Genomic DNA, 1,153,433 nt, shown 5'->3' with positions numbered 1-1,153,433 from the left:
CCACCCAGAAATAGACCCACATAAATATAGTCAAGTGATCTTTGACAAAGGAGCAAAAGAAATGCAATGGAGCAAAGACAGTCTTTTCAACAAATGCTACTGGGACAACTGACATTCACATGCAAAAGAATGACTCTACACACAGACTTACACTGTTCACAAAACTAACTCAAAGCAAAAATATGAAACTCCTAGAAGATAACAAAGGAGAAAACCTAGATGACCTTGGGTATGGCAATGACATTTTTAAGATACAACACCAAAGACATGATCCATGGAAGAAACAATTGATAAGCTGGACTTTATTAAAACTAAAAACTTCTGCTCTGCAAAAGACAATGTCAAGAGAATGTGAAGACAAGCCACAGATTGGGATAATATTTGCCAAGACACATCTGAGAAAGGACTGTTATCCAAAATATACAAAGAACTCTTAAAACTCAATAATAAGAAAACATTAAAATTGGGCCAAAGACCTTAACAGACCAAAGAAGACAGACAGATGGCAAATAAGCATATGGAAAGATGTTCCACATCATATGTCATCAGGGAAAGGCAAATTAAAATGAGATACCACTACACACCTATTAGAATGGCCAAAGTCCAAAGTACTGACAACACCAAATACGGGCAAGGATGTGGAGCAGCCAGAAAGCCCATTCATTCACTGCTGGTGGGAATGCAAAAATAGTACAGCCGCTCTTGAGGACAATGTGGCAGTTTTTTATAAAACTAAACATTATGTTGCATAAAATCCTTGGTATTTACTCAAAGGAGCTGAAAGCTTATGTCCACACAAAAACCTGCACGTGGACATTTATAGCAGCTTTATTCACAATTGCCAAAACTTGGAAGCAACCAGGATATCCTTCAGTAGGTGAATGGATAAATAAACAGTGGTCCATCTAGACAATGGACCATTATTCAGTGCTAAAAAGAAATAAGCTATCAAGCCATGAAGAGACGTGGAGGAAACTTAAATGCATATCAAATTTAAAAAGCCATCTAAAAAGGCTGCATACTGTATGGTTCCATCTATATGACATTCTGGAAAAGGCAAAACTATGGACACAATAAGGAGAGGAGTGGTTTTAGGCATTGGTTCGGGGAGGAATGAATAGGAGAAGCACAGAGGATTTTCAGGGCAGTGAAAATACTCTAGATGATACCATAATGGTGGGTACATGTCATTACACATTGGTCCAAACCCACAGAATGTACAACACCCAGAGCAAAGCCTGATGTTAACTGTGGACTTTAATAATGTGTCTATGTAGGTTCATCAATTGTAACAAACATACCCTCTGTGGGGGATGTTGATAGTGGGAGGCTGTGCACCTGCAGAGTTAGGAGGTGTATGGGAAATCTGTACCTTCCTCTCAATTTTGCTGTGAACCTAAAACTGCTCTGAAAAAGTCTTTGCAAAAAAGAAGAAAAGAAAAAGGAAAAGTCCAGGTCCAGATGATTTCACGGGGGAATTTAGCCATATACCTAAAGAAGAGGTAATATAGATTCTTCAAAAACTTTTACAAAGAAAAGAATAGGAAGAAACATTTCCCAATGTTTTTGTATGAGGCCAGTATTACTCTGATAACAAAACCAGTTAAAGACATCACAAGAAAAGAAAGCTACAGACCAATATTCTTTATGAATATGGGTGCAAAAATCCTCAACAAATACTGGCCAACTGAATCCAGGGCATATAAAGAAGATTATACACCATGACCAAGTGGGATTTATCCTAGGAATGCAGGGTAGATTTAACATCCACAAAGCAATTAATGTAATACACCATATCCATAGATTAATGGACCCAAACCACATGGCCATCTTAATAGATGCAGAAAAAGCGCTTGACAAAATTCAGCATCCTTTCATGATAGGACACTCAACAAACTAGCAATGGAAGGGAACTTCTTCAATCTGATAAAGGCAATCTACGAAAAACCCACAGCTAAGATTATACTTAATGGTGAACACCGAGAGCTTTCCTCTTCAGATCAGGAACGAGAAGGGATGTCTGCTCTCTCTACTTATGCACTGGAGGTTCTAGTCAGGGTAATTAGGTAAGAAAGTGAAACAAAAAACGCCCAGATTGGAAAGAAAATAGTAAAACCATTTCTATTTGCAGGTGACATGATCATATTTCTGATAAGGGAGTGGTATCTAGAATACATAAAGAACTTCTACGACTCAATAATAAAAAGACAAATCGCCTAATTAGAAATGGGCGAAGAATCTGAATAGAGAAAGAAGAAATAGAAAAGGCTAGTAAGTATATGAAAAGATGCCAGTCACCAAGGAAATTCAAATCAAAACCATAACGAGATAGCACTTCACGTCACCAGGATGATTACAATAGAAAAGACAAGAGTTAACGAGGATGTGGAGAAATTGGGCTTCTTGCACACTGCTGACGGGAACGTAAACAGTGCAGCTGCTTTGGAAAATAGTCTGAATGTTCCTCAATAGGTTAAACATAGAGGTACCATATGACCCAGGAATTCTGCTCCTAGGTTTTGATACTCAAGAGAAATAAAAACATATATCTACACAAAATTGTACACATGAATATCCATAACAACATTATTCACAATACTCAAAAAGTAGAAACAACACAAATATCCATCAACTTATGTGTAGATGAACAAAATGTGGCCCTCCATGCAATTTGGAATATTGTTTGGCAATACAAGGAGTACTGATACATGCTACGTTATGGATGAACCTTGAAAACATTATGCTGAGTGAAAGGAGCCAGTCATACAGGACCACGTGGTCTATGACTCCACTTACAGGAAATGTCCAGAAGATGCAAATCAACAACAGCAGGAATTAGATTCCGATTGCCTGAGGCTGGGCAGGTAGAGGCGGAGTGGGGAGCGACTGTTAACATGTACGGGTTCCTTTTGGGGGCGATGGAAATGTCCTAAAATTGTGGCGATGATTGGACAGCTCTGAGTAGACTAAACTATTCATGGGTGAATTGTGTGCCACCTCAGTAAAGGTGTCAGGAGATAGAGTGAGATAACATAGAGAGGTGCTCAGCACAGTATCTAGTACGTCCTAAATTCTCATGAAAGGACAGTCATTACTATTAACGATGCTACTGCCACCACAATCAAGAACCAGGAAAAGTCCTCCTGTGACTGATGACACAAGAAAACTACATGCCAATTTAGGGGAAACTGACATCTTTATAAAGTTTCATTTTTCCATCCGAAAGGATGGTCTGTCACTCCAATGTGTGTTTTACTTTGGTTCACTTAGGTCATATATGTTTGATCATGTCACTGCTCCCCTGAACATCCTCCCACTTGGTCCACTCTCCACCGCATTTCCAAGTGCAGCGCTTAGTATCATCAGCTTCGTCTTCAAAGATGCCTTCCTTGTCCTCACCACCACCGTTGTCATCACACAGTCTTTGTTGACTGTTGCTCTGCGTTAGGCACTGTGCGTGTGTTTTAACAACTTCATTCATTCTGTCCTCCTGGGAGGTAAGCGCTGCTGTTACTCCTACTCTACAGGTGGAGAAAGTGAGGATTGCAGAGGCCAAGGAATTTGTCCAAGGACACATTTTAGCAACTGGCAGATTTTAAGTCCAGGTCTCTCTGAGCCTAAAGCATGCTCTTAATGGCTAAGTGACTCCCCCTTCTAAGCAGAGTCTGCACATGTGTTTGTATTTATCTGCTTAAATCAACACACACATATTTCAGTGCACAGGAAAGCAAGACGTTACAACCACTTTGACACGATTCTCAGTGTAATAGTTGGTAGGTGTTATGTTCTGTATGAGTCTATTAATACAAAGAAATGATATTTGTAGATGCACCTAGAGTAATTAATGTTGCCTGCCAACTCCTTGCCTCCCAAGACAAATGGCTGGATTTTTGGTTTGTTACAGTTAAAAAAAACCAAAAAAATATTTTTGATGTGTATGATACCATAATGAAGAAGGTATAGTCACTGCTTGTAAATTGAACTTACTAACATAGGCGAAAACATTAATTTTGTAGACATATACTTGATTTTCAACATACTTTATACACAATTCCTGTTGGGATCTTAGAATGTTTCCCAATTCTGGGCTCATTCATTCTCATAATTCTTCATCTCTTTTGGGTCAGGGTCATTTCCTTTCTATGCCAATCCTTTTTGTTCCTCAAGATTTGACATATTGAATGAAGGAAACGAATTCCTAAACACTAAGCTGATAACAGTTGAGGATTAGACACTCGTTATTCTGTTCAAATTTGACTTTTGTTAATTCACTCTAAGGATAACTGGGTCTGGGTCAACCTCTGACTAAAAATTATAAAAAGCAAACGTCATTAAAAGAGAGACTGTGGAAACAACAGAAAAGCGCACTTGCAGGAGAATGTTTGAATAAATTATGGTATGCGTGGTGGTGATCTAGACAGTCGTTAAAAATTATGCACAGGTCTGTGTTTACCGGCATCGAAGAAAGTACACCAGTCATTGTTGTGGGTAAAGCTAGTAGCAAACTAGCCCCTGTAATGGGACCGCTCCGCCTCTCCCCTTCTCTCTCCTGCCCTCTGCTCTCTCCCTTTTCTGTCCTGTATCTCTTTCTCTCCGCATATTTAGAACTATATCTTGTGTGAACGTGTGTGTGGGTGTGGACTGCACATAAACCTGTAGATCTGGAAGGAGAGAGAATCTGGACAGTGGCAGTATTCATCATTTTTATTTTCTCCCTTATGCATTTCTGTATCAGTTGAGTTTTCACGGACATACATTCCTTTCAAAATGGTAAAAACAACAGCTTATTTCCCTTAAAAACAATCAGAAAATATATGCGGCTGACATTGGCCCCAGTGGATCAAAGATTTCAACTGTGTTTTAGTTTTCATCGTAAAGGGCAGGAACCGATCCCAACAAATCAAAATCTCGGTGACACTTTGAAAAGATGACATTTAACATGTCGGGACTGAGCTCTTCTTCCACACGCAGAGGTTATGGAACTTTTTAACCATAATTTTTTATTGCTTCAATATCAATATGGATGAATATTTCATCAAAACAGAGTGTAGTTATGCAAGGCGTGCTCCCGCCTGATTAGCTCTGAACCTGCCCCGGGCGCTTTCCCCACTGTGGGGAATTTTGTTATATGGTGGCCCGCCACACTCTCCCGCGGGTCAGGGGGTTAAAGCCACAGAAATATGATTTGGGAATCATCTGAGCTCAGCTTTGTCGGAAAGATAAACAGAAGGATTATCAAAGCCTTTTGACGATATTATTTAAATGCCCAGCCGTGGGAGTGAGGACGGAGAGCAGGGCCAGGAAGTCTAATCGAAACCAAACCTGTAAACACCAGCATGGCATTCATGAAGTAGTGAGGGTTGTAAGTGGCTCCCCCACTCCCCAGAGTTGCATTTACAGATAGGGATCATTTTCAGTTTGGAATTGCTCAAGGCTGCTTCTCCTGGCCCCTCCCTGATCCATTAAACGCTACAAATTAAAATAAATGGCTGCGAATGTTGTTCTTCCTGCGTATTTCATTTGTCACAGCGCCGGAGTGAACGATGACAGCTCCACCGTTTCCTTGAGGGGATTGGGGGCGGCCCTGTGTTTGGGGGGAGTGGGGCCGCCTCCATGCATAGCAAGCACGTCCTCTTCTCTTCAATTTTATGCTCATTTGGGGTGACTCTGAGGAGGACTGACCCCTACCTCCATTGCCAAGCCATTCATCTCTCGGGACCACTGCTGTGTGCAGGATAGGAACACACGCCTCCTTAGGGGACGTGGCTGGTTCCAAAGAGCCTGTGGTCAGTATGTTGCATTCAGGTACAGCTGGTGATAATCAGAAACAAAGTAGTTTCGAAGCTGAAAGTTCCAGCAAAGCTTGTGATATGTCATTTTGTATAAAATTTCCCCCAAAGTCCACACTTCACCGTCCCCGATCCTCCACAGGGAGCCCATGGTTGTGTGGAGAGGCCTGGCTCCGAGCTCTGCTTTCTCACAGCCTGTGTGTGTGTGTGTGTGTGTGTGTGTGTTTTCTTTCTCAGGGTTCGCTTCCTTTTCCCACCATCTCAGTTGCTGCAATAAGCCATTTCCCTTCCATGTCATCTCTAAATGGAAACAGAACAAAGAGAATAGGACAAAAGAAATCAGGGAATTTTCCACAGGCACTTTTGATGTACAAGTATAAACAGGAAAGCGATGCCTGGGGAGACCGGAACTGCTTGGTAGACAGCTGTTAAGGCGAGTCGTCCGGAGCTCTGGGGAGAGAGAGTCGTGGTGAATGTGTAGAGGGAGGATGTGCGGGGGAGGAGAGGGTGAGGGAAGAGCCACCTCTTCTCTTGCTATTTTAAGCAACATTCGTACCAGCAGAATGGAGCGTGCATCTATGTATTCAGCTTTTCCAGTGGGAGTTAGCTCCCATACACAGGAACGGACTTTTGGAGGAGTCTGAACACTTCCTCCTGTTCGGTCTTCCTGGTGTGAAGCCCTGGCACTAACTCTAGCTGAAGGCATCGGAGCAGAGCGCTTCCAAGCTGCTCGGGGCAGGGCTGACGGTGATTCGGGGTTGCCAGTGTCTTCACCTGCTGCCGAGTCCAGCCGGGTTTTGACACAGCCTGGTCCTATTTAAGAAGAGCTGGAACGTATATCAGGGCCAGCCCCGCATTAGGGCGTCAGTAGTCGTGTATAAGAACCATAATCCTGTTACTCACTTGATTTTTACTGGGAGACGGCAGGGTCTCAGATGTGGTGTTAAATACATTCTAGGAGATCTTGAGCAAGAAACAAACATTTCTGGTCAAAGCAAAGGGTATAAAAATGCAAGAGGAAGAAGGAAAAGGAAGAGAGACTTCTGATGATGCTCTTGGACCTGGGCTTCCTGCTGCCTTCCGCCGACACACTCGAAACCCGGGTCTCCCTACTGCAGGCACAGAGTCTGCCGCACAGATGTAGAACCAGGGCATGTGCTCTTCTCTAAGAGGGCGCGACTGCAGAAGTATCTCCTCCGTGGGACTTCTAAGGTGACTCTTTACCTTAGTGACAGTAAGTTAGCAGCAGCAGGTTGAAGGATGGAGCAATGGTCTATACACTCTGACGTCATAAGCCGGGTGCGGCTGCAGGGCACCTGACCTGTCTCATCTCACTTTGTTCTCACAATAATCCTGCAAGGTAGACATTCCTGCACCTGGTTTACAAATGGAAATGTGAAGAGCCCAAGGAGATGAGGCAGCTTGCCCAAGGCGGCATGTTAGTCAGTTATGAGCCATCCTTCAAACCCATGAATCCACGTTTTATGAAGAGTCTGCGTTGAATCATGAGGTGTGATTTCAGTGTCAGCGAAGTCTGTTGGACTTCCTCCCGTGGCAGCATCCTCTTAATGGACAGTACAGTAAAACTAAGCTGACTTAGAAGAAGACCAATGGATGAAAAAAAAGGTTGGTCAAATCTGGAACATGGCATACCAAACTAAGAGACCAAAGTGGATTCCATTTCGAAAAACAAAGCTGGGTGCTCGCGGCAAGGAACACATTTTCAAGTTAAATACTCGACGAGGAGATTAAATCCACTTCGCTCCTCGGTTGTTTTATTTGACCTAACGCTCTCTGAAGAGCACGAAGGTTGAGTTGTGTCATGAAGTTATGTATTCTTCAAGTGTCAGATTTTTAAATGCCACGGCCTAACCTTTTTAATGCTGTAGAACTTTGTTCCCAGTCAGCTAAGTTCTTCTTTTTCTTCTCCTCTTTTTTTTTCTGTTCACAGGCAGCTGCTGGCCTGGAGCCCCTCTCATAAAGAGCAGGAAGGACCCGAAGCCACAGGCAGGATTAAAGGGCTGATCTAACCCTTAGATCTCAGCTTTAAAGTTGTAATGTACAGTGAATTTGGTTACATGGAAAAGGAAACAGTAATTGTTGAAGTATGTTTTCTTAAGCTACAGAATAATTTTTGAAATGCTTGCCTTTAATCCGTAGACAGGCTCGTGTTTGAGAAAATATTATCTTGCTGCTCAGGGTGAATCTGAGCGTCTGAAACACTGGATCTTGGAGCCACATTTTGTCATTTTTTCAAAAAATGAAAAGATGACTGGCCTCCTAGGATAGGGTTTGAAAGGTTGCTTTTTCTGGCTACTGTAATTCCGCTGCTTCGGTTATGGGCTGTCGGAATGGTTCAATTCCTCGTGCTTCTTACTAAATATTTGAGACAGTGCCCTGGCTGTTTTTTTAAAGGCACCTGTGAGCTCACTGTGATGACTAGCACTCTGTCTAATTGTGGTTGGGCAAGAAGGTGAGGATGGAGAGAGCACGAGCTACTCATCAGTAATTAAGGCCTATCTCCCCCCTCCACCCCAGTTCATGCCCCACCCCCCGTTCACCGGTCACCTGGGAAGAACAGGGGTTCCAGGACCCTGGGGGCTCCGCACCTGAATTCTGTCTTTGCTGCTTCCCAGATCTGAGCCCTCATGCAGTTTATTCAACCTTCCAAGCCTCAGTTGTTGTTGGGAGTATTGGATGCTTACAATGATCCTTTATTGGTGAAGTGCTTGACACCCGACACGACGTGCACCTGGTCTAGCACAGCCTGCTGGTCCTGTTGTGACCTGCAGGGCTCTGAGCTTCCGGACAGAGGGAGTGCAAGGGCTCTTTAGAGCAGTCTGCACACTATCGGGAGGGGAGGACCATGCGGTGTTATTACTGTCTGCTTCCAACATACGACAGACTGCCACTTTTGTAAAAGACAATAAAAATAAATTCCCAGAAAAGTGAAATGAGAAAAAACACAGATATACAAAATACGAACTCATTTTTAAAAAGTGACAAACAACACTGTTAAATGCAATGGTGCTTACTCCCAGTTTCTGTTCTCATCTCTTGCCAACAAACATCTGGGTGGTGCTTTGTTATGGCAGACCCAGGAACTAACACAAGGGGGTTATTATTATTCTCTATTGCAAATCAGGAAACAGGCGCAGAGAGGTTAAGTAATTTGCTTTTGGTCACACAGCAAGTGGAAGGGTCAGGATTGGTGCTCAGGCAGTTGGAATTCACTGTTGAAGACCAAGGACACTTGTGTAGGAGAGTGACAAAGAGCATGGAGTCTGGGGCCAGGTTTTGAATCATGACACCTACCGCAAATTTTCCATGGGCAGAGACTGGAGACTGAGACACTGCTTAGGATTCTGCTATGACAAGGGGGATTGAGAAGGATAGACAGGAAAGACTGTGTGGAGTTCAAATTTCCAAAACTTGAAAACTCATTCATTTATACACATAGAAAAAGATGGAATCCTTCCCAGTTGGTTTTACAAACCAGCCTAATCTTGACTCCAAAACCCAATAGTTCAAGAAAGAAAATAGAGAGCACTCTTTCCCCTTTACAATTAAAGATCTCTAAATCCTAAAGAAAATACTAGAAAATCAAATTCAGCACTATGCTGAAAGATAATGCACCATGGCCAATTAAGGCTTATTTTGATAATGCAAGGATAGCTCATTATTTAGAAACTTATTAATATAATTCATCACATGAAATGGCTAAAAAGGGAAAACCATTTGATTAGCTTGGTAAATGCCAGGGAGGTATTTGATAGAACACAAAGAAAACTAGGAATGGAAAGATCCAGTCTTGGCATGATAAGGAAGATTCACCTTAAACTAATAGTCATCTTCATCCCCAACTGTGACAAGCAGAGGCATTCACACAGGACCAGAATCAAAGATTTAAAATATCACTACTTATATTTGATAATGTTTTAGCTAATCCAAGAAGACAAGAAATAGAAATAAGAAATAGAAATAGCAAAAAGGAGCAGACAGAAATAGATAAATACGTAAGAAGAACCTAAAACTTTGCTGAAGCCTATGCAAATAAATGGAGAGAAATCCATATTCCTGGACAAGAATAGTGAGTATTGCATCATTTTCTCTAAAATAATGAAAATATTTAACTCAGGTCCAGTGCTATGAGCTTGGGGACTAAGTGATTCTAACCTGCAGAGAGAAGAGTAGACCAGCCAGCACAGGTGTGCTGGTGGCAGCTGATGCTCTCCCTCAGCAGGACACCCAGAACACACAGCGCCTCTGGGACCTCGAACCACGTCCAGCCTGGCAGTCACCTCCCGCAGGCTCTCGGCACAGACACTGTGGGCTCCAGGCCCCTGCACATGCTGGCACCCCCCTTTCTGCATGCCATTCACCCTGCCACCACTTGGGCTCATCTGTGCCTAAGTGGGGGGCTTCCTGCTGGCCCAGTAACTGGGGAGGGGCCCTCCCCTGTGTCCTTCCCTGTCCTTTCTCTTGCAGTCCTGGGTTCCCTATATTTTATAATTACCATAATTAAGATTTTATTTTTTTCCTTTTTCTCCCCAAAGCCCCCCAGTACATAGTTGTATATTCTTGGTTGTGGGTCCTTCTAGTTGTGGCATGTGGGATGCCACCTCACCGTGGTTTGACGAGCAGTGCCATGTCCGTGCCCAGGATTTGAACCAATGAAACACTGGGCCGCCTGCAGCAAAGCGTGCAAACTCAACCACTGGGCCATGGGGTCAGCCCCTAATTACCATAATTAGATGATTCTTCATATTAAACTTTCCTTGTTTAAATCACCATACAGTTTCTGTCTCCTGATTGTGCCCAGACTAACACAAAGATAAGTGTGTTTTGAAAAAGAAAATAAGGAAGGACTTATGCCACTGATTATTTGTATACTCATAGTCATTAAGATAGAGGGGGAGTGGCAAGAGCATATACTGACAGATCATTGAACAGGATACAAAGTCAAGGACAAGAGCAAATAAGAATAAAGACAGCATTTCAAGGGAGGTAAAGGGTGAATTGGGTAATAACTTGTTTCGGGACAATCATATAATCATTTACAGCAAAATTAATTAATTTAAGTCTCTAATTTATAACTTTCTCTAAATACATTTTAGGTGGATTAAATATTTAAATGTTAAAAATTAAACCAAGGAAACACTAGAACACAATTTTTTTTTACCTTATTTATTTTTAACTTTACAGACATCTTTTTTTTTTTTCTTGAGGAAGATTAGCCCTTAGCTAACTGCTGCCAATCCTCTTTTTGCTGAGGAAGACTGGCCCTGAGCTAACATCCATGCCCATCTTCCTCTACTTTCTATGTGGGACACCTGCCACAGCATGGTGTGCCAAGTGGTGCCATGTCCTCACCAGGGATCCAAATTGGTGAACCCCGGGCCGCCAAAGCAGAACGTTCAAACTTTACCACTGTGCCACAGGGCCAGCCCCTAGAACACAATTTTATATGCGTATATATGTATTTCCATGGTAAAGAATACTTTTCCAAGAATAAAAAAGGCAAACCCCTTAAAAGATATTAAGGAAAAAATTGATAGACACCACCATATAAAGATTTAAACTTTTCCACAAAATTAAAGAATTTCAAAAGCAAATTTAAAATACAAATGACAAACAAGGAAAAATATTTTTGACCAAGGTTTAAAATTTTGAATATATAAAGATTTCTTATTAATCTATAAAGTATAGCTGATGTGCCCAATGGAAAAATGGAAAAAAGAATACAGATTCATACAAATACTTAATATTAAAAAAAGACAGTAAATCTCACTAGTAATTAAAGAAATGCAAAAACAAGGGAATTTCATTTTATGTTCATCACATTGTAAAGTCTAAAAATACAATAGCCTATTAATGAGAGCCTACATTAGCACAATCTTTCTGGAAGATAGTTTGGCAATATGTATCAAAATTAAAAATATGCAAACCTTTGACATATGAATTCTACTATGAGGAACTCAGCTTAAGGAAAAAGTCAAAGATAAGTTCAAAAACTCTTAGACAAGGATATTCATTACAGCACTCCTTATAATATTGAAAAACTACAAACAAATTAGACACCCAATGATAAGCGTTGGCTAAATAATGCGCAAAGGCATTGAAGGGAAATCTGTGCAGTAATTATCAATAAAGTCACAGAAGAATCCTTGATGGCAAGTGAAAATGTTCACAGGATATTTTAAATGACAAAAAAGCATATAAGAGCAAATTGCATGTGTATAAATCGTTTGTCCAATTAGGTTAAGGTAACTGTATGGCCAAGATCCAACTGTCAGCACGGAAAGAGTGGGGCTCCCTTCTACAGGTCCTTGTGTTGGTCTGTCTTTTTCAACTGACTTTCCTGGAAGAGGCGGAATCCCGCTGTCTGTCGATGCAGACCAGGGCGTCCTCTGCCTCCTTTCCACAGGGCGTTACGAACACAAGACCCCGTCCTTCAGAAACGAATCCGTGTCTCCCAGGTGGGCGTGCTCCTATCTCTGGCAGCCAAGCCTCACAACCAGGATCACAGACTCCTTCCCTTTTCTGTCCCGACAAGCGTGGCAGAAAGTAGCAGCACATGGAACAATTTGTGGGACCGGTCTCTCAGAGGAACATTATCAAACGGGACGCCAGCAGCGCTTGGTAACAAAACCAAAAGGAGTGGGAGGGAAAAGAGTGTACAGGGTAGCAGAGCCCCTGGAGAACTGTGACCTTGGGAACAGAGTGAAAATGCCAGCTGATAATGAAAACATCTGTCCTTTATGATCCTGTGTTTTTAGAGCTAATTTTTTTTTGGGGGGGGGGGCGGTGAGGAAGATTGGCCCTGAGCTAACATCTGTGCCAGTCTTCCTCTTTTTGCTTGAGGAAGATTGGCCCTGAGCTAACATCCATGCCAATCCCCCTCTATTTTGTATGTGGGATGCCACCGCAGCAGAGCTTGATGAGCGGTGTGTCGGTCCGCTCCTGGGATCTGAACCTGCAAATGCTGGGCTGCCAAATCCAACTCAGCAAACTTACCCACCATGCCACCAGCCAGCCCCTAGACCTAACTTTAATTGAGAAGTAGTACTAGAGAGCTGAACTGAGCCTGGCACATTCACATTTTGCTATTTTGTAGACAGCATGAAAAAAGTCACTCATCCCAGTAAGGATCGTCTTTACTCCTCATTCTGAGAAAAATAAGTAAATGATAATCTTGGTATCAATCAGGGTCCAAGCAGGAAAAATTTCCTCCCAATGGTTCACTGGAAAATATCAAGAGAGGACTCTCTACAAAGGTGGGCAGGGTTAAGGGAAACAGCACGAGAGATGAGAGACGGGGGCACCCAGGGCCGAGCAGAAGAAAGGAGCATTACCGCCCTAGGCCTGAAGGGTGAGACGAGGAAGGGGAGGCGGAACCCACTGCCGCCCGCCGCCCGCCACCCTGGGGGGGGGGGTGAGGTCAGCAGGACAGATGGGATGCAGCCACTGCCCCACCCAAGTGTGCCAAGCTGGGGGAGAGCAGGAAGAAATACCCCAACCCTTCTCTCCTCCTGTCCCTGACTCCTGGCTGGTGCCCCAGTGACTGAACCCAACTCAAAACCAGCCAGCAAGGGAGCCTGGGTGGATGCTGCCTCGTGGATCGAGTAATGTCTCCCCAAATTCATGTCCACACACAATCTCAGAACACGACCTTATTCGGAAATAAGAGTCTGTAGATGTACTTAGTTAAGGATCTTGAGAGGTTATCATCCTAGATTTAGGAGGAGCCCTAAATCCAATGACCGTCATCTTTATAAGAAGAAGGGGGATGCCCAGAGATGCACAGAGAAAAAGACCTTGTAAAGACAGCCGCAGAGATTTCAGCAATGCGGCCACAAGCCAAGGAGCACCACAGACTACAGAGAACCACCAGGAGCCGGAAGAGGCAAGGAGGACCCTCCCCGACAGCCTTCAGAGGGAGCACAGCCCTGCCCACACCTTGATTTCAGACGTCTGGCCTCCAGAACCAGGACAGAATAAATTCGGAAAGAGAATTGAAAATATACATCCAGTTAAAAACTTGTGCCAAATAGCCAAAAATTAGAAACCACCCAAGTGTTCATCAATGGACAAATGTATAAACACATGTGGTACATCTACAAAGTGGATTATTATTCAGCCACAAAAAGGGAGGAAATACTGATTCATGCTACATATGGGTGAAAGTTGAAAACATGGCACTAAGCGAAAGAAGCCAGGCACAAAAGGCCACATGCTGTTGTAGGATTCCATTTCTATGAAAAGCCTTGAATAGGCAAATCCATAAAGACAGAGTAGGTTAATGGATGCCGAGGCCTGGGGAGAGATGAAAGGGAGATGATTACTCGTGGATATAAGGATTCTTTCTGTGCTGATGAAAATGTTCCAAAATTAGATATGGGTGATGGCTGCACAACTATGAGAATTTACTAAACCCCACTGAATTATACACTTTAAAAGGTGAATTTTATTGCATATGAGTGATAGCTCAATAAATTCATTTAAACAATTCCAGAACCTTGAAAGTAATTTATTTTCTTGTAATCTTGCCAAGATCTTTGTAAAAAAATCTATATTTTAACAAAATCATTTGGAGGTCTTGGAATTTCCCATGAGAAACAACCCATATTATGTCACTTTACCATATAATTTATATTCTTCTAAGTTGTGTGCTTGTGTTTATTTTCCTGCGGGGTGTCCTCAGTGAGAGGGGTCTCTGTCTTTTTGCACTATGGTCAAATTTCTTCACGTTACATTTATAGAAACATACATTCTTTTTAAATGAACGATGCTCCCCCTCTGGTCTTCGTCTTTTATCTTCTTTTAAATATGTCCTAGCATCTCAATTTTTTTTTTCAAATCACCTCTCAGCAGTGAAATAAAGTATTTTGTTTGTAAACATCAAAGGCTCTTTTTTAAAAATTTCATGCTGCTCACATACCGTAAATCTTTTTTAATACCTCCGGTTTAGAATTAATCAATCAGTGTAATATGATCTATAACATTGCATTATATAAAAGGATTTGATCTCTGGGGCTCTGTAGAAAGGCATAGAATGTTTGTCACCATAAATAGCTATTTATCAAAGGAACATAAATTAAAAATAAAAACTCTGCATGGTCCATAAATGCATGACTCATTTATGAGTGGAAAGAAATCTCCATGATAAGATTTTTTTCTTCAAGGCTAGAATATTTAAAGCTGCATTTCACAATGGAGTTTCATTTACAAGGGTATTTAAAATGTGAAACTATCTGTGGGTGGTTTTAGGCTAAAAAATGTCATATTTTTCTAAAACCTTGACATTGGATTTTATTCAGCCGTCAAATTTACTGGTTGCATGAATAACCGGAGATGTCTCACTTTGGGAGTCCTGATGGATATTTTTGAATCCCTTGCTCCCGAAGCAGGCTCTGTGTGGGACCCTCTCATTTGGGTTCATACCTCTGATCTTTCTGCAGTTCCTCTTAAAGACGGGACTAATTTCAGTAAAAGGATGTGTGCTTTCCATTCTCCCTTCACTAAGTTTTGCTGTCCCTGGGCTAATGGTCCATGTCATTGGAGGAAGGGGGTGATCGTATTGTTTACAGTTCAAATTGGGACCTTCCGAGGAATGAAAGGGATGCTATTCACAACGACACCAGGATGGCAGGAGTGAGCCAGGACTGTTCTGGGAAAACTGGGATGTATAGCCACGCTAGTCCTGGGGAAACCTCCCTGTCAGAACGGTCTCCATGGAAGGTCATGTGACATGTGCCAAGGATTATGCTAACACTTTGCATATGTTGTGTTTCATCCACTTCCCATGACGACCTTATGAAGTGAGCACTATTCACCTTTGCCTGAAGTGAGAAGCCTTATGTAAGTTGTCTGCAGGATCCCACCCCACTGGTCATGCCCTCCTTTAGACACCCCTCACTCTGATTTCCCTCCTGCTTGGCCTCTCTCTCCGTCTCCTTCGCAAGCTCATCCTTCTCTTCATGGCCATTCTTCGATGTTGGGACGGTCTTGCTCTAGACCAGCTCCCGCCACTCTCTCCCGGTTTCTCCAGCCTCGTGGCTTCATGTAACAGCCGTGTGTAGATAACTCACAGTTTTCTATCTCCGGTCTAGATGTCTCTTCTGACTGCCACATCATTAAATATCTGTCTGCTCCTGTGATGCCTCCTTTTGGATGACTTCAAGGGATCTCGAATTCAGCATATTCAGAACTGAATTCATGGTCTTGGCCACCATCTCAGAGAATGGCGCCACCAGCCCCCACCCCTTGTATGAGGAGGAAGTTGGGAAGCATGGGTGACACCTTTTCATTCACACCCCAGAGCCTAGTGCCACCTACAGAACCTCCTAGACAGCCTTCAAATCCAACCACTTTCTCCATTTCCAATGCCATCCCGGATCAGGCTCCTAGCATCCCCCACCGGGACTACTGCAATAACATCCACATCCTCTCAGCTACCCTACGCCTCCAATATACACTCTGCATAACTCCCTCCTGCAGGAAACCCTCCAGAGGACTTCCCTTCTTTTTAAGACAAAGACAGAACTTTATCAATATTGCCTACCAAACTTTGCAAGATCAGGCCTACTCATCCTGGCTATTGTGGATCAGTTTATCCCATCTTCATTCTATCCCAGTTTTCTGGTTGTGTAGATTAGAGAGCTTAAAAACTACATTTCCCAGACTCCTTTGCCCCTGGGGTTCTGGTTAAGCGAGGTGGAGGCCAGCTCCGTGCCTCTTCGCTTGTTTCAGCTGTGCATCCTCTGCTGCGGCGTGCCAGGACCCGTTCTCTGGCTTCCTGGAGGTGTGAGGCCGTTGTTGAGCTTCACACTGGCTGCAGGATCTTGAGGCCAGCTTATTCCCACAGCGGCCTCAGAGGTGAAATCTCCCCAGGGGGATGTTCTGAATTGTCCCAGGGTAAGTGGGAGGGCCAGCACCTGATTCTCTCGTTCGGTCGTTCCAGTGATTTTGGAAGCATCTAAGCTGCTGTATTCAACCCCCTCCTGCATGAGGTACCTGAAGAAGTCTGTCTTCCTCGAGATGGACCCTGGCTGACGCACGCCTCTCCAGGGTCATCTGGCTCCTTGTGCCCCCTCTCCATTTCAGCCTCACCTGTCTTCTTCCAGCTCATCTCGTGCACTGTGTCTCTCCCTGCCTCTGCCTTTTGCATAGGCAGTTCCTTCTGCCTACAATGCTCTTTCCTCCCCTCCTGAACTCCTGCTTATGCTCCATATCTCAGTTCAGTCAGCATTGCCTTCTCGGGGGACCTTTCTTGATGACCTGCTGAGATCACATCAGTCAACCCCCCATCACTGGCCTTCATGGCACCATGTCCCACTCCCGTAGCACTCGTCAGAGTTGCAGCATCTGATCTGTTTGAATGATTGATGGTCTTGCGTCTTCCTCATTCGATTAGCCACCCCTTGAGGACAGGGACAGGGCTTGCTTGCTTTTGTTCACAAGGATAGCCCAGCCCAGGAGGCACTGAGTGAGTTGTTTAGTCAAGCAATAATTCATCAATCAACAAATTTATCTATTTTAATCACTTATTTTGATAATATAATATGTTTAATATTAATTATTTTATTAATATATTAGGTAATGTATTTTATTATGATAATGACTGTTAATTAATGCTTTTAATTAATAAATTTTGAAAATAATTAATTGATTTAATTGATTGATTCTGCCCCAGCCACGGGGCCTCTTCCTGGAACTTGGCAGGCACGCCCTTACCTCGGGGCTTCTTTTTTTTTTTTTAAAGATTAACACCTGGGCTAACAACTGTTGCCTATCTTTTTTTTTTCCGCTTTATCTCCCCAAACCCACTCTGTACACAGCTGTATATCTTAGTTGCATGTCCTTCTCGTTGTGGGATGTGGGACGCTGCCTCAACGTGGCCTGACGAGGGGTGCCACGTCCGCGCCCAGGATCCGAACCCTGGACCGCCGCAGCTGAGCGTGCGAACTTAACCACTCGGCCATGGAGCCGGCCCCTCGGGGCTTCTGCTCCTGTTCTCTCCCCAGAAGGTTCACGCCCTCTCTTCCTTCAGTCTATGGTCAGATGTCACTGCCTGCGAGAATGTCCCTGACTCTAAAATAGCACCCTCTTAGTGCACAGGACTTGTTCCACCTGACACAACACAGCCTCACTAACAGGAACGTGAGCTCCGGGGTAGCAAGCACCTGTTCACTCTGGCTCTACTGTACGTGGCATCACTGGTGCCTGACACCCTCACTCTGACTCGTATGATCCAGTGATCACATTCAGAAACCTGCGCACTGTTACTGCTGGAGGGGTGCTGTCGGCCAGCGGTCAGCCAGGGCCTAATTAGTTAGTAGATGTAAAAAGAAGAAAGAAAGAAAGCATTAGCCAAATCTCTCCCCTTTCCTTTTTACTTAGCAGGAGCAAGAATCAGATATGGCCCCCGCTGGTTTCTCAGCCCTCCGCCAATGGGGTGAGCTCCCTTAACTATCTCCAGGGTCTGAGCAGACCTGCAGACCCACCACCTGCCCTGGGGAGGGGTGGCCAAGGCAAGTTCACCTGGAGGCCAGCTCCACCCATACAATGTGGTCACTGCTTCTTCACTTGAGATGACCTGCATCCCACTGAAAGACAGTGATGACAGCCAATAAAATTCTTCCTTTTGTCTTCAGGGCACAAAGAGTCTGTCTTTGTCAATTCTCTAGCAGAGTCACCAACAGTGGGTGAAAATTCTCATGGCACAGGGAAAACACAAAGCCAGCAGTATCACTTTTGTCCTCTTCCCCGTGGTACCTTAAATCCATTACCTGTGGGACTAGAGCAGCCCGGGCTGCTGTTTCATGGGCTCCTGGTGGCAGTTTTCCAGTTCCCTGTGTGCACGGGTGGAGGAAGCATTGCCACGTTGCAAATGGTCAGAGAGCCCAGTGGGCTGCTGGGGTCCCCTGATGTCCCAGCTAGGGAAACGCCGGGCTGGGATTTCGATCCCGGGCATTTAACAAGACGTTTACACTGATGGTGTGTCTTTGCTGTCGGCCCCACTAAGCACAAATTTGGTTTTCTCCACTTCTCTTACCAAGTACAAATCTGAAGCCCTGCAGTTTTCACTTCCTGGGGCTGTCTTAAGAAAGCACACAGCCTGGGCGCTTGAAACAACAGAAATTTATTATCTCGCAGATCTGGAGGCCGAAGCCCGAAAGCCAGGAGTCAGCAGGGTTGGTTCCCTCTGCAGGTTGTGAAGGAGAATCTGTTCCAGGCCTCTCGTCTACCTCCTCAGGCTTTCTCCCACGTCTTCCCATCGTCTTCCCTCTGTATGTGTCTGCTTCTGGGTCCAAGATCCTCCTGTTATATGGACACCAGTCAAACTAGCTGAGGGCCCACCCTAATGACCTCACCTTAACTCGATTCTCTGCAAAGACCCTATTGCCCAACAGGTCACAGTCACGGGTACAGGGGTTAGGACTTCAACATCTTTTGGGGGACACAGTTCAATTCATAACACTTGCATTATTGTTCAATGCCTGTCTCGAGTCATTCATTCATTCATTCTATAAGTACTTCCTGGGTGTTTTGCATTGTTCTAGGTGATTGCGTACGTCAGTGAACACAAGGACAAAATTCTTTGCTGTCATGGAGGTTACATTGTGGTGCATGAGGCAGACATAAGACAACGCAAATAAGGAAGCACAGGGCGATGAGCTTTACAGAGAAGAGTAGAGGAAGCGGGCAGGGACAGCTTCGCTGAGAAATGACATCTGAGTAATGATCTGAGGGACAGAGAGGAAGCCAGCCACGGGGTTTCCAGAGGGAAAAGCAAGTGCGAAGACCTCCAGGCTGAAGTGAGTTTGGAACCAGCAAGGAGGCCTCGGGGTTGAGTGGGGAGAGCAGGGGCCTGTAGTGCTCCCATCTGAGGGGAGACCCGGCAGGGCCTTGTGGCTGGGTAGGGATTTTGGCATTGACTGAGTGAGAGCGAGAACATCGAAGGCTGCTGCACTGAGAAGATAGTGAGTGTGGGGGCAAAGCTGGAGGCCGGGAGCCCAGGCAGGAGGGGAGGCCACGGCTGTGGTCCAGGAAGGAATCAAAGGTGGCTTGGGAGCCTCTCCTGTCTAACTCCACAGACGGTCAGTTTCCCCGAGGTCGTCCGTTGCTGCTTTCTGTTCGTTCGGAGCTGCCGTTGTTCCTAATGCAGCGTGTAACACCCAGCAGGTATGCGACTCTTGGATGACGGTATTTCTTGGATGTTTTCTCTGTGCCGGACCCTGTGGTAACGGCTGGACTGAATGAGGTCTCAGGGTCTGTCGGCATTAGGGAGGGAGGGAGGTAGTGAGCTCAGCCTGGGTGCTCATCCTCTCTGGCGCAGTGACCTGGAATTGCAGGGTGCCCAGAGCCGAGGCCTGCAGGAAGGGGCCATGTTACGGTTACTCCCTGTGAGCTGCCACGGGGTTCTGCCGTGGCCTAGCAGTCCCTGGCCCTGGAGAGGCAGGGCTCACTGGTGCACGGATGGCCTGCAGGGGCCAGGCCCGGGCGCTCTGCTGAGCGCTGTGTGCAGGCTGGCGGTGAGGTGGGTCCTGCCTGCTCACGGGTCTGCTGGAGGAAGAACGCTGGCATCTGGTTTCACCGACCTGTCTTTGATGTAAGTCACTCAACGCTCCCTCGTCCTATAGAAATGCAGAAAGTGAACAAGCATGATTTCTAACTAAGGGTAGACTCTTCACGGGACTGTCACATGTCCCACGCCCTCCTCCTTCATCTAGACATGCAGCTTACCTCCGGAAAGGGAGACCCAGACCTTGTTCTAAGTTACTAAGGAAAAAGGGACCAAAATCTCAGTCTATCGATGCCCCCTGCTCCCCAGGAGAGGAAAACCCGCAAACGAAGGCAGCAGAGGGTGGAACTCCCCATGACGTCCCCGAATAAATGGTGGAAAAGTAGACACATCTCTGCCCTGACAGAGCCACCATCTACTGGGGACATCCATGAAACATTCACATACATTCACGGAGACAGACAACACATGCATGTGCACACACACACATGCACACACACATGCACACACACACATGCACATGTGCACATACACGCACACACAGGTGCACACACACACATGCACACACAGGTGCACACACACAGGTGCACGCACTTAACCACAACGGTGACAGGTGATATAGGGGCACTCTAGAGAGGCAGGGGAACGCTGCACGTGGCAGAAGCCAAACCGAGCCTGCGGAACAGGGTGAGGCGTCACGGGGAGCGCGGCCTGGACTGTGAGCCTCCGCACGTCGGCTGCACCTGTGACGCACAGCGAGGCAGGAAGTTCATTTCGTGGGTTGCAACCAGCACTTTTCACAAAACTAAAGCAAAACAGAAGAGAAAATACGAGAATATCAGAGTGCATATCAGTGTGTGAAACTTTTGTTTTAATTATATCTGTATCCATAAAATTGTGATATAGGGGGCCGGCCCGGTGGCGCAGCGGTTAAGTTCGCACGTTCCGCTTCTCGGCAGCCCGGGGTTCGCAGGTTCGGATCCCCAGTGTGGACATGGCACCGCTTGGCAAATGCCATGGTGTAGTAGGCATCCCACGTATAAAGTGGAGGAGGATGGGCACGGATGTTAGCTCAGGGCCAGTCTTCCTCAGCAAAAAGAGGAGGATTGGCAGTGGTTAGCTCAGGGCTGATCTTCCTCAAACAAAACAAACAAACAAACAAAAAAATTGTGATATAAAATGCTTTTCTGACCATAGGCTGTGGTCAGAAATGTTTGGAAAATGTTGATTTAAGGCATGAATAAGAGAGGCCACAGGGGAAGGGGCAGAAGCAGGACAGGGTGCAGTGGCTGAGGGCCCCGCATGTGTGGGAGCGGACATGCCTCAGTGCATTGAGGGGCCAGAGGGAGGCCAGCATTGCGGGAGCGCACAGAACACGGGGAGGACAGGCCGTGGTGGGAGGTCAGGACAGGGACCTCACGGTGCAGCCCAGCTCCCACGGAGGGACAGTCAGGGTCTCAGGTCTGGTGACCTAAGAGTTGGTCATTGAATGAATGAACACACACGAGACAGAAGAAAAGAGGGAGAGACGAGTGACACAACACACGGGGTTGAGACGCTGACTACCCTTTCCCTGGAGCTGTGGACTTGGTCCTCGGAACCAAATTCCACTCCCACAGCATCCACGTCGGCAGCCAAAACGTCTGCTTTTCCTGGCTGGTGATTTCAGTGCGTAGTTTACCCTCCGTGAGATTATTTTACCCACACAAATCCTCCCCGGCCCAATTTTTTGGGTGTAGATGCTAATTAAAAACTAATTAATGTAATGGCTAGAATAAAAAAACCCTCAGTCTTGACTTTTCCTTTTTAAGAATGTCTCAAATTCAATCATGAAACAGCCACACAACCACCCTTAGTGGTGGCGAAATGACAACTGCGAGGGCAACAAGGACCCTTGTCAAGTGCTTGGTCCCTGTTCCACTGATTCTAAGGCACATTTTCCGTCTCTGAAATCCACACTAGTTTTGCTCTCGATGGCGTCTTAGGATCACCGTGGGCCAGGCAGCAGTTGTGACATAGCTGTCATCACTGACCTCCCAGGATGAAGCCTGGTCACAGCTGCTCGTCTTTTCGCTACTTCATTGACTTACGGACATTGCTAGCGCATTGGGTTTAGTGGTCAAGAAATGTTACCAAAAAGCTACACCCTGATTTGCTTTTGGAAAGTGGGCTTAGATGTGACATCAAAAGGCAAATATTTGCATTCAGAGGAATGACTCCAATTCCACGTTTTCCTTCCAAAGCAACATCCAAGTGCTTTAGGGGATCCAAGAAAAGCGAGGCCCACAAGTAGACGAAGCTGAGCTATGAGCAAAAGGATTAGCTACCACATGTCCCGCAGTGCGACTCACGGCAGAAGCCGTGCCAAATCTCTCTGAGGAGATGAAAGAAACTTCACAGCCAAGAGGGGATGACACAACCGTTTCATGTGTCACATGAGATCACCATTAAGACATGGTGTCATACTTTATCAGGCACGAACTTCTCTTTCTTAGTTGCTATCTCCAAACCAACTTCAAACTTCACAGGGTTAGACATCAGCAATCGTTTATTTCGTCATACAACAAGACGTCGAGACAGGAGAGCCAGGCTGACGCAGCAACTCTGTGATGTTACCAGCACCTGAACCTCCTTCCACCTCCCTGCTCCATTATCCTCAGTCAGTGACTTTCATCTCTATGCTCACCTTGTGGTTGCAAGATGGCTGCCACTGCTCTAGATTTGCATCTATTTCAGGCAAGAAGAAGAAAGAAGATACCAGACAAGACTCAAAGTTAGAAGTTGAGCATTTATGGCAGTATCAGTCTCTGTGACCTTTTGAAATTAAAAAAACAACAGTGGTGGTTAGCATCCTCAGGAGGGGCATAAAGGGCAAGTGACTAGGAGCTGCTTAATGACAGGTTGTAAGAAACTGTTTAGAGTATGAGACTGTAGCAGGACTCAGTTTATTTCCTTGGAGAATAAGGAAGGAAGTCTGGCCCTTTGTATGTATAGCAGGCAAGCATGAGTCCTCGTGCACGAGAAGCAGAGAAGCAGGCCCGGTCACTCCCCAGCAGCCGTGTGCCTTCAGGTACGGAGCAGACTCTCCTCTCAGGGCCTTGCGCCCTCTGACGCTCTACCCCAGGGTCAGTGCGACCCGTTCTCCCACTTCATCTAGAGCTCCGCCCGTGCTTGTCATCGAGCTCGCCTCAATCAGCTGCAGACCTGTCCTTCCACGCTCTGCTGGGCGATGCCAGACGGGGGCTCTGCCGAGTGGTTCCTCCTTTGCCAGCCGGTCCAGCCAATGAAGCGATGGAGTCAGTGCTGGAGACAGGCTGCTGGGAGGAAGAGGAGCCAGCTCCTCCCGCTTGCTAGCTGTCGCTGTCTGAATCACCAGCAACGGTGCTTCGTCCAGCCGGGGACCCTTCTCCTCACAGGAGCCGTTGGTTCCAGCCCCCGGCTTTTTTTTCACACTCCCAGAGGCAGCCCCAGGCGTGCCAGCAGCAGGGTCTTTTCTGGGGGCTCCTGAGGTGCCAGCACCCACCTTTGGAGCTTCTGGGTGCTGATAACTGCAGCCTCATCCCCTCAATCCCCCAGTCCTAGGACAGCAGTGGCTTCTGCCGCTGTGGTTGCTGGGTTTCGCCATGTCCCCTTTGGCCTCTGTCAGCCTCCAGCACCAGCACCGGTGTTACCACTTCCTGCGCTGAGTCCTGCCGGTTGCAATGCCTGCTGCGGTCTCTGTGGCTGTGACCGGACCTAGATGGATAAACCGCTCTCGTGATCCCCCCAGAGAGAGGCCTCCCTTACTGCCCACCTAGAATAATAGCCCATCACCCTCCGTCCTCTCTCAGCTTTGCTTTTTTCACAGCACTTGTCTCAACGTTCCTTATACATACGTGCCTGCTCCCTGAGAGGAAACTTCTCCGGTGTGTTGGCAGCGATGTCCCCAGCCCTTAGTGCAATAGTCAGCATATTGTAGGAGAAAATCACCGTACAGTGAAGGATGAACGATTTTGACCTATGAGAGAGATGCCGCCTGCTCAGGTGGTCGACAAGGAAAGAAGTCCTCCGTCAGTGCCCACGGCCACCAGCAGTCCTGCCCAAGGATCACCAGACCCAGACGTAGAATTCCCTCAGTAACATGTGCGGCTCCATTCGTTTCACTTCTTATTCATTATCAGAAGAAATAATAGTAGTCAATGTTCTGAGTCTGCTTAGGCTCCCATAACAAAATACCATAGATGGGGTGGTGTAAGCAACAGAGACTTATTTCTCACAGTTCTGGAGGCTGGAAGTCTGAGACCAGGGTGCCAGCATGGTCAGTTTCCGGCGAGAACCCTCTTACGGTCTTGCAGACAGCTGGCTTCTCACTGTGTCTTCACTTGGTGGACAGAGACAGGGAGAGCGAGAAAGAGAGACAGACAGGGAGGGAGCATGCTCTCTGGTGTCTGCTCTTCTTCTTATAAGGGCGCTAATCCCATCGTGAGGGCCCCACTCTCACGCCCTCATCTAAACCTCATTACCTTCCAGAGGCCCCTCGTCCAAACACCATCACGCTGACATGGGGGTCAGGGCCTCCATGTATGAAAGGGGGGCGGGGCATGTTTCAATCCAGAGCAGGTTCTCTCTCTCTTTTTCGATGATTTTTGTTGAATGGCACATTCTGTTTTCCTTCCCATTTTTTTCCTTGGTTGTTGCATTGAGTCTATCGGATGCTGTGACCTCTTTATAAAAGGACGTGTCTTAGATCAGATGGCATTTCCCTGCAGATTCAATTAGTTATCTGACAGCAATAGCTGCAAAGAGGCGATACACCAGCCGTTCCCCCCACATTCCTGACTATTCCGCAGAATGGAGTGATTCTGGAGTCCCTTAAAAGCATCAGTACATCACGAGGGTGTAGATGCCCTATTTCCCATGTATCATCTCTTCAGAAAACAGAATCCTTATTAATTGCTCACTTTGCTCTTCTCGATAAAAAAGGATTTTTCTTTTTAATCCTATAGACAGAACATAAAGATATGTGTTCAGTATTGAAGTGGATTATTCAGTATCGTCTTTGAGCAGCCTCATTTGAAATGATGGGCTTTTAATCATTTTGACCGTTCAGTCCCACAATTGTCTGCGAGGCGGTGAGGATACAAACAGGACAGGGATGTAACCACTGTCCTTTAGGCACTTCCAGTCAATGGCAGTCAAGGTTTGTCACTGTAAGTAACGGAAAGCCACTCTGGCTAATTTAAGCAGAAAAAGGATTTACTAAAAGGATCTTGGCAAACCCGCACAGACAGAAAGTCGAATGGTGGTTGCCAGGGCCTGGAGGAATGGGGAGTGGGGAGTCAGCATTTAACAGGCGTAGAGTTTTGCCTGATGAAAAGAGCTCTGGAGATGGATGGTGGTGACGGCTGTCCAACAATGTGAATGTGCTTGATGTCACAGGATGGTTAAGGTGGTAAATCACACGTGACGTGCGTTTTACCACAAATTGATAAAAAGGACGTTGGACAGCAAGTAGGATTTCTAGGACAGCCCGGGCACGAGGCTTGGAGGCACATGCCCAGGGGCACAGCACAGGTTCTGCCACCATCCGTCGGCGGTGCAGCTCACCTGATGACATCATGACTAGTTTTACGTCTGGGGACCGGATGCCTCTGCCGCCCCGTCCCCCTCTGTCCAGGGGCATTCCACAAATTCCCTCCTTCTCTGCATCACTGGCAACAGATTCTGCATCTCCCCTGGACACCTCTGGCTGTCGGAGCCTGGGTCACCGGCCTGCAGCCAGCTGCAGGAGCATCCGGGGACGTGTGCCTCCACCACTGTCGGCATCCAGAGTGGAGAAGGGCTCTGCTGCAGAAAGTGGGAGACTCCTCAGCCCTCAGAAGCAGGCTTGGATGATGCGGGGTGACAAGGGCTGTCATCAGCGCTGGTCACCCAATAGTCTCAGTCCCCTTCTTGCACGTGGTGCGATGTACCTCCTCACCCTCTGCAGACCCAGAGCAGCCATGTGACATGCTTTGGTTGGCGAAGTGTGTGTGGAAGAGGCATGTGAAACTTCCAGCAGGAAGTTTTAAAACCAGTGCTTGGTCCCCTGCCTTCTCTCTCTTCCTCTCTGCCTGAGGGACCCCTCCCCAGTCCAGGAGAGGGCTGCTCCACGAGCTCCTGGAATGGCTGCTGCCCCGTCCCAATGGACTCTGAACAGAATAAGACATAAACTTTTACTCTTTTAAGCCACTGAGATTTGGGGCTTACTTGTTACTGCAGCATACCCTATACCATCCCAACTGATACAAGAGCCCACAGGAATCACAAGTGAATAGCCTAAGTTTCCAGTTATACAGAAAACTGCTAAAAGTAAGCTTTCCCTTTAAAGAAATGTTAGCTGAGCAATATGTTATTTCTACTTACTCCAAATGATTAATTTGGTATTCAGCATGAGTGTTGGTGGCAGCAGTAATAACAGTAGCATTTTCATGGCCTTCCTCCCAAATTTAGAATGCAGCAGAGTTTGCAACTGTCAAACTGTTTTCAGTAAGGACTGGCTCCACGTTTATGCGACACAACACATCTGTGTGAAGCGGGGATGGTGCTGTCTGCCCATGTGGGGGAACGGCCTGGCCTTCAGGGGTCAGGCATTGTTTACTCCTGGGAGAAGACTCTTCAAAGCAGATTTTCGGTTTAGGATTCCTCATTAGGGTCCTGGGAAGATTTACAGCATTTCCTCATTTACCCTCGAGTGTGGTGTGTTTCCTATGCCCCCAGGTCCTTCTCTCAAGAGAGAATGGCATGAAGAAACAATGAAAGGCCTGCAGGAGGAGTCCTCGATGCCCGCCCGCTGCCTGCCTGGTGTGTCAGCACAGAGGTGAAAGGGCAGCCTGCACCTGGACAGGAAATCTCTTTCCCTTCCCATCATCCTGCTTCCAGGGCTGAATAAACTGGATGAAGGCAGATTCCCACGAAGCCGGGTACGTCGCTGTGGTTGATCCTCCAAAAGTGGTTGAGGAGCAGAGCTCAGGCCACGGAGAAAGTGCTGCGTGATTATTATAACTGTACTGCTCCCACTTCACAGATGAGTAACGAGGCACTGAAATACTGTACAGATAGCTCGAGAACATGTGGGTTCGTGTTAGAGCAGAATTTTGACCCAGGCTGTCTCTTTTTGGAACCTGCAAAATACAGGGTGTGTGTGTGTGTGTGTGTGTGTGTGTGTCTGTGTGTGTGTGTCTCTCTGTGTGTGTGTCCTGAAAAATATTTTTGGTTACACCAACATGGTGGTGTCTCCAGGTATGTCTGTACTCAACTGCAACAACACTCATGAATGTACTTTTGAATTCAAAGGGCAGATTGACTGATGTTAATACATTAATACACACTTGAGGGAGAGATTCTAAACCTTTACTATGTCATTTCATCATCAGATTTTTCTTTATACTATCTTTACATTTCATTATATTTGCATTTATATATGCTTGGGCAAATGTAATGGCTTGACAAAAATAACACATAAAAATAATGACCAAAAGAGGCAGGATAGCCTAGTGGTTAAGACCCTGTACCTGGAACCAGCCACCCGGGTTCAAATCCCAGCTCTATCATGCGTCAGCCACGTGACCCTGGGCAAGTAACTCCCCCTCTCAGCGCCTCACTTTCCCCATCCGTAGAGTGGAAAGCAGAACAGTATCGATCTCATAGGGTTGTTCTAAGAGCTAAATGAGGTCATTAGGTCCACAATCCTTTCTCCACCAGAACCCAGATGGCTCTGGAAACCCTATGTGTGTGTCTTATGGTTATTATGCAGTGTGAACACGTGATTTCACTGTAGAGGTAGTCCTGTTATTCCAGAATGCTGGCCCCATTTCACACACATTAAGGAGTTTGAGTAAGAGGTCGAGGAGCTATCCCTGCGAACGCTACCACATAGTGAATGCTCTGTAAGTGTCAGCTACAACTGACTAGTGGGAAAATAGAGAGACAGAAAGCATGTAGAGCTGGATCAGCTCAGCTCATCCTGGCTCATCCTCCCCGGCCTCGCGCTCCCTGCATCCAGACAGTGGCCAAGAATCAAAACCACTGTTTCAGTTTTCTCCTGGACAACAGAGGTGATGATGGGTGACAATGGCTTTGAGCACAAATGGGCAGCCATGTGGGGCCATGGAGCTCTGGAAACTCTAATCACCAATGAGTTCCATCAGCCCTGCATGATGACATCTTGTTTATGCAAAAAGTTGATCACTGGAGAAGTATTATTTTGGTTTTTTCAAAATAAAAATTCGAGACTGTCTCATTGCAAAAAAATTGCCTTACCTTAAGCAGCTACAAACACCAGTAATCAGAAATTCTGTCTGAATATTTTGGGTTATTTTTTGGCTTGATAATATTAGTGATATCAGAAATAATCTTTAATGTTACCTTGGAAGTCTTAAAGAATATAGTCAAATTTTAGCCAAAGCATGTGTGTGCATATATATATAATAAATATGTTATAGGTTATTATATATAACATAATTATATAATTAAATATAATAATTATATATCACATATAATATATAAAAGAGGTTAACCTATTATTAAATTATATTATATATTATATAATTATATATAATGTTATATACATTATTATATTTAATTATATATAATTAATCTATGATATAACCAAATATAATATATTATGTAATATCCATTATTACATACATAATCTATATATTTTGTATAACCTATTATGTATTATGCATATATATGTATTAGATTACATAATATAATCTATTATTATGTATATGTATTACATAGATGTGTATTATAACCAATGTAATGTATAATCTCTATTGTGTAGACTATATAAATTGCAGATATAATTTTAAAATAATTATAAATGCAAAAGTAAATTGAAGTATATTTAACTTTTATGAAAAAATTAACTGATTAACAAAAGTATAAGCAAATAAAGAGCCATTCAACTGAAAATACATCAAGCTTCATCCTTCCTTCTCTGCAAGGCTCGAGATGCTGAGGATCGTTGTGAACAAGAGGTATTTTCACGCCAAAACCTAACTGTGATGCTGTCCATTACACTGGCCCTATAAACATTCATCTTAAAATAGTCATATTCATATGTACAAAATCCAGTTTAACTAATTTCTCTTTCTTCTCCTCCTAAAAGATTCACACCAAACTGTTATCTCCAGGGAGAGAGACAGAAGTGAGAAAAAATCAGGGGGAAATTTCGCTTTTTACCTTCAACATGTTTGATTTGATTTCTTTTAATAGAGATATGTGTACAGCTTTATAAATTCCACACACACTCACCCAGTGAAAAAGAAACAAACCTGCCTTATATCGCTGTATAATTATACCTTTGCCGTAAACTTCCAGAATGTGTGAGTTTAAGTGGATGCAACATCCTTTTGTAATAAAGATGCTGCACACCGGTCTGGGATAAGACTGAAATAAGACATGTCACATTGTAGGAGAGAATGTATGCAAGTAGGGCATTAGTCCAAGTCTTCTGTACTGAGCATTTCAAAGTTAAGACCCAGTGGGTGGGGCAAAAAGAAAGCAAGGCCTCCTACGGTGAGAGCGTACTTGGGATCCAAGCCTCTCAAGTCTGACCCAATCTTCTACTCTCCGGATTGTCAGCTGCTTCGGGGGTTGTCTGATATCTGCCTCCCTTTCTTACTTCTAAGAATTTTTAGCTGGGAATGTGTTTGAAAACACTTCAGAAAAAGGATGGAAAACACGGTGTCTCCTTTGAAATGTATTCCTTTGCTAAACCCCCTCCCAAGAGGACAGAGTGCCCCCACCCCTGAGGGCAGCCAGACTGTTCATTCTCACTGTGACCTCACGAGAGCCCAGCGGCTGCAGTGTGCAGGAGTCTCGGCCCAGCTCAGCTGTTTGTAACAAAGTTGTAGGACGGAAGAAAACAGGAATTCATTCACCTTAATTGGGGCTTCTTTAGGAAGGAGATACTGGGCTTTTTTCTAGACAGCTGAATTTAAAAGAACTCTGTGTATTGCCCCAAAGTGGATATAAACAGTCCTTTCTTGAGAAGTCATCTCAACATTAAAAAAAAAGACTACTTCCAGAAATGTATTTGAATATTTGGTTTTCGGTTACATCTCTAAATGATGAGGTTACAACCAGTGACAATGGCTAAAACAATAAGGGAGCTTAAGAATGAAATTTGCTCCATTATATGAGGTGTCGTGGTGTTTTAGCTTGGCAGAAACAGAAAGGCAAGGGCCTGATTTTTTCCCCGAGATTTTATTATGAAATGTTTCAAACATAAAGAAAAATGGGAAGAACCGTAGAGAGAATACCCACTGTCCTCACCCTAGATGCTACAATGAACATTTGCTCCATCTGCTTTATCCTCCATTTCTCTGTCTGTCCACTCCTCTATTCATCCATCAATCCATCTTGATTTTTTGGTGCCAGGAGCCTAATTTGAACCCTCAGCTGCTCTCTCTCAGGGAGGGAATTTGATGACACCTCTCTTTAGGGCCTATTTAAATAGCATAAAGGGGCAAGACATCCCAGCAGCTGGAAGATGCATTTGACCTCCCCCACAGTAGAAGTCCAGAGAGCAAGTATTTCCAGCACCCAGAGGCTCCCTGGGGCCCCATCCTAGTCAGCACACCCCACCCCACAAGGGGAATCACAAATCTGACTTCTAGAACTCTAGATTTGCTTTGCCTGGTCTCGGACTTCACATAAATGGATTCGAACATGATACACTTTTTTTGTCTGGCTTCAATCTTGTTGAATTTATCCATGATGTTGCATGTAAAAGCAGCTCCTTCTTTTAAATAAAGAAATGCTAAAGCATAAAGTAAGTACAAGGAAGACTAACTAACAGAATTCTGATTCCTTCCGTGATGTCTACTTGAGTGCCATTTTTCTTTTCTCAATGTCAATTTTTTTCCTTTCCAAAAACTTATGCTTTTGCTGAGCCCTAAGCACGTGCTTCTTCTGCCTTCGGAGAGGGGGACCTATTCCCAAAGCTCACTGGCTTCCAGAATAGTTACCACGAATATTTATTGAACCTTAGTTGGATAATGAGTGTATCTTTGTCTCTCCTGGCTCTTCATCTTTCTTTACGCCAGTGGTTCTCAATTGGGGTCGATTTTCCCCCTAGGGGACACTGGGCAATGTCTGGAGACTTTCCTGATTGTCCCTGGACTACAGCGAATGTTCTACTGGCATTTAGTGCGTAGAGGCCAGGGATGCTGAGAACATCCTACAATACACAGACAGCCCCACAGCAAAGCATCATGTGGTCCAAATGTTAATAATGCTGAGGTTAATGTTCATACACCTTTCATCCATTTCACATGGACCTCTTTGACACTCTGTCTCTTTGAACTTGATACCCGTCAAGATCTAGGTCAAGCTCACTTCTGGTCTACCATCGAAAGCCTTCTCTGAAGGCCAGATGGTAGCTCTTACCCCTTCCAATGACACAGACAGTACAACCCTAACCTTACCCTAGCCAAGACGCTCCGTCAGGAGTTCTCAGCCCTGGATGCATGTTACAGTCACCTGGCATGGGGCCCCAGCATCTGTGAGGCGTACGAGCTCTCCAGGTGATTCTGGTAAGGTCAGGTGGAACACCAAGGCTCTGTTCCTTGCTACTCTGAGTGTGGTTGGAGGAGAAGCATCACATCACTGTGTTAGAAACGCAGAATCTCAGCCTCCCCCCAAACACACGTCTACTGAATCAGGATCCGCATTGTGTCAAGATCTCCAAGTGATTCATGTGCACATCAAAGCCGGCAGAACTCCACACAGCTGACCCGGCCTCCAACCTCATCTCCTCCATTCTTCCTCCAGCTCGTCCCCGCCTTAGCCGTCCTCACCTGGCTGGCCCCATTTCCTCACCTGGGTGGCCCCATTTCCTCACCTGGCTGGCCCCATTTCCTCACCTGGGTGGCTCCTGCATCAACGTTACCTTCCCAGAGATGGTGGCAGTATCATTCTCACCCCGACTCAGCTCACCACCCTGCTTTCTCCATCACTTGCATCCTTACCTGAAATTAAATTTCTTATCTGTTTGCAGATTTATTTTCTGTGCTCACTGTCCTCCCACGTTAGGATGCCTCCACGGCGGCAGAAGCTTTGCAGTCTTCTTCATCATGATAGTCCCAGAACCAAGAATAACGGCGCTCCTTAATTTCTGAATAAACGCTCCTGCAACTCTCTTCTCTTTGACATTTATCAAACAACATCCTGAATTAGACTCGCGCTTTTTCTTTTCATGGGCCTCCTCTCTCCAACCAGAGTTAGAGTCTTACTTACAGAAACCCTCCTCTGTTGACTTGTATCTCCTGGGCGCCTAGCCTGGAGGCTTCCTGTATGCAGTAGGTGCACAATAAATATCTGTGGATGGTGAGGAGGGTTTTTGATTCAGCTCATTTTTTGAATAGTATATAAATTCAATGTCCGATACCCTGTGATAAGGCAGAGCGAGTGCTGTGACTGAAAGCCACAAGTCACCTCTGGTCCCGTTCAAATAGTGATGCTCAGAGCTGCTCACCTAGCAGAACTAATAATTTTAGATTTCACGTCTATTTCTGACCCTCTCTACCAAGACAAAGAGAGAAAGACCCTGACATTGTGCAGCGGAAGGGAAACATCAAATGCCATCGAATTTCTTTCAACTGGACCATCACCTCCTGCCTTACGTGGTTATTTATTCAGGAAATTTCCAAGCCAACCTTGTAGACGTGAATGTTGCAATGGGATCGAGTGCTTCCCGGATGGAAGATTTGGACTTCCCGAGTGGGTGGGCAAGAAGGTGCCAATTACCCGTGTTTCCTCTTGGTTTGTCTTGAGCCTCTCCAGGTAGCACACGGGGAAATACCTTGACATTCAGGGATCCCTGTCTCCAGATGATTACAAAGACCACAGGAAATGTCCTTGGCCTGGTTTGACCGGGAGGAAAATGGAGACTTTAACTGAACCCTTGCTGAAATTCATCAAACCGAAGCGAGAGAACGCCCCATCTCTTCTTCAATCCCCCCTCAAATGAAACCGCCTCTGGGCGCCCCGGTTGTGCCCTATTTCCCACCTTACATGCACATCTCTCATTTAACCAACGCTTAGAGAAAGCAAGCAAGGGAACTGGTGCAAGCCATGCAGAGGAGGAATCTCGAGTTTTTTGACTCAACTCTGCTCAATCCCTGATTATGTCTCTGAAGGGTCTGAGCTTAAACCACAGTTTAAAAGCAGGAAGACATACGGTAAATAAAACCCTGCCTATTACGTGCTATTCAAAACAAAATGCCGGGGCAGGGAGATTTGGGTATTCAAAAGTGATCTAGTGTCCCGCACGTTCAAGCCACCCCTCCAGAGGGAGGGAGAGGGTGAGAAACTTTGTACAAAGGGTTTGAGGGGGAATAAAGAGGCTTATAAAGGGAAGCTGAACACTTTGCGGCTGAGCAGTGGAAGTGAGAGCGGCTCCCCCCTGCCGGGGAGTTGATGAATAATCCTGGAGCCTCAAGCTGGGCCCAGCTCGCCCAGCTGGGAGGCAGCGCCTGCAATCAAGGCAGGACGCAGCCATTCTAAACGCAAATGAGGGGGCCCTTTCCACCCAGGCCCAAAGGGGGAGGATTAGAAAAGAGAGTTCAAAGCTGGAAAATGGCTCATTCGTGCTTTCTTTCTTCCTCCCTCCCTTTATTTTTAAAGGGACCAGAAATATGGTTGGTTATTATCTCAAGTTATTGCTACAAAGAATTTCGAAATTAAAAGATAAGCGCACTGAGGAAGCTCAGTAATTTTCATAAAAGAGGACTTAAAACAGATGTGCCCTCTTTAATCGAAGCATGCTTGAAAAAATAGCCATGCATTTTTAACATAGCAGGGGGAAAACCACACGGCTGCTCGTCTGTCTCCCGAGTGTCCCCGTGTGCGCATCAGCGGGTCTGCAGAGATAGGGCGAACGGGCGAACCCCTCCGCCAGCGGCGCGAAGGGCGCTTTCATCTTCCTGGCCCCCGGCTGGAGGACCCGCGTCTGGACACCAGACCTTTGCTAACTAGATAATTTAATTTTTTTGAAACTGTTAAATAATCTACCATTCCAAATGCGTTGATGTCATACAAACCCCAGACGGTATCTGGAAGGAAAAACAAGATTTTTGTCAACAATTTAACCCTTTTCCTTCTTTTATCAAGGGATGGATTTTTCCGTGTTTGCTTTGCGACAGTTGGAACAGAACACGTTCACTGGTGAAGAATGTTTGATTTTAGCTTCAGATGGGTGAAATACTAATCGTGCAGGCTTAGCTGCCTTCATTCCTCCACCGGAAGGACTGTAGTTTTGGGTCCATTCTTACCAAACCATAGTTTTATTTTCACTCATTCCCTAAGCGCTACTCTTAGTGATCCTAAAAAGAAGTGGAAGTGATTAATCTGTGACTTTGTAGGAAGAGAAACCAAAGGCAATTAGACCAACAATAACGCTTGTAGCTAGGAAAAGAGGCAAACATTTGAACATCTTTAGAAATTACAAGCCCACCAAGCGCTAACCATCGCTGGATGCTCTGTTGTCCTTTTGTAGGCAACAAGTTGTGTCGGGAAAAACTCTCAGATGGTTTCCCAAGTTATGGAGACCCTGATGTCTTTGTTGTCCTTTTTAGTTTTTCTTTCTATTTTCCACAAAAATAACTTGTGTGTCACATCTTTCCCCTTAGAAAGCATCGACCCCGCACCCCCTCAGTGCCCCGGCTGTAGTCGCTACACAGTGAGTGTTTACTGACTTGGGGTGAGCGATACCTTTAGAAGGATTCCATTTCCCGTTTTAGTTTAGAAATCGAGCTTTCCAAATCCATTGCTATAATGCCTTATAATGAGAAATTATTGAATCGCTTAGGCTTGTGGAAAATTTCTCTAAACCCCCTGTTCTGCTCACCTTTTCACCCAGACTTCACCTAAAACCAGTCTAAAGAAATGGCGATGGCCACGGGAACTCGAACCTTCCTTGGGTTCGGTTTTACTTTTGTTTTAGGTGTATTAATCTATTACTTGGGCATCTCATTTTTTTCTTGCTAGCCTTTATTTTAAGTAATTAACTTTAAGTAGGTAAGACGTGCATAAGATAGTAAATTCAAAAGATACCAAGTGGGAAGGAAGTGGCAATTTACCCCCCAATGGTGGGTTTCCGATTCCTCTGTCTAGAGACTGCCACCCTTACCAGATCTCATTGTCCTTCTGGAGATGATCTTTGTCCATATAAGAAGATCTGTCTGTCTGTCTGTCTGCATAGGTATCCTTTAAAAAATCACTCCAATAATGTCACATTATAAAGCACATCCTCATCCTAGGATTGCCCTGTAATTTATTATTTACTACTCTGAAATTTTAATTTTTGGAAATTGTTTCAAACATTTAGGTAGTAGAGGAAATTATGCTCATTGTAAAAAAAGTGAACGAAACCTATGGCCTAGAAACTGTAAGTCCGTCTTCATCTCCCCCGCATCCCCCTGCCATGCCCACAGCTGACATTTCTTCCCAAGGGCGATGGCTGTCAGTGTTCTGTTATCTGTCTCGACGCCTTTTTCTATCTCGTTACCTAGTGTGTGTAAACACATCTATGTAGCGACGTTGTCTGACTTTGTTTTGTCCTGCAACAATCTGTCCTGTGGATCTTTCCTTGAGGATACGGGTGCACCTAGTTCCATCGTGGAATCGTACTCAACACCTCTCCTGCACAGCCTACATCCAGCCATCAGAAAATTCTCTCAGCTTCGTCTTCAAAATATTTCTAGAATCTGACCACTTCTTCACTGCTCTCACTCTGGCCTGAGCACCATGATCTTTCGCTAAATTGTTACCATAGTCTGCTGGCCACGACAACCAGACTGCCTGCTTCCTCCTTCGTTGCTCTCGCTTGGGAACTCTGGCAGCCGTCTGGGGCCCCAGTGGGAGTCAGTTTAAAAGGATAAACTGCCAGATAAAGGACGACAGAGGGAGAGGTGGAAAAAATTGGGATCCCAACTGACAGCTGATACAACTTTCCTACAAACTTCTTGTGAAGTCGTCTTGAAGAGTCTTCTGTTATTTGTAGCTGGAGGCATCCTAACTGATAGAACTAGATTTCAAAAGTCATCATAAATTGTTATATGCTCCATATGCTACAAAACTTAATTTAATCAATATGCACATAAAGAAATATGTAGGAACAGCTATAAAATTATCCATACCTTTGACCTAAAAATCCCACTCTGTGGAATATAACCCAGGGAACCACTCATCTAAAAACACTTTATCCGGAGTATTTATAGCGTGAGTATTTATAATGGTGAGAAATTGGCAAGAATTCTATGCCTTGGACCTGAGGACTGCTCAGGGAAACCTGGCTTATCAGTATGATTGAATATCATGTAACTGTTCAGATTATCAAGGATAGCAGTTACGTTAATGGATGCGAACACTGCACAAAGATAACATTAAAGAGAAAAAAGCACAAAAAATTATGTCTATGTTGCTATAACTGTAACAAGATAGGTACATAAGGAGAACTTACATAAACTTGGCATTTATTTTAAAAATATTTTCTACAAATTATTCTGCATATAATTATATTTTAAAATTCTCATTAAAGTGAAAAAAATCCTTAATCATTATCAAGAAATAAAGTATTCTCCTTGTTTATTTCCTACATTGAATGTTTTCTGTTAAATATTTACGTTTAACAGTCTTACAGTGGGAAGACATCAATAATAAGTCTACTTTGGCCGTCTCAATTAAGTACTGAACCTGCAAGAGGTGGAGTGGTGTGGAGATTCAGAGTGTAAACTCTGCAGTCATAAACCCCCAACCCCGCCACTTATTGGTGTGTGACCCTGAACAAGTCACTCACCCTCCCTGTAAAATGGAGATGATGATGATGACAGAAATGAAGATGATGGTGATGATGATGATTCAGGCAGTGATGATGGGGATGATACTGATGATGGAAACGAAGACAATGGTGATGATGATGATGATGGTGATGGAGATAATGGAAATGAAAATGATGGTAATGATGATGAGGATGATGGTGATGAGGATGATGATGGTGGTGGAGATAATGGAAATGAAAATCATGGTAATGATGATGAGGATGATGGTGATGATGGTGATGAGGATGATGATGGTGGTGGAGATAATGGAAATGAACATGATGGTAATGATGATGAGGATGATGGTGATGAGGATGATGATGGTGGTGGTATGATGATGATGATGATGGTAACCACCTAATAAAGTGGCTCTGAGCACTGGAAGAGTTTGCAGATATGAAAGCACTGGAGTAATGCCTGGCACCCAGTAGGCTCTAGATAAGCACTTATTTTAGTCCATGTGGGTCATGAATAGCTTAGGTCTTCAATGGTTAAACATCCTATTCTTGAGGGCTATCACTTTCCAAGTCAATTTTTGTTATATAATATTTAAGGACCAGACACAGTGGACTTGGCCATTATGCACAGAGGTGCAGGACCCCTAATACTTTTAGAAGCCCACAGAAATGTTCTAATTTCTTTTAAAATCAGTAGGAAAAAATTAGTGTAAGCTGGCCTGGATTACATTAGTTTTTATACCAATGCAATCATAAAATATAAATGTTAGTTTTTTGTTTGTTTTTATAGAGGTAAGGGCCCACAAAAGCAATAGTACCTAGCATTCCTGAAAGTCATAGTGCAGCCATGACCAAATATAAAGCATTGGCCTGGATATTTCATAAACTGTATGTATTAGTCGGGGTTCTCCAGAGAAACAGAACCAATAGAATCTATGTATGTAGACACATGTAAGAACAGATTCGTTATAGGAATTGGCTCACGTAATTATGGAGGACAATAAGCCACACAGTCTGCTGTCGGCAAGCTGGAGGCCCTGGAGAGCTGGTAGCGCAATTCAGTCTGAGTTCTAAGGCCTGAGGACCAGGGGGGCCGATGGTGTAACTCCCAGCTCAAGGCCAAAGGCCTGAGATGCGGGGGCTGCTGAGGGGAGTTCTAGACTCCAAATGCCTGAGAACCAGGAGCTCTGATGTCCAATGTCCGAGGGCAGGAGAAGATGGACGTCCAAGCTTAAGAAGAGAGTAAGAATTCACCCTTCCTTCACATGTTATTGGCTCTCTTTGAAGCCCCAAAGGATTAGATGGTGCCCCCCCCGCACGGACCAGGGCAGAGCTCTTCTCTCAGTCTACCAATTCAAATGCTAATCTCCTCCAGAAACACCCTCACAGACACACCCAGAAATAATGTGTCACCAGCCATCTGGCATCCCTTAGCCCACTCAAGCTTGACCACCACACCATAGATGATATTTCAGAAGATGTAAACAGTTTTTTCTTGAATGTATAGAGCTAAGGACAAATTTGATTGTTGGGAATTCCTATTAAATCTTTGTGTTATAAAGAACTCAAATAAATAAGATGTTTTCCTGTCATCCATACCACCTTAGAGATTGTAGAAGGAATTTATAAAGTAACCAGGTATAGCAATTTTTATGTACTAAGAGGTTCATTGATATATTCAATTTCATAGCTTATATTTCATGAAAATCTATACTTTCTAATATATGTTAAATGGCATCCTGGCTTGGAGACAACTTCGTGAACAAGTCCCATGTTATAGCCTCACCCATCTCCCACTGGGAGGATGGAGATGTGTCACGGGGGACATGACCTAGCATGGCTGGGGCCAGTCAACAGCCTTTATATGATCAGAGATGGAGAGAGGGATGGAAGAAACAAAAACACCAAGGACATGATTCTTTCCTGTGCCTCAAATTTGGCAAGTTCTGAAATAGTGCCCCGAATTCGCTGCTGTCCGAGCTAAGCCCTGCGTGGATTAACCACACAACGGGGTGGAAGGGACCATTCTTGGGGTCTCAGCCTAACTATGCCTGAGATGAGCCTCCTCCCAAATCCATGTCTGTGAGGCAGACGTTAGCTTCTTGACTTCCCTTTAGGAAATGTGTGTTCCTAGGGATTTTCAATTCTCTTCCTTTCTTTCTGATGTCCTGGGTTGACGTTGGTAATTGCTGAAATCTCAGAAAGAATGGGATACTTATGAACAACGGTGCTGATTCATATTTAGAGGAAGTATGAGGGCACTCCCTGCTGCTGAAATGTGAGTCAGTAAAGGATGTCTATGAGGCAGGTTTCCTCAGATTTCCGAGGACCGATGTGCTGGCTGGCGTTGGTGCTTTGAACACGCCCCTGGGGTGACTCACGATCTACTGATGAAGTTCAGCAAACCGAAAGGAATAGCAGCAACGGCCAGCGTGGTTACTATGTGCTGGATGTGTATTGTCCCCGTTTAATCCACACAATGGCGGGTGCCGTTGTCACCCCTCTTTATAAACAGGCACACTGCCATGCCGAGAGGTGAAGTAGCATGGCCAAGAGGAAAGGGAGGTCTTGAACCCGGAGGTCTGGCCCGCCGCCCACACTCCTAACCACCGGGTCTACGGCCACGCGGTAGCACAGACGTGGCAGCAGTTGTCTCTCCTGATGACAGTTGGACTGTACATTGCAATCATCCCAACACAGGCTTTAGAATTATCCGGATCTGACTTATTAAATGAGGCTCTGCCTGCCATTTTTCCTCCGTGTGTCTTTGATTAAAAGAAGACGACGAAGAATACTATTATCTTGCATTTTTGTTGTATGGGTTCCAGATAATGACATACGATTCTGAGCACGGTGCTGGCATTCTACAGGACTCAGTCGATGTCTACGATTATTAGTGTGACTAGGCAGGAAGGTTATACTCTGGTCCATTCGTGGTTTCAACCCTGGTTTTGAACTGACCCAGCGATGCTCTGCTCTTCCCTATCTACCTGACCCGAATCTAAACTGTTTGGACAATTGTTTTGCTAAAAATAGTCTCACAGTTGAGCAGTTTGACCAATTATAGGGCTCTGGTCTATGTGTTTCTGAAGGAAAAATTTTTTTAAAAATCTTATTCAAGTTTTTACTACTTTATTCATCTGTGTGAATATATCTTGATGATTATGTTAGACCATTATTTTACTTTAAGCATTTATCCCTTTTTCTCTGGTCTGCCTCACATCACAAAAGTAATACAAGGCTTAACTACATCACAGTCCTAGAGTTATGAAAATATTAGCCATGCTCTAAGGAAAGTTGATATGGTCCTTGATAGAATAAGATGTAAACAAATTCAAGATCTATCTTTGATAGCTGGATTACTTATTTCCTCTATGTATACATTTTACCAGAGTTTGTAGACTTCCAATTATGTGAGTGAGCAGATCATTAAAAATGAGAATGAGTTCTGTAGCTTAGATCACTAGTATTTTACAGTCAATTCAATATCACATTATGTTATACAGAAGATTAAGTGTCTTTTGATGCTGTTTCTCTACAGCATAGATGGCCTTATCATGACTATTTCTGAAGGACAGTAGACCACAAATCAAGGCAAGCATGTGGCATAACAGATATCAAAGGAGAAGAGAGGAAAACCAGCACCCGGTTCTAGCTCTAGCACTGTCTGATCACTAGCAAGGCAATGAAGAATTTTGAACCTCATTTTTCTGATCTGTAAATAATAATCATCTCTGTCTAATTTCCAAGACTCCAAGGATGAAGTGAGATAATATCAATAAAACTCGACAACTATAAAGCATCCTATAGGAGTAAAGAATTATTATAATTAATGCAGAAAAGTCACTTACATTGTTTACCAAACCAATTCATTTTCTTCCTGGGCTCGTTTGCGTCTGTGTGACGCCTTGGACCCCTTCTGGCCAATGGAAGGTGGGCACTCTAGAGCAGCTCTTCTGGCCACGGACCCTGAAGCCCCAGGAGGTCTTCAAACTGGCTTTTCCCCTTTTGCTGGCCAGACGTGGAGAGCCCAGTGGCACGCTCTGTGGTCGGAAAAGATAGGAGCACTACTGGATGCGAGGAGCTGACCCCACGGACAGCCGCCTGGGAGCACTGCCCGACCAGGCCCGTCCACAGGGACTCCCATGAACAAGAAATAAACATCTACTGTGTTTGGCCGCTGAGGTTGTGCACTGTTTGTTACAGCAATTGGTCTATCCTGATTAATACAAGCAATGTGGTTTCTGAATTATATATAAATTACACAGTTGAAACATTTTTTGCTCCCCTTTGCCAAGAAGAAACTAAGCTACAAATATCGGTCTTCACATTTCACATGTGTGATATTTTTAAAGGCCATAAAAGTCATATTGATAAATTAGAAATCCCTAAAGGGTATTGTAAATTCAGATTCTGAGGGATGGGTGGACAAGAAAGGTCCATTTACCTTTTGATCAGCGAATCTCTTTTCATCCATGGGCTTTCCCCAATGTAGTAGCTGAGGATGCATTTTTATGTTTATGATCGAAAATCTTAGAAATTTAAACCACTTGGTAGACTCAGCCAATGCTTGTGATTCTGACACTCAATTCTTACTTCATAACTTAGAAGTTACTTGACTGATCAAAAATTAGTTGTTTAACGAGTTGGGTAATTGGTTGATAAGCTGGCTAGTTATTTGATGAGTTGGGTAGTTGATTGATAACTGGTTAGTTGGATTCAGATTGGGTTGGTGATCATCCACAAGTCAGGTTAATTCTGTGCTCTAGTTTCTATGGCTAAACACAGGTTTTTGAGCAAGCCTTATTTGTTGAGTGCTCTGGCCATCCAGTGTGTGTGTGTGTGTGTGTGTGTGTGGGTGTGTGTCTTGCGAACATGAGAATTAATGGAATCCGCTCCCAGCTTCCATTTCAATAAGGGTAAGAATGTCTGACCTTTACATTTCACACACTTGACCCGAAATGGCACCTTTAAAAATTTCAATTATCAACTGTCTGCAGTAACAAAGAGAATATTGTTAGAAATATGTTTAAACAGCTGAGAGTGAGAAGTATAATGCACATCTACAAAAGTGTATAAAAATAAGGTTTTTGAAAAAATTTCAAGCACGACTTTGAAAAGAAATGAAAAAGTATATACTAGAAATCTCCCAATTCAATTAAGCATTTTCTTATTAATGGAAGGCGCATGCTGGGAGACTGAGAATGGGTATCATTTGAGTAGGAAAGTTCACAGATATTTTGAATGTCCAATTTCCCTTTCGGGATAATGGCAGGCATTAAGAAGCTGGATCCTCACTGAGCGTGATGGTTGGAGAGGGGTACCTGCACCAGGTTACGCCAATAATTGCCAGCCCCCCAGGATTCTAGCTCAGAAATTTTTGTATGTTCTCAGGAGACAAAAATGAGTGATCATCAAAGGCAGTGGAGCTCAGCAGGACTGTCATAAGCCTGAAGTTACAACTTAGACATGCAATAGAAAATATCATCGGTACCTCTCCAGTGCATCGCCTGCAGTAATTAAAAACTTGATCCCTGCTGTTTTATCATCTCATTAGCAATGGGGGCACAAGACTTTTATCCTTGTTTGTCAGGAATCAAACATACCAGAGGAACTCTGATTATAAATTGATGAAAGTAAAGTTAAACTTTTAAATAAGAGAAGTGACTGTTCACAATTTTTTTTTTAAAGCTGATTAAAGAGATCCATTTTTTCTATAAAAATAATATCTCGGTCCAGTGTGGAATCATAGAGCCCATCTCTAGGGTTGCTGTCTGCACTGCGTTTCCTAAAGGGGGCTTGCTTTGTAGGGGGTGCTGATTTAAAATAAATAGCAGTCCAGAAAAACTTCCTGAAAGCCAATACAAAGGACGTCCTCCTTTTCAAGGCTTTTGATGGAGTTGAAACACCTTCTATCCCGCTCAGTGATGTGGGTTCTAACGCCAGTTATGGAGGCTGGCTGGCCTCATCGTTTAAAAAGCCAGGCAAGCTTTCTGTTTATTTTAATAACTTATAACTTATCTTTGTAGATGAGGACAGGTGAAGGACCTGGGGCTTCTTTTAGGCAGTTAATTTCTCCAACATTGGTTTCCAAAGGAGGAAATTTCCTTCAGAACCCACGTTGTTTTCCTTGGGTCCAAAGAATTTCCAAGCTGCGCCTCCTTTGTGGCACTTCAGTTAAAATCTAATCAACGCTGAGGATGATTGGAAATTTCAGGTTTGAAGGAAGAATAGCTTACGGTACATTTTATTACTTTATTTTAAACGTCTCCGACTCATCGTTAATTAATCATCTATGCATTCAAAGCATACTCACTGACAACCACGCTCTCTGCCAGGAGCTGGGGGTCCAAAACCAAAATCGACCTCCTGTTCTTCAGCAACTTTGAAACCTTCTTCTCTCTACATTCTAAGGAAATCTGTGGCTACATTGCTTGAGGAACAATAGTCAAAGTAGCTTAAAAGTAAAAATTATAATAATAAGATCAAGATATTCTTAATCTCAGCATTATGGACTCGTAGGGGCGGATCATTCTTTGTTGTGGGGCCATCCTGTGCCTCCTAGGGTGGTGAGGAGCATCCCTGGTCTCTTCCCGTCAGATGCCAACAGTAGGTCCAGTTGGGACAACCGGAAATGTCTGCAGACACTGTCCGATGTCACTTGGAGACAAGGTGACCCCCGCTGAGAAGCAGTGGGGCAACGTATGTATAGTCTATTGCCATTTGTGTCGCACACACAAGATCATGAACATATGGGTCATCCTGGAAAGGGACACAGATTCTCATCTGGTAAAAAGCAGTTTCCTCTCCTAGGTGAGGGGGAGAGGGAGGAGAGAAGCTGGCCTGTTTCCCCTGTACAGCCTTCCACAGCTTTTAGATCACGTGCCTTGTGTGTGCATTACCAGTTCTAAGCAAACACACTAACTCATGAAGGAACAAGTCAAGCCAGGAGCTTTCACGGAGAAAAATAAGGAGAGAATTACGTTAATGAATAAATAAACAAGTACACCAATTGATAAGTAAAGATACTATGCTGAGGCTCCTGACAAGTTCTAGATTTATCAACAAGTTAATTAATTAGCTCTGATGGTATAAAAATAGAATTCATTGGAATTATTCTAGTAAAAACAAAAGAGCACGCTCACAGAGAGGGACTGAGGTGGGTGGTTCTGATTTTCTGTTATTACGAGCAATACCAATAGGGTGTGTGTATTTTTTTTCCACCTAAAAAATGAAGAGTCTTTTGGACTTCAAAACCCCTACGAAGTCATTTTCTCCATTTTACAGGGGAGGAAATTGGGAAGAAAGAAACTCGCTTGAAGGAGCCAGGTTTGTCCTCATTTCATGGGTTTGCTCTGCTGGCAGAAAGCCCCTCTCCGGGCAGCTGGCTTGGGGGATGGTGTGGGCGGGGGCCTGGCTGCCCACATAGCTGCATCGTGGTGCCTGGCAGCTTTCGAAGGCTCTCACCACTCCTGCTCCCTTACCAGTCTCAAAAGCTGCCTACAAAACCATCCTGTGGTAACGGGCAGGTCTGGTTTTGGATAAACTGTAGTGTTATTACAAGGATATAAAGTTGTACAACATGTAAGCGGGAGGCAGCCTGGGGTTGTAAGCACAGGCGTGAACTGGGAGCCGGGAAACTTGGCTCGGTCACTAACAGTGAGTGGGGCGACCTTGGCAAGACATTCATTTCCCAGAGCCATGCTGACTCACCTCGAAAGCAAAGAGATTGGACAACACGATTCTTATGTGCCATCCAAAGTCCCCCGCCCTGCAGCTCTTAAGGATTTCAGTAAGCAGGAAAAAAGGTTTTCTTCCTGAAGCTAAATTGGAAAATAGCTTATTAAACTGATAACGTTATTAAAGCTTCATTATTATCCTGAGTTCACTTTATCCTGCAGGAAATGCCTTTTTCATCTTTGTAAGGCTATCCTCCAGAACATAGCCTCTCCCCTTGCTGATATTCAGATATTTAGTGTAAAATTCTCACCAAATTCATGCATAACATGATGATGAGATGCATCAAATATTTAGGGATAACAGAATCAAAATATTTTGAGAGTCTACAAAACTTAGTGGCGATCAAATGGTCAGTTCTGCTGTAATTGACATATGCCTGAAGATCGCTGCGCTGTGCAAAATCACGTAAGGAAAATCACAGGGCTTCCCAGGCAGATGGGGTTGGGACACTCACTCAAAACCTGCCTCAGTGACACATGAAAAAAAGACAGGAACCTAGGAAAAATGCCAGCATGGTTTTTCCCAGGTTAAGTGGTTAAGAAATACATCAAAACTACTTTGAACATGGCACTTTACCTGGAAAAAGACCTGAGGTTTGCTTGTGGCAGCGTGCTCCGAAGGACTGTAGCTGGTGAGTCATTCTGAAGAGGTGGAAACAGTGTCATCTGGCGTCGGAAGGAAAGCGTGTCAGCAGATGTGTATGGGATGGCTCCTACACTTCGTGAGTGGAGGTGGCCGGCGGGTGGTGGAGGCGTGTGGGTGTGTGCGTTGTGTATATTCCTTTGTGCTTACTTCCACTGGGTGCAGCTTTCTGTATTCACCTAGCATTTCTCACAGACAAAATCACCAGTGAGTAAATACGAATTTTGCATTACATTCAAATTGTCCCCTAATACATCAATTGCGTCAGAACAAACTCATATTTCTGAAACATGCATTATAACAGAATTGGGCAACATCCTACACATGGAATAAAAAATATAATAAAGGCAACAGCCATAGCTAACATTTGTGTTGGGCTCACTGTGTGCTGGGCACACAGCCGACAATTGACACGGACTAGCTCTTTTCAGTCTTAACAATCTCCATGAGGTAGTGATTATTATGCCATTTTATAGATGATGAGATTAAGGTGTAGAGACAGTGCTCAATAGCACAAAGCTAGTAGGGAGTTTGCCTCCAAAATCTGCCTCCCCCCTGGGACAGAAGGAGCCTGTGCACAAAGGCTCAGGGGTTTTAGTGCACTCACCGCTGAGTCCTGCACACAGCGTGGAGAGCCGTGACCTCCACCACAACAGAAGCTAACGCATCTCAGACGGCCTTGACAGAACTCCAACAGAAAGCAAAAAGGAAGCCATGGGCCCTCTTCACTCTGTGCAGGACGTGCAGCATTCCATCCTGCTCCGGGCTCCACCCTCTGAGGGGAGGGGTATAAATAAACTGGGTTTAGGGGGATATAAATAAATGCTGTCCAGAGGAAAGCAAGCAGGACGCGGGAGGAATGTAAAGCTGCGTCGGGGAGAAGCTGTGAGGGAACTTGGGACATTTAGAGGGGAAACATGCAGAGTCTATGTGATGGTCTCCTTGAAATATTTCAAAGGTTAGGACACGTTAGGATGATTAGATTTTCCTTCCTTTTTCCTGTGTGAGTCTGTGGAGGTAGGGGTTAATACTTACCCAGCTCAGTTCTAGACTTTCGCTTGTATTATCTGGATTACTCCTGGCGGCGGCCCCGTGGGCTGGTTCTGACGTTCATCCCGTTATACAGACGAAGAAACTGAGGAAACAGATAAGTGGTTTGCCAAGTCGTGTGACTTGCTAGTGGTAGGTTAGTGGCAGGGATTTGAAACCGTGATGTTTGACCTCAAATTTTCTACTCATAATTCCCAGCAGAAAAAAGTTACAGGGAGACCAATTTGGACTCTGTATAATGGAGAACTTTCTGGAAGTCGGAAGTGCTCTGAGATAGACCAGGGGGCTGCTTCCGGAAATTGAGGGTACCTGGTCACCAGAGTTTTTCAGGCAGAGGTTTAGTAACTCCTTGATGGGGATACATAAAGGATTGATGAGAACAGGTTGGGGAAGATTAGCTGTAAAGATTTCTTACAAAACCTGTTTTCTGTGTTTCTAATAGGGAGTAGACAAAGCATATGTCTAACAAAACACAATTAAAAAACCAAAACAAAACAGTAGCAACAGTGCACAGGACCAGGGTGAATGTGTTCATGTCTTTGCTGCCCAGATATCCCTGGGAGGGTTTTATAGTAACTTAACCTGCATGAATAAAGATGAGTTTCCATTTTGAGAAGTGTACATTCATCAAGTGGAGCTCCGAAGTGTCAACTTATAATCTAAAATGCAGTGGATAACATAAGTGTGTGTAAAATATCTTTGCCCCGTGGAATCTTACAGATGTAAATTGAAACACTTATAATCCCTCCCATCTTAAAACAAAACAATAAAAACCAAAACACTCCTGCAGCCTGGTTACCCTTCAGCTATTGCATAATCTCTTCTCCCCTTCGCAGTTGACTCCTTGGAGAAGCTGCGTAGATTCCTGCCATCTCCACTCCCTTCCTTGCACTCATTACTCATCCCACTGTGTTCTGGGTCCTCTCCAGGCATCCTCTCCCTTTATTACCTGATGACAATCCTCAGTCCCGATTCTTCCTGATTGTTCTCAAGTCTCAGAACCACCCTTCTGGTTAAGTGCTCTGTTTCCTGGATTTTGGTTACCGTCACTCGCTCTTGGTTTCCTGCTAATCTCTCTGGCCACTCCTTCCTAGTTTCTTGTGCTGACTCATCTTTCTTCTCCCATCTGCTAACGTTGACTTTCTTCCTGGTTCCGTCACTTTTGTCTTGTCTCATGCTGCACTCTCTCCATCTCAGAATCTTTTGAACCTTCTTGTTCTGTCAGCCTTTAAAAGATGGGGTTCTCATGCTAGCAAATGGAGCAATCTTGTGTCCCCCACATCATACACCATTTGGTGATGACTGAACTCACTGGCTTATGTCTCTGAGCTCCAGCTGAGAATTGTGTATCTTCTCCTAGATATCTCCAGATATCTTAACTCAACAAATCCAAACGGGACTCCTTGCCTGCCTGCCAGCCCTCCCTCCCCGTGTTTCCTATCTTGGTCTATCAAGAAATCTGTGAGCCCTTCGCCATTCGCCATTCTTCCTCTTCACCCTGCCTCTAACCAAGCATCCATTTCTCTCTCTTCCACAGCCTCATTCCTCACACACCGTCCACTTTCCTCCGTCCTCACTGCCAGCGGTCTGGTCAGGACCTCTCAGTCCTTTCTCCTCCCACTTGTTTCTCTGATGTCATCTCTTGCTGCCACATACTCACGCCCTACACTCCAGCCACACGGAAGTCTTTTCAGTCCCTGAACTTGCTCTTTTCTCCTGCCTCCCAGATTGTGCACATGCCGTCTCCTCTACCCAGAGCAGTGAAAACAACTTTTACCTTTTGTTTGGATAATTCATATTTATTTTCAGGTATCAGTTCAACTGTCACTTCTGTGGTAAATCTCCCCAATGTCCCAATCAAGGTGTTGTTTTATACACCCCATGATACCCCATTCTTTCCCCAATAAACAGAATTTAAAGCAGGACCTCCCATCGCTTATGCCTGTTTGTGTCCCATCTGATTGTTGATTTCACGAGCACAGAGACAGCTTTATTGCTGGCACGCAGGAGCTTCTCAATAAGCGTTTGCTGAATGAATATGAAAAGATGGAGATGGCACAGCATGATTTTACAGCCGGCCGTGAGGTGGTGCACGTTACTTCATGTGCTCATTCATGCAAGAACCACAGAGGCTATCATCTTCGGAGTTTGGGCATAAGACTAGTCATTATAAGGATGCATTTGCCATGGTCTTGTCAACTTGGTCTTAGATTTGCAAGATGTTTTGGTTCATTAACTTTGCATTTTAGGTTTGTTTTTGTGAAGCAGATAATGAGACTTCATGATGGTGTGTTCACTGATAAATTGTTAAAAAGTAATTACAGCCCAGAAACTTTACTTTACTTTCTAAAACCATTCATCAATCGAATTTTATTTATTTATTTATTTACTTTGCAGCTTTAAGTTTTGACGAAAGCGTATTTTGCAGGTGTTAAAAATCATAAAAATGTGGTACTAACATAAGACAGGCGGACAATTTTGGTAGATTGGTCAATGGACAGTTTCCTCGTTAAAGAGGCTGCCGTATTTCGCCGTTCACCTGTGGAACACCGGCGAGAGGCAGTCTTCAGTAGCGGGACTTTCCAGTCCAGAATGGTTTTAGTCGACAAAGAAAACTGAGATATGACTTACGTGTCGCAGACAGTAGCCGTGTTAAAGAGCTCCTTTGTATATGTAATAAAATAGAAGACATTTCAAGCACTCCGAGAGCTCCACATCTAAGACAGCAGCCGCGTAAGACCAGCTTCAACTTCCCCTATTGTAATGGAGCAGAAATGTACGGGACATGATTTTCTTTGAAATATTGGATCATTTTCCTTTGATTCCATGATTTTCCAGCCACCCCCACTCTCCTGTGCCACTTTGATGCAATGTCACTTCTGTGTCCTAGTGCTTCCCAGCCGGCTTGGAGTGAGGGCTGCGCTTCATGTGCAAGTGAGCTCTCCAAGGAGACGGTTTCAAAGCCATGCTTTCTCCGTAACGGGGAAGATAAGATTCTGGAATCCGCTGACCAGACCGGGAAATAAGGATAAACAGGGTTTCCAATCAGTTTTCAGACCTAAACATTTTTGAAAAGGACAAACATCTGAAGTTAATAATGTGGGCTATGGAGCGATGGGGGAAATTTATAAATATATAAACCCATAGGATAAAGGCGTACATTTCCTTTGTTCTGCATTCCAAAGGGCTTTCTCATGCAAAACCTGAGGCCAGTCAAGAAAACTAGGCCAAGAAAAGCTTGTGCTAAAACTCTTATTAGGCTATCTTCCAAAAAACTTCAATTTATTGCCTCTTCTTATCTTTTGCTGACATAAAGACTGTAGTCTCTCAATCGCTCCGAAAAAATGTGTGCTTGAAAAAATATCTCTCGGCACACTTTAGGTGGCAAAGTTCACTTCCCCCTTGGTGACTGCCATTCTTGATCAGTCACCATCATCAAAGGCTAACGCTGTCTCTTCCCCAGCTCTGTGTTCGTACGCCTAGGGCATAGGTTTAACTGCAGTATCGAAGGGACCACAGGTTACACTGGCTCAAATAAGAGAGAGAAGAGAGCTTTCTCTCTCTCCGTACTGTCCAGAGAGGCGGTCCAGGGGTACGGGAGCTCTGCCATCTTGGACACACACCGTCCACGCCTGGGCCACGCTGGCTTCACTAGCTCTCCCTTTACTAGCTTTCTCTGGCAGGCCGTAACCCGGAAGTTGCCTGAAACACTTCTGCTCACATCGGCTGACCTGAGTTCAGCCTTTGGCCACGGAGCTGCAGGGAAAGCCAGAAACAGAGTCTCTGGATGGCTGGCCACGTTCCCAAGTAAAACTTGGGGACAGAATCAATTAGCAGTCCATGCACAGTCCCCTCGGCTGCCCTGCGTCCACGCGGTGTGTCAGCTCACTCGTCTCCTCTATTAAATTTTGCTCTCACGTGGTATCTCTAGTCCGCCTTCTAGGGGTTGTGGCAAATATGTACTGCTTCTCGAAAGATTTAGTAAGTGTAACCCTTACTCCTAAAATTATAACTTCCATGGCCCAGATCTCGACTACCGGTGAGCACAAATATTCACTCATTCACTCATTCATTCCTCAGCTGCTTACTGACCACCTGAACTAGGGGAGGACAGAGCCCACAGAGAGCTGAAGGAGGAGGACACCAGGCGGCGGGAGCAGGACGCGAGAGTGCCTGGAGGGGTTCAGGACTGGTGTGGCTGCTGAGGAGCGAGTGATGGGCTGGAGATGACTTTGGAAAGGTGCTGGGAGACCAGAGCATGGAGGGCCTCGAAGGCCATTGTCAACTCAAAACCCTTCACTCTGGTTTTCCTGGGAAGCCTTTGGAGGGTTTGAGCAGAGCAGTGACTTGATTGATTTATCTTCTCAGAGGACCATCTGGTTGCCATGTCGAGGACTGACTGCAGGTTGCAAGGATGCAAATACAGAGACCAGCCAGGAGGCTACTGCACTGATCTGGGCAGGAGGTATGGTAGCCTGGACCAGGGCCGTAGCAGAGGAAGGTCAGAATCTGGCTATGTTGAAGAGAGAGCTTATAGGGATTGCTGATTGTTTAGATATCGGGTTTGAGAGAAAGAGATGAGTCAAGGATGACTCCTAGAGTTTTAGTCTGAGCACCGAACTACAAGGATAGAAGTACTATCGGTTGAAGTGGGGAACATTGTGGGAGGAGCATACTGGGGGAGAAAGACCAGAGATTGCGGTTTGGGCACACTATATATGAGATGTTTATTAAATATCCAAATGGAGGCATTAAGAAGGCCATTGAATATGTGAGTCTGGAGTTCAGGGGAGAGGTTCAGGCTGGAGAAGTAAATCCAGATAAATTGGGGAAGGGTTAGCATCTTGGTGGCATTCTGAGTCTGGAGCTGGACATGCCACAAGCTAGACATGTGGTGCAATTGTACTTCGTGGTCCCCTGCAACGGGGTGGGACCAGGTCTGCTTCTGACCTTTGACCGCTGAGTAGAAACAGTGTGGACCATTCCCAGGCCCACGTTCTGTGCTACCGAGCCCGGCAACCCCTCAGCTGCTCTGTCACCCGGCACCCAAGACTGGGGACAAGACAGAGCGCAAGCCCCGAGGTCCGTGGTGGACTCGGGGCCTGAGTGAGAGAGAAACCTCGTTGTTTTAAGTCACTTTGTTTTTGGAGTTATTACTCCAACTCATCCAGCCTGTCCTGATGGACAGAGACATCCACATGGGTTTAGATGCTCTGGAGAATGGTCAGATGATGGCGTCTGCAATCAGGAGTAGGGAGTTAGGTATTTTAGAGATTTATTTTACAGTTTGGTCTGGGAAATACTTCCATTTTCCAAACTGAAATGAAGAGAAGCTAACTGGAAGTTGAGAAAATTGTTCTTTAAATAACGTATATCGGGCCGGCCCCATGGCCCAGTGGGTAAGTTCACGCGCTCCACTTTGGCGGCCTGGAGTTTCACTGGTTCAGATCCTGGGTGCAGACATGGCACCACTCATCAGGCCACGCTGAGGTGGCATCCCACACAGCACAACCAGAGGGACCTACAACCAGAATCTACAACTACATACTGGGGAAGGCTTCAGGGAGAAGAAGAAGAAGAAGAAGAAGAAAAAAGACTGGCAATAGATGTTAGTTCAGGTGCCAATCTTTAAAATAAATAAATAAATAACATCTATTTCACTAGCTGCATGGGAATGGCTTGTTCATAAAATCCTCGAATGCTCAGTGCCTTCTGAATGCCTTTCTCATCAGCAGCCCCCCAGCTTTAGAATGCTATTGACCTCTCTATCAGTGGCCTGCTTTGAAAAAAATTCTATATCAAAATCTATCTATATATCTGCATCTGTATCTACACATACGCCTCTCTCTGTCTCTCTCTAACTGTATCTGCATCTATATATCTGTATTTGCAGCCATACCCGTACCCACCCATCTACAAACTGCGTCTGTGGGTGTTGGTTATTTCCATTTATCCTTAGACAAGTCGTCCATACTAAACTCTGGTGCTGCCTGAGGCCATTGGGATGCCTGGAAAGTCTAACCGTGGCTCAGCCCTATGTAGAAAGTTCGCAGCAGGTCAGAATTCACAGCCAGCCCCGGTTAAGCTTCTGATTCGGCCTTGAACATCCCAACAGCAAAGTCTTACGGCGTGTGGCAAACTCGAGTCGGGGATTCGGGAGGAAACATTGCACAGGTGGTCCCGCCCGATTAGGACTTCTGGTGCCGCGGTTATGATCTGGACCTTGGGGCAATTCCAGGTGAAGAGCTCTGCACCCCCAAGGGCCTGAGCTGGGCCTGTGCTCACAGTAGACGCGGCAGCCACGTTAACGGGGACTTAACCCAGGGTGCACGTGTGCTGGCCTGGGCTCCACTCGCACCTCCACAAGGGCCCCTCGAGGAGCCTGCCCACGTCACTGGCTCTCAAGTGGCCGAGCCTCCAGAGCTGCGTGCGTCCCAGCCCCTCAGTGCCACCTCCCTGGGCGCCCAGCTCCTTCCTCCTGCTCATTTCTGCTTCTCCGAGGAGCCTTGTTTGGTTCTCCACGCAGAGGTAAGCTGTTACGAAATTTATTTAAGCTTATGTACATGCTATTTCTAAAAAGAAACCATAGCATCCCTCCCACTTTCTACAGGAAACGTTTTTTGGGAAAGCTAACATTGCCTCTGCCCCTTTCCACTGTGCGCAGCAGATGCTCTGACGGTGACCGTGACCAGCTGGCCCTGCTGAGCCTCGCCTGGGGGCTGGGGGCTCTCGTGCGTTCTTTCTCAGTGAGTCTCACGGTAACCCTCAGAGATGGTCCTCGTCCCATTTGCCAAGCGGGAAAACAGAAGTGCAGAGTGTGAACAGCCTGCTCAGCATCTCACGAGGCGTAAGGACCGAGCTAGGAGGCAGCCTAGTTTATCTGACTCCAAACTGTCCATAGCATGGCTGATGGTGCTTGAAGCAGAAGTCGAGGGTGGCAGAGCAGAGGCTCTTCGCACCATGCGTCCCAGCACAGTCCCTGGAAGACCGGGGCCACTGGGCACCTAACTGCATCTGAAAGACTTAGCTGAATCCTCACCTGTTATGATTCACAGTGAGCAACGCCAAACAACCTCACTGCATGTGGGAAGTCGAATTTGTAGGGTGTTTGTTAAAAGGCGACAGCTGGTCTCCAGCCCCTGCTCCCTGTCTTTCTCATGAAAACAAAACCAAAAGGGGCATCCAAACACCCTTTCAATATGGTGGGGGCCTATGCTGGGCTTCTAGCCATGGCTTCTCCAAGCATCTTATCACACCCTCCTGAACGCCTCTCTAGCCTCTCCCTCTGCCCCAGGGCATTTGCACTTGCCAGGTGGGACAGCCTGCCTTAACCACGCAGCAGCTGCCAACGCAGAGCCAGGACCTAACCACAAAACCCTGCCACTCACCACCAATTAGCTCTGTTTTCTGTATAAACACTGCTACTTGAAGAAAAATATAGCCTCCCAAAGTGCAAAACTCTTTTCCTCTCCCCCCTTGCCCCCAACAGGTGAGAGATGCTGGGTGTCCTTGCTCTGCCTGAAAAACGGTGGGACTTGCTACTTTCTTTCTCGCAATTGCCTCTTCACCAAGGCCACCAGGAGCCCAGCTGCTGAGTCAGGGCCTAGGCTTGATTCTCCAGAGGCAGAAGGCAGGGAATGAATGAGGACAATGATCCTATTCTCTACGCTCTTTCTGGCTGACTTTTTTTGTGGTGGTGGCTGGAGTCTGTGACAACAGTCTGCAAACAGCACATGTTGGCAGCGCCCAACTCTGAAGGCCCCTGCACAACACAAAGGCATGTTTCACGTTGGCTGCCTCCTCCCATCGTGAGTGCCCAGCCCTTGCGCTTTCTTTGTTGAAAAGGAAAAAAAGATCATACTTAAGCAAAAGTAAACCACAGCCTGATCCTGTGCCAACAACATTAACCAACTTCTCGTCAGCGCCTTTGAAGTCAGCGGGGGGCGACATGCTTGTGGTGCAAGGAAAGAATGATACTTTAAGCGATTCCTTTTCATCCCTTTAACTTAATGAAAGATTAATGGCCTTGTTATTTTTGTTTCTGCTCCATTTTTCCCCCCTTTTTTTCTTCCCCCCCCTTGTTGAAATTGAAAATCCTGCCCTACAATGGTTTTCTGGATCATTGGGTTTTGTGAATACAACTCCTACCCCTTCACCACCATCTGCGAGCTGGACCACCTACTCAAGTCCAAAACATCCAGGTGTCCGCGGAGGAGGAGCTCGTGGTGAACAGGCGGATGGTGGCGGCACAGAACTGGATCTTATTCAAACAAACCTCCTTGGAAACAGGCTGGAATACCTTGGCAGCGAATTCTTTTCTTTCCCTGGAAGACTCGGTGTTGTGTTTGCTGGCACCCTCTTGGGAGGCCTGCCGTGGATGATCAGGAGGTGATGGCACATCACGGGCCCAGTGAAGTGTGCTGGTTGGAGGCAGAAAAGCATAAACAGAAAATCATTCCTAAGGCAATAGGATTCTTCCCATCCCTTGTCCACCCCCTCCCAACCTTACGCTTCTCCCCGTCTTCCTCTTGCTACCTAATGGCAAATCTATCCACCAGTCGTATGTGCCAGAAACATAGGTGTCATTCTTCATACTGGCTCATCCCTGCCCGCTCACCCACATCCAGTCGATCAGCAAGACTGTCATTTCAATGAAAGTCCAAAGTACGTGCCAAGGACCTGTTCCTGTCCACTTCCACCCGAGTTCACGCCGGCTCATCTCCTGCCTGCAGACAATCAGGGTCCAGGCTCTCCCTCTTCCCTTCCTGTCCTCTTGCCTTTCTTACTCTGCAGCTGGGGTATCTTTCTAAAATTAGGATCATTCCACTGCCTTGCTTAAAAACATTAGGGGATGCTTAATTCTCTTAGAAGAAAATCCAGACTCCTTACCGAGTGGTTGCAAAGCCCTGGATGACCCAGCCTTGTCTGACTCCTGTGCTCTCTGCTCAGGCCTTCCTTCTCCCCTGGGCGCCATGTTGGCTGTGCTTCACCCTCTGCTCAACATCCCTGCAGGACTGGCTCCTCTGGTCAGTCAGCCCTCAGCCAGGCGCAGCTCTCAGGAACCCCAGGTCCACACGCTGTCCGAAGCATCCTACCCTCTCTGCCTCCTGGTGCTGATGGTCTACCTCTTTATGCCATTTTATTTTCTTCAAAGCATTTCTCCTTACTGGAATTTATTTACCTGTGGATGATCCAGCTCCTGTAGGACAGCGGGCACCTGGTTGGTCTTGTTAGCTCATGTTTACTTGTTGAGCGCGCACTGTGCCATGCACACTTCTAGATGGTGAGGGATCAGTGGTGAGCAGGAGGGCGTCCCTCCATTCATGGAGAATGAGTGGTATTGTCTTTGTGGTGGCCCTCACGATAAAAACACCATGTATAAAGCACACTTCTGCAGCAGAGTCCCATAGAGGATGCCGGAAATGGTCTCAACTACTTGGCCGACTAAATCAAGGACAGGTGATTTCTGTGTGAATACCCAAAAGAGCTATTTAGAACACAGTTGAAAGTCCCAGGTTTATCCAGTTGGAGATAACTATACGTTCAGTTTAGGCGTGACCAGTTTCTGCAAGTTTAGAGATTGATTACAAAACGAGCCCCGTAGACTAATCTAGAAATTATATTACCTAGCATGGGGTAGCACCTCTTTACTCAATGGTACTGCTAGTTCGGTAAAATACAGTTATAGCTCGTTATTAAAGGCAGTAAGCCACCATTTTTATGGGTAATTTCCATTTTAGGTTAAATCCATAAGGCCTGTGAAGGCTCAGCGGCAACGCACGTCGTCTGCGAGGCCCACCCAGCTCTCCCAGGTGGGACGGGCGCCTGGGGCCGCTCTGCACTTCCGCGCCCCTGATTGCACAGCTCACATTTCATTTGGACCTTCTACAGATCGCTGTCTTCCCCAGAATATTTCCAAACCTCCTCGAGAGCTGAATCATCCCGCAGTAGAAGCTTGGGAAGTGCTTACTTGATGTAAGATGTGTGAATGGCAGGAAGAAAACCCATGGCACAGTTTAGGACGGTCCCATCAGCAGAGGCTATGTGCAGAAGGGAACAGAAGTACCAGTGTCTCTCCATGGGTAGCAATACTGCTCACATCATTCTAACTTAATGTATATAATTTAACGTTTTCTGAAACATCCTACTTTTACTCAAATTCTAGCTACATCAATAATTCTAACATTTTGGTCAACTGTTTGCCGTTAAAAAAATTCTAATTCCAGTGAAAATGAGAGAATTCTTTGAATCCTCGGATTCTTCGGCCAGGGATTTCTGGGCCCGCTTTGGTATTTGATAGCTGATTTGCTGGCCACTCTACAACCAAAGAGTCTTGGGGTGTGCACGCCGATACTGGCTGTCCCAAGAACTCGGCCGGCGTCTTGTTTCCAACCCAACAATGGCCACGTGACATAAATGCTTAAACCTTGTGCTTGGCAGACTTTAGTAAATTCAGCACCTGACACATGACGTTAAATACATGCCCTTCTTTTAATAACTGAACTTGATTTCAGACCAGGAATCATAGTCGTCTAATACCATGAAAATTAAACAGAAATTTTCTGCCATTACGCAGAGCAGCCTGTTTAATAAATCAGTCATGAAAAAGAATAATTTATTATGGCTTGTGAATTCTGACAGCTCTAAAAAGATGTCCTTTCTCTTCCCCCCAAAGGGAGAATGGAATTCTCTTTTACCTTGAAGACACTGGCATTAAGCATAATTTCTCTGTCTGTAGAGCTTTGCTATTGAAGAGGAGAAGGGACTAGATTTTTACATCACAACTATTTTAAGCAATTATAATCCACAAGGAGTCTTTCTCATTCATCCCCCCTGGGGCGAAGAAGACGGAAGAGTCTGTTCTGGGTCCTCCACTTAGGCCAATGTTTGCATTCCTATCAGCTGAATTAGCTGGGATTCTGGAGCGCTGAGCCCATTCATCTCAGATACTGGGAGACTGTGGCTCACAAAAGGGAGTTTTGCCACTTGGGTACCATCAGCACAATCAGACAGCGTGTTTCACCCCTCCTTTGTACTCGAGCACATCTGGACGTCTTTGCCCTTCGTGTGCCAGTGAGTGAAAAAGCATCGTGTGGTTTTATATTAAGCCATAATGGGGGTTAACTACCTGGCTTTTTTTTAACTCCCTTAAATTCCTGGTAATTTTCCACATTAGGCAGCAGTGCACCAGAGTCAGTTCATACTGGCTTGTAAGAGCCGATAGGTGCATTTCAGGAATTTTGTTAAACGTAGCCATTACTAAAAATTAAATTATATATATTTACTATTAGATGAAGTATTTTAGAAACAAAGGTGATAGATAAATCCTCAGAGTTCATCACGTCCTAATTATTTTGCTACATTGTCCTATGATCCGTGCTCTTGAGGTCAGTTGCATCTGGTCCATCTGCATGTTTTCGGAAAGGCTGTGTCACCAGGGCTACGGTGTGTCTCTTCCCAACTTCATCCGCCATGTCCTGTTGGGAACTTGAAATTGACCTCGATGGGAGTGCTTACACCATGGAAAGTGGCAAATGATACAAATCAAGTTTATTTTTTACTTGTTTATGTTTGTTGCTGTTTTGTTTTGTTTTGTTCTCCTGAAGGTTGGTTGTTAACCATTTACCAGCACACTACTGGCAATGAGAGGTGGGTGGATGAGTTAAGACATGCCTGGGCTTACAATTAGCCGTGTGAGGCCAGCACATGCGTCTGAGAGCCACTAAAGTCAGTTACTCATTTGAAAATTCCTTTGTTGGACCGATACATATTGCATTCTCAACACTGGAGATACAGCCCTGAACACAGAAGGTGAGGTCCCTGCCCCCAGGGAGCTGTCAATATCAGGTGTTGAGTTCAATAGGTATAATAAAAAATAGGTGTACTATATTGGCTAGTGTGTTAGAGAGTAGGGGGCTTCTTTAGATCAGATGGCAAGGAAGACCTTCCTGAAAAGGTCATGTTTTATTTGCTTCATAACAGTCACCAAAAATTAAACTTTACCTCTTAATTTATGTCCCATGTATTATCTGCTCTCCACTCCACTCCTGAACGTGAGCTCCATGAGAACAGGGACTTTGTCTGAATCTGTACGCACAGCACCTGGACCGAAGTTGGCACACAACAGGCATGTGTTGAATGAATTAGGTGGTGTTTGAGCTGATGCCTGTAAAATGAAAATGATTCCAGAGAAGAGGCAGGAGAAGAGAGATCCAGGCAGAGGGAACAGCACTAGAAAGCCTTGAGGTGCAAAGAGGTTGGGATAAGAAACAGGGCAGACAGGAGTTGGGAGTGACTGCAGCACAAGAAAAGAAGGGAAAGTCACCTCAGACTAAGCACCAATCCCTCCACCAGTGTCAGCAGGTCCCGCAACTCCACTTGTCCCTCACACTCCCCATTCCTGGATCTCTGGGTGCACGTGGGTGTGCCCTCAGCTTTATCTTCCAATTCAGTAATTCCTTCTTCAGCTGAGTCTGATCTGCTCTACAATCTGGCCACAAAACGTTTTAGTTCAGTAGCTGTATTTTTTCACCTTAGAATTTCTATAAGCTTCTTTGGCAAATCTATACTTTTTTAAAGCTATCCCATTCTTTTATATTTTTATTCTGCTTCCTTTATTTCTTTGATCATTTTAAAGACTTCTGGGATAAATTCAATGTGGACATGATGCATTATGCTTTTAATGTGCTGCTGACTCAGCATGCTAACATTTTATCTAGGAGATTTTTATTTATATTCCTACGCAAGATTGGCCCATAACTTCTGGGGCATAAGACTTTGTGGTTGCCATATTTTCTTAATAATTATCCCTTTGATAATCTGACAGATTTTTCTCTGGACTTTCACTTTGAACTTATTTGTCTAATATTAATATTGCATTCTTTTTATATTTTTCATTTTCAAACTTTTTATTTCAGTCATGCATCTCTGGTAAACAGTGTATAGTTGAGTTTTTTTCCTCACCCAAGTTGATACAGCTTTCCTTTTTTAGGAGGAATTGACTGACTAGTACTTACATTATGATTTCATTGCATGCATAGGCTTATTTCTGTCTATTTCTGTTGTTTCTTTTCCATGCTTTCTTTTTCTTTTTTTTAAAATTGAGCCAAGCAAGTTTTATTTATTCCATTTACTTTTTTCTTTTTTACCAACTTCTGTGGCAGCTATACATACTGTTTATTTTTTTCTGGAGGTAATTTAAAGTTTTAATCATCACATTTAATTTTATATTTTCATTAATGCCTAATCTTAGTCAATAGCTTCACCCACCAAACAAAACAGGGAGCCCAGCACACATTCAGTTCCTCCCACGGCCTCAGCTTGCAGCGCACCCCCCACCCCCTGGCCCTGAGCTTCTCTGCATGGTCATCTGACTGCCCATCCTCCACAGCCAGGATCTCCTGGTGGCATATAGGACCCTGACAATCCCTGAGCTGATTCACCCAATCCATCTACTTTTTTCATTTTCAGATATTTCTGGAATTTTCTCTTCTACTGATGGCACTATTCTTGTTTTCCACAGATCTGAAGATTTTTTTAAAAATGTAATTATACTTTTTCTATAATTTCTGAGAATTTGGAGTGACAAGGGGAGGCAGGCGTTAACGCTTATTTCAATCTAACATCCTTTTTTCTAGTTTTTAAAGGTTTAAATAATTAATTCTTCTGCTTATTTCTTATCAAAAACTTTGAAAAATAGGTATTATAATCCTTATTTGGGATACGAAAAACTTAAGGCCCAGAGATATCAATTCATTTGTGTAAATGTGCCCCTCTTTCCAGTTAAGGAGAAAAGCCAGGATTGCAAACCAGGTTTGTCTGAAACCGAAGCTCGTGCTCTTTCTGTTCTGACAAATGGCAGCAGCTCCTTTTTCTCCTCCGCCACCTCCTTCTACCATCATGACTATTAAATGTCTCTTTACCCTAAGGAATGTCTGAGTCCCTTGGAGAGCAGTGACTGGTTCTCTCCCCTTGATGTCTCCTAGGCCTGGTGCCCACAGTGTAAATCCTTATTCGCTGTCTGTTTCTGCCTCTGGGCTTTCAGCCTCCCGTGGGCAGGTCTGTCTTGCTCACTAATGTTTCCTGTGGTGTCTGATACGTGCCTGGGACAGAGGGGGCATGCAGTATATATCTATTAAATACATAGATGAGTCAGCATGTGATAGATGTTTACAAATGAATGCTGTAGGGCTGGCCCCATGGCATAGTGGTTGAGTCCAACTCGCTCCACTTCAGCCCCCCAGGTTTGCAGGTTCGGATCCTGGGTGTGGACCTACACCGCTCGTCAGCCATGCTGTGGGGGCAACTCACATACCAAATAGAGGAAGATTGGCACAGATGTTAGCTCAGAGCGAATCTTCCTCACCAAAAAAAAAAAAAAAAAGAAGAAGAAGAAGAATGCTGCCGAATACTACAATAGAGAAATGAGAATATAACTTGAAGATAGAAGGCAGAAAAAAAAAAAAAAAAAAGGATTAGAAACTGGACTTTCAAAGACACTTAAAATGTGAAAACTGAATTCTTCTAGTGAAATACCCTGGCAGGATGATTTAATGCTCTCCAAAAGCACCCTTTGGTTTCACAGAACACAGTTACAAAACATTTTGTTTTGTTTTAACTACCCAACATAGTGTAGCCTCTTTCTGTGAATTTTTTAAATAAAAATTCTATTGCCTGGATTCAATTTTTATACATTATTTTCTTGTTCTACATAATGGCTGATAGCTGCTTAGATTCAAATTAAGGCAGCTCTAATGACTTTATGAATTAGCTCATTCAAAAATATTCATCGAGTGGATAGTATACCAAATATGGTGTGCAGTGTTTTCAAGACACAGAGAGAAATAAAACATAGTCCCTGTTCTTAATCTTTACATTTTATGAGTGGGAAAGTGCGGAATCCTTTGTGAATGTGTAAGTCCTCCCGTGGAGAAACAGCTCTCGGCTTGACAGAGAAGGTGTGTTTGCTCAGCTCTTCATCGGAAAAGGGCTCGGCGGCAACATGACTTTCTCTCCAGGCAGTGACTTGCGCCACACGCACCAGCCCCCGCCCTTCATAGCTACTCTTAATCTTTTCAACAAGTAATCCAAGTTGGCTTCATCTCAAACATCCTTTCCACCAGAAGAAATGTAGTGATGGTTGATTGTTACTCTCGGTTATTTTGAGTGGAGGATAGTGCTTGACGCAGCTTCGCGTTTTCTGAGGCAGGTGGTACATGCTGGTGAGATGAATAGTGCAGCTCTAAGGGGCTTCACCAGCTCTCTGCTGTAAAGTTACTCTTTTTTCCTTTGTAAGTGGTCAGTATCTTATGTAGAGATATATTGAGATTATGTAAACATGCAGTTTCTCGTCAAACTTTCGCTCAGTGATTTTAACATCCACTGATGATTCTTGTCTGAAGCATTATTACCGTCATGTTTGTCAAATATTGATTTTGCCCGTTTCTTTTAAATATGACTGTGCATTAAAAGAAAAAAATCCCACCGCAAAACTTCAGCACTTTTTGGTGTATGGCCTTCTGCATGTTACTTAGACTTCCTGAACTCTATTTCCCTTATCTATAGGTTGGGAATAATAATAATAATTGACCAACAAGTGTTGTTTGAAAATTCAATTAAATGATGTGTGTAAAGCTCTTAGGCCAGTGTGCAATGACCAGCAAATATTCCATCAAGGTTAGCTGTTATGACTATGCTGTGTTGATTAATATCGCTCATCCGCCATGGGTTCGTACAAAAGAGTTCAATTTTGGAAGATTCTGTGCAATAAGAAAGAAGATTTTGCGATACTCTCTTGAAAGGAGCAGTAAAATTGTTCACAAAGTCAGGAAGTGCAAATCCGTGCCTGGGCGAGGGGCGACATTCCGGAAAGAATTTAGGTACTATCGGGAGAGCCAAGGGGCTCCAGCTTATGTTGTCCCCAGCTCCTTGAAGCAAACATCTGTGGGTCCTCACAGAGGGACTCTGCTTGTTTTTTCGGTAAGATAAGAGATGTGCTAGGAACCACCTCTATGGAATTAGTCTGTGGAATTGGGGATTGGACCATGGGACAGACTTTCTCGTGAAATAAGACTCTCCCGAGGAATTCTGTAACTTGGGGACACATTGTCTGTGTCTGAACTGGAGTGCGTTACCGGACAGGGTGTTTATGAGCACGATGGTACACGGAGTAGCAGAAGTTAGAATGACAATGCTTAATTATGTATGAGAAAGAGGTACAAGATCCCCAGTGGCTCAGCAGAAGGGCTTCCCTCCTAACTCACTGCTGCAAAAATACTGTAGTTCATTGTAAGTAAAACCCATGTTTGCCCGGGGTGCACCTGCAGACGCCCAGGCTCTCAGAGTGTTGCTGTCTTTAAGAGAAGCAACAAGGAAGAAGACGGGACCATGAGTTGTAATATCTGGATTTCGATTGTGTCCGTCGGTTGGGCAATGTGGTCTTTGAAAGACCAGGCTTCTTCAGCTCCCCGGATAAGGATAATAATTGTACTGGGCTGAATAGTGTCTCCCCCAAAATTCGTGTCTACCTGGAACCTTCTTTGGAAAGAGGGTATTAGCATGTAATCAAGTTAAGGGGAGGTTATGCTGGATTAAGGTGGGCCTGATCCAATGACCAGTGTCCTAAGACGAAGACAGAACGTTGGACATAGAGATACACACAAGGAAGAAGTCCATGTGAAGACGGAGGCAGAGTTCAGAGTGATGCATCTACAAGCCAAGCGACCACAAGGGTTGCTGGCAACCACCAGAAGCTAGGAGAGAGGCAAGGAACAGATCGTCCCTCAGGGCCTCCACAAGAAAAGCCCTGCAGACACCTTGACTTTGATCTTCTGGCCCCAGAACTGTGAGGCAATGAATTCTGCTATTTTAAGCCCCCTAATTTCTGGTGCTTTGTTACAGAATCCCAGGGCAGTAATACAATAACAAATACCCTCCGCAGGGGATCTTCGTGAGGATCTCGGAGTAAGTGGTGCAGAGGGAGGGAAGAGGGAACTGGAGGTGTTGCTCCATGACCGTCAGTCGGACTGCATCGTGAAGAATGTCGGACCCTGTCCAGATGGGCAATCTTGTTCTCCTGCCAAGAATAGATCTAAGATGGAAGAAAACATTTTAGACCCTTAAGACTGGGCGGGGCAGATTCTCAAGTTAATTTAGCCACAAGTGGGAGTAGGAGCTGAGAACAGCATGACTTATGTCCCCCTTGGAGACATAAAGGAGAGAGTGTGTGAGTGGGTGTGTACATTTGCGCATATTTTAACCCAGTGTTGTTGAGCTTATGTGCTCTCAAAATCCTGCAAATGCTATTTCCTTCCAAATCAACACAACCTGCTCCTTGGATGAACCATTGAAGTCTGCAGGATACACCTCTGTGAGCATCCACATAGATATCTGGGCTTTTAAAACAGAAATTTCGGTGGGGGAGGGTTTGCCTTCTAATCAGGTACATCAAACACAGTCAAAATCCCACCTAAAGTTCTTGAAAAATCAGTGAACAGATCATGATCAAAGTATTTGAATTTTCCAGCTTCCCCAAATAATACTATTTTTGACGATACATTGAAAGAGGACCATGCGTAAAGGAATAGACGCCCCTTTATTTGGTTTTCAACACATTGTGGTGCTAAGCCCACAAAAGTCTGTTGACTACATCATCACTTTCTTCTTTGATCCCAAAAAAGAAACCTCAAATCTATCCCCATGACTAAACTGTTTATAAACCCAACTTACATCTATCGATTCAATAAATATTTACTGTACACCTACTGTGCGCCACTCACTGCTGCAAACACTGAGGACACAGCCGTGAACGAGACACACCAAAAAGTGCTGCCTTCCTGAGCTAACCTTCTGCTGGGCGGACACAGGCGTTAAATGAGATCATAGTTAACACCCAGGGTGTGTTAGATGGCGCTAGGGCTACAGGAAGAGTCAGGCAGAGAAGGGTGGGGGCCTGCTGAGGTTGCAGGCTGTGCTGTTGGACAGCGGTTCCAGAAAAGGCCTCACTGGGAAGGTGACATTTGAGCAGAGAGTTTAAGGAGGAAAGGGAACAAGACAAGTGCCCATCAGAGAGAAGGAAGAGCATTTCAGGCTAAGGAAACAGCAAGCACAGAGGCCCCGAGGTAGGGCCAACGTGGCCTGCTGAGGAGGTAGGAAGCTTGGAGCAGGATGAGCCAAGAGGAAGGTAGAAGGAGATGAGCCAGAGAGGTAACAGGGACAGGGCCACCGGGGCCTCGGAGATGCTAAGGACATTGGCTTTTCCTCTGAGTGAGGTGGGAGATTACCAGAAGGGTTGGAGGAGAGGAGAGACAGGCAGAGACTTCTGTGTTTATGGGATGACAGGCTGCTGTGGGGGCAGTAAATGAGGGAGTCAGTAAGAGCTGAAGCCAGAAAACCAGTTAGGCAGCTGCTGTAATAATTCAAGGGGGAGATAAGGGGAGTCTGGACCAGTGGGTGGCAGTGGAAGAGAGCAGTGTCAGAGTCCATATCATTTCAATTAAATGGATGATAGATGGACAGATGATAGATAGGTAGATAGATAAATAAAGATATACTTAGAGTGTGGCTGAGTCCTCTACAGCTGGTAAAAAAAAATTATATATTTATAGCTATAGCAGTGTCTATATCTACCTATATTTTTTACCAGCTGCAGAGGACTCAGCGAGCCATGTTTTCATTCATGGCACATTGACGTCATTGGTATTAGTTTTCTGTTGCTGCTAAAACAAATTCTCGCAAGCTTAGTGGTAACTAAAACAACACAAATTTGCTCTCTTATAGTTCTGGAGGCCCAAAGTGTGAAGTAGGGCTCGCTGGGCAACGTGCAGCCTTCCACCCCCACCACCCCCACCAAGACCGCTCCTATCAAGGTCCCTAATGACCCCCACATGCTAAATCCGTGGCCAGTTCATCCATGGCCACTTCTCAGTCTTCATGCTTCTTGATCTCTTGACAGGATGTGACACAGTTCAGAACGTACTTCTCCTTAAGCAATATTTTTGCTCAGGTTCCAGAAGCCCACTCTCTGCTTTCCCTCCAACCTCACAGAGAGCTGCTCTCAGCGTGCTTGGCTGAGCCTCCTTCTCCCCTGGAGCAGTGAACATGGGAGCACCCGGAGCCTGGACCCTGGCTTCTCATTTCCATCTCCACTGACGCTCTGGGTGGTCACATCTAGTCCATCTCTCTGACAATGACTCCCAAGTTGATATCATCCGCCTCTGGCTTCAACCCCAGACTTGCATGTCCAACTGGTTCTTTGACGTCTCCACATGGATGTCCACTAGGCACGAAGAGTGAAGGGTTCAAGAGTGAATAAATCAGGAAATTGGAGACAGGCAGTATGGACAGTAATTTCTAGGTGCTCTACTGAGAGGGGAAGAAAGAAATGGGGTAGTAGCTGAGGGGAGAATGGGATCCAAGGAGGTTTATGCGGTTTTGTAAGATTGGGTAAGAGCACATCTGTAGGCTGATGGGAAAGATAGGAAAGAGAAGGAAGGATGGACAAGTCAGGAGAGAGGGGAAAATGGCGGGAGGACAGTCCTTGAGCGGGGCGGGTGGAGGCACTGCTGTGGACCAGCAGGCTTAGTAATAGGCGAGAAGGTGGAGTATGAGGCACACATGCAGGTGAACCTTTATCATTGAAAATACTTTATTTTCTTTTTCTTCTGGACTCTATATCTAGTCAAAAATCAGCTCTTCTGCAAAGAGTTTGACATGAGTTCTTCCTAAACCATGTGGTTAAAATGGGAACATTTGAAATGATTGAACGTTTTTAAAATATAAGAAGTTCAAAACAACGTGATGCCATTTTCCTAACTTCTGAGTCTTGCAAAAATTGAGAAGATTGATAATACTCCGGTACAATTGATGGTGTGGGAAATTGGCTCTGTCATGCAAGGTTGATGGGACAGTGACTCAATGTAATTTTTTTGCAGAGTAATTTAATGTTACCTACCAAAATTTTAAATCATGTATCTTTTGACCTAATCCTAGCATTTCCACAGTTAGGATGTATCCTTTAGACAAAGTTGCATAAGTTTACAAAGATATAAGTGCGAAAATGTTTATTTGTAAGTGCAAGTATCTGGAAATATCCTAAACGTCCTCTAGTTTAGGTCAGGGTAGATTGTGACGGTGCTGAGTTCCTTGCAGTCTGAATATCTGAATCCCCAGAGTTGGGTGACCAGTTCAGGAAGCAAATACCTTCATAAGAGGAAAATATTCACCAATGAACTCGCCACATACAAAATGAATTCCTCCTCAAACAGCCTGCCCTGCCTGACGCTGGAATCCCCACTCCTTCTGTCTCCATCTTTGTTTAAAGTATCTGCAATGCAAATGCCGTGCAAGTTAATTGAAAGTGAGCTGAAAAATCATGGGAAAGGCACGCAGTCAGCGCAGTATGGTTCAGTTCCCACAGAGCACTGTGCAACGAGCAGGCACCCACTGAACAGGAGGGAAGGGACCAGTGATGGCGTGATGATGATGACTGTCAAAGGATCCTGAAAAACCCTTGGGAAGAGAGATGAGACTATAAATATTTTTGTAAAAATGACCCTTTTACAGATCCTGTCGTAAAAGTCAAACATCCAGTGCAGCACGTTGTGTCGTGCTAATGAGTAATCTGTGGGAAAACCTCTGCTCCAAACAGTTGACTCTTGACTCATTTTTGTTTCCTCTAAGTATGCATCCATAATTGTAATTATAATGGATGTTTTGTTAGAGGAGGAGGTGAACTTATTTTAATAGATTTTTGTTTCATTTTTCAATTTTTTTCCTCTGTTAACTAAAATCTTGGGCTGAGTTTCAAGTGGGTTCACTTTAAATGGCTTTCTGTTCCTATCCTAATTGATGTCTGACAGCAAGCAGCCCCTCTACATCCGCCCAGTGGAAGAGTGTTGAAGAAAATGAGGAGGATCTGTAAGGGCCGGCACGAAAGACGGCTGAGATAGATTGTTAAACCAAACGCAGGTGGCAATGAGATGGATGTAAAATATGACTCTATTGTGTGTTTTTAGAGAAAGGAGATATATATATATAGTACATATGTGCACGCCTGTACATGCATAGATATATATATAATACATATGTGCACACCTGTGCATGCATACATATATAGAGAGAACATATGTGCACGCCTGTACACACATAGATATATAGAGTACATATGTGCACGCCTGTGCTGCATAGATGTATAGAGTACATATGTGCACACCTGTGCTGCATAGATATATATAGTACATATGTGCACGCCTGTACACGCATAGATATATATATAGTACATATGTGCACGCCTGTACACGCATAGATATATAGAGTACATATGTGCACGCCTGTACATGCATAGATATATAGAGTACATATGTGCACACCTGTGCTGCATAGATATATAGAGTACATATGTGCACACCTGTGCTGCATAGATATATATAGTACATATGTGCACGCCTGTACACGCATAGATATATATATAGTACATATGTGCACGCCTGTGCACGCATAGATATATATAGTACATATGTGCACGCCTGTCACGCATAGATATATAGAGTACATATGTGCACGCCTGTGCATGCATAGATATATATATAGTACATATGTGCACACCTGTGCATGCATACATATATAGAGAGAGTACATATGTGCACGCCTGTACACGCATAGATATATATATAGTACATATGTGCACGCCTGTACACGCGTAGGAAATTTGGGAAGATGTGAAGCATTCTGTCTAGAGATGCTCCCTGTGGGGAGGAGAAATCGAGGCACAGAGGTGAGCTCTGGCCAGGCAGAGCATGTTCTGCACCTTCCTCCCCTCTCCTACGGAGATTCCCCACAATGCGGTAGATGTTTGTCTCCTGCCCTTGGACCTGCCTGATTTTCAGTGGGAAAGAATCAGAACTGGGGACTTCCTCTGTGAAAGTACTGAGCGGTCCTCCTCGGTCCTCCTTCTCCTCTCCGTGGCTCGGTGGGACCTTTCTCCTTCTCGTCTCCCTCATTTCCCCCCTCACCCTTCTCTTTGCATGGATGCTGAGTCTTCTCATGCTTTCCCAGAAGCTGTTACACACTAATACCTGTCGGCTGAGTTGAATTCGCTTTGGAATCCTTTACCTTTTTCTAGCCACTATAGCTGCAAAGATGTGCAGTGTTAGGGGCTGGCCCCGTGGCCGAGTGGTTAAGTTCACGCGCTCCACTGCAGGCGGCCCAGTGTTTCGTTGGTTCGAATCCTGGGCGTGGACATGGCACTGCTCATCAGACCACGCTGAGGCAGCGTCCCACATGCCACAACTAGAAGGACCCACAACGAAGAATATACAACTATGTACGGGGGGCTTTGGGGAGAAAAAGGAAAAAACAAAATCTTTAAAAAAAAAAAAGATGTGCAGTGTTAGAAGGAAGGAGACACAAACAGGACTGAACTAAAAGGAGGCTGTGAATCCTGAACTCAAAAAGGGGGTGTGCGGGTGTGGAGTGTGCACACGTCCCCCTCATTTTAGGAGCAAAGGTCATGGATGAAGCAAAATGTTTGATGAATAATAAAGTTGGGCCACATACCTTTTCTAGAGAGAGAGAAGAGAGACAGGAAACACACACACACACACACACACACACACACACACGCAGAACTGAAATGCATTAGCTGTTAACCCGACCACAATCCAATTAATGATGAAAGCGTTTCAGCCTTGTTCCAGAACCCGGGGAAAAATGTTTCAGATCTGTCTCTATTACCTCTTAGGGGACCCGAAAGGAAATCCCTGCTCCAAAATATTTTCCAAATTAAAGTGTCTAACAATCAGTTCTGTCAACAAACGCCTTTTCTTTTTGCTGGGTTTAGTGTTGGCATGTTTTCAGAAGTGGAATTTTTAGTTACGTCTATAATGCACCGAGCACCCCAGGGCAATAGGCCCGCACAGCGCCGGCCCATTTTCTTTCATTCTGTCTCTCTGAGTTCTTAAAAGGCATTCCCCCAAATCTCGAGGTAAAAATGGACCTCAGGGGCCGTACCACACTTCCCCATCTTCTAAGCAGCTCATCCAGGAGACAGATTCGTAAGGCATGATTTCTCTGTGTGTTTCTCAGTGGCTACTCCCAATTTGTACAAATTTCCCGTCGACAAAATCCATTCTTTCTGCTTTCTCCTTCACGAGGAAAACAGAGACCAACAAGCCAAAATACCCCTGACTTCCTTGTCCTCTGATTATGAACGAATCTACAACAGGAGCCATCTCTTCTTTGGAGAAAAAGCAAACTCTTCTCCGCCCGCCGGCCCCATCTTATCCCCCAACTGATACTCTTGAGCTTTACCCCCTTCCTCCTCATTCGTGCGGCCATGCTTCCCTTCAGGCTCCGAACGTGCCTCCCCTGCCCCTAAGGGAAACAAACTCTGCCTTCCACGCTGCTTCTCCTTCGAGCTGCTCCTGCCCTCCTCCCAGGGCAGCCACATGTGCTTTCTCCTGCTCACTCCTCACCCCATGACAAGCCTGGTTCCATCCCCAACCTTCTCTAAAGAAACTGATGATTGAAGGCCCCCATTGACCTTTCAGGGACCACACGCCATGTTTGACTACAGTTCTCTAGCAGCTTTTGACACTGTTGACCATTCACCTCTTAAAATTCTTCCTTTCTTTGATTTCTAGAATTTCTTTCTGTTCATCTGGCTACTCCTTTGCCATTCTTCCTGTCCTCAGATGCTGTTGCCCTGGGTCCCATCCTTGGCCACCCCACTGCCTCCCCTGCAGAGCGTTCCTGGGGATCACGTCCCCTCCCATAGTTTCTACCACATGCTGAACTCTTTTACTCTACCTCCACCTTTCTCCCGAGCTGATGGCTCATTTCCCAAGTGCTCCTTGAACATCACCTTCTAGATGGTCTTTAGGTCCCTCACATGTAACAAGTATACAATTAAATTCGCTATCATCCCATGACCCAAGCCTGACTCTGCCTGGGATCACTCTCAACATCAATGGCTTCCCAGTTCTGTCTAGCTGGATGCCACGTCTTGTCTCTTTCCTCTTGGATCTGGATCATTCTCTTGCCTGCACTGTTAGAACAACCTTTAATCTACCTCCTGGGTAGTCACTTATTTTCCCTCCAGCTCATCTTTTGTTCCAGGAACGTGCATCAGAATCCCTGGGGAGAATTTTCAAAGAATATTTACTCAGCATTGCAAATGCATCATCTCATTTAATGCTCAAAATAAACTTTCAAGGTAGGTACTCTTGCGTATTCCCATTGTACTGCTAGGAAGAGGGAAATAACTTGCTGGAGGTCCAATAGCCAGTCATGGAAACGCCCCGACTGACATCCACAGCACGTCTTCACTCATTTATTTACATTCACAAATTGTGTTTCTATTTATACGTCTATTCCCAAAGCTGTTTATATATTGATTTAAATAAAGAGTTCTTCCTTTAGTAAATGAAGACACTTAAATTTTACATTTGTACTTGACATTAACAGCTCTTGCCCTGTACATCAGGAGAGCAGACTCATCAAACACGTTCATGTGATAATACTTCTGATCAAGACAAAACATCTTAAATAAATAAATTGTCTGGAGACTAGAAACACAGGCAGCACACTAGTTAAGAGTTCTCTCCTACTGGGGGCTTTCGGCAGAATGATTACACACACGCACTCGCTCCTCACCACTCACCACTTCAAAACCTACAGCTCTATTCATTCCACATAACTTAGGTGTCCTTTTGTCATCATCTTCACTCACAAAATTGTCTATTTTTAAACACATTCCAAGGGCGGCATCTAATGATACACAACAGAGACTCCTAGGATTTTGTGTTTTAAGTGCAGCTTTTAAGTTTGTGGAATAAATTTGAATGTGTTTGCTTGTTATGTGAAATATTTTTCTTTTTGGTGTAAACTTTTAACTTTTTATTGTACATAATATAATACACAGTATAGAACAGAGACAGAAAATTCCGTAAAGAAAATGTGTAGTCTAATAAAACATTATAACGAAACACTTGTAGCTTCCATCCGGGGCAAGAAGTAAAAGTGGGTGCTCCATCAGTAGCGGGTAGATCCACGCTCACTCTGAGAGACTATCCACAAGCACCGGCCCGCTCACAGCCCTCCCCTCCGCTCTGGAAATCACCACCCCGTCATCGACAACAGGCACTTGCTGACTTCCCTTACAGCCTTATCACTCAAGCGTGCATCTCTAAACACTGTCGTCCAGTTCTGTCCATTTTAATATGTCGTTAAGCCTTTTTTAAATCTACGGGTTCCTTCTTTATCCCTTTTATTCTTTTCTATGCAATTTGTTTGTTGAAGAAGCCAGGTTGTTTGACATGGTGTGTTCCCATGGTTGGAGTTTTCGGGAAAGCATCCTTATAGTGTGGTCTGACACGTTCGTCTGTTCCTTGTATTTCCTGTAATACAGTGGGCCATATGGGCTTAATCAGGTGCAGGTTTGCTATTTTTTTTTCAGTAAGGCTTCTTCACAGGTGATGGGGTGGTTATCCATCAGAAACATATGATAATTGATTGTCTCCCTTTTTTGTGAAGTTAGCAGACGCGAATCCTCAATGCCTGGAATCATTAATTGATGAGAAGTAGTAAAATGATGATATTGTCATTCTATAATATTGTCTTTGTTTATTAGCAGGAATAATTTAGTAAAGAGGCAGTTTCCTTCATCTCTTATTTGATTCCCCAGAGATACAGTCCTGTAGGACAGTTCATATAGTGCAGTTCTTTCTCTTTTGCAGCCACGTCTGTGTTTTAGCATCATGATGAACTCCTGGGTTTAACGTGCTTGTTGTATTGTAATTCATTGAAATTGTTCTTATTGACACTCAGATTCTCTCATCTTTGGTTGGCGGGGTCCTCTGCAAGCTGACTTTTGAGACTTTTTACTTGATTCTGGAAGCCTTTGATAACTTCATTGCTGTCTAGGATGACAGAAGATTCCAGGCTCATCCTGTACTTCTCTTGCCCAGACTGGAGACAGCCACCAGCTGTTTCTCAAAAAAAAGGACTCTTGTTTTGTTTATTAGTTTTCATTTGCTCATTTTGGTTGGAAATGGTATTTCAAGCCCACAATCTGGATGCTAGGGGTGCTCGTCTCTATTAGTTTGTTCATTAATTCTCGGCCTTTCCACTGGTAGAGGTAGGAAATCTGTTCCTGTGTGTAGGTCTGTAAAGGAGAATAGGTCATGGGCTCATACTGATCCTGCCAGTTCAAATTCAGGACGACAGGGTTTTAACTTAGCATTTTCTATTTTACGTTGTTTCGCTTACCTTCTGCACCAATGATCCTGGCTCTGGGGGGTATAGCTTGTGATGGAGTCATAGATAAAATAGGGTCACGTAATTATTCATTTGCTTTACCCCACATTACACACTTAACAGTCTCAGAAGAATAACACCAATACTATCTCCACTGAAATAGTAAAAACTTTTGGATTCGCTCTCTCACCCTCTTCCTAGTTTTTGATGGGCGTCTTCGATTTACTTCATCAGAGGATACAGCGGTTACGTGCTATACTTTCTTTCTTTTAACGCTTCATTCGTCTTATCTACAAATAAATACGTGTTTACAGCTCACATCAGTCATGTTGACATCTCTCTAGTCCTTTTGGTCGTCTAACACTCATAATCTTAAAGATACTCAAGAAGGACTTATGGGAGTAATGTTCACTGAGTTTGCACGGGTTGATAAGAGTTTGATGACAACATTTACTCTTGAAAGCCAGTCAGACAGGATATAAAATCCTTGAATTACATTTTCTGTTCTTGAATAAGAAATATTGGCATATAAAACTTTGATGACTATTTGACTTTCTTTTATAAGTGACTTCATATTTTTGCTTGTACTCCCAAAATAGTTTATCTTTTTAACAAAATTCAGTCGCTTTCTAGAATATTTCTTATTGTCAGTTGCTCTGGGCCAAATTTCTCAGATACGTCATATGTCCTTTCAATATATAACTTCAATTATTATTATCTTTTTTGAGGAAGATTAGCCCTGAGCTAACATCTACTGCCAATGCTCCTCTTTTTGCTGAGGAAGACTGGCCCTGAGCTAACATCCGTGCCCATCTTCCTTTACTTTATATGTGGGACGCCTGCCACAGCATGGCATGCCAAGCGGTGCCGTGTCCACACCCGAGATCCAAACCGGCGAATCCTGGGCTGCCGAAGTGGAACGTGCGAACATAACAGCTGTGCCACCAGAACAACCCCAAACCTCGATTATTTTTAATCTCAGGAAAGTTTTGCTGGGTTATAATTTTAGTGTTTATTCTCTGTCCTTGCTTGGATTTTCCTCTTTGGGGACTTAAATTTTATGTTTATTGCATCTGCTTTATCTATCTTCTGAATTTCTCACTTTCTCTAAAATCGGTTTTTTAAATTTATTCTTTCACTTCTTTTTAATTTTCAGAAATGTCCTCCTTTTCTATTTCCACATCTATTAAGGCATTCTGATGTATGTGTTCACTCCTCTGTTCCTTCTGGTACAGTTTTCCTTATCAAAATAACACTGTCTTTTATCTACAATTCTTTCCTAAGTTCTACCATCTCATTTCTGAGTTTTTCTGAGTGATAGTATTCTCTGTTTTTTATCTTGTGTCATTTTATTCAAGAGAGCAACGTTTTCTTCTGACTTACGGGCACGTCCTGCTGTGCCATCACCATCTGCCGCGAGGCTTCTCTGCCCCTTCCGTTTGACTTGATGCAAACTGTGTGTGGGACTCGGTCTCCACCCCTTCTCTTGTTTACTTTCGCCCTGACATGGTTTTCTGAAAATCTGGTGAGGGGGTGTTTTTCTGGGCTGCTCCTCTCAGCTCCCCGGTGAGGGCTCTTTCTTCTGTTTCTCATGTTGTGCTTAAAAATACGGCAGCCTGTGTCCTGAGAGCTCCTGTCTCTTGTCCCCCAGTGCGATTTTTTCTGGACTCCTCTTCATTTTCTCCCTATTGTCCCTGTGCCCCCAATTTAGAGTTCATTTCCAGAAGTTTCTTCTCAGTGGAAAGTGTTGTCCTGGAGGGAAGTTCCGGCTGGTTGGTTCCCAGAGTCGGTGGGCCCAGGGTGCTTCAGCACCTTCGGATCTTTCTTGGACCCCTTGAATTTGGAGCAAAATCCCTCCCAGTTTCAGCTCCTTTCTCAGCTGGTCCTCCACGCTCCCCAGGGCGCGTTGCTGGTTCCTTGGAGACCTCCGCTGGTCATCAGACGCCCGGAGTTTCTCCGCCTCCTCCTTCACGGCCCCTGAATCCACACACCTGTGGCGGTTCTTGGGGGCCTGTCCCCTCCCTTGCACGTCTACCAGGTGTATTTTGATGTTCCCTGGGATTCCGTGTCCTAAGTTTTGGGGTAGATTTTGCCATGAGCCTTTGGTTTTCTTATTTTCTCTGTATATTTTTACAGGGAACTTTTGAGAGTTATAAACCGTGTCATTGCCGCTGCCAGTTTTCCAGAATTTTGATGAAAAATTTTAAGAGAAAAACAAGTATTCGTTTCAACTTTTATAGATAATATTTAAAAATAGAACTGAGATGGCAAAATCCTTCAAAAGGTTTGACCTGAATGTGCTTCTTTCTGGTTCTGAGGGAGAATATCTGACACTCCCTTGTGTTGTCTATGCATTCCTTCATTCTTTTCCTGATTAATCCTTCAAAACGTCTCTTCGATGTTTTCTTGTAGGTGATTATCGAGTTCTTTGAGCTGTGGGATCCCATTTTGTACGGTGTGCTACTGCATTTCTGGTGTAACCTGCCTGCTGTACTAACATTTTCCCAAACAATGTGTCTGAGCCTAAAGTAATGCCAGCCCTGAGCTCACCGTCCCCTGCACGCTGCTCACTTCCTGTGCTCTGGCTCTGTCTTCTGTGTCCCTCCTTGAAGGCTGACGTGCAGCATCTTCACACAGTGCTGCTCCGAGGAAAGGTGTGATGTGGGATTCAGGAGAGAAACCCCAGCACAGAGAGGTCAGCAGACTTCTCCCCTGGCACAGCTGACATTTCAAAGTCGCTGTTGTTTGAAGGCTCAAAGAGCTATAAGATAATCATCAGTGTAATCCAACTTTCAAAAAAAAAAGAATGGCTTCATTAGCCCTGGGATTTTGTTACCTTTATTTGAAAACGGTGAGCTGAGTTGTCAAACCGCAACTCGCTCTTTAATTTAACACGTTTCAAGAAGCAAAGAACAGGCTCCGATGTTGGGACGATTGTACTTCTGACGTTCGTATTTCTAAACCTCGGGATTTAGATCTTAATCTTGAAAGCCCTCCAGACTTTAGCCAGGCCGTCTGCCCTCAGTTAAAATACAATGCAGAGTTTCTAAAATAATTGTGTAGCTATGGCCATTTTTTCTCCATAAAGCATTTTCCATGGGAAGAGCATCCTTTGAAGTGAGGAGCCATGAAGATGGCAGGGGGCAAAGGTGAAAGTGTGTTACAGAAGTTTACATTCCTGGCAGAGAGCGGGCTGCAGAGGCAGGAGTGGGTCTATTGATACTCAGCGCTTTGCCCTGCTGACAATGACGGCTGGCCCGGTCACGGCCGCGCACGTCCCGGCCTCACGTGGCAGTGCGGAGAAACAGACCTTATCGGTTTTCATTCGCGCTGGTGGGAGAGGCAGCAGGCCTCCGACTGCGTGGTCACCAGTTGCTCCCGGGGTGGGAATGGGGTGCGGAGCACATGGGACCGGGTCAGTTGGGGAAGGCATTCCTACCCACTCCATATCCCGCATGGCAGGCGATCTTAAGATAATTTACCTGAATATTTGCAGCATGATGGGTGTTTTTCAAAACCTCATGCCAGAAGAGGAAGGAGAAATTAATAGCATCTCCCGAAGCTGGAATTTTAAAGGGCACAGACAGAGTAAGGCAACACCCTGCTGATGCTATTTCTTTCTTTGTGTTAAAAAAAATTGCCTCTCCTGACTTTGAAAGTAGCTACTGCTTTTTTTGAAGGAAATGAAAGCCCTACCAACCATTTCTTTTTGACAATGGAGAGCTCTTTTCCCCTGGTATTCAACTCATTCTGAATACGGTTCTCCCAATCTCATAGAACACGTCCCACGCACAGGCTGTTTTATTATAGAAAATGTGAGCAGACTCACAGTGGAGAGCAGTGGGTGCGTCTGTGATGGAGGAGGAAGGCGGAAATGGAACTGTCGCCTTGTTTACTCCAGGAAGGAAGTCTTCATGCCGCGTGGGCCCTAAGCTCTCAGTTCCACGTGCTGGTTCCTTATCAGGACCTCGGTGGGAACCCCACTTCGAGACGCGCCTATGGGTGGGGAGCCTTGCTGTTAGATCACTTTGACTGGCAGAAAGCAAAGCCTAGGATGGACCACAGGGGCTTGTTCAGTGCCTTCCACAAAATAGGCAAATGCTAGAAGCTTTTGTTGAACGAATGCTCATTGGTTTTCTCCTGCCCATTGATCCACCACTTCTCTAGTCTGCTTGGGGCTTGTCTCCATCATATACAAAGTGTGAAGGTTTAAAGGAAACTAGATCCTTTGTTCCACTGATTACCTCACTGCCCCTTACCTGTCTGTCTTTAGTGGAACAAGGACCATATTTTTGTTATTTTTTTATGTGTTATTAAGCACCTAAATTTATCTTTTTTTCTGTAATTATGGCGGTTCAGAGAGCTGTGCGACTGAGGGCATTGCTCGGCTTTGAGTGGAGAAGCTGGACGTGGTGGCCACTGTGTGCAGCCCCGTAGGCTGGGCATGCACACCCCAGGGCACCATTCCTACAGCGGGCGCCCCATGGGGATGGCGTGGGCCTTGCCCTCTTTCTGGGTCCGGGGACCGCGCATGGTTTGAGCTGGCCAGCCTTCTCCTGTCGTACACAGTCTGTTGTTTGGCTTTCTCTGAAGGACAGTGATGAGACACCTCGAGAAGCACGCGTGATGGCAAACATTCTCCTGAAGCTGGTCTGGAGCCGCTTGAACTGCCTCTGGACACACACATGGATGGGGATACATGTCCGGCGTTCTCTCAGTTCTTCCTTGGGACTTTCATCCCAGTTCCTTTGACATTTTGTCCAGCCCACTAAGCATATTTTTTGATCTCCAAAAGAGTGGGAATCCTGTAGCCGGGAGACTCATTTCTAGGAGCTGTGCAAAGGCCTTATCTGGATGGCTAAAGCGAAAGGGAGCGAGGGCGTGCCGGCCCTGCAACTCCCGATCAGAGGCCCGAGGGGGACCAGACGAGGCCTCCAGCAGTCCAGGCCTCCACGTCCAGCCACCCGGGACCGTCGGTGCACAGAGGACAGTTCACCGAGGTGACCCTAGTGATTGTGGAGGTGGGGAGAGGCACTCTTCTCCTCCTACACACACACATGCACACACACATACATACGTGCACACCACTGTCTCATACATGCATGATGCACACATACCTTCGCACATATGCATGCACAGTCATACGCATGTGCGTGCACACACACTCTCATACACACATAGATATATATGCATGCACACATGCTCGTTCACTTGCTTAACTACATTCTCATTCATTCACACATTCGCACACATACACACTCACTCTTTCACAAACATACCTGCACATGCAACACTCACTCCTATATGCATGCACAAATACACGTGTGCACACACTCTCTTTCTCATACACACTCACTCTGTCATACACACATAATGCACACTCACAGAAGTGTCTGCACACACTCACTCACACACTCATATGTGCACACATTCACTTGCTCATATAAACCCTCTCTCACTCACACACACACCCCTGCCTTTGGCCCGCTTCCTTCCGCAGGCCACACCTCAGTCTCTATCGAAGAGACTCATATCTCCTCCTCACTTGGGGAGACACTTAAAGGGACAGACAGATCGACAGGCACACTATGTGTCTCGTTCGCAACTGGATCTGGAGGCTACGTCGCTGATTCTCGGTGGACCTGCAGGAAAGTCAGCGTGGCTCCGCCTGGAGACTGGAGGCCGGACAGCAGGACGTCCACAGGGAGCCTCCAGCGGTCCTCTTAGACAGGTTTACAGATTTTTTGAAATAAAAAGTGAAATCAGAGCTGACTTCTCTGAAGAGCAGCCTAATCAATTATTAAATAAAGGAAAGTCCTTCAACTAACCCACAATTTCCTTATCAGCCACCTTTTTTATGTTTTGATTTCAGGACGGAAGATAAAGGAAGGTTTTGTTCTTCTCCTTCCTCCCGTGAGGATTTTTAAATCACCGTTTAGAACCTTTGCGGCTGTGCCCCTGGAGAAGCAGCAGTGGCCGCTTGGGGAAGGTCCTGGCCGCTGACCTCCGTCTCCGTCGTCTCCGAGTCGCTGGCCTCTCCCCAGAATTTCTCCTGCGTTTTCTCTCTAATTTTCCTTGTTGAAAGGAACGAGTGATCCTGGAGCTCAGATGGTGTCACTGGCACCCCCAGCTGAGAATGAGTAATTATTCCCACTCGCCGTGGCTTTGATACGGTTCTGAGGGCTGCCTTTGGCACAGACACACAGCCTTTGTTCCGCTCAACTTATTTTCCTCCTTAGGAAATGAACAAAGATGGAAGATGACAACACCATCAAGGGGACGGGGAAACACCTACAAGTTATTAACCTTTAAAAACCCAGTAATCCTCTTGCCAAAGGAAGGAGACGTCAGGATGACGAGGGGTGGCTGCAGCCTTTGCCATGGGTCCTCAGGAGCAAAGGGAAAACGAGGATGTAAACACACAGGATTAATTTGCACGATACGGCCTGCAGGCAGGGTGCAGTTATCTGAGTGGGCAGAGTGTGGTGAGGACACTGGGTGTCCTTACTTTGGTGGCTTCTGGCTTTTCTGGAGGCTGCCAAGACTCTGTATTTTCCCCTAGAGTGCATGCCGTCGGGTTTACGAGCAGGACTTGTGAATTAGAGGTGGACCGAGGTTCTCTGACTGGTGAGACAAGAAGTTGGGTCTCGTTGGATGCTTTGCTGAGCAGGTGTGATGGGTTGAATTGTGCCTCCCCCCCACCCAATTCATCGCTGGAGTCCAATGCCTGGGACCTCAGAATGCAGCCATATTTGGGGACAGAATCTTTAAAGAGGTGATTAAGTTAAAAGGAGGTCATTAGGGTGGGGCCTAATCCAATAGGATGGTGTCCTTATGAGACGAGGGAGAGCCTTGGAGGGCGTGGGATCACAGAGGGACTACCACTTGAAGAAGCAGAAAGAGGGCTGCTATCTACAAGCCTAGGAGCAAGGCCCCAGAGGAAATCAGCCCAGCCAACACCTTGATCTTGGACTTCCAGCCTCCAGAACTGTGAGAAAGTAAATTTCTGTTCTTTGAGCGGCCCAGTTGGTGGTGTTTTGTGATGGCAGCCCAAGCTGGCTAATACAGTCGGTGAGCAGAAGAATTTAACTTTATGTTCACATGTCTCTTCTACTTTAGATGATATGAAGCATCTTTTGTCCCCCAAACCCTCATTGGAACTTTACAACTTTGGCTGTACAATAGTTGCCTGTAAACGCTACTTGACAAATCAAAGCAACTCCTAAAATTCCAGCGAAAGAAACCTCTGACCAAATGGTAGAGGCCAAGGACAATTAGCCTCCTGCTTTCTCTGCTCTAGAGGGTTTGCTGAGTATGAGCAAGAAAACGTGCGGATGAACCACAGACAGCTAAGATGCTCAGAACTCATATCTTGGTAGCGAGTTTGGGTTTATGATATGAAAACAAACTCACTTTCCTGGGTCACCCCATCTGTCTTGATTTTGAAAGCATTTCCAACATAATTTTTATTTGCGTTCTTGCTGCGTGAAGGCCCACTTGTTCCTTCCCTCTGATTTCTGATTCTGCCACAGGCGCTGTTAGAATTAGAGCGCTGATAAGGGGGAAAAAAAACTGGGCCAGGAATTAAATTAATGCTTTTAGACAAATATCCGTTCCATCTCCAATTCTAATGCTAATTACATTTGCGGATCAAAGACCTTTGTTAAAGCTTTGCTTTTGAAAAACAGGAAGAGATTTTACTTCCTCGTTTGATTTTTTTGGGGGGACTTGATGGGCACGGTGGGGGGTGATCACCGGGGACAAGAATCCGGGAAGGAGGCCCATCCAGAGGAGCAGTGAGAGGGTGGAGATTCCAGAAACATCCCTGTGGGTCAGACTCAGGAGCCCTGAGGTTCTTCCTTCACCTCTCTACTCTGCTCACAGGACTGGGCAGCATGTTCACCCCCATCATGGCTCCATGAGAGGACAGACCATATGGGGGAAATTGAAAAGGACTGATGCGTGAGAGGCCGAGGAGGGACCTTAAGTGCTTATGACTGAGTGAGATAAGCCGTTTGAGGAGGCCACATACTATGTGATTCCAACTCTGACATTCTGGAAAAGACACCACCTTGGAGACAGTACAAAGATGAGTGACAGCCAGGGTTTGGGGAAGAGGCGGGATGAATGGGTGGAGCATGGGGGATTTTTAGGGCAGTGAAACTACTCTGTGTTACACTGTAATCGTGGATATGCATTATTGTGCGTTTGTCCAAACCCGCAGAATGCACAGCACCCAGAGTGAACCCTATGTCAGCTGTGGACTCTGGGTGATGACGACGTGTCCGTGTAGGTTCATCAGTTGTAAGACACATCCCACTGTGGAGGGGATGGTGGTGATGAGGAGGCTGTGCATGCAAGGGGCGTGGGGTAGACGGGAAATCTCTGTACTTGCTGTTCGATTTTGCTGTGAACCTACAACTGCTCTAAAAAAAATAAAGTTTCTTTAAAAGGAGAAAAAAAGGACAGACAGAATTCTTTTAAACCTAAGCAAAGCTGCTTCTAGTCTGAGACCCATGTCGTAGCAACATAGGGCCCAAGTTGTTTGGGGAGAAAAGGAGGAAATAAAAGCGGATGAGACCCTGAGGTAGTAGGGAGGGCATATAGAGCTCAGAGAGGAGGCAGGCAGAGAGGGATTTGCCAGCAGGAGGGAGCGAAACAAAAAGGGAGGGAGATGGTGGTGGAAACGCAGTCAGTGGACATAAAACTCAGAAAGCCAATTTCTGAAATAGAGATGTGATAGCATAAAAACCTAGGAAGGAGGAGGAACCCGAAACTGGTAGCCTGCAGTGAGGAGCGTGTCAAGGAACCAACAGGGAAGTCACTCACTTAATGCTCTCCCCCAACAGGCACCTCCCCACTCACCTTGGTGTAGCCGCACCTGTGGGTGTGCCTGTCTGTGCACCATCACGGGGGCACACGGAACTGGTGTTCGTGTGCTCAGGGTTATTTAATGTTTCCTCCCTCTCTTCCCTTCTCCTCACTTCAATACCAGCCAAAAAATACTACTTCCGATTCATCTTTTCATTCATTCATTCATTCATTGAATGAATATTCAAAAAGCTGACCTCCTAGGGACATGCATGCCGCTAAACAAGTAAACGAGCACACACCCAGATAAGTCATCTTGGTAGAGATAATGGCTTTGATGAAAGTAAACCAGGGGGAGGGAGCAGGGCTGGGCAGGGCACTGTCTGACGGGGGCAGCTGGGAGGTCTTCACAGAGGAGGTGACTTTGGAACTGAGGCCTGGATGACAAGAATCAGGCTGCCACCCGAAGATCTGGGGCAGGAGTGTTCTAGACAAAGGGAAGAGCGATGGCCAAAACCTGAGGCCGGAATGTTCTGGAAACATGCTTCAAGCCCCGGTGAATGAATGAGCATGAGGAGAGGTGGTCATGGGGAGGTGACTCTGCAGGTTTGGGTACTGAAGATTCCACATTCCAGAAACCCCTCCGTCTTGGGCAAACCAGGATGGTTGGTCATCCTAACCACACGGGCCAGCTCAGGCAGGAATGTGAAGGCCCTGGTAGGCAGCTGTGTTTTATTTTAAATGGGAAGCCACTGGAGCACAGGCATTAATTATGGTGCCCACCTGTGGTTCTGGCCATGAGGGCGTCCTTCCCAGAGAAGGATTCAGCCAGCTGAACGCTTGGAGTCTGGAAGGGGCATCAGTTAGGTACCAGTTCTGCCCATAGAATCCTCTTCCTGTGTCCGTCCCCGCAGGCCTGGCTCACTGGGCCAGCTCCAGGTGGATCTCCATTGGGATGCTCTACTTACTGGCCGTGAGGTGTTCGACTCAGCTCCATTCTCTGCAATTCCAGCGAAAGGCTCATCCCTCGATGCCTGCCCATCCCTGGGGGCGTCCAGAAAGCAGAGACAGATTTCTCACCCAGGAGACCTCCCTCTTTGTGTCTTAGAATGGCTTGCAGACGGATGAGGGGAAAACACAGACCGTATTCTCCTTTGGTGCCATCTCTGCTAGATACAATGCACCATCCTTAAATCCTGATAAAGCGGGATCTCCCACCTGTGTCCCAGTGCCGAAGGAGGGTTCCATCCACAGTAACAAGCTCCAAATACAACTTTCATCTTTTCTTCTATCTCTTTCAAATATTTATGGAGGTCTAAATGCTTAGAGCATGATATCACATATTACGGAGTTCTACCATCTATTTTCAGGCAGCTGGATTCTTATGGGGCCTTTCCCCTTCCTATCACACAATAACTCCCTCTGTCATCCAGGCCGTGCTGCACAGGCCATCTTGGCCCTTCCTCCCCTCTCTCCTTAACGATGCTCACATGTCTGTACCGTGTTTCTCTAACGTGTCTCATTCTGCCACCACAAAGAAACCCAGCAACGTGGTTTCTCCTCTACCATGACCACTCTTCTCTGGGGATTTAGGTAGAATTCATGGATTTCCATAAAGAAGCTAAGTGGTTAAAAAGGGAGGGCTGTTGAAGTTCCCATATGTTAAACATATTTATTCTATTAGGTTCCATGTTTTTGAACTATGAGAATAGAGAATATGCCTCCACTTTTCTTGCTTCCTGAGAATTTTATCTTAAGAATTCCTAAGTATCCAGAAACTGCAATATGGACATAAATGCCACCCACATAATCAGGGACTTTAGAGTCCACAAGCAAGGTGTCACTCTCTGAGGGAGATCTGCTTATTTTTCTGATGACCACAGGACCGAGGGCGTCTCTGTTGACGTTTCATTCGCGAGCTGGTGCTGGGATGTCAGAAAATACCCCTGGGCATGGACTCTTGTTTCCTGCTGGGCGCTGTGCTCCTATTCCCTCTTCTGGTAAAGAAAAGAAGTGTAAAGTGGTGAGGGCAGTCCGTATGGAAGCAGGGGAAGAAGCGGGTGAGTTGGGGCTGGGCACAGTCTAATCTAGTCTGACCATCATCGTGAGACCATGAAGCTGCTGTGACTATTTCCATTTTGCAAATGTGGAAGCTGAGCTAGAAAGCGGTGGAATTGGGATGATAATTCAGCCCTGTCTGCTTCCAAAGCCCCGTGTTCTTTCTCCCTCTCCTGCTCGCCTGCTTCTGGTTTTGGCGTGGTGGTGGCCCACGGCTGCTGCCGAATTTATATATAGGAGTTCCCTATGGCGGACCGCCTGAGGCCACCGTGGACAGGATGTGTTTGCATAGAAGGCCCTTGCTTGTGTGGGGTGGGAATGCTGGAGATTATAAGGGGCTGAGGCTCAGGAATATAGGACTCCCACCGGGGACCAGAAAGGATTACGAGAGGAGCAAAGAGCAGAAGCAGGCAATTCAGGCAGGAGAGGAAAGACTGCGGGCTCCTCTTGCAATTTCAGGAGCTGAGACGACCTGGTTGTTTTAATTTTCTCTTCCTTAACCGGTTACATGTTGATACACGAAACTACAGGGAAGTCTTTGAACCATCTGAACAATATTTTCCCCCCAATTTAATGTATTCTGGAGTTAAAAGAATGCTCTTGAGAGGTTTGTCCCCGGGCTTCCATCCTTGGCTCGCGGGTCTCATTCCAGAGCTCCACCCGAGACCGTCCCCTGGAGCTGCGGATTCATCCATCGGGCGTCGGCTGGGGCTCTCCACCGGGATGTCCTGCAGGCGCAGCAGCTCAGCAAGTCTGGATCTGAACCCCTCTGCTCCCGGGCTTTCATCGTGGGGGCTGGCACCTCCGTCTGCCCGAGCTCCTGGGCTGGAGACCCTCGGGTCTTGCCCTGACCGTCTTCTTCATCCTCTCCCACTCAAATCACCAAACCCTCCGTCCCAGCCTGGGCTCACGGCCCCTTCGTGGGGTGCACATGGCTATTCATCCATCGTGAGTAGCCATGTGATGTATTTATCTATGTGTGTCTGTTTTCCCAATCAGACTGTGAGCAACATGGGGCAGAGGACATGATTTATTTCATCTTTCAATCCATTATCCCTATGAGCACCTGACGTAAGATCTTGATAAATATTTGTTGGATTAATATAGTCAAATGACCTGTAGATGAAAAATGCTATCCAAGCATGAGATGCAACAGGGCGTGTGAAGAGAAGTGGTCAGAGGGGGAATTTATTTATAGCTGACATTTGTTCATAAACCCAGCCAGGGGTTTATGTGCTAGGGGTTGGGCCCTTCTGAGGGAAAATCTGTTCCCGGCCTCTCTCACAGCTTCTGGTGCTTTGCTGGCAATCTTTGTCATTCCTTGGCTTGAAGACGCATCAGCCTGATCTCTGCCTTCATGTTCACGTGGCCTTTTCCACGTGTGTGTCTGTGTCCAGATGCCCCTTTCTGGTAAGGACAGCAGGCGTGTGGGATTGGGGCCCACTCCACTCCAATGTGGCCTCATCTGGACTAATTACAGCTACAACATCCCTTATTTCCAAAGAGGGTCGTATTCTGAGGTGTTGGGCAGAAGGATCCAATTTGGGGGTAAGGGGACACACTTTGACTCGATCCAACATGGCAGAGCTGAGGAGTCTCGATCAGCAGAACTCTGGAAGCAGAGGACGCTTCAAAAGGACAGTGACCATTCGCTTAGGCCCGAGAGGGACTGTCTCCAAGCCTTCGGCCACGACGATGGCTGATCCATCCAGGAAAGGCGTGAGGGAGCTCCACGACTTCAACAACGTGCGGCCCTCGGTCCCCATTTTTATAGCAGGTCTCGTGTTTGCTGGCGATGCTCGTTAACTAAAAAACAATTCTAAAAGCTTGGCAATTAATAACCAAATAGCAGCTGATGGCAAACTTCTCTGTGTGGAGTTATTCCACTGAACAGATGAAGAAGAAAGAACAGATTATTGATGGTTTGCAGCCCCTGTTGAAATAGTGGCCCCAGGCGTTGACCCCAGTGTCCCCCAGCTTCACCTGAGCAATGACAGCAGGTTTCAGGTGCCTCCTGGTGGCGTGACACCCCACCTGTCTAGTTTTCTTGCCAGAAATTCAAGTCAAAACTGATCAAGCCTGTCGATCCAACTTTCAATTTACAGAAAACACAAAAGACAGAGAAAATATTAAACGACACCGTGAGGACATAATAGGCAAAATCTCAACTAGGCACCATTGCAGGACAAAGAAACTGGTTCCTTGCACCCATACTGAAGAGACAATGACAGGGGGAAACTCCGGAGATGAAGAGACTTTAAAGATATCACACCCAATCGCAATGTGTGGAGCTATTTTGGCTGCCAATTCAAACCAACACGTATGAAATTAAAAAATAAAACCATGCAGATCTGGTTTGACTCCACATAACATATACGAGGCAACTGGAAATGTGAACACTGAATTTCTGATGATATCGAGGACCTACTGTCCTATTAAGATAACAGTATCCTGGTTACGTTACAGAAAGAGTCCTGATCTTTTAGAGATACACTCTGAAATATTTATGAATAAAACAATATGATGTCTAGGATTAGCTTCAAAATAGCACAGGGATGGGGAAAGTGGATGGAGGGGTAGATGAAGTCAGACTGGCCCCGAGTGACCCCACTGCCACCCGGCTGATCCAGGACACCCGCTCTCTATTTTGGGTCAGACGATTTCCACTGAAATTCCATCTGCCCCATAATCCCCCTTTGCCACACAACCGGACGTATCCACATGCTCTGTGGATTAAGACACGGACATCTTTGGGAAGGGTTATTATTTCATTATTCTGCCCACCACAAGTATATTTTGAACACTCGCTAGTGATGTTAGTGCGCAAACAAGATGGAAACTGAGTTACTTAGTTAAAAATGTCTGTGATAGACCAGCTGCTTTCTCTTTCTGGTAGAATTCATCAGACTGGGTTACTGTTTGCAGATTGCTTATAGATTGAAAAGTACTTCAACAGAGAAGGTGAGTAATAAAAGCCAGAGTGGACAAGAGCTCTCTTTGTAAAAAGAGGCAAGGAATCAAAAATGGCTGTCTGATGCCTCCCTTGCCCACTTCTGTTTATAAACTTGTAGAAATTTGGCTAAGAAGATACTCGTAACAGGCGATCTCCTCGACCAGCCCCTGGGTGCACAGATGAGGGAACTGTGTCCTCAGCAGATGAGGTCATTTCTCCTGGCTTGGGGGTCCAGCCAGAGCAGAGGATTAGCTTTTCCCTGTGTCTCCATCGCCAATGCGCGGACCATTGCTCTTCCGCTCTCGTGTGAAACCTCATACTCCTTTGATATGTAACGTTGTCTCCTGAGCAGTAAGTGTGCCTGGGGTGCTGGCTGGAGCCCGTATCTGGGCAAGGATGGTCCAGGAATCAAGGGAAGTTGAGAAGCACCAGTCCTAACGAGTGAGCAGAGAGCAAGGGCTGGAGCGGACAGGAGGGGCGGCAGCAGAGGACCAGCGAGCCCCAAGGAGCTCCTTGAGTTTACTAAGGTGGCTGGATGGAGACAACAGGAGCATTTTAATTGGATGTTCAGGCCGAGTCAGTGAATGGGGAGGATGCGTGACGTCACCAAGCCCAGTGCCCACATGGTCTGACTGTACTAATCTTCCTCTCACGTCTCCGTCATCCACAGCCTCTTGTTCAATCCCTCCGGCTCGCGGACGGTTTGGAGAACTGACTTGGTCTCCCTCTCTGCACTGGGTTGAATAATGCCCCCCTCAAAATTCATGTCTACCTAGGACCTTGGAATGCAATCTGGTTTGGAAATAGGGTTTTTGCAGATGTAATTAGTTAAGGTGAGTTCACATTGCATTAGGGTGGGCCCTAAATCTGACATGACTGGTGTCCTTGTAAGAAGAGGAAAGAGACACAGAGACACAGAGAGAAGAACACCGTGTGGAGATGGAGGCAGAGACCGGACGTGCTGTGTCTGAGGGCCAACCAACACCGCGGATTGCCAGCACCCGCCAGAAGCTGGGAGAAAGGCATGAGCAGAGCCCATTTTTGTCTTCAGAGGAAGCTCAGCACTGCCGACACTTTGAGTTCGGACTTCTGGCCTCCAGAACGGTGGGAAATAAATTTCTCGTTCTAAGCCACCCAGTGTGTGTACTTTGTTACAGCAGCTGCAGGAGACAGGTGTGCTCTCCATCCTGTCCCTCCCACAACCCTGGGAGACCCCACCCATGGAGACTGCCCAGTCACAACTGGAGAGTTTTGACTCTCCTTTAATGCCTCTTCGCTTAAAGTCACCCACACCTAGGGACACACCCTGCATCTCAGCACCATCTGGAACAAGCTCACCTCAGAAACATGTACGTCTGGCTGCATCCTTCTATCCTTGCAGCTCGCTCACAGCATCATTCCAGGTGTAAATTCTCTACAGCCCTGGAGGGGTCTCCTGGGAGCCAGCCGCTCCCTTTGTCTTATGGATGTGTGGTTCCTCTCACTAAACAGCCCAGTCTGTTTCTCTAACTCCTGAACCTAGATTGGCCTCATGACTTGCTGTGGACAACAGAATGTGGTGCAGGCAACTGTGCTAGTTCCAGCCTCCAGAGACCTGTGTTTCTCCACCAGCTCTCCCTTGCACCTCTGCCGACACCGTGAGAACCATGCCTGGGCCAGCCTGCTGGAGAATGAGAGACGTGGAGCCCCAGACTCCTGGCCAACACCAGCCCACATCAGCCAACAGCCAGCCAACCCCCTGCCTGTGAGCAGGCCCAGCCAACTCCCCCAGAGCCACTTAGCCACAGACCACCCCTGATATGTGTGCCACGAGCGCTTGCTGTGTGTCACTGTCGTTTGTGGGGGTTCATTGCTCAGCATTGTCGTGGCAACAGACCACTGCGACTCCTGTCCAGACCACAGCTTCTTGACTCACCTGTCTTATCACATGCATTTCTTCCAAATTCTCTTTTTCCCCTTCTTAGCCTGGACACTATCATGGGGCACTGGGTCCACCTTTATGCCATTGGTTCTAAAAGGTGAATTTTTTTTGCATTTTAACACTTCTGATATCAGGATGTGTCTTACAATTGACGGTGTCCAACAGCAGTAATGACGTATTTGCCATTCCTGACACCTCCTAGCAGACGAAGCACTTACGAGCTTCCACACTTGCAGGAGGGCCCTCGTGGTTTGGAAAGAAGTAGAGACGATGGTGGGGAAAGCTTTCAGGAAAGGAGCCTCCCCACTGCCCGTGATCACCTGTTGTCCCCGGGCGTGTGGGGACCCCAGCATTGATGACTCCAGTCCCAAAGTGTTTTGAGCAGTTGGACTCTGAATGGGAAGAAGTTTGCAAACACCTTAACCGATTTATTTTGTTTCTGTTTTCCTTTCCTGTATGCACAGAGAGGGGTATGAGGTGACTCTGTCTAAATAAGTCTGAAAGAGTCCTTTAATATGCATGTAATGTGCATAAGATGCAAATTCTAAGTCATGAAATGGTATCGTACCATAATTTAGGTGTCAGTGAAAGAATTTCTCAAAGGAACAGAAAATAATGACAGGTCTCACAACTGAGGCCATCTCAGACGGAACGGAATAGAGTAACCCTCAGGAGCACCCCTGAGGCCTTGCAGACCTGTTGTCTCCCAGCGAAACCCAAAGCGAGGACCAACCGAAGCCGCAGCTGGCATCCCTCTCTGGTCCCCAGGGAGCTGGCGGTCCCATGACACAGAGTGCCCAACTCCGGGCCGCTCTCCTTCCTTCTGGTCTGCTGGTCTGCATGGAACGGACTCTCATTTGCTCAGCTCCTGCTCTGACCCTCCGACCTTTCCCTCCTTCACTCTCCCCATCGCAGCGAATGGCAATTCCAGCCTTCTGTTGGTTCACCCAAAACACCGGGCTCATTCCTGACATCCCTCTTTCTCTCCAGTCCCACATCCAAGTGGCCAGCCAATCCTGTCAGTGATACCTGCAAAAGACAGTCACCATCCTACCCCCTTGCTGGCATCCTGGTCTAAGCCTCCCTGGTTTCTTGCCTGGTTGACTGCAACAGCGTCCTCACTGGTCTCTGCTGTCACATCGCTCCCTTCAAGTCTCTTGCCCCTGAGGCAGCCAGGGAGATGCTGGTAAAAACGTCAGTCAAGTCACAGCCATCATCTGCTCCTAAATGCTCGATGACTCCCATCTCACTCAAAACAAACCCGAAGAACTTTCAGTGGTCACTAGGGCTCCGTACGGTGGGTCCCCCGTCCCCACTATGACTTTATCTTCCACTCTTTCCCTCACATTCATTCTGCTCCAGCCATACTTCCTGCTTTCGTTGGACTTGCCAGGCAGTCCCTGCTTCAGGACCTTTGCACTGTGTGGTCTGTCTGTATAGAGCACTCTTCTTCCCAACAGGCCCATGAGTCCCGTCATCACTTCCTTTGAGGTTTTACTCCAATCCTGCCTGCTCAGTGACAATTTTCCTTGCAGCCCTGCTTAAAAAAAATGACAGTGCAGCCTCGTTTTTTCTGCTCCCTTTCTTGTAGTTTTAGCACACATCAATAACGTATCATACATTTTACACACCATCTTATACTTGCTGCCGCCCTTTCACGATAGCAGATTTCATTGCTAATTTATCCCCAGGGTCTAGAACCGAGCCTGGCACATGGTGATGCTCCTTAGCTTTTTGGGTGAACGTTTGTGAATGAATTTCCTCTTGGCGTCACTTACTCCCTTCTATCCTTTGCCTCTTCACTGGAGCATCGTGTCTTCTAAGCAGACCTCCCTGCCTCCAGCCCTCCCCACCCTCACCCCCCCGGATGAGGACTTCCTCTTGATGTCCTCATAACACCTTGCTCATGTTCCTACCGTTCACACACCTTGTTCTTTTGTAATGATCTGTTTATGTGATGTAACATGAGTAGACCCCTCCCACGGAGCCTGGCGCCTGGCAGCCCTCTCCACAAGGGAGCGATTACCGTTCCTCCCGGACACCGCCTCTCTGCTCCCCGGGGGAGGCTCGCGGGCACCAGTGCTTGGCAGAGGGCCCTGCACAAAGAAGGGGCCACTTAAGGCACCGAGTGAATGGGAGGATGGTGCGATGCTCCTTCCAATTCAGACCGTGACCGAGGGGTGACTCGCACGCACCTGGCAGCGTTTCCTGCCCTCTCTAGGTCTGTGCCTCTTAGACAGCACACAATAAGTATTTGCTGAACTGCATTAAGCGCCAGAGAGTTTTCAGCCTACGCAGCTCTTAGTGTCCTTTTCCAAATTAACACCCTTGTGCTGACAGCCCCATAGACAGCGTCCCCAACACCTAAGCCAACAAAAGTCATCCATGCTCTTCGTGGCTCTGCGAGTCCCTTCAGGACTGAATGAACACTTCAAGCGTGCATTATAAATTCAGACGTGTCTGTGGGGCTTTCAAGTGTCGCAGCGGGAGCCTCTTACTCAGGCAACCTGGGGGGAAAAGGCTTCCCACCTTCCCGATGTGGCTCCTCCCACAGCATTTTCCTAGCCTGAAGTTGAAGAAGAAGGAAAGCCAGGTGGGTGAGCCTTTTAAAGCCCCTTCATTTTTCATGAGGCAGGTCTTTTATTGCTCCGGTGTTACATAATTTAACACAGTCACCTGCTCATCTTCTGCGGGCATCGGTCCAAAGTTACAGTGCTCTCACAACTTTGCCCCAAACACAGTCAGCTGCTTAAGCCTTAATCTTTTGAGTGCAAAAGAAAAACACTGAGGCAGGTTAGCTGAAGAATGTAAGGAGGAGAAAAATGAGAGTGGGAATAAATAGCGAGTGAGCACGGGGCGGGGGGGTGGGGTGGGGTGGAGTGTGAACTAGATTTTTAAGGATCCTCATGCCTCGTGTGCTCAGAACCCTGTCCTGTCGGTTACACACGTGGCAGTGGGAGGGACTTGTGCGAGCAGGGACCGAGCCTGCAGTTACCTAGAGGGCCTGGCACTGACGTGGGTCTGCGCACCTGATCCCTGGTGGACTCTGAGCCCAGGCCTTTCCACCTGAAGCTGCCTTTCCAGCCTCATCAGCCCTCCCCGCCCCCCTTCGGCAGGGTCTTCAGAACGTTCTCTCCCTTTCTGCCGCCCCATGCGATTATCATCTCCAGGATCAAAAGGACCGCCTTTGTCTTGTTCACAGCAGCGTCTTCGGGGCCTGGAAAGGTACCTGCCACATGCGCTCAGGAAACCACATGGATGAATGGTGTCAAACTAGCCACTTTGCCAGAATCTGACATGATTTTCTTGTTCTGTGATCTCAGTTCGTCTTCATCCCGGCCCCGAACCCCCCCGCACCTGTGGTCGTCGTGCGCTAGAATTTCCCACGTGTCTGCTCAAACATCACCTCTCCTTCAGAGGTGAAGGTGCCTTTCTGCTTTGAGGGCTTCCTGCATCTGAGGCTCATCACGACAAGGCGCAGATGGTCCAGGTCTGAGAGTCTATAAGAGGTGGCAGAAAGTGTTTCAAATGTTGGGACCATGATCCCTGTTTATATATATATATATATATATATATATTTTTTTTTTTTTTTTTAGGAATATTAGCCCTGAGCTAACATCTGTCGCCAATCCTCCTCTTTTTGCTGAGGCGTATTGTCCCTGAGATAATGCCTGTGCCCATCTTCCTCTACTTTGTATGTGGGATGCCTGCCACAGCATGGCTAGATAATCAGTGCATAGGTCCGTGCCTGGGATCCGAACCGGCGAACCCCAGGACACCGAAGCAGAGCATGTGAACCCAACCACTGCACCACCGGGCCAGCCCCACCCTGTTTATATATTTTTTTAAAATATGTTTTTTTTTGCTGAGGAAGATTCGCCCTGAGGTGACATCTGTGCCAGTCATCCTCTATTTTGTCTGTGGGCTGTTGCCACAGTGTGGCTGACGAGTGGTGTAGGTCCACACCCAGGATCCAAACCCATGAACCACAGCTGCCAAAGCAGAGTGCAAGGAACTTCACCATACCACAGGGCTGGCCCCTAAAAAAAATTTTTTTAAGGCACTTGAACCCAATGAGGGGTTCAGACAAGAGTGACCTGGATGGGAGAGGGTCTCCGTGGAGTAAGGATCAGTTCCTGTTGAATAGAATATTTACAGACAAAGGGCGTAGTTAGGAAGACTTGAGACGTGTGCAGACCACCTTGAAGCGGTCTTCAGTGACTCCCTCTGGCCATAGGAGCCTCGGGTTCTGCTTTAACCACCCGTGTGGGCCTGAGGGCTCTGCTGCTGGTGTCGGGATCTCACTCCCGTGGGGGAAGAAGGGCCCCTTCACAGGGACTCTTTTAGCTTAGAAATCACTGCTTGTCCACGGGCCCGACCGCCCTCTGATGTGTTCTTCATCACACGCACACAGACTCACACACGTGCGTTAGTTAACATTTAAGTATTAGGAGGTAAATACCCTCCCTGGACAGGGCCTGGTTAAGGGGATGAAGAAGAAGCTGGGGCACCTCATCGAAGGAGGGGCTCCGTCTGAACGTCTACAGGGCCCGGGCTGGTCCCCGAGAGTGAGCCCTCCCTCCATTTGGCAGCCCAGGCCCCTCGCTTGCCTGTGCGGAGGCGGACCCCTGTATCTGGAGGCCAGTTTCCTTTGAGAACGCAGAAGCTTTGACCTCTCAGGGCCAGCACTCCCAGATGAACCCAGAAGGCTGGTTCTGAGACAGAAAAGCCCCTTGAAATGAAGCGTGCACCCCAGATTCTTGATCTCACACCAAATGTGTCCTCATTTTTATCATCTGTTTGGCTCCTGTGGGCTGTTGAATTTCTATCTCCTCTCATGATGAAACTGTATAGAATTTTGCTTATTTGGTCAACTGAAAAAGCACTTATTTAATAATTGCAAATTTTATATATTACACATATGTGTGTATGTATATGTGAGCCTATATATAGTTTTTAAAGCTACATGTCGTATCATTTTACCTGAACACACTTAAGTATGTATTCCTAAAAGATGAGAACTGTCTTTGAAATACAGCACAATTTCACAATACCGCTACCACCATCCCATTGTCATATCCAGCAAAGTTATCAATAATTCATTCATATAATATCATACCCAGTCTGTGTTCAATTTCCTCATTTGTCTCTGATGTATTTTTTCTTTTGTTAAATACTGTGGGTTTTCCCACCATTTATAAATTGTATTTTTGTATTAATAAAATGATACGTAAAAGAAAACACAGAGTAAGACAAAAGCCCCTCTTTACCCCTCACCCCCCCGCAGATTTGCTCCACTCCCTGTCACACACAGTCGCCATTCTGAAGATTTCTCTGTGTGGTTCCGTTTCTTCAACTCTGCATATTCACACAAGTAAAGGAATGTACACTTTTTTTTGTACAAATGTGATCAGGCTTTATTTACCCTTCTGCTCCTTGTGTTTTCCCACTAAATAGGTGTCCTGGAGACTTTTCCGTGAGAGTATGTGTAGACATCAGCTGTTCTTAATGGCTCCGCACTACTCTGTAATATGAAATGGGTCAGTTAACCCCGTGTGAGCACCCAGCTTTCTAATTTTTTCTATCGCAAACAACACTGCAGTTAACAGCTTTGTCCTTACGTCTTTGTTGCATAAGCAAGTGCTTCTGGAGGACAGGCTCCTGGGAGGTGCTGCTGGGTGTGGTGTGGTTCTGAATTAAAAGCTCCAACGTGGTAACTGAAGGCGTGGGCCACACAACAGGGTGACAGTCCTTCGGATGGGCGGACTGTGCATCAACCCTACTAATCCTCTTACTGGATGTGATAATGTTTAGAATAACTTCTACACCTCCAGGACTGCCATGAAATGATGGTTTGCTTATGATATTTAATAAAGTACTCATTTTATCGAGAACATCCGTCTTCCCACTGATGATTCTTATTTTGTAGCAGCCTGAGGCGGGAGGTGTGTTTGCTGTGCGAAGTTAGTGCATTGATTGGAAGCGTTTGAGAAGCGCCTAACGTGGAGGGTCTGGAGGCCTAATAACCGTCTTGAGCTGGTAAGATAACGGGTTAGGAGAGGTGTTTTGCTATCATTGGGAGCTGCAATTGGAACAAGGGAAATGCACATTCGGAAGACCTTATTGACACTGGTGGTCTCAAGAAATGAGAACATTCCCAAGGTAAGTTATGGAGTCCTCCTTTTGAGTATTTCGTGAAAGTAGCTGTATTTTGAGGACGGATTTTGTGATGGTTTTGTTCAAAGACAGCAGCATGGGCTGGAGAGCATCTTAAGGCTCCGCTGGTTTTCTGAGGCTCTATATCTGACGTCCTAAACAAAGAAGTTTCCATCAGAGTAATAGTACTCGTGCCACATGCATGAGTTTCACCTATAAATCCTCTATGACTGCCTCCGTTTCTAGAAGACAGCAGCACACTATTTCTTGAGCTACCCTCTTTCTTTTAATCCTTTCTTTCCTCTCATCTCTTTCTTAATACCTTAACTCATTGTTTAAAATTATTCTGCATCTTGCTTACTAAAATTAACCATTCGCTGAAGGTGTCGAGCTGAAGATATGTTTCCCAAGACCAGGAAACAAGAGCCGGACATAAATGGAGAAGCCAGCAGTCTTAGCACAGCTATAAAGCACCCAGGGACCGTCCACCGACGCTGCGGCTCCCGCGGCTTACCTGTGGGAGAATAAGAACCTGAGAGTCAAACGCAAGCCAGGCGCCTCCCTCTCCTGGACAGTCGGGGCGAGAGGGGAAAGCAAGTTAGAAGCTGACAGAAGATCCTTTCCTGTGATTTCTTCTGGCAGCGAGCACAGCTGTGGGGGGACAGAGGGAAGTGGGTCAGGAGGAAGACGCTGCTGCCCCCCGTGGAGCCATTGTGACGGAAATAGCTCTGAGGAGCCGGCTCTCTTTGTGCGCACCTGCCTCTTCCTTCAGACGCCCAAGAAGCTCCTGGAAATGAAATGCCACTTAGTCCACACGATAAATCAAAATGTGAGTCGACCGAGACCACTCCTGAGGTTTTCAGATGAGAGCGCGCGGGGTTCCTGCTGGATTGTCTCGGTTTCACGCTGCCTTGCTTTGAGATGGCCCGTTGGTTGGTCTGTAAGAAGGTGAGCGTGCCAGCACTGACTTTCAGTTACGTCAGGTCAAAGGTGTCAGAGACCAAATAAAGAAACCAAAAAGACAAACCAAACCAGACCAAACGGGAAAAAACTTCTAGAGCTCTCTTGTTCTACCAGGACAGCCACCTTCCTTTCGGCTTCTCTCCGTAAAGAAAGTCATCTTAAGAGGAGCATTGCTAAGCACAGCAGATTGAATGTGTGTCACCTCCCCAAGACCCACACACTGAAACCTAACCCCCACTGTGACGGTCTTAGGAGGTGGGCCTTCGGGGAGATTAGGTCGAGAGGGTGGAGCCCCCACGATGGGATTAGTGCCCTTATAAGAGGAGCTTGCTGGTTGTTTTTCCACCACGCGAGGACCCAGCAAGAAGGGGGCCGTCTGTAAACCAGGAACCGGCTCTCACTGAGAACCCGACCGTGTCAGCACCCTGACCCCGGGCTCCAGCGCCCAGAACTGTGAGAAATCCAGGTGTGTGGTTATCCAGCCCAGTCTACGGGAGTTTGTTGCAGCAGCTTGCACTGGCCGAGGCACTGAATAAAAGAGTTGTCTCAAAGACAAAAGCCCGTAGCGACTAAACCTCGCCTACCACCAGGGCTAGTTCCTGGGGGACCCGGGGTAAAAGGCCAAGGGCAGAATGACTGAAAATGCAAAGGGTCCCGGGATGTGGCCCAGGCTCCCAGAATCGATCCTTCCTCTTCTTTTAGAAACTGACTCTCCTGGATTTGAGGTGACTACTCAGCCACAGCTGCAGCTGGAGCCTGCCTGCAGCCAGCCGTGAGCATGCACCAGAAGTGGGGCACACAGCTCTTGGGCACCCCTGCAATGTGACACTGGCTGCTCCACCTCCTTTTTTCCTCTTCCTCCTCCATGAGGCCTGAAAGCCCACGGGGTGCTGGTGAGATGGCTGCTGCCCTGTAGATGAGGGCAAGTCTCCAGGGATGGGGAGCAACAGCAGGAGGAACCGGGGTCCCTGGGTGACCTCGTGGAGCAGAGGCCCTGCCAGCCCTGGCCCACTCACCTCTGTGCTCTTACAAGGAGGAGAAATGAAGGTGGATGCTCATCAGTCAGTGCATTTTGTCTCTCGGGGCATCTTTGCCTGCATCCTAACTCAAAGAGAGGAAGAAGTCAGGACAGCCCTAGAGAACTCTGCCCACACCCAGGAGAGGAGAAATAGTGAGCAGCCACGGGCTGGTTGGCTCATAGGATCCAGGGTCTCCGACCACATCCTGCTCCACTTCTAAAACTGTGTGCTGTGCAGACGATACGTGATGGCAGAGCAGGGCTGCCGATGCGCCCACACCTGGCTGCATGAGGTGCAACTGCTGCGTTCTCCTCTGCAAGAATTCCCTGCACTCCTGGGGGCCCTAAACGGCGCCACCTTCCCTAGGACATCATATCAGAAGTCTGCCTTTTTATAAATGCCCACAGCCTTCAACCCAGGAATTCCACTTCCGGGAGCTCCTCCCAAGGAGATCATCAAAGACGAGAACAGACCTTTTACTCGAAAGGATAAAAAATATGATGTCATTTGTAAGAATTATGTATGATGTAGACAGAAACACAGAAATGTTGATGGGATTTGGCGTGATTTTTATTTTCTTCTTTGGTCTTATCTCCACTTTTTAGTTTCTTAATTTTATAAAGTAGTAACTTTCTACAGAAAAAAAATCTCTAATGTAAGTGATTTACAATCTTTCATCCGAGAACTCCATCTTTTAATTTTGTTTTTGTTTTTCTTCTTCCTTATCTTTGTTTCTCTTCCATTCTTGCTTTCTTCCGCTCCAGGGAGAAGAGGCGCCAGGCGTTGGGATTTACCCAATGACGATCTTCAAAGACTGAAGACGCAGTTTCACGGGTCGTCTTCCACCCAGCCCTCCTGAGGGGCTTGTGTGGGGCCTCCCAGGATAAGTGGACGGTGTGCCGGCAGAGGAAGGATGTCCCCCTCGGGGGGCACGTGTGTCTGATTTCTCACTTTGTTCTACTCTATGCCAGTAATTCCCAACCTTGAACGTGCACAGCATCACTGGGGGCTTGGTTAAAGCAGATTGCTGGGCCCGCCCCTGGACCCTGAGTCCGGGGGTCCTCGGTGAGGCTCAGCTCAATTCCCCGGTGATGCTGATGTTGCCCACCCGGACCACACTTTGAGAACCAGAGGAACACATCAGGGCACGTATGGGCTGCAGGAACACAAAACATCGTCGGAAGCTCATCCAAATGAATTTTCATCAGTGGAAGGAAAAAAAAAAAAAGTAATTTTGAATTTTGCCCCAACAAGGAGGGGACAGAAAAAGTTTCCTGTCTGCATCGAGTGTCAGACTCTCTCTTGGTGAGACAGGCTGGATGGAGACTTCCAGAGAAGTTTGATGCTGAAAAACATTACACCAGTCTCCTGTGCTGCAAACACCTCCAAACAAAAAGGATTCTGGAGTGTGAGACCAGCCAAGTGTGTGTCCTGCGCTCCCCACGCTGGCTTCTCTTTCATGCTCCCTGTGAAACAGGAAACTCTTAAAGAGAAGCGTTTGGCTCCCTACTTTTCCGGCATCCTAGGCATGGTATTAGTCTGCCTGTTGGGTAACACAGCACTGGTCGGAGAGCAAATCTCTGCGGTGACTTAGGCAGCCCTGGACAGAAACACGTGCAAAGCACGTATCGGTGTTTGCCCAGCCTGAAGCAGGATCGGGTTTCTGGTGTCCGGCTTCCTGCACTTGGGAAGGCTGCGTCAAGGTCACAGCCCTCAGCTTGATCTTTCACTGAGTGGCAGTCTGAGCTGGCCCAGGGAGAGACCTCCCATCCCTTTCCTGGGGGTCTGGCTTGCCTATCTTCCTGGGGTGTAAGATTAGCATGTGTTGATGTCCCACCGAGAGTCTCTTACCAGATTTGGACAACAAAGTCAGCTCCTGACCCTGAGCTCCAGCCTATTCCAGTCGCTGGCACTTGGGCTGCCTGTGTGGAGACCCCTGGATGCAGGCCAGGCAGGGGAGGTGCAGAGCGGGAGGGGAGACACTCACAAGATGCATGCAGCATACAAAGCCTTCACGGAGGGAAGGTGGACCTACAGAGGGGGAACATGGCAGCCCTGGCCCATGCTGGGGCCGGTCTACACTGACTTACTACCCTCCTGGGTGTCTCCCAGGACCTGCAGTTCCTGTTGCCTTGCTGATGCTTGCCCTCTGGTGGGAGGGGGCTCTCCACCATCCAGCCCTCTCTACCTAAGGAAGTATGGGTCAGCCTTCTGGAGAACTTGTCTTAGGAAGGAGACCCACTTCCCACTGCAGAAGCCCAAAGAGCTTCCTCTCTTTCTGACCTGGCTCAGCCTAGGATGGCATCCCACGGAGGCTTGGCCACTGGGATGGTCTCAACTGGGATCCTTGAGCAAGCAGTGCGAGGAACCAGGACAGCTGGAGATGGTTGTGTCACTGTGGCCACACAGAGCATGGTGACAAGAGCATATCTCAACAAGCCCATGATCTCTTTTTCCCAACTCTGGACTTCCATCCTCCTCTTGATTTGCCTTACCCCCAAGTGCCGCTTTTGTTGAAGACACCTGCAGAGTTAGTTTCTGTTGCTTGCCACCAAGAAACCTGTCTGATACAACTGAGTAAGCAAGTGGATTCAGAGGGAAAACTTGAGAAGAGAACACTGAGAAACCCATGCACCAATTGTCACGCGTGAAAGGATTTAGAAAAGAAATCATGACAAATGACCTAAGGTCAGCATCCCTGGCTTCCTGGACTCAGGATGGTCAAATGTCCACCAGACGTTGCTCTGTGGCCAGCATGTCAGGCATTGGCAATCACGATGCTGGACAGAGAGCTGAGGGGTTTGGAGTTGGGCAGCCAAGTTCCAGAAAGCAGCTGTTGAGCCTTTTGAAGTCGGTGTCTCATTACAGACCCAGGTGCAGTTGCTTCTGTCTGTTGCCCCCAAACCTTTGAGTCAGCAGGAGGATGGAGCTGGGTGGGGAGGGTGGGCGGATGGGGCTTTGTCTGCTGCGTGGCTTCTGGGATCCAAGATGCAGTCCACTTCAGAGACGACTCTCCTGGAGAAGTGGCTGTGTTCTCAACTCTAGAGCAGTTGACACTGGCCGTTGTTACGTTGCTTCAGTCCCTCGAGGCTGATGGCCTACGCTCAGAGGAAGGCGAGACGACCCAGTGCGTGGACCTCGCTCATCAACTGACCCTCCACACATGGCAGTCCCTCCTCATACCCACCTCCCACACAGAACGCAGACTGAGGTGGGAGCAGGTGGGCAGGGCCCCGTGTCGCATCTCTAGAAGATGCGGGCATGCGGTCGACCCGAGACAAATACAGGCGGCACGTGTGATTCACGCCCTGCCTGATTCCTGAAGCCGTCAGGGCTCTGCTGACCGTGGTTTTGAGATCACATGACAGACTCCATCCTCTGCTCCCAGAGGCCCTGCAGGGGGGGAGGAGAGAGGGGTCAGGGTGGCAGGCATGGAGCAGGCACTCTACCCCGTCACCTCGGGGTGGTCCTCCTTCTGCATCTCTCAAGGCGCTACAACGGGTGGACACAGCGAAAGCCCCTCAGCCCCAGAGTGACTTGGCATTGGGGTACCAGGGAGAAGACAGGAGAGGTGTCCCCTCTCCCTCCCCAGGTGCACTGGGCACTACGCGGAGGATGGCAAAGCTGTGTGGCCAGCCCGGCTGCATCTCCGAGCCTGGGACCCTGCCCGCCTGTTTCTGAGGCTGGAGGGCGCAGCGTTCCTTCTTTTCTTCTCTGCCTGACTCTACCCCATTCAGATAGTTGCACCCACAGATTTCACATCTCTTAAGCCAATAAAAATGTGGCGTCCCTCCCAGGGGAGCAGGATTCTGGAGAAGGCCACACCCATTGACTTTATGGCAATCCCTGAACACGTGTGAACTCTGCCGCGTGCCGAGGGGTGGAAGAGACTGCGGGCAGGCAGACCAATCTCGAGACAACCCCATGGGTCCAGACGAGAGGTTGCAAAATTGGCCCGTGGCCTGGGCGGTTGGAATGGAAAAGAGAGCAGCAGGAGAACGCTATTATGGACCAGTATTGCACCAATATTCCTTGGATACGAGGAACACAGGGAAGGAGGGACTGTCGGGTTTGGATAACAGATGGACGGATCACGGACCGAGAAGGCAGAGGCGGAGCCACAGCAGCAGGCAGTTCCCAGCAGTAAGTCACAGGTGGAGTTCTGCACAGGTATACGGATGGACTCGGTGTCCTCACTGCCCTGGGAAGCCGCTTCTCCGTCTTCATGTTACCAGTGAGCCAGGCGAATGGTAAATACCCTGCCCAAGGTCACGAGCTAGCAGGTGCCAGGAGGCAGGATTTGGGCTCAGCCTGTCTGACTCAAGCGTCTGTGTTCTTAACAACCACTTTATAAACACACTTTATTTTGGGGGACGTATTAGTTTCCTGGGGCTACTGTAAAAAATCAGCACAAAGTTGGTGGGTCAAAACAACAGAAATTTGTTCTCTTACAGATCTGGAGGCCAGACGTTTGACACCAAGGTGGGCTGTGCTCCCCTCAAGGGCTCTAGGAGGGTCCATCCTGCCTCTTCCAGCCCTTGGTGGTCCCCAGAGCTCCTTGCCTTGTGTCCACATCATTCCAGTCTTGGCTTCCATCTTCACATGGTCCTCTTCCGTGTGTCTGGATCTCAAATCTCCCACTCCTTTCTCCTATAAAGACACCAGTCATTGGATTTAGTGTCCACCCTAAAGCCAGAATGATCATGTTCCAAGGTCCTTAACTTGATTACATCTGAGGAGACCCTGTTTCCAAATGAGGTCACATTCAGTGTCAGAGGTCAGGACTTGGACATAGCTTTTGAAGGACACAATTCAGTCCCCTAAAGGGGGGTTATTCATTAAGTTTTAGGGGCAATGAAAGATATAAACCATGGGAAACACAAGAGGGCCTGGGATGGAGAGAATTAATTGAGGAGTTGGCCTCAGACAAGAGCACAGAGTTGGGTTTAGGGCAGGAGTGAACGAGGATGCTGAGAACACTCGTGTGCAAAGGAGGAAGGACCTGTCAGGTGGCCTCAAGCTTTTCAGGGAAGTGTGTGACTGGTCCTCCAAAGAGTGTGGGAATGGGCTGGGGACAGGAAAGGCGTGGGAGGGGATACTCTAGGAAATGAGGTCGCCAATCAGATGGGGATAGAATGACCCCCATAGGAGCAGAAGAGGCCCAACTGAGGTGGGAAAGCATGAATTTCTATTATCGCCAATCTGTCCCAGAGGAAGAGAGTGTGCCGTCAGCATGTAACATTTTGGAAACTCTGCACCCGGAGCTATCTGTTTTTGACACTAAACAAACTTACCATGCAACTGGATTCAAATATCAACCTACAGAGAAGCGAAAACACGCGTCCACATAAAAACTTGCACACCCACATTCATAGCACTATTCACAATGGCCAAAAAGTGGAAACAACTCATGTGTCCACCAGAGAATGAATGGATAAACAAAATGTGGTCCATCCACACAATTATTATTCAGTCATAAAAAGGAGTGAAGCACTGACACTTGCTGTGATGTGGATGAACCTTGAAAACACGATGCTCAGTGAAAGAAGCCGGACACAAAAGGTCACATATTGTCTGATTGCATCTCTGAAATAGCCGGGATAGATTAAACCATAGAGACAGAAAGTAGAGGGGCGGCTGCAGGGGGAGGGAATGGAGAGAGACTGCCCACAGGCACCAGGGCTCCTCTGGGGAGACTGAAGTGTTTCGGAACTTAGCAGAGGTGATGGTTGCACAACACTGTGAAGATACAAAATGCCCGCAAATCGTTCACTTTGAGTTCTGAATTTTATGTTTTATATTACAAATTTCACCTCCGTAAATTATTTAAAGAAAAATCAACCTAAAGGTGGAGCAGGGAAGGAAGCCAGTGTGAGTGGGACGAGTCAGATAATCTCGGAAATTCCATAGATGGATAAACTCAACCAACAGGCTGTGACGTGGGGAACGGCTCTCAGGGTGAGCAGCATGGACGTTGCTCTAGAACCACCGGGTGTCCTCTGAGCTGCAGAGCTGGGGAGAGCTGGGACCTCGTGCCCACCTGTGCCCCCATTTCACCCTCACCAGACATCCCCGGGATTAGGAACTAGAAGGTATTTCTAGGAATTGTGAGCATCTGCTGGCCTGCGGCCTGGCCCGGGCTGGTGCAGAAGGGCAGGTTCATGCTGTTTTTCAGGACTGGTGACCAGTCTTTCCAGTCTCTGCTGAGCTGAGGTGGAGCTGCGACATAATTAGCAGGTGGAGCTGCTTAGGAAAACATTCCTGTTGCCAATTTCATTTTTTAAAGATGGGAAATAAACATCTCTAGTGTGGGCCCCTTGGCATTCAGGCTCTGTCCTCCTCTGCTCAGAGCTCACCGTCCTTTTTAAAAGACTCAAGAAATTATGTAAGCAAGCAAGAAATTATACATTTACAGACTCCATTTTTGACAGCATTAGAGGATCCATTTTTAATAACTGTGAGATTTTTAACTTGTTTTAAAATAAAAATCTTAAAAGCAAAAGATAGTGTGTTTATGTCTTTGAAACCCTAGATCGTTAAACATTTCCCCAGGAAAAAAAAATGCTCAAAAAGTTTTAAAATCTTTCACACTCACACCAACATGCTACTTTAATTCATAACATTTCCATAGGCAGACAGCTTGTCTTAAGCAGAAATCTCCACATCTCTATTTGTAGGGTAGGATACCTCCTAAATAATGTGGTTTCTACTTCTCCATCCGTATGCCAAGCGAGAGAGAATCTGCTCTACCCAGGATCAAATGCAGAGGCTGTTGACACATAAATCTCCTGAAAACAGGTGAAAGAGAGGCCACACGCTCATCCGCTGCTAGAGCGCAGGATTTAATGAGCTCTGTACTTCCTGGCGTCTTCATCCAAATAAGAAACATACTCAAAGCTATAGAAGCTATGGTCCTTTCTTTGAAATCTCAATTAAAACCAACACGAAACAAACATGCTTTGCATCTCCATCCAGGACCATCTTTCAGGAAGAAGGTAAAAAAAACTTGGTAACTGAAATGAGAACCACCCCCTCCCAAGTCTGCAATTCCTCTGCCGTTTATTTAAAAGTAAATCAATCTTACCAACCAGGAAGGATGTACGGAGATAGGACACGGGTACATCCACCGTCTCAAAATCAATTTTCAAATGTTTTCAGCTCTGGCTAAATGCCAGAACGTGTTTTGACGTGATTCTTCCCCTTAATTTATAACCTATGTGTATCTGCAAGGAAATCCAATCCTTATGTTTCTGATTCCTTTACACTTAACTCATCAAATGCTGCCCCGTAAGAGCCATTTGATGTTAAGGGGCTTTGAGCCCCCTTTTATGAGGCCTTTTAAACCTGTTCCCCCTTAGAAACAGGAAGCCAGGTTTTTCCAGAAGTAAACAAACTCAGCCCACAAGGCGTCCGTCGTCGGCCTGCGGACCAGACCCGGAGTCCTCCAGCGGCTCCAAACCTGTCAGCATGTTTAACAAAATTGCTGCGACGCGGCCTCTTCCAAGGATAAGGTCCTCTGGTTAAAAACCAGCATGCCACAAAAGACAGGGACAGTGCAATTCTGACGGGAAGCAGAAAATGAGTCCACGCAGACACAGCTTATGCTTCAATCTGTGATGAGAAAACAAAAGACGGGGCATCTATGGCAGGCGATGGAAGGAAGCAGTTCCCACTCTGTTCTCTTTGTGAATTTAGCTGGTGCCCTGCCCCCCAGTGTGGTAGAGATGGCCACGGGTTCATTGTCACTTCTCTGACGGAGAGGTGGAAAGAGATTTCCCTCCCCTTGAATCTGGGTGGACTGTGTGACTGCCTGTCAGACTGAACATGGCGGAAGGAATGCTTTGGGCAGCCCCCATGTCAGCCTCTTAGAGCGCTCACTCTCGGCACGCTTGCTCCTGGAATGCTTGCCCGGCGGGAAGACAGCTGCCGCGGAAGAAGTCTCACCACTCTGAGACTGCCATGCTGTGAGGAAGCCCAAGCTACACGAGGAGGCCCCTTGGGATGGGACACCATGCGGGGAGAGAGAGATGTCAGATATGTAACTGAAGTGAAAAGTGGAAGTGGACCACCAGCCCAGATGCCCAGGCCATCATCAAGCCCATGTGAGATGAACAACCCAGCCAATTCCTTACAGAATTCCTGGCTCACCAAATCATGAGCCAGAGGGAGGGGTCATTTAAGAATATAAGTTTCGAGGTGCCCACTGTGGAGTAGAGATAACTGGAGCACCTAGGTGAATCCGCCTGCTTCCTTTGGCTGTCCTACGGTGCAGTGCTGAAAGCTGCTTTTGTGGCAATTTGTATTCCGACATCATCTGGTCGTGAGTAAGAGAAAACTCTGCTGTACTGTCTAAAAAGTACTTCATGGACCGAAAGGCTCAAGCTAGATCTCGTTCCGGCACTGTTTGATTCAGGGCTTCATGATGTCACCACAGCTTTGGGTCAGATTCTCTGAAAACTGCTCCCCCTCCAAGTGTTGGCCTTGTCCTCAGGCTGGGTGCCCTCATATCGCCTGGCGGCAGTACTTTCAATCCTTATATCGCTGCCACGCTGCACGACTCAGAGGAAGAAAGAGTGTCTGTGCTCACCCAGTGATGACACTCACCCGATTGGGCACGTCCACCTCCGAGGAGAGTGTGATGGAGGGAGCCAGTGGAGATGGCGGTGGGGTCAGCATGCCCCTAACCAGACAGATCTCCAAATTAAACAAGGGTGAAATGAATAAGAGGCTGGCAGCCCACACTCATGAAACAGATGCACCATAGTTACACTTTCCCCGAAATAAGTAAACACCGCAGCTTCTGCTCTTTGTTATTTTAATTTTTTCAAGAATTGGAGATAAATGAAGCAATGATGAGAATCTGTGTAATTTTTAAAGTAGAAAGAGAAAAGGAGGCTTGAGAAATTTATCTAATACCTACACTTCTGTTCATGCATTTTTTTCCCTTTTTTTTCTGCTTTATCTTCCCAAACGCCCCGTACATAGTTGTATATCTTAGTTGCAGGTCCTTCTAGTTGTGGGATGTGGGATGCCGCCTCAACGTGGCCTGAAGAGTGGTGCCATGTCCGCGCCCAGGATCCGAGCCCTGTGCCGCTGCAACGGAGCTCACGAACCCAACCACGCAGCTACGGAGCCAGCCCCCTGTTCATGCATTTTAAGAGCATGCCACTTGGATTTCTGTCTGAGAAGAAAAATAAAGACAGCTTCAGTGGTGTGTCGGAAAATATTTAGCAACCAGCTCTCCAGAAGAAAAGAAAATTCCTAACTTGTGGCCCCTGGCCAGTTTCTGTGTGTAAATACCCCCACCATGCTGATTTCAAGCTATGACCTAAACGCCGGGCAGGGAAGAAATGCTCAGGATTGGCTCTTATGGGCCAGCTCCTGTGCCTTCTGTATAATTTCTTAAATTACTTCAAAGCTGAGGGACGTGCCACTGTAGGAAATCTTCCAGGCTCATTTTGACGGAAGCCATACTCATGCCATCAGAACTCCAAGACTGTGAATAAAACCGAGTTATGAAGAACAGGCTGCCCTTTGCTATCTATTCCCTGAGCGTTTCCAACAACAAACTCAAAGAATTAAAAAACCTGATCACCCTCCACAATGAGAGGACAGATTAATTTGTGAAGCCAAGAGGCCCCAAATAAACTGATCAAATTTTGGATGACATAGACTTGGGAAGAATAGCACATGTTGAAAAACAGAAGCAGGGATCAAAAAGGGCTCAGATGCAGGTACTAATGTACAGAAGAGGGAACCGAAAGGATGAAGATGAAATTAACGACAGGAAATTTAATGGGGATCAATGCAGTCCTTGAGTTTGGGTAGTGGAAAGGAGATCATAGAAGAATGAGGTGGATGAGGATGGATGGAACATGGTTTAGACACAGCAAGTGAAAAAGAAGAGAGAGAGAGCACGCAGTTTTAATCAATAGTACCAGGGATTCACTGGAAGTCTGATGAAATGCCCATTTACATAACAAAAGTTTGGGGTCTGATACTGGAGTTGCAAATGGTAGGCCAGCAGACGTAGTTTGTTTGTCTTGCGCAGTGTTTTTTTGCAACTTTTAATTAGTTGTTTACATTTAAAAGCAGGAGACTTGACCCCTCAAAAATAAAATTTCTGGTTTATCTTGAAAAATAAGAATTTCTGTAAACTCCAAGCTCCCAAATCTTGGCAACAATGGTTTGGAACTTCCCAGTAGGTGCCTCTTTAAAAATGTTCCCATAGCACTGCTTGTTTATTTTCTCACACTGTCTGCTTCACTCATTGTCTTCCCAGCCCCTGCAGACACTTGAATTTGTAGTCCCTAATCTAGAATGAAGTAGGTGATTATCCTGTTTATTTATTTTTTTTTTTATTTTTTTTTTTAAAGATTTTATTTTTTCCTTTTTCTCCCCAAAGCCCCCCGGTACATAGTTGTGTATTCTTCGTTGTGGGTTCCTCTAGTTGTGGCATGTGGGACGCTGCCTCAGCGTGGTCTGACGAGCAGTGCCATGTCCGCGCCCAGGATTCGAACCGACGAAACACTGGGCCACCTGCAGCGGAGCGCGCGAACTTAACCACTCGGCCACGGGGCCAGCCCCTATCCTGTTTATTTTTAATAGCTTTGCAATCTCTCTTTCATCTATCTATCCATTCATCCATCCATCCATCTTTCATCTATCACCCGATCTTTCTATCATCTATCTTCTATGTACATAACACATTTATTGCAAAACACTGAAATTGAGAAAGTATAAAGAAGGTGGTAAAGATTATCTATAATCCCACCAAATATAGATAACCACTGTAAACATTTTAGATCTTTTCAGGCGTATACACATATTTTACAAAAAATAAGATGGTGCTACACAGAATGTACTATACAACATACCTTGTTCAATCAACAGCAGGGGTAATATTCAAAATGTTTAACCAGTGTGGCATAGATATGGACCCAGAAAACATGCCAATCATAAACACCCAGGGGTTGTACTGGTCCATCCTGGCTGATGGCAGCCTACTGAGTAATATGCTTGGCCATTTTCCCATGTCAATAATATGTTTCTACATAACTACCTTGATGACTACTTAATAGTCTAAGGATTTACCATACCTGAATTGACTAGTCAGCCTATTGGTGTACATGCAGGTTTTCCCAATTTTCAATACATTTCACTGGAAGTGAATTGCTGGGTCAGAGGATGTACAGACCTTAAAAGGTGTCGGATACACATTGCATTTGGTCTCCAGAAAGGAGGATCCACTTTATATTGCCGCTGGTGTGATACAGGGAGCCCATTTCCTTACACCCAAGCCAAATCTAGGTATCCTCAGCCTAAAAAAACTTACAACCTGTTAGGCAAAAATGGTCATGTTTTACACGTATATCTTTTGATCACTGTGAATGAGGTTAAATATCTTTCCACAGGTTTGCTGGCGATTGGGGTTTCTTCTCATTTGAATTGCCCAGCCACAGACCCAGGCAGGAACCTACAGTTTCTGCCTTCTAATTTCGTTTATGGATATTTTACATTTTTTATTAGTTAATTGTTTTGCTATACAGAATTTTAACTTTTTATGTAGTCAAATCATGATTTTTAAAAATGATTTTGGCTTTGACGTCATACTCAGAAGACTCTTTCCTGGTAAGTTTATTAAAAGTATTCACCAGCATTTTCTTTCTAGTGAATGAAAATTTTAGATAGCAATTTTTTCCTTACTGATAGTATTATGTTTACATTTAAATCTTTTAACAAGCCAAAATGTATTTTGATAAAAGGTGTGAGGAAGGGATTGAGTTAAAAAATTTCCCCAAGTCTACAATGAGCCTCCGCACCATTGATTAAATAATCCATTCTTTCTTATTTATTTGCAACAAAGTTCCAAATGCATTTGGGACTCTCTCTGGAAATTAGTTTCGTTCCATTAATTTGTCTATTTTAATACCTGTCCCATGCTGTTTTAGTCACCGTAAACTTACAGTGCACTTTACTGTCTGACAGATTATGCCCTTTCTCCTCACACTTACAGCTTTTTTTCCCCCTCGGATATTTGCTCAAATTTGACAGATTTAATATCATTTTACAGAACTCAAAAAAATACAGATTTTTAAATTGGAATTGCATTATATTTACAAATTGATTTGGGGATACTTGATGTATTTACCAGGTCCATGGTATAATTTTCCAACTGTTTGAGCCAATTACTTGTGCTCTTCAGTAACATAGTGTTTTCATCAAAAGGTCTTTCACATTCTTAAGTTTATTTCTAGCTAGTTTACCTACGCTTTTTGTAGGTATTGCAAGGGTGGTCTCTTATTTCCTTTATATTTTCAACTGGTTACTGCTGGTATATAAGGAAGCTACTGATTTTTGTAGATTTGTTTTGTTCTAGTCTCCTTAGCAATTCTACTCTAGTCTCACTAATTCTATTTTTAGCCAATTCTCTTTTCAATAACATCAGCTGAAAATAATGACAGTTTCCAGTGGTTTAACGTTCTCTCTCCTGTCCTTGTGTCTGCCTGGTCTAGCATGTCCAGGGTCACGGTGAATAACTGTAGCCTGCCTTGTTCTGCTCCTTGCATTAATAGAAAGGCCTCTAGTGTCCCTTTATTATGTATAATGTTTGCTGTAGCTGTCCAATGACCTACTCGATCATGCCCTAGTTAGACTACTCCCAGGGGCTTGCAGCCTCTTGTGGGCACCCGTCCTGAACAGGAGTTTAGACCAAGGTAAGCATACTCTGAGGACGGCCAGCAAGGTGAAACCAGGTGATCCGGGCAACAGTTTCAAGAATCAAAACAGAAGCAAGGAGCACATAATACTCAACTTCAAAGATATAAGGGACTTCCATATGGAAAATGAATTACACATGTTATAGGAGACCACGTGGTAAAAGTGGAGCTCCTGGGAAGAGTTATAAGGAAGCAGATTTTAACTTAATATAAGACATTTTAAAAAACTGAGAGCTAATCCAAGATAGGACATCCGAGTGGTGGTGTCCAAGAGAAGTCCATATAATTTCTCCAGGAATATCGTAGAGAATTGTCAGGTTCAGATGGTGGGCATGTGATCCTTGCTACTCAAAGTAGAGTCAGGAGAACTAGCAGCATTCGCATCACCTAGGAGCTTATTACAAATGCAGAATATCGGGTCCCATCCAAGGATCTGCATTTTAGCAAGAGCCCCAGGCGATTTGTATGCACATACAAATTTGGTTTGGGAAGCACTGGACTAGTTGACGAAATTAGATTTTTTTTCCTACAAGTCACAGAACACTCAACTCACTGATGCTTAGAGAATACAGACAGTTAATTACTTGAGTAACAAGAAGCCCAGGGGTGTAGCAGCTTAATGAAGTCATCACGAAGTTGTTTCTTTCTCGTTTTGTGTGTACCGTCCTCAGTGTTGTTGGCTTTGATAGTGAGTATATTGCCTCATAGTCACAAAATGGTTGCAACAGCTCCACATACGACTTCCACAAACTACATTCTGTGCAAGAAAAGGACAGGCTTCCTTATCATCTGTTTTTTTTATCATGAAGAAAAGTCTTTCCTCAAACCTTGATGGACTCCCACCTGCACACTCCCATTCTTCTATCCCACCCAAAGAACTCACCTTACATCTCATTGACCAGACTGACATGCACACCCCTAACCTAGTAGGATTATTTTACTTGACTTAATAACTTTGGTTCATCCCCTGGGACATGTGCAAAGATTTTGCCCCACTAAGAATCAAACCTTTAGGGGTAGAGGTGGGTTGAAAATTAAAATAATACATTTCCGATTTTGTTTGATGTCCCTTCCTCTCTTACACTTATTCTCTCTAATGCCCTCTGTTTACCCAAGAGCTGTGACTCAATACTCTGAACAGGAGCGTTTTATTGATTAGAAAAATGGTTGCCATCATGACACCCATTGAAGTATGGCAAATTTTATAATTAACCTTTTCCTATCATTCTTATTGTTTTTGTTTGGTCTTCATAGACCTGTGTCATCATTACAGCAAATTCGAATCACAAATTCCTCACGGATCTTTCATGCTGCCTTACTCTAGGCCATGTGTGCAAGCGTAAGTTGGTATTCATTTTCCCAACACTTAGAGGACGTCCCTTTAAGAAAAAAAAATCAGAAAGCTTCCGCTGGCCTAAACTGTTCTGAATTTAGTTCAGAGTTAAGCCTTCTGCTCTGAGCCTGGAATCCAGGGAAATCTGGATGACACTGACACAGCTGCGGTGACATGGCTTCAGATGGGCTGCGGGAAGACAAGCAGTGTGCAAATGAAGAATTTTACTCAAAGCCAACAAAATCCGAGTGTTTTATGAGGGGGGCGGCCCTGGGAGGTGCACAGGTGCTGCTCTGCCCCTGGGGTGCGCAGGGGAGAACGGCCCCCACCCCGCGAGCGTGTCACTGCTGATCAAAGTCGGCACCTGCACCTCAGAATCGCCATCCCCACCTCTTACAGCAGACGCTGACTGATCATCTGTCAGGGCTGATAACTTTGTAGTTCTGCCTAAAATACTGAAAGTATTGTTAGGAGAGGTTTTTACAGTTTTCTCTTTTAGTGCAAATATTCTCCAAAATGCCACAAAGTGCTCCCTTTGAGGACATCAGTTGTGAGCAACCACCTGTCGTCAGAGACCACCCGAGAGACCCTGTGCCTGGTTAAAGGACCTCTGAAGCTGTGGATTGCAAAAGTTTCTTCTGTTGGGATGGAAGTGGGCGTGTTTCAAGGAGGGTTGTTAGGAACCCTTTCCTATAAACCCAAGCCCCCTGGATGCAAGCCTGGTACCAAAAGAAAAAAAGAGTTATAATAACAAAGCGAAAATCGGCTACTTTTGAAAAGTCCGACTGGGCTGTGGAATTGTGCAGGATCTGACGGTGTCGTCTTCCTGGGGGTGTGACTGTTTAAGGCCCCAATTACGACAGCTCACCTCGGCAACTAAAACTTATTCTTTGCAGATTTCAAACACGTTGCCTTCCCTCCTCCCTCCAGCTTGGCCTTCACACTCTTAATAAAACATTAAAAACACTCCGCACTATGTTGCCGGAGCGCGTTCAGCCGGCTTCCCTGAAGTCTGGCCGTCTTTCTCCATCTCCATATTACAGCCTTCTCTATCCATTTGCGTACAGAGGTGTCCACGCATGAGGCCTGATGTCCTGGGAAGTCGGCTATGATGTCGTCGTATTCAAAGAGAAAGACGAGAATATTTTTTGCCGCTGCAGAGACACTGTGCCTGCCTTTTAAACTTGAAAGATCAGTGGGTATTCTGTGGAACCTGAACACGGTCTGGGAAAAAGTGTTTCTATAAGAAAAACAACTCATTCTCTGTAAAGATCAGTCCTCATTAGCATGCTGGGTTGGCTTCCTGGGGGAGGGGCGGGGGGGCACAAGACCAGCTGGCATTTCCTGCGCCTTCGCTCTCTGCCAAGCCGCCCGCTAAGTGCTGTCCACATGTGATTCCATTTACTCTAGTGACATGTCTCCTGTCGGTTGTGAGGAGTAGATGGGTTGATAAGTTTAGAGCACTTAAAACAACCGGGCTCCTCGTGAGTGACGGCCCAGGGAGGGAGGGACCATTATCACCCCCATTTTATAGCTGGAGAAACTGAGGCAGGGAGGTCCCAGCAGCTTGCCCAAGGGAAAGCAACTCACAAGGCGTTGCGTCAGCTGGAAACCAGCACACAGGAGGAGCAAGACGATGCTCCTACGAAAACTATACTGTGTCCCCACGTCCTTCAAGCGTAATGCCAGCTCCTACTCCACCTGTCATTCTGTTCTGTTTCTCTCTCTTCCTTCTGAGAAATAGTATGAAAATAGGATAATGTCTATTGCCTCGAGAATACTTCTTGACTTTTGATTTCTGTTTCTGGGTCTTGGAGCAGCATCTCCGAAGGTGCTAGCAGGGAATTAAAGAGTATCAGTCCGTGGAGCTAATTCTAATCTTGCTCCAGCGGCCCGAGGGTGGCTGCAGACAGAGGCGGACGCCCTGGGTTGGGTAGAGAGGCATGCTTAGGGTTCACCCTCCGAACTCCCCTTGTTTGTCGTGGATCTCATATTTTGACTCTGGATGAGACAATTTACATAATCTCCTTCAATCCTTTTCCTATAAAATGAGAAACCTGAGCCGGTGGTTAAGCAACGGCTCTGAGTCAAGGCTGCCTCTTCCTCCTCCGCCCCCCTCCCTCCCCTCTCCCTGGACAGGCCCACTCACCCACCTGACTAACCTGTCCTCCAACTCTGACCATTCGTGGACGCCCACCTCTGCCCCAGCCTCGTCCCCGGGTCCCACACCCCGAGCACAGCCTGCAGACTGATGTCCTCCACCTGGCGGCTTCGGACACCCCTCAAACACAGATTGTCTGCACCGCATTCACCTTTCCTTCTTCACCAACACGCTTTGCCCTGTCCTCCTCCGCTTGTTTCCTCCTGTCTTGAAGGTCACCTGACCTCCCGAGTCAGAAACGTGGTCCTCCCTGACCATCCATCCCCTCCTGCTCCTCACTGCACACAGTCCAGTCCTGCAGCTTCTGCCCTCGAAGGACCTCTCCATCCGCCCGCTTTTCTCATGCCCAGTGCTCCGCCCTCGGTTCACTCGACTGCAGAAAGGCCGCAGGTCATTCCCTCCTCTCTTCTCACCTCCCACACTGGCAGAGTGAGCTCCGTACTTCGCCAGGGTGATCTCGCGCCTCTTCTGCTGGGGCCAAAGGCATGGTGGTGCTGCTGTGAAGGTGAAGTGATTTAATCCACGTCAAGTCCTTAGACCTCCAAGAGAGGTAGGAAGGCCTAGTGGTCAGAAGTGTGGGTTTGGAGCCACACAGCCAAGGGTCCCATTCTAGGCTACGTGCTTACTGCCTTGGGCAAGTGACTTGACTTCTCTGTGCTCCATCTTCCTCATCTATAATATGAAGGATGGGAATAGTGCTACCGAAGTTTGATGGAGGATTGAATGAATATATGTGAAGTGCTTAGCATAGTAACTGGCATAAAGTGATTAGCTGTCATTCATTCACTCAACAATTACTTATTGAATCAGTGGTCCAGGATCTATTATCAGACTGCCTGGTTTTAACTTTTACTTGCTGTGTGACCCTGGGAATTTACTTAACCTCTCTGTGACTCAGGGTCTTCATATATAAAGTGAAGTGCTCTGAAGGGTCAGCTGCAGCTATCACTGTCACTGTTACTGTTGTTGTAGATACTGTTACTACTCCAAGGCACTCTGCTCGCTGCTGGGCACGGTCTGGGTCCTCGCAGAGTTTTCTCTTCCCTGCTCTGGCCATCCACGTGTCCCTGTGCCTCCACTGGCCCATGACAGTACGCGGCTGAATCTTCTGCCGTCTCTGCATTTTGAGCCCCTTGGGGAAGCCTCCCCCTCATATCAGAAGCACCTGCACATGCCCCTGTCACGGCCCTGCGGGTCTCCTATGCAGGGCTGTGACCTTCTCCCGGAAGCCCAGGGCCAGGTGCCCTTTGTCTGGCTCCTAGGCCCTGGCAAGTAGTAGATGGTGAGTCTGTCCAATGAAGGCATGAATGAAGGAATGAATGAATGTGTGTGGACTGCAGTGTGACCTTGGACAATCACCTTCTCTGGGCTCCTAACTATGGCCTCACTGCTCGGACCTGTACCCCAAACAGGTTTCCATCTTCCTGGAGCTCGGGCCGTGATTCGAGAAATCTCCAAGTTCGGGCCATCAGCAATGCCTCTGGAAACCCTGCCTCAGCCAGAGAGAAGCCACGGGCAGCAGGCGTTCTTGCAGCTCTCCAACTTTTAAGCCTTGATGCTTCTCCTGAAATTCACTTACCTGTTTGTGACCCTGGGTCAGACCACCTGCTCTCCTAGCGAGAGCTCAGTTCGCTCAGAGATCTCTGCTGCTGCCCCGTGCACCTGTCACAGATAGACCTACACACAGCCAGAAACCTCTCCATGTCATCTTCCCAGGGCCTGGGTGGGACCAACCAGCAAACAGGTTTTTACTTGTGGGCATTTTTTTTTTAAACCTTTTTTCCTTCTTTTGTAATGCACTGAAGGCTATTCTGGATTTTTCCTTAAATTATTTTGCCTCCCTAGTTGGTGTTTCTCAAACTCAATCCCAAACCACCCCAGCTCCCTGCTTCTGCATGCTACAGATGTTCATATCCACGTGAAGCAGCCCCCCAAACCAACTCGTACCTTTGCCCAAATCAAGGGGTGTCGATGTGAGGCTGGTCTTGCTCATCAGGCTTAACTTGTAAGCCTCTTCAGACAAGAGGCTGCCCTGACTTCGGGCTCCCGTCCACCTTAGTCAGTGCTTACTAAAAGCTCCTTGTCCAGCCTGCAGCCTGACTTTCACAAGACCCACGGATAGCTCGGTTTATCCTATCAGTTTCCCAGGGCAGCAGGACTGGACTGTGCCCTTGGGTCCTTCTGGTTCGACCCTGAGGTTAGCTGTGCCCCTCACTGCTGCACCTGGGCCTTCCTCAGGTCCTATACCTACACAACTCTCATGGCAAATGCAAGGAAGAAGGGAGCACACAGAAGCGCAAAGCTGATTAACTCCTCCTTAATGACTTGCCACCCTGAGCAGGTACTTAATCCTGTCCAGGTCTATAATCTGTTTTGTAAACATGTCCTGGAGTTGCCACCAACCAGCACACCGTGCACGGAGGTCCAGAGCTCCATCTGGGTACAAATCAACCCCAGCAGGTCAACTGAACACCGCTCTTGTTTAATTCCCTTACGTGGCTGGCTCCATTCTCCAGAGGGATCCCCGGAGGCTGGTCCAGGCTCACCACTGTCTCCATGCTTAGTGGCCAAGGTGCTCCCTGATGACAGGTGTCTACAACCAGGCTCTCGCATCCCGCTACCAAGAGTCAGAGGGGACTTCCAACCTCACATGCTTCCTGCATGGAATTCCTCTGAAACTCGAAATTAAGTTATCCTGCCAACCTTAGAATCCGCCCGTCTGCCATTTCCTATGGGTAACCAGTGACCTCTAGACAGACATGCACACTCAGGATTCGCTTGGAAAACAGAGGGAGAAAGTTTCCTCCATTCTCCCCGCACACAGAGAAGGGAAACCTCACAAGGCGCAAGGGACCAGCACCAAACTAAAGAACATATTTTATTTTTAATAAAATAGTGGCGCATGAAAAATATCATATATTACAAATATGCATAAGCAGGCCCCCCCTTTCCGGGCGCGGTGAGGAGCATACACTGGACCGTCTCTTGCTTCTGGATCTATTCATGGAAACCATTTGTTTCACAATAGAAAGAGTCAATAAGCTCTTTCGGGACTTCTGAATGATCTTTCTCCCTCTTTTCCCCTCTTTTCCACCAATCAGTCCAAACGTGTATAACATTGGCTTGGTTTCCATTAAAAAGCCACAAAATGTAACACTAAAGGGTTTCTGAGGGCTGGGCCTCTGGGTTCTTTTGTTAGAGACTTCTTTTGTTGTCTTTATGTACAGCAAAATACTTGTTTCTCTTTTTATTTTCACAGAAAGAGAAAAAAATGTATTGCACATCGTTTGCATTTACAAATGTTAGGTTTGGTGGGAGTTTCTGTCCTGGAGAAAGCCCATTTGCGAAGGCTAGGGGCTAGGAGTCTATTTTAAGTGACCGCAAATTCACTGGAGTGTGCAGACTCCTCAGGCCTTCCCTGCCTTCCTGTTTGCACAGAAGTTGCTGTCTTAGAGGCAGCCTTCCTGAGGGTGGGCCCCGGACGGCTCACTCGCCAGAGAGCGACCGGCTCTTCTGCCTCTCTCCCTCCCTCTCTCTCTCTCTCTCCCCCTCTCTGCAGCCCAGCAGAGGCTCTTTAATTTGCAAAGAAGTTATCTCTTCTCTGATTTGTAAATGGATAGCAAAGCCAACTCAAACACACAGATGTATATTTACAGAAGGTTCTAAACAAAAGCTTTCTTCTGGGGGCAGAATCAACCACTTTACCACAAATTAGTAACACCAGAGACTCCTTCTCGGAGCAGCTGTCCTTCACTGAAAACAAAACACGACAAAACCCTTTAAGGACATTTTTACTTTCAGTGTATCACAGCATCCTGAATTTCACGGTAAAAACTTTTTATTTTTTTTTCTTTTACTTTTATTTAAAAAAACCAACCAACCAACCAACCAACCAAGAAAAGCACCATATTTTGGCTCTGCCTGCCACTGCAGCTCGCTGGGAAAGTTTTCCTGCCCGCCTTCTCTCCCGGAGCCCTTCACACACAGGTGGGAGGCTGGGCGGGGATTTCGTATTTCCCGAGATGGGGTTTTTGGGGATGCTGGGCTTTTTTGTAAATTCCACTGTTGGTGATGACGCTGGCCGGTTTCCTTCGGCTCCTTTTCTTGAACCTGCGGCTGCAGACGTTCTGCCAGGACTGCAGCGTCTTGGACGTCCAGATCCACATACCGCTGGTGATGCCCACCACCAGCAGCATGAAAACCTTCACCATGAAGATCTCTACCGCGGGGATGGAGGCGGCCAGGAGACAGTCCAGGGTTTTAGTCTGGTTGTTCATTCTGCACTTATGCTGCGCGGCCAGGACTTTCCAGTACTCCATGTTGAGGCGCTCGTAGAAGTAACAGGCGATCACACAGGTGGCCGGCACGGTGTACAGCACGGAGAAGACCCCGATCCTCACCATGAGCTTCTCCAACTTGTCCGTGTTCTCTCCGCCCGTCTTCATCACCCTCCGGATGTGGAAAAGGGCCACGAAGCCCGAGAGAAGAAAGGAGGTGCCGATGACGAGGTAACAGGCCAGCGGGATGAGGACGAAGCCGGTGAGCGCGTGCACGTCCATGCTGCCCACGTAGCAGACGCCGGTGAGCTCGTCCCCCGCGACCCTGCGCATCACCAGGATCAGGATGGTCTTCACGGCCGGGATGGCCCAGGCTGCCAGGTGGAAGTAGCTGCTGTTGGCCTCAATGGCCTCGTGGCCCCACTTCTTGCCCGCAGCCAGGAACCAGGTGAGCGTCAGGATCACCCACCACAGCGAGCTGGCCATTCCGAAGTAGTAAAGGACCAGGAAGACCAGGGTGCAGCCCGTGCTCTCCAGGCCCTCCTGAATGACGTAGAGCTGCCCGCTGTCGCGGTCGCAGGCGATGCTCTCGGCGCCGGCAAAGAGGCGGATGATGTAGCCCACGGAGTAGACGCAGTAGCACATGGAGAGGAAGATGATGGGGCGCTCGGGGTACCTGAAGCGGGCCGGGTCGATGAGGAAGGTGAGCACGGTGAAGGCGCTGGAGAAGCAGCACAGCACGGACCACACGGCCAGCCAGACCACGGCGAAGTGCTTGTCGTCGCGGCTCCAGTACACGTCCACGCCGGGCGTGCAGAGCGGCGCGCACGACGCGCTCTTCTCCACGCGGTGGAACTTGCCCGGGTTGTCGCAGCCGGCGCGCCCCGGGCCCCCGTCCTTCAGCGGGTGCTCCTGCGCGCTGTGGGGCCGCTGCGGCCTGAAGAGCGGCGGGAACATGCCCGAGCCCCGGGGGGGCTCGTCCGAGCCGTTGTTGGGTGCCTCCATGCACAGGTAATTGGGGTCGTTCTTGTTGGGGAGTTTGCTGCAGTCCAGGGAGTCGGGCCACTTGAAGTTGAACTGCTCCATGATCGGGGAGCACTTGAGCCGGGCCTGCTCGCACATGACCCGGCAGGCGGGGATGGGGGTGGAGACTTGCTCGGTGCACATGGGCGCGTACAGCGAGCACAGGAAGAAGCGGAGGTGGCCGTGGCAGCCGTACTCCACCAGCGGCGCGAACTCGTGCAGCTGGATGGCGGCCTCGCGCTGGTTCTCGTGGCCCATCAGGTTGGGCATGCGGGTCATGTTGTAGCCAATGTCCTTGCACATCGGGATCTCGATGGGCTGGCACTTGCCGTCGCCCGGACGCTCCATGTCCATGGAGCTGATGGCGGCGCACGAACCCATCATCTGCAGGACCAGCCACAGGCGGGGGCCCGGGCGCAGCATGGTGGCGTCGGAGGTGCCCTCGCGGGGAGGTCCGCTCCCCTCAGAGCCGCCGCTCCCGGGCTCGGGCTCCGGCTGCTGGCCCCGGCTCCTCGTCCCCGCTCGGGCCCCCGCCCATGCCCGCCCCGCCTGGCCCGAGCGCTGCGCACGGCGCCCCCGGGCCCTGCTCTCCGCGCCCGGCCTCCGCCGAGGTGGGGCCGCGGAGGAGAGGAGCAAAGTTTGCGAACAATACCGGGAAGCGAGAGAAGCCCCCGGAGCTCTCGGCGCGGGCTGCAACTCTGCCGCGGCAAACTTTGGCCTCTTCTGGGAGCGCCCAGGCGGCGGGGGCGCACGGTGGCCGGGCCCGCGCGCGGCGGCTCCTCCCTCCCCGCGCCGGCCTCGGCCCGGCCCGCCCGCAGCTGTTTCGAGGATTGCGTCCCGGGATGAGAAGACTCGCAAAAAGGCGAAGGGAAAAAAGCCGAGCGGGGAGAGGCCCCGCCCCCGGGCCGCGCGCCCCGCCCCCGCCGCTGCTTTGCATGAGAAAGCCGAGCGCCGGGCCGCCCGCTCCCGCCGCCCCGCCGCGCGCTCCCGGCCCCGCGGGGTCGCCGCCCGGCCCGGCCCGGCCCTCCCGCCGCCCCCCGCCCTCCTGCGCCGCCCTCTAACTTTGCCCTCGCCGCCTCCCCGCCTGCGCCCCTGTGCCGGGCACCCCAAGGGCGCCGAGGTTACTGGAAGTTCGGAGACTGGCCCGCGAGGGGCGGGGTGGTCCGCGGCGGGGGCTGGGGCGCGTCTTCCCTGGTTTTTATGGTGGGTCCCGGGCGGAGGGCGCTTTCAAAGCGAGGTGGGATTTGCGTTTTATAGCCTCGGCCATAAAGTGGCCCCTCAGCTTGTAAACCTGCCCGCGTCTTCCCGAGGCCGGGAGTTAGTTACCAGGCCTGCGCTCGGGGCTCGGGCTCCGGCTCCGGGGAGGGGTTTTCTTTGAAATTTCAAAGGGAAAAGCTAAGGGCAGGGGGGAGGGGCTCTGGGAAACCAGATTTTAGGGCCGCTCATCCGAGGTCTCGGCAAAGAAGGCGAGGGGGAGGGGCGGGGAGCTTCCTGGGACTTACGACCCCCCTCCCCGGGGAGCGGGGGCTCGGCTTGTACAATGGTGACCCCCGCCTCCAGGAAAACCGCGGAGCGGAGGGGCCTCGCGCCAGGCAGGGTTGGTGATTTCTTCTGGGCGGCTGAGTTTATTTATTATAGGAAGTCATTCGCTCGTCGGGTATTTATATTATTTGGCGAGTGATTTGCCCAGCCTGCGCCCTCCTTGGCTACAGACCCGCAAAATGAGGCGGAGTTGGGAGCAGGAGGTGGGAGGGCGGTGCGTCAGCTCGCGCCGAGGGTCCCCAACTCCCGGGGGAGGCGGAGGCGCGCACGCCACTCAGTTTTCATAGAAAGTGGAGAAGGAGCGACCTGGCCTAACGCCCTCGGCTCACCCGCCTCGGATTGGGTCCAGTTTGTGATCAAGTCTCTTAGGACACGGCGCTCCCCGCCCCTTCCCCGGCACTGCGAGTGCGCGCTGGGCGCACACACCCACGCCTCGCCTGCAAAGAGCAGGCAGAGCGCTTCACCTTGCATCCCGCGTTAACCCTTAAATAAACAGTACCCCTAGGAGGTTGCCGGGTCTCTCTCCTCCTAGACGCCCTTGAAGTCAGGGTCTTTTTAAGTTCTTCTGAAACTCCAGGATCAGGTACAGAGGGGGCAGTTGGAGGACTTTCCCCGGTGGGAGGAGAGGTCAGAGGAGGCCGCGTGCACACGGGCCTCTTGATCCTCCTGCCTGTCTGAGGGGAACGCTGGAGAGGTGTGCAGCGTGTGCAGACATCCTGGGGGTCCGTGCTGGGGCCCCTCAGCCCTGCAGCCTTCCACCGGGCTCTGCAGGAGCTCGTGCTCCCTGCAGTGGAAGAGGCTCCGGGGGCTGCCAGCTTTCTCTAGGCAGCGCCCGGGAAGGAGCAGCCACTGACAGGCCCTCCTAGTCCCTTGGGAAGCTTTTTGTAAGCGGTGGCAGAAGTGGGGCAGTTCCTCTGAGAGGCTTTGGAGAATATTGGCTTTTATTTAAAACAAGTCGTAGGATTTTACATCTGTAAGAAACCTGGGAGAAATTGCTTCTCCACTTATCCATCCATCCATCCACCCATCCATGGAACACTTCCTGAGGAGAGTGAGGCTGGGACTTGCCCAGGATGCCACAGCTAACAGGCGGGTCCCTGCGCCTGGCACTGCCTCACTGTCTGTCCCTGGATCTCAGTGGGAGACGGTGGAGGATGTTAAGATGAGGCAGAAGGTGGGAAAGAAAGCAAGATGCTCGGGCAGTCGGGACAGCCAGCTTCAACTGGATTTCCCGAGTGAAAACATCGCATGCTTTTTAAAAGGCTGACATTTTTCTTATGATGGTTTTATTTTTTTTTTTAGTCTAGTGAGTTATTTTCAGAAGCCTTAAGTTTAAAAAGATTCAGCGGACATCACTTGGCTTTTCTAGAACTTTCCTTGCCAAGGTCCTTCCTCGGCACCATTTCCATTCTCTTTCTTTTTGTTTCTCCCCCTCAGAAACTACTGGAAATATAAATGTGAAGGAGTAAGAGAGAACACCAAACCCCAGGAGCAGGGCGTGCGTTCCTAATTGATCTTTTATGTGCTGTATTAATTCCGCCTTCTGCAGACCCATTATTTTAGCGATAACCACTTCAGATGGCTTTCTTCTCTCGTTTTTATAAAAATGTCTGCAGAAGCGCTTCACTCTGCCCAGCTGAGACGGAAACCAACAAATAGACATTATAGAAAAATGAGCGCTCAGAGAAATCAGCAACTGCAAGATACTCTGTAACTAATAAATGAAAAGGGCCTTTTGATGGCTCCAGCTGAAAAGATATTTTATTTTATTTTTTTCCTGTGTGTGGGATTTGAGATGTGTGATTCTAAGGAGCAGCGGGGTCTCCCGCTGCTCAGCCCTGGCTAGGAACCGGCCCCCCTCTGGCAAATGTTATGGAGAATTGGGAGGAATTTTATGGCTGTCTTTCCCTCAGCTCTTTTTTCTTTTGTCTTCTTTGAAGAATGACTTTAGACATTTTATTTACATATTTAACCATGGATGAAAGAGGAAAAAGAAAGCATTTGGGGCTGTCGTGGGAATAGTGATATGTTTAAATTAATGGAAATCTTATTAGGTCTCTAAAATTTTGAGTAAAGGTTTTTAATGAAACTTTATGATTAAACATGATTTCAAATAATATGCAGGGACAAGGAATATATATATATTTTACCCTAACCTCCTAAAGAACTGCATTGGAGAGCTACTCTTAAACTTTAACTGCGTTCAAGTTCTTGCAAATGTTCGCCCAGAAAAGTAAAAGGCTTTTGAAAGGAAATGTTTCAGGAATCAGGCAATATATTGGTGGAGAACTGAAGAGAGGCAGAGTTTCATTGCGTTCTAGCAAAGTCCAATGTGTAAAATACTTTGACATGGATATTGCTAAAAATCAAAGTCGTATCTCTTCTTATTATGTTATAGTCAGTGGAAATTTTAAGCACTGTGCGAGGGTTTCTGAAATGGGATTAGAGAAGACTCACATAATCTCTTTAAGATAAAAAGTACTGACACTTTCAGCAATAGAAAGAAATTAAACCCTGGACTTAGCATGTTACAAGCTAATTTTAAGAGCAAACTTGTGGAACAGCAGCAAAGCTGATGAAAAGAAAGAAACCAGGTTGGTAACGTTAAAGATAAAAAGTGGTTCTGATGATCTTAGTGCTCTTTCTGGAGCTCCCACGTGGATGGTCTCTGCTGGCACATTCAGGTTTGGTGATCCAGTGACATGAGTGTTGCGATTCTTCTTTTATCTCCTAATGTCATCAATATTTGTATTTCATCAGGGACTTCTCCAACTCTACTTTCAAGTAAGAATGAAATGTGATCTGCTGATAATTGATTCCAATACGTACTATTTTTCCTGACCTCATCTTGTGTCACGTTTCTGCAGAAACTTATCATCAGATTAAAAAAAAAAAAAATCAGGCCTGGAAAATTCTATTTTCTAACCAAGTAGGCATGCTTTTTCTCTCTGCCCCACATTTTTCTCCAAGGAAAATACCTTTAGTCATCAGCAGGGATACTTACTAAAGAAAACACTCTGTTTGTGTCACCAGAGAACCAATGCAAGTTGCAGCAAATTCGACAGGCACAAAAGTTTTAATTACACCTAAAAACACCAGTTGTAAGATGTTGGTTGGTTGGGGGCTGGGGGGGATGAGAAATAAATGGAAAAGCATCCACGTCATAAAAGGGATGGCTGGAGTGCACTGTGTGTTGCTCCACGACAATTTGGCAGCCATTTTAAGGCCACTTCCCTTGAAATGTGGTTTGAAATATTACCAAAGGTTCCACGGGGTGCATTGGTGTGAATTGCAAATCAGAGCATGTCTATAATCCCCCTTTCAAGGCCCGGCTTTGCATCACTGGCGTCTACGGGCTCCCCACTGCTTCTGGCCAGGAGGAACCATTCAAGGGGGCAGCTTCTCTCCTCTATTCCCACACTCCAAAAAACAACACCGCAGACAGACACCCTCCAACTAAATTAGATTAAACTCCTTCTCTTCCACAGCGAATTAGCCTTTTCACTGCCCAAGGTTCATTATTCAGCTCCTCCTAATTTAAAGATACAGAATTTCTTTTTCATCTTGGCGACGACAGCAAAAACAACAAACATACTGAGAAAAGGACAAAGCCGGCCTTTGGTGGAAGTGCTTCCAAATTACAAGGACATTATCTGTTTAAAATATAGGAAGGCTTAGCCCATGCCTGCGCAAGAACACGAACAGATCGACCCTGCCCCTGCGACAGAACCGGCCCCCAGAAAAAGTAGTTCAACCTGCAATTCTGTATCGGGATGCTTTTTTGGAAAAGTCTATGAAAAAAAAAATCACAGAATTCCGGGAAAATGAAACAAGAGACTGTCTTCCTGTGTGTGTGTGTGTTTGTTTTATTTTGTTTTGTATTTATATGCCAACCAGCTTTGAGGGACGTGAACGCACATGAGATGAGTTCAGACTTCATTTTTTGACATCACTGCTATGCTTTCCCCGGCCCTTGGCTGTTTGGAATATATTGATTTAATTACTCACCTTCCCATCTGTTTCCTCTCTGCTCCCCTTACCCCGGAACCCTTTCATTGCTGTCCCAAGGAGCCGGCTACCACACGGACCTAAGAAGGAGGTCAGCCCTCCACAGGCTGCTGCCCCTGCACAGGTGAGGGAGGGCCTTAAACAGGGAGACCCTCCCTCCAGGGAGAGAGCTGGAATGCCCACAAGTCTGCTCCCGCCTTAAAAAGAAGCGAGAAAGAGCCACACTCCTGCCTTTGACCTTATGTTGGCTGAGTCTGAACCCACTTGGCTAAAACCATGGGCAGCCCTCCTCTGTGGTGTGAACTGTGTGGGATCTGGGTCTGAATCCCCTGCACCATGTTCCAGCCACGTAACCCAAGGAGGGTTCCTCCTGGCCTCTGTGCCTTGGTTTTCTCATCTGAAAAATGGGCACCAGTGGGGTTCCAACCTCACAGGCCCCGAGGAGGATTATGCCCTAACCCGTGTGAAGTGTCTGTGACAACACCAACACGTATGGAGGGGTGAGTTCACAGCAGCCCTAATTATCGTGGAAATACAGTATCGGTGAAGACAAGTATGACCCGGGCCCGGGTGTGACATGGGTGGGCAGGGGTTTGGGGAAATAGCCTTAGGACCGAAATAACACAAGCTAACCATTGTAAAAGTAGATATTAAAATGCTAACAAGAGAGAAGCCGATGGACCGTTTGACAGGTGCCGGTGCTGTCGTCAGCCTTTTATGTGAAATGACCAGTTTAATCCCCACGGGGACCCCAGGAAGCAGGTCGAGGGGAGACCCCCATTTTAGAGACAAAGAACTGGAGGTTTTGGAGTCTCAGTAACTTGGCAAAGGGCACACGGCTGACCAGGGGCAGAGGCAGGATTAAGCCTGGGCGGTGGGCTCCGAGCTCTCTTCACGGCTCTGCCCACCCATGGAGGGTGGATGCACAGTAAGTAAATGTGGTCGAGCCAGGACTTTCAGAAAGGGACCCTGTTTTCATGTCATGTCAGCAGCCAGGAGAAGGATAAAGGCCTGGTTTGTGGCCTTTTTTCTTTCCTCCATGCAAGGGAAGCATTTGGCGCTTTCTTATCATCTTGATGTTCTGCTTTCTTGTGTTTGAGGGGATTCTTGAGGTCACAGATGGTGAAGGAAGGTGGAGGAAGGTGTGTTGGTTTACCTCTGTCCTCAGCTGTGTGACCTCAGACAAGTTACTTAAGCCCTCTGAGCTTTGTTGTAAAATGAGGCTAATACCACACCTCCTTTATAAAGTCTGGGGTAGGATTAAGTGGAACAACTCATCCAGCGCTTAGATCTGGGTCTGGCACGTAAATGTCAGCTGTGCAGGATTAGCCGTCTATAAACTTTCACCTCAGTCCACTTCTCTTTGTTAAATTCTTCATTTGTCTTCACCAGCTAGAAGGCCAGGTGGTTTCTAATAGCATCACTTACACGTCATTTTCTTTCCGGTAGAGCTGCTGGACCCCTGGCTTCCCTCTTCTTCCCCGAGCTTCCCTGGGATGTGCAGCGGGCAGGTTGGAGGCCCCCTGCCGAATGGGGGCCTGAGGGGGTCGGCCTGCCCCAGAGCCTGTCCTCAGCTCTTCAGCCCGTTTGTTTCCAGGGCGGCTGCTGGTGCTGCATTCGCACATTTGTGGCAGATGCTGTCCCCAGCCCCCCACGCCGCCTTGTTCCCTGCCCTCCAGCGTGGATCTGAAACACGACGATGACCGCGTGCTGTCTTTGAGAAGCGGTTCAAGTTTCAGCCTCATATTTCATTGCAAGTAAAACAGCTCGCCTGATAGTTGTCTGTCCTGCTCTCCTCATTGTAAATGACAAATCAGATGCAAAATTACATTTTTCTCCGAGGTCCAGAGTAGGGTAGGGAAGAGAGCTGTGCCATGCCTGCGTGCATTTCACTTTTATTTCCTGACCTCAGGCCTGGGAAGGCCTCCGTTACCACTCTGGCAGCTGAGCGGCTCCTTCAGGGTTAAAGGTGCTCTCCCGCCTTGACAGGGTCTGTCTGCCGGTTGGTCAGCGCCTCTCTCCTTCTCCCCCTTTCCCCCCTCCCTCCTCGCTAACGTCTATATGCTATATATGTAATCTAATTTTATATATGCATAATCTAATATATATATTCAAAATCTAATTTGGAAGCTGAGTTTCCAAACTTGACCGTCTCTGCATTCCAGGATCAAGAACTGTGCCCGGTGCGTGCTTTCTCACAGCTCACCAGTGACTCTCTGCGCCGACGCCATCCACAGACGTTTGCGCCTTTCCCGAGTCTGGGAGATGCCCAGTGTGCTGCTGGCCTGTCTACACATGGAGAAGGGACACCTAAAGCTGAATTGGCCCCAAGCCTCCGGCCAAAAGAGGAGCTGCGTCCTTTTTTTAACTTGAATATTAGAAAATACTTATTTTCCCTACATTCTTGAAAGGTGAGTCCTGATTATAAGTCCAAAGTAACTTCAAGCTACTGAGAAGCCCCCTCCGATCGCCTCAGGTGTGGGCGTCAGGAGGGAGGGCGCGGGAAGTGGGGCGTCCTCTGGGATCCAAGGCCCCAGCGGCTCCTGAGAGGTGCCATTGGGCCAGGAGGAATGAGCACGCGGGAGAAGCCGGGTCGGCATCCTGAGCACGTGTCCCTCCAATGTACTGAATCTGTGCCCAGGCCACGCACTGCTCTCAGACGTTGAAGAACCTTCTCCTTATGGTTTCCTCCTGGTTACAACCCCATACGGTTGGAACGATGGTTCTCTCCATTCTACGGAGAAGGAACAAAGAGGTGGGGTAATTCCAGCATGCTCGCATAGCCCACGGACGTCAGACAGGCCCTGGGCCCAGACTTCCCCACTCCCTGTCCCATCCCTCTGTGTCCACAGGAGAAGCAGAAGACGCTGGAGCTCAGGAGATGGAGCAGAAGGAAAGGGCCAATTTTGTAGGTTCCGCAGGAGGAAAAGGCCCAGGGCTCTGTTTATATGTAATTGACATACCATATAACTTAGTATCTGAACAAGACGTTCCGGAGAGCGGAACGGGGCGCTGCCTATCACACTGGGACCAGCAGTGGCCCAGGCAGATCTGAAAGGTGATGACCAGAGCCTCTCCCAGCCCTGACCCCTGAGACCCGGTGAGAAGACCTCTTGGACGGAAGTCACAGGTGGTTGTGACCGTCAGCACCAGGTGTCCGCTTGGCCAGGCGATCGCCCCCAGAGATCCAACCACACACACCCAGGTGTGGCTGGGCAGGTGTCTCGCGGAGCTGAGGAACTCCCACAGCCAGTGGCTTTAAGTGCAGATCAGCCTCAGTATGCAGGTGGCCTCCTCCAACCAGCGGGAAGATCTTCAGAGAAGAGCAGGCTTCTCGGAGGAAGAAGAAATTCTGCTTCAGCTCCTGCCCGAGATGGCCCTGCGGATTTCAGCCTCGCCCAGCCAGCCCGCACCATCATGTAAGCCAGTCTTCTGTACGAAATCTGTCTCTCTCTGTATATCTCCTGCTCTAGATTCTGTTTCTCTGGTTGGCCCCTAACTGAAGCAGACGTCCTGAGGATCCCGGGTCAGAAGGATGGGGATTCTAGGCTTGGTCGCAGGACATATGAGTGGGGTAACCAAGGCCCCCCTTTCAGGTGTGTAAACGTGCCTGCACAAGCACTTAGCTATGGGGACAGGAGGCCTGCAATCCAGTCCACGCCTCACCCCTAAGCCATGAATCCCGGCACAGGCTGGTGTCTCTGGAGGGCAGGGACGCCCCCTTCCAGGTGCACACGGACCCTGCCATCGCATTCCACTGAGCCGTGTGCCTGGGAGGGCTCTGCTGAGCGTGGCCACCCTTCCCAGCTCGCACAAGCCCTAGGCTGGCGGCTGCCTTGCGGACAGCCTTGGCTGTGTTACTAAATCTTCTGAGCATCTGCTCCTTGTCCGTAAGATGGGAGTCGGGTCCTCAAAAGGTTATTGAGAGGGTTTAGTGAGATAATTCATGAAAAAAGCTCATCACAGTATTTAGCAAGGGACCCCCACAGATACTGGTAACTGTTAGTATCATTGCGTTTGTGCCTCATTGCATTAGTTAAGGGTCTCCCTGGTAAGTGACAAAACCCAACTCAAACTGGCTTAAACCGAAAAAGGCTCCTCCAAGTGGGAGGACAAAGGGTGCAGCTTCAGGCAGAGGCTGGCGGAGTGAGACCTGGGATGTGCTGGAGCCCTGTGGAGAGGGAGAGGCGGCAGAGCTGGGTTTCTCGCAGGGGAGGAGGGCCGGGGGGTGGGTGGGCATCAGTAGGGTCTGCATCGGTTCCTCAAAGGGCTTCAGTTCCCCAGGGGCTGGCCAAGGCAGGAAGACAGGAAGCCCCCTTTTTGGTTCCTGCTACTTGGTGAGCTGCTCGTTGGGGTCAGCTGGCTGCCAAAAGGGTGTGGTTGACACCAGAGGAGTTCAGTTCCCAAGTTGCACCCGCTGGAATCCCAATGACTGCACACAGGGAGCCCTGATCCAGCTGAACCACAGATCTGCTGGAATGGGAACACGGTATCGGGGAAAGACAGGAGTCAGGCCACTAGGATCCCACTGAGGAAAGCACGCGTTTCATCATATTTTGGCAGCTTGAATGCATATCCACTGGGGCCGGGGAGTGGCTTAATTACCGGCATAATAGCAGGTCCACTTATGGCTTCAGGTTTCAGAGAGGAAAAAGCATCATTGCAAAACGCATTTGATGTGGTTTATTAAGCTATGAGGCCACGGTGACATGGGAATTTCAAGTGTTTGGTGCAGTGCGTGGAAAAAAAATTCTAGCCATGATTTGTAGAGAAGGAGATTTCAGAATCTAGATCCTCGGTCTGGAAGGAGGTCAGGAATATTTTCTGCTCCTTCCTCCTGCTTCCTGTAGGACCCGGTCCGTACTGTCAGACGTGAAGAGCTATAGTAAAACAGAGACACACACAAACAGCCGCCAGAGCAGAAGACTGCGGACCCACCGGAGGCTGCAGAGTTCTGCTCTCACCGAAACCACCATGGCTGTGGTTTAAGCTTATTCCCTCCCTGACCTGCTCTTAGGGGTGAACCGGCTCCTCATTTCAGATCAGCTTGGTGCATGCGTGTTGAGTGCCTCCTGTGCACCAAGCACAGGGCCACACTCGGGGGTCGGGGTGGGGGACATTGTGTTCTTGGGGAGCTTGTGGCCAGAGGGGGAGACAGAAAGATCAACAGATGTCATGTAGCTGCTTTTTATGTAAATTCACATTAGGCGGATTCGAACTAGGGTGATACGGCAAATATTAACAGTCTCATAATAAGATTGGAAACAAAGTCATTCACACCCCAATTTTAAAATTTAGTAAAAAAAATCAGATAGTTTTAAACCGAGCAAACTCAGCTAATAGTAAACTGTGTTTACTTTATTGCTGCAGGTCAGTGCCACCTGAGCTAGAAAAACTGAGAAATTCACTCTTTACGTGTACTTCTTTGCAAAAATTAGCCTTGAATTATGCAGCAGATTTGAAATAGGCAAGATCTTTGTCAGCAAATCCTTTGCATGACGTGCCTCTGCCCTATATTTCAGGATAACGTTTGAACACTGTGTTAGCTGTCTGCTTGGTTGTTTTATTTACGTGAGAGCTGTTTCATTAACTGAGGCTGGAGTCTGCAGCTGTGTCCTGTGATCGGCCCCTTGCTTGCTTTTGTAAATAAAGTTTTATTGGAACACAGCCACACTTATTCTTTTACGCTGTGCAGATGGCTGCTTTCGCACGGCAATGGCAGAGCGGAGTAGCTGCAGTGGACTCTCCGTCCTGAAGGGTGTACCTACCGTATTTGTTATCTGGACCTCATGGAAAGCCTTCGCTGACTCCCGGAGAGGGGTTTCAGCCCTGGGCTACGTGATTCATTTGCCTGGATCTCTGGGGCGGATTTTCCAGTCTTGCCTCACTTTCATCTTGCATCACTTTTATTGTCGTCATGCTGTGACCTGTTGGCGCCCCCTTCCTCCCCCGCTCATCCTGGCTGACCTGACTTCTGGCGGGGCTGCTTGGCAGAGCCCAAGCGGTGGTGCAGGAGGCATCGTCTGGGCAGGCGCCGTGGACTCCGTCACGCCTTCACTCAGTGATGCAGCACGTGTACTCTGAGTGTCTTCTCGGAGCCAGGCGCTGTGTCAGGAACTGCGATGCAGCCCAGACGAGGGAGACCGGGCCGCTGCTCTCGGTGCGACAGGGACTGTAGGCAGAGATATATGATCAACAAATGAACAGAGACGCCCGAAGAGAAGTTCAGAGACCGCTGTGTGCTGTGAAGATAATAAGGAGGGAGATGGGACAGAGAGACGGGAGGGGGTGACTGCTTCCCTGGGGTGGTCAGGAGTGGCCTCCTCAGAGCTGGCATGTGCCCTGAGAGCAGGACGAGAGCGAGCCAGCCAGGCAATGGTCTGGACCCCGAGGCCAGAGGGTGCCTTCCTGTAGTTCTTTCTTGATGCGCTTGCTTACCAAGCACGTGACGCATTCTGCTGCCAGTCCGGGGGCTAGAATATTACAAAGTCATGGTCCCTGTCATCATTCAGGAATTCACAAGTGGCCTAACATAATGGCTGGACCAGATTTCCAGGGCTGGATCTTGGCGCCACCACTTAGGAGCTGTGTGACGTCGGGCAAGTTGCTTAACCTCTCTGAGTCTCAGTTTTCCTAACAGCAAAATGGGGATAATAATAGTAGGATTTGCTGCGTAATGGTAATGTGTAAGGGTGAATGGCAGTGCCTGATACAAAGAACACCCCAGCAGTTAGCCAGCTTGTGCCCCACCCAGCCCTAGGGGTGAATTCATGGACACCTCACACCAGGCTATGGCAGCACTACGTAGCGTGTGCTCAGATAACCCTGACTACAGTAGTAGTAGAGGGAATACTCATAGAAGTCCAGGACCACATGACAAGCGTTCTCCTGGAGGGCTGGTGGTATGCGTGCAGGGAAAACCTGTTTTGTTTTGTGGGGCAGAAGAGGCGTTCCCAGAGCAGTCTTAGAAAGGTGGGTGGGAATTCCTCAGAAGGAGCAAGGAGGAAGGGCATGTGAGGCAGAGGGAACAGCATGCACAAAGGCACAGTGTCTTGAGACTTCGAAGCTCGTTGGGGGAGTGGAGAAGCGTGCACAGGCGCGTGTGTCGTGTGAGTGATGGGGGCACGTGCCAGCTTTCAGAGCATCCTCCTGGCAGTGGTGTGATGGGAGAGGGAGGGTACAGAGGCAGAAGCAGGAGGGGGCTAGTAGGTGTCTTCTCAGACAGTTGGGGTCAAAGAAGGCAAAGAAATGACCCTGGAAACCAAGAAGAAGGATGCATTCGAGGGACATTTGCAAATGCTCTCCAGCCGGTGGAAGGGTGGGGCCGAGTGAGCGGGGCTTCTGGCTTGAGTGCTGGGGCAGAGCGTGCTGGGGATGGAGTTAGAGAATTCCAGTCATATAGCACCTGGTTGCATCTCAAGCTGTGCTGTCCCTGGGGCAGACCCCCCCACCCCCCCACCCAGCTGCGGGCTCGTCCAGGCTGTCCTGTCCTCACTTGAAACGATGCTGGTCCAGATGGAGATGGGCTCCAAGTGAGACATCCCCCGGGATGCAAAGACTTACCAGGCCCTTAACAGTCTTCACACCCACTATGCATCGAAAGGATATTGTTTTGGATTATTGGGTTAAATAAAATGTTATCACAATTAATTGTACCCATTTCCCTCTACTTTTTAAAAAGTGGCTACTGGAAAATTTAAAATCACATACGCGGCTCACATGACATTTCTTTCAGACTGTGCTGATCTGGATAAATGGTCCAAATTTGTTTCTCAAGAGCTGAATCCGTTCCACACACATGTTGTGTTTGGCCTGTGCGGTGTTTTAAAGAAATCTGATTAGTGAACTTAAAACACGGCCATATTTTCACAGAAAAATGGAGCTTTCAGCTTCTGGAGAGAGGTCCAGGTCTGGGCACAGATCTGGCTGGAGGCGAGCAGCCCCATCCCGGTGGTCGGGACGCCTGCGGCTGGTCCACGTCTCCGCAGGCCCCACGCTGTGCTGTCACCTTCGTTGAGGCCGTGCCTCTGGGCTGAGGGCGGGCAGCATGGGACCCGGATCCCGGGCTGAGGAGAAGACATCCAGATCCTCTAGAATAACCCCTGCTTCTGCCATAGACAGAGAGACGAGACGGCTCAGGTGAGGGCCCAGTCACACAGCTGAGATGTGAAGGGCTCTCTGCCTCAGTTTCCCTGCGTGTGAAGGGAGCATAATTACATGGACAGAGCAGGAGCTGGAAGCTTAATAACTGTTTGTGAAGCTCCACAGGGGGCTCGCCTTATACCCATGGAAAGGGCTCTCAACAGCATTTGGCCTTTGGCTCTGGCTCCGAGCTAAACCCAGGTGAGTCACCGGCTAATGGACGCAGGCACATCGGCAGAGCTGTCTGCAGTGAGTGCCGTGGGCCCAGGACTGCTGAGGGGCTGGTGAAAAGAAGGACGCCCCTTTTATCTTCTGACCGCCCACACACTTGCACCGTGGGAGCGTCCTCCAGCTTTGCTCAGAGTCTGGGACGGGCGACGCACGTCTCCACTCCTGCACGTCTTGGTGCCGCGGCCGCAGGGCCCTTCACCCCAAGAGGTGTGATGAGTGCTCCTGACTTCCACGGCCCTTCTCCTTCGAGGCCCCCGCTAATCAGCCAGGTCTCCCAGCCCTGCCACAGGGCCAGACGGGGGTCGCCGTCATGCCCCAGAATCATCTAGCACCTTCCAGAAGGGAATGGCATTTGAACATGATGGTAACTCCTGGTGAAAGGAGAGGAGACTCATGCCCAGGTGGGCAGGTGGGATTTGTGTCCTCCCTCGGCCCCTGCGGTGCTTGAACGATGCTACAGGAAGGCAGGCGGCCACTCCCTCCTGTGAGCACCGCTGGGACCGCGTGGCCTCTGCTGCTCTGGGCTCTGCCTTTCGTCTGCCCCGGGGGCGGGGGTTTTGGACTTGCGGAGCTGGCGTGGGCTGCACGAGGCCGAGGGGTGGAGGAGGAAGGGGTGCCACGGATGGAGGCAGGGAGGCTGGTGGAGCCGTGGAGGTCTTCCTGCCTCACTGGGGCCCTAAGGACCCACGGGCAGCGCCCTGCTTTTCCTTGCACGGAGATTAAAGCCAGAAAGGAGAAGGAGGACCACAGGCCTCAGGTTAGCGCTGTCAGGGCGGCTTGTCAGATAGGTCACTGCAGGGTCCCTGTTAAGCCACCTGCAGGGGAGAGGGGGCCAGTGATGGGGCAGAAGGCCCCTGCACTTCACTGAGCAGCGTGTCCCGGGCCCAGCGTGGAGGAGATGCTGCTGTGACTGAGTGAAACTCACCGCTGAGTGCCCAGTGCTGCCCGCCCTCAGGAGCCAGCGGTGGCCGAGCGCCCTGCCCCCACCTTCCCTCTGGACTTCCCTTGTCCGTGTCATCAGGGCCACGCCGTGGAGCGTGGCCTGAGCTGGCCTGTCGGGTGTGACTTGGACCTCTGAAGATGTTGCCTCTTTGGAGACAAGACCACACTCTCTCTCAATTTGGGTTTTTTTTGGCATCTCTCCGTACTGCCTCTGTCAGTGCTGGACGGATGGACAGATGGACACAGTGTGCAGAGCACTCAGCTCACTGTGTGCGTAATCATCCTCAGTTTTAATAATACCAACACTTACCCAGTGCTTACCTTGTGTTTTACATCATGCAACCCTCCCAGACTCCCAGAGGCAGACCAGTCATTGCCGTCCCCATTTTACAGTTGGGAAAACCGAGGCCGGAGAGGTCGAGCAGCTGATCAAGGTCACGGAGAGCCACAGGGGCGGAGCCTTGTTCCTCCTCCCTCGTTTGGCTTTCAGTGAGAGGAGAAAGCTCGGGGGAGACCTGTTGGAGTTTGGCTTCTGAGCTGTTGGGGGCTGTAAAAGAACAGGGACGATTTGCAGTGATGTTGCTATGGACGCTGATGACCTCCTGAGCGGCCAGAACCCAGGGGGTCCTGACCCTGGCGGGCGCCCTGGCTTTGCTGACCTCGGGACTCGGGGCTTTGGGCTCGCATTGGCCACTGGTGCCACAGAGACACAGACGCGCCCCTCCCTCTGTCACTCCCAACCAGCTGTGTCCTCGGCCACATCAGCCTGGTGGGGGCTGATGTCACAGGGAGGGCGCCAGTGAGCACCGAGCCGCGGGACGGTGAGGTTCTGGTGATGTCAGTGATGATCCAGACCAAGGGTGCTGGGGGCTGTGCTCCTGGGAGGGGCCGGACCTTGTTAGAGGAGCTGTCAGAGGCCGGCTCCCGTGCAGCCCTCTGACGTTCTGCAGCGTCTGGTGGAGCTGATCTTGCCCAGCCGTCCCTTCTACGATGTCACCTTCGGAGTAGAAAGAAACCTTCCTGGGCCAGCCTTGGTGCTTACAGTTCCGCCCGCTCGCTTTGGTGGCCCGGGCCCAGTTCCCGGGTGTGGAACCACATCACCCGTCTGTGAGATGCCACACTGGGGTGGCGGCTCACACAGAAGAACTAGGAGGACCTACGGCTAGAATCTAGAACCCTGTCCAGGGGCTTTGGGGAGGGAAAAAAAGAGGAAGATGGGCGACAGATGTTGGCTCAGAGAATCTTTCCCAGCAGAAAAAAAGAAAGCTTGCTTTTTTTCTGATCACAGAATTAATACATGTTCACATGTAAACTGTGTAAAATGTGAAATATAAGCAAAGAGATTAAAGTGGAAATCACCTGGAACCCACCCCAGAGATCCCCGGGCTCTTGCTGTTCAGTGAATATCCTTCCGGTCCTTTTTTTTTTTTCTGAAAGGCTATAAATCACAATCACATATGATTCTGTAAGTGGGATCTCACCATACGTACCTCTTCATAACCTGCTTTATTTTTCACTTAATGACGTATCATGAGAATCTCCCCTATCATGGAATATTCTGTAAAAAGATCACTGTGATGGCTAGTCCACGTTCCATGGCACCATAATTTTTTAAAGAATCTCCCCATTAATGGACATTTAGATAATTTCCAACTTTTTACTTCTCAAGGTAACTTTTTACCTTCAGTGTTGTGTTTATAACATTTTAGAAAATCCCTCTGGCTTTGGTCCATTCTCCCTGACAGGTTTAGTGAGGGCCTTCCTGGCCCTGCGGTGGGAGACGGACTTTGGGCTTCTGGTTTGTGGAGAACATGAAACAGACTGAGCCGTGTTCTCAGTCCCCGGTGCAGAGGGCAAGCGGCTGCTCATCCAGTTTTTGGGTTGGGCTGAGAATGTGGGAGGGGGTGAGCCAGACGCACCCCAGTCCCCCATCTGGATGGACAGGTTTGCAGAGGTGAAACGAGGTGGAACGAGAAGGGTGGAGATACTGACTGGAGGGCACACAGGGAAGTGATGCCCAGAAAGCACCCAGAAGCCCAGGCCCGCTGCCCGAAGGCTGGGGTGCTGGCCCTCAGGCTCCCCCTGTGACCAGCACCTCCGCCTCCCGGGGACAGCTCTAAGGCAGGTCTGTGCCAGAGTCTGCAACCCCCGGCCTGCACATCGGCCTTTCTGAGGACAGCGCGCTGCATCCCACTGGGCGTGTCTGGAGAATTTTCAACATTCCGTGGGCTAAACCACCAGCCGTTCCTCAGGGGCTGTGCACACTGAGTTTGCAAGACCCCTCTGTTGCTTTCCATCTTAACCTAATGTTTTTCGCGTTTTAATCCTTGCCTCACAGGGAAACAGTTCTGTCCTCAGCCACTTTATCTTCCTCCTTTAAATCTACCCCCTGGAAAACGTGCCTGAAAGATCTGGGATGAGAATTGGTGTCCTCAGTCTCTTTCCATCCCTTACAGGGACGGAGGCATTTTATGGTCCTGAGTTGACCATAAACACGACTGGAAACAACGGGGGAGCCCGTTGGGACCCAGCGGGAGGGTCTTTGGAAAAAGCAGGGCTAAAGCCGCTCTTCTGGCCTTGATTGCGAGGACGAAGTGTTGCTGCTGTCTACTTCTTCAGGGGCCCTCTTAAAAGGATCACGAGACACTACTTTGCTGGGAACCTCTTCCTGTAGATATCCACGGCCTGGGCTGGGTTAGGTGTGGCGGGAGGGCTCAGGAGAGGTGGCGGGAAGAACTTTCTGGGGGGTCTGCAAAGCTGGGATACGGCAGGGGTCCCATCCCACCCACCCACTTCCATGGAGAAACTTCCCAGGAAGGAAGCTGAGCTCCTGACAACAGGCATGCCTGGTGGTGGAGGTCCTGCCTGCCTGTGCCCCATCGGGGTTGGGGTCACCCTATCGCCCAGTGCCCGGGGCAATGGAAGCTGAGGTTTAAAAGCACAGGTGACCAAGACCCAAAGACCTGGCTGCACAGTCTCCTCCACCAATAAGCAGCTCTGTGACCTTGGGCAAGGTGGGTGACCTCTCTGAGCCTCTAATTTCTCACCTGAGAAACAAAGACTGTGATGGTCAGTTTTATCTGTCAGCTTGGCGAGGCCACCCCTTCATCTCATCAAACCCTAATCTGGGGGTTGCTGTGCAGGTATTTTGTGGATCTTACTGGCATCTACATCAGTTGCCTTTAAGTTAAGGAAATTATCCTTGATAATGTGGGTGGTCCTTGTCTGATTAGTGGAAGTCCTTAGAAGCAAACACAGGTTTCCTGAAGAAGAAGAAATGTTGTAACATAGAAACCCTGCTTGAGTGGGGTTTCGGCCTCGCTGGCCCCTGACTGTGTGAACCACTTCCTTAAATCTCTTTACCTATCAACTTATGTATCTGTCTAATCCATCACCTGTCTGTATCAATGGATCTGTATATCTGTATCCACATCCGCATCTCTCTCCTGTTGGTTCCCTTTCTCTGAAGAACGCTGACCGACACGCACAGCTTGTCGTTAGAATTCAGTGGGTCACTCCACATGGCCGCCTCACCCTGGGGCCGGCATACAGTCGGTCTTTGGTAAATGACAGTGATGAGGGGGACAGTGCTAAGCCAAGTTCAGACCCCACGCTTGGGTGACTCGGGCACCCCTGGGACTCGACACGAGACCCCCTAGAAGCTGATGGAAGACTTCGACCTCCGTCAGCCCCTCTGCCGGGGCCACATCTGCTGAAGCTCTGCGCTGGCTCCACACACCAGCAGGATCCGTGCCGCCCGCTGAGCCATCCAGGGGAAGTCCTTCTGTGAGGCACAGTCGACACTTCTGGCAACTGGAGGCAGAGAGAGAGAGACTGGGCGAGCTTGACGCGGCCTTCAGATAACCGTAGACAAAATCAGTTTCCAGGAGCATACGGACCTCGAAAAACTCGGGAGCTTAGATAAGGAACCCATCTCACCAGGTCCTTGTCTGTTTGGATGAAAACTGTTGAGTTGACAACTCTAGATGGAATGGAAAGTGTGGTTTTTTTTCTTTAACGATCACATTGGATCCTGAAATTATGCCCAGGAGCCAGAAGATTGCAGAAGGCTCATGTGCGTGCGTGCTCGGGGCATTTTCCTTGTTGCTCAGTTCTGTCCCACCAGGCTGGGGGAAGACCAGCCCCTGCAGCCTCCCTGTCGACTTCTCCTTTCTGCTTTCACTTCCTGCCTCACTCCCAAGACGGGCTTGTTCACAGAGAGGTCAACTCCCCGTGGCCTGGGCTTCAGACAAACCCTCTGTGTACTCTCGCCTGCTGAAGCCAGGTCCACCCTGCCCTTGGTCCCTCCCACCCCCTTGGTGCACGCCCGGCCCTGCCCGCCCCCATCACCCCCCCATCCCGCCCAGCACCTCTGTGCAGGGAGCTGCCAGTGGCTAATCCTGAGTGCGAACTCACTTATCCTACACTTCACACCACTAATTGCCCGAGCACCTGGAGCGTCTGAATCAGCCCCAGAAAACACCCTTCAAACTCGGTTTTTCTGAAATGCCGCGGGACTGGCAACCGGGCCAGTTTAAGCTGTTTTTTTGTAGCAGGTGTGCCAATAAGCTTTGAGAAATGGCTCAGTGTGTACCCAGGGCAGGCCAGGCTGAGAAGGTAAACACGCCGCATTTCTTTTAGGCTTAAACGCCCATTTGGAAATACTGGGACTGCCCTGTTCAGTTTATTTTCATTATCCAGCAGGTCAAACACAGTTCTTATGACCCGGGAGGCTGTCTCCAGGCGCGGCTGCCCCGGTCCGTGAGCTGTCCAGCCTCGCGCTGTCGCCTGCGCACCGTCGGGTCTCCGGGCCGGCCGGCCGGGGCCTTTTGCTGCAGGTGAGCTGCTTGTAGATTTCTGCAGCAGGAAATTTAGCGCGTCCCACTGAGGCAAACTGGCCCAGGGGCTTCACCTGGAGTAAAAGATAGCCGTTTACAGCAGGCTGGGCAGTACACGTTAGACGTCCGTGAGCTTCGCTTCAGAGCTAGTCATCAACCAGTTCCAGTGGAGATGCCGCCCCAATTGTATTTACCAAAAGTGCTGGTTTCTCCGGGCGGCCACAACAGTGTGCCACGGGCTGGGTGGCTTCAAACAACACACAGTTATTCTTGCACAATTCTGGAGGCCGAAATCCAGGTGTTGGCAGGGCCCCACTCCCTCTGAGGGCTCCAGAGAGAGTCCTTCGGCCTCCTCCTGGCCTCTGGTGGTGGCTGGCATCCTTGGCGTTCCTTGCCTTAAAGCCGCATCTCTCCAGCTGCCACCTCCGCCCCAGCCTCGCCTGGCGTCTCCCCGTGTGTCTCGTCTCCTTAGGAGGACACGAGTCTCGTTGGGTTAGGCGCCCTGTCAACTCCAGTATGACCGCCTCTGAACGAATTATATCTGCGATGACCTATTTCCAAATCAGGTCACGTTCTGAGATTCTGAGGCCCAGGACTTCAACCTAATTTTTTGAAGGGACACAGTTCAACCCACACCACTAACCCACGTTTAATGCCATTACAAATAGGAGGTTCCTCAGTCAAACTGGAGAGCTTGGCAAAGGACATGGATGCAGATGGCAGGAAGAAGAGCCCCTGCTGGGAGAGCCACAGCACAAAGGCCCACAGGGCCCAGCCGGGAGCATCGGCGAGGGAAGTCAGCCACAAGTCCGAAGCACAGGTCCCTGCACCTGCAGCGGGGTTTCTGCTCTGTGATAGAGATGTGTGTGCAAGAAATATTCCACTTTCATTTTATTTCCACCGTAAAAAGAAATTTGAAAAGGAGGCACAAGTTTGGTGTCAATGTCCGCTGGCGGCTGGTCTCAGGGATGGAGCATGAGAGGGAGTGGTGAGGTCTGTGGCAAACGACAGGGTACATGCTGCATCTAAAGGAGCAGCCCCTGTGGGATTCCAGCCAGTCATCGCCGTGGAGGAAGGTGGCCCAGACCTTTTGATTTTTCAACAGAAGCTGGACATGAGAGTTTGGACGGAGAAGCCTGCATTGTGTACCTTGGTTACAGAATGAAACTCGTTAAGCACTTTGTGCAGGCGGAGGCATCTGTGGGCAGAGTTGAACCTGTGAGAGCCCTTTGTTTTTTTCCGACTTGTGTAGAGGAGGAAGGTGAGGATGACCTGGTGGAGGTCAGAGACCACCGTCCGCGGCTGGCTGAATAGTGGCTCCCAAAAAGGTCCACATCCTGACCCCCGGAACCCGGGGCCGTGCTGCCCCTACCTCACGCCTGGGCTGATGTGATCCCATTCGGGAGCTTGAGGTGGGAGATTGTCCTGGATGACCCGGGGCCAGTGTCATCACAGGTCCTTACAGGGAGGCAGGCGGGTCTGAGTCAGAGAAGGAGGCGTCGTGATGGGAGCAGAGGTCTGAGCGACCTGCTTTGGAGATGGAGGAAGGGGCCGTGATCCCTGAACAAGGCGCCTCTAGAAGCTGGAACCAAGGATGGACTCTCCCTGGGAGCCTCCAGAGGAGCCAGCCCTGCTGACGCTTGATTTCAGCCCTGGTGGACTCACTGTGACTTCCGGCCTCCAGAGGCGGGGAGTAGACGTGTGTCATTTGAAGCCACTACGTGTGTGGTCATTTGCTGCAGCAGCAGTGGGAGCCTGAGGCTTCCTCCTGCCCAGCCCTCCGTGAGAGGTCGCTCTGGCCAGCTGTGCCGGGACCTCCGTCCCTGCCTCAGACCCAAATTCTTTTGGGTTGGTGTCGGTGTCACTCCTTAAAACCCCACTCAATGTTTAACAGTGTCTTCTCTTCCTTCAGAAAAATTGGCTGAACAGATTTTTGAACCTGGTTAGATTTTTCAACAGGTCCCTACCTCTGAATGGAGGGCAAGGCGGGGAGCAAGATGAGGCAATAGACACTTTATCAAGTGTCCCAGGGAGGAAAAGTCCACACAGAGCCACATCTCACACCACCCCATGAGAACTCTTTTGGTTGCAATTGACAAACAACCCCCCAAATTCTAACTTTGGCCACAAAAATGTCAGGGAGGGGAATTTAGTCTCTGGATAGAGCTTCAGGTATGGGTGGATCCAGGGTCTTAAGGGTTAACATTGAGAATCAATCTTTTTTATCTCTTGGCTCTGTTCCCCTGTCTGTTGGCAGCAATCTTGCTCCTTGCAGCTATGCATTGCATTTCGTTAGCTTCACAACACAGCTGACAAAGAGGGCACCTCTTTCCCAATAGTTCCAGCAAGAATCCTGGGGCCCAGTGCTTCCTGGCTCTGATTGAGCAATTCAAGTTCCACACTCATCCCTCAACCCCACTGGTTCCAAGGGGTCAAGGGCTCTGACTACCCTCCTGGGTCCTATGACCCCTACAGCTGGCAGGAAGCTGGCCCCATGTAGAAGACACACTGAGAATGGGGACATCAGAGCCATGCGGTGGAGGCAATGCCCTGGGATCCCCACACTTCGTCCCTTTTCCTCCTGGGCATACAGAAAGACTCATTTCTTAGTTCCCTTCTAGTTACAAGTGGCCACGTGACCCAGTGTTGGCTGATGGCATTGGGTGGAAGCGACGTCACATTTCCAGAGTGCAAACTCTCCAGTCCTGCTCCATGTTCCTGGTCTTTCTATGTCTGGGAGCGAGACACGGAGGACCTATTGAAGGTCTCAGAGCCCCTAGGGGGAGGCAGAGTCACTGAGTGGAAGAAACAGACCCTCCTCCCCCACGCACATACATACACACATATGTACATGTGGACACACACATACGTGTGTATACACACATTACACATGCACATCACGTATACACATGCACACACAATACACATATCTGCATATATCTGCATCATGCACAAAATGTGCATATACATACATGTACACGTGTGCACGTGCATACACATATTTACACACATCACACATATATGCATACATACTCACACATACATACCCATGCACACCTACACACATGTGCACATATACACATACACACACACATACACTCACACCCATCTCCACCCCCAGCCCCACCCACATCAGACGCTACGTGAGTGGGGCGTAATCTCTGTGTTCGGCCCCTGGTTTGGGGGGTGTGGTGGCAGCCCTCTGCCTGCCCTGACCAGCGTCTGCTGCTCCCAGAGGGCCGGCCCTGCAGGAGCCGCTCTGCCTCGCTGAGCCGACTCTAGACCTTTTCCTGGGGAGCAGGATTGCCGGTGGTTTATCACCTGAGGCAGAAGGAGCAGAGCTGGAGAATTTGCAGGCCTGGCATCAGCTTCTTCCTCCCCATCTTTCAAGACCAAGTTGAACTCTTATCTTGTTCATCGGCTTTATTTTTTTGACTCTTCACAGGGTCCCTTTAATGTATTTTAAAGGGCGATTGTGCATTTTCCACCTGGGCCTAGTCAAGACCCTCTTGCAATGGGCGCCACATTGGTCCTGAGGATGGTGGAGTCAAATCCCAGAGGAGGAGTGTGTGAGTCTCTGGGGCTGCTGTCATGCATGACCAAAAACCAGGGGGCTGAATGCAACAAAAATGTATTCTCTCCTGGGTCTGGAGGCCAGAAATCTGAAATCAAGGTTCCCTGGGGAGGCCCCGAGAGGGAATCTGTTCCTTGGGTCTCCCGGCTCCTGTGTGGCTGGCCACCCTTGGTTTGTAAGCACATCACTCCAGTCTCTGCCTCTGTCTTCACATCAGCCCCTCTGTGTGTGTCTCTGTTCTCTCCTCTTCTTATAAGGACATCAGTCATTGAGCTAGGGTCCACCCTAATCCAGTGTGATCTCATTCAATCCTTACCTCAATTAGACCTGCAATGACCCTTATCCAAGTGGGGTCACCTGCAGGGGTGAACACGCATTTTGGGGGCTAGTATGGAACCCACTACAAAGAGGATCTGGGATTTGTGAGGGAGGGGCTCGATGAGTCAGGGATGCTGTGGTCCCAGACCTACAGGTCTTGGCTTCACATGAATGCCTGGCTTCAAATTCCGCCCCTGCCCCATGGGATCCAGCAGATCCAAACGAGGCATGGTGCAGTGCCCAGAGATTAGCACGAGCAGGGGCCACCCTTGGGCTGGAGGGACGACAGGAGGCAATGCTGTCATCTGACCTGGGAAATCAGCAAGAGCTAGCCCCGAGGCTGGAGCTTCCAGAACGGGAGCAGGACCCAGGAGGAGGGACTGTCCAGAGGGAGCTGGAGCCATGGAGGAAAACGGCCTCTCCCAGAGCAGAGGGAGAGGGCGAAGGATGCTGACCCCCTGCTCCGCCCTCCAGGTTCCTGCCTGCCGGGGTCTCCCTGTCTTTGAACCTACCCAAAGCCAGATGGCAGTGAGCCCTGGAAGCGGAGCTCCTTTTGATGCCCAGCAGGGTGGAGAGCGTGCAGACTGGATCTGAGAGTAAACGCATTGCTCCACTTTCGTTTGGGAAGGTCCTGCAAAGGCTTTCGGATGCCCGCCCCCAAGAAGATGGACAGCACTGTCCGTGTGGGCACACACGGCACTCATAAATGGACAGGGGGCCTCCCCGAGGGAGGTGGGACCGCCTAAGGTGAAGGAAGTGCTGTTGACTTTTATGATCTTTGGTCCCCAGGTATCATGTCCCTTCCTTTTGCTAACCTTATCTAGATTCCTCTCTGGGGAACCCAAAGCTCTTTCAGGCATCACCTCATTTAATCCTCAGAAGAGCCCCCTGATGTTGGCGTTCTTATGATGCCCATTTTACAGATGAGGAAACTGAGGCCTGGGTCATCCCACCGTGACTCAGATACACTGGTCTACCTGCAGAGCCCCTCTTTCAACCTTTCCGGGGTTGCCCTCATCAGCATGTCCGTGACAGCAGCCTAACAACTGACCCCAGCGGAGCTCCGATGGGCAGGGCATGGGGGGCCTCTGCTGCTGTCAGTCACAACATTGGTTACACCAAAGGGCCAGCTGCACCTGCTTTAGCTGTCGGTGCTCCTGCAGGGCGAGCAGCTCCCACATGAGCACGTCTACAGGTAAAAATGCAAGTGCAAGAGTTAGCCCTGAGGCTCCTCAGAAGCACCTGAAGTCAGAGCGTGGTGTGCGGAGCACCCAGGGGGCCGTTTCTCATCCTGGCAGCCGGGAGGAGCAGGCAAAGGAGACAGAGCAGGAGAAGAAAAGACTTCCGAGCCAGCCAGCTGGCTTCAAACCATGTTTTGCTATACTTCTGAGCTGTGTTGCCTTAGGCAAATGCAGCCTCTCTGAGCCTCTGTGAGCTAATCTATCAAGTGGGGAAAATCATAGTAGTGTCTTATAAGTTGCTGTAAGTATTAAATAGGAGAACAGAGCCAAAGACCTTGGCACCTAGTGCGGTCATCCAAATCGTGAATGCGTATCTTCTGTTTTCCGTGCGCAGACCTGTCAGCAACTGGAAGAGAAGCTAGCATGTTCGCTGTCAGGAAGCGGACGTGTAGGGCCCCACGTGTCCTCACTCCCAGGCCACAGACCAGATATTTGAAGAACTTGCTGTCTTTTCCGCCATGGCTCTTTGTATTGATGCCACAGGCAACTTCTGCAGCCAGTGGCGTGCTCTGGCTAACAGACCACCTCCCAGCAGATCTCTGGGCAACCAGGTCTGCAGGGTGGTGATCCTTGCCGGAGAGTCAGTGGTTTTCTCTTTCTGATTGCTCAGAATCTGCGCGTCGCCTTGAATGCCTGTGGACCCCATGGAAGGGCACTGAGTTGTCTTAGAAGGAGGGTGTGAGGTTCCGTGATATCATTACTGGAACATACAGTGCTCCCTGTTCTTCCTGGTCCTCTACACGCACCAGGGTTTAGATCTTCTCAACCACTTGATGAGTCTCTGTTGGTACTAGCCCCATTGTATAGGTGAGAAACCGCGCACAGAGAGATTAAGTTGTGAGTCTGTTTTACCCAGCTGGTTAGTGACAGGAGCAAGATTTGAATCCCAGGAGCCTGGCTTCACCTTCTTCTAAGTGAAGTTTTTGTTGAAATAATCGGAGATCCATTAAAAAAAAAAACGGAGAGATCCCCTGCAGCTTTACCCAGCTTCCCTAATGTTGACATCTCGCAAAACTATAGCACAGTTTCGTGGCCAAGATGTTGACATTGATCTGGCTTTGCTTTTAATCAAAACACTATATGACCCCCCAGGTGGATATGTTGTTTTCTCCAGGAAGATGCTTTTGATCGACACTGACTCTGAGGTCAATCTGTCCACTTTTAGTGATGTTAAGGCTTCTCTATTCTGCTTGGGGCTACTTGAGAAAAGCTTGAATGGGGTTGAGCAAGTCACTGTAAAGACGGCCTGGTTTACTGTCCTATCTGGATCGCATCCATCCACCATTGGAGGCAGATCATTTGTCACAAAGTGGCTGCAACAACACCTCCCATCCCATGTGCCCTTCTCGCAGTGTGACTTTGACCCTAACCCTTCCTTCAAGATGAGGGGCCTATGTTCCTTCCCCTTGAATCTGAGTGGGCAAGGAACTGCAGAAGCGATGATATGTGACTTCTGAGAATAAGCCATAAATGGTGATGCAGCTTCCTCCTGGCTCCTTTGGAGACACTTGTCTTGGAATCCTGCCGCCATCCTGTGAGGAAGCCCAAGCTACCGCATGTGGGGAGACCACATGGAGAAGCCACCTGTAAGTGTCGTGGCCGGCAACCCAGCTGAGGTCTCAACCGGCAGAAAGCCAGCATCCACCACCAGATATGTGAGTGAGGGCACCTCCAGGAGGTTCCAGCTTCCAGCCGTCAAGTCACCCCAGCCTTGGGTCTTAGAGCTGAGATCTCGGATGCTGGAGAGCAGACACAAGCCATGCGTGTGTGCCCTGTCCAAACTCGTAACCCACAGAACCCGCGGCTGTAAGAAGATGGCTGTCTCATCCATCACGTTTTGGGTGGTTCTTATCTAGCTGTAGTAGCTGGAACACCGTCCAGCAAACATTTCTTGGGGACCTACTATGTGCCAGGAATTAGGTTAGGTGCAGGGGATGTGAGGGTAACCAAACCAGACACGAGTCATGCCCTCGTGGCCCTTCTATTCTAGTCAACACGGGAGACGAAAGGGGGTCCGAGCTTTGCTCTTCCTCATGCCAGGATTTGTTTTCATTTCTGTTTTATTTTATTTTTAAAAGAGGAGAAAACTTGGACCCAGTCCTCTCTGGGCTTTGATGCTCTTGCCAAATGAATTAGCCCGAGTATTTTCGTCTGGCTCTGCCAATTTAGTGTAGCCTAAGCAGTCTTCGCTGTGACTCACCCTCCGCTGCTGCACTGGGGGCCGACAGTCCTGCAATTCTGCCCTTGGAGGGGGGGTGGCATCACAAGACCTACGGGAAAGATGAGGGGGCTTGCTCCCTGGGATCTGAGGCCCGGGGGGGGGTGTCCTCCACTTTGGAGTCATTGCTGAGCATCTGAACAAGGGACCAGGGTGCTGGGAGAGGATAAGTGCTCACTCACGGGAAGGAGGGATCCAGCTTGGGCAACAGTCAGGGAGCCCAGCTGTGGTGGGCGGGTGCTAAGGGTGGTGACCAAGCCTAGCCCGGCCGGGAGCTCCCACGGGGATGCCCGTCTCTCCAGCGCATCAGGAGGCCTGCCCACAGGGTTCCCAGGGTTCTTCTGCAGGCCACTTGGGGATGGCAGTGGGCGGATGGAAAAGGCTGATTATTTCCCTGGTTTAAGGCCAAGACTCAAGTTTGCAAACTCTGTGGAAACAAACACAAGAGTGACTGCTTCCAGTCCCAGCATGACAGAAAACAGGCAGGAGGGAGTCCAAGAGGGCAGCTGCAGGACGGGAGGCCGTCTGTAGAGAAACCAAGAACGGAAAGGCCCGGGGCCAGCGCCATGCCCGGAGCCAGAGGGAGACTGTCACATGGGAATGAAGGGTCTGTGACGACGTCCGCTTCTCATGCCGCAGTGACCGTGAGGGGTGGGTCTGACGGTTCACTGGGAGTATCATTTCTGCAAATGATGCCCCGACATCCCCCCAAGCACAGTCTCATCAAGGGGTCCACAAGGGTGGACCAGTTGGCCTTCTGGTAAACTAATGAATGCCCGATACTCCTGTGGTAGACATTTATTTTGACACTCAGCATCCATTTCTCCATCTTCGGGTAACAGTATCCCAAGTTTTTTTGAGGAATCCTTGTCTCCTTACTGGCACGCTCCACCACTCCCTGTCTGAGGGTGTCCGTCTGAATCAGACCTGGCCAATCAGAGCCCTGTATCTCTTTGACCACATGATTGGTTCAGGGATGGTCCTGTGACCCAATCCAGCCAATAACCATCCGTCTGAGAACTTCCGTTCACCAGGTGAGGGATGGAATGTTTTGTTTGCACTGGACTTGAAGCAGAGGTTGTCAACTGGGGACCCTGAGTTAGGGACCCATGGGGAGACTGCACACTGAGAATGAGGACCCTTGGACGGGGGCAGGGCTGGGAGATGGCGTGGATGGCAGCGTTTGAATCCAGCCATGCCCGGACACTTCTCCTTCCCTTTAAGTGATTCAGCACATTCCTTTGTTCCTTTGTTTCTTAAACCATTTTGAGTTGTGACTTAGAGACTTGCGAATGAAAGAGTCCTGGCTACAACGTGTGCCATCTCAAAAATAATAGAGTGTGTCTTCCCAGAGAGTGTGCGTCTCGCCGCAGAACAGAAGGAAGAGGTGTGAGTTGGAATTATCAGATGAGGTTCTGTAGCTGCCTGAAGGAATCGTCACACATCGAGTGGCTTAGAACAGCACACATTGATTCTCTTACAGTTCTGAAGCTCAGAAGTCCACGGTGGGTCTCACCAGACCCAAATCACGGTGTCGGCAGAGCTATGTTCCTTCTGGAAGTTCCAGGGGAGAATACACTCTCTGGCCTCTTCCAGCTCCTAGAGGCGCCCGCGTTCCCTGGCTCATGGCCCCTTCCTCCATCTTCAAAGCCACCAATGTCTCATCTCTCTGACCCTTCCGTCCACACGTCTCTTTGTGACCACAGCTGGGAAAGTCCTCCAATTTTAAGTATTTATGTGATTAGATTGGGCTCGCCTGGTAAACGCAGGGCAGCCTCCCAGACCAAGCTCCTTAACTCCCATCACATCTGCAGAGTCCCTTTTGTAAGGTACAGTAGTCGCACATTAGGACATGGACATCTTGGAGCAGAAGGGGAATTTCATTATTCTGTCAACTACAGTCATGCAACTTGCAAGCATTTATTATGCACCTTGTGTATACTGTACTCTTTTTGAGGGACTAAGGGGGTTATTAAAAAGTTAAGAAAATAAAATCAAATCAAGAAAGCCTGGTAAAATAACAGGTTCAGAGGGTTCCATCATTGAAGGTTTGAGTTTGTTTGTTTGCTGAGGAAGATTCGCCTGAGCTGACATCCATGGACAATCTTCCTCTTTTTTTTTCTTTTTTTTTGGTGAGGAAGATTCTCACTGAGCTAACATCTGTGCCAGTCTTCCTCTATTTTATATGTGGGATGCTGCCACAGCATGGCTTGATGAGCAGTGTGTATGTCCGTGCTGGAATCTGAAACCATGAACCCCTGGCTGTTGAAGCAGAGTGCATGAACTTAACCACTATGCCAGGGGGCCAGCCCCCCTCTTTTTTTTTTCTTTTGTATGTGAGCCACCACCACAGCATAGCCACTGACAGACGAGCGGTGTAGGTCCACACCCAGGAACCAAACTGGGGCTGCCGAAGTGGAGTGTGATGACCCTAACCACTAGGCCACTGGGGCTGGCCCAAGGGTTTGCTGTTTTGAGAACTCTAAGGGAAACTGAACTGTTTCTCCTGTACAGATAGGCAACCCCGGGCTCCTTGTTGACAGCCGAAACAAGAGTCATTGTTTTCCTTTTCTGATTTTTCGAAAGACACGTCCAAACCACACAGAGAGACTGGTGGGACCCTTTCTAGGTTGAGCTTGAGAGCCTTCTCTCGGGGGAGCTTTCTCATGACCGACTTCACGCCGCACCCCAGCCCTTCTCCTCCCTGACGGGCTGGCCGAGCCCCCAGGTCGCCCTTCTAAACTGCATGTGGTTTCCTGGTGTGGGTGTGAGATGCAGGACCCGAGTGTGGGCAGGAGTGACAAGCCCGGGGGGGGAGTCCCCCACGGCCCCTGGGAGTGCCTGGGAGACGAGTGGGTGCCACAGATGGGTGTCACCTATGTGGCAGTTGTGCTAAGGGCAGGCTGGTCTTGCTGAACTGCCTCTCCCCTAGACGTAACACAAGTCAGCTACCCAGTGACTGCCACCCTGTGGCAAGCCCTTGGATGGGTCCCAATGCACTTGGGATAAAACCTACACCCTTTACCAGAGAATCACTTCCTGTTCATCATTCAGGTCCATTGTCACAGACCACCTCAGAGACGCCTCCTGTGATCACTCTTTCTAGCGTTTCCATCTTTCACCTATGTCTGTCTTTAAGACAACAACCATGAGGGCCAGCCCCGTGGTGCAGTGGTTAAGTTGGCACATTCTGCTTCGGCAACCCAGGGTTCGCCGGTTCGGATCCTGGGTGCGGACGGGGCACGACTTGGCATGCCATGCTGTGGCAGGCGTCCTACATATAAAGTAGAGGAAGAAGGGCATAGACGTTAGCTCAGGGCCAGTCTTCCTCAGCAAAAAGAGGAGGATTGGCAGCAGTTGGCTCAGGGCTAATCTTCAAAAAAAAACCAACCATGACTTGCAACTATGCTGTTGATTTTTTACTTGCTATTTGCCTCCTCTCCACCCACCTCCGCGGCAGTGTAACTGCCATGGACGGGACTTTGTGTGTCTTATTTACTGGTGAGAACAATGCTTGACACATAATAGCCATTGTGTGAATCCAGAATGGATTGTGAAGGAGGCCGTGTTCATCCTGGTGCGGGAGCCGGCCTCCGAGATGATGCGCAGTCCTGGCCTCTGACACTCATGCCCTCGTGAGGTCTTCTCCCACAGGCGATCAGGAAGTTGTCACGTGCCTTCCAAGGCTGGCCTATCAGAGGCCTTACAGCTCTGGCCTTGATCTCTTAGAACACACACTTTCAGAGCCTTTAGCCCCCATGGAACAAGTCCTTCTACCTTGAGGTCAACATGCTGGAGGGGCCACATGGGAGGCTCTGGTCCATGCTCTAGCTGAGCCCCGCCTTCCAGCCATCCCTGCCAAGGTGTGAGTGAAGGTATTTCCCCTCGGGAATAGCCAGCCCTTCCTGTGGCTGAATCTCTCCAAGGAAACTGTGCACACCAAGTGGGAGATAGCGTCACCCTGCTGAGCTCTGCTGAATGCTGGGCCCCCAAAATTGTGAGATGAAACAAAATGGCTGTTGTAAGTGGCTAAGTTTTGTGGTTATTTGTTACACAACAACAGATAATTTGAACACCAGGCTTTTTGTATATATTTAATCTAGGGGTTGCTTTCTCTTTTTTTTTTTTTTTGAGGAAGATTAGCCCTGAGCTAACTACTGCCAGTCCTCCTCTTTTTGCTGAGGAAGACTGGCCCTGAGCTAACATCCGTGCCCATCTTCCTCTACTTTATATGTGGGACGCCTACCACAGCATGGCTTGCCAAGCGGTGCCATGTCCGCACCCGGGATCCGAACCAGCGAACCCTGGGGCCACTGAGAAGCGGAACGTGCGAACTTAACCACTGCGCCACCCGGCCGGCCCTTCTTTTTAATTTTTAACTCCAATGGCAACAACAATAAAATCAATATCTGCGATAAAAAGGAAACATACTAGTTCTAGGGACTGAAAGCTCTCACTTTTCGTGAGTCAAAGACACCATTGATTCCATTATTTTGTGTCATCTAAGACTAAACTAGGACACATCATCCCAGTTTCAAAGACGGTAACATATGGAAAACATGTGTCTTAGAATTAGTGAAATGCAGTGAGTTCGCACACTAGAGTCCAAAGAGTCACAAACAGTAATTATCCCCAGAGGAAACCGAACCCTGCCAGGAGCCGTGGAGAGAACCCCAGCGTCCCTCGCCCAGGGGTTCCTAGTTCAACACATAGGATGGCCACATGTGGTTACAAGACCCGCTTCCCCCAAATCCTGATCCCACCACCCACCAGCTGACTGATCTTGGGCACGCTGTCAACCTCTCTGAGCCTTGGTTTTCTCGTCCACCAAACGGGGCAATTGCAGAACCTACATCATAAGACTGTTGGGAAGATTAAATGAAATAATGCACATGGAGCGCTTTGCGCTGTGTCTGGAGCCTAGCAAGTGCTCAGGAAATGGCAGCTGTGAGGATGATGATGGTGATGACGGTGATGAGGAGGAGGAGGTGATGATGATGATGATGATGGCGCTGATGACCGTGATGTCTTTATCTATCTATTTATTTATTTTCCCAATGTGTCTTTCTTGCCTGAGCTGCACTCACTATTCCATCCTGGTTGAGGCCGGCGAGTTCTCTGCCTAGAGTCCTTTCTGCCCAGGGTGCACTTCACGACCTCAGCCAGGTCCGCGGGGGCGGTTGTATGCTCTTCCCCAGAGCCTTTGAATTTTCCCCTTTGGTCCTCCTTTCAGAGGCCTCCTGTCCATACTTGCATCCTCCACCCTCCTTTCTCCGTTTTCGGTGGACTTTTTAATTCCGCTCGGGACAGTAATCTAGAAATGGCCTTCCCAAGGCCACCTTGGAAACAGACAACATATTTTCTGTTAGGGCACTTTATGATTTTTGTTTTGTATTATCTTATTTTTCATGCACAAAAGTCTGACCTCCTCAACATCTCTGCAGACTTCTTGAGACCAGTGACTACATCTTCACTTTGCCAAATGCAGGTGAAACTATTTAGAAATAGAGCATATCATAGGACCCTAAGGTATGTTTCTTCGACTGGCCACGTGGACCTGGACCCAGATGTCATTAATGCTTGCTAATAAATGTGAGTTGAACCTTTTGTTAAAAATGGAATGTTTCTAGTTGAGTCTTAGTTTAATATTTATGACATCGTCATGAGGTGGGGACTATTACTTGTCCTGTTGTGCAGATGTGGACCCTGAGACTCAGAAGGATTAATCAGGTTGCCCAATGTCATACCAGCTGCTCCGTAAGACATGTGACTGTGCCTGGTAGAGGGTATTATTATTATTAATGTTATTATTACTGCTGTGGTCATTGTGACTATTACACTCGATTTTTCTCCCAGCACCCAAAAAGTTTCTGCTGCCTGGAGACATTCAGTAAATACACAACAGGAAAACCTTGCACGCAGTCTGGCTGCAGTTGAAAAGGCAGACCACCCCATTTTCAATCTTCTCCTCAATTGCTCCCAGCCCATGGACCCCCCCACACACACCAGCGTTTGGGCAGCCGCATTGTCCTCTTTTATGACAGGCAGACTCAATGCCCCTGATCGAGGTCCCATGAGAAAAGCATGTCCAGGGGGTTCTGCCTTAACATATCAGTTTAAGAATTGGGGGCTTTATTTTCCCCATTTGAATGAAATTGTGAGTTAGAGGTTTCTGCCCCTTTGAGTGGAACACATAGCGAAGCTGATAGCCAGGAAGTCTGGTCCAATTTTCCAGGGAAAACCAGTGCCCAGCTATTTATGAAGTTTCCATTACAGGCAGAGCTCCTCACTCCTGAGCATTTGGCCCATAAATCAAATGGCCTTTCCTGTCGTCAAATGAGTCCCTTGGAACATTGACTGGTCTTTTTGAAATCAGAGATGACTTTCTTTTTAATTGAGGTAAAATGCACGTAACAAAATGAGTCATTTTAAAGTGTACAATTCCGAGGCATTTGGTGCATTCACAAGTTGTGCAAACACTCCCTCTATCTAGTTCCAAACATCATCACCCCAAGGGGAGACCCTGCCCCCATCAGCAGGGCTCCCCTCCCTCCCTGCCTCCCTCAGCCCCTGACCACCTTCAATCTACTTTCCGCCTCTGTGGATTTACCTCTTCTGGTAGATTTCCCGTAAATGGAATCACACAACACATGGCCTTTGTGTCTGACATTTTTCACTTAGCACAAGGTTTTCAAGGTCCATCCACACTGCGGCGTGCAGGACTTCATTCTTTTTATGGCTGGATGATATTCCATTGTGTGGATAGACCACAAGTGTGTCTCCGTGCATCCACGGGTGGACATTTGGGCTGTTTGAGATCACTTTTAAGGAGGGAGCTGAGAAATAACTCTGGACTCGGGGAACACTTTGTGGACACTTTATTGTCCCCCTTCAAAGCCCCCCGGTCCCAAGGGGAATCTGGTTCACGTAGGGGGTGTTGACAGAACCGGTGGCCACCCTCCCTGCAGACCGCGGATCTGCCTGCGGACTCGAGGTTGTGGAGAAGGCATCTGCTGCCTGGAGCCTGGCAGGGCACCCTCCTCTTGGAATAGCTTCTGGCCTCAGGAGCAGCTGCAGAATTCAGGCCCCCCGCCCTCCAGTGACCAGCTCGTCACGAGGCTCCAGGGTTCACTCCGGTTCAGCCTCCAGCAGCTGCTGGCCCTGGGTGCCAGGCGCAGTAGCACCGGGAGAGGGCAGAGTCTGAGTATGCTCCCCCCACACCCCTCACGACCCTGGAGATGCCCGCGGTGGGTGCGGAGAGAGGGGCGAGGGGAAGCGGCTTCCAGGGCATAGCAAGGAAGTCAGGGCAGTGTTAAGTGGCATCCATTAAAAGCAGCTGTCAGTCAGTCTGGGCTCTGTGTTGGGACTCCACCTCCTGCCCACCCCGTGGTACTTGGATCGGCGGCAGAGGACTCTCTAGCGGCCCAGTGTACTGGGCATGGAAGCCACGTGGAGCTTCTCCTGGCTTTCCAGACCCAGGGGTCGGGTCTCCCAGGGCCACCTCTGCAAAGCTTTGCACACCCAGGTGAAGGCTCGCAGAAGGAATGGTGTCCTCGAGCCCGGCCTGTGCGCAGCGTCAAAGGCACGAGGTCAGGCAGCCGGAAAAAGGGCCTCAAAGTGAGCTGGCCCTGGGACCGCGCAGTGCAACTTCCCTGGGCCTGGCCTCCTGCCTTGAGGAATGTTCCGTAGCCACCTGGGGATGGCCTGCCCCCCTCTCCCAGGCTGGGGGTTGAGGTTGCAGCTGCAGAGGGTCCTGGCAGCTTTTCCTGTGAAGTTTAGTGTGAGTGTGCTGTGGGTGTGAATGTGTGAGCAAGTGTGTATATTGTGTATGAGTGTTAATGTGTGAGTGAGTGAATGAGGATGTGTGTGAGTGGGAGAGTGTAGGGGCATGGGTGGTTCTGTGTGTGTGTGAGCGTGTATACATGTGTGAACAAGTGTTAGAGTGCATGAGTATGTGTGTGATCAGATTGTGTGTATGTGTGAGTATTTGTGTGTGTGAATTGTGGTTGTATGAATGTGTGTGTGAGCGCACAAGCATGTGTAAGTGTGGAGTGTGTGCATGAGGGTGTATGTATGTGTGTGTGTAAGGGGCACAGTCTCAGATACACAGCTCATTACAGCACGTAGAATACAACAACCGCAACCACCCCTGCCCACCACACTTGCACCTGGGGGCCCGCAGTGTGGACCAGGCACTGGCTGCAAGATGCAATTTGACCCGCATTCCCCCTTTGAGGGACGTGTTATTGTGACCCCATAAGAGGCCGTGGAAACAGTCACCACAACCAGACAATGCGGCGACCCTGTAGACAGGCAGTGCCAAAGAACCGAGCCACTCCTAAGCGCTGCCTGTGTGCCCCTCCTTGGGCCTCTACAAGAGCAAGTGGGCGAGCTCGCCTTCCTCATGAGGGGTCGTGGGGGGAGGAAGGACCCACAGCCCAGACAGCGCTGCTGTTTGGAGAGCTTCCCCAGCCAGGCTCAGTGTGCCCGGGGGCTCCTCTCTGAGCTCCCAGCCCTGCGGGCGGGCGGGCGGGCATCAGCCACATCTTACACAGGACGGGACGTGACTGAGGCCTGGGAAGGTCCGGGAGCTGCCGCAGCACCCTCCCCGCAGCTCCTTGCCCCCTGGGGTGGACGGGAGGCTCTGTGGGTCCGGGGCCCCTGCGGGCCCAGCAGCGCCATGAAGGTGGGCGCCCCGGGCCCCTATCCAGGGAAGCGGCAGCCTCCAGCCTCCCCTGCGAGCCTCCCACCCCCATTCTAAACCCCAACCCTGATCCCCCCAAGCCAAATGGACGGCAAGTTCCGTCTTGTGACTTTTACATGAAAACGAGAACACGGTTTGTCAACAGGCTGGAATTCTTTTCATCCCGTCACCTTCTCCTTAATTGCGCTGGGGGAGTTTATTCCTTTGTGCATCTGGGGGGGATCACTTTAACCTCCTCCAGTCGAAGGAGAAATAAGACTTTGGTTTTTGCCAAAACTTGTTGTATGTGCCGCTGGGGACGACGCATCCGGAAATCCACGATGAAGAAACGTTTGGGAAAAAAACCCTTAAAAATCAAAGGCAAGTTTGGGGAAATGGACCACGGGATTTTCCTCCGGTCTCCCCCGGCAGTCGAGGCCTTCTCTCACATGCGGGCCCTGTAATCTTCTTGATTAGTTCTGCTGGAGGGCAGCGTGTCTACACCACCGCCCACTGCAGCCAGGGAACAGTGGGTGGAGGGAGAGCCAGGATCAGGTTGGTGAGGGGTCGAGGGTGGCAGAGGGGACCGTGGATGCCCTGTTGAAGGCACCTCGTCCCTGCGTCAGCTTTCCTTGGGATCCCAACCTTCGCCGGGGGGTGGCATTGGGAGGGACAAAGCAGTCCTGCTTGTAGAGAGTGGAGGCAGCATCTGCTAATGGCTTTCCAGCTGGACCCTCATCAAAGGAGGGCAGGGCCCCCCAGGCCCAACCAGGCCCTGAGCAGAGCCATGGTCAGGGTGAGAGTGGCTCCTTCTGCATCAGTCGGCCATGGTGACTTGATGAACTTGGTGCCTTAAAATAACACGACTCTCTTCTCGTCCAGCTCTGGAGGCCAGGAGCCTGCGCGAGTCCTGAAGGTGAATTCAGGATGTCAGCAGCCCCGTGTTCCCTCGAGGGGCTGTTATGGGGGGAGAATCCCTTTCCTCGTCCAGTTCTGGAGGCCGCCCCCATTCCTTGGCTCTCGACCCCTTCCTTGAACCACCCTGACCTCTTGCCCTCTCACACAGCCCCAGTGGTTACAGGCAGTCCCCCCACCCCTAGCCTGGCCTCACCAGCAGCGTCTCCTTCCCATACGCACAGGCTCTGGGATTAGGACGTGGCCATCTTTTAGGGGGACCACAGACTCAAGACCGAAACAGCCCATCAGAAAGGGGGGCTTCCTCCTCACCGTTCCTCCCTGAGGGAGGACCTGCTCCCTCGGTGCCCATGGTGAGGCCTCCTGGACTCCGGGCCGGCCGGGGGCACCCAGGCCGAGGGCAGCAGAGGCGAGCGGGCCAGGCCACCCGCCCTGCAGAGGCCCCGGGCGCTGGAGCCACGCGGCTGTCCCGCAGAGCCTAACTGTCTTGGGGGGATGGCATTTGCTGGTTAGGAGTAATCCCGGACAAACGCTTTTCATTAAGAGCCCGCAAGAAACAATATGGGCCCAACAAGAGGATTAGGTCTTTGAAATGTAAACAATGTAACCAGCGAGGTAAGGGGGCCCGCTTTAATTGAAGCTGCCTGGAAAACAGCAGTTTTCTTGAGAATAAAAAAAAATACAAGCACACAAACCCTAGTCTGCGAGGGGGCGGGCGGGGCCCCTGCCTCCCTCAGCGTTGGGGGTCTCAGGCCCCAGAGGGGTTCCTGGGAATTTCCCCTCTTACTCAAGTTGAACCAAAACATGAGAGGCTTGATGTGCGGCCCTCCCACCAGGCCTTCTGCCCTGAGGTGAACGGTGCCCTCACCCTTCTAGAACATTCTCTGTTGTCATGGAGACCAGGGCTGGGATCACAGAGTCTCCCACCCCCTTGTCCTCCTCTTCAGCCTGAGCCTCACGTCGGGAAAAGACCCAATGAGAGCCGTCGCCAGCGTCTCCACGTGGGGCCGTACCACAGCCTCAAACATGCATCCGGGACAGGAGGAGGGGCGCACCCAAACTGCCAGACAGAACTGCCGCAGCTTCTGGGAATCAGCACTTTCAAAAACAAAAATTGCGTGGTTATTTTACGAGTAGCCCCGTCATCTCTAGGACGTTACAGGTGGTTGGGGTAGGTAGGTTAAAACAGAGTCAGTCTCTGCATTGTGTATAGGGAGAAAAGAGCTCTCGCTCGGGCCCACATTGGTGTCATATTTCTGGAGAAAAATGGCATCATATATATATTTTAAGAAATCCTGATGTTCTGGATTGGCCAAAATTATTTCAATCCTTACGCCCTTTGAGTTCAGAGAAATGAAAGATGCCACGGTGTAGAGGCCTTGTTCCTCCCGTGGGTCATTTCTTAATGGACTACGATGAACTTCAGATGATGAAAGGCCCAGCGCTCTGCTGACCCCTGAGGGGGAGGCAGACCCCGGCTGCACCTACTCCTCCTCCCCTGACCCCCAGATCTTAGAGCCAGTTACCAGCGAGAGAAAAGAGCAGTGGTCGGCCGGGCACCCCAGCGCCGAGGCGGGGCCTCCCGGCCTTTGCTCTGGGGCTGCAGGCCCTCCTGGGGGGCTGGGAGGGCCAGCCCCGCAGTGTGGACCAGCCCGGCAGGGAGCTGGGGCTCGGGGGCTGGGGGGCTGGGAGGGAGCTTCTGCGAGGACAGCCCTGTAGCCCTGCCTGGTCTTTGAAGCCCAGGCTTCTCGTCACTGGCACACCCCTGCTGCTCACAAGAAAGGCGCCAGCGGGTCAGCGAGGGTGGAGGAGTGAGCCGCTCACACTCTGCATGGTGTGACCGAGTCCACAGCCCACTGGGCTGCCCAGCCGCCTCCCCTGTGGGAGGCCACAGCCCAGGCTCTGCCTGCCTGGCCTGGTCAGCAGAAGGAGCTGGGTGCCCTCTGGGAGGGGGGATGCTGATAAGGAGGCTGTGCCGGGGCTGTGGCGGGTGGGTGGTGGTGATTTATTTGACTCAGAGCGCAGTCAGCTGCCCCCGTGGGCTGAGCTGGCTGGCCACACGAGGGCCTGAGCCAAGCCCTGCGAAGCTTTGGCATCATCCTCCTTCCTTTTTTCGGTTTCCCATTTAATGATGGCTTGTCTCCAGGAAGCCCTGCGTCAGGAGGTGTGCTGGAGTCATTGACGCCTTCACCCAGAGCTCGCTGAGCCGCTGCTGTGGGCCAGGCAGGGGCAGCGCGGGCCCTGGCGTAGAGCAGCGGGCTGCACACAGCCCTGGACACGGCGACCTCCGGCAGTCGAGTTGGCACCCTGAGTCGGCCTGCGACGGGGCGTGTGAGCCGGAAAGGTGACATGCTCCGAGCCCTGAATGGGGCTCTTCCTCCTTTCTGCCTTCTAAGGCTGGGGTGGGAACTCAAGAGGAATGCTGAGAAATGCTCGCCTCGTGCCTGGCACAGAGTTCAATACATATCAGCTATTCTTCTCATTGTTAGTAATTGCTGGTTTAGTGTTGCGGCAATGTTTAAAAGTTCATTTAGGGAGCAGGAAGGATTCCGTAGAGATTGACGCAGGAAGGTAGAAAACCTTTTACAGAAACTCCCCCACCCCACCCCGTCCCCCTCAAAAAGAGGCCTTTAGGTAAAATGTGACTACTCTTTACCCAGGGCCAGAGGGCAGGCATCAAGACACTGAACCTCGGGTCCCGCAGGACCACAGGATGGGCTCCCGGGGGTCCTGGAGACACATTGCCCTCCACACTCTGGGCTCCCAGCCATGATGACTGGGTGTGTCTGGAAGGCTGGGAGGGGAGGGTTGGCCAGGCTGGGAAAACGAGGTCCGCCAGGTGAAGAAGGGGTGAGGGAGGCCCAGAGGACAGAGGCGGGGAGAACTCCCCAGCATCCCGCAGCTCTGCAGAAGGGGGAACTGAGCGAGCCTTCGCTTCTGATGCCCGCTGCACCCTGCTCGTCCAGACAGAGTACGGAAGGCGGAATCTCCTCAAACGGCTTCTGCGTCTGAGTTTTTAAAATATCAGCTGAGGCGCCTAGGTGCGTCACACTTGCCTGGGTTCAAGTTTGGGAGGGAAATGCCCGTCGTCGCCTTTTTTCCCCTGGATGTATTTCCTTCTGCTCGTTTGTGTGACTGTTAGAGGTTTCAGCACAGAAAGTCATGTGCCCTGTGCCTGCGGACTGCTATGAGCTGCAGATCCTTCCAGGCGGAAACTTCAGACCCAGATTCGATTTCAATTTATGGGAAAAGGGACAAAAATGACTTCACAATTTTTTTTGGCACTTACTACCTACAATATAATTTACTTCATATTAATACTTAAAAAATGAGACTGGCTTCCATCTTGGCCTCTCTGTAAGCAAAAATATCTGTGAAATAACCACTTGGAGGTAAATGTAAAAATTTTTCCTATTAACATTAAAAGTAAAGGCAGTGGTCTTTATGCAATAATGTCTACCTGCATTCCACTTAAAAATGCTTTGTGTGCCAACAGTAGTATGCATCTGGCACTTAGAAAACACTGGTGCAGTGGAAATGGCACAGGCTCGGACCTGTATGGATCTGGTATGGCCTCTGCTAGCTGTGTGATCCCCAGGCAGTGACTGGACCTCTCTTGGCCTCAGGTTCCTCATCTATGAAAGGAATTACAGTGAGGGAGAAACGGGAAGCTGTGGTCCCTGGCACCTGGAAGCCCTGCATAAAGGCCTCTTGAACTCTGAGTGGACAGCAAGCTGGTCCAGCAGGAGGCGAAGTCAACAACAACAGCCACGGCGAATGCTGCTCAGAGCTTGCTCCACGTCGCGCTCCTTGAAGTACAGGCTTTGTGCGTATTCACTTATTATATCGATAACCCCAGCTGGCATTCATTTTTATTATTCCTGTTTACACCTGAGCACATTTAGGTTCAGGGAAGAAGGTGACTTGTCCAGGGTCGCATAGCTGGTAGGTGACGGAGCAGGGACTGGGGCGTGGCCCCCATCCCATCCACAGCTCACGGTGCCTCCCCACCCCGAACCCCGACGATCTGTGCTGCTGGGGACCAGACGATGCGCTACAGGTGGGTGTGCAGCGGTCCAGGTACAAAGGACTGGGTCCCAGTGGAGGCCAGAGGGGTGACAGACAACACGTGGGTCACAGACGGCAGGCCTGTCATTGCCCGAGCACTGTCCGCACCTGACTACTCCATTTCCAGGCCCCCAGTGATGGGCCCCATTGTTGCTCCCACTTTGCAGATGAAGAAACAGAGGCCCAGAGAGGGCAAGAAACTTCCCTACAGTCACACAGTCCATGAGTGGCAGAGTCAGGTTTGCAGGGCCTGTATTCGGCCCGTAGAGACCTCCATTCATACGCCTTATCGTATATATATTCTCTGTATGAACACATGCAATATATCAATATGAAACATAAATAATATAAATGCATAAAAATACGAAATAAATATACATATCTGTTCATATTTATACAAAGAGAATCCATATACCATGACCACTTTGGTGTGTAGAATTTAGTGGTTTTTACTATACTCACAGAATTGTCCAACTGTCACCGCTACCTCTTGTTAGAGCATTTCCATCACCCCAAAAAGAAGCCCCCTACCCGCTAGCAGGGGCTCCCCATCGCCCTCAGCCCAGCCCCCAGCAACCACTAACTTGTCTCCGTGGGTTTGCCCGTCCTGGCCGTTTCGTACCAACGGGCTCATACAGCGATGCCCTCTATGCCTGGCCGCACCTCTCCACATCATGTTTTCACGCTCATGCGCGTCGCAGTGCGTGTGTCAGGGCTTCGTCCCTTTTTATGGCTGAATCGCGTTCCCCTGGGTGGAGGGGCCGCAGCTGGCGTCTCTGTCGTCAGTGGAGGGACGTTTGGGTTGTCTCCACATTTTGGCCGTTGGAACAGTGCTGCGAGTGCTTGTGTGCACACTTCTGTGGGTGCGTGTTCTCGTTTCTCCTGGCACACGCCCAGGAGTGGACGTGCTGGGTCACTGGCACCTCTGTGTTCAACCTTTTGAGGACCCCTCAGACTGTTCCCCACAGCGAGTCCCTTCGTCTGTAGCCGCCCCTCCGTGTGGATCCCACAGATGCTGCAGCGAGGGGCTCGGTGGTGTCCGGAGCCGGACGAGGACGCTGTGCAGCAGACTCCACCCTCTCTGGACTAAAGGCCCCTCCTCCAGCCGATGACTGACAGCTCTCCGTCAGTCCCCTCCCAGCCAGTGCCCGGCATCTCCAGGCTTCTCAGGCCCCCTGGCTCAGGTCATGGCTGCTCCGCAGGGACAGTCAGCAACTGGTGACTGGTAAATGCCAGCGGCAAGAGGGCGCATCCCCGTGCCCCACGTTGGGACGGCCGTGCAGGATCATGGGAGCTCCACAGCGCCCGTGAGGTGGTGCGGGCCTCCGTGTGACCGGCCGCAGCTCAGCTCCTCCCTCTGCCCAGCCTGCTCCATTCCTCCCCCATAGCTGCTGTCCACTGCTGTGTCGGGAATCACCCCAAAATTTAGTGGCTTAAAGCAACAGTAGTCATTTTATTGTGTATCCCATGGTTCTGGACTAGTCTGGCGAGTTCTCCTTCTAAAGGCTACTCATGCAGCGATGGGGCGGAATATTCACGGATCAACCAGCTGTGCTAAAGCCAACGCGAGCACATGAGGCTGTATGTTATTAAGCTTCCCAAACCCGGCACCAGCGCACTGCCTGGTGCATAGTGGGCCCTTGTCAAGCGTGTGTCAACTGACTGATTGAGGCAGTCCCTGGCCTCTTCAAACTCAGGAACGGAATCAACTTGACCTGTTTCTAAAACATTTACTCTCCAGAAATACTTAGGTATCATTTAGCCTCTTTGTAATTCGCTTTCCCTATGTGTAGAATGGGGAAAATGACAAGGACTTGTCTCAGAACATCACAAAGGTGAGCGGAGACAGCACAACGCCCTGCGGTCAGCCCGGGGCCTGGGGAGCAGCAGGCGTGACTGAATATTCTTTCCACAGCTAGGCCTATCGCTAAGAGTTCACCTTTATTAAAAGTCTTAAACTTGACTGTATGCACCCTGCAGAAAAGTTTTCTGTGTTCAAGTTGATTTCAGCTTACTTGGTCGTCCTTGTCCCCTAAGAGAACACACTGCTCCAGGTGTCCACTCCTGGAACAGTTGGCAGGATGAATAAGACGCGTGCAGAGTGCCAGGGTGGTGCCCGATGGTCAGTGCTGAGCGGATCTTGATGCTGCCGTCGGTACTGACCGCTCTCCACCTCCCGCCCTCCCTCCCTTCTCCTGGCTCAGCGCTGCTGGGATCCTCCTGCTGTATCCGATCGCCGAACGTTTACAACTGCCTGGAAAAACAAAACTTGCGGGGCATGACGCAGAGACGAAGCACACATGGTTAACTGCCTGTTAATCTCTGCCAGGCTGTAGATGCAGACGTCAGACCTCCGGAGGCGGGGGAGGCACCGCGGGACTCTTTTCTCTGAGGCGCATGTTTCATATTAGAGATCTGCTAACTAATAAAAGTGCTCCGTAGAGGGAAAAATGGGTCCGAGTTTCTAGAGTTGGTGGGTCTCCTGAATAATATGGAACTTCTAAAATACAGGTAAACTTAAAAAAACCAAATCGGCCACTTAATTCCACCCCCTGGAGGAGAGCCACCGCAGCTGGTGCTCCGGGTCATCTCGTGGTGCCCGTGCAGGAAGAAGGAGCATGGAGGAGCTCTAAGGGAGAAGCAGACCCCGTCAAGATCGTACCTGCCGTGATTATAAACATCACAGTTTACTCTAAACCGCTGCCCCAAAGTTGTTTTTCCCATTTGCCTTTTAATTTCTGGTGCGGTGGGGATGGTGGAGACGCCCATGGAGGGCCGAGGCCACAGAACACAATCAGAGAGATGTCCGTGCTGGTGCGTGGGGCCTGGAGACACTGATGGCCACAGCTGACTGGAAAACGTACCTGAATGGAAACTGTGCTGAGGGTGCGACAGATGGAGAGGCATGTGATAAATCAAATTGAAATGTTAATGGTGGAAACTAGCTAGTTGGCACGAGGGTATTTGCTGTGCAATTCTTTCCACTTTTCTGTATGTTTAAAAATTTTTATAATAAAACTGTACAAGAAGGGTCTGGCGTGGTACCCACATCCCCTCTCTATTCCGTGTGGGTTACAAATTCCTACCACTCCCAGGCTTGGATGAATCAGGCAGCATTGTGGACTCCAAGTGATGGGGATGCGCTTTGCGAGCTTTTGTGCTAGAAGATTAGAGATGGTCTGCAAACTGCAGTGTTAAGGGGTGGAGGCCCTGATGTCTGCAACTTACTCTAAAACGTATCCAAAAATTAGCTGGCTGGATGGAGAGAGGGCTGCCACTTCTGGTGCCGAAGGAGAGGCTGAGAGTTGTTGTGGGCACTTTAATTTTGCTGATATTTCATGAAATTGTGGAGAGAGCAGAAAAAGGTCTGCCAGCCTGCCATAGCGATGAAGGCGCCAGGGGCACCGACCGGGCTTTCCACCTTGAGCCAACCCTTGCTGCCTGTGGGACCTTAGGAAAAGGGGCCCCTGTGATCCTCAGCAAGCTCACGTTCATCAGAACCAGCGGAAACCAGCTAGAGCTGGCGTAAGCAAGGAATGGAAACCTTTACTTCGGAAACCCCAGAGGAAGGGTGTGGCTGTGCCTCAGGGCTAGGTGGACCGCGGGCTGAGTCACCATGGGGACGTTGGTGCCTTGTCCTGCCCCAGCGGTATTCCGGCATGTTCTCTGCAAACCTGACCCTCTTCACTTCTCAGTCTGTGTGGTGGCAGTGCCACTCACATCTCTCCTGTTTTCTTCTATTCGGGTCAGATCAAGCCGGCAATCTCTTAGTTCCACTTCCCGAGTGCCAGGGAAGGGACCCACTGGTCCAGCTTAGCAAAAACTCCCTTCCTGGTTCCATCAGCTGTTGTCTAGACAGCAATCCACATCATCCCAACCGTTACTGGTCACACGCTGCTGCAACCACATGGTTGAGGAGCCTCTTTCGAGAAAAGGGAAGAGCTGGAAAGATCCCTGGTGGTGGTGTTCGTTGCGTTTATTTTCTCTATCTGCAGAGTAGGAAAATTATAGGTTTTAATGGGAGTCCTTGGCACAGAGGCTGCCGTGGTAAACGTTCAAAAATGGAAGCAGTTATTCATCAGTTAGAACTAAGAGACGCTTTTGATCCAAACAGTGTAACGGAGCACTCGGTACAACTGCCTCGTGCGCGTGGAGTGTTCCTGTTATCTGTCACTGAGTGACAAACTACCCGCAAAGCCCAGCGCTTCAAGCCACAATCATTTGCTCTGCTCCTGAATCTGCAGCTTGGGTGGAACTTGGTGGGGGCCCACCCATCTCGGCTCCACGTGGTGACAGTGGCAACATCTCCATCAGGCCTGGAGGATTCACATCTGAGAGGCCCCCTGACCCCCACACGATGGCAACTTGGCATGGGCTAGTGACTGGGAGCTCGGTAGGGCCTGCTGGCTGGAGGTCTCTGCTCCTTCCACGTAGGCCTCTCCACAGGTTTCTTGGGCCTCCTCAGAGCCTGGTGGCCTCACGGTAGGGTCCCATGGTGGCCAGCTTCTCCCAGAGAGAGTGCTCCTGGCAGCCCAAGCAGAGCTGCTAGATTTGTTATCACATAGTCTCAGAGGATGACTCCTACCTCATTCTATTGATCGAGCAAATCCTCCAGGCCAGCCTCTATTCAAGGGGCAGGGAATTTCTTTCCCACTTTGAGTGGGAGGAGCAGCAAGGAATCTGCGGTCACCCCTTACCTATCACAGGGGGTCCATAAGAGATTTGAGTGCCCGGCTGTGGCATTGCTGTCTTTGGGGCGCTCACTGAAGTCAGTGCGTTTCACACCTTCCTGCCTTCCATGCCCGGATGTAACAATCAGTCCCGTTCTCAGGGGCTCAGGTGCTTGCGGGGACAAAGCACCCACTTGAAAAGAGCTTCTGTTGCACGTGCAATAAGAGCAGATTAATCTGGATCAGAAGTGGGAGCCTAAGGACAGATTCTCCGCGCTGGAGTGTGTGCGTCAGAATAACCAGGGCAGGTTTTTTAAAAATTGGATTCTTGGGCCCCACTGCTGAAGATTCTGCTTTGGTTGATCTGAAGGGGGGTCCAGGCAGCGGAACTGAACAAATTACTTAACTTATTTATCTTTTTGAAAAGGTCATTCACGTATAGGGTTCAAAATTCATCAGGACCAAAGAATATAGAGTGAAAAGTCAGGCTTCCTCTTACCCACTCCTGACCCTTGTCCCTGAGTCCCCTACTTTGAAGGAACTGGACATGGTTTCTAGTTCTTGAGTATTTTTGTCAAGATTTTAGGCAACTACATGCATATGCTTAAATATAAGTAGATATGAGCACATGTCTATAAAATATATGTATGTGCATATATAGTGTGTGTATATCCTATGTGTATATGTGTATTAGTATCCTTTATGAAAGAAGATATATAACTATGTCTATTTATATATCTGCATGGGCACATAAACACATACACAAACTCTACCTTCCCCTCAAATGGTAACGTTCGATTTCCACAGTCCTGCATCTTGCTCTTTCACTTAACCACATATTTTGGCGAATGGTCCTCATTCTCTGGAATGCCTGCACTGTATGGCAGTGTGTGGATGGGCCCTCATTTATGTTACTTTGTTGCTCACTGTGTAGGTTGCTTCCAGTCTTCGGCTGTGATAGATAGTGTCACCTGGATGTCACTCACACATGGGCAAGTCTGTGTAAGACACGGTCCTATTTCAGGGTTGAATGGTGTGTGCATTTTAAAGTTGTGATGGTCTCTGCCTAATTGCCCTCCTACAGTTTGCACCAGCAGTGTACACTTCCAGCAGCCACGTAGGAGAGCAGGTGAGGTTTTTTGCCAGCTGCCCAGGAGACTCTGGTCCACAGGAAAGTCCGAGAGGCCTGGGCCTGGGGCACGGTGCCGCTGTCGGCTGTGGGGAGCCACAGTGAGGAAGGGTTGGAGGAGGCAGCTTTGCAGGTAGAGGTTGGAAGAGGCGGGGATCATGGAATAGCACAGCCGAGCAGGGAGGGCTGGCTCTGTGATTTCACACATGATGCAAGAAAAATAGTTCTGCTCTCTTTCCCAGGGCCAGGCCTGAGACACTGAGCGAGGTGAGGATGCCCAGGGATGTCCCTCCCTTTAAGGCGAGTGTCCAGGACTAGGGTGTCCTGGGAGGGCTGACTTTCAATACTGGGCTGACCACCTTCAGCATCACCAGAACAGTAACAGCCATTCAGAGCAGCTCTGACTGCCTGACAGGCACAGACGGCGCTTTTCATTGTCACAGTTGACACGTCCCAGGAGGAAGTGGCTATAACTCTTTTATCTTACTAAAAAATATGTTTCTTATTTACAGATGAAATGCTCTGATATCTGGAATTGGCTGCGAAATCGCCCCTGGGGTGGATGAGTGAGGAGGCAGGTGGATGACATGAGGGTGGCTGATGATCATGGAAGCGGTGTGATATGTTCATGAGGCTTCATAATATTCTCCTTCCTATTTTTAGATATATTTCAAATTTCCCATAATACAGAGTTTTCAATAACTGTTTCTGATGAAGATACAGAGACGATTAAATCTACTCCAATTCCTTTGTCTGTTTTATAAAAACATTTCAGCGGCAGCCCATGTTGAACAGAGTTGAAAGCTCCCTTTACATGCCATGGGTCCCCCCCAATTTGCAGAATCCACCCCCTCTTTCATCTCCTAAAGACAAAAATCCATCAAAAACTCTCCTGGCAGCATCCAGATCCCTTGAATTGGCTATAAAATATTTCAAGGTCTCAGAGTAATTTAATGCCCTATGAAAGTAAAATAAATTGTGTACAAATAATTCAATAAGCTCAGGGAAGTGGGGAAAGAAAAACATTAAGCATGTCACAGATGACACCTCCAGGCAGTTTATCAAAGCGAGTTTCATAATTTAACAAAATCATCTTGGCATCACACACAAAAGCCCTCCTGTTTGATCCCTTAATAACGCAGCTTAGCACTTTCTGGGGAACTGGCTCCGAGCACCGGAGCTGTTTCCAAGCATTAGTTAATCAATCATCCAAAGATATTTTCCACACAGGCAGGCAGGACTCGGAATGCTCACTGGACCCCCGCGGAAGCGGCAATGGAAGTTAAGAGGATTTTTCAAGGTCACGCGGGGGGCAAAGGTCACAGCTGGGGTTGCAACTAATGAGTTTCTGGTTTCTTCCCTGCTCCTGTTGAAGCTTCTGCTCCCCTCGTCCAGTCTCCTCCCCGTTCAACACGTGGCCCCACCCATCAGCTCCCCTCCCAGCTCAGGGCTTGGGTCCTGGCTAAAGGGCCCTTCCTCTGGGCCCCCGATGCTCTCGTGGACGCAGGCTGGTGGAGCCATCACTGTCTTCCCGGCCCTGGAGCCGGAAGTGGCTGCGTGAGTTTTCTCTTCTGGGGACCAGAAAGCTTTGCTTTTGGCAAAATATGGAGTTGTCCTACCCCTGATTTTAGTTCAGCAGCTCACACTTGTTTCAGGAACTGTATTTTTAAATAATGGAAGAAATATGTGCCCAGGCTGAAGAGGCAAATGCTATAGAAGGGCTCAGAGGAAAAAGAAAACTGCCAAATACAGAAGGTCTTCCCCTCCTGCGGGTGCTCACCCAAGCCCTCTGCCAGCCCCTCTCTCCTCACTGGGGCTGGGCTGCACTTAGAGACTTGCTTCTGGGGCTGGCCCAGTGGCGTAGCGGTTAAGTGCACACGTTCTGCTTTGGTGGCCTGGGGTTCGCCGGCTCGGACGCCGGGTGTGGACATGGCACCGCTTGGCACACCATGCTGTGGCAGGCATCCCACATATAAAGTAGAGAAAGATGGGCACGGATGTTAGCTCAGGGCCAGTCTTTCTCAGCAAAAAGAGGAGGATTGGCAGCAGTTAGCTCAGTTAGCCGCCCCCCCCCCCAAAAAAAAGAGACTCTTCTAAGGAGACAGTACGGAAAGGGACAGGAGGTACCTTGATTGTGGAGGCACCGGCAGGCACCACGGAGCCAGGTGGTCAGGGTTGACATCCCCAGGGTACCAAGTGGATATTCTGTGCCCCTGATGCGATGTGAAGGGACGGGTACCTCACCTCTGTGTCTTCTCCCCCACGCCCAGCCTAATCGAGGGGGAAACCAGCAGACAAACCCAGACTGAGGGGCATTTTATATTTGAGGACTAAGGAGATATGAGGGCTGCGTGCATTGTGGGGCCCCGATGCGATGCTGGGACAAAAATGGGGTGTTAGTGGGAAAACTGGTGAAATCTGACGAGAGGTTGGAGTTTGGATAATAGTCGTGGTCCTGTGTTGACAGACGTGCCAGAGTGACGTCAGGTGACAACATTTGGGGAAACTGAAACTGGGTGAGCGATCTGCAGGGACTTCCTGTGCTATCTTTTTACAAAAATGAAGACACTTTAGTTTTAGAGCAGTTTGAGGCTCATAGCCTCTCTGCGCTATCATTATAAATTTTCTGTAAACCAAAAAGTTTCCAAATAAAAACTTTATTTAAGAAGAAATTAAAGGTAACATCTTACCCCATCCTCTCTCCTGTCTCAACTGACAGAGATAACCAGTCAGCAATTTCTGGAATATTCTTCCAGAATTCTGTGATCCATATACAGGTCTTTTTTTTTTTTTTCAAATCAAGATTGGATCCTACAGTACATCCTTTTGGTTTCTCGCCTTTTTCACTTAATCTACTCTGGGCAATAATTTCATAGAGCAGCATGGCGGTATCTCATTCTTTTTACATGACTGCAGTTTCACCTACTGTCAGTATGTTCCTGTGATGTATTTAGCCAGATCCCGATGGGTACACCAGCTGGGATTGTCTGGTTTTTTTGGTGAGGGAGATTGGCCCTGAGCTATCATCTGTTGCCAGTCTTCCTCTTTTTGCTTGAGGAAGATTGTCTGTGAGTTAACATCTGTGCCAATCTCCTCTGTTTTATATGTAGGATGCCGCCTGCATGCCCTGACGAGTGGTGTGTAGGTCTGTGCCCGGGATCCAAACCCACGAACCCTGGGTCTCAGAATCAGAGCATCAGAACTTAACCACTACACCCGTGGGCTGGTCCCTGATTTTGTTTTTTTGACTATGGTAACAAGACAACAATATAGGTGTGTCACAGAAAAAAAATCAATAAACACCGGGGGAAAAAAGGCTTGGCTTTACTCATAATTAAAAGGTCCAAATTAAGATGATGCTGACATATCGTTCTTGATCTACGGGATTGGCAAATGTTGAAAAGTTTGGCTGTGGCCGGCGCAGGGCAGGTGCGAGGAAACAAGCTCTCTTGCTCCCTCTGGGGAGTGTGAACTGGTGAGGGCTCTCTGGAAGGGAAGGGTAACATCCCTCGCACGCTGCCGTTCCCCCTGGGAGCTGGGATCTGGAAGGGCGCATAGGGGAGCTTCTGGGAAGCCCGTAAAACTCTCTTTTTGAGTGTGGCGTTGCTTTCACCGGTGAGTTCTTTGTGAAAATTCTTTGAGTGACACATTCATGATTTCTACCCTTGTCTGTATGTTACACTTTAATAAAGAGCTGAGATTGGACAGGCTCCCCAGGCTTCCTTCACAAGACATGCATGGGATGGGAAGACTGCGGACGCTCTGGTCATTGTCCTCTCCCAACTGTACCCGTAGAAATTATACACAGCCACTCATCGCTTAACAACAGGGCTACGTTCTGAGAAATGGGTCATTAGACAATTTCATTGTTGTGTGAACATCAAAGAGATGATACAAAATTATCACCCAATTATAGGTTAAATGAAGATATGGACTTCCACACGCCTAGATGGTGCAGGCTACTACACACCTAGGCTGAATGGTACTAATCTTATGGGACCCCTGTCGCATATGGGGTCTACCACTGCCTGAAACATGGTTACACGGCACATGACTGTAGGTACATGTAATCTTAAAAAAAACCTGTTACTAAAATCAGGAATTTCTTATTAATCTACTATACTTGTTCAATTTAAAAAATCAAGCAAAATCATACCTTTACCTAAATTTCTGCAAGTGGACTAACCAGATAAAGTAGCCAACCTAGTAACTGAGGTTTGTTTTTTTCCTATTTGCAAAGACTTAAGAAAACAATCCTTAGAATTTAAATAATTGGAGGTTAGGTTGAGGAAGAGAGGAAAACGATGTAAGTTAATATAATTATTGCATTAACCTCAATAGCTGAACAACCTTAATAACCTTAATCAAGGTCAGTTAACTGACCTTTTATTTGGGAAAATACAAGGTGAAATCAAACATGCCATATTTTCAAAACCAAACTCAGCATCTGGAGGACGCAGACGCAGGTGTCTGAAGACGCTTTCAGTGAGCACCTGGGGTCAAGGTGGGCAACGTGCTGCTTTAAGAATAAGAAGCCGGTGATGGCTCTTCCCTGATAGTACAAGCCAAGGGTCGTCTTGGGCACTGAAGGAAAACATTTAGACAGTCTCTCTGCCCCCAGAGGGGATATCAGCAGAGCTGGATTGTAAACTGATACCCACAAGTGTTTTCATAAACTCCCAGGCATTCTGCAGAACCGCACCGCAGATCCCGGGTCTCAAAGTCGTGCAAGAACTAGCATTCGAGGGGAGAGCGTCATTGACCTCCTCCTCCACGCAGACATCCCCTCCACATCTTCCCCACCTCCCCCGCAATCAAGACCAACCTTTATTTTGGGTGCTCTTTGATAAAGCAAAGTCCCCTCTGATTTCCCCGTATTTTTCTAGCTTCTGTGTGTCACACAAGCCTTTTACATTATTAATAAAAGTTTGAATTCAGTTACTTTGCTCTTGAATATGAAAGCCGCTCTTTGGGGGGCTTTGAAATACGCTAGATGCAAACTTTCCATTAAGGCACTTAGAGATAAGGCGTGATGATCGTCTTCCTTTGAACATCTGGGATTTTCAAAAATCAAGACTGCCCATGGAACCCGGAGTCATATTTGCACTAAAAGGAAGTGCCAGAGATGACTCAAAGAGCTCTCCATTTGAATGTGGCATAATTAAAAGTTTACTTTCTTCAGACTGTTGCTATGGGAACGTTTGCACATCTAAAAATCATAAGGACCAGCGGAGATATATCATGGCGGGCAAAATGATGTGGGAGGTGTTTCTAAGGATGTGTGCATTTGAGAGGGGCAGGTTGGGGGTGGGGAAGGGGAGAGGGACGAATTCATGCAAATTTGAATTATTTGCCCAGAGGCGCATTTGGAAAGATCTTCACCTTAGATGAGTAGAGGGTTGGTGAGTTGGGTGATGGTGCTGATTGCTCCCGAATGGAATTAGTCTCGGATTAAACATTTCCTTAAGACAATGACTTTTCTTCCTTGTCTGTTGCAACAGCACTTATGGGACCAAATAGGTTTGGGGTGAATGACCATTTGTTTTCAGGCTGGGGAGAGAGTTTCGCGGGGAGCAGGGCAAAATGAATCATCTAAACCAACGTAATCTGGGCCTTGCTCAGTTCCTGTCATCTCTGCACGATCTTTCCTGGATGATCCGGCTCACGTTGATGTCTCCTGCCACTGAAGGCCACATGGTAGCTTGTCCTGGAGTCAACACCCCTGGTTTGAATTCTGGTTTATCGCTAAGGAGCTGGAAGCATTATGGAGGTCACTTGGCCTCTCTGTGGCTCAGCTTCCTCGCCAGGTGTGAGATCACCTGCATTTAGAGGTTTGTGATGATGACTGCATGGGCCAGGCATGCAGCAGGTGCTCAGGAGTCAGGACTTGTCCAACATAGCTGCCACAGTTCCTGCAGCCTTCTGCCACCAAGGCAGCAGCACTTGTGGACTGGCTGTCGGGATGTTCAGACTCCTGTCACTGGGGAGGAAATGATCTTAGCCAGCCTCCTTACTTATTCCCCCCCACCCCTTGGGAAGGTTCTACTCTTAAACCCACTTCATAGACTGGAAGACAAAGGCACCCAGCTCACCAATGTCCCAGGTGGGACCTGAACCTCTGCCTTTTGAGAGTGGACCCTCTCCTCTCCCCCTGCCTGACAGATATTCCGCCAGCAATAACCCGGACCAGTCGCTGCCGGGCACCTTCCTGCTTGTTATTTCATTTGATCCTCATAATACCCTCGTGAAGTGTAATTAGCCCCATTTAACAAGTGGGGAGACGTGCTCGGGGAAGCCTCTGGACTTGTCTGAGGATTTCGAGCCAGGAGGAGGCAAGTTTCAACTCAGGGTGCACACGAGATGGCTTTCCCTTGAACCTGGAAAATCCAGCCCTTCTCGGATCAAATGTCGCCAGGAGAGGCGTGGCCAAATCCAGAGGCAAAAAGCGTTTGGACGTTTTATGGGATGCAGATGAAGGGCGGGGCTATCAGAGGCCAAAGACAGTGCCAACTGGGCTCTGCCAGAGTTCTGGGCCACTTAGAGCAAATTATAGACTTCTGCTCAGTCTGACAACCAGACTCTCGCAGGGGTCTTTAATCACTTTGTAAATCACTAAATACCCAGGCCGTTAAGAGTCTGATGGCACAGGGTCTGTCTCTTCGCTGCTATTTTGGTGGCTTTTATTTGCTATTACACAGAGATGTGTACGATTTTGCTTAGGTCAGCCCTTGTTCCAGAAGCTACTGCCCCTTGAATCTATGCTTTCTCAAGCCTTATCCCCCTTAATCCCACAGCGCCCCATGAGGCAAGACAGGCACCCAGAGGCCCCAGCTCTCGGCATTAAGTCATTTTCTACATCAGTGGCCAGATCACAGACTCGGATTTCATTGCTCTCTCCTCTGCCTTGGCTTGGCTGTGGTTCCAGGGCTGCTGGTGGAGTCATCCCACGGAGGGTGTTTGTTCTGTGAAAAATCATTAGCCCACAATAAAACCAAGTCATGCCCCGATGTGAAACTGGATCTTAACGAAAATGAGGTAGTCTTCTTTGGGGCATTCTTGTCAATTTTATAGGACTTCTAACTCGTGGGATTGCAAACTTAAATGCTCCCAGGTCTAGCCACGTGACGTAGAGGGTGCAGCCCGGCCTGGGTGGACTGCCGGTGGGAGCAGTGAGGCCCGGTGTAAAGGGAGGGCATGCGCTCTGCCCATAAGCGCAGCCACTGTCTGTCTGCACCAAACTGCCCTCCTATGGGAAGCTTGGTCCAGTACAGCAAAACGTGCCAGCTTTTCATGAGAACCATACATATGAACATTTGTGTCAACTCTGCAGACCACAGAAGTATTCCAAGTGCGTGCGCATGGTGTAACTTGTAACGATTTAAGGAATAACAAACAGTCTTCTGCCTGTCCCCCAAACCATGCCCACACCCTGACCACTTCTCTGGCATTTCTTGTTCATTTTTGAGTACTGCTGTGCTCCAGGACTGCATTAGGCACTGGGGGAAGGATGGCGGACCAGACACTTCAGAGGGACGATCCATTCTGGGAGCTTCTACCTCCCCACATGCACGGTATTTGTCCTTTTATGACGGGCTTATTTCACTCGGCATCATGTCCTCAAGGTTCATCCATGCTATAGCCTGTATCAGAATTTCCTTCCTTTTTAAGGCTGAATAATCCTCCACCATATGGATGGACCACATTTTCTTTGTCCATTCATCTGCAGATGCACACTTGAGTTGCTTCCACCTCCTGCCCATTGTGAATAATACTGCTATGATATGAGTGTGCAAATCTCTCTCTCTTCTACATGATGATGTATCTCTTTCTTTTGGGTGCATCCCTAGAAGTGGAATTGCTGGATCTTGTGGTAATTCTGTTTAATGTGTTTAGGAACTCCACACTGTCTTCCACAGTGGCTGCACTGTTTTACTACTGTTCGACCTTTTTTGTGTGTGTGAGGAAGACTGTCACTGAGCTAAAATCTGTGCCATCTTCCTCTGTTTTGTATGTGGGAAGCTGCCACAGTGTGGCTTGAGGAGCCGCATGTAGGTCCACGCCGGGGATCTGAACCTGTGAACCTCAGGCCACAGAAGCAGAGCTCAAACTTAACCGCTACGCCACCAGGCCAGCCCCGGTCTCACTTTGGACGGAGAAATGAGAACAGAGAATATTGGCTCCAGGGTATGCAGCCTTGGTGGAGGCAGCTTAGTGTTGCGGCTGAGTTAAGAGCGTGGACCCTGGAGAGCACCACTGGGTTCAGATCCTCATGTGCTGCTCCCGCCAGTGAGGACGCGAATGAGTCATTTAACCTCTCTCCGACTTTGTGTCCTCAGCCATGCGACAGGGTTTAACGGTCTCTGGTTACCCGGCTGTTAGGAGAGTTATAAACTGAAGCACTGAAAACAGCGCCTGGTACGTGAGAAACTCTTCGCAAGACTTTGTTCAATAAAATGTGACCCGCTCTTGCCAAATCTTCCGCATTTTTTAAGAGAAGCTGGAAATCTGGGGTTTTTTATGTGAATTTTCCTACTTTTAAAATGTTAACAAGTAATTCAGATTCAAAATAAAATAATGTGTGAGCCAAAGAGATGTGTCTGTGAGCCAAAAATGGCAGTGGGCTGCCTGTGTGGCCTTCCAATAACCAGAGAGATGCTCCAGCTGCTACGTCAGGAGTCAGGAAGGCTGCGTGGAGGAGGAGGCATTTAAACTGAGCGGCATACGGATGGCATCGTGACAGGAAAAGATGGGAGAGATGGGGCTGGCGTACACGAGGGCCAGGATCGCTAAGGCGGACACACAGGCCAACTTCAGGTCAGGCTTGAACCACGAGAGCATTCAGCGAAGGTGGTGTTCGTTCTCAGCACAACCCCAAATGTTGTAACAACCCAACCTTTGATAGCCAATAAAATGACTACGTTTCTTCCATCTCTTGTCACCAGTGCCGAATTTTCTTATGATAAAAGTAAATGAAGTGGGGGGGGCCGGCCCGGTGGTGCAGCAGTTTGGATCCCAGGTGCGGACATCGCACCGCTTGGCACGGCATGCTGTGGCGGGCGTCCCACATAGAAAGTAGAGGAAGATGGGCATGGATGTTAGCTCAGGGCCAGTCTTCCTCAGCAAAAAGAGGAGGACTGGCAGTAGTTAGCTCAGGGCTAATCTTCCTCAAAAATAAATAAATAAATTACAAAATTATCTTGACACCTGTCTCCCACTCCAGACGCATTCTCCAGCCATTCCACTGTGCGTGTCAGTGGCCCTTTACCTCATGTGTCTCTTCCACGTTTCTTCTGACAGTTGCCGTTCCTCCCTCCGTCAGCTGGATCCCCATCCCCTGGCTGTTACTACCCCCACCGGCCCCGGGGCCCTGGGAGAGGCACAGGCCCCCATCCTGCTCTCTCTCTTCAGCAGGAGAAGGCGTTTGTGTTCTGAGTACAGAGGATGGCTTGAGACTCGGAATCGGCAATCCACAGAGAACAGAGAGAACCCGGGTTCTCTGAGCAGACTCTGATATTCCAGTAGATAAACGTTGAGCTAAGTCCAGTCTTTCAGTTTTTCCCCAAAAGGATATTTTGTAAATGCCTGGAAATGTGGTGGAAGCAGGGCTCTTCTGGAAGTTCACCTGTGTGGCTGAGGCTCCTTCCTTCTTCCTTCTGTTCCATTTATGAACGTACCATGAATGAGGTCCATTCATCGCGGTGACTTCCAGTTTGGGGCCATCGTGAATAAAACTGCTTTGACATTCACATATACATCTTGATGTGGACATATGTTTTCATTTCTTTTGGGGTAAATACCCAGCAGTGGAACTGGCAGTTGTATGGCAAATACATGTTTAACTTTTCAGCACTCGGAAGTTGTTGCCATGGTTTGAACTGCTTCCCCTCAAGAATTCATTTGTTGAAATCCCAACCCCCAGTACCTCAGAATGTGACAGTTTTAGGGGTAGGGTCTTTACAAAGGGAATTAAGGTAAAAGGAGGTCACGAGGATGGGCCCTCATCCCATAGGACATGTGTCCTCAGGGGGAGAGGGACTCTGGACACGGGCATGCACAGAGACGTGAAGATGATGTGCAGACACAGGGAGAAGTCGGCTGTTAGCCCAGGAGACCGGCCTGGGACCGAGCCTCCCTCGTGGCCCTCGTGGCCTCAGGAGGCACCAACTCTGCTGACACCGTGACCTCGGACTTCTCGCCTCCGGAGCTGTCAGACGATACATTTCTGTCACTGAAGCCACCTGGTCTGTCACGGCTGCTTAATACCGCGGCCGCCCCATCTCACCCTCCCTCCCAGGGCGTGTGAGCGTGCCAGTCGCTCCACATCTCACCCACGCTGGGTGCCGTCAGTCTTTTGCATTTTAGCTTTCCGGTGTGTGTGTGGGGGCGTCTCAGTATGGTATTTTTATTGTTTATAATTTTTTTGGTTGGGGTAAAATCCACATAACATAGAATTAAACATTTAAATGTGTGCAGTTCCGTGGTGTTTAGTCCATTCACAATGCTGTGCACCAGCACCTCTGTCTAGTTCCAAAGCATTTTCCTCCCCGCAAAGGGAAACCGTCCCCGTCAGCAGTCACTCCCCACCCTCCCCCCGCCGCCCCCGCCCCTGGCAGCCGCCAGTCTGCTTTCTGCCTCTACAGATTTACCTATTCTGGACATTTGATACATATGAGATCATACAGTTTATGGCCTTTTGTGTCTGGCTTCTTTCACTGAACATCATGTTTTTGAGGTTCGTCTGTTGTAGAGTGTGTCAGCGCTTCGTTCCTTTTTATGGCTGAATAATGTTCCATTGTGTGGATGGACCACATCTGGTTCATCCATCGTCAGCTGATGGGCATTCGGTTGTTCTCACTTTGGGCTGTTGTGAAGAGTTCTGCCTCAGTGTGGTTTCAATTTGCACTTCTCTGATGACTCACTTTGCTGAGCAGCTTTCCGTGGGCTTCCAGCCTGTTGTCAGCTGAGCACCTTGACCAGATGCCTTCATGGCTCTGAGCCTCGAGTGTCTTGTCGTCTGTACAACAGGATCATGGTGACTTCCTTAGGGGTTATGGTGAAGGTACATGAGGTAATGTCGCAAAACTCACACTCCGTGGCGGCCAGCTGCCTGTGCCGATTCTCAGCCAAATTCTGAATTCTCAGCCAAATTCTGAATTCTCTTTTTATCATTATGGAGCCTTCTGGGAAAATCTGCCAAATCTTTGAACGGTTTTCACCTGTGTAGACACGTGCTCGGTATAGTGGTTTTGGAAGCTGGAATCTGGGTCAATGGGCCCAGTGTCAATCAGGGCTGCGCCTGCAGGAGGTCCCACTCCCGGGGAACGGGGCCCTTAACAGCTCCACTCAGGGGCACCGTTATTTTCCTGGCTGTGGTCAGAAGCCACCACCCAGATCAAAGCTGTTCCAGATGGATGTGCGCAAGCGAATGGGGCAGTCAAGGTCGGGAAAGAAAAGGTGCTATATAAATAAAGCATCGGGAGACTGGGTCTTCCTTCTCCTTCCTGCGCTGGGTGATTGGCCTGTTGGGTGGAGAAAGTCAAAAGAAGAGCCAGAGCATTTTCTGCTGGTTTGGATGCCCCCGTTTAGTCTGTGATTGAAAAAGCAAGTACTTTCCACAGTGGCTGAGTGCGCCTGACTCTAAAACAGAATGGGGGACTCCTCCTTTATCTTAAACAGGCGTGTGCACACACACACACATATATATGCACGAACACATGCACAAACACATAAGCATGCACACATATGCACACACACACAGACACACTCCTTCCCAAGGCCGCTAATGAACGCAACACCCTGAAATGACAAGGTGCAGTGGGTTATTATTGTCCACAACCCTAAAGTCGTAAGCCTGTGAATATTTTGTAGGGAGCCCAAAAGCAGCTTCCAAGAGGCTGGAGATGCTCTGAATGGGGGCCAGCGCCGAGGACACGGCTGGGTTCCCCTGTGAGAACTCTCCCAGAGCGGGTAGGGTTCGCACACATTGCCGGAATACAAAGTTAATAAGTTTCAATGAAATGGAAGCCTCCACCGTTGGTACGGTACCTGGTGAGACTCGCAGCTCTTTCCTTCTGTAAACGCAGTGAACTCAAGGTGGCCGTGGTGTCGTTGGCCAAGTGTGAAGACATGCAAGGCCCTGCCTCTTCTGTCACCTTATCTGCGGCATCCAGACCTCCGGGCCACCAGGTCTCTTTCGCTCAACTGTGACATCTAGGCAGGACCTGAGAATCGCCCCCGGTAGGAAGTCCTGGCCGCCTCTGCGGCCCCGATAGCCTTCTGCTGGCCCGGCCAGACAGATGTGGGAAGTTTGCTTTGTCAGAAGCCGCCTCACAGGCCTCTCCCAGACCCTTTGATCTCACCTCGGAAGAAAGTGAGAATCTGTCCCCACAGATCTCTGAATCTGCAACATTGGGACTTGAAAGACAAAGGGAGGAAGATGAGGAGCTCAGGAAACGCTGGAATCAGGCCTCGCTCTTTGAACTGCTGGCTCCTGGAAGGGCCTGCATTGTGTGGCCGGTTATCTTCCTCCAAGATTTCCCTTTTTATCTTTGTTCAGATGGAGATGTGCAAACGCAGGCTTCGGACTGGGTGGCTGCAAAGGCCAGCCCCTTCAGGGAAGGAAGGAAGGGGCGTCATTCTCAACCCCTAGCAGTGCAGAGGCCAAGGGATAATAATGACGGTGATGGACAGTCCAGAGCATGGGGTGGGTGGGGTGAGGGAACGGCCTCCACAGAACAGAGAGAAGGGAAAGATGCCTGAAGCTTGGCAGCTACAAGATCCTCCCAGATCTGGCCTTTGGTCTGATGTGCTCCAGAGCTCGCTGGCCTTTCCTTCTGCTTCTGGCTGTAGAGAGGAGGTCACGCTCTTTGGGGCATTCTAGTGCAACCCCCTGCAGCCTCTGGGTGGTGGCAAAGAATCCCTGGGCCAGGAAAGCTGCCTCCTCGAATGTCCCCTCTCCATCCCCCTCCCTAAGCAGATGACTAACCACTAACGTTGATAGTGTTACGTGTTGGGCTCTGTTCTAGACTGGCTAACTCACACGCTCCTCCCAGCAACCACAGGATCCAGGTGTCATCATTGTCCCGTTGTACAGCTGAGAACACCAAGGTACATTAAGAAATCTTGGGGTCACACAGCAGGAAGGTGAAGGACCAATATCTGAACCCACTATGTTGGGCTCCAGAGCCCGCAGAAGGAGGAGATATCCTTGCTGCCAGGAAGCATGATTAACAGGCCCTTGCGGGTGGAATCTTGGGCTGGGCGTGGCCCGTGTGTCCTGAGTCAGGATGGCAGCTAAGGGAAGCAGGCCCAGTGGCCTCGAGTCACCCATGACATTGTGTGGAGCGGGCATTCTAGAATGTCGATGCTGGGATATCAGCACTGCTGACTTCAGAGTTCCTGTGGAAGGGAGACCCAAAGACAAGATGACAGCTCTCAGGCAGTGGTGACTCCCATCAACCAGGGAGCCTTTCTAGGTGATGCTGGCTCCACTATCCATCCGACAGTCCCATGGGCATCTTGCTGTGGTGTATGGTTGGCTTTTGTAAAATATGAGGAATCGGTAATGATAGTAGGAACCCTTCCATCGCAAGCTGGCATGGGCAGGTCTGTGTATGGAACACCACTGGCACCTGTCTCATCTTAGCCAAATCTGTATAACCCACTTCCCTGGGTTTAGAAAGTGCTACAGGATTGGCAGGGATTTACCAAACTCGGCTGGCACCAGAGGAGACCACACACATACAAACAGCAGTCAGATCGTCCATTAGTCTCTATTTCTGAAACAGCTGGAACAAAAATAATTGAATACAAGGCCCAAAAAGTCAAGAGAGAACGTTGGCTTTCCATGTGTATTTTAGGGAGCATTCTCCAATAGGGATCATGAACAAGGCGAGTCTAACCTTTAAACGCACCTTTCATCTCACAATGTTTGTATGTGTTCAAATGTTTTATCATGAAAAAACAGTGGAACAAGGATATTATCGACACAGTATTTGTATTATGACCAACTGGAATAGACTCAAGTGACCAGAGATGACTAAACTCAGGTCGAGTCGCATGGTGGATTATTGTGATGGAAGAAAACACTTGGAGCCACATTGGTACATGGAAAGCTCTCTAAGACATGTGGCTGAGTCAAAAAAGCAGTCATATTGATTTATAGGATATGATGCCATTAATTTAAGAAGGGAAACCTGCCAAGTAATATTATTATTCTGTCCATATATTCATGGAAAACACTTGAAAAGGGTCTGGAAGTACACCCTCTAAATGGGGGACACGGTTGCCATGGGAAAGGGTGGGTCGCCATATTGGGTGATGGTCAAAGGAGACATTTGAGGCGCTCATGGGGTTAAAATGTCCTGAGTGGTGAACATTTATGACGAGGCCCTGTTTTAAGTGCTTCATATGCGGTAATTTGCTTAATCTTCATGAGAACTCTGTGAGGTAAATGCGTTCTAATGATGGGAAATTGAAGCAGAGGGAAGGGTATTCTTCACCCAAAGACGCCCAGGGCTGCAAGTGGCTGCGCCGGGTTTTGAATCCTGATGTCTGGCCCTGAGCTGGCGCTTAACCACACCACTGTGCTGTTTTTCTTTAGCTGCAGTATTGCTTGGATTTTTAAAATTACGTCTATTTAGTGTTAAGGTACACTATAATTAGTTTGAACAGAATGGGTATGTGCAAACTGTGTAATGCTGGGGTCCCTCAGTCTCCATTTCTCGTGGGACCCTTGGCCCCTGTAGTGAGACTTGGGCCTCAGCGCCTGTCGAGCCTCAGGATGTACATCTGCTCAAACTCCCTGTGTAGGACTCTCAGAGTTTTCCCATCCCTTAGGCGAGCATCTCTTTCTAGCCTCCAGTCTCACCAGTGGGGAGTATGGCTCTGTCAACACAGGCTGTTGGGGTAGCACGTGGCTCACCAGAGATGCATGCTGTCCCTACATTCTTCCTCCTTGGTTCCAGTTCCTTCTCCCAGGATGAGTAGTCGGCTCCTTGGGCTATCCTGAGGCCCACTGTCCCAAAGTTGCTTTGCTTTTGTGAAACGACTTTCTCCTGGGGGCAAGATCTTTTAGTGGAAAGAGCGCGGTTTGCGCTGATGATCAAGGTTCCCATGACCTTCTCCTCGCTCCATATCCTCGGAGAATAGGAAAAGGTTCAAGCCTCTTCATTCGCTGAACACAAAACAAAACTCACTCCCAGCCACAAAGAAACCTTCCAAACACCGCTGCCCACATCTCCCGTGCCCTCCACCACCGTCTTGGAAGGCAGCTTCCCTGCCACCAGCCTCGCTGCCCTCATGCCCTCCAGGGGTCCCTTCGTGGAGCCCGGTTTCTGCCATTTCCCCATCTACCCACCCTGCCACCTCACTCCCTCAGACCTTCTCCAGGTGCTCCCCTCCTTCCGGGCCGAGTCCTCCAGGCAGCGCCCCACCCTGCTCTCCTCTCTCCACGCACTCCTGCTGCTCTATCTCCTCCACGCTCGTGACTTCAGCCACCACCCAGCTCTTCGCCCTCCCGGGGCCCTGTCTCCCGGTGTCTCCTGCTGCGCGTCTCCCTTGGATGCACCACCGCCTCCTCGGCCTACAGGTCTTTGTGATATACACGGCAAGTCCTTTCTTCCTGGTCTAACTTTCGCTTTGTTTGTGGCACTAGAGTTGTACGGAATATTACATCTGGTCGTATCAATTTTTATGTCTCTGTGTTTTGTTCCTCTTTAAACACACTCTCTCATACCGATTCAGATCATTCTTCAAATTTCAGCTCAAGCACTATTTGTTCAACGAATAAGTGGTGATCACTAAGTACTGTTGTCTACTTGACGTTGGGGTGTGTGTGCACATGCACATGTATACATGTACACACATACATGTGTTTATACATACACAGATATGTATACACATATATTACATATATAATATATAAACATATATTTGACAGAGGAGAAAACTGATTATATGTTAAATGCAATATACAATCATGTATACATAATATATAATACATAGTCAGTTTTCCCCTCTGTAAAATAAAGAGAAAATAGGGAAGATACCTGGTCTACCAGCCTCACGGAGTTGTGATGAGAAACAAAACAACATTTATGAAAATTCTTACGCATGTATAAATAGCAATATTATACAAATGCTGGTTAATATTTATTTCTTTTCTACCAGACTTTACCAGGCCACCCATAAAAATTTCCTTAAAGGCCAAGAAGTTAATTGAGTCCCTGTAAGAAATGCAGCTTAAGCTCTGTTTAAACATCCTTGCTCATAACGATACGGGCTGACATTTAATAAGCTCCTACTATGTGCCAGAAACTGTGCAGTATGTTTAAATGATTGTCCTTATTTTGTAGCCTGGAAACTCCAGGTCCGAGGCAGGCAGAGCTCTGCTCAGGATCAAAGCAAAGTGCAGGTCGGTGCTGAACTCGACCCTGGGAGGCTCTGTTCCCAAAGCAGGGGCTTCTGCGTGCCACCCGGTCGCCTCCAGCTATCAATAGCTAAACTTGGGGCCAGGGTTTTTTTAAGCTGAGTTTTAAAGAAGACTATTTTAAATATAATTTTGACTTTGTAATCTCTTGGCTGCTCTTATTTGAAAAAAGAAAAGATGAAGGAGAGAAAAGTCAATCACTTTTCGTTCTAATTGACGTTATGGGCAATATTTCATACCCCAACTGAAGTAACTCCCAAATCCTCCTCTTCATTTCAGAAGCTCCCTTTGAATTCATACGGCATACAAACAGCTACCTTCGGGTAGCCAGGCTACTCATCTCAGGCATTTTAAATACACGGACTCTTACTTTTGACAGCAAACGTCAGCCCCTCAATTTAGCTGGTCATTCCTCACTGATGGGCAGAGTCGGCAATGAATAGGCTGAAAAAGAATTATGAAAACTTCAGAGAAGTTGAGTAGGATTTGGGTCGTCTTCGTAATGCAGTTTCCACTCCCCCAACCCTGTGGTATTTGGGGGGATTGTGTCTTTGGCAGCGAAGATTAAGTGGACGGCATGTCCCCCACGGAGGGTTTAATTGGCAACAGAGTCAGAACCCACTGATGTGTGCAAAATTCATTCCTATCCATGGGCTTGGAATGCTTGCAGGGCCAGCCGTTTCTCTTTCTGGTTTTCCCACAAGTCTTCAAAAATGATCTGGTGTCTCTGTGTCAGACTGTCAGCTCCCCAGGGGGGCCAGTTTTCTGCGTTATGTTTTCTTAGTAACCTCAAGGGCAGGGAAAAGGTGTGTAAATCCTCTGGCTTCTGTTATCGCTGATTAGGAAAAAGAACGTGCTGGAGGAGGAAAGGAAAATCAGAATGCTTAGCAGTGATAACAGCCCTGTTAATCGGGATTGTTAGAATTCACAGACTAGTTGGGGAGGAAGGAAGACCCCGTGATATCTGTATTTGACCCCTTTTGGGTCTGGGAGGAGTGTCCGAGGTACACAGGACCTGGTACAGATGGCGCTTGAGAAGCTGGATGTTCTAATTCCCCAAATTGGCCAAATTCTTCCTAACAGATTGAATAACAAGAGGGATGGTATTTTCATGCACGTGAGTTTAAAGGTTCACTTTCGTTCCTTGCCTGTGAATATAGTGGACGCTGTTGTTTTCTGGCCACCAAGCGTGCACTCTCCCTTATTTTGGTGATAGTGTTTATAGGTTAAGGTAGACCAAGGTGCTGGAACAAGTAGACCTCAGAGTCCATAGCTCAACATGATAAAGTTTGTGTCCTCTTCGTGTGATAGTACAAGGCAGTACAGAGTGGGGCACCCGGCTCCATGTGGTCATTCGGGGACCCAGGCAAAGTGAGACTCCTCCATGTTTATCATGCAGCCTTCATGGTCACCGTCAGCATCCACCATTCCAGTCAGCTGAAGGGTGGAGAGAGCATGGGCTGGAGCAGGTGAGAGGTCTTCCAGGCCAGGTGGGGATCACTTTTGCTCACATTCTACTGGCCAAGACTAAGGAGCCCTGCTGTATCTGACTGCAAAGGAGCTGGGAAATGCAGAATAGCTATCTGCCAGGAAGGAGCACCGGAGAATGGATCTTGGAAGGCAGTTCCTTAAGGAATTCTCTCCATGGTGTGCAGTCTTGGTGGGTCTAGAAATCAAGTTGCCCTGCTTCCTCTAACCAGGGCGAGGGCATATGATCCAAACTTGGCCAACTGGACTTTTTCTCCCATGGCTTTTAAACTTGAGTGACATTTGCTAGGACAGATCTTTTAAATGAATTTAAGCAGATAAATCTCAGCGGCAGCTGGTGAGACCTTTAAGCTCTTCCTGCTACAGAGTTGCCTGGAGCTGCCTTCCCTTCCAAGCCCAGCCCTCCAGGCTTCCTACTGGTTCTGAGAGCTCCTCGGACAGTCCCCCTAAATGATCCTTTGCATTATGTAGACAAAGGTGTTGCTACAGGCAACAAGCAAGGAATGCTCACAGATGGGGGGCTGAACTCTAAGGAATCTGGGTTGACCCAACTTGAGAATATGTCACGCCAGCAGAAAATGCATTGGGGAATTCTAGCCATATCTGTGCACGTAACTCTCAATATGCTTTGGTCTTCTTTTGTCTATTTCATGAGAATAAATAACAGCCAAAGAGGCTTGGTGTGGTTGAGTAGAAAGGACCTGACATTAGGAATCTTAGAATGACTTGGAAAGGAGTTTGTAGGTCATTGAATTCTATCCTCAAGAACAGACAGAATCCTTGGTTTTAGACAAGGATCTTGCAATTATCAGGCATCATACAAGTCTCTAAAGTTGCTTATGTTTTATTTGGTAGTAAGATGACCCACTCTACTTCTAATTTTGTGAAGACTGAGTGCAATGAAAGATATTAAAGCATTTTAAAAAGCTCAAATGTTGCACACATGTAATATATTTTTGCTTTGAAGTAAAACCAGTAGGGAACAAATATAAGGGTGAATCAGGACTTAAAATAGTAAAACAAAACAAAAACAACAAAACCAAGAAAATTTCAGTCCTGAAGTAGAAAGGCATTCCAGGCCGTCTCCTAAATCAAGATGGATATCTGATGGAGGTTGTCTGCTGGTGGCATGTGGACCAAATTTGTCCTCAGATACTTGTTTGACTTGCATAGTGTTTGAATTTTATAAATTGCCAACATTTTACAAAATAGGAAATTTCAAGTAAACATTTTGACTTCCTGCTTTCCTTGAAAAAAGCCAAGATTCTGCTACTTTGCACCTTCCTTGCCGCCTGGTGACTCTTGGCAGAGGCTGGGTAACAGCGCCCTCTGTGGACAGGGCAATCCTTCACACCCAGCCCAGCCAGTCACTCTTTAACTTTACCAGGTCGGCCAGGGAGGCATTTATCCTTGCAACCCCTAGTGGGGTTTTGTGGGGTACAGTCTTGAAAATGGTGGCTGAGTCCAGGCATAATAGGGACCCATTGTGGTCCTTGGAGATGCCAACTGAACTTCTCAGCTGTCTCTCTCTTCCCACCTTCGCTTGATCTCCTTGTGTGTGCCAAGACAATTATAAACTTCATGCTCCGAATTCCATCACCATTCTAGCCTTCCACCATCATTCTCCATCCAGCCAGGCCCTTCCTCTGGACGTCCTAGAGCCCGCTCCTAGAGCGGCAGGAGGAAGCCCCAGGCTGTCTGGGTGGGCGAGAAGAAAGCCACACAGCGGGGCATAATTGTTACCTAGGACTAAATTATTTTTAATGGCTTTTGGTAGCTTCCCAGCCTCTTCCCAATTCCCACCCACCAACGAAGGTTCGCAGCCTCTGGAGCAGGTCGGTGTCCTACACCGAAGCTTTAAGCCGCTTGGCAGGGATGACAAAGACTGATACGATCAGCGTCGGCCAGGATAAACATCAAGAAGGGAGGCCAATTTTCCATGCCGATCCAAGGAGGCATTATTAGAAGCAAGGAGATGAAAGGAAAGGAAACCTTAGGCTGATTGTCAGGATAATTTTCCCAGGAGTGAAATCAACCAGCCTCTGCAGACTTGCTTCTTGGCAGCAATCTACTTCCAACCCGACTGGAAGGACATGGGAAAGAAGGAAGCAGCGCATGCCCAAGCCTAGGGGGTGGGGGTGGGGGCTCCAGGGGTCTTTTCACCCTGCTTCTTTAATTTCTTTCGATGAATTTTGTAAGCAAAATGTGTTTCCTTCTCTAGACCTGTTGCAACAAATTTGACCTGAGTTTGCTCCTGACTCATAAGTCAAAAGAGAATTTACCGTTTCTGCCCTTGCACTTTCTTGGCTTTTCAGAGCTGGGAGCTTTAACCAGCAGGTCCTGGCAGGGCTCCTGGGCCTGGGGCGTCTGCCCTCCCCCACAGCCTTGTTCCACTCTTCCTCATCTCCTGGCCATCGGGTCTGACCACTGAGAACCTTAGTGTGGATTCATTTGACAAAATGAAGCAAATACTTGTTGAACACCTACTGTGTTCCAGGCACTGACTACTCGCTGGGGAGTAGAGCAGTGAGCATGAGGCCCCTGCTCTCATCACGGAGAATAATTCTCCTGGGATCCTTTAATGGAATAATTTCAGAAGACAGACCAACAACAGTCAGTCTCCTCTTCTTCCTCACTAGCAGAAACATAATTTGTTTGGGATACAATGTGCCTAAAGACCCAGTTTCCCAGACTCCCTTGCAGCTAGGGGTGGTCATGTGACCAGTCCTGACCAATGAGATAGAAACAGATATTAGTGGGTGGGGCTTCCAGGAAAATTCTTAGAAGGGGTGCAGGCTGACCTGGCTGTGCCTGTTGACCCTCAACTTCTGCAACATGGGTGCAATGCTCCGTCATCTTGCAGCCATGAGGACAAAAGTCACATGTAAATACAGTGGAACAAGGAGAGAGGAGGAACTTGGTTCCTTGAGCAGCTAAAGTAGTCTTGCCTCCAGAACCCTCGTAACACTAGGAAAGTGAACTCTGTAGTAAGTCAAGTCACAGTAATTAATTCTAATACTTAAATCTCGTCTATTTGAACCCAACTCTGATGGTGAGAACAGATAATCAGAAATAATATTTTTAAATAGCAGTCTTGCCTTTTGCACTGTATTTTGCTAAGGTGGTTATTAATACGCTGTTGAATTGCAAAACATTGTCTGTCTGAAACCTTCAGCAGAGCTGGGCTGGGCTTAGCTGGGACTTCCATCAAAGTATCTACACGTGACGTCTCTAGGATGGGGACTCTCAGGGTAGTTGAGTTTCTGACCTGGCAGCTAAGGGCCCCAACAGTGAACGTTCCAGCGAGTGAGGTGAGAGCTGCGCGGCCTTTTAAGAGCCAGTCTCAGACCTTGCATGGCAGCACTTCTGTTCTCCTCTATGGAGGGAAGCATCTCAGGTCAGCCCAGATGCGAGGGGAGGGGACAAAGACCCATTTCCCAGTGTGAGAGATGTCAAGGAATTGTAGTCTTCTAAGACCACTAGATGCCCCAAAGCTTGCTCCATGGCCACCTCCTCTGAGAAGCCCTCCTCTGCACTCCACACTCTTCCCAAGCTCTCCTCCAGGTAACTTTAGGGACATGTTCCCTGGGCAGTTGCTCCCTCTCTGTCCACTTTTCCTGGAAACTGCCTGGCCTGTGTGGGCGGCTTCCTCAACTGTGCAATCAGCTTTTGAGCAAGGACAATATCTCCCTGTTTTGTGGTTGTCTTATCCAGGAGATGCCTTCCACCTGTGTGTCTCTGTCTTCATCTTTTTTCTTTACATTTCTCTAACTCTATCTTTTTTTCTTTATCCATCTCTTTATCCTTAAGGAGGCAATACTTATAAGTGATTAGAAACACGGGTTTTAGAGTCAAAGAAACTAGTGCTTGATTCTTACCAACTGTGTGACCTCAGGCAAACGGCTTGTCTCGGTTTCTTCACTTGAGAAATGAAAATTGTGATGAGCATTGCATGACTGAATGCATGTAAACCTCTAAACACGGCACCTGGCATAGAACTGAGTGTGAAATGGTGTCTGCTGCCATCGGTGTCATCACGATCGTCTGTAACTCTTCATTTGGCTCCACATAGATCCAGCTCCTCAGTGCGGAAAACCTGGAGGCAAGAGGTCCGCTGAGGGAGCATCTCCGGGTCCATTTAATCCAATGAAAGAACAAACGGTCCAGAAGAGTTTAGAAAGCAAACAGGTCTACAGGACCATGGAGACTTCCAGAAACAGTCTATAACAAAACAAAGCAGCAACAGCAAGCGGGTGGTGATGCAGTCTCTCTGTTCCCAGAGGAGAGGACGTTGTCACCGTCCTCCGGGGCAGGACTTCCGTTCCCAGGCGGCTCTGGGACTGCCCTCATCTAGCACCGGCCGGGCCCCTCAGAGCTCGTCACGTTTACCAAGGCAGCGTCTAACTTCTCCCTGAGCACGAATGACAGTAAGTTTGCAGTTACACACACACAAAGGAGCACGCACACGTGCCCGGGGAAGAGGAGGGGAAGGAATGGACCAAACCGTTATGGGACTGTTTCTGGGGTGAATGCATGTTGCTTTCATCGTCAGGAACAGAACACAACAGAGCACCTTGATGGCAGGTCTGCTGTACCAGGGGTGTGAAATATCATGAGAGGAAAAACAGGGCATTCTCGGAAAAGTTGAGGGGAGCCGTTGAAGGGACTCTCGTCCTTTCCTTTGCTGACCGTAGATGCCGTTTCAAAATGAGAAAAATGTGACTTTGTGCTGCATTTACTCCACAGCATGTGGAGAAGGAATATTGCTTTATCTCTGTTGATTTTGGGCAAATCTTCTTACTAAGTAGAGTGGTGGCATGTCCTTTAAATTTTTCAAAAATCTTGGGGGTTGTTCGCTCAGACATGCATGTAGGACCTCCTGCCCTGTGACCTTGAGCTAGTCACTTAACCTCTCTAAGGTTCAGCATCCTCCTCTGGGAAACGGGCACAATGACAGGGTGGAGCTCATACGTCATGGGAAGGAGTAAATGAGACGCTGCACACTAAGCTCTGGTCCTATGCCCTGTCACATAACTTAAAATGATTGACAGCTCAGTTTTGCCTTCCAGAAGTTTCCCTTCGTATTCACCGCCCTGAGTCATCTCGGAAGAATCTGCCTCCTGCTTTGAATCTATCAGCCCCTCCCATCAACTCTCCCTCTAAATCGGTCCCCAACCATCCGTCCTCCGTCACCTGCGTCCTCTGTCTCAACCCCTCCTCCCTGGACCGTGCCTGCTTGCTCATCTCCCTGCTCCTGTCCTTGCCCCACAGGTGACTTTCCACCCAGGGCCAGAGCGATTGTTCCAAAACTCTCGGCAGGTCTTGCTCTGTCTGCTCCTCCAGTGTTTCCCACCACGTTTATAATACCCCCCAAGGCCCGACTTGGCCCACGAGCTCCTCGCTGCTCCCGCTGTGCCCTCTCCACCCGGTTTCTTTAGCCTGGAATTCTGTGCCAACTGCGGCCTCCAGGCCTCCAGGCTGCTGCTCACGGGGCCCTTCTCTTAGGTCTTTGCCGGCCTCTGTCCCTGTCCCTCATTTGGGCCTTTGCATAAATGTCATCTCCAGGGCGAGGCCCTCCCTGACCATCCCTCCAGGGCAGTGCTCCAAGTCACTCTCGGTCCCTTTTACTCAACTCGCGTCACTTACTGCTCCCTGACATGAAATCATTGATCCACACGCTGTTCACTGTTCGCTTCTCATTGCTTGTGTGCCCTGCTTATTTCTTCTCACTTATTCTTATTTCTTATCACTCGTAACAGGTGCACAGTAGGTTTTAGAGGGTGAATGAATGACGTATATTGACTTAGAAGCTCCATTTACAGAAGACTCTGGAAGTCTCCTTCAACTGGACCCATTCTCCTTGGCTTGCCAACGCCTGGGACCAGGCTGCACATGTCCTGCATGCACCTTCAGAGCAGGGAGCAGGAAAAGGGAAAATTAACAGCCCTGAGCAACGTCTCTGACAGCGCCATTGTCAGCTCACACACTAAATAGGGACACGTCACCTCCTCCAGCTTAGTGGGTGTCTGCGGGCCTGCTTTCTGTCCTAGGATTCTCCAAGGCAAGAAATATTTCTGCCACTGCGATTGGATTGCTTCCCCGTTTCAAGCATCGTCTGCGTGTTTGAATTCATCCTCAGGTTTGTGTTCACATTGCCAAGTGTTAATGGCTGTGCTAGCGTGTTGAGTAAAAGAATTAGAAGCCACTCAAAAAATAAAAATAAAAAATAAGAGGGTGGCCCTGGAGCCAGGCCACCCAGGTTCAAACTGTGGTTCTGCTAGGGACCAGCCAGACCACGCTGCCCAATTCCTATGCCCACCATGCCTCAGTTTCCACATCTGTAAAATTCTCGTAACAGTAGCACCTGCATAGGGGTTTCGCTGTGAGGACTCAATGAGTTAATTTATGTCAATTGCTTACAGTGCCCGGGACAGGATAGCACTTAATTCAAAGTAACCTTTGTTATTTTATATTCACATTTTTGAAAGCAGGAAGACAGTTGGCTGCATTTTGCACTAAATATCTGGTGTATGTAGACACCAGTGATGGTCTGTCATTTAAAACCTGGACGTACCATTGCTTGGATTACAAGATACAGCTTAGGGGGCTGGCCCCATGGCCGAGTGGTTAAGTTCTCACGCTCCACTCCGGTGGCCCAGGGTTTTGCCGGTTCGGATCCTGGGCACAGACATGGTACTGCTCATCAAGCCATGCTGAGGCAGCGTCCCACACAGCACAACCAGAGGCACTCACAACTAGAATAGACAACTATGTACTGGGGGGCTTTGGGGAGAAGAAGGAAAAAAAAGGAGAAGAAGAAGATTGGCAACAGATTTTAGCTCAGGTCCAATCTTTAAAAAAATTCTTTAAAAAAAAACCCAAAATGCAGCTTGAGGAAGTCAACTTGTTGTAGGCAGGTCAAAAACCATATTATTTTCTTTATATTTGAACTTATCTTTAAAAATAGTTAAGCTATGTGATAAAAAAGTAATTAAAATGGAAGAAATAATCATGGTCCTCTTCCCCATCAGACACCAACCCTCCAGGCGCCTTTTGACACCTCAGTATTAGGCTATTGCTAGAGTCTTGACCAGTCAGCCGTGCTGGACCTTTTTGAAAATCTTCTCTCCCACACTTGCTTTAATGTCTGTGCCTAGCACACACTCTCCACGACCATAACTGAGTGGTCCTCAAACTCTGCTGTGTGATTGGGAACCGGGTTTTCATGTCGCTTGTTCTTGGCTTATCTGCCAACAAACCTGGACCAATGAGGACATCCTGCAATGGGCTTGTTGCTCAGCAGTGACAGTCCATAAACCATCCCCCTTCCAGCTCTTCTTCCGTTTACTTCCCGCAGTGGGGATCCAACAGGTTAAAGAGGACAAATCAGGGTCCCTCGTTTATTGGCGCCCTATTTCCTGCGACAGACTGAATGTCTTTCTGGCTTGAGTGAAAACCTATATTCAAGCACAAAAGAGAAAAATTGAAGAAAGGGAAGTTGAGATCCGCTCCCTGAGCTTGCGTGCTGGAACTTGAATTTTGCCAGTTTGCAGACGTGTCGGGAAGCCACGTGACCAGGTTGCCACAGCACATCCAACCCCTGATGACCACGTTCACAGTGATTTTGCTGTCACTAGAAACCCGAGACCGGAGAGTGCAGCCGGCCTGGGGGAGCTGCTGGCCTGTGTTTGGAACGAAGGGAGCCATCTCTGAGGATGAGTCTCACTTTTTCTTCTTGCCGTCCCGTCGACGGCAGCCCTGAGGAGGAGGAGCGACCTCCCCAGGTCTGACTGTGTTCCAGATTAGCTCAAATTCATGAGTCTACTTGCAGTGAGCAAGAAGACGCTGTGGGCTGGATCTCAGCATTTCCTTCCTCCTTGCCACCACAACCCGAATCAAGTTCTAACATGGGTGAGCCCGTGTTTGCGGGACACCCTCCCAAACCCCTTGCCACCCCCAGCAGCAAACAAACTGAGTTAGTCCAGTGAATCATGATAATTCGATTCCCTTTGCCAATGACTGATCTAGGGATGGGCACGTGACATAATTCTGACCAACCAGGGGATGTCTGCTGGGTCAGGACCGCTCCGGGGAGAGGTTTCCTCGCTCTTCAAGGAACCACAGATGGACCACTCTGCTTCAGACCTTGGGATGTTGTTGGTTGAAGCGATGAGGCTTGGAGCTGCCACAGCCATCTGGCAGCTTCGAGGGGACAAATCTGAGGACAGAAGTCAACATGCTGGGGATGTCAGAGCTGAAAGATGGTGCAAAGAATTGATTTCCCAGGTGGTCACTGCTCCACTGAGGTTATCAATCCTGAGTCTACCTCCTTCTGGACTTTTGTGATGCAGAATAATAAATATCGGACTGCTTATGTCTTTCTGAGTTGGGTGTTCTTTCTCTTTCAGTCAGTCCCCCGTTACTTGTGGAAACAAGGATATCATAGCCATGGGTAAGAACACAGGCTCAGGGTCCAGACTGGTGGCTAGGCGGTTAACTTTGTGCCCTCCACTTTGGCGGCCTGGGGTTCGGTGGGTCGGATCCCGGGTGTGGACCGCTCATCAAGCCATGCTGTGGCAGGCGTCCCACATATAAAGTGGAGGGAGATGGGCACAGATGTTAGCTCACGGCCAGTCTTCCTCAGCAGAAAGAGGAGGATTGGCAGCAGATGTTAGCTCAGGGCTAATCTTCCTCGAAAAGGACAAACAAGAAATTTAAAAAGCCCCCACAGGCTTGAAATTAGACAGACGCAAATCCAGGTCTTCGTGCAGCTGCTTGCTTGCTGTGTGACCTTGGGCATGATACTTAGCCTGTCCGACCTTCGATGCCTTCTTCTGTCCCCAGAGGGGCAGAATGCTGGTAGGATTCTAAGAGGTGCTGTGCGTAAAGCACTTAGCATAGAGGCCGGCCCTGGCGAGAACTCAATAAATTTTAGCTATATTTAAAAGTTGGTCATTGGTCAGAAGGATTTCACACCAAATCAGACACAAAGTGTGGCCCAGAGTTTTCTGAGCATCTGTGTGCCCATAGGTCAGGGCTTTGAGCCCTCACTGGCACCCTTGGTTATATAGCCTTGCATACCAGGTTGATTTGAAATCTTTTAAACCTCCATTTAAAATGGAAACAATACATTATTTTTAATTCCAAAACAGACTCATCACTCAAGAAAAATGCATCTTTTTGTTCACCAAAGAAAATAAACAAGGGCCCACAGCCATCTGATTTGTAAGTGCCCCGTTGTAGGGTGAACGGTGTTTTCCCCAAATTCATACGTTGAAATCACAGCCCCCAGGACCTCAGAAGGTGGCCTTGCCTGGAGACGGGGTCTTTAAGAGGCAATCGAGTTAAGGTGAGGCCGCTAGGGTGGGCCCTAACCCAGTACAGCTGGTGTCCTTATAAAGAGGGCAAATTCAGACAGAGAGAAGATGATGCAAAGACAAGGGAGGAAGACGCCCATCCACAGCCGGGGGGGAGGCCAGGACAGCTTGTCCCCCACGGCCCTTGGGAGGAGTCGCCTGCCCACACCTCGATCTGGGACGTCAGCCTCCAGCGCTGTGAGGCAATGCACTGCGTGATTGTAATTTTGTTGTTGTAAGCCACCCGCCTGCGGTTCTTTGTTTTGGCAGCTGAGCAAAGGGACACAAGCCCCACACTGGACATGACAGGGATGCCCGGCGGGAATCAGAACAGGTGGATGAGTTGTGGTGTGTGCACACGAGAGAGCCATGAGGCCGAGCTCTCTTCACCCACCCCCACACACACACGCACGCACATGCAGACACACGCACGCACACACATGCACGTGTGCACACACATGCACATGCACACACGTGTGCACATGGATACACACATGCACATAGATAATTCTCACACATCAAGTCCAGGAAATGAAACCAGAAGGAAGACCGCATCCCGTGTGGTTCCATAAAGTTAACAGGTGACAAAACTAACTGTTGGTGACAGAAATAACAACAATGGTCGTCTTGGGGGTGATTGACAGTAGGGGACACAAGGGGGCCTTGTGGGAGGCTTGGACTCTGTTTGTTTATGCACAGGCTGGCCCTCCAGACACACTCACTCTGACTTCATTGTCCCGATATCCTGAGAGGCAGGAGCCCGTCAGAATCCCGTAAGCTGGTCTCCCCACTGTGGGGCTGGGGCCCCGCCCAGGAGGCAGGTGGTCTGTGACACCCTCCCGTCCCACCGACACCCCTCAGTGCCTCAGTGTCCCCGCAGGCTCTGGTGCGTGAGCAACCACCGGGATGATAGCAGTGACTTTAGTCAGCCTCCTTTGCAACCTCAGGACTGCCGCCTTCTCGTAATTTAAACCAAAAGGAGACGGAATGCCAAAGCTCTCCGAGGAAATGCAGGAACAGGACGGAGCAGGCTCTCCTCCAAGTGACACCGTGTCCTCAAGCCGGCGGAACACAGCCCCTTCGCGTGACACACGCACGCCTTCCCGTTGATCCTTGGTGACAAGCTTGCTGGGTGTCTGCCATCCTCCCCACGTCGAAGATAAAGAAGCAGGTTGGGGAGGCCGAGCCGAGCCCAGGATCCGTGTGGGAGCCACCTGGACCCACACGCTGGCTCTGCGCCCGCCCCTGCAGACACCTCCACTGTACCCTCCCTGCTCCCCTCCTGGGGACCCCGCAGGGACAGGGGGACAGGGCCGAGGGGGCAAGATGCGCCTGCCCAGACACTCCAGTGCAGTGGAGCCGAGCTATGTCCAGGCCACGGAAATCGGATCCGTCCCGAAGCGTGCTGTTCCGAGGCGGGGGGCGCCCTCTCTGAACTTCTGGGGGCTCCTCTTTCAAAACGCGTCCTCTATCCTCCTTTCTATACTCCTTTTAGGCCAAAAAAAAGAGAAGGAAAGGACACCTCTTTTGAATTGCTTCTGACAGCAATGCTGTGTCGCAGGAGGAGTCAATTATTCCTGTTTCTATTTTAAAGATGACAAAGAGGGCTGCCCCCATCACTAGTTAATGGTACAACCGAAACAGGACCCCGGTGTTCTGACCCCCGATCTCTGTTCTGAGCCTGAGTCAGAGGTGTGCTGCTCTTGTCCGTTGCTGCTGTGTAAATTCTCCCACGTGGCTGATTTCAAGGTCCTGACTTGATGCCAACTCAGCTCACAAAATTCCCCAAAATTGGACATCAGCCCTTGTGAGCCCCCATGAGCCATTTCCAGCCCACCACTGCCCCTGGTCTTCTGTGTCGGTTTATTTTATCTCCATTCCGTCTGTCACAAACACAGCACTAGCGAAACTATTTTATTTTGTGCAAAACTTTATTTTTACGTTTTGATCAATAATTTGGTAATTGAAATGAAATTGTGAATTGAACCTATATTTAATTCCTCCTTCACGTTTTAACCAGGGAGACTGAAAACAAGAGACAAGAGATGTCAGAGCAAAGCAGAGTTTATGTTGTTGTCTCATCTTGGCTTCGCTGTGAAACCTGGGCAGGTCAGGCAGGGCTGGGCCTCCCATCCCGACATTTTGAATCCAGCAACTCTAAGGGGCCTCTGAGGGTGTGCAGCCACCAGGGAAGAAGTGACTTTCAGCTGACTCTGGTGTCACAAAGCCCCATAAACTGGGAGAGGGAGCTGAGAATCCTGTGACTTAGGGCTGCCATGTACTGTTGGGGGGGTTGTACACTGCATACGGGTACTAGCCAAGAAGACTGGAGGAAGGAGTACTTATTCCTAATCTACACAAATCCACTGTTTGCTAGCTAACCCTCACATCAGAGCGGTTGAGTTAGCCCAAAGAGGGCGTGTTTTCCCCATTTGTACAAAGGCACTGAAGAAATGACCAGTAGCCCTGTTGTCACCTTCTCCTCCATTCTGAGGTATAACCTGGCTGCTGAATCAAGCTGGACGTATGGGGGATGCGTTCTTGCCTGAGCTCAGCTAAAACCTCCCGGGAAGGCTGAGCCCACTGCCATGGCATCATCTGATGAGGCTGGGAGAGAGGCACGGATCTGGCGTAACTGATTTTGCTCTCATCTTAAGAATCAGAATCCTGCCTGCATGTCAGAGGCCTCCTAGGTACCAGGGCTTCCCCTCCATCTTTGGAGTCCCTCTCAATTGGTCAGGGGCCCCCATGCTCATGGATGAGGCCAGGTGGTCATGTGCCCAGGTATCTCAGGAGATGGCCCCCAATTCCTCACATTTATCACCGAAATAACACGGCATGTGAGGCAAGGGCAGGGTGCCCCAGGTGAGGCAGGACGTCCCCTTTGTTGAGAACCCCGGTTCCAAAGGTGGACTCCCATCCCCCACTCTCCAGTCGTGGCCTTTCTGTCAATTTCTCATCCACAATAATGGGGGTGTGGCAGACTCTGTTTTCCAGAGATGAAGACACAGTGTCTCCCATCCCCTTAGCTTTTCTGTAATTTGATGTTTCTACTTCCCCATTCAGATGTGGGGCCCAGTTCCTCCTCCCTTGACTCTGGGCTGGCCAGGATGACTCGCTTGTAACCAACGGAATATGGTGGAAGGGACACTGCCCGAGTCAGGCCAGGCCGGAGGCTATGCAGATCCACCTGGCTCTCATGGGACACCAGCTCTCTGGACACTCTATCCCAGGAACCCCCCTCTCCAGATGCTGCCGCTGTGCCGTGGGAAGCCCGAGCCGTGTGAGAGGCCACGTGGAGGTTCTGGTGACAGGCACAGCGGAGCCGGCCCGCTGAGTCCCTCAGCCCAGGACTCGACATACAGGTGAGAAGCCCCCAGCAGCATCCTGCTCCTGGATGTTCAGGTCTCCCCCATCTTTAAGCCTTCCTGTCTGATTCCCCAGGTGTCATGGGGCACAGAAAAGCCATCCTGTTGTGTGTTGTCTGACTTCCTGACCACAGAACCCCTGAGCCTGTAAAATGGTTGCTGTCTCACTACTCAGCTGAGGTGGTTTATCACGCGGCAGTAGGTCACCAGAACAGTGACTAATACCAGGACTGACGTCATGGGGATTGTAGTGGAAAGAATAGTGTCCCCTAAAAGATAGCCCGCATTCTAACCCCCAGGACCCGAGAATGTGACCTTATTTAGAAAGAAAGTTTCAGCAGCTCTAATTAGGTTAAGGACCATCCTGGATTTAGGTGCATCTGCCAACGTTGCCTCCTGTCCAGCCTGGCGTTTCCTGCCTGGATGCCCGGCCATCTCTGCTGTCTGCCCTCCTCCAGAGCTGGACACCAGGGTGGCCTGGGGCAGACAGCGAGCTGTGCCTGCTGCTGCAGGGGCCCAGAGCCCTTGCCCCTGGGTTTCCGGGAGACCTTGGCAGCACTTCTGAGCACCTCCGGGGGCCGTGATAACACCAGGGAGGCAGCTAGCCCCAGCTAACCTCCCGGCATGTTCGTTTGCAAACACAGATGCTTATCTGTGCCCAGCGCACGCTCTGGCTCTGCCTGGCCTTGCTGGAAAATCTGGGCAGGTCCCGACGACCAGTTGGAACCACCACACCCAACTGGCAGTGGCCCTGGAGCTCTAGGGGAAAGACAGCGTCAGCTGGGCCTGCTGAGTCGGGGGATCTAGAGCAAGCAGGACTCCCCGGGGTAGGGGAGCTGTGCAGGGGGAGCCTCCCCACTGGGGAGACCAGGTGGGCTGAGTCCAGGGGTGCTCTGAGCCCAGGAGCCCCCTCCCGCTCTGCTCAAAGCCTCCCTGATTGGGACAGGCCTGTTTTCTCCTCCTTCACAGGAGCAGGAGGAAGAGACCAGGAATGGGGTCATCTCACCCGGCGCTGTGGGCCCAGATAGGAGGGGACCGGGCAGCGGGGCAGTCCATCAACACCACCGTCCTCACCGTCAGAACTTGTCACCACACCTGCTGAGAGCCAGGCACCCCATCCGCTCAGCCACGTTGTCTCCTGTGAGCCTCACACAACCCCAGGAGTTAGGGGACCATTTTGTCAATGAGAAACCGGAACTCAGAGCGATGAATCAGGTGCCCAAGATCAGACAGCTCCTAAGAGGTGAAATCAGGATTCAACCCCGTCTGACCCCAGGGCTCCTGCCCACGGAACAGAGTGTTTCCAGATTTTATTGGGAAGAACAAGCAGGCAAAATATAAAGAGAAATAGGAGAAAAAGAGAAACAGGAGGTGGCCAGCGCTGGCAGAGAGCAGACACACTTTATTGGTGGAGATGCTTGAATGCTAGACCGAGAGGCTGTAACAAATTACTACAAACCAGAGGCTTAAAAAACAGAAATTTATTCTCGCACCCTTCTGGAGGCAGGAGTCTGAAATCGAGGGACGAGCAGAGCCACGCTCCCTCTGAAGGCTCCAGGGATGGGTCCTTCCTGCCTCTCTCGGCTTCTGGGGACCCAGGCGCCCCCAGCCTGTGGCTGCGTGCCCCCATTCTCTGCCCCCCTTTTCAGATGACCTTCTCTGTGTGTCTGTGTCCAAACCTCCCTCTCCTTCCTCTTACAGAGACACTCACCACCGGATCCAGGGCTCCCCTAAGTCCAAGTGGCCTCATCTAGAGATCCTTTACTAGTGACACCTGTGAAGACTCTATTTCCAAACAAGGTCACACGGGCAGTTCTGGGCGGACACGAATTTGGGGGACACTATTCTCCCCAGGACAAGAGTGCTGACTTTCCATAGTTCTGTGGCATTGAGGAAAGGCAGGCCTTTCTGTGATCATCCAACCATATAACGGGCTTTTCTCTCTCCGCTGCGTTTTCAACACCCTGAACGCGTGCTCTGGACGTCCTCGAACGTCATTCCTGTAAAGACCAGGGTGGAGGGTAACGAACATTCCATCTATTAATTTCTGTACAAATAGTCTTTAGCTGATTCTGGCCTGAGCATCTGAGCTCTGTTCATTTGCAACTTGTTCAGCCGAGCGTCGGGTCACCAAAACCTTTATCAGCTGGACAGACAGAAAGGAGAGGAAACAAAGGCGGGGCCTCTCCCAGCTTTTCCTAGAAAATATTATTGTTTTCTTTGTGCAGCTGAGTCACCAGTGACCACGGGGCCATCTGAGTCCACAGCAAGAGGCACAGGAGGATCTTTGGAGTTTGGGGAAGGACATTGGCATTTTGCCCGAGAACACCTGCACAGGATGCATTCCCAGGCCCACACTCAGAGAAAACTGTGGGTGCCTTCCTAGCCTTGAGGCAGCTCACCCCAAAGGCCGTCTGAGAAGGATGTTAGCCCACTGGCCCCCTTTCTGCGTGTTTAAGGAGAGTCAGCTGGGGCCTGCGTTTCTCCCGGCTGGCTGAGTGCTGCGAGTCGGTGCGCCCTTACTGAACGTGCTGTGTCCTGACCGCCCGCCTGGCTGCCCCAATGGCCTCAGAGGTCATGCAGGTGCCGAGGGTAGGGCACGCAGGGCGAGCTCTTGTGCAACCGGGTGCAAAGCCATGGGTAGGATGGAGAAAGGACGCTGGCAGTGCGCGCGGAGCAAAGGGGATCAGATGATCTGACAGGGAAACCCGTTTATGCAGGAAATTCTCTCACCAAGCACTGAGGACAGAAACTCAAGGAGCCTCCTTCATGCTAATATGCAGGCTTTGTGGATTTCAGAAATAATTTATGCTACATTATCTCGGCCACGGATTCTAGAAAACAACTGATGACATTAGAAAAGTGGAAGCCTGTCTAATGTGATGAGGTGTTAATGCAAAGACCGAAACCTTTCATTCCAAGTTAAAAGCACAGAAGTGTGCCCTCATTCGCCCATAGTCCGAGGCAGGGAGCAGTCCTTTTCTTTGAGCGTGTGCCCTCTCGTAGGTGTTTCACTTCTCTTTGTCGCATAACCACGTCCAAAAGTCACCTGTGAGATTTCACGCGTCTGTGTATTCAAAGGGCAGCGAGAAGGCGGAGGCATCTCTGAAACGACCTGAGCACAGGAAACTTTTCTGCATCTTGAGATTCATCGCTTAAATATTTCAGCTGCCTGGTCCACATTTACTCGGAAGGCAATGTGGGGGGACCCGCTTTTATCAAATCTTCCCCAAGCATTCCAAGTATTTTCCACAGGAACCGTCTTCCACTCATGTCTCTCTGGCTGAGAGTATGTTTCGTTGAATCACACACTGACGGTCACAGACACGCACGAAGAGGATTGGGAACTGACACTCGCTGCTTTGGGAGGCGCGTGTGGGTGGGTCAGCCCCTTTCATGGAGGGAGGGCAGCGTCCTCCGAACCTTCCAGTCAGAACAGCCGCCGACTGAGTTTCCCAGCAACTCCTCCCTCCTGCCCTTCCAGGAGAAGAATGGAGATGCCCAACCATAGAAAATCCAAATCCGTTTCCCCGTCTGCAAGAGGTGGCTGAGGACACGGTGCTCACCTCTCAGGATTGTCCTGATCACGAGGCAGCCGACACATATCAAGTCTCCAGGGTCCAGCCCGGCACACCACAGAACGTGCTCCTTATAAGCTAGCGGGGGTCACAGTCAAACGCATACTCTGAAACTAAATACCTGCCTTCCAGATTTTCCAATTGCTCAGTTTGTTCCACTGAACTTTCTCCTTGCGTGCACTTGTGTGTGCATGTGTGTGTGCACACTTGGCTGTCCACTGCACCTCCCATCTCTCTACATGCCCTCGAATTGCAGTCATGGGTCTTGCTACACACACAGACTGCAGGATAAGCTAAGCAGAAATCCCAAACCAGCAGCCCTGAGGACAAGTCTGGCCCACAGATGTGTTCTGTTTGCTCAGATGGTATTACGTTTCCTTCTTTTTTTAATTTAGTCGACAATATTTAGAATTTAGGAAAATTTACATTTAAAAAAAAATCTAGATTTCCAACTTCAGTTGAAAAATTGGAAGATCTGGCATACTTTCACCAATGGCAATGGTCAACTGGAGCTGAGTGGCAGCTTCCCCTCTTAGATGGAGCACGCAATCTCCAATTTGCCCCAGTCCCCACTACTCCCTCTTGTAACACACCGGCTCCACTTGAATCGTGTACCTGCCTGGTTTCCAGCTTTTTCTAGGTTTGAGCCACTTTGCTTTCCATAAAGACGGCTTCCCAGCAGCTCTCACAAAGCCCAGAGGCCAAACTTATCACTTGGGACCCCTCGATTGAAAAATACCACCAGAGTTGGTAGCTCACCACGTCCCCAAGCCACACCTGACAGCTTTCCCCCAAAACCATTCAGCAGTTATCAGTTTGGGCAAAAATTGTTCTTATTATCAAGCCGAATAGGAGGATTCAAGGAGAGTGCTGATAAATCCATCAGCAAGCACTCTGCCTGGAGAAGAGGTGGCCCCGGAGGGGAAGGTTGCCTCTGTCCTGTCCTTTCAGCCCCGAAGCCGGTGAGCTGGGGAGCCCTGCCAGTGGTCTGGTTGCCATTGTAGCCTACCCGCGGCTCTCCAGCCCTCTTCTGTGGCAGTAGAGAAAGCAGCAGGCCCAGGAAACACTTTTCTGTCTCCTAATGCAGACCCAGGCTGGCCCAGGACGAGCTTTCCTCGGAATCAGAGGCCAGTGTCCCCGCAGACCTCGGGAGGCCAGGGCTTGGGAGGTGCTGTGCTCCTCGATTCCATCACCTGCTTCTGTGCAGCCCCCCGAGCAGGCTCCAACTCTCATCCGCAGCCGAGGAGGGACGCATCCGCGGCCGGCGGTAACGAGGGAGGGATGCAGAGGAAGCAGGGTGCCCACACTCAGCAGGGTGCCGTCAAGTGGCCTCTGGGCTGGGGCCTCTCCGCGTGGTCCCCCTTCTTCCCGAGCATCTCTCAGGTCCTGGAACACAGTCCCGCAGCCCCCTCGCTGGCGGTCTGTGTCTTTCCTCTGCCGGCGTTCCTGGTGGTACAGCGTCCGGGTAAGCAAGACAGTTCCCCCACAGGCCACTCAGCCTCTACTGAGCTCCCTTCTGTCAAGGGCTGTGCTCTGCCCAAGAGTTCCAGGTAAAATATGGGACATCTGGTTAAATTTGAATTTCAGATAAACAACGGAAAAAAATTTAGCATAACTATGTCCCAAATATTGTATAGGACATACCTATACTAACTTATTATTCCTCGTTTACCCGAAATTCATATTTAACTGGCCTCCTGTGTTTTATTTGCTACCTACAGCAACCCTACCCAGCCCAGTGCCTGGGAGAATGGCACTGGAGGCCAACTGACTGTTTGAGTCCCAGCTCGGCCACTTATAGGCTGTGTGACCTTGCGCAAGTTACCTGACCTCCCTGTGCCTCAGTTTCTACATCTGTCTATTGAGGATAAGAATGGCGCCTGTCTGGCTAGGGTGTGGGGGGATGGAGGCAGGCTTAAGGACGCCCGCACAGGCCAGCTCTGGATCAACATTAGTCATCATCACCCAGACACGCGCTGACAATGGCTAGGAACAAAGGGACGCCAAGGCCTTGCTAATCCTCCACGCTCACCCTCGGCACTCGGCTTTCCCCAGGCCCTGGGATGAGCTGCCTTCCTTTCTCCATCAGCACCTTCCCATCCTCTTCCCTCCGTCCCAGTGGCTCTCTCCCCCTCGCCTGGTCAACCCCTCTTCCCCTCACGTCTGCGACCAGCATCCCTCCAGCTTCTCCTTCACTCATTCAGCAATCATCATCCAGCACCTACTATGTGGCGGTCTCTGCTTTAGATCAAGGGTCAGCGAACTGTGGCCCTCGGGCCAAATCCAGCTGGCCAGCTGCTTCCATGCAGCCCTCCAGCTAAGAATTAATTTTACACTTTTAAATAGTCGGGGAAAAATCAAAAGAAGAAGAATATTTCGTGACACATGAAAATTACATGAAATTCAAATTTCAGCATCCACAAATAAAGTTTGATTGGCCCAGTACCACCCTCCTTCATCGACACACCTTCCGTGGGGGCGTCCGAGCCACAGCCGCAGGATGGAACAGCTGCAGCAGAGGCCACGTGGCCTGCAGAGGCTAAAATATGTATTATCTTACCCAGAATGCCTGCCAAGCCCTGATCGAAATGCTGGGGATACAGCCATTAAGACAAAAACAAAGAAACCCGGACAAAAATCTCTGGTCTTGCAGAAGCCCTTTGGGGGGCGGGGGACAGACGGTCAACAAGAGCCATCACTAAGGGGCGTGTGTGCAGCAGTGAACAGGGTCACCGGGAAGATAAGGCGGGTGGAGGGGACATGCTCACGGGAAGGTGCCGTTGTCAGTACCGTGGTCGGGGGCACGAGGTCGGTGCAGACCCACTGGGGGCGAGGGGCAGCCGTAAGGGGGTGTGCAGGGAAGAGACACAGCAAAACGGAAGAGAAGTTCGGAGCCCTGAGGAGGGAGCACACCCCCGCCTTGTGAGGAACGTGGAGGCCCCAGGAGATGGAACACAGAGAGAGGCGAGGAGAGGGGCTGAGGACAGGCCTGTGACCATCATCAGGACTGGAACTTTTCTCTGAGATCAAGGGGGAGCCACTAAGGGTTTTAAAAATAAAAATTTAGGGGCCGGCCCCGTGGCCGAGTGGTTGAGTTCGCGTGCTCCGCTTCAGCTGTTCAGGGTTTGTGGGTCCGGATCCTGGGCACAGCTGTGGCACCGCCCATCAGGCCTCGCTGAGATGGCATCGCACAAAGAAGAAGTAGAGTGACTTACAACTAGGATACACAACTACGTACTGGGGTTTTGGGGGTGGGAACAGAAAAAGAGGAAGACTGGCAACAGATGTTAGCTCAGGGCCAATCTTCCTCACTGAAAAAAAAGAAAGCATACTTTAAAAAAATAAAAATGTACTGATGTGAAATTCACGTAAATAAAATTAGCCATTTTAAAGCAAACTCACCAGTATTTAGCGTATGCAGAACGTTGTCAGCCACCACTTTATCTGGTTCAGAAACATTTCCATCTCCCCAAAGGAAACCCCTGCATGCCACGGACAGTCTCTCCCCATTCGCCCCACCCCAAACTCTGGCCACCAAACTGCCACCTGTCTGTACGGAGACCCCTCTCCCCGACGTTTCATGCGAGTGGATCATGTGATGCTGTTACGCATGCTCATTGTGACTGGCTGCTTTCCCTGGCTCGAGGCTCTTCCACGTGGTTGCAGGGCTCAATCCCTCCTTCCTTTTCAAGGCTGAATAGTATTCCATCATATGGACGGACCACACCTTGTTTCTCCTTCGTCTGTTGGCCGCTTGGGCTGCTTCCGCCTTGGGCCATCGTGGACACGCGTGTGCATGTCCGTTGAGCACGGAGGGGTGTGAGCAGAGGACGACGTTTTCTGACTTGCATTCTGGTGGAGCCCTGTGGCTGCCGTGCGGGAAACAAACCGAGAGCGGAAGAGGGCAACCCCGTTAGGACCGGGCGGAGTCCGGGAGAGATCCCCCCGATGGAGCAGGGGCAGCAGGAGGGTGTGAGGTGGCGGGATGCTGGGGCCGATCGGGGAGTCTGCTGGCGGATTCGATGTAGTGAGAGAGGGGGTGAGGGCGATGATGCCGAGGGTGGGGGCTCAGAATCCTTCCACGGGGGGATCCGGGTGTGCGTTCTCAGAGGGGCGAGGGTAGAGAGGGACAGCGTGCGGGGAAGACGATGGGTCTGTCTGGGGACGTGTGGAGAGTGCGGCCCATCAGGCATCTCAGAGGCAGCTGTGCACCCGAGTCGGAGAAATAAACTGGGAGTTGCCAGTGTAGAAATGGCGTTGACCTGGGGCCTGAGTGCAGACAGGAAGTCCATCCCTGACCACGCGGGCCAGGTCAACCCCACAAGAACACAACCAGAGCGCTCTCGGTGCTTCTCCTTTGGGGCGGACTCCAGGTTTCAAGAGAGGGTTTCAGAGCACGGGCTGTGTGCTCGGCTGCCGGAGTTCAATCCCAGCTTGACCACTCAGAAGCTGTGTGGCCTTGGGCAAATGTGTCCCCCTCTCTGTGCCTCCACGTCCTCAGCTGAAAAGTGAGACTGATAGTGGTACTCGCCTCCCGGGATGGTTCTGAGGATTCCGTGATTGTGTACCTGTAAAGTGCTGTGAGCGACCTGTGACACTGGTGACTAATGTACAAAGATGCTCTCACTCGTGGAGACTCTCTAATGAGACTGAGCTCCACGAGCATGGAGGCCACATCTCACTTTTTCATCCCTGCACCCCCAGTGCCCACACAGCATCTGGCACACACGGCCCCCTACTGATTGCTTCAATGGCTTCAGAGGGACAGGAGGACAGCTGCCCCTTCTACCTGGGGAGAGACCTGGGGCGTGAAAGGGGTGTGGAGAGAGGAGCCGCCAGGCCCGAGTGTGGGAGGCTGGGGACAGGCCGCCCAGAGGAGCCTGCATGGAGGGAGCAGCGTGGTTGGGGGTCAGTGGGGAGGGCGGGCTCGGCGGGGAGGCACCCGGGCTGGGGGCAGCTCGAAGCTGAGTCACGGAGCATCCCACGCAGTGGAATACGAACCTGTACTTCACTCTGCGAGAAGCGGGGAGCTATGGAAAGTGTGTAGGGAGGGGGGCATCTCGGAGGTTGAGAGAGGCTGGGGCCAGTTCACTCTGGGAGCTCCTGAGATGTTAAAAAATAAAACCAAACAAGCGCCAAAAGAGGGTTGGGAAGCCCCGAGGCGTCCTGAGGCGTCAGCCCTGCCGTGACGTGACTCCGGTACACGTCTGAGAGGCAGGAGGCCGAGAGGGACACTAGTGGTCGTGAAATCTCTTAGGCCCAAACCAGGGTTTCTTATCTAAACCACAGAACGTGGGAAATGATGTGAGGGAATGTTTTCTCAGCTCTCTCAGGGGTGGAACGCAATTAGCACCCTTCCAGATGCCCAGGAGAAGCCTCAGTGGATGGCTGAGGACATTAGGGCTTAGTTCCCCAGCTGAGAAGGAAGGAAAGGAAGAGAAAAGATGGGAATCAGGGGGAATGAAGTTGGAGCAGAATAGAAAGCATCGGAGTGCATGGCTCCTAGAATAGAATGGAGTGTGTTAACAGGACAGAACAGACTAGAATGAGAGGGATCGGGTAGAACGGGACAGGACGGCAGAAGGTAGAAGAGTGTAGGATGGGGAGGAGTGAGATGGACTGGAGTAGAGGCGACCAGACAGACGACGTCACCGTGCAGAGCGTGGTGGGCGAGTCAGCCGGTGAGACTTCTGTTTCATTCGAAGCGTGCAGGCTGTGATAGGAAAAGAGTTTCCCTTCTCAGCTGTGGCAGCGGTGGTCTCGACTCCCAGGCCCACCTCTCTCTAAATATACCAGAGGCCCCATCCCTCCTTTCTCCTCTGACCCTCGTACCAGCCTCAGGAGCTTCCTGGGACCATGCAATGAATTAACGTGTGTGAAGCTCTAAAGACAAAGCCCAAGAAGTGACCGCAGACAGAGCCCCAGGTTTGGGAGACACCAACTCTCTGAATGTCTTAGCCTTTGCAAGGGTGGGGCTCTCCCCTCCGCAGCTCTGACCCCAACCAGGGCAGGGATGCGATGGGGTCTGGAGGCCTTGTGGGGCTGCACTGGAAATGCGGAGGGCGGGAGGCGGGGCGGCTCAGAGAGCTGCTGGTGTGGGCTCCCAGGGGGTAGTGGCACAGGCCTGCGCTGGGCGGTCGCCATGTCGACAGAGGAGGGCGGCGTGGACACTGCGCCAGTAGGGCCGAGATCTGCAGGTGGGATGGGAAGCTCATTAGTCCAGATTCAGGTGTGGGAAGCAGAAACGGCTGCGGGGATCTCCAGCAGGAAGGGGTTGCACACAGCGGGTTGGGCAAACTCCTTGGAGGGTCCTGTGGGGGGCCCCCGGGACGTGCAGCCCTGCCATCAGGACGGCCTTCTCTCCCAGTCAGGAGGCGGCTGTCGGGAAGATGCCCCTGGGTCTGCTCACATAAAGAAGGTACCGCTTTGGCTACCACCCAGGGGTCAGCAGGGTCCAGCACCAGCTCACAAACACTGGCTCTGACTTCTCAGTGTGCCTGCAAACAACCGTGTCCCGGATCTTCTCAGGACTCCCCCCACTTACTAGCTGTGTGGTCTTAGGCAACTTTCTTAACCTCTCTGAACCTGCTTTCTCAATTTAAAAATGGAGATGAAAATAACAGAATTAAACTAATAGGTTTAAGGATTTCTGTGATGTAGCAAGTATATCCTTATCCCATAAATGTTACTTATTATTATTATTATTAAACATCTTGCATTTTGTTGAAGACTGTAGACTTCTCGGCAGAATAGGGCTCTTTATATGAGATTTTGTTATTCATTCAGTGAAGAGGTATCAGGGCCTATGCTATTGGGGGCCCCAAATACGAGAGGAGTGCTGAAGACAAGGATGCCCGACACAGATGTGGCTACTCCAGTCTGCGGGGCACCTTTGTGTGAATAGTCATCAGGTGTCTTCCCTATAGTCAGACTCAGTGCTTCAGCCCTGGCTTTTCATTCAGCCAGGTGCCTTGTGCAGTGTACAACCTGCTCAACTGTACTCTAGGCCTTGAACGCAGGAGCTTTCATTTTAATAGGAAATCCACAACACATGCAAAGATTTGGAGATATATCAAGGTGACAAGGCTTGGTCTTTGCCCTCCAGGCCCTCAAGAGTGAGGTTAAAGAACAAGTAACACATCTTGGAGCCCAAGGGCAGGTACTCGGGAAACCACTTGGGCAAGATGGCCTCAAAGGGTGAGTATAGAGGGATGACTTGCTGTTTCAGGAGGAGGGAGAAAAGGCAGAGCCTAGCGAGAAATGTCCAAGGCCCAGTTTGGCTGAATTTCACCTGTGGGATGCTGGGCCGTCACTCTGTGGGGGCGTGAATGCCAGGAATGGAGCTGGGGCTTAATTTTTGTGGCAGTAGGGAGCCACAGAAGGTATTTCAGCAGGGGCGACGCCGGCACTGGAGTGCAGAGTAATGGTGGGATCTAAGACAGACCTTCCTCAGCTTCCTCAGCTCAGCAGGACCTTGGTGTCTTAGTAATATTTTCATGGCCCCCCGGCCCAGAAGAAACAGCTACCACTGTCACTTATGAAACGGTTCCAAACGCCTTAATACAAGTAGTGTGTGTGGTGCCGACAGAGGTAGCTGTTCTCCTCGAAAATTTAAAACATTTGCATGGTGGTGTTAAGGGGTTCACTGGGGGGCGCCCTGGTACCTTGCCGACACCCTTTAGAACCAGAAATCTAAGAGACTATTCAGCTTCACGTTTTGGCTCTGCCCTCACTGGCTGTGTGTTCCGGAGGAAGTCAGGCTAAGCGCTCAATCTTTTCCTCGTTTCTGCAGGGAGGTGGCCAGGAGTCCCCATGTCACAGAGTCCTCGCGTGGGATCAGTGAAATCCCACATTTAAAGATGTTGGCAGAGTCCCGCCCATGCGATGTGCTCAGCCATCACCATCGCCAGGTGCCTCTGTGCAGTGCACAACCTGCTCAAGGGGATGGAGCTGGAGACCCACCAGGAGGTTCGGCGTTGGTCTGTGGTCAGTGGGGATTTGGACTGAGTCAAGGAGCCCCGCAAAGGTCCCTGAAGCTGACCAGCGCCCGGCGGAGCAGCAGCGCCAGGGGAGCCAAACCGCTGACCCGGGCTTTTCCCTTTCCACCCAAATCTTGCTCCCCTGCGCCCTCTGCAGGCCGACGGGGAAGCCACACGTTGAGGTCGATTTAGACGCGTTTCTGGGTCGAGGATCCCACTGGTTCTCAACCGTCCGGGCGGAACGGCAGCATCTCCTGGGGAGTGAGTCCTGAATCCCACCGAAAACCGGGTGCCACGGAGTCCCCGGGGGCTGTTTGTAAAAGCAGCCCGGGGTCCTCGGGGCAGCCGGGGCCGAGACCCCACCGTGCGGTGGTCTCCCTCGATCCCACGGAAGCGCGCTCGGCCCCGGCGGAGAGTTCCCGTCCGGGTCCGGAGAACTGCCGCCGGGGTCGCACGGGGTACACGCTGCGAATGTTCGCACGGAGCCAAATTGCCCCAAAGCTCTGCGAAGTGACACCGCCGCCAAGGAGGACGCTTCCCCGGCACCTTCCCTCGTGCTCGATAATATCAGACTTTAATTTTCTGGCCAATCTGATGAGAAGAAAAATGGCACCAGTTAAAAAAGAATCGAGTAGACTTTACGCACCAGCTTGGCGAGATCTCCGCGATAAGCTGTTGAGCAAGAAACAGGTTGCAGGATACAGAAAAACACGTTGGCAGATTGATGGAAAACAAGTCGCACGGGCACCGCGGGGCAGTGGAGGCAGGGCCCCCACGGGGAGCGGTCGAGTGGAACGTCATCCGTTCCTGGACCGTGTTCACCCTTCACAGGGAGAACGAGTTCAGTTATATGAGATTAATTTTTAAAAAGCTTACGGGAAAATTATACATATCCGTATGTGTATGTGTGTGTGTAAAGAGAGAGAGAGACAGAGAGAGAAAGAGAAGAGGGAAGGAGGGAGAGAGAGAGAAGGCACACACGGTAAGCTGTTGCGATGTTACCATGTAGGGGATCTGAATAAAGGGTATCCAGGCATTCTCTGTACTCTTCCTGCAAATTCGCTCAAAGTCTGAAACTAGGTCAAAATGACACAATACAAAAGACCTTCCAGGGAGAAGCCCGGCTGGCTATCGTCATCCCTCGAGCGGTCAGGTGGGCTCCCGCCTGGGGTCTGCCAGCCCCCGAGGGGAGCCTTTGACGCCCCGCGGACACCGGGCGGACAGAGGGCCGCTGGGCCAATCTGACCCTCAGTGTCGCCCCCTCTGTGCCCTGTCCCACCGACAAGGACAGAGCAGCTTCTTCTTCAAAGCCCATCTGCGTGAGCCACAGCGCCTCCCGGGAACGCCGTTCAAAGTGATGCTGGGGAAGGGATGCTCGGCCCGTGTTTGGCCTGGGGATTTGAGCGGATTACCAGGGCCCAGTGCTGCAGGCGGCGGGGAACCGGGGCCTCAGGTGCGAGAGGCCTTTGATGACCGCCAGCTCTTTAGAGGCCCAAACAAATTGAGGACAAACCAGCTGGGCTGCCCGGGAGGGGGCTGGCTGTTGACTCTTTCTTTCCAGCCTTAGGAAAACAAATACTTGATATTCCAAAGGCTGAGTAAACTCATTAAAAGGATCTTGAACTTCCTGCCTTTTCGGGAAGCCCGCTTCCAGGGAGCGGAGGAGCCGTGAGGCGGGCGTCTTCTGTCCTGAGCGGTGGCTGCTGCCTCTCGCTTGCCCCTCAGAGCCCAGACCTCAGCCACGAATCATTCCCCACGCATGGCTGGGGGGGGGGGTGCTTCTCGCCTGCCCCCTCATTGGTCTTGTTTCTGGTCCAGGTCATTCTGACACTAACTCAGGGGGTCCAGGCCTTAGAAACCTCAGCCTTCTTGCATTGCCTGCTTTGGGTCACCGCAGGGGCAAGACAGATGGCTGCGTGCGCCTGGCTGCCATCATGCTGCTCAGAGACGCTGTTGTGAATGTCTGGGTAATTACTTCAGGGGACACCACTAAGCCTTCTCTTCTTTGCAGTGATTCCGGCTGCTTCTTCCTCTTTGGCCCTCATCCCTTCTCTGCCTCTGCACTCGACCACTGCGATGACAGAGGCCTCATGAGTAGACCACCCCTCACAGATGTTGGCCGGGATCACCTCTCCGCCCACCTTTCCGTGAAGAGCCGACTAACCATGCGCTCGGGGGCAGTTCCAGAGCAGGCAAGATGGGGTGGCGTGAGCGCTGAGGGATTTGGGATACAGAGGTGCAGAGAACAGGGCGATCGTGCTGAGGAGCAGAGGGAGAGGGAGGCAGGGACCATTTCCCCGGGGAAAGTGGAAGCCTGAGCTCTGGTCTGGCTCTCTGAACTTGTATGTTCCCAGCTGGGCAAATCAGCATGCTGTGTGTGTGTGCCTGTGTATGCCTGTACGAGCGTGTGTGTGTGTGTGTGTGCATGTGTATGCCTGTGCGAGCGTGTGTGTGTGCGCGGGCACATGTGTATGCCTGTGCAAGCGTGTGTGTGTGTGTGTATGCCTGTGCGAGCGTGTGTGTGTGTGTGTGCATGTGTATGCCTGTGCGAGCGTGTGTGTGTGTGTGTGTGTGTGTGTGTGTGTGCGCATGTGTTTGCCTGTGCGAGCGTGTGTGTGCGTGCGTGCAGGTGTTTTCAGCCCAGAACTCTGGCAGAGAAAGCAGATAATAGTGCAATTGCACTGGCTGTGGTGGGGGTCCCCCGGGCCTCTCTCCTCTTCTCGGCACCTCCAGGAGCACCCTGGGCTTTGGGGGATCAATTTCTTTTTAACTTACAGGATGAGACCGTCTCGTAGGTCCCTTCCTGCTGTAACATTCTCAGAGCTTCTGAGCAAAGGACAAATGTCGAGGCGCGTGAGCTCACGTCGGATGCGCCTATCCCAGGAGACCCTGAGCGGCCCTGCATTTACTGAGTGTAGACCACGTGCAAGACACGGGTTGGGTGCTGGGGATGCAGCAGCGAACACCACCGGCCAGACCAGCGGTGCACCGGAGCCAGCTCACAGCAGCTCACAAGAACCACTCATTAAATTTTCAGGAATTTTGCCTGCCAGTTGTTAAACATAATCCTTAATAAAAAAAATAAATGAGGGGCCAGCCCGGTTGCCGAGTGGTTAAGTTTGCCTGCGCAGCTTCAGCTTCAAGTTTACCGGTTCAAATCCTGGGCGTGGACATGGCACAGCTCATCAGGCCATGCCGAGGTGGCGTCCCACATGCCACAACTAGAGGCACTCACAGCTAAAAATACACAACTATGTGCTGGGGGGCTTTGGGGAGAAGAAGGAAAAAAAAAAAAACAAAGAAAAAGAAGATTGGCAACAGATGTTAGCTGAGGCGCCAATCTTTAAAAATAAATAAATAAAAAATAAATAAATGATGCAAACTTACAATTAAATAAATTATATTTCGATCAAAGTTAATAAATACTCCAAATGCATTATTTCCTAATTATTTATTACGATTTCCTATTATCTGTGCTCTTGAGGTCATTTCCAGCCGCTGAATCTGGGTGGGGAAATACTGTATAACGTTGTGCTACCAAGCAGCTCTTCCTAACTCCTCATTCAGTGAAGCCACAAAGATTGGCTTGAAATTGGCATATTGGCGGTGGTGGGAGTACTCACTCCATAGCCCTTGGCGGGTGGGAGTACTCACACCATAGTCAGGAGGCAAGTACCATGAATCAGGGGTTGTTTGTGTGTTGTTGATTGTCTTGACTTAAGAACTAATAGAAAAAAGTATTAATAATGCAAATTAAATTTACAAATATGTCATATCTATAGCCATGGATTGTGAATAGTACACAAAAAGTCGAGGAAATATGCTTCTAGTATTTGAAAACATTATCTGATTCAGCAAATTGGCTCACGTCACTGTCAAACTAGTGAAGTTCTGACACGTGTGCTTGTTGCTCTGTACCTTTCTTCCTCATTGCTGCAAATGAGAACATCAACCAATGTTCACGTCGGAATCAGACTCATTCATCAATTGCAGCCGCAGGTTGGCTAAGGATTCAAGAGTTCAGCAAAAATGAACTAAATTATTCTGTGAAAATTAACTTGTTCTATGGAATTTACAATCAAGAGTATTGTGTACTTTATTACTCTTTCTAAATCGTGTGCTACGCAACATTTACAGCAGCAAAATTTATGATAAACTTACAGGTCTGCATACATTTCGCCCAGAGAGCTGGTTATTAAACATTTGCCATCAAAGTAGCGGACGAGATCCCCCGCCCTCGCGGAGTTCCTTCTGGTGTTGACTGCAGAGGGAACGGCATAGAGCAGGTGGAAGAAAGGCGGTCCAAAGGACGAAACACCTGGGGCGGCTCCCCAGTCATGAAGGGGGGTCAGCCCGAGGCCTCGTCAAGCAGCAATGATGCCCTTGGAGAGGCCAGTGAGCAAGGCTTCCTGTGTCGCCCCGGCAGGGTCCTTGGGAAGAGAAACGTGGGGTGCCGCGTTCAGGCCTGGTCTTTGGCCTCCCGGTGGGTGTCCCACTGTGCTGGCGGGGTAAACATGAGGGCTCAGCCTTCATCAGACAGTGTGGCCTGGAGGGATGTATGGCCCAAGGTGGGCTCGGAGGCCCCTGGAGGAGACTCAGGATGCAAGTGTTACCCATCCCAGGAAGCCCTCAGGACAGGAAGTGCTGGAGAAATGGGAGGGGGACTAAGTGGGTCTGGGCCATGCACGAAGGTCACCTCACCCTCCCTGCCTGTGGCCCCAGTTCCACCTGAGGTCGGCAGAGAGCAGGATGAGGCCGGGGCTCAGAGCCCTGATGGCCTGTGTTTGAACCCTGGCTCGACCACTCTGTCTGTGCCCTGAACAATGGGCACGATGGAAGGCCCTACAACAGGGCCTGGCAGGAGGTGGGTGCTCAGGGAGTGTCCTCTGCTACGAATAGACCTTCCCTCTGCTGGGCATGTCTTAGAAGGAAAACAGAAGACAGGCGGGCAGGAGACTGACACCACTGCAGAGCCCACTGCGTTAGCCCCTTGTAATGTAAAATGAAAGAAAATAGGAATGTCTTCTCTCTAATGAAAAGAAAATAACAAAGATCATTGTAGTAGTGGTTCCTGGTGGGCTTCCTGGAAGAGGAAGTAAGGTGAAAGTCAGGGCCTGCAAATTCAGATGCCTGCCGGCGGCAAGCAGACCTTGCGGAATGATCGATGAAGTCCAAGAGGCTGAAGGGCATGTGGACTCCAGGAAAGGGAGATTCACCCGTCTGGAGCAAGACTGCCGCTGCTCAGCTTTCGTCCAGCGTCACATCACAGAACACGAGTTCCTCTTGCCAGATAGCTGATTTTCTGAGATCACAGGAATTCTGTGAGTGCGTGAGAAGTCTCCCACCTTTGCTTTTTTTTTTTTCTGATGAGGAAGATTCGTCCTGAGCTAACATCTGTTGCCAATCTTCCTCTACTTTGTATGTGAGCCACTGCCACAGCATGGCTGATGAGTGGTGTAGGTCAGGAATGCGCCGAATTTAACCACCAGGCCACTGGGGCTGCTCCTCTCCCAGCTTTTAAATGTCAGCAACTTGCACAATTTTTCAGACACTCAGTGGACCAAACAAAACACAGCTGTGGGCCAGATGTGTCCTGCAGGGCCATGTTGCAACAGCTGGTCTAAGCAGAATTTAGCCAGGGGAGAAAGTGGTAAACGGGCAGAGGGAACAGCAGGTTCAAAGGCCCTGGGCGTCGAAGGAGCATCCACCGTGACCCCCATGAGTATTTTCACTCGCTCAACACATGTTTATTCAACCCTAGTGGGTGGCAGTCCTGGTTTAGGAGGCTCTGTGTGCATGTGCATGTGCATGTGTGTATTGTATGCACGTGTATATATGTGTGCACACACCTGCGTGTGCATTGCATGCATGTGTAAATATGCGTGCATGCATGTATTTGCAGTGCACACGTGTGCATATGCATGTACATGCGTGTGTGCATGTGTCTGTGTGCGCGTGTGTTCGTGCGTACACACGATCGCCTTCGCGCCAGACAACAGCCCCCACAGGCCTTATTTTGGCCCCCTGGGCCTCCGCAGGTGCGTCTTTGCAGCGTTCCTCTCCCCGGACGTGGGCCGAGCCTTCCTTTCGGAGGAGGCTGCTCCGTGGAGGGCATTCGCGGACTGGAGCGAGCTCAGCAGAGGTGACAAAGGGACCCTGAAAGGGACTCGAGGGGCTCGTAGGGGGTCACGGAGTGGGACGCAGAGCTGGGGTCCGGTGCTGGCTGAATTGCGGGGAATAGTGGGAGCGGAGTGGGAAGAGGCAGGCCTTCCAGCCTCAGGACTCCAGTTTCTGCTGCGGCTCCGAGTCCCAACCCTCGTGTAACGCGTGCAAATGCCGCCACCTCGTGGCAGGATGGGGACACCGCCGGAGGCCGAGGGGGCGACGCTCTCGCTCCCGGAACTTCTCCCTGCCGCAGGCTTTCCCACGTGGCTGGGCAGGGCCCCCAGGAAAGCTCAGGGGCCACGTTTATCTGCACGGGTGTTTCGGTCTAGGAGGCGGGTGACAGAGTCCCGAGAGCGAGCACGCCCGCTCCTGCATCGCAGCATCCACCGGGCGTGGAATCGGGCGGGTGCACGGCCCGGCGGGGCGCGTTTGCGGCAGCCGAGCAGAGATGGCAACGTGGGCGCTGACTCCGGGGCTCAGAGCAGCTCGGTGCCCTGCACACAAACCCTCCCGCCCTCTCTCTGCCTCAGTTTCCCATTCACAATAGATGGGAAGCTTAGGGGTACTGTGAGGGTTCCGTGAGGTGGTGCACCCCCTATGCTGAGCTCAGGGTCAGGCTCTCAGTAATGACACATTTTAGCAGCTATTAGTCCCGATGAGGACTCTGATTAATTACCCTTACGCTCCCAGTGTGCGGATGAGGAACCGAGTCTCAGGGAGGTCAGTGAATCGCCCAAGCTCACACTGTCGGGTCCACTGCAGGCTCCGGACCACGCTTCAGTCTCAGCAAAACCCTTTTTCTCCCCACTTTGTCAGTCAGGCTCACATCCAGCTCTCTCTCTCTAGACTGAATTTCTGCCGTCATCCCTGAGCTGTCACCCTGGTGTTTGACACCAGAAAGAACATTCCATGAAGGTAGGGGGTCTTATCTAGTATTCTCGCTTGAAAACATTTAATTATAGGCTCTCTGGGGGAGAAATGCATTTATGTATATATACACACACATACAAGTATACACACGTACACATACATATATACACACATATGTATAGACACACGTACATATACATATATATCACCACGTACACATATACATGTGTAACAAATTTTACCGATATAAAGGTTGTATAGCGCACAATTTTTAAAGAATAACAAAATGCACAATCCTATTTATTAATAAAGTCCCCTAGAGACAGTTAATTCTCATAGAATTCTTCTGTCCACTTTTGCCAAGCTCCTGGATTTTTACCAGCCTCCGGCTGCAGCTGATGAAGAACACGTTTCCAACAAGAAGCTTGGCTGGTGTTTTCGTTTACGTTCAGGAGTAAGGTGAGTGTAACACAGGAGAGGTACCCAGGGTTGCTCGTGGAGATGGAGCCATGGGATGCAGGACCTGGCAGGATGATGTTCAGGCAGGGAGGGGAGCCTGCATGTTGGACGGGCTCGCCCAGGGTCTGCGGCGGACGGATGGACGGATGTCTGACCAGGCCATGTTGGTCCACAGACTGGCCTGTTGCCTCCAGCTACCCACTGAAGCTGCCCACTCTGCTGGCTCCTTCCGCCCTCTCTGCTCCCTTGGATTTCTTCCGGGAAGACCCTGCCCATTCTTCCCAGGCTGTTAATGAGTCAACACTGGGGACTATTTTGGGAGGGGCCCCTTTGGCTCAAAGTCTGGAGGTATGCGTGCCATTAACTCCCCAAAGAAGGCATGGGTGCTCTGGAGGGACAGTCAGAGGCCCTCTGTGCCCGAGAACAGGCCCAGCCTCCAGACAGGAAGACACCTGAAGAAAAGCTGCTTTCCATTCTCTGCAGGGAGCTGCCCCTCCCTCCAAACAAGATCTCAGGGCTGCTCCACTTAGTTTTCCTTTTTTTCTTGATTTTAGTAATCCTAGTGTGTGTGATGTGGTTTTGATTTACATTTCCCTAATGACTTAATGGTGTTGGGCATCTTTTCTTGCGCCTATTGGCCATTTGTTTATCTTCTTTGGAGAAATGTCTGTTGAAGTCATTTGCCCATTTTTGGTTGGGCTGCTCGTCGTTCTGTTCCGTGCGTCCTTGTGGAGTGAACGAACCTCCTTGGTTATGTTCTTCTGCATCGGTCACCATGTTGGATGTCTCCACGGAATGTCAGCACGTGAACTCCAAACCCCACATCTCCTCATTTAGTCAAGACCCAGGCCTCCTGAGCGCCCCTGCCAGGGGCACCCACGATGTCACTGGCCTGTCCAGCACTCCTGGGGACAGAGAGGAGCCGGCGGTGTTATTAACCTCACCTGCATCTCCCTCCCCTGAATCGGTGAACCGTCTGAGGACACCTCCGGCAGGGCTGGCACCGTGATGGAGCCCATCATGCCCACCTCCCAGACGGGGAATCCCAGATACAGGCTGCTTTAGATGCCTTCACGTCCCAGCGGCGCTAGTCATTAAGTCATTACTATTTCCAAGTGCTCCGAGCTGCTCAGATGAAAGGAGCAGTTCCAGGCAAGCCTGTTATTACCTGAATTACGAATTCCCACAGGACTCCTTCTCCCCTCTTCCACACGGGACGGCGAGGTGCCCGGTCTGAAGGCTCCAGCTTGCCCACCCGTTTGCGTGAAAACACGCCTGGAGGCTCCACCTGCCAGAAGTCAACTCCTATCCCGCCCTCGGGGTCGCCCACCCTACACCACAAGGGGCTCTTCCAGAGATTTCATCGCGCTTCTCACCAGGGGTCTCCTTGTTTCTTATAGTCTTCTTTCTTTGGTCTTTGTTGACCTGGTGGGTGTGTTCAGGGGTGTAATAACCATTGCCTCTCCTGATACATTTGAGATAGAATTTGGTTAAGGTCCAGTGCAACAAAAATCCTGAGCACCTGGTAGGAGCCAGGCCCAGGAGAGAGCAGCAGTGGTAAGAGGGGTCTGTGTGGTGCTCTTACAACGCTTCTAATCTGCTGAGAGGAGCCGGATGATGAAGAATAAACAAATTGGTAGGATGAGTGCCATGATGGACATGAAATGGGGCAGCGTGAGAGAGGGGCTGCCCCATGGGACAGAGAAGTCATGGGAGAGTTGTCAGAGGAGGAGGGACTTGAGCTGGGCCTTAAAGGATCATAAGAGGTGGGTCACAGCAAGACATGGGGAAAAGCTCTCCCGGGAAGGGGGAACAGCAAGTGCACAGGTCCTGAACCAGGGAGGAGTTTGATGGGTTGAAGTGACAGGCAGAAGCCAGAGCAGTCACAGAATAGTGAGCGAGCTGGAGAGGCAGACAGACGGGGCCACATCGTGCTGGGCCTTGCGAGTGCTGTCCTCTTGCTCCCTCTGCTATGGGAGGTGTATCGGTCAGCTTTTGCTGCATCACAACCAAGCACCCAATCTCTGTGGTTTCCAACTACGTACATTACTTTTCTTGCTCATGAGTCTGCGGGTTATTGAGCAGTTGGCTGATCTCAGGGGAGCTGGGCTCGGCTCAGCCCCAGGCCTCAGGCTGTGTGTTCAGGTCTTCCCCCGTGCTTCATTCTAGGATGAGCCGGGGTGTTTTGTTCTCATGGTGGATGGTGGGATGCAGGGGCGCAAGCCGACTGTGTGAGCACACTGAAACCCTGCTCACATCACATCTGCCCACGTTCCAGCGACTAAACCAAGTCGTGTGACCAAGGCTGAAAGAATGGGGCAAGGAGTATGAAAAGAGAGGGGAGTGAAGATTTGTGGGACAATCCAGTCTATCAAAGGAGGTCGTCACAGGCATTTTAAACCTCACACTCTAATCCTTTGCTCCCGGGAGGCGATGCTGTGGGCTCTGTGGCTTTAGACTCACCTGCTAAGGGGACCGCTCATCCCTCAGCACTGTGCTCTGTGTCTGTACCCTCCCTCCTTTGCTGTCGGCCTTAAATAGAGGAAAAACGCATTAGGCTGCTGTGCTGCTCTGTGTGTGTGTGTGTGTGTGTGTGTGCGTGTGTGTAAGATTCTCGCCTTACACACCTGAGACAGAATGAGAAGATCCAGTTGATGGTAAATTCTCCAAAATTAGCATTGGCTTATGATATATTTATGTGTTTTTTTGCAAATGGGATTTTTTATTGTGATAAAATATACATAACGTAAATTTTACCATTTTAACCATTTTTAAGTGTGCAGTTCAGTACCCTTCTCATTGCTGTGCAACCATCGCCACCGTCCACCTCCAGAACTTTTCATCATCTCAGACTGACTCTCTGTCCCCACTAAACAGCAGCTCCCCCCGCCCCCCCCCCGGCCCTGGGCCACCACTCCACCTTCTGTCTCTGTGAACCTGACTCCTCTAGGGACCTCAGATGAGTGGAATCATGTTGTCCTCTTCTTTTACGACTGGCTTCTTTCACTGAACGTAATGTCCTCAAGGTTCACCATGTTGTGCACGTGTCAGAATTTCCTTCCTTGTGAAGGCTGGGTAATATTCCGTCGTATGGATGGGCCACATTTTGTTCACCCATCATCCATCACTGGATGCTTGAGTGGCTTCCACCTCTTGGCTATTGTGAATAACGCTGCTCTAAACATGAGTGTGCAAATATCTCTTTGCGTCTCTGCTTTCATTTTTTTTTTTAAGATTCGCACCTGAGCCAATCTTTTTTCCTCTTCTTCTCCCCAAAGCCCCCCGCTACATAGTTGTATATTCTAGTTGTGAGTGCCTCTGGTTGTGGCATGTGGGACGCCGCCTCAACGTGGCCTGATGAGCGGTGCTGTGTCTGCGCCCAGGATCCCAACAAGTGAAACCCTGGGCTGCTGAAGCGGAGCGCTCGAACTTAACAACTCGGCCACAGGGCCGGCCCCTGCTTTCAATTTTTGTGAGTCAGAGGTGGAATTGCCGGATCATATGGTAGGCCTGTTTAATTTTGGGAGCCACCATTCTGTCTTTCGCAGCAGCTGCACCGTTTGCCATCCCACCACAGTGCACCAGGGCTCCCGTTTCTCCACATCTTGTCAACACTTGTCATTTTCTAGTTTTTTGATCATAGGCCCTTTCATAGGTCATCATTCTGTGTTTCCTCCTCCTTTGTTTAGAGAAAACTGGACCTAAGATTCCAATAAATTTCTGTGAAGCATTTTTATTAAAAATTCCATGTAACATTACAGCAGAATGTGAGAACTTGACAGGCCCTCGTGTTCCCACCTGTAGGACACGACTGCACTTTTGTGATTCTTGCCGCTCTCTGCCCCCATGCGTTCACACCCAATGCATCTCTTTCTCCCAAGAGATTTCCCCCCAGGTTTGTTACTGAAGTGCAGAGGGAAGAAAGAAGCTTTGTTTTCTTTTCCAGAAGAAGACACTGCTGTTTTGCTTACTGCATAAGGTACTTATTTCACTGATATGAGGAATGAGAAATAGTGCCTGGGGAAATGTGTCACATCTGAAAAGTAAAAATACAAAATAAAACAAACAAAAAAACCTCCCGAGGGCCTGTTTCACCCAAACCAGGCCCCTTTCTGTGGGTTTCTTTAAGGCGGAGTCGGAGCTGCTCTCGTGGCCCCCGAAGGTGGCCCCCTCTGCTCGGGGGTATCCTGCTGGCCTGTCCCGGGATCACTGCCTCTGAGGGGATGGCTCAGAGGAGTCCTGCACCCGGCGGCCCTCCACAGCTGGCAGTTCCCCCGGGAACCAAAGCTGAAGCTGAGCGGCAGGCGAGGCTGCTGCCCCTACAGGAACCAGGCCAGTGCTGTCCACTTGGGAGGAAACGAGCCACTTCTTGGCCTGCTTGGCAGGGGAGTGGGGTCTCCTGAAGGCGGGTCTGTGTGCCGCTCACGACACACGGACACACGCCGTTCTCCTGTCTCTCATGAGCAGCTCTAATAAGCAGAGGATGCCTGCTGGACGCAGTGGCCCCTTTCTCCTCCTGTGACGCATTCACTTCCCTCTGTGCCCAGCGGGCGCTTCTGCTCAGAGTGGGAGCAACTTCAAACGAGAACGAGCCACACCTGCAGGCCGCGTGGCCCACCCCGCCTTCAGCAGAGGGGCTTGGGGGCAGAATTTCAATTTCTTTGCTGGCAAAGAATTTCTTACAATTAATATCTACACGGGGCCGCACATCCTCTGAGCGATAGGTTGGGATTGTCACCTAAACTGTTTAAAAGAGTATTGAGAGAATACGGGATCATTTTATAAACAAGGATGGATTTAGGGAGGTTCAAGGACTGGGGATCAGTAGAGGTTAATATACAGTCAGAGAAGCAGCCTCATGCCCCACAGGGCCAGAGGCTCGCAAACAGCGAAGCCGCCCTGAGATATTTTTGCGATGTGTTCTTTGTGCCCACGTACCTTTTGCATTAGCATTTAGGATTATTATCCAGTTCTTCCAAGAAATATCTTTATGTACTTATTCCCCTTATTTTCGTAAAATGGTTTATCTTTTGTTATTTTGATGAATAATTGAGTCAAGAGAAAAGAAGAGAAACAAAAAGACAAAAATAAAGTAATAAAAATTAAACAGTACATGATAATAAACGTCAATTGACACTTTTTTCAGCATCAGAGAGATACCTGGGAGTGCTGGGGATTGTGGCCAACCAGACAGCAGATTTCCTACCCAAAGGTGCATTCCTACCAGCTCGAGGCCAGGGGTCCACAAACGTTTTCTGTAAAGGGCCAGATAGCAAGTGTTTTAAGCTTTGTGGGCGTGTGGTCTGTGTCACAACAGGAAAAGAGCCACAGACAACAGATAAACGAATGAGTAGCTAAAATCAGATAAAGCTTGATTTAGCAAACCAGGCCATGCTCTGAATTTGGCCCATGGATGTGGTTTGTCCACCACTGCTCTCGGCAATCGTGCCAGGATCTCAACATATGAGCCCTGTGTTGGTAGAAATCCTGACTTTTAAAGAGAAACCATAAATCCTTCTTTTCATAAGAAGTCTCTCAACTTAAAAATAGTGGGTCAAAAAAAAAAAGTCCTGGGCAAAAAGAAGTTGTGTACAAGCGGGTTCTAGCCAGCAGACCGCTGAGGTGAGATTTCCACAAACCAAACACAACAACAAGCCCCAGGTTTACAACAACATGGAACCTATTACCACCGGCTCATTGAGGCCGGAGAAGTGACCATTCATCTTTTCCTGGTCAGCGGGTTAAGTAGCAGCCCTGCACTTCCAGCCGCGGAATTCTGGCTCCTTCTCTTCATTTCCCTCTTGACCTTGGAAGGTCAGCTCTGAGTGACCTCCAGACACAAGATCCGCATTTCCACACTTCTTAAGTACCCCTACAACCGTTCATGTCTTTTCAATCTAAAAAATGAATTGTCCGGGAATTCTGAAGTGGTCCTTGGTTTGCAGCTCGGTTCTGGTTGAACTGAGGAATGTCAGCACAACCGCCTTGGAGCTCGACACGACGTTCCACCAGTTCACCCGGCAGTGGCGCGTGCTGGGTCTGCACTGGGCGAGGCAGCTGGGTCAGGGGCCCACAAGGATTTAAACAGGAGCAACGAAGGATGCGCCCTCCCTGGGGCCCACATGGGGCAAGTGGAGCCCGACTGACATACAGTAATTCTGACAGGAGGCACATTGTGATAAATGCTGCATGAGATTATGGACCAAGGGTCTTGCAATTATTTCCACTGGAAGGATTCAGAAATAAGTGGATTCTCACAGATTTTCTTTCAAAATGCAGTTGAGACGGATGAAAGTAGGAAAAAAGTTACTTTAAATGAGTTCTTTTGCTAAGCATTTTCTATGTTTTTTAAAAGGAACTTTTTCGTGAAGGAGCATTATATGGCTATGAACTATAATATAGAGATGCATATACAGTAATACAGAAACTCTGTTGCAGAGGATCCTCAAAGTGGAAAATATGGAGGGAATGTGACAGTGGAAATCAAAGACCAGGAGAGGAGCCAGCAGTGCCACAGACTGTGGCCGCAGAGAAGCTGGAGCATCTATGTCGGAGGGATGGCCAAAAAATATGGGTCCCGTGGGGCCGGCCCAGAGGCGTGGTGGTGAAGTTCTCACATTCTGCTTCAGTGGCCCGGGGTTCGCGGGTTCAGATCCTGGGCACTGACCTACACTCTGCTCATCAAGCCGTGCTGTAGAGGTGACCCACGTACAAAATAGAGGAAGATTGGCACAGATGTTAGCCCAGGGCCTATCTTCCTCACCAAAAAATAAAAAATAAATATATATAGATCCCAGAAGAGAGTGCGCAAGCAAACATTTCCCCAGCTTTCATGAAGCTCAGAAACCTGTAAACGTGAGCACTTGCCCTCATGTCACAGCATAGTCTGAATGGATTATGGAGGGAACATCCGTATTTTTGTCTTCCAGGAATCTAATCTCTCTTTTCTGGGATCAGAAAACTTGACTCTGAGTCCATTTGACCTGTGCAGGTTTGATCCCACCTCTCAGCTGTAACAGTGGCATATGACCCAGGCCTGGATAATCAGAGCATTGCAGTGGGTAGCAACAGCAATTGGTCCAGGAGTGGATCGTTGATACAAGCTGGGTGGTCAGGCCAAGGGGTCTCTACTCCTGGTCTTTTTTTAGAATTCCTTTCTCACTGGAATTACAGCGAATATAATGAAGCCTGGGGATGCCAGGTGCCGTCTTGCTTCCAGTAATGAAGTCAACATGTGAGAAAGCAGAAATGAAAGCTCCAGAAAGACTGGGTCCTGGTGATGATCTCTGAGCCCCTTGATCCCTCCATGCCTGCAGCTAGCACTACCCCTGGTCTTTTCACTTATCTGAACCCATAAGTTCTCTTTTTTCTTAGGTACACTTTGTATGGTTCTTGTCATTCATAACTTTCCTTGACTAATAGGGAAAAGTAATTACCTGGTTTGTGGGCCCTCAAAAGGAAAATGATGAAAATTTTTATATTTACTGAGAACAACCTGAAAATTGAAGCCCATTTTATTTCCTTTTGTGATGAATTTCTTGATCAGAGAATATCTCAGCTCTGTGTGTCTGAATTTTAGCAGGTGAGAGAATGCCCTTAGGACAAGTATGGGAAATGAGTTGAGTCAGTCTAGGCAGGTGAATTCTTACCCGCTCTATTTTAGATTAACATCCACCTGGAGGGCAGTCTGTACAGCAGGATTTAGCCCTTAGTCTCATTCGTTCAACCGTTTTATCAAAGACTTGGAGCATGCTAATCAGATTTAGGATGACCCAGAAAAGGCAGGTATTTGGGTAGTAAATTAAAATTCAGATGCTCCTGAGGGCCTGGAGCGTCAGTTCAGACCTAGAGAGATGAAAATACAGTAAAAAGAATAGAAAACCTTGACACACACACACCAGTTCAGAAAATCGACTGTGAGTGAGACCCGCGGAGAGCGGCTCAAGGCACAAGGTGGCGAGTTGGTGAGGCTGCGCGCTCCTCGTGGGAGCCACCCGGCCGCACAATCATCCAAGACACTCTCTGGCGGCATCGGGCCGTCTGCTCTATCTGCCAAGAAGCCTGGCCGTTTCTGATGGATCTCAGGTTGACGAGAAACCTTTTTGGGGAAAAACATTAAGCCATCTTTACGTAATTGAAGGTTCATTTGAAGTCGATCAATAGGGAAACAGTTTTGTAAATTGGATGTATTATATACTGTCACTTAGTAGGAACTCTTGCATACTACGGTCTGCTATTTAACCTGCTGACCAGGAAAAGATGAATGAAACCACCGAGCTGAAAAGAAACATGTCAGTTCCAGTGAATTCTGTCAGAGTCGGATCATGGTAAGTCTAAATCGGAGACGTTAATAAAATAATCCAGAATCTATCTTTGACCAACTGTGTGTGTCTTGTTCATTTGTGTATTGTTGTATTGTTAACAAAGCTACAATCATAGAAAATCTACGTTGTTTATTGTGTTTCAAAGCATTCTGTTCGAGTCCTCTATGAATTTTCCTTGAAAATAACTCTATCTTCAAGGAGGAGAACCTTGGTTATGTTCCCGTTTCTCACCATGTTAGCATAGTTTTGATGTTGGTTGATCTTAATAGTGTTAGATCAGTGAGGTCAGAACTCTCAGGTTCATGATCACAAGGTTGGGGGAAAATCACTCTCTTACGAGAAATGTGTCCTAACTTTATGACATTGAAAGCTCACGTGCAGTTGTCTGCAGCGATCCTCCTAGCAGAGTAACCTTTTGTTGTGGACTTCCCCAGCTCAGGGCCTGGAGTAAACTGAGGGAGGCACTTGCCTCAGGGACAAAATGTAAAATTAAGGCAAAAAAATCCATGACGAACAAAACACCAAAACTGTGAGTAAGGACTGCTGCGTGCTGAGCTTATCGGAGCCTGAGGCGGAAGGAAGGACGTGGGAGCAGGCTCAATAATACTTTCAAAGGCTTCTTTGCCTGTCTCTTTTCAACCGAGACAGTGACCGTGCTTGACAACTTCTCTTGATCAAGTGATGGTCTTAAATAGTTTTAATTCACCTGAGCTGGGGTAAAATGATAATGAATTTTGTTTGGGTGTAAATAAAAATATTTATTCTTAAAATAATGTTGTAAGTTTTAATATACCTGCTTTTTAATTTTTCAGCATTTTTAAGCTGCTTTAATGTTCTGGGGAAAATAACCATTAAAAAACACAGAAAATCATGTGCATAGGGCACATCTTTTTCCTTTTGCTTCACACAACATCATGACCTTGAGACTCAAGGACACAAGTCAGTGCTTCATGGAACAGTTAAAATAAATCTTTCTGTAGGAGAGAGTTCTTTGTCTCTTAAGTAACTCAATTTGACGACAAGATCCAGAAAAAGTATGTATTTACCTTAAATTTTATGTTAACCGACATGCAGATATTTACTAAGCTTCCTACTTTAGTTTTTAAAAAGGGCTTTGCATTTTCAAAGTGTTCGTGTTGACTGCTTTTTATGCTCCCAAGTGATTAAAACTTGTGGCCAATAGCTTTGCTCTTAATTTTGGTCACGCCTAAACCAAAGATATTTGCGGCATGTGATAATCTATTTTCATGTTACCAGTAAGACAGAAGCTCTGCTCGGCTCTCAGATTTCACGTTCTGAGGAGCCCCAAGGGGACAGCAGCAGGACTTGTCTTCCCAGGTTGGTACTTGACCATCCATCTGTGATAAGATGCTTTGGACTCAGGGGCACTGATGGAGAAAGCCCTTCACTCTTCAGATTGGCGGTGGACTGAAATAGAGTTCTATCACCCTGTTCTTTCAAAGCCTGCAACATTGAGCTGCAATCTGTTATCACACCTATTATGATGGCACTTATCCTGTTGCATGTGAACCATGCATTATGGTAGTCGTAAATTTAAACCCAAAATGTTAGGTTGTACCCTGATCTTCACCTCTGATTGGCTGTGTGGTCTACAGCGTGTCGTTTTGTTAAGAAAAATGTGCAAAGGTGTGAAACCAGCACCTTTGCTGGAGTATTTTGTGTTGCTGACAACGCTCTTGGCAGACACTTACGATCCATTATTTTTCGGGTTTCAGCTCTGAGCCTCCTATTGCAACGTGGGCACAGAGCAAGTTTTGGAAACTTTCTTGGAGGAGACTGAGGGGAGGGAACATGCTTCGTGTCAATGTCTATGTTAATTTGGGCGTCTTCCCAAGAGAACTGGCATGGTTTACACATTGTTTCACGGGCATCGTGGGAGATATTTTAGGTGGACACTCAGCACTCACTACAACCCATCTCCACTGGACCTTCCTGCACGACAGCTAAAACAGCCTTTCAGGCTCCCTGCTGCCAGGAGCCTGGATGTGCCTGCGACTCTGCATTTGGGAGAAAATGTTCTCGTGATGCTCCTCCTGTTTCTACTGGTGAGCGTGGTGGGAGAGGATGGGATTATTTTCCATCTGTGGTCAGTGCACGTTCACCAACTTCATGGGCATCCCGAGGCAGTGATGGGTCAACAAGAGTGGCTTCCGGACCCTTGGCTGGAGTATGTCCTGGCTCCCCGCTCCAGTGAACTGACAGAGGTAGGGGCTCCTCTGTGAGCCAGGTCTGTGGTTTTGTTCTGAGAGCTCCTCCTGGAAGTCTTGGTTCCTGCCTGCTGCTCCAGCCCTTGCAATGCTTTCATAAGCCTCGAGTTCCCGGTGTTACATCCTTTTCTGCCTGGAATAGCTACTCCACCCTGCCATTGTATCACAAAAGCAGCCACAGACAACAGGTTAAATGAATGGGTGTGGTTGTGCTCCAAAGAAACTTTATTTGCAGAAACAAGCAGCAGGCCGGTGGGCTGCAGTTTGCTGATCTGTTGCATAGAATCCGGAGTGCTTTACGTCTTAAGGTAAAAGTGGTGATGATTCCCTCTTCAAGCAGGAGGAGAGAGCAGACACTTCCAGTTCTACTTAAAGGATTCTACACCAGGACATTGAGAATCCACAAACAAATATCTTCCCATGGGTTCTATCTTTTATTTGTTCATTTGCGTATTATTCGTGTGATCCAAGGCAGGCTTTCTAAACTGGCTTATGAGCCATACAGTTGTACCGCCCCAGATTAATCAGTCTGGATGGTCTCTTTGGGTGGTGACACATCTCCAAATTCTGTGGTCAATGAGCAGAAGGCAAAGAGTGGTTGTTTAATGGTTTATTTATAAATCCCAAGCGTTCAAACAGGTGCATGGCACGGAGGAGGCTCCTAACAGACAGTGTTGAATATATGACTCATTTTGCAGCCTAAGCCCTTGAATAGACGTTTTCAGACCACCAGACCTGCGTAGGTCAAAGCACTTCCTGGTACAACAAACTTATTCTCTCCAACTTCCCTCCTGGCAGTCTTTGTTGGAGTGGTGGGAAGGCGTGGGGAGAGGTGGGGGCTTGGCTGTGGGTCAACACTTTCCCCTTTGTGACCAGGCAGCCAAATGGACAGCCAGGGTCGCCTTGTCTGCAGCCACAGAGACACCAGCAGGTGAGTAGGCGGCTGGGGTGGGCTCCCTTGGCATTTTCTGAAATCTCTGGATTGGGGGACAAGGCCCTCCTTTGGGATTATTAGCCCCTCTATGCTTGGAACGAGAGCTGGCCTCACGTAAGTTCTCTTTCTGAACTAGGTTTAGGAGCCGCGGGGCCCCGGAGCGTGCTGCCTTTGCAGGCCTGTAGATGGTGCCCCAAACACAATGCGGACTTGCTGCAGCTCCCAAATGCACATCCGAGCCCACCCAGGGACTCTGTGCCTTTCCATCCTCAGCGTTTGATGAGATACTAAACTTGAGGAGGTGAAGGGGGAGTTGAGCCAGTGCCTGCTCTGGGTCCTTCCCCTCAGGTCCCCCGGATGTGATTCCAAATGCACAGCCCCGACGTATGTGAGATGTGTGCCCTCCCTCAGAGAGGTGTGTCCTCCAGTCACCAACGCTGGTTCCCCCAGTGAGCTTCTCCCCTCGCCCAGAGTCTCAGTTCCAGGCATTCAGTCCTTATGGCATCATGGGCACTCTCTGGATTTTGCACAGCAGAGAGTCCAGGGGCACCGGGCTCCAGGAACAATCAGGCCCGGGCTGGTCACCTGCTCACTTTGTAAGATGTCTCATAGGTGGTTGTTGGCTTATCATCTTTGGGAGCCCATTCAGCCCCCTCACTGTCGGGGCACCTCAAAGACCCCCAGGGGGCACAGCTGACTCGTGCCGGCTCTGACCAGGGTGCCTGGCTGGCACGGGCCTGATGGGCTGGCAGAAGGGAGGGCAGACAGAGGGTGGGTGGAACTTGGCACTGCAACAGCCTCAGACGGGAGCATACGGGAGTGTGCAACCTTTCTCCCTGCGTGGGGCGAGAAGGAGGAGGGCACAGGACCCTTCCCTGGGCTCAGAAATGGGAGAAAGAACTTCATATTAAACTCTTGAGTGACCTCAGAGCAGCACTGCATCATTTCTTCATCATGCATTCACTCTTTCACTCACCCACAAATATTTATCGAGAGCCCTCCCCATGCCAGGCACGTCCTCGACACCAGAGACAGAGAAGCAACCCAAACTGACAAGATCTCTGCTTCATGGGGCTCGTGTTCTTGGAGGGAAGACAGACTGTAAGCCAGAAAACAAATAAATACATTATTTCGAGTAGCAATACGGGCTGCGAAGAAAACAAGGTGTGCTGAGATGACGGAGTTGTTTTGAGGGGGTCAGTGAAGGCTTCTCTGAGGAGGTGGCACCTAAGAAGACTCCAGAACAAATGGAGGGGAATTCTTGCAAAGAACTGGAGGAAGAATGGTCTAGGCAATCAGAACAGCAAGTTCAAAGGCCCTGAGGTACAATAGGCCCAGCTTATTCAAGGCAGAATTATGGGCCCTGGGTAGCCGGAGAGAAGCAGGCATAGCAGATGAGGATGAGGAGATCGGAGGGAGGCAGGGAGCAGACCTTAGGTCTGTGGAGCAATGGGGAGCCATTACAGAAGTTTGAACAGGAAAGTGATGAAATATCACAGGAATTTCAGAAAGGTCGCTCCGCTGTTGTATGGAAAGATATAAGATGGCAGAAGTGAAAATCAGGAGAACAGGCCCCAGAGTGTCCCCAGGTCTCTCAAAAAGCACACAAAGCTTGACTTTCCCCGTTTTCTCTGGGGCTGGAGAACAGATGCCATCCTGGTCTCCACTCTTCTGAGCACCTCTTCTCTCTACTCTCTTTCCTCCTTTAGCCAAGAGCCAAGAGTAGCTTCCCTACCAGTCCAGCACACAGGTGCCGGGGTACATTTCCTGCTCAAGGATCCAGTTTGGACCAGCAGTCTTCCGGGACCCCCATCAACACGGCTGTATTTGTGACTTGGGGGTGCAGTAGCTTTGTGCCTGGTCCTCAGCGTTAGAGTGGACACTTCGGTAAGGGGCAGAATGACAGTTTGGCAGACCTAACGTGGAGTTTGCTCCTACATTCTCTCCAGTTCTTCCCGTATTCTGCCAGTTAGGCATTCCACAGTCCTCGCAGCTGGGAGAGGAGGACGCAGCAAAATGCAGAGAGGAAAAGCCGACTGTTGGCTTTTGACCTTCAAGACCTCAGGTTACAGGGATGTTAAGAAAAGAGTAAGAGAAGCGGCTCTCGAACCACCGCTCATTGCTCCTACCAGGTTGAACCGTGAACATGCAGGACTGGGGAGGAGCACAGTGGGGCTGGGGCAGAGACCTGTGTGGACCAGCTCCTCTGGAGAGAGCCTTTTTAGTCTCTACCACCCAGGAGCACGGGGGACCTGAGACTCCATGCAGCCTGCCCATTCCCCTATGGGTACCACAGAGTGCCAACATGGAGATGCCACATGAGCCGTCTTCACCCAGTGTCTCCTGAGGATCTCTTGTTGACAGTAGCCAGAGTTTTCCCAGTTGATCAGTCAATAGGAGTGGTCCCCATGAGCGTCCAGAAACTTTGCCCGGTGCTGACTACCTTACCTTGTGTGTATCAATGTCACAAGAGAAACATGAGTTCCCAGAGAGCTGGACATTAGGACAAGCAGAGGTGTGGGGGATAGGGAGAGAAAGGCCCGGTGCCAGAAATTGGGGTGGCACCTAATGGAGCCAGTGTTTCATCTTCCTATGATTTGGGATGTCAGTAGCCTCTCCTACCCCACTAATTACTACTGTTCCCTGTATATTATGCATTAAAAGATAATTCTCAAAAAGGTAAAATCAATAATTTCATGCAGATATAAAAATGAATGCACATTAAAGATTGTATTCTAGGGGCCGGCCCACTGGCGCAGCAGTTAAATGTGCACATTCTGCTTCGGTGGCCTGGGGCTCACTGGGTCCGATCCCGGGTGCAGACATGGCACCACTTGGCACTCCATGTCATGGCAGGCGTCCCACATATAAAGTAGAGGAGGATGGGCATGGATGTTAGCTTAGGGCCAGTCTTCCTCAGCAAAGAGGAAGACTGGCAGTAGATGTTAGCTCATGGCTAATCTTCCTCAAAAAATAAAATAAAATAAAATAAGATTGTATTCTGCTCTACTCAGTAATCAATGAGGGAACCAGACAAATATTGTAACCAGTTCAAAAGAGAATCTAAAGAACAGACACATGTATAGATCAGGATGGTTGAAATGAATGCTCAAATGTTGGCAAACTGGTTTTCTCAGAGCCTTGGGGGTCATTTGGACCTCTACCAGACAGTTTTCTCAGTAGAATTTCTATCCATTATAGAATTCTCTGTAAGAATTATTTTTGCAATGTTTCCAGTTACTTACGACTTAGCTATAAAATAGTTCAAAGACAGTGAGAGACTACAACCAGAAAACTGGGAGAGGCGACCTCCTAGACAAATAATAGCTTTCCATTGGAGTACACATGGCAATCAGACAGCTACTACTGACTAATCCATAAGTTAATCCATGTGAAGTGCTAAGAATAGATCTGAATTCACTTTTCCGTATTAAGATTGCTGAATGCCATGCTGGCCTCATGGCAGACACTCAAGAAATGATCAACAACAAACGAGCGATGAATGAATGAATGAATGAATGGTCAGCATCCTTGACTTCCTGCCTGGAAGTTCGTATCAAATTCTGGGTGACCAGCTAGTTGTTCCCAAAACTAATGAAATCGTCTCCCAGAGGTCAGGAGATCTTCACCTGCCCAAGCAGAGCCTAGGAACTCAGAGGAGGGCTGAGCGACAAGCCTGTTAGAAGTCTTCTGGAGACGGCGCTGCGTGCTGTGTGAAGCCCTCTGCCTGTGCTGTCAGCACGCGCTGATCCATAGCCCTCAACCAGGGGTAAGAACCTTCTAACAACGTTTCAGACCGTATCCACCATCAGTTACTGCTCAGATGGTGACTTGACTCTTGAGGTTGTGAGCCGAATCAGACTTACTGATTTTTTCAAATGGACTTTATCGATGTGTAATTTATCTACAATAAATTGCACCTATTTTAGGTATACTTCCAAGAGTTTTGATTAATGTACATCTTACCACGCCAAGGGCACGATCTGCTCACCACAAGACAAAAGCCAATCGTCAAGAGGCAAGATGGCGCCAGAGAAAGGGCGTTTTATGACAGCTTGCTAGCAAGAGGGAAGATGGCCGACTAATGTCCTAAAGAACCATCTTAAGGGGGCACAGAATCTTCAAGGAGTTATACAGGCCCAGGGATTACAGGGGAGGGGTAGGAATGTTGACCCTTTGGTGCTACAGACTGGCAGTTGCCACACTAGATCTTTCAGTTTTCATTGATGACAGCTATCAGCATAGACTCTCTGTTTGGAGGTCATCACATTCCTAAGGAACTCAAAAGAATGAAGTTATCGTCTTATCGCAGCTGGGAGGTATATGCACTAGCAGGGGTCATAAATTCTACGAGCAGGTGGATCTCCTGGAGGGTGCAAATCCAGCTGGGTTAGTCAGTCAGAGGTCATTCAAAGCTACGACATGGTGTCTTTTCTGCAATATGGCTTCTCTTATGCCAACCTTGAGTTGAGCCGGTTTCAGACACACTCAAGTAACTATCACCACAATAAAGATACAGAAGAATGTCGCCAGCATCCCAAAGAGTTCTCTTGTGTCTCTTCTCCACCGTCCCCACCCCAAGTGTAGATAACCCCCAATCTCTTTTCTGTCACTGGAGATTAGATTTGCCCTTCCTAGAATTTTACACACATGGAATTATATAAAATGTACTCTTTTGTGGCCTGGCGTCTTTTGTGCAGAATAATTTTTTGAACTTAAATCAATGTTGGTGTGTGTAACTTCTCTCTTTTTTTAAGCCAGCCTGAAGCAGACAACTTTGTCATAACCTGTCTCTTATTTATGAGGTCGCTGGAAGGTATTGCCTAATCGGCTGCATGTTAATTTTCGTTGCAGCCCCGCTGCTGGCAGCCTCCCTTGGCCAAGCTCCTGGACTGGAAAGCCATTGGAGTGAGCGATCTGCATAAAAAAGTTCTTGACGGGGCCTGAATGTCCGTATCCCACGGCTCTATTATTTTGGAAAGTGTATTCAAGGAGCAGTGAATCCAGCAGTTATTCTAATTCCGTCACATTTTATAGCTGGGCTGAACCAACCATAAAATAGATCGGCAGATATAGAGAAAGCAGAATCCTATATTTTACAAGCTAATGACGTTATTTCCCTTCCCGTCAATTTCGAGGGCTGCTGAACTGTCCTGGCATCTCTGAATTTAGAGGCTCCCCCCCACCGTTCCAGAGAGGAAGCATTTTGGAAGCCATGATAAGTGTCCACAGCCCTGCCCATTGAATCTCCTTAAATTATTCCCTATTCATTTTTCTCTCCGATGGCTTATTTAACGAGGGCTATATTTTCAGGTCTCAGGCTGCACAATGACACCTAGAGGCCAAGCTGCTTGAAAGAAGTTGTGAAAGGTCTGGAGGAGTTCATCTGCAACCTCGCGCTCTTGTAGGACAAGATGAGGCTCTGGGCCACAGCCCACGAAATTAATTTATACCACAAATATTTATCCAGCACCAATTATACGCGAGGCCCTGGGCTAAACGCTGAGATCCTGAAGACGTGCTGCCTCTGAAGAACTGAAAGCGTAGCAGGAGACCTTTCTTGTTTTTGCAGAAGAAATGTGTCTTGTGAGGCCACTATGGTTTGCGTGTATAAAAGATACAAGGCATCTTCTCAAATTAATCTGTAAATCCAGTGGAATCCCATGAAAATCCCAGTTTGAGGAAACGCATAGACTGACGTTAAAACATGTGGAAGTCCACACAAAACTGATGTCCACGGATAACTGAGAAAACACAGAGTGAAGAGAGGGAGGTGGGAAGAGGGGGAAACACTGAGGGGGAAGAGATGCGAGGAAGGGATTATATCAAATGCTGCTCTGCAGCGCGTGCACACCCCTTTCTTGTTCCTTCCTCCATTCCTCCCGAAGACGTGCTCCCGGTACTGACGCTCCTGGTTCTGACTTTTCAGAAGGTGAAGTGGGCGATGGAGAGAAGCTATGACCGTGCCCTAAGCCTGGCCTCGTGGTGGTGTTTTGAGGCAGCTTTTGATATTTTAAAGTTCTAAATTAAAAACAAGAAACTGATCTCTTCCTTAACGTTAGAGGTTCATCTGTCTTCTTAGTTTATATGTGAATCTAGCAAGTTTTAACCTTATGTTTTAAGTAAACATGGGCAACTTTATCAAGTAAAATTCATTAAACATGTTCAGGAGAACATGTGAAGGGGATAATCTCACCTTTAAAAAATACTTTAGTTTTCTGATCGTTTAACCTACTTTCCCAAGTATTTCAGTGACTCTTACAAGTGGAAGGATTCTTAAATTCTCCAAAACATCCCAAATCATATAACTAGCTTTAAACTTAAATTTTCTTAAACTTTTCAACTTAAAATCGCAAGCCCCAAATCAATGCTCACTCACAGATATTCTATTGGACTCATAAGCCTCATCATCAGACAATCTATACCAAATATAGAGTTGTGTTTATATTTACAGACATAATATGCTGGTTTCGTTGTGACACCAGCTCCATATTTAATTCTAAATCTTCTTAAGATAAAAAAAAGTACTTCCATGACAAGGAAACAATTATAACGTCCCAAGTGAATTTGGAGTTATCTTTTCATCTGGCTGAGTCATGAAATTTAGAGCTGCAGACCTGTTGAGGGCTTTTCCATGATGAGAAGAGACAATTTATCAACCACCACACCCACGGGGGCCCAAGGCCATGCCCTCGAGTGCTGTGCTGTACCCCTTCCCTTGACGTGAGTCGCCGCATCACCCAGCTCTAGCCTGATCTGAGTGCGCACTGCCCACCGTCTCCATCCAGGTTGCTTCATCAATGGATGGGATGGCTTCTCTCCCTCTGTCTCTCTCTCAACACACTTTGCCAAGCTTCTCCTGTGCTGCTGGCATCTGGGTGATACGATGGATGCATGTGGTGTATCAGCCCCACTGCCTTTTCATTGGGTCAAGATCCTTGTACCCACCCCTCTCTTCAGCTCCTGTCCGTCAGAGCAGGGACAACACACCGCTGTTCCTCTTTACAAATTCTGTTACGTCGGAAGTAGGCGGCTAATTTCTCATTGGCTTATTTTCTCCTAAGACCCAGCTACGTCTGTGTGTGTTTGTGTGCGTTTGTTCAGCTGCCCAACCACATTTGGCTTGTGCACTTTATCTGACACAGAGACACGGTGTAGGCCAACCAGATAGATCAGGAGTGATAATATCCTCCCCAGGGCACATGTGGCAACATCTGGAGACCTTATTCGTTGTCACAACTAGGGCAGCGGGTTGCTGGTGTTGTCTGGTGGGTGAAGGCAGGAATGCTGTTAAACATCCTACCATGCACGGAACTCCCCCTTTCCCCAAAGAACCATCTGACCCCCGATGTCCACAGGGCCGAGATGGAGAGACCCTGGGGAATATGTGATGTCAGGCATTCTGGTCCAAACTGAGATGCGCGGTAAGCAAAGACTAAGCTCAGATTTTGACGACTTAGTACAAGGCAAAGGTTGCAAAATATCTCTAATAATGCTTTATATCGATTATGTGTTGAAAGGATAACAATTTGGGATATACTGGCGTAAATAAAATATATAATTAAGATTAATTTCGCCTGTTTCTCTTGACTTTTATAAAGGTGGCCGCTGGAAAACTTTACTTGCATATATGTCTCACATTGTGTTTCTAGGGCAAGGCTGACCCAGAGCAGAGCCAGCACGGGGGTGAGGGTTTGTGGCGACGCACGGCTGGAGTTCAGATTCTACGTTCACTGGAGCCTGAGTGTGTGGTCTGGGGCATGCTATGCAGTGTCTCTGAGCTTTGCCATCTGCAAAAGGTGTTGTTACTACCCGCCTCACAGGATTGCTGTATTGATATAATGATACAGTTTCTAACAGCCAGGTACTCCGTAACCATGCGCTCAGGAGAAGGTACTCTGTAACCATGTGCTCAGGAGAAGACGGCTGACGCTGTGGTTCAGAAGGATGCAACACCACCACTGTGTGCCGTCTCTTTATATTTGCCTTAGGTTATTATTTACCGCTTGCGTTTTTGGTTTGCGATGTGTTTTTGTACTACCAGAGAGCTATTCACGTTGAAGGTCTGAATCGGGGCCGACCCAGTGGTGCAGCAGTTAAGTGCACACATTCCGCTTTGGTGGCCGAGGGTTTGCCGGTTCGGATCCCAGGTGTGGACATGGCACCGCTTGGCAAGCCATGCTGTGACAGGCGTCCGACATATAAAGTAGAGTAAGATGGGCACACATGTTAGCTCAGGGCCAGTGTTCCTCAGAAAATAAAATTAAAAATAAAGTTAAAAAAAAAAAAGAAGGTAAGAATGGCTGGAGGAACGAACAAGCTTGATGAAGTCAAGGAAGCTTCCAGCAGCAATACTCTTGAGGGACACGGGGTGGCAGCATTGCATCACGGCTCCAGCCTCTGTGCTCCCTTCAGAGGCAACCTCATCCACACCTGACGCCCTCTGCCTTCTTTCCCAACTTCCTTCGCTTTGGCTGGTCTTCGAGATACCATCCTCTCACTCGGTTCTGCCGCTCTCGGCCCCAGCCCTCAGCAGTTTATTTCAGGGTCCGAAGAACCAAAGACTACAGGACACTTTGTCAGACTCTAGAACACTCAGACCATACATTTTTACGGACCAATATCCATCCAGTTCCTGATGCCATGCAGAAGAAACCTGGTATTTCCGCAGAGGACTTCTTAGGCTGTAAATCACGGCCCAGAGGTCTCGTGTTCCTCACTCCGGATCCAGACTGCAGAAAACGTCAAATTGCTCTGGTAGTCAGTTTTCACGTATTTTGTGCCATGCCCATTCTAAGAGCCAACAGTGCTATGAGGACGATTGTGATGGTTACTTTGATGTGTCAACTTGGCTGGCTATGGTGCCCAGTTGTTTGGCCAAACGCTAGTCTGGATGTGAAGGTATTTTATAGGTGTGGTTCACATTTGCAATCAGCTGACTTGAAGGAAAGCAGACTGCCCTCCATCATGTGGGTGGGCCTCACCCAGTCAGTTGAAGGCCTTAAAAGCAAAAGCTGAGTTTTCCCAGAGAAGAAGGAATTCTGCCTCAAGACTGCAACATAGAGATCCTGCCTGGGTTTCCTGCCTGCTGACCTGCCCTACAGAATTTGGACTTGTCAGCCTCTACAATTATATGAGCCAATTCCTTAAAAATCTCTCTCTCTCTATCTCCCTCCTCCCACCATATATACAGACAAAATATATGTATTATTTCTTATCTATCCCATGTACAATACATATTATATATATGTGTATATATATATATATCTTATACATATCACATATACGTGTATATTTATTATATATTTGATTCCTAGTGAATCCGTTTCTCTGGAGACCCCGAGAGTTGTCATATTGTCATTTCCCAAGAGGAACCCTGAGGCGTGAGGACACTGAGGTTTGAGCCGTTTGCTGCCTCACTTACAGCAGAGCTGCCCTCACAGTTTTGAAACAGCATATATCATTTTAAGCACACCTGGATGTAGGAAATTTTTGCAGACGTTTCAGACTTTTTAATATAAATTGTGCATGCACTGTTAGAGACGGATGGAAAAGTCACCTGCATGTGGACCACTTGTGTGTGTGGTGGGCACAGAGGCAGCACCTGGGGGGGTTATGGATGTACTAGCTGCTGTAACAAGCAGCCTCTGTGTGTCAGTAGCTTCCTGGAGTAGAAGCTTGCCTTCTAACTCACCTCAAGGACCAGCAGGTGCCCTTGGAGGGTGGGTCCATGACAGACGGTAGAGGAGTAACAGACGTCCCCAGACCTGGCCTGTTTCACTGTGAGCCAACGGGGCTGGCTCAGAACGGAAGGGGAAGGAGAGACTTTGGCCATCCAGCCATTTCTGCCTCGCCATCTACCCCAGTGCTTCTCCGTTCCTCTTCTTTAATTGATTCCTGTTACGCCTCCGCCTCAAAGGTCCTGCAGTGGGACTTTCATCACTGCGAGCACTGCGCTGGGAGCCGGCTTCCCCAGTAGAACAGTCCTTAAAAACCTGGAGTGGCCCCCTGGAGTGTGTGTGTGGGGGGGAGATGGGGAGGGAGGGTGGTGTCCAAAGCGAGGAGGGGAGTTTTACATTTTTCTTTCTACGCTTCTGTATTGTGTAAAATTTTTCCCAGCATTTCTTCAATAATTAAATAGTGCCAATTTTGAATAGTTGGGGGGAAACATCTTCCACATCTTGCATCAATGCTTTGTTGATGTGTTTTAAATCCTATAAAATGAATTATCGTACAGAATAAGCAAAAAATATATAATCAAGTATGTTATCTATTTAAGGAAATGATGCTGAAGGGGCTTTATATAGCTTTGAGAGCTGACTGAGTCATTGTATAAAGCTTATAAAGATGTCCCACTTCTTGTAAACGGCATTCAGGGACAAGGAGTCTGCGTTTCCCTTGCCTCGCCTCTCGATAGTTCGTTTTCAGAGCATTCCTGTGACTCGGCGTGGTCCAGATCAACCACGAGTGTTCTTGGGGCTTGTTCGCCTCATCTCTCCTTCTTTCCCTTAGAAAGAAAACTGTTGGCTTGTGTCCTCAGGTTTTTGGGGGGAGGGAAATGAATACTGGTTTGCAGCCCATTTCTGCAAAGCCCTATTTATCTCACACAGATGCAGGAAGTTAAATTTTGATGATGTGCTTAGCTGTGAAGGAGAGTGTGGGAGATGATCTCCATCCCACAAAAAGGGAGAAAATGAAGCATTATTACCTCAAGAAAGGGATCTGATTGGGCTGTCTTTGGAAGTCAGATGCTGCTGCCAAGTTATCTAAAACCCGGTGTGCAGGGGAGCGGGGGAACCAAGGATGAGCTGCTCGGACGGCAGCTTCCTGCCAAAGGATGTCTGCAGGCTTCATCCTGCCTTTGAAACAAATGCCACAGTCAGCAGCCCACCTGAGTGGGTGTGGGGTGGGGGCTGAACAGACTCCAGAGGGGAACCTGGGGCTTTCCAGGGTGGGCACCCAGCTTCCTGGCAAGTGCTCCCCAGCCTAGAGGCTGAATGGTGCTGATGCTTGGGGCTGCTCACACATGCCTGGGGAGCAGGGTATGTGTCCCCAGGATCACCTCTGTATCCATCATTGTGTTATTCACGACTCCTCCAGTTTCAGATGCAGAAACCCAATCAAACCAGTGGAGTGGGTTAGACGGCAAACATAATTGAAAAGGGCAGGGGTTAATGACTTGAAGCAAGGCTGCAGAGAGGTGGCAAAAGTCCCTGATTCTCTTGGCTCCATCTCCTCTGTTGGCTTCAGTCCAGGGCGCGTCCTCTTTGCATGCCACCCCTGAGGCCAACAGGATGGAAATGCTGAGTGGACAAGCCTGGGTCATGCACTCATTTCTGGAGCCAAGGACTTCTCCACGTAATCACACAGCTCGGTTGGGGCATTGATTCCTAGAAGGAACCCAGGATGCCTTATACTCAGGGAAAACGGGATAATAATTAGGATGACATACAATTTGTCATCCAAACAGAACACTCCTCAGAGGCAAAGGGAGCACTCTTAACCATTACACTGAGATGACGGGTGTAAACCGGGGCCACCCTGGGCAAGTAGGCAGGTGTGGACATCCTGGTAATGACGGTAGCGAATTTGCAAGATTGCCGCGAAGAGTGAGATAACGGTCCATAGAGAGGGTTTAACGAACTGCGCAGAATGAAGAAAGTGCTCAAAAATGCTTTCAAAGCAGTGTAATCTGGAACTCTGTGGTTCTGAGCCTGGTAGGGTGGGCTGTGGGCACCAGTGACGCTCGGTGGCTTGTAAAGGCACCCCTGGTACAGGTCAGGTTGGGGACAGCACGCTACCTTGGATACTTATGTGCCCGAGAGCGTTTTCAGGCCCAAGGCAGCTTGAGAATGATGCCCCAGCGTAGTTACTTAGTTTTCAGTTCCTAATTGTCTCTAAAAGTGGTCCCCCGGTCGGGCTATGCAGTAGTCAACCTGCGATTTTCCCAGAGAGGGTTCTTCTGAATGTTCGTTTCTCTCCACGTGCTTGGATGTGAGGGGGACCAGCAGCCCCAGAGTCATTGCACGGATTTGAATGTTGCAGCTGGTGGACTCCCTACAACTCAGGGCTCCTTGGAGAGCTGGTCTGTGGACAGCTCGGGCCTCTCTCCAGCTGTGACCCAAGGCAGTTTCACACCTGCCATTTAGGCAGTGACACCATCACCCCTCCCAGCCCCTCCTGGGGTGGGAACTAGACAAAGGGAGTCGCCACCTTTTGTCTTGTTGCATGGAACGTGCTAGAGCTTCTGGTGGAGTTTCCATAACGACCTGAGCTTAGCTCCTTTATGATGTTTTTAAGAAAAAGAAATCTTTACGTAGTTGTTGTCAGATCACTCAAGTGGAAATAAAATGTGCTTCCTCAGCTCTTCAAAAGAGCAGAGCAAATGGGGCTGCCAGCTTCCTGAGACACTGCCCTGGAAAGCGTATCTGAGCCTCTGCTGAAACAGAGTGTGTTTGAGGCAGTGGGCCCAGCCCCCAGGACCCATCGCCCTTCCCCTGGGTAGCTCTGCTTTCATTCTGTCATCCACTCTCCCGGGTGCCCGTGTCGCTGACCAGGACGCGGTCCTGCGAAGCCCTGTACTCCGCCATAGCAGCAGGGAGAACCCTCCCCTGTGATCCTGCGTGTTCGATTCTCTCCTGCTCCAGACCCTGTCCCTCTTGGTCACTGTGTGTCCCCAGTGTCTCCAGCAATGCTTTATACATATTACAGCTTAAAAAATAGTTGTGGAACCAATAAGTGGGCAGCTTGGGTCAAATCAAGCTGCATGAGCAAGTGCGACACCAGGGGATGGATGGGAGAAGCGACCCTCCCAGTAGCGAGGCAGAAACTTTTGTGCATAAATAAGCAGATCTTCTCACTGAGTGGCAGGCAGACTCTGACGGGGGGAAGACAGCGCAGAGGGATGGCTGAGGGGGTAACCAACACTGTCCACCCTAGAGAGATGAGGGAATTGTGGGGTTGATGGACTTGTCAACTCTTACAGAAATATGATTTCTACTGTCCGTAAATTTTAAAACGAATAAAATGCAAAAATATGTTAAAAATTTCCATTTTCTGAATTGAGAAAACTTTTACAAAAAGGAACTTAGAGAACATATCTGACCCTGCTCCATAGCATGCTAAATATACTTTCCCACAGACTAGGTTAAATACGTGGAAGTTTGAGCCCTGGGCTCGAACTAGGTCAAGACAGAAATCAAACCACCACCGAATGATCAGTGGGGACCTGCATTTCCCAACCATTTTGTGGACGTTGACAGGAAGGCAGGGACCAGTAATAAACATGATGGGGACATGCGCAGTCTATAAAATCTTAGTTCTCTTTTTCCTCCCCATCTCTTATTTCTACATACAGAATCTTTTGGTTGAAGAACGTGGATAGCCAGCAGATAGAAGAGTTTATTGTTTAAGGGAACTAGATTTCTCTAGAACAAAGAAGTGTTGAGAGCAATGTGGATGCAGCTGGGGCTCAGAGGACCTCGAATCAAGAACTTGAATCCTGTGGGACAGATTCGTTGTTGTTATTGCTTTTTCTTGTCTCTGCTTTGTGAGCTACGTGTCAGCTTTATGTGTCATTCTTTCTGCATACCCAATTTCTCTACATGGATGTCAACTGTTTCTGTGACTAGCATCTTAACATTTTAGTCATTCCAAGACAAATCAACTTTTCTTCCTCCTAAGCAGAAAAGTTGTGGGAGGAGATTTATTGGCATAGCTATGCCCCGGTGACCGTGTAAGGACGTGTCAGCTCCCATGTAAGCCAAATTCAAGGGCGGGGGGGGGGGGAGAGGAAGTTTCCAGAAGAAAGAGTTACTGTTCTTGGACAGAAGAGAGTGTTAAGTGGGCAAAAATATGTATCATTACAACTGCTTCTGCAGGTGGAGAGTTTTGTGAAGGGCTGATTGTAGTGGTATATAGCTGTTGGGTTTTCTGACACCCGTTTCCTCTTCTCCAGGCAAGAGGGGTTTGATTTATCTCTGTGGAACTCGCTCCTTCCTCTCTCTCAGTCAGTTCCCGTGCATTGAGTAGAGTCACCCATACCTCTGGTCCAGGAGTGGTCACGTGACTCAGATCTGATCACTCAGGACATCACATTCCCCCAAGGATAGCCATTGGTCCAGGGATAAGCATGTAATAAATTAGAACCAGTGGCATTGAATGAAATTATTTTGTTATGGTTTTGGGGATTTTTTGGTACTATTGAAAAAGAATCACACTCTTATACTCTTTACCACCCAACACACATCCCTCCAGACTTAGCCTGAATGGCTTTTGGTTTTGAGCTGCTGGCCACCATCTTGCTACCATGTGGAATCTTAAGATGAAGCCCAGATCAGGACAAGAGAGCTGTGAGATATAGAAAGACAGTCCTAGTGATATTGTTGGTGCCCCTGGATCAGGTGGCCCCTGACACCAATATATCCATTGAGTTTTCAATTAATTAACCGCTAAAGAAGTTTGAACTGTTTTCAGTCATTGTAACTAAAATAATTCTAAAAATAAATCAATTTTTTAAGGAGATTTATAATTCAACTTACATTTATTGAGCATCTGCTGTGTGCCTGGCTCTGTGCATGTTATCACATTGAATCCACACACGAATCATGTGTGTTGTTCTATTTTACTTTTTATTTTACATGAGGTAATGGGGCTCAGAGAAGGTATATTTGATACTGGTAAACACAAGGTCAACATAAGGGAAGCCATATTGTAGAAAAGAAACCATATTGTAACTTTGAATGACCTCTGATTAACGAACCCAAACATGCTCTGTAGATGTTATGGACCCTCCCAGCTGCTGTAAGTTGATAACTTTGTTCTTCTGAGTTCCTCAGGAATCTGATGACCCCCAGGCAGAGAGTCTGTGCTGACAACCATCATCCACGACAACTGAAAGATCAGGATCTAAGCCATTGCTCCAGTCTCTGCATATCCAGTAAAACAAAAGACTATCAGGACCTGAGACCAGATGTCTGCCCCACCTGGAGAGCAGATGGAGGCCCCCATGGGATTAGGTCTATTTTTTCAGGGACTGTTAAAGTTTGGGTTGTCCATACTTCTTAACCTTCTCATCAGACACTTGATTATAAAATGTGCTTTTAGAGGTTCCAAAACTGTTGAGCAAGATACAAAATTCTAACAATACAAAAATGTCAACATGAAGCAGGGAACAAGAGAATATTTCCAAATGAGTGCTAAACAGTTTCATTCCTCTAACCCAGATCTACACCCCAATTCAGCAGAAGGTAGCTAGATGGGTCATTGCCCTGAATCCCTCAAGAATGAGGAATGACCACAGAATAGGAGAGATTGAAACCAGCAAAGAGTTAGACATTGATGATTAAGTATCTAGGTACTAAAGTTTTTTCCTTTTTGCAATTACTGATTATAGCTTTTAGCTGTTTAACCCTCCATTGTTAACTGTACTGCTTAGGCAATATGCTCTCTGACTTCCACTGGCTCCTACAGATAACATCTCCCTGGAGCCTGGGTCACCATGGTAATGGGTGTGTGAGCTGTTTTTCAGGAATTAGAACTCCTTGTCCAGTTCAGGCCAGTTGAGACCACCAACTCAACAACTGGGCCTGTGCAGATGTCTGATAGGTGGCCTTTTGACATCAAGAGGCTAAAAACTCCACCCTCAGATCACGCTAATGCTGCCATTTTGTGAACATGCATCCTGTGAAGAGGCATGGAGTCTGACTATGCTTGTGCAGATCAGCAATTACCTCACCTCTCCTCACCTCCAATCATCTCTCTCCACCTTCAGACCACCTTGCCCCCCATGCCATGAATATCCCTGAGTCCCTATTTTCAGAGAAGTAGATTTGAGACTCACGGTCTTGCTTCCTCGTGTGGCTGCCTTGTGATTAAGCCCTCTCTCTGCCTAACCTTGTCGTCTTGGTGTTTGGCTTTCTGGGAGGGCTGGGTGGGTGGCAGAAACAAATCTGGTGTGGTAACAGATTCTCCTTTGTCCTCAGTCTACAATTTTTTCTCCATCCAAACAGTTCTACCATGCATATCTGCCATTTCCAGTCCATATAAGTCATAATTAATTCTTTTCTCTATTTTGAAACATCTTTCAGGAAATGTCTCCTGTCCACTATTCAGAATGAACAGGCAGAGGAGAATAAAATGGGTGTGGGCAGGTTGGTGGCGGGAATTGAGCTCTCTCCCATCATTGATTTGAATATATCCATACATGTCTTGAGCATTGTTTCAGCTATTTATTAAAACAGTATTCAAATGGGGCGTGTTGGCCAATGCTCATCATCCTTCTCAAAGTCCTATCTGAAGAGATGCTCTCTGAGCAGGCTTCACCATGCCACCAACACTATCACCACTATTGTACTGTCTTTAGATGCAGCCGGAGAACAAGTGGGAAGAGAATCATTTTTCTCTTTTTCCTACCACGTAGTCTCCCACCTCTCCCTTCCACTGGCAGAGCCTAACAGGAAGCAGTTGGTATGGAAGCCCAGAAAGGTAGTTTTCAGACTCTTGGCCCCTACAAAGTGTAGCAGAGCACGAAAGGTAGGAATGGGGCTGAGATCAAAAGACAAGCAACCTACATCCCATCACATTCATGTCTCGCCTTCTCCTTGCTAACTTCTCGTCGTCGGTTCTCAGATTAGGATTTTCTGAGAGGACTTCCTAGAACCTGGAGACCAGACAAGGCCTCTTCTTCAATATTCTAAATTAGCCTGTGCTTCCCCCTCCTAACTCCGATCATGCCTTGTGTTTTTCATTTTGGTTATTTATGTGTTCCCTGTAGTTTAATTTGATGAAAGACAATGTTGAAGAGAACAGGCCAACCTCTTTAACAAAAAGGAGAAAGTTTCAGGTCAATAAAGCAATCACAATTTTCTTCCGACTCAGCACAGCCTCCTTTATCATTTTATGCCAGTTATCTATCAATTCAAGTAAAGTTTTACGAACCTTGATATAATATGAAAGTCCTCCATGTGTTTTATTGAACTAAGAATTATTGACATTCCAGTATTTTAGATCTAGAGGGATAAATGCATATTGATAACTGTGGAGCTGTTCAAAGGGATAGAGGGACACAGATTAATTTAGGGTCCTTTGAAAGTCTGTGGGTGTTGGGGGTTGGTTTTCTAGCTAGAGTTCCGGAGCCAGGAAACTGGATAGAACTTTGGTGAATCAAGCAAAACACAAAAATGGAGTGAGGTCAGGAGAACGGCCCTTAGAGACTCGGATGTGGAAATCTCAGTGAGATTCTGCCGGGCAGAGACCCAGAATCCTAAGACCTCCATCTTCTAGGACTCTGATGGCAAAGAAGTGGTCGCACGAGTCCTGTACGTGTGTCTTTCTACCTGTAGATCAGAAAGGAAAACCACAGAATTAAAGAACATAAAAGATGAGAGAATTCAGTCCAGTTGTTCTCAACCCTAATTTTGGCCGAGAATCACTGAGGAGGAGTTTTGAAATCAGAGTCTCGAGGACCCCATCCTTGGTGATGGTAAGTCAGGACTTTTAGATGACGTCCTGCGATCTGGGTTTTTTTTTTTTTTTTTAAGATTTTATTTTTTCCTTTTTCTCCCCAAAGCCCCCCGGTACATGGTTGTATATTCTTCGTTGTGGGTCCTTCTAGTTGTGGCATGTGGGACGCTGCCTCAGCGTGGCCTGCTGAGCAGTGCCATGTCCGTGCCCAGGATTCGAACTAAAGAAACACTGGGCCGCCTGCAGTGGAGCGCGCAAACTTAACCACTCGGCCACGGCGCCAGCCCCTGGGATCTGGGTTTTGAAAATGCTCTTTGGGTCATTTTGATAAACATTCTCAGATAAGAAATTTTGAGCGTGATGTAGTCTATACAGAAACTGATAAATAATCATGTACACCTGAAATTACACCATGTTATAAACCATTATGACCTCAATAAAATAATTGACCAAAAACAAAAAGAATCTTTGATGAGGACAACTTGGCAAGTAAGCAGAGACCAAGGGGTTTGGCCCATATTTCCCTGTGACTTTTGTCGTGGAGACAACAAATGTCCATTCTCTCCTTTACTTTTCCTGGCCCTCATCAGAGTGATGTCACATGACTAATACTATCTAAAGTGGGCAGAAACGATGTCATCCGGTCTAGGTCTGGCCCTTAAAGACATTTTGCAAGTTCCTCCAACCCCTTTTCCATGGCAACTGCAAACTTGGAAATGCTGTATTTTCCCTGAAGAAGCAACTTGAATCCCTGAGTCATCACTCAGAGGACAGCTGCCCTTGTGAACTTGCCACATGCATTTGGCTGCGATCTGAGCAAAAAATAAACATTGTTTGTATTCAACCACTGGAATTTCAGGCTTGTCTATTGTGGTGACTAGCATTGGTTATATTCAAATTAACTTTAAGATGAGATTAGTATTAAAGAGATCAGTGTCTATGTGGGTCGGATGGTGGGCAGCTACTGAAAGACCATGGTTTGTGAAATTCTGCCTTCAATTCTGTGTGTAGGGGCAGATCTGGGCTGGTGTGACTAGAGAGGTGCTCTCTGTTTAAACATTGATTGGTCCTCATGTCTGAAATGTCACCATGGGAGCTTGATTCTGTGGGTATCCCTGTTGTTCCCTGGGCAGAATCACAGACAGCATGATGACAGGAGCATGAAGGAGTTTGTCGGATCTTAGGAGACAACACTACAGGTTGGGGCTTTACAATTAGGCAGACCTGAGTTCAAATCCCGCCTCTTGCTAGTTCATTTTACTTACCTTCTCTCTAAGCCTGTGTCCTCGCCTGTAAATGGGGTAGTAAGCGCTCCTGCCTCAGATTTGTTATGAGATGGAAGTAAGATGAGTTCAGATAAAGTGGTCTTAGCAAATGCTTGGCTGTTGATACTTACTGATTTTTCTTCCCTGTGACCGGGAATCAAAGGAGACTGATCAGTGTACATCTCTGCTTAGGTCCAGCACGTTTGGATGGGGTTCTTAGGAAACAGAGGACCCTGGATTAGAAAAAGTCATTCAGTCAACATTTATGGAGCATTAATTATGGACTAATAGGAGCTAGGGTTATAGAAGTTGAACAAAACATGAGTCTGGCCAAATGAGCTGACAGTTTACTTATGAAAACAAACCAGAGACCATGCTGACTACACAGAATGGTGATGAGGGTTCCCCATCACTCCCATGATGACTCCTTAGTTTGTATGTGCATGTGGGGGTGGGCGTGGGCGTGAGGTTACCCTTGAGGTCAATTTCATCAATAAGAGTTCACCCTAGGCTGTCATAATGAGGGAGCCGAAAACACAGGAACTAAACCAAAATAAAAGTGTGTTTCTCTCCTTCTGAGCACCTGGTCCAGGGCTGGTGGGGGGCGCTGGGGTTCCTGCTGTTAGAGATACAAGCTGCTTCTATCGTCTGCTGTCTCTACACAGTCAAAGATGACTCACCTTGACTCACCTTGCTTCTTACAGCTCGAAGATGGACAACATAGCACACAGTTCGTGTGATGCGTTTGTGGGGTTGGGGTGCCTGTATTTTAGCAATGAAGAGCACGAAGTACTGAAGAGTGCCAAGTGGGTGTGCGTGTCCTGAAGCCGCTTCAACTTTCCGACACTTTTCTCCAGAATCCGCCTTGGCTTTGATGCCAGCCCTGCGATCTGCCCAGCAGTAACTGCCTGGTTAGTTTTTGCCCCTGGGTGCAGACTCAGGCTGTATTTCACAGCCTCTAACCACACAATACTTTCAGCCAAGAGACAAGTTAAGTCAGCTGGTGTGCATTATGGATAATCAGCAGTTTGGCTAAAGCTTTCAATTCTCGACTCTAGCTCCGGCATCTGGATTCCTCAGTGTCCCCGGGATGAGATTTTGCCATCTGCGAAACCAGTGGTCACATGGAGCAGCCGAAAGTTCAGAGGCACAAACATCCTCACAGAAGGAATAGCTGATTTTCTCCACTCCGTATCAGCCTTGCACAAAGACCTATGGGTCCAAAGGAAAGCCATAACGATGCCCATTGTGTGCACACGGATGCAGACACCTGCCTGAAATGCACAGGGGTGGTCCTGAAGAGCATGTCCGTTCTCCGCTGGAATCGCCCCTGCGGAGTAGCCTTATTAGGTTTTTGGCCTTTTTTAATTATTGATTTGTAGAACATATTTATGTATGAGAAACTTAGCTTTATTTCTGTATTTATGAAATGTAACTTTTTCCCATTTTATCTTTGCCTTTTGATGTTGTTTATATAATGAGTTAAATTCATCTGTCAAAACCAGAAAGGCCATTTCTACTTTGAGAATATAGAACAACTCTTCGATGCAGTCTTGTTTATTTGCCATATGGATACACAATTGTTCCAACACCATTATTGAATAATATATCTCTTAAATATTATTGCTGATTTGATTTATAGGGAAAATATTTCTGCCTCTATGAGACAGAGAAGGGAACAGAAACTTCAATCTGGAGTGGTGTTCAATTAAACTATATTCTTTAAGTATTTGGGCTGATTGAGTGGGAAACTCATAGTCTTAAGTACTATTTGTATTTATATACTAAACCCATTCAAAGGAGAAATTGGCAAATCAGAAAAAATCTAAATCAAGCAATTTTGAAACATAGGGGTACAAACCCACATGCCTACAAGAACAGATCAGGGAATATAAACTATTTAAGCTGACAGTCCTTAAGCAATAGGGAGTGGTGAGGACTATGGTGAATTAGAAAGAGCCTATCTTCTAAAAGAGGCAATGGTTTCTCAGTTGTAGCCAATTGCTGCCAAATGGAAGAGCCCGGGGTGGATCAATCTTCCAATTTTCAAGAGATGCTAGGACTTTTATGTGAATTCTCCCAGCTTTAAAATATTGTGGTTACTTTAAGAAATACAGGGTGCCTGCATTATGTGGAGCAAATAAAATATATTTACGACCTGGAACTGGTGTTTGGGTACCTGTTTGTGCATGATGAGGACTTAAAAATTAACTGCTTATGGGGCAAATGGTATTTATGGGGAAATTGGGTTTCCATATTTTCTCCCTTCTCTGCCTTGATGTTGATGATGACGGTGATGATGATGATGATGATGATGGAGATGATGATGATAACGACAATGAGGCAGATGATCACAAACCTCACCTCCCACACTTTTCTCTGGTACTGCACGGACCATCACTAAGTGCTCCAGTCACCCACCCTCCGCCCACCTTCACTCCCCTTAGGTCCTACAGGACAATGAGGGTAATTCTGATCCTATAGATTCATTTACCCCATTGCCAATTCTCAAACACTTTCACATCCTCTGCCTCCAAGATGAGGAAATGGAGATGTGATGAAGTTCTCAGGGTCACAGAGACAGAAAATGGGAACAACGCTTCTGGAGCCCATTCTCCAAAATCTCAGCCCAAGTCTCTTTTTGTGACACCATGCTACCTTCTCCTTCTTGCACCTATCCTCTAAAGCCATTTTCTGAGTGTGTGTGTTGGTATACTAGGGGTCTTTCTAGTCCTGGATCCCAGGAGCAGCCTCCTGCCCTTAAACGGGTCTTTTCTGGGCTCATTGGTGGCCATAGCATAAAGTTTGCTTGCCCCGGTCCCAAAAGGAGCCAGGAGCTCACCGAGACCAGTGCTCGCAATGGCTCCAGGACGCCAACTCCAGCTGGGACCACCCCACATTCAGGAAGAGCCTCCCTGACAGGCACAGGTGGCTTTTCCTTGTAGTGTTTTGAAAAAATAGGAACCTTACAAATTTCTATATGTGCCTGTACTTCTTTTAACACACTTTTCATTTTATTGTTTCTAATCAGGAGCTAAATGTTCAGATCCGACAGAACTCCCAGCCTCTGACAGTGTGGATGCCAGCAGTGACAAACGGCTCTTTGGTTCTGTGGTGTTTCCAGCGCATCTGTCGAATGCCATCATGCTTTGATAATGATTGGAATATTCATCTTTCAGAGGAACCACGCAATCATTCTAGCCTCTGAATTATGAAAACTGACAATTTTTCATTCAATTCTCCCCTGAATTGTCATCTTATGGCATGACACACTCAGGCACATGGCTGACTCATTTTATAAAATAAGAAGAAACACCAAAAAAGCTGCACTGACCCTCCTCTGAAGATTTCCTGTCCCTCACAGCGAGACGAGCTCGAGAGGCTGGGTAGGGTGCAATCCTGGTGGGAGGATGGAGGTGTTCACGCTTGGGGGACATCTTGGACCTGGACAACACCTGGGAAGTCTGAGATTCCCACCTGCTAACCAGGATGTAAACCCAAGTCTTTTGAGTCTCTCTCTGTTCTCCTCTGTGATTCTGATGACCTCAGCTGGCTTTGCATTACTAATAAAAATCAATGATTTACAATTTTTTTCCTGGAGAGCACGAGTGCATTCAAAATGGGAATTTGTGGCCGGTAATTGGTATAAAAAAGACAATGATACAGCTGTTTTTTTCTCTAAATATTCTCTCTCCCTCCCTGTGGAAAGATCGTCCATCTCTACCGCATCGATGGCGGGAATGATCACGTAGCTTTCTTTGGCCAATGAAATCTGAGCAGAAGTGATGTGTGCCACATCCAAGGAGAAATCTATGGCCCATGTTGTGGCTCTGCCATGCTGTCTCTGCCCTCAGAGGCTGCTCCTTCAGTCTGAATCCTAGAATGAAAATATTGGAGAAGAGCGGAAGCTGACTCATGAGGGATGTGTAACGTGAAGGAGGAATTAATATTTGTTAAGCAAGTTTTGGTGTTATTTGTTAATGCAGCATAACTTAGCTTAAGCTGATTGAAACAGACTCCCACAGCTGTCACTCTGCTTTCCAACAACATGTCATGCTTTCCAACAACAAAAATAACCAGACATACTGTAGAAGTGATGGCCTCTCTTCCTGATCATTGCCTATGACTCAAATTGGAGGGACTGACTTACCTCCTTCTCTAATTGGGCCCTTAGCTCATGGCACCTACAGGTAGTCTGGGAAGAGGCAAAAGGTGAGGTGAGCTCTCCAGTATCACCTATAATTCTTTTTTCCAGAAACTAGACTTCAGTTTGGAACAAAAACTAAAATTAGTGTGTCATTTTTGCAATTATTTTCTAGATCAAATTTTATTTTTGTGTTATAAGACAAAAACAAATTCTAGAAGATATCTAAGTAAACATATTGTTTAAATGGCCCATCTTGGGTTCTTTGCCTTATTATTAATAAATAGCTTGAACACGTATCATTTCAGTTCTGCTGGAGCTATGAGGTCTCTATCTTGTAATGTGTTTCTTAATTCAGCTCCAACTGATGGAAACAGATGTACTTTATGTTGTCATCACTCTCATTAGCCTCCCAGACATGGACATCTTCATCCTCATCCTCACCTGCCCACGCCTCCAGAGGGGACTCCTGGAACTCATCTTCCTCCAGGAAACACAAGTCTACTGGGGGATTTTTCTCTGACGTCTTGGCCCTGCACCCAAAACCCACCCTGGCTAGATGAGGAAGAGGAATCCTCATTCTTCTTCCTGGTAGCTACCACCACTGATGCTGTATCTGAGAACATCACTTTTGTTATTAAAAAAAAAAAAAAGTTCAAACAATTAAAGTTTAAAAGAAGAAAAAGAAACCTAAGAATGTGTCCCTATTATTTATTTCTGTTGTAACAACCTCACCCCATGCATGGTGATGGGTGACCTATTTCTATTCTTTGAAAAGGTGAAGGTTACAGGATAAACAAGAAAAGAAGTAAAAATATTCTCTTGCAACACAAACATGTAGCAGCTACGCTATTTATCCTTTATACGGTACAGCCTAGCTTGTGAGACCTGGAAATATACATATTACTTCTCTAAAATATCTTGAAATGACCTATGAACAGACCACAGCTGGCCCCCTTTATTGGAACATAAAGTTTTATTGGAACCCAACCTTGTGCATTTGTTTACCGAATGCCTATGTCTGCTGAGTTGCTACCACAGCTAAACTGGGGAGTTGTGGCTGAGACCTCATGGCCTGTAAAGCCTGGACATTGACTTTCCAGCCCTTTACAGAGTTTGCAGACTCCTGCCTCAGAAAGAAACTTGGTTTGCTGGTGTTCTCCACCTGAGGCAGAGTAGAGCCACTCAGTGTCACAGACCACGACACCCTGCACAGCCTCTGCCCTGAAAATCAGAAAATCAGCCAGGCCCATTAGGTTGTGGTTTGCCACCCGTCAGAGCAAATATCACACCTTCTCCATCATGTGTGCAACAAATAGGCTGGAGAGATGAGGTCGGGGGCAGCCATTCATCGGTTTATTAGGCCCTTCAGGGAGAAAGTGCTGGTACTTTCTGTCCTCTCAGGAGCTTTATGATTTCTGTAGAGCTGTTTATCATCATTTGGGTGACCTTCACTCGAGTACCACGAGGCCCCTGCTAATACTCTTTTCTCAAAAGGATGATTAAAGCAAAGATATTGTGGTTGCAAGAAGACTGCTACGTCAGCAACTCGCTCTGAAAAGGAGGGAACCAGGGCAGGCGAGGCCGTGTGGCGTGAGGCCCGTGTGGCTAGGACGTGTAAATGTTCACCAAATCATCCTCTCACCCAACGCGGCTGTCTATACCCTACCCTTCACCCAACACGGCCTCCCGTACCCTCGCCCTCCCCAATATGACTGTTTACACTCCTCCCCTGCACCTGGGGCCAAGTGGCGCCTCAGCGCCTTGGCTTTCTGCATGTTAAACTGAGGCTTTATCATCTCTACCTGCCAGTGAAATCCTAGGACCTGAGGAAAGAAAATTAGGGATAAAAAAGTATGTGTGTGTGTGTGTGTGTGTGTGCGTGCTTAGCATGCCAGGGGGTAAAATCCATTCTTTGCATCTTATTCCTGTTCTGTCATTTTTATCCAGATAAATGCATATGTTCTGCTGGAGCACGCGTGGTACTCAAGGGCACCTCAATGATGGCCCAGGGCACCTTGTGTTAGTGTCCTTGGTGACAGGCTTTGGAGAAGTGCAGGTGCAGGCACTTGTGGTTGGAGGCAGAACCTGCAAAGATGGGTCCACATGGGTGCTCCCAACAAAAACCCGAGTCAGGGGCTGCGACCCCGGGCGTGGAGCCACAGGCTCAGAAAGGAAGGAGCAGCAGGGAAGGATGAGGACCTGGGAGACTTCCAGAGACGGAGGGCTTGTTTATGGTCTCAGGAGTGCTGCCTGTAAGAGCCTCTGAAAAGACCTGTTACTGACAAGTGTCTAAGGCCCGGGTGAGTGTTTAAATAACAGCCTCAGCAAACAGAATCAGACGTGGAGGAGAAGCAGCGTCTGTGTTTTATCTTAATGGAAGCTTGTGTCTCTTTTTAAAAGTAGTAATTCTTAAGGGGCCTTTATAGATACTCAATGAGCAATGTAGCCATAAGCTCAGCATCAGAGAGGCACGGAGACAGGGCTCTCCCGACCCCATACCCGCAGGCTCCCAGAGGGAAGCAAATCTGGTCACTGTCAGACCAGGGCCAGAACTTAAAGTGAATGTGGAAACCAGCTGTGTGGCTCCCGAATGTAAGTCCAGGTGCTGTTGGTTCTGGCACCATGAGCAAAGGACTAACCTCACAGAGACCTGGCCACGTGCTCGTCTAAACAAACAGTGCCATGCCTATATTCAGATCAGATCTGCCAGTGTCCCATGAGTCACATTCGCTGCTCGGCGTGTCCTCACTGTGGGCAAAGCCACCAAGCACTAGTCCCAAAGGTGATTGATAAGTCCGGGTTTGAACTGGTTTGGTCACCAAACCCGGACATCCCACTGAGGCCATATCCGTGAAGGCTTCATACCCTGACGAGGAGCCTTTCCCTCCCCACTCCCAACCCCTCTGCACCAGAGGGTGCCAGAGACCAAGCCATCTCTTGTCTCTGGACTTCTGGTCATGGCCATTGTAGCGACCGTCCCTTCTTCTTCCAAGCAGACAAGAGCAGCACAACAGCAAGGTCAGCACTTGGCAGCGTGGACCCACGATCTGTGCTATAGCCCTGAAGTTTTGCTCAGCACCCTGCTTGGAATGTGACTCTTACTTGGAAAAGATAGTGGCGTTTGACATGACGTCTGACCTCATGGTCAACGCAGATTCCAGGAAGCCTGGAGGTGACTTGGCAGCCCATCCCAAGGCAGTCAAAGTGAGCCTTTTTGTGGACTAAGGGCTCTGAGGGAATCAGCATACAAAATAAATACAATGCTTGCCATCCAGAGTGCCTTCTAGATAGAAAATGCTTCCCCTGGGACAGAGGGGAGGGAAGCAGAAGGGAGCAAGGAGATGTGACAAGAGAGACAGAGCTATGAGACCTCAGGCCAAACCACCTTGCAGCAGAGCTAGAGACAGCATCCTCAGCAACCTTCTGTCTCTTAGGCGTCCACAGCCATGTTCATCCTTGCTGTCCTTCGTCCAATCTTCCAATGGATTCGTCATTCATCGGCCATCTGCCCTCAAGACTTTGCTCGATTTGCACTGTGTGGGCAATGTCGCCTTCACAGTCCCAGGATGCAGATATGCCCTCAGAGGAGAGAAGGGTCCTGGACATTTAGTGGGGAGGTGTCGTGGAGGGAAGGAGAGACCCTGGCCCTGGATTTGGGGCATGCTGACTCTGGAAAGTGCAGCCATGCTCCTTCAGACCCTCAGAGAGGGAGCTATCATGACGAGAGCAGAGCAGATGTCACATCAATGCAATCATCCCATCAGCTTAGAAGTGTTTCATTTTAGCCGTGTCCACAACTGCAGAGGAGGGCATATGGGATCAAGCAATCAGCCAGGACCTCATTCAGCACAGGTCCCGGACGAGTAGCTCCTGGGCTGAATAAGATGCAGAGACACATTTTATTTGGTCTGTACTATATTTTCACGTTTTTAAATTCATTTTCAGCATTTAAAACTTTAAGGTCTCACACAACAATCCTGATTTCTGGCTTCTAAAAACGTCGTAAGATCTGACACTTGGCTCGTGTTCCCGAGCGGCAGCAGTGGGCTGGAGCTGGGCGCAGCTTGCCCCTCTGGACAGAGTAGTAGCGTTCGTTTGTTATTATTTTAACCCCCCGGGTTCCCTCATGTATGGTATTCTCTCAGCCCCTGTAGACATTTAAGTTTGCAGTGTGTAATCATCAGAGGAGAGAGGAAGTCCTGCCCTGGTTTCTATCACTGTTGTTGAACGAGTTGGCTACTTTGCTAAATTCCTGTGGCTATCAATACAGCTAACTGCCTGTCGGCGTGGTTCCAGATAAACTGAGCAGCACGCTGGACCAGGACGAACAGGAATTCCACGAGTCTGCAGGCTTCCTGTAGCCCACAGCCTTTTACGTTCATTTACTTTCCACAATTCTGAAAGGTCAATTAAAAGTTCTCCTTTGCTTTTTATTTTCATCCCAAATACCCTCCATCTAGATTCAGCGATCGTCAAACTTTTACCATATTTACTTTCTCTCTCTCTCTGATGTGTTGCTGATGTTGAAACACTTGAAAATAAACTGCAGCCTCAGGACCCAGGCTGCTTCACCTCTTGATCCTTAAGCAGGCGCCTCCTAAAAATAACGATGGATGTCTTTCCTGCATAACTATAATACATGATATTATTATCCCTCCTTATCAAAATAATTGTAATTTCATAATATCTCCTAATATCCAGTCCGTAGTCACATTCCTCCAAATGCACTCAAGAGTCTTCTAGAGTGTTAAAAAAAATTGAACCTGCTTTCTGCCCTCTTCCTCTTCAATGCTGTCATTTTGAATTTATAATCTACTGACCTGAGAACTGAACTCATGTTGCAGAGTTCTTCAGAACAACCTCAGGCCCTTCTCTCCTGGAAAGACTTGATATCCTTGCGTTCCAGTTACCACTTCTGGGTAGTAAATTACTGCAAAACTTACCAGCTTAAACCAACACCGTTTTATTATGCTCGTGGGTTGTGTGGGTCAGAAACCGTGGGCACCACTTTTATCTGCTCCGTGGTGTCTGGGGCCTCACCTGGGAAGGCTTAGGTTGGTGCTGGAATCCTCCAAAGGCTCGATCACTCTCATGTGTGGTGCCTGGGCTGGAAGCACTTGCGGATGTGGACCGCGGGCTGCATCGCCCAACATGGCTTCCCCACAACATGGTGGCGGGTGGTCAGTCAGTCAACTTCTTCCATGGTGGCTCAGGGCTCCAAACATGAGTATTTCAACAAAACGCCTGTTGCGAAACCCAGAATGCAGAGTCACACAGCTTCATTTCCACTGTACCGTCAGAAGCCCGTCTGAACCCAAAGGATAGATTCCACCTCGTGTGGCGGTGGCAAGGACACTTCGTAGACGTGTGTGTGGGAGGGACACATAGTCACGGCTGTCTTTGGAAAATACCATCTGCCACGTCTGGCGCATGGAACCCAACAATGCCTTGGGGCTTTGCTTATCACATTGTTACGTTTCGTGTTTTGTATTCTCTTGCCTTTTCAAGGGAGACCATTTTCCTTATTCCTCTGAAGAAATAGTCATCTTTCCACAAGCTCCCCCTGCCTCCCATTTCCTCTCCCCCGTCTCTCTTGCACACCACCCTCTGTAGGGCTCTTTCAAGTTCCCAATCAGTCAGTCTTCATTGATTTTATCACCTCCATCTGCTTCCATTAACTGTCGAGGAAAGAGTCTTAGCTGTGAATCAAGTCTGTGGCTTCCCGGTGCGACCCGTCCTCACTGAGCAACTGTTAGTCCCCCAACTCTGACACAGTGAAATGTGTTAACATAGTCGCCCAATAGACAGTGCCCCCCCACCCCCGGTGGATTCCTGGGCTCAGCGTTCCCTGATCTCTCCGCAACCTTTTCTTGCAGGACTCCGCCCGGGGTAACTGGTAACCACAAACTTTTCCATCACCACTAAAGTCGACTCTGTGTTGGCAGTCAGCGAGTTTTCCTGTCGGCAGATTTCTTAATAGGTTTCAAGACTTTAGAAGTAAACACCTTAACAAACTACAACCGATGTTTGGGCAAGCGTATCTCCCAACGGTGATTAATAACGAATTTCGACGCATTCCTTTTCTAAGGAATCAGTGTTCCAGAATAGACGGCAGAGGCATAGTTAAAGGCAGCAGCCCCACAGTCACTAATCACTGCGCGAGGGGGCTGCTTGGTGAATCATCCATAATGGAGGATGTGGCTCATGCTGGTGCACCGTTTGTCTGACAGTATTTCAGCTCATGGACTCTCCTGCGTCCGCCATTAACTTGCATATGGTGTAGACGTAAAAAAAAAAGCCACTAAGATCACGTGCATGGGGAGGAAAGTTTGTGGAGTACTTGGTTTTGCTTTGTCCAAACAAGTGAAATTTCAAAGCCACTCTACTGAAAACAGCCAAGAAAACGATAAGGCAATCGTTTCATTAACATGATTTTGAAATTGCTCTACAGTAATGAGGAATGCTCAGAAAGGGGGGGCTGGGCGGGAGAAGTGAAATAATTATTTCAGGAGTTCTCTCAAAATAATGGAATATTTGGCAAAATGTACTGGGAAAATATCTGTCTTCTGTGTCCCGAATATGACAAAGCATCAGAACAGCTGGAGAGATGATAGTGCTAATGAAATAAAAATGAAATTAACCTGAACTGAAATGAGATTCATCAAAGATGACAGTAAGATTTTTGTTTTAACTTAAGTGTATTTTCATTTATTTACTCATTAATTAATTCAGTTTTCAATTTATTGCATGGGAGGGGCATCTTTAGCCAGAGTTGAAATCTTCCAGTTCTAGAAGCTGTTTGGCCATTAAACTCTGACATTCATGTTTCTGTCACGTGCAGGTCAGCTCCACATCTACTATTTTCATTAGAACATTTACAGGCAAGCTTCCTCTCACAGTTTCCAGTTGGGTTTGGAGCGCCATGCTCCTCTCCCCAAAGGAAATAAAGAAAAATTGAGTTTCTGTCTCTGAAGTTGCCTTTCTCTTCAGAGTGTAGTTTCTTTTAAAACACAAAGGAAAAAGAAACAGGGAGAAGAATGAGATGAGATTTTCTTTCGGTCTGTTCCTCACACCCCCACCCCCCCCACACCCCCACGCCCACACCCCCTGCTCATTCTCCAGCCAGGACCACCATTTGGAACTTCTTCCCATCATCCCCAAACTCTTAAGTGCAATTTCTGGGAAATCCTTAAAGATTTAAGTTCTTCATTCTGCCTTTTGGGGCTTCCGTTTAAAAATGTCCCAGGCTTCCTTTCTTAATGGTAGAGGGTCCAATTCTGACGCCAGTTACAGCGTGTGGGTTTTCCTCCACCACCAAGCAATTCTCAGACACCAGCAATTCCTAAAATTCAACTCATTTCTGACACTATCTACCAAGAGAGCCAGTCAGACCCCACTGATGGGGGACTCAGTCCCGCAGGACCGCCCCCAGCGCTTCAGGCACCAGTTGCCAGTCCAAGTTGTCCCCTGTGCTTCTGACCGACCGCCTGTAGATCAGAGATTCTGACGACCCTCTCTGTGAGTTTGACCAGTTTGTCAGAGTGGTTCAGAGAAATATTTTACCTACCAGATTAAAAAGTCGCAACTCAGGAACAGCCAGATGGAAGAGATGCATCGGGCAAGGTATGGGGAAAGGGCACGGGGCCTCCATGCCCTCTCCGAGGGCACCACTCTCCCCACACCTCCATATATTCACCACCCCGGCAGCTTTCTGATCCCTGTCTGTTGGGTTTTATGGAGGCTCCAGTTCTTCGGCATGGTTGATTTAACCGTTGGCCATTGGTGTTGAACTCCATCTCCAGCCCCTCTCCCTTCCGGGAGGTCAGGGGGCGGAACTGAAATTCTAACCCTCAAATCACACGGTTGGTTCTCCTGGCAACCAGCACCCATCCTCAGGTGCTTTCCAAAAGTCACCTCATTAACATAACAAAGAACTCTTTATTGCAAAGAGCCCAGGAAATGCCAGGGTTTTAGGAGTTCTGTGCCAGCAACGGGACAAAGACCAAATATATATTTCTTATTACAAATCACAGTATCACAGAGGATCTTACAGAACTTCCAGGCAAATTAGCTCCCTCTGGCTGATGGTTGATATTGAATTTAGAGCCAATTGTTTCTCTTCCTTTGACAATCTTGGACCATCTCATACAGAGCTGGTGGGTCTGGTGGGAAGAGATTTCTGTTCAGTCTGCTCCTGCCAAGGAGACTTCACCGGAGGAAGCCCTTCTTTGGTTTCTAGAGTGGTTTGGCTCCATGTACATTTGTAACCGTGGGCCCTCCAGGACGAGTTCAACTGACTCATCTTATCCACAGAGTAATTAAGAGTGGCTTTTCAGGAACGGAGACCCTTGTCCAGCTCAGGCCAGTTGAGACCACCAACCCATCAACAGGGCCTGTGCATATGCTTGACAAGTGACCTTTGTGATGTCAAGGAAGAAGAAACTGCACCCTCAGATCGCGGTAACACTGCCGTTTTGTGAACATCCATCCTGTGAAGAGGCATGGAGTCTGACTACACTTGTGCAGATCAGCAATTACCTACCTTTTCTCACCTCCGCTCATTTGTCTCCACACTTCAGACAGCCCGGCCCTGCCCTTCCTCCCATGAATTGTGCCCCACGCCCTGGATCGGGGAGACAGATCTGAGGGCACACGCCCGCTGTGTCCCTGCAGATCGATCTCGCAGAATAAAGCTGATGCTGGAATAATTGGTGTGTTTTTTTCTTTCTTTTGAGGAAGACTAGCCCTGAGCTAACATCTGCTGCCAATCCTCCTCTTTTTGCTGAGGAAGACTGGCCCTGAGCTAACATCCGTGCCCATCTTCCTCTACTTTCTATGTGGCACGCCTGCCACAGCATGGCTTGCCAAGCGGTGCCATGTCTGCACCCAGGATCCGAACTGGTGAACCCGGGCTGACAAAGTGGAACGGCAAACTTAACCGCTGAGCCATCGGGCTGGCCCCTAATTGTTTTTTTTAAATATGCATCAGGCAAGAGAACCCATTTGTGCAGGAACACACTTGCTGCCCCGACCTCTTCTGCAGGCGGTTCTTGTTGCTTCTAAGTCCCCTCTGAAAGGCTTCTTGATTATTTCAGGTACCATAAGAGATGCGAAGACATTTTCACTCCCAAGCACCCACAGCCTTTGTTTCACAGACGCCTCTGAGTGGCTCCTCTGATTCCCGTTATTATGGGCTGGGAAACAAGGGGCTGTTTGGATTCGAATTACTATGAGAGGGAAGTCTCACCCCCTTCACACACACCCGCGAAAACACGTTTCTGCAAATTTCAGGATATGCAGAGAGGAAAAAAGAAGTGATGCTTGCGTTTTGTTCTTTTCTCCCAGCAACACGTTTCTGCCTCCTCCTGTTTTGATTCCCGTCATTTCGTTCCTTAAATTGTCTGAGCTGGAGGGGGTTTACAGCGACTGGATTCGGCTGCAGAGAACTGTTTTGCATTATAAAAGCAGAACCGCTCCACTGAGCAAAATGACCACAGCAAGAAAGAAAAGTCTCCCTCCGCGAAGGAGAATTGCTGGGAGGGTCGAGGCTGTCGGCTGGCACAGAACTGGGCTGTTTCTGGCCAGCAAGACTCCAGGGACCCACTCAGAGCAGCCATATTCCTCAGTATCTGGGAATCTTTCTCATTAGCCACACCATGTCCAGGCCCGACCTCAGTTTCAGTTCACCTGAGAAGATGAATGGGTGCCCTCACTCTCAGCTGAAGGCTCGACCCACCTTTGAGGCAATGATGGAACACACTAGATGCAGAGGCCAAGGAACAGAAGCTCTGTTGGGCACAGGAGGCCAGATCCGCAGCTCTGTTCCATCCCTGGGCTGGGACAAAACCAGTTTGGCTTTGCCCGTCTTCTCTAAGCCTCGTGAAATAAATGTAAATCTAGCGACAAAGGGTGCATTTGCTAATTGAGGGATTAACTCAAGAGGGGAAAGAAGCAATGTGGTGTCGTAGCCCCCTCGGACCATGAAGCCAGCCAAATTGACTTCTTTGGATTTGGGTGGAGTGGGGGGGGGGAACCAGTGTGTAATTATTTTCTGAACCAAGCCCTGATAGAGCTGTCAGTAGATTTGCCAAAAGGGCTCCGGAAGCAAGCATTTTTGTTCTATGGGCTCTAAGGTGGGAGCCTTATAATGGAGTTCAACATTCATGGAAACAGCAAAAGAGGAATGATTTAAAAATGGGTGATCCGTGTGGGTCTACAGCTTGTCAGTCTGGGTATTCATTCAGGAAACTCATTTCAAAAACAGTTTTTGAGCCCCAGGTACTATTCTAGGTGTTGGGGGTCAAGCAGTGATCAAGAGCATGCCTTCTCACATAGGTTATCCCAACCAGAACCACACGGACCCCGTTTCCAGAGGAAGGGGAAATAGGAGCTGGGCAGAGAGAAACCAATAGATGTGTAGCATCGTGACCATTTTTTTTCTGCATCTGTAGCTCCTCATCTGTCTGTATCTCCAACTACAGTCTATCCCCAACCCCATCCCTGTCTCCACCTTAGACTTTGAACCCTGTTTTGAACCATGGAAGAGATTAAGGATTTCTTCTGGAGTTTTGGTAGGAAGAGCAAACTGGATTCTTAACAAATGCCACCAGAAAACTCTCTTCCCTAAGAAAAAGACGATCCTGTTTTTATGATGTTCCTTCTCACGTCTCGCCTTTTATTACAGCTACACAAAGCTATGAAAGTCATTGATTCTTATTAAATTTCTGTCCTTCCAACTAGTGAAGCTATTAAACACATTCATGCCTCACCTACGATGGACCCACTGTGGGACACTCACGTAACGATAAACTGGTCACACTGACGTATTTCCTGGGTTGCACGGACATCCCATTTTTGCCCTCCAGCATCCATTCCAGCTCTTTGGGTAGCATTGCTCTGTTATGGGCTGAATGTGTGTGTCCCCCCCAAATTCATATGTTGAAATCTTAACCCTTGAAGGTGGGGGACTTGGGAGGTGATTAGGTCATGAGGGTGGAGCCCTTGTGAATGGGATCAGTGCCCTTATAAAAGAGACCCCCGGGAGCTCCCTCACCCCTTCTGCCACGTAAGGATGCAGTGAGAAGATGTCCATTTATGAACCAGAAAGTGGGCTCTCACCAGACACAGAATCTGCTGGTGAGTTGATCTTGGACTTCCAGCCTCCAGAACTCTGAAAACTAAACGTCTGCGGTTTAAGCCACTCAGTCTGTGATGTTTTTGTTATAGCAGCCTGGACAGACTGAGATACACTCCAATTTCTTTTTTGAAGAATGAGCTCTTTCTTTTTGGGACAGTTGGTCAGAGATCCCAGCACTCTCTCACCAGCAGCAAGCATGTAATCCATTCTGGTCCCACCACGCTCTCTTTCAGCACTTTGAGTCTTTAGCAGAGTGATGCAAGAATGGAACACAGTTGAACCAACTCCTTCTAATGGTGATATCCTAAAGAGACTGGCCATTAATTGATGTTACACAGCTCTTTAGGGCTTCCTTCTTTGTTGTTTTCTACAAAACCATGTTCTTAAGCTTTTTCACTACTCAGCTACTTTATAACATTAGAATATGTTATTTTCTTGCTTAAGTTAACCCAAATCAGTTTCTTTGGTTTCCAACTGAAGGATAGACACAAATAGACTTTTTAGAGGAATTTCCTGTCTTTCAGTCCTTGGTATGGATCACAAGCAGAAAGTTGCTTTAAAGTTTGGGAACAAACAGACCCCTGTATCTGGTTTACCAGTCACAGTACTAGGAATGAGTAAATGAATGTTGGGGATGATTATGCTTGTCACTCACATTGGCTAGACTCCTAGTAGACGCTTGGATGCTGACACAGTGCTGATGATCCAGGACATTCTCTGGTTTCTACTTTCAAATCTGGCTTTTACTTGGGTCCTTTGGTTTTATCATGTTTTATGTTTACCTAGTCTTGAATCTGTAGGTATATGTTTCTTTTTTCTCCCTTTTCCAAATTTGGGGAAATTTTCAGCCATTATTTCTTGGAATAATTTTTCAGCCTCATCCCTTTTCTCTTCTCCTCCGGGACTCCAGTGACATAAATGTTAAATGTGTTACTATGGTCCCAACACATCTCTATTTTTCAATTCTATTTTGCTCCCTGTTTAGGTTAGGAAATTTCTACTGTCCTGTTTTGCAGCTAACTGACTCCTTCCCCACGTCCCCTCTTTTCTGTTGTTGAGCCCATTTATTGAGCTTTTTATTAGTTATTATATTTTTCAGTTCTAAAATTTCTCTCTGGTTCTTCTCTGTATCTTCTACTTCTTTGCTGAGGCCTCCATTCGTCATTTGTTTCAAGTGTGTTAGTAATTGTTTGTTGAAGCATTTTTATGACAGCTGCTTTAAAATCATTGTCCGATAATGTGTCATCTCGGTGTTGGCATCTATTGGTTGCTTTTTCTCATTCAGGTTGAGCTTTTCCTGGTTCTTTGTATGATGAGGATTTTTCATTGACACCTGGTCACTTAGGTGTTATGCTATGAGACTGTGGATCTTAATTAAGTTTTCTGTTTTAGCAGGGCTCCTGTGACAAAATTCCAGTGGCGGGGGGGAATGCTGCCCCATTACTGTCCAGATTCCTCCCTCAGCCTCTCCTGACACCTGGGGACAGGGGCTCCTCAATACTTCTGGGTGGGGTGGGAAATTGGGTTCTCTATCAGGCCTCCCCAATACCGCTTTGGCTAGGAAGCAAGAGCTGCCTCATCCCAGCCCCTCAGTTGGCCTCCGTTGACCGTGTGAGGAGGTTGGCCTTGCTACTCCCAGGAAGCCGTGAATGTCCAGGCTCCCTGCTTGGCCTTCTCTGACACTCCTCCAACAGAGGCATGGAGACACCTCGTTTCATCCAGGTGAGGCTGAAGTCTAGGCTCCTCACTCCACCTTTGCCAGCAGGGGTGGGAGTGAGGCCACAGCCCTTCCTGTGATATGTGGCTGGAGTAGCACAGTAACTGTCTGGAGGTTTTCTGTCTTGGGAGGCCCCACCCCCTTCCAAGTTCCTTTGGTAAAGAGAGAGGACTTTCTGGGGGTCTTTTTGTCTGTAGCCATTCTGGCTACCAGCTTCTTTAGTATGCAATCTGGGGTATATCAGGCAAAAAGAAAGAAAATCCAGGAAACTGACCATTCTGTTGATCTTTGGGTCTCGAGGTTCCTGTGAGGTCTGCCTTCTTCTCCTGACCATTCAGTCTTGGTTTTGTTTTATATGTAATTTCCACAGATTTTAGCTGTAGTTGGCAGGAGGAATAGGAAAAAGCACATCTAATTCATCTTCCCAGAAGTGGAAGTCTACGATTCTAGCCTTCAGAAAGTACCAGGAGGTACAGCAACACTCTCTCACGCTCCACCATGCCTGCATCGCCCCAGCCTCAGTGCTGCTCACGTCATTACTATATCGCCCATTTTTCCCTCCTGTGTGATGGCTCAGTTTGTGCAACTTAGAAAAAGAACAAAGGCCTGGTCTATACTTGACCTAGTGGACTTTAAACCATTAGATTACTTTCGTAAACCTTCAGTCTAAATCTCTCATCCCAGATCACCTGCCTATATGAGGCCACTCTAATTCCTGCTTTTGTTTTTTTAAGTCTGTGGGTGGTGGTGTTTGGAACTAGAGATCCACAGACACCAACTGGAAACAGCCGGCCCTCCCACAGACCTCAGACGAGCTGCCAGTCTTGCACCAGCCACTGCTGGAGTTTGAAAGGCGGCAAACTTTAGAAACAGCTGCCCTGGTGTTTCTGGTGCCTGTAAATACGGTGGAAGGCCTCCAGCTACAGAATATATTTGAAGTCTTTTAATTTCACAAGTTTTATTTTAAAAGCCAAATGTGTTCCTTCGTTGTGTGTTTCCGTTTGCTTTTTAAAGAAAACTCTGGAACTAGAGGCATCAGGCAGGAAGGAAACGTGAACCATGTCCCCATAGCTGGACTAAACCCTGGGAAACCTGTGGAGTAAGCTGTACTTTGCATTCTCTTCTAGGTTTGCTCATGAGGGTTGCATCAATCAGGTCCTAGAAGGAAACAGAAGGCACCTGAAATGGATATTGAGAAGACCTGGGTGGACAGGATCAAGAGAAACCAAGCAGAGTATGGGATGGTGCAGCGCTTTGGGACTGTTGACACTGGGGACCGTTACTATCTGTAGACCTGAAGGAGCAAGGAAGCAAGGTGCCTGAACCTGGACAGTGTGGGTCTAGAGAGGGCGGCTGACAGGGGCTGTGGTCTTTGGGAGAAGAAGCAAATGACCCATGATGACCAGCGGGAAGGGAGCTGTGGGTGTAGATACCCTGGATTCATTCTCCTTCGCCTTCTGACTACCATTGGCCAAACCTAACAGGAAGCCAGAGGCCAAGGGAGCTGCTTGAGGCAATTCATAAGGATACGAAGTAGGGCAGAGAAGAGTGAAAAGTGGACTTGGAGGGACGAAGAGGAGGTGTCCAGCACAGCGTCATAAGGGAAGAAGCACAGTGAGTGCCCCAAGTCTCTGGAAATCACCTATTTTCTGCTACGGTGGCATCTAGCTCAAGTCTCTGGGCAAGAGGCCCAGTACCATCTGTGCTCCAATATAGACAGATGGGTCACTTATTCTATAGTGTTGATTTTTTTCTCATCATAAAAGTAACCTATGTCCATTGCTTTGGGAGGTGCACAATATAAAGCAGAAAATGATAATCACTCTAATTCCACTACCTGGGATAAAGGAGCCCTTATTTTTGTAGAGTTTCTGGAAATGAGGTGTTTGGTGCTTACTTGTATCTCTATTGGATAATTGTCACATTCAAGATTTAAAATCCATCGTTCTGTGATTTTCATAATTTTCTCTGTTTTAGTATCTGCAGAGTTTGGGCATGGAGGGAGGAGAGCCCTCCCTGCCCTTGTCTGCAGCTCTGCTTCATCCATCCTCAGATAAGAGCTTCCTCCACTTTAAACTTGTCCTGTTCTAGCTACACAATCCAATCATCTTTACCTCCCTCACATTTCCCAGTCTTAATATCTTCAGGGTGTGTGCGTGTGTGTTTTACATTTCCATCACTTGAAGCATTTGTCTATTTATTCTGGAATCGTCCATATACTCTATCGAGAACGAATCCTTCCCACATCCCTGCCTGCAAGAACAAGAGCAGAGTTCAGACAGCGTGTCTTCCCCTGGAAGGTGGTCTGGACTTACCTGGAGGCCAATCCATGTTTCCTTCAATAACTTGTCGAACCAGACTTCCCTGGGTAAGGAGATGTGCTGGTTTCCTGGCTACCATAACGAATCACCACAAACTGGATGGCCTGAAACAACTGATATTTATTCCAGCAGAGTTCTGGAGGCTAGATGTCCAATATCAAGGTGTCAGCAAGCCCACGTTCCCTCCGAAGGCTCTAGAAGACCATGCTTCGTTGCCTCTTCTCACTCCTAGTGGTTGCCAGTAGCCCTTGACATGCCTCGGCTTGTAGAGGATTAATTCCTCTGTCTTCACGTGACCATTTTCCCTCTCTGTGTCTGAGTCTCTGCATCCAAATGTCCTTTTCTTATAAGGACAATAGTCATTGGACGAGAGCCCACCCTAGTCTAGTATCACCTTGTCTTAGCTTAATTACATCTGCTAAGACCCTATTTCTAAAGATGGTCACATTTATAGATACCAGGCTTTAGGATTTCAATATATATTTCAGGGGGACACAATTCATCCCATAACAGGGGAGATGACTATGTGATTCTCTCTTCCTTGGGACTGGCAACATGTTTCTAATTGTTGAAGGGTGAGCACCTCAGAGCTGTGACAGTATGGAGCTTGCCCTTCTCGGAAATGGCAGGCCATGTCTGGTTCTGCCTCAGAGGCAGTGAAGAATGGGGTTCTGAAATGACACCAGCTCTCACTGCATATAAGAAACCTCCTCCCACCGTGGGCCCTCTACCCTTGTTGGCCTCCAGTCAGCTGCCACATCTTTCTTTTTTTCCTCTGACTCTGTCTTTGATCCATGCATCCAAAAGATCAATTTCTCCTGACCCAGAATGATCTTTCAAAGAAACTGAGGCTCCACAAGGAAGAGCCTTTGTGCTCAGCGGAAACTCCCATCAGCTCTTTCTCCAGCACGGGCCTGGGAACTGCCCACTTCCCACCACCTCCATGGTGCCCACCGTGCTCCAAGCCGCCTTCATCCCCTCTCTTGAACTTTGTCATAGCCTCTGCGTCTCTTGAATTTTTTCATAGTCTTTCTGCGTTCACTCTTGTTCCTGCACCATTTATTTTCCACAGCAGCCACGGGGATGCAGTTAGAATGTAATTCAGATCAGGGCATCCTTATTAAAACCCTCCCGATGGCTCCTCATCTCATGCAGATCCAAGGGCGCTTTTGCCTCCCAAAGGACATTTTGCAACGTCTGGAGATATTTTTGTCACAAATGGAGAGAGACGTTACTGGAATCTAGGGGATAGAAGAAGAAGGCAGGGGTGCCACTAAATATCTTACAAGGCCTGCACGGTGCCCCACAATAGTGCCCGGTTTGGGAAACCTTGCATCTATCTGAAAACCTATTCTCTCCAATTTCAGTTCAGTGTCTCCTGCACCAACTTGCAGCTTTTGCTTGAATGTCGTCTCCTCCTTGAGACCTTCCCTGACCATCTTATCTAAGGTTGCCCCTGCCCACCCTCTCCCAACACTGCCTGTCCCCCTTTCCAATATATTTTTCTACATAACACATATCACCTTCTAACATACTGTGACATCTTTTCGTTAACGTCATTTCCATCCCATAGAAGATAAGCTCCGTGGGGTGTTGCTATTTGTTCATTGTGAGCTCTGCCGTTTCCCTAATGGGGAGACCAGTGCTGGGCACAGAGTAGGCACTCAGTAAATGATTCTTGGATGGATAACATAAATTTTTAAACAGAATACCTTTATCTCCACTTCCTATTTTTAGAATAAAATCTAAGCTTCACCTTTGTCCAAAAAGGCTGATCCAATGTTACCCCCAAACCAAATAAAGAGCAATGTATCCCATAGATGAATTCTGCCCAGATACACGGAGCAAACAGGACAAACTAGAAGAACTCTTTTCAAAGAACATCTTCTTGTTATATCCTCCTTGTACCTTTTCGGAAAACAAAATGAAATGGCAGACCCTGAGCGCTTGTTGTGTGGAAGCTACTGGTCTTACCCTTTATTTCGTCCAAGGACCACATCCAGCTCTGCAATATCTTCTTAAAGGGCTCAGCCCTGAACCACCTTTAATAGTCTAGGTGGCGGTGCTCAGTCATTTTATAAAGAAGGAGAGGTCAATTTTTTTCTTTTAAAGTTTGAGGAGTCATCTTCATGAGGCTGCTCTGCTTCTGCGTGTCTGTTTGATCCCCACAGCCCAGTGGCCGCACGTCTTTAGAGAGTGTATAATAATACGTCAGTGATATTGTTTTATTTCACCACCATAGCCCTCTCTTTTTTTTTTTTTTTGCAATTTCTAGAAAAATGCACACAAGAATACATTCCAAAGATGTTGGAATTCCATTTATAGCTAGCTCATCCATTATTGGCATAATCTATATTTTAAAAAGCAATTTATTGTTCCTCTGAAGGAAATTCAATATTTGAAATCAGTTATCGCACAATGAATAAAATAAAACTTTGAAGCCAATTTAACCCTTCCATTACCTGCAGACCAGCCAAGGCAATTAAGAAGCTTCTTTCAGATTAAAGTTGAACTTGCAGTAACTGAATGGATTTCATTCCAAGCGTCCCTTACCGTGACATTACCTTCATGTTCAGTTTCCTGTGGTGTGGATGTGGGTCCCAGTTCATTTTCCTGCAAGTCGGTGCAGTGCAGGCTCATTTCCAAGAGAAGCTCTGAACTCAAGCATCTCATTCAGACAAGGAAATAATATGGGGAGCTCTGTCCCCGCCATATTTGGTGAAAATCACAGTGAGAATAAAAACTGATTAATGCTGGCTTGTTACCAACGGTGTCCCCGAACCTGCTGTGGGGGACCGTCTCCTCCGTGATGGGCTTGTCCTCTACGTGGGCCATGGAGCTCATCTGCTCAGTCTGTGCTGGGCTTACAGGCCTGCCTGAGAGGCATTATCCTTGGGATAAAGACATTTAAATAACTGGATAAAATCATTTCATCCATGCATTCATTCATTCACTCATTCACCAAATACCCACAAGCCACTGGGCCAGGCTCTGAGAAATACAACACAGAACAAAGCCAGATGTGACCTTTGCCCATGTCTCTGCTCAGAGGCAGAGATTAAACAATCCATCACAAGAACAAGTATATATTTGCAAGTGTGTTTTTCAAATCCGTTGTGAGTCATGAAATCAATGGGATTGCACCCAGCATTTTAAAAGTAAACGAAATAGAGTAACTAGACTAAAACAGAAAATATCAGTGTACCGTTTGTAATGAAGGCAACAGGCATATTCCAGTATCAGCCAGGATAGACTAGGTTATGCTGTGATAACAAAACCCCCCTGAATCTCAGTAACTTAAAAAAAACCTTCCATGTCTTGTTCATGCTGTATGTCCACAGCTGATCAGGGGGGTTGCCATCTTCATCAAAGTCACTGAGGACCCAGGTTGACAGAGCAAATACCATCATGAAAGTTGCCAGTCACCATGCCCAAGGGAAAATGGGACTGGAGGGTCCCCACTGGCACTTGTGCTGGGTCAGAACTGAGCTCACCTGGATCCACCTGAGCACAAGGAGGCCGGGAGGAGCCATGCTGCCATGTGCCTGAGGCTGGGTGATTATTGTAAAATGCATTTCTTCCATAGTATTTAAAAAAGGTAGTGATTACTACTGTAGATGATTTGAATTTGAATGCTTAATTCCAGCTAAGCAATGTGGAGGCATCTTTGATAATAATCCCTGCACCTCCCTTCCTGCCCATTGCGTTGATCCTGCTCACAGGACCCACACTCTCAGCATCAAATTATCCCTCACTGTCAGCTCACTTACTCCCTGTGGACACCACTCAAAACCGTTATCTCCACAATGCCGTTGCTAAGACGAAATGGCCGGCGGGCTGCTCTCTGTGCCCGATGATGTGCAAGTGGCTCCCTCTCAGTGGGGAACCCAGTGCTGAGCTGTTCTATTCTTGTTGGCTGAGTTGTATTAGGTCACTCATGGGCTTGCCCTCTTGTCACATGTGACATAGGTGTATGCGCCTTCTGACCTCTGAAGAAGCTCCTGTGGTAAAAGAAATGGGTTTGTATGAGGTTGACCCTGTAATCACTAATATCCTCTCACAATAACCCAACTCAGCTGTCCCCAGTATCACTTAGAGCAAGTCCGTGGATCTTTGTACCTGCTCTGAAATGCCTGCCGAGGGCATGCGTGGCCCACAATAGTGAATTTCTTGCATAATTTTGAGTAGCCCGAATATCAAAAGATGAAAGATATTTTGTCTTTTAAAAAGGTTTGAAGAGTTGGTGAAAAAAAGGGGGGTGTTTATCTGTGCTAGCAACGTGAATGATTTCTGGGTTGAGACACAGAGATCAGACTTGGAGGACCATGTGTTCAGTGTAGCCTCAATATGCCAACCTCCCCATTCAGCCATTTAATTAATTAGAGGATTTACAAAGGAGCGCTACTTTTACTATGTGATATAATTATTTCCTATAGAATCAGAGGTGCATGTCCCGTGATTTGGGGTAGCAATGTCCTAATTTCCCTTCTAGGCTTCAGTGAGAAAGAAAGCTAATTGAAAGGCATCTCCCCAAAGTATAGTCCTTTTGAGTGACCACCAAAGGCCATGAAGGGAAAAGGGTCACAAAACTGTTGAGCATCCCCGTGTTGGGTGAGTGACATGCGGGGGGAGGTACTCCTGCTGTTTCAGCAGAGCTGGGAGGTCAGCCTGGGACTCCTTGGAGCCGTCGCTGGATCGATCACGCAGGCTGGGACGGGCAGTCGCTGGCTCTCACTGACGGTACTTTCTATCTGACGGTGCTTCCATATCCTCCTCTCCCAGCCTGCTTTCCTTCCCGGCTCCCTGTGCCCCGCCGGCTCTTTGCCCTCTCTGGGCTTTCAGTGGACATTTTTACGGTATCATTTTATTTCCTCACCTGCTCGTCCTCTGTCCGCAGCCAGGCTGACCACTGTGCGTCTCCTGGGGCATGCTAAGTTGCTGAAAGAAGGCTTCCCTTTAACAACTCCATGAAAACCTTGGCAAACAGAGGGGATGCTCTCCATCAGCAGCCTGATCCCGCTGCCTCCCAGCGCCGCCCCAGAGAGGAGCACTCAGCTGTGACACAGGATTAGCAGGGACAGTCTGTCCGGGCGGAGCTGGTGGGCCTCGCTGAGAGCGGAGACGTGAAGGGGAACCTGTGAGACAAACCAGTCACATTTGACTGGCTTTCTCAGGGGAAAGAGATGCAAGTCCTTTCATTTAAAGTCAGTGGGAACTTCTTTGGTTCACCACTTGGTGTCAATCTTTTTGAAGCACTAAATAATATAAAGACTGAGCGTTTCTTCTGGGCTTTTGTTAGGAGTGATGTTCCATTTCTTTACTTTGTACCAGAGGCTGATATCTAGAAATCATAGTCTCTTTGAGCCATTTTCTTGCAACTTGTATGTTTCTTCTGTCTTTGTGTCTGTCTCTATCACTCTCACTCTCTTTCTCTCCTCTCAGCTTCCTTTTCTTTCCCCAAGATTGGTTTGGGTTTTTTGGGTTTGTTTTTCGCCTTTCTTTCTATGGCAGACAGGTTCTTCGGGTGACCCCATCACCACACCTCTTGATCTTTGCACTCTTGTGTGATCTTCTTCCCAAGCGTGGGTGAGACCTGCACCACGCCTCAAACCAACAGAAGATGGCGAGTGATGGATTGTACATGTTAGTGTTACACAATGTTGTAACGCCCGTCTTGCCAGGATTCTGTGGTGGGCTTGATGGAACAAGTGCCATGTTGGGGGCCCACAAGGCAGGGAACTGAGGGCAGCTTAAGGAACTTCTGCCGACAACCAGAGCCAGCTTGGAAACAGATCCTTCCCCGGCCGAGCTCTCAAATGAGACGTGATCCCTGCATGACCCCTGATTACATTCTCAGGACTCAGCACAGCCATGCCCAAACCCCTCACGCACAGAGACTGTGAAAGAATACAAGTGTGTTCTTTTGAGGGGCTAAGTTCATGGTAATTTGTTACAAAGCAATTGATATACCCACTTTGCCTCTTTTAAAAGAAGAAAATCGGTAGTCCCTAAAATATTTTTCATGACTCTATATCAAGCATAAGTTTTCTTTCCTACAGTGGGTCTGTCACTTCCCTTGGTACCCACCTCTCCCCATCGAATTGGTGCATTCCCATCTTGAAGCACTGAAATAATTATCAGACGCTGATGTGGCCTCATCCTGTCAGGGATTAATATGTAGCCTCCTTCCTGCTGACACTGCATTCCTCATGAATAATTTGTTTCAAACGAAACCGCTGGATAATTTGTAGGCCACCTTCACTTTAAAGAGGGTTTCAAGCAGCTGCTGTCATCTGTGAAATAAGTTTGGTTTTTATAAATGAACTGTATTATAAATCAATGAACCCAACTCTTAAGTACACTGGGATAATTTATGGACGTTAGGTAAGGGAGCAAAATCTTCCCTCAAGCTTATGATTAAACATGATTCTACTTGTGAGCAGAAAGCCCCTCCCTCAGGTGACATCTGATGGCATTTGGTGGCTGCCGCTTTTCCATCATGGAGGGCAGCAATAACTGTCACCAAATTGATGTTTTTCCTACACATATATTGTTCATTGGTCAACCTTTAGCTGGCAGGAGTCAGGGGATGTGCAGAGGTTGGATTCCTCAGTCTGGTCCCTTGAACGTACAAATTACATGAAGGGTGACAAGAACTCTTTTCTGCAGAGAAGACCCCAGCACTCGTCATTTCAGAGCAGAGCAGAAGCTTGTTGAACCAGACATTTCCCTTTTGCCCCTCCAGATGCTTCTCCACTGCTCTATGCCTCAGAAGACTAAGTTTTGTGAATGGCATCACTAGTTTAATTGTCTTACGACTGGAATTGGCCAATGAGACACTCTAGCAGAAGAAAAATGGTAGAGGGAGAGGATACTGGCTCTTTCTCCACGGGGTTGGCCGCATCCCTCTACTGATGCCCCCGGCTCCTGCAGGGAAAGGAGCTCAGGTCTTGGGGGGCATCAGACTTTCCCGTTGCCAGTCTCCTATTTTGTTTGGTTCCTATGACCTTTCATCCACCTTTGTCAAGGATCCCTTTCCTGGAATCTCCTCAACTGCCCCTTTGGAGTGGGCCATCTGCACACCACTGCCCTGGCTGACACATTGTCAGCCCTGAGAGCTGCCTAGATGCACGCATGTAGGCTGGGATGATCTTTCTGGCATTTCACACACGTCTTTTCCTTCCTCTGGCCCCCCACGCCGAAAGCCAGCTCCACAGTCAGTGTCTCGGGACATGATGGAGAAGAGAGAAGAAATAGCCTGGGAAACCTCTTGGATTTTCTCCAAAATCAATACCCCCAGGTGGAGAGGGGATTTGGGGGCCAATATTATCTAATTCAGGAGCAGGAGGGATCATAGAGGGGCTTCCCCACAGGCCAAGGGCTATCTGGGCATCCTAGTGTTGGCATGAAGGTGTTGAGATCCCAGAGAAAGAAGGAGCAAGGTACACCTAGGAAGATGGTGCCATGGCAGACTCCTGGAAAGACAGTCATGTGCCAAGGATGGAGCTGGAGGGAAATGCTCACCAACCCAGCACTCATGTCAGAGGCGGACTCTGTGGGCACAAGAACAAAGGACAACCCTCCTGGGCCACATATCCCACTCTGTAGCTCCCCCGCAGAGCCTTGACACCATGTTGGACATGGGGGAGGGTTCCCCAAGGTAAGAATGACTGGCATATATTGAGTGCTTACCATGTGCCAGACATCAAGTGCCTTACACGTGTTCAGTAGCTTGCTCTTCCCAAATCTATGAGGTGGGCAAACTGAGGCAAGAAGCGTCAGGGAACTTCTCCAAGGTCACGTAGATAGTAAATGATAGAGCCAGGGTGCAAACCCAGGCAGCCAAGCTCGCAGGTCCTGCTATACTCTACTGTCACTCGTAAAGACTGAAAGCGTCTAAGGTGGACAAATCGAAGATTCTTGCCAAACTTGATAAAGTTTGGTAAGACATAAAGAAAGCTATTTCTTTTGCACAGGAGATCCCAGTGATGGCTGCAGTCAGGGACAAGCTGGCGATGCCCAGGGACGCTTCCTCCAAACCCCCCGAGAGCTGTGGATGTCACTCATATCATGGACTCCTGGGTCTGCAGACAGAAAGGTTAAGATGTAAGATTTGCTGATACTTCAAAAAACAGTAAAATCCACATCTGGAAGGGATGCTAAGTCATTCCGTCCAGTCCCTTGCCTTTCCATAAGGGTTGACGATCCTCTCCTTCCTTACTGATGGCCGGGTGACAGGCTAGAGCCTCCCTCAGAACCTCACCTTAGAATTCAGTTCCTTTAGATCTCTGTAAATGAGTCTCTCATCGCTAGCTGAGCTTGAGGGCCCTTTCCTGACCACGCAGCCTGAACTCCCCTCCTCTCCATCACGACAACCTGCATATGCTCCACCCTCCCCACTCTGAAATCATCTGGTATGTGCCTCTTCTTGATGACTGCCTGTTCCTCTCTCTAGGATGGAAGTTACGTGAGAGAAGGTGCCACGTCTGTCTTGTTCTCTGCTCCATTCCCGACATTCAGAGCAGTGCTGGGCAGATGGCAGGAAACAGATAAAAATTTGTGGAATGAGTGAGTCATCCTTATGATTGAGAGTCATCAAATGAATCACAGACACACGGCCTCCCAAAGTTGGAAAGGATTTTAAACTTCTTCCAGTCCAATTTTCTACCCAACTCATGAATCTGAAGCTCCATCTATTACAGAATCATGTCCACAAATGTTTTTCTGACTTTAACTTGAGGCCCTTCAAAAAAATACTGCTCTCTTTTAGGCAGAGAAGCAGCTGCCGTTCCATTATGTACATAAAGTGAAGCTTCTTAATGACATCTCGTTTGGAATCTAGTGTTCACGGTTTGGAAACTTCTTACAAAGACTGTCAATTTTACGAATAACCGTTGGGATGAGCGAATGGCTAAAATCCTGCAAATAGTAGGTCATTTGATTTTAAAAGTCGGCTTTTGTTAATGAAATGCTGTACTTTGCTCAAACCATCTTCGTGTCTTACAAGTGCCCATCGGCTGTCTGTAACGTACAAACCAATGTTCACGGGTCACATTTCAGCTTCTAAAACTACCACTTGAGAAAATGATGACAAAAAGTTGAAAGGACTGCTAGTGCCAAGTGTTGATGAGTGTATTGGAAAGAGGTATCTACCCACACTGCTGGTAGGAGCGTGGATTGGAATGTTAAAAGCGTACATCAATTCCACGTCTCAGAAATTTCCACCAGAAAAATTGTCCCATCCACACAGGAACATTTATTTCAGTATAGGTTAATAGAGGAAGATGGGAAACAACCTAAAGTGTCCATCAGTAGGGAAATATAGTTTAAAGGAATGAGGTAAACGTACAGGTAATGACGTATAAATATCTCTCTGATATATTGTTGAATAAAAAAGTTGCGTGTTTATCTACAGTTTTGTTGACTTCATGAAAAACCTGCACTCATACCCACAACAAACAGCTCTCAGGTTCTCTGCTCCAATATGTGCAAGTGAATTCACCGAAAATGGTCCAAGAAGATACGAAACAAACATAAATTGATGGTTATTTCTGGGCAAGAGAGAAAGGGACCTGGGTTTGAGGGGATCGTTGACGAGAACTTCAGAGTCATCCTAGAATTTCAACGTCTCAGAAGGAGAATATACACATGTATTCCTGGTGGGATTAAAATTTAATTAAAAATACTACTGCTTTAATCAGAAAAACAAATGTAAGTGTGTGTGGGGGAGAGAAAACGGCAATGCCAGGGTAGGATGTAATAATCCCATTCTGAATTTCTATGTGAGACTAAGATTTTTTTTTTCCATAACACAAGAGATGGCAGGGCTTTTCTGGAAATTGTTTACGCAACACAAGCGGCTACTGCTTCCCACTGTAGGCTGTGCCCTTAGTGCCCCAGGGGTTGGTCACCCTCAGCATCCCTGTGAGACGAGCCTGGAGACAAATAGGAGCTGAAGCGTTTAAGGTGGAGCTACGAGGAAAAGCTTCTCGCTGGCTTGTCCCCCGCCTAAGGGGATGAAGGAGACACTTACATTTGCCTGTCAGCATCTCCCTTGACTCTGGAAACAAGCTCCTTCTGGGCGCTGCTAAACCATATGGTCCCCTGAAAAGCGGTCATGTTTTCGCACGGCCTTCCCTTCGTGCCGCCACAACTGATTAGTCCATGGAGGCCAGTAAGCCAATCGAAGCTCACGGAGAAATTTCCCGGGCTGTTTAGAACCAGAACTGGGACAGAGAGCTGGATCCCTGCAGGCAGCAGAACCATGAGGCATAAAACTTGGGGGCCGTCGGCAGCCACACGTCCCACCTGACAAAGAGGTCAGGTCCACGGTGCTAGAGGATGAAACGGACGGCAGAGACGGGGCGGGGAGATGCCAAGGGCCCAGCTGGCCCTCAAACGCTGCTCCTCCTGACTTCAGGCCCTTCCTGCTGCTTAACTGTCCACTCCTTTCGACCCCGTGAACCAGCACACTGCTCATCTTCGGAAAGGAGTCCTGGCTCACTTAAGGACAGTGACTCCAGCAAGCCGCACCTCAGGGGCGTGGGCCAGAGATTACGAGGAACTGGCCTCCTGTAATGAAATCACCGCACGCTACAACAGCTTCTGTTCTTGTCTCTGGAATCCGTCTGAGCCGAGGCAAAGCAGTCCACGGCGCCTTTGCGAGTTCCAGCATTTTTGACAAGAAAAGATGTGCGAGAAGCCAACCAACTACTTCAACATATTCAAGGTCACTGTGGCCCGACTGAGCACGGACAGCATTTCCTATGCGTGAAATGTATAGTGGGTTGTGCGTTAGACTCAACGAGCGTGTGGCTTTGTGTCTACAGTCTGGTAACTTAGTGACAGAATGTTCTAGAAGGGCCCCGCCCTAGTAGAGGCTGGTGCTGGCACTTAGTTCAACTGTGGTGAGTGACACCAGGGACTCAGCATTGCTTCCTGGAGGGATTTTCAGCTTTGATAAAAGTCAGCTCATCCAGGGACGACCTGGCTGGGAGGACACGATTCCTCACAGCCAGGCTCCGAAGACGTCAGAAAGCTCACTTGTGACTTTCTAGAACTTTCTAGAGGTCTGCACACTCCTGCCTGCCACTTCCCAGGGTAATTCATCAACAGAGAAGCTGTTGCACGTGGACACAGAGACAGGTGGGAGGGTGGATTATCTTGAAGGATATTTCTTGCAAGCTATGGAAAAATGCCTGATGAATCTCTCCTGTTTCACCATAAAGAAGTATTTCTAATGATGGAATATTTTTTTCACCTAAGATAACATAATTCTCCCCTAAATAGGACTGAACAAAGGCTCATTCTTGACTTCCTATTCATCTCTTTCTGTAGAGTAGGGTCATAATTAATTGTCCAGACTCTGGATTCAGGCAGACCTGGATCTGATGCTGGCTTAGCTGCCTCCTAACTTGGGAAAGTCACTTAATCTCCCTTTGTCTTAATTTTCTCAACCATAATATGAGGCTAAAACTCACATTAATTAGAAACACACTAATTGCTAGTAACTTACACATGTAGGGAGTTGTTTTTCTCATAAGGAAGAAGCCTTGAGGCAGTGGCTTGGTCAGGGCCAAGGGCTGTTGGCCACAAGATGGCGGCTGCAGCTTTTGCCACCATATCAGCACTCAAGGCAGGAATAATTGGGGGTGGTGGTAACCATGTTGTTCCTCTCCTTTCTCTTACTACCCATTTCTTACTTTTTCAGAAGAAAACACAAGCTTTACTAGACTTCCTTCTGCCCTACCTCACTCCCTGAACGTCTAGTTACATGTTATTGGGAGTCCTATGTCATAGGTAACCCGCTCCAAAGGGATGTTTGGTTTTCTGTTCTTGGTTGAAAGCAGCAGCAGAAGGGGAATTGGAAATGGATTTAGGGTTAACTAAGTGACACAGTGAAGATTAAGTTAAATGGCATTGTGAAGCACCAGGTGCTCAATAATTACTGACGATGGTTTTCGTATCACTTTAGCAAAGCCATCAGTTCACCTTGGATATTACAGAACGCCTCTAGTTGGTTTAATAGATATTCATATTTTTATGTACGTATTTTATAGAATCATAGCATTTTTGATCTGGTCTGTGTCTCAATATCATATTAGGTTAATGCTTTCTTTATGAAGTCTTGAGGGATTCCTGTGTGCAAATATCATTACTGTTGGTAGGAGGGAGGGGGCTCTCTTTTTATCCCCTTTTGCAGTTTTAATAAAGTTTATTATTATTTTTCCATTCTTGAGTAACATGGCGCCCAGAATGTAGTAATTGCTTAGTGAACTTCAGCAGGTGGTAGTGTTGGGAGTGGTAGTGAGGCATCTATGTTGTAATTTTGGTGTGTGTTCCTCTAGGCCAGACAGCTGGTAGGCATATCATTTTTACCGTCATATCCCTCTCTTCTCTGGGATTTCCCCCACCCACAGCCCTTTTGAAGGGTATGCGTTGGTGGCCAAAGGTAAAGTTACACTTATATGGAGCATGGTTAGACACCAAGCCCAGAAGGAGCCAAACTTGAGGTAAGGCAGAGCTAATAAGGACCCTCTCTGGAGAACTCAGCCAACACGAAGGTTGAATCACCCAGCAGTTCTGCTAGTGTAGGGTTATGTAGACTTGGGGTTGATGGTCTTTTGGGCCATGAAAGGAGAATGGATCAAACACAAGGAGTAGAGACACAAGACAGCATGGGGTCCTCAAAAGAAGAAGTGACTGAGCATCGGTGTCCAAGTCTCATTAGTGGCGGAACGCAGAGAGAAAGTCCCAGGGCTCTTCCTGTAGAGCTCCGTGGGGCTCCCAACCCTCTTCTTCGTAGAAGCCGCTTCATTTAGTTTAACTGTGAGTTCCATGAGATGGCTACACTTTCAGTTAAATCCTTTTTATTGTACTAGTTTGAGCAGAATTCTGCTCCTCGCAATCAAAAGTGCACAAATATATGTAATCGTCTCAGATGCTTCATATGATGCGGGCGTATAATTTATGTCACACCTTTAAAAAGCCGTGCATTGTCAAGGAAACTTCTTCCATGTTATTAAAAATCCCTCATAACCAACTTCTTAAGAATACATTTTTTCCCATATTTGAAAACATTTTCTTTATAAAGAATCTTGGAAACAGAAAAACTTGGAGAAAAATATATATGTCATTGCAATACTGTATCTGGAAAAGTAAAAAAACAAAAACCTGCAAACTCTTGGTATATAGAATGGGTTATTTCAGATGCGATTTCTGTACCAATTAAGATAAATAACACTGGCTGGTATAACAGATAAACCGTAGTATCTCAGTGTCTTAACACAATAAGTCCATTTCTCTTTCATGTCATGATACAATGTGACTTGGCAGTCTTTTCTCTGGAAGATACTCGATGACCCGAGTCCTTTCCATCTTTTGGCTCTGTGTTCCTCCGAATCCTCTCCATAAGCCCCTGTGTGGAGAAAGAGAGAGGATCAGGCATGAGCAGGGTACGTGGGCCATGCCCAGAGCTGGTGCGCACCAAATCCCCATGTTGTTTATGGCCAGTACTCAGTCACGTGGCCATATCTAGCCATAGAGGAGGTTGGGAAATACTGTAGTCTAGCATGTGCCCATAGAGGAGGTTGGGAAATACTGTAGTCTAGCATGTGCCCATTATTCTAGAAAAGACAGGTGAGCCAAGAATTGTCTGGGCCCACTCTGAAGCTAAGGCTTGCCTGAGAGTGGAGTTAGCACTCTCAAAAGCAGATTATGCTGCTCCAGCCAGAGAGGTTTAAATGGGGACAGATCTCCATTCCACTGTGGGTCAGAGCCTGCGCACCGGTAACCCACAGGGAGAACAGCGTCTGCACGGCAGCTGGGACACAGTGTCTTTCTCACATCACGTCATCAATGTCGCTTTTGGTACTGTTGCTGCTCATGTGATCTTTAAATGTAGAGATCCTGTGAGCTGCCCAAGGTCCTCTTAATAACCCTCTTTCGTGCTTAAATTAGCCAGACATCGTTTCCATTGGTTGCAACACCAAAGTCTAATGGATCCAGCTAAGAGAGTAAATCTCAAGTGTCCTCACCACAAAAACAGGGTTGCTATGTGAAATAATGGATACATTAAGTGGCTTGATTGTGGTACTCATTTCCCAATGCATATGAAAACATTACCCTGGTACAACCTAAATATAGACAATATTCGTCATTTGCATTTCAATAAAGCTGAAAAAAATACAATTGTCCACTAAAAACACTTAGCAAGCTGCCTTACTCATAGCTGACAATTAATATTTGTTGCATTGGATTAAGAATGAATTAATAAATGCCTCGTGAGTACTAGCAATTTAGCTGAGCATTCACTCATCAAACACAGAGCTCTAACGACCAAACAAGAGTAAGGACCACGCCGTCCAGGAGGACATCATGTCTGACACTAAACGTCCCTTCATTTAGGAAGCAAGAGCCGGTCACTGGGCTCGTTGAAAACAAAGTTTGGCAGAACACGGAAGCTGCATTTTCCAGTGATGGCAACCCCAACTCTGGTGTTCGCTCTCACCTCTCGTTGTCTTATTTTTATGGGCTGCTCTCCAGATGCCCTATAAACAGGGCCCTGCCCACAGGCTAGTTTGAGTGTTGTTTTTCCAAGTTGGTAAATAATGAAAGTGAGACATGGAATGTCAACAGGCTGTTGGTACGTCCTTCCACAGACGTGTGCTGCTCAGTGCGGGTGCATCAGCTCCCATCTGGCCTAAATATAGAGGCATCGATTTTCCTCCAGATGCTCCCACGGCTTTCGGCTGATTGCTCTCTTTTATACTAATAAACGTGGAACTCATCCCGCCTAACGATGGAACCCTGCAATGTGAACATCTGGGGGAAGCTCAAGGTGTCTTGTTAGTTGACTTGCAAGCTCCTCATGGAAGGGTCAATGAATCTTTGGTGACAGATGCTCTGGCCACTGAATTAATGATCAGGCCAAGCTCCGAGCACAGGGCAGTGAGATGGTGATTCAGGGAGAAGCCTTCGGCCACGGGCCTCCCTTTCTTGTTCACAGCACGGAAGCAGTGAGCCTCAGGAACCAGAAGGTAGTGACTGGGTGGACGTGATGATGTCACCTGCTCAGCTCTCGGGAACCCTGAGACTTCTCCAGCAGTGCTTGGGGACATCGGACTGATGCCTTCTAGAAAAGAGAAAGAATGGGAAGGAAACCAGCTGTCAGCTAAGGAAGCTACACCAGGCTGCCCAGAAGCAGGGCAGGGCACTGGGGGACCTGAGAGGTGGGACTTAACTCATTTTCATATGGCCGACTTAGGCAAAAGACATGCAAATCCACCCACCTCTCTCATTCCTCCTTTCCAGTTGAAAGGGAACCTGTGACAAAAAAGAACTGAAGAGGAGCACTCCTGAGCCATGTGCATTTGGTTTAGGAGAAGCTCAGGGTCTCACGCACCTGGTCATATATTCTGAAACTCTGGGAGGGGCAGAATGGCGGAGCCGTCAAGTCCGGGCTCTGGAGCTGCAGAGCCAGGTTCAGGCTCCTCTCTGACGCTTTCTGGTTATGTGACCCTGGGCAAGTCATTTAACGTTTCTGTGCTTCGGTTTCCTTACCCTCACGGGGAAAAAACGAGCATTCTCCTCCTCATGGAGTTGTAAGAATCAAATAAAGTTCGTCAAATGATCAGAACAGTGCTTGACACTTAATATAAGTTTGCCATTATGACTACAAACTGAAAAAACAACTCTGTGCTTTTATCTAATTACACTTAGCATACAATAATATATCAAAGGTTATTTACATAACACATAAATTTATTACCAGTAAAATATCGCTATACAAGTGTGTTTTGGGATAGGATGAGGGTATGAATGGTTTATGCATTAGCTTGATCAACGAGGGCATGTAAGTGAGTCACAACTGGATGTATGAATAGCTCCAACATTAGCTATTAGAAATTATAGGTCAAAATATGCAAGTATGCTGTAATATATATGGTAAAATCAACCAAAATCCAACAGGAAGCTAAAGGACAATAATGAAGCCAAAGTAGCATTAATCTGAGATTACCAAACGAAACTTTAGCAATTGGAAACCACGACCAACTTAAGGTAGCACCGAACATCTACTGATAACAATCCCCCTCCCAGAAAATTGTCGAAATTCTAACTATTTGCATCTCTTTTACTTGTTGATCTGCAAACACTCTTTATACGCTGAAAACATTAATCCCGTGTCGCATGTAAATATTCTCCCCAGTTTCCTTTGCCTTACAGGTGTGTGTGTACTCCTGCGTGTGTATGTGTGTTTGAGTGTCTGGGCATTCAGAAAAGTGAGTTTTTATTCAATCTAGCCTATCAATATTTTTTCTTTTGTGGATCTTCTCTTTGAGGTCTTGTTCAAAATGCTCATTTCTACCAAATTTCTCTGTATTAAATGTAATGACATTTTGTTGCAACCTCTTATTTCACTCATTTCTATTCCTGAAATATAAACAGCAGCCAGACGAAGAATTCCAGAGATGTTCTGGGTGAAGTCAAGCCACATTGAAAGCCCGGTGGCTTTCTTATTGATAGAAGGTGTGATTCCAGGCAGTGGGCTGATTGCTAAATGAATGTGTCAGAGAGAAACCATCTCGCCAAGTGACGGCTGGCATTTCAGGACAGTCATCTTGGGTCCCTACTCAACAATTCCAGTGATGCCTCCAATGCTGAAAATAAAATAGAAATGGGGTAGCTCCTTTTTCTTTTTGAGTGATGCTCAAGAGAACCCACTTCATGAACCCTTACTTGGAAGTTAGCCTTAATTCTCTCTCTTTGAAAGTTGCCCCTTTAGCTCTGCCTGCCTTGCCTGAATCAGGTTGGGTTTAATTAATATCCACAACGTCTCCTGTCAGTATTTGGGTTCAGCTAGTGCCTTTTACATGCGTCAGAAATGCCATCAGTGAAAATCAACCCCATCACACAGGGAGCGTCCCACTGCGTGCTGAGGCTGCAGAGAAAGATGACATTTTACAAATTAGCAATATCTGCCTCAGATTCTCCCCGCCCCCCCAGACGCCTGCATGGCTTACTCCCTCACTTCCTCCTCCTCTCTGTTCAAGTGTCATCTTTTCCAGAGTGTCACCTCAACACCAGCTGACACAGTGTGGATACATATATATTCATACTTGCATTTGCTTCCTCCTTGTATTTCCCACTGGAAGGTAAGCTTCACCGAGGCGGTTTCCTGTTGGATCTGGTTTTGAATTGTACCTGGAACGTGGGAGCCTCTCAATAAGCATTTGTTGAATGAATGAAGCAGTGAGTGAATGGATGAATGGGTGAGCCCTTCCATTTCTGCATCATCTCTATCTAGATCTTGATGACAAGGTGAAAGTAAAGTGTAAGAGAAAGGGTGACCTGGAGACACGACTCATCTTCGTCACCCTTCGGATTTATGCATGGAGCTGACGTGACAGTGTGTCGTCAATATCCACTTCTCCTCGATTTTGTACTAACTTGCCTCCCCCTGAAGTTAGGCGTGCTGTCACTTCATTTCTCTGCCCGTGCTGGGCTCTCTATCCTCTTTCCCCTACTCCGGAGGCAGCCGTGATGTGCAGGGTGGACATGACGCACCTGGCAGGCAGGCTGCAGCCCTGCTCTGACCTGCAGAGAGGGACGAGAAGGAAACCTTTGTTGCTTTAAGCTGCTGGTATTTGGGGCTGTCAACCACTGAAGCACAGCCCGGCCTGCCCTGACGAATGCAACGGGACACTGCGTGGAAATGGTGCACTACTGCAGACTTGGGCGTGGGAGCACCCTAGGAGGTAAAGATGAATAAAACAGAAGTTCACTGGGGAAAATCCCTCCGGGAAGACTCGGAGCAACTTGCTTGGCTGCCCAGCATGGCTGGTCTGAGAACTCAAAGCTGTGTTTGGCCCGTGCTCAGGATGGACATCCCAGGGCAAACTAAGTCCCTCCCTGGCATCGCGGACCCCCACGCAAATGGAAGCAAACACTGCGTGGGGCACAGTATTCCAACTCCGGGATTTCTTGTCTTTGAGGTTCCAGCTCACTCTATATCACATTCTCCAAACGTTCTTATAAAGAAATCTATTCTTCTACGGAGGCTTTAACCACTCCGTTTAGTCGTTAGAAAGATAAATATAAACTGTTAATATTACGCTACCTACCTAACCTAGGAGATGCTAATGCATACTTAGATGCTTATTACATACTTAATACTGTTGAATTGATTTAGAGAAGCAAATAAATATCCCTATTTCTTACTAAGCAATACTTTTTCCATAGTTAGACTCGGTAAAACGAAGATCACCAACTGTCTTTGATTTGCTATTTATTATTGAATTATTAAAGGCCAGAACTGCAAGGAATTTTAAAGATAACTTTGTATCACTGTCAGTAATAGTTGAGGGAATTCTTCTTTTCTTTGTCACCCAGAACTTTATAGTAATCCATTCGTTTCTTCTTTCCTTCTTAAAAAATAAAAAAGACATTTCAGATGCTGACTATGATTATCCAGTACCAGAATCTCCTGGATGAAAAGTAAAATCTTTGCTTATGTAAGTGTGTCACACATCTTGATATTTTTTTGGAAGCCTTCACACTTTCCTTTGTGTAGACTTGAGGTTCACATAGTTTCATCTACTTTTCCAAAGAAGGTTGACAGGCAGGGGGCTATGTTCAGAGGGATTCTGAGGTCTATTCTGGATTCAGAGGGCAAGTGCAGTGTGATCTATTGATAATTGTGGTGGATAGAGGAGTGAGAAATAGCGTCACACTTCTCCCAAATTCGGCACCTCTGGAACAGGCTTAGGCAGCTTCAGGTGGGCAGCTCAGTATGTTTACTTTACATACAGACATTTAAACTATAGTTGACAGGAACACTTCTCATTATCAGCTTAAAACGCACCCTCCTTTAAGGATTAAAGCTTGGATTACTCCCCAATCCATAGGCGAGTTCTTATATTTATGCTACAGTTCTACTTTAAGAAGCTCTTTCCTTAATTATTTTTCTATAACCTTCCTTGAACCATCATCTTATTTCTCTAAGCCGAAACCTTAGTTTTCCCATAAGAATTAGTTCAATAATTCACAGATAATGGGTCCAAAGAACTTTCTTCTTTTTTTTTTCTTAAAGATTGGCACCTGGGCTAACAACTGTTGCCAATCTTTATTTTTTCTGCTTTATCTCCCCAAACCCCCCCTGTACATAGTTGTATATCTTAGTTGCACGTCCTTCTAGTTGTGGGATGTGGGACGCCGCCTCAACATGGCCTGACAAGCGGTACCATGTCTGTGCCCAGGATCCGAACCCTGGGCCCCCGAAGCAGAACACGCGAACTTAACCACTCGGCCATGGAGCCGGCCCCTTGTTATTTTTTTTCAAAGCAGAGAAAAAGGGAGTTGAGTGGAAAGCAGAAACAAGCTTGCAACATTTGGAATATGGTTTATTCTTCCATTCTTATCATATAAATCCTAAGGCTTTGTTCTGTCCTTTGGAATCTCAATCAGTGTTGTTTTAGTCCACTCGTGAGGGCTGAAATCTATTTAGTGGGATGTGGTGGCCATTTAAAAAGAAACGAAATAGCATAACATCATGTAACAACTTCATATAGGACAGGATAGAATAGAAAATAACAAGATGCATTATATATAATAAAGGTTGTAGAATGAGCATTGTTTTCTGAAATTCTGTCTCAATTTTGATGTGTGTTTGTGTTTGTGCATGTATCTGTGTATGTTTTAGGTAATGTCAAATCTATTTCTTACTGCGGATTGCAGTCAAAAAAGTGTAGAAGATACTGATGTGAAGGGCATATATTATATGGAAAAGCCTCTTCTCTTTCCCCTCCTCCTCCCGCCCTGCCCCGGCCATAGCTGGGTAGCCAGCGAGCATCACTGTCAGCAACATTCACCCTGCGAAGGAAAGACAGTGACGCAGATCGTGTGCGGTCGTCAGCCTTGTGCTGTAGGCATGTGGACATCAGACAAACGCTGTTTTGATTTTGATTGCACCAGAGACCCTCCCTTTGAAAGAGAAATTAGATGAAGGCTCTGTCCACCCACCCTCAGAGGCAGAAGGAAGCAAAGAAGGACACACGACGTATTTTAGACAGCCACATGGAAGACTTGTGAGGCACAATGAGGCCCAAAGAGGCGCAGGCTGCAGTTCTCCGTTCTGCTGAGCCAGATGGAAGATAGTTTCCAATCCCATTTGCTCCTGAGACACGGAACCCAACAACACTCAGCTAGACTTTTGGTTCTGCCTGTGCTGCACGCTTGGAGGTCGTACACCTTGAAGATGTCTTTCTTTTTATTTTCTTTTCCTTTTTCTTTCTTTTTTCAATTTTTTCTTTTTTTGATGATGTCTATCCAGCTTCAGGCTATATCTTCTGTTCTTGACTTGTCCCTGAGTTAGGGTAGAAGCATTGTGTCCGTGAACCTAATGCTTATTGTGGATAACTTTGCATGTATGTGTCTGAAAAGATCCGTTCCGGGCAGAGAGACTCCCACCTCCAGACAGCGGTCTTTGCTTTCTCATACGGACTGCAAAGAAACACAAACGCCACTCACTCACTCACTTTACTCAAGTGTAGTTTAAAACCGACTCTCAAGCATAATGGGATGTTACAGCCAATATTTATTTTTTTCCTTTCATTAGATAAATAGTATTAAATTGGGATCCTTGAGAAAATTGTACCGATGGTATCATATTTGAATGTATTTGGAGCTCAAGATTCACTCAGGCAAATTTTTATCTTATGCAAATCACCATCATTATGCAAATAAGAACATCCTCATTGCAGCGCACGTGTGAAACGGATGTTTGTTTTTATGATGAGGAATTACCCTCCCCAGTTGCAGTCTGCTGCATGGAGTCCAGAAACCCACAAGGGGCTCCTGTTTGTTTTCCAGACACTTTTGTTGGTTCCAGCATAAATCTATTTCCAACTTGGGCAATGTGGGTTCTCTCTTTATTCCCGGGTCTAGAATGCAAGTTTCTTTGTTGAAGTGTTCCTGGGGCTCTTCACTGTGGTTAGGAGTTAATACACAATAGCAGGTCTACAGCCAACTTCAAAAGCTGCCGCTCTTTGTGGTTAAGTGGGGAAGGTCTCTGCTTACCTTCAAAGTTTTCCATGTCCTTACTGAGAACCAAATGGCTTTTTAGAATCCCTCCAGCCAAGAAAGCAGTACAGAGCGGCGGATTACTTTACTGTACTGCTGAATGGTGTAGGCAAACTGGATAACATTAATAACAATAAATTATTAGCAACTCGTGCTCGCTGAGTGGACACTGTGTGCAAAGTGCTTAAAGTGTGGTTTCCCAGTCAGTCCTCACACAGTCCTTCGAGGAAGCTACTGTTATCATCTCCATTTTGTACATGAGGAAACTGAGCTCAGAGATTTTAAATAACTTGCTCAAGGTCACACAGCCAAAAAGTGGAAGAATCAGAACTGAGACCCAGTTTCCTGCTTCTACGAAGCCTACATCCCTTAACGGTGACTTGAACTCCAAAAGTTGCAGCCACTCATGCTGGATAAAGTAGGGGACCAACCTGTCCAGGAGAAGGCAGCTAAGGGAGGCACTGTGGTTGTGGTAGACGTGTGTGTAGTGCAGTGTCCACACAGAATGCTTGGCAGCCCATCTTGGCCGTGAGGAGAGGAGAGTCTGCCGTGATGTGCGTGGGTTGTGGTGATTGGTGAGACTGGAGAATGGAAGGGGTCAGCCAAGGGGAGCTCTGTCCTCGGCGAGAGTGAACAGGTGTCTCTGAGGAGACAGAGGGAAGACTGAGACAAGAGGACACTTCCTCTTAGGGTTCCCAGGAAGACGGGAGACAAGTAGAGGGGTGCATTGACCCCCATGGCCTGACATTTTCTCAGTCCTAATATGCCCTTCCCCCCTTCCCAACCACCTCAGTCTCCCCCTCCACCTGCAGGTCTAGATCCCCAGGAATTTATTCCAGGCTGAAGAGGGACAAGCCTGTGGGTGGGAATCCCGACGGTCACAGAATGTTCGTTCCCCGGCTCTGGGATTTTCCCCACTTAGCTATCTTACCGGAGTGAACATTTCATTCTCAGCTGTCCAGCATCTTTGCACCTTCTTGGGAATGGCACCCACATTTCCCTCTTGGGGAATAACTGATGTCCCACTGGCCACAGTCCAGTGGACTGTAATCCAGACAACTTGCCCTTTCCAAGCCCTTTGGGGGATGACCCCGGCTCCTTCCCTGGAATTCGAACCCCGACAGCTGTGCCAAGAAGACTGAGAGGGGATAACTTCACATGTATGTGCATTCATTCATTCATTCATTCCAGAAAGACCCTGGAAAGATAATCAAATATTTCCTGCTACCGGGACCCACATAGGTCACCTTCTACAAGACGTGTCCTCCAGTCTTCCTGCTGGTTCTGTGAGCATCACATCGCTCCTGATGCCTGAGCTCCGAGCACCGTGGTCAACACAAGCCTTCTTCACGACCATCAGGGGGAGGTGGGCAAACTGAGCGGGAATCGGAGAAAACCACCGTGGGACAGGGTCATGTTATGTAACACCTGAACTTCAGGTGTTGAGGTCATCAATTAGGACAATGAGCCAAACCAAAGACAACAAACAAGATTTTATTTGCATGCAGTGATAGTACAGACAAGAGGCAAAAAAAAAAAAAAAAATCAGACTCTTAATGTTCCATTTTTCCCACAGAAATGCATGGGGCAAGGGTCAGGCAGATCACCTGCTGCTGAGGACCCCCACAGGAAAGGCTCCGGACTTTTGCTTTTGGAGTGAGAGGATGAGGGCAGGGGGAAGGAAGGGCTGAGGATGGAGGAAAGCGCCCCAAAAGGAGGCCTGAGAATGCAGACACCTCCCTAGGAACGCAGATGTGCGCATGAGCTCAGCTGGCCCGGAGGCCGAGTCCTTGATGCAGCTCCTTCCAGAAAACTGCCGAGCACGGACTGAGCACCAAGTCAGGTGCGGGGAGGGCAGCGATCCCCACGCGGCCTGTCAGTCACAGCCTCCGAATGGCCTATGATGGGGCCAGAAGGAGCACATGGATGGTTTGGGTCAGGAGCCAGGCTGCTCACATTTCACACTAGGAAGGCCCCCGTGGACCTTTAAATGCTATTTCTTAGAAGTAAAAGCCAGAGATGCTTTCCTACAAAAGTACAGGTCCTTCCTGACCTTTCTCCAGCGGGCTCCTTCCCTGCCCTTTGAGTGTCCTGCCCTAAGACGCACAGATGTGGTCTCTGTGAACGGGTTCGCCACCTCAGTGTGAAGGGTTTGAGAGACACGCGTGTACAAAGAGCTGTGAAGGAAGTCAGAGAAGGTGGGTTTACAAGGACCGTGAGGACCCATGCGGTCCTTGGGTCATGGATCCACCCCAGCCATCTCCCATCTGTGTCACTGAACTCAAAATCCTGATTCCTGGGGGAGGCCACTGGGTGCCTTCAGCCTGGGTCGCTGACTGCCGAGTCCAGGTGTGCTGGGGAGGGAGGGTCCTCCGAGGAAAACAGGCGCTGCTCTTGGAGGAGAGGCGGCCGTGCTGGTCAGGCACACAAGGCAGCTACCCTCTCAGGTCCTCTCTACGGGTGCCCTCACCCCGCTCAAGGTTCTCTATCTCTGAATCTGAATCTCCTCATGCCCCTTGCGACATCCCCTGGGGAGATGGTGGTTAAACATGTTCACACTTTAGAGGCAAAGGCGATAATATGCGACTACAGGATTTTTAAATACTCACGAAGTCTCATTTTCATTTATGCAGAAAGAGTGCTGTTCTTAACAGCAACAGTGCTCGGCTCCTGTTACGGGCTGAACTGTGCCCCTCCAATTCGCCGGTTGAAGTCCTAACCCCCAGGACCTCAGAGTGGGGCTGTATTCAAAGACAGAGCCTTTAAAAAGCCACTTAAGGTAAAATGAGGTCTCTAGGGCGGCCCGAATCCAGTAGGACTGGTGTCCCTATAAGAAGAGAAAATTTGGACGCAAACACATGGAGGGACGACCACGTGGGGACACAGGGAGGAGATGGCCACGTGCACACCACAGAGAGAGGCCTCAGGAGCAATTAACTCTGCCGACAGCTTGGCCTCAGACTTCCAGCCTCCAGAAATGTGAGAAAATAAATCTCTGTTCTTTAAGCCACCCCGTCTGTATTACTCTGCTACGGCAGCCCCAGCAAACTAATAAGGTCCCCTAAATTCCTTATCCTTTAGGGAAGTGTGACATGTCCTAGCACAGAAATTTGGGGGAATATCTTGAAGGCTATTTTTGTTTGTTTTTTCAAAAGTTCTCTGTTTTTCCTCCAAGAAGCAGACAGACTTTGCACTTGTCTGTAAGATTAATTGTCCAGAAAATGGTGTGAATTAATTGATTCCATCATTAAAAGGTCAGTAGGAAGCAAGCGTTGCTTTTTCAAAATGCAGTTTGCCACATGGGTTTTGCCGGCTGCTCTGGTGTTCACTGAGCTCGGAGCTACAGAGGTGCTGACCGCCGTTCCTCCAACCAGAAACTCGGAGACAGCGACAACCTCCTGGAGAGGAGGAGTCGTGGATATGTGTAAGACCTCCCACCAACTTGTGACTTTTTATTTTCTAGAGGTTAAGAACTTCATAGAAGCAATGATGAAAATGTCCTCTTTCATGGTTTTTTTGAGGTCAACGAGGTAGTTTCATTTTGGCTCTCTGGTACCTGGACCCCTGAATGTCAGCAACAGCCCCCAAATGTCCCTCTGTCAGTTTCAGTTCCAGTGGTCCAGGGGACCAATACCTGCCTGAACCAAGAACAGCATCCTCCAGCCGCGCTGACAGGCTCAGGCACAGGCACATGACCCAAGCAGGTCCAATCAGAATGAGGTTCAGGGCTTTGTAAGAGCTGCCAGAAAAGAAGATTCTTGATCATTCTAGACCTGAATCTGGCGGGTTGTGAGGCTGCGGCTTCTCCAACCACTGTGCCCCTAAGAGAAGAGAGCCTGGCTGAAAATGGACTCTGCTCCAACATACAGAGAGAGGGAGAGAGAGAAATCAGATTTCCGTGTCACCGTTTGAGCTCAGATTAAGCCACAGGTCAAGCCAGATCTGAGCCTTTTCAGTTGCACAGTCTAATAAATGATCTCTTTCCTTAGCCAGTTTGGGTTGGGTTGTAAAAGTTTCATCTCTAAGTGAAACAACAAATGGAAAAAGTTAATCGTTGGCTTGAATTATTTGCTTGATACAAAGGAGGAAAGGTGGCCATCTATTCGTTAAGTGGCCTTTGTGTTAATGATTATGAAAGGGCATTTGCCACCTGCTATTTGCGATCTTGCCCCTGAGGTCACTGAGAGAGCTCGGCATGGATGTCAGTGTGCTAAGGGCAGGCACTAGTCTGTTTAGATAGCACCAAGATAGAGCCCTAAGGCAACAATACACAGAAGTAAGTTTGTTTGCACCCTAACTAATAATAGGCTTCAGTTTTTCAAAACACAAAGGAGAAGACGGTGGCTTCAAAGGAAAACAAATTATCTTTTTTTTTTCTTTTAAAGATTGGCACCTGGGCTAATAACTGCTGCCAATCTTTTTTTTTTTTTCCTGCTTTATCTGCCTAAACGTCCCCTGTACACAGTTGTATATCTTAGTTGCACGTCCTTCTAGTTGTGGGATGTGGGACACCGCCTCAACGTGGCCTGACAAGCGGTACCATGTCTGTGCCCAGGATCCGAACCCTGGGCCCCCGCAGCAGAACATGCGAACTTAACCACTCGGCCATGGAGCCGGCCCCCACAAATTATCTTACTCCCTCTGACATATGCTCTGGTATTTTACCCTTGTGTTACTTATCACAATAATAGTTAAATAGTTAAGTAAATAATCAATAATTAAATCATTAATAGCATCATAAATATCATTAATCTTTACTACTTCCCTCCTCTGCTAGAATGTTAACTACATAAAGATACAGTTTTCTAATAATTCTTTCTTAATTTCTTTCTGTAATCTTGTTTGCTACTGTTTCCCTTGTCTGTTGTAGGCTCTCAGGAACAACCCGGTGCAGGGATGAGGAAAGCAGGCTGGGAGATATTAAGTAACTGGCTCCAGATCACACTCAGTAAATAGTAGGGTGGGAAGAAAGTTTCCTCTTTGTAACCTCCAGGGTGTGAGGATGGAAAGGACAGAGCATTACACGAGTCACCCAGATGGAAGTGGAAATTATGGTAGAGACATGCATTGAACCAGTTCTCAATAAAACTGATGGATTCCCTTAAAGGTCAAAATTTAAGAGACACCAGGATGGGTAGAGAATATGCTGGTGGGCGCTTCAGCAGCAGCAGTTTTCTGTCTGAGCACAGAAGAGTAATGATCCAGAGGAGACCACCATGAACCAGGAGATGGGAGACTACCTTTGAGGGTCATCAGATGGTGGGAGAGAGATCAGTGTCGAGTCTGGAGGGCGCTCAGGCAGTGATGTTCCCAGCGGAGGCGAGGTCTCAGGTAGGGCAGGAGGAAGCAGCAGCATTCAGGAAGCATTAGCAAGTAGCAAGGGGAAGAGCCTGGTCAGGAAAACGGTCCACACCAGGTACGTGAAGGGAGGACATAATTTGGGGCAAAAGGTAAAATTGTTGGAAGAGCTGAAAAGCCAAATAGAGGAAGGTGAGAAAACCCAGAGGGGCTGCTACCATCCTGGGGCTGGAGGGATGTGGAGGGGGGTGACAGTCCTGAGGCTGCCTGGTGAGAACTGGGGCCATGGGGACCACCGTTTCTGCCACCTGAGCCCCCGCTGGCTACCTACTCAGAAACCACGTGAGCAGAGGTACTGGGAAAAGCAAACTTCCAGGGTCACACTCCACTGATGCAGACGAGGGCGGAGGAGGAGCCAGGACTGGATGTGAAAGCCGTCAGTGATGCAGGATTGAGCAGAGCCGCCGGAGAGGGACCACACCCCGTGCCCCCAAAGGCTTGAATTCAATTCTCTGCTTGGAAATCAGAGACATGGATGAAATGGATGCAATTAAAGAAAAATTACTTTGAAAATCCCATTAGTGCCTGAATATTTTGTTATTAGGTAATAATTAAATAGAAAAAGAAAATGTAGTGTTTATGGTCATACATTATTAAAATATAAACAATGCCCCATGGAATCTGAGTTTCCTTCTTTTCTCGCTGAGCTGAGGGCCCCTAAGCTTTTAGGATGCAAATGCTGTTTATTCAACACATTAGGCAAAGCAATTCAAATCATTTATTAATGGTGCTTATTTAATTTGCTATCTTGGGTGTTTTCCGTGCACGTCTGATGTCATTTGGGAAACAGACCTTTGTTTTCCATTTCTATTCTTGTAAAACAGATTTGAGAGTGAATTATTCATGGAATTGTTTAATTTTGTGGGAGTTTGATTATGTTGAGGCTGCATCATTTTCTCCTCCTTTATTGAGACTGCCCGGAGTCAATCAGCCGTCCCTAAATGAAATACAACAGATATCTCATTACCAGTTGCCTTAATATTTATTTATTTTTCCTAGATTCCCTTTCATTTATGGTAACAGCTTTTATTAAGATAAATGATTTTACAGATGCTTTGAAATCCACATGACTTTTTTCTAGTCAATGAAAGATGACCACGCTATTGTTTCATACAAAAAAGTTTCTTAGACTCCAACTGCCTGAGAGCAGGGACCACATTTTAACCTTCTTTTTAAGAATACACATGTAAATTTTGTGTATTATACTGTGTTTTGTGGATTACAGATATGAGCTGATTAAATTCTCACAACAGCTTTATGATTTAGGGATGAAGACAGAGGTCCGAGCTCACAATCGGCTCTGGCCATTCCAGGTCTTGTTGTTTTAGCCATCGGAAATCTCCCCTGAATTTAGCACAGTGACTAAGAAATTGTAAGTCCCAGGTAAAATATTTTGTGAAAGAATGAAAAAATACAGCAGTACAGAGATGTTTCAGAGCTACTCCTGAAAAGGGTACAATGTCACCTGGCGATCACACAATCAGTTTTGTTTTTAACATCCATGGGCAACTTGGTGGTTTATTAGTTAGGACTCTTGCTTGCAAAAGACAGAAACTTAACTCAAATTGACTTAACCAAAAAAGGGAATTTGGTTCGTACAATCATGGAGTTGACAGGAAGTATCAGCTTCAGGCATGGCTGGATTCAGGTGCTCAAACGATGGACTGATCTCTCTCCATCACTAAACTCTCCAATCTTCTGATTCTTCTCATTCTCAGGCAGCATATCCCCTCATGGTGCTGAGATGGCAAATGGAGCAACTGAAATCTGCCTCCCGATCTCTGAGCTGCAGGACCTCTTCTGGTGACTGCAGCAAAAGACGTAGGAGGAACTTTCATTGCCTCTGCTTAGGTCACATGCCCATCCTTCAACCAATCACTGTGGCAGAGGAGTGTGATGCTTTGCCTGGCCGTCCCGGAGCCATTAGCCCACCCCAGGACTGGGGCTGAGGTCAGCACCATCCAGACTGCTTGACTTGACTCGGGGAGGGGTGTGGTCCTGGAAGAATGTCAAGGTCCTTGCTCCTGAAAAAGGGAGAAAGGATCCAGAACAGGCAACACGTGTAAATGTGCACTTGCGGAATCTGAAAAACGTGTTTAAGATGCTTGTCACTTCTGATTATATCCTCTGCTCTCAATGTTTGAGTCACTTTTCCAGAAGATTCTAGCAGTCTCCATTGTCTTTGTGTCAAGCTCCACGTAGGAGGCCTGGGGTGTGGGGGGAGAATTGTCTTCCTTCTCTTTGGTCTAGTATGTTCTGTACGTGATTCGTTGCTGCTGCTGCTCTTAAAGTAATGGAATGGGAAATTTGAAGAAATCGAAGCCTTGAGATATTCTTTGTTTTTTTCTTGTCATTTCTGCAACGCTCACTTAAAGACTTGAGGGGCATCTTTGGGGAAAGAAAGAGTTGGAGTTTACAGAGCCGAGATCTGTCTGCTTCCCCACTCACTTCTTCTCAGGGCTAAGACAGCATTATCAGCCATTTCCTGGCCAGCTGATGGTGTATACAGAAACATCTTTCCTGCAGGTGCTCAGGGTGACAGAGACGGAGCAGACGCAGGGAAGCATCTCAAGATACTGGCAGTTCTTAATGGAGATTCCTTCAGCATGGGTGCTCTGTCCTTGTCCCTGGACCAGTTTCTCTCTTTCCTAGCTCAGTGTCTGTCTGGGTCTGGGAGAATTTCATCTCTTTTTTGATGTCTCCTGTTCCTTCCATTACCAGCCCAGAGAACCTGTCTTTTCCTTTGGATTCATCTCTGATTACCAAGGATACATATTCCTTCCATTTGAATCTGCCATCTTTTCCCCAGTTTTGCCTGAACAATGTTCCTATCCTCCTCAGAGTCGCAGGGCCTTTATGACTCACAGAATTGGCTGACCAACAATCAGTCGATCAACAAACAGACGCCAATTGCCCAACTTCAGCATGGTGCTGGCAGGTACTGAAACCCAAGACGTGGTTTTTGACCTCAAGGGGCTCCAGCTATGGTGGACGGCACCCTCTCGTGGGCGGAGGGGCGGTAGAGCAGGCCATCCATGGAGAGCTGCAGGCAGAAGGTCCAGAGCAGGGAGAGAGCTCGGGGCTCAGTCCAAAGCGCAAGCAGTGTCTGCTCTTCCTTCCTGGCTGCTTCCTTTTTCTTTTTTCTATTTTTGGAATTGAGATATAATTTACAGAAAATAAAATTCACCATTTTAAAGTACACAAGTCAGTGGTTTTTAGTACATTTAAAGGGCTACACAACCATTGCCACTATGTAATTCTAGAACATTCACTCACCCCAAAGAGAAACCCCATATCCATCACAGTCTCCTCCACTTTCCCACCCCCAGCCCCTGGCAACCGTTGATCTACCTTCTGTCTGTGGATTTTTCTCTTCGGGACATTTTGTATCAATGGAACCATGTAGGATGTGGCCTTTTGTGTCTCTCTCCTTTCACTCAGTGTCGTGTTTCCGAGGTTCATCCATGTTGTAGCAGGTGTCAGCGCTTCACTCCTTTCTGTGGTTGAAGCAGCTGCACCATTTTAAAACGTACCGTGGAAATACAAGGGTTCCAATGGCACAGCATCCTCATCTGGCTCCTTTTTTTTCTTTGCTAACAGGTTATTTCTTGCTATTTTTAAATTTTATTTTTATCTATTAGACTTTAGACTTTACTTATTTATTTTTTGGGGAAAATTAGCCCTGAGCTAACATCTGCCACCAATCCTCCTCTTTTTGCTGAGGAAGACTGGCCCTGAGCTAACATCCATGCCCATCTTCCTCTACTTTATACGTGGGACGCCTACCACAGCATGGCTTACCAAGCGGTGCCTTGTTTGCACCCGGGATCCGAACCGGTGAACCCCGACCGCCAAAGTGGAGCGTGCAAATTTAACCGCTGAGCCACCGGGCCGCCCTAGACTTTATTGCTTATCCATTCTTTAGCTCCATGTCTCCACGTCTCCTCACAGTTTATCCAATTCAAATAAACATCCGTGTGGGCCTTCATCTAGACGATGGAATATTCTCTTCACACAGTGATAAAACGTACATAAAATACAGACTTGATGACATTCTCAATCACACTTTCTCTCTCCTAATCCTAACATCAGCCCTACCAATAAGCAAACCAGATTGGTCATTTTATTATGGAAGGTTGTTGTAGGGGGATTTGGTGTGTTTGGTTGGAAGTAACAGAAACCTCAAGAGAACTTAATAAAAGATACATACCCGGGAGCTGTTCATGGATGCGACTACAGGGCACCCTACCTTACAGCGTCTGGGAGCTGGAAGCCACGGTGTCCGCTGCCCTCCACGCGTGAGTTCCGGTCCCCTCTCTCTGCAGTGTGCTTTCCTGTGCTGCTCAGTTCACACAGCAGGTGGACAATACCTGTCCGTCTGCAGCCCCAGGGATGAACAGACTGCCTCACGATTCACTTTCCAGTCCCAGGGAAAGCTCTCTGATGGACCCTGCCTCTGCTGGTCACCCACCGAAGGTCCTGTCAACAGCGGCCAAGGAGAAGCATGGCTGGGACCGAGGGGCTTCAGGGGGCAGCTGTGTTCTTAGCTGACGGGAGGGTCCCCGAGGAGCTGCTGGGTCCCTCAGCATCCTGACACAGTGGGAGTGAGAGTTGGAAAGTGGCCTGAATTATTCATGAGGCTCCCAGGGCCAGCCTGTAAAGGCTCGAGGTCTCATAAACCACCATTTCCATGAGGCCATTCTCCACTTGGATGAAGAGCTCCCAGAGCAAAAGGCTACTTTCTCTGAAGCACACATCACCTCAATCCTATTTGCCAGGGAACAAGGGATAAATAAATGCACTTGGAAACATAAATGCATAATAAATAAAGTGCAAATGGCAATAGGACACAGTTTACTTTTCGAGTTACCTCCTTATTTCAATGAAAGCTCTTTTATTACACTGTTTACCAGCTGCGTGTCTGATCAATATAAAACCCTAATCATGTATCAAGATCCCGCAGCGCTTTCTGACACTTGTAAATTTTGGGGGTATTACTGCTTGTTGAACTAAGATTAAATATGACTATTAAAATTCTGTAATGGGGCTCTAGAAGAAAAAGCTTTATTTCTGCCATTGCCCATGAAATGGCTTTGATTAAAGCTCCGTGAAATACAGAAAGATTCTGTTAGGTGCTTGAGCTGCGTGGTAACAAAGAATGCGTTACTTGGAACCAAGCAATTCCTTTCAATGATCCACCTTACACATCTAGGCGTAGTGTCTCGAAAAGCAAAATGGGATGGTTTTGGATTGGCTGCCAGATAGTAAACTCCTGGTCATTCATGTGGCATACAATTTCAGATGAAATACACTCAGCATATGTCTATAATTATGATTTCTCATGATTGAGACGAGGTTAATGCATAACGAAAATTGTGACATTACCTTCTAACGTCCGCTGTCTCCTACGTGCTGCTTTATATCTCTTAAGAAGTTTAAACATACTCTTTGTACTTCCATCCAGAGGGGAAAAATAGACTACTTGATCACAGGCACGGGGACAATTGCTTATCGACACAAGAGAAGAGAATTACATCCTCTCCTCACACCACACACCACAATGATTTCCAGACAGGCTAAAGAGCTAAATCTAAGAAAATGAAGCCAAGAAAATGTATTATTAAAAAACTTAGGAATGGGGGCTGGCTGGTGGCGTAACGGTTAAATTCACGTGCTCCGATTCGCAGCCCAGGGATGGTGGTTCGGATCCTGGGCGTGGACCTACACACCGCTCATCAGCCATGCTGTGGCGGCATCTCACATACAAAACAGAAGACTGGCACACATGTCAGCTCAGGGCCAATCTTCCTCACCAAAACAAAGAAACAAACAAACAAACAAACTTAGGAATGTATACTCTTTTCCTTCTAAGCAATTATACTCATAGTATTTATCCCAAGGAAAATATCTGTTTGTACACCAAAAATTATCTACTATAATATTTATAGCCTCTTATATCAGTCAGGAGAGTCCTTTCTTAGGAAGAGATGCTTTGTTGAGACTTGAAGAGCAAGAAGGAGCCAACCATACCATGAGCTTGGGAAAGGCATCGAGGCAGGGCGACTGCGGTGCAAAAGCCCTGAGGTAGGAATGAGCTGGATGCATCTAAGAAAAGGGAAAGTAGGCTGATGTGGCCTAAGGAAAGTGCGAGGAAGGGGGTGTGAGTCAAGACTAGGTTCAAGAGGTACGGAGGAATTTGGATATTTTCTAAATGCACTGGGCGGCCATTGGGAGGTTTTAAGCAGAAAGTGGTCCCTTGTGCTTTAAGGTGTCAAGGTCATCCCGGCCCATGTGAGGACGCATGTAGATGGGCGGGAGTGGGAGGAGGACACCCATCCAGGAGGCTGGCGTGACTGTCCCAGCAGGAGGAAACCCCGGCTTAGGTTGGGGGTGACGATGGGCAGGTGTGGAGTGGAGCGGATCATGGCATATTTTGGAGGTGTAATCAACAAGAATGCTGAGGACTAGAGTGGAGGAAGAGTTTACTGTTCACCCATGAAATAGTGAGATCATTTCTGCTCTCAAAAATGTCTGTCTAATTAGAAAGCAAGTGCATGCCCGTCAGTGAAAAGGCCAGAGACATCACTGCTCAGATAACATGGACCCCCACCACGTGAGGGGGAGCCCTGTCAGCTCTGCCAGCCCAGGCATTTTCTTCTCTAAGCTGCCTTGGCCTTGAAATTGAACTTAGTATTCAGTTAGTAATAATAATGTTAGCCGTTATTTGTGGGCCACCTACAATATTAGCTTTCAACTGTAATGAACAGAATACCAAGTTACCAAATAGCTTTTTTTTCCCCCTTTTACATAGGAAGGACCCTGCCTTAGTTCAGCAGTCCAAACATGCTGGAGCTAACGTTCCCGTGATTCTCTTGGCTTCTCCCTAGTTGTCAAAAGTGGTTGTGGGACTCTAAGCGTCGTGTGCTCGAATGTGTTTCAAAGCTAAGTGAAAGAAGCCAGATGCAAAAGACTGGAGACTCCTTGATCCCATCTAAATGAAATGTCCAGACAACGCACACTTAGAGAGACAGAAAGCACAGCAGTAGCAGTCAATATTCTCAAAGCTGGAAAATATCAAGATTAGTTAGTTAATTTAGTTATGCATTAATTCATTCAACACACATTCGTTAGGCAGCTATTACACGACGGCGTGGAAGGTGCTGGGCGTGCGAGGATGAGGAAGACACACACCCTGCGTATCACACTCTTGAAGAAATTCTATGAGTGCCAACATGATAGGAGCAGAGGAGAGGCATGTTCAGAGTGTTTGGAAAGAGGTGGCATGCGTGGATCTTCCTGGGGTGTCAGAGAAAACTTGCTGGGGTAGATGACATCTTACCTAAGTCTTTACGGGAGATTTTGCCAGGGAGACAAAGGAAGTGCGATTTTCTTCCAAGAAAATGAAATAGAATATGCAAAGCCCTGGAATTGAAAAGGAGCTGGATAAGCCCATAGGACTCTTTCTGGAGAGTCTGAAACCTTGAATAGAGGTGGCAGATGAGGTTTGACAGAAGCCAGGGTTCATAGGAGGGGTTGGGCATTATCCAGAAGGTATTGGAAAATCATAAAAGAATTTAGGCAGGAAAAGAACATGATCAGGTCTGTCTTTTAATAGCATCACTGGTGATCATGTGTGTGGGGCAGGTGGTAAAAGAAGGTAAGCATGGAAGATAATCAAGGGATTCCTGCAATATCCTAGGCAAGAAACAGAAGAGATCTGAACCACGGTTGTGGCAGAGCAGAAGGGGAGGAAGAGAAATCCTGTGTATTTAGGATAAAGGATCAATAGAGTTTGATGGTTAACTCTATGTAAGGGGGAAGGGGAAATCAACACTTTGAGAAGATCTTCAAATGCAATGAGCACTGGGGAATATTTAAGGCTATTTACAGATATGAGGGATAGATAAAAAGGATAGAAGGTACATATTTTAGAAAAAATAAATTCTAGTTGTTTAAAGAAGATGTCCAATAAACAGCTGGGAATCTAGTCTGGATTTCAGGAGTGATCTCTTGGATAGACATGGGGGCCATCTCTACGTGGTTCATGCTGTGGTGTCCAGAAGATGCCAAGGAGAATATATAGAATTGAAGAAAGAATAAATTCCTGGAAGATACTCAGGATACAGGTAGAGAATAAAAACCCCACAGATTAATACTAAGGAGAAATCATAAAGGGAAAGGAAACAAAAAATATCTTTATAAAATCATGGGATCACAGCCTCAGGAGGAAAGAAGTGGATGGTGTCAGATGTTATGGAGAAATGAGACAGATGAGAAATTAAACATGTCCTTGAGATTTGCAATTAGCTGGTCACTTGTGACACTACTGGAAATCGTTTCCACACGCTGATGGGGAAAAGATAAATTGTAGTGGGCTAAAGAATGAAAAATCTATTTAGTATTGGCATACAAAAGACTTTTTCAACAGAAACCCTAGATTCTAACAGTTAAGGATAAATGATTATTTGTACCTTATGACAAATTAATGAATGAGTCTTTCACTCTTCAAAAGAGTTAACATTAGACACACCTACAGATTAATGATAAAACAATCAAAATTTAATATTTGTTGTAGTTGGAACTGTAGCTTTCCTAGCCAATGGAATTTCCATATTCTTTGGGAGAATTCTTTCAATAAGGCAAATTGATGCTACTTATACGTGTGCTAAGTATAATGGAGAGTTAATATTTATTGAATAACTCTTATGAGCCAGAAACTTTACACATCTTCTTTCCTTTCCTCCATCCTTATAACTCCAGGTTCCATGTGTCCCTGAGAACAAATGAGGCCATGGACACTGATGCTCAAATTTCACTCGCTTTTAGCTTTTCTCTTATGTGTCACCACCTCTTCCCTGGGAGTCGTGTCTCGGGGAGAGTTGGAGAAGACTACGTATTAGTTGTGACTTAGTGGAAATCCATCTCTAAACAGCTCAAGCAAAACGGTAACTCATTGATTCACGTTGTAACACTATTTAAGAAGCAGACACAGATCTGGTGTCAAGACCAGCCAGAACCGGCTCTCAGACTCCCTCCGGATGCTCTCTCTTTCACTTTCTAAGTATCGGCTTAATTCTCGCAGATCTGCTTCCTGCCACTCGAGGGATCTAGTTACTGGTGGCTCTGGACCTCACACCTTTCAGCAAGGAGAAATAAGAGCTTCTGTCTTCAAGTTCCAGTTTGAAAATTCTCAAGAAATGACTCTAATTGGCCCCCTGAGTTACACACCCACTGCCTGGACCACTCATTGTTGCCAGGGAGGAGCTAGCACGGTGGGTCCAGTACAGACATAGGCCCAATCCCGTGTCTGGGGGCAAGCAGTCATGAGAGGGTTTACAGAGGCTGCTGGGGAGACACACCTGTTACAGCCCACTGCAGCCAGCTTCCCCTCCACCAGGTGGAACTCCATCCAGTGTTTGCGCAGAAAACTTTCCTCGTCAGCTCCACCTCATGATGCGAATCGATCTGTGCAAAGAAATGCTTGTATCTCATGCGTCCCATGAACTCGGAAAATGTGTCTCAGTTTTAAGCCTCATTTTCATCCCCAATCCCTGTTTTCAGATAAAGAACCTGAGGCTTAGTTGGGCCAACATCTCAGTCATGTCTACTCTGAGAGAGAGAGATGTGAGCCATCTGGCTGAATCAGACAACTCTGCCCGTTATATACGACACCTTGCACGATTTGGGGGCTTTAAGCACTTGAGTTTGGTGAGGTAGAGGTCAGGAGGAATGAACAGAACTCGTTTCTGGTTTATCATCTCATTTATCTGAAGTTGGAATCAATAATCATGAGCATAAATCCCTTCCATTGAGATCACAAACCGAGGGTATGTCTCATGTCTGCGGAACGGATAGTCTGCAGCAGAGCTGTCGGACGAGCCGGGCACCGGGCGTCAGACCAGCGTCTAGTCCTGGCTCCGCCAGTGATTCCATGTCAATCTCGACCTGTCACCGAAGTGTTTGTGTCTTGATTTCTCCATTCGCAAAATGAGGAAAGGTTCCCAGCAGTTTGCACTGTTTATATTCTTGGACATTCTGGCTGTCCTTGGGCACACCAATCCTCCTTCCCTCTGATAGAGCCGGATGTACAGGACTTTGCTGTTATTGGATGCCAATATTGTTATTGTTGGACGTCCATACTGTAATTATTGGACGTCCATACTGTTATTATTGGACGTCCATATTGTTATTGTTGGACGTCCACACTGTTATTGTTGGACGTCCATACTGTTATTATTGGATGCCCATACTGTTATTATTGGACGTCCATACTGTTATTGTTGGACGCCCATATTGTTATTGTTGGACGCCCATATTGTTATTATTGAACGCCCATATTGTTGCTATTGGACGCCCGTAAATCACTCTGTTTCGATAACCACACTCTGATTTTCCTCGGTGGGACAGCCCTCCCTACCTTGGCATTATCTGAAGGCTCACATAATCAACATGTTTGCCGTCTCAGCTGGAGGACCGGAGACTAGGACTGCTCCCTGGAATGCTGGCACACGCCCTCTCCACGAGGCTCAGCTGCCCCTCCCCCGGGGTAGTCACACTTCTTCCTTGGTGCCTCACGACTCCGTGAATGAATGCTCCAGAGGCAAGGTGGTCTACCTTCTCTGACCGACCTCAGAAGTCACATGGTGCCACTTCTGCCACTTTCTATTGGTTACCCTGCAGAAACCCAACAAATTATGGGGATAGTCAAACAGGGAACCAGAGAAGGAAAACCAACATTTTGAAAAATGCCTTCCTATTCCTGTTGGAAACAGCAACTTAACCACAGCGCTCTTTCTTTTTTCTTTTTTTAAAGATTTTCTTTTTTTCCTTTTTCTCCCCAAAGCCCCCCAATACATAGTTGTATGTTCTTCGTTGTGGGTCCTTCTAGTTGTGGCATGTGGGATGCTGTCTCAGCGTGGTTTGATGAGCAGTGCCGTGTCCACGCCCAGGATTCGAACCAACGAAACACTGGGCCGCCTGCAGCGGAGCGCGAACTTAACCACTCGGCCACGGCGCCAGCCCCACAGCACTCTTTCTTAATGCTGACTATGTGCTGGGTCCCATGTAGGCACAAAGGGAAGGGGACAGAGACCCCCCTCCTGATGGAAGGAGTGTCGAGGTCACACTGAGAAGAGCATGTGGTTGGGAGGCACTGTTGTGGCTGTCTTTGGAGAAGGTGATTTGTGAAAGGACGTTTATTTGGAGGGTGGTGGGGAGAGACGGGCATTATTGGATGACGTAAATTATTGGAAGGAGCAATGAATTATTTATTATTTATTAGCATTAGTTCACGTAGTCTTGTTTCCTTCCCAGCCTGAAGGCAGAGCGACACGGCCCGGGAACTCTGTGGGAGGGAGGGCGAGCCGGCATCCTTAGCGCTCCTGGAGCAGGAAGAGCGCCTGCGGGTCTCACCACGGCGGTGCCACCTGAGCGGGGGCACCGGATGGGCCTGACCTTGGGGCCCCATCTCCCGAGCCCAGGTGAGCTGCTCCGGCTTCCTGCCGCACCGCAAACGTTACATAAATACCCCAGCAACACCGTTTCAAAATGGTACGTCTGACACTCACCTTGAGCTCAGAGGTGCAACAGCTCAAGAACAAAACCTGAGGATGCGGCACGACAGAACGGCTCACGCCTCCGTCAGCATCTTCTCCGAACAGTGTGCAGCAGCAGCAACAACCAACCAGCAGAGCTTACACCTGCACACTCTTCACCAGGGGAAATTTGCAATTACACAAGGCGTCTCGGGCTTTTTTTTTCTTTTTCCCCAAGCCTTGGAATTTTTTGTGCAGAAAAGAAAAACTTGAACAAAAAAAAGAGCAAGATTCTTATTTTAAACTGCAGGATGAGTGAAGTTGATCCGTAGGCATTGTATCTCTGACTTCTTGTTTACTGACAGTTTCAGAGGCCTAATGTGAGCATAATAGATACCAACAAGACTTTCGATTATGAGTTTGTGAAACTCTCCCCATGAAGACCATGTAACATCACACTAAGAAAATCTGCTCCTGGCCTTGACCCTGCAGAAACCCAATAAATTATGTGGATCGTCAAGCAGGGAACTGGACAAGGAAAAACAACATTTTGAAAAATGCATTTCTATTTCTGTAGGAAACAGTAACTTAACCACACTGCTCTTTTTTTAATGCTAACTACATGCTAGGCCCCAGGTAGATGCTTCATGCTGGTGTCCTCAGTCAATTCTGTAATAGCACAGCGAGTTAGGTGATAGCAAGGTCTACGTTTTTTAAGATAAGGAGACTGAGGCTCAGAGTGGTTAGGTAACTTGGCCAAGGTCACACAGCTGTTAATTCAGATCCAAGCAGAGACTTCCCTCTATACACCTTACCACACTGCCCCCCAAACGGCACTGGGTGGACCGGAGAACCGGGGAAGAATTGGTGGGGTGAGTTTCACATTAACCGTCCCCAACGGAAAAACAAAAAGTACAATCAAAAGCAAGTCACGTTGCTTCTCTCAGTTTCCCCACAGTGCAATGAGTGGTCTAATTAACTGAGCTCCAGGCTTGAGTTCAACGTTAAATTCATTAAGTCGACCAGTTGTCCTGCCGAAGACAGTAGGTGACTAGCATCTGAGCAGCAGCCTCTTCAAAGACGGTGGAGAACACACCTTCTCTCAGGCTGGGGGCGCTGGGAGGGTGGGGGTAGAAGTCGTTAATTCATTAACTTATTTAAAAAGTAAATTATTCACAAATTTATTCAGAGCATTATTCTGCAGCGTTCCAGGCAGTGAGAACAGGGCAGCGAACAAAACAGACAGAGTGATTGCTCTCCAGGAGTTTGTATTCCAGGTGGGGGAGAGAGACATCATCATACTGAGGAGGTGATGAACGACACGAAACAAAAGACAGGATAAGAGGAGAGAAGACGGTGGGGCTGCTATTTAGACATTACGTTCAGCGAAGGCGTCTGTAGCAAGTGATGTTTATCAGAGACCAGGATGAAAGAGGGGGTGGACCATGCAGGCATCTGAGGGAAGGTATTCCAGGCAGATAGAACAGTCTGTGCAAAGGCCCTGCGTCAGGAGCAATGCTTGTGTGTTAGAGGAGGGAGTGTGGCTGGCTGAACCAGAGAAGAGGTGGAGAGCCCACAGCGCGTGGTGGGGCAGCCCATGTTCGCCCTTGTGGGGACTTGAGCTTTTCCCTGAGTGAGACGGGACCACAGGAGGGCTTTGAGCTAAAGGGAGACAAGAGCCAGGTTAGTTTTCCTAGTATTTCTTCGATCAGGATGGAAGCAGGTGCGCAACTGTCAGAGCTAGTTAGAGGAGAGACGAAAGATGAAGGATAATCTTTCGGTGGTGAGGGACCAACTCAACCTGGCCTAGCTTAAAAAAGCGGAGTTTATGTGGAAACTAAGGTGTTTCATGGAATGTGAGAAATGACCAGACTTAGGGACTAGAAGGGCAGCCTGACTTTGTCTCTTAAATCTGTTCTCCTTGTGTTGCTTCCTCCAATTCTCCAGATCAAGTGGTGGGCAAGATTGACAGAAACGTCTAAGTTTTGCATCATATATTCCAGATAGCCAAAGAGAAATGGCCTTTCCCTCTCGCTTCAGGTGCAAGGGTCCTGGGGCAGGGCTGTGGTTGGTCTGGCTTATGGGCCACCTCTAGACCAGTCATCAGTGACCAGGAGCACATCTTGTAGTTGAGACACAGTGGTGCCAGATACGGCAGCAAGATAGACAGTTTGAGAATCTGCCAGCTCTTAACAAGCATCCACTCAACGTGGGTGCATGTGCAGCTAACTGGTTTTGCTAGCATGGAAATTTCAGCCAAACTATAATTTTTTTTGCTAAAGAAGATTCTCCCTGAGCTAACATCTGTTGCCAATCTTCCTCTTTTTTTTCCCTTGGGGAAGATTCGCGCTGAGCTAACATCTGTGCCAATCTTCCTCTATTTTATATATGGGTTGCTGCCACAGTATGCCTGACGAGTGGTGTAGGTCTGCACCCAGGATCCAAACCCACAAACCAAGGTGGCCAAAGCGGAGCACCCCAAACTTAACCACTGTGCCCTGGGGCTGGCCCCCAAACTATAATGTTCTGAAGGGTAATTTTGGAATGAACTTTGAAATCTTTGAAAAGTATGAATGTTCTAAGCACAGGCTTCTCATAACGGATTTTCTAGAAGTTATTTCCAAAGCTGTCTCAGCACGAAAAATGCTAGAATAAAGGAAAGAGAAACCCCAACTACTTGGATTTCAGTTTATTTGAGATTATAACTGACCAACAGCTGCAGATGGGCGCTCCCCAGTGGTCGCTATCAGATCAAACCAGAAATAATGAAGAGAAGGGGCCAGTTTTGACTGTAAGAAGCAATTTATGCTCAGATTTCTACTTTCTAGATTATTTTATCCTGTGGCAGTGTTTTTAAAAGGCAGCAATATCTAAGTTACTGAATTCCCTCTTTCTGGTTTTCATCCTCTCAGATCAACGTGAGAGGATTGACCTCTGGCATGGCCTGATGCCCCTATTGTAAGATTCTCTATTTCAACTGGTCATTGCCATCGTCAAGGACACTGGTGTGATCCCGTCCTCTTTACAGACCTGCTCGTCTCTCAGTCACATGTAAATTCCATTCTCCTAGAGCAGGATGCAGGGAGCTCCGTAGGTCAGAGCTCTCTTTCTTTTTTTTATTTTTTGTATTTAAATATTGGCACGTGAGCTAACAACTGTTGCCAATCTTTTTTTTTCTTTTGCCCTGCTTTTTCTCCCCCAACCCGCCCCCCCCCAAGTACATAGTTGCATATTTTTAGTTGTGGGTCCTCCTGGTTGTGGCATGTGGGATGCCGCCTCAACGTGGCTAGATGAGCAGTGCCAGGTCCACGCCCAGGATCCGAACTGGTGAAACCCTGGGCGGCTGAAGGCGGCTGCGCGAACTTAACCACTTGGCCAAGGGCCAGCCCCCAGAGCTCTCTTTCTGATGCCGACCTTTAAGCTCCACCCCAGGAAACCAGGTGTCCCCTTTACTCAAAGACCATCGAGTCCTCGAGAGCAGGACGAGAAAGCGGAGGATGCCACCAGTACCTTCCTGTTTGGAAACATGTACATTTAAGTTATCAACGTGGGTGCGCACAACCATTTAAAAACGATCGGTTGCTTGGCAGACTTTAAAGAGCGAGTAAAGTTGAACCCAAGTCTTACTGGGGATGCACACAGTTTAGACGCTTATAGTCTAATTTTTAAAGCCAATTCCATGATGTTTTTAAATATATATATATATTTATATAGGGCACAAGGTGCTGGCTGTGGATGCCCACCACTCACTTCACAGGACCAGCCACGGGACATCCTTGATGACAGCGCTTGGCTTGCTTACTTTCCTAGTTTGTTAAAACTATGTGATAAGAAACATTCAAAGTTTTTAAAAATATCCTTTGACTAATTAAAACGTGTCCGTTGGCTACAGTGGGAGATTTCTTCAATCAGGGTGAAGCAGGACAGCAACCGGCTGCTTTTTTCTTGCATGGAAAAACAGGTGTCTTGAGCTGCCCCCTCTCCAGCACTAGGGGTCGCTGCAGGTCCACACATGCCACGAGTCCAGGCGGCAGGACCCCCAGCCACCCGGGTGCTGGGGACCACAGCTCTGCTCTGCTGTTCTGTGCAAAACGCAATGTCGAGAAAGTCTCATCTCCCAGGGCTGCTTTTCAACATTTTTGATTCTTAAAATAACGAAAACAATATGGATCTGGTGTCACAAATTTTGCTATTTTGGGGTAACGATTGAAGGTTGTCTTTTAAACCCGCCCTCCAATGACACCACACTCTGCCGCTGCTCTTACTGTGAGACCCAGAGAGCTCACTGGGGTCATCGGTCACTTTTTTCTAGACGGACCTCTCTCATGGGATGAGTCCAAAGTCAATTTACAAATAACTGATCATATTTAATCACACTGGATTACTCCCATGTTGACTGATTTAAACACCAAGCAAACAAAGACCTTTTGAGAAAATTAAAAACTGGTATTTAAGAATTGTTAGAAATAATCTTTTTAAAGATTTTTGTGACTATGGGCGGGGGCCCTACATTCTGACTTGGACCAACGTATCTGTGGGGATAGGACGACAGCAGGCCTAACTCCTCCCTCGCTGAGGTCGCAAGCAGAGAGATCTATACTGTTGAGGGCCGTCAGCTTTCAGAAAGTGATTGGCGTGTACACATGATTTACTCGGTGGACTTAGAGGACGTTTATTAAGAGGAAAAAGAGTTCTTTTGGGGCAGAAGCAGCCTCAGTCCTATTATTTCCACTTGTTTAATCCCCAAAGCACCTTTAAATCACTTCTAAATTAGGCCTTGGCCACGTCCTCAGCCTTCAGCGCTGGGGCTCTTACACGCTCGCACGGAGCACCTGACAGTGCTGACTTTCTCTTTGATGTTGGCAAACTGCACAAATTGCCAGATAAAGCCTTTCCCTCTGCGGCCGCGATGAGCTCCTCCTCCAGGGCAGGATTCCCTCCCGGGGTGTCACTTTCATAAACGTTTTTCTTTTGGGCAGGCTGGGCAGCCGTCTTCTTCAATAATAGTATACCGAGCTGTGTACAGCCGATCCACAGATCCCCGCTGACTCAGCCCCTGACAAAGGGGCCTGTGATCCAAGAACACAGACCTTCAAGTCTACTGGAAACACTGATTTTAAGGGGCTGCAAGATCAAGCCATTTGGGTGCTTAGTTCAAAAGTCAGTAGGTCCTTCCGACGTGTCAGACTCGCGGTGGGATGGTGGTTCAGGCCCCATGGACGCCAGTTTCCTCTTTTGTTTGCGGTCACGAGCTCTTGAATTAGGCAGGGGGTGAAACTTTCCGTGGGAAGGTCGATCTCTGGATTAGACCTCCGACTGACCCCTGTTTTCCTCCTGATTGCGTGTTGACAGTGCATCCTCCACAAGGAAGGCCCGCCTCCGCAGCGGGACTGGAAAGTACCGGCTCTCAGTGACCACAGAGGCTGCCGCCAGCATGTGAAACGCCGTCACACGGACTGACGGTTCCGGCCTGGACTTCGATGCTGATCGACCTCACCTCTGTTTTCTCTGCCCCCTGAGAGTCATCCAGGCGGGTGCAGGGCATGGATGGAAGCCTGACAGTCGATACTTGTTAGACGAGGAATAGATAGAGGTGTTCTTAAGAGAGGAGAGCAGAAACGACTCAGGGTGCTGGCGGCCAGCGGAAACCAGCTCCCCTGGGCCCAGCAGGGCCTCTCTGTTTGAGCCGAGTGGCTCACCGGAGGCTGTTTCTACTCTGGGTGGGTCGTTGTTAGCTCCCCAGCCTCCCTGGCACACGTGGCCATGCGGAGGCCCCATGTGGTGAGCCCAGGGAGGGCAGGAAGGAGGGGCTCCAGGAGAGGAGGCCTCATACTTTGCTCCGGCCTCTTAGGTGCTATTGGCACTTCAAGAGATCTTCTAGAAACGGGAAGCGGCTCATACCACTTGATGTCCTACTCTGGCTTCCCGATCCCGTTATACCAACCCAAACCTCAATGAGGCCCTGCATCTGTGTTCCACCCACACCCTGACTTCTCCTCCTTCCACTCTCTCCCTGGCTCACTCAGCTTCAGCCACACGGTCCTCTTTCTGATCCTCCCAGCTCTTTCATACCTCATGGCCTTTGCACATGCTGTTCCCTCCACCAGTCATGTTCACGACCCAGATTTGCACACAGACGGTCCTTCCCATCAGTGAGGTCTCTCTTCTAAAGCTACAGTCCCAGAGAAGCCTTGCCTGACCTCTGTAAAGGTCAAGTAAACATTGTCCTGTTTGAGTTCCCCCTAGGATCTTTCTGAAAGTCTCGTAGTCTCTCTTTGCTGGCTTCCTGTCCGTCTGTCCTCAGGAGAACATAAGCTCCACAGCGGCCTGTACACTTGCCAAACCTCCAGTGCCTGCCAATAACAGGCGTGTAATACGTATGCACGGAGCGGGGTCAGGGACCCACATCAGTCCCTCTCCTCTGAGTACACAGCCCATGAGGCCCCTCCCTGGGAATTCTCGGCACTTACTCTCTGCAGTGCTCTTTCAAGACCACAGAGATCAAGTGGAAGTTCTTTAAGGGCAGGGCAGCGGTCCACATTTTTGCATTTGCCCCGTGCCTGGTACCCACAGCACGTTGCACAACCATTCACCAGCGTGCTTGGCAGAGCCACCCCTTACCTCCCCGCTTGAATCGAGATGGATCATAACTGACCCAAAGCTTAGAGACAGTCCCAGGTGCCCATGTCTCTCCCGGCCCTGGACCTTGAGCTGTTTCTTGGTGTGAAGAGCTGGGGGGGGGATTCTGTTGTACGGTTTACTTGTATTCTACTCCTGCTTATGTGGAGCACTGCGGAGAGCAACAGACACAGTACTGGTTAGAGTAATAGCATCAGCTGCCATAACCAACAAACTCTCAAACTTGAGTACTTAACATAATACCAGCCATTTCTGGCTCATCCCAAATTCAGTGACAAAACGTGTTCTTCCACATTGAGGGAGGCAGTCTCCTTCCAGCTAGGCACTCTGCCGTCACGAGGGATCTGGGCTCCCTGTGGGACTTGTGCATCCAGCTTGAAGGCGGGGGAGTTTGGAGGAGCAGGCCAGAGGAGGTGTCATGGGCTCCACGTGGAAGGGACGGGTGTCACTTCCACCCACATCCTTTTGGTCATGACTCAACCCATAGCTACCCTTAACCTTGGGAAGGCCTGGCGTGCGGTGTGGCTGTGTGTCTAGCAGGTGCAGGAGGTGGGTTTTAGCGAGTGTCTAGCAGCATCTCCCACAGGCTGCAATGAATGACAAGAGAATGAAAAGTCCAGAAGGTCTTTCAACAGTGGGTCTGGGGAAGAGGTGGCCTCGCAGGTTCTCCTTGTCCTCTGGGGGAATGCTCATCCCTGACTGAGGAACCCTCTGGGGTCGATGGGGCTAAATGTAGAAATGTATGATTTATTCCAGGCTTATAACTTCAAAGAAGACTCTTTAAGGCTGGTTGAACTTTCCGTATTGATCCGTAAATCAGCACACGGAGGCAAACGGAGCATCACACTATTGACCATTGCAGGAGGGGCTATTGCTCTAGGCTCCCCTAGGAGCCCCTGGAGATGCCGTGGGTTGTGTGGGAGAGCTCTAACAGGCTTGGGTTTTAACTTGTGCTTGTGGAGGCCTGGGAGGAGGTGAGGGAGTAAGAAAGGACCGACGGAGGAGAGTAGAACAGTCAGATTTTAGCATGGTAACCAGAAGAACCGGAAACTGCAGTGACAACACGAGAATAATTCATTTCTCCTGCTGGATGTCTCAAGTGGATTGGAGGGGCCTTGGCCCTGCACACGCCTGCGGGGCTGGCAGACGGGGGCGCCACCTCCTTGTAGCAGCTGCATCATCTCAAACCCGTGAGCTCCTCAAGGCCCCCGGCAGAGGGAGGCGCAGAGCGGAGAATTGCAGGTGGGCTTTTCCGGCCTCACCTAGGAAGTGACCCTCAACACTTCTGCTCACATTTAGCATTGAGAGGTATAGTTGTCCATGTGCCAGGAAGGAGGGAACATTGGTGAACAGTCGTGCTGCCATCCTCAAAGGAACCTCACGGAGTCTGAGGAGTTCTCTCTCGAGGGATGATCGCCCGGCCTCACCAGGAAGGGCGTGAACTGTCCCTGATGGCGAAGTGTACTGCATGTCAGAATACTGTCCAGACTCTTGCAGGAGACAAGTCGTGGGGTCTGGCCTTTCTATTTCCTGCCCATTCCACAAATTTTGGGAAATTGAGAAGAAAAGGAGTTTCGAAAAGAGTCCTCTGCACCCGCGGGACGGATGGATCCGGGAGCTCACATTTCAGTGTTCCCCAAACTCCAGGCACTTCTCACATCTTCACGAGATTTGTCACGGAGGGAAGATGATGCGTGTGGCTCTATCAGGAGCGATGTAATGTTCTCCTTCAAATCAACCCATTCTTCAGAAACTTCCATAACTTAATCTCAAAGGAAACATCACTAAAGTGAAGGGATGTTGAGAAAGCAAAAATACTAATGATCGAAGAAAAATCAGCCAACGTTAATACATTCTAGCTAGACATGGTCACTCTGGGCAAAGATGTTCCCTCTGTTTTAAAAGCAAGGGCATTTGCAATTGTGAAAAGCTTGTTCCAGAACAGCTCAGGCTGAACCTTTCTCCTTGACATAATCAGAAGGGCTGGAGGAGAGGTTTCCGTTGTAAATAGTGCCCGTCTTTGTGGTCCCTACAAGCATCTTCCAGACCACCAGCGGGATAATTCCCTGCTGCACCTGCATTCCAGCAGGCTCCCTTCCACAGGACGAAGTTGGTGTCTCTGGAAACTGCTGTGTGGAACGTTCTGTTTGATTGAAAGACAGGAACCCAAACTGCCTGTGGAAAGGCCTAATCCACACAGTACAAACAATTAGTACTATTTAATTACCGACAAAATCAGGCTTACAGATTGATTTATGGCCCTGCAGATGAAACACAGATTCTTGGAGGAAAGCAGATTTCTTACAATTAACTGGAGAGAGACAAGGCAGGTGCTTCGGATGGGACGTGGTCCCAGAGGCACGGGACGCAGCGAGGGAGCTGGCCGGCCCAGCACGCTTCTCCATGCATTTCTGCCATTCTGCTTCCCTCATGATTACCTGTGCTAATTACCCAAAGAAGATTAGATGTATTAGCAAGAACAGCATACTGGAGGACAGAGTGAGACGCCATTCTTACATCTTATTTTAGCCACTGATCACCTTCCCAAAAACGCTTCCACACCAAAGACTAGAAAAAACTTTGTCTGGGCAACTGTGCGCAATCAGGAAAGAGTTCAACAGTCTGGGCAGCAGCTGGGACCTGCCAGCCACTCTTTATCCTAAGGAGGTAGATAGAGAAATCTTTTTCCATGATCTGCTCCCCTCTACACACAACCCAAAAGATATCTGATGACTGTAATTCTGGAAAAAAAAAATCTTAATTTGATTCAGAAAATACAAAATGATTGTTTTTAATAAAGAACAGGGACCATTAATTCCTAGTCAATAAATTGGAGAGATGTTTTAAAAGTAGACTCGGTTTCACACTAAAACTGACTCTGGCAACGTGCAGTTGGCATTCAGCGCAGACACTGGCTCTGCTACCAGGAGGCCAGGCAAAGGTGTGCGAGGGGCCAAACCTCAGTTTCCTCACCACTGAGATGAAGTGATGGCGAAATGGACCAGCGGTCCTAGGACAAGCAGCATCAGCATCCCCTGGAACTTGTTAGGAATGCAGACTCCTGAGTCCCACCCGGGCCTGATGACTCAGGGACTCTGGGGCAGGCTCAGCCCTCTGGGTTTTAACAAGCTTCCTGAGCCATGTGGATGCTTCTCAAGTCTCAGAAGCACTGAAATGCGCAACCTCTTAGGTTCTTTGCTGCATTAGCTTCTTAGAATTTTAGAGGAGAGCCAAAGAGAAAAGGCAGAAGTTTAAGAAATAAAAGAAAAACAGAAAGACAGGCAGACATTCATACAAGTAAATATAGAATAAAGGAGGAGCACACATCTCAAAGAGCGTGAAACCCAGAAAGACGATCTTTTGGAAGACAGCACTCGCTTTTCCGACCTTCCTTGAAACTTTGAAATGTAAAAACTCTTAAAGCCGTGGTCCATTTTTTGCAACCAGGAGCATATAGGATAAAACAGCTGTTGCTCCCTTGGCCAGATGATAATCACCCATTTTACTCACTGAGGTAAATTCACATTTGATTTGGTTGTTGTTCATTCACAATATTCTTTAAATATTCAGAAGGCTCTCCCTCCTCTGAGTTTTGATCTGGTTAGTTCAAAGGCTCACATGGAGCAGAGGAGTCCTCGAGCTAAAATCACAGGGCGATCTTGGTTTCGCGATGTCTTCATTAGAGATTCAGAAAGGTATAAATGAAAAACCGTGTATTTTGTCTTCTGGAGGCAACATTGGCCCTTAAGGGATCCATTCCCAGTTCCAGGGGGGCCAGGTGGGAATCGAGATGGAATTCTTTTAGGATCTCTGACTTGGTAGTCATTGCAGGGTCGGGGCTGGGGGAGGCAGCATGGGTCTCAGACGGCGCGTCAGAGGCCCTACTGCCCAGAGATTGCGGGCGGATGCCCATCGCGGGCTGAGGGACCCCTCTGCAGCCATCTCAGTGTTCACCGGCAGCCGGAGAGCTTTGCAAACCCTCCAGGCTGGAAGACTTTGTCCTTCGCTTGAGGTCTGCAGAGAAAGGGAGGCCAACGGCCGTGTGGACACCTGTTGGGCGAGCGGGCAGCCGGCTCAGGCTCCTCGGAGCTGGCCGGGTGTTTACCGGCCTCCCAGCGGCCCCCTCCATTCGCACAGGCAGGGAGGGGTGACCGGGAGGGTGGGTGCGGGGCCGACCAGGGGGAGGTGGGGTTTACTTTGCGGATTGGGGCTCACAGCTGTCACTCCGAAAGGGTGGGGCTTTTTAAAAAAAGACAAAATTTTACGGCAAAACCCCAAACCCGCGCCGGGCACTGTGGCGCTCGCCTCCGTGCCGGATGCTGCCTCGGCGGAGCCGGGCCACCGCGCGCACGGGCAGGCGGCAGCTGCGGCGGGCGGCCGGGTCCCCGAGCCCGCGGGTCCTCCTCCGCGCGCAGCTGGCCCGCCTCCCCCCGGCGCCGGGGGCAGCCCCGCGGCTCCGCAGCCGCCCGTGCGCTCGGCGCGCCTAGGGCCCCGCGAGCCGAGCCTGGCCAGGCGGCGGCGCGGGGAGCGGCTGCACCAGCCAAACTTCGGGCGCCGGCGCGCGCCAGCCCCGGGGCGCGGCCGGGATGGGGGCGGTGCGCCCGGGCGCCCCGCGCCGCTCCGTGCGCCGGGCCACCCGGCCCGGGGCCTCCGCGCCGCCTCCGCCCGCGCCCCGGGCGCCGCAGCCCAGCCGCCCCGCCGCCCGCGCCCGCTAGCCCACCCGGCGCCCACCGCGCCCGCGCGCTCCCGGACGCGCCCTTTTTGGGCCACCTGGGGGCCAGTCCTCCCTCGGGTCAACAGGAAAGGAACAAATCCGCGTGGATTAAAATAAAAATATTCTGGTGGGGGTGACAGAGAGGTGGGGTTTGCCTGCGCGCGCGTTGGACTCCGGAGGGCAACTCCAGAGCGGCGCGTGGCCGTCGCCTCTCGGCCGGGCCATGGACTGGCGGGAGGAGGGCGCAGGGCCCAGCGGCTGCTCGCGCCCCTAGCCGCGCGCTCCGTCGCCATCCAGCCGCGCTCCGGCCAGCCAGGGGCCTGGCGGCCGTGTCTTCTTCGCCCAGACGGCGCCGGGGAGCAGAGGATCTGCGCTCCGGTCTCCAGGATGTGCTCGTCTGAGATGGGGACGCTGTGGCACCACTGGTCCCCTGTGCTCATCAGCCTGGCCGCCCTGTTCTCCAAAGGTGAGGGGACGCCGCCGCCACCTCCGGCCCCGGGACTAACTTTGCTGGCAGTGAGTGTGTGGGAGTGTGTGCGTGGCTGGGGGTGGCTGGGAGGGAGGGCGTGGGTGTGTGGAGTGCGTGTGTGTGTGCGCGTGTGCACGCGCGCGCGTCCGGCAGCCAAGGTCCTCAGCTGCCTCTTTGCAGCAGGGGCCTCCCAGGAGGACCGGGGTGGGAGGCGCTAGGTGAGACTGCAAAGGGACAGGAGGGAAAATAGCCCGACAGCGTTTCCAGTTAGGGGCTGTGGAGACCCCCGAAAGGAGAGCTGGGCACTGGGAGCGCTGAGCTAGATGTCAGCGGAGGGGGACTGAAATGACCTGAAAGGGTCCTGGAATTTCGTCTGGACTTTTCCTGCTGGCACTGACCTGTTGGGAGATAATTCCGGAGCACTCCTCTGTATGGGAGGATTGTAGGCTGCCCACCATATGGCATGGGGGTCGCTGGGAAGAAGCGGCCCCGAGTTTCTCTAACACAGCCCATTTAGAGATTTCCTGCCGGGGTCTCCCCTCTTGCGCTCTGTGGCTCTTGCCTGCAACAGCATCCACGCAGGTTGAACCTGGAGTTTAAACCCTGACTTGCCACCTGAGTTATGGCAGCAGGCCCCTGACTTGAAGCTGTAAGGCCAGGAAGTCCCCATTGCCTCCTTTCCTTTGTCACCATTGCTGTCTGTCACTGGAACAGCAGGTTTGGAAGCTCAGGACACTAATTACTGGAAGAGAAATTGTTACATTCACACAGCAGATGGTAGAAAGTACCAGCAATTCTTTTTCGTTATTGATCGGGACTCTTTATTTGTGTGTGGTTCTCCCCTTGCGCCTTTTTCCTGCATAGAAATATATCAGGAGGAAAGTGGAGATTCTTAGCGGTCTCCAATGTGTCTAAAAGTCTTTGTAAATGGATTTTTTTTTGAGAGGATTTTTCAAGATGAGATCTCTTTCAGAAACTTCAAAGCCAATTGTCATGCACAGAGCCTTTTAATTATAGGAATTTTCTGTTCTCTGAGCTCTTCACTGAGGTTACGTGGCTTGGGATCTGGTAATAGAATAAGACAGTTCACTTGCTGGGGTTTTGTGCTGGATGATTGAGGAAGAGGATCCTGTCACCCCTCCCACCGCCATCTTTTCAAGTGGGGTCCTAATGGGCTCACGTCCCCTAATTATGAATTAGAACAATTCTGACGACCAGAGGCTCTGGGATTTACAATGTGCACAAGAAACCCAAGAAGAGGTTGATGAATTCAATGAATCCAACCCAGGCAGACGTGAGGTTAAAAAAACCCAAATCCACAGCAACAGCAGCCAGGCAGACTTGCAGATCGCTACAAGGCATGCTTTTTATTGGTTGTCACTCGGTTTTATGATAGGAATAGGCTTCTCTGTTTTTATGCTGCAATAACAAGGTTTTATTAAGAAAGGAACAGAATAGCTTTATAAATATGACCTAACTGTTGTCTTTCTTCTGTTATGTACATAGTTCTGTTGCTGATTTCTTTAGACTGAGCAGCGTTGAAGAGAACTGTGTTTCACCTGATACTTTTGAATTTTTTCAAGTGGAAAGACTGAAAACGTCCTTAAAATGAGGAACTCTCTGATGTGGCGGTCTCTTTTCTAGATGGCCAAACATCAGCTTGTGAAATGATGCTATAAGCCAGCATGTGACATATTTTGCTTGTTGAATTTAGAGACGTAACTCAGCCAAACTGTTCAAAAGTGAATCAATTGTGTGTCAAGATTTCGTAGAGCAGTCAGCACAATGTGGGGCCCAGGCAGGCGATTCACGGATTATTTACGATGCACCAAGAACAAGAAACAGTTTAACACCCCTAATTCCATCAAGTTGTGGAAAATTTCACGCTGCAGACCTGATTTCTAAATGCAGGGATGGTTCAGTTCTCTTTCCAATGTGTTCAAATCACTTTCCCCTCTAAGATTCTCTGACTGCCTGGAAGTTCTAAACCAGCTTAAAGTCCAATATGGACCATATTTAAAAGGATTTTAATTGGAAGCAAACATGTGCACACACACACACACACACACACAATCCAAAGTGCCTAATTTGTCTGGGGCTGATGGAAAAGTGGACATTATTACCAACTAGGAAATATCTGCTTCAGGATATTATTGTTTCTACTGTTTTGCCTTAGTTCTTTCCAAATGTGAATCCTTGAGTGAACAAAATTGCACATTTGAATGCCAGGCTCATGTCCTTGAACCTTATGTATGTTTAAGTTTCATGAGCAGGAAGCGATTGGTCACAGAGCAAACCCACCCTCGTATAGATCTTTCGAAAAACAAATAAAAATAAAACTTCATTGCTTGTACTTCTGCTCCTTGTGATCTGGGAATGATACTGTGAAACAAATAGTTTTACCAGCAACGTTGTCAACCTTTCCTGGAGAATGGCCTTATAGCAAGTGGCCAGAGAGCTTGTGTTCAGGGTCTGGTCTTCGCTGGAAACTTGATGTAGATCATAGTTGCAGGTGTGTTTTAATACATTGCTATTCACTTCGTGGGAGGGGTGGAGTATGGAAGGAGTATGGAAGGGGCTGAGGAGACAAATTAACAAGGAGACTGGAGATGGGCAGAGAGCCAGGCAGTTTTTAAATACAAAATCAAGAAGGTTGCCACGTGGAGGCTGCTGGTCAGGACCTCACTGTCTCCTCCAGAGTTGTGTTCTCTTGCAAATGACGGTGAAAAGCAAAGACTGAGAGACCTGGGATCCTGGGAGAGGAGCTGCTGTAGCGATGTGGTCGCTGTCTCAGGGCTGTGCTGGCCAGGCACTCGGCCTGCGTCCAGCTGAGAGCAGCGAGCCAGGGCTGTCTCAGGACATCCTCCTGCAGAGTGCTTCCCTCCTGGGTCAGGAATGAGGCGTCCTGCGGGCAGAGCATTACCTCTTATTTAGGAAGTGTCATCCCCCAGCCCTGGTCTGCGAGGAGCTTTGGTTGACAGTGACACCTTGTCCAGGCTTTCAGGGGAGGAAGAAATATCCAAGAGGGAGTGTGTGTGTGGGTGAAAGAGAGACAGAGACAGACAGACAGACAGAAAGAGAGACAGAGACAGAGAGGCTTTATTCCTTACATTTAAATGCTGTCAAATTAAAAGCCTAGGGAATGGGGAGACTGTTAAGTTTCATTTTCTTCTGAATTAAAGAGTTAAATAATAAGTATTATTTTATTAAAAAATATTTGAATGCATAGAAAAGTAGAATTCCAAGTATGAAGATCTGTTTAACTTAGTTCCGTTCTGAAGGCCAAGAAAAAATGGAAAATGAAACAAGAACTCCAAATATACCTTGTTGCAGAAACTTATATTACCCTATATTTCTAATTTATTTATCCATCCATCCATTCACCCATTTATCCACCCATCCATCCATCCATGCATCCGTCCATCTGTTCATCCATCCATCCACCCACATATTCGTCCATCCATGTATCCATCCATCCATGTATTCATCCGTCCATGTATCCATCTACCCATGTATTCATCCATCCATGTATCCATCCATCCATCCCTCCATCCATGTATCCATCCATCTGTTCATCCATCCATCCATCCGTGTATTTACCCATCCATGTATTCCTCTCCCCATGTATCCATCCATCCATCCATCCATCTATTAATTTAGTATGGAAGGCTTTCAGTGAACATGGGACTCTGCAGGAACTATTTGCGAGTGTTCTGAGGACACAGGGTTAGGAAGGTAGTGAAGTGTCCTCAGACCAGGGAAGAGTCCTGCCAGTCATTCTTCTAGATTGTAAAGTGCCACAAACCATAGCTCCATGGTTTCAAGCTGTCAGCTCAAACCTCCACGGTTCCATGTTCAGCGATCCCGTCTTCTTTTCCTCTTCTAGTTTCCTTCACTCCCTTCCCTTTGCTACTTTATAACAATAACCACCTTGTGGGCACCAACTGTGTACCCCATACCATGCTGGCCACAAGGAATACAGTAGTGAGAAAAACCCAAACAGATATGGTTACTGCCTTCACAGAACTGGCGCTTTATAGAGCAGATAGAGAAAAATGTTAATTATACAAAGGAATGTCAACTTTCAACTGTGAGTGCTGGCAGGACAGAGCAGGCGGGTATATCGGCATGCGGGTACATCGGCATGTGGCTTAGAGCACTGGGCAGGCCTTTATTCATCTGACGGATGGGTTGGCGTTAACAGGGAGGGGAAGTACACAAGCCAGAGGGCGCAGACAAATACTGAGGACCACAGGAGGCCAGTGTGGCTGCAGTGGGGAGAGCAGTGAGACTGTGGCCCTGTGTGAGGGCAGAGGACGGAAGTGCGCACAGGCAGTGGTCGGGCAGGGTGTGGAGGTAACCCTGGCACGTCCTGCTTCACCTGGATCAGCCTCGGTTTACCCAAGTTGTCCTCGAGTGGTTAGAAGTAGCACTCTCCTTCAGTCTCAGAATCGTCCCGGTGGATGCCGAATCCCGTGGTCACCCTTTCACAGGCCATGTGGAGGAGCAGAGGGATGACATGCATGGATTTTACTCAGAGGGTGTATGCGTTTCTTAGGGCTGCGCTAACAGATTACCACAAACTTGGTGCCTAAAACAACCGAGGTTTGTTCTTGCACAGTTCTGGAGGCCAGAAGTCCAAAATCAGGGTCGCTGGGCTGAAATCAAGCTGTCAGCAGGGGGCCGTGAGGAGAATCAATCGTGTCCTGCCTCTTCCAGCTTTGCAGGCCGCCGATGGTCCTTGTCTTGCGGCAGCATCACTGCCATCTTCTAGCCTCGTGTCTTCCTGTCTCTCTGCTCCGCCCTCTCATCACCTTCTCTCCTGTGTGTCTGTGTGTACAGTGTCCTGCCACCTCTCTCTTAGAAGCATCCACGCGGTTGCATTTAGGGCCCACAAGAACAACGCAGACCACCACCCGCTTACTTTAATCACATCTGCGAAGACCTCCTCCCTTTTGTTCCCAAATAAAGTGGTGTTTAAAGGTTTCAGTGATTTGGACATGGCTTTTTTTTTTTTTTTTTGGAAGATTAGCCCTGAGCTAACATCTGCTGCTGATCCTTCTTTTTTTGCAGAGGAAGACTGGCCCTGAGCTAACATCCATGCCCATCTTCCTCCACTCTATACATGGGATGCCTCCCACAGCATGGCTTGATAAGTGGTGCGTAGGTCCAGGCCTGGGATCCGAACCAGTGAACCCAGTGCCCCCAAAGTGGAGTGCGTGAACCCAACCACTACAACACCCGGCCGACCCTGACATGGACATATTTTGGGGTGTCATTTGTCAACCTCTGCGGGGGCAACATTCTAAAACTTTTTCCTGTCTTCTCTCCTAAATCTGAAGTTCTTTAGGGGCAAAAGCTGTGCCTTTTTCTGTCTATCTGTGACTTCTGTGTGGTACTTAGTATAGTACTTTGGACATTGCAAGAGCTCAACAAATTTTTAAGTATGCTTAAGACTGTAGGATATTGCCAAAAGAACCTTTGCCCAACAGGAAAATGGTTTGATGCTGGGTTTTTTCTTCCCAGTGATTCAAAGTGCTGCAGGAAATACTTGTGTCAATAGTAACAACAGCTAAGTTTTTGAGTAATTATTGCATGTCAGGTGCTGCCCTGAGTGATGTATGAAAATGATTTTGTGAATTTGCAGATAAACCCACTGGGGTAGATTTTGTTATTAACCCCACTGTATGGGTGCAGAAATGGAGGCTCAGAGAGGTTAGGTAGCTTGTCCTGGATCTTCCAGCTAACAAGTGGCAGAGTCTGAGTTCTGGTGCTTAGCCCACACCGTTAGCCGCTGTCCATTCTGCTTGTGATTATATGTGATAACTAAAAACAAAAACGTTTGTCAGGCAAAAATTATACATGGGGCCAGACTTGCTGAAGGTTGAGTCCGTTTGAGTTTAGCTCAGAGCCTAGTGTATGGTTGGCACTCAGCATTTATCATATGAGTGAGTAAATGAATGTTCTTTAATTTTCTCAGCATTAATTTTTCCAGCAGCCATCAGGAATGATAATTGAAAGGGACTAAAATATAGATTTTAATTCCGGGACTGTCAAAGAAGTCGAGGCGTTGAACTGAGGTTGTGAGCTGTGTGTGGTTGTGTCGTGGGCCCAGGAGCTGAAGACTTTGCAGTTGTCTTCACTGACCTGCGACTCAGGGATCCCATGATCTGTCTGCTTCACTCACACTGAGGGTCTGGGGAGTGGCCGACTCACGTGGCCTCGATTCCATCTAGAACTGAAGGCGTGGGTGGCTCCTTAGTGAAACGGTGAAGAATGAGGAAGGAGCATGTAAAATGAAGGCAGATAAATATTATTCCTATTTTCAAAAGGAGAGTGGTGGCTTCTGTGAACATTTGGATTGGTGAGTATAATGTTTGATGCCAGACAACAAGCCTGAATGAAGTATGGCAAAAATATCGTGGAGGTGCCACAGAAGGAAGTGATGATCCCACAAAGCCAGCGTGGATTTGTCATGAAATGAGACCAGAGACTCAAAATATTTTTACATCACTTTTGTCATTTATTTCAAAAAATCTGCTTGTAGGAAGAAATAAAGGCAGCACCAAGACACCCAAAGCCAGGGTCATCTTCACTTCTGTTCTTGAATGTTGGTTTCAAGAGTTCCTTTTAAACGAAGGTATCACCCGAGACATCCCGTCACCTCCAGAAATTGTGTAAGAATCTATAGGGGAGGAAGCCCACGAAGTGGTGACACACGTTCAAAAAGAGATTCAGGTGCATATTGTCATAACAGACAGGACGTTGGTAGCCAAGGTAAAGAACATATTTGAAAGAGTAGAAAGAAGATTCAAACATCCATCTGTCTCTCAAGTAAAGTGTATAAGTGACAGGAGATTCAGACATGCATTTGGAAAGACAGGCAGTCAAAAGAGTTTTAGCTTTTAGTGGCATTAAGTTATTTTGCTCAGGTGAAAAACAATAAGTTATGGGAGACTCACTGGGCAGCTTCGCTAAGTAAAGAAGATGGCAGTCAGAGTTCACTATTTTTGTTGTTTCTGTTTTTGGACGGGAAAGCTACATGGTAGTTGGGGGCTGCTCAAGTTACAAAATAGCTCGCTGATGTTCAATAGTATTTGACCATCTCTTAGGATATTGTGGCAGTAACATATTTTGATATCAAAACTTACATTGGCGGCGTCCTCATCCCGGTTCCTCCCACCTGCTGTGTTCCTGGTCACCCAGTCGGTCTCTGTTCTCTGGGCGGGTAAAACAGGACAGCCACTGCCTCTGGCTCCAGCAGCAAGCACAGGACAGAACGGCCAGATTCCCGACTTTTGATTTCAAGAGCGAAGGTCTGGCAAAAGAGAAAATATTTGGAGAACATATGTCCACAGGCATATGTTTTCTTGGCCTCTCTCTCCTTTCTCCACTAGGTAAATATTTTTCACTGGGGGCGAGGGGAGGAGCGTTTCGCTGCAGGTGCCAGAGTGCCTTTGAGACTCTCTGTGTCATCTCACTGCACATGGTGAATTAGGGGGATAGAAGATAGATCCCCTACATACATTTGGAGACTCAGAGATGAAGAGAACCTGCTCCAGATCACCAGGGGAAGATGCAGAAGCAGTGCTTGTGTGCCATGAGCAGGCAGGGGCTCCAGAGAGGTGCTGGGCGTGGCAGGATGTTTTCCTGGTCATCCAGGGGTGATGCAGACCTGGCTGAGGGAGCACGTGGACCTCAGGAGGCCTTGAGGGCAAGGCCGTGGAGGCGGAGCTGCGATCTGCGTGGACTAACCACAGCAGACCAGATGCTGTTTGGAAAAGTAGCAAAGTCTGTAGTTGAAAAGAACCCTTCCGGTCCTTGTGACCACTTTGAATCTTTCAGAACTTAGATGTGATCCCTGGAATTATTGCCTAGGGGGAGGCAGTGTTTGTCAACAGAGCCGTTGTTTGGCTACTGGATGAAATGGGGAAACCAAATAGAAATGAAGTTCCATTACAGGAAATGAAGGAAGGTGCATTTCTCGCTCACTGAAGTTAGGGACTGAGATTTGCATTCACTGCAGCAGTCTCGTCAACATGATGGAGAGACGCATTGTGCTCGGCGGATCACCGTGCTCGACGGCGGCAGATGGCACGATGTCAACCTCCAGCACAGTCTGCAGGATCTTGTCCAGGACTCCGTCCCAGCCCTTCCCAGGGGCACATTCGTCTCAGAGGCTGGCTGCAAAAGCAGATGGGTGCTCCTGTGCACTTGAGAGGAGCAGATGCACAGAAGGTTAGAGAGGACGTCACGTGGCACAATGCGACCCAGAGACCTCCTGGGGTTAGATCCATCTCACGTGTGAGATGAGTGGAAGACCCACCCCACACTGCCCTTAGGGCGGCAGGCAGCTGGGGAGGTCCGGCAGAGACCAGCTGGAGAGCCACCTGTATGGAAAGACTAGGGTTCCTACAAAGATAAACTTAACACGGGGGACGGGGTGGAGGGGTGTTTTAAGAGCTTTATCTATTAAAACACAGTCCCTGTCCTAAGTTCCTTTTCTAAGAACTATTTCTTGGGCCTTAGTACCAGGGGAAAAAAAAGCTGTGTTTATCCTGAGAAGTCGTTTACACTTTGTCCTATGAGCACATGAATTTCCTAAATGAATGTCTACGTGTCTGTCTTTGCTCTAAGTCCCAGGACTCTCAACACCAAGTGTGCTATTTATAAGTGCAGGAAGTTAAGATAGGCATCTTGTGAATCAGCTTCATCCTCGGCTTTATTTAATTTTTTCGTACGCTTGTTCTTTCTTCTTGTCTGCTTCCTGTCTGCTTCCTCCCTCCAATTGCATTTATTTTTTGTAAGTGACTTCAAGTTAATTTAGAAATGAGGGAGAGATAAAAAAATAATCTCAGTGCCCGAAGGTGACAGCTTCACATTTGGGTGTATTTCATTCTAGTTGCTTTTCTACGAATTATTAAATCAGTTGGGTTCACTCTGTATATGGTATACATAATTTGTTTTTGACTTTGTTGAGTTCATATGTTTATGTAAGCATTTCCTCATGTTTCAAAAATGTATCACGAATATATTTTTGATGTCTGTATCATTGCTTAACCATTTCAGCTTTTTCTGGACAATGACCAATGACACAATTTATAGTTTTCCACTATTATAAGGAAACAGTTATCTTTGTGCATACTTTTTGCTTTGAGTTACTTTCTCAGATAGAGTCACAGTTGTTTAATTACTGGCCCCGAGGGCATGGGTGGACTTTTGCCGTCAAGTTCTTTTCCAGAAGGGGTGCACGTTTTTTTTTTGCAAAAACGTGCACAGGGAATAGCAATGCATGAACGCCTCCACTTTGTTGAACTCTGATGCGCTCAGTGGCGGCAGGTGTCTGTGTCTGCTGACCCCACAGCATTTGCTGTGCTTTGCTGTCCCCGAACTGTTCAGGATGTGTCTTGGAGACAGTCACTGCTCCTTTGGGCTCCAGATGCCCTGGGGCTCCGCCTTCCTCGGAGTGTGGTCTGTGCCTGCAATGCTTTGCCTCCTGCAGGCCAAGGGTGGAGTGGGTGAGGTGATGAAGTCTGTAGCCAGCAAGGATGGTCCAGGATTGCTTCAGCAGGGACTCCGAGGACCTGCTTTGTGAAGAGGGCCACAGCCAGAGGACCTCTGTCAACAGAGGTGGAGATGAAGAGACTGTGGCTTCAAGGTGGTGAGGGAGAAAGAAACCGCAGTGAAAATGGAGCGGGCAGGATGCGAGGTAGTGAGCTGGGAAGATGAAGTAGTCTCCAGGACGTGCCGTTTGCGAATCACCGTGATGGAACGAAATCGAAACAACAGGTGGATATTTCCATTTGGAGTTCCTTGATTCTGTGACTGCAGGAATTGAGAGGCCCTGCTGTCTAAATACAGCATAAAATATTCCAGTTCAGCCCCGTGAGCCACCTAGTTCTAATACTTAATCTGCAACAGGGAATATCGTGGGCACTGGGCACCAAGGGCTGTCATCTGTTTATCTAACAATTATGTTTTGAGGACGAGTGTAAAGGAAGCAATTCAGTCTTGCCCCTTCTGTGGGGGAAGAACCCAGCTCTTCCCATCTGTGAGTTTCTTCCCTGTGAGTCTTCTTTACTCTCACACAACACACTTCTGGCTCTACTGGTCACCGAACATGTGGATTTTCCCCCACAAACAAGGAGTTCGTCTCTGGCACCAGCTGGGTGTCTGCAGTTGAACTCAGTTCTGACATTCTCTACCGGAGATGGCGTCAGATCCCGCAGGGTAAGAGCTCAGTCCACAGACTGCCCCTCCCACCCCCACTTCAGACGCCAGTTGCAAGTCCTGGTTGTCACCTGTGCTTCTGGCCAACCAGCTATAGATGGGAGATTCCAATGACCCCCTCCTTGGGTTCGATTAATTTGCTAGAGTGGCTCACAGAACTCAGGGAAACACTTACTTACATTTACGTTTATTAAAGGATATGCTAAAAAAAATCAGGTGAACGTTAGATGGAAGAGATGTGCAGGGCAGGGTCTGTGGGAAGGGACACAAACTTCCGTGCCCTGTCTCGGGTGTGCCACCCTCCCAGCACCTCCACTCGTTCACCAACATGGTATCTCTCTAAACTCTGTACTATTGAGAGCTTATGGAAGCTTTATCACGTAGGTGCGATCAATCATCAGCTCCATTTCCCGCCTCTCTCCCCTCCTTGGAGAAGGAGGGGCTGAAGATTCCAAGCTTCCGATCACGGTGACCAGCCCCATCCTGGAGCCCACCCAGAGTCGCCTCATTAGAACAAAAGACACTCTAGTGTTCTTATCACTTAGGGATTTACAAGGGTTTGAGGAGCTCTGTGCCAGGAACCCGGGACAGAAACCAATATGTCTACTTTCTGTTATCTGACAGTAAGTTATAAACACGATGAGGCAGGCTCAGGATACAGAATGAGTATGAAATCAACTCTGCCCTCGCGAGACTACAGCTCGGCCGGGGAGGCTGAGCCGTGAGCAGTTCTTCTGACTCTGGTGAGCAGCTTGATGCAGGTGTGAAGAAATTCTTTGCTTACGTGGAGGAGGGAAGGACACCGGCATCCTTGATTTCCCCGTGAGAACTCCGTAGAATCTCTTTGCTGTGGATTCTGCTTGTTCTGTGCTGGCCGACGTTCTTAGTTGCTGACATCAGAATCCGCTCTGGCAGAAGGGGAGTTACGGGGTCCTGTGGGGTGGTGTGCAGGTCCACCGTGTGCACCAGGGACACAGGCTCGTGGGGGGAATGACAGCAGCCCGCCACAGTGTGCTCCTGTTCTGGTCCAGATCCGCCATCACCATTGCCATCCTGTCAGTGCCTATGGGACGAGGGTCTGGATGCGCAGACCTGCTGGGCTGCCCCAACCGACCGACCGCTCGTCTGCGTCTCTGCAGGAAGCACTCATCTCATGCCTAGTGCTGCCTCGCGTTGCTCGTAGCCTTGCTCCAAGTTTCAGATGGATGCCTCTGTTCAACAGCAGCTAAGGCGGACCTGCAACCCTGGCGTCAAGAGATTCCTGCCAGTCTGGTTAATAGGACTCTAGCCTCTCCCATGCAGGAAGGCACACCAGAAAGGAACTGGAATTGGTGTTAAATGTGCGAGTCTTCAGTATCTACAGAAATTCTCATCTTGTTAAATTGATTTTTGACCCTATTGACATTGCAAAAAGCCGTGTTAGAATATCTCATCCATATTATTGTTCTCTTACTGGGGGCCTGTAGGAAGGAAGCAGGGACCCCTCCTGTGTGTTTACCACCTCCCCTGTCACCATGTTGGTCAATAAGAGCGCCATCGATGGCTGATTGGACTTTGATTTTTCTAGGCGGTCCCTCCCTCTTCTAGGATTTGGAAGTATTCCTTGAGTTTCTTTGAACTGGAGGCCCTCAGGAGGAGGAACGCTTCCGTTTTGTCATCCCAAAGCCTCTGGATTACTGTCATCCGTCAGCGTTTAACAGATGCTGTAAAGGAAGAGATGAAAGCCGGCCTTCAGCTGTGCGCATCCCTCTTTGGAATATGAAGCAAAGTGTGAGAGAATCGCCGAGAAGCCATAGCCAAATGGAAGAGTTCCACTTGAGTTTTATTTAAGGAAACACTTTCTAGTAACGAGTATTTAGGCAAATTTTGGTTGCAGGTACAAAACAAAACTCTAAAATTGCCAAAGGGATGCTTTGGTGAGGACAGGCCAGCTAGGCTGTGGTCATAAGGAAACGCCTGCGTCTCAGTGGCTTCATCTGAGAAAGGCGTGTTTCTTGTCACTTAGAATCCACTCGGACCCCATTCCACCTTGTAGTTATGCCGTTTGGAACATGTGGCCTCCGAGGTCATCACAGTGCGGGAGAGAAGGCTAGGGGATTGTGTGGCATGCATCTAAGGTCTAGATTTGGAAAAGGCTTAATTTCTAGTGCGCACATCCCATTGACCAGCACTTAGAAACATGGTCTCCATCTAACCTTTGGGAGGACCGGGAAATGTAGAGGACCAGTCATGAATTTGGTAAACATTAATAGTCTCTGCCAACAAGGAAAAGGAAACATATTGATTCACATAACTGAAATTCTGGGGGCAACACTGGTATCAGGCAAGGCTTGATGGAGGTGCTCACATGACGCCAAAAGGACCTAGAGTCTCTTTGCTCATCTTTAACTGTATTGGTTCTGTTCTTACACACACTGTCCCATGTGTAGGCGAGACGCTTCCCCAGCTCAGAGTTACATCTTCTTACCCTAAATTCAGTAGAAAGACAAAGTGTTTCTCTTAACAGGGCCATCAAAGTTTCGGCCCTGCCTTGTTTAGGCTGCCTTGTCCATGAGTCTCCCTGCGTCAGTCGCTGTGCCCAGGAGGGTGGATAGGCGCAGGCCGCTTGACTCAGGCTCATGCAAGAAACTCGTCCTTTGGAGCCTGGAGTGGGAACCCACCCAACGCACCTGATATGAAAGCGAGGAGAGGGCGATGTGTGGAATCCTCTTACCCAGAAGAGGGTGATGGACGCTGGGCAGGCGACAAAAAGGCAGTTCCGCTCTCAGTGTCGGTGTAATTTTAAGCCTAACGTGAAAATATTCACATTTCTCTAATGTTTAACCTTAAAGGGGATTTTGTATGCCTGCCCAGACGACAGCTCTCAGGACAGACTTGTACCCTCTTGGAGAAGTTACTCTTTCCTTTGAATGTTTGTTTAAATGTAATGTACGCTTTTGTTTTCAATGATTGTAATTTTTACAGAGTCCTTAATTAGATGTAAAAACTATACACAGTGGAAATTACTGTTGTGAATAAATATTTGCATTATGTGCTGTTAAAAGCAGCATCGAAACACACAATTGCCTGTTTTACACGCATTCAGTATTTTGAAATGTGAGATCAGTGGAACCACTGAGAATTCCATTGAAAGGGAGAGAAACAGCTCAAACAATATCATTTGCATTTTCAGGGGCACAGTGTTGGCAGTAGGAGGGGAGACAGTGATTTTGAGGCAGCACCGTGCAGAGCGGCATCCAGCGCGCCTGCCTTGTCCCTCTGAGTTCTGTGTATCTGGTTCCAGGAAAGTGAGTGTTCCGCTCGATTTCCCTAGTTAGGGAGTACACGTTTGGGAGTTGGATTTTGCCTGTGCTTCAGAGAAATGTAACCTTAAAACAGTGTGGAAAAGCCATTTCCAGGATATTCTGGTCTTATAGATAGCCTATTAGTTGAACTTTGGAAAGGACAAAAGCTTGCAGTGTGCATTTGGGCCAAATGTCACATTTTTACTACCCTAAAGTACTTTTCCCGGAATCGTTTTGGATGTGGTGAAGAGATTTTTGGTAAGAAAGGGGCGTTATTGCTATTCTTTTCCAATTTAAATGTAAAAGCAGGCCTCGTGAACCCAGAGGATATGAGACAGATAAAGCAATATGGTGCAACACACCTTCAACAGGGAGAGAGGAAAGATGCATGTGGACGCCTGGTTTTCTTCTGTACTTAGATGTGAGAGGTGTGGTTTTTGATTGACAGGTCATGGGGTAGACTGCGGCCTGCAAATATGTTCTGTGTGGTTTCCACAATGCACGTCTTGTCCATAGTTTGCGTCCAGGGGATTTTCACGATTTTCTCTTGAATGGTGAGCTGTGCTGATAACGTCTGCGTGTCGTCCGTGGCTCCAGCCGAGCAGCTGCTGCCACCACCGGCTAGGGCGGGGCGTGCTGTCCGCACGGGGCCCACTGTCAGTCCAACACGTTTTTTTTCCTAGTTACCCTTATCAGTGGGGTGAACTGCCATGTCTCTCGCAGGAGAAACTACTTCACTGTACTCGGGTCTCTCTCAAAAGTAGGGAAATAAAATGTAGACAAGAGGGCCCTTGTTTCCTGAATCCGAAGCACTTTACTCGTTATGTGATCTTCCTGCGCCCCGGATGAATTTGCAATTCCTTTTGTGTAATATTTACGCTTAATTTCAATGGTCTGCTGAATTTTGTTTAATGCTTTGTGTTTATGTTATTTTTTTATTTGGAGCAGTGCCCTTGAAGCCAGGATGTCTGAAGGGAGGAGTAATTCAGAGACCTTCAGAGGGTGTGTGAATAGAGATGCTTTAAAGGGAGTGTTTACAAATCCCCAACTTCTGTATGTATGCGCTCTGAAACTCGATCTCTCTAAATTAACTGACAACTACTTTGTTCGTCTTCTTTCTCTCTTTCTCTCTCTGTATCTCACACACACACACACACACACACACACACAACTTCTTTGATTTTAGGATAGAGGTCCCTCTCATCTGTCTAGGGTCTTATTAGGATTCATTTCCCCAGGTGTGAAAACCTCCTCAGTCCCCAAAAGTACAATCTGACAGCTCCTTTAGTCCAGGCATCGTTAACTCTGCCACCCATAGCTCATGAAGAGGTCATTTACAAGAAGATATCTAGTTTTTGTTTAAAAGAATATTTAAGATGTGTAATATCTTTATGTTGTTTTAATTGTGCAGCAGTCTTAATTGTAATAATGCCAACTCAAAGACTTTTTTGTTTTTTGAGGAAGATTAGCCCTGAGCTAACTACTGCCAGTCCTCCTCTTTTTGCTGAGGAAGACTGGCCCTGAGCTAACGTCTGTGCCCATCTTCCTCTACTTTATATGTGGGACGCCTGCCACAGCATGGCTTGACAAGCAGTACCATGTCCATGCCCGGGATCCGAACCGGTGAACCCTGGGCCACCGAGAAGCGGAACATGCACACTTAACCGCTGTGCCACCGGGCCGGCCCCCTCAAAGACATTTTTAATATTGAGAATCTCACAGTGAGGAGAAACGAAAAAATGTAAGTTCAATATACACGCATATATTTTTGCTGTAGAAGGTATAATAAGGTGATGGATACGTTATTTTCAAGTGTATTGCATTAGGATAAAATTCTGTGAGCGAACTGGAATGGAAGTGTGAGTTTAGGAGGAAAAGGAACAATGTAACATTTCTGATTATTAATGAAGAGTTTTTTTGTGGATTTTATAAGTGGATGGTGGTGGGTGTCAACTCATTCTGTTATTTATATGCCAATGGATACATTTAAAAGAATGATGTAACAGTTTAATTTTAAATGTCAAGATTTACAATACACTAGAAACTTTATCCTTAGCAACTCTTGAAACTCTGATGAAAAATATTAGCTATCATTGTTTAAATGTGCAAGTGGGTACACAGTTTTACAAGTTTTCTGTTTGGAGTTGCAGGAACAATATTCTTGGAAGACCATTGTCTTTGGGGTAGGAGTTCTCAGCCTAGATTACACATCAGAATCACCCGTGAAGCTCTGCAACCTTTCATTGCCCAAGCGACACTGTAGACCAAGAAAATCAGAATATCCTGGGGTCAGACCCAGGCGCTGCTTTGAAAGCTCGCCCAAGTGATTCTGATGTGAAATCAAGGCTGATAACCACGAAACAAAGGAGGGCAGCTGTGTGGAGAAGAGTTAAGGCAGAGATTCCGAACCCCGGCTGCACAGCAGAATCGTTTGAGAAGGTATTACTTTGGTCCTGGGTGTCAGGTTACTTGGGATAAAATTGCATGGAGTCCAAGGCACCTTTTTATTGTATAGTTCTATGAATTTTGGCAATGCATGTAGTCTTGTAACCACTGACACAATCAAGATATGGAACATTTCCATCACTCCCAAAAGTTTTCTCTTATTCCTTCATAGCTGGTCCCTCCCTCTACCCTCCTGCCCTGGCAGACGCTGATGGGTTTCCTGTTCCTGTGGTTCTGCCTTTTCCCGAATGTTCTCGCACACTCTGTCGCGTTTTGAGTTAGGCTTCTTTCACTTAGCATAGAGCGTCTAACATTCTCCCAGGATGTTGGATATGGCAGGAGCTCTTTTCTTTTTATTGTGGAGTAGTGTGCCGTGGTGTGGCTGTACTAGGGTTTGTTTATCCACTCGCTAGATGAAAGACACTGGAGTTGCTGACGGTTTTTGCTATTATGAATAGAGCCACTGTAAGCTTATGTGTACAAGTTTTGGTGTGAATGTGCATTTTCATTTTTTTGTGGGTACATACCTGGGGACAGGATTGCTGGGTCATGTGGTAAGTGCATGTTTAACATGATAAGAAACCGCCAAACTGTTTTGCAAAATGATTGGACCATTTGGCATTTGAACCAGCAATGTGTAACGTTCCAGCCCTTCTACATCCTTGCCAACACTTGATGTCGTCACGTTGTAATTTTATTTTAGCCATTCTAATATATGTGTAATGGTATCTCGGGGTAGTTTCAATTTGCATTTCTTTAATTACTGATGATGTTGAGCAGTTATTGCTTGTTTGCCATCTGTATATCTTCTTTGGTAAAGTGTCTGTTCAGACACTTTGCTGTTTAAAAATAGGCAATTAATTTGGGTTGTCTTATTCAGTTTTGAGAATCATTTTTATACCTTGTATACAAGACTTTTATCATAGATCTGATTTGGAAATATTTTTCTCCATCTTTAGTGTGTCGTTTCTTTCCTATAACAGGTCTTTAGCAGAACACACTGCTCTATTTTGGTAAAGTCCAGTTTACCTTTTTTTTCTCTTATGGAATTGCGTTTATTGCCATATCTTAGAAATCTTTGCCAAATGAAAGGTCACAAAGCTTTTCTCTTATGTGTTCTTCTAGATGTTTAATAGTCTTAGGTTTTACATTGAGGTCTATGATCCATTTTGGGTTAATTTTTGTGTATAGTGCAATAAATGGTTCAAGTCTCAGTGTTTTGCATATGAATGCCCAATTGTTCCAGCATAATTTATTTTTAAAAGCTGTTATTTCTTTCTTAAATTGGCTTTATATTTTTCACTGTAGAGGGTGGATAGCCTTTCTATTCTGTCCCCTTGATTTATGTATCTGTCCTTTCACCAGTACCACTCTGTCCTGATTACTGTTCTTTATAAGTCTTGAAATCAGGTAATGCAAATCCTCCCACCTTCTTCTTTTTCAGAAATGTTTTGGCTGTTCTAGTTTATTGATTTGCAATATAAATTTTGGAACTCACTTGTCAATTTCTAAAGAAAGGATCCTGCTGGGATTTTGATTGACATTACACTGAATTTGTAGAAAATACACCTTTGTAGTAATGGGAACTGCCATCCTAATCATGACGAGCGCTCTTATCAATGAACATGGTACATCCGACAGTTTGTTGAGGCTTTCTTTGATTTTTGTCATCGCTGTTTTATCATTTTCAGCATACAGATGCTACACATAAGTTTTAGATTTATAACCAAAAGTCCTAGGTTTTTGGGTGCTATTGTGGATAATATTCTTTTAAAAATTTGTATTTATGACCTTTATTGCAATTATATAGAAATGCAATTGATTTTTCTATATCAACTTTGTATCCTAAACTCACTTACTTGTTTTAGTAGCTATTTTTTGGGGGGTAGACTCTTGGGAATATTTTACGTGGATGTTCATGTCATTCGTAAATATAGTTTTACTGCCTGCTTCTCAATCTCTATGCCTTTTTCCTCCGCTCCCTCTGCACTGGCTAGAACCCGCAGGATGATGTTGAGGAAGCGTGGTGAGAGCTCCCGTCTTTGCCTGTTCCCAGTCTTAGCAGAAAGACATTGGGTCTTACACCATTAACTATGATTTGTAGGTTTCTGGTAGGTGCTTTTTATGAAGATGAGGAAGTTCTGCTGTATTCGTAATTTGTTGAGAGGTTTTATCATAAATGGATGGTGAACTATGTTCAATCCTTTAGTTGCATCAATTGCCATGATCACGTGATTTTTCTTAGGTAGTCTGTTGATATCGTGGATTACATTGATTCTCAAATATTGAATCGCTTTGTATTCCTTGTACAAGCCCAACTTAGTCATGATGTAATTTTTTTATATGTTGCTGTATTTCATTTGCTAATATTTTGTTGAGGGTTTTTATGTCTAAACAATTTTCTGTAGTTTTCTTTTTTTTCTTTTAAAGATTGGCACCTGAGCTAACATCTATTGCCAATCTTTTTTTTTTCTTCTTCTCCCCAGTGCCCTGCAGTACATAGTTGTATATTCTAGTTGTGGGTCCTTCTAGTTGTGGCGTGTGGGATGCCTCCTCAGCGTGGCTTGGTGAGCGGTGCCATGTCCGCACCCAGGATCTGAACCAGTGAAACCCTGGGCCGCTGAAGTGGAGTGCACAGACTTAACCACTCGGCCACGGGGCTGGCCCCTAGTTTTCTTTTATATCCTGTCTTTGTCTAGTTTTGGTGTTGGGTAACACTAGCTTCATAAAGTGAAGTATGGAGTGTTCCCTCCTGTTCTGTTTCCTGGAATAAATTGTATGAGTTCACTGCTAGCGCTTCTTTAATCGTTTGGTTTAAATCACCTGATGAAACCATCTGGGTCTGGAGATCTTTTTCAGAAGCTTTTAAATTACAAATTAAATTTAATAGTTTTAGGATTATTCAAATTATCTGTTTTATATCGAGTGAGTTTTGGTAGTTTGTGTTTTTTGATGAATTGGTCCATTTTATCTACATTGTCAAATTTATGGAAGTATTGTTCCCAATATTGCTTTGCCAGCCTTGCCATGCCTGTGAGGTCTGTAGTGATGGCACCTATTTCACTCCTGCAGTTAGTAGCATGATTCTTTTCTCTCCTTTTTTCTTGGTCAGTCTGTCTAGAGGTTTATGAATGTTATCTGTCTTTTCAAAGAACCAGCTTTCAGTTTTCATTGGCTTTTTTCTCTATTTTTCTTTTTTATTGACTTCCAGTTTAATCTTTATTACTTCCTTCTGTGGTTTTGGGTTTAGTTTTCTTCTCTTTGTCTAGCCTTCGCACATGGACGCTTAGACCATTTATTGAGACATTTCTTCTTTTCTATTATAAGCTCCTAATGCTATAAATTTTCCTCTAGACACTGTTTTAGCTCCATCTCTCAAACTTTTATGTTATACTTTTAATTTCATGCAATTTATAATTACTTTCCCTGATTTCCCTTGAGACTTCCTTTTGACCCATATGATATTTAGATGTTTGTTGTTTACTTTGAAATATGTGAAGATTTTCCAGATACTTTTCGGTTATTGATTTCTATTTTAATTCCATTTCAGTCAGAGAACATATTTTGTAGGATGTTAATTCCTCTATATTTTTGAGTATTTTTTATGTTCCAGAATATGGTCTGTCTTGCTGAATGCTTCGTGTGTTCTTGGAAAGAATGTTCCATCGCTCGTGTTGGGCAAAGTCACTATAGATGTCAGCTAGGTTATTTGGTTATAATACTGTCCCCAGATATTCCATTTTCTTGGATTTAATTTTGGGTTTAATTTTGATTAAAATTAAAATTGAGTTTAATTTGTTTACATCTTATTTCCATTACTGAGAGACGAATGTTGACCTCTCCAACTGTAATTATGGATTTTTCTGCTCCTGCTGTGGGTTCTGTGAGTTTTTGCTTCATGTACTTTGAAGTTCTTTTGTTAGGTGAATACACGTTTAGGATCTTTACATATTCTAGGTGAATTGACTGCTTTATAAACACATAATATCTTTTCTGCCTCATATTATTGCTTGTTTGGAAGTCTGTTTGTTTTCTCATATTACTAAAGCCACTACGGGTTTTTTTTGATGTTTGCATGGTACGTTTTCCCCGTCTTTTCATTTTAAACCAGTTATGTGTTTACATTTACAGTGTGTTTCTTGTACATGGTGTGTGACTGGGTCTTGCTTTTTATCCACTCCAACAATTTACGTTTTTTAATTGGTGTGTTTAGACAATTAACATGTCATAAAATTATATAATTTGGCAAATGATTGGGTTAAAATCTACCATCTTCCGTTGTTGTCAGGGCTGTGAATCCTAGTGACCCTGTGGACAGCTGAGAGGAACCCTGCCTGGTCTTTTTGCACCATCCTGTCACCTTCTGGCACTATATTAGACAATGCTCCTCCACTGTTTGTAGGATTTTCATGGCCAATGTTTTCAGAAGTGGCAGACCAGGTCCTTCTTCCTAGTCTGTCTTAGTCTGAAAGCTCTGCTGACACCTGTCCACCTGGGTGACCTGCTGGTGTTTGAAACTCTGGTGGCAGAGCTCTCAGCATCACAGCAACACACAACCACCACAGTATGACAACCGACAGACAGATGGTGTGGTTCCCTGACTGGGAAATGAGCCCGGGGCTAGCGCTGAATCTTAACCACTAGACCACCAGGGCTGGCTACCATCTTCCTAGTCGTATGTTGTTTGTTCTGTCTATTCTTTGTGCCTCTCTTTCTTTGCCTGCTTTTTAACTAATGGAGTATTGTTTATAACTCTATTCTATCTCTACTGTGGGGTTATTATTTATACTTTAAAAAAAAATCACTACAGTGGTTACCCTAGGGTTTGCAGTACAGAACTTTATTTTATCACAATGTATTCTCCAAATACTATTACACCATTTCACATACAGCGTAAGAACCTTCAAACAGTGTATATCTGCTTCCTCCCTCCCAGTTTTAGTTTTATTAATGTCATTTATTTTGTTTTTACACACACTATAAACCCACACTATATTGTTATTGTTTTTGCTTTATGCGGTCAATTATCCTTTAGAGCCATTGAAAACAAGGAGAGAAATGGCTTTTAGATCTACCTGCATTCTAGCCATTTCCCGAGTCTTCATTTCTTTGTGTAGACCCAGGTTTCTGCCTGGTGATAGATTCTTTTGCCTGAGGAGCCTCCTTTCACGTGTCTTGTATCAGAGATGGGATGTAATGCATTCCCAGCTTTGACTTTTCTGAAAATATTTTTATTTCTGGAGATCCTTTATTTATTTGAAGATGTTACTTCACTGTCTCCTGGCTTACATAGTTTCTGACAAAAAGAAAGAGAGAAATCCTTATCTTTGTTCTTCTGCATGGAATGTGTCTCTTTTCTTTGGCTGCCCTCGAAATTGTCTCTGTCTCTTTCTTTCTCAGCAGGTTGGGTAGGACCTGTTGAGATGTGCTCTTCATAATTTGTTTGTCCTGCTTGGGATTCTCTGAGCTTCTTGGTCTGTGGTTCGATGTCTTTCATTGTCTTTGGAAAGTTGGCCCTCGTTCTCTTTTCAGACATTACATTTTCTCTCTCCCCTCTCTCTTCCTCTGGGGTCTCCAGTTACCTGTGTGCTGGACTATTTCGTACTGTCCCACAGGTCCTGGAGGCTCTGCTTGTTTTCTCATTCTTCTTTTTTTTTTCTCTTGGTGTTTCAGCTTCAATACCTTCTATTGACCATTCTTTTTATCACTGGTTTTTTCCTTGGCCATTTTTAATCTACAGGTAAGCCCAATAAAGATCCTCTTCCTCTGTGACCATGTGAGGTTTTCATTATCATGTGATTTCTAGCATTTCCATCGGACGTTGTCTTAGTTTCCATCTCTTTGCCCAAACCCCCATGTGGCCCTGGAGGCACCCGCCTTTTCCACTCGAATCTGCTGGCCGTCTGCCTGGAGCCTCTTCTGCCCGCTCTGGCCGGGGAGCCCACGCTCAGGTCTCTTGTCCTCCTGAAGGAACTTTCTTTTCTTGGATTTCAGGCTACTTGGTTTCTCTACAACCTCAGCTCTTTGACGTGTTAAGAAACTGTATTAGTTTGTAGTTTAGCCAGCTTCATTGTTGGTGGTGTTATTGTCAGGACGAGAGCATTCCTTTTTCCAGTTCTCGACATCTTAGGCAAAAACTTTTAAAGAACAGAGTTTTCAGTCAGCAGAGCCAGAGATTCTGTTTGCTTTGCGGTGGGACCCAGATATGGATCTAGTTCTAAAAGGTGACGCTGGGGTGTGGGAGTGACACACAGACTCTGTGGGGCAGTGATGTTGGGATGGGGCACAAAGTCTGGTGTTTGGGGTTTATTTCATGACATTTATTTTCCCAGTGGAGTTATTTTATGTGTCACTTGGGGTCTAACCAGGAAAACAGGAAGGATGTTAAGTATTTTCCCCAGAGGGAATTTAGTAAAATGAATGAATTACACAGTCGGGGGGAGCCGAGTGGGACAGGGGACGGTATGGGAGATGCCCTGCAGCGGAGAGCCCTGCCACCTCCATGCTGAAGGGACAGGTGAGGAGGGGTGTTCTCACAGTCTGGGTTCCAGGATGAGCATTTGCTGGGGGAGCTGCGCTGATCAAAAGATGCAGCTGCCACCTGAGAAACCACCCCAGCCACAGTGCAGGGGGCAGAAGCCCTGGCCTCTCTCTCTTCCACCCTCCAGTCTCCTGCCAGTGGCTTTCCTTGGTCCAGCCCAGCCTGAAACCAGCTGACCTGGGAGCCTGGGAATGTTACCGGAGGGCAGCCCACCTGCAGTACAGAACAGAACAGAGACAGGCAAGGAAATGCTCGCAGGTGGCAACCATCCGTCATCTCCCAGAGACATAGGTGCAATCACCTAATTAAGCTGAGCCCACTTTTTTTCTTTTTTAAAGATTCTATTTTTTCCTTTTTCTCCCCAAAGCCCCCCAGTACATAGTTGTATATTTTTAGTTGTGGATCATTCTAGCTGTGGCATGTGGGATGCCGCCTCAGCATGGCCTGATGAGTGGTGCCACGTCTGCACCCAGGATCCGAACGGGCAAAACCCTGGACCGCTGAAGCAGAGCGCGCGAACTTAACCACTCGGCCACGGGGCCGGCCCCCATGCCAAGCGCATTTTATTAGCTGCTGCAGTAAGGAAAAGCGCTCTCTGAGATTCTCAGAGTCTCCCAGAAAGAGGGGTCAGGGGTCAATATTTAGAGTTTGGGGTCCGGTTGGCTTAAGGTGGGTCCTTCAATATAGCGGATCCAGTGGACTGCAAAATGAGGGGCTTAAAGAGAATCTGACTACACCGTGATTTTGTAAGTGAGCTTTGAGTCCAGGTGAGCCATCTGTTGTTCTGGAAATGGGGCTGTTTGCCCAGATGAGCAATATATTGTTTACATAAATCAGTTTTCTGGAGTTTCCTGAAGCAAACAGTGAGATTTATGATTTTGGTCTGATCTCCCTGGGCAGGAATTTCCTGGAACAGATTGGAAAGTCGTTTTGATATAGATGGTATTCGTTTTCAGTCTTGTTGGCTAAGCTTTGTGGATACAGATGGTCTCGGTTCTTAGGGCAGAATTGGCAGACACTGACCCCGGTGTGTGACGTGGATTCTAGCCTTTGGTCACCCCTCCAGGGTTGATGATGAATCCGGGCAGCCTCGCACGTGTACGTTGCAGTGAGTGGCTAATATAAAGACATTAGGATAATGGCCTGGCGTGCTGGGAGCAGAAACAGCAACCTCTGTGCCAACTCACAGACACCCAGGAGTCGGCTTTCTGAAATGGGTTGTCATCACTGCCTAACAGCTCTGCAGGGAGGCTGCAAGATGAGGCTGTAGCTTACCCCTTATAGCTCTGCGCGTGTGTGTCTGCGTGCGTGCCTGTGTGCATGAGAGTTTGGTTAACAGGTAGCATTAGGCTGCTGTCCTGGAATGGCCGTGCCTGCTGTTTGACCCACGTCTATTTGCAGGCTGGCTGTGGGGGCAGATGAATGAGACTCTCTGTGACCTTATTTGTCCTAAGCCTTGCAGGATCTTTCCTGGCTGAACACGCAGGGCAGGCGCCTCCCTTTGCTAGCAAGCGCCACGTGGAGTCAGCTGTCGATCAGCTGGATTCATGGGTCTGACATGTGTATGTGAAATGGTGGCATTCGGGCAAGGTCACAGAAATCTCAGTGTAGTTCATCCACCCGCAGTGTGGTTCTCCAGATGTGTTTGCGCCTTAGCGGTGGAAAACATTCTTCTTCATTTCGTCTTGGCTCTGGAGTAAAATTAATAGTTTCCTGTTGTTCTTTTCTTCCCCAGGTCGAAAGGCAGTTGTTTCTTCCTAAAGATACACCTCATTCTCGGGTTGGGGAGGGATTCACTCATCTTAGTGGACATGGATCGTGTTCGCACACTCAGGCTCCAGTCTCATTTCTCATAACAGCATCTTGTGTCCTTGTGGGACCATCCCCCCTTCCCCTGTGTCAGTCCCCACAGTGAGGCTAGGCTGACCTGGCCTCGGAGGTGAGTACCTGGACCAGGAGTGAGACGATCACCACATTCCATCCACCTGGTCACAGTGGTCGGGTTGAGGATTCGTACCTGATCCAATTCCAGCAAAGGAGAGGCAGGCTCATGACTTTGGGTGGAAACCTTAGGGAATAGAAGGTCACATTTTGTGGGGATTAATAGCAGTAAGGATGATGCAAGCTGGAGCTGCTGGGATCCACCTCATAGAACATGAGCATGATGCCAACACAGAGACATAGTGAGAAGGCAAGCATGATGGCATTACTTGAGACTTGATCCAGCCGTGCCTGAAGCCACAAGCTTTACCCCAGAGTTGTTCACTTACATGAGCCGATAAAGTCTCTTTTTCTCTTTGAGCTGATTTTATTTAGATTTGTATCATTTGCTGCTGAAAGAGTCTTGACAAATATACTCATGAGAGGAGTAGAGTGATAGCCATGGAGATAGCCATGAGAAGTGACAGTCAACCACATAATCCCCAGCCAACATTTCTGCTGCACCTCACAACAAGCTTCTAAGCAGAGAACTGTTACTGAATTGGAAATAATGATTTGTTTGTTCTTCCTTTGGACTTTGCTAGGATCACTAAAACATTGGAAGCCCTTGCTCTAAATGGTAAGATTTAGTGATGAGGATGCTAAGGGCTGAGTTTAAATCACCAAATAATTGTATTTGGAATGGAATGAACACTTTTTGGCTCATTTCTTGCTTCTTTAGTAGTGAGAATTCACACAACATAAGGGACCCCACTTATGTTGACTGGCTCATGTTTTTACTTATTTGTTTTATTTCTGGATCTAGATGGTGAGCAGTTTGAGCCCAGGGACTGTGTTTTGGGTAGTCTCAGCATTTTAACAATGCCGAGAACATAGCCCGAGAATACTTTCAAGGCTCTTGTACATAATGAGTGAATGAATGAATGAATGAACACAGCAGTGTTGATTACTGTGGAAATCTCCAGGCCAGAGTTGACAAAACGGCAACTGGCGGGTCAGACATTGACTGTGCACACGTTGTGTTTGAGCCACAGAATGCTGTTGTTTTCTTAACTGAATTGCCAACATTTTCAAATCAGAAGAATTTGGATTTCTGGTGTCTCTTGAAAGTTGGGAGCCCTCAGGGCGGGTGTCCCCACGGGCCCTCCTCAGTCCTCCATGAAAGAATGGCTGCTGCCCCTTTACATGGGGCACGCGCCCTTCTGTTTGCCTCACGCACCCCCACCAAGGCAGCCTTGCTCGTTCTGTCATCTGTCCTACCCCTGAATTGCAGCTCCCGGCCGTCGAGCAGACGAGATGGCAGTGCCCCTCCTCTGAGCTACGCCCGCTGGCTGTCCATGTGTCTTTCTTTTGACATTGTCTTAATCTGAACCTGCAAGGCCTTTCTAAGCATGAGTCAGGACAGCATCTGTTTTATTATTTTTTGAGTCTACTGTTACCTTTAAAAAGAAGAAGATGGAAGATGAGGAGAAGCAGAAGAAGAAATGCCCAAATGGAGCTACCCAGATTCGGATGTGCATTTGACATTTACATTTATGAGTTAATGCTTCGGCACAGGTGCACACACACAAACATGATGACCCACTAACCTCCCATTTGTAAACAATATTAAATGTTTGTTTTCCGGGGAGGTTCTTTGGGAATGGGAAGTTCAGGCCAAATAATCCTCCTGCTGCCCTCTCTGCCCTAAAGCCATTCATTCATTCGTTTGTTCGTCATTCATTCAGTGTTTGTGAGCAGCTGCAGTGTCCTGGTGAACAGGACAGGAGTGTCCGCCTACCTGGAGCTTACGTTCCAGTGCGGAGGAAGATAATAAAATAGTGATTGTAGAATAATTTCAGAAATGCAAAGTGCTGGGGAGGGCATAACACTGAGTGGGTAAAGAGTGAGGGTAGACGCTCCTGGGCTGGGGTGGTCGGGGAAGCCGTCCCAGTCCAGCTGGTGTTTAAGTACAGACCTGTTAACGTTTGCTTCTCCGCCAGATTCGTATGTTGAAACCCTGTCCCCAGTGTGATGGTGTTAGGAGGTGCGCCTTCTGGGAGGTGATTAGGATTGGATGAGGCCGTGAGGGTGGAGCCCTCCTGCATGGAGTTAGTGCCCGAGGAGTCACAGGAGGGCCAGCTTCTTGCCTCTGCCCTCCACTGTGGGAGGACACAGTGAGGAAGTGGCTGTATGCACCCAGAAGAGGGTCCTCGCCAGAACCTGACCGTGCTGGTGCCCTCGTCTTGGACTGCCAGCCTCCAGAACTGTGAGAAATAAATGTATGTTGCTTATAAGCCCCCAGTCGATGGCGCTTTGTTATAGCAGCTGGAACAGATTAAGACAAGGCCTGAGGCACTTGTGGTGATGGATATCTGGGACCAGAACTTTCTAGGGGCCGAGCGAAGACCCTAAAGTGTGAATAACTTGGTGTTCTAAGCCACGGTTCTGCAAACTCTTCCTGCGATGGGCCAGCTGGTGCATACTTTAGATTTTGCGGGCCGTACAGCCTCCGTCACAGCTAATGCACTCTGTCGTTGTGCAGAGCAGCCAGACAATATGTAAACAAAACGTCCGCGCCTCGGTTCCAATAAAACTTTATTGATGGACACTAACATTGGAGTTTCATATCCTTTTCACCTGCCATGAAATCTTCTTCTCTTGATTTCTTTAGAGCCATTTAAAGCTGTAAAAACCTATTAGTTTGACGGCTTTACCAAATCCGATGGTGGTCTGGACTTGGTCCAGGTTGCCCAGTTTTCTGATGCCTGTTGTGAGCAGGTTGCTGGGGTGGGAAGTCGCACACAGGGAGGAAGGTGGGCAGTGGAGCAGGTGGAGGACAGACCCCATGGGGTAAAGCTGGGGGAAGTCAATGGAAGGTTCTGAAAACCAGAGTGACGTGATCCAACTTACATTTAAAAATTTCACCATCTCATTAACTCTCAGTTTGGCCTGGAATACTTTTCTCTTGCACGTTATATGAAATTTATCCTCAAAAAGAGGCACCCCTTTTTCTTTAAACCCACAAAAATGGGAACCAAGAGTCCATTTCTGCTGCTGAGAAGCCGGGTCTCTGTGGATTTTGCTCCTGGTGGATTTGACTCCATGCCATTGATCTGCTCATTCAGTCTCTGCAGAAGCGGTGACTTGAAGCAAGGTGGTCAAGGATCTCAGGGAGACGGATCCGTTCTCTGCAGGGGTTCACTCAGGTTCAGGGTCCAGCCCGTGAGGAGGTTCAGCAAAGAGCTGCGAGTTTAAAAATTCTGTTGCTGAAACTTCCTGCTGCTTTTGACAAATCAGCTTAAATTCCTATTGTTTGTTTTTATAATAATGTGGGTGACAGCAGGCTGGCTCTCTTCTAATTGTCTTCCTTTCTGCCCTCATTTGAGTTGCCGTAAATCAGGGAAATGGTGCGATAATGACAAACACAACAGCTTTTTTCCCTCTTGGCATGCAGTCTTTCCATTTTGTTAATCACAATCAGAATAATGCATCTGCTCTGAGGCCCTCTCTTCTATCAGATCTTAGCACGAGCGACAATGAGATTTGAAGGTAAATAGTCCTGGCTGCATATGTCTGATGCAATGAATTAGGGGAAAAATAACCGTCTCAACTATTCAATCCAAATAGTGACTCCTTTACAACAATTGCGGCACAAGAATTTCTGAGTGTCTCCCCCGCTCTCTTTTTGTAACAGAGCAGTCACAGGCCAGAAAGGTGACTTGCTTAGGGTCTTTCAGCAAGACAAGAATAAGATTTAGATTTTCATGGGAGAGCTGCCTACTCCATTCTGAGTGAGGCACGTTTGCCACGATGGAATTATGCTTCCTGGTTTTTCCTGAGGGGCTCCTGGGTCTCTCTTTGTCTGTGTTGTGTGAAGTATGAGCTGCATGATTTCCAAGTTCAAGTGTTCTAACTTATTAGAATCTTGCACAAAATACATCTTTCATTAATGGATTTATTGACCTGGTGGACATGGCCTTACCCATCCAAGCATGGACAGTCAAGATCATGCTCCCATTTAACGCAGAACTTGTTAGAGGTCACACCTCACAGATGAAAAGGTGTTTGAAAATGGTGTGCTGGGAGCTGAGAGCCAGCTTTTGTTCTGAAAATTTAACAGGTTTGGCTTTCAGAGGGACACAGCACCAACAGCATGCTTCTAAACAACATCCTCATGTTTGTTTTCTTTGAGAGGAGCAAATTTGACCTTTAAAGCTCTTATTTATTTATTTATTTATTTTGAGGAAGATTAGCCCTGAGCTAACATCTGCCACCAAGCCTCCTTTTTTTGCTGAGGAAGACTGGCCCTGAGCTAGCATCTGTGCCCATCTTCCTCTACTTTATATGTGGGATGCCTATCACAGCATGGCTTGATGAGTGGTGCATAGGTCTGCACCCGGGATCCGGGCCGGCGAGCTCTGGGCCGCAAAAGCTGAATGTGAGCACTTAACCACTGTGCCACCGGGCTGGCCCCAAAAGCTTTTAGACCAGGAGACAGATCAGCTCTTCATTATTCTGCAGTCAGATAAAAAGTCTTTCTGCACAGCTAATGCTGAGGAGACGACACCGCAGTAGGGGGCCCCTGAGCGGTGGATGTCTCCCAGCGGATTGTGACGTTCAGTCTGGAGATCAAGAAGCCTGTTTGATCAGAAAGTTCACGTCTCGATGTGGTAAATGTCTCCTATTTTCCCTCTTCCTGTACAAACTGGACTAGGAATTCTGTGCCTCTGATCACCTGCTTTTCTGGGGGAGATTTCCTCATATCAGGAAAAAGAGGCTGGGTGTTAAAACAGGCTCAGCAGAGAGATTTGATCCTATCTGTGCAGCCTGCTGTCCACCCTGGGAAGTCTCTAAATTAGAAAATGACCTTGTGTTGGTCTTTGATGGAAGTTGCTGGAAGGAGCTTGGCAGGGGGTGTCCAGGAAGCATTGAAGGATGTGCTAACCTTCAGGGGCCCATATCTTTGTCTGACTCAAGACTGTAAATAAGAGGAGGCAGCTCATTGGTGAATGTGGACCCGCAAAAATGTGGACCCATACAGATGTGACCCACACAAAAGTAGACCCACACAAACGTGGACGGAGAAGCTGCATCTTCTACAAATGCCTTTCCCCTCCAAATCCTGGAGGCCTGGCCTGTTGAGGCTGGAAATGGGAAGGCCACACCAAAGATAGAGGGACTAAGGGGGAGTTCTGGGGGGGTTCAGAGACTGGCCTTGAACCACTCTATGGCCTCTGAAGATCCGTTTTTGTCCCCAAAACTAAAACCAGTGGTTTGCTGGTAAATGATTAACAGTTGGTTCTCACACCTGTGTGGCTAATTTGAAGCTGCTACGAGTTCAACAACTGACTTACAAAATTCCTAAAGATTTAACAGTCGGCTCCTGAAAGCTGGCATGAGCTGGTTCCAGCACACACTGAACAGAACCAGTATTCAGAGGCTTCCTAAGTTTCTTCTGTTTGTTGAGAGAATTTAAGTGGATTCAACCTGGTGCAATTTTAGGGACTCACTTGGATGCAAGTGATGGAAAATCCAACTCAAACTGGCCGAGACAAGGGGCCTTCCTGACTTTCAGAACTGAGAGGTCGGGATGCTCTGCCTTCGGGGATGGCACAGGACAGCGAGGGTGCAGAAGGTGCCTCAGGGCTCCATCTTGTGCCACCTTGTGGCTCTGTTTTAGTTGACGCCAGCTTCATTCTCTGGCAGACCGGCCCTCATGGTAGCGGAATGGCTGAACAGCTCCAGTCTTGCATCCTTTCTGCTCAGCAACTTTAGCAGAAAAGAAAAAGGAGGTCCGGCCGGGTGGCGCAGCAGTTAAGTGCACACGTTCCTCTTCGGCGGCCCGGGGTTCGCCGGTTCGGATCCCGGGTGCGGACGTGGCACCGCTCGGCAATCCATGCTGTGGTAGGCGTCCCACATATAAAGTAGAGGAAGATGGGCACGGATGTTAGCTCAGGGCCAGTCTTCCTCAGGAAAAAGGAGAGGAGGATTGGCAGCCGATGTTAGCTCAGGGCTGATCATCTTGGGGAAAAAAAAAGAAAGAAAGAAAAAGGGCACTTCTTTGCCCTGAGGGTTTCCAACTTCACTCTCACTGGATTTGCCATGGATTGTGGGCTCACCTGAAACTATGCATTGATTAGTTCCATGATTAATTGTCTTTGGCCTTAGGCCCAGGTTGCACCTCTGTAGAGGTGAACAGTAGTAGGTTTGCACTACTCCTGGGTCACGGGCTAATTCAGAAAGGAAGTGGGTGTGTCTCCTAGGGCCAGGATTTTGGGGATGGCAGCCTCGGTGGCAACTTAAACCACTTGTCTGCTGTTGTGTCTCTTTATATAGATGTCGATGTCGATATTGTCTCTGACACCAGCATCAATCCCGACATTACTACCCAGAGTTAGCATCAAATCCCACAGGTGAAGGGCCAAGTCCTTTCGTTCTGACACCAGCTCCGCAGAGTTGGCCCCGACCCCACAGGTTATGGACTCAGTTTCAACAAGACAGATCTCATTTCAGACGCCGACTGCAAGTGGGGGTCCTCAGGGTACTCGCCCTTCTGTTCAACTTGGCTACAAATTCAGGGGTTCCCATGACCCCGCTTCTGGTTTCATGACTTCCTGGAAGAACTTACAGAACACAGGGAAACACTGTGCTTACTGTGACAGTTTTATGATAAAGGCTACAACTCAGGACAGACAGACGGAAGAGCTGCATTCAGGGCAAGGCCTAGGGGAGGACACAGAGCTCTTATGAACTCTCTTGGTGGGGTCCGGGCGCATCACCGTCTCAGCTCACGGGTCTGTTCACCAACCAGGAAGCTCCACTGAGCATCGGGGTCCAGGGATTTTATATGGGGTTTCCGTACCTGAGGAGTGATTGATGAAACCCTTGGCCTACTCGCCTCGCAGAGGTTGGGGTGTGGCACTGGGAGTTCCAGCCATCTTATCGCCCACTTAGTCTTTCTGGTGTGGTCAACCCCTCCCTTGAAATTACCTAGGGGCCCACCCACCAGTCACCTCATTCATGTAGACTCAGGTGTGGTAGAAAGGGGTTCATTATGAGTAACAAAGACTCTTCTATCACTCAGGAAATTCCAAGGGTTTTGGAAGCTGTTTTGAAGGACAGAGGCCAGGTGTGCTCTTCATCCTATCAGACATGGATCTAGACGTGGGTCTGAGGAGGAGGACACACAGAGATGGATACAGATGTGTATGTGTGTTCATATCGTGCGACAAACCTGTCAGTGGAACACTTACTCCTTAAACATCTAACCCTTTCTTACGTAAAACTCCACTTGATATCATAGAGCTCAAGAAGCATATCAAGGTAATTGCTCCTAATTCAGATAATAAGGGATTTTCATGCCTACTTTGAAAAATAATTACTTTTTCATGTTTACTATATTTGATTTGTTGCATAAAATTAAGCTGGAAAACAGGCCATTCCACAGCTTGGGGTTCGTTTTGACCAGGTGTTTGAGTGGCATGGCTCCCTGGGCCCAGTAAGAGCACGCTCTGTCTAAAGCAGAATTGACAGACTCACGTGTCTTAATATGGGAATTGGCTGGCGCAAGACACAGTATAATGGGGGACAACGGGGACCAGAAGTTCGTGTCCTACCTAAAGATATTTACATTCAGAAACAAGCAAAAAGCAAAACCAATATAACAGAAACACTGTGCTTCCTGAGAAGGTAGTTCTGAGGGCTGGGTGTGGTGAGGACATGGCTAATTTGCGACCCACAGAGATGAAGCTGAGTCCGGGCCCTTGGAAGTCCGGATCTCGGATGTAAAGCTGGTGTTGTGCTGTCGCTGGACAGCTCCCGCCCTGCTCCCTGCCTCCCCATGGCCCCAGGAGGCCATGCTGGGGACAGCTGGAGGACGGCAAAATGCAGGGGCAGGATGGGGGGTGTTGTATCCGGACCTGCTGGAGAAATGAATTTTTTGAAGACCAGCTTATTCCAGCCTTCAAAGGCCAGGCCTGCAGTCCTGTGCTTTTGAAACCTCTGCCCAAGTTCTGCTTGAATCACCTGCGTATACAGCTGGCACCTGCCTACAGCATGCAGGCCATAGAGGTGGGGTGGGTTGGATCAACCCAGATGCTGTTGCTACAGGAAATCCTGCAGCGATGGGGTTTGCCTTGAGCTCAGAGGCTGGCTGAAGAAGCCTGTACTCGGGCAGATAAGCTGTTGGAGCTTCTGCTGGAGGTGGGAAGATGGCCTTTCATTGTGGACATAGGTCATACTTAACCTAAATCCAAACAAGGAGCTATTTACTAGAAGTGAATATAGACTTTCAGAAACATTCTAAATCAATTTTCTTGAGGTGTAATTTACATACAATAAAACGCACTCTTTTTAAGTGTAGAGTTAGTAATTTTTTGACAGGTGTATCCACTATGTCAGCATTGTCACAATCAAGATAGAGAACTTTTCCATCACCCTACAAAGTATCTTCTGCCCACTTGAAGGCAACCCCACCCCATCTCTGCCCCCTGTTACCACTATTTATCACTATAACTTAGTTTTTCCTTGAACATACATTTTTTTTTAAAGAATGGCCCTGAGCTAACATCTGTTGCCAGTCTTCTTTTTTTCTTCTTCTCCCCAAAGCCCCCCAGTACATAGTTGTGTATTGTAGTTGTGGGTCCCTCTGGTTGTACTGTGTGGGATGCCGCCTCAGCATGGCCTGATGAGCAGTGCCGTGTCTGCCCCCGGGATCTGAACCGGTGAAACCCTGGGCACCGAAGCAGAGCGCACGAACTTAACTACTCGGCCATGGGGCCGGTCCCAGAACATACATTTTTAACCCCAGATGTGTTGAATGGAACCGCAGCTATGGGAGAGGAAAAACCCAACCCAACCCTAACAATGGCATCTTGGTTGTTGAGGGCCATGGTCTGAAACAGCCAGATAACCCCTGTCTGGTAACCCAACAAAGAAAGAGTGAACTGTGATGGAGCTCTGAAGCCATGCTGCCCGGGTTCAAATCCACGCTCCTCAACCTGCCAGCCATGTGACCACCAGCAATGCTGTGCCTCTGTTCCTTTGTCTGCCAATGCGAATTTTAAAATACCTCCTTCTCAGGATTGTGAGAATGAAGTGCGATGATACCTGCAGAGAGCTTAGAGCTGTGCCAGGCACAGGGGAAGCCCCAATCACCCAATCAGTTGTGACGAGGTCAACACATCCCATGTATTAGACTGATGGCTCTCGCCCCTGACAATCCATTCTTCCCACCGCAGCCAGGATGCTGAAAGAAACTGCAGGCCAGACCATTGCCCTCACAGGAAACCCAGATTCCTTCCCTGCCTGTTCGTTGCCAGACGTGGTCATTCCTGCCCCTCGGATGCATCTCCTAGTAGCTCTGCCCTCTGTGCTCCAGCCACCCGGGACGTCTTTCTGTTCACGGAAGCCCCACCTCCAACTTCATTCGATTCTCAGGGCTTTTGAACCTGCTGTCCTCTCTGCCTGGAACTCGCACCTTTGCAGAGCTGCCTGCTCAGCGGTGGGTGCCAGCCTGATTGTCACCCCGGGAGAGAGGTCTTCCTGCCCGGTGTACTTAGTAGCTCCCCATTGACTCGCTCGCTCTTGGTTCTCCCAAGGCCCTTATCTGTACCTGACATTATCTTGTGTATTTATTTGTGTGTCTGTTTGTTTTCTGGATTTCCAGCTCCTCCCACCAGGAAATAGGTTCTGTGGTAGGAAACCCTGTAATGAGCAGAAGTTCTATGACAGCAGGCTCCATAATGAACTCAAAAGGAGTTTGGACGTGCCTCACCTCTTTTGGACCTGTCTTGTACTAATTGGCAAGTGGTCTAGGTAGCAGGATTACTGGATAATTGCCTATGGCCAATATGTCAGGATTGTTTTTGCTCCAAACATTTGGACCTACCCATTTCCCTCAGAAAGCCATAGCCTATCTAGTATACTGCGCAGCGTACTATGCTGGAGACAGCTCTGGGAATCCTGTGTGTGTCAAGGTGTGTGTGTGTCAAGGTCTTTGAACACATAATGAGAGAAATCCAACCCAGACTGACGTAAGGTAAAAACACAGGTGGTGGGAGGATTTATAGGCTCAAACAACTAAAAATTCCAGAGTGGCCTTTAGGCAAAGCTTGATCCAGAGACTCAAATCACATCATTAGCACTCAGTCTCTCTCCATCTCTTGTCTCTGCTGTCTTCTGGATTGGCTCCTTCTCAATCTGCTCACATGGTGTTCTCCACGGCTCCTGACTGATAGCCTCCAAACTTTGTGTACAGCAGGAAAAACGCGTCCTCTTTTCCAGTGGTTACAACAGAAGCTCTCTGCTTGACTCTTATTGGTCTTCTATGGGCATGGACTCAGCCCTTGTGTTAGTTATCAGTTGCTCTGTAACAAAAAACACCCGGAATGTGACAGTGACTTAGAGCAAGATAACCACTTATTATGTCACAGTTTCTATGGGATGGGAACTCAGACAGGGCCCCATGGGCATGGCGTGTCTTCGCTTCGTGATGTCTTGGGCCTCAGCTGGGAGACTCAAAGGTTGGAGTCTGGACTCAGTTGAAGGCTTGCCTGGGGCTGGGGAATCATTCTAAGGGGCTCACGCCCATGGTTGGCAGGTCAGCTTTGGTTCCTCTCCAACTGGGCCACTCCTCAGGGCTGTTAAAGGCTCCTTGCAGGATGATGCTGGCTTCCCCCAGAGAGAGCAATCCCGAGAGGGCATGTGGGAGCAGCGATGTCCCTTATGGCCTCGTCTGGAGTCACACTCATCATTTTCATTGTCGCTGCCTGTTCAAAGCAAACGGTAGTCGCAGCCGGCCTTGGGGGTGGCCGTTGTGTGGTTAGACCCACACTTTAAAGGGATGAGTGGAAAAAGAATTTGCAGATGTGTTTTAAAACCACCACAGCCCTAACCTAGTCGCTGTTCCTGGAGGGCTGGACTCGGCTGACTGACGAGGAGAGTCGGCTTGAGTTTTGGGGGCACTGTCTCCAGGAAAGGACAGGAAAGAGTCTCGTTACGCTCTCCTCCACCACCTTCCCCAAAACAAAAATCAGCTGTCACCACACTGGTATTTGATGTATTGAAGTATGCTGGGGGCGTAGGAGGTCTTCCTTCTTCCCTGGGGAGGGCTGCCGAGTTTACACTAACCCCCGTATTTTGAATTCTCATTTTCTGTTAGCCCTTAGGATGCGAGCATTATGCTGAAGGCAGTGCCCGCTAGGCTTGCTAACATCTCGCTTGAATGAGGACGTGTAAGGGTTGCTTGAGTGAACTTGATATATTAAAAAAAGGAAAAAAAAAACCTGTCATTGTAAAGTGGGAAAATTAAGACGTGTACAATAAAGATTCTTCATTTTACAAAAAAACTGACCATCAGGTTACTTAAAATATCAGACTCCTCATTTTAATGTGAAATGCCTCACGCTCTGCACCCCGATCTCTGCACGCTGAACCGCGCAGGAAGGGACGGGGCTCCTCTGAGTCCCGGGGAAGGACGCAGCTTTGCATCTGGGCACCTGCTGCTTTCCGTTCCTGTGGGCTAGCCCTTTCGCGATGGTCCCAAATCAGTCCCTCTGTGTTTTGTAGGGGTTCACAGTGTGCGCTGCCAGCATTGCCATGGAGGAACCGTCTCCTTTTTAACCCAGCTTCTAAGACAGACACAAAAGCTCTGTAATCATACTCTCGCCCAAGCTAAAAATTATAGTGACTTTCGTGTGACACAGCCCCTATCTGTCTGACAACCAGCCTGTTTCCAATTTCAAGTCCAGGCTCCTCCACAATTTTCGATGCCTCAGTTCTCTGAATGAATTGATGAATGACCCTGCCATTTGAGTCCGTCCTGGAGTTCCTCTGTTGCTGCAGGGGGCGGATCCATCTCAGCCAGCGCCAGCTCCTTCCATCAAGATGCAAGGCGTGTTGCGATGAGGTTGTATTCTGTAGCTCGGCTGCTGTGGCTTTTTTTTTTAAACTAAGCTCATCTTACTGCTTCTTAAAGCATCAAGCATTTAACCTGGGCTGTGTCAACTTTCAGTAGTGTTCTTATTTTATTATTATGGAATGGTTATATTCAGCGTGGGGGTAAATGGCTTGGCGAAGTGCTTTTGAATCTCAGACCCATTCTCTGATTATCCTCGTGTCCCCTCTTGATGGAATTCAAATAAACAATTCTCTGGCGTGAACGATCCTCTATTAGATTTATTTCTAAATTCTTTTAAGGATGTCAGCATGTTGCCCCCCGGGGTGTGACAAGACAGGCATAGGCAATCAACCTCTGTGGCTGCTGTGAATTGTTCTGAACCTATTGGAAATGGAGAGTTCAGAGGGTGCAGATGGAATAGTTGGACCCGTGGCTCAGGCTGAATAGGAAGGTCAGGTCTGCTCTCTGCTTTATGGGCAGAGAGATACTTGTGCGTCGAAAGCATCATAAATGGCAGCCCTCTAAGGGATTGCCTGTGGCTCCTTGCTCCTTGGGGCTGAGTCTGTTTCCTTTGGTGTCATCAGGCACGGGGATCACCAGCAAGTTCCCAGCAAGGATGAATTTCCCCAACTTGGCTCCAGAACTTGAAACCCTACCTGGTTTGGGGCTTGAGATGTAGGGAAGGGAGCATCTGCTTTGTGGCTTCCTAAGTCAGTCTCTTAAAAGCAGCTCCACAAGGCAGGGCATTCCTAGGTTCATCCCACTGAAAAGTCAAAGGTCTGTCAAAGAATAATTTTCTAAAAGTTAAGATTTTTCAGAAAGTTAAAAATTTTCAAAAGTTAAAGTTTCTCAAAATGTGAAAACATAATGTAACAAAGTAAGCGAGGGTCAAATAGTTGTTTAACTTGTTAAATGAGGGGATCAGTGATGTGGGAAAGCTAGACAAGAGGTGATTATGAGAAAATGACACACACACACCCGTATTCAATGGAAAAATGAGAAGAAGGCTAGAATCCGATGGCCGAGTTCTATGCCCTGTGAGCGGTGAAGCAGTCACCTCTGAGGGTTTCATTTCCACATGCAGAACTGTCTGCATCTCTCCCGGACAGAGTTATTTGCAACTTATCAATCATCTACAAGTTAACGCCTACATTTACAGAGTCTGGGCCCTAATTGATGGTAAATAGTAACTCAGACGAAGTCCCCTTTCCCTGGAGGATCCGGTGACATTTCACTGGGCTTGTTGAATGTTGTAGCGTGACTTTCAAAGGGCATGCAGTGAACTTTTTGCCTCGTTTCCAAATTGTGCATAGGTTAATAGGTTGCCTTCTTCAGTGTCCACAGAGGCAGGTGGGGTGATGGGACCAGGGGAGACAGGCAAAGTGGGGCCAGAGGGTGACCTGGGTCATGAAGGCCCTGCCCACTCAGAGCCAGGGGCTTGTCCTCAGTGCAGTGTGAGTGCCCCGTGGCCGGAACGTCAGAACTTTCCACGAGAAACTATAGATCAAAACCTTTATGGGGAATGTTCCAATTTTAAAAGGTGGGTAACTAGTTCAATGGAAAGAAAAGGTAACCCCATGCGGGCCAAACAGAACAGGTCGGAGGGGCTGGACAGCATCTCTGAAAAGTGGTTGGATGGACCAGACTCAGGCTGAGGAGTGACGGCGTCTGGGGCAGAATGGGTTCATGCGCATCCCAGCTCTGGGGTCGCCGGTTGTGTGAAGATGAGCGATTACTTCACCTGACCCTGCCTCGTTTACCTCTCTCAAGTGGGTGGAGTCAGGATGCTACGTCATCCAGGTGCGAGGCGTTGGTTGGAATCAGTGATGGGAGACAGCCTGGTGTCCAGAATGTTCCCTGGTATCCAGCAGGGAAGAGGATGATTTCAAGACTCTCTCCTGGTGGACACTTCTCGCTGATTTTGTTTTTGTTCCAGGAGGTTGGTTTTTCCTACACTTCGTTCAGCCGGCTTTGGTGCTTTTCCTGAGGGCCGTAGGAGTGGTGTGGAGGGATCTCCACACCTGCGTATTGCTGCCTAGCACACCGCCCACGTGCCTGGGTTGAGTCCTGCTTCTGTCCATCCCCAGTGCTGTCATCTGGGACTCTGTCTCGTGTCTTCCTCTGCAGAATGAGGTGACAGGGGAGCTCGCCTCATAGGATGGAGTGGGAAGTAAGTGAGTCAGTGCATGGAAGAGCTTAGAAAAGCCTGGATCATGGTGAAAACTCAATGAATGTTGACTGTTTTGTGTTACCAATGACTGCCCTTTAAGCCTCATCAACTCCCATTTTGCTCGACGCCTTGGCCAATGTATACACAGACAAAGTGTGTGCTGTGACACGGTCGTGAAAGTGAAGTGAGAAGGACTTTCACGAGCATGAGTCATATGCGCTTTGTTTTACAGATGGGGAAACTGAGGCCAGGCTCCCTGTGGTGACTTTTCTCTTACTCTGTGTTATTGCATCACTTTTCTGTTCATTCACGATATCACCTGCTGTCCTGCCTGTTCAACCTAATGGAATGCTCTGATATCTGGACACTGTTCTGTGTGCTTCCTGATTCCTCCTGGAGTCATCCATGTTCTCTCGGAGCTACGGAATGGAGCTGTGTGATAAGTGCACTGGACCTAAACTTATGTGCCAAATCCAAACCATCCCCTCCCCAGAACACAGCCCCCATCCCCACCCCCATAAGATGTCACTCTTGAGGACACAGAGACCAGACACCAAGTGTGGAAGCAGTCAGCAGGGACCCGTGGATAAAGGCAACAGCAAGGGCGTTCTCTTCCATAACTGGGACAGAAGAACAGCTTGCGTGTGAAATTTGACATGAACCCAATACCTGCTGTGTGCTACTCGTGATGTGATGGGGGCTTTTGGACGTCTGGTCCCTGTGAAGACTCCCATTAAGAAACCCACCTGCCAAGAGAGTGCAGATTATATAGAAGCTTTAGATTAAAACAGAGTGAGGTGGAACTCACGGCCAGCAGGGTGACTTAACAGTTGGTCACTCTCCTCCCGTCTCTCCCAGGCCATGCTGGCTGTATCAGGGCAGAATGGGTGGTGGCCAGGGTCTCTGTGTGCAGACCGTCCTTGTCATCCAGCTCCGTGGTTCTTAAACTTCAGGAGGCATAAGAATTACTGTGCTGGAATATACACACAAAACCTCATGCATTGTACATTATTGGAATCTGGAGAGAGTATCAAAGACGATTTTGATGATACCTACTTTTTACCGTAGACCCTCACCTTGAAACCTCTTCTGTCCTCCAGCTCACATGTTAAGCTTTAAGTGCACTGGACACACAGATGCCCTATTAAGTAAATGAAATTTTTTCTCTTTTATCCAGGGGGAAAACTTTTTAGGAATACTGGAAGTCTAGGACCTCTCCATATAAGAAAATAAGAAAATCTCCTAAAAAGACATACTAAGGCTGCAAAGCAGAGGGCAGTCCAGGTGTTTTCTGGATCCTGTATCTGTGTCCTGCTTTGGGGCTATGCACAATTTTCCTCTACTTCTTCCAAACTCTCTTACTTGTATTCCATGCACTACTTATGTGGTAAACTTAAAACATTACACTCATTCTGAAAACCTGTGACAGAATACCCACCCTGAAAAATTTGGCTGGTTCTTCTAAGTGTTTACAAGCTTGAGTGGGACATGGGAGACTCAGGAAGAGAAAGAACAGGAGGGGCAGGAAATGGAGAGAGATTGGTTCACCAAGAAAGTCCCCTCAACACAGACGTGGAGAAATAGATGTGCATACGGACATGCACAGAGAGAGGCCACCAGAACTGGAAATGGACAGGAGCGAGAGAGGGAGACACTAGTCAAAGATCCGGAGAAGTAGACACACACACAGAGAAAGAACAGTAGAATTGGAAGCAGAGTGAGTTGCTTTGGGGTCATATTGATCCTGAACTGACCTCTGACATGCCCAGCACGTCATAACCAAGCACAGGACACTTTGCATCATTTTCAGAAAGAGGTAAGGTAAATCACACGAGTAATTGTAATAAAAAGCAAAAGTACCCATGAGTGTGGAGTTACTTAAACGCTAGCGCAGAGAACGAGGTCCGTGCCTGTGTCCTAAAGGGCAGTGAGGCCAACACAGGGGACCAGAGGAGGAGGGCAGCCCTTTGGGGCAGACAGTTGGTCATCTGCCCTCCTTAAGAGATGCTGCAGGTCCTTATCAAGGGATCAAGTCAGGGAAACCCCTAAGGCTCTTGCATTTGCAGATTCCAGTCAGCCCCAGAGCAGGCTCCTCAAAAATGAGGCGCAGTCTTCCCTGAACTGGGGAGTGTCGCCCGCTCCCCGACGTCAGCCCAGTGAAGCTTGGAGAAGTCATTGCTTTGGTTTTCCATGAGGCTTCCCCTCTTCTGGCTCTTGGCTGGGTGACACGTGGACATGGGGAAGGAGCCTTTGCACGCTGTACATGGTGCTGTCCTTCCAGCCAGCTCAGTCTCCACTGTATCCCTGGTCTGTATCCTGTGCTTCTCTGGGGATGGAGGACACCAAGGCGTCCATCTGATTGTCCTGGGAAGCCCTTATCTCTCATTTGACAACAGTGTTGATTTCCACAGTGAAATGTAAGTCAGAGTGGATTACGCATGTCAGTATTCCCCTTGCCTTTTGTAATTGCAGACTCCGACGGGCTTGGCTGGAGGTGGTACAAATGACTAAGAAATGCTCTGTGGAATGACTTTTCAACAGGCATTTCTTAAGCTGTATTTGGATCTCAGATCTTTCTACACAGTTTAGACTAGAGAATGTTTCCATCAATCTGTCTTCCATCATCCTAAATTAAGGCTTTCTGGCAGTGAGGTGGACTAAAAGTAGCATTTTAGATGTAATATTTTATTACCGCACCATTTATTTTAATTTGTAATAGTCAAACTCAGCCTCCTGATTCAGGGAAGTTTGGGGAGCATTCGAAGAATGAAGATTAGTCTATTGTGGGATCTTTTTTGGAACTTGTCCCATGGTCAAACATGATGCACGCACTGAAGAGTCCATAGAACATACACGACAGTTTAGTGATTTCTTATAGAGCACTGCCTTGTGTAACCATCGTTCAGGACAGCATGTGGGCTGTTGTCATCACCCTCAGTGGGCTGCTTTCTAAACAGCTCCCCTCTCCGTCTCCAGAAAGACCACTACCCTGACTCCCAGGAGAGTCACGTCTGCCTAAGTCTGCACCCCGGACAGTAGGCTCTAGAGCTGTCTCCCTTTTATAGCCTTTAAAAACAACTGATTGTGCCTTTCTGTTGAGAAAAATGGATACAGTCATCCAAGGAGGTATGGCTCGCCAGCTCTTCCTCAGCACCCCGCTGCCCCAGGGCCTGGAGGTAACAGCTGTTAGCAGTTTCCTGCGATAATTTTCAGGCCTTGTTGACGCATCTGCACACCGTTTTCGTGTAAAGCCGTGCGGGTGGCATGTGGAACAACCTCAGTTGGTGACATTCACCTAGATCAGGGTCAGCAGTCCTGCTCAGGGGTCAGTGGTCCCTTCTGGCCTGTCACCTGTTTTTGTGTGGCCTGTAAGCTGAAAAAGCAGTTTTAACAGTTTTCCATCATTGAAAAAAAATCAAAAGAACAATAGTATTTCATGACACGTGAAAATTATGAGATTCCAGTTTCAATGTCCAAATATAGAGTTATATCGGAAGACAGCCACACTTATTCAGTTATGTTTTTGGCTACAGTGTCAGAGTTGAGAAGTTGTGGCAGAGACCCTATGGCTTAAAAATTTAATATTTCAGTATTTACTCTGTGGCCCTTTACAGAAATAGTTGCTGACCCCTGACATAGACTATGATGTGGGTAGTCTGGAGTTGTGCACTGTACAACATGCACAGCTGTGGTGAAGCAGCACTGTGTACACAGGCACACCCATATTTTACAAAATAAAACAATGCTATCATACTGTAATTTATTTTATCACTGCTGATGTTTTGGTTGCCTCTAATTTTTCACTGTTGCAAATATTGCTCTGGTGAACATCCCATACTTTCATGCAGGCTTTTGCCTGATACTAAAGTTACAATTATCCCCAACAGAGAGCATCCCAAATGCTGGCATGTGTACAATTTAATCAACAATGTGGCGACTTGTAGCAAATGAACAATTTTTCAATTTAATATTTATGATGGCAGCCTAAGAGAAGAAAATCTGTTCTGACTGGTTCAAGAAAAAAAAAAAGTCTATAATGAGTCGGGAGGTTTTAAAATCCTAAATGTGAAAAACAAGTCAACTAATTTCCAAATAATTGGGAAACTATTCAGCATGGAGAAAATATAGCTTTTCACGTGCTCAAATTAGCTATACATGCAGATTAGATCCTGACTCATTTTCCAGAAGTCAGCTGTCCCTATGGGGAGCAACATCTGCCTTTCACTGCATCTGTGCTCGAGATTTGGACAAAAGCATGCAGAGTCCAGGCTGTATTCTCCAGACTGAGCTAATAGTGGCGTTCCCTCTGAAGTAAATATTGACCTCAGTTTCCCCCTCCTGTCAGCACTCAGATCGGCACGCACCAGTGACTGCTTGTGAAGTTGGGTTTTCATGATGGTGGAATCTGCTAGAACTAATGAACATGTCTGGCTGATGCTATTTCTTGACGAGCTTTTTCTTCTAAAAGAATCTAATTAAGAAAAGTATTTATTTTGTTTCTTCATGTGGAAAAGTCGTATGTGTGGCAGAGCATAATTTTAATAACTCGTGGTGGATGGCAGTGGAAAGCCTGTGTCCTGAGTAGGTGGCCCAGCCTCTTGGTTTAGTTCCTTTCATCGAAGGTCCAGTTCCAGCCACAGAAAGTTCCCCCTGATTGAAGGACACCAATTTATGATCTGTCGGCTCCTTCTTTGGTTCTGGGAAGTACTTTAGAAAACATTGCAGTTCCTACAGAGAACGTGTTTGTAAGATGTCCTGTTTGCACCTGGATCCCTACAAACAAGCAGAAATCTTATCAACATTTGTGGCTCAACCAAACCACACCCCAAGCCCCAGGCAGTGGACACCTCATATTTACACAAAACAATGTCACCTTTGACTGATATTTTTGCCCCACTCATGTCCCCTAACATGTTTCATATTTGCGTGGCGAATTTTCCCATAAGTTTAAAATGAGCAACTGGTACATGTCCTTGGAGGGGCAGGCCTGGCCAGTTTAGAAGGCAAATTTAGGGGCTGGCCCAGTGGCATAGTCCTTAAGTTCACGTACTCTGGGTAGGCAGCCTGGGTTTGCAGGTTCAGATCCTGGGGGCTGACCTAGCACCTCTCATCAGGCCATACTGTGACAGCGTCCCACATAAAATAGAGGAAGACTGGCACAGATGTTAGCTCAGGGACAATCTTCCTCACACACACACATACAAAAGGGCAAATTTACTAATGGGTTCAGAGTTGAGTTATTACTTAGGGGCCCTGTGGGTGTTCTCTGCCTGGGATCAGTGTGAGCCCTAGAGACACCCACCGCTGCTTTCAGACCTGGCCTATAAATTCCGCAGCGCTCATGTTAATAACTCCAGACATTCAGCCAGGGATCATAGTTTACTAAACTCAAATCTACTGACATATGGGAATTCCTCGTTTCAGTGGAAGCTCTTACCAAATAGAAGGCCATTGCTGTATGTGTGAGCGTTTTTCTCTTGAAGTTATTAACGTTTGCAAATATCCCTGTTATCTGACAAGACAGGCAGTGGGGTGTGGGGTGGCATGGTGGATAGCCCATGGGTTTGTTCGGGTGGTCATTCAGCAACAAGGTAAAATTTCAGCTCTGCTTATTTATTAACCATTAAATCTGAGCATTCTCTGATTTAATTCCCTTATCTGAATATGGATGTATTCATATCATAGTCATAGGAATGTTGCGAGAATCAAATGAGATAATGTGCATGAAATACCAAATATGGTGCCTGGTAAGGAGTTGACCTCAATAAAGATCGGTTCCTTCCTGCTATTTTTGTTTGTTTGTTTTGATGAGGAAGATTGGCCCTGAGCTAACATCAGTTGCCAATCTTTCTCTTTTTGCTTGAGGAAGATTGTCGCCTAGCTAACATCTGTGCCTATCTTCCTGTATTTTATGTGGAACACCGCCACAGTTTGGCTTGATGAGCAGTGCCAGGTCCGCGCCCGGGATCTGAACATGTGAACCCTGGGCCACCAAAGCAGAGCTCGCAAACTTAACCCCATGCCACCAGCCAGTCCCCTTCCTGCTGTTTTTTGCCCTGGCTTCCTTGATCAGCAACATTCACAAAGTGACCAACTAGTTTTTAAGAGTGATAGATCTTTACTTTTTGTCAGTGATGTGTAATTTAATAATTGTATTGCACATATGTTCATCATTTGTATCTGAATTTACGTAACTCTAGGAGATTCAAATCTAATTATTATATAAATAAAACAATCAGCTTTCTGTGAAGTCAAAGCAAATTGCAGCCTAACGTTTTTGGTTTTGATTTTGAATTGATGACTGATGCTAAGGGAAGGATTTGGTTTTTATCCCTGGAAAGTCAGAAGTATGGTTTTATAGTCATATTTGTTTGGAATTTCATTCTCCATTTCAGGAGAGCTCATTTGTATCCTAAAAATAATGTATTTTTTAAAAAAAATATGTATTTTTATATAGATAAATATTAAAATGGGATAGCTTTGGGTTTAGAACTTGAAAATTGGTCAAACGTGGCTATCCCCTCGTTGAAGCTTTGAGATGTCCGCTTATAAAAGTGGAAGCTGGAAGACAAGAGATGCTTAGCATCTGATTCGTTGCATGATAAACTCCTGTCGGTGATTGAACACGTTTTTCTCTGGGGCGTTTCCCTTTTAGTTATTGAGCCCATACTCAAGTCTGAGGAGGGAGAGATTCGCAACCTTAAAGTGATACTTTACGATTCTGCAGGAGATAGGAATGGGAAGAGCGTTGGCTGGGATGCAACTAGAGGGTACTAACGGGAACAATGGGACTGAATTGAGCAAAGCAAAAAGGGAGCATATGAGAATCCATTTCTTCTTCACTGTGGACCTCTTCCTTCAGGGGCGTGCTGACCCACCCGGGGTGAAGGGACCTTGAAACTGGTTGATTTGAGCCCCAAATACCCAAGGAGTCAATTGAATCTTTGGGAGTAATGATTGAAATGGTCCCTCAAAATTATTTTTAATCCTCATGATTCAAAGTGAAAATTGGGAGGAACTGAAGTAACTAATCAAAGAGATAAACCTGAGAAGAGACCAATGAGCTCAAATTTTCCTAAAAATAAAACCGTTAATTTTCAGAAGACTATCTGTGCCTCTGCCCAATCCATGGTAGTCTTTGCTAAGAGTCAGGAGAATATTTTAGTTTCTTAAGATATTTTTCTACAGTTTTCCTCTTTGGAAAAAGGGTCTTTTTTGATTTTCAAATCTTCTTACTGCTAGGACCAACTTATCAAAACAAGCCATCTTTATCTCAAGTCTGAGCTAAAGTATTGATATACTGGGTGACAGTTCTCTTTATATATCAAGGAGCAAAAATAGCCGCTTCTGTCCCCCGATTTCTCCACGTTTCATTTAAGGTCAGATCCTTAAGAGACCATTTGCACCTGAAGTCTTTACAAAATTGCTGTGATAATTTTCAAAGGAACCCTTACGAAATTGTCTTTGAGTATTTCAGATGTTAGATCCAAAGAAGGTACCCACAGCTCAGAGGGGAAGTCCTACAGAGTGAGTAGTGATGCCCACAGTCCAGAGTCCAGAGGGCAGTCGGTCTCACTGATTTGGGTTAATTGAGCTGATTAATAATCTGCTGATGATGCTGAGTCATTGCTAAGCCACAGATTCCATATAATGCACGCACACCTCTATTTCAAATAGAATTCATTCTCCCTTCTTTAAAAACCTGATGATTTGCGTGAGTGAAAGTGAGTGGCTTGCCTTGGAGAGAATGTCAAGTTTGGATTATTATTTAGCTATCAATAAAATCTAAACAACTGAAAACAAACATGGGGATAAATGATTTTTTATGCATTTCTGTCTTGGGCTTGAAGTGTATCATGAGAGAATCATTTGTCATCTCTGTAACTTAGTTACATCTTAAATACTTTGGGATGAGAATTCTTTAAGTTTATTCACCACTGTCAATGCGTATTGAGTGCCAGCTCCATGCCCTGAGGCACTGGTCTGTGGCAGTGACCATGATACACCCAGTTCTGCTTGATACAGTCAGGATGGGCTGTAGTATGCTACAGTAACAAATATCTCCTTGAATTTCTGGTATTTAGAACAACAAAGATTTGTGTCTCTTCACTCAGCAGATCCATTGAGTTGCAGCTGTGGATCCTGCCTGGAGCTCTTCTCACTCTGGGACCCAGGATGACAGAGGGAGCACCCACCACCTGGAACATGGCCTATCAAGTGGGAGAGGAAAGGACAGCTGGCACAGTGTGCTCTGGCCCTTACAGCTTTGGTCCTCAAGGGACATCTGTCACTTTCTCACATTTCATTGGTCACAGCCAACCATGTGGCCATGCATGAAGGCATTCTCTGGGTAGGGAAGTGAATTCCTAGCATGTGTCCAGGAGAAAGGGAACCAGATTATTGTGAAGAGCCTTAAAGACTGTCATGCAGCATTTAAGGGAATTACTTTGTAGAGGGGAGAAATGCAGATGTGCGAAGTGATGTGATAAATGCTGTGAAGACAGTTAGAGATGGTAAGAGGATGGGGAATGACAGGGGGTATTGTTCCACAGAGGGCAGCTGGAAAGTGAATCTCTGATGACTTAACCCTCGACAGAGACCTGAAGGAAGTGAGGAGACCAGCCAGAGGACCTGTCCGTGTTACTCTGACACAGCAGAAGTTGCCGATTGCTTTTAAGGGTTAATGAGTGATTCTCTGCTTATAATAGGCATGACTTCTATTTCCAGCTGTGATGGGCTATCTTGAATTAGACCAAACCTTTTAATGAGATCGAGCAGTGGCATGGGTTAAAATTTTACACACACACACTGGAGAGACTATCAAGCAGCCAAAACTTGAAGAAGGAAGATGTGGTGGTTCTCTATCATCAAGAAGCAAACCGCCCCACAGTTAGTGTATGAAAGCAATGATTTATCATCGTCCTTCATGGATCTTGGAGTTGATGGCTTCAGCTGGGTGATTCTTGCTTGGGCTCCCCAGTACTATCGTAGGCAGATGGTGGCGGAGGCTGGAGTTGTCCGAAGCCTTCTCTACTCTCATGTCTGGCTTCTGGGCCGGGTGGCACCATGCGGCCTCTCGGCATGGCCGGTGTGAGCTTACTCACAGTGCGGTGGCTTCAGAGCAGTAAGACTTCTTACATGACACCTCTTTTCTTCCAAGAGACAGGAGGGAGAAGCTGCCAGTCTCTTAAGGCCTGGGCTTGGAGCTTGGCAGAGCGTCATTTCAGCCAAATTCTGTAGGTCAGTAGGGTCACAGAACCTGCCCAGATTCAAGGACAGACCTCACCTCTCCTTGGATGCAATGTCAGAGGATGTGAGATCTCTTTGTATCCGTGTATTCCACCACAGATGAGACGTGCCTTGAGCGTTCTTCATCGTCTGAACCACCTTTTGACCCAGTGCAGTTGCTGATTTTAAGCCATGACTAAGAGAGAACAAAGTAGATCAGAGCTGTTGGAAGTCCCTCAGGCCCGGGAGACCAAAATTGCAGTTCAAGGTAACGAAGGCAGCAGAGACCGAGAGGAAGAACTCAGAGAGGAACAAAACGCATAAAAGTGAGCTTAACCTTCTGCATCACTGTTTCTCTTAAAGTGTTTGCCAACTGATAGCAGCAATTGAAAGCTGAGGAACTGAACAGAAAGTGGCGACTGGGAGCTGGTGGGCTGGGCAAGCGCGCTCAGCAGTCTCGCTGTGCAGTTGCTTAGGAAAGACAAAAGTGGGGCTCAGGACTTGCCAGGGAGCCAGGGCCCGCAAAACTCAGGCTTTTAGTTGGGCTTCCCAAAGGGCCAGAGGCTAAGAATAAGGGTGAACCAGAAATAGATTAACCCTCACCAAAACTCAGAATCAGCCTTGAAATAGTTCAACGGTAGGCTGCGTTAAGATCATCTCCCTTTACTCTAATTGCCTGTTTGAAGCAAAAATAAATCCTCTCTGGGGGAGGTTAACATAATCCAGAGTCATTACAGCTTTTCATATACATTGTCTGGCATTCAGTGAAAAATTGCTAGGCACACCAGAGCCAGGACCAATGGTAGAGAGAGCAGAGATAGACAGACCCAGGGGTAATCCAGATACTGGAATTTCCATAATGAATTTTAAAATAGCTATAAGTATATTCAAGAAAAGAGATGGCATGATGGAGAAATTCAGCAGGAAATTATAATATATACAAAAGAATCAAATGAAAGGTCTAGAGCTGAATAATAGAGTAACAAATTAAGAATGTAATAAATTGGTTTAAGAGCAAGTTAGGATTAGTGAACTGAAATATAGACCAGTAGAAAATATTCTGAAGAGCAAAGAGAGGAGAGAGAATTTTCTAAAACTGGTGAAAAACATTAAGCCACAGATTTAAGAAGTACCATGACAACCAACAGGATAAATGCAAAGGAAATCACATCGTAAAACTACTGAAAAGAGAAAAATGACATTTAACTTCAGGGAAGTAACAATAAGACATACAGTTGACTTTTCAACAGAAATAAAATTCAGAAGACAATGGAATGACGTTTAAAATGCAGGAGGCAAAATATCTATCAAAACCTAGAATTCTATATCTGGAAAATAAATTATTCAAAAACAAAGACTAAATAATGGTATTTTCTGACAAACAAAACCAGAGAGAATTTGTCACAGCCGACCTTCAGTGAAAGGTATACTTCAAGGTCTTTTGCAGTGGGAGGAAAATCACCCCATGGGAAGCATGGAATGCAGGGAGGAACACAGAACAATAGAAATATGTGGGTGATCTACATGGAAATTGATCATGCAAAGCAATAATTAGATACACTTTTTAGGATCCTTTTATTTGAATTTTACTAAAACCTGTTTATGACATGCTGACTTTGCTGTTGGGAGGCATTTTAACTTGGGGCGAACTTAATATGAACTTGTCACTAAAATTTGAGACTCCCCTTACCAGTGGGGCAGCTGTCAGGAGTGTCCGCGGGATAATGTTTGAATGCAGTGGGTGTATCCAGAATGTACATCTAGTGAGATAGAGGGCAGTTATGGTGATTATGGGCGTGATCATTCTAGTCTCAAATTAAAAGTTTTGCTTTCCCTAAAAATGTTATAAATGGTTTTGCTATTACTGATTTCTGACTAATGTAGGACATATGGCTCTTGATACCTCTGTAACAGTGACATAAGGGAAAAGCATTTGTATTTTCTCTGGTTTTCAGAAGCTACTCTTAGACTCATCCGTTTCTCAGCAATTTATTCTGTGTCTAAAAACTCTTATAAGGAAGCCCTGTTTTGATTATTAGCCATCCCTGGAACATTAGCCACTAAACAGATTTACTTCGGATGCATGTCTGTGTATATATATTTCAGTTTCATGTTTATTTCCCTTGGGTAGTTTGAATGCGTTTTCCTTCTAGATATTGAAAAGTAATGAATAAGGAAAGTAGCTGATTTCACCAGTTCTGTGTCACGAACAGGTAATTAACTTCTTGTTTTGAGAACACAGGGAAAGGTGACGCTTTACTTCACCAGTTGTTTCCATGGAAGTTTTTGACAGCACATCCCAACCCTTCACTCTGAACTTACGACAGTGTTAGAGGAAGTGTCAGCCTACCGTGCAACTTAACCATGACCCAGAGTCCTGATGGCCCTCCTGTCTGTGAATTAGGTGACTCATCGTTTTTCAAATGGATGGTGCTTAGTGTGACTTCTACTACTCAAAGCTAGAATGGAAAGTGCCTTCCAACTCAACGTCCCATTGGTGTTAGTCCTTGAAGGACTGAGATTCAATGCCTTGGCAATGAAAGATGAATTCTGGAGCTACAGAAGGGAGAGGGTGTGGCTCTGTTGGAACTGCAAGCATGATTTCAATACTGTGGCCTTCAGACAGCTGCTTATGCTGTAGACGTTTCTAAAAGGGCAGTGGTGTTCCGTCTTAGTTAGAGGAATGTTAAGGGCTCACATGCCTTCCTCAGGGAGTCCAGCACACAGAAAGGCTTTCTTTCAGAGCTGGGGAAGCTCCCTCTATCTTCAGATGAGCATCAGGAGAAATGGTGAGATCTTCAGTAGTGGTAAATAATAGTCCTAAACATTGGGATTACACTGGTCTCAGCAAGATACTTGCATAGTGAGAGATGTGGGAGGACCCAGTAGTCTGGAGAAAGGGCAGCTGTGCGCCCTGCCTCTCACACTCCTTCCAGGAGAGATGCTCCTGTGGTGGAATAATTTGCAGGCTTCCCTGAACTGTTTGTTATTTTGCCTTTCTCTCTCCCTCCCTCCCTCCTTCTCGGTTTCTACAAGCACTTAAAGTTAGATGAAGTTACTGTATTTCATTGAAAATAAGATGTCATCTTGTAAGATTTATCCCATTTTCAGACCTGTTAAAATGTGCATCTTAATAATGACAAGATGCAAAGGGTGCCTGTTCCATGGAAATTGATAAGTCCCGACAGATTCCAGGAACACTCGTTAGATGGTCAGGTCAGGAAAGCATCTTTCAGCATCTTCTTTATTAGTTTATTAGTAGTAATTATTGGTGTAATTGGTATTGTGTTTTTTATTACAAAAGCCATATATTTGTATTATATGAGTTCAGGTAGCATGGAAGCAGGGAGATTGTCCCGTGGGCTCCTCCTGCCTGCGGTCTCCATTCCTGCTCACACCAGGGTCGCGCCTCTTCACACCCTCGAGAACACATCCCCTCACAACAGAAACACGATGCGGATTTGACTAGACATTTCATCAGAATGGAAGTCTGAGGGGTCTAAAGACCAGGAGCTGCAGCAGACTCCTCAAATACAGCTCCCCTCTGCTCCTCCAGACGCCCCGGGGATCATTCTCCTACTTTCTGTTTCTGCGGGTAACTTTGATCCTTTTCCTTTTTGGCTGTGTAAATAGTGTGTCCGTATCGCGCCTTTTAGCACTTTCCGTGAATCGTTTGTGTGGTGTTCTACATTCCGTGCGTTTGATTTAGATCTTGTATTTCCAGTGAAATTACAATTACTTATGAGCTAGAATCGTGTCACGATGTTTGAATATTCCATGATGGGAGGAATATGGTAAATTTTGAAAAATTCCGTATTTGTAGAATTTAATATTTTCAATAGAAGTCTTCTCAAAAATCTCAATCTATTATTCAGTCATATTCCTTTTTTATTTAAAACGTGTTTTTTTTTTTCCTGAAGAAAAAGTCTTATGTGGATTGATTAGGGACACTGTTTAGACCAGTCTTTGGAGATTCTCCCTCAAAAACTAGGTTCTGTGGTCAAATCCATTGAAGAAACACTGTGAAAGCACGTCAGAGCCCGCACCACGCCGGGGAGCGTTGCCAGAGGTTTCCAGACATAAGTCATTTATGTACCTTTACAATTTTTTACCATGTCTGGAACCCACAGTACAATTATTTGGTTAATGTTCTTTTTTTTTAAAGGGACACTTAAGTAAAAAAAATATTTTATAGTAAAATTTTATGTTATAAATATAAATGGGAAAAAGAATTATTTATGAAAAATAGAAATAAAAATTAAACACAATGAAAACAAAGAGGATGAATATTCTCTCACTGGACACCCTGACCTGGCTCCTGTCAAAGGGGAGATGAGCAAGACTAGAGGGAGTTAGAGGCCACATAGCAGAGGCCAGATTGTCCTGGTGTGATCAGCAGGTGGGAAAAGACTCAGACATGGAGAAGAGAGTGACTTCCTCATGGGATGACCTTGTCCCACTTGATTCCAGTTTGTGACCCACCTGGAGTCTCTGTGGACCATGAGGAGCGTCCGTTGGACTCTGGGGAAACTGGATGCTGTGACGTTGAGTCAAACGTGTCCAGTTAAAGCAACTACGGCACCATGGTGCTCAGAGCAGCGCCTGGTTCTCGGCAAGCACTTAATGATTATTAGTCGTTGTTATTATTTACTTCCCTTATGTCTTATTTTAATTTTATTAAAGGGACTAGAGACCCATTTATACAGTAGAGTATTCCTGAGGTCATTGCTTTGGTACTTTTGGGGAATTCTCATTTAATACAATTAACATTTTGATATTGACGGATTCACCTTTTAGCTTCTCATTCTTCCCACTTTATTCTTTCTTTCTTTGCCTCTTTCTCTGTGGATTATAACTTTATCTATTAAAAGGAAAGAACTTAGGGCAAAAGTTGAAGAAGCAGTTTAAATGAAAATTCCAGAGAGCATTATATTTCGGTGTACCGCATTCTTGTGACAAGGAGGGCAGGAAATGCAAAAGGTAAAATCCACACTCCGGGCTGAAGTTCCTGCTGTGAAGGAGAAGTTCCCCCGAGGAGAAATGGGACCTCGGGCTGATTAAACTGGGATTTCAGCATCTCTCAGCTCTGAGCGAGTGAAATAAAGACTCACTCAGTCTAATTAGACAATCTGATGGGGGCTTTGAAACACCCACCTACGGTGATTTTTTTTTTCTTTTTTTAATCTTAGAAATGAATTTTCAGAAGTGTGTGAAACTTTTTTTCTTCCAACTGAGATTTGATGCTCTCCAAGGAGTAAATACATGATAGCACGCACCTTGAAAAGTCCTGGCAACAACATCACTGAGACTTTAAAAATTGTAATTATATATCTATATCTACACACACACACACGTAAATCCGTGTGTGTGCGTGTGCATATAGCATACACACTGTGTCATATATAATGTATTGTATATACGTGTTTATATATATATGTGTGTGCATGCATGTGTATATGTGTGTATGTATGTGTACCTATTTACTGTTCCCAAGTTTAAATCTCTGCACTGTGATAAAGCTGAGTAGCCGTAACCTACATGATTCTGTAGCCCCCACAGTTCTCTAGTCAGACAGCGCACTCAGCTAACGACTGTTCCTAAGTTTAGTAATGTTAACAGAAACACCTCTAGGTGATGCTCAGTAAGCATTTAGCGCGTGTGGGCCCTTGTCCTCGGGTACTGTCTTATTTAATTGTCACAGCAGTCCCATCAGGGCGGGGCACACTGCTGTCCGTGTTTACGGATGGGGCCGAGGCACAGCTTGCCCTGGTCCCCCGGTGGTCAGGGTAAGGGGCAGGCTGCATTCACCCTGGTGTCGGCTGGAGGAGGGCGTTCTTCAGAGGCCGCTCAGGGGCTGCAGGAACGCCTGAGGGCCCCTTGTACAGCCCACTGAACTGGACCTTTTCCTTTCAGTTGGTGCATTTTAGAAGGTGTAGGTTATCCTTCTGTTTTTACTCTCCTCTAAGTATAATTTGCTTTGTGGGTTGAACTTGGAAAGTCTTTGTTTATTTTTTTTATTTCCATTTATTATTTACTGGGAACTTACAGTGAAGAGCCCCTGGATGGACATTCGAATAAAGGAATTCCACACAAGGCTCCGGAAGCTTGACATGCGCCACGTCCTTATTCCTCACTCCAGGCCTGTGAGGTGGGGCTGTCAGGTCCATGAGAAGGAGGGGACGGTCGGGCGGGGGTGTCACTGCCCAAGGTTGCCCGAAAGTCAGGTCTTTTTCATTCCCAACCCCACCCCTTTCCACGACATCAGCTACGTTCTAAAGAAGGAGGAAATGAGCCCCTCTGAGCAGTGTCTCCGACGTGCACCTGCGGATGTGGAAAGATATATTGGAGCTTTGATTTATGGCTCATTTACATTTTATCCTAAACAATGTTTAAAAATGTTTTTGACATTACATTTTATAATGTACATAGTATATTAGCACAGTAGTATGTGTATATAATATTGTATGTACAAATATATGTACTTAAATGTATTGACTTATGTGTGAATTGCATTGACTTGTAACTGTATCATTGAATATACATACATATACATACTGCTGTTCTAATATACTAGTGTTCCATATATGTATACTATCTATAACATATACTGTATTCACTTACGTATATTTATTCGTGTGTGACTGTAAGTTCATGTATATATATATGTAGTGGATGCTCACAATATTGTTGACTGTCCAGGTGCATTTGAGTTGGGTAATGAGAAGTGCGGGAGCCAGTGGGTTTGCCTACTTGCTGGCATACCCTTGCTGTTCATACCCTTGCTGGTGTATGAGTCTGACACCTGGGGAAATTCAGGGTGGCATTCGTTTTGGTTTGCTGTCACCTCCAGACACCGGCGGCTTTGCGTGGCCTCAGATGGAACCTGACGCCCCAGTGTGGCTCTTGTGGGTCCCGGTCTCCCCTTTCTGGGCTCGCAGGCTCTCTCCCTTGAGGCTCCCATATGCCCTTCTGTGGTTTGCTTCATTGTTTCTCCTGTTTCTGATGTTGTGTTGGGACAACTCTCCTTATATCCATATTTAAAAAAATTTGTCCCATCTTTCTTAAAGTTGTTTTCCTAAAAGTGGAATTTCTGGGGCCAAGACTATAGGTATTTTAAAAAGGCTTTAGGTTTTAAACTTAGAAAATCATGTTCTACGTTTAAGAAGTTGTCCTTGTTTACACTTCTTGTAAGGGCAGTTGTCTGGAGTAGTCTACACTGCGTGCACATAGCTGTGTATGGGATATCAGCTACCGCCTCCCTTGGCTGCAGAAAATATTGTGATTAAGGGAAAAAGGGTATCTCTTTATTCTTTTAATTTGCGTATCTTTGGTTACTGTTAGGTTAAATCATTTTCTTGTCGGTTTGCCCTCATATTCCTTTTCTTTTGAGAATCGTCTTTGTTTATTCGTATCATATGTCTATTTCTTAACGTTGTAGTGTTCATTCATTTTTTTAGTTAAATTCTAAGAGCTTGTTTTATATTGAGGACAGCCTTTATTATATGTCGCAAATATTTTTTACACAGCCTGGTAACAACGACAGCACATCTGTGTTAAGCCTGTCCTTTTTTAGGTCCCTTCCTTGGAATTCAGTGTGGAGGGGGACCGATTGCAAATTTGAGTAAAGAAGGAATCAGACCTGGAAAGATGGCGAAGCCTGCGTTCGTCCTGCCCCGGGGGAGCTCTGTAAGGTGCTGGTAGGGGCTCTGCAGGTGGCGAGAGTGTTGAGGCCCCTCAGCCTGGGTCTGGACGATAGAGGACGTCTTTCACTTCAGATTTTTAGGAAGAAGGTTACAAAGGGGTTTCCTATCCTAGAGGATGCCTCACAGCAATTTTATTTTTATCTTACTAGCTTTCATCTGGGCTGATGAATGATGTAGACAAGACATTATTGATATGTCTGAGTTAATAGCAGCTCACCCATGGCTTTTAATCCTGATTTATGGCCCCGGTTTAGGACTCGGGATCCAGTGTAGCCATTTCTGTAATGGAGAGAGAGCTTTTGCTCCTGGAAGGCACGCTGGATGATCAAATATCACTGGTTCATAAAAACATCAGAGGTTAATATCTGTGTTTGGTGGGACAGCTGTTTAATTCCAAGTCTGGGCAGTGGCTTTATTTTTGTCTGAAGAGCGGAAAAGAATAGATGTTTTGGATTACATTTTGTGTGTAATTGTAGATGACAGATGTATTAAATTAGCCTTACCAGAGCTTTTGGAGACCTGCCTCCAAACTGTAAATTTTACTTGGCTTTTTCATTTGCAGGTGGCACGAAACCATTTCATGTATATTTCATGGTCTCCGAAGAGCCGGAGAGGTCCAGGAACTAGTGTGAGGCTGCAGCCCATTCATTCTGTAGCAGACACAGGCACGTGGTGGGGGCATAAGTTCTCTGCATTGATGATTTGGGTTAAAAATATTAACAAATGAAAAACACTAAACACTCATTGCTTGGCAGAAAAATCACTATTAGTAAGATGTGAGCAAGTTTGGAGTAGGAATACATTTCTTTCCTCTTCCATAAAAGCATAGGTGCTTTTGTTCAGTGAACTTGCCTCGTTGAGGAAGTGGGTTTTTTTTTTACCTGATTCTAGTATAGCAAGCTTTAGAAGGTGTTTTGTTTGTAGATCTAGTAATTTAAATAAATTTATTTGCATGTGTGAAGTTTGTACTAAAATCTTCACTGCAAAGCTCCCCACCTTGTAAATAACACTGAATTTAATTTGAGTATTTCCAGGTTTATTTCCCATTAAAAAAATAATATCCTTGAGAATAAATTCTGTTTGGCAAGATGTCAAATGAGAAAATTATCAGCAAGTACTTGTCACAAATGTACATATTCCAAATAAAGCAAGCATTGCCTGTAAAAAAATAAAAATGAATATTAGATTTAGGCAGTACATCTGTTGCTGTGTAACTGATACAATTCTCCCTCGGAGGCATTGCTGTAAGCTGCAGTGGTCACACACATAGCTGTTTATTGACAATTAACAAACACCAAAGTCATGTTTTCTGTTTTGTAGTGAGTGTCTTTGAACCAAATTCCTTTCCTCTCCAGGTTAAGAATAGACTTTTCCCCCTTTCATCTGCTTTTTCTTCCTCGCTTTGCAAAATTTGGAATCAATTAGGGAGATAGATTTGTTAACAGCTGCCTTAATTAGTCTGTTAATAGCTGTAGCTACAAAGTAATTTTTTACAAGCTGCCCAAATCTTTAAGTTCGAGATAGAAGTGAAATACTCGTTGCCTCCGACTGCTATATTTTTCTAACAGTGTGTGCAAACATCAATAGACAGCTACCGAGGCATTTTACTGTGGTAATTCATCTCTTTTTATGGTGTTGGGGAGGGGACCCTTTTTCTGATTTCAGTGATTCACGGGAAGTGTTTATTTTATGCACGTAGAAGGAGAGCAGTGTCATTATGTTGTTATGTAAGCTCTACTTTGGCTTGATAAAGAGCTAATGTATATGTCTTCACATTTAGGAAATGCAGAATGTACTTGTGTAATGCTGCAAGCTCTCAGTCAGTATTCACACACACACACACGTCTCCATCCCTGTAGATGCAAGCAATCCACTCAATTTATTATGGGAACAATTTAGTTCACAAACAACAAGCCTGCTTCATACTGTGAAACAACGTGCGGCTGTCGGACTGGGTGGATGGAAACCTCTCTCTCTCCTGTCCCCAGAGGACCCCACGATCCTGAGATCTAGCCCCCAAATGCCTGCAGAGATTAGGAAGGTGATGGAGACCGGTGAGCTATGCCTGAGGTGAAAGGAGAGTGGTGCAGACAGGCCTCTTTTCAGGAATTCACAACACCCTTCCTTTCAGAGGCTCCACCCCTGTCACGTCAAATTCATGGAAGGCACTCACTCCGTGTCAAATATGATTAGTAGGTGAAAACATGGCAGTGGCATTGCCGTTGATGTGATGGCATGGTTCCATAAGCTGGGGGTGTCAGGACACGTGAGGACAGTGAAGTCTCAGCACTTCGTGCACAGTTTTGTCCCGCCTGCCCTGTGCAGGGACCCAGGCTGACGGCACCTTGAACGTCTGGTCCTGTGTCCTCTGGCTCGGGTGGGCTCCACTGCTCCCTGTGGCGGGGAAGAGCGCCTGGACGCCACACGCCGGCTCCGAGATGCTCCAGCAGCGGGGGAGCCAGGCCGCGTCTGTGCAGAGCCGCTCCTTTGGCCACCCCTGATCACAGGGCCTCACATCTCACTGCAAAATTTATGTAGCATGTCGCCGTGAAAAGCACTTCTCAGCTTAAATCCAGTTGACTTTTCTGTCCCTAATTACTGAAAGTTCTGATGAAAACACTCAGGTTTGAGTTTTTGTAATAATCATTGTCGTAATAATAACTAACTGTTGTAGAATACTTCCTGTACTCCACATGCTGTTCTAGATGGTATCCGTGTGTGTGTGTATCATCTATCAATCTGTCTATGTATGTCTCTCCATATCTCTTTCTATGTCTTCAGTGACTGAGTGGGGTGGGTGCTGGTAATATGTTGAGTTGACGATTGGAAAGTGGAGGTGCAGGCATGTCATGTAGGTCAAGTCTGAGCTCTGGACGACTCTGCCCCGAGAGGCACGGCTTCCTGAGCTCAGACTGTAGATGCGTTTTCACTAAGTAATGAAATGTAACCCGAAAGGAGACAAACGAATAGAGAGCCTGGGGTTTTAGCTGGAGATTTGAGTGGGGTTTGACGTAGTCGTCCGAGCGCTGACCTTGGTGATTGCTGCCCTCATTCATGGTGAAACCCTGGACTTCTCAGAAGGGACACGCCTGCTTCTCTGCTCTCGGAGCCTTTGATGGTTTCAGGCTGAGTGTCGAGAGTCGCCCGTCCTCATTTCAGATGACGAGGTCCATGCTTCAGAGTTCTCCGTCTTTCCCGCCCTCGGTGAGGAAAGCTCGTGCCTTATCTCAGCTCTCCCCTGGGGCCTGGACTTGGTCCTTTTCTTCTTGGGAGAAGGAGTCATTGGAAATGAGCAGCTGAAAGAGCTCGGCTGTCACCATGGTTGCGAACCATCCCAGGAATGCCTGGGACAGGTGTGTAACGTTGTGGGGACAGGGAGGCCCTGAGATAGGGTGAGTTGCTATGTTGGGTGAGCTTCAGTCTCATTTCTTAGGGGACGTTTTGTACCAAGTTCCCCTGCCTTGCCAACCCCGTGGAACCTCTCCTTCATCATGGCAAAAAGTACGCAGTCACCAGTAGTGCAATCAGATTTCCACAGCTTTATCACCGCCATCCCTGGCTCCCCGGGGAGAGAGGAAGGTGGGTAACACATCCGTTCTTTGGGTGATTTGTCCCTGTGACTATAAAGTTTCAGAAGAGCCACTGGACCCTCGAGAATCCCAAGTTGGTTCCCTTACCTGTAACCCCAGTCCTGGCTTCTTCAATGTCCAATTCCATTGTGATTTGATGCCGTTTCTGTACTCTAAGGAGGACTCACGTAGGCATGCTTTCGGCTGCAAGAACAGGAAATGCAGTCAGCAGAGCCTGAGACGTCTCTGGGCTGGTGTGTCTCATGTAAAAAGGAGCTGCTTCAGGAGCACAATGGTGTCAAAGATTCAGATTGCCTTCTGTGAATTCCCTCGGCCTCCCACAGTGTGGCAGATGGCTTCATGGCCTCAACATGCTGCCAAAGGCAACAGGGAGAGCGTCGCGTGGAGGAGAAATTTTTGTTTCCCTCTTATCAGGGAAGATTTTTTTCTAGAAGGCCTCTGGTAGATTTCCCTTTAAAAGCTCAGGGGCCAGAACTGAGTCAAATATCCCCTTTTCAACCAGAAGATGGAGGGACCATATTTCCTGGTTAAAGTCTCTCTCCTCATATCTGAACTGAAGTGGGATCTTTCTTCTTTCTTCTCTCTCTCTGTCCCTCCATCCATCTGTCCCTCTCCGGCCTTCCTTCCTTCCTTCCTTCCTCCCTTCCTTCCTCTTAGCAAAGGAGGATAGAGGTCTTTGGATGACCAACCACCCATGTCTGCCACAAATAAGAACATGGATTTAATTTGAGTGTTCACATTGTACCAACATAATAGGTGATGGTTGTTATGTTGGGAGGGGAAGAAAGACTGCTGTGAATGCTTAATAGATATTTTGACATTTATCTGCATGGATAAATTAGAACTGTTAACATTATTTATGAAGATAATTATGTAATTTCTAAATTCACAGAAATAGTTTGGCTTAATGATTTCTAAATACACACAATATAACATTAGGCAGTTTGTAGTTATTCCATTTATGCGCACAAAGCAAAGACTGAGAATCCTGAAACTTGAATTTGCCCAGAAAACAGGTGTAGACAATTCTCTTGCCCCGTCTGGTGAATTTCGGAGCACCACCAAAAAGGGCAAGGTCATTTCTCGGGACCTTTGCCAATAATTTCTACTTCAAGGGCCCCACTTTGCCTTTATTTGGCTACTGTGGGTGCCTTTGCATATAATTTGCATACAGTCATTTTCGCTGCAGTAAAAGAATATAGTTATTAATGTGCCCGCGCTAAACTCAGCGAGCATAAGCTTTCATTTACAGAGTCTGTCTTCAGGGCACACTTCACTTCACTTAGAATAAATTATCATACATTTATCATTAGTTAGAAAGTTATTAACATTAATATAAACAAATATGTGGCACATTTCTTCAGGAAGATTACGTTTTTAATCACTTAGTGAATGTAGCAGGCAGCTTATACATATTTTATTTTTTAATGGATGTGCTTTCTCAGTTTCTATACTCACATTAAAAACATAATTCCAAGCACTTTGCATCTGTTAGCTCAGAAGGCACTTAATTGAGGTGAGGGGGGTTGAAAATGGATTTTTCTCTTCCAGTGAACTTCCTCAGACACCGTCCTTGGACCCCTTTTTACACTTGAGACTTGATGTATGATTTGTTTGTTAAGGATGTCTCAGTCTACGGCGAGAAATGTTTTAAAATTTAATTTAGCGAAATGTCACAGTGGGAAACAAAGCATGCTAAGTGTCCTTGGAGGCACCTCGTTCAGAACATGGTTCTAACAACTAATAATTAGGAAGGACAGAAATTACTGTGGACTCCCTCCAATAAACTACAAAGCTAAAATCACATAAAATGGTATTTTGCAAATTCTACTCTTTGCTTACATGAGAACAGGTAAAGAAGTTCACCAGTATTGGCACAGCTGTTTATATTTTTTGCCCAGTGTTCCAGAGTTCTCAGTGATCACTGACTATCTAAGGCTGAAAACATGAATTTTGGGCCAAGAGAGACTGGACTTCACTATTTGTTAACTGGGTGCCATTGGGGGAGTTACTTAATTTCTTCAAACCTCCATTTCGTCATCTGAAAAATGGGAATAATAACAGGATTTATTTCATAGGAGAGCAGTAAGAGTTTAAGGAGGTCAGGCATGCAAAGAACGTAGCATGAGACCAAACAGAGAGAAGCACGCAATGATTACTTGTCAGTATTAATATGTATTGCTATGAGATATTAAATTGCCTTATGAACCACCAAATAATGATCATGTTATATTCATCAAAATGTTTTCTTATTTCATCACGTCCTCATTTGTAGAATAAAGCTATTAGCATAACCTCTTTTTAGTTTTGCATTTCAGTCCAGCCATAATTCATTTACTCAGCTTCTGAGAAAAGATATCGTCCAACTGCTTTTGACTCTTCTCTTTCTTTCAGAGGGAGTTAGTTCATAAAAAGGTTTCTTTCTGTCCTTTTTCACCTTTTCTGTTCTCCTTGCTGGCTCTGCAGTGAAAGGGTCTCCCCGCCGTGGGGGGGATGAGAGATATTTGTCAGCAGGTAGAGTTGCAGCTGTGCAGAGTGAGTCCTGGAGAGCTGACGTGCAGCACAGGGGCCATAGTTAACAGCACTGCCCTGAGCACTGGAAATCTGCTGGGGGAGTAGATTTCATGTGCTCTCAGCACACACAAAGTCGGAAACTATGTGAGGATTAGATGGGTTAATTAGCTCGACGGTAGTAATCATTCCACTGTGTATGTGTATACCAAATCATTGTGTTACACACCTTAAATTTATATAATTTTTATTTTAAAAAGTTAAAGAAAGGATCCCCAACACTCTTCTGTTTCACAGCAGTATTCAGATGGGGCTCCCCACCTCAGCCCTGTCTAGTCCACTCCACACCTCGTTCCCAGGCTAAGTTTTCTTCACTCCTATAAGGGCAAGTCCAACCCCTATATTTTGGCTTTTGAAGTTCATTGTGTAATGTGGGACACCCAGGTGACTTCTCCTGACCTGAGTGGGCATCACCTTGTGTCTGGATTCTAGCACTTGGTTGAGCACAGAGTTGCTCGGTTCTCCAGGGTTGAGGTCAAAGAAGATCTCTTTCCTCTTGATGAAAGACTCTTGCGTTTTCAGGGGTGAGAGAGCTGAACCCCGTGTGCCCTTCGCCATCTGGAAATAGAAGAGGAGATGCCGGAGGGCTGGAAGGTCGACTTTGAGGGGAGCGGTGGTGGTGGAGTATCAGACTCCCCCCCATGACCTTCCCGTGAGGAAACTGGCGAGTTATGCTGTGTCAGCAAACACCCACTAAACCTCGATGGTTTACCCCAAAGAGAGTTTATTTCTCACTCGTGCTATGAGTCCAGCCCTGGTCAGCAGGAGGGAACTAGGGAAGTAGGTGGATGAGGCTCCTGTCAGCTCCTGCGCCCATGTTCACTGTGGACTCACGTGCTGGCCTTTGAGGTTCTTACTCGGAAATGACATGCGATGCTTCTGCTCCTTTCATGCTCAGATTGGTCACATGGCCACGCCTGACCTGAAGGAGTCGGCCTGGAAGGAGACATATTTGTGGACAATCCTGATGATTGTACAGGGAACAGTCAGTTTGCCTTCTCAGCTCTCAAACCATCCCACCCCTCCTGGGCACTTGTCTCTGGTCTGAAAGTGGGGAATCCACCAACCCAGCAGTGTGCATGATGCTCCTGGGGTGTAGAGAAGAAAGGACTCTGGGCCTGAGAGAGGGCTTGCCAGAGGGCCCTGCACCCCCTGGCGTGGCAGAGATGCTCCAGTCTCCCGTGGGGTGAGAGGACATTGTGGAAAGTGGCTGGAGTTTAATCCTCTTGCCAGTAATCCGTCGACAGAGCAGTCGGGGAGTAGACGAGAGACACGAGCCTGAGAGAATGTGGAGTGGACTGCCTCAGATGGATGAAGGGGGAGGGAGAGCTGGAGCCTGAACTGGGCAGCCCACGCCAGGAGACTGTGTGGGGTGGGGACCTTGGGGTATCCCACAGAACTCAAAAGGGAAAGCCATCTTTGGACCCAGGAGAAAATGACTCCAGTCTGCGTTAAAGGAACAGGTGAACAAGACAGGAGCAGTCGTTAAAGATCAGCCAGGGAACAGCTGATTTGCCAGCGACAACCCCTTAAGGAAGAAGGTTCTTCTCTCTCTGCTCTCTGCCCCAGCAATAGAAGAAGTACTTGCTGGGTAGAGGGAGCGTTAGGAGAGAGCAGAGCCCCCGACCCCGCTGCGGGCCACCAAGCAACTGATCTGTTTTGGTCGGCTGGGGCTGCCGTGACAGAGTACCACAGAGTTGGGGGCAGAAACAACAGGCATTTATTTCTCTGAGTTCTGGAGACCGGAGATCCGAGATCAACGTCCTGTGAGCCCTCTTCCTGGCTTGCACTTGACCGCCTTTGTGCTGTGTCCTCACATGGCAGAGAGAGGGAGCGCTGGCGTGTCCTCCTCCTTTTGTAAGGGCGCTGACCCCATCATGGGGCCCCGCCCTCGTGACCCCACCTAAAGCTAATCACCCACAGCCCCCGTCTCCTCACACCATCGCATTGGGCCTAGGGCTTCGTGAACTTTGGGGGGACGCAAACATTCAGTCCGTAACGTAATCTGACCTTTGCTGGGGGCTGATGGGCTGAATATGGTTGAAGCCTAAAAGCGGGCAGAACTGAGTATTCACAGTAAACTGAGTACCGTAATAAACATCTTTAAAAATCAAAAAGTAGCTGCAAAATTTGGAATTGGCCTGAGGTGTTGATGAGGGAGCCTGCTCGCTCCACAGTAGAGAGAGGCATGACAGAACGTAGTCCATGGCAGTTACTGGAAAAAAATAAAACGGCTTCATTCCTTACCCTCGCGAACTGAAACTCTTTCATCAAAATGGCTTCCTTTATGCTTTGGCTGGCTCTTGGGTTTGAATTCCTTCCAAGCCCTTAACAGCTCTGTGACGAATCGCTTGAGCCCCTGTGCTGAGTTTTCTCTTCTGTAGGATGGGAGCGTGATAGCGCGTACCCCACGGGGTGTGGCATGGATCGAGTGAGTAACAGGTGGAAAGCACTTTCTTACATTACTGCCTGGGTCATTGTAAGGCCTCAACTAATGTCAGTTATTTTTATGAGGATGAGGTTAAATTAGCCCCCAATAATCATCATAATAGTTACCATTAATTATATATATGTATTTATATATAGGCATTAATACTTTGAGCCCTGTAAAACAGGTGTTGCAAGCTTTTATAGATTAACAAACTGAGTTTTGGGAGGTGAAATGTGTCATACACAGTAAGCGATGGGGCCTAGAATTTGACCTCTTGTCCACCTGTGGACCTGACCCTGCCTCCTTCTCCAGGATTCTTCCTTTAGCTGACCAAGCTCGAGGGACACTGGCCTGCTGTCCTTCTCATGACCCAGGCTGCTTTCCCTTCCCCAGGGCCCTTGCACAGAGCGCCAGGGACTGAAGGGCGCATGTGCAGAAAAGAACTCCCACAGCAGGCCTGCGACTGCGCTCCCTGGAAAGGCCGGCTGTGAAGTTGGCATTGGCTGGGGTCTTGGAACTTGGGTTTTAGGAGAGTTCCCACCATTCCCTGACTGATAAGAGGGGCTCGCTGTCCCCAGACTGTACAAACCACATGGTCCATGCTGACCACCTGCTTTCCTGCTGGGACTCTGGGGTTTGGGTCTGTGCCTGGCAGAGGGCGCCTATGTGACCAGCCCCCAGTAAACACCCTGGGTGCTGGGTCTCTCAGGGGCTTCCCTGGGAGACGACACTCCACAGGTGTTGGCACAACTCATTGCTGAGGAATTAAGTGCATCCTGCGTGACTCCCTGGGAGGGGCTCTGGACGCCTGGGCCTGGTTCCTCCCGACCTCCGCCTGCACCTCCCCTTCGCTGATTGTGCTTCGTGTCCCTTTGCTGTAATAAGGCACGCTCCTGAGCAGCACCATATGCTGAGTCCCAGTGCATCTCTGAATCGGGGTGGTCTTGAGGACCTCTGACTCATCTCTCAGCTTCTCCTTGACCGGCTCCTTCCCCCATCCAGCCGCAGCTCAGCGTCCTGTCCTCAGACACCTTCCCCGGCCTCTTCTTTAGGCTGATCCCCCACTGCTGCCTCTGACTGTCTCGCTCATTTTGTTTTTGTTCTGACCTCCGGCCTGTCTCTCACGTTGTCTCTCTGATGATTTACCTTCTGTCTCCTCCACCGAATTTGCTCCCTGAGGCCAAAGAGCACATCTGCCTTTTCCACGGTTACACCCTCAGCACCTAGCATGGTGCCTGATGGATGGTAGACGGTGAGCAAAGCGTTCTTACACCCGTAAAGCCCGTGGTCGGATTGTTTCCTGCTGCACCCTCTTCTAAAGATCAGCGTGTCTCATTATTTCCTAAATCCTCAAATTGTGGCCCAGTGACCAACATCAGCGTCACTGGGGAGTTTGTTAGAAGTTCAAAGGTCTATCCTCCTCCCCACCTCCCAGAGGCTGAGCCCAAATCTGCATTTTGATGAGACCCCAGGCAGGGCACCTGTGTGTTAAAGTTTGAGCAGCATTGCCCAAGATGGCCCATGTGTACTTTCCTTCACATTTTCGCTCATGATTCGTCCCTGACTCCAATACTGTTCCGATGTCTTTACGCTTCTTCAGAACTGCCTGTGGTCCAGCCCCCCCTCTGAAAAGTCCTTCACCAGCTGCCTTTTGAGGCAGGCTTATTTTTGGCAGAGAGGGTAGATACCCACATCCTGAAACTGTGGGATGGCAGACTGACTTCCGGTGCCATCAGAGTAGCTCCACTGGCCTACTCTTGATGATGGAGAGTCCAGTTAGCTTTGTCTCTGTCACCTGTTAAAATCAAATCCCCTAGAAGGCCAACTCTTTGAAATCCTTCATTCAGCCTCTGTCTTAGTGTTGCGCTTTGCACGTGTGCTCCAGAGAAAACCAGCCCTGTGAACTTGTCCATGAAGTAGAGTTCTCTGTGGTCACGTGCACTTGAGAAGTGCAGACTTACAACACACGTCGTTCTGTTAAAGAATCGAAGAAGTCGCACAGTGAGAAAGTCTGTCTCCACTCTTTGAATCCAGTATTTCCCAAATGTTTTTGGCTATAGACTGTTTTTACCATAGAATGCATAAAATCGGAATCAGAGTCAAAAAATGCCACCTTTGGGTCGTTAATTTCCATACATTTCTTAAAACGGGTTTAGCTGGGGTTTAGCCAGGGGTGAGGGGGTGAGGCAGGAAGGGAGGAGAGGAAGAAGGTGAAGAGAGGAGTCCTGGAGGGGCAGACGAGCAATTGAGACTGTCTATGCTCGTGTCACATTAGTCAGAGCTTTCCTTGAGCCTTCTTGAGTCCTTTCAGACTTATTAATTAAAATTTGGGGGGCGCTTAAATGAATTTTGCCTTTTCTTTGGTGCCGTAGTTTTTGCATACACATACATTGTGTCTTCACACCCAAAATCCATGGTGAGCTCCTTACACATATTTTATAATAGGTGCCCCCAAAGAGCAACTCAAGGTAGTGGGTATGAGACATAAGCAGGTTTATTTTGAATTAAGTGGGTTTCTGGTCTACCTCCAGTTAAATATGGACACACCACTTAAAGAACCTTGAGGCTAAATGTAAATTTGAGATATTATTAATGTATGGCTAAGTGTCCCAGGGTGGAAACCGATAGTAGGTTGGCATCGAAAGCTCTGGGTTTGTGCTCCTCCTCTGCCACCAGAAGAAGCCCCTCAGACTCTCCTTGGCTCCCTTGCCTGCAAAAGGGCATCGATGATCCCACGTACCTCACAGGGAGGTTGGCAGGTGCAAATGAAACAACGGATGGAAAAGGTTTTGTAAATACTTATGATGAGGTGGAAAATGCACTGTTTCCAACAACTGGCTTCTCACTTCCTGGTAGAGGGAGGATGATCTTTGAAAAAAATTCCTGAAAGAATTTGGGGTACTTGAGGGGCTGGTTTCTGCTGTGGCCAAGATCTCAGAGATCCGGGCAGAACTCCTCCATGAGAGGGAGGGAGTTTGCTTTGGCTTCAGAGAGAAAGCAGTGAGAGGAGCCAGGAGAGGAGGGACCTCAGGTGGCATCAAAAAGATTCCGAGACCAGGAGTGTCGGGTACTGCTGGCATCTTTGGCTCTGCAGAAAGCTTTGGGATTCCCTGCACCACCCTCCCACCCCCCAAGGACTGCGTGTCACTCTCGTGAAGACTTGGCTTGAGCAGCACTTCCTTTTGGGTGAATGTGATGAAAGACATGCCCGGGGTCAGAGGAAGATATGTAATTAAATAGTACTGATGATGACGCCAGTCGTCATTGTACTGGGACTGGTAGTAACACCACCAATGGAAACACTGATGGCTGACTAACACTGAGCACTTGTGAGGTGCCAGACGCTGTTCAAACCATGTTACACTCGTTATTAATGATAAGGACTTTTCTTATTCCCACTTCATGGGTGAAAGAAATGATATACAGGGAGGAGAAACCGTGCGGGAGATGAGATTCCACAGCTCCGGGGTCCACACGGTTAAGCAACGTGCTAAATTTCACAAACAACTTAGGGTGGATTTGTACGTTCATACGTGGTAGAACTGGGGTCTTGAGCTCCTTTATCCAGATCTTAAGGGATTCCCCACCCAGCCTCTAAGTTAATGGGTACATGGTGTTATTATTTTTTAGGATATTTCCTTATCCAATTATTTTGTAATGGTGCGGAAGGATGGACCTAGAGGCCAAATCTCCTCTCTAGCTCTGTTCTTGATCCTCTTTCATCAGTCCCCTAGTCAGCCTCCGTGAGCAATGTGCAGTGTTTGGCCCCATGGAGTGGAGATGGGTGTGAAGAAGGACAATACAGATTTCCTTGCTTTAAGCAATCTATAATCCAAGAAAGTGTTCTTGGACTTAATAGCATGAGTCTGCGTTTTCATTTTGTTTCAAGGCTTTCTCCAAAAAGGCAGGGACTGTGAGCACTTGGCGTCGGGGGAGAGGGGAGAGACTGTTCTGAAAATTTCAGTGCTCCTAGAGAATGAAAATACCACTGTGTTCTGCTTTGGGCGCCATGAATACAACTGCAGTGTGTGCGCATGAGGACACGCCTTGGTCAACACAGTGTTCATGTGGGAGGCAACCTGCCATCTTGGAAAAAATATACAAAACATAACTTCTTGTCTTCTCTTTTTGACTTGATTCCTTCCATTCTTCCTGTTTGCTGGAATTTGACCTCCTTCACTTCTCAAACTGAAGATGGAGTGAGAACATTCTGAGGCTTCACAGAGAGAGCCTGCAGAAGTAAAGGCAAATCATGCTTCTTCTTGTGAGCCAGACTTTATCTTTCCAGGCTCTCAAACGCACAGGCTAAATTTGTGAACTTGTCCCTCTTGTTACATCTTCTGATTCTGTGGGTTCGTAGTGAAGGCTGATTACCAAGAAGCCTGCTGTCGTCTGCTGCTCTGTGTGCTGGTAAAGTACTCAGTTCCTTATCGCTTGCAGAAGGAAAACATCTGTGCAGCTGCAGAAAAACCTCAGTGTCTGACACTTAGTAGGTCTTTAATAAATACACAAAGTGAATGGATGCGTGAATATATTATGGTGCGGTGAAGATTTTACTGCCAGGAATTTTAATTGCAACTGTTGCATATTTATTAGAAATGAATTTATGATCACTTCAATTTCATACAATATTGTACCAGCTTTTACGGTTCTTTTACAGCTGTAAACAATTTTTCATACAATCCATTTCTATTCTTATTAATGTCAGCTAGTTATTAAACTGACTCCTGTCTAATTGGCCCAGTACTATTCTCGGATAAAATTGGATGACAGTAATAAGAACTGACTCATTATTTGCATAGGAAAATATGGTATCTATTTATGTTCCTGTTTGTGATTATATTCCAGAATTTTTGTCTTCGATAAAACTATCCCAGTATTTTAGAAAGATTCATTCACGCATGAGAACATCGTCTGCATTTGCTTTAGCAAATGTTGTAATGAGAGGCTTCATATAGAAGATGAGGAAACATAAGCTATGGAATAGTCTTGGGATGCGCTCACAGGAAGCCTCTGACGTGTATCTTAGAAATAAACCTTTTCCCCAAGACTTGGGAAGATTGGTGATTACAAAATAGATCTTGCTCCCATTTCATCTTGGTTGTGGTGTTCATCATTTTCATCTTCCTTTTATGGGCTCAGAGAATTTGCTCCTCTTTTATTTTGACTTTTTCTCTTTGTATTTGTTTTATTTTACTCCTGTTTTCTTGTAATTAACATTTAGTTTTTCTTTGGTGCAAGCAGGATGGAGAGGTGAGCATGCTTTTTGCAATAAATTAGCCCTGTGATGTCTAAGAAGGGAGTGTTGGCAAGCTCACCTAGGTGGAAAGTAACTCAGTTTTTCTGTCTGGAAAATGGAGCTCATACCTCCCCGTGTTCCACCTCAACACAGTTTGGTACATACACATGACAGATATTTCAATGCACTGTAAGAAATGCAAATTATAATTCTAAAATGTAGAAGACGTTATTTGTAGCCACATGTGTGCAAATATTTATATTTGGCAGATTGATATCCTTTTCCGCATTCTCACAAAAGAGGGAAACAGCTCTAGAAAGCATATTTGGAGGCGTTGACTAGAACTAGTAGCTTTTTAAAAAGTCTGACCCTGGTTGCCTGGGTGGCAGGTTTTGTCATTTGAGGAAAATGTTAGGCCAGAGCCAGTCAGGAGCAGAACGGAGATCCTGCACACGCTGCCGTCCACATGGTGTTCCAACATTGTGGGGAAGGGGAGGGAAGCAAACCACACGCCCTCAGTGATCTGGTGGGCAGTGTCCATCTCATGTGTCTTGGTGCTCAGCAGCCTTCCTTCACTTTCAGTGAATTCATACAGCTATTCCACCTTTCTGTTTGTCTCTGTTTTCCAAAGGAAAAGAACTTTAATTTCTAATTGCAAGGGAAATACAAAGTAATTGGAGAAAATTCAAACAATGCAGACGAACATAAACCAGAAAAAACGGTACCTGAAATCCTACCATCCAGAGAAATCACCACCAATGTCTGGGGGACTTTCCTTTCCAATAGTCACACAGATAGACACACTCCCGCACACACGTGTGCACACACACTCACACCTCTTTATCAACACAAATTAAGTTTTTGACAACTTTTGCGTATGCACCTAATTTAAAAGAAATGCTTGTCGTGATCTCACTCAAAGTTTCGGCCAGATGGTGTTCTAGAAATGCCACCTGGGGCCCAGGAGGGTGGGGGTAGCCCCTGAGCAGAGAGACCTGCACCCACCAGAAGAGCTGCGGGCTCGGCTCGGCTGTGATTGCTGTGATCATGCGCAGTTCTAGGTAGATACACCGCCGTGAGAGGCGGCGGGGACTGACTTATTTATTAGGTTGCTTAACGATTCTCCCAAGCAGTGCCTGGGAGAATCATATTATATACGCTATTTTGAGACCTGTGATTTTCACTCAACAGTATATTCTGGATTCTGACATGTTCTTATAGAACTAAGAACTAAATAACTCTCGTAATGGCTGCATATTAATCTACTACATGTATATAGTACTTTTATTTAACGAATGCCCTGAGGTTAGTTTTATACCCCAATTCACACCTTGTATACGTCTTGAAATATTTTTGCAATAAATATCCATTAATCACCTAGTATGTTCCAGGAAAAGTCTCCCATTTCACGGAGTCCATAGACTGGTGGGAGAGACTGAGGACAAATGGACAGATTTGTAATTACAAATGGGAGGAAATGAAAAGGATAATTTGCTTGAGAATAATGGATGATGGAGGAGCTTGAGATAGGCTTGTCTGGAACAGCCTCTGTGACGGTTGTGTTTAAGCTGAATCCTGAAGGATGCAAAGGTGTCAATTAAATAAATGGCAGGAGAAAGGCATTCTAGACTGGAGGATCAGGGCCGTGGTCCTGAGTCAAGTTAGAGGAACTGAAGGGTGGCCAGCGTGTCTTCAGTTTAGCTAGTAAAGAGGACAGTGGTTTAGTCTGGGAAGCTAAGCCAGAATCCAGTACACACAGGACCCCCAGACCAAGACGTTAGCTTTTATTCACAGGACTCTATTAGATTTTATCTACAGTAAAATAGGAAGCTGATGAAGGGTTTTAAAGCAGTAAGTGAGATGATCTTATTTAGTTTTTTTTCACTTCATGCTGACAACTGATGAAGCATGAATTGGAGAGAGAGATGGAAGGAAGGGAGGAAACCGGTGGCACATTTTTACCATGAGCCACAAGAGATGGTATGGCTTGGACTAGGGTGGTGACTGCATCTGAAGAGAAGTAGACAAATTCAAGAGATATTTAGCAGGCGAAATTGACAAAATTTACTGAAGGACTGAGTGGGAGGGTGAGGGAAAGGGAAGGAATCCAGAATGACTCAACTATTTCTGGATTGATCAACTATCGCTAAGATGGTGCCGTTTATTGAGATAGGAAGAAGTGGAAAGAACAGAATTAGGAAGAAATGCATAAGCTTGTTTTGGGTATTTGAGAAACTGTGTGACATCTAAGTGGATATGTCAAGTAGGCATTGGATATACAAATCTGGGGTTTAGTGGAATTGTCAGGCATGGACATATGTTTAGGAAGTGACAACTTATGGATGGTGTTTACATTCAAAAGAATGGATGAGCTTTCCTAGGGAGAGAGTATAGAGAGAAAATAGAAGGGACCAAATCTTGAGAAATTCCAACATTTAATAGTTGTCTGGCAAATGATAATCCAGGAAAAGAGATTAAGTGATGAGAGATGCCAAAAAAAACCCCACAAGTTGGTGATACCCAAGAGAGAAGCATGTTTCAATACTGAAAGGAGAGCCAGTACTATCGAATGCCATTGAGAGGTCAAGATGGGTAGATACTGTCCACTGGATTCAGAGACAGAGGACTGAAGATCTTGGCAATAGCAGGTTTGGTGGTGTGGTGGGCATGGAAGCCAGACTGGAGAGTTTAAAGACTGAACTGGAGGAAATGGAGACAGCTTCCGGAGATGAATCTTAAGAGGTTTGACAAAGAAGGTTGAACAACAAGAACGTATAAAAGGGAAGAGGGATTTTTTAAAGATGCAAAATAGTAGAATGTAATTGTTCTTTGATACTGACAAGAAGATCCATTCTGGAAACTTTAAGCAGAAGAATGGTTTTTAGAAAGAACCTTATGTGGCTCGCAGAAACTCTGGCAGGGCTGCGGGGCACTTGCTGAAACTACAGAGCCAGGAATTAGGCTCAGTGACTTATTTTGTGAAAAGGAGACTCCTTTTGTGAAGACACCACTGAGACAGAGTGTCGGGGACGGGGGAGAGAGTGAGCTCCATAAAGGCAGGGAGAGAGGGGACAGGACTTTATGATGAGAACGTGGGCATCTGGGGTTAAGGGTTTTGCAGATGGTGCAGTTGCTGCTGATGACGAAGTCCTATATGTAACTGTGGGAGTGAGTGGCGGAGTGACTAACCTTTCGTAAATGGATTGGTTTTCTATTGCTATAGTAAACTGCTATAGTAAACTAGCAGTTTAAGAGCACACGTGTGTTAGCTCCCAGTGCGGCATATCAGAAGTCCAGGTGGGCTCAGCCATCTCACAGACTGGAATCCAGGTGTGAGGGGGCCGGGCTCTTAGCTGAAGGCCTTGGGGGAGAGTCTGCTTCCAGACTCCTTCAGGCTGTTGGAAGAATACAGTTCCTTGGAGTTGTAGGACTGAGGTCCCTGTTTCCTTGCTGGCGGTCAGCTGGGGTCACCCACATTCCTTCTCATATGGCATCCTCCATCTTCAGAGCTAGCAATGGCACACTGAGGGCTTCTCGCGTCTCAGTCTGTCTGTCTTCTTCTCCTGTATCTGCTTTGAAGGGCTCCTGTGACTGCATTGAGCCCGCCCCGATATCCAGGATGACCACCCTACTTTAAGGGCACTTCAGTAACCTTAATCACATCTGCAAAGTCCGTTTGGCCACATAGGGTGACATATTCACAGAGAGTATTTCGTCATTCTTGTGATGTCTGGGATTAGGGCAGGAATCTTCTTGGGGCCCATAATTCTGCCCATTGCAGAAGGTCAAGGTGGGGTGAAGGAACTGAGAGGCCAGAGGTTGGATGGTCCCCTCTGTGGATGTCGAGGTCACTGAGATCTGGGGTTGACTGGAAGCCAGGACTTGAAGTGTTCAGCTGAAGAAGGGATGGAGGGATGGACGTGGAGGGGGAGGTGTGAACCTCAAAGAAAAGGGCATTGGGAAGCTGACCCCCACCCTGGCCCTGAGGGGCACTCAGTGTGGGAGCAAACAGATTACGTAGGAAAAAATTGATATCTTTGATTTTTTCCAAACATTTTATGTGCCGCAGTATAGTGTAAACATTTTCTTAAAGAGATCTGACAAATTTCTTGTTAAATCTACTCATTGATATTGTGTTTTTCATTGAAAATTATAAATGGAGCTTTCTGCGTTGCCTTTATCGCTGGTTATGGATTCTTGTGAAGTCCTTGATTTGTGTTTCAAGTGTGTTGGCAGTCTCCTCATTGAACGTTCTTATCGTCGCCATCGTTTTTCTGTAGTTTTCATTGGATTTTCTAGGTGTGCAGTGTCATCACTGATAAATATCAATATTTCTTTTTTCTTTTAGAATATCCATTTCTTTTATTTTGCTTGGGGCTTAATGTTTAGCTTGGAGTCTTTTTGATTTTCCATACATGGCTCTTTTGGGCATCTCTCAAGATTGTTATATGTTTTTTCTTCTTCATTCTATTAATATGTTGAATAATAAATTAATAAATGTGTCAGTGTTTCTCTCTTTATTCCTAGAATGATTCCACTTAGTCGTAATACTGCTGAAATTTATTTGATTTAGATTTTTAAAAAATTTATATAAGTTCTACCTTTGATATATTTCTATATTGGTATTTTTCTGGAATGCCCTTTCTTATGTTAGGGAACAGCTTAAAGAATATGTGTGTGTATACAATTTTTTGAATATGTGAAACAGCTCATATATGAAGCCACCAGAGCAGCCTGATTTCCACTCCCCACCGACCTTTTCTGGTAAATGTTAAATATACGGACACACACACACACACACACACACACACACTATCAGAAAATGTAACAATCGCTTACTTACTGACCAGCCCAAATGAAAAAATGCTACATTTTGTGATTTTGTTGTTTTTTGCTTTAGAGTTTTTTTAAATAAGGAAAAATAGACTATTTCAGATTTGTCAGTAGAGGACCTTGGATTTTTTATTTATATAGACAGTTTGTCTATAAATATAATATTTTCTCTTTCTATCCCATTGTGTATGCCTCATTTGCCTTTTCCTGGTTTCTTCCCTTCGCTAGACCTCTGCCTGGTGATGGTGCTGGGCATGGCGGTATTCTGCTCTGCTTCTTAAGAAAAGCACTAGTAACGCTTCACCATTGAGTTAATTTTTGAGTTTTGTTGTAGGTTTCAGTAGACTCCTGGCTGAGAAAGTTTCCTTCTGTTACTCGTGAGCTGTGTGTTCCTCTTCCTCCTCCTGCTTCTTCTGCTTAAAACTGCTTTTTCTTAGGGATGCTGCCCGGATAACTTTTTTATAATTTATTGGACGCTTATTTTTCCATTTTAGTCTTCAATCTTTTCCAGAGTCCATTTTTGTGTTTTACAATTTCCTAGAAACATCCCTCTTTTCCAGATCTTCAAATTTATTAACATAGGGTTTTATACAGTATGGTAAGTCTTTACATTTCCCTAGCATCCGTTTTTATTTACCCTCTGTCATTTCTAATTTTCATCATTTATATATTCTGCTCATATTTCCTAGATTAGGTTAACTGGAGGCTTATCATTTTTTTTATTATTGGTCTTTCTAAAGGATTCATTTTTTTTAAACATGCACATCAGCTGCCATTTTCCCTAGAGCTTCAAATCCGCTTTAGAGGTGAGCTCCATGGAGGTCAGTAGATTTTCAAAAACAAAGGACTGGATAGCGTTGGTTATGCGTTCCCGTAGACACGAAGTGGTGAGCAAAGCTCTACTGACTTCATCATGCAGGGGCTGCCAGGAAGTTATCTTCCTGCCAAGATGTTAGGGGCGTGGGGGTGAGACAGGACGCGACACAGGCTATGGGGACCTCAGTCCCCACTCACAAAGCCAGCTCCCCCGGATGTCCGCCACAGGCTGCTACACATTCTGTCCTCATCTGGATGCTTTATCAGCCAGTCTGCATTATGACCGTGATTTCCACCTTGACCAGCTTAAGCAGACAAGATTTGTTTGACGAGCTGATAAATTTCTAAGTAGTTGGCTTGTTGCTGTTATTTTCTTCCTACTTTAAAATAACTTATAATAGTACTAGATTATAATCCAGAAATTCACTCTATGCTATTTCTTCTTCAGGGTTTTAGTATTGATGTTTCCTGTGACAATTTTTCTATATGTTTCTGGACTTTTTTTTCTTTCTTTAAGATTTCATTTTTCCTTTTTCTCCCAAAGCCCCCCTGGTACAAAGTTGTATATTTTTATTTTATTTTATTTTATTTTTTAAATTTTTTTTATAAGGATTGTCACCTGGGCTAACAACTGTTACCGATCTTTTTTTTTTTTTTTTTTTCTGCTTTATCTCCCAAACCTCCCTGTACACAATTGTATATCTTAGTTGCATGTCCAAAGTTGTATATTTTTAGTTGTAGGTCCTTCTAGTTGTGGCATGTGGGATGCTGCCTCACCGTGGCCTGGTGAGCGGTGCCATGTCCGCGCCCAGGATTCGAACTGGTGAAACCCTGGGCCGCCAAAGCAGAGTATGCAAACTTAACCACTCAGCCACGGGGCCGGCCCTGTTTCTGGACATTTGAAAAAGTATAGCCTTTGTAATATTTTAGTTTCATGTGTAGAGAAAGCTATTAACTAACCTTTATTACTTATATTTCCAGGTTCTCTCTAGTTACTTTCTTTCCTTCCTTCCATTCTTCATGCACGTGATCTGTCAGAAGTAAAAGTTGTATAAGTATCTCATTTCTATTGTGTTCTGTCCAGTTTCTCCTTATTTCTATTTATCAACTTTTGCTTTATATATTTCACTATATGTAATTCTATTTTTGATATTTCAGTGCTATTCAAGTAAGCCCTGAAGAGTTAATAATCATTGTGTTTGCATTGTACATTTTACTCTTCATATTCATAAATTGACTTTTTTGTCCTGTTTAGTTTTTTTGATCTTTGAATTTGACTTTTTTTTCATATTACTGTTGCAGCCACTGCTTTCTTGATAGACTTGTGCCCAATCTTTATTTTTACCCTTTGCAAGTTTCACATAGAGGTAAATTTTGTTTTCTGACCCAATTTCCCTAGCATCTGTGTTTATTTACTCTCTCCTTTCTAATTTTCATCATTTATATTTTCTATCATATTTCCTAGATTAGGTTAACTGGAGGCTTATCATTTTTTATTATTGAGAGTGTTTTTCTTTTCGTGGGTGAGTTATGGCAATTTGGGGTCCCTGTTTTTATTCTACATCTGTATTCTGGATCTAATAGTGTTGAATTCTGCTATTCCCATGACTTGAATAGAGAATAGAGTTGGTTAGGCAGAAATGGTTGGAGAGTATGGTGTCGCTGTGTGATTAAGCTGTGCTTTAAATATTTGTGTGATTTACATATCTTTTATCATTAACAATAATATTCAGCATGTACTGAGCTCCTTGTAGCTGAGATCTAAATCATCGTTTCCTAAATAGAGTGCTATATTTTGTAATGACATGGTATTAAGTAAGAAGCCAAGACTGACAGTATGGATTTTGTTAGCAAAAATAATTACATTTTTAAGGTTTTTCTCATGCTAATTCCCAAGACTTCCCGCTGCTTTGGAATTCATTGTTCAGCCTAAATCAGTATCCTTAAGTAAACCTCCAGGTATGATGCTGAATATTAAGCCAGAGTTCTATCTAAGATAGCATAGGTGGCTTTAACTGGAGTGATAATGGAACAACGTAGGGTGGACGTAAGAGAAGGGCTGTTGGGTTGTTTATCAGCTACAGTTGGACCTCAATCAAATGGAGCTATTTTCATCTCCATTGGTCGAGCCTGATCAGAATTGGCCTGGCCTGCCTGCCTTTCACAGGCAGGAACTGCTTTCAGGGAGAAGACAAGGAAAAACCGAAGACAGATTTGAACAACCAGTAGTATATCCTCTTAACTTTACAAAAATAAACATAAAAGCCAACAGCCTCAGTGCCAAAGATGAGCAGTTTATGCACGAGAGTTGTGAGAGAGAAGGCCTGCAGAGTGTGGCCAGTGGAGAAAGAGCAGCCTATTTTTAATTTTCCGTTAAGTAGGGTGGAGACTCTGGGTGTGGTGGGTGGAGGATGGAGGCAGATGTCTGTCCATCTGTGAACTTTATGGGATGATTAGGGAGTAATGTGGTTTCTTTGGTGGATACTCCCTTGGAGAGCATTTATGGTCGGTCTCCCAAACTCACAACCCTTCCTGGCCAGGCAGGTAACAGAAACGCAGACCAGGGCCAAGAGTGAGGCATTGGGAGCGGGAGGGCCTCTGTTCCTCGGAGCAGGAGGCAGCTGCTCCGGGGCTCCAGGCGACTATGGTCACCAAGGAATGGACAGCCAGTTGTGGTTGGGTGTTTCAGTTGTGGATGCTCAAGAGAACCAGAAAATCGGCATTTTCATGTAAAATCTCTCGATTTCTCATTTGGCAATTATTTTAAATAAAAAGAAAAATGCCCTGTTAGCCAGTGTCCTCTGTTCTCTTCACATCTCTAGGCTTCCTGGCCTCTAACTACGGACGTCAGGCCACAGTGGGTTCCGGCTTTTGTAAAGTTGCTCAGAGGAGGGCATGCACTGGCTATCCTTCCTTGAACCTCGATACACGATTAGCCCCCATTGGGGCTTCAACACACCACTGCTCCCCTTTTTGTACCATTAACAAAGATGGAATTGCTTGTTTCATATCTGGATTCGTAACCAGACAACTCCATGAAGTGAGAGATCAGGGACCCAGAGTTCAGCCCAGGGCCTGGCACATAGTAGGCTCCATATAGACTTGTTGGGAGACAGATGTTTCTTTGCCACTTTAACCCTCCGTTTTCTTCATCTTCAGCCTGTTAACGTTGTCTGAACAACCCTCCTTAGTTTAGGAGCTCACATTCCCCAACTTGAGGTTTTGGTTCTAAACACATCCAGTATCTTTACAGACTTACCACTCCCCCCGCCTTTGAAATCTCGGGCAGATCACCAGGAGATGTGTCCTCTGGCGAAGTCGGTGTGTTATTGTTTCTGGAGGGGCTCCTCTCCAGCCACACATGCGATCGCATGTGGCGGGCTTCTTGTTAGGAGAGGGTCAGGCTCCTAGGGAGAGGCCTGGGCGTGGGACATCACATCCTGTAGAAAGCCTTTTCAGAGTTTGGTGATTATCAAGGATGTTTTCAGTTCTGAAGCTAGTATAATGAATAAACATATGCCGGAGGCTATGTGTCCTGAGATCAGAGTATTTTTGTGCCTCCATCTCAGGATGGAATGAACTTGGGCAGAAACATGATGGAGGCTCATAAGAAAAGCTGTGCCCCGGGGCTGCAGGACTGTCTCAGCTCAGAGAACCTTCATAGGGCACATGCCACTCCCCTCTGGGTCCATCCCACATATCTAGGTGGAGAGGTCTCACTCCTTCCCTGGCCACCCTGGCCAGGCCGCACCCCGATGCTCCTCAATATCAAGGCCTCACGATTCCTCTGCAGCAGAGTGGAAAACGCACCTCGTAGTGTGGGACCAGTTCATGAAATGAGGGCAGCGTGCAGGGTCAGACCCAGTGAATCAACCAGCTGAGCCATGGCCCCCCTGGGCTGATCAAATAACCAGCATTGGGAGGAATCAGGTGGCCGAGGGCACTGTGCCCCACCAGGCTGCCTGCTCCGTGGAAACCGGCGACATATGTCAGCCCCAGGTGATAGCTGTTCCATGGAAGGCGGGCCTGATGTTGCCAGAACTTCCTACCTCCATAGGAGGCCTGAGATCTATAGTTTTATGTGCAATCTTCCAACACTTACGAGCTCATGACTAATTAAAAAGCAAAACAGAAGCATCTAAATGTTGTGCTGGCTGAACAAAACCAATTGGTACACTGGATTTGCCTGCAGGTCACCAGTTTGCAACTTCCGCTGAAGCCAGAAGCCAGGAATTCTGGAACAGGCCGTCCTTGGACAGCCAGGACCTGCCTTCCTTCTCAGTCTGTGTCATCTCCCCCCACCCCACCTGTCTCTTCTGCTGCTCATTCCCTTTCAAAGATGCTTACCAGGCGGAGGACCGTGGGCCGTGAGGGCCCTGAGTTCATGTGGAGCCTTGTCTTTCGTCTCCTGCTTACGCCAGGACATGTGCTCCTTAGATGGGGTTGTGGTTGAGAATCGTCCTGTACAGTTTAAATTGTTAGGGTTTTTTTTGTTGTTGTTTTAATTTGGCTGATTCCATGCAGTAAAATTAATAAAAATTAAATGAGTTTAGATATGTTTCTACTAATTATCTTAGCTCTTCTAATTCTTTTACAGAACTTAAAAACAGTTGACCTGTTTGGCTTTTCCAAAATGTTTATATTAATAAACACACATCTGTTTAACCATTTCCATGCCTTTTGCCAAACTGCAAAGATTTTTGAAAGATGTTTCTCTGTTTTTCTTATAGAAAATAAGTTAATCCACTGGTATCTCTGAAATCTGACATCCCTGGCCTCTTGTGCATCCTAGCTGCTCACTGCGTATTCTTCCCAAGACAGGCATGTGACCCAGACTTCAGAGCATGCAGTCCTCAGGGCCGTCAGGGGAAGTGTCCGTGGGCAGGGCTTTGAGGAAGGCACGGTGGCTGCCACTGGGTGGGGACGGCCCGGGAGGAAGGCTGTTGATTTCCATAGCTCATCAATAATGCACAAGAACTGTCCTAGAGGTAAATGGGTCTTTGGTGGTATGTGCACAGCGGCTACTTGTAGAAACTTCTAAGGCATTTCTCTTAACCCGCCTCCCCACCCCAGGGCTCCTCCACTGACAGTAAGCTGGGATCATGATCAGTAACGTGATGGAACATCCCTGCACGGGAGGAGGATAAGGGAGCCGTGGGACAGGGGGAACCCAGAAGGCCCATGTGAACAGGTTGCTCTGAGTGCTCCTGAGTAGGAAAGATGCTAGTCATGTGTCACATGTCGTCTTGTTGAGAAATTAACATTTCTCGAAGAACTCCCATGCTATGGGATTAGGGTGTTACTCCCAAGGGCAGCAGATCCCCACAAAACATGTAACTGGAAACACTCAAAGTGGGTTAGCCCTTTGGCTGACAATGTAAATGGAGGATCCTGAGAACAAGGAGGAGAACAGTGAAGATAGCTTCAGAAGCGATGTCGGGTCCTCACAGGATACCTGGGCTGGATAGGTAGAAAAGAAACAGTAACAGAATGAAGTGATTTGGTTACATAAAAGATGAAGAGTACGTGTTAAAGATGCAGAGGATGTGTGTAGTTTTAAAAGAAATGTTGCCGTACAAAATAAGTAAATGTTAGAAGACGTCTCAATAACATTTGAGAAAGAAATTGAAGTTGAGATAAGGTAGCAGAATAAGATGAAATTGAGGAAAGCAAGAATGAAAAGAGCTAGACTTACTCAGAAAGGTGTTTATGGAAATAGAAACTACAGAAACAGGAAATGTTATTGTAGATAAACTTTTTTTCTAAACGAAAACAAATTGTAACAAATACTCATGTAGAGAAAAACCTTAAAGTATTATTAAACCCTCCTCTCCTGAAAAAAAGAGATTGGGCCCCGATGGTTTTATATGGCATTTTCCTCTAATTTTTAAAGGAATATTCATTTCCATTGACTATAAACAGAAATAAACAGAAAGGAAATAGAAATAAGACATAGACAAAAATAAAGCTCTTTCAATGGATTTTATGAAGCCAATCATTATCCTCAAATGAAAATCAAAAAAATAGTAAAAGAAATTTTAAAGAGGGGCCGGCCCGGTGGTGCAGTGGTTAAGTTTGCACGTTCCGCTTCTTGGCGGCCCGGGGTTTGCTGGTTCAGATCCCAGGTGCGGACGTGGCACCGCTTGGCAAAAGCCATGCTGTGGCAGGCGTCCCACGTATAAAGTAGAGGAAGATGGGCATGGATGTTAGCTCAGGGCCAGTCTTCCTCAGCAAAAAGAGGAGGATTGGCAGTAGTTAGCTGAGGGCTAATGTTCCTCAAAAAAAAAAATTTGAAGAAAAATTTCATCCATAAAAATAAAATACCAAAAAGTCAAGTGGTGTAATATAATACATTAATAAAAGGAACATTTTTTGAAAACCTGCAAGCGCGGTATAGTATTAAGAAATGTGTTATTGACGGTGACTTCTTGATACATGTCGATGACAATTTTGATGAAATCCAACATGCATTGCCGATTTAAGGAAATAAATCCAGAAAGATAGGAAGAGAACAACACTTTCCCAGCATTATGCACAGTGTCTGTCTCAGACCAGTAGCCACATTACATGTAATGGTGAAACATAAGTTACAACAAAATAAAAGACGCCCAGTAATGGCACCATGATTTAGCCATACTTCTGTAAGTGAGGCCAGTAGCTTTGGGGCCATGAAATACTATTATGTCAGAATCACCCCATGTGAGGTTGGTCAAAACTAAATGTTTGTATCACGGTGTATATTCATCAGTGTCTATGAGTGACTGAGTTTAGCAGATACACTGGGATCTGCTGACCCTGTTGCCCTGCCTGGCTTTGTGGTCTTGCACACACCTCACAGGTGTGGAGCTGTGGCTCCCACCCGGGGAACTCTGCATCCACCAGGCGCACAGTGCATGCCTGGGCATTCTCTGGACACATGAGCATCCTCTGTCATTTGTGCAGATTGTCCAGAATCTTCATTATAGCCAGTGCAATGAGGCGAGAAAAGGGATCATGTCTAGCTACTGGAAAGGATGAGAATGCATCAGAAGTGGGTATTCTTGTTTCTAATATAAAGAAGTATAAAGAACACTACAGAATAGTCACTAATTCACCTCTTTATGTTAAAAAGCAGTGAAGGTATTACACATCCAAGGTGGATTACTCAAATAAATGTGTATAGACTGGGGCCAAATCAGAAACCAAACCACTCTCCTTCAGCCTGCCTACTCACGTGGGACACATTTCAATGCTATTTTCTAAATTTCTTCCAGAAATGCCTATACATGTGAGTACTCTTTTTTATTTACACAAGAAGAAAATCATTATTGAGAGATGATACAACACTCTTTCTAAAGAATTAAAGAAAATCAGGCATCTGTAGTAAAGTCACAACAATCATTTTGTCCAATAATAGCAGCAATTACTTTGCAGATAACATGGAAAAAAGATCCCACTCACATATAACTCAAATATAAATGATCTAGGAAGAACTTGATAAAACTGCACAAAATTGAGGGAACTGGTTAACAAAACTAAAACCAATTATACATAAATGAAGGCAAAAAGATCACTTGTATGGAATTATGGAAGGCTCACTGTCTGGAATTAACCTATAATATTACCTTTTCAATCAAAATAGCAGTGTTTTCTTTAAGGCCAACTTGACAAAATGATTCTGAAGTTCTTCTATAAAAATAAGTGTCTAAGTGTAATAAGGCGAATATTTAAAGGGAGAATAACTTTGAAGATGTGCACTGTAAGATGTTACAACATGCTAGGAGAAAATAAACAAACACTGCAGTATGGGTCCAAGAATTGGGAGTTCAATGGAATCAAACAGAAAGCCTAGCAATACCGTGTATATATGTGTATATTAAAAAAACCTTTAGGGGCTGGCCCCGTGGCCGAGTGGTTAAGTTCGCACGCTCTGCTTCGGTGGCCCAGAGTTTCACTGGGCACAGTGAATTTGGATCCTGGGCACAGACATGGCACCGCTCATCAGGCCATAGTGAGGCGGCATCCCACATAACACAACTAGAAGGACCTACAACTAAAAAAAAATATGCAACTGTATACTGAGGGGATTTGGGGAGAAAAAGCAGAAAAAAAAAAAGATTGGCAACAGTTGTTATCTCAGGTGCCAATCTTTAGGGAAAAAAAAGCCCTTTAAATCAATAGCTCTGATTACTTACAGACAAAAATTGTTTCTATATATTTAAAACACCATATTCAAAATAAAAAAGTGGTTTGCTGACTTGTGACATTTTCAAAACACCTAACGGTATACAATGTGTTTTTTTTAAGTATGCATTTTCTTTTGTTTTGGTGAGGAAGATTGGCCCTAAGCTAATATCTGTTGCCAATCTTCCTCTTTTTTTTTTTTCCTTTCTTTTTCATCCCACAGCCCCAGTACATAGTTGTATATCCTATTTGTAGGTCAATCTAGTTCTTCCATGTGGGATGCCACCACAGCGTGGCTTGACGAACAGCGTGTGGGTTTGCAGCTGGGATCCGAACCGGTGAATCCCAGGCCGCCGAAGCAGAGCCCACGAACTTAACCACTCGGCCACGGGGCCGGCCCCTACAGTGTGGTTTTAACAAGCAATCATAGACTAACACTAACGTAGAAAAGTGAGACAGGACTTTAACAGGTAATTCACAAAACAATTTAAGATAAAGTCTGAAAAATATTGTCTTCATTTAAAGCCAAAGACATAGGAACAGTGAGGGGTCGTTTTCCCCTCACACATTGACAGGTTGAGGGACCCATCATGGAATAGGATGAAAAGGTGCTCCCATACTCCTGATGAGAGTGAAGCCTGGAAAATGATTCAAAAGATTGAAAAGGCAGTTTAGCAACGCTTACTAGAGACATTAAAATATTCCTGCCCTTTCATCCAACAACCCAGCTGGAAACTGTATCCTATGGAAAAAAACTGGATGATGTGCAAAGGTCTGTGTTCAAATATGATCTCTACATTTTTATGAGAATTCTTGAGAGCGTAAGTACTCAGGATATAACAGGAAGTTAAAGTGATGTTTTCAGTGCACACATACGTGTACACAATCATGCACCACATGATGACGTTTCAGTCAAGGATGGACCACATGTATGACCATATGGGTGGTCCCAGGCGATTAGTACATACAGCCTAGGTGTGTGGTAGGCTGTACCTTTTAGATGTGGGTAAGTGCACTCTATGAAGTTCGCACAATGACAACGTTGCCTAACAATGCAGCTCTCAGACCGTATCCCCATCATTAAGGGTGCATGACTGTATAGGCATAAGTATTTGTGTGTGTGCATATAATGTCATCTAATATGTGTTTTCCTAGAAAGAGACATTTGGCAGAATGTACACCAGGGGTCCAGCCCTGTGGCCGAGTGGTTAAATTCTCCTGCTCCGCTTTGGTGGCCCAGGGTTTTCCCGGTTTAGATCCTGGGCACAGACCTAGCAGTGCTCATCAGGCCACGCTGAGGCAGTGTCCCACATAGCACAACCACAAGGACCTACAACTACAATATACAACTATGTACTGGGGGGCTGTGGGGAGAAGAAGAGACAAAAAAAAAAAGATTGGCAACAGATGTTAGCTCAGGGCCAATCTTTAAAATAGTAATAATAATAAAAAGAATGTACACCAGTTTGCCTCTTGGTGGTAGATGATGAGTGACACTGATTTTATTGTTTGAATTTTTCTATATTTTCCATACTACCTGAAGGAAAACATAATAAATTATAGTCAGAAAAAAAATGCCAAACGTGAGGCTCCCTGACCCTTCCCTTTGATAGTATCCGTTTGTTCTTTAGTCTTCACCTTAAACTCCCTTTCTTAAAGAGCTCTTTTCAGAAACCCCCATCCAAATTAGATCCATTCTGTAAATCTCTTAAGGAATCATTTTTTCTTCTAAAGCAGTCATCACAGATGTTATTTATTGGTGTATTGATTTGTTGACTGCCTGCCCCTCTCCACTAGACCCTAATTCCCGTGTCGTTGGGGGTTATGTCTGGCTTGTTTCCCGTACTTTGTTCTTAGCACAATACCGGACGCACAGTAGGTTCTTAGCAAATATTTACTGGATGAAAAATGAATGAACGAATGAACCCTCAATGATTATTGAAACGGCTAACATTCATTGAGTGCTTCTTGTGTGCTGTTCATTCAACACATCCGGTCTCATTCATCCCCACAACAACCCTCTACACGTTTATCCCATTACAGGTGAGGGAATTGAGGCTCATGGAGATTAAGTACTCTATTCAAGATTCCGTAGATGCTGAGAGGGATAGTTGGTGTTCGAATGAACTCCCATGCTTGGGCTTTTAACTAGTCTGCCCTCCAGTGTCCCACAGAGTACAAAGGAAACCCACAGTGGCTCCCAGGCCTCAGCTAGGCTGCAGGGCCGGAACATCCTTCACGTGAGATAAACTACATCTTGGAACCAGTCACGTAGCACTTTTGTTTTCCACCCAGAGAACGCAAGCATTTGCTTTGGGGTCTGAATGACACCCTCAGACGTCAGCTCACTTGTCCGTGTAACTTAGCTCTGTAACAAAACCACCCCGGAAAAATAAAAATATATTTCCTCTGCCAGGGAGAGCATCCGAAAAGGAGGTCCCGTCTGTGTGGCAAATGCAAGCAGGTGTGTTGAGCATGCTTTCTAAAGAGTGGGTCTGTGGACTGTCTGCCTCTGCTGATGGCTGTTAGAATATTTGCTTTTCAAATTGATTTTTTTCAGCCAAGATGCCAGGCATCGGTGGCTAAGAAATTCAAAGCTGGGCTGAAATTGAGAGATTCATTTGTTGATTAGATTGTGAAAATCGTAATCTTCCATCTTAGAAATGTGCAGGGAAGCGCAGAATGTTACTGTGGAGGTTAATTGGTCTATTGCTTCCAAGGAGGAGGATATTTGTGATTAGAGGGAAAAAACAAAACATCTAAATTAAAATATTTTTCTTTTGTATTCTGAGGTGGTCAGAGTTCAAGGCAATGACAGTTTTTAAGCCATTTGAAACACTTTTCACCCCCTCTGTTGCTTAACAGTGAGTCAGAATGAATAGCATTATTTTTCTCCCCTACTTTGCTCTAGAAGCAATATTTTCTTTTAAAAAAAGAGGATACAGATGATGTAATCTTATATACTATCCTTAATGTGCCACATAATTAATTGTTAAAGGTCAATTTCTCTTTTGTTGTCAGTCTGCAGGAATCTTTCCATGAGTTTTATTCCCGTTTTATTTTTGATCAATATATTTTCAGACCTTGCTTCGTGCAGCAGCTCTTACACAAATGTAGGCTTTTGTGATTCTGATGAGATGGGACCACCGATTTCACCTGCTTGTCTGTCCTGTGGCCTTTGACTAGACGCTGCTAATTTGATTGTGTCTTGCTGGGCAGTATTAGGCAAGCTATTGAAATTAAAGAAACGTACACGATTTGCATTAAACTAACACCTCCAGTGGAGAGTGAAGTAGGAATATGTCACCAGAATATGGATATCAGAAATGAAATAGTAAAGGTCTCAGTCCTTTTGACTCTTTGACGATTGCCACTTAAAAAATTTTTTCCGTTGAAAACAAATTCAGAATTTCATAACTCGAGATAATCTGAATATTTGGAAAGTTGTTAAGATGCAATTCAAGCAGTATTCATTAAGCATCTTTCTGTTTCACACACTGTGCTTGCTGTGGGGGATACAGATGTTGATTTGTAGAGAAACAGAATTATGGCGATGATACTGTAGCCAGTGCAAAAGGTAGTCTGTGGGCTAATTTGTGGAGTTTAAACACGAGTGTCATCCTGATAGACTGTCCCATGGTAGAAAGACTAATTCTGCTTCTTAGTGGATTTCAATTGGTTATCGAGAAATGTGCATGTTTACAAAATTTTGTGGCTCTTTATTTTTTAGTTATAGGGTGAAAATGTAGAAGACATCCATGGTCCTTCTCAGTACATCCCTGACCCATTGACCTCTCCCCGCCTCCATGACCCCATCCGTACCCAGGCCATTGTGTTCTTGCCTGGCCAATGCCAGAGCCCACCAGCAGGTCTTTTTCTGCAGTCTTGTTCTCTGTGCTCTTCCCTAATCAGTAACTGAAGAGATCTGTCAAAGCATAAACGTCAGAGCATTGCAGATGCTCGACTAAGATCCTCCCTTGCTTTGTAATCACATTTAGGACAAAACCCAAACTCCTTACTGTGGCTCACTAGAGTTACTGGTCTCCTTCTGTCTCTCCAGCTTCTATCATTCTCTCACCACGCGTGACGTTCCAGTCTCACTGGTCTTCTCTCTGTTCCCCACAGATGCCAAGCTCCTGTCTGCCTCTTTGCTCTTCCATCGAACCAGACGCTCTTTCCTCAGGTCCTTCCATAGCTTGGCTCCTTGTCATTTACATGAAATCCCAGCTCTGCAAAGAGAATGTTGGCTCTCTGAGAGCAGAGACCTGTGAGTCTCGTTTATTGATGCATCTTTAAAACCGAGCACAGTGTTTGGCGTGAAATACATGCTCAGTAACTGTTTGTTCCATGGACGAATGAACCAGTCCAGGCCCTAGTTCATATTTCTCCCTCCTAAATGTAATCATGTTGGTTGAATTTCACCTGATTTGGGGTAGGCCAAGCTTTTCGAAGCCGTGTAGTTTGGTGTTCACCCATCTGCTGTGGTGTCCCGCCTGTTCCTTCTGTTCATCGTTGGCCTCTCCAGCATCTTATCGCTCTGTGATTTGCCCATCCCACTCAAATGCACTTTGACCTCATGCCATCACTATTTTTCTCCACTCTCTTTTATTTCATGTGACGATATGAAACCATCCAGTTGGATGTGGAACATTTCACAGTCCTGTAGTGGAGGAAGAAATGTCGTCCTGGGCCACGGTCCCCATGAACCTTTGTCTTTGCTCCTGTGTGGGAACTGATTAATTGCAAGGACCTTCCGTGTGGCTTCCTTTCCCGGTGACAAAACAGGGCACATTCATGCAGGATGTAGGGTCTTGAATAAAATGAGACCTGTTTCCCCAATTGCATTTGTCTTCAACGCTTTCCCTGCACATCCGGGCCCACAATGAAAATAAGCGTATTCTATAAGCAGAATATAATTCTGGTTTGGCCACAGATGAGGCCTGTGACCTTGTGTAGGAAAGAGGCAATTCCAAGCGATTCCAGCTAGGCCTGGGGTGTTCGAGAGTAACGTAGGATGATGTGGAGGAAAGCAATTTCTTACCAGCAGAATTCTTTGCAGAATGAGATCATATGTGACCTTATTGTTACCATTTGCATCGGTGAACGTGGGACTTTTTCCGTGTTTGACTGACTCTGTGAGGCAGGATGGAAGCTGCACCGTTTTCACGTAGCTGTGAACTCTGATGAGTCGAAGCCCCTCCAGGGCTCTCGGGTGGTAGGTCTGGAGAGTTTGGAAAGCCACCTGTGCATCTGACATGGCGGTTCGTCCCAGAAAGCGCTGACGTCATCTTCAGATCCCAGAGCTTCAGGAAACCAGTTACTGCTTCAGAGAAGCAGAGCGATGCTCGCCTCTTTGTCAGAATTTTGAGAGGAAAAAATGCGTCAGGACTCCAACTCCCAGCCTTCCTTGCAGCCGAGTGAGGCTGTGTGACTACTTTCTGGCCACCAAGATGTGAGTGGGAGTAATGTGTGGGTAAGATGTGCCACTCCACGGACGTCGCTTTGTAGGGAGTTGGTGTGAGCTCCCCTTGACCTTCCTTCTTTCCCACCGTCGGGGGCACAAGCAGGATCCGGGGTCCTGAGGCCGGGCACGATTTTATCCCATGGCAAGCCTTGTGCCATTTAATTCTCACAGTATCCCACAAGGTAGGTGCTGTTTTTACCCAATTTTTGTCAATAAAAGCGAAGGCACAGAGAGGTTGGATAATTTGCCCCAAATCAAACAGCAGGAAGGGCACAGAGCAGAACTGAGACATTGTCCAGCTGCAGAGTGCAGGGTCTGAAGGGCTGGCTACACAGTCCCACGTGTTCTTGCCTGGGGGTCACATGATGCGTTAACCTCCTCACAACGCCCTTCTGTCCTTTCTCCAAGAGGTATTCTTGCGTTACTTCTGAGGTTGTGAGCAGAAAGGATATGATCATCTTGAACTTTTTCTGTTTTAAATTCAGGAAGAGCTCCCTTCTCCAGTGTGGGTGTGACTGTTAATTGCCCACCAGCATCGTTTCTCGCCTTCTTCCTTTAATACTGTCACTCGGCAGTTTTAGCTGCACACATGGTTGCCCAGCTAACATCTACATGTCCTGACCTTCATCGTAGCTTGGTGAGCCCCTTAGACTAAGATCTTGCCAGTGAGATGTGAGAAGTGATTTATGTAACACTCAAACCTTTCCTTTAAAAAGTGCTCCCTCGATCTTTGCTTCCCACTGGCTGGGATGTAGATGTGATAGTGGGAACTGAAGCAGCCACTTTGGACCCAGAGATGGAAGCCACATATTGAGAGTTTCAGAACTGCCCTACTAGCTCAGGAATAAAAGTAAACTTGTGTCTTGTATTAGCTGGTGTATTTTGGGGTCACTTTTTTATGGTACCCAAACTAATACACTCAGAAATATGCCTCGTATCTGGCCATCCTCAATTTTCAGGCTGCTCTGCAAAGTCTCTCTCATTTCATGTTTGGATCTATTTCTACGACACACAAGTCAGAAATACTGTGAAGTTTCCATGGATTAAGACAGATGAACCACTTCAAAATTTATAGATAAAGGGCCGAGAAAGACAACTGTGGCAGTTTCTGTATTCTTAGTATCTGCTGGGACCCTTAAGAAACTTAAAACTGGACCCTGCTCTTAGTATGTTATAGATTAAAAAATGTATTTTGCAACAAAGCTTTTGACTAAATAACCCATTGTCATTCACTTTGTACCCCAAAAATATGCCTTTGAGCCCACAAAGCTCAAGCTGCCTTCACCTGCCAGGAATGAACGGCCGTGACAACCCAAATGGTTCTCTCATTTATACATTCACCGGCTGGTCAGAAATTCACCATCTGGGAGCATCCCTGACAATGGCTGTTGCAGGAATACCACTAAGTTCCCTGTTAATCAGCTCGCTCCCCAGAAATGTGGTTATTAACATCCCTTTGCTGTAGATCAAAGAGATTCCAGCCACTGTTTCAATTTTCTCTCCAATTTAATGATGATAAAAGGTCCTGGATTAATAGCCCTGAGGTCCTTCTTAGTTTTTTATCTGTGAAGCAGGCATGGGGGCTTGTGGAAGCTTGAAATTCAGTTATTACAGTCTTTGCCTGGGGCTTAGCTCGCTGTAATTTCCTCCTTCCTACGGGTCATAAACCCAAATGCCCACAGCGCCAGGCAGGTAGAGTAAATTTAAGCGAAGCAGGCCGGGTGGAGCAGGGTCTCCATGGAGACGCATCCTGGCTGAAGGAGGCAGCCACATGGGAATACGGGCCCAGGTTACTGGATCTGAGCAGATGCTCTGATTTTTATGAGAAACCTCTGAGTTTTAAAGGTTAATAACTAATATTCACAAAAGAATTCAAAACATTTTGGGCAAAAAAAAAAAAAAAAAATCTGTGAGCTAAATTAAGGCCCTGGACTGCCTCTTTAAGACCCCTCTGCTAGCCTGTAAATGCCCCACAGGCAGAACTGTCGTTGCTCCTCCCAGTGTCTTGCACACAGTAGGAATGAGCAATTGCGTGTTGAATTGAACCACATCTTCCAAGTGAGACTGGGTCAGTGATACCTAAAGGTCAGAAAAGTCGTGAGTCCCCAGGCCTAGGCGGGCTGCGTGAGATGCTTCTCGGAGAATTTGGAGCTGGGTGTGTGAGCTCGTCGCCCGGCATCTCTGAGGCTAGTGGCCAATCAGCTCTTCCCACAACTCGCCGTGTCACCTTGGGCAGCTCAAGCTTCTGATGCCTCCTTGATGGAAGGGGGCTGAGAAGGCTGCCCTGGAGTCAGGTTGTAAGGATTACACGTAAAAGCATTCAATATTTAATCAATGAATAATAATAAAAACCCATAAATGTATGAGACTTGCCAGCACAGGGGCTGTGCTTGAAAATGGGTGGGATCCTTATTATCCTTACTATGGTGGACACTTCTGATTGTCTCGCCCAATATCTGTTCTCCTTCCTTAAAAATATGATCCCTATTTAAAACGAGCACATGGCCACCTGAAATAAAGACTGCATTTCCTTGTAACTAGATGTAGCCATTTGCATCTGCAAGTGGAAGTGTCCATGGAACCTTCCAGGAGTGTCCTTAAAAAGCAAGTACCTTTCTTTAGTCTTTTATCCTTCCTGCTGATTGGGTTTGGGATGTGATGTCCGGAGCTGATGCAGCCATCATGTTTCAGGAGAATGTTAAGGACATCACTGGAAAAAGATGGAAGGGGCCCAGCTCCCTCCTGGTCATGGAGGCACAGTTCCAGCCCTAGAATGCTTAGCACTAGATGGCGTTTCCATGAGAGAGAAATAAACTTATCTTGTGGAAGCTAGTGTTCTTTTTTGTCCATATAGCCTGTCATTGTCCTTTTATTCACAAACTCGGAGTCCCTTGTCACGTGAAGCAGTAAGGAGCTGTCTAATGATGATGGTCAAGCCCAGGTGTGGTTGAAAGAGACATACATAGTACTAGATCTCCCCAGATAGAAAAACAAAAAAAATGTACCCAAGCTTAAGGTCCTCAATGTTAGGATTATAGCAACTCCCTCCATACTGCATCGTTTCCCCAAATATGTAAAGATAAAACCATACTGGGTCAGCATTCAAGCTACAATTTTTTACAGTCGCCCCTTCCAAACATTTATTTAGTGCAAAAGTCTCAGATTGTCTAAAATCATCCCAGTGCAACAGCAACTTGCAAACAATTTTCTAAAGCATCTTCACTGCATAGGATTACTGTACCCAGTGGAGTGACTGAGTCGTATTAACGCGAACTTGATAGTGCCAAGCGCTCAGACGAGTCTTCCAGGAATAAGAAACAGCTGGAAATAACAACCGACAAATTCTCCAGATGCTTTTTACCCCTGTGTTGGCAACTGTGTTCATTCTAGATGAATGCAGATTACCACGACTTTTATAGGGTTGAGCCAAGAGTCTACCCGGGGTGTTTGAACAGCTGGCTTGGGAACAATGTAATCAGGGAGGTTTGGTCATTGGGCTTGTACAGTCGGTTAGGAAAACTGCATGAAATTTAAAGAAGTCAATTTCTGATAATAGTTTTTTCATACTGGGGGAGGGACAAAAGTTTTTGTTGTTTTTTTTGCAGATTTCTTTTTGTCTTATGTTGTTAAAAATTATGCATGCCTAGTGGGGCTGGCCCCGTGGCCGAGTGGTCAAGTTCGTACACTCCGCTGCAGGCGGCCCAGTGTTTCGTTGGTTCGTAATCCTGGGCGTGGACAGGGCACTGCTCATCAAACCATGCTGAGGCGGCGTCCCACATGCCACAACTAGAAGGACCCACAAGGAAGAATATACAACTATGTACCAGGGAGCTTTGGGGAGAAAAAGGAAAAAAATAAAATCTTTAATAAAAAAAAAATTACACATGCCTAGTAGAGTGACTTTAACCTGTGATTGTTAATTTTGTTTTTCTAATTAATTCAACTTTAAATTTCTTTGTGTTTGAGCTTTTTTGTTTGCTATTTGGGGTGCTTTTGGTGGTAGTTGGCGATGCTCTTGTGTTTTATGAACGAGTGAGGAGAAATTGGTATATTACAAGAAAAAAGGTAAGTCCTCTAGAGTCGCTTCATAGAGCCCCCGTGGTGCCATGCTCACAGGGTGTAAGATGGTTGTTGTTTGGTGGCTCTGAGGACGAGGCAGGCTAGGTGGCTCTTCGGGTCCAGCAGAGACACTGTTTGGCAGAGGTTGCCAAGTGGGACCTTGCAGGCTGAATCTAGTTCACAGGTGTATTTTGTTTGTCCCACACAGAGTTTTTTTGAAAAGTTGGGATTAATTGCCGATTTTTAAAACCTAAGCAGTATCATGTAGATAAAAGAAGGGCGTCCGTCTCCTCTGTGATGATCAGCACTGAGTCCTGACTTCCCCCCGAGACGGGGCATCAGCTCCAGCTCCCTGCAGCTCCCACAGGAATAAATCTTCTCATTCACAGTATCGGTCTTGCCCAGAAGCGTCACTCTAGGAGCTGGGTTTCCATTCCTGCTCAAATAGATGCCCCGTGATATAAGAGTAGCCAGCATCACAAATGACACTTGGCCCTGTGGAAAGTCTACAGTGTATAGACCCATCCGATAACAACTCAGCTTCTCTCCAGGATTTTCTAAAATGACTGAATGGCGCATAGGTGTGGTAGATATTTAAAAACACCTTTGTTAATAAAGAAGAAGACGTCCCAGTCTGATTTGGTTGTTGGAAATGCCACTATTTAAGGATTGAGATTTATTTCCCTCCTCAAGGATGCAGACATCGAGTTTAAAGCAGCTAAAGAAGGAATGGACTCCGTGATTGAAGACGCTGTCTCTTTTCCCTCCCTGGAAAGAAGGAATGTTTTTGAAGCCTATTATCTAAAATTGTAGCTGCAGACCTGACAAGTTGTTCCTGTTACTTTTTTCCTAGTTAAGAAGCAAGAACTTGCATTAATGATTAAGGAACACAGTCTTTGGCTTCTCAAGTATCCAATTTAAATATGTTTATCACCAAGTATGTGGCTGCTTGAAAAAATGAATTAAGCAATTTTTACAAAACGGCTAACAATATAAGCAGCAAGGTGGGGCTGCCGTTTCTCTGTGATGTCTAAGGAATGAGAGAGAAAGCCTCTGCTTCCTTAACTCGTCGCTAATAACCTGGGACGATCCATCCGTCACAGGCAGGGCTGGAGCCACTCCACTGTCCACCACTGGTCCCCTGAGAAGGAACCGAAAGAGAGAGACTTTGGGAAATTGGGGCGTGGGACCAAGAGTATTTGACAAGGAATGAAAGAGCAAAATTGTTGAAAGGGGCTGATCTTTTCCGTTTCAGCTTCTGAAAGGACTTCCCGAATAGCAGTCTTACAACCTCTTCAGCAGCACCTCTTAGAACTCACATGTCAGAGGTGCTGAAACAGCTGCCCCTGGGCAGAGTTTGTTCCCTCCCTGGAGCAGCCTCGCGGGGGTCCTGGAATTGAAGTCAACAGGAGCCTTGGATAATTGGCGGCATGAACAGGACTGGAGCCACCCCCACACAGGACCGTGGCTTGTCCTTCTTCCCTGTGATTTTGCTTTTATGGAACAAAGGGGTTAAAGATATCCCCGTTTCCCATCCTTCCTGGAATGATTCTATTCAAATCACCAGCACAACACAAAATTCATTACAGCTCAATTTTAAGGCTCATTAGTTGCTGGATCTTGGTTTCTTACGGAGATGGAGGGGAAGTTTTTTTCTTATTGTTGAAGCTGGGGAGCATAGAGTACTCAGTATCAAAAATATTACATATATCTATATACACACGTAATATACATGTGTATATATGTGCATGTTTATGTGTATATCCTATGTATCCATATGTGTATACAGATACGTGCATATGTGTGTATACGTGTGTGTCTGTGTATATTTGTGTGTGTGTGTATTTTACCTTGGTTGTGACCGGTGTGCATTTTTATGCACCAGATTCGGTGCCTCTAGTAGCTGGTGCTGGCAAGGGAGCAGAGGGGCGTCCCTGTGCGAGGATGAAGTCGGACCGCTTGGAACCGGCCCCCACATGATGTCATCCAAGAGAGTTTTATCCTTTTCACCTCCTTGATTTTTCCCTCCGTTTCACTTTTTGCCTTAATCTGCCCACGTCTCTTCTACAGACACAGGGTGCTCTCCATCCCTTTGTTAATCAGCCTCAGGTTCTGTCGCAGAAATGCTAGCGGTGGCAGAAACGTGACAGCCCCCGCCGAGCCCCTGGTGACGCGGAGCCTTGTGCAGGGGCGTCTGCACCTCGCCCCGGTGGCCTGTGAGCCATCCTCCGCGCGCACAGCTGGCTTCCTGCGGCCCAACGTTTGCTGGATCAGGACTTTCGCTTCAGCAGGAGACCTTGCAGGGTCAGCGCCTGCCCTTCGCAGCTGCGGTGCTTTCAGACAGGTGGAGCCCTCGAGTTCGGTTCTTGGTGTGGGGGCTGTCCTCCGGAGCCCTGGTTGCAACAAGCATGGCTCTAGGGTAGGGACGAGTGTGTGGGAAGAGGGGGTGTGCCTCGGATAGGACAGGGTGAAGATCAGAGTTAATGGCCATACCCCCAACTGTTTGACAGCTAAAGAATACAAGTCTTCTCCTGTTTGGATTATTTAACTTTTGTATGAATTAAGGTTAAGCATCTATTGAGATTGTTCTTTCTATTTTTAAAACAAAAAAGAAAAACCTGAGAGAAGACGGGAAGCTACATCCAAACCCACTGGCTCTAACAACAATGGCTGAAGGTACCCAGCACTTCCCAGATGAGTGCCTCCCGCTGCACAGTTCTGTGACGCAGGGACTGTCCTTACCCACTTTTGCAGATGGGGAAACTAAAGCACAGAGATCACTCAGCTTGCCCAAGTCCGTCCTGTGGAAAGTGGCAGAGACTGTTGGAATCCAGATGGGCAGATTCCCGAGGCTGAGCCAGTAACAAAATTGGTGCAACACCGTCTCCCATTTTTGACTGTTCCTCTCCTGTCTTTGTCCACATCTGTGCGTGTTTTACTGTAGCCGTAACCAGTGTCCATATGAGTGTGCTTTCTGCCCTTGTTCATATCACATTTTATCAGACACTTGTCTAGTTTCCGTTCTTATCACAATCGCTGCGTAACTACGGTAGTCATGCATTTGGATGGTCTGCCCAAGGGTACAGTTAACTCCCTAGTTTTTACTACCTATCCTTGCGTATTGATCCCTGGTTATTCCCCACCTTGTCCAACAGTGATTTCAACAACAATGCAGCAAATGCAGAGACACCCACCTGCTTGACTAAGATGGACCTCACCTTAGGTAACACTGACATTGGTAACATCCATGAAAATCTCTTCCTGACAAACATAGGGTTGGAACCAGGACACATAGGTGGTCATCATTCATGAGTTTGGACTGAGGCAGGTCATCTCAAGAGCTGTAGGGTGGGCCCATGATGTAGAGGGAGACGGGCCTGTAGAAAGAAAGAAGAGAGAAACCTAAATTCCCAAAGAAGCAGATGAGAGACAGGAATTGTACCCCCGGGACACATGTCACGTGTCCCCATGTGGCCATGGATGAATGGTCCCTTCCTCACGGAACGTTTTCACACCTCATCAGATCAGTGCTCGTCCGGATGCTGTCTCAGTGCCCCGAATTGCTCAACCACAGAACCTAGGGCGGATACAACCCTGCATATATTGCTGTGGTTATTTGATTGATATTCTTCTCCTGCGTTTTGTTCACTATGGGTCACCAACCTCCCCCTCAATGACAGCAAACATTTATTGTGTGTGCACTGTATTCCCAGCTCCTTGCACAATTTTTACAAGCGTTATTCCATTTACCACTCACAGTAACCCACAGAGCCACATCTCTTATCATCCCCACTTAACTGCTGAGGGAATGGAGGCATTAGGAAATTTGCCCAAATTTTACAATCCCCATGGCTCGTAAGTGGTGGAGGTGGAATTTCTACCCCGTCCTTCTGACTCTAGGGTCCTAGCTGATACAGAAATATTCTCTCCAGGCGTGTGATATTGTTTATTTAGCCATTCTTGCATTTGTAGACATTTAGGTTGTTTCCATGCTTCCTTTGTCTGGATAATCCTGCTCTGAACATCTTTGGGGTGTATAAGGATACTCTGAGTCTGCCCACTGCAGCCGCTCAGGCCTTCTTTCTGTTCTTGGGCGAAGTCAGACTTGTCTCATCTCAAGGCCTTTGCACCAGCTGCCCCCTTGCCTGGAACTTTCTGCTCCATATCTTCACTCCCCCTACTCTTTCTTGATAGCCAGCCCTCCACTCAAATTTCACCTCTTCGGAAAAGCATTCCTGAGTCAATCGAAATGAGCACCACTATTGTTACCTACTGCCCCTGTATCATCTTGTATTGTCTTCATAGCACTACCATCCTCTACGGTTATTTGTTTGCTGCTTTCCTGCTCATTTTCTGTCTCCCTCCGTGACAGCCCATCCGCCTGTTCACTGTTGCAGCCCGGCACTGGGAACGGGCCACTGCCTACGTAGGCTCTCCACATTAAACACGTGATGAAGTGAATGCCTATACCTTTTTATTTTATTCACTTGTTCCATCGGATTGAGTCCCCGAGGAATGGGATTATTTTGCCTAGAGGACATTTGCATCCAAGACACCTGGGCACCCAGGAGTGGCCGATGCATGGAAGAGCAGCCTGTGTCCGCTCCTGGTCTGCTCGAACAAACCCCTGACTCTTCCCCAGGGTTTTCAGCCCCACGGAGATGAAAAGAGTTCTGTTTTCTCTTGCTTCCTTTTCTCAGTGGTACAGCAATGAATCTTGTGCACGCTGTCAGCATCTGTGTCTTCTCCATTCCTCAAAGATGCTAAGAAAGATAAATGTTGCAGGGAGGGGTCCCAGCTACCACTGGCTTCAGTGCACGGCGGCTTCTGTCCTCGCAGGTCTGCTGGGCCTGGGCTCAGTCAGTCTTTGGAGTGTCAGCAACGCGGGGCGCAGCCTGGGCCTCCCCGGGCTTAGATCATCTCCTTTCAGGCTCTGGTATGACTTCTTATTCCACTTTTAGAAACGTCTAGATTCGGTTATTACAGGACATGAAAAATAAAGGTGGGACAAGATGATAACTCACGGTTTATTGACATGTGTGCTTCAGGAGAGCTGTGTTTTCTGGGGTCCATTGCAGACACCGCCCTGGGTTTGTTTATTTCCCACAGGAAATTGAATGCAACCGTTATGTTGATGTGAAGCCCTTTGTGCAAGTTGTGGGCAGGATCTAGATATTTGAGCTGTAGACTGATGCACACATTTACCTTCTCTAAATACTCCACTTGTCCCCTCTCTGACCCTGTGACTCATTTTCCAAATTAAATGGCCCAAGTGACTCCCAGTATATGGAAACCAAATCATTAAATTAAAAAAAATCGCAGTATTTCTTTTTACAAAAATTATGCTTTCTTACTGTAAAAATCTCAAATTACATAAATTAGATTTTTATGCATAGCCTAATAAATTTAAACTATATGTGTATGAAATTACTCCAAGGAAATTTCTGTTACAGCTGTTCTGTGGAATACTGTGCACCTATTAAAAAGAATGAGATGGGTCAATCATTTTTCACACAGAAATAGCCTTATGATTCGCTGACTGAATGAAAGGCACGTTTCATGTCACTGTGTGACCACGTTTGTGAATTATACACCTCAGGTCGTGCTCTCCCTCATGTTGCTCCTGGTGGAAATCCAGCCCTACACCCTCTTGTGTGGTGTCATTGCTGTCCATTTTGTATATAATTCAGGCAGTTCCAGCTTTACATGCCTCAGTTTCCCCATCTGTTAAATAGGGATAGTAGTACTGACCTCATGGAAGTATTATGCAAATTGATGAGCCAATATTTGTAAAGTACTAAGCATGTTGTTAAACTTTTATGTGTGTGTGTGTGTGTGTGTGTGTGTGTGCATAGATATGATCGGTAGATGTACCCCAATCCTAATCATCACAAAATCCCACACACTGCTCATTGGAACTAGTAGAAGTGTCTTGTTGTTAAGAGAATTACCTAATAGAGGTGGCTTAGTGTCTGGAACTGGATTCCAGGGACATGGGGTGAATTTGATGCCCTTCTTGCTCTTGAGACCTTTAGTGTTAAGGAACTTAGTGGCTTTGACAAGAACACTTAAGATTATTCTGAAGTGCATATATGGCCTCATTTTGCATGTTGGTAAGCCCAGTTGTGGCAAAATGAATAGCTACATCAGTTCAAATAGTGATTAAGAAATGTTGCCATATTTTACCATGCTGATAATAATGGCAAACACTTATACAACAATTACCAGGCACCAAGGCCTGGGTGAAGAAGTATATATGTTTTACCTCCCTCGATCATCGCAGAAACCCATTGAGGCAGGTACTGTTATTGTCCACACTATACAGATGGGGAAACTGAGGCACGGAGCAGTTAAACTTACTCAAAACCACACAGCAGGGAAATTACAGCCAGGATTTGAACCACTATCCTATGCTGCCCCTCAGGCATGGGCATCTACAAAAGCAAGAAGCACATCATCTGCCTTGGGACCTGGAATGCCAAGCAGAGTGGAGTCCATCGCTAGGACTCCATTAGCATGCTTACCGCAGATAAATTCAGTGACGTGTGCTCTGTTCTGCTCACGGAGCCCTGGAAAGAGTGTGAGCCATGAGGCAGGAATGGGCTGTGTCCTGAGGGGCCCCCCGGTGCCCCGTGCCTCTCAGATCTCAGGGAGATGCAAGTATTTAATTAAACATAAGACAACTGCTTCATCTGGCTCTCAGTGACATGTTCTAATGTCATATTAGACAGAGAATTTCTTTCTCCAACGTGGCGCATAGATGTGACTGAAATAAGGAGATGAGCCAGTCCATCCCCAATAGCATTCCATTCTAGGTATTCTGAAAGGCAATGTCCTCCTCGTAAGGAGATCCTGAATGGCTGGCTTCCTTGGACGACTAACTCTGTGGGTCCCTTAGAACCTTCAGTATTTCACTCCCCTGGGCAAATACCCCTTTACAGATTCTAAAACACTTTCTGGATGAGTACTCTGTCCTCTTCCAACTGTATGGTCAGCACCCTGTTCTGATAGCTTTCCTAGCATTTGTTGACTTACACCAGGTCCTTCCCAAGACCTCTTCTCTCCCTGAGTGTCAGGAGGATGTGCCTTCCTGTCTGATCAAGGCAGCTCTTGGAGGGGAGCTTTGTGTTCTCAGATGTTAGAAAGAGCCGGGAATCCTGGTGTGTTAGAGGCTTATGGGCGGGAGCACCAGCTTCCAGTTGAGGAGCATCTCCCGCCTCCCAACAGCGAAGTTCTTATAAAATGGGAGCGTTGACATTTCAAACCCCGAGTCTGTGATCTCTTCCTCCACAACAGCCCACGGCTGTACAGTCTTGCGTATACTCACCACGTTTGCTATACTTTATGTGCATTGGAGGAGAATTTCAAGGATAACTGGAAAGAAATGTGATTTTGTCCTTGCCTGGGAACGTGAGAACCAAATTGCCAACATGAGATGCAATCCCACCACATCCTAAAACTTTCCTGAAAATCTGCAATAGATCTACATCACCTGATCGGTATAAGGATGCTTTTGGCTAAAAATAACAGAAAGCCCAATTTATTGGTGGCTTAGGTAAATGGAAGTGCATTCTTCTGACTTCACAAGAAGTCCGGAGGGAGGTGGTTGCTCCCATTGGAGTAGCTGCTGACGGGGCCGTGGCTCCCCAGCTCTGCCCTGTTCCTCTCACAGTCTTCAGAGTGCTGGCTTCTTCCTCATCCTCAGCACTTTGAGGGCTCAGAGTGACTGATGCACTTCCAGGCGGAAAAAGGAGGAACCTGGGCACAATGGGAGACGACCTCGCACCCGTCAGGATGGCCACTATTGGAAAACAGAAGACAGGAAGTGTTGGCAAAGGCGGGAAGAAATTAGAACCCTTGTTGGTGAGGATGTGAAATGGTGCAGCTGCTGCGGAAAACAGGAGGGTAGTTTCTCAAAAAACTAAAACTGGAAGGACCACATGGTCTAGCAATCCCACTTGTGGGTATATATCCAAAATAATTGAAAGCAAGACATGAAGAGATAGTGGTACACCCGTGCTCATAGCAGCGCTATTCACAATTGCTAAAATGTGGAAGCAACCCAAGTGTCCACTGATGGAGGAATGGAGAAGCAGAATATAGTCCGTCCATGCAATGGAATACAATTCAGCCTTAGAAAGGAGGGAAATTCTGATACATGCCAGAACACAGATGGACCCTGAGGTTATTATGCTGAGTGAACTAAGCCAGTCACAAAATGTCAAATACTGTATGATTCCACTCACATAAGGTCCTTGGAGGAGTCAATTCATAGAGACAAAAAGTAGAAGGTGGGTGCCCGGGGCTGGGGGATGAGCATTGGGAGTTAGTGTCTAATGGGGGCAGAGTGTCAGTTTGGGATAGTGAGAAGAATTCTGGAGATGGATGGTGGTGATGGCTGCACAACAATGTGAATGTGCTTAATGCCACTGAATTGTACACTTCAAAATGGTTAAGATGGTAAATTTTATGTTATGTGTGTTTTACCATACTTACAAGTAAAAATCAAAACACAAGAATAAAGGGAATGGATGCTGGTCAGTATAAGTTATTTAAAACCTACAGAGTGTAAAATAGCTTCGCTGGAATCAGATAACCCCAGGCGTGCCCTCTGGAATCCAGACAATACACACTTCTCCACTGAAGCCCGGCTATTTTCCTACAGCCAGAACCAGGTCACATGCCTGCCTTTAGACCAACCACGGGCCACAAGACTGGTTCTGCCTGGTTGGATTAGAGCAGTGGGGCTGTGCCGCTGCCCGAGGAGACGGACGCTTCCTCACTCCCTGAGTGAACAGGGTGTTTATTTCCAGGGAAGTGATGGAGGGTGGTTATCAGGAGGCAGTGACTAGGTGTGCCACATTGCCCCGTCACATATGCATGTGCACACACTATATGTGTGATTATATGTGCGTGAATGTGTGTGTTTGTGTGGTCAGCCTTTTTTTCCCATAAGGAATGTGACATTGATTTCTCAGAATCTGCTCATTGCTGGGAGATTTGTAACCTGTTTATATACAGTGAAAAGACCTCTGATGAGAAAAGCCTGTAATTTGGGCAGCTCTCTTTCAAATTATTTTCCTGTCGTGTTGAAGTAATTTTGCTTTTCCTCCTTTATTGACCTACTATTTCATTATAGTTTGAATTTGAGGCGGAAGTGCAGGAGAGAAAAGACCTTATGGGTCCATCTTTTTCTCTCCTGCTTTCTTATGCTGGTGGGATGTCAATGTGCCTTCTATTGATATATGTGACATACTTCTGCTTCTTGTGAAGCAAAGGAAAGAAAAAGTCAACATGAAGACATTATCAGAGTTTACAGTGTAAACACGGAGGGTTTCTATTGTTCAAAGCATTTCTGAACACTGCAATGTCTTCTTGAGAAAGCTCTTCCGGGGAATCTAATGTCTCAAAATCTACAAACAATAGCAAAACAAGACATGCTTTAGAAAACGGTTTTATAAACTCAGATAACAGCAGGGCCAGTTAGTTGACCTGGTGTGTAAACAGAGCTGGTCAGAGACAGTCGAGAGCGGCCCGCTCGCAGCGCGAGGCCAGTCAATCATTGGCGTTCCAGATGCTACACTCAGTGCTGCTGAAGTTTTGATATTTCAGAAAAAATCTGGTAATTTAGATTCTTACTGGGAATTTCTCATTTTAGAAGTTGAGTTCTAATGCAATTAACAAAATATATTGGATAGATGAGATTTATCCCTGCAAGGCCAGTTTACAACCTTTGGTTCAATAACTATGAGTAATGCTTCTCCTTTTAAATGTAAATGTTAAAAAACGTGCCTTGGAGTTGGGAGTTAGTGGGCTGTTAATTCCATCTGCAGAGAATGTATCCTTTTGTACACTTCAAGCAAGGTGTAGGAAAAACAACGACTGCAGACTTCAGTAGATGTGTTTCCACCCACAGTGTATTTGCATGGGTGGCACAGAACATATTGGATAGCTTTCTCAGAGGCTGGATGCATGGAACTGTTACAGTGGCAACAGTAGCTTTCAATCCATCTCCCCAAACAGGGATAAACGAGTTGATTTGCACAATAAGTGGCTACAGACTCCAGAAACAGCCTGTCTGGCTGGTGAATCGGGCCAGGCTCTGTGTCAGGGAAGTTGTGCGTGGCAGGAATCCCCCAGAGTCTGCGGCTTTGATGAGCCATCTTCAGCCATTAGCACTGGGTTTCACCTACTTGCTTATGAAGGCAGAATGCTAATGCTGCACTTAACATGAGTATAACTGCCTGAGACTTCAGGAGGGTGGAAAGAAGACAGAGTCAAAATACCTGCATAGGACAGGGACTTGGCGCATCGTTGGAATCATCTTCTCCACTCTGAAGCAGTAGTCGCTGTTATATAGTCTGATTCTGGGATTTTAAAAAGAAAACAACCTTTTTGGAGAAGCATTGGTGGAGTTTTTTAAAACTCTGTCTGCTCATCTTAAACAGGCAGAGGTTGTCAGCTCATGTTATCGGTAAGAATAGGAAATTAGTTTTGATCTGTTTTAGGCATTCACATATCCATCCCTACCCTTGGTTAGGATGTTTTGTTTGCAAGTAAGAGAACACAAATCAATCTGGCTTAAACAATAAAAATAATTTATTGGCACATATAATTGAAACCTTTAGGGGTAAATCAGCATCAGGTACAGATTGATCCAGGGGTTTAACCATATAGTAGGAGCTCTGGCTTCGCTTCTCTCTGATTGCCCCAGTTCTTTTCCAGGTATCAGCTTCATCCTCAGGCTGGAATTTCTCATGGCAGAAACATTGCTGTATTGATTCTAGTCCTGAGGTGAAGGGAGCACATTAGTCCAGCATTTGAAGACTCTCTCTTGATGTTCACTTCATATTGGCCATGTGCTCGATTGTGCACCAATCACTGTTGGCCAGGAAAATGCAACAGTCTGATGACTTATCCTAGCTCTGCAGCTTTGTTTCTGGGGTAGGGATGTGGACTTAGCTTCCAGGAGCCTGTTGCAGCCTCAGACAGAAGTTGTTGCAAGTTGAAAGAGGATCTGGAGAGAAATGGATGCTGAGGACTTGTCTTAGCCCCACTTCCCTAAAAAGCAGACCCTGAGGAGAAGCTTGAATGCTATCACTTTGTTGTGTGCATGTGTCAGGGGGCATACAAGCCCAGAGGATCAAGAGGGAGCAAAAAAGTGACGGGAGACAGGGAAGGAGAGAAAGCAAATCGGAAGAGCAGTGGGGCTGGCCACAACTCCACAAGAAACACGGCTGGGGGCTGTTCATGTGGTTGTGTCTGGAGAGGCCCTGGGAAGCCTGGCGTGTTGGGACAGTCCGACTGGGAGGATGGAAATGGATTCAGCTGCCAATTCCTGCTGACTCGAGCATCATCAGACAGAATGTCCCTGCCATTCCAGGCTGTTAATGGCCCTTCTGGACGCCCACCTGGGCAGCCAGATCCATCACCTGAATTCAGAGGTGGGGAGGAAGCCACATCATCCAGGTTCAGGCAGGTCAGTCCAGGCCATGGGCTCATCCTGGGGTCTGAAATGGGGTGGAGGGTGGCTGAGGCATTTAACCAAGAGTTTAGGCTGTGGATCCACCCTGAGGATGAGGAAGAGGGTGTATGAACCAGGCCTCCTATGGGAGGGAGCCAACCCAGTGCTCCTGAACGAAGCTCTTTCTTTCTGCTAACATTACAGCAGGATGCATGTAACATATCAAGAAATATTTAGAGATTACCGTTGGACCCTCCAACCCATGTTTACTGAGTTATGCTTTCACCGTTTCTAAGCATTTGTCTCCTAATGGACTAAAAGAATGAAGATGCGTGAGTCAAACAGTGCTTAGCACTTCCTGTGCCTGCACTGTGCTGTGTACCATGGCAGACGCTATTAAATACCTTGACACAAGTGGCTCAGGGTGGGTGTGCTTGTTTTGTTACTTATATTCCCATGTTTAGAGCACATATTCTTCCCCACCGCATAATCATAGCCACATGCATAATTTCTCTTGATGTGTAATGTCATAATGCGGGATGAATTCAATGCCAAAAGTTTACCACCTGGAGTGATTTTGGCTGATTGTGATCATATGTGTTTTTATTACTTTAAAATTTATTTTGAAATTAAATATGATTTGTTTACGAAAGTATGTATAGCATAGTAGACAATGATTATAACATAGAAAAAAACTCAGCGTTTCAATATTCAAATATAGCAACTGTTAACATTTTGGTAAATATCCTTGTCTTTTTTTCTGTGCATATTATGGATTTTTATTTATGTGGGATCACAAAAACTTTTTTTACTAGTGATTTTATGTATACATTTTGACATAACTATTAGTCAAGATAGGATAGGCTTGGTTGTAGTGACAAATAAATCCTTAATATCAGCAGTTTCGTACAGCAAATATTTCTTTCTTTATCATGCAGGGCCTCCTTCATAGGCAGTTCGTGGTTGAGGGCTCTCTTCTGAGGAGTCCCCCACACTCTGAGCCAGGCTGCTTGCATTACATCGTGATCCGTCTAGAACATATGGCTTCCAAGATCAGTGTGAAAAGGGAAGAGAGACCGGGAGATTCAAAAGGGGGCAGTTTTTAGGGCCAGGTTGGGAACTGGCTTAATCGCTTCTGTCCACTCCATTGGCTATATCTTGGTCACATGACCCCATCCAAATCTCAGAGTAGACTTCCTCTGTGTCCGTAGAGAGGAAATGGCATGTCAACAGCCATCTTTCAGTTAACATCAAATCTTTAAATGTCTTTTGAGAATCTGATTTTAATGGCTTATTTTGTATTCTCTCATTGTTTTATTTATCTGAAAGTGACATTGCATCGCTTGTTTCCCTATGGTCAACAAGGCATCCATAACCGTAGTGGCACATGTCAACTTTTGCCTATCTCTGATTTTTCCTTTGGGGTAAATCCCTAGACGTAGCATTAATAAAAATAATCGCAAAAATATATTGAATTCTTAGGTGTGTATGGCACTGTAATTTTTAGATACTCTTTCATTTAATGAGCAAGACATTGTAATAATCTCCTTTTTACAGATGAGCAAACCAAAGCTTGAGCCGTGAACTTAACCTTTGCATGGTTACTAACTGCTGGATCCAGTGTTTGAGTTCTGTCTCCTGAGGGCAATGCGTCCGCTCTCAGCTGCTGGTTCAAAGACTATTTCAACCTCACATCCAATTTCTCCTTCTAAAAGACTGTACTAATTTATATTTCTTCAAGAGCTTGTAAGAATGACTGAAAGCTCATTCCAAAATTTTTTTCTAAATTTTGTCCAAATTAATAGTCACGATGTGGTAACATAGCTCAGTGGCTGAGAAACTGAACGAGGACTACAAGGCAGAGTCACTGAGGACTCATTGCCTTCTCCGTCTTCAGTCTGTACATCTCTAAAACTGGTAGACCTCCTCAGTAGTTTGACGCTGGAAAGTTTTGCTCAGAAGTTCCAAAAATGTCTTCCAAAATCAATAATTAAGAGCAGGAAGTTCCAAGGCATAGAAACTTCAATACTTCTAATTCTGGACCCCTTTAGAAAATATTTAAGTTGGAAGATTTTAAACATGTACAAAAGCTGCCAAACGAATTAAATTTCATATCTATTATTAGAGGAATTGGCATCACCTCTAATATATATTATAGTCATCCATTCGTTCACACTCATAGGACAAATATATATATATATATATTAGGGCCATCTATTGCCAGGCACTTTGGGATGTTCTGGGAATACAGAGGTGAGTTAAACAAGAGGGATCCCTCGCAGAGTGTTTATTCTAGGGCAGCAAACATACAAAGTAAAACAAATCCCATTCATACTGAATTTCGCTTGTGTTAAGGAGCAGTCAGAAGTGCCGTAAGAGCTTCCAATGGTGGCATCTGCTCTAGTCCTGAGCTTAAGGAAGCATTTCCCTGAGTACCTGCCATTTAGACTGAATCCTTAGGAATGAGTAGGGATTCTGCAATTGAAGAGGAAGAAGGAAAATTATGTAAGGCAGAGGGAATAACACAAGCAAAGACTTGGAGGCAGGAAGGAGGCTGGGGTCCTTGACAAAAGCATAAGAAATAAAGAAGGCCCGTGGGGTGGAAGCGGAGAGGGCAGGAGAGAGGGTGGTGAGAATGAAGAGAGAGGGAGGCACGTGACAGATCAGGAAGGTCCTGGGTGCACACATCTTGGAGTTTTCCTAAGCAATGGAATACTGTTAGAAGCTTTTCAGCAAAGTGGAGGCATCATCATATTTACATTAACAGAAACAAACAAAAATCTACTCTTGCTGCCTTGAGTAGTTTCAAGGACAATGGAGTTGATTTCGGAGGTGACGTGGTTTAGGGTGCTAGCGGTGGGGAGGAGTTGACAGATTTAAGAAGACTTGGGAAATGAATGATTGTGAGGTTGAAAGAAAAGGAAGACAAAGATGTACCCAAGATTTCCATCCTCTGGTAAGACAACAAACTCAGGAGAAGAAGCCAGTTGGGGGTCGGGGAGGGGGGGGGGAAGATCCCAAAGCTGACTTTGGACATGTTGTGTTTGGGATGCCAGCAAGACATCCAAATGGAGCTGTTGAGCGGGCGGGTAGACACAAGGGTCTGGAGCTCATGGCAGGATTTTGGCTGAGGATGTGAGCTTTTGAGTCATTGGCATATAGATGGTATTTGAAACCACAAATACCCAGTCAGAACAAACTAAATTGGCAACCTTTAAGCAATGACCCCTCTGCAAAAGCATGAGATTAAAAGAAAAAAAAGAGACAAGTCATAATGGCTTATTCTTTAATACCAAATCCCATCATCCCACAGGCGCTGTGAATTTTTGAAATAATGACAGAGGCTGCATGCTGGTAAACTGGAGCTGTGTTTAAAGCTCCTTTTTGATGTTAAAACTTGAAGGCGTGTCTTATAAATGACGGATTAGAGAACGCGGTTGGATAGTGGTCGAGACCTTTGCCCGTGCCCCAGACTTCAGCTTGTATTCATTTTCATAATTATTGCAACAGAATTTCTTTTCTGTTTGTTTTGAATGCACATATCTGCAATTATTGGATGTAGTGTCAATTAGGGAACAGCCATCAGCTGGAAAATTGGTAGAGGAAGGCTGAGGGAGAGAGTGAGGGAGAGAAGCCTGAGCAGGATGGGAGACAGTGGTTTCCACTTGGGAAAGAGTCATTGGAAGCTGACCTTCGGCCCCGACGGGAGGCGGGGGGTGCAGACTGCCGGATGATGGAGCTCTGTGAACACTGTACTGGGGAGTGAGGCGGGCGATACATGAGCTCGATTTTCATTATTCTGGCACTGAATAAAACTATTCCTTATAGCACTTGTTCTTTTTTGTTTTCTTTTGAAAATTTTATTTTTAATTGTGGTAAAATATGCATAACATGAAATTTACCATCTTAAGCGTTTTTAAGCGAACAATTCAGTGGTGTCAAATATATTCGCATTGTTGTGCAGCCGTCCCGCCAGCCACCTCCAGAGCTCTTTTCCTCTTGCAGGAATCTCCACCCCCATTAAGCAGCAGCTCCCCGTTGCTCCCTTCCCCACACCCTGACAGCCATCACTCTACCTTCTGTTTCCATGACCTCCACGACTCTGAGCACCTCTTCTGTAAGTGGACGCGTGCGGTATTCGTCATTTTGTGACTGGCTTATTTCACTTAGCATGATGTCCTCCGGCTTCGTCCGTGTTGTATCATGTGTCAGAATTTCCTTTTTTGTTAAGGCAGGATAATATTCCATTGTCTGTGCACACCACGTCTTGTTTTTCTTTTTATTGCGGTAAGGACACTTCACACGAGATCTACCTGCTTAACAAATTTTTAAGTGTGAAAGACGGTATTGTATTCCTCTTGCATAGTGGAAACTCGTTAGCAACTCTCCATTGCCCCTCCCCCCCGGCTCCTGGAAACCACCATTCTACGCTCTGCTTCTACGAGTTTGAGTATTTTCCATCCCTCATATAGGTGGAGTCACGCAGTGTTTGTCCTTCTCATTGTGCTAAGTGAAATAACCCTGTCACAGAGGACAGATAGAGCATTTGTTCTTGACTTGATCACATTTGTATGTGTATCATTTGGCCCAGGCAAAAACAAAATCATGGATATTTTGGGTAGCATCCCAGCCTGACTCCACTGGGGAATTTCCCCATGGTTGTCAGGGGTGGGGTGGACAGGATGGGGAGTTGAGAAAACCAGGCTGTGGGAGGATGGATGGGCACTGATGAAAGGTAGGCTTGACTGGTGCTTGAGCAGGAATGGGTGGTTGTGGAGAAGGGTTTTGTCATCTTTCTACCTTTGCTGAGAAAAAGCACGCTGCTCTCAAGTCTACTCATTACTTCTCTTCCCTTTCTTTCCAAATTCAGATTAATAAGCTGACGACAGGGTGGTAGAGAAACGGTCTGCTTCCCCTTTTTCATCTGATAAAAAGCGGATGAGGCAGAAAAAGATAACTAGGACCTGATGCGAATGTGAAGTTGGGTGGCACCCGCCAGCTTTGTTTACCTCCCACACCTGGGAACTGGAATGAGTCTGACGGGAAAGTTGGATCATAGGGGCTCGTGTTCTGGGACTTACTCTAACCCTGTAAGGACAAGAATAGCCACCCTAGAGGCTATCCAGATCGTGGAATAGTGTGGAAATTTACCCCCCATTTGAAGTGTCAAAGTATAATTTTCAAAACTATAATAACTAACTTCTCATAAAAATATGACTTGAACATGTGTCAAAGATTTTCTGCACCTCCTTCATGAATGATGGAACCAGATAGGTGCTGAGGCTGGCTCACAGAGTCTCTGAGCAGCTGGGTGGTTTTAGGCAATTTGATAAAGGAGTGTTCCATTGAGGTTGACAAGTTAGCTGCAAAACTGGTTAATGTCCCACAGGGCAATAAGCCGTAACACCAAGTTAACGTGTAGCTTCACTGCGTCTGGACTCCAGTCCAGGAGTAAATAGCCAAGTCAAACATAGACACCTTCTCCAAGAGAACTGAGCAATCCTTGGGTGAGCCTGTTAACCAATGATTGTGGAAGGACATGTCGGACTCACCCTCTTGCCTGGTTTCCAAGTTTTGGGTAAGATTGCTTAACAGAAACATTGTTGCTATAGGAAAATGCTTGGATGCCTGTGTGTTGTGTAGTGAAAAGTGTGGCGGCATTTCCAATACCATTTTTGCTCGATTTGCGAAAGATGTCGCACGATGCCTCCAGTTCCCGTGAAAGTGTGAGATGGAATGTTTCTCTGTTCTGAGTGCTATGTCTTCTTCCAGATGATATGCTCCGCAAGGCAGAATTGCTGTCTCTTTAGTCTTTCTTTCAACCCTCCCTTAATGGATGTGATTTTTCAGGCTACTTCATCAAGCCTAACAGCCCTGCAATTTAAACTTAATCTTTGAGAATTTTCTGGATGTCCCTTTTTTTCTTTGAGAGGAATTTAATTCCCAGGTCGTGGGGAACAGGTCTCTTCCTCCTTCCGCTAAATGCACATTATCCAATCCAGATTTCAGTGTTCCCACCTCTCTTCACTGGCTTCTTCTGGGAGCCCCGTATTCTCATCTGTTCCCTGGCTGTGCGGTCCAGATGTCATTCTACCCCAGGCTCCCTTCATCCAGACCCCGGAGTGCTGCAGAGCATGAACTCTGGGAGAATGGCACTCCTGCCCTCTTTGGATCACCAGACCCTCATGGTGTTGCCTCAGTTTCTTCACGTTCCTGACTTAACAGAAGATACATCAGCTCTCTGGTTTTCTTGCCGTGATGGAGTCAGGAATTCTGATAGATCTTGACATCTGAGATTCTACGTACAAATTTAGGGCACAGATCCCTTCTGCTTTAGGATCTCCCAATATATCTGGAGGGGAGGGGTTCTACCTCCCTCCTCCTCCCAAAAATTCCCTTGGGGGTTGTTCTGAGAAACAGGCAGAGTAAAGTACCGTTTCTCAGAGGCTCTTTCCAGCATCTGCTTTTCTTGTTCTTTTCTTCATATCTTTTCCCCTTCATCAGACCAGAAAATTATTCTCTAAGAGTTTGAATAGTGCACTTATTCTTCAAAATCTATTGTATAGCACTGATAGACCTTGGCTTTTCAAACTCAAAGCCAATGGTTTGGTTTTATTCTTCACATTTATGCTATAACATAAATGTTATGCTATATCATAAATGTTGTGCCATAACATAAATGCATCAGGAGAAGGAAAGAAGTAAAAGGTTATATAACAAAGATGAAGAAAGGATTTCTGGGGAAAAAAATCAAGTCATCGTTAAAAATATTTTCCCATCACAGTTAGCACAGCGCCTTACACGCACGGAGATTCGTGTATCATCGCTGAGTGGACAAATGTGCGTTATATAATGGAAAACACACAGGAAATGTGCCGTTTAATTTCCTTTTGTTGAAAGTGATGCATTTTAAGTGTGTCATTTCCAGTACTTGCTGGATATCATGTGATTGTGTATGAGTGTGTATGTCTCTTTTCAATTAACTTGTCAGTCTACCCTTATTTCTCAGGAAAGAAAAAGCATTTCACATTATTCTAAATTATTTAAATAAGTGTGCTTACTGATTTGTGAAAGTCCAGGATTTGGTCTGAAGTGTTTTTACCGGAATTTCTTTGTAATTTGGAGAGCATTTGGAAGGCCTATAAAAAACAATTCTTACTTTAATCAATTGGATTAAGTTTAGGGAAAAAGATTTTTTTCTGATTTCTTTCAGATCTGAATAATGCAAGAGCTATGGGCTTTAAAGGACTTTGTACATTACATTGCGTTTTGTGAGTTTTTCGATATTGCATTCCTTTGACATCTTCTGGACAAGGACTATGAAAAATGATGCCCATGGGATGTTCAGTCTGTGAGGTTCTGATGTTAATGCTGGGCGCAGATCAAAGGGAATTTGGAGGAATTTCATCCTCACGTTCTGAGGATGGCTGCACTGACAGGAATGGTTCACGTAAATCTGGGTTTACTGAGAAGCCTGTGTTTAAACAACCATCTCCAGCTTTTTGAGAGATAAATTTGACTTTACTTGCCCTAAGCAAATTCTGATCAAGAATAGGCAACCATGCCCTTTGGCCCTGAAGGTTATACGTAACATGCTTATCTACAGACAGGTCCGCATCCCTGGCTTCTGCCTGTCCAGCATCCATGCTCCTTTCCTCCAATGGCCCCCCACGAATGTTGCTTTGGGGTACCACTCTTTCTCCTTTGGGTGCAGGCTTGGTGAGAATATCAATTAAGATACCTCACCTTTCCTGGCCAAGGAGCAGGTGGTCCTGTGAGCCAGACTGGACCAATGGGATGCTGTTTTCCAGTGGAATGGCATGTATATAGAGTATGTCAGACGGTGCCCAGTGCCAGGTAGAAAAATAAAGCAGGGAGGTGAGTTCAAGTGTGTGAGTGAGACTGTAAAGTGTGTAGAAGTGAGGAAGTGCCAGTTGAGTAACTTTCTAGAGGAGGCGAGGGAATGAGTTACGTGGATATCTGAGAAAAGGTCAGTCCAGGCAGAGCGAATGGCCGATGCAAAGGTCCAGGTGGGACGGCAGCTAGCCAGTTAGAGTTACAGCAAAGAGGGCAGTGTGGCTGGATGGAGAGCGCGAGAAGAGAGCTGTCGGGGAAGTGCCGGAAGCCAGATGGGCTGGGGACCTGGAAGGCTGCTGTGGGGACTTTGGTTGGTACTTGGAAGGAACTGGAGAGTCTCTGGGGTGCCGTAAACTGACTTACCTCTCCACAGGCTCACTCTGGCTGCTGTGTAGACGACTGATTACAGGGAGGAAGAGGCGGGAGCCGGGGAGCAGTTGGCAGGCCAGACCAGAGACGTTGTAGCCCTGGAGGGGGGAAGAGGTCGTGGCATTTGTGCATCCTTTAAAGGCGGAGCCCACAGAACCCGATGATAAACTGGACAAGGAGCCAGAGACAGAGAAGAGTCAGTGAGGGTCCTGAACAAGTCGGAAGCGTAGAGTTCTGTCTGTTGAGATGGGAAGACACAGGAGAAGCAGATTCAGAAGCGGGAAAGACCAGGAGTTTACTGTAAAGCTCCCTTAAATATGGGTCTCCCCCACTCCTCTGTGGCTTCTTTAGGGTATAAAGCATTTCACCCTCATTACCAAATAGCTAAGCCTTGGGAGGTCCTCACTAAAGGGTTAAATAAATGATGGAATCTCTTTCCTCTCAGCAAGAATGGCTATGTGGCTATATTTAAAAAATAGTGTTCCTTTCTTGAGAGAGAAAAAAATAGAGCATTCTTTGTTCAGTACTACAAAGCGTTCCAACCCACTGCCCACCCACACGCCTTACAGTTCTTCTCAAGTCCTGAGTTCTCCTTCATGTATTTTGAATCTGATGACATCTCACCATCGCGGGTCCAGGATGATGTCATAGTTTTTCCTCGTCAGTCTCCTCACTGGTACCCCAATTCTCCTCCTGGTGCCTTACAAACCCTTCCCCTCACGGCAGCAAGTGTGATCTTAAATGCAGGTGAAACCAGATCACTCTCCAGTTTAAAATCCTTTAATGACTTTCCACTGCAGTAAAGATGAGCCAGGGTGGGGCCTGACCTGCAGCCAGACCCGCCCCGGCTCTCCGTGCTCCATTTACACTGCCTTCCCTTGACTGGAGAGTTCAAACCTCTTATTTCACCAATGCCTTTCTAAGTGTTGCTTCTCTACCTGGAAAGTTGATTCCTTGGCTTTTTTTCATTCATCCGTAAATGATGTTCCCCATCCTGGAAAGCTCGTTCGTTGTTCTGGCCCTTTCTTGTGATGTAGGTCCCTGACTAATGTCACCTCCTCTGAGCAACCTTCCCACACCTGCACCGGAGTCACCCAAGAGCTTCTCCAGGATTCTCATTCAGAGGATCTGGGTGGGTCTGTCTGTGTGGGGGAAAGAAGGATTTACGGGATAATGGGAGCATCAGAGAATTTAACTCTACACTGACGAACGACTTATGTCATTCTTACCTTTGGAAGTTGGTTCCTCAAGCTCATCAATTCGACTCTTGTTTTATTCATTTGACAAATGTCGTGTTGCGTGTGTACCATGTTTTGTATCCTGTGGGACCTGCCAGCAGGAGCAGCACAGCTCATGTTTTTAGTGGTGACACTAGCAGCTGACACTTCATGTGCCTCGTTCATGCACCAGACCTGACCTTAAGCACTGGGCACTGACACGAGCTCATTTCATCTTAGCGGCCCAGCGAGCTGGGGCACTATTATGATTTCCATTTTGAAATGAAGAAAATGAGGGATGGACAGGTCAGTGAGGGAGGGAGAGGGTTTGGACCCATACATTCTGGGCACTTCACTTCCTCAGCTCAGAGCAGCAGGACAGGAAGATGCTGGGGAAATAGCCCGAGTGAGAGGACCATCCAGCTTGGCCGTTTGGGAGAAGATGGCAACTACCGAACTGCCTAGAAGATTCTCCCAGATCTGTGAGCAGTTCTGCTCAGGGTCCCAGAACAATGACCAAATCTGTGTTTGCAGGTATTGATTTTGGAAGATTCACTGTTGCAAGGAAATAGACTAAAAATGAGCAAATACCATGAAGTAGGGCTTTGCCCACCCAACACTTCCATCCACATCCTGTGCCTGGTTTTGAAGGTGATGTACAGATTCATATAATTCCCCTGCCTTCATGTCATTCATGTTTTCTCCTAGGTCTTTACAAGTGTATGGTTTCAGGACTTTTCTCTTCATCTGTGTCTTCTCAGGGTGGGACTAGGGTGAATCGGAGGGGGTGCCTCGGGCACACAGTTTAAGGACGTGCTGTCTCAGGGTCGACTGTCCGGGCTTGGTGCATGAGAAGGAGTCCCTCCCTAAGTTTTGAGCCTTGGGCACCTCCCTTGCCTCATCCTCGTCCAGCCCTGCGTGTGCTGGGAGCCTGGGGGGCTGTAAGACGCTGGGGTATTTGCAGGGGTTCCAAAATGTCTCATCTTACACTTAGCCCTGCTCTTTCCAGTGACCTACAGACATCTGTTTGTCACAGGCTCCGTTTCACACCGTCTCCTCTTGCTGCGGGCGATGTTACATCTTCCTCCCCACCCACTTCTAATAATTAAATAGGAATCTTTCACCCACATGAGATTCCAGAGTAGACACTTTAAATGTAACGATAATGCTTTCCACAGGGAGGGAGTTAAGGAAAGTCCATCCCAGGAGCTCTCTTAACTTTGTAACATTTGCAATATTAAGCAGCTGAAACTTGACATTCAGTATGATAGTAATAACTAACGTTTATTCACGCTTGGTGTGTGCTGGGCACTGTTTTAAGGGTAGTAATATTTAAAATAATACATGAGCTAGCAATTGCTGTTGTCTCCATCGTACAGATGAGGAAGCCGAAGTCATTTACCCTCATGGCTAGTGTCAGCCCGAATCTGCACCGGGTCTGGCTCCAGAGCCCGCTGGCGATCTACAACACCGTAGATACATGGATTAGTTACCTATTGTGGTTGTAACAAATTTCCACAAATTTAGCGACTTACACTTTTTCACTAATTTCTTTTTCTCTTACAGTTCTGGAGGTCAGAAGTCAGAATTAGGTCTTAGTGAGCTCAACTCAAGGTGTCAGCAGGGTTATATTCCTTCTGAGGCTCCAAGGGGGTCTGGTTCTTTGCCTTTTCCAGCTGTAGAGGCTGCCCTTTGGCTCCCGGCCCCATCCTCCATGTTCCTGGTGCGTCATTTCAGCTCTAGTTTTCATCATTGTCTCCTTTTGCCCCCCACTTATAAGGATCCTTGTGATCATACCGCACCCACCCTGATAATCCAGGACCATCTTCCTTCTCAACATCCTTAACTCTGTCACATCTGCAAAGCCCCTTTTGCCCTGTAAGGTAGCATATTCATAGGTTCCCAGGATTAGAATGTGGACATCCTTGGGGGAGGGGAGGCATTGCCCTGTCTACCATAATCCCTGAGAACAAATTAGGAATTCCCCACGCAGGAGAGAGTCTGTGTGGTGGGGGGAAGGTTTTCTTACCACGAGCAGAGACGTGTGAAATGATTGTGATCAAAGGCTCCCGCCAAGAGGTCAGCTTTTTACCCTTGGGTTGGAGGGAGCTTCCAGAAAACTTTCTCGGGGCTGCATTCACAGCGTGATTCCCACAGCGGATTCTCGATAACTTTAAACAAAGGCAGTGTGTTCATTTTCTCAATTTTGCTGGGTCAGTGTCCTTAGTCTAACTTCCCGGTGGGTTCCTATTCTGGAAGCCAGAAGGCAATTGAAATTGATGAAATTCTTGCATTCCAGTGCTTCAGAGAACAGGGCTTTCATCAATTTCAGTCTCAGGGATGGGGCCAATCAGCAGAGTCACGGAGCTGGAAGACCGGGTCCGCATCAGATGCATGCGGCTGACAATTTGTTTTAAAGGCTTCTGAGGGAGTAAAGACCACAGGAACCCCAAGAAAATTGACTCCTCGTGGAACATGCTGTTTGTAGTGTTTGAATAGAATATATTTTCTGCAACTGTACAGGGAGCAAAATCTTAATTGTTTAAGGGCTCAGAAGGAATGTGTTATTTTTTTGTTTTTGAGGAAGATTAGCCCTGAGCTAACTGCTGCCAATCCTCCCCTTTTTGCTGAGGAAGACTGGCCCTGAGCTAACATCCGTGCCCATCTTCCTCTACTTTATATGTGGGACGCCTGCCACAGCATGGCTTGCTGAACTGTGCCGTGTCTGCACCCGGGATCCAAACTGGTGAACCCCGGGCCACCAAAGCGGAATGTGCACACTTAACCGCTGCGCCGTGGCGCCCCAGGAATGTGTTTTCTGAGAGCCTCCTTTTCTCGATGGCTGTTGTTGAAACTTCTTGGTATTTGAACCTTAAAACTTTTGTTGGAGGTCATTCTAACGTACCTGACACAATTCACTTGCCTTTGTAAGGAGAGCACAGCAAAAAATCATTTAACTTTCTCTTAATCAGTGTGATGGGTGCTTTTATGTGTCGACTCACCTGGGCTAAGGGATGCCCAGAGAGCTGGGAAAACATGGTTTCTGGGTGTTTCCGGAAGAGGGCAGCGTTTTAATGGGTAAAGTGAGTAAAGAAGATTGCCCTCACCTGTGTGGGTGGGTGTCATCCTTTGAGGGTCTGAGTAGAACAAAAAGGCAGATTTTTCAGTGGGTACAAAAAGAATTTGTAGCACAAACCAAAAAATAAGGTATTTTTCTATCCATGCTTTAATCTCCCTTCTGTCATCTCAGCTATGTCATATCTTCAGAAGCCCTAGAATATTTTTTCCAGTCGTCAGTGACTAGGTGTCAATCAGTAGAATTAGCATGTGCAAGAGCAATAAAGGTGCTTCCCACCTGGAGTGATTACCCAGGAAATGGACATAGATCATCAGAAGAGAATGACATCTCCAGCATGGGAAATGAGCCCCTTTGGGCAGATACCCTGCCTTATTCATTTGAATTTCCAGAGCCCAGCAAAGGTGCCTGGTATGTAATAACTACTAAAGGTGGGAATGTTTGTTGAATGAATTGTAGAAGTGTTTGTAAGACCTGAATATCTTAAAGACTTAAACTATGAAAGTCACAGAATCCTGCATTATTGCATGGGTCAAAATTCCAGAAGGAGGGGCCAGCCTGGTGACTTAGTGGTTGAGTTCACATGCTCCGCTTCAGTGGCCCAGGGTTCACAGATTCGGATCCTGGGGGCAGACCTATGCACTGCTCATGAAGTCGTGCTGTGGCAGCGTCCCACGTACAAAATAGAGGAAGATTGGCACAGGTGTTACCTCAGGGACAATCTTCCTCCAGCAAAAAGAGGAGGATTGGAAACAGATATTAGCATAGGGCCAGTCTTCCTCATCAAACAAAAACAAAAACAAAAAACCAGAAGGAAACAGACAACATACTCCATATGGGTGACTGCAGGGAGTTTGATGATGGGACAAGTTACAGAGGTGTGATCAGGTTAAGGGACCCAACCCCAGGGCAGCGTGAGTAGGGAGGAGTCCCTGCCCCCTGGCCTGAAGGGGCAGGAGAGGACATGTGATACTGGGACCAGGAGGGGGACCACTCACTGAAGCTGGGGGTATAGTCTGAGGAAGACAGTCTTTGCCACGACTAGAGTGAACATGGGGGAAGCAGCCCACTCTCTCGCACCTCTCTCTGATCTCCTGCTGTGCCTGGAGTCAGCTGAAGCAGAGGACACGAAGCCCAGCTGACGTGGTCCTCGCAGACCAGACTCCTGAGGAGCAAATATGCATGCACAGCAGAACCTTCATCTCATCGCTGGGATGCATTAACCCTGGGGGGCTTCTTAATGCTCCATCTCAAGTCTCATTGGCCGTATGTGAATTTCAATGGACTATATAGATATGACCCTGATAGTCCAGGAAATCCTGTTTCTGTCCCCAGTAGAGCATTATTCCTCCTCTATTCTGTTAGCGAGAACTCAGGGAGACTGACTTGGGTCAGCATTTCTTCTCCTCTTTCCCGGTGGTCCACAGGGAGGGGCCATGCCTCCTGTGTCTTCCTGTCCGTCCGCTCCTCCCACACACACCTCATGGCTGGGGGCTCATCAGCCCTTCTCGAGGAGGAGATTCTTCCCTCCTGGGGCCCACCCTCACCTGTCCCCCTTACAGTGAACTCAGATGTGGGTCCAGCAGTTATTTTTCTGAAAGGCTGGGCAAACATCCAAAGCAGGACAGGGTAGGGTGCAGGGCTGGGCCTGTGTGCGAATGTGGATAGCTCGCCCCGCCTCACCACCTGGGGCTTGGCAGGGGTGAGGTGGAGGCCGTCCTTCTGTTCCTTCTATCCTGAAACCCTGCCCTCTGGCTGGAGCTGTGTGGCCCCTCCTGCAGAGGAGGGGAGTGTCTCTGCCCTATGACCTGGGGGAAGACTGGGAGACCTTCAGTTCTAAACAAGCCTCCAACCAACGATGGCCTCTATCCTTCCTCCTGCGTCACCTGCGGTGGACAGAGCCTGTAAGATGAGGATGACCTGTCTGCACAGATGAGGCTGTCCTGCAGAAAGGGGCAGGCTCCACTCTTCTGATGGCGTTGACCTGATTCCTTTGGGATTTAAAATCTTGGTACTACTGTACTCGGGGAAAATTTGCTTTTGACCTGGATCTGCTTTTCTGATAAAAGATAAAAAATCAGCGAGATTGGGTCTGACGGAGTCCTCGAAGACAGGAGTACTGTCTCCAAGTAGGGCTCTGCTGATTTCCCATTCCCGCCCCAATGGAAGGTGAAGATTTACGGCTTATCCTGCCACATGGGTGTTGTCATGTCTCCTGCGAGGTGTTAGGATTTTCTTCCTTTCTCTTGCATCTCTGGAATCTTTAGCATAAGACTGCATTTCAAATACTTGATGCACGTGGTTGCCTTCACACAGCAACCTGTTTCTCTCTCTCCCTCCGTCTCCTCCGCTCCTCCCTTCCCCTCTCCTCTCCTCTCCTTTGCCCTCTTCCTGCTTTTCTGCTGCGATGGAGTCCACTCTGTGTCTGTGTGGGTGGGAGCCGTGCACTATGGAGGCAGACAGTGGTTATTTTAATTCCATTCATTACGCAGCAAGGACAAACATAGCCACTTAGGTTTAGTGGCAAGATCTCTAATCTCATTGATTTTTCCTGATATTTGGTAGAGTATTCTAGTGGAGACAGTTTAAATAAGATTTTGAAAAATGAATAGAGGAGTCATCTAATCTGCTTAGCTTGTGCAGTAATAGCCGATCGATACGGTGCATTATTGGCTATAAAAGGCCATAGACTGTGTTGCATGATGGATGACCTTTATAGATTATTGACCAAAGTGTGGGGCTAGTTCTCACCCTCCAACCAGATAGTGGGCGCCTGTCCTGGGCTCCAGTGAGACCATGATGACTCTTTCTAATGTTGAGCTTTAGGTCATTCTCTTTACTGCTATTTGTATTTCCTTTGCCAAAAATTAGCTATTTTGCTTATAGTGGAAATTTCTAGGGCCTTTGCATTTGGGGAAGATGCTGCAAATTCACATTCCCCAGGGGCCAGAGACGAAATATATGTAAGTGAAGCAGGCGGGTGCAAGATGAGAACAATAGTGTAAACCAGGTGAGAAGTGGCCATGGGCACAGTTGTTGAGAGACGGTAGGGAGTGGTGTGGAGCTTGCACAGCCTTTCTAAAGGGGGCTGCTGTATGTGTCCAGCCAGTTAGTGCCACAGTGGAGGTCAGAGAGTCTTTATCTGCTGATGACTCAAGAGATGTAAGAAATTAAGATTTCTGTGTTGACTGTCCCAAGTGTTCAGTGTTGTCAACCAATTAGACAATATTGAAAGGATATTTGGCAATGTGTAGTGACAGTTTGGGTTGTCACGCCTGGAGGAGGTCTCCTGGCACCTGGGCTGAGGCCAGAGATGCTGCTAAACATCCTGCATCACTCAGGATGGCCCCCGCAGCAGGCTGATCCAGCCCCAATGTCAGGAGTGCTGGGTTGAGAAACCACATCTTAGGTTGATTTAGATCAAGGGCCATCAAATGCAGTAATGTCTCTTTAAATATTTATGCCTAAGATTTTCTGTTTCTTTTACAAAGTACAAATTCATTTTAATGTAAAGCAAGGGCAGTTTTGTCTCTCTTAGAGCATTTTTATCTTAAGATTTATAGGTAACAAACAAAAGTTTTTCCTGTTGGAGCGGTGATTCCCCACGAAGCCTTGTAGCTCCACCATCGGCTGCCAGTTGCTTTCTCACTGACCAGCGGCTCTTGGATTGCACAGTCGCTTTCCGTGCTACTCTCTTTGCCATCCCTGGGACGTAGTATATCTATTTCAGGATTATCCGATATTTTGTATCATGTGTAAAGTGCTTATGAAAATACTTGGGGAGAGCAATATTTCAGATACAAAATAACATTTTTCTCCCTGTGAGTTGTATTGCTACAGCTAGTAAAATAATATTTCTTCCTGCTTCTGTGAAACCAACACCAGGGGAAACGGTTCCCACATGCTATAAAGGAGAAGTATCACCCGCTATAAATGAGATGTCTGTAAAGGGGTAGGGTGCACGCCTCTTTAGAGAAACAGCAATAAATCCCGTTTGTTTTTAAGGTTGTCTCAAAGAACAGAAATAGTGGAAGCAGAAGAAAAGCACTCTGGCACACTGTAGAGCAGAAATCCGAGAAGGGCAAGGTACACAGAGAGTGCGAAGTGGCGTGTGTGGAACCAGGGCGCAGACTTTCCTGAGTTTAGGGGGACACGCAGAGCATGAGATTTAGAGCAGGACACACATTCCGCACAGTGGGAAAGGGTCACCTGCCATTTGCACCTCTGCATTCATTCTCCAGCCTCTCCTTTCTGCTCCGTGTCCCAGGAGAAACATCCTTACAGGCTGCAAGAGGGAGGAGAACAGAGTTGGGTTGTTGATTCCTCTGGGCATCACAGGGAGCTGTCTCCCGGGCAATGATGGCTCCCTCTAGTGCAGCCCTGGGGTCCTGCACCTCCCCGGTGGCTTTGTGATTTGCGTGTGCTGTATCTTCCCTGATACACCCATGGGTGGGATTTTAATGGTGATCCAAAATGCTCTAATTAAAATAAAAATACTTTTTAATATTATGGAAGTAGTATTATAAAAGTAATACTTGATCACTGTAGAAAATAGAAAACAAAAAAGGTGAGCAAAAATAAGAAAATCGGTAAATCTATCATAAATTCTATACCTGTGAGGACCCATATCAATATTTTTAAATAAATGTTATTTGCTGAAACGGGAACAAATGAGTAATTAAGATAATTAACATATCCATGATCAAGAGAGAGAATTTCCTTAATGTATCTGTGATCAAGCAATAGGGTTGTTGTTACCAGGTCCTGGGGCTGGGGGAATGGGGAGAGGTTGGTAAAGGGGAACAGAGTTTCAGTTATAAGGCGAATAGGTCTGAGGATCTAATGAGAAACCTGGGGACTATGGTTGATAATACCGTATTGTGCAATGTCCTATATTGTGATATATAGTGATGGATGCGTTAATTAAGCAGATGGGAGGAATCCTTTCACAGTATGTACGTAAATCAAGTCACCACAATGTACACTTTCAATATCTTAGAATTTTATTTATCAGACACCCTAGAACCTCCTGTCACCATCTTCCAGTCACTACCCCTTATTCCCAAAGGGAACCACATCTGGAACATACATGGGTTTCGCCCGTTTTTGAGTTTTATGTAAATGGCGTGGTATGCTGTGTAGCTGTTTGTGCACGGCTTCCTGCACCCTGCACTACGTTCCAGAGTTCCATGGAGGTGGTTGTGTCCGTTTATGTCTTTTGCCTCACTTCTTGCTGGGCATTCTATTTGTTACTGTTTTGTTCTTTTTGCCTTGTTTATATGCGTAAGTATGCAGGGTTCTGTGTTTTTGTTTATAAAAATGTAATATTGTATATTTGCACATATATGTAGGGTGAAAACATTCCTATGCCATTACATCTTTTTATTCTACTGTATCATTTTCACAGCTGCCTAATTCATGTAACCATTGTGCTTTACTCCACAGTTAGGTATCAGATAAAGGCCTTCTAAATGCCAGACGTGGTGCTAGATTCTGGGAATAAATGGGGAGCAGGACAGATGAAGTTCCTACCCTTTTAGTGTTCCATTCACTGACAATTAAAGAAGCAATAATGCGAAATGTGATAAAGACTAAAGTCTGGAATGTTCACAGTTTCGTTAACCAGGTCCTGGTTGCTATGTAATTAGGTGGTGGCCAAATAATTGCTGTGGATTTTGAGTAATTTTTCTGAATTATAATATTTTGAATGTTTAACTTTGAAATCTTTCTAGCCTTTAACTTTTAATTTTTTTGTTGCCATACTGTGAAACGAGCGACTCAGATTTGTTCTCACATCTGATCTCTTAGCAACTATGGAAATGACATTGATTCTCGATACTTTTTATCCATGAGTATTAGAGTACCTGCCTTTTGTATGTGTACTTCTTTGTGTTTAATTGTCTCCTGGTCTTTGGACAATATCTCCTCTGAGAAATAGGATATTTGTTTAGATTCAGAAATTTAAGTTATGATGTCTTCAGTAAGAGGCTACCTTTCTGTGAGTAAAGAAACAAAATTCTCCAACATTTTAGAGTTTAATCCTTTTTTTTTTAAGCCTTAAGAAAACTGGGGGTGGATGGGAGTGGAGAATCTGCTGTGAATTAAATTCTAAGTTAAACAAAACCATTTGCATTTTTTGTTAACATACAGAAGTGTTTTCTTTTGTCCTAATCAGTGTGTCCAATGAATATGAGATCTCAGTTTGGGCTGACTTGGTTTTGATTGAGTTTATAGGGCAACGGGTTGGATGATGTATTCTGTTGTTCATAACAGTAATCTAAATAGCAGTCCTACAATAATAGGAGGAATGTCACGTGGAACTCTGAGGCTAATTGCACAATGAACTGAACAAATAATAATTGGGTGTAGAAGTCTAGAGACAAATGGGATCAAAGATGGGGGTGGTTGGAACAAAGCTTCACTGAGGAGGTGGAATTTGACCAGATTCTTGAAAGATGAATAGGATTTTAGCTAAAGGGGCAGAAGCTCATTTCAAGTGGCTGGAACACTGAAAACAATAGGTAAAGGGTTTCCTGAAGATTATCTGTGGCTTTTGTAAGTGTGTTCTCTTTATCCATGACCTCTTACATTTTCATTACATTTACAAGTGCAGTGTGAATGGAACAGGCGTGGTAGCTAATTAAGGGTAATTAACGTCGTGATTTTTTTATTCTTCAGGGGAGCTGGCATGAGTCTCACCTTGCTGGCCAGTTTGTCCTTTTTCAGTCATGAATGAGTGACGGTCTTAGTGCCAAACTGTTTAAAAGTTACTGCCTCTGACTTCGGATTGCCAGCTGCATCTGAGAACAAGCAGGAAAGTGCTCCACTTTATCTTCTAACTCTGCCCTTGCACTTCTCCATGGAAGGAAGATAAAGGAGGAGAATGGGATGTGAGGTGGAACGGGCAAGATTGGCTTGGCTAAGTAAGCACAGAGTACGTCTTACACGCCATGTCTAATCCGTCAGAAAATCCTGTTGCTTCTGCCTTGAACGAAATCCATATCATGGCCCCTTCTCATCACTTACACTGCCACCACCTTGGCCCAAATTACCATCATCTCTGACCTGGAATATTGCAATACCCACTCTCCCCGTCTGCCCCTTCTTCATCTCCCTGCCCACACCTGTCTCCACATAGTAGCCAGAGTGATCATTTTAGACATCTGGGGTTTGTGAATCATCCTACAGTCTAGAGATTTAAAAAAACAAACATCTGTAGGGATCAGCATGCAATGTAACTGAGGCATAAGGGCTGGGTGGGGACTATGGCAAACTAGTGCATTCATGCCCCACCTAAAGGGCACATCTCTGTTGCTTGTTGCAGTATGGTGATAGATTCATAGATTTCTCACATCTTGCAATGTTTTAAGGAAAAATCTAAAATCAAGATTTTTATGTGAAATCTTCTGTTTTATAAATATTGGCATTAAAAACTAATTATAGATTTAAAGAACACCAGGCAGAATCAAATAAAACAGTCTTTGGAGCCAGATTCAGCTGACAGGCCTTCAGTTTGTAACATCTGCTGTGGGCACTGGGGAAGGTTTTAAAAAAAGAAGTGACAGAAAGACCTGTGGGGGCAACATTCTGCCGCCATCTCCCTGGGCTTCCTCCTGAGCACGGAGATGGGGAATGGCAGTTTCCCCTTGGAACCTGAAGACCCAGTGCTCTCTCCTCCCCTCTTAACAACTACAGGTGCTGCTTTGCCAGGTGAAGGCAACCCTCCAATTTAATAAGAATTTTTTGAAAAAGGATTTGAAACTGGTTTTTCCCTTTTCCATGTGACCAGAACCTGAACACAAGGAAACAGAATTTACTCCAAAAATTAAGAGGGCTATTGCTTCTCAGGGTCCTCACATTGTAAAGGAAGACCGAGTCCTGGAGTCCGGGATGGCTCTGCTCAGATCCCCAGGTCATTACCGCCCCGCGCTGTGTGGGGTCTGGTTTCCAGAGTTCTCACAAGAGAAAGTGGCTGATTGCTCTAGGAGAAAGAATTTCCAGGCAAAAATGAATGGACTGCACATTAATTGTAATTACTCCTATTAAAGAGGAAAAATATGCTGTGCTCACTCAGAAACGAAAGTGTTGGCAAATGAATTGAGAATCAAGAAAAAATATTATTAGATGTGAATTTCTGTCCTTGATAATGCTTTCAAGAAGACACAGTTTATTCTGTTCCTGTCTTGGTCTTAGAGAACCTTCTGTACTGACGGGTTTTCCCCTGGCTTCTTGTCATATTGCACTCTTTACATCCTGTGTCTATATTCTTCTTTTATGACGGAATGAAGTGGGGAATTCTTGGGGGACCCCTCTTATCCCCCACCCTCAATGGGCCTCCATCCTTCTGGTTTCTCACTCGGCCTATTTTTTTTTTCACATGCTACACAAAAGAGATGCAGAAATAGACGTGGCATAATGGACCTGGTAGAGAAATGCTGACAAGCCGGGTAGAGCCTGGGATCAGAAAAGAATGTAATTTCCTGACTGGAAAGGATGCTTGTGGGAGGGTCACGAGAGCGCATGAATTTGAGCAGGGCCATGGGTCTGCGATGCCAAGGGGGTCTCCCTGCTCTTGCTATGGAAGCTTGGCTTTTTAAATTATAGTTATCAGTTCAAAAAATATGTAAGGCTTTTAAGGTTGCGGTTTCAAATTTTCTTCTGGTGCTACCTATGAATCCACCCACACTTGACATTCCACATTTGAAGTGTTGATTTAATTGGAGCGTAAGTCACTTCAGAGAAAAGTCTCATGCTGCGTAACCAGATCTTAGTAATACAAGTAACGGGGAAGCTAGTGCGGGGTGGGGAGACCCGGTCATTCCAGCCGGCCCTCTCATGCTCTCTGGGACCTGGACACGTCCCGTTTCTCACCAAAATGGGGACAGTCATATTGTCCTCATAAGAGATCTAGAAAGGCCCCTCAGAGGTCATGTAGCCAGGGGTTCTGGTCCTGGCTGTGCTTTCGACTCACCCGGGAACTTTGTAAAGTTCTGAGGTTTGGACCACATCCATACAAATCATTGAGCCCGGGGTTGGGGGTGGGCATTAGGGTTTCTCTAAACCTGCCTGCTGTGTAGCCGGGCTGGGACTCCAGTTGCAGCCCAGTCCCCTCCTTGGACAGAGTCAGGGGTGCTGCTCAGAGCTGGGAAAAGAACTAGTCTTTGGCACGTGGGCTCAGCCAAGGAGGGACTTCCCGGACCTCCTCCCCGAATTTGCCATGTTCAGTGGCTTCTCATCACCCTGCCGTGCACACTGAGCCGCTGGCATTCATCATTGCAGTTGCCTCCTGACCAGGCTGCCTGCTCAGCCAGATGGCCGTTCGGCCGTAAAGTCAATCATCTCCTTCTCTGCCTCCAAACACCTCAAGGGCTTCTGATCAAGTGTAGAACCGAGTCCATCATGGCCCACAAGACCTTACCTTGGCCGGCGCCTGGCTGTGTCTGACTTTACCTTCCCCTGTCTGCCCTCTGCATTCCCCTCCAGCCACACTTAACTTTTTTACTGTGCTCTGATGAGCCTAGGCTGCCCCTGCCTCAGGGCCTTTGCTCTTGCTGTCCCCCCAACTTGAAAAGCATCTTCAGCAGCATTTGGGGGACCACTACCTCCTAGCTTCATTTGGGTCTCTGTTTAAACGTTACCGACTCCGAGAGGCTGTGTCACGGGTTCAGTGCATCCAGATCCAGAAATGGAGGACCAAGCATTTCTTAAGTTGCTAATAAAGTACTCAAGATTCTTTACCTTCTCACAGCCTGGTAATTCAGCGGTGGAAGGAGATGTGGAAGAGCCTTTTGTAGAAAACAAACTAACATTTGGGATTTGTCATTGATGTGACAGGTGCTTGTAGGAGCTCTCAGGTGGGTGTGGCAGCAGCGGGGGAAGAGTGACAAGCAGTTGGCATCTTTCACTGAACGCTACAACCACGAGCCCATGGCGCTCTCTGCCTGGCCTGGATGGATGCCGACAGCCAATTGTGTGTTTTCAGCTGCAGCCCGCTCTCAGGGGTCCCACAGTTTCTCACTGCAAAGGAGGAATTAGGAAACGAATGGTTTATTGAAATGGGAGAGGGAGCAATCCATCAGATCAGTCAACGTACGAAAAGCAGCTTAGGATCTGAAGAGATTGTTGGTCATCTTGGGGATTCTGTTACCTGCACACACAGGATGGGATTTGGACACAACACTGGGAAAAGTTGAGGTGGAGAATTGTAAATGGACTGAAATTCAGTTTACTACACACAGCAGAATGAGGACTTAGAGAAACAATTAAGTTGCGTTATAGACAAATTAAGGAAATAGATTTCCTGGGTCCCAACTTTGTGAAGTGAGTTTTATGCCTTCTGCCTAAGAAGCATGGTGGACTGGTGGGCAACAGGCAGGAGAGCCCGGTGGGAAGACTCTCTGCTGGGGTGTTCACAGTAATGCACCCTCCGATGGGATGCACGGACTGGTGGTTCACACCTGTGGTCCCATCAGGACTATGTGCTAAGGGTCCTTTCGTGCAGGATGCACAATGGCTCAGAAGTTCCTGACATCTCACTCCCATCCCCCATAGTCGTCTGTCCTTGAAGCTTCCCAGCTGGCAAACCCGGGACTCTGTTCTGGGAGGAGATCAACTGGGAGAGCCGGACGGGAGAGGAGGCTTCACAGAGCTGTTCCTCTATCCGTGTCGGCCGGAACCCGCCTGCGGAAACCCCCAGTGAGGCTTGTCAACCCGCCACCCCCCTGTCTCGCTTAGTTAGGTGGGATCCTAATTAAGTTCTTATTTTTATAAACACCCTGCCGTGGATTATTTCTTGGCAGTGAGAAAGAGGCAGTATCAGGGCATCCCACCCTCGTTTCGTTTCCTCTCAAATTCAGCACAACGTGCTGTCAGGACATAACCCTCTCGTGGCTGGATTCTTTGCTGGATGGCACCGTCCTGCGGTGGGCGTGTAGTTCATGCATGTGGGTTACCAGGGCGAATGCTGAGTCCTCGCAATTTTTAGTTTTAATTGAAATGTTGTAATTAGCCTGTAATTGACGATGGGGCGAGACACCATTCACTCATGCACTGTTTTTACTAAAACTGTGTCTTCAAATAACCGTGTATTGCACATCTAATGTGGATCCATTCCACATGGAGGATGACTCCAAAATTTAGTCCTATTACAGCAGTTGCTGTATTCTTGATTATAAATTCGTAATGGCCCCCTTGAAACTTCTTTTTTTGGTGGGATAAGGCACCCAGAGCACCGGTTATAAAATTTGAATGGTAAATTCCAGCCGTTAAATAGCTTTGAAGAAGGCAGTCCACAAACAAACAGACAAACAAACAAGTCAGTCACAAAAGCCCTATTTTAAAAAGATTCACATACGTTTAGAACCAGATATTTCCTTTGTCAGGGTGAAATAAATTTGTCACTGAGAGGCATAACATTTCATCAAAAGTTTAATGTGATGGTGGGTACTGTTTTAGGCAAATGGTGTACTGAAGAGCCCAGGATACGAGTGATTAAGTGATTTCCCAAAGATACACAGGCAGCAAGAGGGAAAGCTTGCAAATGGCTGTGCTGGGTTATAAACCCAGGCAGCCTGACCAGGAAACTATTGTCTTAACTGCCCGCTTTACTGCTTGATTATAATTTCCTATTTTATCCTTAAAATGGTGGTAGAAATTGAGTTAATTACTGGCCCTTTATTCCTTGTTTTATTAAAAGAACATAAAGCAAGAGGAAAGTAAATTAAGAGTTTGTGTGTTGGGGGTGTTTCGTTTCCTCTATCTCATATTATCCTCAGAGGTGTGGAGAAAGGAAATTACTTCTTCTCTCTAATATCCTAGTTAGTAGTGTTATGATAAATCAGTTTCCATTTTATTGTGAAGCCAGCATTCTGGAGGTTCAGAGTGCACATTCCGGAATCAGACAGGTCCGCTTCAAATCCAGGCTTGGCCACTTGCTATCTCAGCGGGCCAAGCATCTCAAACCCTGTCACCCTCATTCTCTCACCTGCTAAGTGGGGATCATCAAATACTTACCCCAGGACGATGGGGCATCGAGTAACGTCATAAATAAGAAGTGCCCGACGCCTGGCAAAAACACAGTAGATATGACTCACCCCCTTCTTCTCTTCCTCACTTTTCCTGTAAAACACCTTTATAAGTAAACTGATTTGCAAAGATACCAAGATGGAAAAGTGTGAATATCAGAAAGAAGAAAATAAGGATAACGGGCACGTCATGGTTTTACTTACTGTAACCAGGAATGAAAGATTCACAGCAATATGGTGCATCAGACATTCCGGATTGTGTTAGCTCCATCACTTCCCCCAGGGGCACGGGCGGAGATGGATCCACCCTTAGCACCAGGGTGGGCGTGGGGCCCAGGCCTGGCCAATCAGCATATTCCATTGCCCCGGCCACTGTGATTGGCTTAGTGATGAGCACATGACCCAGTTGGGACCAATGATCATCGAGCCTCTGACATCAAATTATTAAGGAAGAGAAGCTACAGTTTTTACTGGGTTTGACCCTGGAGGAAGATAAGCCAGGAGCTGCTGGGGACCACTAGCCTGAGGGAGCCACCCTGACAATAAATCCATAGGTTTAGAGGAAACAGAGGCAAGGGATGGTCCTGCTGGTGTATTGGTATCCTAGCTTTGGATAGCTCTGAATCCTTTAGATTTTGGAGTGAGAGAAATTCTTTAGTTTGCTTAAGTTGCTTAGATTTGGATTTTCTGACAGCTTTTCACAAAAACAGACAAACAAGCAACACTTACGAACACCTGGAATGTGGCTCCTGTCCCACTTCTGTGCAGACTTTTAAACTGAAACATAAAGTATATGTGTGTAAAATATGATGAGGGCTACAAAGCAATCTATCAAGAAGTGCCAAATGCCAGGCCTCATGCCACGTAAGAAACCAAGTGCACCCTCTTCTCTAGAATGCAGACGAAGTTTCTTCATCTGTACAGAGGGAAAAGGCCTTCCACAATAAAGGTGGGCATGATCCCCTCTCAGGGCCGTTGTGTATGGTTGTTCAGGTTGTGTACTGCACAAGTGCTCCTATGGTAGAGGACTAGTGGGGCTGAAGGCCAGTCTGTGTTCCACTCAGCAAGCTATGCTGGCTACCATGAGACGGTGTTGGCTTGGAAGGGAAGACACTTCTAATTAACACAAAGATGTCTTGTATGTTAGTTGCAGGCCTGGCAGAACTCCACGTAAGTAGAGTTGCCTGCCCTATTCCTACCTCCAGATGCTGAACGTCCCTAAAATGTAAATGCTATGATCCTGCAGATTGCTGCCACGGTTGGTTTACAGTGCCAGCTGTATTAGTTTTCTGTTGCTTCTGTAACAAATCACCACAAACACGGTGCTTGAAATAACACAGATTTCTGATCTTTCAGTTCTGTAGGTCAGGCGTCTGACACAGGTCTCACTCAGCTAAGTTCAAAGTGTCGTCAGGGCTGCATCCCTTTCTGGACGTTTGAGGGGAGAATCTGTTTCCTTGCCTTTTGCACCTTCTAACAGCCATCTGCATCCCTTGGCTCCTGGCCCTGCATCTGTCTTCAATGCCAGCGACTATGGGTCGGGTCTTCTCATCTCCCCTGGCTCCGACCTCCACCCCTGCCTCCCTCTTCCACTTGTAAGCGCCCTTGTGATGGCGCTGAGATGACCACCCCTCTCATGGTCCTTGATCGCATCTGCAGAGGGCCCTCTGCCATGGCAGGTCTCAGAGTCTCAGCTGCTGGAGTCGGGACGTGGGCGTCTTTCCGGGGGTGCATTTTTCTACCTACCAACTACTTTTAAAAGTTGAGTCAATTATTCCAGGACTCATTTAGACTGTCTAACTCCTGGGCTGTGTTAGACGTGCCTTGTGGCTCAGCACTGGTTTCCAAACAGGTGCGTGCTTCACCATTCAGGGAGGGTTGCCTGCTCCCCTGATTCTGAAGGCCTTTCCCCACGAGCTGGGCAATCAGAACCCAACTAACTTGCCAGGTAACTGAGGCAGGAGGTCTGCTGTGAGCATCTCGTTTACCTCCGGTGTCCCTGTGACACGGACACGGGCCTTTTCCAGCGGCTTTGTTTTCAGTCCATCCAAGTCTCGTGCTTTTAAAATTGCGTTCAGATCACACTCGCGACTGCAAAGCTGACGCTGCCTGGAGCAGAGAAGGGATTCCTGCAGTCTTTCCGGAGCCGGCGCCCATCTGGGTCTCGTCTGTCTGGGTAGCTTGCGTGTTTCCCATTCTGGAAAGTCTTAAGGATGCGATGGGGACGTGAGAAGGTGAGAAATAATGATCCTGTTCCTCCTGGAAATGCTTTAGTCCGGGTCTGCCGAGGAGGTTTGCCCTTCTGTTTGGGCTGGTGGTGGGTGGCTTCTCAGTTACCTTGATTCACGATTCTGCCTCTGCCTGATGGTGCACTGGGCCTTCCCTGCGTGTCCCTGAGTGTGGCTGGGCCTCAGTGAGGGTGCACTTGGGGCTGGTGGGGGTGCTCTGTGACACTGGCAATTCCACATCCTCTCGGGCCGGGCCCCGAAGATGCCACCCAGTACCTTTGCATCTTCCCCATTAAAAGACAGTTTTCACAAACAGGTAAAATCGCGACTGTCATATGGGCATAAAATGCACACGTGTTAAAAAGTTTACGTCACTCATTAACTGAATGAGGACAGCGGGAAGATGTCAGAGCCGATCTGGAGAAGGCACAGAAGCACAGGTCTCAGTGGGGTAAAGGCTTGTCTGCAGGTCACCACAAGACGCACTTTTCCGGGAGTGGGGGAGGGTGTCCCTCACCAGAGAGAATTGATTTGCATGTCTATGGACAGAAGTGTTTTGAGTTGCTCTCAGTTACCTGCAACACTGTGAAATAGCTCCCGTAGAATTAGAATCTGAAAACCTGGCAAGTGTGCCCAGTTTTCCACGGAAAGTGTTCCCCTGCCTCCTCTCTACTAGACAACGTCTCCTCTGAACTGCTGTGAAAATGCTGGCGCTTTGTCTCATTGTAGAGCGGCCTTCGGCCTCCCAGGGACCTCAGCAAGGGGAGGATGGCAGGTGGTTGACATTTCTGTGGGTGTTGTTTTTCTGGCCCCATCTCCTCTTTCCTCTCCCCCCTCCCCTCCCCTCCAGCCCTGCTCATCTTCTCCTCCCTTTTCCTCCCCTCCCCCTCCCCTGTCTTTGTTCCTCTCTCTCCTTCTTCTTTTGTTTCTATCTTTTTTCCTCTTTCAGGAAATTCACTGTGTTGATTAAATCACCCCAAACAACTTTGCCCTCAGAAAAATGGAGAAGGAGAAAAAAATTATTTGTGGGGTTTTAAAAAAGCTGTTTAATCCCTGGACTAATTAAACATTAATATAAACAATTTAAAAAATTATGAGATGTGACACTCTGCTAGTTTTAATATAAAGCAACTTAATGAAGCGCTTTCTCTGCATACTGAGTGGGGGCACAGGGCTGCTGGGGGGAGGGGCGCTCAGGCATCGTTAGGTTGGAGATTAGAAATGAAATGTTGATCTATATCCAAATTGATCTTCCTCACTAGACCTTATCTCAGTCAGCTTTCAGGGGGCTTCAACAGCCGTGACCTTCTCCAGTGCAGGTTTGGGGTTAAGGAGCTGCCGACCCTGAGATGCAGATTGGCTTCCAGCTCTTTGCCTGCTCTCCTTTCGTTTATCCATTTATTGATTCTTCCATTCATACATTTACTTAATATCCCGCAGTGCTCTAGTGTTGTTCTGGGCCCTGAACCTGTGGCCATAAGCTAGTCACTTCAGATCTCCGCCTCCAAGGACCCATCAAAGGAGGGATCTGCAGATTTAATCAGGAAAACAAGCAGAGAAGAATTTACCAAAGGAAGAAACTAAACAAGGCATGAGGGAGTGACCAGGTAGGGCTCTGTCAGACCCCTTCAAGGTGGCTTTTATGCTGAGACCTGCCTGAGGAGAGAGCTGTAGCCATACAAAAGGCCTGGGGAAGAGCTTTTTAGGCAGAAGAAAGGGCCAGTGTAAAGGCCCTGAGGCAGGAGTCAGTTTAGTGCCTTTGAGAAAGAGCATGAAGGGCAGCGTGCATGAGCAAAGTGGGCCAGGGGAGAGTGTGACAGTCAGAGATAAGGCCACAGCCTTGTCTTACAGAGCTTTGTACATCACCTTCCGTGGCTTCTCAAAGGATCTCCTTTATCCATCCACGATCTCTCTCTTAACAGTTTTGAGGTGAATTTCCAGGCATAGGGATGCACTAAGTAAATGATTCTTAAAGCGTGGTCCCTGGACCAGCTGCATCAGCATCACTTGCTAGAATACAAATTTTTGAGTCTCACCCCAGACGCACTGAATCAGATGCTCTGTGGGTCAGGCGGCCTCCTCCAAGTCATTCTGAGGCAGAGCAAAGTGTGAGAAGTGTTGCCCTCAATGAAAGGAAGAGAGCTTTGTTTCTTTGTGTTTGATTCTTTGCAATCTCAAAACTGTTGCCGGAAGGCACACACCTCCCTCAGCCATAGTTACCAGCTGAGACCTTCGGAGTTGTAGCTGTGGAATTTGTATGCAGAAGCTCAGGTGAAACAGGCTGGGTGAGACAGGCGCCAGCCCTGCTTATCAGATTGTCTGGCCTGCCTGGCTGGTCACATTTTTAAAAGATTGCATTGGATTTATCCTCCCTCCTTCTTCCTAAAAGCATGAGCTCTTGCACACACATTATTTGAAGTAAATCTTGCAACTTTTTAGTAAGGAAAAACAATTCTGGGATAAGGGGTATCTACATTTAAACAAATACGAAAGAATACTTCTGCAAATAGATTTTCATGTGCGCATGAAGTCATGAATGCATGTGTACACGTCACTCGACTTAGGAGAACCATTTTGGTGGAAATTTGCTCGAATAGTGGTTCTCAATCTTTAGCACATATTGGAATCCTTCGGGAGATTGTGAAAGCAAACACCGCTGAGCCCCAACCCCAGTGGCTGAATCAGTGGGTCTGCGGTGGGACCTGAGAATTTGCATGTCTGTCATGTTCCCAGGCGATGTTGATGCTGCAGTGTGAGGACCACACCTGGAGGTCTCTTGCTAGAAGATGGAGTTCAGGAAAATATGACTCTCTCTGGAAGTTAGGATCAGCTTCAGCTGTGAATAACAGCAACTGCAAAACAACAGTGGCTGAAACAAAATGGCAGTTCATTCTGTGTCCCATAAACCTTCAAGCTAATGGCACTAAGGTCTCTGGAACCCAGACCCCTTCCCTCTTCTCTCTGCGTCATGCGCCTCCCCCTCAAGGTCCAGATGTCTGCTGCGTTTTCAGCCCTGGTGCCTGCTCTCCACCCAGCAGGAAGGAAGGGAGGGGAGGGGTCGTTGCTCCTTGCAAATTACATAAACCATTTTGCTTACATCTCATTGACTAGAGCTGTCCTGTGTGCAAGCCGCTCACCCCGTGAGGCTAGTTAAATTTCAGCTTCAGTTAATTGAAATTAAATGTAATTTAACAAGTCAGTTTCTCAGTAGCACTAGCTGTATTTCAACTGCTCAAGTGGCTCCTGGCCATTGCACTGAACAGCACAGATAAAGAAATTTTCATGATCATTGAAAGTTCTACTGGGCAGTAATGGGCTTAACATTAGGCGTATGTCTACTCCCACCTGCAGAGGGTCTTGAAAATATAGTTTTATCCAAGGCAGCTGGTCCTAATTAAAATTGAGGTCCTATCGTTATAAATAAAGATGAAGATAGATTTTGCAGAGTAACTTTTTGTTCCTGCCACTGGGCCCTGCTAAGTGTACTCATGAAATAAAGGGCCTCTCAGGATGAGCGGAAGGCTGTCTTAGATGCTCTGCAAGGTGGTCTGAAATTCTGAAGCTCAAAAGTGAACGAAGTCCTGGACTTGTGTCATTCTGAACACAGTCCTGTGACTTTGATTGAAAGGATCATATCAACACTTACCTATTATCTTCATATTTTCATTCACTTTATAAATATAAAGTCATGATATATATGAATATATTAATTCATATACATAGAGCCATGCGTCGCTTAACAACAGAGAAACGTTCTGAGAACTGCATCGTTAGGCGATTTCGTTGTTGTGCAAACATCACAGGGTCCACTTACACAGACCCAGATGGGGTGGCTACTGCACAGCTGGGCTGACTGGTACTGATCTTACGGGACCACCGGCACGTATGTAGTTTGTCGTTGACCAGAACATCGTTATGTAGCACACACACACACTCACTCTCACACTCACACACACGCATTCATATTATAATGGAGACACAACAGTGAACAGGGCAAATTGTCAAAGTCCCTGCCTTCAAGTAACTGTCATGGTTTCGGCCATGAACATATAAACAGTTATATATATATATGAATATATATGTCAAACTTGTTATATATTATATAATTTATATAATATATAACAAATATATATATATAACAAATAAATATATATATATTTATATATAACAAATGATATAAAGCCAATATATAGAGAAAGATTTCTTTATTCAATTAATGCTTACTGAATATCTCCTGTGTGAAAGGGGAGGAGATAGATATATATATATATATATGTATATGTATATCTTGCACATAAAATAAGACAGTTGTGTACTATGTTAGAGGGTGACATGAGACAAGGAGATGGCAAAAGTGAAGCCATGAAGGAGAGGAGGAGAGTCAAGGAGGGGAGTGTGCTATTTTATATACAGGGGACAGTGAAGGCGGCCTATGGAGGTGACACTTGAGATGAGATAAACAAGAAGGAAGGGAGCAAGACTTCCCGAAGGACCATCCCAGGACCATCCCACAAGTTCCAGGACCCTGGGGCAGAAGGTGGTCAGCACGTTGGAGGAGGAGGGGGAGGGTGGCCGTGGGTGAGGGCAGAGAGGTGTTGGGCGAGATCCTGTGGAGTCTTTTGGATTTCATAAGGACTTCAGAACTTTCCCTGAGTAAACCTTCGGGAGACTTTCTGCAGAGGAAAGGTTGACTGCATTGTATTTTAACAGAGTTCTTCTGGCTGCTATATTTCTCCACATATACCATATACTGTATACTATATAATATACAATATACTAGGCAATATATAATGCACGAATGCTATATGATATATCATAATATGAAGTATGCTATGTGGTATATATACTATACTATAAGGGGCAAAGGTGGAAGCAGGTTGACAGAAGGCTGTCGCGGTAATCCAAGTGACAGGTGGTGGTGGTTTGGTTCAAAGTCGTGTCCTGCATATTCACTTTCTGTCCTTCAGGTTCAGTCTTTGCCCCTCTTCCTCCCTATTCTGCACCCTGAAATGCTGACATTTATGAACTGCGTTGGCCGGCTCTCTTGCTCTCTGGCTTCTGCTTGGATTTGGCTATTAGAAGGCAATGGCAGGAGGTCAAAGTTCAGGGGAGAGGGCGTGGGTTGGCAGAGGCCGTATTTCTCTACTGAGGACCACAGCTCCGCTGAGAAGCCCTCTCCTTCTGCTCCTGTCACAGCCATCCAGTACCTGCTCCCTCCATGTGTCCTTTCAAACCCAGGAATGCATTGCTTTAACTCTGTTGCTAGCTCAGCGTGCATCTTTAGCTCTGCCCCCATCTTTATGTAACCCCATTTAAAAATCTCTCCAACTACCATTTTTGGAAGGTTGAGTGTTTTCTTTGGGACCCTGACTGATAGAGAGTGGTCGTGGAGATGGAGAGAAGAGTTCAGATTCTAGATATATTTTTATGGTAGAGCCAAGGGCTTATGCTTATGGTTGGATATGGGCTATGAAAGGAAGAGAGGAGTGACATGTCTAGGTTTTTTGTCAATGATCCTGGATGGATGAAGTTGCATTTTCTGAGATGGGGACGACTGCAGGAGGAGAGGATTTTTGGGGGACCAATAAGGAGTTATATTTTGGGCATGTGAAGTGTGGATGCCTATGAGATCTCCAAGAGAAGGAGTTGAGAAGGAGGATGGATGTGTGGGTGTTGTTCGAAGAAGAGATCCAGTCCGGAGATGCGAATTTAAAGCCTAGAAGGTAAATGACATCACCAAGGGCATCAGTGAGGAAGTCTGAGGACCAGGCTCGGGGCGTCCCGACATTTTGAGGTTGAGACAATGAGGAGGAGCCAGCGAAGAAAAATGTGAAGAAGGAACGTAGGCTGCAAGAGCACTGTCAAGCCCTCTCTCTCTCCTTGCCTAGTCTGCCTCAAACGCAAGTTTTAAAAGTGATCACCAAAAAGACATTGCAAAATCCAGCTAGATAGGTAGAATGAGCAAGAGATTTTTGCACATAATACATACTTCTAATTAAAAATAATCAATGATCTTTAGAGATAATAGGATAATTTAGGGAAAAAAGCTTAAGGAGAAAATCAACACCCCAGATCCCACTAGTAGATACGACTCTTATTTACATTTAGCGTACTTTCTTTCAGTCTGCCCACCCTGTGGATATACTGCATTTCATTGATACCGAGACTTTCTTTTTATATACAATATCTCTGAAATCAGAATGCATCTTACGATCCTTGGCATCTTAAAATTCTTAGAGTCCTGAAATCAGTTATGATTTAGTTCACATTGCTATCTCTGGTCATACTTGTTCATATTTCCATCACTTCTACGTGTAAATACTTTTAAATAAAATTTTAATAAGTATAAAATAAAAGTTATAAGTGATAAAAAGTTTTGTGTCTTAGTTTCATCTTTTCGTGGTACATAAAATAATGGTTTATTTTAAAATTAATGGGATCTTAGATTTGAGGAAGTGTGATATGCATTTTTGTAGTATAAACTAAACATCCTCATTTTTATCCTATCAATAATAAATTATGTGATATTTGCTTGAGGCTACGAGACCAAACTTCCTACCGAGTAGTAAAGCTGAATAATACAACAAAATATATGCTTTAAGGCATCAGAGAGCTATCGAGGCAGACAAGATATTAAGGAGCCAAGATGCCAGGGAGAAGGGATACACATTATAATAGGTGTGGGGTAGTTATATATATTTTTTGTTTGATACTCAGTTTGTGGTTCTTTTTTAAACTTTAAGCCTGATGCTGCATTGAGCATTCGTATAATAGAAACTTTCGTGAGCGTGTCTTTGTCTTTTCATGTCTAGGAATAGATTCCAAGGCACGCAGTGAAAGGGGCAGAGAGCAAGGGAATCCCAGACTTCTCTTAGATATTGTCAGGTCATCTCCTGGAAATATGACGCTCGTTATGCTTCCACACGAGCCCTGGATGACAGTGTAGCTGTGACTGAACTGTGGATAGCGCTGTTCATTGTGATTTTAAAAACTCTTTGTCAGTTCTGTAAGGAAAAGTATATCATGTCGAACGTGGCATGACTTTTGTGTCTTTTTTCAGAATCTGATAATATCAGACCCTGATATTGTGGGTCTTCCACACTCACTTCGTCTGGAAGGTCAGTTGCAATCGTGCCTTTGCCAGTCTGGATGGTCAGAGCACTTGATGTGGCCTTTTACCATGCTACCCATGATGGCAGGCATGCCTACATACATACATACATACATATGTGGCACACATGCATGCAGTCTCCTGAATTGTAAAACTGCAGCGGTGGTTGTCGAACAGGAGCGACTTTGCATCCTGATTAGGGTAGCCAGACATAGTAAATACAAATACAGAATGTCTGGTGAGATTTGATTTTCAGATAAACAATGAATGTCCCATGCCGTATTTGAGACATACTTAACACTGAAAAAAATATTCCTAGTTATTCCGGAATCCACATTTAAATGGGTGCCCTGTGTTTATCTGTCAGCTCTACCCTGGGGACATCTGTCAATGTCTGGAGATGTTTATGATTGTCACAAGTGGGCAGGGGCATGCTACTGGCATCTAGTGGGCTGAGGTCAAGGATGCTGATAAATATTCAACAATGCACAGGACAACCTCTGGCAACAAAGAATTATCCTCATAGTGCTGGGGTGGAGAATCCCTGTTTGAGACTGCATTTTCATCTAATTTCCAGGATTTTGCATTTAGCTAGTGAGATGTAAAGACTGACGGGACTGAATATGATTCATACATGTGGGAACATATAGCTCTCCACACAGCCTCTCGCTGTCTCCATTGAAGACTTGACTGGCCAGGCTACTTTCAATCTCCTAACCCTGCTTTAGTTTCCTTCATGGCACTTAGTCCTGTGTGAAATTACATTACATGGGTGTATTTCTTTACTTGTGTTTTAATCTGTCCCCTCACTAGGGTGTCAGCCTCCTGAGGATAGGGAACATGCTCGTCCTGTTTGATCCTGTCTCTCCAGCACCTAGGACAGTTTCTGCACAAATATTCATGCCACGAATGACATGATGGATGAATAAAGACAGAAAGGTATCTGGCTTTTAAGATAACTTCATGGCCTCCAAACACATTTCTCATAACACATTCCTCCTTAAGCTGGAGTGCTTCTCACGCCGACATCTCTGCGGAGGGCTGCTACATCTGCCACTGGCTCTGTTCTGTAGTCGTCATGCTCCTTTGCGAGGCTGCTGGTAAAGTACCAGTTTCCTGAATCATTCGAGGTATGAAAATGTGCTGGAGAAATGAGGGCTCATTCCCCTCTGAAATATCTGACATGTCACATTCAATGTTTTAGAAGCAAAGTACGAACAACGTGTGTAAGGGCAACATGTTCATCTCCATCTCAGGACCTGCCTCCTACTCCAAGTGCTGTGCTATGGATGGGGCGGGGGTGCTGTTCTTTTCAGGGTCCTCTAAAAGCATCCTTTTATTGACAGAGATCCCAAAGAACAACCTGCATGCTTCCCGGGAGCTAACATTTTTTCACTTAAAGAGTATGTCATAAGCCCCCAAATGTGTCCAGCTCTGCGCTTGGTCCTGGGACATCCCACATGTCGTCTCCCAGCTTTGCGGCAGCCGCCTGTCCTTCCAGCCCTGCACCTGTAATTCATGCAGCCAATGGAGACAGTCACCACAAAGTACCTACGTCAGCGTCAGCCTGAGCGATGATAATCATGAATCTGAGCCTTGATGTGGGAATTATACTGCTTCCCATATTCGTCAAGAGAGATGCATAGCTAATTACGGTTTAAAACATACATGCTTCTGCGTACCACTGGAATTATCAAGCACGATCCCACTGGATACTCATCCCACATTCTGGGGAAAACATGATTAACATGGAAAGATGAACAAAATAGGGCTTCGAATCACTCCTTGAGGGTCACATTGCTCAGTGGTAAAGGACCCACCCTGTTAGGTTTGAATCCTGCCTCTGCCAGCTACTACCTGTGTGACTTTAGACAAGTCGCTTAACCACTCTGAATCTCAGTGTCTTCATTGCGATGTAAGGATGACAAAAAGCACCTAACTCATGGGATTGCTAGAAATATTAAGTACAGTCATCATTCTCGAGCATATAAAACAGTGTCTAGAAGAAAGCAAATGTAATTATTAAATAAATAATTGGGCGGGGGAAACAAACTCACTTAGCTGCAGTACAAAGCAGAATTTGCTACCTACCCGAGGAGAAAACAGAGTCAAAAAATATCGCGCAGACATGGGAGCATAGGTTAAGGGCAGTGCGATAGCGAGATCCTGAGGCTGGAAAGGGTGGATAGCTGTAAATATGGCAAGGTTTTGAATGCTTAGCTATAGAATATGAATTTTCCATTGAGCCATTGGAGAGCCAAAGAAATCTTTTCAATAATAACAAAAAAAGTGATAGGATCAGAGTGGAGTGCGGAGAATAAAAACCCAGGGAGCAGGCCAACAGGGCCAGCGTTTAACAACTGGCTCTGATTTGTAGGTTTGCCAGTTTCTGTAGTGTAAATTCTCCCACCGTGGGTGACTGGAATCTACGCCCCCGAAGTCACGGCACGTGGAGCTGGAAGACGTGGAGAATCAGCTTTTGAGTCTGCCCCTGCCAGCTGCAGCACGCCATCGAGCTAGCCCCCCACCAAGTCCCAGCGTGGGCACTGGCTAGTTGTGTGACCTTGGTCAAGTTCTTGATCCCTTTGACTCTCACTTTCCTTATCTACAAAAGGAAGAAAATAATACTGTACAAAACAACAGAAATGACACTTCCAGTTATTAAAAGAGAAATGCGATGAGGTCAGAAGTATGAAATTGGTTCCCAGGACAACGTTCCTTCTGGGGCTTCCCAGGACAGTCAGTTTCCCTGCCTCTGCAGCTTCTGGATGCTGCCTACATTCCTTTGGCTCATGGCCCCTTCCTTCATCTTGAAAGCCAGCAAGAATCATTTTCTCTCCTCTCTGACCTCCTGCCACCCTCTTATAAAGACCCTTGTGATTACAGTGGGGCTACCTGGTTAATCCAGAATACTGTCCACATCTCATAAAGTTTAGCAGAATCACAGCTGCAAAGCCCCTTTGCCATGTAGGGTAACATGTTCACAGGTTCCTGGGGTAATGTTGTGAGTATCTTTGGAGGGAGGTATTATTTAGACTACTGCAGTGACCATAGACAACGGTGGGGAGGGGGTGCATGTGCAAAGAGCTGTCTACCATCATTGGCATAAATATAAACATGTCTATGTGTACATTTATAATAGTGTATATATACATTTACATGTATATAAAGGGGAGCAGAGGCATGAAATGCTAGATAGAAGAGGATTTGGAATCAAGCATGAGTTTTCTTTGTTTTTGTTGTTTGAGTATACCATATTTTTAAACTGAGGGGAGTTACCCAGTTAAGAGAGAGAAACAGATGAGGCAGAAGTTTGAGGGGGAAAAGCTGCAGGACGTTAAGGATTGGTTTTTGAAGGGAATGGCGACCCTTTATTATAATTAGCAAAGAAGGGTAGCAAGAGTTCAGTCGTCGGCAGATTTGCTGGAAAGAAGGTGGGAGAGCTCCTCTCAGGGGCGTCTGTTTTCTGGATGAAGTGCAGCTCAGCAGCTGAGAATGTGTTAGGTGTTGGGTGGAAGGTGGGAGGTTTGACTTTTGATTATTAATCTCTGCATGGGGGCAGCCATCCATACCCAGTAGCTGGAAAGAACAAGGAGAGTGAGCTGAAGACGTTAGGAACTTTGGGTCCTTGGTGTCAAGTTCAAAAGCAAATTTGCATGTTATTTTATCTCAAAATGAGTTTATTTCCGAATAGCCAAAAGAATTACAACTCTGGCTGTGCACGCTATGGCAAACCATAGGCAAATCCAGAGAACAAAGGAGAGCTGCTTTTATAGAGGAAAGGAGGAGAGGGCGGGGCTGTTCTAAAGGAAGGCCCATTGGGGGAAAGTAATAGTTCAGAGAGGCAATGGCTTCTCATTGGCTGAGCTACGGTGTTTCTCATTGGCTGAGCTGTGGGGTTTCTCATTGGCTGAGCTGTGGTGTTTCTCATTGGCTGAGCTGTGGCATTTCTCATTGGCTGAGCTGTGGGGTTTCTCATTGGCTGAGCTGTGGGGTTTCTCATTGGCGGAGCTGTGGGGTTTCTCATTGGCTGAGCTGTGGCATTTCTCATTGGCTGAGCTGTGGGGTTTCTCATTGGCGGAGCTGCGGGGTTTCTCATTGGCTGAGCTGTGGGGTTTCTCATTGGCTGAGCTGTAGGGTTTCTCATTGGCGGAGCTGTGGGGTTTCTCATTGGCTGAGCTGTGGCATTTCTCATTGGCTGAGCTGTGGGGTTTCTCATTGGCTGAGCTGTGGCATTTCTCATTGGCTGAGCTGTGGGGTTTCTCATTGGCTGAGCTGTGGGGTTTCTCATTGGCTGAGCTGTGGGGTTTCTCATTGGCTGAGCTGCGGTGTTTCTCATTGGCTGAGCTGTGGCATTTCTCATTGGCTGAGCTGTGGTGTTTCTCATTGGCGGAGCTGTGGGGTTTCTCATTGGCGGAGCTGTGGGGTTTCTCATTAATGGGCTGAGCTGTGGGGTTTCTCATTGGCTGAGCTGTGGGGTTTCTCATTGGCTGAGCTGCGGTGTTTCTCATTGGCTGAGCTGTGGCATTTCTCATTGGCTGAGCTGTGGTGTTTCTCATTGGCGGAGCTGTGGGGTTTCTCATTGGCGGAGCTGTGGGGTTTCTCATTGGCGGAGCTGTGGGGTTTCTCATTAATGGGCTGAGCTGTGGGGTTTCTCATTGGCTGAGCTGTGGCATTTCTCATTGGCTGAGCTGTGGGGTTTCTCATTGGCTGGGCTGTAGCCAGGTGTGGAGAGAAGTCTCCTTTCAGTAGGGAAGTAGTTTTACCTCCTGTAGAAGATGGTTCCTGTTTGGTGTACTTGATGATGGTGATGGGGTGTGAGAGCTCCCTCTACAGACCTTCTCAACTCCTGGTTAGTTACGTTTCTTTTATTAGTTTCCACAATGGTCTTGAACACCCTCTAGTCCAAGTTCCTAAGGCACGTCTCTCAGTCTGGATCTGTCATGAACTGAGCGTAGCTGAGAAGATGTCCTGTGTGTCCCAGCTCTCTGCAAAGCCATTTGCTGATGACTGCTTTCCCTCTCCTCATCTCGGACACTCTCGCTGACCAGAGGCACGGTCACAGGAACAGGAATTGTCAGCAGGGTTTCCCTATCAAACCCAGCTGTAGTGGGGTGTCTGCGACATCCTTGGGTTTGTGGCCCTCAGCAAATTAGACCCGTCTGTGCAGCGAAGAGACCTTCACTCGCTCTTGAGGAAAGCCGTCCCATTCCTGTTAAGCTGGAGATTCTTTGTGATTTTGAGGTTTGGACTGCATTCTTATTTTATTGGAGATGAAAATTTATCTCTCCTTTATGTAATGTTTTATTGTTGTTTTCAGTGAAGTTTAAGGGGGAGGAATGGAGTGGAGTTAAAATTCCTTCTTTTGGACTTATTAAATAGAAATTCCAGATTATTTTTCCGTGATAATAAGGTTACAGCTTTGTTTAAATTTATATATTTTTCTGCTTATTCATTAGTCAAATCGATTGCACATTTTTTCTTGACAATAAAGACCTTCTGTAATATTTTCCAACCACTAGAAAGAAAAAAACCACACATCAAAGAGAAGAAATGAAAAAAAAAAACCCAACACCACACAATTGTGGGAAATTTAAAGCATAAAATAAGATAGCAGGAATAAATCCAAACACAGCCATAAAGCAAAGCTCACAATCGAAATCTATTGAGATTTGACACTGAAGGAAAGTGACACAGAATCACCGAGAATAAAAGCAGGCAAAAAGTCGTGCTAAGAAAATGCTTACAAAGTCAGTATTAATTTCAGAAAAAGATACAATTCAAAGCAAAGCATTAGAAAGGACAAAAGGAGAGTTTTTTTTATTGACAACAGGAGACATAACACACAAGAAAATATAATGGTCGTGATGCTTTCTGTGCCACCCAACATGTGGAAGACAGATATGAGTCAGCTCCTTGGAATGAAGATGCTAACCATTCCAGAACCATCTGGAGAAACACTAACACTCTTCTCGGAAACTGACAAATAAAGCAGACAAAAATAAGAGATTCTATAGAAAAACTGAGTATACAATTACCAAATGACCACTATGTGAGGCAAATTCATCCCGTCTGCTGTCCTTTAGAAGTTCATCAAGACTGATCATTTCATTCTACTTGCTTTCCAAAATTACACCACTTTTTTCTTTTTTTTGTTGTATGCCATTTCATGAGGATTTTTGTGTGGAGGAGTATGTAAATACGTGGTCTTAATTTGCCGTCTTTAACAATCAATTTTTTAAGTGTTTTTTTTAAATGTAGTACTTCTTTGGCTTAATTCTCAATTTTGTTGTCTTTTATATTATTATTTGTGGGACCACTCGGGAAAACTTAAAGGTCTGTGCTCAAATTGCCATCTTCCTCATATTTCTTAAAAGTATTATTTAGGCAAAATTATCTTTTCAAAAATACTGAAATTGATATGAAATCTTTCTGAGGCCACTGAGTGGCCTAAGGATGTAAACATGTCACTTTCCCTCAAATGAATGTTGAAAGCCTGACAGCAAAATCAAATGTAACTTTTTTTCTTAATGGATTATTAACTGAGAGTCACCACGCCCAGCTTTTCTGTTGCTTAACACCATGCTCATTTTTATGTGGAATTGGTGTTCTTACGTTGCGGTAGCCACCCCTGTGGGGGTTCGAGGGTAATGAGTTGTTCTTCTCAGTCCGTTCTGTGCATTGTGGAACAGAATTGGCATTATTTTTGTAGTTTTGTAGAAAATAAAAGAAATAAAAAGGAAGTAACAGTAGCTTTAGGTCAGCTTGGGGCATTTTTAAGCAATAAACATTTAGGTCAGATACCAGGCAAAAAGACAAATAAGCTATTTGTGGAATAAAGCTTAGAAATTACTTCCCTTCGAATGACGTTCACAGTGACCCCTTATTGCTTTCCAGAATAGAGTCAGAGGACCCAAAGCCATTGCCCTTGGAATACATAATTAGTTGCATAATGAAGTTTGGTGTCCTCGTGTAGTAGGGGTCATGCTCTACAGGAAAGTTCACAGAGCCTGGTGTCTAGTATTAATGTTTAACTATCTAGAACTTGATTATTTGGCTTTGGTGGTTTCTAGAATGAATGACAAGCTGGTGTGATGGCAGCTCAGGGTAATATTCTGAACAGCGCCAAGGTTTACTTAAGAATTGGGGAACACTGGGTCATCGATGGGGTCTTTCAGGGAGCTCCTTGCGTAGAGAGGCTCCTGTCTTCCTTAGTCCCTTCTTTCTAAGATAACATGGGGCTCTCTTTAATGGGACAAAAGGCTCAAGGATTCTAACTATAGAGTGATGGCAGCAAAGAAGACAGCATATGAAATCCTGATGTAAGAAGATAATCTTCTCTTTGTAATATTAAAAGCATAATTCATTTGTTGATTCATTCATGCATTTATCAGGTATTTATTGAGAACCTAATATTGGCCAGGTGCTCTCCTAAGGACTCTGAAAAAATGGAGAAAAGGCCCATATGTCATCTCTGCTCACTTGCATATTAACCCACTGGAGCATCAGGGGGATTACAGCTGAGCATAAAATCCTGTGATAGGGGAGTATGGCCAACACAGAAGGACATCGATGGGGATTACAACCCAGAATCACGCTGTCGAGGGCAGCATTCCAGAGAACGGACTTCTGTGATGCAGCCTGAGGGGTGACGGGAGCAGGCACCCAGAGAAAGGGATGACGCAGAAACCTTCAACCCACCACGTTAGCAGAAAGCTCAGTGCTCGTTCTTTGTTCTCACTAAAACACACACGTGGAAATACAAGCTTATTGAAAATATAAATCCTGAGTGACTTCCAGAAAGTTTTAAAAATATAATCCTGTTAAGGAATAAGTCTCTTGTTACATCTATGTTATTTTGATTTTAGAAAAAGAAATATTCCTATTTATTAGGTTGAACCGTGTGAAATCGCTGCCCGGGTCAGTCAAAACTGCTCACGTATCAGCAGTTTCAAATGGTTCAGCACAATACAAGCGCTAATCCTTAGCTGGGGCTTGGCCTGGCCTGAGTTTGATCATGCCATTGAATTGAGGAGTTTTCCCTCAGGGCTGTCTATAAATTCAGGACGGATACATGTGTCAAATGGGCTTCTTGTCCAGAAGTGAAATGGGATGCAGCATAGCTCACTGCACTGTTGGAACTAGACGAGGCCTTGATGCTCTGGTCAGCGCCCTCATTCTATGGACCAGCCATGAGAGGCAAAGGGTCTGTTACTTGCTTATTATCCTGCAAAGCCATCGTCAGGACCCCCTTCTCTGAGTTTGTTCCTTTCTCCTTTGCTCACAGACAACTGTCCAGACTCAGGGGGGCGTTATGCATGGGAAAATGTGTTCATGTGGGCCTTTGAAACAGGTCAGCACAATGAATGTCAGGGCGGGAGTTGCTTTTATTGCAGAATAACCAGAGATAGTTATGTGACTCCTAATGAGAAGGGCTTCCGTATGACTTGTGGAGCTTTGCCTGGAAAGTCCGTGTTCCCAAAGCCAATAATTTCCATTTCTAAAACTAGTTAAATTGGTTCCTGCGTCATGTAATTTCCTTGTTTGTGTTTTTCTTACAGAATACAAGGCACACTGTAAAAGTAACATATTGGACTTTTTTCCCCCTGAGGAAGGGGTGTGTACAGTAAGGAACAAAGGAGGAAGCTTTCTGGGCATTGGTGTCAAGAGAGTGTTCACAAAGTGACGTTCTGGCCTCGATTCGTAGGTTCTAGGGACGGGGTGTGTGCCTTGCACACTTGCACTTGACATGATGTGGTCAGGTCATCTCTGTTTCTGGAGGCCTTCTCCCAACATACCCTTCCAAGGTGTTCTCTCTCCATCTCTCAGCTTACCCCCGAGGAGGCTGTGCGATGTCCAAGTGATTTATGATTGCCCGTCTTTATTTATTTTTGCCCCTGAGTCTTATCATTTCTCACGGGTCAGTGTGTCCTTTAGTGTGGCGTGTGTATATGGCTGGAATATGTAATCGTGTTAGGCAGAATATGGACACAGCCTCGAGCCCCACGCTCAGAGAGTTATTCCTGTTTCCCATCTCCGGCCGTCTGGTTGAGTTGACGTCCTTCTCTGTTTGATTCTAGCATGTTCTTAAGACCTTTCTAATGACGATTTCTCCTTTGAACAAAAAGAGAGCAAGTCTTAGGCATAAATCCATCACGCCCTATAGGCACCATGACCACTAGTTGAATGAAAAATGTTACTTTGTTAAAATATCATTTATTTGCATTCTCAACTCCTACACATGGCAGATGATACTGGTTTTCTCCTTATTTCAGTGGCATTGTTGTTTTTAAAACAAATATATTTAATATAAAGTGAGTTGATTTAAGTAAGAAATTTTGGTAAAGGATTGCATAATTGGTACAAAGACAAGGCAGTCAATTATGAGGGGGACAAAGCTGTGCAAAATATTGATAATGTTGCCCTGGAGTTTCTAACGTCTCACCTCTGCTTCCCTCCCGGCAGTGACGGAAAGCCGAGGGATCCTGGAGAGCATCCAGAGGTTTTCTCTGCTGCCCACCTACCTCCCGGTGACGTACCACATCAACAATGCGGACGTGTCCTTCTTCCTGAAAGAAGCCAACCAGGATATCATGAGAAACTCCAGCCTGCAGTCCCGTGTGGAGTCCTTTCTGATTTACAAATCCAAGCGGCTCCCGGTCCTGAATGCCAGCTACGGGCCTTTCTCCATCGAGCAGGTGGTGCCCCAGGACTTAATGCTGCCCTCCAACCCGCTGGGATTCACCAACAAGTTTTCTCTTAACTGGAAGCTGAAGGCCTCCATCCTGCGGGACAAGATCTACCTGAGCCGGCCCAAGGTGCAGGTGCTGTTCCACGTCGTGGGCAGAGACTGGGATGACCACAGCCCCGCGGAGAGGCTGCCCTGCCTGCGCGTGTTCGCTTTCCGGGAGACCCGGGAGGTGAGGGGCAGCTGCCGGCTGCAGGGGGACCTGGGGCTGTGTGTGGCCGAGCTGGAGCTGCTGGCTGGCTGGTTCAGCCCCCCCACGGTGGTGGCTGGGAGGAAGAAGTCGGGGGACCGGCCCGAGGGGAGCCCCGTGGAGCTCTACTACACCGTGCAGCCGGGCGACGAGCGAGGAGACTGTGTCAAGGAGGATTCCAGGACAGGCGCTGGGGTTCGGACAGGCCACAACGACCTTGATGAGTCGGGGCCTCCCTTGCAGAGGATTGGGAGCGTTTTTCTGTACGAGACCCACAGCCGGCCTCCCCTGAGAGAGCTGCGTCTGGATAACAACGTGGCCATCCGTTACGTGCCAAAGGCTGTGCGACAAGGAGAGGTGCTGACTTTTCCTGTTGCTGTCTCCAAAAACTGCACTGAGGACCGCTTCACACTGAGGTGAGTTGGTTCAGAGTATCTCCCTGTCCTAGCTCGAAGGTCAGGATGCTTCTGAGGCAACCAGTGTTTGATCTGAAGAGCTGTGATAGCGCTGGCCAGAGTAGAACTGGTCTCCCGATTTTTACAGACTCCATTTTCACTGTAAAATAGAGACCTGTTTGATGTTCTGGGCTGGCAGTTTGGTGGTGAAGATATTCTTATTAATTGATTTTCCAGGCGGTCGCAGAACTGCCAGGGGGACGCTGATGTTACATCTTTTGCCTTTGCTTGGGGTGTTATCAACAAGTTTTAGGAATGCTAATGGCTCCCAACAGGAACCATTTCAGAATCAGATAGTTAAATGGCTCACAGCTGAAATGAGACTGCAAATGAGGTTGCAACAGTTCTCAGGAAGGCTGGAGGATACCGTTTGCCAACTCACAGTCTATTCCAAACCTGTGAGTTCCAAGATATGGTATCAACCTGAAACTTATCATGTTGTTTCTCTCTGGAAACAGAACTTAGTGTTCAAAATATAAAAGCGTGTAACATGTGAAGAACAGTTGAATTTGTTGAGTGTCTTGTATAAGAATTTAGCAAAGACAAGGCGTTTAAAAGGACTAGTGTGTCCTTTGGAAGAATTATGGGTTCGTTTTCTCTTTGAAATGCAGTATGTAAGAGAAGCTGCTTGCTTGGATTTTCAGGGAATAGTTGCTTTGTCTACTTCTTTTAAACAGAGACGAGGTTGATTCTAACAGCTGTTTGGTGTAAGTGTTGCTGGGTCCCTAAGCGTGTCCTAACGTTGTTACCTAATGCAGCAACTTGATCTGAAGTGCAGTGTAATAGGATTTGTGTTATGACCCCTGGAAACGGGAGTGTTGCTGTGAGACACATTTTATAGGTGGGGTTTAAAAGTTCCTCCAGTAATGATCTGATCTCTCATCCCTCTCCATCTGGGTGTAATATCTGCTTTGTCTTCCTTTCTTCCTTTTTGTTTGTGTTAAGGGATGGGTGACCTTAGGAAAAGAGTCATTTTTTTTTTCTTATATCTTGCACATTTAAGTTGACTATGCCCCAGCGCCAGGAATTCCCTTTTAATCTTAACTAAAGAAACAGAAACTAATGCCCAGCGTTAATCTACTGATTGAATTGGCTGCTGGTTGGCTTTGGCTTGGGCTGATCCTGTGTCTGGGGATTAGCGGCAGGGATTTGGGGCACAGAAACACGTCTGTGGACTGAGGCCTCGTTGCCTCTCCCTTTGGAGATCAGACCTGGATTCAGCTGGTCCCAGGCCCTCTGCATGGTTGGCTCATTTCATGCTTTGTTTTCCAGGTTCAACAGTCTTACGTAATGTTCTTTGTGGAGATGGCTGCTTCTATAGAGAAATATTTTGCTGCTAGAAACTAAAGGTTTTGAACAAGGGGAGCTTTATTCTCGCACGATTTCATACTCTCTGCCATCCTTTACATTTGCCAACTACGGATTGTTGATTTCCTGGACCCAGGGTGAAAATCAAAATCTCCTGCAGCTGTAACTCTCCAGGAGATGATACTACATCCAGCTTTTTTGGGAAGCAGTTGTATGTGTGATATTAAACCTCACAAAAAGCTTTGCATCCGATGACCATCTATTACACACTACACCCATTTGTCAGAGACCTGAGGGCAGCTCTATCACTGGCCAGCTGTGACAAAGCCAAGAGAAATTTGCTTTCTGGGCTACATAATCTAAGGGATCCAAATCTTTGCAGAGTCGGAAACAAGCACGCTTGAAGCATCTAGATGTGGTGATTCCACTTATAAGTCAAAGATCTGAAAATTTTGGCTATATAGTAAAAGTGTATTTGTTCAGAGTCCATCAATTAGACATTTATGAAAAGAAAAAAGATCAGTTTTCCAATTAAGACAACAATAAGGTAACTATTTCATGAATGTGTAAGTTGGTAAGGTGGCACACTGTCTCTTTAAAAGCTTGCATTAATAATGTGCTTGCTGCATACGTAAAATGCTCTGATTACAAATGAGTCTTACCTGTTTATGAAAACAGCTGGAGGTAAACCTGGATCTGGCAATGTTATTAGCCCTTAGTTTGAATTCTCATAATTAGAAAATAATAAAACTGTCTATTTTTTCTAATGAAGTCAATTTGACACTAATTTAGCATGGCTTCCAAATATTCAGAATTAGTACGGGTCTTCTCTATCTGGCCGTCTGCTATAAATAACCCTGAAGGATCCAGCCACGTAGGCTTGGGTGCTTTTCTCTGAAATTGCAACTTTTGTTTCTAGACTCTCTGTGTTGACAGTGTTGACACCCTCAGAAGTAGGCTCGTGTTTTATAGGTCAGGTGCCAGCAGGACATCCATCGCTACTTAAGGATGGCCAGGGGGAAAGGGGACCAAATTAACTGCCACCAACAGGAGGGAGCCCATCCAAATCGAGGATGCTGCTGCGGCTGCAGTTTGAGCTCCTCGCCCACTGTGATTGGCCACCTCCTGCCTCCTCCCTGGCAATTGCAGAGCCTGTCATCTCAGGGTGATGCTGTGGTTAATGCACAGGGGGTTGGCTTCTGTTCTGGGAACCAATTTTTCCATGCAAATGATCAGTCAGAGCAGTTTAGAAGAAATAGCTGTGTGTGTGTCTGAGCATATGCATGTGTGCCTGTGTGTGTGTGTGCGTTAACCTTTGAGAAGAAGAAAGCCCGGATGGGGCTGTTTGTCGTCTTATAAATTCTGTCCTCTCCTGTAGCTCGTGTCTTCCAAAGCAGACCTCCACAAAAGAAGAGAGGCAAAATGCTTTCATTCCCTGAGCATCGGAGGATCCCTTTGAATTCCAGAAAATGTTTTCCTTCGAGTGAACAACTGAAGCATCCCACAGCACTTGAGCCTGTTCTCGTGTCCTCTCTGCTCCTCCAACAGAGAGCCAATTTCAGAAACATCCTAGGTCTCTAACCACCTGATTATGTGTCTGGCAGGAGAAGAGAACTCGGCTCTCTCTTTTGCATCCTCCCCAGCTAGTCCTCCCTTCCTTGTCCCCACAGGACAGCAATTTCAAAGAAGTTCTGGTCGTCAGAGCTGATTGTGAGGGAATCCCAGAGCTCTCCGGGAAATGCAGGTGGGGAGGCTCAGAACAGTGCAACAAAACTCAGGCGAATAGGGGCTTTGCTCAAAGTCACAGATAGTCTTAAATTGGTTGAATGAATGAATGAATGAACACGTTGTTGATTATTAACAAATACCTATACTTTGCTGAGGTCTCTATAGTTTTAAATGCTAAATGCTCAGGAATTTAAGACCCCTTGTGCCTAGCACTGTGGGCAGCTGTGAGGCCATCTCTGAATAAGACATTACTACCAAGCAAGTATTCTTGCGAAGATGAGAGTCATGAAGGAGAGAGCAGGAGGGTGAAATGAGAATATTTGACAAGGAGGAAAAGCGGGCCTGGGATTGATGAGGCACAAAAGATGTTCTTTGGTGGTTTGGGGAGCCTGCTTTGCAGGAGATTTTGCACTTCTGAGGAAATAATGTGATCGTTTGAGATTGGCCCTGAGCTTAACTCACTTGAATGATATAGCCTTTGAACTTGCCTTGGACCAGAATAGATTCTCTTCTTATTCTGTTCCAGGTAAAATATGTCCTGGTGTATCCAATAATGTTCTTACTTGCAGGCCATACATCCCAGTCTGGATAATTTAAGAAAGAAATTAATAAAAGGGCTTGTTGGATGTATGTCGTGGATCTCTAGAATTAGTGAGACAGGGGGCCCGGGCTTGGCATGGATGTGGTCTGAGAGAGGATGGATGCCTGTGCGAAGATGCAACAGCCTGCTCCCTGAGCACCCCTCACCCACCCCCACAATGAGTCCCTTCAATAGTACCGTCTGTTCTTGCTATACTTGCAAAAGGTGCAGACTCCCGAGGAGCTCCCACCAGCTCACATGTCTACGTGCTGTCTGTGTTGAGGTAGGAGAGGGGCCCCATATCATTCCCATAATGAGAATGGGTTCCTGGAATTACCTTTCACTAAAGCACATCCCACAGGAGGAGACACTTCCCTCCTGAGAAAACCGGGTGCTATTAGGAAGAGGATGGATGCTGGGTATCTGTAAACCCACAAATGTCCATGACATCGGCGCCTGGGACCGTGCCTCTCTTTGTTGTCTAGTGGGGATTAATAGAGTTGCCTGGAGTGGAGAGTGGAAGGAGAGGCAGACAGAGAAAGTAGGGGGTTCCATCTTTTGTCAATAAACCTTTTATTTTAGAATAGATATAGATTTACAAAAAAGTTATGACATCAGTGCGGGGCATTCCCATGTGCCCCATGGCTAGCTTCCCCTCTTATTAACTTCTTACATCAGTATGGTACATGTATCACAATTAATGTGCCAATATTATTATTAACTAAAGTCCATACTTCATTCACATTTCCTTAGTTTTTACCCAGTGCCCCCTTTTCTGTCCCAGGATCCCATTTAGGTTCTCGCATGCATTTAGTCGTCATGTCTCCTGAATTCCTGTTGGCTATGACAGCTTCTCAGACTTTCTCTGTTTTGATGACCTTGAGAGTTCTGAGACTTACTGTTCAGACACTTTGAAGACATCCCTTAGCTGGGGTTTGTCTGATGTTTTTCTCATGATTACAGTGAAATAATGGGTCCGCAGAGGTAAAGTGCCATTTTTATCACATCGTGTCGAGGATGCACGCTACCACCTGATGTATCACTGTTGATGTTGACTTTGATCACCGGGCTTGAGTAGTACTTCCCACGTTCTCCACTGCCAAGTAGCCTTTTTCCTGCTCCCGATACTGTGTTCTTTGGGAGGGAGTGATTATCCACAGCTCCCAGTTGTGGAGCGGGGCATTACCCTCCACCTCCTTGAGAGTGATAAGTCGACGTAAACAATTTGGAATTCTGCAGGTGAGATTTGTTTATTCTTCCTCACTTTTGTATTTATTTATTCAATCATTTATTTACTTCCATAAGGGCATCTGGACATTTATTTTTACAGTTTGAGTTATAATCCAGTAGATTAGCTTGGGTTTCTCAACCTCGCAATGTTGACATTTGGATCAAATAATATTTTGTCGTGAAGGGCGGTCTGTGCATTGTAGGATGTTTAGCAGCATCTCTGGCCTCTACCTACTAGATGCTTGCAGAACACAGCCCCCAGTTGTGACAAACCCAAATGTGCCCAGATATTGCCAGATATCCCCTAGGGACAAAATCAACCCCTGCAAGGTCAAAACCATTGAACTAGATTGTGGTTATTGGAAAAAACTGCTCATAGAGGGAACTCACTAGTTACACATAGGGAGGCTCAGAGTGTTGAAGCGATGTAACATTGTGTATAGTCAAGTTCTTCTCGGAAATCCTTTCAATTGCACCTAACACACATTTTACATCCACTAGAATGTGTGCTCCATGAGACAGAAACTTTGTTCACTGCTGTTTCCTCAGTATTAAGTATGGTATCTGGCCCACGATGGCCATTCACTAAATCTTGGAGGCATGAGTGAATGTCACAGTCTCCACAGGTCCACCCCACCTATTTTCCATTTAGTAATGAGTCCGATAGCAAGTCCTTTGGTTGGACTCTAGATGAAGTAATTGGCCTGTGTTTCAAGGCCACGTATGGAAAATAACAGAAGCAAGTGCACCCATGTTAAGGTGCGTGCACTGTAAGAGGAACTCAGGAACTGAGATGAGTCGAGGTGGTTGTTTCCGACAGCAACTGCCCATCCAGGTCATCTGGTCCCAACATGGGTCTGGAGTGAAGCCCTGGTGTCACTACTGTTCAAAAGCTCTCCAAGAGATTCTAACGTGCAGCTGGAGTTGAGAACCATTAGCTTCATGTCACCCATCTCATTATTCTGGGGCTATGATAATTGAGTAGAATATTAAATGAGAAATTTAAGCTACTGAAACTGCGTGCACTCTCTCTCTAAGCCTGAATAATTGATTCATATTGTTTAATGCGTGAATGTGGAAACTCCACTGTATGACAATACACACAACCATTTTGCACACAATTTTATGGACCTTGCACATTTCAAGATGTCAATCCATAATGGGCTCCAACTCAAGAATCCCTTTATCAGCTGATAGTTATGGTTCCTTTGGATCTGTCCATTTTTTTACTGTCTTATGGCTATGCCCACACTTATACTGGCAGGCTGTAGGGGGTTCTAGAAATTAATGGAAAGATCTCCTTTCCTATGGCTGCGTAATATTCCATATATATATATATATATATACACGCACACTGCATTTTCTTTATCCATTCATCCATCGACAAACACTTAGATTGTTTCCATGTCTTGGTGATTGTGAATAATGCTGCAATGAATATGTAGATGCAGGTATCTCTTCATGATAGTGATTCATATCCTTCTCCCACAATATGCATGAACCTTGAGGGCATCATGCGAAGTGAAATAAGTCAGACACAGAAAGATAAATACTGTATGATCTCACTTAATATGTGGAATCTAAAAGAGCTAAACTCATAGAAACAGCCTGGGGACCAAAATATGACAAATGGCTATTGCAAACTCCTTGAGGGAGAGGTGATCACCTCCATTGTACAGATGGGGAAATTGATGTTAATTTGCCCCAAAAAAAGTAGATCCGGAATTTGAACCTGGGTAGGTTTTGCTCCACATTCCTCCTCTCTGTGTTTCGTGCAGTGTTGCCTGACTGTCCCCGAGAGCCTGCAGCTCCTGCGCCATATAAACTTCTGCCTCAGGTTCGGGAGGTGCGGGCATCTTAAGTTAAGTTAGGCTGTCAGTGAGTCTGCTGGGGCTCCATGGATGACACCCATGGTGGAGGATACTCCCGGCACGGAATTTGAGAAAAGCATGTTTGAAAGGAGCAATTTTCTCCTCCTGCCTCAAAGCGTGTACCCTTAAGGAAACCTAAAGACGGCTATCGATGCGGGATTCCAGTACCCATTCGACCTGGAAAACAGTCAGAAGAACACCGAAAGCTCAGGGAAGCATTGCATCCACAGTCCTGTCATCCTTTGGGAGTTGGAATAGGGAAGATCATGGGGGCCCATAGGATGGAGGGCCTCACCACGCGTCTTCGAGTATCTGTCTCTTGATGCAGCGTCCAAGAAATGTGGAAGAGGAAAAAAATGTGAGTGGCGTGAGCAGAGATGGCCATTTCTCTCTTCATCATGGTTGTAGGAGGTTCTCTCAGGGGGTAGTTGTGTGTTGGTGTGACTCTATCTGCTGTTCTCTCCTTTGACTACAGGACCTGGTCCATCAATTTTTCTGAAAGAAATTTCACAGTATGTTTAGCCTCTTTGGTTAAATTCTGTAATAATAATTATTATGTTAGGGTGTACACACACACGGGTTGTTTTGCAGCTACAGATCTTTGTGATCTTCTTTGGCTATGCGAGCTTCCAATCGTGGATGTTTACACTCTGTAACTGTGGGCTGACCTTCATCTCTGTCTGAGCACCTCATCCGCTTATCACCCTCCATTGTGGGGCCACCTGGCAGCCTCCTTTCTGCCTAGACTAAGGCACCTGCAGGGAAAAGGCCTTTTTGTATCACACTGTGTCTGACTAGATGCTGTCGCAGCTGGCAGGAAGTTTGGTCTGCAAGTCGGGGTGAACAGAATAGATAGGTGTTGGGAGGGGAAACCCGGTCCCAGTCATTTCAGAGTTTTAGTCCTCCCTCCAGGTACGTTTCTACGTTTTGAGGGGCTGAAGGGCGGGCAGAGGGTGGAGGATTATGCTACCCCAAGGTGAAGAGCATTGGGGCTGGGTTTGGGTCCTAAATGTCTGCTCGTGTACGTGGCCACAGAGACTTCCATTTCCTGGCTAGCCTTTGGTCAGCAGTGCCCTGAGGCTGTTGGGGGAATGTCTTCGTATCCTTCTTCCAGCACATTTGAACTTAATTTCTTTGTGTACCACTTCCAGGTTACTCTTGGGAACACGGGAATGATGTGTTGTTTTGTAAGATTGCCAAGTGCAACAACAGCAATAATAATAGTAACAATGATAACAGCCAAGACTCACTGAGTATCCGTCTGTTCTAGACACTAAGTGCTTAAATTACTTTTTACACATTTAACCCTCAGAACAATTCTGTGAATTAGGCACAGTTACTACCTATATTTTCCAGAAGAGGAAATTGAAACTCAAGAGGTTAAAAACTTCCCAGAATACCCTGTAACACATCTGTTTATGTAAGGTCCTGGGAACCTACCTTCGCCGACACACACCCCAGAGCACATGTTCAAGAAAATTCGTCTCCATAAATGCAAGGGAGGGAGGCAGGCACAGATACTCCTAAATCCCATTTTTTCTAAAATCACTTAAGAGAATGAGTTACCTGAAATATTTCCCTCATCGAACAGCTATTTGTTGAGTGTTATGCTTTGTGCCGGGATGTAACAGCAAATAAGACACAGAGACACGGCCCTTTTCCGAGGGATGGATGCTGTGAGAGTGAGCCTGTGGTGTGTGTACTGGGGTGTGAGGGGCCAATTTAAGCCAGAGCTTTTCAGAACAGACCAGGTGAAACTGTGTCCACCATCACCTGAATCTGCGCGTCTTAGCAGTCGCTGCCGGTTACAGAGCTCGAAAGGAAGTTAGGTGGCTTGTGGGGACCTTCCAGGCAATAACACTGATCATTTTCATGCGGAACAGCACTTTCAAATGCAGGGACCTAGAGTCTACCTGCCGGAGACCACATGGGGTCCAGAGCAAGAGCACAGGGCGTGGAGGCAGGAGCCGTGCGCACCTCTCTTGGCGTTGCCCCTAAGATGACCTTTGAGAAGGTCATCAAAGGTCACTGAGCCTCAGTTTCTGGGCTCTTACCTTATCCAGGTCTTATCGGGTGTAAATAAAAGCCTACAGGGAACTTTGAGCAGGTTGTGTGGCCCCACGTTAGGCATTCAGTGTATAACCAATCAAGCAAGAAATGTATCGGGGTCAGTCGTAATACAGATGACTCAAGGTCATTTCAGAGTAAGCAGCGTCAATTCATTTTGAAAAGGGCCGATGTTAACACAAGTAGCAGGGCACCTCTGACTTAAACTATAATGAATAAATGAAAGAAGGAGCATGTTCAAAGTTGCTTATGAGGCATTTTCTTTGATAACTTAGGAAAGCAACTGACTCAGCATATTCTGGTATGAGATGGTCGAGCGAAGCTAGATGTCAAAATCTTTTCTCCAAAATCTGAAGGTATGAAAAGTAAATTGATTAAAAGAAAACAACAAAAAATAATACCAGCATACAACAAACAAAGGACTGGGGGAGAAGGTCAGCTAAAGAGAGAGGCAGAAGTTTCCAGAAATCAGCTCAATGCGTTTCCCCCTCCCTCAAAGCCTCTGTGAGGAGACATGACAGTGTGGTGGACTGAACGTGGCTGAGTCTTCTTTGATGCTCATCCCACTGAGATAGAGGTTGTCTTCCCCACTCTTGAATTTACACTGGTCTCAGTGCATTGCTCTGCAGTGGAATACAGCAGAAGGAGGATCTGGAACTTCTGAGGCTAGACCATAAGGAGCCCTGACCTTCCACTTGGGTCTCCAAGAACAATTGTTCTTGGAGCCCTGAGCTGCTGTGTCAAAAGTTCAACTCATCTTCTGGAAGGTCACAGGAGAGGCTCTGAGGGTTCCATGGAGAGGGAGGGGACAAGGTGAGCCCAGACTTCTAGCCATTCCTGTCAAGGCCCCAGACACGTGAGTGAAGCTGTCTTGGATGCACTAGACCAGCCAGCCAAGAGCTCAGTACCTCCACGTGAACTCAGTGAACTCCACATGGAGCAGACGAATCTCACCACCAAGCCCTGCTCATATTCCTGATGCATAAAATTGCAATATATAATAAAACTGTGGTGTCTTAAGACACTAAGTTTTGGGGTAGTTTGTTAAGCAGCAATAGGTAACTGGAGTAGTAAGCACTTAGTAGTCATGAAAAATGTTGCTAATGAGCCCCACTTGCAGAAGGATGGGAGAGAGCCCCACTGGCAGGAATCTTGTGGATGGGAAGTCGGGAGCAGTCAGGACACTTCCCTTCTCTCTTGCTCCACGGTCCCTGCTCAGGCCAGAAAGCTCCTCCATCTGTGGTTCCAAGTCCCTCCAGGCAGCTGGTGCCACAGCTCCAGTTCCTACATGGAGACCTTGCTGCTGGCCTCGCATAACACCACATCCTTTCTTTGTCCTTCTGACCCTAGGAGCAGAGGCTCCTGCAGTCACTGGTGTCTGGGTGGCATGCGCATCGTCTAGTTATCTTTCAGCTCTCCTGTAACTAGCCCTCTGTTTTAGAGTCTTCTGCTCAGTTAGCTGGTAGGAGTTCTGTTCCCAGACTTGACCCTCCAGGTGTAGCAGTTTGAGGAGAATTTTTTACGAAAGCAGAATATCTTTTCTGATCAACTCGACATTGTACCAGAAGCAGAGACAATCGTTGGGGTTTGTCATTTCTGTCACTTCCAGCTGGGAGCAGAGGCAGGAGGGTCATAAGCAATGCAGAAATGAATTTAGCCAAACAGAAAACATAATAAATAAGATGAAAGCGTTAGAAAGACCCGGAGGCAGCAGAAAGAGAACAGAGGGGCAAGATGATATTTTTCTCTTGACTCGGTGAACGCCACCTGCAAAGGTGACAAGTCAGTGTTTGGGTTTCTTTTCCCTTTCTCGTGTTGGGCAGCGGAAGGGTTGATGATGATAAAAGAGACCATCCAGGGATGGCTCTCTGTCTAAAGCTAGGATCCAAGACCCAGAGATGAATGGACAGGTAATCTGCAGCCCAAGCTTATCCCAGTGGATGGAAGACATATAATACTGACCTCGCTCCTCACTTCCATTCCCCATCTCAGCACACACAAAGCTCAGTGAACTCAGGCACAGAACATTTGACAAAACTGCAGAAAGGGAGGACGGGGCCTGGTTCCATTCATTAATGCTCTGAGCTCTCTTCCTCTCTCCATGACCCCAGGCTGTTGAAAACTCAGGTGTTGTATGCATTTGGTAAGATAAAGCATGCCAAGTACAATTCATCCTTATTATCTAGGCACAAATAGAAAACCTGGGTCTGGGTCAGAGTTGTCCAAGTTGGGCATGAATCAGGTCGAACAAAAATGGCGGCACATCCATGTGCACATACTGCAGGAAGGAAGGGGGAGAGCCGGGGAGAAAGGAAAGGCAGGGAGGGAGGGAGGGAGGGAGAGAGGAAGAAAATACAAAGATGCAAGAGAGAGGGAGAATTTATTTTGGAAGGAAACATAAACCAAGAAAAAAATAAACTTCTCTGTGAGTGCTTAAATGGGTAAGATCTTTTTTAAAAGAACGTGAATTTAATAAATCAAGAGGTAAAATATAAAAAGAGAACAAAGGTGGAGATGGCAAGGTAGACCAGAGAGCTGGTACATGAATTGAGGACCAAACACTGCAAAATAGAAATTGAAAACAAGGAAGAGAATAGACACAAATGAAAAAGGGAATTATTGGCCTGTAGGGAAAAGATTGAGATAATCTTGGTGAATGCAGGGGAAATGCAAAGATTAAAAGAATTAGAAAGCAGATAATCAACACGAAGAAGAAAGTTGATCCAATGTGAGGATAATTACTGTCCCTACAGCTGAGAATCCAACAAGATGAACAAAAAGTATATTCGCAAATATATTTTTTCCTAAAATTAAAGAATAGCCAACTCTGTAGATCAAAGGGCATTCTGTGTTTCAGAAAAACATAATTAATGACAAAAAAATCAATACTAGGACAAAAGCTAATTATGAAATTTCAATCATAATGAAATAATTAGCCAATCATTTGGGTAGAACAAACATTCACAGAAAACCAAAGAAGCAGATATGCTGGGGTTAGGGATAGAGAGGCACAGTGGCATGAAAGTGTCAATTCTCCCCAAGTTAATCTGTAGAGTCAATGCAATCCCAATAAAAACATCAACTAGGATGTCCTTCAAGGAACTTGACAAGTTGATTCTTAAATTTATATGAAGATCAAAAGGCCAAGAATAGGTAAGACACTAAGGAAAAGAAAAATATAGATGAGCTGTTAAAAATTCATGGATGTTCTAGCAGTGTGATAGAGGAACACAATAGGTAAATAGAATGAGGAGCAGAAAGAGCCCCATAATAATCCCATGCAAATATGACACTTTTGTATAAAGGAGCTCCAATTGCAGATCAGCGAGAAGGGGTCTCTCTTTCAAACAAGGCACTGGGACATTGATTATCCTAATGAGAAAAAAGGAATCAGATCTCTACTCCATGCCATTTATAGACATCAATTTCAGATCAGTTAGATACTCAAAGGAAAACAGAGAAATCAGTGTGGAAGAAAATACTAAAGGATATCTTTATAAGCTCTGGGAGGAAAGGATTTCTTAACCAAGAACTGACCACAAAGGGAAAATGGATACATTTGACTACATTTTTAAAACCAGTGCCTCTTTAAAATCAAAAAGCAAACCATAAACTTAGGCAATGTATTTGTAACACATAAGACCAACAAAAAACGAAGATGCAGAATATATAAAGAATGCCCATAATTCAGTAAGTGAAAGGAAATAACCAAATACAAAAATAGGCAAAACATAAGAATAGACCTTTCCCAGAAGAGAAAACACAAAGTAGCCAATAAATATAAGAAAAGATGCCCCATCTCATTAGAAATCAGAGAAAAACAAATTAAAACCCTAATATATTGCAATTTTATACCCACCAGATTGCCAGAAGTCAGAAAGTCTGTTAATATCAAGAGTTGTTGAGAATCTGGAACAAAGGCAACCCTCATTTCCTGTAGAAAATAATTTGGAATTACCCAGGAATATCAAAGATCTGCATACACTACAACCCAGCATTTCCACATCTAAGGTCTATGACCTAGAGAAAGCCTTGCACTTGCTCACCGGAAGGCACACATAAATATTCATAGCAGTGCTGTCTGTAATAGCAAAAATGGAAACAACCCCAGTGACCGTTGAGAGGATAATGGATAAAACCATTCTGACATATTCCTACAATGGAATCCTATACATTCATGAAAATGATTCAATTACAGCTAGACACATCAATATGGGTAATTTCTGATACATAATATTAAATGTAATTGAAAGTTGCAGTCAAATACTTTCATGTAAAGATAAAAAATATGCAAACTGTTTATGGATAATGGATGTATATATTCATTAGGTGAAACGGTAAAAAATAACAAGGAAATTAATACAAAATTTAGAACAGGAGGTCTCAGTGAAGAGGCTGAGGATATCACTGGAGAGGAACACGCAGGGCCTTCAAAGATACTGAACGTATTCCAGTTCTTCTTCTGGGTGCAAGTGCGTGGGGTGTTTGTTATTGTCTTTTAAAATGTTCAGTATGATATATACTCTTTTCTTTAAACTATATATCTAATTTCCATTAATGCTTTATATATACTTATGTGCATGTGTGTGTGTATGTGTGAGATATGTGCCAGATTTTAGAATGTTTTGTAAGGAAAAAGCAAGTCACTTGTCAGTTACCAGGGGAAGAAATTCAGGCTGTCTTTAGACTTCTCCACAGTAACATTCAGTGCCATCTGATACCAGAAGATAATAGAGCAATATCTGCAAATCATTGCAGTGCTCATTAAAGGGATATTGGCTAGTTTAAATTCACAGAATACTATTCACAGAATACTATATAGCTATTCTGATGTGAAAGTTTTCCAAAACATTAGGTGAAAAAAGTGAAGGAAAAAGATGAGATAGGATAGATGGATGAAAAGGCAGATAGATAGATAGATAGATAGATAGATATGTGGATATATGAATACGTGGTTACATGGATATGTGGCTATGTGGTTACATGGATGTGTGGATACCTGGGTGGGCGGGTGAATGGACAGGTGGATGGATGGATGGATAGAGAGGTAGATTGGTAGATGGATAGGTGGATATGTGGATGGGTGGGTGAATGGATGGATGGTTGGATGGATAGATGGATGGTTGGATGGGTGGCTGGCTGGCTGGCTGGATATTGGTAGGTCTTCTTTAACTGCTGCATCTCAAGTAGGATCCCTCCCTTCCCCCCATGATCTTGCTTTAATTTGTTGTTTAATAGACCTTACCGCTGTCTGAAATTCAGCTGTGTATGTAGTTGTGCTTTGACCATTTCAGTCTCCTCCCTCTGTAAACTCCATGTGATCGGGCATCTTTTCTTTCTTGTGCATCCTCAAAACCACAGTGAACAGTGTCTGACACATAGTCGATCTCAATGTACCTCTGTTGATGGAGTGCTTTGATTAATTTAAAGCCAAAGCTCATGACAAATTTAAAGGCCCTGAAAGATGCTCTGCATACTCATACAGCCCAGGTTTGCTGACGTGGGGATGGGACCACCTTTGACCTGTGACCACACATCTCAGTCTCTGTGGTTTAGTTTTTCCCAGCTCTGATCCTGAGGCAGGTTTCTCAACCTCAGCACCACTGACACCTTGGACTAGATAACTCTTTGTTGTGTGTGTGTGTGTGTGTGTGTGTGTGTGTGTGTGTGGTGGGGTGTTCTAAGAGCTCTAGGGCCTTGGGCAGCATCCCTGTCCTCTACCCATTAGTTACTGGTAGCTCCCCGCCCCCTTCACTGTGACAACCAGAAATCTCTCCAGACGTTGCCAAATGTCTTTGGGGGTCCGAATCACCCTCAGCTGAGACTATTACCTGAAGGAAACATCTCCTTCTTATCATGGAGTGAAATATTAGTTGAATTTTAGGTTCCCTTTCCAACCTGCACAATAATTTCCAATGAGGTTTGCATCCATTTCTCCCTGCTTCTTTGACTCAAATTGTGATTTGATTCAAATTCTTCCACCCTGAACTCGCTGTGTTTTCTGGACATTTCTCATTGTTTATTGGTAGGAAATCTCATTTGGCTCTGAAGACAAGTATATCACCCACTTTCTAGACACTGTTCAGAGAAAATAAAAGAAGCAGAGCAAACTATTTCTTAAGGGACCAAAACTTAGATGCTGAAAGCAACAGAGCAATGTCAGTTCTGGTGTTAGAAGATGCAGCCCCACACTCTGTATGGGAAAGACCCCAAAGGCATGTGGCTTAGGATTAAAACATAAAATAGAGGAAAAAGTAGACCTCTGTCTTGCAGTATCTTTTAAACTAGAAATTATACAAATAAGAGACTCATTTTCCTACTACGGACATGATTTATTGGGAAAAGATGTCTGAAAATGGGGTTACTTTGGTGAAACTTAATATACATTGTCAGAAGAAAATGAACTTTTTGACATTCTCTATTGGAGTAAAATCTAAGTACATGAAAAACCACCTTTTTTAAGGTGAACTTATCCATTCTCTTTGCCAGAAGGGACATCTATGCAGGTCTGCTGGATTCCCAACATGCTGCTCAGAACATGTGCCCTTTCCAGAGCCTGTTTCAATTCCTTGATGCCTGCAAAATTAGCACCTGATGCCCTTTTCCATTGGTTGGAGGGAGATTTATTTTAATTCTGCTGTTCAAACTCTTGACTGTATCACATCAGAGAAGACACAGCGGGGCCTGCGTTTCAGACAAGTCCAAATGGAGAAGCGCTGGGAGGCACCAGATTGGGTCTTCATGCGTCACCTGCAGTCTGTCCGCTGGGGTTGTCTCTGTGCTGGGCTGACGGGGTGACTGTGCTCGTGCCTAGAATGAGGTCTTTTCTCTTTATAGACCTGTGTCACCTTGCAAAAGGGGCAAAATCCATTTTTTACAGTATGGTCCCCTCATTTTAGGCAAGATCCATTTTATAGAATGAACTGGCCTATTTCTGTTCTATTGAGCTGTTGAACCCGAAACTTAAGGGATTCTCAGATTGGTAAATAGCAAAGGTTTGATATTGGTTTTTGCTGGAGAAATAGGACATTGCCTCTGACTTCATTAGATGCTAGGAACAGTCAGATCCTAAAAATGCTGACTCAGGAACTATCAGTATGGTATTTTGACGGTTTTCTCCTTTCCTCTTACAAGAATGGGAGCTTAGTTCCCATAGCAATCAGCCTGGACTGAGTGAGCACCGGCTTTTTCTCAGTCCAGGGTCCTTGGTTTCTGTAGAGTCCTTTGAAGCAGCAATGATTATATACACACCAGAGAGAACATGAGGCATTATTTTTTTCAAAATTTAAAAAAACTTTTTATTGTTGAAATTTCCAAACACATATGAAAGTACAGAGAATGGAATAATGCACCCCAAGGACCAGTTACCCAGTTATCAACTTTCAACAATTTTGTGTCATTTTCCCCTTTTACTAGCATTTTTAGAAAATCAACTGTAAAGGCAATATGCGGAGTGAAAGAAGCCAGCCACAAAAGGCTACATATTGTGTGATGCATTTATGTGACATTCTGGAAAAGGCAAAATATAAGGATGCAGAACTGATCAGTGGTTGCTAGGATTTGAGAGGAGACGTGTCCTGATGACAAAGGGAAAGCACAAAGAGTTTTTGGGATGATGGAACTGTCCTGTACCTTGATTGTGGGGGTTGTTACCTGGATCTATACACGTCTGAAAACTCATAGAACCATACATCAAAATATTTATATACATATACACATGCATATAGATTTCATGATTACATGGGCTATAAAATTGGTTAAACTCAACAAACATTCAGAATGGATAAATTTAATTGTATGAAACAACACAGATTTTTCACCCGTGATTTTATCTGAGACTGACCTTACTACTGTCAGTGGGAGAAGCAGCACGTCATCCTCACCCAGATGGTCTCTTCTTGCATGTGTAGGCTCTGGCTAACATTGGGTACCTAAATCATGGCCTTCCTCTTTGTATTAGTTAGGGTGGGTAATACCAGATGTTGTAACAGACCAACTGCCTTGTCTCAGATGCTGGCACAATGAATGTGTGCTTCTGCTCATGCAAACTCCAGTGTTCGTTCGGAAGCTTCCATGGGTGATGTGGGGACCTAGGCTCCCCCTGAGGCTCTGCCATCCTATAGAACTTAGAGTCCTTCACTTCCCGCCAGTAGATGTGGAGTGAGCGTGTGGGGATCATGTAGGGAGTTTGTACGGTCCTGGAAATGGACAGCACTTTTGCCTTGTGCCATTGGCCAGATACCATTGGTCACATGGCTGGATGTAACTGATGGGCAGTGGAGGCAAGAGGCCTGGCCATGGGCTCAGAGGAAGCTGGTTTGGTGTGTAGTGGTCTCTCCCAAAACCCTCAGGATTTTGTTCTTGGTCTTCAGAGGTAGAGGAAATGAGACTTTATCCTTAACCGCCGTCTACGTCTTTTGCATGTTTTTTTTTTTCCATTATCATGTCGTTGCCATGAGGTGGGAATCCTATTGCTGGAGCAGCCTGGAGTAGCGTGGTGGGCGGTGCATCCTGAACCTTAACATTTCCTTTTATTTTAACCCTTAATCCTGTGTGTCCAATTCCCACAGTTCCGCTGTCTGTACTCAGGCTTGTGATTTTAAACAATATACACCACGCAGCTGCTCTTTGCTGCTCGTTCTTCCATCTCTCCTCTTCTCCAGGGCTGGTGAACTACATCTTCTCTTAAATCTACACAGTAACTGCTATTTGTTTCAGTGACTGATGTTGGTTCCTGTCCGTTCTCTTATACCGTGGACCACCCTTTCGAGCAGTAGTCACACTCAGCATCTTATCTTTTTTTCTTTGGGATTTCCTCTTTCCTGGGCCGTAACCCAGCCCCTCCTGAGATCGTGCTCCATCCTCGCCATTGCTCCACGTTGTTTAAATAGTTCGGCCGCCCTGTCTTACCTTTTCCATGTGGCTTCGCTTATTGCTTCTCATTTTCTTACCTTCCCTTTGGTACTTCAGCAATATTCAGCGTTCTTCAGTTGACTCAAACAGTTGGCACTGCGATTCCTGAGGGTGCTGGTGAGCCTTCCCTGGCCAGAGTCCTAGCCGTATTTACTTCTCCCATCTAAAACTGAACCCACTTTAATTTATTGGAGTGCACTTTTTTCCTGGAAACTCGTTTTAAATGTAACATTGGAAACAACCATTCCACGAGTGATGGAGCACACTGGTTCCACAGAGGAAGAGCCACCTGTGGTCTTTTAAGCAGCTTCTCTTCCCCCCAGAGTATTACAAGTTCCTGAGTATAAGTGCTTCACATGGGGCTTCTTTCCCCTGCCTGTAAATGTTCCCTCTGTTCTCTTTGCTAGGAATAGTAGGAAACAATAGTTTTACAGATTATGGAAATGTTTACCTTTTCTTTGTTTCCTCTCTCTCTTGCCAAGAGAAATTTTTAGTGTCTCCTCGGTCCAACAAGAAGGAAACATCAGAAATAGTTCCAAGATTTTTTAACAAAGGCTTCCAAATTCAATTTTTTTTTCTTTTTCTTTTGCAAACAGAAGAAATGTTGTGCAAATTCCTGCCAAATGTAAACACGTGTGTCCCCCCAATATTCCTTGAGCTCTCAGCTCCCTCCAGCTCACACCTTGGTGTCGAGTCCAGCGGTACCACGAGGCGGCTTGAACCGTTGTTTCAGAAGTGAGTCTGCAATAGAAATGTTGTATTTCATTGTAAAGTTGGTTCAAGAGAATTAGAGAATTAAAATATAATGTACTTCATGTAAGAAGAGAGAGTGACTGAAGGTCTCTTAAGACTTTCCAGATTCAACCTAGGTGGTTCTCAAATTCACACAAAAGTCATAGAATATTAGTTTTTCAGGCTTTTTCAAATGTGCTAAAATGGATTAGTGCCTTGAAGTTCTTGACTATTAGGAAATAAATCAAAACGTGTTTGAGTATCTGCTATGTGCCTATCATTGTGTACAAAATATATATGTGTTATACATATTATAAAAATTGGCCTATATATATATATATATATATATATATATGAATGATATGTAAAAATGGTAATGTAACTAGTCCCTACCCATCGAGATGCTCATATCTCAGTTAGAAAGTCTAAAAACCCTCATGAAACTATTTGCAAATGACTCAGCAAATAATGAAGTGTTCAGTCATTCTGTGTATAAAAGGGATCAATATTTTAAGTAGAATATTCAAATACAACACACTTCCCTTTTTGACAGAAAGAGCCTAGAAACCCTCTTTCTACTTTTAATTTCCCATGAGTACCACATTTGATCGCCTTTTGTTCTATTGCAAGTGCAGTGGGTTCCTGCCCTTGTCCCATACGTATCAAGCAGCCGCCGAGCCCTGCTGGCTTGGCTCTGAGAGCTGCAAATTCCCCTGGTGGCGTGGGCAGCTTCCAGTGCTGACGGAGCTCAGCCTCTCTCTGATCCTTAGTATTCTACCTGGGTTAGATACGGGTCAGCTCTTTCTGGAGGATCTCTGCTGTTGTGTGAGTTGTAGCAAGTTGCCACACCTCAGCTGGCCCCATCAACCAAGCTGAGAGCGCCACTGTAAGTCTGAAATGGGTAGAGTTTGGGACCCACACCATGCCTGTCTTTGTATGCGGAGGCTGGCAGAGTCTTTGCAGGTGGCAAGTGCCAACTGCATGACTATGTGTAGAGAAGGTAGAGAAGGTGATGGTGCAGGAGTTCAGAGTCCAGGCTGCCTGGGTCCTCTGCATGTCGGATTCTTCAACCACAGCATAGGGACAATCACGGCATCTACCTCTTATGGTGATAAGTACATGCGAATCACTTAGAGTGGTGCCTACACATGGCGAGTGAGCAGTGTTAGTTGTTGTTGTCATTGCTGTTATTGTTGCGTTCAGGGGTGGAGTGATTTCGTGTTTATAGTTCTATTCCGAAGTGTTTCAGGACTGACCAAAATTGAGTATCCCTACCTTCTCTGAACAAGCCTCCTTGTTGAGATTTTTTTCTATCTTCTGATGAAAATTGCAGAACGCCAAGAAACAAAAAGCAGTTCAAAGGGTTTTGGTCTCACTTTATTAGCACGTTTCCATATTACCTACCAAATCTGGTTCCAGGCCAGAGCTAGCTGCTAGTCACACAGCCCCTGAAGGTGGAATTCTTTAGTTGTCCAGAAAGTCCAGGGACTGTAGGCCTGAGCCCTGAGTGTGGAGAGGCCAGGAGAGGCGCAGCCTTCCAAGGAGGGCTGCGCTCTGAGCTCTCGTATGGATTTCCTCAGGATTGCTATAGTGATCCTGATGACGTCTCGTGCAGTCTCTTTACCTCCACTTAGAGTCTGATGGCAAACTTCTCCCTGTTTTTTTTCTTTAATAGAAACCAAAAAACTCAAGCAATGATTGCCAATCACAAAAAACTCTATGCAGGAGATGTGTAAACATTACATTTCCCCTCTCTTCTTTTGAACTTATAGGCTGCCTTTTGAAAAGGGCCCCCACATCATAATTTTTCCTAATTTAAGAATAATTGTCAAAGTCTCTTAATTTGTGCCTATTAGAAGGGAAAGATAAAAAGTACTACATGCTTAAACGGAGAAGGGTTCCTCCTAGGATATCCCATAATAGAAAGGAGAATATTTTGGCGAGGCTGGACACCGTCATTGCCTCGGACTAACAGTCTCTGTTCTCCTTTTGTTCCTTTACGTGGATGGTCACCGACGGACTACGTGTTGCTTTGCTGTCAATCATTCAGAATTAATTCTTGGTCATTCTGCCGGAAGCTGCTAGTTGCCTAGCCAATATCCATTTCCTCCTTGTTCTTTGCTAATAGAATTCTGACGTTATTCAGGGGGCAGCGTATCCATCTGAATCTTGACTTCCAGACTCTTCTGTGGTTGAGATGGCCGTACGTCCGCTGTGTTCTGGTGAGGGCTAAGGAAGTTGTGGGAAGAGACTTGTTGGGGCACTTCTCTTCTATTGCTCAAGAACAGCAGATACAGCCAAACATGCCTTCTGCCTTCTGGAACAGTGTCATATGACTGGGTGTAGAGAACAAAACTTGAGACCAGGAGACTCAAAGTCACAGTCTAAATATGGTAGAACAGGAAGCTAGAAGGAGCCTGGGTCCTTGCTTATTTCTTCAGTCCACAGCACCAGCCCTACACAGCTCGTCTATATCTAGATTTCTTTCACATAGCAACAAATCATTTTCTTATTGTTAATCCACTGTGATCAAATCTATTACCTGCAGCCTAATGCAGTCCTAACTCTTAATGACTCATATTTCTAACTGGCTTATTAGGTCAGCTGACCTGAACCTTAGGCCACAAAAAGTCAAGATTATGTATTCTATTCATATAGGTCATTAGCTTTACTGCATCACAAAATTGACATCCTTGAACCTGGGCACTCCTTGTAAATAATTTAGGGAGTGGAGGTAGACCGGCAAAGAGAGGGTGCCACGAATGGACGAGCTGGCAAAGCCCATTGCCTGTACTGGGAACGCCTCCGAACACAAGGTAATGTTCGGTCTTCATTATGAAGAGACCTCTGAATTTAAAGCAACAGTTAGACATATCCTTGTCTTCTTTGTGAGATGCATCACTTGGGTAGCACAAGGCTCAAGCTTATGTCCAGCTTGTCCAGATTGTGTTTGTTCTCAAGACCCATACCATGTGTCCTGATGGAATAGGTAATTCCGCCTGCTCTTATCCGAGCAGAATATTCTCTCGCCTGAACTTTTATTACACTTCTGATCTGTACCCTCTGTTTCTCAAATATTAATTGTATTTACCCTCCTAGCTTATAGAGTCTGTGAAGATACTGCCAATTACATTTTATGCCATTGAATATCCCACACAACACATCTAGCACAGTACTGATTTGTGGGCTCAACAAAATCTGGTTACCTGGGCAATTACATGGGGGCATTCCTGTGGAGCAGAAAGAAAATGCCACCTCCAGCTTTACTGCATTGCCATTGTTGGGTTCCTCTTTTCCCTGCCCGTGATGACAAGGAGCATGTCATCACAGGTCTGTATTTGGTCATTTGTGAGCTCACCATGTGTGTATACACACCTGGGTGTGCAGGTAAGCACTTTTCTCTGATTCTTTATTCACTTAGCAGGACTGCAGCATTCAAAGGTAAAACACTAGGAACAGAGAGCCACGTTGGAGAGAATGGTTCAAAGCCGAGTGTAACTGCTCTGTCACCTGGCCATCTGAGATGAGTATCCAATTCATCAAATTGCCCTTCCGTTGTTTACATGCGACAACAGTTCGGCCTTTATGGGAATAGGAAGTACAGGTCCGTTTTCCTAGTGGGCCTGCAGGGACGAATAGGTTGGCAGAGCACCAGAGCACTGTGTTTTCAGAATACCAAATAACCTTTCTGCCTTTTCCTTTTCCATTTGTGAAATGTTTTGCAATCTGTGAAAATTAAGTTTTTCATAAGTTCTTTTTTTTTAGTTTAACTCCAGAATTTGCTGAAGAACAGAAGTGAACCTTTTGCGGTTTAATTTCCATTAAAATGTAATGGCCCTGGGATGGCCATTCAAATGTGCATATGTCCAAGGCTTTCAAAACACCAGCTCTGAGTTAGGAGACCTGTATGCAAGCAGCCGCTGGTGGGAGACCCCTTTGCCCCGACGCCATGCAGACCACGCTTCCAAGTGACTTTTTTCTCTTATAGATACGGTGTCCCCACGGTGCCATACTCTGGCTTCTATTTTAGCAGTGGTGTTTGTGAGTGGCCCAGTAGGACTGGGGAAATCAACTGGGCTGTGGACAAATACACTGTGTAGGACACACGTGGGTGTAACGCCTTTTAGTCACCATGAACCTCCCGCCTCAGTCCTGGGATGGCAATAGTAGCGTTCTCAGCAGTGTGTGTCTAGAGGATGTCACCCTGAGAAAATAAGATAGAAACTGTCTGTCACGGAGAGTCATTTGCCGAATCCCGTAGGTATATCAGCTCCCAGTACATGGCCTATGCCTAGCACCACAAACAAGGGCTATCAACATGGCACGTGTGGGTACGGAGTGTACAAACTAGCTCTTGAGCTACTCCTCATACTCTACTGGACAGCCCTTTTTGTTTTTTTTGTGGTAGATCAGCCCTGAGCTAATATCTGCTGCAAATCTTCCTCTTTTTGCTGAGGAAGACTGGCCCTGAGCTAACATCCATGCCCATCTTCCTCTACTTTATATGTGGGACTCCTGCCACAGCATGGCTTGCCAAGCAGTGCCATGTCCGCACCCGGGATTCGAACTGGTGAACCCCAGGCCGCCAAAGCGGAACGTGTGAACTTAACCGCTGTGCCACCGGGCTGGCCCCTGGACAGCCCTTTTATAGGAAAGCAACAGCATGCAAGCTTTATACCATGTGAGCCTGTTATCCTGGACACAGTTGATTGGACCAGAGTTTGGGATCAACACAGAAGCCAATAAAATGCAGAAACCAATAAAATATAACTCACATCAGTGAGTTATGTTTGATACAGCACTTGACACAATGGTCCACCCAACATGGTCCTCCACATTGGATGGCCAGCAGCCAATTCAACCAGACCTGTTTCTCCAGTATTAGGACATGAGATGCAAGCAAAAGAGGCAGAAGAGAGGAAGGACTATTTCAGAGGTGACAATAAGAAAGCTCCCACTTCCCCTGGAGCTGCTTTTGCATCCTAGACAGAAAGAACCACAGTCGGCTTCTCTAGGAGGTCTCCAAGCACTTGGGTGCAGGATGAATTGCCTTTCCTATTTATTTATTTATATTTATTACTTCCCCATATATCTTTATAAAGTTATTACGTCACCTCCAGTAATTTCAGCATCTCTCTTCTTTTACAATACATGCTTCATCCCACCCCCTTGCCCCCATTTCCACCACCCATTACTCTCACTCCTTCCTATAAGGCATAACTCTTCTCCTTTTCTGGGAATGGAGACAGCAACTCTGAACCATGACCCCGCAATAATTCCTCTGATCAACTCAGATAACACTCTTCCCAGGCCCATTTACTTGATGCCTCCTAGTAATTCCCTCTTCTTTATCCTTACCTTATTGATATGCCTAAATAAAATTCCTTGGTTTTGACCTAAAGATAGGAACATTTTTGTTCATTAGTTGAAAATTATACCTACTTTGAAGATTTAGAGAATACCATTAAATAAATCCAGCTGAATCATTCTCTGAAATAGCTATTATTATTTTAGAGCTGAATTGCATTTCATAAGAAAATGGTTGTAATCAAAATCTACTCCACTATGCCATATACCATAATATTGCAAAAGCCATTTACAATTATCTACAAAAAAAGATATTCTGTATTCTTTTTTTCTTTTTAAAGATTGGCCCTCCTGAGCTAACATCTGTTGCCAATCTTTTTTTTTCTTCTTCTCTCCAAAGGCCCCCAGTACATAGTTGTATATTCTAATTGTAGGTCCTTCTAGTTGTGGCACGTGGGATGCCACCCCAGCATGGCTTGATGAGCAGTGCCATGTCCACGCCCAGGATCCGAACTGGCGAAACCCTGGGCCACCAAAGCAGAGCGTGTGAACTTAACCACTCGGCCACGGAGGCCCGCCCCCTATTCTGTATTCTTCAGACTAAAGACAATTTCACAAAACAGAGAAGAGTAACAGCCACTTTTCCCCTCACCTATTATCTTACCCATTATTAGAAGAAAATCAAGCTGTTCACAATTCGCAAAATAACTTTGAAAGCTGACTACTCCTTTATGCTCCCTAGGTGTAGAGGACATGAGGAAACACTTTTTTTTTTTTTTTGAAAATTTCTAAGTAGCTGGAATTTAAGAAAATGCCTTTTTTTTTTCCCACATGCCAAACATTTTAGGAAGTTTCTTTATGAGTTGCAGCACAATAAGCAATCAATTTTATAATGCTGAGATTCCTGATAAAAAGATGCATTCTGGTTATCTATCACTTTATAAGTAACCACCCTAAACTTAGTGGCTTAAGACAGCTACTTAATTTGTGACAATTATTTGTGTCAGAACTTGGGAAGGGCACAGTTGGGTGGTTCATCTTGGCTCCAGGTGGCATCAGCAGGGGCAGCTGGTGGTGGAGGCCCCACTGCCAACATGGCTCCTAAACTCACATATCTGGCACCATATTGGCCTCTCTCTTTATACATGGCCTCACACCCTCCATTCCCTGTCAGCATGGCTGAGCTGCTCACAGCTTGGTGGGCTCAAAGTAGTCATACGTCTTACATAGTGGCTCGCTTCCAAAAATGCATGTTTTCAAAGAACCAAGCTGGAGCTGCCAGACTTCTTAGGACCTCGCTTCAGAAGTCAGAACGTTTCTTTCATCATGTTCTGTCCAGCAAGCAATTCACTGAGGCCAGCCCAGGTTTCAGGGCAGGGAAATCAGACTTCACCTTTCAATGGAAGGAGTAGCAAAGAATTCACAGCCATGTTTAATCTAGCATTTGATGTTTGCTAATATAGTTTCTCTGATGGTCTGACATGCTGATTTGTAGAGCTGGCATTTATAGGATGCAAAAGCTTGAAACTAAGGAATGAATTATGGGGAATAGAGTAGGCCATGAATTGTTTAGTAATGACAAGGAATAAATCCCCCATTATGCTACAGAGGTTTGTTGACGTTTTGTGGGTGAAATGAGGAAAGAAATTCTACCACACTTCTGAGTTACTTTATCTAAGTTATTTTCAATTGTTTATCTAAATTACTAAAACCAATAGTTTTAGTCATCAACAAGGAGTTATTGGATTCCTGGTGCCGTTTCCTGTTCCTCGAAAGCTTATTCATCATTCCCTGTTGTCTTTGCAGAGTTTGTGCTTTTGTCAGGAGCAGGTCTCATTCCAAATGTCACTTAATCAGAGACACTTTCCCTGGCAATTCACCAACACATATCACTATCTGAAATTGCATTATTTTTGTATGTTGTTTGATTTCAATGATCGTCTCTCTCAAGCTGCTGGAAGGAAGTTCCGCTAGTGGGGTGGTTGATTCGTTCAGTTCTGCCACTCAGAGCGGCGATGTCCTGACTGCATCCGGATTAATAGTTGAAGGTGTTGGAGAGAAAAAATCTTTTACTCTACGCTTCTAGGTTCTTTGACTGACCTAATAGTTAAGTTGACGTAAGACACATTAACAGGAGAAAAACAGGTTTAATTATGTATGCACGGGAGCACCATAAGAATATGAGACCCAGAGAAGTTACCAAAGCAGCCAGCTCTTATACCCTTTACACAAAGAGACAATAAATTTGTGAAGAGTTGACCAGACAAAAGAACTTAGGCTTGGGCGCCAATTAGTGAGGAATCTAAGCAGAGTCTGTTCACACAGCCTTCTTGGCCCTGGATTCCCCGTCTCTGGCAGTGAGGGTGTCTCTCTACCTCCTGTTGCAGAGAGGGGACCTCTCCCATGGGAGATTTATTTCCTGCTTTCAGGGCAACAGAGAGGAGGGTCAGAGTGTCCTTGCACCAGCTGTTTTTCAAGTAACTTTAATTCGAAGTAATCAGTATGCTACTTTGGCATATTTTGGGGCGACTTGCCTTGAACCCCATCCAATGCACAAAGGAAAATGCCAGCTACAGAGCCTCCTTTTAAGAAGCCAGTGTGGTTTGTCTAGAAGCTCAGGGAATTATCTGTGATCAGCGACCTGTGTTACCCATTCAAGGCTGAGTTTCAGGTTTCCCTTCTATGACCACAGCTGCTTTTCTGCAGACCATCGCTATCCATGACTGATTGTCAAGTGCTTTGAAAATGAGAGGAAGGCAAATGGCCCATCGCATTTGCTGTTAACTTCCCCGTGCAGTTTTATAGTCCGAAGGGCACGGTGGCTTTGAAGGGGAGGCTGCCCTCTGAAATGATGACCTTCAGCGTTTATTTTAACTGCAAAAATATGTTTGACTGGTGGTTAAGGGGCTGCTTAGAGGCCTTGTTTATTTCCCATTGGTGGTGGAAAGCGGGGGATCAGCTCTATCTCATTGTTGCCTAGCATACCAGACCCAGCCCTTGCTGTTCGGCTGTGGGGCTGGCTTGGTGCTGGGGCAGGCGAGGAACCTGGGTTCACGGGAGCCTGTCTGGAGGCTGGGGCTGTGGTGTGTGGCCTGCCTGCCAGCAGGCTTGAGAGAAACAGAAAGAGAAGTTTGGTCACTTCAAATTGTATCTCTATGTCTGCTTTTTCGTCTGTAACCAGACGGTTCAGAATGCAGACGGTCACATCTCCTTCTGTGTGTTTGCATTCCCGTCGTAATATTGCATTGTCCAGAGAGAGACCAAACGCAGCTCCATCCCAGAAATGGCTCTTGGAAGATGACACCGTTTCCTGCATCAGCGCCAGCAGCTCGTTTGCAGCCCCTAGCAGGTGACAGAACAAGTGGAGGGCTTTGCCGTGACGCTGGGCTGAGACCACGGCTGCTCGTGATGCGTAAAGTCAGCTATCAGTGTCCTTCTGGGAAGAATGAAAACTCAAGTAGTCCAACACTGACGTATTAGGGAAGGAGTTCAAGGAAACATGATGAGAAAAAAATCAAAGGAAAGGGTTTTAGGACAGAAGGGTTTTGGTTTGTTGGTTTTTTAGAAGCTCTCTCTCCATTTCAGTGGTACTCCTTTCATTTCTCTCGGATATACACATTTTCCTCCGCTATCAGATGTCGAACACCCTAAGTTGTTGTTAGTGCTGTGGAGTTGATTCCAACAACCCTGTGGACAGCAGAGTGGAACCCTGCCTCGTCTTTCTGAAACATCCTCTCCCATTCTGTCGCTATATCAGACAATGCTCTGCTGCTACTCATAGGGTTTTCACGGCCAATGGTTTCGGAAGTGGGTGGTCAGGTCCTGATTCCTAGTCTGTCTGGTCTGGAAGCTCCGCTGAAACCTGTCCACCATGGGTGACCCTGCTGGTATTTGAAATACTGGTGGCAGAGCTTTCAGCTCACAGCAACACGCAGCCACCACAGTCTGACAACTGATGGACCAGTCGTGTGTTTCCCTGACCAGGACACGAACTGGAGCCAAGGCACTGAGAGCGCTGGGCCTTAACCACTTACCCAGGGCTGGCCTGAGTCATTGCGCAACTCCTAAGAAGAAACAGCCACTCTCGACTGGACAGGAGTCAGGCATCCATCCAGTTTCCTTCTTTAGTGAGAAGCAGGTTGGAAACCAAATGTGGTGACCTGGAACTACCGTTTTGATATCTTTTTAAAAAGTGTAAATGTAGATATAGATCATGCATTCTCAGTGCAGTTGAAATAGCATAATAATTACTTTGGGGGGACGAAAACAACTTTCCCTTATTATGAAGAAAATACAGATATATTCATGGTACTTACCAGATACACAGCATATCTGTGGTCTTACAATTCTGTGAGTGAAGGGTTTGGGAAAGACGTGTGTAACAAAGCTTCTTAGACCTGGAACATCTTGTATTGGCAGTAAGTAAGGAAGTGCTCACACGCACACCCATGCAGGCACACACACACACACACACAATGCTGGAAATGTGTCAGAGACACAGGGGCCAAATGAAAGAGCTCCCAATGCCCACAGCTGGGCACGTCCCTTTGATATGCTGTAAGAGAAAGGCCACTTTACATGAATGGCTTCCTCCCAAAGATGCTTAACCCCAGTCTAATCAGGAAGAAACACATCAAATTCCAATGAAGGGACTTCCCACAAAATAGCTGATCAGAACTCCTCAAAATTGTCCAGGTCATCAAAAACAAGGGAAGTCTGAGAGACAGTCACAGCCAAGAGGAGCCCAGGGAGACTTGACGAGTGAATGTAACTGATGCCCTGGCTGGGCTCCTGGAACAGCGAAAGAACGTCAGGTGAAAACTAAGGCGAGTTGAATAACCTATGGACTTTAGTTAATAATCATGTGCTAATATTGGTTCATTAATTGTAGCAAATGCACCTGCTAATGTAAGATGCTAAAATAGGGGACACTGGATGTGGGGTATTTGGGTATTTGGGAACATTCATTACTGTCTTAGCAATTTTTCTGTAAATCTAAAATGGTTCTAAAATAAAAAATTTCTTTAAAAAAGTCTCCATAGGATGCGATAATGAAAATACGAGGGTTGAGAGACACTGACACAGAGACAGACATGGAGAACACAGCTGGTCACAGTTGCTGCATCGTCCAGATTGACAGTTTATGCTGGTGGACGGCTCAGTTCCAGTCCTGAAGTTACTGCTGGCTTTTCTGATATGAATTAATCTTATCCAAGATTACCTATTCTCTGTTTTCTTCCTTTGTCAGTTAGTTTTAAAGTAAAAATAGCAAAACAGAATGAACGGCAAGATAATTGGAGGCTTCCTCGAGGGAGAAATGTCTTTTGGGAGGTTGAGTACCTGTTCTGCACTGCGAGCCGACTCTTGTGCTCAGTTGTTCCGATGGCTTCACTGCCCTGAGGCTGATCTGGCCCTGCCTACCCCTCCAGCTCCATCGGGGCCCCTCTTCCCCTTGTATGGCCAAGCCACACCGTCCCTCATCCTGGTCAGTACACAGCTGGACGCCCTCAGGCCTCCGGACTTCTTCACGTTGTGACCCCAGCTTGGCACTCACCCCTCTTCTCTTCCCGGGCTGGCTTCAACGCACCATGTCCGAGAGCGCTTCCTGGACTCTCTGACTTAAAATGTGTGCACTTGTTTTATCCCTTAAAAACATCAGGTTCACTTCCTTCAAAGACTTAAGGCATTTTTAAATATCTATTATGGTTTGTTTTCTTTATTACTGTCTGAGACCGTGGGCACACTGTGGGGTCCAGGCAGAGACCATGTGAACAGCCCCCTTGGGCTCATCACCGTACACCCAGCTCCTAGCACATGCCTGGCACACTGTGGTGCTCCTGTTGGGTTTATTTAGCTGCTGTAACAACTTGCCACAAATGGATCTCATTGGGCTGAAGTCAGGGTGTTGGCAAGGCTGCGTTTTTTGTTTTGTTTTTTTCTTTTCTCCTGGAGGCTCTGGGGAAGAATTTATCTCCGTGCCTTTTCCAGTTTCTAGAGGCTGCCTGTCTTCTTTGGCCTGTGGCTCCTTCCTCCATCTTGAAACCCAGCAGCGTAGCATCTTCCAATCTCTCTCCGACTCTGACCTTCTGTCTCCCTCTTCTACATTTAAAGGACCTTTGTGATTCTATTGGGCCGCCCAGATAATCCAGGATCATCTCCTTAAGTTAAGGCCAGCTGGTTAGCAACCTTAATTCCATTTGCAACCTTAATCCCCCCCTCGCCTAGTAACATAACATAGTCACAGGTCCCTGGGAATGGGGCATGGACACCTTTGAAGGCCATTTTTCTGCCTTCCACCAGTGCTCAAAATGTAATGGGTGAATAAATGAGTGAGTGAATGAATGAATGCTCTCCATCAAAAGTTCTCGGGTAGAGGTGGGCCCTGCAGTCGCCTGCTGACCGGATCTCGTTCCACTCTTCTCTGTGAAAAGAACATAGAAGGGATTCCAACGCACCGCCTTGATTAAAAGAAGATGTGTTACCCCAGTGACTCATAAACGAGGCTTCAAAGCACTGGTAGAGATGGGGAGAGGCTCTTTACAGGCTGACTGATCTGAAGCTGCCCATTCTTGGTTTGTTTCTGACAGATGAATGATTTGTAATCCCATAGATGTCATTTTTACATGGGACTAAAGGTTACTACTGGGAATCTACTAAGTGAGTTATCAAAGTCGTAGGAACTTGGAATTCAAAGACTAAAATCAATATTTTACTGCAATTTGCTGCTGAAGACTGAGTTATTCTACCAGAAAGGCTGCAGCCCCCAGCGTTATTGCGCAGCTCCTGCCGTGTGCCTGCGTGTCCCGGAAAGGTCAGGAAAGTGAGGTCTGGAGTTGTTTGCAGTTTTCAGCCGTTGCTTTCTTGCTTCTCATTTGAGAATTACTCTGCTCGTTTTACCATCAACATCATCAGCTTAATCTGTTGGGGGTTGTTTGTTTAACTTCACAGTGATTGTGATGCTAGAGAAACTATTTCTTTAATAGCCTGTGACTTTCCCTTACCTGCACTTTAGACATGCTGTGGTTTCAATATAACTATTTTTGTACCTCTTTTGCTTGAGGTATATATTTCCCCCAGAGTTTGCTTACACGATGGTTATTGCTAGTTCAATCCACCTCCTTCCCCATCGGAGAGCAGGAAATGAGGGGCAAGCAGACTAGGAAAGGGATCTTTTGTCTTGCCGAAGTGAGCCAAGATTAAAAATAAATTGGGAACCACGATGTACGCTGTTTCATGTAACCCCCACGTCTTACAGCATTAATAAGGCTCAGTCACAAAGGAGCATAATAGATCCAGCTAACACAGGGATAATATATCTGTGAATCAATGTGGTGAAGGCTGTGTTTTTGGCATCACAGTTGCTCTCTCCTGGATGGGAGGGACAGAAAATGATCACACACATGCTGGCACAGTCAGAAAGGAATGTGATGACAAGGCAAAATTTCACTCATTGCCTGGGATTGAGGGTAGATGAGGAACACCCCGGCCAGGTGCTTAGACATCTGTGGGGCTGCTGGGTTGGCTTCCACAGCTTGTGAAGTAGAAGATAATGTGGTTTTTTAGAGTCCTGGGGGTTTGTATATGTGAACTTCTAATGTCCCTGTTCACCCAGGAGTCAGTCAGTGGTCAAGGGTGATAAGGCAGTGGTCACCTGTATATAAAGTGTTAAAGGTGTGGAAGTCATTAGCGGTTGGCCTAAATAAAATGCACAAAACTTGTGGACAGGCAATTCTTAAAAGAGGAAAATTACATTGTCGATGACCACAGAAAAGAAGCTCCGTTTCACAAAGAAATGAACTGAAGGCATGGAAATGGGAAATTAAAACCACGTCAAGGTGCTGTTTTATATCCGTTATAATGGCAAAAATGGAAAAGTGTGGCACACCAACTGTTGGCGATGAAATGAAACAATAGGGACTGTCATGTTGTGCCCGTGAGAGGATCAGTTGTTCCAACTATTGTGAAAAGTGACTTGGCAATGCGTAGTAGACTTGAAGATGCAAGGTCTGCCGAATGACCAGTAAGTCTTTTAGTTTTTTATTCTAGAAGAAACTCTTGCTCATATGAACTAGGATAAATACAAGACTCTTCAAAACATAATTGCTTTAAATAGTGAAACATTGGAAACAACTTATATGTTTATCAAAAAAAGAATGCATATATAAATTATGAAATAGTCATTCAGCCTGTATTCTACATCAGAGAAAAGGAATGTGCTATGACTGGGTCAACATCACAAACACAATATTGTGAAAAAAGATCAAATTCTGGGGTGGCACATACAGTATGATATACTTTATATAAATTTGCAAAATAATTATATAGTACAAACGTAGATGTGGATACATCTATGTGTGTATTGAAAGTGTCATTGTATCCATATAAATGACAATGCCATGTGTAGGATAGGAAGTCCCTCAGAGTGGGAGGCAGGTACATCTGGCGGAACAAACGCGAGGAGGAAGCGTTACATGGAGACTTCAGTTGGACTTGCATATTTTATTTCATTTGCTGAGTGTTAGGGTCGTGCATGTTATTGTATGTCTGAAATGATTTGCAAATTTAATAAAGAATGTAAATGAAACTAATAAATTTTTAGAGTTAAAGATTCTTAAGAGGTTAGAGAAAAATATCCATCATAATTCTTTTGCTAAGATGGTAGAAGGATGGGTGAGAACAGGTTCACCAATTAATAATGTTTCCCTCTCATTTTATGCCCTGTGTTACTTTTTTGGACACTCTCTTATGCTTATATTGGCATTTAACTAATTGATGGCTTTTGGAGGGTGGTGGGGTACCGGGGGCCAGGGGACATTTTATATCTGAGGATGCAATTGCAATTTGTTCTCTACCATCCTCAATATCTGCGATGGGTGCATAAGAGAAAGCACTTGGAAGCCAGTTCAATGATGATACCTCATTTATCTCTGTTATCGGAGATCTGGCACACTGGAAGAATTCTTGTTGAATAAGAATAAGACATCTAGGTCTGAGTCCTGACTCCATCACTTATGGTGTGACTTTAGGGAAGTTTCTTATCCTCCCTAAGTATTTAGTTTCTTCATTTGAAAACATGGGAAAATAGTATCTACCTTCAGGATTCTTGTGAGGGTTAAATGAAAGAGCTAACAGAAGGCACACAGAGTTGTGCCCACCCATGGTAGGTGTTTGTCTCTTCCCTTCCAGCATCTTCAGTGAGGCCACGTGAAGTGTGTTTACCATTAGGTGTGGGAGACTCATCCACTTTGCTTTGTATCTGTAGTTAATTCATTTTGAGATTTTAATTTACCAGTTGTACACACTAATTTATAAAGATAAAACCCTATTATAATAAATTTTATTTGAGTGAAAATGTGTATCATATGAAAATTTTAGAGCTGATTTTCCCATTTATTTGATGTATTAATTCATTTAAGTCAAATTCGATATTAATAAAATACAGTTGTTTAGACAGGACATTGGTGATTTGTTGCAAATAAAATTGACTTGTATTGCAATTGAATATAAATAGATACATCCTTAAGGGTGAAACCAATTAATCATTAATAAATATTTTTTTAAGCACAAGCTGTGTGCTTGGCACAGCAATGTGTGCAAAGTATGTGACAAGAGACTCGTAAAACAGGCTGTGTCTAAAACAATGAAGAATAATTAAAGATCAGAGTAATTAAAGATCTCATACAAATCAGTAAGAAAAAGCTGAACAACACAGCAGAAAATTTAGCAAAGGGCACGAACAAGCAATTCTCAGAGGAAGGGATGCCACCAGCCAATAAACATATGAGAAGATGCTCGGTGTCTCCAGGAATCAGGAAAACACCTAGTATGCGATGCCATTCCACATTTATCCTTTTGGCAAAAAAGTGAGTCCTGACAAGAAGTAGAATAATGGGAGCATTTGTACGCCGTGGGTGGGCATGTAAATTGGCTTGTCCACTTTGGAGAGCGATCTCACAATGTCTAGAAAAGCAGAAGGTGCTCTTCCTCCGTGACCTAGCAATTCCTCTGCTAAACAGACACCCGAAGCCCCCTGCATCTGAGACCAGAGGTAGCTGCAGAGATGGTCTCTGAGTACAATAGGGAAAAATTAGAAACAACCTACGCTTCCGTCAAGGAGAGAATGGATACAAATCTTGTGCCCTACGCATACAAGAGAGCAATATACGTGAGTTAAAGTAAATTAACTAGAGCTCATGCATCAAAATGGGCAAATTGCAAAAAAACTAAACAAAAAAAAGATTCAGCAGATATAGCAAGTTGCAGAAAAATCATAATGTGACACTATAGCAATTTTAAAAACATGCAAAAAATTACTGTTTGGTTTGTTTGTATATATTAAAATATACATATATTACTTATATGTGTATATATATCTGTGTGCATATGTGCACATATGTATATACACATGGTCCTATAAGGATAAATATATATATATTTACATCCATACATATATTTGTATAAAAACATAATAGGAATGATAAACTCAAGTTTATGATGATAAATGCAAGTTATGACAGTAATTAATTTCCTTGAGGGAAGGAGAGAGTACAGTGGGATCAGGGAAGAGAATTTATATCTTAAACTGGGTGGTGGGGATGTCGGTGTTCACTATAATACATCTACACCTTTTGTATTCTTGAAATATTCCTTGATAGAAAAGCCTTTGCCTGTCCCTTACTCAGATAACCCAAATGAGGAGACACTCAAAGAAGCCCTAAGAAATGTTGGCCATTGTGACCAGGAGAGGCCCTGTTATGTAGTGGAAAGGTCTGGAGTGGGACTCAAGGCCCTGGCAATGACTAGCAATGCTCCCTCTACAGAATGCTTTCCCTCTTAAGAGGACGCTCAGCATCTTCTGCCAAATGGGTGAAATAATTCCCACTCAACGGTAGTTGTGAAGAATAAATGAGACAGTGAGACATGTACTTTGTAAAGTCTGGAGCATGGCTGCCTGAGAGAAATATAGTGTGAGCCACAAATGTGTGCCCACATGTGTAACTTTAAATTTCTAATAGCCACACTAAGAAACAAATCAAAACAAACAGGATAAATTAATTGTAATATTGTAGGTTATTTAATCCAATAAACCCAAATTATTGTCACTTCAACCTAGAATCAATATAAAAATATTAAGGATATCTTATTCTTTTTCGTGCTAGGTCTTTGAAATCCAGTGTGTGTTTTACACTCACAGTACATCTCAAGAATAGTCATGCATCTCCCTGACTAGTGTCTGCCTTATAGACAGGGTAGCTCTGGAGAACAATGGTAACGTTGGTTGGTTATAATCGCCAGTAGGTCTAAGGGCTTTAAGTGTGGAAGGAAGGGAGATATCAGTGAGTATTACAAATATGTTGATTGATGGATTTGTTCATTCCCTTATTCACAGCATACTCATTGAGCGTGATATGATGTGCTTGCTCGTTGACATATTGTTCTGCAATTGTCATGATGGCATGGCAAATTAGGTATTAGAATTCCTCTTTCAGAATGAGGGTTGGTATCTTGTCTGTGTACACACTGTTCAGCCTCCCTAATTCCCATGGAAACGCCCTTTCTGTGAGTCCCTGTTGCCCTCCTGGGTCAATAGTCTGTTAAACCCATGAGATGCATGGACAAACAGTCACGACAGTGATGAGGCCATGATGGAAATGTGTGCAAGGAGCAAAGGCAGCACAGATGGGGAAGGAGCTTAGGAGGTGCAACGATTCTCCAAGAACGGTGTCCATCCTCTAGAGCAGGGCGGACAGATATTTTCTGTAAAGAGCCGGATAGTAAATACGTTGGGCTTTGTGGGCCACAGTTTCTGTTGTGACTACTCAGTGCTGCCGTTGTGTAGAGAAGGCAGTTGTAGAAAATACATGAATGAATGTGACCGTATTCCAATACAACTCTTTCCGAAAGCAGGAGGAGAGCTGGCTTCCTATAGTTTGCCAATCCATCTGCTAATGGTGTTCAGATGATTTTAGGCCATATAGAGGCACAGCATAAATAATATTTAAGCCCATGGTGAGAAAGTAATTCCTTTTAAAATTATTTTTAAGTCCTTTTGGTTATGTCAAAGAGAAATTCTCAAATGTCAGAACGTGTTCAACATTTCTCCAACTCTTGAAAATTTCTGATTTCAGCAAATAGAGCTGTTGAAGACATACCAGCACAAAACTAAGACATTTCCTAGTGTGCTATTGAGGCTCAATTTACAGTAATAATGTGAGATTTCTTTTCAAAATAAATTGATTTTTAAAAAAAGTGAGTTGAGGGGCCGGCCCAGTGGCACAGCAGTTAAGTTCACACGTTCCACTTCGGCGGCCCGGGGTTCGCTGGTTTGGATCCTGGGTGCGGACATGGCACCGCTTGGCAAACCATGCTGTGGTAGGTGTCCCACATATAAAGTAGAGGAAGATGGGCACAGATGTTAGCTCAGGGCCAGTCTTCCTCAGCAAAAAGAGGAGGATTGGCAGCAGATGTTAGCTCAGGCCTAATCTTTCTCAAAAAAAAAAAAAAAAGGGTTGATTTAAAGGATGAGAGTGTATAACAATACTGATGCTAATAGATACTGAAAAAATCATGAAGCGTCTACCTGAATATCTGAGGTTTGAAAAATACTATTCTCGTCCAAATTCCACATTTTATGGTAGATGAAGAAAATGGAGCTCAGAGTCAGGTGGCCCATCCCAAACCACTGGGCCAATTAGGGACAGATCAATCTGCGAGAAAGCGTCGGTTGTCGAACTGGCAGCTGGAAGCGTGGCCTGAGTTTGGATGGTTAGAGGACACAGGAAGAGCTGGGCCCAGAGGTCAGAAGTGAGAACAGGTACGGGAGAAGCTGGAACGAGGGAGGGTCGATCTGGGCCTCTGTAAAGCAAAGCCTCTTGGCTACACTCATGGTTGACTGTGCTCCCCAGAGCTACTGTTTCACAATGGATGCGAACCAGCTTTTAAGCTGTACCCGGGGCTTACATCTACAAGAACATTTGCTGTATATGAGGGTGCTTTGCCCTCTCTTGCTTGGGGTTTGATGAGATTGTTTTCAGCAACCACAGAAATTGGAACTCGGGATTATTTTCTTTGGTTAGAGAAGGTGAACTAACATGGGTGCTGCTATAACTGTTCAAAGACTGTGATGACATCTCTCCTTTCTCTGTTTCTCTCTCTCTCTCTCACCGTCTCTCTCTGTCTCCAAAGACAGAGACCCCTTCCATGCAGAGCTGCCCAATTAGTCTCTCATAACGTCAAGCTCGCCCTCCTGGCCAGCATCCCCTCTGTCTACTGGCAATCCTGTGCTGTCCTGCACTTCTGAACCCTGGATTTTCCACTTGGTTGAAGGTGGGGTGGAGCTGTAATAGTATTCTCTGAGACGCGTTCCGTTTGTACTTGGAGAATTGTCATGATATAACGCAGCTCAGTAAGCTGCAAAATGAGCTGCAGCGAGACATGTGCACTGTTAAAATCTGAAAATAGAATAATGGGCTCATAAAACACGCTGCCGCAGGACTTGTTATTGTAAAAGGAAAAGCATATTCCAAGATCCGCGAACTCACCTGGAAGATAAGTGCAGTGGAATGGATCCCAGCCTGTCCGGCCCCCTCGGCTCCGGAAGTCATGACAATAGCTCACTGGGCTCCATGTCACTCCGGCACTGCCAAAGCAGATGCAGGGGACAGAGGAGCGTGAGAACCTAGGGCCACAGCAGGATAGTCCGGGTGAACTAACTTGAGCCGAAACATGACTGGGGACAGAGTCTCTTTTTTTTATTGTATTTTATTTATTTTTTTTGGAGGAAGATTAGCCCTGAACTAACTACTGCCAGTCCTCCTCTTTTTGCTGAAGAAGTCTGGCCCTGAGCTAACATCCATGCCCACCTTCCTCCCCTTTATATGTGGGACGGCTGCCACAGCATGGCTTTTGCCAAGCGGTGCCGTGTCCTCACTCGGGATCTGAACTGGCGAACCCTGGGCCGCCGAAAAGCGGAACCTGTGAACTTAACCACTGTGCCACCGGGCCGGCCCCAGGACAGAGTTTCTTGATGGGTCTCCTGGAGCCTTCATTGGAAATCACAGGAAATGCAGGAGACGATCGAGATTCTTTTTAAAAGTTGTATAGATGTGCCTTAGTACCATTTTGTGGTCTCTTTTTGAGCCAGCCTTCTGCTGCTTGCAGGATCCGTTCGTTCATTCATTCTTTCAGTATTTACTGAGAACCTTTTGTGGCCCAGGCGCTGTTCTGGGCTCTAGAGATGAAACAGACAAGTGGTACTGTGCGTACTTAGTAGCTGAGTTGAGATTGAATGAACGAGTGGAAGCAGGATGAATGCAGAAGTCATGAGTGCTAAAATTAAAAACGAGAGAATGTTGGGATGGAGCAGGATTCTCTCACCATCTTCTTGTCATACCTAACATAGGACATTACAACATCTGTAAGCCATGGTGGGGTAAAGAGACGCAGCGGGCCATGACTGGCGGTGACAGCCTGGGGTGTCTGGGCTCTCCAGGCCCCTCCTAGATTCCGCAGGGCTGGAGGTCATCAGCACCTCCCGTTTTCCATCACTCCTTCTCCAGTAGCTCACTGTGAGGCTCTGGAATGGGGTGTTGGGAGGGACTTTGGGTAATGTGGTCAGGAGGAGGTGGCATGCAAGCTGACATCTGAATAATGATTAGGAGTCCCCCATGGGAACGAGGCGGGGGTGGAGGGGGAGAGCTGTTGTCACAGGGTGAGGTCAGCAGGACAGCAACTGAGCTGATGTGAGATGCTGTGTAGGTGCTTGCTGTCTGGCCTGCAAACTGAGTGTGGTTTTTACAGAAATAAAGTTTTATCGGAACACGACTGCACTGTGTTCTGTGCTGTGCACGCCTGCTTTCATGCTCAACGGCACAGCTGAATGCTTACAGTGGAAATTGCATGGCCTGCAGAGCCTAAACATTTACTATCTGGCCCTTTACAGAAAAGGCTGACCACCCCTGAAGTCAGTGAGGGAGAAAATGAAGAAGGAAACAGGAGAGGAATTGGACAGGCTGTGCCACGCAGCCCAGTCGCTGTGCTTTGGAAATTTGATGTGTGTGTGTGATGTTTCTGTTTCCTGCTGAGAAATAGGTGCAGCAACATCCTGTGTTATGTCACTATTGGGGCATTTGATATGTAGCAGTCTTCTTTGTTATGGGTACTTTATAAATGCAAATCACTGTTACAACTGTCTGATTCACAGTTATCCAAAATCTTCACATGGTCTTCAGTTGTCAAAAAAAGTGGAGAAAAAACTCACTCTGAGTAAGGGAGGCTCAAATAGGACTTCTGAGCCCCCGTGTTCTCCTCATGCTCATCAGAGAGCCACGGCAATGACCTCAGGGGCTTGGCTATTACCTTAGGGAGGAAGAGAGGCCTCTGGCGGTCATGAGCAGGGTAGAAATGTGCCTCGGTTTACATTTTTTAAGCTGTTGCTTGCTGCCAGTGTAGAAAACAGTCCTTTGGGGGCTGATGTGCCAATGCAGACCCCAGGTGAGAAGTTCTGCCAGCACCTGGGCCACCAGGGATGGGGAGCTGGGCGGGAGGGGTATGAGGAAGGAAAAGTGGGCAGGCAGGACCTCATAGGTGATCATGTAAAGCCCCTCGGCGGAGGGGGGCTTTCTGTTCGTGTCCATGTTGAAACAATATGAATAAATGATTCCTGATGTTTAATCTCTCTCACAATTACTACCGTTCACGCAGAGTTAGAAACTGCCGGCCCAAATTGAAGTCATTTGTGGTGGACTTTTTGCCACGCTGATTCTGTGATTAGAAATACGTCCTCTCTTTGACACATCACCTCTGGGTCTTGTTTTTGCCACCTGGAGCTCCTGGCTTTCCAGGTGCTCCATGGCTCTGCACTGAATCTAAAATGCCTTCACGCTCGCCAGTCTAGGTGAGGCAGCCGTGTGGACACCTTCAGCGTTAATTACCTTTCAGTTGCATAATTACAGGGACTGCTTATCACCTTTCGTGGGAATCATGTTCACACCCACAACACCTGTGTGGTTGATAAATCCTCCTGCCAACGCTGGGAAGACATTACGTAAACAGACACCAACAGTAGCCACTATTGCTGATAAAGTCTGATAGTTCCATTTTCCACAAGCCTTCAGAGGTTCAGGAAAAATATTTTTTGTTAGATTTTTGGCAGTGAAAAAGAAAATGTCATTTTAAAATTCCGTTTGTGGGCTTTGCTTCACCTTTATTAACAGAATCATTCAAGAAGTTGAACTGAACCTGGAATAATGCCTGTCTTACCTCGGACGTTTCCCAGTGTTTGTGGGTGAAGGTTGGGGTAATTTTATCAGCCATTAGGCAGCAGATCTGGACTTCTTTGCAGTGTGGGGTTTATTCTTATGCCCCTGCTATCGTGGGAGAAATAATCCTCAAAGTCAAATGATTCATTTTCCTCTGGAACAATTGGCAACTTCCTAGAATTTACAAACAGGGAGACAGGAGGACTGAGAATGAGAGAGAAGTTTGCAGTCTGATTGAATCAGATTTATAGGAGCTGTTTCATGCAGGTTCTGCACTATTCTGAAATCAAGGTGATGGTATAAGACCAAATGAATAAATCAAGTAAATAAGGACACAGCTCTAGCTATTCTGCCGTATTCTTTTGCTGTTATTGTGTTGCTTTGAAATTTCTATGGTTGGATAGAAAATCTCTTCTAGTACCTGGCGGGAGGGCATTTCCATTACAGAGAAGTTCTGTTAGACATTTTGAGTGGCAAAACACCTGCCCTTTTTTCAAAGTCTACAAAAAGCAGTAGAGTTGTCTTAGGGCCTTTTAGATAGCAGCATCAAAGATTCATAGCTCACGTTGGTTTTTTCACCTCAAATTTTGCAAATGAAGAGAAGTGGCCATCGGCATCTACAGTGAAGGGTTTTGCTAGAGTGAGAGAGTTAAGAAATGTAACCTGTAAAGTGTTTACAGGGAAACACATCACCTCACTCTGTTTGGGGAGAGCCAAGAAGCACCCTCTGGACCTTGACTCTCATCCTGGTTTGCATCCTGGCAGGTGCTCTCTGTGTGACCTTGGCATGTCATAACACCTTACCTCTACAACAGAAGAATCTTCGTATGTGGTTTACAATTTTGTTGTAGGAAGTAATGAACTAATACAGGCGTCAGGGCACAAACATTGCACTGAAGGAAGTTAAACAAGCGAGGGAGACTTCATCCAAGCCTGTTGCGCCAGGAGGGGTCGGCCAGAACCCAGGCTGAGCTCAGTTCCACTGGAGGAAAGAGGAGGAGGTTCTAAGAGCTGGGATGTGGGGATCTTAGTCCGTCTGTGTCGGCGAAGAGGCTTTACCCAAAGGGAAAGTGAACTTCTCATGTCTTCATGACAGGAGGGATTGACAGCGTAGGGTAAGACTCCCACCCAAGAGAGGTCCTGCCTTCCCACAGAGACTGGGAGGGACGGGCGCTATCTTCCTTGATGTTAGGTTTAAAAGGGCTGGCTCCCGGGTCCTGAGAAAGGCTGTCCAGGGTTGTAATTCTGACAAGAGGCTTTTAGAAAGGTGTACCTCTCAGAGGGGAGGGGAAAGAATGTACACTGACAAGTTTTCTAGAGTAAATGCTCTGTGGAAAGGGAAGGGAGGGGCTCTGTGGTTGGGCCTTCTGGATTCCTTAGGGCTGGTGACAGGGAGGCCGGGCTGGAGCAGGGGGGCCCGGCTGAGGTCGAGCCCAGCTGAGGGGGCATTAAGGTCATCTTGGTCCCGGGTAAAGTAATCAGCCACGAAATATGCAAACCACATTGATACTAGAATTTGTAGATCTATGACAAAAGTAAATTAGAGAGCGTTTATTAGTTTAGCCAATGGATTCTTTATAGAAAAGAAAACCCTAGAAAATCTCTTAACAATGATCTTCCCAGTGTATTCAAATAATTCCGTTTATGAAAATCCAAGAGGAAGGCATGTTTGCAAATTTATTTTTCAGTGTAAATTTTAGAGAAAAAGTGTAGATTTGAATACAATGTAAATAACTGAAAAAATTGCTGAGGCTCTTGCATGGAGAGAGGAAATAAAGTTCACCCAAAAAAGGCTGTTTCAGTAAAATAGGGTAGGGTGATGTGGGGGTTTTATCCAAAGCAGTCAGGGTAAATTATCTACGCCTGAGTCACCTGACCTTTGGGAATCTGACCTGCGTGTGTGTGTGTGTGTGTCCATCTCGTGCTGAGAAATACCTGTGGAACACTCTGTGTGTGGCAGTGTCGGGGGACTTGAGACATAGCAGTTTCACATCTATGATGTCTTTGAAGTCACTCTTTATTGTGAGTACTCTGTAAACACAGGTGGCTATTTTAACTGTCTGATCCACATTTGTCCTGAATCTTGACATGGTCTTCAGTTGTCAAAAATGGACACAGAAATTCACTGTCAACAAAAGGAGGTTCAGACCTGCCTTTTGACTTTGGATCCCAATCCGTCTCCCCCCTCCTCCTCCTCTCTCTCTCTCACACACACTCTCTCTCACACACACACACACACACTCACACACACACCCTGCATCTGTATACAGGTCCTTGCTCATCACCTGGAAAAGTGCCAGGGAAGAACCAGATCACAGGCGTTTGGACAGCAGTGGCTTTGACAAACTACCTCTCCAAATATTTAATCGTCCTCTCTGCCTGACTCAATAAATTAAAACCTGCTCTGACTCTGCGTGATGAGAGCGCTCCACCATCAAATGGAGACAGCGCTGGCCGCTGACGGATGGTTTCAATTTTAGCAGCTGCTTGGAGTGCGGATGTCAGAGGAGGGCAGGCGTTTGCGAGGGCGCGTGCTCGCCCTGGGCCGTCGTGGAGACCTAACAAGGGCGCCTCACGCAGGGGTCATTTTTCCTCCCTCTTGTTTTAGGCTGCGCTCCCAGCTCTTGAGTCTCCCTCCATCTCTCTGTGGACGACTGTCTCTGTCACTGGTTTTTGTTTGTGTAATTGGAGGACTTAGCATTATAGCGATATCAGCAGAGATGAAATGACAGCCATCAAATCTCGAAAGAGAGAGAGAAAAGTTTGCAAGCATGCAGCGTGTGTGGTTACTCAACACCTTGGGCTGCAAACGTTTTCAAAGACAAATAGCTTAGAGATGCCGCCTCAAAGTATGTGGTGGCTGGGATGGTGAGGGAAGGTATTGCAATTAGACATAACATTTAGAAGTGTTCTCCTTTGCAGTTAATATGCACTCTGTCTACGTAAATGCTAACAACATAGATACTTTCTGGGAAAGTGTTTTATTGCAGTTGTGCACTAAACTTGGAAACTCAAACACTTCAATACAGAAGTGATCTAAGGAGCCCAGAAGGTAAAAATTCTTACCCAAACTAGGTTTCTGCTACCCCAAGCAACATGATGTTTTTAAATAAGTGAATTTGCAAACCAGAGATTAGCGACTTAAAATGATTTATTTTCATAATCTCTTAGGTGTTAACGAAACTATAAGGCAAATTTTTTTAAAAGGCAAAACTTTTTTTTAACTTCAATGTGTTATCCTGGAAAATACTACAACGGCAAATGTGATACAGATTTTTCTAGAAAACAAAATACCTTAACATAATATTTTGAGGAAAGTATTCAAACTCTGACATGTCAAGATTTCGTTTTCCTTGTCTCTGACATTTTCATTTAGACCCAAAATGACTGACCACATGAATAATTTAGTATAGTCCAAGAAAGAGACATAAAAAGCACCAGGTTTGTTCCCAAGATTTCGATAGAATTAAATTTCCACAGGTGATTGAATAAATTCAGAACTTTTAAAATGCTATGCCATCTGGACGGTTTCTTAAGCAGCTACTGTGTACCAGGTACTGAAGTGAGCACAAGGGTCGATAACCATGGAGACTCTCATGTGACAACAGCAGGGGAGGGACAGGTGAGTAGTTGGAGTGAGGACAGGGTGACTGTACAGTCTTGGGCTGCGTAACAAGGTTTCCCTCAATGACCGGTGGTCCCAGAAGATTGGCACCATTGGTACCATGGGGGGACCATTGGTACCATAGGTGTGTGGTGGGCTGTGCCATCTAGGTTTGTGTAAGCACCCTCTATGATGTTCGCACAATGACGAGCTCGTCTAATGGTGCATTTCTCAGAATGTGTCCCCGTCACTAAGAGGCACGTGACTCTACTATGTTCTGAGAATCGTAATAGGTTCACCAAAGGTCCATTGCTTCCTCTGCAACACAGAGAGAGATCTTGGGGAAGAAGGGTTTTCTTAATATTGTTCTATTAACTTAGATGGGAACCTGAATCTCAGAAATTATTGACTTACTGCTTATGGGTGAGTATTTGTAAATTTCAGGGGCAGAAGTCTCCAGAGCCCCTGTGTTTCCGTTTCTCTTGCTCCTGAGTTTCCTGTGAAGAGCGCGTTTGTGGTTCTTGGGCAATGAGAAAATGAAACAATATGAAAGAAGGCTGTCAGCCCCGGCCGGGTAACTGGGAGACGGATGGCGGCCGTGATGGACCCCGACAGCGCGTGAGCAGGCTTGTTTGTGGGTGCTTCCCCTCTCATCCATCTTACTTCCACCAAGATTGGGAGATGTCATTCGGATGTACTTAAATTCCCGCAGAGCTGATAAAATGAATCCAGTTGGGGAAGGCTCAGGCTGTTAATCCTGGTCCCCCGGACTTCAAAGGGGATTAATGCAGATGAAGAAATACAAGCCACACAGTCTGTGTTCACTGAACCCTTAGTAGGAACCGTGTGCTGTGGATTCAGGTCTCTTCCTGCTTCTGTTTGTTCTCAGGTGACAGACATAAAAGAGGTAATGAGTTCTCTTGCTGCCCAGGGAGTGGCCAGGAGCTTCTCGCAGGTTGAGTTTCACAGATCAGACATCCTCTACCCGTCTCCAACATTTACGTAATCTGGACAAAAGTCAGATCATTGGCTTTGTATTGTTCCTTGAATTTAAATAGATAAAAGCTCTTTGTAAGAATTGGAAACTGCTTGACTTTTGAGAACTTTGCATTTGCCTGGTTTCAAAGTACCCATAAATGATTGACCCGTAATTCATAAATGTTGTGAAACAGGAAAAATACAGGGGACCAGTTGGCTGAAAGCTGTGGGGAGGTGCTCATCTCTTGGTACACAGTTTTGCCTTATCTGTAACGTGGTGGCAATGTGGAGCTTGTTCCGGTTTGGAGGATGGATGGTGGCTCTGTTGAAATTTCAGCAGTGTTCGATACAGAAAATTTTTATCCTAAGCCAAGCTCCAGATTTGCCCCTATGTGGGATGCACAGTGAGTCAGATGTGACCATGGAGTTTGCAGTCTATGTAGAGGTGTTGGCAGGGGGACAGTGACAGTACAGAGAACCCGACAGCATGTGAATGAATGAACCTGAGTGGCTGAGACTAAGGACATGACAGTGACATTCACTGTTGACAAGGCAGCTTGAGGAGACCATGCTGCAGGAGACAGAGGCTGTTGGCCAGGATTGACAGGAGAGGGAGATCATATCAGAGAGAGTCTTAAGATTCTCTTTGATGGTTTCATAAGATGTCCATAGCTGAGAATAGAGGAAAAAAGCAAATATGGTGACCAGGGAGGGGCCAGCAAAGTGTCCAGAGTGGAAAGTCTTGTCCAGCAGCCTGGAGGTTCATCCAGGGGTTCAGCCAGGATGGAAACAGGAGATACAAATGAGAGCTTGGTTCCTTATTATAATGAGTCTTGAAGGTGAGCTTGGAAGATGGGATCCAACTCTAGGAAGCGGGAACAACAGAGGGTCATAAACGAGCTTTGAGTTGAGGCTTAATCTTATCAGAGCTAAGCATAATCTTTCTTCTTTTTTTCCTTTTTTTCTTTTTGCCTAAAAAGCATTAAGGGAAAACAAACAACACCTCCCATCCTACTCTTCCGATGGAGCAAACTGTTTGCGTTTGCTCCCTGCTCTCTTTCTCTTTCACTCCTTGACCAACACAGGAAGGATTGTGACCTCGTCCTCATTTTATCCAGATACAGCTCAGTTCTGGCCTTTTCCATTTTTATAGAACCATTTCCCAATGCGCTAAATTAAATTCCTACTGATAATTTTCGACACCCTTTAGTAGTCGTTCTTGAGTAGACACCAGAATCCTTGCAGTCACCTCCCTATCATGTACATTTATGGTGTTTGTCAGGCTCTCCTGTTGTAAATAATGCTGTGGCGAGCATCTTCCTGCATTTTTCCTTTTGCTTTTATTCCCTGGAATAATTTCTGTTTTCTTGTGTGTGAATTATTGGTATTAAATTCTAACGTTCCGAGGTGATAAGTTTGAGAATCCGTTGACTTGTTTGGGTTTAGGAGTTACAGTTGCATTCACAACCTATCAATGAGGAATTCTTTACGATGCCAATGGCTCCCCAAATTTACATCCCTCTGCTTGTCAGTCAAAAAGAGATGAGCAATCCAGCAGGTCTTCAATGAAGATTTCGTTTGTCTGGGAGGCGAGACTTTGCAGAATCCTGACATCACTTTTGTCTCCAACGATCTTTTCTGAGCTAAGAGTTTGTCAGATACCTCACCAGAGATCGTCACGCATGCGGTTGCTCCCCACCCCCTGTGCTCTGCTCCTTTGACAACTTCGCCTTTCCGAGTGTGCGACATTGCTTTTTCATTAATTAACAATGTTTAGCAGAAGACTTCTAAAGCCAGGTCTGAACCCATCTCTTCCGTTGTTCTGGAGCTTTGTGATGTGAGTCTGTTGGAATCCTTTCTGCTCCTTTTTTTGATGACCAAATGAAGCCTTTATTCTTTTGGTTCATTTTGCTGCTTTCTGCTCTTTTTCGTGAGATAGGCCCGACCGATCATTTTGGGCTGGTGCACAGCTTTTGCACAGGGCTCTTTGGTGGCCTTCCAGGAGCCCCTGAGCCTTTATGAAGGAGGACGCTTGCGGCAGCACGGGGAAGCCAGTTCTGATGTCACACAGCTCTGGGTCGAATCCTGGCTTTTCCGCCTCCTACTCAGGTGGCTTTGGGCAGGTTGATTAACATCTCTGAGCCCCAGACTTCTCATCTATAAAATGGGAATAATACTACTAATTATATTGTTCTTGCCCATGTGGTCGTTGTGAGGATGGAAGGAATAATTCATGTGGTGGACTCACTGTGTTTCTTAGCACGTCATGAGCATTCGGTAAACACCAGCGATTACTGAGTCTACAGTGGCCGCTGGAATAGCAGGGTCATGGCAGCTGCTGTCTCTGTTGTCTATTTTCTTTCTCCCAAAGTTTCAAATTCTTCCTTCTTAGAAACGTTCCAGGAGACCTTATTTCTGTGTGATCCAGGACATGCTCTAACCCCTTTTGTTTACTCTAAGACAAGCCCTGCTGAAGAACGTGCGGCCTCTGCTGTCCCCGTCTTGCTGGTTCCCCTGTCTCATTTTCATATGTCTTCAGACTCTTTACAGTGTAGGTTTTCTCTTTTCTTTTTTTCCTCCATGTCTGGCCGCCCTGAACTCCAGACTTAAATCATTTAGTCCCACTGTTTCCATCTGTCTGTTTTACTCAAACACACACATGCCACATATAATTTATGTTCCAAACTGGGACACTTTTGAATTGAAAATGGACAGCACCCGTCATTACATCAAGACAACAGGAGTCACCTGGAGCTCCCAGGCCACCGGGGACATCTGGAAAATCTATATGCAGAGCTCACAGGCAGCCACTTTTTGTGTATTTGGTGTGTATCCAAAGGCACCACTTTTTAAAAACTATTTAACCAGCCACCCAGCAAATGTGCGTTAACTGCCTGCTATGTGCAAAGCTGCTTTTCCGCTGCTGTGTGAATCCAAAGATAAATTAGAAACAAATCTTGTTCTTCGAGAATATATTGCACTTTTACCAAATGAACATTTAACTTCAAAAATTCAACTCCCTGTGCTCATGTTTTTTATACAAAGTGGGTCCTAAACACGAGCCATCTGGTGTTCCACCAAAACACAGCCGCCTGCCCCCGCAAGGTGGTCACATGACAGACAGGCTCCGTCCTGGGTTTGTGAACAGAGGCATAGATGCTGACCTCATAGGCCGTCTGGGGGATTTTCAAGGATAGTTTGGATTGTACAATTTTTCTTTCTCATTCATTAACTGTAAGACCTAACTCCTAAGTAAAATACAAGCCCATGAAAAAAGCATAGGAAGAGTAACAATGCGCATCGCTGACTCTGTGGAAGAGCGTGGCAGACATATCGTGGAAGAGGTGTAGACAGACTGAGAGGGGATTCGGGGCCATGTCTTCTAGATAAGAGGGGAGGGCTGGAGAAAACTTTCCCGAGAAGACGCTTGAACTGAGCTTTGAAGGATCCGTTCATCAACAATGTCTTGGGTGTAATTTATGTCCTGCACTTGGCTAGGTGCTAGGGCTAAAATGGTGAGCAAAAATGGACGTGTGGAATGGAAATCACAGTTATAATTTGGAGGGTGCCACCGAGGAGCATGACCTGGTACTCTGAGAAGGTACAACGGGATGTGAAGGTGGGCCCAGACAGAGAAGCTTCCTAGTGGCAGAGAGGCTCTAGACCAAATCTGAAAGATAAGTAGATGACTAATTAGGTAGAGGGCAGGGAAGAATATGCCAGATGGAGGGGGTGTCTCATGGTCAGAGGACATGTGGTAAGAGCAAAGGATCGTGGGAAGGTAGCTTTGCCTGCAGCAGAAGGAAGGATGGATGGTGTGAGAGAGAAACAGACAGAGACAGAGACAGAGAGAGAATTGATAAGAATGGAAACACAGTAGGAACAAGACTGCATGGCAACTTGTCCATGGTCAGGAATTTTTGCTTTAATTCCAAAAACGGTAGGAAGTGAGCGAAGAAGTTCACTAGAAGATGACAGAGGGGAGACAAGAACGTGGCAATCACCCTGAGTATCCTCATCCTGGGTTTTTCCTTAGGGACATTGATCACTTTCTGCAATTACCTTGTTCATTTATTGATCTCCTTGTCCACTGTATGTTTCTCCAGTTAGACAATGATTTCCACGACTGTGGGGCCAGGTCCCTCTTGTCTGCTGCTGAGTCCCCGAAGCCTAGCAGAACTCCTGGCAGGTCGGAGATAGGTATTTGTTGAATGAAGGAAAAGTGTCTGAATGACTGGACAGGCCTCTCCGCCTAAGGATCACTATGCCTGCGATACAGTCACCTCGACCCCCTGGTAGGACAGCCAGTGACATCCAGGAGTCACGGTCGATCAGGCTGTCTCTGTCCATTAGTCTTTCCTGCCTGCTACAGTATTGCTCTGCCTTCTCTTGTACCTGTCCTTCAAAAACTCAGCACAATTTTTATGCACAATGTAAATAGCAACAGCTGATTGCTTCTTGATCAAAGTTTCCTGAGGCTGCTGAAAGTTGATATTCTAAAGCCGTTTTGGGGGATCACGTGCAGTCTGTAACAACATGCAGCCCCTATAACACAGGCTATCATTAAATGCGCCTGGAGAACTCTGCGTCCTGTGTCTTCCTCCTGGAGATTCACAAAGCCCTGGACCAGTGGAGCCTCTGAGAATCACGCAGAGAAGAAGCCTGCTTCGCTTTGTCTAACCTGGTGTTTCTCAAAATTAATAGACCGTGGAGCGTTTTTGTTTTCAGCTTCATACTGATTAAAATTCCATTAGAAACTAGTGTTCCAAGAAACACAATTGGAAAACAACTGTAAGTTGATAACTTTATAATAGCCACGGGCCACTTAGTGCCACTGTGAATTATATACTTCTCAACCTTTATGTGAAGAGGAGTGCTCCAAGTTAAATTGGATAAAGTTAGACAGAGTTATTTATGTAATTTGCAACAATAGCAATCATCTTTAAACATCCCAAATCGAGACTTCAAATACCCCCTCTGAGTGGGTGTTATTTAAGTGCAACCTCACGGGTTGAGGGGATAAAACATTCCTGTGGGTTTAAAGTAACTAATTGCGCTGCAGGTAATAAACCCCATCTTTAAGTAATGCGACTGCTTTGCAGGGCTTTCTTTGAAATATCTCCTGGTTGGCTAGTATTTCTAAAGTGTTGCAGATCTCGACTATACTCTGTCGGAGACGCGGTAATTGCTCTGCTGGACTGTACTGGAGCATTCTGCACAAACTGTAAGGATAAGTCAGTCTGAAACAAGGAAAGCGCCCCTTACTGGGAAGACCAGATCCATGTGAGCGCGTTGACCCAAGAGACAGAAATTCGGTTTCTCAACTTTCATTTTACCCTGCACCGGCTCCTCTGGGTATTAAAATGACAAAAACAAACCTTTGGAGCGTAGGTTCCAAGGATGGAAAAGAACAATCATTTTAAAAAATTGAAAACAGGTTAAAAGAATAATGTCACTTGATTGAGGAAAATTATATTTTTGTATCTTTTTCTTAACTTTAAAAAATGTTGGGTACCAGTTCCATGACTTGATGATCTTGAAAAGAATAACTAAGTAGTATCTAGAAAATAGAAAGGTCTTCTAAGAGACAGTGAAAAATATATAAATACCAAAAAGAAGAATGAGCAGAAGGTATGAATGAAGAATCCAAAAGAGGACATTAGAATAGTGAACGAGACGATGAAAAGATGGTCCACCTTAGGAATAATTGGGGACACATGGAAGTTAATGAGACAGTATCATTACCTCTCGAGTTGGCAATTGTGCCAATATCTGTCAATACGAGCAGTGGTTCTGAGTCCCGGGAGGCGGGGAGCGGTGGGTGCTCCCACACGTTGCTAGGGAGTAGCCAGTTTCCCGGTAGCAGTGCGTGAGCATCCCCCTTTGCCCCTCCACATCCCTTCTCCTCCTTTCTCCACTCTGCTCTGTGCCTGGAGAGAAGAGGCCCTGAGCTGGCTGGCTCTTTGGTTTCTGGGGAGCTCAGCCAGTGGGCGCATTAGCAGCAGATCGGGGGCAGGAAGGAGGTGAGCCCACCTTGACGGGCCTGTGGGTTGACAGTGGTTTCATTCCTTACTGGAAGCCTCTGTGTTTGTCCGCAGTGGCTGTTTCCTAAAGGTCTTGATGAGTTCTGGCAACAGCCCCCTCCCCATGTCCCTTTGGGCTGTACGCAGCTCCTCACGCGGGATGACTCACTGTCTCTCATTGGTTTTTCTTAGTCTCAACTGCATCGCTATGAACAGGCTCTTCGTAAAACTCTTCTCAGTTGTTCCATTTGGGTGTTCCAGCCTTTTCCTGCCAGGACCCTGAAGGAAATTGAAGGCCTGGAGCTCCTATGGCCCTTGAATTCATTCTTAGTTATAGAGAAATCTTTGCATCAGCCCCTAAAAGTCCTTGAGAATAATATTCGTAATAGCATTGTAAAGTTGAAAAAGTGTACACAACCTACATGTCTATCAGGAGGGAATTACTTAGATAAATTATGATATAGTCATATAATTGAAAATTGTGTATTCTCTGCTGTAAGGTTTTCCAAGACAGCAAGGCAGGATAAACAAAGGCAAGGGGATGTGATTAACTCATTCATTGGATTATTTAACCAAATATTGTGTTCAGCGCTGCCCCGTCGGCAGGAAATTGTGCTGGGTGCTGGGGTCGGGCTGGAGAGATACGCAAGACTGTATTTTGAGTCTCTTGCCTTTTAAGAAGCCAAGAATCCAGCTACAGAACAACCAAATATCATAAAAATGTTAAATAAAATTTGTAGGATTTTTTAGTTGTTATATGAGAGAAAACCCAAATCTAACCACTTTAAGCAAAAAGCATGCTTCTGGCTTCAGGGACAGCTAGATCCAGGTAATCAGATGCTATCAGTAGAGGCTCTCTCTCTCTGTCTCCTTCCTACCTTCCTCTCAGCTCTGGTTTCCTCTGTGTGCTGTTTTTATTTTCTTCTGTTGCAGATGAACTTACATTGCACCATAGGGCCAGGGAGGATGCGTACTCCAGCCTTAACTTTTGTTCCCTCACTGGCCAAAGCCAGGTTTGCCCCCCTAGCTTTAAAAAAGTCCAAAGGAGGGCAGTTCCAGTCTTGGACTGGGTCATTTGTCCATACCCTAACCAAACAATAGGGCAATTATAATTGGCCCCCCTGTGTCACATGGTCACTCTTATAACCAGTGGGTAGGGCACCATGATTGACAGCCCCACTAGTACCATATGGATAAGAGGGGTGCTGGGAGATAAAGCAGGCAGGTTTCCACTGTAGAAACAGACAATGGTTCATGATGGTTATAATAATACTTAGTAGAGGAGTGCAGAGAAGAGAGAAAGCCCTGTTAGCTGATACGGTTATGGATCCTCTCCCACCTGAGCAAGGTGCGAGATTAGCTGTTTTCTTCTATATTTTAGAAAGTTGGATCTGGCCTAGGATGTAGGATGTGGGCCACCAGAGTGCCATTTCAGTTTATGACTTTGAACCTTTTCCTGGGTATACTTTCCACCAAATTTATCCACGTTCAATTTCCTACATGATGGGTTGGATTTTCAAGGATGCCCTTACGTCTTCACAGGGAGCGTCTCCCGGATGCTGGCAGCTCTGCAGACTCCAGTCATAGCCATTTATAAGGCGTTTGCAGATGCCTGTCTGTCGTCTCCCACGTGGGCCTGGAAGCTCAGTGAAGGCAGAGCCTTCTCCCTCTTGATTCCACCTGGACCCCCAGGGGCTCGTAGACTCCTATGGACGGTGGCTCCTCACGGCTCCCTTCCTGTTCTGAGCATTTCCACCTTCACTGGATTCAGTGTGTGTCTCTCAAAGAGAGAGTTCTCCCATGGACCTCAGGAGTCTCTTTCTGAGAAAAGGAGAATTTACCTCGCTGAGGATGGGCAGCATTTGAGGTCTTTAAGTCCGAGAGGAGCACAACCTTCTTTACTTTGCAAAAAGTCAAGTGATGCTGGGTGGAGAATGGACCGTAGCATAGACAATGTAAACAGATAGATAAATAAAATAACAGCACTAAGTAGGAGCGGCCATAGGTGTGGTGCCGATGCACAGGGGCCCTGAACCCAGACTGCCTGGGTTCAAAACGTGCCTCTGCCAAGCAGCTGTGTGTCTTTGGGCAAGTTATTTGGCCTTTCTGTGCCCCAGACTCTTTGTTGGTAAAATGGCATAATGATAGAACCTGCCTCATGTAATTGAAAGATTTGATGTGTTAACCTTTTGAACACTTGGAGCAGTGCCTGGCAGCTGCTAGCCCTCAGCATTGGCTTGCTTTATTAGGATGCTAAAGCAGACGAACAGGAGCAAACGTTAATATGTATCAGACATTGGTTGAGCAGAGACATCGTGCCAAGCGTGAGGTTGTGGCCAGTGGGGCTACCGTAGTGAACAAATAGACCAAGTCCTTTCCTCATGAGATGTGCATTCTAGTGGAGAGAGAGAGAAGATGAAGGCGTTACCTGTCCAGGCGGTGCCAAGCACTCTGAAGAGATCGTAAGCACTCGAGCGTAAGAGGGTGGGGGTCTACAAGAGGTGGCTGCTCCCTGTTTGCAGGGAAGTCCTCTTTGATGAGCGGAGCTGGAAGGGAGAGAAGGTTGGGTGGGGTCAGAGTGCTCTGCGCAGAGGAAACAGCTGTGGCAATGGACTGAAGACTGGACCATGCTTGGTGCCTTCGAGAAAGCAAGGAGGCGCGTGTGGCTGGCATGAGGAGAGCAAGAGGGAGGAAGGGCGTTCTGAGAAATAGGGAGGGGCAGGAACACTGAGGCCAGTGAAGCCACAGCAGGGACTTTGACCTTGACTTCGCCCTTCACCCTGAGCATTATGGGAAGCCTGTTTGCTTGGATCTGGGCAATGACATGGCCTAACGTATTTCCGGAGGATGTCTCTGGCTTCTGTGAGGAGAATAGACTGGGAGGGGCAGAAGTAGAAGACCAGAGGAGAGCATGGCTTGTCCCCGCAGTAGCAGGGGAGGAGGTGAGCGCGGCCAGAGGCTGGGTAAGCCTCAACGGTTGACTTGCCAGCACCTGGCAACGGGTTGGTTTTGATTTTGAAAGAATGAGCAGAGTCCAGATGACCCCAGAAATTTGGCAGACAGTGCTTGTAGGAACAGCGGGTTTGGGGACAAAAGCAGACATCGATTTGCACAGGCTAGAGATACTGGCGACATGGAATGGGTGGCTTTGGGCTATTTTAGGATCCTGTAATCGAACACAACTAACTCTGGATGCCTTTCTAGAGAGGAGTTCTGGTCTTTGTGTCCTCAGTGTTCCTCTCCTGTTAGGGCAGTGCTCTCACTTGTAAAATGAAATATCCTTTAAAAAAATGCCTATGGTGTTTAAATTAAGAAGGAGATGATGACTGAACCTCAGTATGAGTCAAAGAAGGTTGTTTAAGGAGTTTCATTAACACCACTGATTGAGACCTTTAAACCAAATGTCAGATGATCCTCATATTTAAAACACTGAAAACAGGAATTTGTAATGAGAACATTAAGAGAATTTAGTTCAACAAATGGGATTATGGTGATACCTTTCCTTTCAGAAGTTAATTGAGTTTAAATGAAGGCAATTTGGCTGAAGTTAAAAAATCAGATGGGTGATGGGGGAGGGAATGGATAACCCAAGACAAATGAATGCCTTAGGAACAGGAACACTTTGGGAAATTAGGTCGACTTCGGGAAATTGGCTAAGTGTTTCCACATTTAATTAGGTGATAAGTCCTTCCTTAGCAGGGACATCACTGTAGATGCGTTCATTCTCCATGGAGTCCTGTGTGAGGTGGGATGTGGGTATCAGCATGCGATGACACTTGTCCTGTATCCGGTGCCATGCGCATAAGTGAATTTCCATGGGGAAGTGGGTACATTCTGTTCCACTGGGAACATGTGTATGTATATATCTGTATGTACATTTTAAATATTTAAATCCATCTTGATTTTAATTATCATTGAAGCTACAAAAACTTTAAAGAATTTGATTTTCACTCTTAAGGTATTTTTCTCTCCCAGTTATTGAGTTTAGCTTGAGTAGAATTGAATAGTTGGGGCAGAGACTGCCTGGCCCGCAAAGCCGAAAATATTGACCATCAGGTCCTTTACAGAAAAAGTTGCTGAAACATGAGCTAGAACACTGACCAGTACAAAATGGGTGCTAAACAGTTATCTGTCAAGTGAACAAACACAAGGGGTACATTTCATTGGGGAATAGAGTTCAGATTGCTGTCAATGTTGTTATGATGTCTAAAGCCTTAATTCTCTAGCTTAATTATTATATTGTTTTTGCCTTATTTATTTAAAAATATTTCTAGATATTTTTATTAAAAAATAACCTCACAATTACGGGTCCAGAGACTAAAAAGTGAGCATAGTCTTTCGAAAACGTAGTGGAAAAAGACTTTGTGTCTGTATGATGTTTCATACTCATGTCATTTCAAATTGCTTTATCTAATTTAAATTTTGCCACCGGCAGATACTGTGTTGGGCAGGTTTCCTACGTCATCTGTGGTCCTCATAACAACACTACACAGTAGAAGGAGTCTCCTTCTTTTTGAGGTTTGGGAAGTTAATGCACGGGGAAGTCGAGTGACGTGCTCAAGGGCACGTACCTGGGCGGTGTCAGGAAGTATCAGATTTGAGATCTGGAATAAAGCCAGTCTTCTTCCGCAGCCACATGTGCGTCTCACAGCTGGAGAACTCGGGCGGGGGGAGGGGGTGGAGTGGAAATCTGAGGCCTGCGTCAGTGACTGGTTGGAATGGGTGGATGAAGGCCTTCCTGTAAATGAACCTTGGTTGCCTGAGGGCCTAGCCCTGCATGCAGGGAGCCGAGGGCTCCATTCCTCCTTAGGCATGGCGATACTTGTGGGTCCTTTGCAAGGAGCCCTGGGACTCAGCATCACAGTCTTGCTGAAGGTCCTTCCAGCTTTTTGTCCTAGTTCCAGCCCTGAGTTCTTACCTTGTTCCCTGTGATCAAGCATGACCTGGCCTCTGTGGTCCCTTAACCGATCTCTGTCTTGGGACCCAGGTTGGGGATTCAGTTCCATCGGGACTTTTATCCTTTTCTGAATTCCAGGGACCACTGCTTATTCTGTTAGCATCTCCACTGCTGGATTAGTTATGATTCAGGGATGCAGAACCACTCTAGGTTTTTGAGGAGAAAGGCAAATTAAAAATTAATTAGAAAGTCCTAACCTTTAAAGTCAGGATATGTCACATAAAGTCCATGTTTCTAGTATCATTCGCAGTTCCAGGAGATCTGGGGTTACATGGTTTGCATGGCCACTGCTTGCTCACACTGAGAGCGGCCGCCATGTTTCATGTGTAAGTGCATTCCGGTTTTCCATGTCCCCACTCAGTCTGTTTTACTCCTTTCTTCTGTCTACCTGGGCCCTATAGGCACTTGAGTTTGTAACTCCTAGGTTCGATTCTGCTCCTTTCTGGCAGAATTCTCTATGTAGGCAAGATATTTTAGGTAGATGGGATTGGAATTTAACCTCCAGGAATGGCCGTGTTCCAGTCAAGAGGGAGGATAGCAGAGCGATTCTATCTGACCCTATTGGTTGTCAGCCATTCCCTTATCTTCTTCTTCCGCAGAACTCTGGTCATTTCAGGCCATTCATGACAAAGCTTTCACCCACCTTTACAGCCTCTTTACAGCTGGGATAACTCAGTCTGACCTGACATCACTGAGCTATTGAAGTGATCTTAGAAAGAGCTTGCTTCTGGACATTCTGTTATGTGAGAAAAATAAATGCCTCTTTGATTAAGCCTCTGGTTACATTTCTGTTATTTGTACCTAAGTGCACTGTTAACTGATATAATGTTCAAGAGGCACATTGCGTGGGTATCAATGCGGCTTGTTTACTTCCTAGATGTTTCTGAGACAGCTGTGCACACTCATTATCCACATGCTCCCGTACGTTTCCCATCCCACTTTGTAGTCTGAGTTGGGGTCATAGGACTGAGTTCTGGTAAATAAGGATGTGAACAGAAAGAAGACGTGACTTCTGATCCCAGGCACATATGTTCAGGGAACTTCAGTATCCCTGTGCCTCCTCCATCCCTCTCTTCCCAAGATGGGAAGAACTTGGAAGCCGTGTATTGATATGGTGGCATCACAGGCTGGAGGGAGCTTGGATCCTTGAATCACTGGATGGAGGCAAGCTCCAGTCAATACACACTGGACCTGGTATAAGTGAGAATGAAAGTTTTGTTGTGTTATACTTAAATTAAACCTTGGGTCCCCATGCTTCCAGGAATGAGGAACAGGCTTATGAAAGTTGTGGGACTCTCCAACTTCTCCACATCCATTTCAGATGTAGACGTGGAGGATAATGGAAGAGGAGAGCCTGCCAAAACGCACATCCAGGAGCTAAGGTCTACTCTAGACAAGGGAGTTCCTCCCAGACAACACTCTCAGGCATAAACTGTGAGCACAGCTAATGGTAAGACCCTGAAAGATACACTAGCTGTATAATCATGCTTGACCAGTTAATCTGCCTCTCCATGCCTCAGTTTCTAAAAAATGAAATCTAGATAGAAATAGGATCTACCTCATGAGATGTTGTAAGGATTATATAAAGCTCATATAAAAAGCTTTGGACAGTGTCTGACACATGCCGTTCTAGAAGGAGAGATCCTCTGATATTCAAGCAAGCCTGGTTTGAATTCTGCCACAGCTGTCTTGACTCCTGGGGTGCAGCTGAGATCAGGAGATTGGGGATTAAGGAACATTGCTGTTCTTCCTGGATGTAGGTGACTGCAGACTTCTCCCTGGGGAGCAATTTGGCCCGGTACCTCGATCGTTCTGTTATCGGAACGTTAGTGCAGTGTCAGACTAATGCACTTTTGTCAGTACTTAACCTAATTGCCCTGTAAATCCCTCCAATTATGTGTTGTTTACTTCCTAATGCGTCCTAGGAACACTTTTGTAATTCCCTTATGGGTGAACAGAGCAGCCTTCTGATAGTTTTTTCTGTTAACATCATCTATTACCTACCTGCTTGTAACTTGAGGAACAGAGCCCACATATTCATAAATTTGAAATTTTAAGCGATGCTGGATGCGCTCCGGTGGACTGAAATGATCAGGAAACAGCCAGACTTCTAGAAAAAGAAACTCAGATGTTTTGAGTTGTTTTAATATTTTATCGAACTGGGTGACAAAGGAGAAAGTAGAAGAGAAGCCTTTGTATTGGAACAGGAAATGGATCTATTAATATATTAGGGAATACTGTTGCTGAAGCTGTTAGAGAGATACAGTTACAGAGTTTAAGATAGAAATGAGTACAGCTCATTTGTCAATTCAAGGTGGTGATGCGCTGCTTCCCCTTCTTGCTCTCACTATGTCTTGTTCCTAAAAGAGAGGATATTCTGTTGTCATCATGGGCTGGAGCTGAAGCTCCTGTCTTGGGCAAGAATTGAGGGATTTATCCCCACTTGAGAATGTGTTCCTTGGGATCACAGACTGTGTCTTATTCATCTTTATATCTTTACTATCAGAGTCACTGTCTGGCATGGTGCAGATATAGAAAAAATGGCTGAATTAATGCTGATCAGTTCATAGGATACACTGACTTTGCAAAACCCTCATTCTATAAGTAAGCAAAAGTAAAGTGATACCGGTTACATTTTGAGTGCTTTCATACCGTATGCACTTTCTCGCTTAATTCATCAAGCTTTTTTTATTGTGATAAAATATATATAACATAAAATTCACCATTTTAACCATTTAAGTGCACAGTTCAGTGGCATTATGTACTTTCACATTGTGTAGCCATCACCACTATCCATTTCCAGAACATTTTCATCATCACAGAATTGACACTCTGTCCCCAGAAACACTAATTGTCCATTTCCCTCTGCCAGCTCCTGGCGGCCACCATTTTACTTTCTGTCTCTATGAATTTGACTCCCCACGTCCTTCAGATAAGTGGAATCACACAGTAGTTGTCATTTTGTGTCTGCCTTATTTCACTAGAATACTGTTTTCAAGATTTATCTATGTTGTAGCCTTGTCAGAATTCCTTCCTTTTTAAGGCTGAATAATATTCCATTGTGTGTGTGCACTATGTTCATCTGTTTATCCATTCATCTGTTAGTGGGCACTTGGTTAACAAATGTTAAAGCCTGTATTATTATCCTCATTTATTCAGGCTCAGAGTGCTTAAATAACCTGCCCAAGGTCAGAAACCTATTGATTTCTAACCTCTAAGGTAAAGGGTCTGATTTGCATGTTTCTGTGAAACTCCTTGTGACAAACTCTTTTCGTGATGATACAGTTTTGAGGCTGGTCAGCGCAGACTCATTTAAAAGCAATGACTCAGGGCATGTGCTACTAATCTTCAGGTCACTCCCCTTAACGTCTCTTGAATTAAGAGGATGGGTGCCCTTGTGGGATACCATCATGTATTTCCCTTCCCTAAGAGCAGCCCCAACTCCGTCACTGGAATTACTTTTATTGATTGGGTACAGTCTAAGGAGATGTGATGAGGGCTCCTTGTCTTCCTGTGTGGGTGGGCACATGACTGAAACCAATCCAACCGTGTACCTTCCATGGGATATGAATATGAAGCAGGCACAGAGACAGTCCCCGCCCTCTGAGTGACAAGCTTCTAACCAGAGTTCCTGCTCAATGACCCATCATTATAAGCCTTGCTTTTAACCTCCCACCCATCCCCAAGCCCTACACTGTAACCTTTCATCAATCCTGTGGACCCCCAGTGTCTTTGAAATTGGTTCTCTCTTGTTGAAATTAGCCAGAATTGCTTTCTGCTGCTTGCAGCTGAGAATGTTGACTGATTCACAAGTATAGTGCTTATGTATTCCCATTGAACAAGTGTTTATTAAATTTGGGGCCCATTAGGTGCCAATTATTCTTTTATGCTCGTGGGATTAAAAAAGAAAAATATGAGCTAAGACCACACCTACAGTTTGGACCACATCACCTGGGAGCTCATTAAAAATGTAAAACTTCAGGCCCCATCCCAGACCTGCCGAATCAGAATCACCACTTTAACTACAACACTGAGAAATGATGAGCTGGGACACAACCCCTCCTCTCAAAAGCATCAGGGACTGTTTGGAGAGAGAGACGTCTAATTACAATAATAAGCATTTGAACAAAATGGCAAGGGAAGAGAACCTGTTAACTTTTTCTGCTGCCTCTCACAGATGCCTTTGGCCCCTACGCTGTGTTGCCAATGAAAGGACACTGTTTTCTTTCTAGTTGTCTTTAAAACAATATCAAATGAGCAAATGGACCTACACGACCTGTTGAACACTGCTGGTTGGGGAAAAGTCGCAGAGACGAGAGCTGCAGCAGGTGTGCAGGTCCCTGTTAGCCATGCTCTCTAGAGCAGCGTGTAGAGATCTAGCTGGGTGGGATGTCAGGTTAGAGGAGAGGGTCCCCAACCCTTGAGCTTGGTGTGGAAAGCACTGGCTCCCCCTCCAGTGTGATTGGGGGTCAGAACATAAATGACAACCTGGTCCAGAGAATCTCGGCTTGAGCCCCACCTGGCAGTCCAGCGTTTGGGTTGGGGGAACACCAGCCCCTCCCTGGTGTGATCAGTGGGTTGAGCCCAAGCCTTGTCAATGACCGTGATTGATTGCCTTAAGCGCTGCACCACTGTCAGTTTTCCTGTAACTTTGTAAGAGGCCATCATCTCTTCTGGGAGGCCACCTATACCAAGGGAAGGGGAGGGGAATGAATCTTTGACAAGACTCTTAGGAGTAGGACCAGTCTACCTTTCCACCATGCTCTTGTCTCGTACCGCCATGTCCTAACCTAAGAAGCCTATAATTTTCTTTCTAGTGATATACTGATCAATCTCTAATATGGTGGTCCTCAAAGGATGGTCTCCAAGCAAGCACCATCAGCATCACCTGGGAACTTATTAGAAATGAAAAATTGGAGGTTCTAACTCAGACCTACTCAGTTGGAAACTTTGGGATTGGGGTCCAGCAATCTATGTTTTAGGTCAGTTGGGTATACCTGAACTTTGCAAACCACTTCTCTAATAGGTTTCTTTGTAGCCAAAATAGGAGGAGAGTTGTTTGGGAATTGTGAAGTGTGAAGGAATGAGGATGTTATAAATGAGAGGGAGAAAAACAGGAGCTGATGCTTAATAAATTGACTGTGATATTTTGTGTTTATCCATTAACAGAGGTCACCTGGTTTTCTACAGGGCACATAGTTTGGTTCTTACCTGTAAACCCAGCATGTTTTTTCAGAAACAAAGCAAATAAAGAGGAGACGCTTTACAGGTTTGCAAAAGAAAATCAATTGCATTTCCATCCAGTGAAGAAACTGGTCTCTTATTACCAGTATCAGCAATTTGTCAAATGTGAGCTCTGGTTATCGGAGAGCTGTCCTGCCCCACAGCTTTCTCACCTTTTCTGGTGACCTCTGAACATCCATCCATTTATGCTCCATCTTTGCAGATGAAAAACAACTCTGAATCTGGATAGAATGAAAATGAGTTTCTAAAGAGAGCTTTTAGCCGCCCTGGCTGGGCATCACAGCCCACTCCCTGCAGAAAAGTTGGTATTTTGTTAGCCTTTGCAAATTCTCTGGTCTACTAAGTGAAAGCCAATGTGTTTCAACAGAATAAACATCAGAGTTCTTATTTCTGCTGCTTCAGGGTCAAGAGGGCTGAATTAAAACTCCTTAAAACTCACTTTACTGTTCCTTTGCAGTGATTTTAGCTTAAAAGCCAGGGATTTGTGGGTGATTATTCTGTTCTTCCAATGTGTTAATGGTTTTCCCCATAGCAATCAATATTTCACAGAATCTTGCAGAAACAACTACTCATCTGTCAGACTCCCCCACCACAGTCAGCACATCCACGGGGCTGTGTATCATTATCTGGTACCATACACTTAGGCGGTAGTGATTCCAGCCTTGAAAGGACGTACTAAGTTGATTGGTGGAATTAAAAGCTGGACTCATGCCATGAACAACTCAGCAAGCAACCTCTACATCTTTGAGAGTTGTGGGGGAAAACCTGTATGATGTCTACAAGTGCTCACAAATACGGGAAAAGCTATTGAAAATACATATTTACTTTATTTTGTAATTAGTCTTCATGCATGCATTCATTCATTCAGTAGTCAGCCATTCTATTTATTCAATGAACAACGAATGTGTACAATAAAGGATTAGCCCTGCCAGAAGACAGTTTTGGTCCTTTGTCCCCAGCTCCTGGCGGGTAACCTTTAAGCCCTTGGAATGTGCTGCCTGATAAGAATGTATTTGTTTACCTGGGGACCATGCTGGATCGTCTATGCTAACAACGTGATTTATGGTGGAGGCCTTGATCCACAAGATATCATCTCCATCTTTGGAGGAGCTAGAGACTAAGGTCCGCCATGCAGATGGTCAACCATAACTAAGGGATCAACCTCCCAAAAAACTCAGACATCAAGCTTCGGCTGAGCTTCCCTGGTGGGCAATGCTCTGTGCACGTTGTCATCCGTCATTGATGGGAGAAATAAGCACTGTCTGCAGGGCTCTACTGCGCAAGGACAATGGGGAGTTCTATACCTGGTCTCTCCTGGAGCCTGCCCTCTGCACCTGTTCCCACTGCTGAGGTTAGTCTGTGTCCTTTCATTGTGATAAACCACAACTCTGAGTATAACAGCTTTGCTGAGCTCTGTGAGTTCTTCTCATAAATTATCATACGAGATGATCTTGGGGACCTCTTGAATTGCAGAGTGCCTACTCAAAAAGCCAGGATCTGTGTTAACACCGGCGACACAGGCATGAGAACACAGTCTCTTTCTTCATTTCCAAGATAGACATGGAAATCAACAACTGCAGAAGAGCATCATAAACTCTCGTTGGACATACAAGGGAACAGTTGCGCCTACTGCCTCTTGCTGCTACCCTTCTGTGGACAAATGCATCCTGTGGAGTAAGGTTGCATTCTGAGGGTTACTCTATACAGCAAGCGTTTTTGCAGAGGGTGCTTAAATCAGATGATATACTCAGGTGTGAATGAAATTTTGATTCCTCCAAATTTAATGTAATTTCTCTTTCTTGCCCCCCACTTTCTACCCAAGTGGCAGAAAATTCATCTCAGTCAGTCACAGGTAATTCAATATTTTTTTTGCTAGTAAATTCTGAGTTTTCCTCACCCTTTCCCAAAAGTTGTTTCTAAGTTTCGAGCATTTTGGGAGTGATGAAGAGTGACGTTGGCGTGGTCCTTGGTTCGCCTTGTTCAGCCTGGTCCTCAGCTGTCCATCCACTCTCATCAAAGCTACGTCCTTTCTCAGTTTCTCCCACGGTTTCTCTCTAACTGAGCTAGTCCACACCGTCTCACAGACACATGGGAATTTTAGCTGCTTTCTCATGTGGCTATGGGTCTGTGTCACACTCTGAGGCTAGCTTGGGGTCTTTATCCCCAGATATGACAGACTTCTCTCTACCCTCCTACATTTTCTGTGCCAATTTCCCCAGGCCTTACTCAAGAAAGTCTGTGGAGGAATCTACAGGTTGGCTCCATTAATCCCTACTCGAACTCCCTTCTCGCTTTCTTTCTGTGCTCTGGAGAGTGAAAGCGAAAATGACATTTCCCAAAGACCTTCATAGCTAGGGGTCCATCTAGAGCCTATGTTCTGCCAAAAGGACACTGCTCACAAGACTGAGGGGGAAAAGTGAGTACTGTACAAATGCAGGCTATCTTGTGCAGAGAAAGTGGCAAGCAGGGTGGCTGAGGTGTCTGGTTCTTCCCAGCCAGCTTTGGTAATGTGTCTGTCGTCCCGTCCCTAGCATGTACACCTGAGCAGAAATAGTAGCAGCTGCTGTGATTTTGTTGCTTGAGCAGTTTGTGGTATAGTTGAGCCATTTTCCTGGCTGCATTGTTTCTGGCTTCGGGGTGTCTAAGCTTGTTTACCTGGCCCTCACAGATCCAATATGGCTGCTGTTGACTGCAACCAATACCTCTAACCCTTAAAACTAGTGATATATTCAGAACCCATTCCCTGCTTATTAATTTACTTTGGGAAATGTGGTCGTCAAGGCTTCCAAATGAGTATTTGCTAATCAGCACATTTTCTCCCTAAACACAAATATATGTGGAACCCTAATTGCCCATAATAATTTAATGGCTGCTGAGGAGGCGTGAAGTTATTACAAGAGGAACTAGTTGATTTCCTAGGGCTGAGATCCAAGTGTCAATCAAGGACTATTCGGAAGAATGTAAGATCAGACAGGGTTGTTTATTCCTGGATGTGAGAGAGATGGTAGAACCTGCATATGACCTTGGGAACTTCAAGTTGGGCGCATCTGTATTCTCTTCCAGTTGCCTCTTACTTTGTATTTTGTACATACACTTTCAGGGATGAATTAGTAAAATAGGAAATCCACAATGCCATGATAAAAAGTAATGTCCCCGCAAGTGCGCATCATTTTTAAAATCACACCCATCCTGTTTAAAAGTCTTCAGTGACACATTGATGTGTTTTGGTGTGCTACAAAGCAGAACACAAACTACAAAATATGTGAGAAAAAAAATCTGAAAGTGGACCAATGATTAGAACATTTAAGAGTGAGCCCATCATGTGTATCTTAGATTAATATTTCTAGTATATTTTTAAGGATAAATGACTTATTTTTATAAATGTCTACACTCTGAAGAGAAAATTCTAAAATTGACATGTGGATAGGTTACTAAAGTGGGAAAAATCTTTGTTCTAAATTTACTGTCTCATGTCTCCTCTTGTTTACCGTCCCTTCTCCCCAAAGCAAAGGCTGTTTTAATTAGAAGCATCTTCTTAGGAAGGTATGCATTTGTATTGTTTAATATTGTCTGCTAACAGCATCTTAATTTTGTGCTTTGGCTGCGTATCTGGAACTTGGACTTCATTTGCAGCTAGTCAGGCTTAGATAATCGTAATGATGATTAAATCTCGTCTTCAGTGTCTCAGTATGATAGTGCTTCAGCATGAGGGAAGGAGCTTTCTTCTGTCTGTGTCATTTTCCGATTGGTTAAGTGCATTATAGTGATTCGAATGCATACTTTTTTTCCTAATTCAGCTGAAAACACTTAGTAGAGACTGGACAGTTGAGTCAAGTCTGGAAATGATGACGTCTGTGACATTCTGAATCAAAAATGGCGTATACTCACATGACTAAAATCCAAAGCAGACCCAAAGAATTTCAGTGAGTGGGCCACAAAATTTATGTCATGGGAGTTGGAGGTGGCCACTACAAACCTGTGATTTTGCCTCTACTTCTCTGTTCCCCACCAGATTCTTTCTTTCTACTCTTCAAGTATTTTTTTCTCTTACTTCATTTTATCATTGTTCCTTCCCCACAGTTTAAATAAGCTGATAGAATCCCAGGTGTTACAGCTGTCTACTTTTAGAAGCAAAATTTAAAGAGATAGCCGATAACTAAATTAATATGTTCTAGGATCAACATTAGTTTGGGTACACAATTTTTGGGAAGATGGCATATTGGGATTTGGGTAGATGATTTCACATTGTTAACCTACAGTATGGTAGTAATAATTGGAGATAGGCTGCCAGCTTTTCCGTTTAACCTTCTTTTCTGATGGTTTTTAATGGGATCAGTTCACCCTCACAGCTGTTCTGCCAATGGATCACCCAGGCGCTGTCCTATGTCCTGAAGTTAGAAGTGTGAATAGGCCCAACTGGGGAGACAGAAATAAATAATTATAATTCCATTTAATGCAAGTGTTAATAAAAACATGAGCAAGATATAGATGGAACATTTAAAATGCATGAATTGTAAAACGTATGAATTGTACTGATTCAAGACAGCAAAGTTTTTTATGGTTTTAAGGTTATGCTTAAAATATGATGGCTTCAGAGAGATTATACATTCTAACTGGCAAAACAAATTATGTGATATAGTAGTCATGTTTTGAGTTTAAATTCTTTTTTATTTGACTGAAAGGGAATTTTTTGTTTATATAGACTATATATGACTTATATGACTATAAGACTATATAGTCACTGGTATTTAAAGATTCTATAATTGCAAGTCACGTATTTATTATTATTTCTGCCTTACATTGTAAACAAAAAATTACAAATACATTCACCAAAATGTATTAGTTGTGAATATGTTAATTGCAAGGGACAGAAACTCTACTGGAACCAGATTAAGCAAGACGGGGAATTTATTGGTTCATAAAATTGGGAATTCCAAGGGTGGCAGTGCTTTCATGCATGACTGGTTCTAAGATTTAGACAGAGCCAATGGCAGTAAATCCTTTTTCGCTTCTCTGCTCTGCTTTCCTCTCTCCATTCTCAGGTTGGTTCCCTCTTTGATGAAAGATGGCTGCCGGAAACCCCAAGCCTGCATTCTCTTCCCCAGCAATCCTAGGGGAAAGAGCAGACTCCCAAGTTTCCCTCACAATTTAGGGACTTTCTGTGGTTGGTTTGATTGCATCAAGTGTCCATCTGTGAGCCAATTATGATGCAATGTCATGAAGTGGTAGGACTGGCCAGGCTTCAATCAAATGCCCATTTTGGCTTGGGATAAAATCAATAGTGCCAATAGGAACTTAGAACCATAGTAACAACAATAGGAAGTACAAACACAGGAAATCTATTTCTAATTTTGCAGTAGAGATAGGACCCTGCTGCTGAGACAGAGAGGGTGATGGTTCTGTGGAGGATGAGGAGACATCACAGAGGATGCAAGACCTGGATGCTTTGCTCGGATGCCAGTCACATCTCCCACATGTGGGCTGATGTGGTTCGATGGCCAGGGGATTTGACCTGTAGCCTGTCTGTCTTTACAGCCCTCTTGAAGAAACTCCTCAGTCATTTCTGGGTACATTGCGCTCCTCAATAGCCCAAAAAGGAATAAAGAGCATTTCGTAGGATGCATTTTCCTCATGGAAAATGAAATGTGTGAAAACACTCCTGCGTTTCACAAGCATCTGTCCTAGGAATCTGGTTTACAATGTGCTAGAATTCTACACCTCCTAAATGTATACAGTTTATATTTTGGTTGAATTTTATTGTAGAATTTTCTTTTTTTTTTGCAAAGACGCTCATGGCTGGGTTTCTACTTTTGAAATTATTTTTATATTCCTTACTACTTACGGTTGAATTCCATACACCTCTGACCTCATTCAAATGGCGTTTTCAAAAAACTCATGTTTGGATGTACCCATCACCCCCCAATAAAGCACATCTACTGTAGGACCAGTTTGAACTCTGTGGGGAATTCTGTGACTGTCTGAGCTCCACGGGTGGTCCAAGCCACATGGGAAGTGGTCAGTCTGTGGATAATGGCAGACCCACCTTTGGGGCATTTTGTGATCTGCAGAGAATGGCTCAGCCAATGTAACCACAAGTTCTAAATGCTGTGTCATGGTTGAGACGCAGGTGAGAATGTGAACATAATATTTGCATTTTTTGGCTATTCATTTGTATTTTTAAAAGAATTTTTCTGTGTTCCACTTAGGGGAATGACATTTTCATCCCTGGATTGCCTGAGGGAACATGCTGATATGATGGCTTGAGAGATGGTCCTGCTTCCTCAGGGGAGCCTCCCACTGTACTTCATGGACGTGTTATTTGCTTCTGGGGAATTCTGATGGAACATTTTTCTTTATAATCATTTTACTTATCACTCTGGGAAGTGCTACAGCTCAGTTTTATGTAAATACTAGATGTGCGTTACAGAGGATTGGGCTATATTTTATTTGTAAGAGCACCTTTTTAACTCGTCAGGACCGGAAAAATGTTTTATGCCATTCTGGTCACCAATTCATGCAAATAAGTTGGGCAGGATTATATCACTATTCCTTTAAATGTCCTCTCCACAATGATACCAGCACAGCTATTGTTCACTATCTTGATAATATTGTCCACTATCATATATGTTTGATTTATCTGATTATATATGCATACATTTACTTCATATATATATACACATATATATCATGTGCTTCTTCAAGGACATGAAGAATTATACTGTTTCACTACAGCTATCAAAATAGCCTCCTTTCATCTACTCCTGCTTCTCTTCTCACTTGCCTGTGTTCAGTGTTCTGCAGAGTATCAGGTCATCTATTAACAAGATAAACAGATCACGTCAGCCCCTCGTTTTGTAGCTTTCTGGTGTCTTTCCATGGTAGTCATGATAACATCTCCACCCTGGCCCACACAGCCATACTCAGTCTAGCTCCTTTCTGCTTGCTTGAAGCCGTGTTCTACCATGCTGTCGCACACTTAACGAGCTGCTCAGTCACACTGGGCTCCTTTCTGTTCCTCAGAGTCTCACTTGTACTCTCCTTGGGGCCATCGAAGTTATTGTTCCACTTTTGGGGAACATCTGTTTCCAAATTCTTTGCAAGTACATCGGTGAACTATGGCTACAAATTGCTGCAGGACAGACGCGCACAAAAGATGCGCAGTGTAAACCAGTCAGCCTTTCTGTAGCTCCTACGTCACTAGGTAGCGGAGGGTCAGTTGGAGTTTGGCTGATGTAGACGGGGATCAGCTGGTGACTCTGCTGATCTCTACTGGGCTCACTCGCACATCTGCAACCAGTTGGCTCCTCTGGGAGTGGCTCTGTTCCACATGCCTCTCATCCCGCTCGCAGGATCTGCAGGCCAGCCCATGGAGACTCTCGTGGCAGTGGCCGAGGTGCAGGAGCACAGTGGGAATGCACAAGACTTCTTGAGAACTTGCTCAAAGGCATGGCTTTTGACCACATTCTCTTGACCAAAGCTTGTCCAGTGGGCTGAATTCAGAGTCAAGGGATGAAGAAATAGCCCTGCCCTTACGTAGGAGGAGCTACGAAGTCACATCACAAAGGTTGTGAGTACTGGGAGGGGTGAAGAATTGTGTCCAGTAATTCAAACTGCCTCTTGGCTGGCTCCTTCTTGTCGTTCAGTCCTTAGCTCATTACAGATGCCTCACAGAGGTTATCCCTGTCCGAAAGTAGCACTCCACAGGGACATCTGTGTTACATCACTGCGTTTGATTATCTTGTTTACATATGTACTGTCTGTGTCCCTCCTACCTCGATACCATACAAGATCCACAAATCTACCTTCAGGATCTGAGACGGCATAGGGACAAAACAGACTTTCAGTGTCGTGTTGCTGAATTAACGACAGGTGTGAATGTCAGTTTCTATTCACATTCATGTTTGCATATTATCTGATTTCACTTAGAATTAATTAGGAGATCAGGTTTCCAGTCCAGGATCTGCTTTTAACATGATCTGTGTCTAAGAGCAAGTTATTTCGTGCCTGTCCTCGTTTCTTCATCTGTAAAAAGAAGCTATTAACTTGTGTAGATTTGTGCTCTGCTCTCAGCTCTAGCTGTCTGTGATTAATAGACCCTGAGTCTATTGAACAAGGCAAATTTACACTGCTTTCATTCCTGAGTGCCGTGGGAAGTGGTGTGTCCACAAGCTGAGCAGCAGTCCCAGATATTGAAAGTCTTTTCAGCAAGTGTCAGTTACGTCCCTCCTATGTACATACGCCATCTTTAAGGTAGAAGACAGGATGTAAGGACTCTGCTACAAGGAACTTACAAGAATGGCAAATGTGAAACATTGGCATGAAAAGGCAAAGTGTACAGTGCTGAGAAATAATTTCCACAGGATTTAGGAAAGCTCTGAAGACGTTGGCGCAGGGCTGACTGTGATTGCTGAAATTGGTTTGGGCTATACACATTCTGTAATCCCAGGGGAAGATTATTTTAGCCACTTTCTGAGTGGATGTCTTACTTTCAAATATTCTGTATATTTTGGCTTAATGTACAATATGTGATATATCCTTTTGTACATTTGTTCCAGTGAAAACTGAAGGCAACTTGCTGTGTGTTGCTGAGCATCTCTCTTGAGCATCGCTCCTGACAGTTAGGAAAACAACAGATTAATTTCTGCTGGACTTGAATGCAACGTTAATGTCCATTTAGCTGGCAATCTATCTGCTAGCTGTCAAGGAAATCTCTTGACCAACCTTAACTGTACATGTCGCATAGAAGCAAATCATTGTCTTAAATGAGGCCACGGGGCTTATGGGGTCACTAAGCCAAATCAGCTTTTAAAGCTTTAAAACTCTTTCTGAATGGCGAGAGTAAGCCCAAGGAAATGCCCTGAGTTTGTGGCATGAAGCCATTCATCTTTCCTTAGTGGACCCTGCAGATCAGAGTAACATGATCTCATATATTTGTGGCTTAAACATGAACCATGAAAGCCCCAAAACAAGCCCCTTGCTTTTGGTAGAATGCCTTGGAAATCTGTCAAAATGGGACCACTTACAACTTATCTTAGTCTGACATTAAACACTGCATAACAGGAGGTCGCTTACTATCGGAACGATATGTACAAAGGTGTGGGGAAGGAAAAGCATTAGTGAACAGTAATTGAGACCATGCCTGCTTTAAAAACCCTGGAAGCTATCTTAGAAAAATATGTCTCAAGTGGAGGATGTCCTGTGACATTTGACCACGGCTGCATTTCCCTCTGGTGCCCGGTGCTTTAATCTGTGAAGCATGGTCTTTACATTTCAGCACTATGCTAATTTATTTTAGTCTAAAATTTTGAATATTGAGTAAGTGAAGGAAAAAATTCTCCCACTGAGAAGTTAGCCTTAATGCCTTGGCAACAGTTGTCGGTCTTCCCAAAAAGTCTAAACCACACAGTTTTGGTGTTTGGCATCAATATTTTTTCTCTTAACTCGCCCTTTGCACCGTTGCTGCTCCTTGCTGCCCATCCGCTTTAAGATCAGTCAAAACCCTTCCCAGCTCTCAAGTGCCTGAGATCTGATTGATTTCATTGATATATTAAAACACACTTGAATTCAGCCAGCTAATGTGACTGGTTTTACTTGCCTGTCGCCCATGCTGGTAATGGAATTTTTATGATATAATAAAATACCTGGGGTCACAGAGCGTTTTCATCTTCTAGTTCCTTGAGTTGGTGTAGTTTTACTAGCCTGGTGTTATAGAAAGCTGCTTCACCGTGACTGCTGTCCAGGGTCCCTGCCCACCTCTACGCTGGGAGTCAGAACGAGAGGACCCGCAAACCGTCTAATTCCCCTGACTTTATATACACCCTTGTTGCTACATGGTTAGCCTTTTTTCATCATGTTTGGTCTTAGGAAATGTGTATTTTGACTTTTGGAAGAAAGCTCGGAAGACCTAAAACTCAAAGGGCTCCATACTTCTTGACAACTGATATAACATCAATTTGAGAGTGTATTCATTTTTTCATCTTCCTGCTTCTCCTCCCCTCTCTCCTCATCCTCATTATCATCATCATTATCGAATAGGCAATATATTACATGAAAAAAATTAGAAAGCACAGTGTTATACTGTTAAAATAATCCTCTTTCCATTGTCTCCAGACAACCCTATTTCTGAGCTGTGTCCATTTTCCCACGTCCTTGCAGAGATCTGCTTTAGTGTACATATAATCCTTGTTATATATAAGGATTATGTAAGATTATATGGTTATATATATAAGACCTATATAATCCTTGTTCTATCATAATCTTATATAGTCACACATAGTAACAAGGCACACACAGTTTTGTGTCTGGCTTTGTATCCATTAAGAATATACCTTACATGGTATTTCCACATCAAAACATATAGAAATGGCTCATTCTTTTTAATAGGCACATAGCATTTTATTGGGCAAATGTACCATGGTTTATGTAATCAGTCTCCTACTGTTGGTATTTAGCTTGTCCCCAATCTTCATTTCATGTAAGGCTGAGAAGAATATTCTTGTGCATATATTCCTCACACATGGAAATGTGTCTGCCAGATAAATACTTACAAGTTGGGTCAAAGGAAAGATATTCCCAAATTCCATGGGACTATTGGATTATCCCATGAAATGGAGGATTTTAAAAGCAAAAGTAATTTCATAGAACTTAGAATAGGCAAGAACAGCATTTCAACCGTCCATAATTGGGGATGCCTTTTAGTTTTCTCACTACATCTTATTCTGTCTAGAAAGCTGATCAGTAGAACCTGATGGTGATGGAGAGCCATCTATAAAAGGAAAGCGGGATATTTCACCAGTTTTTACCAATTCCAAGTCACACTCTTTTCTCACCCCTTGAGATGAGATGAGAAGGGGATGGGTTATACTCAGTGCTGTCTTACAACATTCGGCTGTGTTTTGCCTTCAATGGCCGATGAACTACGGCATGTCTTGCCGTCAGAGGAGTCTTAGATTCAATAAAAGATGGTACTTTTTACAGTGAAAAATAGAACAAATAATGTGATTTATAAGCAATAAAAACCCTTTGTTTGTCTCTTTTCAATATGTTATCTAGATAAATATTGAACTTGGTCAGTGCAAGCTCTCTAGGTTAATAACAGAGCACTGCTTCCGTTGTTGGTGCTCAGTTTCGCTCTCGGTGTGGACCCATCTTGAATTTCTTAAGGAAAGCAATGATTTTTTTATTTATCCTTCCAGCTCAATATTAAGCAGTCGGAATTATCCATTCAGAATGTGCATCAGATCACGTGCTTTCAAGTTCAAACCCTCCCTGTGTCATGTTTTCTCATCCTCTTCGAATGAATTCCTAACTAATTTACTTGGCAAACAGCACCCTCCCCCAATGAAGAAAGCTTCCTGAGGGCAGGATTTTTTTTTTTTTTTTTTGGTGAGGAAAATTGGCCCTGAGCTAACGTCTATTGCCAATCTTCCTCTTTTTGCTTGAGGAAGATTGTCCCTGTGCTAACATCCGTGCCAGTCTTCCTCTATTTTATATGTGGGATGCCACTACAGCATGGCTTGATGAGTGATGTGTATATTTGCGTCCAGATCGACCCCCACAAACCCCACGCTGCCTAAGTGAAGCATGTGAACTTAACCACCAGGCCAGCCTCAGGAATTTTTTTTTCATCTAGCACTGTACCCACAGTGACCATCTCATAATAGACACTTGATAAATATATGTTGAGTGAGTGTATTTTTGTAGCCCCACCACATTTCCTAAAACAAAAACCAGTCTCATTTCAAATGCTGATGGAATTGTGGAATTAATTCTACTTAATTTGAATGCTATTTTCAATGAGTGAATGGAATATGCCTTACCCCTGCAAAGCACAGTATGTATTGTTCATTTTTCTTTAAGCCTTTTCCCGAAGCTTGCTGTCTGGTTGCTGCTGAGGCAAAGTGATGTTTTACGATACAGGTGACAGGTGCTTTAGGCCTTTGAGCACCATCGCCATCCTCAGAAAGCAAGGATGTGTAGTAGATGCGTGATGTTGTCACTTCAAGGGTAATCAGAAGTTTCAGAAAGCCCTGGTGAGACTCTGATTCACCCCCCTTTTGATTTCATCTGCCGGCCCCCTCACAATGCCTCTTCCCCCAGCCTCCAGGGTGGAGCTTCTCCTGCATTCTGAGTTTGTGCTGCTTCCTCCCTTCCCTGTGACTTGAGGGTATTCTACCTCCATCCCACTTTGGATGCTTGGGATTCCTAGTTGTCTTTGTTCTTTTTTTTTCTTTCCTTCTCTATCATCATAACACAGTCACAACTTCCTCTGGCCACCTGACCACCATGAAGAAAAGCTTCCCTTTTAGCCGGGTGTTCCCACACGCCCTGAGACTGAAGATGACGTGTGCAGTCTTCAAATTGTGCCATGAAAAGGAGGCGAACCGTCAAGACCCCTCCCGCCTTCATGCTGGTTAGGATGTGGGTGTGGACATGAGCCTCCTGGACTAAACAGTAAGCTGAGTGAAGCTCCAGAAGCACAGTCACCATTGAGCCACCGTACACGTGCTGGGCTGCCTACATGCCGACAGCCTTGTGGAAAATCAGCTGTGGTGTTTCTACTGCAGCCACTGAAACTTTGTCCTACATGATACGCTCTCCTCTGTCATTCATGCAGCCAGCTAAGAAGAATGAGAGTAAAATTCTTTGTCTTCTTCAGACATGTTGGCAGACTCTCGCATCCTTTGTGAGAAAGAGAGGCAAAAAGTGAAATGGCATTTGGAAGAATTTGCAACTTAACGGGGCACTTGTTCAGTGATAGGAAAAATGGGTTATTTGTGGGAAGAGGGACTCTGCATGGTGATTGTTGTAAAAGAGACTAGGAGTGGAGTGTGCTGAACAGATCTGTTTCAATCACGGCCGTATCAGGAAAACGGCCAGCCTAATTTGGCACTTCCGCGTGTCTCTGGAGCTGTGGGAAAGTGGTATGGATAAGCGTTTGCTCAGCTAAGGCTCGCAAATGAGATGGAACCTGGAGAAATGCACTTCATTCCAGACACCTCATTATCAGAGAGACACAGACAAATGGGAAGGGGTTTGGAGAGGAAGAAAAAATAATTAAAAGAACAACACATTAACCAAGGTACTGAAAGAATTGATTTATGAAGAAAGATTTAATGAACTAAATATGTATCTATTGGCTAAGTGGTAACTAAAAGGGGACATAATGTAACATATTTGAAAGGGTAGAAGTGAGAAGGACAAAAGGGAATTATTTAATGTACTCTCAGGAGGAAATGACTAAAAACAGTGAAATTCAGAAAAGAGAAATGTCCTCCAAATGTCCGAGGAGCAGGCCAGGCGGTGGAATCCGTTTGGTCACACTCGTCCTGCAGCAGAAGAGTCACTGCTTAATGGACTCAATCCTGTTGGTGAGAGCGGAATAAATGTTTTGATGTTGAAGTGCGGAGCTCTCTGCAGTAGATTTACTGAACCAGCAGTGGCGATAAGCTTGGTCCACCTGCCCAGGAAATCAGGCAGCGAACCACATGGAAACCAGGCGGCTGTCCTGAAGAATGTATATTATCTGTCTCCATAGTCTTCCCCTGTGGTGTTAGTTGATTGTTGAAATCTGTGTGGGGATCTAGACTCGAGGTAGGAGATCCAAAAAGGACAGCTGGAAGTAGATACTTACTTATATACTTGGAGCATTTCTTCCTGCATTGGTAGCCAGGCACCCATTTCTGCCCCGCGCTTCCCAAAGATAAAGAACTTCTGGCAGGGAGTTCCCTTTAAAAAAAAAAGCTGAGTTCTTGTAAACCGTATGAAACTCTGCAGGGAAGTTCCTGTGTGTTAAACCACTGATCTTATATTATAGGGCACAGTTGGCTGAGGTCGTTCTGATAATGTTTGCGTGAATGGTAACGACAAATGATTTCACAGCTATTTTCCATTTTTGGCTGTGATTCTAGAGACATAATAATTAAAATATTTAGAGTTAAATATCATTTGGCTTTATATATGAGTGTGACCTAACATTAAAAAATGAAAATAGGATAAAGACCCAATTCATCTTTCACTCAACTACTCTGGCACCTCCGTTAACATTGCTTTGGGCGTATTTTCTTCCCTTCCTTTTATTTGTTTTAAGGCATTTATGTTCACACCAGAGTAGGGACCCCAGAACTGCGAACTTAACATGCACAGTTGTGAATATTTATTGAAGAGTGATTCGCGTCTAGAAAGCATAAACATTTTGACTTTTTCTGGAGCACAAATGAATCCTGTTGGTCAGCTAGTGAGAGAACCTAGCCCACCGTGGGTGGCTGAGCTGTGGCCTCCCACAGACCGCCAGGTCCCAGTTCCTGCAGACTGGGAATGTGTGACCTTACGTGGGGAGAGAGACTCTGCACTTGCGATGACGATCTTGAGATGGAAAATTATCCTGGATTGTTGAAGTGGAAACTTATAAGGACACGGGTCTTTATAACAGGGAGGTGGGAGAGTCAGAGTCAGAGATGGAGCTGTGCTGACCCAGTCAGAGGTCAGAGTGATGCGGCCATGAGCCAAGGAATGCAGGCAGCCTCTAGAAGCTGAAAAAAGCAAAGAAACCGATTCTTCCCCAGGGCCTCCAACAGGAATGCAGCCTCCTGACACCTCAATTAAATTAAATTAATTAATTAATTAATTTTTTGGTCAGAAATATTGGCACTGAGCTAACATCTGTTGCCAATCTTCCTCTTTTTGTTTTTTCTCCCCAAAGCCTCAGTACATAGTTGTATATTCTAGTTGTAATCCTTCTATTTTCTCTATGTGGGCTGCCACTACAGCATGGCCTGATGAGCAGTGTGTAGGTCCGCACCCCGGATCTGAATGGGTGAACCCCGGGCCGCTGAAGCAGAGCATGCCAACTTAACCAGTATGCCACAGGGCCGGCCCCTTGATTTTAGCTTACTGAGCCTGATTTGGACTTCTGACCTCAGTAACTGTGAGATGACTCTTATGTGTTATTTTAAGCCACTAAGTTTGTGATAATTGGTTACAGCAGCAATAGGCGACTAATGCATCGCTGACCGGCATCCCTATCTGCTTGCAGGAAGGGCTTTGTCCTTCAAATTGTTTTTTGTCTGTAATCCTTTGCAGTGATAAAAATGGTGCCTCTTTGTGGAAACCGTCGACTGAATAGAGGCAAACCTGGTAGGGAGCTGAAAAGACAGGTGGTGTGTGGCCAGGAGGCATACTCTGGCCTCAGTGGAAGTGCGATCCTGTGGGAAACCAGGCATCCGTACAAATACAAAGCCCTCTCTGTTTGAAGGTTTGAAAATGTAATTCTGAGCTCTCTGGACTCGTTCTGTTTTTCAAGGATAGATTTTGTTCTAGTTAAAATTACTACATACAAGTTATTTTCGAATCTGTATTTTTCATTTGATATTTTATTAGCATTTTCTGATGTATTTCATGATCTTTAGACCTATATCCAACTGCGCTATGAGGGGTTAGTACTTTTTTTTTTTTTCTTAAAGATTGGCCCCTGAGCTAGCAACTGTTGCCAGTCTTTCTGTTTTTTCTCTCCAAATCCCCCCAGTACATAGTTGTCTATTTTAGTTGTGTGTCCGTCTAGTTGTGGGATTAGTACATTTTTATTGAATGAAGCCAATGGAATTGCTTTTTGAGTGTGGTCTGTGGTATCTGTCTCATTTTCAAAATGAATTGCTAATTATTTGAACACTATTGAGTCATATCTTCTTTCCTGAATAACCTAAATGTTATCATGACCTTTATGACCGATTATATACTTGTTTGAGTCGACGTAGGCTAGGCTATGGTGTTGTGACACGTAAGCCTTCAAAATCATGGGTGTAGCTTAATCAACTTGTGTTTGGCGTGCTCGGCACAGCTGGGGTTGGTCGTGGGGCCCTTGTCCATCTTGCAGTTATGCCGTCTGTTCCAGGTGGCCTTGATGGTGGACTCTACAGGACAGATGTGGGCTGGAAGATGGAAGACATGATTTTGAGTACTGTCTAGATGTGCCTACATGACTCCACGACATTCCGTAGGCAAAACTCAGTTGTATGCCCCTAATCTAATTGCAAGGGAGGTTGAGAAATTTAGTTAACCTGTGTGTACAGGGAGAAGAAAAGGTCCAGGGAACATTTTGCAGTATCTCTACCCTAGTACCAGCATGTGCACGGTTCTCCTTCTAGACTCTCTATTTTGTTCCAAAGAACTATTTATCTATTCTTATTTCAACATAATTCTCTCTTAATTACTATTATTATAATTTTATAGTACATTTTGACATATAGTATGGCAAATCTTTTTCTATTGTCATTTTTTCTTAAATATTCTTGGCTTTTCTTATGCAAATACGTTTATTTAATGAAATTATCAAGAGATTCTCTATCCCTTCACACACACACACACGCATGCACATGCACGCACACAAAAATCTCATTTGCATTTTGATTGGAAATGCATTGTATTTATACTTTCATTTGGGGGAAAACATCAATATCTGTATATTATTCATCCTTTCCTCTAGATGCCTCTACTTTGAAAACAAAACAAATTATCCAAAATCTTAATTTGAAGTCCATTGAAAGAATTCTGGGACATTTAGCATGTGATAGAAATTACTTAACGAGATACAAAAAACTTGAAAATCCGCATCAGCAAATCACGCCCTCACCAGTCACTGTGCCTGTGAAGGACCCTTTGAGACAGCTTATACCATGTCGCAATCCCAGCAAGTGCCTCGATCATGAGGAATAATGCACAGGGACACACGGGCCGGTGTGTGTCCAACAAATGACAGAGCTTGCTGCCTGCCATGTGGTTTTCTCCACATTTGAATGTTTTGAAAAATTGCTGATCCTATTTGCAGATTCCTGAATTGTGGCCAAAACAAACTGATAGATTTGGGAGCATGAGGATGTGCTTTCTTCTTCTCACAAAACCGCATCCCAGTTGTGCACAACACATGGGCATGGCAGTGTGTAGATATCCCTGTTGACTGTTTTTCGAGTAGACTGCAATTGTTGCTAAAATGTTCCACTTGTGCTCGTAGCCTATACGACTTTTCATGCATTTTATCGAAATCACTTTTTAAATTTTCTGCCCCCCAAATGATCACATATGCTTCCTTAGTATAGGTGAAGCCCTCTTTAATTGTTGCTTAAGCCTCAATTTAATTAATATTGATAATAACAAAGCTACTATTTATTGAGCATGTGTTGTTTATTCCAGCACTGTTCTAATTGTTTTATTTCCACCAGTGTATTTAATCCTCAGGTTCATTTATTAAGCAAGTACTATTATTTCCTCCATTTTACAGGTGAGGAAGCTGAGGCAAGTAAAAGTATAAGTAATTTCCCAAGGTCTCTCAGACTGCAGGCAAGGAGCCAAGACTCAATTGCGCATCCTCCAGCTCTGTTCACACCCTCCTTCTCCTATGTGATGAGTGTCTCTTGCCATTCATTTTTGGTGACTTACACACAAATTTAGAGCTATTCTTCCTTTTCACCACTAGTTATTATAATTATTGAATAACTGGAGAAAGCCTTGATTTTTTTCACAGTGTTCTGGAACATTCCAATCTTTGGTAGACTCAGAATGTCATTTAAATTGATGCCACATTCCCAACTTGTAGCTTGGGGCCAAGCCCTGCGGAACCCCGCCTAGGACTGCTCCTTGGACTGGTGGGGTGGCCAAAGAATGTTCTCCACTGTGATGGTGGAAGTGCAATAGAGAAAGTCTGGTCATACCAACCTACTTTAGGGCTGCTTGGTTACACCTGCTCATATCCCATTGGCCAACGCAAGTCCCATGGAGGGCCCAAAGGCAAGGGATGGGGTAGTGTCCTCCATCTACCATGAGGCCGAAGGAATTCACACAGCAAGCTCAAAGACCAATCAGATGGTGGGGTATGCTTCTACTATGGAGAGAGGACAAGATTATTTGCAAACAATAATCTAATCTGCCACACACCCATTTCAGGAACAATGTCAAAACTATCCTTGGAATTTATAAAATATAGACAAATTCCCCTAAACTTTAAAAATTTCAGAGTACTTGTAAAACAAAATCACTATTAACACAATACAGAACCTAAGGTGGGGTCTGGATCACCAATAATAAAATCAGATGGCACGCCAGTGTTCATAGTTCACATACTGGGTTCACACGGGGGGAAGAAGATAAAACTAAGTAACAAGGATTAAAAATATTTTGGTTGTTTCTAACATGGAGCCTCTCTGCCAACCCTTTTTACAAATCATTTTTATGAAATTTTACTTGATGGGAGCCCAGGAAAGCATACCTGCAGAAGTTTCTTCACTCTTCTTGAAGATACATAATTCTGAAACTTTATTAATAATGAAAACAATCTCAAAATTAATATATTAAATTGTTCATGAGTCTCTTACAAATTGGGATTAAAAAATCCATAAGTCTTCCATTATGCTGTTGTTAAGATATTATTTCCATGTAACTTGGTGGCAGCGAGCAAGCTTTTTCCAAATAAGCTGAAAATATTTTTCTCAGAGAGGAAGGGAAAACGCTAATGGAATTTTAAAAAGCAACATGAAACTGTTTCTTGAGGAGACTGTCCCTGTTGTTTGTAAGGTGACAGCTGTGAGAAGGCACAGCAATGATGCATTTTCCCCTTCACACAGAGTTCATGGGTCTGAATCAGTGTCTGGAGGACAATGTCAGGGTAACCAGATAAAAATTCAACTCTGAACATACCAACTGGAGTCTACTAAAAGTTTATTAAGTTCATACAAAGGCCTATAATCCTCCTGTATCTCAACAATGAGAAAACCTCAGAAAATACCATATAGTATGTGTGTGGCATTTTATCACCTTTTTTCCAAACGTTCGTTTAAAATATTGATTCCACTGTGCATATTTCAATGGCAGAAATACAAGATGGTAGATGTTACTTTTTAGACAGTTAATTTTCTAATATCAAAGTAAAAATATTATTTTTGAAAATAGTGCTTTGAAAAAGACTCTTAGTTGTACGTTAGGGGAGTGAGATTTTTTTTTTAAGCTGGGTATCTGAAAATATCTTCAGATTTTGGTGAATAAAATATATTTCCTTTCCACAAATATTTTCCTTAATCAATGAAAATATCCTTCTTGGTAAGTTAGCAGTTGCTGGGATGGAAAATTCTAACTGAGGAAGAAAGAAATGTGAAGGTGGCAAACCAGTGGGAAAGTTCATTGGAGGACTTTCCACTTAAACAGATGAGAGAGTGCTAGCCAGCTTACCGTAACGTTGTCTATGTGCATTTAGGCTTATCATACAACAGACTATTTGTTAACTTCCCATGTGTGAAAATTTCTGAAAGAAACGATGAAAGGAAAGAGCAGAGAGAGTTGAACCTAGACCTGGGATGGTGTAGGACTTTTGTCACTTGTGCCAAACCTGGCCAGTTGGTAATGTCTGCCTGGTAACATTTTGAAATTGAACCTATATAGAGTTCTTACTCAACTGGAAAAAGCACCGAGATCAGCTATAAATTCTCCTCTTGAGTAACTTATCCTGTGAAGGGCTGGGTAGTAACATTTAGGCTTTGCCGGCCATATGGCCTCCACCACAGCTGTTCAACGCGGCACCTGTAGCATGAACGCAGCTGAAGACGGTACACAGACAAATGGCCATGGCTGTCTTTCCAATAAATCTATATTTACAGACGTTGAAATTTGAATTACATGTGTCTCACATGTTACTCTTGTTTTTTTCAACAATTAAAAATTTAAAAATAAAAACCATTTTTAGCATGTACACTACAAAAAAACAGGTGTTAGGGTGGATTTGACCCATTGACCCTTAATTGTCTGACCCCTGATATAAAGGTTATAGGTACAGTCATGCATCGCTTAACGACAGGGATGCCTTCTGAGAAGTGGGTCATTAAGCGATTTCATCGTTGTGTGAACATCACAGAGTGTGCTTACACACACCTAGATGGCACGGCCTACTGCACACCTAGGCTGTGTGGTACTAATCTTATGCGATCTTCATACGGGCCATCTGTTGTTGACCAAAGTGTCCTCATTTGAGGCGTGACTGTGAACTGGAAGGGGGACCATGAGCTTGAGTCAACTGATAACATCCTTTAACTGCTTGAGAGCATACAAAATAACTAGCGCAGGTAAATTTGGGTTGAAAGTGCTAATTTCTTTAACATATTAAGAGCTCTGAAAAAAGTCAATAAAAAAAGCCTCTAACGATTGACTATAAAAATAGTCAAATGACAAGAACAGAAAACTTACCAAAAGGACCTACCAATGGCTCTGAAGCGTTGAACAGACACTCAGCCTCACTCAGAAGGAAAGCAATGTACATTTTCATCTGACAAATTGGTAGGGATCAGAATTCTTGATAAAGAAAAATGTTGGCAAAGGTGTGTGAAAAGAGACCCCCCTGTGTTGTTCTTGGGAGTTTAAACTGGCACAATTATGTGAAAGGCAATTTAACACCACCACTATCTTTTAAATGAACATCATTGTCCATCCAGAAATTCCCTTTTTAGGAACATAGCCCATAGCCCTTGTGTGCAAAGATTCTATGTGAGGGCACTTGCTGTAGCATCCTTTATACTTTCAAAGGCTGGGAGCAACTAAATGCTTCTCAAAAGAGAACTGGTTAAATAAACGATGATCTACCTTAAAATGGGATAGTGTGCAGAGTATAAATCGATGGATCTGAATCAATCTCCAAGGTATATTATTAAATGAGAAAAAAATAGTAGAGAGAATGAGAGAACACTATCATTTATGCTACTCATAGACTAGAAATGGAAGTTGCATCTGAGGATGAGAACTGGGCGACCAGCAGGAAAGAAAGAATTTTATTTTTTTTCTTTGAAACTTTTTGACAATTTTCATTTTTTTGCCACATGCTCCTTCAGTCAAAACTTTAAAAAATTAGGGTAAATTGTTAGCAACTAATTATTTATTACTTCTCTTCCAGTTATTGCAGAGTGTGGTTTAAAATTTCTAAAATTTCTTTTGAACCATGTTGAACTGAAGCTATGTAAGAAAATTAAGTTCTCCAGATTGAAAAAACGCTATTGAGTTTCAGAAAGTGACATGTTTATTTATAAAAGAGAAAATACATAAGAATACTATACTGTCTAATAATAAAAACCGTTCACTTAAAACAAAAACAAACTCCCTTTTTTCCTTTGGTTTGTGGAATTAGGAAACAAATTATACAATGAAAACACCCAATGTGTTGACAGAAGTGTGGTGGGGCTGCCACATTCTTCTTCTTCTTCTTTTTATTTTTGGTGGGGAAAATTCCTGAGCTAACATCATGGCTAATCCTCATCTTTTTTTCCTTAAGGAAGACTAGCCATGAGCTAACATCTGTGCCAATCTTCCTCGGCTTTCTATGTGGGACGCCTCTGCAGTATGGCTGATGAGTAGATTAAGTCCACGCCTGGGATCTGAACCTGCAAATCCGGGCAGCCAAAGTGGAGTGTGTAGAACTTTAACCACTTCGCCACAGGGCCAACCCCAAGGCCTGCCATATTCTTTTCCCAATTCTGCACATGGCTGTTTCTTTCTAGTCATTCAGGTCTCCCCTCGATTCCCTGCCTCACTATTCTCCCTAAAGTCGACTTTACTCCCTTTGCTATCCTATTATCTTGGTTTATTTGTATCACCCTGAAGAGTTACTTTCTTATTTGTTTACTGGTCTGTTTCCCACTGGCAGGCAAACTCTTGGAGAGCAAGTATGTATTCATAGTGCCTAGAATGGTGACAGCTGACAACAAAAATAACATTTTTAAATTTAACTTTTAATTTGCAAACAGTAAGAGTAACTCTGTTTTGCATACAGCTCTAAGAGTTTTAACAAATTCATAGAGGTCGGTGAGGCCCACTACGATCAAGGTACAGAACATTCTATCACCCTGAAAACTTCCTTCATGCTGTCATTCGTTGGTGACCCTCCCTCTCTCCGAACTCCTGGCAACCACTGATTTGCTTACCATCCTAGGGTTCTGTCTTTCCCAAACTGTAAAATCATGTAATCATACAACAGGTAGCCACAACGAACATCATTTCTGGGGGATCTAACCATGTACCAAATATTATTTTAAATACTTTACATGCATAATCTCAAAAATGTCTTCTTTATTATTCCTATTATATAGATAATGAAAGTGAAGTTCAAGTCCCACAGTTAATAAGAATACTATTTGCTTAACTTCTCAACATTAGTAAGTGGCAGAGTGGATGTACAAACTGGGTATCTAGCCATCAAGCCGGAGCTCCTAAGCAGACTGCTTAGTGGGTGCTCAGCGACGTCTGTGCAGTGGATGAGTAGGCACACACTTTGGTACCTGGCCTTCTGTATCCAGAGCCATGAACCCTCCTCTGGCCATCAGCCCTGAACCCACACTCCTAAAAACACTAAACTTCTGATGAGTTTCTCCACATGGCTTATGAAAATGGAAACAAACCAAATGTCCAACAGTCTTGATGGGGGTACAAGGGCCACCTGCTCCCCAAATGTTCTGGAAGGAAGAAAGAATTTTGCTGCTGTCAAAATTGTGATGGAAATGTCAATAGGATGTGAGACTGGCACGTAAGCTGTGAAGTGTAAGCCGGAGACTTTTGTTATGCCACAACGTAAAATCTCGACGTTTTTCATCGAGATTGGAAATAAAACCAGGGAGAACCTATGAGCATTTTGGCATATCTCAGCCCGTACTGACAGTTCGCTCTCTGCAGCTCTTCCTGTCAGCACAAACATGTTTGTCCATGTCAGCAATACCGCTGAGGCCAGTGATGGTGTTCTGGGCGATGGGGATTCCTGGAAAATGATGTCAAAACAAAGTTTGTGTTTTTAACCACAAACACGGTCAGACGGCGTTGAGGAATGACCCAAATCGAGAAGTCTGGAACCACCCACTGTTATCACTGTCCATCATGAGCCGTTGTCTATCTGGGGCCAATTTAGAGCTGGAGATTCTCACATTGGGATTCTGCCCATGATTTGAAATTTCTAAAGATCAGTGCTGGACTATGTCAACCTAATTTCCATAAAGAGGAAACAGGTTGAGACCACTTGTGAGTTTTTCAAGAATCTTAGTATTCATATTTTGAGATTTTAAAGGTGATTCTCAAAAGGACGTTGTTTCCATTACTAAATAAAGATTATCCTAGCCTCCAGCAAACCTCCCCAAACATTTTATGTGGGGCATTCTTTTAGAACACACGACATTTCTGTATCAGACACCCTTTGGGTACTACTTCAAATGCTGTCGAGTTCACCTCTGATTCCAGGCAAGGATGCAGTGACCAGTTCTGTCTGGGCTAGAACCTGGTCCAGGTGTAACATGACAGCTTCCCATCTCTGGCAGGTACTGTGTGTGCATCTTGCTTTCCACCCCAGAGTTTCTCTCACCTTGAAGGGACCACTTGGCATTCAGGTGTGTGCATCCCAGAAATGTGGGAGAGTAATGCCTCCTGGGGCATTTGAATGACGGGGGGCTGGAGCCAACAGATAAATTCTTCCCGCAACAGCCCTGCACTGACTCCATAAGGCCTTTGAAAAAGCCCCGTGGGTCAAGCAACCAGTTGCCTCTTTTGATGGTCTATTTGGTAACACACCTTGTGTTTACTCTCCCTCTCTCTCTGCTCGTGCCTTGTGTCCCTCATTCCTGCATCCTGAGATCACATATCCGAATATACCACTCTTATCAGACTTTATCTTAGATTCTCTTTTTGGAGGAATCCAGTCTAAGATATGTCTAATGGGGAAAATTCTCTGTAAATGTTTGGAACATGTGAAAGAAGGTAAATTTAGTTGAACTCATTCCAGTTTCCTCTTGTGGTAATACTGTCAATGAATTTGACACTTCTCTCTTTAAAAGGGACAAGAAATGGGATGGGATCAGCATTCATGGTTAAAATGCATTTTTTTCTTGGGAAATTATATTTAATATTAGAGAAACATTCATTCTTTTTTTTCAACAAATATTCAACAATTACTGCTAAGTATAGTTCTGAATAATAGGCCTACAGAGGTAATAAGACGGGAATTTCCTTTTTCATGGAGCTCATTCTCTGAGTCTATTTCAATAACAAATTCAGAAAATTATTAATTGTTAAAAATCATAGTGAAAGACCCCCCAGGAAACATTCAAGAAAAATTATTTTGAGCCACTAAATTTGGGGTTGGTTTGTGAAAGTAGCGTTATTGTGAGTATATTCACGATATAGCTAACTGGTTGGTGTAGGGCATGGCACATCCTTCTAGAGAAAAGATGGCAGAGTTTGAACACAAAGATCCTTAGGTTGAAATTGGCTCACGAATGTGAGAGTTGGCCTGAAAAATATTAAAATGTGTCTATACGTATGAGTAATTAATATCAAACATTTATCTAGATTTCACATAAAACTGGATTTTTTTCTTTTATTGAAAAATCAGATCTGACAATATTAGGTCCATATTTCCACTTGGCAACAATTGGTTGGAGCTTTCTAGCATGTACTGACCTTATCAATCCATACATTTTTGGTTTGCCGCATAGTCCCTTTACATGTGATTTTCTGTTTGGCATGCACACATTTATACTGCCAACCAGCTCCTGTAATCATTTCAGTTTTGACCATTGCAGTAAAGGATGATCTCTGCACTCATTTAGGGAACGGTCTCTAACACTTGCATACAAGCGAATAGCACTGAGTAATTTCAGCAACAGCAGCTGGGGGGGCATGGTCTGCACGTACTGTCAGCCGTCCAATGGAAGAACACGGTCTGGTGAATGAGGGTCTCCACTCAATGACCATTCCTTCTGGGAAACTTCCTGCCGTGTTCCAGGTGGCAGAAGGCTCTCCTGAGACTGAATATGTATCACCCAGCAGACGTGATGAAGACCTCAGCGGCCCTCCTGTAGAGTTTTGGCTCGGTTGTTTGGCTCCCTCTCTGCACGCTGGCAGCAGCACTTGCTGGAACACTTGGCTTCTGTGTCTAGTTGTCTCTGGCGATGCGCTTCTTCTCAGCTTGTATCGTTTTGACCTTGCTGCTCCCTTAGTTAGAGGTCTTTCTCATTTACTTCGTTTTGCATTCCATCATCTGTCGTTTGATATCTGAGAACACTGATGGATACGATGAACCTCAGATTCCCGAGTTGTTCCTGTTGGGACCTACTGTGATGCTGTGCAAAGAGCCCTGGGCCGAATTCCTGGACTTTCACCCTGACTCTGGTGCTCAGTGCTGTGTGATCTTGGACACATCACTTTCCTTCTCTGAGCTTCAGCTTCCTCCCCGCTAAAAAGGCACTGATTATATCTGACCCCTGTGCTCCGAATCGCTGTCAAACAAGTTACGTATGTGAATACATTTTGAAATGCATTTTGCTCTGCACACAATTGTAGGTCTTGCTAATGCAGCATCATTCTCTCCCTCAAAAAAACAGAAATCCAAATCCTAGTGTGTATAATGTCATCACCTTTTGTTAGATTTTTTTTAAAGTTTTTGGGTTTTAATATTCCCAAAGATTCTGATTCAGAATGGATGGAGCTCAGACATGTATATTTTCCCCAATATTTTATTAGAAAAAAATTTTAGACATGCAATCATGTTGATCGGATTTTACAGTTAGCACCCATATGCCCATCATCTAGATGCAGCAATTAACATTTTAATCATATCTGCTTTATCATAAATCTATCAATCTATTTACCCTTCTTTGCATCTATAATCCAGCCCACTTTTGATTTATTTCCAAGTAAGTTACAAACATCAGTACACTTCACCAAAATATTTCACTATGCATATCATTAGCTAGAATTGAACATATGTTTATAGTTCTTCTTAACATAAAATTTGCATACAATGAAATGTACCAGTTGATGAGTTCCAACAAACAGAAACACCTCTCAAGACAGAGATTGTTACAGTCGCCTAATGAAGTTCCTCGTTCCCCTTCCTAGTCAGTTCCCATCCCTCCCCAGCCAGAGGCGGTCATCTTCTGATGTTTTTCCATCACAGATTGGATTTGCCTCTCCTAGAAGTTCTTCTAAATGGAATCCTATGACATACGCTCTTTTGTGTAATGCTTCTTTCGCTCAGAATAATGTTTTGGGATTCGTCCTTGTAGTTGCATGTATCAATAGTCCATTCCTTTTTATTGCTAAATATTTTTTCATTGTATGAATATACCATCAGTCATTTATCCCTTTTTCTCCTGGTGGACACCTGGGCTGTTTCCAGTGAAGGCTATTACTAATAAAGCTACTTTGAATATTTGAAGAAACAAAATCTATACCCAACCCTCCAAATTGTCTTGATCCACAATTTTACTTTAAAAAGCACTGGTGGAGAATTTGTACTTCAGACTTTGGTGTCAGAGAGACCTACAGGCAAATTCCACCTCTTCCACAGCTTGAGCTCTCTGTGTCACGACTTCCTGAGATGCAAATGGAGGTAATAATTAGTAGGCTGAGTTGTTATGAATGTTGAAGATGATGTTCCTTAATCTGACATCTTCCGAACTGCACATGGCCTATACTCAACAAGTTGAAGCCACCAAGTGCTTGATCCATGTTATTGGGGGAATGAAACTATCAAGCCTCTCTCTTTTTCTCGGGTCAGGCTCCTCTGGTCCATGTGGGAAAGCAGAAGCTTCAGGCTTAGTTCTTTCTGGAACTGTCCACTATGGACTTCCTCTTCAGTGCCCTCTGCCCTCTCCTTTTATCATCCCCAGCCAGGCTGTGTACCATTCCTTGTGGTAATGAATTGGACCCACTGGCTGGAGCCTGACCCCCTTATAAGAACTGCCTTTGCATAGGTCTGGCGTCTGCCTGGCTGCCACCTGGGTATTCAGTCATCCCAAGACCACCCGCCCCCACAAAGCTGTGTTGCTTTCTTGAGCCCATAGGACTAATTTAAAAGAAACAAGAACACAGCACTAAATTGACTTTCCCCAGAATCCAAGTAAAAGTATCTAAGGAGTAATTATTTCAAAATGGAGGTCTCGCTGTGGTGTACCACCAGTTCGTAAACAGACCCCTCTGCCCTCAATTCACGCCTGTCTCCCCAAATTCCACCTTCCAGTTCCAATCGTCTGACACTGTCCAGAACACTCCATACATTTCTTCTGGGCAGTCCTTCTTGTACTCGGCAGCTTCACATAACTTAACATGTAAAGTCAAGTCAGTTCCATGTTACTTTAAATAGTGTGCATTGAGCAAAGCTTTATTTACATGTTTTTTATTGCACTGTTTTGGATTCGCATAATGCAAGTTCATGTAAGATTTAACTGTGTCCCCATCTGAGCCAGTTAGTGTGGCTCATACTGCAGGGAGTCAGCAGGAGGGACGGGGAGGCTGGTGTGCGTCCACAGCCCCAGCATGTCCAGTAGAGAGGAGCCTCGTGTTCTCGGTCCTGTGTGGGTGTGCTCATCTCTCCAGGTCCTGTTCCCTTCCTCTTACATCCATCCGCATCAGTCACAGGGACACCTTGACCTTTTACTTCTTCACTCCTCAAGTGATTGTCATTTTCATCTCCCAATAGCACGCATTCATTCTCTGGAATTGTACTAAGAGGCATAATGAGGGATGACATGTTTTCCTGCATTTCTCCTTATTGGCAGTGCTTTTCTCCCCAAATCTCTAAATAGCACCCTTCTATCAGTAGTGTGTAATGCCTTCCCTTTCCATCAGGAGTACCAGATTAAGAATAGAATCAGTTTACTTCCAATTGGCTATGCCCTAGGTTTAGAAAGAATAAGCTTTGTCAATGACCATTGTTCAAAATGACCACTAAGTTCCCATGCAAGCCACTCCAAGGTTATATGTGCCCCCGCCCTCCATTCTCCACACAGATTTTAAATTAATGTTTGAATAGAGAATGAAGCATAACCTGCAAACAACATCTAGCATTCACAGAGATTTTTGGCTACCCTGAAGTGAGAATGGGATTAAGTTCCTATTCAACAATGTCCATCTGTGGACAGGGGAAGGGACATCGACATCCATTGAGAATGGAATCATCTTGAATTCGGTCTGGTTCCAGAAACACGATTGATTTCCTGTGTCAGCACCCCCCCACCCCCGCCTTTTTTCTTGACGACTGCAGAACCCTAATTGTTCCCATGTCTATCCTCTCCATTGCTGTGTGCTGGGGGAATATGACCCCCTCCAGCCCCGGAGGATGAGTCGCGGGTCACTAAGCTGTTCTCAGTTACCTCGCTGTCCATGTCAGTGATTGCTTCAGCTGTGGGCACGTGACCTGAGGGACCTTTGAAAGAGGTTTTTTCCTTTCCTAATCTGACTACTGTAACCACCAGTGACAGCAGTCGTGAAGCAGGTGAGCAGGAACATCCTCCTTCTTTGAGGGATGTTTTAGCAGGTGTTGGTGCCCCGACCATAGCTCCTTGCCCTCGTCACTTCAGTACATTCCAGCCCAACTTTCAACTGCCAGCGCCTCCACTGCTTTATGTTTTTGGCCTTTGGTGCTCATTTTGCCTACACCTCTGGAGGCCAGAGCTGCCATGGGCTTAGCATCCCCAGGAGCAGCTGTCATCCGGAATCTCAGGCAGGTACGTGTATCTCGTTTCCTCAGCCCTTGAGTGGGGTGGCTCCAGGCTGTGTGTTTCAGGCTGCCTCTCAGAGTCTCCAGCGGGATTAACCTGGGGTTACGCACAGTGGCGACTGGCTTGATAATGACTCTGTAACCAGCTCCCTTTCCTTCCAGGTCTTCCTCTAGTCTTTACTGGTGATTCTTGGAATCGCTTCTCAAACAAACTTTTTGCACTTGAATCCTTGTCTCAGAGTATATTTCTAGGTGAAATGAAATTAAGGCAGATGCTGTGTCACCGCTTGGAACCACCGTCGCCATCTTGGAACCATGAGGTCACTAAGCCCAGAGGCTTAGACGGCAGAAAGGCAGTCTTTACGGAGCTTCAAAATTAACCAACCCTGACACTGCTGTTCCTCTAGACTGAGCAGTTTGTGAGATGATAAACCCTTTATTTATCTGAGCGACGTCTAGATGGTCTTTTGTTACTTCCAGCCCAAAACGTCCTCACTGTTGTATCAATGTCTCTTTGGTCTTTTGATCCCCCTGTTGTATCCACTAAGTCATTTCTGGGTGACCTTATTCAGTCAACAGAAAAATACTAAAAATTTATTCTGACGCCCCACTCCTTTCCTGAGAGCCCCCTCCTTTAGAGCTGAAGAAACAGCTGGCGTTATTTGCCATCCAGTGAAAATCACACACTGACTGCTTTACGGGGATTTAGAGCTGAGGCGGGCAGGATATACCCAGTGTAATTAAAAATACTCAGTGTAACTTTCCATCCACCTGCCCCCAAAAATCCCAAATATGAAAATTAAAGGCTTCTTCCTCCTTATAAGGTAGCAACAACGGGTTGATAATTGACCTTGACTTTACTTTCCAGATCCCAGTTCTCAGCAGTCAGTCATCTCACACAGAGCTTGGTAAGATGAAGCTGTTGCCTCAGAAAGCCTGCAGGTTCCGCTTTGATGGGTGTTACATAAAGGGTCGTGTTGTACCACCTTGAGCAAGACTTTTATTTTGTGCTTGTACCCTTTGCAAATGTAGTTTTGAAAAGTCAAATAAACTTGTATTTACAATTTTGAATACTAAAATGTTTTACTTCTGCAGTGGAAGACAGAGAAAAGGTTTTATGCTCCTTCATCTCTGTCATAGCACACAGTGGGATATCAGTGAGCGTTGAAATCGCTGATCAAATCCAGAAGATGGTGACATTTGCATAATTGCTAAGGCTGGTGGCACTGTAATGCCAATCTGAAAACCATTAGCCATTTTTTGTATCTGTGTAACCAAAAAGACCCCAGATGTACAAGTGTATCTTCAGTTTGGATCCAACCTCTGGTTTCCCTGGGCATTTTTGCGCTTTCAATGCTGCCAGCATGAGAGGTAGGTTGATCAAAGTCAGAAGATCTCTATTGTTTTATAATCAGAAGAGCATATACTTGAAATCTGACTGGTCAGGTTATTTAAATAGAGTGTTCTTCTCCCCATCCCCTACCTCAAATCTTCTTACTCCTCTAGTCTTTCCACATCTGGCTTGTAGAAGCTTAAGTATCTGACAACTATCCATGTCAGCTGGCTCTTAGCTCCTCTAGGACAGTGGTTCCCAAAGTGGACTATGGGCCAGCCACATCAGCATCACCCAGGAACTGAGACATGCAGAGCCAGACACGCTGGGGGTGGGCTGCAGCATTCTCCGATTTAGTGATATAATGCTTCCGGTTGATTGTGATGCGGGTTAGGGTTTAAGAACCACACTTCCTGAGCTGTGGAACCAGTCCCTGCGGAAGTCCACCGTTAAATGTATACCCATGTTGTTTCCATTTCTTTTGAACCAACCAAACAATAAAATGACAAACATTCAGACTCTCTTCAAACATCCTATAAAGAATTGGAGATGCAAACAAAATAACATAATATAAAGTAAAATAAAATAAGGACTGAAACATGAGAAGTTTCTATTGCTTAATGCATTGCTTACAATGTTTGAAGGATTTCTTTTTCTTTTTCTTAGAAATAGACTTCTTAGAAAGTGTCTTGCTTTTCCACAGATTTGCAAGTGGGACTTCTTAGGGAAGAGAACAGTTTGATTTGAGGTTTTTTAAAACTACAGATGCATTCGAAGATAATGATGTCAATATGGTCCAAGTCAATGTCTAAGAAACAATCATAGGAAAAATTATGTCATAAAATAATGATTTATGAGTACTCTGGTGTATGTCTGCTTCCCAAGAAATAAAACTCCCCTCAAATTCCAGCAGGAGAGAATTCGATTTGTCAGTGCAGTGAATTACTGACGATAGGGTGATTGGGTCTCATCCGGGGCTATTGTATAAGCTAGGTTTCTGGTGACAAGCGACTGAAAACATACTCAAACTGACTTAACCGCAAAGGGAATTGGTGCCTCATGACAGTGAAAGTCCCAGATGCAAGGTGGCTTCGGGGAGGCTTGAGTCAGATTTCACACTGTGCCCAAGAACTCTGCCTTGGGAGTCTCTGCTGCATCCTCAGATTCTGCACGTGGCGCCCAAGCAGGGGCAGGCTCTCTCCTTAGAGTTCTCATGATAGGCTCTCCTGGAAGCCCTAAAGGATGATAGAATAAGCTCTTTTCTTTTAAAAGTATCCTAGAACGTCTCCTTAACTATTGTTCTATTCAGGCCCCAGGTCCATCCGGAGACCACTTATAATGGCCAGACGTGGGGAAGCGCTGGCGGCCTTAAACCAGCAGTTCTCAAACTTCATGGTCTCTGGCTCCTTTTAAACTCTTCCAAGTTATTGAGGACACCAAAAAAATGTTTGTTTATTTAGGTCATACCTATCAATGTTTACCATATTAGAAATGAAAACTGAGACATTTTAAAAAAAATGTGTATTTATGAATTTGTTTTATAAAACAATTCTTTTAAGTGAAAATGGTCTTCCATGAAAAGAGTAGCTCGCTCAGCTTGCAGCTCAAAGAATAAACACGTGCGTTCCTCCAGACAACCCTGAGGATGTAGTCACCCAGAGGATTGAATAGACATTCAGGCATTGACAAAGACAAAAATAGTCAAGGTACAATATTCGAAAGCATTGACAGAGACCAAGGTTTTACAGTGTGAATGATATGATTACTAGAGTACAGCTGGTCTTACTGCTTTTGTCAGTGCTAAGGTGACAGAATCCACCATTATCCACCACTGCTTTTGCACCATTAGTGCAAATGGCAACATAGTGAAAAGTGTGAATAGCATCTTGGTTTTATTATGAAAATAGTTTTGACTTTGCAGAATCCCCGAATGTGCCCCGGTGAGCCTCTAGGGCTTCTCAAGTGGCACTTTGAGCATCACTGACGTCAGCCATCCAGAACTTCTTCTGACTCAGAGGAGGTCATTTCCACCCCATCTGCAGGGCTTGAGAGTGGTCGATGGAGATGTTCTCTGGAGAAACGGAAGTGCACTATTTTAACAAAAGAATGCTAAGTGACAGAAATAGCAGATGCTCAAGACAGGCGTCCAAGGAGGTTGTGGGGTCCTTTATCCCCAAGTTCGTGGAGAGGAGGAACGACACTCTGTCCCAGATGATTCAGTGACCATTTTGCCAGAAGGCAGCAGGCTGTTGACTCCTGTTCCTTTTAGTCTGTTAGCTCTGTCAGATCCTATGAACACAATGCTGCATTCTCCCGAAAGTTTGGTAGGAACGAGGTCACATGACCTATCAGAAAAGTGCCTGCTTTCGTTTTAATAAATTCAACAAGTCAAGGAGACTTAGATCCGAGGGCCAGAGCTGCCACAAATTAGCATTTTTCCTTTCGGCGTGTCATTCCACTTGTTTTAGCTTTAGTTTTCTCATCTGTAAAATGAGACAGGTTGACTAGATAATCACTAAAATTGCTCCACACCACATTCTCTGGAAGAAATAAGTGAAAATCCCATGAAACGCCTTAGTTATACCTAAATACAGCCAATGTGTAAAAGTAGCTATGGTCCATCTTCAGAAAAGAGAGGCTTGCTTCCTGCCGGCCAAGAGTTAGATTCTTTCTTTGGTGTCGTTTCTTTTACCCCTGCCTATCCCAGGTCAGGGACTGCTGTAACAGTATTCATGGCTGTCCCGATAGGTTTCCATATTGTACCGATTGTTAAATAGTTCTATTATTAACCCTCGGTACAAGACTCCATCTCAGATGGGCGTTCAGGCAAATGTTTGATGTCTCTTTGTGAATCCTCTCTCTTTCCCCCACCACAATCCCAGATCTTCTCCCAGTCAGGCTGTCCTTCTTCCAGGGCCCGAATTCATCCTGAAAGGACCGCTTCATTTGACCTTTGATGTGTTCAGCGCAGGAGGAGGTTTTAGGTCCTTCGGATTTTATGAAATGAAATATCTACCAGAAAAATAAACATCTCTCCTGTAACCTTTTTCGTAGGTTAACCGCAGCTGTATCATGCTGACCAACTCCATGTCTCTGTGGTATGTCTTCCTTCTTCCTCTCGCAAGAAGTGTTAAGAGGGGGGATAAAAGAGAGAACAATGGGAAAAGATATCCATGTATTTCTTCAACTAAGCACAGGTGCACACATACACAGAACCAAAAGCACTAAGGATCAAAGATACATGAAAGAACAAATAAAAGTTGGATTCATTCTGCAAAGGTGGAAATTTGTCACTGTGGTCCTTGAACAAGGTCTTAGAAGTTTCATAGAAATGGACAGAGTAATAGGACAGAGAAATATCATATGTTTAGATGTTATTTTGGGGTGTTATATCTTGCAGTTATTCTCTATTGCATAATTTTAGCATCTCAGATTCATATTGGGAATAAACCAAAGCACCCCCTAAAAATAATTAATACATGTGACCAATTCAACATATTAATTGAGCACCTACTATGCACAATGCTCTGCTGGAGGCTAGAGGGATCTTGAGGAAAAGTACCCAGATAAGGGAGCTTACTGTTTAGTATGATAAATTACACATTGATTACAGGTCAGTTACAGTACGAGGTGGAAGGTGCCACAATAGAATATCCACAGAGGACTGCTGGGGTGCAGGGGAGGTTTACCTGACTTGGGCAAAGAAGAGTGCATCTGGAATGACCTCGCAAGAGGACTTTCTATAAACTGAGTCACAGGGAGGCATGGGATTTATCGAGCCGGGCAGGAGGTTGCAGAACATTCTAGACCAAGGAACAGCATGGAAAAGGGCACTTTGACATGCATACAGGAGCATGGAGTAATTTGGGGAGTGGCCAGGAGTGCATGGTCAGGGTCGTGTACGCACTTAGGCTTAGCTGATCCTCAAGATAACCCTGTAGTTGGACAGAGCATGTTATAACTATTTCCCATATGAGGAAGTTGAGGTTCAGAGAGGTTGTGGTCCAAGGAAAAGAGATGCCAGATCTTGAGCCGGAATCCAGGTCTTCCTTCTGGAAGGGTTGGGATATTTCTACTGTTCCATGAGATTCCAGGAGCTGTGGAGGGACTCAGGACCTGCTCACAGCCTCTCTATTTCAATCTACTCTCTGTTGTCTGTTTACCTACCTATGAACAATTTGTTTAATGACTTGATGGCAAGTAGGCTACTTGCTAGTAGGGGGTGCTCTGCAAATGGGATGACGTGGTTTGCAGCAGCATTGTCTTCCTCTTTGACTAGGTTATGCACCAAATTCATTACATTCTACTATGGAAGAATTAGTGAAATCAGTGCCACCTTTCAAACTCATCATTTGAGAACCCAAGTATTATCTGGATCTGGACCTCCAGTTGGTAATCAATCTAGAACAGATTTTTTTCCACACTCAGAAGCATGCACCTTTTAGCCAGATACATGGGATTTTGGAAGAATTTTTGGTTAGTGGAAGCCAAAGTCCTCCATGAATCTTTTGAATTAATAAATATATAGTGTATTCTATGCAAAGCTTCAGTGTTTCGCTGTAAAATATATATATATATGTAAAATGTATGCATACTTCTTGGGAAATATTTTGTATAGTATAAGGTATACATATATATATACATTGTATAGACATTATATATTATGCACACATGCGCACACACAAAAGCCATCAAAATAAAGCAGTGTTTGGAGAGAAATCCACTTATGCTTTGAATTAATTTACGTGGACACTTTTCACCTTCCTTCAATTCAAGTGGGCGGTGTCTAGAAAGTCCGACTCTAACTCATAGCGCAAACCGTTCATAAGCTGAATCACAACTCGTTTTCTGCCCTTTTGATAATTAAATTTAGCACTGAAACCTCCTGAGATTTATATTTTTAATATCTCGATTTGAACGAGGGTTGTCCTAGTATCTGGACAGAATGCTTTTCTTTCTGAACTGTTAATTGGGCAGAGAACCCAGAGATAAACAAATTGATTTAATTTTAATCTGCTTTCCTGGTGATGCATAGCGATAACTGGTTTCTGTCTCAGAGGGTTGAAAACCACAGCCCTTAATAAGAGTTTGTGGGTATATTATGCAGCTTTAAATAGCTTATGTTGTGCTAGACCGCTCTCCATAAATTATTCTAACTCCAGCAGTATCTCAGGGACTCCCAAATCTTGTCTGCTGCGGATTTTCAATCAGTGAAACCATTAGTGTGACGTGAAGAAACTCTGGGCCTTCTCCTATGAAGAACAGCACTGATTCCACGCCTAGTGTTCCATAAATGAGGTTAGTTCTGGAGAAACTAGCATCGCTCTCTGTTGCTGAGTGAAAAGCAACACTTTTCAAAAAGTGAAAAGGGAAGATTCAAAAACTAGGCTTCCATGCACGGATGTTGGGAATGACCCTCACATAGTAGGTGTGCAGAAATTGGTTGGATGGGTGGTTCAAAGAGTGTTTATCCTGAATTAGGGCTAGTTATGGTCTAGGTACAGTCAGAATGGTAGAGTCATTGACTGAAAGTGGGACATTATTTTTAGGTTCTCATCCTACTGGATCTTTTACATCCTGAATTAAATGTCACCTCCTCAGAGTGGCATTCTCTGAATTGCTCAACCTCAATAGGTCCTCCATTTCCCTTCTCAGGGTATCTTAGACTTTTCCTTCATTACACGCACACTCTGTCATCATATAATCGTTTTTTATTGCCTGTCTCCCTTTATTGGCTACTGCTACCGTTCACTAATATGTACTCTGGGAAGAGAAGTAGGATAAATTTCCCCATTGCCGTGAAGTTAGGCATGTTCATATGATTTGCTCAGACTAAGGACAAGTAAGTGAAAGAGACGTGTCACTCCTAGGTGGATGCAAGTAAAAGTTGGCTTCAGATTTTCCATCTGTTCTCCTATGGAGGTCTCTGGCAACATTCCAGATGGCACAGCCTCTCTTGGCTCTCCCTAAGGGAGGAAATCACTGACCCTGAGCATGTGCATGAATGAGAAATGAACTTTGGTTGTTTGTTTTGTAGGTGTTATTTGTTACTGCAGCATAACACATCCTAACCTGACTGATTCGTTCCCACCTGGGTGAAAAGCTCCATGAGAGTATGAACTAGGGCTATTTTGTCTTCTATTTATCCTTAGCAATTAGGGCACACAGACGATGTTTATTAAATGACTTTTTATTTGTCAAGTAAAACCCTTGGATCTCTTCCATGGTGCTCACCAGTGGACAGTGGGGCCCATTCTTGGAAATCTACATGATGCCACACTTCACTAGCCTGCCCACTCAAACTTCAGTTAGCTTTGAGTGTTAAGATACTCTTCATACTGAACCTACATATACCTTCTTTCATTGCCCATACCTTGTTCTGGCTTCTACAGCTGTTGATTTCCCATCCTAACTCCACTCCACTCAACGGCTTTCATTTTACTTAAAGCTGGCACCTATGTTCTACCCATGTCTTTTCTTATTTCCTGTCTTTGGATTTAGACACATGACAGAAGGCAAGGGTATGCTTGTTCTTTTGACATCAAAAAACGTTATAAAGAAGTTGAAGTCTTTTAAGTTGGGCTCAATATCAAAGATTCTGTCCAGTTGACTTTTGGGAGTGTATCCCAGCACTGAACCCATGGGAGAAGGACTGTTAATAAACACTTCTGATTTAGGGAGGAAGAAAAGTTCTAGGTTAAATCATGACCTCTACCTGTTAGGTGAAGAGGAATGAAATTAAAATAGATTTCTCAACTATTTTCTCAGGCATTACCTCATGTAACTTCTCAATGTATAAAATATTACATGTTAGGAAGCTCGTGGTCTTTGTACTTGCTGGGAGAAAATAGCTGGTGTGTTCACTTGTGTGTTGGCGGGTCATGCTGTAGTTATTGATCTCCCACAGCTCTAGTCTCCTTTTGGACTCTCAAGGGAATTTTTAAATTGTAAAGGTCTTCAAACTGGGGCATGTGTATGCCTGGTGTTACACAAAAACATTCAAGGAGTACATAGACATAAATGGTTTAAGATAATCTGTTTCTGAGTTCTCCACTTCGATATGCTATCTTTTCTAAAGTTAATCTTCCTGAGAATGCACCTAAGGTCAAGGTGCTCAGCTTCACCTCTGCCCTCTTCACCTGTTTAGGATCTCACAATGATGGATTGCCGTGAGTGTGAAACTGTATGAGGTAACAATCCTGTAGACAATTTAGTAACATTGGTGTCTTTGAGGAAGCAGATTACTCTAATGATTAGATAACAAATCCTTTGGCAAGCCACATAATTTCTAATTCTTTGCTTTCCACAAAGTAGAAGGCAGAGAACTTGATCAAATCCTCAGATCTTTAAACATCACTTTTGACGATGGATCACAATATGATTTTTGTCATATAAGGAGTTCAGAGCATTGAGTTATGTTGCTATAACGAAGTGCACTCAGTCCAGCTTTTCTCAGGACCACATCTATAAAAGTGAAATGTAGAAATTGAATTGATGCTGACCCTGCCTCATTCTTGCGATGAATGAAATGCCTCCAGTGATCCACTGACACACGCTCTAACTGGGGAAGAATGGCCCTGCGCTAGAACATCTGTTATCAGTTCACCACGATTCACACCCTCTTCTACACTGTCTTCCGCATTTCAGGGCAGGAACGTGCACCGACGTGTCCGAGACCCCCTTTTCCCATGTGGTTCTGGGTTAGAGGCTGCCAAGGAGAGGCATGAGGATTTGGAAGGTAGAAAGGAAGGCACTGTTCTCCTGTGACTTCACAGAGATCGTCGAGCATCCCAGCAGCTGGGAGCTGGGTTGGAAGTCATCCACTTCAGTGGGCAGGCGGTGGAGACAGCTGGAAGAGCCTTCCCCACCCTTACTTCCAGCCTGCCAGTGGCGTCTAATCCTGAGCTGAATACTTTACACTTGAAATCTTCTAGAGTTGCTTCAGTTTTTCTGTCCAGATGGGACCCTCCAGGAGGACTCCATTTCCCTGGTCCCATGGAGTAGGCTGTGGCCGTGTGACGTGCTTTGGCCAGCACTTCCGTGGAGAAGCCTGTAGGAAATACAAGGTCTATTTCATGTGCCCTCTTCCTTGGGTTGGGAGATCCTGAAGCCCTATGTAGTGAGGGCACCATCATAGTGTGGGCTCCAGCAGCCTGAATTCCTGCCTATCTACCTAGACTCTGAAGTGTGGGCAAAAAATAAATCTGTTCTTTCAAGCCAGTAAGAGTCAGGCTTGTTTCTTACTTTAGCTAAAATAGACTATGCTGACTCTATTACTCTATTCCTGTTATGCGTCAATGGATTTCTAACGATCTTTCACTGTTTTATGTTTAATAATTATTTTTTAAAATTATATATATATATATTTACTTAAGTGTGTACTGAATATGATTGTAATGAATCTCAATCTAGAATTTTAAAAACTGCATTTAGAGACATATGGACACATGGAAAAATAAATTTGAATTTATATACATATTTTTGTTGCAGAGAAGTATGACAGAGTGATTAAAAGACTTTCAGACCTGAAAAAATAGAATACATTAGGGCAAAATTCTGTGAAAGAAATAAAATGGATATGCAAGCTAAAAGAGAAAAAATAAATATAAAATTCAAGTCTGGTAAAGAAGAGGTTGTCTGTATATTTTTTTTAAAACAAATAATGGTGGGTATCAAGTCGCCATGGTATTTAGATTCCAGTGAATACTTTTAAAAGAATGATATAACAGTTTAATTTTAAAATGTCAATAGTTACAATATACTGAAAATTTCAACCTTTGCAGCTTAGGAGAGAAAATTTTTAAATGTCAACTTTAAAATGTGCCTGGGGATGCATAGTTTTGTAAAAATTATTCTAGAGCATTGCTCTCTGATAAATTTTTCTATGATGATGGAAATGTTCTATACCTGTGCTGTATAACACGGTAGCCCCTATCTGCACGTGGCTATGAAGTTCTTGAAATGTAACTATGCCACTGAGAAAGTGAATTTATTGTATTTTAACTATTTTAAATTTAAACAGATTCCCATGACCAAGGGCTACCTTTTTGGACAGCGCATTTTCAGAGTTTGTGCAAGCAAGACAACTGGTTATGGGGCCATCAGATGTAAAAACATGTCCAAGTAAAATTGGAAAATTATTTCTATTCATTGCTTTAAAAGAAGGGCAATGTTTATAGTAGCATTTGAGGTCTTTTCTGCAATTTTTCATCACCACTAAGACAACCCTCTACTGCTCACTAGTGTACCTTTGAAGATAAAGCTCCACTCCACTCCATTACCAGGAGAAGACATGAGAACAACCTCTATTGTAATGAGGGACATGTTGGGATTCAGGCTGAGCTTAGAGTGATGGCGAAGAATCTTAGAGACCTCTCTCAACCCAGTGCTGATGCAGATACAAAGTAGCCAATTTTTGGCAGGAGTGATGGTTGAGAGAGACATAGTCCCTTTTCCTCCCACTTTGGTATGTGGACAAGTGATGGATGGGATGGTTGGCTGTAGATGTTTACATCTGAGGATGAACATATCAGAAAAGGGAGTGAATATTCTGCCCATGGCCCTGCATATTCCCCCAGGCTGAATTAAGGCAACTTGGATATGTAGGCAATGGAGGCAGAAAGGAAGTGTAAAGTCCACGAGGCATCTTCTAAACTTTGCCGTTGTACGTAATCATGCATATTTATGACAGAAAACTGGTGTTTTGATGGAGAAAATACAAAGCTGAATATGCAAATTACCTGTAACCCAACCACGCAAGATTTAACTATCAAATTTTGACATATATGTCCAGTTTTCTTATACATATTTATATTTTTACCTATATTATCTACAGAGATAAGCGTAGACAAAAGTATAACGTCAGAAATTTGGTTCACTTAAATATGTATCATAAACAAGTTTATCTTCTTTATTTTTACTTTGTGTTTTTCACTTTAAGTTCTAGATGGGGTAGGAAGTGGACTAACAGAGTCACATTAAGAACCTTAAAAGTCCCAGGTACTGACAGATGATTGTAGCCCCCCTTTACTGCTAATTAATTTGAAATATAAACAAAGTATGAACTACAAAATATGTTTTAAAAAGTACAACAACAATCTTTTTTCTTCTCATGACTATTGAATGTCTTTCTATACATCAGAATCTTTGAAGTAAATGTCTTGTTTTCCTAGCTTTTTGCGAACATGTGTGTACTTAACAGGGCTTGACACTTATTTGGCTTAGCAGACAAGCCAGCTCTTCTCAAGCCGCCATCTTGCCAGGAGGTCGTCCCAGGGCCGTTCTGTGGCTGCAGACCCCAGCTGCATGCCACCTGGAAGCTTGTTCTTTGAAAGGTACTACCTTTTCATTAGGACATTCCCAAATTCAAATATGTTCTATTGTAGGTTAAATATATGCTCATGCATTCCATATGGCTGATATGCAGCCAGCTCTATGTCAGTGCCACTGGCCTGTTGAGCACCAGTAGACAATAAGACCGCCTAAGCTCTGCATAATCAACTTCTCTTTACAAGTTGGAAAAGAAGGCGTTGTGACGGCTTTAGTGATGTGGTGCAACTCCTATTATTGTCGTTGTTTTTACCGGGCAGAATAGGCCCAGATTGGTGTCTTGGAAGGACAGAGAGAGACAGTAAAATAGCTGGGGAGAAGATACTGTTTGGAAGGCTGGAAGCTTTAAGCCACAGTGGGGCTAGAGGAGAGAATTATTCAAGTGACCAGAACTCCATCAGGAATAGGAGAAAGCACCAAAGGAGACCAGGCCTTCAATATATCAGAAACATGGGCTTGGGACTTGCGGGTCTGATCTAGCTGAGTCCACGTCATTGAGACATTTCAGGAAGGTAGACTCAGGTCTCACCCACCTTCTGCACCATGAGCCTTATTACCACATCCTACAGAGGAGCTGATTGGCTTCTCCCTGGAAGCAGGTCTCCAGATTTCTCTTCTCAATAAAGGACAGGTCCTTGCTGGGAAATACCAAATTCAATAAATGGCCACATTTTTTTTAGGCCTTTTGTGAGGGATGATGGTAAAGAGAAGGTGGTAATAGATGGGCAAGGTAGCAGGATTTTTGATTCAGAAAAGAGAGGGTGACTTACAGAGCATGCTTGAAGCTAAAAGGGAAGCAGTTAATCACTAGAGATGATAGATAGATGTAGATGATAGGTAGATAGACAGATGATTGATGATAGGTAGATAGATAGATGGTTGATAGGTAGGTAGATGAATAGATAGATAGCTAGACAACAGACAGAAAGATAGACAGATGGGTAGATAGAATTGAATATGGGAGAAAGCACAGTTACAGTGTTACTTTCTTGTTGCAAACTCAGCCTTTCACTTGCCCATCTACATAAATTTAAACAGTTCTATTGGAGGTTGTCCACATAGCACATGGCTTCACCTTCCTCATTTCTATATGATGTTTCTTTCTGAACACAGTTTGTTAATTTACTGTCAGATCTCAATAGACATACTGTTTTACAATCTTTTGTGAAGGAATTTAGAGCAAGAGAGAAGCCTCACTATGTGTAAGGACTTTGCAGTTAGAAGAGGACTTACCTTGATTTCTTCCATCTTAGCAGTATATATTCCTCACCCCAACCAAAACGTCAAAGGATGTTGCGTTCTCTTTGTTCTGTAGTCTTGGGACTGTAATTAAACTATTAGAATCTGGAGTTACTAATACAATAGCAACTGCAGACCCTTAGTTAATTCTAAGAGCAAAAAAAGCGGAGGTCTCAAACTCATCTGCCTTCAGGGGACCGGCAGGTAATAAAATTGAGTGAAAAGTCCAGGTTGGGTCTAATAAAGATGTTTGTACTTGGAGAAGCACTAGCGGGTGGTGGGGACCAGGGCAAACTGAAGACCATGTGCCCTGCTGAAAGGTCGCAGCCTCAGCTGATTGGTGCAGTTAAAGCCAGCAGATCAGGTAATACTGTGCTGCATTTCAAGACAAGCCCAAAGTCTAGATTTTTAAAGGAAATGTCTTAACTTTAAAATATTGCTTCAAATTGTCAAAATGGAATAACGTATGTCAGACAGGAGATTTGTAGGTTAAGTTCAGCCCAGAAGCTGCTATCTGTGACTTCTGAGGGAGTTACCTGCCGGTGGAGAACCTGGCCTCTGATAAGAACCAAGGACAGGTGGGCAGTGATTTTCCAGTCTGGGGTCAGAACATTGTTGTTCCACTTTCTCTTGCTGCATAACAAACCACCCCAAGCTTACTGCTCTAGGAAACAGCCATTTTCTTATGTTTATGGATTCTGGGGGTCAGGAATTGGGATGGGGCGTATCTAAGGTAGATGTCTCTGCTCCAGGAAGGCTGGACAGAGGTGACAAGACCACTGATGGCTGGAATCCTCTGAAGGCTCACTCCGAACATGACCCGTGGTGGAGGCTGGCTCTCGCCTGGAGCCTCAGCAGGGGCTGTCACCCAGATCACTTGCTCATGGCCCCACTTAGTGGTGGGGCTTCCTCACAGCGTGGTGGACTCCTGCTTCTGCATGGTGGCTCAGAGCTCTAAATGCAGGCGTCAGATGAAGATGCTGGAAAGTGACTCACCTTTTATGACCTATCTCGTAAGTGTCCTAGCATCACCTCCATTGTAGAGGCAAGCCTTCCTCCTTGATGGGCGGAAAGACAAAGTCATGGGATAGGAGGAGCATGTGGGACACGAGAGAGATGCAGCGGTGGTCATCTTTGGGAAATAAGACCCGCCATATCTGCTACACACCAAGTGGACTGAAGTGAAGAAAAGGAAGCTGAGTGGGGATTTAAATCAATCAATTAAAATGTGCAGCCGTCCCTTCTGATTTATCAGTGTCTGTCTTCACCTCCCCTGGCTTTCTTTGTGGTTTATAATCAGTGTAGCACTCAGCTTTCAGTCAGTGTCATTATGGCAGTCTGGTAATGGCTGTGAAATTGTTACTTAAGTGTTGTAGAAAGTGGAACAGCTGGCTGCTGACAAATAGCAGCATTACCGCATATGGGCTGTTAAGCGCTGCGGTGTGATGTCAACGAGGAGCTGGTTCAGAAGCGTGCTGCCAAGTAGGAGGCCTTGGTCAAAGTCAAGAGTGTGAGGACTTATCGCAAGAGAGAACACTTTCCAGGTGTAGTCGGAGAGGAGGAACACTGACCCATCCCTCAGGAAATAAACCCCATTTTACACACGAAGGCAGAGGGCTGAAGCCCCCTCCTTCAGCTCCCAAGGCTACAGAGTCCACAAGATTCTCTAGCAGGATTTTTTTTTAATATAAAAATATAGGAAAACACATCCTTGTGGAATAATAGTTGGTTGCCTCAAAAAAAAAAAAAAAAATGGAGCATGTCTTCTGTTTTTTTACCCAGGGCCATAAAATCTGGAAAATTATCTCTGTTCTACACAAAGAGTAAATCTTTCCAATAGCCACCAGGTCAGTCTGTTGCTTATGTAATCAGGGCTCAGTAAACATCCACAAATTCTCACTCAAACTTTTAGTTTAGATGCTACTAGGAAAAGAGTCAGAGGATTTCACTGAGAGATGGTATAAGTCTAGGTTATGCTGCAGTAACAAATAACCCCAAGACCTCAGGATTTTGAAGCTGCAAGTTTTATTTGTCTTTCATTATATATCTCCCGGGTTCCTTGCTTTGGTTTGCACTCAGCTGAGGCCCAGAGGATGGAGCAGCCACCACCTGGAACATTTACAATCCCTGGGGTGGAGGGGAAAGACAATGTAACAGAGCTTTACCTCTGCAAGCTTCAGCCGAATGTGACACATGTCCCTGCAGCTCACATTTCATTGAACAAAGCCACGTGACCTCACCTAACTCCAGAGGGATGGAGATGTGAATCCTGCCATGTGCCTGGAAGAGAAGTCCGACCAGCTGCCACACCCAGCAGGTGACAGCACAGTGTCATACGTGCTTCTATTCCTTCACACGCCCAACAGGCCACTCAGGCGGCCTAAGGAAATATCTGGTCTTTCTAACGTCTTTTAAATCTTGGTTTTCTCATTTGTAAAATAAGAGAGGTGATAATTTTTTGAAATGCATTACTGTGTTTCCCCTTGTGCATTTCTGGGTAAATGACTTTCTTCTTAGTCAGTCAAGGTGTCCCTTTGCCTAGGGACACAAGATGGTGGGATTAACTTTCCTACCGTCCTTCTAACCAATCCTCTGCATCTGGAAACCCCCATTTTTAGGAGGATGACCCACCTATTTGTCCATCAGATGGGCACCAGTCAATTAGATTTTGTTTAAATACATACCTACACAATGGCGTACGTTCAACGATGGACCACATATATGATGGTGTTCCCATAAGATTAGTACCATAGGGCCTAGGTGTGTGGTAGGCCGTACCATCTAGGTTTGTGTAAGCACACTCCATGATGGACTCCATGACGAAATCTCCTAAAGATGTATTTCTTAGCATGTGTCCCCATCATTAAGCAACGCCTGACTGTAGTCTGCAATTGTGAATCAAGAATTCAGCGGATCTATAAACACTGCTATGGATGTACCTACAAGACATGTTTTTAAGTGTAAGTGTGTGCAGCGTGTTGCCACTGGTATTTTAAAAAATCTACATGTCTAAATAAGTTGATCTCCCAGAAAATGTGTGCTAAACTGGGGAGAAGTTGGGGAAGAGAAGTCTGCAGTGGGAGAATTCTTTAGGTATCCCCGTTTGTAACATTTGAACATTTACAACGTGCCTGTCTTATTTTCTCGATGACAAAAAGGTTAATTAAAAATTAACAACCTCCCAAAAGATGCCCCTGAAATGTGAGTTTGTTAACCGTGGTTCTGGTTTTGATTTAGAATGTTTTCCTTAATTGAAGAAATATATTTAAACGATCCCTCTAAAACACTGGTAACCTTGAATCCTGGAGAAAACAGCAGTCTGGTTCTATTATGAGCTGTAGGTGAAATTAGAGGTTGGGGCTTGTAACAGACAATAAAATTAGGTCTTGTCCCACCCCCTGGGAAGCCCACGCCGCGCAGCCCGCAGCACACTGCCGTGCCCTGGGAACAGGGAAGGGAGCCGAGTGTTCTGAGAGCGAGTCACTGGGAAAGCCACTCCGGATCTGGTTTTCTTATAAATATTCATCTTGTTTGCTTGGCTGGGATTATTGTCCTGGTGAAATATGGAACTTCTAGAGCCAACGTGAGCTCTGAGTCTGCATCTTCTGTCTCCCACCGGAATGCGAAGATTGTGTTTGTTTTGTTCTATTTATTTTAGAAGAATTGGGGCTTTGGCTGGTGATTGGCTGGTGATTTGGCTATAGATGGATGGAAATTGTATGGGTGAGGGTGAAAGTTGATTTAAAATAGTCAGGCATCAAGGTTTCCATGTAACACAGGAAATAATAATAATAACAATGGCTAAAATTTATTTTCTATCAGACACCATGTTAAGGACTTGGCATAGTGTATCTTACAGAATTCATTGTGTTTAACAAAGGATAGGACTTTTTCTTGCATGTCTGTTGATTTATTGGATGACCCCATGATGGGAGATTCAATAGCGTTTAGAGAATGAGGTGGTTCCATCTAATCCCGGACGCATGGGCAGGGCAGAGAGTGGCGTCATTTTTGCCTTAGTATCAATGAGGCTAATAACTTGACCTGTCTTTCTAGAAACGATGATGAGCCAGGGAGCGTCTTCTGCCCTCTCTTGCTGCCCCCTCCAACTCAGCCGTCGTTTACTGGGAGGTTGTGCTCAGGGATGCTGTCTATATCAAGACTTTGTTTTTCCAAGTGAGAATTACTGGTTTGCATGGGGTCATGATGATCCCCATGAATCCATAAACACTGGTCTCGCATAATAAGCTGTGGAATATTTAAACAGCGTCCTTGACTGTTGGGTGGTGGGCTGACCATTTTCAGCAGGAACACGAGAGGCTCCTCCCTACTCACGTGCTAGGCAAGAGCAAGTCAAATTTAGAAGACATCCCTGTGTGTGTGCACATTTACCTTCTGCCTGCACATGTGGTTTCATTGCTGGCTTTACCATTTGGCAGGCATGTGAGTAAGAAAATAAGTTAAGTCTTTCTAAGATAGCCACCCTACGCTGGGCACTCTATCCCTTTGAATTTCTTTCTTTTTCTTCATAGAACATATCAACATGATAACTGTGTGTGTGTGTGTGTGTGTGTGTGTGTGTTGGCCTGTGTTCTGTCTCTCTCGCTAAGATGTTAGTTCTGTGTCTGTAGGAAACACGCATGTTTTGTTCTTATTTGCATTTCCAGTATTGTGAATAGTGCCTGGAAAACAGGTGGAACTCAGAAAGTATTTGTTGAGTGAATAAATGATCGAATAACAAACAAAGTAACAAAGTAACAAAGACAAAGTAAGGTTTGTCTTACCAAAGATTATGCATTATTTTTATTTCCTGGTTCAGTTATTTATAGCCAAAGATTTTGGGGGGGGAGGTGGGGAAGGCAGGATCACTCCCTCCAGGGCTTCTGACAGTTGGCGTCCATATTCATCATGCTGGCACGTTCCCATCTGGTGTGCAGTCCCTTCTGTCCTGTTTCTACTAATTACATGTCGGTTCTGCCCTTGCGCTCCTAGGAAAGACTGGCCTGTGGGATTTTCCCATGAACTGAGTCAGAAGGAGAACCAGGTGCTGGGAAAGACTAAAGATTATGTGCAGGAAGCAATTAGCTCTAAGATCACTGTTTAAAAGCCATTGAGCATCTGTCTGAGCTGGCGCAGAAAGCCCACAGGCCGGGCGTAATGGAATGAAAAGTGCTGCCTCATCCAGGCCCAGGAGTCGCAGGAGGTCCTCAGAGCAAGCAGCCGGCCCGGCAGGACACTTGCCATCACATGTTGCTCTCTCTTTGGGTCAGGATGTTGCTTTGTCTTTTCTCCTCCTTGGGCTCTCCGGAGTGGGAGGTGGCCAGCCCAGCTCCTGCTGTATGCCATTGTATTTGTCCCTGGGGCTGGTCGAGAAGAGACCAGGATGATCTGTGAATAAAGCAGCGTGTTTAATATAATCAAGGCTGCTGCATACTGTTGTGCAGGTTGTGCATTGCTCAACTCGAGGAGGCCCTCTTCACATTATAATCTATATGAATGGTGCTTCCTGGGGTGGGTCAGGACATTTTTGTATGGCCCTATGGGAGTCCTGGGCATGACCTTATTTATATAAAATTACAGATGAGGCGTGAATAAAGAAGGACATAGAAAGATGGTGACTAAAGTATTGATCGTTAAGGTTCAGCGTGATGAGAGTTCAGGTCAATTTTACTTTCTTCCTTACACCTTTGCGGATTACTCATTGTTTTTCTACAATGAGCATATTCCATCCACTTAATCAAGACAAAAGTAAGACAGCTATTATTATTCAAGTGTGTATGTGGAGGGGGCCCGCAGGTGTAAGTTCATCCGATGCTCGCATGCCTCAATTATGCCCCAGAGGTGACGGGACGTTTCACATCGCTCATTGATGCGTCCGCTCATTCGGAATAGATTTAACTTAGTACGTTCCAGTCAACAGAAGTCACAACCTGATGCCATGGGGCTGCTTCCAATCCTCGAATGGTTTGTTTGGCCAGGACAGTGTTGTAAAATTTTGGAATTTCTTGTAATAGTGAGGATTTCTGGCCTCTCTTCGATATCGTAAAGATTTGGCAGCACCAGGACTGCGTGGCAGCTGGCAGCTGCCCCGTGCACGAGGCCCGCGCTCACAGTTCGAGTGGCCATCCCCAGTTCAGCTTGTGCTTTCCAGTTAACGATTAATCCACCCCTTGCTGAGAACTGTTCTCGGCTCTGGAGGCCAGGCGCCGCTGTCCCTCCACTCTTGGCTCCTCCCACTGGGGTCCTGGAGACTCCCCTCCCGCTGTGAACGAGCTGCCCTCCACGCTTGATCTTCGCTCCTTTATCTCCCACGTGCGGTGGTCCTTTGACAGCCGGACTGTGCAACACAGCTCCGCGTGTCCCTCTGGGACGGGCAGTGCCTCCCTGATGGCAAGACACCAAGAATGGTTTGCCCGGGAGTGACTGGCCTTCAGTCTGTATTTAACTTTACCAGAAAAATGGAGCGTGAAAACAGATTCCTTCATCCTCATGAAGACTGAGCACAAAGAGGCGGCAGGAGCATTTAAGCTCCTTGGAAACATTCATTTACCTGCCTCATGAGAACACGACTTCTGCTCATCGTGTGCATTCAGCCCCTGCTCAGGGATTAAAGGTTCCGGTGCACTAGAGCAACTCCTTCAAGCTGGGGGCGTGCACCCCAAGGGTGTGCAAGATGGTTCATTGGGATGAGGAAAAACTAAGACTCTACGTGTTTATCTGTAATCTCATCATTTTTTATGTATATTTGTGTGTTTTATAGCACACGTATTATTTCAATACTCAAAGTATAAAGTTGATAAATAGATATGCCTATATTAAGGTTGAATACTAAAAAAATAATTTACTGGTATAACTGCATGATAAAAAAGTATTTGGAACTTGCTAATTTAGATTGTTATCTTCACTAGGATCAGCTCTTCTGTGGCACTGTTGGTCTCTGCCTGTGTCTGTTGGGACAGTCCCAGAGCCATGCAAAGAGACTTAGCAGGTATATTCCAGGCACTGAAAGAGGGCCCAGGGCCACATGGAGGGAAAAGCGGGACTCGATTCACAAAGAACTGCTAACAGCATCATAAACAAGCACATTAACATAATTGTTGGCCAGGGCAGGGCCGAGGCACAGGGATGGGGCTGAAATTCCTTCTTAAAATAAAAAAATGTTTTGTGCTGTGTAATGTGTGGTCTTGGTGGGAATTGGTACTGTCATAAATTGTTCCTGGTCAATTAGAAATTAGAAGCAATGAGTGATTGCAAAATATAATAGTATAGCTACTGCATATGAGAAAACAGAGCTTATTTTATTCTTTCCCACAATTAATGAGAGTAAATAAGTAAGGAGACAGGGAGAAACTCAAAAAAGCTTTGCTTTGACCCAAAGGAGTTTTGTTGGATTTTGAACCGATGGGGAAATACAAGTTTCCACCAGTTAATTGGAAAGATTGCCCTTAACCAAACATACACCACTTGTAAGTGTGCTGCATCCTTCTGTTACCCAGAATATGAGAGATTGGATGTGGGGGAGCAAAAACAACAAACATGCACCACAGTTCTGAGCCCAGATTACTAGCTGTTTCAATGATGTTACTGGATACTGTACTTGGAACACACACACAAGTGCACACGTGTGTGTGTATACGTCTGAGTGTGTGTATATATGTATGTGTGTATATAGATATATGTGTGTGTTTATATGAGTGTATATATATGTTTGTGTGTGTGTGTGTGTATACCATAGCTCTATTATGTTTTAAAAACACAATATACCCTTAATGCAAGCAGGCTTTATTTATACTGCTCCACGGGACATGTGCATAGTATGGGGGGAAATTATGGCTTTTCCTCCATCACTATGGTAGACATATGATCAAGTATAAATATACAGCAAAGTGTCTTTGGAAATCAAGTGCTGTGTTTATCTCTGTGTGATGAAGCTGTCAGTGTAACCTGTATTTATTGAACCACAAGTAGGTTATAAAACTTCCATTAATGAATGTAAGTAACTCAGTTGTCATAAACAAAGAAAGGAATTAGCATTTGCTTCAGACCCAGTGAAGCCGCACTGCACATGTTCTAAGAATTATCTTAATGGCTCCAAAACACTGCCACTTACATCTCTGAGATTAGCGTTTCAGAATTATTAACTCAGTGCAAACTCAGTAAATACCATAGATATGTCTCTGAGGAATAGCCACCCAGTTTCTTGCATACATTCATCCTTAATAAACACACACTATTCAGTGACATTTCTTGAGCAAGGAGACCTTCCCCAATTCAGAACGTCTGAATTATGGTATAGAAATGTGTCTTCCCTTATGGAAATATTCTGAATCTATGAAAGACAACTTCCTAGTGTCCTGCACTAAATTTCATAAAGAATTTTCCCTTTGAAATAATACTATAAGTCATAGCTTCATGTAGCCGCAACAGAATTATTAGCATCAGATATTGGGTACTTCATGGGTTAAAGAAGCAATCGTCTTCTTTCCTAAGAACTTAAAAATGATTCATTGGAGAAGCGTTATCTGAATTCCAAATGACCTACTTATGAATAAAATATAAGAAAAATATGAGCCCATTCTATATCAGAAAAGGCTTATATACTGATATCTCCTCTATAGTAAAAAAGATTGCCAAATCCAGGTTGATGACCTATTTATTTAAAGCAAATTTGATTCAATAAAATTCCCATGCACAGTAATTGGGACAGCCCTTAGAATTCATCTTAGTAGAATCGTAGCTGTCCACAGCGAATTGAACTTTTTCTCATCACCTCATCTTGGTTGCCTACAATTTAACTGAGTTCCTGCAAGGCAGGAATCGTAGCTTATTCCCCCGCAGGTTTCACCTGAGGATCTAGAAGGTCAGACAGCTTTCTGGCCTGTGCATGCAGTTCCCAATTTATAAATGACTTCATTCAAAATGTTGGCCTGCACGATGATTGTCTGCAACACAAAACATTTTATTTATTTATTTTCCTCTAGAAACAATGCTATGCGTGGTGCTCACCTTCTATAAATGCTAGCTTGCACACCAAGGGCCACACATGAGAGTGATTCCTCTTCTCTTTGTAGAACAGTCAAATCAGTGTGTGTGTCGGGGTCCCCAGGACCACCCCCGGGTATGAGGACTTGCTAAGAAGACTCATAGGACCCAGCGTACAGTCCTAATCATGACTCAGAGTTATTACAGCGAAAGGGCACAAAGTGAATTCGCCAAAGGGAAAGGCCCAGGGGGGGACATCTGGAGGACACCAGTGTGGGCTTGCCAAGTCCCTTCCTGCTGGAGCCATACAGGGCGTGCTTCATTCCTCCAGCAATGAGCAGTGAAGTGTCGTCTAGCTAGGCAGCTCCTCTGAGCCTAGGAACCCAGGGTTTTTACTGCGGGCTGGTCACCTTGGCACCGTCTGCCAGGTGTGCACCCTAATTCTGGGGTGCCAGAAAGAAAGCGGGGGTCCAGCATAAACTACATTGTTTGTACAAACAATCAGGCACAGTGAGCCCCTCTCATCACGGAATGGAGGGAGCCCTCCCGAAATCCAAGTTCCCAGACGCCAGACCAGGGGTCAGCCTTGCACGCAGGGCTTTCTAGGACCGGCCTTCTCAGACCTGCTGTGTGAGCTGCTTCTGCACAATGTGTTTGAAAGTTGTCTTTACGGGAAATAGTGTTCTTAATGTTCGGGGAAGGCAAGTCCTCCTTTACTCTCCAAGCCCCAGTCCCAGTTATTGTCCCCTCCCTGCTTGCTCGTCTCCTGGGAGTAAGAGTGAGGATTTTCCCCGGGGCTCGGGATCCGCGGCATCGCCTCTGTGTTCGTACAGGCGCAGCCATCACGGATCTGGAGAAGGGAACCCAGAGGCTGCCTCTGGCATCTTCTTCTACCCCGTCACCCAGCAAACTCCCTGTTTGTCCCCCAGTCTTCTTGCTTCAGAGCTCTTCATATTTTGCTCAGGAGGAAACATGACTTTTTCAAACACATAGGCAGTTCATACATCGAAAGGTTTTCAGTTATTGCATTGTCCTTTTACTGTACACCTTCCATCCCATAGTTGTTTTTCACTTGGAATTTCTTAGAGAAACTTAAGGACATACAAGGAAACCAGTTCTGCTGTGGGTCCTCCTTTCTCACTCATGCAGCTTCTCAGTAGGGAAGGAAGTCACTGGTATCTTGGAGAAAAACCTGTACACATATCATCTAATCCCTTCCGGGAATGAATGAAGGAAGGAATAAATGAATGGAGGACAGAAATCATAAGCAAAGTCTGTGGTGGAGAGCGCACCTGCTGTGGTAAATATGTCTTCATCTAAAGTCTCAGTACATGTTAGATCTCATGACACGTGCTGACCACTGTTGAGTGTGACAGAGGGTGTGAGTGGGATCAAAAGAAGTGGCTTGAGCATTAGAAAGTTTAATGTGAAGCCAAGGAAAGCACTGAGCATGGTTCGACCCGCATTGGGGGTAGGAGCCATTTCAAATCCTGGGTCACCTGCTCATGGGCTGCACGATCCCCAGGTTTCTCAGCTGCTCAGTGAGAATTAAATTGGTACTGACCTCATAGGGCATTGGGGAGAATTAAAGAGGATAAAACTATAATGAACTTAGAAGCATGTTTGCCTTATGGTTAATTAATCAATACGTATTAGTAATGATGATGCTGTGTGATGGTGATGACATTGATGATGACTACGTAGTGGGAAGAGCAAAACAGAAGCAGACGGATGTGTTCACGTCTCGGCACCTCCCTTTTCCTATGGGCCATCATTATTCCCTAACCTGTCTGGATGGGAGCCTCTTCATTTTGGACTGGAACTTTGCTTGGGAAATGAAGTAATACAGATGAAATGTCCATCAGTGCCTGGCATAGAGGACGCATTCAACAAATGTGCCTTGTTATTATCAATTTTAATTTTGAAGTTATAATTCATTTCCTTTTTCTACTTGGTTTTAACTTTAGGGGTTTTCTTTTTAGGAAGATTAGCCCTGAGCTAACATCCACTGCCAATCCTCCTCTTTTTGCTGAGGAAGACTGGCCCTGAGCAAACATCCGTGCCCATCTTCCTCTACTTTGTATGTAGGATGCCTGCCACAGCATGGCTTGATGAGCAGTGCACAGGTCTGCACCCAGGATCTGAACTGGTGAACCCCGGGCTACAGAAGTAGAGCACACGAAGTTAACTGCTACACCATTGGGCTGGCCCCTAGTTCTTTTTTAAAAATTAAACCTATCCGCTAACACAGTGTCACTCTTTGTACACAGTATTGTGTATCTGATGCTTGCCTACTGTCAGGGTACTGTTACTAGCTCCTCTGTTAAAGGTAAGAATAACTGGGGAAAAATTAGGACAGATGGATTGGAAGGTGATTGCAAATATGTGATTAAATCCTATTAAGCATAAGCTTACACCTGCCAGGCAACGAGGGGCAGTTAAGTTCACGGTGTTCGCAGAACCAGCAGTAACCCCAGAACCCAGCACTGTCTCAGCTATGCACTCGCTCTCTCCCACAGGGCCAAGGTGAAGAAAGGCGTGAGCATCGTTGGCGTGAGAGCCAGCAGCCCTTCCATTTGGGACGTCAAGGAGAGCGTGGATTATACTGGGAAGTATGCACCAGCTGTCATCATTTGTCAGAAGAAATCAACTGGCCCAGAAAACAGGTGAGTCCCAGTGGCCTGCAGTAGATTCACATTAGCCGCAACAGCAGCTTCGTTTTCCCAGATTTGCTAACAACCATTTTCACTGTGGTTTGTATTTGGCATGCCTCATCTATATTATTAGTGCTTTGAGGTAAGACGGATGGAATCCTTCATTTGGGAAAGGTGAGCTATTATTCACAGTGAACTCACTTAAAATCCTAACACAGCTCTGGGTCACCTGCAAGGACCACTCCGTGCAGATGGAATTTATCTACAAGTGATGTTACACTTCAACATGGCCTCTTTCTAATTCATATTATTAGGTGAACTGAAAGTCTGGGCTTCTCTGATAAAATGACTCATTTTGCAAGTGTTAAAAATGAGAGTGCGTTAATCTCTTGCCACACGGGTGCATTCCACGGTCGCCGTGTGGCTTTAAATGTGGCGTGTTGCTGGTATTTGTCTGCAGGCATTTTCCAATGGTACGGCCAACTATCTGCTGTTTCATCCTGTTTCCTGAAACTTCATTTGTGGCTCTGCAGAATTCCTAGTCTGGTCGCATATTTTTACCACTTTTACGTTGGTTGCTTTTTGCTCTTTGTAGCACTGGAAATTGAAACAAGAACGAATGGACGAACGCCAGGTATGTAGCACATTATCTCTGGAGTCAGAGTTTTAAACTTCATAGCTAGATGTTTGGAGAGAATGTTTATTTTCCATTATTTATTCTAATATGGAGGTCATGAATCTCAGCCGACAGCTATTACACTTTTTTGAGTTCATTTTCAAGGAGCATTTGATGCCACTTTGGGGATGATTCTCGGAATCCCTTCTGTGCTCCTTGGCTCCACACTGGTGCTCTTGGATTTGGCTTATCAATTCTCCAGCTCTGATTTGTGTCTTTCCTTTTTTGACTGATGATTCAAAAATTCTTTTTGAAGATTTCCTTGTAGAGCAAACAGGAGGGAAAAGAAGGCATCTGTATGTGAGTTCTTCCCTAGATGTTTATGTCGCGATCGTCCACCACGCTGGTTAACTTAGTGAACCTGCAAGTTCGCACACGCTCAAATGTCTGGGTCATGATTTGGCAATAAGGTATCGCCTCCGTAAAAGGTTTCTTTTGTGTTGTGAATTCAGCAAAAATTAGGAAGGATGGATAGATAGGTAGATGTTTTATTCCTTACACAAGAGGAGGAGGAATTTCGGGGAAAGGATCCCGACCGCCGTGCTTTTGTTTGGGCTTGTTCTCTTTCTCGCCGTCTACTCTGTGGATTATTCTTAGTAGCGGTGGCTGTTATGCTGTTGTGTTATCTATGAAATGTAAAGGGATTTGGACTTCTTTTTTCTTTTGAAATTCTGGCTAAGAGTTAGTTCAGTTCACCTTGGGCGTGGAGAAGAATTAAGGAGAATTTCCAAGGGGAGTTCCTCCCCATTCAGGTGTAAGCTTCCTTTTTATGGATCAAATAATACATGTCCTTCCAAGGAGTGTTAACAGTTCTTTAGATGGGACGGAAGGAATGGAAAGTCAGCATCTCCAGAACATATCAAAACGTGCAACAGAATAACACTTGCCCTTTTGTTCTTTCATCTGAAGATTCTTTCAGTATCTTCTTTAAGAAACAAGTACCCTGAGCGGAATATCAGGCTATCCCATCAAAGTCCTGATAGCATCATGCATTCTCTATGGAGCATGTGCCTTATCCCTTTGTAGATTCTGATGTCAGTGTTCTGTTTCCTACAGTGGGTCCAGAAGATGGAAAACAGCATACACACGCACACTTACATGTGTCTGTGTACATAATATGTTATATATGCATATATAGCGTATTATCTATGTTTATATTTAGATAATATATATGTATGTATATAGTATGTTAAATACATATAGTATGTGTCTGTGTATGTAATATGCTATATATGTATATATAGTAGATATAGTATAAATATAGAAAGTATCAGTGTATAGCACATATATTTGTATATGATGTAGGTGTTTCATTATGTGCATGTATATACATGTACGTTTTAATGTGTTTTATATATACACACATGTTGATGCAGAGGTTTATTTTATTCTTTTGGAATCCAGTTCTCAGACTGACGCTGGGATGGCTTTGCTTAGTGAGGAGCTGCAGAACGGCACTTTTTTGGTTTGGGAACCTTGTCTGTCTTGTTCGCAGCTGTGTTTCCAGTGCCTGCAGCAGTGTCCAGTACACACGTCTGGGGCTCTCCATAAATACTTGTTTAATAAAGTTCTGGAATTAGACAATATCTCTGTTACTATATATATATATACGATGATGCAAATCTGTAAGGACACATACTGAATGGTCTCCAATATCCTGTTCAAAAAGGTGAGGTGTGTAACTGTGTGCATATGTGTGTATTGAAGCCCCGTTTGAGGAAAACACAGAGAAGCTACTTTCTAAGCAGAGGGACTGTCAACAATGATTTCTCCTGGGGGAAACTGGAAAGTTGGGGGAGAAGCCGGAATGTGAATTGCTTTTTACTGTGAACCATTTGGACTCTGATGTTTTTAACTGTGTGCCTGCATTACCATTTAATAAAATGTATAACATTAAAATAGACATTTTCGAATATGATATATTCATTACTATATTCAACTTTCATCCTCACTTCAAAATTTTTCGTGTTACTTCTGTCCTTATGGAATCAAATAAAGAACAGGCACGTCCCACTATTTGTGCGAGTGAGTGAACTGGTGGGAGATCTGTTTCTCTTTATCCTAAGGATAATTGGAGAATGGACTATGGAGTGGATGTTTTAGTATTAGCAGGTTTTGCTTCGGAAGTTCTTTTGCTTTATAAATTCTTCCTACTCTCTTTGAATGTTTTCAGTTATTCTTAAGAGTCAGAATCTGATCATTGGAATGCAAACGAGGCGGTCTTCATTAGCTTGAGAGTCATGGATTTTGTGTTGCTAATAATTCACCATGAGTCACGAAGTTGCGTTAATGAAGTTAAGCCACTGTGACAGGTGTAATTTTACGGATTAAAGAGACACTTTTGTGTGAGTGATGAACTCAACGGGAAAGAGTGAAGATCTCTTATCTAAGTTGAAATACATCCTTCCTTTTTTGAAGAAGTTGGGTTGCTGCAAACCTTATCATTTCAGTATTAACATAGGAATGTTATCACAGCTCTCAGATCTGTTTTGACTAAGCATTGCCAGGAAATATTGTGGAACAGAAGCAGAATAATTAGTTTTGCTCCGTCCATCAAATTCCATTTTGCATTTTCAGAATCTTGCTCACTATAGCACTATGAAAACTTAGATAAATGTATAACAAAAGCCATATTTTTAAAAATTTCTTTGCTCTTCTCTGCATAAATGAGTGTTTTCCAAAGTTTACTACAGTTGCTACTTAAATGATTTTAGGTGGCACATAGAAATGGGACTAAATAAACTTGAATGATGGGAACTACATGCTTTTTAGTTCTCCAGCAAGACGGCTGATTGAAGAGAAGTTCATCTCCTTTAGGGGCTAATTTGTCTTTAAAGCTTCTGTCCTTTGTTAATAGATTGTAGACAGGCAAGAATACATAGCTAGAATTTAATCCTTTCCCATAATATCATCTATTTATTTCATACGATACTGATTTTCCATTTATTCTAGGTAATATGTTTTATTTTAAAACAAATATAATTTAAGTAATGATATGAGCTGCCATAAATAAAAAGTGAAGTTTCAAATATAGACAGATATGATTAAATCATGAATGTATGTTCAAAGTTAGAAAATGCTGGCATCAATAAATATATCCCATACTGTGTTTGTTAGGATTCTGTTTGATTATTTAATTTTTAATGCAAATAAGAGTGACTTAAGCAAGAGAGAAGTTTATTTCTCTCGCACATAAAGAAGCCCTGATGGAGGAAGGGCTGACATAGCAACTCCTCAGTGCCATCATGGTCTCAGGCACCTGTCTCTCTTCAACATCATGCTAATGCATGGCTTTTATCCTCATCGATTAATATGGCTGCGGGAGTGCCAGCTATCACATCTATGTTGCAGGCCAAAAAAAGTGACAGGAAAGATCTTCTCAGCTGGATCAATCTCTTTGAGTAAATTTCCTGGAAACTCCTGCCAACCCCCAATCCTCTCTTGCCTCTCGTTGGTCAGGACTTAATCACATGGCCACACCAGACTTCAAAGGAAAGTGGGAAACATCATTTATTACAGGCAGCAGTGTGCCCAGGTCAGAATCAGTTTTCTGTTCCACAGAGAGAAGAGCAGACTGGATTGCCTGGGCAGCCAGAAACCTCTGTCTCAGCAATTTATAAAGAATAAGTATTGTGGGATTTCCAGTAGGATGATGGAAATAGTATATAGTACTTAACCATCTTCTTCATGCTACCAGGTTCCCATGGAAATTTCCAGTGAAATAAACAGGGGTGGGAGGACCCCAGCATTAGCAATGCACTAGAAAAGTTAGCATGCATATATTAGAAAGTTAGGGAAATATTTGTTAAAGTGCGGATGGGACTGGGTTGAAGGAACATGCAAAGATGGCCAATCTCAAATATGCATAAGAAGAGAAGGATCTGCAATGTGAGTGGGGAAGACCCAGGCTAAAAGTCAGGGCTAAGTCCTCATTGAGGCTGTAGGTTGTGGCAGGGTGGGCTTGAGCGTGTCAAAGCCAGCGAGAGCTCCTCTGTGCACAGGTCACTGTCACAGGCAGAGTCACCAGGCGAGGAGCACAGCTTTGGGAGCAGCCTCCCCCAACAGGCAGAAAACCCCTAGACGTATGAAAATATCACTGTAAGACAGTGTTTGGGGCAAACCTTGAAAAATCAGCGATAAGGACAGAATTTCCTACATGAAGCAGAGATTCTGATTTTAAGTACTGATCAACATTCTCAGATTCAAAAGAAGCATTGGATTATAAAAGATGGATCAAGCCAGCAGGAGAAGACGCCATCTGGGACAAGAAGGATCATCAGAAGGTGAAAAACACAATGGCCACTGGATCTGCTGCCATGGAAATAAAATCAGTGGAGGGGAGAGAGAACTTTTGGAGACGGGGAAGAAACTTCGGAAGCGAGAACGAGGAAGTGAAAATAAGACAGAGAAATCCCTGAAAGCCAGTCAAACAGAGTATAAAAAAGAAGAATGACCACAGGAACAGGTGGAGAGTGGAGATAACAGAGTTCTCATGAGGTCCAGCGCTACTGCTTATTACCCCAGAGAACGGAAAGCAAATATCCACACAGAAACCACGCACACGGATGTTCCTGCAGCGTGAGTCACGACAGCCAGAGGATGAATGGACAAACACGTGTGGTCTGTCCACACAATGGAATAGTATTTGGCAGTTAGAAGGAGAGAGTGCTGATATCGTGCTGCAACATGGATGACCCTGAAAACATTATACCACGTAAAATAAACCACACATAAAAGACCACGTGTTGTATGATTCCATTTATATAATATGTTCAGAATAGGCAAATTCTTAGATACAGAAAGTATATTAGTGGCTGCCTGGGGAGGGCAGAATGGAGAGTGAGAGCTAATGGATATGGGGCTTCTTTTGGAAGCAATAAAAATGTTCTAAAATTAGACAGTGATGATGGTTGTTTCAACTCTGTGAATAAAGGAAAAACCACTGAATTGTACCTGTTAAAATGGTGATTTTTATAGCATATGAATTATATCTTAATAAGCCTGTTATAAAAATCAGTAGATGACAAAAGAGCTTACAAGATCGTATCAATTTTGTTTCTAAATAAATATAAGGCAGGAAAAATTGAAAAGATATCAGACAGGAAATTGCCATTGCCCATCCCCAAATGGCGAGAGTACTTGTGATCCGTATTTTCCCCTTTATTTGTTCAGTGTGTATTTCTGAAAATTCCCATAGTGAACATGGGTTGTTTTTGAATTTAGGAAAAGATAGCATATGGAAAAGGGAAAAGATAAAGCTGTAATGCACTGTGACTGTGGAAATTGTTGTTTCATAGGGTCCTGGATGTTTGTCCTTGTAAGCGCTGAGTGGAATACTGGTTATTTTTAGATGCTTTGTCCATCTGCTGGCTTGCCAAAATTTGAAGCCAGAAAGTCTGGCCTCTCTTTGTTTCAAGCAAAAATTGCTTGTAATGGAGATATTATAGATTGTTTAAAAATGCTCAGTTTTACTGTAGAAAGCAAAGTCTTAATGATTGCACTTTCCTGCTGCTTGACTGTGTCAAGATGACACAGCAAGTGATGGAAAACAAAGGTCTTGAAGTTTTTTTCTTTTCTTTTTAAGTGATGTAATAATTTGATTAGAAATATTTTCCCGCAGTCTGTCTTCAGCAAGACAATTAAACTCTCCTGACATTCAGAACCTGAGTTTAACAACAACACCCGAGACTGTGGTATAACGTTCTAAATGTTATGTCTTGCCTGTGGCAAGTGTGATTTTTTGATGCCTTAAATGCTTTCAATATCCTCCTCATTGACTCTTGCGGATTATGATAGTCATACATATTACCCTCTGAATGATAATTCCTTCATAAAGAGTAGAAAAAGCATGAGTGTAAGATTCAGGAAACCTAATCTTTATTTCTCATTTTTATGCTGGCCGTCTTGTATTTCACCAGAGAGGTAATACAACGTTAAAAAATCCTCTTCTCTAATATTGGCATAATAATGTCAGCCTTCGCTGGCTATTGTGAGAATCAAATATAATCTTACATGTGAACAGACACACTTTGAAATAATCAAAAATACCATTCAAAGAAAACCACCTATTAATTTTTTTAGATTGTTCAAATGACTATACAGTATGTGCAGCACACACACCCAAGCCCTCCTAGGTCACAGAAGATTATGTTTTATTTCCAGAGTCTAAATGAAAATTTCCCAGAGTGTGAGATGAATCACATTAGTCGTATGTGGAGTCTCTATCAAGGATGAGCAAGGTTTTCCCATTGTGTTTAAACTTAGACTCTATCAGAAACATTTCCATTCAAGTTTGTTTTAGTAACTTCTGTGTTACAGACACAACGGACCGAAGTATTGTTTCCAGTACTACTAAATAGCATTTCTCCTGATCATGTTGGCCAAAAAAAATACATGCAAATCATTTCTTCTGAGGGTGAGGGAGAACACAGACCTGCTCTACATGCTGGAGGAATTGTCAAATGGTTTGTCCACCTAGGAGAGAGATTGTCGGTATCTGGCTAAAACACGCGTCCATACGACCCTGAAATTACAGTTGTAGATACATCTACTCTAGATAAAAACTAAGCCGTGGACATGGAGAGATGTGTACAAGAGTGTTCTTTGTGCATTATTTTAAATAGCTAAAAGTTAAAAATAGCCTAAATGTCCAACAGGAGGTGAATGGATTTAAAAGTGGTGCATTCATATAATAGAATCTTATTCAGCAGTTACGAGGAATGACATTGATCTTGTTATTTATGTATATCAACATTAGATGGACGTGAAAATGTAGTCTTGAGAGAGGTGGGAAACTTGAATAACGTCATGTACGATATGTTCCCACCCAAGTAATTTTTAAGACAGACCCACAGAAATGTGTTGTTTTGGAGAAAAATACTGAGTTAATCCAGATGTAGATGGGATGAAACATAGCCACTCCTTAAAAGACTAGTGTTTGCAACACAAACTCAGGGGGAGGCGTGCAAGGATGCCATGCAGGTGTCCTGGAGGAGAGGGCATTAGGATCTTCTAAGATAGCACTGAGTTTTGTCCCAGGAAATGTAAGTTTATTTGTATTGCTTCCGTTAGAAACATATAGCCTAAGAAAGGAGGCGGCAGTAATTCAAGCGCATGGCATGCCACTTAAGAGGAATTATGAGCCCAATTCTCTATGAAATTATACCTTGGGCTGACTCATTTACCACTTCCTGACACTCACCCCATCCCATTATGCAGTAGCACCAGGAAGTGTGAGGTTTGCCTTAATTTACCCTCGTGTTGCCTTCCTTTTATTACATCCATATATTTGGTATTTAATATCTCCCATTTCCAAGTAGAGCACCAAATTTAGAGTGAAATTATTTAACGCCCACTTTCAGCGGGGAACAGCAGTGAGTTACTGCCGCACGTCCTCCCTTGCGGGAGCCGCCTTTGCTTTGGGTAGGATTTCCAGAGCACTGTGATAGGAAAACCCCCACTGCTGCTTCTGCTAGAGCTACAGGACTGGCAAATGTGACATAAATAATAACCTAATAGTAACAATAACTAGATTATGCCACTTGCCGGTGTTCATCAAAATGCTTCATAAACACACTCCAGTGTTATAGATCATGGCTAATGTTTGGTTTCTGTGGGTTTGTGATTTCACAGAGTCCGACCAAGCCAGTATATATTGCTTCAAGGAAAGATAAAACTCTTTATTCACTGGAATGACCAAAAATGTCTGCAGTAGCAAAAATAACTGATGTGACACATAACATCCCAGCTAGAAAACCCTGGGCTGCTATTTGCCTTCATGCACATTTATGAACTTGAAATTTCAATGAATGTGTGTGTGTGCACATGTGTGTGTGTGTGTCTGTGTGTATATTCACATGCATTGTCTTTAGCATCCTCCTCTCTAAACATGGAAAACGTTATCAGTAAAAGTCCTACATGTCTATATCTATAACTGTGTCTGTATATCTTTATCTCTGTCTCTATATCTATATCCATATCTATATCTTAACTGTATCATGTCTATATTTATATGTATATATGTATGCATAATATATATGCACAATGCAAAATATAAAAATGTTTTCATATTTGCTAAGGGTCGTGAACATTTATAGTCATATTTGTTTTGATAAGTGTCCATTATAAAAAGGTGCATAGATTTCTGCGTAGCTCCTAAATAGCCTTAGCCGTTTTTCACGGTAAGGGAAAAGTTCTTTGGGAGAGTCAGCCTTTGTGATCCTGCAGCCGTCCGGGCCTCCGCGGTCTTCTGATCTGCGCCTTCCTTCTCTGTGACAAGTCTTTACTCTGAGCATCCTACCAAATATCCTCAACTCTCCAGATTTCCCTGCCGTGCTCAGCTGGATGGAACAAGTGATGTGTTTGGATTATCTGTTTGTTGAAGGCCTGGCGAACGGTTTAGAAAGATGATAGTATTTCACGGAACGTTAAAAAAAGACACAAAAGAAAAATTATGGGATCCATCCAAAGAAGCTTTATTTACAGTCCAACTGTGAAAAGTATCATCTTGTTTCTTATGTTCTAAAAATTTTATTGTGATTATTGTTCTCTTGGACAGGGTGTCTTATTTTATTTTTCAAATGTATACATTTTGTATTTTCTATCATTTCTAAAAGTGCCTTTCTCCAACAGCTCTCAACTTGCATGCTGTGTGCCGATGAGTTCAAGAAGTTTCCTTGCTGACTTCTTAGTCTTTAACCCTGGTGATTAATTTTGTCACCAGCTAGCCTCGTATACCTTCTCTTCTTAGGAGTGCTGTTTGAACTTAGGCATAGTTGGAGAAAGTAGCCATAAGGGCACGGGACTTTATATTCCTACTTAGAGCTCTGTTTTTTACAGCTTTTGAGTTATACATTATATACCATAAAATTCATCCGTTTTAAGTGTACAGTTACGTGAATTTTAGAAAACTTATTTTGTTGTTCACATCACCACAATGTAGTTTTAGAATACTTCCATCACCGGAAAAGTCCCTTTTTACCCATTTGCAGTGAATCCCCACTTCTGCCCCAATTCCAGGAAACCACTTGTCTCTTTTCTGAATCCATAATTTTGCCTTTTCCATAATAGCTCAAGCTGGAAATAACCCAAATGTCTATCAACTGGTGAGTAGATAAAAAAAACTATGTTACATCTAAGGAATGGAATACTACACAGCAATGAAAAAGTACTACCTACTTATGCAGGAAAAGACATGGATAAAGAAGCCAGGCACATGAGATGACATATTTTGTAATTCTATTCATATACAATTTCTAGATCTCATTTTAAATTAATTGATTTTCAACTTCTCACTGGGATCCACTAAGTTATTCGGCACCAGGTTACTTTAATTCTTTCTGAATTACTCTTTCGTTTTCCTTTTATTTTGTGTGTAAACATACGCTTTTATAAGTTTTTAGAACTTCTTCTCAAAGGAACCCTTAATTTCAATGTAAATGCTTTGTGATCAGCAGTAGAAGATACAATCCACTGACCAGCCTTTCTAATTATGAGCAGCATTAAAGGCTTTTTCATCTCACTATTTTGAAGAGGTTTATTTCTTTAAACAGAAGACCCCAGACATTAAATGCGGAGGGCTCTAGATCCTTCATCTCTGTCTTAAGGTAGATTCAGTTTTTATACCACAGAAATAAGATGCTATTGATGACCTCACCTCACATTACAAGATCACTTACCTCTTTACTGTAATCCAAACTCTAAAATATTTCAGAGAAAGACAGGTTTTTCAATAGTGGGCAGATACCAGTATAGGATGTAATTGTGTCAGGCTCAATTTCAAAACGTGCAGAAATCAGCTGGGACTCTCTCAGCATAAGAAGGTATTCTTTCAATTCAGTCAACATCGGTTTTAGTCGCTGGTGTTGTCTTTGTCTGGAACTGCTTAGCATCGTCCTTGTGGAACTCGGGCAGCCCGAGACGCTTGTGGAGCGCGGTTTTGATTGCCCACTCCTGATGCCGACGGGGACGTGGCAAGAACAGCATTTGTGTGGTTTGTAGGTGCTCATGCCAACAGATCCTCATGGAGAACCCTTATGTGGAGCCCTTGAAAAGAAATGACACAACACGGGTTTCTGAAGGGGCCGTGTGAAGAAACGGAGATGTTTTCATCTTCTGCAGCTAAACGGTTGTGTGCATAGATTGTTGTTTCATCTGCAACCATTAAACAGAAGGGATTTGATGGAAGAGAAATGTTGAAGCTGGTGCAGGTTTCCCAAACCTCTGGCAATAACATACTATTTTCACAGTTTTTACCATGTCTATGTCTAACCTGCGGGATTGCTCACTTCCTCCTTGAACTCCTTTCACTCGTGAATATAAGGAAATGTACTCAAAGGGGAGTTTATCTTGCCCTAAACAGAAAACTAGGATCACTTGGAATCAGAAGCGACCTGTCAAAATCAAACAATGAAGAGAGTCAATATTATTGAATTCCAGGGTGGTTCCGAAGCCGGCTTCCTCGGGTTACAGAGGACGGTCAGCAGGTCTTCCAGGAGCAGGCAGCACAGCTGGGCGCCGAACTGAGCCTTCTCCTTAAGGGAATCCAAAGGGCTGAGAGGAAGACGGAATGGCGTTAAGTGTCTCACCGTGTATCATTTAGTGTTTAGTGTGCTGAAGCTCTCAAAGTCGTGCAGGGATCTCCTCGCCCTGTCCCGTGACCCACACGGTCCTCCAGCCCTGCCTGTGTGTGCTGGGTGTTACTGGGAAGCGTGCCGGATCCCATGGCTCCATTGCTGCCTTTCCAGCAGGTGCCGTGGATTGTCTTGGCAGCTCGGTGACGCCTGTGCATCTTCTCAGAATAATGTTTTTAATTTCATAAAATAAAATTCATAGGAATGCGATTATACTGAAACTCACTTTTCAAAATATTTTGAATTGCCATGATGTGCTTCCTTAATAAAGCCCTGAAAACGCAACCCGGCAGTGCGCCTAACGACCGGCGTGATTTCAGTTAAGTGCTCAGGGTGGAATCTGTTTTGAAATATCGGTTACAAATGCAATTTGACATGAAGATCATCACGACTTCTCTGGGTGAAAAGTCCCGTCACCACTACTCTGTGGCGACCTGCGTTCATTATTGAAGGATTGCTAAATTTCAGTAAGGCTAAAATAAAATAAAAATAGAAAGATGCATTTTCCCCATGCGAGTTCATAGACCTCTGAATTCCATCAAATCAGTGACCCCTTCCTTAAAAGAAGTTCGGGTTTCTTAAAGTAGGCTGAGACCGGTAAAGGACAAAATATTTTTAACATGTAAGAGGTTAAACCTCTCTATGCTGCCAATGAGGACAGTCTGTGGTATTACGACTTCACGTGAATATAAGTGTGAACAACAGAAAGCCTTCATTTAACTTCCCATATCAAAAAGTAGTGTGCCTATATGTGCCAAGATTTGTTAAAATGTTGAATAACCCTTTGGTCCTATGTTCTAGGAACTTATCCTAAATAATCAGAAATATTATACACAAGCATGGTCTTCACATTTTAATTAATAATAAAAAATTTGGAATCTGCCAAATAGGTAAGGATAGAAGGGTGGACTTTAACATGTTCACGTAGCAGAATGTAACAGGGCCAATAAGATGGCGTTTTCAAGGGTTTATTGGCACAAGAAAATGCTCTCAATTTACTGGTATATATATACACACACACACAACATAATCAAAAGGCTAAGGGTGAAATATGACAAAATTTTAGTAACAGTGAAATTATGTGTGATAATCTGTTTTCTCCTGAATCCAAACCATAAGCCTTTTTGGGAACCTACCCTGTGCTGGCTACTGTGTTGTACCTGAGTTCAGTGTTAAACAAAACAGAGAAATAGAATGTCTGTACTCACAGATCCTAGAGTCTTTCATTTGTTGACCCTTGCCAATGTTTACAATAAGCATATATTAGTTTTATTAATTACAAAAAATATGCGGGGGTTTTAATTATTTTATTGCTGCTACAAACTTGCCGTAGAGAAATGTACACATTTTCTTCAAGAGTGAAACCAGGGTTGGCGCAAGGGGAGCTGTTGAGGAATTCATGAGATTGTTTACTCTCTTTGGGGAAAGGACTCTCTTTGAAAAATGATTGCATTCTGATTATCTTAGCAATTACATACTTTGAGCATTTCCTTGTGTGTTTACATTTGAGAATGCAATGCTAAATTGGATTGGAGCGACAAAAATATCTGAAATGCTTATGAGATATGGTGTGCATTGACTGTCTTTTAGTAAGATAAGTTAGAATGGATTTATTCTGTTACGTAATAATCTTAGGATATATATTAAAATCATATAAAAATGAAGAAAATTAACAAATTCTTATTCAGTTGATAATATCAGAAGTTGGATTTTCTTTTTAAAGCATAAATATCGTCCAAAAAATCCAAGCGTGATTTCCCCCTATTCCTTATTCAACCGTGCCGTGCCTGCCACAGAGAAAACCGCCTCCAAACTAATTTCAGAGTGACCTTGTGATGGGGTTAGGAGCCCAGGAAATTGTAGCAGGAGCCTCAGGCAGGATTTATGAGAAGATGTGAATTGAATTTTGCATGGGGAAGGGAAATTTCATTTAGTATCTATTGTTGAGTGCCATTTTGACATAGGGCAATGAAATGGCTTGACACCCTTGAAGATGGTCCTTGGCTCTACCCCAGCCCTGGCTAGGCAATTGCTGTTCCAGGGCTGTAAGATACAGCAACTGGCTCATGTTTCCCCTCACCTGATGGCTACGTCATCTTTATCTCACACATCTCTTTTATCTTTAGACATTCCCGGAACCTCAGACCAGCCCCTTTTCATTAAAGTATAATGTCTACTTTTAGAAACCTCCAAAGAGTAATCTGAATACTAATATCTCACATTTGTTAAGAGATAAATATGTGCCAGCCTCTTGTAAGTGTTTTGCCTATAGCTACTCTAAATTTAGCTCATTGGATTCCTTCTCCTAACACTAAAGACAAAAATATCATCCCCATTTTATGGATCATGAAATAGGGACCCAGCAAAATTTAGATAACCTAAATTACTCCCTGTGGTAGACTGAATAATGCCTCTCTCCTCCCCCTGAAATGTGTCTATGTCCTAACTCCTGGAATGTGTGAACGTGTTGCCTTACAGGGTAAAAGGGACTTCGCAGATGTGATTACATTAAGATCATGAGTTGGGGAGATTGTGCTGGATTATCCTGATGGAGAAAATGCATTTACAGTGGTCCTTATATAAGGAAGGGTGACAGAGAGTTGACTACAGAAGGAGAGATGTGACAATGGAATCAGAGGTTTGATGGATTCAAAGAAGGGACAAGGAGCTTCTCAGAGTTGAAAAAGGCAAGACAGTGAATTCTCCCCTGAAGTCATCAGAAAGAACCGGTCCTGCCGATGCCTTGATTTCAGACTTGTGATATCCAGAACTAGGAAAGTAAATTTGTCTTGTTGAAGCCAGTAAGTTTGTGGTAATTTGTTACGGCAGCCATAGGAATCTGGTGCACTTCCCTGGTTCACTCCAGCAAGGATGGCAGAGCGAGGTCTCAAACCCAAGGCAGGCAGGTGCTGAGGTTGAGTTTCAGCCAACGATGCTGCGCTTAAAGGGCTTTGCCTCAGGGAAGATCTGCTGCAGGAAGGAAAGCGTCGTGTCGAAGTGAACGGCCATGTGGAGTCCAAAACCCTGCCCTGCCACCTGTCAGCTGTGTGGCATTGGCCAAGATATGTGGTTTCCTAATTAGTCTTCGCTATCCACATGTGTAAAATGGACATAATGGTGACACATACCTTAAGGATGCCTTGAGGATGGAGGAGCTTAATGCAGGAAAAGAGCTTTGCATGGTTCTTGTCTCATTGTCAATGTCATGATCACATTTAACAATAGAAGGCTCTCCAAGAACTTATAAGGCCACAAGGGTTTCAGATGTCAAATTTCAATCACGTTGCTTGCACTGCACATTCACTCATTCAATCAGTCATTCATATTCATTTTATTTGTAACTAGTATGTGGAGAGAGGTGTGTGTACAAAAAGTCTTCTGAAGTGAGTTCAAAGGATTGTGCAGAGCTGAAAACCAACCTACTGATAGTGATGAGACATGGAGTTCTGGCTTCCAGGGGGTGCAATGTATGTGGGTGCCTGGTTTCCTACTGGGGACATCCATAGGCATCTGCAGGAAGAGAGAAGTGCAATAAAGGTGGGTGGTACTCTATCCATGGTGCTTGTGGAGAAATGTTGATTTAAAACATGCTGACATGGGGTTCTGGGGAGATGTAAGAGTTAATGTTCTTCTGAAAGAGCCTCTCATGGTATAAAGTAGTGGTTTATGGTAGAAGGCTTTGATTAAATGAGTCTCTCTAAATGACGAAAGGGCAATTCTATTATAGGCAGTCCTTGTTTCCATCACTGGGCATTCTGGAACATTGCTAATCACAGAGCATATTGTCTCACACTGGGCCATATTTTCCCAAAAGAACAGTGCTGCAATTGGAGCGTTGCTCTCCTGATGAAGGGCTGCAGCTTCAAACAAATCATAGCTCTCAAAAGAATGCACCGTAAAAGCAAAATTCTGACCATCTTCGACACTGACAATCATTTCAAGCAGTGAAACTGCATCAGAGCTGTCCTGTTCAGCAAATGTATATTAGGCATCTAATTTACACCAGGCACTTGGCTAGGCACTGGGGGTGCAAAGATGAATGAAACACAGTCCTACACATTCATGTAGCTCACATGCATGAACAGAACAGATAAACCATTTCATTTCATCAAGGTAAGTGCAGTGAGAGATGTGTGCACTTACTATTGATTTTCTAAGAAGCCCCAATGTTCTGCACACAATATAAAAAATCTAGCCCTTCAGTGTCAAAAATTAGATCATATTTTGACAGCTGGCGGTTATTGGACGGAACACTACATTTAGAGTGAGAAGACATATTTTTGATTTCTGTATCAGTTAGGATTCTCTGTGTCTGTTGAAAGTGACAGAAAACCCAGCTCCAACTAGTTCACTCAAGGGAAAAAAGAAGAATAAATAGACAAGGAGATTTGGTGCAGGTGGTGGTGGTGGTGGTGGTGGTGGAGGTGGAGGTGGAATTATTGACTCATGGAACAAAAACAGCCTTGAAGTAGACTTTCACGTATGGCTGGAATGGTGGTTTTAAAATGTCTAGAAATTCTTTGGCACTCCTCCCTTCAAAAGGTGGAGCCTAGAAACTCTCCCCTTAAGTGAGGGGACTTAGTCACTTGCCTCTAATGACTAAAGCATGGCAGAGCAGTGATGTGTGACTTCTAAAGCTAGATTATAAATGACATCACCGCTTCTGCCTTCCTCTTTCTTGAAACATTCACTCTGGGACATGCCAGCCAGCCGCTATGACTTGTGGACGTTCAAGTAGCCTGTGGAGAGGCTCACGGAGGGATGAACTGAAGACTCCTGCCACAACCAGCACCAACTTACCAGCCATGTGAGTGAGCCTCCTCGGAGGCACGTCTTCCAGCCCCAGTCAAGCCTTCAGATGACTGCAGCCCTGGCTACGTCTTGACTGCAACCTCATGAGAGAGCCTGAGCCAAAACATCTCAACTGAGCTGCTCTGAAATTCCTGACCCTCAAAGAACGTGACCATAGTAAATACTTGTTGTTTTGTTATGCCATACACAGCTGGATTTGTAGCTTTGAAGATAGATGGCATCAGTATTCAGTTTCTCTCTACTGCTTGGCTCTTCTCTGTGCTGGCTACATTCTCAGAAAGGCTTACCTCTTTTCATGGAAAATTGGTTACAACTGTTCCAATACCAGATCATCCTGTTTTCCAGTCCAGTAGGAAAGACACGTTTAAGTGTATTTCCAGAAATCCTGGGACTGACTCTGTTTGGACCAGCCATGGTCATGTGCCTTTCCCTGAACCAATCGCTGTGGCCAGCACTCAGGTCACATGCTGGGGAGGCAGGAATAGTCAGTCAGCGGAACACAGAAAGAGGTTGGGTGAGAGGCAATTTTTTATCAGTCAGAACACAGTCTTATTGGGAAATAAAATGGAGGAATTTAGCCAACAATTAGTTGAGTGACTGCCATGTGCCAGGCGCATTCTAAGCCCTGAAGATACATCAGGGGACAAAATAAGCATAAAAATTTCTTTTTCATATTGCTTACCTCTCAGTGAATAAATTCTGAGTGGTTGAAAACTCTGCAAATCTAATGGATGGACCGATTATTTATTGGTTAACAGCACTGTGGCATTGAATAAGTGTCTTTCTTCTGTCTTATTTTCCTCATCTGCAAAATTAAGATGTAATATGTCTTCTACCTCCTTGCAAGTTTTTTCTAAGGATACAATGAGGTGATGGATGTGGAAACAATATATAACAACCAGAATATTATTGTATTCAATATTGTAGTCAAGTTCACAGACTCTGCCAAAATGCTTGCAAATCATATTGTTGACAAAAGACTGATATCTGGAACAGAAGGCAAATGACCCAATTTTTTTAAAAAAGGACAAAATATTTGAACAGAGGTTTCACGAAAGAAGATATAACAGATGGCAAATAAGCACATGAAAAGATACTCAACATTATTACTCATCAAAGAAACACACGTTTAAACTACAATGAGACACCACCACACATCCACTAGAATGGCTTAATTTAGAAACACTGATAGACTTATACTTGCACATTCATAGCAGCTGTATTCACAATAACCCCAATGTCCACCAACAGGTGAATTAATGAACACATTTCTTTATATCCATAAATTGAATAAGACTCAAAAATAAAAAGGAGTGAAGTGCTGATGCAACACAACACAGATGAATCTCCAAAAAATTTGCTGAGTAGGAGAAGCCAGATACAATGGAATATGTACTGCGGTGTTCCGTTTATATGAAATTCTGTAGATGGCAAATCTAAACAATGGCGACGAAAAGCAGGTTAGGGGGTACTAGGGCAGTGGGTGTTGACTGGAGGCTTTGGAATTGGCTACACAGCTTCACAAGGGACTTATTGGGTTGATGGATGTGTTCTGTATCTTGTTTGTGATTGTGGTTACATGACTGTATACATTTGTCAAAATTCATCCAATTATGTGCTTAAAATGGGTGCATTTTATTCTCTGTAAATTGTACTTCAATAAATTTCATTTAAAAATAAGTTAACATCTCACTATGGCCTCATTGCCCTTCCAAGATTTTGGAATGGCATTTTGGAGATGAGTAAAAGAAATCAAGTCCTTTAAGATGGCCTCAGAGAATGGGAGCTGGTGCCGTTTTTACATTTCTATATGGCAAGCAGGGACATGCTGAATCATTCAATTGGCTTGATTGCTCAAAGTGGTGGGTTCAATAAATAATGTGTGTAATCAAGGGTTGTATTTTTGGTGAACTGCAGGCCAGATCAGGTCCATGTCTATGTTTTATTTTACCCACACTGTGTTTTAGAATTGGGAAATTTCACATCCAATTGTGGACTTTTGCTTCTCATGCAAAACCGTAAGGTCCACAACACTGGAACGGCCGTGTGTGTAGCTACAGTAGGAGTGGAGCCAGAGCCCTTTGTATGAGGACTCATACTCCAATTGTGCATCAGTACACACCCCCCTGGACCCGGGATCCTCACTCACTTTCAATACCTGATTACTCCTTGTAGGTGTTTTTTGAGACCCTTAGTTGATTCAGTATATGTTTTTGTTTTTCTAAGGTATGCTTTTTTTTGGTGAGGAAGATTGGCCTTGAGCTAACATCTGTTGCCAATCTTCCTCTTTTTTTTTTTCCTCCCCAAAGCCCTAGTACATAGTTGTATATCCTAGTTGTAAGTCATTCTAGTTCTTGTATGTGGGACGTCTCCACAGCATGACTTGATGAGTGGTGTGTAAGTCCATGCCCGGGATTGGAACTCGTGAACCCTGGGCCGCCAAAGTGGAGCACCCAAACTTAACCACTACACCACTGGGCCAGCCCCCATTTAGGTCTATTCTCTGGGCTATGCATTTACAGGCACTTTGATATATGCAACATCTCCTTTAATTCTTATAACAATTTCTACAAGATAGATATTCTTATTTCCTTTCTACAGAGGAGGGAACGTCAGGTCAATAAATGAAGTAACCCTCCCAAGATCACATAGCTCGAAGTTCTAGATCTGGAGTTCTGGTGGTCTCTTTCTCTTATGCAAACTTCCTATTAGTGAAAAGAAGGAGGAAGATGAAGAGGCAGAGGAGGAGAGGGTGGGGGGGGGGGGACGGTGCGAAGAGGAGCTATTTTAAAATAACAGCTCATTTAACATCCTTTTCCTTTATAACTTCCATGCCTTGGTTCCGCCGCGCTTCAGCCAGCACATAGTTAGTGCTTAATTGTCATTGTTACCATTGAACTGAATCAGTTCTCTCCTCAAATATTTCCAGGTTGTTTTTTAATCAAATATTCCCTCCATGCCAACACTTGAAAAAGTTTTCCAAACCGTTACCTTTCATGTATTGTGTAGTGTGGTCCAAATTGAAAAGAATCTTATATAATATAAATTAAACTCTTTGGCGTGATATTGATAACCCTCTGCTTTCCAGATTCTACCTGTCAGGGTGTTTTGCCCATAGATTCCACCATAACTACTTGCCGTTCCCAAGGCCAGTGAGAGAGTCCACTGCTGTTCCCATCCTCTCAAAGGAGAGAATAAAATAGCCTATCGCAGTCTGATGGGTTGGGCTGCCCCTTCAGTGAGCACAGAAGACGTGTGAAGGCCACGATGCTGAGGTGACAGGAGACCAGGTAGAAGACGTGGAAGACCCAGAGGGAAACGGTGGCACAGCGATGAAGTGTTAGACGTCAGAGTCATGAGCTGTTAGACGCGTTTGCAGGAGATACGGAAACTGGAATTCCAGAGAGACGAGAGGAGAATCGGATGAGGAGTCATGATGAAGAAGGAGAAAGAGAAGAACAAGAACAAGAAGAAGAAAGGCTGAGGAGGAAGGAGAGGAAGAGGACAGCGAGGGCGGGGAGGAAATCTGGACGATTGTGCTTCAAAACTGGAAGGAAAGAAGGAACACCTGTTAGACTCACAGGCGCAACTCGAGAGAGAAGAAACATTCCAGAAACTTTGGGTCAGCTTTTCTGCCTGTCTCCCATCCTTCTTTACCTGCATTTCAGCTCCCCCCGTGGTATTGTTGTGACTGATTAAACAGGTTAAAAAAAGTTGACTTCATAGATTATTGTGGCTATCCTTCAGGCGGTGGAAGGCCTGGGTGAGTACATCATGGTGCTATGAAATGCGATCAATACAACAACTGTCATTTCTAGATTAAAAAATATGTGACTAAAATATTCAAGGTCATTTAAGAACAAGTTCTCTCTGCATTTTCATAAGCTATTTTCTCTGCCTGGAAAGTCCTTCCCTCTCTTCTCTGTCTATCCAGATATACTCATCCTTTATTATTCAGTTTAAATGTCCCCATTTCTGGGAATCTCAACCTCCAGCCCCCTAAACAAAGGTGAAGGAGCTGTCTCTCCTCTCTGCTCACAGACTACTCTGCCCAGGGTTCCTTTGCAGTTTGGGTGTCATTTCCCCCTACAGACTCGGAAACCCTTTGGACTCTCTAGACTCTGCATGCGGCATAGAAATATTAGAGGCAGTGGAACATAGTAAGCACTATAAAATCACTCTCACGTAATGTTCTTTGCGTGCAGGAAAGTGCAGGTTTGCTGTCTGCAACCAGATCCTTCATACTTGTTATCATGTTACAAAGTAGATTTCCTGGGGTAAGGAGCTTCCATTGCTGTTCACTGACCATCATGCATTCTCTTTTTCATTCATTCATCGCATTTTTACCTGGCACCTATTATGTGATATGCAGTGTTAAAGGTGCCTGGGTTACAGCACTAAATAAGACAGACAAGGTTCTTGCCTCATGAAGTTTATATTCTAGTGGCAAAAGACAGACTAACAATAAATAAATGAAATTGGGAACCACCTCTGCCCAAGTCTCAGTTAATTTGCTTAGAGCAAAGCTAACCCCATCCTCCGACTCTAGGAGAGACGGCAGCAGGGTCCAAACCTAGTCACTTCCCCTGGACACATGTATTGGCCCAGAGGTGAGTGAGAGATATACATGGGCCCAATGAATGTTGATCTCAGGGCTTTTGCAGGCAATAAGCTTGCTTTCTTTCTGATCTTTGTACCTGGAGTTGGTAGAATGCAAGCTTGGAGCTGCTAGCAATTGATTTGCCATAATGTAACTCTGCTGAGAATGACATGCACAGAGAAGAGCAGCCAATTTAAGGAGATGTACAGATCTGTTATGACCATGTTTTACACCTGGATCTAGCTCTGCCTGAAGTCAATACTTGCCCTAGGCTTAACATCGGGTATTTTAAAACCAGCTGAAACTGGGTTTCCACCGTTTGCAGATGTGTCTTACACACCAGGTTACAGTTCTGACTATATACCAGCTAATTGGTATAAAAATTTCACATTTTATTTTAAAATACATGTCACAGAATTGCAAAAATGGCATAAGGAGAAGAGCTTCTGGTTCCAACCACTATGCAAAAGCATTTATTTAAAATGACTAAGTGTGTAGGCTTCTAAATTCGGGTATAGCTTGTGTCGGAAATTTTACATCTTTGACAGGATGCCCTCTGAGCCCAATTCACTTGATCTGTGAAATCAAGTGGGGAATATATTAACATTGTTGTTCTGTGATTTTAATCTTTGACCTAATTGAGAAGTCATTAGCTAATGCTTGATATTTAATCTCCGCAATGGTTCCCAACATCACTTGGACTGAGAAAAATCACAGAAATTGTGAAGAGGCATCATTTGATCCAAGATGTACATTTCACAGGTGGAGAAGCTGAGCCTGTAAGGTGTGGAGGACTTTGTCCTGAGCCTGGATTGTTGGACATTCAAGGCAATGATCATACCAGCTCCCAGCTGGGCACTAGCCTTAGTTGAATTTAGAATTTGCTGCAAACTTGTGATAGTTCTTTCTGCGTATTGCCTTGAGGATATTCTAAAAATCTGGAGGTTTTGGAAAGTTTTAAAATGAGAAATGCGCACGTCTCTCTGATATAATCAGATTCTTTTTTTCTAAAGAGAAATTGCAGGGTGGCTCCCCAAGCTCCTTTTCTTAGCCTCAGAAATCATGAGACGTGAGATTGTATTTCAGGATTGTCTAAGTAAACCTCCGTTTCTCCTCTCCCGCCTCATTTTTCTCATCGGAGGAGATGGATCTTGAGTCTTCCTATCTCTGTGAAATGGTTGTCATTTTAAGTACAAATTTCCCCTTAATCCTGGAAGCTTGATTTCATTTTGCACTTTTTCCTTTAGCCTGAAATTTAATTTGACTTTGATGCTGCAATTTCTGGATTCTGCTCTTTTATGTACAGTGTGGTGCTTTCAGGGAGACAAAAGAGCTCAGATGCACCCTCATTTATAGGGGAAACTGCACGGAAAGACAGGAAGGAAGAAAACGCTATCGTAATTGGAATTACAATATTTTGAAGCTAAATTCATTTTTCCTGTCCAGTTTTCTTGTAATCCATTGGAATCGCCTTAAGACACTTATTACTGCCCCATGGGGTAGTTTTTCAGGTGCCCAAAAAGGACTCGGGTCATTGATGCAAGAAATGAGATGCGTAATAACGCATACAATTAAGCATTCAGGTCACTGTGGCCATTCAGTAACTGAACGTACAGTTTCTTAGAGAAGAAACCAGCTCAGCAGCAATTAGCACATTCCTGGTGACCTGTGATGGAACTTCTCTTTGTCCATTAGGAGGGGAAGAGAGGGAGGGTGGGGCATTGTGCCTGAAGTTGAGTGCATATACACGTAATAGCATATTTTGCTCATCAGGAGTTGGACCGGGCACTTAAACATCACATACTCTCCGAGGCAGACCCACCTGGTGTCCTCCGGGCAAGTTTTACCTCTTCCAGTAGCAGCCAAAGGGAGAGAGAGCCCCTGAGAACAGACTGCACAATTGCTCGCAGTCAGGCAGCTCATGAAAGCCATCAAGAGGCCGTGGTCTGTTTCCTCTACACTAGGAGTTCCTCTAAGCCAGGCTGGAAACGGGGACAGGTGAGGCCACGTGAACTGCCTCCCTCCTGGCTCATGTACTTGTGGCTTCCTGTGGGAGAAACAGCAAACACCACCACCACTGTGACCAAGATGGCTCTCACTGCCACGTGACTCTCCCCATGGGGACTTGCTCTTTGTTTCCCCTCAGATTCCTCCTTCTGATGACTCCCCTAAAGTGGAGATCCCCATCTGCATTGCCAGGAGCTCAAAAACTATTCACTGGCTTTGTTGTTTTCCTTGTAATGTCATCAGCATGGAGAAGAGGCCCAGGAGTGGGGCATTAGGAATGAATCTTCTGCTGGGACTGCAGCCTGTGCACCTACTCAGTTTGTGTGTTTTTATGGGTGCAAGAAGGTCAAAACTCTGGGTCTTCCTTATGTCACTTGTGTCGTCGCCATTTATCTCACTGACCAAAATCAACTGGAGATCATTGCATTTTTACTGTAGAAACAGAGAGAATATTTGAAGCATACTTAATCTCACATTCATACCTTTTCGTTTTACGCACTGATTACTGATCTGACTGTGTTCACGCCTCTGATACAAAATACATTTCTGTTCTGATCAGTGCCACCATGACCTCCTTCCGGAGTTTTAGTTTTACAGATGTGAAACCATCTTCCCAAGGTGCACCTTAAACACTCTGCTGTATGATTTTGTTATTTACTTACATGACAGTAAATTAGACAAAATACGAGACAAATCATGTAGCAGACTATTTATTTTTCTAGTATTGAGTGTCTCCCCCACTGGAAGACAAATTTGGTATGAGCAGTATCTTTGTCATCTTCTCTTTTCTCTCCCTCCTGTGTCTCCAGCTCCTAGAATAATGTGCGTGTGATAGGGAATCCACAAATATTTTAAGGGAGTGAATGGATAGAGGCAGGCTGGCACTTTACTGTATTTGCGAAGCATGTCATTGTAAGGCAGAGAAATGGAAGACAGTGGTAGAGAAACAGAGAAATGAAGTGATGCTCTGAGGGAGGCAGAGCTGAGGAGAGAGAGAGCCCTGGCCACGTGGAGCTCCCAATTTCAGTTCTTCTGAGTCTCTGTATGTCCCCACCCTTAGGTTCCATAGCGTGGTCCTATATTCTCATATTGAACTTCTTTCTTCTTAAACAACTTTGAATCAAATTCTCTTCCTTGCCACCAAAGAACCTTAACTGCTAAAGGCAAACGGGAGATGCTCAATGGATCCGTTGCCCTGGACTGAGCAGAATATTGTATTTGCCTAAAAGTGTGTTTCGATTGTTATGTATCCAAAACTCTGCATTCTGATCCAAGCCACCCCATAGAGTTCTGAGAAGGAAAAAGACGTGGGCAATTACAAATAGCATTGTTTCTGTTCCTCAGGGTTTTGGAATGCTGTGTCTCCTCGTGGAGCTTAGCACACGCCCCTGCAGTGACTCATTCTGACAGTCCTTGGAGACACCTACCCCACTGAGGAGCCACTGACACGTTTGATTACTGAGCTGCCTGTGTGCGGTTTACTCTCTGGGTTCATGTGGGAAGGTGAGCCACGGGGGAATGGTGATAGTGTGATTTCTTTTTATCTGTTTAATTTTCACTGCTCAGAGGAGAAAAGCAACAACCAAAGCTGGGGAGTCTGTGAGTGTTGCGGTGCTCAATAAGGAAAAAGGCCCCGAATCATGGGCTTGCTCTAGTGAACTGTCTGAATGCTGGTGCACTGTCCATCTCTGCCTTTTGGCTGCAGACTCTGGCAGTCCCAGGTCACCCTGGAACTCTAGATGTGTTCAGATACCTTATAAAACGACTTGAAAGGTTTTGTATGAGTTGGGGTTCCAGCAGGGACCTCCAGATAGTTCAGATGAAGGGTCTTTAGTGAAGAGAACACTTACTGAGGTGTAGGCAGTGTTAAGGGAGAAAGTAGCTATATTGATGCCAGACCCAGAGACTAGCAAGAACAGGAAGCCGTGTCTGTCGCTTGGCCTGAGGAGACAAGGGAAGGGAACAGTGTTACTGGGCCCTTTAAGAGGTGGAGTCACAGAGGAGGAGCCACCTGTCAGCAGCTAGAGTTTGGAAGGAATGTAGCCACCATCAGCAACGTGGGGCAAAGCAGAGAAGGGGGAAAGAAGCCCAAACCTGTCCTCCTGTGCTCTGTTCTCACGCTAGGAAATCCAGTCCCATTGGCCAACCCAACTGGAAGCTGAAGGGCAAGGGAGACCTCGATGGGAGCCAGCGATGCAGTCCTTCTGCATCAGCCACTGGTCCGGAGGAGGCAGAGAACGAACCCTGGGCACGGGGGCGTCGGGAGGAAATGCTCAGCACGCTGCCATGTCCGATAGTCTTCTCCATTCTTGGTTTGGTCAACGTACTGTTTACCCTGAGAAAGGCATTAAGACATTTTGGACTTTCTTCCCCCTCTCCTTCTACTGGTGGTTCATTGCTTTTTCCCCCATTTAAGCTACAATAGGGAAATGTAATAATACCATTACAACTGAGATCTGTGTTCTTCATTCTTCCCACATGAATACTTCTTGCTGGCAAGTTGCCTAGTACCGTCTTTGGGACATTTCCAGAATTCATCCTCACCTTGATCCTTATTCGCATCAGAATCATTTCTGTGTGGACAATTGTAATTTATTCCTTTATGATGTGCATAAACCCTCTCTCTTTCAACATCAGGGGGTCTAGACAGAGTCAGCCAAACAATTGTCTTTCTTCAACAAGGCAGTCTTTTCGTCATCAGTGATATTTTATCCATTGCTTGCTAAAACCAGCCCAGAATCTCTCTCCTGATTTTTAAGATTCTCTCCTAAAAGGTTTAGAAACTTTCTCTGCCTGCTTCTATACCTTAAATCTCATCCGTGCCACCCGCCTTATGTATGCTTCTAAATATATTGCCTCTCATCCATAAGTAGCTTAGTAGGTTTTAAAATAAGTTTTGCAGGTATTGGCTCAATAGGTTCATTCAAGAAAATAGTAATTGTGTGAATATACTGTACTAAATGTGAAGGATGTGGTGGTGAATGAAACAATTTAATCTCTCCACTAACAGTTTCCAGACAAATCTCTTGCAACAACAACAACAAAAGGATGTGTTTTGTTCTCCGTGTTCACATTGAATTTCTGGACTCCTTACCTACTGTGTTTGCTATTTATCTTATTTTATAATGAATTTGTAGAAGTAAAAATAAAACTCCTTTGTGTTTTGTAATCACTTTAAGAAACATTTATTGATGGGTGGGTGTTTTTACTCCAGGGCCAAATGAGATTCAGAGAAACCTCAGACATGGCCCTCGCCTCAAGGCTCTTACACCAGGCCCCTCTCTTCAGGCGGCGATCAGAGGCGCCTCTGTAATATAAGCGCAGTCAGATCGTGTCGCTCTCGTTGTGAAGGCCTTCAAAACTCTCCGTCGGTTTTAGCTTTGTGAAGGAGAAGCTTAGCCAGCAGGTCCATAATTCATTCTCTCCCCATGTAGGGAGAGGAGTGGTGTGGACACCCCCAGGAAAGAAGGAAGGCAGGCGATTTGGTCTCACCTCCTGTGAACTCACTGATGACAGAGCTCCTGGCTGTTGCTGGCCAGAGTGACCTTATCTTGGTAATTCTTTAACCGGTTGCACCTGCTTGCCGGAGATTGCTTATAGTAAGTGAACCTGGAATTGATGGAATTATGGGGCTTGGCTCCTAGGAAAGTCACATAAGCTCTGTAACCATCTGCACATAAAATGGAGATGTTTGGTGACTGCCAGCTCTCTTCTGAGTGACATGCTCTGTATACAGCACTTGGCGACCTCAGATGTTCACCGGGACCAGCTGTGTGCAAAGTGATGAGAAGATCCTGGAGTTCCGCCACTACCGTCCTGGAGCCGTTCCCACTTTGCCTGTGTCTATCGATCATTTGTTTCCTTGAAATTATTGGCAAAGGTTGATATTAGCTTTGATCTCTTATTTGTGCCAATCTGATTTGATGATCCAAGTGTCAGTATTAAGGCTGAACTCTTTATCCCTTTGTTAAGAAAATGAGGCTTTTCCGATTGTGACCCCAGCCCACCTCTGCCTGCTGGCCTTCTCCGACCAGATACACGGGGCCCTGTCATTCAGAACCTCTCGCATGTCCTGCCTTGCTGCGCCTGCCTCAAATGCTGTGTCTCTATGCATGCTCATTGCGCTGCCTACAAATGCTTGCTCGTTTATTCAACTGATATTTATTACGCACGCACCATGTGCCAAGTGCTGTTCTAGACACTGGACATCCGCTATCGAACACAGCCTTTATGACTGAAGTGTTTGAAGATCAAGGAGAGGCCAGGATGATTGGAGCTGAGAGAGGAGAGAGAGAGGTACAGAAGGAGTCACATGGGGACCTGTAGGCCAGGATACTGACTTCTGATTTTATTTGGTGATGGGAAGATATTGGAAAGGTTGAAAGAGGGATGTGTCATGCTCTGTCTTTTTTTCTAAGGGAGGGGGTAACCATTCTACAATAAAATATTATCAGAGACCAGCAGAAGCATAGCAATTGAGGCAATACCAGTGATCAAAGCTGGAAAATCTATTACATATAAGCCTATTTATGCTGCTTTGTACATTTCTTAATATGCAAATATAAACAAAACATTTACATGTCCTGTCAACATGGCAGGCATATGCTTGCATTGTACAGAAAATTAATTCATGAGTCACGTCAGAAGGAAAACGGTGTGCCTACCGGTGGCCCCGGAGTTTAAATGCAGTGTGTCTCTGGGAAGCAGAACGGTGGGTGCACACGTGTTTTGGAGCTAGAGATTTGCCAACCTTGACACTTAGCTGTGTGACCTTAAGAATATTCCTTCACTCCTCTGATCCTCAGTTCCTTGTAAACTGAATAAGGATGCTGAGGAAAACATGAATAGCTTAACCCTCGTGATTCCACATAGAGGCTCTAGAGAAACACTTCTGGCCTCTTATTTACTAGGTAGGTGATGTCCCCCCAGTTTTTCATCTAAATCCAAGTTTCTATGACATGCCTGAACATGGGGATTTTATCTCTTAATTTTCATCTCCACTCCCAGTAGTGTTGGCTGAGCTTGCATCTGTTGACTTTAGATGGTCTGCCATACTCTAGATGGGAGGGAGACACGGAGGGGAAGATTTAGAACAATATCCCTAAGCCGCATCCTGCACCTCCCCCTCCTCACAAGATGGCGCGTGCTGAGCCCCGGCCCTCTGAGCCTGGTAACCTCTTCTCGACTCTTTGCAAACTCGGGTAGAGGACTGGAATGTTATTTATCGATTCCCTTAAATGTCAGCAGAGCAGGGTGACTGTTAAGAATTCACACTCTGAAGGCGACTGCCTGGATTGTCCCCCAGGTTTCTCAGTGCCTCCTCTTCCTCGTAGGATTACTCACTTCATGAGTGTCCTGAGGGTTAATGAGATAATAACTGTAATGTGTTCAAAATGGTACCAAGTCCATGGTAACCAGTCAATTAGTCTTAGCTGGTGTTGTTCATGTTAAAAATGAACACACCCTCACATACGTGTATCTGCACATTTTATCATAATGTATATTTATTCGCATAGAGTGTCTCTGAAAGAACACAGAGTCACTGGCTGTAGGGTTGATGCTGAGGAAGAGAATTGGGGAAGGAGGTCAGGGATGGTGGAGACGCTTACTTTTGATTGGACACCAGTTTGACCAGTTTCAATATTTCTTAAACAGTGTGTGTCCATTACTATTTTTAACCATGTAAATTACGTAGAACAGTGCCCAGCATACAGCAGGCACCTAATAAATATTACCTGCTATCATCCTCGATGTTGTCTTAGACGTTACAATGGGTTGTTTTAATTACCAAGTTTGATGCCTGTTATGTAAGAGACTCTTAATAATGGTAGCTGTAAGAAAAGATTTTCCCATTAACTGTTGAATTAATTTGGACTCGTTGATTGCAAGTTATAGAATCCCGACTCAAACAAAATTAAACAAACAAACAGAAAAAAAAAGAGAGAGGGAGAGAGAGCATTTATTGGCTCAAGGACCTGAAACTACATGAGCATAGGTAGCTTTGGGTACGGCTGCATCAGGGGCACACATGGTGTCCTGAGGGCACGGTTCCCCTACTGCTGGGCTCAGCATTCTTCCCACCAGCTTTGTTATTCTCAGGAGGTTCCATGTGGCAGCTTGGGATCACCACGTAGATAGTGTCTCAGAGACATGGGACTGCTGTTTCACAACCATCCTAGCAAAGTTCCGGGTCTGCATCGCTCTGGTCTGGCTTGGGCTGTGTGCCTGTGTGAGTGTTGGGGTGTGGATGGCCCCACCTGCCCAAGCTTGGTTCATGGTGGGCTTACGTGACTTGAGGGTGGGGCAGCTTCTCATGAACCTGAAGTCTGAGAAATAGATAACTCCCCCACAACATTTACAGTGCCATTGCCAAAACAAGAAGGTAGTGTTATCACACGAACGGGCAAAATCAACCGGGAGCATGTCTGAAGTCAGCTTCTGATTGTATGGCTACACACGGCATTTCCTGTGCAACTCTGAGAACACAGACCTGCTATTGAGCAAAGTGGCAAAAATAAAATTATACAGTGTTATTAGGTAATGTCACAGGAGCGGAGTGTGCAATGTGATTTAGAAAAATGAGGGCTGCATATGGTTATATTTTATGCACCAATTGTCATTCTATTATAGCGTATTTAATGATATGACACATAATTAGATGTTCTCTGCTAGATATTTAAGGGCACTTCTGTTCCATCACTTTACAGACAAATTTCTGTCTTGATTTCTTTGCTCTGCACTGAAAAGCTCTCTCATGTTTCCTTAAAATAAAAATTAATTACTTTTCAGTGAACTCTGTGAGGAGGAAGATGTGTCTCCCAGGAAGTATTTCATAATCAGTCAGTTTCCAAGTACTGCATTTGTAACCAAAACTATTCTTAATTGGCTGGAAACTGGCATTTGCTAATTTTTCTTACTAATTTTAACTCAAAAAGAAAAGAAAAGAAAAGAAACTCCAACTAAAGCCAGGAAGTTTTTCAACTAGATATTCTTTTAGACGTTACAAATTATTCATTAAGTAACACTTGTTTTTGTTGAACAAACAGACCCAACTGATAAGGGCTCATACAGTGAAGTTCATTTCTAACTCATGTGAAATCTAAAGGAATTGCTAATAGATAGCTTTCCACCAGGCAAAATTTACAAACCCAGGCTCCTTTGAATTTTGTTTCATTGTCTTCAACACATGGTTTCCAAGGTTACCAAAGTCACCTTCGTAGAGTGGAGGAAAGGGAAAAGGGCAGAGAGGATCATGGGCAAGTGCTGGGGTAGCCTGGAGCTGGCACAGGTCACTTCCGCTCATGTTCCAGTGGCCTCAGTCATGTGACCATCTCTGCCACAAGGGCGGCTGGGAAATGTGTGCCAGCTCTGTGCCACATATAGGAGGAATTGTTCCTTAGTGAACAGCCAACCAGTGTTGGTGACATAAATATTGTAAAATTGGGGTTTTATTACGCTGTCAGTGGAGCAGTAGCCTAACTGTTCTCCTTGATCTGCTCTGCCCTCATTTTATGAGCAGTTGGAGTGGTCCTACAGACAGACCAGGAAGCATTCCCTGTGGGCTGGGGATTACACGCGCGCTGGTTCAGGACTGTGCACTGTTCAGAGGGCTTTCTACATGAGTTGTCTCATCTGGAATTCACAACTTCCACGAGCCAACGAGGGATATTGTCAGAGGGAAAATTCAGCCTAGAAGAGACTCAATTGTCTGAACATGCACATCTGGTAAATTTAAGAGTTGGGACCCCATGTTTTGGCCCAGTTCCAGTGCTCAAAAGCTGACATAAGGCAGGTGTCATTAAATGACTAAAAAATCCGTGGCAGCCAACAGAGGGTCACGCAATGAAATTCCCGTGAGTGGGGGTGGGCAGGAATGTAAATTAGCAAACAATCTGTGGCTGAGACTGTGGGGAGGGGGTATTGTGTAAACTGAGGTACAGACCAATGGGTCCCCCAAACCCAGTCCCACCGATTATTGCTGTATGGGCCTGTGGGGCTAGGCTTGCTAGCATCTTTCGAGAGAAAGGAGAAATTCAGATGTTCAGGTAAAATTTTCAAATATTTAAAATATTATCTAGGCCAAACAAAATACATCTGTGGGTCATCAGTTTGCAAATTCTGGCTGAGAGTTTGAGGATCTGATTTTTTGCTTTTGTGTTAGAAACCCAAGAGGCTATCCAGAGACCGAAATCAAATAGATTGGCAAATTATGTCAGGTGCACTGAGCGGAATATAGAAGGTTATTTATTCCTGAGTATTGTAGACCGTAGCTTTGTGCTAGAAAAGCTCAAATATTTAGTTATTTGGAATTGACTAAATGGATTATAGTAGCTACATTTGACAGAATATAATGTGGCCATTAGAAAGGATGACGTAGATTTGGAAAGATATTATGGATATATGGTTAAGCCTGATGCATTTTAAGAAAGACATGCTTATTATAATTTCATGAAGCACATAGATTTAGTTGCCGTCCCCATGGGTGTGTAGTTGCTTAGACACACCGTCTCGCTCTAGCTCTCTGGTTGACCAGATGTCCAGTGGGCAGGATGCCTTCATCTCTGTCCCCAAGGTGGTGGGTCAACAAGTGGAATGGACAACTGTTATATTACAGATACAAAAGACTTTAGAAGAATCTGTTCTGAGATGTTAATGTGATTATCTCTGGATGGCAGGATTATATAACGGTGATCTTTAAAATCCGCTGGCATATCTGTATTTATATACTTCTGTACTGTTTAGAAATACTATTTATGTATTTTAGGAAATAATAAAAGTTTTAAAAGAGATAATTATATTCTACTGTAATGATATCCATTTCCCTCAAATGATCTCACAGGAATAAAACACATAAAATTGCCATTATTTAAAAGGCCAAGGGCAGATAACATTTACAGCTGGTATTGTCAGTACGATAGGGCCCAGTGATGGCAATGTGTGTCACTTAACATAGGCAAGTATTCCTTATCATTTTATGTTAAACATTTACAGTACCTCCAAATTATGACCTAAATGAAACAGAGAGTCTCTTATACCATTGTTTTCTTTCAGTGTCCAAACACTCTTTGACACTCAGTAAATGTTGATTAAAATGACACGTATTCCCAAGACCCTGTAGATTCCTTGATAGGAATGCTGATGTCTGATATTTCCATGGTTCTAACGGAGCAGGGAGTCCAGAGTGAAGACCTTAGTACTTGTCCAGTTGAAGTGACATTGAGAACAAGGGGTGTTAAAGGGGACAAATTTGTCTTATCTTTTACTTGAGTCCAAAAGGAAAATTGTTCCTTCAAGATAATTTTGATTTTCATAAAATGATAAGAAATCCCCATTCTTATCATTCAATCTTCAGGAAGGAAGGAAGGAAGGAAGGGAAGGAGGAAGGGAGGGAGGGAAGGGGGAAAGGCAGGATGAGATAAGAAATTGATAAAAGTGGAGAAGAACCTTTGGCAGGGAGGTGAGGCCCAATTCCAATAAGCCTGACGTCCACAGCATGATGGACAGTGTATATGATCTCTCACTGACATCGTCTCCCTGGACCTCTGCAGCAACCCAGTAAATAGGCCAAGTGGATACGATGTCCCCGTCATCCCCATCATGCATACAAAGAACCTGAGAGTCGGATGCCACCTGCAGAGGACACACAGCAAGTAAGGGACAGAGCCGAGATCACAAGCATTTTTTATCATCTTATGTCTTAGCTCAGAATCTTGGGCAAATGACTTTAATGCTGAAGACTCAATTTCAAATGGGGATCATAATGTTGCCTTCTTCATTTGGCTGTGTGAGGAGTCAAAGAGTGGACCAAGTGGTCACACCAGACCCACCCCTCACGTTTGTGGGGCCCGGGACAAGTGCGTCAGCGGAGGCCCACAGGCCAGCTTGGTTTGGATTCTTCCCGGAGCAGGCACTGAGACAAATACTTTTTGTGGACTTGAAGGAAAATGCCAGTGAGGGAGAAGGAAAGTGAGAGGAGGAAGAAACGTAGCTAATAAAAGATGTGTCCTCAGCACATCACTCCTGTGGATGACTGCAGCTTACCCCTGAGGGGCACTCTGAGAGCCGCCCACCCTAGGGTGAGGAATCGGGGGTATTACGTACCAACACCCATCGGTCTTTCATTGAGTGTTGCTCCCGGGAGCCCCATTCTTCTGCACTTTATTCCTGCTGTTCTGGCAGCAAAGCCGACTCCAGCAGTAACAGAAAGCCCCGAGGCCCAGAGATGCAGATTTCGGCAGTTGGAAGCCAGGCTGAGTGCACTGGAGTGGTGAAGCCCGGGGAACATGGGAGGGCCATCAACAGCATCTGCTGTACATAACATATGTCTCAATACTCAGAAGTTATAAATCTAGCTAACAAACTGATAAATAAAAGATGTTCTGTCCTCCCACCGTGACAAATACACCTTTACAACCACCTGGGAGGCCAGGTCAGGGTTCGTACTTCTTGGACTCAACTCCTCCGATTCTTCCTTGGAACCTGCTGCTCCCGGGAAAACCGGCCTCAGTCAGCTTGCCACCTCACCACCTTGCCCACTATGAGGGGCACATACATGCATTTGAAGGCATCTGCCCTCATGTGTGAGTCCCTTTGGTGCCCTCTGCAAACAGCTGCCCCCTGGCCACCACTTGGGTCCAGCAGTGAACACTCTGGCAGTGTGGGTCATCCTCAGGAGCATGGATGCAGGGATGTGCCAACATAAAAGTGGTTTTGGTCCATTTAGGCAACACATTTTAGGGTCCTGGTGTGGCAGACACTGACAATGCCTGGCCCATAGCCCACAGCCCTCACTACAGCCCTGAAGGCTGATCTCACAGCTTCCAGATGCACTCACCTGTGACTTTTCCTGGGGGATTTCTCTGGTGGCTGGAGTCCTTTCAGCTCATCTGTGTTCTGCACTCTCTCCTGGAGCTCCCAATGGGACCGAGCCCTGGGTGCCCACAGAGATCCACATGCTCAGTAACGCACAGTTATTGGCATCCTTCCCTTCTTACTTCCACACTCCTCTGTGGCGGTTCCTGGGGTCACCTTCCAAATTAAATGCCTGCACTCACATGTTTGTCTCATGGTCTCAGCACACCTGGGACCCTAGAGTGTTGTCTCGAAGGATGTCACAAATTTCAGGTGATTATGTCCCTTTGGCCCCACGGGGAGGAGGAACAGAGCAGAGTCCTCTAAAACATGAGTCCTGGGGCCGAGAGCAGCCGCACCTGCGACTTAGCAAGAGACCCAGAAATGATACTTGTGTTGTAGTTACTGTTACATTTTTTAAAAACCCAGATCTTCTGGATTCTTGTGTCTCATTTTTTCTCTTACATGCCAACTGTTTCTAATAAATGGAAGGAAGCGTATTTAGGTGTGATTTTTAGTTGATAAGCATTCTTGAATGTTCTGTGGAGAACCCTGGTAAATGAACTGAGAATGCTGACCTGCCTCTGACTTTCCCTGGGAGCAGGGAGGAAGGGCTCCGGATTCCATTCTTTCCCCATGTCAAGACCTTATGGACAGAATGTTTGTCCCGGGGATTCATTTTCACAGCTCCCAATGTGATCGCACATGGAGACAGGGCCTGTGGGAGGTGATTATGTCATGAGGGGGGAGCCCTCATGATGGAATTAGTGCCTTTTTTTTTTTTTTTGAGGAAGATTAGCCCTGAGCTAACATCTACCACCAATCCTCCTCTTTTTGCTGAGGAAGACTGGCCCTGAGCTAACATCCAAGCCCATCTTCCTCTGCTTTATATGTGGGATGCCTAGCACAGCATGGCTTGATAAGCGGTGCGTAGGTCCACACCCGGCATCCGAACCGGCAAACCCTGGGCCGCCGAAGTGGAATGTGTCAACTTAACCTCTGCACCACCGGGCGGGCCCCGATTAGTGCCCTTCTAAGAAGAGGCCAGAGAGCTAGCTTGCTCTCCTTCCGCCAGGTGAGGCTCTCTGCAGCGGGTTCTCTGCAGATCCTGACCATGCCGGCACCCGGTCTTGTGCTTCCAGCCTCCCGAACTGTGAGAAATCAATGCCTGTTGTTTGTAAGCCCCCAGGCTGTGGTACTTTCTTCTAGCAGCCTGAGCTGACTAAGACACAAGAGTTGCAAGAGAACTTGTTAGACCTTCTGAGAAAGACAACAAAGTGAAGCCTGTCCCACCATTGATCGAGTAAATATCCTACTTGTCACATCCCTGAGGAGCTGGATGACTTTTCCTCAGATATGCTAGAATCCGTGACCTTTCTAGCGCATGGGATGATATTTCATAGCAAACAAAATTGCTGAGCAAAAATATTAATCAGGGGAGCAGGCATTTAAATATCCTCCATGTGCCCAGCACTGCAGAGAACGTAAGCGTCCTGTCCCTCGAAGAAGTTCATGCTGCAGGTGAAGAGTTAAGGGGCATTGGTGGCCGCAGGTCAAATTCTCAAAACCAGGCTTTTAAAAATAAGGAGCTGAATAAAGATTAATTTAGGGCAAGTTCACGATTTTAAATAGAGTTTGTACACATGTTTTGGCAGGTTCAAACTAAATTAGAGAAAAAGCATTGAGAAATGCAGGTATTTTCATCAAGGATTACCTAATGCAAGAAAGTCTGTGACAGAGACACCCCAACCTTGCCAAAATATTCCAAGAGAGCTGTGAAACGCCACTGCCTGGGCATTCTGTTTTGGTCCACATGAAGTGGCGCATTGGTATTTCGTCATGGAAACACACGTGCCAGCCTCTGTGAAAGCCAGTTACATCCACACGGGGCTTATGCTGACTCTAAGTGATGCTCCTGCTTACTGGAATTTTATTTTATTTTATTTTTTTCTTTTTGGGGGAAGATTAGCCCTGAGCTGACTACTGCCAATCCTGCTCTTTTTGCCGAGGAAGACCGCCCCTGAGCTCACATCCATGTCCATCTTCCTCTACTTTATACGTGGGACGCCTGCCACAGCATGGCGTGCCAAGCGGTGCCATGTCCGCACCCGGGATCCGAACCGGCGAACCCCACGCCGCCGAGAAGCAGAACCTGCGCACTTAACTGCTGCGCCTCCGGGCCGGCCCCTGGAATTTTAGATTAAATTACCTTTTTGTTTTTACCAATTTTCAAATGACTCAACTTCAATAAAGTACAGTTGATATTAAAACTGTGGAATGTAATTCAATTTGTCATTGATTCAAAAGACAAGATTCAAATGTTTTAAGTCTTTCTTGAGAATCTTTATTACATGCATTGCAGACCAATGGTTCTCAACCTGGAGTGTCGATCAGAACCACCTGGGGTCTGTTTCCTAAATCCCCGTGTCCAGGCTACACCCAAATTAGATCGGAATCTCTAGGTAGGACCCTGGCATCTGTACTTTTTCAAAGCCTTCTGGAAGATTCTATGGAGAAGCCAGTGTGGAAAACCACAGTATTAGGCAAAAGAAGGAAAAAACCAAGCATATAGGCATGAATGTGTCCAGATTGTACATGCAGGAGAATCCTTCAAAAAAGAAACATAATGACCGTTATCTGACAGCAAGCTTTTCTGTTATTTTGTTTAATGAGAATGATATTTAGAAAACAAGATTCTCTTCTTTTTTAAGCTTTCAGGTCATTTGAATTCCAGAGTAAAAGGAATTTTTGAAAGTTTGATCATTTGGCTATCCCGGCACCACACACACACACATGCGCAGTAAATATATTCTCAGAGATAAAACCAGATGTTTGCCCTTTTCAGTGGAACATACTAGGAAAAGAGCCAAATCTCCATGTTAAATGAGTCTTGAAAACCCAAGTGGAAGAAGACTACTGAAACTTTTCACAGCATTAATCTGAATTTAAGGTTGGCAAAAAAATGATGCTGCCTTTAAAACTGGTGAGAGAGCCTCCCCACAGACCGCGCAGCTTCACCTCAGGGTTTGTTTGAAATCGATAGACGCGTGTTCAGATGCTGGTCTTTTTTAAATCTGTTTTGCTCTGACATTTTCTTCATTAGATTTTCTTTAATTACAGGAGTAGTACATGGAATGAGTGAATTACTTTAAAAACATGTTGAAAAATCAGTACTCCCCTCCTCGCCGCATCCCTCCTCCCACCTTCCTGCAGTGACTAGTGTCGGTCAACAGCTCGTGCGGTCTTCCACGTTTTCCGTCTCCTACAGACATTTATTTTGCATTTATTTAAGGACTTAGACATAGTTTTATGAAACTGGGATCATTCATGGTCCCACAGTTTGCTTTTTCAGTTAATATAGGGTGGTATGTCTTCAGATTGGTAGATATAAGCTTTTCTCCCTGTAAACCTCATGCGTGATTGTACAGTACGGTTGTAGCACAGTTGATCTGATCATTCCTCTTTTGGTGGATACTCTGGTTGCTTCCAGTTTTCACCACTCCACACACAATGATGCAGTAAACGTCTGATCGTGGAGGAGCTGGCTTGACCTTGTTCCACAGCATCCGGCATCTCAGCTGGGATTGCTTGAATGGCTGGGGGCCGGCGGAAACAGACTTATGCGGGCTGTATGACTGGGACCTGGTCAGCTGGCCTCCTCAGTTCTCCAACAGACGGTCTCTCTGAGTGGCTGGTTTGGAGTTCCTAACAATATGGCGGTCTCAAGTTTCCGAGAGGGAGTGGTCCAGAGAACAAGCCTCTGCATGCAAGCTCTTATCAAGCTTCTGTGTGCATCATACTTCCTCCAGTCCCGTTGGCCAGAGCAAGTCACATGGTCAAGTCCAAAACCTATGTATGTATGTATGGGAGGGGGAGTACAGAATGATGTGAATTCTGGGAGAAATGGCTCATTGAAGGCCACCCAAGAGCAGGCTTATTTGTCCAAAGGATATATGCAGTTTAATTTTAGTAAACATTGCCAAATTACCTTCCCAAAAGGTGTGGCGATTAACATCATCACCAGTAATATATGAGAGTGCTCATTTCCTAAATCGATGCTCGTAGTAAATGTTAATTTTTTTAATTTGACAATATCATAGGTGAAAACTGCTCTTTTTAGTACCATTTCCTCTACCATTAGTAAGATTGAGAATCTTTTCATATATTTGTTGGTAAATTGAATAGATTCTTTTGTAAATTGTTGTATATTTTTCTCCTTTTACAAGGTGGTTGTATATAGGTTTTTTGGATCTTTTTGTATATTAAGCTCGTCCTTAAGTTCAAGTTCAATAGGAACCACCTCTCCCAGCTCTCTGGGCTTCAGATGCACCCTAGATCTTCTTCTGATTCCTGCTTTTCTCAGTGAGAGAAACCAGGCTTTGGGAGTTTTTTGGCATTTGTGCAATGGATCTACGATTATATTTAATGTGGCTGCGGGTCACCTGCTCGTATAAAACGTGGGAAGTTATTCTTGTCTTCTTCATTCTGATCACAGGCAGCATTACTTCTCAGAATAGTGATTCACAAACAAAAGTAATAGTCCCCAAATTTCCATAATAATCCCTCCCACTGTGTGCACACACAGATACACACCCACACACGTGCCTATGGAGCACTTTATTAACATGCGGAGGCATTAATTTGGGTGTCACACTTGTTGGGAGGTGCCATTAGTATTTAGTGGACAGAAACCAGGGATCTTAAATGTCCTACAGTGTAGAGGATGGTCCCATCCAACATGGTATAGTCCTGCACCCACACGCAATTTTCAAATGCACTACAGGACACTGATGATGACAAATTGGAAAATCTATTTGTAAGTATTTGATCTTAGAACTTGTCTCCATTTTATATATAAATACAGCGTACTTTGCACAGTTTTAGTATACACCAAATTTTCAAGGAATGCAATCACTGGGTAAATCAAGAGAAGATTGTATATTGTTCAGTTCAGAACTTTTTAAAGAGTTGCTTGACTTTCTAGAGAATTCTATCACTTCACACTGTACCACATTCGTGATGTCTTCACATGGTGAAAGCCTTTGAGCGCTTCATTATGTCTTTCAGAGGAGTCGTGTGGTGCATCTGCACCTTGAAATGCATATTATGTCATTGGAAATCACTTCCCTCTTGTTTGTTCATTATATTACAGTTGTCATTATATTTCTTTTGAATTATGTATGTAGATAATCCTATTATCTATGAATTTCATTTTAGAGATGAAAGAGGACAAAATAAAATATTTGTTATTGAAAGGGGGCATTGGAAATACTGTCTTGGGCAGATTAAAAACAAAATTTCTTTTCAAGAAGATCTGACCCCATTATTTTCCCTCTGCATCTCTTGGTGTTTTCTTTCTTATCTTCTCTAAATTAAGGAAGGAGTTTGCGGCGGGAAGCCTGATTTTATAGGTCCTGCTACGTGAAGAGTTGTACGCACACAGTGAGTATCCACAAGGACAGGAGAGGCCTCCCTACCTACAGCATCCCACCTTCTCGTCCTCCAGTAAAGTCCAGCTACAGTGGCCTTCCTTGTCGTTCCTGAAACACACAGCTATTTCTACCCCAGGACCTTCCTCTAGGCTGCTCCCTCACTACTTATATTGCATAGTCCAGCTTACCCTTTATGTCTCAGTTAAATGTCACCTTTCCTGATCATCCTACCTAAAGTAGGTCCCACTGTTATTCTCTATCTCAACACTCGTTAATAGCAACTACTCAGTCTATAATTATACATGTTTTTCTAGTCCCCTTGTGTGTTTTCTGTTAACGCCTCCAAAGTATAAGCTTCCTAAGGTCTTTTATTCACCTTTGCATGCTCAGCTGTTAGTATGTGATATCAGGCACATAATAGGTACTGAATAAATACTCAGTGAATGAATAGAGTATGACAGCAGCCTGTGGAAAACCTTAGCTTTCCATGGGTCTTGTTTGCTTTTTCTCTCTGTCTTTATCAAATATTTAAAAACTAGAATATGGTACCAACCTCTAAAGATCCATAACGCATCCTCCAAAAAATATCTCTTGGTGTTACAAGTGGGCACCTGAGTTGGACAAGATGGCCCAGTAGACTGGGCCAATAGAGCCATCCTATGATTTAGTCCTTACCTGTGGACTGTCCTAATTTGCCTGTGCATGGCCTGTAGGTTAGTGCTGGTCAATGTCAGCCTTTCAAGTTGATGGAGTATTCAGCTGTCAATGTGAAGTGTGTCAGCCCAGCTTCTGACAATGGTCACTAGAGACACCAGATTTAGTCCTAGCAAAAGGACAGAGGGCTGGAAATCAGGCCTGTAGACCTTGGTGCTTTGGACATTATTTAAGCACCACTTCTTCTTCTTAATGTCTGTGAACACCAGCAAAATATCTCACCTCTGAGCTTCAGTTTCTATAGTCCTAATGAGAGAATAATTACACCTACTTCACCTAGTTAATGGGTTGATGTGATAATTAAATGCAATAAAGTATTTAAAAGTACCATTGTACATAGCCCAGAGCAAGCACTCAATAAATTGATAAATATGTAATGTTTTAGAAGAGCATCTATGCACATGTGTTTATTAGTAGTATTTATACAGTTTTGAAGACTCACGTATCCCAGAGTCCTCCATTATAATGCAGATGCCTTTAAAAGGATCAGTGTTGAGGAAACAACTGTGTCACTCATTGACCTGACTTCATACAGATATTAGGATATTTGAAGAGGAGAAGAGAGATTTTTGAAAGGAAAAAAAAATGGAATGCAATGATCCACTTTGCCAATCTCTGCATTTTTGAAAGCACAAGATTATTGCTCCAGTCTCCAGAGTTCCATCAAGAAAGGCACAGCTCAGGTGTTCAGAGTTGTCTTGTTTGTCGTTTGTACAGGAGTGTGGTTTCCAACAGCACGTATTTAAGGAATGAATTAATTCACTGATACATTTTTTTCTTGAGCACCTACTTTGTGCCAGATATTGTGCTAGGCATGTGAAGACAATGGTGAATAAGAAAACCCAGTATCTGCTTCCTGTAGTTACGGTCTGCTGGCTTCCTAATTAAGTGGATATTTGATCACAAGAAGAAACACACTCATGCTTGTTTATGTCATGAAGGATTCCTGGTAAAGATCCAGACACTTAAAAATTAGTCGAAGACCTATGGTCAGCTCTCATAGGTCTCAGAACTTCTTCGGCACCCAGTCTGTCCATCTCTCTCTATCTCTCCGAGTTCTCATGATCTGTCATCTGTACCAGATTCTACTTCTTTCTTCTCGCTCTGTAGACCAGCTTCTCTGGTCATTTATTGACTTACATATACCCTATCATGGTTACCTCAAAATTCTCACAACAAATGAGAGTCTTCCTCTGCTTTTCTAGAGACAAATGGGGGGTCAGTTTCAGCCCCTTGAAGCAGCAGTTGGTTTAATAAATGTCAATTTCTTATGTACGAAGCTGTTTCTACAATTGTACAAATCACTGCATGGTGTCACGTGACCTGGAACTCTTCATGTACAATTTCCACAGTGTTTGTAACTCCCTTAAAGAATACAGGCTGTAGACACAGACACACCTGAGTTCCATCCTTGGCTTATTAGCCTTATGTCCTTGGGCAAATCATGTCCATTCTGTGAGCAGCAATTTCCTGAAAAATAAGGACCAAAAAGAAATTCAATGCATAGAATTATCATGAGGATAAATTAAATTAGGAAACATAAGCAAAACCCCTAGTCTATGCCTGGCACAAAGTAGGGAGCGCTCTATAAATGCTGTCTCATGTCATTGTCGTTCGGAGAACTGCGAAGTATCTTCTACATAAACTACACTTTCAGATGTGTTGGTAGGCACCTCAATAACCTACAATAATTTACTACACACAAATAAATACTTGGAAACTGCTCAGTAACTTCACGATGAAACCTGCAGCAAAGCCTTACAAAGTTACCCAGAGGAATTGTTTTTGAAGTCAATAACCCAAATGCATTCATCTTATATGATCATTCCACAAAAACAAATTGCTTTTATAGTCAAAACTACAAATTTAGACCCCTTGATCAATACCCCCATTTTATGAGCTGTCTATAGAGAAACCTGAAGATGCTACCTTGCTTGATTGCCTATGAATAAAGATTGATCAGTCCAATATCTTCCCATCTATAGATTCTGGGTTGATTCACATACTGTGCACAGGCCAGGCAGCCACATTCCATCCCTCTTCCAAATTACATAGTCAATACCTTTTCCGCTCAGCATGTCCTATAAAGGCTTGTGGGGAATATGACCCCCACGAGAAGACTTCAGAGGGGAGCGGGCAGTTCATAGAGGTTGACTTTGCATCCAGCGGGGACTGAGGGTTTCAGTTTCAATTTTCTTAGCATCGCATTGCAAAATATTTTTTATGATTCCACTTTGGAGGTGCTTCTGTGGTTTTGATCTTCAACAGAGACAACAAGTGTCAAAATCGAAGTGGTGTGAAGACACAGACAGAGGTGTGTCCACTGAGCTTTCTAAAATCCTCTTTCCCCTGATGCAGGCTTGCCCCAGTGGGAAGCCCAGTGTGTTTGGCTCTTTGTAACCTGAAGGCATTGTGGCAAATTTCAGAAGCGTACCAGGGCTGCTCTTTCCGGCTTTGTGAGGAAGCGGGTGCTGTACCCCAGCAGCAATATGACCAGTTATTGTTCTCACTCTGGCTGCCTGCTGGGACGGTCAGTACCCTGTATCTTGGACAGAGAGCTGATAGATGGAATGAACGTTCTGTTCTCTTACTAGGCTGTTTTTTAAAATTCTCAGTGACCCTCTAACAGTGGTTCTCAAATTTTAACACTTCTCAGAATCACCTGGAGGGTTTGTTAAACCACAGATTGCTGAGCCCACTCCCAGAATTTCCGATTCAAGAGGTCTGGCGAATTTGCGTATCTAACAAGCTCCCAGGTGAGGCTGAGGACAGGCTTTGTGAATACCTATCACGTTTCATTCCCTTAATTGTTTTAAGTGTCTGTAGACTCAAAAGCATGTGTGGAAACTGAAAAAGACGGACGTTTTTAATCTGTTGATTTGAGGCAGTGAGTAAGTGGCTGCTGTACTGATAGAAGACAACAAAAGCAATCTTGCTCCCTCTCCGCGGCAGCCCTGGACAGTCTTGTATCTTTCTGGCCGGTAGCAGGTTCTTTCCCTTTGATCCTAGGGTCTCTTGTTTGTGGGCCAGTTTTATTCATTAACTCAGAGAGGAAAAGTTTTGTTTTGTTGTTGTTTTAATGTGTTAGGTGGCCTGCAGGTCGGGAGCACAGTGTGAGAGAGAGGGTTTATTAAGTGGCCTGTCCTTACTGCTTGGACTTCTTTCAGAGAATGCCACATTCCAACAAGCACCCGGAAGAAAGCAAAGCATCTGTTTCCATCTGGAAGAAGCCAGATTTGAAAGGCGTGACATTAAAATTGATTTATCTAATCATAAAGATAAAGCAAAAGAAAATGCAGCAAGCGCCCTCGGCTTGGAGTAATTAGAAATATACGGCTGTCAGGGGGAAGAGCAGTTTGCAAAGTGTTTTACGTAAAATACTGTTTTATGAAGTGTGAAGACAGAAAGAAGAGGCTGCCGAGGGGGCTTTCAGAGAAGTGTGATCACCTAGATACAATTGGAGCAATATTTATGGATCTATTTGCATTTTTGATTGATGTCTCATGACTTTCATTTCGGAAACACAAAAAGGTAGAAACGAAAACCAAAACCTATTGACTGAAGGTCTCCAGGGACTGGGGAGTTGCTTGCAGCCTCTCTGAGGCTGGAGGTGGGGACCAGTTCCGTTTGGCTAATCGCCCTTCTGTGGATGCAGAGATGATGCTTGGGTGACATTTGCATCAGCGTCTTTCGTGTCTCCGTTGGAATAATGAATGCTAACGTGTCTGTGTCGGGGATGGTAATCAGGGACGTGGTTTCCCACCCTCTTTGTCTCCAGTCATCACGGCGTACAGAGCAATCAGCCACGCGTGGCCTCGCTGGGGGTCAGAGTGCCACGGAGAGAGATGGAACTCGCCTTCCTTGCTCGCCCGCCCTCTTCTCTCTGCAAGAGAGAGAAAAAGCAATTCCTCTGAGGCAGAAGCCAGAAAAAAAATGCAGCTTTGTGTAAAACCCAGTAATGATGGCCCTTGAAAATGTCTTTGCTTTGTCTCCTAAATGTCATCCCCAGATGCAGAGTGGCTGAAGTGGAGCAGTTAGCCTGGGTAGGAAAAACATTTGAGGAACATTGATTCCATACCAGCTGCTCTTGAATCCACCTGTCCTGTGTACTCTCTTCTTAGCACATTCAATCCCTTGTTATCTGTTACCTGGACTCTGGCAATGCTCTCTCTGTATTCAGCTGGTGCATTTTACACGCAGTGGTCTGATTAATCTTTCTAAAGCATGACTCGGGTCCAGCCTCCTTCCCAGTGAAAAGCTTCAGTGGTCTTCCACAGCCTTCTGAATAAAATTCAGCTCCTGCAGCCTAGCATTCAAGGCCTTGGAGAGCTGGTTCAAACCTGTGTTTCCAAACGTTTAGCCATTCTAATTGTTCGGGCACAAAGCTGGACTCTTCACCCTGCTGCATCTTCTCAAACGAGTCCCATCTGTGTGTCTAAATTCTTCCCAGTGCAGACGCCTTGACCCCTACCTGCCTCTCTCTCATCGTTTCCAAATTCCTATGATACATCTCCTTTTCTTGATAGGGTTCGTAAGATGGAAGTCTACTCTTCTGCCTGCCTGGCATCCCTTCATTGTCTAATAATTGCATCCTGAGTGTTTGAGGGCAACCTGCTGCCTTTCACTCTCTGCCCCCAGTAACAGGTGTGTGTACCCAACCTAGCACTGGCCCATCAGAGCAGCCCATCCTCTGGGCCACAGTGATTGGTTGGGGGTGGTCATATGATGTAACCATGGCCAATGAGATTTCATCCCAGCACTTTGGCTGGAGCTACTGGGAAAACAGCTCTCTTTCTAGGGAGGCTGTGGAGCTCATTGCACTTCAGCCTGGAATTGCTGGTCACCACCTTTGATAGCCTGTTTGGGAATAAAATTGAAATGGAGAAAAGCAGAGCCAAGAGCATGTTCTGAAGACAGAGTATAAACCTTGGATTCAGCCATGTCTGGATCGAGACCCACCATTGGAATTTCCCAGGAGTGGAATCCAACAAATTATTATTATTTTTTGGTCTAGGCCAGAGTCATGTTACTATCTTCTCCATTCAAGAACTTACAAAAGCAGTACCTATTTTCTTGGTTGGATTATAGTTATGGATGCATATTTTTAATTTTATTCTCAGTTATTCATTTAGGACACATTTTTGTTAAGTACCCAGTATCTGTCAGATTCTCTGTTCAGCACTGGGGACAGTTCCTGCCTTGTAAGGGCTGTGATCCAACCAAAGGGAGAGAGGTAAAGGATTACAGCTGTGCAAAACAGAGAATCCATGTTATTCATGCAACCCTGGATACATCTGAGCAGACTTCCTGGAGATGGTGATATTTAAGCCAAGTGTTGAAGGATGAATAGGAGTTTCCTACACGAGCCACAAGGGAGAGAGGGAATGAGCATTCTAGGCTAAAGGAATAATGTGTGAGTACAAATAAGAGCAAGCATAGTGAATTTTGCGGAAATGCCTATAATTCCTCACAGCTGGCTGACTGTCCAGTGTTCCCGACAGAACTCTGAAGTACCTAGAGAACAGTATCTTCCCCAGGGAATGTATTTAATCAGTGTTCATTGAGTGAGTGAGTTAATGAATAAACATCACTGGCAAGTGGTGTTAGAGGTGTAAAGGATTCATAACAGCTGCTGTGAGAAGGAATGATTAATTGAGGGTCAGCTAAATAAATTGTTATATGGAAAGAAAAAGTCTACTCATCCAACCACTGTTAAACCAAACCTCCCTGTCAAGCCAGCCTTCCTGTGAGTGTGAGTGAGGGAGCAGACACATCAGTCTTTGTCATTTAATTGGGTTGTGCATGCAGAAAATGATAATAGCAATAACAAAAACCTTATTAATAATAATTATTTATTATTGTTTGTTGAGTGCCCTCTCTGTGCTAGGAATTGTGCTAAGCAATTTACTTGCATTGTATCCATACTGTTTACAGTAATCCAGTGATCCAGATACTATGAATGTCTGTACTATTAAGATGAGAGAAATGGAGATAGGGATGTTATGCAACTGGACCAAGTTCACTCAGCTGTTAAGCGGATATGCCTGCTCGAAGGCTAGGAGGAGAGAAAACGAGAATTGAATCCCAGGCAGGACTGTCTGCATTCAGAGCTCTTGTGCAAAACAGTCTGATCAACTGTATCTGAGGAATAAATGATGCTGGCTGACTCAACTGCCCATGTGTATCCCTTAGAATTTCAAATGTTTGTCATTTTGAGATCTCTGGGGTTTGTTGTGGGCTCTGAGAATTCCTGGGTTGGGTTCCCTGAATCAGAGGTGATGGAGCCCACCTCTCTATTCTGGACCTCATAAAAACGGTCATAGGACGGACATGAGTTACGGAAGACGAGTCTTATTTTCTGGAAGGTTTGGAATCCAATGAGTTAATCCTCGATTGCCTTGACCTCCCATTCTCTAAGTCCCGTTTATAATCAATTTGAAATCATTAATTGGACAAAAGAATTCTTTATTACCATATCCCAAGGGGAGCCAAAATTTAATTGCTGGAGCCTTGTTTGTGCAGGCAATTTCTGTTTAACAAAGAGGAATATTTAGTGCCATTGTAAAATTAATTGGGTGTGTTATGCTTCGACCCCCACAATAGCCAGAGGGCTGAGAGAGTGATAATGTGAATACTGTTTATTAACCACATAGCTCACATTGCTTTCATAATAATTTCCTTTGCAAGGGCAGCCATAAAATTCTGTCCTGAGCACCATGTTGTTTCCATCATACAAATGGGAAAATTACAAGTCAGATTACAACACTTTTTTTTTCTGTCTGTGGTACTATGTCAATTTTTAAAACTCTTTGCCCAATTTAAGATGAAAATCAAGCCATCGTCCTTTCTGTTAGCTTTCCTCAGTGTGTCCCTCTCTCTTTTTGTCTCTGCCTCCTTCAGCCTCTCTCTGTCTCTCTGTGTCTCTTTTCTCTCTCTTCTGATGGGATGCGCTTTCTAGGTACTTCTTTAACCAGCATCTCTCCTTCATCCCTCTGGTTAATAACTTTCAGAACAGGATGCTCCTCCAGTGATCTCACTCCAAAGATTCACTTCACCTCAATTTGTTAATTTCCCCTCCTCTCTCCTGCTCCTTCTGCCTGAGGATTTCCCTTAGGAGAAAGACCCTGGGTATTTACACCATTCAGAACTGGCTCAAATCATAGCCCATAGCTTAGTGGCTTTGTATCCTTGAGCGAGTTACTTTGCTAATCCTGCTCAAATGTTTCATCTACAACATGAGGTAGCAATGCCTACTTTCTAAATTTTGGAGAATCACATGAGATAACTTCTTAGAGTTCCTGGAATGTCTCTTTGCTTCATCTTCCTGAACTGAACCTTCCATCTTTGAAAAGAATATGTAGGGATCTATCTTTCTACCTATCTATGTCAATTAGGTACCCTTTTTCTTCTCTTTCCTTGGTCTCTGCAGAAGAGCTCACACATCTGCTCAGCTGTAGTAGCCTTTCCAGTTTGATGTGAAGACCTGAAGAAGACAAATTAATGAGTCAAAAAAAAGGAGGAATTTTAAGTTGGTGTATTTGTGTTATACGAGGATAAAGACTTTATCTCCCCTTCCTGGTTTCTCTTTGTTTTTTTCTTTACTTCTTCGGCACCAGTCCATCTATTCTGTCTACAGTCTAAACACCCCTCTCACCTCTCAGGCCACTGCATGAACAGAGCCTTCGGGTCCACGTCTCCACTCCTGTCTGGTGGCTTCTGTTTAAATGTCTTTCCCTGCATCCACTGCAAAGCTCAGGTCAGAGATCACACCTGGCTTTGCTCCTGCAGTCCTCCTTCTGGATCTTTCTCCTGGCTCTTGCTTCATCCTCCTGAAGAGAACCTTCCATCTTGGGTAAGAATATCCTGAACTGTAAACCTCTATGCTGGTTCTTTCTTGTCCTTCCTTTCTTCATCCAGCTGTTTTCCACTGCACCTCTACTCTTTATAGTTCATACTGACCAGACCCCCGACAACCCTCAACTTGCTCAGCAGAGTAACATTAAAACTCCACCTCTACCACAATTCTAACTCATAGCCATGAGCTTGGCAGCCAGAGAGCCGGTAGCTTCTTCATGAACCGCCTCAGTTCACACCTGGCCGGCCGGCGTTACCTGAGCTCATTCACTGCACGCATGACATCCAGTCATAGGCAGTCATGTGTTTGCTTCAGTTTCTTCTTCTTCAATTTCTCCGTCTCGTGCAGTCTGGGTTTGCCTTTACAGCCATAGTCATCTGAAAATGGGGGTGCTCATTAGTGCCCCAGTGGGAAATAAGGTCTTTATGATCCCTTAAGCCTTTTTCTTCTGGTTCTCCTGGTGTCTTTCTCCTCTTCGTCAAGTTAACTGAGTTGTATAAGAACTGATCACACTCACAAGCAAACACGTAAGAAATGTGTCCTTTATAGCAAGCAGTCTTCACAGACCCATCCCTGGTCATCTATACGTGACTGTCAGCAATCTCCACGGTGACCTCTTTAACAAGAGCTAACAGATAATGAGGGCTAATTACATGCCAGTCACTGTGTTGACTGCTCTATACACGTTAAAGAGTTTCATCTCACTGCAATCCCATTACACAGGTGCAAATTGTTGTTTCATTTTACAGATGAGAAAATGGAATTCCATAGAAGAGGTTAGGTGACATATCCAAGGTCACAAAGCTGGTAGGTGTCAGCAAATGGCACAGCTGCTCCTCAGACCCAGACAGCATGAGTTAGTGTTCTCACGCAGGAATTTCTTCCCAGCGTGTCTCAAGATTATCTGTTTTTCTGAATCTTGATCCTGAGAAAAATCAGTGGAGAAATTGAGACAAAGTATTGCAATTCTCATGCAAGTTTTAAAGCTTAACAATTCACATAAAGATGTCTGAGTTCCAAAGAATCCACTGATGTCAAGTGAAAAACAAGAGAGGGCACACACTGAGATGGGTGGGGAAGGACCACTAAGGTGGACATTTGGGGCACTGAGGCAGCAGAACGGAGGAGCGAGGCTCTCATTATCTAATTAGATGGTCTTGCCTGCAGCTGTGGCCATGTTGCGACGTCAGCTGGCGGCTCTGTCTTCTGCTAAGAATGAGTTGTTATTGCTAATGTTAGAAGAAATGTTAATATGTTTACACACATAGCATACTTTATACAAACCCTCAGGATGATGTATAAAGAAACAACACATCTTGGGAGCACACTAAGTCCTTATACTGGCAGTTTCGACACTTGATTCTCTGCATTGCTATTAACCTTGATAGGAAATCCTAATGCAAAACTATCCAAATACTACCCCCAAAACATTTGCTGGTGTTTGAATATTCACTGTAGGCTATAGTCATACGTAAATGCAACTAAATTTAATATTTATTAAACACACTTTATTTATCTGTAATAATGAGCAAGGAATATGAATAATGTTGGAAGTGTTTTAAAAATAATCTATGATTTCAGGAATGCTCTGAGAATTCCTGGGAATTTCAATTTCTCTTTCCCAAATCCTAAATACACATATCTGTGAAGCACTCAGAAACACTAACCTGGATGCAGAGTCTTGCTCTTAACCAGGACTCTAGAATGCTTCCAGCCACGCTATTCCCATTTTTTAAAGTATGTATTTCCATCAAAAATGGAAATCGTCTTGTTTATGATCTGTCTCGCCTGCTGTCATGGAAACTTCATGAGAGAAAGACTCATGTCTTTCTTGTCCACCTGCGTAATGCCAGCACCTAGAACAGCTCCTGACAAGTTATCAGCACTCAATAAACATATGATGGGTCAATGACCCAATTAGCGTGACTAATCCTTTAGAGTGTTCAAGAAAACATTGCAGGGGCAGGCCTGGTGGTGCAGCAGTCAAGTTCACACGTTCCACTTTGGCAGCCCGGGATTCGTGGGTTCAGATCCCGTATGTGGACCTGGCACCACTTGTCAAGCCATGCTGTGGTAGGCGTCCCACATATGAAGTAGAGGAAGATGGGCATGGATGTTAGCTCAGGGCCAGTCTTCCTCAGCAAAAAAGAGGAAGATTGGCAGCAGATGTTAGCTCAGGGTGAATCTTCCTCAAAAAAAAAAGAAAAAGAAAACATTGCAAATAAGGAAAGTGTTCTGATCCTGGTCTTCAAACAAAAATGAATGCTTTCTTGATTTCGACTGCAGAAGTGATCCTTTTACGAAAGCCAACAGGACTGCCAGTTCAGTCTGTCCTTATTTTCCAGTGCTTCACTGAGCTGTCCCATGACATTCATCAGCAGAGTGTCACCATGAGCCAAGGTGAAGGGAAAGTCACTGGAGATCTTCAGGGAAAACAGAAGGAGGTGTTTTTGGTGCCATTATAACCCGCTGAGCACGGAGCCCCGATGTGCTAATTCTGGAAGCGTGTGATGTTCCAAACCTGAGACAGCAAGAGCTAGCCTTAGGCTTTTTCTTGGTAATTGAGAAAAATGTCTTTCCCTTATCTGTTGAACAGAGAGAGGGGAGGCCACAGATCTGAGCTGCGTTCCAGCTCCCACACCCCTGACTCAGTGGGTCTTACCTACTGCCTCCTGAGCTGGGTACCGCCTCCCTCCGCTTCCCTGGCTGACACTGCGTCAGAAGCTGAGAGCTGATTCACGTGTGTGCCCAATTCCAGTCTCGCCGTAGCATCTGCTGAACGTGGGCCTGCTCTGGGCAATAATTTGGCACCTGCGAGGTGCTCCGTCTGAACTCCATTGTGTAGCCTGTTGCCTCTTCTCTGGAAATCTGACTCCTGTTTGCAAGGTTGTGAGTTCCAATCCCCTCAGGACCAGGTTTCATTAGCTTTTCTTCCAGATCTGTCTCTCTCTGTGTGATGCCCAACGTCTCACTGTGTAATTATCCTTATCAGATGCGTCTGATTAAACCGTTTCAGACGGTCTTTTAGTAGAAAGGCAGAAAATTGTAATGAATTTAGCTTGTGTCTGTGGTATCATTATCAGTGGGCCCAAATCCCATCTAAAAAGAAAAAGAACAAAAACACACCCAAACCCCTGCCCGCACTGCCATAGGTAAATACCAGCTTGTGAAATAGCAGCACCATTATTTTACTGTTTTTATTTTTTTGATATCCTTTGCAGCGGAGAGAGTGGACTTCCACCAAAAGCTTAGCCCGCCCATCTGAATTTTTGCCCTATTTCTGTTGTTACAGCCCAGAGACCCAGCAGGAAACTGAAGAGACACTCAGGCAGGGCCTGAGGACGAGTGAGTGGGGAGATTATTCACAGAGGTGTGGGCAGTGCAGAGTCCCAGTAAGTGACTAGCAGCAGCATGCAGCTCCTACCTCCCGGGTCTGGAGGGCAGAGGGAGAGGACGATGCCCTCAGAGCGCGGTGGGAGCTGGAGCTGGAGGAGGTGCCCATGGCAGGAGCTCTAACCACAGAGAAACTCAGCTCCTGCCAGAGATCAGGCAACCATTCACTGGAAATGGGGACTGAAAGCCCCTTCCCCTCTCATCTTCTGCCCTTTGTCCAAAACCAACCAGAAGCCGTGAAATAAGGGATCCCAGGAGATGCAGCCCACAGGGGTCCCAGAGCACAGCAAAGAGGGAGGGGCTGGGCCTGGGGTGCAGACGGGTAGGTGTGGGGAGGGAGAGGGGGTAAATAGAGATCATCCAGCTCTATTGATCATTTATAGATAAAGGCAGCAGAAGAAGAGGACTCGGTTATCTACAGCTAAAAAGAGAACGTTTGGTGGTCCTGCCACTTGGTTTCTCAGGGACAAACTGGGATTCTCGATTTCAGGCACAGAGCACATCTGTGTTCTGTCTGCAGCAGGAAGGCCATCCGGAAGGATGGCTCTGTTTGCCCCAGGAAGAATCTGGCAGGCCCCGGGAAGTCAGCAATTGCACAAAAGGGAAGCTGTTGGGGTTGGCTCCTAAGCCAGAGTACCCCGTGGGACAGGTTCACTGGAGTGAGAGAGCAGAACTCTGAAAATCTGCCATCCCAGTCATAATAATGACGATGGTAACAAAATCGGTGACAACTGCACCTAACGTTCACTGAATGCTTTCCATGTCTCTGTCTCTGTGTTAACAACTTTTTATGTATTCGTTCTTTTGTTTAATTGTCATGATGGTCGTACAAAAGAGCCACTAAAATTATCCCTGGTTTAGAAAAGAGGAAACAGCATCGGTAGGCTTAATAATATATCCACACCGAGTGATTAAGTGGCAAAGCCAAGATCTGAAACAGGTTCTTTGTGATGAAGGTTTTGCTCTTGACGTCTACGATATCCTTTCTTCCTGTCCGATCAATCACGTGGTTCTGTACGTTCCGTCTACAAACATCTCTTGGGCTCTTCACCTCCCGCCATGGTCTCCTGCCTGGATTATTGCAATAGCCTCTTAAATCATTTCCTTGCCTCCACGTCCCTCCTCTTGAGTCCATTCTACACATGAAGAGTAGGGTTGTCCTTCCTAGAAAGCATGGTCATTGTGTAACCCTGAATTAAAAATCTCTGGCTCCCCAGAAGACACAGTCTAATCTCCTTTCCATATCAGGCAAGGTCCATTACAATATGGCCTAAACCCATCTTACCAGCAGCTTCTCCTGATGCTCCATGTGCGTTAAGCTCCTGCCATATGGAACTCCTTCCAGAACACACGATGTCCTCTCAGGCCCCCATGCCTTTGCACCTGCTGAAACTTCTGCCTGCAGTTCCTTCTTCCTTTCTTTCCATGGGGAATTCCTAGTAATGATTCAGCACCCAGTGAAATGATGCTCTGCTCAGAACCCTTGCCAGCACCCTCCTCTAAAGCTCTCTGTCCTCTCTCTCTTGTCCTTTCTACTATTAATGTTTTGTCATCACGATGTCTTATAATCACATTGCCGAAGTCAGCTTCCACCTCAAATCTGTAATCCTTGAATTGTAACTCAATCATTTTGCATATATTATCTCATTTAGTACTAAAAAAAACCCTGTGAGCTAAATGCTATGATTATCCTCAATTAAAGTTGAGGAAATGGAGACTCAGAAAGGTTAAGTACCCTGCCCACCAACGCACGGCGTGTAAGTGATGGAGCTGGGATTTGAACCCAGGATATCGACCCCCTGAGCTTTGCTCATTCCTGTGGCTTTTACGCATGTCTTTGAACACTCTACAGTTCTATGATGCTAGAACCTAATAGATCCCAAGTTCATGTTTATTGGATAAATGTCGTTTCTCCTTCTAGAATTGGCAGCCAGAGCCCAGACACTCGACCGTACTCGTTGAGGAGCCCAGCGAGCCTTTGGTCACACATGTCTACTTCTGTCTCCTTCAGACGTACTGCCTGCAGTTCTGAGAGACTGAGCTGGATTACGAGTGCTCCTTGTCTTTTGGACTCTTTTCAAACTCTCTTAAGGTCAGCCATTAATTAGCTAGACTTCTGACACTTAAATTTGGTTGTCGTGCATTGGAGAAGGGAGGTCACTACCAGTCTATGCAGCCACAGAGTTCCCTGAGGGAAACAAGCCAGCAGACAGCCTACCTGTTACCTTGGATTGGGATGATAATTATAGAGAAAAGCTCAAAACTCAGTGTGGACAAACTGGAGAAGAGAGGGAGGGGGCAGGAAGTAGGTCCTCCGTGGGAGAAACAGCTCTTTGGTAGACCATATTGTCCTTGGCTAATGGAAGGCCCAAAGAGGCGCTTTCTAGGGTGAGACCTCTTACCATTTTGAAATGCAAATTCAGTGTTTCTGAAGCTTGACTTACATGCCAACTGAAGGATCCTTTTGTTTAGCATGTTGGTAAAGACATTTTCTACTTGTGTCACATATGTCTGTGTATGTGTCTGTCTATCTGTGTCTCTGTGTGTGTATGTGAAGCGTCATTGTGTCCAAGACACCTTAACTTGTCATCTCAGAGCTCTTCTCTTCTCCGACTGGAAGCAAAATGGAAGACTTCTTAAAGTCAGCTGCAGCCCTACAGATGCTCTCACAAGGAAAGGCTTTCTCAAGAACCTGCCATGAATGCTTCCCGGAGATTATTGCTCCTGTTGGCTTTTGTTCCCATGTCTGTCACCTGCACCACACCCCACTACGCCATCAATGTGGGAAACAGAACGTCAGTACAACAGAACCTCACCTCAAAGAATGATCTTCTGGCCTGAAGGATACTCGGACTCCACAGAGATTTATGATACAAGTTAGAACATGAGTGGCGATAGAGAGTGACCATTGTAGTTGCCGCTTGTCTCTACTTTAGAGATACTGCTCCAACTGTCTGTCCCTCACCATCACTTCTTGGTGTTAAGGAGGAACTGACAGACACCAGCTCCAAGGGGAGATACGAGAGCAAGGTCAAATTAAACAGAGCATCTCACACACCCCACACACACACATACAGAGATACACAGAGACACACAGACGCTTATAGACAGATACACTCACAGACACAGACGTACACACTCATAGACAGACACACATATAGGCACACACAGACACACTCAGAGACACACATGCAGAAATAGAGACATATGCACACATGTGTGCACACACACATACACATGCAGTAGTGACAGTGATTAATTCCAGAGTGGATATAGGACCCAAACCAAGTCAACGAGAAACGATGGGACTCCATTTCTGGACTGATAGGTAGTGATCAAAGGAGAGACGTGCCCCGCACCCTAGATTTAGCGGCACTGAGCGTAGAACCCAGGAGCTGCCGGGGTCTGTCCAAGGTGGTCAGAACTTACACATGCGTGAAGTCGCAGAGAAGAGAGCCAAGTCAAGAGCTGGAGGAACCATCACGTCATGCACTTTAAATGTATTGCAATTTTATTTGTCAATCGTACCCCAATAAAGCTAGAAAACCAAACAAAAACAGCTGGAGAAAATGGCTAAGCTTCACCCTGATTTGAACCCCTGCATCCAGCCACTGCTAAACTTTTTCATTGCAGATAAATCAATTCTTTATGGAAAAAATTTGGCTTTAGCTAGTCTGAGGTTTCTATTGTTTGCAACCAACTGAGATAGAAAACAGGCTGTGGTTAGAAAGAGTCCTGTCCAATTCAAGGAAGCAGCCTTAGCCCCTGCTTCGAATGCAGTTTGGATTTAGAAGGGATGGGATGCGTTGGGAGGGAATCCAGGTGCCGGAATGTCATACGCAGAAGCCAAGAGGAGAAGCAAACAGAGGAGGACTTCCAATGAGTCTGCGAAGACGGTTAGGTCATCGATGTGCCCGAGTTTACACTAAGGGCGGGAATACAAAGGGAATCCCAGTATGTTACTGAGGAATCTGTACTGTGTTCTGGTTCCACTGCCACCCAGGCTGGGGCGGTAAGTGAGACTAAGAAAGCAAAACCGACAGAAAATGGACAGGTCTTTCTCTCTGTCCCTCCTTTCCTCCTTCCCTCCTTCCTCCTTCTCTCTCTTCCTTCCCTCTTTTCCTTCCCTCCTGCCTTCCTGCCTTCCTTTCTTTCTTTCTTTCAAAAGAAATATTCATCAGAAGCCATATATCAATGAAAGTTTTAAAAGAAAAAAATAATCAGTCTATGGATTTGTAGGACGTTTCCACTAAGAAAATGTTAATGTCAATGTGAGCGCCCTTTAATTTTTGTGGACGTTGGCTGGGAAACGCAATTGCAGACTTGGGCCCCTGAGTGTCCTTGCTGAGTGGTGATGACGATAATGACCTTACAAGGATTAAGTCGGCATCCACTAAGAGCAAGAGGAAGGAATGTGGCCGGAATCCCCTCGTACACATGGATGAAACAGCATCGGCCCCTCTGAGACGGTGCCCGGGTTTTACTCGTAGACGAGAAAGCAAGTTTAAGTGTTTGGTGCTCCGTCTGTCAAGCCATGTTTGTTTACAGTTGTCTTCACAATTAACAGAGAGGTGCCTTTCTTCCCACATTTGGCATGCTATTTATTTATTTTTCCCAGACATGGGCTATTACACACTGCCCCTTTTTCAGACAGAATCCAATCACTGTCGTCACTGCTCTGAAAAGTGGGCCAAATAGGATGGTGCAGCGGTGTCATCCATCAGGGTTCCTGCGTGGTGTCTCGGAGGAAATGAGGAGCTGGGAGAATTCACCAGGACTTGGAGATAGCGTTTCGTCTCTTTAAACTGACCTCCAGGAACCGAGATTCGAGACGAACTGTTTATTCCAGCCTCTATTGCTGTTTGCCCACCTAATGTCTACTCTGCGCTTCCTCCTCACTAAGTTTGAGGCAGCGGTGTTCTAGATGGAATGACCCTCCCAGATTTCTTTGCCCTTGATAGAAGCCAGGTGACATAGTTCTTGTGGATAAGTGCAGGGGGAGTTTTCTAGGAGGAGCTTCTAGGACAATACACTTCAGTGGCGTACGTCTTCAGTCTTGACCCTTTTCCCTCTTTCCTGGGTTCCTGTCGGCTTCCTGAAGGCTCTCCCAGTCCTGGATGTCTTTTTTCTGGATTTCCTTCTAGACGAGAAAAAAACTCCACTTGGGCATGCCACGTGGAGACAGTGACAAACCTCTGTAGTCAGGTTTCTGATTTTTGACATCTTCAATGGATCCACTTCACCTCTGCTTCCTCATTCGAGTTCCTTCTTCGGCTTTGCACGTTTTAGCATAATATTTTTGGCTTGATTACCAATATGTTAGTTCCCCTATTTCTGAACACTTCATTTATTTACAAGCTTTGTTACCATGTGATGGCCACTCAGACTTCTGCAGGAGCTATAACTGATGCTCATTTTGCAGGCAACAGATATGCAGCAAAAAGTTTACACAGGAAAACAAGATGCATTAGGGGGTGCAGCTATGCCGTAATGCAGATCGGAGTTCTCATGATGCTTCTACCATGATTAATGCCTGTTTATCAGAGTTCTATGTTGCCAGCTGGATACATTGGATCTTTTTTTTTTTTTTTTTTTTTAAAGATTTTATTTTTTCCTTTTTCTCCCCAAAGCCCCCCGGTACATAGTTGTGTATTCTTCGTTGTGGGTTCCTCTAGTTGTGGCATGTGGGACGCTGCCTCAGCGTGGTCTGACGAGCAGTGCCATGTCCGCGCCCAGGATTCGAACCGACGAAACACTGGGCCGCCTGCAGCGGAGCGCGCGAACTTAACCACTCGGCCACGGGGCCAGCCCCTGGATCAGATTTTTCTGATGTATATTTATGAAGACCTCCTTCCCAGCATCTGTGTATTTTATTTACCTTGACAACATGGAGGGGCTTCCATCACTTTGTAGGAGACCCAGAAAGAAAGGGAGCATTCACGAAAGGGCAGCACATTTGGGGACCAGCATTTGAATTTTGGTTCATCAGGAAGCACAGAGACAGACACGCTTGCTGGAACCCAGGAAGTCTTGATAAGAAGTTATGGAAACTTCTGGCAGCTGCCATGCCTGTCTGGATGCTAAGTGATGTCTTTAATGAGCTCTAAGCCTGCCCTATTGCAGAGACGCAAATAAACTTACAAGCCCTGGTTTCGCAGCTGACGCAACTGTCAGCCCATTATTGATAATACTTTTTCGAAACAGCACAGCTTGTTTTTATCTTTTCAAATGAAAGTGCATTTCACTCCTACTTAAAATCATAGCTGGAATCTTAACTTACATAAGGATCAGACTGTAAAATCAAAGCATCCTTGAAAATCATTTAGAGTCAAAATCATCTTTGAAAATCCCTCGCCATCCGTAGACCCACTTTGAACTAATCCAACACATCGTTTCATCCTCCAGCACTGAGCAGACTGCGGTTCCTGTTTGGGGAGGTTTGCTTTGTTTCGTTGGAGTACCGAAGAAGTCGCTGGCTGGCTGGCACTGAGGGCCACACTGGAAGAAAATGAGATTTTCAAACGTGGACTCACCCTTGGGGTGCTGAGATTTTTCACATCGTGAGACACTGGAATAGAGCACATTCCTGATTCCCGTCTCGTACCCCTGCGAGGGGTGACCTAGTGGAGCAGTGGCCAGCCTGGTTGTCAGCAGCGTTTGCAGCTGTGGTTGTTTGGTAGACACACATGTGCTGAGCTTCCGCAGTGCCTGTGTTGGTGTCTGGCATGGCCAAGGGGAGGCCTGTGGTAACTGTCCAGCAGGAAGACCCAGCTACCAACCCCAAGTGGGGCTTCCCACCGCGGGGAGGACGCAAAGATCCTGATGATGCCAACCAGCAGAAGCAGGTGCCCACAGACCCTGGCCCACCGCGTCTTCTCTGGATCCAGAGTTCCCGAGGAGGCTCAAACACAAGGCACAGATTATCACAACATTTTCCTCTCAGGGAGGAGAAGCAACCCAGCAGGGGCGGCCTCTGCGATGTGTGCAGTGGGTTCCTCACCGTGGCCAACACAGGGCGATGGGCTTCAGGCACCCCTCTCCAGCTGCAAGTGAAGACCCCGTTTCCTTCCTGAGGGGGCATATATTCTGGAGGGGCTGGCCAGGAGCCATATGACCACATGCTTAGCAACCTAGGAAGTTCACCGTGTGCCCACACAGGGGAGAGGTTTCTCCGAACATGGAAGAATCTGGACCAAGCAACACTCAGCACCTGCCTCCATATAAGGAATGTTCCAGGCTCAGGGTGCTGACGGGGGCAGCACGTCGTCTAATGGCTGCTTCCCCAACAAAATCTGAAGGTGTAAAGATGCGATACCTTCTGCAAAGCCTCAGAAGCCTCAGTGGGTGTGGTAGAAACTTATGCTGCAGTCTTGCTTACCTGACTCCGCAGGTGATTAGAAGTAGAACAGATGAATTACTCATTCCTTCACTGAACACTGAGCAGTGTTAAGCATTGTCATGGACGTCAGCTAACATTCTCAAAGCGTTTTTGTCAAGTTGATTTTTTTTTAATTGTTACCAGTTAATAGATGAGGGCCAAATATGGGTGAAGTGACTGATTCAGGATAGGAACCTTGGATCTGCCAACACTGATGGTCATGCTCTGCACGCCCCCAAACTCCATTCCCACTGTGGACAATGAAACCTCCCTCTCAGGACATTAAATGCAGGGAAGTCAGCAGGCAAGTCACAGAGAGCCGCACAATCTCTACCACCATCGTGTCCGCTGCTGATGGCTAGATGGAGCACCCCGAGACGCTGTCTTTCTTACAGCTGTTTCGGACCACATAGTGTGTTTCAGTACTTTTGATCATTTAGAAATATTTGATTTGTGACATGGTACTGGCACTGTGGCAAGTAGTCCATTCAGGCTGCATAACAAAACACCACAGACGAGGGGGCTTCTAAACAACAGAAATTTAGTTCTCCTGGTTGGGAGGCTAGAAGTCTGAGATTGGGTACCACACGGTGGAGTTCCTGGGAGGCCCCTTGTAATTCATAGTCGATGCTTTCTTGCTGTGTCCTCACAGGTGGAAGGGGCAAGGGAGCTCTGTGGGGTCTCTTTTATGAGGGCACTAACCCCATTCATGGGCGCTCCACCCTCATGACTTAATCACCTCCAAGAGGCCCCACCTCCTAACACCATCACTTGGGGTTAGGTTTCGTCATATGAATTTTTTGGGGGGGAGGACACAAACCTTCAGTCTATAGCAGGAAGTATAATGTAGGAATGAATAACCTGCACTGTATTCGAAATGCGTTAGCCTTTCGGTATGAGATGAAGCGAATGTGGCAAATCACGAACGTTTGTTTAAGTCCAGGTGCGAGATGTGCAGGCGCTCCCATGTCATTCCCTCTGTCTGTCCCGTAGGCCTGAAGTGTTTCATCATAGAAAGTTTAAAAAATGTCATGCCCTTTGAAGAAGTTGGTTAACTAGCTAAGCTTCAGTTTCCTCATCTATAAAACACACAGAATGCAGACTCTGTTGTAAAATTGTAAAGAATAAAAACGTTAATACAAAAAGTGCACGTCAAAGGGCCTGGTCCACAACCACAGTGAACTGTGTTCATTCATTCATTCAATAGAAATTCACGGGGCATCCACAATGACAAGCGTTACACTGAAAGCGCTACAGCCCTTATCCCCTCTTAGGCTTATTCTGAGGATACAGATAAATAAGGCACGATTCTCGTCTTCAAGGTGCTCCTGGTCTGCTGCAGGCCACAGACCCCTGACAGATTATCACGTGTCAGATGCGTGGTTCTCAGCACGCAGGGGTATACCATCTTCACACAGCTTGTCAGTGGCAGAGACAACACGGAACTGAGGTCTCCCGGTCCTAACGCTGTTTCCACATGGCCAGATTGTACTGCACGTCTAGGACAGCTCCTGTACCGCAGTGCTCCCCCAAGGGGGTGAGCTGGTATACCCACAACACGGACGGCGCTCTGGATAACAATGAATCCCAGGATATGAAGGGCAACCTCTTTCCAGTTCTTTCCCAACCATTTGGATTACAAGGAGAAAGGCTCTGTCTGACACTAAGATGTCTTTAAATCCCAATATTTGCTCATCTCACTTTTCACAGGAAAGTGCCAGTCAGAGGCAGAGCTTTGGCAGGCCACGGTAATATAGTTAGAGTAAATAATGTTGCTTTATTTTTCTCTTGGTTGAGTTTATGGCTGCCTTCTATTTATGACACACAACATCAGTTTTCACTTACCTCATGCAAGAAAGCTTCTTTTCAAAATGAATGTATTTAAGTAAAGAAAGCAAGTCAATTTAATAAAAATATTAAGTTTGCATGTAGCGCCCATTGCATGCAGACCGAGCAAACATGGGATTTCAGAGTGACTGACTGCAGCAGAAAAGCATGAGCCACACTCTTTATTGAGATAAAAATAACTCTTGGGGCCGGCCTGGTGGTGAAGCGCTTGAGTTCGCACGTTCCGCTTCTCAGCGGCCCAGGGTTCGCCAGTTCGGATCCCAGGTGCGGACATGGCACCGCTTGGCAAAAGCCATGCTGTGGTAGGCGTCCCACATCTGGAGTGGAGGAAGATGGGCACGGATGTTAGCTCAGGGCCAGGCTTCTCAGCAAAAAAGAGGAGAACTGGCAGTAGTTAGCTCAGGGCTAATCTTCCCCCAAAAAAACAAAAAATACTCTATAGAAAAGAGAAAATTGGAGAGAGCGCTGAGTTTTGAATAGTGGCTGGAAAAGCAAATTGAGAATGTGAGTGTGCACTTCTGCTCCACGAAGCACCTTTCCGGGATCAGGGAAAATGAAGCAAGGGAAGCAGAGAGGAATTGCTGGGCTGTGTTCGTGAGGGGCCTCTTCACGGGGCTGTGCCTGGGGTTCTGGAGAGCAGCAGGTTTTCATCTCTGCAGATTATCCTATTTTAGATTTGAGATGATGGTTAAATAATCCTGTGTGCAGTCCACTTGGGGACTTTGCTGGGTGGCAATAGGATGCTCCCTATAGGACGCTTTTATTTCCTAGACAGTGAATGCCGGCCTGGTCTCACGGCCAGGTGAGTTGATTAAAACTTGGCAGGCACAATGGCTGTTTCTAATAAAGAAATCACCACCACAGCATTTTTCCTCCTTTAAGTAACAGAAGGAGGAATTGTGGAAAACCCGAGCCTGAGATGGATTGTTGACAGCAGCCTTTAATGCCCCACTTTTGATCAGTTTTGCACAGCACCTGCCCTCGCCGCAGCATGTGAGACAATAACACTGTGTGAATATTTTGTTCATCGCTGCTCAGAAGGCAGGGAGGACGGAGCTCCATAGGAGCAGAGGTCTGAGAAATGTTCATGTCAAAAATGGACAGGAAGCATTGCTTAGGAAACCTAGGCTCATGTGTGCACCGAGTGAATGTCTGCTTCCGCCTGAGGGCGCGATCTTGTCTCTCCCACGCACTGCTGTACCTCCCGCATCTGGGACGGCATATTCTAGAGGAATACCTCCCAGGCAATAGATAGTCCTTGCTGCGTGGGAATCAGCAGGGCAGCTAAGGAGCTCAGCTCTGGAGGGCAAGATGCACAGCCCCTGAGGTCAAGCTGTGCAAAGCTGGAGCAGCGATACTGCAGCCTACATGTTAGGGAGCGAAGTACAGACCAAGTCACACCGTGTTCTCTCCAAAATCACCCCTTTCTCTCTGTCCTCAAGGACTCGCTGCACCAATGGTGGATGTCTGGGTGCACCACCCAGATCTTCTCATCTGGTGCTGGGATTCTCCCCTCCACCAGCTGCTAGGAGGGGTAGCAGCCAAAACCTACTGAGTCCCTCTTCTGGACTCACTCTGAGCAGCATCCAAAGTCCTGCTCCTTTCCTGGGGGCAGCCCATGTCCAACAACTGGAGGACACAGCTATATCAAGGCTTAGGCCTTGGTCTCACTTTGGAGCAACCCTGAAGGGCCACCCCAGCTCCATCCCTCCCTGGGGTGAGGCTCCCTGTGACTGCATCGCGATTTGATTTTTCCCTCTGTCCCATCCTACCTCCTTCATTCTCCTGCAGACATTTATTCAGATAACACTTCTCAATAAAATTCCTGCATGTAAATCCATCTCAGAGTCTGCTTCTTGGGAAACCTGACCTGCAACACAGAAGAATAAAAATGGCCCATGTAGATGATACTATAGTTTTTGCTGTGAGTGATTTTTTTGGGTGAACCCCAGGAATTTGCAAGTGGCAGAAACCAAGCCCATGCTGGCTGAAGCATAAAAGGCAATTGATTGACCTCTAAGCTTAAAAATCCAGGAGGAGAGCTTCAGGCATAGCTGGATCCAGGGGTTCATATGATGACATCTCTTTCCACCTTTGTCTCCCCTTTCTTCTAGGTTGATTTTCTCAGGCACACCCTCTAGCTAGTGAAAAGATGGCCTCCAGAAACTGGAGGCTTAGATTCTGGCACATTGTATTCTGAAAGAAAGAAAATTGTTTCCTTGTCAGTTCAGAAAAAAGTTACATTTTGGGATTTGGATCATTGCAGTCGTTTGATTCATGTGATCACACTGAAAGCAATCACTGTGGACAAAGAATATGAAATACGTTATTGGCCAGGCCTGGCTTAAATGCTCGTTTCCGGATCTGAGAAGGAAAACATAGCAGCTTCTGAACCACATGGATGGGTAGTAGGAGAGGGTGACTCCAGAGGAGAAGAAAGAAGCTGCGAGCAAGAGAAGGAAATAAAAAGTGTGAACTGCAGCTGGGAAAAGGAGAGAAGGAAGAAACTTGAGTAAGGGAGGGAGGAAGGAAGAGATGGAGTGAGTGTGTAGAGAGAAGGAGAAGGGGAAGAGGCAGGAGTGGGGCAGGCGGAGGGAGGGAGCCCACAGGAGAGGGTGTCCAAGGACGCCTGAGTGTCAGGGCTCGGGAGGAGTCATTGCTCACCAGGCTTGCTTTTATCTCCTCATATTTCTCATCAGATCAGAGAGCGTGCAAAGTCGTTTTGATGATATCACAATGGGACTTGGCGGTTCAGCTGCTGGAGCTCAGCGGTGCCCACGGATTTGTGTAGACCTGAAGGCAGGGGAGGCAGCGGGGCAGGCAGATGACCTTGGGAATCCCATTGCTGAAGTGCACACTTACCTTAGGCGATCTTTCCCAGGAAGCAGGCTTGAGATGGAGATTCATGTGTGCAGGAAGTTTGGGGGCATGCCTGTGGGAAAAGCTTGCAGAGGAAGCAGGATCGGGCATATCCGATGTAGTGTCAACAAAGATCTCAGCTCATCCCCAGGGGTGCTCTGGAGCTGGGGTGAAGGCAGGGTGCTGGGCCATTGTACCCCCCTGACCAGTCATTCAATGGGAGCTTCTGCATGGGAGGAGGCGTGACCCCAGGGGAGGTGGCTCTCTTCAGCTGGGGGCAATTCCCAGAGGGCATTTGCCCCCAGTACTCCAGTCAGCAGGGGGAATTGTCACCTTCATCCTGAAGGCAGGATCTGGGCAGCACCCCACAGCATCCACGAGAGTGTCCTTTTGCATACAGCAAGATCAGTAAAGGTGAGGAGTTTGAAGGACTTTGGGTCATGAGTGAAATGCATTTGACTCTTTTCTCATCCTAGTTTGGACTATGTTCAAGGAAGGAAAGCCCCCAGCCTTATCCAAGTGTGGCCTATATGGGGTTGGGTGTGGATTCTGGTATCATCAACCAGGAAATATGTGCTCAGTGTTTTGCTATGGTTTGAGACTGCCCCCACTGCCAGCGCCCCCGTTCCGTATGGGTCTATACCACTCGAGATGCACCATGACAGAATGGAGGGGGAACTGAGTGGATATTCTGAAGACTCCACCACTCCCTCGCAACTTTCCTAGTCCTAGCTTGTATCTCTCAGGATGTGGGGACTGTTGAGTGGCTTGCCCAAGCTCACACAGTTGGGAAGGAAGAGTCTCGGGACTCTTAAGTCCAGGATCATTTCTACTTTAACACAGAGGCGTGGAGCACTCTTCTGAGAATGATGGCACCAATTATCTGGGCAGATGTAGAACCAGGCTCTTCTGGCATGTTGCTCACAGATCCTTTCTCCACGCTTTCCTTGCTGTGCTCCAAATCACAAGGGGTTGGTTGCTGCAAATTCCATTTATCGGGCTCCCTTGCCCATTGGTTGCTGGTAAGGTGTGGCCAATGGAAGACAAGGTTAGGAGATTTGAAGGAAGGAAGAAAGGAGAGTCCAGGCTGTCTCTCACCCTCTCTCTCTGCTGTGGGCAGCATCTCACACAGCGGTCGTCTTGCCTCTGTACCTCCATCTCCCACTGAACAGCCTCTACCATGACTCCAGCACCCATCAGGTGGCCTCGGTTCTGGCTCCCACTTGTTGCCTCCATCCCAAGAGATGTGAGTTGCTTCCTGTGATCACTGAGTCCTGGCTTGCCTCCCCATTTCTTCTTAGGTTTTTACTTCTTCCGATAACTTTGAAGTTTTTACTGAAATCTGTTATAAATACAGAAAAATTCACATAATTTTGTATGTCTTAAGGAGCATCCGACATCCTTTAAACCAGTCCCCTGGGTTAAATTCATTCTATTAGACTCCAGACAAAGACCGTGTTTTCCTGACTTGACTCTGAATCCGTAAAATCACTAATCAAGTCTAGACAAATGAAGACCTCAAAGATCATAGGTAAATATATAGTGATGGTACAGATCCCAATCTAAAAACTCACATGAGTGAGACGTAACATTATTTGTCTGTAGCCGATCTTAATATCCACGTCAAACCTCCGTTCTGTTGGATGGAAGCGCGTCAGTCTCAATGACTCAGGTTCTTTCACACACTCCACCTGCCAAGCCAGGCGTCCAGTCTCCTTGCAGAATTGTATCTGAGTCCTGAGTGGCTGGCAATTGTCAAGAGTTGGAGAGCAAGCTAAAGGGGTATCCGGATTTGGCCTTTGTTTAGCCAGCTGCCATCTGCTGAGATGTCTCAGGTCTGCCTGGGCTTCAGCGGTGGTCTGTACAGGTTTTTCCTACATTGTGAATCTCCCTCTGCGATTTGTCTCCAAGTGTAACAACATCTTAGACATGCCCATGCTTCTGTGGCACACGGGAGGAGTTGGTTCTGCTCTTCCATCGCTGACTCCAGAGAAACCCCACCCTGCTGTTGAAGTCCCCCTCTGTGTGGTAACCCCACCCAGTCGTTTCCTCTCTAGGTTCTTGCTTTTCTACAAGAAATGAGTCCCAGTCTCTTTGGCTCTTCCCTTCCTAAATGTGATCATGGTCGATGGCGTTCTCTCCCTGAGACTTAGGGACGGAGACCTGGTCATTTTGTTCAGACACTTGAGATCTCTACTCGCTCCTTGCTCTCCTCTCAAGTATCCATCTCGCCCCTTCTTTTTTTTTTAAAGATTGGCACCTGGGCTAACAACTGTTGCCAATGTTTTTTTTTCCTGCTTTATCTCCCCAAAGCCCCCCTGTACGCAGTTGTATATTTTAGTTGCAGGTCCTTCTAGTTGTGGGATGTGGGACGCCGCCTCAATGTGGCCTGACGAGTGGTGCCATGTCTGTGCCCAGGATCTGAACCCTGGGCCGCCGCAGCGGAGCACCCGAACTTAACCACTCGGCCACGGAACCGGCCCCTACCTCGCCCCTTCTGATCAAGCATTTTTATTTTCTTGAGAACAGGAAGCTTCTCTCTTATGTTATCATGGATCCTCCAACATCTGTTCCTTCCTCTATGCACACGAGTCCTTTGTTTCCTACGATGACTAGATTTTGTTTAAATCAGCTTAGACAACAATGACCCCAAGTCGCTGAGGCTCCTGAGGGCAGAAGCCTGCTCTTTGCTCTCCGCACGTGCCCATGCTCATTCAGGTTTCCACATATGTGCCTCTTTTTCATTCTGGGACCGGACCAAAGGAGCTGCTACTATCAAGGACACATTTGTCTAGGGAAGCAGGGAGAAGAGAGATCTTGGAACCATATGATAATTCTTCAAGTGTCTGCCCAAAAGCACCGTATGTCACTTCTGCTCTCATTTCATAGGTTGAGCAAGTCACATGGCCAAGACTGACGTCAAGACACGGGAATGCATAATGCCACCAGAGAGTGCGGCTGCACATGTTCAGAAACAAGAGTATCACCTACCACACTCCTTAGAATTTCAGCTCCTGGAAAGCAGTGCTGTCTGCCTTTGTGCTAAACCTTAAGAACAGGACAGACTCGCTTATGCTTGTAAGGTGGAGGGAAAGTGGGTTAAAAGGAAAAAGGGAGGGCAGATAAGCTGACGTTGAAAACATGGTCTCCCCCTAAATCCAAACAGAATGTTGGCCATCGGATGTTTGAGCTGACCGTCTTCCTAGAGGGATTTGTCTGTTACTGGATGGGGATATTTGGCCAAAACAGCAACTCTCTGACTGCTTTTCAGAGCCCCCCCAAAAGGAATCTGCTGCCAAAAATAAACCTGATCAATTTGGTGAATTTTCAGTTTTGGATAGTTGGTGTGAATTCCCGTTTATTCAGTAATTTCCAGAGTCTCAAATCCTGCTTCAGTCTCCTTTCACCTCGCTTACTGCAGCGTTGTTCGTATGAGCAAAGCCCGGGAAGGGAGCTGTGAGTCCTGCAGCTCTTGGTCTGTTTTTCATCCTGTGCCACGCATAAAACCTGGGGATTTGGAATGAGGACATAGTGGCCAGAAGCCACTGCAAAAGTGATTCCATTGAGAATTGCAACAAAAATCTTTCAAAGCAGATTCCATATGGCATGCTATCCATGGAGCTGATGAGTAACCTGATTCGGAACCATGTTTTGAAACCATGTCTGTGAAATTCTGAGTTTTCTTTTCCCCTTTTAATTACAACTTATTTCTGTTCAACACCTAATTGACTGGTGATATGAGGATATATATTTTTTTAATTATCAAGTTCCAACATATACAGTAAAAGCGCACGTCGTAAGGGCACCTCATAGTGAGATGTCACATATACATGTAGTTATGTCCCCATCACGCAGGTCTAATACAGACATTTCCGTCATCGCAGCAGATGCTCCCATCCTCCGTGCCAGTAGCCACTTCCACCCAAGAAGAAGAGTTAATCTGACCTCTCTCACCATAGACTAGTGTTCCCTGTTATTGAACTTCACGTACATGAAATCATATGATGCATACTCTTTTGTGTCTTTTCCTCAAAATTGTATCAGTGAGATTTATCTATGTTATTGTATGGAAGAGTGGTTTCTTGCTATTGTTGTGTGGTACCCATTGTAGGAGTATACCCCACATCACTGATCCATTCTATTGACGGGTGGTTGGGTTGTTTCCAGTTTGGGACGGTCATGAATAACACTCCTCTGAACGTTCTTGCATGTGCGTGCTGGCGAAGGGAGTGCTCCGTTCCTTGTATGCTCGGGAATGGAATTTCAGTGTTGTACGGGATAAGGATGTTTAGCTTAAAGACTGGCAAACATTTTTCCAGTTATGCCAATTTACACTTCCCCCAGCAGTATATGGGAGTTCTAGTTACTCCACATCCTCTCTGACACTTAGAATTGTCAGAAGGTCTTTTTTAAATTTTGATCTTTTTGAAATGCAAATATGACCACGTTTCCCTTCTTTTAAAGATTTTTAGAAAAAAGGAAGGACTGAGGAAAAATTCTTGAGCATAATGGAGGCTAAATGCCCAAACAGACAAATGGGGTCCGGAATCAGAAATTAATTTGAGTTCCAGAAAACAGAGAAATAGCTATACCTTGTACTTAATTTTATGATTCTAGATTCACATCCAATAACCAAGGAACCAGAGATGTGTCACCAGGATACTTTGGTGGAGAAACAAGCCCAAGCATGATTCCTGGTATCCTTTCCAGGGTTTTACAAACCTGAACAACATTTTAGGATCCCACATAAAACAGATCAGAGTTAGCATAGAATGAAATCATTCTGCTCAGAAGGGGAGGTGCCACAACAGAAGGAGGGGATGGAGAGACTAGTACCCTACGCAGGACTTCTCACGCTAGTGAGTGAGACACTTAAATACAAAATAAACACTAGTGGTGTACAGGAGACAGCGTCAAGTCCTGGTTGAGAACCTGAACTCTGGAGCCAGATGGCCTGAGAATCAATCTTGACTTGGCCACATGCTGGGTGAATACCCTTGGCCAAGTTTGTTAAACTCCCCTTGCCTCAGTTTCCTCTTCTCTAAATGAAGATAATAATAACCATAACTTCCTCAGGGCATCACTGCAGAGAATAAATCACTTGTTATATGTAAAATTCTTAGAACAGTGTCAGATAATAGACGTTGGCTATTGGTCAGCAGGTGCAGTAATAGACATACGAACAGGTGCCTTATTTGGGCACTGAGTTAGGGTGCCTTAACCGGCGTGGATGGAGCAGAGGAGCAACAGAGAGTGACAGGAGGTGAGTCAAAGAAGTAGGCAAGGACCAGACCATATGGGGACTTGAGCAGGTGGTGAGGACATAAGTTGTACCCAGAGTGAGATGGGAAACCAATGGAGATTTCTAGCAGAGAAGGGGCATGATCTGAGTCATCTCTGCAGCTACATGAACAAGAAATTGCAGGATGCTCCCAGAGCTGGTGAGCCCTAACGTGACTTGAGAGTTAGCCAAGCAAAATGGAGAGGAGAGCAACTGAGGTAGAGAGGTGGTGCGGGAAAAGGCGAGGGGGCAAGAAACCAAAGCTTATGGCTGATTTGAGCGTCAGGTTCACTTGCCTGCAGTGGCCAGGAGAGTAACATAAAGGAGTGAAGAAGGCCAGGTGGGGATGCCGAGGAGTGTGGTGTGCGTGGCTCCCGCAGGAGCGACCTCCCACTGGCAGGTGCTATGGTTTTTGCCAGGTGAGCTCAGCGTTTTCTGTTTGTCAGAAACAGCAACCGTGTCCTTTGCAACCAACCAGTTGTACAGCATCGTGTTCACCACTGTTCCCAAATGATTAACCCCGAGCCTGGTTTTCTTCCTCTGGGAGATGCTGTGTGCTGCCTAATCTTCGTTTTCTGGTTAAGTCAATCAGTGCTGATTTCTATTGCTTCTACTTAAAAATTCTGACCTGTACATTGCATTGCATTCTAGTGGGTGGGAGTAAAATGCATACGTACATATGTAACCTGTCAGTAGTGGTAAGAGTGTGAGATGGATTCAGCAAGGTGATGAAGTAGAGTGGTGGCTGGGGTGTGATTTTATGTCGAATGGTGTGTTCAAGGAAGAAGGAGGCCAGTGGGAATGGAGTAGAGGGGTAACAGGGAGAGACAAGAAGTGAGTCAAAGAAGTAGACAAGGACCAGACTATATGGGGACAGGAACAGGTGGGAGGACTTCGGTTTTATCCAGAGTGAGATGGGGAACCAATGGAAGGTTCTAGCAGAGGAGGGACCTGGTCTGAGTCATTTCTGGCTGCTGCATTAACAACACATTGTAGGGGTGAAAGGTGGGAGCAGAATGATTATTAGTCTGTTGTAATAATCCAGCAGGGAGGTGGTGATGGCTCGGTGAGGAATCCACCACCCCAAAGGAATCCCCTGTGCGTAGTTTTGGAGAAGACAAGAGACGCTCCTGTCAGCTGGGAGTTCAGGCTCTCAGCCCAGACATGACAGATATGTCTGTGCCCTTAATCCCCTATGTGAGGTAAACACAAAGGAAATTGGCTTTTGGAAAATCTGAAGCCAAGAGGAAAAGCTATCGAGGGAATGCAGAGGGGTCGCATGTTGAAGTAGACAAGTGCAGGCTCTGGACTCAGCTGATGGGACTGTCGAGTAAGTCACTGAATCTCTCCCAGACTCAGTGTCCTCTCCCATAAACGGGAAGGGGACAGCAGCCACCGCAAGGAGGTAGGTGGGACGACTCACTGAGACAGAGGCGGAAGGCACCCATCCCACACGATGTTGTAACAATGTGCAGCACCCATTGTCTCCTGGGACTGCTCTTGGCGGGTCTCAGCTGACCATCACGGACCAGGTTCCCTCCACCAGGCAGGTATCCTGGAGCCCAGAGTATGACCCATATTCAAACCAGTTTGGCTTAAAAGTGTGCCTGTCCCCTCCACTCTCCTGAGCAATTTTCCCACCTAGCTCCCAATTTTAAGGAGTAGACCCAAGAAGATTTCTCCTGTCTGAGAGTTTCCGTCTCCTAGACTACTGTTGGCAGCTGGGGTGTTGTGTTAATGGGAGGGGCAGGGCAGTCACAGGGAATCAACATGAATTGTGCGTTTGCGCGTTGTCAGGGACTTGATGGGGGTTCTTTAATTCTCACAATCGACCTTATGAGAAAGGTGACTTTTATCACCATTTTACAGATGAGAAAACTGAGGCTGAGTGGGATCTAGGCATGTTCCACAGCCAGTTAAAGTGCAGACCTGGATGTGAACCCAGATGGGGCAGCAATGGCAAAGTGGCCCAGTCAACATCTTTTTAGAACAGCATCTTTTTAGAACTGCAAAGACGGAAAAGCTAAAAGCCATACTTCCTAGACTCCCTTGCAGACAGGATCTTGCAGATTAAGGACCTGTCAATCAGATTCTCTCGTGCACAGCCTAAATTTGGAACTAGGTTAGAAGGTGAGAAGCAGCATGCACGAAGCATCCTTTTGCTGGTGTGGATCTAGCAAGGCCAGCGTTGTTCTGGATCCAGCAGGTCTGGCAAAGCCTCCCAGATGACAGCTACCATGTGTTCCAGGAGCCACTGGTGGAACAATGGTTTCCCAGGTTCCAGTAGCAAAGGCGGCAGGGGTTGTCCTGGCACTTGTTCCTAAATCCCAACCCGGGGCCCGTTTGTTCAGACAGACCCAGCCATTCTTCCCATCGAGCTCAGGACAGGGTCCCAAAGACTTATCAGACCAACTTAAGAGATTTTGGGTTATGGTGAATTTCAACTGTTTAATGCAGTTAAGTGGCAAAATTCGTATTTCTTCAGCTGGTCTCAAGAGTCTTTTCTTCCCAGAGGAGAACATTCCAGCCATTGCTGAAGCCGTTTTCCCTGTGCCCTCCCCCTCAGCAGTGACGTGAACTCACTGTTACCTTCAGGCGCTTCCTTATGGAAAAGCAACAGCGTTTCCCTCGAGAAACTGTCCAAGTCTTGCATTTGCGTGAAAAGCGTCATGCCTCCCCAAGCCAAATACTGTTTCAGATCAGGCTCCATGAATATGGAAAATTGAGGACTGACCACGGCTAATATGTTTGTCTGACAAGGAAAACTAGATTTTGTCCTAGGGCTAAAAAAATACGTAAAAATCACGGTTTCTGTTCGAATCCTATCTGTCGTGTATAAACAATGAAACGTCTCATCCGGGTAAAAACACGGTTGAGAATTCCTGAGCATGCGCCACGTCAAGCACAGGGTTCCAAGATAGAGAAAGGCAAATCGCTGCCTCCCTGTCTTTGGCCTCCGTCATTTGAATTTCACATGTGGGCCCTGAAGGCTTTGGATTTTGGTTTTTTAAAGGAAAGGTGTTTTGAATGTTCTGTTAATAAGATGCTGTTGTGTAGTGGCATGTTCGTAAAGCACACCTGGACGCTGAATTATCCAATTTAAACGATGGTTTAAAAATTATCCAATTCGAAAATTGATTTGTTCAATTTACATTAAAGAAACAGATTTCTTCTCTCTCAATTATATCACATTTGACCTTCCATCTTCTTGGTTTTCTCTTCTTTGTGTGTTTTTTTTTGTCCCTGTAGTCACTCTTCTCTTCATGGAGTTTGTGTTTTTGTTTATCAGGCAGGTGAAAACATTTACCGTTATGTACAAAATTTTATAAAAGCTTAAATGACCCATCGAGACACTTCTGTTAATCTCAGAGAGGATTGCAAACACTGAGCAATGGGAGCCGAGATAAGATGGGAAAGGGTGTTCGGGGTCAGCTCCACAGGACTTAAGACCTGAACAATCTGTTAATACAGCAATTAAAGTGAAAATTCCCCTTAAAGTAGAATCAGTTTTGGTCCCTGCTGCACTGCAGCTCCCTAACATCCGTTATTGTATTTGCCACCTGCAGGAAATTTACAAGATTTACTTTCTTCCAGAAATGCAAAAAAAAAAAATTTTCAAGCACATTTTAATTTTACTTTTTTCTTACAAAAACTGGGATGCATGGTGAGTCAAAATGGCAGGACCAAACTAAAAGCAGAGGATGCTTCCTCAGTATTAGGCTTCATGTTCTGGATGGGAGAGGAAGGGCGGTGTGTTCCCTCTCTCCATCCCTTGAGACTTTTCTTCCTATATTTTCTCTCTTACCATCCACACATCGTGTTCTTACGGGATTCAAATCCACATAGATGGTAAGCATTCAGCAAAAGTATATTGATGCTCTGATAACACAAGCATCGCTCAGCATGCGTGCTTCACGTGTGGGGTCTTATTCATTCCTCACAAACATCCTTGGAGGTTCATTTCATCACTCCCTTTTCCTGTGAGCAACAAAACTTCAGCAAGAGGAAAGTGATTTAGCTAAGGCCATCCAGCTCCTTGGAGGATGTAGGTCTCTGAACTAGTCCATGTGTTCTGCCTGGGAGAGGCAGGGGATCAGAATGGATGAAACATGCATGGTAGAGCCAGGCTGCACGAGTGGGAGCCGCTCATCCCACTGCTGCCCCTTCCTGACTGTGTGACTTTGGACAAATTACTTAACCTCTCTGTGCCTCAGTTTCCTCATTTGAAAAATGGCCATGATAATAGTACTTCTCTCACATGATTGTGGTAGGATTTAAATTTAATTAATGTTTATAAAGAGCTTAGAAAGTGCCTGGTCCAGAGTAAAACCATGTGTTGGCTGCTGTCATTATTATTATTATTATTATAATCTTTATTTAGAGCCTCATGCTCGGTAAATGCTCCTTCCAATATTTTAAGAATTTGAGGCAGGATTAGAGAGGGAATGTATTCAGCATCTCAGCATGGTAATAGACAGTTCTCAGATCATTCCTGAGCCCCTGGAGCCTAAATATAGACCGACTAAGATGCTAATGTGGCAACCACTGCTAATTGCCTTCCTCATACCTCTTCTTCCCTCCTTCCTGTTACAGAGTCCTGACTTTGTGCGGGGGAATAACCATCTCACTTCCAAAACTACCTTTCTGAGCCTCCTTTGTTCATGGGTGTGGTCATACACATCGGTTCCCAGGAGGTTTCTGGAAAGTTTTTGCTTTCTTGCTGAGAGAGCCTCCTTTCTCCTTGTTGCTTTCTTCTTCGTGATCTCCCTTCCTGAATTATTGATAGGAGGTGGGGGCTGGTGCAGCCATCTTGTGACCATGAGGTAGTCACAGGATGAAGTGCACACACTAAGAATGGTAGGACACGAAGACAGAGGGAGCTGTTATGCGAGCCCTGGAGTGCCTACTTCTGGACTTGTCACTATTCAAGAAAAATGAGTTGCTCCTTTGGTTTCGGTTATAGGCAGCTGAACACAATTTCTAGCCAATACAAATAGTGACCTTCAGTGGATCTAGCTGGAAAGATGTGTCTTTGTGCTGCCAGTTTCGTGGGTCCCTGCAAATACCGTGCACTACACATAGCAGCATCCCATTCTTCCTCAAAGTGTGTGCCGGTTGTCATACTCTCCCCCTAAAGGTCTCACAATTAACCAGGGCTTCACAGGTCCACTCCACCGTTCACCACCTGCATGGCATTGGGGAATGTTTTCCCAACCTCAGTCTCTGAGCCTGGAGACTTGAGACAATTGAAGCCACTTCACATGGGTCTTTATAGATCACACATAATAAAGGAGGAAATTAGCTCAGTAGCTGCCTGTTCTTGGAAAGTGTTCAATAAACGTCAGCTACAAATTCCATCTACTGCCAATGTATCAGTATTACAGAATCCCCTGTGTTTGACTATGACAAATAGGAACAAAGTTCCACTGCAGAACAAGGGGCGTGGTTAAGATGTATCAGTGGGTGAGGGTGGTCACTTTATTCTTGACCACCACGTTGTTCATTAGTCGTCTGCATGTTGCTGTGTTTCCAAAGTGTTTTTCAAAGGATGTTGGGTTCATAATGTCAATTAGAGTAAAGTCAGCTGGAGCATAAAAGCTTCTATATGATGGAACAAGAGTAAGGATTAAAAAACACGAATTTGAGATACAAGCACGTGGAGAAGAAGAACCATCCTACAGTGCTGGTGGGCATGGAAAATGGTGCAGCAACTTTGGAAAACTTTGGCAGTTTCTTAAAACATTAAACATACTGAGGGTTCTGCACCCAATTCCACCACTGATGAGAGGGGCTCCCCACACCAGCAAGCGATGCTCTGACACTACGCTGCTGGGTGTCCCACACTTCAACTCAATTCTGACCCTTTTTACCCGGAGATAGCGTCAGATTCCACAGGTTTAGAGCCCAGTCCCACAAGAGTGCTTCCTCTTCAGATGACAGTTGCAAGCCCAGGTTGTCACCTGTGCTTCTGACCAACTAGCTAAGAATGAGAGGTTCCTGTGACCCCCTCCTTGGGTTCAGTTAATTAGCTAGAGTGGGCTCACAGAACTCAGAAAACCAGTTTACTCACTAGATTATCAATTTATTACAAAAGATACGAGTCAACAGCCAGACGAACAGATCTATAAGGTGAGGTCTTGAACAAAGTAGCTTCTGTCCTCATGGAGTTTGGGGCCAGCATGGTAGCATGTGGAAGCATTCTGGTCCCCCAACCTGGGAGATCTCTGAACCTCATCCTTTAGGGTTTTTATGGAGGCCTTCTTACATAGGCATGATCGATTAAATCATTGGCCGCTGGTGATTGATTCAACCTTGAGTCCCTCTCCCCTCCCAGGAAATCAGGTGGTCTACTCATGTTGGTTCCCCTGGCAACCAGCACCCATCCTTAGGTGCTTTCCAAAAGTCACCTCATTAACATAAACCCAGTTTGGTGGAAAGGGGCTTGTATGAATAACAAGAAAGCCATTTCATACTTAGGACTCTGAAGCTATTTCAGGAATTGAGGACAAAAGAGCAGAGAGGATAACAAAAGCTGCTCCCATTGCTCTTATCTATCAGGAAATTCCAAGGGTTTTGGGAGCTGTGAGCCAGGACTGCAGATGAAGACCAAATATATATGAGAAATATACTTTGGGCATCTGAACGAACATACATATATATATTATAAATCATAATATTGCACATACATTTACCATGTGATCCAGCAATTTCAGTGCTAGGTATCTACCCAAGAGAAATGAAATCTAATATCCACACAAAGCTTGCATGTGAATGTACTTAGCACCATTATTCATAACAGCCGAAAATTGAAAGCAACACAAATGTCTATCAACTGATGAATGGATAAGTGCAATGTCTTATAGCCATACAGTGGGATACTACTCAGCAATAAAAAGGAATGGACTATGAAATATGCTTCCAGTGGATAAACATTATGAAAAGTGAAAGAAGCAGACACAAGAGACCACATATTGTATGATTCCATTTATATGAAATGTCCAGGAAAGGCAAATCTGTAGAGACAGAGAATAGATTAGCAGTTGGGGCTTAGGGTAAGAATGGAGATTAATTGTAAATGAGCATGAGGGATCTTACTGGGATGATGACAATGTCCTCAAATTGGTCTATGATTATGGTTGCACAACTTGGTAAATTTGTTACCAAACCTGGTTCGTTTTTGCCCACCACCCAGAAAGACAAAAACCGAGATATAAGATTCAGCGGAGAGAGGGTTTATTCACAAGGCAGCCAAGTGAGGAAATGGGAGAACGAGTCTCAAACTGCCTCCTCAAAAATGGCGACTCAGGGATGTTTATGGGGTAGGGGGGCAAGGTGGTCTGAAGGGTGGAAAGAGGTGATTGAAGGTGAGGTAACTGACCATCTGCACAAGCATAGTCAGAATCCATGCCTCTTCATAGGACTCATGTTCACAAAATGGTGGCATTGGCTTGATCTGAGGGTAGTTTTTAGCCTCTTGAGGTCAAAAGGTCACTTATTGGGCATCTGCACCGGCCCAGTGGATGGGTTGGTGGTCTCAACCAGCCTGAACTGGACAAAAGTGTCCTAACTCCTGAAAAACAGTTCAAACCCCCATTACCATGGTGACCCAGGTGCCAGGGAGATGTTATCTGTAGCAACCTAGTGGGAGTCAGATAGCATATTGCCGAATGCACAGTTAACAGTGGGCGGGGGAACAGCTAAAAGCCATAACCAGTAATTGCAAAAAATAGAGAAAAAGCTTTAGTTAATAGCTACCTAATTATCAATGGGTAACTGTTTACCAGTTTCAGATTTAATTGAAATAATTGAACTGTACACTGGAAATGGTTGAATTAAATAATATTCAAAATATACCTCAGCAACGTTGTTTTTAAAAAGCCTCAAAATAGTTTCAAAGTGAAGAATTCTTCATGTGTGTATGAGATAAGTCATTAGAAAAAGGAAGAATTCTGAAGGGTAAATAGCATATCGTGTAAGGGGTGGAAAATGCCTTTGCTAAGCCAGAATCGGGCTGAGGCATGGGAAAGATGGCGGGATGGAAGAAATTTTGAGTGTTTTCCTGGAGAGTCAGCCTCAATATTTAGCGTCTGTATTCCTGATGTGAATTCAGGAGAAAACGAAGACTTTTCCTGGGAAACTTCACGGTAAAAGTAGTGGAATTCTGCTGATGGAAGTTTTGTCATAGACCCGTCTTGGATACAAGTAAAAAGACTTACAAGTAGTTTCTTGGAAAGTTAAATCATCCATACACAGAGATGCTTCTAAATTTCATCATGATTATTATTACCATTAATATTATTGTTATTGTCACTTAACTGCCATTAGTACCAAATAAATATAATACTCATAGAAAATAATACATCTTTGGGGACATGGTACAAAAAAAGGCTGGAAAAATTTTGTGCAATTTCCTAAAAATGTCAAATATTTTCTCAGCCAAAGCTGCCCAGGAGACCTACCCATGAGGCTGTTGTAAATGAAAGAATTTCAGACTTATCATCTGTTTGGCTTTAATGAATTCAATTTCACACCCTAAATTGCTCTGATTGGAAAATACATTTTAAAAAATTAGGATGCAGTGGGCTTTCCTTGTCAAAATTTGTGACATATTTCGATTTTAAGTCAGTGGATATTACCATACATAATAGTGGAAGTTAATATTTATTTGTGAAGACATTTTGTAACTATCTGGCCATGTTAGTGTATTAGGTCCTTCTGGAGGACACAACGATTTCTGTGTCCCATCACAGAACACCTGTCTTGAATGGCACCTAGAACTTGGTTGGCAATATGTGGACTCTGGTTTGCCAGTCCCTTCCCCAACCTGTGGAAGACATTAGTCATGACCCTCTTTTCCACTGAGTCCTGACATGGCTCCAGGAGTCCACTACCAGTCAACTAAATTTGGCCCTTGAAACAAAACCTATTTGCCAGTCCCAACTCTAGAAGGACCAGGGTGCCTAATGAGAATGTCCTCAAAATGTTCTGGAAGAGAGTGTGATTTCTGTCACAGACAGTGTAAGTATGGTCCTTGTCACCAGTAGAAGCACTTACAGAGCATTGTTGCTGACACTCAGTCATGTCATTCCTCTGGGGCTCATTTTCGTGCTTAGTTCAGTTCTAATCTGCTGAGCACTTTTTCATGTTTATTTGCAGGAGAGGAAAAAAAGAAAAGAAATTATCAAATGCTATCATTTCAGACTTAGAACTTTCATTTCAGCCGCACCTATCTAAATGAATGTTTGTACATTTTTTTTTATAAACTGGGATTAACTTTTTTTAACTTAAAGATATGTCCTGTATATTCTTCCCAATCAAGATGTATAGATTAAATTCTTACTTTTAAAAAAATCTGCATAATAATCAACAGAATAGTTTTACCATAACTTATTCAACCATTCACTTACTGACAGTTTCTTCCCAATATTTTTGTCATAATAATTCTGTGCACATGCTTACATACTCATGACTTTGTTTCTGTAGATAGGTTCCTAAGTGAGATTTATGGGTCAAAGAATATGTGAATTTTTTGTAATGATAGACATGGCCAGTGTTGACTTGAAAAGCCTCAAAATGAGTTTATTTGGGAATAGCCAAAAGAACTGCGATTCAGGATGTGCCTGCTATGGCAAACCTAGGCAGATCCAGAAAACAAACGACAGGACCTGCTTTTATAGAGAAAAACGGGGAGTGGGAGGGACTGTTCTAAAGGAGAGCCTATTGGGGGAAAGCAGCAGTTCAGGGCAGCAAGGGCTCGTCATTGGCTGAGCTGCAGCATTTCTCGCGCATTTCTCATTGGCTGAGCTGCAGCATTTCTCATTGGCTGAGCTGCAGCATTTCTTATTGGCTGAGCTGTGGCCTTTCTCATTGGCTGAGCTGTGGCCTTTCTCATTGGCTGGGTTGTTGCTGGCTGGGGAGAGAAGTCTTCCTTCAGTGGGGAAGTAGTTTTACTTCCTGTTGAGGTGCAAGCTCTGTCTCTTCCTGTTTGGTGTAATTGATGAAGTATGATAGGGTGTGAGAGCTCCCCCTGCAGGGCTTCTAGATCCAGTTTAGTTACGTTTCTTTTATTAATTTCTACACCAGAGTAATTTTCAGAAAGTTGAACCAATTCATTTGTCTGACAGCACTAGTGAAAGCACTGATTACCAACCTTCCTGGACCTAGATGTTAGCCTATTTCTTACTAATCTGATGAGGAAAAATGTTATCTTTGTGGTTTTGTTTTGCATTTACTTAATACCAATGAAGAATAGCATTTTTCCGATGTTTATTGGCCTTTTGCATCTTCTCTCCTGTGACTTGCCTGTTGGCATCCTTTGCTAGTGTTTTTATACCTTGTTGTCTGTCTTTGGTTTATCCATTTTGAGGTGCTCAGCTCCTCTTATGGCTAGGGGACATTTATCTGCATTGATACTGCAACAATGCATCCCTCTTAGGGTTTGGTTTATGCTGACTTTCGCCAAAAAACATTTTAAATTGTATGGATATTCATTTTTGTCTCTTGTCTCTCATATTTGTGCGTGTTTCCTCGTCCCTAAATATGTAAGCATTCTCTTAAATATTAACATTGATGCCAGCAGGAGCTAGGAATAGGAGAAAAGCAGAAAAGCAGTTTTTAACATTGCTGTATGGTTTAATTAATCGCAATGAGCATGAATTAACTTTATAATTAAAAATATGGTAGGAAAAAAGTCAAGGGAGGATTTGAGCATGAAGGGGTTGGACAAGGGAGTTATTCTGGAGTGGAGGGCAGGGATGGAACTGTTCTGTATCGTTACTGTTGTGGTGCTCACATAACTGTGCATTTGTCAAAAGGCATAAAAATGCACACCGTAAGAGTGGGTTTTACTACATGTTAATTTAAAAAATAAATTTTGCAAGAGGAAAGATTCCCAACTATTCTGAGTCTAGCTTTGCCCTGATGACATTTGACAGTAGTTCAAAAAGTAAAGAAAAATGTATGTCAAATCACTTATAAACAGAGGTGCAAAAGTCATACATAAAATATTGGTAAATCAAATCTAGCGGTCTATTAAAAATATGACCAAATAGAGTTTGTCTTGGAACATAGCTCCTTGAGAATTCGACATCAGAACATCAGAGTCAGCACTAAGAAATCTGTCAGTGCAGGTTTGTCAATCTCAGCTCTCTCTTTGCTTGTCATGGCATGGGGGATGTTGTCCTGTGCCCCATAGGACATCCCTGGTTCCTACCCACTGGACCTCATAGCACTCTCCTCTATCAGGTATAACAATCAAAAATATCTCCAGAAGTTGTCAGGTGCCTTGGGTGACAAAATCTCCCCAGATGAGAACTGTTGGATTAATGCAATTGATTAGCAGAGTAAATGAAGAACTATGGGATTGTCTCAATGGATGTCTCATAAATGAATAAAATGTCTCATAAAAGTTAATTCCATTTCTTGATTTTTAAAATAGACAAATAGCTCAAACTGTTAAATGTAGGATTAGATGGGAATTTTCGTAACGAGATTAAAGACTGTATACCAAAACCTGCATCAAATGCCATACGTAATGATTAAATATTGAAGCATGGAAACGTTGCTGGACTGCGTCTCCAGTTAATGGGTTAATTCTGGGTGTCCTATGTCAGGACTCAAGCAGGTGCTGGAGGTTGCTGTTCCTCTGTGTTCTTTTCATTGGAGGCAGATTTCCGACTGAGGCAGAGACCAGACGTCTTCTGGGGCTTCATCTCTCGCAGTTTTGTTGGCTACCGGTTGTGCTTGACCACTCCTCAGCAGCAGGGTTAACTGTTTGCCTCTGCGACTTCCTGCAGGACTTGAGAATGATCAGAAAACACACAACTAACCCAGAAAAAGAAACAGCCTTCCTTTTGGTCGTTGTGGCTGTCCTGTCGGCTTGAACGTTTCCCCTGTCGTTTTCTTCGTTCACTTGGCAGGTCTGCGATGGGGCTGTGCCCTGGGAACTATGCGTCACTGTTGTAGAGATGGTTCAGAACTGGACAGCACTCACATAAACTAGCACCGAGCCTGTCAGAGGCAGTGTGTGTGTGGACATGATTGATAGTTATTCTTGCAAATGGCAGAGGCCCAGAGAATCCCCCCAAAATGTGTGATCATTTAAAATGATCTTCAGAATGTTGTTGGCGGTAGTTAAAGAGTAAACACACAGCATCTTGACTGTGTTTCTTCTAGCCAGGGACAATATCCACGCCAGCATCCTCCCCTCTGGTGCTATAATGGACATCACTAACTGACCACAGCACACTTTCCCCTGAGTTGGTGCGGACTCAGAATCCTTCTCAACATGATTCTCCAGAAATCACTATCAAACTCTAAGGCTGTCATTCAAGATGAAACTAATTTGCCCGACTTGTCTTAAATTTATATTTACGACAATTTTAATATCCTAGGTTCATTTTGGTCAGATGGTGAGGTATAGTCAAATGGTACAAAAGAAAAATCCACCCTCCTCCCAGAAATAAATTAGCCCCAAATAACCTTTCACATAAATTAGTTCACATTAAAAAAAAAATTAAGACGTGGCTCTATAGGATCTCTAAAGATAACTTTCCATCTCTGAAACAAAAGGCCGTGGACTTGACATTGTTCATTCATACGGGGTAGGACTTAATCATAGATACAGGGAAGAAAGCACAGTGCAGTCTTATTCAAAGAAAATTATATGGAGGATTCTCGTGGTTTCAAGGAACAGAAAGTACAAGTTGAGGTGGATTGCCTACAAAAGGTAATATTATCTCACACAACTAAAAAGATAGTGGTGGGTCTGGTTTCAGGCAAAGCTTCAATAATTACCTTAAATGATGTTACCAGGAGCTGGGTTTCTATCTCCTTTACCATCTTCCTTCTGTAGCAGCCCTCATCCTTAAGCTGCACATGGGGTCTCCCACCAGCACCTGTCTCCCTCGTGGTGGCAAAATACTTGCTGCTATGCCTGAACTTACATCTTCATCCCAGTGCATCCAGGGGAAAGGCAGACTCATCAGGAGGTCCCATGGAATTTCTGGGATTCGCTCCCTCTCTTTGATCAAAACTGGATCACATCCGTCTTCCCGACCCCATCACAGTCAATGCTGATTGGCCAGGTTTGGGTTCCATGACCACCTTGGGAGCATGGGGATAGCATTAGCCCCACTTGAACCTGGGGTGACACTGGGGAAGTGGTGATTCCCCAAGGAAAATACAAGAAAGGTGGTGTATTAATGGCACCTAATTCTCCGTGACAAATTACCACAAACTGGGTGGCTTCAGATAACAGGAATTTATTCTCTCATAATTCGGTCTGCTGGAAGTCTGGAATTCAGGCATGGGCAGGGCCGAGCTCCCTCTGAAGGCTCAGGCCCTAGGGGAGAATCCTTCTTGCTTCCTCCTAGCTTCTGGTGTTGCCAGGAATCCTTGGTGTTCCTTGGCTGTAGCTGCGTCACTCTGGTCTCTGCGTCCTTCATCACGTGGCCTTCCCCCTGTGCATGTCTGTGCCCCTGCGTCTTCATATGACCTTCTTATAAGCACACCAGCCATTGGATTTAGGGCCTACCCTAATAAAGTATGATTTTGTCTTCACTAATTACAACGGTAAAGACCCTACTTCCAAATAAGGTCGCAGTCTGAGGTTTTGAGTAGACGTGAGTATCTGAGGGATGCTATTCAACCCACTACAGAGGGGAAAATATTAACTTTCTTAAGTTGAACAGAACCCACCTCAACACCCAGAGTGGCCAACAATTAGCAAAGAATGGCACAAGTCTCAACGCCCCAAAGGAAAATCAGTCTCTTGTTGATCTCAGGTGCCAGTCTCAGTGTCTCAACGTCCAGGTTTACCAACATGAGTGGTCCCTGGAGACTGGCGCTGCTTGCTCTTTCTGCGGCCAGATGCACTTGGTGATTTTACTGGAGGACAAGATGGAGAACACTGCTGCAGAAGGATGGCTCCTGTGGCACCACCTCACTACTTCACGGCCGTGAGGGCGTCAGACGACGTCCAGAGGTGACCGCGCTGCACGTGAATGGCTTTCATGCTTTGCGGTTAATTCAGCAGTTCCCTCATGAGTTACTGCTCCTTTGGTCAGATGCATTGTTTGGGAGGTGAGTCTAGTCTCTGGCAGAAAACATGAGCTGGCTATGTCCACTCACTGGTGTTTCTTGTAGAAGATAGTTTTCAAATTATAAGGATAGAAGTTCATTTCTGCCTGACATTTCCTTATCAAAAATAAAACGGTCCCTTGGGGCTGGCCCAGTGGCATAATAGTTAAGTTTGCGCGCTCCGCTTCAGCAGCCTGGGGTTCACCGGTTCGGATCTCAGGCATGGACATAGGCACCACTTATCAATCATGCTGTGGCAGGCATCCCACATATGAAATAGAGGAAGATGGGCACAGATGTTAGCTCAGGGCCAATCTTCCTCAGCAAAAAGAGGAAGATTGGCAGCAGATCTTAGTTCAGGGCTAATCTTCCTCAATAAATAAACAGATAAATAAATAAGTAAAATTGTCTCTGTGTCAAACCAGACCATGTATTTCCAAAGGAAGGGGTGACTTTTGAATCAAGTTAAAAAAAAAATGGCAATCATAGATTGACAACAACTTTGAAATTCATTCATTTATCTAACATATGGTTATTGAGTGTGTCCTCTGTGCTAGAGAGACAACAATGAGCCAAATAGTCCATTCCCTTTCCTCATGAAGGTTTCAAGACTGTTAGAGTAGTGGACATTGAAAAAAGCACAAAAACAAACACATAATTTTAAATTGTAATAAATGCTACGAAGAAGAACTGTATAGTATCAGGAGAACAAGTAACAGGGCATCCTGATTTATACTCAGGGCTCTCAGAGGCAGACGGAGTGGGACTTACCAGGTAAACAAGTTTAATTCTAGTGATTTGACTTCTATTCTTCATAACACAGCATCATCGTGCCCGAGTACTCAAAGACACGTGTAGGCTGTGCTCTGGCTGGAGATATGGTCAGTATTTTAAGTTCATTTAGAAACTATTTTGTGAGTACCTATTGAGTATAAGATATTGTTAATTCATGACCAGCTAAGATGTTCCTAATACTTCGCTCATTTGACTCCATGGATGGAATGATTATTCCTTTCTTTGTATTTCAGTAGCTCACTGTCCAAAACCTCTGTTACAGCATTTACCATACTTGGTTGGAAAGTGGACTACCGTAATTTTACCTGACAGAGGATTATATTTTTCTCAAAAAAGACAACCTTAGAGTGTAACCTCTCTAAGGTCAAGGTGAGAGTCTCATGTTCCTTTTGCACTTAGCAAAGTACTTGATATGCAATAAATATCTGTGGATCTCAAACCTTGGAGGATGCATCATCACCCTCAGAAGACCAAAGTTACTAGAAGGATGCTTACTGAAAAAGGAGATTACCAAATATTGTCTACTACAGTCTATATTTCTCTAGCGTGCAAAAGTCACCTCGTCCTCCCAAACGAATTTTGTGCCCAAACTGTGGGAAATGGCATAGCTTAATTTCAATGGAAGTTGTCCATCTCAAACTACCCATATTAAATATCCATAAAAGTGTGTTGAATAGATATTGTTTGAATCTGTGTGGCAGAAAGTGGACTACTGTAATTTAACCTGACAGAAGATTCTATTTTTCTCACAAAAAGATGAGTCCAGATGAAGACTATCCCGGACCAATGCCTCAGCTCCTCGCTATCATCAGTGTCTGGGACTGGCTCTGCATTTCCGCTCTTCTGTCCCCAAAGCGTGGCTCTCTTCCTCTTGGTTTCAGATGGCCTCTCTCTCCTTCCTTCTCCGAAGGAAGAACAAGGAGGAAGAGGTGACACTCAGAGCAGAAAAGCAAAGTGTTTTCAGAATCCCCCGCAGATGTCTGCCTCCTAACACGCAAGGCAGAACTGTGCCGGCCGCCCGCCCTGCAAGGCCAGTGGTTGCTTGTGCTCACGAAGGCCAGGATCGTTGCCAACCCAACAAAATTAAGGTTCCTTTAATAAGGGGAAGATGGATTTTGGATAGGCCGCTACCAATGGCTTCCACAAAGGGTTCCCGAATAGACAAGTCAGTGCATTCAGGCCGTTCATGCTTTCGGGAGAGAGCCCAGTTGTATTTTCTTAAAAACAAGAATTTGGACTGTGCAAAAGTGATGTGGGTTTTGGTAAATTTTAACAACATATGTGTGTTATATGTATATATATATAATATATAAAATTTTTTTATTTTATATATATTTTATTTATATTTTATTTTTATATATATATATATATAAAATGGCTTTAAATGGGATTTTCTGATATTTTGGCTAATTGTTCCAATACAGATTATTGATAAGAAACTAATTTTCAAAACAAACAAAAAAAGACGGTTTATGAAAGTATTGTATTTTAGTCAACTCCTCATTTGGTAATTCTAGTTTAAAGGAGAAGGTCAAACACACGTATTTACATCCTATCCTGCCAAGGTACCATGTAAAATATAGGAAAGAAGTGAAAAGAGTTATGAACACACAACATGAATAGTGAGATAAACCAGTAGGACGTAGTAGAAAAATGTTTAAAAACTCACTTACATGCTGAAATTTAGTGTAAGAGAAATGTAGCTTCACAGATGAGGGGAGAGAAGCTGGACTTTTTAATAAGAGGTGTTGGAATTGCTGAATAAGCCATATTGGGTCTGCTATTCACATGTCGTCCCAGGGCAAATAAGAAATGGATCAGAGATTTCAATGTAAAAGTGAAACAATAAATCCCAGTGTTAGTAGACAACATGAATGGATGAATTCCTCTATAACCGGAAACTTAGGGAAACTCTTCCAGGACTCAACACTTGGAAAGGAAAAGATAGATAAATAGGATGACATAAACCGTTATATGTGTGGGGTAAAAAACATAAGAAGGGGAAAATAACAAACTGTAGAAAATATCTGTGAGTTATAAGACAGACCCAACTTTATCCCTATAAGGAGTTTTTTAAACCAGAGAAGAAAAAAGATCAATGGCCCTATAGAAAAATGGTCAGAGATATAAACATAAAATCAAAGCAGATGGACCTCACCCGTATGAAAATATGCTCAATCTTGCTCATAAAAAGAGAAATGCAGGGGCCGGCCCGTGGCTGAGTGGTTAAATTTGCACACTCCACTGTGGCAACCTGGGGTTTCGCTGGTTCAGATCCTGGACACGGACATGGCACCACTCATCGGGCCATACTGAGGTGGCGTCCCACATAGCACAACCAGAGGGACCCACAACTGGGATATACAACTATGTACTTGGGGGAGGGGGGTTGGAAGGAGAAGGAGAAGAAGGAAAAAAACCCAAAAAGGTCGGCAACAGTTGTTAGCTCAGATGCCAATCTAAAAAAAAAAAGAGAGAGAGAGATAAATGAAAATTAAAAGTATTCTGAGATACTGTGTCACCCCCCAAGGATTAATAAGAGACCGGAAGTTTCATGACGTTCTCTATTGGCGTGGCCACAAAGAAAGAAACACTCGCTCACATTTCTGATGGATAGAAAGCGGCACAGCCCCTGTGAAAGAGAATTTGACAATATCCCAACTATTATATATGCATTTGCTCTTTGATGAGCAATTCGATGTCGAGAGATCGCTCTCCCGTGTATACTGCCAAATGTGTGAAAAGATCTGTATGCACAAGACAACTTATTGCAAGACTGTTTGTAATAGTAAAAGCTCTGGGAGGTCACCAGTTGGAAGACCGATCTGCCTACATTGAGCTGCACCGGAGCTCCTGCGGTGCGTCCTGTTCTTGGGCCCTGCTCGTGCTAATGACATCACAAATGATGCAATCACGTTCAGACGAGATCAACGGTAATTAGAGGCGGTGATGCCTATTTTGTGAACTCCACCTGGGAAGAGGAATTAAGAGAGCGATTGGGAGACCTTGAAAGAAGAAAGTGTGAGAACAGGTAAGGAAGACGTTGAGAGGTAAGTGAAGGAGTATGGAGGGCCTGCTTGCTTGAGGGCCCCTGGGGTAAAGGATCTTCATGGGTCACCCCGCTGCACTGCTGGGCTAGCATGATGTCCAGTATACCTCCAAGTATTTTAAAATCTGTACGGTCCTCCTTTTCTTCCTCCTCGCTATTGTTTCATGGAAGTAAACTCTTATAATGTGCTGTCCAGTATGGATACCACTGGCCACTTGTGGCTATTTAAATTAAAATTAAATAAAATTAAAAGTTCAGCCCCTGAGTTGCACTGGCCACAATTCAAGTGCTCGAGAGCCACATGTGGCTAATGGCTGCCGCGCTGGACAGTGCAGGCATGGAGCATGTCCATGATGAGAGGAAGCTCTCCTGGACGGCAGTGCCTCAGAGGAACAGGCCGGATGAGTCCATATTTCTATTTAGATGAAGGTTTATGTTCTAATGAAGAAATTAGAACCTGATGGTGACTCTCCTAGGAGTACTAAAATTCAAAAATCTATAATAGAGAAGGCTTCTCATCGGACGGAAATCTTTGCTGTGTTTGTCCTTGTCTTCGTAATGTGCGACTTCCTTACAGAAGATGTTGCAAACCAGACAGAGGCATTTGGATTTCACAGAACAGGCCACGAGGGGCTATTTTAAGTCCCTAAATGGATGAGTAACATGAAGTTATCAGAATTCTAGGAGGGATGGCCTGGGAGCAGGATAGGGAGTGGGATGGGGAGCAGTGTGAATTCGTGAATTCCCTCGTAATGTGATAGGAAAAACATAAGTTTTAGGAGTCAGAAGTCTAGGGTTAATTCATGTCTCTGACATTTACATAAACAGTAAGGCGAGTTTTTCTTAAAAAATTATCCTTCAGAAAAGAGGGAGAATTCTTATACCAAAATCCTTAAGAAGTTTCTTACATGATGACATTTTATTTTGAACACGTACCCAAGCGATTTTTTGAAGCATGTGACTTTTGAAACAGCGGTAAGGGAAGGGATTACGTCGTGCTAAGTGTAATTGCTTATGAGAAAAATGCTTGTAACAGAGATTTTTCAAAAGAAGCAGTTCTCAGTGGAATCATTGCCAGAGCTCACGGAAAGGGGCGAGCGTCTGAAACCCTCTTATTTACCTGCTAAGAAGCACGAGGGCAGATGCACCAGCCTAACCTCACTCCATCAGCGCTAATTTCAGATGTTTACAGAGGTTAAATCAGAGCTGATGAACGAAATAAGGGTGGAGGGATGAAATTTAACAAAAACTTGTCATTATTCCTGAGGAAATGACCTCATGGTTGCAAATGAGACTTATAAGATTCAGTCTAAAAAGCAATACAGTAAGCAGTTACTTTTTAAGGCTCATGAATACACACCTACAGGATAAATGAGAAAACCAACTGTCCAAGCAGATGCGTGAGTTGTCGTGACCTGGAGTAAAGCTTAAGGGGTCATCATCGTAAGTGGTCACACGTGTCCTCAAACGACTTCTGTGGGAGTGACAGTCATGTGCTCCGAAAATGACATCTGTGATCAAGACAGCTACGTTGAAAAGGCACGTGGAGAGTTTGTACAAAATTATTTCATAAGATGTGAGCATGGAAGGAAATAAATATTTCTAAATCAATAGAACACTGTAAATATTGTGTAACTTAAAAGATGTTAGTGTAGTTACTGAGAGAGTATTTGATGAGTTCATTTATATCCCTAAGTGCTAATATGTCCAATTTGTTGATAAATAAGTTGGAGAAATATTCTTATTGGGAAAATCAGAGAATCAATGTATATTTGGGGTGAGTTACATAGACTCTCCACGTCTTGGTGTCCTGTCTAAAAACAAGGATGAGAGGCCATCCGCCCAGGCGATCAAAGGATTAGAGGACGTAAAACCCCTGTAAAGCCATGGCCAGTCCTTGGGAAATGTTAAGGACTCCCCCCTTTAATCATAATGCATCCGGCAGCATCTTTATTAGGGGCAGCCAGTGTTTCTAAGACGTATCTGAGTACACGAAAAGCATGATTTAAAACCAGCTGTGCAATAGTCCTTTCCAAGCGTGATTTCACCCAGACTGGACTTGGAACTGGGCTGCTGGGCCCCTTGTACAGCTGTCAGTCAATTCCCAGGCTGACAGTGCTAGAATTTTTTCAAGAATTCTTTGCACCCTGAAGCAGAGTGCACTCAGCTGATGCATGAGATCTCTGTGTGGGTGGCCGTAACCTCCTTAAATTAAGGACTGTGTCCTGAGAAAACAATGGTGGTGCTGTTATAGCCGGCTCTCTTCACGCAATGTTGGTTGGTGATCTAATTATATATAGGTTGTTTTTTTCTAGGATAAATCTAACCCATTCAAATTAATTTGTTTCCTATTGTGGTAGTTTGCCTTTTTCTCTCCAAATAGAAATAACTCTTTTGCTTTTTCTGATTATGGTTTTTATTATTTGAATGTTCATTATAAAAGTATTGAAAAATAAAAATGTATAAAAAACAAAAATTCATTCTAAAAGCATGGCAGCCTCCTGCAACATTACCAGGGCTGACAGATTTTACAACCCTCTTGTTTTCTCTCTCTGCGTTTATGACCCTGCTCCACTCTCTGGGCCACCTGGGCATCTGAGTTGTGTTCTGTGCACGTATCACATTGACTGAGTGATGCTTACTACTTCATTGGCATTATTAAGCTCCACAGTCTGAGTTCCATAACATATAAATATGAAATAACATAGTGTTCAAATATGTGTATTTACTATTTATAGATACCCAGTGTTTTCACACTCCATATGTAAAGGGATGTCTCTATTTATTTTCTAGAAGTTAGAACAATATGGAATAGTTTCATAACGTTGGTGACAAATTAGCTTCTCAAATTGCCAAAAGTGATAGTTCATAATTCATCCCAGTGGTTCACCCACCGGGTTCTCAGCATCTGCAGGATGAAAATTTCTGTCATAGTGTTTTGTTGCTGGAACAGAGGTGGCTAAAAACATAGAAAGTGTTTATGTTTTATCCAAGAGGATCCAGTAAAATGTTCATATTATCACTCTTGATCGGCTCATCCTCTTCTGCGTATGTGTGTGTGTGCGTGCGTGAGCGGGAGCATAGTGTGTGTATGCGAGTCGGAAAGACAGAATTTTGACCTGAATTTTCCTCTATTCCTTGCTCTTTCATTTTTCCCAAGAGAGATATAAGTTAGAATATAGACATACCTATGTGATGATCACTTTGAATAAAAGATAATTTCTCTCTGAATATCTATCAGTCTCTCTATTTAAAATGTCATTGCAGAAGGTTTACCTAACTTTTGGTCCACGAATGAGCATGGACTCCATGAAGCTCTGACATGGTTCATGTGTGCAGATGTGTACACATATGTAGACACAGACATTTATATACACACATGTATGTGTACAGAGAGTTCATAAATGTCGTAAACGTCATTATATTCTAAAGACATTCATGACCCAAAGAAGTTAGGAACCACTGACTTAGAGCTACTTTCTTATTTTCCTCTCAGCTTCTCTTGATGGTGTTAAACTGCCCTGTGTGAAAATTTAAAGTCCCCAAGAATAAACTCAAGAACAATTGTTTGGGAACAATATGGAAACAATTCCCAAACTTTGCTAAGGGATAAGAAACAAGACTTGAGTAACTGGGATGACGGTCTATCTTCCAAGATGATAAAACTTAAAAAGCTAATATTGAAAAGTAGCTGTTTCACCACAAGTGAATCTATAAAGGCAATAGTATGCTTCTTAACATCCTAACAGTGTTCAGAAAAGTTACAAAATAATTCTGTACATGCACGTACGTACATGTGTGTGTTGTATGCATGAATACTTGTACATGTGCATGTGTATTTTGTAAAATATGTATTGAAGGCTGCTTAAAAAAATCTGTGTTCCTAATTCACTGTCAGTTAAAGTCTATAAACGGGCACTGTTTTTGAAAAGTATATGTCTCGTTTTTTCTCCTCTTCCGTAAGATTCAGAGGAAGCCTTCTACATTCTGATCCCTGCAGGAGGTGAACTGTGGGAGGGGTCCTCAGGGGAGAGGGGAGTCATCCTCTTAAAGAAACAGGGCAGTCTTGGAAGGAGCCATCCTGGACTCCTCTTTCAGCCACGCCACCTCGAGTCCATCCACGAAGGCCGTTGGGTCTACTCTCAGAAGAAATCCTGAATCTGACCACGTCCACTCTGCCCAACCCCACTCCTTGCTTCCGCCATCTTCACATGGCAGCCAGGGAGAGTCTCATATTTATGGTTTTTTTCAATAACTAAATACATTTAAGTTTTTCAAAACTCAAAATGACACAAAAAGATACACATTGAGAAGTCTTGTCCCCATTTCATTCGCATCCCACCAGGGTCCCACTATTAGATCCTTATACTTTCATTCTTATATTACATCCATTTTTACATTTTATAAAATGAGTGCTCTTTTTACAGTGCAAGTCAGAATGCTTCTCTGCTAAAGAACTCCCAGTGACTCCCCGTGTCACTCAGAACAAAATGTAACGTCTTTATCAAGGCCAAAGGCCATACAGTTTCTGGCCCATTTTCTCTCTGACCCACTCAGCCTGTCTTTTGCTCCTCCTTTCCACCCACACGACCATCCTTGCTGTCCCTTGGACGTGCCCAGCACAGGCCAAGCTCACGGTCCTTGTTCTCAGGCCCCTGCCTGGAACAAGCTTCTCTTTGATCCCTTGGCTGACTCTCTCCTTCGTTCAGATCTGTGCTCCAGGGTGACCTCCAAGAGAGCCTTCCCAGGCCAACCCCTCTAATTAGCGTCCTCCTTACTCACCATCCTCTTCATAACATGTAGCCTTGTCATGAATTCAGGTTTTTAAAAGATTTCTCTAACCCCGTGCCACCCAGCAGGATGCCTAGGGCAGGGACCTCATCTCTCTCATTTTCCTCTGTATCTGCAGTTGCTACAGGCCTACCCGACATGTGGTGGGTGCTCAGTAAATGGTTACTGGACACTTTAATGAACATTAATAAATTGTTCAGGAGGGGTCCTTGCTCCAGTCTGGCTTCTTTCCGTTACAAGTGCCTTGAGCTTTGCACAACAGATGTGTTCCTCAAAAGTTATGCGTGAGCTGAATATTTGCAGGTCAAAGTCTATTGTAAATGCACGAATGCGGTTTTCTATCTGAGATGGCTCACTCCGCGTGGATGCTCTGCAGTCACTGCTAACATCTGTGTTGTGACTTTAGTCCTTGCTGTGTGATCTTCTTTCAAGGAGATATGTGGATATTCTGAGGTGTATGTCTAGATTCTCCAAAGAGACATGCCTGAGAGCGTTTTGTAAGCCACTTGCTGCTTTTCAGCATTCTAGATGTGGTTCCAATCATACTGAGTTGTAGCGGTGGCCTTGCCTGAGGATGCTTTGACAGCAAGCGATAGAAGTACTCAAGTCACGGGACCTTTATCCCTGGGGTAGTGAGTTGATTTGGAAGGACCTTCTAGGTGGAAACTATCGTTTAAAATAAACGAAGTCCTTTAATATTATATTTAGCACTGAGTTTGGATTTATAAAGGTCCTTCCACAATCCTAGTAATTGTTTCTATCAGATGGGTCTTCTTTGATAACCCATGGCTGAAAATGCAACCCAAACTAGTAAAACACAGGAGAATACATTGGTTTATCCAGGTGGAAGTTCCGAGATAAGGCTGACTCCAGGGACTTCAAGGAAGTCCCCCAGAGAGGATCCCCAGTCTCTCTGCCCTTCAGTCCTAGACGGGCTCTGTCATTGTTGCAAGATGCAGCTGTCCTACCACATTCTCCACCCATCCTGTGAGCATCACGGCCAGTGGGAAAGAAAGGATTTCTGTACCCGTCAGTTGAAAGATGAGATGGATTGGCCATGCCCCATCTGGGAACCAGAGGGCTGGGGCACATTGGTTAGTTGAGATGTAACATTTCCGGTGGAGTGCCCAAGTTAGGAGGTCTCATAGATCCTGCGATACGTGCTGTGCAGTGACCCCTACCTCACGGGGCACCTTGTTTCCGAGGGACTTTGAGGGACCATTCTAGCCGCCAGGAAAGATGTCATTGAGCCACAGCTGTCAAGGCTCTAACGAATGTAGGGTTCTCAACACCGTGAGAGTTTGACTTCTTTTGTGTATCCTTAGGGGTATGCTCCTAGGAAAGCTGTTCAAAGTTGATAATCAACCCTCCCCAAAGGGTTTCCCGGCTTTCTCTCTTTGCCATTCTCAATACAAACAGCAACAGCAACAAAGTCCAAAAGCAGATCGTAGATGTGGACATGGGGAACCTGACCAGTCAAGCAGCACTTCCTCCAGGCAGCCGGGGGAGTCGCCTCCTGCCTCTTGGAGACTTTGGGTTGTGGAAATGGACGCAATGCAGCCTGGGTGGCTGGGCTTCACCCTGAACTCTTCCCCTCTGCCTACCTCCCCAGGTTGTACTGCGACTTGCACACCCACTGTCAGAAGCAGTGGGCACGTCAGGAGAAGAGGACGTGTGTCATTCCACAGGCTGACCCAGCTGGATCAGGTCATACCCTTCAACATGGCTGAGTGTCTGGAGAGCACAAGGCCCGTGCTGGACAGGGAGAGGGAGGAGGCAGCGGAACAGAGGAGGTCGAGGAGAGGAGAGAAGGGACACAGACTCAAGCCAGAGGGCCGGGCTCCAGTCCCAGCTCATTACCTGTGTGACCCTGGAGGAGCAGCTTATCCTCTCTGTGCCTCAACTTGCTCATATATAAAGTGGAGAATAACCTACCTTGCTCATATGGTTAGTGTGCAGATTAACTAAGTTAAGTACGTAAAGCACATCTTACAATAACAAGGGCACACTGGGCGGCCCTGTGACCATCACCTTCATGAATACACTCCCTCTAGGGCCTCTGCAGAGTTCCGAGACCTGTCACCATTTCCTCATAAATAGATTGTGATGGTCAAGCAATGATAGTGTCAAAATGAGATGCTACAGCAAAAAATCATGCAGCTTCCTCATGACCAGACTCGGTGCAGAAAAATAAAACTGACCTTGGGGTTCAGAGAAAACTTTAGGGGCGTAATGGAGTGGGAGAAGCATCGCCCCGGCCCTGCAGGTGGAGAAAGGTCACACAAAGACTTAAACAAGTGAACTTGACTTTTTTCACGTTTGCAAAGTCAGACCAGGATAAATTATGCTATATTTTTTCTTCATTGAATACTTTCTAAATGACCAACATGATATGATTCACTTTTTCCCCACAAAGATATTGGTAGCTTTCCCACTCAAAAGGAACAACTGATAGTTAATTCAAAAATATTATATATTTAACTTGGCATAAAAAATATATATTTTCCCCAAGAATTTTTCTTCAAGAAAATTATGCAAATGCTACAACTCCTTTTCCTTCATACTGGTTTGAAAACTTCAGTGTGGAGTCAGTTGGACCCTGAGCTTCATTTGTTCGTTCTTGGAGGTGCAAAGGCCTACTTTTCACTATCAAATAGCCCAGGGTGGTGCCCACATGAAGAGGGGTATGGGCTTGTTAACCCATTGGCAGGACGAGGACTCCCAGCATCAGTTGCAAGTTCAAATACTCTCTTGACTAAGGCATCTGCATCTGGATAGTAGTTTTGGATATTGGGCCTTGCGTGTTTGTTCCCACCACGCCCTGTACTTGGCCCTTTCCCTATTCTGCATTGTGAGCCTCCCTTGTCACTCCTGGGACAAGCGTCACCCCACTGCCCTCTCCACTCATCTCCTATGGCTTTCAGGTACTGTGTACACCTATTTCTCCAGGACTTTCCAGTGTAGGAGCCAAAGCTTTGGCCCTAAGTCCAGGTGGCAGGGCTGTTGACTCCACATCTGTGGGTTAGCTCCTCTTTCTTGGAAACCTCCAGGCTCCACAGCCTGAGGTGGATCAAAGTAAAGGTCAGTGTGGCCAAAGCAGATGTGGATTCTCAAGGCTGGATGCTACTAGCAAGCTTTACTTTCAGTTCTAGGCAATTTGTAGAAAGAAAAGTATTGGCAGAGAGAGGACAGTGGAATCATTTGTGAAAGTCATCCATCCACCCAATAATGATCACTGATCATGTCAGACACGTTCCCAGGCCCTGGGGAAGATATTATCACTCCAGTTTTCCTAAATCCCCTACTCCCAGTGTCTTTTCTCTGCTTGTCATCAAGATAGTCTTTAAGTAATCACTTGGACCAAAACAAGAAAGTGTTAAACCAAGTTTTTGATGGATACCCCTCTGATTGGCTTGCAGGGCTGTATTTCATTGAGTTTTATGGTGTTCATTGGAAAGGTTAAATGCACAACGTGATTAAGGATCAGTGCAGTTGTAAAGACCCCTGTTCACCAAGAACACAATTAAATCTAGTTTCTGACCCTAAGTGACAACCACGTACTTGGTGAGTGATGGCAAATTCCATCTTGCAGACAAGCAGGACTCTTCCGGAGGCTTACAAGGTACAGAGGGGTTTATAATGGGCTACTGGAAGAGGTTAGTAAACATCCATTGCATTTTCCATACAGAGAAGTGGAGAGAGGTGAGCTACTGAAAGTGGACTCTGGGCTCTATAAACATCTTTGAACTAAAAGCCAGGAGAATGGTGTCAATATTCCTATAAGGTTTATTTTTCTGCTCAGAGCTTGGGAGAAGATATCAGACATTAAATAGATTCACCTACAAACCAATAAGTGTATTTGTGTGATGTGTCCCTAGTGGAAATAAATTGTAAATCACAATTTTGGGTGCACGAGAATATGACTGTCTTTATATTTCCTTTGATATATTTAAAAGTTTCAGAAAAGCACAAAAAATAATAGAGACATAGAATTAACTACATAGACGTATCCTGCCTGCATAAAAATTAACAGCTATATGGTTTTATCCTATTTGCTCTTGGATGTGTTAAGAAATAAAAATGTTCAGATATAAAGTCATTTTTAAATATGACATTTTGTAGAATGTTGAGTTTAGGTGTTTTTAAGAAAGAATCATCAGCGACATGAACAAGATGAGACGCATGTTTGTCTCTCTTGTAGGAGTCCAAACTGCTGAGCCACGTAGCCTGTCCTACATGGCCTTCCAAGACCCAGCCTCCTTCCATCTTGTTGTTCTGCAGTCTCCTAGAACAGAGCCCTTGTCCACGTGGACACAGATGGCCCAGCACCATGGAGTCTTCCTTCCAGTTAGTAGGAAAAGGGAAGAGGAGGTGGCCAACAAGCTAATTCCGCTTATGCACGTGACTTTGAAATTGCGTAGTGATTTTTTTCCCATCTTCCACTGGGAAGAACTTAACCACATGTCCACTCCTAACCACATGGTACAATGTGAATATAGCAGGCCATACACCCAATTTACAAATCAGAGGTTTTTATTATTAAAAGAGAGAACAAAGGGAAAATAGAATGTGGGAGGCAATTACCAGTCTCTGCCACAACTGCCACCTCTGATCCCATCCCTTTCCCACCTCTCGTTACACACTTCTGCTCTTAGTTTGATGCGTCACTTTTAATTTTACGTAAATGAGTATTTATTTCCATTTTACACAAATGACGATGTGGGACATATCATTCTGCAAATTTTTCTTTCACTGAATTTGTTTTCAAGATTTATCCATACCTGTATTTGTACATATAGATGTACAATATAAATATACCATATATATTATGCATTAGCTTATTTTCCTCTCATTGCTCCACAGTATTTCACCTTATAAATATATCTTTTTTTGCACATTTGCCTATTTGGACATTTTTGTTGTTTTCTCTTTTCACCATGATAAACATTACCTCAGTGAACATTGTGCAAATCTCCATGAGTACGTGAAAAAGAGTGTCTCTCACGGAAAAACTAGAGAGTTACCGGGTCTAGGTTACGCATATTTTCTGTTTTACCAAATTTACTGCCAAATTCCCCTCCGAAGTGGTTTGAACAACTCACCACCACTCCAGCCTTATACTAGAATACCATTTTCTCATTTTTGCTGTCCTTAATATTTCCAGACATCCCAGTTTGCACCAATCCAATGGGTAAAAAACAGCACCTCTATTTTTCAGAATAAAAGTTAATTTCTGCTTTGAGTCTCCCATTCTCCTTGGTGGTAGAGATTCTCGCATAATTTGGGGGACTCATATCCTTGGAGGGATGTCTATACAGAGACACAGTGGATGGGTGACAGAGTGCTCAATGTCATTTTTTAAGAGCTTTCTAGATGTATAATTTACATTCCACCAAGTTCACCTGTTATAGTGTACAATTCAATGACTTCTAGTGTATTTACAGAGTTATGTGACCATCACGGCAGTCAGCAATCCAATTTTAAAACACTTCCATCACCCCACAAGGTCCCTGTGAGCCTTTGTAGTCCATGTTCTCTCCCGCCTCTAGCCCCAGGCAACCACGCACTTACTTTCTGTCTAGAGATTGGCCTTTTCTGGACATTTCATATAAATGGAATTGTACAAGAGGTGGTCTTTTCAATGTCGCTGTGTTTCCAAGCTGGTATGATGTGGCATGCCATTGAGTACATTTGTGGGCATCCTATGTGCACAGTTTAGCACATCAGAGCCACCAAGCCTGGAGTGTCATCCGCATTCTGCAGAGCTACGCTCCTGCTTCTCAAAATCCTTTGCTCGCAGTACCCCTCCCAACTTCTCCCAGCTGCAGGATGGCCCGGACATAGAATCCGCTATTATGCCAGCACAGGAACCTCCCTCAAAAGTGTCCAAGAAATAACGCGGGCCCTGAGAGGTCCAGCTGTTTCCTTAGTAGAGATTAGTGAGAAAAATACCTATTGCCATTTCTAAGCCAACTGATCTCGATAATTTTATCCGCCTCCAGGGTCCAGCACCTGAGCTCCAGGTCAGCATTTCAGCCTAGGCAGGCGACTGTAATGGACTCCTTTCATGTCCAGGGTTTGTATTCCCAGTTCTTACAAAAATGTGTTGAGGGAAGCAGCAGCCAGCAAGGATAAAATCATTTCATGTTTCTGGGCAAAAACTGTAATTGACAGTAATAGCTACAACTCCCAGCTCAGAGGCTGGTTTTTTTCTCCACCCATCACTCTGAGATTACACAGTTTGATCAATAGCTTAGCATTCTCAGCTTGTTGCTGAAAAATGTGCAATGCCACAAAGCCACTTGGAGATTGAAGTCATTTAATTCACTTTGTTATTCTGCCTTGTTAGAAAGGAAGTGGTGATAATGAAAGCACTGTTGCTTATTTCAATATTAATTTTAAATGACTATCCTGTCAGGAATAATATTTCTGTTTGGTCACGAGGTGGGTGTCGTTTCTGAGAAGCCTGATGGATCAGTGACTGAGTTCTGGGGTGATGGTTATGTTTCCCAGGGAAGAGCTCCCGTCCATACTGGGAGGGCACCGCTCTTCTCTTTCTGTCGTGCGCGTGTCACTGTGTTGTGACGGGCATTTCTGGGGGGGGTGTGTTACCTGCGAGAGAGAAACAACTTGAGTTTGATGTGAGTTGCTTACTGAGGTGTTGAAGACAGCTGGAGTCTACTTATCTTCGTGAAGTTGAAGCCACTTGAGACTTTTCAGGATGGGCTTTGGTTCTCAGGGTAGGTGAAAGGGAGGAATTCTCAGTTTCACCAAGTTTCTGAGAAGCAGCCTAACGCAATTGTGTGAACTTTGCTCCCCTCACAAGGAAAACACGAAGGCTGCAGCCTGGCCTGCTGCCACCCAGACTGAAGAAGGTTAAGTGTGTCTTCAGGAACCCCCTAAACATGCTCTCAGCCATCAGCCTCAGACACAGCCGCTGCTACCGTGGAAAGAAATGGACAACGTCCCCGAGACGTCACTGCATCTAAATTTTGATCAATTAAACAAGTTGGTGCACTGGCGATGATTGACATTTTTAACAAAGAGCTGGATAGTGCCAGTGTTGGTTTATTCCTTCGTTCACTCATTTATTCAGTGGACGTGGATTCGTTTCTCCACAATCACACACACCGGGGGGAAATGATCAGGAAGATGCGGCCCTTCCGTCAGCGAACATTCACAGTCTGGATCAGAAATCAAAAACTCATATTCATGGGCTGAATCTACCCCACAGATAACACTTCAGTCGTCCCACAGGATGTGTTGGAACTATATTTAAATTAAAATTAATTGTTTCAAAAATCAAAGGCTTTCCTCTCAAAATCTGGACGTCCAGCATCTTGAAAAATCAAAAACATCTGTCCACTGTCGACGCATGTTGCCGCCTGTGACACAGATTGGAGGTGGGTAGAGGCTGCCCGTTCAGGGGGCATTCACCCTCCAGTTTCCCTCAGTCCCTTCCTCTGATGCTTCTCTCAACACTGAGCGGAGTGTCATGAGTCACTGATCATTGATCTTCTCTAACTACTTTGCTTATCACTGACCCAGTCTATTCCCTCAAATTACCTGCCTCCTCCTTGCAGATGCTGGACCTTGTCACATTCGGTGTGGTGCAGATGTTCTCAGATGGGTGTATCGTGTCACAATGCTCCTCAGATTTTCTGTGCATCAAATTCACAGAAGGGCTGAGGGTCAGGGAAGCTTATTACATCAAGGCCTGTGAGTCCCACCCAGAGTTTCTGGTTTGGTATATATGGTAGAGGACCCAAGAATTTGTATACTAACAAATTCCTGGTGATGCTTGTGCAGCTGGACTGGGGACCACACTTCAAGAATCACTGACCTGTTGGCATCCTTGGGGAGAGAGCTTTGTCCACAAATTGGTTAATGTGTTCAGGATGTTTAGAACAGGTGTATTGGACGCACACCATGTCGTCTGCTAATAATTTTATTATTATGCCATTATTGTTATCGTTGCTGGGGTAAAAGTGAGTTCACTTAAGGAAAACAGTGAAATTACAAGAACCATGCCAACGACAGAAAGTTGGGAATGACTTTCTTAAGCTAAGGGAAAAAAATAACCATAGAAAGAATAATAATCTTATTAATCAACAGATACAATAATTAACACATATATAGTATATCTGTTAACAAATATATAGTATTTACGATGTGCTAGATATATGTATGGTGCATACATATGTGTAAGTATTAGCACATATTCAATAATTTAGATTTCACACAAAGCCCACGAGATAGGTAATATTAAGAACCACGTTTTACAAATAACTAAGATAGAGAGTTTAAGTAACTTCCCCAACACCCTCCCAATAGTGCGGAGCTGGGATAAAAACGCAGCGTGGCTCCTGAGTCCATACCCTCCATCATGGCTCTCTGCCCTTGATACAACACCCTGAGAGAGAAAGGGTTAATCCAGGTAAGGTCAGGGTTCAAGACCCGGAGGAGAGGTGATCACAGAGTCACCATCAAGAAGAAGCCCCAGAAACAAGGGCAGTCCCTTGGAATCGGCGATTACGTCAGTTGCCCTCCAGCATCAGTGTCCGCTTTGGCAGTGAGAACATCTAGATGCTCCTCTGGAGAATTACCCTGACTCGTGGCTCAGCCACACAGAGACCAGAGGACATCAGGAACTCTGGCTCCTTCCACATCTAAAGCCAGTATAAATCTGAACTTTTCAGTTACAAAAAGGACTAACATTTTCTTTGTGGTTGAAGCCAATCTGAGTCGAGTTGTCTGTACCTTTTATCCACAGCCTTTCTAGAAGCTTCAGAAATGTTAGAAACCTATTTCTGGTCAGTGGAATAGACTTCAGAACGCCATGAGGGGAAGGGGGGGCGGGTGAAGGCGTGTGGATGGTCGGTGAGGTAACCGTGGACCAGAGAGTGGTCAGACAGTAAGAATCTCGGCTTTGGTGACACGTGGTCTCCTGCCCAGCTGCTCTGCTCAGCTTAGTGGTAACGATAAAGCTCCACAGACAATCTGTAAACGAATGGGTGTGATGGGTTCCCGTGGAAGTTCCTGTACAAAAGCAGAGAGAGGCCTGATTCGGCCCTGGGGCTATGGTTTGCCAGCCCTGATGTACGCCATACTCGGGAGCCTGTGCGGGTGTCAGCAGAGACAGGAACAGCTGGGACGTGCGTTCCACCACAGCCCGAGCCCTACTGCCCAGCACTCTTCCTGCCCAGCTAGTCTCCGGCACCAGGCAGGCAGCGCAGTTTGGAGGTGGGACGTGGGGTCCTAGTGCTGTGGCAGGAGGTTCCAGTGCTCGTCAGGAGGAGTGGTCCCGTGACAGCATCTCCTGGAAGCCTATGGGTGTGATGCGGTTACAACTTAAATTCCCCGTGGTAGGAGAGAATCTGCAAAAGAGAAACAATGGTGTCAACCCGCATGTTTTCAAATCCTTGTTCTTCTCTTGATCAGCTTTGACTTGGGACAAGTAACCTAGCAACTTTCTGCCTCAGTTTCTTCATCTGCTAGTGAAAAAGGTTATGATCCCTATTTCAAAGAGATTTTTAGGAATTATGAGAGTAGCTACTTTAAATAGCTTAGAACACATAGTAAATGGTCTATGTATGTTAGCCATTATTGTTTTATTTATAGAATATCATTATACTGTATAGTGTTAATATACACATTAGTATTAACATAGTGTAATATCAGTGTTCATGTCTGCATTAGTAGTTAATGTTAATATCAGTGTTAGTGTCTCTGACCCTGAGAAATAGACAATCACGCTATGCTCCTGTTATAAGGAACTTTAGCAGCAGGCACTGTTTCCATAATGGGGCAGGAGCACGTTCCCCGTTCCACTCAGAGTGTCAAATACCCTGATGTAATGGGGTAAGGGTGTGTGCATTCCGTAAACCAGTTGGTTACTCAGGACTGGGCCACAGTGAATTATCAAGCAAGGTCCTAATAGGCCAGTGTCTACGGAGAACATCAGAGACAGGAATTTGCAGGAACGGCCTGAGAACCGTGTATACCGCAAAGTGGCCTGGCTCTGGTGGAAATTAAGATGTTCTAAAACTCACTCTGATGTGTTGATCTTTCCTGAGCGTCTGTGCTGGAATGCCAGGGTTGGTCCTGGCCGCTTCCCTGATAAAGCTCCTTCCCTCCTAGGAGGGCGTGAAGTATTCACCACTGGTTTGGCTGCTGGCTTGCTGCTCTCTGTAATACACAGTCATAAAATATGCAATAGAAGATATTGTTTGCCTTCTGAGCAAACAGTTCAGGCTCTAAATTATTAAACCTGAAGGTAAGACAGACATTTTTAGCAGTTAATCTTGTCTCCTTACTCTCTCATCAGTGCCTCGGAGATTTGATTTGTGTTTCTGACTAATTCTTGCTGCATATTTAAAGAAAGAGGGGAATTTCAGCCTTGTTCTCCTAAAAAGCAACCAGACAGTCAGAGATCAATCGCTGAGCCAGATGGTTGGCGGGAGGTGAATGAACAACCTGTTTAGTTTCAGGCCCAAGATACTAAACTACTTTTCCCCAAATGTCCTAGGAAATCGATAATCCAGCATGTTTAAGAAGCACTTTAACAATTTAAAAGGCTCATTAAGTTGCAGGGATGGACAAAACTGTAGGTTCAGAGGATGTGTGTGTGTTGTAGACAGTTTGAGACGAACGATCGGTTTCAGACCCTGTGGGTGTATCAACGTGGTCTGTCCTGGGAGGAAAGACTGGCCCCAATCCAACAAACTAGAAAGCTGCTTCCTTTTCTATATTCTCAAAAATGTTTAGATAAGGTGTTACAATTTAAAACGGCAGCATAAGCACACGTAGTCTAAAATTGTAGAGAATACATGGAAGCTCTTTCCAGTGCTTCTAAGACCGTCCTGTGCGTGTGTGTCACGTGGAGACTGCGTTAAAGCGCAGATCCTGATCCAGGAGGTGTGCGGTGGGCCTGCGAGTGCGCATTTTAGCCAGCTGCAAGTGACGCTGGTCCATGGAGCACACGTTAGTCGCCAGGGTCTGTTCTTGAGAAAGACCTGAAACGGATGCAGACCCTCTTGGGCCACTTCATCGATAGATAGAGCCAGGAAAGCAGAGGGGCATTATTTCATTTGTTTTCTAGAACCCACGGAATACCCTTGAGTTTTGAGACTCTTTTGGTCTGGAGAGAAGATGAAAGCACGGCCTAAATCCCCAGGCGTTCTGTCGAATGCTAGTTTCTTGGAGGTTCACCCCCAGACAGCTGAGCAGAGCCCCTCCTGTTGCGATTCCATTTGTCCAGCTGTCTTTTGTCTGTTTTCACTTGTTTATTTTGCTCTGTTTTGCTTTGTTTAATTCATTCAAAGTCTCAGTAAGCTCATTCAAGCTTTCAGTAGTTAACTTGGCAAATGAATAGTGCAGTTTAATTTTGTTTATACATTCCATTTTGCTAATCAAACGCCCCCCGAACACGTCAGTGCAACTCTTTGTGTCCCCTTCTCGTTGCCTTTGACGAGCGTGTGCTGTGCAAGCGTCAGGAGCATGCTCTCGAATCTCTTGTTTTTGAGTCATCTGTTCCTGCCGTTTGGTCCTGAGCTCAATGAGAGTCTCTACATTCTGTGAAATTCTGTGGTTTTCAGAAGAGAGCAGATCTGGGTGACTGTGGTACCTTCTAACTCAGTGCTCCTCATCTCTGCCTACGTGTTAGAATTATCCAGGGACGCTCTGGACCCACGCAGACTGAGAGAGTCAGCATGTCTGGGAGTTGGGACTCAGCCCTGTGCATTTTTTAAGTTGTCCTTGTGAAGCTGATGCACAGTGAAGATGGAGAACCGACGTCCTAATTAATGGAAATCTCAGCTTCAGCAAAGGTTGTCTGTGGAGTTGACTGACCACTTAAGGTTTACGTGAGGTGTTAAAATGATCACTTCCCTGTTTCTGTCGATAGTGGTCCTAAATGCTGCACGCTGTGGCCTGTGGACTTAGTCTTCTGGTGAACAGCAAGAACTACATTTCCCAGAGGCCCTTGCAGTGAGGGTTTCTGGATGTGATTCCGGTTTTTTCCAATCAGATACACACATGAAATGTGGATTTGGAGCTGGATCATGGGGGAGAGGCAGGGCATGGGCATCTTCTGCTGCTGATGCAGCTGGAGCTGGCAGCTCAAACCGACACTGTTGGTTTGGTGGGCAGCCTGCTGACGTGATAGCTTTCTGAACGGGGCAGGCATGCGAGCTCCTTGGTGGTCCACTTCTGTGGTGTGGCTTTAGCAACAGTTCCTAAAAGCTAGAAACTCAGCCTAGACTGCCTCTCAGGCATCCCAACAGTCCTGCACGTCATTAATACTTTGTGATAAAAAGAGTAGATTCTGTCCTCTGAAGCTAAACTGAGACCAACAGAAACCACAAACAAGAAATTATAGATTTAATAACGATTATACCAAAAAGCTAAAAGGGGAAACAACTCCAATAGCACCAACAGCCATAAAAGAAAACTAGGACTTCTTCTGTCCTTGGATACTTGGCTCTCAGAGCATGGATTGGGGTCAAGCATGTCTTCATCCCAATTCCCATTTTTGACTGTTTCAAAAAATTACATATTCGTGAAAAGAGACCTGCTTTCTCAATTCCGTGCAGGCTTGACAAACTGGAAATGCTGTGGTGTGAAAATTGACCTTGGGTTAGCATTTTTGCCTACTATGAAAATAATGCCTACGATCATGAAAAAGTAATGATTTCTGGTTATTAACACTTCCCAGTGTCAGTAATTAGGGTCTCTCTTCTCTTTTTTGCTGGTTCGATTGAGTCAGTATTTTCTTTCACGTGCGGGACGTAGGACTTCCTGTTGTCTGTTATCCGGTGGTCGGGATTGCCACAGTGGGTAGGCTGCACTTCCCCACTTCACAAGTCACCTTACCCGTAAGCCGCCCTACTAGAGGGATCTCAGGTCCAGTTCCCTCTTTCAATATGATGGACAGCTAATGATTGTCATCTTGCTGGGCCAAGTGTCCATGCTGTAAGTATCGCCTACAGACTCTTTTCCAGTGATGATTATAGTAGTAGTTGGTAATTGAATGCCCCTTGTCAATTTAATGGACTGGAAGGAATTTAAGTGCTCAAAAAACTATGATCAGATGTTCTAATCTTGATTAAAATGACTGTGGCTTGAAAGGTGGTAAATTTCAAAGAAAGAGTCTTGTAAACCAGCTCCTGAGTTGATGTTTGATTACCACATAGAAGGCAGTTGATATTTAAATTGACTGTTTAATATTTAAGCATTTAAATTCTTGTTTGGTATCAGAATGGAAACTTCAATTGTTACTGAAATTTCACAGGCTTTCACAATATTTACACCACGGACAACATTTTCTCCAAGAACGTGGCAGTGTTTAAGGGTATGGATTCTGACCCAACAATTACACTCCTGGATGAATTACACTCTTAAAGAAATGGGTGTATGTATATTACCAAAAGATATGTACTAGAATGTTCATAGAACACAGCCCAAGACGTTGAACTTCTCAAAGTGCTCATCAAGAGTAGAGTAAATAAATTGCAGCGCCTCCACACAATGAAATACTGTACCGCTATGAGAAGTAAAGGTCCACAACTGTTCCCAACAATGTGGATGAGCTCATGTTAAATGAAAGAAGCCAGACATAGAAGTTACACTCTGTGTAATTCCATCTACATCAAGTACCAAAACAGGCAAAACCGATCCATACTTTCAGGAGCCAGAAAAGTGTTTCTGTTGGGCAAAGGCCAGTAGCTGCAGGGGAACCTCTGTGATGTTAATTTCCTGTCACTTGATCTGGGCACTGATTGCAAGACAAACTCATTGTGTGGAAATTTCTCAGGCTCTACACATATGACATGTGTATTTTCCTGTAGGAATCATTTACTTCCACAAAATTTTAAACAATTAAAAGGGGGATACAGACAACTCTAGAGTCAATCTGCCTGGAATCAGATACCGGCTTTTCACTTAACAGCCACAGAACCTGGGGGAAATCCTTTTAATCCAGCTGGGTTTAAATTTCCTCAAATGCAAAATGGGAATCGCTAAAATGTCTGCCTCTGAAATGGCGGTGGGCACTCTAGAAGTGGTTGTTAAATGAATTCTGAAAACCAGAAAGGATGTTCTAAACTGAGTTGCAGTGAAAAGCCGTAATTCCAAGTTGGTTGAATATTTGAAAGGAAAGGAGTGTTTTCCAATATTCTCAAAGGTGGATAATCCTTTTTTGAGTCATTCAGAGCTGAATTCCCCTCCTTTGCTGGGTTTTCTTGGCAACGTTGTCACTGTTTATTTGTATAGGTATAAGAGTTTGTAAGAGGAAAGAAATAAAAAATCAAATGCAAAGTGGCATAGTTGCTCTTAGTGACAACTTTGGCTTGAAAAGAAAATAAAGGGTGTTGAAAGGCTGGTTTTGAATACAGTGGACTTCTGGAATTTCCTTTGAGCTTCAGCTGTACTCGTCTCACTTCACAGGAGTGATCAAACGACCAGGTGACTTGTATCCAGGTCCCTACTGCTGGGTTTGAGGTATCCCTTCTGTTCTTTATGGAGACACACAAATGACGTTCTTTATCCACTTATCTAAAGACCCCTCCAAAAAATTCTCAAAGGACTCAATATCCATTTTCTTTCTTAAAAAATTCTTAGTTTGGCAATAAAAAAGGAATGAACTATTGATACATACAACAACTTGGAAGAATCTTCAGAAACTTATACTGGGTGAGAAAAAAAAGTCCAGTCCTAAAAGGTGACGTTCTTTATGATTCCATTTCTATAACATTTTTGAAATGATAGCATTTTAGATGCGGGAAACAGAACAGTGGTTGCCAGGGCTTAACGGATGGCGGGTGGGGAGGTGGGAGGGAGGCAGGTGCAGCCGTAAAAGGGCAACAGGAGGGATCCTTGTGGTGATGGAAATGTTCAGTGTTCTGATTGTTGATTATCAAGCCAACAAGTGTGATAAGATTGTATCAAATTAAATTCACACACACATACACACACAGATGAGTGGTTCTGTGGCTGTAAAACTGTGGAACTGAGTAAGACCTGTGGATTGTATCAATGCCAATATCCTGGCCGTGACATTGCACTAATATTATGAAGATGTTGAGTGCTCCATTGGGAGAAAGGGGTGAAGGGAATCTTTCTCTATTATTTCTTATAACTACGCATGAAACTACAATTATCTCAAGATAAACTTAAATTAAAAATACTTAATTATCAATACCATCAACGTGGAGACTTTGGGTGTGGATCATTTAAAAGTATTCCCCATAAGAAATGAGAAGTCTTCTCCTTTGGATGCTCTGTTTGCTGGCTAAGTGAATCCTAGAGATAATTGGCAGTTTATTACACATTTGTCTCGTGTTTTAAAAAAATGTGCCTTATTAATTGCATTCTCATATAGAGGGGTATTGTTGTTACCATATTCTATTGGAACTGAAGTGCCCTAGATTATAAAATGTACTATTATTTTGACTACCAGTAAGAAAAAAAATGCCATTTAAATTATGACACAATCTTTCTTCATTGTAATTTTTATACTAAATGAAAGATCTCTTTTAGATTCCTTTAGACTCCAGTTTTTATCATACAACTTTATTATATATACATATAGTAAAATAAAAACAAAATAAATTGGTTATGGCGTTTCTAACCCTCTCCATTTGAGCCTAACTTCTCTGAATCACATCAACTCAGAGTTACCAGTGACCCGGTTTTTCCAGAGTATCACCCCTTATTTTCAACTTTTTGTTTTGAGGAAGATTAGCCCTGAGCTAACGTCTGCTGCCAATCCTCCTCTTTTTGCTGAGGAAGACTGGCCCTGAGCTAACATCCGTGCCCAGCTTCCTCTACTTTATACATGGGATGCCTGCCACAGCATGGCTTGCCAAGCCGTGCTATGTCTGCACCCGGGATCCGAACTGGTGAACCCCGGGCCGCCGAAATAGAATGTGCGCACTTAACCGCTACGCCACCGAGCCGGCCCCTCCCCCTTATTTTCAAAAGCAAGCATTTCCTAAAAGGGTATTCAACAATTGTCTTCAGAATTTCCTCCCAAACCATCGCCACCCCTTCTAGTGGCAATGTTAGATTTTGACACTTTCTTTATATTAGCAGAAGGTGTCAATGGTAGGTTTTCAGACCATAACCAGAAACTCACATTCCTCCCTCAAATGTCCCTTGAGGAGGATTGTTACTAAACTGTGGCAGGGATGCCCTCGTCCAGGTAGACCACCCGTAAAACAACCAAGTTCACATTTTCCCAAAGACAGCGTCATCGTGCCAATTCCACGGATATTGAAATGTAAAAGGAGAAACAATCCATCTCAAAATTGATGAAATGAAGAAGTACCGGGGCCCCTCTCCGAAGAAGCGAGCCAGTCTTAAGGCCTGGGGAATACAGGACAGTCAGAGATGTCATCAAGCAACATAGGGCCACCTTCAGCTTGTCACGTGCACCGTGAGGAAACAGGCTGTGCAGTTCAGCCAGGTCTATGGGCCGTGTCTGTGGGCAAAATACTTCTCGCTTTGTGACACCTCAATTTACGTGTGAGAACTTATCGTCCTCCTGTAAAAATACCTTCTGTATTTTTGCAGCTTATTTCTTCTGTGAAAACTCAACTATGCCAGGATAGCAATACTGCAAACTGAGCATGTGTTATTACTACCACAAGTGTTTCTGATAATGTAGGTTTTGTGAGTAATTCTCAGGTTCAGCAATTGTATTTCCCACTTATGAATCCAAATGTCTTATCGCGGAAAGAGACGTCACAGTTTCTTTCATTCATTCATTCATTCACTCATTCATTCATTGACTCGCCTTTAGTGATTGCTCCACTTAGACACCAGGTGTGGCTCTAAAAACTGTACAGTGTCTTTCCTTCCTTCTATTCTTATTGAGTACAAACTGTTAAGCCTGTAATTTAACCACCTGTGCGTGTCTGTGTGTGTGTGTGTAATTGACAGCAGAGTTGTGGCCAAATTCACATATGAGGTAACAGGACTGAAAGACAGGACTAACTAGTATTTCCACGACATTAAATCACATATTAAATGAAAACTCTCCCCAGGATAACAGTTTCCATCCTTTATTACCCATAATCAGGCTCATTAAACGTAATCCATTGATTGAATTAAGAGCATATTCTCAAGAGACCCATCTGATGAAGTGAGCCAGTATTCCCGGGCGATTACCTGCTGACAGCATCCAGAAGCACGTTGTGATTGAAAATAATGCTCAGAGCTTATCCTTGTTTCTGTCTCTGACGCTGCTTAAGACATTTATTTCAAAATTTACTCCATCAACCTCTGCCATTCGTGTTGATTGAACTTTCCAGTGGCATCTGAGTCCCCATTGGAAAAGTACAGCAAGCAATAATGGTGCTGATGGCTACATTTTAGAGTAGCTGGGCTCTGCCACAGTTCACCGAGCCTCTGTAGCTAGTAGGTAGAACCCTGCAAGTGGCTAATGGAGGATGGAAGGACACTCTTCCGTTTAGAGCCAGCCAGGAGCTGCAACCAGTTTTGCTTCAGGACAGACAGCCCTGAGAAGGAGCTAGCAAAGCATGGAGAGACCCAGTTATTTCGTTTTCTGTTTCAGCCAAAACTTTCCAGCTTTCAGCTGCCTTTGAAATTATTCGTCTCAGGTTCTCCTAAAAACTTTTGATTAGCTCCTGAAAAATCTACTCCTAGCTATTGAGAACCTTAAAAGTGTCTGCGTTTCAGAACACAGCCTGACCACAGCTTTCAATTAGCTTCAAGAGTGCTGGGTGGCAAACTGTTCCCAGAGTGCTGGAGAGCTGAACGTGGCATTGCTTTGATCCACTGTAGAGTAGACACGTTATACTTGGAAGGCAGCCTCAAAGGCGGGACTCACCAGACGCTGCAAAACTGGACGTCCGATGTGCTTGTTCTCACCCTTAAAACTTCCTCACATCTTTTAATTAAAATATCCTTTGAGGCCTGGGGCACCTAATTGTTCTCCGATATATTTTGAAGTTCTACTTTGAGAAGTGATTATTTTGATCTGGCCTTAAGAAAGAAAAGAGGCTCTGCGATTATTAAATGTCGTTACAAGGGGTGTGTGTGTATATTTCAGGACATTTGTCCGGCAATAGCAGAAAGTGACAAGATACAAAATAGCGTGATGGGTTGACTTTGTCTGAAGATGGTGACCCTCGTCCAAACATACTAAAGATATTAATATTTCGTAGTTAACCTATTTATAACTACTTCCTTCCACAAATGATTTATAGTGGATTGATTGCCATAGTTAACCATCGAAAAGATAAAAATAATTCATTAAGGGAGTTCACATGAGAGGAAAATATGGATGGAAACAGAGAAGTCAAGCTAAGATTCATAACGGAAATTCGTACCGTGTGATTCTACACTGTTGCAAGACGTAGACCAGATATTTCTTTCTGAAAGTCCAAGTGGTCAACAGACAAAAGAATACAATCAAGTAAAAGATTCAAAGCAACCCCAGAATGAAAGCAAACCAGTAACTGAGGAGAGGCACAGTTTCTCCTGAGAACAGGACCTCATTGAATTTCTTTGGTTGATCCTCAGAGAAGGGATACTGTGGGATATGGAAGACCAGCCCTTGGCAGTATCTCAACAATTAGGGGGAATGTTTAATCTTATTCTGCTGTTTCTTTTAGCGTTTCTCAGTTTAGACCAAGAGTTAAATGCATTTGCTCTTCTCTTGGCCTGAAATGCTACTCTCCAAGATGGCCCCATGGCTCATCCCCTCTCTCAAATTATGACTTGTTTGAAATGTCCAATCTCCAGATAATCCTTCTGTATTAGTTTGTTTGGCTACCATAACAAAGTGCCACAGACTGGCACGTGGGAATTTATTTTCTTATAGTTCTGGGGGCTAGAAATGTGAGATGAAGGTGTCAGCAGGGTTGCTTTCTCCCAAGACCTCTCTCATTGGTTTGTAGATGGCCATGTTCTCTCTCTACCTTCACATGGTCGTCTCTCTGTGAGTGTCTGTTTCCTAATCCTCTCTCTTTATAAAGACACCAGTCGTATTGAATGAGGATCCCCTCCTGATGACTTCATTTAACCTTATTTACTGCTTTAAAGACCATATCTAACAATACAGTCACATTATGAGGTATTGGGGGTTGGGACTTCAACATATGAATGTTGAGGGGCTATAATTCAACCCAAACCACCTCCTAGGCCCACCCTATCAAAGGGGAACCTCTTCCCTTCACTACATTTTTTTTTCATAGCCTTTCTATTAGGTGGGGTTCTCTGGAACAGCCTCTAAGAGAAAGAATTGTGTACAGACGGTTTACTGGGGAGGCTCTGGAGAGATGCGCCCATGGGAAGTAGGGAAGGAAGGATTCGGGGGAGGGAGATGTGAGCTTCAGTTCAGCACAGGCTTCACCTGACCCAACAGGCAGCTCTGGAGCTGGGGGGCTTCTCCTCTCAGAACCTTTGTCTCCCAGCTCAGCCCATCGTCAGCCTTGCACCACACCCAGGAGAGCGACAGCATGGGTTGGAGCAGTTCCTGGTGGCTGAGGCCAATTGCCCGTGAGCTGCAGCTCTGGGGTGGTGGGAACACCAGCATCCACCACACGCTTATCATTACCAGGCATCATGTATGTATTTATTGGTTCATTGCCTTGTGCTTCCTGATATGTGAGCACCCCGAGGACAGGGGCTTTGTCTACTGCTGATTTCCTCTGTGGGCCCAGAGCCTGGCCTCTTTGGTGTTCCATCAGTAGTTACCTTATTGAATGAATGCACCTATTTCAGAACCAGCCCCTGGGACCAGGTGCTGTGGAACACTATGGATGGGCCAAGGGTGGGCCTTGTGCCCATTTTGGGAACCTGGAGTGGGACCACCTGAACAACTGGACTGAGAATAGAGGAGAGGAAGTCCCTCCAAAAAATTGTGGAATTTTCTTAGAAGAATGAAGAATGAGACCTCAAAAAAATCACGTCTCCACAGCGGAGATCATCTTTTATTCATACTGTGATTCTATTGCTTAGCACCGTTTCTGCACGTCATAACCACCCAATAAATAGTGATTATGTTTGGGAAGCCACTAGCTCCGCCTAAAATTCTTCCGGCGTCTGCTGTTCCTACCATTTCGTTCGTTTCTTCCTTAATGAGTGAGAATGATATAAATTGTTTATTTTCATTGTTTGGCCTTTTCTGTGCTCTCTCAACTTTGGCACCAGCCAGAACTCAAGTCCCATCTCCCAGGTGGAGCTGCTCATCCCGTGCTGTACCCCTCCAGGAGGGGGCACACTGCCCGTGAGCAGCCAAGGCACAGAGACAAAGGCCGGCCCTTTACCACAGGCTGGGATGGCTCAGAGCTGCCTGTCAGGCCGTTGAAGCCTCTGCTGAACTCCCTGCCCGCAGTCCTTCCTTCCTCACTTCCTAATGGGCACATCTCCCCACAGCCTCCCCAGTGACACTTCTGCACATGACTGTCCCATTGACAAAGTCGCAGCCATGTCCACAGGGAAGTTCTGCTAACCCGCTCCAGGGTGGGGATGAGATAGGACAAAAGGCTGAGAGAATCACCGTGCAAACAAGACCCCCTTGCAGACCCGCTGGGTAACAGGGAGCAGGTGAGCAGAGAGTTTCTGAGGATGCAGACAAGGAACCTGAGTCTGTGGTGCTGTCCACCTGGCTGGGTGGTGGGGGAGTGGCAGGGAGACTGTGTGAAAGGCCACATCCCTTTCAGATGTCACCCTGCTCCTGTTGTAATGCCCGCAGTTCTCACAAATATGGCAGCATGGAACATGCTTGGGAATATTTTGTTGTATTTCCTCCCTGAAGAGTTGTAGCGTCTTGACGTCATGTAATCTCTGCAACAGTAATAGCACGTTTTCCCCCCAGTGTCAACCAGGCCTCACTGTTTCCACCCTTAAAGTTGAAACCACTGGCTTCCAATTCTGGGTGCTTGCAGAATCCTCTGGGAATCATTGCCAGGCTCTTCTCCAGACTGGTTTACAATCAGGCCTTCTGCGGCGAAGGCTTACACATCCGTTTGTAAAGCTCCCGGGGATCCTCACGTGCTGAGTGACCTGAGAACCACAGCCGAAAGTAGTCATTCCACGTTGCTGTTATCCAGATGCTCTAAAATCCACATGCTCAGGCAGCATCTCAGGCCAATGGAACAGAACTTCTGAGCTTGGGACCCAGGCCAAGCCGCAGTTAGAGCTTCCCGAGTGATTCTGCTGTGCTGTCCAGGTTGAGGACACTGGTTTAAGTGATGCCTTCTCCATGCTTCCTCCCCAAATCTGACAGGGTTAACTGCCCCAAACAGTTTGGTCTCCTTGAAGCTCAGAACTGGTGGTTCTCAACCACGGCTTTACATTTGAACCAAGCAAGGGATTCTTTTTAAAACCCAGGCGTGTCCAGTGTACAACCCAGACAAATTAAATCAAAATCGGTGGGAGTTGGGGTGCTTCAGCAGCCTGGGTTTGCAGGTTTGGATACCAGGCATGGACCTACATGCCACTCATCAAGCCATGCTGTGGCGGCGTCCCACATACAATATAGAGGAAGATCGGCACAGATGTTAGCTCAGGGCCAGTCTTTCTCAAGCAAAATCTGCAGGAGGTGGGGCCAGCCATCAGTATTGCCTGGCAAAGCCAGTGATCCCCAACATGCAGCCAACGTCGTAAACCTCTGTTCTGAAACGTCCCCAGTTTTGAGTCATTGATGTAGACACAACTCAGACGGTTAGCCAGTCACAATATCTCCTGATTGGACTCTTTGTAATTAGCTCTGTGTTTACTGACTGCTGTACTGAATAATTTATTGAATTATTATAAGGTTGAGCATAATGTATTTGATGTTGATTTATCATCTCCTTTACATAAAGTGGAAAATGACTGTTGAATTTGTCATGGCAGAAATGTTGTGTGATAAAGGAAGCTGCAGTGTGCCCAAGCTCCCTGAGCATTGGGTTGTGGCTGAGGTTTATGTCACTGAAAATTCCTCCAGTCAGCCAGCAAGGGCATGGCTAATCTAAGTGGTTAGAGTAGGGCAAGTCCCCAAGAAACGTGGTCCAGGTGGGGAGAGTGCCAGGCAGGGGTTGCTCTGACATCCTGGAACTGGGGTATGTTTAGCACTTTCCCGGCTCGGGGTGGGTGGGTACCCCAGGAGTGATCTTAAGCCACTGGCGAGTATAGATTTTGGCGCATTATATTCCCCATCACTGCCACCCTACCAGCTCCCATCCTCCTTCTCTGAGCCTTCCTGAAATATTGTTCTGTCAATGAGTTGTTTACATGGAGTAAGCCAAACTGTATTATGGAGTGTTGGGGCAAAAATTGGCGTCCTTCTTGTTGTCACTCGCCAGGCCTTGTACTGCAGTCACCTAAGGAAAATACGCATGGGTAACCTGAAAATGCCCAGCATAGCCCCGGGGCCTGGTGATGGCTTGCCTTTCTCAAAACAAGGCTGAGAGTCTTGACTTTGTTCCTGCCACCTGTCCTCCGCAGCTCTGGCCCCTCCTTTCTCCACCTGAGACCTCTTCTTACCGTCTCTGAGTCCACTTCCTCTCCCCGCCCAAGGCATCTGCTATGGACTAGACCATGTCCCTCCAAAATTCGTATGTGCCTTCACCCCCAGTGTGACTGCATTTGGAAACAGGGCTTTTAGGAGACAATTAAGGTTGAATGAGGTCACAAGAGTGGAGCCCTAATCTGATAGATTAATGTCTGCGTGAGAAGAAGAGAGAGCTGTCTGTCTCCACCATGTGAGGACACAAGGAGAGGGCAGCCGTCTGCAAGCCGGGAAGCGGGACGGTTCACCAGAACCTGACCCTGCTGCCCCCTGACCTCGGGCTTCTCGCCTCCAGGACCGTAAGAAATGAATGTCTGTGGCTTAGGCCCCTGGTCCGTGCTGTTCCATTGAACAGCCAGAGCCGAGAAAGAGAGCATGCTTGCCTGTTCCCCGGGGAGTGGGGGAAACTCATTCTTGGACATTTTTTATTCTTCCAAATTTTTGTTTTTTTATTTCTTTATTTCTTTTATTTTTTTTTATCATCTCTATATTTCCCTGAGGCCTTAGGCTTTTGGAATTTAAAAGTCAGGAAGTGAGCTCCATTTTTTCTGGCTTCGCAGAAGCGCTAAGCTCCAAATCTCCTTTCTACCTGAATCTGGGGAAAGGGGAGGAAAAAGGAAAATTTCTCAAAAATGTCACCCCACCGTGATCCTTGGGTGACTTGGCTTGATTTTATACCTTGAAGTCTTTAAGGATGAACAGGATCCTTGCCTTCTAGATTTAATATAAATGTGACCCAGGTGACACCCACAGGAATGGGGAGTGAGTCTTGATTTACATGCTGAGAAGTTTTCTATCTGCTTTTTTTATGAATTCGTGGTACTCAGAGCAAGATCTTAATCTGTTTCTAACGTTTTAGGAGACTCAAACTGTTATTATTTAAATACAGTTATTGGAAGGGGGTTTGAAAGGAGGGGTCCCAAGTTAGGCCGGCAGGATTTGTTGTATGAGTGAAGGCGTGGAGTCGCTTTCCACAGTGCCTGCTTCAAATGCCTGTATCTACATGAAGCCTTGGTGGCGTGGTCCACTCAGGCTGCTATGACAGAATACCGCAGACCCAGTGGCTTCTAGACAACAAACATTTATTTCTCACAGTTCTGGAGACTGGGGGTCCACGATCAAGGTGTCTGCAGATTCAGCGTGTGGTGAGGCCCCCTTCCTGGTTCAGAGATGTCTTGCTGTGTCCTCAGGTGGTGGGAGGGCCAGGGCGCTCTCAGGTGTCTTTTATTAGAGCACTAACCCCAACGTGAGGGCGCACCTCCCGACCCGATGCCCTCCCCCAGGCCACATGTCCTACACCGTCACCTGGGGGCTGGGGTTTCAAAGCGTGAATTCTGGAGAGACACAGACAGTCAGTCCATAGCATTTGGCCTCTGACTTTCTAAATTCACGTTGCCCTAGGAAGTTGGTCTTTCTAACAATGAGCAAGTCCCTGGTTGCATTTGTTTGCCGTGGTCTCTGTAACCAGTTGCGGCATAAAGCGCTATAGATTTACTCTCCCGCAGCTCCAGAAGCCAGAAGTCTGCATGAATCTCACTGGGTGTTGGCAGGCCCTTCCGGAGGCTCTGATGGAGACCCTGTTTCATTGTCTTTTCGAGCTTTTAGAGACCACCTGCATTCCTTGTGTTGTAGCCCCTCCTTCCATCTTCAGATTTCTGTTTCTGTCATTGCCACATGGCCTTCTCTTCCTCCTGTAGTGAAATCTTCCTCTTTATGAGGACGCTTGTAATGACATCTAGGGCCTAGCTGGGTAATCCCAGATAACCTCCCCATCTTAAGGTCCTTAACTTAATCACGCTGCAGAGTCCCTTTGCCATATCAGGTGGCATTCACAGGCTCTGTGGGTTAGGATGTGGACATCTTTGGGGCTCATTACTCAGATGACTACATTGGTTCTCAGTTGAAAGAAATGTTGGAGATATGACGTAGAAAAATATAAAAAGCAATAATGCATTCTTTTCTACATGTCCCATAGTCTTCACTTCTGTCTTGTGACACTCATCCAGTGGCAGCTGCCAATGGCAAACCTTACCTGCTGCCAGGGACTGACTGCCCCAGCCCCTTCTTTCTTATTAACAATTACAAGGTAAATCATATCACATGCTCAGACTGACCCATAAATATCGGCCCACACGTTAACTACCACAGCGACAAAGACATTCGGATAGTCAGGATCCCGGCTGCAGAATGTATGGTGGCCCACCAGCAAGTGCCTTACGACTCATGACTGTGACACGATGAGGAAAGGTGGGGGTTGTTAAATGTCTCTTGATATCGCTAAAACGTTGAGGTAGCTTTAGCAGGTATGTATAGATATGTGTAGACTTCAGTATTTTCCAGTTCTAATCAATGTCCCGTCGTCATCATCACCATCAACACCGTCATCATTACCACCATCCTCATCACCATCACCATCATCATCATCACCAGCACCATCATCATGAGCACCATCATCATCACAGCCGTCATCATCACCATCATCATCATCACCATCATCACCATCATCACCATCATCACCACCATCACCATCATCACCATCATCATCACCATCACCATCATCACCATCACCATCATCACCACCATCACCATCATCATCACCATCACCATCATCATCACCATCATCACCATCGTCACCATCACCATCATCATCATCACAGCCATCATCACCATCACCATCCTCATCACCATCACCATCATCACCAGCACCAGCATCATCATCATCACCATCACCATCCTCATCACCATCATCACCATCACGAGCTCCATCATCATCACCATCACCATCATCACCATCACCAGCACCATCATCATCACAGCCATCATCACCATCACCATCATCACCATCACCATCATCATCACAGCCATCATCACCATCACCATCCTCATCACCATCACCATCATCACCAGCACCAGCATCATCATCATCACAGCCATCATCACCATCACCATCCTCATCACCAGCACCATCATCACCATCACCAGCACCATCATCATCACAGCCATCATCATCACCAGCACCAGCACCATCACCATCATCATCATCATCATCACAGCCATCATCACCATCACCATCCTCATCACCAGCACCATCATCACCATCATCATCACCATCACCAGCACCACCATCATCACAGCCATCATCACCATCACCATCCTCATCACCATCACCATCCTCATCACCATCACCATCATCACCATCACCATCCTCATCACCATCACCATCCTCATCACCATCACCATCATCATCATCACCATCACCATCCTCATCACCATCACCATCATCACCACCACCAGCACCATCATCATCACAGCCATCATCATCACCAGCACCAGCACCATCACCATCATCATCATCATCATCGCCATCATCACCATCATCACCACCATCCTCATCACCATCACCATCATCACCATCACCATCCTCATCACCATCATCATCCTCATCACCATCATCACCATCACCATCCTCATCACCATCATCATCCTCATCACCATCATCACCATCACCATCCTCATCACCATCATCATCCTCATCATCATCACAGCCATCATCATCACCATCACCACCATCATACCATTGCCATTGTCAGTATCATTGCAAACCAGAGGGGCTTTGGTCAAATCTGACCTGAAGACATATTTGTTCGGCCTGCGTGGTGGTTTTAAGAAAATTTGAATTAAGTATTAGTGCTTAACAATAAGGAATTTCAATTAAATAAATGATTTCTGGATTTCCCTTGGGACACAATGAAAAGATCTGCCGATCCTCGGCCTGGATCCCTTCCCGGAACAAGGGGCGAGAGCTGGGTGAGGGCAGCCCCATGAATCAAGGCATGCCTTCGCCGGATGGCCACAGGCCCCACCACTGCTCTTTCCTTCACTTGACTGCGCCCCTCACTGTGTGACCTGCTTAGCTTTTGTAGCACTGAAATTGGAGGCCTTCAGCTGTTCTCTTTGCTGCTGGAAAATTCAGTTGTCATGTCTTGTGTCACTTTCATCATGCAGCGATCTTTGCAAATTAGCCCTCTGGCAGAGAGAGCCCCAACTATTTAGATCTGCCCCAAGCTGCCTCTCAACAGCTAGGTAGAACGTTTCAAGAAGAAGTGACAGAGGGGTGCTGTGAACATTAAAACATGAATGGTATAATCTTGTGATTGTATTCTCAAGCATTCTAGCAAAGATTAGTGTAGTTTTCTATCAGCTGAATTCCATCAGTTTCCTACCTAATTCACCTGACATGACTCAGATATAGAATCTCTAAAACAGCAGGACTGATATCTAAATTAAAAAAAACCAAAAAACAAAAAACCAGTGTGAGGAACAGATAATTTTTATGAAGTTAAATTTTTAAAAGTCAGACCATTGATTAGAGAGATGGGCAATGAGCCCAATTCTGTTTGTCACATTCTGTCCGGAAAAGCAAACATCATTTTTCCTGGCTTTGTTTCCTGTATCCCAGCAGATCTTCACACAGATACACACAGCAGAGGTATATATCCTCTCTGTACTGTTAGGATGGCACTCAGCTGCATGGAACAAATGCCCAAATGTAATAATCTTTAAAAAGATTTGGGTTTGTATATCCTAAACAACAAAAAGATGTAGGGAGGTACTCCATGGCTGGTATAATGGCTAAATGATACAATAGGGTCTTCATTTCCTATCTTCCAGCTGTGCCACCTCATCATCACAAGATGGCAGCTGCACCTCCAGACATCACATCAGTATCCCAGGCAGGAAAGAGAAAGGAGGGAGGGTAAAAAGCATATGCCGTCTGACACTGCACCTCTTTATCAGGGGAGAAACTTGTTTCCTGGAAGCTACATAGAATAGATTTCTGCTTGTATCTAATTGGCCGGAAATACACACATGACCTAGCTTCACGATCATTTGTTTTCTGTTGGTGGGGGCAGGTAATGTCAACTTGAACAAAGTGGGCTTTGTTGGTAAGGAGGAAGGGGAGGAAGGGGAGAAGGGGTTTGGAGTAAATCCGACATTGGCCACACAGTCACTGAATCCCTACATTACTGAATACTCTTCTCCTGAAAACCTAGACCACATGGGAGTCTATAAGGTTGAGAAAAAGAAACAATTGGAAGGAAAGAAAGGAGGGAGAGGGGAGGGAGGGAGGCAGGAAGGAAGGAAGAAAAGAAGGAAGGATGGAAAGGAAGGAGGGAGGGAGGGGAAAGAATAATTCCTGTCCTCAAAGCATTCTCTCTCTGCTAAGAGAGACAGGTGTGTAAATAGGTAATCCATCAATAATCGCAACTCTCTCTGGGTGGTGGTCATGCCTCTGAGCACGGGATGCAGACGGTGCACTGAACAATTCTAGGAGGCATCGTTCACATCGTTAGTGTGGGGCATCTCTGAGCTGTGCAGTGCACGACCTGCACAAATGTATGAGACAGCCCTAGCACTGGCGATGATGATTAAATGGGATCATTAGAGCAAAGAGATGGTTGTGATCATTGACCATTTAATATCGAGAAACCTGAGGCTTAAGGAGATTAAGTATTAGATAGCATAACGAGTACCAGTCAGGATTCCGTTCTGCATATAATTCACTCCAAAGTCCATTCTCTCAGCCGCTGCTCTCTGTCTATACCCGCTATCTAATCTAGAGCACGGTCATGGTGGCCAAATGGCCTTCCGTGCCATAAAAACGCTCAGCAAGTGGCAGGAACTCTGAAGATTAATAGGTGGATGTTTGAAGCCTGAGATAAAATAGGATGCGGTTAGTTCCGGCTCCTCACAGGACACGGATAACAACACACCTGACTGACACACCTTTTGATGGAGTTTTCCGTCCCTGCAGCTCTGTGGGCTTACAGGGAATCCCCATCACGCCCAACACCAAAAAGGCAACGTCGACTCAAAGTTGTCTTTAATTGTATTTAAATCACAAAGCTTAACTGAATGTATTGACATTTATGCCAAGAAATTAATTGACATTCTATTAACCTCAACCAGCAAATTAATTCTTCAGCCTCAGCCCCGGAGCGCTCGAAGGCTGAAGCACAGTTATTGATCATTGGCCGCGGCGTGGCTTGTTCACGTGGGAGCTCTACAGCGAAGCCTAGAGGAACACAATCATCTCTTTCATATGAAGAACCAGCTGGATACATATTTGAATTATTTTTTATCCCAAAAGAATAAAACATCTCAGCCACTCGGTGCTTTCATTTGTCACGTTGGATGGGAGTTGGGAAAACCGTTAGTAGAGTTAGCAACGATCATCGCTGTCTGTTAATGCTGTTTGCGTTTCTAAGTGAATGTGGGACCTTCCTTTCTACTCCAGCAACTCAACTGCAAGCTTAAAGAGGTCGTGGCTGGAAAAAGAAAAGTAGTCCTTGCTCCTCCCTGATTCCAACGTCGAACTGACTGTCTTAGATTTTGTGTGTTCAGGATTTCACTTGCAATTTAGCTGTCAGGTGTAGACGTTCGGGGATGCAGCCTCACTTTCCTGACGGAGACAGACCTCTGACCATCACTGATGAGCTTAGGGCTTCCTCTGAGACTCGCCGCTGGAAACCCTTGTCAAGACGATAAGAACCTCATTCCGAACGGTCTTCCTTTGACCTGTCCGTTGACATACCCTACTGGGACGGAGTCTTGATAGAGAACGCCCTTTTAGTGTGTTCTCTCTTTAAAAGTAAACACGCAAAAATGGAGGGAGTGGTAGAAGAAGCACGGAGTTGCCAGATGTAGCAGAGAAAATACGTTTAATTAAAAATTCTTGAGAGCAAAGTCTAGGGTAAATTCTGTGTCACGTCCAATTGTCAATTCCAGTCAGAAGGTGGAAGGAGCCTGCAGGCAGAGCTGGCACTTCAGAGAGGGCCCCTTCTTCCAGTCCCCGAAGAGGAGGGACTGCGATATTCAGGAGCTAATTGTGTGGAATTGGTTTGCTTACCTTCCTTGCCAATTCCACCCTATCTGGATTTTCTGTGTTCTGTCCAAGTCTCACCCAGGGTTTCATCAGAGATGCTGAGCAGCAAGGCTTTATGGCGTCCCCGACGAGATGTGATCTTGGACAGTCTGCAGCCCTGGAGAGAATGCTCATGGGCCTGTTTTTTTTTAAGTAAAAGACTCCCAACATAAGGAAATTTATCAAATAAAATGTCTCTCCATCTCAAAGTGAATATGTTTAGGAAAATGTCAAGAGGTGGAGATGAAAGAGTTAGCTTTATATTCTTTCTGTGGTTATCTGCAGCAGAAGTTCTGACTCACGCGTGGGAAACCCTTTCCGATTGGGGGTGGAGGTGGGGGACAGCCCCAGGACCATGCCAAGGATAGTTCACTTATAAATGGAATTTTGCCTTTCTTTCCTGTTACTGAGTGAAGACCTTTTGTGGCTTCTGGTTTTCCATCCCTCCCACTTTAGCGCCATCTATCCTTTACTTTGAAATGTTGGAAGCCCTCTTTAACTGAGGAGAATATGCACTCTTAAAAATCATTTAAAGTCAATCTATGTAAAATAGAGGCGAAATGTCATAATAAAAGTAGTTATAGATGAGGTTTGGTTAGGAACTTACCGTTTATAAATGAAGCTTAAGACAGAGAAGATCAGGTTATTTCATCTTGAATTAGCAAAAGTTATGATTAGAACTATGGCCTTATTCTTCAAGGAAGGCTGAAGCCAGTATTGATTGGGTGGGAGAGGTTCTCTTTCAGAAAAAAAACCTCTTTCAGTTTTGATCAGTTTTGAAAAAGCAATCTAGGTCTTCATCAAATTTTCTCCAAGGTTTATCTTGTGCTTTTGTTAGTCACGTTATTTGTTTCTGAAGCGCCTAACTTATCATCATCCTTGCTCATTTTCTTTTTCAAACACTAACACGTTTAACTCTGCCATGTCCTCATTTGTCAAACATTTTGTGTGTGAGTCAAGTAATTGAAGCAGCTCTCTGCAAGATTCCACTCACGGATTTTATTAAATATGACTTTAAAAAAATATTCCACTTTTAAAAGAGTGAAAATATCCCTTTGCAGTAGATTTTCGTGGCATCTTCATGTTATTGTGTTATGTATACAAACGGCAATCGGCAGTGACGTTTATGATGACATTTAGGATGCAAATGCTAAGTGGGGAAATACAATTAAATGGGGTCTAACTTTATGTCAATGGCTCATTACATAACCCTTGTTGAGATACGAGGAATCCCTGTATTTATTGCAGTATCTCCTCTGCTTTCAGTCTTTCCATCCACTCTTTCGTGCTGCAGGGAAATCTGGTCTATATGCTTTAGCGGCTCTGTGGTTTTCAGGAGCAGTGGATACATCTGTGGTGTGTCTGTTTTCTTGCAAATCTGCAGAAGTAGGTGGTAACCAGTGGAGATAGTCACTGGGCAGGAAGATGGGGCTCTATCAACAGGAGCTTAAAAAAAATCAAAACAGAAGCTCATATATATACACCATGAGCATCAGTCCAGCAAATTCCCCCGCAGCCCGCATAAGCTCACATGTGTCTCTCCTACAGCCTTATTACTTCTGAATTTCTACCTGGTCTACCCACGACTTCTCTGGTCCACCTCTGATCCTTTCTCAACACTGCAGCCTTGGTGATGTTTTTGAGCCATTAACACTTTGCTTAAAGCCGTCTGATGGACTCCCATTCAGCTGTGTAGGACTCCAGGGCTGCTTTTGCAAGTGCTAATGTCCTGGTGTGCTCTGAATATGGGAAACTCCATTTGTGTTTCTAGACAAGGGCAAGCCCATTCCTAGATTGACTTCTTGACCCCTAGGATCCCCGACATCAGACCCCAGCAGTGGCCCTATTCAGGGAGGAGCTGTGTGCTGAAATACAGGCTCTACAAGCCACCGTTATCATCAGAGCAAGGAAAGAAAAAGCCAAGACTGCAGAATGGGAGGCATCCAGGTGAGGGATCTGGAATTGCTTGGCCAAGAAGATGGCAGCCATGTTTACAGGGGAGATTTCCTCCCTTCTTGGATTGACTTCCTGACTGCAGCCATTACTGACCCCGGCCCATCCATGGACTGATCTGGAGGGCCCTCCTTTGGCATTTCCACTGCAAACCCACCCTGCATCCCCTGGTGAGGAACCTTGACTGGGAGGTCTGGTGGGTATGATCACAGGTTTCATGGGAAGCCTGTCCACCTCCCCACTGCCTGCTCCCCACCACCCCATTCAGAAGCACCCATGGCTCAGCAAGAATCCCCACCCTTGCTCCACCCATCCCCACCTTCATCCCCATTGGCCCTACACTTGGGCCTCTCCATGGAGGAGCCTGGTGCTGAACACAGGGTGTGCAGCTGGAAGGAAGGAGGTGATCAGTCTGACAAGAACTCCACTGGTTCCGAAAAGGACACCCTAAGGACAGTCAAACAAGCCTAAGGATCTTAGACATGTGGCAGGCCTGTGTGGTTTGAGTGTGGGTTTGGCTGTCATAATAATTGAGGTTTGCTACTGGCCCTTATAGGGCGGGGCCCAGGATGACAGATGTCCTGCAGTGTGGGATGGTTCCACACAATGAAGAATTGTCCCTTACTCTGTTTGACATGTTAACGTTCTGTAGACATTTTTGCAGAACCCATAGCTCATCGGAAAGAAGGTCGCATTTTTTCTTTTTTTACCCCATTGAAACAATCTATAATTTTGGCTTGGCCTATTGTTCCTAGTTCAATTAAGATCATTTCGTACTTTTTATTCTCGTAGACAAATAAATCTGGTCTGTGGATTCCTACCCTAATTGCAGTTTTTTTTCCAGGGCCGATGCATACACTTGCATTTTCCTGTTCTTCTTACTCAGAACAGCCTCAGACCAACTCTTAAATCCAAATTTATTTATTGTCAGTGGGAATAACTATTGGACCACCTCATAACATCTTCTATGAAGATATTTCCAAGCATTTGCTTTTTGAAATAAGTGTTATTTTATTGTTTGTAAAGGTTTCATAATTTCGCATTTCTCTTATGATAAAGACCAGAGATTAACAACCTTTTCCTCTAAGGAGTGAGATGGGAAATGTTTTAGGCTTTGTGGGCCACATAACTTTCTATCCTGCAGATTCTTTTTTTCTTTTTTAACAATGTTTAAAAATGTAAAAGCCATTTTTAGCCCAGGATCTGTGCTAGGCAAGCTATGGCTTGGATTTGACAGACCAGCCATAGTTTCTGACTCTGAAAAAAATAACCCTCAGGATGGCCCTCAGAGCCTCGGATGGTCTCCCCCTACCCATCCTTCAGCTGCCTCTTGTGGCTCAACTCCAGGCCGCGGGGTGTTCCAGCCACACTGGTTTCTTTTGTTTTCTCCAGCCCATCCTGCCCCCTCCACACACGGGGCATTTGTGGGTGCAGTTCCTTCTGCCTGGAACCCTTTGGATTCCTACCCAGCCTTCATAGGGATCACAGTTCAAGCCTTGCTTCTTCGGGAAGCTGTACTTATCTCCCTGACTACACCAGGGGTCTCGAAAGTAGGCTATCTTGCCAGATACGTCTGCTTCCCACCTCTTGCTACAGTTGACAGTTACATTTGCTGACATGATGATTTATTCGGTGTTCATCTTCCCCAGTAGACTTACGCACTAGAAGATCAAGGCTCTTCAGTAGCAAGCTCTTTGAGGGTTTGGAGGGAACCCTGATTTATAGCACTTGCCAATGCCCGTGGTGTAAATACTCCCACCACAGTCACTTTCAAGATACCAAAGTGGTGTCACTGAATGTGGAGGAGGGAAGAGATGTGCAGAGTCAGCTCAGTTCTGGGCGACCACTAGATCTGAATCTTTTTAAGCTAACTTTTGTGTCTGCATCCCCATCACCCAGCGTGGTACCCAAGAAATAACAAGAATTCAAGAAATATCATTTGAAGGAATGAAAAGAGGGAGGGAGGAAGGGGACGAGGTAGAAAAGGGAGGGAGAGAAGGAAGGAGGGAGGGAAGGAGGGAGGAAGGAAGGAAGGAAGGAAGAAAATGTTGGTATGGGGAGCAGTGAAGCACAGAAATAAAAGGAAGAAATGCAGCATGATTTGGCTCAAGCTACAACCTTTTCATTTTTCTCTTCCAGAATAACTCTGGTTCCCAGACCTCAGGGTATTATAAGGTGGAAATAGAGAACATGAGAAGATAAATTTATGATGACAAAAGTTCTCCTTATAAAGTACATACATTACAGGGACTGTGCATATTTTACTCCATAATGAAAGGTTTTTATTCTGAAAATGCTAATGAAAAAGTTAGAAAAAAGATGTCAGTAATGGAAAATTTTAATACTGTGATAATGTCTAAGAAGAAGCTATTTGTTTGAGTAATATCCTCCTTTTAATCTTGAAAATGAGATGTGAAGGGAGAGAGGGCGAAAGGGTACCAGCTCCTCCATTTGGGAGACATCTGGTCCCGCATGTCCACGTCTGATGCGAATTTCCAAAATGCCATTGCAGGTGAGTGTTGGCTTGGTCTGGAGGATTCCTCCAAGTGGAGCTAGCGCTCCTTAGTTCCTGGAATAATGGCCCCTTCGCCCCTTCCCCCATTCCTCGTTTCTGTTATGGCCAAAATCTTTCACATAGCATTTGCTAATTGCCTTTGGTGCTCGCCTTACTTTAAAAGTTCCTTAAGTTTCCCTAGAAGTGGACCCTGAGACAAGGAGTTGTGTGCAAGTGATTAATGAAGGAAATGTCCCCGGAGAAACCGGTGAGAAATCAGGGACAGCAAAAAGGGAGGGAAGAACCCAAGTTACTTGGAGGGTGGCTTCAGCCTAATCCCGTGGAGGGGCTCTGGAGTGTCAGCGGTCTCCTGACTTTGACCCAACTGGAGGCAAGGGAGCCGGGCACCGTCAGACTCTGCCGAAGGGCCGCTGCCAAGGGAGGTAGACTCTGAGGCACTTTCGGCTCTTTGCACTGTGGGCAAAGTGCGCTGCGGGCTCCCGAAACTCAAGAAGAGCCATCCCAGGAGAGTCGCCGGTAGACAGCATTAAAAACAAAAGCACTTGGAAGCCAGAGGTCAGGCACATGGAAATGACCGAAGGGCTATGGGGAGGTTTGGGTGGAACGCTGACACTGTCCACCATTATCTGCTGCCCAGTAATAAATGACTCATCCAGATGACCTCTGAAAAGGGTTCTGAATTTTTTGGAACACATCTCAAACTATTTTCTAAGGGCACGGTCCTTAAGATACTAGATTTGTCCTCTCTCTGGCTTTACTTTTGTTTCCAGAAATTTTACCCATTTATCTTAGAGTACCATCTGGAAAAAGCTATGTTGGAAATGGAATTTCACTCTCTGCTTCCCCCACCCACCCCACCAGCTTACCCGCAACACTCACACGCACGTTGGAAGCCAATTGCCCATGTGGGTGGTTGCGGAGTGAAGTTTGATCATTGGCGTGCTTTTTAAAGACCTACATAATATGTTGGTTTTCTAATCTGGAAAAAAATGCAGGTAGCTTTAAGCTGCATTGCCTTGCATCTTAAATACTTAGCTTTAAATTGTTCTAATGCTGGCAGGTCCATGTCTGCATGGTTTCTTACCTCTCCAAATGAATGGTAGGCTTTCACATCTGGTGCTCCAGTTTCCACATCTCTACTTTGATTTATAGCCACATCATGGAACGTACAGAGTTGGCAGAAGACCTTAAAGGCAAGCTAATCTCAAAGCAGCTTGTACAAAAGTGTTCCAGCTTTGCTTGTGCAGAATTTATTTGAAGCAACCAGTTTCTGGGTCTCGAGTAAGCTCTGTGTGATGTACTGACCCGTGCTTCTATTGAGGGGTGAGAAGTTGCATTAGGATTTGCATTGCTAATAAGCATGCCTGTCCTTGCACTGGAAAAAGAGTCTGGGGCAGGTAACAAAGCGCTCAAGAGTGGGCACTCTGCTGTCAGATCGACTGCTCCTTCACATATTAGCTCGATGACTCTGCTGATGTGTTACCCTCTTGCAGCCTAGGTTTCTTGTCTGCAAACTGGGAGTAAATAACAATATTTATTGGAACACTGTGAGGATTACATAACGTAAGACATAAAAAGCCCTTAAAACAGTGCTTGGAACATTAAAAATACTCAATAAAAGTTAGCTGTTACGTGACTCTAGAGAAAGAGGCATGAAAATCCTAAAATAAGACTTTTTATTTTGAAAATCATACCCACTTTGGGCCCTGGGATCTGCTGATACGGTCTTGCAAAGCCTCAAGTTTAGTTTTCTTTCTTCGGTATCTGAGTCTTGGTTCCTGGAGGACGTGGTCACTCTCTGTGCCCTAGCTGACCTGAGCCTTGGATTCTGAAAGGGCATTTCATTTCCCTTAAATTTTGGGAAGCCTCAGGCTCTGTCACTGTGGCCAACAACTGTGACTTTGTCTGTTTAAATGAAGCCCTTTCTAGTGAAAAGGCTTAGATTTTGAATGCAATGCACAAAGGGGTCCATGTAAGGGAAAGTTGTTGAGAAATGAGAAGAGCTCTCCAAATCAAGGATATGTTATTCATCATCTCTATAAAAGAGGATGGACGGCTACAAGATGCCTCCAGCCCACACGTATGGAGCCAGTCCCTGGGTATCTGAGGCGCCCATGACAGGCTGAGTTCTCTACCGTGCTTCCATGTTGGTTGTCTTCCATACAGTGGATGGCTGCAAGCAAAACAGGCCAGGAGGTGGCTTCTTGGCTTACCTACGCTGGTAGCCACCATGCTGGGGGAGAAGCTAAAACTGCAGGCAGCTCCCATGCCCAGAACGCTCTCTAGTCTACAAGTGTGACATAGCACTGAGCCCCTCCATGTGTGACCACACTCTGTCCTCCATGCAAACCCTGCCCAAACTCCACAGCAGTACTGCCTTCCAGATGGAGCTCCCACACCAAGCATTGCCCATCCTATTGCTAATTGTTTGACTCACCTGTGGGGGAGGAGAGGCTGGAGGCTGGGCAGGTGAGCGTGTGTCTGAGCCACCAGAAGTGGTGTCTGAACACTTTAGTCTTATCCAGACCCTGTGCCTTGGCTGGAACTCTGTTCTTGTACCTATCACTCTCATACTCATGGACATCTGAAACCCTGAATTCTTCTTCTTGGTTCACCTGTATCTTCACAGATTTTATGAATTGCATCTCCAAAACCCACTAACTTAGTACATTCTATTTCTAATACCATTGTATACAGAATACCTCCAAGAACAGAGATATCTACATAATTAAACTTTTGTAAACCTCTAACTCTTTTGTTCACAATCCTGGTTGCATGGTAGAATCACCTGGATAAAAACGAAAGAAAGAAGGAAGGAGCAGGGGAGAAAGAGGGAGGAAGAAAGGAAAGAATAAAGGAAGAAAAAGAAAAAGAAAAGAAGGAAGAAAGAAACAGAGAAAAGAAATGAACCGGTGCCTGCCTCACTCAGGGACAATCAGAAATCTGTAGGAGTGCTGCCTGGTCATTGGGTTATTTGTAAAACTCCACCAGGCAACTTGAATGTGTGGGTGAGGTGGAAAGCCACTGCTCTAAGCAGAAATACTTTATGAACTTCCACTAAACCTACGATATTTATCTCCTATAACACAGTAGGTCCCCTTCTGATGACCAGGCACTATAGTCTGTGCTAGGCACAGCCTGGGACAAGGCACACGTGCCCACTGTTTTCAGGACACTTATGGTCTAGCACTCACACACACAAACTGCAAATTTACAGTCCTTAGCTTTACTGTTAAACATGAAGAAGTGATAAATATTGCTAAATATGCAAGAGTTCTGGAAGCTCTCAAGTGCTAAATATTTACAAAAAGGTATTAAAATTCAAATTTCTACTGATTCGCCCAGACACATATGATGACATATTCCAAAGCTAGATCCCCATATGCAGAGTTTACAGAGGAAATTGTCAGGACTGAGTCCACAGCCCTAGTGAATCAGAACTATTGAGAAACCCGCAAGCTAAGGGGTCATTCAAGAAAAACCCACATTTGCAGACAATTTCAGGATACACAACCTTCCTAAAATTTGCTCTGATCCCCATGTTAAGAATTCCCAACTTAGGGTGTTTTCATCAGCACATCAAAGACAGGACAGCCAGCTCAAAAGAGACCCTGTTTCTTTTAAGTCTTGACCAGATAAGGGATCAAAGGGAAAAGAGAAAATCAAATTTTATAGGACAGCGGGGTAAGGCTACTGAAGGAATAAAATTAGATGAGTAAATAGAGCACTTTTAAAATTACTATTGATGTTATAGATGGGTCTTGTAGAATGGGAAGAATTTGAATATATGGAGAGACTCATAAAGGTATTTCCAATAAAGTGAACTCCATAAGTAAAATATGGGGATGTGGAGGTAAGAAAAGTCTTGTATTCCCACGGAAGCAAGGATTGTTCAGTTTGCCTGAGATTAAGGCATCTGGAAGGAAACAGGAGAGAATGCTGTGTGGTATCCAGAGGAGGGCCAGGTCATTACATATAAGGAGTCCCTGCTGGGTGGGAGTTCCTATAACGCCTGCACTGTAAGGCTGGGTTCCTGAACTCAACCATTACCCATTCTGTTCTGTAAATCTCCTTTTTCTTTTGACTAAAACCGGAAGGCATAGCCCAAAGAAGGATTATCCCATTTCATGAATGGGAAAGTCATACCGAAATTCTCATAAATTCCAACTATAAAAATAAAGGTGCACTCTAGCATCTTGATCCCAAGTTTTCTGTACTCATGGGAACCACTAGTTTGAGGATCTCAAAAGACAACGACATGTGTCCTATGAAAAGAAGGCTAAGAGAGGGAATAAATCCACAGTGGCTGATGCGATTTGTTTCCAATTCTTATCACAACTCCTGTTTCTCAAAGAGTTAAACATCTTTCTTTCAGGAACCAAGAGAGAGTGAGCCTTGCAGCATTTGAAAAGCAGGTGCCATCTTCCTGCAGTCTTTGCTCACAGTCCATTGCAGCGACTCCTGTTCCGTGGGAGGGCTTGCTGCTGAAGCACAAAGGTAGCCTCTGCAGTTGGGGCTGTCTCTTTGGAGAGTCCTTCTCATCTCGTTTCTCTCTTCCTTGCCCTCCTCCCTCCTCTCCCCCTCCTCCTCCTTCCCCTCCTCCCCCTCCTCATCCTTTTTTCATTATGGTCACCCCTGATATTCCAATACTCTGTCTCATCCCTTACTTTGAGGAAAAAGCTCCCTGGGAGCCCCACCATTTAGCTCTGAGCTTATTGATAAATTTGCATGGGTTTGATGGTGTGATAAAAATGTTTCAATAGCTTTGCCATATATAAAAGGCCAAACTCTGTATTCCTAAATGTCAGATGTCAGTGATCGTTTTAGAATTACGTGAAATTTGAATCTTTAGAGACAGATCTGATAGGTAGAAGCTGCTTTGGGCACAAAGGCTTAAGAAGCGTCTCTCTTAGCTGCCTCCTCTGTCAATTCCACCTGCACAATCTTCACTTCTTCCCTCAGGGAGTGGCTGGCACCACACCTGCCTTTTTCCTACCTGTCACGCAGGAGAGCAGACGTTTTATAAAAGCTGACTGCGAAGAGACAGAGAGGCAGCCAGTTCCTTAAATTAACATAAATAGCTGTGAAAATCATCCTGGTATTCTAACTTTGATTTATTTCAGATGCATTTTTATAGGGAAATCCAGAATGTCTAAAAACTAATAATTGTCACAATTACTCCTCTCTCCAAGTAACATCTGGCTACTTCTGCATGCTCATCAGCCTGGACCCCGTGGCACTGAACTCCTCTTCATGCCTCGTCTCTGATTCTCTGCAACTCTCTCTCACGCCCACTGGATAACAAAACCACACCACCTTCAGACACCTTTAAAATTCTGTGCACCCAATTTGAACAGACTAAAGCTTTGGAAAATCCAGTATAGGCAGCATTTAAATTTTTGGGAGTGAGGGAAAGAATCCTACTCTCCTAGATGGAGAGAGGGGGAGAAAGCATTTAGGAAATGCAATCACCATTTCTGGTACTTATCCACAAACACCCACCCCAGGAAAGCCGAGCCACTCACAAAAAGCAGGAGTGGGAAGCTTGAGTGATGGTGTCTGAGGCCAGGCAAATGCCGCGAATCGTGTTCAAGGTGGTTTACTCTTTTGGGAATTGCATCTCTGAAATGCTCTTTGCAGGGATGATGGGAACACGTGTGAAGTAGTGAAGTGCTGCCCATTGTCCGCCAGTGTGCCCACACTCCAGTCCTCAAAGGTGTTCTCCTCTCCTTCTCTCCAGTGTGGATGGCGCCTCCTATGAAGTCATGCAGATCGACGTAGAAATTGAAGAACCCAGTGACCCACCTGCCACACAGCTTGTCACATGGCAGGTTGAATATCCAGGAGACATCACATCTGACTTGGGTGTATCCAAGATCTACGTGAGCCAAAAGGACTTGATCGGCATCATCCCACTGGCCATGGTAAGAATGTCCCCACCTGGGACTGTGAATGCAGAGCTTGGGGGAAGAAAAGAGTCAGCTCTGTGACCCAGACGTGGTGGGGTAAGGTCAGTGAGCCAGAAACCAGGCAGGGGAGAAACTGAACCAGGAAATGTACTGCAAATTCTCAAACAAATTTTTCCTAAAGAATATTTTCAGAATCTTATCTAGAAAATAATAAAACTCCAGGTATTAGATTTGGGTCTTCCATTATATGAAAAGTATTGGTGATTTAATAAGTGTGTTTGTATGATACAGTCTATTTAAGGATCTAAAACACGTACACCTGCAGAGACCAAAGAGATGAAGGAAATGAGTGAACATGACAAGTCCTTGGCAAACACCCACCCAGTGTAAAGGCCCCCGCCAGTGTCCACCATGCAGGAAAGCCAAGCCAGGTTCTGAATTCTTAGGATCTCCTGATTTCTGAAGAGAGGCCATAAATATAGTTTTAATGTAAAACGTCAACTTGTGCATATTGGCACTCATTTTAAAAATAAATAAAGCACTCTGTGGGAAAGAGTTGTCTGTATTGCATTCTTAGGCCATCTATTTATAACGTGTAATCTAAAAGGCTTAGGACTGTAAGTCTGTCCATGTATTTCCCAGCATTTGTGGAACAGAGATGGGCTTTTATCCTGGAGAGGACCAGCCCCTGGTTTCTACACAACATAAAACATTGCCTGTGGGAGACTGATGACCCGTGTTCAGCTGAACGAAATACACCAACACCTTGTGTAGCCTGGCTTTCCGAGGAACTCGTCCAGAGCCCCTACAAAGGAATAATGTTTTTCCTTAACGTGAATTTTCACAATGCAAATGCTTGGGCATGTTAGTCTGCCAACAATAATTTGAGCTTTCCCTTGGTACAAAAGTACTTTTACTGTCAGAAGTGAAGTATGAGTTGACCTGTCCTTTGACTGCCTGGTGCCTCCCCGTCACCATCTATTAGAAACTATCGGCAGGTGTTATTCTGTGGTAATGGAAGGACATCAGGAATCAATCTTTCAGTGAAAGGTACCATGGACAGTTGCCTAGTGACGACAAGTTAGTTACAATGCTGTTCATTAGGAGATATAAAGGTGTGTGGGTACTTACGTTGATAAGGACTCTCATTAACCATTTCTTTAATTTTGAAGGCACGGAGCCTCCCCTGATACATTGTTTCATGAGTGACAGCAGCGTTCCGTCATTTAGGCTATTAGTGGTTCTGCACTGGGCATGGCAAGACCGTTTGTCTTGAATCGGTAATTACTTGAATTTGCTCCTTTTCAGCACCTTTGGTCTGTTGAGCTTTTAGCAGTTCTCTGAGCAGCTTCCGTTGCTTTGCTCAGCAAAAGCCAATTGACTTTGTTTTCTGCACTCAGCATTTCTCCCACCTAGAACGTGCCTAATGCTCCTGTTTCCTGTTCCAAACCGCTTGTTCACAACCCACATGAATCCCGAGCCTCACCAGAGCCCCTCTCTCTGCCCTCACGGGTCTCTCAAAATGTTCTCGTCAGCCTCTCTTGCTATGATATCGTGTGATGCTATAAGGTTGTATAATGGCAGAGCTAGAAAGGGTCTCAGCTTAGACCTTGTTGACCCTTTTATCAGTTAAGAATTAAATTTGGCTGAAAGCAAGAGAGCTCCTCACCCACCCACTCGACTCTACAGTGGCTAATAGTGGCTGAAGTACAAATGTGTTTTGTTTTTTAGTGTAAAGGAACTCCTAAGGGTGATGGCCCAGGGCTAGCATGGTGCCTTATGCCATCTGAAACCCAGGCTCCATCTTTATTTCTGCTTCAGCAGCCAGGGGCATGGATTCCATCCTCATGTTTACCACACAGTCCAAGATGGCTGCTGGAATGCCAGCCAGCATATCCAAATTCTGCCGACCAGAAAAACCCTAAGAAATGCAGAAATCAAACAGGGTCAGTTCCTTTTCCCTTTCAGTAAGCCTTCACAAGAATCCAACATAATATTTCTGGTTACATCCAATTGGCAAGGAACTTAGTCATGCGGCCCTACCTGGTTGGAAGGAAGGCTGGTAAATCTATTATTTAGCATAGCACATAGATCAGATTCTGTTTCAAGGAATGAGAGGAGATTAGATATTGCAAGGCAATGAGCAGTATTTGCAACAATTCTCCTTCATTTCCACATGAGGAAACTGAGGCTCAGAGAGGTTACTCGTGTGGGCGCCTGAGTGTTTTCGATTCTGTATTGGTCTTTTTTTTTTGAGGAAGATTAGCCCTGAGCTAACATCTGCCACCAATCCTCCTCTTTTGCTGAGGAAGACTGGCCCTGAGCCAACATCCGTGCCCATCTTCCTCTACTTTATATGTGGGATGCCCACCACAGCATGGCTTGCCAAGCGGTGCCATGTCCGCACCCGGGATCCGAACTGGTGAACCCCGGGCCGCCAAAGCCAAACGTGCGAACTTAACCGCTGCGCCACCGGGCCGCCCCTGTATGCGTCTTTATGAGCCTCCTAGGAAGCAAAATAATATAACTAAATCAGTCTCCACTTACTAGCTATGCAACCATACTTACTATCACTGTGCCTCAGTTTCCTCATCTATAAAGGGAGGAAAGAGATAATTGCTACTCACAAGTGCTTAAAGAGTGCCCAGTCCAGAGCAAACCTAGAGTACGTGCCGGCTCTTCTGAGGACCATTTCCTCACTGAAGGCACAGGAGAAAGCATCTCCAGCAATGATGTTGTAAATTCCTTCAGCAAAGGGCGTGGTCCCAGCCCCCGTATCTCACAGTATAAGAAGAGCGCTGGGCAGTGTGTAGAGGCTCACTGATTCTGGAACTGAGTGGAAAGAATTGGATGAAAACACTCCTGGTCTGATGAGTTTTTACTAATATTCTCTGAGCATCTTCCCTGGAAATAGGACTCCTGACTCCCCGGTCTCCTGTATTTGGAGTGTTCTGAAGCCCCTTTCCAGACCAAGCTGCTTCATTTCGCCTTTGACTTGTTGGTGAAAAGTTGTTGCCAGTTCATGGAGGTTACCATCATTAAATAGACCTTTTGCCATTTTGTTTCATTTTCACTTTATTTTTGTTCATTGTTTGTTCATTGAGGGAAATTTGAAGGAATCTGATATCCATGCATCTATTTATCTATTCATTTGTGTCACAAGCGCTGGAAATATTAGAGAAAAAGAAGGAAAGCCAGCTCCCCAGGACCGTGATGGTGAGGAGAGGGTGCTTTGAGCTGAGATCAGGGCCACACTGGAGCTTGTGAGCTGGAGGAAGGAGGTGGGTCTTTGAATGAGGTGGGAGGCCCCCGGAAGGCTTTAGGCAAGGGAGTCACATGGACGATTTATGCCTGAGGAGAACACTCTGGCTGTCCGCGGAGAGTGGATCTGGGAGGGCAAGAGGGGCATTAGAGTGGTAGGGACTGTACCTTGGGTGCTGTAATGAGCTTGAAATTTACTTGTCCCCACCTTCTTGTCTGAATGTCAGCAGCCTGGGGCCTATCTGGTGGCTCTAGGGGGCTAGGAGATAGGACATAGCCTCCCTCTATCCTGTTGCTGAGTGACCCCAAACATATTGACCTCATCCCCATGGTCCCCAATGAATAACAGCCGTGTCCACATGGCAGCCAGCAGGAATAGGCCAAGGGGACATGTGCGGAGTGTGCATCGAGGACGTGACCCTTCTCTGAATACTCCGCCTCTGCTCCCATCCTATGATCCATGAGCTCAGCCGAGTGACCACATGTGGCCACAAGGGAGGCTGGGAGAGTGAGCTTCACCCTAGGAGGCCATGTGTCCAGCCACGAGTATATTACGGAGGAAGCAGGAAAGAATGCAAGTGAGGCCACACTGATGCTATCCTGGACCGCACAGTCGTAGCAGTGGAGAAAAGAGAAGTGCACTGTTTTAGGAGACTGCTTAGTGGGCAGATGACGGGACTTTCCAATGCACTGGACGTAGTTGTGAAGGAAAGACCAGAGTAAAAGATGAGTCGTAGTTTGGGGCCCAGTCCAAAAGTTCCCCACGGATCTCCGTGATGCCACCAAAACACTTAAAATGTTTGAGAGACTTTCTGTTATAAAGCATCCTAGGGTTTACACTTTTGTACACAATTCTTGGCACACATCTCTGATTGATTTCCCGAGATAAACGTTTAGAAATAAATTTGAATCAAAGGTTATGCAATATTGTAATATTTTTTGATAACAGTTGCCAAACGGCCTTCAAAAGTTTAACCAATTTACCATTCCACCTGCTGTGATACTGGTACCCATTTCCCTGCAACTTCACCAACACAGAACATTAAAATTAAAAAATGGGCAATTTACTAAGCAAAAATCATATCTCAGTGTTGCCTTAATTTGCCCTTTTATGGTTGCATTCTTTATTTCTGTATTAAACATTTGTTCTTAGCCCACCTTCTTTTTCTATTGGGAATTCAACTTATTATTATTTTGTCATAAAAAACATTTTTATTGTGATAAAAAACACATAACATTAAATTTACTGTCTTTACCACTTTTAACTGTACGATTCATTCATCTTCAACATGTTCACATTGTTGTGCAACAGATCTCTGAAACTTTTTCCTGTTACAACCCTGAAACTCTGTCCACCCAACACCAGTCCCCGCCCCCGCCCCGCCCTGCCCTTGGTGAGCCCCTTCTACTTTCTGTTTCTGTTTGGATTGACATATTGCAAGTATTCTTCCTGAGTGATCATCTGCCTTCTAATCTCACGGGTCATATGTTTTAGCATACAGAAGTTTTTGGGTATTTGTTTAGTTTTCGTGTAGTCACATCCATTGATCTCGTCCGTAATGGAAATCCCTCCTGTCGCCCTAATTATGACCAAAAGGAAAAAACAAGGCCGCTTTATTTGTTCTTGTAAAAGCTCCAAATATCCACATAGCCACACACAGCGCACTTGAAGCGGTAGAACGGTAACGGTGAAAGGAAATGCAGCTGCGGCTCCTTAGCCTGTTATTAAGGATTTGGGATCCGCGTGGGGTGAGTCTGGTGGCCTCTCCGTTCTTGGTGTGATGTATAATTCCATCTCCAGGAAGCCTTGGAAGTAAGATGCAGTTAAGCACTTAGATTCAAAGCTGATTTTCCAAAAGACATTTATTTCTTCCTCAATATTTTGCCTATTTTTTCCTGACGTCTATGGCCTTAAAAGCTTTTTTGTGTCTTTTTTTTTAATCCGTTCATGTATTTCCATGAGTTTATTACATGATTTTCTTCTGTTCAGGGAGTGATGGCTTACTATCTCGTAGGTAAATATATTTTTGTCCTTAGGGAGAAAATTCTTAGGAAAGGTCGTTAAATGTGCATTAACATTAATTGAGTTAGTGCATATCTGTAACTGCATGTCAGTGTCTGATTCCCGGGAGCGGTGTTTGCAATTCTCAGAAGAGTTGGAACACATCTTTCTGGGGTGGATGGCCCAGTTTCTGCAGGCTCTTCAACATCCTTCTCTCTAACTGCTTCCTGAGTTTTGGCTAAAACCAGTATTTTGAGCTTCTGCCAAGATTCGGAGATAATGATACTGATATTTATCAATAGGAATACCACACCAGTTAGTCCTTTAAAACATATCAACACGTCCTCTTCCTTTTAAAATAAAACAAACATTATTTCATTCCTGTTGGTAGCCGCAGTTCAGGTATTGTAATTGTGGTTGCTGTTGTAAGTGTGGAAAATGGACGTGGATCACTGAACTCTCCTGTGGGTTGTAGGAACATGCCCTCCCCCCATGTTGCACCCCTGATGAGGGTCTCATTTTGCTTCGTGTCCCAGCCTTGACTACCAAATTGTAGTTATTAGAATTGAGTTGGGGCTTTACATAAAACTGAATCAGGAGATACAGTCGAGATAGACAACTATTCTCCTTGAAAATAATCAGAGGAGACCTCTCACCCTAATGGGAGATTTGGCGATGGTGACATTTCGTGATATTTACAGTGACATGAGGTTACAGACATGCATGCCAGCCCCAGCCCTGCAGATCCTTGGGGAATGCCCACAGAGTTTTTAAACAAAATCAAAGAGTCGAATATGCCATGTGCTCTTCGTGAAGTGCAATTTGGTACCCCATTTTGAGCTTTTCCTTAAACGTGATGCTAATGGGCATGCAGATGAATCTCGGAACTCTCTCTGTATTGCCCACGGACTCCACATCCTCCGAGGAGTCTCCCTTGATCCTCACAGTCAGATGCAACCATCATTGACTCATGTTCTGTCCACTCTGTGGTTTCCCTGTGATCAGTAAGTACAGTAGGCAAGTCAGGAGATTGAGACACTCTTGAGTTAATTTGCTGATTGAGCCCGTACCACTGGGAGCCATAATAGGCAAGAGCCATACCAAGATGATGGGATGACCTAAGCTCAGCATGTCCCTTATGTACCCTCCAAGTCCTTCCTCACTACGTTTCGTTGTTGGAACCCCACTGGCACCCTTCCAACCTGCAAGCCCTCTTCCAAAGCAGAGACAGCTAGACTCCAAGGCACCATTCCTTACTGACTGTTTCTGTGACATTCAGATGCTGCTTTCTCCTGTAAGAGTCCCCAGAACCCAGACAACCATAAGTGGGAGCTATGCAGTTCAGACTTCCGCGGCCCCTTCGCTGACTCGATTGAATGTTGAGTTTTGTTCTTGTATGATTCTTGGGATTATAAGAAAGAAAACATTAAATAAAATCTTCCCTTCTTGTCTTGTTTGCGTCTTCTTAAATCTTACTGATCAAGGCATGTTCTCCTAAATCTATGACTCAGTAGAATATTCCATTTCTCTACGCCTACCAGACAAAACTCACCCACATTTTTATAACCATATAATTTACTCTTGTAAAGCTTCTGATGAAATGCATTTTAAATAAGCTTTCCTCAATCGAATACATTTTTCTTCTTAAACAAAATGAACTTCCTTTTCGTCAACCACATCCTCCCTAATCTTCAGACCCTTCAGGACTTAGTCTCCTGGCACATCCACCTTGCCTGGATCCTCTCCTCCCTACACTGTGATTGCCATCAATCCATGTGCTCTCCATGTTTGTACACCTGGCAGAAGGCACGGGGCCAGCTCGTAGTAGATGCCCAGCGAACGGTCTCCCCACCGTTGTCGAGTCCAGGGGTCTGTGGAGACAGAGTAACGCTGAGTCCGTGATCTCCCGTCAGTTTTGAAGTCAGCCCACATAAGTGCCTTGACAGTCACCTACTGAGATGAGCACTTGAGAAAAGGCCCCCAAACTGTGGCAGGAAACTATCTTCCCTGGCTCCAATAATGAAATTTCTTTTTATTTTTGGCATAAAAGCAGATTCTTGGCTCTTTTTTATTTGACTTTTTGTGGTATTCTTTTCCTGTGTCAGCCTGTTAATTAATATGCCAGATACCCTCTGTTGTTTTGCTCAGACTTTTTGAAAATTCAGTCACACTGCATAGCACACCACTGCTTTCATTTTTATACTTTCTCAACCAAGTGCAAATTAAGACGTTGAAAGAGCCCTTGAGAAAAATCTCTGCTCCAAAACGCATTCTTGCTCTGTGTGTTTGTCGAGTAGCCATGGCTGCCCCAAAAAGCATTCACAATACTTACACCAAATACTTACTGTTCGTTAGGTACCAGGCACGGCTCTGTGTACCTCCTTCTAGACATTAATGCATCTAATCCCCACAGTGACCCAGTGAAGCTGGGACTGTGCTTATCCCCACTTCACAGATGGATGAGGGCACACAGCTTGACGAATGGCCCCAAGTGACCCGGCTGAGAAGCTGAGCTGGAATTAGATTCTGGATGGCTGGGCTCCAGAGTTCATGCTCGCAGCCAGTCCACTGTACCACCCTCCTCAGTGAAATCAGAGTCTAGGCTATTGATCAGTTTAAGATGCAAAAGCATCTTCGGGAAATGAAATGCAAAAAAGCACACTCGTAAAAATGTGAAATTGAGAAGTCTTACTGAAATAGGAAAAGTCATCTGAAAATGAATTATTTATCGTGCACAAAGCCACTGCCTTTCCTTCCCAGCCCACTCTGCCACCTTTGATGCCCCCTAATGAGCTGCCCTCTTCAGAGGTGACATATGATGAAGAGCAGCAGCCAAGTGCTTTTAAAGGTACATGGTACAAACAAACCAGGGGAGTCATTGCTGTTGCTGCCTGTGGTTGGTTATTACAGCCTCTGCTGTTGTACAACTGGTCGCTGTTAGGGAACACATGCTCATGATGTAACCCACTTTGTAGGCACCAAGGAGGCAACCCATTCAGGCTATGTTTACTGAGCTCCCACGACGTGCCGGGTGCTGGGCTTTGTGTTGAGGATATAGCAGAGCTCACACTCCACTCAGGGGAGGCAGGTGGTAAATAAAAATAATGAAGCAAGATGAATTCAGAATTGATGTGTGTTGGAAGGAAATAAAACAGGATGTTGTGAGGTGAGCTCCAAGAGGCTGGGGCATCCCTGTAGGGGTGGCATCTGAGCTGAGACGGGATGCCAAGAAGGATCCAATGTAGGAAGACCCAAGAAGAGCTGACTTTCCAGACAGATGGAAAAGTGGATGCCAAGGCCCAAAGCAGAGACCAGGTTGGTATGCTCCAGATGGAAAAAGTCCAGTGGAGCTGGGGAACAGGGAGCCAGGGAGACGAGGTCAGAGGAGGCAGGCTCTGGGCTACAGACCCTCATCAGGCAGGATATGTGTGGCAGGACTTCGGAGTCACTGTCTCTAAATCTCATCAGATTCACGATCTGTTTTTAAAATATCACTCTGAATGCTATGAAGAGAAATTTGGGAGAATCGATGGAAACAGAAAGACCATATTCGGGGCCTCTTTGATGGTCCAGGTGGAAAGGGATGAGAATTTGGACTAGGGTGGTGATGGAGATATTGAAGACGATATCAAAGACAGATGGAAGGTCTTGGGATGTACTTTCTAAGTATAGAATCATGCCTTGCTCATAGACAGGACAAGGAGTGTGAATGGAAGAGATCAAACACAGTCTAGATTAGACAGTGCTGTACAGTAGAACTTTCTGAGGTGACACAAATGCTCTGTTATCTGTTGTTGTTGTTACCCGTGGAGACGACTGAATCCTGTGGACAGCAGAGGGGAACCCTGCCCAGTCTTTTTGCACCATCCTCTCACCTTCTGGCGCTACATCAGACAGTGCTCCTCCACTATTTGTAGGGTTTTCATGGCCAATGTTTTCAGAAGTGGGAGACCAGGTCCTTCTTCCTACTGTCTTAGTCTGGAAGCTCCGCTGAAACCTGTCCACCATGGGTGACCCTGCTGGTATTTGAAACACTGTGGCATAGTTTTTAGCATCACAGCAACATGCAGCCTCCACAGTCTGACAACCGACAGATGGGTTGTGTGGTTCCCTGACCAGGAAACAAACCCAGGCCATGGCAGTGAAAGCACCAAATCTTGACCATTGGACCTCCAGGGCTGGCTTCTATGATCTGAGCCATCCAATATGGCAACCACAGCCACTTGTGATTACTGAGCTCTGGAAAGGTGGCTAGTACCACAGAGGAGCTGAATTATTCATGTCATTTAATTAACTTAAATTTCAATAGCCCTACGTGCTAGTGGCTATTCGATCAAGCAGTACGGCTCTAAAGTTTTGGCTTGGGAAACTGTGGGCCAGTCCTGCTGTGTTCTGAGGTGGTGGTCTGTGTGTTCCCCACTTGCTCTGTGGCCCCGCTCTCCACTCTTCTGCACCCTGTGCTATGCCCTTGGAGTCTTTCCTGTATGGACGACCTCAAACGGGCTGACTCGTCCACTGGCTTCTGGTTGGGTTCAGTCAATGGAAAGCAGAAGAAGCTTAGACAGAGGGTGAAGAGGAAGGTTGGGTATTTATTCCCTAATCTGTTCTCTGATAGGCTACGGTTTCTCAATGGCTGTGTTGCTCTGTCAAAAGCGCCAACTCCTGTCAGTCAACTCTCCCGTTAAGTAACAGCAGCGACATTGTTGTTGTGTTTGTGTTGCATATAAGCACCGTCTTGAATCTGCACTTAGAGTTCTCCCATGCATGTGCCTTCTACAAATAAGTGAGAGTATCTAAATGCACCATTCTGTATTATAGTATACTTCCTGCCCCCAAATTTTATGTATTAAAATACAGATTAACTATTTGCTTTTATTTCTCCTTTATAATTCAGTTAAGACATTACATTGATTTTTTCAAGCATGTGTGTTGGTAGGTTATATTCATTATGGTTCATATTTCAGGATAATAAAATCAGCACTATTTAATTTGTCATGTCAATATTTGTTATATGAAAGGAGCATTAGCTCAAATGGAGTTGAAAACAATGGGGCTGGCAGATATTTTCTCTGAAGGAGCAGACAGTAAATATTTTCAGTTTCGCAGGCCATGCAGTCTCCGTTGCAACAATTCAGGCCTGACCTTGAAGCTCAAAAGGAGCCGTAACATCTAAGCAAATGGACGTGGCTGGCTTTCAATAAAACTATTTACGGATGCTGAATTTGAATTTCATGTAATTTACACATGTCACCAAAAAAGTATGGTTCTTTTGATTTTTTTCAACCATTTATAAATATAAAAACTATTCTTGGCTGCAGGCTGTACTAAAACTACGACTTGCAGGCCAAAATTTGCCAATTTCTGGTCTCATGCAGACGGAGCTTTTTCTTCTCCTTGCCTCAGTTTCTCCTTCTGGAGGTTGAGAACAGCGCCCCCCTACATGGTCCAGTCATGATATAAAGGTTGACCTTCTTGAACAAAGGGCTGCCTAAAATGAAAACAATTTTAAAAAGTGACATTATCAGGAGAAAAGAGTATTTTCTGCAGGGAACAGGGGCACATCTCCCACTATATTGCACTCCATGGAGAGTTTCCACGAGATTCAGGTTAACTAGAGCAAGTAGTCTGTCTGCCTTCTCCCTTGATCATGCTCCCAGGACTTCAGGTTTGATAACTCAGCCCTATGCTTGCTAGTTCCCCTCCTGAACAAACCATTCCAGTGGTTTATCACCTGAAAGTCAAATGAAGGCCTTCCATCTTTTCAGGGTCCTGGGACATCCCCCACACTCATGAAGTTTATGCTTCCTAAATCCACCTTAGTACCCCTCAGTATCCCTCCCATTCTTTGATTAGCTTCATCATCTCACTCTTTGGTGATATCCACTGAACAATATCAGAACTCGTTGGCAATACAACTGCCATTAACCTTTCAATTAACCTCATTATCAAAGAATTGAAAGTGGTACAGAAATAGAAGTGGAAGCTGATTTAAGAGCATATTTGCAACTAATTCCCAGGTTCCACTTGCTCAGAGCCAAGGTTTCCTTCCTCCTTGAACTATTTTCTAAAGGCTGGCTCACTCCAAAACCTCCAAAATCCTGGCAGCAACTACCAGAAGGTGAGAACACCTTTTAGAAAAGCTGGGTTGCATGGATGATCCATATGCATTTCAGGCACGTACACCAAATGCCAAACCCACTCGTATCTTTTCTATCTGTGAAACTTATTATGTTTATTGCAAGATAGACCATGTAAACCCAAAATCAAAATTTTGGAAAATCTCACCATCCATGTAATTTTGCAATACCATCCAGCTCCACCTGGCATATATGTTAGAGTCAATTAGTTTTTGGCATTCTATGGCGTGTGGTCAAGATCTTCGTCCATAAAATGCAACCTCATCAGAAAGGCCTTCCCTGACCAGGCTGTGCAAAGAGCATGCTCTCTCTCTCTTTGTAGCCCCTTATCTTTGCTTACTTTTTCTCCATGGTATTTTTTGATTCTAACATTCATACATTGATTTTTTGTCCATCCTACAAACACCAAGGGGGTAGGGGCACTGCTGTGGGGTTCATGCTGTATTTGTAGTACTTAGGCCAGTTTCCGGCCCACGGTAGAAGCTCCATCAATATGCTGGTGGTATGGAATGAATCAGATGGAGCTGAATTTATATCCCTGGTCCAAGAGCTTATAACTGTGTGGACCTTGGGCAAATTAAGTAACATCTCTGCACCTTACTTTTCTATCTGTAAAATGGGGATGATGAGGGCATTTTACTACATAGGGTGATGTAAAATTTAACGAGTCAAAGTAGAATATTTGGCAAAGGGTCTGACACTTAGTGGCAGTACAGTGAATACTCTTGCTGCTAGTCGTACAACAACAACAAGAAAGAAGGTATGTTTGGGGATACTAGCACACAATATTGAAGTAGTTATTATTGTTTTTCCACATTCTTCTTCTAGGTTTTCCAAGAAATTAAGGAAAAATAAACTTCGAATGTCCTATAGGGATAAAAAGACTCAGTAAAGCTGTAACATTTTAAATAGTAAGTAATAATGGCTGTGTTCTGTACGGGGAGCCTTAGCTGACCTGTTAGGTAGGCACAAAATTACAATGGTGAATCTGTTAGAACATTTTCAAATCCAGTCCAAACTGGTTTATGCAGAAATCAGAATTTATTGGCTCAGTGTATAAGATTAAATTCATTTGGCTACATGAAAGAGACCCCAAAATACAATGGCTTTAAAAACAATGGAAGTTTCTCTCTTTCTCCCATGGAAGAAGTCCAGAGGTAGGCACTTTGAGACAAATATGGTGGCTTCCTGGTCATCAGGGTCCCAGGGTCCACCTGGGTGTGTGTCTTTCTACTGTGGGATTTCATTCTCAAAATCACCCCATGATCCGAAATGGCTAGTGAAGCTCCAGCCATCATGTCTGAGTTACAGATTTAGAGAGGAAGGAGGAAGGGCACCAAAAATGTCACATATATCAGAGTCAGCTTCCTGTAAGGAGTCTCTCTGGGAGCCTCACACAACACTTCTGCTTACATCTCATTGGTCAGGACTTAATCACATGGTCATGCCTGGGAATGCTGGGAAATGAAGTCTTTGGGCTAAATGCAGAGGCTCGTAATGAGGGTTGCGTCACTGTACCACTCCAGGGACATGCAATATGGAGAATCTGCACCTAAATAATATTGAGACTCTACTATTAAGGAAGCGGGTAGACCAGATGTTGCAAAACAACCAGCCAAGTCTCCCAAACACATGTAACCTCAAGTTCCAAAAACTAGCTTCTGACCTGTTTTACTCCAAAAAGTTACGTGATGTCACCTGAGATCCAAGTCTGAAATCCTGAAATTCTCTCATACCTGTTCTCATCCAGGAACCAGCTACACCTTCAGGCTGGATCCACTCTTGGTACAAAATGCTGTAGCCTGTCCAGATCTCACATCCTCATTTTTCCAAATCCAGGAGAGGAGAAATGGTTCCCCAAAGGAATATCTGTGGCCTTAATGGGAGCAGAAAGAAATGAATGCTGGAAGGACACAAGTGGATTCTACTCTGTCTTTTTATTTTGCCCCGTGGAGGTCAACTTTCATAGATTTTGAAGATTTGCTCTGCAAAGAAATGTGCTTCATCATCCCAGATCAAACCGATTAGATAAGACTGAGATTTCAGATGTCTGACTACGTAGCTTCTACAAAACCCCATGACTCCACCATCCAGGAGTATTTTCAAGAAGTGCACGATTCAACTGTTGTCTTTTGAATAAGAAATGAAGACTTTAAGATGCAGATGTCGTGTAATAGAACATCACACGAAGAACAGCTCCAAATAAGAGAGTCTAAAGGGAAGCTTTGCGTCTTTCTTTTAAAATGTGTTTATCTTAGATGAGAAGCCACTCAGCATTCACCAGTATTGGCTATAAAGTACTATATATGGGAATGTAGAGAATTCCCATTTCAATACAAACCATGAAGAACCCAAATATCAATGTGTGGGTAATTACGTGTTGGCCCTAATGAGAAAAAATTATTTTGAATAATTTTGAAACTGGCACATTAAAATATGCTTTTTCACAAAGTAGGGTTTTTCTCATATGGGACTTAACTATTTTTCCAGTGTTCTTTATCTCAGAAGTTATCAAGAAAAAAACATTATTTTCTTGACAGATGCTAAGAAACCTGGAAATTTCAATAGATGTTGAAATATGAGTGGTATACAGTTAAAGAAAAGTCCATTTTAGGAAACAATTCCACAAGCTCTTTTCTCTATAATCTTAGTGTGATGGGTGGTAAATACAGCTTAGAACTTTACAATATGGGCAAATTACAAGAAAAATCTGTCTTTTGAGTTTGAGTCAATGAGTCTTTTCAGCGGTATGACTAAATTACCCGTTAAACTTAGCCTAAACACACGTGATTGCTTCATCCTCAGACTCAATTTCTCTTTTGCTTTAAAGAGCAGACTATGAATGCAAATGTGGAAGACATTTCTTCCTTAACCTTACTTTGGTGAGAGACTTTCTTTCTCCCCTCCTGTTCTCTCTCTTCCCTCTGCCCCCTTCCTTCCTCCCCTCTTGTCTCAGAGTCAGGATTCTCCAGAGAAACAGAACCAACAGGATAAATGTATATATTTTTTATTATATATATATATATATATATACCCACACACACACAGACGTAGACATATATATAGATAGACGTATACACACGCATAGACTTAGACATGTACATGTATGCATATACATAATATACATATGCACACATATATAATATAGGCTGAAAAAAGAAGGAATTTGCCCGTTTTTCCTGCCTCATGGCTTAAGCTGGGACATCTCATCTCATCTGGTCCTGCCCACGAGCTGGGATTCACACCCTCAGCTCCCCGGTTCTCAGGGCTTCGGACTCAGACTGGAATCACACCACCTGCTTTGCTGGGCCTCCAGCTTCTGGCCGGCAGATCCTGGGACTCCTGAGGATCTTGTTCCCGTGTTTATCAGGTATCAGCCTGTCGCCGGTTGAGATGCTTTCAGAATGCAAGAATCAGGGGCCCCGCTTCCAGCATGCTTACCAACAAGCAAACTTCTCACGTCACATGCTGAGGAATCCAGAGGGGGCCTCCGGGCGTGGCGAGCCCAGAGGCCAACTGTGTTTGCCTGCCTGTCTCACGGTCCTACTCTGCTGTTGCGCGTCTTGCCCTGCACTCTCCCTTCATGGTCATCGGCAATGGCTGGAGCAAAGGGATGCCTGGTTCACATTCAGCCAGAGAAGGAAAATCAGCTCTCCTCCGAGTCCTTCTTCTTGGTCAGACTGTACCACATTAGCCCATCACCTGCCCTGAATTGGACACAATCACCAGATCTTCTGATTTGTCCACAGCAGGCTTCCTAAACTCGTCACAGGCGCAGGGTCATCTCACATGCCCTGCTAAGCTGGGGGATGGTGTCAGCCTTCTCCGATCCACAGGCTGTCAGTAAGGATGGATATTTGAGTACAACCAGGTTTCTGATAGGAAAGAGAGAAGAAGGAATGGAAACATGTTGATACACAGAAGTTGCCTGGAAAAGTCCACAGCAGAAAAATACAGGACAAATACAGTTGCATAGGGTTTGGGGTGAAGGAGATAACTGCCTTTCCACTGGATTTACAAGACAAATCTTAAAACCTTCAACAACAACGACAAAAATGTCTTACAGAAAAGGTGCTTGAAAAATCAATATAATAGACGTGAAGAAAGAACCTACACACCACCTATCCTCATTAGTAAAATACATCTGTGCACGGTAGGGAACATCTGCTCCCCATCTCCTGGATATCACCAGTGGCACCGTGGTCCTTAATGAGGCAAACATACTGGTCCCGTTATACCTCGTCGTCGAGACCTCAGTAAAGGGCTTGGTCACTGATACTAAAAGTTGAAGATAGAGCTTCAGCCGAGACTTAAAGCTTTGAAATGTATTTATTTCTAACCTGTGAACCTCCCATCAAAGGGATCTTATCAGACATGTAACAGAGTAATCTGAGAATTTTAAGCTCAAGTCCAAACTACCTCCACTCATGTTTTCCTAAAGAATTGGCATTCTTCTTCAGAATCAGTTCAGTTTTCTTTGGCTCACTGGCAGTGATTCTTTGGTTTGTTAATTCATCCAATGCTGGATATGTGTTCGTTTGTTTTTCTTTTTGGAATATGTCCACAGGGCTTGGTGTTAATGCCCGGCCATAGCAAGCGTATGCCTATCTATTTTTCTATAATGGAATGATCATGTGTGTCAGAGGATATCATGACTAGGTCAGAAAAGGCAGGAAAAGTTGCTATTTAAGGCTTTTTAATTGTAAAAACACGAGAAACCTTAATAGTAATAGGAAGAAAAGACTTTTTTTATGCCGTGTGTAAAGAAGTAGCTGTATCAGGGGGCCGGCCTGTGTGGCCGAGTGGTTAAGTTTGCATGCTCCGCTTCGGCGGCCCAGGGTTTCACCGGTTCGAATCCTGGGTGCGGACATGGCACCGCTCATCACTCCATGCTGGGGCGGCATCCCGCATGCCACAGCTGGAGGGACCCACAGCTAAAAATGCACAACTATGTACTGGGGGGCTTTGGGAGAAAAAGGAAAAATAAAATCTTAAAAAAAAAAAAAAAAGAAGCAGCTGTATCATAAAACAACACAAAGACTGCCCTGCAGGAGAATTCTTCAGAATTGCTACCTCTGGGATGTGGTAGTTACAGCTCAAAGTGACTTTTTACCAAACTTATTTTTCCTAAAGCCATCAGCAATAAACTGTGGAGAAGGAAGTATTTAAACTGCTATGTGTGTTCCAGGCAGATCTGTTTCCCTGACAGTTGTAAAATGGAAATGGAGGCTATCAGTCCTTATGAATTTGTAGTTCTATGCAAGTATAATAAGATAACATACGGAAAAGCAATGGAATGATTAAGAAAAGGATTTTGCTAAGCGTGTTACTAGAGATCTGAGAGTTCTGTCCATAAATCTTGCATTTCCATTTTGAAAATGTGTATGAGTAGCCGGTTAATTCTTTTACCTAAAACAAGATTGTTAGATATTACACATCTCTTACGGTATGTAACAGATTCATCTTTGAAAGATAGAAAAAGGTTGAACTCATTTCTGAGATGCAATCGCCAAATTTAACCTTGTAGTCTGAGTCCAGATATAGAAACGGAACCCAGGACCCATGTCTTTTCTAGAAAAGCCCATCCTTGATGTAAAGAAATTCTCTTTGTGGTAATGAAGTTGGAGAATATTAATAAACAGACAATTCAACTGCTGAGAAAGGACTCAACCCTGAAAAAGACATAGACTGTCTCCTCTCCTGAGAACCTAGGTAGTTATTGTGCTTGCTGCCTGCTTCACTGTGTAGGCTCTTTACAAAACTTCTTATTTGTGCTCCACAATAACACCACAAGAGAGGCATCATGGCCGTTTTTCAGATGGGAAAACTGAGGCTCGTGGAAAGAATATGTTGATGAAGGTCACGTGGCTACAAAAATTCTGGGGCTTGTTAACCACCAGGATTTAACTGTGGAACTATGCTAGTGAGAATGAGAGCCAACATTTGCCCTCTGAATGATGTATGACACAAGACACATCTGAGTGCCTGAAGAAGAGCAGAACAAAAAACGTTCATTCCCCCACATGGATGGACATGGGGACCTCAGGCGATGGTCCTGGATACATTTATCTTCAAAGTGGAAGATGAAAGAACAGGCTGTAACGTGACTAAGTGGTGGACGTCTGATGTTAGGAGCTTTCTGAATGATAAGAGAACAAAAATGAGACTCACAGGAAGGAAAACCCATGTTTCTGTCACCTCTTCTCATAGTAACCTATCAGTTTCTATCTAGTTTTTCCCTTTTCTTATCTATGAAATAATGCCACATTGACCTCATCCATGTAATAGAATTCTGGACGTTTTTTTAGAAAGATCAGTGGTAATATGTTTTGAAACAGCCTATGAATTTTCCATATTATGATGGAATCCCCCATACAACATCCCCACTGAGGAGTTGTCTGGCATCTTGTTGATCTTCTCTGTGTATAGGGAATAATGCACTACCTCTTAAGGAAATCCATACCATTCTATGTAAATAGATATGGTAGATAAAGATATGGGTAAAGCATGGTTATGGATATGCATGATAGAAAGAGAGAGATAATACAGCTATCTGTGATATCTTTCTCTATATATATCTCTAGAGAGAGTTGTAATGTTCAATATCTACTGGATGACTTCTCCTTCGTTCTGTCACCCATCCAAGTCATCTTTGACACCCCTCTCTCCCATATCCTACACCCAATGCAAAACCAAGTCCTTCTGATTTTGCCTTTTACCTGCTTTTCAAACCCACCCTTTTCTTCCATGCCCAGTGCCACTATTACAGTTCAGATAATCCTCATTTCTAATCTAAATCATCACAAACGTTTCATCCACTCTTAATCCCTCTTCACTCTGTTCTCTACATTGCAGATAGTAATTGTTTCGAAATTAAGCTTTGCTGGTGTCACTATCTCCTGCTTAAAGCTTGGGAATGGCTTTCTATCGCTCTGAGAAGAGACATAGTATGCCCAACAGGGCACAGAAGGCCTGCCGCATGGGGTCTAAACCCTGCCTACCTTCCCAGCCTCTTCCAGTAGCATCTTCTTCTAGTCCTTCTTAACTATAAGAGGGCCGGAGAGTGTAGTTTTCCCTGGCTAAGACGGAGTTGGGAGATCCACAGCACAATCTCCCACAAAGTGTGTCTTTCTCAGTTGTAAATATCCCTCAGTTCTTTCAACTGTTATTCTCTGCCTGTGCTGGGCATTCTTCTCTAAACACCCTTGGGTTGATGACTGTCCTTGGAGATGACAGTTTCTCTTCTTTTCAGCCTTCAATTGTCCACCAGTCTCAATTTTGGTCCCAAACTTAATTTATAGTCCCAGGACTGATAATGGTGCTCAGTGTGTGAGCTGACAAAGAAGAGAGTTGAGCTGGGCTTTACTGTCTCATTTTGGGCACCGTATCGCCATTAATGCCAGCCAGTTTGCTGCGACTCCTCTTGAGAAGCCACATGGCATTGTTGACTCCCAATTCCATAAATCTCTTTGCTGTCTCACAGCTGGTCCTCAGCTGCATCTTAACTATGATTGGTCTAGGATAGTGAGAGTTTTGAGCCAGGAAGCGAGATTTGGCATTTCTCTCAAAAATCTAATCTTGTTGGACACAGTCCATCATCATTCCAGCCTGTTGAAATATTTTAGGATGCTAAATCTGTGATTGAGCCTTATGATAACTCTCAGCTTTAAGTCATGTATGACTGTGGATAGCATGCTATCAATTTCCTCATTCAATTTATTGATTGACTTTCTAAACAGAACAGGAGTGAGGTCAGCACCCTCCATGGAATTCCAAAGTTGCTGAGACAACATGCTCTTCAGCTTTTCTCCCTAACTCATGGGCTACTTTTTCCTCACCTCCTTCACTTGTTCCTTCTCATCTACCTACCTGTTCTGCTCTGGGGAACAGTCTTGAGGATCCTTTTCTGCCTGCTGGGAATCCTTTGGCGGTTTCATCCTTTCTTGTGATGTTAAATATACTCTCTTCACAGATAATGTCAAAATGTGTGTCTCCAGCCTGCAATTCTTCCCTGAACTCCAGGCCCCACAACTGCTCTTGGCTGTCCAGTTGGCATTTCACACTAGCATGTCCTAAACCAAACCTCTGATCTTCAGCCTCCAAACATATTCCTTCTGGAAACTTCCCCATTTCAGCCAAAGACAATTCCGTCATTCCTGTTGCTCAGACCCACACTATGGAATCCTTTGCTCTCAGACTCACATCCAATCTCTTGGTTGATCCTGATAGTTCTGCCTTCGCAACATACCCAGACATCAGCTAACACACCATCTATTTTACTTGATTTTCTGTTTATTGTTTGGTCCCTCAAACTAGAAGTCCATGAGGACAGTAAGTTTTTGTCTTTGTTTCACGTTTGTTTTTAGTATCTAAAACAATTTGTAATATACAGTAAGTGTTCAAAAGTGTTTTCAGATGAATAAATGATAGGTCTCCCTCATTCAGATTCCTACTCTTATTGTCCACAATGACGTGATGAGATATTTCATCACTGTCTGAGCAATCTCCCACATATACCATGTCTACCACTTTCTAAACGTTAATAAATTCTCTTTTCCCCTAAACCTTTTCTTCCTGTGGTTTCAGCATCTCAATAAATTGCACCTCACCCCACACGGTTCTCAAACCAGCAGCCTGAGAGTTCCCATAGTGCTGATTTCTCTTACTCCCCAAAGCCAATTGATAACCCTGTTTGTTAGCTTTGTCTCCAAAGTATTTCCTTGAGTTTAATCTCTTCTGCTATTCCTTAAGTTCAAGACACTGTCACCTCTTGCCCTGAATAAGGGGCCTCCTGTCCTCCATTCCTGCCACCCCTACCCCCACCCGATCCATTCTCTCCATAGCCACTAGGGAGATCTTTTCAAAACACACATCACATAGCCTTCTTCTCTGCTAAGACCATCAAGTGCAATTCCATCCACACTCAGAATAAAATTCAAAGTTCTTACCAAGATGCAAAGACCCCTTCTCTGTATGGCCCCTCCCTCATAAAACTGACTCCCTTGCTGGCAAGCATCATACCCCTATCCCTTGGGGTTCCTGAAATTTACTCTTAATGCAGGGTGGTTGCACTTGCTGTTCCCCTGCTCAGAAGTCTCTTCCACCAGCATGTCTACAGCTGACTCATCGCTTACTCTGTGCTCTCTGTCTAGGCTTTCCTCAGTCGGCTGAACCACATCGCCGCCACCACCACCAAGACATTGTTCACTCTGTCACGTGACTTATCTGCTTCCTTTACCTTCAATTGTCTGAAATTATCCTGTTTATTTTTACGTTCACTTGTGAATTGTTCTCCCCCACCATATTTTAAACCTCTTGAGGACAGGGGGCTTGTCTGCCTTGCTTGATGCAGCATCCACAAACCTAGAATGTTAACTGGCACATAATAGGGACTCAGAAAGATTTGTTGAATGGATAAATGATGGCCAACGTTTATTGGTCCAACTTAAAAGGTCCAACAGGGCGCCGGCCCCGTGTTCCAATGGTTAAGTTCGAATATTCCACTTTGGCGGCCCAGAGTTTCACGGGTTCGGATCCTGGGCGCGAACAGGGCGCTGTTCATCAAGCCACGCTGAGGCAGCGTCCCACATGCCACAACTGAAGGACCTACAACTAAAATATACAACTGTGTATTGGGGGGATTCGGGGAGAAAAAGCAGAAAAAAAAAGAAAAGAAGATTGGCAACAGTTGTTAGCTCAGGTGCCAATCTTAAAAAAAAAAATCCAACAAATCAATAGCTAAGATTATTCAGACGTGCTGTGTTCTTATTGAAACTGTAGCATCTTCTGGTGACTGTCAACTCTTTGTTCAAGCACTCCTGATATTTTTAACCTATTCTGAACCTGTGTCGGTGTCCATTTCAGGTTTACAAGTCTGCACTTTTCATAACCAACTTGCTGCCCTGTTCTCTTTTGTTCGTTGAAAATTATTCTAGGACCTTTCTCTCTGTATAGCTCCTCACAGGTTCAGTGAACACAGCTATGAGTTCCATCAGTCGGTCCCACGGAATGGTACGTCCAAGCCAGGAAGCCTGTTTCACTTATAAGGGCTCGGTGGTGGCTTGTGCCCTGCCCACCAAGTGTGGTTGGGTTTCTTCTTAACCACCAACGCATCTGGGCTGGTGGCTCCCTGACAAAGGGAATGGAAGAAAAATGGGATGAGAAGTTTGGTAGCTTCTGTCATTTGCTGAAAGCCTTCCTTTTCCTGGATGTGCCTGGTGTCTTCTTTTTGCTTCTCCAGGTCCATTTTTCAGCTTTCTCTTGCATATCAAAGGGCTTCAAGGTCCTCTGGATTCCAGCTAGATTTGCCAGAGAGAATTCTCTGGAGGCCCCAGCAGGAGCTCAGAGGGAGGTCAGAGTATTTTCCCTCTCTGTGCAAGGTCCCCAGGGCAGGCTGGGTATGTCCCTCTACCAACCTCACTGCTCCTCCCAACGTGTTTCTCTCTCCTCCCCTCAGGCTAAGCAGTGGCTGCACGCAGCTGCTGCTCGCTCCAGGTACTGACACATTTTCCATGGTTCCTCTGCGTCCCCACCTTTGCTGATAAACCCTCCTCAAGCAGCCCTTCTGTTTTCTGCAGGGCCACTGACTGAGTCCCTAGGAATCTTGCCTTCAGACCCACTTCTTGCCACACTCCTCCCTGCTGTCCCTGCCCTGCTGATCTCAGGAGACCTGTGGATTCCTTTGATTTTCCTTCCTCCAGCAATCGTTTGCAGCTGTGAAATCAGAATTTCTGTTTTTCTACTTTGGCCAGATCTCATCTAGATTTTTGGTCCATAGAATATTCTTTTTTGTCTTTTCCTAAAATTTTTAGAGATCTACCTCCCTTCTGTGACCCTGCTTTGTGCCAATGACTCTTCCACACTGGCCACTTCCAGCTCAGTCAGGCGTCTTGTGGAAGCTTCCAGGCGTAAACAGTGACCCTCTGCTAGCTTTCACGGGCTACTTTCTTACGGGTTTCTGAGATCTAGCTTAACTTCTCTTTTTCCCAGAATTCCGTGATTATCTGGTTTGACCACCCGTTAACCTCCAGTGAGTTTGAGATGCCCTGTGCTGCTTTTTCCAATTGCAGCTTTATTGACCACATCTTAATCGTTCAATCTGTTAGACTCCTTTTCCTCCTAATGTTTGCGGGCTAATTAGCGAATACTAGCAACAATGGAGAAGATCAAGTTTCAGGGACCCTGGTTAAGTCCTGCTCTCCTCCAGATGGCCAGGCGGGGGTTGCTTGTGAAATAGGACTGTAGGTTGGATCCCAGTCTGCATTGTCTTTAAACAAAGAACCATGCAGACACAATCCTACCTTTTAGACCTAAGGACTCCATCCACTCCAGAGCGTGTTAATGTAAGAAAAGAGTTAGGGCCGAAAGTGTACTAAAGAGACAAATCCAAGAGGCATGTAAAGCTGGAACAAAAGCTATTTAGATAATTTGGTGCCTAAGTAGTGATGAAGTAATTACTGAACTAGTAATTAGATGGGTAATTGGACTGTTTATTTCCTCTGCATTTAACAAGAAAAAATGTCACCAACAACCTAAAAAGAACATTGAACATCGACTAAACTTTCAAAAAGAACCAGAGGGAATGTGTAATGTGAGACCTAAGAAGAGTCCCCTGTTTAAAGAGGATACTGACGATGTGTTTCAGTAGCAACAACCATGCTTCATAACCGCCCTTTGGATGTGTTTGTTCAGGGGGCTACCCAAGAGAGGGAGGGTAGCATTGCTTTAAATGGGTGGGTGAACTGAGGCTGTGAAGAGCATCCTGAGCATCCTGAAGACCAAGGCTCTTTAGCTCTCCACTAACATACCCAGCTTACCCTTAGATGCTTTTTTCTTGCAAATTTGGACTAAAAGCTAGTTACCTACTTCCCTTCCAGCAATTTAACATCTAAGCTGGTGAGTTAATCAGTCGCCACCTAGAACCAGCTATTTACCTCTTCCAGGAGGATGGAGACCTCTTAGCTGGGACATTTTCATCCCACCAAATATTCTCTACACGTGTAGCTGACACTAGCCCCGAAACAACCACTGAATTATGACTGCGCTTTCTTTCCCCAAACTGTAGTTAACAAAGCCATCAGACATCTAGGTGGTACACGCTGTTTGTTGGGTTTTATTATTCATTTGAGAATTAACTAAGAGATACTCTGCTCTTTCTGAAGGGTCATTTTATTTTGCTACTCTATTCACCTTATGCTTTCCAAACAAGGCAATGGGTCATTGAGCATTTTAAAGGTAAGTGATAATCACCAGCTCTGCTTGTGTTTTGATATGTTGGCCAAAGTGGTTTTTGTGGCAGAGAAAAGGAAGGGAATTAATTAATGAATCATCCTTTCATGGATGCTTTGCAAATTATTTACATAATGTACCATACATTCAAGTTGTATTCCTTTTTCATAAAGAATCCTTTGTGGAGTTTTCCTCATTCATTCATTCATACATACATTCAGTGACTAGATACCTATTTAAATACCTATCTATCTATTTAAATATCTATTTAAATGTGTGTTTATATATATATATATATATATATATATATATATATATATATATATATATATATATCTCATGTGTGTGTGTATCATGCCTAGAATGTATTAGGTAAAGTGTGAGGTTTGATAAATAAAACAGATATAGATCCCACTCCCACAGAGTTAGCAGTAAAGATGTAGGAGACAGATAATGAACAGGTAAATAACTAACCATGTAAAAATTGATGTATCAAACAACATGCTATGAAGATGTCCAACATCGTGAATATCGTGATAGAGATTAAGGATTGGGGAAGGGGGCACTTAGTTTGGAAGATCAGAGAAGGTCCTTGTTGAGGAGAAGAGGCATTTGAACTGAGGCTTAAAGGATAAGGAGATGTCAGTCACACGGGGTGCAGACCATGTGGAGGCTGCAGACAGAGGGAACCTTCTGTGAGTAGGCTCCATGTCAAGAAATGACTCAAAGTACCTAGCATGGCCAGAATGCAACGAGTCAGAGAAAAGTGTCTCGAGGGAAGTTTGGAGAGGGTGTAAGGGTTTTATTCCAAGTGCAACAGTTAGACTTTGGGGAGTGTCAACTAGACAATAAAACATATATATTTTATGGTTTTAAGAATCCTTTGCCAAGTAGAGATTGTAGAGAGCAGGGATGAAAGCAGAAAGACCACTTGCGGGGACTCTTGCGGTCTAGCAAGACTCCTGTGGAGGGTTGGGCTGTGAGTCGGGGTGGGATCAGAAAAGTGGGTGGATTCGAGGTATCTGAGGTCACAGTGTGAGGATGACCTGCTGGGACCTGCTGGTGGCTGGTCTGTGGCGCTGAGAGAAAGACGAGATCCTTGATGAGTCTGGCTGATTTCAAACACATGGAAATATGGAGGGACTTGCTATGGACCAGAGAGGGGAGCAAGGGCATGGAATGGCATCAAGGGGAAATCAAGAGTTTAGTTTTGGATGTGTAACTTTTGGAACACCTAGGAAATAGAAAGAAGAGTTAAGGTTACGAACTTCATAGATATCATGTTTATTGCCAAAAAATGCTCTAAGCTTGAGGTAGCAACTAAGCACTAGGTCAAAGCTTAAGCTGAGGTATTTCTCTCCTGTTGTGAAAATAACTACGGAATAGGCATAGTAATGATAACGGTACCTGAGAGCCATTTGCTGAACGCCGGCTCTCTGTTAGGTGCATTATAGTTACTATTGTTTGTATGAATTATATCCTTTTCATGGTGTTTTTGAGTTCTTCTCTAAGTGTCCTAGAAACTCTCTAAAATCTTTCTGTTTTAAAATACACGATCATTTTCAAACTAGTAGCACTAATTTGAGAACAAATTTAAATAGTACCTCTAAGAAGTCACGAGTTGCATTTGGAATTGCTAAATTTGCTTAGGCAAAAAAAAAAAAAAATCCAGAGTAGACTTTGCTAATTGTCCTATGTGGCTTCATTTCAAACCTTAAAATATTTGAAGAAGCTTGAGTGAAAGGCTTTGAATCCCCAAAAGCTACATGTTTCTGGACTGACCTGTGGTTCATTAGCTGATCCTTGGAACTGCTCATATTTCTACCTTTTCTTGGCCAGTAGGGTGCTCATGGCCCCAGTTTGCAGCCTGCCTTTAGCTACTGGACACAAAGAGTATTATGGCCTGCATGCGTGTGCCCTTCCCTGGATTTCTCGTTATCATCCTAATTTTTCTCTGCACCATGATTTTCCCCAGTCAGCATTTCCCAAACGGATGATCCATGGAATACTGTGCTCTGAATAGTATTGATTTTATATTTTAAAAAATGCTCTGCCAAGAATGTAAAATGCTGGGTTAACCAAAGTTAGCAGGGTTCTCTGCAGCAGGGCCACTCAGAACCATAAATAACAATCATTTTCTGCATAAAGGGTATGAAAATACTGTGTCCACAGACTTCCTTCACCCTGAAATCCAATATTCCAATGAAATTCCTATTTTCCCAGGTCACACCTATCATCACCTGTAGTTGTTGCATGGAATGCACTTTGGGATGTCCTGCTTGGTCTACTAATTATATTTCCGATTCCTGTTTTGGAAAGAGATGAAATATAAGTAAAGAAATTAAAACGGTAAAGTCAGGTAAGTTATAGACGGCTTGTCGTGCCAGCGTTGGTGTTCAGACCTCTTTTTAGCTGTGGGACTTCTTTACTGGCTGACCCTGAAGAAGTTGTTTGATTTCTTTTGCATTTCTTTATCTGCAAATGGGATTATATTATCAAACTCTCTTAATGCTGCATGCGCGTTGTGAAAATAGACATAACTGCAACACATAAGGGTGCTTTTGGGCTTTTGGTAACGGAGCTGTTATATAAATCCCGGGCCTTGTTTATACTGTGTTATAATAAGCATTGTAACTTTCCCACTGGGCAACCCTGAGATTACACAGCCAGAGAAAAAGAAATGGCTGCACAGAGCCACTTCTCTGAGTTAAACCCACTCCCCGGCAGCTGGCTGGTGGGTGAGTTGCTGAGTCTGAGATTGGAAGTGGCATTTACAGAAGACCTTATTTTGAGAAGGCACCACAGGGAAATTATAACAAGTGTTATTTTACAGCTCTAATTATGACTTTCTCTCTCTCTCTCTGCTTTGTATCTACAATTTGATCTAAATTAATATTTTTTATATAATAATAGCAAACCCAGATGGATTGCTTACTGCGTACAAAGTACTGCTCACAAAGGGCTTGGCATGGACCAACCCATTTGATCTTCGTGATAACCTGCAAGGTCGGTACTGTTATCATCCCCATTTTAATGATGGAGAAACTGAGAGGAAGAGAGATTAAGAAACTTGACTTAAATTCTGACTCAGACAGTCCAGCTCGAGAGCTGCCTTTGGTCAACTTTGCAATATGTTGATGCTCAATTCCTTCACCTTGACTTTGTAGTGAATACATAACTTATGTCCCACTCTCTGGGGGTTACTCAGGACTCTTTTCCAAGCCTCAGGAGAGAGAGAGTGACACTTGGCTCCCTGAAACTCCCTCAAGCTTCCATTTCCCAAATATCAGAGAGCTGTGTAGGAGTGTTGGAAGTGGATGAACAGCTCATACTTAGAGCAGTATTCTTTAGACACGGGTGATCTCAACAAAGCATCACTTTCTCCAGCTTTCTGGAGCACATGAGTTTCTTGTTCATGTGTCTTTGTTTGGTCATTTTTTAATTCAGCACATCCTTGAGGAGCCATTAATATAAGCTGGCACTGTCTTCACTATTGGGGGTAGAGCAGTGCATTGGGCTGATAAGGTCCCTGTTCTTAGTTGAATTGCTTTTTATGGGAGGTACTGGAACTACTCAAGTAATAAAAAAAAAGATGTAAGAACAGTGAACAGTTTAGTTAGTGGTGAATGTGGAGAGGCACGTGCTTCTGTAGATAAGGCGGTTAGGTCTCACTCGGGGCCTTCTGAGACCCGGGTAACAAGAAGGGCTAGCAGTGTGAGGAGCAGACGTCCAGGTTATCCAGACAAGAGACCAGCAAGTTTTCACAGCAGCTTAGATAGCCCAGGTGTGTTGGGAGAGGAGGTCAGGTGGGGCACCGTCACAAGGTCAGGTCAGGTAGGTTGGCAGGCCTCTGGAGTATATGGCATCTTACAGGGAATGATCTGGAATCTGAATTAGATCGTAAGTACAGAGTTGTAAGGTAAGGAATGTACATTTTGAAAGATCATCATGCCCACTGTGCGAAGCCTAGAGGGGCAGCAGTGAGTAGGTGGCTCCGCTCTGAGGCTCTGAGAGTCCAGGTGAGTGATGATGGAGATGGGCTGTGATGAGACGGTGGCGTTGAGGTGGAACCATCCATGCTCAGTGATGGATTCAATGTATGGGGGCGTGGAACGAAGAGCATGAGGTTGTAAGTGGGGTAGGAGAGCCTGGATTTTATTCCTTGGTTCTTCCTCCATCAAAGCAGATGTATAAGTGAGGGAATCATGGTTAGGAAAACCAAACTAGAAATGACAGACTGTGGTAGATCACATTGGGATCCCAGCTCTCCAGTCTCTTGTTTTATATCCGTGTCCCTGCCCTGGCCTCCTGCTGGTTGGAGTTCACTTCCTCTCCCATTGACTTTGAGCTTGGCCATGTGACTTGCTTTGTTCCAGCGATGTTAGCAGATGTGACCAGAGCAGGTGCTGGTAATGAGCCTGCATAGTGAGTTTGCCCTCTCGTGCTTCTGCCACCATTATGCGAAAAACATGCCCTGTAGTCTGCTGGTCCTGGAAGAATGAGAGATGTGTGGAGCAGACCTGAACCCCACCTGGAGCCTGGAGCAAGGCCTGTGGACCTTCTGAGCCCAGCTGACCTGCAGACGCACAGCCTGAGGCAGAGCATCACCAACGACCCACAGATCCGTGATGGCGAGAATAAACGCCCCTGGTGAACTGATGCCACGCCCTTAGAGGCGCATCCTGCCCCAGCCAGAGGAAATGGGGCAGACGAGGCTGAGGGGCATGGAGAAGCCCTGTTCTTACTTCTCTTAAGCAAAGTCTTCGGAGCCCGGAAGTCTGCTAGGATTCACAGTGGCCGCAGTTTACATCCCTTAGACAGATGCTGTAGACAGTAGGTAGAGGAGCGAGCGGATAGTTTTCCAGGCCTGTGGTGCTGTGAATGTCTTTTCCAATGTACCAGTCTAAAAATTATGTTCCCTCCCAGCGACATCATCGTGTAAGACAACAGAATATGGTGTTTAAAAGGCAGAGCCTGGGACTCTGACCATGCTGAGATGAATCCTGGATCTGCCGTTTACTAGCTCTTGCTGTTGGGTATTTTACTTAATCTCCTGAAAGCTCAGTTCCCGTATTTGTAAAGTGTTACCCACCCACTGGGCTTAGAGAAGAGGGTAGACTTCGTTAAATAATACATAAAAGCACCTGGAACAGCGCCTGATGCAACACGAGTGCTCAGTAAATGTTGGTCATCATGCTTCCGCGGGGGCTGGGACCCTGCTGCTGCTGTTCCTGGAGGCGGTGAACGGGGCGATTCTAACCTGACTACGCGTTGGTTCCCAACCTGGAAAATAAGAAGACTGTCTACGCTTTGGAAACAAGTTCGATGAGGAAGTAATTATCATGGGCGCTTACGTCTCCTATATGGGCCTCTTTTCTTCAGACATTCCCAGCAAGGTCTTTGCTCAGCGTTTACTAAACAAATGTTAGTAGCTTTATATGCTGTATACAAATACCCAAAAGAGGATTCAGATATTTATAACACAGAGACCAGGCAAGCCAAATACTGCAAAAACTTGAGCATTGCGGAGAAGCTTAAATAAAGCTCACACGAGACCCAGTGCTTATTCCAACGGGAGAGTCCTTTCTGGAATGGGATAGTCTGTGCCTCAGTTTCCATATTCTGCTTTCAAGTCTGTGTGGGCTAAATAATGGCCCCCCGAGATGTCCTTATTCTGGCATCTCTGAATGTTAACTTCCATGGCAAAATGGACTTCGCAGGTGTGGCTAAGGATGGAGATGAAGAGATTGCCCTCATTATCCCTGTGTATGTGACCACAATGTCCTCATATAAGAGAGAGTCAGAGGGAGAGTTGGCTACAATAGGACATGTGAGGATCAATAGAGGTTGGAGCGAAGCAACAGACTGAGTGATGTTGGAAAGGGGCCACAAGCAATGTGAGCGGGTGGCCTCTAGAAGTTTGAAAAATCAAGAGAACAGATTCTCTCCTGAAGCCTCCAGAAAGAGCGTGCCCTGCTAAGACCTTGATTTTGTACTTCTGCCCTCCAGAGATGAGAGAGGCTCCATCTAGGTTGTTTTAAGCTACTAGGTTTGTGGTAATGTGTTACAGGGACAGCAGGAAATTAATACAAAGACCTTAACAGTTGCATGTGTGTGAGCTCTTTCATTAGGCAGGTGCCTGGTGGTGAGCTGTCGTCATGGTCATCCAGCCCTCGCCCTGGCTGCTAAACAGACACCCAATGTCTTGACTTAACAGGTCAATGACATTCCCATTTTTGTGACTCAGAATTTTCTCCTTTTATGGGGTAACTATTTGGCAAATGCCTTTCTCTGCAGGTTAATATTTCTCTGTGCATCGGCTGGCCGTGGATGTGTTGGACGCACAGCACACGCTCCTGCGCCTTTAAGTAGCTGGCTCAAATATTCCCCATCACTTCTAAGATTACTTAGCTTCCCGGTACATTTTGAAAGGCCCATTAAAACAGTCATTATTCTATGAATCTTCTTTGTGCCCAAACTACAAATGTGCAGAGACACACAAAAGAAAAGGTGTGAGGTTTTATTTTTCCTTCATTTTTGCACCTTTTTTGTCAGCCTTTAAAGCACTAAAGTTGCCTTTGTGTGTTTGACTAATTTCAGGTTTTGAAAGCACGAGGAAGGCGCTTGAGGTTTGAGGCCAGCCTATGAAAATGATTAAGTGCGATTGGAAAGCAGGCAGTCCGCGACGGTTCATTGGAGAAACCTGTTTAAATTTACAGCACAAAGGTCCATAGAAATAATAGCTTCCTCTTCTCAGCAGCACTGTGCGAACATCCTGAAGGACATCTGGGAAAAATGTAGTGCCCGCTTCCCTTTTGTCTCAGCAGTGAATTCAATCTAACACCGATGAGGAAGTGAAAATGATACTTTATCATTAATAGTGTCTGCATGTTCCAAGAGTTAAAAAAAAATCATTTGTTCAGCGAGTCCAGTTTGATGAGAGGTGAGGTGGGGGAGACTGCCATGGGTTGTCATATATAAAATATTGTCTGAGCTGCCCTAGCTTTCTGTAAATGATTCTTTAAATAGTTTGGGACCAAAATGTGCTTCGGAGGAACATCATCAAATATGAAACTGTTAAAACTTTTGTTGCAAGTAGCAGAAAACCCAATTCAACTAGGTGAAGCAGAGAAGAGATATTTATTGACTTCCATGAGGAAAAGTCTGGCTACAGATTTCAGGTATGGCTGGATCCAGGAGCTCAAACTGTATCACCAGAACTAGTTTTCCTCTCTGTACCTTTTAGTTCTGGATTCCCCTGTGTTGGTCACATTGTCAACCTCCAGGTTCACATCATCCTTACCACTCACTGTCCCTGCAGACCTATCTCCCAAGAGCACCAGCCAACATCTCTTGGCCTTTCATTGGTTCTTATTGTCTCATTCAGATGTCATATCTGCACAAGTTGGCTCTGGTGGGCCACACTTGAGTCTCATGTCTGTGTTTGGAACTTCCTCCTGAAACACTTGGTCTGAAAGTGGAGTGACATTTGTTCTCTAAAGGAAAGTTGAGATTCTGATGTCAAAGTTAGAAGAAATGGTTTGAATGGCAAAAAGTCAGCCAATGACCTTGACATTGACCATGTCTTTTTTAAGCCGCATGCTAAAACTAGGTACATTGGAGCATTTGATAATGAGAGTATATGAAGGAGAGCATTTTCCTGGTAGCTTCCCGGGGTCTCATCCCAGCTCTGCCACTGATTAAAAGTAGGGATGTAAAACTTGATAAACTGTGGGTTCACCTGAGCTCTGAAATCCTGAGACACCTTGATCTTCTTCAAGCCTTTCATTGCTTGTAGTGGCCCTTGATCATGTCTGCCTAGTTGCTCTTTCATGTTCTACTGGGAAACAATCCTGCTCCGCTGCGCCCGGGTGTTTGTGGTATTAATTAACATTGTTTGCACATGCTTCCATTACTCCCCACTTGCGGTAACATCGTGGACTTATCTTTCCTTTTTCCCTTGCGGTTGGGTAGAGTTAAATGACTAGTTCTTGCTAAAGAACCTTTAATCGCCAATTCAAACACCTCCAGAGAAATCTTTCTCTCTGACTCGGTGTCGTGATGTTCAATATACTGGCTGCATCCACTGTCTGGTCCCAGAATGAGGAGTCCTGGAGAGAAGAATCCCTGGCCAGCCTATGACAGTCGTGTCGTATGAGGGAGAAATAAACCTGTGTTTCAGCTCTAGTCAATGGGGCTGTTTGTTTTTACAGCGTAACTGAGCTTATCTAGACTGATGTGGGATTCTAATGCGAACGCCTTTCATCCGCTGAGATTCTGTGCTCTGGCCTCAGCTCAGCCATTAAGGCATGGAATCACCCCACACAAGCTGAGCCAAACAGATTCACTCCCAAGAATGCTCAGCTTGAAAGGAAAGCCATAGAACCTGGAACCCTTGGAAGCTGTGTCTCACCAATGGCAGAGTCATGAGCGCCTGCTGCTGAGTCCGCTTCGTGTACGAGTTCTTGCCCTTCTGGAGACCTACTTTCTCCGTTTTTCTTTTGATTCTGGTGTCTACCCCAATATCGTTCCTATTAATCCCTGCATTGGTTAAATTATTCAAAGTCACTTTCTACGGCTTGCAGTGAATGCCTCACTCTGTACCTGCTGTAAGATTTAGCCAGGCCCAGATCACGCAGCTGAGCCTCTGGAGGGCAGGATAAGAGCGCTGGATTAAAGAATTTCTATCAGACACATCTTTGTGCCATTTCAGATCTTCTCAGCCCTGTCTGGCTCCGGGGCATTGGGCCAGTTTTTCCGGACTCCACTGCTGCTGTGCCAACTAACCCCGCTGTTGACTCCAACAACTTGAGTTCACTCTGGCACAGAAGCAGCGTCTGACCTTAGGCTGATGCCGTCCTGCCCTCGGGCTCTCTCGTTCACTCTGAAACTTAAAAGTTTTTCTGGACAAGCACACACACGCTACCCAGAAGCAAAGAGGAATTAGCACCCTGCAGGGCAGACCTTGGACCAACAAAAGATGGGAACTAGTGGATAAACCCCTCCCCAAGTGGACTGTTCTGAGAAGCATTCGTTTGTGTGGTCTCCCAGAAGACAGGCAGGCGAATCTGAGCAACTGGTCACGCTTGATACCGAGCACTGGCCACTCGGTGTGTGTGCTCAGACCAGTCTCCCTGGCTCCTGCCTCATGCCTCTAGTCCTGCACCCCTGCTCCCGGGGCTGGCACCTCCCAGTGCATTCATAGTGCATAACCCCTGCTTCAGGCTCTGCTCTCTGGAGAACACAGGGTGAGCTACACTTTATGATTTGTGAAGAAGCAGCGGGTATCTTTCTCTCTTTGATGCCTTATAGTACCTCCCACACTGAGAACCTTCTTGGGCTGTGGGGAGGAAAGTGTAGGGAACTTCAGTAAACTGAATCACAGGTTTTAGGCAAATTTACCTGGAAATCAGGGATGGAAACGAGAATATGGCTCAGAAGCTTCTAACACTTATTGGCTGATCGTGCTGCACGGCTGTGAGAAACATAAATACAAAATCCATCACACAAGGATTCTCGCATTCCACCCGAAGAACATCTTGATGCTTCTAGAACAACGTAAAGGTGATTTAGAGGTGATCAGAGAGGTAACTCAGTTGTAGTGGACAGACAGTGTACTTAGATGAAAAGACGTGTTCTGTTGTCACAAATGGCAGGATGTCTTTCTTTTTCATGGCTGAATAGTATTCCATTATATGGACACATGCCACATTTTCTTTATTCTCTTGTCCCTCAATGAACACTGGGTTGTTCTATATCTTGGCTATTGTGAAAAATTCTGCAGTGAACATGGGGGTGCAGATATCTCTTCCAGATCTTCTTTTCATTTCCTTTTGGTAAATACCCGGAAACAGGTTGCTGGATTGTATGGCAGTTCTATTTTTTAAATTTTTTTGAGGAACCTTCATACTGTTTTCCATAGTGACTATACCAATTTACATTCCCTCCAAGGACATTCTGCTGAGGGAAATGAGCCTGACAGAGAAGCACAAATACTGCATGCTATCACTTATATGTGGCATCTAAAAAAAAAACAAAAGAAAAGTTGAACTCATAGAAACAGAGGGGAGAGTGGTGTTGGCAGGGCCTGAGGGGTGGGGGAGATGAGGAGAGGTTGGTCAAAGGGTATAAACTTCCAGTGCTGAGACGAATAAGTTCTGGGATCTAGTGCACAGCATGGCGACTGTGGTTAATAGTAATGTAAGTTACTAAGAGACTAGCTCTTAAGCCTCTTCACCAAAAAAAAAAAAAAAAAAGGTAATAACTATGTGAAGTGATAGAGGTGTTAATTAACTCGATTGTGATAATCATTTCATAATGTGTACATACAGCAAATCATGTTGTACACTTTAAATATATTGTAATTTCATTTGTCAATTGTATTTCAGTAAAGCTGAAAAAAATATTTTTAATAAAAAAATACCTGTACTGCCATTTTCCCTTTGGCAAACCATTCAACCTCTGTGAGCATCTCTTTACAACGCCGCTGGGAGGTTTAAATGAGAGAATGCATTCAGAATCTCCTGGCACATGAAAAGCAATCGAAAGAATGTGGTTGTTGAGTCTAGACTTCCAGTTAAGCACGGTGGATTGTTTACTTATATTTATGGTTGAATTCATTAGCCAGGGTTCTCCGGAGAAACAGAACCAACAGTATATATAAACTATAACAGAACCAGCAGTGTGTGTGTGTGTGTGTGTGTGTGTGTGTGTACGTGTGTGTATTATTGAGAGAGTGAGTGAGTGAGAGAGATTTCTTTTAAAGAATTAGCTCACACAATTATGGAGGCTGGCAAGTCCAAAATGTACAGAGTAGGCCAGCAGCCTGGAGACGGAGGGAGCCAATGCACCAGTTTGAGTGCAAAGACCATTGTCTACGCAGCCAGGAAGAGCCCATATTGCACATGAAATGCAAAGGTGGCGTGCAGGAGAATGCTCTCCTGCTCAGAGGAGGCCAGTCTTCTGCTCTATTTAGGCCTTCGGCTGATTGGGTGAGGCCCACCCTCATTATAGAGAACAATCTGCTTTAAATGTTAATCTCATCCAAAAACATCTTCAAAAAAACACCTAGAATAATGTTTGACCAAATTTCTGAACACACCGTGTTCCAACCAAATTGACACATAAAATTAAGCATCACAATAGAAAATTTTTTTTCAAAAAAAGCCCATCAAACTGAAGAGAAAAATAAGCTATCCTATAAGAGATTTCAACGAAATATTGCAAGATGGGAAGGAGACTGTCAGGTGTCACTGAATTAGCAGACCAGAGGTGGCGAACCACCCGCGGGGGGGAGGGGGAGGGAATACGTTGATTTAAAAAAGAGAGAAAACAAAAATGCTTCAGACTTGGGGGTTCCAGGTATTTTGGAAATCAGCCGTGTGAGGCAGAGCTGAAACAGGAAGACAGGTTAAAACTCTGTGTAAGAAACAGTTAGAATTCCCAGAGCCCCTCCCTTAGCCCTTGTTAATGTCCCCTGTCCCCTGTCCCCCAGACCCCCATTGTAAGACCAAAGGTCTGCTGTCTGGAGAGGGAAATGAGAAAGGCTCTGGCACTGGGGGTACCTGCCATAGCTGAGAGGCAGGGGGAGTCACTGTACTGAGCATGGGGTTCCACCGTGAGTCTTCACACGTCACACAAGATGTCTAACTCTGAGACTCCACGTGTCAGACAAGGCGTACCACTCTGAGTTCATGCATCATACAGATGTATGACTCTGGGTCTTCCACATCATGCAGACGTACACCTGTGAGACTCCATATGTCATACAAGACGTACCACTGTGAGTCTTTACACGTCATACAGACGTACGACTGAGTCTTCACGCATCGTTCAGACGTTCGACTGTGAGGCATCATACATCATGGTGAGACACCTCCCTGTGATACCTCCCTTGTTTGAGCCCCAAATCACTAAAACAGGGCAGGCAGTTGATGACTTTATGATAAGCCTCATTGTATTGTTTCTTTTATAAAATATTTCATCTAATGATCTTGTGTCACAGATTAGGAAATACACATAAAGATCTGCCAGCCAGTAATCACCCACACCCATCACTTGTATCCCAAGCATTGAAAATCTTGAAGTGTGTTGTGAATCACAGTGGAAACATTAAACTTTAGTCCGTATAATTCATTGTATTCTAATTACATAAACGTTATGATCTATGTATGGAAGTGGTGTCCTGAGTCATTAGCATAAAGATGCAAGATAAATATTTTTATTGTTTTTCAGTAACAACTTCAAGTTTCCAGGTTCTCCTAGGCGAGTTGTCAGAAACCTAATCTCAGTCACTGTGAGCTCCCACCTCCCCTATTTCTTTTGGGTTGAGTTTCCACACTGGGAAGCCCCAGAACATATTTCCAAAGCATATGGGGATGGGAGCTTCTGACTGCATATAGCTTGTTCATGCAAGTGTCTTCTGAGATTCCAGCGGTCCCATCTGGCTTTTACACCTTGGCCCATGAAAGCCCCACTGCACACAAGTCCCCCTGCAGACCTTTTTGCCCCCACCTGTATAGTAAAGTGTCTTTTGAGGCCTGGAAACTCTGTTGGCTACTTCCAAGTGGCTCCTGGGCACACAGGAGTCAGTCTGCTGCTAAGCAGCCGGGGGCGTGATAAATCTCCAAGATGCTCTCTGAAGCCCTCTCAGCCTAGTCACTCACAGGCAGTTCTGCTCTCTGGAGACTCTCCAGGTCCCCGGGAGCTCTCCTGGGGAAACAAGTAACAGGGTGGCTCCTTTGCTCTCGGATCCCATCTCCTTGGCTTATTCTGGGAGTAGCAGACCAAGACTTTCTGTGAGACCCACCAACATCTCCACTTCTCCATTGCCTGTCTTCCCCTCCGTGTAGTTAGAGGCAGTTAGGAGACTCTTGCCATTACTCACTGAGTGTTCCTTCACATCTGAACATTTTCTGTAATTTTTTTTTTCTGTTAGAGTGTGGAGTTTCAGAAAACAAAAGCCAGGAAAAGATTTTTGTCTCCTTCTTCTGCTTTCCTCTCTACTTTTTACTCTTCCATCTCATCCCATGCAGTGGAATAATTAACCATGTGTCTGTCTATATTATTAATAATTGCATTGTATATTATTAAAAATCATTTCTTTATCCTCCTCTGTAATATCAACTGGAATCTCTGGATGGTTAGACTTGTATTTATCCATGTCTGTCTATACCAATGATAATGTGTGACAGGATATGAGGAGCCAGAGGCTGAGGCTGGAATTTAGATGCTCAAGAATAGGGTTGATGTGTGCTAATCTGTGGTAATTAACCCTGGCCCTTCTCTAGTTAAAGGATTCTCTGTACAGGATGGGTCAATCTTCTTTGCTGTCATGGGTGTGATTCGACTACCCATGAGGGACTTAGGTACGCACCTTTGGTTGCTCAGGTATTAGGTATGGCCATATTCAGGCAGGCTAATGGGAGTGAGATGACGGATTTTTTCCATTGTCACTCTGCTGACACATTAGGGCTACATTTTGGAAATGGGAGAGGAAGTATTATGAGGACCAAGCTTTCTATCTATCAATGCAACAAAAAGGAAGACTCAGGAGTCTTCTTACTGATGAGAAATGAATTTGCTTTTGCTAATCATAGAAAGAATATGAATAGGGCTAAGAAACGTGAAGTTATCCCTTTTTAATATTCTTCCATCTCATGATTATAAACCTCATGCTAATGTGACAGGCATACTCTAATCATATCAACCTGTAATACTTCCTCCCCACCACAGGTTGTGCTGTGAGCTCATATTGAAGAGCTTCCTTCCCTCCTCTCTCATAATCTCATAGCTTCTCTTGTGGCCTCTTCAAAGCCATTCACTTTGTCTTTCTGATTCCCTGTAGCAAACCCCTTTGCCTTCTCTCATAAACGTGATGGTTGCTTTGACTTTCCCCAGCCTCCCAGCCTCTGCTCAGCCCAGGAACCAGGTTGGGGCTCCCTGCTCTGCAGTGGTCCCATAGTCATTCCAGAACCCTTCTCTCAAAGAGCTTCTCCTCCCTCCCCCTTCCCTTACCCAGTGGTACATAATTCCGGAAGGAACCAGGGAGATCTGGAGGAACTCTGGACCATGGGCTATCTTAGTAGCCAAGTCCAAACCAACTCTGCAGAGAGCTTGGATTCCAATTCCATAGCTGCACCCCAATTTTTACTGATATCTTCTTCCATAGCCTTCATGCTGTTGTGAAAGTACTGAATATGTTTCTCAAAAGTTGGCCCATCCCGGTGGGGAGGGAAGGGATGGGGAACTCAGTCTCAGTTTAGTAGCTCAGATTCAGACAAAAAGTCATTTAAAACAAGAGAATCATAATTATTCAAGATCAGTGTAAGGAAGAGTCAAATGGAAAGATTATAGACAAGATATCATTCTCTTTAGGAAAACTTACTAACGTGAAGTTGCACCATAATTACTGTTAACCTACAAGCTACCTTTAGAAATGAACCTCAGCAAGATGAAACTTCGTTGTTTTTACTTAATCCCCCAACGATGGATACGTCTATTAGCATGCATTAAAACTAGAGATGAATACTTTTAAAACAAAATAGAAAAAATCTTGTAGGATGTTTCTCCAGCCAGGCCCCATTGACTGACAGGGGTTTTATAGTTAACTTAAAATCAGAAGAGTTTAGCCCAGACACCTGCAACTGGAATTTTGTCGGGTTTCTCTCTTTAGTCTAGACCAATGGTTCTTTAACATTCAAGTCCACGAAAATCTCTATGTTGCATTGAATACATGAAACCATCTACACTGTACTTTATGAACAATTTAAGCAAAATTTTAAGAGTAATGAGCTTTGTGCGATTTCTGCCTTTAGCTCTGAATCTGAGACTTAATCCTCTGGGACAATGCAACCTCATTATACGGTAAATAGAGAATCTGGCCCTGCCAAATTAATGATGTCCTATAATGAAAATGCATCTTTGCCATGGGTTTACAAATCGTTCAGTTGAGGTCAAGAACTTAACATATTGTCTGCTTTTATTGTGAATTTTAATTACACAAATTATCTCTGAACATCATAAAATATTGCAGATAAGGCTACTGTGGCACATTCTGACACTTTCTCCTCTCTTTGGAAATGGCCAGTGTTTCAAGTTGTATATCCTTCTCCACCTTTTTCTATGGTTTTATGTACACATCGTGCACATGTAAAACCTATATCAAATTTTTGTGATTTTATTTCAACATAAAAGATTTAATTCTGTAGCTACGTGAAACTTACTTTTTCCTTAACAGTATTTCCAGAGTTCTACCCATATCCCTACGCATAGTACTAGCTCGTCCTAGTAACTATCACAAAGTTACCTTAATCAGAATCCTGTAGGTCATACTCAGTAACAAATATTCTTTGAAATCTCAGTGTCTTAGAACAACAAAAATCTATTTCTCACTCATGTAAAGTTAACTTCAGTTGGCAAGGATGCTTTTTCAGCCAGTGACTCAGAGATCTAGGCTCTTTTCTTTTCGTGGTGCTCCCACTTCAATGCATGGCTTCCAAGACTTACATGGAAGGGAAAGTAAGAGGTGGAGGAAGCACAGTGACTTTATTTGTTAACTTTTCAATTGGAAACAAGTTTAGTCTTAAAAATATGTTGCAAAAATAATAGTCCCTTTACTAAGCTTGCCTAAATGTTAACATGTTACATAACCACAGTACAACCGTCAAAACTTGGAAATAAACATTGATGAAAAAACTATTAATAAATACAGACTTATTCGAATTCCACCAAATGTCCCCTGAATGCCCTGTCTGGCATTAGCGATCCAGTCTGGAGCCACATATTGCAGATGGTTGTCCTTTCTCCTTAATCTCCTTTATTCTGGGATAATATCTTACACTGCCTTAGCTTTTCATGGCCTTGTCATTTTTCATAAGTGCTGGCCAGTTATTTTGTAGAATGCTCCTCAATTTGGGTTTGGTTAATGCTTCCTTGTGATTAAATTCAGATGATGCTTTTTTGGCACTAATACCATGGAAATTACGTTGTGCCTTTCTCAGTGCATCACATCAGGAGATAGATGATGTCAATATATCCTGTTACCAGGAGAGATTAGCTTTGAGCATTTATGTAAATATCCTGTTAATGGTCATACTTTGCCTGCAGATTTTAGCACCTCTTGATGATTCTTCTCTGAAACAATCTTCACTGTGGTGTTTGCCAAGTGGTAATTTTCTATTCCATCATTCCTTCTATGTTTATTAATTGGAATTCATTTTTACTTATTCAATTGTGTACTTACATCAGCTATGGACTCATGGATATCTGTTTTATTCTGTAGATTATAATTCAATACTATCATTCTTTATTTTCTTGGTCAAATTGTCCCAGATTTGTCCATTCGGAATGCTTCAAGTTGGCTCCTGTATCCTTTCAGGATGCCACCATGTTTTTTTGAACACTGTTTCCTTATTTTCTGTCACCATCACCGGTCTAGGCTCTTCTTGGACTTTTCATGTCCCAGACTAGAATCTGCCATTTCTCTAAGAAGCCCAGGTTCCTTTTCTTGGGAGATGTTAGACTCCAAGATTTGGGAATAGGGGCATATACTTGCTCTTAACTGCTTTTGGACAGAAATAACGGATTGTTCCATGATCTCATTCCGATTGCCAGCAGTTGGTCACATGCCCCCAACCTAAGAACAGGGGAGAACAAGAAATCTTATTTCTTTGGTGCCCAGGAAGAGGAAACAATGTGATGAACACATAGCATTGTTACCACCACAAGAGAACTCCTTCGTGTGGTTAGTTTATTTAACTGTACACTGTGCTTCAGATTTTTCACTCAGAAATAATCCCGCCATGTTATCCTTCAAGCCTGTCTTCTTGGTCACATTCCCAGTAGACTATCAATGCTCGTTGTCACTAAAAAAAAATCTCCACCGAAATATGAGAAGATTAGGACAGCTTCAAATATGGCAATGGTGATATGTTTTCTGAATTTTATTAACCACCATAAGTGAGACACCATTGCCCACATATATTTTGGGTTCTGCACTCTTTCTGGATTTGTCGTCAGCTGTTTTTCCTGCATAATGATCTCAAGTGGATTGTGGAAAGCTGGTGTGTCTGAAACTCTGACTCTAGTTATCTTATTTTTAGTTCAACTTTCTTCCTAATGAACCCAAAACTACAGAAACCTTCTCTCCTTAATTGGACGCAGGGGCTGGTGGCCACGGCCTTCTATAAACTGTTCATTTAAAATAAACCTTTCTTTTTAGCAAGGAGAAAGTCATAGATTTTAATAACGTATATTTTTAATAGCATCTTATCTGAATAAATATAAATATGAAGCTGTGAGAAGTAGTTACTAAAGTTGTGTCATTTCTACAGCAAACTGTGGATACAGACAATCTAGATTAGAAGTCTCTTCTCTGTCAGCAGATCCCGGTGGGCTGACTGGAGAGGCAGGAGGGAGCATACTGCTGACGCAGGGAGAGCAGAGTGAGACGGACTGAAATCACATTTTTTATAGAGATGGGAGGAGAAGAAAGTTACTTTTCACACCTATATTTTAGACAACTTGATTTAAATATAAATGGCTGCACCATATCAAAATAGAAACTTATCTGAGAAAATAATGATGAAAGTAAATTTCCATCATCGCACTTTCATCATAACATCTTTTCCAGTAGTTAAATAATATATCAATAGTAGTGAGCCTGGGAGTGGTTTTCCAGCCTCTGGAATCAGAGTGGTAGAATCTCGCGGGTTTTACTGTTGATCTGTTTCTGCATGATGGTCCCATCTGAGACTGTAACAGATCCCTCTGCACAAAGGACAGTATCACTACTTAAGGATATTGTCTCAGTGGCAAGGAGACAATATAATTGCTTTCTGAAAATAATATTGAGGTGAAATTCAAATTGCTTTTTAAAAATAATTTATTGAGGGGCTGGCCCCGTGACCGAGTGGTTAAGTTCGCGAGCTCCACTGCAGGTGGCCCAGTGTTTCGTTGGTTCGAATCCTGGGCGCGGACATGGCACTGCTCATCAAACCACGCTGAGGCAGCGTCCCACATGCCACAACTAGAAGGACCCACAACAAAGAATATACAACTATGTACCGGGGGGCTTTGGGGAGAAAAAGAAAAAACATAAAATCTTTAAAAATAATAATAATAATAATTTATTGAGGTTAAATTCAAATAATCTAAAATTAACAATTCAATTGCATTACAATGCTGTGCAAGCAGCACCTCTGTCTAGTTCCAAAACATTTCCATCCCCCCAAGGGGAGACCCGGTACACAATGAGTAGTTTCTCCTCACTCCCTCCCTCAGCCCTTGGCAGCCACCAATCTGCATCCCATCTCTATGGATTTTTCTATTCTGGTCCTTTTATATAAGTGGAATCTCACAACATGTGACCTTTTGTGTCTGACTTGCTTCACTTAGCATGTTTTTGAGGTTAATCCATTTTGTGGCATGTGTCAGCACGTACTTCCTTTTTTATGGCTGAATCGTATTCCATTGTATGGATAGACCATGTTTTGTTAATCCATTCATCAACTGTTGGGCATTTGGCCTGTTTCCACCTTTTGACTGTTGGGAAGAATGCTGCTGTGAACACGCATGTTCATGTCACTACCTGTTTTCAGTTCTTTTGGGTGTACACGTAGGAGCGGAATTGTGGGGTCAAGAGGTGTTCTGTATTCCATTCCCTGCTAACCTGAGTGCCGGCATGGTGGAAGTCATGGTCTGCATGCCCAAAGAGCCCTCAGCCCACAGGCCTGTTCAGGCACAACATTTGACATTAAGGGATTGTTTTAGCTATCTATTGCTGAATACCTTAAAACAACAACTCTTTTATTATCTCTCATGATTCTGGGAGTTGACTGGGACAAACTGGGCAGTTTTCTGCTCCAAGTGATGTAGGTGGAGGCGTCAGTCATCTAGGTGCTGGATTCGACTGAAATGCCCAGGATGGTCTCACAGCCTCACTGACACATCCATATGTGGGTGTCAGCTATGAGCTGAGTCATGGCTGCATGGAAGAGCCTTAGTTCTCCTTCATGTCGCCTCCCCCATGTGACTGGGGCTTCCCAAAGCATGGCGGCTGAGTTCTAAGGGGGAGCATCCTAGGAGTGAGGTTTAACAAAAAGGAAGCAGAAGCTGGCCATCTGCTTGAGTCCTTGGATGTCACTCCAACACATTGGTCCAACCATTGCAGGACAAGTTCATATTCAAGGAGGGAGGGGGAATTAGCTCCTCCCCCACAGCGTGCATGTACACAGAAAGGAGGAATTGTTGGGGACTATCTTGGGAGACTCACCACCCCCTAAAGCATGATGTCATTGAATGAGAGGACAGAAATTGTTTGGACAAATTGGTGTCTATCATGGAGTAACTAATATTCTCATCTTGTATGATGGTCTGAGAGTTTTAGGGAACAGAAGCCCACGTAGTTAACCCTCTGTAGCCATTTGCCTTATCTCTCCATCATGTAAAATAGAGGACGATTCTGTTTTCAAAGAGATATTTTGAAAATCATTCAGTACTTTAGGAAAAACTTCTCTAGTTGAAGATTTTTTTTATATTTATGCAAGCATAATATACCCATTAAGAAGTAAGAGAAAAAATGGATAACATCATTTGGAAGGATTTCTACTGCACACCTAGAAAATTTTAGAGTACATGAGATGCATGACTGTCTGAGCCAAACACATGAACCACAGGAACCCATATCTTGTCCAAGAAGGTAAAGGTGAGAGATTCCTACAGCTTGTAGGAGAATGAGGTTCATTGCTAAGAATCCCCTTCATGGAACTTTAAATATAAGTACACATGGGAACCAAATGGTCTGAAGCTTTCTTTTCTCATTCTGTTAAGATGCCAAGCTCATTCCCATGTTAAGGGTTTGCCTTGATGATACTGCCTGGAATAATTTTTCCCTAGATTTTGCCTAGTTGTTTCCTTCCCATTGTTCAGGTCTCAGATTATAGGTCACCTTCCAGAAGCTGTCCCCGAGCGTTCTATCTGAAGAAACCCTCCTTGTCTGATGCCAACATTTGGTCCCCTCTGTCGTGCTGGCCTGTCTTGCTCGCTTTATGGCAGTGTAGCAGAGCGATGAAGCAGGTATATCATGGCCACAGTATAGCTCCCATCCTGTGACAGTTAACAGAGTCACATGGACATGGAAGCCAAACTATCTAGGCTGGAATCTATGTTCTACCACTTCCTAGCGATGGCCTTGGGCATACCTCTTACTGCTCCATCCCTCTGTTTCTCCTTCTCTTAAATTAGGACAACAGTTTCATGCACCTCATGAGGCTTTTATATGACTGAGTGAGTGAATTCTGTAAGGCACTTATGAGAGCATCTGGCATATAGGAAATATAGTTTATTGTTTTCAGAGCACTTATCACTGCCTGAAATTATATTGATAATTTATTTGTTTATTGTCTTTCTTCTCCACTAGAATGTAATCTCTGGAGAGTCACTCCTTTCTGTTGTCATCACTGCTAAATGCCAAAAGCCAAGAAATGCCTAATTTATAGCAGATACACAATAAATTGTCGTTTGGTTCATGAATATCTGAATGCCTGAATGAAAGAATGAATGATAAATCTGTAGCTGTGAGCTCCTGCCCGACAAATCCCCTCCATTACTTTGAGCAAATAGAGCCTCTGAGAAGACTTGAGAATCATGAAATTCTATCTTCTTCTGCCCAGGAAACACACATTCTGGCACAGATTCCCAGAAATGCTAACATTGTACCTACAAGACTTGACTGACTGAGGTGCATTCATGTGGTCTCACAAGTGGGAAAGGTGAACCAGCCCAGTGGTTCATGATTTAGATCCTTTTTCTTTCATAGCTTGTGCTTTTTGGCCATGTCGTCCAATGATCCAAAAGATCTGAAATGCTTTTGAGGCCTACTGGCTACAACCATCATCTTGGTAACTCAGATATGAAATGCAAATTTCTCTAATTTTCTAATTCTCAACTTAATTTTCATTTTCACCTGTGTCTCAGATGATCCAAAGTCTGACCTCACACCTTCTCCATGGTCAAGTATAAATTCCGTGAGACTTTCTTATTGTCAAGTCATACATTGGGGTCAGGAGATGGTCATGGAACTCCCAGATGAGTCCTTTTTTCTGCCTGGTCTCTGGCTGTCAGTCAACCCAGATGGCTGCTTGTCTTCATCTGGACCACTGGCAGCTGCAGATGTGCCAGCTTCCAGAGCCTGTGCCCTTTCTACTGCACATGCCATTGGCAGGTGTAGGAAGCTCTGGGTCTGTCTCAGACCTTATTTTCATGCATATATGTTTTCCTGCTTCAGCTTCTGTCTTCAAGGTATATGAGCCCTTGGCAGCTCCCAGTTTATGCTTTGGGATGGAACTCGGGGAAGGCACATGTTCCCTCTGCTCTCTTATTCCCAGTCTTACCTAGCGGTGCCATCATCTCTCCTGGAATTCATCCGAGGATGGAGTGAGGTTGTAGCTGCCTCCTCAGGAACCCTCAGCTTTTTGCTCACTCTTATCTAAACTTTGAGCCATGGAGGTCACAGCCCTGACTCAGTCTCGGGGTGGGGGGGCGGGGGGGGAGCGGTTTCTAGAAGTAGGATGAGGTTTCTTATCTAAGTGATTAACTGAGAGGGTATTCTCAGGAGAAACCTGTAAGGAGAGAGGGAAGGGAATAAACAGCTGTTCAAGAAGCTAGGCAGAGGGTTCATGGAAGTCCATCCTCAGGCTGACCCTATAGGGAGCTCGGGGCATGAATAGAATCATGGAGCAGAGCCCCCTTGAGGGAAGGAAGATGGTCTTTTGTTTCCCTGTCAGTCAGGCATGGATGGTGGTTTGGGTGGTTTGGGGGGAGAGCATTAACTCCCAGATAAAACCCAGAACGCAGGTCCCATTGGCCAAAGGCAGTGCTCAGGAGCTCTGTGATCTGTGAGCTGCTAGCATCCACCCCTCACAGTGGATGCAGAGTGGAGATCAATGTGGTCCTGTTGATCTGGAAATAGAAGGTAACTGGATATAGATGAGCTCTATGGCCCACCACTGGGGCATCAAGAGGATTCTTTCCGTTCTCAGTGAATTCACAATCTAGATTAGCCACATTATTCCAAATCTTGCAAAGCAAATGTCTCTCCATCAACAAAATTCAGGGCCACACCATTGGGAAGTCAGTCCATATCCACTAGCAGCCTCAGCATGAGCCCGTCTTAGCCAACTTCTTAAGTTCTACAGCAGAGAGGGTGTATACTTTTGACATAGTAAAAGACCTAAGGAAACGTCCGTCTGTTGTACAATTAATAATTTGATTTTCATTTTTTTGTTTTGGAAAGAGCAAGTACTGTATTATGACTCCATTGTAAACACGATTATATTGGTTTAAACTGTATCTGCAATAGTACGCCAGCTTTGTGTGTTCCCAGGATAAATGCATGTGTAATGGATATTGCCCACTGCTTTACATATCAGCCTTTATATGACTGCCATGTAACTGTCTTTAATGCCTGTTATGAAATAGCTCCTTACAAATTAGAGGGATGATGAGGGTACTAAAAGAACTCAACAAGATGGTGCTCATCGTCTGCATCGCTAATATACCTTGTGTATTTCACTTTCTTTCCTCTGTATACAGCTACATTGCTAGGCCTTGATTAGAATATTAAATACTACAGTTTCTCTTTATGGAGCCAGCAGGGTTTTCTTTGCTGTGAAATGAGTGGTTCAATTACCCTCCTACTAATGGATAAAGTGTAATTAACATTGTCTTGAGGCTAATTTTCATTTACGCTGCCATTCCTCATAAGCCGAGCATTATTCTCTGGAAAAGTCAATGTGTCACTTTTATGAGCCCAGTTTGCACTTTAGCACCAAGAAAATTAATTCAAGCTACATTAACATGCTTAACTTCAGATACAGTGGAATTACCTGACTCTGTCCTTTATGAAGTCATGTAACTTAGAAGTGAATTGACGCAGCTGCGTAAAAAATGAGATCATCATTTGATGCCTGTACTGTTATTGATTTTCCAAGTCGTGTGACAGTGCTGGGGGGAAGGGCAAACAGAAAACTGTTTCACCTTTTCCCAGTTTTCACTCTTGAGACCAAAAGCTCCACCTTTAAGGATGACGGGATTCCCAGTGATTGTACACCTTTAAAGGATTTGCTCTAATTCATTATTTAATCTCTTTGCTAAAAGGTTTCCTAAGTTTTGTGTTTTTATATGGAAAAAAAGAGGAATTCAAGTTACGGAAATCAAATATTAAAGAGTGTAGCCATTGGGGAATTCTCAGGCTGCCTTTTCTAAGAGCACGAAGTGTGCTTACTACTTCTACTCCAGGTTTGTAGTTTTAGCAATGATGTTTCACAAACGCTGGAACTCTCAGTGAATTCTCTTCCAAATGAGCAAAAAGTCCTCACTTCTGAAAATTTCTTGAGGAAGCAAAAGAAGTGGAAAAAAGAAGTGGTTAATAGAGGGAAGGGGTTGGGGGAGGGAGAAGGGGGTAAAGGGGCACAGAGGTATGGTAACAGATAAAAGCTAGACTGTTGATGGCGAACAAGATGAGTCCACACGGAAACTGAAATATAATAATGTACACCTGAAATTACACGATGTTATAAGCCAATATGACCTCAGTAAAATAATTTTTGATAAAAGAACTCTTTGCCACAGCGTTTATTATTTTGCCAAGGTCCATTAGAGTTACATTTATGTGATGTGCTCTGCTCCACTGAGTTTTAGGAACTAACCATTATCCTGCAAGAGAAAACTCTACTTCCTGAGTGTCTTTCTTAAACACTAATTGGACAATAGGAACTTCTCCCTTTGAATCCAAAATGGCAAACTGGTGTCCATGAGTAAAATATGTTTGTTGTGCTTGGGCTACACAAGGTTTTATTTCATGACTTTATTTTTCAGAGAAGTTTTAGATTCACAGCAGAATTGAGGAGAAGGTGCGGAGATTTCCCATACACCTCCTGCCCCTCCCACGCACAGCCCCCCTCACCATCACCATTCCCCACCAGAGGGTGCATTTGTTATAATTGACGAACCTACACTGTCTCGTCATCATCACCCGGAGTCCGTAGTTCACCTTAGGGCTCACTCTCGGTCTTGTGCATTCTAAGGGTTTGGACAAATGTATAATGGTGTGTATCTATCATTAGGTTTCATACGGAGTATTTTCACAGCCCTAAAAATACTGTGTGCTTCCCACACACACACCCCTGGCAACCACTGATCTCTGCAGTGTCTCCATAGTTGTACCTTTTCCAGAATGTCGTAGAATTGGAATCATACGGTATGTAGCCTTTTCAGATTGGTTTCTGTCACTTTGTCATATGCATTTAAGTTTCCTCCATGTCTCTTCATGGCTTGATCGCTCATTTCTTTTTAGCACTGAATAACATTTCATTGTCTGGAGGGACCGGGGTTTATTCATCCATTCACATCTTGGTTACTCATAAGGCTTTAAATTTTTATTTTAATTTCACTGATAAGTTTAACATCAGCAAATTTTATGTAAAGTTCTGTATCTCTGAGTTTCCTTATGAAACTGGAAACTGCCACACAGGCAAGAACCCTGCCTGGTAACAACCAGCTGAAGTTCAGAGGCCCTTCTCCTTTCCGACTCTGCATTTCCAGGTTGGCCTCGGGACCCAGCCAGCCCGCTGTATCTTTGGCCCCGTCTAAATAACAACAACAGCGAAATGATGTCTAAATAAATATTGTCCAAAATTGACCTAGTTGTTAATGCCCATGGCACATATCCTATCTTCTGCTAATTTCTCTGCATTTCTTTTACCCTCTGGACAATTCAGGGCTGGCTATTAGGAGCACGTAGTAGATTTCTTTAAAGGAAGGAAGGCATGATCGTTTCTAAAGTGAAATTCTCTTTATTCCTCCCAGAACCAAATCCCCAGAGAAACCCTTCATGCAGCAGGCACCTTGTTCCAACAACAGTAGACTCATGTTTCCTAAAGAGGAATCCAAGTGCAGTTGAATGGCCACTTGACCCTGGAAAGTCAAGAATTTTGCCCTCTCCTCGTGAAGCCAAACATGACTGGAACCCAGATGAAAGACTGGAGTTAAGATGGGGTCTTGGAGTGCTTGGTCTGGAATTAAATCATGATCGCCCCCTTCTGGGCTAATCCCTTCCCTTCCCTGGAGAACTCCTCTCCAGATTTTTCACTGACCTTCTAGTCTCGCCGCAGCAGTAACACAGCAGCCTGACCTGGAGAGCCGCAGGGCTGTAGGTGTTCAGCTGCTGCCGCTGGCCATTCACAGGCCAGGGAGTGACCGTGCCTGCCTCCCCCTTCCCCAGTGCGGAGTTCAGCACTCTTTTGAAGTCCATCATTGTCATATGAAGTTTGCTGCTGTATTGAGCTGATAGAGGCCATAGGGACTCAAGTAAATGTGCTGTTCCAGCTTTCATTGGAGGCGAGAGCTGGGGCCCTGGGGGAGCTGTAAAGGGGTGAGCAGTTAAGAGTCAAGCTGGCCTAAGACCAGGTCTGTCTCGAGGACACTTGTTGACTGAACCCTTTCTGCTGCCCCTGGCCTGCTCTGGGTTCCCTGATCTCTCTCTCTGGCTTGGGTTCTCTCATTGCAAAGGGAAAAGGGTGGACCAGAGAACCAGTGCTCAGTTAAGACCTGGACATTTTCCTCTCTACATAGGGAGTGGAGTTTTAAAAGATGATCCGAGGAGAGGGGAGTTCCTGCCCCCGAGGAATCATCCTAGGGTCAGCACTTCCCAAGCCTTATCATCCTTACAAACTTGAGTGACACTGGGGAACTGGGAGGGGCCTATGGGGGCTCCTGAAGAAGTGGTTTGGTCTTCCTATTATATGATTATGATAAGGAAAACAATGCAAGCAGTTAAGAAAAATGTTAGCTACTGAATTTGTTTATAACTTCCAAATACAACCTTTTAAATTTTTAATGAGAAACTTTAGCTTGCACATCTGAACATAAGTTTTAAATATCTGGTTTTATTCTTGAAATAGCCACATCGAATAATTTCTAATGAGCCTTTCAAATTCTTGTTAGTCAGGATTGATGAGTAGGTGATAAAAACATTTGTTAAATCATTTTTTACAAGTGTTCAAAAATTTATAACAGTTGAACCTACATCCTTTCCTTCCCTTGACAAATTTAATGTTGAAATTTCTTGTGATAACCTGAGTAGATCTCTAATCAAATAGAACTTTTTTAATATCAAATATTTCAAAATAGTGATGAAGCTTTAATTTGACATGGATACCTCTAAGATTTAGGTCTGATAGTGAAGAAGAACAAATCTTTCTTTTTAAAGAGACTCACAGACATACAAGACCAAACACATCTTGCCAGAAAAATAAAATAAAGAAAGAAAGCCAGCCTTGTATCTAAAGTTTTTGTTTTATACACATCCACCTTTTTCTCTCCCACCCGTGTTCTACGACCCTGAGGTTCACCTTTTTATTGTTAAGCCCCTTCTGTGCTGGTCTATTCATGCTGACTTTGGAACCCCTAGCCTTGAGTCCAAATTAGCATCTCCTGCCACAAGACTCTGTACCAGAATTCCCGTCTGGCTTTGAACTCTTAGGCAGTGCGACCCTGGCAAACACTGCAGCCAGTCACTGAGGGCACCTGGCACTGGCGCATTGAGACTCATTCAAGTGAACAGCAGTGGCTTTGATTTTGCATAATGAGGCATGATCTACTCAGAGCACTTTGCATAACGTGAGAACAATAAATCATGTTGGCCTTGTCAGTGATTCTCAGGGCTGAGCATGAGGTAGACAAATTGGGTGTCATTCTCCTCAAAAAGTTTGCAGGAAACCAGGAGACAGGGATTTGGTTATTGTACTTTTTAAACGATAAGCACTTAATAATTGTTGGGAACTATCCGTGTAAGTGGGTTGTGATTCATTTGTATTTCCCCCTTTGTCTGGCCCTGATACAAGACGCGAAAAGCCACCTCTGAGGAGTGGCTGCGTGTCTGGCACTGATAAATGTATCACACTCTTGCACAACTTTATCTGAGAAACAGACACAGATAGCTTGCTAGGATTTAGGTCAGTGGATAATTCGGCACAAACAGCAACTCGTAATGCTATTGACAAAAAAAGGGACTCAAATAACTGGCAAATTCCATAAATCCCTGGCTTGTAAGTAGCTCTCTTTTCATAGATTCATCGTAAGTGTCCTTGAAAGCCATCTGAAAAAAAAGAAATTTGCGTGCTCTCCCCGCAGATTGACAGTAGAGTTTTCAGAGTTGCCGATAACTGAGTTCATCATAAAAGCTGCTATTCAATGAAGTGATGTCTTGGGTAGCAAACGTTTTATCTTTGGGTAGCAATACAAAGAGAATTTCCTCATGAAGAAATGATCAATGCGTTATTTAGATATGATTTTCCTAAATGGACAGATCCTTGAAAAATCCCTTCGGTGGTTGGGCTCACACCCTTGTAAACTGCTGCTCCTCTGGGGCCAGAAAGTTCTCTGATCTCAAGTATGGTTTCAGCAGCTCACAAGAGACCTGGTACCTGGGAGGGATCCTAAAGCAGTTGCTGAATGAAGGAACATGTGAAAATCCCTCTGATCTTGATCTCTTTATTCTCCCGCGCCCTGGTGGGCTGTGTTTGAGCTGACTGGTGTTCATCCTGAGTGATTTATTTTGTGTAACTCAGCACTGGGTGGGGTTTAAGTTTTCTGAGCACATGATTTGTGTTTTTAGCTTCTTTTCAAAGGCAAGTGGCACAGAAATAAGCCTATACTAGGTGGGGAATAAACACCTTATTGCTTAAATCACAGCAGGGCTGACCCAATTTCAGCCATTCGAGTACAGCCTTCAGGATCTTTGCTGTTGCTCTGTTCCTACTTCTGCTATAAGCTTAATGCTCTTCTTTGAATAGACTCAACTTTTAATTTAATAAATATATTATAAAGATGCTTTATATTGTTGATCTGTGATTGCCTGCAATGTCAACTGTTATTATATACTCTGTATTATAAAACAAACGCTGCCAATGCATCTTCCTGCCAGGAAAAGGCTTCTTGCTCTTTGTTTAAGTGCAAACTGGTGCAGCCACCATGGAAAGCAGTATGGAGTATCCTCAGAAAATTAAGGATAGATCTGCCATATGATCCAGCTATTCCACTGCTGGGTATTTATCCAAAGAACTTGAAAACACAAAGGCATAAAGATACTCGCACCCCTATGTTCATTGTGGCGTTATACACAATAGCCAAGACATGGAAGCAACCTAGGTGCCCATAAGGGATGAATGGATAAAGAAGATGTGGTATTTATACACGATGGACTACTACTCAGCCATAAGAAATGACGAAATCCGGCCATTTATGACAACGTGGATGGACCTTGAGGGTATTATGCTGAGTGAAATAAGTCAGAGGGAGAAAGTCAAATACCATATGATCTCACTCATAAGTAGAAGATAAAAATGACAAAAACAAACAAACAAACACATAGCATTGGAGATTGGACCAGTGGTTACCACTGGGGAAGGGGGGAGGGGGGAGGGCAAAAGGGGTGATTAGACTCCCATGTGAGGGGATGCACTATATCAGTGTTCAGGTGGTGAACATGATGTAATGTACACAGAATTTGAAATATGATGTACATCCGAAAAAAATTAAAATTAAAAAAAAAAGAAAGAAAAGACAACTAGATTAGAAATGAGGAAATAAAAACTGTATACATTTTCAGAAGAAAAAAAAAAAGAAACAAAAGTGGAGGGGGATTGGAAATGTTTGAGAGATGGTCATGTCCTACCAGCAGCAAGCTGGCATCAACTCTGTGAAATACCAGAGCCGCTGCTGGAGAATTGAAGAGGAGTACCATATCTCACTAGGTGTAACTCCATGTTACTTGCGCATAATATCCATGCACCAGCTACAGCCGCCCCTAATCCCACTGGCTGAGAAACTCTAGACCCAAGAATTCCACTGCAGGGCGTCATTTACCAGAGCAGACACTATCCTGCTTTCCATCAGCAGTTTTGAGAGACGGTGTTCCCATTGGGTGGGGAGACGTGGGAACAAAAATGCCCCCAATTCCTTTTAACATTCATGGCCAGCTCACCGCTTTTTAGGGGAGATCTGGTCATTTAAAGTTTCTCTTTATCCCGCGACCGTGGGACTCACGTCAGAGAGAACGTATTTCTTTTCTTTGCTAGTACAGAGTATGCTTAAATGAGGTCTGCTTTTCACATATCTGTAACTAGCAAAATGAAAACACTGCGAATCCTGTATTAGAAGTCAGATGCAAACACTCTTAATGACAGAGGTGTCTCTCAATAATAAAGAAATGCCCAATTTGTGAAGAACCTCATGGGACCACATTGTTATAATTTGTGGAGTTTCAAATTAGGAACTTAATAATTAATCATTTTTCCAATGAATTCACCTAATGAAGCTAGTAGGTGATCCTCCCGTGTTGCAGTCAAAGGTTATGGATGACCCAGTGCCCTGACTTGCTAGAAAAGTAATTCTCAGATCTGATGTGCATACAAATTGCCTAGCAGTCTAGTTAAAAAGAAGACTCTGATTGAGCAGGTCTGGAGTGAGCCAGCGACTCTGCATTTCTAGCAGGCTCCCAGAGGATGTCATCCCTGGTGCTCCAAGGACCATATCTGGAATAACTAAGTGTTCTTTCCTCGTGGTGTTATCACCTCTGAGATGTTTTGGTACCTGGCGTTCCGCTACCCCCACTTTGCAGGGGAAAACTCCTGAGGTCTCTCCCTCCACAGGAGAGCTGTCAGACTTCTAGTCAGAATATTACAGGAAAGTGTTCCAGCCCTATTTCAGCTTTGATGTTACGAAGCTGAGCATAACAATCTTCTTAAAAACCCGCTGAAGGGACCTCCCCTAGTCTTCCAAGAGCAGGTTGTCTAGGTGTCATTTTTTTTGTTGTTTTCTCTGACAACATCACTCAATCCCACAAAACATGGCCCAGTCTTTTTTTTCAAATCATCTCTACAAACATTACTTAAAAGCTACTGCTTTAGGGAAAATACACTAAAAAAAAAAAAAAAAAAAAAAAGCCTTGTGTGCATGGCTGTGGCATTATAAAACACCAGCATTATTCCTTTCCTCTCTCTGAACAATGAAGCCTTAGAGGCAGCTGTCATGGCGAACTGCCATAGATGGCAAAAATATCGCTGCCTGTCAGAAAGCAGAGCCCGCAGATGCTATTGCAAGATGCTCAACAACAGCCATTTCAAAGTGCAAGTTAAACCTGGTCGTGACTGTAATTATCCGTGATGAATTCCACAGGGATGCTAATATTTTGACATGTGACCAACTTTGAGGATGAGTACTAATTTGAAAGCACTTCAGCCTTTTGTTAATGGAACTCTTGAGAACCCCACTAGCAGAGTGAAGCAAAAAGTATATTTTTTCCGACTTAACTTGAGCCGTAAGCTGCATCATACCCCCATTCGCGTGGCACACACTCACACTCGTGCAAGCAGTATGGGATTTTGACTGTGAAGGATGTCATGCACTTCCAAAGATCCGAGGGAAAACCCTCTAAATATGCAATTGCACTTCACTCTGTCTCTTGGTGGAGATTTGTCTAGACTTGATTCTAATGGCACCTAAGTAGGGTACGTCGCAAGGCACTGTTTTCACTGGAAGTATGTGATGAGATTACATGTGCACGCTAATGCCATCTTGCCTAAGGATGCAGTCAGTTTTTGAATAGATCACCTAACTGCCTTCATTTTCCAGAAGTCATCTTTAACTCCTCAGTCTGAGAATTTAAACTCAGGTGGTACCCTATGTTCTTGGCGTTTCTATGGTAACCAGACCAGACTGGTGGGGGCTGAATTTCTGGTCCTGATGCAGCTATTGAGCTTTGGTTACAGGAATCTGCTCTCGACAACACTTACCTTTCTGGCAAAGATGCAGATGATAAATCATTGCTGGAAGAAAAAGGAGAAAAGAACAAAGGAAGAAGTAGAATAGACTTATCTGCATAAGGACACCAGCGTCAAGGACAGAACTAAGAGTTAACAAATTGTGACCCTGAAAAGCCAGAGCAGATCAGATTCCTAGGGGACGCTTTCTGCCTCAGCCCGCGGCTCTCCCCCAGTGACTCACTGGCTTTTCCCATTCTGGTTGGGCCATCAGTGTCACTCACTCATCAGATTGAGCCCCCCCTGAGTTCATGTTGCTGCCTTCCCCTTCTGGGGACCTAAGTCAATCCCCATCCATCACTAAGTGGCGATAACTGAAGCCCTGCTGTTCTGGCACTCTCGCTAACAAGATGCCAGGTTCTGCGTACAGCATGAAAATGAGCTCTAGTCTCTGCTCCAAGGATGCTCCTTCTAACTCTGACCACATAGAGAGACACACAGGACCAGGCTTGCTGTGGGACTGAGGGGGAGGGAGCAGGGGCAAAGAAGAGCCAAGAACAAGGCTCCCTGGGGAATTTTGTTAGGTTCAAAGGTCTCCAGGCTTATCTTTGCTCCCCTTACAGTCATCCTACCCTGATAACCCACCTCCCAGTTCTGTCTGCCATGGTCTCCAGGAACATATCTCACATCTAACAATTTCATTCATTTATTCATTCACTTAACAAATATTTATTGGGTATCTACTATATAATAAGCACTGTTCTGGGCCTGGGAAATGGAAGAGAACACAGGGTTGGCAAAATCCGTACTCTCGTGGATGTAACTAACAGTCCAGTGGGGGAGGTGTCAGGAGGGAAGGAAGGGGGGAGAGAGAGGAGAAAATGCCAGAACGAGTACTGTACGGGTAAGAACATAAGGTGATGTGATAGGAAGGACCCACTTAGACTGGGTGATCTGGAAGTTTCCTCTAAAGAATCATTACAGAGACTGAGATCTGAATAAGGAGAAAGAGCGAGTTATGCAGAGATCAGAAAACAGCATAAGTACAACAGGGAACAATTAGGGAAAAAACCTGAAATGGGAACCAATTGTTGGAAGAATAAGAGAAGGCAAGCGTGGCTGGAGTATCATGAGCAAGAAAAAGGATGAGATGGCATGAGCCCAGAGAGCTGGACAGGTGCTGTCGCAGCACTTGCAAGAAGTTGGGTTTGAGTATAAGGTGAGAATCACTATTTAGAAGCCACTGGAGGATTCTAAGCCAAGGAGTGGTAGCTGTTGAAAGATGACTCTGATGCTGGGTAAAACCTAGATTGGAGGATGGGGCCAAGAGCTGGGGAAGGTGGAGCTTCCTTTGGTGACGTGTGATGGTTCCTTGAATTTAAGTGGTAATGGTGGAGATGGAAGGAGGTGGATGGAGAGAGGTGGAGAAGAGGGAGGGAGAGAAGAGGAGAGGGCCAAGTCCCAATCTGCAAGCACTTGGCCCCTGGTAAGCTGAGCACAGAAGGAGGAGGAGCAAGGAGACTGAGAAGGAAGCACCACTGTGATAGAAGGACCCCCATTCGCCAGGACAAGAAAGTATTTCAAGGAGGCAAGAGACATCTGTGCTTAATGTTACTCCTGCAATACGAACATTGGGATGACCATCTAATATAGTGGCACAAAGGCCATCAGTGACCTTAAAGAGGAGTCTCAGCAAAGTAGCCAAGATAAAACCCCCCAATGGTTGCAGATTGAGGAGGAATTCATTCAGTCATTCAACACATTTATTTATTAGGCACTTACTATGTGCCAAGCTGGGCAGTGAACCAAACAAACAAAACTCTCGCCATGGTGGTGCTTATATTGTAGTTAGGAAGAGCTAATAAATGAGCTCAATGAGTAAAATGCTTGCTCTATTAGTGATGTGTGCTAAGGAGAATAAAATACAGCACATAAGAGGGACAGCAGTGCTGGGAGGGCAGGAGGTAGAAGTTTTGGTTAGGGTAGTCTGAAAAGACCCCACTGAGAACACAAGATTTGGGGGAAGAGAGGAACTGGGCAGGTGGATTTCTGGGGGAAGAACACTGCAAGCTGAGAGAGTAGCAGGTACAAAAGCCTGAGGTGGGAGAGGTTAAAGAACCATGGAGGAGGCCTGGGTGGCTGGAGTTGAGGAAACAAGGGGAGAAGAGAAGAGATGCTGTCACGGAAGCACTGGGGAGCCTGGAGGTGAGTGACATTTCATGCAGAGCCAAGAAGGTCATAGGAAGACCACCGGCTTTGACTCTGAGGCAGATAGGGAGCTTGTAAGGTGAGAAAGTGCATACAGCTGTTTTAGACAACATCCTAGATCGTTGACCCTGTATATAGCTCTCTGTGCCATTTGCAGATCAGAAGCATCTTTCTCAGATAGATCCCCCAAGTCACCTCAGCTTTCAGGAACTTCCATGGCGTTCCATCTCCCGCTACAGTGGACATTTGTTCTTCTAGTTGCCCTGCATCCAGCTCAATATTTCTTTGTTGGACCACCCCGCCCCACTCTTACTCCATGTGACTCAGATGGGACTGACCCCCAATCCCCAGCTCCAGGGGTGGTCACATGACCCTGGCCTGGCCAATGAGAGCATGTCATCCTGTTGGCCATGGTGACTGATCCACGGATGAGCATGAGATCCCAGCCAGGCAGCTCAGAGTGAATTCCTGGATTTTGTAGGAACTGTTGTGAGAGAAAAGTTCTCTTTTTACCAAGACTGTACTTTAAGGATGATGTCAGTCTGGAATTTGGGGGAGGGGGCTGTAATAGAGTGGGGTGCTGCCTGAAAGTGACCACGACACAGAGGCAAGTAGAGTCGAGAGATAGAGAGAGTGAGGACCGATGGACTCAACACACCCTAAGCTACACCTACTCCTGAATCTTTCAGTTACATGAGTCCACAGTTCCTTTTTCTTTTGCTTAATCCACTTTCAACTGAAGCTGATACAATGCTGACTGTTCACACTTACTGTCTTATATTCAGATCCTCCTATTTGATTCTGCAGAAACCTACGTGCTGGTGTCCTACTTTCTACCACCTTCTACTTCCCTTCCCTCCATTCTAGGACATACATTTCCCTGCTGGGTGAGAACAGTTGCCTCTATAGCACCTCCACATATCTACAAAATTCCCTTCTCTGCTCACAGCAGTGACATACTTGGTACGCCCTTCCTTCCTTCTTCCTTTCTTCCTCTCTGGATATGTCCATCCTTTAAGACATGGTTGAAATATCTTGATCTTTAAGGGTTTTCTGATCCCAGTGGCCTCCTCGTATCTTGCTGTACCCAACTTCCCTCAATATGGTGGACAACAGCATGGAATCTGGAGCCAGACTGCCTGGGTTCAAATCCCAGCTCACCACTTACTGTTTGTGTGACCTCGGGTGACTTCTCTACCCTCAGTCTTACTGTCTGCAAAGTAGGGGCAACATAGGATTTGATGCAGTGAGTTGATCTTAGAACATTGTCAGCCACATTGTCAGTGCTTTCTGGATGCCACCAGAAAAAAGAAAGAATGCCCAAATTAAGAAGAGTATGGTAAAGATATTTAGGGAAATAATAAAGCAGTGTAGTACGTCAGCGTTAATTACAGCAAGGAGCCATTTCTACCTGTGGATCTGAAGAAGCAAGGAGAGGGAGCAGTTCCTCTGACCCAGAGAGACAACTGTGCAGAGAGGGCCACTGGGCAGTGGCAGTGGCCTTTAGACAGAACACAGCCAGCTCACAGTGACCCTGCAGAGTGTAAGTACTCAGGGGATGGGGAATAGGTCCTCAGGTTTACTTTCTCCCTTCTCTCTGGTCTGCTGCTGGAGCTCCTCACTGGACAAACCCAACTGGCAGCCAGAGGCCGAGGGAGCCATTGATAGTCCATGCTGGCCACCCTCCAGGTCCCCAAGCAGGTGGGATGGGTGGGAATGGTCCAGAGGACAAGATACCCAGAACGTAAGCATTAGTTGCTGCTATCCTTCGGGCTTATCCTGAGTTGTGTTCTGCACACCTCACGCAGGGACTGTGCTGGCTACTCCCTGCCCCACATACACAGATGGTGAGCCCTGGAAGGAGGAGTGATGCCCCCGGCCGACGGTTGCAAACTGGATCCTCTAGGGTCCTATCAAGGAGGACAGGGTCGTGTTTTTTCTTGGGTCACACTGCCTTTTTCAAACATTTGAACTACTTATCAATATTCAAAATTTAAATTACACATAAAAAATGTAGATTTGTGGCATCTCCTGAAAGACCAACCAGGTAACCCTGAACCCACATTCTTCCAGGACGTCTGCTGCTGCTTCAGTTATGGCGTACGCCTCCAGATTCCTGCTGCTCTTGCTCTCTGTACTCATTCACTGACCACCTCCCTCCCAGCCCAAGACACACTTGACTTTGGGACATCTGCCTTATACCTTTAAAATGCCTAAAACTCAGTAGATACCTGGTAAGCTAATGATATGCCTCCAAGTGTTCTAATGTTACTGTCAAAGACCAAAACAGCTGATGTTTCTGGCAAGGAAGAATAATCAGAAAATTTATTTGTTATGCCTTTGTGTGCACTAATATTTTCAAAGCTAATTGCTTGTTCAATTAAGGTCTTTTGCCTTGATCAGGGATATTACCATAAGAAATTAGCTGATCCTCTGCTTTACTGGTGCATCCTTTTAACAAATAGTACATGAGTGGTGGCACACGGGACAAGCTCTAGATGGAACGCTCCAGCTGCAGAGAGATCCAGGGAAAGACAAGCCCTCTGCTGGTGCTCCTGGACACATCCCCTCCTACCTGCCCAAGGATGCATCCACCTGAAATTTCCTCCTTTCTCCTGCATCATCAGTTTCTCCCTTTGTATCATCAAGAAAGTATGCCCTAGTGTCCTGTTGTGGGCTGAATCGTGTCCTCTTCGAATTGATATGTTGGAGTCCTAGCCCCCAGCACCACAGAACGTGCTGTATTTGGAGATGGGGTCTTTAAAGAGGTGACCAAGTTAAATGAGGTCATAAGTGTGGACTCACTGGTGTCCTTATAAGAAAATGAGATTAGACACAGACACACATAGAGGGACGACCACATGAAGACTCAAGGAGAAGACGGCCATCTGCCAGCCAAGGAGAGAAGCCTCAGGAGAAACCAAGCCTACTGACGCCTGATCTTGGACATCTGGCCTCTAGAATGGGGAGAAAACAAATTTCTGTTGTTCAAGCCACCCAGCCTGTGGCATTTATTCCTGCAGCCCGAGCAGACCAAGATGCATCCCCTTCCAAAACCTCCCTTAAACCTCCGCTCTTCCCCAGCTTCAGGCCATTTTCTGGAAACCTTCTTCAAATGAATTTCTCTAGTCGCCTGCTCAGTTCTCATTTCTTCTCTTAAGATCTGGGCCAGCTCTGGTCCCAATCACTCACCTGAACAGCTCTCTTCACAGCCACCAATGAGGTCCGACTTGCTAGATCAGTGGTTGCTCCTGTTCTCGTCCCACGCCACCTCTCAGGAGCGTACAAGACCGTAGATGCCTCCCTCATCCTTCAGACGTCAGTGTTCTCTCCGTTTCTGTCCCATCGCGCTCTGCTGCTTTTTCTTCTCCTATCAAAGAACCACTCCTTCTTGGTCTTCTTGGATATCTCTGCTCAACTCTCCAAATTCAGTGTCCCAAGCCACTGTACGAGGCCCTTTTCTCTTTCATTTCTAAGTTTTAATTCGCAAGTCTAACCTCTAACCCTAACATCTCCACTGACACTCAGATCCAGGTGCCCAACTGCCTGTTTGCTAGTTCTCTGGGGGTGTTCTAATACACTCCAAACTTAGCACGGCCAAATTAAAACTCTGGATCCCCTTTCCTCCCATTTTGGTCCCACCCCCAAGATGGTCTCAGTAAATCCCACCAATGTCATCCCTGTTGCTCAAGCCAAAATACACGAGGCCATCTTGGACTCTCCTCTGACTCTCATCCCACACGTCCAAACCATCACAAGTCATATTGGCTTTACCCCAAAATAGCTCCTGGATCTGTCCACTTCTCCCATATTCACAGTTACCACTCTACTCCAAACCCCCAACACATCACACCCAGGCCGTTGCAGTAGCCTCCTCCCTGGTTCCCAGGTGCTGTCCCTGGCTCTCTGGCCATCCATTCTCCTTGAATATGTGAGTCAAGTCATGTCACTTCCACACTTAAAACCTCCCACTAAAATTGAAAACGAGCTCCTAGTACAGTCTCAAGGCAAATGTGATCTGGATGCTGCCTCCCTTTCTAACATCATCTTCTGCACTGCACTAGGCTCCAGCTCTTTGGTTTGTTTTTTTTAAGCCTCCAAGCTCATTCATGCCTTAGGGCCTTTGCACTTGTTCCTCCTTCACCTGGGACAAATTCCCCCAGATCTTAACATGGCTGGTTCTTCTCCATCAGGTGGCGGCTCACATGTCACCAGTGCAAGGATGCCCACTATTATCAAACTATCTTAAAAACTAGGTGCCCCAGCTGTGAATGCTGGCTGCCAAGGGCACACAGCTGCCTGCCCTGATGAAGTTCAGGAGCCACCTAACCTGGGAGGCAATGCCCCTCCGGAGGGAGACCCAGAGCCGTTGACTGGCTGACATATGGTTCCAGTTGTGGACGACCATGCTGGGTGATTTCTGCTCCGGGAGCCCCAAGGATCAGCCAAGGCTAGACTAGACCTGAGACACGTTCTCACTTGTTTCCCTTAGAGGCATTTCCAGAAGATGCTCACCCCATAAGTGGTGCACACTCAAACCCCGCCTCAGACTCTGCTTCTAGGAAGCTGGACGGAAGATGCACGTTATCCCCTTCTCCTGTTTGTTTACTTTCAGCACTTATCATCAGAGTTTGTGTGGTCGATGTGTGTTTGTTTATTGTCTCTCTTTTCCTCTCACTGTAAGTTCCTTGAAAGTGAGTGAGCCTTGTCCAGCGCCATTCAAGCCTAGAGCAGTGCTTGCTGCCTCGTGGGCGCCCAGAAATATTCCTGAGAAAGTGAACAATGGGACGTATGCAAGGCCGGATGCATATCTTCCATGGTTGACTAGCAAAGGCTTGTCTTTTGGCACAAAGGCAAAAAGTGAACACATGGCCTGGGTCATTGTCCTTCCCCTTGCAGATGTCAATCTGAGGTGATTTAGGATAGTCACATGACTTCACCATGCGAAAGTTATTCCTCCCAGTGTGTCTATAGCCTGTGTATATTAGGAATGATTGATTCCTCACTTCAAGGATAAGCAACTTCTAGGCATAGACTGTGCCTTTTCCATTTGTGCAGAAAAGATCAAGAATAGCGTCACCCTACATATGCGCATGCTTGATGCTCCAATTACTATCAATGATGATGGTGATGATACCAATAATGACAGTTACCTTTGATAGAGTATTCTGACTATGCTTCATATAGGTACTATCTGATTTCACAGATGATCTCATTTAATCCTTAAAATAACCCTGTAAATTAAGTGGGATCTAGCCCAGCTTTATAAATGGAGATACCGAAGCTCGGAGAGTTTAAATGACTTGCCCAAGATCAGCTAGCCAGAAGGGATTAGAATCAGTAACACGTGTCTAGTTTTATGAAGAAAATGTGTCCTATTTAAACAGTGGGGTGTGAGGGCTATGCATCCTCCATTCCATCAGTTAAGACTCTATTAGTTACAAGAGATACATAATCTAACTCAAAATGGCTTAGGTAAAAAAGGGTGTGGTAACTCTACATCTCCTGTAAATAACGTGTAACAGGACAATCCAGTGAGCACTGACCTCAGGAATGGCTGGATCCAGAAGCTCAAACAATGTCACTAGGATCTGAGTTCTCTCCATTTCTCAGAGTTGACTCCATTCTCAGACAGCTTTGTGCCATGTGGTGTTGGAATGCCTACCGTAATTCAAATTCAAGTTCACATCCTCCTAGATTCAAATCCAGTGGCATCTCCTGGAAACCCCAGAGAAATTCTTGTGCTTCATTATCTCCGCATGGGTCGCATCCATCTCTAGACCCATTGCTGTGCCCAGAAGAATGCAAAGCTCTGATTGTCTGGGGCCTGAGGCACATGCTTACACCTGAACTGGACTGAGAAGGGAAGAGGGAGTGGTTTCTCAGGAGTAAATCATGTGCCCTTAGAAGGAGACAGGTGAATAGTTGTCAAAAACCGGGGTGTCAGTAGAACTTCCAAGCTCAGTTTACTTGTTGTGCACAGGAAAGCTCCGTTTGCCTCGAGTTCATTTCTCTAGAAAACACCATTCTTCCCAAGTTCACTCGACGTGTCATATGTGGACATGTGGCCTCTCCAGGGGAGCGAGGATGCCAGAATCACAGAGCATACTGACTCAAAACTGAAACATCAGTGTGGGCTCTGCTCCTGAGGTTGCCTGGGAATGGTGCCTGGAATCCTGATGCACCTCAAAGCCGGAATTCCTGCTGATAATTAAACAATAAAACAAAGTGTGACGAAACAGAGAACAGCTACCCAGGACGACGGACACACTTTATTATTTGACACCCAGGCCTGTCCCCCTCCTTCTGGAAGAGTCCTTCAAGTAGTGCCTCCTTCCCTATCAGCCACGTGGCTCCAGCCCCAACTGCAGGAGTGGTCCTGGGCTGACTAGGCTGCCCAATGTGCTCCACCCCGGGACATGGTGACTGGTTCCCGGGGTGGGCTTAAACCCAGTCAGAGCCAATGAGACATAAGGAGATATTTGCTGACACTTCTAAAAAAGAGAGGCCTCCTTTCTTTCAAAATTATTTTCCTCTCCCTCAGAAGTGTGTTGTTTAGAGATGTGGAGCCTGGAAATGCTGTGACTGTTTTACTTTCAAGAGTGCTGAGGGACACATGGAGACTGAGGATGTGTAAAGTCATAGAATTGCCAGATAAACAGCAGATAAACAACCAATAATTTTTTAATATAAGTATGTACTGTACAGTATCTGGAAGATGCTTGCACTAAAATAATAATTGTCATTTACCTGAAATTCACTTGGGCATCTTATATTTTTACTGGCTAAATATTACAACCCTATAAAGCTGACACTATGGAAAGCAGAGCCATGAGATGGAGAGAAATCAGGTCCTTACAGAGAGACACAGTTTGAACCACTGGATCAAGCCTTGCCTGAACACATCAGTTACAAAAACAATAAGTTCCCTTTTCAGTTTAAGCTCGAGTTAATTTTCCATGGATTTCAACCAAAAGAGTCCTGACTACTGCACACGGACAGTGTAGAGTGAGAGTTAAGAATTGCAGGCTAGGAAGACTGAATTGCAACCTGGTTAATGTATATAAGGATAGATGTAAATCAGAAGGGGATGCAGGTGGTGGGGAGAACGAGAAAAGAGACTCCGTAAGTGTCCCTGGGAAATGCCCGTTCCAGAAGTAGTCAGAAGAGCCTTGTCCCTGACAGGTGCGCCCTTCTTAGGAAACCTCCGTAATGTTCACTGAGTCTGTGAATGCTCAGAGCCCTCTGTAAGCTCTTTGCAGACACGATCTCATTTAATCCTCCTTGCAGCTCTACAATTTACATACTCTTATTTATTCCCATTTGATTACTGCAGGATCTGGGGCTTCGTGAGATTAATTTGCCAAAGTCTCAGATCCTTTAAGTGACAGAGCTGGAGATGAACTGAGACCACCTAATCCACGCACCCACTTAACTTCTCCGCGCTTCTGAGGGACCCAAGACGCACAGCCACCATTTTAAAAACCCTTCCATCTTCATCGTGCACCTTTCTCATTTTTGGGTTTTTCCACAAATCCCCCCATGGTAAGAGTGCCCTGGCTGAGGGATTTTCACATTCAGTTCTCTCGGGCGCCACGTCTCCGACCATAAAATAAGCCTTTGGGCTTATTGATACATCCATCCCTCTGTGCGTCAGCCGAGAACGTCAGCATCTGATCATTTCCGAGAGACCGCAAATTTGGGTTTTGTTTTGAGTTTTTACATTGCCCACTGACTTCCAGTTCCTTTCCAAGAGGTTTTTTGAATCCGGCAGCTTTGGCAGGAAATTAATTTTTCACAACTGTGCCTTTATTTCTCTTCCTAATTATTAGCGAGGGAAGAATAACCAGATCCAGTCTCACCTGGGAGCATATCTGCTCAGTTCGGAGTCTCTGAGTTTGCAGGAAAGTAGGTCCCTCCACCTCCCACAGAGAGAAATGAAAACAAAAAAGCAGCCCCAGACAGCACCAGAGACCAGCCAGACGAACCGCCCTGCCTTCGAACGCCTGCTCCTCGCCCCGCTACACCCACCGTGTGCAAGGGGCTAAGTCCAGCTGACACACTCACTGCCGCCCGGGAGACCTGAGGTGACCATTTTGCTAAACATCAGAAGTCTGACGCTGTTGGGTATAAATCTCAGTGGACAGGCTCAGTTAATCAAGAAATATTTATTTCTTTGTTTTGCTGTAACTCAACTTAATTACTTTTCCGAGACCCCATTTTTTATGGTTTGGCAGGAAAATTAACCTCAGTCTCGTTTTGTTGGTTTCTGAAGTTGTGTGAAGGTTGTGCTGAGTGAGCTCGTAGGACTCAAGCTTCGGGTGGTGGGGCCCGTCAGACCCTCCAGTCGCCCGCCCAGCGAGGTCAGTGCTGTCTCAGTCATCTTGGCCACGTGGCCTGGGGCTCTGATGGCTTCCAGGGATGCTGAGGAACCTGGGATCTGTCTAGGAGGCAACGCGTGGTCGTATCTGCATGGTTTCCCCACTCGTCACTTCTGTGGGTTCCCACTGCTTCCCCACTGGTGTCACCACGAAGCCTGGGGACAGAAGTCAGCTCTCTCTGCCATCCCGCCAACACCCCGGGAAATTGCTCCTCCATCTCAGGCGGGAAGACCGAATCCCACACCCCCTCCTCTTTTATCCACCACACACAGGAGTGCTCTGCCACAGACCTGGGTCAGGGGAGCAAGAGGATTGAAGTTGAGAAGGATTCGAGCCGTTGAGCAAATTCAAATAAGTGCTTGCCTCCATGCAATTCACACAAATAATGAACCATTTTACTCTGAAGAGAATTCCTAAAGAAGAATTTTCAAGAATATTTTGAGCAATGAATAAAGAGATGGCTTTCCAAAGGGACAACTTTGAAAGGCTCAGAATGTGTCTGCATATAATTGTGACACATATGTTGAAATATCAGTCTTGTTTCCTTAGCTACACTCATTCAGTCATTCAAAAAAACATATCTGAGTTCCTACTATGTGCAAGTCTCCATAACAGGTACAGGTAAGATAGTCCAGGGTATTGCTCCTGTAGAGTGACCGATGTCTGTGTCAGTCGGGGCTCTCAGTTACAATAACAGATATTTACCATGGCTAATCGAGACAGAAAAGGAATTTAGTTGAAAAGATCCTGAATCTTGGGGCTCACAGAATCATGGGGGAAATTCTAGAACCACATTTGGGAAATGGACAATGGATCGGTCAGGGTCCCAGCAGAAAACAGATGGCACACTCAAATTAGGATAATTTGAAGTGAGTTTGGCAAAGAGTTTAGCCAAGATTAGCAGGTTGTGGTAAGGGCAGTGACAACAGCCCTTTGAGACCTGCCTGGGTGAGGAGAGAAAGTGATTACCAGGATCAGGAGACAGGGTTGTGTGGAGAAGGCTGACTTACAAGCTGCTGAGACCTTCAGTAAAAGGAATGGAGCCACCAGGGGAATCCCTGCGAGGAGCTGGACCGGGTGCTGACTAACACAATGGCGCTCTCTCACCTCCATCGGCTCTTCTCTGGCTCTGCTCACGGGCTGAACCCAGACCAACCAGCAAGGGCGACATGAGGGAGCTTCCATCTGGGAGAGGCAATGGGAGAAGGCCGGCGGAGCGAGCTTAGAAGGAGGCTGGGTAGCCAGGATGACAGCCACAACCATGTCACACAATGACCCCATGAGGACAAGAGCTGTCAGTCACCCTTGTGCCAGCTGCCCTCACTCCCTTCTCCAGTCCATTCCTGTTGGTGGTTCCTGTAGGCAGGCGAGAGACAATGAATAAACTAATAAGTGGACATGATAATTGCAGATGGTCACAAGAGCCAAGAAGACATTCTTTCTTTATTGAATTATAGTTGACAAACAATATTATGTGAGTTGCAGGTGTACAACATAGTGATTCAACATTTATGTACATTATGAAAGGATTACCATGATAAGTCTAGTAACCATCTGTCACCATACAGAGTATTCACAATATTATTGACTATATTCCCTATCCTGTACATTGCAGCCCTGTGATTTATTTATTTTATAACTGGAAGTTTGTACCTCTTAATCTCCGTTACTTATTTCATCCAACCCCCTCCTCTCTCCATCTGGCAACCACCAGTTTGTTCTCTGTACCTGAGTCTGTTTCTGTTTTATTTGTTTTGTTTTGTAGATTCCGCATGTAAGTGAAATCATATGGTGTTTGTCCTTCTGGTCTGACTTATTTCAGTTAGCCTAATACCCTCTAGGTCCATCCACATTGTTGCAAATGGCAAGATTTCATTCTTTTTTATGTCTGAGTAATATTCCATTGCATGTATACCACATCTTCTTTATCCATTCGTCTGTCCATGGACATTTAGGGCTATCAGCAAAAAGACAACAAATAACAAGTGTTGGTGAGGCTGTGGAGAAAAGGGAACCCTTGTGCAATGTTGGTGGGAATGTAAATTGGTACAGTCACTATAGAAAAGAGGATGGAGTCTCCTCAAAAAATTAAAAGTAGAACTACCATACTATCCAGCAATTCCACTCTTGGGTATTTACCCAAAGGATAACACTAATTCAAAAAGACACATGCAACCCTATGTGCATTGCAGCGTTATTTACCATGGCCAAGAAGTGGAGGAAGACATTCTTCAGGCAACTGCAAAGTGCCTGGACGAGATAGGGTACTTTAGATTAGCTAGTCAAAGATTGGAAAGCATTTTAGGGTATCCCCAGGAAGCACTAATTACAAACATGATTTTTTAATTTAATTCAGTACCCATTCAATATGCTCAAAGATGACAAAGCTCTTACATGGTCAGGCAAATGGCAGACCCTCAGGTGAGTTCATTATTGCTTAATGAGCTGTCTTACAGTATCAAGGGCTCTTAGAGGATGACAGATACTCTATGATAACTGATCTTCTCTGAAAAGAAATGTTAAAACAGACATTTTAATGAAAAATCAACCTCTGTTTCCGTTAGTTACTAAGTCCATTGTGTGGCACTAAATAGCCATTTATGTGGTTCTCATCCAGCAGCTTCAATGATTTCTATGCCACGGCACAATGAGATTCTGAATTCAATTTTAAATTTAATCCATTAGCGTTATCTTCATTTTACTTGTAGAATCGATTTTGCAAGGAGGAGAGCCTTCGCTAGTTTCTATTAAGAGTGTCCACAGCATCCTTTCATGAGAGTCGAGTTAATTAGTGTGAGATCAGAGGGTCACGCGAGTTCATTATCACAAAGTTGACGGGGAAATCAACCATCGATGACACAGTTTCAGCATCAAGTGCACAAACGCCATTTCCTTCAGCAAACATTTCAACAAATGTAGCTCCCTCCATAGTCATTCTTAGTCTCAAAATCGCAAGTCGAAAGTGCTTAGAATAATGAAATATTTCAATCACATGTGAAAACACTTTGCCCTTTTTTGCAAATTGACTTGCAGACATTCAACTTCATGCTATCGAGACAGAGAGTGGGTATACATTTGCCTTAGATTCTATGTTCCAGGCCTGTAATGTTCAATCAATTCCACCTTGTCTATTAAGGTGCGATTGCCAGCTGGGACCTTTGTTGCCTCCACGCACCTGAGTTTCCTATTCTTTCAGGTTTTATCATGAAAAACTACTCTTTGAGGCCGGCAGCCCCCAACCTCAGTGCTTGTTTTCTAGCAGGCACGATCATTTTCTGTTTCTACACTAGCCAGCCCCTCGCCATGACTAGAGATGGTGAGGGGGGACACCCTCCCCACGAGGAGGCAGCTTTCCTGAGAACTATGACTATTCTAGTTATTCTAGATAGAATTGTGTCCATCCTTTGTTCCACGTCCCTGTGGATTGTGTCGGGACAATTTACATTAAAATTTTGTTTCCTGTCTTTGTGAAGAAGAGTGAAAAGCCACAGCACAGTATTACAAGAGAGAAAGCCGTTCAGGGTTTGGTTTTGTGGTCACCGAAATACTGGAAAATGTCATTTAGTGGCCAAATCCAGAGCATGACCTATTTTAGTAATATTTTAGGAGGCTGACAGCATAATATGTGTTGAGAATTCTGAAAGCCAGAGAGGGAGAAGCTGGCAGTTGGGTCTAGACGTCCTTATAAATGTCATCATTTTAAATATCGATCCTGATGTTGCCACGGCAAACGTGAGCCTGCCCGTCCACACTGAGGCCTGAAGTGAAGAAAACCGTCTATGGCCAGCACCAAATCTGAAGAGTTAGCGAAATATAAATTGATAGTTTGTACACTTCCCAAAGAAAATCTGTACACTGACTTCCAGACTCTTAGTTTTAGCAGTTTGCTGATATATATTTTTAGAGAAAATAAAACGAGCTACTTAGAAACCTTCTGAAGCCTCCTTAAGGAGAAAGAGGCATTAACAAGAAAATCCGTATTATAACTTGTACAGTTTTCATACCTCTGATACCAGCTTAATAAGCAGAAAAAATTGGTTGAATGAGTATATGATTTGTTCTGGACCGTAAAAGATCCTTCAATTCCAGTAAAAGAACAAAAGTGGCTCATCAGTAAATAATAATGTATTTGACAGGTCACTTTTTCCTGGTGCCACTGAGAATACATCTTGGGCATGAAAACTCTTGATCCCATTGTAAACAGTCTCATCTGTCACCTTACTGAGCTTTTATCCCGTCTCATTTTGTTGGTTTCAGTCTCTCTTTTTCCATCAGCTCAGGCTTCTTATGTCTGAAAGAAAAAGCAGCCGGATGCTTCTCCTGGTGCTGTTGACACACCATCTTGCCTTTCTCTTCTCATGCTCGTTCCTCTAAAAAACTTAATTAAATTGCTTTACAACCTTTCATTAGGTTGACTTCTCTATGGATGTGGTAACTTGCTTTACAAGATGAAAAACTCAACAGCCCGTAGGAGCCAGTGGCTGCTATGAGGTGGGCCAGGTGGGAAAGATGACAAACCAGCAAATACATATTCCGGCTAACGGGGGCCCTGCCTCTCAGCTCAGTCAAGTGATGGCATGCCAGAATTGCACTCAGGGGTGGCAGATTTTCCAGCTTTTCAATAAAATCCATAATTCTGTATTTTTATGTGAAACTTCCTGATTTTTGAGGGCTGGCAAGTAATTCTGTTTTTTTTAAACACCAGGCAGGCTAAACAGAACACATCGGTGGGCCAGGTCTGGCTCCTGGAATGCCAGTTCTCACGTTTTGTGTTGTATAATGTCAGTTTTCTTCTCCCTGTGCGTCTTACCTCTTGCTTGCTTCTGAGCCCACAGCAATGCGGTGCCTCCCCACACCATCCACTGTCACTGCCCTTGACAAACACACACAACCTCACAAAAATGGGGGAATTAAAGTTATTAGTTTATCAGCTGACATCAGAAACCTACTGAGGGTAAGAACCCTCTTTCTTCAGAAATATGTTCTAATATAATTTTTTAATTGGCTGCACATAAGTGTTGTAGTTTTATTCATAATTTTCCCCAAATTGGAAGCAACCAAGATGCCCTTCAGCAGGCAAGGAAACGATCTGTGGCCCACCTGGACAAGGAGTCTCATTCAGTGCTTAAGGGACGGTTACTAAGTTGCTCCTTAGATTTGGACTTTCTGGCATAATAACCCAATCTTCCTAAGTTCACCCTCTTCATTTTTCCTGGTTTCCAATTTATTTCTTACTCCTTTCTAATTTCTCCACCTCGAACTCAAAATGTATGCAGGCATGTGAAATGTTTATCCCTTGCTTTGTGGTCAGTGGCAGTCACTTTCTTTGGCCCCGCTCACTGCTCATGGCTGTTCCTGTCCTCGTGGGAAAGTGACAATGACCATAGGAACCCCCAGCACTCCCCCTGGGCTGTTAAGATTCCAGAGGGAAACCGGAGCCAGGAACCTGCGTCATTTATTTGCGAAAATGAAATCAATCAAAATGAGAACATTTCAACAGTTAATTAAAATTCCAAGATGTGGTAGTAATAGAAGTAATTATCTAAGATGTATTCAATCAGTTGTTAGCTAAACCTATAAAAAAATTAATCAAGAATAATTTGCTATTTGATATTGACATTTTACATTTCTCATTCATGCTAAGAAAATCCCATTACAGAATCTAATTTACTTTGCATTAAACTCACCTTTACAAGAATTGAAATCAAATCTTGCCAGATGATAATAATGAGACTCACAAAATAACTGGAGATGAAGCCCTGTGTTAGGAAGGAAATAAGCCAAAGGCCAGACTCTTTCCAGCTGTTCTAATCTGGCATGCAAAAACATATTTGTTCACCAGCTGCATGTGTATGCAAAGAGTAGCACTAAGTTAAGCTGGCATTTGCACCCCCAGAGCTTCTGACCCATATAGACTTTTACAACATACAAAGAGCAAGACAAATATCACCTAAAGATGCTGTGTATGCAAATTTATGCAAATTATGCTTAGCCTGCAATTGCCGTGTAGTAGAGAGAAGTACTGGACTTGTTTATAAATCTTAGATTCAGCTCTCCTGAATACTAAACTCGAATGTCCTCATCTGTACAACTGAATCAGAAATACCTACTGCAAGGAATAGCTGTGAGCGAGGAAAAGTGTTTTTAACTGCGACCAATAGACAGCTCCATCTGCTCACATCACATCTGAAAAAGTGCTTGGTGATTTGTATTATAGTTTATCCGTTTTGATCAGGGGTGGCAAAAGTGTGTATATGCGTGTGTGTGCATGTGTGTGTTTGCTTGGCTTTGCCGTGCTGTGTTGAGGGCTACATCCAACCATTGGTTTTGAGCAGAATTGTGAAGCTAAGTCTGGATTTTGCTGCCCTAATGGGATCTATTAACGTTGTCTTCCGTAGACAAGATTTGAGGAAGGCGGCGCTCAGGCTGAGCTTGTAGACTCTTGTCTGAAAATATCGCCGCTCTCCCTGGACTAGAGTGTCCCCAAGGGTGTTCTATTCATTTTCATATTTCTGTGTCTGGCATTTTGTAACACCTCAATAGCAATTAAATAATTAAAGAACTAATCAATGGAGTTCGTTAAAAAGAAAATCTGTTGGATAATTACTGAGCATAGGGGAAAAAATGAATGTATAACTTCTGAAAATAGAAGAGGAAGAAAGATGGAAAGAAGGGAGAAAAATAACAGCTGAAAAAATATATATATAATGTCAAGAAGAGAAGAAATAAGAAATGAAACAAACTTTAAAAGCCTAGCAAGTCAGAGGGAGAAAGTCAAATTCCATATGATCTCACTCATAAGTAGAAGATAAAAACAACGACAAACAAACACATAGCATTAGAGATTGGATTGGTGGTTATCATAGGTGGGGGGGGAGGGCATAAGGGGTGATTAGGCTCACGCGTGAAGGGATGGACTATAATTAGTTTTTGGGTGGTGAACATGATGTAATCCACACAGGATTTGAAATATATTATGATGTACATCCAAAAAAAAAAAAGCCTAGCAAATAGAAAGCACAAAATATATAAACACAAAAGAAATTAATTCAAATATATAGGCAAGGACAACCAATGAACAAGAAGTAAACTTCGCAATTAAAAGGCCAAGATTGTCAGACTAAACTTAAATATATATATACCAGCTATATGCTTTTATTAAACACACCCCTTAAAAATAAGGACACAGAAAGGTTGAAAGTAGGTTGGAAAATTACGTACTGAGCGAATCCTGACCGAAAGAAAGTCAGTGTGCCTGTGTCCCTATCAAGTGAAACGGGCTTTAAAGCAGAAAGTATAAGTAGACCTAAAAATGGTCTCTATCTATCTGTCTATCCATATACACACATTTTTATATACTTTCTGCATTCATAAATATTTCACCAAAAATAATAGGCTTCTGAAACTTTACTCCTCTCCTAGGATGAAAAATAACTTTATTAGACATAAGGAAACCTGTCTTGAATGGAGGACGATTGAACTCTAGAACTAGTCAATGGGACAAGCTGTAAAACCCCATTCTCCAGAGATCTGAAAGAATAGGACTGACAGCCATTTTGGAATGGCACTTTGATTGACGGACTCCAGTGTCCCAGCTGAGACCCTTTTGAACACTAGAAATGGATGTCACTAAGCGCCCCTTGGCCAAATGTCCAGGATCAGCTCAGTGGATCACTCTTCAAGTTCTCTCTCTCTCTCCCTCAGAATAGTGAGATTACAGGGGATAATGTATGTTTTTCTGCTATTTAAATAAGTTTGGTCTCCCTTCATGCATCCATCTTTACAATTAGGGGTGCCTTCTATGCATCACCCATTCAGTAAATATTTTTGGTCATCTGCTCTTTTCTCAGCACTCAGTTAAGAGCCGGAGATAAAATGTAAATAAAACATGCATGGTCTCTGCCCCTGCAGAGCACAGAATCTGGTGAGGACGATAGATCTTAATCAAATAATTACACAAATATACAATGTTATCTCTAATAAGTGCTATGAAGGAGAGAGAGAACATGCTAGAAGAGCTACAGTATGGAGGTTGGCTTATTAAGAGAAGTATCTTCTCCAAGGAACCAGTGCTTAGTCAGAGATCTAAAGGGGGGAGTGGGAGGTGACCAGGGTCACGGGGGGTGGGACGTGTTCCAGGTGAGGAAACAGCACGTGCAGAGAATCTGTTGTGCAGGGCGCATCATGCAGAGATGCAGGAAGAGGACTGTGGGACCAGAGAGCAGAGAGCAGGAAGGGTTTCATTAAGGTGTGTAAGGAGAAGTAGCAAATGGCTGTATCACTGAAGGCCTTTGTGGGCCGTGTCAAGGAGGGTCTTTGCTGCTCCAAGAGCGATGGAAATTGTTTAGTTGGTTTTGGGCCAGGACGGTGGCAGAGCGGCGAGGAAGGATATCAGGAGATGAGACGGACTTTTCTGGCTGGAGTGTGGCAAACGGATCACTGAATGGGGTTTAGAAGTGAGTGGGCCAGTTAGAGGGCCGTTTCTATTGCCGTAACCCAGAAAGGAGAAAATGGCGGCTTGGATGAAGGTGTTTGTGGATTGGGGTGGATTTGATGGATATGGAGAAAAGGGAATGGGCTAGAGGGAGATCCAGAAAGTGGAATGGACAGGACACAGGGCTGGAGGGATAAGGAGCTGAAGAGAAACCTGGGAACTCCCTAGGCCGACAGCCTCAACACCTGGATAGAAGATGGTGTCCTTCTCTGGGACGGGCACATGGAAGTGGACTGAATTTGTGAGAGAAGACCATCGGCTTGGGTGTGCAGATATTGAGCATATACTGAGCTCGAAGTAAGCACCTTAGAAATTGGACATTCATGCAAGTATAAAAAGGCCCAGTGTCTTGACCTTGAAGAGTTCAGTCTAGGGAATAAAATACCCATAAGAAGATAACGATGGTACAGGTAAATTCAACACTCAAAATCTCAAAGCTTTCTATTTTTTTTTTAAATCACAAATCGAGAAATTGTTCTGTGTGCCAATCCTGGTAACTTCCCTCACTCTTCTGCTGTATGACGATGTCCTTTGGAAACAATAGATTGTCTGGGTTGATACATTCTCCTTTGGGATGATTCTACAGTTCTTATTCATTCAACAGAAATTTTCTGATGATTTACAATGCCCCAGCTTCAGCGGCCTCTCTTTAATGTAATGCCTACTTCAGCATCATAATGATTTCCACCCCGGGGGAAACTTCAAGCTACTTTACTGAAACTGGATTTGGAGGAAATCGACGTACATTAGCAATAGAATTGGAAAGAAGAGGCCTCCACAGTGACATAAAAGCGAGCCAAGGAGTCATTGTATACACAAAACAAACAAACACTCGTGCACATTGGGAAAGTCCTGGAGGATATACAACAAAATTTTAACAGTGATTCTGTCGGGTAGTGGGCTTACTGCTTATTTCTATTTTCTTTTTTATGCTTATGTGTATTTTCCAAATGTTCTGCAATAAAGCTGTTCAGCTTTTATCTCTAATGTGAGAAAATGGATGTCCATCTATCTAGATGGGAGGCAGTCATCGTTGATTGCTGACCTAACAGCATTTCTCCCTTTTCCCTACTAAGAGAAGACCAATTTTCTTAAGATATTGAGAGGGAATATGATCGGGAAATATGGGTCCAGACGCAGAGGACTGAAATGACAATTGTTGGGAAAGAAGCATGTTAGTGTCTGTAAGGACACTAGCCTGCGTGCGCTTTAACAGCCATATGTCCCTCTGGCCCCCTTCTGGGCAGGACACCAAGCTTCTGGGCAGGATGCCCAGCTGCTGGGATTAGTAATGATCCAGGGCCTACCCAGCTGAGATCTTAACTTACCTCTCTCAAAGAACATCACGTCTAGAAGGAACACAGAGCCCCTCCACGTGAGCTGCTGTTCCTGAGAACACTGGCTGTACCAGGGACAGCCCCTCTTGGCACACACATAGCCTTTGTGTCCCCTGGCTATACAAGCAACCCGCTCCCCACTCATGGTTGCGGGTGCACACTTCCGTCCAGCCGGCCCCCACTGGACATTGCCTGTAAGTAATTCCCCACAAACCTATATGTCTCGTTTGCCGTCTTTGAGTCTTTTCTTTGGTCTCTCCACAACCTATCCCCCACTGCTCACCCAACTGGGCGTGCGGCCAGACAGAGCCCTAAGGCTGCCATAACAAAGGTCTGCAAACTTGGGTGGCTTAAGACAACAAAAAGTTATTCTCTCACAGTTCTAGAGGTAGAAGTCTGAAATCAAGGCATTGGTGGGACCACGCTCTCTCTCTGAAAGCTCCAGGGGAAAATGCTTCCTGCCTCCTCCTAGCTCCTGGTGGTTGAAAGCCTTGGCATTCCTTAGCATGCAGATGCATCACTCCAGTCTCTGCTCTGTGACCACATGGCCTTCTCCCTGTTCCTGTGTCTGTGCCCAAATTTCCCTTTTCTCGTATGGACACCAGTCATTGGATTAGGACCCACCCTAACTCAGTAGGACCTTATCTTAATTTGATTACATAGACAAAGACCCCATTTCCAAATAAGGTCACATTCACAGATTCTGGGTATTAGGACTTGAACATCTTTTTTCGGGACACAGTTCAACCCTTGATACAAGTATTCTCAGAATTAGTTGTGTATTACCATAATACATACTAAATGATTCCATTTGTATAAAAATCTAGAAAATTCAAACTATTCTATGGTGACAGAAGGCAGATCAGTGCTTGTCTTGAGATGGGTGGGTGAAAGAGGAGGTGGCAGGGCGGGATGGGAAGCGAGGCTGACCAAGGATGACAAGAAGGTTCTGAGGCTGATAGATTTGTTTGTTAAGTTGATTGTAGTGGTGGTTTCACTGGTGTATACACACAACATTTAACTGATTATGGACTCTAAATATGTGTGGCTGATTGCATGACAAGTACACCTCAGTAAACATGTTTAATTTAAAAAATGAAATAACATCAATCCTACACAATCTCTTTAAAAAATTATTAAAAATTTCACAACTTATTTTATGGGGCCAGCATTATTCCAATAATATAACCACACAAAGACATCAAAAGAAAACTGTAGACCAATATTCCTCATGAACACAGATGCAAAAATGCTTTACTAGATCTTAGCAAATCTAACCCAGCATATAGGAAAGGGACGACAGCACATGACCATTTATTTATGGTCACATTTATTCTAGGAATGTAAACTGTTATCTTTTAACATCTGAAAATCAATTAATTTAATATATCATGTTAATAGAATAAAGAGGAAAATCCATAGGATCTTCCTAATAAACACAAAGAAAGCATTTGACAAGTCCAAAACGTATTTCTGATTAAAAATAAATAAAATAAAGCTCAGCTAACTCAAAATAGAGGGGAACTTCCTCAACCTAATGAAAGGTGTCTTGGTTCATGTGGGGTGCAATAAAAAAATACCATAGATTGGGCAGCTGAAACAACAAACATTTATTTCTCCCAGTTTTGGAGGCTGGAAGTCCAAGACCAACGCACCAGCAGATTTTGTGCCTGATGAGGACCCGCTTCCTGGTTGATGGTCTTCTCACTGTGTCCTTACAGGGTAGAAAGAGAGTCTCTGGGGTTTCCCTCATAAGGGCACTAATCCCATTCATGAGGCCCCACCCTCAGGACCCAATCACCTCCCAAAGGCTCCAATTCCTAATGCCATCACATTGGGGATTGGGTTTCAATATATGAATGCGGAGGGGGAACAGACATTCAGTCCATTATAAAGGGCTTCTACAAAAATCCTACAGCAAATACCGTTATTGATGGTGAAATATGGAATGTTTACCCTAGGATTGGGAAATAAGGCAAAGATCTTTAAGCCCTCCGTTTCTCTTCAAGGTTGTACTGGAGGTCTCAGCCAGTGCCATCATAAAGACAAGAAAAATAAGCAAACATAAGTCATACATACTGGAAAAAAATAGGTAAATTTATCTTTATGAGTAGTTACCATGATCATGTAAATATAAAATTCAAAATTATCTATTAAAAGGTAGTGAATTTAGCAAGCACATAGCAAAGAAGATTATATAAAAATCAGTTGTATTTCTATATCTAGCAACAGACAATCCAAAAATTAAATTTTAAAATATTCACTCACAATAGCATCAAACTTTGAAAATACTAATGAATATATTTATGAACGCTATACAAGACCCATGCACTGAAAACTACAAAACACTTCTTAGATAAATTAAGAAAATCTGAATGGAGAGATGTACCATCCTCATGAATTGGAAGACTCAATATGGTTAAGATTATAATTCTTACCGTATCAATCTACAGATTTGACAAAGATCCTTATCAAGATCTCAGCAAATGTTTCTGTAGAAATTGACCAGCTGATTCTACAATTTATGTGGAAATGCAACAGTCCTAGAACAATCAAAACAATTTTTAAAAATAAAAGCAAAGTGGGAGGACCCACACCACCCAATGTCAGCACCTGCTATAAAGGTCAGTGATAAACAGTACCACATTGGTATATGGATAGACATATAGATGAATAGAACAGAATAGAAAGACTGGAAGTAAACATACACATATATGGTCAATTGACTTTAACAAAAGTGCCAGATAACTTAATGGAGAAAATATTTTCAACAAATGGTACTAAAACAAATGGATATTCTTATGTCCCGCCCCCCCCCCCCCATCCCTGAGACCAACCCTTACCTTAGGGCATGCACACAGACTTAACCAAATGGAGCATAAATGTAAATGTAAGAGTTTAAACTAAAAAAATTCCTGAAAAGAATATGAGAAAGTTTTTGTAGCTTGGGCTGCTCAGAGATTTCTTTGATAGGATGCAAAACTCATGAACCATAGGGTCAGACCCGGTGGCCTAGTGGTTATGATCACACGCTCCACTTCAGCAGCCTCACTTCAGTTACCTGGCGTGGACCTACACTGCTCCATTAGCAGCCTTGCTGTGCTGGTGGCCCACGTACTAAAAAACAGAGGAAGATTGGCATGCATGATAGCTCATGGTGAATCTTCCTCAGCAAAAAAATAAAAAATAAAAAAATCATGAACCATAAAAAAAAATTACAAATCGGACTTAAACAAGTTAACACTTCTTTCTCTTCAAAAGACAACATAATTAAAAAAAAAAATGGCAAGCCATAGACTCAGATAACACATATCTCTTATAAAGGACATGTATCCAGTATGTAGAAAACACATAACTCAACATTAACAACTAATCCTATAAAAACATCCAAATTAGTTGAATAAACACTTTATGAAAGTAGATATACAAATAGCAAATAAACACATAAAAGTATGTTCAACAACACTGGCTATTAGGTAAATACATATTAAATCATAGTGAGTTACAACCACACACTCACTAAAGTGGCTAAAATTTAAAAATTGACAACACCAAGTGTGGGAAAGGATGTGCAGGAACTGGAACACTCCCACGTGGCTGGTGGGGATGTAAACGGACAGCCATGTTGGAAAACAGTTGGCAGATGTTAAAAGCTACATAAACTTCCATAGAACCCCACATTTCCATCCTCCAAAAGAAATGAACACGTGTCTACACAAAGACTTATATGTGAATATTCAAATCAGCCTTGTTCATCATAGCCAAAGAGAGGGAGCCCAGATGTTTATCAACCAGTGACTGTATACACAAATTATGATATAGCCACACAATGAAATATTACTCTGCATTAAAAAAATGAACTACTGATACACACAACGACATGGCTCAGTCTCAGAAACATCATGCTCAGTGAAGAAAACTACACAAAAGATGAGATACTGTTCGTATGATCACACGTATATGAAATTTCCAGAAAATGCAAAACTAGTGAGCAAGTCTGAGTCATGGATTGGGATTCAGGACTGACTGCAAAGGGTTATGAAGGAACTTCTTAGGGGTGATGGAATGTTCTAAAAGTGGACTGTGGTGACAGCTATACAATTGTACAAATTTAGTGAAACTCATCAAAGTATACATTTAAAATGGTTGAATTTATTTTATGTAAATTATACCTAAATAAAGCACTTATGAAGTAGGTAACATGGCTGGGCCTGGACCCTTGTGGAGGAAAGAAAAAGAAAAAGAATTCAATGCAATTTTCCATTTTCAAAGAAAGACTGAGTGACCATAAATTCAAGTTTTAATTTGACGAGAATTTTTATTAAAGTTATGCAGTGAAGCTCACTGTGTCACTCTTAATGGAGTGTCTCAAATATGCCTTAAATACACATTTAATGTGCATCTAATGAGAGACTTTGGCCAACTAATTATGAAGCATGTTTAATGGAGTTTAACAATTGCAGACAAGATGCATAGCCCTTTCTACATAGAGTTATCCTTATCAAAATACTTTTAAGATAATGGATTTCACCCACATAGATTGCCTTCGTGAATAAAAATCACTATTCTCACCCACCGTAATAGTACTTCTGTTTGTATCAGTTATTAAAAACCTATCCAATTAACATAAGATGTCGTTAGTGTTGACAGTCTTTATGAATTTGTGATTCTGTGTGCCTATGGTGTTTTAAAGAGATTTCGATAAAATAGGAAATTTCATGAAATGTAGTTCTTTTTGGAAAAGAAGCAGAAAAGAAATACTGATTTTGTGTTCAGGGCAGGTGAGAACAAGACTGAGGGTCATTATAAATCAGATTTGGGAGAAATGCAGATTTTTCAAGGCACATGCTTTGAAAGCCAAAGCCAAGCCTGGATTTATTTTCTCAAACACACAGAGTGCGCATTAACATCTCTTCTCTTGGAACCGGTCTGAAAAGATTACGTATTTAACAGTAGCTGCAGAGCCCACGATGGGAAAGAATTGGAGCCTTTCCTTGAATGTCGTTTCTCAGAATATTATTACAAGACTGATCCTGTCTCTTCGCAATAGCTTCTCGGATTCCATGTTTCCAAACCTCCCGAGATCTGCAGCGACCAGCAGCCGATTCTTCCTGCTTTCCCCTTATTTTCATTCCCATTCTTTACTTTCTTAGCATCCTTCCTGCATTGCATTACAGAAGCTATGCAGCTATTTATTTTGTTCTGCAATCACTTTGATGAATTCTTCTCAATAGCCTAAATCCTAAAGTCGTATTTTGCTGCAAGTTTGGCAGAACTTACATCTCAAAACCTGCGTTTAGGCACATCTCCGACTCAATGGTCAGGAAAACAGAAGACTCTTTACAGCCCTCGTTAAAGATTTTTGGTCTGAAAGTCATGCTATCCATTTACATTCAATGTAATTTTCTTTCTTTCTGTTTTGCTTAGAACATCCATTCCAAAAATTGGCCCGGTTGTGATTTTTTTTAAATATACTTTACTGTTTTTATTTTAATCCACTGACCCGTGGAAACACAGAGACCCAGTCATGTAGAAAAAAATTAACAATATCAGTTTCTGATTCAAATCTATTCTCCCAAGTTACACTGAAATTTATCATTTTGTGTACTTCAGAGTTTCTCCAATATACTAGGAAGCATATTTCATAGACTCAATCCTGCCCTCACCAAAAATGTATCCTATAATGAGGTGGGATATAAGAGCTTTCAAAGCCACTACAGTGCAACATCATTTTAAAAAGATGAATTACTGTTTTGGGGTTTGATTATGGAAAAGAGGAATATCTCAAGGAAAGAAAACCTGTTTTCTAAAAACTGTGGTTACATTCATCCATCCATTCATTCAAGAATACTTGAGCGCCGACACGGTGCCCCACAACATAGTGAGATGGCATCGGAGCCACGAACCAGACGCGGAGCGTCCTTCTGCTCCTACGTCTTATAGTCTAGGGCAGGAGGCAATTTAAAAAGCTTAAATAATTCAACCTAATTATTTAATAATTTTAATCATTTTTATTTCTGAATCATTTTAATAATCTTCAATAAATTAAATTTCTAAATAAATATAAAAATAAGATAATTTCAAACTGTAAGTGCTACAGAAATGAAAAAGGAGGCATTGTAATGTGGAATGGATGGGGAAGGGGTTGTGAGCTGGGGACCTGGGGGGCAGAATGGTAGATCCGTGATCAGAGAAAACCCTCGCGGGCGAAGATCCTGGAGCTGGAGCTGAATCGTGAGCTGGAGCTGTGAGGTAACGCCGGGCGCTGGCAGCCTGCCTCACTGGAACTGCAGCCTGGAGTCTTTGGACCAGATCTCTGTCTGACGTGCAAGTCAGAGCGTGCACAGTGCCTCCTGAATTTCGCTCTGTGCCGAGCATCACCCCCTTGCTTCTGTGTTTACTCCATGGCACCATCACTCTCTTTTAGCACTCCTTAAACATTGAGCAGTAAACCTTTTGCCTCGCAGTGGTTTGCCAATGCCCTCTCTGTCGGGTCTTTTATCTTGGCCATGTTGGTGTGTGCATGTGATTGATAGGTCCAACAGAGTGGAGGGCACTTTTGGCTCACTAAAGACAGTGACCATCCATCACTTTCAAAGTGACAAAGATAATTCCCAGTGGTTCTCCAACTAGGCTGCTATGAGAACCACTTGGGAAGATTTCAAACCTCCCAAGGTCCAGATTGCAAGCTCTACCATGTAAATCAGAATCTCTGAGTATGGAACCCAGCATCAGTATTGTTTAATCTCCATCAGTGATTCTAATGTGCAGCTAAGTTTGAGAACCATTGGGTTAGAATCACCTGTGAAGATATAAAAAATTACGGATGTCTGGGTCTCACTCACCAGAGATTCTAATATAATTGGTTTGAGGCAGATCCCTGGCATTGGTATGCTTCCTCAGCTCTTCCTGCTGGATTACGCTCTGTAGCTGTGGTCGAGAACCACTGTTCTGAGCCCAACCTCAGGGGCCCAGAACCTTAGGAAGACAAGATGATTGGGCCGTGATATATCCATGTTTTCTCCTGTAAGTATTAAGCTGTTGGCCAGAGTTAGGGTTACCATCTCAGCCTGCTGATTTTGAGCAAACCTACAGCCAGGTGGCTATTGACCGTGACCTAGGACTCACTAGCACCATGCTCCGACCAGCTGAACTGATCAGCAGCAGATGCTTGCTGGCTGCACATCAGTGGGAATGCTCCTGCCAACGCCTAGCTTAATTAAGTAAAAATAGTAATGATCATGGCCACACAAGGTATTGATAGAGTAGCTATCCCAGTGAATGAAGCAACACTCACTTATGTTCTTGCTCTGAATTAGACAGAGGCCAAAGAAATTTGGTCGCTTTAAACATATGACTCCATTTTTCATTTCAAGCTTTATAAATGTGACAAAATTTCCCAATTCCAGCCAGTGAATGTGGAGAGCTAGAGATATCTACAAGGATCCACCAATGATATGTTTAGCTTTCAGTGAGGAACAAAATATCAAAGAGAACATGGCCATAATGCAGATTATCTGTTGAAAATGGAAATTGATTGAAGGGATTTCAGCAACTGAAGGAGGACTTGATGAGTCCTACATTGAGCATGTGACATACTGAATTCTGACGTGCAGGTCAGAGCTCACACGGTGGCTCCTGCAGTTAGTTCTCGGCTGAGTCTGGAGCAACAGAGAAGCTCTGCCCTTCTGAAGCTTATATTCTGATGTGGTCCAACAGGCGATAAATTCATAGGGGAAAAAAAGAGATTTCTAATAAATTAGGTGGGTGGTTTCAAAGGCTTTTTCATAACTGTGGCTACATATCACGGTGGCTTGATTTAAGGTGATAGCAGTGGAGGTAAAAGGAAGTGGCCGCGTTTGCAGAACACATTGGGATAGTGCTAACTTGATGGATGGATGGATGTGACATGGGGATGAGCTAAAGAAAACAATGCATGATGATTCCTGAGGTTCTGGTTGGAGCAACCAGGTGGCTAGTGGCACGATTTACTGTTTGGAAGACTGAAAGAGGAGCAGGTTTGAGGGAGACATCAAGAGTTCTACCTTGGACCCCATGAGTTTGAGACACCCCAGTGGGGAGGTCAAGCAGATGAGAGAACATCTGAGTCTGGAGCTCGGGGAAGAGGTCAGAACTGGAGCCGTAAATCTGGGAATGAACACAACATGAATATCCCAGGACTGGATGAAATCACCTCCAAGGGTATGGTTTTCCATGGTCACGTGGCCCCACAAACACCCTGAAGACACAACTGCTTTGCTGGAGCACCCGTTTCTCTGTATTTTCAGACAGGTGAGCATGAGATGAGTGTCCATGAGCTTGATCACAGACCTTCCTTCTGAAGGAGGGTCTATCATCATTTTCATCAAGGTCAAGGGGCCGCATGACCCTTATCTGTCTTTCACTCAGCGTGGTCTGAAGACAGCCTAGGAATCACAGAATCATAGGCCTGTGTACCAAGAGACAGCACTATAAAGGCTCAGGCTGGGGGAGAAGAGACGAATACTAATTTGATTCCGATCAAAGTTATCACCACCCCCAACCCCCCCCACCCAGAACGGGAAGAAGACTGAAAAGCATTCCTACAGCCAGTCCACGACAGGGCCGAAGCCAGTGCACAGATGACTGAGGTCAATGTGAAATTCAGAGGGACTTTCCACCGCCTCTCGGAATCATCTGAATTGCAGCCCCCTCTTCCTAATTAGTGTGAACTCAAGACGTGCAAATTCACTTTTACCTTAGCCTAAGAAAAACGTAATTAAGAAGTTGTCTGGTGAAAGAAAGAAAAAGTACATGATGTATTCCAGGGCCAAATTGCAAATGACTTTCGAACTTTATACTATTTGGAACTAGCCACACACTGAATCTTCATTAGCATAGATAGTAAAGACTTGGCTCCAAGCCCCACCAATAAGTCTTGCTGACATCTTTGCGGCTTGTGGGTCAGGAAAGGACTCAGAACCACTTACAGTCCCTCTGGAGGGTTGAGATTCTAAACAAGACTCACTCCAGGTGCACCCATTTCGTTAAATGAAGTCTGGGAGCAGCCCTTTGATGTCTCTTAATTTTGTATGTCCTTTCCATACCAATTGAATTAATTCCTTAGTTTCATGTACCCTAAAACCAACAGGCTTCTCCCAGCCTACAGAAAATTCTGTTGCCTTTGACAATTTGACATGCATTTTTCTGCAGTGATAGAGAAAAGGGCTGACAGCCCGTTTAGTTAAGGCTACAGGCAAAAACTCCCTCGGTTTCAAAGAGCAAATACTTTTCGCTATCATGAGGACTCCATCAACAGACGCAAATTAAATATTCATGCCTAGTGTCATGGAATTGCTGTTTGGAGGCTATAAATGAAGTGCAGTCCTGCACCAAAGGACGATATTTCAGTCGACAGCAGACCACATATAAGGCAGTGGTCCCATAAGATCAGTACCATATAGCCTAGGTGTGAGGTAGGCTGCACCATCAAGATGCATGTAAGTGCACTCTAGGATGTTCACACAATGATGAAATCGTGTAACGATGCATTTCTCAGAATGTATTCCCATCATTAAGCAACTCATGACTGTATAAGTGTCTTACAAGAGCCATCATCAACATCCATAGTTGTCAATCTTTGATATATGTTGAGTGTACTCAACAGCATTTTTGCTATAGCCTCAGACTTTTCTTATCAGGAAGGCAATGAATCACTGGATTTGTAATTTCTGACACCAAGAGGAGGTTGCTTAAAAAAAAAGTTATAAATGAAGCCAAGTACTTACCCTGGTGTCCTTAAGGTTTCTTCTATATTTTAGCTTTAGCCGTTGGGAGTGGGCAGCATTTGTATGCTGGCTCTGCTGAACTACACACGTTTCCAGTCCAGAAGCATCTACACTAGGGATCCCAGATTCAGAGCCTCCCGCGACCAGCCACGCTGTACAGAGAAGTGGACTGTGGTGACATGGAGAGACATCACTACTTCATGCCCACTGAAGGATGCCTCAGAATTGCCTGAACTTCTGATTTTTCAAAAGAAACCAAATGCAGACTTTTGCGTATCTCTCAATTTTTAAATGTTATGTCAATTGAAAAGAATTAAATGTGTACAATCGAATCAAAGCATATCCATGGGCTGGATTCAGTCCACAGAGCTCCAGTTTATAAACTCTGAGGTGAACAGCATCCGAAGAATTGACCTTTGCAAAATGGAAACATGAAAACTCTACACCTTGAGGAATATTCTTCAGCCATAAAGGGAACGAAGAGTTGATGCACACTGCAGCATGGATGGACCTTGACGACATTATGCTTCATGAAAGAAGCCAGTCACAAAAGACCAAATATTGCATGATTGAGTTCCTAGGAAATGTGCAGAAACCGGAAATCCTAGAGACAGAAAGTGGATTAGTGATTGCTTAGGGCTGGAGGAAGGTGGTAGGTGGGGGAGGAGAGGGAAGAGCTGCAGGGTTTCTTTTTGAGGTGATAAAAATGTGCTTGGGGCCGGCCCCGTGGCGGAGTGGTTAAGTTTGCGCGCTCCACTTCGGAGGCTCAGGGTTTTGCTGGTTTGGATCCTGGGCACGGACATGGCACCGCTCATCAGGCCATGTTGAGGCGGCGTCCCACATGCCACAACTAGAAGGACCCACAAGTAAATGTATACAACTATCTACTGGGGGGCATTTGGGGAGAAAAAGCAAGAAAAAAAAAAAGATTAGCAAGTTGTTAGCTCAGGTGCCAATCTTTAAAAAAAATGTGCCAAAATTGACTGTGGTGATGGTTGCACACATCTGCGACTATATTAAAAATTAATGAATTGTACACTTAGAATGGGTGAACTGTATGATATGTGAATTATGTCTCAATAAAGCGATCAAGAAAATACAACCAGCATCTCTATATCTTGAGTGAGGAGCTGAAATTTTCAGCCACAAAACCAGCGCACAATATCTGGATGTCACACCACTTCACCCCAGCCTCCTGGAAATAGCCCTCTAAAACGCGGACTCTAAATTCTACCTCTAACTTTCCAACTTTCTAACTCTAACTCTAAACTTTCGTCCTCTTTCTAAAAAGCTTTAGGCTGAGTGATAGTTTATGTGTTCTTTGAGTCTCTCTTTCTGACTACAGGTCATTGACATTCTCTTTATTCCATGTTTTGTTGCCGTCTGCCCAATGTTGCCCAGCCAACGATTAAAAAGGGAAAAAAAATCCTTCATTTCTCATCCTTTCTCTGGTGCTGGGAAGTCCAGCCAGCCTCAGACTCCCAGTTAAAGTCAGGCAAATATTGTGATTTCCTCTCTTCCTTGGAAATTCCACTTTAAGAACACTAATCTTAAGGATAAAATTGGCTTAAAGTCTTAAACTCGTTAATATACCTTTGTCTTATTAATCAGGAGGGGGATATGCAGCTCATTATGTGGGTCCCAAGGGTTAATCCAAGCCCTCTCCTCGTACAATACACTGAACACACGGGCGTTATACACATCGTGAAGGGCTTTTTGAGAAACTCCCCATTGATTCCTTTTTTGCCTTTTTTAATGCAGGGTGTTTGCTTAGCAGATCAAAAGAAGTTTGTATTATTATGATCTGGAGTCTTCGGTAGCAGTTAATGTAATAAATAAAAATCTATATTTGACCGCATCCTGGAGAATGTCAAGACTGCTTGGTCGATTGTTTTAGCGGCTTACTAAATTTAAACAGTGGCAGTAACAAGGCCCAGGTTCTCCCCACAGTTATAAATTCCTCCTCAAGGGGATTTCAGTAATGCTGTCTAATCAGCTTAAGGAGTTAATTAAACAGCTGTCACTTAGCTTCTTAATTCTGAAACTTGATGCTAAATAAGATTTTAAATTAGTTATGCAAAACTAAGCAGCGCCTTTGTGATCCCAGGAGATTCCTTCAGGTGGTGCAGAATAAAGGAGGCCTTATTCCCAGACAGCAGGGGCCGTGGGGTGACCTGGAGGAATGAACTGGGTCCTGGGAAAAATCTCACCTCGCTCTTGAGTGTAGACAACTAGGCAAGAGTTCAAAATCTCCCCCTTTGTGTCCAAAAGGGGCGTCACTGTGAGTATGATTGTTATCTACTAGGATAGAGGTCACAGATTGGAGCCTGTAGGTCAGCACAACCTGTAAATGTGTTTTGTTCAGGCTTCCCAGTGGTTTTCACAAAAGGTGAGCCAATTATGAAAATCAGATTTCACATAAAAATATTGATTCTCGGCTTCTCTCAAAAGATCAGGAAATGTGTGAACCTGGGTCTGCATTCCTACAAAGCAACACTTAGACGGAGCTAAAACTGTCCACTTTTGATCAGGTGTGAGACCCTGGCCCACCTACCATCAGCATTTCCCAGGCCCCAAGTTGAAACCATAGTTTCGACACCGTGTCCCAGGACATCTGTCTTGGCGGAGAAATGGTGCCACTGTAGACAAGAGCAAACTGTATGAGAATTGCCCTGTCTCCTGAGATGCCACGTGAGTTCTTACCCGGAGGCTTTGAAAACTCCCATAGGAGAGGTGGAAATGAGTAGAAACGCTCAAGGTCCAACCTGCATCGCCCTGTGGTCCTTCCCAGAAGCTTCCTCTAGAAACAAACCTGATGTGAAGAATGAAGGTGGCCAAGAACTCATGATTTTGCGTTTCACTCAGACGTTTCTTACTGCAAGCCTGCATGCTCCAGGCACTGAGCTGGAGCTGACTGCACGTGACAGTGGAGCCCCATCTTATGTAGGATTTGAGATTCCAAAGTGAGTGCATGATGTGAAAATAACACACAATCAACATGACCCTTGAACACTCCTCAAACTACTCATAAATACAGTCTATCAGCCTCAAAACCTCCAGTTTTTTCTCCAGCATCGAAACAGATCGTCATTCCTCGGTTGAGCACCAGATAAAGTTGTTGGCTTATGCACAGGAAGCCTGTGTGTGAAAAATATGTTTAATACTAAAGTTACTATCAGTGCAGTAAGACGCTCACACCGGGAGCGGCTGTGAGTGCTGAGAACGACTGAGGGAACAGCAAATTCCTGCCGCCAGTCTTAGCCTCACTCCAGGACACAGCCGCAGTTCACTGAAGGGCAGGGCAGGTTATCTCCCTCCTCCCTCCCTCTCTATCTCCCTCTTTCCTTCTCTTCCTCCTTCCTTCCCTCCTTTCCTCCTGCCTACCCTCCATCTGTCCTCCCTCCCTCCTTTCTTCCTTCTCTGTCTCCCCCTCCCTCTCTCTCTTGCTTCATCTTTGGCCAGTAACATATTGAATACATATGTCATGGCATGTATTGCATGATACTACGAATATAACAAACCTCATTGAGAATTAATAATGCCAAGCGCAGTTTTAACACTTTGCATGCATCAACTCATTTGCTCTTTGCAAGAGCTCTCTGAGATAGACACTGTTTGGAACCCAAACCCTGAACCCTGTTTTCTGGATGAGAAGAATGAGGTGCAGAGAATTTAAGTAACTTGCAAAGTCACACAACTAGTTAGGAGCCAGGCTGAGGTTTGAACCCAGGCAGCCTGAGCCCACAGGCTGTGCAGGGAATGCTAAAGCAGGCTTCTACTGTATCTCGGTTAGATCTTCTTTCAAGATGAGAAAACTGGGCACCCGAAAGCTTACATAGGTGCCCCAGGTCGCCTAGCTATGTAAACCTCCTTCAAACTGGGCCCCCTTTCTCCACCCCTGCTCCCAGGGTGGTAGACACGGCTGGATGAGGTCCTGAGGTCAGACCGGGTGGATGATGATAACAACGCTAACATGCAGTTTTGCTTATCACACGCCAGACATAGTTCTAAGTCCCTTCCACATATGCAGTCCTCACATCAACCCAACAATGTGGGAACTTTTACAATCCCCGTGGTACAGATGAGGAAACTGAGGCACAGTGCCGTCACTGGTTTGCCTAGAGTCACAGAGCTGGAAGGCATAGAAAGTGGGGTTCAAAGCCAGGCTACTTGGCTCCAGAGCTGGTATTCTTCACTCCAGCTCGAATGCCTTCATATTTATTTTATATAAATATAGTTTATCTCTAATAAACAATAATATGCTGATTATTTCCACCTGCAGAGATTAAGAAAGATGTAGCATTTAAGTTGAGTCTTGAGCTTACTATTTTAGGATCATTTTTAATAACAAGGCTTTCTGGTACAAAAAATATGATTTTTAAAATGTATTCACTTTCAGTTTTGGAAGGTACATCTACTACATACAAAGTTCTAGTTGCACAGAGCCCTATGGAGTCGGTAATTGCTCCTGACATGAAGTCGACGATTTCCCTCTTGCTTCTGCAGTTTTTAAATTTCTCCCATCCTTTGGCGCGTATGTTTATTAAAACAAACCCTGAATCTAGTAAAGGAAATTTTTGCAGTACGCCTGGAGAATGTATCAGTTGGAACAGAAGCACGGAAGCTTCTGCCGGGGAGATTCCCCATGAGAGTGGAGAGGTCGGTGAAGAGCTTGACAAAAATAAAGGTTATGATAAAGGTGAATTGTGAAAAGCAGAAGAAGAGAAACTCAATCAGTAACCCCAGGATACATGAATATTAGAATGAGAGGAAATGGAATCTTAGTACACAATTTAGCCCTACCTCGGGGGTTCTCAACTGGGGGCGATTTGCCCCCCGAAGGGAAATTTGGCAAAGTCTGGAGACATTTTGGTTGTATGACAGACGGACGCTACCGGCATCTAGTGTGTTGAGTCCAGGGATGCTGCTAAATATACACAGTGCACGGAAGAGCCTGATGACAAAGAATTCTCCGGCCCCAAACATCAATAGTGTCGAGGCTGAGAAACTCTGCTCCGCGGCGAACGATATTTGTATGAGTACAATAGATCCATTACTGGCTTTTGACCTTTAGATGTGACCTTTGTGCAAAGCATGGGAGGTTTCATTATATTTCAGGACACACTGGACATGTTATCGACCTTGAGAGTATAGTAGTAAAAGCTGGAAATGAGAAAAGCTTGGAGGTCAACATGGTAGAAAGAGCTGCAGGAGGATTAAGCAGAGCTAATATTCTCATAACGTGTGTGTGAGAAAAACTACGCCACAGCATAATGAAACAGTCATTTATGTGTTTTTCTGTCATGGTTCTGGGATTGGACAGGACTCAGCGAGGTGGCTCCTGCTCGGGTCGGGGAGTCATCTCGAGGGCTCCTCATTGACACATCTGGTGGGTTGATGCTGGGTTTCAGCCACGGCTGTGGACCAGACCCCTCACAGGTGGCCTCTCCATGTGGCCTGGGCTTCCTCACAGCATGGTAGCTGAGTTCCCGGAGCCACTGTCCCCAGAGAGAGAACCAGGTGGAAGCTGTCTCGCCTCTTATGACTGAGCCTCAGAAGTGACAGAGCGTCACTCCCACTGTGTTCTAAACTTTAGACGTGAGTCACCAAGGCCAGCCTGTGTTGAAAGTGAGGGTAACTAGAATCCACCTCTGCCTAGGAGGAATGACAAGGAATCTACAGACATTTCTTTAGACCGCTCAGGAATCAGCACATTATCTCTGGGTCAGAGGTATGTTTGCTTAAAATTGTAAATATAGCCAATAGAAGAACCAGAACAGGAATATAACTATATTGACTGAGGAAGGAGAGAAAATAGAATGGAGAGAGAAGATGTCATTTGTCATACCAGAAAATCCGTAGATAATGTCTAAATCTACTATATCAAGAAAATGTAGTATAACACATTATATAGACACGCGAGAAAAACCTTATTACATAGTTAGAAGAGTTGGAAGTGGTCGCCTGAGGGGAACAAAATGGGGATGGGGTGGTCTTTTGTGGCATTTTGTGATAAACTTTTTCATAAATTTAATATTTAACAATGCATAACTTTGATAAGATTTTTAAATTCACAGAAAAAAGAAAAAGCACTATGAGTTTGGCTTGCGTTTCAGTGGCTTCCAGAAGACAGCCTAACTGGTAGAAGGCGTGAGCTCTCGCCAGCCTCTTGTGGGCTCTGCAATGTGATATCTTGCCGCTTCCCCATGGGTGGAAGGGTAATTTTATTTTCCCTGGAATGGCGGCTAAAATGCAATAATTCTTCCTACCGCGCCACAGCCATTAAACCCAGCAACTGATGTACTTTAAAAAGCAGAGTGGTTTATACATTTGTTGGCAGTGCAGATGCCAAATTGACTGATGCTCTCCACTTGTTAAAAGAAGCACACAGGGTATTTATAGGGATGCAGCATTATCGCTAATGAGATGTAGTGTTTCTCTGGTCATCTAATAGCTCTTCGGTTTAATGTGGTATGAATGAGAAACTCCCAGCCCATCATCACTGCAGTGTTTGTTATTTCCTGGAGGTGCAGGTGGCGGGGCTGGAATGACGGAGCTTGGCCGAACAAGCCAAAGACAAGGACAGGGTGATGAGTCATCATTCTATTTGTTAGGTTATTGATCTTTGTTGGGAAATGCATTGAAAAGATTTAAGAAATTAATGACAGTTAAGAAATCACGTTGAGGAAGAGCGTGGCTGCAGAGGAGTTGGGTGTCCACACTGCCTTGGGCTGGGTCTGCCCGACTCGTCACAGCAGAAACCAGGGCAGCTGACCAGGAGATGAAGGGCCAGGCGCCCAGCACGTGGAGGAAATTTTGAGTTTTCATACCTGTGTATTAGTCAGGATGGATCAGGTTGTATTGTGGTGACAAGTAGCTCCAAAATCTCATTGCCTTACTACAAAGAAGGTCTATTTATTACTCCTGCTACCTGTCCTATATGGGCCAGTAGGAAGTTCTTCTCCAACAGTGACTCAGGTAACCAGGCCAGCAGAGGCTCTGCATCTTGTAGCTGCCCCATCTGGAAGATGCAGCCTCCTCGGTCGTCAGGGCAGATGATGAGAAAGAATGGTAGCTGCGTGAGAACTTTACTGCCTCAACCCAGAAGTAACAAACAACATTGACCCTCACGTTTGAGTGGCTAGGAGTATTTATATGGCTTACCTAACTGCAAGGGATCTGGAAAATATGGAGGAGCAAATGGAAATTTGCCGAGTCTTCCTTTCTCTGCCAAAAGCTCAAACTTGCCTGCACAGCATCCCCATCAGCATCCAGCCTGATTGGCCAGGCCTCTCTTCTGATTGGGCAGTAACCATGCCATGGAGGTGTTTGAGGGTTTTTCCCCATATTTTAAGTATCATCTTTAAATATGATATACTGTGGCAGGAGGAAAAAAATCACTTTTGTACCTGATCTTGGCATCCATTTTTAACTAAGCAGTATATTTATATTTATTTTGCTTTAAAATCTAAGTTCACACTTTTTATATCCATTTGACATTAGATGTCCTAGAATTCAGTCTGCTATGGACAAAGAAGGATAAGGTACTGTTTCTTTGTGTCATTGGAGGTGGGGTCAAAGGCAAAGGGTAAATAATGCCAATATTATAAAATTTTAATTTAAGAGAATTAATAGACGTAGCAGAATATGCCTTTTTGTACTTCTAACGTCAGGAAAATACCAGAGCATGTAGTGTTGATATTTGTGATGGAAAACTATCATTTGTAGCTGCCCAACAGGCATCCTCTCTACATTTTTATAGCTTCCCACTGTGTAAATCTCATCTTCTCTAGGTAAATTCCAAAAATCTCCTTTCCTCGGCCTCCCCTGAGAGAGAGCAAAGTGTCTGTGAGGGTTTAGGCTTGTAATTTAGTCTCTGCCAATTGGACACATCTGTGTGACGCTTTGTTTCCAACGTGGGGAAGAGGAAGGATTCGGCCATCCCTCGGGCTGCCTGAGATTAGGGAGAGGCAATGAGGTTCGAGAACAATCTGCCTGATTTGTCAGCTTCCTGATCATGGCAGAAGCAGTAAGTCCCCGGTGGGCCCGCTCTGTGGTTCCAGGCGTTGTTGATCTTGGGAGGTTGTCTGGGGTCTGTTTCTTCAACCCTGTCAACAATGCAGGGCTTGGTCGATATTCCTTGACAAGCCCTCTTCTAATGGAATGAGCTAGTGCAGATTCTGTTGTCTGCCACTAAGATCCTTGACTCATGCAGTATTTCCCCAAGCTGAACATTGTTTCCAAGAAATTTTGAAGAGTGGACAAATGGGGTGAGAAAGGGAACACATATTTTATAAAACAAATATTGGTAATACAGGAAGTTGCAGAAGTGTCAGGAAGAAAATAAGAATGTTGCAAATTGTAGGTGGATCTAAAGTGTGTTCCCGAAGGGTGCAATATCAGCCCCCAAATGTGTCAGTCCTGTCAATGTGGATCCTTGACACGGGGTGTGCGAATTCTTCCTCTCCTGATGCCCTGTGGGGATGCCACCATGTTTGTGTCCTTGATTCAATGGGGCATTGATGCGGTCTTAGTAAGTGAGCATCCAGTCTCTACAAGTGTTATGAGCCGACGAGAGAAGAAGCATTACTTCTGACACCTGCTGTATATTAGTGCAGACGCTGGCCACGCGTCTCCATGCAAACAAGAATGCCAGGTGTGTTCCTTTTTCAAAAAGTAAATAAAATACTCACCCCAGACTTGATCATGGGAAATTTCTCTCCTGACATGGGATCAACTTTGTAACACCTGAGTCCATTCCTGGAGCTGCTGGCTCTGGCTCCCTGTCACATGCCCTCGAACTTCCTCTGCACTGGGCAGTTCCCTGACCTGTTCCCACCTCAAATCATTCTGGACAACTATCCACAATTGCCCCAGGGAGAAAACCTCTCTGACATCCTGGGAGCCTGTCCCCAGTGTGGAGTTTACACCCCTGAGGGAATGCGTGCTTCCAGCCTGCAGGCAGACAATAGTAGCAGGCCAGGCCCCTGCAGGATAGACCTCCCCTGGTCCATGGTTGCAAACGGGACAACACATCCTATGTCAGCTTTTCCTCCTTCTCTGTCTCCGTCTCCTCACGCCCTCTCTCCCCACCCCTGCAAATGAAGTCCACCCAGAGCCTTGTCACAGGCTCTGATTTGGGGAGAATTCAGACTAATGCAATATCCAATTTGCAAATTGGCGAACTCAGGTTGATAATTTTAAAGAAATATGGAGTCTGCGTCTCAATGAGAGTTAGAAGAAGACCCTGTGAAGCAATATGCTTTCACCTAACCACCTTCCTGGCCAACTTCATTAGGGAGGATTCTTTAGAAGCAAAAGAAATGGGTTCTGGATACGTTTTTTCGTTTTTGTTTTTTTACCACTTTGGAGGTGTGGTTGACATGTAAACAGCTGTCCGTAGTTACTGTGTACAACTCAATGAGTTTAAGGATAAGTTTACACTCATGAAACCATCACCACCATCAAGGCCATAGATCTCTCCATCACCTCCCAAAGTGCTCTTTATAATGATGATGATGATGATGATGATGATGACGTATGGTGAGAACACAACGTAAGATCTACCATCTACAAGGGGATTTATTGAAAGAACATGGATGAAATAGCTGACCAGGCAGGAACCAGAACCAGTGACACCAACTTCTCAGGAGCCACTGACAAGATGAATGTGATCCAAGCGCTCTTGCTCCTGCCTCACCCCCTCGAATGAAACCCAGATCCAGGGAGAGAGACCTGACGGCTGTGGCTTCAGAGATCCCCACCTGCTCTTGGGCCCGGGAGAGCGTCTTGATTTTCAGTCTAAAGGAGAAGGGAGAGTGTCTCCAAAGGAAAATCAATATCCTGTTATCCAAAAAGAGTCAGGCCAGCAGAACAAAAGCCGTCCATCCCGGTGACTCATTGTTTCCCTTTAGAAAGTACTGTAAGGAAATCTGCCTCAATCCTTCACTCGAATCCTGTGTGCCGGAGAGTGGATGCCCTCTTCCTATGTCCTCATTAGCAGCCCCTCTAAGAAACGCTACCCTTGCGCAGGTCTATAGAAAATCAAGCTCAGTGTGCCAGTTCACTTTAATTTCCATTCCTCAAAATGCCCATCTCAGATTCCTGTCTCACTGGGTTAAATGATGTGAAACGCTCTCCTTGAGGAGAGGGGATGGGCTGCCAGCCGCGGGGATCGGAAGAGCCTCCAACTTTCGCTAATGTTGACCCCAAGCCCATCTTCCCACATCTCAGGGAAGAGCGGCAATCCCATTTGCGCTCCATTTTATCTGTTTTATGGGATGTTTGCCCTTTTTTTTTATCGTCCTAATGGGGTGCTCGAAGCTTACCCCTATGATGCTTTTGTTTAAGGGGAAGCACTTGTTGCAGTGAACGCTGCATTTATTTTTACTTCCCCCAGCCCCGTTCATCTATTTAACATGCGTGGGGTCACTTCAGAACCATACATTAAAATGGCCAATGATCTCCAAACACTGAAGGCAAAGAATTTTTTTTTTCATTAGGGACAATAGGCAATTAACTTACTCTTTTCAGCCTAAGATCTATGAAAAATGACGAGGACGTCTCCCAGGTTGTATCAGATAGGACTGCGATTATCTGTGAGTAAGAGAACAAAAGAAAAAAAGGTTTGAATAAGCAACATCTTAGTCTTCTCTCCAAACATGTTTGGAGGGAGAGGTCCAAGGTGGGTGTGACGATGCATCGAGCATCCAGGTTCTTCTCTGTGGGGCTCAGTCATTGTGCCAGTTTCCTGAGGCTGCTGTCACACTGCCCCGCAAACTAGGTGGCTTCAAACAACAGAAATCTCTTCTCACACTGTTCTGGAGGCCAGAGCTCCAAAGTCACAGTGTTGGCAGGGCCACACTCCCGCTGAGGGCTCCTGGGGAGAGTCCTGCCCTCCTCTTCAGGATTGTGGTGGCTCTTGGCATCCTTGACCTTCCTCAGCCTATAGACGCCTCACTCCCATCTCTGCCTCCGTCTTCACAGAGCGTCTTCCCTGCGTCTGTGTTTTCTCTTCTTATGAGGACACCAGACATTGGATCAGGGCCCACCCTTCTCCAGTATGACCTCATTTAACTTATCTAATTATATCTGCAAGGACCCTATTTCCAAATAAGGTCATACTCTGAGGTTCCAAGTGGACATGAATTTGGGGGCGACACTGTTCACTCCAGTGCAGTCATTGCTCATGTTTCTGTATTTATCAAACGCTTGGAGAGAACTTACTAGGCACCAAGGAGTGTTACAAACACTCCACAATTATTAACTCACCTAAACCTAGGGCAAACACAAGAGGTGGGCACCAGCAATAGCCTCGTTTTACAGTTGAGAAAAATTAGGCAACCGGTTTTAAGTACTTTGCCCGAGGTCACCCAGTGGGTTGTGTCAAAGGTGAGATGTGAATCTGGAAGTCCCCCAAGAGATTCCTGCTCTTAACCACCGTGCCGTGCGGAAACACATGGCTGTTAACTGCACGCTCTCACCTTTGGGGTGCAAGATAGAGCTCCAACTCTTGCACCAGCTGTGCATGGTGGGCAGGAGGAAAGGGAAAATGCAAAACAACCTTCAGAATCTGCTTTTTTCACAAACTTTTTTTGAAACTTCACCAAGAGACTTCCATTTATATCTCATGGACCAGAACTGTGTCACAGATTAAGGGCAGCCAAAAAATGCAATAATTTTAGCTGGGCATCTTACAGCCTTAAACAAAATTGGCGTTTTGTAGGAAGGCAGAAAAGCAGAATGGATGTCAGGTGAACAAGAAACTCTCTTAACACAGAGATCAACTTCTGGATGTTTTAGAAGGCCCCCAGTGTAATGTTTTCCTGGATCCACTATCGTCCTCTCCTCTGCTTTAAAATTAATTTTCAAGGGTGAATATGAATAAATGACTGTGCTCAGATGCAAAGCAGAAGATCAGGATGCTGGAAGCATGAAGAAGTTTAAAACAAACAAACACTGTAACTCTGTTCCAGTCTGTCAGACTCCCGTGGCATAAATCACTTCACAGCTATGTTGCAGCAGACTGTCCACGCCCTGTGCATTTCCCTCCTCTCCAACTGCAGCAGAGTGCTCCAGACCAGTGCCAAGCGCCACTGTTGTCAGGAGGTTTTTTTGAAGCTGTAGAAGGCTGCTTTGCCCAGACCTGCCAGGGAATGGTCAGCCCCCAGGACAGCTCTCAGAAGTTGGTGTGTAAATACCCCAGCTACCTCGACCCTCAGTGGAACTAATTTTAGGTGTGTATTTTACATAATTTCCCTTCAGGGAAATGTATCATAATATATTTCAACATATTGAACTATATAAAGTATATGATGTATTTCGTAAAACAGGCCAGTCCCTGCAGGGTTAAGCTCCAGATGACCTCTGTGTAGCTGGCATAACATACACACTTACTGGCTGCCTCTTCTTCTCTGTATCGCTTCCTCACTCCTCTACTGAAGTTTCCTGAGCCTCTCAAATAAATTGCCGTTGAATCCTTGTTCCAGGATCTATTTCTGGGTAGGAACCAAACTAAGATGCGGGTCATCATTCCTCCAGCAAAACGGAGACAGTTACCTTTTCCTTACAATAGATGGTGAGGTGTTAGATCCCAGGAAAAGTATCTGTGGCCTCACTTACAAGGTTGTCTCTTTTCTCAATACCACAGTCAGCTTCTCCTCTGCTTTTCTCGCTCCTCCTAGCCTCCGGAAGTCCTCCACTTCTGCTGTGGGGCTGTCGATCTCCAGGAGGGCCTTACTGGTGTGCACAGAATGTCCTGGTGGCAGAAAGGGAGCATGGCGGAACCAGTAAGAACTGAGACAGAACCCTCTCAAGAGACTCCTGCCCTTCTTTCCCAGGCCCTGAGGGGCTGTGAGAAGGTGGACCTATGGCAATAAGGCAGCTGAGCTTTCAAGGACTTGATGAGGCCCAATACTCAGAGCAGTTGTAGGTCACAACTCAACCCAAGACCAGGCTGTGCAGGGGCTCCCACCATCGTCCACCTCTTGTCTAGAGACTTCTGTGAGCCCTCCATATACCATCCACCTCCTGGAGAAAGCAAAGCTAGCAAGAGAGAAGGCTCTGGCAGCAAAGAATTGGAAATGCAGAGAAGGCAGGGAAATGCCAAGCCTAAGAGCTTGGTCACTCATCCTCACCGAGATCCTGTCGGCAGAATATTCTGTTCAGATAGGAAAACACCCCAACATATGGGCTTGCAGCTGCTCATCAGTTATTCCCAGTGCCATTCCTCGTGACGCTAACCTACATGTTCAGATGCGTTAAAGGCCTTTTGAGTTTGTTGTTGAAGGGGAGATGCTCTTTACTTCTGCACCACAGATATGCAAAATTCCTTCCCCTGAAACTGGCGGCAAAGCCAGGATGCTGATCCCCACCCCACCCCCAGTCTGTTCTCTCCTTTGAGATGAGCCAGTTTGGACCAACGAGTTAAAGAGCGTTTTTCCACTTCTTCCCAAAGTGTGGACTCTTCCTTCTCATCTCCACCCTATGGGGCAGGAAAGTATGCGTGGCCTCTTCCTCCCCAGGGGCAGCAGGAAGTAGCACCATTTTCTGACTTTGCCCCTTCATTCTTTTACTATGTTTGTGCTCAAAATAAAATCGAATCAGGCTGGGAACCACAGAGGGAAAAAAAAAAAGCCAAATGCATAGGTAACGGGGCATTTGGAGGCCTATGCATATTCAGACTGTCTAAGGCATGGTCTTTGAAATTCAGGAACATTTCAAGCTGGAGTCTTGTCTTTTAGAATTAAAGTAATGAAAAAAAATATATAGTTTCATATCTAAGGGCTAAGCCAAGTGAGCTAATTATAAGACGAACCTAGTCCTATAAAGGAGATCTTATATAAGAAATATAAATATAAAGTATAAAGTTAACATAAGGAAAACAGTTATGTAATTTTAGGATGATAAACTTCTACTCCTTCTCCTGGCGTGCTACTGAACAGGCGTTTGTGACTTCACATGAAAATCAAATTAACACGAATCTTTGCAAGCCTCGAAGAGATGGGAGCCCCCTCACCAGCTCCCAGCGCCCATCCAGATGTCTGTTGTTGCTCCACTGAAGACAGACCAGACAAGTTCAGACGCAGAGAAGCAGCTCAGCGTGGGGCCGACGCGACACCTCTCAGGGACTCGACGGGCATGTGGCGGATGGGAATTGAGCTCGGTCATAGGCTAGAACTCAGCAGCCTCGCTATGCAGAGACTGCAGGTTATAGGGGGACCTTGATCCTCCTGTGATTAGAGGAGACAGTCCCTGCAGAGAGGAATGAGGGCCACTTCCTCATTCTTGGGGCTCAGTTTTCTCCTTCTGAAGAATGGGCTCATACGATCTCTCAGGACTCTGCCAGTTACAAACCACAGGAATTCTCTACGAGTAACTGCCCTGGGGAGAGGTGCAGAGAAAAGACTGCTGCTCAGTGTCTGGGAAAAGCAGCCAGAGGCATCCGGGCGCCAAGAAGAAGGGGTTCAGGCAGAGAGTGCTGAGACGCGAGGGCACGCAGGCCATGGTGTGGGTTCCGCTCCCTCCCCGTTGAGTCCTTGCTCATGCCCTCCACAAATCCCCACCGTTTGTCCTAGCTCATCGCCGTGTGAGGTCCTGTGAGCAGGAAGCAGGTACAGCCCCGCAGAGCTTGCAGTCTGGAAGAGGACTGAACACCTAGAAGTAAAAATAAAATGGCACCTGTGTCGGGTGCCACCAGGGAGACTTCGTGCCTTTCTTTCCTGGGCTCCCAGGGCTGTGACGTTCTCAGCTGGGAAAGCCAGTAGTGAGGGCAAGCAGGCTTGTTGTGCATGGGTGTGTCACATCGATGCGGCTGAGAGAGTGTCATTGGACCCGTCATAGCATTCCAGACATGATGAAGCCTAGAAAATTGGCAGGGAGTGAGAGGAAGCCAGAGCGACAGAGTACAGGGGGTGAGGCATCTCTCCCAGCCTCTGCAGGCCCCTGTCACATTCTACATAAGGGGGGACTACTAATCTATGCTTCTGGTATGGCACCTCGCTCCTCTGCCAACAGTTGACTGCTTGCATTGGAATCATTTTGTGTGAGTTTAGACCTATTGGAATGGCTAACACATGGACTGGGGAGCTGGACTTCCCAGGTTCAAAGCCCCCCTTCACCACCTCCTTGGGCTGTGTGACCTTGAACAAGTCACAAAACCTCTCTGTGCCATCTACAAAATGGAGAGAAGACGAATGCCTGTTGGGATACTGTGAGAATTAACTGATCAGTATTTGTGAAGCACTGAGAACAGTTCCTGGTGCATAGTGGGGTTTGTCAAACACAGTGTTAATAAATTTGCCCCTGCCCCCTCCGCATACAATGCCTCCCCATCATATTCTTGCTGCGGAGTCTGGGTGATGACCGTGGCCCCTCGGCTGGTGCTGCGTGCCAGGCTTTCTGAGCCTGATGCAGGGCTGGGTTGTTTGCAGGGAGGCTGGGAAGGGTGTCTGCATGATGGAAGGGATGTGATGGAGGGTGTGTTTGCTCTTCCAGGAGGCGGAAATCCTGAACACAGCCATCCTCACGGGGAAGACGGTGGCCGTTCCGGTGAAGGTGGTCTCTGTGGAGGAGGACGGCACCGTGACGGATCTGCTGAAGTCTGTGGAATGCAGATCGTCTGATGAAGACGTAATTAAGGCAAGTGGACACCTTCCTGTCCCCACAGAAATCTGCTGTCAGGTCAGCATCAGTGTTCATTGACCAGCAGGTCCTCTGGGTCCCACAGGAGCCCCCATCCTGTTCTGGTTATTCTGCCACTTCTGTCAGGAGATCTCACTGCACAGAAATAGACCAGGAGGGAAGCTGCCCTGGGAACAATTCTGGTCAATAACACACCTTTTATTGTTGTTTCTGTCCCGTCCTTTCCTTGTTTTTCTTGCTTTCCTCACACCTGCTGCCAAGAATCACCTCCCTACATGCACCTAATCCTTGTCTCAGGCTCTGCTTTCAAGTGACTCCAAATTAAGATAGTGGTACAGAGGTGAGAAATCATGGGATGTTTGGAAAACTACCATAGCTCAGCATGGCTTGAATATAGGAAGATTGTTGTTCATGATAATTCCAAAAATAGTAACTCCCTTTTATGGAGCATCTGCTGTGTGCCAGTCAAGGTGACAGTCTGGACCTTCTGAGACAGGTAAGATCCTCATTTGAAAAACGAGGAAACGGAGGCTCAGTTCACTAGTCAAAGATCACGTGCTAGCATGCAACGAGATGTAGTTGGAGAGGTAAGTCTAACTCAGATGCTGGACAGCCGTGAATGCCAGTTTAAGGAGTTTAATTTGATCCTGCAAATGGAAGGATCATCATTGTAAGAATTTAAGCAGTGGGGAGACTGGACTACTTTGTTATTTCGCTAAACAAGCATTTATTGAGAGCCTACTTTTTGCCATGGAGAAGTGTGAAAGATGGGTCAGAGCAAGAGACCGCTGAGCCTGGTCCGGCTCCGTCCATGTTGTTCCTACTTTTTAAGATCCAGTTGAAGATGTGCTTCCTCCTTCAAGTCGACTGTGACAACTCTGCCCGGTGTTGCTATTTCTTATCGCTGAATTCATATGCAGTTCAATCTGGTTGTCATTTATTGCGTACCCTCTGTAGCCAGGGCCCGGGGTGAGCACTAAGGAAACCGCGACGGTGAACCCACAGAAGAGAAGATCTCAGAAACACACACACTCGAGGGAGGTCTATTGCTTACATTTTTTTTAGCTTCAGGTTTGCAACATTGTGTGCGTAATTTTATACTCTAGAAAGTCTCTTTGCTGGTTATATATTATGAATTAGTTATGTTATCCATCTGAGTTTCTTCCTGGTTGTACAGCTTTATGAAACACTGCTGATTCCGATAGTGGACTTTATGCTTTGCCTCTCCAGCTTTCATTTGCCCTTCTTCTGATAACAATAACCTGATTTTCTCTAGAAAATTCCTCCATATCCATGCACTAAATCCATGCAGTGTAATGGTATTGTCTCTGCCTCAGCGTCCAGTGGCCATGTGACTCAGGGTGGCCCATCAAAGCCTTGCATCCCTCTGGACACTGTCATTAGCTCACGGAGAGACCCGGTGTCCAATCCCAGCCAAGGGGATGCAATCTTCAGACTTTGGCTGGAACTCTGTCTAGAGACATATTTTCTTTCCTATTGTTCTTTTTTTTTTCTTAAAGATTGGCACCTGAGCTAACACCTGTTGCCAATCTTCCTTTTTTTTTCTGCTGCTTTTTTCTCCCCAAATTCCCCCAGTACATAGTTGTATATTTTAGTTGTGGGTACTTCTAGTTGTGGGATGTGGGATGCCGCCTCAGCGTGGCCTAACGAGCAGTGCCATGTCCGCGCCCAGGATCCGAACCCTGGGCCACTGAAGTGCAGTGTGTGAACTTAACCACTCGGCCACGGGGCCAGCCCCCCTATTGTTCTGTTCTTGTTCATTACCCTTGGGAGGATATACTGGAGTTTCTAGGTACCATCTTGAGAAAAGAGCCTGCCAGAGAAGGAAACACAGCAGAGGAAACCAGAACCAGTAGGCAGAACAAGCCAGTCCCTGTGACACTGCTCAGAGCTGGAATCCTGGCAGATCACCGGGACCTTTCCTAAGTGTGAGCCCATGGTCTCCTTTGTGCAAAGCAATGTGAGTTAGATTGACAACACCAGTCACCAAGGAAGGCCTTGCTTATGTTTTTGCCCTAAAATCTGGAATGACGTGAGTGCTCCTGGGACTCATGAAATCACCCTCAGAAATACAGTGGACTGAGGGAAAATGGAACCCCTCACGACGGCAGTCTCACGTCAATCCACAGGCTCCACAGCCTGATGCACAACTTACAAATCAAAGCCCACAGCCCACATGCTGTCACTGTGCCGTGCTGTGAATCTCGGGTGTTGAGAGAGTCACTTGGTGTGTGTGGTATTTTGGTGTCATTTGGAGGCCCTGGAGATAGAAAGCCAAGGCGTCCTTGGAGATGCATCTCGACCACCTGTGCGGGCTCCTGGACAATCTCTTGGCAGCAGGCTGTCTCCCTTTAAAGCCCTGGTCCTTTTACTTATATTTGCTTTCTCTTCCCTCCCCAGCCGGAGGCCCAATAAGCGCCTGTTCTCCCCCAGCCCTATCCAGTCCTTCCCTCGGGAAATGCACTGGAAAACTCATTCGCGCTGAATTGTAAATTATGCGAAGACATGTTACCTTGTGCCTCCCAAGGATGCTGAGTTTTAAGAGGCAACAGCCCCCCAATGGGTGCATTTCAGATGTTAGCAATAATAGCAGTTAATTTTTAAAGGTTGGAAGTAACAGGATACCCCACCCACCCTGATGTAAATTTTAAAAAAGTTGTTGGCTGAGACAGTTGAAAAGTCGAGAGTCAGGTTAGCTTAAGGGGGTTTTATTCAGAACTTCAAAAGACGCCCTGAGAACATTCTCTCTCTCCCTCTCCGCCCCGCCCCCAACCTGTAGACACTCTTTCTTCTGTATGAGTTTCCTTCTCACAGAGGGTGCCCTTGTGGGAGCAAGACAGATGTCTCAGAACTGCCCCCAATCCACCAGGAAGTAACGCATACCTTCTAGGCCCGGTCTATATAAATCCTGGGATGTCCTCTGATGGGGCCTGTTTAGGTCACCTCCTTGTCCTTGAGCCAAGCCAAGGCACCCTAACAGACTGCTTTTCCAAAGCCTAAATGGGCCCAAAGCACACGCACTGGAGGAGGAGGCGGCTGGGGAGGGCCAGATTCTTAAGCTCTCCCGCAGAGTAGGGCAGTGGGTTCTCAGCAGCGGAAGCAGCAACACCGCCTACAGCCATGTAGGACTGGGTGAGCTGTGTGGGTTTGGGACCTTTCCCCCAAAACAGCCCTCTGGGCAGCTGCTCCATCGCAAAGAGCTTGTAGGCTGCATGGCGTCAACTGTGCACATACATCTGGTGTTAGTTTTTCTTATCATAGCACTCATATTTGGACCCCATATAGTGGGGTTCCTCCCCTAGGAATGACTTCCTAATGTCAAAATTTTTTTTTTTTTTTTTTTTTTTTTTTAAAGATTTTATTTTTTCCTTTTTCTCCCCAAAGCCCCCCGGTACATAGTTGTGTATACTTCGTTGTGGGTTCCTCTAGTTGTGGCATGTGGGACGCTGCCTCAGCGTGGTCTGACGAGCAGTGCCATGTCCGCGCCCAGGATTCGAACCGACGAAACACTGGGCCGCCTGCAGTGGAGCGCGCGAACTTAACCACTCGGCCACGGGGCCAGCCCCGTCAAAATCTTTTAATGCTTGATTAAGAATGAATGTTTTAGTTTATAGAAAACAATATTTCTCTTCCCCATACAGAGACCCATCTTTTAGATTCCACGTCTTCATCTACATCCATCTGTTTCTAATATACAATGCATCTTCTCAGAATTCTCGGTGGGTCACTGACTCCTGATACAGGTTAAATGTAGGGAGAAGTATTACACCAGTAATAATAACAGAAATAGCAGTGTTTTAATCTGTGTCAGGTGCTCATTACATGGCAGGCAAGCATTTACTTCTTGAATCCTCACAATGACCCCATGAAATAGGTGTTTTTTGTTTTTTATTGAGTTCATAATAGTTTACATCATTGTGAAATTTCAATTGTACATTATTTCTTGTCTGTCACCATAGAAGTGCCCCCCTCACCCCCTGTGCCCACCCCACACCCCGCTTCCTCTGGTAACCACTGAACTGTTTTCTTTGTCCGTGTGTTTGTATTCCACATATGAGTGAAATCATCTGGTGTTTGTCTTTCTCAGTCTGGCTTATTTTGCTTAGCGTAATTCCCTCCAGGTCCTTCCATGTCGTTGCAAATGGGATGAATTTGTGTTTTTTAATGGCTCAGTAGTATTCCTTTGTATATATCTATATACCACATCTTCTTTATCCAATCATCAGTCAATGGGCACTTGGATTGTTTCCATGTCTTGGTTATTGTGAATAGAGGTGCAATGAACATAGGGGTGCATATGCTACTTTGGATTGTTGGTTTCAAATGGTTTGGGTAGACACCCAGTAGTGGGATAGCTGGGTCATATGGTAGTTCTATTTTTAGTATTTTGAGGAATCTCCATACTGTTTTCCATAGTGGCTGCACCAGTTTGCATTCCCACCAGCAGTGTATGAGGGTTCCCTTTTCTCCACATCCTCTCCGACACTTGTTGTTTTCCGTCTTGGTAGTTATAGCCATTCTGACTGGTGTAAGGTGATATCTCATTGTAGTTTTGCTTTGCATTTCCCCGATGATTAGTGATGTTGAGCATATTTTCATGTGTCTGTTAGTCATCTGTATATCTTTCTTAGAAAAATGTCTGTTCATATCCTCTGCCCATTTTTTGGTTGGGTTGTTTGGTTTTTTGTTGTTGAGTTGTATGAGTTCTTTATATACTTTGGAGATCAACCCCTTGTCTGATAAATGATTCGCAAATATCTTCTCCCAGTTTGTGGGTTGTCTTTCCATTTTGTTCATGGTTTCCTTTGCTTTGCAGAAGCTTTTTGGTGTGGTGTAGTCCCATTTGTTAACTTTTTGTTTTGTTTCCCTTAGTACACATGGTATTCGAAAAGATGCTGCTAAGACCAATGTCAAAGAGTGTACTGCCTATATTTTCTTCTAGGATTTTTATGGTTTGAGGTCTCACATTCAAATCTTTAATCCATTTAGAGTTAATTTTTGTGTATGGTGCAAGATAATGGTCTACTTTCATTCTTTTGCATGTGGCTGCCCAGTTTTCCCAGCACCATTTATTGAGGAGACTTTCCTTTCTCCGTTGCATGTTCTCAGCTCCTTTGTCAAAGATTAACTGTCCATAAATGTGTAGTTTTATTTCTGAGCTTTCAATTTTGGTCCATTAATCGGTTTGTCTATTTTTGTGTCAGTACCATGCTATTTTGATTACTATAGCTTTGTAGTATGTTTTGAAGTCACAGATTGTGATGCCTCCAGCTTTGTTCTTTTTTCTCAGGTTTGCTTTGTCTATCCGGGGTCTTTTGTTGTTCCATATAAATTTTTGAATTCCTTGTTCTATTTCTGTGAAGAATGTCATTGGGATTCTGATTGGGATTGCATTGAATCTATAGATTGCTTTAGGTAGTATGGACATTTTAACTATGTTTATTCTTCTTATCCATGTGCATGTAATGTCTTTCCACTTCTTTGTGTCTTCTTCAATTTCTTTCAGTAACGTTTTGTAGTTTTCAGTGTACAGATCTTTCACCTCTTTGGTTAAGTTTATTCCTAGGTATTTTATTCTTTTTGTTGCCATTGTGAATGGGATTGTATTCTTGATTTCTTTTTCTTCTAGTTCATTGTTAGTGTATAGGAATGCAACTGATTTTTTTTAAATTGATTTTGTATCCTGCAACTTTACTGTATTATTGATTATTTCTAATAGTTTTCTGGTGGATTCCTTAGAGTTTTATATAGAGAGAATCATATCATCTGCAAATAACAAGAGTTTCATTTCTTCCTTTCCAATTTGGATTCCTTTTATTTCTTTTTCCTGCCTAATTGCTCTGGCCAATGCCTCCATTACTATGTTGAATAGGAGTGATGAGAGTGGGCACCTTGTGTTGTTCCTGTTCTCAGGGGGATGGTTTTTCAGTTTTTCCTCATTGAGTATGATGTTGGCTGTGGGTTTGTCATACATGGCCTTTATTGTGTTGAGATACTTTCCTTCAATACCCATTTTATTGAGAGTTTTTATCATAAAAGGGTGTTGGATCTTGTCAAGTGATTTCTCTGCATCTACTGAAATGATCTTGTGATTCTTATTCCTCATTTTGTTAATGTGGTGTATCACACTGATTGATTTGTGGATGTTGAACCATCCCTGCATCCCTGGAATAGATCCCACCTGATCGTGGTGTACGATCCTTTTAATGTATTGCTGTACTCGGTTTGCCAATATTTTGTTGAGGATTTCTGCATCTAAGTTCATCAGTGATATTGGCCTGTAGTTTTCCTTCTTCATGTTGTCCTTGTCAGGATGTTGTCCTATCAGGGTGATTTGGCCTCATAGACTATGTTAGGAAGTGTTCCGTCTTCTTCAATTTTTTGGAATAGTTTGAGAAGGATAGGTACTAAATCTTCTTTGAATGTTTGGTAGAATTCTCCAGAGAAGCCATCTGGTCCTGGACTTTTGCTTTTTGGGAGGTTTTTGATTACTGTTTCAATCTCTGTACTTGTGATTTGTCTATTCAGATTCTCTATTTTTTCTCAATTCAGTTTCGGGAGGTTGTATGAGTGTAGGAATTCATCCATTTCTTCTAGGTTATCGAATTTGTGGGCGTATAGTTTTTCACAGTATTCTCTTATAATCCTTTGTATTTCTGCAGTATCTGTTGTAATTTCTCCTTTTGCATTTCTAATTTTATTTAGTGGAGGCTTCTCTCTTTTTTTCCTGATGTGTCTGGCTAAGGGTTTGTCAGTTTTGTTTAGCCTCTCAAAGAATCAGCTCTTAGTTTCATTAATCCTTTCTACTGTTTTTTAAGTCTTTATTTCTGCTCTGAATTTTATTATTTCCCTCCTTCTGCTGACTTTGGGCTTTGTCTGTTCTTCTTTTTCTAGCTCTGGTAGGTGCACTTTAAGATTACTTCTCTGAAATTTTTCTTGCTTGTTGAGGTGGGCCTCTATTGCTATGAATTTCCCTCTTATGACTACTTTTGCTGCACCCCGTAATAGTTGGTATGTTGTATTTTCATTTAATTTGTCTCCAGGTATTTTTTAATTTCCCCTTTGATTTCTTCAATGACCTGATGGTTGTTCAATAGCATGTTGTTTAGTCTCCACATATTTCTGACTTTCCCAGTTTTGTTCTTGTGGTTGATTTCTAGCTTCATATCATTGTGGTCAGAAAAGATGGTTGAGATGATTTCAATCTTCTTAAATTTATTGAAGCTTGACTTGTTACCCAATATATGGTCTATCTTTGAGAATGTTCCATGGGCACTTGAGAAGAATGTATATTCTGCTGTTTTTGGATGGAATGCTCTCTATATATCTATTGAAGTCCATCTGGTCAAGTGTTTCATTTAAATCTACTATTTCCTTGTTGACCTTTTGTCTGGATGATCAGTCCATTGAAGTAAGTGGGGTGTTGAGGTCCCCTACTATTATTGTGTTGCTTTTAATTTTTCCCTTTAGGTCTGTTAATAGTTGCTTTGTGTACTTTGGTGCCCCTGTGTTAAGTGCATGTATATTAATAAGTGCTATGTCCTCTTGGTAGAATGTCCGTTTTATCATTAAATATTGCCCTTCTTTGTCTCTCATTGTCTTTTTTAACTTGAAGTCTGCTTTGTCTGATAAAAGTATGGCAATACCTGTTTTCTTTTGTCGGCCATTAGCTTGGAGTATTGTCTTCCATCCCTTCACTCTAAGCCTGTGTTTGTCTTTGGAGCTGAGGTGCATTTCCTGGAGGCAGCATATTGTTGGGTCTTGTTTTTCAATCCATCCAGCCACTCTGTGTCTTTTGATTGGAGAATTCAGTCCATTTACATTTAGAGTGATTATCAATATGTGAGGACTTATGCTGCCATTTTACCGCTTGTTTTCTGGTTGTTCTATGTTTCTCTTTGCATTTCTGACTGCCGTTTCATTCTGGTGGTTTTCTAAGAGGGATTTCTCACTTCTCTCTCTTTTTGTGAATTGTGGCTCTGCTCTAGTTTTTTGTTTAGTGGTTAACATGAGGATTGTATGAAAGATATTAGAGATGAGATAGTCCATTTTCTTATAGCCTCTTAGCTCCATTAACCTAAACAGGTTCCTTCCCTTTCCTCTCCCCTTCTGAGTACTTGCTGTTACAGATTGTCCTGTTTTTAATTTTGTGCATTTGTGGCTAAGTTGAAGTGTTTATCATTACTTTTGATGCTTTCTTTCACTTTCTCTTTTAAGTTATAATTGAGCCTTTGCCTCCCTTTTCTGGTAGAGAACTGAAGGTTTCTGATCATGTCTGTCTACTTATCTCCTTGCTCAGAGCTTTGTAGACCTTTGCCTTTTTGTTGCCAGTGTGAGGGCATCTTTAATTATTTCTTGTAGGGGAGGTCTGATGGTGCTGAACTCCCTCAGCTTTTGCTTATCTGGGAAAGCTTTTATTTCTCCATCATATCTGAAGGAAAGTTTCTCTGGATAGAATATTCTTGGCTGAAAGTTTTTGTCTTTCAGTATTTTGAATATATCATTCCATTGTCTCCTAGCCTGTAGGGTTTCTGCCGAGAAATCCTCTGAAAGCCTGATAGGGTTTCCTTTGTAGTTTATTTTCTTCTGCCTTGCTGCTCCTAATATTTATTTTTTATCTTTAACATTCACCATTTTTACTATTATATGCCTTGGAGAACTTCTTTTAGCATTGATGAAGTTGGGCATTTGATTGGCTTAATTTATCTGTAAATCTGAAACCATCCCCAGGTTTGGGAAGTTCTCAGCAGATACTTCTTTGAACAAGCTCTCTGCTCCTTTCTCCATCTCTTCTTCTGGTTTACTTATAATCCTTAGGTTGCTTTTTCTAATTGAGTCGGATATTTCTCGAAGAATTCCCTCGTTTTTTTAAAATCTTAGTTCTGTCTCCTCCTCCACCTGTAGAATTTCTACATTTTTATCATCTAGAAGACTAATTCTTTTCTCCATAAGCTCAGGTTTATTTCTTAATGATTCTAGATTATTTTTTATTTCTCTAATTGTGTTTTTCATATCCCGAATTTCTGCTTGATTTTTTTTTATAGTTTCAATCTCTTTGGTGAAGAGATTCATTTTATTGCTGAACTCCTTGAATTGTCTTTCTGTGTTTTCTTGTAAGTCATTGAGTTTTCTTATGATGGCTACTTTGCATTCTCTGTCATTTAGGTTGTATATTTCTGTGTCTTCAGTGTTGGATTCTGGAGAGTTGTCATTTTCTTTCTGGTCTAAATTGTTGCTGCAGTTTCTTATGGTATTTGATGAACCAATCTTTTTGTTGGGGCATTTGTGGTGTTCTTAGGATGCAGATTCCCCCTGTTACCACTGGGGGGAAGCACAAGCAGTGTTTCTGGCCCCACCCCATCTGCTGGAAGCTGTGGGGGTATATGGGTGCTTGCCCCAGCCTGGGGTGTGTTCAGGTGTTTGTGTGGACTGTGCTTGGTGGAGTAGGGGGCCTTCCTCGCTGAGCTAGGGCCACTCTTTAGTGCCTCAGGAGCACTCTGAGCTCTCCCTCCCCACCAGAAAGTGATCACCACTGGGCTAAAAGCTGTTGTTGCCTCTTCCCACAGCTGCCAGGACACTTTCCCTCTTTGGGGGCTCAGCAACGCTATGAGTGTTCATGCATGGGCCTGGGGAGTGTTTGCCCCAGTGTGTAGATCTGTTGCGGTCTCTGTTTATGGTCTGTAGGGCTGCTGTGCGTGGCAGACAGGACTTCCTTGCTGGGACACGAGCTAGAGCTGCTACTTGGCAGCACAGGGGCATGGTGGGCTCCCCCTCCCCACCAGGAAAGTGAACCTGAGTGGGCTCAAAGCTGCCACGCCTTTTCCCACAGCTGCCCACGTTCCCTCTTTGGGGACTCAGCAGCACTGTGAGCACTCATGTGCACACCTGGGGAGCATTTGGCCCAGCATGTAGATCTGCTGTGGTCTCTGTTTATGGTCCCTGGGGCCACTGTGCTTGGTGGGTGGGGCTTCCTCACTGGGACCTGAGCTATGGCTGCTCCTTGGTGGGACAGGGCCATGGTGGGCTCCCTCTCCCTTACAGGAGAGCAAACATGAGTGTGGGCTAAGGGTTACCGCTACCTCCTCCTATGGTCACCCCAGTGCATGTTCCCACTTTTCATGCACTTTTCCCAGGCTGGAAAGCATTTTTGTGCATGCACAGGGCTACTGGGGGAGAGCAGAGTGTGCTTACCTATCTCTGCCCCTCCCCGGGGGGCCAGTCCATCCACCCTTAGGTTTATAGCTGCATGTGTCTCCCAAGCATCCTGTCATGCTCTGTGGGCTTCCTCCGTTGGTAAGTGAATGTCCACTTAGTTGTAGTTCAAAAGGGGGAGAGACGAAGGGAACAGCTCACTCCGCCATGTTGCTGATGTCCTAAAAATTTTTTCGAAATAGGTATTATTTTTATCCATATTTTTCAGATAAGTAAATTGAGGCACTGAGAGGTTTTTTTAATTGTACAAAATACATAGAACATAAACTTTACCATCTTAACCATTTCTAAGCGTACAATTCAGTAGTGTTGAGTATATTAACACTGTTGTGAAACCAATCTCCAGAATTCTTTTCATCTTGCAAAACTGAGACTCTGTACCCATTAAACACTATCTCCCCTTTCTCCCCTTCTCCCAGCCCCTGGTAGCCTCTATTCTATTTTCTGTGTCATGAATTTGACTACTCTAGGTGTCTCATACGAGTGGAATCACACAGTATTTGTCTTTTTGTAACTGGCTTATTTCACTCAGCATACTGTCCTCAATGTCTATCCATGTTGTAGCCTGTGTCAGAATTACCTTCCTTTTAAAGGCTGAATCATATTCCATTGTATGTATAGGCCCCATTTTGTTTATTCATTCATCCACTGATGGACACTTGGGTTACTTCCACCTTTGCCTGTTGTGAATAATGCTGCCCTGAATGCAGAGAGTTTTGACACATTGTCAGAAACCAAGACTCATGGTACCCATTTCCAAGACTTGATTCATTTTTGCCTCTGTCACTCATCTTTCAGAACAGAGGTTGGCAACCTATGCCCTGCCATGGGAACAAGTTTGGAATGCTCATTCATGTGTTATTGTCCATGGCTGCTTTTGCACTGCTGTGGCAGAGTTGAGTAGTTGTGAGAGAGATTGTATGGCTTGCAAAGCCAGAAATACTTATCATCCATTTTGTCACAGAAAAAGTGTGCCATTCTCTGCTTGAGGACTCTAAGCAGGCCTTTCCTCCATAGGCCACTATTTACATGGCACACTGAGACCCTACACACCCAGCCAGAATAACTCTCCATGCACAGACACTTGCAATCCTTCCCACGAGACTTCACGTCATTGCGTTAAGTGTTAACCTCTCCCAGCACTCCTTTGTTAAAGGGAACATACTTCTGAGAGAGAGTGTATATCAGTTCCTGGAAATTTTGTCAGAGTGAACTGCTTAGATCACTTTCCTCTTTGATAGGCAAAATCAGGACAAGCTGAGATTCTGTCTCCTGGAAAAATGAGGAGAAATGGGTCAGAGATGGAAGCCAGCCTTGCGCTCCATCCTGAGTTAGTCTCAAACAGCATCAGCAAATGTACCTCGCACAAGATATTCCTCGCCAGCACCACACCCATGACAGACATCACCAGTCGAGTACAGCACTTCTCTCTGTTGAGCTCAGACATTGGCCTGGCAATCCTTCTCGACACTGTCAATCATGGACATAAGAGATGAAACCTGTTTGTCATCTTAGACCTAGATAGAAACCATATAACCTCTCCCATGTGACCCCCAATGATATAGAATTTACGTTAAGGAGCTTGGAGAACATTTAGACCAGGGATCACAAACCCAGAAGAATACCAGAACTGGGAGATAACTTAAATTAGGAACTATGATAGGGAGTAGGGGAGACTGCAACAAAGTGAGGTGCACACGACCCCACTAAAGGAGCAGCCAATGCTGCATCTACAGGACTATTGCTGTACAAAAAGGGTACAAGCTGCCTACACGTTTGGGCGCATGTGTCAATTTGCCTGGATTTAAAATCCTGGCTCTGATCTTTTTTATAAATGAGAACCAGAGCTAGATACACTCTGTTCCTCAGTTTCTTATAAAATGAATGTAACAGTCTTATGACAAATTCGATTCTGCAGTGTGTTGGGAAATTAATCTATTAGAGTCACTTCAATCACCCGTATAGTCATTTTGTAAGTAGGAATATGCCTCTGGCCACATGCTTAGCCTCAAGAATATCTGTACAAGTTCTTTCCAGGTTTAGTTTAGATCTGGATGGTGGGGTCCAGGTTAGGAGGTAAAACAAACTTGCCACAAGCCTCCTCACTGTGTCACTGCTTTTGGCTTTGTCCTGTACCCCCAAATCTAGTCTCAACCCAGCGGGGACCATTAGGCTTTAAAAATGGAGTCATGTCACATCGCTTCTCCACTCAAGACCCTCCCAGGGCATCCCCATCTCCCACAGAGTAAAAGATAACTTCCTTTCAATTGTCGCTGAGGCCATCGGTCTCCCCACCCCGCCTCCTGCTCCCTTGCCACCTGACATTGCCGTCTCACTCTCCCTCCAGCCACACTGCCCTCTGGACCGTCTTGGGACCTCACCTGCCACGTTATGGGCCCTCCACCAACAGCTGTGGAAAGGAAGGGTCTGATCTAAGAAGTTATCAAGTGGGCGGATGGAGAGCACCATCTTTCTTGGTCATCACATAGAGGATTCGGATGTCAGAGAGAAACCTCTGTTCCCTGGGGGAAAGTCAGCAAACCACCCAGAACAACGTTCTCCTCATTTGGGTGAGGAGACGCCTGTGCACTTGCCATACAGTGGAATTTCCCCGAACCTTCATATTAAAAAGCAAAAACACTCCAAAGATGGTGGGTGGAACTCCCTCCAGGCCCAAGGGAAGCTAAGCGGGAGTTCCGACTGATGAGGGATGTTGGGTTGATGGATAATATTCAGAGTTGTATTAAAATGGCTCTGTTAGTCTAGTTGAGCAAAGATAAAAGTGTGGTGAGAATAACATCCTGGACATAAAGGTCAGAGCCGGGGTGAGGTCGGGAGGAAAGGGATCCCCCATTGCTACTTCGTGTCATCTGTTTCCCCCATGAAGGCAGAGCTGTGACAGCTAATTAGGATTCTTTGGCAGCTTAAATGGGAACAAGAGGCCGCACGCAGAGCCTTCTCTTCCCAGACGCTGGGTCAGCAGATAGAGCAGGCAGGAGGATTCCACAGCTTCTTCCAGGCCTCTGAAGATCAAAATGACAAGAGTCAGACTTTAGAAGTCAAACAGCACACTCACGGTCAAAAGGGCTTCCATTTCAAAGGCCTTCAAGAGTAATTTTCACTCCAGGTGAGTTTTTCCTTTCTTTAGACCTTAACTCTGGGGTAAGATGTGACTGTCCTGTGCTTAGAATGTGATCATCCTCAGTTATTTATGTGTGGATACAACTGATAGATTTGGAGACATTCTAGACTCATTTCTGTATCTCTGGACTTAACCAAAGGCCTGGCGTACAGTAGTTCCTTAATAAATAATTGTTTGTTGAATGAATGAATGGCAAAAGAAACTCAACTTTGTATTAAACATTGAGAAGCGTGTAGTGAGCTATAAAGTATCCATCCTCCATTTCCTTTCCATGATGTTTCCAGTTAAATTGACTTTGTTAACACACGTACTTGGTGACTAATAGGCTGACTTAGTAAATTTGGGCTGGGGACGTATTGTTTGTTGAAGGCTCAGAAGCAGCAGCTAGGCTGACTCACCTGGAGCTGGACTCACTATGGGCCAAAGGTTTCCTGATGGCACCACCTGGTGGCAGCAGCCCAAATTGCAGGCACAGGATTCTCACACGCCCATAGGGTGAGGCTTGCTAATTCGCCTCCATTTTTGTGATGGAAAGTACTTATCTGACCTCTAGTTCTGTGACTACCAATACATTGTTAGACGAAGAGGGAAAACATACTGACAACAGGTGCATTAAGGCACGAGATATAGGCCATAAGTTATTTTAAGTCCTCTAACTAAACACACAGGCGATTAAACACCAAGCATCACGTACAGAATGCACGTATTGGCACAAAGCCATGGTATTGCTCTTTTGAAACCAAACATTAGGACAGTGGTGCCGCACGTGATGAGTTAGGAGTCAGCCCTCCATTGGTGCTAGAATGAGGCGAGCAGCCACCAGCTGGAACATCACGTTTGAGATGTATCTGAGTGTACAACATACCTGCTGTGAACAAAAGCCCGACTGACATCAGAAACGCTCATTAACAAAGGTAGCGGCAGATAATTACTATCAACCCAGCTGCATACCCCTAGCTTCTGCTTCTACAGAGTTAAAATTAATAGGAGAAAAAAAGTATGGCAAAATGTACACGTGGAACCCAAAATTAGAGATTATACACTTATCCAAAGGGCTGTTTTTATGATGTGTCTTTCAGGGTCTGGCCCTGAGAGTTTCTGTCTTATAATAGCTTGCCCGAGAATCTCAATTGTAATTTTAGGTGAGTTACAGAAGCTTCCGCTGTCTTTCCCCTGAAGAAAGATCTTTGATCCAAGAAGAGAGAGAGAGGAAGTACCGGGAGGTATAAGGAGTGTTTGTGACCAAGATGAAAACCAGGCTTAGGGTCCTTCCAGGTAAAGCTAGTGAAGGCCGATTTCTCACTCGGGGCAATGGTCACAGTCAAGGACGAGAATCAGTGTGGTGACAAGTCCCATATATGGACCCCTCTGTGGGCCCTCAAGTCTCTGAGCAACATTTCTCAGGACAAATCCACCAGGATGGAGGGTCTAGAGATCAATTCCAGACGAGACCCCAGCATATCTAGACACAAGTCAGGGCAGAAGGAAACAGCAGAGACCCAGCTCGGGGTAATAGTCAGGTCTTGGTGAGGACCAGAGAGGAGCATTTCAGCCACTCTGTACACGGGACCACTTTGTTTTTTTTGCAGAGACAGATTAAGACTTTAAAGAAGCAAAGTTCAGAAGATATTATGGAGGCTCCCAGATAGAATTCAAAAATTAAAACCATTCTAAACTGTTTTTAACTCATCTAATGAAGAGTCTTGAGTATAAACGTAGATCATTCAACAAATATGTATTGAGTTTCTGATGCATACAAAGCACTGTTCCAGGGGCTGTAGATTCAGCAGTGAGCAAAACTAAGTCCCTGCCCTCATGATTCGAGGAGGGAGATAGGAAATCCTATCATATATATAGGATATACACCCTATACCCTATATATATATTTTCATAAATATAGTTTCATATACATTTTTTCTTTATAGAGGAGGAAAATAGGAGATATTTTCATATATACATATTATATCCCATGTCACCTATACGTATAGATATATATCCTATATATATCATTTCATATGTATAATTTTCTCTGTAAAGAAGGTAAATAGGGTATACATATCCTATTTACATATTAATATGCATATTACATATATATGTGTGTATAAATATATATCATATATGTGTATATAATCTATCCATCCACTAGACAGATTGGGACAGCCTACAAGTGGAATATAATTTAGTATATTTCTCACACTGGGCCACTTTTGAGAATAAACAAAGACACTATTTATGATGACAAGTGTAAAGTCGTCCTGTCCTGGGAAAGCAGGAAGTGTGGTCAGCCCCAGCATGGACCAAGAAGGATCTGACCACTGCTAAGGATGGGTCTGATATTTAGGGGGAGATTTCTGAGCAGAGAGAGAAACTGAGCCGTGGGCAGTGATGCACTTTCCATGAGTCAGGGACCCTGAAGCGGAATCTCACTGAATAGCAGCCTGCAATTTAATGCAGTTTCCAGAGGAAAAGGTTCCCCCAAGGTAAGACTTAGCCCACAACAGAGGCTGTGCAAGGCCTCGAGGGTGCACACACTGAGCCGTCCGGTTTCTGGGAAACATTAGGTCCTGGAGACTTTCACGTAGTGTTTTCTGAGGGGTAGTACACAACATTTTTCAAGATGGTGAGAAGAACATTTGTTAACACTAGTAGGTTTATATTTATTCCAGTGTTCATTAAAATAACATGTGTCTGGCATGTCCAACTGTGATTTCACGAATATTCTTCCTTGGGACCAGAGCAAATTTAACAAGTAGTTAGTCTAAAGAAGATGTAAAGAAACATATTGGTGCATAATAATACAGGTGGTATGTGGATAGTCACAAATAGTGAGGGTTGTACACAAGTGACCAGAAAATACTGCTTTGACGTATGACTTCATTAACATGGAGGAATTGTTAACCCTCATCGATAAGCGCAGGTAAACCTCTTCATGGAAACTTACACTTGATCTGCTTTGTACCAGTTGGAAGTATGACTGGACAGGAAAAGAAATAAGAGAAGTTCCAGTGCCACATGATGACTCGTCACCTCTTAGAAAGAGGGGAGCAACAGGCTGTCACTTCTGTGTGTGTGCCGTGGTACGAAGAAGAAACATTCACTTTGCACAGCTGGCTCTACCACTATGTGAAAAATTAAATGGCTCTGGTTTAATGATTGTGTGAGAGGTTTATAACTTGTGCTAATTTTAAGTCCCTTTTAAGTAATACCATTTCAGACTTTCCCACTCGCGTTCCTCCTTCTCCATACCCCGTGGTCACCAACGTCGCCTCCCTGACACCATGGCCCAAATCCCCCAGCCTCTGTTTACCTCCACGACCTTGCAGCTACTTAGTATTCTCCCATGTCCCCTTCTCCCGCTGTGTTTGTTAGGGTCAGGCTTGCTGCTGTAACAGTAAACCTCCAAATTTCAGTGGCCTGAACCAATCAGTTATTTCTCTTTTGTATGACAGTCCAACATCAGCATTCCTTGTCACCCTCCCTGCGGTGATTCAGGGACCCAAGCTCCCTCCATCTTGTGGCTCCTCCATCCCCAGGGCTCCTCCAGCGCCATCTGGTGGAAGTGGGGAGAGGATGGAAAATCATGGACAATGCTTGACAGGCCTGAAAGTGAGGCTTCTCTGCTCAGGTCCCGTCACCTAGAACACAGTCATGTGGTCCTACCTAACTGCAGGAAGGAAGGCTGTGCACCCAAGACGAGGTGGAACAGAGAGGCTCTCTCGGGGTGGAGGAGACTGAGATACAAGTGTGTAGGACAGCCTGCAGCAGCTCATTACTTATATTAAATTGACAGCAGTTGTTCAACATGTTATAAGGGTATGATTTACCTCATGTTTTTATAATATGTAAAAGTATTGCACCTAAAATGTGTCAAGTAATTTCAATTTAATGAATTCGAAACATTATGAGATATTGATACTGTGCAAAATCAATTCTGAAAAAACGAAATTGCCATTTTTGCAATGAATTTGCAATTGCCATTATGGTTTAGCAAATAATGATAAGTAAACTAACTCTTAGTGGTTGTTCTGGTCTGGGAACTGATCTGAGCACTTCTATGCGTTAACCCATCTCATCTTCATGACGTCCCCATAAGGGGGGTCCTGCTACAGATGAGGAGTCTAAGGCACCTACCCAGATATGAACCCAGGCAGTGTGGCTCCGGCATTCACCAGGATGCCGTCACAAATAAACACAATTCTTGATGAACCCAGAGACAGAAGAAACGAGAGCTGGGAAGTGGGGCCCAGTGGAAATGCAGATTGCCTGGAGGGATGGAGTGGATGGCCATGTGATGACTGTGCAGGCATGCAGCCAGGGGCTCTTTGCTCCAAAGAGGATGCTCAGATCCCTTTGAGGTGCAGAAAACAGGGTGGCCTTGGAAGAATGAGGTCAGAGTCCCTGCCCCGGCAGAGGCGCAGAAGGAGGCAAAGCTGAGCCGTAGGCAGGTGGCCTGGAGGGCTCCCCACAGGGCTGCAGAGAGCACCGCCAGTCCTGGGAGCTGAGCAGGGGCCAGAGGAACAGGACGGAAGCTGGAGGTGCACAGGGAGCCTTTGGCTCTCCCGAATTTTGAATGCGCAGATGAGCAAATAAAACCTCAGTGGGGGTTGGGATCCTCTTGGACCGACTCCCCCGATGGAACTGCCCTTAAAGGAAGGGTCTGGCATTTTGCAGATTTCAACCTTTCTGAGCTCTGCTGTCAGCAGGAGTCAAGGAGCTCAGTGCTGTATTCTGACTCAGTGTAACCCTCGACAGGTCTGGGGAATTCTTGCTGTGGGAACTCAGCTTAGAGGCTTTCCATGGTGTTGTCCGAGTGAAGTCACTTCAGTAAAACAAGACACATTTCCAGGGCCTCGGGGTTGTTTCAGGAGCTTTACACATAGTATATTTCAGAGCCTAAATTCAGTGATATGGAGGTAGAGAGATAGACAGATAGGTAGATAGAGGATAGATAGATGATCAATCGGTTGATCAATCAATAGATAGGCAGATATAGAAAGATGATGGATGGATGGATAGATAGATATAGAGATATAGATAAACTTTAAGCATTCCCAAGGGAATTCTTAAATCAACTAATTTTGAGAAGTGAATTTAGAGCGTTGGACGTACTAAATTAATAATTGTTGATATATTTGAAAACAACTGGGAAAAAACACTTACTTTCTAGGTGGACAAATTAATCAAGAATTTACCATGTGATAACTTGTTTTCATCAGTTTTTATTTTTCTTTCATTTTATTTTCAAAAGTCCTTTTGAATTGAAAACGTGATTTTTTTCCCATACTGCCACACCTTTAGTCATTAGTGCTGACAACAGAGTCTTCTTTTCTTTGGAACCTGAGAAATGCTTTTTCAGATGGAAGTGGTGGTTTGCGCTCCCCTCCTTGTTGACCCTCTGATGGGCTTCTGTGGGGTGTTGTAAACGAGCTCTTGCACCTGCTCTCCCTGGAGGTAGGCCCGGGAATTTTAACCTTTAAGGTCAGCTTCAAGTTCAATTCCGAGACTGTTCTGTAATTTTAGAAAGTAAATAGGTTCAGCTCAGGTTCAACCCAGCTTACATTAATTGCTTTTAGACTCGAGATGCAGTGAAATGATTTCCACCTGGGTTCACTTCGGTTTGTTTAGGAAATGAGTTCCTTCTTCACTGTGTGGGGTTCAGCCCTGGGCCAGATCAGGTGCCTGAAGCAGAAACACACAGGCCCGCTCCCTACCTTCGCCCAAACACCCATCTGGTTTTTCCTGGAACCTAGCCCATCACATTTCTGATGAAACAACCAAGGATGATTTTCTAGGAAACATGAGATGTGCTAAGGAGCATGGCATGAAGCCCACTCGGGGTCGGATTCGGCGAGCGCCTCAGCTAGAGTAACTGTCGCCGGACACAGGGAGCCAAAGGGAACAGGTCACGGAAAAGAAAAAAGCAGCTCAGGCACAAGATCACAAGTGTATCTTCTTGAGCAGATTGTGCCTGAGGCTGTGCACTTCGGCTTCACGCTATGATAGCCATGAAAGGGCCAATCCAGTTGGGCTCCTTGCACGGCTCCAGCCCTCCTGCGCTGGCCCAAGTCAGCTGTGGGAGCATACGCTGTGACATATGCCCAGCAGCGACACAGCCCCTAGATCAGAAATCCTGCAAGCATGTTGCCCAACAAAATCCTGTGAGTATCATTCTCATTTGCTTCTAGACAGCCTGTCAAAGGACAGCCTGCAGATGAGCGTAGCGATGGAAACTCAGCCCTCCATGTGATGCAAAGGCCGACGGGCACTCCCGAAAGGGACCAGTTTCTGGGTTGGATATTGGTAATTTGCGAGAGGTGCCGAATTCTGATGTTGAGAGGCTTGAGACACGGGGAGAATCTGCAATCGGTCGGGAGCCCTGGTCTGCCCCCTTACTGCACTGTCGCTGGCGCTGACCCGCCCTGGCCTGGAGGGGTTTAGATTCCCCTGCGACAGGGAGCAGTAGGGACCTTAAGTGGATCCTCAGGGGTGTGTGAGGAACACGTGTCCCCGGCCAGGCTTGTGTTACTTGTGGTAAAAACATGGTCACAGAAATCTAATTCCGCTAAAAGAAAACAACATGAGCTCAACGGTAAGTGACACCGACACGTGCCTTCCTTCTAGAAACACCACTGGGGTGGTGGGCTCTCTGCTGATCGGGAGAGAACGTCCCCACCCAATGGGGCAGGTGCCACTCAGCTCCAAGGTATGGTCCCTGTAGCCACACACAGGTCCAGTGCTGCCAGAGCTAAGGATCCTTCAAGAGAAACTAGAAACCCAGGTGTTTAGGTAAAATCTCTCATTTGTTAAATGACGGCAACAAACACATTGAAAAAACAAAACAAGCCCCATGAGCCCAGTTTGGCTTATGATGGAAGGCCATCAGTAGGCAGGCTTGGGCCTAAAATACAGCAGGGCTCTTCTAGAAGTCCCGTGATCTCTGCGCTCAGGTGCTGAGGAAATGGCAGTGGGCTTGGGGTGCAGGTACAGGTGAGTCAGGCTCTTCCAGGTGGGACAAGAATGAGAACCCAGACAGGAAATGGCCTTTGGCCGCAGAGAGCTTTGCTCACTGTGGAGAAGACAATGGTAGATGAGGAAGTTCTCCTTTTGGGGAACACCAAAGGATGATGTCCACTTCCACCTGTCATGTGTCCTCTGGCATCAAAGACGGTCACCCAGCCTAGCGTTGACTGCTGCGGTAGGCTATCCCTCTGGATGTTCCCAATTAACCAGGCCTCCTGGTATCTATACCTCTGTGTAGCCCTCCCCTGCACTGAGGCCGGCCACCGCCATGTGGCAGGTTTGACGAATGGGATTTTAACAAGAGCGATGCAAGCAGAGGCTTGATAAGTGGTTGCACATATGGGCTTCCTCCTGGAGCTCTCGTTCTTAGAATCCAGCTGCCATATAAAGACACCTAATTGAGCCCTGGGGAGAGAGCGGGAAGAGCCTTAGCCTGCCAGCCATCCCTGCCAAGCCACCCTGCCAGCTGACCAAGCCCTGCGAGCAGGCCCAGTGGAGGCCAGGGAGGGTCTGTGGAGTGGGGCGAGCATCGAGGGCAGGCTGCCTCGTCCTCCTCCCTGTTTGTGCGGCGTGAGAATAAACGGGTGTCTGTTAGTTGTGCCTGCTGGGTCAATGGTCCAGAGAGAGTGGTGGAAGCCCAGCGTGTGGCAGTTGTCCAGCAGTCCAGATTCTGCCGTTTATGACAGTGCTCTGACCTCCCTGGTGTCACTTCCTTGAAGCTGCTGACAACATAAAAGCTGCCGTGTCTTCATCAGACCAAGTGCGTGTCTGATGACAACGACACTTTAGCAGGTTCCTGTGTGAGCACTGCCAAGTAGAAAAGCCGATGAGAAGCTGCATGATTCGTTGTGGGTTTGTCTATTGTCTTAGAGACGTACCAAGAGACGCTGTGGTTTCTCCAAGCGTGAATCATTTAGTGGCCTTGGTAGGATGGAGATAAAGGAAGCAGAACCAATGTCCCTGTGCACCTCTGGATCCTGAAATGATGAGAATCACGCCAGCTTCCTTGTCTCCCACAAGGACACCAGGGATCCCCTGCACTTGGCTCCCAAACCAGGAGAATCTGGAACTCCTGACAGCTGTCCCTTTGCACCTGGAGAAGCCAGCGTCTTTATGTTCCCAAAAGAGCTGCCACCAGCGGGATCACCCTCTCCCCACAACTGGAAAATTCTAGCTTAGGCTTAGCTTTTCTCAAAGTTTTCATTGTTGGGGCTAGGCATCGCACAGTGGCCCCTCTTGCTTGCTCGTCATCCATTCCACTGCTTCCTCTAATGGTTTTCCCGTCCTGCTCTGAGACCACACTTTGCATGTCTCCAGCTGTGTGTCGAAGGGCTGTTCTTCCTTCTGAACCCCCAGGCCAGTTCAGCTGACATCCACTGGGCTGGGTCACCTGGTGGCTCATCTGGAGCAGAATGGTCTACGATGTCCTCACTCACAGATCTGGCCTTCAGCTCCTGTGTGGGGGTGACCTGTGGATGTGTCTTTTATCATCAAGCGAGCCAGCTCTGGTCATTCGCTCGGTGGTCCGAGGGATCCAGGTGGAGCGAGGGAGAAGGCCCTGTCGCACACGTGCTTTTTAAACCTCTGCTTGGGTCACGTTTGCTGCTGTCCCATCGGCCTGAGCCAGCCGCATGAGGAGGCCTGGGTTCAGGGTGGGGACACCAAACTCACGTCCTGGGGGAGGATCAGACTCGGACAGCCTGTTGCAGATGCACAAGCACACAGACACGGGACGGATGTGTGGCCGTTTTGCAGTCGACCAGACCATGTGCACTATAATCTGTAAAGGCAATTTAGGGGATTTTCAGCCGTCATTTTGATTGCACTCGCTTTTCACCCTGTTCAAGCCCTTGCTCAAATACCCTTTCAAGGAGGCCTACACTACTCATCGTATTTGAAGGCACGGGTGCTCCCCCATCCAGACGCTCTCAACCTCCCTTACTCTGATCTATTTTTTCCGTACCATTTATCAATTTCCAACTTACTCTGGAACTTACTGATTTGTTGTATTGATTACTTATTGTCTCTCTCCCCTTTGTAGAATATGTGCCCCATAAGAACAGGGATATTGTTTATTTTATTGGCTGATATGGTCCATATAGGGACGTATCTCATTAGGCCCTCAGTAAATATTTATTTTAATGAATGAATTCACTGACTTTGGACCCTAATCCACAAGTAAGAGTAACTCTTATTTGTGATTCCACCAAAAAGTATTTAATGGCATTTTTCCTTTTGTCCCATCAATTCCCCGTTTGCTGAGAATTTAACCTCGTGGGTTGTGGTTTTGCCACCATGATCGTTTCAGACCCTGGATGCCTCTGTTGATGAGGAATATCCAAACCGTGCACCACGCCAAGGAGAAGGCTGTGGCCATAATGTTCAGGCAAAACAATCGAGGGCCGTCCTTGGCTGTATTTGCATTTTTCCCTTCCAACGTGTTTGACAGAATATTTCCCAAATTGTAGCTTTTGTTGTCAGGCTAAATGCGCCTCCGTGCCCGGCACTTTGCTTCTTAACAGCTGTGCCTGGGCGATGCCCAAGACACACGTGGAGGAAACAGTTTTATCTCATAGGAGTTAATCACTGAACTTGGTCCTCGCACCTGTGACGAGCGAGGCCGGGTCTGCCATCATCGGAGCCTTTCCGAAAAGCTAATTACTGACACTGAGATGTTTCCCATTCTCTCAGAGGCCACAGCAGAATCTCAGAATGGATTTTTATTCACTGTAATTAAAAGAATGAATCCTCTGCAATGTTTCACAGAGAGTCATCAAAGCCAAGTGGATAGATTGGGTATCATGAATCCCAGGAGGAAGAGGGTCCCCTCTCGAGCGTGGAGAAGGGAAAATTTTGTCCCCAACGTTCTGGCTTCTCCTCCCAGAGACCCACCTTCTTCCGTGGCCTTGGCCAAGTGGTGGGAAGTTTTCCTGAGATTCAAGAGTTAAAGTTATGAGTCCCGAAGTCTGTTGTGGCAGCTGCTTCTGAGCAGTGTAGTGGAACCACGTTGTATGTGAATTTCTCATGGAAATCTAATTACTCACATGAGCTTGGAGCAGGAAAATAGAGGGAAAATCACAATCAAATAATGAGGGAGAGGTCGCCCACTTTCCATGCTCTGAGGAGCTCCCTTGTGGCAATGGCAAGAAGGGAGCCAGAATCTACTCTTCTCCTGATGCTGTTCTCAGACACTGCTCAGAATGTGAGCATCTTGCTGCAGAAGCGTTTGAGGACATCTAGCTCCACACAGCATGGTCCCTGACACAGGCCCCCTCACTGGATCCAATGTTCCCTCAAAGAAACTGAGGCCAATTCAGTTGCTGGGAGGGGGCATGGCCGTGTCAGAATTACTAAGACGGTCTCCTGACTCAACATCATGCGGCCCTAAGGAGCTTGCGAGGGTACAGTGGGCTCAACAAAATATTTTGCCTTATATCCTAGCCCTATATGCGACTCAACTGGGCTAAACCTAGGAGGTTCTTGCATGTAACCAAAACAAATTTTGGCAGCTAAGGATACTGATTCCAGGAAGTTAGGTAGACGCTGCATTTGCAGCAATAACAAATGTTGTAAATGGAGGCGGCTAAGTAGGTACAGCAGACTGATGAGGTGACCTTCTTAGGGGATTCCATTTGTACTGCACTTTGTAGGTTTCTGAATAATTTCCTCACATCTTCTTCTCATTTATAAAACACTTGTGAGACAGATGAGGAAACTGAAATACCTAATGTTCAATGACATTCTCGATATTTGGCACGCAATTCAGTGATGGCACCAAAACCTGGCTCCTGGGATCACATCCTGGGACCCCTTACCCTCTGTCTGCATCTCCCTTGAAAAAGCGGGCCACGGTTTTCTCAGATGGCCTGATTATTACTTTGGATGGGTAGGTACAGAGCTAGGCTAAGTTCATTCTGGTCCAATTTTTATTAAAATAGATGTGCATTTCCCTCTTCTCTTGAACCACAACTTAAACTTACTCCAAAATTCAAGCAATTTGAAGATGGTCTCGCCTCTCTTTACAACATCAGAAAACCCTGAAAAAGGATGACAGGTTGTCATCACCTCTTCAGAACATGCATATTGAGCAAAGGCTGAGCACTGCATGCGGTGGGGTGGGGACAATCCATTAGGAAGCTAGAGCTCCTTCCTGGAAATTCAGTCAACGCATTAGTCATTACGGACATTCATGAAAGTAAAGTAATCATGTGCATTTATGTCTCGGTTCATAAATGCAGAGTGACAGCCTATGACTTAGCTACAAAAATGATATTATCAGGACAAAAAGAATCTGAGAGGAAATTGAAAATTTTGGAAGGAGCAGGAGAGAGAATCAAGCATTGGCATAAATATACATCACAAAAGAAGCCTGGTTTAATGCAATATGAACATCAGAAACTGCAGGCATAAAGGTCATCTACTCATCAGGTGAAGAGTCCCTCAGGCTGGAAATCTTTGGTGAGAAACAGCCAGGCTGTGGACGAAAAGAGCCAGCTGGGTGAAGGGCTGTTTAAGCTTGTATGAGAAATAATGTATCTTCAGGGGACATCCTGTTTGACAATTGTTAGATACAGTGTAAGAAAAATATCTGGGGGCACAAAGTAGCATGTCCTTCATTTCAAAAGTAGGTTTTCTTAAAACACAGCCCATTTTGAAGTCTTTTGGAACAGCGAAGGCTTGTTAATCTTTATATCAACAAATCCTGACTGGGCTGATTTGCCTGCTCTCTACACTGTCCCACCCGCCCAAATCTGTGAGTGAATGACTTATGGCTTCCAGGATCTTCCCTACCAGCCTCAGCTCTCATCGTCTTTTATTTATTCACAGTTTGCATATGGTAAGAGCATTTGGGAACTGTTTCCCCTCATTGCTTCACCCCTGACCTGGGAGGAGCAGCTCTAAATGAGAAAGGGGTTTGGAGACCTCATGATTATTCACGAAAAAGTCAGATCACATGGACCCAGTTAAGCAATGGCTGTGGTCCAGCATGGCGTCCTGAAGTCTGGACACGACTACGACTCATAGCAAGCACAAGGATTCTAGATGGTGCAAAGACAGATTTTTGTTTTGTTTTGTTTTCTTGAGGAAGATTAGCCCTGAGCTAACATCTGCTGCCAATCCTCCTCTTTTTGCTGGGGAAGACTGGCCCTGAGCTAACATCCGTGCCCATCTTCCTCTATTTTATATGTGGGACACCTGCCACAGCATGGCTTTTTGCCGAGTGGTGCCATGTCTGCACCTGGGATCCGAACTGGTGAATCCCGGGCCGCAGAAGCAGAACTTAGCCGCTGCGCCACCAGGATGGCCCCAAGGCAGATGTTTTTTAAATACAATCTTTATATATTTAATTTAATATGTTATAAAAATATAAGTAACACATCAAAACTAAGATTGCAAATGTTTTGCTTAGTGGAAGGTTAAGGGTATTTTTGTAAAATAAAAAAAAAGTAATAGAAATAGAAGTGGTGTTTAGATATGTGGCAAAAGAAAAACCATGAAAATGATGTGCATAGATGACTGAAGCTTGAGAAGGGTTGTGGCAGTAGATTCACTCATTCATTCGTTCATTCATTCAATAAGTTCATCTTGAATTCCCTTTCTATGTAAGATGTACATCTAGATGATGGAAATATAGAGATAAGCAAAAAATAGATGAAGTATTGCATTCACTTGTATTGTGTGCAATTCCCTTGTTGTATTTGCATTCCAAGAGGGGACTTCCTCACCAAAAAACCTCACTCAACAATCTTCCTCACCAAAAAAAAAAAAAAAATCCTCCTCAGACCCCACCCCAGACCTGCTGAATCAGAATGGTGACTAGGAATCTGTATTTCTGTATTTTTTTTTCCTTGGTGAGGAAGATTGGCCCTGAGCTAACATCTGTTGCCAGTCTTCCTCTATTTTGTATGTGGGATGCCACCATAGCATGGCTTGATGAGCAGAGTGTAGGTCCGCACCCAGGATCCAAACCTGCGAACCCTGGGCTACTGAAGTGGAGAGCACAAACTCAACCCCTATGCCACCAGGCCAGCCCCTGGAGACAATTTTGACTGCCATCAAAATGGGAGGGGAGGCTCTTAGCATCTGGTGGGCAGAGGACAGGGATGGTGCTAAGCAGTCTACAGTACACAAGGTAACACCACCAAACGAAGAATTACCCAGCCCCAAATGTCCATGATGCTGTGGCTGGAAAACCCTGGGCTGAGTGAACTTGAGGCCACATCGTGGCTCTAGGAATTTTGCAACATAGGGAACCTTGAAAAGTTACATGGGGTGAAGGACGCCAGACACTAAAGCCACATGTTGTGTAATTCTATGTATGTGAAGTGCCTAGAACTGGCAGATCCAGAGCGATAGAAGGTAGACCAGCGGTTGCCAGAGGCTGGCAGGAGACGGAATGAAGAGTGGTTACTAATGGGGTCGGGGTTTCTTTTTTGGGTGATGAAAATTAGAAGTGGTGAAGGTTGCGCAACTCCGTGAATATACTAAAAACCACTTCAGTGCACACTTAGTAGGGTTGTTTTTATGGTATGTGAATTGTATCTCAATAATGCTATTATTGGGGAGAAAAGGCGAGGTGGGCAGGGAGAGGAAATGAGAAGCCTCAATGGAAACGGTTTAGCGAAACCATTACCTCTGGGGGGAATGCTCTTTCTGTTAAGTAACCAGTTATAACTTAGAGCTGCAATTTTTCCACAGCTGATAGCTGAGCTTTTTTCAAAAGAGAATACATTTTTCCAAGAAGCATCCTGACAGCCCTTTCCTTCTATTAACTCTGAGTTTGTCATTTTATCTCTGTGAATATGGCTATCATTTTTACCTTTTGCGAAAAGCTTGATTATTTCGGAAACCTCTGCAAGAAAAACCAGAGGAAAAAGACTCACTTTCCACAGCTTTCTTCTGCTGCAGGATTCGCTCCAGCCGTCCGCACACTTTCCTGGAGCAGCCACAGAGCCCAGGCCTCAGGCTCGAGATGCACATCCTGTCGACCCAAGTTCTGTCCACTATTGTGCAAAGTGAGTCAAGGCAGATTCCACAGTGTCACAGGGGTGCATTAAGGAGCAGGCTTCAATGGGGAAAATGACGACGCAAGAAGCAGCCAGGGACGGCAGAGGTCTCTGATCTTTCATCATCCTGTGGAGGGATGTGCTGGGACCAAGGGCTGCCGGATTCCTGCAGAGGCCCTGACTCCAGAGGCTGCTGTTGATTTTTACCTGGCAGGTGTGAAAGCAAGCTTGGCAGTTGGTAGACAAGCAGACTAGCTGGTTTTAGGGGCCAGCTACGTTCAGGAGTTGTCTGGGCAATGTAACTGTCTACTAGCTGGAGGCTGGGCCGCCCCCTCTGCTAGGCAGCCCAGGCCCCTGCTGTCTTAAGATGCTGAGTTCCACTGTAGTCCCTCCTGCTGCATGCTGGCGAGAGCTGCTTGTCCCAGCAAGCCAGCTGTCCAGAAACTTATGTAGAGTTCCTGAGGTCACTTTATGACTATTCCGCTTGCTACCTATATCGGCCTTGGCACGGTTTTTAAGCAAGCCCACGCCAACAGCACTTGTGTCTCTTGAGTTGACCACTGCCAAAATAATGTGGTCCTTTGCATAGTTCTGGAAAGGCCTGGCAGTGTATGCAGTAGTTACGTCCAGAGCTTCACTTTTAGTTTTTAACTTCATAAAAACTTTTGTGTAAAATAATTAATATTCTTTGAATAGAAAATGTAGCACAAGAGGCTGCGTGTTCTGCTTAAAAATACATTTTGAGTTTTTTTGTTGTGTGTTTCTGTATTTTAACATTCACATAGCCTTGGCTAACTTGCGGTGTTTTCATATTGAATTTGTTGCTGACATTTTCAGGTTAGAGTCTAGATCCGGCCTTCACTTGAGATATTGGAAAACCTGCAACCCCCACGTTCCTGCCCGTCACGCACTGGCTGGAGCTGACTTGTCTGCCCCTGCATACGGGGCAGGGGTGCCCCCGCGTGCCACAGTCCCACCAGGCCCCATGTAGCCCCAACACTGAGCCAGGTGTGAGTTCACAGGCCCCGTTAGGCACTCCCACTGACACAAAGCCCACAGCACTCGTTTTCTCCTGCCTAACGTGCAGGCACTTGAATCTGTGATGCCTGGTTTAAAAATCATGAAGACCGGTCCTCGAGTCCCAGATCCCCTCGTTATTCCCTCTGTAACTGGCAGCTCGCATAACCTCACTGAACCTCATTTCACCACCCTTAAAACAGGGATAATAATAACCACTATTCCAAATGCTGGCTGTCAGAAGCAGAATAAGACAATCCGTGTAAACATGATAACTCAGTGCCCAGCACATAGTAAGTCGTAAAATTAATAGTCTCGATTAATGATATCATGAGTGTCTTATCAGCTGTGTCTGCTACAACAAAATACTGCAGACTGGGGGGCTGCAACATCAGACATTTATTTCTACCCCCTCTGGGGGCTAGAAGTCCAAGATCAAAGCCCTGACAGATTCTGTCCCAGGTGAGGGCCCTCTTCCTGGCTTGCAGACAGCTGCCTTCCTGCTGTGTCCTCACTCGGCCGGGAACGAGCAAGCTCGGGTCTATTGCTTTTCCTATAAGGACATTAATCCCATCATGGGGGCCCCACCCTCGTGACCTCATCTAAACCTAATTACCTCCCAAAGGCCTCCTCCAAATACCATCATGTTGGGGGGTGGACGTCAACATATGATTTTGGGGAGAACACAAACATTCAGTCCGTCGTAACGAGCACCATCATTTGTTTTAGATATTGGTGTTAGCGGGTGTCGAGTTACCAGGACTCTGCAGGATGATTCTCCTAAGGGAATCAGATCATAAATTATGCATTCCAGGGCAGCACCTGCCTCTGCCAGTGTTCACGCAGGCATCAGTGGTTTTGTGATCTAATTTTTTCCTATATTCACACGAAGGGAGACAACCGAGGAAAAGTCTAGCCAGAAGAATTCAGGGTTCTCCGGGATGGCTCTCAGTGTCACTTTTAACCTTCTATAATGCTTTGTTTTTAACCTGCCAAAGCATCTCTTCTGCAGGGAAAAAAGAAGGAAGGTGTGACACCACCCTACCCACAGCCAAATCTTTATTGTAACACTAGTCAGGCTCCAGTTGGGGGTGGGAGGGAGTACATATGGCAAGAGCAGTGGAGGAACCAGGTCAGGGAAGGCCTACTGTTTTTTCAATTAGTAGTTTGCTATACTTACCTTATCACACATTTATCAATCCATGCCTACAACCCCTGGTCTATTTCCTTATCTATTTCAAAGTTAGGTGCAGACATCAGTACACATCACCTCTGAACACTTCTGAGTGTCTGTCATTAGCTAGAGTTCAGTATTTGTTTTCAGGTCATTGAGTTAGGTAAAATTTATATGCCATGAGTTGCACAAATCTGAATAGTACCGTGTGATGGGTTTTGAGAAATGCATGTACCTGTGTGCCCTAAACACCTATCAAGACATAGAGCATGACCACTGTTCAAGAAGGTTCCTTCATTGCCCTTTCCGGTCAGTCCCAGCCCTCCCCAGAGGCAGCCACTATGCTGAGGATTTCTTAACAGATTAGTTTGCCTGTCTGAAAATCTTGTATAAATGGGCTCATCCAGTACGTGTGGAAGGCTTCCTTCATTCAGAGTAACGTCTGTGAGACCCATTCATGTTACCATACGAATCGGTAATTCTTTCCCTCTAATTGCTGAGTAGTTTCCCCCTGTATGAATACAACGCTATTTGTCTGTGTATGTTCCTGGTGATGGACACCTAAGATGTTTCCACATTATAGCTCATAGGAATACTAGTATGAGCGTTTCTAAGTGAGTCTTTATGTGGCACATTTTTGCTGCTCTCTAGCAGAGTAACAGATGAGTAACATTCCTAGGTCCTAAGCTAGGTCTGTGAGACTTATAAGAAACTGCCCGACTTCCCACCTGCTAAGTCTGAGAGCTCCAGATGCTCCGCGTTCTCGACAACACCTGATGCTTTTAGCCCTTTTAATTGCAGCCATTCCAGTGGGTGCATAGTCGGATCTCATTGTGGCAAATGGGCCATCAGGCCAGTGTAGAGCTGGGGCACCCCGGATGCCGATGCCTGACTCAGTTCAGAGCCAGAGCCGTCATCTTCACTTCTTGCCACTAGTTGACCAGGGAACATAGTCCTGGTAAGCGTGAAGCCAAGAGCTGAAATGATGTCCCACCAGCTTCCAGACCCCGGTGTGCGTTGTGTTTGTTTTTTCTGAAGATTTTGCATGTAAATCGAGCTGCCCACTGGGCAACATGCTGAGTTGCTGGAGAAGGTCACCATATTCGGGTCCTCAGTCCCAGCCAAGGAAGGCGCAGGAGGCCACTCAGCATCACACAGAAGTCACCCACTTGAACCAACTTCCATCCAGCTGGTACAACTCAATGTCTGTCTTTCCTGCAGAGCAGACTGCAGTGTGGGGTGAAGAGGAGAAAGGGGTACAGAAGGCAGAGCTGGAGCAGAGTCAGGAGTTGATGATCGCTTTATCACTCAGGGCGGCGAGAAACCTGCAGAGGTGACTGGAGAGGGCTGAGTGAAGCGGCGTCCTCAGAGGTGTGGGCAGGAGTGATGAAGGACAAGGACGTAGTGACAACAGGAAGCCCTTAACTCCCTGCGGCCTGAGGGGCCTGGAGAGGCAGCTGGTGCTGGAGCCTGGGTAAGGTTCTAGCAGCGAGAGAGGCCTCCCCGGAGGAGCTGTGCACGTGGACAGAGAACTATTGGTACCGGGTGCCGAACAGCAGCCACGCAGGCAGGCGGCGGACGGCACAAATGCCCCAGCCTTTCTCCCCTCCTCGTCAGATTTCCTGTCGATCGCTTCCATTGACAAAACCCAGCCCAGGATCGTGTGGGAAGGGAGATCTGTTGATCTGATCCACAGCAGTCCACTTCACGGGGAGGACAGGGTCAGGGAAGGGCAGAGAAAGCATCTGGAGAGGCAGCAAGAGAAAAAAAACACAGTACAATCCCAAAGCTCATTTAATTCATAGTGGTTGTTGCTCGCATGTAGGAGGAAGAAATTAAAATGCTATTTAAAACAATAACTGCTACAGCTGCTTTAGCATTGTTCGCTCATGAAATGCTTCACCGATTTGAGACACAAATACAATTACCTCTTGTATTGTTGCAAGCTAATTTCTTAAGAACACACCTGCCTTATTATCAGGACATCTAGAATTTTCTTTGAATGGCCTCCCACTCAGTTGGTTGTCCAAGAACTACAGGGGCGTGCTCAGAACAAGTGAGGACACGAGGAGGGTTCTCACGCCATCCACAGAGAGCGCTGTGCGGTGGGTCCCTGCACCACATGGTGTCACTGTTGAGGGCTGGGTCCGCACAGCCCAGCGGGCCGTGGAGCTGATGTTGGGGGGGTGCCTTGCTAACCCAGGTCCAAGACAGGCCTGCATGATGGCTCCTCACCTGTGCCAGCATTAATGCTCACTTACTTCACTGTCACACGGTCACTGTATTAGCTTACTCGGGTGGCCATAACAAAATACTGCAGACTGGGTGGCTTAAACAACTTTGCTCACAGTTCTGGAGCCTGCAAGTCCAAGATCAAGGAGCCAACGCGGTTGGTTTCTGGTGAGAGCTCTCTTTCTGGATTGCAGATGGCCTCCTTCTTGCTGTGTCCTCACTTGGTCTCTCCTCTGTCATGCAGAGAGATCTCTGGTGTCTCTTCCTCTTCTGATAAAGACACTAGTCCTATTAGATTACTGTTCCACCGTTATGACCTCATTTAATCTTAATCACTTCCTTAAAGATTCTGTGTCCAAATATATTCACATCGGGGTTGGGGCTTCAGTATATGAATTTGAGGGAGGGACACAATTTAGTCCATAACATTCACTCATTATTCTCTAAAGCAGGACACTGCAGCAGGTGGGACCCCATGCACCCCAACAAAACCATTATGCCTTGTGCTAAACCTGAATCACCAACACCCTTAGCCAGGTGCTCCTAATGGATCCCCCTGTTTGGGTCATTCAGTAGTCAACATGGGTAGTATGGATATGAGTCATTCAGTATGATTTTAAAAATCCCCCTGCCTCCTAGCAACAACAGGGTGTTATGAGAGGCCTGCTGTAGAAGACGATGAAACTTTTTATTACCCCATTTTCTCAGGACATTGGATGCTTGTTAACACTACATTTTCAGAATGAGATTCTGACCCAGCAAAGTAGGTCAGCCTCAAGGGGGCCTGTGGCTGCAACTCCTAGTCGTAAGAGAGGCTGGCCTAGTTTGGATGACTGTTTCAATGGCTCTCCAGCCTAATCTCCGCCTGGCAGAGGGACCCAGAGAGAGGCCAAAGCCATATCAGAGAAGGTGGGTTTAGGAAATACGGTTGCTGGACTTAGAAAACCGCTTTCATAGCTGTTTGAGGACAAAACGTAAGCCAGGACCCCTCTCTGACCCACACCGTCTCCTATTGCCGCCATCTTTAACTCTGACCACGAGACATGGTTTGGAGGAGAGGATGAAAATGCAGCGAATGCTGTGACACACTGCATGAGAAGGGAAGCAAGGATCTGGAGGGCGGGGACTGACATTTGGAAGACAGAGAAGAGAAAGGTCTAGGAAGCGACGGTAGAGAGGGAGCTCAGCGGCTGGCGGACACGCCCCCAAGGCAGGGCCTGGGGCTACGTGCTTCTGGCAGCAACGTCTACCCTGCAAGTAGAAGTGTTGCCTTTTCTGTTCTGCCCAGCAAACCCCTCTCTTACTCCCACTCAGTCAGGACAAGTCTGGTGTGTTCACTGTGTCTTGGAGGTGTTCTGGAGGAGAGTGAAAGGAATTTGGCATTGTTCGCACAGCAGTGTCATGGATGTGACACGAGAACAGCAGTGCTGTGACCAAGAGGCAATGAGGATGTGGGCCGCCAGGCGGGCTGACCAGAAGAGTGTGACGCTCTTGATGTTTTCCGATGTCTCGGGGTCAGGAGAGGTCTTAGCCTGGTGGCTGGGTGGAGACTCCAACCAGTTCATTTGAATTTTAAAGGCAAATTTGATGCCTGGAGCCCCACAACTTGAGAATATCCTGGTTACGTCTACTTTGGCATTTATTGGGCTGCATCTGGGCACTATTATTCTGTCTTTTTCAACAATACTGTCTTTTTTCTCGAGGCAGCTTGTGCTTCTCTCTGCTTTCATCTTTGCTTATGCTGGTGACAGCCAGGGAAGAGAAAAAAGTCATTCCTTTCCTGGGCTTCACAAGAGATCCCCTCAGTCCAAATTAGATTCTGAGCATGGAATGGCTTACTTTTTACCTTCGTCTATTTTCCGCACATTTTTTCCTAATTTACAGAAAGCTTTACATGTCCATGGGAAAGCTTACAACAAGGGATAATATAATAATTAAAACTCATATAGCACTTACCATAAGCCAGGTATTGTCCATATGTTAATTCATGTAATCTTTATAACAATCGTATAACGTAAGTCCTGTCATTATGCCCACTATAGAGATGGAAACACTGAGGCACAGCGAGGTTAAGTAACTCAGCCGTGGTGATACATGATAAATGGAGAAGCCAGGATTAGAACCACGGCAGTCTGGTTATAGCACCCATACATTACCTTTAATGCCCTCTCAAAAGGGAAATGATGCCCAGGTGCCCAGGTGAAATGAACCCTGGTGCCCAGCTCGTCCTCCAGAGGCGACCACTCTAAGTAGCATCCAGGTCCAGCTCCCGGGACATTCTGGACACCTGTGCATCTGCCTCTCCTCCTCCTGATACACAGAATGTCTCACACTATGGCTAGGGTCTTGCACCTGCCTTTCTCTGATGAACTCTCTACCTTGGAGATCATACCAGATTAGCGTACCTAGCTAGAATTTATTTTTTAACTGATTTGTAGTATTCCATTGTATGAGTTTATTATGATTTATTTAATCAGTTCCTTAATGAGGGGCATTCAGGTGTTTCTTGTCTAATCTATTTTCCAAAAAGGGAATCTAAGTTCCATTTCCGGTGCCCAAGGAGAGAGAGGCGTGCAGAGGATGAGGACACGGTGAGCTGCTTCCTAAGCAGGAGAGCTGGGATTCAAATAGTTCGTGGCGAGGATGGCCGCGGTACCAACCCGTCGGAACGGAGGCCAGCTGATGTGTGTTAATGGTGCCCGCCAGGGCGGGGAGTCCGCCAGGTGGAAGAGGGGAGCAAGGGAGATTCACGACACGGGGATTCAGGACGTCACCACGAACGGAGTGCCTCTGAGCCCGTGAAGGAAGGGTAGTTTCTTCTTGGAATCTACTGAAAGCTTTTTCTTCCTCTTAACAAAAGTCTTGACGTTGCTGGGACTGTGAAAAACAAAAAGTCAGAAAAAAATGTGTAATTGTCCAGCAGGATAAGGGAAATAGAGGACTCAGAGGTTCTGCGTGACATCTAGCAAGTTCTGGACAGCTCTACTGGAAGTCGAAAGCAAAGAACGGGAATATGATCTAATGTCTTACTCAGTAGCAGTTACCTTAGAGATCCCAAAATTACTGGAAATACATAAAGGATGGTTTGGAAATGACATATTATATACTTTCCTTTGCTTTGTTAACATAAAAGGAATTTATTGTAAATTTTCCCCAGCCCTCTGCAATAATTCCTTGAGATGTCACATCTGCTAAATGTCCACAGAAAGCGTAGCTCACCAGAAAGTTCTGGATTTTGAATTTGGAAGCCTATTCTAAAGGTCCAAGTTGTTCAGTTCAATGCTTCTGCTCAGACATTTTGTTTTCAGTATTATTTTGAGCATAAGGAATAAAGTTGCCTTTTACACTGTGTTCAGAATAAACACCGGCTCAAGCAAAGAGATGCAATTTTTCTTCATGGATTTCCCACAAAAAAGCCAGAACAGGCTCCTCTTTTCCACTGTTCCGGAAACGTGTTTCAAAGTGGATTTAAGGATTGAAGCAGGTGTATACTCAATAGAGGAGGTAGAGATGCTTAAGAAAATTATTTTATTAGAAATTCACCATGTCATTATTCTTTAAGTCATTCAACAAACATTTATTGAGTACTTAGTAGGGTCTCAGCAAAATCCACTGAGATGATGTATCGGCAGGATTCTTGGTTGCAAATGACGGAGACCTAATCACACTGGTGTAAAGCCCCCCCCAAAAAAAGGGAGGAGGGGGAAATTATTGGTTTATGTAACTGAACGACCAGAGGTGACAGTTTGGGGCACAATTTGATCACCAGGACCCGGTCGGTCTCTCTCTATTCGTTCTCCCCGAGGTTGACATCTTTCTCAAGCAGGCTCTCCCTTCCTAGAGGCACAACTGCTTCTGCAGCTGCAGGCTTTCACCCTCACAACTCCAAGATGAGTGGAGAAGAGAGGCCCTCTCTGAAGGGTCCCAGCCAGAGCCGCACAATTACTGTCCATCTCCCAAACGATTACCCAGGTTGGGGAAAGTGGCGATCCAACGGTCCAGGCCCGAGTCACGTACCCACCTGTGGAGCCGGGCGTGGGGTGCTGACGGCAGCCGAGTGAATCCATGCTGAGCAGAAAGACTCGGCAGAGAGTGACATCAGCAAGATGGCTGAAGAAGACGTCCCTTGCTTGCATCCTCCCAACGACAATGATCTGGCATCACCCCCAGACAAACATGCCTTTGTGGGAGCTGCGGGGTCCAGGTAGGAAACTGAAACCCCTGTGCAACCCAAGACCGAGAAGAGCCATTTTGAGAAGGCAGGCCTGCACCCAAGGGGCTTACCCACCCCCATGGTCCCCACAATAGACCCAGAAACATCACCGTACCCGAGACTTGGCTACACCCCCGAAGTTTGACTTTGATTCTGTCACCGCCACACACCAAGGGACCCGGAGGAGTCTGGCTCACCCAGGCTTTGAGCAGTGGGCATGCACACCTCGGTCCTGGCTGTGGACCCTGAAGTGGCTCCAGCACCTCTCCACTGTGGTCCAGTAGCCCCTGGAGGCAGCATCATCAAGATGGTGACAAAGACCGTTCCCAACTTCAGTCCTCCCACCCAAGAAGCCCAACGAGCAACTAGCCGTAGACAAGATGCCACTGTGAAATCCTAGAGCCTGGAGATGAGGCTGAAGCCCGGCCCCCTGGACCACAGAGTCCAAGAAGGACAGCATTGGAAGGCTTTCACTTTGACCTCGTGACCCCTGCCCAGGCTAGCACGGCACCCAGCTGGCCCCTGGGCTTATGGTTTCTCCAGTGGGGAAGGAGAGCCCAAGGTGGATATCCAGCTTCACCAGTGTTGCAGGATGCTTCCCAGGAGGCCGACCTGGGTCTTAGCTCCGAGGAATGACTGGAGGACTCTGCGGAGCTCGACCACTGGGGATCAGACAGAGACAGAGAAGGAGGCAGGGCTGACAGCAGCCCGCGCGCAGATCTTGGTGGACGGTATTCTTGCCGGGAGCAGCACCCAAGCGGAGAGCCCGCCAGAGGCTCTGCCCGTCTGCGGAGCTGAGCCAGGGGCCCCGTCTGGCTGGGGAGCTCAGCTGGCAGTTCTGCCCCATTTGGGTCCCCAGCCAACGGGCTGTACTGCACATTGATCCCTGAAAAGTAAACCTGACCCACCACTCCCCAGTCCCAAGGGGTTCCATGATCCCCACACTGCCTTCTCCTCGTCTCATCATGTTCCCACTCACCCGTGAAATTGTATTCTTCATCCTGACTGAACATATTTCCACAAACACATCACACTGTGACTTTCATTCCCCCAACTGGACCCCCACTCTCTGCTAGATTACAGTGGTCCCCCCCATCCACAGTTTCACTTTCCAAGCTTTCAGTTACATGTGCTTAGAAAATATTAAATGGAAAATTCTAGAAATGAACAATTCAAAGGTTTTAAATTGTCCACCATTCTGAGTAGCATGATGAAATCTCGTGCCGTCCTGCTCCATCCCGCCTGCGGCATGAGTCATCCCTTTGTCCAGTGGGTCCAGGCTCCAGATGCCGCCCGCCCGTGAGTCACTTAGTTGCCATCTCGGTTATCAGAAGGACTGTCAGGTATTGCAGGGTTCGTGTTCAAGTGATACTTATTTTACTTAAGATTGGCTCCAAAGCCATCTTTATTATTGGTTGTTGTTAATCTCTTACTGTGCCTAATTTATAAATTAAACTTTATCATAGGTATGTATGTTTAGGAAAAAACATAGTCTATATAGGGTTCAGTACTGTGTGTGGTTTCAGGCACCCACTTGGGGTCTTGGAATGTATCCGTCTTGGATAAGGGGGGGCCACTGTATATACAACAATCTAGCAAGTGGTTTGACAGCTGCAGACGAAAAAGTAATGAGATTATAGATGTCATAAATTTTAAATACAAGATTAATTATGATTTTCAAAGAAACCACATTATGGTCTTAATAATCATCACAATTTTAAAATTATGTAGGCAATGCGAAGACCAGATGGTCTGTGATTTTATTTTCAGCTAACTTTCTGTTATCAGGGTAGAATTGATAGTAGCTAATGTATTTTCATATAATTTGTGTGTTTCACTTGCATTTGTTACGTTTTCAACGTGTATTGTTTCTATTGTGTTGGCATTATATTCTGGATTCATAAAAATAGATGAGTGGCTCAACATAAGCTAAGTATAAAACTTAATGATTAAAACAGAAATAGTATTATATGCAGAATGATGATATTAACATAAAGAGCAGACAAGTCTCAGGTGTAAACTGCAAGTACTGAGGCAAGTGAATCTGAAAATATGATCTACTATGTAAAAGAAAAGGATGACTAGTAAGAATGATAATGACTCTCTGAAAATGGGATTTTATTAAACTGTCGCAAAGCCATGGAAATGTTGGCAGCATTTCCAAAGAAGTACCTCTCTAATGAACCTATTACAACAAGAGCAACATAATGCTTTTCATACCAAACCAGCATTATGGTTAAAGAGAAAGAAAACGAAACTACATAATCACCATCAAAGAGGTATGTACTCCTTGCAGCATCAAATGAGCACAAATAACACTGGCCCTAAAAAGCTTGTAGCGTCAGGTGCAAATTGAATGTCAGAGATGCTTGGAGAGAAAATGCAAGACAGTATTGGTTGGTTCCTTCTCCGATGGCATTCTATGTGGCAAAACAATTACTTGCCTCTGTGTACTCTCATAATATTTTATTTTACAATTGTAAGGAGTCATTGATGTGTGTGTTTCGTACAAAACAGCTCTCGGGATGTATGCTGTGCATGTTGGAGGGAGAAAGACTAGATGACTTCACATTCTCTTCATTATTTTGTGGTCAACAGTATGCTTCCTGGTCTTGACTCTGTAATGCCTGAGAAGTGTAGATATGATCAAAGACATGCTGGGACTGTGTCCTTTCCGTCGGGTGTGCAGCAAAACAGGCAGCAATTACATAGCTCTCAGGAGGCCGTTGGCAATTAAAAGCCACACCAGATGCTCTGGGTCTGTGGTCATTTCAAACATCCAGAACCGTCAGCCAGAACCAACAAGCTGGCTGCCGTCACTGATGAGTCAGGAAGTTCTAATTTTAAAAAAATGCAGGAAAGAATAAGAAAAGTAACCAAGTGGATAGAAAAAATGGCTTAGGGCGCAAACCGTCTGTCATCAAGTCGGATGTAGATGTCACAGGGAACTAGCACAACAATATGATCCTTCTTAGTCATGTAAGTACCATTACTATTAAGTTTTAAAATATTATGTTTTACTTATAAATTTGAGATTTGCGCCAACATTAAATGATCGAGGATGCCAGGGGTTGAAGAAACAGTAGCCAAAAGCGGGATCTCTCTACACAATTCCGTAGATCTTATATCGTCATGGGTGCTAAAGAGTCAATATCTGTTGAATTAATGAGTAAATCCCTGTCATCTCATCCTAACTCCCTAACATAAATTGCAAAGTTTGGGAAACTTAAGCATATTTTCCACGGTTTCTAAAAATGTGAAGGAAGGCAGCCCTCAAATTTGAATGGTACACGTGGCCCTCTGGATTCTGGTTTCTACTTGTCTCTCTACTATCCTACTGAACTATAATCCCCCAGATGCACTCTCTCTCTTTCACACCCCCTCACTGAATCCCAAGAATATCTCAGAATGTGGTCTGTCCACCCAGCAATCTATCAAGCTGTTCTCAGTTGTCACAGAAGAGGCGATGACATGTTATGTCACAATTTTAAATATGGGATTAATTATGGGATTAATTATGATTTTCAAAGAAAGTTTTGACAATGAAAAATCAACCAGAAATTTCATAAATGCTCTGAATGGTCTTGTCGGGAATGGACAGTAGCCTCCTCCAAGATGTGTCACCTCACCCCTTCTACGGTGCTCCCTCCTGCACAGTGCATTTCCTGTGTCACATTCTAGTCCAGGAAACAACTCCGAGCTGCACTGAGAGCCGGTGCTGGGCCAGGCACACAGGGAGGGGTCAGAACCACCAACCCGCCTGGAGCCACCCCAGTGAACTTCACTGATGCTTCTGCCTCCAACCCCGATGCCCACCTGCGGCGAGGGGACCCCAGGAACACCTGGTCTTGCTGCTGGTGGTGGCCCCACCAGCTGAGCCTGGGGTGCCTTCTGATTTTAGAATTCTGCAAAGCACTTGTTTATCTTTCAGATGGAATTTTTATTGTATTTGCTCAGAAGTATAAAAATATCTCATGTAATCAGCTTGTGGGAGTCATGAAGAGAAACACAGAAAAGCTGATGGTGGAAGTAATTAGTGTGGACAGCTCGCCTTCTGTTTTTCGCAGCAGAGCCCAAGGTGCTGTGACATTTCACTGTGACCTGAGCACCAAGATCCAGCCTCCTGGGGGAGACAACAAAAGCGACAGAGCATTTATTTCCGTTTATCTAGACAGAAATCTCTGATTCCACCATATTCAGACCCTGTGTGCCTTGGGCAACACCACACCTAAATTCTGTGTTTGGTGAGCACCAGCTCTCCCGAATTACATCCACATATCTGTCTGGTTGGCACCTATGATATTCTATTGTGTCTGAATCCTCCTTTCCCAGTTCCTGGCACAGGCTGGATGCAAAGTAGGAGCATGGAGCAAAGTCCAGCCCGGACACCAGACGCCACAGCGAGGTGCTCCAAGAGGGAGTTTAAGACGTGGAACTGATGGCAAAGGGCTGAACGGACAACGAGACAATTGAGAGATTAGCAGTCGCAGGCAGCAACTCCCACTAGTGGGTCTGGAGGACAAACGGAGGAGGGGGTGTCTCCAGAGCCCAGGGAACTTGGCAGGAGCTGCCTGGCGGGAGCTGGAACCGTGGAACGGACCCAGCCCCTACGAGAGACACTGTCCAAAGCACAGAGAGACAAGGGGAGGAAATCCCCCCGCATCCCCAGTCCTCCCCACCCCCACCTCCCAACAGTGCCTCCAGTTGGCTGAATCTACCTGGAAGCCGGTTGGCAATGGAGCCTGGGAATGGTTTGCAAAGGCCTCTGATGTGGAGCAGAGGAAGGGAGAGGAGTGAATCTGAAGGAACCGTCAGACACCTAGGAAGTAATTTCTGAATTATGAAGAGTGACAGGAGCCCGCCTCCCGGGACACTGATGCTTCCCCTGGATGCTCCAGAATCCCCATCTCCCTGGAAGACCTCTTTCACCTCCGGCTGAGAGAACACCCCTGCCAGAGTGGCTGGGGATTCTGGAAACAACTGTCAGCCCGGCAGACTGCTCATTATTGCAGTGCCTCCACCCAGGAGCCCAGCCCGATTTCGCGGCAGACCTGGGGGCTTTTTGAGCACATTCTGTGCCCCTGCCTTGCTGAGCAGAAGGTTGTGAGGAGCGGTGAGGTGACAAGCCTGGCTACCCTGCTTTGTCTCCCCTGGCTCTGATTAAAGGGCAGACTGACGAAGAGATGGATCGGGGCTCTGCATTGTTAAAACCTCTGCTGACAAAATTTTCAGGTTGGCAGGAATGTGGAGAAACGCTCTATTTCAACACCCAATCCACGGGCGTCACAGGGGGACCTCAGAGGAAACCCCCAGCCTGCCGGCGGAGACCTAGAGTGTGCTGCCTGTTTGTTTTAAAGTGAATTGATTTAAAAGCAAGTTGATTCAAAAGATACATAAGATGAATAAGGTCTGAGGATCTAATGCACGAGGTGGTGACTGCAGCTGTAACACTGTATCATATAATGGAAATTCGCAAGAAGAGTAGAGCTTCAATATTCACACTGAAAAGAAAAAGATAAATATGCGAGGGGATGGATGGAGGGACCCTTTCACAATGTATCTATATGTGTATCACGTTACCACAATGTACACTTCAAATATCTTTCAATTTTACACCTCAATAAAGCTGAAATTTGTAAAAGGTACATATTAACTAAATAATAATCTTAATGGCACGTGGATTTGGACAGGTGATATGCAAATATTTAATGAAGGTACCAGAGGCGCAGAAAAACCAGAGCAGAGGCAGGCAGCAGACGTGGAGTAATGCCCCGGAAGCCCTCCCTCCCTTTTAGTTTCTGTATAATGGGCATGTCTAGGGGTCCCAGGAAGAGGTCTGGGGTGGCCAAGGAGGTGGATGGGGTCCTTGGGGAGCTTGAGAGTTGTGTCTATTTGCAATTAGTATGGAAATATTCCAGAATATTACAACTGTCAAGACCATATTGGTTTTTCCACCAGGATGAATGTCATCCTGGATGTGGCGAGGGTCGAGATGGGGTTTGCAGATGGCAGCCATCAGGGAAGCAAGATGAGGCTGTCGGTGTTGTTGACGCCGAAAGGCAGACGCCCAGCCCCTCGCTGCTCTTTGTCTTTACCTCATTTCCCTCCTCAATTGATAATGCTTGTTGGTGGTCTAACTCAGACTAAGGACAATCCCAACAAATGTCAGGCACACCCCTTAGAAAGCCAGTGATCAGAGTGTGCTGGCTGGCTTCCTTCCCACGGCGTTAATGAAATGACCTGAGATGTAAACGCCCCCTTAGTCACCTCATTAAAGACCCAGAAGTGCCACATTATTAATTTCTCCGAATCGCTGTGGCAGGGGCATTTGACTTGGCTCATTTGTCAAAATAGTCGCCTTTTGCCTGAATTGGGATACAGGCCCCGGGAGCCTTCTCCTGGAGAGACTGGCAGCTCCTCAGTTGATGTTCCTCATGGAGTTGAAATGCGACAAGCACCCTGGACCCCCGAGCAGTGCTGTGTGCGTGTCCGTGGAAGCAACTCTGGGATCTGGTCATGAGGGCCCTCTGAGGGACAGCAGCCACTCGGGGCAAGGAGACAGGACAGCCCTGGCTATCACCAGCCCAAGATGGGGCAGTCTGGGGCGCAGGGGGAGCCCAGAGATCCCTAGAGAGCCAGAGCCTGCCTAGGGGTCATCTCGATCAAGGCTGCTAACCCCCCATCATGTGGGCCGTGAGAGGAGAGGAACAGGGAAGGGAGCTCAGATACTGGATTAAAGAAACAAAGACTCGTCCGGAAGCTCAGCATCCTGCATCCTGCTGGCCAGCCTGCCAGCCTCTCTGTGGGGTAGTCCCCCAGGTTTTCAGCGTCTGGGGATCTCAAATAGTGTCGCCCAGTGGCTAACAGCACAGGCTTTGGCATCAGACTGCCCGGCTGTGAATCCTGCCTCTCCTGCTGGCCACCTGGGTGACTGTGGTGGGTTTGCTTAACCCCACTGAGCCTCAGTTTCCTATTCTGTAAAATGAGGCTAATAAAAGAACCTGTCTTTTGGGATTTTCCTGAGGACTAAATGAAATAACGTACAAATAATAAATTATAAGATAATTATAATAATAATAAATTTATTTTATTGAAAATAGTAAAAATAAGTAACAAAAATACTTTATAAAGCACTGTGAAAACTACGTGGCACACCTGAGTCCTCAGTAAGTGTCAGCCATCAGTATTGTCACTGCACCCACTGGTCCATCGCTGGGCCACGTGCCCCTGCCCTGCATCCTGGGTGGGCAGAGGATGCTGTCTCCCCTCCCCGAGCACATTCTCGATTGAGCCCTCAAGCACCAAATAGAAGCTAGGGTAGGTTTGCTTTGTAATATTGCTTTTTCCTTATGTCTTCCCAAATCCACACAGCTCTAAAGGGAAATGGCCTATTTGAGGTTACAGGTGTGTGAGTGTGTGGGGGTGGAGTGTCTGATTGAAGCTGAGAAACAAAAGCAAGAACTAAATCTTCTGTCTTCCTCTCCAGGGTGAATTTGGAACCACCTGAAAAATGAGAACCAGGCAGCAGATAGACAGAAATAAAAATATCAGCTTTATCTTTTTTGTTTGTTTGTTTGTTTGTTTGTGAGAAAGATTGGCCCTGAGCTAACATCTGTGCCCATCTTCCTCTATTTGTACGTGGGATGCTGCCACAGCATGGCTTGATGAGCAGTGTGCAGGTCCGTGCCTGGGATCTGAACCTGCAAACCCTGGGCTGCTGAAGCTGAGCATGCAAACTTAGCAATTACGCCACCGGCCAGCCCCACAGCTTCATCGTTTTCACAGCTGACTAGAGACAGGGCTTCAAATGCGTTAGGCAGGGGAGACTGTGTTAAGCCTCAGCGATAAGTAAGCCCTGAAATCCCAGGGACTTAGTAAAATCGACTTGTGGCTTTTGCAGAATTCAATGTAGATTGATGGGATGGGGCTGCTACTCCATCATTCGCTCAGAATCCAACCTCCATCCGTCACTGAAGCTGCCACGTCAGCATGTGGCCTCCAAGGACAACCTGGGGTTGGGGGTGGGATCAGGAAGGCACCCCAGCCCTTAAGTGCTTCAGCCTGGATGTGACACCTGTCACTTGGCTCACAATCTATTGGCCAAATTCAGCCAAGTGCTCTGATGTAACTACAGGTGAGGCTGGGAAATGCACTTTCTCCAAAACAGCGTCCACTGGGCACTCACTGCTCCTTCTTCTACCTGTCGGTTGAGTAAGTCGCCGCCCTCCCCTCCTGGGGAAGAGGGAGAGAGGTGCCCAGGAGAAACTGGAGCTGCTCCTCCCTCATTCTTCCCTCCCTTCCAGAGAAACATGAGGCTTGGGGAACATGTTTTCCCCTGAGCACAGTCCCCAAAATGGACTCCTTGGCGTAAGACCACCACTGAGAGTCATGCACAACCCTAAACAGCAGTGTGGATTTTGGCAAAAGGATAGCTCTTATGTGTCTTTTCCTTCCATACTAGAATCTGCCAACACTTCTGGCTTAGGGAGCCAGGACCGAGTCAGGCCCTCTGCTCTGCCGCTTACTAACCATGTCACCGTGGGAATGTTGCTAATGTCTTTAAGCCCAGACATCTTGATCTTTAAAAGAAGGATGAGGCCACCTGCCTCACAAGATTGTTGTCGGGTGAGATGAGAGTGTACATATGAATATGCATAGCACGTGGGTGTTATTCTCATTCATTCATGGAAGGAACTAGGTCATGAGTAAATCACACAGCATGTTCAAGACCAGCTGACAATGAGACCCAGGTGTCCCACATCCTGTGGACTTGCTCCCGGCTCTCTCTGTCATCCAGGCAGAATGACATTCCACCCAGGGGTCACGGCTCCCTGCCTGCTGCCATCTGTGTTTTATGTCTGTGAAAGAATGACATCAATACCTCAGTAATTGTTCCCCTCTGCTCTGGGGCATACATTAGGCTTTTGACAAAGAGGATTAGGCTATTCCAAGAAAGAAAAGAAATGAGCATCAAAGTGTCATAAATGGGAGAAACTAACAGCTAGCTGGAGGAGCGGTGGTCATGGATCACATGTGAGCTCAGCTTCATCTTCTTCCTGATGGGCGCTGTCCACCTTCCCTGTAGCCAGACAGCGAAACAGGCTTCCCCACTGTTGTCCCCTCCCCGCCTCCCAGGGCAGGAGGAGCGTCGCTCTTCTTGGAGTGGGTGAGGCGGAGCTTAAAGGCGGGAGCAGCTGAAGTCACACCATTACCCCTCTTATCCCTTCTTTTTGTCCTTTGCTTTATCATCAAAGTACAGCAAATCTACACGGACCCCAAAGCCCTGAGAGAGACTCACACACACTCTGGAAGGACAGAGGCACAAACAACCCTCTCCTTTCTCCAGCAATGCCTGCTTCTCTGTTGTTTTCTTTCCAACTCTAGTCCCAAGCAGTCACAGAAATTGGGGGTAAGCATCTCCCTGCTTTTGTTTCAGAGGCAGAAAGACTAACGCCCCACATTTCTGGGGTGGCATTGCCTTGAATAATTCCCGTCACTAAGCTGCAGAGACCCACGATGGAGAACCCCTTTCCTTCTGACGAAAGAGGTGCCAGCCCAAGATGCGGCTGTCCAGGTGAGACCTGGTCTTTTGCAAGACAATGTGGAGAGCCAGAGACCCTCAGAGACAGTCCTCCTGGAGAGGGAGGGGGGCGTGAGGTCCCCTGTGCATGTGAGGAAGGCTCCTTTCTCCTTGCCAGCACCAGGTGCACCTGCGATGGGGTGCGGTGGGGAGGACCTTTCCCACTAAACTAGGTGTATTTGTTTCCTAGTGATGCTGTAGCAAATTACCACAAACGGAATTAGTTTAAAAAACACAAATGTATTCTCTTACAGCTCTGGAGGTGAGAAGCCCAAAAATGGGTTCTGTGGGGCTAAAATCAAGGTGTTGGGAGGGCTGCGTCCCTTCTGGAGGCTCTAGGGGAGACTTCTTTCCATGGCCTTTTGCAGCCTCTAGAGTCCCTCCCACTCCTTGGCTCACGGCTTCTTCCTCTATCTTCAAGACCAGCAGCGTAGCACCTTCAAACCTCTCTGACTCGCCTCTCCTGCCTCCCTCTTAGAGGGATGCTTGTGATTACATTGGACCCACCCAGGACGACCTCCCCATCTCAAGGGCCTTAACTTTATCACACCCACCAAGTCCCTTTCACCATGTAAGGCAACTGCCATGTAGTCCCAGGTCCCAGAGATTAGGATGGGGACCTGGCTGGGGCCCCATTATTCTAGCCTGGTCTACAACACTAGGCTACAGGTTTTTTCTCGTTCAAGAGCAGATACTGAGGGATTCTTTTAGGACAAGCTCTCCACGGGTGTCTTGGACACAGAAGAGGAAAAGAGGATGTGCTTGCCCTCAACAAGCCATAGGTTTAGGAGAGAAAAAGTTAGGTAAACAAACAATTCATCACTACTGTAGTGAAGTGGGGACGTCGACGCGAGATGCCTAACTCTGTCTGGGGGAGTGAAGGAAATCACGACATCTGTGCAGGTGCTGACTGGCAAACGTGGAGAGGGTGTTGGAAATGGAAAAGTCGTCACTTTGAAACCGTCACACTAAAGTTGGTTCAGACAAGAATCGTCAATTGATGCAAAATCTGGGGCGGGAAGAAGGATGTTTGATAGAGCAGATATTCTCATGATCTTAAGTGTCTCCCAGAGAAAACTTATTAGTTGCAACATAGGAAGCAAGAACGATAGAATGAAGAAATCAGACAACACCTGGAGCAGGTGATCAGCATTCACATCACTGATGAGGGGCAGATGGCCATCTCGTGCCTGCGATGGGATTCCCTAGGGAGGATACAACGGCCCCTCTGTAACATCCCAGCTGGGGATGCATAGCGCAGTCTAATCATGAGGAAAGTACTAGATGGACCCCAAGTAGGGAACATCCTATTAAAAAACTGGCAATATTCTTCAAAAATGTCAGTACTGTGAAAGAGAACAAAAGGCCAATGAAATGTTCCAAATTAAAGAAAAGCATGGCACCTAATGCAGCACCCAGTCCAAGACTGGATCTTGTACTGGAGGGAAAAAACTATAAAAATATTCCTGGGTCAATTGACAAAATTGGAATATGGGCAGAAGATTAAATAAAATCAAAAACATTGTTAAGTTGCCTGAATTTGATAATTGTCCTGTGGTTATGTAAGAGAATATCCTTGTTCTTGAGAAATACATGCTTGAATATATAAGGGTAAACAGCCATGATGTGTGTAGTTTACTCTCATACTGCTCAGAAAGAAAACTAGATAGATAGATGATAGATAATAAGTCAATATAGACAGATAGATGATAGATGATAGTTAGATAGGTAGACAGATAGATAGAGAACAAATCACGCAAATGAGCAGAATGTTAACAGTAGATGAATCTTGAGTTAAGAGCATACAGGTATTTTGTGTATAATTCTTGCAACTTTTCTATTAATTTGAAGTTATTTCCAAATAAAAAGTATTTTTAAATGAACAAAGTGCGAATTCAGAAGCCAGACGGCCCGGGTTTGAGTCTTGGCAATACCCTCTTATTTGCTGTGCCCGTTTCACAATTCCTCTGAGCCTCAGTTTCCCCATCTGTAAAGTAAGGACACTAACAGCCCCTGCCTTACAGGGCTGTGTGCGGCTCAGATGAGTTCACTCATGTGAAGCCCTTGGAGGAGTGTGCTGTGCTCACAAACACTAATCACCAATACCTGTTATTATTCCCAGAAAAGGTGACATTTAGGCTGACGTTTGGAGGATGTGTACAAGTTTGCCAGCTGGATAAGTGGAGTAAGAGCCTTGCAGGGCATGTGGGCAAAGACTTGAGAACGTGGCATGTGGAGGGAGATGTGAGGTGGGAGGTGGCGTAAGTTGAAGCTGGACAGGTAAGCTGAGGCAGGTGGTGAAGGACCTCTCACCCACACAGAGGAGTTTCTATCATTTGTTGTATCATCAGCAGTGCGGATGGTGTTTGGGTAGTGAATGCGTGTTCAAACAGGTGAGTGATGTCATGACATTCGTAATGTTCAAAGACCTCTCTGGTGGCCGTGGTAGAAAATGGATCCAACAAATCGAAATTACATGCCAAGAAGCCAGTGGGGAAGCTCTGGTGACACTCCAGGGAGTAGCTCATGAGAACTGGAACTAGGAAAACTGCAGGAAGGGTGGACAGGAAGAAAGGATTTGAAGGATGTCTAGTACAGGCAATAGGAGCAATAGAATCGATGCAACGTGAGTGATGGATTCGTTGAGTGATGCTGAGGCATCAAGAATGACTTCTAGGCTTCCGGCTTGGAAAATGGCAGAGGAGCTGTTTTTTGGCAGAGAATGTGGGTAATAAAATATTGAAAAAAGTTTGGAAACTAATGAGTCTAGGGTGCCTTTAGGACATCTGGATGGAAATGTCCAGTAGGCTTTTGGCTGTGAGTCCAGAACCCAGGTAAGAGATCTTGGCTGGAAAATAGAGACACGGAGTTATTGCCGTTGGCTAGATGATGATGTGGTTGTGGGTGACATCACCCAGGCAGAGGGCACTGGGTGACTCTCAGGATCAGAGGTCAGTTCTTGAAATCTGACAAAAGTCTGGGGTCCTCTCCCAGAAAATGCACGTGCCCGCTTACACGGGAAAGTCTTCATATAAATTTAAGGAACCACCACTTGAAGGTCATCCCTCTGCAACACCCTCCCTAAATTAAAAACCTGTTTGCTAGATCAGGGGTTTTTGAACTGTGAGTAACGAGCCATTAGTGAGTTGTGGAATCGATTTAGTGGATTATTAATCAGAATTAGTCAGAGAAAGAAAAAGAGAGGGAGCAAGAGAAAGAATAGAACAAAGTGGAAAGAAATAGAAAATACTGTCGTGTATTATGTGTAGTAAAAGTCAGTCTTGCTTTTTATAACTTTTGTTTGGGCTGTATGTGCTTACATATATGTACACTGTGTTGTAGCCTATAAATGTATAAATAATTCCTGTATGTGTTTATATATGTAAACACACACAGACACATGTCTACTGCCTTAGATGATTGCTAAAGAGTGTGCATCAGTTCTCTGTTACTGCATGAAAAACTGCGCCAAGTGGCTTAACACAACAATCATGTCTAAATACGCATGACTCTGCCATTTGGGCTGCTCTCAACTGCTGTCACACAAGTGGCTACCATCGTCTGGAAGCCCAACGAGGCTGGATGGCCCCAGGTGCCCCTTCTCAGGTCTGGCAGTCAGCTAGGGCTGTCGGCGAGGGGCCTCGGTTCTCCTGCACGAGGCTTCTCCACTTGGCTGGCTGGGGCTTCCTCACGTGGTACCCAGGTTTCCAAAGGACAAGCGCCAGTGGGCAAGCACGTAGCAGGCCTCTGCTTGTATCCTGGTTGCTGATGTCACGTTGGCCAAAGCAAGTTGGAACATCATCGTTTTGACATGAAGCCCGGAGCCAATGCGGGAAGGAGCTGCACAAGGGTCTGGATATTGGGAGACATGATCAATGAGGGGCCATCAGTATCACCTCTGTCAGAGTGATAAGCACGTAATTCCCGGTGTGTATTTTCCATGTTCTGTTTGTTCTCGAGTTTGGAGGCTCACCCTCCACCCTGGTTCGTCCCTGCCTCCCTCCATTCTTTTCCTTTCTCCCCACCTTGCTTCATTGAGAACCCGCAGGGAAACCTCCGTGCTAGAGTAGGGAGGACACCGAGAAAGGTAAGGCATCGACTCTGCCCTCAGGCCACTGGTCAACCATTTGAGTGCATACAGGTCCAGCAAGAGAAACATTACATAATAAATCAAGGTGACTTCAGCTGTCACAAGACAGCTCCAAATCAAATGTTCCATGAACGGTGCGGGGAGTTTCCTCTGGGTGGTCATCGTTGCTCTTGAGCAGATCTCCTGCTCACCTCTCTTCTGAAGTGCATGATTTGAGTTCTCGAATTGTCCTGACCTTCAGGGAAAAAATGAGAACAATATCAAAGCATAGGAATTCAATAAAAAGGCTTTCATCTTCATGTATACTATGCTGCCAAGAACTCAGGACTCAAACTTGCTATTTCTTCCCCTTTCTCTGCAGTTTATGTAAATATAGGGTTGTTGGTTCTGCTTGGCTTTTCTTGAGTTTCCTTGGGGAAATACCCCATTTGGTCTTGTGCTTTGAATCGGCCACCCTAACCCTCTGTAGCTCAAGATTTGCAGAATAAAGAATTTCCTCCCTTTGATCACAACAATTGGTTGAGGGATGGGCATGGGACCCAAGCTGGTCCAATGAAACCCAACCTTGGGGAAATTAGTGGGTACCGCTGGAAAAGTGCCTGGAGCTGCTGGTAGGCACCTTACACCAAAAAGGGGCATGCTTGCCTGAGAGTATTTAGGACAAGAGGGCAGCAAAGGAAAGCCATGGAGAGAGACGATTTCCTGATGGCATCACTGGTATCAGCAAGCAATTATCATGACTATTTGTATTGTGTCTCTGGTCCAATTTATCAGTCTTTAAATTATTAGTAGTTATATAGTCCCTAAATAGTCATATAATACTCCCACAATAAATAAGTTTAAAACTTTTGAATTTAACAAATTTAGCATATTAGGTTAGATACATTTAAATATTGATTCCAAAGTTACTCAATTATAAGTTTCTAAATATTCAATTAAAATCATGTCTAATAGATCTTCATAAGTGCTTTAAACTCGACAGAACACACAAAGAGTATAATACCAATGAACAGACTACACAAAACCTGGATATAAATGAGAGTGAATACAACGGTCGTAAGTATGTTCATTGTCTTTAATTCACATCATCATTTCTTTGGGAGACGTGCTGTTCCTCACCAGCATGCAGAATCGGGGTTACCATCCGCTGAGGTTGAAGGCATCCGTGCCCGTGATGGTCACTGTACCCAGGATGGGGCAGGTAACCTGGGGACACTAGTCCACAAATCCATGACTACTAGGTGGACAAGGGTTTTTTTATAGTTACGTTTTGTCCACTTATGAGAAAATATCCAATTTATTGCTTCTGGCTAATCTTTCTTTTAAAAACAACCTTGTCTTTTCCATGGAAACAGTACTTGTTTTGAGAGTCACCAGGGCAGCTCAATATAAGCATGTTTTCCAATCGCTTGTTCCAAGTTGTGCCTGACTCTTTCAATGAGTCCAAAGACAGTCGTCAACTGAGTCCGCTGGGCCACCACACTGTTTCCTGTGGATGCACCTCCGAGAGCCTTCTCTGATCACTCAATCTAAAGAAGTGCTCACCATCATATCACACGGTTTTAATTTCTCCATCACATATATACCAAAAATGATCTCCTTCATTTCTTTTTCTCACTTTATGTACCTGCTGCCCCACCTCCCAATTTAAATTGTAATTTCCAAAAGAACAAAGACCTTGTCTGTCTCATTCGTAATTGTGTCCCCAAATTCTAGAGCAGGCTTGACAGAAAAAGTTCTCAATAGATGTGTGTTGGATGAGTGAGTGATTTCCCATCTGATCAGGTTGGCCGTTGAACCCGAGCAGGATCGTGAACGCCGAGGGCGTCGACTTTCCTGTGGCTGTTACAGTTTCAGCAATGTCAGCGATGGACTTGTTTAAGCAAAGTTTCATCTACTGCTCTAACTTTACACATTTCAAACTAAGGTTGGCAAGGCCATTCATGTGATGTGTAGTGTTAAAAATCAAGCCAATATTCAGGGCTTGCAATATTACTCATAAAAGCCAAAACAAACCTGGAAGAAGCCCAAATGTCCAATAGAATGGATAAACAAACTGTGGTACACACAACCAAGGAAGTGCTATTTAGCAATCAAAAGGAGTGAATATTGATGCTGCAACAAGATGGGGGACACCTAAAAACATTACGCCACATGAAAGAAGTAAACAGAAAAGATCATATAGGGTAAACTTCCATTTGTATGAAATTCTAGAAAAAAAAACTGTAATGACAGAACGCAAATGAGTAGCTGCCTGTGGTCAGGGCTGGGGAAGGAAAGGGGGAATGAAGCTACATGAGGGAACTCCTCGGGGAGGGACTGTTCCATATCTCAATGTGATGCCGGTCACACGATTATATACAATTACCAAAATCCATCAGACCGTACGCTTAATATTGTTGAATCTTATCGTAAGTGAATAACACCCTTAATAAACCAAAAAGAGGGAAAAGATCACGGCAGGTTTGAAAATGCATGACTACAGACTTTAAAATGTACCAGAACAGGTGCATCAGGCCAACAGAGTAATTGCTGGTTTATTTGACCAGGCAACAGTTCGACAGAAGAGATGAGATCTGAGATGTGGTTTTAGCTGTTATCTGCCAGGGAGTGAGTGGAATTGGTCGGGGAAGGTGGGCTTCCTTCCCCTCCTGCTGTGGTTCCTCCCTAGGGTCTTTCGTACGATCACAGTGGGTGTTCAGCGTGATTGCACGGTCCTGGCTGAACTGACGGTTTACAGCTGGGGTCTGGGTGGGTGGCTGCTCTAACCGGGCTGTGTGGGTGGTCGAATATTCTGAAAATGGCATCGCGTGTGACAGCCGCTGAAAAACCATTCATACCTCCCAATGCACGTGCACGCACACACACACACACACGTACGCACACAGACACCTTCTTTGGAGCCAGAAACTCTACTGGAAAGAGAAAGAATTTGAGAATCAGGTGGAACATCATTTGCCCCAGACGACATCACACTTGCTCCCGCGGGACCTTGAGAATTGATTTCTTTCCTCCTCTCTCTTTTCCTGACTGAAAACTGGGACCCACCTTTCCTGTTCCCCGGCAGCGTTCAAGTAATATTGCAGAAGAACAATTCCGAGTTCGGGCCAGGCAGGATTGTAATGTGCTCTTACTAAAATAGTTTGTGGGGCCGCCGCTGCCAGCGTGGGCAGCCAGCACGCCAGGGGTGAGCCTGGGGGCAGCCGTCTGTCATCAGGATGAAGGTGGAGTCACTGGTGCGGGTGCCACAGTCAGAGGCACCGCAGGGGCTGGAGGAATGGGCTTCCACCACCGTATTTCATGGTTTCCATCCTCCGTGATGATGAACGACGGCAATGTGAGAAGACGCTATTTGTCAATTTGTTTTTGCTGTTTGTTTTTATTGTCAGTTCAAAGATCAAAAAAGTTCCAGACTGCTTTCTTGCAATGTTTTCCTTCTCTCATGTCCCTCAAATAAATAAATATCAGGATGTTAGCTTTTTATTCTAAGTCAGAGGTTGTAACTGAAGGTCGTTGTGTCGTATGTAGACAATATACCCACTATTTGGCCTTAAAGTTTTGGGATAGTGGCCAAGATTTGAAAATCTGGAATTGTTAGATTAAAAGTTACACTAAAAATAGGATTTATAGCTTCTCTTAGAAAATGGAATATCTAGCAGCACTGACCCATTTTGTGTGTGTGTGTGTGTGTGTGTGTGTGTGTGTGTGTGAGGAAGATGGGCCCAGAGCTAATATCTGCCAAGCTTCCTCTATTTTATGTGGGATGCCGCCACAGCGTGGCTTAATGAGTGGTGCTAGGTCCTTGCCCAGGAAGAATGTCTCTTCACAGACTTGCATTTGAACAGAGTATCCGGGCAGGACTCTGGTTGGTCCGGCTTCGGTGGAGCACAGCCTTGAACCGGTCCCCGTGGCCAGGGGCTGTGATGGCCCTGCCTGAGACACGCGCCACCTGTGCAGCCTGGGATGGGTCTATCCCAGGAGAAGCAGGATCACCAAAGATATGGCCACAAGAGGAATCGTTCAGGTCTTCATCTGGGTGTCCAACATGTCCTCTAACAAGCGGTGATGCTGGCCTCAAACCCAGTCTGTCTGTCACCAGAGATCAGGCTGTTAACCCCACACGACCCCTGTCTGACCTGCCGAGCCCCACGGTGTCCCTCAGTCCCTGGGAAGATGCCATGTGAAGGCCAGGAACGCAGCTCTGTGTATCACAGGAGGGGTAAGAGCGAAGGGCGTGGGTCTGGAGTGGACCACCTACACTTGAAGCTGGACTCCATCGACCACTCACTGAATGACTCCGGACGAGTTACGCTCTCAGAGTTTCAGTTTTCTAGCTATTAAATGGAATAATAATATAAATTATCTCACACCTTGGTCAAGCGGCCTCTGTGAGATAAAGGATACAAGGTCCTTGGAACAATGCCTGGCACAGAATAAGGCTCTGAATCATTTCCACCCGTGTCCGCGTGAGGGAGAAGAATTACTCGAGCTGAAGATGTTGACACAAGGAGGAAAAGAAGCTAGTCCTGAATCGCAAGGTGGGCAGAGGGAGAGCCGTGACTCAGGCCCCCCACAGTTCCATGCTGTCTGTAACCACGTCCTCAAAAACAAACATTCCAGAACTGGACGGAGAAAGTCCAGTGTCAGATGTCACTGTGTTGCCAGTAATTTGGGTTTTCAGAACTCTTGCTTTTGCAAGTGACAAGAACCCAACTCAAACTGGTTTACACACACACACTATTGTGTTGGTTCTTATAATTTCAAAAGCCTATGAGCTTCAGGTACTGCTAGATCCAGGGGCTCAAGGAATTTCCCCAAGGACTTGTCTCTCTGCATCTCTTGGCTCTACTTCCCTATGTGCCAGCTTCTTCCTCAGGCAGGCTCCGCCATGAAGTGGCAAAGATGGTATCCAGCAGCTCCAAGTTTGCGTTCTACAAGTTTAATAACCCAGAGGAGAGAGTGGGCCTGTATTCCCACAGCTCCAGCAACCGTCCTGGATATAACTTTTATCGGCCTAATTGCGCCATATGCCCATCCCTGAGCTAAGGGAGCGTGCAAGGTAATGAGATGCTCTACTCAGTCCTCCCACGTGGAGACAGAGGGTCCGCCTCGCTTCAACATCATTGTCCGTTGGGGCAAAGGGTCTGAAAAGAGAAGTGGAGATAAATCTGGAGAGACAAAAGCCCCTGATGCCCACCCCCATCGCTACATCGAGCCCCAGCCCATGTGTGTGTTCAGGTCCTCCACGAAGCCCACACCGGAACAGAACTGGACCTTTGGGTGATTCACTGGGAGAGACAGCTGTGGAGACAAAGGGCGGGGGAACAGGACAGAGAGAGAGACGTCTTCAGATCAAGACGCAGGTCTGCTCACGCACTCTGGGTCCGTCCGTCTCCGTGCATACGGCAGGACTTCCTTCTTTTTTAAGGCTGAATAATACTCCATTGTTCTTATAGACCACATTTCTTTCATCCATTCATCCACCCGTGGGTATTTGGGGAAATGGGAGTCGTCATTCACCAGATGTGACGTTCCAGTTCTGCGAGATGAGTCAACCGTGCCTGTAGTTGACAATGCTGCATTGTGCACTTAAAGTTTTGTTGAGAGTAGATCTCATGTTAAGTGTTCTTACCACAATTAACAAATAAATAAAATGCAGCTCTGATGCCTGTGAAAGGGGAGTAGGGAGCAAGGAGGACTGGGGAGGGGGCGTCCCCGACTTCAGCACAGTCTGAGGAGTCTCAGCAAGTGCACGGGGTCCCCAGGGTAGAGGCTGCCACCTGGGAGAGTCAGGCAGGCAGCTGGGGGAGGGAGGAGAGGTCCCGGCGTGAACACGCTGAGTCAGAGCCGAAGTTGCGGCAACTGGAGGCTCAGTCAGCTACTCTCCCTGCTGCCAGCTCTTGAAGGGAAGGCTGATCTGGGAGTCTCCATGGCCGCTGCAGCCCAGGACTGCTGACCTGGAGTCAGTCACCTCCCGCCTCAGTTCCCAGCGATCTGTGGTTTGCCTGCAGCCCCCAGGGATGCTCAAGGCAAACCTCCTCTCTGTGTCTTTATTAAAGGCTTCTGGAAACAGAAAGTGTTGCTTTTAATTTACCAGAAGAACAGTTACCCATAATTTAACTGTTTAAAAATTCTACTAGGAATAAGGGCTATGTTCCTATTTCCTCAAGACAGAATTTTTCTTATAAATTTAGGAAATTAAGATAGATATATTATATATATAATATAGTAGATTATATATAGCATATATTATTATAGTATAATATTATATAATTATGTTACACAAGGTATATAATTATATATTATACATATATGGTACATATTATATATGTACATATATATATATATACACACACATATATGTAAATATATTTTTTCTGCTTTTTTACAGATTCCTGGCAAACATATTTAAAGGAAAACCCTGTTTTCTCCTTTTAGAATAATTGATTGCACCAGCTTTTCTTTCCTTTAAAAATGCTTTTTAAATTACTTATTTCAAATAAAAACAGCAGTGAAATGTAGAACAAAACTTAGAATTCAGCTTTTTTGTAAACAGAGGGTAATTGCTTTGTGCCCATGAATCTTTGTGGTCTTGATTTCAACAATTTGGGATGACTGAATCTAAAATGAGGTGAAGCCTAGCTAAAAAGTTCAATATTTGTCCTCCTGCAAAGTTTGGAAATAGTAAGAGAATATTTGCTTTTAATTTTGGTTATTTCATTGAAAGTTTCCAAGAGCAAAAATTGTGTACTCTTAGTAGGAATTTAATTTTTAGAATGAGTTATTAGTGTCTAGCACACTCCACTAAAATTCAGAAAAAATAGAGCTGGATGGTATTTAAGCATAAAGTTGTAAGTATTGCTTGGCAGCTCATTTTTCATTACTTTTTTCACGTTTTACCAAACATATTTTGTGCTGGATTCTGATATCTGGTGGTGACGTGCAATTTTTCAGGAGAATTTCTTGCCATGTGGGTGATTGTTTTCTCCAACAGTAGGCACCGTTAGACCCTAAAATCAGGAAAATGCACTGCAATCTGGCTTATTGCTCTTATGTGCTCTACGTGTGGGTACACAAACACATTCACATTTGTGCTTGTGGTGTAGACGGCTGTACACACGTAGAATTGCATAGAAAAGACACGTGGTTTTTAGGTTTTTCATTAGTACTTTCTGTAATCCATACGTCATGATCTTGCACATAGATCAACTGAATGACTGAGTGGGTCATTGGTGACAACCCAACTGCACATAAAAACACCTCGGGAGCTGTTAAAATGCTGATGCTTGGGCCCCGCCATTGCCCCATTGAATCAGAACCTCTGAGCATCATCCTGGGAATGGGCATTTTTAAAGCTCCCCAGATAGGGGTGGAGAACCACGTTTTGTGGGCTCAGCCACGCAATTGTAGTTTTAGTCTGCTTCTAAGTACGCACGTGGGGTACCCCGCAGTGTGTCGTTCTTGCTGATTTCTATCGTGTGTGATAGTTAACTGATGACCCACAGGGGCTGATTCTCTAGAGCGTGGCCCCTCCCAGAACGTCTCCCTGACCACGTCTGGGACAGCAGCCCTCACCCTCTGTTCTGGCCCCACCTTACTCTTCACAGTGCGTCTCTGAATCTGATTCTTTGGTTATTGTCTATATCCTCTCCTAGAGTAAAGTTCCATGAGGAGAGGACTTTTTGTTTTAACTGTTGCACCCCAAGGATCTACAACGTTCTAGAAAGTGCTTGTAGCAGGTTGGGCTCCCCTGAAGCAGCCCTGAGCTGGAGGTTAGCATGCAGGATATTTATTAGAGATCCACACCTGTGGAGGGGAGGGGACTGAAGCAGGATGGGGCAGAGGGAGAAGCTAGTGCAGTGCAGCCTCCAGGAGGGCCAGCAGACCCCGTGGGGGCTCTGGGGCTGGGACGGCTCTCCAGAGCTCTCCTGAGTTGGAGCGAGGGGCCTCTGCGCCCCAACACAGATCAGCCACTGGGTGCGGACATCCCTGGAGGTGATGTCACCTTGGCTGAGGTGGTTTTCTTCAGCTGAAGCCATCCCCGGAGGGCTGACAGTGTGGGGCCATCTTCCAGCAGCTGGGGGAATGCCTCCTTCCCTCCTAGAGAGGGGGGTCGGGGGGCACATCACAGTGCTCAGTAAATATTTCAGAAAGTGTGTCTTTCCGGTTCCCCCCAAAAAGCCGCACTTTGACTCCTGAGCTTGCATGCAGGTGCTTCACTTTGGAGAGCACTCCCAAGGAAGAGGCTGGGTAGACGGGGAGGGACGAAGCAGAGAATGGGGGAAGCAGCTGCAAGGGTCAATTCATCAGTAAGCTGCGGGCAATGGGGTCCCAGTCCTGCTCAGGGCCCCAGAAGGAGGCATGGAGAACACTCTCAAGAAGGGGAGCACTTCCCCAGCAGTGCCTGTCGCCGCTGATCAAGGGGTACCCAGGGCGGTTAGCTCCCTTGCACTGCCAGGTGTGCACGTGCATCCATGTGGCCGAGCAGGAGGGTGACCAACTGTCCTGGTTTGCCCAGGACTGCCCCAGTTTTAGTGCTGAAAGTCGCAAGTCCCAGGAAACTCTTCAGCCCTGGGTAACATGGGACGGTTGGTCACCCTCCAAGCAGGTTCCCCGGATGCCCATGGGGCAGCCTCAGAAAAGCCTGAGGGCAGAGAGCAAGAGACTGGAGCGAGGTGCTGGCAGGGGACCCCTGCATGTCCCTGCCTCCATCAGCAGCCGCTGTGCTTAGAGGTGGACGGGAGGCGATGAGACGGGACACAGGCAGTGTCTGGTACAAAATGTCAGCCTTCCTGGCTGTCCCTCTTGCTCAGCCAGGCATCTTAATTCAGAAACCTGGGGGCACCAATTAGCCAAAAATCCGTTTTGCTGTGGTTGAATTAGTTGTTTCTTTCTTGGCTTGAGGTAGTGTTTACGTGGCCTTCTGCTTTGTCCAAAAATCTAAGAGCCCCGATATTTAGCAAATGCCTGGGAAGTGGCTTGTTTACACATCCTTGAACGGCTGATTTTCTTGTGCGTTTGGCTTATTTGCTTTCATTTGTATCTGAGTAAGGACCAAATTTGGCTCTTGGGGAACTTTCTGGACCTGCCGGAAGCCACGGGCACTTGCCAAGTCAACCCACATCTGACTATTGTTGAGTCTCAGCCGCTGCGATGAAATTAGCCTCAGCTGCTCTGAGTTGTCTGGATTTGGGGCCAGTGAGGCATTTGGCACGCGGAGGTATGACATGTTTGTTTGTGCGTTAGTCTTTCTTTAAAAGATCGTAAGTTCAGGAGAAAGAGTGCTCCTTGGACGTGAGTGATTGGAAATATCAAAAACTTAATCAAGGAAATGTGCGCTTGGTACATTTAGCATGAGTCAGATGGGACAGCCGTGAAGCAAATGTGTTCGTTTATTTTATGAGTCCCTCTCGGCCTCCGTGATTGATGGGCAGATCTGTCGGTCTTTGCTACCAAATGTTTTCCCTGTAAATACTTCTCTCAAGCAATCAAGTTCACTTGAACTGCATCCTTTTCCTTTAGATGTCGTCCCCCGCTGCAGAGCATCACACACCCAAATCAACGCAGATGTGACACCCTCCTCGTGACTCTCAGCATCTTGGTATCCCAGTGACGGATCTGTTAGCGCTAATGACGTCTCCTTTCCTGTAGAACTTGGCCCTCATACATAATTGCCTGATGCTGATAATGAAGAGAGAAGCTCTTTGTTAATTTAAAATTTTGGTGCTACTAAGATAGATGAAAACTCTCTGGTCTGCTTCGTTTTGTCAGACTCCTGAAAAACGTGTTGAAGTAGAACCCTGTGTCAGTTCAGGGAAGGCTAATTCAATCCCCAATATCCATTCCTGCCAAACGCATATGTGTTGTGATGTAATTATTTCCGTACCATTCACCCACCCTCCACGGTGCTGGCATCCATTTGTCCTTCAATTAGCCAAACCTTCAGATACAGATGGATGGTTGCCATCTTGAGTGGGTTAGTGGACACGAGATGTTATCCACGTGAATTAAGCTAAGATAGAAGAAACCCACGGTAGCATTTCTCGCCGCTGCTTATTATGACGTCTGTCCGTTCCTTATAGACAGTCAGTGCTCCACAAACGCTGCGATGGAGGGATCTGGGGACGAGAAACTGCAAGCAGAATTCTGCTAGAGAAGGAGAAAGTGGAGGCCACAGAGGGAAAGCAATGTCCCCGCCCAGAGATTTTTAATGGCTCTGGAATGCCACTGAAATAGATGCCACAGATATGGGTATGAATATGGATACATACATGTGAATAGAGAGAGGTTTATATACATTAATATGAGTGGATTTCAATACCTCGCATGTCTTGCCTGGGCTAATTTTAAAGCAGATGAACTACTTGCAACACATTGAGCAAAAGCAAAAGGAAAGTTGGTGGGAAAACTTACAGGCAGAGAATCAGCAAGACGCACACAGCCCCCAAGCTCCCATCCTCTCACAGAGACGTGTGCTTGGGTTGGGCATGGCTGGGCACACCAGGGCGTGTCCTCCAGGAGACGACCTGCCCCTGTGCCTGTGTAAATTAGTGGGGAGATTGGGAGGGGCCAGGAACACCATGTTGACGATGTTTCGAGAGGGACTTTCTGGCCAGAGAACAGACTGTGCCACAATGCTCTGCAAAGGGTGGGCTGTGGTTTGCACACTATTTCCTACAAGTCTTCAGTGCAATGGGCACAGAAGTCAAGAGTAAGCATCGAGAAGTGTTTGTGGCAACTCAACATCGTCACATCCTCCAAACACATTTTTATTATATTTTACGAAAGTATTAGTCTGCGCTGGATTGGAAATTAAAGAAAACGCGTAACTATCACAGAAAGATTAAGAAGCCCTGAGCTAATAGAACTGTGTTCTTATGTTGGCATAACTCAGACCACTGAGCTAGTTTCTCACTAAATTCTGAAAGTGGGTAGGACTGCATTCCCCGAGTGGGTCTCTCCTCAACTTCTCTGTCACATACAGTTCCTATTAGGGGACGGTGTCCCCGTGTGTCTAATAGTTGGTCTAGATTTTTCAAGTATGAACATACACGATCCCTCTAGAGATGATCGCATTTCCAGGAACACGTCACATTGTTTCTGAGTCAGTTTGCATTACTGCTCTGCGCAAACCGACAGGAAAGCATGCAGCGTCATTAGTAAACGCCAGGCGTCCCCTCTCGCTCAGGCTTGTCTGATGAGCTTTATCCTGAAGGGAAACACTCCATTTTCTTCTTGCCCTCCTCTTAGGATTAGTTACAGCCGCAGTCACTTAATTGTAACGAGATGGGGGAAATGTAATTACATGAATAGCTTGCCCCAGAATTCATTCTCTTAGAGTGGAAACTGAGTTTGTTGGCCGAGAGGGAGGGGGAAGCCCTTAAAGTGCTGGGGATGAAACATATGTCTATCCCAAACTAAGCTATTCCACCCCAAGAAAACTGAGGGCATGCATCATGGAAAGTTGTGCATGAGAATGCTCTTAGCAGCTTCACTCATGAGCGCCCAGAGCTGGAAATGACCCAAACGTCCGTCAACAGAATAAACATGAGGTGTATGTTCACACAATGAAACGCTACTTGGCGACAAAGAAGAATGAGCAAGGACACATCTCACGGGCCTAAAGGTGAGCAGATGAAGCCGGAAATAAGAGAGAGCATGCTGCGTGCTCTCTCTCTATGGAGTTCTGGCTGGGCAAAACTAGTGCGTGGGAGAAGTCAAAAGAAGGGTTAACTGTTGGAGGGGTGATGGAGAGAAGGCGCGGGGGACTTTGGGAGGGCCGTGAGCACTCTGGATTTTGACCTTGTGGAGGGCTGGACAGGTGCACACATGTGTAAACATCCACTGAGTTGTACAGTTAAGATGTGTGCATATTCAAGTGTTAAGTTATAACCCAACGTTTTCTAGAAATGGAAGTACCTGTGCATACAAGGTGAAGCTTGGAGGTCCTGGGTGTGGGTGGAGCTGGTCCTCAGGGGGCAAGGGGAGTGTGTGCTTGTTATTCTGGGGAGGAGGGGGAAGACAGTGTGGTGCAGCAGAGCTGAGAGGGCACATGAAGGACAGCGCGAGCCCTGCCCATCACCCGTGAATCGGCAGGATATTTAACAGTTTATGGGAAACTTACTGTGGGGGTGGCCTTTGTGAAACCAGTGCAGGATCATTTTCCAGACTGGCTCGGGTGGCCCCAAGAGAGCCCATGTGGACAGCGCAGGGGGAGGAGAACGGGCGTCCAGAAATCCCGAGAGGGGCGTGGCAGGTCGGGTTCCAGAGCTCGAAGCTTTACATGCGGCTCGGGCCACATGTCTAAGAAGATAAATACAGAATTATGTATACGACATCGCTGAACCTTCAGACTGAGACAAGAAATCAACAACAAATTACAAATTGTAAAAAGCGGGAAAATACTACAAACACACCAAATATGTAAAAGATAACAATGTCTTTATTAAGTAACTGCTTGACCCACCTCTATAATACCTTTTCCTGCATATTTTTGGCTGCCTCTGCTTTGAACAGTCATGACCGTGATTTTATAACTGCTTTATTTAGCGAGTGGATCAGAAGATAATTGTCTTCTTTTAGCATAGTAAAGCAAAATTTATTTTTGATTATTGATAATTTAGAAAAGTTTCTTTCAGCTTTATAATTTAATATTCCTGATCTTGTTTATGTATTTATGATTGTTTTCAAATTTGGGCAAAACCTATCTAGTGTCTTCTGTGAGCTGTAAGATTTCAAGGCATTTCAAGTTTTCTCACAAAGTACTCCTTGGATCCTGGCAACCGTTAACCTTAACTAGTTTGTCATCAGCGTCCTTTTGGAGTGATGTGTTATGAGTTTTATGTTATCTTTGTCATTGTCAGCGTTTCATGTCAAGTAAGCAAGACATTAAGACACAGAAATTCTGATAAAGGCTATTTTGCATAATTCCCATGAGAAAGGAAAGTGCAGAGTGTGTTTATTCTTGTATGTGCTGCATTACCAAGCGAATTTCTGACAAGGTGGAACTTAACGCTTTACTGAGCGTGGACGAGAACCGAATTCTCCAGTTCCAATTTTACACGTCGCATGATTGGAACAATTTTCTGCAGTCGAGCTGCTGACGTCTCAAACTGAAAACGTCGTTTCTCCTCCCCCATCCCCAGCTTCCACAGCCCATTGCAATACACACGTTCATGCTACACCCTGGTGGGTTACATGCTCCAGTTGGCCCACTGAGCCATCTAAGTATTTCCGGAAGTCGTCCCTACACCAGGATAGCCAGCACTTCCTGGACTGTGCATGGAAGTAACTAGAAACCACATAAACGGATCCCATTAAACCCAAACCAAATGCATCCCCAAACCAGCCGCCCCTTTGCAGGACGTGAAACTGCCATGGCCACTCAAAACCCATCTGGCCCAGAGGAAGTGTGACGAAGGTAAAATTACAGTGGAAGAGACAGCAGTTTTAAACAGTTATGGTTAAAATTTCTTATTTTGCAGATTTTACAAAAGCACGTGTTCCTGTGAACACAGTGCTTGGAAGGAGAACCCGTTCAAGGCAGTGGCCCTGGCGCATAGCCTTACAATAAATCTCCTTCTGGAACCAGCTCTGCCAAACTCTCCCCTGGCTATGACATGGGGGCAGGGGAATTTGAGCCAAATTTACTAACTTCCAAGGCAGGAAGCCCTGGTGACATAAAATATGAGTTTTGTAATTTTTGGCTGATATACAGACACAAAGTTTGGTGGTCAAAGTTAAGACTGCTTTAGGCTGCAAGTAACACAATATCCAACTAACAGTGGCTTACACCAGTAATGTCAACCTCTGCTGCACATTAGAATAATTTGGGAAGCATTTTAAAAAATAGCAATGCCTGGTTCCACCCTACCACCACCACCACCTGGTTCTGATTTAGTTGGTCTGGAGTGGAGCCCAGGAGTCCATAGTTTTAAAACTCCCCAGGTGATTTGAACGTGCAGCTGGGGTTGAGAAAGGCTGTGTACAGACATTGAAGATCACACTGAACAAAGTGATGGCAGGGAGGCTGTTCCAGGGCCAGTTTAGCACGTCCCCGTCCCCTCTCATCTTCACCTGGAGTGCCATTTCCCCCGTGACTATCAGGTGGCTGTTGCAGCATCAAGGGTCATGACCTCACATGGAAAAGCAGGAAGAGCTGTGAACGGTGGGAGAAGGTTCTCTCTCTGGCATCTGCTGAGCCTCTTCCAATCGGGCCCGCCCCTCCGTCTCTCCTTATCTTTCATGCCCTCAGCACTTTTGAAGAGCGCTGGTCAGATCTGCTGTGGACCAGTTTGGGTCCATCAGATATTTTCTTGTGATGAGACTGAGATTATCCCTTTCTGGCAAGCACAGCCCAGAAGAGATGGGATGGGACATGGATACGATTTCTTACTGGTGACGTTACCTTTGATTGCTTGGGTAAGGTGGTGTCTGCCAGGCGTCTCCACCATGAAGATGCTATTTTCCCTTTGTAATTAATCTCGGGTGGTGCTTGGATATTATGCAGCATCCCGCTTCCTCCTCAGACGCTCACGCACTGAAGTCAGCATCCACCCGTCTATGTTCTTCCTCCCCAGAGACCACTCCTCACCAAGTAGCCAAAGTGGCTCCTTAAAAATGTAAATCGGGCTGTAACCCTCCCATGCATAAAACATCCTAATTGCCTTATGCAGTGTTTTTAATAAAATCCAACCTCCTCACCATGACCTTCCAGGCCTCATGTGATCTGGCCCTGCCAACCTCTCTCACCCACACCATGTCTCTCACTTAGGCTTTAGCTGTACTATCTCGGCTCTGTTTTATTTCTCCAAGATTTCAAGCTTGTTTCCACTGCCCGACTTTTGCACCTAAATACCCACAGCTCAGGTCCTCTGTGGTTGACACAGGGCTTAAGATTCAGGTCTCAGTTGAAATGTTGCCTCCCTACACCATCTCTGCCCCCCCCCACCACCTGCACCTTCTCCCTCATTCCTCTGTAGTGTGTGGTTCTATTTCATTTTCTCAGATCCCACTACTATTTGAATTTATGTCCTTGCCCCCGACGACACCATCAGCTTCTTGAAGTCAGAAACTTTATCTCTAGGATTGAGGCCAGTGCGTGGCTCACAAAAGGTGCTCATAAAATATATGTTGAATGAGTGAATTTCTTTCCTCTTGTGTGTCCTGTTCATAGCTTTAGCCAATGTCAGGTCAAGGAGCACTTAATTTCATTGATCCAAATGGCCTTTCTCAGATGCCAAGGTGGCTCCTAATTCCAGCACCTCCAGATTTGGCAACTAAGTTCTTTTATGTAAAGGCTAGTCAAGAAGCACCATTTCCAGGTCTTATCTCCCAACCTGGAATTCCACCCATCATTTTAGTTCATCCTCTTCTGTGGCCCCCGTCAGCATCCCCTTCGTCATTGTAATCACCCAGCTGTCATGGAACAGCCCATGGAAAGTGATTAAAAGACAAGAGCAACATGGATTCCATTGTTCTTCTCTGGGGACAGTTGTGTTGGAGAAGACGCCTTTTCTAAGAACAGTTCATTTGTCAGAGCAGCAAGGCAGCCTCTGCAGAAGATGGACTGTTGAAAAGAGAACTGGGTCACACGTGAGCATCTGAGCCGCGGAGGAGGACACGCTGTGCTGTCCTTGAAGTTCCTTCTCCGAGGCCGGTGAGGCGCCCCATCCGTGAGCTGCGGCATTGTGCCACGTCCCACGCTCGTACAGCAGAGGCAGCCAGCGCAGTCAGAATTGGACCCTGGCCTGGAATGGCCGAGACATTCAATATTCTTCATGGCCAGTTTCACTCAAGGGCATTTCACCAAAGAACTTTTTTGATATCAAAACAGCAGCGCCAAGTCCGTTTTGCTTTGATGTTAATTGGAAGCGGCATTGTTTAGTTCCCTGTCCTCTAAAAGGCCCTTGGATTGGTCAGTAAGTGTGGAAGTTCTCAGAGAAAACTCGCAGTTCCAATGGGCCACCGGCCAGCTTGTCATTCCTGTGTTCATGTGCCACCAGAAACCAGAGTGGTCCGGGTACCATCCCAGGGTCTAGGGCTATGGATGGGACAGGCGAGAAAAGGGGGCACACGGCTGGCCCCATGGGAGCACTGCAGCTGGGGAGGGGGTGCATCATGGGCACCAAGTGCTCACTGAGATCGTGCGTGCCAGGGCTGGGGAGAGGCCACCGGCAGCTGCTTCATATTCCCACCACGAAAGACGTTTCATAATAATTCACAACACCACCTTTTCTGTTTCCCTCCACTATGTTTAGAGGAAAATTGGTGTCCATTTTCCATTTAACCATCATCTTCCAAAGTATGGCTTTGATTCATAGAATTTTGAATATCAGAAACCTGAAATTTACTGAGAAAGATTTGGAACAATCTACAAGCTATATTTTTAAGGAAAAAGCACAAAACATAGAATGCTGGCCATCACGTTTAAAAAAAATGAGAAAATATATACTTAACTGCTTGTATATGCAGAGAATCTTCTGGAAGGATGCACAAGAGACTGGTAACATGGTTACCATAAGGTGGAGAGCAGGGGAGCTCAGGCGAGGAGTGGAGGGGCTCCCGTTCCAATGCACATGCTTCTTTCTGTTCTGTTTGACTTTTAAACCATGAGCCAGTATCAACTTCCCCTTTTGATTCCAAAAAATAATTAACCGTTGAAAAGAAAATATCTAATGAAGTATTCAGACTTGAAAAGCCAATATGAAACATTCATAACACATGACAAAGCTATGAATTTTAAAAAACCGTTGAAAGAAACATGCGCTTGTAGATAGACGTTGTTTCTTTTCATTGTAACAGAGCCTGAGATCAGACTGTCATTTCTGGGCTAACTGGTGTTTTCTGAGCGCGGGCGCCAGGGACAGGGGGTGAGCGCCTGCAAGTGCAGCCTGGGAGCCTGGACACCCAGTTCCTGCCAGCTGGGATCTGGGCCATTGGCTGAAGCCTTCTGTGCCTCGGTGGCCTTGCTCATAAAATAGTCCTGATAATAAAACTTACCTCATTGGGTTGTTATGAAGATTGAATTAAAAATGCAAAGCACTTAGAACAGTGCCTGGAACATAGTAAATACTATATAAATGGTAGTTTGGGGGTTTTTTTCCAATATTGATTCTTCATTAATAACTAAAGCCCATAGTTTCCATCAGGGTTCTCTCTTGGTGTTGTGCATCCTATGGATTTTGACCAATGCATGATGACGTGTCCACCATTGCAGTGTGGTACAGAGTATTTCACTGCCATAAAGATCCCCTGTGCTCCACCCATCATTCCCCACCTCCTAATCCCTGATCTTTGTACCGTCTCCAGAGTTGTGCCTTTTCCAGAACGTCCTATTGTTGGAACCAAACAGTATGTAGCCTTTTCAGATTGACTTCTTTCATTTAGAAATGTGCATTTAAGCTTCCTCCACGTCTTTTCATGGCTTGAAAGCTCATTTATTTTCAGCAGTGAGTGACGTTCCGGTGTCTGGATGGAGCACAGTTTATTCATCCACTCACCTGCTGAAGGACATTTTGTTTGCTTCCAAGTTTGGGCAATTAGGAATAAAGGTGCTGTAAACATCCGTGTGCAGGTTTTACTGTGGATATCAGTTTTCAACTCCTTTGGAGAAATAACAAGGAGCACGATTGCTGGTATGGTTAGCTTTGTAAGAAATTGCCAAACTGTCTTCCAATGAGGCTGTACCATTTTGCACTCCCACCAGCAGGGAAGGAGGTGTGCATTGCTCCACATCACCGCCAGCATTTGCTGTTGTCAGTGTTTTGGATTTTAGCCGTTCTAATAGGTGTGTAGTGAGATCTCATTGTTGATGTAATTTGCATTTCCTTGATGACGTATCGAGCACCTTGCATGTGCTTATTTGCCATCTGTACACCTTCTTTGGTGAGGTGTCTGTTCAGATCTTTTGCCCGTTTTTAAATTAGTTTTTTCCTACTGTTGAGTTGTAAGAGTCCTTTGTATATTTTGGTTGACAGTTCTTACCAAATACTGGCAAATAATTTTTCCCAGCCTGTGGCATGTCTTTGCATTCCTTTCACACTATATTTCTAAATGTTACCTTTTGTCACTGTTGTTCTCCATCCATCACGTAGATTTAGATTTGCAGTGTCCTTATGCCTTCCCCCCTGAAAAATGACTAGGGTTGGTCAGGTGCTGCCCTTCCCCAAGAAGAATTTTAAGTGAGAAGTGAGAAATCGTCATCTCCGTCTATGTGCCAAGGCACAGGGCTTACTAGGAACCCTCAGATCTCCCAGCCTCTCCTCCATGCACCTGCTGGGGTCCTCCTTGCACTCCCCAGAGGAAGCCTCTTGGCTCCATAGGTGAAGACAGAGCTGGACCTCACTGGGTCAGGTGTTTCCCGTGGGAGACCCCAGCTGGAGGCAGGAGTTCCATCTGGTGCCTGTGAGAGGCAGTGACGGCGGATTTCTCTGCAAGGGGCCCGCAGAGGCATTTTCATCTCTGAATTCATCTCTGATTTCTGAATAAAGTCACAGCCCTGCTTCCTTTGTCCCCTTTGTGAGGGGAAGCTGTAGACCCTAAGATGATTTGTCTTGCACTCTCCCCTACATCCTCAAAGAAAGTATATCTATCCAAGGGGAGGCAATTCCAGCAGCCAGCCCTGCCAGGAAGTAGCGGGGACTCATCCAGGTGACGCTCATGTGCCGCCTCTGCTTGGTGCTTGTCACACTGGGGTCCTGGCTCTGGCTTCCACCAGAGTGGGGGCTGTGCTCAACCCTCCTGACAGCCCACGTGCCTTCAGGCTCCCGGTGTCCCCCCAGCCTTCACTCACTCCTCCTGTCTCACTTCCTCACTCCCCTCTGAGATATGACTCTGCCCTGGCAGGGTGCATGCTCCCTCCTTCATGTACTATGGTTGTCACGTATTATGTTCCAGCCCCATCTCTCTTTGGTAAGAGATTTCCTGCCAACTCCATTGACTCCCACCGTGCCCAGTGCAGAGGGTGACAGCTTTGTTGCCATCACTGCCCTTCTAGACATTCAAGACCAACAATGATTCCAAGGGTTCCATCACATCCCGAGTCTTGATAAGGAGACCACCCATCTTCCCAGCTCGAGGGGACTGAACCCCATGGTCAAGGGGGAGCCAGACCATATCAGACCTTGCAGGTCATGTTAAGAATTTACTCATTATCCCAAAGCAATGGAATGATCCTAAAGCAATAGAAATCCATGGATGAGTTTTTAAAATGGCGTCCCGAGAGTAATGTGTTCGTAATAAGTTTGTGTTTTTAAAAGAATGCTCTATGCACTTTTGTACAAATCAAATTGATTAAACAAAAATAAAAGCGGGGCATATGCAACCTCTGAGACCCTTCAATTCCCCACCTAGATCTGTCCCCAGTAGACACGCCTGTGTCTCTTCACCAGAAGACAGCCGGATGGTGGTTCATGGCAGCAGTATCTGTCATAGCCCCAAACCGGAAACACCCGACGTCCACGAATAGTAGAATGGGTCATCATTTGTGGTGTCTTCACACCGTGGAACACGTTACTTCAATGAGAAAGCATGAAATACCACCTCCTTAGTCAATCTCACAGACGGTCCGTGGGGTGAGAGAAGCCAAAACGCGAGTCCGTGCGATGCGATTCCATTTCCGTCAAAGCTAAGAATAGGACTCAGCTACAAGATTAGGAAGGAGGTTCGTCTCCTGGGGCGGGGGCGGGGGCGGGGGCGGGGGCGGGGCTGGGAGCGCAGGAGGGGACTTCTAGCTGATGGGCGAGGTCTGGTCCTTGACCTGGGGTCGGCTGCATGAGTTTATTTACTTTGTGAAACGTCATTGAGCTGTCCATTCATGACGTGTACACGGATCTCTATGTAATAAAAAAGTTAAATAGAAAATAAGGTAATAAGAAGTTTTTTTTTAAATAATAAAGAGAGGAAGGAAGAAGAGAAGAAGGAAGGAAGAGAGGTCAGGAAGGGAGGAATGAGGTGGGACACGTTGCACACATTCCCCATCGTGGCACCTGCCCCCACCCACCACACAAAAGGTGCTGCAGGGGCCCCCCGGAACTGCTGGTCCAGGGCCCCCCCACCCCCAGTGACATCCCCGGCAGTGGGGAAGGATGCGCCGAGGACTTGACGCCGAGTCGTACCGTCAGGCCGTTTGAGATGCGTGTTTCAGGCAGCTTTCCTGTCCCCATGACGAGGATCACCCTGGCATTGCTGGGTATTAGGCAGCCGGGAAAGCTGGGCTTTTGTTGAGGGATTGAGAGGAGCGAGGTTTCCGTGATCAGTTCTCATCCGCCTTAGAAGATGCGATCCAAACCGGAGCCTTTCAGAACCCACGGGCAGATTTCAGCAGGGAGAAGCTACTCCGGGGCTCAGCGGCTCTGCTGCAGCGGTGGGGTGGCAGAGCCCCTCTTGTCCAGGGCTCCCTCCATCGGTAGCTCTCAACTACCCGCGGGAATGAGGGTCAGCTGGGGCGTCTGTCGAAACGCAGGTTCTCTGGCCTGAGTGACATCTCACCTAGTAGGGGGTGAGCTTTCTGGGGCTGCCGTGGCAAACTGCCCCAAACTGGGATGCTGTCCGCAACAGACGCTCGTGCTCTCACAGTCTGGAGGCTGGAATTCCAACATCAAGGGGTCAGCAGGACCACGCTCCCTCCGCAGGCTCCAAGGGAGGATCCTTCCTACCTCGTCCAACTTCAGGGCTCCAGGTGTCCCTGGCTTGTGGCTGCGTCACTCCCATCTCTGCCTCCATCTCCGCACGGCCTCCTCCCCTCTGTGTCTTCTCCTTTTCTGTCTCTTATAAGGACACTCTCACGGGATTCAGAGTCCACCCTGATCCAGCAGGACCTCATCTTAGTCAATTACATCTGCAAAGACCCTACTTCCAAATGAGATCGCAATCTGAAAGTGCCAGGTAGGCGAGAATTTTGGGGGACACTGCTCAACCCACCACAGTAGGTTGTCAGGGGACCCTGAAGACCTTTATTCTTTTTTGGTAATATATTCACATGGTTTAAAATAAAAAGGATGTCAGACAGTCCTCATCTTGCACAGAAGCCTGTTACTGGGAACACGGTTCTGCTGCACGCTCTTCTGCTAACACAATTCTGCCAATCAAGGGCTGCCTGGAGGAAAGGACACACGACGAACTCCTCCTGCAGGTGGCGCTATAGACGGCATGTTGGTGTCCCCTCAAAATCCATGTTGAAACCTGATGCCCAATGTGGCAGCGTGAAGAGGTGGCCTTTGAGAGGTGATTAGGTCATGAGGTGGAGCCTCATGATGGGGTTAGTGTCCTTATAAAAGAGACCCCCAGAGGGGCTGGCCCCGTGGCCGAGTGGTTAAGTTCTCATGCTCCGCTGCAGGCGGCCCAGTGTTTCCTCAGTTCGGATCCTGGGCGTGGACATGGCACCGCTCATCAAACCACGCTGAGGCGGCATCCCACATGCCACAATTAGAAGGACCCACAACTAAGAATATACAACTATGTACCGGGGGACTTTGGGGAGAAAAAGGAAAAAAATAAAGTCTTAAAAAAAAAAAAAGAGAGACCCCCAGAGCTCCCCGGCCCCTTCCACCAGGTGAGGATGCAGCGAGAAGCCGGCCATCTGTGAGCAGGAAGCCGGCTCTGGATCTGCTGCAGCCACGACCCTGGACTTCAGCCTCCAGAACTGGGAGCAATAAATGTCTGTTGTTCATAACCCAGCGAGCCCACGGGGATTTTGTCGTGCCGCCCAAGTTGACGAGACAGGTGAGTTCCCCTGAAGGACGTGCTGAGCTGGGATTTGGGGCCAAGATGTTTGTTAGGGATCGAGCCCAGTGAAGAGAGAGGGGAAGCAGGATCCCGCAGAGGGAGAGGTCAAGCCACCGTGCTCCCAGAGCAGGTTGACGGTCAGCGTGTCCCACCTGGCTCACGGGCCTGCCGTGGGAAGGTGACTTGTGCAGCTGAGGCAGACCCTGCAGGGGTCACAGCCCAGGCTGTCTGCTGACTACACACCCTCCCTCCAGAAGGATCTGAGGCGTGCTCCTCCGTGTCCTCCCAGCCTCCCTCCCACTGGGGCCCGTGCCTCCTCCCCCTGCTCCCCATAGGTCTTCTTGCTTTCTTATATCTCCTTCTGGAACTTTTATTCACAGGTGAATATATAGTCCTACATTCTCCTGTTCCATGGGCTTCTATACGCTGGGTCCTCAAGGTGTCTCTCCAAGCCACATAGACCCCCTCCTTGCTCTGTGGGTGGCAGGACACTGGGACATGAGGGCAGTGACGGTCTAGAAACCGGTCGGGAAGAATTCCAATGTTCTCCGGCTAACTCTCCTTCACCGTGGCGCTGGGTGAACAGCCACCTGGCCGTCCTGCACTTGGCTTTTCTCACTGAGGGATCCATCCTGGAGACCCCTCCATATCCGCAGGCGGAGCACCTGCTCCTTCTGCTCTACACCCAGGTAGTGTCCCCTAGCCCATGGGGGTGCGTGTCCAGGGAGCACCCACGTGGTTCGCATGGAGGGTCACTGGCCCACTCATGTAGCATGGCCCCCGGGTGGTCTGTGCCAACAGAGTAAGGGGCCGGGCAGAGCTCATCCTTGGTCCTCCCCTTCTCCTGTCGCATCTCTCTGCCTCTTCTCTCCTTACTTAGCACCTCCGACAAGACTGAAAGGGAGAGTGTTGTCATTATGGCGTTGGGGGTGCTTCTGGGGCAATGAGTTATTTCTCAACTTGGTGGTATATAAGTTTGCTTTATAATTATTCATGCAAACATATTTATGTGTTTAATGTTCATTTGTATACGTATTTTACAATTAAAAAAATAAAGAATGCAGAATTCAAAAAAAAGACAAGGGTGAATGGGTCTGTGGTTAATAGGCACCAAAAAGCCTCATCACCAAAGGAATGAATCACTAATGGTGAATTTTCTAAATGGTGGAGGAGGCAGAGTGGCAGAGGTAGTAGAGTTTGCTGTTTTTCTCCCTCAGCCCTGCTCTCGGATCCCCACACGTGGGTGGAGCTCAGGGTCAGTGTGCATCCTCAGGAGCAGCAGAGCTAGGCGTGCACGAGACTGGTCAGAGGCAGCACCCGGGAAGGATAAAGCAGAGAGGGAGCAGGAGTCAGCAGGGCGAGCTCCAGAATTGAGTGTGGGTCTGATCCCTGTGAAAGGAGACGGGGAGGACGGAGAGCGGGCAGGAGGAGCGCAGTCTGCGACAAAGCTCGGCATTCTCAGCTGGCCGAGCAGCAGGTGCGGGTGCAGATTGCTGGAGAGCTCACACCAGCTCGAAGAGGCCGCCTTGGCCATCGCCGTGCTCAGACCCCGGCGGGCAGATGCTGAGGGCCCTGCAGACAGAGGCTGTCAGTGAATGACGCCCCTCATGGCTGGCTCCTCCCGAGGCAGACCTGAACGGGGCTCCCCATGGCTGCCGTACGTCCTCTCTGTCGCCCTCGTCAGACCAGACATTCAGGTGGCGAGTGGTCGGTAGCTTTATTGAGTGTTTGCTGTATGCATGCAGAAACCTAAGAACTTCACATATATCAGCTCACTGACTCCTCCAGCAACTCACAAAGCTGGTACTATTATCATCATCTCCATCACAGATGAAGAAACTGAGGCACAGAGAGTTTAAGCAGCTTGCCCAAAGTCACGCAGCCAGTGAGTGAAAGAGCTGGAATAATGTAAATGCAGAACATCACATCCAGAGCCTAATGACACTAGACCACCTTGGGATTTATCCGGAAGAAAAAGAGCCCCATTCAGGCCCAGAGAGTCTCTTCATCCTGGAGAGGTTATGAGCAGCTTCTGCTGGTTTCTCCTAACCCTGCTGTGTTTCGTTGTCCTCACTTAAAAGAAGTTAATTCCATTTATGCCCCATGATGATAGTTTTCCGTCCCTGGCAACAGTACAAAGTTTCGGACTTGCTTCTTGAACTCTGGTTATTCACCGGGGGGGCTGAAGCATTCGGGGTGAAGACACTCACATCTGCAGCCTCCTCCGAAATGAGTCACGACAGAAGGTGGACCGAGGGCTGGCAGGTGATGGACGTGGGATAAAACAGACGCGGGGAGTGTTCATTATGGAAGCTGGGTGGGGGGTGTCTGGGGGTTCACACTACAATTTCCATTTTTCCCCATGTTTAAAATTTGTCATCATAAGATATTGAAAAAGCAGATCAAATGATTTAATCGAAATAATAAACCTGCAGGTGATGTGTGACCAGGGCAGTGACTCCGCAGGTGGGTTAGTGACGTTTGGGAGACACTCCATTGGAGGGAGGGGTGTCAGTGATGGCCAGAGAGGGCTTCCCCACATGGCAGAGGAGACAGAGGAGTCTGCTGGAGCCAGCAGCTCAGACTTTCCCCAGACCCGACGGGGCTGCGGCCTCCCAGGGGAGTTCATCTGGGCCATGCGGTCCCCCCTCCTGTGGATGTCCCAGCTGACGTGGAAACGGGCTGTCCCCACTTTGAGACCTGAGCTGTCTTCCCAAACCCAGTGACGCCACCAAGAGACCAGGTCAGGAAAAGAGATTGGCACCTTGGCTCAGGCCCACCTGCCTAAATCAGGGGGAAAATCAGCTTGTGGACAGTTTCTTCATGCCACACAGTCGAGGCAAGCGTGGGGCAGCAGGAGCGACCCTCGGGGAACTTGTGGCTTGTGGTGTTGGCTTGGAGAGACCATGCACGAGTGGACGGGTACATTCTGCAGCAGCGGGACTTCAGCTTGACTTAAGACTTGAGAAATAACTCCCTCACCAGCGGGTGAGCACAAAAATGCTGCCAGACTGTTGGTGATTAGCAAAAGAGTTCATAATTTTAGCTAAATGCATTCTCTTTACTGTATGCTAGGACCCGCTCCGAGGTCCTTGAGCATATCCTTTAATCCTGCATCTCTGCGCCGTGAGTACTGTTTGTCACCCCACTTTACAGACGAGGAGCAGAAAGGGGAGGGAACTGGCTTGCTGGGGAGCCACGGTCTGAGCACCCTCTCTGAACCTCTCTGGACTGCTGCCCTCTTTGGAATGTTGATGGGATTTCTTCCCCTAGAAGTCTGAAAGATGTCGCAGGCATCTGGACAACTAAGGAAGCCTTCCTGTTCGGTGACTTGCAGAGGCCACCTCGGTAGAACGAGAGAAACCGGAGCAGATTATGGAGGGTCTCAAGAGGAAGGGCGGGCGGGTCTTTTTGCCAGTAAATACCAACTAGGAACCGTCTCAGACAGGAGTCCCAGAATTCCCTGTGCTTCGCAGCAGCCAGAAGGATAGCAGGGAATGCCCAGCACATTTAGCACGGGAGAGCTCATCACCAGAAAAGAAATGGAGCAAGAAGGGCCTATGGTGCATTTGGCAAAAGGGCCAGTGATGTGATGACTTAATGTTGTTTTCTAACATTAAAAAGTCAAGAACTGTCTCCCAGTATTGCTGTGTATGGTTGAACAGGTTGTGCACTGCAGGACTGTGGAGGAAGGGTGCATTCACAGATGCCTCAGTCTGGAGGAAGGATGCCCACTCCTTCTTTCTGGAGAAAAACTTGGAGCAGTGACCTGGGTCAAGCCATGGGCATCCTCCACCAACAGGATATACTGGCACAGGTGCCAGTATCGGCCACTTCCTGAGATCCAGGATGCTGCCAGCAGAGAAGAGGACGGAGCTGCCCTCCTGAATGCAGATGGACCATTTGTGGTTGCTGTATGATGATCACGGTCCCCAAGACAGGAGGTCAGGAGGAGACTGATGAAGAGAGGAAAGCCAGCAACAGGAAGGCTTGGACTCATTCTCATCTGTGTGGGAGAGAAGTGTGTTGTGTCTCTGCAGCTCCCAGAAGTTTCTTCTTCTTTCTTTTCCTGCCACCCAAACATACGGCACCTTGGGTGTTCACCATCCTGCCCCACCACAGCCCAGGACTTTGTGAATGAAAATTCCCTGCTGTCGGCTGTCCTCCACACCAAGAGCAGGTGACCCTCCTGTCCCACTCACATGCTCCCTTTAGTCACTGGGACCAGGACAATGGGAGTGGACGCATCGTGTCCCTGAGTGCCCTCCACGGACCCAGCAGGGAGCATGGCTGTGTGTGTGGTCCACGGATAAAATATTCAGTCTACAGCCACGGATGGCGATAGGGACACACCTGCGCCTGGGGGTGTCTGACAGATGTGTGGGGGTGGTTTCTTGTTGTTGCTCACAAGGATTAGTGAGTACTAGCAGTGAGTGTGCAAAAGTCAGAGGCACTAAATGTCCTGCAGTGTCCAGGACAGTCCACCACAAAATATTGTCCCGTGTCCTACACAACTTGTAAATGTCCCACCAAACTAGGGAAAGGCTGTCATTACCTGTCCTGGAGCCTGATGCACTGGATTTCTCAGGCATGCACTCAAGGTACTTGGAAGGATACTCTGTGTTTGTTTATTTGTCACTTTACCGAGAGGCATTCCCCACCCAGGAAATGCCCTTGCCGGCGGCTCTGCTGAGCTGACAAAGCCCCACCCCTGAGCCACGCCCATCGCTGCAGGTTCACGGAGGCTCCAGCGAAGCATCTGCCTGCACTACATTTGCTGGTGAATTACGCTCCAGAAGCCGGGCACCGAAAGATGCGTCATGCTATTATAAATTCATTTTAATTTTACTTTACGTAGGTTAGGGCATTATATTAATGTTGATAAAATTATCTGGTAGATAAGTTACGAATTCCTTCTCAGCATTTTAAAGGAGAGTTATAAAATCTCTGTTGAACAACGGACGTATTATGTCTGGTAGGGCTGAGAACTCTCATAGATTTGCGAAATTCGGTGCCGTTTCATAGTTGCTGGTAGGACTTCTTGCAAAATGATTCTCACTTTTAGCCATTCCCTCACAATTCTTCCCTGTGTCCCTGCTATATGCCAGGCACTGTTCTGGGCACCAAGGATCCAGTGGCTGAAGGAGACAGATAAGGTCCTCCCGACCACACCAACTAGTCAGGATAGTTAGGCGATGTTGAGATAACACACAGCACCAGGACCTCAGCGGCCTTCCACAGCAAACCTCTCACTCACACAAAGGCGGCAGCAGGTAACTCTCCAGCACAGGCTCCTCCACGGAGTTTTGGCTCAGCATCCCAGACTGCTTCCCTCTTGGGCACCAGCATCTCAGGGCTGCCAGGCGGGAGAAAAAGAAAGGAAGAATGCACACTTGGTTCTTCAGTGCTTCTGATCATAAAATGACACACATCGCTTCCACTCCTGTCTCATTGGCCAAGGCAAATCACATGGCCGTCCTACATTCAAGGAGGTGGAGAGTCAGGAATGAGAATAGACGTGGGAACCAGAAATGAGATCTGTACCTGGTGATGCTCATCCACCTCCCCACCCTGTAGGCTGCTTTCAGGCAGGACTGGAAGTCGTGTGGCACCTGGACAAGGCAGCCACCTCCCCTTTCCATTGTATCAGTGAGGGGACAGTCGAGAGACAGAATCCATGTCAGTCATTTGAACAGAGAGAGTTTAATGTAAAGCATTGCTGACTGGATACAAAGCTGTTAATTACATCATTAAAAGGAGGAAGGAGACTTGTGTGTTGCCATGGAGGCAGCGTGCATAAAGCAGATCCCACCCCCTAGAGCTGAAGGAACTCAGAGACTGGAATTGTTAAAACAGAGATGGTGCCCTTGGGGCCAGGGGCTCTCCAAGCAGAGGTTGCTGTTCAGCTGGCACCAGTCCCTCTGAATATGAAAGGGGGACCTTGGGCTTGGGACCCAGAGCTCTGAGGAGGGGGCACTGGCTGGCTGGTGCTCTTGTCTTGGAGGAGGTGCCATGTGGCTGGTTCTGTGAGTGCTGGAGAACCGTGAACCGGGTCAGCTCCTGCTTCAGGAGGGAAGCGCTGCCATGGGTGAGGCATTGCTGGGTGGTGCTCACGGGTCCAGCAGGAGACAAGGATCCCAGGAGGAAAACGGGACGCAGCAAGCCCTTCCTCCTCCAGCCTGGAAGTCGTCTTCGGGTTCCCCTCTTGGCAGAGCCTGAAAGGGCACAGCTGGCAAATCAGATGTTTGCTTTGCAGGGTCACAGAACAGACCAGGGCAGGTGGGTTTGAGCTCAGAGATAATAACCACCTTCCACGACCTTTATTTTTTAAATGCACTGATTCACTCTTCTCCTGCATCTCATTTCTACAACACAGACCTCAGCCACTGCTGGTCTCTTGTGCTACCGCGCTCTTTCTTATGATTACTCTGAATGCGCGAGAGACACACGCTCCATCTTTCCAAGACCATGGCCTTGGTTCTGCGAGAGTTCCAAGGACCATGAATACAAAATGGACATTGGGCAAAATATGAAGCAGGCATCAACTCCATCTTTCCTTCTGCTGCTCATTCAGTGTCAAGAACATTTTGTGATCCAAAAGAATAGAAAGAGACTCACACTCAGTAGTTTCCAGAAGTGGGCCGTGGTTTTTGTTTCCAAGGATTATTCAAAGTTATAAGTGAGATCATACAGTACTTGTCTTTCTCTGACTCATCTCGCCCAGCATAATGCACTCAGGGTCCATCCATGTGGTAGCAAATAGCAGGATATCTTCCTTTCTCATGGCTGACTGGTATTCCGTTGTGTCCGTGTACCACATCTTTTTGATCCATTCATCCCTTGATGGGCATTTGGTTGTTCCCATAGCTTGGCTGTTGGGAATAATGCTGTGATAAACATGGGAATGCAAATATCTCGTCGAAATCCTGTTTTCATTTCCTTTGGCTTTATACCCAGTAGTGGAATTGCTGGATCCTATGGTAGATCTACTTTTAATTTTTTGAGGAACCTCCATATTGTTTTCCGTTATGGTTGGGCCAATTTACATTCCCACCAACAGTGCTGGAGGGTTCCACATCCTCGCCAGCACCTTTTGTCTTTTGTCATCTTGATGACAGCCATTCTAACAGGTTTGTTAACTTTTAAAGGAGTTGAACCTATAAAAAACAAAGAGTAAAATGGTGGTTACCAGGAATGGGGGGTAAGAGTGATGGTGTTTAAGGACACATCTTATAACTAGCAGTTAATAAGCCATAGAGATCTGATGCACAGTAGAATGAATATGGAAGCAATATGTACTACAGTGATGTAATGTGATCAATATTGCTACATTGGCAATCCTGTTACAGTATATAAATGTATCAAAACAACAGACTATACGCCTTAAACTTATACAATAGTACATGTCAAATTTATTCAATAAAAATAAGTTATTTAAGGGGCCGGTCCGGTGGCGCAGCTGTTAAGTTCACACATTCCACTTCGGTGGCCCAAGATTCGCCGGTTCGGATCCCAGGTGCAGACATGGCACCGCTTGGCAAGCCATGCTGTGGTAGGCGTCCCACATGTAAAGTAGAGGAAGATGGGCACAATGTTCGCTCAGGGCCAGTCTTCCTCAGCAAAAAGAGGAGGATTGGCAGTAGTTAGCTCAGGGCTACTCTTCCTCAAAAAAAAAATAGTAATAATAAGTTATTTAAGGAAAGTCTTAGCAAGGGGGAAACAAAATTCAACAGCTAGTAGCAGAAGAAAAATCAATCCCTTTTGAGATTTTTGTGAGGTTTCCAGTTTTCCGTCTTTATCTATATTTTGTCCGTGTGTTCTTGAGTGTGTGAGATTAATGAAGAGACGTGTGAGTCTCTCCACGTGCGTGACTCTTGCCAGTTCACTGGGCTGATTGATGATGCATCTCCTGTGCTCCTTGGTGATGAGGAAGGAGCCAAGCGCTCAGGGGAAGACGGGCAGGCAGGCGTTGCCTCTGCCCTCACTCCGTCTCAGCCCGAGCGACCCCGCTGTCCTGGAGCTGCCTTCTCCCAGTGCTCATTCCAGTCCCTGGGGAGAGAGAGCAGCAACCTTGATATACAGACCTGGTCCCCTGCCCAGGAGGCTGCCTGAGGTTCACCAAGCACGGTGCCCAGAAGACCCGTTCTTTCTCTGTATTTTGTTGATATTGTTTGTAGTGACTCACTTTCGATTATAACCAGAAACTTGCCAAAGGATCTGGGTGCTGCCAGCATTTTTCCTCTGATTTCTCGTTGTGGATACAAACGCTGTTGTCTCTGGAACATCGCTGTCCTGATAATTGGACAGGGGCGCTGCACCGCCCTGGCTTAGGGAGAAAAAAACCAGCATGAGGTAGTGGAATGAGCCAGCACACGGGACCAGGAAAACCTGGGTTCCAACCCCTTATCTGCAGATGAGCGGCCGAGTAGCATTGGAAAGGACGCGACCCTTTGTGGGTTAGGACTCCAGCCTCCTCTGGCGGACAGTCAGTCCTCTAGCCGGGGACGCCAAGCTCGGAGCCTGACGGGATTTCTGATTCTCTCCTTCTTGTCATGCCTACTTTTTCAGAAGTCCCCAATCCAGTGCTGGTGGCTGGGTGGTAGGGAATGGTGGGCGCCCCTGGGGATGGTGGAGCATGGGAGCTGGCTCGTACCAGCCAGCAAGACCCATTTCTACATGACTCTTCCCAGCTCCACATTCAGTGACTTGAGCTTAGTGGTGTGACAGCAGGAGTGTTTATGCTGCGGAAATCAACCCCTGCTAAAACCAAGGCCCGTCTTTATTTTCCAGAGAGCAGGTTGTGCACGTTTACCAGCACACCATTGCCTTCTTGGACCATCACGGCCTTGAGGGGGTGCGAGTCGCTGTTGGCAACTATTGGTCATCTAGGGACAGAGTTCTGGCCCTGCCGTTTCCTAGCTGACAGGCATATTATCAAGTTGTATAAGCAGTCTGTGCCTCAGTTTCCTCGTCTGTAAGTAGTGGATAGTCATAAATCTTACCTGGAGGCAGGTCTACCATGAAGCTAATGCGACGTACGCTCCAGGCCCCTCACTCACCAGGCTCCTTTCTAAGACCCAGTGCAGACTGGAGAAATTCCGTGTTCTTAATTGTGCTCTGTTTATTAATGAGGGCCCCCAGATCTGCTCCTCCGCTTATGCACGAGCTTATCAGGAGGTGTCAGGTAGATAATGCACATAGAGTGATTCATGCCGAGCCTGGCACGTGTGAGTGTTAGCTCTCACGTCACTTCAGAAGTCTCGGTGAAGAACTGTGGCTGGCAAGGAGGGCTGCGGAACGGGGCTCGAGGGAGGCAGGGCGGTGGGGCAGAGCTGATGTGGCCCAAGTCAGCAGACAGGACTCATGAGGAGAAGCCTGGAATTTCTGAAACGAAAGGGAACGTGGTGAAGCCAAGCGCTAAACAGACAGGAGACGGAGCCCTGCAGCAGGGAGTCGTGCTTCTGAGCATCACCCGGGGGAGCCAAGAGGGAGGCTCCCCCAGGCGCTCGCCCCACCCAGAGCTGGCACCATGCTGACGGCTAGCCTGCGGCCTGAGAACCAAGAACTAGAAGCCAGGTCTTGGTTGAAGTCCAGCTTTGCACTCCCCAAGCTTGTTCTGATTATCCCTTGCTGCACGATAAACCACAGTCTGCGGGTTGACTGGCCCAGCCGGGCGGTTTTCCCTTGATGACCTCGTGGGGTTGCCGTCAGGTGGTGCCTGGATGGAGTCATCCAAAGGCTGAACTGGGCTGACATCCAAGATGGCGCATCCCGTGGATGGCAGCTGACGTGGACAGTTAGCTGCGAGCCCAGTATGGGGGTCCACATTCGGCGATTCCATCTGGTCTGGGCTTCCTATGACACAGAGCGTGGGTTCTGAGAGGGGACGTTTGCAGGGCAAGGGGTCCAAGAATCCCGGGTGGAAGGCTTTTTACGAGCAGGCATCAGAGGTCTCAGGTGACCACTTATGTCACCTTCTGTTGGTCCAGCGAGTCCCTAAGGCCAGTTCAGATTCAAGGAGGGGGATTAGACTCCACCTCATCAACGGGGGCTCGGTGAGGCCCCCTGGAGAAGCGCACGTGAGGTGGGAGAGATCGCTGTGGCCCCTTTGGGAAACACAGTCTGCCACCTTCCTTTGCTTCCCTGAGTCTCAAAGTTCTGTGTCTACAAAAAGGAGATGTGATAAGACCAACCTCGCAGCACTGCTGGAAGAGCAACTGGGGAGGGTGGAACTCTCTAGAACCTGCTTCTCAGTGTGTACTACAGAGAAACACGCATTTGTGCACGGGGAGGTATGGACAAGGACGAGTGTTACTGCATGCTTTTAAAAAGTAAAATATGGAAAAATGTAAAAGTCTCAATTTACAGAGTTCCTTCATCTGTAAGATGGAATCGTCATAAAAGCTGTGGCCTAGGATTGCGGTGGAGCTCAAAAGAATCCGTTTAGAAAATGCGCTTAAAATGGTGGTTCTCACCTGAGGGTGACTTGGCACCCCGGGGGACGATTGACAATGTCTGGAGATATTTCTGTTGTCACAGCTGGAGGGGAGGGCGCTGCTGGCATCTAGTGGGTAGAGACCATGGCTGCCGCACATGGAACAGTGTCAGGCTCAGGGCAAGAGCCGCCTGGGCTGGTTGTTATTAAAATTGTTTTCTGCCGGCGCACTGGTTGGTGACTGTGAGAGCACAGCTGTGATCTTGTGACCCAGGCCACATGGTGGGTAGTTCTGAGAACATTCACTGAATGCATTATTCCTTCTGACCCAGGAAAGACAAAGCGGGAATGGCGCATTGTGTAAAAATGTTGTGTTTTGATTTAAAAGTAACAGAGCTTCCAGGAACTTAAAGTGAGGTTTAGAAGAAAAAAAAAAAATGCTATCTAATACAGATGATTCCAAAGATACCAGAATATTCCTGCTGAGTGTCATAAACCAGAGGCCCATCGTAGCAACCGGAAGGTGCCACTCGATGCTCCTTCTGGAGAGGACTCTCTGCTCTGCCTCAAGGAGCGTTGGCAGCAGGCATCCTCCAGCTGTGAGCTCCTTGGGGTCCCTCAGTTTTAAGATGAGTCACTGAGTCACCCTCTTCTTGGGGCCGCCCCAGCTGATGACTAAGATGGTGGGTCCGGGACATTTTCGCCAAAGCAGGGCGCCTCTCCTGGGCATCTATCTTGGCTCCCGACCTCTCTGTTGCACTGGAAGAAGTGTCCTCAGGTTTGCGTCTGATCTAAGAGCTCCCCTCCCCCTCCTGTGTCCCTTCCTCTTTCCTTCACAGACATTACTGCCTCATAGACCTTTTGTCTTGGTGTCCGCTTTCCAGAGAGCTCCACGTTCACACCGTGTCGCTCGAAGGATAAGAGGGCGGCCTCTGGAGCACAACAGCCTGGATTCAAATCGCAGATCCAGCCCCTTGTAGCTGTGCAAACTTGAACATGTCACTTAATCTTGGCTTGCCTCGGTTTTCTCATCTATACAGTGGGTATCATAACAATTCCTGTCTTGCTCGGTTCCTGTCAGGGTGAAACAAGTCCCTGCATGTAAGCCCTAGGAAAGGTGTGGGTAACAAGAGCTTGATGCCAGCTTTACTCGTCACCAATGTGTGAAGCCCCCACTTGGGCTGGCTCTGCCCTTAGCTCCCTGCTCCCTCCCCTGACTTCAGGCGGGCCATTTCCTCCCAAAACAGGAAAACAATCTCTAGGGATTAGATCGAGGGTTGTATTGGTCAGCTCGGGCTGCCTTAACAAGTTACCGCAGACCCGGGGACCTGAACCACAGGAATGCATTTTCTTACAGCTCTGGAGGCTGGAAGTCCGAGACCCAGGTGTGGGCAGGGTCGGTTTCTCCTGAGGCCTCTCTCCGTGGCTTGCAGACGGCTGTCTCCTTGCTCGCTACGTCCTCACGTGGTCATCCCTCTGTGCACACACATCCCTGGTGTCTCTCTGTGTGTCCTAACCTCTTCCTACCCTAAAGGCCTCATTTTAACTTAACCGCCTCTGTAAGGACCCTGCCTCCATGTAGAGCTGCCTTCTGAGGTCTTGGGAGCTAGTGCTTCAACGTATGGATTTGGGGGGCACAAACTCAGCCTGTAACAGAGCCATCTGATGCTCAACTCCACCCTCTCTGCACACTGCGCATCTCCCCTGACCTGGACCACTGACCTCCGGCCCCCGAGGCACATCTGTGCTCGTGGCCGCGCCTCCTCCTTAGGGTGTTCATTTAACGCTTGCTTGTCTTCTGTCGGAAAAGTGTCTATTTTCCCTTAACAGACACCACTGAGGTAGGTAAAGTTGTCTCTCAATAAATTAGCCAGGCACAGTGAGCCGTGTAAGGTTCTCTTCCAATGAATCAGTCCCTTGTGGCTGGAGGACACTGCACCTCAGTTTATCATCTGGAAAGTGGGGTGATAGTACCTGCCTCATGGACTTCTCGTGCGGATTAAGTGGAACGAGGTATTCGAGGCTCGGCGTGCTGCCTGCATACAGCAAACACGCAGTAAATATTACCCACCGCTCCCTTGTCTCCGCTATTATTAATGGTAACATTTTCGTCCAGGATAAAGACTAATCTCAAAAAGGTTATACCCAGCTTGAGCATTAGATCCAAATACTCTGTAGACTGTCTATTTTTGCCAAATTTAAGAGGGGGAGGAAACAGAATCTTAATATCCTTCGCTCTACCTCCTGGAAAAAAAAAAGGAAAGAGAAAAATATCAGAACATAAATTTTACCATGAATGTTGGTGATATTTAAATAAGATTTAAATTCACACAGCATTTAAACAGAAAAGAAGGAAATGGCATTAAATTCACAGAAGTGCCGGATTGCGCACACCAGAGTCAGAAACATGAACTGCATCCCCACCGTGGAGCAGAGCGGCGGGCTGGAAACGGACTAGGAGAGGGGTCCAGGCGTTTTAACGGATCGTTCCCTCAAACCCTCGGCATTGTGAAGTGGGAGTTAATAAATTGACATGTACAGTTACTCGTATTCTAACGAGAAGGAATGAGCAATTCTTGTCACCTAGACCACTGCACTTCTCCCGTTCGTCTGCTGGAGGGGGAGCTTGTAATGTTTAACACTCCAATGCAGTGGCCAGGGAGACCAGGGAAATGATGGATGTCAGGGGACCAGAGGGGGAAGTTCTGCCCCATCTGGCTCTTGCAGGAACACATCTCCGCTCGTCCATGGAGCCCAGGATGCGGTTGGGGCCACGTCCACCCTTGGGCGACTAGGCTGTGTCTTCTCAACTGAAGGTCAGCCCAGTCTTAGGTCAGGTTCTCTGGAGCTGAGCCTGAGCCAGGCGCCGTGTGTACGAGGCTTAGTGAGGAAAGTCTCGTGGGAGAGACCCTAAGGGACGAGGGAGCTGGACAGAGCTGGGAAGAGGAGGGCCGAGACGGTAGTTTCCCGTGGCTGCTGTAACACACTGCCACAAGCTTGGTGTCTAAACCACAAAAATGCCTTCTCTCTCCGTTCTGGAGGCCAGAGGTCAAAATCCGGCTCCGTGGGGAACTCTGGGGAGAGTCTGTTCCTTGGTTCTTCCAGGAGCTCGTGGCAGCTGGCACGTGTTGACTTGTGGCCACATCACTCCAGTGTCTGCCTCATCGTCACAAGGCCTTCTCCTCTTCTGTCGGAATCAAATCTCCCTCTGCCCCCCTCTTATAAGGACTCTGTGACAGTTGGGATAATCCAGGATAATCTCATCCCAAATCCTTAATTCCATCTACAAAGACCCTTTTTCCATAGAAGGTGCATTTCCAGGTTCCAGGGATTGGGACCCGATTTCTTTGGGAGTCATTATTCATCTGACTACAGATGGGGATCAGGAGACTCTGCTCCCCTATGGGCCCTCTGGAGTTTGCAGTGTGCCACATGCCACAGAGGTTGTCCTCATATGCGCTTGTGCAGCCTGTGTTTGGCTGCCGGCTGCCCCAGCGGGGAGCAGGGCTGGGAAGACGTCTGAGCATCTCCAGGTGAGGCAGCTCCCATCTGCCGAGGGAAGTCCTCCAAGTTCTCTCTCTCTCCCCTCCGCCCTTCCCTTCTCCTCCTCCTATCTTCTTCTCCCCTCTTCCTCTTCTTGTTTCTCTCTTTCCCCCTCTCCCTCCCTTCCTTCCTTCCTCCTGTTCTGCTTCCCCTAAACAGGCTTGAACATATTTGGAAGCCATAAGGAACAGGCAGAGCTCACAAGGCCACAGCAACCGTATCTTGCAGCCTCTGAGCTGAGTCACAAGTGCCACCAAAAAGAAAGATCTGTCGCACCTACCTGCCGGGTCCCCTCCATGCGAAAATGACAACGAGCAGAGCCCAGTGGTACCGTAGACCCCAAACCGTGTGACTCACGAGCATTGGTACCCCGGGAAGGCCTCATTCCCCAAAACTCCCAAGCACGTAGGCTCAGTAAGACCCTTTGACTTACCGCTGAAGTCTCTGCCCCAGGCGACTCAGTCTTTATATTCTGCTCAAATCCTTCTGCAGCGTCCCCCAAACCCTCCTCCAAGGTGAAGGCTGCAAGGCCGCATGTGAGGCCTCCCTGGTTTGTGTTCACTTGGTCTGCATGCCATGTCAGTCACGACAAAATCATTAGTATCAGGAGGGGGTCCCATAAGTGAGCGCTGGGGAGTGACGCGTGTGCAGCCTGTTTGTAACACAGACCTCTGCCTCCGGGGCAGACCCCAGTTGGCTCGTTTTGAGTTTGCAAGAATTAGGATCCTTCGAGCCACCTCCTCATTATCTTATCTGTCTTCCTATGTCTCATTCACCCAGCCCAGCCTGGTAAATGCGCTAATTTGGTGCATCGTGTCTTTATTGATACAGTAGTCAGAATATGTCTGTGCACGATGCAGCAGTGGGAATAAACTTGGTTACAGTGAAGGAACAAATAACAGAAATACCAGTGACTTAAAACAACAAAGTTGTACTTGTCACCCATGCCACCTGTCCCTTGCAGCTTTGTGGGTGTCACTGCTTGTCACAGGCCCCCAGGAGCCAGGCTGACCAGGCAGCACCCACCAGCACTGCCAGACACCACGCGAGAGGGGCAGGCAGCTGTGGAAGGTCCCTTATCTGAAATTAGGTGTTCCCACAAGGAGGTGACACCTGTCACTCCTGCTCACAACTCATTGTCAAGATGGTCACAGCCCCGCCCAACAACAAGTGAGCTAGAAGGCCAGTCCTGCCATGTGCCTGGAGAAGAACCGCACGTTGTTGGCAAACACCTCTACTGATGGCCTCCATATACAGAGCGCAGACCGCAGCCGTGCACGGAGCCCAGAGCATCGGAGGGGAGAGGCTGACAACCCCTCCAACCAAACGTATTTGTTGTGTTTATTGCTGGACGTCAACCTCCACACACACATACACCTATCCTGCCTCCGCACCTGGCCCGTGTGGACCCGGGGCTGCAGGTCCCCGTCCTGGGTGTGGAGTGCCTCCCCCGCCTCCACTGAGGGGGCTGCTCAACTTTTCCCTCACCTCCTCACCCTGCCACCAGCATCCAGCTCCCGCTTTCCTGTTACCCTGAGGAATAAACACTGAGTTTTAGATAAAACAAAAACAAAACATGAAGACTTAGGGTTACATCCACAACGACACCTAGCACCCCCAGGCATCGCTTCTCTGGTCCACAGGAGGACTTCAGGGTTGTGCTCGATGCCAAGAAGGAGCCGAGATGACCCCCAGACTCATTTTCTTAGAACACGTGGTTTGGCAAAAGGGCCCAGAAAGTGAAAATCATGAAGCAGCCTGTTTCCCTGAAAATGTCTCAGTATTTCCCCCCTTCCTTCCTTCCTTGCTTCGCCTCTCTCTTTCTTTCTTTCATTCACTCTATCTCTCTAGCTCTCTCTGTCTCTGTCTCTCTGTGTCTATCTCTCGCTCTCTTTCTCTCTCTCTTTCTTTCTCCCTTTTCTTTCTTTCATTCTCTCTCTAGAAGTCAGCTCATCTGTGACGATTCAGCCTGACTTAGAATTGGAAGACCTGAAAGAGAAAAAGCCTAGGATTAAAGACTCACTGGTCCTGAAGCGAGGAGAGCCGTGGACAGGCCACGAGTCCAGTGAAGTCCCCTGAGCTTGTTCCATTCAGCTTCTCTAGCCAACTTCAGTGCCTTTGCTGTTGGCAGAGGTCTAGGATGACAGCACCTCCAACTCACAAATGGACCTGCGTCCGCGTTTCCCTCCAGAGTTATTGACCATCCCCTGGACAGTACAGCTTCTAGTGTCCCACTGTGCGTGTCACATCCCCGCTGCCTCGCCGTGAAGATAAAGGGGCTGACACCGGTCATGCTTTTCATGATGTCTGAACAACCTAGTCGTTCCTGCTTTGTTTTTCTCACGCCCTCCAAGTGCCAGAGGGAGGTGTGCCTCCTGCAAAAAGAGACCGGGAGGAGCATTCGGGCAGGAATGTCGCACCTGCCAGAGAGGGGACAGCCGGGTGCCAGCTGGGGCTGAGGGTGTCTTTCCCACTTTCCAGCTGTGCATCCTGGGGAAGCGTGACTTCCTGTCTCAGGCCCCAGGGTGATCATGGGGCCGTGAGGACAGCAGCCTGCCCCTGAGTGGCTGTGAGTCATGACTGAGACCGTAGCTGTGGCGAGCCCAGTGCTGGTCCTGGCGTAGGAAGTGCTCAGTGAATGGGAGGGCTCCTTCCACTCGCCCGAGGGATCACCAGCCAGCCCCACCCTCACGGCCTCTGCTTCCACCCACCTCACCCCCTCTGCGTTCATCCCCTAGGGCTGCCGACACGAGTTACCGCACACCTGGCAGCTTCAAACACCACACACTTATTCTCTCCCAGTTCTGCAGGACAAAATCCCAAATTGGCTTCACTGGCCCAAAATCAAGGTGTGAGCAGGGCCGCACTCCCTCCAGAGCTCCAGGAGAGGGTCCGTTGCTGTCCCGTCCAGCTTCTAGAGGTTAGTCCTGGGCCCCTCCTCCATCATCAAAGCCCAGAACAGCATCTCGCTTCAGGGGCACGTGGCCTTCCTTGGCTTCAGTTGTCAAATATCCTCACCTCACTCTTATAAGGACGCTGGGATTACATTTAGGACTCACCGGGATAATCTAGGATAATCTGCCCATCTCAAGATCCCTCACTTAATCACGTCTGCAATGTCCTTTTTGCCACATAAGGGCAAACCCATGGGTTCCAGGAGTTAGGGCTTGATAGCTCTGGAGGCCGTTGTTCAGCCCACCACACCACCCCCAAGACTTGCCCCGACGCTCACTGAGGATGAGGTAAACTCCTTGAAGAGCTGGGAGACAGAGACACGAGGACAAAATCCTTTCATTGTACTTGGTTCTCCCCTCGGACGTCGGCAGAGAGGAGCCGGCTTGTGTGGGGGGCGGCAGTTGAGTACGTGGACCCCCCAGGACCGAGTCGTGGTGGCTCTCCTCCTTCCTGGGGGGGCTGACCGTGGTCAAGCTCCTTTATGCTCAGTTTCCCCGTCTGGAATATGGGACCCACAGGAGTGCCCATCTTGTGGTGGCCCTGAGGATGACGTCGGCTGGCGTGCCTGGATTAACGTGTGCACGTCCTCTGGAAAGCAGGGCCTGTGGCACGGAGTTGAGTGCAGGTGGGCATTTGGGGAGTGACTCCAGGAAGCAGAGTGGGGGCGGGGACAGGACAGGACATGCGGAAGGAAGAGAAGCCAAAGGAGGGCAATTACCTCTGTGGGCAAGTGGCGGGCATGCCATTGAGACTCTCTAGGGAACCATGAGGAATATCTCAGAATCCGCCCCGCAGCTGAGATGGGAGGCTGTATGCACTTGATTTATTGCAGAAGTTCTCAGGAGAAATTCACATGGGAGCGAAGGAAGCAGGATGCAGAAAGGAGAGAAGCTGAGCAAGGACAGTTTCCAAGGAAATCCACGTCGGCCAGATGCCAGGAGGAGCTCTGGCGAGTGAACTGTGCACGCAGTTTGTTCCTCCTTGAGCATACCAGGAAGTCACCAGGCAAAGAAGTGGGGTGGGTGGTACACAGCACCCAGGTCACTCTGAGGGACAGCTCCAGCCACCTAAGGGCATAACTTCTCTGTGATGCACCTGCAGTGCCTGAGGGGTGAGTGTACCGACCCATAAGCGATCCCAGGAGAGGTGGTGGCCCCACAGCATCTGTTATCACACCCGCCATTTCTGCCATATCAGAAAGCAAGAACCAATGTCCACACTAGGACATACTCCTCACAATGGTGCCCCCAAAACAGCTGTGGCACGTCCCTTTCCTCCTCCGCTGTCTCCTGCTGTTCCTTTGGCTATGGGATATGATAAAACTCATGCGTCCCCTCTCTGACCTCCTTACAGGTTTCTGACAGGTGTGACTACGTCTTCGTCAACGGGAAAGAAATGAAGGGCAAGGTGAACGTGGTGGTGAACTTCACCTACCAGCACCTGCACAGTCCTCTGGAGATGACGGTGTGGGTCCCCCGGCTCCCGCTGCAGATAGAGGTCTCCGACACCGAGCTCAATCAGATCAAGGGCTGGAGAGTGCCCATCGTCTCCAACAAAAGGTGGGTGAGCGAGTCCAGTCTCCATAAGAGAGGCCCAACTCAAATGTGCTCCAGCTAAAATGGAAATTTAGAGGGTGCCTCATTTCAGCCACGACTGGATCTGGGGATTCAAATAAACTCCTGAGGACTGGGTGTCTCTCTGCCTCTCGGCTCTGGTTTGCTTTGTGTTGGCTTCATCCTCTATCAGGCTTTTCTCAGGAGGTTCCAGACTTCCATTCCATGTTCTCTGCAGTTCCACAGAAAGTGCATCCTCTCTTTCCCAGTAATTCCAGCAAAAGTCATGGAGTTGAGTCTTATCTTCACTTGGGTTGTGTGCCCATCCCTAATCTAATCACCGCAGCCAAGGGGATAGCAAGCACTGACTGGCTGGCTAGACTTCAGCCACAACCCCTTGGCTGGAACCTGGGGAGCTAGAGGAAGAGGTAACCTCTGCCTGAACTAACACATCAGTTCCAGAAGAACGGGAGAAGTGATTCTGGGGGACACAAACAACAGATGTCCACTGGAGAGACATCTGAACAGATTCTCCCTGACTTGGGCAGCCTCTCCAGGCCCCAGGTTCAGAAGCTCTGAGATCGCTTTGCCATGGGAAGATGAAGAACGAAGCTGGTCACCTGTGTGCCTGGTCTATCATTCTGATGGTGCGTGATAGAGTGAGAAGTCCCCATCATCTACGTCAGGCAACAGGCCTCACATACAAAGAGAGTTGTAGAAGCTCAGGTTCTGTGTTCAGAGACTTTGTCATCTCAGAGAAAACCATGCTTAAGGATCCATATATAAGTGATCTGTAGAAAGCCAAAAGTGAGCCTGTGCAGAGTTAGAGAAGGAGATATTCCTGGAGGCTGTGTACTCAGCGGGGGGTAGGGAATTGGTACTTACCTGAGGGATGACGTTTATATTCCTTCCCTTGGAAGTCCACCACTTTCAGTCCTTGCGGCCCCTGGGAGAGGGGATGGCTTTAAAGATGAAGGCAGTGGGTCCCATGTGCAGCTGGAAGATGGTTTCAACAATGATCCCTTTCTTACCTGCTGGGGTTTCTGGTGTTGAGTTGGAGGGTGAAGTTAGGAGAGATAATGGATGCTACTGAGGGCACACAACTGCAGGGAAAAACTCACTAAAGAACTGGCCGAATCTGATGGTGGCACATCCAGATGCCTTCACAGCTGTCCAGCTCAAATGCGGCAACAGAACTAGTTTGAGAGGTGAGCAGCTGTTGTTCTGATGAAGACTGCAGTGATGCTGGAAAGGGCTGCTGCCCATAAGGCATCAGGCATTGAGGGAGCAGCTAACACCTGTCTCCTGGCCAAACCATCCTGGCCATTTCTACATTCGTTATCACGAATTCATCTTCCCCTGAGTTCAATACCTCCTTTGTATACTGGTTTATAGGGCTCTACCAGTCACCCATAGCCCTATTATATTAGTTATCTATTGCTACAAAATTTGATGACCTTTCTCAAAACTTAGTGGCTTAGAAGAGAAACATGTACTGACTCACAGTTTCTCTGGATTGGGAATCCAGGTACGGCTTAGCTGGGTCTCTTACAGGCTGCAGTCCGGTTGTCAGCCGGGGCTGCAGTCTCATCTCAGGGCTCATGTGGGGAAGGGTCTGCATCCGAGTTCATGCAGTTGTTGGCAGGTCTCAGCTCCTCACAGGATGTTGAACTGAGGGTCCCTGTTCCCCATTGGCCCCCTCTTGTTTCTAGCCATGTGGAGATCTCCAAAGGGCCACTCACAACATGGCGGCCTGCTTAGTCAGAGCAAGCAAGAGAGAACGAAGGAAACAGTGCCGAGCAAGACAGAAGTCATAGTCTTTTCAAACCTAATCTTGGAAGTGACATCCTATAACTTTTGCTATAATTTTTCACTGGAAGCAGATTACTAGGTCCAGCCCACATTCAAATGGAGGGGAGTCCACAAAGTGGATACCAGGAGGTGGGGATTTAGGGAGACACCTTAGAACCCTGCTTACCACACCAATCCATTCCAACTGGTCAGTACTCGTGCCATACCAGTGGTCAAATATCCTGAGAATTACTCTGGGTGTCTGTCACACCAGCCTGTGAACTCCCTGAATGGGAGGGCTCATGGCCCACCCACCTTCACACACAGCCCCTGACTGTTGTCCCAGCAAGTCGGTGTCTGTTAAACTGAACTGACCCTTTGACAGGCCAGCTCGGGACAGCGAGGAAGAGGATGAAGACGAGAGGAGGGGCCGAGGCTGCACGCTCCAATACCAGCACGCCATGGTGCGGGTCTTAACACAGTTTGTGGCCGAGGCAGCTGGCCCTGGGGGGCACCTGGCCCACCTGTTGGGCTCAGACTGGCAGGTGGACATCACAGAGCTGGTGAATGACTTCATGCAGGTGGAGGAGCCCCGGATCGCCAAGCTGCAAGGGGGACAAGTCCTGATTGGCCAAGAGCTTGGAATGACCACCATTCAGGTAAGAAATCCCCACAGGCGCGGGCTCTGTGTCTCTGCCTCATCCCTGCCCAGGTCAGAATTCGGCTGTTTGTCATTGCTCTGAACAATGTCTGTTTCTAGGTGAGCAGACTGAAAGAAACTGTCAAGGAAATAATGTAAGTGGTGTAACGAGGCAACAAGAGTCTTGAAATTCCTCACAAATTGCTTGCGTTTGAGAAACGCTGGTCTGGCTCCTCTGGTTGGGTCACGTCTGAAACTCCAATACACTGTTTGTCTCCAAGCCACGGTAGATGTTACCTTCTTGGGAACAGAGCCCTCGGGTGAGCTGACCTGATGGGAATCGTGGATGTGGCCAGCAGCTTCTTGCTTAGCCACTCCATCTCACTGACCATTGTCGAGTAAAAGCTTCCCGTCCCGCCGTGATGTCGTGCTCCCTCTACCAAATCCCGACCTCAGGGCTGATGAAAACTGGAGCATTTCAGAAATGTGCAGGAGACAGGAACAAGGTTATTGTGACACCGTTGGTCATGTGGGCACCTGCTCCTGGGAACGGGTGGGAGAGGACCAGTGTGCAGCATGGGAGTCGTGAAACAAGCACTTTCACAAAACACTGTCCTGGGAGGGGTGACGGGGGTTTAGTCATTGCCCTCCTGTCTGAGAACAAATTTTACTCCTCATATCTTCCCCATTTATAGGAGAGGCGATTATCCTGTTAGCCAATCAGTGAGGTTTCTAAAATAGTTGTGCATAAGGAAGCTTTATAAGTGAAACTATGTTGGATTGTGGAAGATTTAAAACATATCCATTCTGGGAAATTGGCTGGTATTGAAAAGAAAGCATTTTATTCAAGGAGGAAAATAAATTAGTTTGAATAGTCACCCGGGAGTCAGGGGCTCAGATGATCTCTAAAAGCTGAGAAGGTACAGTGTGGAAAGCAGGCTGGGCGTGAGCTGAAAGATGAAGACCATTTGGGGCCCTAAGTGTTAGGAAGTGGTGAGGAGTGTGGTGAAGAAGAGGCTGCTACTCATATCCAGAAGCAGCCAAGAGGAAATGCGAGAGCCCAATATGGCCAGGTGTTGCAACTTTTCCAGAGAAGCTAGAAATCTATCTTTTTTTTTTTTTTTTTTTTTTTTTGAGGAAGATTAGCCCTGAGCTAACATCTGCTGCCAATGCTGCTCTTTTTGCTGAGGAAGCCTGGCCCTGAGCTGACATCCGTGCCCATCTTCCTCTACTTTATATGTGGAACGCCTACCACAGCATGGCTTGCCAAGTGGTGCATAGGTCCGTGCCTGGGATCTGAACCAGCGAATCCTGGGCCACCAAAGTGGAGTGTGTGAACTTAACCACTGCATTACTGGGTCAGCCCCTAGAAATTTATCTTTTTACATGAAATCTTCTGTTTTTTTAAGGATGGTCATTAATTCCATTTTAAAATATTATTTATGTTGAACAAAACATATTTCCCTCCTAAACAAGAGTGTGCAACCTCCACAACTGACTTTTAGTTGAAAAATCTAAATTAAAGATCTAATTCATGCAATCAATCCATCGGCTAAACTGACACTGATACCTAGAAACTGAACCAAGACGAAAACTTGGTATTAAGCACTCACTGTAAATGATAATTTCAGTGCAAGCAGGGAGTAGCACCGTGTTCAGAAGTCAGGTAGTAGGAGGGAAATGGGCCAGCATCCCATGCGTTAAACGTGGAAATTCTCCTGGTGGGGCATCTCTTCCTGAGACCTACTTCCTCCCTTTTATTTATTCCCACTGAGTCCTCCTGAGTTATGAATTCGCTTATCCATTTTCTTCTGGGAACTCATATCTCATGCTCACTGCCATTCAAATTGTCATAGCCAGACTTAGAAACTGAAGACGGTGTTTGGATAGAAATATAGAGCTTTGATAAATGAATTTAAGGAGTCCTGGGAAAACTGCTATCTTGACGTACATCTTCATAAATATCCCCAAGAACCTGAAAAGAGAACTATGTCAAGAAAGCAGGTGAAAGAAGGATGCAACCCATTTCATCCAGAAGGTTAAGGATTCATGGGGAGCTGTCTAAATCAGCCCTTCATAACGTGGGGGAGGGGTGAGGAGACGGAGCTGTGACTCCACAGATGCTCTTCCAAAGCAGGATTTCCTCCTCAGGGTCTAAACTGAATGTAAGCTTCATTTCCCAGGTCATCACGGGGGTCCAGAGGAGAAGTGAGACTGTAGGGTGTGGGCAGCAGGCGGAGAATTGCAGCTATGTTTATCAGAGGATGCAGGCTGGTATTCCAACAGGCAGCTGAGCACCACTGCTCCATGTTTCCCCAGGCATGGAGTGTGACCTCCCAGGGACACACAGGAGGATCTAGGTAGCACCTGGACCAACAGTCTGTCCTTCTCATCACACATGGGTCATCACGTGTGTGAGAGAGAAATATGTAAATATATAACTAGCATATCGAAACATCGTTGTTTGATGCTATGAAGCTTTTTAACAAATTATTTAAGTCATGTAAATAATTTTAAACAAATATGCACTAAATATGGTAGAGATGGTCCGCGATGTAGAAGAATCATAAAGTTAGTACTCAAATGAATGAAAATGTTAATTTCTCCTTTCAAGGATCCAGGTGGTGCATGATGGGTAATGGAGTTTGTATTTGTGTGGTGGGGGTGGGGTGTCAAGTCCTGCCCCATCCACTCCCTGACAGCATCTTGCTGTTACTTAAAAAGTAACTTTCAGGGGCTGGCCTGGTGGCGCAGCAGTTAAGTGCACACATTCCCCTCTGGCGGCCTGGGGTTTGTCGGTTCGGATCCCGGGTGCAGACATGGCACTGCTTGTCAAGCCATGCTGTGGCAGGTGTCCCACATAGAAAGGAGAGGAAGATGGACACGGATGTTAGCTCAGGGCCAGTCTTCCTCAGCAAAAAAAGGAGGATTGGCAGCAGATGTTAGCTCAGGGCTAATCTTTCTCCAAAAAAAAAAAAAAAATATATATATATATATATATATATATATATATATATATACTTTCATAAGCAAGATGTATCTTTTAGAAGAAAGCTTCAGCGGGAAAGGCCCGCTTTTGTTCCATCTGGCTCATTTGTCGTCTCAGTCCCTTCCCTGTGTGGAGCGTCGTTCATGCTCCTGGAGAAATCTCTGGGACCACAGAAAGCTTTTCCTTGCCATGTTGGCTCTGCCTTTCAGATCCTGTCGCCTCTGTCGGACGCCATCTTGGCTGAAAAGACCATCACCGTGCTAGATGAGAAGGTAACAATCACAGACCTCGGGGTCCAGTTGGTGACAGGGCTGTCACTCTCCTTGCAGCTCAGCCCAGGGAGCAACAGAGCCATCTTCGCCACAGCGGTGGCTCAGGAACTTCTGCAAAGGCCCAAACAGGTATGGAGGGAGGGCTTGGGACAGATGGGGTGGGGTCCCACATCAGGAGGGTCCCACATCAGGAGGGTCACATATCAGGTGGGTCATATAGCAGGTAAAGTCACACATCAAGTGAGGTCACACACCAGGTGAGGTCACACATCAGGGGGGTCACACAGTGGGGTTGGGTCCCACGTCAGATGGGGTTGTTCATTGGGTAGAGTCCTGAATCGAGCAGGGTCACACATCAGGTGAGGTCGCATAGAGGGGTGAGGTCACACATTAGATTAGGCTACCCGTCAGGAGGAGTCATAAATCAGGGATCCCACAAAAGGATGGGATGGCACCTTGGTGTTTCTCAGTCTGGGAAGGGGCTTGTGAAACAATGGCTGATTTGCCTCATGGCCTAGCCCCCCGAAACAGAGATGCCCAAAAACAAAGGTTGCAGTGCATAACGGATGGTAGGCCACCAGGAGACAGACAGGCTGGCAGGAGGCTCCACTGCCCGTCCAGCGAATGCCTAGTGCACTCAGGAAGCCCCGTGCCGCTTCACGTTCCTCACCTACCCAAAGGCCCTGGCACAGCGGCCCCGACACTGCTGTCCCCCGAGGGGCAGGGGCTGGAGGTGAGGGCGGAGGCAGATTCCAGACGGGGTCCACAGCCTGCTGCGAGGTCCCTGCAAGAAGGACGGGCTAACAGGTCTGGGCGTCAGGAGGAGACAGGAGGAGAGAGAGCAACGTTCGTTGCTTAGTTCAGGGCAGAAATAAAGAGCCCATGGTGACGTCAATCGTGATCTTCTTTCTCTTTATTTAAAACCAGTGCGTGCTAACAGAGGACGTGTTGTGTGTGTGTATGCTACGTGTATGTGTGTGTTGTGTATGTGTATGCATGTGTGTGTGTTTATGCTGTGTGTGTACATGTGTGCATTGTGTGTATGTGTGTGTTTATGTGTTGACACAATGATTTCCAGACAAAGGGGACCATTCACGGGACATTTGCAAGTGTTCTATGGTCCCCTCCCTCATCAGAGGTGAGTAAACATTATTTCTTAGAAGGAGCATGGAGACTTTGATGAACCTGCTCAACAACCACAGACTGGTCTCCAGCGGTTGATTCTCTCTGTGCCCCGCGAGATGGGACCATCCTCCTGTGGGGTGTGGGAAGGGCTCCGACCCACGCAGGGAATTTTCCTGGCAGCTTCCCTTACAGGTCAGGGGCCCTTCCTGGAAGCTGTCCCCTGTTCAGGCAGTTCCCGCCTCGGCCCCTCTCACACCAGCCTTGTCCTGAGCGGGAAGCCTGCTGAGCCAACCGTGCCCCAGCCCACAGAGCCATCCCGTTTGCCCAGCCTGTCCCTATCACTTAACGCACCACCCCCCAGGTGTTAGCTGGTCCCTTGGCCTTTTCACTGTGGTCTTTGTGTGCAGGGTTTTGGATTAGAAAACACTTTAAAGTGGATGATCCCACTAACAGATATGCGTGCTTGCCAAAGGCAAACCTCCCTTTTCTCAGGCAGAATGCGAGTTCCAGATAGCAAAAGAGAAATAACCCGAGGCTTCTTTCTGTCTTCATGGGGTGATAAAACCAGGTTACCAGCACTTAGGAGTCAAGGGAGCAGCGACACAGTTAGAACAAGGCCAAAGAGCTAATCCCTTTCCACCGTGCCCCCCTGAGGTTCGCCCCACCGTTTGCTTGGATGGCCCTTAGTCCCTGCGTGCAACTGGGCTCTGACATTTCAGTTGCAAGAAATCCAGCGTGCATTTGAATGTCCTGCTCCGATTTCAAGGCAGGGTGGAAGAACCTGGTAAATCAGGGTCACGGCTGGCAGCTGTTGCCCTGGGTCTTGGCAGCATCTTCCAAGCCCATGTCTAACAATAGAAGTATCTCCAGGCTGAGCTGAGGGAGGAGCAGAGGCCACCACTCACACTTGAGGAGCCTTTCTTCTCACTTCCAAAGACTGAGCACCACCAGGGTAAATTTGCTTCTGTCCTGGTCAGGGGCTCTTTGGTCTCGAGAAAGAGAAACCCACCGAAGCAAGCTTACATAGCACGGCATTTATTATGAGGATTAGGGGACCCTCATAGACTCCAGCCATGAGAACTTGGAGGAACTGGAGCGTCAATGGTCTCTCTCACGCCCACTTCCTCCTTCCCCTGTGACTTCCTTTTGGTCTGATCTCTTTTTCTCTCCCCACAGATAAATGCTGTGCCCAAACATTTGCTTACACGCTATCCATCGTGGTTGCTCCAGAATGGGGCTTCATTCCCCACTTTCTATGAGCTCCCACTCATCTTCCCAAGTTAAGTGCTTCCGTCCTGTCTTTCCTATTTCAAATTTGAGAGAGAGGGAGAGAAGGATGGGGAAGGAGAGAGATGCCGTGGGCTCAGAGCCACTGAGGTTAATGACCCCAACGGCAGCTGTCCCCCGTCCAATCAGCTGTAGCCGGGTGTGCAGGGCCAGGTGCCTCCTAGGGCAGGTCATCATTCTGGGCTTGGGGCCAGGCAGGTTCTCCAAGAGGCGGGAGGAGGGAGGAAGCAATGGGCCTGCCAGTTCCCTGTCAGCACGATGACATCTTCACTGACATTGAAGGCTTGCCTTAAACTGGAGGTCAGCTCCTCTTCCCTGATCTCCCTGGTCTAACTAGTCCCGAGGAAAGTTGTCTCAAACAAGAAAGTAAAAAGGCAAGAGATTGGGGCGTGCACAGACCTTGGCCCTGGCCACTCTTTGGTCTCCCAGTTTCCCCCACCTGGTTGGGGTGGAGTGTGGGAGGAAGACAAAGACTCTCAGACACAGTCCATCTTTCTGGCTGGTTTAAGTGCTCGCCTCCAAACCAGCTGTGTCCAAAGCTGGTACAAACTATTCCTGTGGACCAGAGAAGGCAGGGCAGTGCAACCAGAGACAGCAGCGTCTCCGGGGCGTCCTTGTCCAGATGAGGGCTTTATCTGTGCTGTGAGTAATGAACGGAGACTCGGGCTTAAAGCAACTTAAAAATAACGCAATAAATACTTTTCATTTAAACATGTAACACTTGTAAATGAGCCCGCTAACCGGCAATACCCTTTGACATGCAATTTATCATCCCGCAGAAGCAGATCTTGCCCTGCCTCAAGAACCCGTCTGTCCTTCAACACCTCGGGGGAAAAGCAAACCTTATTATGGAGTGTTTATAACTGGTCCTGTTTCATTGTCATTTTAATGTTGTTGTTGTCGTTTTCTTTTGGTTTTACATCTTTCTGAGAATTCATTTTCTTTCATACTCTTGGCACCTCTTAACTCTTTTTCTGTACTGCTTAAAATGTTTTTATTTGTTCTTGTCATACTATTTTTGCCACAGAGTGCCTATTTTGCTAAGACTTGGTGTTCCCTGAGCTTTGGGGCCCGTTTTGATTAACTGACTTACTTTATTCAACAGGAAGCGGCCATCAGTTGCTGGATCCAGTTCAGTGATGGCTCCGTCACTCCCTTGGATATTTACGATGGGAAAGACTTCTCCCTGATGGCCACATCCCTGGACGAGAAGGTGGTCTCCATCCACCATAATCCCAAATTCAAGTGGCCTATAATCGCTGCTGAAACCGAAGGACAGGGTGCTCTGGTAAGGATCGAAATGGTTATTAGTGAATCATGCCAGAAATCCAAGCGGAAGAGTGTGCTGGCTGTGGGAACAGCCAATATCAGAGTCAAATTTGGTCAAAATGATGCTAGCCCCAACACCAGCGACAGCAGACACATGGGAACAGGAGTTCACCTGGAAAATAACGTCAGTGACAGAAGACCCAAAAGACCCATGCGAGAATGGGGGAGTCAAGAGGGACAGCACTATGGCAGTTCCTCTGTGGGCCTCACGGAAGGAAGAGGCTCCACCACAGAGAGGTCAACCTTCCAGAAGAACAAAGGCCAGGAAAGCCTTTTAGATGATGACAGTGGTTTTCAGACCATCCCCGTTGACCTCACCAGCTTCCCTGCCCAGGTGGACCTCCCCAGAAGCAATGGGGACGTGGATGAGAATGACCTCACGCAGGCATCCAAAGGGCTGAGTGACTTGGAAATTGGGATGTACGCTCTGTTGGGTGTCTTCTGCCTGGCCATTTTGGTCTTCCTAATAAACTGTGTGACCTTTGCATTGAAGTACAGGCACAAACAGGTTCCCTTTGAAGAGCAGGAAGGGTTGAGTCACTCCCATGACTGGGTTGGGTTGAGCCACCGGACAGAACTGTTGGAAAATCACATTAACTTCGCATCCTCCCGAGATGAGCAGATCACTGCCATTGACAGGGGCATGGATTTCGAAGAGAGTAAGTATCTCCTCAGCACAAACTCCCAAAAGAGCATCAATGGGCCGCTGTTCAAATCTTCAGGACCCATAGTCTCTGATGAGAATGATCAGAAAAATGAGCCCCCATCGTCCCCCACCTCAAAAAGGAAAAGAGTGAAATTTACTACCTTTGCCACCATCTCCACAGATGATGAGTGCCCCACCGTGAACTCCACGGGGACAAGTGGGGAGGCTAACATGAGCTGGGTCTGCCAGGATCTGGACGCTGGAGAGTGCAAGGAGCTCCATGACTACATGGAAAGGTTACACGAAGACGTGTAAGCCGGACACTCGCCAATATTGGTCTCACTCACCTTTCAGCCTTTAATTTGAGGATGTGTGACAATGGTGCCCCTGGGGGAGACATGAAATGACAGGACAAGAAGAGGGTGACCCTGGCAACAGAGGCCTAGGAAACGATCCTGGTGCAGCTGAGGAGGCCCCGAGTCAGAAGCAATGCACACATTCCAGTGTACAATGTCCTGGTCCATATTAAGAGGTTTATCATGCATAGCAAGATTTTTAAAACTTGGAAGAAAAATGAGTTCTGAGTCACTGAGCTTCTGAGAGCTTCCAGGAAAGAAGGATCGTCAAAGCAATTTGGATGTTGTAAAATCCACGTGGCTCCCATAGTCAGCATCACAGAGGACGAAAGGAAGGCGAGACCTGGGGTGAGAGTAAGTGGATCAAGGAGAGGAAGCGTGTCATTTGAGTTGGAGCAGTGCATCTGCCTGTGTGCAGGATGACAGGCATGGTCCAGCGCCACAGTCAGCCCCTGGGAGGTGTGACTGAGTCATTATTCCCCAAAGACCCAGTGAAAGCAGGGCAGGGTATTGACAGACTAGGGCCATTGCTGACAAGGACCGAAAGAGAACAAGTGGGCAAATAGGCCACCAATATCTTTGTAACCAGATGCCAAGAACAAACAAACAAATGAAACCCTCTGAACGACTCAGAGCATTCCTCTGTCTGTAAACTAGGGACACGGGGCGTAGAATTTGTCAGGTTCAAAGAACCAAGATTTTCTTTTTTTTTAGCAAGTTCTCCATGTTCAGATTTGTATTTCTCCACTGCATTGCCAGCTTTCCAAAAGTCGTTGGTCACTTACAGGCAGCGGGGGGCAGTTTCCAGCATTCATTGAGTCTCTTTCTTCCCCCACGGGCTTTGTGTCAGCAACCTGGTGATGTGCCATAGAGAAGTCCCCAGTGGGCGGACTGCACATGCTCTCCTTCCTGGAAGAGGCTGGTCTGTGAGGGTAAGCGGTACCCACAAGGAATTCAACACCCAGCGAGGCTCCTTTCCTCTCGCTTTGCTAGGAAGCAGAGAGGGAGGTTTTGCGACGGGTCTGTCGACAGTCACGTCGGGTCTCCTGTCCAAGGCTATTGAGACAAATGTGGGTGTCCATGTGGAGTGCACAGGTTGTGGAGAGTGGGGACTCTGAGTGTGTAAGAGGCAAGTTGGGCAGGAAGCCTGTCCCCACTCCCACTCGTGCAGAACGTAAGGCTTCCCCACCCTGGAGAGACGGAGGGAGACAAGGTGCCAACATGTGGGGCAGAGAGAGAGGTAATGCAAGTGTTTGGTTCCAAAGTCGGTCCTGGAAGATTTAATGTTGCTTGAAATCTGAAGGACTCTTGAGCATCTCTACAACCCCTCAGATGCAAAGCCGGTAAAATGGAGGTGGAGGGAGAGAAGAGCGGACTCTTACCCCATCTCACCCTCATGGCAGAGGATGGTGGTGGAATCCTTGCCAACTGGTACGATCCTGAGAACCACAGCGGCGGGAAGCACAGAGAGCCCAGGCTGTAGAGCCAATTTCTCTCTCCCTGTTTTTTTCCTTTGTATCATTTTCTGATCTCTTTAGATCTCTTCTCTAATTTCTCTCTTTCTCTGTGTGTCTCTCTGTCTCTGTGTGTCTCTGAACCTATCTCTCTGCTTCATCTCTTTCTCTGTCTCTCTCTGTGTGTCTGTGTGTGTGTGTGTGTGTCTCCTCCCTCTCTCTCCTTCTCTCTCTCTCTATATAAATGCATATAATTTAACTCTCCTTGGATCGCGTGTGTAAATTCCAGCCATTCACTCTCTCAACCTTCGCACTCTCCCTCCAACTCAGGTGCTATCCGTTTGCGCTGAGACTGGGATTCCAGCAGCCATAAGCCACCTGCTCCTGTCCCCAAGTTTACTTACCTGGTCTGGTTGGGTGATTAAGCTGTCACCCCTTTGCGATGAGAATCCTTTGCTTTCAGTCGCCCCCCCCCATTTCTTTCATCCTCACCCCGTGAAGCTTCGGTTAACACCGCGGCACTGCCTACTCTCCATCCCCGTGCGTGCAGAATGTATTGGAGACTGTAAGAATGTAATCTGTTTATAAACTCACCGACTGTAAATATAAAGTTTGCATTCAGCGGCTTTATGGCTGTCCTTTGTCTTTCTACACGCTGACCCCATCCAAGGGGCTGGTGTCACTTGCAAATGGCTCTCCAAACACTGTGGCTTTTGGGAAATGAAAATGCAGATCTAAGGATCCCAGCACAATCCAATTACCCTCTTACATCGTGTAATGCCGCTCTGCGCGTTGAGGCGATGTTGACACATGATGACAAAGCGCATTGTGTCCTAAGTCTCTCTCCTCCGGGACCCGAAAGATCTGCAGATAAATCACACGCGCTAAGAGCCCGCTGACGGATGGCGGCAATGGGGTGCCGTGGCAGGCGAGCGTGTACCCCCGCCTCCCTCTGGGCTGCAGCGGGGGCAACTGCTCTGTCCTTTCTTGGATCTCACACAGACATTCAGATGTCAACTTCCTCAGGCGTGTAAGCGCCCACGGTGACTCTGGACTGGGTGAAAGAAAGAATGATCTTTAGATTCCCCTAATAATCAAACGCCGCAGCCCAAGACGATTCCACAGAAAGAGAAGTTGCATGAAATCCTTGTATTCATGCAAACAATATCGAGTGATGGATCATTAATTTATTCAGCCAGTATTTGTTGAGCACCTGCTGTGTGCTAGGAACGCTTGCAAGCATGGGAGATAGAGCAGTAAACATGACAGACCCAGGCCTCTCTCAAAGACCTTATCTTTAGAGGGGGTGGGCAATAAACGACAAGCAAAATAGTTTTCAGATCGTCCTAAAAAAGGACGTAAAATTAGTGTATGGAATAGAGAAGGATTGAGTAAACTTTTAACTCTTTGGCCTAAAAAATCTGGATTGCTGTCTTCTCTCAATAATTAAGACACTCTGTCAGAATGGGGCTTACCACCCAAGTTGGCCCTAGCTGGATGTGCTGCTGTGGCTTCCGGGCTGCAGGCCCCTCCACGCCCAGCAGGTCTTCCTGACCCAGACTGCAAATTTCGTTTGCCGTCTAGCTCACCACTTTGTTTATAATAGGGGAGTATTTCTCCCTGGGCATATCTCTGCTCTAAATTGTGGAAAGCAAATATAAATGGAAGGAGCTGTGTGTTCTCAAGACAATTAGGAAAAGCATATTGCTTTATGAAAGACGGAATACCCCTATGTGTCTCCTAGGAAAATGAAGAACGTCGTTGTCTGAAGAGGACAACATAAGATGCCATTATCACACAGCCTGTACTGTGATCTCTGTGCCCAGAATTCAAGAAAGAAATGATACAAAAGTCTTAACAAACTGACTTTTCAACAGGGTCTCATTTTGAATGGGAATAAAGTGAGCGATGCTGCTTGGTTCTCTTCCTCCTGGCCTGCCTCCTCATTTCCGCCACCGGCGGGGCCCCCACAGCCAGGGAGTTATGGGACCAGGTGAGTAAGACCAGACCCCAAGCCAACGGAAACCAGGATCATCGGCACCCCCCAGTGGAGGCCATGGCTTCTCGCAGCTTCTCTTGAGCCGCCAGCAATCCTTCACCTGCTGCATTACTAGTTTCCGAGGCTGCCTTAACCAAGCCCCACAGGTGGGGGGCTTGAACCACAGGAATTTGCTGTCCCACAGTCTGGAGGCCAGAAGCCCGAGGTCAGTTGTTGGCAGGGCTGGTTCCTTCGGAGGCTGTGCGGGAGCATGTGTTCCAGACCTCTCTGCAGCTTCTGGTGTTCCCGGCCATCCCTGATGTTCCTTGTCTTGTAGAAGCTTCACCCCAATCTCTGCCTCCACCTTCGCACGGCGTTTTCCACGTGGCATGGGCATGTCTGCGTCCAAATTTCCCCTTTTTATATGAACACCAGGCATATTGGATTAGGGCCCACCCTACTCTAGTATGACCTCGTTTTAACTAATTACATCCACAAAGACCCTATTTCCAAATAAGGCCATGTCTAGTACTGGGGGTTAGGATGTCCACATATGAATTTGGGGAGGGGCACAATTAAACCCATGACACCAACCTCTGGCCAGAAGGTCTTGGGCAGCTAAACTTGTGAGCAGACTGATGGCAGTTGACTGCTGTGTGGACCACCCGGGCACTGGGCTTGGGGCCCACTGGACTTCCAGGAATGTGTCTCATCTACAAAATCTTTGTCTTACCCTCGGTTTCACACCCACTTTACAAATGAGGCTGTGCTAGGACACCTGGGAGTGCAAGTGAACAATTTATCTATTTCCCTCTGGGAAAGCTCGTAATTGTGAATTCATTACCCTGTTTGTCACTTCCCAGGGTGCAGTCATTAGTTCCTTGCTGGGAGACGCCCCCTCTCTGCCGTAGCAGCAGCCAAAGAGGCTCTGGCAGGAAAACGGGTGGACCAGGGATGTTCTCCTAGGGAGGCCGGAGTCCTCCCGTCCAGTGATCGCCGTCGACCTGGTTCAGCCCCGGTGTGATTGAGGCATGATGGAGAGGCTGGTAGAGGGAAGAGGATGCTGTGGCCAGAGAGGTCCACATGCAAGTTTGATGTGGATCAGTGGAACCCCTGCCTGGCCAAAAAGGCCTTCCTCTCAAGTTCTCTCCCGTACTCTTTCCCTGCAGCTGGCCCCAACTGATGTGTGGATGGGAAAAAATGCTGACCTGTGCATCAAAAAGTTGTAGCTAGGAGAATGAAAGGCACAAAGGCTGCATGTGTTTGGGGTGATGTATTCATTTCCCGGGGCTGCCTAACAAACTGCTACCAACTGGTGGCTAAACACGACAGGAGTTTACTCTCTCAGCATTCCTTCCGGAGGCCAAGTCCAAAAGCAAGGTGTTGGTAGAGCTGGTTCCTCTGAGGCTGTGAGGGAGAATCTGCTCCAGGCCTCTTCCAGCTTCTGCTGGTGGCTGGCCATCCTGGGTGTCCCTTGGCTCGTAGAGACATCACTTGGATCAGGTCATCACACGTCCTTCTCCCTGTGTCTCTGTGTCCAGATCTTCCCTCCTTTTGTAAGGACACCAGTCACTGGACAAGGGCCCACCTTAATCCAGTGTGACCTCATCTTAATTCAATTTCATCTGCAAAGACCCTCTTTCCAAATAAGGTCACAGTCATAGGTTCTGAGGGTTAAGACTTCAATATATCTTTTGGGGGACACAATTCTACCCACTTGAAGGAGAAAGTAGTCCCCTTGAGGGGAAAGAAGTCCTGTCTTGATGTTTGCTTTAGAGAGAATCTTTTCCTTGCAAGTGATTAAAATAAAAATCTAACTGAGCTTCAGGAAAAAAAATAGAAGGATGGACAGAATTTACCACTTCATAGGCCTGAACAAGCGAGGGTATATCTGACTCCCGGGGCGGCTGGATCCCCCTCCAGCTCTTGGCTCTGTATTTCCCTCTCTGACTTCGTGCTCAGGCAAAGCTCTTCCTATGGTGGCTTCCGGAAGCTCCAGCCTTGTTAGTTTCACAGCTAAGAATCTCAGAGAAAGACAGCAACTGTCCGGACACCTTCAGAAGAAGTCCCTCAATTGACCTTCTTGCCCAGCTAGCGTCACAAGCTGAACACAATCAAATCTGTCACCGGCAGGATATAATGGTCCAGGCCTTGACCTGGTGTCTCCCTCCAGCCCTGGAGTGTGGGGGAGGGACTAAGTGCCCACCTGAACCATAGGGACTCAGACAGGAGAGGGGACAGATTCCAAAAGGAAAATCAAGAGACTTTTGCCATAAAAATGGATGCTGTCCTGCAGAGCCTTTTCCAGGCTTCCCCCACAAAACATTCTATTTTCATGAACTTTGCTTTCTACATGTCCGGGAAGACTCGAACCATATATACGGGACTCCAGAAAATTGAGGGCCATGCTGAAGAAGGGACAGCAATCCCCCTTCACAAATCTGGGACGGTCCACTGTAGAGAGCCATCACTCTCTGCTGGGTCCCGGTGACAGAGTCGCCCGGGCCAGCCTGATGGGCCACTCCCAGACTTCACATTTCTCACGGCTGGTTTCATTGATGTTCAGTCAAATCTGATCCTCCAGGTGTGCTAATGGCTCAGCACTATGGCCCCTGTGTGTTGTATAACTTTTAAAAGCCGCTGTCTTGCTCTCCTCTGCTTCCCCTGCATCTGGAGCTTATCATGGCTCTTAGATGAATCCACTAGGTAGACAGTCAATGTTTGCTAAATGAAAATTAACAGTGACCTTTTAAAAACATAATTCAAATCATGACACTCCCCGGCTTAAAACCCTCTAATAGATGCCCGTAAATCCTAGAATGAAATCTGGTGGCCAGAGGCCCAGTGTGATGCAGCGCTGCCCATCCCCCCCCTTACCCCCCACGCCCCTCTTCCTCACTAAGTCCCAACCTCACTGGTTTCCTTCTGGCTATTCCTCTAGCAAAACAAGCTCATCTCCACCTCAGAGCTCTTGCCTTCTTGCTTCTTCTTTCTGGAATGCTGTTCTCCCAGATTTTCACAGGTTTGACCCTCCTGTTCATTCAGGTCTCAGCTCATACGTCACTTCCTCAGGGAGGCTTTCTCTGAGCCCCTTAGAACAGTCTCAGCCTCCCTTCCATCCCAGTCCCTCCCCTTCCTGTCATCCCATCTTATAGTCCTCATAGCTCTTAAAGCACTCTGGAATTGTCCTTTCTAAGTATTTGCTTTCTTGCTTGTTGTGTGCCTTCCATAGTGGAATATAAGTTCCAGATGAGTAAGGATCTAGTCCAACCTACTCTCTGCTATATACGCCATGACTAGAGCCATGCCTAGCAAGAGTCAGCAATCAATAAACATTTCAATGGATGGATGAGTGGATGGATGGATGGATTGGTGGATGGACAGATGGATAGAGAGATGGATGGATGGATGACTGCATGGTTGGAGGGATGTTTGGATAGATGGATGTATGGATGTTTGGATGGATGGATGGATGGATATGCAGACAGACAATGAATTGTTTACACAGCATGACCGATGAAGGCATAGTCTAATAAATTAAGTTGGCCACCTAGTGGGAACCAGGAAACTGAGCTGTTGCCAGAGAATTTTTTTATATAATCTAGTTACTCTGACATAGGGATGTGACACCAGCATCTTCCCTTGGGCCAATAGACAAGTCTTCAAATTTGGTCACTTCAGGGGAGACAAAAATAAGTTAGATGCAATTCGTGTCCTCAAGAGACACATGGAAGATAATACCTCTTCTCATCTCTTTCTACAGAGACCTTACTAGTTTGCTGTCAAGGTCTAGCCCTCTGTGGGTGAAGCATGGCATGAATTAAATATCCCCTTCTTCCCAGATTACCCTCACTGTATGGAGGTCTTCCTTTCAGTCGGAATTCTGCTGGTCATACTCCATACAATCAGTATCTCCAGTCTACTGGGGAAGAGACTTTCCCTGGATTTTTTATATCCCCAAGAAAAGGGAGGGGCCCCCTTCTTCCTCTGTAGCCCCCAAATACTCGGAACATGTTTGACAACAGGGAGTTGTGACAGAGACCATCGTGCTCAATGCACTTCCCAGCCTGCTTTGCAGCTCAGGTGGGGCCATGTGACTAGTTCTGGCAACCACTGTGAACAGTAATGACATGTGTCACTCCCAGTGGGGACAGTTAAGAGCAAGTGTGAATTCTCCAAACTCCCTCTCATGCTGCCTGGGTGACCTGGAAGCCACATGTTGACATGTGGCACCACAAATTGGTGGGAGCCTGAATCCCTGAGTCACCACAGGAAGACTGTGGCCCTGGAAAGCGCCCAACCCTCCCATACCCTTCTCGACCAGACATTGACCTTTGCTCTCTTACACTACTGCTATTTTGGCTTATTTCTTACCATAGCAGAACCTACCCCAACCTGATTAATATGATAGTTGTTCATTATGTGCTGCTTGGTCTATTGAGCCCCTGGGTTTCTGAGGGCAGACCTTCCTGTGAAGGAGGGAACTTGAAGGAGGGAGGGGATGTACGCCAAACTAGGTTATTTTTCCCCTTTAAGAAGCTGCATGACTTGGGTGCAGTGTAGGCTTGGTCTGCAGGAGCAGAACAAACACACCATCCTGCGAGTGGAGAGGTCTCTTGAGGCCTAATTGTGATTCTTGTTACCAACTTGAGGAAAACAACTGGGGACTTTCTTGCCCATCTCTCTTTGCTGGTGTGAGCTAATTAGTCAGCTGAGAACCGCCTGTCTCTGCTTTGCTCTGTCTTGACAATGTCACCCAAGAGCCTGGCTTTCCCCAAAGGCCTTTGTGCTGCCCGCTTCTCCCAGCTCCGCGGACGGCCCTTCTTCCAGTGTGCCCTTTGGAGCATGTGTATTGACGTGGGGAGGCGGGGGTTGTAGTTCTGCTCAGCTGTACCTCCCCACTCCTGTCCCAGCTTCCTAGACGTGCTGGGCGGCTTAAGGTCAGGAAACAGCAGGACTGAATTCTGTTCCAACTCCCACTCCTTCCGAGATTGGCAGATGTGGGCAGACGGCCAGGCTCAGACCTCAGTGTGGCCTCAGTGGCTCAGAGGAAAGCTGAGGTTTCTGGAAGTCTTCTCTGCTCCCTTGTTAGTATCTGAAGCATTCCGTGGTGCTAACATCTGATCCTGTAACAGAGCCAGGACACCAACGCAAGTCACTTCATAGCCCTGGGCCTCACTTGTGTCATCTACGGAGAAAATGTCACTTGGCCTGGGCACCCCCTGAAAAGCTTTGCAAGTGGTAAAGCTCTGCCTGCACCACTGTATTTGGCAACGTGACAGTGGCTCTGCCTGAGAGGGCCTCTGTGGACCCCAACTCCTGTGGCTTGGTTGGTGACCACTGCTGCTCTTTGAGGACACCCCCCTTTTCACAGCTGCACCACAGAAGCTCTCGTTTCCTGGCTGCCACTTCCAGGTGACCTCAGCTAAGGCCCACGGTTGGAGTCTGTGCTTTCTGATTCATAATGCAGGGCTTTGCCCTGGTTGGCAAGGTTATCGCACGAAAAGAGCAGGCGGCCTCATTAAGATGGTTGGAGCGACCTCATAAGGGCATCCATGGAACCATCACCAAGCAGCAAGCTCTTCTTGGGGTGGATGCAGAAAGAGCAGAAAGAACATCGACAGCCCTCCATAAAGGCAGCATCTTGAACTGGGTGTGGAGGATCCTTGGGGACTCTGTGCGAGGCAGCATCCTCTTTGGCTGTGAGCCTGGCACCGCCTCTCTTCCAGCCCTTGACCACTCTAGCCCAGTGGGGGTCTATATGGGAGCTGGAGTTACTTAAAGTCATGGTCTCTAGCCAGCCACCTGTTTGAGACTTGTGCCCATGAACCAAAACGGATCATGGTTTTTCGGCCTTAGAACAGGGAGGGGGTGCTACACCCCAGAGGAGAGACGGACACCAGGGAAAGAGGAGATTCTGTCACTTCCCAGCAGGTAGAGGCCCTGGAAGATGAGACCCTTGTTTCTCTTTCAGCCCCTTCTTTCCCCCCCCCCCCACCATCTTAGGAAAAGGTAGACCCAAGAATATCTATCAAGTCACCAGATTAAGCTAAACAGCCCAATGATATCTCAAAGTTTTCATTGCCCAGAAAGAACCGTCCATTTCCACCATTCACGTTGGTTCTGGGCCCCGCCTTCCTTCGCATCCTCCTCATGCTTCCCTGGCACCAGTGGCTGCCTCAGACACGGCTCCTGCTTCTCTCTCAGTGTGGTTCTCTATGCTCCCAGAGGGTGCTTTCCCAGCCGTGACTGTCACCTACGATTTACCACAGGGAGGAGAGGCTCTGAGCCTGGAGGGGCCCCTGGGGCAGAGCTCAGGTATGTACAAATGAGCAGACTTACCAAGTGATATTTTCCTCCATGGATAAGTAAACAAAATCTAAATCCTCCCAGTTTTAAAAAGCCTCCAGGAATATGCAAAACTCAGCGTTCTCTTTAAGGTATTTGAAAATGACTGTGGTTTAAGAAAAGAGAGAGAAAGCGTGCTCAGGTTAAATAATGAGTCTGCAGCCTCATGAATGCCCCAGTGGTGTTTCAGAAAGCGCAGGACTGACTCTCTTCTTGAACCCGCCATGCCAGCAGAAAGGATTTTAATGAGAGCTTGATGGGCAGCATTCGTCTTCCGGACCATCCCGTTTGGAAGGATAGTGTCAAGATGCTTTAAAAAGTCCACGTTCTTCAGGGCTGTGTGCTCCTCCAGTGTGATTAGCCATGGCCCAAGCTAATACTGTGTGCTAGTTATTCATTGCTGTGTAACAAATGTCCCCAAAACTTAGCAGCTTGAGACAACAGTGAACATTTACTACTCACCGCACTTTCTGAGGGCCAGAAATCTAGGAGTGGCTTCACTGGGTGGTTCCGGCTCAGGGTCCCTCATGGGCTTGCCGTCAGATGCTGGCTGGGACTGCACCATCTGACAGTTTGGTGGGGCTCCAGGACGCACTTGCACAGTAGCTTACTCACGGCTCTGGAAAGTTAGTGCTTGTTGTGAGAAGGAGGCCTTGAACACAGAACTCTGCTCAGGGCAGCTTAAGCGGCCTCATAACACAGCAGCCAGCTTCCCCCAGGGCCAGTGATCCAACAGACAGCAAGAAGGAAGCCCTGGTGTCTTGCATGACCTAACTCTGGAGTACACGCAGCGTCACTTCCGATATTCTCTCGGTTAGACAGATAGTCCTGTTCAACAGGGCAGGGAGCCACACGAGGCCCCGAATACCAGGAGGTGAGAAGCCCAGCGAGCCATCTTGGAGACTTGGAACCTTCTCAGGCAGGTTCTCTAAGTAGCAACAAAAACGCCCTTCCCCACATTGATAGGCTTACACCCACCAGCAAAGAAACCACGAAGGAGAAAGATCACACTTTCCCCAACGGTTCCAACAAGAATCCAGAACAGGAGTCATTGATCTGATTTGAGTTAGGTGCCCATCCTTGGACCAATCTTCGTATTACCCAAGGATAGTGGGAATCTTTCACTGGCCAGACTTTGACCCTACACCCACCTCCTCAGTGTGGGGGGCGGGGGAGGATCATCTGTCTCCAAAGCCCAGGCTGAGGTTGAAAGAGGGGTAGTCCCATGGAAAATGCGGGTGAACTGTCTTATTTCCATAAGAAAGGGGAATGGACAGAGAGCAGGAGAGCTCAACCAACATCAACCACAGGCCCAGTGACTTCTTCAGCCGGGAAGCCTCTCCACAGAGAAGAAAGGTTGCCCTGAGGTTAGGTGCTAGGCCCCGTTGAGGTGAGCTGAAGTGGATCAGCCTGCCCTCCGGGCCCTGCTCCCCACTCACCAGACAGATGAGCATCATCGGTTCAAACCCGGGAGATGGAGTGTGGGGTGAACTGGATGATGAGGCTCCATGACTGCCTCGCTATGCCTGGATGGCTTATTCACGGCACAGTAGACTATGTTCTGCTTCTTCCCAACTTCCGAGATGCTTTCAAGTATATGAAGGCTTTGAAAATAATTTTCAGTCCATCTCGATGCCCCTCAAATAACTGACACATAATCAATATGTGCAATTAAAGTGTTCCCTTTTTGATCTATAATTGGCCAGACAAATAGCCTGAGCTATGTGTGTCAATAACTAGACCTTGTCAAGGAGGATAATCTATTCCAGCAGCTATTAATCATATCATACACCTGCTCCAGTGGATCTGAGTAACTTTGTTGGGTCCCTAGAGATTCTGGTCCACAAGAGATTCTAGTCTGATCTTCAGGCCCAAAAAGTCAAAGGAATTTCCTCAGAGGCTAGTAAGTAGCAAAGCCAGAGGTGGAAGCTTGTCTCCTGACTCCCAGGCCAGTGGCTGTTGGTTAGGACTACAACGGCATCTGACCCCACTTCCTAGTGACACCCCAAATTCCTTGGGGATTACCTTACTCCACTGTCCGTTCTTGGTAGGGCAGTAAAGGTAGGTGGCTCACCCTCTGCCACAGAAGTCAAAGGTCACTTGGAGGCTCCTTGGCTCAGAGCCTTCTTATCAATACTGGTTGCCCAGCCAGCAGGTGGGCTCACAGCCTGAGCTTGGCTACCCAGATAGATGTTCCAAGGCCATTAACTCTCAACAAGTGACCCGAGGATGTAAGAAGCAGATGAAATACATCCCTTCCATCAGGAGCTACTGGACAAACTTGTTCCTGCTTGGCACCGTTCCTGCGGTTTCTGCTTCCTGGTCTCCAAAGCCCCCCTGCTCCTGCCTGTATCCAAGCTACCCCGTGATTCCGTGAGCTCCCAGCGGCCCTCCAGGAAACTGTACTAATGAGAGGCAGTTTCTCGCCTGCAATCAAACATCCTATCTGATAAAACCGGTCTCTCTAGTATATGCTTCCTGATAACAAAACAGCATTTCTGTTCTTCTGGTGTGGCATCCAGACCACAATTGTTTGGGGATCTCTGTTGCCCCACGTTTTGATAAAGTCCCCTATCAGATAGGGGACTAGCTAAGCTTTTAGGAAAAGAAAATAGAGACATTCATTATATCCTTTCTCAACCTCCGCACTACCTACATTTTTGGGGCTGCATAATTCTTTATTGGGGTGAGGCGGGGACTGTCCCGTGCATCGTAGGATGTTTCACAGCGTCCCTGGCCTCCACCCCGTAGGTGCCAGTAGCAACCTCCTCTCCACTGTGACAACAGACATTTCCAAGTGTCCCATGGGGGCAAAACTGCTTCTGGTTGAGACCCGGTGCTCAACCCAATCAAAGCTGTGTTACAACTATGGCATCCTCATTCCAGCCCATGGTGACAAAAGGGACAAATAGAAGGTGGTAGAGAGTGAGCAGCTTGCTCTCAGAAGGACCTGACCCTGGAGTTTCGCACCTCTCTTCCACCCACAGGCCACTCACATACTGAGCTGTCATCTGTCTACCCTGAGCTGCAAGGGAGGCTGGGAAATGTCTCCACGTGGGCAGCCGAGTGCCTGGCTCGAGCTTGGGGGTTCCTTTTACTAAAAGGAAGACAAGGAGAACGGATTCTGAATGGGCAGTCCGCCACAGGTCCTGACAAACCACCTTTCTAAAAGCCCATCTCACAGGATCTCCCAGAGGCAGGGCGCAGAAGGCCATGGGTTCAAGTTACCATGACCGGATGTGTGTGGAGATAATTGTGTGTGGGACGGTTGTATATTCATGTGTACATACATACACATATACACACATATTCACACACACATACACACATGTACATTTATGCACAGCCAGCCCAGCTGGTCTAGTGGTCAAGATCTGGCGCTCTCACCACGGACGCCCGGGTTCATTGCAGTCAGGGAATCACATCACCCATCTGGTGGTTGTCAGACTGTGGCGGCTGCATGTCACTGTGATGCTGAAAGCTCAGCCACCGTGATTTCAAATTCCAGCAGGGTCACCATGCTGGGCAGGTTTCAGCAGAACTTCAAGACTAAGACAGACGAGGAAGAAGGACCTGGCCACCCACTTCCCAAAAAATTGGCCATGAAGGAGCTGGCCCCGTGGGCAAGTGGCTCAGGTTCCATGCACCCCACTTCGGCGGCCCGGGTTCTCAGGTCTGGATCCTGGGTGTGGACCTACTCCCCTCATCAGCCATCCTGTGGCAGCATCCCACATACAAAGTAGAGGAAGATTGCCACAGGTGTTAGCTCAGGGCTAATCTTCTCCAAGAAAAAAAGGAGGAGGATTGGCAATGGATATTAGCTCAAGGCAAATCTTCCTCCACACACACACACAAAATGGCCATTTTAACTTTATGAATAGCTGTGGAGCATTGTCTGATATAGTGCTGGAAGGTGAGAGGATGGTGCAAAAAAATCTAGCAGACTTCGCTCTGCTGTACACAGGGGTGTCAGGGGTCGGAATCCACTCCACGGCAATAACAACAACAAACATTTATGAGCATATATACATACATGTGAATGCATGCATATAAACGCATACGTGTGTGCCTATATGCCCATATACTTTATGTATATAAACACACATAAATATTTATATATATATATATATATATATTCTCTTTTTATTGTGTTCCCCAGAGGCAGGGGACCTAGAACAGGTACGGGTTGTAAGAAAAGTCGGTGGGCATTATCTTTAACCAGCGAAGCACACTCCAGCGCTGCAGTGAAGTCCTCAGGTTGGGAGCACGGGCTTTGGGGTCACGGGGATGAGGATCTGAGCTGCTGCGACTGCTCGCCCCATTTTACAGAAGAAGCAACTCAGGACAAAGCAGAGGCTGTGGGGTCAGACATCTCCGGTTTGAATCTGGGCTCCGCCACTTCCTAGCTGTGTGCCTTCGCTCACTTCATCTCTCAAATCCTCAATTATTTTACACGTAAGGTGGAAATAATAATTAGACAGCCAGCGTAGGGTTGGGGGAGAAACAATGGCATGATGCACATTCCTGGCCACAGCAGCCCTCAGTGAATAGGAGGCATCCTAGTTGTAAATATCGCGAGATCCATCTTTCATGGAGGAGCGGATTACAGAGCTGGATGATGTCAGCAGTTCCTAAAATCTACTTGGAGAGCTTTTACCAGATGCAGGTGGACAGGCCCACCCCCAGGGAGTTCTGAGTTGATGGGTCTGGGCAGGGCCTGGAGTCTACATTTTCAAAAGCTTCCCCTAGTGGATTCTGATAGAGAGCCAGTTTTGGCTACCGGCCTTCCAGCCCTAAGATTTTATATTCCAATTCGTTAACTGCACTCTCTGCCCTTTTATCTTCGTGCCAGAAATCCCAGCGTCGGTCCCTTCTCGAGCCATTAATAAGCATTTATGACTCTCCATTGTCCTTCCTCCTTCCAGACCTGATCAATAGCTTGCCTCTTAGCATTTGGCATTCCCCTGCATGCGCTGGGCAGCTTCCCAAGGTCAGAGATGGGCAAGGAATGTTCTTCTTAAACAATAGCACTGACCAGCAGGGTTGGATTTGGACGTTCTGCATTAGTGAACCATTTATGATTTAATGCAGCCCTTTGCATGTGCGCCCGGTGTGTGTGGCACAGGGAGATTCCGGAGCCGCACCCAATGGAGTGCTGTTGGGAAGACCCATGCTGACTGCTGCAGAGAGGTGATGGGCCGATGGGCGGGGTGCAGAGATGCTGCTGGCCCCGGGCACTGCTGCCTCCATGATGAACGAGCTTCTAGGAGCAGGGTTGAGGAGCTCTGTTCTTGTATGGAGCCTGCATGTGATTACTTAGATACCTTACCAAGGGACCCACCCCCCGCCCCGAAAAAGAGAAGGATTTCCTCTTCAAGGTACACTAAGTAATTGATCCTACAATTGGACCTGCACATTTGCACAGAGACAGAGGGAGGCATACGAATATTGGTTGCACAGCTCTTTGTAGTGAGAAAACACTAGAAACAGCCTAAATGTCTGTCAACAGGGAACTGGCTAAAGGGTCCATGGGGGTCTTCTGGCTCTCTGGAGATACGAGCAGCTTCTCAAGCCCCAAGCAGTTGGTACAGGCTTCCAAGGCCTTCGAGGTAGCGTGGCTCCCTGTCCTTTTAGATACCGCTAAGTGTCTTCAAGCTTCCAGGGCTTCAGTTCTTCTCTCTAGGGGCACACCATTTTCAATGTGACTTTGCAGCTCCTCCTACCAAAAGGTGAAGTGTGTTTCCCACCCTTTGAATTTGGGCTAGTCTTGTCACTTGCTTTAGTCCACAAAATACAGCGGGAGTGACACTGTGTCAGTGCCACACCTAGGTCTCAAGAGCCCTGCTTCTGCTCACTCTTTGGAACCCCCTGCCTCCACATCAACAAGCCCAGGCGAGCCTGTTGGAGAATGAGTCACGGAGAGCAGGAGAGGAAATGCAGTTGTCCTGGTCGAGGCCCCAAGCACTAGAGAACAAAGCCCAAATCAGCAAAGTCGATCTAACAGTTGACTCACCAACTGAAACAGAAGTATTCGTGAGCCCAGCTAAGACAAGAAGAAATGTCAGCCAATGCACAGACTCAAGAGCTAAAGAAATATTTATTACTTTAAGTCATTGGATTTTTGTGCTTGTATGTCATACTGCAATAGCAAACTGATACACCTTGGTAGGGCCATGAGGATTCTCTAGTTTCTATAGAGTCCATGTGGCTTCCTGTGACCCCACAGGAAGGCCTCATAGTTATATAGGGTCCATGGGTCTTCCCTGGACATATGAAGTCACCACAGGCTCCCAGGAACCCCCTCATCATCATCAAAATAGGTCTCTCTGGTCCTCTGATGGTCTCTGGGGAAGGCATGGGCCACTATGCCGCTAGAGCCATCAAAAGGGGTGTCGTCATTGTGGCTGGCTTTGGAAAACTCAATCTGGAAGTTGGCTGAGCTGCCCACCCCCTTGTTCACCAGCATGATGTCACTCTAGCAGGAGCGCCCATGCTGTCTCACACCAGGGACAGCTCTATGCAGTGATGTTTATGTAAATCACGTAAAAAGGAATGAAGGACATCTGTACATGACATGGAACACTCTATGTTCTATTGTCAAGTCAAACATGTGCCGACAGAAGGACTAGGTTAGATACCTTCTTAATGAAAATCTATGTTACTGAAACTACACATAAGAAACTAGGAACTGTGTCTTGTTCTAGAAAGAATCAGAGGACCAAAGGTGGGGTGGGAAGGACATTTATTTTGTCCTGACTTATTTATTTTCCTGCTGGAGAAGCAGTGCATGCAGCGGTTTAAGGAGTGGACTTGGAGCCAGAATGCCTGGGCTCGAATCCTAAGTTCCACGGTACTTGCCCAAGATCATACAGCTCGTAAGCAGCAGACCTGGGATATGAAATTTGACAGGCTGCCTCCAGAGCCCGCATTCTTAACCCTTGTTCCATGGATACCTGTGGTGTGTGCACACACGCACACGCTCAAGGTGACAGTCCCAACTTATATCTGTGTATGTCTACTACACATAAGACTCAATTTAATTTCTTCATTTTCTATTTTTGTTTTAAGAGCATTCAGCTGTTCAAGTAAGGCTGTAATTTCTGTGATTCAGTTGAGTTCGCCTTAGCTGAAAACAATGCATGTTCCTCATGATTTATATCCGTAGATTAAATATCCCATGTGAAACCTATCATGTTAACTGCAGCTTCTCAGTCTGTTAACTGGGCTGGGCTGGTGACCATGCATTTATGATACCAAGACCGAGCCAGAACTCACTCAGCTTGCTTATTACCACCATCAGGTAGAAGCAGACGAATAGAGCTGTCCGTGGTGCTTATTAACTCCCAGAGCATATACAAGGGCATGTGTGCTCATCCAGACGCAAGCCCTGCTGTTTCTCCTTGCTCTGCAGAGGAGGAGCTTGGGATCAAGACCACTTGAGAGAAATTGGATTGCATTCCCAAATCTGCAAGATTAGGGCTGGGTTGGCCAAGCTGGAAAAGCTATACTGGAGAATAGGTAGCAAGGTAAAATTTCAGTAGCCCCATGTCTTCACAGGGAGGCTGAAGCTTGGGGGAAAGGAGCAGTTTGATGCAGAAATCCTATACCAGGTACGAATTCTGCAATAAATGCAAAGGACACATTTTCATTAGTGGAGTCCGGGTGTCTGCACAGGGTGATTCTCGGTAAAGGCTCTTACTTCCCTCGGGGAAATGGTAGCGCGGTGTTCTGCCTGTCCGGGACGGCAGGAAGCCCCCAGTGGAGCTGACCGAGCCTCTTGCATCCCCAGCTAGATCACTCTGAAACCACCCACAACCATCTTTCCTGGTTCCAAAAACTGCTTTGAGTAAGCCACAGCTCCTAAATCTCACATGCCATTTTGAGTAAAATTTTAGGCATATTGCTTATGTTGTCCACAGAGTATATGGAAGTGATGAAGCAGCACACGTACAAGGTCATTCTGTGACTCCAGCATTGTGTCCTTGGAGAAGGAGTCTAAATTCTCTAAGGCTTGAGGGGGAGTCAGCGCAGCAAGCTTGGCCAGGACCTACAGAAAGAACACAGCCACCAGATCACTGCTAAAAGCAGAAAATACCTTCTCCTTTATGAAGAAATAATATGACTAGTCTACTGTGCTATCTAAATGACATGATGACATGGAGTATAATACAACTGACAACAGGGAAGTGGAATTGCTTACAGGTACTGTTGGGAGAGGATGCAGAGGGAACCAACAGGAGCACCAAAATCAACCTCATCCACCAAATAAACCACTATTCTTGTGGCCATATAGTAACAGACTTCCTCTACTTGCAGACAAGTTGTCTGGTATTATCTTGAGCAAGGATAGTTTTACTGTTGGAGAGCAGCAATGAAATGTGGTACTTAAAAGGCAAAACTAGGGCCAGACTATCGAGTCCCATTGCCTGCCCTTCCACTTTCTGGTTCTATGCACTGAAGAAATGTATTTATCATCTCTCTGCTTTAGTTTTCTAATCTGTAAAATGGGGATAATAATGAACTACCTCAAAATAGAATTGTGAGGATTGAGTCAATAGATGCAAATTACTTACAACTATTCCTGGCACATAGCAAGAGTTTAATGAATTTGTTCAACATTGCCATCTTATCTTCAGCCCCAGGATGTTCTTAAAATAGCATGCCTCTTTCTCCCTGAGGCAAAATAAATGCCATTTCCTTCTAAGAAGCTTTTTGAAGATGGTGAGTTTTCTTGGTTGCAAACAACAGAAATTGACCCATTGTTAGAAAGATATCAGAGACTCAGAGAATAAATGACTGGGGGAAAACACATGGGAAATAAGCAGAAACCAAGGGAACTACAGAAAGCTGGATATTGGATACCACAGCAAAGGTAACAAAAGCCCTGCCAGAGGGTGACCTCTTACACTCCCTGCCTCCCTGAACTTCTTGCTCAAGAATCAGAATTACTGCACTGGGAACATAGGGGTGCATACGTCTTTTCAAATTAGTGTTTTCATGTTCTTTGCATAAATACCCAGAAGCGTAATAGTGGGATCATATGGTAGTTGTATTTTTACAGATATATGCACCCCTATGTTCATCACAGCATTATTCACAATAGTCAAGACCCAAGTACCCATCCACAGATGAATGGATAAAGATGTGGTGTATATATACAATGGACTACTACTCAGCCATAAAAAAGACGAAATTGTGCCATTTTCAACAACATGGATTGACCTTGAGGGTATTATGGTAAGCAAAGTAAGTCAGACAGAGAAAGATAAATACCGTATGATCTCACTCATACGTGGAAGACAAACAAACACATAGCTAAGGTGAACAGATTAGTGGTTATCAGAGAAGAAGGGGTGGGGGGAGGATGAAAGGGGGAAAGGGACACATGTGCATGGTCACACATAAAAATTAGACTATTGGTGGTGAACATGATGCAGTCTATACAGAAGCTGAAATATAATGATGTCCACCTGAAATTTACACAATGTTATAAACCAATGTGGCCTAAAACAAAATCAAACAAGACAGAATCAGAATGCTTGGAGAAGGAATCAGTCTACGTGCTGACCCCTAGCTGTAAGAGAGAAGCTCACTCCTCTAGCTTCCACCGTAGAGAAGCACACACAGTGAGGGCTTCCCTAAGAGGAGGGCCGGTATTGGTGACAAACGTCCACCACAGTGGGAGGCACTACCTCCTGAGCAACGTTCGTCCCTCAGACAACACCATTTCCACCAGGTCGTCGGCCAACAGATCTAGACAAGCTAAAAGCCAAGAACCTAGTTGCTGCTATCTGATGAAATCTTAACAAAAACTAGGACTCGAAAGGGTTGTAATTCTTCTTGTCTCCTCTGCTCCCCTTTCTTCCCAGTTCCTGCACTCAAAGAATTACTGAAATTAAATATAGCAATTGAGGCTGCCTATTGTTTCCTGGTATGTAATACGTTACAGTGGCACCTTCAAACTCAACCATCCGTCTGAATCGGCTCTGGTGCGCGCTCACACAATGGTTATTGTTGCAAAAGAGGCCCAGGAAGGAGCTCCTGCATTATTCACTTCATTTATTCTGATACAATATTTGGAGCTACTTCATTACATTCACGTAGCGTCCTGTCACTTTTCCCTCTGCCAGCGTCTGTTTCACACCGATAATATAACACACAGAGGGTGAAAAAAGTTTCCTTAGAAAGGAATAGAAATTATTTAACTTGATTTATAGATTGAGGTGAGCTTTTTTCTTTTCGCCCCTCAAAAGACCCAAATGGCATGAAACATTTCATTAGCGAACGTATCAATGCTTTTGGTTACTAAATGGCTGAGGCAATTAAGCTGTTCTTCCCCAAGATGAAAAGAGGTGCTGTTTGGTGTTGTTTTTTGGCTCTGACAACAGAAACACTAAACAAGCTGCTCAAGTGTGTGCACTTTTAACTTTTATCAACGTGAGAGACAGAAATCTTCAAGTTGGGCAATCTCGCTTTTCAATCGAAGGTGACAGCCGAAAGGCAAGTGGCTGCCTTATTCAGAAAGTGTTGCTTTCTTACAGTTAATGAATTTGTCACTCGTTGCTAGGTGAGCAGGATCTCAAGAAGCTGTTGCTGAGTTCAATCAGACGGGAAGGTCGTCGCCCCAGTTTTACAGTAGGAAAACTGAGACCGTATAAAACAGCAGGACCAATCTAAGAAGATGAATTGAAATGACAGAATGTCAGAATTCCTCATCCAGTGCTCATCCCATTAGACACACTGGCTCCAAAATTATCCAGAGCTGAATGTATGGAGAAGGAAGACAACGTAAATAAGGGACCGGTGTGGTTTTATGCTTACTTCTCCAGCTTTCAGGAAAGGGGAATGTTCAGAAAGAGGGAAACTGTGTCTGCCTGCAGTTGGGGCTTATGCTCAGCGGGCTGCGCCCCAGCAGGCTGTCCTGGCTGTTTATAGCCTGTTCCACTCTGACTAGTCAGTGTTCACACTAGGTATTAAATATTTTGAATACATCCACTGTGTCCATCCAGAGAGGGTCAGTTCAAATAGAGGATGACAGTCACGTGCTGGTTTGCTGTTTTGGTATTCACCCTTTCTCTGGTCATGGCATCCCAAATTTGCTTTGGGGGAGTTCCATTTCCCCTACTGGATGTGGTCTGGTGGGGCTGTCCGTCACAATGCCCAGATCTCCTCCATTCAAGAGCTGAGCACACAGATGCCCTCAATTTCTGTGACCTATACCTGTTCTGCCACATTGGTCTCTTCCTGTCTACCTTAAGTCTCATTTTTCAGCCTAATTTTCTATTTTTTAAGATACCCCATCACCTTCTCATAAAGTCCATTTCTCTTTAGCCAAAATCAATTTCTGTCACTGGCAACCAAAGAAGGTTGGAAGAACCCCCAAAGAGGAGTCCCCTAATCCTCTAGAGATGATGTGAGTCCATCCACGAGACGGCAGCAAGAAGTCGCACTCCACAGACGGAATCAGCCGTCTGCACAAATGCTTCTCTGAAGCAAATCTCCCTGGAAAGACAGCTTGGAGACAAATCACTGGTGAGATTAAACTGCCTCTCTCTATGTCCTCAGGAAGCATCAACGAGGGAGAAAATTCTGTAACTGTGAGACTCTTAAGATGTTACGAAAAGTCTGTTGAAATAAAATATTTACCCTGACAAGTGCGAAGCTCAGAGAAGAGTGATCTTAGGCCAAATAAGGTTTGGGAAGAGTTTAATCAATATTTCCCCAGAACTGTGCAGGAAACTATTTTTTACTTTCTTATGAATTATTTTCCAAAGGCTTATATGAGCGTACCTGGAGGCATTCTATCCACCTGCCTGTATTCTGCTTCCTGGTAAAAATTACCACAACGATAGTCATGATGCTCATATCCATTAGGATTCTTTCAGTTGTAAATGATAGAAATCCCAGCTCAAATTGTTCTAAGCAGAAAAGGGGATTCATAAACACACGTAAACAAAAGTGGTCTGGCCACTGTCTGGCCAACAGGGCTGATGTCCCCAAAACTTGGACTCTCTTTGTCTTTTGGTTCAACTTTCCTCTGGAATGGAGTCATTCTTGAGTAGCCTCTTTGAACACAGTGATTCCCAGAAGTTTCAGGCTTGTGTCTCTTCAGTCTCTAAGGACAGAGTCTGTCATGCTGGCAGTTCCACTAAATGTCCAAGAATTGAGTTTCCCAGACTCAGGACTGAGTCATGTGTCCATCCCTGAACCAATCATGGCGGCCATGAAGACGCAATCTTCCAATTGGTCAGGCAGGAGTCACATGACCCCTTTGGAGGGTGGATTAAGTGTGGAGGAAAGGAGATTTCCAAAAGGAAAGCCAGGATGCTGTTACCAAGACAAGGGGTAAATTCAGATGTCCACCAGCCTCTCTTCACAGGAGGAAGGGAGGTCCAGGGTTCATTGAAAGAGATGGTTAATTAGCAATTTGGCTTTTTTGATTTATAAAGAGTTCCTGTAAGTTTGAGAAACAAAAATTAATTTGCCTAGACCTGAAATTTCCCTCTTTCCCTGCAACTTCTAAACTGGGTAAACTGATCTAACTCTTCAGAGCTCAAGGGGTCTTCCTCCCTAGCTTTTCCCACTGCGTAGTTCCCTCCGACCACGAACTCCATTCCGTCTGTGGTGTGAGATTCCTCAGTGGCCACGCCTGCCCACCTGCCTTTAGTCTTCTTCCCCTCCTTGGGCCACACCCCCAAATACCCAACTCTTTCACCACTTGTTCTCATCTGAGTAATCATGAGCTGGAAAGGTCCAAAGAGGTCAAGAGTGGTAGATTCTTACAAAGCATCAACGGCAGACTGAGAGTTGTCTCTTTCTTCTCCCCACCCATATGTGCTGTATCTGGTGTACGCCACATAGCCAACAGGGGGGGCGGCAGTGGTGGACACTCTAGTCACTGTGAATTGGGTTCGAGGGGTGGGACGAGGGAGGCCTCCTCAAATCTCTTTTGCACACCCGGGAGTCTGCGGTGGTGACTGAACAGGGGTGCTTTGAAAAGCAGAACAGGTTGTACAAACAGGAGATACGCCTACTGCCAGGTTGCTTTCATCATGTCAACAGGCAACATCACTGCTGGCTGAAAACATTACTGGAAGCCTTAAAACAACAAAAATTTATGCTGTCACAGTTCCGGAGCCTGCAAGTCCGAAATCAAGGCGCCGGCAGGGCCACACTCCCTCCAAAGGCTCCAGGGGAGCATCCTTCCTGCCTCCTCCAGCTCCCGCGGCCCCAGGCACTCCTTGGTTTGTTGCAGCATCGCTACGATCTCTGCCTCCATCTTCACGTGGCCCCCTTCCTCCTGTGTATCTCCCTGTGTCCTTTCCTCTTCTGATAAGGACACTAGTCATTGGATTTAAGGCCCACTCTAAATTCAAGATGATCTCATCTTGAGATCCATAGCTAACTACATCGGTGAAGGCTCTACTTCCAAACAAGGCACCTTCTCAGTTCTGGGGGGACACGACTTTGGGGGGCACCTATTCACCCTGCTACAGAGAGGGCCAACTCTCGGAGTAGATGAGAGCAGTTTGTTTGTGGAGTGAAGAATGGGACAACCTAAGAAGCTTTCCTACCGTGTTTGGGGTGGTATTTAAGCTCAAAGACAAGCAACAGGACAGAGGTTCTACTGGACAAACTAAAATCTGGCCCCTTGAGTCTTAACAGCCACAGGCTTTTCATGGATAATTTGTTTTCCTAGTGTCATCTGGTAATGAGAGGATGTATGTATGTGTGTGCGCGTACACGTGTGTGTGTATGCACGTCTGTGTGTGAAGAGAGACAGTCCAGAAACAAAGAGTAGCCCAAGTTGGAGAACTGATAAGACTAGAACGTTTAACTTTCTGTGTAATGTGCTTTCCTTCACTCTCAATTTTAGGGTAAAATCTGAGAACACCTTTCCTCTCCCAGCTGCACTGTGCGCAGCTCCAGAGAAAACTCCTGGCCAATCCACTCTTTACCTGGCTGTCTCTGGAAAGACAACACCTAGTTAGGCCAGCTAATTACAACACTGAGCCCACAATTAAAAACGCATCTCAAGAATGGGCATGTCTGGGGCCACTCCTCCGGTCTCCTGTTCACAGAACGACGAGAAGTCCATTTGGCTCTGCAACATTCAAAGATGCCAGGGCGAGCACCCTGGCATCAGCCATTCGAATGCAGCATCCTGCAGCAACATCAATTTCCAGGTGACAGAGTCGAAAGCTTCCCAGCCAACAGCAGCCAAGATGCTTTTTCATTCTAATTGCTCTGCGGACCGCTCCTGCATCAGGAGGGGCTGGCCGCTGAGTTACTGCAGGGACTGTAAATTGCATGTGCACGGAAAAGGCCACAGTGACCATTGGGCTGCTAGAGGCTGGTTTGCCCCCTGTGTGCCGAGCAGGTGGGGAGTTCTGAGGTCTGGGGGCTGGGTGTTAGAGGTGGGAGCTCTTTGTTATTCATGATTTGAGGGGGTGGTGGGTCCTGCCCACTGCTGGTGGGGAGCAACAGTGCCCCTCCAGGAGCTTCTTGTTAATTCTCCTGTCCAGCAGTCAGACGCACACTTGTCTCTGCCCTTCTTGCTTACAGTGGAGAACTACACGGCAGTGTGGGCTACCACTGTGTTCCCGGTGCTGAGACTTCGGGGCATCTGAGAGCTGGAAGAAGACTAGTATTTATAGGAAGAATGCAATCGTTCTCCCTGCCAGGATGGGTGCACAGAGCTGGGGGCTATCAGCTCCCTGGAGGGGCAAGAGTGGCCAACGTCACCCACAGACGTGTTAGCCAGATCCGTGACCCCATGGGCCTGCTCCAAGCAGAGGGAAACCCAGGCACCAGAGAGCCACAAGGGGTCGAAAAATATGCCTGTGGCTGAAGAGGGGTGAGAAAGGGAGCTGAGATGTACCGTTGACCCCCAGCCTCAACCCTACCCTTGTTCAGGAAGGTCGACCCTGAGGAACCAAGGTTCCTGCTGTGACCACGCGCTCCCCTCTGTCTTACACCCCCAGCTGCTCCCGGGCCAGGTGAGTGGCAGTAACAGTGCTGGGGGCTGCAGTGAGCTGACATTCACCCCCATGGAAGGAGCAGGTGCCCAGAGCAGCCAGCGTTGCCATGTGAATTCACATTTCCAGTGTTGACAGATTTTCTGATTTCAGGAGGCAATGGGGGTGGTAGAGAATCTAGAAATCAGGATTTAATAGTGGTCAATTTTGAAAACATTCTGAAAACCACACCAAGTGGGCCTGAGGCTGGGATGTGACCTGGAGGCCGGCAGTCTGCAGGCTCTACCTTCTACCTTCAGCTACACCTCTCAATCATGATGATAGGTCACGGCGATGCAGCCGCACCGCATGCCCAGCCCCGGGCTGAGAGCTTCACACACCTCATCCCGTTTAATTCTCTAGCAGCTCCAGCAGGTGCTTATTCATTCTCTCATTCTTCAGCTCTCTCCTGAGCGCTTACGATGGGCTGGGCAGCGTTCACAGTGTGGCATCCAGCACAGCCAGGATGGCCCCTCTGACGGAGCTCTCATTGTGAGGGGTGGGATAGGGACAAACAGTTAACAAGAAAGCAGGAGATGGACAAGGTCATTTCAGACAGTGACACACGCCGTGATGATGGTATAACTGGGTGACAGTGGGGAAGCCCTGGGGCGGATGGCTCTTTGGAGAAGGTTAATGAGGTCTCCACAGAGGATGCGATGCTTGAGCAGCCCTCTGAGGAGCAGAAGGGGCTGGTTGTCACTGGAGAGAGAACCTAGGGTTCAGGGGTGCCATGTCCAAGGGACAGGAGGAAGGATAGAGAGGTTAAAGGGGGAGGTCAGGAGGACGGTGCTGGGAGATGAGACTGGACCCCCAGGCAGGGCCATCTGGGGGGGCCTTGGTGGCTGTGATAGAGATTTTCTTCTAAGTGCAATGAGAAGCTCTTGGTTGGGCCAGACTCTTGTTTGCCACTTGTATAGGATTGCTCTGAGTGCTGTGTGGAGCATGGTCTGTGGAGGGGTGAGCGGGGAGGGACGAGCTAGGAGAGAGGGGCATTCCCCCCCTCACAGGTGAAGAACTGGAACATTACACCTGAAATGTGCTGGCATCCATACAAGGTACAATGATAACTTAACACAATCTTCTAGAGGAGAGTAGAACACCCACCTGTCCGTCTGGGAGTCACCAGAGGACGGGACCAGCCGGCACCCGTGTGTGAGGAGCTGTGGCTTGCCGAGGCCAGTGGGTGAGTGAGCGTGTGCAGGAGCAAATTTCTAATTGACCCAAAGTCTGAAACTCAAATACGAGCCAGATGTCTTTCCCTGAGCCCAGCACCACAGACCTACCGACTTCAATTCCCCAGTTTGTCATTAACTGACTGAAAAAACGTCACATCTTCCAAAAACAAAAATGACCTTTGAGCAGATTCCCTGGTTGTTAGTGGGAGAGGAGCTGTGAAAGATAGCTTCTCTCTCGGATCCCCAGGGTTCCCCGACAAAGCAGCTGGAAGCCGCTGACCAGGCCTTGGGGGCGGGGGCAGCAGTGTGGCTGGCTGCTTCTTCCTGCAAAGTTCACAGACCCCACTGATGGTCAAGTGCTGTGACAAGGTGGCTCCCTAACCTAACAAAAGTCCTCAACCTCAAATTATCCTTCCCTCCATCTAGGCAGTTAGATGCCAGAAATCCCTGCATTAGAAATCGCTCTAAGTCAGGATGCTTTACATCCTAGGGGAATGCAGACGTACTCCCAGGGCGGAGTGACTTTAATCCCTTATTTTTGTCATGGCCCAATAAGATGGGCTGTCATCACTCAGCGAGCCTTGGAGAGGTGGCACGCAGGACTGGAGAGTCTTCACTGGGCACTGGGGAAGGTGGCAGGAAGAGGATGCCTTAGCTGAGGTCCCCAGGTACAAAGGAACATAGCATTTTCCAGGCATGATGAAAGGGCATTGGTGAAAAACTAATGATTTAGAAGAACCCCAAAGAAAATTAGAGACAATTAGAGTCAGCCGACTCATTGATATTTGTTCACAAGAAAAGGAAATAATGTGAGATAAATAAGAAGAAGAGATGTGCATGCTGGTTTTCCCACATAGAGAGACAGTTATGAAAGTTTCCAGCTTGGCATGATCGAAAGGGATTAGCAAGAATGATTCTGAAGAATTGAAAGCACAGACTCAGACAGTTATTTGTACACCCGTGTTCCTAGCAGCATTATTCACAACAGCCAAAGGGTGGAAACAACCCAAGTGTCCACAACAGATAAATGGATAAACAAATTGTGGTTTAAATACAGTGGGATATTATTCACTCATAAAAGAGAATGAAATTTTGATATACGCTACAACATGGATGGACCTCGAAAACTTTATGCTTAGCAGAATAAACCAGATACACAGGGACAAATATTGTATGATTCCATTCATATGAAATGCCCAGAATAGGCAAAGTCATAGAGGCAGAAAGCACAGCAGAAGTTACCAGGGTTGCAGGGAGGGGAGACGGGGAGTTAGCGTTTAAGGGGGACAGAGGTTTTGTTGGGGATGGAGAAAATGTTTTGGCTATGGAGTGTGGGGATGGGTGCAGACATTATGAATGTATTGAGTGCTTGTGAATGGTTAAATGATAAATATTATGCCACGCACATCTTACCATTATTTTTTAAAAATTAATGGAGTGAAATGAATTTTTTTTAAAAAGAATGGTTTTGACTCCATTTCTTTCAGTCAGAGTTCTTTAGTGCAAGCAACAGAAACTAATTTGGGCTGATTTTTTTAAAAATGGAGGGACAATAAAGTCCAAAGATTGGGCAGATAAAATCATTTCTCCAAATGATCTCATCTGGTGCCTCCACTCTGAGGCACCAGACACCGCAGTTTGTACCTCAGCCCCCCCAGCACTGGACCATTGGACACCACAACATTTACCCCACTGCCTCTAGAAAGTGTGTGTGTGGCGGGGGGGCGGGGAGGGGGGTCTCTAAAATGACAACCACGGCCAAGAGGACTGCCCACTGCCCTGACTCCTGGAGCCACTAGCCCCCGGTTCAGTCTGACATGGATGCACGCACTGGCTCAGTCTGAGTCACATGTCCATGCCCTGGTCACAAGGATCCGGGAAAATGGATGTGGCCTCATAGTGGGAGTTCAGAGGGCAGACATCATCAAACCTAGACTCGGTTTGGGGATGAAGGATGTGGGCCTGCAGTAGACTGTGTAGTTGCTTACAACCTTCACTCCTGCTCCTTCCTTAAGGCCCGGCCTCGAGGGAGACTCATACGTGCTGTCCCACTCACGTCAGACAGAACCGTTGACTTTCCATCAGTCAACGGGATGTGAACAGAAGTGATTGCCCAGAAGAAAGTCTAAGAACCACTGAATGGTCCCCAGCTTTCTCCTCTTCTTCTGTTGTAGGAGCAGCCACATCTCAGAGAAGAGCTGTTCTGTCACGACAGACACACAGTGTGAGCCTGAGATAAACCCCTGTGATCCTAAGTGTCTGAGGTTTGGGGTCATTTGTTACTGGGGCACGGCTCAGCCTGGCTGACTGACGAAGGACTTATATTATGATTTCTGCTTTACAGATGAGGTCACGGAGGCACAGAGAGGTGAAGAAACTTGCTAGGGTCACAAAGCTGGTCACTAGTGGTGCTGACTTCAAATCTGGGGCCTCTGGCTCCCCAACACCCTCTCTTGACTATCACAACTGACCACCTCTCTCTGAGCCCATTTATTCCACAGACGACTTCTTTCCTGGACGGAGCCAGACTTCCCTTCAGACAGCCCCCAGTTTCTGAGAAAGCTCTCTTTCCTAACCTCAGGTTTCTTTTATTTCTGCAGAAGTAGCCAGTGTGTTGCCTTCAGACCAGCAAGACCCACGGGGTCTCATCAGAGCCAGGCCTAATGAGGGAAGATTTTCCACAGAGAGGCAATTGATTTTCCTCCCTCCTGAGGTGTGAGCTGTGCGGGTCAGAATAACTTACCCTGCTCTAGAGGAGAAATTATGCCTCTATGACTCCCTGAAGGACAATCGAGTCTGCAGTCCATATGTAAAGGCGGCTGCAGGAATGTTCTGTTCCAAAGCTATAAAAACAGCACAGAGTGTACCTTATTATCACACTTACACAGCCAATTCCTTCTTTCACTGTAAACTCTCCTGACATCTCCAACTGAGATAATTATGGTGCTAAGGGAACTCTTGGCCTTGCTAAAAATACTTAGCAACAGTTTCCGCGGCAAGGAATGCACTTACAGGTGATCCGATAAAGACTCCGGAGCCGGCATTTGCTAATTCATCAGGGAACCCTCCCGGCTGCCTGGCCACCTCCCTCTTTGATGTGTCTTCATTCCTCCTGTATCATTGTCCTCCTTGACCTCACAGCCCTGCTTCTGACGCTGGCAGGCTTAGGTGAACACCATCCTGCCTGACAGGGAGGGAATAGCAAGAGATGAACCTGCTTAGTTCAGCGACTGTGGCAGACGCTGCAGAGAGTTCACCAAAACCCAGTTTCTTTTCCTCTTGGGAACACAGCTAAACTAAACTTCCCAGTGTCCCTTGCAGTTAAACAGGGCAGATGGCTGAGATTTGGTCAATGGAACGTGGGTGGAAGTGATATGTGCCAGTTAAGGTCTGACCCAGAGAAACCTCCTAGAGATGATCGCTCTCTTTCCCCATCCACCACTGAAAGAAGCAGCCCTGAAGGAGGGCAGAGCCACAAGATGGAAAGAACCTGGGTCCCTGAGGCACCACGTGGAAGGATGCCCTCCATACACATGCCCTGAACTGCTACATGAACTAGAAACAAACATGTTGGCCACTGTTGACGCCAGTTAGCCTAGCCTAATACAACAGCCCTGACCCAGTGCTGCCCCTCCTCACGGGCCAGGGGTCTTCAGTTAGGTCACCTGGGAAGCCCCCAAGGTGCCCTGGTTGAGAAACCCCTCTGACCTGACCCGGCCTACACACAAGGTGCCTCTTCATTCATTCAGCAAATACTTATGGGTGCTCACAGCTCAACAAGAATTTATTGACCACCACTTGGTACAAGACACAGTGATAGGGACTAACAGATAGACAGGGGGTACAAAGACCTCAGTCTCTATCCCCAGGAGCATATGGAGCAGCTGGGGATCAGCCATGCCATATTCCACTCGTATCATTCTGCCAGAAAGTGATATGTTCAACTATTTAGTTTCCAGAGAAGAAAGCCCAGTTGGTTTTTTCTAATCTCACTTTAGCCAAGAGAAGGAAGCTTTCTTTTTACACAACGCTTCCAAGTGTCCCGGGCTTTTACATCTTGGGGCGTTGCTCGTGCTGAATCAAAACCAGACCATCTCTTGGTCAGACGTCCTCACTGGGCACGACCCAGCTCTCTCCTGGCTTCCAGGGTCTGTCACTGGAAGATACTCATCATCTCCATCTCGCTCCTGTGTGCAGGATGCTTCTGATCCCATCTCCTTCCCCAACCAGTGGTGACTGCTATAGAGATTGAAGGCAGAGAAGACTGCTGATGTGCACCTGTTTCTTCTTGTACCAGAGGCCTTTGGACATAATAATCAATTATCTACTGCCCTTGCTTTCTGGTTATACAGTGACAGTTTCTTTCAAAAGTCTAGTTGTCTTGAGGAAAAGAATTTGAAGAGCACAGAGGAGGAAAATAAAGCCTACTGGTTTATTTATTAACAAATATATTTTGAGCGCTGCCATGTGCCAGATACTGTTCAAGTTGCTAGTGAGAAAACGATGAACAACAAATAAAGTCTCTTCCCTTATGGAACTTACATGTCAGTGGAGAGAGAGAGACAACAAACACAAGTTATATATGTGTGTGTGTGATTGTGTGTGTGTGTGAGTGATTAGTGCTATAAAGAAAAATAAAGAAAGGGGCGCAGAGTACCCCAGCAGTAGGGGCGCTGTCACACATGGAGTAGTCAGAGAGGAAAGTTTGAGGAGCGACCTGAAGGAAGGGATGCAGAAAGCCATGACGATATCTTGGGGAGGAGCAGGGCAAGAGGGGCTAGAAGGGCAAAGAATCTGAGCTGGGAAAGTGCCTGGGGGATGTATATCGTACTGGTTCTGTTTCTCTGCAGAACCCTGACTGATACAATTGGTGATCTGGACAAGAGTGGTTCAGCTTGAGAGCTGGGAGCAAAGATGTGCAATCAAAGGAATTGAGAGAAGTGAATACTATGGACAACTTTTCTAAAGGATTTTGCTGCAAAGTTGCTGCTCCAGTAGAAAGAAGAAAATTATTATTGCAAAGAGCCAGGGGACAACTTCTGGAAGGAGAATGCCCATAAGGAGGTGGTAGATGGGATCCAGTGTCCGAAAGGAAGGGTTGATCTTCAATCAGAACACAAACAACTCACTCACAGTAACACGATGAAACCTGTCTGTAGGTTGATAGATGAGGTACCGAGACCTTGCGAAATTCTCTCCTTGCTACTTCCATTTTTCTCAGTGAGCAGGAAGCAAATGGCTTTGGGAACCATAAAGGCATTGCTGGGCTCACTGAGGACCAATGAAGGTGGCGATCAAGAATTTAACGTGATAGCATGGGCATGGGGGGTGTTTCCCCAGCCACATTTATCTGCTTGGGTGCAGGCAGGAAGTAAACGAAGAGTTGGATGGAGCTGGGGTTGGTGTTTTCCCAGGTGAATCTAACAGACAGCAAGAGAGCCAAGAAAGTTAGGGGATCTAGGCAAGAATTTGATAACTATTGTAGGACACGTATCTAAGCTGGGTAAGGCGAAGAATTAGGACGAATCGTTGTGTTCTGGTTGAAAGTCAACCGCTGCATCCCAAGAGGAGGCTGGAGGCCAAGAAGGAGGTGAGATGCATGGATTACAGGTCCAGGTGCCATCCAAGGACTGTTGGAGTTAAGAAGAAGGGGGGATGAGCTGGATAGATGCGAGGTGGGGCTCAGAGAATGAGACGTTTGAAACTGCGAGGATGGCCAGCGTGCTTTTTTCTTGGTAAGGAAAAAACCTAGAGGATGATCATGACAATGGACTACTTCCAAATGTCTCAGTGCGCGAGACGAAAAGCTCCTGTAGAAGGGTCATGGAAGTGCTTTGAGTGCATAGGAAATGGGAAATTAATTCTGACCGATGCCGACTGAGAAAATTTAGGAAGGCTTCATGAAAGAGGTGATTTTTTTTTTTTTTTTTTGGCCAGGCTTTGAAGCATGAGCAGAATCTTAATGGGTGATTACGCAGCAAAGAATAACTTTGCCCCAAGAAAGATTTGGCCCTTGACCAACTCCTGGGAGGTGACCACTAAGCCTTTGGGATGTCCTTTCTGATAAGAGATCTTTGTTCTCCTGAGACCTTCAGGCCACACCAGATAGTCTATGCTAACAATGCGTTTTTTGGCCTTGAGCCACACAAAATCTACTTGACCTATGGAAGGGCTGGAGACTACAGTCGGCCACACAGGTAGTCAGACATGTCTGCAAGACCAACCCCCAGTAAAAACTCTGGGCACCAAAGCTTGGTCAGCTCCACTGGCTGGCAATAGCCCGTGCGTGTTGCCACTCATCATGGCTGGGAGGAGAAAGTGCTGTCAACATGACCAGGCTGGAGAAAGAGTGGAACTCTGTGGATCTCGCACATACACATCTCCCACCTGCTGATTCTGTCCTGTAACCTTTCACTGTAACAAGCTGTGGCCAAGCATATCAGAGCTTTGCAGAGTCCTGGGAATTCTTCCAGTGAATCAGGAACTTGAGGCTTGTCTTGAGGACTTCCCAAACCTCAGTGAGGAAAAGGTATTCTAGTTAAAAACCTGGTATGGGAAAACACAGAGACAGGAAAATGCCATTTTCACATGAACAGACAGTTCACAGACAGGGAAAAAATTACTCTTAAACATATGAAAAAAGGTTCAACTTGACTGTAGTATCACACATATAGGTTAGAAGCAGATTGAAATACCGAGCTCTAACCTAGCAGCTTGGCACAAATCTCAAAACGTGGTAACACACTGTGTCGGTGAAGCTGTGGGGAAGCAAAGAGTCTCCTACACGGATGGTGAAAATGCAAACTGACGCAAGCTCCATATGCATGGATTTGGCAGCAGTCGTCAAAGTTACAAATGTGCACACCTTTGACCCATCTCCCTTACTTCTGTGAATATCCACCACCCGTGTACGTGCTCACGTGGGAAGGCATGTAGACAACAGCATTCATTGCAGCATTTCTTTTTTAATAGCAAACGATTGGAAACAACCCATATGTCCATCAATAAATTACACTATACTATCCAAGGGAATATATAACGGAACTCTGTGCCTCTGAAAGAAAGGAGAAAGAAAACTGTGCACTGATGTGGACAGAGATATGTTTCAATGAAAAAGATGCAAGTTACAGAACCGTACATACCGCAGGCAACTCTTTGTGTAAGAAAATGGGGAAAATAAGAATATATTTTGTAGTTGCTTCTTCTTGCAGAAGATACTCTGTAATAATACACAAGGAATTAATAAGAGAATGACCTGTTTGGGGGTAAAGGGAGGAATGGGAATAGGGGTGTTATTATTGCACCATGTAAACGTGTTGCTTATTCAAGGGGTTAAATTTTAAAAGAAAAAAATTACTGCTTTCTAAACCGCAGTATGTTTTGAATGCTTCTAAAAGATGGAGATGGAGAAGAAAATGTTTTCAATAAAGACTGCAGAAAGACGTGTCTTGTCATTTACGTTGATGGCTGTGGCAGGCCCCCAGGCTCCTGATGTCCGTGCGTTGTGGAGTCTCCCCCTCTTGCACGGGAGCTGGGCTCAGTAACTCCATTCTAGCAACAGCATAGGGATGCCACTTCCAAGACTGGGTTATAAAGAGACCAGCTTCCATCCTTGGTATTCTCTCTTGTTCTTGGGTTGCTGGCTCTGGAGGAAGCCAGGACCTCCACAGGCTTCCTCCACAGGCTTCCACAGGAAGCCTGTGGAGAGGCCCATGTGGCGAAGCACAGAGGCCCGTCAACAGCCATGCAGGGAGCTTAGAAGCACATCTCCCCCCACGCGAGCCTTGAGATGGTCCCAGGGGTCAGGGCTAGTCGACAGGGGCAGGAACCACATCAGAATGCGGGGATCACTGGGGACCGTGTTGGAGACTCCCTGTCAGAACATTTGCAACAGAACTAGAAGTTACCAACACAGCCCCCAGGGCTGGGGGTGGAGCTGAGGGCAGGGTGGGCAAGCGGTCAGGATGAGGGTTGAGAACAGGCAGAGTACTTCAGCCTTATCTGCAGCCGTTGGTATCTATTTGGTGTCTTTCTTTTCAGTCCTTTGTGTATTCACATAGAACCTATATATAGGGGTGGGAATTAACATAAATGATGATATACTCAATACACCTGTTAGCAATTTTTTATGCAACAGTATGCCATGGAAGTCTATCTACGTTAGCGCATGTAGGTCTAGCTCATTTTTTTGACTCGTGCATGGTATTTCACAGGATGTTTATATACCCTTGATTTAAATCTTCCCCTATTGGTATACTTTTAGCTTAATTTGAATTTTGCATTATTAAAAATAATGATAGCCAATCTCAAAAGGTTACAGAGTCTGATTCCGTTTCTGTGATATCCTTGGGGAAAAAAAACTATACCAATGGAGAAGACATGGTGGTTGCCAGCGGTGAGGGATGGGGAGGGAAGGCATGGCTGTAAAGGGAGGGCACGAGGGAATTTTCTGCATCCTGACCGTGGTGCTAGTTCCATGAGCCTATGTGTGTGTTCAAATTCACGGAACTATGCACAGAAAGAAAATCCATTTTACTGTTTGATTATTTTTAAAAGTTAAATGAATTTAAAAATTATCACTCTTGCACAAATGCTATCCTGATGATCCATGCACACATGAGAATGCTGGAGCAGCCTGTAGGAAGAGAAATTTCTTAGTCACAGGGTATCACATCTTGAATTCTAATGTTTTCTCCCACACTGCCCTCCAAAAGGGCCGCGTCCATAGGGTTTTCTGAAAAAGCCACATAGCCTTGGGGATGTGTCTTGCCCTGGAGTCTATGGAAACCTCAGCAGGGAATTGAAAACCCACGTATCACGAATCCTACAAAGTTCCAAGTCTATTTCCCAAACTGCTGTCCTTTCCTTTCACTGGCGCAGATTCACAGCGCAGGAGCAGCGAGGGAAATAAAGCAACAAAAGGGCATTCGAGTCGGAGTTGAAAACTGACATGCCTACAGGGCCTCGCTGGTAACATAAACAATAATGACAATGATAATAATAATAATAATTGCAAACACTTACATGGTGCTTTTGAGGTGCCAGGCACTGGATGAAACCTTCTGCATATCCTAAGTTATTTGATTCTCATAAAAACCTATAAAGTAGGTTTCCTTCGTATCCCCACTTTACAGACGAGCAAACTGAGGCATAAAGAGCTGAGCAGTGTGCCTGTTATCACCTGTTATCAGCTAGAAGACGGCAGAACTGGGCCTCAGTGCAAAGCAGTCTGGCTTCAGCGCACACAACCTTAAATGAGTGAACTCAGGCCAAGCTGAGAACCCTGACCTTCTGACATGATCAAGTGTCATTTCCCACACAAGCAGCTGACAACTGGAATCAGAATAGAGGAGGCGAGAGAGGAAGCGTGCAAGCCACGGAAGCGGCAGGTGGGAGTCAGCTCTGCACGTTGCTGCCTGAGTGTTGCACACTCAGCATCGACAGACATGTCATTTTCTTGAAAGAGGGCAACTGGGATTTCTTCCTGAAATGTCTCAACTTTAAAATATTGACTCAGTTTATTTGAATAGCTGTAGGGGTCATCTTACACCCTCTGAAGCAGAACTGGACAGAAGTGTGCTCGACAACACTGATCCAGACCTTGCAGCATCTGTGTGCTTCTTTGCGATCAGCCTGAAGGGCTTGCAGAGTTCATCCTCTGTTTATCTGTTATTGCATGACAAACCACACCCACTGCGAGTGACTGAAGATGAAAACAATGATTGATTGCAATATATGATGTAGTTTACCAGTTATCATTTATTATAGTGGTTTATCAGTTATCATACTCATGGCCCCTGAAGCTGTGGTCCTGCTGATCTAAGCCATACTCACTGACACAGGTAGGCTCATGCATGTGTCTGTGGTTCCCTACCAGGTCGGCTGTGCGCTGGAGGGCCTGGGGGGGCCTCTGCTGGAATGGCTCCTCTCTGCTCCACAAGGGCTGTCACCCCCCAGCAGGCCATCCTGAGCCTGTTTACCTGGTGGTTCAGCAGGTTTCCAAGAATGCCATCAGAAGCAGGCGAGGCTTCTCACGGTCCAGACGCTGGTTGTGTGGTGTTCTACTCACCAAAGCCAGTCCAAAGGGCAGACCGCGTTTCCCACCCAGGGGTGGGACACAGACTCTGAGGAGGGTGCTGGCAAGGCCTTGGGGCCGCTTTTGCAGCTCCTCTGTCTGGGCTCCACTCCTAGACCTTTGCTGGTTGCTTTAATGAAAGCCAACGTGTGGAAAAGAACAATGAGCCTTTCAGAAGAGCTATGAAGTGAGATGGTTCATTGACGCCTGATAAATTCCAACTGTTCAGGCCCAACTTTAATCTTGGCTCCTATTCCCAGGAAACAGTCAACTAAGCAAGCTGAAATTAGAAGCCCAGCACCATTGGGAGTTAATTCCGTGGATAGCACATCCTGACAGTAACGGGAGAGCAAAGAGGCCTGGCTAAAATGGAAGCTCAGCGATACACTAACACAGTGACCCTCCAGAGAGGGCTCCTCCTACCGACTTCCTAGGACGTGTAGATTCAAATTAATATAATAAACCAGGGCCTGGAGCAAAGGAAAACGATGTCAATGTGAGATATCACTGTTATCATTCATAAATTTACTTTACAAAGAACCTACTTAGTGCAAGCTGTGTCACAAAGGAGCACTGGAGGATTTAATAAATGCTCATGGAGGAGAAAGCAGCTGATCACTTTACTTTGTTGCTTGGGTCTCAAATGACACATTCGTGGTGCAGAACAAGAATAAACTGATTTGCAGGAGCCAGGAATGTGGATTAACCAGATTAGTTCTGTGCTTCTCTCCCCCAGTCTTGATTTAGACAGTGTGGTAAACAGAAGATGACCCCCAAAGACGTCCACATCCTAACCCCCGGAACCTTGGGTATCTTACTTACAGGCAAAAGAGACTTTGCAGATGTGATTAAATTAAGGGTCTTGAGAAGGGAGATTGTCCTGGGTTATCCAGGTGGGCCCAATGTCACCACAAACTCTTGTAAGAGGGAGACAGAAGGGTCACAGTGAGGGGAGATGTGAGGACAGAAGCCTCGGTTTTCTTCTCTGTACAACGGGCATACTAACAGGTCATATTTTGCATATACGATAGCTGCCTGGAAGAAGAAAGGCCCGGCAGCAGGGAGGGCTCCGCCCCCACCTCCGCCCCTCCCAACCCTGCCTGGTGGTCGTATGTGGTGAAGGGCAGAGAGACGCCAGGCGGCCACTGTTCCCGACACACCTGCCTGGGCCCTGGTGCCAACACAGGTGGGAGCAGAGCAGGTGTACACGGAAGCTGGCAGAACTGAACTTCAACAGAAACATGAGCTGAAGTTCCTGAGTCACAGGGCGTGTGGGTGGAGGCACCGGCTGCTGAAATCACCTGTGTGGCCACTCCCACCGCTCCCCTCACGGCTCGGGGAAGGAGGCCAGACCCTTCCCTGATGAGCTACGGACACAGCAGCCCAGGGTCCCTCTGAGGCCCGGAGGTTTCTTCTTTGAGGTTCCAGCAAAGCCTCTGGCGGAGGGGCCTGCAACCGTCCTGGCTGAGGACAGCCCCGCTTGGCCCAGGCTCCAGTCTTAGCCCTGCCCCGTCTACCTTGTGGCCCTGGGCAAGGCCCAGGCCTGCTCTGGGCTGCGGTGTCCTCTCCTGACGCCAACTAGGTCATTAGGTAGGTAGGCCTGAGGTCAGCTAGGCCACGCTCCTCACCTTCCCGGGCGGGCATCCAGCCCAGGGAGAGCCTGTTAAATACCATTCCCCGGGTTCCACCCAGAGACTCAGACCCAGCAGCACGGGGGAGAGGCCCAGGGTCCTCAGCAAAGCCCCGGCTCATGAGTAAGACTGCCCCGGTTCCTCACCCACGCCCTCAACCAGCTGTGTGACCTCGGGCCTGTCCTTCCCTCTCTATGTCCTCATCTGCAAAATCGGAACTCATTGCACCTCCGTGTGGGACCACTGTGACATTAAGTGAGACTGAGGGGCTGCTCTCAGGATGGTGTGAAACTTGACTAACTTGGGACATTATCATTTCGGGGCCAACACGACCCTGGAGCCTGGCTGGAAACACAGGTGGCCACACACGCTTGTCACCAGGTTGCTAAGTGGGTGGTGCTTGGTGCACAGGAAGCATGAGAGTGTCTGCAATTACTGCCTTTCCCGGGGGCGACGGCCTTGGTGAGACGTCTCTAAAGGAAGCCCAGCCCTGGGAGCCACAGTGCGGATGACGGACATCCGGTGGGCGGCTCCTACCTGCTGGGGTTGCCTCCTGGAGCCTGTCCTCGCTGGTCATGACGATCTGGATCTCGTACCACAGCTCGCCGCCTGGGTTGGGCTTCTTCTTCGGCACTCCCAGACTGCCCCATCCTCCCATCTTCCTCCCCTTCTTCCACCTGCATTATCCCAAACATCTGCCCAGCGTGTAAAACCTGGGGGCCGCAGCGGGGGATGCTGGCAGGACACCCCACCTCTGACCGTTCCCTGCAGCCTGGACTTCTGCTCCAGAAAAGCTACTGAGGGTGCCCCACCCAGGCTCAAGGACACACTAAAGCCCTCAGGGGAGAGAGGAGCAATTTATTGCCGGTTTGGAACATTTGTTGAAGGACAGTCCTTATTCTTTGATTTTGCAAAGCTGATGAAGAAAGTGATTTTCTTGTAGGACATGAAAAGAAGACATTTCCTGTTGTGCAGTGTCAGGAGTAATAATTAACTAATTAATTAACCCTAAGCTCCAGGCATGTGTGTGTAAATCTCTACGCAACATCTCTAGATAGGAGTCCAAAAGGCCGGCTAACTCCTCCTGACCAGACTGACTGTGGGGTTCGTTCGTTACCTCCTGCCCTGCCCTATGAGTGGGCTCAGCTGCATAGAAAACAAACAAAATAACAGCCACCTAAACACAGCAGGCTCCAATCTCTCACATGAAGCAAGGTGGGCAGTTCAGGCCTGACATGGCAACTCCACAAAGTCATCAGACACCCAGGTGTCTTCTAATTACTTCGTGGTCACAAAACAAACTCTGGAGCTCCAACTATCACATCATCATTCCAAGGAACAAGAAGGAGAAAGTGGGGAAAGTAAAAGGCACAGGCTCTCTGAGCCCTTTAAGGGCTCTTCCTGGATGCCCCTCCCAACGCTGCCAATTTTTTTTTTCAGTTATTTTATTGAGATCATAACGGTTTATAACATTGCTTAATTTTGGGTGTACATTGTTATTTATCAATTTCTGGATAGACTTCATTGTGTTCACCACCAGTACGCCACATTAAGAAAATGAGGAATAAGAACCACATGATCATCTCAATAGACGCAGAGAAAGCTTTTGACAGGATTCAAAATCCATTTACGATAAAAACTCTCCATAAAATGGGTATAGAAGGAAAGTATCTCAACATAATAAAGGCCACATATGACAAACCCACAGCAAACATCATACTCAGTGGGGAAAAACTGAAAGCCATCCCTCTGAGAACAGGAACGAGACAAGGATGCCCACCCTCACCACTCCTCTTCAACACAGTACTGGAGGTTTTGGCCAGAGCAGTTAGGCAAGAAAAAGAAAAAAAAAGAATCCAAATTGGAAAGGAAGAAGTGAAACTTTCACTCTTTGCAGATGATATGATTCTATATATAGGAAACCATAAAGAATCCACCAGAAAACTATTAGAAACAATCAACAACTACAGCAAGGTTGCAGGGTACAAAATCAATTTGCAAAAATCAGTTGCATTTCTACACACTAACAACAAACTAGCAGAAAGAGAACTCAAGAACACAATCCCATTTCCAGTCACAGCAAAAAGAGTAAAAATCGAGGAATAAATTTAACCAAGGAAGTGAAAGACATATACACTGAAAACTATAAGACATTATTGAAAGAAATCGAAGAAGACATAAAGAAATGGAAAGCTATTCCATGCTCATGCGCTGGAAAAATAAACATAGTTAAAACGTCCCTTCTACCCAATGCTGCCAGTTTGATCTGCATGGCCAGGACTTCATCATGCGGTCAAACCCAGCTGCAAGGGAAGCTGGAATATGCAGACTTATCTCAGGAAACAGCTGTCCTGATAAAACCCAAGTCCTGAGGCTGAGGAGGGAAGAGACTTAGGCCACCAGCCGTCCCAGCCATGCCCTCCAAGCCCGCCTCTCCCCAGCTGGCCCATCCATAAAAGGAGCCTCAATCCACCCAGCTGCTCAAGCCTAAGTCGCAGAAGGCTCCCCAATTGCTCACTTTCCTGTATCCTCATCTATTTTATCAGCACATGCCATCACTTCTACCTCCACAATCCGTCCTTTTTCCTCTGTCTCCTCCACTGCCGCCCTCCTCCAGCCACCAGGATGGCCCGTCTGCCTCCTGCCTCTGCTCTGCTCTCCTGTCATCCACTCTCCACAGCAGCAAATTCTCACCACGCCACTCCCCTACTTACAACTCTCTACTATTGAGTTGAAAATCCGTTGCCATCCAGGCCTTGCGTGGCCTGAGCCCTGTGAGAGATGGGAGCTCATCTGCTACCTCTAACCCTTCACTCATGCGCTCCACCCAGTGGCCTTCTCGTCCCATCCCCCAACACCCCGAGCTCCCTCCACCACACGGCTTTGGCATCTACTCTTCTCCCTGTTTGGGCAGCTTCATCGCCAGCTGCTTGCTTATCCACATCTTTCTCATCCTTCCCACCTCAGTGTAAGTGCCCCTTGTCAGAAATGCCTTCTCTGATCGCCAGGTACCAACAAACTCACCACGCTCATCCGGGTCCCCCGTCACCCTCGAGCCCTGCTTTATCTCTTTGCCACCCTTATCACTACCTGGGATTGTCTTTTCAAAAGTTGATTCGTTGACTGGTTTATAGTTTGACTCTGCCCGCTAGACTAGAGCCCCCATGAGGGCAGGGAGCTTGCTTTTCCTGGTTCACGGCCATGCCCCCAGTGTCTGACCCATGATAAGTGCTCAAAAATGATTTGTTGAGTGAACAGATGAACGGATAAATGAGTGAATCCCATGCGAGGTAAACCTGATCAGAATGGATTGCAGTTGGAGACGTGGGGTGGGGCTAAGGATAACAACCAGTGTCCATTGTGAAAGACCAAACCGTGAACAGACACACTCACAAATCAATGAGGAACAAAGAAGTAGATAATGGAGCTTGAGAGCTCCAAGAATCCCTCGGCTGACCATGCAACGGGCCCCCAGATAGAGTTGTTGACTTTCCAGCGACTGGCTTCGTCCGACCCAAAGGAACAGAAGAAAGAGGGACCATCCCAGAATGATGAAATCACATTGGACAACTTAATGAAACATTCTCAGTTCCCACTGAGGCATTAAACAGTCGGTTTCCACATGGAAGCCTCTGCGGCTTGTCACAAGCCCTTGACAAACTCTCTCTTTATTTTTTCATGGAAATGTTACGGGTGAGAAAGATTAACCAAGAAGGTTTTCCCCAAACTGCAGTGAGGTCTTTGAGCTCCACTGCTCACCAGTGAAGATTCAGCTAGAGGGGGGAGAACAAGAAAATGCAAAGACGGATGGTGCGTTCACATCCAATTACAACGAGGTATTAATTACACGTTTTTGAGTTGACTCGAGTTATAAATCACTCATAGGGAAAGACGGCTATTTTCTCTTTCCAGTGGAGTTCACCACCACTGCCTCCACCAGGAGAGAAGCCTCCTCTGTGGTGCTTTGCAAATTCTAATAACCGAGGTTATGAGCTAACGGGAGATGCGCTCTGAAAGCTCGGAAGTAACCCACATTTGGCTAATTTGGTGCTCCTGGGCTGCCATTAAGTCTTTAGCTCACGCTGGTCACCTGTGAATTCAAGCTGGCGTTCCAAACGTCTGCCATCAATGCACTGAGCACCCTCGCCGCCACAGGGTCAGCACTGCACATGGCGGGGCCCTACACGGACTTGACATGACAGATAAACTGACAGTCACAAAAGGGCTAATTTCAACTGGGTTAAGAAGTACATTGGCCATATCGATCCTTTAAACACCATGCCATATTTGACTGGAAAGTGACTCCAAATCTCCCCCCGAAAACCCTCGCAGATGAAAGTCAGGTCCTGGTCTGGGTGTGAAATGAGCCTTCTCCCTTCCCGTCCCACGGCGCTGTATTTCATGTCCACCCTACCTTTATGTCCAACTCCTGCTTTGCTGTCGTTTTATAACTACTTCTGAGAAGACCCAAATACAGCCTTAAGCCAGAAGCCCATGAAATACTTAAACAAAATGCGGTTTTAGCTTTTCACGAAGATTTCAAGACTTCTTTTGGAAGCCATAGGTCCAGTGAGACACCCAGAAAAAAGGGAGAAAGACGCTCTTCATTGTAGGCTGTGCCCTCAGCTGGTTCGTTCCAGAAATAACACATCAGCACCTCGCATTAGTATTTGGGTCCAACGGGAACTCAAGAAACAGTCGCTGAGATGGAGATGTCGCTCAGTGGTTATTTTTCCTGCTCCTTTTTCTGCATTATCATGAAAATATCATTTTAACCTACAAAAAATAGTACATGCTTAGGGCCAGCCCGGTGGCACAGTGGTTAAGTTTGGCGCACTCTGCTTTGGTGGCCAGGGGTTTGTGGGTTTCGATCCTGGGTGTGGACTTATACACTGCTCATCAAGCCATGCTGTGGTGGCACCCACATACAAAATAGAGGAAGATTGGCACAGATGTGCGCTCAGGGCCAATCTTCCTCACTAAAGAAAAAAAAAGAAAAAACAATATATGCTTACTTTGGAAAAGTTGAAAGTCACAGAATCAATGCATAAGAAAATAAATATCACCCATAACCTCATCACCCAAATACATGTGTGTGAACCATGACAAATTCTGGTTTACGCAAATATATGCACAAGTTAAAAACAAAACTGAGATCATACTCCACTACCATCTGACTATGTTTCCGTGTCGTCATATCATTATTATATACTCTCTAAAGACTGCGCACTGTTCCGGGTTATAGCCATACAATAACAATTAACTAATTGCTTATTTCTAGATATTTTCATTGTTTGAAATATTTGGCCACTATCGTCAACTCTGTGATGGATTTACCTTCTACATAAATCTTCTTAACCACCCTGATTATGTCCTTGGGATAAACTCCTGAGAGTGAAATTGCTAGGTCAAAGGTTATATTTATATATTTGGTTTTATACATAACTGTAGATAAAAAATATTTTAACTATAGATACATTTTAATTATAACTAATAAAATTAATAAATTCTTTATGTTTACATATTTGGTTATATATAAAAATAATTATAAATACAATTTTAATTATAGGTAATTTTTAAAGATAAAAATAATTTCATTTTAATTGGAGACCATTTTTATTTTATTTTATTTATACATTTATAAATATGTGTTTATAAAATTATAAATATGTATAAATGTATAATTTATTGTAATTTGTAAGTTATAATAAATTCATTAAATATATTTTATATGAATTTAACTAAATATTTAAATATACACACATGTGTTTATACGTACATATATATGTATAACCAAACAGTCCTAAAGAACATTTGCGCGGAGTACGCTCCCAGGAACAGCTCACAAGAGTCTGACTACTGTTGAAATGCTCCCATCTCCAGCCGGTGCTTTGACGCCCTCCCTTCCTCTGCGGGACCTGCCTTCTAACTCCACGTGGCAGAGAGCGAGTGCTCTGCTTGATGGCGTCAGGATTTGGTGTAAAACGTCCTACTCCTCACGCTTTAACGTGCCCCCTCTGAAAAGTGCTCTGGGTAATTCCTAAGCGGCCCACTTTCCTGGAGGACTCCGTCTGTTTGTGAGGGAGGCCCCGTGCACCGCACGACTCCAGGGGGCATCACGCACGTTTCAGCCTGTAAACACGCAGGCCCTGGGCTGGCATCTTAAACTGGCTATGAATTATATGTGCTGGTGTAGGAGGTTGGACTGAGCCCCCAAAAGATGTATGCCCCTGGAACCTCGGAATGTGATGCTCCCGGAACAAGCAGCTTTGCAAACATAATTAAGATCTCATCCCCAGATGAGATCATCCTGGATGAGGGTGAGCCCTGGATCCCACGGTGAGTGTCCTTCGAGGAGAGAGAAAAGAAGACACGGGCCCCAGGCTGCTCCAGCTGCCATAACTGGACATGTGCCATAGCCACAGACTGCGGGGTTACACAACAGACACTGATGTTTTCACCATTTTGGAGGCTAGCAGTCCAAGATGAAGGAGCCAGTAGGGTGGGAGTCTGGTGAGACCCCTCCCCTCAGGGGTTCAGATGACCAACTTCTCACTGTGTCCTCACAGGGCCTCTCCTCTGTGCAGGAGTGAAAAGAGAGAGCTCCCTGGTGTCTCCTCCTCTTCCCATAAGGACCCAGTCCTATTGGAGAAGGGCCCCACCCTTATGACCTCACTTCACCTGAATTACCTCCCAAGGCCCTGTCTCCAAATGCAGTCACGGTAGGTGTTAGGGCTCGATGTAAACTTCAGGGGAGGCACAATTCAGTTCATAACATCCAGAGACACAGAGAGGCCGTGTGAAGATGGAGGCAGAGATTGGAGTGAGGCTGCCACAAGCCAAGGAGCTCCAGGAGCCACCAGAGGCTGGACAAGGCTGGAAAGAATTCTCTCCTAGGAGCCAGTCCTGTGGCCGAGTGGTTAAGTTCTCACGCTCTGCTTCCGTGGCCCAGGGTTTCACCAGTTCAGATCCTAGGCGCAGACATAGCACCGCTCATTGGGCCATGCTGAGGCGGCGTCCCACATGCTACAACTAGAAGGACCCACAACTAAGAATATACAACTATGTACCTGGGGGCTTTGGGGAGAAAAAGGAAAAAAATAAAATATTTGACAATATACAACTATGTACCGGGGGGCTTTGGGGAGAAAAAACGAAAAATAAAATCTTTTTAAAAAAAAGAATTCTCTCCTAGAGCCCGCAGAGGGAGTGTGGTCCTGCCAGCACCTTGATTTTGGACTTCTGGCTCCCGGTGACAAGTTCACCTGGCATTGAACAGATTAAACCTTCTTTGCTATCCAGTAGAATGAGGGCTCAATATTAATATACTGTATTTTAGAACAGACACCACACATGATAATTTCTTTCTCTCCTGTGCCAACATCACTGGGGACCAGGATGTCACTCCAGGGCCCACCACACTCCCCAAGCTCCTGAGGAGAGGGGCTGCTTCTGCTGCTCTTCCCAGGTCCCTGCATTTACTCCATCCCCCAGGCAGGTGGGGGAGACACACCCTGCTCCACCAGCATCCAGGGTCCAGGCTTCACTCCCAGCTCAGGCGACCTGACACCTCCTCTATTATCTTTCCAATCTGATAATTAAACCACAGGCACTATGCCTCCAGTCCTTCAGGACGTTGCTTCTGATACCTGTCTAGACCTTGCATTTTGCACGTTAAAACTTTCCTCTCTCAAAAACTCCTGCTTTGCAATTCAAAAACTTTGCAATTCAAGACTGTTGTTTTCTCTCATGAAATTCAAAAGCCTCCCTGGAAACTCCCTGATCTGATTCTTTCTTATCTGAATTTGGCTGTGGCAATGCCCATCTCCACCCCCAAATGCAATAAACTCAGAACGGGCTAATTTTCATAAAGAATTATATGTGTGTGTATCTGTGTGTGCACACGCAAAAAAAATGCTTATCACTTAGGATATTGGTATATTATTCTGCCACCAAAAAATAGAAGAAGTTTGCATAAAGGCTGTATCAGAACTTATGAGGTTTATCCAAAGAATAGTTCTTTCCAGTCTACTAAAAAAATTCTAAAAACAGTAAAGTCTTATTGTATTTAAGACCTATCCATCAAAATTCCATCTCTGCACTACTTATCAGCAAAGAACGATTCTTCTAACTGTGTAACTCATTGAAAACAAATGTGCTGATATTAAAACTGATGGTTCTGTTAGGAGGAAAAAACCTTTTTCCTCTCCCATGTTGGTGGCTGGCACCCTGCAAATGGAGCTGAAAAAGACAGAAGAACAAGAGGAAAGGCTTATTTCACACGCACATGAGGGCCTCACGGAAATGAAATGAAAACCCTAAATGTCGTCAGACCCGGAGACTTATATACCATTTTAAGGAAGGGCAATATATCCTGGAGAAGTGACAAGACAAAGGAAAGGGTCTTGAGATTTTAAGGGCAATACATTGTGGGAAGGTAAATATACGGGGAAACTAACAGAAGATAAGGGTTATTAAGCCAAGTTTGTACAGGCTATCTTGGTGCTGACTTTCCGTCTTGGTGGCTATAGAAGTTCTGCCGGGAGAGGGGACTTATGGCTCCTCATTCTTCAGACGTGTCTGCTCTTAGTCAGATGAGAGAAGCGCCCAGAAGGCTCCTTTCTGTATCTGTTGATTCCCAATGGACTTAAACTAAAAATAACCCATATGGCAAAGGGGCATATTTGGGGTTGCATATTCTGACCCCTTTCAGTTCCCTCTGACTTGGGTTGAACACGTCTGTAACCCACGTGCCAACTAAACTCCTTAGAGTACAGCTGACTACTAGCTGCATGGGATATGGAGATGGTCACATGTAGTGTTAGAGAGCAAGAGACAGAGAGACAGGGACAGGGAGAGAGAGAGAGAAGGCTCCAGCCAACCCAGCTGACTAGGCCTCCTGGCTCCCTCCCTCTGACGCAGGACCAGTTTCAGAGCCTCGGTTTCCTCTCTTGCAAAATCCTGCAGCTGTGGTGAGGATTAACTGAGATATTGCAGATAAGGCGCTGTCAAATAAGAAACAAATCGCGCCTTAGGAAAGAGGGATCTTATCGGAGAGGAGTCTCACAGTGGAGAGGATGCTCTGACCACAAGATCTGTAAGCGTCTCTCGGGTTTAGGTGAAGTGCCTTTTACTTTACAGGGAGAAGTAAATGGGGCTAGAAAGAGGTGGGAGGCTGGGAGGCTGGGAGGACAGCGGGGACAGGAGGTAGGAGAACGCCTTGCCCTCAGGCCGGCTCTTCCCAGGGAGGTGTGATGGAGGGGCTGTCTGCTGCCTCAGACTCAGGCTGGACCAGGACCGGGGGTAGGGGAAAAGCTTAAACTAGACTGATTAGCAAGTATTTTGTTATGATTGGTTGGTGGGGAAAAGCACTTCAGCTGATCCCTGATGAGACAAAGACTGGGAATTCGAGGGTGTCTGTCTGGCCCTGGCAGAGGTACCCGCAGGGCCACCGTGAATTCATCTAAGTCCTGTGGGAAGGGAGGGCCTCTGCAATAGGCCATTTCCCAGAACATGGAAGTAGAGAGCTTCTTCACCTTTTCTGTTTTCCAGGAGCACAGGGCTAGGGGAAAGCTCGCAGCGGTCAGCAGGAACACTGGGCCCAGCGCCCAGAGAGTGCTCCAGCAATGTTTGCGGTTACTGATGGAAGTGGATAATGACATCACGTAAGTCATCAAGGCAGCCGCTGTTTCAATGCCCTTACAGATGATAGTGTCTTATGTGCCCGCTGAGCCTCTAAACGCATTTACAGGTCGGGAGACACAGGCCAGAGGCGAATGGGGTGGGAAGCCTTCTCGGAAATCAGAAATCCAGCAGATCTTTAGACTCCATAAGCGGTTTTTCCAGGCATTTCTAAAATGGAGGAATTTGCACCAAATACCAGGTCAGATTACTAATCTCCCAGCACTGCGTGGCTCCTCGCCCGCCAGCTTCTTGCAAACGTCTGGTTATTAATCTTTCTGATTCGGGGAGATACTTAGCACATTTTCCTATTAATGCGAAAGAAGGAACCCATTTTAATCGAAGCGTGACTCTTCCACAGCAGAGGTTTCTGAAGCACGCGGCACGCAGAGCGGTTCAGGCCTCGGCTGACAAAGGGACCACCATGTCGACTTTTCCCCTGTAAGGAGAAAGCTTTTGTAATTTAGCAGAATCGTGTAATTTTTCAGAAGGACGTTTCTCCCAGCCTGGATTTTTAAGGACTGTTTATGAGTCTGAAAGAAGTAGATTTTAAAATAATCTCTTTAAAATACATTGTGGCCACAGATAACGACGAAGCCACTGCCTTCAACTGACACCTCCCTGCATTTTTTTGTATTTATTTTTACCAGAAGCTCCTTTCGAGACTATGAAGACTGTTAGAAATTACTTGCAGCATCTCGGATGCGGTTTTCCTTCTGAGAAAGTGTTGGGGCAGAGTTGTTGTGGGTCATTTTGATCACACAAGACTTTTGTTTTAAATACTATTTTTAGCACCTAAACACTATGCAAGATGGAACTTCATGGCATCTTGTTTTCAATGCAAATTCTTGCTATTTTAGTCAAACTCTGACTCATGGATCCCTTCAGAAAAGATTTCTATTTGCCGAGACGTTCCAACATGAAGAATGACGTGTGTGCTCTCTCAGGGCAAACACTAGAACATTCAGAATGACTGAAATCACATCAATGTAGTCAATACGTTTAATCTGAGTGTGTTTTTCAGAACTGTGTTTCACCAAATGCAAAGGAACGTTTCAGGAGATCCAGTGAAAACCCTTTGTGCTCCCAGACTCCAAGTTTTTCATTTAGAAGCTGCAGGTTTGAGGTGCTGATTGAGCCGTGGCACCAGCTGAGAACTTGTGTACAAATGAAATCCCGGGGAGGAAAGGTGATCTGTGTCTGGACAGCCTTAAAAGCTGAATTAAAACCTTGTGCAAAATGCTTTTCTTGGCATTAAAACGTACTCAGTGATTAGTAAAAAGGAAGATGCCTGTCACCACCACAGAATCCAAAACTGGTTTATCTCAGTGGCCACGACAACGGCAAGCTCTCTCTGAACACGTATCCTTCTCTTCTTTTTTGATAATAGACCCTGGTTTTAACTGGGCACACAGCTGCTGGGAGAACGGCCTGCATCCCCAAGTTTCCATTGCAACTGGGTGTGGCCACAATATGTAGCTGGAAGTGGGAATTGTCCGGAAAGGAAGGAGATATGTCTTTGTTCCCGTCTTCCATCTTCTTGCAGCCTGGCATTCAGCCATGATGGTGGAGCTTGGGCAGCGACCTTACACCATGAGGTAGAGATGGCCAAGTACTGAGGATGGAGGAAAAACAGGATGGAGGGGTCTGAGCCCCTGACCCCAGAAAACACCACATGTGCTGTTAATCTGTTTACTTGATAGAAAAAATGCATTTCTCTCTGGCTTAAGGCACTGTTACTTTGGATGTTCCGTCAGTCGTAACCAAATGTAAGCCTGAATACTATCCTCCCTGGTCCCATACCCAGGGAAGGTGGTCCTCTCGCTGCTGTTAGACGGCCAAAATGCCTAAGAGCCAACACGGAGCAATCAAACACAAGGTAAAACTACAAATCTCAGAGAAGATGCAGGAGTTCCTGAAACTGATGAAAAGCATGCGGGAGAAGGACTTGACGGGCAGGCACACGAGGCTTCAGCAGCAGGAGGCCAGAGGAAGTGGAAGGGAGAGGGAGACACTAAGGACGACGGCGGGACAGACGCACAGACGAAATCCGAATACAGAGGAGGAGGAGGAGCCCAGGGATGTGGATGGAGTCCTGGGGTGCTGCTTCGTTTGCTGTTTGTTTGTGGGAAATAGTTCCTGGCCCTGCACTTGGAATTCCATTCTACCTGCAGAAATAAATTCTGTCAAACATAAGACACTTAGCCTATTTTCTCTCCTTTTTTTTTTAACAGCAGTAATATTGGTTTTTAACATTATATAACTTTCAGGTGTACATCGCTATATGTTTTGATTCCTATGTAGATTACGTCATGTACACCACCCAAAGACTAATTACCATCCATCACCACACAGGTGCCTAGTCACCCCTTTCGCTCTCCTCCTTCCCCCTTCCCCTCTGGTAACCACCAATCCAACCTCTGTCTCTACGTGTTTGTTTGTTGTTCTTGTTATCTTCTGTTTATGAATGAGATCATACAGTACTTGACTTTCTCCCTCTGACTTATTTCACTTAGCATAGTACCCTCAAGGTCCATCCATTTTGTCACAAATGGCCAGATTTCATCATTTCTTATGCTGGTGAGTAGTACTCCATTGTGTATATAAACCATATCTTCTTTATCCATTCATCCCTAATGAGCACCTAGGTTGCTTCCAAGTCTTGGCTGTTATTAATAAGGCTGCGATGAACATAGGGGTGCATGCATCTTTACCCTTATTTTCTTTGGACCAATACCCAGCAGTGGAATAGCTGAATCATATGGTAGTTCTATTCTTAATTTTTTGAGGAATTCCACACTGTTTCCATAGTGGCTGCACCAGTTTGCACTCCCACCAGCAGTATACAAGGGTTCCCTTCTCTCCACATCCTCTCCAACACTTGTTGTTTCCTGTCTTGTTAATTATAGCCATTCTGACAGGAGTGAGGTGATATCTCATCGTAGTTTTGATTTGTATTTCCCTGATAGTTAGTGATGTTGAACATCTTTTCATGTGCCTATTGGCCACCTGTATATCTTCTTTGGATAAATCTCTGTTCAGGTCTTTTGCCCATCTTTTAATTGGGTTGTTAGATTTTTTGTTGAGATGTAGCAGTTCTTTGCATATTTTGGATATTAACCCCTTATCAGATACAGGTTTGCAAAAAACTTCTCTTCTAGAAGTTTAATGGTTTCAGGTCTTACACTCAAGTCTTTAATCCATTTTGCATGTGGCTGTCCAGTTTTCCCAACACCATTTATTGAAGAGATGCTCCTTTCTCCGTTGTATGCTCTTGGCTCCCTTGTCAAAAATTAGCTGTCCATAGATGTGTGGGTTTATTTCTGGGCTCTCGATTCTGTTCCATTGATCCCTGTGTCTCTTTTTGTGCCAGTACCATGCTTTTTTGGTTACTATAGCTTTGTAGTATATTTAGAAATCAGGGATTGTGATACCTCCAGCTTTGTTCTTTTTTCTCAGGCTTCCTTTGGCTATTCAGGGGTTTTTTTTGTTCCATATAAATTTTAGGATTCTTTGTTCTGTTTCTCAGAAAAGTGCTGTTGGTACTTTGATAGGGATTGCATTGAATTTGTATGTTGCTTTGGGAAGTATGGACATTTTAACTACGTTAATTCTTCCAATCCAAGAGCACGGAATATCTTTCCATTTCTTTGTGTCTTCTTCAATTTCTTTCAACAATGTTTTATAGTTTCTGTGTACAGATCTTTCACCTCTTTGGTTAAATTTATTCCTAGATATTTTATTCTTTTTGTTGCAATTGTAAATGCGATTGTATTCTTAATTTCTCTTTCTGCTACTTCATTGTTAGTGTATAAAAACACAACTGATTTTTGTATGTCAATTTTGTATCCTGCAACTTGACCATATTCATTTATTATTTCTAAAAGTTTTTTGGTAGATTCTTTGGGGTTTTCTACATAAAAAATCATGTCATCTTCAAATAATGACAGTTTCATTTCTTTCTTTCCAATGTGGATCCCTTTTATTTCTTTTTATTGCCTGATTGCTCTGGCTAGGACTTCCAATACGATGTCAAATAAGAGTGGCGAAAGTGGGCATCCTTGTCTGGTTCCTGTTCTTAGAGGGATAGCTCTCAGTTTTTCCCCATTGAGAATGATATTAGCTGTGGGTTTGTCATATATGGCCTTTATTATGTTGAGGTACTTCTATACCCATTTTATTCAGAGTTTTTATCAGAAATGGATGCTGTATCTTGTCAAATGCTTTCTCTGCATCTACTGAGATGATCATGTGATTTTTATTCTTCATTTTGTTACTGTGGTGTATCAGGTTGATTGATTTGTGGATGTTGAACCATCCCTGCATTCCTGGAATAAATCCTACCTGATCATGGTGTATGATCTTTTTAACATATTGTTGTATTCAATTTGCTAGTATTTTGTTGAGGATTTTTGCATTGATGTTTATCAGTGATATTGGCCTGTAATTTTCTTTTTCTGTGATGTCCTTGTCTGGTTTTGGTATCAAGGTAATGTTGGCTTCGTAGAATGAGTTAGAAAGATTCCCCTCCTCTTCAATTTTTTGGAGGAGTTTGAGAAGGATAGGTATTAAGTCTTTGAATGTTTGGTAGAATTCACCAGGGAAGCCATCTGGTCCTGTACTTTTATTTTTGGGGAGTTTTTTGCTTACTGTTTTGTTTTCCTTACTTGTGATTAGTCTATTCAAATTCTCTATTTCTTCTTGGAAAGTCTTCTATTTCAAATTATTTTATTTCAGTTTTGGAAGGTCGTATGATTCTAAGAATTTATGCATTTCTTCTAGATTATCCAATTTGTTGGTGTATAGCTTTCATAGTGTTCTCTTATAATCTTTTGTACTTCTGAGATGTCCATTGTAATTTCTCCTCTTTCATTTCTGATTTTATTTATTTGAGTTTTCTCTATTTTTTTTCTTGATGAGTCTCGCTAAAAGTTTGTCAATTTTGTTTATCTTTTCAAAGAATCAGCTCTTGGTTTGATTGATTTTTTCTATTGCTTTCTTAGTCTCTATTTCATTTATTTCTGCTCTGATTTTTATTATTTCCTTCCATCTGGTCTAATGTGTCATTTAAGGCCAATGTTTCCCTATTGATCTTCTGATTGGATGGTCTATCTATTGGTGTAAGTGGAGTGCTAAAGTCCCCTACTATTATTGTGTTGCTGTCTATTTCTCCTTTTATGTCTGTTAATAATTGCTTTATGTATTTAGGTGCTCCTATTTTGGGTGCATAGATACTGACATGTGTTATATTCTCTTATTGGATTGTTCCCTTTATCATTATGTAGTGCCCTTCTTTGTCTCTTGTTACAGTTTTTGTTTTAAAGTCTATTTTGTCTGATATAAGTATTGCTACCCCAGCTTTCTTTTCTTTGCCATTTGCATGGGACATCTTTTTCCATCCCCTCACTTTCAGTTTGTGGGTGTCTCTTGTATGCAGCATATATATGGGTCTTTTTTTAATCCAGTTGGCCACCAATGTCTTTTGATTGGAGCATTTAGTCCATTAACATTTAAAGTAGCTACTGATGAATATGTACTTATAGCGATTTTGTTACTTTTTTTCTGGGTGTTTTAGTAGTTCTTCTCTGTTGCTTTCTTCTTCTCTTGCTCTCTTCCCTTGTGGGTTGATGGCTTTCTTTAGTATTATGTTTGGATTCCTTTCTCTTATTTATTTGTGTATTTGTTTATTTATTTATTTTAAGATTGGCACCTGAGCTAACATCTGTTGCCAATCTTTTTTTTTCTTCTTCTCCCCAAAGCCCCCCAGTAGATAGTTGTGTCTTCCAGTTGTAGGTCCTTCTGGTTGTGTTATGTGAGATGCTGCCTCAGTGTGGCCTGATGAGCGGTGCCATGTCCACACCCAGGATCAGAACTGGTGAAACCCTGGGCTGCCGAAGGGGAGCCCATGAACTTAACCACTTGGCCATGGGGCCGGCCCCTATTTGTGTATTTATTATAGGTTTCTGGTTTGTGATTACCATGAGGTTCATATATAATAATCTACATATATAGCAATCTGTGTTAAGTTGGTCTCTTTAGTTTGACTTCTTTCTAAAATCTCTCCTCTTTTGCTCCCCTCCCCCCACATTTTATGTTTTGGATATCCTGACCTAGTTTCTTAATTCTAGGTTTCATTTTTCAACACGAAGTTACCATCCAACCTTCTCTTAGATGGTCCCTGCTTTCTGTGAAATTCTAGTCCCTATTCAAAGGGGTGATTTAAGTCCATAGTTGTCCATCTTGGCTTCACATGGACTCACTGGGAAGCTCCCAGCCTGGGTCCCTCTACTCCCGCCCGCCACCAAGACTCTGACATAACCGGTCTGGAATGCAGCCTGAGCCTCACGATTTTTAAAAGTCAAAGCTGGGAACCACTGCTTTAATAAGGGTGGGCTTTGGGTAGGGAGGTCTTCCCAGACATCATTCCCACATCAGCCCCCTGACTTTCCAAGAGGACATTAGGATTAGAAAGGGGAAGTGAGGATCGACGATGGGGAGATGCATGAAAAAAGGGAAACAGGGGCTGACCCCATGGTGTAATGGTTAAATTCACGAGCTCTTCTTCAGCAGCCCAGGGTTCGCAGGTTCAGATCTCAGGCACGGACCTAGCACCACTCGTCAAGCCAAGCTGTGGTAGCGTCTCGCATAAAATAAAGGCAGATTGCCACAGATGTTAGCTCAGCAACAATCTTCCCCAAGCAGGGAAAATAAAAGCAGAGAGAGGGGTAGGGGAGAAGGAAGAAGATGACTGTGTCTTCATTGGGAAAATGCATGAGAAGGGCTAGCTTTCCCCATCTCATAAGGAGCTACAAGAAATGATAGACAAGACAAGTTAGCCCACCAAGACCATTCAAGGAAGGAGGTTACACAGCTGTGCAACGTATCCTTACTGAGGCTGACACAGGAGTGCAATGAACACTTGAGGCCACAACGCCTGCTGAGAGTCAACCATTTTCAGAATCCCACCTTCATGGAGCAGGTGAGGGTGGGCGGCCATCACACCCAGGCCAGGCAGCAGCACATTGTAAGCCGGCTAGGGCCACAAGGCGTCTGGCTGGGGTGCGCATCCCCATCTGCAAGGAGAGCTTATCTGGTCTGTGTTTGTGAACCTTAAGATACGTGGTGAACCTTTCAGATCAGAAGGGTGTTGTCGTGTTTAGCTTTGCTGAGAAGGTGCAGGAAGGTGAGAGGGTATTCAGGGAGAAGCTGTAAGTGCCAACCCATCACACCGACTATGAGCCACGTGTAAGCAACGCCACTTTGCTGCCTGACACCATGCTACGTTGAATGCAGTGTCCTCCTTGTTCAAAGGTTCTAGTATATCTCAGTTCTATCTAGAAATTTACTCTTGGAGTCATTCAAACTTGGACATCGGCAAATTGAAAACTACCCACAAAATGTTTAACATAAAGTTAACTGAGTAGGAAAGTGAAAGTGTTTAGAACATTTACAGGAGAGTATTTTTTTCATCTTTACTTTGGTATCAAAACAGTGACTGCATTTTAAACCCCCTTAATTAGATGCTTGCATGTCAATGTCTCCTTTGAAAGTGCCAGGGCCGGAGGGCATGGTGGGGTCTGCTTCTTTCAGAACACTGCTCACAATAGGAACCAACAGAGGCTATTTTTGGACAGCTGATGGTGACAGAGTTTATTCATTTAACAACATGCCCTTCCCCAAAGTGTGTTAGGTATGTGCGTGTTTACATCAAGACATAAATTAATGATGTTGAGGTACAGTGGACTCAACCAGCTACATCATCCGACAAGGAACAGAGTCGGCTTCCAGACAACCAGCATTTTGTAAGTAGCAGCGTCACTGGACGTACCCGGGATGACACTGGATCCCTCCTTCGGGCGGCATTGCTAATTCCAGATTCAGACGGAGCCATCCTCCGGGGGTGGGGGCTCTATTTCTCCCTCCCTGCAGACAGGGGAGCCTTGACCCAGGGCCCCTGAGACACACCAACGAAAGGAGGGCCTGTTCAGCAGAACTTCACATCCTGGGAGGGAGGAGCGTCTGCTGTCCCTGTTAACTGCCTTTCTGGAAAGTGACTCTGTTCTGAGGTCGAGGTGGCAGAATGACACGTCCTGTTACGTGGCACAGAATCTAAATGTGCTGTTGTCATCCTGAAGTCATCAGAGTTTAGAAGTTTAATTTGAGGTTTGTTCTTTTAAAAACAGGATGTAGGTTTGGCCTACATTTTTGAGTACGATGGTTGGAAAGCAAAGAGTGGAAGGAGCCCTCAAACCCTCCTGAGAAGGGAGAGGTCCCCCCTCCTCCCTCCAGAGTTGTGGCACCTAAACAGACTGACAAACCCTTCCTCCAACAGGCTCCGAGGCTCTCTGCTCTCCTCCCCGCCCACGCCCACTGCTTCCCTCACATGATGCCGTGGAACAACTCACTCCCACTCACTGTCAGAAGGTCCTCTAGGATGCAGTGACTTCAGGATCCGACGCGGGCCAGCACAACCAGCGGAGGAGAAAGCTGTGCTCAGGGATGCTGTGCTGGTGCGGCCAGGACGTCATTCCAGTGACGGCTACACTGGGCTGAACTCACCGTGTGCTGGAGAACATCCCACGGGCCCCTAGTGCCAGTCCTATGATGGGCTGGAAGCTTGGACCCATTAGACACCTGTCCTGGCTCCTGATGCTGGGAGGGAAGGGACACCTGCACCGAACCCACAGACCCAGGCTCGGTCTCGGGTCACTGAGTGTCTTCCAGGCTACGGGCGATGTGACCCTTGTTCCAAGCCAGTTTTCAACTCATATCAGATGGGGAGGAGGGCGGAGCCCACAGGGGTGGCTGCCTGCTTTCCCAGAGAGCTCCCACCATCTTTGGGTCCTGTAACTGGAGGGTAAGATGTGCCCCGTGGCCTCACTCGCAGCGCTGTGTCTCGTGTGGAGAGAGCAGACCCGTGCAACCTGTGGGCCCCCGCACGCCTGTCAGGGCGTCGGATTTGCTGTAGAGGCTGCACCATGTTAAATGTGGCAGGACTCCCTTCAGTCGGTGTGTGTTTTTGTTTTTGCTTTTTGAACAATGATGGGTTATAGGTCATTTGGAAGACGGGGGAGAGGTGCCCGCTCTGTGATGGCTTACATGGGGCCCTATTGTCCATAGACAGTCCTGGAGCAGCAAGTCCAATTCTCTCCCCAGTTCTCCTTACAACCAGGTACCCACCTCACCCCGACGAGCCCAGGAGCTTCTGCATGCCGTCAGGACTGACCCGTAAACACACCTGGATGCTATCTGGGAGCACACAGTGCTTTAGATGAGGTTCTGCCTTACAGCTGAGGGATCTACGATTCCAACGAAACTGGCTCGATTTGTGGTGGACTGGAGCCGCTGGCCCAGAGCTCTGCTCTGGGGATTCGCCCAGGCCGTGCATCTGATGGGGGACGCAGACTGGCTGGGGACGGGCACCGGGCAGTTCCCCTCAGTGCCCGCTGCTTCCCTCCAGCATCCTGACGAGGCGTTGATAGGTGTCTCTCTCCGCCTGCCACGAGTGGTGGGTCCTCACATACTCCCTGCCATTGGCCACGATTTCTTTTTCTAGCGCAGGGTCCCTCACCAGCCTCTTTGCCAGCTGGACAAACTCCTGCAGAGAAGGGGGCGGAAGAGAAGGAGACGTAAATAATTGGCGAAGGCGGGTTTGCAAAGGCATCCAGAGGTCTGGTCTGCATAGCTCCTGGTCTCTCCTCTGTCCACTGCTTTACTCCAAAGAAAGTGACCTTCAGGGGAGCAGACTGAATGCAAACACTGGGAGTGAGTAAGAAATTATATACATACACATACATATATACACACACGCACACATGCTAGGATGAACGTCCGTGGAAAAATATCAGTGTCATCGAATTATACTTCCTTCGTCTTTCTTCCCTAAATTGCCAAAACTTGTTATTTCTCTTTTCCTTACAGTGACTCTTAGGTTCACAACTTCTTCCCTTGTTTATGAGTATCAGCTGACATATAAACTTGGGTCTTACTCCAGAATCTGAGTCCCTATACACTATCCAATACCACTTCAGCCCCATTTGTTTCTCATTGTATCGGTTCTGCCATCTTTCCTGAGCGAGGAGTGTGTCTTCAAACTATGGGCATCTTCTGGTGTAATGGCGAGCACGGAGTTTCAGAGCCAGATCTGGCCTCAATCTTTCTACAAGACATGACTTAGCTATGTGGCGCTGAGTGAGCTAGTTAACCTCTCTGAGTCCCACATCAGTCACCCCTATGGGGTCAACAGGCACCTGGTTGGTAAGCCCAGCCTAGCCCCAGACTCCACAAGAGAAGCGAGGGGGAGGGGAGTTAACTGCCCTTGCCAGTCCCACCATTTCTTCCGTCGCTCAGCTCCGACGGTATTTCTGCGTATGCTCATGACATACTGATGCTCACAGACACAGCGCAGTAAGGAAATGGGCCTGCGGACCAGGTTTTAAATCAAAGCCTTTCACAATTGGAAAGAATTAGACTTATGCAGATTGTTGAAGAGTATTTGGAGAGAGGAGGGGAACACTCATTATTTATTATGCTTTCACAGAAGCAAAGAGCAGGGTCCACGAGCCAGGAGGCCTGGGTTTAAATTCACACGTGACCCTCTTGTGAGTGATACTGGGCACATTCTTTAACCTCTCTGCGCCTCAGTTTCCTCATCTTTGAAGCAGGGATAATAACAGCATCTGCTTGGTGGAGTGTTGAGAGGGTCGAGTCAACACCATGCAGACGCAGCACAGGCTTCGCTGTGGTCCCCACCGTGGTTCCCCAAAGCCTGCGTCAGTTCCAGCGAGGGCGCCACACCCGAGCAGCAGACACGGTGCTCTGCTTTTGAAAAGGACGTCCACATATTCTCAAAATTATTGTTAATTAAACACTGAATGCCTTTTACAGCTAGCAATATAAATAGCACTATTTGTGATGGAGTGGAGTTCTGTTTTTATGTATTATGTATACACCTTACAGTAAACTGGCGTTCTCTTTGTAATAAAAACACGGCATATTTATCCCCGTCTCACTGTGGAACAACGTTCTCATTAGAATTCCCCGAGACGCTTTGCCTTTCGTTATTCTTTCATGACGCCGGTCATGTCTGTGATTGATCGGACGCAGAGACTTTGGCTGAAAGCCACCCCCTTAGGATTTCTCCAGAAAGGCTGAGCATTTTACAACCAAACCCTGAATGATAGCATTTCTAGGAACAGGATGTGATAAAATGCACTTTTTCCTCTCTGCATAAAAGACTGAGCAGAAGCACAGACGTAAGTGAGGCAGCAGGGACTTGGCGAGGACCGAGGCACGCCTTGACGGCCAGCAGAATAAAACCCTGGGTGAGTGGCTGAAAGAAAAGAAGCAGCATCAAGAAAGGAAAAGGAAAACCTCATTCTTGAAGGGTAAGAGGCACTCCCTGAGGCTGTGGGATTATCTTCTTCTGGGCTAAGACAGCTCCTCCATCACGACCGAGTCAACAGGCTGAACGCACGTCTGTGGACAAGGAGCAGTGCGAGCTGGTACAGACCCCGCCACCTGCCTGCCAGGGCAGACTGTGTGCAGAGACGGGGGCAGCCTTCCCTCCACCCCTGTGTGCACATCTCGTTGCAATATGCCTCTCCCACTCCTCCCACTGAGGCGAGGGGTCCATTTGCTCAACTCTTGACTCTGAGTTGTTCCTGTAACTTGCTCGACCAACAGAATATGTCAGAGTTGACGCAGTTTGACTTCCAAGCAAAGCCTCAAAAGCCCTCACAGCTCGCACTCTCGCCACCTGAAGAAGCCTGAGCTGTCTCCCGGAGGACGAGAGGCCATGTGGACAGCGCTACCCAGCAGCCGCCCACAGCAACCACCAGCCACGTTGGGCACGCCTCGTCAGGGACTGAAGAACCATGAAACGAGAGCTGCTGAAAACTTCTGTGGGACAAGTACGTGCGTCAGTCCACCATCATTCTAACCACAGTTCAGCAGATTTCATGTAACCGCCAGCTGTAGAACTCGCCAAAAAACTGATCAGCCGAATGCCAGATACTTATTGGGGTGGGGTGCTCATCGAGGGCCTTATGCAAAGTAATGATCTACTCTTTATAAGGCATGAAAGGGTACACAAGCTAAAACAATTAAAAGGAAACAGACACCGAGTGTGGGAATTCCATCCCATAAGAGATCCAGACACGGTTCTACATCAGCTTCAGAAACCCTAGTGCCCACCAGGGCCAAGTGGGGAGGCGGGGGGTGCCTGACCCCAGTGCCACCTGAACGCAGGCCTACACTTGTTGCTGCATTTCCTATGTTATTCCAGAGAAGTCTACATTCTGGACATTTACGTGAAAGTATTCCATGTTAAACACCAACAAGTAATTCAAAAAAATTTTTTTTAAATATTGGCACCTGAGCTAATATCTGTTGCCAATATTCTTTATTTTTTTCCCTTTACTTCTCCCCAAAGCCCCCCAGTACATAGTTGTGTATTCTAAATGTAGATCCTTCTAGTTCTGCTGTGTGGGACACCGCCTCAGCATGGGTTGATGAGCAATGTCATGTCTGCTCCCAGGATCCGAACCAGCGAAACCCTGGGCCGCTGAAGTGGAGCGTGCAAACTTTAACTACTCAGCCACGGGGCCGGCCCCAAGAAATTCAAAATTTTAAGTACACAGCAAGCTAAACAAAACACATGTGGGGACCAGAGTGATCCGAGGGCCACAGGTATGCAAGGCCTGGCTTAGGTTGTAGATTTCTGAAGTCTTTAAAAAAAATCATGCAGAAGAACATGGTTTTGTCTTCATAATAAGATTAGCGGTTGGCCATTTTCAGAGTTTTCTTCCCTTCTGAGTCGTCTGTAACCGCCAGGGAACAACTTCTCCACGAATCCTTTTTTTCTGACTGGCCCGAACAACGGAGGCGCCACCAACACCCTGGGCTCAGAAACAGTGCCAGTTTTACAGAATGGATGTTTAAACCCCAGTGGGGCCCTTCTCAAAACGACGTCCCCTGAAAGCCACGGGGCAGGAGGGCACCCTTCCGTGAGAAGCAGACGCCTCGTGCAGAGAGCACGCGGGAGCTGGGAGACGCAGCATGGGGCGGTTTTACAGAGCGTCGCATTCTGACGGCCTTCGGTGAGTGACAGGCACTTATTCTTCCGAGAGAAGCTGAAGTCAGTCCTGTAGAAACTCCGCACTTCAGGCTCGGTGTGTTAAATTAGCCTCAAAGCTGCTTCTCCAGGGGCTTCAGATACGAAAACTTACCGATGGGCGATGTTGCCGGGAGGTTTCTGAAGACTGTCCTTAAGATCTCTGGCTTTCCTTGGGCTTTTCTGCTTGGACTGTGAAGTCAAGGAAGGCTCAGTCTCTGCCTCTGGTCCTCAAATTTTGCTGTAACAATCTCTTATGGAGCTTGTGAGAGTATACATGTACGTGCGTGCGCATGTGTGTTACGTGTATGAATATACACATATAGATAGACTTCCAAACCCCTGTCTCCAGGATTCTGTTGGGTAGGCTGGGTGGGGTCCAGGGATGCCGTCTCAGTCTGTTCCGGCTGCCAGAACAAAATCGTAGACTGAGTGGCTTATAAACAACAGACTTATTTCTCTCAGCGCTGGAGGATGGAAGTCCAAGACGAAGGGGTCGGCAGAGTTGGTTTCTCCCGAGGGCCGTGAGGGACACTCTGTTCCTGGCTTCTCTCCTGGGTGCGTAGACGGCCATGTTCTCCCAGTGTAGATGGTGTCTGTCTGCCCGAGTTCCCTCCTCTCATGAGGATGCCCGTCATATCGGATTGGGGCCCACCCTAACGACCCACTTTAACGTGACTCGTCCTGTAAAGCCCCGTCTGCTCAGGGCGCACCACGGAAGCTCCGCCCTTTCCTGGGACGACACCCGAGCTTGTGTCTAACACAATCCCCCCAGAGACCGGGACCTGAACACAGAGAACACAGGAGAGGTGGGGCAGAGTGCTGGGGTCTTGGGCGGCTGTTCTAGACCACTGTTCCCAGGTGGCACGTGCGAGGTGGTGGGGAAGGGGCAGTAAACGACCATGAACGTCTCGGTGAGAAAGTTAACCCCCTTTGAATTCTCTCTTGCTCCTGACTGAGTCATAGAGAAAGCCTCCGCGAGGGACGCACGCGTTTCTTAACGCGGCTCTAAGGAGACAGCTGGTCTCTGGCCAAGAAGCGCCGGCAGAGGCCAGAATCGGCCAGAATTCAACAGTAACAACAGCCAGTGGGTATTAAGCGCTTACGACCAGGTAACAGACCAGGTTTCAGAACCCAGGATTTGGGGGATTAGTAACGTGGTTAATCCTCTATTAACATATGCCCTCCAGCAGGTCTCAGCAGCCCCGGTAAACAACACACCAGAAATTCCGAATCAACGTGTATGAATAGTCACACCGAGCAGGGTAAACAAGCCACAGATAACGTCACACCAGCTCAGACGAAAGTTGGCCGTCCACTGAGTTTCTGGCAATAAACACACTAAAATCGATTTTTCAAACACTTTTTGGATTTTGGAACTGCAGAAAGAGACTAGGCCTCTGTGCTATTACTATGACTCCTTTCACAGTGAGGGAAACAGGAGCACAGAGAGGTCCTGCCCAAGGTAACCCAGCAGTAAGTGGCAGAAAGGGAAATAAGTCCAGCCCGGAGCCGATGGATGTCCTCCTCTGGGCTCAGCTGCATCACAGATGGATGGAGCCAAACCCACAGAGCTACCGCACGGATCAATGAAATCTGGGAACTGGTGATGAAACTGAAAACAAGGACAGTGAACATTTTCTGTGTTTCTCATTCTCTTGCTTCCGACTCCTAACACAGCACCATATGAAATGCACGAGTCCACAGAAAGTCACTCTGCTCCCCTGACATGCTCAGGAGGCGGGAAAGAAGAGAGGCAGGGAGGGAGAAGAGGGGGCCCAGGAGACCTTCCAGTGGGCACAGGACCCACCTTGGCAGACAGTCAGGGGAACGTGCAGAGCCCTAAGAATCGTGGAAGTAAACCAGTGGAGGCAATCTGCTCGTGCTCCCGGAGACGAGAGGAACGAGGGCTCACTGGTAGTCATCCGAGGAAAGCGGACTTGGGAGAGGCCCACCCCGGGTCCGGGCAGAGCAGCGGGCGCAGGCCCCTCCAGACCCAGCAAAGGCCCCTGGTCGGCATTCTGTGGCTGAGCCCCACGTGGCTGCCACCAACCCACAAACACCACCTTCACGAGTTCTTACGAGCAGCGCCTCAGCGGGTGGCCGCTGTCCTTGTCCACAGGAGTGTCCAAACGCCGCCCAGTTGCTGGGGACAGAACTCACCCCCTCAGATCCATCCACTGGCTCTGCCTTTGGCCACATTGACTCAATGTTCCACGTCTCCTGACCCAGCACACGGGATAAAACACCGGTTCTCACTGGCAAGTAACTCAGCCCCAGAAACCACGGCGCTGCGTTCCCTCCCCGGACAGCGGCGCTGCTCTGACTCACACGCGCCCCACGGGCCGTGAACGCCAGGGAGAGGAAGCTTCCTGTCTCCTCATCTGTGGGGGCAGGGACAAGGACCGAGGTCCCCCCGAGGGCTGGGCCGGCAGCTGTGACAGCTGACACCGAACAGCAATCGCGTGTGTTACGGAACCCAGCGGCCACAGAATTCCCCGCACAAATGGGTCTTCTACAAAAGGGATACTCATGCGTGTCTGTGCCCTGAAAAGAAGGTTCTGGAAAAATATGAGCTTGTCTTCAAATTGTAAACTATGGATATTTTTAAATTTAATTTTTATGTTGTCAACTTCTCTATTAAAAATGTTTGTATGATATAAAATTTATTTTTAACAAAAAAGATTAGAAACGATTCATCCTGATTTAGAGAGAGTAAGACTTAAGAACAGCACGGGGGCCGGCCCCGTGGCCAAGTGGTGAAGTTTGCACTCTCTGCTTCGGCAGCCCAGGGTTTCGCCAGTTGGGATCCTGGGTGCGGACGTGGTACCGCTGGTCAGGCCACGCTGAGGCAGCGTCCCACATGCCACAACTAGAAGGACCCACAACTAAAAACACATAACTACGTACCGGGGCGCTTTGGGGAGAAAAAGGAAAAAAGAAAATCTTTAAAAAAAAAAAAAAGAACAGCCTGAACCTCAGCCCCACCATGGTTCCCGGTGAGGTCTTGAGGCAGTTAACTGTGGGCTCATCCACACAGTGGGCTTATAATAGCACGTCTGTCCTTGTGCGGATTAAACAAGATAATCCACGTGAAGCACACGGTGTCTGCGGAGCAAGCACTCTGCAGGTGTCAGCTGTCTTATTGAGTGTTTTTCTGGAACAATTAGTGGAAACCTGGCAGAAAGCAGGAGCAGCAGTCCAAGAGGTGGCAGTGGGGGGTCATGTGACAGCTCCAGGCAATGGCGCGTGAGCAGGAGCGTCTGCCCCTCTTGCTCCAGCACCCTGCCCCCCCACCTCCTCTTCTCTTTCCCCAGCTGCCTCCCAAATGTGGGGCTCTGGGGGCCTGAGAGGAGGTGGAGCCGCATGTGGGAGGAGCCTGGGCCTCTTCGAAACGATGGGGAAGGCGCCTCACAGCCCAGGGAGAGGGGCTCTGGCCTGAGCAGAGCAGACACCAGGTCTTCCCACGCTGAGCCCAGATAGGGCCTTCTCTGTTACAGCAGCTCTCACCACTAACCCACACATCCCATGGGCATCCTCCGGCTATATTCCACACAAGGGCCAAGCTGCTCCAGGCCACGGAGCCAAGCAGAGACCTTGCTCCTTCAGGCACGGAGCAGGAACGCCCTCGGCAAGAGGCTTTACATGTGCCACTGAGATCTGAGAAGAATTATAGAGACCGTCCCTGTCTATGGTTAAAAAGATGGCTCCTGGGCTGGGCCCTGTGGCCGAGTGGTTAAAGGTCTGAGGGTTTGCAGGTTCAGATCCGGGGCACCAACCTGCTCCACTCACCAGCCGTGCTGTGGAGGTGTCCCGCACACAAAAAATACAGGAGGATTGGCACAGATGTTAGCTTAGGGCTAATCTTCCTCAGCAAAAAAAAAAAAAAAAAGAGAGAGAGAGAGATGGCTCCCCCCACCAAAACTCAAAGCAGAGGTTGAGCTCCCAGAGGAGGGGAAATGAGGACAGCAGTGCACTAATTAGGAGGAAGGAAGGAAGGAGGAAGGAGGGAGGGGGAGGGAGGGAGAGAGAGAGAGAGAGAGAATGAATTTCCAAGCAAAGGCATTTGTGCTCCAAGTCTAAATGCCCAATAAGGAGACAGCTGCCCCTTTGCACTCTCTGTGGGGCATCTAGCAGTGGAAGCTGTGATTAGGATGGAGCCTTCCAGGAACACTCCCGGACACAGACACCAAGCCTGACACGGGCCGATGCCTGGGCAGAATGACTGTCATCTGCTACTTTGCAGAGAAACAAGGAAAAGAAGCCACTGAACAACACCCGCGTGGACGCTGTGCGGCTTCACCTCAACGGAAACAATAAGCTCTTTCTGGGAAGGTTACCCCTTTGACGCTCTGGCGTAGTCCTCTCTCCTGGTCATTCCTGAGCACCCACTGTGCGCGGATGCCCACAGGCCCCTGGGGAATACATAAGGCGACCGCCGCCCTCGGGGACCCTCCAGTCTGATGGAGGAGGCAGCTGGCAAAAAAGCAGGTGCACATTTGTGAATCGTGCAGTGTCAGGAAGGAGAAACGCAGGGCGTGGTAGCAGAGAATATCAGGGATTGGAGCCCACTGCAGCCCCCAGATTCTCTCCCAGAAAGTGACAGTGATGCCTAGAAATGGTTGCTGGGAGCCAGCGCAGGAAGGGCGGGGAAGGGCGCTCCTGGGGAGACAGGCCAGAGGTGAGGGGACTCTGTGCTGGGGAACTGGGGGGGCAGGAGCAGAAGGGAGGGCGGGGGGTCCTGCAGGCCCCGAAAGCCTGAGTCAGGACGCGGGGCTCAGCGAGGCAGGTCTCCAGCCCTCCTGGCCTTTCCCAAGCAGTGAGCCCCACCTGGTGGCTCCGTCCTCGTCCTCCTCACCTCGCCCAGCCCGGCTCCATGCCCCACTCGCGCTGTGGCCCACCCGAGGCTTCCCCTTCCTCCCCCTGCCATCTGGGTCACCCTGACCCTAGTGACGGGGCCACAGCAGAGAAAGCAAAACAGGACCGGGTCTTAGGAAGAGGTCTGATTGCCCCAAGAACTCGGACAAAAGAGTGGTGAGCACAGTCCTTTAGAGAAAAGTGTCCACTCTCTCTAAACAAGAGAGGAGGCGAGGGAGGGGGAGAGAGACAGAGACAGAGGGAGACAGAGAGAGACAGAGCGAGACAGAGAGAGAGGGAGACAGAGACAGAGAGAGACAGAGACAGAGAGAGAGGGAGAGACAGAGAGAGAGGGAGAGACAGAGAGAGAGGGAGAGAGACAGAGGGAGAGACAGAGACAGAGAGAGAGGGAGAGAGACAGAGAGGGTGAGACAGAGAGAGACACAGAGAGAGAGGGAGAAAGACAGAGGGAGAGACAGAGAGACAGGGAGAGACAGAGAGAGAGGAAGAGACAGGCAGAGATAGAGAAGGGAGAGACAGAGACAGAGAGAGACAGAAGGAGAAGAGACAGAGACAAAAGTAGAGATAGAGATACAGAGATAGAGGGAGAAGCAGAGACAAGAAAGAAGGAGAGACAGAGAGAGAAGGAGAGACAGACAGAGAGGGAAGGAAAGACAGAGGGAGAATAGAGACAGAGAGAGACAGACACTGAGACTGGAGCAGAGGCAGCCCCAGGGGGTGGGAGGGAGGGGACAAGGAATCCCGTGTAAACGTCAGTCCTCAGATCTGGCTGGGCAGGGGCTCTGCAGTGAGACAGCCTGGTTCAAGTCCAACCCCACCCCTTCCCTGTGACCTCAGGTGAATGACCTGGCCTCTCTGGGATCATTAGGACAATGCCCGACAGGGGTCTTGTGCAGAACAGATAAGACAGCGGGAGAGGGCTCCCACAGCACCGGGCGCAGGGGAGGACCAGCCCCGTCACTTGCTTCCTGCCGCTGAGCCGGGCTCCCAGCACTGGAGCCACCGCCACTGGGGGCTGCTGGAACGCGGCCAGTGCACCTGAGGCACGGCACTGTCCATCTTTAATTTCAATCGATCTAAATTTCCAAACTGGTGCTCAGTTCAGGTATTGCAAAATTTTGAACAACCTGGGTGTGCGAGTCTGCTTTTTCAACTGTAAATGTTACGGAGTCTACATGCAAATCAAGTATTTCGATACAAATTTAACCTCCGAGCTGAGATGAGTTACTGTGTAAAATACCCACAGGATTTCAAAGGCTTTGTATGAAAAAAAAGAACGTAATATCTCATTAACAAGCGATTATATTGATTACCTGTTGAGATCGTACAAGTCTGGATAGTCTGAGTTAAATAAAATATATTATTAATACGAATTCTGTTTCTTTTCACTTTTTCTTAACGAGGCTATTAGAAAGCTGTAACTTCCATCCGTGACTGGACGGCAGCTGTCCTGGCACAGTCATCGATGACACCCCGCTCCCCCTCATACCCTGGTTTTGCACAATAAATTATATGGTCCCCCAAGTTACAAAGCCATGTACGTAAATTTTGGGGTCGCCTTCTAATTTAGTTCCCACAGTTTGTCCAGGTTCTCCTCTGGGCTTACATGCAATCCAGTCAACAGTGGGAGCGCCCGGCATCTGTGTGTTCACATTTAGGAGGCACGGTTGGGTGCAGATGAATTACAGGTGCATCTGACATCCAAAAATTACATACGTTTGGTTAAAAAGTTAAAAAATAAGAAAAATAAGAAATCACATTTTGCATGACATTGGTGAACCGCCTCGCCGAATTCCATAGGAACGTCTCGCTGTGCTGAGCGTGATTCCAGCGCTTAAAGACTATTGGGCTCCTGAGGAGCAGCCAGGGCCCCACCCAGCGGGAGGTCAGCAGGAGGAGCCACAGAGACCACTGACTCGGTTTCGTCTGAGGTGGAGGACGAGACTCCACCGTATAGGCTTTCTCGCGGTTTTCCCCAAAGACGGACATCATCTCCATCTTACAGATGAAGTACCGCACAGAGGAATAAGAAATGTGTCCAGGCTCACTCGGATGTCAAGTGGACACTCGAGATCCAACACTCGAGGCCAGCTCTGCCGGACCAAAAGTTCTCCATCACGCCCCACTTGTTCCAAACGTTAAACTGTTGATTGCCTATCAAAGTCAGTAACGTCTAAGGAAAAAGAAACAAACTTCGAAGAAAGTGTAAATCCGTGTTCAACACTAGGAACAGTGGCTGGAACATAACATGCAGCCAATCAATGGTAGCTACCATCCTCCTCCACATCACCCCGAAATTTATTTTTTTCCAAAGTTGTCTGAAAAACGAACAGAACTTCCCAGCAAAATGAGCTTGGGCTACACTCTAAAGTCTGACTCCAAGAGAGGGTATGGATTCAGCTTCTATTACACGTCAAATGGATCTTAATTTTGAAGCTATGAAATAGCTTGGCTCTTTTCTTTTTAAAAAGAAGAAAAATGGAATTGTTGTGATAATGAAAAATCAATATTGAGTAGGTTTGGAAAGCTTTACTTGAAGTTTTCCAGGGGTGAAGCGTATAAAATAGAGATTACTTTGTTCCCACCACAGCTGAGTCTTTTTAATCATCATTGTGTTAAAAATCTGAGATACGTTTCTTGCATTCGATTCAGTAGGCTTTTCTTACAGGCTCCCCACAGCGAACTTCCTCTCCTTCCAGATTCCCCATTATCTTTACCCAAACAGTTATCACGCTGGGTCCCTGCTTTTACCCTCCATCTGTCCACAAACACTCCATACCAGGCCCCGTCCTATTGCCAGGGCTGCAGGACGCAGAACACAGAATCTGGAAAGGATGCTCCTGCCTCTGCGTTACAGCTGAAGAAACTGCTCTCATGGACTGAACGCTTTCAGGCGTGGGGCTGAGGAAGAAAGGTGGCCAGGGACAAACATAATGGCTGAGCCTGCCGATGTGGCACAGCGGTGAGTGCCGTGAAGGGAGTAAGTTGGGGAAATGTGGTGAACAGGGACCAGGGGCACAACTCTGGACTAAGACCCACATGAGGACCACTGACCTGAGACTCACATGACGAGAAGGACCCCGTCAGAGGGAGATGGCGGGGGAAACGTTTCAGAAGGCAGCAGAGAGGGTCTGTGTGGTGCAAAGCAGGGAGGCCAGAGTGGGAGGCAGGGCGAGGTGGGGCCAGCGTGGGGACCATGATGAAATTTGGGCTTTATTCCAAGTGAAGCAGGACGCTCCCGGAGCACGTCAGACAGAGACGCCGCCTGGTCCACACTCCCTCTCAGCGTTGGGCAGTGGGTCCCCCCTCGTAACTTGCACCATGGACTCATCTTTCTAGCTGCTCATAGAACAGTGAAAGATTCAGGGGAAAGAGACACAGACGCGGTTTTCTCCAACAAGACCCTACGACATCCCTTTGAATGGTCCTCCATCATGTCAAATCTAAAGCGTCGGTCACCTAAGACCGTTCTTTTCCTAGAGATCCCACCTCCGTCAGCAGAACCGCACGCTTCCACCCTCCGCAGCCAGCGACGCGTGAGACTCTGCCTTGTCCCGCTCCCCCTGGCACTAGTTTACTGTTGCTGCATGACAAATTGCCACACGCGTAGCTTAAACTGCACCCATTTGTTACCTCACGCTCCCTGTAGTTCCCAGCTCCAGGCCTGGCTGAGCTGGTTCTCAGATCAGCACCTCGCAAGATGGGCTCTGGTCTGGAGCTCGGAGTTTTCCATCAAGCTCGCACAGTTGTAGCACCAAGGCCACATTTCTCTTTCTAGCTGTCAGCCAGGGGTGCTCTCAGCTCCTAGACGGTGCCCACAGTTCCTTGCCAGGTGGCCCCCTCCCTAGGCCATCACTTAGTAACCAACTGCCTCATCTTAAATATGAAGACTCGGAGGTCCAGAGAGGTTAAGCCACTCATTGGAGGTCACACAGCTAGACAGTGAAACTGCTGGAACTAAAATCAAGACTCCTAAATTCCAACTTAGAGTGGCTTCTCATTTCCAAAGACTCCTAAATTCCAACTTAGAGTGGCTTCTCATCTCACAACAAGGCAAAACGGGGAGCAACGGCCTGGTGTCAGAAAGTACTGCCCGATGGGGACAACCACCGAGAATGGGCCCCGCTTTCAGGGAACAAGTCACGTTTCTATTCCTGCTCTTGGTTTAGCTCTATAAACAGGTTCACAAAATAAACAACAGGATGAGGGATGCTCTTTAACCACCATTCATAGCCTTCAGGCAAAATGTATGTAAAATTCGTTTTCTGTTTCGGAAAGCAGATACGTGGAGTCTGAAATGGGAATGGACCATGCTGAACAACCGATGACATCGTCTCTCTGTATCAGCTCCTTTATCATCGCAAGTAGGGGATAAAGGCCAAGCAGAACTGCTAACTCCAGGTTTAGCACGGCTGTGAACGCTTCACGGTGAAATATATATATATATATATATATATATATCTATGTTCACCTCACAAGGCTGGCATCTGGCATACGAGTCTCTTCTTAGTAAGTGAAATGCTGCTTCTAAAACATATTTGAAATAAATCTTGCAAACATCGGCAACTAGTTAATTCCGTCTGAGTTAGGCAACCAGTGGTTACTTTCACCTGCGTTCCTTAGTTGAGAGGGATGTAACCACAGTCACCGACTGCTCTAAAATGCATCCTCGTGTCTGAAGCAGCAGCTCCCACCCTGTGCTGGGCGGAGTCTGGTCGCAACTGTAAAGAAGACAAAACACAGCCGCGTGCGACATCCGTGTCTAGCGCACTTGCTCAAAGTGTGTTAAGAAACACAGCCTCTCCCGACACGAAACCTAAAGCGTTCTATTTTCTTTTTTTAACATCCTTTGTAAAACTAATGTCAAAGTGTTGGAATCAAAATAAGTCCTCGACTTAGCTTTGTGAGTGCTGTGGACTGTCGGCTAGCTCACAGGAATCCAGGCACTGGCAGAAATTACTTGAACGTATCAGAGATATTAGAGTTATCTGCAAATATTAAAAGGAATACCTTACGAGAAGCTGTATGAAACCAGGACAGCCAAACTGCCTTCCTCCTCCTGTTCAGCCTCATACCCCCATTTATAAGTGACTGCTTTTCAGACATTCACCAATAAAGCTATAGTGCTCTGAAATTGAACTATAAAATAAATAGACATAGTATTTGGGGAGATGAAAATAAAACCACTTTGCCAGGGTGGAGACAATATTCTCCGACCTAAAGCTTGGCTAGCATTGATTTCGAGAGATCTGGAAAGCAGTAAAAAGCAATAAGCCTTTGTCTAGAGAATCAACGGCAATTACTAGAAACTCTTCATATTCTGGTATTGTTTCGGCTTCTAGGTGTTAGCATCAAAAGGAAAGGCATTAGGGACGTATGCCTTTTGCTAGACAATCATCTGGACCCTGCTCCTGCTGGCTGCTTCCAGGGGAGCCAAGGCACCTGTGTTGTACTGATTGGGGCCTGACTCCCAGCAAGGTCCCCTCCCCGCCCCGAAGCTGACTGCATCTTGTTTGTGCAACTCCGTGATGAGCAGAGAGTGAAGACGGGTGACCCATCACTCTACTAAGGGAAAAGGATTGCTTGCCTCAATCTGCGATTAAACATCTGCTGTAGGAAATCTGGAAAACTGAATTTTCAAATATTTGGGTTGACTATAATTTTTACATATAAATCCTGATATTTCTGACTATAACATGTGCTTTAATAAAGACGATGGTAAGTTGAACCTAATTTTTAAATCTAAAGACTTAGACATCACAAGGAGAATTCCTTTTCCTTTTCTTCTTGTTGTGTTTATATGAGAAGATGGGTGTTAGCTGAACCTTCTGTGGTCATTTCACAGCTTATGTAAATCAAACCATCGTGCCGTATGCCCTAAGCTTACAGAGTGATGTATGTCAGTTACTTCTCAATAAAACTGCAAGAAAATCTTCAGACTCAGAGAACAAAGGAGAGGTCCAAGGTTTTCCTCACCACCTGCAGGACCTAGGCCGCAGTGATGCCTCTCCTTTGGGTGAGAATGGGTGTCCAGAGCTTTGACCAAGGGCCCCGCACCCAGCTTGGCCCTGAATGTCAGCTCACTCGGCCCACATCACTCCTCTGAGAGGCAGCAGTTATAACTGGCCCACTTGTCCAGAGGAGAAAATAGAGCTTGGAGACTCGGGCCAAGGGCATATGTCCCACACATGGTCCCCAGGGGCTCAAATGCAGGCAGACACACAGGGACGCATCCTCGGACCCTCGGCATCTTCCACACCAGTAAACCCCTTTACACACATCCCGGGAGGTCCCGGAACACACATGTGCCGCAGGTGTCACTGGGCACACCAACTGTGCCACTGTCAGCTGCACCGTCCTTGTTTTACTTTCAGATAAATGTGTATGTCCGTGTCCAGACACGAGTCCCGCCTATTCTGTACCCTGTTCTGAGGGATTCCAAGGGATCAGATGCACGGCCGTCTTCTGAACACCAGTGGATGTTCTAGAAAGAGAGGACTGTATTTGAAGATCAACTGCTTTAGAAATCAGAAATCTACACTGCACCTAAAGAAACTGGAAAAAGAACAAACAAAGCCCAAAATCAGTAGAAGGAAGGAAATAAATCAATCAGAGCAGAAATAAATGAAATAGAGACTAAAAAACAAGAGAAAAAAATCAATGAAAGCAAGAGCTGCTTCTCTGAGAAGATAAACAAAATTGACAAACCCTTAGCTAGACTCACCAAGAAAAGAAGAGAGAAGGCTCAAATTAAATCAGAAATGAAAGAGGAGAAATTACAATGGACACCTCAGAAATACAAAGAATTACAAGAGAATACTATGAAAAGCTATACGCCAACAAATTGGAGGATCTAGAGGAAATTGATAAATTATTAGACTCATACAACCTTCCAAAACTGAATCAAGAAGAAATAGAGAATCTGAATAGACCAATCACCAGTAAGGAGATTGAAACAATAATCAAAAACCTCCCAAAAAGTAAAAGTCCAGGAGCAGACGGCTTCCCTGGTGAATTCTACCAAACATTCAAAGAAGACTGAACACCCATCCTTCTCAAACTCTTCCAAAAAATTGAGGAGAAGGGGAGGCTTTCTAACTCATTCTACGAAGCCAACGTTATCCTGATACCAAAACCAGACAAGGACAACACAAAAAAAGAAAATTACAGACCAATATCACTGATGAACATTGATGCAAAAATCCTCAACAAAATACTAGCAAATCAAATACAACAAAAAATCCTCAACAAAATACTAGCAAATCAAATACAACAATACATTAAAAAGATAATACATCATGATCAAATGGGATTCACTCCAGAGATGCAGGGATGGTTCAACATCCGCAAATCAATCAATGTGATATACCACATTAGCAAAAGGAAGAATAGAAATCAATAAAAAAAAAAGAGGGGGCCGACCTGTGGCCGAGTGGTTAAGTTCTGGCGCTCGCACTTCGTTGGGCCAGGGTTTCACCAGTTTGGATCCTGGGCACAGACATGGCACAGCTCATCAGGCCATGCTGAGGTGGCATCCCACATGCCACAACTAGAAGGACCCACAACTAAAAATACACAACTATGTACCAGGGGTCTTTGGGGAGAAAAAGGAAAAATAAAATCTTTAAAAAAAGAAACTGTCTCTTTAAAAAAAAAAAGAAAGAAATCAGAAATCTGAGCATCTAAGAGGTGAAGTGACTTGCTCAAGGTCCCGATGCTCACTGGCTGCAGAATGAGAACCAGAACTCAGGTCTTCTGTTTCCTGAAAGGTCTTAGGTTTCTTCTGGTGGCACATCTAGGAGGCTGCCCACGTGATAAGAGTAGACCCTCCGCTTCCTACGGGGCTTATACCGATTATAAGAGGAAGACGGCGCTAACCGAGAGAGAAGCAAATCCCAGACTCTGAATCAAACGCAGACGGGAACACTGCGGACAAGCTGAACCCAGGGAAACGGCTCCTTACCTGAGGCTCTGAAAAGAGTAACCCCGTAACTCCATGTTCCACCACGGCTGCATTCCCAGGGATGTTCCTCGCCAAAACCGGCACCTCCAAATCCATGGCCTGAAGGATGGAAGAGGAAAGAAGACAGGTTGAGCAGTCATTTTAAGAGCTTCTCTGGTGAGAAGAGCCAACTTGCAGGAAGATAAATTCCTGTGCTAACTGGACCTCTGGCACCTCACAAAAAACACCGCTTGCCAAAATGATACCCAGCCTAAACACTGGGTTTCCAAACTGCATAATGCATTTTAATTACTTACTGTATTTGCAAGTTCTGGAAAACTACACACTGCAGGAGTTTGTCTGACATAATTACTGCCATGTCACAAAGAAGCCCTCTCTCCAAATGTTCATTTGACACCTCTTCAGTGACAGCTTGGAGTATACATTTTTAATTACCATCATTATTTTCCTTAATGAGTGATTTTCTTCCAACACAAGTGGGATGAAGGCTTGGAGCACCGAGCACGTCTCTTTGGCGTGCAGACGAGAGGAAGAAGGCATGTGATCTAGCATTCCAATTATTCACCGAGCAGGCTTTCCATTCCCAGAGGTCTGGGGTCAGCCAGCACGTGGCACCCTGTAGCCCAGCACAGCCCAGCATCGAGACCTCAAAAAGATGCCCGAGAGCACAGCATTCAGGGTGGCCCTCTCCTGCCAGGAAGGCTGCATTTTTCTGGATCTCTTCCTACACTTTGGGGGAGCTGGACCCAGAAGGGTCTAGAGTTAGGACAGCTCTCCCGAGGTCTCTGTCAGACTCCTACATGGAATCTCCTCTGGCTATTCTACCTCGGCCAATCCAGCTTCTATGTGGCAGGTGCCCTCTGGCAGTAAGAGGGACATCCCTTCACAGCTTGGTGTCGAGGCAGGACTGGCTTCCATGCCCAGCAAACCAATAACCTGGCTTTTACTATACACAAGTATGTTTTAGGTACCATGATTCTGCCTGCGGGATCCAATCTCACATAATAAAAACCTGGTCACGCAGGGGTGACATATGTTTTTCAGAAATGTAACATTACCCAATCCCAGCGGCTTAGTATATTGCAGAGGGAAGTTCTATGACACCAAGGACTTCATATGACATGCAGACTGCCAACGCCCAAGTGCCCAGAGCAGCTGCGACACACAGCAAGCGCTCAGCGAATACTTGGGGAGCAAGTATCCCGGAAGCATCTGTACATAAATTACTAATAAGTCAGTGCTGTTCACACTGTGGTCATCTCATCGCTAGCAGTTGTCTGGGTGGCTCACCTGGTTTTCTGGCTCTCTCCATCTTCCCAGTTCACTTTGAGTTTAAGATTCAGGCCCTAGAAAATGTAGGAAAGCCGGGAACACCCTTCATCTCTGCCCCTCTGACACTATTCTGTTCCCAACGTCTGGGAAAGTGGTAGAGCTGGTTTGAACCATGGACCAGAGCCACCCAGTTCATCCCCAGCTGCTTTCCTGAAACAGCGATGAGTCTCTCTCTGTCAGGTTCTCTTGTCGGCGCTTCATGACCATAGAAAGTCTCTAAGTCATGATTTTCCACTTTGATCTTGTAGGGTAACGACTGGGGATCTTTGAGCGTCACTGCACTCAGCAGCAAGGCAACTTAACAGCACAGGTGAAAGGTGACCCGCGACGAGCTCATCTCAACGGAGGGGCACGGTGCTTTACGAACTCACTGGGGGGCCACTCGGGTCTGACACACCGCAGGTACAATCTGGCATTTCAGAAAAGGGCCCAGGGCCAGGAGTCAAGAGCCTTGGCCGCGAGCTGGCGGGGGGGGCTCTGCCCTGGGCTAACACAGTGGGTCTCAACCTCACTGTGATCACAGTCAGTTGGAGGGACGGAGTAAAATTTCCATGTCTGGGCCCCAACTCCCCCATGCCATCCCACCCCACGACTCTAAGGCAGTTGGCCTGGGGCGGGGGGCGGGGAGGCGGGGATCAGGCATTCCCGAAAGTTCCTCACATGATTCTAGTGTACAGCCAGGAGCAAGAACCACTGGGCCAGCAGGTGCACTGACACACAGCACTGGACCTCTTCCTGGGCCCCAATTTTTCATCGGGAATGAGGAACTAAACTTCCCCCTCCAGAGTACGTGGAAAGTTCAGATGTTATTTTGCACAAACACCACGGATGTGGTTTGTGGCCGAAGCTGATGAGGACACTGACTATGTGAGTTACAAGGTCATAATATAATTACGGTGCATGAGTCCATAAGGCATGTGTTCGTGCTGTCTGAAGGCTTCTTTCTCTGCTTGTCCAGCTCATTAAACGAGCACAACACACTGAGATCTCATTTCCAGGCATTTGTCGCCCAGCTGCAGAATCCTCCACGTGGATGAGAGCTTCAAGATCATCTCATCTCATCCCACCATCTCATTTGAGAGCAGAGGCTGGGACAGAGGCTGTCGACACTCGGGGCACAGGACTAGCCCTGTTTGCACTTCCTCTCTTCCAGGCGGCCCCTGCAGCATTTTCAAATTCAAATGGTGCATTTATCCACTGAAGGAGGTTAAGCACCTGTGTATTTGTGGAGAACCTGCGGCAGACGCATAGATTGAGAGGAGACAGCTATGGAAATAGGTGTAGAGATAGATAAAGACACAAATGTAGATATATAAAACTAGCGATCTGAGATCACAGAACTGGCCCATCCTGAGGGATGGCAGAGTTCACCTCCCTGTCTCCAGCAAAGAGGACCTTATCACCCTCCTGTTGCACAGACTCACCTGTGCACAACTCGACCAGCACTCACCACGCACCCCTCATACGTGTCAGGCCACGTGCCCGAGACTTGTCCAGTTGTTGTCCACTCATTCAACGAACATTTGCTACCGACCTGCAGACGGCAAGACTCAGGAGGTTTGGGTGATGGGACCAGGCATTTAAAGGGGAGCCAGAGAGGTGGTATTGTGTAGTAGTCGAGCTTTGCTCGATCCAATTAATATTATTAATTATTAATGGCACTCAGCTAGACTTTGGGGAGGACCCAAGGTTGCAGAGGACACGTTCCTTGCCTTCAAGGAAAACTGCAGTTCAGTAGAAAAGATGAAACACAATCTGGGTTGAGAAGTTGTGAAGGGACCTGAGGGAGAAGATAAGTAAATGTACTCTGATGGTTGTATATTCACAAGAAACTGATTGTGAAGTTCCCTCTTTAAAAACAAGCTGTCTTAAAGAAAGCAGACGTCTGAAGAATGAGTAAGAGAATCAAAATGCTATTTCCATATAGCCAAGACATGGTATTAATGACTCTGACACTTGATTCTTAAGTCACTTTCTTAAGGTGTGAAGTCACCTCCTCAAGTCTGAAGTTATCTCTTTAAGAAAGGCAAAGTCCCGGGAGAGGACGATGGTGCGGGGTTGGTCCTTGAAGTGTCTCATGCTCCCGGTGTTGGGCAATGCCACGTGCATCTTCTGTACACGTTCTATTAGTGAGCAGAGAGAGACGAAAGCTGAGTCGGGTGTGAACTTGGAGCAGAGAGTTCAAACCTGGTATTGGGGGCTCCACCTGGGGACTGGGAGTGACAGGTCAGAGTAGGAGGCAGCCAGCACCTGGCTGGGCTCACAGCACTTGATTTCCTTTTTCTTGGATGAGCTCTTCGACCTTTTTAAACCTCTGTAGCTGGTTCCCCATCTTCAGCAGGGCTGACAAAGGTTTCCAGAGACACTGCCTCAACCCTACCCTGTGGAGCAGGCTGGAGAAACACACCTGCCAGGCCCCATGCCAAACCAGTAAAGCAGACCCTGAAGGGTGGGCATCGTCTCCTGGATTCACAGTTTTTAAGCTTCTGAGGGAATTCCGATGCACACTCTAGGTGGAAAACCTTTGTGTCCTGATTGTCTTGCACAGACGTTTGCTTGCGTTTCAAGGGCCCTGACTGAGGAATGTGCCCACTACAGTGATCATGGTCTGTTCGCTGGGGCTGGGGCTGGTCTGAGGGTCCCACTGGCAGATCCACACAGTGCATTCGGATCTTACATCATTGGGGTTAGAGTGCTTCTCTGTGGGAATGCCAATGGCATTTTGGGTACAACTCTTTGATGCAAAAGACTGTTCCACATCTTGAAAATACATCACATCTCTGCAGTCCCCATGCCTCCAAACGCAATTCCAGCAGCATCACCCTAACTGTGACAACTCAAAAAGCCCTTCACTGCTCCAAGTAGGAAAGCCCGGTACTCTCTCCCTCCCCACATATACACTCTGCAACTAGTCAAAGTCAAATGACTCATAGTCACAGTTGTGCTTGAAAAGCCCTTAAACGAATCTTCAGTCTCTAGAGCCTGGCCTGGAAGCAAAGAGCCCAGGAATTATCTTCTTATTGCTCTTTGCTTTAGAATATGGCCCTCCTTTCCCCTGGGCAATGGAAACTGTGACTCGGAGGGTAGAGTATGTGTGTGTGTGTGTGTGTGTGTGCGCGCGCGCGCGTGCGTGCGTGCTTGTGTGTGTGTGTGCATGTGTGTGTGTGTGTCTGTGTTCTGGGGGAAAGAGAGCCTAATCACAAAGACTGAGGTAACAAAATACTTGTCTTGTATTCTTTTAATTTAACTCTGTGCAGAATTCAACTCCATAACAAGCCCAAACTTGAGACAACGGATTCCTTGCAAGAATGTTCACCCTACTGCCCACATATGCAGCTGAAGTTTGGTTTTTGGAGTTTATCAGTAAGAAATATGTTTTAGCAAACGGGATTTGTATATGCTTCCATGAGAAAATAAAGCTAATTTGGAAAGGTCGAAAGATCCCTTCCCCCAAAGTGACAGCATTCATTCCACGATTAACCACCCTAGTGATGTGAATCGATTCTAATGAGCTGCCCGCTCACCACTCCTCTAAAATCAGTTCCATTCAAAACCCTCAGCCCAAAGGTTATTTTGGAGTTTTCAGAAGGAACACAACATCAACATTTTAAGGCAGTCAGAATTGCTAACAGCTGCCTTTCCTTTGAAGTAAATGAGATTTGACAGCAATTCATCTGCGATGAAATGCTGCGTGTGCTACTTATCAAATCATTCCCGAATTCTACTTTACCTTTTCTTAAGACGTTGAGGGGGAGAATGTATATTTACATACAAAGGAGCAATTCAGCAACAGCTCAAGGATTGGTACTGTAAGAATGTCTATTTTTAAAGCTAATATGAAGAGTAAAATGCCTTGCTCCAATGACTGTAGTTGGAAGCTGACTTTAAACCACCATGGAGATTAATGCTAATCATTAAGCTTAGACTGAGGTGTTGACGTCTGGCTGAAGACGAACATGTCACAGATGGACGTGATGTGCTCTGAGAGCATCCCAGGCCTGGAGTCAGAGACGTGGGTGTACAGCTTCTAGTCCCACCCCAACACTTGGTCTTGTCTTTGCTTTTTGCTTTTTTAGATGATGCAACATTTAAAAAAATATTAGGCATACAACATCAGTCATTTCTTGAGGGAGAATTATTTTTGTCCTGCTTTAGTTATTTACCATGTTCTCTGAAACACTAAGGCTCACAAATTGTACCTTTGCCAGTAAATTCAACTAGTGTCCAAAGGAATAAATGGAGATTACAAATACTTATCATAAAATAACAGCATCACTCTAAGTAGACATTGAAATAAGAAACCCACGTAGCGAGAAAGAGAATGTGAAACCTGATTCCGAGCCCTGGAGGACAATGGCCATGCGTTCCCTTTTCTACAGCAGGTTTTATCCCGTGCTTGTCAATCAGTAGTTATGCATGTCTGTTGTGTGTGACACGTGTGTTGAGAACTATAAGAGATATCATGGATGCTATAGCTTGCAATTTAACCATATGAAGAAAATGCAATATTGATTGTCAGTTGTGACAGGAGCTAACAGAATCCACCCTTTGCTAAGACCATTCTTCAAAAGGAATCGGGGAGGCAGTGACCTACCAACAAAATAAGAGGAAAATCCTTTTACGTTAGACACACACTGGTGATTACGTCAACTACCAAGAGGCAGTTAAGACGTTCTGGTAAAATACCCCATCCCGTAAAACGCTCAATTGAAGAGAAGAGATTGCAAGGGGACTTTGAGGTTAGAATAAGTCGTTCTACAGAAGAGCTGACACGGTCAAGCCAGAGCTGGCCCAGAGTTCAAGAGCAGAGGCTTCTTACTCCAGCCTCTCCCGTAAAACACAGATGCCTCGACAATGGACTGCAGAGTTGTGCTGGGATGTGCACGTTTAGCCCAAGTAGATTAAATGATTTTATGGAGCTGAACGCTAGATGAAAAGCTTAGATCTACCCTCATCCCCACCCCCAGGCCCCCTCCCCTGCTGTGTCTGTAATATGCCCCCACATCCCCGGCCACACGCAGAACTCCAACCCTTTCTCATCCCCTAAATTCCAGGATTACAAGACATCCTGAAAAGAGGGAGAAGTCAAGAAAAAGGCTTCTTGCAAAACATGCCTCCATCCTAGATCCTGTCTCAACCTTTCATAACCTCAACTGCCTCCCCATTGAAGCTATCTAGTGGGTCAGAGAAGCAATGTTAACCTAGATTTACCTTACTTTGTGGCTGGCAAGTAGAAATGGCAATGAGAAATGAAATGATATTTTTAAGTCCCAGACAGAACTTAAAAACTACTTTTGAATTCCCAAGGAAACGCTGTCGGGCTCTTTCGGGGTTGAGAAGTGCAGAACTTTATTGACAAAGACGCCTCCTCCATAAACAAGAAAAGGAGTGATGGACGCTTTCCTGTTCCCACTTTCAGGACTCACGTTAGGTAACTACCTCCAGAATGGCAGCTGACATGCCTTCAGAGACGGAGCTGTTCACCACCACGAAGCAACTCTTCATCACTGCGTGGAGATCCCCCTGAGGCATCTCTCCGATCAGGCGCACCCCAGCGGTCCTGAAACAACACGGGGCAGGGAGAGGGTTTCCACGGCTGCCAACCGGACGGGGAGGGGGCTGGGGGAAGGAGATGACAATTTGGGAGAAACACCCTAGCTCGAGTAGGAAGCATTACTGATGAAGGGTTCAGTACAGACAACTATATTGGGTGAGAATCTACCTCCCGTCCCTGACAAGGGAGGGAGGAAGCCTGTTAACACCTCTGCTTTCACTTTGAATGCACGTGATGAAGGCAAACATGCAGCCCAGACCCTGGGAGACAGTCTTTGCAATTTTCTCTGCATGATTTAGAAACCAACCTTTTCCCGAATAACTTTTAAAGACAGTAGCAGAGACAATAATAGACATATAATAAACAGAAAGAAACAGAACTACTAAAATATAATGCAACCAATGTTCCCACCACCCAGAGTTGATAAGATTTTGTGACATAGGTTTTGTCTTCTCTGTCCCCCACCCTTCTCATGATTTTGACACATATCCTCTCACCTAATTGGTTAAACTTTTACATATGTGCATTCTGCATCCATGAGCAATAAAAAGACACCTGATTATACACGGGGATCAAATCAGTACTTCCCAGCCCCCTTTGCAGGCGGGGTGGCCAGTGAGGCGAAGACAGGGATGGTGAGGAAATCACCTAAAAGGGGGCTGACCCAAATGGGAGATGATCCTTCTGAGCCTCACCCTCGCCCTTTCCCCTCTCCTCACTTAAAATGCAGAATGTGATGGGTGGAGCCCTACAGCCACCTTGTCACCTTAAGGATGGAGGCCACAGGTGAGGGACAGCTGGACAGAGAGATAGGAGCCCAAGTCCCTGAGTCTCACCTGGTCCTTGACCAACGACGTCAGATTTGTCTATGGGAACAATTAAGCCCCAGCGTGTTTAAGCCAGTGTTGTTGGGTCTCTGTTACTGGCAGATGAATGCAATTTATAACAAATACTCCGACAAATTGCTCTCCAAAAGGTGGTGGCAACTCCCGCCCTCACCAGCAGAGTATGAGAGGGGTGTGGTTTTCCTCTACCCTTCCAAACCCTTGGTCTTTTAAGTCTTTTCAGTTTTTGCCAATCAGCAAAAATTATGATCTCAAGGTGGTTTTCACTGGCGTTTCCCTGAACTAGCGAGCTGGACATCTTTTCACCAGCGTGTCCACTCTGCCGCTCACTAGGGAATTGCTCACGCTCCCGGTACATCCATTTCCTAGCCTGTGAGTGGGGAAAGGGACAGTGCGAGGCTCTCATGAGCTCCCGGGGAGATGAACTGAGTCTGTGAAGCGCTCGGGCAGCGCCTGGGACACGGGGAGTCCTGGACAAACAGGGGACTGAGTTACTGGTGGGGCACTAGGTTTCCTCTCCTGCAAAACACCTGTTCGCTAGCTACACTTACCTCCTTACTTTAGCTTTTACTTCCCTTGTAAACACTGGATCAACCTGAAAAGAGACAAAAATAGATTTTAGGAGAAGCCTGAAATGAGCCTAAGTCTCAAGAGAATGGCTTATCCTGGCAGCAGAGCTCCGAACAGCTCGGAAGGAAGAAACCAAATCAAATAAGAAATGAGTCCAGCTACTACACAATAATAATAAGGAAGATAGAAGGACTTGAGAGAAGGGTCAAAGAAATATGCATATGCTCCTGTTTGCTGTTTGGCCTGCAAGGTAAGAGCCTAGTCAAATCCCAGAGCCCTTACCCAACTCAAGGTCCTGAAACAAGTCATTGATAGCCACAGGATAATCTGACACCAACACATCAGCGAAAGGTCTGCTTAATTCCTTACAGCGGTGGATTTAGTCATAAAATCTCTGAGGCAGAAGGAGTTGGAACCCTTAGTAGATCTAAGACAAAGGAACTGACAGAATTAAAATTTTATTTTTATCCAGGAGCCTTCCCAGAAACACAGTTCTAAAGCCAAGGGCACGTCTATGAGCTGATGCATGAATAAGCAAAATGTGGTCCCTCCATACGATGGAATATTACTCAGCCACAAAAAGGAAGGCAGCACTGACACCTGCTACAACATGGATGAAGCTTGAAAACATTATGCTAAGTGAAAGAAGCCAGACAGAAAGGACCACATATTATGGATTCCGTTTACATGAAATGTCCAGAATAGGCAAATCCATTGAGAAAGTAGATTAGTGGTTGCCAGGGTCTAGGGGGTGGAGAGAATGGGGAGTGACTGCTAATGGGTATGGGGTTTCTTCTGGGGTGACAAAATGTTCCAGAATTAAATAGGGGTGATGGTTGCAAAACATTGTGAATATACTAAAACACTCCAGATTATATACTTTAAAATGGTGACTTTTATGGCATATGAATTACATCTTAATTTAAAAAAAGCCAAGTACAACTTTTCAATGAGTCACAACCTAATATTCTTGAGTCTGGATTTTACTCCTATTTCACATCTGGAGGGAATGTGTCCTTTGGAACAGGGACTGTGTTTCGTCCTCTTGCATCCCTGGAGATTGATATGTTTGTTGAATTAATGCAAAAATTAATGGCAATGTTTTCAAGCTGATCTGCTATACCCACATTCTTTACTCCACATGTTTTGGGGTTTTTTTTCTGCTTTTCTCCCCAAATCCCCCAAGTACATAGTTGTATATTTTAGTTGTGGGTCCTTCTAGTTGTGACTCCACATGTTTTTAAGCAAACATGTAGATGTCTGCTTAACAGATGTGGACAACGTCTACATCATATGTAGATGTGCAGAGGCAGGAGGATGTACCAAGATGGTACAGACTGAGCGGGCTCTGGACAGACCACCAGGGTCAAATCCCCCATGTCCCTCACCAGCCACGTGACCTGCATATGTCAGTGGAGCTCCCTGGACCTGGGCTTCCTCATCTTTGAAACGAGAATAACAATGGCGGCTTGGGATCGGTGAGAGGACCAAACATAATCAGCCCTTAGAACTGCGCCCGAGACACAGCAACCACTATATGAGTAACAGAAAAAGACTGCTAATTATCAAAGCCCTTCTAGAAAGCACAATGGGACCTGCAGATGGCACCACCAACAAACATATCTATAAGCTAAATCTCAAATGTTCACCTTCCCAATGACACTGCTCAGCTTCTCAACAATCCGGAGTTGAGAGTTAAAGAGAAAGGAGCTTGGATGCCCGGAAGCGATCACCGTACTCAGTGAGGAACCCCCCTCACTCCTGACCGTCCGAGAGCTCACCGCAATGCTCTCTGTGCAGTGACCTCTCCCCAGCTGCGTTCACTTACCAGGTACCACAGGGTCTCGGGGCGAGCTCCCTGCCTCTCACAGGGCTCCCACAAGCCTGCTTAGGACGAAGCTGCCGCATATATTTATCACTTCTGGTTCATCCAACTGCAAACTCCCCCTCAAAACAACCAACAGACAATGGTTTTGCCCCCACTGCCCTCCACTGGGTTATTAACAACAAACAAAATTTTAAAAGAACGGATAAAACATTCTTGAATTTATGCGAGTGTAACACAAAATTCTAAACATTTCTTCAAAGACACAGGCGGGTGAAGGTGTAAACGCGTTTCACTAATACAGCGTCTGCCGGCTCGTCCTGTCGTTTCTCCTGATGAGCCCGAGGAGAAAGCAGATTCCATCTCTATCCTCATTTACACTTCACCAGTAGAGATAGGAAGTGCACACCAGGTCGGTGTAAGGAATATGACAATATCCCCATAGTTTACCAGGCTAACCGAAATAATGTTGCATTTTCCAGAAACTTTATTTCGGTTTCTTTGGGGAAAGAAATGCTTCATATGAGTGTGTGTGTGTGTGTGTGTGTGTGAAAAACCTCACATCCTCCAGATCACTGGCATGACTGAGATTCCTCCTAAAGGCCGGGGAGTGGGGAGCTCATTTACATCCTTGAGGTCACCACATGACTTTGAAGGTCAACGCAGCAAATGTGGATGCATAAGGAAAATTGAAATTATCCCTAGAGTTTTTTTTATAGTTTAATGCATTTTAACAGCAAACTTATAGGAACAGCACAGAAGACAGACAACATTAAACACACGCACTTGCACGCAAGACAACTCAGGAAAGTATATTAAATGGCTGGAATCCACTGTACGATAAAGATTCAGCAAACACCATTTAGATGTTGTCAATAAGAAATTTAGTTGTTTTAAGAAAATCCAAATGCTGGCATTACGCAGAAAGTTTTAACAGGTTTCTTTATAATTGCTACGAAATTCAGGGGCTGAACCTTGCTTGCTGAAACATTGTGATCTGCATTGGTGCCTTACGTCCCTGCTTTTATATTAAAAATTCACATACAAATGAAGACGGAAACACTGCCAATATTTGATTTCTGTCTCCTATTTTTCCACTCTCAATCAGATACTTAGGTTCCTTTTGACCCCATAGGGGAAAAACAATCTAATGTTTGGAACTACTAGTAACAAAAAGAAGACAATTTTTTTTGAGGATGAAATGTTTCCCATCCAGGTGGAGTCTGAAGCACACTCTCTGTGTATGCGGCGTGCTGGCGGGATGTCGGTGGCATCATCTGTACGCCTTTGGCACAGACAGCACACAGGCGGACGTCTTCACGAAGGACAACCAGAAGGCCCTCACTTGCCTCCTGCAAAGCACCAAGGGCTGCGCTGTGGAAGCGCAAATCTGTTTGGAATTCCTGAGCAATTTCTCACACCAGATGCTGGGAGGGAAGTCTGTGGATGAGAAGTTCAGTGGCCTTCTGACAATGTCTCTTTTCAGGGAGCACCCCGCGCAGGCCTATAGTGATGAGGTTCCTTTGCCCTCCAGCTGGGGATGCACTCTTGCAGCCTGGTGCTTCACGACGGGCTGACTGGCGGCAATGGGCTCTAGGAACCACGGTTAGAGACCTCCTTACCCAGCTCCCTTCTCCTTCATGGAGCTCAGGGACCTAGAGGCAGGGCCAGGGTTAGAGAGGGACACATGGGGGTGGCAAACACAATTCTTTAACGAATAAACTCACAGCTATGCACGATTCATCATTTACTGCTGTTGTTAGCAGTCAATATTCCCTCGCCACTAACTCTGGGCCTGACCTACGCTAAGTCCTAGCTATGCCAACAATCCTGCTGTCATGATTCCCACAGAAGACAAGAGGACACGGAAGCTCAGAGACCTGGGGTAACTTAGCCAGGATCACACAGCTAGAAAAGTGCTGGGCCAGGATCCGAATTCGGGCAGTCTGATGTGAAACTGAATTCTTAAAACCATGCTCTCCTGCCTCCCTGGTTTCTATTGGAGAGTTTTATTAAATAGTTCATGAAAAGCCAATGTGGATTAGGGAATACCCACCTGCTCACCTGTTTACTTACTCACTATCTCCAGTCTACCCATTTCCCACCCGGCTCCTAATTGTATGCCATTCTCTCCACCAGGAATGTCACCTTCTGCCCTAAAGCTGCTCATCCCCCAAGGCACAGGCAAATGCCACCTTCCTGAGAAACCTTCCCGCCACCCAAACCAGAAGGAGCATCTCCTCCCCAAACTCCACCACCTCCTACCAAACATGGGCCCGCCTTTTTTGACATGTGTCCACCTCGTCTCCTGACACGTCTCCAGGTCCCTCCCAAGGCCGTGACAGGGCCCTGCGTGCAGTTCTTTGCTCCATAACATTGGCTAAATGACTGATTTCCAACCCACCCCACTCTTGCGTTTCCCATTTCTGATTCTTTTTTTTAAATTACCCTAAACAACTAAGTTACATGAGAACCCTAACGTCTCACGTGAAAACATAGCTGGTCTCACGGAAGCCTCCTTTTGGCTCTACATTCTAATGTTCAAATTCACCTTTGACTTATGATCATTTTTAGTTAGAAATTCCTCTTGTTTTAAATTTTATTAGCACACTTCTGCTCTCATGATTAACTATTTAGGGGAAAATAATTTGTCAAGGAAGAAAAATGAAATTTTACAAGACCACTGAAATACTTCATACCTTAACATTTCATTGGAGGCTTCACAGCAACTTTCAAGTCAAAAGTACCAACTGCATTAAACTTTCCCGGGTTTACCTTCCACATCAGTGCCTTTTCAAATCTCTTAGTGAAGCCAAGTGGAACAAAACACAAGATAAAGAAAAACAGAAGGGTAGATATTTCTATTTAATGACAGCAGATGTTATGAAATTTTAAAAAGCGAAAAGCATTGCAAGCAGCAAAAAAAAAAAACCAAAACACCTCATTTCCTCCTTCTCAGCTTATTTATTTTCAAGTAAAATATACTGTTTCAACTCCCAGGCTTAAGGAACATAATCTTCGATATGAGAAGTTACTGTGGAAAGTCATTAAGCTGTCATGCTCAAACCAAATGTTCATAGCCCACTCCTTATCAAAGAGTACCAGCAAAGGCACCCACTCCAGACCCCCGGCGAGCAGAAGCCACACGCTTTGCTGAAATGGTTGAACTGACAGATCAAAGAAGTTTTAATAGAAAACCAAAGCCAGATCAAACCATCCTGCAGCTAAAACAGAATCCAGCATGTCAACACAGAAAGCAAACATCAGCAGGAAAAGATCTTATTTAACACTCATGAGGTATTGCCAGTGCGCTCGGGACTGCTCGCTCACTTAGTCCTCGCAGCAAACTCTGAGGTAGGTGGCATTTTCTTAGTCATGTCCACTTTACAAATGGGGAAACTGAGGCACAGAGAAGCAAAGTGCACCTAGCTCACTGACTCCAGAGTCCCTGCATGAAATGGCTCTACTGCGCAGTCATGCAGGACCAGCCTTTACACCATACGGACGACGCCATCTGGTCCAAAGGTGTTGACGAACTCGTCATCAGGTAGCAGCAAGGAATGGTTATGTCGATTTCATGCGGGACTGAGACTCCGCTTCTTAAAATGCTCTTGCTAAGAATTACCACAAAAATAAACATATGTATGACATCTAAAAGATAAAACATACCCAGCATCAATGATTTTTTTTAAGCATTCTAAGAACATTCACTCTACAGTTTTAAAAATGTTTGGAAGGGGCCGGCCCTGTGGTCAAGTGGTTAAGTTCATGTGTTCCGCTTCGGTGGCCCAGGGTTTCGCTGGTTCAGATCCTGGGCTCAGACATGGCACCATTCATCAGGCCACACTGAGGCAGCATCCCACATGCCACAACTACAAGAGCCCACAACTAAAAATATATAACTATGTACTGGGGGGCTTTGGGAGAAAAAGGAAAAATAAAAAAAAAAATCTTAAAAAAAAAATGTTTGGTAGACAAACACCAATTAAAAAGCAGAGTGATGATATTCAAAAGAAAAGTGTGGTACCTCCTTCTAGGCTGGGCCACAGGGAAGGGTGGGAGCACATGTGAATGCTCTGTGCACGCCAGCCACGAACTTCCCTTTGCTGACAGATATGCCTCGGGCTCGTAATCATTTGTGTGTGTCTGTCTTCCTAACTGGACCGCATGTTCCACACAGGCAGGGGCCACGTCTGTTCTGTTTATGGGGATGTACATCCACATGCCTATAACACAGTGACACTCAGTAAGCACTTCCTGAAGGAATGAATAAGGAAGTAAATAACATCACATATGTATATATACACATACATACATAAGTAAGCCTACATACATATACATACAGTCACATGCCACATAACGACGTTTCCATCAACAATGGGCCACATATATGACAGTGGTCCCATAACATTTGTACCATATAGCCTAGGTGTGTAATGGGCTAAACCATCTAGGTTTCTGTAAGTATTGCAGCGTAGGAAGAAATTTTCCTCTATTTCTCTATTTCCTCTAAGTTCTTCTGACTGGTCTGAGAATTAAATTGACACGAGGCAAATTAACAGGAGGAAAACAAGCAAAAATTTAATAACATCTAAACATGGGAGAAACCCAGGAAAACCGAGTAACTCCCCAAAATGGCTGAAGCCCTCACCATAAATACCATCCTCAGCTAAAGACAAAAGAAGGTGTTGGGGGTGGGGAGAGTCAGGAGCTTCAAGGGGAAGGAAGACAACTCGCAGGTGGGAGAAAAGGGGCAAACACTTGGAAAACAAGTGTTTGTCTGGCCACACAGAAACAGAAGAACACAGAACGGAGCCAACAAACAGGCTTTTCTAGGTCCCTCCCTGTCCGCCACCCAGTTCATGTGATGCAAAGGTGACACTTGCTTCCTGAGACAGGTTTTTTCACCTGAATTCTTTTAGGCAGTTAAGAGGAGGCTAATAAGAAAAACTTTCTGGGTCTTTCGTTTCTTAAAAATAAGCAGCCTAAAATAATCCTCATGTTAAAGAGACACATTTTGGGGTGGCAAATTTTGTTCACCTTCAGGGCACTCTATGATGTTGACACAATGACGAAATTGCCGAACGATGCATTTCTCAGAACGTATCCCCATTGTTCTGGATGCGTGACTACGTATATATAACAATATACATATTGTTCATATAAATGAACAAGCAACAAATAAAGATATCCCAGCCTCCTACTGACACGCCCCTCACAACGTCTGCCATATGGCACCATGTCCATAAAGGATGAAGCATTAGAGGGTTGCCTGATGCAGTTTCCCCAGCTGAGCACAACTTCCACTGCGAAGACAGCGTTCTTCCCATTTCCCTGGAGGAAAAGCACCCATTAGATGCCAGGGGCCAAAGACAATGGCCATATTCTTCCTATTGATTGCCCTACCAAAGCATTCAGTGCTTGTTTGATCGTTAATGAAAACCAACCAGGTATTCCACGGGTGCCATGAACACCTATTTCTTCTTTGACTATTCGGCATCCGTTTGCCCCCTCCTGCCAGAGCCCCCTGGGGTTCTTCCTCACCTCCTCCCCACTGGGTACTGTCTGGTCAAAGCAGAATGGGATGCCTGGACTTCTCCTTACAAAAGGATGGCATATGACCCAAGCTGCACCGTGGACCTTGAGGGGAATGATCCAGAGACTAAGAAATGGGTGGAGTTCATTTCCCCCAGGAGTGGTGCCTTGAAGGAAAGGTTTCTGGCTAAGACTTCCCGGCCTCTGGAATTTCTTGGTTCTTGACGAAATCCAAACCTGGTCTTCAGTCTCCCCAACAATTCTCTTGTGGTCTTCTAATAAATGTCCTTTGGCTCAAGTCGGTCTGATGCGTGTAGCCAAGGGCACTGCCTGAGCTGTGATTTCTTCCTCGGGGTCTCCTGCATGCCCGGGCTCCGTGGAGAGAAATGACAGAGGGAATCACTGCTGAATGCTCTGTAATTATCCCCTAGCAACGGACTGTGTGCTTTTTCAAGACATACTAACTAACGGCGTCAAGGCAAGGCTGTACTGAGAGGCAGCGTTCACGACCTGGAAAAGCCGCAGCCTCCAGAAGGGCACGATTTACACCGAGTTTATTCCATCCTTGGGCTTTGCAGTGGACGAGAAAGAAGTGGATGAGAGAAGAGAGGACTCTCATCGGATGTCAACAATAATGGTAATATTTGGGGTGTTCAATCTGTTATATGAGATATTCATTAAAATATGAATTTTAATGTGACAAGATTTGATCTTGAATCCACTTCTAAAATCCATTTCCAAATTACCAGCATATTAACCCATAACATTGTAGTAAATGTTCAAATTCAAGTGTAAAATTTTTAGACTCCTCCTAGTTCTGTATTCAGAAGTGACGTTAAACTGAATCCTTGACTGAAAATTGGCAGATGTGTGGCAATCTTCCAATGATGGTGGGGAGCTGGTTTAAATCCAGGAGTCAGCAGAAACAGATCTGACAAGGTCACGCCTGAGCCAGGCCGAGATTTGGGGTGAGAACTCACCAAGGAAACAGCCAATTCTCTGGTTCAAAGAGGGAATATGTTTAGAGGGGTCACACACACACACACACACACACACACCACACCCACACACACCACACACACACACATCACACACACACACACCACACCACACACACACACACACACACCACACACACATCATCCAGTGTGGCCCAAGTCAGAGTTTTCCACACTTCAGATTATGAAGTGGATCATGAAATCAATTTGGGGGTAAAAAAATAAACATTCTTCTAATGATATAAGATAGACCAGAATAGCATAACATAGCAAGCATGGCATAAAACAGTCTTTAAAAACATATCAGAGTGCATGAATGGCATGAATTAAAAGTATTGCTGGGGCCAGCTGGGTGGCGTAGTGGTTGAGTTTGTGCATTCTGCTTCAGCGCCCGGGGTTCGTGGGTTTGGATCCCGGGAATGGACCTATACACCGTTCATCAAGCCATGCGGTGGCAGCATCCCACATACAAAATAGAGGGAGACTGGCACAGATGTTAGCTCAGGGACAAAGTTCCCCAAGCAAAAAGAGGAAGACTGGCAACAGATATTAGGTCAGGCCAGTCTTCCTCACCAAAAAAAAAAAAAAAAAAAAATGTATTGCTTAATGAAGCTCATTTCTGGTGTGAGTACATGTGTGTGGTGTGTATGTGAGTGTGTATGGTGGGTGACTACGTAAATGTGCTGGAGTTGGCTCTAGCTGCTCACAAGGGCCACTGTGCACACCCACATCCCTCCTCAGCCCTGTGCTCAGGGACATTGCCTGATGACTTGGGCTCAGCCATGGTAGACGCTTTCACATCATGAAAATAAGCAAAGAGGGCTTCAGGAAATAGGGCTCCTGCCTCCCCAACAAGAAACGGTTGTTCAACATTTACCAGCACTCCATTGGCTGTGGTTAAAAAAGCAAATAAAACCTAAAGGCACCAGCCTCTGTGAGGGTCACGAACGCGTCTGGACGTGTCCGTTTCTGAGGGGCAGAGGGAAGCAGGAAGCCAACACGCTGTTCAAAGGAGTTTGTGACTAATTGGATTCAGTGCTGCCTTGGACATTTAGAAACTCAAATGACCGTCTGCTCAGACGACGTCAAGGTTTCTGTGGAGGTGGCTTTGTTTCCCCTTAGATTTGATAAAGAGTTTTTAGGAGGCTGGCACTTTACTGAAAGTTTGTGTCCCCCCAACATTCAAATGTTGAAATCCTAACCACCACTGCGATGGAATTAGGAGGTGGGGCCTCTGGGGGTGCTTAGGCTACGATGGTGGAACCCTCATCAATGGCATTAGTGTTCTTATCAAGAGACCCCACAGAGCTCCCTTGTCCCCGCCACATGTGCACACAGGGAGAAAGCATCCACCACGAGCCAGGAAGTGGTCCTCACAAGAACCCAGCCATGCCGGCCCCCTGATCTCGGACTTCCAGCCTCAGAACTGTGAGAAATAGATCTCTGTTGTGCATAAGCCACCCGGTCTGCGGTATTTCGTGATAGCAGCCAGAAGGGACCGAGAGAGACCTAACCAGGCAGATCCAAAGCCTTCGCTCTGCGCTCGGTTCCGTGCGGGCTGAGAAGACGGCTGCACCTCTGCAGGCAGATTCAGATGGAAGACACCGTCTCTCCCGTCAGTGGAGGAGACGTGAGCAAACCCTAGGAGGGCTGCAGCTGACGTGTGGACGTGGCGCAGTGCCAGGTGCATACAACTGGTTTTGCTAAGTGGCAAATTTGCAAGCAAAGAACGCATTTCCCCATTTCCTAGAGGGGTTTTAATTATGGATGGTGGAGTGCCCTGTGGAAGAAGTGCCTTAGAATTATTATTAATTCATGGCAATGAACTGAGGACTAGTGGCTCTCAGATCATGGTCCTTCACAGCCCTGCACTGAGCTCTCTCCTCGCTGCTCTTTTCTCTCATTCATACTCAATTGTGACTTTGTGTTCTTTGCTCCCCCCAAGCAAATGACCTCCTTAGCTGCAGATGCAGTTCCAGGATGGTCCCAGGGGTCTCAGGGATGGCAATCTAGTGGGCTGGAGGGTTCTAGGGGACCAGTCCTGGACCTGTGCTTGCCTAGTGAGCATCCTGTCGTTAGGCGTATTGTAGGTTTATTAGACAAGATGGAAATGGGGAGGAGAGGCCACTGGAAATTATGGAAGCACAAAAGCTTCCCCGGACGTGCCTTTCTGTGGTCACTGTAAACGGCCTTGCCCTCCCCAGCTCCAATCGCCCTCTGCGCCCTAATCCTGCAGTGTCAAGTCCTGGTCAATCCCTCATGGGGCAAAGCCACGACAGGCCTTGCTCTAAACCATTTAGGACTACCTCCTTCCAGAAATTAACAAAAGAAAACACAGAGACGCATTTTGTAGGTCCTACAAGGCCAACACCAAGAGGGTTTGATGTGTGCATGTGTGCATGTACACACATGGGTGTGTTTATTTAATTAGTTCCCAGCACCCAAAAATAAACGCATTTGGGGGCTGGCTGGGTGGCGCAGCGGTAAAGTTCGCACGTTCCGCTTCGGCGGCCCGGGGTTCGCCGTTCGGATCCCGGGTGTGAACATGGCACCACTTGGCACGCCATGTTGTGATAGGCATCCCACATATAAAGTAGAGGAAGATGGGCACAGATGTTAGCTCAGGGCCAGTCTTCCTCAGCAAAAAGAAGAGGATTGGCAGCAGATGTTAGCTCAGGGCTAATCTTTCTCAAAAAAAATTTTACACAAACCACGTTTCTCACACACACACACACAGACTCTCTGGATTGGTGGTTCTCTCAGAAAGTCGACAAGGGGGCCTGCATCTCTGAATGCAGCTGCTGCAGCTGAATCCTGCTCCCCGCACTATCATTCCACAGTTTGCCACAGCCTCTGCCCTCTCCTACTGTCTTCCAACCTGGAGCCTGAGTGACAAGTTTCCTTGCAGTGAAATTAGGAAAAAAGAGAAACATTTTTTACATTCATTGTTCTTTCAAAAGTAAGCAAGCAAAGGGACAGAAAGTGACACGTTCCAAAAACAAATGGTAGAAAAGACGTCTTTCCTCGGGTAGTGAAAAACATTCCTAATTGTTTAATATAAAAAACAAAACAGGGGCCGGCCCCGTGGCCGAGTGGTTAAGTTCACGCACTCCACTTCAGCAGCCCGGGGTTTCGCCGGTTCAGATCCTCAGTGTGGACATGGCACCGCTCATCAAGCCATGCTGAGGTGACGACCCACATAGTGCAACCAGAGGCACTCACAACTAGAATACACGACTATATACTGGAGGGCTTTGGGGTGGAGAAGAAAAAAAAAAGAAGACTGGCAACAGATGTCAGCTCAGGTGCCAATCTTAAGGAAAAATAAATCAAAAACAAAAATATCAGTGTCTCTTATAAAAGACTACGACTTCCGAAGCCTTCATGAGACAACGGGCACCTGTGTCCTTCATCTGTGACTGAGTTAAAGATGAGGATTCCAGGTAAACCCAGGAAAGCGCGACTTGTTCCAGGAGCGCCCTCTCCTCCTCCGACCTCTGCACCAGCTCACGCGCTTCCTGGCTCTCTCTGTCTCTGGGAGGGGACTTCCGGCACATGTTTAGTGCTATACACGTGTTTCCAAGGCTGCCGCCTCTCTCCAGATTCCTTAAAAGGAAACACCACCCAGAAAACGTCAAACGAGGAATCAGATCACCTTCAGTTTGGAGTTTTGAATGGTCTTCTCCATCAGGCCTGTTCTTTTTCGTGTCTCTTCCACCACACACACTAACACTTCATAAAAATTTTCCCAAACTTTGGCTATTTGCGTGCACTCTCACAATTTGTCACATCTGCGTACCATCTGTACTATTGCTTATTTAATACTTCTTGTGAAGACAATTCAATTTATTTTTAAAGGAAATTTTCATCGTCAGAAAGCCAGTATCACACGCCATAAGTAGAACGTAACCATCAAAATAAAAACAACGAAAAAGAAAGCCACATTACTAAATTCTTTCTAGGTGATGGCTGCTGCCAGCCCACGGCTCTAAGACCGAGGCGTTCTCTCCGGGTTAACAAGAATTTAGCACCAAACTAAAACCTCTTTCAATCATGATCTTCAAATGGAAGGATGGAAAGAGAATTAAAATAATAATAAAATAATAATAATAACTTCGCCACTATGGGACTTAGTATTAATTAGTGCACCAGGAATTATCTTATCACCAAAAGGCTGGCCCTGAGTGTGTGTGAGCCTGTGTAACGTGTATGTGTGTGCAGGCGTGTGTATGCGTGTGCATATGCACGTGTGTGTGAGTGTGTGTTTTACCAAACAACCGAAACGGGGTGCTTCATTTCCCATGTGACAGACAATGAGGCCACAGATTCCAGCCCTTGCTATTTGTATTAGGTTAGGTGGCCTTTTCCTAGGCCAACATATTATTTCCACAGGTCTTCCAGAAGCCTGAGAAAAGCTTCAGACTCCCACCGCATGCTTTGTGGGTCCCCAGGGAACCGGAAACCTGCGTAAGGAAGAATCACACAACATGAGCCCCGAGTCGTGTGGAACTCCACTCCCCGACGAGTTCACCCACGGTCCTCTCACAGAGGTGAGTGACACAGTGAAGTCGTGCATGCACCTAACACCCACACACTCAACTCTCCCCACTGGGCAAAGGTGGGAAAGGAAGCCGAGAGTGGCTCCCGTGGGGCTGGCACAGTGCCGCCCTGGAGCAGATGCCCCATGAAGGAGGGAGCACTTCCCGCCACGCTGCGTCCAATCCAGCTGAAAACGCGAAGCCCGTTTCGTTTTCCAAACCACCTGGAGAAAGTCAAAGTTCATGTTTGTGAGATGACCAGTGTCAGCACAGCTTCTCTGAACCTGAGCACGCAGCCCGGAGGTGGAAGAGGCACACGCTTGACCCGTAGTGATAAGGAGAAGCGCCAATATCCGGGCGGCCACTGCAGGAGAGGCGGGACCTCCATGCCATTCCCCGGGCCATTCCCAGCCCACCGCCAGGACAGGCACCGCGTCTCCCCAGCAGACTGTGCTTCTCGCGCTTACACACACTTACTGTCCATACCACCTGGCTCCTAAACACACGCCAATTACTTAATCTGTGCTCCATTGAAAACACAGCTCTGCGTTTGTTGTTGAGCCATTTGGGGGAGTTTCAAAGACAATTTGGACCACACATAGTGTTTGCCTCATGCTGGACCACACACGTTTTGCCTTATGCGCCACCTAGATGAACTTTTGCTTTGTATGACTTTCTCTTTACATGACTCCTCTGTATTCCCCTAAGAATTTATTAGTTATCCTTTGTAGCAGTAAATTAATTGTAAAGATTTATGCGTCATAATCTTGAACCTTGGTCTAGTTTTTATTTTTAAAAAGGCCAACAGACTTCATTTACTTAAAAAGGAAAGAAAATTTTGGTTAGAAGAACAGTGTAAACTAATTTGAGAAAAATACATAAAAAGTATCAAGAGGAAAGCAGAGAAGAGATAAATGTTTACGGCAAGTCAACTCACCTCAGGGCCGACAATGACCAGGTAAACGTTGGGCTCTTCCTGATGCCATTCTTGGGAAGAAAAAAGAAAAAAAAACTTTAAAAACGAAAATGGTTTAAATCACAGCTGAAAATACAACTACGTTTAATACAAATTACTCCATAAGACAAATTATTTCATATCATTTTGCTTTCATCCACATTAGTCAAATTTAACTATATTTATTTAAAATGTAAATATTTGACATTTTATGCTTTTAAATAAATTTTTTTTCTAGAATGTTACACCTTATCAAGTTTCCTAATTTATTAGATAACCAGGACTAACATGCTTCCACAAATGAATCTGGGCTTCAGAACGTGCTGAAGAGTGAGAGCCCAGACTAACTTAAGCAAAGCAATAAAACTCCAAATGCAGCCTACAAATTGGCATGTGTAAAGCATCTTCAGATAAAACTATTTTAGTCTTACAATTATTCACTACTTTTATAATTTCCTCAGAAGCTGAGGGCAAGGAAAGTAGAAAACAATTGAAATGACTCCACAGCGCTATTATTTTTCTGGTTGTTGCCAAAGTAACCATCTAGAAACAGTTCTGCTAATGTGCAAAGTGTGCGAAGATAAAATTCAAAATCTTAAAGAGAGAAATGCGAAGACATGTGCCCCGCCCGTAAACAGAGGGTGACCTGAGAAACATACCTGAGAACACATCCACCACATAGAGAGGGTCTTTCACTTGTCTGAGTCCGCATATCAGGAGAAACACGTGTAAATTATCAGCACTTTGGTTAATCTCTGCAACGGAAGAGTTCAGGATGTTCTCAGGGGAGAGGACTCGAGGGGTAACACAGCATCCACAACCCCAGACACAGCTCAGGGCCCGAGGGGCCTCAGACTTCTCAGCCAGCTGTTCCCACTCCTGACGCTTGTATTCATTTCCCTGCATGAACGAGCATTCTCTCTCGATGGGTAAACCTGAGTGAGCCCAGCCTCATAAACGTAAATGCGCCTCTGCTGCGGTGAGGAAGGGCGGGGCAGGGAACTGACTCAGTTATCACCGACGTGTGAGCCAGAGGTCCTGGAAAACATTTAGACCCAATTCCAGCCACGAAGACTATTTTCTTGATGAAACTGGAAAGATGGTTTATACATTAATGTACTCCTGACTCCATACATGTATACATAGGTACCCACATTTACAGTATACCTGCCCAGAGACAGACAGAAGGGTTTAGTTTTGCCATAGTGAAAGCTGTAACATCAGACTAGTTGTGGAAGACGGCCACGTTCTTTGTGGCACCTCCCACCCAGAGGTGGAATCAATTTCTCCACCCCTAGACTCCACTCCTAGTCTCCACACCAGACTGGGTGAGAAAGTGAGGTCAGGAGACAAGCCATTCTCTTTAATGAATGATGAAAGTTGAAGAATACCTTTAAAGATAGGAAGGCCAGGTCCATCCCTACAGTACTAGGCAAGAACATCAATGAATGCTAAGACCAATAAGAGTTCGATGAGAACAGAAATTAAAAGTGCCTTCTCAAAAATGACTTATTAATTAATTTCAAAGGAAACACAACATCTGTACATGTACCCACTTAACCAAGGTAGGAAACCTCAGCCCAGTGCACATGGGTTTGTGTTTACACACACATACATGTACACACACAGTTTACATATTAAAGAAAAATCACCAGTAATGAAAGAAGCTGACATTATGTGTCTCCAGACGTGACACATTGAAAAGGATACAAAATCACTTCAACCATCATCATCATCATGTGCATGAGCTATCTCTTCAAATATACAAGAAGAGGAAAAGAAGGAAGGTGGAAGGAGAAAAAGCATGAAAGGGAAAACCAAAGAAGAAAAACCCAAAGAAGGGGAAAGTTGAGAATCGTTATTACTGAATTGAAAAAAAGGGCATACAAAAACAAAACAGAAACACAGAGATGGCGTCCAGAGAAGATATCCAAAGAAAGCATCATTGTAAGAAACTATGTGATGTCTCGGCAAAAAGCCTCCACTTAATTCCTTATTTCTGCTATGTGACAGTATAGATGGAAATTATTTTGCTCCTCGACTTCGATTTGACACATTAGCTGCCCAGAATAGCAGGTGCAGAAGACTGTTGGCCTTCGAGCCAGGTGAAGCTGGAAAAAAGTGGCCCTGCCCCAACCCCAGGACCCCTGGGAAAGACAGCCCTGGGAAGAGAATCCTCTATAATTCACAACACGGGTCTTCAACTGCTGACTGGACCTACAGTAAGATACACATGTTATATTGCAATCCCTACACAGGGGTTATGCATTTATCCACAGAGTTTATACATAGTTTCCAAAAAAGAAATTAGCCTTGCTACAGATGAGGTCTTTGACAGTTTTTTGTTCTATTTCATTTCATATTGTTAAAAGTGCTGGTCCCCAACTCACTAAACTGATTTTAAGGCCCCTGCCCTATCAGACCTGGAGGGAGAGGGAGCTGATCGCAGTCCCCTGCCGCTCCCCTCGCGGTCTTCCTGGGTTGGAGACTGGATGTCATGGGAATTTAGGAAACTAAATAAGAGAACGACAGAGCAGAGGACTAAATGCTTTGTCTTATTCTAGGATTTTAAGAAAACAAAATGCAGAGACAGCAATTGGGTTCTAGTTGCTTATATGCACTTCTCACATATAGAAATATCATTTTCAAGGAAATAAAGACAACAGTTGACAAATCCTGATGGAAGAAGCGCATGCTCAGCCCCTCGCACTGAGGCACCAGCTCTCATTCATCAGTTCCAGGCTCCCTTCGACCCTGGCCAGCCTCAGGGAAAGTAGTCTGTTCACTGTTCGATTTTAAAAAGGAACTAAAACAGGTGCTCTGTGGGTTTGGAGGGGAGGCAGGTACCTACCTAATTTTTTAGTGGATTTTGTTTTCTCATTTTAACCCAAAGCTTATTTTTCTTCTCTTTGCTTTTCCTCTAATATCTAGGTGAACAAGGTTGGAACTCATCCCTTAAAATGCGTGCAATTCTGTGTCTTTCTGATGTCATCATTTCCTGCAGAATGGTATTTTTATCTTCAAAACAAAACAAGTCATTCTCCCGGTCTGCCATCACATCATCCCAAGAGGCTACGCACCATGTCGCCTAACCCGCAAAGTCACTCATCAGCGGCTCCAGAACAGAAACCCAGTCTGAGTGAAGCCAACTTCTAACCACTGTTGTCTATTCTGGCAGCTCTCTTTATTTTTTTCACATGTTATTATAAGCAGAAAAGAATTCGAGAACATCAGTTGAGTGTATTAGGGTTTGGGAATTTTAGCTGATAAGTCTGATTTTGGGGGCCATTGATGCATAAAGGGATCTAGTAACACCAATTTTCCATATGAAAAAAAATACACCATGTGAGTTAGGCATATTAGAGTCTCCGTATAGAAAATACAAATAGAGTTTAAAAAAGAAAGAGAGAGAAAAATAAATAAATAAATAGAAATAAGAAGAATATAAAATGGACAACAGAAAAACAGGAAGGAGTGGTGGAATGGCCAGGTCAAATTTAAGCTTTCATGGTTTCTGGGTTTGATGGTCTTTTGGGAATCATTACTTCACATGTGTGGGTCACTGGCATTTAAAAGCAAAAATCATGGAGCACTGCATCGTAACAACATTTAAGATACACTTGGAAATGCACAGAAAACTCAAAGACCAGGTAAGTAACTCGAATGTCTAAACATGCATCTTCTCATCAGAAGAGCTACTGTAAATATCATGTGAAAAATTACAGCAAGGCCACTTAGCACATTTAACCTACTTCATTCTTTATTTGCTCCTGGTTGATCTGCTCGAATGTGGGATCCGGTTAGCATAAAATTGGTTTAATGTTTTAAACCAAGGAGACTCAGTAATTTGTTAGCTAGACCTTAGAGATAAAACTGAATGTCCTCAAAAACCTGCTACATACTGTAGAGAAGAATGCGTCATAAAACTGACATCAGCTATTTAGGAAGCAGACGATAAACCGTGGTGCCTAATCAGGGGCCCGCCTATTTATATGGAGTGATAAACGAGGCCCTTCCCAACACACTCCCCTTGACTTCAAGGTTAACAGTTCATAAGAATTCAGAGGGCGAGTATTTGATCACTAATAGCCTGTATCAAAGTCACTGTATCTTCTGTTTTCACTGTCTCAAGCTCAAAGTGGAGGTGCCAATCACAGTCACGGGTTTCGAACATGCGGGGGGCAGGGTAAGACAGTGGAGGGGGGAGGAAGATGGGTCATCTCTAGAGTCTGAAAGAGACAAAGATGAATGGCCACACAAAGGAGGACAGGCAACTGATCATAGAACCCAGAGACACGGATTAATTCTACATCTTACCCGTAAGCCATTACCTACCCCCCTCAGCTACCAGCATCACAATCACAGCCCAAGCTTCCCTGTGCCCATCTATTCTGAATACATTTACAACTTCTAATTGCACACATCAAGATTAAACTGCAGCCAAGCAGGACTCCAGAGGAAATGTTGTCTAGGGAGGATTTTAAATCTCTTGGCTGTTTGGTGAATCACTCCCTCGTAAGAACAGCGAAACAATCAACCGTTGAGACTGGAAGTTGATGACGAATCTCTCTCCTTTGGGAAATTATGAATCTTAGTTACACTGCAACTGTGTCCTGTGATACACAGAAGATGAAATAACCTTACAACAGGCAATTTAAGACATGCCCACTGGTTCAGAATAATGGCGCACCCTTCCGGACATGATAAAGCAATCGGATGGCGTGGGTCCATCTGTAATGCTGAGAACAGCTCTGCTCTTGTCGCTGAGACTGATGAATACACTCCGAAAATTATTTCTAATAAAATGCTTGGAGATTTTTTTTCTTTTGCAGGGAACCCAATGCTGACATACAGTACGTGGTGGAGGTTTTGCTTGAAGTTTTTGGAGCAAAAACAGGCTAGGGGGTCTTCACACTTGCTGAGGGCAGGGCTTGATTTTGCACCTTCAGCTTCTTCTTTGAAGTTTACAACAGAACTTGCAAATTGAGCTCTCCCCAAGAGCACCCCTCACTGTCCTCTCTCTCGGAGGAAACCTTTCAGGTCAAAACAGACAAATTCTCAGGCTTTAAATCGCAGTTGGAGGGAAATGCAAATCAAAACCACAATGAGATCCCACCTCACACGCATCAGAATGGCTAATGAACAAAAAGACAAGAAACAACAAGTGTTGGAGAGGATGGAGAAAAAAGAGAACCCTCCTACACGCTGGTGGGAATGTAAATTGGTGCAGCCACGATGGAAAACAGTATGGAGATTCCTCAAAAAATTAGGAATTGAACTACCATATGATCCAGCTATTCCACTTCTGTGTATTTATCTGAAAAATATGAAAACACTAACTTGAAAAGATACATGCACCCCTATGTTCACTGCAGCATTATTTATAACAGCCAAGATACAGAAACAACTTAAGTGTCTATCAAAGGATGAATGGATAAAGAAGATGTGGCATATATATGCAATGGAATATCATTCAGCCATAAAAGAGGATGAAATCTTGCCATTTGTAACAACATGGATGGACCCGAAGGTATTATGCTAAGAAATAACAACTGTTGGAGAAATAAGTCAGACAGAGAAAGTCAAATACCATATGATTTCACCCATATGTGGAACCTGCAAAAAAAAAAAAAAGAACAAACAAAACAAAAACAAACTTATAGATACAGAGAATAGACTGATGGTTACCAGAGGGGAAGGAGGTTGGGGGCGTAGGTAAAATGGGGGTCAAGTGCAGGGTGATGGATGGCAACTAGCCTTTTGGTGGTGAGCTGTGGTGTAAACAGGTGTCAAATTATGGTGCTGGCCTGGTGGCACAGTGGTTAAGTTTGTGCACTCCACTTTGGCAGCCCAGGGTTCACCGGTTCAGATCCTGGGCGCCGACCTACACACTGCTCATCAAGGCAGGCTGTGGCAGCGTCCCACATAGAGGAATTAGAAGGACTTATAACTAGGATGTACAACTATGTACTGGGGCTTTGGGGAGGGAAAAGAAAAGAGGAACAGTGGACCAGCTGTTAGCTCAGGGCCAATCGTCCTCAAAATAAATAAATAAATAAATAAATAAAGGGAATTGGCTACATTAAAAAAAAACCAGATGTTGAATTACAACGTTGTATACCTGAAACTTATATAATGTTACATGCCATTTTTATCTCAATAAAAACATTGCATTTGATAAGCCAATTTTAGCTGTTTCAGCACCTTTACCAGAAATATTGGGTTGGTCAGCCTATAAGGCAGTTATGATCCCATAGAGCATGTACTTATGGGCCTCATTTGTGGACAACTAAACCTTCTATACTTAGAGATAGTATACAATGAAATTTTCTTTAAACATCCTGACTATGCTGAAGTCCTACTGTGCGTGGAAAACACGATGGCAAGATTCTCCTAGCTCTACCACTTGTGGGGAAAGTGGCACCCTCACAGCATCGCCGATGGACACGCACATTGATGCTACCTTGCCAAAGGACAATTGTGTAAGACATATGAAAGCTCTGCTTAAGTGCATAATCTAATCCAGTGATTCCATTTTTAGGAATTGCTGCTAAGAAAACAATTGGGCCAATATATGAAGACTGAAGTCCTTCATCACTGCATACACAAAAGTTTTAAAAAATCGAAATGACCAACAAGAGCCGTTGGTCAAATAAGATTACAGAATTTAAAATAATACTATAAAGGAATTAAGAGTCATGATATAATTAGAACTAATAAATTGACAAGATTTGCAGGATAAAATGTCAATGTAGAAAAATCAATTGTATTTCTATATACCAGCAACAAACAATTCAAAAATGAAAAATTTTTCAATCCCATTTATAATGGTGTCAAAAATAATAAAATCTTTAAAAATAAGTTAAAAGAAAATACATGAGGGGCCAGCCCCGTGGCCAAGTGGTCAAGTTCGCACGCTCCGCTACAGCGGCCCAGGGTTTCGCTGGTTCGGTTCATGGACGCGGACATGGCACCGCTTATCAGGCTACAGTGAGGCGGCGTCCCACGTGCCACAACTGGAAGGACCCACAACTAAAATATACAACTATGTACTGGGGGGATTTGGGGAGAAAAAAGCAGAAAGAAAAAAAAGAAGATTGGCAACAGTTATTAGCTTAGGTGCCAATCTTAAAAATATAAAAAAAAAATACATGAAAGACCTGTACAAATCACTATGAAGATAAATAAGGCAAATAAATGTACACATACACCTGTTCATAGATTTTAGCACAAATTATTGTTAAGATGTCATTTCTCCCTAAATTGATCTATAGATTCAATGCAACAGGATTTTATATAAATTGACAAGATGATTCCAAATTTATATGGATATGCAAAAAATCTACAATAGCTAAAACAATTCTGAAATAAAGTTGTTGAAAAACACTACCTGATTTGTAGATTTACTATAAATCTACAGCCGTGAGACAGCATGATCTTGGTGTGAGGATAGACATACAGATGAACAGAACACTCATGCACAGTAAACTGATTTTCAGCAAAGGCACCAGAGCAATTCAATAAGGAAAGAAAAGCATTTTCAATAAGTGATACTGAAACAATTTATAGAAAAAAATGAATTTTAATCCCTACCTCATACCACACACAAAAATTTCCAGATAGATTACAATCCTAATGAAAAGCTAAAATGCTAAAACTTCCAGAGGAAAAAATAATAAAAAATAAGGAAAATACCTTTGCAACCTTAGGGTAAGCAAAGATTTCTTAGACAGGACTCAGAAAGTACTAACCATGCAAGAAAAATTGATCAACTAGACTTCAACAAAATTAAAAACTTCTGCTCTTCACAAGGCAGAGTACTAACCGCTATGCGATCATCGCCAGCTTCTGCTCTTCACAAGGCAGAGTACTAACCGCTATACGATCATCGCCAGCTTCTGCTCTTCACAAGGCAGAGTACTAACCGCTATACGATCATCACCAGCTTCTGCTCTTCACAAGGCAGAGTGCTAACCGCTATACGATCATCGCCAGCTTCTGCTCTTCACAAGGCAGAGTACTAACCGCTATACGATCATCGCCAGCTTCTGCTCTTCACAAGGCAGAGTGCTAACCGCTATACGATCATGGCCAGCTTCTGCTCGTCAAAAGACACAGTTAGGAAAATGAAAAGGTAAACCAGAGAATGGGAGATAATATTCACAATATAGGTATCTGACAAAAGACTTGTACCCAGAATATATTTTTTAAAACCTCCTACAAACCAAGAATTAAAAGACAAACAACATAATTAAAAAATTGGGGAAAAGCCTTGGCTAGACACTTCACCAAGGAAGATACATGAACGGCCAAGATGCACGTGAAAATGTACTGAACACCGCTCATCTCAGAGAAATGGAAATCAGAACCACAACGAGATATGATTTCACTATCCCCCTTGAATAACTAAAATTGAAGAGACTGTCAGTACCAACTGTTGGCAAGGATGTGGAGTAACCGGAACTCTCATCAACGTCTATGGAAGTATAAAATGGCACAATACTTTGGAAAATTGTTTGGCTGTTTTTTTTTACAAAGTTAAGCAAATATGCACCCTATAACCAAGCTAGCCAACTTACAGGCATTTATCCAAGAGAAATGAAAACACAGCTCACCAGAATCTCTGCACCAGGATGTTCAGAGCAGTTTTATTTATAATAGCTAAAAATAGGAAGCAACTCAAAAATCCATCAATAGGAGAACGGATAAACCATTGGTGGTATGTCCATACAATGGAATGCAACTTCTGTCATGGATGATAGAAACTGGGGCAGGGGTCTCTTCTAGGCCACGGGGATTAAATGCGGAAGAGCCCACGAGGGAACTTCTTGAGTGGGAGGAAGGTGATCTCTGCATTCGGGTGTAGACATTTGTCAAAACTCATTTAATTTTATGTTCGAAATCTCTGTATTTCACTACATGTAAATTTTATGTTAGAAATTTTTAAAGAATGACAAATTAGCTCATATTATTATTGACATAATGAATAAATAAGGTAGGTTACAGCAGAAAGTATAGGTTGACTGTATTTTTGTCTTTTAAAAATAATTATATATAATATATTATATTTAATAATGTGTTATATTTAGATTATAATATATCCATATACAGATCTATAATTATGTTACTATATTATATCTATTTTATATAATGATTTTAAAAGACAAAAATATATAATATAGATACAATATATATGATATCATATATAATATAGATACAATATCTATAGATATATATATCTATAATTATATATAAATACATAAAATCTTTACATATATGTGTAAAATTGTTGAGAAAGATCACATCAAAACATTAACAGCAGTCCCTTTTTGGTGCTGAGATTTCAAGTGCTTCAATTTTTGTTTCTGTATCTGGTCTCCACTTTCTCGTGTTTTTTACGGTGGTCATTCATCGCGTGTGTCACTAATAAAGGGACAGGAACGCATGAGGCTGGTGTCCTTCTGAGGAGCGAATGCCACCTGGAGTGGGACACACATGGGGAGGCATGTCCCACGAGCACGTCAGAAGGGCCGTGGCCCCCTCCCTCCTGCTCTCCAGCCGGCAGGTCCTCACGAGGAGATGCCACCCCCGGCGTCTCCGAGAACACGGGGAAACTGCGTTTGTTCTCCAAATCTTGTCTTGCTCCAACCCATGCTCCCCCGTCCCTGTTCTCCCTAAAACAGTGCATTTCTGTGACCCGACAGCCGCGTCTTCCAAACGCTGTGAAACTAACGAGTAATGACACCGGCCGACATGATGCCCTGGGTCAAACCCCCATGAGGTCTCACCTCTCACCTGAGCGCTGAAGGAAGGCATCCCAGTCAAAGGCGGGGTTCGGGACTGTTGCAATTCCTGGGTCAGAGGAAAGATAGAAAGACAAAGTTCATGGGGATGAGACAGAACCAGGTAGTTTGTGTGGACGTTTATATAACGGTCATACTTGGTTCTTAAAAAGAACTCAGAGCTCTGAGCGCTTCACTGAATTCCCGTTAATCCTCCAGCCTATAAGATTGACAGCGAACCCCCGGGTTCCCAGTGGGAGAAGAGCCACCACTCCCAGCCCCCATCTCGACCAGCCGGCAGCCTCCAGGTCACAGGAGGCCCGAGTTCCTATAAAATGCACGAGGGCGACAGGTATCTAAAATGTTCCCAGCTAAACTCCAACGGCCCCCAGAGAGAACTCACGTCTACTTAAAATCTCTAACCTCCCCCCCAAATCACATACGATGGCCTGCTATCTGTGTCACTTCCTCAGGCAGATTTAAGCTTAAAATTCTCTAGAAAATTGAACATTTTAAGACATAGACAATTCAGTGGCAACATTTAACAGATTATCTTGATAACTGAAAAAATTTGAAATTTTATGAAATGTAAATCAAGTTGTCTAAGCACCTGTCCAATGCACTTGTCAAGCTGTCATTCACACTGAATAATATGAATGACAGCTAATTGATGAGCGTCTGCTCCACGCCTGCCCTGGGCCCCAACTCTAGGTGGGCACCCTCACCACAAGCCTGGAATTTCTTACGGCCCTGGTGGGCGGGCTGACTCCTCCAGTCTATCCGGCTGGAAACTGAGGTCCCAGAGGCTGGCCGGTGTTCAAAGTGAGGCAGCATAGGCGGCAGAGGCTGCCTTCACACCCACGTGCTGCTCCCAAGCCCGGTTTTTCCTGCTGTACCAGCGTTTTCCTTGACTATAAATCAGGCCACAGTAGAGGAGAGGGAGGCACCAACCCCAAGCCTGCCCTGACGCTGACACACGCCCTTTATACAGACCGAGTCAGCACATCCTTTTTCAAATGGGGGCTCCAAGAGTTTATTTGGTAAGTGATTCCACAGCTAAAAATCCCCCTGAAACCACTAAAGCATTTGCACCCTGATGATGCAATGCGCAGCTAAAGTGGGCTGAGGGGCCGTGTGCCCTGGTGTCCAGCACCCAGGAAAACGCCTCACGAGGCCTGAACTTGAGACCTGGGCCTCAGCACCTGCTCCAGCCTAAGCTTAGAATCCCTTACGTGGTCTATTTTTTTGTTTGCTGGGAAAGATCTGCCCTGAGCTAACATCTGTTGCCAATCTTCCTCTTTTTTTCCCCCTCCCCAAAGCCCCAGTGCCTGGTTGTGTATCATAGTTGTTCCTTCTACTTCTTCTGTGTGAGCCACTGCCACAGCATGGCAACTGACAGACAGACGGTGTGGGTCCGTGCTGGTGACAGGAACCCGGGCCACCGAACCAGTGAGAGCACTGCACTTTGGCCACTAGGCCATCAGGGCAGGCTCCCATCATATCTTCTTCTCTGGAACCACTCTTTCCCTGACTCCTATTGTTTAAACAATAGAACAGTTTTCTGGCTATATTTAGGAGACCCTGGGGGTTTCAGGAAAGGATGTCAGAGGCCACCACTGGGCAGGACCAGGTAAGCGCAGGGAGGGGTGGAGATGAAGGGAGAAGGGTTCTGGGTCCCCCAAACTCAACTTAAATGGAGAAGCTGAGCCTTCTCCTGGTTTAATCACACCATTGAGAGAGCACTTCATAATTCTACTGGTTGAAAATGTTAAGTGATCTGCATTTTAAATTATCCTTTGATAACTTCTCCTATTCCTCTTTTATCTTAATGTTAAAAAATACTAAAAGTGTATCCATTCTACTATTTTTAAGTAAATCTCAGACTTCATATTATTTCATCCATAAACATTTCAGTATGTGTCTCTAAAAGATAAGGGCTCATTTCAAAATATATATATATATTTAAAAATTCTTACCTTGACTCTGGACATAGATCTTACCCTTAGCATGCGGCTTTTGAAAAGAGGAGAAAAAGAAAAAAAGTAAATTCGATAGTCCATTACAATTACATCTTAGAAATAAAATGAAGGTCATAAGAAAGTCCTCTTAGAAAACATCACACAGAATCATTTACACAGCCACTCACAGACTAGTTATTTTATAAGAGCAAAGAGTTACCTCTGCTTTTAATGGGGGTTAGCCCATTAAAAATACAGCATCTATGAGGCAAGAAGCACAAAGAAAGAAGTCCCTTAAATTGGGCATTACGCAATAGTACAATTTTAGAGTTACTACGTTAGTAGAAAAGTTATCGAAGCTCAGAACATGCCAGTGACAGAGCCTGTTTGGTGCATATCATGTGCTGAAGCCAAAAGTGGAGTTTCGGGAAATGCGGTTTGGGGACACACCTCCTTGAAGGGAACGAGTATATTCTCTCAACTTTGGAGAAGAAAGAAGGAGGGGGAGGAGGAGGAGGTGGAGATGGAGGAAACGGTAAAAGTGGAGGTGGAGATGGAGATGGAGGTGGGAGGGAGGTGAAGGTGGAGGTAGAGGTGGAGAAGGTGGAGGTGGTAGTGGAGGTGGAGGTGGAGGTGGTAGTGGAGGTGGAGGTGGAGGTGGATGTGGAGGTGGAGGTGGGGATGGAGGAGGTGGAGGTGGAGGTGGAGGTGGGGATGGAGGAGGTGGAGGTGGAGGTGGAGGTGGGGATGGAGGAGGTGGAGGTGGAGGTGGAGGTGGGGATGGAGAAGGTGGAGGTGGAGGTGGAGGTGGTGATGGAGGAGGAGGAGGAGGAGGTGGAGGTGGATGTGGAGGTGGAGGTGGAGGTGGAGGTGGGGATGGAGGGGAGGTGGAGGTGGAGGTGGAGGTGGAGGTGGATGTGGAGGTGGAAGTGGAGGTGGGGATGGAGGAGGAGGAGGTGGAGGTGGATGTGGAGGTGGAGGTGGGGATGGAGAAGGTGGAGGTGGGGATGGAGGAGGAGGAGACGGAGAAGAAGAAGAATACTCAGTATGTTGACTAACAAGAAAACAGGCCCCAGGGGGCAGATTCTTCCAGGCACCTGACTAGACTGGTCTCATGGACCCTGTAAGGACCTCATCAAATGCCTCTTTGACATCAAGGGACAAGATGGCACTTGCATGACTGATCTAGAAATTTTCACCAAGACGTAAACTTACTATTTCTGGTGGAACTTCACAAAACTACCAGAGAGAAGAAGAATCCACTTTTCAAGTTCATCTTGAGATAGTGGCATAAATACTTTTAAAATCAAGTTTAGACCCAAAAGTGGAAGTAACAGGAGTAGAGCAAAAAATCCACTTTTAAATTGCTATAGGGTCAAGTAGGTGCCAATGGCTGTTTCTCATAAATGATCAAAAGATATAGTCATATTCGTGAAAAAGTCCAAAAATGCGCACCTATTTGTCATGTAGCCTGAATATCAGATCAGTGCATGAAACGACTAAACTAGCTGGTGAATGGTGAACACAGAATTCACAACTCTGTGCTCATTACCTGAATGTGTGGGGAAGGGCACCGTGTGGCCCTTAAGGTGATGTGCAGTCCGTGGTATTGCATGTGTCTGCTGATCCACTTTGACCTTCATTCTCAAGTCAGGTTTACATTTTGGGAAACAAGCCACAGGGGATGCACTCCTACCAGGGGAGAGACGATCTATGGGGAGGAGAGGGAGGTGACCCTGTGCTCTGCCTGGGTGACGGGAAGATCTGGGAGGGGAGCATCCAGCCATCACAGGGCAGCTGAACGGAAGCTGGTACATAGGCATGACTCTGGGTTTGGTTTTGCTTGTGTTCATAGCACTATATTTTGCATTTAACCATTAGAAGCCCCTGAGACTTCTAAAATTCTTGACTATCCTCCTCAATTCACCATACAGCAGGGATGCAGCCCCTTTTAAAATGCCCTTAAAATAGTGAGCCTTAAAGAAAAGAAGAGTTTCAACAATCTCTACTAGCTAAAAAAGATATTGACTTTAATGAAAAAAGAAAAACGGCTAATAGCAACCACTTGAAATTAGAAATTGAAGTTCAGAGCCCTAAAATATTCCTTTTGTTTAATTATAATTTCACCGGAAAGCTGAAGAAAATTTTATTGGAATGCATTGGAGGCTAAGAGCATCTCCTCCTTGGCCGGCCCTGTCTGAAACATCGGCTCGGAAATGTCTGTAAGAAGGACGCCAAAGCATCGTCAAAAACAGATCAGCACGGAATTTTAACTTTAAAGTTAATATAAGAGTTTGACAATAACATATTCAATGCAATTCTACATAAATTTGATTCATGAAGGTCAGACAAAATAGAGTTTTTGGTCTTGCCACTGTTTTCATCAGAAATATGCTCTGCAATTAGAAATACTTAAGACCAAAACGCTCCTTACAAAAAAATTCCTTTTGAAACAAACATAAATTAACTAATTAAACGGGTATCTCAACTTTATAAACAGAATGAATCGACTCTTTGTGGAAACTTCCGGATTTATCTGCTGGTCTTTACATATCTCTGAGCACTATTTCTCCAAAATCCACTGAAACCCTGGAAAAATAACTAAGTGTCAAGTCCTATATAGATTTTTAAAAAAATGTCATAAATGATACTTTAAGATCTTATCCGAGCAAATCAAGAAAATAGAGTCACAGCTTAAAAGAAATCTGGAACTGGGTTATTTTTAATAATTGTAATAAAAGAAATCTGGAAAAGCCAATTGGCTTATATTGATTTTGAAAAACATTTTCTATATTAAAGTGTTCTAAATACAAATTAGCTTTTTTTGCTCAATATTTATTGTTGTTTCACTTGCTTTGAAATAACACGAGTCAAAGTCCTTGTATATCACTTGCCTTGCGAGATTAGCTCATCGATACATAAAATGAAAAAGAAGATGGGGAGTGGGGTTGGGGGGGGGGGGCCGGCAGTGAGGGAAGAGTCTCCATTTTTAACATCTCTGAGAAACCACTACTTAATGTGGTCCATTACCAGGTAAAAAAGACAGTGTCCTGTTGGATAGATCCCTAGACATATGTGTGACATTGTGACAGACCCAAATGCTAATTTATGCCTTTTTATAATGGAATAACAGACAGCAACAACAAAAAAGATTTCCTATTCTTTGATTAATATAACCTTCAGAAATTAAACTTTCTTCAAGTGGAAACCACAATATGTATTATTTTTGAAGTATATGCATAATTTCATGCTCCCCAGGTGGTAAAAATACTAATTTTTATTTTGAAATTACAACTTCTGATGATGGCTTCGTTAAAAGTTCTTTTAAAATAGTAATAAATCGCTTAAAAGAAATCACGGCCCATGAATGCAAAGGTCTCAAAATACACCTACATTACAAAACACACAGAAACTGGGCCCTTTTCACGGGAAAACGAGTCTTCTTTTCTCCCTCTACTCTTTTCCCTTAGAAATCTGTTTTTAAGCAAGGAAAGAAAACAAAAGTTCCAAAAAATCAGGAGGGGCTAGAGCCTTGTCACTCAACTCCTGCCAGTGAACCAGACAAAAAGATTTTTCAAGAAAAGAAGATACCCATGAATGAGATGAGGAGGAAATCTGAGTTGGGATGCAGTTCTGCTGGATCCAACATGGAGCAGGCCGTAAAGATGAAATTGAAACCATCCATGACCCCGGGCAAAATCAAGCGGGGAGGGTACATGCCGAATCTGGTCCGGAGCTCAAGAAATAGGAATGCCAACGGGAAAGTTCCCGGGAAGATTTATTTTTAACAGTTAAATCTATGGAGTAAATAACTCGGAATTATTGCTGATTTTATTTCAAAGCTTCCCCTACCATTCTCTGCCTTACGAGTCAATGAATTAGAAGCAATACTTTTGATTATTCGAAACATGTGAGCCCCAGGTCATGAAAGAGGTGAACTCAGGATCTGGGCTCTGGAATTGATGAGTTTTCCATCCTTAGAGATATTTTTAAAATTTTCAATTCCCAGGGATCTCATATAGGGGAAAAAAACGCAAAGAACATTTGCAGTTCCATCAGGAAATCTCTGAGGAAAGCCAGTCTTAACAGAAGTTATTAAGGATGATTAGCTTCCTAGGATGTGATCAGTCCCCAGAGTTTCTCTTTCAGGGCATTTGCGGGAGGCCCGGCATACGAACTAGGGAGTCTGAAGATGAAACCGACGAGATGAATGTTTTCAAGTTTCCATTATGGTAGGAACTGTAATAAAAGATGTGGTCTGTGTGGCTGCTGCTGCTGCCAACGTGATGTTCAGAGACCACCAGAAACAAAGCAGTGGGCCATGCAGGAAGAAGGAGAAGGAACGAGGGGTCAGAGGGCAGCATGCGTGTACTACAGACGTCAGCAATTAGTCGAGAGGCAGCTGGTTCAGGTTAGGCTGGCACCAACACCTAGGCTGGCTTTTGGAGCTCACCTGTGCCACGAACCGTGCGTGTGACAGCCAGTGAAATCTGTCTCGCTTTCTGTATTTTAATTTCCAAAAGAATTTTGATGAGTATCTGTACACACTGAAAGTAAAATTATGCTTTACGTATTGCCTAACACAATGGCTTCAAGAAAGTTATTTTTCTTTGATAAGTGCCAAGGCAAGGTAGATAAATCAGGCCCCAGAAGGTGGTGACTCAAAGTTTCCAAATTTAAAAAAAAGTCACTAAAAGTAACACCACCAGGAAGCTCAGCTCAGTGCTAGCCTCAGCAAAGGGCACCGAGGGGCCACGTGGGCCATCATCCTGCTCTCTTGAATCCGACAACCATGTCAAGCAATATTTACTCAAACTCAAGATTTTTAAAAATAGTTCATGAATAAACATTCAAATTTAGATAAAGTCCTCTTATCAGAGGACTTAGAAAGAGTGTGTGAGCGATGCAGTTAAATTGTTCATAGGCCTGTGGGATTTTGAACCCAATGGAAACATAGTAAACCATAATCATTGCTTCTGCAGAGAGAAAAGCCTTCAATTAAGATACAGACCTAATTTGCTTTTAACATTTTTGGTGAAACATTTACACTGTCTGGTGAAAGTCTGGTGAATTTGGAGAAAGCATTCTAAACTTGGGCTACAACTAGAAGTGCCCAGATTTGCATTCAGAATGTCTATTACATACTGTGGTAAGAAACCAAAATTCTACATAGACAACTTTCACATTTCCACAATGCATATATCACAGTTAGACATGTATAGCGAATCAAATTCCTAAAAATTCCAAATTGAGGTTATAATATCACAAACCAAGAGCAATGTTATCCCAAAACATGACCAATGTGGAACTTGCGTGATAAATGTTAACAACAGAGCAGCAGACCAGGTGAGGAGCCCACTGGGACCATGCGCTTTACAAAGAAGGTATGACACCAAATGAAGCCTGATATAAATCACAACACTCAAAAAATACCGACCGAGCCTAAACAAGGGCATTTCAAATTAAAAGAGGTAAAATGAAACCATCTTTATTGAAATCCAATCAAACTAATTTGTGTAGAGTCAGCCAGAGATAGATAGAGGATTGTAAATGCCTCCTCCAACATAATGTCTCTAAAGGGGCGCCCGAGCTCTTTCAGAGGGCTGAAATTAACCATGGTACCCACAATAAACCCTTCCTCGGCCCATTCGGTTAATACGCCTCCCACTACCAGAAACTGTATGAGCGTGCATTTTAGCAGTCTTGAACCAGGTCACTCCCCACTTGTGTGTGTGTGCAGTCCGATACAGCAGCCACCAGCTGCACGAGGCTATCGAGTGCTTGAAACGGAGCTGGTCTAAACTGAGATGTGCCCCAAGTGTAAAATGCACACTGGATCTCAAAGCCTTAGTACAAAAAATGTGAAATGCTCATTAGTAATGTTTATATTGATTACACGTGGAAATCAGATTTTTCGATACAGTGGGTGTGCAGTAGTGAAGCTGGCCTTGGCCAAGGAGCGGTCTGCTTTACCTGCAGCTTCTCGGAAATACTCTATGTGATACCTGAGATGTGTATTTGTTTAGGGTGGGGCCAGCCACAACAATAGTCTTAGGTGGGGGCTGGTGACCAACCAGGTGATCTAAGATGGAAACTTTGGGTCCAGTGCTGTCAGTTGACCTGGAGACTGAGTTCAATCATGGGGACAATCAACTAATCAATCAAGCCCACATAATGAAGCTCCAATAAAAACCTTGGACATCAAACTCAGGTGAGCCTCCCTGATCGGCACTACTCCACGCACACTGTCAGAGATCAGTAACCAGAGGGTAAAATGTCTTGGTTCCATGGAGAGAAGGTGATGGACGCTTGGCCCTGTGCATCTCTTCCTTTGGCTGATTTTGGCCTTTACCCTTTCCCAGCAGTAACCTTAACCACGAGCATAATAACCCCCGGTGACTTCTGTGGGTCCTTCAAGCAAATCATCAGACTCCAGGGCAGTTTGGGAATTCCCTGAACTTGCAGCTGGTGCCAGAAATGAGGGCAGTCCTGGGGACAGAACCCTCCAAATCTGCACTTTGGCTAACTCCAGGCAGTGGGTTAAACAAAAAATCTTATTAAAACTAATTTTTCTTTTTTCCACTTACTTTTTTAAATGTGGCTACCAGAAAATTTCCAATTCCATACACGGCTCCCCTTTGCAGGCTGCATTATATTTCTATGAGCAGCACTGGGATCGAGGGTGTGCCTCTGATTATGCGTCTTCTCATTTAAATGAAGTTTGAGGAGACACAAGTTTCAGACCAGATTTTATGCTCAAAACTACATTTATCTACAAAAATGCTACATAATATATATTTGCTCTTTTGAAATCACGAAAGCAATAAGAAGCAAATGCCAAAAATCTTTCTAACCTGGGATTACTGAAGTTTGGTTCTGATTTGACAATAATTAGGTAGGATTAACCAGACTGCGACCTGAGCCAAGGCTGCTCCTAAAATAAAGACTACGACATTGAATACAAAGGCCAGCAACTCGATGATGAAGAGCACGACTTACTCTAAAACTGAACCACTGTTCCGAATACATCAATAGTCTCTCTGCAAAAATCCATCTAAAATGATGATCTAAATATGGCTGAGGAATAAACCTTTATATATTTATACATCATTTTTCTTTGTAAAAACTAACCAAATAAAGGTATTACGCTGAACTTCATTGAAAAATCACTCACCAAAAAGTGTACAAAAAGCTGTATTAAAAAGCAGGTGCACATTGAAATTTAATAACTAACTCCTACCACTTTAAACTATCTAAGCAAATTCATCCTTTCTTTTATTAGTTCTTATCACAGGGCTCTCACATCACCATCCAAGACCAAACAATTTTTGCTGCCTTCTCCATTGTTTTGTCAAATGCTTTGTTATTATATTTGGAAGTGTCTTTTTGAAAACAAAGGCTGCTAACCCAGGATGGGAGTCATCTTGGGTGGCTGACCACCGAGTGACGGCAAATGGCCAGCTCACTTCTGAGAGGTAAGATGCTCCCTCTTTCAGCACATGGCTAAGATATTATTACCATTTCTGCGAAGCCTGCCCCAAATGTAATTCATCTGTGCATTTGGTAGTTTTCTCATCATTACACCTAAAAGTTAAACTCATCTAAGAGCAATCATTTTCATGCTTCAGTGATCAGCTCGCCACTGATGACCCCTCGATCTGTCTCTGCAACTGAGCGCTCTTCCAAGGACAGCCGCACACTGTGAGCTACGTTCTGGATATTTACTCTAAGTCCAATATTTGTCTCTAAGTCATTGAGTTTGGAACTCAAAGATTCCATCCTCTCCCTTTCTGCACCCAAATGCCTTCAAAATATATTGAAAAAGGAAATTTAAATCATGTTAATATTCTTGAGTCCTTCTTTATTTCTTCCTTACACGCTGTGGTCTTTCCACACAAAAGTTATCCACGCCATGGTGCTTGTGTTAAGAAAAGTCTTCATGAAGGTGCATTTACAGGTAAAATGGCATATATTTGCAGGCGAAATGGCATGATGGCTATGAGTTTTAAAAATATCCCATGGTCAGCTCGATGGCTTAGTGGTTAAAGTTCAGAGAGCTCTGCTCCGGCAGCCCAGGTTCAGTTCCTGGGCATGGAACCACACCACTCATCTGTCAGTGGCTGTGCTGTGGCAGCAGCTCACATATGAAAAAACAAAAATCAAGAGGAAGATTGGCAACAGATGTTAGCTCAGAGCAAATCTTCCCCAGAGGAAAAAAAAACTCCAGGAAAACAAAAAGCATGTGTGTGTGTATATAAGAGTGGAGGAAAATGAGTGTAGATTAAGTAAGAATTGAAGAATGGTAAGTGGTGGGTATGGAGGGGTTCAGGCTACTATTCTTGCTCCTTTTCTATAAGCTTGGAAGATTCTATAATGAAAGAGCTAAAGACAGATCCATTCCTGGTCAGTTCAATTTGACTAGTATTTATTGAACACAAGGTAGTATGCTATCCTCTGGGGACCCACTAGAGAACCATACTTTGCCCCTGTCCTCAGGAGCTCATGACTATATGGGGAGAAAAGTTACACACAGAGGGCTTATAACCATCAGGGACAAGCTCTAAGTGCGGCAGATTATTAAAATAGACATAAGTCCCTCCTCTCTCTGCATCCGTGCCCTTGCAAGGCCCCCGTGAAGAGCCCCCCATAAGGAGGTGGAGACTCGATCTCCACTCCTTGACTTGCTCTGGCCAACAGGACAGTAGCAAACACCACACAGCAGAAGCCTAAAGACTGCTGGTGCACCGGCACGGGCTCTCCTGCCCTGAGCCTCAAAGAGGAGGACAGACCGCACGGAGAGAGGCCTCAGCTGCCCAGCTGTCTCAGCCCCAGGCACTAGCAAGGCCACGCCGGACTACGCAGCCTGGCTGAGCTGAGCCGGCCAGAAACGCCCAGACAACACAAAGAATAAACAATACATGTGTGTTTTAAGGCACTATATTTAGTATGATTTATTATGTGGTAAAAAATAACTGATCCAGTGAGTGAACACATCTATACCAATCTTGGAGGATCATACGATTTAGGGACAAGGGGACATTTAAGATGGAGAAGTTTGGGGAAAGGGCAGTCAGTTCATGGAGAAGGAACACGCTTCAACTGGTGAAAGCTTTCCTTCGTGTCTGGCTGGAGGGCAGACAGCTGGATTCTCGGAGCTACTGTCCATTCGATCTGTTTCGATACGTGGTGTTGACAGAGCTGTATAAAGAAAATCCCGCCTCTGGCTGATGGGAAGGTGGAAAGGGGAGGAGCATTTCAACAGCCTTTTCAGGTCATTATAGGTACTATTCTTGGATACTACACCAAAAGTCAACAAACGGTAATTTCTTAAAGCTTAGTTGCGATGTGGAGCCTGCAATTGCTTCACACTTGGTTGCGTTACAGTCCGGTGGTCTCTCTGGCACTTTGAGTGGATCTTCCGTCTACGTGTGATTCTGTAATGCCACGTATTCGTCATTTTAAAAACACTGGTTTACTGAGTGACGCAGATCTTCCAACTGTTGAAACATTTCATCACACGACCACCCCCCAAATCAAGTTTGTTCATGTGAGCACTGACGTCATCAGGAAGGCCGTGATGTACCTCATGGCGGCTTTCCAAAATTTTAAGTTTTACCCAACAAGTCAAATGTTATCATTGGCAACAAATACTGCCAGTTGTTTTTCTTGAAGCGGCTGGCTCAATTCACTCATTTTTAAGAAAATGACTGCCTAATGCCCAAGTCTGAATGACTGTAGTTTGTCTGCCATTCTTTCAGATAAAAATCGTGTTAAAAGTGGCTAGTTCAGGTTGCAAACAACCACACAAAGGCCTTTTCTCAAAATAACCATCATTCTTCACTCTGAATGCAGCATAGAGCTTAATGCAAACTTCGTGCTTCATTACACAGAACATTGAAAACACACGTATTCTAAGGTTAATATTTAATAAAATTAATAATTTGTATTGCTTCACCAAAAAGATTCTTAAGTGATGTTTTTAAAACTACAAATGGGTGGCAGTGAAAAACCAATGAGGACCAGAGCAGACCGGTGCCACTGCCTCCATGAGCATTAAAGTGTCAGCAGTTTTAGCCATCATGCTTTTCAAATGGTGAAAAAGGCAGAAAACATCTTAGCATCATTGTGAAAACAGGTCTGACTTTGTGGCAGCCCTGAGAGAGTGCCAGGGCCCCCTAGGGGTCCACAGACCCCACTCCGAACGACTGGTTCAGACGACTGCTTTGAGAAGGCGAGCTCCGGACCAGTGACTCTTCAGGATCATGTGCGCACGGTATCCTGAAGTTTGGTAAAGGACCACCAGTCCCACAGATGGCTGCATTCTGCCCTGGTCCCAACGCGGCAGCTTCCAGGCACTACATTTTACAAATTGAAATTCTCTAACGAATGTGCATAGCCTGTAAAATACCAACTGGAACAATGCCTACAAATGATAGGGCAGAAGTGCTGCGCACGACAGATGAGCTGGCAAAGCACAGAGACCAGCGATGCTGGTGACAGGCTCACTGCAGTCTCACCACAAGAGACAGTGGCCTCGGGCTTAGAGTCCACCAGAAGAACGTGACCTTGCGGGGGGCTTTTTCTTTAGTTTCACAGGCACCAGCTCCGCCATGCTTTCACATAACCCCCACTGAGAACTCAAGACTCCCCCCAGTTCATTTCACCCACCCCTTCAGTCATAATGAATACAAAAGTCAATAAATCAACTAATTTTTAGAGCTACAAAGTCTTCTACTCTTTAAAGCTCTTCAAATAAACAGTCCAACCTGGGAAATGCCATCCACCACCTGAGAGATCGTTAAGCTCAACGTATGTGAGTATGCTGCAACATTCATAGTGCAGCCTGTGAATCACCCAATCTGAGCACGTAAAAAGAAAACAGACTAAACGTTAAAAGATTTGACCATTGGGCTATTTTTGCTATTCAGTAACAACATCAAAAAAAAAAAATCAGTGAAGTTTTAAGACTATCCACACAAACAAAAAACATCAATACATGGGATCCATAATACTACAATGGCTCCAATAGGCAGTGTTGACGGGAACACTGTCAGTTCCAATAAAATGGCCTTTCAACTCTCCGATTCTGCAACTTCCCCAGCACAACCCAAATAACAACACAAAATAAACACATACCCACTGCCTTTGCGCCATTTCCTCCATTGACTTTGTGAAAGCGACAGCAAATCTAGTAAAATGAGCAAAAATAATGAAAACAATTAGGGCAGAATTCAATTAACATAACTATGACACAGCTCTTTGGAACAAATTGTGAAAGACAAGGTAAGAAGCTGAATTTAAAGTGCAATCAGTCTTTGTTACTCGTGGTTATTGGCCATTAGGTTTAATCTCCACTCACATCAAAGTTGTGCATGCAAGAAATAAACAAATGAAGCTCCAACTTCCTGTTCCTCCCAAGCCAGGTCAGAGAAGCAGAGATAAAGCTGGAACGCCAGATGCAGGAGAGAAGCAAGGAATTTAGATAATCTACTCTGAATATCCAAGGGCAGGCCAAGGGCAGGCTACCCAGTCCACTGGCTTCACCAAAGGAAGACTCTGCTAAGGTATTCAAGACTTACTAATGGCCCGTGGTTAATGAGAGCTAAGGTCTACATTTATTAGAAACGGCTGTTTCCACAAGTAGGGCCAGGGACACATGGGATGAACCAGGAACATCTTATGGCGCCAGAAAGTAAGAAAATGCTCAAAAAATGGTGAGGGCACATCAAAAGGACAGAGGAGTCAATCCAACGCATCCCCAATGGCCACAGCTGGGACGATCTGGGCACCCAAATTAATAACCTCACTTGACATATGATTCGGTTTGTCAACACCACCTTTAGTAACACTGTAGCTCAAAAACCATAAGTAATTACCTATATTCAACCATTTTTGACCTACAAAACAGCAATTTCACATGCTTTGACCTATCATGTGCTATATATTTCCTAATTGTGAAAGTATTTGTGAGGCAATTCATATCATACAAACTCTCTTTTGCTCATTTGCTTAGCAATATTAAGTTTTTCTAATATGTACCTGGATAATCCTTCACAAAAGAATTTCTACAAATTTCAAACATTCCTTATTCAATTTTGGTATTCATAATTACCAAATGCTTATTATAATACTTATAAGTCAAAAAGCTGATGCTAAAATAAGTTCAAATACTACACCATGTAAGAAAAAGTTTTAAATAGTAAAAAAGTTCAAAAATATACCTTATGGGAAAAATATAACCATTTAAAGGTATTTGATTAAAAATGAAACACACATTATAAAGCTAGACAAGTTCAATACTTTGTTTTATAGAAAAGTGTGTCACATTGTGTTGGACAAGAAATCTATGAATCATGTCACTCTCCTGCCCATCAACTTCAATCAATAACCCCCAAAATAAAAATCAATGTGTGTTTTAATAACAATGCAATGAAGAATGCTAATGATAATACTATAAGATGAATTCATTCAATATTGTTTCTACTAAGAAGAATGATTTTCCTTCTGTAAGACACTGCATTACAAACTGCATGAATCTAAAGGTGACAAGTTTCTGGAATATGAGAACAACAACATCAAGAAAGCCTATGATGATGGATCACCTGTCAAGGTGGGCCCCAACTGTTTTAATACGTCTATTTATTGTAATACTCAATAGCGTACTCTCTGGTTTTAAAAGTTTGTATCACCACGTTTATGTCTAGGAAGACCTCAGGAAGAAGTAGGGTCTTGAAATGCAACGGCATCCCATGATAACCCTAGTTTTAAGGGCAAGACTGACAGCTACCTTACCGAAAAAAAAGAGGAGAGGGAGCCTTTGGCTGCACAATAGAACCTGGAATACTGTCCTCGGCGTGGACCAGGAATGGTCCAGTTACAGAGAGACTTGATGACTTCTGGATTCCCTGACCACAGCCTCTCAGCCATGAGAGGGTTACAGAGGAGCCACAGAAAACTGATGGCTGGCCATCTATGCGGACATGGAAACAATCTAAATATCCATTGACAGACAAATGGATAAAGAAAATGTGGTATGTACATACAGTGGAATACTATTCAGCCTTTAAAAAGGTGGAAATCTTGCCATTTGCAACAACATGGATGAACCAAGAGGACATTATGCTCCATGAAGTAAGCCAGACACAGATGGACAAATACTGTGTGCTTCCACCCACACAAGAATCTAAAACAGTCAAGCCCATAGACCAGAGAGTAGAATGGTGGTTACCAGGGGCTCAGGGGAGGGGGAAACAGGGAGGCAGTAGTCAAGGGGCACAAAGTTTCAGTTGTACAAGATGAGTCAGTCCTAGAGCTTTCTTGTGCAGCATAGAGCCTTGGTTAACAACACTGCAATGCAGACTTAACAATTTGCTAAGAGAGCAGATTTTATGTTAAATGTTCTTATCACAAAAATTAAAATAAAATAATAATAATAAAGAGGGCGGGAGGAAACTCCTGGAGGTGATGGATATGTTTATGGTACAGACTGTGGTGACGGTTTCACGGGGGTACACTTATCTCCAAACTCATCAAGTTGTATATGCATAGCTGTTTGTATGTCAATCACACCTCAATAAAGTGGTTTTTTTTCAAAATAGAATTAATAAAGCACTGTGTCCACTTAAAATTGACCACCTGTTTTTTGGTTGTTATTTTTTACAAGGATTCAAAGATTTACAAGAGTTGAAAGGATGCTTCAATAGTCCTTGTTGGGCTCTGGGTAAACTTTGAGCTCAGGGTGGTCCTGTGGCAGGTGAGGCATTCTCCACATCAGCAGCAGCAGCAGTGGGTGCTGGGAGGGACAGACCACGTCCAACCATCTCAGCCTTTCTGTGGAATCTCTCAGACAGCCTGTCAATCACTGCATACTGATTGACAGAAGAGTTCTTTGCTTTGGGTACGCGTGTATATTTAATTTTTCTTTTGATTTCATTAGTTCTTTTTTTTCCACAATTTTTATGCGAACATAGAGGATTTGTACACTTTTATCATTACTTGTTAACTATCATCATTGTATTTGTTATACAGAGAAAACGGGGTTTTCTCTTTTTCCCATCGAGCCTTCTAGTTCACTGCAGACCGCTGTACAAATATCACCATTTTCTAAGTTGTCTTAACATGAAAAAGACTGGGAAGTACAGCTCCGAAACTGATTCTCACCCAGGGGCCAAGACCACTCCCATCCCGGGGGCCAGAAACATGTGGAGGTGTGTTAAGTTGTTGCGGCACCTGGCAGGTGCTGTTGACACGTAGTGTTCAGGGTCAGGGATGTGCGGGACAGCCCCCCTCAACGAATAACTGTCCTGCCCCAAATGCTCCTAGGGACCCCACAGAGAAATCCAGTTTGTTGCCCTTCTCACAATGGTTTTTATACAGCTCAGAAATCTGTACAGACATGAACCAAGTCAAAAACACTCTACTCGGGCAAATCTGATGCAAAGTCCATCCTAATCTGGGTGCTAATAAAACTCCAGTTGATCTGTATTATTATCTCTTGAAAAGCCACAATTCTATATCCTCTACCGTGCAGAACATTCTAAGAATGTTCGTCCAATATCAACTGTAGTCAAAGAATTATTGAAGGGCAATAACTTGCTTAAAACTTCGTTTCAGTGAACTCCATGCAAAAGGGTTAAGTTAAATGTTTAACTCCTGTGAAATCCTCTCAAGTATTTACCTGGCTTCTTCAAGGACTTTCCCCATCACTTTGTTTTTTTCTCCCTGGTTCACGTCTTCATTTAAATCAGTTCCACCAAAGATGACCCCAAAAGGAATTCCATGACCTGCAAATGGTTAGAATAGTTAATGAAGCAGTTTAGTTTTGCAAACACCTCTTGCCTACCCATCCCAAAGCAATGATATTAAAAACGGAAGTTCCCAGAACACAGGGACCGTGTTTTGTTGTTAGTTTAATTGTATCCAACTCTCCTGAAAAGTAGAATAGGGATCATGATTATAAATACGACACGGGAGCTAATCAGGTGAGACACCGCCCACCACTGTCAGGACTATTTTATATCAATTTGCCTTAAATTTTAACAAATTGAAAATATTATTAGCCACCATCTATCAAAGCCAAGCTTCTCGTTCCTAGGAAATGGGCTAATCTGGAACTAATAGGGTTTATGACATAAAAAGAGTACTTCAAATTTAGTCCTGCTGTTGATCATAATAACAGGCTCCGTGCTAGCGAGGGGCTGGGAGGCAGACGCAGGCGGCTCAGACCCCACAGCTCTATCTGCGAGGAACATGCACTGGACAGGAATGATAAGTCATGGAGGGCGCAACTAGAGTGGAACCAAAACTATTCGAGATGCTGCGTGTGTAAAATGTGAAAGGATTCGCCACAGAGCATGTTTATTCTGGGAGACATGGGAGGCACGAGTGTGCATGGATCAAGGGAAATGATGTGCTCATCCAAAAGCAACTCCCCAGAAGGACTTCCAAAGGTCAACTAAAAATTTCAAAAGAGACGATGGCCAGCAAACCACCAAACGGACAGATGTAACTTGAGTTCATCCTGGGACTTCTCCAACAAGCCATCTCTACTGAGATTCAATATTTGAGTGAAAAGATACTGATCTTTCCTTTTACTGGCCTTAGAATTTTTTTGGCATGCAACTGCTTTGTCATGCAAAGGAACAGATTCACCCCAAGAACCCCCAACAGAGACACAGCCCTGCCAACATTCTGATTTTAGTCCAGTATGGTCCATTTCAGCTTTCTGACCTTCAGAATTACAGGATAATAAAGGCTTGTTGTTTTAAGCCACTAGGTTTGTGGTAAGTTGTTACAGCAGCAAGAGGAAACTCATACACCATCCCCTTGCCACAGAGGAAAGTTTCTCCTAATAAAAACTGCTCCTGAAGGAGGCTAAAGAAAATAGCAGCGAAAGTCTTTTTCAGGGAAATTACCAAAGAGAGAGAAATAGATCCCTGAAAGATATACATTGAATATCAAAGAAGCCGCTTAAAAGTTATGAGAACACCCAATAATTAAGATGACCAGCCCTTCTAGTTCATTAAGCCAATCAGCAATAACTCAAACATATCACATCATATTTTGGGGGAAAAACACAGACTTTGACACCAGACAGCCCTGGGTTAGAATCCTGGTTCTCCACTTGGCAAATGTGTGACTTTCAACAAGTTACTCAGCTTCTCTGAACCTCAGTCATCTCATCTGTGAAACGGAGACATAAGAGTTAGCTGACTCCCTTGTGAATTAAAAGACACACTACATACGACACACCTGGTGCAGAGTGGACGCTATAAGCGATAGCTTGTGTCACTGTACTTGACACTGAAGAAGTTTTTAACTATGTAAATCCAGAACTTCTCTGAATTAAATTAGCAATTAGAAGAATGGAATGTGGGCTACTTCGTTTACTTTTCCATTTTTTTCAATGCTCATACTATTGTTAAGAAAACAAAGCTTTCAATAAGCAGCATGTTAGTCTTAACAGCAATGCATCCATAACAAGACTGAAAAATTCTAAAAGTCATCTGCTATTAAAATATGTTTACTGACTCCTATTGACCCTTCAAAACCTTACTCAGGCATCCTCTCCTTTCTGAAGCCTTCTCCAAGTCTCTCAGAAGTAAATCCCACCCCCACACCTACTGCCATGCCATGTATCTTGAGGCATTAGGATTTATTTGTAGACCAGGAGATCCTTGAGAATAGGAACCATATCTTATTAATTTTTGTACTCCTTGCTCCCAATACGATGCCTGATAAAAGTTAAGTCCGCAAACAGCATTTGTTGCAATGAACTGAGCCTAAGAAGTAGCACACAATCTGTTTCCCAAGTGCATTTACTCAGAGCCACCCAAGTGACTGGTACCATTTCATAAATCAGTGCTTATGCTAAAAAAAGTGTCACTCCTAGTAGTCTGCTGAGAAAAATATCGTAGTTTCCAGAACCCGGCTTCTTAATCAGCCACTTGACGCTGCTTGCTTCCTTACTAGGGTCAGGCATAAAGGAGATGCTTGAGAAGAAACAGGAAGAGCTTCATCAAAACACTTCTCCTCCAGTTTTCTGCCAAGGTCAGATTAACTGGCCAGTTTTCTCTGGATGCCACTGAGGGTGCATGAAGGAGAGCCCAGGAGGCACAGAGCATCAGAGCAGCTTCTGCTCCATCTCAGATAAGGAAAGTAGTGATGGTCTGTTCCCAGACACTTGCAAGACGGAAGGGCGGGCGTGTCAAAATCTTACAGACACGTCCAAGGTGGGGAACAAAGACAGGGTGTTGTTTCCAAGTTCACATGGTAATTGGTCCATTATTCACTCAGTAAATACCGCTTTTAAAAAGAAAAGAAAACTTCTGTTTGTCCACGTTGTTATGGTTTTATTTAGATATATTTAATATGCACAGCCATATAAATGTGGCTACTTATTATTTAACAGAATGTATCAGAGCCTTAAACATGCAGGTACCTTTTGATCCTGCACTGCCACTTCTAGAAAATCCTAAAGGAAATGGGCTCCAGAGTTTTCTGCAGAAGTCTATTCAACACAACAGTAATGATGTACATTACATTTTATCAACAATCATGTAATTACAACAATCATGTAGTTGAGGGGAAAAAATGGAAATAAGACGTGACCATTCATAATCATGTTGTATAACACCAGTCAGTGACAAGGGAAATGTTCTTAACACAGTAGTAGGTAAAAACAGGCTACTAAACTATAACATGATTGCAATTTTTTTTTTTTTTTTTTGAGGAAGATTAGCCCTGAGCTAACATCTCTGCCTATCTTCCTCTATTTTATATGTGGGATGCCGCCACAGCGTGACTTGATAAGTCATGTGTAGGTCCACACCTGGGACCCGAACTGGCAAACCCCGGGCCACCAGCGTGGAGCATGCAAACTTAACCGCTGAGCCCCAGGGCCACCCCATGACTGCAATTTTTAAACACACACACACAAAGTACAGAGAGAGCGAGAACGGGAGTGAGACACAGCAGCATCTCGGCATTTAAAGTGCTTAGCATGTGGGAAACAGTCAATTAATACTTTTAAAAGAAGTTGCAAGTTCATATTGTAAGAGTGTATCTTCTTTGCAAATCTAGTTTTAAACAAAAATACAAAATAAATAAAACCAAACACAAGCACACACAAACAAGTGGTCATTTCTGGGTAGTGAAATTTCAGGTGCCATATTTTCTTCTTTGTATTTTTATGAAGTTTCCAAGCCATCTACTTATGTAATAAAAAAAAAATCAACAAATGCTTATATATTTAAAAACACAGTTTAATCAATGGAGGACTGTCTTTAAAATTTATGGTGCCGCCACAGAATGAAATAACGCACATCCAGTTATGAGCATAGGGCAGCTCTGTGTATGTAAGCGGTCCAGAGGAGCTCCAAGATACACTGTCCAGGGGAAACCACGAGGTGCAGAGCATTCTCTACTACGGACAACAGTCCTGATGCTTTTTATGTTATGCTACTCAGACAGAGTACCACTTTCAAAGAGACCATCCTTAGGAATAAAGGATGTTAATTTCCATAAAGACAACAATTAGGAATAAACAAATAAAGTTTACATTTGCTAAGGTAGTGCTGCTTCACTTAGCCATATTTGTCAGATTGAACAATAAATTCATTTTGCCCCTGTGCAACAGGTTTGTTTTAGAGAGGGTTTCTTTTCTTTAAGAGAAGCAAAACTTTGGATGATTTTGTGCTTTTCCTCCATTTATTTGAAAAAGAAGCCAAGAATGGTAAAGTTGAGAAAAACTAAAGTTTGAAGGGAAAAGCAACCCAGTGATTTGACCAGAGTGAGGGGAAATAGGTCCTTGCCATCTGTTATAGAGCATGGACCCGAACAACCTCTCTGGAGGGCAATCTGTCGGTGTCAATCAGAATGAAAAACACACCGTCCTCTGGCCACAGGTTTATCCTAAGAATTCATATCACCGACATCCTCACATAATGAAGTAAAGAAACACAATCAAAGATGCTGCAGCACTGCTTGGAATAGCTAAAAGTGAGAGAGATTTTTAATAAACAAGGTGCATCCTTACAGTGGAATGTCACACAGCCATGAAAACGGATAAGGCAGACGTAGCTCGGCTGATTTGGAAAGACCGCTAAGATATGTACTGAAATATTCAGAGCAATCCCACTTGTGGGAAGACAATATACTCCACGTGTACATGTGTAAGACATTTTAAAATAAATAACAGATATAATTTTATAAACAGCAATACATCTTATTATCAAGAGAAACACCAAACTCAGTGCTTGCAGCCTTGTGACTGAAAAAGGAGTGACAACAGTCAGAGAGGACCTCTGAGAGGCTCCTACTGAGCTATAAGAGGTGCAGACTTTATCTTGGCTTCTGTGAGGAAAGTTAAACTGGATGCTTCTTTCACATTTTGAGATCAACCTCAGACTCTGTGTCCCAGCACACACACAACAGAATTCGAAGCCATATACTTGTCTAGCAGAAAGTAGCTCCCAGGAGTAATACTTTCAGGAACATCACCCCTATTGCCAGAAAACAATTCACTGGGATGGTTCAGGCAGGGTCACAAAAATATGTAAGCACAGATACGTTCTCCCAAGTTCATATGCTTAGATGGCTTTTCAAAGATATTCACTGCAATGATTATGGTAGAAAAAATGTAAAGGTCTATTCATTGAAGACTGGTTAAATGCTGGCATATCCATACATGGACACTGGACAACTATTGTACAGAATCAGGTGGGTCTATACATGTGCTACTATTAAAAAACTTCCCAGATGCATCGTTAAGTGGTAAAAAGCAAGATGCTGAATAGATACAGCATGCTCCCATTTATTAATTTTTTTTAAGGGAGGAGAGCCATACAATACGCGCATGGCTATAAGTGGCAGCCAGCCCCCAAGACAACCAGCTCTTAGCAGTCATGCTCTGTGCGGTCCCCTCCCACACGGAAGAGGGCTGACCTGTGTCACCAATAGGATGCTGTGGAACTCATGCTGTATGGCTTCCGAGGCTGGGTCATAAAAGACAAGGTAAAAGCTGGCCACACATCAGAAGGACACTCAAGCAACCTGTGGAGAGGCCCACCTGGTAAGGAACTGAGGCCTCCAGCCAACAGCTGCGTGAGTGAGCCACCTTGGAAGAGCTCCTCCTGCCCCAGGCAAGCCTTCAGGTGGCGCAGCCCGGGCCAACATCTTCACAGCAGCCTCATGAGAGACCCTGAGACAGAACCGCCCAGCAGAGCTGCTTCTGAATTCCAGACCCACAGAAACTACAGGTGAATTTACTGCTATAAGTCACCAACCTTTGGGGTAATTCGTTACACAATAACAGATAACTAGTACAGCATATGTAATATATTTCTCGGAGAATATACAAGAAAATGGTAACTGTGCTTGCCTCAGGGAATGAAAAATTAGACAGTTGGGATAAGAGGTGGGAGAAAGATTTACTTTTTGTGCATCATTTAGTTATGCTTCCCTCTGTGCTGGGGGAATTTTTTATCACATGCAGGTACTACCTGAAATAAAAGTGAGTACATAACAGAATGTGCTCACATATGAAAAGAGCGTCCAGAGAGGGCCCACCTTCCTGTGTGCAGGAGGCAGGAGAGAGAGCTGGAAGATTAAATCAGGTTTGACATACATTGTGGAGACACAGAAAGTCACCTTTAGCAATGAAACTTCTGAAAATTTCAGAAGCTCGACACAGCTTGCTAATGAAAGTTTCATCCTAGTGTGATGATTACTGTAAATAATTTTGGTCCTCAAATGACATACCATCTCCCAAAATGTTACCACTACCGTGTGATTTAATTCACTTTTGGAAAAAGCCACTCGTTGCTTAGCTACACAAAATTATCTGTCCTGCCTTCACTTGGTGACCTCTGTGATCTCAGTGAAGTCAGAACGCCCTTGGGAGCATTAAGACAAAATGCCCCAAAATTGCAGATAAGGCCAAGAGGATGACCGCATGCACATCCTTTCAAGGTCCTAGGAAGCAGTGTCTAAAGGTGCCCCATGGACCAGTTAACTTTTTAAGAGATGGTACTGTTGTTTGACTTCACTATTTGCTATTAGTTGAGAGTTCATACTGGGTGAAGCTGCATTAAATACTCTGCAGCTATGTATCAGGAAGAGACGCAAATCGTTTCTGTGCAGTTGTTATGGTTGATGTCATGTATCAACTTGACTGGGCGAAGGGATGCCCAGAGAGCTGGTAAAACATCACTTCTGGGTGCGCCTGTGAGCGTCTTTCTGGAATAGTTTAACATTTGAATCTGCAGACTGAGGAAAAAAGACTGCCCTCACCAATGCAGGTGGGCATCACCCAATCCATGGGGACCTGAATAGAACAAAAGGGCGGAGGAAGAGCAAATTTGCTCTCTGCTTGAGCTGGGACGTCCATCTTCTCCTGCGCTCGGACATCTGCACTCCTGGTTCTCCAGCATTCACACTCAGACATGCACTCACACCATCAGCCCCCACCCACAGCTCCCACCCCGCTGCATTCCTGGGAATCCAGACTCTGACCGAATCACACACACTGGCTATTCTGGGTCTCCAGCTCGCAGATGGCAGATCACGGGACTTCTCGGCCTCCATAATCACATAAGCCAATCCCTATAACAAATCTCCTCCCATATATATCTACACAAACTCTCCTGGCTCTGTTTTTCTGGAGAACCCTGACCAACACACCAGTAGAAAAGACAGCCCCAAAGCTGACAGTTTATGACCCCGCTGGACATGCATCAATTCGGTGGCTAATCTGGCACCCTCATTCTAATATTCCTTATTAAATCGTCTGTCTGACTCACAGTTCTTCAAATGTTATTTAAACTGACTTTAGCATCTTAGTAGTTCCCTCGTTAATAAATGAGCTGAAAAAATCTTTCATATGTGCCTATTCCCTATTTTGTAAAACAGTCCTACTTTTACTTTTGAAAATTATACTTTGAGTTAGGAACTACACACCAAAAACATTCAGGATAATACTCTTACTGCGGTAGAAACAGCTTCAGTATAAATCCATTCTCAATTGGCACAGTTACATCATTTTAGAAAATTGCTCAGTAAAAAAAAAAACCAAAAAGATGATTGTATTCCTCCCGTTTTTGAACAGGATAAACAGGATAAACTGTTTCATCTATGTTTTATTTGACATTCTAGGCGCTTCTGGTTTTACGATTTCTAGCGCTCCACCCTTGAAGAAAAAGAGGGCTACCTTGTAAAAGTCGGCCTCCTCGGTAGAGATGAAGAGCGAGCGCGGCCTCGACGTTCTCAGCCGCGATGAGGTTTGCGATTTCGGATGGGCTTTCAAAGTCAAAGGCATCTTTCAGAATACATATGTGACCCGCAGCTTCCAGATGGTCCCTTTATCAAAAAAATATAAAAAGAGAAAGGAAAAGATGGAGGGAGAACTTAATATGCCACAGGTTGCTATTGTGATTAAGATTTTAAGTCAAAAGACTATTTGATTATTTAAATCAAAATATTATTTAAATCAAAAAGTTAATACATATTTTCTGAATTGTTTTTTTTAGAGGAAATCTGCCTAAAACATAGGACAAGGTTCACGGCCAAGGATGATAACCATTCATCCACCAGCCTCAGATACCCGGGACAGGGGCTGGGACCAAGGCCAGCGGGATGAAAGGCTAATTCAGGAGCAACAGGCAGCCGGGAGACACAAAGCACACGCTGCCGAGTTTCAGCGGCATTTGCTGTTGTGCCAGAAAGCCCCTTGTTTCCTTGATTCCATTTTCTTCTCCTGTCCTTTAATTACGGATGATACACAAAGTCTGTTTTTAGGCATCTGTTACTCAGTTCTTAATAAGGACTTCAAAAGTCACCCATTATCACAGCTTCAAAAAACACTTCACGGCCCTTCCATTCTACCTCCAAAATATCTTTCAAACACGTCTTTTCTCTTTCTCCTCATCTTGGTTTAGTCCCTCATAACATAAATTTAAAATACAAATCTGATAAACAAAAAAGAAACTTTCTGAATGGTGACAGTGGCATGAGCCAAATCAAAAGACATATGAGAAACTAAAAAAAAATTTACAATGCTTACAAAGGGAAAGAAGCTAATTTATTTAATACATAAAGAGCTCTCATAAATCAATAAGAAAAAAACTAGCAACTCAATAGAAAAATAGGGATGGGCATAAAATTGCAGTCCATAGAAAAAGAAATACAACTGGGCTTTTGAACACAGGAAATGATGATCAACTTCAATCTTCTTTTTTTATGTAGAGTATTTGTAAAGATCAAAAAGTCTGCCTAAGGCTTCATGAAATAAACACTCCCGTACATTACTTGTGAGAGGGTAAACCGGTACAACCTCTTTAGTGGGCAGTGTAAGAACAGCTAGCATATTTAAAATGTACAAACCCTGTAACCAAACAACCCCACTTCTAGAAAATGATTCCAAAGATACACTTTGATATGTGTGCAAAAACATGCACCCAATAATAGGCACATCGCTGTGTTTGAAGTAGCAAAAAGATTAAAAAGTGACCTCAGTGTGCATCGGTTGGGGGCTAGTTATATTATGGCCAATGCAATACAGTCAAGCTCGACTGCTATTAAAAGAATGCAGTAGATCGCTGGGAGGTAATTTAGAATGAACCACAAGATACATTGTTAACGAAAAGAGAGCAAAGTGAAGAATACTTTGTGTACATATAGTGTGTGTGCACAGACTATCTTTAGAAGGACACATAAAAAATAGACAACAATGATTCTGTCTAAAGAGGGGAACCAGAGACCCACTCTTTTGCACTGTTGGCTATTTTTACCATGTGCATATATTATCTTTTATAGTTGAGGTGTATGTGTGTGTGTGCTTATGAATATACATCAGATCGAACCAGGTCTCTCCCTTCACTCAAACCATCCAATGGGCTGGGATACCCAGGCTGGACTTCCAACTCCATGAGAATGGGGCCCGGATATGTTGCTTACTGAACAAACTCATGGTTGAAAGTGTCTCTGGGATCAAGTCCAAACGCCTTAGCCCAGCACACAGTGCCCTTCACAGCCCGCATCCCTGCACAGCCAGCCACACCCTACTCCCACCACCTTAGCCCCAGTCCTGCTCTTCCACCTGCAGGACGCCCAACACATCCTACATTCTGAGCCCCCATGACCGCGACATGACATTCCCTAATGCTCGCTCCCCTCCGTAAATCTGACAGCCCCTGCTCCTACCACCACCCAGCCTTCTCACTACTTCCATCGCGCTCATAGCCTCTAGAGCATAATCCCTCTGTACTGGAGTTATACGAACAAGGGAATCACATCGCACTTACAGCTTCGCTTACAAAATCAGCACAGACGCGAAAATCACCTACGCTCAAAATTACCCATGAAAATCTCTTATATCATCCAGAAGGTACTACAGGACAAAGCTCACATCCAACATAGCCATGTTTTTTTTTTTTTACTCCAGCAAGAAAATTATTTCTTCAGCTGAACATCAAATGAATTGTCTGGCTTGCATTTAGGGGCAATACTGCGCAAAATAAGAGTAAGAATAGAAGAATGAAAAGGAGGAGAAGGAAGAGAGGAGGGAAGAGAGCCAGAATCTTTAAGCAAAGCGATCCCAAAACCATCAAGTGCATGCACTGTGCGAGCCACAGGGAACGAAGGGCCTCTGAAGAGACGTCAGATTCAGACCCTCAAGCTCACACCTGGGGAACAGGGTAAGAATCATCACCTACACTAAGATGTGAATGATCATTTTTTTCTCTCTCTTTCTTTTTTCTACTGTGGATTAAAGGCACGATGTTGCAGCCCTCACGGTGCAGACAAAGAAAAACTAAGGTCTTCAGACTTGAGTTGGCTTATGCTATCTTTATCTTATCACTTCCACTGTTGATGCTGATCCAATCACTGTCAGTCAATAACACCGAGTCCCTCCCATCCCCCCAACTCCTCAGAAATGCCCATGACACCTCAAGTGGAGACAGGAAGAAGCCTGTAGGCAGTCTGGTCAATAATATATCATCAAAAAAATCTAAAAAATCATCAAAAATAGGAATTCAATGTGTTTCTGAGCATAGGCGAATAATTGTTATTCCATCCTCTTAAAACTCGAAGAAATGAGAAGCCAAAAACAAATGTGTTAATAAGTAGAAAAGAAACAGTTTAAATTCTACTTAGAGAGTCCATTCCTGAGAGATTTCTGGCCTAGGCAGCATTGATACAGTGGGGCATATGGAACGGAGGTGGTTAGGTACAAATAATGGGCTGTTCTTGACCTATCAAACATATTTTTAAATGGCATTTCAATGCTAACTTTATGATCTCAAATACTCCAAAATAGGTTTTTTCTGGTTTTCTTTTTAATCTTAATTCTCTGTAGACTAAGAGTTTACCCCTGTTTCAGGTTCACTTATAAGACTTTTAAATTGCTCTGTCCCTTTTCCTTTTGCAAGTAATAATTTGGTGCAACTAATAAACTCCCTGAGCACCTATTATGTCTAAGGAGTTCTGGCTTATCTGACTCAAGGAAGGCTTTTTTTGAGAAAAAAGCACCTCTAACAAATTAAGAGATTTTGAGCATTTACTTGGCAGTTCTAGGGAGAGACTGAACCTATCTGCACATTCTCACTCAAGATTCAATGGGACTCTCCCTGCTTCCGCCGGGTTGAAAGCCATCCTTGTTAACTGAGTACATGGAGAAGCTTAATTATTTATGTGTTTAACTTATGTGAATTTCCATCAACTATGACGTCTGGATTAAATAAAAAAAAAGATAGCAAGAGAAACTTAAATAGGGCAGGCAACACCAACTGCATCCCATTCCATATCCATGTGCCTCTGCATGGTCCTGAGACAGGGGACCAGGAATCTAATGTTCCTTACGGCTGTCTCGCCCTGTGGGCCTCTCAGGGTGTGAGCACCTGGCTGGTCCAGTCTTCTCAGAGGACACAGCACCTACTGGCAGGCTGGCGACTTCACCTGCAGCTCACCTGGGGGAGATAGTGATGCAGTGTTTCATTGGTGGGGAAAAGTCGGCTGTGCTGGAGTAAAATGTTGCCCTCTGGACAATGTTTCAAGAATTTCTGATCCAAAGAAGAAAGCATGCTGGTCTTGAGACAATGATGCAGCTCATGAGGATGCAGGTCCTTGTGTGGATGCTGGCACAAACGCGTGAACCCCAGCTTGGTAAAGTGGAGAGGACACTGCTCCACTTGCCTCTCTGTGGGTTAAGTGAGATAATAACAGTGCATTTGCAGGACATGGTGTTGCCTTGAATAGCATCTCTGAGAGTGTGCTTTGTAAACTGTAATGTATCTACTCTTCTAATAGAATTCCTGTACTTGAGAGGTTACGACTACGAAATCACTCTTTTTAAAAGAATGCAAAAATACCAAGACAAAGCAGGCACAGTGCCTAGATCATGGAGTGTCTCAAACTCACATGCCTGCCGAGATCAGACTAATGAAGTAAATGAATGGGGGGGTGGGTCCCTTAGACATGATGCGCCCCGCACCAAACTGGAGAGAGCGGCCCCTCTGCAGGGGTGAGTCCTGCGTGGTCTCATAAGGTGAATCGTAAAAAATGAGATAATGAGGAAAATTCAAGTGAGCTCTTGAAATGGGGCTAGTCTGAACAGAGATGTATGTGCTAAGTGCAAAATATACATACAGCTCATTAGTCATTTTCACGTTGATGACATGTCAAAGAGATATTTGGACAGACTGAGTTCAAGAGAATATATTATTAAAATTAATTTGATCTGTTTCTTTTTTCTCTGTTTAATACGACTACCAGAAAGTTTAAAATGACGTATGTGGTTCACATTATGTTGTACTGGACAGCGCACGACAGATGCTCCTCAGCCCTCCACAGTGGGTACCATGCAGAGGAGCATCTCACGGCTGCTGTTTCTGCCAATTTACCAAGAGAAGCCACGTACATGAATGTCCACGGGAAATTTCCCAGTTTTAATCCCCTCAATGCTATTTCTTGCTCCTTCAATGTCAACATCCTCTGTTATTCCCTTAAATCTTCAAGAGCACAGAGGTCTGACTTCCCCTTTACTTTATAGGAATTAGTAAAGTTTTCACATTGATATTTGCTGCCAGGGCCAGCCTGGTGGCACAGCAGTTAAGTGCACATGTCTGCTTCAGCGGCCCAGGGTTAGCCAGTTCGTATCCTGGGTGTGGACATGGCACCGCTTGGCAAGCCATGCTGTGGTAGGCATCCCACATATAAAGTAGACTAAGATGGACATGGATGTTAACTCAGGGCCAATCTTCCTCAGCAAAAGAGGAGGATTGGTAGCAGATGTTAGCTCAGGGCTAATCTTCCTCAAAGAAACAAAGAAAAAAGAACTATGAATTTGCTGCCTCCATAGCATGCATTCCCATGTTCCCCCCTCCTACAACCCTGGATGTCCCTGCCACCCATTTGAGTAGGATGCACCCCACCCCCAGATCCAGAGGTGTTCCTCGCAGTTTATGCCAATCAGAACCTCCCACCTATCAGTACTCCCACCCCCGGGGTTGCACTCTCAGAGGCTCAGACTCCCTCTTTCTGCTGGGTCTGAACCAAGATGCATGTGGGCTTGGGAGGGGCGGGACAGGAAAACCTACCAAGAATGGGAAGTGGACCGGAGAAACAGAGGGAAATTGACTCCTGTCCATATCATCTTAGCAGCAAAATCTAGCCTGAAGCCTGTCCCACCTCCAGACTTTTTATAGGATAAGCTGCTAAATTCCCCACATTGTCCAAGCGATCTGGGTTGGTTTTCAGTTACTTGAGGCTGAAAATCAGATATCGTGATAGATAAGCAGCTTAGAGCTTCCATTGTTAGTTTATACAAAATCTGCTTGTTACATCAAGCTCTTTGTAAAGCCACCACAGTCTCTGACCACAGCTCTTATCTCTCCCCCAGGCTACTCAATCACTTCCACCTCAGCGGTCCTCTGACCTCACCGACCTTCCACGCCACTGACCTCCACCCACCCCGACCAGCCGCTCTCCTGTCTCATCTCCCAATTCAGCAGACTCCCTGTCCTGTCATTTCAATTGCCTTCTTGTCAATACCTTAAACTTTCCTCTCCCTTGGCCTTCTGTAGTATCAGGGTACACATCTGGCAAAAGGCCCGCCCAGGAAAAGCCCAGCGGCTGTCCCCGAGGCTGCACCCAGGCACTGAGCACGTGCACCAGAATCGCTGAGGCCCAGGCGGGCGTCCATCACTGCCTGTTCTCTCCATCCATCGGCACTTCTCATTCATTCCTCAGTCACTGAGCCTCTGCGGCAAGCCCAGCACTGTCCTGGGGGCCGGGGAATCACCATGGACCAAAATAGACACAAACCCTGACTTTCTTTGCAGGGAGAAGGTCAATACACACAATAATTAACTAAAATCCACACTGTGTCAGCTGGAGAGGAGTGCTGCGGAGGAAACAACAGCAGGGGGACAGGGAGGGAGTGTGAGGTGGAGACAGGCTGCAATCTGAGATGAGGAGGGTGGTCAGGAGAGCTCCCACTTAGAAGGTGACATTTGAATGCAAACCATCAGGTCTTGAGGCAGCAAGCCACGTGGAGACTGAAAGGAGAAGAATCCTAAGAGGGAATGGCAGGTGCAAAGGACCTGAGGCAGGAACATCCTGCCTTTTTGGAGGAACATCATCAGGGAGTGTGATGGCCAGGGGGGAGAGTTGGGAAGGCTCTGCAAAGGTGAGGTGGCCCCAGTGCAGAGCCTAGCAGATCCTCCCAGGGACTTCGGCCACACTGGATTGTTAATCAGAGGAGAGGCAGGACCTGGTGCAGAGCTTTAACAGAATCAGTCTGACTGTGCTGAAAGTGAAGGGGGTCAAGGGTGGAGCTCAGAAACAAGCTAAGAGGCTCTCCTCATAATCCAGGGGTGAGGGGGCTGCTCCTATATCTTCCATGGATCCCTCTTACCTTCCCAGTGGCATTAAACAGGCTCGAGCCTTACAGAAGGTGTTTTCCAGTGCCCTGGCACCTCCCTTCCCTCCTCCCATTAGCCTCACTCTCCCCTCCCCTGCCCCTCACTGAAGAACTTCGTGAAAGGGTCCTAGGTGTTTTTCCCATCTCCATTTTCTGGTTCTCGCTCACCCTGGGCTTCTACTCCCTACCACTACTCCAGAATAAGACGGGGAAGACTGCGCTGCCCCCGGCGCTCACTCCCACTGCCCTGTACCTCAGGGTTCAGGGACTCCGCCCCCCCCCCCCCCCCGCGCCCCTGGCATCACTAACCACCCTCCTGATTGAAACAGTCCCCACCCTGGCCCACCTGTTTTCTGGTCCCCCTGGAGCCACTCGCCTCAGGGTCCCCCATCTCCTCTCTCATCTGTTCTCTCCCCAGGAATTCACCTGCCCAACTCCTGGCTCCAGCCTCGAACACACACCTCCAGCCCAGGCCCTCTTTAGGGGCCCACGTGGACGTGTGGCCTCTGGCCCTGTCCACTGCCCCTTCACTCCGCTATCTCTAATTCAATAGAAATGTGTCATGTGTGTTGTATGACAGGCACACTCGGTATGTTCAGGACCTCCGCCCCACCCGAGCTGGCATCTTCTAGCACTTAGTACACAGGAGAGTCCCTGTTGCTCACCCAGTAGCACACGCCAGACCCCGGAAGGACCCCTGACATCTCTCCCCTGCCACACCATCACAGGGTCCTTCCAAATCTTTCTCAATCTGTGCCCTCTCTTCTTTCCTACCATGGCCACTTCAGTCGCTCGCCCTTCAGCCCTGTTAGCAGTCAGTCTAGAACATTCGCCAGGGCAATGACAGGACTCGCTCACACCTGCCAGGCCAGTTGCTCCCTCCTGCTGGCTCTCAGCACCTCAGCCACCTCCCCTTCTCAGTTCCACCAGCCCCTTCCTACCTCAGGCCTCTGCACACACAGTTTCTTGGCCAGGAACTCTATTCCCAACCTCCCTCGGTCCTCACCCAGCTAACACACAGGGCCCCAGCTTAAGCAGCTATTTCTCATATGCAAATATCCATAGCAACAAACAACCCAAATGTCCTTCAACTGATGAGATGGATGAGCAGAATGTGGCGTATCCATATAACGAAACAGTATTCAGCCATAAAAGAACAAAGCGCTGACACATTACGTGACGTCCTCGAGGAGGACCACATAGCGTGTGACTCCAACCATAAGAAATGTTCAGAATAGGCAAATCCACGGAGACAGAAAGGAGATTAGTGGTGGCCAGGGCTGGGGGAGGGGATGGGGAATGCCTGCTAATGGGGGCGGGGCGTCTTTGGAGAAAGATGGAACCTTCTGGAACGAGATAGAGATGTTGGTGGTGTGGTTTTATGAATATACTAAAAACCACTGAATTGTACACTTGAAAAGGGTGAATTTTATGGTATGTGAATTACATCTCGATAAAAAAATTATATGAGAAAGAAAAAGTTATTTCTCAGAGGAGCCTCCCAGACCTCCTAGAACTAGGTCTGCTCCCCCTCACTCTGGACTTTTTCCTAGCACTGATGACATCGTAATTAAATAGTCTGTGCAACTGTATGTCCATGTTTGTCTCCGGCACTAGAATGCTAGAACCTTCTTTCAAATGACAGTGGTCAGCATTGAGCTGATGTACTAAAAACTCTTTGTGGCGGAATGGCTGTGTCATTCCAGAGGGTGGAGGGCAGAGGGCTCCTCCTGTCTGACCTGGGCTCTCTGCACGGCACCTGCAAACGCTCTGCCCATGGGAGATGCTCAATAACTATTTGCTGAGTGGAAACATTAACTGACTTTTAACAACTGTTACTTCAGGGGGAAAAAGATGAAATCACCTCTTCCCACTGACTTACTATACACACCAGCAATTTCCTAGGCTTCCTCTAAAGGAGCACTAGGAAGCTTGAAAACTTTCCCTCAGGCTTTTTTTCTTCCCAAATGTGGGCAGTCACAGCAGAATTCAGAATCCCAGCGGTGGAGAGCAGTGGGCAGCAAGGTGAGGGGTGCACGGATCCAGAGGAAGTCCATGTTTCTCCCTCTCCCGCCCAGACAGCGTTTGCTCCTTATCTCAAGTGTTCCCCGTTCAAATAAAAACACTTTTTACACACTGTTCCAGATGGAGAAAGAGAACAAACAGTCACCACCCACTGCACAAAGTCCAGCTCTGAACGGCGACATTTGCACCAATTCTGATGCTAACAGGCTCACCCGGGGATTGAACTGACCCTCAGAACTCCCTACTCCAGACTCAGGAAGGTAAATCCTTTACTCTTTTCTTATTTTCCATCCCCCTTCACGCCTTTCCCTGCACGCTTAGGAAACCTTTCCCGGAAATGGCCAGAGAGGAAACATCTCCGGGTTTGTGTGCACGAGCTCTGTCCAGCATCTCCACCCTGCCACTGCAGCAGGAACTGGCCCCAGCACGGCCCACTTAGATCTAGAGGTTACTTACAAACACAGGCGGGGCTCTCTTTGACCCTGGGCGGAGTTTGTCAGCCTGGATTTAGAAGACGATTTCAGGTTTCTGTGGACCAGTCTCCTATTTTAGCATAATAGGAGGCACCCTTTGAAACTCTGGATCCCCCATCACTAAAGCAACCCTGTGGATAGGCTTTTTACATCCATTACTTGCATAATTTATTTCTCCGCTGCAAATGAATGAACTTTGTTCTCTAGGTTTCTGACCCTATTTTGTAACGCGCTAGAGCTGCTTTTAATTTTGACCTTAGGAATTGACTTAAACCAATTTCCATGGCTCAGTGAGGATTGTCGGAATGGTCAGGTTCTTCTGGAAAATGTTTACAGCCTCAGGCACTGGAGGGGGGTGGGGAACCAAAGGTCCCCTCGCTGGACCATCCTCTGACAGCCGGACCAGCCGAGCTCTAATGGAGCCAGGTGACTCAGGGTTGGACATACACGGAATGGAGCTGCCCACACGTAGGGCTGTGCTGCAGGGGAGGCTCCTGACCTCGTGTTCATGGCGGGGGGGGGGGGGGGGAGCGCCAAGGAACCGACCTAGCAAACCAGATGCCCTGAACACCGCTCATTGTTTCTGAAATGCTGCATGCTAGGAACAACTCCTCTGATGTAGATTTCCAGGATTTCTAGTGCTCGGGAGACAACTCCAGAGAGCAGGTGCCTGGTGAGGTTATTTAAAATGCTAACTAACAGACCCTACGTTAGAACTTAAAGGGAATGCACACACACTGCACAGTTCACACTGAAGGACGTTTAAAGTGCCACATGGACAATAAAACTGTCACTCTCTAGTTATTGATTCCCAGACAAATTTTTCCTCCAAAACACCTTCTTCTACTCTATCCTCTACACTTCTGAAAGACTTCTAGACAGCAGAGGCCCAAGCTTACTACAAAGAGCTCTAGACACCCAGGCGTCCCCATTTTTCTCTCAATAATTTCCCTCTATAATGAAGAAAGTTGTGGGTTTTTTCTCCCTCACTTCTGATATGGTTGATTTTTACATCAGAACTCACAAAATGGAGGCCCCCCCCAGAGGCCCAGGCCACATCACAAATCCACAACTAAGTCAGCCTGCATTCACGGGAAACCTGTCGTGGAATCCTAACAGCCAGCAATCCCGATCGTGCAGCTCAGCCTCAGCTCCCTGAGCCCAGAAGACAGGCCCGCCCCTTCCAGGGAAACCCCCGACCTCCGGGCCAATCCTGCCGTTTCCTGGGTGCCTCTGCTAACGCTCTGTAAAACCTGCCCACAGTCTGGGGAAGGGTGCCCCCCTTGCACTCCGCAATGCATGCAGTGTCTCCCTTTGAGTTAAGGACATCAAATTTGTTACTGAATTGTCTTCTTCTTGTCATTTGACACTCCCCACATTCAATCGCCCAGCGTGGTCAATTTTACTTAAATACAGCAAACCCAAATGCTTACGCCCCAGCAGCGATCCTGATCCACCCTCCACTGTGGCCCAAACGATCTCCCATTACACAGAAATCGGATAGCGTTTCGCGGTTTGATTCTGTTCCTGGCACAAAACTGAAGGGCCTGTGTGACCCAGTCCTGTCCACCTTTCCAGCCACGCCTGCCGACTCCACCTAGAGTGGGGTTCATCAGCCCCTGTACCACTGGGCGCTGGAGCTGGGTCAGTCTTTGTCGTGGGGCCGTCCTGCGCGCTGCAGGGTCTCTAGCAGCATCCCTGGCCTCTACACACCAGCCGCCAGTAGCCCCTCCCCTCCCAGTTGTGACAACCAAAAATGTCTCTAGACATCGCCCAACATTCCCTGGGGGCAAAACCGCTCCTTCCTGTTCTGCACATCCTCTCGGCCTCAGCTCCATCTAGAATCACTGATCCAGAGTCTTCTACGCTGCCAAGGCCACACAGCACAGTTCCGGAAGGGATCTGCTCTTCCATCACCTCACATGCTGCCCCTCTACCTGACATGCACCCCCACCCCCCGTCTTGTCATCTAAGGTCCATATTGTCATGAACAGTTCATATTTACTAAGCGTCAGGCCAGCCCTGTTTTACAGCATCAACAATGTATGAACTCACACTTGATCCTCAAAACAAGCCTATGAGGCCCCACTTTACAGACAAGAACACGGAGCCACAAAGCAGTCCCGTAGCCTGGCCTGGGTCCCAGGGGTCCTAGCAGGGGCACAGGCATCTGGAGGCAGGAAGCCCTGCCCCAGAGCGTGTGCTTTTCATCAGTTCGTGATGCCTGAAAGGCCCTCCCCGCCTCTGGCTGGCATGGGGCACCCACCTGTATGCTCCCAGAGCACCCTCAACCTCCTGTATCAATGTGTTCCTCACTATTTATGCACCAGGTGTTAACTGACAACTACAAACAGATGTGCAAGAATGGACCCATTTCTTCTTTTTTTAAATCCCAAGCTTTCCTAACTCAGATGCCCTTCTCCACTAAACCGATGGGAACCCCAATCTTATTCATTTAGGGGGCTCCCTCCTCCACTGCCCAGGGCCACTTGAGGGTCACAGGGGTCTTTTGCAGAGAAGGTTCTCACTGCTTACTGGTGACTGGCTCATGGACAATCTTTGTAACCACAGGACCACGCCCCCCACACCCCCGCCGTCCCCTCCCCTTCAGGTCACCAGCATCATTTCCTCAAGGGACCTAGGCTATTACAACACAGAAGACATCTTCCAGCAACTTCTGCCTTTTCCTTTTCTGCCCCCTGCAATCCTTCCTGAGGGAAGAGGGGACAAAGCCTGGCTGGGAACAGAGACCAAAGCACAAGGAGCGATGTTTCTTGTGCTTCAGGCACAGCCAGGAAAACAAAAAACACAGAAAACAACGGCACTGCAGCCCAGCTTAGCATCAGCCGCGTCCATGGACGGCCGCCGGCTTCCTCCGGGGGTCCTTTGGGTAGGTGTGAGTGTGGGCCTTTGGAATATTTGGGCTCACACGTGCAGTTCAAGTCAGGAGCAGAGGGTTAAATAATGGATGCTTTCTCCAGTTTCCTAAACACAAACTGCTCCCCGCCAGGGCTGCAGCCTCAGCGGGACCTGGCATCTCTCTGACCTCCTTTTCTTGTGCTCGCCCCCCCAAACCATTCCAGAGAGCGTGGCCTCCTCTTGTTTCTCCAACAGCCAAGGCTTCTCTGCCCTCAGGAGCTGGGTTCTTGATCTTATCCCTTCCCAGGACCACACATCCTTCCAGATCCTGGAGTGGCTGCCTCCTCTTGTCACTGAGGTCTCAGCTTGAATGTCACCTCCTCAGAGGGCCCTCCTCTGAACCCGTGGCACTAACCACTGTCTGAAATCACCTCCTTTATTTCTGTTACTGCTGCAGGGTCTTCTCCCCGGCCCCCGAATGTGCTTCATGAGAGAACAGATCACAATGCGTGTCCTGGCTGCATATGCCTGACGAGTGAATTAGATGGGAGATCAACCTGCACAGGGAGAATCCTCACTGTAAACTTCAGAAAACCAGTGATCCTCTACTGGTCACTTTCACCTATGACCTTGAGGAGAACTAGCATTTTTTAGCAGAAAGGGACTTTAAAAGGTTGGCGGAGCCCCAGTTGTTTATTTTAATGATGAGGAAGCCACCCCATGGAGGGGAAGTAAATTGAGAAATTTCATGAAGCAAGTCAGTTTGTTTAAAAAAGAAACAAAGAGAGTTTGTATTATGCTTCAGGACTAATCTGGCTCCCTCCCTGCCCTGAGGGATTACATTCCAGGGAGGAGAAGAGAAAAAGTGAACAAGTCAACATCTCAAACAAGATAACTGCAGAAAAAGATGAGTGTTAAGAAGATACCCAGAAGCCGAATAGCTGGATCCGATAGTATTTCTAGTCTTAATTTTTTGAGGAATCTCCATACTATTTCCATAGTGGCTGCACCAGTTCGAATTCTCACCAGCAGTGCATGAGGGTTCCCTTCTCTCCACATCCTCTCCAACACTTGTTATTTCTCATCTTGTTAAGTATAGCCATTCTGACAGGTGTGAGGTGATGTTTCAAAGAATGTGAAAACCCTAATTGGAAAAGATACATGCATCCTATGTTCATTGTAGCATTATTCACAATAGCCAAGACTTGAAAACAACCTAAGTCCCAATGGAATACTACTCAGCCATAAAAAAGACAAAATCCTGCCATTTGTGACACAATGGATGGACCTTGAAGCTATTATGTTAAGCAAAATAAGTCAGAGGGACAAAGTCAAATACCGTATGATTTCGCTCATATGTGGAAGATAAAAAACAAGAAAGGAACACATAGAGACAGATTAGATTGGTGATCACCAGGGGAGAAGGGGGGGCAAATGGGTAAAAGGGCACATGTGTATGGCAATGGATGGTAACTAGCCTTTGGGTGGTGAACACAATGTAGTCTACACAGAAACAGAAATACAATGATGTGCGCCTGAAATTTATACAATGTTATAAACCAATGTTGCCGCAATAAAAAAAAATGAACTTAAAAAAAAGAAGAAGAAGATAACCAGAGAGGAAGGTGGAAGAGGGCACAGGGAGCGGTTGGAGCGGGACGGAAGGCGCCTTTGGACGCAGGGTCCAGGGACTCCAGCACAGGCAGACAAGGAGGGGTGGCGACTTCAAGCACCCTCTGCCTGGAAATCCTGGACGCTCCCTCTCCCCAGGAGAGCTTCAAGGGTCCCTCCTCCACACTTAGGGAAGGGATGGCAGGGAGGCCCCCAGCGGAGCATCCCGCCTCAAACAGCGCAGGCGCACAAGCACCCCCTCTCCCTGTCGTATATAAATATACATGTCGCCGTATATATCCGTATTTTTTTTTCTCTCTCCTGTCCCCACGGAAATGTAAGGGTCATGAAGACCCGCCTTTGTTTTTCGTCGCTGTGTGCCCAAACCCAGCGCGCTCCCAATAAATAGCATCAATGAAGGCAGTCACGCCACGATCTGCGTGGAGAGCACCGAGCAGCCTCTGCGGCGCCAACCAGGCTGTCTGGCCCTAGTTCCGGATCGTAAGCAGGATCCCCGCAGACAACCCGAGCGGCCTTTTGGGGCGCGTGAGGACCGTCCCACGCGGGCGGGGCGGGGGGCCGGGCTGGCGCTGAGCCCCGCGCTCCCCTGGCCACCTCCGCGCGCTCCCGCAGCCCCGGTGCTCGCACCGCCTCCGCGCTCTCGCAGCCCTCTCGCCCCGCGCCCCTCGGCGCTCCCGCGGCCCCTCCGCCCCGCGCCCTCGGCGCTCCCGCGGCCCCTCCGCCCCGCGCCCTCGGCGCTCCTGCAGGCCCCGCGCCCCGCTGGCCCGTCCGTTTAGGCGCGCGGTTCCGGGGGACCGGCGCGGCGGCGAGGCCCGGCTGAGCAGCCCCGCGCCCCCGTCCCCGCCCCCGGCCGCGCCGCGGATGCTCGGGCCGCCGTCCGCACCTGCCCACCTACCGGACGCGCTCGGCCGTGACGGCGTTGCCCGTGTGCGGCCGGAGCACGGCGAGGAACAGGAGCCGCATGCCGCCGCCGCCCTGCCATCGACCGCCCCGCCGCCGACGACCAGGCCCGAGGGCGGAGGCCGGGATGCAGACCGAGCCCCGGGGCGGCGGGCGGCGCTCGGTCAGTCCCGCCCGCGGCTGCGAGGCCGCGCCCGCCCTTGCTGGTTCCGGTGGCGGAGGTGCGGGGCGCGTGGGGGGTCGGGGGCGGGAGACTGCTCGCACGCGACCAGGACCAGAGGAGTCGGGGGTCCGCTCCCACGGGACCAGCACCAGTGGTTCCTCGGGTCCCCTCCCATGGGAACCAGAAGAGATGGTTCCCCATGGGGTCCAAGCGTGGCCACGGGTCCGCTCCTGCGGGGACCAGCCGTGGCTGTGGGTCTGCGCCCATGGGGACTAGCACCAGAGGTGATTTCAGGTCCTTGCCCATGGAGACCACGGGTGACCGTAGGTCCCCTCCCACGGGGACTAGGGTTGACTACGGGTTCCCTTCGCCACACACACAGGGACCAGGGGTGGTTGCAGATTGCTCCTTCAGGTCCCTTTCCACAGGGGCCAGCACTAGGGTTGGCTGCCGATTCCAGCCCACAGGGACCAGAGGAGGCCAAGGGTGGACTCCCATGGGCTCGAGGGTGGCCAGCATCGCTCCCGTGGGTACCAGCACCAGGGACTTCTAGTATATCTTGAAAAATGAAAGCTCCGGCAATAGCAAACCATCACACCCATAGCCGCCTCCCTTTAGGTGTGTTAAAAGATAAACTGAGGCATATTAAACATTTCAAGTTTATGGGGCCAGCCGGGTGGCACAGCAGTTAAGTGCGCACGTTCCACTTCTGTGGCCTGGGGTTCCCCGGTTTGGATCCCCCGTGCGGACATGGCACCGCTTGGTAAGCCATGCTGTGGCAGGCGTCCCACGTATAAAAGAGAGGAAGATGGGCACGGATGTTAGCTTAGGGCCAGTCTTCCTCAGCAAAAAGAGGAGGATTGGCAGCAGATGTTAGCTCAGGGCTAATCATCTTCAAATAAATAAATAAAAAATGTCAAGTTTATTTGAGCAAAACCTACTCCGATTGGCAGCACCAAACCGGAAGTAGTTAGGAGTGTTCCACCCACAGGAGCCGAGTTTTTTTTTTTCAAATGCAGGTAAGGTGCCTTGTGGAATTTTTTTTTAAATATTTTATTTTTCCCTTTCCTCCCCAAAGCCCCCCAATACATAGTTGTGTATTTTTTTTAGTTGTGGGTCCTTCTAGCTGTGGCATGGGGGATGCTGCCTCAGCATGGCCTGATGAGCAGTGCCATGTCTGCGCCCAGGATTTGAACTGGTGAAACGTTGGACCACTGAAGCAGAGGGTGCAAACTTGACCACTGGGCCGGGGCGGCCCCCAGAGCTGGGGATTTTTATAGAGAAAAGGCAGAAGTAAGGCAAGGAGATTGCTGATTGGCTATGGCTTCAAGCCCGGTTGGCTGTGTGTGACAGGTGGTCCTTAGGTTCCAGTCTCATCAGCTTGAGTCATTTCCAGGCTTAGATTTTACTTTGCTTACCTAGGCTGTCAGGGTTAGAGCCACATCCGTCTAATGGCCTCCTTGTTAATTAACTTGACAGATGGGACCTGAGCTTTCCAGTTCCACAGTGGCTGAAGGCTCACTTTAACTCCTTTATGCTCTCAATCTGTATTCCTGTTTTTGGAAGAGGTTGAAGTTTATTTCTGGACTCCACAGTCACCAGGGACCCAGACTTCTCTCTTTCTATTCCAGCTTCCCAATGTTTGGCCTCTATTCTCAAAGTGGCCTCAAGGCACACAACAGCTGCTGGAGCCTCATTCATCACCTTCACATTCCAGGCACCAGGAAGGAAGGGCAACAATGGTGCAGCCAAAATGGTGCATTTCATTTTAAGGGCTCCTGTAACTTCACACAGTCCTATGCCTTTATCTTATTGTGCACATGACCACATCTTCCATCCAAGGGAGCTGGGAAGTGCAGTGTGTTAGCTGGGCACATTGCCACCCTGAATTAAATGGGGGTTACTAAGAGATGACAGGTCCCAGGGATTTGGATGTGGACATATCTTTTTGGAGGCCACCACTCAACCCACTGCAGAGGCCCATTTCAAAGATAGCTGCATGCATGTAGGCCCCTGATCACCTCATCTGGGACTGCTCCCCACCTCCTCTACCCGTATGGCTCTTTGTCCCTTCTCCTGGACTGACCCCGTTCTGCTTTATAATCACCGAGCAGTCGGCCCTCCCTGGGGCGTGAGCTCACTCCAGGCTCTAACCTCCGCTTGCCTGGGACAACATTGTGAGGAGGGAAGGCGCTCGGTAAAAGTTTGTGGAATTAAATAAAATCACTGAATTTGCACTGTGTTGAGATTTTATGCCTATGACACTGCATTCCTGATTTTCTAATGGTAGTCAGTGCTACAATAGGATTTGCTAAGCTGAAATTCACTGTTATTTGATTTTTCTGGAATACGCCTGTTCCATAAGGTGAGAGATTCTGACATATCTTTTGGGGCCTGATACTTTATCCATTTGTTGCTTCAGGTTACCCATTTGTAAAACGAGAAAAAGTATAAACAGGATCAGAGTTAATTAGCTCATTTTGATGGAGTCTTTTATGATTCTCCCAGGTAGGAAATATAGGGGAGCACGAAGACAAACGTGTTATCGTGGAATGATGTAGAAATAACTATGGGGCGGGGGGCAGTAGAGCAGAAAACGTTGTCGGCAGCTCTTATGAGATCTCTCCAGATGCTTCTAGCATAAGGGTCTTAAAATATATGTAAAGCAAGATCTGTTTTTTCCTTGATCATAGTATTTGCTCAGGCTATTTCTCTAGTTCTGAGCACCAGGGAAAGTGAAACTATATTCTCTACCCTGTAATAAAAGTGACAGCATTCTCCAGGGAGAGCGCTTGAGGGCACATGGACTTTGGAAATGGCTCTGTGATGAAAATCAACACTTGACACCTTTTTTTCTTTTTCTGCTTTCCTGGCGTTAATCAGTGAGATGCTCTCCTTCTTTGTTTGAAGCAGAGTTTTCCGTTGTTGCACCCTCATTCCTCTCCCCAGTCCTAGGAACTACGAATGCTCTGTGTGTGTGTGTCTAAGAGAAGAGAAAGCCTCACAGAGAAGAAGGTACACAGGGACCTGTGGCTTTCGTGCCTGCTTAGGTTTCCTTTCCTGGCTTTCACTGACAGCACTTGAAAGTGACCAAATAGAAAAAAAGCTGTTGGCCTGAAAGTAACTAGTTCCTTCCAGTCTTGCTTAAGGAACATGAGGAAGTCAACCAGAACTAAGTGGTTTTACCTTCGAGCCTCTGGCGAGAAAGCAGGCCTTTAATTCCTGTGCTGATGGCTTGGCACACCCAGTTCTTAACTTTTCAGCACAAGGATGCTCATCCCAAAGATCCCCATGGCTGCCGACTGACCCTGTGAGCCCCACCACATTTGGTGCAGCCATCAGGCTCCATATTTCTAATAATGCAAGGGACGCAGGTCCAACTCTGGGCACAGCAGAGGTTTACTAAAGGGAAGATGTCATAACTGCTCCCAGTAACATCTTGTTGTCTGCAGAGGCCCACATTTGTTCTTTTAAACTTTTAATTTATTTTGATTACATAAGCAGTATGTGTTTAGCACATACAGATAAAGAGAATTTATAAATCACACAGAATCCCACTACCCTGAGATAACCAGTATGAATACTTTGTTTTCAAGCTTTTCCAGAATTTCTAAATAAAGGTAATCACAATAGTCATGTTACTGGGAACTCACCACGTGCATGGCAGTGTTCCAGGCACGCCACAGCCTTCCTCCATCAAGCTTACCCCCAAGCAGGTGGCAGGGTCTGTTGTTATCACTTCAGAGGGGAAGAAACTGAGACACAAGAAGGGATGACATCGCCCCAAAGTGACAGAGGCAGCGTGGACTCGTTACTGTGTTTCTTTGGCTCTGCTGTATGGACACAGGATATTTGTTGTTGTTGATTTGTATTCAGTTTTGGTTTATGTTTGTCATTTTGTTACATAAAATAGGACCATTCTATACATACATATTTTTGTAATTTGTTCGTTTTTACTTAATAATTGTGGTAAGCAAAATTCTAACACGGCCCCCGAGATTTCCTGCCTCCTGTTTCATGCCTTCTCCCAGTGATTCAGTCAAACTCCCAGCCAGGCGATGCTGCAAAGAGTCTTGGCAGATGTGATTAAATTCCCAAATTAGCTGCCTGCAAGACAGGGGGATCATGCAGGGTCAGTCTCACTCATCATTGTCCCTTTGAAGGGACTGGGCATGGGGGCTGGCCCGGTGGCACAGCAGTTAAGTGTGCACGTTCCGCTTCAGCGGCCCAGGGTTCACGGGTTAGGATCCCGCGTGTGGACACGGCACCGCTTGGCACACCATGCTGTGGTAGGCATCCCACATATAAAGCAGAGGAAGATGGGCACGGATGTTAGCTCAGGGCCAGTCTTCCTCAGCAAAAAGAGGAGGATTGTGAGTAGATGTTAGCTCAGGGCTGATCTTCCTCAAATAAATAACTAAATAAAGGGACTGGGCATTTGCTGCTGTCGGAGAGTCAAAGCAGGAGAGGGATTTGATGTCAGGGAGACTCTCTGTTCCTAACTTTGAGGATGAAGGGGGGACGTGGCATAAAATGCTGGCAGGTTCTGGAAGCTGAGAGCAGCCCCCGCTGACAGCCAGCAAGGAAATGGGCACCTCAGTCCCCACCTCAAAGAACTAGACTCTGTCACAAGCACAGGAGCTGGAAAGAGCTCCAGACGCGACCTCAGCCCAGCCCACACCTTGCTTTCAGCTTTGGGGGACGCTGAGCCAAGAACCCAGCCAGCCAAGCCGAGACTTCGGACCCATGCAACTGTGAGCTAATACATGCCTACTGTTTGAAGCCGCCAAAGTTGTGATTTGTTAAACAATAGAAAACTAATACAATAATATATCACGAGTACTTTTCCTCCTGAGAATCTTACTTCTACAATATCATTTGAATAACCACATGGTACTTCCAGTGTATGAGCATGCTGTAATTTATTTAATCAATGATCTCTTATCGTACATCTTTGATGCTTCTAATCTTTTTGCTATTTTAAGCAACATTACAATGAACATTTTATACTAAGTCTCTGCACACATTCTTAAATTCCTAGAAATGTAATTGCACAAAGTGTAGGCGAATGTGGTTTTGATACAAATGACTAATTGCCCTCCAGAAAGGTTGCACCAATTCACCTTTCCATTGGTTATTTGTGAGCGAGCTCATTTCCCACAACATTGCCAAGACTGGGCATTTTTTGCTCAAGTGACAAACATGTCTGTCCTTTTTGCATTTTAAAATTATTGGTGTAATTTGACTTTTTTTTTCCATGAAGGCCATTTGTATTTTTTCTTTTCTCTGTGTATGGGCATAGAAGTGTATGTATTGCTTGTATTAGTTGGGACTTTTTCAATTACAAGTGACAGAAAGTCACATTTGCTTAATCAAAAAGAGAACTTATAAGCTGACAGTTGAAATTTCGAGGAAAAAAGCTACTTTAAGGCATGGTCAAAACCAACACCTAGAAAACGTCTTCTTGAAGCAAATTCTCTCTCTACTGTCTTCTGGATTGCTTAATTCTTGGGTTCCACAAGATGGCCCTGACAACTCCAGGCTCATATATTTATAATTACAAATCCAGCTGAAAGAGGAATCAGGTTTTTCCTGGTCACCCCAGAATAAGTCATGGGATCAGCTCTGATTGGACCAACTTAGGTCACATGTCCACCTTTGAGCCAATCACTCCAGCTCAATAGATGGACTACTGCTGATTGGACAGGCTTAGGTCACATGACCACTCCTGGATTAGGGGACCAGCCAGTTCTACCTGAACCACAGGGAGCACTGATCAACCAAGATAATCAAGGCGCTGTCACCAGAGGAGGGATAGATGCTGAGGAGGACCAAAGGGCAGCTGCCCTCTACATGGCCAGTACATTCACTTTGTCAGTTTTATGGATTGGATGTGTACCCAATAAATTTCATGAGATTCCTTAGAACTCTTTAGAAAATACGGACATTAACTTTGTCATATGTATTTCAAAGTTTTTTGTTTGCTCTCAACTGCAATTATTTATACAAATAAGTCTGAAGGTTGTATGCAGTCAAATCAATTAATGTTTTCCCTCATGGCTTTAGCATTAGCCTTAGAAAAGCAGTCCTCTCCCTAAGAGTTCACATTTGCCAGTATTTTCTCTTAATGCTTTTGTATTTTTGATTTCTCCATGATAATATTTTACCCACCTGGAATTTATGTTGGCATGAAATGTGAAGCCTATTTTCCCACATGTTCAGTCGCTTATTCCAACAGAATTTGTTCAATAGTCCATTCTTTTCCCCATGGATTGGAAATGCCTTTATTATCAAATGCTGAATTATTTCATGTATGTGCCTCAATTCTTGTCCTTTGTATTCATCTCCACTGATCCTTCCTGTAAGGCCTAATCTAAAACACAAATACACTGGTAACTGCCGATTATCTATTTTATGATTGCAGTATCACGATATTTATAAGACAGTATAAAAGTGGTGGTTAAAACAGAGCAGTTAGGTGTGGTCCCACATTTGTGAACATCCTGTGCTTCTTCAAATAGGAGGAAGCAGAAGTTCACTTTCTTTCACTCCCTCCCTCCCTCGTCCGCCTCCCCTTGTATTGGTGAATGCTCCACTTTTGCAGATGTCTTGTGGGTTTTTAAAACACAGGAGGAAAAGAACCCAAGAAGTAGAGGTTGCTATTCACAAGGGTCAAATAAAACGAGTGCTTGAAAAAAGTCAAATGAAAACCCTTCTTCCTGGCCAGATAGTCTCACATCCTTTGTAAAAATAAAGCACGAGTCATTCTGAGAGCTGGGTTAGTTCACACTAAGGCAGGTTAGGGTGCCTTCTTCACTTTGGGTTCAAGAATATAAAACCTGATTCCATTCCACTAGTTGACTGTGTTTTCATTTCTTATATTTTCTGCTTCTACCAAGATTACTTGCAGCCAGGTAGAAATGTTGCAACAGGGACTCCCTGAGATAAACAGAATTTATGACAACTCTCTGTACCCAAGGAGAGTCAACAGATGGATGACACAGCCTGTGACTCTAAAATAGCCAATGACTTACGCCATGGCCTGATGCACAAAGGTGAGCTGGGCCTATCAGAGGTGCTCTGCAGGGAACTGGGAAACCAGAAAAGCAGAAGCATTGGATGTGAGAGCTGACACTGAGCTGTTGTGACATATAGAGTAGTTGCTCAACAGTTATTTGAGTGACGGTGTGAGTGATGTACAGATGGCACAGAAAGTCCACGATGGCTACTTGGAAACCAACATTTTGAGGAAGCTGAAACTGTGAGTAAGCAGCTGCAATTGTCTGGCAGCAAGGGGTGAGCAAGGCAGACGTGAAACGAGAAGCAGAAATGTCATGAAAAAAGTCGGGGAAATTATACGGCCCCTGAAATGGCCTCAGTCTAATAGTTTCTGGATTCATTCCCTGAGATAGCGTCTTCTCTGAGCTCTCCTCACTAAGCGAGGCACAGGGGACAGGGTGGTGATGCGGAAGGAAAGGCCCTGCGTTTCAGAGCACACAGCACATTTCCAATTCTAGTCCACACTACAAGTGTCCTTGCAGTAATGTCCTCTCTCCCGGAGGGCCCTCGAGGTGAAGAGGCTACCCACAAAACTGTACTTTGTAAGACAATCTTCCCTATGCCTGGATGCCTGCTGTGTGAGTCGGGTCATTATTTATTTGATTATTTTAGGTGCAAAGGACAGACTCATACAATTATTTTCAGGAACAGGGGTGTATTACAAGTATGCCAAGTAAAGTGGTGAGAGTCAACTTACATCAGTTCCTTAGCTATACAATCACTGGGGTACAGTACAGGGGCTGCAAACTCACTGATTACAGGGGCCAGGCAAAAAACTCTAAGACAAATTAGGCCAGGCATGAGGAGAAAACCAGGTTGCCCCTCTTGTTTCATTTTCCCAGTTTTTGGTAGAATCACGATAGCTGACTTTTGGCTCCGAGTAACAGAAAACCCAAGACAGTGGCTTAAACAACGTAAGATTTATTATCTTTTATTATCTAACTACTCTCTGGTTCTCTACTATGCCATCAACAAAGTTGGCTTCGTCCTAAACTGCTTCATCGCATGGTTGTGAAATAGCCACCAGCAACGAGGGCTCCAGGCTTCCTGATTTGTGCCCTGTTTGGAAGAATGTCTCTCTCTTGCGGTCGTGAAATCAGAGTCCTTTCCTTTAGGTTGGCTGTGCCAATTATGTCCCTCCTTCTCTCCTGGGCCCCAGGGGAATGTCACATTCTGATAGTTAAGAGTCTGTGTTCCTGAACTGGTCGCTGTGAAGAGGCATGAGAAGCTAGCACTGGTTTGACTAGTTAGATCCAGAAATGAAGATGAAGGTACTTTCTCCTGAGCCACAGAGGTAGCTGCTGGGGGACAGAAGTGGGGTGAGGACGACAAATAAGCACCTGAATAAATACCTGAATAGAATCAGGATTCTGTTTGGAAGGAGAAAGAGGGTGCGGCTGCTGAATAAGTAATCAATAGTGCCCATTACACATTAGTATAGAGCAGGGTTGTTCAACAGAACTTTCTGCAATGTTGGCCTGACTTACACCGTGCTGTCCAGTGTGGTAGCCACTAGTCACATGTAGCTATTGAGCACTTGAAATGAAGGTGATGTGGCTGAGGAACAGAATTCTCCACTTTACTAAATTTGAACTAACTTAAGTTCAAGTAGCCACACGTGGCTAGTGGCTGCCACAGTGGACAGAGCAGATACAGAGAATAATTTCTCTATTCTAATAAGACAACAGAGAGTAGGGAGGATGTGTATAAGCTAGAAAGCACGTGCCACATCTAAAGATGATGGCTGCTCCCTGGTCAGCAGATCGCGGCCGTGGGGGGAGGCAGCTGTGTTTTCATTCCCTGAGGCTGCGTTAACAAACCTCCCCAGAACTTAGTGGTTTAAAATAACTATTTTAGCTGTTCACAATTCTGCAGTCTGGGTTGAGGCTAGCTGGGCAGTTTTTCTGCTGGTCTTGCTGATGGTTATTTGTATGGCTTCATTCAGCGGGCAGGGTGGCTGGGATGCTGGGGCAACGGGACTCCCCTCTCCATGTAGTTGCAAACTCTCCCTCCACATGTGACCTCTCCAGCAAGGTAGCTGGACTTCCTACATGGTGGTTCAGGGCTCCCAGGCACAAACGTGGAAGCTTCCTGAACTTCTTAAGGTTTAGGCCCAGACCTGGCCCAGGGACACTGCTACCACCTTCTCTTCACCAAAGCAGGTCACAGACCCAGCCCTGTGGCACTGTGAGCTATGAAGAATACACAAAGGCATAAATGCCAGAGGTGTGGTTCAAACCGGGGTGGGAGGTGGTCACTGGTGTAACAGACAGGCACAAGTCCCATTGTTGCCAGAGCTCTTGTTTATTTTTTCAAGAGCAGCAGGGAATCCAAATTTATATGTGAAACCTCCCAATTTTTAACTGTTAGCTCACTTTTTTTTTTGCTTGTTTGGCAAGAGCTTTATTGAGACATAATTCAGATACCATACGGTTTACCCATTTAAAATGTATGATTCAATGGTTTGCACTATGTTCACACAGTTGTGCAACTATCACCACAATCTTAGAACATTTCCATCACTAGAAAAAGAAACTCCAGGCCCTTCAGCAGTCTCTCCCCCATTTTCCCATCCCCCTAGCACCTGGCAACCACACCACCAGTCTGTACTCTGTCTCTAGAGATTTGCCTATTTTGGACATTTAATAAGAGATGGAATCGTACAGTATATGGTTTTGGCTCATTTTTTTCCAAAACACTGCAACCAAACCCAAACATTTCTGCCTGCTGAACTGTTTTGCAACCTCAGGGTACCAGAGATTGCAGTGCACAGCAGATCTCCTAAGGACCAGGAACAAGTGCTCAAAATGTCTCAGGGGACATCCTAAACACTGTAACTGCCTCCCCTCCCTTTCCTTCACTTAGCTTTATGCTTCTTAACGGAGACAATCCAACCGAGTTCGTTTGCTGCCACGGGAAACGCCCCTTCTGGACTGGACAGGGCTTCAGGACTAAGTCATCACACGATTCAAGTCAAACGCTTTCCTTTCACTCCATGTTCAATGCTAATGTTATTCTGCACTTTGCCTGAGTGTGTCAGTCCTCTCAGTTTTGGAGCAAATACTCCCAGGTTCTGTCTCATCTACCGGCTAGAGTGTGGAAGCAGCACTGCAGTGGGAACTAGTTAGAAGCCTTTTATTTAAGTCTGAGTCCTGCTGTCTACCAGATGTGTGATCCTGGGCAGGAATCTTGAGGAGCTAGCTTTTTAGTGAAATTAAAATACAAACATATGCTGTGGAACATCATATAAGTCTCAAAAAAAAAAAAAGTGAACATAAAGTATTCTTCTGTCTTTACAATTCAACAAATATTCATTCATTCATTCAGTTAATTCCACACAGACTTATCACTGGCAGGTGCTGTGCCAGATTCTAGGAACACAGTAGTGCACAAAACAAACAAGATTTTCACCCTCCCAGCTTTGAAGACACATTTCACAAAATAAATAATTATAAATTATAATGGGTGCTCTGAACAAAAAGCACAGGGTGCTCTAATGACCTATAAAAAGAGGATCTGATCTAATTTGGATCAGGAAAGTGACATTTAAGCTGACAGCCAGAGAGGCTCAGCATTAATGGATGGAGTGGGGAAGGTCCTGTTCTGGACCTGGATCAATTATTCTTTCCTTAAATACTAAATATTTATCTACTGCCTGTGCTGGCACCGAGCTAGGCACCAGTCTAGAAGTCAGACATTTAGGAAAATAGAAAAGTTAATAGTACATGCTACTTCAAGCCTTTTTGGAGGGACTACTTACCCAGACGCCCCACCAGCAAGTCTGCCTCCCAGGCAATGGCTCCATCCTGGTGTTAGATGGAGTTAAGGATGGAGGAAAGAAAAAAGAGAGTCTCCCACTAATTCAATCAGCCCAGTTTCTGAAGCCATGCTGTGGGCCGTTTTTGGAGGATACTCTTCCACCCCACCACGTGCCAGGCTCTGTCAGTAGTTGCGGGGGCGTGGCCAGGAACAAGACACCTAAGAACCTGTCACCATGAACCTTACGCTTGTGGGGACCTGGTACAAGCTGAGGAGACACAGAGATAAACAAAACACTGGCAGGTGCTTGGAAAAACGTTTTAAAACAGGGCAATGGGATGGTGGTGGGGTTACTTTCGATGGGCTGGTCAAGAAATGCTCGTTACAAGGAGTCAACACTTGAGGGATGAAGGAAAACAGGAAGCCAGGCATGTGACAGTGACACAGGCCCTGAGCCTGGCTTGCTCTAGTTAAAAGGTTCGGGGGGGGGGGGGTGGCGACTTTGCTGCCCACGGGTCACTCGGGAATGTCTAGGGACCTTGTTGGTTGTCACAAGGGGACGGGAATGGAGCTGGCATCTAGTGGAAAGCAGCTGCCGGGATGCCGCTGACCGTCCTACAAGGCACAGGACAGCCACCACGACAACTGTCCGTCCCCCTATCAACAGTGCCCAGGCAGGGACACCCCGTCCCGGGGCGGCAAGGCAGGGGGCTGGGGCAGGGTCTGCCTTAGGAAGTCAGCCTGGAGGGCAGGCAGAGGCCGAGGGCACCGTACGAAATCTCGGTTTTCGTTGGCGAGGATCTGAAACCTCGGCGAGCCGGGCTCAGATTTCGCTTTTGAAACCCTCTGAGCGGTAACGTCGCCGCCATGTTGCCCCACTGACAGCGGAAGCAGGTGCCGGGCCAGACTTCCGGGGCGGCCCCGGAAGTCCCCGGCGGGCTGGGTGGCGGCGGGCCCGTCCAATGGGGCCGCTCGCGGGGCGGGCCGAGGCGGCCAGCTGGGCCGGTCTCGCGAGAAGGGCGGCGGCGGCGGGGCAGATCGGCTGAGCCGGCGGCGGCGGGAGCATGGAGGGCGCGGGCGGCGAGCGGGCGCCGCTGCTGGGCGCGCGGCGGGAGGCGTTCGCCGGCCGGCGCGCGGCGTGCGGCGCCGTGCTGCTGACGGAGCTGCTGGAGCGCGCCGCCTTCTACGGCGTCACGGCCAACCTCGTGCTGTTTCTGAACGGCGAGCCGTTCAACTGGGAGGGCGCGCAGGCCAGCCAGGCGCTGCTGCTCTTCATGGGCCTCACCTACCTGGTGTCGCCGTTCGGGGGCTGGCTGGCCGACGCGCGGCTCGGCCGGGCGCGCGCCATCCTGCTCAGCCTGGCGCTCTACCTGCTCGGCATGCTTGCCTTCCCGCTGCTGGCCTCGCCCGCCACGCGGGCCACGCTGTGCGGGGCCCCGCGCCCCACGCGCCTCCGCAACTGCTCGGCGCCTCCCTGCGCCGACGCGCCCACCCGCTACTGCGCGCCCGCCGTGCTGGCCGCGCTCGCGCTCGTCGGCCTGGGCGTGGGCGCCGTCAAGGCCAACATCACGCCCTTCGGCGCCGACCAGGTGAGCGCGCGGGGCAGGGACGCAGGGGGCGGGGCGCACGGGCCGGCCGGGCGGGCAAGGGGACGGCCCCTGTCCCGCCCCGGGGCTGCGTGCCCACGACCGAGGAGGCCTGCGGACGCGTGAATCCAAACGCGAGCGGGACAGGCTGGGATGGGCGCTGGGGAGGGGCCCGCACGGGGTTGGTGGCGAGGGGGCCTGACCTCCTTTCTACGGAGAGGGCCATTTGAAAGTTATGACGGGAGTGGCTGCGAATAGAGGGGTCTTCCTTCCTATGGAGGGGCCTTTTGAGCGGAGACCTGAAGGATGTCAAAGAAACTTTGGGGGTGGGGTATCAGCAGGTGCGAAGGCCCTGGGGCAGGGAAGAGAGGGGCGCCCTTGTTGCTACTGTAGTAGCTGAAGTGGCAGTCATGTTGCAATACATAAACGTATCAAGTTAACGCGTATTCGCTCCACAAACTCACCCAACGTTGTGTGTCCACTATATTCCAAGAAAAAAGAACTGGGAAGAAAAGTGGCAGGCAGGAGCCAGGTCCTTTAAGGCTCGTAAAGTAGTTCGAGATGCGATTTGAATCCACTAGGTAGGCCTTATGGGTTTTGAGCAAGGGAGTAACAGGATCTGATAGTGTTTCCAGCACAGGGGCCTGGCACCTGCGGCCTGCCAACCCAATCTGGTCTACTTCCTGTTTTTGGAGGGCCCACAAGCTAAGAATAACAATGGTTCTTAGGTTTCTAAATGGGAGGATAAAAGTAAAAATATTTTGTGACAAGTTTATGAAACTCAGATGTCAGTTTCCCTAAATAAAGATTTATTGGAACACACTCCTGTTTACGTATCGGCCACATCAAGGCTGATTTCACAGCACAGTAGCAGAATTGAGTAGTTGTGACCTGGACTAGGTGGTGTGGGAAGTGATGACAGCAGGCGTGCCAGGTAGGGGTGTGTGTCACTGGCCAGGCGAGGAGTAGAGATTTGGACTAGCATGTAGGCAGTGGACGTGGAGTGGGTGGCCTTAGGGGGAGTTATGGAGGGAGAGTGGGCAGGAATTGCTGGTAGATCATATATGAGCAATAGGGGCGCTAACGCCTAGGTTTTTGTGCTAAATTCCCATGTGATTGCTAACATTTACTGAGAGCTTCCTATGCACCAGGCCCTGTGCTAAGTACTTTGTTAGCCTACACGACATGTCTGCTGTTATTGTGCTCATTTTACAGATGAGGAAACTGAGGCTTGAGAGGTTAAATCATTTGCCCAAAGTTACACAGCTGGTACGACTGAGCCAGGATGCAAGAGCCCATCCTTTGAATCTGAGCTTTAACCATACCTGTGTAGGGCTATCCGTTACACCTTCTAATGATGTTGGCAGTAATAGTTGCCTGATGTCCTGGATTCTTCCTTCTCTGTACGACGGAATGTGTGTCACATACTTGAACTCATTTGAGCTCCTCATGTGAGTCCTACACTGGTGTTCCTGATGAGGAAATGCAGATGCAAAAAGAGGTTATTTCCTTGTCCTATAGGTAGTGAGTGGTCAAGCCAGTGTTTGAGTCCAGGTATGTCTTAATCTGTAATGTAACTGCTGCGCCAAGATGGGCATTCTGTGATCTGACGGCCCAGGTGTGAGGCTTTGGCTTGGGGGCCGGGGATGGGGGAGGGGCACACACCACAGTGAAGACACCACACTAGGAGCACGGTTTTCCATTTAAAGACCAGGCCACGTGACCGAAGGGCGGTATGAGTGTTTGTTTTGCCCGAGTGTACCCACTGCTCTTCCTACACTATCTTATCCCAGCCTCACAACAGTTTACATCCTGTAATTGTCCCTGTTTTACAGGAAACAGAGACTTAGAGGGTTTGACCTGCCCAGGGCCACAGCCAGTCAGCCAGGGCTCTGGGTTTGGACCCAGGCAGTGTGACTTAAAAGTTAGTGCGCTCCAGAAGATGAGAGATGAATAATTAATATTTCTTAAAAGAATGAATGGTCCTCTAGAAGTTTTCTAGAATGCATGGCAGAATATGCACTCTTGATGCGTAATTAAATGTGGCCATAAAAAGAATGCTCTGTTCTACAAGGTAACTGGTCTGATCTCTTTAAATACAGCATTGCAATGAAAAAGAGAAGGATATTAGAGAAACGTGGCAACCAAATGCAGTCTGTGCTTCGTGGTTGGATCCCCAATTTTTTTAAGCCATTTTTTTGGGGACAGTTGAGATGATTTGATTATAGACCACGTTAGATAAAATTGCACTGATGTTAAGTTTCCTGAGTGTGATAATGGATTGTGGTCATGAGAAGAATGGCCTTATTTTTAGGACATTCATGATGAAATCTTTGGGGTGAAAGATGATGCCACTTACTTTTAAATAGTTCAGTCTAAAAGAGTGTTTCGTATATATATATATAAAGAAAAAGAACTGAGCATCTAAGTGAAGGGTGTAGAATGTATGTTGTACTATTCTGTCAGCTTGTCTATAAGTTTAAGATTTTTTAAATGAAAAGTTAGGGAGATGTCCAGCAACTGATGGTGGGTAGAGCAGGTGTAGTCCTTCATCGGCAGTAAAAAGAAGGAAGCGCTGATGCGTGCTCCACCGTGGATGAACCTTGAAAACGTCGTGCCGAGTGAAGGATGCCAGGCACGAAAGACCACGTATTATATGATTTCACTTACGTGACGTGTCCAGAGCAGGGAGACTCATGAAGACCGGAAGACCAGTGGTCACCAGGGGTCGGGAGGGGGGGAATGGGAGTGACTGGAGGGAGCAGGATTTCCTGTTGGTGTGATGAGAATGTGGACTTGCCCAGTGCTGATGATCGTACAGCTATGAATAGACTAAAAACCACTGAGTTGTACATTTCAAAAGGGTGAATTTTTTAGTATGTATATGAATTGTATCTCAGTGAAAACACATTTAGAAGGAGAACGTTAGTACCCTTATGCCAGGGTGCTGGCAGGTCTCTGAAGGGGATTTCGAGGTGGTCCCTCCAGGGTTGCTGGCTGCTGCCTGGAGGGAGGTGTGGCTCTGAGCCTGAAGCCTGCCAGAGCTGTTCTTCGGGACGGGTTAGTCAACTCCTAGCCCTTCTCATTTTAAGTAAATCTACTTGTATTTTTACAGTACGTTTTATGCTTCTCTGTTCTCATCTCTGCCTCCAATGTGGGGCCTTTAGGAAACATTCTGAGTGAGAGATAGATGAGGTCAGGCTGTGCAGTTTTGAGAAGGAGGCCTGGGCTGACTTTTGAAAGAAGATGATTAAGTAGCTGAAAATTCCAAGGGTGATCTATTTTGATGTAAATCCTGTCAGCCCCGTATTTTCCCCCAGTGCTTAACGTTTTTCAAAGGTCACAGTCATTCTTTTTGGATGGAGTGCGTATTTGAAATAGTGAACTGAAAGAAACAAAAAACTTCTTACTTTACAGATAAAGGAACCAAACGATACATTTTTTTTTTTTCTAGAGGAGAAAAACTTGCACTCGTGTGCATTTTAAGGAATTTTTCCGAATCAGCCAACTATTTGACTCTCTGTGCACAATTCTGCTCTTTTTCACTCTTCTCCTGTGGATTGACTGCAGGGTGTCTTGACCAGTCACGTGAAGAGCCTGTTTGCCCTTGGCTGCCTCGGGCACCAGGCAGCTGTGCAGATGGTGATGTAATGTGTCTGGTACGCCAGGATGGCTGCGCCCGCCGCCAGGGCCTGAAGGCATGTGATCTGCAGTTGACGCGAGCCAGCTTCCCATTTGTTACACAGAATCACTGGTCTGTGGTTATTTAGGGCCTTAGTAATAGGCTTAGGTTTTTGAAGTGATTTTGGTGAATTACTCTTGGGAGTTCAAACAAGTTGACTGCCAAGTTTACCCAGGATGCTGTGTGCAGTGCCGCTGCCGATAATGGAACGGCCCCGAGATAGTTCACTTAATAGGCAAATTATGTCTGTGTTCATTTTAGATATCATATTCACTGGTCCTCTTCCCTTTTAAGCTTGCCTCCATCCCCCAAGTACTCATTTTTATATCTTTAGTTATATTTTCTCTGTAACCATTCCTCTGCTCACAATTTTTCTTGCTTCTGGTCCATCTACAGGATACCGTGTATATGTCCAGTTTAGTGGTTTAAATGCATCGTGTCCCCGTGAAGAACTGTCTGTCTCAGAAATACCTGAAATTCTCAGGAGAGGTTGTTTATTCGGTAGTCATGCTAGCGTTTGGTCTGGGGCCTCTGTTCAGTAGGTAGGAGACAAGTTGAAGCTCCCCTCAGAACATGTGGTTTATTTAAAACTCAGATTTTTAGTTCAAGGTGGTGGTTACCATATAATTACTTAAAGCGTATTACTTGCCAACACAGTAGCGATGTTTAATCATTTTGGATTAAAACATAATTTTTTTTGAGGAGCACAGGATTTTGATTGTGTATTTTACAGTTGTACTTTAATCTTAAAAAATAGGTTAAAATGTCATATCAGGTAACGTGAGCGCTGAAAGGATGCTTTTTATATTGCGTAATTCGTTGTTTTGGCCCCATTGAAAACTTCCTTTGTCCTTTAGTGGAGGAGATTGCCCTGTGGATCAGAATTCAGATCTGTCACTGGCACGGAAATTGTTCAGCCTTCTCATAATCTGTAACTTAAGGACAAGACAGCAGAAGTTCCTAAGACAGCAAGACTAGGCAGTCTTTGTATGCGACCCAGCATCAGCCTTTAGAGTAAGTTTGTTTAAAAATTTATGAAATGAAACTGGCCAGAAATGGCTCTGGCTAGTATAGCGCCCACTCGCAGTGTCCATGTGATGTGCAGATCCAGGTGGGAATGGGAGTGATGGGGCGCCCGGCTCCACGTCACTGTCGCCGACACGATGGACTCCATTTAAGTGGTTTTGTGCAGAATGTACACCTAGAAATTGCTTGTGTTTGTCTAAGTTCGGGAAAGTAGTGAGTTTCGAGCCTTCCAGGAACCTCTATCCTTATCAGAATTTCTCCTGATTGCATCGATAGCCTTCCTAATCTAAAAATAGCTTGTGGTTTTAGCTTCTGTCTGTAGATTCCTCTTTGCTTCAGATTTATCAAGGCGTGGAACTATGTAGCTGTGAATAGAAATCCCTTGGGAAGTTGTTTAAAATGCATATTCCTGGGCTCCAGCTCCAGAGATGATAAGTAGGTAGGTCTGGAATGTGGGTCCTGTGAATCTTTATTTTTAGGGAGCATTCCAGGTGTTTCCAAAGCAGGTGGCTCACAGATGGTCCTTGAGAAACTCTCTCAGATGTGTTGGATTTAAGCATAATTAAGAGAAACACTACCTGGAATCTGTAATAATTAAAAGTGTAGGACAGTTTTTTCATCAGGGGACCCTTGAATGTATCTGTAAACTGCATTTTGATTGTGCTGCATTTCTTAAAGACTGTGATGATAATAGTAATTGTATAAAAAAATGTATCATATATATGAAAACATGGCATAAATTTTTCATCCTTGAAGATGACCACACGTTTCTAAGTCTTTCCCTCCCTCTTATTTTAGGTCAAAGATCGAGGTCCAGAAGCCACAAGGAGGTTTTTTAATTGGTTTTACTGGAGCATCAATCTGGGAGCGATCGTCTCGCTCGGAGGCATTGCCTACATTCAGCAGAACGTGGGCTTTGTGAGCGGCTACCTCATCCCCACTGTCTGCATCGGCATCTCTTTTGTGGTCTTCCTCTGTGCCCAGGGCTTTTTCATCACCAAGCCCCCCGATGGCAGCGCCTTTACTGATGTGTTCAAGATACTGGCCTATTCGTGCCGCCCCCGGAAGCGAGTTGGAGAATGCGGCCATAGTGGGTGAGTGCTGAATTCTTATCACAGGCTCCATTTGATAGGACTTGCTCGTCGCTATAAATGAAGTTCTAGCCCGTGTCTGTCGTGTGGCTTATTATGTGCAGCGCTCTGGGCTGAGTGGTTTACGTGTCTCACCCTTTAACCTCACGTTGGCTCAGGGAGGCGGGTGGAGGTTGTCGTCTCCGTCACAAGGACAGACCAGTGGCCTGAATCGCAGCTGGTGCTTCTCACCTTTAACCTGCACTTGACCTTCCTCGCACCGCTGGCACGGGTGGAAGCCCCAGCCCCTTGGTTGTAGAAAGATGATGAAGAGAAGTCTGCAGAGGGCACAGAGGAGACACTATCATACTCTATACATTTCCTTGTTATTTTAAAAAGCTGTGGAATTTATTTGAATGAAAAACCAAGCAGTTGCTTACTTTGTAAGTACCTCTCCGTGCTCTTCTACAGTAAGCTGCTGCTTCTCACTTCTGGGTCAGCGCTGGAGGGGTCAGCAGGGGCCCTGGTATGCAGTGGTCACTTCAGCTGCTCTTTGACAGAGGGTGTAGTAGCAGAATTTTGAGATGCAGGTAGGGTAACTCCATCATCCAAATTGGTGCAGGACTTGCCCTGTTTTAGCACTGTCAGTCCCACGAACTGTGGTTTTCAAGCTGAAACCCCCACCTCCTCGGGGAGTCCCACAGTCCTGGGCAGACCGTGACACACAGTTGGTTACCCCAGGTGCAGGTTAGTAAAGAAAAGTCCAGAACTTAGCCCAAGAAGGGACCTCGGAGGCTTTTTGTTCTTTATTGAAGTATGATTTACATGTAGTAAAATGCATCTCTTTTAGCTGTGCAGTTCTGGGATTAAGCACCGTGAAGTCAGGGTACAGAATATGTTCATCACCCCAGAAAAGCCCTTGGGATCCTTAGTAGTCACCCTGCTCAGGGAATATTTTTATCGGGGTCCGCATTATCGATGGACAGTTAGTCCCTGAGCCGGAGGTTGGCTACTCGGCCATGCGGAGCTGCCTGCCTCTCAGTCCAGCACGCTCGTTGTTGGATGGCACCAGTTGCTGGAATGTTCTTCTGCAGGCCAGCCCCTACATGGGCCTCCTCGTGACTTCTCTGCACGTGTCTTATTTATGTCCTTGGAATCGTGATGAATGTCTAATGTTCCTTCCTTGTAGATTTACAGCTGTACCAAAACAGTACTCATGGCCCTGCTCCTTTCCTCCGGGTTAAATGTCTGGTTTCTCAGCTGTCCCTGCGTGGGGTTCCCGCAGATCTCCTAACTGTCCTGGTTGACCTGGACATTCTGATGGGTCAGTGTGGCATTCAGCCTCAGAATTCCAAACTCCATGTGGTGAGACCACACTAAAGGCTTCTTAAAAATTAGATCAGCACAGCCTCAGCAGCAGGCGCGAGTGCTTTCCCGGGCCTTATTCTAGTTAGGAAAAGCAGGGTTTCACATTCTGGAGGTTTATTCTGTGGACAGAATACCCATTAGCAAAATACATCCTTTTGAAGGAACAGCCCTTAAAGTTTCAGCATGTCTGTGTGGGTGGTACCCGGTAGACATTTCTGCAAGAAGTGCCGTTGCATTGTGGACATTTGGGGGTTTTAATGCACAAAGGGCAAGGTGAGGACGGTTTGGGCTTCCATTTACTGAGGACTCTGATTTCCCTTTAGGTTTGTTTTTGGAGGTCGTCTTTGGCACAATTAAGGAAAAAACGACTAGCTTGGAGAAAAGTCAGTGGTCTAGAGAATTCTCAAACTGTGCTCTCCTTATGCACAAGGTCCAGGCTTTGTGACTTTGGGCAGGTTAGTGACCTTGCCAAACGTGTGTTTCCTTTTGGACAGTGGAGAGGGACTCGCCCCATAGGATCATCGTGAGGCCTCAGTGAGCTGTGTGCGATGTTCTTAGCAGGACGCCTGGCCCAGGGTTAACACCTGGTCGATGGTAACTTCTTAATGAGGATGCTTTCACAGAAGGTCGGCTCCAGAAGCCCAAGGAAGCCCAGCATTATCCAGCATTTTCCTTATTTCTGGCATTCATTTCGTCTGGCGACTGCCTGTTTCTTTTTGGTCTAGGTTGATGTCTGTTTTGAAGATGATTTAGTGCTGATTTTTTTTTTAATTAATTTTTTTTTTTTTTGAGGAAGATTAGCCCTGCACTAACTAATGCCAATCCTCCTCTTTTTGCTGAGGAAGACTGGCCCTGAGCTAACATCCATGCCCATCTTCCTCTACTTTATACACGGGACGCCTGCCACAGCATGGCTTTTGCCAGGCAGTGCCAAGTCCACACCCAGGATCCGAACCGGCGAGCCCCCGGCCACCAAGAAGCAGAACATGCAAACTTAACTGCTCTGCCACCGGGCCAGCCCCTAATGTTGATTTTAAATGAGGAATCCATGAATATCTGTTCAGTTCATCAGACCAGAGTGGAAATAGTTTTAACCCTTTTTTGAGACATAGACCTCTGAGCTGAGAATCTGAGAACCAGTGGCCCTCCTCCCGGGAGAATGCACATAGCTGTGCATCCAGCCCCTGCAGACAGTCCTGGGGAGCACAGGCCTCCTGAAGGTGGGGCGCTGCGGCTTTCTGGGTTCTGTCTGTGTTCTGTGTCACTGTGGCCGTGGCTCCATGTTAGACCCTTGTATGTTACAAAATAATATACTAACCATTTATGTGGATTAGGTCAAGTTTTACGTGCATATTGACTAAGCAGTTTTAAAATATTTTAAAGATACAAAATAAAAGTAATATAACCAGTAACCTGTATGAATGATTCTATGTGTCAAAATGGATTTGTTATTTGACATTTAAATGTTTTTAGAAAAACACATGTAGTATGATATAGTAAACCACTGATAGTGTCTATGTTAGGTACACAAGGACTTTTAATTTTTGGCCAAAATAATAATAATAATTGGAGAAGCTATAAATGTTTTCAAATGAACGTATGAATAATATCTTTGGAACTTCGAGGTCCACTCTGAGTGTGTTTTTTCTGATTTTTTTCCCCAGTAGACTAAGCTACATAAGGACAGGAAACATATCTTTTTACGTTTATTTTTGTGTCCCCAGCACCCAGTTAGAATGGAACTGGGCGTATATTCAGTGCTCAGTCAACATTTGCTGAATTGAATGTAGTTTATCTCCAAAATTTGGCTAAAATGTTGTTACAGTTTTCAGTTTTTCCCCTGCTCTGAAAGTTCAAATTAAAAATGTCAATATTATAAGACAAAAACGATGTAAAATAGTGACAACTCAGTTAAGTGGGATAGGAGTTTATAAACTAGAAAGCAGACAATTGCCATTTATATCTGAGTCCCAGAATTGGAAGCAATCTTAGTGGTAATTATCTGCTGATATTTCTGGCTTTCGAGAATAGTGTGCGATTAAAACAATTTTTTTTCTTTCTATTTTACCCCTAAGAACCTTAGAACATGTTTCTCTGTCAGAATGTTTTGAGCTAGGAAAGATCTTGGAGCTATGTGCTGAGACCTGTTCATTTTACAAATAATGAAACAGGCCCTGAGTAAGCAAGTGAGCGAAGCTGCCGATACAAGAGCCAGGACCCAGAGGCCTGCCTTCTTGACCATGACCAACAGACCTGAGAGAGGGCGATGCCTTTGAGTCGGGAGCAGAGCGCAGGTGGTGTCCTGCCTTGGGCAGGGCCTCAGTCTGCAGCCAGGACTGCCTGGGTTCGAGTCCGGCCCCAGCTCTCTGGCTTTGTTGCCTTGGGCATGTTCCTTACCTCTCTGTGCCCTGGCCTCCCTCTCTGTGCAGTGGGGCTGGCAGGAATATCCTGGTGCCTCCTAGGGTTGTGGTCAGGGTTGACGAGTGAGCACTTAGGCAGGAGCATGGTGCACACTGAGCACCTGATGTCACCTGCGACCAGGTAACCTGGTTGTTATCGTCATCACGAGCATTGTCCCTCCCCTCTCAGCTTTCCCCACCAGAACAGAGCCCGTCCTGCAGTTTACATAAACCGTTACCATTTTATTAACAGTGTTGGTATTAGTTGTCAAGTCTTGACATTTGGTAAATTACCTAGTTAAAAATCCAGACAATGCAGCACAATTTTTTCTCAAATACTAGTGCAGTGATGTAGCTGACGATGTCGAGGTCAGCTCCAGATGAAACTGCAGGCTTTGCTCAACACAGGGGGTTGTTGACCAGTGTGACCACAGCCAGGGGTGAGGTCAGCCCAATTCAGACTGTGATCAGACTGCACCTCTCAGCCTCGTGACAATGACAGGGGCCCCGATTGCACCTTGACTAGACAGTCCTTTTGTCAGTGTTTCAGTAGATTTTGCAATGTGTAGGAATAATCTTAGTAGCTATGTTTGGTGTGTACAATTAGTAACTAATAGAAAGAAGTTAGAGCAAATTCAAGACAGCAAGCTGGTTTCCTACCTCCAAACTTAATATGTTACCAGATAATTGATTTCTGGGGGTGGAAGAAAACTAATTCCTTCATTTTATTTCCCAAAGTGAAGGCATTGGAGTCTTTCAGCAATCTTCTAAACAAAGTCTGTTTGATTCATGTAAGATGTCTCGTGGAGGGCCATTTACAGAAGATAAAGTGGAAGACGTGAGAGCTCTTGTCAAGATTATCCCTGTTTTCTTGGCTTTGATTCCTTACTGGACAGTGTATTTTCAAGTGAGTGGTGACAACCAGGTTTACTTTCCTTTCTCTCCCATGGAATGTCCCCCGGCACTGGTTAGGGCCATCGCTAGAGTACAAGGGTTTCATGATTTCCATGAGTCTAGGATCTTGCAATCTTGTTTCTAGTTAAGGACTCATTTTTGCTGATTTAAATATTTTGAAAACCTTTTCAAAAAAGAAGCTGAGAACAGATATGCTTCTGCTTTTCCAAGCCCTCCTTTTATTTTGATTTCTTGTTTGGATAACTGTTACTTTTTTTTCAAAGTTGGTCTCCAGACGCCTTTTGTGATGACCACGTAATGGACTTGTCTCTTTCACACCTGAGCCCTTGGTGTCTCAGCACAGGGTGGGCGGGGGCGGGCGGCACGCGGGACGTGGCTGAGGGGCAGAGCTGTTCACGTGTAACGACTCTGCTTTTTACACCCAGATGCAGACAACGTATGTTTTACAGAGTCTTCATTTGAAGATTCCGGAAATGTCCAATATTACAACCACTCCTCATACGGTGAGAACAACTGACATGATCTGGAAATTGTCACTTGGGGCTTATGTGACAAATAGATTCCTTCTGCCAGTCGTAGATACTTTATAAATGTTAGCTTGAACTTAAAGCATTCTTATTGAAATGGAGTTTTTACTTATCTTGGAGATTTTTTCCATTGGCTTTGTTATTTACTAGGTCCGTGTCAATTAAACATTAGTTAATATTTTCACCTGATTCTTCCCCCGCCTTAAATCGCAGAAAAACAAATGCAAATCCATTTAGAAATGAAAGTGTTTCCTCAGTTCCAGTGTCTTGAAGCTGAGACTTTTTCCCTAGGAGGTTATACTTTGTAGAAATGAACTGTTCTTGAAATAAGGTTTTCCCATTTGGACATTAGTTATATAATAAGTAACTACTCACATTGCAGGAAAATAAACACGTGGCCTGTGATTTTCCAATTCTAGTTTCCGGCAGCCTGGCTGACCATGTTCGATGCGGTGCTCATCCTCCTGTTAATTCCCTTAAAGGATAAGCTGGTTGATCCCATTTTGAGAAGAAATGGCTTGCTCCCATCATCCTTAAAAAGGATCGCTGTTGGGATGTTCTTTGTGATGTGTTCTGCCTTCGCTGCCGGTAAGATGCCGTTTCGGCCTCATTTCTGCTGACGTCGGGGTGGTGAGTGGCTCAGAGTCTAGTGGTCGCCCCTGATGGTGCTCCCCCTTACTCAGGAAGCGCGTGGACTTGAGAAGAGAACGTATGTGGACTGTTTTAAACCTGAGTGCTGTTCATTTTCTAGTTTTTCGTTACATGAAGTTTAAGGTTTTCTTCCTAAGGGTTGTTGTTTTTCTTCTAGAACTAAAACCAGTGAAGTGCCTTGGAAGGGATTTGTGCATTGAATCAAGGGGTGCGTCCTCTCCCTGTGGATCCAGACCGTAGACAGCTGTTGAGTGCTGATGGATGGGTTTCTATAAGTTGAGGTGTTACATGATTAAAGATGTGCATTCACCTGAGCTTAATAGGGTCCAGTCTGCCCCTGAACTCTTTGCACATTTATGTAAAATTTCACGTGCATTTTCCTGGGGAGAAAGGTTTTGTGAAATAGGTTCATGACCAGCCCCCATCTCCTAGAAAAAAGAATGTGGTTAAGAACTAATGCCTGAGTATTCCAACACGAGCGAGGGGAATTAGCCTTTTGGGGGCTCCGTGCCCTTTTCATAGTTCTTATATTCTGAAATATAAGTTGAAATAGCTTGTGATAAAGCTGAGGTGTCACTGACTCTCACCCTCCTTTCGGGTTCTTCCTTCCTTAATATTTGAAAATTGTTGAACTGTGAAATAGCTTAGTTAGCTAACAAGAAAAGCTGCTATTCCTGAGTCAACTGTGTATCGTCTCGTGTTAGGAGGAATTTGACGTTAAGCGCTGCTGAGACGGAGTGCAGTAGTCTCCAGCAACACTCCATAGCAGCCTTCATCTGCTGTTGCCGAGCGAACATATTGATGCAGCACTTGATAGAGCTGAAGAAGTGAGTCCCTAGGAGTAAGCATCCATATTCCAGGGACTGGACAGCTCATGGACTGTGACGTTTTGTCTTTTTTTTTTTTAAAGGTTGTGTTTTTTTTTTTTTAAGATTTTATTTTTCCTTTTCCTACCAAAGCCCCCTGGTACATAGTTGTATATTTTTAGTTATAGGTTCTTCCAGCTGTGGCATGTGGGACGCCGCCTCAGCGTGGCTTGATGAGCGGTGCCACGTCCGCACCCAGGATTCCAACCGGCGAAACCCTGGGCCTCCAAAGCGGAGCGCGTGAACTTAACCACTCAGCCATGGGGCTGGCCCCAATGACGTTTTCTCTTGATCAGATAGATAAAGTGAGGCTGTGTCTGAATGAAGTTCTCATGGTGTGCTTTCCCTGTAACTCCGTTTCTCTTCCAGTCCTGTGGCACGTGAGGGAGTAAGCAGGGCAAGTAAGAACTCAGTTACCACAGGATCTAATTGCAGGTTTCGTTAAGTGGAGTCAGCAGGCAGCAGGGCTGCCTGCAGGAACTGTCGTGGCACTGGGGATGTGTCTGTCTGTCTTGCCTCCTCTGAGCACCTGCCATGGGCTTAGCTTTGGCCTCAGCAACTCGTCTCGTTTCCAGGATTGGGGAGCCAGCCCTCTGTGCGCCGTGACCATGCTGTCACATGCCACGGAAGAGAGTCCTTGATCTCTCCCTGTGGGAAAGGAGATGTCCTTGGTCTCCCAGCACTTCCTAGTAGAATCCTGGGTTTCGGCTCCTTGAATACCATCTTCCTTGCAATTTCCTTAATGGCCGGTGGCTCATGTGGGCTGCCCTGAGAAGCACGGGGGCATTCCGGTGGTTCTGTAGGTGTTTGTGCAGGAGCAGCTGGCAGACAAGTGGCTGTTGAGGATACCCAGTCAGGCACGGCAGTTCCAGCTTTTAAAAGTGCCTCCAACATGCGCGGTGGCTGCTCCAGTGCTGAGCAGTCAGGCTGCCTTTGAGTGGCTGCTGGCGCCTGGGGGCCCGGGTGCCTTGAGCAGTGAGCCTGTACAGTCTGAGGTTCAGCATCTCACTGTTCCCCAGAAAGGGAGACTGCCTGCTCTGCCTGCCTCCTTAAAAAGGCTTGCTTTGCTCAGTGGCCAGATATTGACAAGGAGCTTAGCTGTCACTGGTTGAAAGAGTTTAAATATCTCGTAACTTGACCTAAGCACAGTTTATTAAATTTAATCTAAACAGTGACCCAGGTTTCATGTAGTTTCACTTCCAGCTCTAGTGATGATTATTTGATTGGAACATTAATAAGCTTTAAGTAGAGACCTGAGACCATTATAGGAAACCAAAATTTTAATAGAAAAGAAACTTTTGCCTTGAACTTACTGCATTCATTAATAGTAAGTTTGCCGTTTGGCTGACTGCGTTCATCCCTGATAAGTCAGCATCCTCCATTTAGTGCCATGCCTGCCGTAATAACTCCTTCAGACTGTCTCAGATGAGAATCAGGCGGGGGCAAGGGTTTCTCCACGTCTGCTTAAGAAAAAAAGAAGTATGTTAATTTGTCAGATTTCTTTCTCCCCTTAAAAAATTGTGTGTGTTAAATCAGTAGCGTAATAGACACCGGAGAAAAAGAAACCTTAGAAACATAAAGAAGAAAATAAAAGTCAACTAATGCCCCCAGAGCTGCTCACTCCTGGGGTGGCATCTGTCCAGTCTTGTTTGTGTTCTGTACGCGCACAGATGTACACCTTCTGTGTTTTTGCAAAAATGAAATCCTATTATGTAAGCTGATTTAAGCCTGGTTAAGAAAAAGTGTAAGAAAACCATAAAAGTATAATAAAAGCTGTGCATCTTAAGTATAAGGAGGTAAAAAACCCAAATACAGATGAGCCTGCGCACGCACATGTACAGTTAAGCACTCCTCATTCCATCACTTGAGTAATCCGCTATTGCAGTTCCGCAGATGCGCAGGAAAATCTATATGCAATGTGTGATAAGTATGTATTTATACTTCCTTTGTCACCTGCATTTTAAAAAAACCTCATGTATCACAAATATCATTCCACGTCAGACATTCATCTGAATCCTTTGTTGCTGAGTATTTAGTTTTAGTTTTTCACTATTATAGTAATCACTGCAGTGAAATTTCTTTACTTCTCAAATCCCTGGATGTGTAATCATTACATCCTTTTAAGGCTTTTGATGAATTTGACAGAATTATTCTCCAGAAAGACAGTAACTCCCACCTATCGTCCTGGGCTGATGGTACGGAGCATCCTCCTTAGCGGTCTGCTCCTCACACTTGGGCGTCGTGGGTGCTCTGCTCTCACAGCGGTTTCCAGGCAGGAGTCCACGCATGGGCTCCAGGGCCTGGAGAGCATCTGAAACGGAGGCAGAATCGTCTGAGGACCTTTCTGGGTCATAGCTTTCCTTAGAAAAGAGCTAAGGACCACTGGTCTACAGCACTTTCTAAAAATGATTATTACACAGTCAATCCATGGTCATTAGAAATATGGAGATAAAAGTCGGGGAGACCTAAGTGCATCCGTCATCCCACCGTCCCACAATGACCACTACAACTGTGTTTAAGTCCTGGAATGTTTTCTGTTACGGCTAAATGAGTTTTTTTTTGAGACCAGTGAAATAAACTCTTCACACAGTTTATAACCTACTATTTTTGTGTACTAGGTACATACCATTTTTCCATGTCAGTAGTTATAATTCTCCTGTTAAATATGATGGTTAGTTCCGGTCTGTCCTTACTGCAGACAGTGCTCTGTGCACCTTGCACATCCGTTTGTTGTGCACGTGCTCATTGCCTCCTTGGCTGGAGCACTCGGCGTGGGAGAGCAGAGCAGAGAGTGCGATGTGCACAAAGGCTGATCTGACAGCATCTTCCTTCCTCTGCGTTCATCTTCTCCTATCTGAAGGGTTACAGCCTGCTTTGTCTTTGCTTTAACGTATATTATTAGTGATGTTTAAGATTTTTTTCCCCAGATTTATCAGTCAGTACATTCTGTGTGCAGGTCATGTGTTATGCCCCATTTTCTAGTGGGTTTTTCTTATTATTGATATGTAATCAATTGTTACTATTCAGAACTTTATCTCATCTCAGGAATTTTTCTCTCTTTTTTTCATTTTCCCTTTAATTTATCTGTGATATGTTGCAGAGTTTTCTTTTAGATCCTATACATTTTATGTAGGGTTTATTCCTAACTGCTTTGTGTATTTTGGTTTCTCATACATGGGATTTTCAACAAGTTGAGGTTCAGTGAATTATTTTCAAAAGGTAGCTCATCTCATCTTCAGATAACATAGTTTCTTTTCCTCCTTTGTGACAATTCTACCTCTTTTTCTCTTTGTTGGACAGTGTTGGCTAGACTTTCTCTAAGCTGTGGGTGACGGTGGTGGTAACCTCCGTCGCCCCCGCCTTTAAAACGGGTGCCCCCAGCAGCTCCCTGTGACGTTCGACGTTTACCATTGACCTTAGTTTGAAATATCTGTTCGTGATGATGTTAAATATCTCACTTTTGTTTCAAGTTTACTGAGTATTTTTGGCAGAAGTGAATGTTGAGTTTTTCTCGAATATCTTATGTTGGTTTCCAAGAGGATCACATGCCCGCCATGTTTTTATTTATATTAACTCCTGATACTTCACTGTCCTCGCATTTCTAACATAAACTGTTAAAGGGCTGACTTGGCTGGTTTGGCTGGAATCTGCTGCTGTGCGTCTCTGTTCCTAACTGATGTCAGTCCCTGGTTTGGTGTCAGGGTTACTTAACTTCATGAGAGGAGTCGGTCAGCTCCGTACTTCTGTAGGCGGGAGAGTGTTGTCACAGGGTGAGGATCATCTGTCTGCTGCCTGGAACATGACATCAGGCCATTTTGGTTTCTCTTGAATTACTTAAGCCCTCCATTTTTTAATGTCCTGAGTAAATTGTTTATTGCGTTTTAGAAAAATTATTACAGCGGAGATAAAAATAGTCTTAAATAAATCTGTGCGTGTTTCCTTCCTCGTTTTCTAGTTTCGTGTATGTGTGTGCTCTTGATCAGAATCTCCAAAACTGTGCCCTTTTTGATTGTTCCATAGGAGTATCTCCCGAATTTATCAGTTTAACTGTTTCTGTGTTTTCTGAGCGAAGAATGAAGAGATTAATGTCTTTCTATTCCCTTGGGTTTGTTTTGTGACTCTCATTTCTGGAGTTAAATTCTTCACTTACTTTTCCTTGTTCTTCTCTTTAGCCGTGAAAACAGGTAAGGGTATGACTTTGCCTGTTTCCTGCTGCTTTCTCACAGAGTCATGTGCTGGGTGTTTGCTTTGTTGGGTCCGAAGAATATTGAAACTGTAGTTTTTATTTCCTTTTTGATCCAAGAGTATTTCAGAGAATGTTTTCATTTCGTAGTGTTGATGTTTGTGTTGGTCCATTTGGTAGTGACGCCTGGTTTCATCATGGAGTTGGGAGAGAGCACAGCTTTATAATTCCTGTGTTGGGAGCTCAGGGCTTCCTTTTGGGTCCAGTAGCACTTTGTCAGAATGTTGCCTGGTGCTGGATGGGGTGGTCCTCGTCTGCTGTAACACTGCAGGCTCTGTTGATCAGATCCTTGTTGGCAGAGCTCCTCGTGCCTCCAGGGCTCTGAGGGTTGCGGGGGTGAGCGCACTGTCCAGGAGGGCTGTGGTCTGGGCTCAGTCTGATGAATGGGAGGCAGGGCCCGTGCAAACCCTCTGAACACTGGGGTCTGTTGGAGTGCAGCCCCGTGAGGCACAGATCTCGTGTCTGTTCACTTCATTCAGTGAAGCAAACTGAGCTGAGCTCTTGTGTCCATGAAGTTCAGGGCTAGGTTCGTCTTTGGGTCTCCAGTTTGCGACCCTCGCACCAAAGTCTTGTTTTCATCTCCTTGTTCTCACAAGGACCAAGAAGTGTGTTTCAGTCAGGTCCTCGCTGTGTCCCCAGCAGATGATGGTGTTTTACATAATGTCAACATTTATGGCTCATGTTTTCTCTGGGGATTGTATGCGTCGTCCATAGAAGAGCCCTTTGGAAGGGAGGCGGCACATGTGGCATCCTTCAGACCCGGGTTTGAAGCCCAGGCTTGCTGCTAGTCGAGTCTCCAAGACTCAGCGTCCTCTTCTCTGCGGGACCCAGGTGTTATTTCTCTCTCTGGTTGTGAATAATAATGAGATGGTGCCTGTAAGGGAGCAGGGATGCGTGTTAATACCAGAAGCACTCACTGAATGGCCCGTGGGTTATTTCAGGGTTCTGCTGGCTCTCTCTTGCCCTGGTGTCCCGGGTGTCCCCCCTCCTTCTCTGTGCTCTGCCCCGTGCATCTTGGCCGCCCTCCCTCTTCCTCACGACCTCACGTTGCGTCAGCTTCCGTGCCTCGTCTCGTCCACGGCGTTCGGTTTGTTTATTTGACCTGCTGTGGGTTATGCCTTTCATTGAGGATGTTGGCCCGTTCACGGCAGGGACTGCCCGTCGGTTATTCCAGCCTCCTCTTTCATGTTCGCTCATAATGATGCTATCCTGTTACTGATGGGTCACAACGGCCTCCTTCAGCCTGTCCCGTCTCCTCCGGAGCCTCCGTGTTGGTGCAGGACCGCCTTCCCCTCCCGCAGCTGCTTCTGTCCGCTTCTCGGGCCGCGCCCCGGCCCGTGCTGTGCTGCAGCGTCCGCCACGCCTCGCCTCCTCCTAACAGTCCTGCCAGCGGGCAGCTTTTCTTTATTTCTTCATGTTCTCTTAGGTTGGTCTTGTTATGTGTGTCCCCCTTAGCACCCCTCAGTGTCTGGTACCTTTCCCCCTCAGTCTTCACAAAGTCCGTGTTTTCTTGACGAATAAAGAGCACGGAGCAGATCCTGGCCAACAGTTTACTTCCCTCCTCTGCCAGAACTTTGCCAGGAGTCGATGTGATCTCTTCTCTTCATGTTACTTAGTCTATGTACTGTCCCCACCACACACACAGGATTGTTTGCCTTTCCTGTGAATGACTAAAGTCTTATCCAGTGCCAGGATTTATTCCGCAAAACAGGTGAGTGGGTCCCTCCCTTTAGACCTAACTGTGCACTTGAGTTGCACCCAAACCCTTCTGGCTGGAGGGCTCGTGGCTGGTGCAGCAGCCTGACAGCCGGAGCAGAACGGGCGGGAGCCGACTGGACCTCGGCGACCCAGAGGAAGCCCCCTGCACTTTCTCCTGTGCGTCTCAAGGCCTCCAGCCAGGTGGGAGCTGTTGCCCTGCCAGTGCTGCCAGTGGCCCGCCAGGGGGAGAGCTGTCACTTGTGCACAAGACCTTGCCGCCACCAGCGTCTGACTGAGGTGGCCGCCGGGCCCTGCCATGCCTCAGAGGCCCGCTCCAGAGCAGCCAGAGCTCTGAGCAGCCTGCTCTGCTCATCTGTGTTTCTCAGTCGGAGGAAGGGTGAGGGCTGGGGTCCCTGAGCTCAGCTCCAGGGAGGAGGGCCAGGCTTTTGTTGGAGGCCTCTCCACCTCGGTCCTCTGGAATGGTTCCTCTCGGTTTGGACGCTTCACTTGAGATGAGGTTTGGGTGCAGGTTCCGGAGTTTCTCTTCTCTCCTCTCTGTCCAGCAGATCCTGGCCCTCCGCCCTCCTCACGCTCAGGGTTCTAAGCACGTGTGTCTTTATATGTCCATTAAATATCAGGGCCCGTTGTTTCATTTGCAGGTAGAATTCTTTAGAAACAAAACTTGGTGACATCTTCAACCTAAGAACTTGGTCCTACAAATTATCGTTTTTAAACTTTATTTTGATGTATTTTCTTGTTTTATAAAGAGTTGCTGTTTGTGCTCTTGCTTGTCTTGCGATGTCCTCCTGTGCACTTGACAGATGACAGATGACTTGGTGAGATCTTGGTGCTGCTGAGGGCAGAAGTTGATTTGGGAAGCTCGGTGCTTTGTTGTTAAGGTGAAGCCCACCTGTGCCAGGACCCCAGCATCGTCAGCAGCAGCCATGGTTGTAACAGTAGTGACGGTGGATTGGTGGGGCAGCTTAAATCTGTCACCACAATGGGAGAAACATCTCGAAATGTATTACCCTCTGATACGTAAAATAGCATTATCAAGTTTTTTATTGCAGGACTGACTATTAGCTTTCCTCTACTGCTCCTTTTTTTTTTTTTTTTATGATTGGCACCTGAGCTAACAACTGTTGCCAATCTTCTTTCTTTTCTCTTTTTTTTTTGCTGCTGCTTCTCCCCAAACCCCCCAGTACATAGTTGCAGATTCTGGTTGTGGGTCCCTCTGGTTCTGCTGTGTGGGATGCCGCCTCTGCATGGCCTGATGAGCGGTGCCATGTCTGCGCCCAGGATCCGAACTGGCAAAACCCCAGGCCGCCAAAGCAGAGCACGTGAACTCAACCACTCAGCCATGGGGCTGACCCCTCTACTCCTCCTTTTAAAAGAAATAAAACGGAATATAGGTTGTGAGCAATCCAGATATTTGAGGGTTAAATTAAACATGTTGAACATCCATTTTATAAAGCAGTGTGAAATGTGCAAATGAAATACGTGTGATCAGAACTCTATTTTTCAGCAACCTGCTGAGGAAGCTGAAAGCTGGGCGATTCCTCAGATTGAGGGTTCTGGGGGAGGCTGTGTTGTTGGATGTTATCTTTCCGTGTATGTCTCAGAATAATCAAAAAGCGCCTTGTAGCAAACTTCTGGTTTTGTAGTTTAATTGCAAAAGTTAATGAATAAGTGCTCTACTAACTTACTTATGAATTCTAGGAATTTTGGAAAGCAAGAGGCTGGACCTTGTTAAAGAGAAGACTATTAATCAAACCATTGGAAAAGTCGTTTATTTTGCTGCCGATTTGCCGATCTGGTGGCAGCTCCCACAGTACGTGCTGATTGGTGTCAGCGAGATCTTCGCAAGCATAGCAGGTACTGTTAAGTCACAGTTGTCTGGGTCCAGGCTGGTCGTGGGATGATAAAAGCCGTGCTGTTTTCTCGTTAGAATATGTTGAGACAAAAACAGCACAGTGCGTTTTTGTGTTTTTGTGGATACTTGTGGTTCAGAATATGGAGTGGGAAGTGAGCAACAAGACCACGTCTGAGGTTCTCCTTTCTTGGTATAAAAGCAGGATTCCCCAAACGTTCCTGTGAAATCCGCCTGCTGCCGCAGAGGCGCCACAGGAGCGAGGAAGGGAGGAAGAACCCCTGGGCGGCGTCCTCTGGGTCCGTTGCTTCCCAGCAGACCCTGCAGCTACGCTGTCAGCCGAGCCCGAGGATGCGACTCGCAGCCCGGCTCTCAGTGTTTCAGTTCAGTTGTGTAAGGACGCAAAGACGTGTTCCCACAGGCCTCTCCTTCCCTGTTAGCGGGAGTCTGTGGTGTTTCAGACAAGCGTATTCTGTGCAGACCTGTTTCTGGCTGCTGGGGGCGAGAGAAGGAGAAAATTAGTGAGGACCGAGCCTGTGGAGCGGGTGGGTGCTAGCGGGCGATGATTTTCACCTCTCCTCTCATCTCTCAATTCAGGCGGAATTGGCTAATGAGTTTGTGAAGGGAATACATCAAAAAGATGGTCCTCCACTTAGAACACTGCAAATCTCCACGTCTAGTTATTACACAAATGTGAATTTATAGATGTGCCTGTTGAGATTGTTGTAAAATATATTGCCTTTGCGATAGAATTCTTAAGTAAATTCCTCATTCTAGTGTTTGTACTTTGTTTCCAAACTCCCATTAGTTGAGAATATAGGAAAATTTTGCTTCTTTAATCCCTTTTTCTCTAACGAACAAGAAATTCTAAGAGCTGACAAATCAGATGTTCCCTTTAGGTGTGAGAGCCGGGAGTTGACTTTGTGCCTCACTGAGATGTTGTAGGAGTCGTCACGGTGAACGGGAGAGTAGGCAGCTAGCTCAGAGCCGTTGGTGTCTCGAGCTTGTGTAAGTCCTGACTTGAGAACAGGAAGGGAGCCGCCGCAGCTGGACCGGTGCCGCGTCTTCCGTGTTTGGGCGGGAGCATCGTGCGCCCGTCGGAGGGCTCCCCACAAAGACCACGTCCCCTTCCTCTCCGTAGGTCTGGAGTTTGCCTATTCCGCCGCCCCCAAGTCCATGCAGAGCGCCATAATGGGCTTGTTCTTCTTCTTCTCTGGCGTCGGCTCGTTCGTGGGCTCCGGGCTGTTGGCGCTGGTGTCCCTCAAAGCCATCGGATGGATGAGCAGCCACACTGACTTCGGTAAGAGTAGCGGCCTGTCTTTTCAAGAATGACCAGTCCTAAAAACCACGGGTCTCAGGCTGCGGTGGGGTGTGTGTGAGTGGAGACAGGCCGTCCCAGGAGCTGCTGCCCCTGTTCCCTGAGCAACGTCAGACACTCCCACCGTCTCGCTTACGTCGTGAACTTTCTCGAGAGACGGGTCAGCCCGTCTCCCAGTGGCCCCGTCCGCCGGCCGCTGCCCTGTTGCTGTTCACTTGGATGTCTTTGATGAGCAGACTGCTTCCCCACCTTAGTGTCCAGCACGATTTTTATGAGGCAAATAAAATCTCTATCACAGATCTCCCTTTATTGCCCCTAGGTTTTTTTTTTCTTTGCCTAACAGTACCTTTTAATTTTCTGCTATTAAAAATTGCCAGGTAATAAATGGGCTTTTTTTAGTAAACAAGCATTACTCATGATCAGTCATAATGGGATTTTACCTCTAATACCAGTAGGTGGCATCTTGGGTCGTTGAACAAATTCAGTCACCAAAGTTGAGCATTTTACCATTTCCAGATTTATGATAACTTTTAAACAGACCCAGGAGATGAAGGTTTCTTCCTTCCCTTTTATGTTTTGCTTATGAAAACAACCTACTCCTTTCTCTTGGATACCTGTGTAGCATTTGCTCGGGTCCAGTGGTACTGAGCCACCTTTAGGTTATAAATCCCCTTGAAAATCTAATGAAAGCTTAGGGACTTTTCTCCAGAAATTGCAGAATTCCAGAAGCCCTTCCATGACTGAGTTAAACTTCCTGTCCTAAGGGGTGAGTAGGCCTGTGGGGTCCTAATGTAACTTCCAGAAAGCCAGGCCCCGGCCGCTGCCCCAGGGCGCTGTTGAGATGCGCTCCAGCTGTGTGCGTGGCAGCTCAGGCGTGGTGGTCCTGGGGGAGCAGGCAGGTCTGGGGCTGTGGCTTTCGTTCCCGGAGCCTTGGAAGATGAACAGCCTGCGGGTAAGGTCCAGATACACAGTGGGCTCTGAGAATTCTCACGGCTTCTTGATGTCGCAGAACCTATTTCTGTACGTGGGACAGACCTCCTCCAAGAGGGACTTGTTGAGAGACCAGAGCCCTGCCGTTCTTCAGGCTTGGATTCTGTTTTACTGTTTTGGATGTATCATAAAGAACAGATTGGTTTTGTCGTTCTCGTTACTCTCCAGCGATTTAACCCCTCGTTGCTAATTTAATATCTCACAGTTTACCTGTCACTCCTCATTTACTCCTGACAGGTTATTTTTAAACTTTGCCTTCTGAGGTTCATCTCCAATGTTTATGCATCCAGCTCCCATGTACAGGGCTTGGACCTGCTTCTGCTTGTTGATGTTATTTTCATGAAGGGGAAACATTTCGTAGTGTGTTCTCAAACAGCCCCCACACTGCGTCCCGCAGCACGCGGTGGGTGGTCTCTCCCTGTTCTTACCCTAGGAGAGTACACCATTGCTGCCCAGCAGCCCCGTGCCCTAGACAGCAGGAAAGGACCATGGTGTGGGGGGTCAGCTGCGTCATTTGCAGGTAGCTGGCTGTCAGAGGTGGCTGATTCGGGGAGAGAGTGGGACCAGGTAACCCCTGCCTACCAAAGAGAAATTCTTCTCTCAAAGGAGTAGCAGACGTAGTTCCAGGTTTCACGGCCTCTCTGCCCCCAGCACCTTCCTTCTCGCATGCGTGTCCAGGTAGGTGGTGGAGCTGGTTTAGCATCTCATAATTGACGCCTGAAGCAGCTTTCTGTCGATTTAATGGGTCCGAGGTGTGAAGGCTGAGTCCCCCAGAGCCTCCTGTCGGTGTCCTCCTCTGCCTGTCCTCTCCCAGAGCCTCCTGTCTGTGTCCTCCTCTGCCTGTCCTCTCCCAGAGCCTCCTGTCGGTGTCTTCCTCTGCCTGTCCTCTCCCAGAGCCTCCTGTCTGTGTCCTCCTCTGCCTGTCCTCTCCCAGAGCCTCCTGTCTGTGTCCTCCTCTGCCTGTCCTCTCCCAGAGCCTCCTGTCGGTGTCCTCCTCTGCCTGTCCTCTCCCAGAGCCTCCTGTCTGTGTCCTCCTCTGCCTGTCCTCTCCCAGAGCCCCCTGTCGGTGTCCTCCTCTGCCTGTCCTCTCCCAGAGCCTCCTGTCGGTGTCCTCCTCTGCCTGTCCTCCGGGGCTGGTGTGCTGTTCTTGGTTGGTATCATTTCACTTGGGGTTAATGCTCCTGCTGTGCGGTGCGCTGGCCCTCCGCGCACAGCCTGGCGTGTTTGTGATCCAGTCGGAATTGCAGAATGTTTCAGAAGGCTTCCTCCTGTCCTTTCTCAGTTACCCCCATCCCCACAAGACCACCACTGCCCCATGTTGGCACCCTGACCCCTTGTGTGTCCTTGCGCTCCATCGTGACTGTCGTCACTCAGTGCCCACATCTGTGAGCGTGGTCCCTAGGAATTGGTCTTGGTTATGTCTGAGGTGTGTCCATGGTCGAGTTTGTTACAGTTTATTCATCCTTCCTGCTCCCGAGGGATGTTCCTGATGTTTCCAGTTTGGGGCTGCCTTGAATCGGTTGCTGGAACGCTTGTGTATGATGTTTGGGTGTACATGTGAGCTCGTTTCTTCGGGGCCTGACAGTCTGTCTCATCAAATGTAAAACTCCAGTATATTAAAGGTATATTATATGCGGCTCACCTGTAGTCTGCAAAGAGGCCAGGAGAGCACAGGGGGATGGCTTTTAGGGGTGGCCCCCTTTCCGAACCCCCTCCCTGATCCCAAACTGGACTGACGGGGGACGTTGTGCATTTCTCTTTGCCCTGGGATAAACCAGTGTACAGTCCACCTGGCCTACCAGCTTTGAGCTTTGGACATTTTAAATGATCATCCGTTTAATTTGGGAAGATTCATATTTCAAAATCAGCGCATAGAGTAACATCGTTGATATTTTTACGACAGCCTTGTGGTGGCATCGATGCTGACACTGTGGTAGTGTTGCCAGCGGACCTGGGGGCTCCTGAAGGGAGGCTGTCTCCGTGTCCAGTACGGAGCCGGCGCGTAGTAAGGGCTCCATCACTGCCTTAAGTGGCTGGTGAATCAGTAAAGCCCAGTCTGACAGAAGTTCAAGGTGACACGAGATCTCTTCCCAAGGCGATAAACATAGGAAATCAGTGTGTACAGCCTGTCTGAAAGAGGATGCCTTAAAAATGTGCTTATTATATAAATCTGTTTTGTATCTATTCTACATTAATTCCATGTATTTGACAAAAGCATTGTTAGACATCTGATACTGGTGAGTTTATGTTCAGATAGAAACAGGAAGTTCCAGAATAACCCAGCTTTCAGAGCCCTCCAGAGGAAAGGAAGTCTCGCTTATTTAGTAAGCAAATCAGAGATCTGCTTTGAGACGGTCAGAAAGCACAGCGGCCTTCCTGCTGAGACCCCAGCTCCGGGAGCGACCTGCTGACCAGCTCCCTCTGCTCACCTCACACGTGTCCAATCCTTGCCAGATGGTGCCCGGTGGTGCCGAGGGCGTGCGGTCCGCGGGCCATGAGGCTGAGGCAGGGTTGTTGGTGATGGGGTCGGCCTGTAGGGAGCACAGGGTGGCGGGCCGTGAGTGCGCTGGCTGTCTCCCGACCAGCTTCTGCACCTGATACACACGCGTCCTTGCTCCGCCTCCGTGTTGAGTGGTCCTGGTAGGTGGCACCTTGAAAACTTGATTTTCCACCGAAAGACCATCAGTTTATGGACCTGACGCCCTGGGCCTGTGTGTAAGGTGGGATCGTAATGATGGCTGGCCCTGAGGACACCTCGTTGTGTCCCAGGGACTGTCTGGACCTTACCTGCACAGTTACCCTGTAAGTCTGTCCGTGTCTGGCAGGTGCTGTGTTTCCCCATTTCACAGAGGACGAACTGAACCTGGAGACACCAAGGCACTTGTGTTTGAACCTAATTGGTTGAGCCCACGGTCCGCGACTGTTACCGCTTCAGCCACCCCAGGGTTATTGGGACCCACGTGGAACACTGGCGTGCACGCTCGGGCAGAGGGCGTGTGGTGCCTGGGGCAGAGCTGAGCACTCTGTGTGTCAGCAGTTAAGACTAAAGTAGGCACCTGCGTCACCTTGAGGGTGCTAAACTTAAAGATTTTTAGGAAAAATTGAGAAACAAGCTTGTGACTTCCTGTAGATGTGGAATGTCAGTTGAGCCCCCTGCCCTGGTGTGTGGGGGTCCGTTGGCGTGTGTCGTGCAGTGTCAGTGAACTGCGCAGTAGATGGGGACTCAGGAGCGGGCGTGACATGCAGGCAGTGCTCTGGTGCTGTCTGTGCTGCTCGGTGACCACGTGCTTTGCCCACGTTAGGAAGAATGGCACTTGGGATCTGCCGAGGGCACCGTCGGGTGCTCCTTGTCCTCACCCTCCTCCTCGGCAACATCAGCTCTGAGTACATGGCATGACTAACCGTAGGAAATTTCCTTAACGTGAGGGGGAACACTCATGAAGACAGACTGGACGGCAATACTCCTTATCTGCCAGATGTTTGCTTCTGGTGGCGAGAACACGTGAGGGTGGGTTTTTTACTTTCCCCACGTTTTCTGTATGGGAAAAAAATTTAAATGGAAAGACACTGACTTACCGTTCTTTCTCTTGTGGCCAGTTTTTCCACTGTTGACGTGCAGGCTCTCGCCTTGCGTGGACGCTCATCTCATCCACCTTCTCAGATGCGGCTCTGACCCCACTCGGAGGTGTCCCAAGCGTGTGGTGGTTCTGTTCCGCCTTGCCTTGTCACGGCTGGGGAGCCTCACCCGTTGTCTCCCAGGAGAGAGCTGGGGGGTAGAGGCACGGCCGGCTTGTGTCAGCGTGCGGGTCCACGGCCCGTGTTGGGGTCCAGCTGCGAGTGGCTCGTGTAGCGACTGGACACGAGATGCTTGTGCAGCTTCAGTTAACAGAGATGAGTTTTTTTTCTAATGACCACAGTTAGAATTCATTCTGACCTTAGTAGGAACCAAATTAAATAGCTAAAATCTTGTAAAATCTCTAAGTTCAGCTCACAGACCTCTTTTTCCTTTGTTCCTCCAGGTAACATTAATGGCTGCTATTTGAACTATTACTTCTTCCTTCTGGCTGCCATTCAAGGAGCTACTCTCCTGCTTTTCCTTATCATTTCTGTGAGGTACGACCACCAGCGGTCCAGAGCAAACGGGCCACCTGCCAGCAGGAGGACCTGACGCTGGAGGTGCAGTCTGGTCTTAGACGGTGACACACAGGGAGGTTCCTGGCCGGCAGGGCACTGAGAGCAGGCCGGACTGGGAGTGGCCATAAATGTCGGGCTTTCTGAAAACCTGCACGGCGGCTGGCTTGGTTTCTGCTTTTCTTCCGCCGATGAGCTGGGCAGTGCCTCGCTGGGACTCGTGCCCCGTCTGCTGGGCCCTCCTGGCGCAGCGGTGCAGACGGACGGAAGATCTCTGCTCATCCTGCCGCTGGCGTCCCGGCAGAACCTAGAGGGAGATGGCAGTCTTGGGAGACTGCACTTCGGTCGGCTGGATCCCAGTGTTTTAAACAAATATGTTCATTTCCTTCCCACACACCGTATGATCTCACTTTTTTCCTTTTGATTAATAAACAACTACTTATGTTGAGGAAAGGGAGGATTTTTAAGAGGTCAAAGTGTGGTCAGAGGCTGTAAAGATGTTCTATAAAGGTCCACTTGGTGGTTTCTCTCTTAAGCCGCGAATCTTGCCATTGCTAGGTTCTTTGGTACAGGCCGTAGTGAATATATTGTATCTGCTGCTTCAAACAATACTTATTTTTTGAAACTATTGACATTGCTTTTTTTCCTCAAGTGAGAACATGTAACAAGAAATATTAAAACCATGTGTCCTGGCTGAAGCCACACACAGCTTATGGGAGTGTTTGCCCCTCTCCCGCCCAGTCGTCGTGTATCGTTTCATTCTGGGCACCACCGAGACTGAAGACCGCTCCTGGGGGACGAGAGGACAGTGTTCCTCTGAACAGGTTTAGTGCAGTTAAAGGTAACTGCAAGTGTACAACGTGAACTTGGACTGTTGGACGGCCTCTGACTTCTGTTTCCTTATTTTACATGTATGTGGGGGTTCGCGTTTGTTAAATAAACGATTCTCTATGTGTCGCTGTGCTTTTGGTCTAACTATTTTAAAAAGCACCTCAAATTTGAGATCCGTTAGCCGATTCTTCGAATGGTTTGTCCGCAGTCATTGTTTGTTTGGCATTTGCAAGGATCCACGAGATACACGAGCTGTCGTCGTGAAGCTGGAGCTTCCTGAGCCGGGAGCTGACGACCTGTCAGGGCAAACACCTGTTCTTGACCCAGCTCTGACTGTCCAACACGGTGATTCTTAAGCCTGCTCCATATTAAAATAGAGTTTTATATTTGAAGAATACAAAAAATAGACACAAAAACCCCACTTTTTTTTTTTTTGTAATACAAAGCATAGAAAAATAGCAGGGAATCTTGACTGGCGGGGTGAGGACAGAGTGAAGATGCGACTCGGGGCAGCAGCGGTTCTCAGCGGGGCCGCCGGGTGAGGTGGGTTAACGGGGGCGTTGAAAGCGCCACTCTTGGAGACGTCCTCCTGAGGTCCAGCGCTTGTCTTCAGGATACATTGCGTGTTGAAAACTGTTACCCCGTCCTGTCGAAAATGCATTTTCACTGTAAGGAGTCAGCCATGAAAGGGAGGAAAGTGAGCCGTGAGGGCTCATCAGCCCGGCCTTCCCTGTCACATGGTGATGACGCCCTGGGCACATGGAGGCAGGAGACAGAGGACCAGATCCTTGCCCAGCCTCCAGGACCTCACATGGGAGTCCGCCTGAGCCTCAGGGCTGGTAGCGGGGCTGCCCATGGACTCAGTCCAGGGCCCGAGCTGGATGCGCCCTCGGTGTGGTGAAGGGAAACCTCCAGATAGTTAGTAGAAGGGCTAACCGAGCAGTCAGAGTAACGGCGTTTTAATTTTCACCTCAATTCAGACAGTGGGTGACCAGGTTCACCCTGTGGCACTAAACAGTAACCAAATAAGTAAATACACAAAGCCAGCGTGCCTTGGGAGACTTGTGAAGAGAGTGTGCCTACCCTGGGGGCTGCACCTTGTGACCTGCTGTGTCGGCCTCATGAGACAAAGGTGAGCGTACTCTGCTAGGAGATGCTCGTCCTGCTGTGCCTCCGGGACAGTGGACGGGATGGAGCCCTCGTTTCTCCACCGTATCATGGGTGGATTAGCAGAGAAGGTTTTTACTAAGATAGCCTTTTCACAGGAGCCCATGACCCTTGTGGTTTCAAGCAGGGACCTGTCCAGCCTGTGTCAGTGACATTCGAGGGCGGCTGTCCACGCATCCTGCTTTAACCTGCCAGAGGGTTCCACTTCTGAGCGGCCGTGGGAGCATCTTGCTCCCTTCATACCCAGAGGTCCAGGTGGCCTCTTCCCGGTGGCGAGGGACAGCACAGCACATGGATATAATGCTGCGAGGTTTCAAAAAGCAAGTCCTTTCGGAGTTACATCGGGCCCATATGAAACGCTGGTCACCTCAATTCTAGGTAATAAAAAACGGATGAGCTTCAATATTAGCAAATTGTTCCACCTGGTGCAAAACAGTTCCATCCTCTGAAAATCAAATCACATTAGAGAAGAGTGAAGTGCTGTAATAACCTGGAACTACTGGGGACCAGTAAGTGATTCACCGTTATTGGAACAGGCCAAATATTTTATGGGCATTTTCAAGTAGAATGAAGTCATTTGAGTAGATGTTTTTAAATGTTCACTGTAACACCTTGCTCATTTGGAAATGGCCTTTTGGAGGGAATAATACATAAAAAGTGCTTTGTTGAACTAGAACATATTAAATAAGTGAAAAGTACAAAACAGAAAGCCAAGGGTAAAAAGGCGTGCGATGCAGGGCTGCATAACGATATGAGAAATCAGCATTCGCTGATTTCCAAACTGGCTAGAAGACAATGCTCCTTGGAAGGGAGCCCAGCACAGAGCCAGATGGACCCATCCATCGGACTGACTTCCCAACCCTCCAAACCAGCCTCGGGAGAGCAGCGCCCCCCTGATGGAGAGCAAACCTGGACGGTGAGTGAGTTGACCTGAGTCACCGGCTCCGAGGTGGGAAAGACAGGACAGGAAGTGCATTCTCTCCTCCCCTGTGGGCCATGCTGACTTTCCAGTGGCTTCAGGACCCGTAAAACAGGTCAGGTATGGAGCAGAGGTGGCGGCAGATGGCCTGGCTTTCTGGAGAAACGCAGTCAGCCCCTTGACCTGTAGGACCCCCGTGGTGGAGGGGAAGCTCCTCAGGATCTTGCGCTTGCATCTTCTCCGTATCCGTCCCTAACTTCGCTGATGCCCCGTCAGAGCTGCAGTCATTAGTTGTTTTTAAAGATCAATCAATATCCTAATCCTCCTGTGGAGCCTCCCCGTCATTAATCAGTGATGTCGCCCAGGGAGCCGGATCTGGAGTCCTCCCCGCAGGCTTGAAGGCTTTCCACTTGACTGCTGACGTGTGGCGTGGGCTGCAGACAAGGCTGGAGTCCTCTGTGGCCAGCCGATGCTGGATGCTGAGTTTGTGGGGCCGCCAGCGTCGGTAAAGCGGGGATCTGACCCCAGCCACCACATGTTCCCGGGGGAGATGAGGAGTGAAGGTGCCTTTCCAGAAGGAGAGAGAGACCAGAGCTGCCCCGAGCTCCTGCTGAGCAAGATGACGTGACGTGGGAACCACTTTGGAGGGGCGGTGAGTGCGACTGGAGAGTGCAGACGGCTGAGAGAAGACGACAGGGCGTCTGTACAGACACCGCTAACCTGACCCAAAAGGGCACTGGAGAAGGCGGGGGCATGTGGGGCAAAGGAGGCCTTTACGCTCTTGTTTTTTTTAAGAATGGAGAAATAAAAAGTGAGCTTTACAAAATTCCAGCATCTGTATAAATTGAATATTGTGGTTGTGGGCAAGTGTGGATTCCCAGGGTGGCATTCTCCTCTCACTGCCCGATATGGGCTGGGCCGGGGTCCGATGAGTGAGCAGAGAGGAGAAAAGGCCCCTCCCGCACAATGGGAGCCCAGACCTGCCAAGAAGGGCTCCTGAATGTGGGGGACACCATTCTCCGTGCCCTCCCCATGTTAGCGAAAGCCCAAGGCAGAAATGCAGGGGACCACAAACTCGGGGGGAAACGAGAAGAAAAGGGAGCTTAGCTAAGAAGCTGCATGCCCACCACAACTCTAACACTGCCAGGCGGGCCAGCCAGGCCAGAGCCATGAGGCGTGGGGGCAGGCGCTCCTTGGAGTACTGCCACTTCTCAGGATCTGTCCTGAGGGAAACAGGTGGCTGCTGTACTGGGTTGAGGGGGGTTCCCCCAAATTCATGTCCACCTGGAACCTGCCAGTGGGACCTCATTAGGAAATAGGACCTTTGCAGATGGAATCAAGTTAAGAAGAAGGTCATATGAATTGGGGTGGGCCTAAATTCTGTGACTGGTGTCCTTAAAGGAGAGGGAAATTTGACACACAGGTACAGGGAGAGCAGCGAGTGACAACGGAGCACAGGTGAGAGTGATGCGTCCACAAGCCAAGATCTCCCGGCCACCCCAGGAGCGGGGGAGGCAGGCACGCTGCTGCCCGGACCCCTCCGAGAGCCCAGCCCTGCAGATGCCCTCGTTTCAGAACAGTGAGAGAAGAAACTGCCCCTGTTTTAAACCACCCAGTTTGTGCAACTTCATCACAGCAGATTCCCAGGGCTGCCCTCACAAAGTGCCACCAACCAGGCAGCCTCACCCAATAGGACAGTGTCCTCTTACAGGGCTGCAGGTCGGAGATCCAGCACAGGGCGCCCCCGGTGAAAAGCAAGGTGTCCACAGGCTGCGTTCCTTGCTGGAGGCCCCAGGGGAGAATCCTGTCCTGCCTTTTCCGGCTTCCCGAGGCCACCGGCATCCCTGGGCTGGGGTCCCCTCCCTCCCTCCCTCCCTCCCTCCTTCTGCAAAGCCAGCAACAACATCGAGTCACCTCCAGTCGCTCCGACCTCCTTTTCCACCCTCTCTTACTCTTCTGAGGGTTCTTGTGATTGCACTGGGCCCAGCAGATAATTCAGGATGCTCTCCCATCTCAAGGCTGGCTAGTAAGCAAATGTCATTCCCTTTGCTGTGAAAGGGACCCAGGAGTCTGGGGGGGACATCTTCACAGTGGCGGACCAGCAATCAGCGTTCCAGAAAGTTGAAGCCACTTGCATGAGGCCCTGGCGTGTTGTCACAGGAGAAGTTCGTAATAAATCCAAACACCTTCCACACGTACTCGGTGAAAATGCTAGAATCGCTCCCTCTAGGTCCAGCAGTGCTAATAGCCAACAAAATTAAAAATTTTTGACAGGTCTAGACATGAATTTTTATACTTTATATTACATCATAAACTCACTTGATGGGTACAGATGCAGACATGAACAAAAGCAGCGGTGGTTTCAGAAGACTGAGTTAGGAAGAGCACAGAGTTTGGTGGTAACCCCCGTGCTTGCCTGTCACCCAGACGGCACGCTGGCCGGAAACCACGTGCAGTCACGACATCTCATTTCCTTTGTGTTTTTGGCCCAGGACTTTAATTTTTCTACATCCTGAACACAAAAGTAATATGTTCCTGAAGTCAAGAAAATTGCAGGAGTCTGTTTACATCAGCTGAAGTTAGCCATTTGCTGTGCTTGTTAAGACACGTTAAGCAGAGCTTTGTGACCTGGGTTGTTCTAAATAGAACCCATCTCTTACAGACAGGGCAGGACGCCCCTCTGAACGGCCGCTCTTCACGTCCGCACCGCAATCTAAAATCCGTCAGGGAATTCAAAGAGAGGGACCCAGGGCTGTTGCTAGGTGATGCCTTTAAAGCAGAAATGTGCCGATGGTAAAGGGTTTGCTGCCACAGGACCTTTGCTGGGGCGCAGCCTTCCACACAACCTGGAGCTGGCAGGACATCCGTGAGACAGGACGAGGATGTGCACAGAGCACAGGGTTTCCTTTATCGACAGGTGGACTTTGAGAGTTAATTTGGGGAGCGGGGCTGTCGATAGATATTTTTTCAGTTTTCTTGAGACATCAGATCATCACAACGTACACTTCAGATGTTTTACCATTTTATTTGTCAGTGAGATCCTTGAGTGTTGAAAAAGCCCCTTCTCCTGCCTAAAACTACAGACGATGGAGCCCCTCCGACCTGGCGGACCCCCTTGCCCAGGCTGCGGAAACCTTTAGACCCCATCGTACTTCCTTGAAGCATGGAGTCGGCTGGTGTGGGCCCCACTGACTTACAGCTTTGATCTCGTGTGTGCTCTTTGCAGGTCTTATTGCTGGTGTGGCTGGAAACCAAAGAGAAGTAACCACCCCGTGAGCCATCCTCTGGCTCCAGGCTCAAACTGGGGCCAGCTTCTTGGGCCGGGCGGGCTCGCCTCATCACCCTCCTTGCACATGGTCCTGACTCCCTGACAGTGCTGTTGGTGTTCCGTCTGGAAGAACCTGTCACCCACGGGGGGCCCCTCATCCTCAGGGACCGGCACACACAAAGCAGCTGGCCAGGGGCTGGACGGGAGCAGTCAAGGTTGTGGCCCTGCCCTTAGAAATGGTGGCGCTCAGTCCTTCATTCAAGTGGCCTCTTCAAGTTCATTACACTTCTTGGGAGCAGGCGCTGGATGATGATTTTTGTCTCCCATCTCTATTAATTGCAGGTTAAAGTTCAGATCAGCATTGTGGTAGACTGAATAACGCCCACCCCTCACCCCCAAATGTGTCCACATCCTGATCCTGGAACCTGTCATTATGGTACCTTATGTGGCAAAAGGGACTTTGCAGATGTGATCAGGTTCAGGATCTTCAGCTGAGGATTGTCTTGGATTATCTGGAGGAGCCTTGGAATCACAAGGGTCCTTATAAGGAAAAGAGGGAGGCAGGAGATTCAGTCAGGAGACATGAGGACAGAAGCAGAGAGCAGAGCGATGCGATCCCAGCTTTGAAGGTGGAGGAAGGGGTGGTGAGCTCCTTGCTCTTGTGAGACTCAGCCCCCTTCTCTCCACCCTAATCCTGGCCCTGCTGTACTTGTCCACTCCATTTCTCAGTCCATGAGCTTGTTCATTTCCAGGATGTGTGACACACACGACGTTCCTCACAATCCTAGCAAAATCTTTGACTGCTTCCCCAACTGCAAGTGGGTGATTTATCTCAAGCAGCCTCCATGGGCCAGGATTTACAGCTTCCCTTCTAAAGGAGTCATTTGCCATTCCTGGGGCTGAAACGGAATGGACGCACTTCAACGATGATCAGAGAAGCCTCTGAGTGGATTTATGCTTGCCATTTTAAATTTTAAGCCCGAACCAAGCTGGTTAGACCCAAAGGACTTCTTGCTTACTGCTCTTCAGGGCTCAGATATTTCAAAGACATAAACCGAACCACGGAGTTCAGCAGTTTGCTAATGTCCTGGACACCACGTTGAGTGCACATCGTCAACCAGTGAGGCGTAATGACGCTGGAAACAGCCAGGAAAGTTGGAGGAGACTCAGCCTGTGTATTAGCATGGATCAGAGGTCACATTCATTCATTCACTCATATCATTCATTCACTCAACAAATACCCCTCAGCCACCCATTATGAGCTAGCTCTGCTTTAAACCTGGAGGATGCCCCAGAGTCTTAGCTCTCCTGGAGAGCACGTTTTAATGAGGGAAACAGACGATAAACATCTTAACTTTCAGAAAGTGTAAGGACTGTGACAAAAACAGTATAAGATGATAGGAGAGCATGATGTCCCCTTGAGAGGCAAGGAGATGCACAGCAAGACTGGGGCCACCTGCCCTGGGGACAGCCTCCCTGCCCCTCTGGTCCAGCAATTGAGAAGGAGCTGCTTAGCCGTCCATCATTTCCTGTTTGCCCTGCCATCTAGTGGCTGGAAATAGAACTACAGGCTATTTTCAAAAACTGCTAAGGGATTTTTTTTGAACCACGCTACTAGAAAAATGCTGTTCTTTAAGGGTTCAAACTGGGAACTGGTAGATAAATAAGTCCTGGAGAGAGAAGTCTCAGCATGGTGATTACAGTCAACAGTACTATTATAAACCTCAAAGGTGGCAGGTCTTCACTGTTACTGCCACAAAAAAATAATTGTGTGATGTGATGGAGTGTTAGCAATCCTGCTGCAACATATAAATGATCAAAGCAACACGTTACACCTTAAACTGACACAGTGTTAAATGTCAACTGTATCTTAGTTTAAACAATTATAAAAAAGAAATTTGTGTAGAGATGAAAAATACAGTTAGAATCCACCAAAATGTATGGAACCTGGTCACTCCAGTCTTTTTTCCTAAACTTCTTAGTTTCAACAAAATTGCTGGGAACTACTTAACATGTATTAGAGCTAATATGACAAGTTGCACTTATCTTCAGTTTTACGGAAGTTTCTCGCACACCGCACCGGGTCTCTGTTATAACATGAACCAGCACAGTTCCCCACGGCGAGTGAGACTAAGCACGAGGGTGAGTTTGACAGCGTAAGAGGGGTCTGTGTAATTGTGGGTTTGCCTTTGTGACACGTTGAGGATCCGATGCAGGTCCTCAGTCGGGAGTCCAGCCCGGCTTAGAGAGCACCGCCATGTTGCTGAGTGTGTGTTTCCCTGGAGGAGAGCCTGCTGTGATCTCAGAGCCAGAAAGGGGACGAGGAGTGACGTGGGGGAGAGAGAGCAGATGAAGAGAAGTTACCAAGTCATTGCTGCCACCACAGGTGCCTGGCACTGGATTCACCGGGGCCTTCCGAGGAGCCTTCTGAAATGCATCTCAGAACTGCCTGCCTGGGGATGGAGGGGGACCATCCATCTATCACTCCCTTGCCCCACTGTCAAGTGTGGCATTCACTCCCTGACTGCTTCTTGGCTCCCAAGGGTGAGCGCTGAGCAGGGCCCCATGCATCTCACCTCGTGGAGTCAGAAGAACCCCGGAGTGGAAGCCAGAGGCTCCCTGGCCTGCCAGGTGGGGCTGAGAGGCTTTTGAAATGGGAAGAAGTGTCCAGTGCACTGTGAGACGATGCCGGCTAGCCTGGGAGAGTCCCAGAAAGACACCTCTGGGACTGATGGGGACTCGCATATATGAGGGAGCAAAGGACTGCCCCCTCGCAGGCACTGGAGGAGATGAAGACCTCTTATCTGCACTTGGACTCTGCCCAAGATGGCAAACACCTGGTGACGAGGAATGGGGCGTCTCCTGGAGTATTGCATCTGAGCATCCTCCCCTCTTTCAGCTGTGAAAGTGCTTCCTAAGGGAAGAGGCTCTTGAGGGACCAGCATTTGCCCCTGCAGGTTCCGGAAGCGGACGTTTCCAGGTCTGCTTGCTGGCCTTGAGGAGGTGGTCATCCCTGAGGGATGGCTTGAGGTCGGAGTGGGTTGAGATCCTGAACCTAAGTAAGGCTCAGCTTGAAGGGTATTTTTAGAAATTCACCCACTATATCAGTTTCCTGGGGCTGCTGTAACAAACAAGAAAGTTTACTACAAACTTTGTGGCTTAAAAAAATGGAACTAATTCTCTCACTGTTCTGGAGGCCAGAAGTCTGGCATCAAGGTGTCGGCAGGGCCGTGTTCCTTCCGAAGACTCGGGAGGAGGGTCCTTCCTGCCTCTTCAGCTCCTGAGGGCTCTTGGCGAGCTTGGCTTGTGGCCGCTGCATTCCAGTCTCTGCATGTCCTTTTCTGTCTCCAATAAGGACTCTCTCATTGGATCTGGGCCCATATTAATCCTACATGATCTCATCTGCATCCTCAGATGCATGTTACATATTCTTTACCTACTTTACCTCTTCAGACTCTTTCAGGATCTCAACCCTTCGTCCAAGTTCAAGGCCGTCAGCGGTCAGTCTCCTTCCACACTACAGAACGGCTTCCCAGCTTAGTTCATGGGTCGTCTCGCCTGGATCGCTCTGTCTTACTTTCTAAGCAAGATCTTCAGCAACCGACGCTCTTGTCCATCTCACAAGTTGTTGTCGAAACTAAACGAGACCTTTTTGTTAAAATGCTGTCAGTCTGTTACAGCTCCATGTGAATTTCAGACACGCGCCTCTCCAGGGGATTGGCTTGGTGGTGGCCTCTGAACTGAGGGCTGGGTCCTGCAGAAATGGTGACAAAGGCCAGAGGTAAAGAGCACAAGCTGCAGACAGCGGAGTCCTGAGGGGTCCAAGCTCAGGACCCTGGGACCCTGGGGTGTGTGCCTGGGACAGTGGAGGACAGGTGGACGGAGCCCATGAGAATGCTTGGGTGGTCCTAGAAGGGGGCCAGGCGCCCAGCATGGCCCACAGGGCTTCCACGTCACCCCTGTTTGGGCTCCACCATGAGTCTGCCGTGTCTGAGTGTCCCAGCTCCCTGGGGCTGCTCTAACAGAGGACCACAGACGGGGCTGCAAACGACAGGCATCCATCCTCTCCCTGTTCCTGAGGCCAGAGATCTGAGGTCAAGGAGTGGCAGGGCTGTGCCCCCTCTCGAGGCTCGGGGGGAGGACCCTTCCTCCAGCCTCTGCTGAAATCCTCACTCCTGGGCTTGAAGCCACATCACTCCAGTCTTCACCTCCGCTGTCACGTGAGCTTCTCCTCTGTGTCTCTGTGTCTCCTCCTTTTCTGTCTCTGGACCCGTCACTGGAGTCAGGCCCCACTCCGACCCAGGAGGACCTCATCTTTACTGGATTCCACCTAAAAAAGACCTTATTTCTAAATCAAGTCACATTCACAGGTGCTGGGGTTTGGGATGTGGGCATATCTTTTGGGGGGACACAATTCAACCCACTATCCCAAGTGTTATTTACTGTTTCCTGTAAACCAGTTCACCCTTTTCCCGCCTGCATGTGGGGCAGCACAGGCGACAGGCGGGAGCGGATTTAGGAGCAGATTCTTGCGGGTCAGATCCCAGGGTCCCAGGGCTGCCCCCTCCTCGTGCTGCTTTGCCCCTCTGCTCGCTGCCTTCGCTGTGTGGCAGGAATGATCGGATCTCCTCATGAGCGGATCGTGAGAATTCAGTCAGGGACGGTGGACGCAGCACTTAGCCTGGGGCCTGGCCCACGGAGAGGGTGTGGTTGTGCTCATTCCATGATTTATTTTAAAAGGAAGTGGTATCGCTGCCCTCGCTGGGAAACCATGATCGCATGCCAACAATGAAAGATAATTGTCAAATTAAATACTGCGAGAACAGTACACACAGTCGCCGGCCAACGGCTGAGGCCTTCAAAAAGGGCAATTGGCAAAGCGGGAGCAGCGAGAAAGCCGTGCTGGGCCCTGATGAGGCTCCTTCACCTCCAGGGAGCACTAAAAAGGGAGCGGCTGTCCCGTTATCTGCATTGTCTGGGTCAGTGTGGCTTCCCGCCGTTGGTGTGTAACTTCAGATCATGTCCCCAAGCGATGGATTCATGCTTTGTTTGGCTTCCGGTGCCTATGAGCAGGGCCGTGGGGGAGAGTGGGTGCTGTCCGGGAGGCTTCACTCGGGTTTGTGAGAATGAAGACAGGGGCTACAGTCCAGTCAAGCCAGGCTGCAGGCCCATGTGCCAGGCCCCTCGGCCAGCTTCCCGGGAGGTGGGTCAGCTGCTGTAGGGGGAGGCGTCCTCACTGGCTCACCCCAGAGCGGGTGGCGGACAGGCAGCTTCTGCAACGTCAGCTGTGTGAGCCTGTGCAATAAAGCCGCCTTTGTCTCTCAAATCTGCGTTGGAAGTAGGGCCTGCTGATGGCAAAGCTTGGCAACTGCCTCTTCACACACACACACAGATGCATGCACACATTCTTGCATGTGTGTGCATACACATATTCATGAGTGCATACACACTTGCACTCACACACACACGGATGTGTACACCCACTCATGCACACGTGTGCACACGAACACATGCATGAGTGAACACACACACGGAGGCATACACACAGTTATGCATGCATGTGTGCACACACACATGCATTCACAGGCATGGGTGCACACACTCATGCATGTTTGTACACACAGGCATGAGCGCATACACATGCATTCACACACATGGATGCACGCATACATTCGTGCATGTGTGCACACACATGCACATGCATATATTAGTGAGTGCACACACATGCATTCATATACACACACACACCACCACCACCACCCAAGGCTCGGTTCTTTCTTGTCTTTGTTGTTTTACTACATATGTGTGTCCTTAGACATTATCTTTTAGTTTTGTGTACATCTAAATTTTGCATAAGTGGATTCACCCTGTGTGTATTTGACGACTTGCTTACGTGTTTCGTGCATGAGATTCAGCATGTCGACACACTCGGCTGCTATGCCTTCATTTTCACGTCTGCTGGGTGTGCTGGTATGTGAGCACACCATGAGTTCTTTGTCCAGTCTCCGGCGGGTGGTGTTCGGGTTGTCCCAGTGCTTGGCAACAGCCCACAGAGCTCAGCAGGAAGAGGCTGAGTCGCACCCTGCATGATATCCCTCCGGCGGTGGGATGGTGGGCCTTCCTCCTTCTCTACTTGGTACACGCCTGATCGGCTTCTAGGACCCGGTCCTAGCGCCTCTTCTGAGACTCCTTCAGATCACGTCTCTCTCTCCCTCTGCCCCTCGCCCCCTGCCAGCTGGTGGCCAGGGCCTTGAGCTCAAAGAACGAGCCTTATCATGGCCCTGGGCATCACTATACGTCCTCGAATTAGTCACGTCTCCAGGAGGACTTCCACCTCTCAAATTTCCTCTCGGGGAACGTGAAACCATAAGCACTAAAAATACTCCAGAGCTAGCCCACTGACGTGCAAGTCCCACGTGGCCACCTGGGAAGTTGCACCTTACCAAGTCTCCTGAGGACAATGACAGGGCTTCCTCCTGGGCTTGTTGAGGACAGCAGGAGTCAGCACGTGCTGAGCACTTAGACCAGTGCCTGGTGCAGGGTGATGCTGTGTGCGTGCCTTCATTCCTCCCACAGCCCATGCACAGTCCACCATCAAATCCTGTCGTCTTCAAAATATGCCCACCTCTGACCATCCCCCTGCCACACTCCTGTCCTGGTCCAGCCCTTCTCATGCCACACGAGGCTCCTGCCCTGATTCCTGGTTCCAGCCTGGCCCCCAGACTCCATTCCCCATGCAGCCGACAGGGTGGTGCTTTTAAAATCTCAGTCATATCATGCCACTCACAACATGGCCTCACCATGGCCTCTTGCCAGGGTCCTGTGTAACCCACCTCTGGCCTCATTGTCCACCACTCTGCCCTCCCTCACCTGCTCTGGCCACAGCCTCTGCACCCACTGCTCCCTCTGGGGATGCTTTGCCTGGATGCACACGTGGGGGTTTTGAGCAGATGGCTCCTCCTCAGAGAGGGTCTTCCCACTGCTTATGTCCACGACCCCGTCCTCTCCTGTCCCTCCAGCCTACTTTAGTTCATTGCACCGTTCTCATCACCTGAGACACGTCTGCTTCTTGATGGCGTTGGTTTCTGTCTTCACAGTGGAAGATAAGCACCAGAAGAGATTTGGTTTTGTTCTATGCTCCATCCTAGGCACAGGGCAGGTGCTCGATACCTATTTGTTGAGTGCATGAATGAACAAAGAACGTCCAGGTCTGTGGCTGGCCCGGTGGCATAGCAGTTAAGTTCACATGCTCCACTTCAACACCCTGGGGTTTGCAGGCTCAGATCCTGGGCATGGACCTAGCACGGCTCATCAAGCCATGCTTTGGTGACGTCCCACATACAAAATAGAGGAAAGTTGGCACAGATGTTAGTTCAGGGCCAATCTTCCCCACCAGAAAAAAAAAAAGAAAAAGAAAAGAGCATCTGAGTTTTCTATACTGTCTGTACTAGTTAGCTATTGCTGCGATGATGCCCCGCAATGTCATGGGCTTATGATACAAATGTCTATGGGTCTGGGAGCTGGCTGGGCGGCTCTGCTTCGGTCTGTGATCAGCTTCAGGTTGGCTCTTCCTGTCTCTCCTCCAAGGACTAAGAGTGAAGGAGCTGCAGTTACCCAGGCATGCTCTTCCCGTGGAGTCGGCAGGACCACAGAGCCAAGCCAAACCTTGAGAGCCATGGAAAGCCTCTGCCTAGATCTGGCACATGTCAAGTTGGCCAAAGCTACCACGTGGCTAAGCCCAGTGTCAAAAGAGAAGACACACTCCACTCCCAGGAAGCCATGGCAGGGTGGGGAGGGGAGGAAGGGTGAGAACACGTAACTGCTGAGCACCACACCATTCTGCTCCCAGTGGCGGCACTGCCAGCCCCTGTAACTGTCGGTTACTCAAGGCCCGGAGAGAACCCACAGGGGCTGGTGTGGCCGGAGCAGAGGGGTGGGGGAGAGAGGAAGAGGATGAAGGATGTGATCAGGCAGAGCTTCAGGACCTGGAATGTTCCTCTGCGTGAGCTGGGGGACCACCCGGTGGCTTTGAGCAGGGGAGTGACATGATCTGACTGAGGTTTTAAAAGAATCACCCTATTGCTGGATGGAGAAGAGATTCTAAGGGGGAAGCTGGACGCAGGGAAGCATGGAGCCCTGGAAGAGAATTGAAGGGGAGCATTTATATCTCAACGTACGAGGAGGCTGCTTCGTGGCCTGCCCTGCCCTGCCCCTCCCTAAGCCATCCTGAGTCCTCTCAGCGGTCCACAGCCCACAGTGCGGCCTTAAAGGAGGAGAGCATTTCAGTCAGCAGGTGTCCGAGGGGAAAAGAGAAACAGGGCCTCGCTGACAGGGCAGCGCCACCAGCGAAGCTCGGCCGCTGCAGGGAGTACAGGCAACGTATCCTGACCTGCCGGAGCTCCCCCGCCCAGAGCACGCCCGCTGTTTCCGAAGAGGAAATTCCTGTTCCTCTCCCCAAAAGGGAGACAGATAACTTATCATCCAAACCCAGACAGCTTTGAGAGCGAGCGCTTTAAGAATAATGAGCAGCCTATCCTTGAAAAAGCATTTTTATGGACTTACAAATTGGTTTTAATATATTGGCAAACTTATCTATTCAAAAGATATTTTCAAAAATGTAATGTTTTCTAAAACATACACATCATATGTCTGTGTGCATTACAGAAAAAGTTATACCCTTTATAATAATCAATTTGTATGAATTAAAATATTTTATATTATTATATTTTATATAAAGATTTGATGTTAATTTAAAAATAATATAAGCAGGCTAATTATTCTTGGCGCGTGAATTAGTCAGGGTTCTCCAGAGAAACAAAACCAATTTTATATACACATATATATATATGTATATATATGTGTGTATATAAAATACATATATAAATACATATAAAATATATATATAATACATATTATGTATATTATACGTATATATAAAGATTTATCGTGAGGGATTGGCTCACGTGACCGTGGAGGCTGAGAAGTCCCGAGATCTGCAGTCTGTGCGCTGGAGCCCTGCAGAGCTGTGATGTAGTTTTGGGCTAAGACTGAAGGCCTGGGAACCAGGAGAACCGATGGTGTAAATCCCAGTCTGAGGGCAGGAGAAGACGGGTGTTCCAGCTCAAGCAGTCAGCAGAGAGAGAGGGAGAAAGAACATCCTCCATTCCTCTGCACTTTTGTTAATTCAGGCTCTGGTTGGGTTGGATGATGCCCACCCACATGGGGGAGGACCATCTGCTTTACTCAGTTCACCAATTCAGACGTTAATCTCTTCCAGAAACACCCAGAAATAGTGTTAAACCAGATATCCAGGAAATCCAGTCAAGTTGACACATAAAATTAACCCCCAGTACATATTCACATCCTTTGGTTAGTTTCTCAGTCGCATGCGTCTCTAATACTATGCCACAGTTATTTTTCTGAAGAATACATGTTTTCAATATAATCTATCTAATATAAGCTCAGAACCAATGCTATTACATAAAGGCTATTTTTTTTATTAAGCTTTTAAGTATTGAAATTAATAATGAAATATTCAGTCCAAATATTTTCACAGGCAGTGTCCTTTTTTGCCTGCATTTCGAGGACCTTTCCTTGATGAGTATTTTTACAACATAAAACCTATCAAATAAATGACCTTTACTTAAGGTTTCTTTTAATATTTTACCAAATTTAGATCTTGCGAAATTGTAGGCTTTCTCAATTTCACTCTGCTCTGACACAGAGCAGAAATTTACCTAATGCAGTACGGGAACTCTGTCACAAGGCTCTTCTTCCACGTCGGGGTGTTTCAAAGCACAGTTTTATGATTTCAAAGTCAGATCTTGCCTGTTGTGTTGTGCCCTCACTGTTTGATCTGTTCTGTTCCTCCCCTGCTTCTGTAGGAGTAAACCTCGATGTCGTCTTGCTTTTTATTTAGTTATTTATTTTTTATTTTTTGTTTTTATTTTTTAATGATCGCTGTTTGCTAAAAGCTTTAAAAGCTAAGGTTCCTGGTGCTCCATTGTTTGCGTACTTGGATTCCAGAGTTCCATCTGATTTTGGACAGTACACAGCCTGAATCTTGAGTTTTCACAAGACAGTTCAATTCCATTGTCGGACAATGTTTAGGTGAATTTACAAAGCAGTTATTCCAAGATTTGGACATTCTACAATCTGATTGAATTATGGCACCAAAAAGAAGGTGCACGCTGCTTTGGCGAATTTTTCTTACTGGGTTCACCTTCACTGAAACACTTTGAGGTCCACTCCTTCTGAATGTATAGAAATATATCTAAATTTTCACTACAAGAACTTTGTATTGGTTTTATAGTGTCGTGTAACAAATTACCCCCAAATTTAGCAGTTTGAAACAACACACGTTTATTGTCTCACAGTTTCGCTGGGTCAGGAATCCAGGCAGAGCTTGGCTGAGTCTTCTTGTAGGGTTGGAATCAAGGTGTTGGCCGGGACTGCCATCATCTCAAGGTTTGGCTGGCGATGATCCACGTCGAGGCTCACTCGTGTAGCTTTTGGCAGGCCTCGGATGCTCACCGGCTGTTGACTGAAGACTTCTGTTGCTTGCCACATGGCTTCTCCGTAGGGTGTTTGCAACGTGGCAGCTTGCTTTTCCCATGGTGAGAGATCAGGAACAGCTTGTGCAAAGCAGAAGGCAGAATCTTCCTGTAAGAGGCTCAGAGGTGCATCCCCTCCACTTTGCCACATTCCATTAGTTAGAAGCAAGTCGCTCCATCCCGCCACACTCCCGGGGAGAGAATCATGCAAGGGCGTGAATGCTCGGGGGTGCCCATCGCTGGGGTCCTTAAGAGCTGCCCACCACAGCTTCCGTGTGTCTTGGTAGGCGATTGCAACTTTACTGGACACAGTTCTGGATTGTTTGTGCACTACAATCAAATCAAGTGAGTTCTGTTGTACGAGGTTTCTTAATTTAGTGCACTACTACTTTTTTTCTTGATCTTGTACTACACTAAGGTTCGTATTCACATTATTACTATGAAAACAATAACGATTTTGTCTTCAATGTTGAATTTTTCACCAAATTTGCAATAGCATTTGCAATCGTATCAGATATCAGATATTTCGTCTTCAACTGAACAAACTTCCAAAAGCTTTGCTTTGATTTTGTGAATTGAATGAAAAAATTTGAACCATTATTGTAACAAGTGGTTTTTCTTTGAAGCATCTGGTATAGAGTCAGCATCGTTTATCTGTTTGAGGAATTCCTCTTCTGCTGGTGGAGTCAACACCTTTCACGTCACTGTGTGAACATACACAAGAAAGTAAGGAATCAAAACGAGCAAAATTAATTGAGAAGAGCAACGATTTGATCTGATAGAAAAGTCATACTTCACAGTGGCACCTGCTGCAGCTCCATCCCGGGAAGAGAATATTCAAATAGCTACTAATTTTTTAGACTCTTTAATATGGAAAATGTCCACTATACATATATTCAAAATAAACCCCCGGGTACTCTGAACCCAGCTTCAACCATGACCATTTCACACTTCATACTGTTTCATATACTCTCACCTACTTCCTTCATGCATGTATTATTTTGTAGCAAATCCCAAACGTTATGTCGTCTTATCCTTAAATATTTTCTATGTATCTTTAGGAGATAAGAGTGATAAAAAACTCCACAATACCATTATCACACCTAAAAAAATTAACAGTAGCTCCATAATATCATCAAAGACCCAGTCACTATTCAAATTTTCAAGTGACACATAAATATTTTATAGACTTACTCAGTTTTACAGTTTCTTTTAATCAAGATCCAAATAAGGTTTGCATTGCACGTGAGTGGTGTCCCGACTCTCATTTAGTCTCTAGCTCCCTCCTCTGGAGCTCCTTCCTTACAGGTCCCAGGAAACCTGGAATCACTCAAGCTCAGCTAAATTCAGGGTTAGCATGACAACATTTTTTAGGACCTCGTTTCTTTAAGCTTTGTCTTTCTTTTGGCATCTTTCTCAGGCTCCAAGAGCTGGCAAGATGGCAACCCAGCTCGTCACATCGTCCCAACTCCACGTGCAGCAGGAGGAAAGAACATCTTTCTTTCAGGGTCTCCTGCAAGAGTACTGAGATTCGCTGGGACGAGTTCCTTTGGGGCCACACGCCTACCCTTGAACCAAGCCCAGAGGCCATGGCAATGCCAGGCGCTGGCTGGCTGAAGAGTGGACGCCACAATGTGCCCTGTGGAGGGGGTCCCTGCCAAGCCCTGGGCTGAGTGGAGAGAGATGGGTCCACAGACAAAAGCAACACCTTCTCCTGGAAAAAAAAGGTGAAAGAATTCTAGGAAAGCAAGACATCAGTATCCGTTATTCTCAGCATCCTTCCACTATCTTTCTGGAACCAGAGCTTTGCCGTCAGCCTTTTATAGATTATAAAGACAGAACGTTAGGTGAGGGCCTCGACAGCAGGGCCCAGACCGCCTCAGAGCCCTGAGGCCAGCTAGTGGCTCACCTCTCTCCGGGACCAGGAGTGTTCATGTCCAGCAGAGGGAAGCCCCCTGCTCCCCCCCAACCCCCACCCCCAGAGCAGCAGATGCATTGTTGCTGGGTTATTCTTGTTTTGTTTTGCCATTGTCTAAATATTGACTCTCTCTGGAAGCAGCAGGCACTGGAACAACCTTCAGAATTTTTCTCAATCACTTCAGACTAAGGAATCTCCTGCAAAGCGAGAGTAAATATTTTGCTGAAGTCCGCAGAGAGTGAACACAGAGAGGACAGGAGGCATTCAGCTGAAGGGTTCCTTTGTCAGAAGGGCAACTCCGGGTGGATTCTGAAGCCTGGCAGAATGAGGCTCCAGGAATTCTGCACAAACATGAGGGGTCTGGAGGGGAGACCACCAGGGCCAACCCTTTCCATTCGGGTGCTTTAAATGGATTGGGAAGAAGAAGAAATAATCAGGGGAAAAGGCTGCAGCAGGCAAAGGTTTCTCTCAAGGAAACCAGAACAAAAATCCCAACGTTGAGAAAAGACTGGCCAGCGGTGGAGACGCCACGTTCACGAGCCTCTACCTTGTGCAAGACCTTGTGGTTGTTATAACCCGCAGTGTCTTACACAATGCCAGGAGGTAGGAATTATTATTCCAGGTTAACAGAAGAAGAAATCTGGGTGCAGAGAAATGTATGTATCTCTTGTGTGTTCAACAGATACCCGTCGAGCCTTTGTCCTGTGTCAGGCGCCGTGGAAAGTGCGGGAAGGAAGACAGTCCCAAACCGCCACCCCTCGTGGGCCTTAAAGTCTAGTCGGGGGCTTGGGGCGGGGGGAGTTGGATGGGCAATAAACAAGTAGACAGCTGGAACTAGCCAATGTCACAGAGCAATGAGTGCCACAAGGGAAATTAAACACGGCGAAGCGAGAGGGAGTAGTGGGGTGGGGACCCCTTAGACTGGGAGAGACCTCAGAGAAGAGGAGCCTGTGAGCTGAGGCCTGAACAAGGAACAGAGCCCACGAATGCTCGCTGCCCGCCTTGCCCTTCCCGGGGAGAGCCCACCAGGCGGAGGGAAGAAAAGGGCCTGGTATTACGTCTGTTCGAAGGATAAAAAGAAAGTGCGCACTGCTTGGTGGGGAGAGGGGAGAGGTAAGTGGTCAGAGCAGAGGAAAGCAAATGAGAACTCCGTGTTGCACGTGCCTAGAAGAGGAGAGCCGAGAGTAGTCACACTGGCTCCGAGTCCAGGACACGCTCTCTCTGGTCACCTGCTCTGCTCCAGCCCACAAACTAGAGGAGCAGGTTTGTGTTTCTCAACGGGACAGCGACCAGCGTTTTGAGCAGCAACTCTTCCCTTTGCTAGATCGTCCCACATGTTGCAGGATATCTACTTAGAAGCCCTAATGCCTCTAAATGCCAGTAGCGGTCTCCAGTCACTGTGACAGCCCCAAACTACCCTTCATCTTATCAGACATCCCCTTGAAAAATCCCTCTAAGTGAAGGGGTGAAGCAGAAAGCCGGGTTGAGGGGTTCACTGGTTGAGACAATGTCCTGGTTCTCTGATGCTGAGTTATTAATGACCCCACACTTAGTGTATTGAAAAAATGACGTTTATATTATTCCTCAATCTCGAACTCGGCGTGCTGCCCATCTCTGCTGCACTCAGCTTCAGTGGGGGCAGCTCGAGGCCGGGGGCAGCGTGGGGGGAAGGCTCACCCACTCCACGGCTGCGGGTTGATGCTGCGGACCAAGCCCTCAGCTGGGGCCATGGCTGGACACTGGATGTTGTGTCTGCCTGGCTCGGGCTTCCTCACAATGTGGCAGATAGATTCCAAGGACACGTGTTCTAAGGGAAAGCCAAGCCAGGATGGAGTGCCTCTTCTAATCCAGCCCAGAAGCCAACAGTGTCACTTCTGCTGCGAGACCTGATGGCAGATCCACTCATTAGAAGTGAGCCACTAAGACTGACCCATATTCAAAAGGAGGGGAAACAGTTTCCCCTTTGTAAAGGGAGGAATATTGAAGAGTTTGTAGACATGTATTAAAAGCATCACAAGTAAGGAGAGAGAAATCCTGAAATCTCAGTGCCTGACACTCTTAAAATTTGGTACCTATGTCATAGTCCAGTGTAGGTTTGTGTGTGTGTGTGCACGCGTGTGTGTGTTTGTGTCATCCGTTTATTCAGGGACCTGGCCTCCTTGTATCTCATGGTTCGTCCTTGAGCTGAATTCCCAGAGCCCTTTTGCAGCCGTCAGAATTCTGCATGGAGGTTTAACGGCCCACATCACTTCTGCTCACTTTATATGGGGTGAAACTCAGTCCCAGGGCTACACTTTATTGCAAGGGAGCCAGAGTGTGCGGTCTATTCATGTGCCCGTGTGGCATATTGAAGGTGGTGGCAAATGCTTTGAGACTCTCATCAAGAGGTGGGATCTGTTCCTCTTTACTCTGAATGGGGGCTGGGCTGTGTTTGCTTTGACCAAAGGAGCACGGCGGAATCGATGCGAAGGAACAGAAGAGGCAGATTCTGCCTGGGTCTCGTAAGAGCCCCAAGCTGCCCGCCATGTTAGACGTCCACCTGCTTTGAGGTCACGTGCGGGAGGAAGCCGAGCGGTTAGAGAGAGAGATGCCCAGGCAGCCCCAGCTGGCTAAGCTGTCTCAGCTGTGCCTTGTCTGAAATACTGACCCCCACACACATGAGATATAATAATAATAAGTTGTTGCCTGAAGCCGCTGAGATGTGGGATAATTTGTTATGCAGCAGTAGGTGACCGGGACACTGAGGAAGGAGGATGCTGGCGGCTGTGAGCACTGCTGCTCTGCCCCATTTCCTCCTTCTCCCCCTTGGATAGAACACTAGTGCAAGAACGACAGTGACAGCAAACAGCTCGGTGAGTCCTGAGAGATGCTAGCCGGAGCTCTCATGGGGAGGGGTGAGCCTGACTCGTTGTCTTTGCCAGTTTCAAGGTATAAATACTCCCACTACGGCTGATTTCAAGCTACCAATGTGGCATCAATGGAAGAGGATCTGAGAAGAAATGTGCACATTTGGCTCATCTGAGCCTGTGAGCCAGCAACATTCCTGTAAGTCAGAAGCTTCCTGAAGCTAGGGGTCCTGTTGTGTTCAACAGTCAGTGGTTTACACATTTTGGCTCAGTAAGTGTTTGCTGAATTGAGGAGCTCCCAGTTTCCAGTGGATGCTTCTGCGATACAGCAGGACAATGGCACAGAAAGGAAGTTCTCTGCTCAAAACCTTCCAGTATCTTCCCATCTGTCTGTGAGTTACTGACTAAACCCTCCTGGAGGCCTGTAGGATGTGCCCCATCACCTCTCTGTATCCATCTGCCCCCCTGACTTGCTCTGCTCAAGCCACGCTGGCCTCCTGGCTGTTCCTAGAACATCCAGGGATGATCCTGCCTCAGGGCCTTTGAACTTGCTGTGGTTCCTTCTGGGTAGAAAGCTCTGCCTCCAGACATCTATATGACTTGCCCACCTCCTTTCTTCCAGGCATGGCTTAAATGTTACCTTCCGAGAAAGGCTTTTTCTAAAATACTGTATGTAAAATCGTGACCTCTACTTGCCCTAGGAGCTAGCTATCTTGCTTCCCTCATTTACTTTTCTCCATAGCACTTACCCCCTTAGAACATACTACATAATACAAGTTCTAGGTTTTACTATTTTGTTTACCTACCACGTCTCCCACTGGTGGGTTTGAGAGTGGACTTGAGAACACAGTCTGTGGCCATGTGGGCTTCCTACTTCTTCCCCTGGAGTCGAATCCTCGGGAAGACGTCCCATCAGGAGTGGCTGGGCTCTGCAGGGCAGCCCCATTCACCCAGCAGCTGTGAGAGGGACCGTCTGGGGAGTGCGTGGGAGGGAGCAGAGGAAGGTGGGTCTCGCCCTCCATTAGTTCCCAGAGTGAGACATTCTTCCCCTGGAAGCCCAGGCAGAGACTCAGAACAAGGAAGAAAATAGCCCGTTCTTCAAAAGCCAAAGGGTTTGTGTTTGACAATTGGGAAAGAAACATCAGGAAAACAAGCAATAGGAGGCATTTCTTTCTTTTCCCTTCAAGGTTTTATTCTTCACGGGGCTCCAAAGGGCTTTGCCTCTCTCGGTGAGTTTCTGGATGCATCTGGGACGTACTTTGAGCCCTGTCTCCAGCTCAGCGACCTGACAGCAGCTTACGCCTACCCGTCTTAGTGTTCTTCAAAGAAGGCTGTTTGGCAAGCACAGCTGTTAGTCGCAGACTCTCCAGAGAAAGGTGGTGTGTGACCCACTCGAGGCAGCGCCACGTTGATGGAGAGCGTCTGGGATGCTGTGGAGGAGCTGGAGAACGTTCTCTCCATCATACACCGGCTGCCGCTGCCCAGTGGGGGTGGCCGGGGCGGGGGTGCCCGTGTCAGCAGAACGCATGCCAGAGTCATTGCTCTTCAATGAATTCGGAGCTGAGGGACGGCGTCTGCAGGTGTCTAAACAGGTGCGTGCATATTGAAGGCAGCTTGGACGGGTTCAGTCTAGAGACAGGTGTCCAAGGTCCAACAAGGCTGCAGACTTTGGAGCAAGTTTACCTTTTCCTTTGAGACCCACCTGCAAACCCCAGTTTCTCTCCTGAGCCCCATTCGGGATTTCCTGGAAGACCTTCGCTCCAAAATAAAGCAGCACCTCTCTCTTCCCTTCTTCCTTCCCTTCCCTTCATCCTTCCGTCCGTCCTCTGTCTTCCTTCCTTCCTAATTAGTGTCTGTCTCCTCCACTAGACACCAGGTCCTTGAAACCAGGGGCTGCGCTTGTCTTTGCTCCCCACTGCCTTCCTCCTGCCGTGCACACAATAGTCCCAGTTGTTAAATCAGCAAATGAACCTCCTGGTGGGAGTGGAGGTGAGATTTGGGGGTAGGTGTGGTCAGGAGGCTGAGGCACAGTCGGCGTGGTGGTCTGCTTGTCCCCCTGAAGAGCTGGGGAGCCTGGGGAGGGTTTGGGAAGCCTGGAATTGTGGTGATGATGAGGGCAGTGATGCTAAGAGCTGGCAGTCTGTCCAGCCTGCATGGTGTTCCGGCACCTTCAAAGCACTTCACATCCATCATCTCACTGAGTCCTCACGGCAGCCCGATGGGAAAGGACCGGTCATCCTCCCACTTCGCAGGTGGAAAAACTGTGGCACAGGAAGGCCAAGCAGCTTCCTCAAGTGAGGGGGCCAGTGAGGGGGCAGCCTGGTTTTCAACTGAGCAGGTTCCACGAGAGTCAGCGAGCGATCGTTGTTACCCATGGTTCCCGGGGCGAGGGGTTCCAGGCCTGGCCTTGAATTTTAGGGGTTCACCTGCTCTGTGTTCTTTTCAAAGTAAACTTCGTTGAGGTATAATTTACAAATTACTCATTACTTGCCCGGTTCAATGCACTGTGACAACTGTTTATACCCCGGTAGCCACCCTGCATCTTGTGTAGTTTCGTGTGGATTATTGTGTGCATATCATGTCGTCAGAGTTGGGCATTGTTTTCTCCACCTTAAAGATGGGGAAACTGAGGCGCTGCGAAGTTAGGTGACTCAATTCAAGGACATTCAGCTGCTTAGAAGGGCTAGGTTCAAACCCGTTTCCTCTGGATCCAGAATCTATTCCTGTCTGTTTTAATCACCTCCTGTTCACCCCATCGGGGTGGGAGGGATTCACGCCCCAGCGTGGTGAAGGGCGCTGAACACGTGACGCTAGATGTTGGTGAGATGAGCTCAACAGCGGTTCATGAGTCATGCACACTCCGCCTGGAAGAGGGGGACACCACACGCCATGCAGGGCACACGGGGTGTCCTGGGGACAGAGGAACCAGCAGGGGCTGTGGGAGGCAGGCTTTGTAGTAACCGGAGGGAGAGGTGCCCCCCGGTTCCCATAAGATGTGATGGTTTGTTTGGATGATTCCGGGGGTAGGCAGAGAACTGAAACCCGGTTGTCAGGGATGAGCAGGAGCTCTGCCTGGTCTGCATGGTGAGGAAGGTTGTTTGACTAGGGGACCTTATCTGTGGCAGCAGAGATGGGAGAGGAGACTATGATTAGGACATTTGAGACCCTCCTAGTTTCTCCTGGGTGCTGAGGCTGCATGTAACGCTGGGCCTTACTTTCAGGCCTTATACCCAACCGTGCTGTCCCACTGCAGCCTCCACCACCACGCGCACGGCTGTTGTGTGCTCTGCATTCTCCGCCAGGTCCCCTCCCTTCACGGAAATAGCAGCTACAATTATTTTCCATAGTAAAGGTACTCTGTTGAGTTTGACTCTGTGTCCCATGTCTTATATAATTCTTATGACAGGTGTATGGAATAGGTCCTACTAGTTGACACATTTTACAGGAGAGGAAACTGAGTCTCGGGGAGTTTAAATGGCTTTCCTGGCCACGTAGTTATGTGGGCACATAGCTCGCAATGGATAGAGGTGGGGTTGGAGCTCAGGTGTGTTGACTGGTCGCCTGCACCCCGTAATCCAGCCCTTCCCTCTCCTCCCCCTGCAGCTCCGCCTGTCACTCAGGCAGCATCAGCCCACAGCGCAGCATCCTGACAAGTCCTGAGTCGCATCCTCTGCCATATTCAGAGGCTGAATCCCGAACATCCTTGAAATTGAGATGTTTCCATTCAAACCAGATTCTTCAGCATCTGGGGACTGGCAAAATGAGTTTAGCTAAAGTGAGAGATGATTGAGGCCATCACTCAAGCTTTAAACTGAACCTCAACCCTGCCTGGGAATCATCCAATTGCTTCCCCCTGGTGAGGGTTTTCATTTCTACAGAACGCTCCAGTGTAAGCACTGAGCACGGGCCTGGCTCAGACCAGGCTGGGGCAGTGTGTATCAGGTGGCAATACTCACTCCCCACCTGGATGGTGAGCACCTGAGTCAGTGTCCTGGCTACACTCATGTCTACACCCCACTGCCCAGCCAGCGTCAGGACAGAGCACGCGCTTTGAACGACATGGGGATAAGTGCAGACCATCATAGCTCTCCTTTGTTGAATGCCCACTATGTAGACACTGATTATGCTCTTTGCCGTGTATTAACTCCCTGAGCCTTCCTCTCAACCCGACGAGGTGGACCCTTCTATCACACACATCTTCAGACGGAGGAGCGGAGGTCCAGTGTCAGCCCCTCCTCACCTCCTCCTGGGTTTGAGTCACAGTTTCTTCCTGGTGGGATTTCTCTGCATGGAGCGCCCTCTGCATTTCAGCCCCTTTTGGGAGGAGAGACAGTCTCCAGCTATCTCTCCAACACACCTCTGTGTCGTCAGCGTCCTCTGCCTCCTTCTCATAAGGACCCTTGTGATTAGATCTACGCTCCCATAATCCAGGGTAAGCTCCCCAACAATGATGCTTAATTCGGTCACACCTGCCAAGTGCCTTTGGCTATGTCACGTAACACACTCCCAGGTTCCCAGCACTCGGGCTCAGCGTCCTTGGGGGTCCTTATTCAGCTGACTATACTGACCTTTTGCGTGATGATCTTGGAGGTCACGTGCTCCATATGGTGCAGCCACAGAGGGCCTTCCTGTGCTGCCTTGGGCGAGAGCGTGAGTGAGAAACCAATCTGTGCTGTGGTAAGCCACCAAGATTTGGGGGTTACTCCCACAGCATCAGATTCAGTGATTTATCACGGCAGCGATGAACTCCGAGATGGTCACCGTGAGTGCCTTCTCTAGTGGAAGCCGAGCTGCTCCTCTGGGGCATTGAGGCCAACAGGTGAGGAACTTGCTGAAATCACGGATAAACTTTTATGGTTATAAAATAGGATTTGGGTCTAATTTAACCTTTGACCCTCTGGAGGACAATGGGACTCAGATGCTGCATGGATTCCGTGTGAAATGCACTTAGCACGTAGTAGATTTTTCCTTATCAATATTTGATATTTCCAAATTCAACCCCTTACCCTCTCTCCAGACCACCCCACTCTACTGTACTCACAGCGAGCAAAACCCCTGAGATTTCCTGCAGACTCAGTGAAGAAGGATGACGTCTTTCCTGTAACGACACCCCATTCCAATATCTAGTTCGCTTGATTGCCGTATCAAGAACACTTTTCTCCCTTCTCACAAAAGAATCTCCATGCGTTTGTTGGCTGATGAATCACCTGGCAGGCCGCACCTCCTGAGAACCGCCATCTGGGGCCCTCCTCCCCTCGTAATTATTTTCTCGATACTACATGATCCTTAATTACCTCTCAATCGATTTCTCTCCCTGGGAGCTGCTTGCTGCTAAGGTTAAGCTCAAGGCTGATGGAAAATTCAATCTGATTCGCACATTCCCCAGCCCTGCTGAGGACGCTAATGGATAAGAAAGTGTCACTGTTTGGGTACATAAGTTTAACAGCCAAGAAGTCTGCAGACATCTGATCAAAGTGGTAAATGCTGAACACGGACAAACAGCTTAAAATGCTGGTCAGGAAAGACGGCTAGAGCTCACAAGTCTGGAAGGAAGGTTTAGGAGTTTTTAGCCTCAAAAAGTCTCAGAGGAACCCACCACTAAACGGTTCTTATTAAATGGTTCTTCCAGGATGTTTTCTCCATCATTAATCTTGTCCTTCGAAGGTCAGCTCCGCTCCTACCTGGGCTCAGCCTCCCCTCCCCGACAGCAGGCACCGAGGAGCCTCCTCAAACCACCACCGTGCCCTCCGCCGTGCCCTCCGCCGTGCTGACGGGAGCTTTGTTACTCGGCTGATGCCCCTCTCCTCCAGAGCCGTGTGCTTCCCGACCCCCGGCATGAACATGCCATTCGGCTCAACAGGTATCGATCTGGGAATGAGAATATGAAACCATTCCAGTCAGAGGAAAGTCATGTAAGGCTGCTTGGAGGCATCTGGGAAATACTCCTGTTTTTCAAAAGAGAGAAGCACAGGAACGAACAGCTTCTCCTCTCACGTTTTGTATCCGTCTGTGATGCTCAAAACCTTCGTTGCCGTCTTGAGCTTTCTGAAGAAAAATCCACACTCTTATGAATGGTGGAGAAGAAAGATGCGAAGCCCCTGGTTCCTCAGTGGCCCTGGGATCATCTGAGCCGAGACTCTGCAAACTGCCCGACCTTGGGAAGCCTGTTATGGGCAGAGATGCATTCTTCCCCCGTTCAAGCCGTTTGGAGTCGGGCAGTCCTGGAGGAACCCCAAATGCTGCGCACGTCTCTCCTCTCTGAACTTTCTCAACATCTACGACGCAGCTTTGACAAGTTGGAAGGTGACGTTTTCATCTTATTTGTTCTGCTCAGCTGAATGCTCCTTGAGAGCAGACTCTCAGAATCCATTTCCCTCTCTTCTCCAGTCCCAGGAATCAATCCCGTGGTGTAGACGGCGCAGAGTGTACTTCGTTTTAAGGAAGATCTGGCTGATCTTGTTACTATGGCTGCATATCTATTACTGCAAAACTTAGGGGTGTCGAACAACCACTGGTTACGTTCACAGATTTGTGGGTCAGGAATTCGGAAGGGGTGCAGTGGGGACATTGTCTCTGCTCCGTGATGTCTGGAGGCTCAGCCAGAAGATGTGGAAGATTCAAAGAGGGGCTGGAATCCTCCAAAAGGCTGCTCCCTTATGTGTCTGAAGGTTGATACTGGCTGTTGGCTGTGAGCCTTGGTCCCATTCATGTAGTGCCTCCATGAATCAGCTCCATGTGATGTCTCCATGTGGTCTCTCTGGGGGGTCAATCTATGTGGTCTCTCCATGTGGACACTCCGTGTGGTCTCTCTGCGTGGTCTCTCTGCATAGGTCTGTCTGTGTGGGTCTGTCCATGTGCACAAATTTGGCTTCTTTACAGCATGGCGAGCTTGTTGTCTTCCCCAAGAGAGAGCATTCCCTTAAAGAGAGAGCCAGCCAGTCACATAGCGTCACTTCTGCCACAGCTGTTGGTGGAGCCTGGAGGAGCAGTCCATTGAGTCCCACCAAGATTCAAGAGAACTGAGACCCCCCCAGAGGAAGGAGCATTGGTCACATTGTAAGAAGAACAGTGGGATGGGGGACTGTTTGGTTATTTAGGGAAATACAGCTTACAGCAGGGACTTACCAAGGCCCCCTGTGATGAATGCATCTGCTCCACATCCATCCCCTGAAGCTTCAGGGCCCCGTGAGGGTCTGGCACAGCCTCACCTACGTTTGCAGGCTGCTTTACAGTTGACCAAGTTCTTTCCTTCACTCCCTTTCAGCTGGGGGCGAGCATCCCGTCTCTCATTTCACAGAAGAGGAGCCAAGGATCTTAGAGGGATGAGAGTCCTCTGAAGGTCGAAGCAAAACAAGGGGACAGCCCAGATGTTCACCAGCAGAGATTTGGCTAAAGAAACGATGGCTCAGCCGTTCAGTGTAATGTGAGACAGCTACTGAAGGAATGAACTTTACATTTGAAAATGAAAAGATCACTAAGTGGTAGTGTTGTTCACAAAAAAAAAAAGGCGTGAAAATCAGGTCAGTGGCTACTCTTAAAGAGCAGATGGAATTATAATTGGGGGCATACGGGGAGCTTCCGGGTTGGATGGTATTGGTGGTAGTTACCAGGGCGTTCATTTTATGTTAGTTTATTAATTATTTATAAACATAATAATTTATATAAACTATCATTTAATACCAAATTGAAATTTTGTTGTTTTTTTGGCTTTCTGTATTTGTGTTATATTTAACTATTAAAATGTTTAAATGAAAAAAAGGCCAGAACAGCTTGGCAATCCCTCAAAGAATCAAACAGAAAAACCATATGACCCAGCAATTCCGGTCCTAAGTTTTTACCTCAAAGAATGGAAAACAGGTGTTAAAACAAAAACCTGTACACAAGTGTTCACAGCAGTTCCATTCCCAACAGCCGAAAGGTGAAAACAGCCCAAATGTCCATCAGCGGATGAATGGATAAGCGAGCTGTGATCCAGCACACACTGGAAAATATTCAGCCATAAAAAGGGATGAAACATGACACACACTGGATGAACCTCAAAAACATCATCCTAAGTGGAAGAAGCTGGACCAAACAGCCACAGACTGTCTGAATCCATTGATATGAAATGTCCAGCATAGGTGGATCCGTAGAGACAGAAGGCAGATTGGCAGTTGCTGGAGGCTGGGGAGCAGGGGGATGCGGAGTGAGGCTAATGGGCCCAGGGTTTCTCTTTTAGGGGGTGAAATTGTTGTGGAAGTAGATATCTGCAATGGTTGCACAACAATGTGAATGTGCTAAAAATCACTGATTTGCACAAGCTAAAATGGTGGATTTTATGCTATGTGAGTTTCACCTCAAGAAACAAGGCAATATCTTCACGGTAGGAAGAGACAATGATGGAGAAGGGGGAGCAGTCACAGGCTCTTGTTAATTACAGCACGAGGCAGAGGGACTCCATCCCCCAGACCGACCCTCTGTCAGCAGACGGAGCAGGTGCCTTCTCCGTGGGCCTCCTGGGTACCGGTGGGCGACAGCTGCTGTCCTGACGCCCTTGTTCTTCGCAGATCACAGCTCACATGGTCAGGTCCTTGGTCTGCAACATTTCCCTGGAGGACAGGGCGCCAGAAAGAAGGCAAGGTGGGAACAGAATTCACGTTATTTGTCAGGCTCTAGGTATTTCATCTCATGTCATCCTTTCCTTAATAGGATGTCTACATAGTATGGTGTTGGATAAAAACTAGACTATTGGTGGTGAGCACGAAGTAGTCTATACAGAAACTGACATACAATTACACGATGTTATAAGCCAATATGACCTCAATAAAGTAATTTTTTTAAAAAGAGGATGTCTGCGCAGTCTACAGCATCAGTAGGGAAACAGGAGCGGGTCTCAGGAAGCCTGGATTCTGACTGTGCTCCTCAGTAACTGACCCCACGGGGACCGCATCACAGCAGACTAAACACATCTCTTGGGAGTGAGCTCTGGGAATGTGCGGGCAGGTAGGGAGAGCTGTGTGTGTGCCTGCGTGTCTATATGTGCACGTGTCTGTGCATGTGAGCCCATATGTCTGCATGGCTGTGCATATCCATGTGTGTGTGCACATGAGTTTATGTTGAGTTTAGGTGTGTGTATCTGTGCATGTGTGTCTATGTTTGTATGCATCTGTGTGTGCACGTGTATGCATATCTATGTGTGAATGTGCATTTGTGTGTACATGTGTGTGTCTTTGTGTACCTGTGTTTGTGCACATGAGTTCATGTGTGTGTCTATGGTCTCTGTGTGCATGTGTGTTTGTGTGTGTGTGTGCATGTGTGTGCATCTGTATGTGTGTGTAGGGGCCACAACTGTGAGGGGTGTGTGTGTGTGTGTGTGTGCTACCTTGGGGAGGAAACCTCAGGGCATTACCATTCCTTGGCATATCTAAACTCACACAAGTTCTCATTGGAGAGTCACTTCAGAGACTCAAATGTAGGTAATTAAGTGACGTCCCAGAGACCCAATGTCTCTTTCATTGTCCTTGACCAAAGGAAAAAACCCCAGCCCTCCAAAATATTAACAACATCTTTTTGTCACCTCAAACCAAACTGCTTTATAATAAAAAATAAAATTACTTTATTGTACGCAGACCTCAAGTTATTCACTTTCATTGCTCAAAAATTTTTATATGCTCCTAACACATGGAAAGCGGGCGTCAATGGCCCATAATCCTTTAAAATGAGAAATCGTATATTTTCGTCCTCTGATAGAGAGGCTCGGTTCTGTGAGGAGAGTGGAGGCTGCTGGCGGCTTTTCCTGTAGTTGTCACGGTGAAGGTCACTTGTTTGCTGGCAAAGAAACAGTGTCCTGAGGAGGTGAGCTGAGCCTGGGAGAGAGGGTGGGCCATGGGGACAGGCGGGGCCTGAGTGTGGAGGCGGGGGAGTGGCTAACAGCCTCCTGGGGGCCCCCAGCGGGGCTCCTCTCCCACCCGTCCCATCTCCCCGCCTCCCCAGCCCTGTCTTCCTCCACCTCAGGTGCCCAGCAGGCTCCCATTCCCTTTCCCTGCACTCGGGTGCAAGGAATTTGCCTATTTGTAAAAATACCGGAACAACAGTGTCTATTAGTTCCCTAGGGCTGCCGTAACAAAGAACCAACACCGAGGGGCTTAAAATAACAGAAAACGGGTTCTCCCACGGTTCTGGAGGCTCCACGTCCAAAGTCAATGTGGCTGCAGGGTTGGCTCTTCCCCAAGGGTGCCGGCAATCCTGGGGGTCTCTTGGGCTGTAGACACATCACTCTAATCTCTGCTTCCATAGGCTCATGGCATTCTCCCGTGTCTGAATTTCCCTCTCCTGAGGACATCAGTCATTGGATTAGTACTCCTCTAATTCCGTATGACCTCAGCTCAGTGTGATTACATCTGTCCATAAGGTCACATTCTGAGATTCCAGGAGGACAGGAATTTGGAGGGGCTCAGTATTCAACCCAGAACACACGATAAGGATTCTATAGATGGGGCATACGGCAAAAATCACACATGGTCAAAATGACCCTTAAAAACCCTTTGGGAAATAGCAAAGAGGGTGTGGGCATCTCTCTCTTTATGAGGGAAGAAACTCTCTCTCCGAAACCCCAGCAGACTCCCCTTGATAGTCATTGGCCAGAACTGTGTCACAAGTCCACCCTGGACGAGTTTTGGCAAACTCCAGATTGGACGCCACGCTTGGCTTGGACCAGCCATGATTCATCCCCTGAGACTGGGCATGTTGTCACTTGTATGAAATTGATGGAAGCAAAAAGCAGGAATAACAGATGAGAAGGGACCCAAATGTCTGCCACAAAGGGGACGCACACCTCACCAGAAGCTACCAAATCATATGAACTGATTTAAGCTGCTGGGTTGACAAAAATGGCCTCGATACCCATCAGTATCCATCCTTCTTGCATCAAGACTTTGCCCCTCCTCCCTAAAGAGGGGGAGCCTATTTCAGGGGTCTATAACGCTTAAATATGGGACATCCATTCAATGGAACATTTCATAGCAGTGAAAAGGAATGAAGCACTGACACCTGCTACTACGTGGACGAACCTTGAGAACGTTGTGCTCAGTGAAAGAAGCTGGATGCAAAAGGCCACATACTGTACGATTCTGTTTTTGTGATATATCCAGAGTAAGCAAATCCGCTGAGGCAGAAAGGCGATGCATGGTTGCACAGGGCTGGGGTGGTGGTTGGAGGCTCAGCAAGTGAGATAAGGGAGTGAAGAGTTTATTTGGGGGATAATACGGATGCACTAAAAGTGATTGTGGCGATGGATGCAGAACTGTGAATGTTCTAAAAGCCTTTGAAAGGAATACTTTAAATGAGTGAATTGGATGTTACATGAATTCTATCTTAATAGAGCTGTTAGAAAAGAATCTGTACTCTTGATTCAGGGCTATTTTTGTGACTTGCCTTGACCCAAAGGATGTAGCAGAAGTGATGCTGTGTTAATTCCAAGCCTTGGAAGCCTGACACATGGCTGCCATTTCCCAGAATCCTGCAGGCACCAGGTGCACGAGCGCAGACCAGCCTGGTGGAAGATGCATGGTCTGGTGAAGCCCCTCGCCCCCGCCGACAGCCAGCCCACACCAGACATGTGAGTGAGGCCTCCTACCTGGATCACCGGCCCTCAGCCAGCTCTCCAGCTGACCACAGAGCCGTGAGCAGCCAGCCGACAGAGTTGTGCACCCATCACCACAATCAATTTTAGAATATGTTCATCATCGAAGAAACTTGGTACGCACTACCATTCCCCCCTCCCCCCCCGGAAACCACTAACTGACTCTCTATGGATTTGCCTCTTGTGGACATTTTGTATGAAAGGAGTCATTTAATAGATGGCTTTTTGCAACTGGCTTCTTTCACTTAACGTAATGTTTTCAAAGTTCTTCCACATTGTAAGATAGAATCAGAACTTTTTATTAATAATATTACTTGTTAATTTGCTTCCTTATTAACTCTCTATCTTTCTCCAGTAAAACGTAAGACCTATGAACTCAGGAAGCTGGCTTGTCTTGTTAACAGTAGCGTTCTTATTGCCTAGGACCGAGCTTTGGACATAAAACACTTCTTGAGTGAATGAATAGAGTAACAGGAAAATTTAGAAAAGTGTTGAATGAATATTTAAAGAACTCAAAAGACCACTGAGTTATAGGCTTGTCTGAGCCAGGGCACGTCTCAGGAAGCCATTGTCACCCGGCGGGAGAGTAAGGCCTGTGATCCAGACCGGCCAGCTCCAGGGTCCACCTCTGCATGTCCCACCAACCCAAGGGGTCAGCAGCTCCTTCCTTCTGAAGCCGCGTACATTTTGGTTCGTCTTGGAAAGGCAAAGCTCTTTTCGCAGTTGAATAACCACAACAAATTTTCTTCTTTTGCTTCTGGCAACATTGACAAAATTGACAGTGGAAGACAAGGGAAATCTTCCTACCTGGTAACGAGGCTACTTTGGCCTGGGGTACAAAGTGGCCCGCCACGGCGCCAGTCACTTTCCATCTAAGTGAGCATTAACAGGGGTGATGGGAGCCACTCCCCTCGCTGTCTAGCCACACATTTACTTTAATTCCAGGGCCCTAGGTGGGAACGAATTACAAGGTTATTTAAACCTGCTTCACCATAAACCTTGACAAAGTCTTTCATTTAAAGAAAAAAAATGCCTTTCATTTTGGAGACTTGCTGTTGGCGGTGGAGAGTTCAGCCCGCGATCTGTTTCTGCTGTTGCTCATCCGTTCTCCTTCCTGTGATTGGAAATGTCTTTATTGGCATCGTTTCATCAGGCTGGGGAAGAGAGAGAGCGTCGGCCCCAAATCACCTGGATAAGACCCTATTGTGCAATGTGACCACAGCGGAGCCAACCTCAGGGCCCTGGGCTTGGTGTCAGCCAGCAGAATGTTCCGGACCCTTCTCGGCACTCAGCAAACTTGTGAAGGTCGGAGCCTGTCTGCTAAGAATGTTCCTTTGTTGAAGGGCGGACACGAGGGGGAGAGTCGTAATTCTCAGACCCCTGGAGGCCCGTTTCATGTTCCAGCGCTGACGTGCCGCCTGTGCTGTCTGTGACTTGCCAAACGGGTTTGTAACGGATGCGCAGAACTCACACTTCTAAAAGCATTTTCGGGCTAGGGCAAAAAGGACACGTCACGAAGAAGAACGATGGTGGCGCGGCATTTGGGGCAAATAGCTGACAATTCACCAAAATCAAAATCATCCTCAGCCTTGGCCTCCTCTGTGGGGGAGGGAAGGGAGTCAGGAGGCGGTTGGTGCGGCCTCCCGGCCGAGCCCTTCGGTGTGCTTGTTCCTTTAAACCTTGAAGCAGCTCTGCAAGGGGGTGGAGAGGCGCGGGGTCCAGCCGAGGTCACCGAGCACAGGACGACCGAGAGCTGGACGCCTCTTGGTTTTATTTGTGGAATTAAAAAAATCACCTACTTCTATTTTTTGTTCTCAAACAATACCTGCTTGCTGAAAAATTTAAACAATTCAAAAATATATAAAGTAGAAAATAAAAGCACCTCGCCTCGCCCCATGCCAGCCCAGCAAGAGGTCATTGCTGGTGCTGATTGTGATCCTCAGTGCAGCATTTCTCTATATATGGATTATTATGAGCCTTTGAACTTAAATGAAAGGATAATCTTTATATTGTTACTGGCCTTACTTTAGAAAAAATCTATGACTGAATTTTTTACACCTACACAGAGGTAGAGAGAATGCGATGATGATCACGTGTCATCATTCAGCTTCTGTTATCGAAGCGCCACGCTGTGTGATCTACCACACCTCACTTTGTAAAACTTTATATTTTGGCGATTTTTGTATGCAAAGGTAGAGACAGGTGTGTGAGCCTCTGTGCTCCTGACCAGTGTCCAGGGTCTTCAACATAGAGACAAGCAGCTGGACCACTTCCAGGTATCAGCTATTTCGCCGGCTGCTCTCTTTCTTGCTGGCTTTACTGAGACATAATCCACGTACTGCGCAACTCACCCATCTAAAGTGTGTGAGTCAATGCTTTTTAGGATATGCACAGAATTGTGCAACCACCACTACAATCAATGGACATTTTCATCACCCCAGAAAGAAACCCTGTGCCTATTAACAGTCACTCTCCATGCCCTCCTCTCCTGAGTCCTTGGCGAATGCTTATCTGCTTTTTGTCTCTCTGGGTTTGCCTGTTCTGGATACTTCATATAAATGGAATCCTACAATATGCGACCTTTTGCATCTGGCTTCTTTCACTCAGCATAATGCTTTCAAGGTCCATATGTATTATAGCACGTTATCAGTACCTCATTCCTTTTCATGGCTGAATAATATTCCATTGTATGTTTACACTACACTTTGTTTATTCATCAGTTGATGACATTTAGGTTGTTTCCACTCTTTGACTATTGTGAAAAATACTGCTGTGTACGTTTGTGTACAAATTTTTATGTGGGCATACGCTTGCATTTCTGTTGGGCTATACCTAGGAGGAGAAATGCTGTGCCCCATGGTAACTCTACGTTTGACCTTTTGAGGAGCTGTCAGACTGTTTTCCAAAGTGACTGTGCAGTTTTACATTCCTACCAGCAATGTATGAGAGTTCCAATTTCTCTACCTCCTTACCAACACTGTTATAATCTTTGTTTTTTTGCCAAGGAAGATTCACCTTGAGCTAACACCTGTTGCCAATGCTCCTCTTTTTGTATGTGAGCCACCACAGCATGGCCACTGGAGACATGGTGTAGGTCCATGCCTGGGAACCGAACCTGGGCCACAGAAGCGGAGCATGCCAAACTTAACCACTAGGCCACCGGGGCTGGCCCGTCTGTCTTTCTACGTAAAGTCATCCTAGTGGGTGTGAAATGGTATCTCATTATGGTACAAATTTGTTTAAAATCTAACCATTTATCATGGAGCTATTACTGGCTCAGTATCTACAGCTATATTATTCTATTTACTAGCTGCATGCTAGTCTATATTATAAATGTATTGATTCAGTCATTATCTCTTTGGCTAAACATTTAGGCCATTTCCAATTGTTCAGCACTTCCGGATAGCCACAGCTTTCCCACCTAGGGTTTCCAAGAGAATTACACCCTCCTGCCCTAAGCCATCGGTCATACCTAATGAATTCACTTTCTTCTCAAGCTTCTAGAATGGCGCTAGTTATGCACGGCCCCGGGAGGATTGACAAAGTAGTCACTCACTATCTTCTGTGTTCTGTGATTTAGATGGACAACCTTGGTTGAGAAATGCCACATGTGTTCAAATTCCTTTTAAAACTTTTTGGAGTAGAGTGGAGGTGAGAGGCTCCCTTTTCACCTTGGAGCCGTTCCTAAATTGCCCTCCAGGTTGGGCACATCCCTCCCCACGATCACCAACAGCATAGAGAGCACGCCTCACACATCCTCACGTTTTAATCTTTGACAATCGGAGAAGCCAAAATTATTTTGTTTTAATTTGTATTTCCCCCCATCCTTAGTGCAACTGAGAATCTTTTCAAATGTTTAATAGCCACTAGTATTTCTGCAATTGAGACTTTATAACATTAGAATTTAGGAAAATTACTCTTTGGGGACACATGCATTTCTGAAGCCCTGGTGTATTTCAACAGTGAATTCAAGACACTCCTGACAAATGTGGGGGGATAATTCTGTTCACCTGGTAAAGAGTGGTACCAGAATGTGTCAGCAGACAGCACACAGGTCACAATCGACTTTGTTTGACAGTGTTAAATTTTTGTGACTCGATACATTTTTGATTTAGGGGATTCACCTTATTTTAAAGTTTGCTGATAATTGTGACTTTATTGATACTTTAAACTTGCCCCACTTTTTTTTTCATTGTCACATAATTCAAATTAATGTTAATTACAACCCGAACTCTAAGTTCTCTTAATGTAACCAGTGAGTTGTGGAGCTCAATGGAAACGCAGATCTGCTGGATTCCAGAAACCTCCATTATTCCATCCTGGGCAACCCCCTGTTTTCATGCCCAATTCCTGAAAATACGTTAAACAGTAGACTTTGTGTAAGTGGACCCGGGAGCGAGGGAATGTCTATTCTCAGTAAAAAATCAAAACAAAACATTATAAAGTCTGTAAGTACACCTCGCCTTTTAGACCCAATCTTCATGATGTACTTTCAGCAATTATACACAGACCTGAAAACATAGTCACCTGTCTTCACCTCAGTTTATTAGGAAGCACGAGTCTCATAATTGTGATGGTTAGTTATATGTGTCAACTTGTCCGGCCAAGGGAAGCCCAGCGAGCTGGTAAAGCATTCTCTCTGGGTGTGTCTGTGAGGGCGTCCCTGGAAGAGATTAGCATTTGATTTGGGGCACTGAGGAAAGCAGATCCGCCCTCACCACAGTGGGTGGGCATCAGCCAGTCCACTGAGGGCCTGGGTAGAAAAAAAGGTGCAGGACGGGTGAATTCCCTCTCTCTGAGCCGGGGCATCCATCGTCTCCTGTCCTCGGACATTGCTGCTTCTCAGGCTGGAACTCACACCATCAGCACCCCTTGATTCTCGGGCCTTTGGACTTGTTCTGAACCACACCACCGTCTTGCCCAGGTCTCCTGCTTGCCGCTGGCAGATTATGGGACTTCTCAGCCTCCATAATCACATGGGCCAGTTCCTGTAATAAATCTCCTCTTAGGCATCTCTCTCTCTATATATATATCCTACTGGTTCTTTTCTCTGGAGAACCCTGACTAATACAATCACCATAAAGTAATAATTTTATTTTATTTTTTTACCATTTTTCTCAATTTCAAAAAGCAAAGGCAAAATAGATTTCAAACATTTCAGATAATTGCTTTCACCCATATCTCTACATAAAGAATTATTGTTTTTCTTCACACCTGTCATCTTCCATCGAAAGAGAGTTCTGTTTTTCCCAGCTAAGTTCCCAGGAGGAGTCAGAAGGATGGCTGGAGAGGACCAGGGCAAACTGGAGGCTTCCAGTCTGGGGCTCAGAGGAGAGGCTGCGGTGGAGATACCCAAGTCTAATCATTTTGACGTCATCAACCAGCTCACCGAGTCAATGAGTCAATGACGGAGAAGAGGAGGGGGCCTGGACTGAGCCTTGAGGAGCTGGGGCCTCATGACCTGCTTGTCCCTGTTCCCCTCGGTAGCAAGGCAAGGACAGCTTCCCAAATGTCACTCCTCTATTCTGTCCGCAGCAGACTGTGCGCAGCATCGTCCTGTGCCTACTCTTTCCTCTACTTTTTTTCCTTCTTATCTTTTTCTTCTTGCATTTAGGGGATGTGTTAGTTTCCCATCGCTGCTGTAACACACTACCACAAATGGAAGTGGCTTGAAACAACACAGATTCATTATCTTATGATTCTGTAGGCCGGAAGTCTGAAAGGAGTCTCACGGGCTGAAAATCCAGGTGTCGGCAGGGCTGCATTCCTTCTGCAGGCTCTCGCTAGGATCCGTTTTCTCGTCTTTTCTGGCTCAGAGAGGCGGCTGCACTCCTTGGGTGATTCAGGATAATTTCCCCATCTGAGCGCCCTCAGTGTAATATCTGCAGAGTTCCTTTTGCCATGGAGGTGATCTCTTTGCAAGTTCCAGGGTTTAGGACGGGACGTCTTTAATCTGCCTGTCTCATGGAAGTTCTTGCGATATGAGTCTCATTTTCCCATTTTGGGAGGCGAAGCCCAAATCTCCAGGCCTCCATGTCCTGCCTCGTTGCAAGGATGCTGACTGTCAGGGAAGAACCCCAACTTCACAGAGCAGAGTGAGGAGAACCAAGACTCCGAAGTAGATGATGAGGCGGGCAAGCAGGTTGAGTTCCATGGTCGACAGCAAGACTTAGCAGTTCAGAGCTAGGCATTTACTGCCCACAGCATGGGACACAGCACCAGAATCTGCATCAGGGTGCCAGTGTCCCTGTCCCAGGTCCCACGAGGCTGGAGACTGCCCATGTAACTGAGCAAAGAGAGGCTCGTTCTGCTCACCAATCCGGTGCCAATCAATTGCAGACAAGCTGCTGGTGAGGAAGCAAAATTTATACCATTAGCTGGCATAATTGGAACACGGCGACTGGTGTCGTAAAGAACAATCTTGAAATTATACAGAATCTTGAGGCAGTTACGCAGGGGCGATGGGCAGGGGAGGGGGGTTTAGGAATGTCAGCTGTCTGGTGAGATGGACTTCAAGGTGCCTCATTATCTCTTTCTTCTGTCATTCGTGACAGGTGCCAACACAGAGTTTTTCTTTCTGGAGTTCATCGTGTTCTTAGGGAGCTCAGAGAACAGAGTTATTGTCTTATCACAGCTGGGAGATATACGTAAGCAAGACTCACAGAACTAACAGATAATGTATTTTTTAGAAGCGAGAGGTGCTGAATCGTCTCGGCGCCGTGCAGGCTAGAATGTACTCACAGAGACTAGTGAGTCAAAGCCATACTAACGATGTTGCTTCCTTTCCCTAAGATGCCTTCCCTCATGCTAACTTAAGACCTAGCTGTTGCACACACACATGGGTCGCACCACAGCCTGGAACCCAGGGCCTGTGGTGGCACGCGTGGGGAGCACACAGTTGCCTGGTGGTCCTTCCCTGGGCACCTACGTGATTAGCTACTGAGACTGCTCAGTATCAGGGGACGACAATCCTTCAGCAAGGACATACAGAGATGCTACAGGGCCGCAGCACTGCCTCTCCCAGCTCAGACATGTGCTCGAGCCGATTTGATGAGATTCACCTGGATGCGACTTGTGTTCCAAGGTGAGCAGTGGGAAGAAAGCTTAGCCTGGAGCTGCCCTGTTGGCTGAAGTTAGGTGTCGTTGTGGGTGGTGGGAGCGGCAGTGGTCCTTTCTCAGTGATGTGGATCAGGTTCCCGGTGCAGAGGTGGAGTCATGGAGGGGAGGGGAGTTTGCACCCATGCAGGGGGCCTTCTCTGGGGCTCAGCTAGTCAGTGATAACTGTGTCGGTTTCTGCAGCTGGGCAGGTCTGCTGTGTGATGCTGAAGAAGGTTCTGGAAACTTAGCTTCCATATTGGTTCTCTAGTTCTGTCAAGGATTCTGTGAGCTCCCCAACAGCCTTGAAAGAAACTTTTATTGAGCTCAATAGTCAGAGTTAACTTCTGATCATTGTGATTGAGAAACGTGATCTGAACGACAACTATTCTTAAAACATTACTTTTGGCTGCTGGACTGTTTCCTCTTGTCTGCTTGTTCTCATGTGGCACTGAAGAGCCTGAGCTAGCTGGGACCCTGGGATGTGTGTGTGTAAATTTAGCAAAGGAAAATCCTGAGAAGTCAGCCAGATTTTATACCATTTGATTCCTGCAAACACGCTATAAAAGGTGTCTCGGAATCCCGCTGGTTCAGTAAGTGAAAATATCTTCTTAAATACACTCGCCCCCTCAGGGTAGGCGGACTCCTGTCCAAAATGCACCATTTCCTCTGCTAACTCTTCTAAACGGTGTCTGTAGAGACATAAAGGGAATCAGAGAGGAGAATGTTATTAGCCTTTTCTGTCTCTGAACCAGGAAAGCCCAGGCTTCAGCTGCTATCGATTTACCTTCTGTTTGGAGTGGTTGTTATTTGGTCTGATGAAGGCCCAACGTGACTTTATAAGCTCTTTCAGCATTGCCCTGACGGGTACACGCAGAACTTCCACCTGACTGGTCCAACAACATCCCAGAGCTGTCCACCGAAAACACCCCACATCTTTATATAATAGTCAAGATCTTGTTATCTTTGCCAAGCACCTTTGGCTCTCATGGGGGTGGGGGGGTGGGGGGAAGAGAAGGGAGGTAAAAAGGAGGATTTGCCAATTTCTACAGACAAGATGTCAAAACCACAAAAATATTAACTAGGGCAAGAAGAAATGACAAAGTATGCATTCAGTTCTGTTCAGCAGTTCTGGCTCCTCTCCCCGGATGCACAAGCGTTTTCTGAGCCTGCGTGGAGGGCAGTGCCAGCAGTGAACGAGGGACAGATGCTTCTAGTTGCTCCTGTCCTGCAGGTGCTAGTTGGGCAGAGGAAGCGAACACAGCGGGAACTGCTAATGAACAGTCTGGGTTCTTGGGTGAGCACTGTCGTGGCCTCTGAAAGGCACTGATTCTGTTTGTGCCAAGTTGTTTGGTGAAGCTGTGCCATCTTCGTCTCTTCTTTTCCCAGTCCTGCATCCATTCTCTCTTCTTCTGGTAACAAAACCGTATAATTTTTCGAGGAGTGAGCCCACTTTCAGTCTATGAATTTTCCTTGGCTCTGGAGGTAGGCATTTGACCCAGGCAATCAGAGCATCTAATACCCTTAGACACAGTGGTGGTGTAATAAATAAACACATAAAGCAAAGGTCTAAAGAGATTCAATGCTGAGTATTTTGTTTGAAGGGTTATCAAAAAGAATGATTCTTTTCACTGGAGGTACTGAGAGATTACAAAGCAAGTCTGGTGCCCCTGATGGCCATCTTTCTACCAGCCTGGGCATGGAGCTAACACAGAGAAAGCAGAACTGAGGATTCCTGAGGACGTTGTAGAAGCACCTGGATCCAGCTATGCCTGAAGCTCCCTGGACTTTTCATTTCAGCTAGCCACCTCCCCCTCCTTTTTTTCTTAAACCGTTTCAAGTTAGATTTCTTACTGCTTAGAACCCAGGGTTCTGCCTCCTACAGAAATCATGCAATACTTCACATTCTTTCTTTCCCCTCCATTGTCTCCTTTTCCATTTTGTTTTACTCTCTCAAATTCTGTCAGTCTTATCTGCTTTCCCTTCCACTCAATTTTATGGCTGGCTGCTAGTAATATCACAATGTTCTTTCGGGGCCCTAATGAACGAGTCAGGCACTGGTGTCACGACACCCGGCAAAGCTGTTCCAGGTTCAAAGTTGCTTCGGAGCCTGCCAAATTAGGTTTCATTTTTTAAAGTCGGATCTCTCCTTCAAAAGCTGGTTTTCCACACACAGGGGTATGGACTGAAGGGCCCTGCGAGATCTGGGAATTAATTTTATTTTTGCCAGTTCACCAAGGTTTAATACTTTTACTCCAGTTTGCACTTTGAGGGAGAAGTCATTGCTCCCACTGTCGGTTTCTGATCCCTACGAAACTGAATTATAAGCATACGATCCTGAAGTCTGCACTTAGGACGGAACATATTCCAGTATTCTTCCTGGCATTTGTGCAGTAAATGTCCTGCAGGGGGAAAAAAAGCTCGGTTCCTAATCGCTCCTCCCTCTCATGGCATAAAACCCTTCATGAAGCCACGGCCTCAACCCTGGCACCTGCTGGACAATACTGGGCCCTTTTCTTGCTCCCAGAAGCAGAGGAAAAAGAAGAGTTTTGACCTCCCTTTGGGGCCGTGTTGATGAACTTGCTCCTGAGAAAGGTGCGATCACGCTCTGCGCTGGACACGCCGGGGACTCTGCTCTTTCATGTGAGCAACAATTATGGAGGGAGCAGCTCCAGAATAATTAGAGCACATTACAATTTTTATAAAATAAAAATTTGGACATCGTGGGTGACAAGAACCCGAGCACGGGCCACAAAGCCTGAAAGGGGTTTCCATGGTAACTCTGCTCTGCTCACAACGCTCACAGCGACAATCACCAATTAGTGGCCGGTTGCTTCCAATGAGACCCCTCTGCCTGCCTGAAATCCTGCTTTTGTCTGCTCACCTGAATCAGTGTCCCCGATTCACATGTTCAAATGCGCCTTCAGCAAATATCATTTGTATCTCCCCGGGGTTAGAGATGCTGGGCTCACTTTTCTGTTAAAGAGATTGCAAATGGTGGCCTGTGGAGGTGCACGAAAGCGCACCCCACCCCCCACCGCCCCAAACCCAGGATCAGGAAGATGAGAACGTGGCCACCCAGGCCAGTGGAGCCCCAAACGCCCACGTTGGCTGGATGCTGTGGGCCTCACCCCCAACACCTGTGGGTCCAAAGCAACATCAATGGAAGCCACATACCATGTACAAATGCTTAAAAGTTACTAATCAGAATAACTTTTACGTGAAATGGGTTCCATCCTCCTGCTTTGACACTAGGCCTTCACAACAACCCAGACGGCCAGGCTGGATCTGGAGCTCCTTAGACCCTTTGGCATTACTTGTAGAAAGTGTCAGAACATGGAAGCCTGCCCCCGACAGTGGGCTGCTGGTCCTCCCCCCAACTTCCTTCCCACGTCTCTCTCCCACCCCTGGGGAGGCCCTACCAGCTCACATGTGGACACCTGTCTTGTGGAAGCAAGCTCTGCTCAGACCCCTGGCAAACTGCTGCCCCCAGACCCCTCTCTGGGCCAGGGCTGGGCATGCAGGCTTCATGTCCTCCCTGAGGAGGCTGGCCTCAAGGTGGAGGCCCTCACTGGCCTGGAAGTGGGTGTGGGCCAATGCTTGGGGGATTCTGGGATCCAGGTACCAGTCGAACTGGATGATGGCCCACCCTTCCACCCTCATTGTGACTGTGTCATCTCTTTAAAGGCCCTGCCTCTAAATGCAGTGACATGTGAGAACCTGGGAGTTAGGGCTTTGACACGTGAATTCGGGAGGATACAACTCAGTCCATGTCAGCCTCCTTCCCAGGGAGGGACACGGGTCTCTAATATGTGCAGTGGGGGAGAGCCAGGACCCACGTGGGGCCCAGGGAAGGGACCCGCCTTGCCCAGGAGGAAGGGCCCTACTGGACTTTTTATCTGCTCACCACTAAAGCTAATGGTCTGGTCCCCCTGCTTTTGGTGACCTCTTTTTGCCACTGGACCAGTTAGTTAAACAGTACTCGCAGATCCTACTTGACATGTCACACTGGCTGCCCATCACACTGGCTCAGTGAGGAGCTTTGCTCTGGAGAAACCACAAAGCTTTCCTCCCGGGGCCCCCAGGTGGGAGCGTGGCTGGAACGAAATGGCGTTTTGCCAGTACTACTGTGCTATCCGTCCAATTATACGAGGTCAGCTCAGAGAAAATCATCACATCTGTTGCCAGATTAATCATTTTCAGAACTAAAGAAAGGAAAAAAGACTGGCCAGTGGTATTGGTGGGAAAAGCAGATTTCCAGCGGTTTCCAAAAGAGAGCGTATTTTCTTCACAAGGGAGATGGAGAAAACCGTCGTTTCTGATGGAAAAGCTCTTCTCGACGGATCAAAAGATGCAGAGCTCGCAGTTCGGGCCAGGGTGCACTGACGGAGGTTGCTTTTTCTCTTCTCGAGAGAGCCGAGTCTGATCATCTGCTGAGGTGGAAACGTTAGGAAACATCTGATTTCCCTGTGCAGGCTCCCGGCAAAGTGGAGCCGGGACAGCAGACGCGAGCTCAGCTTGTCAGTCCTGCCAGCCGGGGACCATTGTCTAACACCATCCCTCAGAAGTCACATCTCCTTCAGTCTTTCTTCCCAGCAGCAAAGACAAAATGCTGGAAATTGCTGAACACAGATCCTCAAAGACAATTCCCAGCCTGTAGATGTGCCCGTGTTCCCGAGACTCACCTTAGAGGCTTCTGAGCCAGTCTCGACACAAGAAGAAAGAACAAACGAGGGGCTCCTTGCTGTAGAATTAGGAGGACTACTCATAAATCGCTCTCTACTGAATCGTTTCAGAGCCTGGTGCTGGGCTGTTTGCTGCATTCAGTGAGAAAGTCTTCCCAGAGACGTTGAAGTGAGCATCTTCCCATTTTACAGCTGAGCAAACTGAGGATGAAAGTCATGGAGTCATTTGCTAATTGTCACTCAGCTGGTAGGTGCCTGAGTCGGTCAAGTTTGTTTGGTTAAAGTGTACGATTCAACGGCTCTCAGTATATCCGTAGAGTTTGCAGCCATAAGCATAATCAACTTTAGAGCATGTTCGTTGTCCGCAAAAGAAAGCCCCTACTCTTTAGCTGTCACTTCCCCATTCCCCATTCTCCTCAGCCCTGAGCAATCACAGCTCACTTTCTGTCTCTGTGGATTTGCTTATTGTGGACACATGTCATATAAATAGAATCATACAATATCTGTGTCTGCCTCCTTTCAATTAGCATCATGTTTTCAAGGTTCATCCATATTTAGCTTGCATCAGAATTTGACTCCTTTTTATGGCTGAATAGTATTCCATTGTGTGGATACACCACATTTTGTTTATCCACTCAGCCATTGACGGACACTTGGGTTGTTCCCACCTTTTGGCTATTGTGAGTAGTGCTTCCACGATCATTCAAATACAAGTCTTCTTGTGAATATCTGTTTTCTTTCTTTTTTGGAAAAAACCACACTGTTGAGGTACGATTGACATGTAAAAAGCTGTACATATTTAATGCACATAACTCAGTAAGTTTGGGTACGAATACACACCTATGAAACCATTACCACCATCGAGGCCATAAACATCTCCATCACCTCCCAAAGTGTCCTCTCGCCCCTGTATTATCATTGTCACTATTATTACTAATTCTATTTTTTGTGGTAAGAACACAACATCAGATGTACTCTTTTAGAAAATTTTAAGTTTACAATACAGTATTGTCGGCTATAGACACTGGGCTGTCGCTTAGATCTCGAGGACTCATCCCGTGTAACTGAAACGTTGTACCCTTGACCGTCATCTCGCCATTCCCTCAGCCCCCAGCCCTGGCAACCACCATTCTGCTCTCCGAGTAGACTACTCTACTCTATGAGTTGGACCATTTTAGATTCCACCTATGAGTGAAATCGTGCAGTCTTTGTCTTTCTGTGTCTGGCTTATTTCACTTAGCATAATGTTCTCCAGGTCCGTCCATGCTATTGTAAGTGAGCACAGCCTCCTTTTTAAAGGCTGAATAATATTCCATTGTACGTATACACCACATTTTCTCTGTCCAGTCATCTGTTGGTGGACATTTAGGCTGTTTCTATGTCTTGGCTATTGTGAATAATGCTGCAATGACCATGGAGTACAGAGATCTCCTTGAGATACTGGTTTCAATTCCTTTGGATAAACACCCAGAAATGGGCTTGCTGGATCACGTGGGAGGTCTAGTTTTAATTTTTTGAGGAACTGTCACGCTGTTTTCCATAGTGGCTGCACCGGTTTACATTCCCACCGCAGAGCACAAGGTTCCCTTTCCTCTTCGTCCTCTTCTCTTGTCACCTCTTGTTACCTCTTGTATTTTTGATAACAGCCATTCTGACAGGTGTGAGGTGACATGTCATTTTTTTTAGAAATTTGCATTTCCCTGATGACTAGTGATGGTGAGCACCTTGTCACATGCCTGTGGCCACTTGTCTTCTTTGGGGAAGGGTCTCTTCAGGTCTTTTGCATGTGGCTGTCCAGTTCTCCCAATACCATTCATTGAAGAGACTTTCCTTCCCCATCGTGCATTCTTGGCCCTCTTGTCAAAGATTAGTTGACCATCTACGCATCTTTCGGGTGTACACCTAGGAGGGGATCTGAGCCAGGGTCTGAGCCAGGTCTGCCTGCCTGCTGAGTCTGTTTATAACCAACAATTTTGCTGATAGAGCAGCAAAAGGAAACCAATGCATGGTTTATGGGTTAAAAAAGTGCACAAGAGCTATTAATGAAAAGCAAGATTCTTTTGTGCCCACCCCAACCATTTCCCAGTTTCTAGAAAGTGATGAAGTGATGATTTTTAAAAAAATTTATTGAGGTCATAATAGTTTATAATATTGTGAAATTTCAAGTGTACATTATTATTTATCAGTTTCTATATAGACTGTATCGTGCTCACCACCAATGGTCTAATTTTTATCTGTCACCATATATATATGCCCCTTTACCCCTTTTGCCCTCCCCCACTCCTCTTCCCCTCTGGTACCCACTAATCTGTTCTCTTTATCCACGTGTTTATCTTCCACGTATGAGTGAAATCATGTGGTGTTTGTCTTTTTCTGTCTGGCTTATTTTGTTTAACATAATATCCTCAGAGTCCATCCTTGTTGCAAATGGGAAATTTTTTTCTTTTTTTGTGGTTGGATAGTGTGCCATTGGGTATATATACCACATCTTCTTTATCCACTCATCAGTCGATGGGCACTTGGGTTGCTTCCACATCTTGGCTATAGTGAATAATGCTGCAGTGAACATAGGGCTGCATAAGTCTCTTTGGATTGTTGATTTCAAGTTCTTTGGATAGATACCCAGTAGTGGGATGGCTGGGTCATATGGCATTTCTATTTTTAATTTTTTGAGAATATCCATACTGTTTTCCATAGTGGCTGCACCAGTTTGCATTCCCACCAGCAGTGTCTGAGGGTTCCCTTTTCTCCACATCCTCTCCAACATTTGTTATTTTTTATTTTATTTTATTTTTGTGAGGAAGATTGTCACTGAGCTAACATCTGTGCCGATCTTCCTCTATTTTATATGGGATACCTCCACAGTGTGGCTTGATAAGTGGTGCTAGGTCTGCTCCCCAGATCTGAACCTGTGAACTCTGGGCCCCCAAAGCACAGCACACAAACTTAACCACTACACCACTGGGCCAGCCCCGACAACATTTGTTATTTTTTTGTCTTAGTGATTATAGCCATTCTGGCCGGTATAAGGTGATATCTCATTGTAGTTTTGATTTGCATTTCTCTAATGATTAATGACGTTGAACATCTTTTCAGGTGCCTATTGGCCATTTGTATATCTTCTTTGGAAAAATGTCTGTTCAGATCCTCTGCCCATTTTTTGATCAAGTTTTTTGTTGTTGTTGAATTGTATGAGTTCTTTATATATTTTGGAGATTAACCTCTTGTTGGATATATAATTTGCAAATATTTTCTCCCAGTTGGTGGGTTGTCTTTTTGTTTTGTTCATGTTTTCCTTTGCCTCGCAGAAGCTTTTTAGTCTGATGTAGTCCCATTTGTTTATTTTTTCTCATTTCCTTTGCCTGAGTAGACATGGTATTCGACAAGATGCTGCTATGACCAATGTCAAATAGTGTACTGCCTAGATTTTCTCCTAGGAGTTTTATGGTTTCAGGTCTTACATTCAAGTCTTTAATCCATTTTGAATTAATTTTTGTGTATGGTGCATTCTTTTGCATGTGACTGTCAATAAAATGGGTATAGAAGGAAAATACCTCAACATAATATGGGCCATATACGACAAACCCACAGCCAGCACATACTCAAGGGGAAAAACTGAAAGCCATCCCTCTGAGAACAGGAACAAGACAAGGGTGCCCACTCTTCCCACTCTTACTCAACATAGTACTGGAGGTTTTGGCTGGAGCAATTAGGCAAGAAAAAGAAATAAAAGGAATCCAAATTGGAAAGGAAGAAATGAAACTTTTGCTGTTTGCAGATGACATGATTGTATATATAGAAAACCCTAGAGAATCCATCAGAAAACTATTAGAAATGATAACTACAGCAAGGTTGCAGGGTACAAAATCAACTTACAAAATCAGTTGCATTTCTATACTCTAATAATGAACTAGCAGAAAGAGAAGTCAAGAATATAATCCCAGGGGCCGGCCCCATGGCTCAGTGGTTAGGTCCATGTGCTCGACTTCAGCAGCCCAGGATTTCGCCAGTTCAGATCCTGGGCTCGGACATGGCACCACTCATCAAGCCGTGCTGAGGTGGCATTCCACGTAGCAGAGCCAGAAGGACCTACAACTAGAATATACAACTATGTACTGGGGGGTTTTGGGGAGAAGAAGAAACAAAGACAAAAAACAGAAAAAAGATTGACAACAGATGTTAGCTCCAGTGCCAATCTTAAAAAAAAAAAAGAGAATACAATCCATTTACAATTGCAGCAAAGAGAATAAAATATCTACGAATAAATTTAACCAAAGAGGTGAAAGACCTATACACTGAAAACTGTCAGACATTATTGAAAAAGTCGAAAAAGTTATAAAGAAATGGAAAGAGATTCCACGCACATGGATTGGAAGAATAAACGTAGTTAAAATGTCCATATTACCTAAAGCAATCTACAGATTCAGTGCAATCCCAATCAGAATCCTAATGACACTTCACAGAAACAGAACAAAGAATCCTAAAATCCATATGGGGCAACAAAAGACCATGAATAGCCAAAGCAATCCTGAGAAAGAGAACACAGCTGGAGGCATCATGCTCCCTGACTTCAGAGCATACGACAAAGCTATAGTAAGCAAAACAGCATTTTTTGGTACTGGCAGAAAAACAGACACACAGATCAACGAAACAGAATTGAGAGCCCAGAAATAAAACCACACATCTATGGACAGCTAATCTTCGACAAGGGAGCTGAGAACATACAACGGAGAAAGGAAAGTCTCTTCAATAAATGGTGATAGAAGGGGTGATTTTTTAACCATTTCTAATTTGAGCTATTTGGTGATAATCTCCATAAAGCTTCATTTGCATATACTGCAATTTCTGAATTTATCAATTTGAGACTTTATCTAAGGACTCTCCGCTCTGTGAGATGTCACTTTACCTCACCCCTGAACACCCTGCCCACTTCCTGCCTTAAATTGTTGGTGGTCATCTAATTATTTTTTAATTCTTCAGTTGGTTCTACTTGTAACTTTTCATAACGTACAGTGATCTCTGCCTCTTGATCCATCAACATGAACTTGTCATGTCCACACGACAGATGGGAAGGCAAGCGCTTTTGATGCAGTTTCCATCTCTCTTTCCCTTCTTCTGTCAGCTGACCTTTGGTCTGCAAACACACTGGCCAGTAATATTTACTCTTTGGCAACCCTATTTAAATAATATCTGCTTTAACTATAAGTTGATTTTAAAAGATGAAAATGAATATAAAACGAGTGCATCCTTGTGCAAATTAGCATTTGGATTTTGCCGTCATAGAGAGTCCTAGAATATAATTTTCCATTCTTTGACTTTAATAAAATGACACCTATGCCATCAACAAAACAGGCGTCACTCTTAGTCTCAGCACAAAAAAAAGTCTTGCCTCCATACCTTCCCCGTCAAGAAGCAGCAGATCCTTATTGCTGCCCCCAAGGCCGTGTTTTCTTACACAGTTTCTTGCTTCCCAGGTTTCTCTAACTGCCTTCCCTTTTCCGGGAAGAGAAGAAATGTATGTTTTCGTAACCTGGCTAAGATCTTCCAGAGTTTCCATCTCCTGGAATAAATCCCTCCATTTGTCTTCTTGTTGATGTTCTCCCCCGAGACGTCGGCTTCTTGCTCAGTTGGAACGGATGCTTCCTACGCTCACTGCAGCGACACTGCTGTTTTCTCTCCAGGGGACACCTCGGTTAATTCTACAGTTTCCTGGGTCCCACAACTTTAGGGTTTTCATCCTCATTTTTATCCCCAGGTTACTTCTTCAAAAATGGGCAGGGATTGGGGTCTTTTTGGATCTGAAAACGACCTTCCTTTGCACCGATTCTTGCATGATAGTTTGGCTAGGCTGAAACGCCTAGGTCCAACGTAATTTTTACTTAGAACTTTGAAAGAATTATTCCACATGTTTGTAGCATTGAGCATGACTGATAAGTTTGATGCAAGCCTAATTCTAAATTCTTTTGTAGGTGAATTTTTTCTCCTGGAGCTGTTAGGATTTTTTTTTTTTTACCTTTAAAGTTCTTAAATTTCACGAGGATGTGTTAGATACTGTTTTAAAAACGTATTGTGTTTGCATGAGGTGAACTCTCTTATTCTTTTTTTTTTTTTTTTTTTTTGAGGAAGCTTAGCCCTGAGCTAACATCTGTGCCCATTCTCCTCTACTTTCTATGTGGGACGCCTGCCACAGCATGGCTTGATGAGCTGTGCATAGGTCTGTGGCCAGGATCCGAACCTGCAAACCCCAGGCTGCTCAAGTGGAGCAGGCGAACTTGACCACAGCGCCAATGGGTGGGCCCCTGAACTCTCTCATTCTAAAGGTTCACATCTCTCTATTGCCCTGGAAACTTTTCTTTTCTTATTTCTTTTATATTTTTTCCCCTCCGCTTTTCTAGTGTCTTTGGAGCTCTTCAGTCTCCGTCTTGATCTATGTTCTAGGAGAGTTCCTCCAGTCGCTCTTCCAGCCATTCTACTTAATTTTCAGTTTCAGCAATCTTACTTTGAAATTTCTAAGAGAGCTTTTTGGGTTGTTTTCTGATTGTGTCTTTACTTTGTTCTTGTTTTCTGGGTGTAGTTTCTCTGAAAATGATAATTGGGGTTGCTTTAAGCTCTCTTGTGTTCTCGGAAATACTTCTGTTTCCTGTGGTCAGTTGATCTGCTGGCTTTTCTTTATATGTCTGCTCCTCTTTGGCAGTCTGTTTGTATTTTGGAATGGGTTATCCACATTTTCAAAACGTGCCGGCTGTTCTCCAGATAGTCAATAACGTTTGAACACCCACCGGCCTGTGTGGTTGCATGCCTCTCCACACCCTCCCCAACTTGCAGCAACTTCAGTAAAACAATTGCAACAAAAATCACTGCCAATGTGGAGGATGATGGATGATGGACTCTTCTCGTTTGCAAACATTTGACCATTTCTTAGTGTTTTTGATTCTTTCTATTTCTTCTTTTGCCAGTTAGTAAGTGGTCAATAAATGCAAACAACAATGAAGCGGGGAAGAGGCAGCTGCGGGAGAAATTCTCTGGCATCCGTGAGTCCTCATTAAACACTGTCCTTCTTTCTCTGCTCCCCGGGGCTGAATGGCCTGGCCCTCCTCTTTCTCCCTTTCCCTCAATGATAAGTACGTATCCAGGAATGAGTGACTCTGTTCAACTGGGAAGGGAGATAAATTAGGCAAGGCCGAGTGGGAAAGAATGACTTCTATAAAGCTCCAGAACGCGCTCAGCTAATGAGAAAAAAGAGCTGTGGCCGCTCGTCTCCTTTCTTGTCTCTGGTCTATTCTTGACTTTGCATTAGGACTTTCTGCCTTTTTCATTAAATTGCTCCACCTGAAGAGAATTCACCAAGCGACAGAGGCTCCTCTTTGGCGGTTACAAAGCGAGCTCTTTAGAAACGCAGGCACAGGTCGAATCAGACAAAAAACCCTAGTTATTTGGACACACTTAAAAATTCAAACCCGTGTGCTCGGCTTGGGGTCAGCAGCAGATGGGATGTGGCTGCAGAAACCCAGGGTCATTGGCTGGGGGCCTGCGAACTAGAGTGAGAGGACACAGGTTAACAAGAGAAACGCAAACAGAAGTTTACTGATGCGAGCCTCGCACATACGCACGGGATAATTCAGGGATGAGTGACTCAGAGGAGCGGTTGGAACTTGTGCATATGAAGCTTCTTAACAGAAGTATAATGATTTTGCATAGAAGTGACAAGACCAAGGACAGGGACTTGGAGCTTCTGGGGGTGGCGGACGGTGGGGCGGTAAACGTGTGAAGGAAACTAATGGGAGACAAGGGCTGGTAGTGAGCTTTGTGGTGTGGGTGCCTCTGGGGCCATCTGTGGGCCCTAAGCTGTGTCCTGTGATCAAGAGCCACCCTGCCCTTCCTGGTAGAGGGAGAGGACACAGAGTTTTTCTCGTGTTTGCTTTTTTTCAAGCGTCTTCAGCTCAAAATAATCAGGGTGGCATACTCTGAACCCCTTCAAATACCACTGAGTACTGGAAGCGTGGTGAGTCTGAACTGAGACCCACTCTCAGTATTTTACAATGGATTTGCTGCATTTACACAGTATTTACTGGACTTTGAAGACAGTACAAAAATATAAAATATCCGTTAGTAAATTTTTATATTGATTACATATCAGAAGGATAATATTTTAGGTAAATTAAATAAAACATTAAAATTAATTTCAGCATTTTTACTTTTTAAATGTGGCTTCTAGAAAATTTAAAATTACATGTATGTCTTGCATTGCATTTTTATTGGCAGAGCTGGTCTAACCTCACCATCAAGTGTCTGTTGTCTGTTCGTATGTCCAACACGTTTATTGAGAAGCTACTATGTGCAAAGCACAGGAGACCCAAGAGGGAGTAAGAATGGACAAAATGTCTGTCTCCCTTGCCATGGGTGCCCCTGAATTAGGAACGGACTGATCCAGGCTTTAGATCCAGGGGCGTCAGACTTTGCAGCTGTGCGGGGTCCCCCCACCCTCTCCTTCATCTATGGTTAGAGTTCCACAGCCTCTCAATTCTACCGGGATAGCCACACTTTTCCAAATCCGGCTTCTCTGCTTTCCCAGTCCTGGCCACCTCCTTTGAACAGTCTGTTTAGAGAACATTCCTGTTGCCTTCTGACACTTACAGGTACTAAAGCAGGGAGCAAGCCTGTGGCTCCTGCTGGCGTGCACGTTGTGCCGGGCCAGGCACGAGCGGCGATGTGCATATGTGGGTTCTGTCCCACCCCTGGACACCCAGAATCGTCTCAGACACCTACAGAGGGAGCAGTCTAGAGAAGAGAGCCAGGGGCACCCCCAACGCTTTCCTCCCTCCCTCCCTCGCCATCAGGTGACCCAGTACCAGCCCTCCAGGCCAGAGCAGCCCACGACCCTTGGCAGTCCTGGGGGCCGGAGACCGTTGTTCGATAGCCAGGAGGAGTGGTCATCTCATCAGTCGCTCAAGAAGAAGCAGAACTCTTCCTAAAGCCTGCTTGTCTTTAATTAGCCAAAGAGAGAAAAGAGACCACGAAGAGGGACCTGCGCCATCGGGGGGGGGGGGGGGAGGGAAGATAGGAGGGAGACCGGCAGGGGTGCAACTAGGCGGACAGTTGCGCCACAATCGGGTTTAGCTTCTGTGTGGCTGACTCTCTGGTTCCCATGTTTTATTTCAGATTTGAAACGGCGTTTAAGATTTTTTCTAAACAAGGAGTGTAATTTTCTTAATTTATGCTTGGGGCCGTTGCCAGGCGGCGTCCAGGCAGCACAGGAATGGCGCGCTGCTCTTCACAGTGAGTCCCAACCCACAGCTGAGAATCCACCGGGTCCTGAGAGGGAGCAGAGGAAGGTCACAGGTCTTGGGATTTGATGCTGCTCTTGAACGCTGTGTTTGTGCCCCGGGCAGAAGAAAGCCCCATGACTGGGGGTCCCTCGTCTTCCCCTGACTCAGGGGGATCAGAGAAAACTCACTAAGAGCCCACATTTACTGAACACTCATCAGACACATGGCGCTAAGTATTCTGCCTGTGTGACGTTCTCATGCGAGGGGCAGTGCGGTGCAGTGGTTAGGAGCGTGGACACTGGATCCAGGCTGCCCGGTTCCGGTGCTGGCTTGACCTGCTAAGAAGCTAGGTGACCCTGACTGATGGCTGGCCTCCTGCTGACTCACTTTTCTCATGTAAAAGGGTGGTAGTAATAACACTGCCTACTCCACAGGTTTGTTGTAGGGAGTAAATGAGCTAATGTTGTTAAAGCAGTTGAACAGACCCAGTATGTAGTGACACCAGCATCCTCTCCTGCTGTTATCCTCGGATCGTCACACAGTCCTGTGGATGAGGGTCTGAGGTTTCTCTTGCTGCTGTAACGAGGGACAAAGGTCACGGCTGAAAACAACACACATTTGTCATCTCACAGTTCTGGAGGTCAGACGTCCTACGGTCAAGGTGTGGGCAGGGCTGGTTCCTTCTGGAGACTGTAGGGAGAATCTGTTCCCTGCCTCTTTTGGCTTCTAGAGGTGCCTGCACTCCCTGGCTCGTGACTTTTGTTTGCATCACTCCAACCTCTGCATCCCATGTCAAACCTTCTTCTCTGACTCTGACCCTCCTGTCTCCTTCTTTCCTTGTAAGGACCCTGTGATGCCATTGGACCCACTTGGATAATCCAGGACACTCTTCTCATCTCAGGAACTTTATCGCACTTGCAAAGTTCCTTTTGCCATGTAAGGTCAAATATTCACACGTTCCGGGAATCAGGATGTGGCCGTCTTTGGGGAGCCACTGTCCAGTCTACCAGAGGTAGATATTGTTATTCTGCCTGTGCCAGCAGCACGTCTTCCTTAAAAATACCAGGGAAGGTTTATTTGGGCCACATCCAGCTGAAATGACTGTTAGCAGTCAGATAGAATGGTGGAGTTTAGGAGTTTGTACAAAACAATTCTTTCTCTCAGGATTGAGTTTTACATTCTAATCCATTCAAGTGGCAGAGCCAGGATTTGCACCAGGTCTGTTTGATTCTAGAATCCTCGCCTTAACCACCACGTGGGAGAAGAAGCGATGGATCAGGGTCATGCAAATGTTGACCAAACAAATTCGTGGGGGCCCAGGGGCTCACCTGGACCCGTTCTCATTTTACCTTTTGCTCCTTCATTCAGTGGAGGTCTCCCGAGGCATCTTGTGTGTCAAACATTGTGCTAAGGGTGTAAATGCCAAGGGGCACTGACAGTCCAGAGTCCGTCTGACGCTTCTCCTGCCTCCTGTGCCTCTGTGCACTTTGCTGCATGTGCGAGTGTCTTCCTGCATATCGCACGCGGAGCAAATCACATTCGAAACACAGCAGGTACACCTCCTCCTTAAAGACTCTTCAGGTGGGTCCTTTCATAGAGCAAAGCTTTGGGGAAGGTGGCTAATCAATGTCACGTTAAAAAAATGAAATGTAGCAAATACAAATTTCGGTAATTAAATGCAAGTCCGTGAGACATGCATCTTCATTTTTCTGCAATCATTTCATTTCTGTTAGGGCAGATTTACCTAAAAACCTACATCACCGAATTCCCATGCATCCAAAGTGATTTGGTAAAGCAATGGATTTTGGTGCACGCAGAGGTAGCATGAATGGTCATAGACAGCCTCGCTAGCATCTCTTCAGATCCAGCAAGGATGGGAGCACTAGAAGCATCCTGTGCGGCCTGGGAGTGAGTTGAAAGCGAGCTGGACCTCGAGGAGTGCTGTGTTGGGACGAGGAGTGACTCAGCAGGTGCCTGCATGGATAGATGGCCCGCCTGAGACACAGTCCCCGACTCCACTCCCAGGATAATTTCACGGTACCACTTCAGCCTATTGGAACTTAGATGCATCCCTGGAGAGCAAGGAGGAAAATCTGAATTGCTCGAAATTAAATTCTCATTTCTAAAGGCAAACTACTTCATAAGAAAACTTAATTTCAGTTACAGGGAAAAAAATTATATTTTTTACATACCTGAGTGTGTGACCTAAAAGCCGTTCCACCAGAAATAAGTGTTCATATCTTAAAGTTATTTAAACTGGAAGCCCATTTGCTTTTACTACGTTAGGTCATTTATTTATTATTTAAGTCATTTATTAAGAAGCAGAAGATTCTAGAACCTTCCATGTCTGCCTGAGGCCATGAGTGTCCTTGATGTACAGTGAATAGCAATATAGGGTTGGAATGAGGAGCATCATCTTCTTTGCTACTTCTGAACTCTGACTCTGGGTGATCTCAACTTTTCTTTTCATGTAATTGATCCTCCTTTATTGGGAAATGCCTGATAAGTCTTTAAACACTGTTTTGCACGCCCGTAATCCCGGTTCTTAGATTTATACATAATTGTAGGGTCTGCTGCAATTTGTGCCTGTTTTCCTGGGTGTGAAACTGATGGCAGACTCCGCTGGAAGAACACTTCACTGACACCAGGGCAAAAGATCGAAGAGGACGCTGCACGTGAAGAATGCTACTTATTCAAAAACCAGACAGGGGCCGGCCTCGTGGCCGAGTGGTTAAGTTTTCATGCTCCACTTCAGCGGCCTAGGGTTTGCCAGTTTGGATCCTGGGTGTAGACCTATGCACCACTGTCAAGCCATGCTGTGGCGGCATCCCACATAGAAGAACTAGAATGACCTACGACCAGGACATACAACTATATACTGGGGCTTTGGGGAGAGAAAAAAAAAGGAAAATTGGCAACAGATGTTAGCTTAGGGCCAATCTTCCTCACTAAAAAGCATAAAAAAAAACAAGACAAAACACTAATGCAAACACTGATAAACTGAAGAGGGATGATGGCTGTTTACCCCGATCCCCATAGAACCTGCATTGTACCATGATCTGGGCTAGAGACTTCCACCAAAGGAATTTCTACAGATGCCATTTGTTGGACTTTCGAGTTTTTTAACCATTCAATCATCATCTTAGTAAACGGATGGACCATCTGCCAGTTGCACAAGTAAAAATCCAAGGATTCTTTCCTTTCTCTTACCTCCAGGTACAATCTATTAGCCAATCCTGATGGTCTGTCTTAGATTGAGTTCCTCCAGAAGCAGTACCTGGAACAAGGGTTTGGGAGCACGTGATGAATTTTGCAATAGTTTATTCCAAGGAGGCGCCACAATGGACCTGAGGAAGTGAGAGAAGAAAGGAAAGGAAGCCAGCGCAGGGTGTGTTAATGAGCACATCATCCGTGTGTGCAAGTGGGGCTCATTCCCGCTGGGAACCTCAGCAGGCAGTGTTGGTGACATACTGCTAAACCAGCTCGGAACAAAAGCCTGATTTGTAGTGTTCTGCACTGAGCAGTGTCCCTCCAAATTCATGTCCTCCCAGAACCTCAGGTTGTGACCTTACTTGGAAAGAGGGTCTTTGCAGATATAACTAATTACGATGAGACCATCCTGGACTAGGGTGAGCCCTAAATCCAAGGGCTGGCATCCTCACAAGAAGAGAAGAGATGCAGAGACGTGAACACACAGAGGGCAGACAATGTGAAGACAGACTGGAGTGATGCAGCCACAAGACAGGGGATGCCAGGAGCCGCCAGAAGCTGGACGAGGCGAAGAGGCATTCTCCTCTGGACTCTGGAGGGAGCGTGGTCCGATGACACCTCCAGTGCAGATTTCCAGCCTTCTGAATGGTGAGAAAATAAATTTCTGTTGTTTTACGCCACTCAGTTTGTGGTCATTAGAGGAAACTAATCCATGTAGCATTTTCTGATCTTCATGGTGTAGGGATTCCTACCATGGCTGATTTCAAGCTACCAGCAGGACGTCGCTGAGACTTCCAGGAGCCTCCCTCTATGCCCACTGCCCTGCAACGCTGTTCTGGGCTGGCAGCCTTGCCCTCCACCACTTCCTGCTGCGCTCACTGCCTCCCAGCCGCTCTGGCGTTTTCCCAGTTCACAGACAACCACCAGCTCGTTCTTACTTCAATCCCTTGGCACCTCCCACTGGCTTTGTCTGGAACCCTGTCACCCAGGTGTAACCGGATTTGAGGACAAATTCTCAGCTTGAGTCTTGTCTTCTGACTACTTCTTGCAGAGTTGTCCCCTCTTGCAGGCACGGCACTCAATTCTTCTTTATTGCATCTGTTTATTTCCTTCCTAGCACTGTATTTTCAGTCTGATAGCATCTCATTGATTTAGTTAATGTTTATTTTGTGTATTTCCTCCCCACTAGAATATAACTTCTACATGGATAGGGATCCCCAACGCCCTTGTCTATTGTCACAGTCGAAGTACGTAGACTGGTGTCTTGTCCACAGGAGCTTCTCAGTAAGCATTGCTGAAGGGACAGGTGAGTGAACTCCATCCTCTCTGTCAACGCCCCGCCTTGCCCGTCTCTGTCCAGTCTAACTCCGTCCCGTCACATTTAACATAACGACTCTCTTTCCACAGCTAAAGAAATGCTCTGAAGGCCACAGCGCTCAGCGAGTGTGTCCTCACAAGTCAAAATGGCCGGGTCATGGAATCGCACCCTTCCTTCAGAGGACACGCAAATGAGGGGAAATGCAAATCTTGACCCCCAGCTTAACCTGGGTTCTTAAAATCAATGAAATTTCACAGTCTGGTAATTTCTTTCTACCCAAATGCCCTCTTTGACAGAAAAAAGGGCTTTTTGGACAGGACATTTTGGTTGTAGAATATAAATTGCAAAAGAAAGTCATAATTTACCTCATTATCTAATGTTCTCCCTGAAGAGCAGCTGTGACAGGATAACCTGACTTTCCTTTTCTTCTCAGTTCTACTTTATAAAACTGTCTTGATCCAAGTTTTTAAACGAGCATCAAAGAACTCCTCAGACAGGACTCGACTGTCAGAGCCTGTAGGTTTCCTTTCTGTCTCTTTATTTGTTGTTTAAAGGAGTTAATAAGCCTTTCCGAACAGACAAACAGGAAACCCACCCAATTTACCTTCTTCCAGCTGGAAATTTGGAGATGCAGAGACCAACCCAAAACATTAGTATTTGGTCAAAGCTTGACTATTTTGGACCGCTCTAAAGAACTTGGAAAAAATGCCCATTTTCAAAGCCGACGTACTATATAGGTATTTGGCCTCTTTCCCCAGCAGAGCTGTTTCCTGCGCAGTGTGAGGGAGGAGAAAGTGAATTTTTATATGTGCGAACCCATTTTCAATGCCCCTGGGAGGCAGTGTCTCCAGCCGCGTTTTTTTAAATGCCTCGTCCCTGCCACGCTCTCACCTGACTCTGCAGGAGCTTTGTACCTGCGCTTCCCGCTGCCTGGAACTTTATCCAGCCTGCACAGCATCTCTAACGCATCCTCCCCTCCAGCTCAAGCCTCCTCTTCCCGGAGTGGCCTCCTCGGCCGCCTCGAGCTGTCCTAGCATCATCTACCTCTCTTTGCTATTCATCACAGCTGAAACTTTGGCGACGGTCCATGTGATCATTTGATATTTGGGAGGATACTGTGCACGTTCTGCCCAGATCCGCATCTCTAGGTCCCGTTCCTTCCCCCGTCTGCTCAAGTTCCACTGGCTTTCCCTTCCAGTATCCAGCACCTGCGGCTCACCCTGGGCAGAGCCCCACTTTGCCCCCTACCAGAGGCCCAGGAGGGCTGGGGGCCTGCACCCTCCCGGGGCAGCTCTTAACCAGGAAGTACTGAGCGATCACCTGCATCTCGGCGTGGCTTCTAAACCCTCCCCATCTTCTGTTTTGCTTAGTTTCTTCGTTACTGCCCCTTCATGCCCCCTTGAGGAATTGGCAGACGCCGTCAGAGGGGACTGTGTGCCCAGTCCTGGCTCTCTTCTCTGCAGGGCCTTCTTCTCAGGCATCTGGGACCCTCAGATCCTTGCTGCCTTCACAGTCCTGGAGATGATTTTTGTCTGTCCAGCCCAGCGAGCCTGCTGCAAGCTCTAGGCCATCGCTTTTTGTTCAGTCTCTGAGCTCTGCAAGGCGAACTGAGAAGGCTCCAAGGCGAAAAAGCCTGGTGGGAAATGTGGGGCTCACCTCGGACCCTCCCGCCTCCCTGGGATCTGTGCCCTTCAATCTCGGTGGCCATGGCTGCTCTCCAACGCCTCTAAACAGCTGTTTCTTAGACCTCACGCAACTCGTGCCATGATTATCTGTGGAGGAGTTTGTCTGATATGAGCGAATCCTTTGCCACCAGTCAGAGAAGTCTCATTGGTGCTTTGCTGACGAAGCTCAGACTAGTCACTGGTGCTGGCTGCTGTCACCTTGACCCTTGGGATCAAACTGTAAACTGTGGCCACCTCTGGGAAGATGTGGCCCCAGGCGCTTCGCTGGGCACGCAGAGAGCGCTCCTGTTCAAGTCAGTGCCACAGCCTTTCCTCCAGACAGGTGCATAGTGACGGGCAAAGATCGGGCTGGATTTCAGCCCCCAATCTCTCCCTCCCTTATGCACTGGGGCCCCTTAGGCAACTCACAGTGTTCCACCATACACCGTTGTCCTATCGTCTGGTCCAGGGCTGTGGAACTGTGCCCATTAATTATGTTTAAAAATCAGTATTTGCACTTTGATCTCAACTATGGAAGAAAAAAGAAATACAAGGGCAAAAACCTATAGGGACATATCCAGAGCGCCAACAGAGGTGACTCTGGTCATTTTAATAAATTTTTTACAATGCTCACGGGCTACTTTTAAAATTGGGAAAATAATCTAAAAGTCATATTTATAGTGGTATACTTTCAAAATACCAATAAAGTCATGCAAAATTACGCGCACTGTTAAAAAAACACTGAAGGGTGTATAAGACGAGTTATTAATTTTTATTCCCAGGAAGAGGGACTGGAGGGCTTTTTTTTCTTTATTTCTTCTGCTTTTCTTCGTTTTCCAGATTTTGTGGAATGAGCCTGAGTTGCCTTTTTCTGTCAGCTTCATTACATTTTTAACACGAGAAAATACACGTATGGCTTGTATGAGTGTAATAATCACGACCACCGTCTTTGCAGACACAGTCAGGGTCTGAGTCTGGGTTCTGTTGCTTCACAGCCGTGACCTTGAGAAGGATGCTCTGAGCCTGTTTCCTCGTCTGTAATATGGAGGTAACACACCTGCCTCAGGGGGTGGTTGTGAGTGGATGACTGAAGCATGTTTACCTGGGCCTGGCACAGACTTCTTAAATGGGGTCTTATTACTCTTGCAGTTATTGTTAATATTAATAAAAGGTTAACATTAATAAAAATAATATTAATAAATTATTGTTAAGATTAATAAAGATTAATGCTAATAAACATTAATATTGAAGATCTATTCACATATGAGAGAGAACAGGCTCTTTTTTCAGAGCTTCGTGTTCTGAGGCCATGGGAAGTCGGCCTGGGGCACACAGTGACTGTCGACAAGCAGCGGGGACAGAAGACTGACGGGGTGAGGCGCTCTGCCCAGCACGCACCTAGCCGCCACGGCACCCCTCATCCTGTGCTGTAGCCCCCCGCTTCTCTGCCTCCACCCATTGCCTGCGAGCGCCTTGAGGTCTTGTTAATTGTTCCATCCTTTGCGAGTTGGGGGGGGCCAGGCATACAGCAGGGGTTCCATAAGTGCATGCTAAATGAACAACGGGACCAGCAACCAAAAGACAAGCTTCCTTTGCTCCATTTGGTCATCTTAACGGGAAGGAAGAATTGCAGAGTGTCTGCCTGGACAGATGGTCTTGCTGTTGTCGTGTCTACCTCCCCAGTTTCGCAGACTCACGTCCCCCTAAGAAGGCGGTGCCTTTCCTGAGTTGGCACCTGCTCCTCTCACTGTGCCCTTAGTTGCAGAATGGAGCTGACACATCTGCGGGAATATAGTGGAGGTCGTGTATCTATAGACTCGTTCAGGGGGGACAGAGGCTCACAGACCATGGGAAGGCGGGCTTGGCGCGGGGGCAGCCCTCGTGCTTGGAAGGGAGGGCAGTGACAAAGCCTTGATGACTGATCCGAGTTGTTTCAGGGCCTGACAAATTTTTCTAAATTACATTTATTTAGCGTCTGTACACGTAAAAGAGAAATCGTCCTCTGATCCCACCCGGCAGAAAATACGCACCAACCCAAGTTATCTGTGGAGGAGAGGGGGCCTGGCCCCAAGGTGATGCTTGGGATGGTGCGATCCTGCGAGCCATAAGCCCCAGTCAGGAGCGGGCTGGACTCAAGTGTTGGGCAGGCTGTAGCCCCCTTTGCCTCCCTAGGTGAGGTTATATTCAAGCCTTAAAATGGCAGTAAAGGAGACATTTTGAATGCAGTGACATCCTGATCAACTGAAAGGACCAACAGAAATTTGTCATGATAATTGGTGTCACTTACACAGACCAGGGAGACCAACCATCCCAGCTCCCCC

The 1,153,433-nt window shown here is 46.1% G+C and overlaps 4 protein-coding genes and 2 long non-coding RNA genes across 12 annotated transcripts; 3 read left to right on the top strand and 3 right to left on the bottom strand.

Annotated features, from left to right (window-relative positions):
• Window positions 1-40,728: 40,728 nt before the first annotated feature.
• On the bottom strand, window positions 40,729-46,224 carry LOC139084910 (uncharacterized). The gene is made up of 3 exons (XR_011542849.1): window positions 46,113-46,224; window positions 45,440-45,528; window positions 40,729-41,166 (listed from the first exon to the last, which is right to left on the bottom strand). It is a non-coding gene; the product is annotated as an uncharacterized lncRNA (long non-coding RNA).
• Window positions 46,225-115,767: 69,543 nt separating this feature from the next.
• Window positions 115,768-119,072, bottom strand: FZD10 (frizzled class receptor 10). Its single transcript, XM_008516702.2, has one exon. The coding sequence runs from the start codon at window positions 118,623-118,625 to the stop codon at window positions 116,880-116,882; it is 1,746 nt and encodes a 581-aa protein (XP_008514924.2). The 5' UTR covers window positions 118,626-119,072; the 3' UTR covers window positions 115,768-116,879.
• Window positions 119,073-155,733: 36,661 nt separating this feature from the next.
• LOC103548762 (uncharacterized) lies at window positions 155,734-161,953 on the top strand. The gene is made up of 3 exons (XR_011542848.1): window positions 155,734-156,025; window positions 157,001-157,198; window positions 158,481-161,953. It is a non-coding gene; the product is annotated as an uncharacterized lncRNA (long non-coding RNA).
• A 151,212-nt stretch (window positions 161,954-313,165) lies between these two features.
• On the top strand, window positions 313,166-909,495 carry TMEM132D (transmembrane protein 132D). Of its 2 annotated transcripts, none has more exons than XM_070627303.1 (9): window positions 313,166-313,738; window positions 461,141-462,029; window positions 575,773-575,919; window positions 706,614-706,797; window positions 806,914-807,057; window positions 896,781-896,986; window positions 899,157-899,430; window positions 902,610-902,801; window positions 906,190-909,495. In XM_070627303.1, exons 1-9 carry the CDS (start codon window positions 313,660-313,662, stop codon window positions 907,372-907,374), a joined length of 3,300 nt encoding a protein of 1,099 aa, XP_070483404.1. In that variant the 5' UTR covers window positions 313,166-313,659; the 3' UTR covers window positions 907,375-909,495. The 2 variants fall into 2 exon arrangements, with proteins under 2 accessions (XP_070483404.1, XP_070483405.1); XM_070627304.1 differs by having other exon boundaries at window positions 313,222-313,738; window positions 902,730-902,801.
• Window positions 909,496-962,400: 52,905 nt separating this feature from the next.
• Window positions 962,401-1,063,320, bottom strand: GLT1D1 (glycosyltransferase 1 domain containing 1). Of its 5 annotated transcripts, XR_011541893.1 has the most exons (17): window positions 1,063,187-1,063,320; window positions 1,062,567-1,062,680; window positions 1,062,414-1,062,459; window positions 1,057,766-1,057,967; window positions 1,055,248-1,055,427; window positions 1,036,832-1,036,980; window positions 1,029,302-1,029,407; window positions 1,025,761-1,025,812; window positions 1,014,643-1,014,679; window positions 1,012,680-1,012,736; window positions 1,003,544-1,003,639; window positions 1,002,867-1,002,916; window positions 989,015-989,058; window positions 987,504-987,624; window positions 980,733-980,831; window positions 979,192-979,324; window positions 962,401-964,375 (listed from the first exon to the last, which is right to left on the bottom strand). XR_011541893.1 is itself a non-coding variant. In XM_070627300.1 (16 exons), exons 5-16 carry the CDS (start codon window positions 1,055,289-1,055,291, stop codon window positions 964,214-964,216), a joined length of 1,017 nt encoding a protein of 338 aa, XP_070483401.1. In that variant the 5' UTR covers window positions 1,055,292-1,055,427; window positions 1,057,766-1,057,967; window positions 1,062,414-1,062,459; window positions 1,062,567-1,062,680; window positions 1,063,187-1,063,320; the 3' UTR covers window positions 962,401-964,213. The 5 variants fall into 5 exon arrangements, 3 of the variants coding, with proteins under 3 accessions (XP_070483401.1, XP_070483402.1, XP_070483403.1); XM_070627300.1 differs by lacking the exon at window positions 979,192-979,324; XM_070627301.1 differs by lacking the exons at window positions 979,192-979,324; window positions 1,057,766-1,057,967.
• A 92-nt stretch (window positions 1,063,321-1,063,412) lies between these two features.
• SLC15A4 (solute carrier family 15 member 4) lies at window positions 1,063,413-1,091,709 on the top strand. 2 transcript variants are annotated; one of them, XM_070627297.1, is made up of 8 exons: window positions 1,063,413-1,064,001; window positions 1,069,505-1,069,800; window positions 1,074,282-1,074,450; window positions 1,074,884-1,074,961; window positions 1,075,405-1,075,573; window positions 1,084,163-1,084,318; window positions 1,085,455-1,085,613; window positions 1,090,641-1,091,709. In XM_070627297.1, the coding sequence occupies exons 1-8, from the start codon at window positions 1,063,477-1,063,479 to the stop codon at window positions 1,090,787-1,090,789; spliced, it is 1,701 nt and encodes a 566-aa protein (XP_070483398.1). In that variant the 5' UTR covers window positions 1,063,413-1,063,476; the 3' UTR covers window positions 1,090,790-1,091,709. The 2 variants fall into 2 exon arrangements, with proteins under 2 accessions (XP_070483398.1, XP_070483400.1); XM_070627299.1 differs by lacking the exon at window positions 1,085,455-1,085,613 and having other exon boundaries at window positions 1,063,426-1,064,001.
• The last annotated feature ends 61,724 nt before the right edge of the window (window positions 1,091,710-1,153,433 follow it).

The sequence above is a fragment of the Equus przewalskii genome, chromosome 7 (genome assembly GCF_037783145.1).
Source record: "Equus przewalskii isolate Varuska chromosome 7, EquPr2, whole genome shotgun sequence".
Classification (NCBI taxonomy): Eukaryota; Metazoa; Chordata; class Mammalia; order Perissodactyla; family Equidae; genus Equus; species Equus przewalskii.
The sequence above is the reverse complement of the archived record's forward strand: the minus strand, read 5'-3'. Positions and strand labels throughout refer to the sequence as shown.

Bases quoted from the DNA above. Each gene is read 5' to 3' on its own strand.
- FZD10 (XM_008516702.2), bottom strand. From the start codon at position 118,625: ATGCTGCGCCCGGGCCCCCGCCTGTGGCTGGTCCTGCAGATGATGGGT.
- TMEM132D (XM_070627303.1), top strand. From the start codon at position 313,660: ATGTGCTCGTCTGAGATGGGGACGCTGTGGCACCACTGGTCCCCTGTG. The intron at 313,739-461,140 runs GTGAGGGGACGC...CCCTCCCGGCAG, and splicing joins GGCCGCCCTGTTCTCCAAAG to TGACGGAAAGCCGAGGGATC. The intron at 462,030-575,772 runs GTGAGTTGGTTC...TCTCTCCCACAG, and splicing joins GAGGACCGCTTCACACTGAG to GGCCAAGGTGAAGAAAGGCG.
- GLT1D1 (XM_070627302.1), bottom strand. From the start codon at position 1,051,494: ATGCGGCTCCTGTTCCTCGCCGTGCTCCGGCCGCACACGGGCAACGCC. The intron at 1,036,981-1,051,426 runs GTAGGTGGGCAG...TTTTTGATAAAG, and splicing joins GTCACGGCCGAGCGCGTCCG to GGACCATCTGGAAGCTGCGG. The intron at 980,832-987,503 runs GTAGTTACCTAA...TCCATCCTTCAG, and splicing joins TGTCAGCTGCCATTCTGGAG to GCCATGGATTTGGAGGTGCC.
- SLC15A4 (XM_070627297.1), top strand. From the start codon at position 1,063,477: ATGGAGGGCGCGGGCGGCGAGCGGGCGCCGCTGCTGGGCGCGCGGCGG. The intron at 1,064,002-1,069,504 runs GTGAGCGCGCGG...CTCTTATTTTAG, and splicing joins CGCCCTTCGGCGCCGACCAG to GTCAAAGATCGAGGTCCAGA. The intron at 1,084,319-1,085,454 runs GTACTGTTAAGT...TCCTCTCCGTAG, and splicing joins GATCTTCGCAAGCATAGCAG to GTCTGGAGTTTGCCTATTCC.